The 1,153,433-nt window shown below is 38.8% G+C and overlaps 2 protein-coding genes, 3 long non-coding RNA genes, 2 other non-coding genes and 5 pseudogenes across 17 annotated transcripts; 4 read left to right on the top strand and 8 right to left on the bottom strand.

Moving 5' to 3' along the window:
• Positions 1 to 88,744: 88,744 nt before the first annotated feature.
• On the bottom strand, positions 88,745 to 89,665 carry LOC143668944 (glyoxalase domain-containing protein 4 pseudogene; annotated as a pseudogene).
• A 42,911-nt stretch (positions 89,666 to 132,576) lies between these two features.
• MBOAT1 (membrane bound glycerophospholipid O-acyltransferase 1) lies at positions 132,577 to 250,343 on the top strand. Of its 3 annotated transcripts, none has more exons than XM_077143601.1 (13): positions 132,577 to 132,634; positions 184,304 to 184,449; positions 185,515 to 185,592; positions 195,260 to 195,355; positions 217,452 to 217,507; positions 225,131 to 225,185; positions 227,712 to 227,895; positions 229,794 to 229,986; positions 233,833 to 233,936; positions 236,687 to 236,751; positions 239,044 to 239,176; positions 243,861 to 244,012; positions 249,378 to 250,343. In XM_077143601.1, exons 1-13 carry the CDS (start codon positions 132,626 to 132,628, stop codon positions 249,502 to 249,504), a joined length of 1,398 nt encoding a protein of 465 aa, XP_076999716.1. In that variant the 5' UTR covers positions 132,577 to 132,625; the 3' UTR covers positions 249,505 to 250,343. The 3 variants fall into 3 exon arrangements, with proteins under 3 accessions (XP_076999716.1, XP_076999717.1, XP_076999714.1); XM_077143602.1 differs by lacking the exons at positions 132,577 to 132,634; positions 249,378 to 250,343 and adding exons at positions 133,194 to 133,441; positions 244,494 to 245,046; XM_077143599.1 differs by lacking the exon at positions 132,577 to 132,634 and adding an exon at positions 133,195 to 133,441.
• A 229,146-nt stretch (positions 250,344 to 479,489) lies between these two features.
• LOC143669016 (uncharacterized) lies at positions 479,490 to 1,035,809 on the top strand. Of its 3 annotated transcripts, XR_013168650.1 has the most exons (10): positions 479,490 to 480,000; positions 493,023 to 493,105; positions 496,967 to 497,108; positions 525,127 to 525,220; positions 575,455 to 575,589; positions 922,364 to 922,625; positions 1,009,209 to 1,009,284; positions 1,011,446 to 1,011,564; positions 1,012,347 to 1,012,475; positions 1,034,244 to 1,035,809. It is a non-coding gene; the product is annotated as an uncharacterized LOC143669016 (long non-coding RNA). The 3 variants fall into 3 exon arrangements; XR_013168649.1 differs by lacking the exon at positions 1,034,244 to 1,035,809 and having other exon boundaries at positions 1,012,347 to 1,013,701; XR_013168651.1 differs by lacking the exons at positions 1,009,209 to 1,009,284; positions 1,034,244 to 1,035,809 and having other exon boundaries at positions 1,012,347 to 1,013,701.
• ID4 (inhibitor of DNA binding 4) lies at positions 495,489 to 498,885 on the bottom strand. 2 transcript variants are annotated; one of them, XM_077143590.1, is made up of 3 exons: positions 498,048 to 498,884; positions 497,570 to 497,628; positions 495,489 to 496,998 (listed from the first exon to the last, which is right to left on the bottom strand). In XM_077143590.1, the coding sequence occupies exons 1-2, from the start codon at positions 498,486 to 498,488 to the stop codon at positions 497,584 to 497,586; spliced, it is 486 nt and encodes a 161-aa protein (XP_076999705.1). In that variant the 5' UTR covers positions 498,489 to 498,884; the 3' UTR covers positions 495,489 to 496,998; positions 497,570 to 497,583. The 2 variants fall into 2 exon arrangements, with proteins under 2 accessions (XP_076999705.1, XP_076999706.1); XM_077143591.1 differs by lacking the exon at positions 497,570 to 497,628 and having other exon boundaries at positions 498,048 to 498,885.
• LOC143669012 (non-selective voltage-gated ion channel VDAC1-like) lies at positions 568,620 to 574,741 on the bottom strand (annotated as a pseudogene).
• On the top strand, positions 569,658 to 574,102 carry LOC143668702 (UPF0669 protein C6orf120 homolog; annotated as a pseudogene).
• Positions 583,513 to 584,241, bottom strand: LOC143669013 (V-type proton ATPase subunit E 1 pseudogene; annotated as a pseudogene).
• On the bottom strand, positions 638,051 to 720,058 carry LOC143669015 (uncharacterized). Of its 6 annotated transcripts, none has more exons than XR_013168646.1 (6): positions 719,867 to 720,058; positions 716,006 to 716,096; positions 700,184 to 700,244; positions 695,326 to 695,421; positions 690,185 to 690,327; positions 686,616 to 687,489 (listed from the first exon to the last, which is right to left on the bottom strand). It is a non-coding gene; the product is annotated as an uncharacterized LOC143669015 (long non-coding RNA). The 6 variants fall into 6 exon arrangements; XR_013168648.1 differs by lacking the exon at positions 690,185 to 690,327 and adding an exon at positions 718,010 to 718,154 and having other exon boundaries at positions 686,618 to 687,489; XR_013168644.1 differs by lacking the exons at positions 686,616 to 687,489; positions 690,185 to 690,327 and adding an exon at positions 638,051 to 638,191.
• LOC143668909 (uncharacterized) lies at positions 874,830 to 875,581 on the bottom strand. Its single transcript, XR_013168629.1, has 2 exons — positions 875,416 to 875,581; positions 874,830 to 875,167 (listed from the first exon to the last, which is right to left on the bottom strand). It is a non-coding gene; the product is annotated as an uncharacterized LOC143668909 (long non-coding RNA).
• TRNAG-UCC (transfer RNA glycine (anticodon UCC)) lies at positions 880,024 to 880,096 on the top strand. The gene has a single exon. It is a non-coding gene; the product is annotated as a tRNA-Gly (tRNA).
• LOC143669410 (U6 spliceosomal RNA) lies at positions 945,845 to 945,951 on the bottom strand. Its single transcript, XR_013168922.1, has one exon. It is a non-coding gene; the product is annotated as a U6 spliceosomal RNA (small nuclear RNA).
• A 33,425-nt stretch (positions 1,035,810 to 1,069,234) lies between the features above and the next one.
• On the bottom strand, positions 1,069,235 to 1,069,716 carry LOC143668701 (ATP synthase F(0) complex subunit C2, mitochondrial pseudogene; annotated as a pseudogene).
• Positions 1,069,717 to 1,153,433: the final 83,717 nt, after the last annotated feature.

Here is a 1,153,433-nt window from a genome sequence, read left to right as displayed (position 1 = left end):
GTCCTTCCCTGCCCACATTCTCTTTACCAGGCACATTGTGAACTTATCCCTCAACTGCTGGACCATTGGTTGTCCCTTTCTCCGAGACTTGCCTTCATCACGGAGCTGCCGTTGGGGCTTACACTCTCCGCTGGCAGCCGTCAGCCAATGACTGAGTGATACGGACATCAAAGGTGACCTCTTACTTCCAGAGGAGCTCAACCCTCTGGCCTAATTTGGCCACAACCTAGCTCAGCCTTTGCCCCATCCTCTCCAGCTCCCCTCACTCCCTTTCTCCAGGCGCATTTCCTCCATAAAACATTTGCTCAAAAACCTCTGTCTCAGATTCTACATCTAGGAAACCCAGCCTTAGACAAAACCACAAATAAAAATCCCATAAAAATCACAGATCTAATTTAATTATGTTGGAATACCCATACCAGGATGATTGGAACCCTTGGTGGCTCTAAGGATAGAAGTTAGAATTTGTCTTTCAGTTATTTTCTTGCTGTCTTCTGAAAAAGTTCCCACGGCAGTGTATTTTTAATCAGCAGGTATCATTTGGGAGACGCTTTGGACAACTGTCATCATCTAAAAGTAGATTCCTCAAACTCTGACATTAGTCTGTGAGATATCTTCTTGTGGGCAAGGTGCGTGTCTCTGGAGAGTATTAAATTGCTAATCCTTCTTGCTTGTATGTTTTCTTTTTTCTTTCTTTTTTTTTTTTGCATGGGCAGGCATTGGGACTCGAACCCGGGTCCTCTGGCATGGCAGGCAAGCATTCTTGCCTGCTGAGCCACCGTGGCCTGCCCTGCTTGTATGTTTTTATTTTTGTTTGCTTCCTCTGGTGGGAACTGAAGACCTGAGGTTGGGGACTTGAGGTTCAGGGGAGAAAAAGAAACCCTGGGGGATGAGCTGGTAAGAGGAGCATGGCAGGAGGCCAGAGCTGAGGACAGACAGAAAGAGCTCCTAAGTATTTCTCAAATCTATTCACACCACTCTCTCCTCTGCTGTGTAAACCCCATTTTTCTCCATCCCCAAACCTGTGTAAACCGGCATGCTGTCCTACCTGGATTTATGCCACAGCTTTCTAACAGCTCTGATCCTTATTTCCTATGATAACCACAGTGTCCTCTTAAGCAATGATCAAATCTTACCATCCTCCTGATTAAAGCCCTTCAGTAGGTCTCAGGATAGAGTCTTAACTATTTAATTAACGTAGCCCACAAGACCCACCTCTGCCTATCAATCTATTAGTCTCTCTCTCCTTTTATTTTTTCACTTCTTTCTCCATATTCTTCTCATAAGGGCCCTCTTTCCTCAGTCACCCCATGTTCCTTTCATTCCTCTCAGCCATCACACATGGGGTTCTCGCTTCCTACATACTTTTCTTCCATCACCCAGCTCTACTCCCACTCAGCATTCAGGTTTCAGCATCTCCCATCTCCTCAGATGTTCGGCACTCTTGTCTCGTGTTCCCAGAGCCTCAGTATTCTCCTTCACACCCAGAACCACACTTCACTACGTGCCACCTTCCTTCCTCAGCACACTGCAAGAGCTGCAAAGGGCAAGAAGGAGCATACCTTGTCTTTTCTCCCCTCATGCCCCCAGTGCCAGGGCTGGGGCTACCACACACACATACACCTTCGTGCAAATCAGAAAAAGACCCCTTCTCCAGGCAGAGGAGTTGCAAAACGTTCCGCTTTCTCCTTTTGGTGGTAGCTACTCACCAGAATATTAGAGCCTGGGCTGGATTTCGGCCCCCCACCCCAGCCCCCCTCATTGAGGAACTCATGTGAAAAGCACAGACTACGCCGTCAAAGGGGAGGGTCTGGAGAAGCAACAACAGGTACTTTGTGGGACCTAAGGGGGGATGAGACCCACAAGCAGGTTTGGTTTAGTCACTGAGATATTTGTAAAAGGATTGCTTATTTTTTCTTAAAATATTTTTACTGCGATATCCTCACTCACCATACAATCCATCCAAAGTATACAATCAATGGCTCGTAATATCATCACATAGCTGTGGATTCATCATCATGATCATTTTTAGAACATTTGCATCACTCCAGAAAAAGAAATAAGAAAAAAGAAAAACCCTTACATCCCATACCCTTTACCCCGCCCTCTCATTGGCCACTAGTATTTCCAGCTACCCAATTTTTAAATTTATCTCTTATCTCCCTCTATTATTTATTTTTTTTTTACTCATCTTCCATACCTTGGATAAAGGGAGCATCAGACACTAGGTTTCTACAATCATACGGTCACAAAAAGTATTGCTTATCATTCTTCTGTGATGAAATGAAGAGCAGGGAAAATTGCATAATTCTTCAGACTTAATTAAAGAAATTTCAAAGCAAGAAATCTGGGTCACCAAATCATGTATCCAAAAGGACCATCATGGCATTGTGTTGTAATATAATTGACAGCATTTTTTTCCTTGTAGAACACAAAATAATGGTCCATTTTATGATTTATAGCGTCTGAGATTTGATAATGTATGATATAAACATCAGTTAGGGATTCAGCTGCATGTAAGAGGAACTGAAGTATAATGGCATAATCAAATACAGTTTTTCTGACCTACCAAGAAGCATAGAATCAAGCAGTCTTGGCTTGTCTAGCAGCTCCATGATGTCTTCAGTGCCAACCGATGGTTCCTTCCATTTGTCTACTCTACCAACTTTACTATGTGACTTTCTTTCTCTTGGTGCCCTCATGCTCACAAAAATGGGTATTGGGTTGGCAACTAGCAGTGTCTGCCAGCTAGTGATTTTCATTATGATCTTATCTGTTTACTCCCTCTATTATTCTTAGGTTGGATCTTCTTCTTCTTTTTATTTTTTAAGTTTGCCATTTACTCTTCCATTCTTATCAGTTGCTATGTCATTTATCTGTGATATTTGTTTTCTAAATGCATCATCATACTCCATTAATTCTATTCATTCAACGCCATTGATTTCTTTTGTTGTTTCTTCTAAGTGTTTCATATTTATTGAAATCTTTCTATATCATTGTACATTCCTATTTTATAGTCATACTTTCTACTTTTATCTCTCATAACCTAGTTAACTTGAGCTGATTTCTTCTTGCTTTGGAGTCTTTAGGTAGCATTGCCAGTTCCACCACTGTATATAATTCATTTTCTGTGATTTTGCACTTCCCTTCAGTTTTGTGATCCTTTTTATCTGACTGCTGTAAGAAAAATATGTGGATTTGCTCATTGTTCGGGAAGCTTGTCTTTTTGTCTTTGTTGTTGTACTTTTCTTTCTCTGCCAGAAATTTCTACTTTTTTGAAGAATTTTGTCAGAAGAAAGTGATTTGCATTATTTTTCATAAAATTCATATGGAAATCTAACATGGAGTAATTGTGAAAAAATATAGATAGTCTAGGGAAAAACTGGAATTTTCAATTCTTTCACTTTATCTCCTATCTTTTATCAATTACCTTGATTAAAAAGATTGTGTTTCTTTCTTGAGTTCTATCATTTATCAAGCATCTATAGAACAGGGTTTGGCAAATTATGGCCCATGGACTAAATCTGGACCACCCTGTTTTTATAAGAAATGTTTTATTGGAACACAGTCACTCCTGTTCATTTAAGTATTGTCTCTGGCTGCCTTTGTGCTATAAGGGCAGAATTGAAAGTAGAGTTGCGTATCTGTGACAGAGATGGTGTGATTTGCAAAGCCTAAAATATATACTATCTTACTCTTAAAGTAAACATTTGTTGACCCCTGTACTAGAGTCTTATCTAATTCCATAGCAGCACCATGAGATATGTATCATTAGCCCATTTTACATATGTGGGACCTGAACTTCAGAAAGGTTTCATAATTTGCCAGAAGTCACATCACTAGTAAGTGATCATGTGAGGATATGATCCCAAATCAGAGATCCCACTCCAGCATTTATAGGATGCCTCTTTTATTTATGTAATGCTGGTTAATCCTCATAAAAAACCCTCTCATTCCTCTTTTACAGAAGTTTAGTAACTTGACCAAGGTCGTATGCTGGAGATAAGCAGAACTTGGATTTGAACCTAAATCGGTCTGAAGGCAAAACTTCACCTCTCAGTACCATGCGACACGGCCTCCAAGTATTACATTGTTAAATATACTCTCTGGGATTGTTTGAGGAGTAATGGTTTGATCCTAGTTTTCAAAAATGTGCCGCAAAATTAATACTGAGCACAAGTCCCTTCAAAAGTGAAAGTAAGGAAAACTGCTGGCAGCACTGGCATTGTCTGACAGCTCCATTTTTGTCCTTCCAGCACTGCGTTTTTCTAATCCCTAAAGCATCTAAGGATATCATTTACCTAACAAAGCAGTCGTTGCTGGGACGCATTAAGCTTGAGCTAACTCACTGCTTAATAACACTGTCATTCCCATTTGTTTTTTTCCTGATTAGCTTTCAGAAGATGCAAAAATTAGGCAATAGATGCAAATTCTTATACAAGCTCACAGTATAATCCCTTCGGATTGATTGGAAGCATATAGTTTAAAAAAGAAACTGGGTGAGACTCTCCCTCCTATAATTCTTCCTGACCTTTGAACGTGTAACCTGAAGAAGTCATCATCATTTTATGATGGTCAAAGATCCTCATTTTATCAAAATATAGATAGGATGTGTAGGGCAAGTAGGTAACCCACATTCAAACTGTGCAGTCTTGGGTTGTAATTCCATCTGGCCTTGTGGGAAGAAACTGGCAGCCAGATGGGAGTTAGTAGAACTAGAGAGACAGCGTCAGCAGCAGGGATAGGAAAAGAGGCGGCGATAAAGACAGAGAAAGAAACAGAAACTCCCATTGCAGATTTCCGGTGGGTCTTGCAGGCACAGGCAAGTAAAGTGACATAGACACAGTTGTATAGCTGTGAAGCCAATCCTCTTTGACATACCTAATGTGTGAGATGATCATTCTGCTCATTTCAAACTTGGAAGGACTGAGGCTTCCTTTGAGGGCTCACCCAGGAAAATAGGGGGAGAAAAGGGCATGCAGCAGGACTGCTTAACAGGACTGGTGCATTTCAACACTTGGCCGTCGCATGACCAACACAGCCTCTAAAGTGGATTCTTCCACCCACGGCTTCATCTACCTGGTAATGCATTTGGTTTGTCAGTTTGTCGTTAGTCCAGTAAGAACAAGCAACATGAGCTTGCTTTGGGTCATAGACAAGAATGCATTTGCTCTTTACTTATTAGGCTTCTCCTAAGAGGGAACATTTTTAGGCTGCGTGCCCATTCCAGAGAGAGAGGAAGAGATGAAAAAACAATACTCCCGGAAACAAGGGGTCCCCTTCTAATTATATTTCCGCAAACCTCCTGTTTACTTCCCGGGCTGCTCTGAACCAAGCCCTTGAGTACTAACAAGTGGCAGGTGAAATTCACACCAGGCAGTCTGTCAAGCTTTGGAATTGACACCAATAATTCCTAGCAGGCTATTTTTGCAAAGGTGTAAAGTTTATTTTCTTAAATTACCTTGAACATACTTCCCATGATTTTTAGGGGCTCTTTTCTTTATTGTGAAATATAGCATACATACAAGAAAGCAATAAATTTCAGAGTGCATTTTAACAAGTAACTATAGAACAGATTTCAAAGTTTGGCATGGGATATGGTTTCCATATCTAAAAACAATTTTAGCTTTTTCCTTCTATCTTCTTCAAGATACCGGAGACTAAAAGAAAAATCAATATTAATGATTCAGTTGTCATACTCATTTGTTAAACCATATTTTCTCTGTTATAACTCCTCCTACTTCTTCAATCCTTCTCCCAATTTTTAGAGGTATTTGGGTTATGCCCATTCTAACTTTTTCATATTGAAAAGGGATGTCGGCAATATGAGATAGGGGTATGGAACTAGTTGATGTTCTGGAGAGGCTGGCAACATCTAGCTGAAGCTTGCATAAAAATAATCTCTAGGATAGCCTCTCAACTCTATTTGAACTTTCTTAGCCACTGATACCTTATTTTGTTACATTTATTTCCCCCTCTTTGGTCACAATGGCATTATTGATCCTACAGTGCCAGGGCCAGGCTCATCCCTGGTAATCATGTTCCACACCGCCAGGGAGACTTTCACCCCTGGATGTCATGTCCCATGTAGGGGGGAGGGCAATGATTTCACTTGCAGAGTTGGGCTTAGAGAAACTGAGGCCACATCTGAGCAACAAAAGAGACTTCCTGGAAGTAACTCTTAGATATAACTGTAACTAGGCTTAGTTTCTCAGCTACAGAAATAAGTTTCACAAGGCAAGCCTCAAGATCAAGGGCTCAGCCTAAAACTTGGGAGTCCCTAGTGTTTGAGAGAGTATCAGGGGTTTCCCAGGTGGGAAAGTGTAATAGTTCATATTTTTTGTCCTGCCCTCAAGGGACTTTGACAATACTCTTTTTTTTTAATAATCTGCCCAACATTCTCTGGGATGTGTCTGGGTATTACATTAAACTATATAAAATTACAAGCCTTCATTCCCATTTTGGGCTCTATGTATTTGGCTATTTAAATGAGCTATCTAGACAGGTTGAGTTAGATTATGTACTACAGAAAATTTAGGTTTTGGACAAAATAAACCTCTCTTCTTTTGGTCTCATACAGCAGGTGAAGTTACAAAATACAGACAATATCATCCTTTATCTTGTATTCTCATTTACCTTAGTCTCAATCAGATCAGCTTCATTCTTATCTCTAGTTGAAACCTGATCTCTTTTTCAGTTTCTTTAATGGTTGTTGTATGTAGCAATGCTGACTTGCAGAGCTGCAGAACTCTAACTCTGAGTCTTAAGTGTCACACAGGTACCCAAAGTCCAGGGAAATACCAGATTATACACATAGAGCACAGCATCTCAGAATCTAGAAATAACATTTATAGCTGTCCTGGGTGCTCTTCAGGGTTAACAGAAATGATGTTGGTTGGGGTTTGGCAACCGAGGCAATTAGCGATATCTAGCTGCAACTTGCATAAGAGTAGCCTCTGGAGTAGCTTCTTGCCTCTATTTGAACTCTCTTGGCCACTGATACCTTATTTTGTTACATTTCTTTTCTCCCTTTTGGTCAGGAAGGCATTATTGATCCCATGGTACCAAGGCCAGGCTCATCCCTGGGAGTCTTGTCCACTTAGGGGCTCTTATTTTTTTTTAAGATAAAGGTTTTTTTTTTTTTTTTTTTTTTTTTGCATGGGCAGGCACCAGGAATCAAATCCGGGTCTCCAGTATGCCAGGCAAGAACTCTGCCTGCTGAGCTGCTGTGGCCTGCCATAAAGTTTTTTTTTTAATTGACCAACCTTCATGCACATACAGTCCATACATGGTGTACAATCAGTGGCTTACAGTGTCATCACATAGTTGTGTATTCAGCACCATGATCATTTTTAGAACATTTGCATCACTCCATAAAACGAAATAAAAAAAAAAGAAAAGCCCATATATCCCATACCCCTTACCCCTCCCTCTCATTGACCACTAGTATTTCAATCTACCCATTACGGGCTCTTTTAACTAGATCCAAAAGTTCTGGTGGAAGGCATGAGAGATTGTCATTACAAGAACTTTTGAGCTTAGTGATGACGTTGCCCGTTAGTACCCCAAGTATTGCTAGGATAATTGTAAAGCATTTTTTCTGCATAAACCACAGAAGCAGGACAGATTGTCAAGAGGTCCCTCACTCTGCCAGCTCCCACATACCACTGACAAAAATAATAATTTGCAGAATTCGTGGGGAGTCTAATGATGTGTTTAATGAGCGACTCATCGAGTGATGTCTCATTTGTATTAAGCAGTATAAACAATGAACTTTCTCATGAAACAAAAATATAGACTAGGTCACAGTGGAGAACAATTCCTGTTAGGACAGCCGGGCGGGTGACCCTTGGGGGCTTCAGGGGAAAGCCACTGACCCGAAGGAAAGTGATCCAGGGGGCTGCTTTATTCCTTTGTATTGAGAGAATGTGAGGTCCGGGTGGTACCGCTACAGGTCAGCTGGTTTGGGGGGCTTCTGGCTTTTCCACCACAGTGAACATTGACACTATTTTCAAACTCAGAAGAGTAACGAAAAAAGACGACTTCATTAAAAAAAATAGCTGATCTTAGAAAGAGCACAAATAAAATACATACAGATTGCATGTTCATTTATTTTGGTTATTTTTAAGTGCTAGAGTAATCAAGATGTCTCATAGGAGTGAGAATGCAGAGGTTCTGTAATGAGGGCACACTGGGACTTGGTATTGCCACAAAATATATCCCAACAGCCTGTCTCATCACTGGTGCCTGAAATATAACTACTAGGTTTTTTCCTTTGGATACGGGGTGGGTAAATTCAAGAGCCAGTGCCCCAGATGGTCTAAAACCTGAAGTCTAAAGTGGGCTGTAGATTTGTTGGTTTAAGTTGGCCAGGTCATGAGGCTGGGGGGAGACCCCGTGCTGACTCCCAGCAGAGGGGAGGGGGGCGGTGGGAGTTCCCAGGCTGTCAGTGAGTCAGAAAGCAGCATCTGGAAGAAGAGAAACTTCTGAGGGTGATCAGGGTGTTTTCGCACAGCTTGGAAAGGCACAGTTCACCCAGTTCATAGTGTTTTCCTGCACTGGTCAAGAAGCATGACAGAATATCACTGCCATCTGCTCAGCTCTTTCCCACAAAGTTAGAGAACCACAGAAACGCCTCTGGATTTCCAGGGCCCACAGTCAGTGACATTTGTACAAGTGGGCACGGATCGGGGGTGGACACAAAGGGTCTAAGGAGCAACCCATTGTTGGCAAGCTTTTCAATTGCCCGGCTGTGTCAATCTGGGAGCTTTGGCCTCAACGCGCGGGAGAACAGATTGAACTGTGATCTTTGCAGGGTGATGGATGCAGGGAAAACCGGCAGCTGGTTGGCAGCGATCTGGCCGAAGCGCTCAAGGCAACAGAACCCAGGGCGCACAAATCCCTCAGTCAGCTGCAGCCCCACCCTCTGCGCAGGCGAGGGAGTGGGCTGTTCCGGGGCTGCGTGAGGACAGGAGCTGAGCCAAGTCCCGTCTGGCCAAAGCAGATTTCCCCTAACCTACTCGGCGCGTGGTCACATGGCTGCAGCCCTCCGTGCTTCCCAAATCCGCCAGCAGCGTCTGACAGTTGTATCATTTTGAGGCAGTTCAGATGAAGGAAAATATCCCGTAGACCCTGCGAAGCCTCCTGCCCCGCCCAATCAGTTCAGAAGCTTGACAGGCTAATTTACAATCCTTAATTTGAATGTTCCCTCAGCCTTTGGCAATAGCTCGCTTACAATCCTTAATTTACATGTTTACCAACTAATTGCAAGGGACCAAAAGGCTTGAACCCCACCTCCCTTTGTTTGAGCTAATATAAATCCCTGTGCCAAACCTGACTCAGGTTTCCCCTTTGTGCGCACATGCACTCACGCCTTGAGCGCATGCAATAAACTTTTCTCACTTGCTTATCCCTGTTTGTCCCATCCTTGAATTCCTTATTGCAACGGAATGGCGAACCTGGAAGGGAGCTCCAGTAACAGCGTCATTCTGCTAGAGCTCATCTCAAATCTTTTGGTGGCATTCAGAGGTTACCAAATCAGGAAAGTTTCCATGTGTGTGTGTCTTCTGATACCAATGTTCATTTTTTTTTTTTTGATTGTGGTAGATAGAGTGGATTTATTGAGTAGTTTATGACTGGGCGGGGGAACTGCATCATAAACAGTTGGGGAAATTCTAAAAAAATGTAATTAAAAAATATATGTAGATATTTAAAATATATGCATAAAAAATAGATTTCTGTTGTTTAAAGTCACCAATTTGTGGTAATTTGTTATGGCAGCCCTAGAAAACTAAGAGTATATGTGACTGGTTCCCATCCACAAATATTTTTATAGGTCCCTTCCCATCCCCAACTTTTTCTATGGAAGTTTAGATGTTTTGCTTAATACAGTCGTATTTACCTGTAGGAAGCAGAAATTACATCTACAGTGGCTTAGATAACTAGAGAATCTTTATCACATAGCAAGAAATCTGGAGTTGGTAGGTTTAGTTTAGCTATTAGGTTATGCCAGGGCCTACATTGTGTAATCCCTTGACCTTTTCCTTCACGTAGCGCAAACCATCACATCTAGAAGGAGGAAAAGGAAATGAGGGAGAAGGCCCCACCAACGTCCAAGCTACTGTTTGGGAAGACTTCTGTTTATGTCTCACAGTCCCAATTTGAGTCACTTGGCCATATCCAGCTCCAAGGAAGAATCTACAGTAGGGGGGTGGCAAGGGAAAAGAGGTTAGGAAGCCTTTTGGGTAGCCATTTGTGGTAGTTAGATTCAGTTGTCAACTTGGCCAGGTGAAGGCACCTAGTTCTGTTGCTGCGGACATGAGCCAATGGTACGTGAACCTCATCTGTTGCTGATTACATCCGCAGTCGGCTAGGAGGCGTGCCTACTGTAATGAATGATATTTGACTTAATTGGCTGGTGGCTAAGTGAGAGAGCGCAACATAGCAGAGCCCAAGCAACTCGGCATACCTCATCTCAGTGCTCGCAGATAAGCCCAGGCCTTTGGAGATGCAGAAAGAAATCACCCTGGGGAAAGTTGTTGGAACCCAGAGGCCTGGAGAGAAGGCCAGCAGAGACTACCCTGAGCCTTCCCACGTAAGAAAGAACCTCAGTCAAAAGTTAGCTGCCTTTCCTCTGAAGAACTAACAAAATAAATCCCCTTTTATTAAAAGCCAATCCATCTCTGGTGTGTTGCATTCGGACAGCTAGCAAACTAGAACACCATTCATTCAAAGAATCTGCCATGACTAATTACCATCTCTGGCTGGTTGACATCATGACTGAGATCATGCTGTATTCTGTCTCTAATAAAATGTCTTTGTTGCTGAAGTTTGTCCCTTAGAGGCACTATCTAATTGATGCTTTTCCGTGAAGTAGGAAACTCATTTAAAAAAAACCTTCCTTTGAATGACATTAATATCTAGACTTTAAATCTTTATAGAAATGCCTGTACTTATTGGTAGTGTGAAATCTGAACGTGCCTTGGAGGTCAAGAAGGACCACTACGTATTCAACTGCAGATTAAGTTTTGCTGAAAGGTAATAAAGAGTGAAAAGTCAGTATCTGAGTCAGCTTCATGGGTGGAAAAGAGAGGTGACAACAAGATGTCCAAGTAGTGTGCTAGTTTGAAAGTATGTTTGTACCCTAGAAAAGCCATGTTTTAATCCTAATCCCATTTTGTAAAGGCAGCCATTTCTTCTAATCCCTATTCAGTATTGTGTGTTTGAAACTGTAATTAGATCATCTCCCTGGAGATGTGATTTAAGCAAGTGGTTGTTAACCTGGATTAGGTGGAGGTGTGTCTCCACCCATTTGGGTGGGTCTTGATTAGTTTACTGGAATCCTATAAAAGAGGATGACAAGAAAGAGAGCCAAGAGATTCAGAGAGAGCAGAGAAGAACCACATAGCCACGAGATGCAGCATCCACCAGCCAGTGATCTTTGGAGATGAAAAAGGAAAACACCTCCCGGGGAGCTTCGTGAAACAGGAAGCCAGGAGAGGAAAGTAGCAGATGATGCCGTATTTGCCACGTGCCTTTCCAAATGAGAGAGAAACTCTGTGTTTGCCATGTGTCTTCTCACTTAAGAGAGAAATCCTGAACTTCATCGGCCTTCTTGAACCAAGTTATCTTTCCCTGGATGCCTTAGATTGGACATTTCTATAGACTTGTTTTAATTGGACATTTTCTTGGAAATGTAAACTAACAATTTATTAAATTCCCCTTTAAAAAAAGCCATTCCGTTTCTGGTATATTGCATTCCAGTAGCTAGCAAATTAGAACAGATAGCTTCCGTTTTGAACTGACTGTGGTAATGGTGGGTAATTTTGAAGGAATTCTTCCAAGGATATATTGGAACAGAAATCCAAATGATGTTTCCAGAATCATGACCTATTATGAAACAGAGTAAGAGAGCTCAATTCTAGTTTTGGCCTTTCTACAGTCCAGCTGTGTTACATTAGGCAGGTCAGTAATGTCTCTGAGATTCTATTTCCACATGTGTGAAACAATGAAGTTGGATTAGCAGATATCTTAAATATAAAGAATAACAGTGTACTCCTCAAAGCTGAACGTTCATTTACATATGGGTTAAAGATTATATGGCCTGAGGTTTAGCTATCATCCATTATAATTAATTGAGTTGTAGTAAAAAAAAAAAAGAGTAGTGTTTACTTAACTCTTTTTTCAATAGAAGTTTCATTTCCTGCATTTCATACACAGTTTTTAAAATTTCTGCAGCTTGGCTGACTATGAAAGCACCTGAATCTGAAATTAATTGGTAGCGTTGAATACGTGCACTCAAGTACTTATTCAAAAATACAACCCTTAACGAACTGTTGCTTAACTATTATTACATTTCTACATTTCTAGCCCAAATCTCTCTGCTGAACATATCCAACTGCCCTCTGAACATGTCTACTGCATAGTCCACTCAGTAAGTTAAAGCTGAGGTCATCTTCTTCCTCAAGTTACTCACCTTTTTGTGTTTTCAAGCTCAGTAAATGAGTCTTCCATCAAGTCTCTTAATTCTCCTTTCTCAATTTCCCTGTCTCCCTAAACTCTCTGTGCCCCGACTGCCACCGTTCTGGCCATCTTAACTACTTGTCACTTGTGTGATTGCTACAACACCCACCCAGTGGTGTAGAGACCCAGTGGGCTTTTCCTTCTCTAGTCCCCCCACTTCAATCTATTCTCCGTGCTGCTACCAAAACAGTCTTTCTAAGTTGTAACTCTAATTATCCCTTCATTCAACAAATAATTCTTGAATGTTTCCTACATGCCAGGCACTGTTCCAGTTGCTGGGAGTTGAGTAGTGTACCAAACAAAGCCCCTGCCTTCATGGAACTTACATTCAAGGAGAGATAGACAATAAGCAAGTCAACAAAAGGACATATATAATTTAAAAATGGGTAGTATTGAGTGCTATAAAGAAAAACAAGGGAGGATAGGAGTAGAGAGTGACTGAAGGGGTGTTTTTGGATAGGATGGCCAAGGAAGGGTGATATTTGAGCAGAACGAAATGAGGAAGCAAACTATAGGAATGTCAGAGGAAAGAATGTTCCAGGCAGAGGGGTGAGCAAATGCAAAAGCTCTAAAGTGGGGGCTTGCTTAGTGTGTTCAGAGAACAGTAAAGAGGCTGGTGGGGCTGGAACGGAGTGAACTGGAGGAGTAGTGGAGGAGGAGAGGCTGGAGAGGCGATGCAGGGCAGATTGTGGAGGCTGAGCCACCCATCGAAAGCTGGTCAGCAGGGGAGGGACGTTATCTGACTTAGGTTTCAAAACATCACTCTGTTTTGTCGAAAATGAATGCTAGGGGATCAGAGTGGTAGCGGGGGCATTAGTTAGGAGGCCCTTGCAAAGTTCAGATTTATTTTGGATTATGGCAGATTTATTTTTGGAAGTCGAGGTGACAAGAGTCTACTCTGCTTAAATTTTTTGAACGGCTTCCTATTGCCCACAGGACAAAGACTAGACTCATTATCATGGTTTAAATGTCCCGCATGATCACCCCCTTGTCAGCCTTCCACAAAGTCCCCCCCTCACCCTCTGAATTCTGGTAGATTCCTTTAAATTCCTCAAAGAGGCCATACTGTTTCATATTCTAAGAACTGCCCCTCACCCTGTGACTCATACTTGGCCTGAGTTCTTTGTCAGAGAGTACTTTTCTGTTCTACCTGTTCAGAGTAGACTTTCTAAGGCTGCCATCCATCCCCTCTGCTCCAGAAGCCCTTGCCCTACTCCTACCCATCACTTATCTCACCATGCTGTAGTCAGTTGGTCTGTGTTCCCCATTAGATGGTTAAGCACTGGGTCTGCAAGAGACGTGATGCCTCTTGGGTAGAAAGAGTATTTATTGAATACTGAACGAAAGAGAATATATGATCTGTCCATTCCTCGAGACACAGTACTTTAAAACATGGGTCACAGTGGCATACTGATGTGGAAGTCAGTTTGGAAGTTCCTCAGAAAGGTAAACAGAGTTACCAAGTGACCCTGCAGTCCCAGTCCTAGACCTATATCCCAAAGAACTGAAAGCAGGGACTTGGACTAATACTTGTCCACCAGTGTTCATAACGACATTATTCACAATGGCCAAAGGAGGGAAGCAACCCTGTCCATCGACAGATGAATGAGTAAACAAAATGTGTTTGGCTGTATGACAACCTTATGTGTGACACTGTGGATGGGACTTTAATGAAATAGAGAATGGTGGGACCTGTGATCTTCTAGAGCTGCACTGTTCGGTAAGAGTGCCACCAGCCACGTGTAGCTTTTTAAATAGCAATTAATTAAAATTGAATAAAATTTAAATTTAATTCCTCACTTACAGTAGCCACATTTCAAGTGCTCAGTAGCCACATGTGGCTAGTGCTACCGGACGGCACAGATAGAGGACACGTCCATCCTAGTAGAAAATTCTATTCTACGGTGCTATTCTAGGAGTGTACATCCTACCCAAGGCATTCAAATTTAAAAATCTTAACATGATTCTGACTGTTCTAGTTTGCTAGCTGCTGGAATGCAATATACCAGAAATGGAATGGCTTTTAAAAAGGGGGATTTAATAAGTTGCTATTTTATAGTTCTAAGGCCGAGAAAATGTCCCAATTAAAACAAGTCTATAGAAATGTCCAATCAAAGGCATTCATCCTGGGAAAGATACCTTGGTTCAGGAAGGCCGATGAAGTTCAGGGTTTCTCATCTGGAAAGGCACATGGTGAACACAGTCAGGGCTTCTCTCTCAGCTGGAAGGGCACATGGTGAACATGGCATCATCTCCTAGCTTTCTCTCCTGGCTTCAGGTTTCATGAAGCTCCCCAGGAGGCATTTTCCTTATTCATCTCCAAAGGTCACTGGCTCATAGACTCTCTGCTTCATGGTGCTGCAGCATTCTCTGCTCTTTCCAAATCTCCCATTCTCCAAAATGTTTCCTCTTTTATAGGACTCCAATAAACCAATCAATACCCACCCAAATGGGTGGAGACATGTCGTCACCTAATCCAGCTTAACAACCACTCTTGATTAAATCACATCATCCAGGGAGATGATTTGATTACAATTTCAAATTTACAGTATTGAATAGGGATTATTCTACCTTTATGAAATGAGATTTTGATTAAAGTATGACTTTTCGGGTGGGCCACGGTGACTCAGCAGGCAAGAATGCTCGCCTGCCATGCCAAAGGACCTGGGTTTGATTCCTGGTGCCTGCCCATGTGAAAACAAAAAACAAAAAAAACATGACTTTTCTAGGGGGCATACTTCCTTTCAAACCAGCACACTGGCCAAACAAAATACTACGAGTACCATAGTTTCTAATCTCTGCTCTAAAGTGAATCTTCAGGAAAAGCCAGACACTAGGAAAGTACAGCAATGGCATGCATCTTTGCAGAAATTAGAACTCATCCTATGGATTGGAGAATGGTATTAATGATGTTGCATTTTACCCATCTTCCATCGTGTCCTCTTTATGAAAGTCTGGAGGAAATTTCTCTCTTATCTTCGGACCAGGAATAGTTGTCTGTTTTTATATCATCATCTGATTATGTAATTGATCACATTTCTTTTTTGGCATTGGCTGCTACAGCCTAGAGCCAAATAGTGACCCAGCTCTAGCAGATGAGCAAAACCTCACCCTTAGCCTCATCTATTTCCCCTATTCTGCTTCTCTTAAAAACAAATTCATGGAATGTATTTTGTAAATGCTCTTTTAAAAATAACTGCTTTATTGAGATATAATGCACATTGATAAAATTACCCATTTAAAATGTGCATTTTAGGGCTCTTTAGTATATTTGCAGAGTTGTGCAACCATCACTACTATCTAATTTTAGAACATTTTATCACCCCAGAAAGAAACCCCATACCCATAGAAGTTACTCCTCATTATTTCCTACCTCTCCCACTCCCAAGCAACCACCAATCTACACTCTGTGTGTTTAGATTTGCCTATTCTGGACATTTCATATACATAGAATCATAAAATAGAATCTATTTTGAAATAACATGGAGCTATAAGCAAATAGTTATTTTAATGATTTATAAGGTAATATTGCATTTTTTATTCATGTAAGAGACCCTCCATGCTTAGATGTTTTTATTTGGACCTAATGCTCATTTTTTTCCCCAGCATAAGTTATGATCAGCAAATACCTATATTTTTAAAATCCTGGCTTTCTGATCCCCTGGCATTTTTCACCTTTAAGCATTTACCAGCCATCAAAGTTTTCCCTTTGAAAAAACATTGTCCTGGAGCGAATCATAGTCTAAACATAGCTTTTGTAAGAACAGAGCTAAAATTCAGTTTTGTTTACATTTGGGATCATTTCAAGAAAGAGTCAAGGACTAGGAAAGGAAATGGCCTGGAAAAAGTCTAAAATATTTAGAGTTTAAAATTTGAGGAACTATAAGGGAACTTCCAGCTATTGTCAACTGCATGATTGAAAAGCAGTGAAGTATTAGGGTGGTTGGCCAACCCAAAGTTCTTTAGGGGCAAAATTCATGAAGTCTATATTTATACATACACACAATGCATAGTACAGAAATGATTACTTGTAGAGAACATAGACCATAAAATCTACACATTCCTTGAGCGTTGAAGGTGGGGGTTGGAAAAAGAAAGGTTGATCCATGATGCATCAGAAGCTTACAAGTAGAATTCTTCAGCCCAGGAGGCAAAAAAAAAAAAAAAAAAGAGTTAAATATAAATGCCAGAGAATTCTAATCAGTAAGTCAAATATAATGTTCGCACATATTGTGTTTCTAACCCTTCCAGAGCAAACAGTGGAATTGGCTATTGATTTTCTTTGCACAGACTGATAGTCAAAATGGTGTTTATTTGTTTTATTTTATGGATTTCCAGTTCAGCATTATATTATTTTACATGAAAGTATTCTTCCTATTTTTCCACTGGGTTTTAGAAATCCAAGCTATTCCAACACGCCTTTCAGTGTTAATGTGGTGTTACTTTTTTTCTCCAACATGTAAACCCTCATGCTTTGTAACACTTCCAGCATTTCGCACATCCCCCAGGGGCTTAACGAATGCCATTTGGAGCTGGACACAGATAATGACCGTGTGCTTTGCTACAGAGGCTGACATCTTCTCTTAGGAAGTGTATGTATACTCAGGGCTTTGGGCGTGAGCGAGACCAAAGCATAAATGGGTTTATAAAATAAATGCAATATGTTTTCTGGACTTGAAACTTCCACTTGTTCCTTGCTGGTTAGCCTCTTCCATTTATCTTGCTTTTCAAGAAAAAATTGTCAGATCTTTTGGTGGTTTCCAGAAGTAATAATAAGGAGATGCATGAAACAGACTGCAACACCTCAGTAATCTCAACTAACCGTGGGGAGCGCAGTCTAAACCAGAGAATATATTTTCAGAACTGGAGATTTCTGACTTTCAGGCACAGCCGTACACTGAAGCTGCAGGCAAGTGGTTTCCAAATTAAGGGCTTCCTGCCCTGTGTTTGCCTCTCATTTATGATGGGCAATGCCGACGCTAAAACACAGTGTGATAATATGGTTAAAGCAGGTTGTTCAATTAGACATGAAAATATTATCAGCCCTCTTATTTTCAATGTTAATTAGTTTATCAAGATTTTTTTTTGCAAGTGATGAGCAACAGTACAGCTTCTTTAGGAGGCTTAACGATTTCGAAGTGTTTAAATTATCAAGGTTCAGTCAATAATAGAGAAGGTTTGCACCCCGGGCACTCGCCAAAGAACTCAGCACTTAATTGGCTGCCAAAAGCACAACTGAGGCAATTAATATCAAGAGAGAGGGTTTAAAGGACATATTAATTATTCATTTTCCTAAATCTTTCCATTTGCTCTTTCTGTATTGTTACATGATGTAAATGTAGCCATACTTTTCTACAGGGTTGGGTCTCAGGCACTAAAGTAGCCGGCTTCCGGGAGTGTGAGGGTAGTTCAGTGGTAGAATTCTCACCTGCCATGCAGGAGACCTGGGTTCAATTCCCAGCCTGTGCACGTCCCACTCCGCCCCCCCAAAACTTTTTCAACAAATGGTGCTGCAATATTGGGATACCCACATGGAAAGAGAATGAAATGTGATCCCTGCCATATAGCATACAAAAAAAAAAGTACCAAGTTCCTGGGCTCTGCCCCCAGAGAATTTTGATGTACTCTTGCTGGGATAGGAATCTGAATTGTTACCAAGTAGCACCAGTTGATTTTGATCCAGATGGTGGGGACGAGGTTTTGAGACACGCTGGGAGTGAGAGCCCCGAATTCCTGTACTCTCTATTTCTTTAGACTATGTGGCAAGTGGGTAACAACAACTTTTCATATGAGGAGAGATTTGCATTTCCTGCAGAGCTCTTGTTTCCGTTGATGTTAGTCAATATCCCTTTTGGGTCATTTATATAAGAATTTATGTAACCAAGCTATCTAAGAATTTGTGACAGAAAGTTTTCCTCTCCTGAAAAATTGATATTTTCCTAATTAACAACCAGCAGAAGAAAAATAATCTCTTTTTGCCCTGGAAGCTTAGAGATAAATGAAGGCTCTAGAGCAAATAAGCATTTAATTTCAGGTTCTCAATTGAATTTTTTCCTGGCTCTTCCTCTATACAGTTTCTGAACTTTCTTTCTGATCTGGTTTTTAGCTGTCCTGGTATAAAAACATTTCATATTATAATACTTTTTTAAGAAGTAGGGGGAAGAATTGATAGCCATGTAGATAAAATATTTAATGTGGTTGCAGCTAAATAGATGTTCTCTATTTCATGCATTCAACTGTGAGTGTCGACCTGGGCTTCCTTTCTGGCTCACTGTCCTGCTTTCTGGTCTCATTCCCAGAATAGGTGCATTATCGGAACTGAGCTGGTCCCATAAATGACCCTTCTCTCCACTGTCCCCATGGCCCTTCTTTTCTGGCTTTGAGAAAGTTTGAGAACTTAACTGCATTGCTTGAATCTTGTTGTCTTCAACAGTATCCAATATTTCATGTTTATTCATCATGAAAATTGCATTTATTTCCCCCAAACCCTCATTGCTGATTAACTGTGCAAGATAAGAGTGCCAAGAATTGGAAACAACCTGTATGTCCTTCAATGGGTGACTGGCTAAATAAACTGTGGTATGTCCATACAGTGGAATCCTACTCAGTATTTTGCTTTGTGAAAGAAGCCAGTCTCAAAACGTTACAGACTCTATGTATGCTCCATTTGTTTGAGCTTCTGGGAAAGGCAAAAGTGTAGGGACTGAGAACAGGTTGGGAGAGGTTAGGGGTGGTCGCACCAAAGTGATCTGACCAAGGTGAGGGAATTCCCTCATTGCCGCAGGAGGGAATTCTTTGGGATGTTGGGGTGTTCTACATCCTGTTTCTGGTGGGGGTTGCAAGAATCTATATAAATGCAAATTCTGCTACATGTACATTTTTAAAAAAGACAAGCCACAGAGCAGGAGAAAATATTGTCAATCACTTTATCTGATAAAGGACTTGTATCCACAATATATAAAGAATGGTCAAAACTCAATAATAAGAAAATAAACAACCCAATAGAAAAAGGGCAAAAGATTTTAGTAATTCTTCACCAAAGAATATATTTAGATGGCAAGTAAGTGTGTGAAAAGATGTTCAACACTGTCACTAGGAAAATGCAAAATAAAACCACAATAAGATAAATCTACTAGAATTGGTAAAATCATAAAAAAGTAAAAACTGTTAATACAAAGTACTGGTGGAAATGTAAAATGGTTGCGGCCACTTTGGAAACAGTTTGGGATTTTCTTAAAAAGTTAAGCAATCCCACTTCTATATATTTACCCAAGAAACACAATAGCATATGCTCAAACAAAAACCTGTACAGGAATGATTATAGCAGCTTTATTCATAATTGCCCCAAATTGGAAACAACCCAACTGTTCTTCGGATGGTAAACGGATAAACCAGTGCATCCATACCTTAGAAACTACACTGCAAAAGGAAGAAATTATTGCAACATGGAACAAAATGAATGAATCTCAAATGCATTAAGCTAAGGGAAAGAAGCCAGACTCAAAAGGCTATACAGGGGAAGAAAGAAATGAGACAAAATAAATTGTCCGTGGCTGAGAGATTTCAAACAGAGTCAAGAGGTTATCCTGGAGGTTATTCTTATGCATTATATAGATATCCCTTTTTTAGTTAATGGTGTATTAGAGCAGCTAGAAGGAAGTACCTGAAACTGTAGAGCTGTGTTCCAGTAGCCATGTTTCTTGAAGATGATTGCATAATGATATAGCTTTCACAATGGACTGTGTGATTATGAAAACCTTGTATCTGATGCTCCTTTTATCTATGGTATGGACAGATGAGTAAAAATATGAATAAGAAATAAACAAATAATAGGGGGAACAAACGTTAAAATAAATTGAGTAGATTGAAATACTAGTGGTTAATGAGAGGAAGGGGTAAGGATGTGGCATGTATGAGGTTTTTTTTTCTTTTTTCTTTCTTTTGCTGGAGATGCAAATGTTAAAAAAAAAAAGATCATGGTCATGATACACAACTATGACAATATTGTGAGCCATTGATTGTAGCCATGTCAAGAAAGTTTGTATGTCAAGAACCCATGTTTGTTGTTTACAATAAAATATTTTTTTAAAAAAAGGCTGCATACTTCCACTTACATGACATCTGGAAAAGGCAAAACCATGGGAACAGAAAAAAGATCAATGATTGTGTGTGTGTGTGTGGGGGGGGGTGCGCTGCAAAGGGGCCTAAGTGGCCATGCTTTAGACTGATGGAACGGTTCTACATCTTGGCTGTGATGGTAGCTACGTGACGTATGCGTTTGTCACCCAGAACTGTGCATGAAAAGAGGTAAATGTTACTGTATGTGAATGACGCCTCTATAATCGTGATGTTTAAGGAAAGCACTCTTCTGGTCACTGCACCGCTAGGAGCCAAGAGAAGCGAGGACTTCTGGCGACAGCAAGTGAGGGAAGTTTTTGGAAACGGTGGAGCCCTGTGCACTTTCCCTCCCAAGTTCTCCGCATACGTCCTGGGGAGACGTGCCCCAAGTTGAGGTTGTGGACACCCCCATGCAGACACTGAGGCACTGAAGAAACGCAGGAGGAGTGAGAAGCTGGTCCAGAACTTGGTCAAGAAGTACGATGCCTTTTTGGCCTCTAAGTCTCTGATCCCAGGCAGATCCCAGGAATCCCCGGATCTCAGCAAGGTCAACAAGTTTCCTTCTCTGCCTTCGCACAGTGAGAATGTGGTGGGCAGAGTCGGTGAGGGGAGGTGGGGGATCAAGTTCCAGATGAAGAAGTTGGCTGTGGGCCAGGTGAAGATGGCAGCTGATGAGCTTGTGTACAGCCTCTACCTGGCTGTGGCTTCTGGTGTCATTGCTCAAGAAGGACCGGCAGGATGCCTGGGCTTTACACATCCAAACACGTGTAGAGTCCTTGCACTCTACCAAATAAGGCACAACCCAATAAACCCTAATGCCACCAAAAAAGATAAAAAAGGAGTGTCCTCAGAGCCAAAAGCACTTGATGCTGAATTTCACTTTTTCTATTCCTTTCCATTCCATTCCATTCCATTCTATTCTTTCTCTCGGTAAATTAATTTAACCACTATTGTGTTTACAGGTATAGTCCTCAATGTTAAGCATTTCTGGAAATATGAAAGGAGGCTTGGTTTTCTGTCCTCAAGTTATCCATAATTATGAGTGGCAGGCATTGCAATTTGGACTTCATCTGGAAATAATATGTGGTCATTACAAGTACTTAAGTGTAGAGATGACTAATAAACTCAAGGTCTTTGAAAGCTCAATCAGAAAGTGTGTGTTGTAGGGTATAGCTGGTTGCTGAAGGGGGAGACAAGTTAGAAAACAACTGTTCTAAGGGATTACTGAGTGGCTGCAAGAAGGAATGAAGTTGTGAGGCATGCAGCTAGGTGGGTGAAACTTAAGGACAGTATGTTAAATGAAATGTCAGAAACAAAAAGACAATTATCATGCCTCACTCATATGGAATAACCATAACACACAAACTCAGAGAACTAAAGTTGAAAGCATGGGTTTTCAGGTTGGGGCCTATTGTAAAGGGTCCGAGATGGTAAACTCTTACAGCAGTCAGATATATTCAGGAGTTGTAATTTGTTAGTTGTAAATTCTGAGATACTAAGCTGCTTGCATATAATCTGGCTGTTCCCTAAAACTTTGGGTATTTATGTAACACCTGAGATGTAGAGTTAGAGCCCTGAGGCTATAAATGAAGCTGATCTGGATAGGACAAAGGTAAATCAGAATACAGGGTAAAGGATGAGATGGCCCGTATTTTCAAACTTCAACCTCTGTGCGAGACCAAAGGAAGACACATTTACTTGGTGCAAAATTTATATTGTGGGTAGCACATTATCTAATTTAACTTGTATAGTCAGTTTATTCGAACACCATAATTACATGGATTCTTGAATAGGACATGAGACCTTGTTGGCTTGTACATGTTAGTGTGAGGCCCCTGATCTATCCTAGAGTAATTTGGGCAGAGAATAAAAAAGTATTTGCAAAGCCCCCTTGAAAGAAGGAAATATAACTTCCCCATCTGGGAATTCCTGATACTCTCCTAAGCAGTGGGAACAACCATATCAATAAATTGAGCCCTCAATTCTGGGGATTGCCCCTATGAAGCTTATTCCTGCACAGGAGAAGCTAAGCTTACTTAAAATTATGGCTAAGAGCCACCCCCATCGAACCACTTTTGTTGCTCAGATGTGGCCTCTCGCTCTAAGCCAATTCCACAGGTGAACGCACCGTCCTCCCACTTACGTGGGACGCGATTCCCAGGGGTGTAAATTTGCCTGGCAATGTGGAACCTGAACTCCCAGGGATGAGCCTGGCCCTGGCATTGTGGGAATGAGAAAACCTTCTTGACCAAAAGGGGAAAGAGAGAAATGAGACAAAATAAAATTTCAGTGGCTGAGAGATTTCAAACAGAGTCGAGAGGTTATCCTGGGGGTTATTCTTACACGTTATATAGATACCCCGTTTTTAGTGTATGATGCATTGGAGTGGCTGGAGGGAAGTACTTGAAACTGTTGAGCTGTGCTCTAGTGGCTTTGATTCTTGAAGAAGACTGTATAACTATTTAGCTTTTGCAATGTGACTGTGTGATTGTGAAAACCTTGTATTGGATACTCATTTTTTCCAGGGTACGGACAAATGAATTAAAAAATAAAGATAAAAATAAACAAATAATAGGGGGAGATAAAGGGTAAAAATTGGGTAGATTGAAATACTGTGGGTCAATGAGAGGGAGGGGTAAGGGGTATGGGATGTATGAGTTCTCTTCTTTTTTCTTTTTCTGGAGTGATGCAAATGTTCTAAAAATGATCATGGCGAATAATACACAAATATGTGATGATATCGTGAGCCATTGATTGGTATGGCTGGACTGTATGTGTGTAGAGATTCCTCAATGAAAACATTTTCAAAAATTTCAGGAAGGCAGAATGAGAAATAAGGTATCTGCTTTTTGACTAAAAGGCAGAAAAGAGAAATGAGACAAAATAAAGTTTCAGTGGCTGAGAGATTTCAAACAGTCAATAGGTTATCCTGGAGGCTATTCTTACATATTGTATAAATATCCCTTTTTAGCTAATGGTATATTATACATATTGTATAAATATCCCTTTTTAGTTAATGGTGTATTGTAGTGGCTGGAGGGAAGTACTTAAAACTGTAGAGCTGTGTTCCAGTCGCCTTGATTCTTGAAAATGATTTTATAACTAGACAGCTTTTACAGTGTGACTGTGTGATTGTGAAAACTTTGTGCCTAATGCTTCTTTTATCCAGGGCATGGACAGATGAATTAAAAAAATAAGGATAAAAATCAGTAAATAATAGGGGAACTATTAGCGGTAAAATAAATTGGGTAGATTGAAATACTAGTAGTCAATGTGAAGGAGGGATAAAGAGTATGGGATGCATGGGTTTTTCTTTTTATTTCTTTTTCTCGAGTGATGCAAATGTTCTAAAACTGATCATGATGATGAATACACAACTACGTGATGGTATTGTGAGCCATTGATTGTAAATTATGAGTGGACTGTATGTGTGTGAAGATATGTCAATAAAAATATTAAAACAAACAAATAAACAAAAGCAACTCTGCTACTCTGAGGGTGAGGTAGGTGATAAGAATTAAGACAGGGGGATGGCAGCATTGGATACCTGACAGATTAAGCACACACTCAGGACAAAGCAGGAGCCCCTTAAATGTGAACAACCTTCAGCTTCCGTGAAGTTTTACAAACTTTTGTAATCTTATAAAGAAAGCACCATACCTTTTTCGGTCTTAGGGCCAAGCCTTAACCCACTTCCGTGTGGTGACAACGGACATGGAAAGAAAAGGATAAATCCAAAGACACACACACAAAATCATAAAATATAATGAATGCAACTCAACAACAAAAAGACAGCCAACCCAATTACAAAATGGGAAAAAGACTTAAACAGACACCTACCAGAAGAAGAAATACGGATGGCCAAGAGGCACATGAAGAGATGCTCAATGTCCCTGGCCATTAGAGAAATGCAAATCAAAACCACAATGAGATATCATCTCACACCCACCAGAATGGCCATTATCAACAAAACAGAAAATGACAAGTGCTGGAGAGGATGCGGAGAAAGAGGCACACTTATTCACTGTTGGTGGGAATGTCAAAGGGTGCAACCACTGTGGAAGGCAGTTTGGCGGTTCCTCAAAAAGCTGAATATAGAATTGCCATACGACCCAGCAATACCATTGCTAGGTATCTACTCAAAGGACTTAAGGGCAAAGACACAAACGGACATTTGCACACCAATGTTTATAGCAGCGTTATTTACAATTGCAAAGAGATGGAAACAGCCAAAATCTCCATCAACAGAAGAGTGGCTAAACAAACTGTGGTATATACATACGATGGAATATTATGCAGCTTTAAGACAAGATAAACTTGTGAACCATGTAATAACATGGATGGACCTAGAGAATATTATGCTGAGTGAATCCAGCCAAAAACTAAAGGACAAATACTGTATGGTCCCACTGTTGTGAACGGACATTCGAGAATAAACTTGAAATATGTCATTGGTAACAGAGTTCAGCAGGAGTTAGAAACAGGGTAAGACAATGGGTAATTGAAGCTGAAGGGATACAGATTGTGCAACAGGACTAGATACAAAAACTCAAAAATGGACAGCACAATAATACCTAATTGTAAAGTAATCATGTTAAAATACTGAATGAAGCTGCATCTGAGCTATAGGGTTTTTTTTTTGTTTTTGTTTGCTTGTTGGTTTGTTTGTTGTTGTTGTTTTTTACTATTACTACTACTTTTATTTCTTTTCTTTATATTAACATTTTATATCTTTTTCTGTTGTGTTGCTAGTTCCTCTAAACTGATGCAAATGTACTAAGAAACAATGATCATGCATCTATGTGATGATGTTAAGAATTACTGAGTGCATATGTAGAATGGTATGATTTCTAAATGTTGTGTTAATTTCTTTTTTTTCTTTCCGTTAATAAAAAAAAAAAAATATAATGAATGAAGTAGAGAGGGGGAAAATGATTTCAAAGTTTTGAACTTGGAAGGATTTAATATTAATGAAGAGGGGAAGTTTGGCAGGTTTTACAGGGAGAGAAGACACCGTGTTTTGTTTTCAGTCTGCTGTGGTTTGTGTGAGAATGGTCATCCACTTTGGAGATGTCCTCTCCACTCCAGCTGCACTGGGCTCCTTTGCTGCTTCTGGAGTAAGCCCGGTACACTCCTGCCCCAGGGCCTTTGAACTGGCTGTTCCCTCTGCTTGAAATGCTCTTCCCCCTATAGATACATGGTATCCCCTTCAACTGCAGTTCTTCCACTCAAACTCCATCTTGTAAATGAGTCCTATCTGACTGCCCTTTTTAAAACTGTAGCCCAACCGACTCAAGTCTCTCTATCCTCCTTTACCTTTTTTCTCTTTCATGGCACTTATTGCCTTTTTGTCTTCTAGCCTACATTTTAGAATTTTTAGAAGGACTGTTGTTTACTCTCTGCTTGCCTTGCTCAAATGTAAGTCCACAAGGGCAGGTGTCAGTAGCTATTTTGTCATGGATGCATCCCAAGCTTCTAGAATAGGCACTTTATAGGTGCACAATAGATATTTTTTAATGAATGAATTATAATACTATTTGTTGAACACAGCTCTGGACTAAGCATCATTATTTATCCCACGGAATATTTACAACCACTCTATGGTGAAGTACTATAATTGTCCCCATTTTACAGATAAGGAAACAGAGGCTCAGACTGATTAAGAGACTAACCCAAAGTTAAATAAGGCCAGTGAGAAGTGGCATCAGCCTTCAAATCCAGAACTGCCTGATCTCAGAACTTGCTCAGACCTGCAAACTCACCTGGCTGGGAAGCAGCTGGAAGCCCATTGAATTCCTGGTTGACAAATCAGATCTATAGAATGAATCTGTCAGTGGCAGTCACGTGAAGGAATAAATTATCTCTTATCTGAGAGAAACCCTGCACCAATCACATGGGGAGACAGGCTGAGACAGCTGCTACGTACACTTTTGAAAGATAAAACTGGAATTTGAACTCATGTTCTTGACATCTCAGTAGTTTATAAAGGCTGTAAGATTTAAATTCACTCTTTCCCTTCCTTTTTAATAGGCAAATGCAGGTTGAATCCCTTTTATTGTCCTTCTTTTTTCCCCTAAGTCTACCTAAAATAAAATCTACTTAACGTTGACACTTAACAGGAATTATTTCAGGTGAATAATTCTTTTTGGTTTCTGTTTTACCATACAAAGAGGAAAATTTATTATTCTTTATATAGTATCTCTAAGAATTCATTATCGAATGGTGTGAACAACACAAAAATAGTATTGGAGAAAAACAAATACTAATTTGGATCATTGTTTTACCAATTCTAGCAGCAGCCCTGATTATAAAAATATCCCCAGGTCCCTCAGACTTGGATTTACATTTCCCTGTACTTCTCGGGGCAGAGTCACCTCTCACTGCCTTTTGACTGCCCCCTGGTGGTGGCGTGTTGAGTACGCACTTCTCCATCTTGCTCAAAGTGCTTTGTGATTGTCTTTTGTCTCGAGCTTTCTCTGATGTCACTGGGGAAGAGAAGTACACCCTGCACAATTTTACTTTTCTGAGTAGTTTCTGGTGTACTTTAAACATAAGGGCGAATATGCTGCTTTTATTTCTAGGCTTTATTTATAACTATGTTTTTATGCCAACTGCTGTTATTGTGACCAATTTTAGTTTTAATTATTTTCCTCTTCTATTTTACGGCGGATAATTGGTGCATGAGAGTAGAAAAAATATTTAAATGGGTAAACGAAGGCTTTAAATTTGAAATTCTAAATTTACTCCCTACCCAAACAACTCTGCATTTTTGTGTTAAAACCATAATGTGCGTTTAAGCTGGGAGACATGAGGATGCCTTGGGATTTTGAGCTCATCCAATTTAGAAGCTGCCTAAGGGCAGGGAGAAGATTTAGGGAGGTGGAGGAGGGTAACAACTGGGCAGCTCTTGGAATGTGTGTCCTGTGCCTGGGCGCTTGATAACATGACTCCTGGAGAATGATAATTGATGGGATGTATAGGTCCTTGGACTTAACTTCATTCTGAATAGTGGCTACCATTTGAATTTCAATAAATCAAGGGACAATACCTTATGTTTATTTCATGATCCACTGAATCTTTTGTGGTCGAGCAGAACTGAGTTTGACTACAACTTCTAATACTTAGCAATGTGGCTTTGGGCAAATTATTTTCTCTCTCTTGTTGCAACAAGGGAACAACAATCCTCACTTCCTAAGGCTGAGTAGCTCAAAGGAGGTAATAAGTGTATAACGCTGTGCCCAGAGCATTTCATTTAGGAGGCATTCCATGAAAACGCCCTTCCGTTCTGTCTCACCACCCACTCATCACTGGATTATTATAATCTAGTTGGGAACAAAAGACACATACTGAAATACTAAACAGTGTATAATAACATGGAAAATTATTTGGTCTGTACAACAAATTTTCCTTATTGTACTATCAATTTTTTGAGGTTATCTTAATAGGAGTAAATAGGTTTAGAATTGTTTTATCATCCTGGTGAACTGAAGCTTTAATTTAAAAAAAATCCTTATTTAGTAACCTCTAAAAATGTTGTTTGCCTTAGAATCTGTTTTGTTTGATGCTGGCACAAGTTTTCCAGTTCTTTTTTTTTGGGTAATATTTGCAAGCTTTTGGTCTGAATTCCGTATCTGTGCTTCTGGAAACAAAAAAGCTCTGAAAACAAAAGTTTTTTCGTAATTCTTTTGGCAGCAAACCTAACCATGCTGATATGAGTCTATTTATAGTCTTTATTTATTCCACTTAATGTGAATATTTATATGTTTCTTTCAGAAATATTACTGTATTTGAATGTGGGATGTTGCCCCAAACACCAGTGGAGGTGTTATGTCATATATAACATATGCTTTGTATTAAATTTTGAATTTTTTAAAAAATCTGAATTTGACCCTAGGATTGGGTTAAAGACTTGTGGGACTATATTTATTTTTCTGTCCCTTGACTTTCGATCGTTCTGTGTTCTCATGATTTAGATATGTATCTTTCAGTAGCTTTTAGAGGGATTTGTTTTTAATCTAATGTAACAATCGGCCTTTTCAATGGAAAGTTTAGTCTATTTACATCTATTTCTGATATATTTGGATTTCTGTCTGCCTTCTTATTTTTTTACTTTCTAATTCCACCTTGTGTATATTTTCTTCCTTTTAAGCATTCTGGATTAATTGAACTTTTCCCTCTCCTTTATCCTAGTTATTGCTCAATTTTACCCTCTTTATTCTTGTAATGGTTACTTTCATAATATTTTATTTTTTAAAAAGCATTTTTAGTGACAAATTTTCAAACACATATAGTCCATATATGGTGTCTGTGCTGGTTTGAAAGGAAGTATGCCCCTAAGAAAAGCCGTGTTTTAATATAAATCCCACTTCATAAAGGTAGAATAATCTCTATTCAATACTGTATGTTTGAAACTGTAATGAGATCATCTCCCTGGTTGATGTGATTTAGTTAAGAGTGGTTGTTAAACTGGATTGGGGATGATGTGTCTCCACCCATTTGAGTGGGTCTTGATTGGTTTCTGAAGTCCTATAAAAGAGGAAACATTTTGGAGAATGAGAGATTCAGAGAGAGCAGAGAATGCTGCAACGCTACAAAGCAGAGAGTCCACCAGCCAGCGACCTTTGGAGATGAAGAAGGAAGATGCCTCCTGGGGAGCTTCATGAAATAGGAAGCCAGGAGAGAAAGCTAGCAGATAACGCCATGTTTGCCATGTGCCCTTCCAGCTGAGAGAGAGAAGCCCTGACTGTGTTCGCCATGTGCCTTCTCACTGGAAAGAGAAACCCTGAACTTCATCAGCCTTCTTGAACCAAGGTATCTTTCCCTAGATGCCTTTGATTGGACATTTCTTTAGATTTGTTTTAATTGGGACATTTTCTTGGCCTTAGAACTGTAAACTTGCAACTCATTAAATTCTCCCTTTTAAAAGCCATTCCATTTCTGGTGTATTGCATTCCAGCAGCTAGCAAACTAGAACAGTCAGAATCATGTTAAGATTTTTTAATTTGAATGCCTTGGGTAGGATGTACACTCCTACCCAAACTAGAACAGTGTCCAATCAGTGGCTCACAATATCATCACGTAGGTGTGTATTCATCACCATGATCATTTTTAGAATATTGGCATCATTCCAGAAAAAGAAATAAAAAGAAAAAAGAAAAAAACTTACATCCCATACTCTTTACCCCTCCCTCCCTCTCATTGACCCACAGTATTTCAATCTACCCAATTTATTTTGCCCCTTTATCACTATTATTTATTTTTTTATCCATTTTTTTTTTACTCATCTGTCCATAGGATGGATAAAAGAAGCGTCAGACACAAGGTTTTCACAATCACACAGTCACATTGTAAAAACTCTATCATTATACAATCATCTTCAAGAACCAAGGCTCCTGGAACACAGCTCAACAGCCCCAGGCACCTACCTCCAGCCAGTGCAATACACCATAAACTAAAAAGGAATATCTATATAATGCATAAGAATAACCTCCAGGGTAACCTCTCAACTCGGTTTGAAATCTCCCAGCCACTGAAACTTTATTTTGTCTCATTTCTTTCTTTCCCCTTTTGGTCAAGAAGGTTGTATCATTCCAACGATATCAGGTACTGGCGAATCCTGGGGATTCTGTCCCACATTGCCAGGAAGATTTATACCCCTGCAAGAGAGAGGCCACATCTGAGCAACAAAAGAGGCTCTCTGGGGGGTGACTCTTAGGCATAGTTATAAGTAGGTTTAGCCTATCCTTTGCAGGAATAAATTTCATAGGGGAGAACCCCAAGATCAAGGGCCCAGCCTATTGATATGGTTGTCCCCACTGCTTGTGAGAATAGCAGGAATTCTCCAAATGGGGAAGTTGAATATTTCCACCTTTCTCCCCAGTCCTCCAAGGGGACTTTGCAAATACTTCTTTCAAAATATTTTCTTGGATATTTAACTTACAAAATCTAATATTAATCAGTCTTTACCCCATACCTCAGAAATTTGAAGATATTTCATTATTCTAACTTTGACCACCATCTCCCAGTTCAAATCTTATTGTCCACTATTTTTGTTCTGTCTTATTATTTATTTTTTAACAGTACAAATAGGACATTATTTAATGAAAATGTTTGTTTAGATTTATACCCCTTGTGTACTAATTTGTTTGTCAACTATTTATCTAACATCTTTTTTGAACACCTGTAATATGCCCGGGGACTGATAAACACAGTGAAGTCCCTGAACTTTAGGGGCTTCCCTTCTAGCTTATATTAACTGGTCCTTTCCATACCTCAGCTCTTTTGGGATAATTTTCTTTATTCTGGTACATCTGTTAGAAATTGCTTTACTAGAGATCTGTTGAAGGTGAATTCTTTCCATTTTTAAAAAAGTTATTTTAACCTCATTCTTGAAAGACAGCCTTTTTGGGGGGGTGATAAGGAGAAGCTACGTAATTCTAGGTTCACATTATTTTCTCTCAGCATTTATTATTTCTGGTTTTTGTTTGTTTGTTTGTTTTTTACTTTTCCAGTTGCTGTTGAGAAATCTGTTGCCAGTCTATCCTTAATTCCTGTAATTCCTTTATGTAACGTTTTCTCTTTGGATGTCTTTTTTTCTCCTTTAAAACATTAAAAAAATAAGGTCAGGGTTATCAAGGTATAATATACATATGATAAAATCCAACCTTTTTGGGTGTACAATTGTATGACTTTTGACAGACATATAAAATTTGTCAGCCACCACCACCACCACCATCAATATAGAAAATCTTTATCATATGAAAAAATTCCCTAGTGCCCATTTTTAGTTAATTTCCTCCCCCCAATCTCAGCTCATGGCAACCACTGATCTGTCCCTATAGCTTTCATTTTCTCTGAATATCATATAAATTGAATCATATCATATGTAGCCATTGAGTCTGGCTTATTCATTTAGCAGAATGCTTTGAAATTCATCCATGTATAGTTTGTTACTTTTCACTGCTGAATAGTATCCCACTGTATAAATCTACCACAATCTGTTTATCTGTTCACCAGCTGAAGGACTTTTGGATTGTCTCCAGTTTGGGGAGATTATGAATAAGGTGCTGTTAAAAACACAGGTTTTTTTTGTAGACATATATATTTGTTTCTCCTGAGTAAATATCTAGATTGCTGGGTTTTATGGTAAATGTATGTTTAATCTTACAAGAAACAGCCCCAACTGTTTATCAAACGGTATTCCCTCCAGCAATATATAAGGGCTTCTTAGATCTTCTCTATCTTTGGTAATCTGAGATTTTAGTACACCCTTTTCAGGCATAGATTTGTTTTGACATTTTCCTAATTTGAGAATTTATGCTTTTTGTCACTTCTAGGACACTCCAGCTAGCATGTCATCAAAAGCAGCCTTTTTCCTGTTATTTCTACTCTCTTCTTCAGAACTCCAATTATATGTACCGTAGGCTATCTTACTCTAAATGTGTCTATTAACCTTTTTATTTTCTTCCACATATCCCATTTGCTTTTAACTCTGGACCAAATTATGGGCAATTTCTTCTTATCTATCTACCAGTTCACTAATTCTCTTTTCAGCTATTTCTTATCTATTTCATTAAGATATTTTTTATTTCAACAATTGCATTTTTCATTTCCCAGATCCATAATTGGTTTGTTTGTGTAATAGCCTAGTCTTGTTTCTTGGTTGCAATAGCCTGTTTTGTTAATTCTTTCTTTAGTGGTGGATCTTCTGTTTGTTAAGTTTGGTGCCTCTCTTTCATGCTGATCACTGGTTGCATACTCATCTTCGTTTTTGAGATTCCTCAATTGTGAGTGCTATATCTGTCTCCTGAAGCCTGCCTCCAGTGATCGTATGTGTGTGTGCTGGGGGTGGGGAGGGGCAGACAAGAGTGCTGCAGGGTAGAATGTCCCAGTAACATGGCTTCTGGGTATAGAGGCTCTCATCCCTTGCACCCTGTTGGAAGGCAGATATTTATCTTACCAGCTGCTTGGCCAGAGTTAGTAGGGAAATCAGGAGGAGAGACCAACAGGGCTTCTCCTAATTCCAGTTCTGGAGCCAGTTCCCTGATGGGAATTTGAGTCTTTGTGCTCTCTGAGCCTGAAACATAGCTACAGCATGCTAACTATTGCTCTAGCCCTCTTTGGGTCTTTTTGGGCTTAGTTTTCTCCTTCAATAAAACCCTACTTGCCTTCTGAATTTTAGGGAGTCTTTACAATTCCTATGACTTGAGGCCATCCTATTTTTTTGTCCAGTGCTATACTAGATTTACTATTTTTTCTAAGCACTATTTTTTGTTGTTGTTGTTATTTGTAGGGTTTCAGGGTGGGAAGAGGAAAATGGAATTTGTGCCTACTTCCCCATCCTGGTCCAATCAGTGGTTCATTTCCAGTTTCACTGCACTGTGGTAAGAGAATATGATCTGTGTAATTTGTGCTTTTTTAAGTTTATTGAAACTTTCTTTGTGGCCAGTTTTGATAAATGTTGCATGGGCATTTGAAAATAAGACAGAAGCTCTGTTAATGCAAAGATTGACAGATATCTATTAGCTCACACTTGTTAATTATGTCATTCAGATGATCTAATCTTTACTTATTTTTTAGCCAGTTGATCTTTTGTGTTCTGAGATCGATCTCCTTACTTACATTGAGTTCATAAATATGTCCTCTGATATTTTTAGGTTTAACTACTTTTGAAGTTTTGTGCTTAAGGTGAATAATTTAAAAATGGATATTTGGATAAGTTTCTCTTGTCGGTATACCACACTGACACTGGATTAATGTCTAAGCCTTGCAGATATTGTCTTTATTTTCTATCCAGTTACAGTTTGAGTTTTTCTGTGTGTCTTCATGTATATCTTATTTTATTTTATTGCTATATATTTTATATTCACATACGATGTAATCATCTAAAATGTACAATCAATGGTTCACAATATCATCATATAACTAAGCATTTATCAGCACAATAGACTTTTTTTGTGAAAAATAACATATACAAAAAAGCAATACGTTTCAAAGCACAGCACAATTAGTTGTAGAACACATTTCACAGTTTGCTATGGGTTACAGTTCCATAATTTTAGGTTTTGATTTCTAGTTGCTCTAAGATGCTGGAGACTAAAAGAAAAATCAGTATAATGATTCAGCAATCATATTCATTTGTTAAACCCGACCTTCTCTGAATAACTCCACCATCACCTTTGATCTTTTTCCCACTCTTGAGGGGTGTTAGGGCTATGTCCATTCTAACTTTCTCATGTTGGAAGGGGCTGTCAATAATTTGAGATAGGGGGATGGAACAAGTTGATATTCTGGAAAGGCTGCCCCTCTCTATTTCGGGATTTAACTGATCCAGGGACCCGTAGGTTTTGGAGAGTTACCCTAGTGCATGGCACCTTTGTAGAATCTTATATAATCCCCTAGGTGTTCTTTAGGATTGGCAGGAATGATTTTGGTTGGGGTTTGGCAAGTTCTGATAGATAGCAATGTCTAACTGAAGCTTGCATAAGAGTGACCTCCAGAGTAGCCTCTCAACTCTGAATTCTCTCAGCCATTAATACCTTATTTGTTCCACTTCTTTTCCCCTTTTGGTCAGGATGGCATTGTTGACCCCATGGTGCCAGGGCCAGGCTCATCCCTGGGAGTCATCTCCCACACCTCCAGGGAACTTTCACCCTTGGGTGTCATGTCCCATGTAGGGAAGAGAGCAATGATTTCACTTGCAGAGTTGGGCCCAGAGAAAGAGAAGCTACATCTGAGCAACGACAGTGGCCCTCCAGAAGTAATTCTTAGGCATACCTATGAGGTAGGCTAAGCTTCTCCGCTATATACATGAGCTTCACAAGAGCAAACTTCAAGAGAAAGGGCTTGCCTGTTGATTTGGGTGTCCCTAATGTTTGACGTAATATCAGGGGGTTTTCCTGGTGGTAAAGTTTAATAGTTCTATATATTTTTCTCCCATCCCTCAAGGGAGTTTGCCAATATTTTTTAATTATCTGCTTAATGTACTCTGGGATCTATCAGGCATTACATTAAGGTATATGGGATTAAAGGCTTTCGTTCTTATTCTGGGCTCCCTGTGTTTAGATTGTTTAAATGGTCTATCCAGATGGGTTGAGTTAGAGTATGTGCTGCAGAAAATTTAGGTTCTGGACAAAATAAACCTTTCTTTCTTTGATCTCATACAGTAGATGAGATTCTAAAATACAATGTCTTCCTTACCCCTGTGTTCTGAATTGCCTTAATCCCAATCTGATCAGCTTCGTTCTTACTTTGAAACACCAGGATATACATATATAACAGAGCCTCTCAAAATCCAGAAGTAACAATTACTGCTCCAGACTAAATATGTCTACTTCTAAGAGCTTATAATCTAGGTCACTGTTTTCTTATAAGTATTTTCTAAATGAGAACTTACAATATTTGTTCTTTTGTTTCTGGCTTTTTTTGCCTCACCAAATGTCCTACAGGTTCATTGACAGTGTTGCAAACCTCACAACTTTATTCCTTTGTGTATCAACACAATATTGAATTATACATATATAGAACTTCGTTTGCCAATAAACTTCTCAGTCAGTGCATCCTTTAGCCACCTCCATTCATTGGGCATCACGTATAATGTTCAAAGTCAACAGTCCATCAACACTCTCAGTTTTAGATAATTCCTTGTTCCCTGGAGAACGATAACCAATAAACACACCCTCACCAAATAGAAAATCTGAACCTCCCCTTAATTCTTGTCCCTCCCCCCATAATTCACCCGTGGTGTTGCTGTGGTAATGCTGATGTTTTCCTGTTAAACATAGCTCATAGCATGCAATAGCAGTTTTCCTCTCTACCCCGAACTTATACACAATATATACAAGATTCATACCTTTGCAGTAGTTCATACAAGAACTTATTTATATTTGTAGTGTTAATCAGTGAGATAGATGAGTCTATACAACCCTTTGCAATCATGTTCACCTTTGATATGGTAATGTTACTTATAGACCCACTAGTGAACCATCTTCACTTCTATCTATTCCCTTACATTGAAGTTCAACGTCATTAGCTAACCGTTCACCCATCTCTAGCTTCTTTGTATCTTTAGGTCCCCTATACTCTGTATTATAAGCCTCTGATTTTACCTTCACCATGATCATATAAGTGGAATCATATAGTGTCTATCTTTTTATTTCACTCAGCATTATGTCCTCAAGGCTCATCCACCTTGTCCTGTGGTTCAGGACGTCATTTCCTCTTACTGCTGCATAATATTCCATCGTGTGTATATAGCGCATTTTGTTAATGCACTCCTCTGTTGATGGGACTTGGATTGTTTCCATCTTTTTGCAATTGTGAATAATGCTGCTATGAACATCAGTATACAAATCTCTGTATCATTGCTTTCACTCTTCTGGGTATATACCATGTAGTGTATTGTCGGATCATAGGGCAGCTTGATATTTAGTCTCCTAAGGAACCGCCAAACTGTCTTCCATAGTGGCTATAACATTATACATTCCCACCAGCAATGCATAAGTGTCCCAATTTCTCTACCTCCTCTCCAACATTTGTAGTTTCCTGTTTGTTTAGTAGCAGCCATTCTTTTAGGTGTGAGGTGGTATCTCATTGTAGTCTTGATCTGCATTTCCCTCATAGCTAATGAAAATGAGCATCTCTTCAAGTGCTTTTCAGCCATTTATATTTGCTTCTCAGAAAAAATGCCTATTCATATATTTAGCCCAGTTTATAATTGAGTCATTTGTTCTTTTGTCGTTGAGTTGCATGTTTATGTATGCAGCATATCAAACCTTTATCTGATGTGTGGTTTCCAAGTATTTTCTCTCATCTAGTAGGCTGCCACTTCACCTTTTTGACAAAGTCTTTCGAGGTACAAAAGCATTTGATTTTGAGGAGTTCCCATTTACCTATTTTTTTTTTTCTTTTGTTGCTTGTGCTTTGGGTGTAAGGTTTAGGAAGCTACCTCCTATTACTAGGCCTTGCAGATGTTTCTCTACATTCTCTTCTAGAAGTTCTATGGAGATGGTTCTTATATTTAGATGTTTGATCCACTTTGAGTTAATTTTTGTGTTAAGTATAAGGCAAGGGCCCCCTTTCATTCTTTTGGCTCTTGCTATCCAGTTCTCCCATGCCCATTTATTGAACAGTCTATTTTGTCCCAGTTCAATGGATTTCGGAGCCTTGTTGAAGATCAGTTGATCATAGAATTGGTGGTTTATTTCTGCACTCTAGATTTGATTCCATTGGTCAATACTTCTATCTTTGTGCCAGTACCATGCTGTTTGACCATTGTGGCTTTATAATAAGTTTTAAAATCAGGAATTGTTCATCCTCCCACTTCATTATTTTTCTATTCAGGGTCTCTTTCACTTTCAGATGAATTTGTTAACTAGCTTTTCCAAGTCTTCAAATTAGGTTGTTGGAATTTTGATTGAGCCTGTATTGAATCTGTAGATCAATTTGGGTAGAAGTGACATCTTAACTGCACTTTACCTTCCTGTCCATGAGTAGGGAATGTCTTTCCAAATATTTAGATCTTCTTTGATTTCTTTTAGCAGTGTTATGTAGTTCTCTGCGTGCAAGTCCTTTACATCCCTATTTAAGTTCATTTCTAGATACTTGATTCTTTTAGTGGCTATTTTGAATGGAGATTTTTCCTTAATTGACCCCTCAGTTAGGTCATTGCTTGTGTATAGAAATATTACTGATTTTTGCACATTAATTTTATATCCTGCCACCTTTAGGAATTGGTTTATTAGGTCAAGTAACTTTAGAGTAGATTTCTCAGGATTTTCCAAGTATAGTATCATATCATCTACAAAGAATGACAGTTTTACTTCTTCCTTTCCAATTTGGATGCCTTTTATTTATTTTTCTTGTCTGATTGCTCTAGCTAGAACTTCTAGTACAATGTTGGATAACAGTGGTGACAAAGGGCATCCTTGTCTCATTCTTGATCTTAGTGGGAAAGCTTTCAGTCTCTCTCCATTGAGTACAATACTGACTATGGGTTTTTCATATATGCCCTTTATCATATTGAGGAAGTTACTTTTGATTCCTGCCTTTTGAAGTGCTTTTATCAGGAAAGGATGTTGAATTTTGTCAAATATTTTTTCAACATCAATTGAAATGATCATGTGATTTTTCCCTTTTGATTTGTTAATGTGCTGTATTACATTGATTGCGTTCCTTGTTTTGAACCATCCTTGCATTCTTGGTATAAACCCCACTTGGTTGTGGTGTATAGTTCTTTTAACATGTAGTTGGATTAGATTTGCTAGTATTTTGTTTACAATATTTGCATCTATGTTCATTAGAGAGATTGGCCTGTAGTTTTCCTTTCTTATAGTGTCTTTACCTTGTTTTAGTGTTAAAGTGATGTTAGCTTCATAAAATTAAGTAGGTAGTGTTTCTTTTTCCTTGATTTTTTGGAAAAGTTTGAGCAGGATTGGTGTTAGTTCTTTTTGGACTATTTGATAAAATTCCCCTGTGAAGCCATATGGCCCTGGACTTTTCTTTGCAGGAAGGTTTTTGATGACTGATTGAATCTCTTTACTTGTGATTGGTTTGCTGAGATCATCTATTTCTTCTTGAGTCAATGTAGCTTGTTTGTGTGTTTCCAGATATTTGCCCATTTCATATAAATTGTCTACTTTGTTGGAGTATATTTGTTCATAGCCTTTTATGATTATTTTTTTATTTCTTCAGGGTCTGTGGTAACAACCCCCCTCTCATTTCTGATTTGATTTATTTACATCCTCTCCTTTTTTTTCTTTGTCAGCCTTGCTAGTGGTCCATCAATTTTATTGATTTTGTCAAAGAACCAAATTATGGTTTTATTGTTTCTTTCTATTGTTCTTTTGTTCTCCCATTCATTTAACTCTGCTTTAATCTTTGTTATTTCTCTTCTTCTATTTGCTTTGGGGTTAGTTTGCTGCTCTTTCTCAAGTTCCTCCAGATGAGCAGTTAGGTCCTCAATTTTTGTTCTTTCTTCTTTTTTAATGTAGGTATATAGGGCAATAAATTTCACTCTTGATGCATCCTATAAGTGCTGATATGTTGTATTCTCATTTTCATTCATCTCCAGAGAGTTACTGATTCCTCTAGCAATTTCTTCTTTGACCCACTGGTTGTTTAAGAGTGTGTTATTTAATGTCCATTTATTTGTGAAAATTTTTGTTCTTTGGTGGTTACTGATTTCCAGCTTCATTCCATTGTGATCAGAGAAAGTGCTTTGAATAATTTCATTGTTTTAAAATCTATAAAGACCTGTTTTGTGCCCCAGCATATGATCTATCCTGGAGAATGTTCCATGAGCACTAGAGAAGAAGGTATATCTTGGTGTTTTGGAGTGTAATGACTTATATGTCTATTAGGTCTAATTCATTTATCAGATTATTTAAAGTCTTTATTTCTCTGTTGATCCTCTGTCTGGTTGTTCTATCTATAGAGGAGAGTGGTGTATTGAAGCCTCCTACTATTATGTTGAAATATCTAGCATTCCCTTCAGTTTTGCTAATGTTTGTCTCATGTTCTTTGGAGCTCCTTGATAGGGAGCATAAACATTCATGATTTTTATTTCTTCTTAGTGAATCATCCCTTTTATTAACTTATAGTGTCTGTCTTTGTACACAGATACATAGGTGCCCGGCAGGGAGGATGTGGCTGTGGGTGATGAGCGAGGGCCTGGGGGCTGGGACCCCAGTGTGCACGGGGCTGGGAGGGAGGGAGGGGGTGCTGGTGTGCGCAGGCGCTGAGCTCAGGGGTAGCCGGCAGGGTTGCATCTGCGTGGGCTGGGGGTGGAAGGTTGTGGCCCGGATGCGCAGGTCAGTGATTGCGTAGAGCTGGGGGGGGCATGGCGGAGTTGCGACTCTATGGGCTGGGTGCAGGTGTGGCTCGGTATGAAGGTGAGCGCCCACAGCTCGGAGGCACAGGTGAGCGCCTGCAGGGGTCAGGGAGGGGAGATGTGGTTGGAGGGCTTGGTGCAGTGCGCTCCCTCCGGAGGGGAGTGGGGGCAAGACTGTGCGCTTGTGCTGGAGAGTTGGGTCAGGCTGGGCAGGTGTGCTCGCTTGTATGGGCGGGGGTAAAGGGCGGAGACGTGTGGGGAGGGGAAAGGATGGGGGTGGGTGAGGGAGTTCAGGTGCATGGAGTGTGGGGGGAGTCATGAGTCGCAGGGGGGTGGCACATGTGTGGGAAGCCCATTCAAGGCGGCGGCCTGGCTGACTTCCTAGTCCCATCTCCCGTCTGTGCGCTCCTGAGGGCTCTGGGTCGCTATCTGGAAAGGGTCGTGTGAGGCTGTTGGCACCAGCTGGCGGGTCTTGGTTTCTCTGAGTCTCAAATCTTCAGCTTTTGCAACCAGGGCTTCCCTATGTGGTGGAGAAGACCCTCCCAGGTCACTTATACCCTGGAATCGCTGTCCCAGTCACCTTCCTGTCACTTCTCTAGCTGTTCCTTGCAGCAGGGATGACCTCAACCTATCCTATTCCATCATCTTCCCGGAATTCTCTCTCTCTCTCTCTATTTTTTAAAAACTTTATTGTCTAATATAGCATATATACAAATCAGAGAAAGAAAAAAGCAATAGTTTTCAAAGCACTCTTCAACAAGTAGTTACAGGACAGATCCCAGAGTTTTTCCTTCTCTTCATATATATTTTAAAGAGAAGTTGGAACAAGGCATTTGGGTGCTGGCAGTTTGAAACGGCTTATCCTAGACTTCAGAAGTAATTTCAAAGGGCGGAATTAAAGAATTTGTAAAGATTATCAAGAGAAGAAATTGTGCTTTCCTCCTTGTGAAGAGGTACCATGTCTTACACTTATTTTTTACCCAATATCCTCTAGAATTATGCTCAACCTTAGCTGTCCAGGCAGCCTGCCGTTAGAACTGGGGTTCTACACTGGATCCTGCTTTGAGCCACTGGGATCTTGGCAGAGAATAGATGAGCAGAGAATAGGCAAAGCCTGGGTAGGGCCCCTAGGCAGGTAATTCAGCCAAAAATCTCTGCAAGCTGGTGTTGATAGTCAAGGGCTGAGATTTTTCTTCATAGGATGGGACTTGTGGCCCAGCCATTTGTACCAGCTGCCTCGGCTACTCGCTAGCCCTCCTTCAAGTTTCCCACCAACTGGATATTCAAGTGGAGTTTGAAAGTCCTCTTTTAAAGTGTAATGCCTCTAGGGAGAGTTGTCAGTTACTTACGCTGTAGTGAGTTGCTTTGATGCCATTTCTCAGCTTCCACTCTATTGATGTTTTGGGCTAGATAACCCTTTGTTGTGGGGACTGTGTGAGTTGTCGGATGTTTAGCAGCATCTCTCGACTCTACCACTAGATGGCAGTAGTGTCCCCATCGCGCCTCTTGGTCAAGACAGTCAGAAATGACTCTGAATACTTGCCCAGCATCCCTGGGGGTCGGGGGTCGGGGCAAAACGGACCCAGTTCAGAACCACTGCTTTAGTGGATAATAAGAATTATTTTCTTTTAATGCCTGTCGTGAATACTAGCTGATGTAAAAGCATCATAGAAATTTAGATCGTGATTTGAGCCCTCCCCTACTTCCCTAAACTCACACTTACTAAGGAAAGATAATTTCACCTTGGAGGTGGGGACAGGAGTTGGGATGGTGGATAAATGTGGCCCATGGGCCATTTGCCAACTAAAACTCCTTTCACCCTTCGAGTCTCAACACAAACAGTCCTCTGTGGAGCCTTTACCAAGTTCCTCAACTTTAATGAATTCAACATACAGTTTTTGAACCCCTCTAGGTGTCAGGCCCTTCCCCAGACGCTTGGGACACAGCATCCAGCTGAGTTAACATTTCAGGAGGGAACTTACATTGTAGCCAAATCTGGCAACACATTCTCTTCTGCTTCCACCATGTGTGCTGCTGTAATGTCTCCATCAGGGAAATTTTCTGAATAGACTCATTCATTCACGCTTTTCTCCTCCATCAGCCAATCCCACTGGCTCCTACCTTCAAAACGTACCCCAGATCTGACTACTTCTCACGACTCCCATCTTTTGCCTGAATCATCACGACAGCTTCCACCTGCTCTCCTGGCTCCTGCCTTTGACTCCCCGCCCCCCACCCCCCACCCCCACCCCCCACCCCCCACCCAAGCCGATCTCTTCTCAACGCAACTGCCAAAGTGTCCCTCTAAAGCATAAACAAAACCTCGCCATGGCCTCCACATACTTTTAAGGTCTGGTGCCCGCTCACTTCCCAAGCCTCCTCTCCTTTCACTCCCCCTCCTCAGGAGACTTCAGCCACAGGAGTCCCTGTTGTTTCCACAACCTTCCAGCACCCTCTTGCTTCAGGACTTGGATTTGTGGTTTCCTGTGGGTGAACCCTCTTATCCCGTGATCCCCTTTCCACACCTCTTGGGTCCCTCACTTCCTTTCCATTTTCACCCAAATATCACTTTTCCAACCAGACCTTCTTTGATGACTCCATAAAAATATATACTCTCTGTCCCCCTCACCCTCCTTAATTTTCCTCCGCAGCACTTATCAACATCCGAGCTCATGCCAGAGGACCCAGGTTCGATTCCTGGTGCCTGCCCATGTAAAAAAAAAAGAATATCTGAGCTATTATATCTTTCTTTCTCTCTCTATCCCCCACTAGGATAAGAGTTCCAGGATGGCAGGCGACTACGTTTATTCACTGCGGTATCAGCGTTGCCCAGAACAATGCCAAGTCCGTAGCAGGGAGCCAATTTATGTTTGTTGAATGAATAAATGTCTGCATGTAGGAATGAATGAATGGCAGCTCCAGGGTCGGGGTTGGACAGCATGAGAGCACAAGTTATTTTGGAGAGGGAATAACAAATGTGAGGAAGAGACCATAAACGAGTATTAACCAGTTAGAAAACAAAACTCCCAAGAGGAAGGAAATAGCTAATTTTTAACCTCAGTTGCCATAATCAGAGGTACAGTTGACAGAAACAGGAATCCTTCAGAGAAGGATCGATTTCCAGGAAAAGGGACATTTTCCTGCCTGTGCTTTATCTGCAGGTTACTCATTTTCTGCCTAAAGCCAAGGTTTTTCATCAAAAGTATCCAAATTCTGAGCACTTCCTACAGCCCCACATTTTCTTAGATCTGTATGATAGCAATTAGAATGTTGTTATCAAGAGAAATGGTAATATAAATATAAAGCAAATGTGTTTGAAGAGAAACCAAGCCCTGGTTTGTTTTTTTTGGGGGGGGCGGGAGTGGGGTGTGTATGTGTGTGTGGGGGCTCATGGCAGTCTCTACTGAACTGTGCTGTTGTCAAATCAAAAAGGGGACAGATCTAGAACTTTACAACTCTGATCAAAGTGAAATAAAAGGAAATCCATATCATCTTAATTTAAAAAAAAAAAGTGCCTTTAAGAGACTTGTGGGTGTGGGTTCCCGAGCCGTCCTCTGTGATGCATGCATCCCGATGCACGTGGTTGGGCATGACTGATGTGGGTGGGTGTGGTCCAGCTGGGATGCAGGAGCATCTTCACAAGTGATCAAGAACCGGGATAGGACAGGAGCTGCATACTGCGGGAAGACAGGACTCTCTGGGTAACAAGTGATGGAAAAACTAACCTGGACTAGCTCAAGCAGAACAGTGATTTGTCTGAAGAACACAGAGGCAGCTCACAGGACAAAGGACCATTGGCAGGATGCAGGGTCTGTCCCTGGGGCTTCAAGAACTGGACCAGGAAGCCAAGCATTGTCAGCACTCTCTCGCTGTCTGTCTCACACACACACACACACACACACACACACACACACACACGCACACTTGTTTCTCTCTCTCCCTCTGCTCCTCTTCAGCTTACTGCTTTGCTAATAGAGAAGTGGACTTCAGCAATGTCATGTCCATGTCCTCAAAGACCTGAAACTAGAGAAGTAAAGACCCTTTCCTCCGTCTGTTTGAAGGATCCTTGTAAGCGTTCTGGATTAGCCAGGGTTCTCCAGGGAAACAGAGTCTATAATGTAAATATTGTGAGATTTATTATAGGAATTGGCTCACACAACTGTGGGCATGGGTAAGTCCGAGTTCTTCAGGGCTGGCCAAAAGCTGCAAACTCTGGTGAAGGTTTCCATGAATTCTCCAGGAGCAGCTGACTGGCTGGAGGAGAGAGGGAACCTCTTCTTTCTGACCACTGAAATCATTAGTTCTCGCTTTTAAGGTCTTCGACCGACGTCTCTCATTGCTGAACGCATTCTCCTTTGTCGATGGTATTTATAATCAGCCATCGGTGCAGTCAACTGACTGGTAATTTAAATCCACAAAATATCCTTGCAGTGTAACGATCAGGCTGGTGCTTGTTTGACCAAACAACTGGACACCATGACCTAGCCAAGTTGACACACGGACTTAACCCTCACAGGCTCCTACTGTCCAGTTTGGATCTTTTGCCAACTTCCTTACCTATTCACTGTTGCCCCAGCCTGAGTCAGGTTCCCCTTCTTTGGCCTGGAGTATGTGGGTTTCTGGACCACGAGGTGGCTTAGCATGGACGTGACCACCGGTAAATTTGTTCTGAGTTGGACAGCCCTCTTCAAGGGTCCCTGAAAGTCACGACCTTGGTCATTGCTAATGCCCCACTGAGGAAGGACAGGCAGCTACTATAAGAGCTGTGTGTGTGTGTGTGTGTGTGTGTGTGTGTGTCCACGCGCATGTGCGCAGATCACATGGATTCAAATTACTTCTCAACCCCTTACTAGCTAATTGATCTTTCTATTTGTCGGTTTCTTTATTGTTTTAGTTTGCTAGCTGCCGGAATGCAACACACCAGAGACGGATTGGCTTTTAATAAAAGGGGATTTATTTTGTTGGTTCTTCAGAGGAAAGGCAGCTAACTTTCCACTGAGGTTCTTTCTTACGTGGAAGGCACAAGATGGTCTCTGCTGGTCTTCTCTCCAGGCCCCTGGGTTCCAACAACTTTCCCCGGGGTGACTTCTTTCTGCATCTCCAAAGGCCTGGGCTGAGCTGCAAGTACTGAGATGAGGAATGCCTAGCTGCTTAGCTGTGCTACATTGCGTTCTCTCATTTAAGCACCAGCCAATTAAGTCAAATGTCACTCATTGCAGCAGACACGCCTCCTAGCTGACTGCAGATGTAATTAGCAACAGATGAGGTTCACATACCATTGGCTTATGTCCGCAGCAACAAGACTAGGTATGCTCACCTGGCCAAGTTGACAACTGAATCTAACTAACACATTTATCTATAAAATGAAAATGCTAATAGTACCAACTACATGGGGTTGTTTAGAGGATTAAACGAGTTGTTGTATGTAAAGCCCTTAGAAGAAGCCTGGTATATAAAAGATTAGCTGTCACCATTGCTAATATATATGTCACTAAAACAAATCTGTAAAGACAACACACTAAATATTTTACATGCCCTACATAAGAAATCTTGAAGCCTGTAAAGTTAATTTCCATTTATCATCTTCTGCACACTAGAAGTTGTTAAGCCTTTCCCTGAAATGTACTTAGTGAGGCTTTCAGGCTCTCCTGTGTGTTTCTGAACTGCCACTCCCTGGGCAAGTGTCATTCTCATTTTATGATGCAAAATAGTTTATGTCCCAAATTCAGAGGAATAAAGCATCCTTTAAATACTCACAGTAGACAATGCTGTATAACCTTTGCTAGTTTGCTGGATCTAGTCAAGCCCATATTTCTGAGCAACCCTCCCTTGCTATACAGGGATGATTTCCTGCTGCCATTGGGTGGCATCATGTCAGTCCATTTGCATCAGCTCTTCTCTTACTCTTCACAGCCTTCTCACTCCTAATATATCACATAGTGCGTATCTAAAGCTTAGATTGACTTCCCTTTACCTTTTTTTTTTTTTTTTTAAATCTTTCTCTTTGCTTTGTTGCAGAAGCAATTCGATGCCCCTGTCTTCCTTCAGTTCAATTCAGCAAATTCTGTTTGAGCTTCTACTGTATGCCAGCTAACTGGCTTGGTGACATTCATTCTACTTCCTTTTTTTTCCTTTTTTTGGTCTCTAATTATCTCTTGTTCTACATTTCTTCCATAGAGAGAATTGCAGCTCTCATATACTTGAAATTCTCTCAGTTGTTGAAAATTTATTCAAAATTAAGTCTTCATATATCAGAACTTTGTGCAAGAGCAAATTTCAGTTGGAAGGGATTATATATACCTATCTATTTATCTGTTGTTAGTAAGTTGAATATTGTTCATTCCATAGTGTGAGTGCATTCTTCTCAGTCCTTTTGTTGAGTTAATAAAATCATGAGTTTTAAAATAATTCCTTTGTATGCCTTTGTTGAGAGACAGCTGAATCAGATGGGCCCGTCAGCATGTGTGACCTCTAATTGGTGGCTGAAGGTGATCAAATCACTCACAAACAGACTGATGCATAAAGAAGGGTGTCTCTTCTCCTTTGGGTGTCAATTCTTGCACCTTCATGCCTCTTCAAGTGGGGATAATGATACCTGACGTATGGAAGAAAACAGGTTATTAACCTCTTTGAATGAGTTACTATGTAACTAAAGATAGATATGATTATTGAGTAATTTATCACAAAATAATAAGTGGGAAGGCAAAGATCCACAGATAAATACTGTTCTTGCAGACATCTACCTAATTGTCTCACTTTTTCCAGAGGAAATTTTTACAAAATGTACTTATTAAGTATTTATATTCTTGGATGATTGTGCTAGTTATATTCTTTTGCAGAATCTGTACTGGGGAGATGCTGAGGAAAGGGAGAGGGGTCCCAAACCGGAATCTTTTCTTTTTAAATCACACTTACTACTCATCCACTCAATGATCAGTCATTTATGGAGTAGGTGCTATTGTCAAATATCATGATATAGGCAAAGATGAATAAGATAAGGTTATGCCCTGGAAAAGTTCACTGCCTGCTGACGAAGACAGACCTGTAAATGCATAATTACAATACAGTGAGACAAGTCCTAATAGAAAAATGTACAAAGTGCTGTGAAGCCAGAAGGAAGAAGAAATGACTAACTGTGCTTTTGGGGAGTCAGGACCATCTTCACTGATGAGCCCGGAGGGATTAATAATGGTTAGATGGGAAGATTAGGGCTTAGGGAAGGGCACTCCTGGAAAGGGAAATATGTGCAAAGACCAAAGTGGTTTGAAAAAGTATGGAATGTTGAGGAAATGGAAGGGAATTCAGAGAGATGTACAGGCAGGGCTGAGTGAAGCTGGAAAGGAAATTGAGAGATCGGGAAATACCCCATGTTGCCTGCTAAGGATTTTAGAATTTCTCTTATCATATTAAATGGGGAAAGCAGATATCCAGAGATAATTGAGCAATTGTCCTTCAGATTAGGACATAAAAAAAAAAAAAGAATTCTTGTTCAAATAAATTTAGGAAAAACTGCATATTCTATTCCCCTCCTAGAGAAACATTATATACCGGAATATATTAACAGCTCTATGAATACCAGCAGAAAAGATATTTGTTTAACATCATTTAACTCAGTATTTCCCAAACTATTTGATTGTAGGTTAGGGGTTACTGGATAAATTGCAGGACATCCAGTTCAAGTTCAATTTCAACTTTACCCAGGCATCTTGTGTTTTGACTTGCTAACTGGCAATCTTTGCATAGAATTGTTTTTTTTTTCATGTTATGTATAGTAATAGCCTGTGGTGCTAGAATTCTGAGGAACACTTGCACAGCATTTGGCCTATAGCAAAGGTATTTTCTGATGCATTTCTGGTAAGGCTAAAAAAAAGATTCTCTCTTCCTTGGTACTCCATGTATCCTTAAAAGTTCTGTGAGATGGATTTTAAACCTCTCTATGCATTATTTGTTATATGCACTGTATGTTTGTATTCTTGAAAGTATCTTTTGTATTTTATATTATTTTTCCTTCTTTCCTCAGTAACTATATGCTAATGTAAATAAAAGTTGCTCTTGCCATTGAAAAAAGTGCTCCACTTAATTTTATTAATCTAATTATTCAACCAACATCTGTTGAGAGTCTATATGTACCAGGCACCAGGATCCAGAAATAAGCAAGTGTTTTGGTTTTCTAAAGCTGCCGGAATGAATTATACCAGAAATGGGTTGGCTTTTACAATGAGAATTTATTAGCTTACAAATTTATAGTTCTAAGACCATGAAAATGGACAAATTAAGGCCTCAATAGGATGATACCTTCTCTGAAGAAAGGCTGCCAGCATCTGGGACACTTCTGTCACATGGGAAGGTGCATGGATGGCATCTGCTGGTCCTTTGCTCCAAGTTTCATTGCCTTTAGTTCTCTCTCCTTCCGGTGGCTTTTTCTCTCTAAGCTCTCTGGACTTTTCCTGTCCTTTATCCTCTCATAAAGGACTCGAGTAAAAGGATTACGATCCACCTTGAATGGGGTGGGTCACATCTCAAATTGAAATAACCTAACCAAGAGCTCCACCCACAACAGATCTGCACCTACAGAAATGGATGAAAAGAACATGGCTTTTCTGGGGATGCAAGGGTAGTTCAGTGGCACAATTCTCAACTGCCATGAGGAAGACCGGTGTTCTAGTTTACTAGCTGCCTGAATGCAACACACCAGAGATGGATTGGCTTTTAATAAAGGGGGATTTATTTCATTACTTCTTCAGAGGAAAGGCAGCTAACTTTCAATTGAGGTTCTTTCTTACATGGGAAGGTACAGGGTAATCTCTGCTGGCCTTCTCTCCAGGCCTCTGGGTTCCAACGACTTTCCCTGGGGTGATTTCTTTCCTGCATCTCCAAAGGTTCTGGGCTGAGCTGCGAGTGCTAAGATGATGTATCTTGGGCCGTGCTAAGTTGCACTCTCATTTAAGCACCAGCCAATTAAATTAAACATCATTCATTGCAGCAGGCACGCCTCCTAGCTGATTGCAGATGTAATCAGCAACAAATGAGGCTCATGCACCATTGGCTCATGACCGTAGCAACAAAACTAGGTGCCTTCACCTGGCCAAGTTGACACCTAAATCTAACTACCACACCTGGGTTCGATTCCCTTGTCCATGCACTTCCCAAAGAACAAACAAGTAAAACAAACAAACACAAATTCAACAAAATGGTGCTGCAATAATAGGATACTCACATGGAAAAATAATTAAATGTAACCTTGCCATACAACATACAAAAAAAGAAAAAGAAGAACGTGGTCTGTTCTGGGGTACATAACAGCTTCAAACCCGCATAGTGAGGAAGGTCAGTGCCACACTGTCTGTGGAGCTTGCAGTACAGTGGACATTCTAGGTCGGTTGGTGTGCTCTAAATTGAGTTGAGCACACAAGATTCTCCACAAACTGGCTACAGAGTAATTGTGTAGTCTTACTCCCACTTTCTCTAGCTGTATTTTCAATTCATGGGACATACTACCTTCTTGTACCTCTGTGCTTTTGCATGCATTGAGATCTCCCCAGAATGGCCTTGCTCTCTCCTTCCTCTCCTCCTCTCCTTGGCCTTCAAAATTCAGCTTCTTGGTAATGGATGGTGGTGATGGTAGCGTAACATGTGAATGTAATTACAACCCTGAATTACATACTTGAATGTGGTTAAAAGGGGGAAATTGTATGTTGTATATATGTCACAAGTTGAAAGGCAGAAGATAAACTTTAAATACCTTTAAAGAAGACTTTTCAAACAGTGCTAGTTGTTGGCTATTAAGAACTGTAGCTAAGAGCATGCCCAAGTTGGTTGAGACCAGCCAGCCCACCCCCTGAAGACTCTTTGCTAAAGAGGCTGCTTGATAGACAATCACAAGGGTTCTGAAAATAGCAGCTGTGGCCCCAAACCAAGAACCAAATCTTCACATCTGCTCAAAGTGAGAAGATGGCTGGGCTTGCCTGATCAGGTAGGGTCACCTTCCACACTCAGATAAGAATTGTTCTGAGTAGGATCACAAGCCACAAGCAAATGCGAAATGCCAGAAGGAAAGTTCCCTTTTAGTGGATAATTAAGTTATTAATTTTTATTTTATTGGAGTAAGAGTTAAGACTTAACTTGTGAGTAATGCTCTTCTGTTCCTTTTCCTCTATTCCATTTCTGTAGCACCCCCTTCTCCTGATTCCATTTCACCACCCGCCCAGGGGGCCCCAGTTTGGGAGCTGACCCCCTTACAGTGGACACAGTGGTTTCCAGGGCAGGGAGCTTGTGCTGTGTCCTTTGCTGCACCCAAACAGAAAGGTTCTTCACCCCCTCTTCTGGTCATAGCCTGATTTTGAGTTGTTGAATTAAAACATCAGCTGCCCAACCTAAAATGCAATCCACCTGTCTAGGATAACCAGCATATGCTCTGTTGGGGCTGGAGCAGGAGACGAGGACTGATTGTAGGGTTCCTCTTTGACAGAAACCTGGGATTGTTGGGCTGAAATGGTGAATGAGTGTATCAGTCACAATTCTCCAGAGAAAAAAGAATCAATGTTATATATGTGGAGAGAGAGAGAGACAGGGACAGAGACAGAGACTTATTTTAAGAAGTTTTAGCTCTTGATTGTTGGGGCTGGTATGTATAAAATCTGTAGGGCAAGTTGGCAGGTTAGAAACTCAGATACTAGTTGATGCTGTAGGCCTGAAGGGAAATTTCATCTGCCTTGGGAAACTTCAATTTTTGCTCTTAAGGCTCTCAACTGGTTGGATGAGGCCCACCCACATTACTGAGGGTTACTTAAAGTCAACTGATTGTAGATGGTGATCCCATCTACAAAATACCTTCATAGCAACACCTAGATTAGTGTTTGTTTAAATAACTGAGCACAGTAGCCTGGCCAAGTTGGCATGAAGACTAACCATCAGAGTGAGAGCTGGGGAAGAGGATGAGTAGGCATATACTTTAGTGTTGAAAAGTGTTGCCTGTTGAAGTTCAGTCTAGTTCAAGGGCCGTTTTATAGGTACCTGCAGTGCTGAGGACCAGGTGCTAGGGATGTAATAATTTGCAAGGTAGATGCAATCCCTGCCCTCAAAGAGCTTATGAACACAAAGATACAAGGAGGCACTGGGTATGTTAAGATTATGATGGACCAAAAGGATGTTAAAAGAGCATCCAGGAGGTAACGCTGTCATTCAGCCTCTTAATCAGAGAAAATGAATAGAACCATCCAGCCTTCTGTAGGATCAGCTGCCTTGGCTGCCTTGACACATTCTGCTCCAGTGAAAGAAAAATGTCAGGGGTTTGCAGTGGAAAGCCCAAAGCCCAGGTGTCCCTCCTTTCCTCAGATTCCACAAGGAACTAATGAGGTGGGAGAACAGTCTGAGCTAGTAGTGGTAGAATCAGTGACAAATGTCAAGGATATCAGGACGAGGTCGGTCACTGGCAGGGGGAACGTCTGTGGTGTGAGCTCTGACAACCATGGCCGTGGTCCCTCCAGCAGGGGGAAGTGGAGTAAATGCCAGCGTGGAGTTGTATCTGCAAGGCAAGGCAACTGGGAAGCTGCGGATAAAGGGAGAACAAAATGGCACCTCAGGTCAGGGAGAAAGTAAACGGAACCATTCCTGAAGTTTGTGAAAAAAGGCACCCAGGGAACATAGTCTTAGGATGAGAAGAAATGCAGAGAGGACTTGTACCCTTCTAAAGATTTTGTATTGGGCTATTGACATTTGTCACTGAAAAAGAATTATACTTATGGAGTTGCGTCTCATTGGGAGAGGGAGTAAACTTATATTCTCTTCAGGATTTTCTTTCCCCACTACATTTTTTAAAACTTTTTTTTATTGTATAGTATGACATATATACAAAGAAAAGAAATGAAAAAGCAATAGTTCTCAAAGCACTCTTCAAAAAGTGGTTGCAGGATAGATCCCAGAGTTTGTCATGGGCTACCATATGATCCTCTCATGTTTTTCCTTCTAGCTGCTCCAGAATATAGGAGGCTAGCAGACCTAAATACTTTTTTATTATCACAATTGACTTCTTTTTCTTTTTTTGTGTGTGAACAGTAATGTATATACAAAAAAAGCCATAGATTTCCAAGCACAGCATCACAATTAGTTGTAGAACATATTTCATACTTTGACATGGGTTACAATTTCACAATTTTAGGTTTTTACTTCTAGCTGCTCTAAAATACTGGAGGCTAAAAAAGATATCAATTTGATGATTCAGCATCATATTCATTTGTTATGTCCTATCTTCTATGTATAATCCCACCATCACCTTTGATCTTTCCATGCCTCTCATTGGGGTTGTTAGGGCTATGGAAAGTCTAAATTTTTGATATCGGAAGAGTCTGTCACTAATATGGGTAGGGAGATGGAACTATTGATGTTCTGGAAAGGCTGGGCTAGGTTTCAGGACTTAACTGGACCAGGCCCCTTCAGGAAGTTGTAGGTTTCTGGCAAGTTACTCTGGTGCCTTGAACCCTTGTGGAATCTTATAAATTGCCCTAGGTGTTCTTTAGGATTGGCTGGAATGGTCCTGGTTGGTGGTTGGCAGGTTATGATAGATAGCAAGGTCTACCTGAAGCTTGCATAAGAGCAACCTCCAGAGTAGCCTCTTGACTCTATTTGAACTCTCTCTGCCACTGATACTTTATTAATTATATTTCTTTTCCCCCATTTGGTCAGGATGGAATTGTTGATTCCACGGTGCCAGGTCTGGATGCATCCCTGGGAGTCATCTCCCACATCACCAGGGAGACTTTCACACTTAATTAGTTTACTGGAATCCTACAAAAGAGAATGACAAGAGAGAAATCCAGGAGATATGGAGAGATCAGAGAATGCTGCAGCAGCATGAAACAGAGAGATTCAGAGAGAGCAGAGAATCCCGCAGCATCATGAAGCAGAGAGTCTACCAGCTAGCAACCTTAGGAGATGAAGAAGGAAAATGCCTCCCAGGGAGCTTCATGAAACAGGAAGCCAGGAGAGATGTCATGTCCCATGTAGAGGGGAGGGCGATGATTTCACTTGCAGAGTTGGGTTTAGAGAGAGTGAGGCTACATCTGAGCAACAGCAGAGGTCCTCTGGAAGAAACTCTTAGGCATGCCTATAGGTAGTCTAAGCTTCTATGCAACCTACATAAGCTTCACAAGAGTAAGCCTCATGATCAAGGGCATGACCTATTGATTTGGGTCTCTGTGCTGGTTTAAAAGGGTGTATGTACCCTAGAAAAGCCATGTTTTAATCCTAATTCCACTTTATAAATCCTGCCATTTCTTCTAATCCCTATTTAGTACTGTATGTTTGAATCTGTAATTAGATAATCTCTCTGGAGATGTGACTCAATCAAGAGTGGTTGTTAAACTGCATTAGGTGGAGATGTGTCTCCACCCATTCGAGTGGGTCTTGATTAATTTACTGGAATCCTATAAAAGAGAACGACAAGATAGAAAGCCAGGAGATTTGGAGAGAGCAGACAATGCTGCAGCATCATGAAACAGAGAGTCCACCAGCCAGCAACCTTAGGAGATGAAGAAGGAAAATGCCTCCCAGGGAGCTTCATGAAACAGGAAGCCAGGAGAGAAACCTAGCAGATGACACTGTGTTTGCCACGTGCCCTTCCAGCCGACAGAGGAACCCTGACTGTGTTTGCCATGTGCCTTCTCACTTGAGAGAGAAACCCTGAACTTCATCAGCTTCTTGAACCAAGGTGTCTTTCCCTGGATGCCTTAGATTAGCATTTTCTATGGACTTGTTTTAATGGGGACATTTTCTCAGCCTTAGAACTGTAAACTAGCAACTTATGAAATTCCCCTTTTAAAAGCCATTCCATTCCTGGTATATTGCATTCTGGCAGCTAGCAAACTAGAACAGATTTTGGTCCCGGAGAGTGGGGTGCTGCTGCAGTTTGCAAATACCAAACATGTTGGAACGGCTTTTAAATGGATAAGGGGAAGATTTTGGAGGAGCTTGATAGAGAAGACCTAAAATGCTTTGAAGAGACTGTAGGTAGAAAATGTGGACTCTAAAGATACTTCTGATAAGGCCTTAGATAGAAATGAGGCACGTGCTATTGCAAACTGGAAGGAAGGTGAGCCTTGTTTTAAAATAGCAGATAATCTAGCAAAATTGATAATGGCTCTGACTGGAAGGCAGATTTTAAAAGCCATGAACTTAGATATTTAGCAGAAGTGATCTTCAAATTAAATGTGAAAAGTGCAGCCTGGTTTCTCCTCGCAGCTTATAGTGAAATGTGACAGGAAAGAGATTGGATACAAAGAAACCCGAAGTTGATGTTCTGGAAAATTCTGGGCTTCCAGGAAGGGAGAATAGTGCCCCACATGAAGATTTGGCCAAATGTGGAACCAGCCAGCCATTTTAGAGAAAGCCAGGATCGGACATGGAGTTATCCAGGAAGAATTTGTGGAAACTCCTTATGTCTGATGGGCATGATCCAAGGTTACTGCATAGAAAGCTGACGAGAGTGCTGTGGGCCCTGTATAAATAGAGCCGCTGCCAGTCTAGACTGGAGGTTCAGAGAAGGGACATATTGGAGGAAAAATAACTTCAGAGGCAAAACTGTGGAGGCCGGGGTCTGAAGTCAAGAAGCTTCAGGCCAGGAGAACAGACCCACCCAAGCCCATGGAGAGGGTGAGGTTGCCCCAAAGGCAGAGGATGGGCCTTCCACTTCTTTACAGTGGAAGAGTCATGCCACCTCAGGCCTTGGAGAGGGTGAAGCACATTCCTTGGGGCTTGGGGAGAGCCTGACTGCTGTCACATGGAGGGGCTGAGCGTGTGCCCCGGAGAAGGCAGAGAGCCTGGGTGCAGCCCTGATCCTTGGAGAGGGTGGAGCCGAGAAAAAGGTGGTCTCCCCAATGTCCCCCAAGGTTGCATTTGGAAAGAGGCAGGTCTCTGTGTGGGCCCTTGGAAAGGGTGGGACTGCTGCTTTCAGAAGCCCCGAAGATAAATGACTCTCAGACTTTGAAATCTGTTGGACTTTGCCCTGCAGATTTTCGAAACTGTATTGGGTCCAGTGACCCCTGCGTTCCTTCCTCCCTGTGGAAATGTGTGTATGTATCCTAAGACTGTTCCTTTTTTGTATGTTGGCCAAATAACTTGTTTTGAATTTTTATAGGTCCAGAGCCAGAGGAGAACTTTGCCTTAGAAGAAACCATGCCTGTAACTAACTTTGATAGGAGTTTGTACTGTTTCTAACTTTGTATTTAATTTGTATTGCTACTGAAATGGCTTATGGATTTCTGATACTGTTATGGAATGAATGCATTTCGTATATGGGAAAAAAAATGCCTTTTTTAGGGTCCAGAGGGTGGAATGTGCTGGTTTGAAAGGATGTATGTACTCTAGAAAAGCCATGTTTTAATCCTAATCCCACTTTATAAATCCTGCCTTTTCTTCCAATCCCCATTCAGTATTATATGCTTGAACCTGTAATTAGATCATCTCCCTGGAGATGTGACTCAATCAAGAGTGGTTGTTAAACTGGATTAGGGGGAGATGTGTCTCCACCCATTTGGGTGGGTCTTGATTAGTTTGCTGGAATCCTATAAAATTTGACAAGAGCAAAAGCCAGGAGATTTGGAGACAGCAGAGAATGCTGTAGCACCATGAAGTAGAGAGTCCACCAGCCAGCAGCCTTAGAAAATGAAGGAGGAAAATGTCTCTCAGGAAGCTTCATGAAACAGGAAGCCAGGAGAGAAACCTAGCAGATGACACCATGTTTACCAAGTGCCCTTCCAGCTGACAGAGAAACCCTGACTCTGTTCGCCATGTACCTTTCCACTTGAAAGGGAAACCCTGAACTTCATCAGCTTTCTTGAACCAAGGTGTCTTTCCCTGGATGCCTTAGATTGGACATTTCTATAGACTTGTTTTAATTGGGGCATTTTCTCGGCCTTAGAACTGTAAACTAGCAACTTAGGATATTCCCCCTTTAAAAGCCATTCCATTCCTGGTATATTGCATTCTGGCAGCTAGCAAACTAGAACAGTGTCCCTAAAATTTGACACAGTATCAGGGGATTCCCTGATGGTAAGGTTTAATAATTAATAGTCTTTCTCCCCTCCCTCAGGGGACTTTGCCAATACTTTTGATTATCTATTTAATATACTCTAGGATGTTTCCAGGCATAACAATAATCTATACAGGATTAAAGGACCTCTTTCTCATTCTCTGCTCTCTGTGTTTCAGTTATTCAAATGAGCTATACAGATAGGTTGAATTAGATTATGCACTACAGAAAATTTCAGTTCCAGATCAAATAAACCTATCTTCCATTGGTCTCAAAGAATATGTGTGGTTCTAAAATACAGACACTGTCTTCCTTACCCCTATGTTCTGAATTACTTTAACCCCAACATGTTTGGCTTCATTCTTATCTCTGAATATCAGGTTATGTATATAAAACAGCCTCTCAAAATCCAGAAATAATAATCACCACTCTGGACTTAATGTGTCTGCTCTAAAAGCTTACAATGTAGCTTTTTATAAGCATTTTGTAAAGGTGACCATACCATTGTTGTTTTTTTGTCTTTGGCTTAATTTGTCTCACCAAATATCCCACATGTGCATTCACACCATTGCATGCCTCACAGCAATCTTCCTTTTTGTAGCAGCACAGCCTTCTTTCATAAGCATACACCATCATTCACCAATCTACTTCTCCGTCAGTGCATCCTTCAGCCACCTGCATTCATCAGGCATCATGTAGAGGGCCCAAAGTCCACAGTCCATCAACATTCTCAATTTTAGATAACTTCATTGTTCCCAAGAGACAGAAAACCAATAAACACACCATCGCCAAATAGGAAATCTAAATCTCCTCTTAATTCTTTTCCCTCCCCCCATTATTTACCTCTGTTGTTGCTGTGGTAGTGCTGATGGTTTCCTTTTGAACATAGCTCATAGCATGCAATAGCAGTTTCCCACTGTACCCTGGACTTAAACACTCTTTATACAAGAATCATATCTTTGAAGTAATTCTTACAAGAACTCATTCATATCTCTAGTGTGAGTCAGTGGGACACGTAGGTCTATACACCCCCTTTCAATCTTGTTCATCTTCAATATGGTATTATTACTTCTAGACCCACTAGAGAGTCACCTTTGCTCCTATCTATTCCCTTATATTGGAGTTCAACCTCATTAGTTAACAGTTCACCCATCTGTAGCTTCTATGTATCTCTAAATCCCCTATATTCTGTATTATAACCTCTATGCTGGTCATAAAATTGGAATCATACATTATCTGTCCTTTTGTGTCTGGCTAATTTTCTCAGCATTATGTCCTCAAGGCTCATCTATCTTGTCATGTGCTTCAGGACGTCATTTTGTCTTACTGCTGCATAATATTCCATCATATGTATGTACCACATTTTGTTGATCCACTCGTCTGTTGATGGGCATTTGATTTGTTTCCATCTTTTGGCAATTATGAATGCTGTGCTATGAACATTGGTGTGCAAATGTCTGTTTGTGTCGTTGCTTTCAGCTCTTCTGGATATATACAAGTAGTGCTATTGCTGGGTCATAGGGCAGCTTGATATTTAGTTTCCTAAGTCTTCCATAGTGGCTGCACCATTGTACATTCCCACCAGTCACAGTTTCTCCACATCCTGTCCAGCATTTATAGTTTCCTAATTGTTTAATAGCAGCCATTCTTTTTTTTTTTTAACTTTTTTTATTAATTAAAAAAATTAGCAAACAAAACATTTAGATATCATTCCATTCTACATATACAATCAGTAATTCTTAATATCATCACATAGTTGCATATTCATCATTTCTTAGTACATTTGCATCCATTTAGAAAAAGAAATAAAAAGACAACAGAAAAAGAAATAAAATGATAATAGAGAAAAAACTATATGTACCATACCCCTTACCCCTCGCTTTCATTTACCACTATTTCAAACTGAATTTATTTCAACATTTGTTCCCCCTATTATTTATTTTTATTCCATATGTTCTACTCTTCTGTTGATATAGTAGCTAAAAGGAGCATCAGACATAAGGTTTTCACATTCACAGAGTCTCATTGTGAAAGCTATATCATTGTTCAATCATCATCAAGAAACATGGCTACTGGAACAGAACACTACATTTTCAGGCAATTCCCTCCAGCCTCTCCACTACATCTTGAACAGCAAGGTGATATCTACTTAATGCGTAAGAATAACCTCCAGGATAACCTCTCAACTCTGTTTGGAATCTCTCAGCCATTGACACTTTGTCTCATTTTACTCTTCCCCCTTTTGGTTGAGAAGGTTCTCTCAATCCCTTGATGTTAATTCTCAACTCATTCTAGGGTTTTTCTCAATCCTTTGATGCTGAGTCTCAGCTCATTCCAGGATCTCTGTCCCATGTTGCCAGGAAGGTCCACACCCCTGGGAGTCATGTCCCATGCAGAGAGGGGGGAGGGTGGTGAGACTGCTCATCATATTGGCTGGAGAGAGAGGCCACATCTGAGCAACAAAAGAGGCTCTCTTGGGGGTGACTCTTAGGCCTAAATTTTAAGTAGACTTGACCTATCCTTTGTGGGGTTAAGTTTCATGTGAACAAACCCCAAGACTGGGGGCTCAGCCTATAGCTTTGGTTGTCCACACTGCTTGTGAGAATATCAAGAATTCAACTTGGGGAAGTTGAATTTCTCCCCACTCTCACCATTCCCCGAAGAGTGCTTGCAAATACTTTTCCAGTCACTGATCAAATCATTCTGGAATTCATCGGGGGATCACTCTGGACAAACCAACAAAATCTCATGTGCTACCTGAGATTCCAAGTACTTATGACATTCAATCAAACTATCTACATGAGTTATATTAGGAAATGTTCTAGTCAAAATCTAAATTTTGTAACAAATAAACATTTTTTGCTTTAGTCTCGCACATAAGGTGACATTTTAAAGTATTAATTATCATCTATTTTCAGCACCCTGCAATAATGACATTCCTTTGTTCTTCCTCATGCAAAAACATTTTTAAAATTTGTACATTGTACATTTCACTATTATTATACACTCTAGGCATTCCTAGATTATACCATCTCGATCTTTAACCTCTATCTTTCTTTCTGATTTCATTTATGTCCCCAGCCCTCCTCCCTCTATCAATAGCAGCCATTCTTATAGGTGTGAGGTGGTATCTCATTGTAGTCTTGATCTGCATTTCCCTTATAGCCAGTGAAAATGAGCATCTCTTCATGTACTTTTGAGCCACCTGTGTATGCTGTTCAGAAAAATGCTATTCATATCTTTAGCCCCTTTTATAATTGGGTTGTTTGTTCTTTTGTTGTTGAGTTGTATGATTTCTTTGTATATACAGGAAATCAAACCTTTGTCTGATATGTGATTTCCAAATATTTTCTCCCATTGAGTTGGCTGCCTTTATACCTTTTTAACAAAGTGTTTTGAGGTGCAAAAGCATTTGATTTTGAGGACTTCCTATTTATCTATTTTTCTTTTGTTGCTTATGCTTTGGGCGTGAAGTTTAGGAAGCTACTTCCTAGTACTTAGTCTTGAAGATGTTTCCCTACATTTTCTTCTAGAAGTTTTATGGTGCTAGTTCTTATTTTTAGGTGTTTGATCCACTTTGAGTTAACTTTTATGTAGGGTATAAGATAGGAGTCCTCCTTCATTCTCTTGGCTATTGATATCCAGTTCTTCCATGCCCAATTATTGAAGAGTATTTTGTTCCAGTTCAGAGAATTTGGGGGCTTTGTCAGATATCAGTTGACCATAGATTTGGTGGTCTATTTCTGCACTCTGGATTCAATTCCATTGGTCAATGCTTTTGTCTTTGGCCAGTACCATGCTGTTCTGACCACTGTGGCTTTATAAGAGGTTTTAAAGTCAGGAAGTGTTCATCCTCCCAATTCGTTCTTGTTTTTCTTAGGATGCTTTTAGCTATTTGGGGTCTCTTTCCCTTCCAGGTGAATTTGACCATTAGCTTTTCTAAATCTTCAAAGTAGGTTGTTGGAATTTTGATTGGTACTGTGTTGAATCTGTAGATAAGTTTGGGGAGAATTGACATCTTAACTATATTTAGTCTTCCTATCCATGAGCAGGGAATATCTTTCCACCTATTTACATCTCCTTTGATTTCTTTTAGCAGTGTTATGTAGTTTTCTGTGTTCAAGTCCTTTACGTCCCTAGTCAAGTTCATTCATAAGTATTTGATTCTTTTGACTGCTATTTTGAATGGATTTTTTTCCATAACTGACTCCTCAGCTAGCTCATTGCTTGTGTATAGAAATGATACTTATTTTTGCACATTAATTTTATACCCTGCCACGTTGCTGAATTTGTTTATTAGCTCAAGTAACTTTGCTGTAGCTTTCTCAGGATCTTCTATGTATAGTATCATATCATCTACAAATAACAAGAATTTTACTTCTTTGTTTCCAATTTGGATGCTTTTTATTTCTTTGTCCTGCCTGATTGCTCTAGCTAGAATTTCTAGCACAATGTTGGATAATAGTGGTGACAGTGGGATACTTGTCTTGTACCTGATCTTAAGGGGAAGGTTTTCAGTCTCTCTCTATTAAGTCCAATGCTGGCTATCGGTTTTTCATATATGCCCTTTATCATATTGAGGTAGTTACCTTTGATTCCTATTTTTTGCAGTGTTTTTATCAGAAAAGGATGCTGAATTTTGTCTAATACTTTTTCAATATCAATAGAGATGATCATGTGATTTTTCCCTTTTGATTTTTTAATGTGCTATATTACATTAATTGATTTTCTTGTGTTGAACCATCCTTGCATTCCTGGTCTAAATCCCACTTGGTCATGGCATATAATTCTTTTAATGTGCAGTTTGATTTGATTTGCTAATATTTTATTGATGACTTTTGCATCTATGTTCATTAGAGAGATTGGCCTGTAGTTTTCTTTTCTTAGAGCTTCTTTACCCAGTTTTGGTATTATAAAATTAGTTAGGTAGAGTTCCTTTTTCCTCAATGTTTTGGAAAAGTTTGAGCAGGATTGGTGTTAATTCTTTCTGGAATGTTTGATAAAATTCCCCTGTGAAGCCATCTGGCCCTGGGCTTTTCTTTGTAGGAAGGTTTTTGATGACTGATTGAATCTCTTTATTTGTGACTGATTTGTTGAGATCTTCTCTTTCTTCCTGAGTCAGTGTAGCTTGTTTGTGTGTCTCCAGGAATTTGTCCATTTCATCTAAGTTGTCTAGTTTGTTGGTGTATAATTGTTCATAGTATCCTCTTATGACTTCCTTTATTTCTTCAGGGTCTGTGGTAATGCACCCCTTTTCATTTCTGGTTTTGTTTATTTGCATCCTTTCCCTTTTTTTCTTTGTCAGTCTTGCTAGTGGCCCATCAATTTTATTGATTTTCTCAAAGAACCAACTTTTGGTTTTACTGATTCTTTCTATTGTTCTTTTGTTCTCCCATTCATTTATCTCTGCTTTAATCTTTGTTATTTCTCTTTTTCTATTTGCTTTGGGGTTAGTTTGCTGTTCTTTCTCAAGTTCCTCCAGGTTTGCTGCTAAGTCCTCAATTTTTGCTCTCTATTGTTTATTAATATAGGCATTTAAGGCAATAAATTTCCCTCTCAGCATACCCATTGCTGCATCCCATAAGTTTTGATAAGTTGTATTCTCATTTTCATTCATCTCCAGATAGCTGCTGATTTCTCTAGCAATTTCTTCTTTGACCCACTGGTTGTTTCAGAATGTGTTATTTAATCTCCATATATTTGTGAATGTTCTCATTCTTTGGTGGTTATTGAGATCCAGCTTCATCACATTGTGATCAGAGAAAATGCTTTGAATCATTTCAATATTTTAAAATTTATAAAGACCTGTTTATGTGTCCCAGCATATGATCTATCCTGGAGAATGTCACATGAGCACTAGAGAAGAATGTATAACCTTGTGCTTTGGGGTGCAATGACCTATATATATATCTGTTAGTTCTAATTCATTTATCAAGTTGTTTAACTACTCTATTTCCTTGTTGATCTGCTGTCTGGTTGTTCTATCTATAGAGGAGAGTGGTGTATTGAAGTCTCCTACTATTATTGTTGAAACATCTATTGCTCCCTTCAGTTTTGCCAATGTCTGTCTTATGTACTTTGGAGCTCCTTGATTGGGAGTATAAACATTTATGATTGTTATATCTTCTCGGTAAATTGGCCCTTTAATTAGTATATAGTGTCCTTCTTTATCTCTTATGATGTCTTTATATATAAAGTCTATTTTGCCCAATATTAGTATAGCTACTCCTGCTTTCTTTTGTTTACAACTTGCATGGAAGATCTTTTTCCATCCTTTCACTTTCAATCTATTTGTATCCTTGTGTCTAAGATGAGTCTCTTGTAAGCAGCATATAGTGGGATTATGTTTCCTAACCCATTCTGCCAATCTGTGTCTTTTAATTGGTAAATTTATTCTGTTAATATTCAAAGTTATTACTGAAAAGGTGTTTCTTGATTCCACCATTTTGTCTTATTTATTTTATTTGTCAGATATATATATTCTTTTCCATCTTTCTCTTTGTATTCTTTAAATTACCCTTAGTGATACTCTTCAATTCTGTGCACTCCTCCAGACCTCCCTCTCCTGCCTTTCTTTTTTCAGCTGGCAGAACTCCTTTTAGTATTTCTTATAGGGCTGGTCTCTTGTTGACAAATTCTTTCAGGACTTCTATGTCTATGAAAGCTTTAATCTCTCCCTCAATTTTAAAGGACAATTTGGCTGGGTACAGAATTCTTGGCTGGAAGTCTTTCTCTTTCAGGATCTTGAATATATCATACCACTACCTTTTTGCCTCCAGGGTGCTAGTTGAGTAGTCTGAACTCAGTTTTATTTGATTTCCCTTGTATGTAGTAGATTGTTTTTCTCTTGTCTCTTTCAGGATTTTCTGCTTCTCTTTAATATTTGACAGACTGATTAGTATGTCCCTTGGGGAGGCCTATTTGGATTTATTCTGTTTGGAGCTTTTTTAGTTTCTTTGACTTGTATATTTATGTCCTTTATGAGGGTTAGGAAGTTTATCCCCGTTATGTCCTCAACTACTCTTCCTGACCCTTTACTCCTCTCTCCTCCTTCTGGAAAACCAATGATTCTTATATTTGTGTGATTTGTTTTGTCTGTTATTTCCCTGAGTTCCCATTCAACATTTTCCATCTTTTTTGCCATTTGCTGTTTTGAGTCTTCAAAGTCAATTATCCTGTCCTCTATATCATGTGTTCTTTCTTCTGTCTCTTCAAATCTGGTGTTGTATGCCTCTTGAATGTTCTTATTTGTTCAATAGAGTCTTTAATCTCTGTGATTTCCACTATTTTTCTATTTATTCCTTCAAATTCCTCTTTGTGCTCTTCTACTGTCTTCCTGATCTCCTTTATGCCATTTCCTATCCCATTCATTTTATTAAGTAGATTTGTATGAACATCTTTGATCAGTTGTTCCAATGTCTGTGTCTCTACAGGTGTTTTAATTTGGTCATTAGGCAGAGATACATCAGTCTGCATTGTGATTTGCTTAGTGATCTTTGTTGTCTTCATCACATGTAGATATCTTGATTGATTTACTTTGGGAGTTGATTTCTTTCCGTAGTCTAAGGCCTTGTGTTTGCGGGATGCTTGTACAGCAGGGAGTAGGGCACAGGGTGGAGCACTCAGTACGATGACTTGTCTCAGGGCAGGTATGGGTGCAGATTGGGGATATTACACTGATGCTTGTGAACGTGGGCACCCAGCAGCCAGGGAGGATGTAAGCTGTTCGAGTGCACTGGTCTGGGGGACGTAACCCTGGTGTGTGCTGCTCTAAGGCATGGGGCCCTTTGTGTGCATGTGTAGAGCTATTTCCCCACTACATTTTTGCATCAAAAAAACCAGTAAGGGGTGGAGCAATGGTGAGTCAGTGGCAGAGTTCTCACCTGCTGTGCCGGAGACCCGGGTTCGATTCCTGGTGCCTGCCCATGCAAAGAAAAAAAAAGAAAGAAAGAAAAAAAGCTCTACAAAAAAGTAGATCAATAAGACGATGCAATTTAATAGCTGTTTCAGAGCCATTAATGGAATGCACAAAGCCCAAATAAGTATGGTGGTGAAGTTAGGAGAAGCAAAATATGTTCTATCACTTTTCTACTAAGACTTCAAAATGTCGCTGTTTGCGGTCATCGGCAACTTGCAGTGATGCTGTTCCCCAAAGTTACTATAGTTCTGGAGCAAGAGCAAGACCCTAAAATGGCAAGGTTCCCTGACAACTTTAAGCCCCTTAAGCAGTGGTCGAGATAGACTCCAAGACAGACGTTTGTACAGAGTCAGGGTGCATTTAATATGACTTTGGTGTCTATTTGGTAGTTTTAGGATTTGTAAAATAGCAAGACAAGTGAGCATGACAGCCCCAAATAGTTGTAGTAGTAATAACTAGTGCAAATTTTGTGATTCATTAAATGTTTTTTTTAGAATTAAAGATTTAAAAATGGTTTGATAATGTTCTCTCTAAAATAAATCTGAATACAGAAAATTCATTAACTTACTAAGTCCTCAGACCTCACAAAGTGCTTTCATAAAGATGCTTGGAAAGAGTGCCTGGAAATTTAAGTAAAATGAGCAACTGTCGCTAGAGTTACTTCTTATAACCTTAATCGGACTTGACACCTTTATTTTCATTTATACTAAAAACTATAGCCCCTGTTCTGGTATTGTCATGAACTACTGGCATTAGGTTAAAAATTGCTCTAGGATATGGAGCATAACAATCTCTTTGACAGATGGAAAAATTGGTATATATCAGAGAAACAATCCTTCACTACTGATCAAATTCAAATCATTCTGTCACCACAAAAGCAATAAACAGCCAATCTCTGATTGAAATATATGGTGTACCCATGCTGCTTCCAGTATTTGCAGGGCCCAGGCAAGAGTACAAATGGAGACTCAAATATCACATATTAAAAAGTTATAAACCAAGCTAACACATTTTTAAATAAGATATGTTCTGTCTTCCATACTGCCAAATGTACTTTTGTGATACCCGGAAGGCAAAGTCAAAGTTAGAATTCTTGGGCTACTTAGCACTGCATGCTGAGATGTGGTTATGAGGGGAGAACTGGTCTTGGTCTCCAGCTCCCGGTTCCCAGCCTGCAGACCTCAAGCCCCGGATCATCCCTTTTCTCACCTCACCATTGGGTCCATTCTATAGTGTGGGGTCTTGTGGCAGGTGGCACATGTGGACACTCTAGCTTTGCACATATAAGTTCTAGCCATCTTCTGCCACCTCCCCAACAGCTGCCCATGACCACCCTTGGTGCTAGCATTGGATACGCTAGCTATGCTCTCCACCTTGGGTAGCCCTAGGGCAGAGGTGAGTGTGGACCCTGGAGGAGGGCCTGGGACCACTTAGGAAGGGAGTTCCAGGTCTTGAACCCCTGGAGTGTGATCAAGACAGGAGGGCATGGGCTCCAGTCCATGGTCTTGAAGGGAAGGCATGGCCAGAGAAAGGTGAGGGTGAGCCCTCTAAAGCATGGGGTGCAGGGCAGGAATCCCTGTTACCACATCATAGAGTGCATACTGGATAATTTCCTTGCACTTGACTAAGGGCCAAAACTATCCCATTCCTATTTAACTGTGTTAAATTCTCCCAGAATATCCTGCTTAGTTTCCTAGAAGAATTACTTTTGTGGGCTTCTGGACAAATAGGAGGACATGTCATTATCCATGGGAAAATAGCCCAGGGGAAGGTAAAGTGGCTTCATACAAACTGTCAGACATTATAGGAAGTTTGGGTTTCAGAGAGAATATTGAAAGCAGTGAACTGAAACCCTTGCCCTACCTTTTAGGGTCCTTCTTCAAACATGGCACACATTTAACAAGTACATGCATGGACTCCTTACCTCATCAGAACCCAGCAACACCTGTGCACCTGGCTCCTTTGCCATCCCTCACTTTTTCAAGGATACCTGCAGGGTGGGTTGCACTAGAGGGTCTCCCCACTCTGATGGTCATCTCTTTGCTTTCCTCAGCAGTCTCTCCAAGTCTGACATCAACCAGTTCTTTGTGGCTCAAGGCCTGACATGAATCCCTTGAAACCTGGTATGTGCTTTTTCCCACCCACAGAGTGTTGAGTGTCTATTCATCTTCCTTTGCTTCCCTGGTGTTGAGTGATTCATCTGGGGGAAGCACAGAGAGGCCAGCCACGCCTGAAAAATGTACCTTCTGGATCCTGGAGGTTTGACTGTTCTGCCTTTGCATTTGATTTTACTATTTCTCCTAATAGGATCACAGAGATGAGAATGACTTGTTGACATTTCCTCATTTCACGTGGGAACTAGAAAGTGAGAAAGAGGATTTTTTTTCTTTGGTGAGGGACATGTTCCTTTCACTTTATACTATGTTCCTTAGCTCATTTCCTGCCTGGAAAATTTCAGGTTCAACTTGTTTTTTTGTTTTTTTTTCAAGTTATGAGTCATATATCAGTGACTCAAAGCCAATTTTGGGAGATAAAAAGCTCAATTGGCTGTCTATCAAGAATCAAAACTAGTAGGGAATAGGAGATATTATTTTTGGAGCTTTTGACAAGCACCCACTAAAGCATTATTTATTCATTCAGCAAAAATATGCTGAAGATATTCTCAATGGATGGTATCACATAGGAAGGCAATTAAATACTCTTTACTGTAAGATGCAAAGATTTTTAAAATTGGATCCTTATTTTTTAATAGGGGAAACAAGATTTAGAAGTTGTGATTACTACAGATTTCTCAGTTGTGTTTCTATTAAAAAGAACAAGAGCAATTATGGAGTTCCTCAACTGATAGATATACTATGATGATGATAAGTGATGCTTTACACATTTATTTCCTAAATCATAGAGCTGTAAGAGACCTCGGAGATCATCTCTGTAACTTTTCAATTTTACTTAAAAGAAAAGGGAGACCCAGAGAGGATTAGTGTCTTGCTGGAGGTTGCACAGTTGGTCAGTCCTGGGAATTTTGAGCTTCCATCCTTCTGAGGAGCAATCATGATTGCCACTATTTAGTTATTGTGAAGCCATTATAATAAATAAATACTATTTAATTATTGTGAAAGCCAGGCACACTGTCTTATGTTATATTGCTTCATATTCACAACTTTGCGACATAGGCATTATTATCTTTACTTTAGAGAAAGGAAAGTCGAGACAAAGAGAAAATACACTACTCACCAAAGATTTCTTGACCAGCAAGTGGCAGAGCGAGGATTGGAAAAGGCAAGAATCTAATCCCCAAAGGTCTATTCCTTCAACCATTAGGCATCCCCTTGCTCTAACCTGCACTGCTGGCAAGAATCTTCCAAGTTTTCATCTTTTCCAATACACCCCAAACCAGATGGAGATGAATAAGAATCCATTTCCAAACTGATATATTTGTTCATCCATCCATCCATCCATTCTTTCATTTACTGAGTCAGGAGCTATGGAAAATAAAAGAATAGGTAAGATATAGCGCTGCTCCTGAAGATGTTCACTATCTAAAAAGGGACTTAGAACCTGTTCATAGATAATTACAATAGTTATTTATAATATACATATTAAGAAAAGTAGAAGGTGTTCTAGGAATTCCTGTGTTAGAAGAAAATAAGTATAATTTTGTACAATTTAGAAGGTTTAAGAACTCTGAGAAGGAAACAACTTGAAAAGATTTTGAGTTGTTTAATACTTTGACCTCTAGGTAATAAGATTATAAGCTTGTGGTGATTTCTTTCTTGGAGAATGGGCATAACGCTTTATCAAAGAATAATTTGAGCTAATGAATTTAAGGGGAAGGTGAGGAAGTTTGCTTCTTCAAATGGATCCTTGGAAAATAACCATAAACATTTAAATTTCCAAGCAGTTCTGTCTTCTATGATATAAAAAACTAGATATTAACTAAAATTTAGATAATGATTAAAAATGTATTTATTAAATTTGCTGGGCTGTCATCCTGAATAATGTAAATTGAATAAATTGGTAGAGAAGTAAATGTTCATATTTTGATGGAAACTGAATAAAAAGTGAATTGAATAGGAAGAGTTCCTATTGGACAATAGTAGCACTCATGGATTTTTGCAACCCTAAATGACCACTCTAGGGAGAAATAAAATATAAAATCAAATGTGTATAAACTTGTGAAATTTCATGAGACCTTCATGAGGTCTTTGGTTATTTTAGACACTAGTAACTTAGATTGAAAGGAGGTAGGAGTTTGAAAGCAAATTATTAGATTTTCTTTTTTCAAAAAATGCAATAAGTTCAGATTCTGAGTTTGAGAGTCTTTGAAAATGAAAAAAAAATGACACATAAATGAGAATGAAAACACGGCCCTATGAGTAACCAAATTAAAGTTCATTGCAATAGGAGAAGAAACATATCACCATGCCTTTGAATGCTGTTTATTACTAACATTTAAAGTTAAAAAAATAATCACTGCAACTTCAAGAAGAGGTATTAAAAAGACTTCGGCCTTGGAGGGGGCCAGGATGGCGGCTTAGTAAGGTACGCGCGTCTTAGTTCCTTCTCCAGAGCAACTACTAGGTAACCAGAAACAGTGCAGAACAGCTCCTGGGGCCACAGCAGGGAACGGACACACAGCGTACCCCAGTCTGGACTGGCTAGACTGTCTGCGAGACTCCGCTGTGGTGAGCTCCCTGAGCAGCACGCGATTCCCCGGGCCATGGCGGCTGGCGGCCGGCACCCCTCCCTCCCTCCTTCCCGGACCGGCTGGGAGTCTCGGAGAGGCAAGTTTCCCAAGCTGCGGCAGCTGGCGCCCCTCTTTCGTGGGTGGCTTCCTGGACCGGCTACGAGTCTTGGATCAGCGGGCTCCCCAAGACGCTGCGGCCAGCGACCGGCACCCCTCCCCAACGGGTGGCTTCCCGGTCCGGCGGCGGGTCTCGGATCAGCGAGTTCCCCAGGCTGCGGCAGCCGGCGACCAGTGCCCCTCCCCCACAGGCAGCTTCCTGGTCCGGAGGTGAGTTCCCCAGGCCATGGCGGCCAGTGGCCAGCGCCCCTCCCCCACAGGCGGCTGCCCGGAGGGAGAGGAAGGAGTTTCCGACAGTGGCAGGGACTGGGTCCAACCAAACACCAATAGTGGCATTAATAAAGGAGCCACAACATCTTTTGCTGGTGGGACCCACAGACAGGCAAGCGCCACCTACTGGGCAGGATAAAAAAACAGAGTCCAGAGACTTCACAGGAAAATCTTTCAACCTGCTGGGTCTCACACTCAGGTAAATCTGATTAAATGTCCAGATGCCAGCAAAAAATAACAAATCACACCAGGAAAATTGAAGATATGGCCCAGTCCAAGGAATAAACCAATAGTTCAAATGAGATACAGGAGCTGAGACAACTAATTCTGAATATATGAACAGAAATGGAAAACCTCTTCAAAAACCAAATCAATAAATTGAGGGAGGACATGAAGAAGGCAAGGGATGAACAAAAAAGAAGAAATGGAAAGTCTGAAAAAACAAATCACAGAACTTATGGGAATGAAAGATACAGTAGAAGAGATGAAAAAAACAATGGAAACCTACAATGGTAGATTTCAAGAGACAGAGGTTAGGATTAGTGAACTGGAGGATGGAACATCTGAAATCCAAAAAGAAACAGAAACTATAGGGAAAAGAATGGAAAAATTTGAGCAGGGGCTCAGGGAATTGAAAATAATATGAAGTGCACAAATATACGTGTTTTGGGTGTCCCAGAAGGAGAAGAGAAGGGAAAAGGAGGAGAAAAACTAATGGAAGAAATTATCACTGAAAATTTCCAACTCTTATGAAAGACCTAAAATTACAGATCCAAGAAGTGCAGCGCACCCCAAAGAGAATAGATCCAAATAGGCATTCTCCAAGACACTTACTAGTTAGAATGTCAGAGGTCAAAGAGGAAGAGAGGATCTTGAAAGCAGCAAGAGAAAAACAATCTGTCACATACAAGGGAAACCCAATAAGACTAAGTATAGATTTCTCAGCAGAAACCATGGAAGCTAGAAGACAGTGGGATGATATATTTAAATTACTAAAAGAGAAAAACTGCCAACCAAAAATTCTATATCCAGCAAAATTGTCCTTCAAAAATGAGGGAGAAATTAAAACATTCTCAGACAAAAAGTCACTGAGAGAATTTGTGACCAAGAGACCAGCTCTGCAAGAATTACTAAAGGGGGCACTAGAGTCAGATACAAAAAGACAGAAGAGAGAGGTGTGGAGAAGAGTGTAGAAAGAAGGAAAATTAGATAAGATATATATAATACAAAAGGCAAAATGGTAGAGGAAAGTATTACCCAAACAGTAATAACACTAAATGTTAATGGACTGAATTCCCCAATCAAAAGACATAGACTGGCAGAATGGATTAAAAAACAGGATCCTTCTATATGCTGCCTACAGGAAACACATCTTAGACCCAAAGATAAACATAGGTTGAAAGTGAAAGGTTGGGAAAAGATATTTCATGCAAATAACAACCAGAAAAGAGCAGGAGTAGCTATACTAATATCCAACAAATTAGACTTCAAATGGAAAACAGTTAAAGAGACAAAGAAGGATACTATCTACTATTAAAAGGAACAATTCAGCATGAAGACATAACAATCATAAATATTTATGCACCGAACCAGAATGCCCCAAAATACATGAGGCAAACACTGCAAACACTGAAAAGGGAAATAGACACATCTACCATAATAGTTGGAGACTTCAATTCACCACTCTCATCAATGGACAGAACATCTAGACAGAGGATCAATAAAGAAACAGAGAATTTGAATATTACAATAAATGAACTAGACTTAACAGACATTTGTAGGACATTACACCCCACAACAGCAGGATACAGCGTTTTCTCAAGTGCTCATGGATCATTCTCAAAGATAGACCATATGCTGGGTCACAAAGCAAGTCTCAACAAATTTTAAAAGATTGAAATCATACACAACACTTTCTCAGATCATAAAGGAATGAAGTTGGAAATCACCAATAGGCAGAGTGCCAGAAAATTCACAAATATGTGGAGGCTCAACAACACACTCTTAAACAACCAGTGGGTCAAGGAAGAAATTACAAGAGAAATTAGTAAATATCTCAAGGTGAATGAAAATGAAAACACAACATATCAAAACTTATGGGATGCAGCAAAGGCAGTGCTAAGAGGGAAATTTATTGCCCTAAATGCCTATATCAAAAAAGAAGAAAGGGCAAAAATTCGGGAATTAACTGTCCACTTGGAAGAACTGGAGAAAGAACAGCAAACTAACCCCAAAGCAAGCAAAAGGAAAGAAATAACAAAGATTAGAGCAGAAATAAATGAAATTGAGAACATGAAAACAATTGAGAAAATCAACAAAACCAGAAGCTGGTTCTATGAGAAAATCAATAAGATTGATGGGCCCTTAGCAAGATTGACAAAAAGAAGAAGAGAGAGGATGCAAATAAATAAGATCAGAAATGGAAGAGGAGACATAACCACTGACCTCACAGAAATAAAGGAGGTAATAACAGGATACTATGAACAACTGTATGCAAATAAATACAACAATGTAGATGAAATGGACAAGTTCCTAGAAAGGCATGAACAACCAACTTTGACTCAAGAAGAAATAGATGACCTCAACAAACCAATCACAAGTAAAGAAATTGAATCAGTCATTCAAAAGCTTCCCAAAAAGAAAAGTCCAGTACCAGACGGCTTCACATGTGAATTCTACCAAACATTTCAGAAAGAATTAGTACCAACTCTGCTCAAACTCTTCAAAAAAATTGAAGTGGAGGGAAAGCTACCTAATTCATTCTATGAAGCCAACATCACCCTCATACCAAAACCAGGCAAAGATATTACAAAAAAAGAAAACTACAGACCAATCTCTCTAATGAATATAGATGCAAAAATCCTCAACAAAATTCTAGCAAATCGAATCCAGCAACACATTAAAAGAATTATACATCATGACCAAGTAGGATTCATCCCAGGTATGCAAGGATGGTTCAACATAAGAAGATCAATTAATGTAATACACCATATCAACAAATCAAAGCAGAAAAATCACATGATCATCTCAATTGATGCAGAGAAGGCATTTGACAAGATTCAACATCCTTTCCTGTTGAAAACACTTCAAAGGATAGGAATACAAGGGAACCTCCTTAAAATGATAGAGGGAATATATGAAAAACCCACAGCTAATATCATCCTCAATGGGGAAAAATTGAAAACTTTCCCCCTAAGATCAGGAACAAGACAAGGGTGTCCATTATCACCACTGTTATTCAACATCGTGTTGGAGGTTCTAGCCAGAGCAATTAGACAAGAAAAAGAAATACAAGGCATCAAAATTGGAAAGGAAGAAGTAAAACTATCACTGTTTGTAGATGATATGATACTATACGTCGAAAACCCTGAAAAATCCACAGCAAAACTGCTAATAAATGAGTACAGCAAAGTAGTCGGTTATGAGATCATCATTCAAAAATCTGTAGTGTTTCTATACACTAGCAATGAACAAACTGAGGGGGAATCAAGAAACGAATTCCATTTACAATTGCAACTAAAAGAATAAAATACTTAGGAATAAATTTAACTAAAGAGACAAAAGACCTATACAAAGAAAACTACAAAAAACTGTTAAAAGAAATCACAGAAGACCTAAATAGATGGAAGGGCATACTGTGTTCATGGATTGGAAGACTAAATATAGTTAAGATGTCAATTCTACCTAAATTGATTTACAGATTCAATGCAATACCAATCAAAACCCCAACAACTTATTTTTCAGAAATAGAAAAACCAATAAGCAAATTTATCTGGAAGGGCAGTGTGCCCCGAATTGCTAAAAGTATCTTGAGAAAAAAAACAAAGCTGGAGGTCTCACGCTGCCTGACTTTAAGGCATATTATGAAGCCACAGTGGTCAAAACAGCATGGTATTGGCATAAAGATAGATATATCGACCAATGGAATCGAATAGAGTGCTCATATATAGACCCTCTCATCTATGGACATTTGATCTTTGATAAGGCAGTCAAGCCAAGTCACCTGGGACAGAACAGTCTCTTCAATAAATGGTGCCTAGAGAACTGGATATCCATATGCAAAAGAATGAAAGAGGACCCGTATCTCACACCCTATACAAAAATTAACTCAAAATGGATCAAATATCTAAACATTAGGTCTAAGACCATAAACAGTTAGAGGAAAATGTAGGGAGATATCTTATGAAACTTACAATTGGAGGCGGTTTTATGGACCTTAAACCTAAAGCAAGAGCACTGAAGAAAGAAAGAAATAAATGGAAGCTCCTCAAAATTAAACACTTTTGTGCATCAAAGAACTTCATCAAGAAAGTAGAAAGACAGCCTACACAATGGGAGACAATATTTGGAAACAACATATCAGATAAAGGTCTAATATCCAGAATTTATAAAGAGATTGTTCAACTCAACAACAAAAAGACAGCCAACCCAATTACAAAATGGGAAGAAGACTTGAACAGACACCTCTCAGAAGAGGAAATACAAATGGCCAAAAGGCACATGAAGAGATGCTCAATGTCCCTGGCCATTAGAGAAATGCAATCAAAACCACAATGAGATGTCATCTCACACCCACCAGAATGGCCATTATCAACAAAACAGAAAATGACAAGTGCTGGAGAGGATGCGGAGAAAGAGGCATACTTATCCACTGTTGGTGGGAATGTCAAATGGTGCAACCACTGTGGAAGGCAGTTTGGCGGTTCCTCAAAAAGTTGAATATAGAATTGCCATACGACCCAGCAATACCATTGCTAGGTATCTACTCAAAGGACTTAAGGGCAAAGACACAAACGGACATTTGCACACCAATGTTTATAGCAGCATTATTTACAATTGCAAAGAGATGGAAACAGCCAAAATGTCCATCAACAGAGGAGTGGCTAAACAAACTGTGATATATACATATGATGGAATATTATGCAGCTTTAAGACAGAATAAACTTATGAAGCATGTAATAACATGGATGGACCTAGAGAACATTATGCTGAGTAAGACTAGCCAAAAACTAAAGGACAAATACTGTATGGTCCCACTGATGTGAACCGACATTAGAGAATAAACTTGGAATATGTCACTGGTAACAGAGACCATCAGGAGATAGAAATAGGGTAAGATAATGGGTAATTGGAGCTGAAGGGATACAGAATGTTCAACAAGACTGGATACAAAAACTCAGAAATGGACAGCACAATACTACCTAATTGTAATGTAATTAGGTTAAAACACTGAATGAAGCTGCCTCTGAGGTATAGTTTTTTTTTTCTTTTTTCTTTTTTTCTCTCTATTATTGTTTTATTTCTTTTTCTGTTGTCTTTCTATTTCTTTTTCTAAATCGATGCAAATGTACTAAGAAATGATGAATATGCATCTATGTGATGATATTAAGAATTACTGATTGTATATGCAGAATGGAATGATTTCTAAATGTTGTGTTAGTTAATTTTTTTAATTAAGAAAAAAACAAACAAACAAAAAACAGTGAACTGAAGTCCAGAACCAAGTCAGGTTGGGCCTATCGCAAAGGGTCCTAGATTTTAAACTCTTACATGTATTCAGGAGTTATGACTGTTATTTCTAAATTCTGAGATACTGAGCTCTTTGTATATAACAAGGTCTTTCCCAGAAACTTTGGGTATTTATGTGCACCTGAGACTCAGAGTTAGACCTCTGAAGCTATGAAAGTCAGCAGTACCCAAAACAGGAACTGTTTAAAAAGTTGAAAAAGGGATCAGACCTTACATAGAGATATGAAGGAAGCTGATCTGAAAAGGACTAAGGTAGAGCAGAATACAGGGTAAAAGATGATCTCATCCATATTTTATAACTTCAGCTTCTGTATGAGACCAAAGGGAGAGATGTTTATTTGATGCAAGATTTATATTTTGTGGAGTGCATTAACTAATTTAACTTGTATGGTCAGTTTAGTTGAACACCATAGTACATGGAATCTTGAATAAAGAGTGAGGTTTTGTCCAGGTTAGTGTGATACCCTGATATATCCCAGAGTAATATGGGCAGTGAATAAAGAAGTATTTGCAAACTTGCCTGGGGGGGGGGCTGGGGAGAAAGAAGGAAATATTCAACTTTCCCATTTAGAGAATTTCTGATATTCTCACAAGCAGTGTGAACAAATCAATAGGCCAAGTCCTCAATCTTGTGGTTGCCCCTATGAAACATATTCAAACAGAGCTGAAGGGTTATCCTGGAGGTTATTCTTATGCATTATACAGATATCCCTTTTTAATTTGTTGTGTACTAGACTGGCTGGAGGAAAGTACCTGAAACTTGAGTTATGTTCTAGTGCCTTAATTCTTAAAGGCTATTGAATAAAATTGTAACTTTTGGGTGGTGCAATGGTGGTTCAGTGACAGAATTCTTGCCTGCCATGCTGGAGAGCTGGGTTTGTTCCTAGAGCCTGCCCATGCAAAAAACAACAACAAAAATGTAACTTTTACAATGTGAGAGTATGATTGTGAAAACCTTGTCTGAAGCTCCTTTAATTCAGGGTATGGACAGATGAATAAAAAATATGGATAAAAAATAAATAAATAATAGGGGGGATAATGGGTCAAATAAATTGTGTAGATGAAAATACTAGTGGCCAGTGAGAGTGAGGGATAAAGGGTATGGCATGTATGAGCTTTATATTTTTTCTCTGTATTTATTTTTTTTTTTTGGAGTGGTGCAAATGTTATAAAATATGATCATGGTGATGAATACATAACTATATGATGATATTGTGAGCCACTGATTGTGCACCATGTATGGAATGTATGTGTGTGAAGATTTGTCAATAAAATTTAAAAAAAAAGATGTCAATGCTAAGTGGAAGCAACCTGTATAATTGAGCAACTACACAGGTTTATTACACAGATCCTGTATGTACACCCAATCCACCATGGATTTTACCTCAAGAAAAATAAATTTGTACATGTTAAGTTAAAAAAAAAAAAAAAAAGATGTCGCCTTCATCTGTGACATTTCCTTAGAAACATCCTGAGCAAACATTGGGAAATGGGAGTATTTGTTAAAACTGGATGATGGTGACAAGAGTGCCTGTAATTTTGTTCCCCCGACCTTGCTGTGTGTTTGAAATACTTCATAATAAAACAGCTGTGCACAGGCTTCAAGAAGACCTAAGCATTTTTTATTAATCATCAAATCATTCCACACACCCACCTTTACATCATTGTGTTGATTTACTACTAGGGAAATTATACCACAAAAAATGGTAGTATACATTGACTAGAAACTTCCAACCAACTAGTGGAGGTAAATAAAGTGACTGGTAGATGGAGGAGGAAATTTTAAGGGGCAACCGTGTCTCTATTCTCCATCATCACCAAAGCCTTTGCTTGTTGATGGTGTTGTGGAGAAGATGTCCTGTGAGGATGAGGTAGCGAGCCATGTGGGCTTCGCTCTGAGCATCTCTGGGCTGGGCTGCTTCCGAGGTGAATTGGCTACCACATACCTAGTGTGCCTTCCACATGGTTCCAGGAAAGCAGCCCCATCCGCAGAACTGGGTGGGAACGTCTGAAATACCTTATGAATCATCAGAGATATGGGGAACATAGGCCAAAGGTGTGATCCCAAATTATGATCCTTGGCCATCTTTCAATTATAACTTGCTCTTTTGTGTCTCACCGTATGGTTATTTTTTTGGTATTTTTGAAGTTTTTATTGATATATGTTATATATTCATATATCATGTAACCATCCAAAGTATACAATCAGTGGTTCACAATCTCATCAGATAGCTGTGTGTTTATCATCACAATTGACTTTGTCTTCTCTTTTGTGAAAAATAACATAGATACAAAAAAGCAATCAATTTCGAAGTGTGTCACAACAATTAGTTATAGAACAGATTTCAGAGTTTGGTTTGGGTTGATTCCACAATTTTAGATTTTTACTTCTAGCTGCTCTAAGATACTGGAGATGAAAAGAAATAGCAATATAATGATTCAGCACTCATACTCATTTGTTAAACCCTAACTTCTCTGTCTAACTCTGCCCTCACCTTTGATCTTTCTCCCACTCTTTCATCACAGTATGGTTTTGATGTGAAGGCAGGAGATGTAGCAACAGAAAGACCTCCCTAAAAGGATGGTGGTTGAGGAAAGCATATTAGAAGGTGTCCTAAAGCCCTATAATGCTTTCATTCCACTGCTGATATTCTGGGAGTTCAGCCCAGTACAGTTTTTTAGATGGTAGCCTTGGGGTTCCTCATAGTGAGCAGATATGATACAGGCAAGTTTGTGACATAGGTTAAGGACTATTCATAACAACTGAGTGCTTCTAATGGAAAAGTAACTGTCTTAAGCTTTTTTCACATGCATCATCTTGTTTAATTCTCACACCATTCTTAAGATAGGTAGTTTCTTCCCCATTTTCATTATAAGGAACCTGAGGTTCAAAAGTTCAAATAACTTGACTAAAGTCGCATAGTAAATCTTAAAGCCAGGATGTGAGCGTAGGTCTGTATGACTCCCCAGGCCATGCTCATTCAGAGTATCCTGTAGTGCTTCCCCATACTCTATAACCCTCTAGGAGGCTCTACCCTTCCTTTATGTATTCTCTTTAGAAGGATGGGGGTGGGGGATTGTAGAAGGGGTGAAATGAGATGGCGCAGAAGGCTGTAGTGACAGCTTTGGGTCTAGAAGAGATGTCAGCTCCTCTTCTCCAAGTCTGGTCTTCCAGGCCCTCATTTATCCTCATGGACCCTGTCCATGCTAGTGTAGGATCCCTCTTCCTCCCCATCAGCAATATCCCTCAGCAGACAATGCATGCAAGTCCTCCTATCTTCCAAGAAGCTCCCCTATGACCCTGCATTTCCCTTAACTATCACCCAATAGGGGAGTGGTTAGCACATGTGACTAGTGCATCCCTGAAATATGGCTGGTGTGACTGAGGAATTGCATTATTAATTGTATTTAATTTTATTAATTTTACATTAAAAACTGAAGCCATGTAAAATATCTTTTCATTAAACACAAAACTCTAACATTTTGGAAGAACTATGCAACTATGCTGTACTTTAACCAATCGCATCAGATAAGGTATTGTATTGTTATGCATTTTTCAGGTGTGTGCATCCTCTAATATTATGCATAAACATATTCCCCCAGAGGTCAACAGATGGATTCAGATCATATGTTTTCTATGCACCAATGTAATATTATAATGTGTTTATTTGAATATTTATGCAGAGAGAACAAGTCACAATAATACCTACATAAATAGCAATTAACTTGAAATATTATTTTATTATAGTATAGTTAAATTATGTTTCTAGTTTTCTACCTTATAATTATTTGTGAGTAATTCTTATAACCTCTACTAAACATTAAAACTTTAAAGAGTGGCAGAAAATTAAAGCATTTTTTTAAAGGACAGAACTAGAGGTATGGAAAAATGTTAAATTAAAAATGAAGGGCCTCAAAATATATGAAGCAAATATTGACAGATTTTAAGGCATAATAGACAGCTCTACATTAATAGTAGGATACTTCAAAACACCACTTTCAATAATGGATAGAACATCTAGACAGAATATCAAGAAGTAAATAGAAGACTTGAATGATACTCTGAACCAGTTACACTTAATAGACAAATATAGAACACTCAATACATTTTAAAATATTGAAATTATACAATGTATCTTTGCCAACTGCAATGGAATGAAGTTAGTAATGAATAACAGAGGGAGAATTAGAAACTCCACAGATATGTGGTAATTGAGAAAAATGCACATAAAGAACCAAGGGGTCAAAGAAGAAATCACAAGGGAAATTAGGAAATATCTTGAGTTGAATAAAAAAGAAAACACCAACATTCCTAAATTTATGGGGTGCAGCAAAGGCAATGGTGAGAGGGAAATACATTATATATATATAATTTCTCTAAAAGCTTACAAAAGAAGAAAGATCTCTAAAAGCTTACAAAAGAAGAAAGACTTAACATCACAACTGGGGAAATAGAAAGAGAGCAAACTAATACCAAAGTGATCAGAAGGAAGGAAATAACACAAATTAGAGCAGAGTTAAATGAAGCAGAGAATAAAAAGACAATAGAAAGAATCAACAAAACCAAAAATCGGTTCTTTGAAAATAACGTTAAAACCAACAAACCCTTAGCTAGACTGACAAAGAAAAAAAAGAGAACAGACATGGATAACTAAAATCATAAATAGAAGGTGAACTATTACTACTGGTCCTACAGAAATAAAATGGATTTTAAGAGGTTATTGTGAACAACTGTATGCCAACAAATTAGATAATCTAGGTGAAATGGAAAAAGTCTCAGGAACATGCAAACTACCTGTGCTGACTCAAGAGGAAATAGAAGTTTTCAAATAGATCAATAACAAATAAAGGGGTAAAGAGACTGAATCAGTAATCAAAAAATACAAAATTAAAAAAATTAAAACGCTCAGGACCAGATGGGTTCACAGGTAAATTTTACCAAACATTCCAAGAAGAATTTAAACTAATGCTGTTCAAACCCTTCCAAAAAACTGAAGAGGAGGGAAAACTTCCCAACTTATGCTAGGAAGCCAGTATCACCTGTGCCAGTTTAAATCTGGGGTGGACCCCAGAAAAGCCATGTCTTTTAATCTTCATTCAATATAGCTGGTTGGGTGCTTTATGATTGTTCCCACGGAGATGTGACCCGCCCAATTGTGGGCGGTAACTTTTCATTAGATGATTTCCATGGAGGTGTGTCTCCCCCCATTGAAGGTGGAGTTGCTTACTGGAATCCTTTAAAAGAGGAAATATTTTTGGAAGAGTCCCTTTTGAGAACCACAAGAAAGCCACAGCAGAGCCTAGAAGAGCCATGAGGCCGAGAGAACCACAGAGTCCACCAATCAGTGACCTTTGGAGATGAAAAAGGAGAACGCCCCCAGAGGAGCTTCATGAAACAAGAAGCTGGGAGAGAAAGCTAGCAGACTGTCGCCATGTTCACCAGGTGGCTTCCCAGTTGAGAGAGAAATGCTGAACCCATCAGCCTTTCTTGAATGAAGGTAACCTCTTCTGGGTGCCTTAATTTGGACATTTTTATAGCCTTGCTTTAATTGGGACATTTTCTCCACCTTAGAACTGTAAACTAGCAACTTATTACATTCCTCTTTTAAAAAGCCATTCCATTTCTGGTATATTGCATTCTGCCAGCTAGCGAGCTAAAACATCACCCTAATACCAAAACCAGATAACGATACCACAAAAAAGAGAAAATTACAGATAAATATTCCTTATTAAAATTAGATAGCAAAATACTAGCAAATGAAATCCAACAACACACTAAAAATACTATATGCCATGATCAAGTGGGATTTATTCTAGGTAAGCAAGGGTACATTCAACAGAAAAAAATCAATTAATGTAATATATCACATTAATAGAATGAAGACAAAAAGCCAATGATTGCCCCACCCTTTATTGATAAAAAATATTTAGAAAACTAGGCATAGAAGGAAACTTCCTCAATATGATAAAAAGCACATATGAAAAACCCATAGCTAACATCATCTTCAATGGTGAAAGTCTGGAAGCTTCCTCTCATAGATCAAGAACAAGAAAAGGATACCTACTGATGTCAGTCATTCAACATTGCATTGGGAGTTCTAGTCAGAGCAATTAGGCTAAATAAATAAATAAATAAAAGGCATCCAAATTGGGAAGGGAGTAGTAAAACTTTCAATATTGCCAATGACCTGATCCTATATATAGAAAGTCCTGAAAAACTATAATGAAGCTACTAAAGCTGATATATGAATCCAACAAGGTGGATGGTATTGTGGTGGCACAAGAGCAACACATAAAAATTGGTCGTGTTTCTGTACAGTAGTAATGAACAACCAAAGGAGGAAATTAAGAAAAAAATTCCATTTACAGTTGCCACTGAAATAATAAAATATTTATGAATAAATTTAACAAAGATGTAAAGGACTTACATGCAGAAAACTAGAAAACATTGCTAAAGGAAATCAAAGAAGGCCGAAATAAATGAAAGGACATTCCATGCTCATAGATAGGGTGGCCAAATATGTCAAGATGTCAATTCTACCCAAAGTGATTTACAGGTTTAACACAATACCCGTCAGTATTCCAAAAGCCTTCTTTGCAGAAATGGAAAATCCAATCATCACATATATGTGGAAGGGTAAGGGATCCCAAATAGCCAAAACCATTCTGATAAAGAAGAATGAAGTTGGAGGATTCACACTTTCTGGCTTTAAAAATTATTACAGAAGATGGTGGCTTGGTGAGGTGTGGAATTTAGTTCATCCCCCAGAGCAACTAGTAAGTAGCCAGGAACAATACAGAACAACCGCTGGGGCCACATAAGGGACCAGACACACCACATACACCCGTCTGGACAAGCTGGACCAGCTGCGATCCCACACAGAACTCATTATATAGAGCTGCAAGGCTTCTCAGGCTCCAGCTGCCCCAGGCAAGGGCAGAATTAAGCTTGTCTGAGGGACACAGAGGCTGGTCAGGTGAAAGTAATTCTCTGGAGGCTGTGCCTTGGCCAGGAGAGGGGTGGGGCCCAGCACAGGTGGTATCCCTCCCTCAAGGAATTCAGGCCCCAGGGACTGGAACACTGACTCAATTAAGGCTAGCCTACAGCCTCTCCTCTGTCTCAACCATGCCCCCAGGAGGAAGAGTCTACTGAAGTTAAAGGCACCATATCACTTTATGCTCATGGGAAACCACAGACACTCAAGCACCACATACTGGCCAGGATAGGAAAAACAGAGTCTAGAGGCTTCATAGGAAAGTCTGTCAACCTGCTGGATCTCACTCTCAGAGAAAATTGATGCAGGTGACCCTTTCCTCCTGAGAGGAGGCCAGTCTGATCTGAGAAAATCTGACTTTGGGGTCTGTAATATCTAAGTAGGCCCTCCAAAAAATAAAAAAAAGGCTCTATATAGGCAGGGCAAGAAACAGAAAAGAAGAACTGAAAAAAAGCAAAAAAATAAAAAATTAAAAAAACTTACACTAGTGGTCTAGAATAAGCTGAACAGAATGTCAAAGAACAGATAGAGAACAAAGCCATCCAGCAAGAAAATCCTAGGTAAAAGAGTGAAAACAATATCCATAATAAACTAATTAATGAAATCAAATGCCTAGACACCAGCAAAAAAATAATGAGTCTTACTAGGAAAATTGATGTCAAAGGAACAAACCAACAACTCAAATGAGATACAGGAGTTGAAAGAACTAATTCAGGATATTCAAACAGACATGGAAAACCTCATCAAAAATCAAATCAATGAGTTGAGGGAGGATATAAAGAAGGCAATGGGTGAACAAAAGAAGAAATCAAAACTCTGAAAAAACAAATCATAGAACTTAAGGGAAGGAAAGTCACAGTAGAAGAGATGAAAAAAAAAAAAAACAATGGAAACCTACAATGTTAGATTTGAAGAGGCAGAAGTATGGATTAGTGAACTGGAGGATGGGATATCTGAAATCCAACATGTAAAAGAAAATATGAGCAGAGACTCAGGGAATTGAATGACAACATGAAGTGCATGAATATACGTGTTGTGAGTGTCCCAGTAAGAGAAAAGAAGGGAAAAGGAGGAGAAACACTAATGGAGGAAATTATCACTGAAAATTTCCCATCTCTTATGAAGGACATAAAATTATGATCCAAGAGGTGCAGCATACCCCAAACAGAATAGATCCAAATAGACATACTTCAAGACACTTAATAATCAGTCTGTCAGATGTCAAAGAGAAAGAGAATTTTGAAAACAACAAGAGAAAAATAATCCATTTTTTTTCCCTTTTACAAGGGAAGACCAGTAAGACTATGTGTAGATTTCTCAGAAGAAACCATGGAGGCAAAAAGACAGTGGGATGATATATTTAAGATTCTAAAAGAGAAAAGCTGCCAACAAAGAATTCTATTTCCAGCAAAATTGCCCTTCAAAAATGAGGGAGAAATTAAAACATTGTCAGACAAAAAATCACTGAGAGAATTTGTGACCAAGAGACTGGCTAAGGAAGAAATACTAAAGGAAGCACTAGAGGTAGATAGGAAAAAATAGGAGAGAGAGGTGTGGAGAAGAGTGTAGAAATGAAGTCTATCAGTAAAGGTAAAAAAAGAGAAAAAAATTGTATATAACATACAAAATCCAAAAGGCAAAATCGTAAAAGAAAGTACTGCATTTACAATAATAACACTAAATGTTAATGAATTAAACTCCCCAATCAAAAGACCTAGACAGGCAGAATGGATTAAAAAACAGGACTCATGTATATGCTATCAACAGGTGATGCTTTTTTGACTGAAGGACAAGCATAGGTTGAAAGTGAACGGTTAGGAGAAGATATTTCATGTAAACAGCAATCAGAAAAGAGCAGAGGCAGCTATACTAATATCCAACAAATTAGACTTCAAATGTAAAACAATTAAAAGAGACAGAGAAAGATATTATGTATTAATAAAAGGAACAATTCAGTAAGAAGACATAACAATCATAAATATTTATGCACTGAGCCAGAGTGCTCCAAAATACATGAGGGAACACTGAAAAGAGAAACAGACACCTCTACCATAATAGTTGGAGACTTCAATTCCCCTCTCTCATCAATGGATAGAACATCCAGACAAAGGATCAATAATGAAACAGAGAATTTGAATAATATAATAAATGAACTAGACTTAACAGGCATTTATAGAACATTACACCCCACAACAGCAGGATACAGCTTTTTCTCAAGTCCTCATGGATTATTCTCAAGAATAAATTGTATGCTGGGGCACAAAGCAAGTCTCAATAAATTTAAAAAGATAGAAATCATAGAAAACACTTTCTCAAACCATAAAGGAATGAAATTGGAAATCAATAACAGGCAGAGGGCCAGAAAATTCACAAATATATGGAGGCACAACAACACACTCTTAAACAACCATTGGGTCAAGGAAGAAATTACAAGAGAAATCAATAAATATGTCAAGGCAAATGAAAATGAAAACACAACATCTCAAAATTAATGAGATGCAGCAAAGGCAGTACTAAGAGGGAAATTTATTGCTTTAATACCTTTGTCAAAAAAAGAAGAAAGAGCAAACACTGAGGAATTAACTGTTCACTTGGAAGAACTAGTAGAAAGAATAGCAAACTAACCCCAAAACAAGCAAAAGTAAAGAAATAATGAAGATTAGAGCAGAAATAAATAAAATTGAGAATATGAAAACAATAGAGAAAATCAACAAAACCAGAAGCTGGTTATTTGAGAAAATCAATAAAATTGATGCACCCTTAGCAAGATAGACAAAAAAGAAAAAGAGAGAGCATGCAAATAAATAAAATCAGAGATGGAAGAGGAAACATAACCACTGACCCTGCAGAAATAAAGGAGATAATGAGAGGATACCATGAGCAACTTTATGCTAATAAACTAGACAACGTAAGTGAAACGAACAACTTCCTGGAAAGGCCAGAACAACCAACCTTGACTGAGAAAGAAATAGATGACCTCAACAAACCAATCACAAGTAAAGAAATCAAATCAGTCATCAAGAAGCTCCCCAAAAATAAAAGTCCAGGACCAGATGGCTTCACATGTGAATTCTACCAGGCATTCAAGTAAGAATTAGTACTAATCCTGCTCAAACTCTTCAACAAAATTGAAGCGGAGGGAAGGCTACCTAACTCATTCTATGAAGCCAACATCACCCTCATACCAAAGCCAGCACAGATACTACAAGAAAAAAAAATTACCAACCAATCTCTCTAATGAATATAGATGCAAAAATCCTCAACAAAATTCTTGCAAATTAAATCCAGCAGCACATTAAAATAATTATACACCATGACCAAGTGGTATTTATTCCAGGTATGCAAGGATGGTTCAACAAATGAAAGCAGAAAACCACATGATCATCTCTATTGATGCAGAAGAGGCATTTGACAAAATTCGACATACTTTCTTTATGAAAATACTTCAAAAGATAGGAATAAAAGGGAACTTCCTCAACATGATAAAGGGAATATGTGAAAAACCTGCAGCTAACAACATTTTCAATGGGGAAAGACTAAAAGCTTTCCCCCTAAGATCAGGAACAAGACAAGGATGTCCACTGTCACCATTGTTATTCAACATTGTATTGGGAGTTATGGCCAGAGCAATTAAACAAGAAAAAGAAATACAAGGCATCAAAATTGGAAAGGAAGAAGTAAAACTCTCACTGTTTGCTGATGATAAGATACTATATGTCGAAAAACTTGAAAAATCCACAGCAAAACTACTAGAGCTAATAAATGAGTACAGCAAAGTGGCAGGTTACAAGGTCAATACTCAAAAATCTGTAGTGTTTCTATACATGAGTAATAAGCAATCTGAGGAAGAAATCAAGGAAAAAATTCCATTTATAATTGCAACCAAAGAATAAAATATTTAGGAGTAAATTTAACTAAGGATATAAAAGACCATACAAAGAAAACTACAAGAAATTGCTAAAAGAAATCACAGAAGACCTAACTAAATGGAAGGGCATACTGTATCCATGGACTGGAAGACTGCATGTACTTAAGATGTCAATTCTACCTAAAATGATTTATAGATTCAATGAAATACCAACTAAAATCCCAAAAACTTAGTTTGAAAAAAAACAACCAATAACCAAATTTATTTGAAAGGGCAGTGTGCCCCGAATAGCTAAAAATATCTTGAGAAAGAAAAATGAAGTCAGAGGCCTCACACTACCTGACTTCAAGGCGTAGTATGAAGCTACAGTGGTCAAACAGCATGATAACTAGCACAAAGATAGAATACTGACCAATGGAATCGAATAAAGAATTCAGATATAGACCCTCTCATCTATGGACAATTGATCTTTGATAAGGCAGTCAAGCCAACTCGCCTGGAACAGAGAAGTCTCTTCAATAAATGGTTCTTGGAGAACTGGATATCCATATGCAAAAGAATGAAAGAGGATCCATATCTCACACCTTATACAAAAATTAAGTCAAAATGGATCAAAGACCTAAACATTAGAGCTAAGACCATAAAAATTTTAGAAGAAAATGTAGGGAAACATCTTATAAAACTTGCAATAGGAGGCAGTTTCCTAGATCTTGCAGCCAAAGCATGAGCATTAAAGGAAGAAATAGATAAACGGGAACTCCTCTTTTTGTGCATCAAGGAACTTTGTCAAGAAAGTAAAAAGGCAGCCTACTCAATGGGAGACAATATTTGGAAACCACATATCAGATAAGTGTCTAGTGTCTAGACTATATAAAGAGATTGTTCAACTCAACAACAAAAAAACAAACAAACAACCCAATTAAAAAATGGGCAAAAGACATGAACAAACACTTCTCAGAAGAGGAAATACAAATGGCTAAAAGGCACATGAAAAGATGCTCAACTTCACTGGCTATTAGGGAAATGCAAATCAAAACCACAAGGAGATATCATCTGACACCCACTATAATGGCCATTATAAAAAAACAGAAAATGACCAGAGCTGGAGAGGATGTGAAGAAAGAGGCACACTTATCCACTGTTGGTGAGAATATAAAATGCTGCAATTGCTGTGGAAGGTAGTTTGGCAGTTCCTCAGAAAGCTAAGTGTAGGATTGCCATATGATCCGGCAATACCATTGCTAAGTGTCTATTCAGGGGGAGTGAGGGCAAGGACACAGACATTTGCAAACCAATGTTTATAGCAACATAATTTATAGTTGCCTAGAGATGGAAACAGCCCAAATGTCCATCAACAGATGAATGGCCAAACAAGTTGTGGTATATACATATGATGGAAAATTATGCAGCTTTAAGAAAGAGTAAAGTTATGAAACATGTAACAAATGTGGATGGACCTTGAGGATGTTATGCTGAGTGAGATTAGTCAGAAACAAAAGGGCAAATATTGTATGGCCTCACTGATATGAATTAACATTAATGAGTGAATGTGGGAGAATTTCAGTTAAGAATACAGGTTATTAGGAGAAAGAAATAGAGTAGAAATTGGGTAATTGGAGCTGAAGGGATATAGATTGTGCAACAGGACTGATTGTAGACATTCAGAAATGGATAGCACACTACCGCCTGATTGTAGCACAATAATGTAAGTATATTGAATGAAGCTGAATGTGAGAATGATAGAAGGAGAAGGGCTGGGGGCACATATGAAACCAGAAGGAAAGATATAGGCAGATGATAAAGACTGAGATGGTATAATCTCGGATTGCCTAGAAATGTACAATGATGGTGACTAAACGTACAAATTTAAAAATGTTTTTGCATGAGGAAGAACAAAGGAATGTCAATTTTGCAGGACGTTAAAAATAGTCATTCATATTTTAAAACTTCAACTTCTGTGTGAGACTAAAGCAAGAAATGTTTATTTGGTACAAAATTTATATTTTGACTAGTGCATTTCCTAATTTAACTTATATGGACAGTTTAATTGAACACCATAAGTACATGGAGCCTTGAATAGGACATGAGATTTTTTTTGGTTTTTCCAGGTTACTGTGATGCTACAATAAACCCCAAGTTGATTTGAACAGTGAATAAAAAGGTATTTGCAGGTTCTCCTTGGGGGAATGGGGAGTAAGGGGGGGAAATTCAACTTCCCCATTTGGAGAACTCCTGATATTCTTGCAGGCAATGGGGACAACCAAATCAATAGGCTGAGCCCTCAATCTTGGGGTTTGTTCATATGAAACTTATCCCTGCAAAGGATAGGCTAAGCCTACTTAAAATTAGGCCTAAGAGTCACACCTAGAGAACCTCTTTTGTTGCTCAGATATGGCTTCTCTCTCAGCCGATATGGCAGCAAACTCACTGCCCTCCCCCACTCTACATGGGACACGACTCCCAGGGGTATAAACCTCCCTGGAAATGTGGGACAGAAATCCTAGAATGAGCTGGGACTTGGTATCAAGGGATTGAGTAAACCTTCTCGACCAAAAGAGGGAAGAGAGAAATGAGACAAAATAAAGAGTCAGTGGTTGAGAGATTTCAAACAGAGTTGAGAGATTATACTGGTGGTTATTCTTCTGCATTATATAGCTATCCCCTTTTTAATTTATGGTGTATTAGAGTGGCTAGAGGGAAGTACCTGAAACTGTGAGCTGTGTTCCAGTAACCATGTTTCTTGAAGATGATCGTATAATGATATGGCTTTTGCAATGTGACTAAGTGATTGTGAATAGCTTGTGTCTGATACTCCTTTTATTTATGGTATGGACAGATGAGTAAAAATTATACATAAGAAATAAACAAATAACAAGGGGAACAAAAGTTAAAATAAATTGAGTAGATTGAAATACTAGTGGCCAATGAGAGGGAGGGGTAAGGACTATGGCATACATGAGTTTTTTCTTTTTTCTTCCTTTTGCCAGAGAGGTACAGATGTTCAAAAAAATGATCATGGTGATGAATACACAACTATGTGGTGATATTGTGAGCCATTGATTGTAACCATGCCAAGAACATTTGTATGTCAAGAATATATGTTTGTTTGTTGTTCATAATAAAAATATATTTAAAAATTATTACAGACAGAGGCAGGGCAAGATGACCCTCAGGGAGGTGTGAAATTTAGTTAGTCCACCAAAGAAGCTAGGAAATAGGCAGCAGCTGCTTGGACAAGCTGGTTAGGAGGCAGCCATCACAGGACACACATTGTACACCAGTCTGGGTGGAAAGTCTGAAATCTCATCAGGGAACTGTAAGTAAAGTCTCCAAATTGTGGAGGCTGAAATCCCTCCCCTACTGGCACAGCAGGCCATTGGAAACAAATCCCCATGGGAAAAAGAAGCATTCTCTACTAGGAACCAGGGAAGGTAGCTAAACCAAGCTCCCATTTAGGTTTTTTGTTGTTTGCTTATTTGTTTGTTTTATTGTTACAAGCAATTGATTTAGCTTTATTTGAACAATTGCTGTCATAAATTCTACATTATTTACAGCATATCAAAATTCTATCCCCAACCAATTGTAACTTTCCCATACACCTGTCCCGCTTCTGGAAAACAATTTGTTACTGATCTAATACAGTTGTACTCAGATTGTGTCATTCCAGTGACAGTGTAGATTACATCAGGAGTTCTCCTCTCCCTGGACTTCTAATAGGATTTCATAGAAAAAATATATCAGAGCTTTCAAAGATTGGAATATATAAATCTTCACCCTCAGCATCTTTGCCTGAGTAATAAACAACCAAGTTGTAAGAGTATTTATTGTGAGTGGACACAACAGGCTCTTAGGCAGAGAACAGGAATCTTAAATGCTGGTTCTAAATGATGTCTTTGTTAATCTGAAGACTTTGGTTTTTTTTTTTGGTTTAGCAAACCACTTATCACTTTTATCTGTTGTCATCACACCATCCAACAACTTGCTTCCCTTTGGATCTATCTTGAAATGTTCTCAAAATGCTTTAACCCCCACAAAGCAAATTTCATGTCCATCAGGTCGGCCAGAATGACCACTTGTTCTGTTGCTTTCCTTGGGGTATCCAGACTCACAAAGGGAGTCAGAATCTTCTGATTTTCCCTTTTCATCAAGTCTTCTTTTTGGCAACTCTTTTTGGAGGTCAGAGAAGGCAGTTCTTCCAAGAGCTGCTGCATGATCAACTGCACCCTTGGTTGCCTGTAAGTTCAGCTTACACTGGTATTCAGCATAGCCCAGCAAAGTCCTTTGTTTCTCTTCGTATTTGTCATAAATTTTCATTCCCTGTAGTTTAGACCAGCAGTTAAGGATTTCTGAAGATCAGACACTGCTAGAGTTACTTTTAATACAGGGTCTAACTGAGGTGGATTGAAATTCTCCCAATAGAACTTATATCCTCCTGAGACCTCAGTTTCAAAAACACCTTCTTCAATGTCACTAAGTGGCCACTCCACCTTCCTGGTGTTGCCGACAGCCTGGCTAGAAGCGAGTGTGATACCCATAAAGTCATTGCCAAGCTTGTCGTCTCTGATGCCATAATTGTAACTCAGTTCTGCAACAAAATGATCATCCTCAGGCCCAAATCATTATTTTATGCCATTTCTCATCGTAAGGCCCATTACTGGCAGCTTGGCAGTTTTCTTCAAATTTCTCATGTTGCAGAATCTTCATTTTCAAGATATCATGATAGAAATCTGCCATCTGGAAGTAGTTTCCCATTTTGAATATGAAGTGCAGCACCCAACAAGCAGCCATCCCACATTGAGGTTTTAATTACAAATTTGGATTGCTTAATACAAGTTCCAAGCACAGATACACCCAAAGAAAGCAGGAAAGTAACCCTGAGATCTCTCCTGGCAGAGAGGAGACAGGTGAAGGAAAAAAAAGGAGGCTTTTGGAGTCAGCTGAGCTCCAAAAAGGGCTGTGCCTGAAACGAAGCAGCACACAGAGCTGGGCCCTGACTCTGAGTTTTGACAGGCAAACCTTGGCTCTGAAAAGGTATTTTATTTTAATTTTTGTATTTCTCTCTTTTCTTCTTCTTTCATTTTTAAAAGTAACTAAGAAGTCAATTAGAGAAAGTGTCAGGCATTTACAATTGCCAGCACTAACCCAGGCAAGGGCAGAGTTAACGTAGGTCCGAGAGACAGAGTAACAAGACAAGGGAAGGAGATAATTCCCTAAAGGGCATATCTTCCCCAAGAGAAGGGGTCAGTCCCCAGCTCAAGTGGCAGCCCTCCTTCAGAAAATTCAAAACCCAGGGACTAGGAATTAGAAATAGGCTAAGCTTGCCTTCCACCTTAAACTGTTTCTTAACCATACCCCTGGCAGGCTGAGAATTAAATTTCACAAAATTAACTCACCTGGGACAGAACAGTCTCTTCAATAGATTGTGCCTAGAGAACTGGATATCCATATGCAAAAGAATGAAAGAGGACCCATATCTCACACCCTATACAAAAATTAACTCAAAATGATCAAAGACCTAAACATTAGATCTAAGACCATAAAACTGTTAGAAGAAAATGTAGGGAAATATCTTATAAATCTCATACTAGAAAGCAGTTTCCTAGACCTTACACCCAAAGCAAGAGCATTGAAGAAAGAAAGAAAGAAATGGGAACTCCTCAAAATTAAACACTTTTGTGCATCAAGGAACTTCATCAAGAAAGTAAAAAGATAGCCTACACAATGGGAAACAATATTTGGAAACGACATATCAGATAAAGGTCTAGTACCCAGAATTTATAAAGAGATTGTTCAACTCAACAACAAAAAGACAACCAACCCAATTACTAAATGGACAAAAGACTTGAACAGACACTTCTCAGAAGAGGAAATACAAATGGCCAAAAGGCACATGAAGAGTTGCTCAACTTCCCTGGCTATTAGAGAAATGCACATCAAAACCACAATGAGATATCATCTCACACCCACCAGAATGGCCATTATCAATAAAACAGAAAATAACAGATGCTGGAGAGGATGTGGAGAAAGAGGCACACTTATCCACTGTTGGTGGGAATGTCAAATGGTATAACCGCTGTGGAAGGCAGTTTGGTGGTTCCTCAAAAATTGCCATATGACCTGGTAATACCATTGCTAGGTATCTACTCAGAGGACATGAGGGCAAGGACACAAATGGACATTTGCACACCAATGTTTATAGCAGCATTATTTACAATTGCCAAGAGATGGAAACAGCCAAGTGTCCATCAACAGATGAGTGGCTAAACAAACTGTGGTATATACATACAATGGAATATGATGCAGCTGTAAGACAGAATAAAGTTACGAAGTATATAACAACACAAATGGACCTTAAGGACATTATGCTGAGTGAGATTAGCCACAAACAAAAGGACAAATACTGTATGGTCTCACTGATATGAACTGACATTAGTGAATAAACTTGGAGAATTTCGTTGGTAACAGAGACCATCAGGAGATAGAAATAAGGTAAGATATTGGGTAATTGGAGCTGAAGGGATACAGATTGTGCAACAGGACTGAATGTAAAAACTCAGAAATGAACAGCACAATGCTACCTAACTGTAATACAATTATGTTAGAACACCAAATGAAGCTGAATGTGAGAATGATAGAGGGAGGAGGGCTGGGGGCACAAATGAAATCAGAAAGAAAGATAGACAATAAAGACTGAGATGGTAGAATCTAGAAATGCCTAGAGTGTATAATCATAGTGACTAAATGTACAAATTAAAAAAATTGTTTTTGCATGAGGAAGAACAAAGGAATGTCATTACTGCAGGGTGTTGAAAATAGATGGTAATTAATATTTTGAAATTTTACCTTATGTGTGAGACTAAAGCAAAAAATGTTTATTTGGTACAAAATTTATATTTTGACTAGTGCATTTCCTAATATAAGTTATGTAGACAGCTTAATTGAACACAATAAGTACATGGAACCTTGAGTAGGACATGAGATTTTGTTGGTTTGTCCAGAGTGATGTCCCAATAAATCCCAGAGTGATTTGAACAGTGAATAAAAAGTATTTGCAAAGTCCCCTTCAGGGAATGGTGAGAACAGGGGAAAATTCAACTTCCCCAAGTTGAATTCTTGATATTCTCACAAGCAGTGTGGACAACCAAAGCTATAGGCTGAGCTCCTAGTCTTGGGGTTTGTCCATAGGAAACTTAACCCCAAAAAGGATAGGTCAAGCCTACTTAAAATTAGGCCTAAGAGTCACCCCCAAGAGAACCTCTTTTGTTGCTTAGATGTAGCCTCTCTCTCTAGCCAACACAACAAGCAAACTCACCACCCTCCCCCTGTCTATGTGGGACATGACTCCCAGGGGTGTGGACCTTCCTGGCAACGTGGGACAGAAATCCTGGAATGAGCTGAGACTCAGCATGAAGTGATTGAGAAAACCCCTAGAATGAGCTGAGACTCAACATCAGGGGACTGAGAAAACCTTCTCGACCAAAAGGGGGAAGAGTGAAATGAGATGAAATAAAGTGTCAATGGCTGAGAGATTCCAAACAGAGTCGAGAGGTTATGCTGGAGGTTATTCTTATGCATTAAATAGATATCACCTTGGGACATGAATGAACATTTGCACAGTGGTGTTTATGGTGGCAGTATTCATGATTTGCAATCGATGGATGTGGCCGAAGGGTATATCAACTGATGAAGGGCGAACTGTGGTATATACATATGATGGAATATTGAGTGGCTACAAGAAGGAATAAAGTTGTGAGGCATGCAAATAGGTGAATGAAACTTGAGGATGGTATGTTGAGTGAAATAAGCCAGAAATGAAAAGCAGATATTATAATGCCTCACTGATATAGACTAACTATAATGCGCAAACTATGAGAATTAAATTCAAGAGCATAGATTGTTAGGGGAAGGCTTATTTTAAAGGTTCTTAGATTGTACGCTCTTATAGCAGTCATATCTGTTCCTGAGTTGTAATGATTATTTATAAATTCTGAGATGCTGAGCTCTTTGTGTATAACCTCATCATTCCCTGGATCTTCAGATATCTCTGTGACACCTGAGACTAAGAGCTAGAATTGTGTAACATGAAAGTCAGCATTACCCCATACAGCAACTGTTTAAAAAGCTGAAAAAGAGCTCAATTAGCGATATGAATAAAGCTGATCTGATTAGGACTAAGGTTAATCAGACTAAAGTGTTAAGGTTGATATTAACTGGTTTTATTTGAGGGCTGGTGGTACATGGTCTGAGAATTGAATCTGAATCTCCTGCATGATATTGGCTATATTTAAAAACTTCAACTTCTGTGTGAGACCAAGGGAAGAGATGTTTATTTGGTGCAAAATTTGTATTTTCTGTAGCACACTATCCAGTTTAACTTGTATGGTCAGTTTTTTTGAACACCATAATTACAGGAACCTTGGATAGGAAGTGAGATCTTGGTTTGTACAGGTTAGTGTATTGCCCTCATAACCCCAGCGTAATATGGGCAGAAGATAGAAAGTATTTGCAAAGTCCCCTTGAGGGACTGGGGGGAAATGCGGAAATATTAAACTTCCCCATCTGGGGAAGACATGATATTCTTGCAAGCATTGGGGGCTACCATTTTAATAGGCCAAGCCCTTGATCTTGGGGCTTGCCCTTATGAAACTTATTCCTACAAAGGAGTATAAGACTATTTATGATTATGCCTAAGAGTCCCCCCCAGAGAACTTCTTTTGTTGCTCAGATTGGCCTCTCTGTCTAAGCTAACTCTGTAGGTGAACTCACTGCCTTCCCATCTCTGTAGGACATGACTCCCAGGGGTGTAAATCTTCCTGTCAACTTGGGACATGACTTCTGGGGATGAGCCTGGCCCTGGCATTGTGGGATAGAGGAAGACTTCTTGACCAAAATGGGGAGAAAAATGAAACACAATAAACTTTTAGAGGCTGAGAGATTTCAAGTAGAGTCGAGGTCATTCTGAAGGTTATTCTTATGCATTATATAAATATCCCTTTTCAGTTTTTGGAGTTTTGGAGTAGCTAGAAGGAAATGCCTGAAACTACTGAACTGTATTCCAGTATCCTTGATTCTTGAAGATGATTGAATATGTAGTTTTTACAATGTGACTGTATGATTGTGAAGACTTTGTGACTAACATAGGAGGTGATAAGGGTCATGGGATGTTTTGGATTCTGTTTTACTTTTATTATTGTTTTTATTATTTTTAATGTTTTGGGAGTAATAAAACTGTTCAAAAATCTATGGTGATGAAAAATGTACAACTATATGATGATACTGTGAACCACTGATTATATACTTTGCATGATTATATGGTATGTGATTATATAGCAATAAAATTGCATTTAAAGGATGATTACAAAGCTACAGTGGTCAAAACAGCCTGCTACTGGAACAAAGAGTGATATATAGACCCATGGAATCACATTGAGAATTCATAAATAGACCTTGACATCTATGGCCAGTTGATTTTTTTTTTGGTGGGGGGCATGGACAGGCTCTGGGAATCAAACCCAGGTCTCTGGCATGGCAGGCAAGAATTCTGCCATTGAGCCACCATTGCACCACACTGCTCAATTGATTTTTGATGAGGCTTCCAAGTCCGTTCAATTGGGAAAAAACAGTCTCTTCAACAAGTGGTGCTAGAGAACTGGATATCCACATGCAAAAGAATGAAGGGGCACCCCTACCTCACAGCATAAACAAAAATTAACTCAAAATGTATCCAAGACCTAAATATAAGAACCAGGACTATCAAAAGAAAGCATAGAGAAGCATGTTCAGGATCTTGTGTTAGGCAATGGCTTCTTAGACTTTACACCTAGAAAAAGAATAAAAAAAGAAAGAATAGATAAACAGAACTTCATAAAAAATTAAAATTTTTCCTCCTTAACGGACTTCATCATTAAAATAAAAAGACAATGTACAGAATTGGAGAAAATATTTGGAAACCACATATGGGATAAGGGTTTAATATCTAGAGTATACCAAGAAGTCCTATAACGCAACCACAAAAATACAAATAAACCAATTTATTTTTTTAATTTCAAAGAAACCAATTTAAAAATGAAGAAAAGACTTGAACAGACATTTCTCCGAAGAAGGAACAAGTGACCAAAAAAAAAAAAAAAAAAAAAACATGAAAAGATGCTCAACATCATTAGCCATTAGGTAAATACAAATCAAAATCACACCTACCAGAATGGCTACTATTAAAAAAAAATAGCAAATATTCAAGAGAATGTGGAAAAATAGGAATGCTTGTTTATTGTTGGTGGAAATGTAAAATGGCGTAAATGCTGTGGAAAACACTTTGGTGGTTCCTCAGAGAGTTAAGTTTAGAATCCCATACGATCCCACAATTCCACTTCTAGGCATATACTCCGAAGAGTGAAAGCAGGGACTTGACAGGTATTTGCACACCAGTGTTTATAGAGGCATTATTCACAATTGCCCAAAGATGGAAGCACGAGTGTTTATCAACAGATGAATGGATAAACAAAATACTGTATAAGCATGCAGTGGAATACTGTTCAGCCATGAAAAGGAATCAAGTTCTGGTAGGTGTGACCACAAGGATGATCTTGAAGGCCTATTGGTGAATGAAATAAGCCAGGTACAAAAGGGAAAATATTGTATGATTTCATTGCTACTGATATGAAATGACTAGAAAAAACACAGTGGTAGAGTCAGAAACTAGAATACAGGTTACCAGAGGCCAGGGGAGGGGGAGGGACTGGGGAGTAAATGCTTAATTGGTGGAGATATTCTGTTTGGGATGATGTTTTGGTGATGTATAGTGGTGATGATAACACAACATTGTGAATTTAATTAACACTATTGAATTATATATTTGAATGTGGTTAAAAGGAGAAATTTTAGGTATATATATTGCTAGAAAAAAACAAACAAAAAACAGCCATAGGATTGTACAACACAAGCATTGAAACCTGATGTAAACTATGGATTATAGTGCAGCCGTAAAGATATTCTTCCATCAGCTGTAACAAAGTTACAACGTAATACAAAAACGTTAAAAATGGGGGCAGGTGTATGGGAATGGTGTATTTTCTACTTGATCTTTCTGTAAGCCTACACATTTTCTAATAAAAAGATAAAAAGGCTTAAGGCTGATGCAGAAGTGAGTAGAGATTTAGAAGCCTGCACTCTGACTGGAATAGTAAATAAAAACTGAAAGGAGGTTGTGATGGTTGGAAGCTGTATGGAGACTAGAAAAACACGTTCTTAAACCTAATCCATCCCTGTGAGTGTGAGTCCACCATAAGTGGGACCTCTTGATGAGGCTACTTCACTTAAGGTGTGACTGACTACAATCAGGATGGGTCTTAGTCCTACTACCAGAGTTCTTATGAAATTCAGACACAGATAAAGAAAGCCAGAGGAAGCATGAAGCTGAAATGGGACCCAAAAGAGAAGAAAGAAACCTATATGGCACAAGCCAACCTTAAAATATCATCAGCTTTCATGATTAGCACTGTACATGCCCAGGAAATGCTTCTCAGCAGCTCTTGTACAATACCCTTGCGATTCTCCAAACAAAAAGACAACTGTGTCTGCAATGAAGTTGTCCCTCTGATGATACTGCTTTGGAGAGCAAGGTAATTCACCTTTGAAGTTCTTCGATAAGAGAAGAGAAATGAAAGAACTAGTTAAGCACACTTTCTCCAAAAGCTGAATACTACAGGTTCTTGCTAAATGAGGTATCACTTCCCAGATAGCATCGAGCAGCTACTTTCACCTTCTCTTCCTGTCATAATTTGTGGTTGAGTAAGTTGTGAAATAGCACATTTCACAAGAGTCGCATATGGGGGCTGAGAAATATTTTGCATTGTTAAGCAATTCGTATTACTCTTAAATTTGTGTATTTGTAGGTCAAAATGTAACATGATACAATTTGTTACACTAGGAATTAGGCAGACACTGAATGCTAGAATTGTGAGTAGTTCTATATTAACAAAAAAGGTAGCAATGTCTACTCAAAAGCTCAAAAAATGTTCAACTTTGCTTAAACAATTGATTTAATTTTGGAATTCATTAATTATAATTTATAATCTGTCACTTGTGGTTAATAGATGATTTAAAATAGTTTAAAAAGAATATAATTTTTTGGAAAGCATAGATTTGGAAAGCAAATAATTTTCATTTTAAAATTTTAACTGCTTCTTTAATTTACATTTTTATAAAAATGCAAACTGTATATACTTTGATTACAAATACATATGATTTTTTTAATCCCTTAGATCAGTACCTTCAAAAGAGCCCAAATTATGTCAAAATCTTGCTTAGAATAACCTAACTACTGATTTTGCTGAAATGCAGGAGAGGAAAAAGAATTTTTTAAAATAAACAAATACCAGTGAAAATTGTATGTCTTTATCCTTTTACTCATCAAACATTGCCACACCATCAACAAAATACCCAGACTTATGCAATAATGATTAAATTCTTTGACATTTGCTGACTTTCTGTCACTGGCTATCTGCATAGTCTTCTTTTTTTTATTCTGAAGTATATTGTTCAAATGAAAAGGATGGCACACATTTTATTTGATTGTTAGTTTGCTTGGTAATTTTTAATTATTTAGACATGTAGTACGTGGGTCTCAACTTGCCCTCTTGTCCCAGGCTCTGCAAATGCTAAGGGTGGATCTGGGGCTTTATAACAAGTTCGAATAATGTTTTTTGTTTTTTTTTTTTAATTTTTTTTACATGGGCAGGCACCAGGCTGAATAATGTTTTGAGTGCTGTGAGCGGAACTGTAGTATTTCCAAAGCTGACCACTTTGAAGAACTACATTTACTTGCAGATAGGCATTTATTAAAAAACTCATCATCTTGCTTTAGAGCAATATCTCTGCACAGCCTGGGATCATGTGCTTCAGCACGGACAACTGAAAGATAATGTGTAAATTGAATTTCTTAAAGTTATTTAGAGGGCTTATTATTTGAAAACCTGCTCATGATCAATTTTTTATTTTAGGGTAGACACTCTTAATAAAGCAAGTTATCACCCCTTCATTTACATATTGTTAGAAATCCATGCTTGCTTAAAATCCTGGATGCACATTAGAACCACCTTGGAAAAGTTTAAAAATTGTGGATGACCTGGTCCCACTTCTGAAGATTTTCATTTAATTGTTCTGGAATAGGGTCCAGGTATCAGCAGTTTTAATGTACATTTTTTCATTCATCTATAATTTTATATTTGAATAATAAATTCACAGCAGGTTGCAAAAAAAAAATGCCCCAGGAGGCCCTGTGTACCCTTCACCATTTCCCCCAGTGGTAATTTCTTGTACAATTATAGTACAATATCAATTCCAAGAAAATGGTGTTGGTATAATCCACACATCTTATTCAAATTCACCTGCAAAAAATTCATGCAGTTTTACATGCACTCATTTGGGTGTGGGTCTGGGTGAGTTTCTATACAATTTTATCACATGAGTAGATTTGTGTAACCACCACCACAATCAAGATTCAGAACTGTGCCATAACCACAAGGCTCTCTCATGCTATGCCCACCCCTAACCCCAGGCAGCCACTCTTCTGTTCTCCATCTCTATAGTTGTATTAATTCCAGAATGCTGTATAAATGGAATCATGCAGTATGCATCCTTTTTTCACTCCAAATAATTTCCTTGAGATCCACCCAGGTTGTTCCATGTATCAAGAGTTTTCTCCTTCTCACTGCAGAGTAGTATTCCATGATATGGATATACCGTAATTTTTTTTATAACCACAAAGGACATTTGGATTGTTTCCAGTTTTTGGCTATTTCAAATAAAGCTGCTATAAATATTTGTGTACTGGTTTTGGTGTATACATGCTCATATCTCTTTTGTGGTAAGTGTGTGTTTAGTTTTATAAGAAACTGCCAAACTGTTTTCCAGAGCAGCTGTACCATTTACACTCTCATCAGCAATGTATGAATGATCCAGTTTCTCCACCGGTTGCCAGCATTTGGTGCTTGTTGTCACTGTTTTTATTTATTTATTCATTTATTTTTTAAATACCAAAAAAACACCTAACAAATGCAAACATTCCTATTTTGATCATTCTGTTCTACATATATAATCAGTAATTCACAATATCATCACATAGTTGCATATTCATCATCATGATTATTTCTAGGAACATTTGCATCTATTCAGAAAAAGAAATAAAACGAAACAGAAAAAAAATTTATAGATACCATACCCCTTACACCTCCCTTTCATTGATCACTAGCATTTCAAACTAAATTTAACATTTGTTCCCCCTATTATTTCTTTTTATTCCATACGCTCTACTCGTCTGTTGACAAGGTAGATAAAAGGACCATCAGACACAAGGTTTTCACAATCACACAGTCACGTTGTGAAAGCTATATCATTATTCAATCATCAAGAAACATGGCTACTGGAACACAGCTCTACATTTTCAGGCAGTTCCCTCCAGCCTCTCCATTACATCTTGACTAACAAGTGATATCTACTTAATGCATAAGAATAAACTCCAGGATAACCTCTGGACTCTGTTTGGAATCTCTCAGCCATTGATACTTTATCTCATTTTGCTCTTCCCCCTTGTGGTCGAGAAGGTTTTCTCAATCCCTTCATGCTGAGTCTCAGCTCATTCTAGGATCTCTGTCCCATGTTGCCAGGAAGGTCCACACCCCTGGGAGTCATGTCCCACTTAGATGGGGGAGGGTGGGGAGTTTGCTTGTTGTGTTGGCTGGAGAGAGAGGCCACGTCTAAGCAACAAAAGAGGTTCTCTTGGGAGTGACTCTTAGGCCTAATTTTAAGTAGGCTTGACCTATCCATTGTGGGGTTAAGTTTCATATGAACAAACCCCAAAACTGGGTGCTCAGCCTATAGCTTTGGTTGTCTATACTGCTTGTGAGAATATCAAGAATTCAACTTGGGGAAGTTGAATTTTCCCCTGTTCTCACCATTCCCTGAAGGGGACTTTGCAAATACTTTTTTATTCACTGTTCAAATCACTCTGGGATTTATCAGGGCATCACTCTGGACAAACCAACAAAATCTCATGTCCTACTCAAGGTTCCATGTACTTACGGTGTTCAATTAAGCTGTCTACGTCAGTTATATTAGGAAATACACTAGTCAAAATATAAATTTTGTACCAAATAAACATTTTTTGCTTTAGTCTCACACATAAGTTGAAATTTTAAAATATAAATTACCATCTACTTTCAGCACCCTGCAGTAATGACATTCCTTTGTTCTTCCTCATGCAAAAACATTTTTAAAATTTGTACCTTTAGTCACTATCATTATGCACTCTAGACATTCTCAGATTCTACCATCTCAGAATTTATCATCTATCTTTCTTTCTGATTTCATTTGTGCTCCCAGCCCTCCTTCCTCTATCATTCTCACATTCAGCTTCTTTCAGTGTTTTAACATAATTGTATTACAGTTAATTAGTATTGTGCTGTGCATTTCTGAGTTTTTACATTCAGTCCTGTTGCACAATCTGTATCCCTTCAGCTCCAATTACCCAATATCTTACCCTATTTCTATCTCCTGATGGTCTCTGTTACCAACGAAATTCTCCAAGTTTATTCACTAATGTTAGTTCATATCAGTGAGACCATACAGTATTTGTCCTTTTGTTTCTGGCTAATCTCACTCAGCATAATGTCCTTAAGGTCCATTTGTGTTGTTTCATACTTCGTAACTTTATTCTGCCTTACAGCTGCATTATATTCCATTGTATGTATATACCACAGTTTGTTTAGCCACTCATCTGTTGATGGACACTTTGGCTGTTTCCATCTCTTGGCAATTGTAAATAATTCTGCTATAAACACTGGTGTGCAAATGTCTGTTTGTGTCCTTGCCCTCATGTCCTCTGAGTAGATACCAAGCAATGGTATTGCTGGGTTATATGGCAGTTCTATATTTAGCTTTTTGAGGAACCGCCAAACTGCCCTCCACAGTGATTGTACCATTTGACATTCCCACCAACAGTGGATAAGTGTGCCTCTTTCTTCACATCCTCTCCAGCATTTGTCATTTTCTGTTTTACTGATAATGGCCATTCTGGTGAATGTGAGATGATATCTCATTGTGGTTTTGGTTTGCATTTCTCTAATAACCAGGGAAGCTGAGTATCTCTTCCTGTGCCTTTTGGCCATTTGTATTTCCTCTTCTGAGAAGTGTCTGTTCGTGTCTTTTGCCCATTTTGTAATTGGGTTGGTTGTCTATTTGTTGTTGAGTTGAACAATCTCTTTATAAATTCTGGATACTAGACCTTTATCTGATATGTCATTTCCAAATATTGTTTCCCATTGTGTAGGCTATCTTTTTACTTTCTTGATGAAGTTCCTTGATGCACAAAAGTGTTTAATTTTGAGGAGATCCCATTTCTTTCTTTCTTTCTTTCTTCAATGCTCTTGTCTTGGATGTAAGGTTTAGAAAACCACCTCCAAGTATAACATTTATAAGATATTTCCCTACATTTTCTTCTAACAGTTTTATGGTCTTAGATCTAATGTTTAGGTCTTTGATCCATTTTGAGTTAACTTTTGTATAGGGTGTGAGATATGGGTCCTCTTTCATTCTTTTGCATATGGATATCCAGTTCTCTAGGCACCATCTATTGAAGAGACTGTTCTGTCCCAGGTGAGTTGGCTTGCCTGCCTTATCAAAAATCAGTTGTCCCATAGATGAGAGGGACTATATCTGAACACTCAATTCGATTCCATTGGTCAATATATCTATCTTTATGCCAGTACCATGCTGTTTTGATCACTGTAGCTTCATAATATGTCTTAAAGTCAGGTAGCGTGAAACCTCTGACTTCATTTTTTTTCCTCAGGACACTTTTAGCTATGTGGGGCACCCTGCCCTTCCAGATAAATTTGGTTATTGGTTTTTCTATTTCTGAAAAGTAAGTTGTTGGGAGTTTAATTGGTATTGCATTGAATCTGTAAATCAATTTAGGTGGAATTGACATATTAACTATATTTAGTCTTCCAATCCATGAACATGGTATGCCCTTCCATCTATTTAGGTCTTCTGTGATTTCTTTTAACAATTTCATGTAGCTTTCTTTGTATAGGTTATTCCTAAATATTTTATTCTTTTGGTTGCAATTGTAAATGGAATTCTTTTCTTGATTTCCCCCTCAGATTGTTCATTACTAGTATATAGAAACACTACAGATTTTTGAGTGTTGATCTTGTAACCTGCCACTTTGCTGTACTCATTTATTAGCTCTAGCAGTTTTGCTGTGGATTTTTTTGAGTTTTTGATGTATAGTACCATATCATCCGCGAACGGTGAGAGTTTTACTTCTTCCTTTCCAATTTTGATGCCTTGTATTTCTTTTTCTTGTCTAATTGCTCTGGCTAGAACCTCCAACATGATGTTGAATAATAGTGGTGATAGTGGACATCCTTGTCTTGTTCCTGATCTTAGGGGGAAAGTTTTCAGTTTTACCCCATTGAGGATGATGTTAGCTGTAGATTTTTCATATATTCCCTTTATCATTTTGAGGAAGTTCCCTTCTATTCCTGTCCTTTAAAGTGTTTTCAACGGGAAAGGATGTTGAATTTTGTCAAATGCCTTTTCTGCATCAATCGAGGTGATCATGTGGTGTTTCTGCTTTGATTTGTTGATATGGTGTATTACATTAATTGATTTTCTTATGTTGAAACATCCTTGCATACCTGGGATGAATCTTACTTGATCATGATGTATAATTCTTTTAATGTGTTGCTGGATTCTATTTGCTAGAATTGTGTTGAGGATTTTTGCATCTATATGCATTAGAGAGATTGGCCTATAGTTTTCTTTTTTTTTTTTTTTTGTAACATGTTAGTCTGGCTTTGGTATGAGGGTGATATTGGCTTTGTAGAATGAGTTAGGTAGCTTTCCCTACTCTTCAATTTATTTGCAGAGCCTGAGCAGGATTGGTGCTAATTATTTCTGGAATGCTTGGTAGAATTCACATGTGAAGCCATATGGTCCTGGACTTTTATTTTTAGGGAGCTTCCTAATGATTGATTCAATTTCTTTACTTGTGATTGGTTTGTTGAGGTCGTCTATTTCTTCTTGAATCAAAGTTGGTTGTTCATGAGTTGTCCATTTCATCTATATTGTTGTATTTATTAGCATAAAGTTTTTTTATAGTATCCTGTCATTACTTCCTTTATCTCTGTGGGGTCAGTGGTTATGTCTCCTCTTCCATTTCTGATCTTATTTATTTGCATCCTCTCTCTTCTTTTTTTTTGTCAATCTTGCTAAGGGTCCATCAATCTTATTGATTTTCTCATAGAACCAGCTTCTGGTTTTGGTGATTTTCTCAATTGTTTTCATGTTCTCAATTTCATTTATTTCTGCTCTAATCTTTGTTATTTCTTTCCTTTTGCTTGCTTTGGGGTTAGTTTGCTGTTCTTTCTCCAGTTCTTCCAAGTGGACAGTTAATTCCTGTATTTTTGCCCTTTCTTCTTTTTTGATATAGCCATTTAGGGCAATAAATTTCCCTCTTAGCACTGCCTTTGAGCATCCCATAAGTTTTGATATGTTGTGTTTTCATTTTCATTTGCCTCCAGATATTTACTGATTTCTCTAGTAATTTCTTCCTTGACCCACTGGTTGTTTAAGAGTGTGTTGTTGAACCTCACAAATACATATTTGTGAATTTTCTGGCACTCTGCCTGTTATTGATTTCCAACTTCATTCCTTTATGATCTGAGAAAGTGTTGTGTATGGTTTCAATCTCTTTACATTTATTGAGACTTGCTTTGTGACCCAGCATATGGTCTATCCTTGAGAATGATCCATGAGCACTTGAGAAAAAGCCATATCCTGTTGTTGTGGGGTGTAATGTTCCATAAATGTCTGTTACGTCTAACTTATTGATTGTCTTATTCAAATTCTCTGTTTCTTTATTGATCCTCTGTCTAGATGTTCTGTCCATTGATGAGAGTGGTGAATTGAAGTCTCCAACTATTATGGTAGATGTGTCTGTTTCTCTTTTCAGTGTTTCCAGTGTTTGCTGCATGTATTTTGGAGCATTCTGAGTTGGTGCATAAATATTTATGACTGTTATGTCTTCATGCTGAATTGTTCCTTTTATTAATACATAGTATCCTTCTTTGTCTCTTTTAACTGTTTTACATTTGAAGTCTAATTTGTTGGATATTAGTATAGCTACTCCTGCTATTTTCTGATTGTTATTGCATGAAATATCTTTTCCCAATCTTTCACTTTCAACCTATGTTTATCCTTGGGTCTAAGATGTGTTTCCTGTAGACAGCATATAGATGGGTCCTGTTTTTTAATCCATTCTGCCAGTCTATGTCTTTTGATTGGGGAGTTTAATCCATTAACATTTAGTGTTATTACTGTACAGGTAGTACTTTCTTCTACCATTTTGCCTTTTGGATTTTATATGTCATATCTAATTTTCCTTCTTTTTACCTTTACTGATAGTCTTCATTTCTACACTCTTCTCCACACCTCTCTCTTCTGTCTTCATATCTGTCCCTAGTGCTCCCTTTAGTATTTCTTGCAGAGCTGGTCTCTTGGTCACAAATTCTCTTGGTGATTTTTTGTCTGACAATGTTTTAATTTCCCCCTCATTTCTGAAGGGCAGTTTTGCTGGATGTAGAATTCTTGGTTGGAAGATTTTCTCTTTTAGTAATTTAAATATATCATCCCACTGTCTTCTTGCCTCCATGGTTTCTGCTGAGAAATCTACACATAGTCTTATTGGGTTTCCCTTGTATGTGATGGATTGCTTTTCTCTTGCTGCTTTCAAGAGTCTCTGTTTCTGTTTGACCTCTGACATTCTGATTAGTAAGTGTCTTGGAGTACGTCTATTTGGATCTATTCTCTTTGGGGTACCCTGCACTTCTTGGATCTGTAATTTTAAGTCTGTCATAAGAATTGGGATATTTTCAGTGATAATTTCCTCCCTTAGTTTTTCTCCTCCTTTTCCCTTCTCTTCTCCTTCTGGGTTGCCCACAACACATATATTCGTGCACTTCATATTGTCATTCAATTCCCTAAGTGCTTGCTCATATTTTTCCATTATTTCCCTATATTTTCTTTTGCTTGTCAGATTTCAGATGTCCTGTCCTCCAGTCACTGATCCTATGTTCTACCTCTCAACATCTAACATTGTAGGTTTCCATTGATTTTTTCATCTCTTCTACTGTGCCTTTCATTCCCACAAGTTCTACGATTTGTTTTTTCAGACTTTTGATTTCTTCTTTTTGTTCATTCCTTGCCTTCTTTATATCCTCCCTCAGTTCATTGATTTGATTTTTGATGAGGTTTTCCTTGTTCATATTTTCTGAATTAATTGTTTCAACTCCTGTATCTCATTTGAATTGTTGGTTTGTTCCTTTGACTGGGCCATATCTTCAATTTTCCTAGTGTGATTTGTTATTTTTTTGCTGGTGTCTAGGCATTTAATTACCTTAATTAGTTTATTCTGGAGATTGTTTTCACTTTTACGTAGGGTTTTCTTGGTGGATGAATTTGTTGTCTGTCTGTTCTTTGACATTCAGTTCAGCTTTTTCTGGACCTCTAGCTTAGGTTTTGTTTAACAGATAAGAATTTTTCAGTTCTTGTTCTCTTGTTTCTTGCCCTGCCTGTATGGTGCCTTTCCCCCCACCCTTAGGAGGGTCTACTTGGGTAGTATATACTGCAGCCGGATTTTCCCAGACCAGACTGGCCTCCTGTGAGGAGGAAAGAGTCACCTGCATCAGTTTTCCCTGAGGGTGAGACCCAGCAGGTTGAAAAACTTTCCTGTGAAGTCTCTGGACTCTGTTTTTCTTATCCTGCCCAGTATGTGGCGCTTGTCTGCCTGCCGGTCCCACCAGCATAAAATGATGCAGTACCTTCAACTTCGGTAGACTCTCCCTTCTGGGGGCATGGTGGAGACAGAGGAGAGGTTGTAGTCTGGTTTTAATGGCTTCAAATTACCAAGCCCTGGTGTTTGAATTCCTTAAGGGAGGGATTCCACCTGAGTTGGGCTTCACACCTCCCCTGGGGAAGGCACAGGCTCCAAACAAGCCCTGAAATGAGCTTGTTTCTGCCTATGCCTGGGGCAGTTGCATCCTGAGAAGTCCTGCCACTATATCCAAAGGCAGTCAAGACTTTGTAGAAACACAGCCACAAAAGCCTCTGTTTCTTTTTTTTTTTTTCTTCCTTTTTCCATCAGCCCTGTACCCTTGGTGCTGGGGCAAAAATGAGCGACCTCTGCTTTGACAGGTTTACCTGAGCTGTGGGCCCATTTTTAGTAGTCAGATTTGTTAATTAATTCCACAATTGGTGTTTGGTTGCACTCAGCCCATGCTGCTGGTAAAGTCTCTTTCCTTTCCCCTCTGGGAAGTAGCCTATGGGGGAGGGGCACCTGATGCTGCGACTTGGGGAACTCACGGTTCTGGGGGGCTCACAGTCAGTCCAGCTGTTCCAGACTGGGGTACGCTGTGTGTCCAGTCACTGATGTGGCCCCAGGAGCTGTTCTGTACTGTTCCTGGTTATTTAGTAGGTGTTCTGGAGGATGAACTAAATTGCACACCTTGCTAAGCTGCCATCTTGGCATCCTCTCCTGTCACTGTTTTTTATTTTAACCATTCGATAGGTGTGTAAGTGGTATGTCATTGTGCTTTCAGTTTGCATTTCCCTAGTGGCTAATGATGTTGACCATCTAATCACATGCTTATTCTCTATCTGTATATCATTTTGGGTAAAATGTCTCTTTAGGACTTTTACCCATTTTTGAATAGGATTGGTTTTTTTTGTTGTTGTTGTTTGTTTTTACTTTGAGTTTTGAGTTTTGAGAGTTCTTTTTACTTTCTAGATACATGCCCCTCAACCTAAACCATAGATATATGGTTTGCAAATATTTTCAAACACTTAGTAGTTTGTCTTTTAATCCTATTATAAGGGTCTTTCATAGAATAGAAGTTTTAATTTGAATGGGATCTAATGTTCCAATTTTATTTTCATGGATCATGCTTTTAGTGCCAAGTGTAAGAACTCTTCACCTTGACCTGGGTCCTAAGGATATTCTCCTCTGCTTTTGTGGTAGGAGTCCCAGCATGGCCTGCTGCCTTTCCAGGGAACCCACAAATACAGTCTATGCTCAGGACCAGATGTGTCAGCTTAACGGAATAAACACAATCTCCTAGTATACAAGGAGACTGCCAGTACAATCCTTTCCCTGTTGTTACTAGCATATGCAAACATTCACTGGAAACAGTCAGACTCTGGTGGGCATGTTTTTATGACATTCAACTCACTCCCCAGTAGTACATCTGTCCATGGTGGGAAGGGGACAAGTCTCCCTCGCTGGAGCAGCACACATATGCAAGAGAGGGGTACTATGACAGTTCGGATTGAGACCCTCTGACTATGGGGAACCGAGCTCCTCTTGTGAAGCTGACCTTCTTCTGTCTCTTCTCTATGTGAGTAGAACATCTTCCCACCTGTGTGAGTTGTGCTTTTTCTGGTGACCCTGACACCCATATTGGAGTGAACTGATATCCCTTTAAATGTCTCTTTTTCTGACAGCTTTTTCTGCTGACAGTCTTATAGTTTTATATTTAAGTCCAGGATCCATTTTTTTTTCCTGCATGAGCAGGCACCAGATATTGAACTCGGGTGTCCGGTATGGCAGGTGAGAACTCTGCCACTGAGCCACTGTTGCCCACCCACGATCCATTTTGAGTTAAATTTTTTTTTTTTGAACAAGGTGCAAGGTTTAGATTGAGGTTCATTTTTCGCCTATGATTGTCCAATTGCTCCAGCACCATGTGTTCAAAAGCTATACTTCATCCATTAAATTGCTTTTGCATCTTGGTAAAAAATCAGTTGGGCATATTGTGTGGGTCTATTCCTGGGTTCTCTATTCTGTTCCATTGGTCTCCATGTCTATCCTCTATCAGTACCACAATGCCTTCAGAATTGTAGCTGTATTAACATTGGCAAGAGTGATTCTTCCCACTTTGCTCTTTTTTTTTTCAAAATTGTCTTAGCTTAATCAGGTCCTTTGCTTTTACATATAAGTTTTAGAAAAAGCTTTTTAATGTCTACAAGAAAACATTTCTAGGAGTTCACCCAAGGAAATTTTGTTTTAAATGGTCTGGATTAGAGCCCAGACATCAGTATTTCTATAAAGCTCCCCAGGTAATTCTGATATGTAGCCAAGCTCATGAACTTTGGTTTAAAGCATGACACACCTAACCAAAAATTGCCCCTGGAAAATAAATGACTCAGGGTTTGATCTGAAAGTTTGAAGAATAGGTGGTATCTTCTAAGAAAGCGAACCATGAAATGAAATTTAGAGAAGTAGAAGGAACAGAGAGAAACAATAGTTTCTTTATGGCTCTGTAGAGTTGCCATCACTAAATGCCCATCTAAATAGGAGGAAGCCTAGGTTTCAAAGAGCAGCACAATTCATCTTGATGAAGCATACAAAAAATTAGAAGAATGGCTATGAGGCACTGAATTCTCATGTGGCTCGAACACACAAAAGATTTTAGTGTGGCCTTGGGCACACCTATTATAGGCAAACACTCTTGATTGGTGTGGTACAATTTAATGTGAAAGCATTTCACATACGCAGGTGGTGTAAGAAAGGAGTGTTGAAGATTTAAGGTGGGTTAGTGGAACAAGATATTTTGAATACTGAGCCTTGCTCAGAAGTCCATCTGGAATAAAATCAGCCTCAGGTAGGTGAGTAGGTTGTTCAAGTTCCTGCCGCCAGCAGGTAGTAAAAGAGTAGTGGCCCTTACATCCAATTCTGTCTTAATACAGAGCTCTTGTTTCCCTCTTCCACCCCATGCCACATCCCACAAGGCAACCGTCATAATTCTGAATTTTGAACTTTCTGATATTTTTTATAGGTCGGTATTTTTTTTTTTACTTGAAGTTGGCTGTTTCCTGCTTTCTAAAAATCCAAGTTAAATAGAATGTGCAACTGTAACTATTTCTTAGGTACTCACCATTTTTTCCCCTTTTGATCATTTGCAATTATGAAATAAGAATTTCTCTCTTGGATACTTCCCGAGAGCCTTTTCCCATTTAGAGCATTACTTGCTGATTAATTGATAGTAGGCATTCGATGAAGATTTGTAGAATTTAATTTAGGGATTCTCAGGGAGCTAGCATACTTGATGAACCTTATAGCCACAGGAATTTTAATTTTATCGTTACTTTGAGAGTCCTTTTTAACACGTGTTTTCCTCCATTCACTTTAACACATATACCACAAAATGAAGGAATCAAGAGTGGAAATAGCTGTAGCGATTACTTCACCTCCTTCTCATAACATCTCCTTCATTTTACGAGTAAATTCACTGAAAGGGGTTAAAGGATTTAACTAAAACCATACATCTAGCTAGTAATGACATGAACACCAGAATTAGAAAAAAAACCGGATTCAATTTGACAGGGATAAATATATCCTACATTTAGGGCTGTAATGGGTATCTGTTTTTATTGAAAGGGTGACGTCATCCCCCCACCCCTGTTGTGGTAACAGAACCCTATTTGCCGCCACTTGGGAAGTGACCCCTCCCCCCACTTTCAGTCTCAGAATTGTGTTGCGCTGATTCAATCTCCAGCTCCACCACGGGTTCATGGGGCAGGCCTGGCCAATCAGGGTGTTGCAGCCCTCTGGCTGCATTTATTGGTTCACGGATGGGCACATGACCCGCCCAGAGCCAATGAGACTCAACCCTGGGATTTCTGTTGGGAGGATAGGCTCACTCTGGTTGCTGAGTGGGCGGGGCAGAAGCCTGAACGTGCAGACAACCAGCCGTCTTACCACGTTAAGGGGAGGAATGAATAGAAGTAGAGCCATCACAAGGGAAAGCAAAACCTAGAGGGAACAAAAGCCTAATCCCGGAAACAGTGAGGATCCCGATCTAGATTTTCTCAAGAGAGGATACCTCTGAATTTTTCAGTTGTCTAGTTACTTATCCTCAATAAATCCCTTTCCTATTTTTTCTTTGATGTCTAGGGCTGTTTGAGATGTGATTGCTGTCATTTGCAATTTACCCAACGAAATCATGATCAAAAAGCTAACTGATAAGTGTGAGATTGGGGAGGTGGGGCCTAATAGCTATTCACGTCAAAAAGCTCTCAGTAGAAATTCCTACTTATATCAACTTGAAATGTGATCTTCTGAAATATCTAACAATTGTTTTCAGTTCTGCACTGTGGGATGAAATGGAGTAATGTAATTTCACTTCTCTATGGCAGGATATTCTTTAGAAACAGGTGATGATAGTCTCTACCTACTCTGCCCTGGCCAGATCTTTCTTGCAAAATTATTTTCAGTTTTATGTAGTAAACTTTTTAAGAGAGACGTGGTAAAACAATAGGCTGTGAAGAAGAGGGTGGCTAGGCTGGTAGGTGATCTTATAAACACACCATTATTGAAGGAATAGAAGTTTACTCAAGGAAAGTGAAAGCTTAGAAGAGGAAAAATAGGCTTTTTTTACATACTTTATTTCATGTCAATTGGAAGAAAATATCTTTTATGTTATCATGTTATTTTATTTGGCAGAAGTAGCAATGTGGTTAAGAGATTTTGGAAGGCAGATTTCAATTCAATATGAGCAAAAAATTTTCATGTCACATGGGTTACATCTGAGTGCCATCTGTTGGTTATTTTCTTCAAAGAACCAGTTGACACAAAAATGTTTTCCTCTTGAAACAGTTGTGGGCTTTTTTTCTTTTTTACCCCATTAATAACTCAGTATGAGGGCTGTGTTTGTTCAACATTATATCTGTATGGCCTAGGACCGTGCTGGGTAAGAGTTTATAAATATATGTTCAATAAATGTATGAATAAAATGAATGTTGGTTTTGTTTCTGTTTTCTCACTTTAGAGCTATTATCTACCTTGTCAAGACTTTTTGAATGTTTATAAAATTAACTTTAATTAGTAAAGTTTTAATTTCTACCATTAAACTACAGTGGTAAGCACATAACAGGACCTGACCCTTATCTTGTAAGGAAGAGTTAATTGTTACCTTATTTAGTTTTCATAACACTTTATATAAATTTTACTATATCCTATTGCAGCATATTTTTTTCATAGTCACCATTTGGTGACTAGTCACCAAAACTAGTCACCAACTAGTTTTATTACTTTATAATAATTAAGAGCAGTACAGTTCATGACAAAAAATATTACAAATTTCAAATCACTTCACAGCACATACTCCTATAAATATTTAAAAGTTAATTTTAATTAAGAGTGGCCAATTTTAAATTTAATGTTAGATATGACCAACCTTCCTAGGCCAGTGCAACCAAATGATGAGAACAACTGGCTCACACTGCATATGTCCCCCTCACAAATAAAAGCACAATGTACAAAATGTGCATGTTTCCATTTACACTATACAAAAATAGTTAAAATACATTCCAGGTAAACATGTTACATTAAGAAATGGTACTAGTAAGAAATTGGCACTCAAAGAAAAAAAACAAAAGTATTTTCAACATGAAAACACAAGGCAGTGAAATTAGAAACTTTTGGAGGAAACGTGATCCATTTAGTTCTTGGGGGAAGAGAAAGAAACTCTCTCTAACTGATATTTCTGCTGATAACATTTTTTTCCCCTGACCTCATCTAAGTTGCCTATCAGCATTCCAAACAGGCACTTAAAATCTTAAACTAAAACACATATCTTTTTTTTTTTTAGTTTTTTAAAAATTTATTTATTAATTAAAAAAATTTAACAAATGAACTAAAACATTAACATATATAATCAGTAATTCACAATATCATCACTTAGTTGCATAGTCATCATTTCTTAGAACATTTGCATCAATTCAGAAAAAGAAATAAAAAGACAACAGAAAAAGAAATAAAACGAAAACAGGAAAAAAAGATTATACATACCATACCCCTTACCCCTCCCTTTCATTGATCATTAGCATTTCAAACTAGATTTATTTTAACATTTGTTTGCCCTATTATTTATTTTTATTCCATATGCTCTACTCGTCTGTTGACAAGGTAGATAAAAGGAGCACCAGACACAAAGTTTTCACAATCACACAGTCACATTGTAAAACACATATCTTAATGTAGTTATGATTATTCTTCAAGAACTGATGTGAACATAGTTTTAGAAAAAAAAATTTTCATTCAGCAATTGTAACAAAGATACCAATGCTAAAATGTAAACTGTTATAATAATAGAGGGGAGGTAAACAGGAATTCTGTATTTTCTGCATGATTTTTCTGTAAACCTACAATTTCTCTAATTGAAAAATATGATTTTCATATTCTGACTGAATTTACACCTACCGCCTATATGCAATTCAATTTCTCAATGCAGAATTCATGCTACCCAATACTGACATAAAAGTTAATCTTTAATATATAATTATCAAGAGATTAATTTTTGACAAATGAACTTGACTTCAGATAGTTTTTACTGACAACACAAAGTTAACTATATATGTATGTATGTGTATATATATATATATATATATATATGTATATAGGAAAATGGTTAGAAGAAAAAAAATTACTGGAGTACAAATGAGATGAACTTGTGCAAACTGCAATTTAACATGCCTCACAAACTTTCTATATCTATTAGGACAAAATTGTGCAATGGTGGCTACTGCAGCATATTAATGTATTTACTTCCCCCTTATTAAACTCCTTATCAAGGGAACATAGAACATAGTAGAAGTCCTAGCCAGCTTAACAGGATAAGAAAAAAATGGAAATATAAGGATTAGAATGTAGGAAACAACTTGTCATTTTTTTGGAAGATATTGTCCATTTAAAAATCTCCCAAGAATCTAGAGATAAACAGAAACACTAATAAAAATTAAGATGCTAGTATTAATAAAATGTTAGATCAATTTCAAAAGTAAATGGCAGGGGTGCAAGGGTAGTTCAGTGGTAGAATTCTCACCTGCCATGCGGGAGACCCGGGTTTGATTCCCAGTCCTTGCACTTCCTTCAAAACAAACAAACAAACAAGCAAAACAAACAGACAAAAATTCAACAAATGGTGCTTCAATCATGGGATACTCACATGGAAAAATTATGAAATGTGACCCTGCCATACAGCAGACAAAAAAAAAAAAAAGTAAGTAGCAAAAAAGAGAACATGAAATGAAAAAAAATGTACAATTGCAATGGAAAATATAAGGTACCTAGAAAGAAATCTAATAAAAATGATCAAGAAATTTATGTAGGAAAGTGTAAAACTTTATTGGAAATCTTAAAGAAGATCTGAATAAATGGAGAGAAAAACTATGCTTATGGAGCAAGATACCCTATATAAAAAAAATTTCAGTTCTCCACAAATTGAGAAATTGATTCAATACAATTACAACCACCCCCGGTGGAGTTTTTAGTGCACCCAACAAATTGGTTCTAAAATTTAAATGGAAGAGAAAGGACCCTGCTTGGTCAAGATGCACCTGAAGCACTACATGGAAAACATGCCCTACCAGATACCAAGACTTATTACAAATCTTTAGTAATTATTACATTGTGACATTGGCCCGGGGATAGATAGATAGGCCAGTGGAATAAAATATTGAGCCTGGAAATAGACAAACCTCAAAATGAAAAATGAGATATATGACAGAGTTGGCACTGAAGATCAGTGAGAAAAAGTGGGTCTGATTAATAAATGGTTCTGAACATCTGATATTTATCCAGATGGGAAAAAAATAACACCTGATCTCTACCTCACATCATACCTGGGAATTAATTCCAGGTTAGACAAGGACCAAAATATAAAACAAAACTTACAAAAGATTTAGGAGACAGTGGAAGATAAATTATCTGTGAACTCTGGATTAGAAAGATTTTTAAACAAGCAACAAAAAAGGAAAAGATGAATAAATATGATTATATTTGTATTAAGGATATCTATTTTAAAATGCTACAAAGAGAACGAAACACCAGCTATAGACTGGGAAAAGATATTTGCAACATATATGACTGACAGATTTTCAGTATTCTATGTTCAACTTCAGTACTAATAGGAGGAAAATAAAGAAATATCTCACTCTCACCAATTTGGCAAAAATGAAAAAGGCTGATAATACCAAGTGTTTGTGAGGACATGAAGCATTGGAAATTTCATATACTGCTGGAGGAACGTAAAGTGGTATAATCACTTTGGGAAACAATTTGGCCTTATTTTGTAATATTGATTGTGCATTTAGCTTATGTCCCAGCAATATTCACTCTTTTGTACGTGATTATCAGGCAAGGATATCCACAACAACATTGTTCTTTAAAAGCAAAAATGTGGGAAAAGCTCAAATGTCAACAGATCAGATATTTGTTAAATAAATTGTTGTATATTTTATACAATGGAATACCATGTGGCAGTGAAAATGATTAAACTATTTTAAGCCATCTCTGTATGGATTGTTTAAAAAATGTAATAGTGAGTGGAAAAAAAAAAATCAAGTAGCAGGAATTCTTATGTAGCAGCCCAAACCAGAGAACTTTAGCAACATATGTTAAAAATATATACAAATTTTATATATATATAAATACAAATATATATTTTATGTATATATACAAATATATATATATACAAATTGATGAAGCTACAAAAAGAAGTAAATAATGCAAAATTCAAATTATTACCTTTGGAAGATCGTGTTGCATTGAGGTGGGGCACATAGGGTTTTCTAAGTCACTGGTTTTCAAATATTTATTTGTTTTCCTTCAATAATTTTGAAAAGACATGTATCTGTTCCTGCATTTTAAAGTTAACGTCTAAAAATTGTCATTATAAACTGGATTAGTTGCAAAGTGTGTAATTTCCAGCATGCTATAATTATTGACATTTGAAAATACATAAATCTTTAAAAAATAGTCAATGGAATTTAAATCTATGATAATTTGATACCACCAGCAACCAACAATTTAAACCATTTAAAACATACATGAACAAGCTCTTTTACATATTTTCATTCCTCTTCCTTCACAGACTTTTGAAAAACATCTTTTTATTGTGAAATATAACATATGCAGAAAAGCGATAAATTTCAAAGCACAGTTTAACAAGTCGTTATAGGACAAATTTCACAGTATAATCTGGGCTTCAGTTCCACAATTTCAAGTATATCCTTATAGCTCTTCTAATATACTAGAGACTAAAAAGCAATAGCAATATAATGACTCAGTAGTCATGATCATTTGCTAAATACTGTCTTCTCTGTGACAACCCCTTCCTCTCATTTGATCCTTCTGCCAGTCTTCAGGAATATGTAGGCAATGACCATTCTAACTTCTTCATGTTCAAGTGGGATGTTGACATCATACGGTAGGGAGGTGCGACTGGTTGGTGTTCTTGGCGAGACTGATACCTCTATGTTTCAGGGCTTATCTGGCACAGGAATGAACAGGAAGTTTTTTTTTTTTTTTAACATGGGCAGGCACCGGGAATCGAACCAGGGTCCTCTGGCATGGCAGGCAAGCATTCTTGCCTGCTGAGCCACCATGGCCCGCCCAGGAAGTTTTTAAGTTTCTGAAAAGTAAACTTAGTGAGTGAAAGTTTTATAGAGTCTCAGATAGAGCTCTGGGTATTCTTTAAGGTTTTCAGAAAGACTCTCGGTAGGGTCTTGGCATACCATGGCAATTTGCAATATCAAGCTGAAGCTTGCATAAGGGTCACCTGCAGAATTTGAATTCTCTTAGCCACTGAAACCTTACTTTGTTACATTTCTTTCCCCCCTTTTGGTCAAGAAGGTCTTGTCAATCCCACAATACCAGGACCAGGCTCATCCCTGGGAGTCATGTCCCATGTTGACAGGGAGAGTTATAAACCCTGGAAGTCATATCCCACTAGTGGGGAGTTTATTTGCAAATTTGGGCTTAGAGAGAGGTCACACCTGAATAACAAAAGAAGTTCTCTGGAAGTGACTTGTAGGCATAATTATAGGTAGGCTTAGCTTTCCCATTACAGAAATAAGTTTCATAAGAGCAAGCCTCAAGATTGAGGGCTTGTCCTATAAGCTTGGGAATCCCTAATGCTTGAGAGAATATCAGGAATTCCCCAGGTGGTGAAGTTGAATAGTTCCATAGTTTTTCTCCAGTCCCTCAAGGCATTTTGCAAATACTTTATTATCTGCCCAACATACTCTGGAATGTATCAGGATATTTCTTTAAGCTATACAGAATTACAAGATCTCACTCCCTATTCTAAGCTCCATGTGTTTAGGTTGTTTAAATGAACTGGCAAGACAGGTTAAGTTTGATTGTGTGCTATAGAAAATTGAAATTTTGGACAAAATAAACATCTCTCCCTCTGGTCTGACACAGAAGGTGAAGTTTTAAAATACAGACAATAGCATCCTTTACCCTATATTCTGATTTCCTTAGTCCCAACAAGATCAGCTTCATTCTTATCTCTAATTGAAGTCTGGTCTCTTTTTTTTGGCTTCTTTAACAGTTGTTGTATGGACTAGTGCTGCCTTTCCAAACTGCAAAACTCTAACTCTGAGCCTAAGGTGTCACACAGGTACCCACAGTTCCAGGAAAATACCAAGTTATACACATAAAGCACAGCATCTCAGAATTTAGAAATTACACTTAAAACTCAAAAATAAATGTCACTTCTATAAGAGCTTACAATCTAGGCCCCAATTTTCTTTTAAGCATTTTTTAAATGAGACCATACAATATTTGTCCTTTTGTTTCTGGCTTATTTTGCCCAACATAATGCCCTTGAGGTTCATTCACCTCATGGCATGCCTCACAACTTCATTCCTTTCTGTAGCCACACAACATTCCAGCATATGTATACACCACAATTTGCCCTTCGGCTTCTCAGTCAATGTACCCTTTGGCCACCTCCATCCATTGGCTATTGTGAAGACTGCTGCCATAAACGTCAGTGGACAAATGTCTATTCATGTCCCTGCTTTCAGTTCTTCCAAGAACATTCCTAGTAACAGGATTGCCTAATCATATGGCAACCACTCTTGATTGAGTCACACCTCCAGGGAGATGATCTAATTACAGTTCAAACATACAGTACTGAATAGGGATTAAAAGAAATGTTTGCCTTTACAAAATGGGATTAGGATTAAAACATGGTTTTTCTAGGGTACATACATCCTTTCAAACCGGCACAACATCTATAGATCTCTTCAGTTTTGCCAGTGTTTGCCTCATGTACTTTGAAGCTCCTTGATTGTGAGTGTAAATATTTATGATTGTTATATTCTCTTAGTGAAATGTCCCTTTTATTAATATGTAATGTCCTTCTTTGTCTCTTATGACATCTTTACATTTAATGTCTATTTTATTTGATATTATTATAGCTACTCCTACTTTCTTTTGGCTGCCCCTTGCATAGATCTTTTTCCATCCTTTCACTTTCAATCTAATTATATCCTTGGTCTAAGATGTGTCTCTAAACCAAGTATATGTGTCTCTATATACTTTAACCAGTATATAGATGGATTATGTTTTTTAATCCATTCTGCCAATCTGTATCTTTTAATTGGTGAGTTTAACATTCAAAGTCTGTTAACATTCAAAGTAATTACTGTAAAAGCAGTTCTTGAATCTGCACTTATCCTTTAGTTTTTATTTGTCAGATCTATATATTCTTTTCCTTCTCTCTCTTTTTATCCTTTAAATTACCATTACTGGTATTCTTCAATTCTGTACCCTCCTCCATCCCTCTCTCTCCTGTCTTTTGTTATTCAGCTAACGGACTCCTTTGGTGGGGCAGGCCTCTTGTTGACTAGTTCTCTCAGTTTGTCTTTGAAGATTTTAATCTCTTCCTCAATTTTGATGACAACTTGGCTGGATAAAGAATTCTAGACTGGGAGTCTTTCTCATTCAGGATCTTAAATATATCTTACCACTGCCTTCTTGCTTCCATGGTGCCAGTTGAGTAGTCTGACACAGTCTTATGTGTTTTCCCTTGTATATAGTAGATCACTTTTCTCATGCTGCTTTCAGGACTTTTCATTTCTCTTCAACATTTGAAAGTTCAATTAATATCTGTCTTGGAGTAGGTCTTTTTGGATTTGTTCTATTTGGAGTTCATTGGTCCTCTTTGATTTGCATATTTTTGTCTTTTATAAGGGTTGGGAAGTTTTCCCTGATTATCTCAACTAACTTTCCTAACCCTTTAGTCTTCTATTTTCCTTCTGGGACACCAATAATTCTTATATTTGTATGCCTCTTGTTGCCTATCATTTTCCTAAGACCCAGTTGCATTTTTTTTTCAGATTTCTTGCCGTTTATATTTTGTGTGCTCTAGTTCAATTGTTTTGTCTTCTAGCTCACTTATTCTTCCTTGTGCTTCTTCAAATCTGCTATCGTGTGTCTTTAATATATTTCTAACTTTGTCTACTGTACCTTTCAATTCTGTAAGATCTGCCATTTTTAAATTTAATCTTTGGAATCATTCTTTATGCTCTTCTAGTGTCTTCCTGATATCCTTTATTTCTTTATAAATATCCTTGACTAGCTGTTCCATACTCTATGTCCCCTTGGGATTTTTGATTTTGTCATTTTGTTGGCCATTTCTGCTTATCTCCACATGCTTTGTGATGTTCTAATGTGTTTTGGGCATTTGATTATCTTAATAAGGTTGTTTTGCAAGTTGCTTTCCTTCACTTGTCTAAAGTTTTGCATTTACTCAGTTTTACATTGAAGATTTCCTTTTACACTTGGGTTGTGTGTTATTCCCTGCCAAACCAAGCCCTAAATCTCATGTAGGGGGCACAGTTCATCTTGAAGGTCTATTAAAATCTAGGCTGGGGCGCACGGGTTCTTCAGTGGCAGAATGCCCATATGTCATGTGGAAGACCCAGTTCAACTCTTGGCCCATGTATCCTCCAAAAAAGAAAGAAAAATCTATCATAATAAAATTAAAAAATAATAAAAATAGGAAAACAAAACAAAGCAACAACAACAAAAACACACCTCAACAGTAGTAGGCCCCAAAGTCAGAAAGAGATCACCCAAGATATGTTGGGAATGAACTCAGACTGGTGCCCACAGAAGGGAGAGAAAATTAAAATAAGTAAATAAGTAGAATAGAATAGAATAGAATAACATAATAAAATTATATAGAAAATAAAAATAAAGAATCAAAAATATATAAATAAAAACAACAATAATACTATTAATAAAAATATATTGAAAAAGGAAGGGAAAAAAGAATTAAAAAAAAAAAAAAAACCCAAACCTAGGCAGATATCGAGTTTGACAACATACAGTTACCTCTTCTTACCTACAGGTGGCGCTCCGAGCACCTCCTCCCTCAGGCCCCTCCCTCCAGGCCTGTGGCCGCAACTGGAAGATGGCATGTACCGCAGGGGGGCTGCTCCTGACATGCCCCAGCGGTCCAGCTGGTCTGGGTGCGCAAGACAGCGGTGCCAACCTGCACCCAAGGGAACAGCCGTCCCACATTGCCCTGAGCCCAGCGGACCTGCCACACAGTGCTCCCTCCAGATGCCTATTCCCAGCACTGGGCTGGGTGACCACTCCCAGGGCCCAGGGGTGCAGTCTTCGTGGCGATCAGGTGGGCCTGTCTCCCCGTGGGTGCTGTCGGCTGCAGAGCCACTTGGGGAGGTTTCCCCAGCCACCAGCTTCGGCAGGCTGGTGCGGAGGGATGGCCAGTTCCCTCTGGTTGCACCTCCCCTCATGGCGCAGACCCTCCCGGGTGGATCCAACCCAGCTGGCTCTCCCTGTTCCAATCTCCCCAAAAGTCCCTGGAGACCCTGTCTGATTACTCATACCCCAGGGCCACCGTCCTGGTTACTCTCTCCCCATCCCCCATCTTGTCCCGCAGAGTGGAAGTGAACTCAATGCACTCTGCACCGCAGTTTTCCAAGTCTTCTCACTTTTAAAGGAAAACTGTTGCAAGGGATTTATTCTTTCACCTTTTAAAAGTGAGGTGCTACAATAGTTTAACATATTACATAGGAAGTGTTTGGGAAGTAGTGCAATAATTGAAGAAGATTTCCTATCTTTCTGTTAGCTAAATTCATATGGGTAAAAATGTTATTCATTTATTTAGAGGGTGTATAAAATTCCTAAAGATTTGACAGTGTCCTCTGTATCCATGTTATATTTTTAACTGATCTTCCTGATGTTAGGTAATGTATGATGTTGTCACTCCTGGTTTTAGTCATTCTTAGAAAAAAGTTACATATCATGGATCATGGAAACAGCCACATTTACTTGTAAATTATACTTCTTTAATGATCTTTATAAGTACAGCTCTATGTCAGAACTTCATCTTCAACAAAAAGGAACTTTAAAAGAGAAGCAAAAAAAAAAAAAAAGAGAAGCAAGACAAGTATAAAAATTATGTGCTACCTGTTAATTAACATAACCCTGGTAAATTATAAAGAAAAGACTGGTTAAAAGTTCTGCTATGGTTTGTGGTTAATGACCCCAATATAAGTCAATTGTCAAATGTTTTTGTTTCTGAAAATAACTTCATTTAGAAATGCTTATAAGAAATTTAGGGCCTAAATTGTAAGCTCTTATAGCAGTCACATTTACTCCTGAGCTTCTATTATTACTTCTAAATTCTGAAATGCTTTGTTCTTTGTGTATAACCTAGCAGTTTCCTGGAACTTTGGGTACCTGTGTGACACCTGAGACTCAGAGTAAGAGTTCTCCAGCTCTGAAAGTCAGGATTACTCCATACAACAACTGTTAAAGAAGCTGAAAAAGATCAGACTTAGAGTAGAGATGTGAATGAAGCTGATTTGGTTAGGACTGAAAGTAGGTTAAAAGATATTTTCTGTATTGTAAGATTTTAGCTGGTGTGTAAGACCAAAGGAAGAGATATTTATTTTGTCCAAAATTTAAATTTTCTGCAGCACACTAAACTATCTGGTCAGTTTATTTAAGCAGTCTAATTAAATGGAACCTAGAATAGGGAATGAGATTTTGCTACTCTGTATAGGTTAATGCCATACCCTGATGCATTTCAGTGTATTGTGGGCATAAAATGAAAAAGTATTTGCAGAGTCTCTTGAGGGACTGGGTAAAAAATGTGGAGCTATTAAACTTCCCCACCTGGGGAATTCCTGCTATTTTCTTAAGCAATAGGGGCTCCCAATTTAATAAGCCAAGACCTCGATCTTGAGGCTTGCTGTTATGAAACTTATTTCGGTAATAATGAAGCTAAGCCTACTTATAGTTCATTCTTAAGAGTTACCCCCAGAGAACCTCTTTTGTTGCTTAGATGAGTCTTCTCTCTCTCTCTCTATGCCAAACTCTGCAAATAAACTCACCACCTTTCCCTTTACATGGGACATAACTCTCAGGGATGAGCCTGTCCCTGGCATCATGGGATTGGCTGACCAAAAGAGGGAACAGAAATAAGACAAAGCAAAACTTCAGTGACTGACAGATTTCAAATAAACTTGAGAGATCACTCTGGAGGTTACTCTTATGCAAGTTTCTCTCAGATATTGTAAACTGCCATAGTATGCCAAGTCTCGAGTAACAGTGTTCCTGAAAACCCTAGAGAAAACCGTGGCTCTATCTAAGACTTTATAAATTTTACATATTAAGTTTATTTTTCAAAGACTTAAAGCCTCCAGAATGTTCCTATGCCAGATAAGCCATGAAACCCAGAGGTGCCAGTTTCCAAGAACAACAACCAGTTTCATTCTTCTACCTCATAATGTCGATGCCCCTCTAAGCTTGAAGACATTAAAACAGTTATCACCCAGATACCCCTCAAGATTGAGAGAATGGTCAAATGAGAGGGAGAAGTGTGACCAAGAGGTTAGGTTTCAAGAAATGTCTCTGATTACCAAATCATTATAGAGATAACTTCTTTTTACTTTTGAGTATATTAGAATAGCCAGAGGGAAATACCTGAAATTTCTGAACTGTAATCCAACTGCCTTGATCTCTGATAATGATTGTAGAGCCTTTATCTTGTGATTGTACAAGCATAGTGACTGACCCTCACTCAACTTCAGAGTCTCATGATCTCTAATGACAGCCCCTAATGTTTATTAATGAAGGGTCTTTGGTCAGCCCAGAAGTAACCCACCCCATCCAAAGCTATCTTGATAGTCAGAGCTGGATCTAACCAACATCAGACCACCTGACAAGTGCAGTAGCTTTAATTTTAACCAGCATATGTTCTGTGACTGTGTAATTAACCTGCACATGCTCGATAATTAGATCGTCTCTAACCTTGTCATCCCAAGCCATTCTGCTCATTATCCTAAAACCTGCCCATCTTTTGATACTATAAAACTATCAGAATTACTGCAGTTTGGGGAGACAGATTTTTAGACCCAGAGACCATCTGATCTGCTTCGCACTTAGCAATGAACTCTTTTCTTTCTCTCTTTGAAACCCTGGTATCTCAGGAATTGGTCATCTGAGCACATCGGGCATGGAACTCACCACTTCTGATCAATATCAAAGTAAGTCAGAGTTTGTGTATCTGCAGAAGGTCTTTTGTGCCATGGGGAAGGGGCAGATGGGAGGGAGGTGGGATTTTTGAAGCCCACTGCCCACGACATTGCTGATATTGTTTTTCTTAAAATGGATAACTTTATTTTATTATTTTTATTTAAATGTACTTTCTTAGGTACATTCGTACATATGATATCCCTTTCGGTAAATAATGTTTAAAAACCTACAAACATCTCAGGACGGTTTTATTTTGCGCGAGCCTGTGCGCGCACACACACACGCACACGGGGAAACTGCAGCTCAGAAAGTCTGGGGTTATGGGTATGACCACTGGAGGAAAATTTTCACAGCTGGCAGGAAATTTCCTCTTAGGAGACAACTGTCCCTATGTGGAAAAATGATACACTCTTTTAGGATGGGAAGTAACAGCTGAGGGTTGGATTTAAAGAGCTTGGTATGCAAAGTGATAGTTTAATACTTTTACAGTAAAAATGAAGGAATTGGGTGTAGAGGAGAGCTGAGATGAGTAGGGCAGTTGTGAGGGAGGGATCCAGAAACCTGGCTGAGGCAGCAGCGTGGGGAAACAAGGTGCATGGTGCAAAGTTTCTTGATAATAGTGTGGGTACCAAAGACCCTTTAGAAATAAGGATGTCCAATATTTAATTTTAAAGCTTTTGAATGTCTGCAACATGAATTTTCCGAACCTCCCAAATCTCCACTGAGTTGCCACATGCAAATGCCAAATGCGGATGGTGGGAAAGAGAGAAGCAAACAAGAGCCCAGAAGGAACCATAGACAAAGGGAAAGATGAGCGCAGTGCCCAGGAATTGACAACATCTTGAGCTTGTGATTTATTTTCCTACTGCATTCTGGGTGCCTTACAACAACAGGAATTTATTATCCCACCATTCTGGAATCCAGAAGCCTGAAGTCAAGGTGTCAGCAGAGCAGCTTCTCTCCTTCTTTACCCTCCTGGATTTTTTTTTTTTTTTTTTTTGCATGGGTAGGCACCAGGAATCGAACCTGGGTCTCTAGTATGCCAGGCTCGAAATCTGCCACTGCATCACTGTCGCACCACCCCCTCCTGGCTTTTGGTGATGGTTGGCGATGCTTGCTGTTCCATGATTGTGGCTGCAGCTTAGCCCTCTGCTATCTTCGTTACATGGCTTCTTCCTTTTTTGGTAATTGTGAAAAATAACATATATACAAAAAAGCAATACATTTCAAAGCACACCACAACAAGCCGTTTTAGAACAGATTTCAGAGTTTTGTATGGGTTATAATTCCACAACTTTAGGTTTTTCCTTCTAGCTGCTCCAAGACACTGGAAACTAAAAGAAATATCAATATAATGATTCTGTAGTCATGCTCATTTGTTAGATCCTATCTTCTCTGTTATAACTACTTCTTCTCCTTTCATCTTTCTCCCAATTTTTAGGGGTATTTGGGCTCTGCCCACTCAAACTTTTTTTCATATTGGAAAGGGGTGTTGATAATATGGAACAGGGGATGGAACTAGTTGATGTTCTGGAGAGGCTGGCCCCTCTGGGTTTCAGGACTTATCTTACCTAGGAATCCATCTGGAGGTTATATGTTTCTGGAAAGGAATCATAGTGTTTGAAACTTTTAGAAGAGCTCAGAGAGAACCCTAGGTGTTTTTTAGGGTTGACAGGAATGGTTTTGGTTGGGGTTTGGCAAACCATGGTGTTCTAGTTTGCTAACTGTCAGAATGCAGTATACCAGAAATGGAATGGCTTATAAAAAGGGGGAATTTAATGAGTTGCTAGTTTACAGTTCTAAGGCCGAGAAAGTGTTCCAATTAGAAATGTCCAATCAAAGGCATCCAGGGAGAGATACCTTGGTTCAAGAAGGCCAATGGAGTTCAGGGTTTCTCTCTCAAGTGAGAAGGCACATGTCGAACACAGTCAGGGCTTCTCTCCCTCGGCTGGAAGGGCACATGGCGAATACGGCGTCATCTGCTAGCTTACTCTCCTGGCTTCTGGTTTCATGAAGCTCCCGGGGAGGCATTTTCCTTCTTCATCTCCAATGGACTCTCCGCTTCGTGGTGCTGCAGCATTCTCTGCTCTCTCTGAGTCTCTCTGAATCTCTCATTCTCCAAAATGTTTCCTCTTTTATAGGACTTCAGAAACTAATCAAGACCCACTCAAATGGGTGGAGACATGTCATCCCCTAATCCAGTTTAACAACCATTCTTAACTAAATCACATCAACCAGGGAGATGATCCAATCACAGCTTCAAAATACAGTATTGAATAGAGATTATTCTACCTTTATGAAATGGGATTTATATTAAAACATGGCTTTCTTAGGGGGCATACTTCCTTTCAAACCAGCACACATGGTAGAATGGCAATATCTCCCTGAAGCTTGCATAAGAGTAGCCTCCAAAGCAGCCTCTTGACTCTATTTGAACTCTCTCAGCCACTGTTCACAATGACTCCTTTTAAAGACACCATACTGGAGTAAGGGCCTACCCTACTGCCGTGTGACCTCATTTAACTAGTTTTATCTGCAAAGACCCTATTTCCAAATAAAGTCACATTCTTAATACTGGGGGGTTAGGACTTGGGCATATCTTCTGGGGAAACACAATTCAATCATCAAACCTTGGCACAGAGAACTTTGCACAGAATATGCAATCTCAGGCTTGAGTTAATTTATCTGAATTTGACAGGACAGAATAAGTGCGGCTGGGCCTAGGATATAAATGTGTCTGTACAAGCATTATACTTCTGCCACCTTCGACTTATTAAATGAATGTGCTAAACAAATATATTAGCAAATGAACATGCTAGAAAAGGTTTCGAGTTCTTGGTAGGAATTAAAGAAATACCTTTTTTGTTGTGTTAAACATTAATGGTAATAATTTTTAGAGAAAAATGGTCAAATGGATTTACGTAATTAAGACCCCCCCCCCCCTTCTTATAATATGAGTCTATAAGAAATAAAGGAAATGCTAAAGTGGGTAGGAGCCGTTCTATTTTTGTCAAGAATTCTGATGTAATAGGACATGGTCATCACCTTCTATGATTTATATCCAGAATCTACCCAGTTCTTACCTTCTCTTACCCCCTGTCAACCTATCATGAAGTTGAGATTCCTCTAATCACCTCACTGGTTTCCTTGCTTCTACCCTTGTTCTCCATACTGTCTGTTCTCTACATAGTGGCAGAGTGATCCTTTAAAAATATAAATTGGATTGTTTCATGCTTCTGCTCAAATCCCTGCAGTAGCTCCCCACTGCAATCAGAGGAGCGTCTGAGGCCCCATGAGCTGGCCCCAAGTCCCTGGCGGGCTCGTCTCCTACCATGCCCTTAACTCACTCTACCCCTGCTCTTTATCCATCCTGCAAGTCTTTGCTCTAGGTGTGCCTCTTTCTGGAATCTGCTTGGTTGACTTCCTCACCTCCTTCAAGTCATCGTTGAAATGTGACCTTTTCAACGAGGCAGCCTACTCTGACCACGTTATTAAACATTGTAACATGCATGCCTTGTCACCCTCCTCCCTTTTGCCCTGCTCTGCTTTTCTTCCTTTCCACGGACTTACCATCTTCTAACAGAACAATAGTATGTTTTCCCTAGCCAGAGTGTGCACTCCACGAGGGAAGGGATTTTATAAAGTCCCTCAATACATATTAGTTGAAGGTTGAAATGATCTTCGTAAGCAAAAGCAATGTTTCCCCAAGTGTAATCTGGGGAAAATTAACTCTGGAGGCTGCAACACACATGTGCACGCATGCAACCATATACACAAAGAGTTTTGTGGATAAACAAGCTTGATGCCCCCTTCCTAGAGATTGACAATTGACACGAATGCTGACTAGCATATTTTTGTGAAAGTGTCTGTGAACATCAAAGCTTGTTATACGGGATACTCTGGGAGAACTGAGCAACAACGATTGAAAAACATTTAGAAACACAATGAAAGTCGCAGAAATGGTACATTAGGGGAGTAGGAAAAGAGCAGGGGGAATATGGGCAAATACCTACACTAATCCTATAAATGACAGGCCTCACTGTACACTGGGCAGCCTAATGTGCTGACTGAAGGCCACACAGGCTCAGGCAAAACAGGCTGGGTCACGAGGAATTAAATGAGAAGAGAAGAGACAGTCACGAGCCCTATTGCAATGATTCCCAGGAAATCCTCCATTCATTCATTGCAAAACACTGCCATGCCTGTCACAGGCATTTGGGAATCTGCTCCAGAACAGAAGTGAACAGTAAAGCAAAAATATAGGAATTGAGGCAGATTCCAAGCCTTCTCCAAGAGAACTATAGGGTCTACGGTTAAAGGATTTACACACTGGGGAGCTCTCTGAAGCCTACAGGACAGTGGCCTCAGCTACCAACTCTCAAATTGCATTGGTTGGGGTGGGGAATGGAGAGGGTGGGGGCCAAGCATCCCAGGAACCCAAGGCTCCAGGGCATCAGGTATGGCCCTGGTTTGCTTTTTTTATTTTAACAGCAACTAACCAGGGATTCCTAACGGCATGCACAGAGAGGTTTTTGTCTATCTCCATAGTCTCAAGCATTCTTTGGCAACAGTAACTATTTGGAGCATAGCCAAAGAAGCAGGAAGTTAGGAGGAAAAAAGTCACTGAACCGCCAAGACAGTAAGCTTGGAGTTTATCTTCTTAAAATTGAAGTACTCCACTTGTCGAGAATTCCTTAGGCCCTCAGCTGGAGCTTACTGACACTAAGGCCATCCTGGGAGTTTCCCAGATCTAGAACCAAAGTAGCAGGCATGGTAGTAGATGCAAAAAAAAAAAAAAAAACCCTGGAGAAGGCTACAGCAAGGAACTGCAGGCCATAGGCCCTCAAATGTTGATGGGCAGTGACAACTGAGAGATGAGAGCAGAAGATGTGTTTGAAAAAACTGGAAGGTGAACCCGGCAGTTGAGAAGGTTTACCTCTCTGATTAGGGTTTAGTGCAAAGACAACTTCTTGACAGGTCAGTGGACTCCAAGAGCTCACTGCATAGCAGAATGGGTTCTTGTTCACAATAAAACCACAACTTACCAATAAACATGATGACTAACTCCACGGAAGTCTGCAGGGACACGTGTAACACATTTTAGAAAGATCTCCTTCCCAAAAAGCTAACGTTAAAAATAAATGTTAGCTCATAAAGGGTAAGCATCGGGTAAAGAGAGTTAATACTTTTTGAGAAATTACTTTATGACAGGTTACTTCACATAAAATCTCCCCTCTGGTCCTTGCACCAACCACAAAGGATTGTTATTCTTGTTATCACTGTAAAGAGAAGGAAGCTGAGGCTTAGAAAGTTAATTGATTTGCTAAAAGTCACAAAACCAGCAAAAGGCTATATTGGTTTTCAGACCTAGTTTTGTTTTGCCCTGAAGGCTAGGTTCTTTAGATTTTCATTACTTGTCACTTTTTGTTATTTATTTTATGCATTAGGCTCCAGTGCTGACTGCTCAGAAATTGTACAAAATCATATTTGGAAATATTTTTCTCTGAGTGTTTGTAGGTAATGGAGTTTTGTTAGCAGGCTTTATTTCTGCATCCAGTTATTAGTAGTTAATTTCTAGTTCTCCTAACTGCTTCCTTTCAGAGGTAGGTGTATTATTTCATATTCTTTTGTCTTTTGACCTAGCTGCATCTCTCTGTAGTATGAACACAGGTAGGCCATTGAGATGATTCTGTGTTGATTTATCTCAAATGACTAAATTATACAGTATTCTTAAGGACGAAAAGCTACTACTCAGGCAGTAATAGCTGAATCTGTTAGATACTGAGTTCAATTAAATTTTTAACTTTCTGAACATGTACAAATATAAAAACAATGTTTGTGATTTCAAGCTTGACAACTAGGCTGGTTAGGTCGTAATATATGTTCTAAGGAAACTCAGATCAGCTGAGCTGGAAAATGAAGAAATGAAGCACTGATCTCAAAATACAAATTCCAGAAGTTTTTCTGGATAGTGTTTAAAGAAACTGCTGAGAAAGCAGGCCATGGTGGCTCAGCAGGCTGAGTTCTCACTTGCAATGCGGGAGACCCAGGTTCATTTCCTGGTGCCTGCCCATGCAAAAAAAAAAAAAAAGAAGCTGCTGAGAAAGGCAAAGGTGATCCCCTTTGTGGGTCAGTTTTGACCATTATCCAGATGAGGCTCTCAGATGTTGTTTTAGTTTGCGAAAGCTGCCAGAATGTGATACACCAGAAATGGAACAGCTTTTAAAAAGGGGAATATGTTAAGTTGCAAATTAACAGTTCTAAGGCTGTGAAAATGTCCAAATTAAGGCATCCAGGGAAAGATACCTTAGTTCAAGAAGGCCAGTGATATTCAGGGTTTCTCTCTCACCTGGAAAGGCACATGGTGAAGCCTTCTAGCTTTTTCTCCAGGAATCTTCAATGGCTTCCCTAGGGGTGTTTTCTTTCTTCATCTCCAATGGTTTCTGGCTCTGTGGGCTCTGGTTGCTTTAAAGCGTTTTCCAAAAAGGTTCCCTCTTAAAGGGCTCCAGTAAGCAACACCACCTTGAATGGGTAGAGACACATCTCCATGGAAACCATCTAAAAGCTCCCACCCAGCAATATTGAATGAGGATTAAAGAACTTGGCTTTTCTGGGGTACACAACAGATTTTCAAACCAGCACAGATGTCAAGCCTGGAGTTTAATGTCCTATACAAGCAACAATTTCTGCTGTTTTCCTGAAGGTGGGCAACTAATATAACAAAAAAGAGAAATGATACCCAGGTCTGAATCCTACTTTTGCTATTTACTGGCTGGATAAGCTAGCTGCAAAGTGCCAACCAAAAAGAGCAACGATACCCAGGTTTGAATCCTACTTTTGCTGTTTACCAGCTGGATAAGTTAGCTGCAAAGTGCCAGAAACTTAGAACTCTTATTAATAAAAATGGAGATGATGATGACATTGAATAAAGATTTTAATAACACCTGCCTTTCCACCGTCATGCAGTTATTGGGAGGATCAAAGGGGATTATATAAATGAATTCCCCTGTGACTATATGGTATGCTTACATAAATATGTAGTGTTAGTAATTATAATTTTATCTTTCCATGGGTTGCATGACTGAGATGGATTTGATTGAGTTTTGTTGGTGATTATCTTTGGTCGGATCTAGACTGAATTTAGAATTTTATGTTCTTGCGGGGTTAGAGCTTTGTAAACTTTGAGGTTGGTTTTAATTCAGTTTTATTGTTTGATTGTCTTTGGCTGAGTCTTAACTGGCATGTGATGGTGTTCTGACTTTTTATCAGTCTGTGTCATCATGCTGCTTTCCTGAAGCCCTGAAGCATGCCAGAATCTTTTTTTTATTTTATTTTTTTTTAGGTCTTTTTGTGTCAGGCTTTTAATTTCAGAGACCAGTTCTCAGGATGTGTGCTAGATCTTCAGGATGACGCCACACAAATGGCTCTATAAAGGAGATTAAACATCTGAGCCTCATAGCCAGCCTCAGTCCACTGCAGACAGAAAAGAGGCAAGACAGGGCACCTGGAGCTTATTTAATTTATTTTTATTGTGGTAAAATAAAATTGCCATTTAAGCATTTTTAACTGCAATTCAGTGGCTGATTACTATTACAATGTTGTGCAACCAACACCACCTTCCGTTTTAAAAAACTTTTTTAGGACTCAAAACAGAAAATCTGTATTCATTAAGCAGTGACACCCCCCCCCCCCCCCAAGCCCAAGTCCCCGGTAACCTCTAATTTACACATTTCTACGAGTTTGCTTGTGCTAGATATTTCATATAAGTGGAAACATGCAATCTTTGTCCTTTTGAGTTTGATATACTTCACTCAGTGTGGTGTCTTCAAGGTTCATCCATATTGTAGCAGGTATCAGAGCTTCATTCCTTTTTTTACAGCTGAGTAATATTCCATTGTGTGTACACACCGCATTTTGTTTGCCCATTCATCTGTCGATGGACACTTGGGCTATTCCCATCTCTCAGCTATTGTGAATTATGCTGCTCTGAACACTGGTGTGCAAGTATCTGTTTGAGTTCCTGCTTTCAGTTCTTTGTACCACCTCGTTTTTAAACAGTAAAGATAAAACCTTGTCCATAGGAATGGCCTACAGAAGTCTCTAGCAGGGGAGTGGGTCGGCCTCTTGATGAAAAGAGAAAGGCTTTGGAATAGGGGAGGCAAAACAGCATAATGACTAAGAGCTTGGGCTCTGGAATCAGACAGATATACTTTTCTCAGCCTCTCTAAATACACACAAATTACCTAAGCTCTTTAAACCTCAGCTTTCTCATCTGTAAAATGGAGATTATAATAACCACTACATAGGTTATTGTCACTGGCAAAGGAAATAACTTTTGTAAAGTTATATCTAACACATAAATAGTTATTATCATGAATCCACAATTGACAGAGAATGGAAACAGATTCAGAGAATGGAAAAGAGAAACAAGCGTTGTACATCTGAGGATCGGATCTGGTCCTACAGAAATTGGTTTAATTAACCTATAATGCAACTGATCCATTCTCTTGTGTCTCAGTTTGCTATGACAAAATGTCACAAACTGGTTGGCTTAAACAACAGGGATTTATTGGGTCACCGTTTGGAGGCTGTAAGTCCAAATCCAAGGTATTGGCAGCCTGTGTCTTCTCCAGAGTCTGTGGTGCCTTGCTAGCAATAAATCTCTGCCCCTGTCAATGAACAGTCTGTTCCTTTCTAAGGTTTTCTCCTGTGGTGTGTATTTCCATGTCCAAATTTCCTTTGCTTATAAGGACTCCTGTTGTTCTGACTTAAGGCCCATCCTCTTTCGACTGCAGCCTCCTCTTAACAGGATCTCTGAAGATCCCATTTACAAATGAGTTCATGCCCACAGGACTCAGGGTGGGACCTGAGCATGTGTTTTGGAAGACCTGTTTCGATCTACCACATCTTGGTACTGCTTTAACATTAATTGTATTACAGCATCAGTAGAACAGAAATGATTTAAGTTCTGTGACATTATATTTGCAAGATGTAAGTGCTACTGCATTTTGAAACAAATTTTTAGCCTAGATTATAATCTGTATGTTTGTTGAGCAAACAAACAAACAAACAAACAAAACACCTGATAGGGCTAGGCTAGTATTCTTTTTTTGGGGGGGTGCATGGTTTGGGAATTGAATGCAGGATCTTCTGCATGGAAAGCGAGCATTCTATCACTAAACCACCTATGCACCTTTTTTTTTTATTCTTTTAAAAATTTAAACTATACATATGTGAAAACTATTCTTTCAATTCTGAAGAGCATAGCTTTGTTTGTGGAAAATTATAAATGGTCTGAGGCATTTGCATCACAAATATTACCTAACCTGTCCAACTTTTATTTTCTGGCGGTACACATCTAAGTGTTGAATGTAAGTGTTCAAGGTCCCTTCTGTACCCATACGCTTCACTCAAGCTGTCATTTTGCTCAAGATAGTGAATGTGGCTTCAATCTTGGTTGTTTTCGAGGACTTTAATGAGCCCATCTAGCCTAGTAATCCTCAAATGTCTGTGTGTGTGTGTGTGTGTGTGTGTGTGTAGGTAACCAGAGATTTCACTTGGTGGTGGCAGTGGTCTCCTATAAAATCTCCACGGGGCCAGAGAGTGGTGCTAGGATGTGTTTTTTGCTCTTCAGCAGGGCACATGGGTTGGAAACTCTGGCCTGCCAATTCAGTGTTTGGTGCAGCTTGTGAGCGATGAAACTTCTCAAGAAGGCAAGGGTGAGGCCTGTGCTTGGGAAAGGAAGTTGTTGCCAGAGCTGAATTGCCTGCAGTTTGATGTGAAGCTGGAGGCCATCAGTGTTAGTCTGCCCACAAGCCGTGGCCTGCCCATTTGGTTGGCGTCTCCACCAACTGGCCATTGGCTCAGTGTCTGCACCCGGCAAAGTGCGGATGCAAACGTGTGGGCCCTGTTTCTCATGAAGCCTGGGTGCCACATGTGTGCCCTCTTCTTTGGGTTTTATACCCATCAACCCAGATTTGCTACCTTCATCGGCCAGCGCATAGAAATTCCTGGCTCGGATCGTCAGGACTTGAGATTCTCAAAACCTATTAATACATTGAAAACATCTTCCAAGAATCACCGATAGACTTGGGGGTCTGGGATGGACAGAAAGGGAAGGGACAAGGTACCCTTTTTTTAAAAATGACCTCTGGCATGCAAATAACTTATCAGAACGCACGTGAGACATTAGCCACACCGTTTCTTAACAGGGGCAAAAGAATTCTCGATCCAAAGGGACGGAAGTGGCCAGAAGCTGACAGTTGCCTGCATTTGCGTGTGACACCGAGGGAAAGGGTTAGCGTGCAGGAAACTATTTCTTGATCATGAGCGAGGTAAAGAAAGAGGGCGCCTGGGGGCGGCGGGCAGGCGCTAAGCAGGTCTGGGGCCTCCTCTGCGGCAAGGGCTGAGAGGGAAACCGCCTGAAAGGAAGGCGCAGGAAATCTCCGTGGGCGCGGGGGAAGGGGAGTGCAGCTACCGCGCCGAAACCCCAACAGGGCGGGGCAGGGGTGCTGTCCGGGGCCAGGGCCCCTCCTGCGTGCCCCGGGTGGAGGACATTTCTTCTGGCGGGGACACAGGACGGTGAGCTCCGGAGGAGGAAGCGACGCCTGCCGTCTCCGCGGCCGTGCGCCCCGAGGCAGCGCCCGCTGGCGTCGCTTTCCCTCTCCTGGTCCGCCTCGGTTCAGGCCCGGCGGGGCGGGCCCGGCGGCGCTCGGGGGCCGGGCTCCGGCTCCCCACTTCTCCTCCCTCCCTTCGGGGCCGTCCCAGGCGGCCGGGCCAATGAGCGCCGAGAGGAGGGGAGCGGGAAGCGGGGCGCGCTGGGCTCCGGCCCTCCTCCCGCGCCCCTGGCCGCAGCGTCCGCGCCAAGTTTGCGCCGCGAGACTTGGGCGCCGGTTCGCGCCCCTCAGGGCCGCGCCCCCCGGTCCCCCGCGAGCCAGGCGGTCCGGGCCCCTCGGGGCAGCCAGAGCCGTGACCCTCGGGCGGGAGGACGCCGAGCTTGGGTGGCGCGGGCCGGGGTCGGGACAGCTGCCTCCCGAAGATGCAGGATGGCAGCAGAGCCGCAGGACAGCCTCTCGTACCGCACCACCGGCTCCACCTGTCTGCACCCGCTCAGCCAACTCCTGGGCATCCCGCTGGACCAGGTGAGTGCGGGCGGCCGAGGCGGGGCGCAGGGGCGCGAGTGCCCGAGCCGCTGCTCCCCAAGTGGTTTTGGGCGTGGAGCAGCCGGGGAAAGAAGGATCTATGACCTCCCCCGCCCCCCTTGCCCCATAGCATATTTTGCAGCACAAACCACACAGGTGGGTTTTTAAATGTTACTTTGAGTTGCCTTAGTGTTTTCCTTCTTGTAAATTGAAAGAATATATAGAGAGAGCTCCCCCTGCACTGCAGGTTAGACTGAACTTTTTTTTAAGTTTTGGATTGCCTCTTTTCCAGTAACCAAGTTGTAAACTATTCGAATATATTTCTTCAGTCAATGTAGTCCAGTCTTGATCATTTTTTTAAATTCAGATGACCCTACTTTAAAAAGGCGGTAGCCTGAAGATTTTGAATGAACGAACTGTGATGTAGACTTCAGCTGCCAGACGTCAGATCGCGGTGACAGCTATTTTGTACCGGCTGTTAAGTCTGTTGGGAAGTGCGGAGACGCACACGAGGTTTTCCGAGGGCCTTAGTTTATTCATTCGGCTTATTTTTGAGGTTCCCGGCCTCTGAGTAGGACAGGTTAACTGGAGAAGAGCCCTCGTGAAGTTATTTGGACTATCCGATTGTCTGCTAACATTAAAGTTAAAAAATGGCAACAGAGCACAATAATTCCTGGTAAAAATCTTCCCGAGGGTTGAGGCTGTCTTACTCATTTCATGTCTCTTTGGGTGCTGCGAGCTAGACGGTTTGCCATTATATACTTACTTAAATATATGTTAATTTAAGCTGAATTGGGTAGAGCGTGCTGGAGGGCATGGCTGGCTGTGGAGTATTCTCTTTCATGCTGAGCTTTTTTTGCCCAGTTTTGTTCTCTTGACTCTCACTAGTGATCATTTTTCTTCCCCATCAAACATGAGTATACCTGCTGCCCTTGCGACTCACATTCTTTTTAGCTATGAGGAAGTGAGACCTGGAGGTGTGCCCTATTCAGATACTGTTTAAAGAGCTACCTCAATCTGAGGCTCTACCTCTGAACTCCACCTGACCTGATTTTTCATCAGTTGCAAAACCCAGCAAGTCAGGAAATGGGGTGATGCTCTCAGAGGCGAACTCGCCCGGGCTTTTGTAAATTACTCTTCAGTTTATAATAAGGATGGGACCCTGGCAGAGGCAGACAGAGGAGCAAATTCTTCAGCCCTGAAACTAAATATAACTCTTAGCTGAATTTCCTTAAGGGGAATTTGTTTTATACTTGCCTCCTCAACCCCGGATAGAATTTATTTTAATTACCTTTTCTCTTTTAAGCTCTTCTGCACAGCTAGAAAGAAAGAAGAATCTAGGAAGGCTTTTTGCATGAAAAGAGAGAGTTGAAGGACGGTGGTTAGTTAGGATTGGGAGAGTAGTATGATTTTTAACTGCATCCACCCCTTTCCTCAGTTTTTTTGATTTCTGTAAAAGAAACCTTTTTTTTTTAAGTTATAAAAAGGCTCAAAAGAGCTTTAGGAATGTTAAACGGGAGAGATGAATCTTGTTAGGTGGGAGAAGCATTTATGGGGCAATGCTCCAGGTAAATCCCATACCATGCATAATGTGGTTTGAGGCTGAGTTGTGGTTTTAGAATTTGCAAGCTTGGTGTGTTTTTCTCCTTCACACCTTTACTAACTTTGTTTTTGCCTCACACCTCCAGTGACAGGTCTGGTGTGATTCAAAGGGAGTCTCGGCCTTTTTATATTCTTTCAAAGAAGACAGCCTCAACAATGCAAAGTACCCTATCATTTTGGGAGCTGGGATGGGATGTAAATAATACTTTGGGATGACAGTAATTTCTGATTTATTCTTTTGGAATTTATTCAGTTGCTTTATGTCTACTTGCTGGTAAATACGGCACAATCCAGATTTTTAATTTTTTACTAGTTCAGTGCAGTGGGTCCCTGATGCTCATGCCCGATTCTCATGAAGTTTCCTCTGGTCAGAGAAAGATGCAGAAATATTTGCAGGTAGTGAGATGTACATAAAGTCAAATTTATTTAACTTAAAAAACTTATCTTTTATTTTGAGGTAAGGACTTTTCAGAAAATCTTCAAAGCAGATCTACTTAGAAAATATACGTAATGGGTATGTGTGTTTGCATATTTTAAAGAACGTTTGTGAACTCACCACCCAACTTGAAAACTAGTTGTAGGAAAACAGTGTGTTCCTCCCCCATCGGATACAAATATTTCCCTCCTCTCTTTAATAATCACCACTCTGACTTTTGTTTTAAACATTCCATTGCCTTCCTTTGTAATTTTAAAAAGACCGTGTGTGTATATATCATGTGCATATATTGTTTAGTTGTTTGTTTTTTTTTTTTCTCCCATGGGCAGGCGCCAGGAAACGAACCCAGGTGTCCCGCATGGCAGACAAGAACTCTGCCACTGAGCCATTGTTGCACCGCTCTGTGCTTGTTTTTGAACTTTATAAAAATAGTATCGTACTATGTCTTTTCCATGCAACATCACGTTTCTAACATCTGTCTGAGTTGTTGTGTATGGCTATACTTGATTCATTTTCACCCCTTTCTAGTATTCCATAGGATGAGTATGCTGTACTGTATTCTTTTTTTGATGGATGATTTGGTTCTTTCCCTGTTCTTGCTTGCTTTCTGGTACTTAGAGAACGCTGCCACAATCGTTGCATATGTGACAGTGTTTTTCCAGGGTCTTCATTTACCCAGGTATGGAATTGCTGGGTCTAAGGACAGTTCGTGTGTATCGTTACGAGATAATGTCATTCCCCTTTTCCACATTTTCTGTTCCGGTTTATACCTTCATGAGCAGTTAGAGAGTTCCCATTATCCTACACCCTTGTTGTACTTGCTAAAATGTATCTCTTTAATTGAAGTGAGAGTTGTTTTAATTAAATGATATAAGAAAAAGTCAGAAACTCTGTATTTGGTTCTCACCTTAAAAACCAAACCAAGCCCAGTAAGTCTGAATTCTGGAGAATATTCAAACCTGAGAACACACTCTCTCTGGCTTTCTCAGGGAAATGGCCGTAGGTGAGATGAATCGGTATGGGGGGCAGGTGGGGAAGCAGTGGAATCTCCTTCAAATCCCAGGCCTGCCACTTGCTCGCGCTGGCTTCCAGTGAGCAAGGGGAGAAGCTGAAATACCTCCCTCCCCATCCTCCTGGCCTGCGGGATGTGGGTAAGGGGCCTGACTACGCAAGGTGTGGTCTGCAGACCTGCCATACCCTGGGAGCATCTTAGAAATGGAGATTCTCAGGCTCCCCTCCCAGGCCCATTGAATTCGAATCTGAATTTATCATGATTCCCAGGTGATTCCTACACATCTTTGAGAGGCACTGACTGGTGTGAGTGTGTGTGTGTGTTTGTGTGTGTGTGCTTGCACGCATACGCAGGGGGGTAAGTTTAAGGACTTAAATGTCACACCAACCTGGCCCCAATCCTCTTCTGCCCAATAGTTTCCTTTGATTTTATTGGCTGACCCCTGCACTTTCTGAGTCTCCATGACCTCAAGTGTAAAGTAGGAGATGGCAGTATGACCTACACTTTGGAGTTGAGAAATTTTATATAATTAGGTATAAAATGGTCTACGCTGGAAGGTCCTTATGTCAGGCAGGATCCTGGCAGGAAACAGAATTCAACCCAATTGGTTGAAATGGAGAGACTTTAATGAATTACTTAGGGGGGTGTGGGCAGGGTAAGGGAACCAACCAAGGATGCTGTCTTAGTTTGCCAGGGCTGTTAGGACAAGTACCGCCCAACGGGTTGGCTTAGACAACAACCCTTTATTGTCACCCAGGTTTTAAAGATTAGAAGTTCAAAGTCAAGATGTCAGCAAGGCCATGCTTGCCCCTGTCCTGGTGACTGCAGTCCCTTGGCAGGTGGCAATCTCTCTTCTCTGGCTTCTTCTGAATGACTGTGTCCAAATTTCCTCTCTCTCTAAGGTGTCCGGTCACATGGATTTAGACCCACCGCTGATTCAGTTTGGCCACTCCTTAAGTAGTAAAACATTTTCCAATGCCCTGTCTCCAAATGAATTCACACCCTCAGAAGTGCAGATTAAGATTTGAACGTGTTTTGTTCAATCCCCCACATAGGCTGAGGTGCCTAGATCCAGGGGCCCAAGGGACAAAGCGAGGAAATTCTTCTGGCATTGCCCATGAGAGCTGGACATCGTCCTTACCAGGCTGCGGTGGGAAGACAGAGAGAGACTGTCAGCCTTTTTCCTCCTACCATCCATCTCCTGCCAGCGCCCCTTGGGGGTTGGTGGGACCCAGTGCAGGGTGGCTGGCCTGGGGCGCTGGGTGACCCTGTCTGTAGGAGCCTCCTCCTGGGGTATGAACTGGGGAAGGGGAGAGTGGGGAAGGAGCTGTCGGCACCGCCTGAGGACAGCAGCACACTGCTCGGTAAATATTTGGTCCTGTCCCATTAAAGATTGACTTTCGGTTGGGCTCGTGTATGCTGAAGATCATAAAACACATACTTTAAGTTGCCCGAATAGTTCTTCATATTCCACTTAAGGAGATTGAATCTTTTTTCCCCAGTGCCTTAACATTTCGCGCGTGTAGTCATGATTTCTGATTGTTTGCACTTGTGTGATTGTCTTTGGCCTCTGTGTTTATGATCTGTAGGAACTGAAATAGCCGTTGAGCATTCTGCTTTTTGAATGAAGATCCCTTTTGCTGTTTTTCATTTGATTCTTCTGTGAACCCCTGGACACTCTTAAATAGGGAAGCCTGTGTGCATTTGTGACTATACTGAGGGAAAGTCCATGGTTTTAGTTTATTAGTCTGACAACCTCTGTATTAGGGTTCTCCAGAGAAACAGAACCAACAGGAGATATATATATATATATATACATATATATATGTATATTTGCATTTATCTGTCTGTATATGTATGTTTACATGTATTCATGCACATGTATATTTATACATACAAGCATATTTACATATATATGTGTATTTGCATATATATGTAAATGTTGATATTTGTTATAGGAATTGGCTCACATGACCATAGGGATTGGCAAGTACACATTTCACAGGGCAAGCCAGAGGTTGGAAACTCCAATGAAGGTGAAACAGAATTTCCCAGGAGAAGCTGGCTAGCTAAAGTAGAGGCCGGAATTCTCCTTTCTGATTCTGAAATCTTCAGTTCTAGATTTAGGACTTCCAGCTGATTGGAGATGCAGTCAGTTGAGGATGCTGTCAACTGACTGTAGTTGCAAATCCATTTATGAAATCTCCCCATGGTAACAATCAGACCCGTTGACCAAACAGCTCGTCACCATCACTTAGGCAGGCTGACGTGAACTTAACCATCACATCCTCCTAAAGATGCTAAGTATAAGTATAAGCTAAGTATATAACTATCTTATTTAAATGGCAACAAGCAGAACGTAGTAATTCAGATATAGAGTAAATGAGTGATGACTTAGGAGCTTCAAAATGTGTCTCCAGATGACTTTGTTGAAAACTACATTTTAAAATAATGAGTCCCTGTGTGGTAGCAAACAGGGAGTTTGGAGGCAGTTAGGAGAATACATCAGACATAAAGCCTCACTTACCCAAGATAAATTAGACAAGAACTTTTCTTTTCCATTTAGGGGAATCAAAGAATGACGGATGTATTTTTTATTTAAATCACCTGCTTAATGGCTTTTGTCCTCCACTTTGATTTGGTTGTGAAATGTGACATGATCTGTCTTTATACTAACTATAGACTTCTAAGTTTGCAAAATTGACTCAACTTCCAGGATAGTAGAAGATAGTATTGTAGTGTTGACCTTATTAATCTGCGTCGTGTGTATCATGTCTTAGGAGCTGAATAAACTGAAAAGGAAACTGCATTTTGGCTTTAAGGAACTTCCCAGTAGTGGGGGCACTTTCTGGGTGTCAAGGGTATTTTCACCTAATGGCACCCCAAACTTTTTGTGTGAATGTGAAAGTATCAATTCGGTGTTCAACTAGGGTTCTTTGTCCGAGTTTCTTTTTTTTTTTTTCCTTCTAAATTAAGCACCTAATTTAGCACCTGGAGAAAAGGGCGCAAGGGAAAAAATAGACCAGGAAATAAGAATGCAGGTAGTGATTTTGAGATTGCAGCAGCCAAGGTTTAGGACTGTTAAAGTCAGCTTGTGTTATTGTCTAAAAGGCTGGGTGAATGTAGAGCATCCTTAAAGAACCAGTGGTGATAGCAGCGGTGGGTTCTGATTCTCCCACCTGGGCCATGGACCACAGTGTCTCCTTACCTGCCAGGGGACTTTCTCCACTGGTTTGTTCCCTTGCCCATGCTTGGAAAGCACAGCCTCCAGTTCTCTCCTTATCAGTGCCTTGCCCTTCCTTAAAAGCTCAGCTCACATTGCATAGTCATTATTAAATCTATTAAATATTTATTTAACATGATTAGTGCCAGGTATCTGGCTAAGCAGTAGAAATACAAGGATGAAAAGAAAAAAAATCAAGGTGCCTTTGCTGGGAGAGCTTACATACCAGTAGAGGAGACAGAAGAGTCATGTATTTGCACAGGCGCTACGTGCCTCATAGATGTTTGTAGATGGTGTGTGTGGCACAGAGAAGGGAAGGCCTGGCACCTGTAGAATTTACTGTGTACCTTTGACACAGTTTACATTTGACACTTGGGAAATGTTACCTGATATAGTTACCTGTATGGCTGGGTGTATAGTCTGGACTCCAGACTAAAAATCTCCTTGAGGTCTATCCCTCTTTGTATTCCCAGGAAAATAGTAGATGCTCAATACATTCTTATCATTTGTAACAGTAGTTGCTAAAGTTAATGATATATACAACCAGACTTCAATATATAGAACCCCGATTTTCCACTGCATCTTATTTGAAAGTGAACCGATCGGCCTTCCTGGGGAAAGGGTCCCCCACCTACCACCCTGCTATGGATACTACCCCCAGGCTGCTGGAGTGTGCGATAGTCCCCTTGGGTGTCCCACTTGAGCCGTCTGCTGTTCACGGCAGCCCAGGCTGGGTGTGGGCCTCTGGCAGGCCACGGAACATCAACCCAGGAGAAACCAATTTTACTTTTCTTTTTTGGCCTCAGTAGCTTCTGCAAAGTCAGTATTCCTCTTCCCGCTTAATTTCCTCTTCATTGCCTGATATTGAAAATGACTGGTTTACAGGAGGAAATTAATTTGGTCAGACCACAGACAACAAATAATGAGTTCCTACTTTGTCCTAGGACTCTGCTGGGCTCTGAGGATTCGAACAGGAGTTCAATGGTGTCATCCCTCAGGAAGCTCCTTATCTGGTAGGGGTCTTGTCACCCAGCTATGCTGGGGCATCAGCCTTGTTAGAAGTGTGTTCTCTGCTCCCTCCTCCCCACCCTCCCAGCTCTGCATGACGTAGTGAGCCCTCCAGGTGATCTGGGTGAGAGCTAAAGTTTGAGAACCACTGATATAAGCAAATGATTGGAACAGAAGTAAATCAGGCTTAGGGGAGGAGGCCTAAGGAGGGAGAGCGCCATCCTTTGTGGAGGGGATGAGGCCTGGGTGTCTGAGAGGGCTCGCAGGTGAGGGAAAATGCGAGTTGGGTCTTAACAGATGAGTAAGTATTTGTCAGGTGGATGAGGTGAGGGATGCTCTGCTTGGTCTGATATCGAAAGAAAGAACAGCACATACAAAGATGTGGAGGTGGGAAATCGCATGGGTCACCCAAGGAACGTGGAGGCTGGGGGACTGCAGAACTTTAGGTTGGGCCACATCCCAAGGAAGCTACTTCATCCTGTAGGCCAGGGGTGGGCAAACTTCTGTAAAGGGCCAGGCTGTAAATATCTCAGCTTTGCGAGCCGCATGGTCTCGTCACAGCCACTCAGCTCTGCTGTTGTAGGTGGAAACAGCTGCACGTAAACGCTACAACTTCATTTATGGACACTGAAATTTGAACTTCATGTAAGTTCAAGATGTCACAGTCTTCTTTTGATTTTTTTTTTCCAAACCTTTAAAAAATAGAAAAAATATTGTCAGCATGCAGGCCGTCCACACACCAGGCAGTGGGATGGATTTGGCCAGAGGTCCTGTTATAGACCAATTTTTCTCAAAATGGGGTGCATGGACCACCATCAAGCTACTGCTCTGCTGGTTTCTGGGACCCAGCCCAGATCTCCTGAATCAGAATACCAGCCTGGAGGGCTCCCCAAGTGATTTTTAGGCCAATAGAGTGTGTTAGAACTCTTCCCTCAAAGGGAAGGCACTGAAGGGTTTAATTTGGGGAGTTCTGAGATCAGATTTTTTGGTTGTGAAGTGGGACAGGAAGTCAGTGCTAAAGGACGTAGGGTTGGAGGTTAGATCATAGGTTTTGAGGTTGAGTGGAGGTTGACAGCAGAAATACGTGCCAATATGTGATTTTTCTCTCTCAGCAGCCAGGGAGCAAAAGTAAAACAGATAGATGGTTGAGAGTCTGCAGAGAAGTTTGCTGTGACGTTAAGAAGTGAAAGTGTTTGAAAGATATTGACAGTAGTTGGAAATGATAAAGGTGAAGAGGGGAGCATCTAGAGCATCTAGGGATTGGAGAGACTTTGAGCAGGTGGAGAGGAAATGAGTTAGGTGGCTGTGATACTAGAGTTGGAGATTTCTAGTGGAGCTTTCCTGGGTGACAATGAAGGTCAGGGAAGTAGAGGTGAAACTCACTCGCGATTACCAGGGCAAGGGACTGGGGAAGTCGATGGGTTGTCTTCATAAACATCGATGCTGCCTGGGTGAATTTTGGGGTTTGAACTAGAGAGGAAGACTGTGAGGGACCTAAGATGTCCAGGAATGTGGAGGTCTCCTGGGAGATTCCCACAGCAGGAAGGAGGAGCAGAGAGGTTATAAGCAGGTGGTAGGAGTCTGGGCAGAGACTGGCAGGAGGAAAGGTTTTGCAGAAGGTTGATGGAAGAAAAATGGCCCGAAACAGCAGAGGCCATCTGGAAAAGCACTGACCTTCCCCTTCCTACTAGCCCCTTGTACTGGTGAAAGAAAAAGCCAGCAGCAAAGAGTCCTCTGAGAAGGCGAGAGCAAAGGGAGAGAGTTGGGAAGACATGTATGACGATGGTTTTGAATGGAGCAGAGAAGGAGCTTGGCGGGGGGAGGGAGGTGGCAGTGGGAAGCAGAGTCACAGGGAGGGGCAGTCAGCAGCACTGGGATACAGGTGGAGAGGTGGAGCTTGCAGGCAGGGCCCCAGGGTTAGAGATGAGTGGCTTCTGGGCAGGTCCAGGTGGCCCCCACAGAGTCCTGGTGAGTCACCTGAGCATTGCAGCCTTTCCCAGGGCTGCACACAAATTTGGTGAAAGGTTCTTTTGCAGCTCCTATTTGGAGGTAGAAGGGGGTTTGCTGAGCAGGGCAAGGACATCAGAGAATAGGATGTGCTGGGGGCAAAACTGTGAGGTGTGAACCCCTAGTTCCATAGAGCTGAGAGGATAGGGCTGGGGGAATTGGGAACCCCCCCCTTGGTCCAGCTCCTCCTTTTCTGTGCACCCAGAGCAAGAAGATAAGCAGTCTCTGTTCTTGGGGCTGTTGGAGTGGAGGGGAGAGGCTGCTTAGGAGCCTGGTTCTCTGCTGGGGGTGGGGCTGGCCATAAAGGGAAAGTGCTAGCTGGTGTCACCATATGGTGGTTTGATTTAACCACGATTGAAGGGAGGGCAGAAAGAGTGCAGGCCTGGTGAGATACTTCCTGGTATTTAAAGCCCAGGTCAAGTCTGCCTTGGAGCATGAGCCTTCCTGGTGTGAAAAAAGAGACAGTTCTTTAAAACGCAGCTGGAGTCCACCTGTCTGGCTTAACACTGCGGACACCTCCCATTGATGGGCTGCCTCCCCCATCAGCAACCAGCCAGCTGCTCTAGCTGCATGCTCTCATTTAATTGGTACACGGCACCAAAATTATACCCACGTTTTCAAGCAGAGAGACAGGCCCACAGGGCTTAAGTAACTTGCCCATGGCCACGCAGCTGGGAAAGGGCAGAGGCAGGACGTGAACTCAGGTCTGCCCTTGAAGGCTGTGGCTCCTGGACTGTGCACCCTCCCCACCCACCATTCCCGCTTGTGCTCTTCATTCAGCCCAGGGGACTGTCGTTTCTTGTATTTCAATACAGTCTCACACCGTTTCCTGTACCTCAGTACAGTCTCACACCGTTTCCTGCACCCCAGTACATCCTCACACCATTCCCTGCACCTCAGTACAGTCTCACACCGTTTCCTGCACCCCAGTACAGTCTCACACCGTTTCCTGCACCCCAGTACATCCTCACACCATTCCCTGCACCTCAGTACAGTCTCACACCGTTTCCTGCACCCCAGTACAGTCTCACACCGTTTCCTGCACCCCAGTAGTCTCACACCGTTTCCTGCACCCCAGTACAGCCTCACACTGTTCCCTGCACCTCAATACAGCCTCACACTGTTTCGGCACCCCGGTACAGCCTCACACTATTCCCTGCACCTCGGTACAGCCTCACACCATTCCTCGGTATAGCCTCACACCGTTCCCTGCACCTCGGTACAGCCTCACACCGTTCCCTGCACCTCAATACAGCCTCACACCGTTTCGGCACCCCGGTACAGCCTCACACTATTCCCTGCACTTCGGTACAGCCTCACACCATTCCTCGGTACAGCCTCACACCGTTCCCTGCACCTCGGTACAGCCTCACACTGTTTCCTGCACCTCGGTGCAGTCTCACACTGCTTGGCTTCTGCTCATTGTCTTCCTTCTCCCTGGTCCTCACGTTCTGGTATTTCAAGAAAGTCACCTCCTCCGGGTGCTCTGGGCGACACTGGCCCTGTTCTCTCCCCCTCACTTCTAGACGCGCCTCCCCAGGCCCAGATGGATCCCTTCATTTTCCTTGTTCCTTTCATCGCACTCTGGCCACCCCTTGTTGTGCATCTTCCCTTGACATCTTGGTCATTTATTGGCCTCCTTGCCTGCCAGGAGGGACAGCTGTCCATAGTTACCATTGACTGCAAGTGTCCCACATCGGGCTCGAGGGGACTGGGAAGATTCCTGCGGAGCCGTGCCTGCTGGGAGGCAATCCTGTGGACACTTGTTAAATGCCCGTGTAACGTGCGCACCCTTGGAGAGAACGTGCACAGTACTCCTGCGTGCGCACATGTTGGGGAGGAATGGCGCACGTGGCCGGGCCCCTCCTCAGAGGCGGGCTGAGCTTCTGGGCTGGAAAGAGGGTGCTGCGGGCAGACTTCCTGCGAGCTGCTGCTTCCAGTCCACCTGGAGGAGAAGGGGGGATCTGGGGGAGGGAGACAGGTGGGTCAGGCAGAATATTCCAGGAGAAGGAAGCTGTTTGGACAAAGGTACTGAGACTCAAGAAAAATCTAACGTTCTTCGTGGGCAGTGACTGAGAGTGAATTTTAGTCGTTGTACGTCTAGTACAAAGTAATAAATGTACTTTGTACTGAGTTCTAAATAAATGTTGGATTGCACTGGAATTTTATTTACATTCTTGGATTGGAATGAATGACTAAATGAAGATGACATTGGGAGCCGGTTCTTTTCTCCAATGGAATGGTTAATCCTGTTCATTACTTGAGACCTGCATTTCGGTTCCAATAGATCTAATTTCCTATTTGAGCATTAATTAATGGTTCAGTTGCTGATAGTTAAATGTCAATATTGGGTTATTGAAGTAAAAAATTTGCCATTCCCATCATTTGCAATTATAAAGGCAGATGTTAAGATCATTTTTTGGACCAGTTGCCTCAGATTTCTGTGAGCAACAGGCAGAAATTTCCTCTAGCAGTCTAAAATCAAGTCACATAATCAGCATTGCCATTTAGCCAAGTACTCGGAGCATTCCATGGCACGGCCTCATAATTACATTTATAAGGAAACATTTCATGAAAAGATTACATCTAAGGAGATAGAAGCTGGAAATATCTTTTGTACTGGCAAGTTGTAAAAAGCCTTCAGTATGTGTGATTTAATAAGTCTGTCTTTGGTTGTATGCTTTTCGGAGACTTTCTATTTTAAGTAAGCCAATGCTTGCAATAAACAAGATAGAAAGAAAACTTGCTGCAGTTCTAATAACGTGACAGTTTCTAGTAGTTTTGCCAGGATAGCACAAAGATAATCAGTGGAAAAAGTAACTTAAAATAATTTACACTGGGTAAAAGACTTATATCTCTTTGGACTTAAGAAACTTGACCATCTGCACTGAGATGAATTCATTAACCCATTTATGGTGTATTTTTTTAGTAATCTAAAAAATGTGTACTTAGTAAATCTTTACCAACTTCCTTTTAATAGTGGAGCTCTGCTTATAACTTTTTAAAGTTATCAGTGGTTAATCTTTTATGCACCAGTAATATTGATCTGATTTGAGGTATGGTTTTGAAAATGCACAATAACCTTATAACAGTAGAAAGTGTGGAATAAGATTCCTGGGCTGATATGGCTGGGGATTTCTCAACCATCATGTTAATATAAATATTCCATTCTCAGATTTATTTACCAAAACAAGAATAGAGAGCTCAGGCTGTAGTCTGATTTGAAAAAGAGCAGGGGTACCTTTGAAAAGTGTTTGTTCAGGATATTCTGAACTCTTATTTCAAAGACGTCATTAAAATAAAAAATCCTGCGGTATGCCCCTCTCCCCCCAACATCTCACTCATCATTCTATAGCTCTTACTTTGCTCTAGCAGCAAAAATGCTGCTAAGGCCTCGAGAAAATTGTTGAATTCAAAAATTGTTTTGTGAAATTTCTTGAAGTGGCTTAACTTGTGAATGTCACTGGATTCAGAATTCTGTGTTCTTAAGACTGTTTTATTGTCTTAAAAATTTTTTTTGGCAATTTATTTCTTCTTTTTTCCCTTTTTAAATTTTTATTTATTTATTTTCGTGGGTGTTCTTAAGACTTTTAATGTTTTTCCAGCAGTATATTTTGCTCTTTGTTTTTAATTTTATATAAATACAGTTAAAAATTTAGTTTTCTGATTAGGCAGCATATGCAGTTAGTGTCCAAGTCAAAAGGCATAAAAGGGAATATAATAAAAGGTCAGTTTCTGCCTCCAGGTCTCTCAGCTGCCCAGGTCCCCTCCCCAACCGCAGTTGCTTCCTTTCAGAGAGAGTCTGTGCAGATATGCACGTGGCATCATTTTGTCTGTTTTCTGATACAAGTGATAGTGTACCGTTCTTCCCCTTCTTGCTTTTTTTTTTTATTTAACAGGATATTTTAAGGATTGCTTCATTTCTTCATATAGAGTTCTAGCAGCATTTGACTTCCTTTCTTCCTTTTTTGAATATCTCAATTCTGTTCTTTTAGGAATTAAGTTGTTCTTTAGCAAATGCAGAAACTGCTTGGGTTTGGTGGCTGAGCAGTTTGGGAAGGGGTCTTTCCACGTTGGCACTGTTCCTTCTGATTATATTTCCTTGGCCTAAGGACAGCCCCAAGTGCCACTTACGTCCCACCTACAATGGGAGATGGCCGGGAAAGGAGCACCAACTTGGGTGAAGCAGAAGGCTTCGGGTTTGCTATGGGTTGAATTGTGTCCCCCCAAAAGATATGTTGATGTTATAACCCTTTACCTTGGAATGTGACCTTGTTTGTAAATAGAGTCGCTGCAGATGCTATTAGTTAAGATGAAGCCAAAATGGATGAGGGTGGGCCCTCCACCGGGATGACTGGTGTCCTTATTAAAAGACGAAATTTGGATGCAAGGACTGACCCAGAGGAGAAGATGGCCATGTGACGACAGAGGCAGAGGGTAAAGTGCTAGGGCAGCAAGCCGAGGAGTGCCAGCCTTGCTACCAGAAGCCAGGAAGAGGCAAGGAAGGGTTCTCCCCTACAGCTTTCGGAGGGAGTGGGGCCCAGCTAACGACATCTTGAGTTGGGACGTCTTGCTTCCAGAGCAGTGACATGATACATTTCTGTAGTTTAAAGCCACCAAGCTTGTGGGACTTTGTTACAGCAGCTCTAAGAAACTGAGACAGGCTGGGTGGCATTTCTCTGGAATTCTTGGTGTCCCCGTCTGCTGGAAACTTTTTTTTTAAATATTGTTGAGTAATCTTTGCACACATACAGCCCATATATGGTGTACAATCAGTGGCTCACAGTATTCTCATGTAGTTGTGTATTTATCACATTGTTATTTTTAGAACATTTGCATCACTCCAGAAAAAGAAATTTAAAGAAAAAACTCATGCATCCCATACTCCTTATCCCTCCCTCTCATTGACCACTAGTATTTCAAACTACCCATTTTTTAACCTTTATCCCTCCCTATTATTTATTTATTTTTCAACCATATTTTTTTACTCATCTGTGATGTAAACTTTTTGAGAACTTTATTCAGCTCTAAAATTCTGTGACCCCCAAGACCTTTAACTTAGCAGGCGAAGTTTGGTTTTAGACAGTAAAGAAACACTTTCTGAGGATGAAGACCATAAACCAAAGTACTTTATTTTTCTTTCTACTTTTTTTGGCAGATTTGCCTAAAAGGATTGTACCTGAATATTTTACTTTCTTATTTTACCCAACGAAATGTCTGCCTTTTAGTCCATGCTGACTGAAATGAATTGACCTTTGGGGCTCTGGAATCTTCTCTCTTCTTTCACTTCATTAGGGAAGAAGACCAGAATATCTTAGGAACTTGTGTGCTTCATTCTGGAACAACGCTAATGTAAAGAAGAGCTCTCTATTTTTTCTGCCTTCTAGGGTTGTAGAAGTGTTTAACCCCCCTTCTCCATTCTAAAAGATAATTGACCACTAATCTCCGAAAAACCAGTGCTAACCTCCCTGCAGATTATTTAACAAAAGGAAAGTAAATCAACATTTATATGGAATTATATTCAGAGAACCATTTTCTATAAATTGTAGAGGGGGGGAATATATTGTTTTCTTTTTTTTAAATTTGTGGGGTGAAGATTGAGTTTACAAAAAGGCTGTAGGACAAGACTATCTCACATTTATTTTGTAGTCTCAACCTTATTGAGTTAACGTTTCCCTCACTTTTATAGTTGGCTTTCTAAGTCGCAAGATTTCAGTTGATGTATGTGTTTTTATCTTTCCACTGAGATATTTAGAGCGTCTTTATATATAACTTTATCTGATTACCAGTTTTGTTATCTTCCTTAAAAAGAAGGGCAAAATGAGGATGTAAACTGAAAAGAATCATTTCGTCAAGATAGGGTATGGGATTCTAGTTCATCTTCATAACGAATAATGAAATATGCCTGTGTATGTTGGCTAGTTGAAATCGCAGAAAGAATTGGAAGGCAGGTAATGGGCTGTAAAATGATTTGAAAATTAACCATTTATGACTTTTTTATGAGAACTGAAGAACTATCTCTTGTGTACTTGGCAACCTTCAAACAATTATTGGAGTACTATGTCTAGACTCGGTTCTCTGTTGCAAAGTTTCTAGAAGGATTTGGGAAGTTAGAAAAGAGCATGAAAAGTGGTGATAAAGCAGTAACTAAGCTGAAGATTGCTAAACTACAGGAAATGAATTCAAATAAGTAAAGGAGTTGGCTAAAAATGCCAAAAGACCAGGATCCCTGAGCTGCCCTCAGTGAAGACCTTAAAATGCTGATCAGGCAGCCAAAGATGGGATGGGCCACTAATGCATCTCATTTCCTGAGGAAGGCCTTGAACTTGATGGCCTCTGGAGCAATCCTGTGTTCTGTTATTTTGTAATGAAGACTCTTTAGCCCAAGTGAATGTACCAAGGATCTCATCAGTATTTTAAGAGGTAGTTTGCATGTCTTTAAAGGATTGCCCTTTGCTTCATGACAGATGGAACACATTCTTTGGTGATCCTTTTTTTTTTTTTTTTTTTTTTTTTTTAACTTTTTTTGTTGTATAATATAACATATGTACAAAGCAAAGAAAGAAAAAGTCAGTAGTTTTCAAAGCACTCTTCAACATGCACTTACAGGACAGATCCCAGAGTTCGTCATGGACCACTGTACCATAATCTTAGATTTTTCCTTCTAGCTGCTCCAGAGCATTGGAGGCTAGAAGGAATAAATATTTTTTTTATCATCACAATCAACTTTTTTTTTCTTTTTTGTGAAAAATATATACAAAAAAGCAATAAATTTCAAAGCACAGCACAACAATTAGTCATAGAACAGATTTCAGAATTTGGCATGGGTTGCAATTACACAATTTTACGTTTTTTCTTCTAGCTGCTCTATGAAGCTAGAGACTAAAAGAAATATCAATTTAAGGATTCAGCAATCATACTTGTTTGTTAAACCCTACCTTCTCTGTATAATTATCCCATTATCACCTTTGATCTTTCTATCCTGCTCTTTAGGGGTATTTGGGCTATGGCCATTCTAACTTTTTCATGTTGAAAGGGCTGTCAATAATATGGGGTAGGGAGATGGAACTAGGTGATGTTCTGGAAAGGCTGGGCTGTCTAGGTTTCAGGACTTATCTGCTCCAGGGACCCATCTGGCAGTTGTAGGTTTCTGGAAAGTTATCCTAGTGCATGGAACCTTTGTAGAATCTCATATATTGCCCTAGGTGTTCTTTGGAATGGTTTTGGTTGGGGTTTGGCAAGTTATGATCAATGTCTAACTGAAGCTTGCATAAGAGCAACCTCCAGAGCAGCCTCTCAACTTTATTTGAACTTTCTCAGCCACTGATACTTTATTAGTTACACTTCTTTTCCCCCTTTAGATCAGGATGGAATGGTTGATCCCATGGTGCTTGGGCTGGACTCATCCCTGGGAGTTGTCTCCCACACTGCCAGGGAAACTGTCACCTCTGGATGTCATGTCCCATGTAGCGGGGAAGGCAATGATTTCACTTGCAGAGTTGGGCTTAGAGAGAGTGAGGCCACATCTGAGCAACAAAAGAGGTCCTCTGGAAGAACTCTTAGGTGTACCTACATAAGCTTCACAAGAGTAAGCCTCAAAATCAAGGGCTTGATCTATTGATTTGAGTGTCCCTAATGTTTGACACAGTATCAGGGGATTCTGTTTTAATGGTTCCATATTTTTTCTCTCTTTGGTGATCTTTTCACAATAAACTTTTTATTTTAGGTTAATTTTAAATTTAAAGAAAAGTTGTAGAGACAGTTCAGGGAGTTTTCACATGCACCTCACCTAGTTTTCTCTAATCTTAATATCTTATGCTACCATGGTACATTTGTCAAAATGAAAAAACTAACGTCACTACATAGCTGGTAAATAAACCTCAGACTTTATTTGAATTTCATCAATTTCTCCATTATTGTCCTCTTTCTGTTCTAGAATCTTTAGTGATTAAAAAAAATAGTTAAAAAAGACTATTTAAAAACTATTAAAAATAGTATTATTGAGGTACAATTCACATCATGCTATTCACCCATTTAAAGTATACAATTCAATGTTGTTTTTTTTTTAAATATATTCACAGGATTGTAAATCATCACCACAGTCTGATTTGGAACACTTTCGTCTCCCTTAAAATACACTCTGTCCTCTTAGCAGGCATTTCTGCTTCCCCCTCAGCCTCCTCCGTCTCAGTCTCTGGCAAAGTTAATCTACTTTCCTTTCTCTTTATAAATTTGCCTCTCCTGCACATTTCATATAAATGGCATCATTCAATGTGTGGGCTTTGTGAACGGCTTCTTTCATTTGGAATATTTTCAGGCGTCTTTGGCGATTTTTTTCAATTTTGGTAATACATTTGGTTATATATGTGTAGCTCACAAAGTAGTAACTCCCCATTTCCCCCACCCCTGGTAACTTCTAATCTACTTTCTGCCTCTGTGAATTTTCTCGCTATTGCACAGAACTGGAATCATATATTTGTCTTTTTGTGTCTAGTTTATTTTACTTAGTATAATGATTTCAGGATTCATCTATGTCGTAGCCTGTATCAGAACATCTTATTTTTTGCTTCCTGGCCCAGAGCAGAGGCCTCTATAAGCACACACCCTACTGTGAGTGTGTGTGTGTGTGTGTGTGCGCGCGCGCGCGTGCGTGTGCGATGGGGTGGGGGGGCTCTTTTCCCTCTCCAGGCACTGCCTTTCAAAGGTTTAGCAGGGATCCTGACTTCAAGGCAGTTCTTGGTTTTCTGCAGAATCTCTAATTCTTCCTCCTGCCTCTCTTTTCTCAGCCTGCTTTGTCTCTAGTCTCCAAGTTCAATGGCACCCGGATGGCTGTAAGTCCCAGGGCACAGGCCAACTTTGGGGCTGCTTGCTTCTGTGATTTTTGCTGTTTTTGCAGAGAGCTGGCTTGTGAGGAATTCTCTTTATTTTCCCGTAGTTCAGCTATGCATCAAAATGATCACATCGGTATGAATTCACATCTAGCCTATTATAAATACAGATGGTCACGAATATGAATATTTATAATATGTGTATAAACACGGGTTAGTACATATGCATACATCGCCTTGCTCTGTCAGCCGAGAGGGCCTAAAAACAGTGATGCTCCATTAGCATGAGCACATCTAACACCCAGATCTTGGTTTCTAAATCTGATTCTCCAATAAAACGAGTTCCTTTGAGAAATGCCTGACTCCAGGACTGGGGTAGGAAATATACAAGAGGAACCTGGAGCATTTTGTAGTGCCAGAAAGTAAGAAAGTGCTCAAAAAAACAAAGACAAAAACAAACCAACCAAAAAATCAAAAACAAAACTCATAAGGATGAGGGTATGTCAGAGGGTCACAGGAGCCAACTGAAAGAGTGTCCGAAGTCCAAAGCAGGAGTGTGTTCTGAGCAGCAAGGTAAAGAAGTACTGGATTATAATGCAAAGTATAAAATAAATATCATGAGTCCATACTGACATAAATGATTGAATAAAGAAAGAAATGAAGGAAAATGGACAAATGTCCCTATGGAGGATTTCCAGATAATTTATGAAAATGCTCTGCTCTCAAGGAGGTGGATGATAACTCCCCACTCCTTAAGTGTGGGCTGCACACAGTGACTTCCTTTCAAAGGACGCAGAGGAAAAGAACTGACTTTTTGGTGGAGAAATCTAACAGACGTGTGAAATTTCTCAGCCAAGAGGGGCCAACATCTGCAGCGATGATTGTGCTGGTAGGATGTACCTTGATATGACGTGGAGAGAACGGCGCTTTGCCTCATGGTCCTTCTCCAGCCCATAACCTTGTCCAGTCATGAGGAAAACATCCGACAAATCCCAGTTGAAGGACCTTCTACGAAATACCTGACCGGAACTCCCTCAAACTGTCAAGGTCGTCAAAAACACAGCCAAGAGGGACCTAGGGAGACATGACAATTAAAGATAATATGGGACGCTGGAAGAGAAAAAGGACATGAAATAAAAACAAAGGTAATCTGAATAAAGAATGAACTTTCGTTAATAATAATGTATCAGCGCTGACTTGTTAATTATGAAAAATGCCAATAATAGGGAAAAATGGTTACAGGGTATTTGTGAACCCTGTGCTATCTTTGCAATTTTTTCCTTACCTCTAAAAGTTTCCTAAGAGATAAAAATTTATTGAAAAAATGATGCTGTTAATTCTTACCCATTAATTGTGGTATTGCCGGAAACAGAAGTTGGGACTCAGTATTTTTTTGTTTTGTTTTGTTTTTGGAGACTTTGTCAGAAGAGTGGAAAGATCACATGCATTTATACTGTGTATGCTTGTACTTCAGATTTACTTTTTGTTTTAAAGTTAGATTTGTTAAAGCCTTTGGATACATCATATGCCACTTTCAGCAAAGTTGTAAAGGATTTTTCGTTCATCCCGAATCTTCAGGATCTATATCAGGTAATTTTCATGAACAAATAGTTAATAAAATAAATACTTCTCACCACCTACCATTGAATAACAGAGCTACCTCTGAACGAAATTTGCTCCCTGTGATATCCTCTCATTAAATTTTGACCTTGGAAACGCTGTTCTCCCTCTCAATTCTCCATTCATTCTCTTTTTTAGGACAGAGCCATTCTAAGCACATATTATTTAAGCCATAAGAATCCATGCAGAAGTCTGCTGATAAGGAATTATGGGGTACCAACTGCATAAAAGTAGGCGAAATTTCATACGCGGGCCATGGAACTGACCTTCACCCTTCTGAGCGGTGTCCTGCTAACTCATCTTGCTGGGTGATAAAGGGAAGAACTGGGATAGGAGCGTGAAGAACTGAGTTCTAAGTCTAGAGCCAGTATTATTAGGCATGTGGACTTGAACAAGCTCTTTTTAAGCTTTCTGAGCCTGATTACTTACCTGTAAAATGAGGTAATAATACCTACCTTAAGGGGTTGTTGTAAGTATCAAATAAGGTAGATGATCCCTGGAAACGACTTTAGTAAACTGTAGAGTAAACATGTAGATGTCGTTTGCTGTTTTTTTTCTCCTAGTGTCAGTCCATCACAATTTCGAAGTCAACAGGAAAAAAGTTGTTCTGGAACTGAACTTAAGAAATATGCATTTCCTGTTTCGCAGGAGTTTGCTTTCTGGTGGTCCAAGTTGGGCACCTGTTTTACTCCACTGGAAAGTCTTGGACTTAAATATGTTCTTGGGACTCCCTCAGTTAATGGATAGACTGCCTGGGCACTGAGGACATGTGGTGGTGAGTAGTTGGTGAAGAGAAAGGAAAGAATCCAAGGGGATTTAGGGTGCTTGGGTACTTTAGGACAGAAGAGATGGGGTGGTAAGAAGGCAGTAAGTAAAGTATCGATAGGAGATGGAAAGAAAAACTTTTGACTGTAATGAAATGAGAAGGAGGAAATCTAAGCTGATGTGCAAGTAAGTTGTTGTGTGTTCGGGAAATGTGAATGAACTCCACAAAGGAATGACTTTTCCTATCAGGTGAACATACCTGCTGATCTCTGAAAGGCTGAGTTTAGATTGGGTGTGTTCAGTCGCTGAAGTGGCTCTGATGGTGGAACGATTTAAAAAATAGTTGTCTTCGAAAACAGACATTGAACTACAATTTTTACTTATTTTCCAGCCAATTGGATATTTTCAAACTTAACTCTTGTAATAGAGTCTTCCAATGAAAATGGAAACATAGTCTGATTCCCGAGATGGTATGGGCCTTAGGCATCCTTATTTTTTCTATCCCAGGGGAATATATTATACTTTCAGTTTCTGGTCATAGTGCTAGTCTAGCCATAAATAAAACTTTTAAAATCGAACGCTTCCTATATAATGTGCTAAACGCTCCATGAACTGTCTCATCTATGCCACCTACCACCCCAAATAAAATATTATTCTATGTGATAAAAATAATATCCCCCACCTAAAAACCTGGGTGTGTGAGTAACTTGCATAAGATTCCTTGTCTGTGCAGTGATAGACCCAAGATTTGGGCACAGACAGTGTGAGATCCGTGCCAGGACTTGTAGCCACTCTTCTGTTTTATGTTTAAGGTCAGTAAGTGTGCCCTCAGCAGATAACTGGTAATAAAATAAAACACTGAGCATTTTTGCAGCTGCCCTGTTTGGCTTGTCCAATGTGTGTGAAACAACTCAGGTGACTAATTTTGCTCTCCTGTCAAAAGCAGGTGGCCACAGTGGTCCTTTTTATGTTGGCCAGGTCACCACTCATCCAGGGGTACCGTGCTGGAGCCAGCCTGTGAGAGAGACATTGGCAAGCTGAAGGGAGGGGCTTAGTTTCCTAGGACCTCCATTATGAAGTACCATGGACTGAATGGCTTGAAATGATAGAAGTGTATTGTGCTGGTTTGAAATGGTTATGGACCCCAGAAAAGCCATGTTCTTTTTATTTTTTTGGTATGTTGTATGGCGGGATCACATTTCATTATTTTTCCATTTGAGTATCCTGTTATTGCAGTGCCATTTGTTGAGTTTTTGTTTATTTGGCCTTTTGTTTGTTTTTGCTTGTTCGTTTTTTGGGAAGTACATGGACCAGGAATCAAGCCCAGGTCTCCTGCATGGCAGCTGAGAATTCTACCACTAAAGTATCCCTTCACCCCCAAGCCATGTTCCTAATCCAATCTCATGGGGGCAGATCTGCTGTCTAGGCTGGGACCTCCTGACTAGATTATTTCCATGGAGTTGTGACCCTGCCCATTCAGGGTGGGTCTTAATTAGTGTACCTTAGCGTCCTTAAAAGAGCTCACAAAGAGAGAAGCAGTTTAAAGCCCATGCAGAGAGCAAAGAGATGGAACCAAGTGACAGATATTCGGAGAGGCTAAGCTAAGATTCAAAACTCAGTGTTGCTCCAGAAAGCTAAGTGAGGACCCACAGATGCCTAGAGAGAAAGCCACTGGAATCAGAGCCTTTGAGCCCAGAAGCCAGGAGAGAAGGACAGTAGATGTCACCGTCTTCCCATGTGGCAGAGGAAACCCCTGATGACATCAGCCTTTTCTTCACAGTCAAGGTATCCTCTTTTTGGTGCCTTAATTTAGACATTTTTATGGCCTTAAAATTATAAATTTGTAACTTAATAAATCCTCTTTATAAAAGCCAATCCATTTCTGATGTACTGCAGCTTTAGGAAACCAAAACATGTAGCATCTCACAGTTCTAGAGGCCAGAAGTCCTGAAGCTGGAGGGTTTGCCTCACCTAGATTCTGGTGGGTGGAACCAGTCTCTGTTAAAGTCATCGCATGGACTTCTCCCCAGTGTCTGTGTCCTGTTCTCCCCTTCTTATAAGAGATGCCTATCATTGGGTGAGCACCACCCTACTCCAGTTTGGCCTCATCGGAAATAACCACATCTTCAAAGACCCTATTTCCTAATAAGGTCACATTCATAGGACCAGGAATTAGGACGTGAAAATGCCTTTTAGGAAGACACAGTTCAACCTACAACAGAAGGTGGGCAGGGAAGTATGTGAGTATGTGGCCTTGAACCTATTCCTACGAGGAGGAAGTGTTGAAGGAAGGTAGGGGTGGGGGTGGCTAACTTAAAGAAGATATGATAGGATGGCAGTTTTCAGATATTTGCAGAGTATAATTCTGTGTTTTCAGGAGGATTAAGCCCCGGTGGCGGAAACTTTGGGGAGGCACATTTCAAGTTATTATAATAATGAAAGCTGTGTGGATAAAAGAACCGCTTCCCATTGACCTTGCTGAGTTTCCGCATGCCCACCCCGGAGACGGCAAGCCCAGGCTGTGTGGCGGTGAAGCCACCACGTCTTTGGCAGGAACTGCCCCTGCCCTTTTTCCAGCTTGCCTTTCTTATTGATTCTTGATTTAGTATTAATTGGCAAATCAGTCACTGGTTGAAAGAGTGACCTTTCTCAATGGGCACTTGAAGTTAGATCCCTAACTGTTATGCAATAGAAGAATTAGATGAAGTTACGGCACATTCAGGCTATGGTGTCATATGCAAGTATTAGATAAATTGAGGTCAAATTGAAAAGATGTCCACCATATTGACTAAAAAAAAGCAAGATTCAGAAGTGTGAGTATTATGGCCCCACGTCTCATTTAAATCTAAAAATCGAGAACACTTTGTTTCTGGTTCTCTCTCTCTATAGTTCTAAATAGTATATGATCTTGTTTATACAGAATGATAGTTACCAAATCCCTGGCTCTCTACCTCATCATCTGTCTGTAACCATCTGTAGGGTTCTGAATGGTTTCACCAATGTGTGGACAGTCACATTGACCTTGACCTTGTAACAGTTACCCAGATTGAAGGGGACTTTTACTTTGTGTGTATCTGTATTGTGTATTTTTTTTGATTTTTAAAAAGCTTTTTTTTTTGTTTTGAAATAAGTTCAAACTTACAGGACAGTTGCAAAAATAATACAAACCCCATACAGAAAACTCCACAAAGCACCCCTATCCCGTGCCCCGTCCGGGTACCCAGTTCCACCAATTTTAGCATTTTGCCACTTTTTTTTTTTTTTTATCGTTCTGCCTACCACCTATCTATTTATCTAGTGTTTTTTATTTGGGGGGCAGGGGCTGTCTGAGTCATGAATCCAGCGAGGTGGTCGAGGGGAGAAATAATCAGACAGAGAAGATACAGTTCTTAAAAATGTAGTAGTCCTGAGAATCTTGGAGAATCATAGTATTTTTTACAGGTATGGGGAAAGTAGAACTAGAGATTGACTAAGGAGGTAAAATTGCAACTTCTATTTGATCCATATGAAGGTGATAGCAGGAAATAAAAAGAAAGTGCCCTTGGGGCAGGATGAGGCCGTTTTCGAGATCAGAGTGGGGTTGGGGTGGGGTGGGGAGTGGAGAGTGGGATATGAACTTGGAAATCGCTGGCGTCCGGGGGCAGATGACACCAGGACAGGGCATGAGCTCACCAAGGGAGAGGATGTGCAGGGACCGCAGCAGAGAATTGGCCTGCAAAGCTCATCCCGTAGGTGTGGACAGAGGAGCCCAAGGAAGAGGGCGGCTCCAGAAAGGTGGTTTCGAATTATGCCATGGGAATGGGTGAGGGTGGGAGGGGTGTGGCGGAGATTCGAGGGAGGAAGAGAATTAAGAGAAAGGTTTGGGGGGTGGCAGAGAAGGCGGTTTTAGGTTACGTGAGGAGGGCGACGTGCAGTGTGTCTTTTAAACGCGGTGAATTCTGGGCCTGACACCTGATCTTTCTGAGTTGGCATCCAATTCAGGACTCTTCGGGGATCCAGAAAATTACTTCACACTTGGGGAGCTGCCTGGAAAACACTGGGATACACTTGCTTAATAGTGTATTAAGTGTATTAAGAGGAAGCATGATTTTCTATGACATAAATACACCGAGTATTGTATGTATAATGGGTTTGTCCAAGCATTTGCTTCTTTGGGGACCTGTTCTAAATTTTTGCTCACTTGGGAATTTCAAGTCTCTCATGGTGATCGGGCAACCATTTCTAAGGCCAAGCATGGTCTTGTACTTGTGGGTAGGTGTTCTATTATTTACTCTTCCTAACCTACCATTTGTTATTCCTGCAAAGTCTCTGAGGCATCCTGAACTCCCTGTAATCCTTTTCTCTAGGCTCTCTTCCAGTTCACAGGGTTGTCTCTTACTCACGCCCCATCTAGTGTTTCTGTTATTCATGCCCCATCTAGTGTTTCATTTTTACTTTTAAACTTATGTAGAAAACAGGTTAAGCGTCTTCTTTACTTGCACTGACCAAGGGCACAGTTTTCTGCCCCTCCCCCCCCCTTACTGCTTTCATGTGAATTAATTCAGGAGTTTAACTCTCTGAGAAGTGATTCTCTTTTTCCTCTTCATTGTTGAAAAGAAGAGATGGCTGAATCTCTTCCAGTTTGATAAGTTGTTTTAAATTCATAAAGTAAGAATGTGAAGCTGTTTTCACAGGGATGCTGGGAAGAAAAAAATGAACCCAGAGGATGCTGAGTGCCCTTTAGATGCTTGTGTTAGATGTGCTACATGTATGTTAGAATTATCCTAACAATGACCTTATTCCTTTCCTCATTGTACAGACAAGGACATCTAGGCTCGTGGAGATTAAATCACGTGCAAACACCCAGCTGGCCAGTGGCAGAGCTGGTTGTCTGAAACCGAAGCCCATACCCATTCCCATATGACGTGCTTACTGCTTTGCTCATATCTTGAGAATTAATAAAAAGTGGCCATGTTAAAAAGGCTTGGCGTTTGAATGAGGTTAGTGCAGATGGAGTTGTCATTGGTTGGTGTTTAAACATTCCGGGCTCCTTAGGAATTCTCTTTCATGTCCTTGAGAGGACTTTATTTTAATATCTGAGTGAGCAAGTTGTGTTGTTCAAAGAAGATGTTTTAGAGGAATAGACATAGAAGGTTATTTTTATCGTAAAGATGTTAAATTTTTTGTAATAAATATTTCCAACCACTTGGTAAATGGTTTTCTAGCCATATTTACCGGCTATAGGTTTAGCTTAAAACTGAATGGGTCAAGATTAACAGCTTGTTGGGTGGGCCACAGTGGCTCAGCAGGCAAGAATGCTCGCCTGCCATGCCAGAGGACCCGGGTTAGATTCCTGGTGCCTGCCCATGTTAAAAAAAAAAAAAAGAGAGATTAACAGCTTGTGCTTTGGTGTCCACATGTCAGAGTGTGGAACTTGTTAAATTAACTATGATTTGATCATTTGATCTTAGGGTCTGTTATTTTCCTTCCTAAGTCCTGGTTAGTTTATTTACTTTCAGAAGTAGATGTTTTCTTTCTCATGTGGGTCTCTTAACAGTTCAGGCCCAGAAACAGTTTTATACCTTCACATTGCCCAGTGAGTATCATTGATAGAATATTCTTATTCGTACAGCTTCTTTTGAAGAAAATGCCTTGAAGTGATGGTATGTCAAGCTGATCTTGCTATTTATTCTCTAGCCTCAGAGACCCAGCCGCCAGCCAAAGAAGAGCTTGCCTAATAACTTTGCTTCCAGGAAATAAGTTCTTACTCTTTCCACACAGGATCATACTACAACCTCTCTTTCTGTTTCTCATTCCCTTACCCTAGACTGCTGGAAGGGGGATGAAACTCAGGACACCTGGGTTATGTTTGGACTTTGGAAGAGAGGACACAGCAATGCATATGCCAGAGGCATTGTTGAAGAGGGACTTCCTGCAGGTGACAAGGTGCCCTCCTCTTGTGGAGCCCTCTCAGGTGGAGACTCATCTATTCAGAGTCCTTGCTGATCTAGAATCTCAATTTTTGTCAGCAAAATCCAGCTCTCCTGACCCATTTCTTTCCTCCCTACCATTTTTCTGATGTCATTAGGGCAGGAAGGCAGGTAGATCTGGTGTAAACCACCTGTGAAGTCTTGGGCAGATGACTAAACTTGCCTGAGTTCCTATATTTTCGTCTTTAAAATGGAGATAGTAATACCTACCTCATAGGTTTGTTAAGAGGATGGAACGTAAAATAGCTGAAGTGCTTGGACCATAGAGAATTTGACTATATATATTTTTTTGCATGGGCAGGCACTGAGAATCAAACCCGGGTCTCTGGCATGGCAGGCGAGAACTCTGCCTGCTGAGCCACCATGGCCTGCCCTGACTAATTTTTAATACTGTGTGTTGGAGACTCTCCTAGGTGCTACGCTTACAATGATGAAGAAGACTTGTCTGCTGCTTCCTGAGAATTCAGATTTAGCTAGAGTTTAGATACACACAAAAATATAATTGCAGCTACTTGTGGCAGTTAAAATGTTACATATGTGTAGGTAGCACAAAGTCAGATGGCTGGCCCAGCATATGTGCTTATCTGGGGTTGGGGCAGGAAGGTGGGAGTGAGGGGGAATTTTCCTTAAAGGAAGGTGGTAGGTAGGGAGAGGTTGTTCAGGTGACGGCAAGGCTTGGTTCTGTGGGGGATGGGGGTATACTTGAAGGGCTTTAAGCCTAGGAGATACATGGCTGGATTTATGCTTTTCATACTTCATTTGGTGGTAGAGAGTTTGGGAAGGTACTAGCTAATCGCTTGCCACAAAATCTGGAGAGTTCTGTAGAAGCACAGGGGCTAATCACCCTTCCAGGGCCTTGAGACCTAACCTTAAACCTCGCTGTTCGTGTTCTCCAAGGTCAGTTGCCCATCACTTGCTGCCTGTGTACTAGTGTGGGCATCTAGTATGCTCCATCTGGATTATCACCAGCTATCTTTGCCACTTGGTGTGACATAGTAGCGTCTTAATTAGTGTTCCAGCCTCCTACTGTTCCCCATCCTTCTCCATCCCATGGTGACCAGGAATGCTGTAATCCTTGGTGCTAGCTTTACCCGCCAGGCTGAACCTAGGTTGGTTACCTGACTTGCCTTTCACTCACGGATGGGCCTCCTGCTGAGTCCCTGCTCTTTTTGCCTTGCTGTGAATGACTGACCAGAGACCCCGTGGATTTCTACCTGACTTGCCTTTCACTCACGGATGGGCCTCCTGCTGAGTCCCTGCTCTTTTTGCCTTGCTGTGAATGACTGACCAGAGACCCCGTGGATTTCTAAGACCTATTACATTTAAGGGGAAGAGATGCCAAGGATATTTTGAAGTTGGATGGCCAGGGTCTTGCTGACAGCACTACCTTGGTGGAGTCTTAATTTATTCAGGGTGCTGCTTTAACTTTGCTGTTTGAGAATCTTGACTTTTGTCAGTCAACTTGGAATGATGGGCTCAGGCTGATGTCAACCAAACAGGATGCCACTTTATCCATTTACTGTGACTGATATAACTGAGAAGTAGGGTGGAAATACTGATGTCCGAGAGTCATTGTATTTGTATTCTGTATAGGAGGCTTTCCCACGAACTCAAAGTATAATCAGAAAGTTGCTCACAGAGTAGAGAATTAGCTGGGTGGGTGTCGTGGTCATCGTGATTGAGCTGCGCAGGTCAGATGGCCCAGGTACCTAGTACACCTGTGTCTGGGTCAGCAGGCTGCCACACCTGTTTGCCTAAAGGGAGGGGTGCTGGAGACATCCTCAGACTTGCTCAACTTTTTTTTTGTTTTTAATAGAATCTTTGCAGACCACTCCTTCTGTAACACATTCAATTTTCTAGGTAGAGCATAGTTTAGTAGAGGACAGGGCGTCTTCTTTGGTGACAGCTTAGTCTCTCTGGAGAGGAATGGGTACTTAGGCTAGGGGAGTTGCATCATCTGAAAAGTACTATATAACAACTTGTTGCTTTTATAAATGTAATGCTGATCCTTTCCATTGTATATTCCTAATTTTTCTCCATCAGTTAAAAATTCTCTGTGATTTTGTATTGTAATAAAACCACTGAGGTTTGAAGGTTCCATTTTTCATCCCCTCCTTTGGGTTTTGTGAAACACTTGAGAAATATATAACAGGTCTTAGTTGGGGTTCCAGATAGGACATTAGGAAAGCCAAATTACAAACATCGTTTTGGACCTGGGGGTACATTAGGAGCTCCTACAACCTGAATTAAAGGCATTTATCCAGGTAACAGGTGGAGCAGCTGCACAGGGCTGCCTTGGTGGGTTTGCCTTATTGGGGAAGGAGAGGAGATTTTGGGGCAGCCTGTGGGGCAGGCAGATCAGGACAGAAGGCCAGGGGTGAGAGACTAACACCTCCTCCCTCTGGGTGGATCCTGGTGTTAGTCACGTCTTCTACCATAGGTCAGAGTGAATGAGCAGGAGGAGGGAATAGAGGAAGTTTCTTTCCACTATTCTATAGATGGGAACTCCAGGAAGGAATGGTTGGGAACCTATGTGCCGGTTTGAAACTATTATGTACCCCTGATCCCATTTTGTGAGGCTAGCCCTATTGTTTAGGGTGGGAACCCTAGATTAGATTGTTTCCATGGAGATTGAGCCACTCAACTGTGGGCATGACCTCTTGATTAGATTACTTCCATGGACATGGGGCAAACCAATTGTGGGTGTGGCCTTTTGATTAGATGGAGATGTGAACCCCACCCATTTGGGTGGTCAGGATTTGTTAACTAGAGTCCTTTAAAAAGGGAAACATTTTGGAGAAACCTCAGATGCAGATGCTTGGAGAGCAATTGCTTCAGAGCTGACAGGGATGCAGTTATCTGGAGCTGCTGGAAGTGCTGACAGAGCAGACTACCCAGACAGGAACATTTGGAGATTCAGAGCTCAGCAGACATTGCCATGTGCCTTCCCGTGAGATGCTAAGCAAGCCAGAACCCAGAGTTGTGTCCCAGAGGATCTAAGTGAAGGCCCACAGAGGCTTAGAGAGGAAAACACTGGTATCAGAAGCTGGAAGCAACAGAACCAGGAGCAAGGACCATCAGATGCCAGCCACATGCCTTCCCATGTGACAGACATCGGCCTTTCTTGAGTCAAGGTATCTTTCTCTGGATGCCTTAGCTTGGACATTTTTATGGCCTTAGAACTTTAACTTGTGACTTAATAAATCCCCTTTATAAAGCCAACCCATTTCTGGTATATTGCATTCCGGAAGCATTAGCAAACCAAAACAGCCTGCTAAATGTCAAGAACTTTCCACGCATTACTGAAATTCTCTGAACAACTCTGAGAAGAATTATCTTTTAAATTTTATAAGCGAGGAATTTACTTATTCAGGGCCATCCAGATCTATGTAGGAGTCTAGGGACTTAATCTCAAGTCCTCCTGACTCCAAAGCCCAGCCCATCTTCTCACATTCTGTCGCCTTTGAGACAGTGGTGGTGCTGGTAGCCATTTCTTAAATTTATTAAAGATTTAGAATAATCTCAGTTAGCTGATGTGCTAAATCATAAATATGCAGCAATGCCCTTTAATAATGCTTGATATTGGGAAACAGTCTCCACTTAGTGCCCCCCTTCCTTTGTCATCAGAGCGCTTTGCAGACGTGAGCTCTCTCTCCTTGGGTGCCGAGGGGTTTGTGTCTCTGCAGAGTGAATACTGAGGATGCCCCTTGGTATCAAAACTTATGTCCTGATTGTCCGTTCAGTACCTGGAGCAGAATGCCTGAGTTCGGAAATTGGTTCTCTGGGAATATATATTTAATTGAATAAATGTAAGGAACTGCTTTTCATCCACATTAGAGTTCAAGATAGAAGAAGGCAGGATGAAGAAAATAGAATAAAGTGGGGGCAGAAGGAAATTGAGGGCGGAAGGGAGATGCTAATAAGGAGGAGAAAGAAATCTTCAAGAGGGAAAGAGGAAGGAGGGAGAAGCCATCCTGTGGGCAGTTGATGTAGGCCTGGTTATGGTACCCCCGCCCTCCCAGAAATGTCTCACCCTTTGAATGGCCCTGACCACCCATGGGTGGCCTCAGCCCCCATGTCTTGTGTGGTTCTTGCTGGGGGTTGGGGGTGGGTGGATGGGTAAGGGGGGGGTGGAAGTGTCTGTCCCTGTAGCAGTGGGCAGTGTGGCTAGAATATCATTCATAATTCATCCCTCCCCATTGCAGCCACTGAGATAGGAAAGGCCCTCAGTAGGCAACTGCTTTGGCACCTGGGAAATAGGCAAAATTAAATCAGCCAGTTTCTGTTTGGAAGCCTGCTCTTGGCACTGCCCGAAACTGATTGGTTCAAGGTAATCATTCACTAGTATTTCTGTTTTAATTCTGTGTCTCATTAACTCAGTTTGGGCTAAGTCAAATTGATTTCTTGTCCTTTTACTTTCTTAAATTGTTAAATTTTAAGTTCAAATCGAGCCTTTCTATGCTACCAGTTTGAAAACATTTTAACAAGTGTATGTAAAAGATGTCAATTATCAAGTGAAGGTTTTCATTATATTGACTTTTCCCTGGGCAAACTTTATATTTTTAAATTTAAAAAAAAAAAAGAGAGAGAAAAGTAAATCGTTGGTATTTGTTAAGAGGTAGAAGGGAAAGTTGGTGTCATACTTAAAGGCCAGAGATTCCATTTAAAGGGCAGAAATTTAGATGATATTTAGGGCAGTCAAAATGGAAATTCTGTGGGCAGATAGGTGGAGGGTCGAATCTTGAGACTGATTAGCAAAAATTCAGAGCAGCTGATTCTTTGAGGGCCAGAGGGCCAGGGTGTTTGTCTAAGCAAGAAAGAGCTATTCCCTCAGAGCTTCCTGAAGGTCCACGTTGGGGATGCCCTTGGCGAGGTGGCAGGATGAGCACGGGATGAAACGTGGCAGGGCCAAATGTAGGGAAAGATGGCAGGGAAAAGCACATGAACGTGGCCAGTAGGGAGGGAAGGGTGAGTGGAAGTTGTTGGAAAAAGGAACAAGGAAGAAATTAAAGCAAATTGGAGGAGATCACACTACATCAGAGTTAGAAAGAGCCCATGCAGTGTATATCCTCAGGGCAATGCAAAGATCAACGGGGCAAGGTTCCTCTCCTATAAAAAAGATACAATCTAGGAAAGGAGGTGATACACAGACATTTGTGGTACTAGACAGTATGTGGTGGGTATCTTATGCCTGGTAAAAGCAAATTGCAAGGGGGACTGAGAGGAGGGAGAGATGGATTGCTTGACTTTTCCAAGTTCCTTGAGGGCTGGGCACCATTTCTTTATTTGACCCTTAGCAAGTTGGTGCATTTTGAGGACACATAGCTGTTCAGTGAGATTACCTTGCTCTCCCATTATATTGAGCCAGGGCAATATGTTTATTCCACCTGCTGCCTGCATAATCATTAGTGACTCTATATGTAAAGAATTGGGTTAATCACCAGCTAGCAGGTAGCAGTCAGCTTGCTCCCCTAAGCTGAGTCACTTTACCCCAGCCAGAGTATTAAAACAATTTATAAGAATTTTTAAGGTATTAGGGGCCTTACTGATCATTGATTGATATGATCTTCTGATTTCCCAGAGTTGAAAGCTTAGGCCCTGACGGATTTTATGAGTTGACTGAGGGCTGCAGCCTGTGACCTGCCAGGGGTGGCAGTGGCCTGCCCAGGGCTGGGGATTCCGGGTGCACTTGAAAGGACCATTCTTTCCAAACAGGAACACCATGTTTCTTTTCCAGAACTCCACTATGCTTTTCTAACACTGGTCAATTTCTGTGGCTTTCACCTTTTGATAAAAATCACAACAATGGCATCTTTATAGTAGTAGAGAGCCACGGCAGTTCAGCCAAGCTTACCTTTTGTCCATAAGGGAAGCGGTGCCGTTGTGGGGCAGCCTAGGAGTTCATTATAGAATAACCACGTCATGACTGGGTGCCCATTAAAATAAGATAGCAGGACTTTCCATTTCATTGTGTGCAGGTACTTCCCTGTCCCCCCTTCCCATAGAATTTATAGCCCTGGGAACTATTAGCAGCAGGTTGTAATTTCTGGATTATATTGTGGGGCATAAGATGGGCCAATGCACATGTAAAACAGATAGAGAAACCACAATAGGAGACAGGAAGTTGCTACTAGGCTGACTGGGGTTCCAAGGTATTATTTTTTTTTTAAGTTTACACCACCAAAATATATATGTATATATACTTTATGGGGCTTACGATTCACATATAAAATCCAAAGGACTTTTCCCCTCCACATTGCAATAGAGTAACTTTAATGTTAGAACCGGGCGTTTGAGAAATGTAGGCAGCTGCAGGACATTAGTCCTGCGAGTGACACTCAGTGCCAGCTAATCTTGCCCAGTTATCATTCATTCTGCCCCCAAGGCTCAAGAGAAACTGAGGTGGTCAGGGTGGTGGCAGACAGTCTGAGTTTTGGGGGAGAAGCACAAGTGAAAAAATAAACCTAAAGTTGGAGAGAAAGATGTTTAAAAACAATGCCTCCAACATCTGCCAAGTTTCATGAGAAGACAGTAAACTGCTTCACGTTATTGTGTATGTCTGAGTGTACTCTTGGGTGCTTTTTTTTTTTTTCCAGATCATATGCTTGTTATCATAGCATCCTAAAGGCTGGCCTGAGCCCCTCTGTTTGCAGCCTAAGATGGTAAAGAAGGAGAAAGTGTAACTTCCTGAGGTGATAAGCCAAGTCATTGGCCAAGGTGACTCAGCACCAGCCTCTTTTTAATTGTTGAAATTCTGTCCTGGTAGGATCATTATAAGAGTTTTCTTTGTGATCGTAGTGACCGTGGGCCTGTGATTCTTCACATTTAAGCATTTTTTAGTTTTTCTAATATGTGTGAAAGAGCTTGGTGAACTGTCAAGCTGTGCCCTTCATTATTGTTAATAATTATAAGACCAGACCTCTTTATAGTCCTTGAAATGGAGTAAAAACTGATGGCGAATGCCATCATCTCACCTGGGTCTTACTTTAGGACCCTTTAAAGCTTCGGTATTAAAAACAGAGCCGTTTTAGAAGCAAAAATCATTATTTGTCATAATGGTGATAATAATAGCAAACAGTCCTTTGCTGACATTATTCTAAATGTTAATATTTTACATGCATTAATTTATTAAATCCTTCCAACAACCTGTGGCGCAGGAAATGTCTCTTTTTGAAGAGACATTTAATAAGTTTAATTACCAACTTATTAAAGAGGGTAATAAGTTGTGAGGCCAAGGTTTGGATCCAGGCAGGCTCCAGATTTGGTCCCTTTAGACATGATGCAGCTCTGAAGTAACCTGAAAACAAAGCAGAAACAAAATACCCCGTCCCCAAGTCAAATGCTCAATAGCGCTTTGTAGACAAGAGTTATGATACTTCTGGGCTACATAATGCATGTCAGAACTGTGTGTAGCTTTTTCAGCAGGTGATTTTTTTTCTTGGAAACAAAGCCTTCTTAAGAACCTAGGCTTAAAATACCTGACTTAAGAAGAAGCACTGTTTGTGCTAACAACAGTTTTACGCCTCGGCCTTTATTGCTGTATTATTTTTGTCTGAAACAAAAACATTTTTTTTTTTGTGGGCTCTTAAAGAGGACCAACTCTTAAGAAAGGGAATGGCTTTTTGATGCCTCCCTCTGTTTTCCCAACCTCTGCCCTAATTCTTTATTCTGCATTCAGGAACTTACCAGATGGTGGCTCTGCTTGAACTCTCTTTCTTGGCTTTTTTACTGAATGGTAGGTTGAGGATGAATTAATTTGCTTCTCGTAGATGTGTTCCTGCCTCCCTCCTTACATTTACCCATAATGTCAGGCATAAAATAAAAGTTAAGGGAATGAAAAAAAATAGTCACTAACTTGTTTCTTTGAAAATCCCCTTCCATAGTTGGTGCTTTTGTATACTTTTCACTAAGCACAGATCCCATGAATGAAACTGTATTCTGGTGCTCTTGATTTCCTCGGGCTCCTCATGCAAAGTTGCTCTTGGTACTTGGGTCCTGAGCCAAGCTGCCGCCACAGCTCAGCTGTGCTGTGTGTGACTCCAGGGGGTGGTCCCTGGAGCTGAGCTGTACCCCTCAACCTCCCCCGTAGATCTGTGGACAGCAGATGTGGTTTTTACCCTCTTCCTTAGATGTCTTAGTTTTTCCCTTAGAGCATACTAAGCAGCGGTTAACCATCTTAAGAGGAACCAGCACAGCCTAGTTCCCTGAAGGTGGGAAAAGGGCCCAGTTACAGCCACTTGAGTCTTCCTTGGGGCATGATGAATCTGGAGTGCACATAAGAATTGAGATGAGTGCAATCCCTGATTTGTTCAGTGTGCTGTCACTTTTAATGTTCTTTTAAATTCATTAGTTTATTTAATTCATGCACAGCCCTCTGAGGCATACCTGACAGTTATGATTAGTTATATTTCTTCATTTGACTAAAGAGAAGCTCCAGTAAGTGGCTGGTCCAGGGTTAATGAGGCCACCATGTAGCCTTTGCTGCTGGGTGCACAGGACTGGGTAGGGGCTGCCTTTCACTCTGTGATCAGGTGTGTTGTGTAGGGCTGGTCTTTTTGGACATTGAGAAGAAGAGGTGGGTGGAGTGATGAGAGCATTAGTTTGGTTTTGTCTTTTTAAGAGTTTGCTTTTCAAGGCTAGAGAAACATCAGTAAAGCATAAAGCCTGAGTTTAATTTCCCATTTACTGATTTACTGGGTGGCCTACTTATAATGCAAAGAAGGGGAAGGGACCAGTTGGGACCCTTCTTTGGAGCCACCAGTTATGGGTGCTGCTGAATAATATCTGTTGTGGCAGTCTTAGGACTCCAGCTTACTTAGTGTTCTCTGCATTTTCTTTAGCTTTCTTCTTTATGCCTTTTCCCATGCATGCATTTATTCATTCTATGGAGATTAAACACCACGTGCCAGGACTGTGTTCGGTTGCTAGGGGTCCAAAGAATAATAAGCTATGAGGTGTCTGTCCTTGAGGAACTCCCATTTTATTATAAAAATATTTAAACTTTATGCAGAGTTTTTATAGTTTATAGTGTATTGTCAATTCTAAGACCTCATCTGAGCTTTTAAACTGTCTAATGAAGAAGTGATTAGAATTGTATTTTTTTGTGGGGTGGTGGTGGTGGGACCCGGAATTGAACTTGGGTCTCCTGCATGGCAGGTGAACAGTCTATTGTGGAACCAACTATGCACCCTGTAACTTAACTCTTTGTGTTCTTTCTTTTATTATTTTCCTCCCCCAACATTCTTTCTCTTTTCTCCATGTTTTAATACTGGTCTTCTTATATATTTATTAGCACTACCTAGCTCTGCAATCATGGAAAGAGTTGAGAAGTTGTCTGATTTCCAGTCTCTCTCTCTTTTTTTTTTCCTAAACTTTTTATCTTGAAATAATTTCAAACTCACAGGACAATTGCAAAAATACTACAAAACTCATACAGAGAACTCCAACATACCATGCCCCATACTTGATGCCTCAATTTTAGCTTTTTGCCACATTTGCTATATCATTCTCTCTCTCTCTCTTTCTATCTGTCATCCCATCTCTCCCTCCTGCATCTGTCTGTCTATGTAATGGTCTATCTCTTCTTCAGTCAAAAATTTAAATCTCTTTTGTTTTCCTATCTGTAAACAGTCAAAGGTACTTTGACTTTCTTTCAGGTATTTTCCAGAATGAGTCACTGATCATTTCTGATGAAATGTTTCCATTAAATTGTGGTTTTTTTTTTTTTTTTGTTGTTGTTAGAGAAGTTGTGGGTTTATAGAGCAATCATGCATAAAATTCAGGATTCCCATATACCACCCTATTATTAACATCTTGCATTGGTGTGGAACATTTGCTACAATTGATGATAGCGTATTTTTGTAATTGTGCTGTTAACTATAGTCCATGGTTTAGCCTGGTTCACTGTGTTGTACAGTTCCATGGATTTAAAAAAAATTTTTATTCTAGCAATACATGCACAAGCTAAAATTTTCCCTTTTAAATTGCGGTATGTTTTAAAAACCAGTTTTAATCTATGATTATTTTATGGAATTTTGAGATTTCAACCCTAGATTTTTTTTGCTTTGTTAGGACCAGAGGTCTGGCAAATACTAATTGCTTTTACTCATAAATTTCAAATTTGTGTGACATACATTGCTTGCCTTTTCTTCATTGAGCCCATCCAGAGAAGCTGAGACATATCCATACATTTCTGCCCTTTTTTGCCACTCCCCCACCACATTGTTGATGTTTATTAAATATACTTCAGGTGATCTATGTGTTGCAAAGTGATATTTACATATACATAATATATCTTTATGTGTTTGCACAACTTTTCATTGGGATTTACTTTTTCTGGGACAAAAGCTTAAGCACACAGAACATTTGCCACCTACAGGTTTGGAAAGTAGAAAAGGCTGACTTCACATTCTGTTTGGTTTTGATAGCAAGAGTTGAGAAAGCAAGTCAATAGACCTTTCTTTGTTTTAGCAGGTATAGTATAAGAAAATGTAACCACCCCTAAGTATTGATAACAGCTTATATCCCAGCTTTTGCTTATGTTTCTTCTGCTAAAGAATGTCAACAGGATTCTATTCTGGGGCTCAATTAATGGGCTTAATGATGATGCTTTACATTTAAGCTGGGAGTGGGGATTAGATTTGAAAGACATCTTCAGGTTTGGTGTGTATGAATTACATCTAAATAAGTGAACATGTAATAACATTGATAATTAAGAAAAGTTAGCCCCTTTACCTTAAAGAGGACCAATTTTGATGAATTCACCGTGGCTTCAAAACATTCTATTCATCAGTTTTCAGTAAACATTTTCTGAATGCTTAGTAGAGGCTGGGAATTGTTTTCCTTACAGAATTAGGAATAAACTGTTAGTGCGGTCTTCAGAGCCCTCTTATCATCTGTTTCTCTGACTTGCTTTTCCTTCCTCTGTCTTTTCTTATTCCCCTTGCATGCTGGCCAAACTCCCTTGTGTGGCATAAGATGAGATGCTGGTCTGGGATGGCCCTGAGGGGGCCTCCAGCATTGAAGAGGAAGGCAGTAGGGGAGTACCCCTCACTGAAGAAGGATATAGAATGATCCACTAGACCATACACGTTATCAAAACTGACTTAAGAAGAAATAGAAAATCTGAACAGATGTATAACAAGTGCAGAGATTAACTCAGTATTTAAAAAAAACCTCCCAACAAAGTAAAGTCTGGGATCAGATTTCTTCATTGATGAATTCTACCAAACATATAAAGAATTAGCATCAGTCCTTCTCAAACTCTTTCAAAAGGTAGAAGATGAGGGAACACTTCCTAACTCATTCTCTGAGACCAGTGCTAACCAGGATAGCAAAGCCAAAGAGTGATTAGAAAGGAAAGAGACAACACAAGAGAATGTGGTGTGGGGAATGAAGAAGAAGGAGCAGAGAATAATGAGTAGCGTCGAACACCCCCAAGAGGTCATGACAGGTGAAGACTGGGTATTGTCATTGGCTTTAGTAATTGGGATATAGTTGACCACTTGGCCAGGAGCAGTTGTTATGGAGCGTTAGGGATGTGTCGTGGTTTATTCATAAATGGGAGGTGACTATATGGAATATGGATTTAGGGATTTTCAAGAGGGGTGGACTCACATTTTTAAAGTACGTATTTCTCCTTTTTCTTTTGTGGCTCTAGTGAGATGGGAAGATGTGAGAATTAATAGGCACCAAAGAAAAGCCTGCTTATTATTTTAATTTTTTAAACCTCTGATAACTTGTTTCCCACATCTGAAAACTGTTGTTGAGTTGGTTATTGAGCAGACTGAGGCTCTTATTAAACAGGAATGTAGAGTTGCTTTGATTCTCAGTGTGCATCAGAATCTCTTCCCCAGTGTAAACACATAATCTAGAGATGGTGACCACATAATAGGAGCTGAGAATAGCTTAGGTCCTATGGACCAGACAGAATTTCACAGATTCCTTATTTTGTCTGTCCCCTGGGGCCAGTGGCCCACCACCCCAGGTCCCACCACTCTTGGAGTGGTGACATTTGTGCTGTGCCCTTTCTGGCCCCACAAGATCATCGTTTTATAAAAGCTAAGGATTGGGTTTTATTTTCAGATTAGATGACACTAAAATCAATGTTGTTTTGAGACTAAAGAATTGCACAACACTCTGAGATAATTGGTCACACCCTGGAGTGTTGCATAAGAAAATACAGCCCCAGTTCTGCATTTTCCGTTGTCCCCAAAGAGCTTACTTATAGTATCCTCTTAAATAGCAAGTAGTATTTTGGTGACAGAAGAGTGTAAACATTGCTGTGGAGGGCACTTTATTTTTTTGGAGTAATAAAGTTTTTACTTCTAGGGAAGTAATTGTTCAAGTCAGGCTTTTTGTTCAGGAGGCAACATAGGTTGTTGGGAAAAGAAGCAACTTGAGAGTCTGTTTCCCTCTCTCCTGCTAAATAACCTTATTTAACCTTTTCATTTTACCCACTGGGAAAACACTGATGATAGTTGTACTCACTGCTTCCCTAGTGATATGATACAACCAAATACTACCTATAAAACTTACATGTGTATGTAGATAGTTACTTTTTAAATAAAATGTATGTCATGTAATAGATCCACGCTGGTTGGGTTTATACTTTTAAAATTAATTCTATTGATTTAAATCTGTATGTCTCAGAATTTAAAAATAGCAAGATTACAAAATGTTATGTGAATGAATGTGGCTTCTCTAAAGCTAGCAACACAAATCTCATTTGGGAAAGAAGACAGGCTAATGGTATTTCCCCCTGCTTTTTAATCTTTATCTTATTGAGGTGCTTGTTGTCTTCTTTTTTTTTAGAAACATTTTATTTTAGTAACGTGTACAACCTAAAACTTCCCCCCTTAATCACATTCAGATTTATAATTCACTGATGTGAATTCTGTTCAACATGTTGTACAACTATCACCGTCATCCTTTATCCCAGCTTTTCCATTACCCTCCGCAGATATTCCGAACCAAGGAACCTTTAACTTCCCTAGCTCTCTCCAGCCCGTGGTAAAACCTGTCTTCTAGTTTCTGACACTATGAATTGGCTTATTCTAATCGTTTCAGATCAGTGAGATGGTACAGTATTTGTCCTTTTATGTCTGACTTTTTTCCACTCAACCTAATACCTTCAGGGTCCATCCATGCTGTAACATGTGTCAGGACCTCATCCCCTTTTATGACTGAAGCATGTTTTATCGTAAGTCTGCACCACCTTCCGTTTAGCCATTCATTCACTGATGGACACTGAGGTTGCTTTTACCTTTTGGCATTTGTGAATAATGCGCCTGTGAACAGTCCCTGTTCCTTCCCTATCCCTTGAATACAAGATGGGATTACGATGTGCTAAGCCCTGTTCGTAGCCCAACTGCCAGTTCACAAAGCCGATGTGTTGAATGGTGTGTGGGTTTCAGGGCTCCAGGTGGAGTCTGAGTTAGCTCGTCAGCTTGGATTGGGTAGCTGGCTGCACGGCACATGGCATGGAAGGCCACAGGGAAATGACCTGAGGCTTGGGTGGTTGTATTAGGAGGAAAGTGACACAGTATATTCTATAATTGTCAAAAAAGAATCAAGTAAAAATGCCATCATTCACCTTGAAGGAAACCATGTATAAAGGTTTTTTTAACCTTTATAAAGGTTAAACCACAATTTCTTTACCCACAAAAACAACTAGCTTGGACCAGATAATTGCCAAGAGATTTTCTTGTCTGTTTTATGCTTGATTTAAAATCTTTAATCATTCTGAAATACACTCACAAAGCTGTCTCTTGCATCCCAGTTAACAGTAAGATAACCGAAAGCTGTGGTTCTCAGCTCTGGTTGTGCGATACACATTTTTTTAAGGGGAATTTAATAAAAAAACAAAACAAAACAAAAAACGATAGCTACCTCAACATCTTCAAATTCTGATTTACTTGGGATCGTTGCATCAGTCCTTTTAATTTTTTTTCCCTGCCTTCCCAGTTGATTCTAAATGTTCAGTGTTGATGCCATATGGTGGTCCTGTGCAATCATCATTAGCTGTCAGAGCAGCACCCAGTGGTCCTGTGTCGCAGCTAATTAGCTGACTTTACAGTTTTTTGCTAATGCTTATGGAAGCTTTATAGTTTACAAAGACCTCTCACATTTGACCTAGTGCCCACTCCAGCCTGGTGAAGTAGATGCAACTTTTATTCCTTATAATTTTGTGAGTGGTCCTAGTCTCTTAGTTGAGGCTCCTTTTCACCACGGGCTGGTTGAGAGATGGTGCCTCCAGGCCCAGCTAAGTAGATCTGGGCTGCATGAAAAATTTGAGGTTTAAAATATATATCCATTTGCCTTTGCCAATGCCTGCGCTATCAATTGGTGTGTACAGCTAGAAGTACCCGAACCCCAGGCCAAGATAACAGAGCCATTTCCAAACATTCCGCCTCTTAATTCAGCAGCATTTCCTCTGCCACGTGCAACCCCCCTTCCTTTTGGTGGCCTGGAGTTCTTCATTCAGGCCCTTAGTCCCAGGTGTGCCCACCTGACCCCCTGCACCCATTTCATTTCCCCCCATCCACACCCCCACGTAACTGGAAGAGTGTGGGGAGCCATGGGGAGGCAGAAGGCTCCCTGGATGACGCTGACCTCAGGGGCCGGGTGACTCCAGCCGAATACCTGGACCCCAGTCTCCTCACCTGGAAAATGAGATGTTCGCATTCCGGGAGAAGGTTGAATTAAATGAACCACAGCGTCGTAGCTGAGTGGATGGTATCTGGGACCAGACTGCCGGAGTTTAAATTCCATTGCTGCCATTTATTAGGTGTGTCACTGGGGCAAGTTTCTTGACCTCTCTGTGACGTCATTTCCTTATCCAAAAAATGGAGGAAATGATAATACCTGCTGAAAGAATTGTGAAGATTAAAGGAGTTAACAAAGGCCAAAGGACTTAGAACAGTACCTGACATGTAGTAAGCGCCATAAATGTTCGCTGCTATAATAACATTTGTTATTTCATTTTTAACAACCTAAGTAATGCTAATGGGGAAATTCTGTCCTGAGGAGGCGGGTGTCAGCGTGCTTGTGGCTGGAATTGTCCAGGACGCCTCTAATGGGTAATGAATTCTATTCAATCTTTCCTGCCTACTGGACCAAGGCTGGAAAGGATATGATGAGGGGTTGGGTGGGGCCGAAGTGCATATTTCGGGGTTTTTCTTTGTCGTGGCTAAAAAAACAGCATAATCTTTTTTTCCCCCTCTGTATCAACTGGTGTTAGTTTCTAAAGACTTTTCATTCTAAATCACAACCAGTTCCTGTGACAATATGATATTTGCTGAATGAGGTAAGCATAAGACTCAAAAACTCTGCTTGTGCATGAGATTCTTCTGAGTAAGGAGAGAGTTATTTCATTCTGAAAGGACTGTATGCTTTCTTCTGCGCTGGGTGGAAGGAGGCCTGTTAGATGAATATGCAAACTCTAGAGAGCATTGGTACAAGCCTTAAGGAGAAGTTATTGGCAGGATGTTCAGCCCTAGCAGCTCAATTCAGCCTCCTATGTACAAAACCGAGCTCTTTAGAGAGGCCGTGGTGTGCGGTGACAATGCATCTGGGTTTGAATCATGCTGCTGCCTTCCAGCTGAGTGTTAGGAAGGCTATTTACTTTGGGCATTAGTTCCCTTAGGAGTACATTGTGGGTTGCTGAGAAGGTGAGATGAGATAATAGTTGCAAAGCATTTAGTAAGAACAGCCAACCTTTGTTGAGCCCTTGGCACATAGTCAGTGTGCAATTGCTGATTGTCATTACTTTAAAACATGGGTGTTTGAAAGAAAAGGCCAAAGGATAATGCACTTTCTCAACACACATCAACGATTCTAGGTTCATAAGCTTTTCATGGGCCTGGGAGCAGGGGACCAAAGGCTCTCCGAGCAGCTAGGAGGCTTTTCAGTAGCTATTTCTGTGGGCTGAGAGGCAAAACTCCAAGCTGTGCATCCAAGCTGCACAGCCTTTGGTTTGGATCTTGCTTACTTCCCACTTGGAGGAAGAAGGAAAATGAAGTCAGTTTCATTCTGTGTATTTGAGCAAAGGATTTTTATTGGGCAGCTGCTGAGTTCTCCCTGAGTGATGGTTATTTCTGGGGAGAAACGTTGGGAGAGGAGGGGAGGCAGTATAATAAACTGAGTAAGAACTGAAGCCAGAGTTTACACGTGGGCTCTGCCACACACTAGCTTTATGTTTTCAGTTTTTGTATGTAATCATTTTGTTCTTCACTTTCCACGTATATAAAACGGAAGTAAGTTGCCTTATAGGGTGGTGGTTAGAATCAAAGTGAGTGATTTTTGTTAACTTTATCACTGTTCTGGCACATGAGGAGTCAGTAAATGGCATTTACTGTTAGAACATGGGGAGATAAGTAGAAGTTTGTTTATAGATTATGCACCATGATTATCAATATTAAATAACATTTGCTTATCCACAAAGCTTGGGAAAAACTTGGCTCATTATAGATTTAAAAGTATTTCCTGCTGACATTCCAAGGATTTTGGAGTGAAAGTGTAACAAGGATCTCTTTGAAAGTGCAAAGTAGCCAAAGAGTAGTACAAATACTTTTTGTTCTGTGCTACAGTAAGTAACAGAATTTTTATTACTCTTCCTCAGCATTTTTATTTATAGGGGACAATGCAGAAGCGCACTGTTTGTGGTGGAGGAATGGCTAGCCTTTAAATAAAGAATTATTCGATTAGATCGGTTTTGTCTCTGGGCATATAAGGCAGTATTTGCTGAGAAGATCATTCCAAGCCTAGACTGTTCCTGTACCTCATGGGTGTGCCACTGGTAAACCATTTTAGTAGGAGAACTAATTTGGGGCTGTTAATATTTGCTATTTGTTAAAAATAGCCTGGTCGCCTCTCTTCATTAGGAGAAAGGCAGTGCTTTTAGTGCCTGGCCAAGTTCATTTTCCTGCTGGAGCAATATGAAGGCCATGGAACAGAAAGTCCCAAATAATGCACTTCCAGCCGCACATTAGAGTAGAAAGACTTAATTGAAGACAAATTTGAAAATTGCATCACAGTTTGATTGTGCTTTGGTGAAATGAGATAGGCATGTGTTTTATTTCCTTGCAGTGGCTTTGAAATCTTGCAAGAGCTGTGGAAATGGAGCGTCTTGCTGAATCTGAGTTATGTCAGTCTGGCTTGTGTTTAGGAGTCTGATCAAAACAGCTGTGCTCTCTATTTCCTTATGCATCTAGGCCCACACAATACTCTAATTGTGGTGAGCCAATTGTTGGCCACCGGGAATGAAAGTGCAGCTTTCTTTGCTACTCTAGAGGGAGCAGATCAGAGGAAAAGTAAAACTTTGGATATGTTCCTTTTAAATGTGAAGGGTTTATTAAAGAGCATCGTGGACATATTTTCATTCTCTTTGGCCACCCACACTGTTCCTCTCCACATTTTGCTGCCTACAAGAAGACTATTTTTCTTGAAGTTTTAATTACAGATTGAATTCTTTCATTTATGCCTAACTCTTTTTTTTTTTTTTTTTCCATGGGCAGGCCCCAGGAATTGAACCCAGGTTCTCCAGCATGGCAGGCGAGAACACTGCCTGCTGAGCCCCCGTGGCCCACCCTATGCCTAACTCCTTTCTAGCCTTTATTTGTAGGAGATGCTATTAAGTGCAACCCTGAGAGTGGAATGAGTAGAATTAAATAACGATTTTTTTTTTTTGGTGTGTAAGATTGAGTTGGATACTAACTCTATGAGTTTCTTAGCGTACCCTGATAGTGTGTGTGTGTGTGTGTGTGCGCGTGCGTATGTATGCATGCTGGAGAAATTCTACATGCCCTCCATAGTAATAAAAAATTTACAAAAAGAATTTGTCTGGATTCTTGGAACCCTGCCATAAAAGCCTTACTCAATTATGCATATTATCTTTGACATTTTTTTGTGTCTACTCTTTTTTTATGTGCTTGTAAATGTATGTAAAATTTTAACTTCTGCTTTTTGTGATTTATAGCAAATGTTTTTCATTTTTTTACATGTACTTTATAATGCCCATTTTTAATGATGGCACACTGTTCTACTGAATGAGTTTACTACTGATTACCCCTCTATTCTGTATGTGAGGTTCTTTGACTTCATTTTCTCTTGTAAATAATGCTCAGCATTTTAAGTTCATTTAGCTTATCACCTAATGAATACATTTCCAAGAGTAGGCAAAAAAATTACAGTATATAACAAATATGTCTGTATTTTTGGGTGCATGGTCCAGGAATTGAACCCGGGTCTCCCTCATGGAAGGCACGCATTCTACCACTGAGCCACCCATGCACCCCATAGCAAATACTACCATATTACTTTCAAAAAGAATTATAATGCAGGGTGCATCCTTTAGTTTCGTCTTGTGTTAACCAGTGTATTAATTGTTGAACTTGTAGAATTCCTTTTTATTGCTTCTAGAAATAATGCCAAGGTGAACATATTTTGTGCAAAATTTTTGTCCCTATTTCTGACAGCGATAATAATGGGTTTAAAATTTACAGCCATAGGCACACTTATGCAAAATGTTAACTTTTAAATTTCTTTATGAAAGTTAATTTAGCTTTCAAGCTAAACTGTCATTTCTAGGTAACGACTTCCAGTTTAAAACTGGGTTGTTTAAGGGAAACGTTCAGTCAAATTCAGGGGTCTGCACCCCTGCACCTGGGAGTGATCTAAGCTTGGAGGGTCTTCAGCAGACCTTCCAGGGCCTAGTCAGGGCTGCTCCTCCGTGTTCCCCTTTTGGGTCTTGCTGGCCTCTGCTGAGGTAGAGTAGAGCTCATCCTTGTGGGCTCAGGCATTGGTCTCTTGCTGCTGCATCTCCAGCTACCTGCAGCCCCTTCCATAGCTCCAGGTGAAAGGTGGACAGGCCCCAGTCCCCTCCATCCAGCTGCAAGGCTTGTTCAGGTCTGCTAGCTCTTAGCATGCCTCCCTGCTATTCCCAGAGCCTGGGAGAGGGGGTGGCAGGTGCCTCAGCCCTAAGTACTTTGATAACCCACTCAGCTCCTAGAAGCTACCCTTCTCTACGGGGCTTGCTATTTCCCCTGACTACACTCTGAGATACTAGGCAACAGTCTCTTCTGCAGTACCTCCAAAGACCCTCCAGACTTCTCTAGCAGTCTCCATCAGAGTTTCTGTGGTGTCAGTACCTTCACCGCCGCCCCTCCACAGCCATGTCTACGTGCCAGTCCTATCTCCAGGGGATCCCCCCTTCAGCCTCCTCCTGTTCAAACTCATCAGCTCTTTTTGTGCAGAAAAGTAGTCCTTCCATCATTAAGAGGTTTTCCTCCCTTTATAACTATGGTATCAACTTTATGCATTAAGATCTTCGGCTGTGCTCTTGATCTGTGCAGATAAGCTTTTGGAATTAAAAAAAAATTCTCTTTCCCAAATTTCTGGAGACTGCTTTGACTTTCAGATTTGTCTCTGCTTTAGATTTGCAGAACCTGGAGACTGAGTCTTTGTCCTGGGCTGTGTGGCCTCCCTCTGCTTGCAGAGGAAAGGATAGACATATAGATAGGAAACTGGCTGCTGTGTCAATGTTGGGTGGGAATGGGAGTCCCTACAAGAGAAGCAGGGAGGAGATGGCAGAAACACATTCTTCAAAGTCCAACAGTCGTTACTGTTGATTGAAGTTTTCTCTATGCACAATTCATGCAAATATTAATTTTGTAGATGTAGAATATCATTATCAGTAGCATGTGCTTATAAGTTCAGGCACTGTTTCAAGGGCTCTTTACATCTTAACTTCTTTCATCCTCAGAAAAGATCACCACCCATGAAGTGGCAGTAATATCACTAGCTCCTTTATATAAACCAGGAAACCCAGGCACCAAGAGCTTTCCTAACTCTTCCATCCAGTTAGTGGTGGAGGTGGATCCTGTAGCCAGGTACTCACTCTGTGTCCAACCTCTGCTTAACCACAGGCTGTGTTGCTGGTTATAGTTCATAATTATTTCATTAGATTTTTACTGAAGATAAATCTTTTTCTCATATAATTGTTACAATCTGGTCCTCTTCTTATAGGAGCTCGATCATTTCACACAAGGGGATTCTTGTCCTGTTTAGGAAGAAATGATCCCTTTATTGTTCTGTTTGTTTTTCTAAACTCATGGATATTATTTCCCTAACACATGTTTCTCAGATAAGGAAAAAGTGGCCTTCTCAGTTGCAAGTGCTTTGGAATTACCAGGGTTTAAAATCTGATTTGCTTTCCAGAGTTCTACAATTTTTAAAAGACTTTTATTATGGGCCGTTTCAAACAAAAGCGGGGTGATTAGTATGATGGATTTATATGTACTGAACACCAACTTCAGCAGCTTTCAATTCGTGGCCAACCTTGTTTCATTTATTAAAACGTTTTTCAGGGTGGTATGATGGTGGCTCAGTTGCAGAATTCTTGCCTGCCGTGCTGGAGACACGGGTTTGATTCCCAATTCCTGTCCATGCGAAAAAAAAACAAAAACCAAAAACAAAAAACCTCAGCCTTGGCATTGTTGACATTTTGGGCCAGGAAATTCTTCGTTGTGGGGGCTGTCCTGTCCATTTTAGGATGTTTAGCAGCATCTCCAGCCTCTATCCGCTAGATGCCAGTAGTAACACTCCTCCCCAAACATCCCCAACCTTTGGTTGTAACAACCAAAAATGTCCCCACACACGGCTGTATGTCTCTGGGGGACAAAATCACCTTCTGTTGACCACCCCACTCACACCATTCCCCCGCCCCCTGGATTATTTTGAAGTAAATTCCATACATCAGAATTTGCAGAATTTAAAACTATTTCAGTCTTTATCTCTAAAAGATAAGTTGGCCCTTTTTGGAAAGGGAAGGAGCAGAGATTGAACTCTGTCTCTGCAAACCGTGGGCACAGGAGTTAACCATTCTTTGCTACAGAATAGGTTATACTTCCTTCCAGCCGTCAGTGTTGACAGGAGCTAGTGAACACGAAGAAATTCAGGCTGCACTCTAGACTGTACCTTTTAAGATGCATGTCTGGTAACGGAAAAGCAGCCCTGTTTCTGCTAGAGCCCTTTTGTCAGAATTAAGTGGTGCTATTCCATGTTTCTACTTCTGCCTTGGAACAGTTTGCCATGGAACGTTCAGCTTTAACCCATGGTTCAGTCCTGGGATGGGGGCAGTGGAGTGGGCTGTGTCTGTGTGTAGGGGGAGCTTCTGATGGGTTCCTAGGTCTTGAATTGGACCTTTGCCATCAACAGTGACAAGAAGGAATTCTGGTTAGCTATAGAATTAGAGCCAAACGAGTCATTAGGAGACTGGTTCTCCCAAACCATACATTTTGTGTGTAAAGGAATGGAATGAAACTCACAGCATCTAAGTGTCCTTTTCTTGACCTGAGGGTAGAGACAGCTCTCCGCTCCCAGTTTGTGAAATGAATCAAAGAATTGGCTATGGCCACACCTCTTCGTTTGCTAGGACTGCTGTCACAAACTACCACCACAAACTGAGTGGCTTACCATTACAGAAGTTTATTGTCTCACAGTTCTGGAGGCTGGAAGTCTGATAGGAAGATGTTGACAAGGCCATGCTCCACTTGAGGCCTACTGGGGCAAACCCTTCCTTGCCTCTCCTAGCTTCTGGAGTTTCCCGGCAATCCCTGGGATCCCATGGCCCCTTGATGTGCATCCACCTCTGTCCCCACATGGCCTTCTTCCTGGTCTCCATCTTCTCATGGACCCCCAGGTCTTTCTATGCCTCTTTTTCCTTTCTTATAAGGGCACCGGGCAAATTGGATAACAGTCCACCCTAATCCCGTTTGGCCCATCGTAACTCCTCACGTCTCCAGAGGTCCAATTTCCAGATAAGGTTACAGTCACAGGATTGGGTGTTAGGACTAGAGCATGTCTTTTTGCAGGACACAGTTCAAGCTCTAACAGCTGCCCAGCCAACATCTTAATGTCAGAACTAGGGAATTACGTCTGTTACAAATTATATTACGGTAACTGAAAATGGCAGAAGGCTTTCAATGCCCACTTGAGTTTTCCCTTGCTCTTTTTCAGTTGCTAGGGTAAAAATAGATGTGGTTTTACCAAAGTGAGGCACTCTTTTCCTTGGAGATAGGCTGGAGGGGCTTTGAAGAAACAAGGTCAGCTTGGCGGAGACCATTAGCAGACTGAGGAGGCCTGAGTCAGCTGGACCCTGAGCCAACTCTTAAATGTAGTCCATCCATCCCTGCCCAATGCGTGTATTATCCAGTCTCCTTGTCCTTTATTTGTGTTTTCCTTCGTTCTTGGAAATCCCAGTTCCTCCTCTGTGCCTCTCTAGGTCTTTTTCTATATACTTCCAAACAGGAGTTCACAGTCTTTCCTGCATATTGGAATCACCTGGGAGCTTTAAAATGTCCTGAGGGCAGGCCCATTAAATAAGAATCTTTAGTAATAGGACACAGGCATCGGTATCTTTAATAGTCTTAACCCCCCTCAGTTTTTACCTATTTCACTAATTTTCCTGATATGCCTCTCTGAACCTCATCCTTCCTTCATTATGAAATTTCTCCTCATTTATTTGGATCTGAAAAACACATAAGTATAGACAATGTTAATGTTACTTTAGATTATATGTTCCAGTATCAGCCCCTTGAACACAGGAATCGTGCTTTCCATCCCAGTCATTCTCAAACTTGGACGTGCTTCAGAATTACCCTGGGCTTTTAACATACGGATTGCTGCCCCACCCCCTCTGAAATGTCCAATTCTGGATGTATGGGGTAGGGTCCAGAATTTGCATTTCCATCAAGTCTCCAGGTCAAGCAGATACTGCTGCTCTGGGGACCTGCTCTTGGGGACCCCTACTCTATGCCGCCCCTCTCCTCTGTCTTTCCTTCTATATAAGGATGTTCACTGATTCCTGACCATACCACAGAAGTGGAGCACATTCCCTCGTGGCCACTCTCTGGGGTCAATATGTTTTGCTGTGACTATGGTTTGGTCCCTGGTCTGAGAATGAAAGACATGTGAGTGACCACCCAAGGATGATCATAAATCTTTGGCTTTTCAGTTGCTATATCCTTCAGAGTTTGAACCCTGCTGAGATGGTTATTTTTCTATATGTATATATTTTTGCATGTATGCAGGTCAGTTGTTGGCTGTGTGTTTAGGCTGGGTAAAAAGATCTAACCAAATCATGTAGGATAGAATCCTTGTCACATCCTCTCTGTCTTCCCAAGTAGAAAGTGAGGTGGGCAGTAGGAGAAACTTGCTTTTTTTTGGTAAAATTGGTGAAGAATTATCTCCAAACATATAATTTCCCTCAAATAAACAAATATTCCCAAAATAATGTTTTCTGTGAGTTACAAGGAATCCAAAGCATTGTTGTTTTTAATTGGGAAGACACATGAGCTAGATGAGACTGATGTTTTCTCCTTCCAGCCTGACTTCGGAGCACAGCTCTAAGGAACTTTGCTAACAGCTAACAGTTTATTATAGCATGAAAAACCACTGATGCTGAAGCTTTGGGTTTGTTTATTATATCTTCAGTCTCTTTTCAATTAAATGCCTTCCAGAGTGCATTGCTTCTAAAGATTTCAATCTGAAGACTCTGAAAAGTTTAAATTACTTTTCCAGTTGTGATTAAATACACTAAATGTATTTGGAATTTAATTTAAGCAAATTTAAACCACAAAGATGCCTGTTAGGTCTGCTTGTATATTACTTATTGTTTTGCTCTGTTTTAAATCAGCTGATCTTTCCTATAGGTTTCAGGCAATCATCTTTTAGGTAAAAATATTCACGAGAGGTCACTGACATTTTTCTAAGAAATTCCGTTCTTACCCTGTATAATTGGACAGTTTTGGCATTGGAAATTTAATAGAAAGCTATTTCTCTTTTTGAACGAGTCTGTTTTCCTTTTTGACTGCATCTTCACATCATGCACTTGCTTATTTGGTGTTAAAGTGAGAAAATTCGAGTCAGGAACCAGTTGATCATTTTGGAGAGACATTTGATTTCTTTTCTTAGATACTAAATGAGAGAACCATTTTTCAGCACTTGATTTGATATCATTTGCATCTTTAAAAGGAGGCATTTTTTATTTTAGGATAGTGCGGGAGTTGGGAGAGGACGAGACCTAGCAAGCAGACTTCAGTTTTCTTATTCCTATTATATCCAAAAGTCACCTGCTGTGGGTAGGAAAACAGCCCTTGGCTAGTCTTAAAGCGTTGAAAAAACAGAACTATTGGATTCACCACTTCTTACACTAGATGAAGATAATTGTTAGCTTTCAGTCTTTCTCTCCTCCTCCAAATCAACAGTCCACTGAGGAAAAAAATCCAAGTTCATGTTCATCTTCATGTAGAAGTATGAAAAATCTAGGAAAGGTTCTCACATAGGCCAAACAGTCGAGGTTTTTAATTCTCTTGTTTTGCACCCCCGCTTAGGTGAATTTTGTGGCATGCCAGCTCTTTGCTTTGTTTGCTGCTTTCTGGTTTCGCCTCTACTTAAGTCCTGGTAAAGCCAGCCCCGAAGTCCGGCACGCCTTTGCCACTGTTTTTGGCATCTCTTTCGTCATCTTTTGCTTTGGTTGGTGAGTATGAGGCTCATATATTCTAATCCTTATCATTTGGGTATTTTCTGACAGTATTCTTGGCATCTTCCTTCCCAAGGTAAATACCCAATTTTTACTCTTAATGTAAAGTAATGGTGAAATTGTAGCAATCTCCATTTACTGTGAGAACTGGGAAACAATAAACTGACTCCTCATTAGAAGTCAATATAGTAAAGTTTTTCCCAAAATTCTCCCTTGGCCGTGTGGGTGGGACGCTATTAGGCTTTGTATTTCCCTCCCCAAGGAACCTGTTCTAGTAGTTGTGGACATTGGCATATTTCTTGTGTTCCTTTTGGGGCAGAGGGCGCTCATCACGCAGTGAGCAGAGCGCTGGGTTGGGTTCAGGTCCAGGGGACCGGGACTCTCTGACAGGGACGTCCGAGGGTTGGGCTCTCCTGCACGTGCGCAGCTCGGCAACCGCAGATGGCGCCACTTCTTGGGGAAGATGTTTTAAGGCCAGTGTTTCTAGAAGAATGACTTCTAGAAATGCGTGGTCTGGGAAGAAGGGGGAGCATTTCTCTCTCTCTCTCTCTCTCTCTTTTTTTGAGTGCATGTCTGGGAAAACGGGGGAGCATTTTGAGTCAGCCACCAGGTAAAAGCCTTATTCCTGGATAAAGTCCCAAAGAAAGAACTCCTGTCTTCTAGATTCCCAATTGTGTGTGTGTGTGTGTGTGTGTGTGTAGACACACACACACATACACACACACACATATAACATATGTATTCCTTTTATGGATCTCTGACATTGTTACCACTGTAGTCGACAGGCTATTTCATCATTTCTTCATGTCATTTCAAGGTATACTATAGTGTCTTCATTACATAGAACAAAAACACTTGATTTATTTTTCTCTTGCACAAGGTATAATTGACCACTTGCTTTTTTTTGGCAGGGGTGGGGGTGGATGGTGTAGCTGGGGTAGGCAGTATGGATGGTCAGTACATATGTTAGCACGAAATATATCAGTGGTCCCCACCACTGTGCTTTTTTGTTGTTGTTGTTTTTATTTTTTATGACTTTTTTTATACTGTTGTGTCTTAAAGGTACTCCATACATCTTTTTGTGCTGGTGTTAATGTGCTATGGGATCATGATCACTGCAAGCATATCCAATATTCACAGGTAAGATCCTGGGGACAAATAGTGTAATGTGAGTCTGTTGTAGTCTTTGAATATATTCCCTGGGTAAAAGAGGAGCTTCCCATTTTCCCTAGTGGCAAATACTAAGTTCTCTAGAATATCACTAGATCCTCCTAGGATGGATGGGAAAGGCTGGGAATCTTTAGAGAAGAATAAGAATGTTAATTAACACAATAGTTTTCCTTTCTATGAGCACCAATATTTCACTTTTTAGAGGATGCTGCTCTTGTTACTTATAATACATGTCTGGTTTTCACAGGAAAATATTTTTGAATGCTTTTAAGTTTTATAGTTATTCAGCTTAGTATCCAAATGACCTGTGAACATTTTTGAATTCCAGTCATCCCTTTTCTAAGTGCCCTCCTTGAAATGAGGGGATAGTGTCATTCTTTCCAGAAGGGAAATAGGAAATCCATATTTCTAATTTGGAAAGAATGCCTTTTGGAAAGGTTTCATGTTAGGACAAAATGCTTAGAAGACCTTTTTTTTTTGGTGGAGGATGAGGGTGGCGGTGGTAGAAATGCTTGTTTTTTTCCCCCCTGAACTTGATTTGGAGTGAAAGAACAGTTAAATGATTAATAGAAATGTTGTTGCATCTGTACACACATTTTCAATGACCTTAGAACTGTAATTTCTCAGCTCTCCCCTTACTTGAAAAATGGCTGTGGTCCATTTTTTGGAGGATCAACAACTTCCATGCACACGCACTCCATGCCAGGTCCAGGTTCTCTGTGTTAGTGTCCAGCCGGGAGTGCAATGCTTGCTGCAGGAGTGAGAAGCCCCAGCCCGGCAGAGCTGCACATTTTGCAAACTGGCTGTGACTATCTGCAGAAATACCGTGTCTGTGGAGGGCTGTGTCCTAAGACCAAGAAGAAAGATGCCAAAACGAGCTCTTTCCCTCCTTCTTTGCTTGCGTGTTGCCAGTATTACAAAAGAGGGAGTGGATGGGATGTAATATAAATTAAAAGAAGGAAAAATTCCAAAGTTGTTTCCTGTTGATGGAGAGCTGGAGCCCTGTGCTGGAGTCAGGAATTCTGGCCGCTCCTGGCTCAGATGAGTCGCTCAGCTTCTCTATGCAACACTTTTTCCGTGAAAACCACTTAACGTAGTGTGTGGACTTTAAAGTAATTGAAACCTAAGGTTCTGGTCAAGGCCAGATTTTGTGACTTTTTGAACATATTAAGCCCAAGGAGTGAACTGTTCTCTCTGCTTCTCTGAGTCAGATGTAAGAATTGTGTTGATATGGCAGAAAAAGGAGGGGAGGATTAATGCTTGTCGCCATGTGGAACTGACCCATTTTTGAACTGGTTGTTGTTATTCTGGGTTTATTTCAAGGGGTGCCACCTCTATTTCCTTCCCAAACCACTATTTTGGGGAGAAGCCACAGTCAGTAATTTATCAGACATACACCAACTGGAGCAGATTAGAGTTTATATCTCCTAGGGCAGAAGGCTGCCTATGAAATCGTGATGATGTGGTTATTATTTCTGGAGAACTTTCTTTGTGTCAGGTAATAAGCCGAGCTCATTTTAATGTATTTTTTTTCATTGTATAGTATAACATATATGCAAAGCAAAGAAATAAAAAAAGCAATAGTTTTCAAAGCACTCTTCATCAAGTGGTTACAGGCCAGGTCCCAGAGTTTGTCATGGGCTACCATACGAACCCTCATAGTTTTCCTTCTAGCTGCTCCAGAATATAGGAGGCCAGAGGGCTTAAATACTTTATCATTATCACAATTGACTTTTTTTGTGAACGATAACATATATACAAAAAAGCTGTAAATAAAGCACAGCACCACAGGTAGTTGTAGAACATAATTCAGACTTTGACATAGGCTACAATATCACAATTTTAAGTTTTTACTTCTAGCTGCTCTAAAATACTGGAGACTAAAAGAGATATCAATTTAATGATTCAGAATTCATATTCATTTGTTAACTCCTAACTTCTATGTATAACTCTACCATTAACTTTGATCTTTCCATACCTTTCTTTGTGGTTGTTTGGGCTATGGAAATTCTAAAATTTTGATATTAGAAGGGTCAGTCACTAATATGGGATAGGGAGATGGAACTATCTGATGTTCTGGAGAGGTGGGGCTAGGTTTCAGGACTTACCTGGACCAGGGACCCATCTGGAGGTTGTAGGGTTCTGGAAACTTACTCTAGTGCCTGGGACCCTGGTGGAATCTTATATAGTGCCCTAGGTGTTCTTTAGGATTGGCTGGAATGATCCTGGTTGGGGGTTAGCAGGTTATGATAGGTAGCAAGTGCTGACTGAAGCTTGCGTAACAGCAACCTCCAGAGTAGCTTCTCAACTCTATTTGAACCCTCTCTGCCACTGATACTTTATTAATTACAGTTCTTTCCCCCCTTCTGGTCAGGATGGAATTGTTGATTCCATGGTGCCAGGTCTGGATTCATCCCTGAAAATCATCTCCCACACTGCCAGGGAGATTTTCACCCCTGGATGTCATGTCCCACATAGGATGGAGGGCAATGATTTCACTTGCAGAGTTGGGCTTAGAGAGAGTGGGGCAACATCTGAGCAACAACAGAGGTCCTCCAGAAGGAACTCTTAGGCATGCCTATAGGTAGTCTAAGCTTCTCCACTACTTACATAAACGTCACAAGCGTAAGCTTCATGATCAAGAGTATGGCCTATTGATTTGGTTGTCCCTAAAGTTTGACACAGTATCAGGAGATCCCTGATGGTAAGGTTTAATAGTTCCATATTATTTCTCCCCTCCCTCAGGGAACTTTGTCAATACTTACTGATTATCTGCTTAATATACTCTAGGATGGTTCCAGGCATTACAATAATTGATACAGGAATAAAGGACCTCTTTTTTATTCTGTGCTTCCTATGTTTCAGTTGTTCAAATGACCTATACAGATAGGTTGAATTAGATTATGCACTACAGAAAATTTCAGTTCCAGATCAAATAAAACTTTCTTCCATTGGTCCCAAAGAATATGTGTGGTTCTAAAATATAGACACTGTCTTCCTTACCCCTGTGTTTTGAATTACTTTAACCCCAACCTGTTCGGCTTCATTCTTATCTCTATGTATCAGGTTATGTATATATAAAACAGCCTCTCAAAATCCAGAAATAATGATCACCACTCTGGACTTAATGTGTCTGCTCAACTTACAATCTAGGACCCTGTTTCCTTATAAGCATTTTCTAAAGGACACCATACCATTTTTGTTTTTTTGTTTCTGGCTTATTTTGTCTCACCAAATGCCTCACATGTTCATTCATATCATTACATGCCTCACAATATTGTTCCTTTCTGTAGCAGCACAACTTTCATTCATAAGTATATACCATCGTTCACCAATCTGCTTCAGCCTTCAGCCACCTGCATTCATCAGGCATCATGTAGAGGGCCCAAAGTCCACAGTCCATCGACATTCTGAATTTTAGATAATTTCATTGTTCCCAAGAGACAGAAAACCAATAAACGTACCATCACCAAATAAGAGACCTCTCCTCTTAATTCTTGTCCCTCCCCCCGTTATTTACCTCTGCTGTTGCTGTGGTAGTGCTGATGGTTTCCTTTTGAACATAGCTCGTGACATGCAATAGCAGGTTTCCTCATGTACCCTGGACTTAAACACTGTTTATACAAGAATCATATCTTTGAAGTAATTCTTATGAGAACTCATTCGTATTTCTAGTGTGAGTCAGTGGGACACTTAGGTCTATATAGCCCGTTTAAATCTTGTTCATCTTCAATATGGTAATATTACTTCCAGACTCCTTCGAGAATCATCTTCACTCCTATCTATTCCCTTACATTGGAGTTCAACCTCATTAGCTAGCAGTTCACCCATCTCTAGCTTCTATGTATCTCTAAGTCCCCTATATTCTGTATTATAAGTCTCTGATTTTACCTTTGTACTTGTCATAAAAGTGGAATTATACAGTATCTATCCTTTTGTGTCTGGCTAATTTTGCTCAGCATTATGTCCTCAAGGCTCATCCTCTTGTCATGTGCTTCAGGATGTCATTTTGTCTTACTGCTGCCTAATATTCCATCGTATATATATATATATATATCACATTTGTTGATCCACTCATCTGTTGATGGGCATTTGGTTTGTTTCTGTCTTTCAGTGATTGTGAATAATTCTGCTATGAACATTGATGTGCAAATGTCTGTTTTTGTCATTGCTTTCAACTCTTCTGGGTATTATACCAAGTAGTGCGATTGCTGGGTCATAAGGCAACTGAATATTTAGTTTCCTAAGAAACCACTAAACAGTCTTTCATAGTGGCTGCACCATTATACATTCTCACCAGCAGTGTGTAAGTGTCCCAGTTTCTCCATATCCTCTCCAACATTTATAGTTTCCTGTTTGTTTAATAGCAGCCATTATTATAGGTATGAGGTGGTATCTCATTGTAGCCTTGATCTGCATTTCCCTTATAGCCAGTGAAAATGAACATCTCTTTGTGTGCTTCTGAGCCATCTGTATTTGCTCTTCAGAAAAATGCTGATTAGTATCTTTAGCCCATTTTATAATTGGGTGGTTTGTTCTTTTGTTGTTGAGTTGAATGATTTCTTGGTATATACAGGAAATTAAACCTTTGTCTGATATGTGATTTCCAAATATTTTCTCCCATTGAATTGGCTGCCTCTTTACCTTTTGAGAAAGACTTTTGAGGTGCAGAAGCATTTGATTTTTGAGGAGTTCCCATTTATCTATTTTCTTTTTTTTTTCTTGTACTTTGAGTGTAAAGTTTAGAAAGCTATTTTCTATTACTAAGTCTTGAAGATGTTTCCCTACATTTTCTTCTAGAAGCTTTGTGGTGCTAGTTCTTATGTTTAGGTGTTTGATACACTTTGAGTTAACTTTTATGTAGGGTATGAGATAGGAGTCCTCTTTCATTCTCTTGGCTATTGATATCCAGTTCTTCCATGCCCAATTATTTTGTCTCAGTTCAGAGGATTTGGGGCCTTGTCAAAAATTACTTGACCATAGACTTCGTGATCTATTTCTGCCCTCTCAATTTGATTCCATTGGTCAATGCTTCTGTCATTGTGCCAGTACCATGCTGTTTGACCACTGTGGCTTTATAATAGGTTTTAAAGTTAGGGAGTTTTAATCCTCCCACTTCATTCTTCTTTTTTAGGATGCTTTTAGCTATTTGGGGACTCTTTCCCTTCTGTATGAATTTGGTAGTTAGCTTTTCCAAATCTTCAAAGTAGGTTGTTGGAATTTTGATTGGTACTGTGTTGAATGTTGTGGTAGTTAGATTCAGTTGTCAACTTGGCCAGGTGAAAGCACCTAGTTCTGTTGCTGTGGACATGAGCCAATGGTAGGTGAATCTCATCTGTTGCTAATTACATCTGCAGTTGGCTAGGAGGCGTGTCTGCTGCAATGAATGACATTTAACTTAATTGGCTTGTGCTTAAATGAGAGAACGCAATGTAGCACAGTCAGGCAGCTTGGCATTCCTCATCTCAGCACTTGCAGCTCAGCCCGGGCCCTTGGAGATGGAGAAAGAAATCACCCCGGGGAAAGTTGTTGGAACCCAGGGGCCTGGAGAGAAGACCAGCAGAGACCATCCTGTGCCTTCCACGTAAGAAAGAACCTCAGTGGAAAGTTAGCTGCCTTTCCTCTGAAGAACCAGCAAAATAAATCCCCTTTTATTAAAAGCCAATCTGTTTCTGGTGTGGTGCATTCCGGCAGCTAGCAAACTAGAACAAATGTGTAGATCAGTTTGGGGAGAATTGACATCTTAGCTATACTTAGTCTTCCTATTCAGGAGCGGGGAATGTCTTTCCACCTATTTAGATCTCCTTTGATTTCTTTTAGCAATGCTACGTAGTTTTCTGTGTACAAGTCCTTTATGTCTCTAGTCAAGTTCATTCCTAAGTATTTGATTCTTTTGATTGCTATTTTGAATGGAATTTTTTCCTTAACTGACTCCTCAGCTAGCTCATTGCTTGTGTATAGAAATGTTACTGACTTTGCACATTAATTTTATATCCTGCCATCTTGCTGAATTTGTTTATTAGCTCAAGTAACTTTGCTGTAGATTTCTTAGGATCTTCCAAGTATAATGTCATATCATCTGCAAATAATGAGAGTTTTACTTCTTCCTTTCCAGTTTGGATGTCTTTTATTTCTTTGTCCTGCCTGATTGCTCTAGCTAGAACTTCTAGCACAATGTTGAATAATAGTGGTGACAGTGGGCATCTTTGTCTTGTACCTGATCTTAGGGGGATGTCTTTCAGTCTCTCTCCATTGAGTACGATGCTGACTATCAGTTTTTCATATATTCCCTTTATCATATTGAGGCAGTTACCTTTGATTTCTATCTTTTAGAGTGTTTTTATCAGAAAAGGATGCTGAATTTTGTAGAATGTTTTTTAGCATCAATTGAGATGATCATGTGATTTGTCCCTTTTGATTTGTTAATGTGCTGTATTATGTTAACTGATTTTCTTGTGTTGAGCCATCTTTGCATTCCTGGTATAAACCTCACTTGGTCATGGTGTTTAATTCTTTTAATGTGCTGTTGGATTTGATTTGCTAACATTTATTGAGAATTTTTGCATCTGTGTTCATTAGGGGATTGGCCTGTAGTTTTCCTTTCTTATAGCATCTTTACCCAGTTTTGGTATTAAAATGATAGTAGCTTCATAAAATGAGTTAGGTAGAGTTCCTTTTTCCTTAATTTTTTGGAAAAGTTTTAGCAGGATTGGTGTTCTTTCTTTCTGGAGTGCTTGATAAAATTCCCCTGTGAAGCTATCTGGCCCTGGGCTTTTCTTTGTGGGAAGATTTTTGATGACTGATTAAATCTCTTAACTTGTGATTGATTTGTTGACATCTTCTATTTCTTTCTGAGTCATTGTAGCTCGTTTATGTGTCTCCAGGAATTTGTCCATTTCATTTAAGTTGTCTAGTTTGTTGGCATATAGTTGTTCATAGAATCCTCTTATGATTTCTTTTATTTCTTCAGGGTCTGTGATAATGCACCCCTTCTCATTTCTTATTTTGTTTATTCTTTTTAATGTATTACTTCACTTTTTTTTTAACATGGCAGGCACTGGAAATCAAACCCAGGTCTCCAGCACGGCAGGCCAGAGCTCTGCCACTGAGCTATCATTGCCCGTCCATTCACTATTTTTAATATGTAGAAAGTATTATTTAAGTTATCGTTTAATATCATCATATGATTTAATATTTCATTTCATAGATTCACCTATTTCTAGGAAAGTTCTATGAGATATAGGTGTTTTGTTTTTCCAAGATGAAGAAATGAAAGCTGGAAAGCTCCATGGATTTTCACAAAGTGAACACACCCATGTAGACACCACCCAAAAATGAGGCTACCACCAGCACTGATGTCCCAGAATTTACCACACCCTTCCTTCCTAAAATAACCACTGTCCCAAAGTCCCAGACTACAGATTTGAACTCTTATTGGCCTCTCTCCAGAATAGACACTCTCTCTACCTCTCCTAGCTTCATTAGATCTTTCAGAATTGTCCTGGATGCAGGTATCACTCTGTTGTATTGGGAATCAGCAGTTGGCAGCATCCTTGGTAGGTGGGGTCTTCCAACAACAATTGAATTGAACCCACTTTTCCAATGGGCCAGAAGTAAGTGCCTGGATAGGGTAGGGATTAGCTCTTGCTGAGAACAAAGAGGAAGCATCAGGTATGACTGCTTTTGAAAGCATCCTAGAACAACTTGGGAAGAGCCTTGAAAGAATCTAGAAAGGATCCTGGAGAAATCTGGCTTTTGAGCCTGCTTTGTGCCTCTATGTTGACCTTCATGAAGGAGCTATTCATGAACAGAATAGATGCTGAAGGCCACAACGTCTTGTTTTTCCTAGTCATTTGCGTTGTTCACCTGGTTTGGAAAGGGTTAAGAATGAACCCAAGGTAGGAAAACCTTGTGTGGTGACATCCTTGTGTACAAATAATGATAAAGAGAATTTAAAGTTGTATAGTGCTTTAGAGTTAACAGAACTCCTCACATATATTACCTGGCTATCATTTGCTACCAAATGGACTTTTATTATTATTTTTATCTAATCTTCTTGAATTATTTTAGTCTCACTAAGAGAGAATCTAGTTCTGTTTGTGAATATAGTTCATGAAGGTTAATTTAGTCTTTGTGAGTTATTTTAGTGCTATTTGTGAACTTCAATATAATTTAATATCCAAGTATACAGCTTCCTTGTTTTATGACACATGTTTAGAAGTCACACCTTCTGAATTAATGCCTGTATCTGATGACTTCCTGAATCATTTAGAATGTTTAATGTATTCTTTTCAGTTTGTTTCAACTAACGGTAACAAGCCCCTCCTATGGGTGAAGGGTTGGGTCTACTCAAGTTCACTTTGATTTGTGCAGATAGACCCATACATAAATAATTTTAATATTATCATTACTTATAATAGCTTGTAGTACTAGAGAAATACAGTCAAGGGAACAAGTGATTGTGATTAAGCCAAGAGGTGATAATGAGCTCTCAAGAGGTGATAATGAGCTGAGCCTAACCTGATGAGTAGAAAGTTTCCATATTATCCCATATATGGGTGAAAAAAGAAGTTCCAGATAGAGGGAGGAGCATGCAGGAAGGTGTCTGGTATGAAAATACAGGACATAGAGTGAAAAGTGAGCAGTCCGGTGTGGTTTGAACATTTGGTGGACATGGAGCATGGCTGGAGTTGAATCCAGAGTGATATGAGAAAAGTAGCAAATGAAGCACCTTGCAGGCTGTGTTCAGGAGTTTTGATTTGACTTCATAGGGAGATCTATTGGTTCTCTTTTAAGAAGAGTAACATCCATTTAGTTGTTTATTCATTCAGTACATAGTAGGTAGATATGGTGAACAAGATACATGGCACCATCTTGCTTTCATGTAACCTACCCTCTACTAAAGGGGACAATAATCAGTATCACATATGTGTATGTGTGTGTGCAGTGCTCATTTATATAAATCATGAGGAGGTGTGGGCAGACCTTCCTGAAGGAAGCCAGGGAATAAAATAAATGGGTAGGTGGTACCCGAAGCTCCATCATGGAGAGGAAGTATCCTGAGCTGAGGCTAGGGGATGCTAGAAACTAAGAATTAGGTGGAAGGAGCCTTAGAAGAATTCGCCAGAGAAGTGGGAAGAAAACCAGGAGAACGGAAGCTAGGGAAACAAAATCTTTCAAAAGGGGGGAGGTCAGCAGTATGATGATGGTGATTTGTATTTTATAAGGATCACCACGTGAACGTGATGGTTGCACCATGTGCAAGACCTTATAGATCTGTGGTTCTCAATCCCTGGATGCACAGTAGAATTACCGCTGCCAGCTGCACTCCATAAGAGTGAGACCAGAATATCTCAGAGCGGGTCCCAGGCATCTGTAGTATGTAAAGCAATCAGGTGATTCCATTATGCTGCCAGGTTGAAGAACCACTGCAGTGGTCCAGTGAGAACAAATGAAAGGCTGAACTAGAGCTGTGAAGGAGGCAGGGAAAGTGAGAGAGGGGATGGAATGGGTTGTAGATAGACCAGATAGGACTTAGTGACCACTTGCATGAAGGGGTGAGGGAGAGGAAGAGAAAATTTATTAAAAACATTGTTGAAATGCACCATAATCTGACAATCTTTATTTTTCATTTCAGATACTCCTTTTTTGTAGCAATGGGATATCTTACAATATGCCATATCAGTCGGATATACATATTCCACTACGGAATTCTCACTACAGATTTTTCTGGGTAAGTATCTAAATTGGGGGGTTTCGGGCTACTGACTTTGACTCAGTCTTTGGGGGTCTAGAAATATGTAGCCTGTGCATAAGAATCATTCATTGGTTGCTGGTAAATCGGTTGGTAAGACATTGTACTGATAAGGGTTAAAGATTTGATTGCTTTGTAGGACTCTTCGTTCTGCTATGCTCTTAGGCAGGGGTTGCAAATTCCAGCTCACGGACCCTTTCAGCACTGCCACCTATATTTGTAAATGGTTTTATTGGAACACAGCCATGCACTTATTTGTTTCCATATTGTTTGTGGCTGCTTTTGCACAACCATGGCAGGGCTTAGTAGTTGCAATAGAGAATTGTGGCCTACAAAGCCTACAATATTTACTGTCTGACTCTTTACATAATAAATTTGCCAACCCATGTTGTAAGGTTGGTGGTCCTCTATTGTGAGTAATTAATCCAGAAATAAGCCCATCCCAGCTGAGAAATAGCTGCTGCCCTAACCCCCTGGCTGCCCCAGGCCTTCCTTCCAGATCCCCTAGGCCTCCAGCAAGGGTCTTCCTACCAGTTGTAGATATTTTGCTTATCACGCCGACCTGAACCTGGTAGGCCACCCCTCTCCTGATGGGCCACCTGGTGAAGACTGTGGGTGGATCATTGTAAATTCTAAGCCCTTTTGATGTTAGTTCAGGAACAACTTTGAGAAATGGACACTAAACCAGAGTTTTGCCTGGTCACGCTTTGTGTTTTATCTACATTACTTGGGAGTTGGGTTCTGTTCTCTGCAGACTCTCTAAGTGTGTCCAAATGGAAGCCAGACCCCATCTCTAGTTCATCCCCCTCCATCTGTATTGCATTCCATTTGCTGAGTGGTTGTGGAAGAGACAATGAAATTAAGGAATTAGACGGCACAGCCCATATCTGTGAACATTGCAAGTTGTAAAACTAAACTACGCTATCATGAAAATGCTCAGGAAGGCAAAAAGAGTTACTTTGGGCCACAGGGACATTTAAAAAAAATATATCACCACATTTTTTTTCATTGTGGTAAAATATATGTGACATAAGAGTGACCATTTTATAATATGGTATAATATGACATTAAGTACATTCACAATATTGTGGAACAGTTACCACTATTTATTTCCAGAACATTTTCATCATCCCAGAAGGGACACAGGGACTGCATTTTTGTGGTCATAGGTTGGTCCTGGGCTGGCTTTATTGTGCATCAATTCTTATCCTTAGACTTTGTTTACTAGTTTCTCTTCCAGTTGTCCCCCCTCTGTGTTCCTCTCCCCTCAGATTGTGGAACACGGTTTCTTGATTTTTCTGAAGAAGTTCAGAAACTTCCATTTTATTTTTTCATGCTATGTGTTGCTAGTAAAATATGGAAAATATAGGAAGCAACTCAGATTACAAAATAAGTAGGAAAGTGTATCATTCAGAGTAATCTGGATGGATGGATAGATGGATTTTACAAAAGTGGCAAAATGTTTAAAGTTGGTAGATCTGGGTATCTAGATGGGGGTATGCTGGAATTCTCTGGGTTTTATGTTATATTTGCATCTGTAAAGTTTGAAGTTATTTCAAAATAAAAAGTTAAAAAAGTAGTCTTCAGTTGATGATCATAATTGTAGCCTAGAGCTTAATCAACATAACTTCATGTTTAGATTTCACCCTAAAACTGGAAGAGTTCCTGACATTTAGGAGGTGGTCAGTAAATGAATGAAATAAGTGCTGTAGTATTTTCCAGTCTATTTTTCAATGTTCCCAGGAGCTTCATACTTATTAAATAGCCCTTCCAGCCATATTTAGTTGGGGTATTGAAGAAAAACTTTAACCTTTAGCCCAAAGTAGAACTATTACCTGTTTCTCTTCTGTGTCAGCTTCTCTTTTTAAGGCAGGAGATGTGCATTGATTCATTCATCTCTGCGATAATTTTTGAGTCCCCAGCGTGCTAGGCACAGTGCTGGGTGCTGGGTGCTGTCTGGGCAGAGGGAACGGCTCTGTAAGAGCACAGAGTTTTGAAACGGTGTCTGTGGAGGTCCCTGAAAACCACCTTCCTCTCCTGCCACCCACAGCCACAGGCAGCAGGTCCATTTTGGCAGCTGGGCTGTCACCAGACTCCATCCATGACTCTTCACACCTGCCGTCACCACTCTGGCCCACCATCTGCTGCAGTGCCTTCCTACTGGTTGTCCTTCCCCCTGCCTTGCCCCTTCTCCAGTCTGGGTTCTTTCTACCCACCAGAATGAGGTTTAAAGATGTACAGGAGGTAATGATATGGACCGGTCAGACTCTGCTTCATTTCCCATCCCACACGTCATATGGCAGCCATGCAGAGGCCTTTGTGGTCTGCACACGGACGCAGGTCCGCGGTCCTTATGCCTTGCCCGTTCCTTTCATTAGAAGGCCTTTTCCATTTTGGCCAATGTGGGACACTCATTTTTCAAAACCCAGCTCAAAGGTCACTTCTTTACAGAGCTTTCACTGATGGTCCCTCGCTCTGTGAGTTGGTTGCTGCATTTTGGACCTTATGTGACAGGACCTTATATGACTTTGACTTGATGGTGGTGCCCTTTGCCTGTGAATCCTGCTTACCAAGTACCTGGCACAGGGTATGTTATTAGCTGGAGGCTATGGGCACTGCCGCCCCAGTCAGTTGCGTTGTATGCTTGTGTAGAGTCAAATATATTGACTCCCCAACTTATTTATTCCTGTTGTGCTTGTATATAAGCTGACTAAGTGTGGATGTGAAAGGCAACGTAGTGGTTTCTCCAAAGCTAGTTTGGAAACTACCAAAGCAAGTTTATTACATTAAAAATGATTGCTATGGGGCGGGCCGTGGTGGTGCAGTGGCAGAGTTCTCACCTGCCATGGTGGAGACCTGGGTTTCATTCCCGGTGCCTGCCTTCCAAAAAAAAAAAAAAAGAATTGCTATGGAATTAGAAGTAGGTGTGACTACTGGAAATATAGGGGGAGGGGAGTGGAAATCATAAAAAAAAAATTAAGGATTCTTCATTCAGATTGCTTTGCAAACATCTTGAATTTCATTTACCTTCTTAGTCCACATTAGAAGAGATGACTCTGTAGATAGTAGATGGATTGATTTAAGAGCCATGCTGTCATTCAGCAGTTCCACACGCCAAGCAAACGCCTTGGACCTGCATCCAAAGGTTTGTTCCTTTGTTCATTCATTCATTCATTCATCGATACTGCAGACACTGACTGAGTGAGGAACCCTGTATATGCTAGGCGTGGTTCCACAAGACAAGAGTGAGCAAAGACTGTGGAATGAATGAAGTTACTGATTTTAAGTTCCTCTAGGAAATTAACATGTGAACATTTCATTGCTTTATAACCCCATACCTTTTGATAACTCTCCTGCTCCTGACAGTGCAGGGTGAGGGCAGCTCTGTTTTGCTAATCTATATTGCTGGCTCTGCTCACACCCTGCTGCCATGATGTATTGACATGACTCTTCTCTCCTGGAGATCCAGGGGCCAAAGTCCTCTGCATTGGGCAGGAGCTTCCGGCTGCTGATAAATGAGGAGGCAAAGAAGCTGGTGTGAGCCTCAGTGGGAAGTGTTTTCACCTGCAGATTCGAGAGCAGCCTCCAAGTTCGGAGTGAACCAGCTGTGAGAGAATCATCAGTCTCTGCCTGAGAGAGTGGAGGGCCAGGGCTGTCTTTGGGGTAGAGCAGGACCCAGCTAAGGCAATGGTTCTCAGACCCCATGTCTGGAGACATTTCTGGTTGTTGGGATTGGAAGCGGAGAGGGGGCAGGTGTTTGCTAGTGGCATCTTGTAGGTAGAGGCCAAGGGTGATGCTTAATATCGTCCAGTGCATGGGAGAGATGTCAAGAGTGCTGGGACTGAGGAATGCTAAGCTAAGAAAAGAGGTGGAGGAACATTTATGAGAAAAGGGTGAGGATGGAGGAGAGATCGTGTCCAGTCCATTATCACCCAGAGGACAGAGGCCTTGGGGGAAATGGGGGAGAGATGAGCAGTGAAAGGACTCACCAGTGTGAGGAGCTGTACACAGAGCAGAGAAAGGGCATTTTAACTTGGTCACACCTGGCTTCAGAGCCTGCCCCATTGCAAGTGTAGAAGCTTGAGTGATCAACTCAGCATGTCTCACAGTACCCCATCTCCTCTTCCGTGAAGTGGATATAGTAATGTTTAGTTACTTTCTTTTCTTTGCCATTGGCCCTTCCATTTATTTTATTCATGCAGCCATAAGCTCATCTTTACTTTGCTTTAAGTATAATCTGAATTGTGGACAGTGACTGCAAGAAAAGATAAAGCTCATTTGTGGAAAACAGTACTGTGATTTTTTTTTTTCCTAGTACTGTGCTTTTGAAATGCAGATTTTGGATTTGACAGCAGGGTTTCTGAAATCAGTTCCCATCACCCTCACTTTCAACAGCATGGCCTTGATACATTTTCTCAAGTGATGTTTATTCTCTGCCATTTTTTGGATCATCCTCATATTAAGAAATCCATGATGTTGCACATAAAACCATAGAATGTTATAACTAGAAAGGATATTTTTAAGACACAATGAAAAATGTCTGCCTCCTGTAAATCCAGAACACTTTAGTTCTCTAATTGGTGAGTGACCATATTATCCCGTTACCACAGAGTATGGTCTTTTTTCCCCCCTTTAATTACAGATCATTTTTAAGAGGCAGCATTTTTCCCCTCCCTCCCTAACTGAGCAGTGCCTCACTGACTTAAATCTGTCTTCTTTGGATGATGTCAGATAACACAAAGGGATAGGTACATACCAACCTGAAGTTGGCAGATGTTTTCATTAGAAACCATCAGAGAGATTCCTTCCCAACGCCTCATCTCATTCCAGACATGCAGGCAACCGTGGGTTCTATTTCAGAATGGAATTGATTTAGCACGGCCATTTATTTCACTTGGAAATTCTTATTTAGGATTTTGCTGAGGGATATAGTAGTGTTTTGAAGTTAAATCTGGTGCTGTGTATTTTTTTTAAAAATTTTATAGCAGTAACATAGGTAAAGGAAACACAACAAAAATTTCCCATTTTGTCCATGTTTGAGTGTGTAGTTCAGTGACATTAGTACATTCACAGTGTTGTACAACCCTCACCACCATGCATCACTGAAACTCTTACATCATTTCATGCAGAAATTTTGTACAAATTAGGCACTAACTCTCCATCCATTCCCCTTCCTCCCAGCCCCTGGAAACCTCTAGTATACTTTGGCTCTATGAATTTTCCTATTCTATATAAGTAGAATCATTCAATATTTGTCCTTTCATCTCTGGCTTATTTTACTTAGCTTAGTGTGTTCAAGCGTCATCCGTATTGTTGCATGTATCAGAATTCCATTCCTTTTTATTGCCAAACATTATTCCATTTTATGAATATACCACGTTTTGTTTATCTGCTCATCGGTTGATGGAAAATTGGTCTGTTTCCGCCTTGTAGCTACTGTGAATACTGCTTCTTGTGAATACTGGCATACAAGTATCTGTTTGAGTCTTTGTTTTTTTAATTTTCCTGGGTAGGTACCCAGGACTAGAATTGTAGGGTCATGTGGTAATTCAGTGTTTAACTTTTTGAGGAATCCTAATGTGTTAGTTAGATTCAGTTGTCAACTTGGCCAGGTGAGCATACCTAGTTCTGTTGCTGCGACACAAGCCAATGGTACGTGAACCTCATCTGTTGCTAATTACATCTGCAGTCGGCTAGGAGGCGTGTCTCCTGCAGTGAGTGACGTTTGACTTAATTGGCTGGTGCTTAAATGAGAGAACGCAATGTAGCACAGCCTAGCAGCTCGGCATTCCTCATCTCAGCACTTGCAGCTCAGCCCAGGCCTTTGGAGATGCAGAAAGAAGTCACCCTGGGGAAAGTTGTTGGAACCCAGGGGCCTGGAGAGAAGACCAGCAGAGACCGTCCTGTACCTTCCACGTAAGAAAGAACCTCAGTGGAAAGTTAGCTGCCTTTCCTCTGAAGAACCAGCAAAATAAATCCCCTTTTATTAAAAGCCAATCCATCTCTGGTGTGTTGCATTCTGGCAGCTAGCAAACTAGAACACCTAATAAGGATTTAAGCAACCTAATATAGTAGTTGCTCTCTTTTGAGCGTGTGTACAAACTGAAGTGCTCAGGATACTTTTTCTGCTTATAAAATAAGAGCACAGGTGGAAATTGTATGGGATGGAATTTGATAGTATTTGTGTCAAGCACATATATTTTACTAATTTGGGGCAAAACATAAGTTCGCTGCACTTTAGATTATTCTGGGACTTGATTTTTATCACTCCAAAAGTAATCAAGGTTTTGTAGGTTGGACTAGTGTTAATGACAAGGTGACACTCGGAATATACTTTTATTAATGCTGCTAATACAGTTTATAGCATTGCATGTAGTTTTGAATTTCTCCGGTGTTTTGTCTGTGGATGTGAGCTATTAAAGGCACTAGAACATTTACTGTTCTCCTGGAGAGAAGTTCAACAATTGCTTGTAATAAAGCTGGTACTTGATCCCATTTACGTCTCTTTTATAGTAAATTGATTCTTCTTTTTTGCTCACAGAAGGGTGCAAATCGAGTTTTCTTCTCAGGGCATTAGCGAGAACTTTCCCTTTTCCAGGCTAGGCCAGATTCAGGCAGATAATTGCTCTCCCATCATGTTGGCAATTCAAGTTGCCCACATGTTTTTGAAAACCTTATGAAATCTCAATTCCGTGTCCTGCTAATGGGAACATTACTTGGCATGGCCCTTCTGGAAGGCCATTTAGCCATAATTTTCAAGCAAGAATTTTGAAAGTTCATGTCCTATAATAAGATACATTCTAGGCGTTGTACTACCTTAAGGAAATAAAATTTTTGCATAAACGTATTCAACCATTAACTCTGTAATAGTAAAAAACTGGAAGTGCCCTAAATGGCCAAAAAGAAGTGTATGATTAAATTACGGTACATTCATCTGAGGAACTGTGTCTCCATTAAAAGTGGTGTTTTCAAAGAATGTTTAGTGATGCTGGGAAATGTTTACAATAGGGAATAAGAACCATGAGACAAATGTATTACCATTCCACCATTTTTGTTAAATGAAGAGTGAAATGAAATAATCAACATGTTAAGACAGTGGCTCTGTCTAGGGAGCCCTTACTGGTGATCTTAATATTCATTTAACACTTTTATATTATTGTAATTATAAGGAAGAATTTAAATTTATCTGCATGCATATTAAAGGATTATGGTCAACTGCAGCAGACCTGATTGGGACACTAGCCTTTTGTGTTCACTGCCATCCTTTTATTGCAGCGTAATAAAAATATTATTTGCCTGTCCCCTTTGCTAGTGGTGAAAATCACTTTCCCTCTTGTTGCATGGATACTGTTTTTCTCTGTTGCTTTATGACATCCTGATCACCCTGCCAGCCCAGCCCAGGATATATAAATAGTTGGGTTCTGAAATATGGAAGAAAGAGATTATTTATGAAGAGACTTGTAAGAGTTGCTCATATTTATGTTTCTCCTATTCTCGATGTTTAGAGCAATAACTTGGAATTTAATTCTGAGGTCATAAGTTAAGGTTATACAGTGTTTTTGGTGGATTCTTATTAAAATGGAGAATTGGTGGTTTTTCTTGTTATTGTTGAGTGCCAAAGTACAGAGGTTTTACTTTGGTGAGATTAATGGAAAGAGTAAAAGCCCATTCTACTCTGAGAGACTGCTGATGTGGGTTTGAAGAGGATACCAGTGAACTATGAAATGAGGTCAGAGGAGTTCCCTCTACCTTCAGCTGTAGCCTCGGGAAGCCTGATAAAGCTATGGACTTCTTTTGCTGTGGCTCCTGTAGTCCTATATTTTCTTCCTGTAAGCAGGCATATATTGATAGGAGTTTTGGGGAGCATTCCTCTGAAGCTGTAGTATCCTTGTCACCCTCTGCAGTAATCCAGGGAGCAGAGGAAACAGAGGGGCCTGAAGCAATTGGAAGGTGAGAAAGTGCTACTGGAACTTCCTCTGTCCCTCCAGTTTCAGGCTACCATGTTGAACAATTCACGTGGTATCTTGGCACTCCTTAGAGTTGTGCCAGATGGCAATACTGGCCTAGGTTACTGTTTATTGGAAGCACATTGAACTCTGTTCTCCCACCCTGTCAGACTTTTTGCTTACCTGACTCTCTGAATTCCTTCTATCCAAGTACCACAAGTAGATTCTTATTATAAACAAAGGATGTACTAAAAGTAGAAAGTGTACCCTTTTAGATGTAAGATTACCTGTTGGGAAATAAGATCCATGAATGTCAGAGCTAGCTTGATGCTTCCCATCCAGATGTGTGATTGGTTGGCCTTTTTGACACGGGTAACCGATGACTGCGTTATCTCATTGCGCCATCTTAGCTTTTCAGGCAGAATGTGAGCACTTTAGGTGCAAAGATTAAGGTATACTAGGTAGATTCTATTTGAATGTTGCTCAAGATTTAATTTTTTGTTCAATATTTTAAAGACTAGCTGTATCTTGTTGGGAGTTGATAGGGAAATAGAAATGGATTAATGGGTACCACTTCCAGTGAATTGCCCAGAGTCTGTATTTCAGGGCATTTATTTGGGGATGGGACAGTGTGTTGGTTTGAATCTATTATGTACCCCAGAAAAGCCATGTTTTAATCCTGATCCAAACTTGTGGGGCAGCCATTTCTTTTAATCCTGATTCAATACTGTAGAGCAGAACCTTTTGATTAGATTATCACCACAGAAATGTGACTGCCCAGTTGTGTATATGACTTTTTGATTAGATGGGGGTGTGACTCCACCCATTGAAGATGAGTCTTGATTAGTTTATTGGAGTCGTTTAAAAGGGGAAACATGTTGAAGAAGCTCAGAGCAGATGCATACGCTTGGAGAACAGTTAATTCAGAGCTTACAGGGCCAACACGAGACCCATACATTTGGAGATGCAAGGCCCAGCAGACATAACATGTGCCTTCCCATGAGATGCTAAGTAAGCCAGAATCTAGAGATATGTCCCAGAGGAGGTAACTGAAGAACCCCCACAGGAAACAGAGGCTGAAAGCAGCAGAGCCCAGGAGCAAGGGACCAGTAGATGCCAGCCATGTGTCTTTCCAGCTGACAAAGGTGTTCCAGATGACATCAGCCTTTCTTGAGTGAATGTAACCTCTTGTTGGTGCCTTGGTTTGGACATTTTCTCAGCATTAGATTTATGAACTTGTAACTTATTAAATTCCCTTTTTAAAAGTCATTCTATTTCTGATATATTGCGTTCTGGCAGCTTAATGAACTAATACAGAAAGGTAGTGTTTGATTTTTCCTTTAGTTCTAAACTATCTCCAGCAGCCTACTTTCTCTTACTTCATTTCCTTCATCATAGTTCTTTATCCAAATTAGACTAAAAAGCTTAGATTCTGGAAGAAAAAGTAGTTTTCTTTGGCTTGTTATATTTTCGTGAAAAAATTCATAGTACAGGACAGAAATGGCTAGGCTCAGAGGCTGATTTCAAATCTGTAGGATGGTTTCCAGGGGTTTAAGTGCAGGGCCTGTGATTAATGAATGTATAAAAATCCAAAGACAGAGGGACGGGTCTTGAGGGCTGGAAAATCTGAGTACATCTCAAGTTCTAAGACTGCATTGTCCTAAGGAAATTCTTTGGCTGTATCAAGGAGCCATTTATGAATCTCCTATTTCTTTTGTCCTTTTTGTCCTATGCTTATAGTACGTGTTGGGTTTTGTGTTTTTGCCAAAAAGAAAGCATGAATTCCGATTGCAAACCAATAAACGTGTCTTGAATTTTTTTTATGTTTTAATTCAAATACAAAACGGGTGGTATTTAAGACTTAAGTCATTAGCCCTAAAGATTTGACTCTTGAATCCCTGTAATTTGTGGAATCTAAATTTTGGCAACTGATCTACCTGTAAGTTTTAATAAATTGATGAATTAAAATATGGGCAGAAAGTACTTCTGAATGAGACAGTGTAGTGCTCCTCCTCACACCCATAGACAAGTAAGCATATAGAGGGATTCTCAGTTCTTTTCCTTTTAGTTAACATGGTTCTAGTTTGAAGCTTTAGATCTGCTTTTTCATGATTTATTAGCAGACTGTAATTATAATCAAATGTGAGATGTTTCTTATTTAAATTGGTTTGAAGTGCTTCGTAGATATATATGTATTTATATATATATATCTCAGAAGCAATATATTGTTGAAAGTATAGTCTACATAATGTGCCATCATATTTGATGCATTCTTTTTTCCCCCCAGAAAGGACATCTAAGATACTCTAATGAATAGCAATGTTTCTTATATAGACCAAATAGTACAGATGCCATGTTGAATAAATATTTATTGACACTGATATAGATATTTAGTCTTTTTCTTTTTTCTGGCATGGGTAGGCTCCAGGGGTTGAGCCCAGGTCTCTGGCATGGCTAGTGAGAATTCTGCCACTGAGCCACTGTTCCACAGCCCCATTTAGTCTTATATATTGCATTAGTCTGGCTCCTTTAGGAAACAGATGCCTGAATGGCAATAGACTTGTAAGGAATTTGTTGGGTGACAGCCCTGTGAGAGAAATTGGGAAGGGAACTTGATCACAGGGGGAGCTGTGAGATTGAAATGCAGGTCTAAGCCCTGATAAGGAGAGAGGGAAGGAGGGGAGGTCATGGAGTGCAGCAGAGCACCAAGAAATTTTGGGCAAGTACAATGGGGGGCGGTCCTTGAGCCAAAGTCTCTGGTTGGAGGAATACCATGTCTTAAAGGAACAGGCCTACTATACTCAGCCATTGGCTGGTGGTGAGTGAGACCTGACCTCAGGCAGCGGATAGTGGGATCAGACCCCTGTAGCTGGAGCCAGACAATTATGCTCCTCGCAGCAGGAGGTCCGAGAGGCACATTTTCATTTCCACCAGTCATGCCAGTGTTAGACTACCAAATGTTTAGCTGAACATGTGCCTAATCATGAAATACTTTAGCCCAAGATAGAGGAAAATAGTGTTATATTTCTACAGAGACAGGTAGGCTGGTTTCATGGCACATGTTCTCTATTCATATAATGTTTTTAGGTCTTAATTTGAAGTCATGAGTTAAATTGAATCTAGAAACTTTTTTGGTTTGGAAATACCATGATCACCAGAGGGTGTATCTCAAATTTTATCAGCTACATATAGGGCTTTATGTAGGGAAGGCTGGGAGTTTAAGTCCTATAACAGATTTCTAGGTGTTTTAGTTTTTAAGCTGCGGAATGCAATATACCAGAAATGGAATAGCTTTTTTAAGAAGGGAATTTAAGAAGTTGTAATTTTACAGTTCTAAGCCTATAAAAATGACCAAACTAAGGTATCCAGGGAAAGATACCTTAATTCAAGAAAGGCAAATGTGTCTGGAACACTTGGTAAGTCACGTGGCTGGCATCTGCTGGTCCCTTGTTCCTTGTTCCTGCTGCCTTCAGCCTCTGTTCCTATAGGGATTCCTCACTTTGCTTGTCCAAGATAGCTTTCATCTCTTGGCTTCCTTGGCTCTCTCCAGGTTCTGGTTTGCTTAACATCTCATGGTGACGTCTGCTGGGCTCAAAGTATCTCCAAATATCCATGTTTCTGTTCTCCACATGTTGACATCTGTGTCAGCTTTGCTCCGAAATATCTGTTGACTCTGTCATTTCTGAGGTTTCTCCAAAATGTTTCTTATAAAGACACTAGTAAACTAATCAGGATCCACCTGGAATGGAATCACATCTCCAGCTAATCAAAGGTTGCACCCATAATTGGGTGTGTCACATCTCCGTGGAGATAATCTAATAAAAAATTTCTGCCTTACAGTATTGAATTAGGATTAAAAGAAACGGCTGCCTCCACAAGATTGAATCAGGATTAAAACATGGCTTTTCTGGGGTACATAATATTTTGAAATTGGCACACTAGGGCTTTTCATCTTCTAGAAAAAAAAATGATGACAGGGTTTGGAAAGAAAATTATTGTGTCACTGAAGTCATATGTAGAAGTCACCTTGAATGTGATGTTTATAATAAGTGAGTCCCTTTCAAGAAAAATAGCCCCCGGCATCTCTTCTGCATTGTAGGTCAGAGGCCTTTTTAAATGCTGAGAGTGAGCTCCAAGGTTATTTTGGTCTATAAGCAAATTGGTTTTCTAGAAAGCTTTGCTTCAGTCATTCTTACTAGGACCAAAACCTAAGTGTTGGGAAAATGCAATTTCTTTTTTTCAATTATGAAAGAGCATCATCAAAGCCGATGTTACGGGTCAGCATGTCTTGTAACAACACTTGATGCCTTACTTGGTGGCTCCATCTGTGGCACCTACCTATCACTGGTAGTGACAAAGTGGAGACCCCATCCCTTTCTTCTGCAGTCAGGCTCACTTCCCCTTCTCTTAGCCTCCCGTACAACATTAGGAGTCTTGTTTCAAACAGTGGCTATTGGCCATTGGGTTTCTGTATGTAAGATCAAATTGGGGGTAGGTATGAAGATGTCAGAGGGTATTTGTAGTTACCATCTTTAAAATTAGTTTATTTTATTAGTTTATAGTTTAAAATATCACATGCTTATTATTTTAAAGGACTGGAAAACGGCAATTAGGATGCGAGGAAGAAAGTGGCAGAGAAGTGAATGAGTGATTGTCGTGCATCTGACTTAACCTGAAGACCTTTTGTGTCTGTTTGATCCCATCCTCCCGTACACTTGGGTCTGGCCTGAGCAAGCCCAGAGGCTGTGCGGCCTCCCAAGATGATCCCAGGGGTACTGTTGTAGGACATGAATCAGAACTTAGCCATTTATGTAAGTGATCCATCAGTTCCTAGGGCTCTGTGCTGGTTTGAAACTGTTATATACCCTGGAAAGGCCATGCTCTTCTTTTTTTTTTTTTGCATGGGCTAAAGGCACCGAGAATCAAAGATAGGTCTTGGGCATGACAGGCGAGAACTCTGCCACTGAGCCACCATAGCCCGCCCAAGCCATGCTCTTCTAATCCAATCTTGTGGCTGCAAACCTATTGTGGGTGGAACCTTTTGATTAGGTTGTTTCCATGGAGATGTGATCTACCCCATTCAAGGTGGATCTTAATCCTTTATTGGAGTCCTTTAAGAGAATTCATGGAGAGAGAGCTTAGAAAGAAAATGCCCCAGCAGAAGTCAGCAGGACCCACAGAAACTGAGCAGGCAGAGCAATTTGGAACCATCCCAGGAGAAAAGGGCCAGTGATGTCGCCATGTCCCTTCCCATGTGACAGAGGAACCCCGGATGTAATTGGCCTTTCTTGAGTGAAGGTATCCTCTTGTTAATGTCTTAATTTGGACGTTTCCATGGCCTTAGAATTGCAAATTTGTAATTTAATAAATTTCTGTTGTAAAACCCAGTCCATTTTTGGTATATTGCATTCCAGCAGCATTAGCAAACAGAAACAGGGTCAGACACAGCAAATTCTATAAGAAGCCACAAGGATGAAGTCAGAAAACCAGACTAGGCTAAGGACATTTGAAGGAAAGTTTGATAGCATGGTGGGATTTTACAATGTCTTGTTGAGTTATTAAAGGTATTAAACAGGGGAGATCATTGAAAAACCAGATGCCTTTTTTTTTTAAACAGCTTTGACATATAACTCACCCATTTAAAGTTTGAAATTCAGTGGTCTTCAGAATAGTCGCATAGTGAATTCACAGAGCAACTATCACCACAGTCAATTTTAGAATTTTTGTCACTCTGAAAAGAAACCCATACCCCCTAACCATTGCTCCTCATTTCCCACTGAATCCCCCCATTCCTAGGCAACAATATCCAGTCAATTTTCCATCTCTCTGACTTTGCTTATTCAGGACAGTTCATGTAAATGACTTCATATGATATGTGTTTTTGTGTGTGTGTCTGGCTTCTTTTACCTAGTATAATGTTTCCAAAGTTTATCTATGTTGTATCATGAATTAGTACTTCATTACATTCTTTCTTTTTCTTTTTTTTTTTTTTTTACTGTTCTTTTTAAACTTTTTATTTTGAAATAGTTTCAAACTTACCGGAAAGTTACAAAAATAATGCAGAGAATTCCAATACACCCCCTACCCAGATACCCAGGTATACCAAGTTTGACATTTTGCCACATTTGTCATATTCTTTCTATAGTAAGTCATTTCTTTTCATTACCAAATGTGATGGTTGGGATCTGGTGTCGACTTGGCCAGGTGATGGGAACCAGTTATCTGGTCAGGCAAGAAGCGCTGTCCTAACCATTACTGCAAGAATATTTCCTGGCTGGTTGATAAACCAGAAGGCTGACAGTGGTTGTAGCTGTGGCTGATTACATCTACAATCAACTAATGGCACTGCCTTCCACAAATGAGATAATCCACTCAGTTGGGTTTTTATGGGGGAAGAGAGAATTTGCACTGCTTCTTCAGCCTCTGAGCCACTCCTGTGGAGTTCATCAAGACCCTTCATCTGTGTTGCCAGCCTTGCTGTCTGCCCTATGGATTTGGGACTCTTGCATTCCCATGGTTGCATGAGATACTGCTAAAAGTCTTATATTTATAGATATCTTCTATTGTTCTGTTTCTCTAGAGAACCCTGACTAATACAGTTTGGTACTGGGAGTGGTTCTTGTGAAACAAAATCTTAAACATGGGCTTTTACAATTGGTTTTCTACTCTGATTAGACTCAAAGGCACTAATGACTCTATTTCCAACAATTAGGATGGCACTGACAGTCCATGTGGTGAGGTGACAAGAGAGAGACTCAAAATTCCACCATTAGATTCTACTAATTGTACACTTATACAAGGCAAGGCTCTTGGTGAAGGTGTTTTTGACACTTTCACCAGTGTTTTGTGGAGTTGAAATGTAAATGTTGGCTGGTTGTTCTTAGATGTGCTGGGTACAGTTATGAGGGAAGTATTGAGCTGAAGGTCTCAAATTTGCAGCTTAATAAGCTGCATGAATGATGTAAAAGTTTCTATGTATGCCTTAAAATAAAATCTTATTCCTGTGGTTGTAGTCTTGAGATCTCTGAAAACAAGACCCAGAGCCTTATTATACAAGTAGTATATTTATAATATAAACTAAATTCTCAATGTTGCTAGACAGACCTGTAATGGTCTATTCTGAGACAAGAGCTGTCCCACCTTCAGCCTGCCCTGAGGAGACAGCCAACAAATCTCCAGCCTGCCCTGAGGACACAACCACCCAACCTCTAGTCTGCCCCCAGGAAACAGCTTCCCAGTCTCTAGTCTACCCTGAGGAGTTGGCCATTCAACCCCCACCTAACGACATTAACCCTTCAGTGCCTGCTAAACTTGTAACCACCCCCCTTGGGGAAACAGTCCTCACTCCTCTGTCTGGAGAGATTAATCCTGTTTCATCAGATGAAACTGCAATGGAATCCCTGAAGGTAATTGGCTTGAAAGACATTTCTTAGTCTTTTCTTGACCCACCCCAATCACCCCTCTTTTCTTCAAGACCTATAACTAAAGTAAAGTTCCAACAAGCTCCAAAAAGTGAGGTACAAGTGTGACTCACGAGGAGGTACCCCATACTCCAAAAGAACCGCGTGAGTTTTCCTCTTTATATAGACAGAAATCAGAGGAATATGTGTGGAAATCGATATTAAGGGTGTGGGATAATTGAAGGAATATAAAGCTGGATTAACCTGAATTTCTTGATGCGGGCCCACTAAGTAGAGATTCTGCATTCAGTATTGTAGCTTGAGGGATTAGAAAAGTTATTAATAGCTTCTTTGGGTGGTTGGCTGAAACATGGATCAAAAGGTGGCCAACATTACCTGAAGTTGAAATGCCAGAACTGTCCTGGTATAATGTAGATGAGCAGATCCAGCGGCTTAGAGAGATTGGAATGTTAAAATGGATTTGTCATGAAAGAGCTGCTCATACACCCCAGGACTTTGAGGAATAAATTTGTGGGACTTGCTCTATCATCTCTGAAGAGCTCTGAAGTTACCCTTCTCTGTAGAACAGATATCACTGTGGGAACTGCTGTCACTGAGCTGGGATCCTTAAACATAATGGGGATGATCAGATCTTGAGTTGGCAGAAGTCGTGTGACAACAGTTAATCATCATAGACAGTGTGGGTGTGGCCACCATAATGGACCATAGACTCGTAGCTGCAGTCAAAATAATCTTGACTCACAGAGACTTTTGGCATTGGCAAGTAGGTCATGGATGCCTAGAGGTAAAATAGATTGGCAGTCTACTAAATTCTTGTTTGAACTATATAAGCAGAAGAATTCTAGGTCAAGTGAACAGAAGTCTAGCTTGAATTACAGAAACAGAGAGTCATGGCCCCTTAATCAATTTCCAGATGTGAGACAGTTTACAGACCTGGAGCCCTTCAAATGAAAAGAGAGCTGGGTACCCTTGGGGAAGGACCCTGTTACATTGCCCCAAATTTACACTGTTAACCTTCCTCCAAGCCTTCCCCAAGGAGACCTTTTACCAGGGTGACTGTGCATTGGGGAAAGGAAATGATCAGATATTTCGGGAAATTAGATACTGGCTCAGAAGTGACACTAATTCCGGGAGACCCAAAAGATCTCTCTGGTCTACCAGTCAGAGTAGGGGCTTATGGAGGTCAGGTGATCAATGAAGTTTTAGCTCAGGTCCATCTCACAGTGGGTCCATGGGGCCCTGGATCCATTCTGTGTTCATTTCCCCAGTTTCAGAATGCATAATTGAAATCGACACACTCAGCAACTGGCAGAATCACCACATTGGTTCTCTGACTTGTGGAGTGAGGGCTATTATGGTAGGACAAGCTAAGTAGAAACTACTGGAATTGCCCCTACCTAGCAAAATAGTAAATCAGAAGCAATACCGGATTCCTGGAGGGATTGCAGAGATTACTGCCACTCTTAAGGATTTGAAGGATGCAGGGGTGGCAATTCCCACCACACCCCTATTCAACTCTCTGATTTGGCTTGTGCAGAAAACACATGGGTCTTGGAGAATGACAGTGGATTATCTTAAACTCACACAGGTGGTGACTCCAATTGCAGCTACTGTTCCAGATGTAGTGTCATTGCTTCAGCAAATCAACACATCCCCTGATGCCTGGTATGCAGCTATTGATCTGGCAAATGAATTTTTCTCAATAGCTGTCAGTAAGGACCACCAGAAACAGTTTGCATTCGATTGACAAGGCCAGAAGTATACCTTAAGTATCCTACTTCAGGGGTATAACAACTCTCCAGCCCTGTGTCTTAATCTTGTTTGCAGGGACCTTGATTGTTTTTCCCTCCTGCAAGACATCACATTGGTTCACTATACTGATGATATCATGTTGATTGAACCTAGTGAGAAAGAAGTAGCAAGTATTCTACTCTTATTGGTAAGGTGTGTCAGGGGAGATAAATCCAACAAAAATACAGGAGCCTTCCACCTCAGTGAAATTTTGTCCACCTCAGTAAAATTTCTAATTGTCCAGTGGTGTAGGGTGTGTTGAGATATCCCTTCTAAGGTGAGGGATAAACTGTTGCATCTGGCCCTTCCTACAATAAAAAAAGAAATACAACACCTCGTTGGCCTCTTTAGATTTTGGAGACAGCATATTCCTCATTTGGGTGTGCTACTCCAGCCCATTTACCAAGTGACTAGAAGAGCTGCTAGTTTTGAGTGGGGACCTGAACAGAGGTGGCTCTGTGACAGGTCCAGGCTGCTGTACAAGCTTCTCTGCTACTTGGACCATGTGATCGAGCAGATCTAATGGTGCTGGAAGTGTCAATGGCAATTAGAGATGCTGTCTGGAGGCTTTGACAGGTCCCTATGGGAGAATCACAATGCAGACCCTTACGATTTTGGAGTAAAGCCTTAACATCTGCTGCAGATGACTACTCAACTTTTGAGAAACAGCATTTGGCCTGCTACTGGGCCTTTGTAGAGACTGAAATGCTTAACCATGGGCCACCAAGTTACCATGACACCTGAGTTACCTATTATGAGATGGATATTTTCTGACCCACCAGGCCATAAAGTTGAGTGTGCACAGCAACACTCCATCATAAAATGGAAATGCTATATAAGAGGTAGGGCTTGAGCAGGTCCTTAAGGCACAAGTAAGTTACATGAGGATGTGGCCCAAATGCCCATGGCCCCACTCCTGCCACATTACCTTCTCTTTCACAGACCAGAGTTGTGGCCTCTTGGGGAGTTCTTTATAGTTGGCTGAGGAAGAGAAAACTCAGGCTTGGTTTACAAATGGTTCTGTATGATATGCAGGTACCATGCAGAGGTGGATAGCTATAGCACTACAGCCCCTTGCTGGGATGTCCCTGGAAGATAGTGGTAAGGGGGAATCCTCCCAGTGGGTGGAACTTTGAGCAGTGCGCCCGGCTGTCCATTTTGCTTGGAAGGAAAACTGGCAGGAGGTGCATTTGAATACTAACTCATGGGTCCTTGAGTTTGGCTGAATGGTCAGGGACTTGGTAGGAGCATGATTGGAAAATTGGTGACAAAGAGGTCTGGGGAAGAGGTATGTAGGTAGGCCTTTCTGAGTGGGCAAAAAAAAACAGGAAGATATTTGTGTCCCATGTGAAGGCTCACCAGAAGGTGACTTCACTAGAAGAAGGTTTTAATAATCAAGTGGAAAGATGACATGTTCTGTGGATACAAGTCATCCTCTTTCCTCAGTCACTCCTACCATTACCCAATAAGCTCATGAACAAATTTGGCTTGGTGGTAGGGATGGAAGGTATGCCTGGGCTTAGCAACTTAGACTTCCATTCACCAAGGCCAACCTGGCTATGGCCACTGCTGAGTGCCCAATTTGTCAGCAGCAGAGACCCATACTCAGTCCCCCATGTGTCACCATTCTCTGAGGTGATCAGCCTGCCAACTGGTGGCAAGTTGATTGCATTGAACCACTTCCATCATGGAAGGGGCAGCAGTTTGTTCTAACTGCAGTGGACACATACTCTGGATATGAGTTTGCCTTCCCTACATGCAATGCTTCAACAAAACCTGTGATCTGTTGAGTTGCAGAATGCTGTATCCACCATCATGACATTCCACACAGCATTGCTTCTGATCAAGGAACTCACTTCATAGCAAATAGAGTGTGGGAATGGGCAGATGCCCATGGAATTCTCTGGTCATGTTCCCCCATCATCCAGAGGCAGCTGGATGGTGGAATGGTCTTTAGAAGGCCCAACTGCGGAACCAACTAGGTGGCAACATCTTGCAGGACTGGGGCATTGTTCTCCAGGAGGCTGTGTAGGCTCTGAATCAGCATCCACTCTAAGGTGCTATTTCTCCCATAGCCATGATTCATGGGTCCAGGAATCAATGGGTGGAAATGGGAGTGGCACTACCTTCTATCACCCCTAGGGATCCACTACAAAAATTTTTGCTTCCTGTCCCTTAAACCTTAAGCTCTACTGGTGTAGAGGTCTTAGTTCCAAAAGGAGGAGTGCTCCTACCAGGAGACACAACGATGATTCCATTGTGTTAAGACTACCACCTGGCCACTTTGTGCTTCTCATGCCTCTGAATCAACAGACAAGGAAGGACTACTGTCCTGATTGGGGTGCTAGGGTTGCAACTACACAATGGAAGTAACAAAGTTTTCTTGAAGTAGAGTTCTCCTCAGGCTTCCCTTAGTACTCCCATGCACAGTGATTAAATTCAATGGAAAATTGCAACAACCCAATCCAGGCAGGACTACCAGTGTCCAAGAAACTTCAGCAATGAAGATTTGGGTCACCCCACCAGGCAAAGAACCATAGCCAGCTGAAGTGTTTAGTGGACAGTAGGAGGTAATAATATATATATTATATATATAATATTCACATATATGTGAACTACACCCACATGACCAGTTACAGTAAACGAGGACTGTGATGGTATATTTCCTCCTTGTTTTGTCATGCATATGCTTGTATTTGTACATAAAATATCTTGTTTATTTTTTATCATATGACATAAGTTGTATTGTTCATATTATGTTATTTAAGTTATAAGATATCAAGTTGAAGAGTGAATGTTACCTAAGGACTTGCACTCTATTCTGGAGAGATTTGGTACATTTCTGGTTGTACACAGGACAGCTGAGTATTGTTAGGTGAAACGTATGTCTGTTATTGTGTTCTGTTTAGAGAGTAAGCATGGTTTAAAGTGATGTGTATAGCTGTCAAGTTGACAAGGGGTGGACTTTGATGGTTAGGTTTTGGTGTCAACTTGGCCACATGATGGTGCCGGTTGTCTGGTCAGGCAAGCACTGACCTAACCGTTACTGCAAGGATATTTCATGGCTGTTTGATAAACCTGAAGGCTGGTTCATTAAATCATTAGTTAGTCGATTGCAGTTGTGGCTGGTTATATCTACGATCAACTAAGGGTCCATATCCCGCAAATGTGATAATCTAGTCAGTTGTACTTCATCCAATCCGTTGGAAACTTTTAAGGGAGAAGAGAGAATTTTCACTCTTCTTCAGCCAGCCTCTCCTGTGCAGTTCATTAAGACCCTTCATTGGAGCTGCCAGCCTCACTGCCAGCTGTATGGATTCGGGACTTTTGCATTCCCACGATTGTGTGAAACACTTTTTAATAAATCTTCTATTTACAGATATCTCGTCTTTGTTCTGTTTCTCTAGAGAACCCTGACTAGTACTCCAAATACTATTTCATTGTGTGGATATGCCACATTTTCTTTATCAGTTGGTGGACATTTGGGTTGTTTCCACCTTGGAGCTATTGTTAATATAATGCTGCTGTGACATGTGTGTACAAGTTTTCTGTGGATGTATATTTTCATTTCTCATGAGTATGTACCCAGGGGTGGAATTGCTGGCTCATGTGGTAACTCCATGTGTAACATTTTGAGAAACTGCCCGACTGTTACCACCGTGCTGCACTGCTTTATATCCCCTAACAGTATATGAGGGTTCTAGTTCTTCACCTCTGACCAGCTCTTACTATTATCTTGTCTTTTTGACCATGGCTGTTGTAATGGGTGTAAAATGGTTGTGGTATTGATTTGCATCTCCCTGATAGCTAATAATGTTGAACTTCTTTTCATATAGTTGCTGGTCATTCATATATATATATTTTGAGAAGTGGCCATTCAGATTCCTTGGCCATTTTAATTTTCTATCTCATTATTATTGAGCTGTAGGAGTTCTTTATATAATCTAGCTCTAAGTCCCGTGTCAGATCTATGATTTGCAAATATTTTTTCCCATTCTGTGAATTCTTTTCACTTTCTTGCTGTTGTGTGTCTGTTGAAGCACACGGTTTTAAATTTTAATGAAGTCCAATGTATCTATTTTTTTTCCTTTGTTGTTTATGTTTCTGATATCATGTCTAAGAAACAGTTGCTTAATCTAAGCCACTGAGATTTATGCCTGTGTTTCCTTCCAGAGTGTTATGGTTTTAACTTTTACATTTAGGTCTTTGATTGATTTTGAATTAACTTTTAAATTTTTCCTCATGTCGATATTAGTTTTCCCAGCACCATTTTTAAAAAAGGCTGTTCATGCATATTGAATTGCCTTGGCATCTTGTGGAAACATTTTAAGACAGGTTTTTATTAAATGGCTTTTTTCAGATTAAGAGTGGGTATTATTTTTTGTCACTAATGGTTTATCAGCAGTTGCATTTTACACGTGTATGTTTTGCTCTGAAATAATTTATTGTAATAGAACAAAGCACATGAGATAAACGAAATAGGTACCTATCCGGTGGAACCAGGCCTCTGGGTTAAGTAGCCTCCAAGTTGTGCTTTTGACATTTTAATATGCATCTGAATTCCCTGGAGATCTTGTTAAAATGCAGATTCTGATTTTCTGGGTCTGGGGTGGGTCCGAGAGTCTGCCTTCTTAACAGCCCTGGGTTGTGCTGATGGTGCTGGTTCTGTGTCAGTGCTTTGGGTACCAAAGCCCTAGAGGGACTTTCTAGTGTGGTCTTGTAATTCAGTAATCTTGTTACTTCTACTTGTAAAGAATGTGCTTAAGAAGGGAAATAAAAGTTGCCTTATTTGAATTCAGTGTCTTAATATTTTATTTAACAATCTTTAAATTAAAAAACCACTGTGCAGTGAGATAGAATAAAAATTTATTTCCATTGCGTTTTACCAGTGTTGATTTATTTCTGTCTTCCTTCTAGGCCTCTAATGATTGTCACTCAGAAGATTACAACCTTGGCATTCCAAGTTCATGATGGTGAGAAAATGACCCTCCCTTTTGCTCTAGAAGCGAGCTTGATATTCAGAGCCCTTTCTTATGCCTTATATACACAGTCAAAAGTTTTAACAAGTCTTAGCAGTTCTTACTTTAACTTGTTCAAAATTTCTGGGCCTCTTTAATCATTGCCTTTTATTTTTGTAGCTATTTCACTACTTGCCTACTGAATCTGTAGGTTTAAACTTGCTGAAATATTGGCATTGAGAATAATGGGTGTGCTGGTCTGAAACTGTTAGGTACCCAGGAAAGCCATGTTATTTTAATCCTAATCCAGTTTTGTGGGAGCAGTCATGTTCTTTTAATCTTGACCCATTATTGTAGGGTGGGATCTCTTGATTAGGTTGTTTCTGTTGAGATGTAACACACCCAGTTGTGGATGTGACATTTTAATTAGGTTGTCTCTGTGGAGATGTGACATACCCTCTAGTGGGTATGAACTTTTGATTAGTTACAAATGTGCCTGCCCATTCAAGGTGGGTCTTAATTAGTTTACTCAAGTCCTTTAATAGGGGAAACATTTTGGAGAAAGCTGAGACACAGACATTTAGAGATGCAGAAGGTAATGTCAGAAGGACCCACAGAGTCTGCGAGAGCCATATGAGACCAGAAGCTGTGAGAGGAGCCCAGCACATATTGCCATGTGCCTTCCTATGAGATGCTAAGCAAGCCAGAACCCAGAGATGCCCAGGAGAAGCAAAGTGAGGGCCTTCAGACACTTAGAGAGGAAGCCAATTGGAATCAGAAGCTAAAGCAATGAACTGGGAGCAAGGACCTCAGATGCCAGCCACATGCCTTCCCAGCTGACAGAGAAATCCTGGATGCCATTTGGTCTTTCTTCAGAATTGAAGTGTCTTTCTCTGAATGCCTTAGTTTAGGTATTTTTACGCCCTTAGCACTTAATAAATCCCCTCTATAAAAGCCATTTCATTTCTGGTATATTGCATTCTGCAGCTTTAGCAAACTAAAACAGTGGGTTTTCTGTTTAACTTTACAAATGTTTGTTTATCTGTGATAAGCTTATGAGTTAAGAAAAGATAAAGCATTGATCAGTGTCAATTATTAATTATTTTACTAATTTATTATTTTTTTTGGCATGGAAAATTTCTAATGAGATTAGCCTAAGTCTCTAAATAACTAGAAGGAAGAATCTTCTATCTGTATAAAACTGAGCATTTTCTCTTGTCAGGCTCTTCCTGAAAATGTCCATAAGGTGTGATTTACACTGTTACAACCGCGTTCCCAGAAAGGTGGACCACATTTTCAAGTGGGTGGAAGGTTTCAGTATGGGCTTGAGAGATGCCAAGTGCCAGAGCACTTCCGGGGAAGATGGCAGAGTAGAGAGCTACAGGACATACTCCTCCCAAACAGCTAATGGACAGGCAGAAATTGTAAACAATGGTTCTGGGGCTTCAGAGGCCAGGGGAGCACTGTGCAGCATCCAGAAAACAGTGGGACAGGCAGACTGAGAAATAAACTGAGTGGATCGCCTCATGGCAGTGGCCAGTGCCCATCTCTACCCTCAAGGCTGGCAGCCTTCGTTCCATCTGTTGCTGGCTGCTGCAGATGGAGAGGGACATCGAGGTCTTCCTCCCCAGGCAAAGTTGGGGGCATAGCCAAGGGCCATGCAGTTTCTGATCAGTGAGTTTGGAACACTGGATTTGGGCTTGGCATTGACAGGGTTCCCTGCAGACATTGTTTTAACAGTGTAGGCCTGTAATCTTTAGCTGGACTGACAAAGAAAAAAGGAGAGAAGAAGCAAATAAATAAAATCAGAAATCAAAAGGGAGACCTCACTACCTACCTCATAGAAATAAAAAAGAAGATAGAAGGATACCATGAACAACTATATGCCAACAAATTAGAAAACTTAGATGAAGTGAACAAATTCCTAGAAGAACATGGACAACTTATACTGACTCTGAAATAAATAGATCTCAATAAATCAAATCAAGTAAAGAGATTGAATCAGTAATCAAATACCTTCCTCCAAAGAAAAGCCCAGGCCCATATGGCTTACAAATGAATTCTACCGATCATTCCAAGAAGAATTAATACGAATTATGCCAGACTCTTCTGAAAAATTGAACAGGATGAAACACTACCTAACTCATTCTGTGAAGCCAACATTCCCTAGTACCAAAGCCAGGTGAAACTACTACAAGAAAAGAAAATTATAGATCAATTTCTCTAATGAATATAGCTGCAGAAATCCTCAACAAAATACTTGCAAATTGAATCCAACAACACATCGAAGAATTATACATGCTTATCAAGTAGACTTTATACCAGGCATGCAAGGATGGTTCAACACAAGAAAATCAATTAATGTAATACAGCACATTAACAAGTCAAAGGGGAAAAACATCTGATCATCTTGATTGATACAAAAAAGGCATTTGACAAAGTCCACCATCTTCAAAAGATAAGAAAAGAAGGATGCTAACATCATGCTCAATGTTGAAAGACTGAAAGCTTTCCCTCTAAAATATGGAACAAGACAAGGATGCCCAGTGTCACCACAGTTAAAATTTAACATTTTACCAGTAATTCTGGTTAGAGGAGTTAGACAAGAAAAAGAAAAAAAAATGCATTCAAATTGGAAAGGAATAAGTTCAAGTTTCATTATTTGATTATTACAGGATCCTACATATACAAAGTCCTGAAATATATACAACTAAGTTATTAGAGCTAATAAACAAGTTCCACAGAGTGGTGGGATTCAAAATCAACACACAAAATTCAACAATGTTTCTGTATATTAGTAATGAGTAATCTGATGAGAAAATCAAGAAAAAATTCCATTTCCAATAGCAACTTAAAGAATAAAATATCTAGGAATAAATTTAAGGATGTAAAGGACATGTATTCAAAAACTATAAAACATTGCTAAAAGAAATAAAAACAGACCTAATAATGGGAGGACACTTGATGTTGGATTGGAAGACCAAATATTGTCAAAATAACCAAATTGATTTACAGATTCAACACAATCTCAATAAAAATTCTGACAGCCTTCTTTGCATAATTGGAAATGCCAGTTATCAACTTTATTTTGAAAGGTGAAGAGCCCCAAATTGCCATAAACATATTGAAAAAGAAAAATGAGCTTGGAGGACTCATACTTCCTGACTTTAAAGCATATTACAAAACTACAGTGTTTAGAAGAGCATGGTCCTGGCACAAGGATAGATATCTAGACCAATGAAATTGAATTGGGAATTCAGATATAAACCCTTACATTTATGACCAGTAGATCTTTGACAAGGCTGCCAGTTCCACTTAATTGGGAAAGAATAGTCTTTTCAACAGGTGGTCCTGGGAGAACTGGATATCCATATAAAAAAGAATGAAGAGGCTACTCTTTCTCACACCATGCAAAAAAATTAACTCAGAATCGACCGAGGACCTAAGTGTGAGAACCAATACTATCAAACTCCTAGAAGAAAACATAGAGAAGCATCTTTAGGATCTTGTGAAGGCTAGGTTTCTTAGACCTCACACCCAAACAATGAGCAACAAAAGGAAAAATAGATAAATGCGATTTCATCAAAGTTAAAACTTTTGTGCATCATGAAAGTAAAAATACAACCTACAGAATCAGAGAAAATATTTGGAAACTATATATCTAATAAGAGTTTAGTATCCAGAATATTTAAAGAAATACCACAACTCAACAATAAAAAGACAAACAGCCCAATTTAAAAATGGGCATAAGATGTGAATAGACAGTTTTCCAAAGAGGAAATACAAATGGCCAAAGCCGGTGAAAGAATGCTCAACTTCACTAGCTATTATGGAAAAGCAAATCAAATGAACAATGAAATATCATTTCACACCTCCTAGAATGGCCACTATTAAAAAAAAAGAGAGAGAGCTGCAGGTGTTGGAGACTGTGTGGAGAGCAAGGAACACTTATTCACTGCTAGTGGTAATGTGAAATAGTGTAGCTGCTGTGGAAGACAATTTGGCAGTTTCTCAGGAAGTTAAGTGTAGAATTGCCGTATGATTTGGCAACCCCCCTATTTAGGTATATACCCAGAAGAACTAAAAGCAAGGATACAAAAAGACATTTGCACACTGATATTCATAGGGGGCATTATTCACAATTGCCATAAGATGGAAGCAACCCAAGTGTCCATCAGTCACTGAATGTGGTAGATATGCACGGTGGAGCTTTATTCCACAGTAAGAAGGAATGAAGTCCTGGTGCATGTGACAACATGGAAGAACCTGGAGGACATTGTACTGAGTGAAATAAGCCAGACACAGAAGGACAACTGTTATATGAGCTCACTGATGTGGACTAATTATAATAAACAAACTTATTGAGTTAGAATCTAGAATATAGGTTAGCAGGAGCTAGAATGAGGGTAGAGAATGGGGAGCTGATGCTCGGTTGTAACGGTTTGGAAATAGATAGAGGTGCTGGTAATATGTTACTGTAAATTATGTGTGTGAATGAGGTTGAAAGGGAGTTTGAGGTCATGTGTGTTACTAGAAGGAAAACTAGAGGATAAAACAAGGACCCATCCTGTGGTGGATGAAGTGTGTGGTATAAATATGACAGTGTTCTTTCATCAAGTATAATAAATGTTTATCACTATTCCAAGGTGTTAATAATAGGGGGGTATATGGGAAAAAACACACCTAATGCAAACTGTGGATTATAGTTAGCAGAAATATTTGAATATTATTTACATATAAATAAATCTACAGAGATGGAATGAGATCAGAGGTTATGGAGGGTTGGGTCACGATAGAGAAATTGAGAGGTGATGGCTGAGGAATATGGGGTTTTTCTTTTTGGAGTCGTGAAAATGTTCTAAAATTACCGTAATGAATGCACAAGTTTGTGAAATATACTAAAAGCCATTGATTGTACACTTTGGATGGAAATTGCTTAAATCACCCCCACCCGCCACCCCCACCCCCAAAAAAGAAATGATGCATTTGGCAACAGGAAATCAGTATTTAATGGAAAGTCATTGGTATTATAAATTAGAACAGGGATTTGAAGAAGGGGTTTTGAAAAATCCACAGCTAACTTGATGTTCGTGGTTAAAAATTAAGGGAGAGCCAAGCAAATCATCGAGACCAATGAACTGTAAATCAAAAAGGCATTAGGAAAAAAAAATTGGAACTAACCAACTAAATTTAAAAAAAATTTTAAAGGTATTAGAATAGGGCAGTGCAACGGTGGCTCAGTGGTCTGCCATGCCGGAGACCTGGGTTTGATTCCTAGAGCCTGCCCATGCCAAAAAAAAAAAAAAAATGGTATCAGAATAACAGGAGTCGATAGATCAGTTACAATCACAGTATGTCACACTTAGAGTGAAAATATGGTTAGCCAGAGATGATAGTCATTATCAAGAAGGTGTTGTATATACACATGTGAAGTTAAATCCCTGTTTGCAGAATATTCACTTTAGTTTAGGGTTTTTTGTGTGTGTATGTGTGTGGGCATATGTGCAAAAATCATGTGGTTAGTCCCACAAAAATAATTAATCTCCTTAAACAAATCCACATGAATGTATATTGACTTTATTCCAAAATTAGATGAAGAAAAGAGTTTACCTTTTAAATGGAGTGATTTTAATCATATGCTTTGGGAGTTTTGCATTACTTTTCCCTGTTATTCACTATTGCTTGGCCTTTTATTAGTTTAAAAACTATATGATCAAGTCTTCTTAAAATAAAAACGATTAGGGCCACAGTGGTTCAGCAGGCAGAGTTCTCGCCTGCCATGCCGGAGACCTGGGTTTGCTTCCCAGTGCCTGCCCGTGTAAACAAAAAAACCCAAAACAACAACAAAAAAAACAATTAAGAAGAAAATTTACAGGTAACTTTGAAGGATAATAATTTAAGAGACATGAATCACTTTATAGAATAATTCTAACAAATGTCCCTGTAAACTTACCTGTAGTGTAACTTCTGTATTTGAAATCTCACGTCATACAAAAGTGTTCCTATGGAAAGTATCTCGGTAATAAATCATGCCTAAGAACACAGAAACCTGCAAAATTACATTTTCTATATAATATATAAATGTAATTTATATATATAAATTTATAATGTATAAATAAAATAAATATATAAGACAGTAAAAAAAGAGAGCGAGAGAGAGATGCCAAGTACAATTAGTAAAAGTTTATTCTACGACGTCGTACTTCTCCAACAAATGCTTTTGGCTATTGAAATTTCTGTTGTGCTGGCAGGTTGAGAAGATTTACAGTCTCTGCCAGGTTTCTTGTTTTTCCTTAAAGCTTGGAAACTGATTTAATTTCATTTCGACCAGTGTATTCATACTAGAATTGAGTAATTTTATCCCAAAGATGAAGTCTTTCAGGTGACCAGCACTCCCAGTTTGCCTGAATTTGAGATTTTCAGTGCTGACAGAGAAAGTCCTGGCAAAATGGGATCTGTTTATTCCTGAATCCACTTGATAGTTTTATAGACAAACATTGATAACGTAAACCAACTGCTAAAATCAATTTAATATCTACAGTTGCCAGAGATATATTATTTGGTGGGATCTTTTAAAAAAAATTTTAATGAGTTTTTTTTTAAACATTGCTCCTAGTTTTGTTTTTACCATAGGCTTTTTGCCTTGCTTTGCAGTTTTTTTTTTTTTTTTGCATGGGCAGGCACCCGGAATCAAATGCGGGTCTCAGGCATGGCAGGCGAGAACTCTGCCACTGAGCCACCTTGGCCCGCTCTTGACTCACTTTTATAAGCATTGTTTGTCTACCATATTTCATGGAAAACCCCTTCCTTACATGCAGCAAAATGTTTATTTGCCTTTCTCTTTTTTACTTATGTGTGAGAAGAACGAATGAATTCCAGAAACGTTTCACTTTCTCTAAGACACATTTTTGAATTGCCTTCACGTTTGGTGATCATTATCAGTCTTAGTTGATTATAGAGTTTCAGAGTTGACTTGTATTGCTTATAAGATAGCACTTCAGTTTCATTGCCTGTAAGCGAATGTATGCATTTATATGAGGCACAGATGTCATTTGGTTGGTAGTTTTCCTGGCTTGGCTAAGTGTTAAATGAAAATCCCCTGATAATTCCTTTGTGTTTTCCCTGCATTCAAGGTTACGTTTCCTCCTTTTTTTTTTTGGAAGAGAGAAGTCCTCTGTCCCTTTCCCCTTTACACCCCCTCACCCATGTTCTCAGCTTCTACCTGGTGTCTGCACCCGGCATAATGAGGAACATATTTGAACTTGTGCAGGTTGTGAAAGGCAAGCTTATGTCTCTGAGGTAGCAACAACACAAAAAGGGACAAGGAAGCGCCTCATGTAGGAGATGTGGAGACTTCTCTGGGATTTGTTCCATACTCTGTGTCAAGGGGAATAACCTCTGAATTCTTTGCTTTTTGTACAGACCTACAGAGACACCCCCCACCCCCCCGCTTCTGCATGTACTTCTGTGTAGTTTCTTTGATCCAGGGCATTTAAAAATAATAGAAATAGGGTGCTTTTTATGGTTAATGAAAGGAAAAATAAATTACTTTTTCAAATAGAGTTTGAAATGGCTCTTAGTATTAGGGATCTATTTGACTTCAAACGTCATCTTACTACGTGTTTTTCCTTTTCGTAGGGTTGGGTCGAAGAACTGAAGATCTGTCTGCCGAGCAACATCGACTTGCCATAAAGTAAATTAACAATGTAGTCTAAAGATCTTTCCATGTATATCTAGCCTTCATCCTCATTTTTTTGTATCTGCATATTAATTCCATTGTGTGGATGTAATATCTTTGATTTAACTCATCCATTATGGGTGGACACTTGAGTTGTCTACCAGCCTTGGCTTTTACAAGCAGTAAGAAATGAATGGCCCTGTACCTAGGTCATATTAAGTATATTTGGGTATAGATTCCCAAGGGTGAGATTGCTAGATCAGAGAGTAGATGGATCTATAATTTTGTTAGTTCTTCAAGATTCTCCTTCATTGAGGTTGTGGTGCCACTTGCAGAATTTTTTATTGAGCCCATGTTTTAAAATATGAGACGTGTCTGTGAGTGGGGGACTCAAGAAATAGTGAATTATCAGTGCATGTCAGTGTGTGATGAAATGCCAGAATGAATAAAGGTAGGAGCTAGGGTTGGAGAGAGAGATGGTGGGCTGGGGAATAGGAGGGCCAGCTTCGTGTGTCAAGAGGGGGTGTTGGAGAAGAAGAGAGCTATGTAGAGAAGGGTGTGGGAATGAACATGAGTTTGGGTAGCAAATTGGAGAGGTGGTATGGCCACAGTAGAGGGCTTCTGCAGGAGAGCCTGGGAAACAACTGGGATAAGTAAGGGAGAGCCCCAAGTTGTAGAGGAGGTTGGATGCTTCGTTAAGAAATTTACCGGGACTTGGAAGAATCTTTGGAAGATTCTTTTCTAAGCATTATGGGGTCATGAATGATATAGGTCATAGTGCCAGTGAGAGGTTAAAAATGACATTTTATAATATAACTGAACACTATAAGTACATGGAACCTTGAGAAGGGTATGAGATTTTGTAGGTTTGTCCAGAGTGATGCCCCGATATTCCCAGAGTGATTTGAACAGTGAATAAAAAAGTATCTGCAAAGCCCCTTGGGGGAATGGTGAGAAAGAGGGAAAATTCAGCTTCCCCATTTAGAGAAGGCCTGATATTCTTGCAAGTGGTGAGGACAATAAAATCAATAGACTGAGCCCTCAATCTTGGGGTTTGTTATATGAAACTTATCCCTGCAAAGGATAGAGCTAAGCCTACTTAAAATTATGCGTAACAGTTACCCCCAGAGAACCTCTTTTGTTGCTCAGATATGGCCACTCAGCCAACACGGCAAACATACTCACTGCCCTCCCCCTCTCTACGTGGGACATGACTCTCAGGGGTGTAAACCTCCCTGGTAACATGGGACAGAAATCCTAGAATGAGCTGGGACTCAGCATCAAGGAATTGAGAAAACCTTCTCAACTGAAAGGGGGAAGAGAGAAATGAGACAACATAAATTGTCAATGGCTGAGAGATTTCAAATAGAGTCGAGAGGTTATCCTGGAGGTTATTCTTACATGCTATATAGATAACCCCTTTTTAGTTTAAGGTGTATTGGGGAGGCTAGAGGGAAGTACTTGAAACTGTAGAGCTGTGTTCCAGTAGCCATGTTTCTTTAAGATGATTGTATAATGACATAACTTTCACAAAGTGACTGTGTGATTGTGTAAACCTTGTTCTGATGCTCCTTTTATCTATGGTATGGACAGATGAGTGAAAACACAGATGAGTGAAAAAATAAATAAGTAATGGGAACAAATGTTAAAATAAATTGAATAGAGGGAAATACTAGTGGTTAATGAGAGGGAGGGGTAAGGGGTATGGTATGTATGAGTTTTTTTCTTTTTTCTTTTTATTTCTGTTTCCGGAGTGATGTACATGTTCTGAGACATGATCATGGTGATGAACATACAACTATGTGATGATATTGTGAGCCACTGATTGCACACAAAGTATGGAATATTCATAAATTAAGAATGTTCATGTTGTATGTTGGTTGGTTTTATTAATTAAAAAAAAGAAAAAAAATGGCATTTTAGGAGGCCGTTCCTAATAATTCCATCCTGTTGAAACAAACCTCCTAAAATGCCATCAGCACACCACACGGAACGGTTCCGTACGGAATTTTTTTCTGCCACCACCTGGTCTGTTGTTCTAAACCTTGTGCCTGGAGCCAGACCAGGCCAGATATTGTTATTGTGATGGTTTCATGTGGCCTCTTCAAGTTGAGACTGGTTCTACCTGTCATGTGTTTTGTATTTATTTTGGCAGCCTAGAGGGAGTTTTCCCATTGCAAAGCATCCCACCCTGCCTGACGTTTATTACCTTCTTCTTCTCTCGTAGAGTTGAGGTGGGTGAGGAGAGCACATTTCCCAGGCACATAGCCACCTTTGCCCCGGACCCTGTAAGTGTTAGTAGATGGGTGCCACCATTGATGTCTGCTCCTTCTCTGGACCACCTACCCCATTCAGATTTTCTTTCAACAGGATCTCTCTCAAGCACATTTAAAGAAACAGAGCCGGGAGAGGTCACGTCACATCTACTACTATCTAGTCTACAAGGACGACACCTGTGTTTACAGTTTGCCTGCTTGCAAATACTAAAGGTAAATCAAAGCGTGAAGAACTTTCAGCATTGGACTTTGTTTATTTTCACAGAGCGAAACCCTCGTTGCTGGAATACTCAAGCTACCTTCTCAATTTCATGAGTGTCATAGCTGGCCCTTGTAACAATTTCAAGGAATATGTTGCCTTCATTGAGGGGAGACATACGCACATGAAGTTGTTGGAAGTGAACTGGAAGCAAAAGGGTTTCCACAGCCTGCCAGATCCTTCTCCCACTGTGAGTTTTTCATGCCAAGTGTTTACCCAGAGGTCCAGATAATACGGTTTTGCTGCCAGGGCTGACTCTCACTAATAATTGTTCTAATTAAAAAGCCAAGCAGTTTACTGGGAAGCTTGGCCAATAACTTTCTTTCCTCATTTGCTTAAAATACTAGTATTGGTATTTATTTGCAGAAGTTCTCTACTTTGGGGCAATGGGTGTTTATTTTATAGAGGAGCCCACTGGCTGGGAAATGGAAGCAATCTGTCTATCAGTGTATCAGGCAATATTTAATGCCTCCAGATGCCCAGCACTGTGCTAGTTAGGACACTGATTTGATCTTTAGGAATTGAAATTCAGATACAGCCCAAGGGCAATATATAGTAAAAGGAGGTGGAGTGGGGGGTGGGGGTGGGGACGGGGAGTTGGGTGGAGGGCAGAATAAATGTGCTTTTAATTGCAAGAGAAACCGGTTTTATACCCCGTCATACTGAAACCTCGGTATCATTGTTTTGAGAGCGTTTAAGATGACTTTTGAAATAATGCTATAATTTTAACCTGAATTTTATCTATCTCAAATTAGTCCAAGTTTCGATAACTTATTGAACTTCACAAATACACTAGACATATTCAGTTTCGGGGAAACTTTGAATTTTAGTTCAAGGAAAAGTGAAAATTGAAAAAGGGAGAAAATGGGAATGTTCTGAGTTAAATATTTCATAAGTGCTTCTAAGAGAAAATATGAGTTAAGTATCTGAAAGTTTAAGTGATTTTTTTTTTAATTAGACATGAAATTTTGGATAGTTTCAACACAGTCAAGGACATGATCAGTTTATGGGTAGGTCAAGTCTCGGTTTTATCTGGTTTCTTGAAATACTCGAGGAAGCAGAGGGGGTAAAGTCACTGCATGTGCTTCCAGGCAGTTGTTGTCTCCATAGTGCTTCTGTGCTTCACGTGCCTTTTAAAAGAAGATAATTTTATCAGAGTCTTACCATCACTCCAAAAGGTGACTGTGACTGTTGTGTTTGTGTGCATGGGGTTGAGTGCAGTGGTCCGGTTGGTTGTGTTTTGGCTGCAGATGCGCTGATGTGAGTGGGCTGGCAAGTGTGAAGTCATAATTGTGGCGAATCATGGTGAGAATTCACCTCTGTGGCAGCGCTGATCTCAGCACGGTATACATATTCATTCATTTGAGCCCCACACCACCCCCTGAGGAAGGTGCTCTTGTTATCCCCATATTACAGATCAAAGTGCTCCATTTTTGTAAAAATGGAAATTAGAATTCTGTTGAGTGTCTGGCAACAAAAGCAAGAAACTGGGCAAAGTCACTTTGTTGGGAGGGATTTAAGAAGTCAGCACCTCTCTGACCCCAGAGCAGGCTGTGTCCATCTAGACCAGCCTGGAAGCCTTTCTAAAGCTTCCCATTACCTGCCCAGGTGCTGGCTCAGGTGTGTGATCAAATGCCTTGCACAGAATTATTTGTCATTAAGCCTCTGTTCTCCATGCTATCAATTCAAGCCATTTTCTTTGGTTCTTCTGGCTATGAAAGTGGAAGGCATGTAGTTATTTCTTTCTGTTGGAAAATTGCCCAGCCCCTACAATGTTGTCCATTTCTCATATGTTTTTGATGATAAAACCACCTCCCCTTTGTTGTTGGTAGAATTTGCTGGTGTAAGTTTTCTTCTGTTCTAGATGCCTTCAGTACTCAAGTGTCAGACGTTTATTCTGCATCTAAACATAGCAGATATCCCCACCATCACAACTGAATTGTGAGGGAGAGAGCCAGTTACCACTCTAGGGAATAATGGCAAAGCAGTTATTGAAACAACTTGGTTCTTACACGCCCTTATCAAAATCGTTTTCTTCATATCTGAATCTTCTGAATGGTGTCACTGACTTTCCCCCCCATTTTTTAGGGAGCTGTGATACACAAGTTGTGCCTCGCCTCAGTGTCTCTCCTTTTGTTTTTGACACTCACGAAGACCTTCCCTGTTACTTGCCTTGTTGATGACTGGTTTGCCCATGAAGCCAACTTTCTGACACGACTCTGCTACTTATATGTTGTCATGCAAGCTTCAAAGCCCAAATACTACTTTGCATGGACATTGGGTAAGTTTGATGGAGTGGCCCTAAATGAATTGGGGAAAAAAAATTCCTTGGATGTCTTAGCCAGAATTACACTTAGGACCATCAAATCCAAACAAGTCCAGTGCATCAGGGAAGGTAATTGAACTGTGTCATTTTGTCCTTTCTCCTGACCTCCAAAAACTCAGTTATCTGTAGTAAGGAGAAAAACAATTCTGGCTATTGTTAAACCCAGCGTAATAACAGATGTCAAAACTTGGAAGCATCTGCTTCTATCAATCAAAACCTGGCCATTGAGTGCAGTGGAAAGTTAGGGGAAAATTCCAGAATGATCTGGCTTTTTTGTAATATTTCTGGGTTGTATGTAATACATGATATACACTGAATGAATTTTACTGGCATACATGCTAACTTAGGTTATACTTCTTTGAGAAACTGTTGATTAAACTTTAAGTCTTTAGAAAGAAGCTGACGTCAAGTGATTTTGTTTTTTTTTTTAAGATGGAAAGTTCAACTTCATTTGTTTTTTTTTTTTGTCTTTCTTTCCTGTGGGGTAACTTGGTCAATATTCCGCTTTTATTTCTTTCCTTTCAAACATCGTTTTTAGCCTGGAGACGTTTAAAGCTTTGCTAAAATGAGCAACAAACCTTTGTATTTATTTACCAAGAACAGCAAAGGATTTTGATCAGGCACCAGAGCCAAATCTGTTTCATAGTTGGAACCTTCTAGGAATGGAAGTTTAACATCTTAGGTGAAAGTGACCTGGTGTCGATGTCGACGGGAAAGGACTGGTTTATTAAGTCAAATAGATAATTAAACTTAGTTCCCCGTGTTTAGCCCATACTTCATGAAGGAAGGCATAGCACTTAATCGCTTGAGTTCCTCTTCCCTCAGTTCATGTTTCACATTTTAGACTTAAAGTAAAGTTTGCAACTGTCAAATTATTTTTAAGGGCCTAATGTTTATGGACATGTTCAGGTCAATGTAGTTGACTTTGAGTTTTTCTAGCATTTGCAATGTGGGAAATGTTGTAATTCTGGGCACATTCAGTTCAAATCAGGGAGTTTTTGTTGAGGACGAGGTTCTGTGCTAGGAGCAGTTCCAGGGTGAATAAGGTACCATCTCTGCTTTGGAGAATGTCATGCTCTGTGGAGCATGCAGGTGTGTACACCAGTTTGTGCAGCAGCCAGAGCCTCCTAGTAGGAATAGGGAGGAAATGATGAACGTGGACTGGTACCCAGGAAGACTTCAAAATCTCCTTTGCTCTTATTTTTTTTCTGCAGATCCTTAGTATTTAAAGTGTCTACCTCTGGGTGGTGCAGCGGTGGCTCAGTGGCAGAATTCTCGCCTGCCATGCGGGAGACGCAGGCTCGATTCTTGGAGCCTGCCTGTGCCAAAAAAAAAAGAGTCGATTTCTTTAGCGGATGGGCATTATACTTGCTATGGTTGGAAGCCTGCTCGGAACGCTGTGCATATTTTTTCACGTGAAATATTTTCACTTTGCTCTAGCCTGAGCGGTTGCGTGTGTGTGTGTGTGTAATTATAAGAGAGTTCTCACTCCCTTTTACTTCTTCCTTCTTCCTCATTTACTCTCCTTTTCTCTTCCCCTCTCCTTTCCCTTCCTACCCATATTCTGTATCCCAGGCTTAAGGGCTGGCTTTTGGACTAAATCAGCTCCTGGTTTAACGTGGAATGAAAGGCCGTTCTATGGCCTCGTAGGGAAAGTCTGGCCCAGGGTGGGTTGTGCTGGCCAGGATCTAGGTTCTAGGGAATGGGGTGCCTGATCATCCCATCCTTTTGAGTGTTCCCCAGATATTTGGAGTATGGAAGTAACTCTTTCTGTGGATTGTTTTCTATGTGGGCTTAACTCTTTCTTTTTTTTTGGAGTGGGGAGGTAGCTTCAGTAGAAACACTTCATTAATTTGTATCGCCTCAGTTTGAAGTATGTTAACACTTTAAATCCATGAGCTGGTCTGAAATTAATCTTTATATTATTTTTAAATAAACAATGGATAGTATAACAGGGAGTATTTAACCTGCTTAACTGAATAATTGTTTTATCCAGCTCTTTAAAACACCATTTACATATGACTGTTGCAATAATTATACATTGTTATAAATTTAATCCTTAAAGAAGGCCCCTTGGTGAATCTTAGCTGAGCTGCGCTGTATTAGCCTACTTCTAGTTGCTGTTTATATTGAAATGATAAAACTATGTCCTTTGGTCTTAGGGTACAATTCTGGTTATTTCCCCCCTGCTAATTGGGACTAATCAGTGAGATTCAGCTTTAGCCCAGTCTGTGTTCTAAAGATCACGAACTCCAAAATATAGGTGTCCAAATGAATTTATCTGTAATAATATGTTAGAGTCATGCCCCATATAAATAGAGCTAGTTTTTGCTTCTACCTGTTCCAAGGTGAAACCAAGCTTTGGAGCAGGGGCCACATGGAAGGTGCTGTGATGGGCAGTGGCTTTGGACATGACCTGACTGCAGGGTTCTTAGAGGACAGAGGATGTCAGGGGCTCTGGTCCTTCATCCTTTATCTTCTGGAGTGACTCTTGGGTGCTCATGTTGTGAAGTCAGAGTGCTGGTGTCCACACTGTGGCCTGCTTACCACCTGTGTGATCTGAGTGGTCACATCCCTAAGATGTGAGGACAAGATGGGGCAGCAAGAAAGAAATGCGTTGGGACCGTCCACATCCTTTAGGTCTGACCAGGTGGGCTGAATACGAGTCTGGAGGTGGAAGAAGGGATTTAGAAATTGTGCTGGCCACAGCTGGGGTTAGTCCAGCCCTGATTTTAGTTGTCACCAGAGACCCCAAGGGCGCTTCCTCTTCGGTCAGTCACACATTTGTTCCCACCCACTTAAAACATTAGCTTCTTACTGGCAACAGTAAGATGAGAGGTGAAATAGTCATTGCAGGGAGACATTTTCTTCTAGTTCAGTGAAGTGAAATAAAGGTGGAAAGAGGACTTTTAGATTGCCCTTATGGGCAGGATGGCTTGAACAGGCTTTTTTAGTAGCTTTTGGCTTTGAGGTCGCAGCCACGTGTGGCCTTTATTGCAACCAGCCCCAAATTCTAGTGCTAGCTCTGTTCTGTTCTTTTCCTTTAGTTCTAAGCTTACTTTTCCAAAGGCATCTTTGACAGCTCCAACTGATATCCTACTGGCATGTCGTGTTTCACTTGTCACAATGAGCTCCAGCTTAACGTGCTCTGTCAGTGCGTGCATTGCCGTGTTTGATCACAGCTTTTATTCCTCTACCGTATTCCTGATTTCTTCTGATCTCATCTTCTGGACTTAGATGTCCTTTTACTCCCTTCTCTTTCTCCCTTCATATCAAGTTGGTTACTAAATCCTATTGTTTATTCCTTCTTTTTTGGGTCTTCATTTCTCTCTTTTTTTCTCATTGTACTTTGTTTTAATGAATCTTCAAATTTCAGTGGCAGAGTCTGATCAAGTTGTTTTTACTTAAAAAGTACTGATTTTAAACACTAACTTAGAACTTCCGCATAAAAGAAGCAAATGGTCCACAAAACGTTCCTTTCATTTTGAAGCTTTTATGATGCATTGCTGCATTTCTCTTTAGTTTTCCTTTTTATTCATTCTGCGAGCACCTTGCACCCTTCCTCTTTCTCAGCAGGTGCTCAGTAAGCCTTAGTGGATCGATGACTAAAAAATCACGGCTCACCTAACAGCCAGATATGTTCTGTGTAAGAGTACCTGGTCTCTTAAATGCTTTTGGCTTCTTTTCTAAGGACACTACTGCCTGTCCTTCCATACTGAAGTTAGACAGATACTTAGTGTCATGTAAAGTGGCAATGTGCTTTTTTCTCCATAACCTAATGCGTTGTGTTAATAACTATAGCCGATGCCGTGAATAACGCAGCGGGCTTTGGGTTCAGCGGAGTGGATAAGAATGGAAATTTCTCTTGGGATCTGCTTTCTAACCTCAACATCTGGAAAATTGAGGTGAGTGCATTCTGCTTTTGAATCAAGCTTCCATGATGAATAAAGCAATTGGTTTGCTTTGAGGGTAGTAGCCCTGGAAGTTCTCCCTCAGGGTGTCTGAGGAAAAGCTGCTGAGGAAAAGGAGACTACCAGAGCCAACAATCTCCTGGACATTTTGCATCTTGGGATTTTTTTTTTCTCTTGCTTTTAAGAAACCTACTCTCTTGACAGCTTTATTGGTTCAAGGAAGAATGACACCAAAAAAAGTCTGAAAAAGAGCCAACGAGATCTTTTTGTTGTTTATCATTCCTCTTCATTTGACTAAAAAGTACAGATGGCATTTTCTCTTGTTCACATTCTGCTTTCTGCAGTCCAGAACACAAATGGAAAGCTCCTGTTTTTATATTTCCATATTGCGGGTGTGCTCTGTGGTTCCCTTGGGGGCATTTAGGATCCACGTACTTTAGGAAAAGAATTGTCATGGCACACAGCTTTTAGTCCACTAGAATAGTGTGGTTTTCCCTCCTTCCCTGCCTTCACTCTCAGACTAAAATTCTCGGTGTGTCTTCATCATCAAGGCAATCTCTGTTGCCAGATCGTCCTTTGTTTTCTTGGAATGCTACCACTTGGAGCAGATAGGAATGCCAAGTCTACACCTTCTCCTCATTGCACCTGGGTGGGAGTAAGGCTGTAATTCTCAGCGTAGAGAAATGTTGCTTCTCTGGCCAGGTGACTCATATTTGCTGTTGGTTTTGGTTTTCCAGCCAACCCAGGGCAGGCAGAATGCCACTGAGAGCCAGCGATGTGGAGACTGCCCCCACCCACATTTGGTGGAAAGTAACCAAAAGGAGAACGGGGAAGCCCTCCATCGTCTTGAGGTCTGAGGCTCTCTGGATTTGGATGACTTCCAGAGGAAAAGCCACTAGAACCTCACCTGTTGAGACACGGCAGAATTTACTGGATGGGCTGTATTTTCACTTCTTTTTCAGCCTTGGTGCATTGCTACTTCAGAAGACCAATAGTCAGAAAGAAATAGAAAAACTTATACCTGTCGTTGAATTAAGTTGCATGATATGTTCAACTTAGACTTATGGTGGTCATGGGCTACTCATGTCAGTTAGGTTCAACAAGTGCTAATTGGATGCCCACTGAGGGTGGAACACTCATTTTTACATTGTTCTAGAAGACCCAAGGGCTCCTGTGAGCAGAAAGTCTTAGCAGATGTGGTAAGAACATAGTTGAGATCTGTTATGCAGGTTCTGAACAAACAAATAATGATTTATCCATTGGTCTCCTCATGTAAGACAAGAAGCAGTATCATTCAATGAGTACATTTTAAATGGACAAGTTCCAGACTTCAGAACAGCGGTCCTCATTTTTACAAAAGCAGCAAAGATAATCTGTAAGCTTCTTTCTCTATGAATGATAGGCTATGACGCCATTTACTTAGAGGAGAATCTGTTGCTCGGATGTCAGGAACAGTCTCTTAGTACGAAAGGGTTGATGCACACTGTGTTCAGTGGGTAGCATTAACAGCTTATTAGGACCCCAGATATGTATGCTTTATACTTTGTATTTTTGTCAACTTTGCTCCCTTTTCCATTAAAGTGCTTCTCCCACAAGTTCTTCCCTCCCTCTCTTTGGAGTGCTGTGGGCAGATGCCCATTGACCCTTGGTTGCCCGCTTGTCCACCTGGCTGTGCACCAGAAGGTGGAAGCCTTTCTCTTTGTCCATTTGTTTAGGGTAAAAGACTAAGTTTGTACTGATCGTAACAGAAAACTGGAAGGAGGAAGTTGTATTTTCCATGTATCTGATACAGGGCAAGGCTCTAAAGCAGACCAGAGAAGGCTTGTTTAGTGAAGGTAACTGAAGCTGTGTTTAAAACATTTAATTAGCTAGAGAAGAAAGGCCTAAATAAAACTCTTAAGGGATCTGAAATGAAAACTGACAATAGAAAATCTTTCTTATCCCATTGGATGTCTCTCTCTCTCTTTTTCCCTCCCCCATTTCCCTTCCTCCCAAACATATTGCAAACAAACTCGGTACAAGATTTTCTCTTGGTTAGTAAAACTTCAACAGAAAAAAGTAGCACTTGCATTTTCCATCTTCACTGGGAATTCTGGTTCTTGAATGTTTGTCTCAGCCCTTGCTAAGACTTTTTTAGTATGAGAAAACCAAGAGGTGTCTTATTTTGGGGTGCCTCTTCCTCAGTGGTAGATTTATCTCCATTATTGCCAGTTGGGCAATTTTTATTTGTTTTCTTTTCTGTGCTGTGACCTCTTCCTGCACAAAATCTGTACTATTCCAGACACAATTGGATTTGAAACTGTACAGCAATTCATAGAATTAACTTCAGAAGACTGACCTAGTTTGTAGATGGCCACATAGTAAGATAGTGACAACTAAATTCAAGCCATAAAGGCGCTACATTCATATGATTGAACTTTTCCTGTGGAAAAACCTCTTTTCGAGTAGTTTTAAAATTCAGATGACTTAAAAGTTTTTTTGTAACCAGAGTGGAAGCAAAATCCATGAAAGGCTCCTTCAGTTTTCCTATAATTGAAAATAAATTTCGAGAAAATTAGAGGCTTTACAGGTTAAGTTTCAGCTGCAAAGTAAATCTGGTAAACACCAGAAAATTTACTGTGTACAGTGGAACAGCTGACCCAGTCTCTACTAGAAATCTGCTTGCCAAGGAAATTCTGGGGAGGACTTTCCGTTACTTGAGGTATTTTTAAAGCTAATGATAGGTATTATTTTCTTCTTTCTAGACTGCCACAAGTTTCAAAATGTACGTAGAAAACTGGAATATTCAGACAGCTACTTGGCTAAAGCGGTAAGAAAAATAAGAATGACCTCATTATTCATGGTACTGGAATATGTTTAGATGGATTCATCAGTTGAACAGCAGTAATCGTCTGCCAGCAGTAATGTCACCGGACACTTTTGTATTAACATCTAGGCCCTGTAATGAGAAAGTAGAAATGAGGGTGATTTGAGAATATCATGATGTAGCATGTTTATTTTAATTTATCAGACACTTGATATTGCCCTTGCTGTATTCCAGGCTTTCATTTAATCCTCATATGAACCCTATGAGATATTGGTAGTTATTATCCCCATTTTACAGATGAGGAAAGTGAGACACAGAGATGCTATGTAACTTGCCCGAAGTCACACAGCTAGTGCGTGACAGATATGAGCCCAGCAGTCTTTCGTCAGAGTCAGGCTCTTAACCTCTAGGCTGTGATGCCATTTACTTAGAGGAGAATCTATTGCTCGGATGTCAGGGACAGTCTGATTATGAAAGGGCTGATAAGCACTGTGTTCAGTCGGTAACATTAAAAGCTTTATAGGACCCCAGATATGTATGCTTTATACTTTGTATTTTTGTCGATATATTTTTGTCTTTGCATATATTTTCCAAAATTAGGAACATTGCTTAATATGGAAATAATAATATGTTGTCCTTAAAGCAGGTAGAAAACTCTAGTCAATGCATATGCTTATCACAATGAATGCCGAGAGAATATACCAAAAAAATGAACTTTGAAGGCAGAGTCTACTGTTTCTGATGAATAGCATCCTTTCATCAGTCAAAATACTGGAGTAAAAGAAGAGGTGACATAAAACGATTCTTTTGAAGTGAGCACACACAGTGTTTCCTGAAAATTGACCTGAACATGTAGTTTTTGCTACTTTTCTCTTAATATTCTTACTATTAATTTTGTAAATCATTTTAACCAAACCTCTGTTTCTGTATATTGAGTCATCCTAGTGTGTCAAAAGTCATACAGACTCCACTGGAAGTTTTTGCTCTAAGATGACTGATGCACATTTAAAAAATGAAAAAAAAAAAAATGAAATGAAATTGTTCACTCATACAAAAAAATCGTAGAGTAAGAAACAAATATCTATGCACTTAGCCCTGATTTCAGAAATAAATAGTACAAATGAGGTCCCAGTGCCATGTTTTCTTCCCCGCATGCATTTCCCTTTCTTCCTGGGAAAGGGGGGCTCTAATCTTTAGGTTTGCATGTAAATCAGTTACTTTTGACAACCCACATGGTGTTGGACTGGTGCTAACTATTTGGATGTCCATTTTGTTTTTTATTTGGGTCCTCCCATTTAGTGAGCTGTATATGGTGACAGTCCTTACTGTGCTATACAGTGTCATTGGTAATCTGTAGGTTGAGATTGGGGAAGAAATACTCTTAACACTTAGTTTTTGGGTTTTTTGTATGCTGTATGGTGGGGGTCACATTTCATTCTTTTTTCCATGTGACTATCCTCTTATTGCAGCACCATTTGTTGAATTTTCGGGGGGTGGGGGTGGGGAAGCGCATGGGCCAGGAATCGAGCCCTGGTCTCCCCCATGGCAGGTGAGAATCCTACCACTGCACTGCCCTCACACCCCCGCTAATGCTTTGTTTTAATGAACAACCAAGAAGCCAAAGGTCTCCCGGGTACTTGCTGAAAATTTCTAGGTCCTCACAGTGTCATCCTGTAAGGCAAATTCATGGATCGGAATCAGATGGACACTCTGGAACCTGAAGATGTCCCAAAAGTGGCACATTGGTTTTTTTGCCAGGAGAGATGAGAAAAAGGGTGGTAGTGTTCACCAGGTAGATGGCATTGGGGCCAGGGTGGAAGGACAAATTAGTTGTAAGTAAGTTAGGAGATCCATTTCTGAAGACCCTGATCCTGGTTCCAAAATTCTTAGTGCCAGCAGCACTTCTCTAAGTGCCCCTGGTGCATTGGGTCATTGGTGGAATAAGCGTCTGTGAGATGGGTGGGTGCCCATCTCATGCTGGGTAGAAAATGCCCACGTGAACCTTTGTTGACTACAGTGCGATGGGGTCCAGATCACTTCGTTCTGGCTTTTGAAAATTCACATTCATCTCCCAGAAAGGCTGAACTGTGAATCGCCTCCCTGGAAGTGTTCAAGAAATCCAGAGAAGCTCAGGCTGCTTGGATTCACTGCAAATCCCTGAATAGCGTGAAGGAGGCATCCCATCACTAATGGATGAAGTGATTTCTGCGCGGTCTAATCCAAGGAACAGCGGGTGTGGCTAGAAGTTTGTGGTGTGTTTTACGTACGGCTCGTTGTACCTTCCTCTCTTTGCAGTGTGTGCTACGAGCGGGTTCCATGGCACCCCACGGCTTTGACCTTCATCCTGTCTGCTCTGTGGCATGGCGTCTACCCTGGGTATTATTTCACCTTCTTAACTGGAATCCTTGTCACACTGGCAGCCAGAGCGGTAAGCTTCCTCGAGTTGTAGGGTCTTGTCTTTTCTTTCATAATCTGATGCTTGTGAGTTTGTTGTCTTTTTGAACCTGGTGGGGGTGGAGAGGGGATGTGATGTTTTGAAAAATCAAATAATAAATCCTCCCATTAGAGAAATACGTCAATGTATAGGAACTATGGTGATTGAAAAGTGGTTAACCATTTTATTTGTTTAAACAGATTTTATTTTTAGAGCAATTTTTAGATTTTACAGAAACATTGAGTAGAAAGGAGAGCTCCCAATGTATACTTCCTTACCTCTTCCACACCCACCACCAACCTTTCCCTTCTTAACATCTTGTATCAGTGCAATACATCTGTTACTATTCATGCACCAATACTAATACATTATTAGTACTAAAGTCCATATAGTTTATATTAGGGTTCACTCTTTAGGCTTTCAGTTTACTTATACAGTAAATACTCCACTTGGTTTCCCATTTCATTATGCTAAACCTAGAAATAATTCACAAAATGCAGAAAAATTGCAGCCATAGGAACTGGAGATTGATCTAAACTCTTACACTTTCATGGCCATCCAGTGAACTTAGATTGTGTAAAATTTCTTTCTGAATTTTATAACTTTGGTTATGTAGGATTTGGGGTAGCCTTCCGTTTGTCTTATACTGTTCCTATGATTTCTGTTTGTAGAACAGGGTGACAAAGGAATAAGAAAAAATGCCTGCCCTCAAAGAAGGAGATGGAACATGCAAATTAAGTAATTGCAATCCAAAATCCTTTAATTTAAATACAGAGTTAATGTGCTGTGGAGTGAGAAGAAGGAGAAATCGCAGGTAGCTTATCTATGGTAATTAGGAAAAGTTAGGAAGAACAGTTTAAAATGGGGACTGCCTGGGCAAAATGTAGAGGCAAAAGATGACCAGAGCTATTTGGAGAATTGACAAGTCATTCCTTTTGACTGTAATTGGAAAGGATCTTGTACCCCGGAATTTAAGGCATTGCATGAGAGTTGGGCTTGAAGAAATTATCTTGGTGGACGTTGAAGAAAGGAGAGAGAGGGTGGAAATTCCCAAATGGGAAGCTGGTGTGTGCTAGAAGCAAACCCACAGCTGACAGCAGGATAGGAGATCTGTTTTAAATAAACAACCAGAAAGGCAGAGAAATTCAAGGCTGTTGGAGGGCAGCTATAGCCCCATGTACCTCAATAGCCCCTGAGGGAATTATTGTGATATAGTGCAGCATAGTTATTTGGCAACAAAATATTATTTAAAAAAAGATGAGCCTGTATAATTCAGGAAAAGCTAAACTATGTTCTGCATTTTCTGTTTGATGAAGCAGGTAAAAAGTTAATATCTCCCAAAATGATTTCCATCTTCTGAAATGGTCAGATTTTTTTTTTTAAGTATCTGCTTAATCTTCAGTTATCTGGAAAATTCACTTCCCAGGAAGCTTCACGGTATGCCTAACTTAGAAGCCACTCAGATCATACAAATGATCACACAAGTTAAATAAATAAGATCCTGTTATACAGTTTACTTTCTATTTCTTTGTGTTATTATTTATCATCAAAGGAAATAAAATGCATTTAACATGCTAAATAGCAATTTTTGGTACTAGTTCAGTTGGTCTCTTTTGCACTGATGAACTGGTAAGATTTTAGCGTGCTTTTGTTTTTGTGATACTCATTACCATGAAATAAAACTGTTTTGAAGTTGTCACTGGTCACTGAAGGGTTGTCAGTTCTGATAATGATTATGGCCTGCCTTATTCAGGTGCCAAGAACATGTAATGATATTTATTGAATAGTATTTTGGATGCAAATCTGGGAGCCAAAGTATAGCCATTCACTCATTGTTTAATTCATTTCCTCTATGAATATTTAAGGAGCCCAGCTATGGCCAGTCAGCCTGCCAGGTGCTGGGCTGCCCCAGAGAACAAGGCAAGAGTCCCCCAGCCTCTCCTCAAATTCCTATTTTAGGTACACAAAGGTTTGCCAGCAAGTGAACAAAGCAGATAATCTATCACTCTTCCTGCCGAGTAACACAATTTTTAAATAGATTATATATTGTACATCTCTATATGTGGAAAATCGAAGGTATTTTCTTTTCTCCCTTTCATATACCTACTCAGAATATAAAAGAAAAATGAAGAACAGATGATTAGGGTAAACGAAGAAATAAAGGCCAAAATTTTGTTTAGTGATACATTCAGACTTTTTATTCCTTAAAAGTCTTTATTTCTCTGGCGTCATCTGGTAGATGGGCTTTGATTAGTGCAGACCCATTTCTCTGGATGACCCAGAAATTGAATGAGGAGGTGGTAGAGAGGACACGGCGACAGAGCAGTCTTTCTGTTGTTTTCGGAAAGGAGAATGAGCTCAAGAGGCCATAAAGTGTCTCGGGCCCCTGGAAGGTCACCTAATTAAAACCACTTACTTGCTGCCGACCCTGCCCTCGCTTCCCCTGATGGGGGTCTCCGTGCGGGGGCCGTGATGGGGTCTCCGTGCTGGGGCTGAGGAGAGGAGTCCTGGGCTTGCCAGGTGGCTCTGGGCTCTGACGCCTTTTCTGGTCTGAGGCCAACATGCCATTGTTTTCTACTCATCCTCGGATCACTGCCTTTGATCCTTGGATCTGGAAATTAGGAGTTCTATTAGTTAGGGTTCTCTCGAGAAACAGAATCAACAGGGAACACTCGCAGATATAAAATTTATAAAAGTGTCCCATGTGACCCCGGGAACGCAGAGTCCAAAATCCGCAGGGCAGGCTGTGAAGCCGATGACTCCAATGGAGGGTCTGGACGAACTCCACAGGAGAGGCTCACCAGCCGAAGCAGGAAGAGCCTGTCTCTTCTGAATCCTGCTTAAAAGGCTTCCCAGGATTAGATTAAGAATTACTCCTTGCAGAAAACACTCCCCTTTGGCTGATTACAAATGCAATCAGCTGTGGATGCAGCTGCCATGATCATGATTTAATTCTATGAAATGTCCTCATCACAACAGACAGGCCAGCACTTGCCTAACCAGACAAACAGGTACCACCACTTGGCCAAGTTGGCACATGAACCTGACCATGACAACTGTCTTTCTGGAAGGCAGTCTAGTCCCTTGTGTCAAAAGACCTCCAAAGGAGTACATCCTGTGACCTTGCGTTTTCCATTTTAAAGAATTGTTTGTAAAATGGGGATAATGATGCTTAGATAATAGGATTGTTGGGAAAATTGACAAAGATGGGATAGGGGATGTATTAGTGCAGGCGTGGTATACAGTAAGTGCTCAGGCAGTGGCAGGTGCTTTTATTAGTAGTAATCATTATGTTACTTGTATTAGTGTTAGCCAAAGGAAATTTTTAGGAAACAGCACAAAGATTTATCTACAAGGATATTTGTCACAGAATTGCTTAAATTGCAAAACGGGACAGGAAGACAGGCTAAATATTTTGAAATTAGCTTAAAACTCTATTGGAGATTAATATTTACTGACATGGAAAAAGTCCACGATGCATACTCTGTGAAAAAAACGGACTAGAAAATATATTAATGCCGTTAAAATTTAAATGTGGATATATATGTGTGGATAGAAAATGGATGGGAAGGATATGTGCCAAGTTTGTTTTTTTCTTCCTTAAACTTTTAATTTTGAAATCACCAAACTTACAGGACCGTTGCAAAAATAATACAAAACCCCTCTTGAGATATTCCAGCATCACCCCTATGCCCAAGATACCCAGATCCACCGGTTTTAGCAGTTTGCTGCATTTGCTGTATCATTCCATCCATCTGTCCCTTTATCTATCTGTCTGTTATTTTCTAAACATTTGTGTGTATACATCGTGGTCCTCGAACGCTTAATACTTCCATGTTCGTTTCCTGAGAACAAGGATACTCACTTATGTTACCCCCCTTAAGTGCCGTTGTCAAATTCAAGAAATTTAACGTTGATTTAAAGCTTAGAGTCTGCATTCCTACTTTTTCATATGTCCCAATAATATCCTTTTGGGTATTATTGTTTCCATTATTAGATGTAGTCCAGGACCATGTATTTTGCTGAATTGTCCTTATCTCTTGAGTTCCTCTCCCTCTCTCTCTTTTTAATCGTGGAAACCTGTAGCAAATGAACTCCAGCTTCTGGAACATCCCAGCTGCTCCCAGGCATACCATTCAGTGGGAATAATCACATGCACAGTTTTGCAGTGCCCTCAACCCCTCCCCTTGTGCCCAAGTTTTTAAACTGTACTTTTCCTTTAAGGGTATATGAAAAAAGAACAAAATAATTTTGCCTTAGTTGTTCTTTTAGCCTTTTCCACAGCAAGCCACCCTTATTATTTTTTTTTATAATAAGAAAAACCACAATATATATATATATATTTGTATGCTGTATGGTGGGGTCACATTTCATTCTTTTTCCATGTGCACATCCCATTTTTTGCAGCACCATTTGTTGAATTTTTGTTTCTTTGCTTGCTTGTTTTGTTGTTATTTTTGGGAAGTGCATGGGCCAGGAATCGAACCCGGGTCTCCCGCATGGCAGGTGAGAATTCTAACACTGAACCACCCTTGCACCGCCCCCAATGGTATTTTTAGTTGAAAATGCACCACACATGGCTTGTTATTTTCTATAGCCTGCATCCTGATGAACCACCTGCCTGTCCCAAGCAAAAGTCAATTTGTTTCTCCCCCTTCGTTGCCCTCTGGGCCTGCAGGTGAGGAACAACTGCAGACATTACTTCCTTTCTTCCAACGCTCCCAAGGTGGCCTATGACGCAGTCACGTGGGCCGTCACCCAGCTGGCCGTGTCCTACACGGTGGCGCCCTTCGTTCTCTTGGCGGTGGAACCGACCATCAGCCTGTACAAGTAAGTGTCCCCTTCCCTCGGCTGCTGCTGCGTCTGTCTTCTCCGCGTGTGACTTAGGAGTCGGTAGATTGAATCCACCAGTACCAAGAATTTCTAAACGTGAGACTGCTGAATGAAGGATGCCCGTTGATTAAAAAGCTTTAAAAGGAATTGGCTGTCCCGGAGATGCCAGCAGCCAGATGCCGTACCTGTGAGCCACTCATAACGTCGCGACGGGTGCTGGCACAGTGTCTGTTCTCAGTTTATTTTATTAACTTTTATTATTTGGTGGGTTTCATAAGCTTTTGTACGTGAACTTTGGAGCAGAACTGTGGTCAAAATGCAGACTTAGAAATAAACAATGTGAACTGTGTCTCTCTTTTGGTAAATTGGGGATACTCTGTAGTTCATGGAGTAGTTAGGAATGCATCAAAGAGAATCGTTTACTACTCGGTTCATGTTTCAATGTCCAGAAGTAGGATGCAATTTTTTTTTCTTTTAGGTTCTAGGAAAAGAAGTAGAGGAAACTATGAATATTCATCAATAAAGTCAGTTCTGTTACAGTATGTGTTTGTATAATACCGGTTACGTCATACACGACTAATAAATAAGGAATTGTATCAGCATAACATGAAGTTGTGGTTTAGCATTTCCTAAACATGGGAAGCCAGAATACTGGGGACAGAATTATAGACTTAAGCAAAAAAGCCCTCACTTCGGCTGCTGCAAAAGCAGGAGCCATTTAAATCTATCTTAAGAAAATTAAAATCGAGCACCTCTTCACTGGGGTGCCCTCCTCTGGTCCGTGCACCCCAAGCCTGCATCATAATGGCAGGTTTCACCTCTACACCTACCCACCACTTACCACGACTCCCTTTCCTTCTTCTCCTCTCAGTGACAGCCAGCATTTGCCCTGTATTTTCTACATTTTTAACACCCCCACCCCCAAGTTTGCTTGTTTGGGGGCTTCCAAGATGTCCTAGTGTTATTGCTTTTGTAATTTATTGCCCTGGCTGCAACAGAGGTTGTGAGTTGCAGCTTCTGACGTGATTTTCGCTCATATACCCTCGTATCTTAATTGCACAACGTTGCCAAATGTGAGGTGTTTTTGGGGGGGGGGGAATGCGTGGTCCGGGAATTGGACCTGGGTCTCCCACATGAAAAAGCGGGCATTCTAACCACTGAACTACCCGTGCACCTGCCGGTGTGAGGTTTTTAGGAAATAAATTTACCATGTTGTCACAGAAATGCGTAAATTCAACTCCGCAAGTACTATTTATCACCTTTGATGTCCTGGGCACTGTACAAGAAGCTGGGGGTGGAAGGACAGGCAGGAAATAGCCTCCTGCACCTATGCAGGGGCTGAGCTGGTGGAAAAGGCAGGCTATCAGTGACAGATGACTGAGGCATGCTGGGTGAAAGGTACAGAGCTTTGTGGGCGTGTGTAGCAGGAGTAGTCCCAGCATGCAGACTGGTAGTCAGGGGCGGCTGCAGGGAGGAAGCGGCATTTGAGCGAAGCCCTGGAGGTTGTGGGTGGGGTGCTCTCGATGTGGAAAAGGCAGCACAGCCCCCTGCTAGGAGGAAACACGGTGCCTCGAGGACCCCAGAAAAATGAGTGCGGGCTTAATATAGACTCCAAAGTAGAGAGTGGTGCGGGCAGGCAGTGCCTTGTTAATTCTCAAGAATAGGTATCAGTATCCCTGTTTATGAAATGAGGAAGTGGAGGCTGAGAGAGGGTGAGTGATTTCACCAAACTCACACAGCAACTAAATGCTAGACCCGAGTTTCAGACTCAAGATTTCCTTTAATGGGCAGTAGCTAAAAATGTCTTTAGGGGAAGTTGTTTTTTTTTAAATAAATTTCTAAATCTGTGCAATAATTTTAAAAAATTCTTTATTAGAGAAGTTATGGATTTACAGGACAATCATGCATAAGATACAGGATTCCCACACATCTCCCCACCTTTGCTGAGGAGAATTTGTTACAATTGAGGATGGTACCTTTTTTTATAATTCTGTTTTTTTAGCAGTTGTAATATTCATTACAATTGATGAAAGATGAGTAAAGTAGTACTATTAACTATTGTCCACATTTGTCATAGGGGTATTTCTCTCCCATGTTCCTAGTCTATTTTTATTCTTATCATTATTGTTATTCAGGCATGAGTTTATTTTATTACTCATCTACTCATATACTGGGGGTGTCAGTCAGAGATTTTAACAATCACATGGTCACAACATGCAGTCTATGGAGTTAAACAATCATTATTACAGATCAGGGCTCCTGGATTACAGTTCAGCTGTTTCAGGTATTTCCTTCTGGCTATTATGCTTATACTCGAGACACTAAAAAGAGATATCTATATAATGAATCAGTAGTCATGACCATTTGTTAAATGCTAACTTCTCGGTTACAGCACCTCCCTCTCATCTGATCATTCTCTCCATCTTCAGGGATATCTGGGCAATACCCGTTCTAACTTCTTCCTGCTGGACAGGGGTGTCCACATTATGGAGTAGAGGAATGAAACTGGTCGATGCTCCTGGAGAGACAGGTGCCTCTGAGTCACAGGGCTTCTCTGGCATAGGAGCCCTCTTTAAATTTCTGCAAAATGAACTTAGTGAGTGAAACTTTTATAGTCGCAGATAGAACCCAGGGTATACTTTAGGGTTTTCAGAAATACTGTTGGTAGACTTGCAATAACGTATGGGTTTGCCTGAGTCACCTCCATGTTGACCTCATGACTTAATATGAAATCTCTTGGCCACTGAAGAGTACCCATCTTTGAAGAAGATGACTGCTGGGGGTTCACACTCAGTGGTGATGTGTTTATGATAACATGGACTTGCCTAACTAAAGTGTGGCAAGGGCGTTAGTGAGGTAGGGGCTGTAGATGAAAAATCAAAGTGTCATCACCCTAGATTGCAGTCTAGTACATTTTAGTTTCTTTTAAAAAATTAGGGTTTTTTTTTGTTTGTTTATTTGTTTGCATGGGCAGCCTCCGGCAAATGAACCTGGGTCTCCAGCATGGCAGGTGAGAACTTTGCCTGCTGAGCCACCATGGCCCGCCCTAGAGTTTTTTTTTTTTTTTTAAATACATTTATTTAGGGTGAAATTGACATTTTTTGCCAGTTTTGTTGGTTCACATGCCTCACCCTAATGTATCTATTTATTATGGTTGCTGTATATTTTTAAATTTCCTATCTAGATCTGCCCTATCCAATAGAACTTTCCGCGATGAGGGAAATGCCGCATATCTGTGCTGTTCAGTACATCAGCCGCCAGCACGTGTGGGTTGGGGCATTTAATTGTGGCTGATGCGGCAGAGGGACTGAATTTTCAATTTTATTTAATTTTAAAGTAAAACAGCCAGCAACAATTATAGGTTGTACCTGAAAAAAGTGTTTTCAGACTTAAGGAATCCCATGAAAGAAATGCAAATTTCATGGCTCTTTAGTCAAGGCCAGGCTGGTTTCATCCCAGATCTCTTCTTTGCCTGACTTTCTGTGGTTGGAGCTGACTGCAGTAACTGGCAGTGAACGATACTTGAATGCAAATCCATTTTTTAGTACAGGCTTCCGTATATGTTTTACATTTAAATTTCAGATGTGTTTCATTTTTATGCCTACTCACTTTTTAGCCTAATCGCTGCTTTAAATTTCTCCATCTTTTTTTCTTTAGTTGTAAATGAACCCTAAGTGGATACATAAATGTATCATGAAAGAATCCTTCTATGAAATCATCTTGAAAAGCAAATCCTCATACATTAATTTGTCTCCGTACAGTTGTAAGAATGTTAGAATTTGAACAGAAATTTTTTTAGATAGCAAACTCCTCGAGAGCAAGAGCTATGTCTTATTCACCTAGCGTGCTAAATAAATGAGAGCTGAGTTGAATTTTTCCATAATAGAAAGGTGAACTATTCCTTAAAACTTTAGAAAATATGAATAGGTTACTAAACCTCCCTAGAAGATTGAAAATTTTTTCCCTTCAACTTTCAAAATATTTAGATTTTATTTAAAATGTTTGGATTTAATCTAACATTATTATTCCAGTGTAGATTTGGCCACACAGGATAGATTAAGACAAAGCATAACAGCAAAGTGTATCTTACATAAGGAACAAGTGTTCAAAGCTGGAGTTTCCTATGACCAGGGTATACATTTGTCCCTGGATGCCCTTGAACCAGCATATTTATCTGGAAAGCCCATTTTCATTCTCACAGTGCCTGGTTTAGACAGTAAATTTATATAGTCACTTACCTGTGACCATGCACCCCTCCACTGGTCAGATTTCCTTTGCTCATTTACTTGTCTTGTTTTCCAGTCGCCCGAGAGAGGGGGCGATGTCTTAGATCCCTTTGTCCATGTGCTTTAATGCTTTGTGTATCTTGTTGTAAGAATAAACACATGGAGGTGTGTTTGCAAAGCTCTGTACTTCACTTAGAGCTCTTGACTATTTGGTAGACATTTTCAGGGAGATATCCCTCCTGTTCAAGAGAGGGGAAGTTGGGGGTATGTGGGAATTAACCAATTCCAATGGACCTGGCCTGAGTAATCTTAAAAACTGGGAAATGATTCAGACATCAGTTGTTGTCTTTTTGGTCCCTGTTAACAACATTCTCCTTTGATCTTCAAAAAGCTTTGGAGAAAGTATTAAATTCGACCTTCCCAAATGGAGTTGAAACAGTTATACAAAGGCAAGCTGCTTCCAATTGCTTGCATGTTTTGATATACGTAATATTGATCAGTATGTCCAGTATTGATTGTGTGCCTTCACTGTACACGGTGTGGCTAAATACCACGTTTATGCAATAAATATTCACAGAACTCAAAAGTAAAATTTGCTCCTCATTAGTCTGGATGAAAGTTCTTTTGAGGGTTATAGACAAGGTTTTCAAGAGATGGCCCCTCCTGACTCAGACACACAAATAGGACCTCTGAATGGATGACAAATGAAGATGTGGTTGCTTACACTTCTTACACTTGGGTAGAGCATTTTGGGTAAAGTCTTAGTTGCATTTGTGCTAAGTGTTTAGGGGACAGACCGTAGCATTGAGTTTGAGCCTCTGAGTCTTTAGACTTTGAAGGTAGAGGGTTTCTGGCTATTGTGAGGCTATTGTGAGCCATTGGGTCAGTACATTGTGTCTGCAGATGGGCCGGTTGGCTGGCTGTGCTCAGTTTTGTGGTTTTGGTCCATGCATGGCCTGTCCACCCACCAGAAGGGAGTTATCCATGGTACTGGTTCAGGGCAAGCCCGAATACAAATGCACCTGCTACAACTAAAAGCTGCGCCTCTGCTCGCCATACTGAAGATGAGGCAGTCATATCACGTTTCCCATTTGTGTCCTTGTTTGAAATATAATTTTGTGTGTTTTCATTCCTAGGTCCATGTACTTTTATTTACACATCATAAGTCTCCTGATAATACTATTTTTGCCTATCAAACCCCAAGCTCATATTCAAAGGCGGCCTCAGACCCTGAACTCTGTTAATAAGAAAAAGACAGATTGATACCTCCACGGACGCTGGACAAGTAAAACTGCAGAAGTTTTGAACAAGGAGATGAAAAGGGCTTAAAGATTCTCCGGTGACTTTGAGGCCATGTTTACATACATTTTTTTTTTTTTTTTAAAGTGCAGGGACTGTTTTCCTAAAGCCTTTTGATATAGTTAAATTGACAACATCTGGCTTATTTGTTTTAAAATTTTATAGGACATTTGAGTGGTGTGGAAGTATGGTAAGAATGTGCTCCAGCTGGAGAGACAGTTCATCTTGGGCTGCTGGACCTTTGCTTTTTGGGACGTGAAGTGCAGCAATAGACATTGAAGTTCTGGAATCTGGGCATTGGCTCCAAGGTTCTGAGGAAATTGCAGAGATTTGTCATAGGTTTCTGAAGCCAGAGCCTCCCAGGCACAGCCGTTCTTTAGGAAGCCCCGTGACATTGCTGGTTTGCAGAGAGACATAATAACCGCACTAAGAACATCGTGGAGGAGTGGGATTGGGGAAAGAAACTTCAAGGTACTGAAAACTCTGCAAACCCAGTGGACTCGACGTGAACACTTGAGTGAACTGAGAGACAGGCATGTCCTAAAGTCGGCTGCGTTTTCTCCAAGGATGGAACCCCTCCCTTTTGATCTTCTGAACTGAGCCAAGATTGGAAATCAGAAAGTCTCTTGTACATGGGTACCAGGAGCCTAAGGGCAGCTCCTGTTTTCCTAATTTTTCCCATTTCAAGCATGCCATCTGCTTGCCCAGGGATGCCCCTGAGAAGAGGCTCCATCAAATGCAGCAGGATATCCTTTAAAGAAGTAATTAAAAAATAATAAAGTTATATAGAAGTTTGCTAAGAAGCAGCGGCTGTCTTACAGGCTCTTTTTTTCCCTCTTCGTTACGTGGAGGCAGTAATGAATATGGCCCTCGTGTACTCATGGGCTGATTTTCATTTTCCGGATCATAGCGGACTAAATCAAGCTTTGTTTTAGTCGAATCATTGTCTTGGAAATCAAAATTTGAAAAGCAGTTTTCTTTTCTTTCTTCGTTTTGAATGTGTCGTGACTCTTTTGGGGGACGTCTGTTGGGTCATAGTCTATGTGGGAGAAGGAAAAATGTTATTAAATGTTCTGGAAAATAACAATGATGACACCACAATAATACACTTAAAAGCTGCCATGCTGGGCTCTAATCAAATGGTCTGGAATGAGAAAATTTGTTCAAATCAGATGGTAAACAATTCATTTCTTCTGGAATAGTGTGTTTCTATGTAAAGGAAATACTTCTGAACAGAATAGTTGCTTTTGTGTGTCAGTAGAAGCTTGATATTCTGAAGGGTGTGTGTGTGTGTGTTTTAACAAATGTGCACAAACTTAATGTTTTACTATATGTCAGGCACTTGATAGTTTTGTTTTTTGGTGTGATTTCTGATCTTTCCTCCCAAATTTGCAGGTAGGATTACCACCCCCCCATCCCCCTTTTATAGATGAGAAAACTGGGACACCTCTTGTCCTGGGCAAACTGAGATGATTGGCCCCATTTTGACCACCTAGAAATCAATTTCTCATCATGGAATGGAGTGTGAGTTAAGCCTCCAGCATCGGGACTTAACAGATGTTCTGTATCAAACTTGGTGGGTCCTTGGGACACAAAGAAAAAGAGCCCTCCTTACAAACCATTTTTCTCGTTGTGCTTCATTCAGTTGTAAAAAGGCAACACTGTACAAGGGTGATTAGGTGCCTTTTTCCCTCCTGAGATCTATGTACCATAGCAGCAAAAAGAATCTCGATTTAGGACCAGCGTTTGGTTGGCAGGTTGAAACTGTGTTCATTGCCTTAGATTTCTAAGTTGTCCTCATATGCTCTGCGTTTAATAAATATGTGTTGGGTCCGTGAGCGCTCATTTCTAGAAGAATACATTTTATGCTTTGTTTTGAAAAAGCCAAATCTAAAATATTTCATTTATTTATTTTTTTTTTTGTATGCTGAATGGCGGGGGTCACGATTTCATTCTCTTTCCCTGTAAGTATTCCCTTGTTGCAGCACCATTTGTTGAATTTTGTTTGCTTTCTTTCTTTGATTGTTTGTTTGGTTTTTGAGAAATGCATGGGCCAGGAATTGAACCCGGGTCTCCCGCGTGGTAGGCAAGTATTCTACCACTAAATTACCCTTGCACCCTTCTTTTTTACTTTTTTTAAGGTAACCATAAAGAACAAAAAACTGTCCAGTGGTGGTAATAAAGCAATCATTCATTTCAATCTGAGCTGAGATTTTGACTGGTTAAGGGAGATAAAGGAAAAAGGAGAAAACTAGGAAAAGAGGTATTGTGGGTAGACCCCCAGAACTGGTGTGGTGCACCCCCCACCCCCCACCCCATTCTGTTCTTTGGACAGCCAAGTGGGTGGGTTCCTCAGACAGCTCTTCTCAACCCAGGCTGCACGTTGAAACCACATAGGAACTTTTAAAACAGTGTATTGATGCCCCCCCACCACCACCACCAGGGACCACATCTTATTTCTTTTCTTTTCCCAGCACTTGGCATACTGCCCTGCATATAATGGAGATTCATTAAGTGTTTGTTGAATGAATGAGAGATTCAGTGAATTGTTGCACTTGACAGTTTTGATTGAGTTGCTTTTACACTAGGAAACATCGTTTCTGCTTTTAGGGATTCGTTTCTGAAATAACGGCTTATGTTTTCAGGGAATTCTGAAAGCGCAGTATCTGAAATGGTCCGTTAGGCAGTTTGCATAATCTGAAACCACCTTGTCCATCCATCCATTCACTAATTAATTCCCTTATTAATCAAATATTGTCCTGCCTGGTATGGGCTTGGCACTCTGTTAGGTCCTACAGGTAAAAGTTGCTGAAGACCTGTTCTCCACCCTTAAAGAGTTCAGAGTGTGGACAGAAAGAAATGATCTGTTGGAGTGACCAGGAGAACCCCAGCATTTAATAATTATAGAGCAGTTGGTTGCCTTATCCTTGTTTTCCTGCAGATTTAGAGCCTCCTCGTTTCTCAGTGCCTGGAGGTTGCCCAGGAAGGTGATAGCAAAGCTTTCCAGCCTCATGTCCTCACGTGGGTTAAGTTTACTCTTGTCCTGACGTTGGATATTTCACCTTGCAACAAGTCAGTCGCAGGAACAAGGGAGCAATTCCAAAGGAGCAGGCTGTGCTTTCAGTTTTGCCTGTGGAGTAATGGGGTGGTTCTTCCCCTTAGGAGGGACCTTTCGTGAAGTTGCCAAGCTCAGGGAAGGAAGAGATGGGCACAGGAAGAGAGTATTTGCTTAGAGAAGGCCCCGAGCCAGGGAGCTAAACTTACCTAAGACTCTGATCTCCTAAGAGAAAGAAAACTAACATTTACTGACAGTACTTTCACATGTGTTCCTTAGTACAGTTCTGCAAATTTGGAATTATTCATCCCCTTTTTTGCAAATGTGGAAAGCAAGGCCTAGAGACTAAGTAACTTGCCCGAGGTCACCCAGCTAGTTCATGGAGAAGCTGGGGTTTCAGTCCTGGTCGGCTTGCTGAGAAGTCCATCTCACCCCAGGGTGTGGAAGCACTTTTGCTTTCAGAGAGATGAAGTTTTAAAGCTGAAAGCAGCTCTAGAGCGCAGTGGTTTCCAAATGCAAACTGGCTGGTTCTGCCGCTTGGGGAGCTTGTTAAACATTCACTGAGCGGGGAAATAGATTTGCTAAGAAAAGTAAACGCTGGCTGGAGCTGCTTCTGTCTTCCAAAGGGAGTGGCATCACACATGTCAATGGAGGATAATGGTAACTGCTGGTTAGGGAAGTAAGAAACTGGGTTGGGGTAGAGTAACATAATCTAGCCATAATCTAGCAATTTGGCTAGATTATGTTAAAGAGAAGGTATATATTGAAACTTTTCCCATACTTTGTGTTCCCAAAAGAACTTCTGTTGATGGCCCTTAGCACATGTGGAGATAAGCAAAGGTTCATCTATACTCAGGAGTTGGTCTGTGTTGGGAGAGGGAAAGGGGTGACAAACTGCCTTGCTAGGGAAATGAACTTGGGGAGAATTAGCCATAGACCTCTCAGGAGTAGAATCATGAGATGACAGAAAATATGGGGCCTGAAAAGGAGAATTCCCGAAGGATGACCTTTTAAAATGGGAAGAGAATAGAATTGTTGAGCTGCCGTACAATTTTCTAATTTTTTTAAACACTTTAATTGTGAAATATAACATATATACAAAAAAGCAATACATTTCCAAGCATATTTTAATAAGTAGTTAGTTATAGAACAGTTTTTAAAGTTTGGTTTATGTTACAGTTCCGCAATTTTTCATTTTTTCTTCTAGCTGCTCCAAGGCACTGGAGACCAACAGAAATATCAATAAAATGACTCAGAAGTCATACTCATTTGTTACATCCTCTCTTCTCTGTTATACTTCTCCTTCTCTTTACAGAACATATATACATGAAAGCAATAAATTTCAAAGTACATCGCAACAGTTAGTTGTAGAACAAATATCAGAATTGGTGTGGGTTACAATTCCACAATTTTAGGTTTTTATTTCTGACTGCTCTAAGGTACTGGAGGCTAAAAGAAATATCAGTATCATGATTCTGCACTCCTACTCATTTGTTAAACCCAACCTTCTCTATATAACTCCACCATCATCTTTGGTCTTTCTCCCACTCTTTAGGGGTATTTGGGCTATGCCCTTTCTAACTTTTTCATGTTGGAAGGGGCTGTCGATACTGTGGGATAGGGGAATGGAACTAGCTGATGTTCTGGAGAGGCTGGTCTCTCTGTATTTCAGGACTTATCTGATCTAGGGACCCAACTGGAGGTTGTAGATTTTGGAGAGTCACACTGGTACAGTGAACCTTTGTAGAATCTTATGTGATGCCCTCGTATTCTTCAGGATTGGCAGGAATGGTTTTGGTTGGGGTTTGGCAAGTTTTGGTAGCTAGCAATGTCTAACTGAAGCTTGCATTAGAGTGATCTCCAGAGTAGCCTCTCGACCCTTTTTGAACTCTCTCAGCCACTGACACTTTACTTTATATAACATTCTTTTGCCATCACAGTTTAGAGACAGTTGTAGTCTTGAAACAGGCTGACTCCATTCCAGTTTGGGCTGGCTTTGGGAGGAGAGAAGAGAACAGACTGCCAAAGAGTGAATGTACTAGAAGCTCAAGATAATTCCAGAAGTAATTTAATCCTCCTTTGAGAATTCCCAGAAATACAGGTCAAAATATTGGCTCTGGGAGTGGTCCTGTTTCCCATTATTTACATTTTTAAGCAGTGGGTCATCTCCTAAAGCTAGAAACTTTGGGGATAAGCAGGTAACAGATATGTTAACAGATATTTGGGTTGCAAACAGACTCGAGGGCCCCACTCCCAAGATATTCCATTGGTCTGGAGTTATACCTGGGAATCAGTATTCTTAATTACCTCCCCACGTAATTCTGATGTGTAGCCAGGTTTGGGAACTCCTGGCTTGATCTCATTTTTTAATTATTATTTTTGTGCATTTGAGGAAACAAGGTCCAGAGAGCTCAGTGATTTTCCCAAAGCTTCACAAATCTCTTATGTGGCAGAGTCAAGGACAGAAGCAAATTCTCTTGGCCTGGTGGATTCTAGTAGTTCCTGCAGCTGCCCAACACAGGGACTTCTGGGGACAAATGGCTCTAGGAGGAGCCTTTTAAATTTTCTATGGCATTTTCTTGAATGGGAATCCCCCGTCTAAGGAGTGAGTATGGGCGTATAGATGAGAGGTGCGGTATGCTTCAGGGACCTGAGAATCTGCATTCCCTATCAGTTGGACTCAGTGGGAGGCAAAATATCAAGTTCTAGGCAGCCCCACCGGACAGTGTTATCACAGCTACTGACCCAGGCAGTGGAGCATTTTTCTGGACAGGGCAGCATTTTCTTTACGCCTTTCTGGATCCACAAAGCCACGAGAATCAAATGACCTCTTTTGTTCTTGGACAAAGACAATTCATCCGGGATAAGCTCTATTGACATTAAATTTGTGCGGTCTAAGCAATTGCCTGCCACAATTGTCCATTCTTCCCAGGCCTTCTTTCTGCCTATTGTCTTGTGTGTCCCAGGCACAGTGACCTTTCAGCATTTTCAGCTGCAGGCTCAGGTTTGCAACCATCTCTGTATGCACTGGGCTGGAAAAGGACCAGATGTGGGGACAGTTTTTCTGCCTCATCACCAGTCCTTTTCCCCCCTCCCTACCGCCAGATGGATATTTCTGTGCCTTTCACCAAGTCACTCTTCTTAGGAACTCCTGTTGGCTCCCTGCTGTCCATAGAATAAAACCCATCGCCTGCCTGGGGGCCCTGCCAGCCTCGTTTTCTGCCCCTCTTAAAAGAGGGCTGAGCCCATCCTCAGCAGCCAGGGGTTGCCTGCCACTCTGTGCCTTTTATCTGCCTTTTTTTTGAGGAGGCACTTTCCAAAGCAGGTCCACTTCCTTCAGCCCTTTAACTGCTGCCTGACAAGTAAGTGACTGTTTCTTTAACCGCGCCTTATGTAGGATGCTTTTGCACAGGAAATATGGACCTTAAAGGCAAATCTGCCATTTCGGTCTCTGAGGTTGAACGATCTCCCTAAAACGTATTAAGCAGTTTTTACTACAACAGAATGAGTCTACTGCCTTCTTAGGCTCACCAAACTTAAGTTGCCATTAATGAAGATTATATTTTAGATAATTGTAATAAAAAAGATTAGGAAAAAGTATCTCTATAGAGAACTGAGATAAAGTACATAAAACACATATGCATGTAAAACCCCAAAACTTCCTGTGACCTTTAAAGAACAGCAATCCACAGGCATATTTTGCAAAAGTAGATCTCATATGAATGAAATGCTTAAATAAAAAAAAATGTTTCAGGTTTATTTCATCAATGCTAAATATGGCCAGATTATCCTAATTTGGGGGGGGGAGGGTTGTTAAAACTTTTACAACTTGAAATAATCATTTGCAAGCTGGGTTCTAAAATTGCTTGTTTTTTTAAATACCCACAGACACTCAGTGTGCACATATGTCCGTATGAACACGCATGCATGCATACGTACTACTCAGTGCAGTGGTTTAAACTTAAGTCCTGATAAGAGAAACTATTAGACAAGTAATTCAAGAAGAAAACACAATTTAAAGCCTCAAAGTACTGCCTATGGATGTTGCTGAATTACGGTTTCCCGTGAGCCTTCAGCGGTGAGGGTGGTGGAATTACAAGAAAGTGCCCAGAGTAACCTTTGCAGCTGGGCAGGTTCAGGAAGCAGGGTAACGTTGCCAGCTCTGCTTTCCTTTTTGCAGAGCGGGCTGGGAAATGGGAGTGGTTGACTTTGTTTATTAATGAGTTAAAGCATGAAAGGTCTCAGACCTTATTTAAAGTTGACATTTTGCAGTGTCTCTAGAGGTGGATTTTAGAGCAAACAAGGAAGTAGTCAAAAAGACATGAAAAACACTGAGCCTCTTTCAAATATGTGATAAATTGTGTATCTGTCCAGATGATCTAACATTCTTGCACAAGGATGATTTCATCTGAAATGGTATAGAGTAGTGACATCTTGTGGACATTTGCAGTAATTGCAGGTGATTTACAAAAGCCAAGCACTCGTTCATTCATTCATTCCTTCATTCATAAACGCTGAGTGTCTAATTATTGTTGTTTTAATTTCTCTGGTGTTCCTTTTGAGTGGTAAATGCTAGTCAGATTAAGTAAAGGTTAGATTTTTATGATTATGTTCCTGTAGATTCAAATATTGAATTGATTCCCTCTCCTATCCTCACCCCATTGTAGAAAAAAAACTAAAGCAGGAGGGTGTGTGGCCTCAAAAAAGCATGCATGTTGGAGGTAAGATATGCTTGTATAAGGCATATTTCTGTTATTCATTTTCTGTGTGATTTTGGAGAAGGCAAGTAGCCTCTCTTTTCCTCTCACGTAACAATAATAACCCTAATTACAATCTGGAATTGTGGGAGTTAAATAAGAAAAACCCTAATATGAGTTATTAAGCTGATAGATTGGCAGAGTGAAAATAATCATGTCACTGTGAGATGGGGCTGTAGAAGCTCTTTGGATATCAACTTTCTCATCTTAAAAGGTGAGTATTAAATAAGCTGGCCAAGAAGTCATTTCTATTTCTAACATTGTGTGATGTTTTCCTTCACAATCTGATGAGTCTCTTTAAAGTAATATTTCTGGCAGTGGACTCCGAATCTGTGGTTGTCAAAGTCAGAGCTAACTCACTTTTTGGACTATAACTTTTTTTTTTTTTTTTGTATGAGCAGGCACTGGGAATCGAACCCGGGTCTCCAGCATAGCAGGCGAGAACTCTGCCTGCTGAGCCACTGTGGCCCACTCTGGCCTATAACTTCGTGGTAAAGCATTTTGTTTTCTGGGTAATAAGTTCTGGAGTGGCAGATTTTTGAAGGAAATACAGGGGTTTTGTATGTTATCTTTCATTGCTGACATTTCAGTTTTATCCTTGGGGTAATTGTGCAAGTTGCTGAACTTAGAAAAAAAACAGGAGAATGTTTTGGCAAATATATAAACCTTCATCATACGTCCAGCAGACACAAGAAGTCCCTCATTCCCACACGTTAGTATGACATGAGCATCTGCCTTCGCTGGCCCAAACCCACTGAGCCAAGTGACACGGAGAATCGGTCTTGTCTCCTAGGTCTCCCTTCGCCGTTTATTTGTTTCTGAAATCAGGGGACTTGGATAAAATTCACAAATTAAGTTCCTGCCTTACCATTAGTCTAGGATTAAAAAAAAAGATAGAGAAGCATATGAAGTGTTCATCATTGAAATAGAAGAATATATTAAAAATTAGAATATCCTTTAGACAGGCTCTGCCTTCTTTCTCATTTGTGTCTTTTCCTCTCTTTCTTTTTGAATGGCTTTCTAGACAATGTAATCATGAAAAGAGGCGACATTCCATTTCATGCCACCTTTTATTTGTGGACTGCACTTGACCAGGGCCTTTCCCAACTGTCTGAATTAGTGGATCCAGCCAGGGTTGGAACCAGCTTCCCTCCTGGGCTGGCTCACCAGGCGGTGTAAATGGGGAGGGATAAGTTAATTTCAAGAACTAGCCCAGTTCCTGGTGCCAGCCCCTGCAAAACAAAAAACAACAAAACTACACCAGAAACTCTTGTTGTGCTACGATTGGAAGAAATCATGTTTAGAATTTGTGTTTTGAGTTTCATTCATCTCGGAATAAGGGACGTTCCCTTTAGAGAGACAGAAAGGCCCACAGACGATTTGGGCTAGGCTTCGCCGGAAGATTCTGAGGTAAGAATACAATTATTTTGGTTTTTGTCTCTAACATTTTAAATGGTGAAATATGACATATATACAAAAAAGCATTACATTTCCAAGTAAATCTTAACAAGTAGTTATAGATTTTATAGTTTGGTATGGGTTATAGTTCCATGATTTTTGGTTTTTCTTCTAGCTGCTCCAAGACACTGGAGACCAAAAGAAATATCGATATAATGATTCAGCAGTCATACTCATTTGTTAAATCCTATCTTCTCCGTTATAACTCCACCTTCTTGTTTGATCCTTCTCCCAGTCTTCAGGGGTATTTGGTCTGTGCCTATTGTAAATTTTTCATGTTGGAAAGGGGTGTCGATAATATAGAATAGGGGATGGAACTAGTTGATGTTCTTGGAGAGGCTGGCTCCTCTGGGTTTCAGAATTTATCTGGAAACTATCTGGAGGTTATAGGTTTCTGGAAAATAATCTTAGTGCATGAAACATTTTTAGAATCTCAGAGCCCTAGGTGTTCTGTAGGGTTGACAGGAATGGTTTTGGTTGGGGTTTGGCAAACTGTGGTAAAAAGAAATATCTAGCTGAAGCTATCATAAGAGTAGCCACCAGAATAGCTTCTCAACTCTATTTTAGCTCTCTTGGCCTCTGATCCCTTATTTTGTTACATTTCCTTTCCCGCTTTTAGTTAGGAAGGTACCATGGTACCAGGGCCAGGCTCATTCCTGGGAGTCGTGTCCCACGTTGCCAGGGAGACTTTTGCTCCTGGATGCCATATCCCATGTGTGTGGGAGGGCAGTGATGTTCCTTAGAGTTGAGCTTCGAGAGAGAGAGAGAAAGGCCACATCTGAGCAACAAAAGAGGTTTTCTGGAAGTAACCCTTGGGTGTAACTATAGGTAGGCTTAGTTTCTCTGCTACAGAAATAAGCTTCACAAGAGCAAGCTGAGATGAGGATATAATTTTAAGAGGAGTTTACTTGGGAAGTGATCCCAGGAAGAATCTGGAATAGGGAAGTACAACAGGGAAGGGGAGGAAAGTGATACTAAGTACAGTAACCGGCAGCTAACCACTGTGGGCAGCTGGGCTCAATTCCACTGGGGATCGCTGGAGACAGTGTAGAAGCACCACACATTCGTCCCACCTGGGAAGACAGGAGGCTGGCTATTAGGGACCAGCCTTGTTTGTCATTGAGGTGACTCCCCAGCAGCTTGGCATGTCCTACAAGAAAGCCAGGCCTGCTCAGCAGCTGGAGCGGTTCCCTGGGCAGAGTTGCAGGGAACTGCAGTAAGAAGCTGCTGGCACCCTAAGGAAAAGAGTACTGAGAAGATGTGTGTGTGTGTGTGTGTGTGAGTGTGGCAGGGTGGGGGGAGGTGGTACTGGTCAGTTCTTACACAGACACACATGTTTTCCTGTCTCTATCTCATGTCATTGCTGACTGTGAATCGTATGTCCACCACATGAAACGTGCCGAGGGAGATGCAGAATAAATTTCAGATATAGGGCCTCTCCTTATCATAACAGGCTAACTGAAAATAGGCACGCATTTGCAACAAGCAACGCCACAAGACAGTTTATTATTAAATGTTTATTTAATAATAAAGACAGTTTATTATTAAATGGGTGCCAAGTTGTGTTAGTTAGATTCAGTTGTCAACTTGGCCAGGTGAACGTACCTAGTTTTGTTGCTACAGGCATGAGCCAATGGTATGTGAACCTCATCTGTTGCTAATTACATCTGCAGTCGGCTAGGAGGCGTGTCTGCTGCAATGAGTGACGTTTGACTTATTGTCCGGTGCTTAAATGAGAGAACGCAATGTAGCACAGCCTAGCAGCTCGGCATTCCTCATCTCAGCACTTGCAGCTCAGCCCAGGCCTTTGGAGATGCAGAAAGAAGTCACCCTGGGGATAGTTGTTGGAACCCAGGGGCCTGGAGAGAAGACCAGCAGAGACCATCCTGTGCCTTCCATGTAAGAAAGAACCTCAGTGGAAAGTTAGCTGCCTTTCTTCTGAAGAACCAACAAAATAAATCCCCTTTTATTAAAAGCCAATCCGTCTCTGGTGTGTTGCATTCCGGCAGCTAGCAAACTAGAACACAAGTGCTATAACATATCAGGAAAGGAGAGGCCAATAAGGAAAGCCTTGCCCAGGAAGAATTCCAAGGGCTGATGGTGTTTAGGTCAAGGGACTGGGGGTGTGTGAAGGAAATTATGAGTTAAATCTGGCCAGAGGTTGGATGTAGTGGAGTCATCAGGAGGAGACTGGGTAGATCTGGATTTGGGGATGTCTTGAGGAGCTGTGATAGCAAGGGCAAATACGCTTTACCTCAACTTTGATAACTTCATTCCATGAGTGGTGGCTCTCTGCAGCTCTGTTTTGCAAAGGAATCTGGGCTGAGTCATAGCTCAGTGGAAAGATGGCAGTGATTGGATAAAGATGTCTGTTTAGGGTGGAATGGAAAGTGGAGGCAGGTTAAAATATTTTCCCCTTTTTATCAAATTAATACATGCATATAGTTCAGAAGAAAAATAGTTTTAGAGGTTCATGATGAGATGCAAATGCAATGTAAAAGATCTAATATTGTTTTTAAACAAATGATAAAAAGAGGCTTACTTGAGTTCGGTTCCTGGTGCCTGCCCATGAAAAAAAACTTTTGTCCCAGAAGTCTTTACTGGTGAATTTTTCAAATATTTAAGAAAGAATTACTGCTAATCTTTTACAACTCTTCCCGAGAATAGGGGGGAAAAGTGAAAGGAATAATCTCCACTTCAATCCTAAGGCCTGAATAATCTTGATACCAAACCATGACAAACATTATAAAAACTACTGTTGACTCCTTTTCAAAAATCCCAAAGTATTAGTAAACTGAATCCAGCCATATGTAAGAGGAATAATAAATCTTTCTTAAGTTGGTTTATTTGGCAATGTCAGACTGATTTTATAGTAAAAACTGAATCGATATGATTAACAGAGTAACAAAATAAAGATGGAAAATGAGAGCATCTTAATAGTTGGAGAAAAAAGCTATTGGTAACACTGAATAACCTCTCATGATTTAAAAAATCTTTGGCAAATTAGTAATAGAAGAGAACCTCCTTTATCTGGCAAACATATACAAAAACCTTACAACAATAATCATACTTAATAGTGAATTATTGAACCTCTCCCTTTGAAGTTGTGGATAAGAAAACATGTATGGAGCCCGTAGTTAATAAAACAAGGCTAGAGAAAGGAATAAAAAGATAATAAGGGTTGGAAAGGAAGATATTACTTTGTCATTATACACGGATACTATGGTTTTATGCATAGAAGATTGCATAGAAAATACTTATAGATAAACTATTAGGAAGAGTTAATGACCTTAGTAAGGTCAGGAAATCCAGGTTGCAGAATACAAGGTCTATAATCCAAAAATATTTCTATACTGTATTAACAAACAAAAACAAAATATATAAAAATAAATGTCAGACATAAATGAACACATACTGTAGGTTCCCATTTTTATATAAAGTTCAAAAAACAGGAAAAATGAAAGTATATTATTAGAAGTTATGATAGTTGCATTTGAGGAGGAGGAACGGGTAGCAATTGGGAGGGGGTAGAAGCTGACAATGTTCTAGTTCTGATCTAGACAGTGGAGACAGATTTCACTTTGCGACAACTGAACTGTTCATTTATGTTTTGTTCACTTATCTCCATGTGTATTGACATTTCCCATAATCATATTAAAAAGCCAGATAGGGCAGTTTAATAAGAAATGACACCTATATGTATAATATAATTTTGAGTTCAGAGATACTAAATGATTTGAATGTAAGTGGAAGGAAACCAACCAGCGTTAGTTTACAACCATAAAATTCTACCATCAAGTTGTGTCAAAAATACAATGATACAGTAATGCAAAGACAAAATTTGGACAAGCATGATTTGGACACAGAAGTAGATTTTGCTGTGGGATAGCTCAAGGGGTAGTTGTGAAACAGGTTAGAAATCTGGAAGCAGACCAAGAAAAGAGTTTTTACTTTGCATTGATATTGAAACCCAACCATGTGCCTTTAAGAACTTCTGGAATTCTACAGGTACATTACTTCTTCCACCCTTCTGGTCATGTTAATGATAGAATTAGGTGGCCAGATGCCACATCAGTGGTACTGACTGATCAGTATGAACTGCCTGGAGGAATTTAGGGTGTGGATAAGGTCCTGGTAAGTTGGCCTGGGATTGGAGTGGTCTTGGCAGGCTCTTGCTTAGAAAGCTTTTTCTGCATGTCCTCTGCCCGCTTTTGCTCCCTTACCTCCCCAGTCCTGCTCCTCAGATGAAACTAACTTCAACCCTTTTAAGTTCTTTCTTCTGTTATTTTATCTCCATATTTCTATTCAACATTCTCATTTTGCTATTTCTTGATTTGCCAATTTTAGACCTTATGTGGTTGACTGCCTACTGTGGTAGATTTTAACCCTTTTAACTCCCTCTTCATTTCCCCTTCCCTCACCCACCTAATTTACATAACTATGTAAATTTACTAATTTACATGACACTTTTAAGCTAGGCAGTATACTATGATAATACTTCTTTTCTTAAGCAACTTTTACTTAATTACCTCTTTTTTTGTTTGCTTTGGTTTCTACATACCTATTGGTAATCCTTCCTAAACTCTTTCATAGACCTATAAGATGCCTCTCAATATTGTTTCTCACCTGGTAAATTCCTGATAATAGTTTATCATTTTATTTCCCTCCACACCCCCACCAGATTTATCATCCTAAAGCTATCTGTTTTCCTCCTTGCTCTGTTGGCCTCCTGCTCATCCCCAACTTAGGACTTGCCTTTACCACCCTCCTTTGGGATCCCCTATTTCTTAGGATCATTTGCCCTTTTCTTTATTAGTTTACTCCCTTCTTTGGTGGAGCACATCCTGAAGTAGCTTCCTGAGAAAAGTTGCCTGGCAGATAATGTCTAGCCTGCCTGAAGCTGTTAAGAGGTTGAATGGTTATAGAATTTATTGATAAAAGCCGTTTTCCCTTAGAAGTTTAAGATATTGCTCCATTGCATGTTGTTTTTGTTTATTTTTAGCTCTAGAAATTTTACTTTATATAAATTCTTGGTATCCTGATATTTCTCTACAATATGTCTTGATGGATGATTCTTCATTCATTTTCCTGGACATTTGGATCCATCTAAGGCTCTCAAGTTCTATAATACTAGGAAATGTGCTTTTATTTTATCTTTGAAAGTTTCTTTTGTTTCATCTCTTCTTCATTTCTGGGATTTTTATTAGTCAGATATTAATATATGTAGTCCATTATTTCTATTGAACTTTAATATTTCGTGTATTTGAGTTCATAATTTGTATCCTCTGATTTTTCCTTTTTAAATTTTTATCGAGGTAACATAGCATTCTATTTATCATTGGCTATGATAAAAATTTCCCATGTTAACCATTTTAAAGTTCCTCTTATTGTCTCTCTTCTATGACAACTTGTTCTCTTATCTCTGAGGAAGAAAAAGGGGGGCAACAAGGAGTGAATGTGGCAGCTGCGAGGCAAGGAAGCACTTCCTTGAAAAGGTAACAATTGGACTGAGCCAGAATTAACTAAACAAAGAAGAAACTGGGAGGCACACATTCTGGGCAAAAGGAAGACCCCCTGTGAAGGCCCTGAATGGGAAGGTATGTGGTGCCTTCTGTGTGTGCACTGAAGGCAGGTCCAATGAAAGACCAAGCAGGTATTCCAGATTGAACTAAAGAGACGGGGTGATGTGTGATCTGGATTAGATACTGGGCCAGCGTTTTTTTTCTTTTGCTGTAAAGTACATTAGTGGGACAACTGAAAATCTGAAATTATTTTGAAACTAAAATTAAAAAAAGAGCTGACTTTAGATTGAAGTAAGAGAATCCATTAGAGAGAGGGAAAAGGGACTATGTAGAAACCATCTAGGAGGTCAGTGCTGTCATCTAGGAGAGTGATTCTGGTGACTTGGAATAGGTGGTGGCAGTGGCGATGAAGAGGACTGGATGGAGTCAAGAGGTAGTTTAGGACATAAAATAGCAGAGATTGGAGTGATATGGCCCCAAGTCAAGGAGTGCCAGCAGGCACCAGAAGCTGGAAGGAATAAATTCTCTCTCCTGGAGTCTCCAGAATGAGTTTAGCTTGCTGACACCTTGATTTCAAGTTTCTGGTCTCTAGAGCTGTGAGAGAATAAATTTCTGTTGTTTTGGGCACCATAAGAAAAGGTGGCGAGAGAAGGAAAAGGGTTGTTGAGGTGTGGGCAAAGGAGCAGCAGTGAGAACGATCGTGCCATGAAAGTGTATTAGTTTCCTGTTGCTTCTGTAACAAATACCACCAATTTGATGGCTTAAAACAACACTTGTGTCAGTGATAGAATGCTCGCCTTTCCTGTGGGACACCCAGGTTTGATTCCTGGACCACGCGCCCAAAACGAAACAAAACAGAACAAAAACACTTGTATGTACACAAAAGAGACAGCAGTTAGAAAAGCAGTAGGAGTGATGGGGAGGATGACACTGCTCACTGATGAAATAAGGAACAGTATAGGAGGATGAGGTTTCGAGGTAAAGCTGGTGGTTTCAGTTTTATACAACATATGTCGGTGCCTTTGCACCGTCTAAGTGGTGGGTCAGAGTAGGCAGTGGATTTGCAGTTGCAGAGCTTCGGGAAGAGGTCAGAGCTCTTTAACTCATAGATGATCACTAAAGCCTTGAGCATGGGTTGTCTAAGACAGAGTGAACAGTGACTAGGGCTGAGGAAGCCCAACATTTGAAGTGTGGGTAGAAAGGAAATTAACATACACCATTAGGAATGAACATAGAGATGCAAGCACAGATATGCACCTGGAGAAAATAATTATGAAAGAACATCATATGCAGTTTTATGATATATTTGAAAATATAGAGGAAATAGATAATTTTCTAGCAGAATATGAATTACCAGTTACAAAGCTTAGACCATAGCCACAGAACCACAGGTGGAAGGGTCACTAAAGATGTACCTACCATTAAAAAAAAGATTCCATGCCCAGATACTTCTAATAGTTCTTTCTAACTTTCCAAGAACAGGAAATTTCTGTTTCCAAGGTCTTAACCATGAAAACGTACTTAATTTGGAGGCAGAAGAAGTATTGGAGAAGAAGTCATCCGAGAAGAGGAGAGTGAAAAAAAGGCAGTGATAGAATTCCAAAAGAAAGTGGAATTCTAGTTTGTCCACTACTATTAATGGTTGACATTCCCCTGCTCCTTGTGCCATGGTAGTGGTTAGTGGCATCTTTGGGTCAAGTCAGAATGTGAGAACCAGAATCTTGAAACTTGTGGCTAATTATAGTGAGTGGAATATTTGCAAAGCGTAAAGACAGAATTTGTAGTACATACACGCAGAACTAGATGTGGTCTTATTGTCTAGGAATCTGTAATCAACAGTTTGGGCACACATCTTCAAGAAGTTGAGTTGTGCTTAGAGTTGGGGTTGATTTCTCTTCCTCTCATTTGCAAAGCCTTTCTGCGGGAAAATGTTAGCATCCTACAATGCAGTCTAGTTTGAACTCTCACTGGATATAGATCTGGGAATCTTAGAAACAGATCATGATGACAGCTAGTCAGGGTGCTAGCCCAGGGGGTTGGTGGAGAGGAAGGTGGTTGTGGGATATGCAGGCTTTGGAGCACATGGGATCAGTGTGGCTGGGCGGATGCCAGGCCACTCCATGAGGCTTAGACCTGATTTAGATAGTTATGTGAATCTCCCTTTGCTGATCTCCTGTCTTGGGCTACTCTGACAGCAGAGTTCAGCTTCTGATTGGGCGCTTGTCCTAGGGTTGAAGGGTAGGCTACACATGTACCTTCTGGAACTCTCCTTGGATGGCACAAGGTTTCTTCAATTCATTATTTTGGACCAAGATGTGAAATTTGGAACGTCTTTTCAGTGCACACTTTTAAGCTCTCAAAGCTGCAAAATAACCCTGGTTGAGCATCAGTATTTCTGGATAGAGTTGGAAGGAGACTTATAGGCTGTGCCAGTTTGAAACTGTTGTGTACCCTTGAAAAGCCATGTTCTTTAATCCTCATTCAATATTACTGGTGGTATCTTTTTGACTAAATTGTTTCCAAGGAGACATGACCCACCTCATTATGGGTGGTACCTTTTGATTAAGTGGTTTCTCCACCCATTCAAGGTGAGTCACTCACTAGAGTCCTTTAAGAGGGAGCCATTTGGAAAAAGCTTCAGAGCTGACAGAGCCAACATTTGGAGATGCAGAAAGAAAATGCCCCTGGCGAAGCTGTTTGTAATGGAAAGCCAAAGGGCCAACGGATCACAGCCACGTTCATTTCCAACTGACAGAGGTGTTTGGACCCATCAGCCTTTTCTTAAGTCAAGGTATCTCTCTGGATGCCTCAGTTTGGACATTTTTATAGCCTTAGAACTGTAAATTTACAGGTTAATAAATTCCCTTTTTAAAAGCCATTCCATTTCTGATATACTGCATTCTGGCAGCTTTAGCAAACCAAAGCATAGGCCATAATTCACCTTCCACATTCCAGGAGGAAATGGAAGTCAAGAGATGAAGTAACATGATTAGGAAGGGATGGACTTCATATAAAAGTCCAGATTTCTTGATTCACAGCCCAGTGTTCTTTACGGTACCCTCACTACATCCTGGGAGACTCCGGGTAGCTCTCTGCTGAGAGCTGGCTAGAGAAAGAGCTCCACATTTAGTGGGAATGGTGGCAACCATTGACCATTCTCTAAGATGAGTGGGCCAGCATGGAGGACCAGGAGGTCCAGCTCCTGGAGCTTGAGCACTCTAGGGAGGGGAGCAACCTGTTCACTCATGCTCTTCTGCATGTGGTCTGCAGAACCCAGGATGCAGGGTAGACTCCAGGAGGGACCTGCATCATTAGAAACTGAGGGTTCCAGGAGCCAGGTCCACAGCTTGTCTTTCTCTACCTCGGTCTGGCAGAGAGTAGCTCTCAACCAGTATTGGGTGACTGAATGGGTGAACATAGCTAACTATTTTCCTTCCTGAAAAATTGAACACACATAACTTTTTTGAGATTTTGGCTGATCCAGTCCCTTGGAAGACTCTTTGCCTTTTCTGCTCTTGGGTTCTATGAACTTAACACAGAATTCACTCTTTTCTAAGTCCTTCTCCCACTTTTGTCTTATTCATACTAGTTTGAAATGATGAATTACCTGGAATCAAAAGAAATTGCACTTTTCTGGGGTGTTTTAAATCCTTTAAAATGGGTATATGTCATTTCCATGAAAACTTTTTTTTAATGTTATTCTTGTTTATTCTTCAATCTTCTTGGCTCTCATCAAGCCACAGGATCAATAGTGCTGGTGAGAAACACTGGGACAGTTTGGAGTGAAAGTTATGACACTGAGATTCAGAAAAACTCACTGGTTTTGTGTCCTTAAAGACATGACTACATTTTTAAGTCTCACTATCTTCACTTTATGATGGGATAATAATAGTGATTATCTCAAAGACTTGTGGTAAAGAAATGAAGAGTGCATATAAAGCTCCTGGTACTTGGCAAAAGCTCAGTTAATGCTATTTGTTATTTGTAAGTGTATTGAATACTGGAGTTAGGGAATGGAGAGACATGAGCTTGCATAACTAAGCATTTATTATGTACCTGGAACTGTGTTGAGAACTTAATTTTTGTCTTCTCACTTAATTCTCACACTTCCTCAGATCAAATCAGAGCCAAGATGAGTGGCTCTTGGTGTTGGATCTAAAATCTCAGGAGAGAGTCTAATTGGCTGGCTAGGGTGTGATAGGCAGAATTTCTGCCTCTCCTCCCCAAAAGGCATCCATGTCCTAATCCCCAGAATCTGTGAATATAATACATTATATGTCATTGGGAAATTTAGGTTGCAGATGGAAGCTTGATTAGGTTGGCTAATCAGCTGACCTTAAAATAGTGCAGTTATTTTGGATTTTCTGTGTAAGCCCAAGATAATCACAGGGGTCCTTAAATGTGGAGGAAGGAGAGAGAAGAATTAAGGTCCTGGTGGCAAGATGTAGAGAAACTTGAGCAGCTATTGTTAGCTTTGAAGTGGAGGAAGCCATCAGCCAAGACATGTGGGCAACCTCTAGAAGCAGGAACAGGCAAGAAAGCACATTCTCCCCTCGAGCCTCCAAAAAGGAGTGCAGCCCTACTGCCACATTGATTTTAGCCCAGTGAAACCTATTTTGGATTTCTGACCTCCAGAATGGTAAGATCATAAATTTCTGTTGTTTAAACCACTAAGTTTGTGATACGTTGTTAAGCAGCACTAGGAAACTAATACACGAGGTCAGCAGTCCTTACCACTCTTTTAAACTGCTAGGGCCAGGGAAGCCTGCATCATCTCTCTCCTGGAATACGGCAGTAGCCTCATGATTGGTCTCCTGCTCCATCCTTGCACCATACCCCACCACTACTTTAATCTCAACAAAGCAACCAGAGTGGCTTCATTTGGACATAAATTGGGTCACGGCAGTCCTTCAGCAGCTCCCCCTTCCCACACCCTGCTGTGTTCCCAGCAACTAGAATGGTACCTGGGGCCTGGTGGTTGGTCAGCATATGCTGTTGTTGAAGAAAAAGTTGTCTACTTCCCTCCAAAGCTAGTATCAGCCAAATGAAGAAAGTAAAATGTCATCAGAATTATACTCCTCAGAAATAGGTACTGATACCACTTTTGAAAACGTTTTATTTTGGAATACTTTTCAACTTACAGGACAGTTATAAAAATAATTAAAACCCCATACAGAGAATTCCAACATAGCCGTACCTCACCAGAAACCCAGCTCAACAAATTGAACATTTTATCACATTTGCCATGTCATTTTATCTATCTGTCCGTCTGTCCATCCATCCATCATCTAATCAATCCATTTTCTGAACACGAGTGTAAGTTGTATACATCATGCTGTTTGAACACTTAACACTGCCAAGTACATTTCTTGAGAACAAGGATATTCATGTATGTAACCACCTTAAGTGCAGTTATCAAGTTCACGAAATTTAACATTGATATAAAGCCTACAGTCTATACTCCATTTTTTTCATATGGCCCAATAATGTCCTTTTGAGCCTTTTCTCCTACCTTGCTATATCCATTCCAGGATGATGTATTGCATTTAATTGTCATTTTATCTTAAGTTGCTCTTTTTTTTGTAAATGTGGGAATATATATATATATATATATATATATATATATATATATATATATCATAAACTCTTCTAACTCAACCACTCCCAGCCACACCATTAAATGGGATTAATCACAATCACAATATTGAAATGCCCTATGTTAGTTTGCAAGCTGCCAGATTGCAATATACCAAAACAAGAACAGCTTTTAAAAAGGGGAATTTAATAAGTTACAAGTTTACAGTTCTAAGCCTATAAAGATGTCCAAACTAAGGCATCCGTTTACAGTTCTAAGCCTATAAAGATGTCCAAACTAAGGCATCCAAGAAAGATACCTTAGTTCAAGGAAGGCCAATAGATTCAGAACACCTCTGTCAGCTGGGTAGTCACATGGCTGGCATCTGCTGGTCCCTTGCTCCTGGGCTCCATTGCTTTCAGCCTGTTCCTGTGTTGAGAGGTCCCTCACTGTACTTCTCCAGGCTGGCTTTCATCTCATGGCTTTCCTTGGCACTCTTGAGGTTCTGGTTTGCTTAACATCTCATGGTGATATCTGCTGGGCTCCAAGCATCTCCAAACATCTGTATGTTTGTTCTCCAAGTGTAAGCATCTGTTTGAGCTCTGGGCTCCGAAGTTTCTGTCAGCTCTGCTCTCTGTCGGCTCTGAGCGCTCTCCAAAATGTTTCCTCATTTAAAGGACTCCATTAAACTAATCAAGACCCACCATGAATGGAGTCACATCTCCATCTAATTAAAAGGGCACACCCAGAATTGGGCATCTCACATCACTGTGGAGATAATTTATCAAAAGTTTCCACCCTACAGTATTGAATCAGGATTAAAAGAAATGGCTGCCCCCACAAGACTGGATCAGGATTAAAACCTGGCTTTTCTGGGGCACATAGTACTTTCAAACCAGCATATACCCTTACCACCTTCCATTACTAAAACAATACCATCTCCTCAAACAGAAATCTTATATCCATTATGCATTAACTCTCCATTCCCCCTGCTCCATCCCTGGCAACCTGTACTTTAATTTCTGTCCCTGTGAACTTGCATATTCTTAATATTTTCTTTGAAGTTAGTTACCATGGGGCTTAAATTTAACATTCTAAATCCATAACTATTTCATTTGCTTTGATACCAACTTAATGTCAATAGTATATACAAACTATGTTCCTATACTCCTTTGTTCTCCCACTTTTATGTAGTTCTTGTCACAGATTGCATGTTTATGCATTTGCCTTCTAGATCTTGTAGGAAGTAAAAATGGAATTACAAACCAAAAATACAGTAGTACTGGCATTTATATTTACCCATGTTGCTACCTTAACTGGAGATCTTAATTTCTATATGTGGTTTTGATCTAGTATCTATTGTCTTTTCCTTTCAACCTGCAGAACTCCCTTTAGCATCTCTGGTAGGGCCAATCTAGTGAAGACAAAGTTCCTCAGCTTTTGTTTATCTGGGGATGTCTTAATCTCTTCCTTATTTTTGAAAGACAGTTTTACTATATATAGAATTCTCAGTTGGCAGCGTTTTGCTCTCAGCACTTTAAATATGTGATCCCATTACCTTTTTGCTTCCATGGTTTCCAACGAGAGATCAGCATTTCATCTTATTGAAGCTCCCTTGCATGTAACACATTGCTTCCCTCCTGCAGCTTTCAAAATTTTCTCTTCATCTTTGGCAACCAACAGTTTAATTATATTATGCGGCAGTGTGGGTCTGTTTGGGTTTATCCTGTTTGGAGTTCACTGAGCATCTTGGAAAGGTATATTCATGTCTTAAGTAATATGTGGGAAGTTTTCAGCCCTTGTTTCTTTGACTATTCTCTCTGCCCCTTTTTTTCTTTCTTCTCCTTCTAGAACTCACAGCATGCATATGTTGATATGCTTGATGGTGTACCACAGGTTCCTCAGGCTTGGTTCACGTTTCCTCATTCTTTCTTCCTTCTGCTCCTCAGACTGAATGACTTCAATTCTCTTGTCTTCAAGTTCTCAGATTCTTTCTCCAGTCTGCTGCTGAACACTTCTAGGAAGTTTTAAGTTTCTCTTTCTATGATCTTCAGCTCTGTGTATTTCTGTTTTATGATTTCCATCTCTCTATTGATATTCACTCTGTGTTCATTTATCATTTTCCTGATTTCCTTGAATTCTGTATCTGTTTTCCTTTAGCTCTTTGAGCATATTTAGGACCATTTTAAAGGTCTTTGCCTGGTATGTCCCATATCTAGTCTTCCTCATTGATGATTTCTAATGCTTTAATCTTCTCCTTTGCTTGGGTATTGCTTCTTGTTTCTTTCTATGTTTTATAAATTTTTGTTGAAGCCTGGACATTTTGATATTTTAATGTATCTTTGCTGGAATTTAGACTCTAGGGTGTCTGTTCCTTAAGCTTTTATTCAGCTCCTATTATGACAGAGCTTTCCTTGATTGCCAGTAGCTAACAAAAGAAGAAAGAGGAGGAGGAGAAGGAGGAAGGGGGAGGGGGAAAGGAAAAAAGAAAACAGCTTTGCCAGTCTTTGCAGACTGACCTGTGCAATTGCTTAACTACAGGGCTTATCCATACAACCAGTTTAGAGAATAGCTCCAGGACAAAGTTTAGGGGCCTCCCTGATGCTTTCTGCACATGTGTTTTGTCTTGGGCATGTGTGTGTGGTCCCAGGAATTTCCCTGTTTACATGGTTTCAAATGTCCCCTCTTCCCTAGGAAACAGTTTCCTTACTGTCCTAGGCACGGCACTGTACGTTCTGTAGCCAGCAATCCCTTCCCCCAGGCAGCATGACTTACTGCTTTCCCACTGAATCCTGAAAGAGAGCTTCATGAACTGCCTTCTACACACAGAATAAGTTCTGGATGGTGATTCCCTCAGGTCACCACCAAACGGACTGTACCAGACATACACGCTCCCAGTATGTGCAAGGGTTACTCTGCCTCCTCTGGAATCAGGACCAGGGGTCTGCACTGGGAGCACAGGATGACTCTCTGCCAAGCTGGTGAGGGGCAGGGGAGGGCCAGTGGGGCACCAGGAGATCCTGCTGTTTTTGAAAGACCTTTTCTTGATTTGGCACCTTCCCTGTGACTGCAGTCCTTGAACTGTTTTCTGGAGCTTTGAGAAAGATGTTTCTGTCTGTTCTTGTGGTTGTTAAAAGCTGTGGTGGGGGACAGAGCCCTGAAGTGTCTCACTCTACCATCTTGGCTGGGGCAGGGCCAGTTACTGCTCATTTTGATGGATGTTCTTGCAGGCGTGTCTCTGGGTATATCTAACAAGCTAATCACCATGTGCCTTTTCCTTCCGCACCCCCCCCCCCCCCCAACGTTCAAGGCCTTTGCCAGGTTGGCCCTAGATGATTATCTGCCTTGGGGAAACTTAGTTTTTTTTTTTTAAATAAAACACACATAGAGAAAGAACTGGCAATCTCCAGCTTCTGACATACAAAATAGATTAGAGAAGGAGACAGTTACCAGGCAATTGTGTCAAGAGAGTTTCCTGAGGAACTCTATTTTCTTTCTTCAGTATGTAGGGCCTATCCTAGAGGACCCTGCTGATAACAAGACTTGTCACTTGTGGGCAAAAAACGGATCTGGTGTGAGGGACGTTAGAGGAGAGATTCGGTGTTTTCCAGCTTCGGGCAACACTGGGAAGGAAACTTACGGGAGACAGGGAGACAGTGAGGAGTCCACGGTCCTTGCCCTGACCCTGACACGGGAGGCATGTTCCACAAGGGAAGGTAGCAGGAAAGGAGGGAGGAGGTTCTTGGCTTGACTTAAATAAAGGGCGCCGGAAGGAGGTCCTCCCAGTGTGTCCTGGAACCAGCCTGGCGTGGAGCCACCTCGTCTCAGAGTGGAGGGGGCCTGGGCCCAGGCCGAGGTGGCCCCGGCTTGGTTCCTGGTTCCCCTGAGTTCCTGTGGGGTGTGCCTGCTGCGGGAAGTCCCCGTGGGCTTCCCAGCAAGGTTCCCGTGGATCAGCAGTAGCAGATGGTGGCAGAGACCTGGGGTCCAAGGCCAGGGAAGCCAAGGGAAGCCTGGGTCTGCCAGGGAGGGAGCTCTGCCTCAGGATAGGCTCAGAAGAGACCGGCTGCCCAGAAGTTGGCTGGGGATCCTCGTGGGTAAGGGTCACTGTCCCCAGAGACCAGAGGCTGCTCCAAAGGCCTCCAAGGACTATGGCTCTTCCCTCACTGTAAGCCACACTGCCCTCAGCTCACACTCCTGGGGGAGAAGAGAAGCCAGTAAAGGGAGCCATCTAGAAACTGAGGCATTTTCCAAAAAGAGACTGAGTATTAGCTGAAGGGACTGTTTACACGATCAGATGGGATTAAGTTTAATCGAGATTGGAGGTTTAGTTAATTATGTTTATTTCACCAGCTACTGAATGAGAGATAAAGAAACAGAATAGATACGCTCCAAGCAAATAACAAAACATTTTCTCTACATATGCAACTATAGATAGAGGTCCATACGATGGGGTGTCAGCTTTTTGCCCCATACAGACATGCACAGGTAGTTTTCTGGATTAATAAATATAGGTCTCCCTAAAATAATAATTTTAAATATTTACTTTATATTCTATTGTCGATAAATATCTCAATATAGACACCAGACTCCAGTTGATGGACAAGTAGGTCGTTTCTAATTTTTCATTCATAGACAATGTGTTGACAGTCACCAGCCACAAAGGGGATTTAAATACACATAACTCATGCCCCAAAGCTTGCAGAGACTTCCAACTGCAGCTACAGCAGCCTTTCTGCCATGCTATGGAGATAAATGGTATTTATTCTTTTCCTTGTGGAAGTATGGGGAGTGGCAAAAGGAGGAATTTAAGGGGCTCGTAGATGGCCAAGGGAATCCCCAGAGTTGAGGCCTGTGCACGCCGTGGGGACCCCCACCAATTATCCCTGCCCAGCCAGACCACATGCGCAAGATAATGGAGCACCAGGCGGCGATCACGCACGCTTTCCAGAACATTCTATTCACCTGTCGCGCACAGGGTCTCCACTCATCCTTGCGGTAGCAGGCGCCCATGGGCTCTCCTGGGGAAGAGGGCCAAGCTGGGCAGTAAGTCTGCCTCCGCCTTCTGCCGAGATGAGGAACCAGAGGCGGCAGGAGAAGCCAGGCTGCCTGCAGGAGGCCAGCGGCCCTATCTAATGCAGCCGGAGGGGCCACCGTGGCCAGCGCTGTTTATCAAGAGCACGTGCTCCTGATTGCAGGCTATGCATGGCTTCAATTAGACTTTTTGACTGATGGCCAGTTTAATGAGCCTATTTACAGAGGGTCATTCGACATGGCAAGTACACCTATAAATCTATTTGCAGCAGGACTCAAATAACCTTCTGCACACAGTCCTGTATAAAACTGCTGTCTGATTAATTAACATTAATTTCCCTGCCGTATGGAACCAGCTGCAGTTGGTGTAAATGCTTCCAGCTCGTCTCGGCAGGCCCAGTGCGAATGGCAGGGGTTCTTGGGGTGGGGGAAGCATTTTAGGGGCTGGGAGGGAGGGGAAGCTGCTGGTAGCATTCTCGCTATTCCAAAGAACCTCTTGGTTTTCCTTCCATCCCTCTGTTCTTTCTCAGGGCCCATTTGATTGATGTTTCAGGGCAGTGTCATATATAGGGGGCAAAATTCAATTAATTGGATATGAAATATTTATAACCCTGCTGTATGTGTCTATCAGAGAAGAGCCCTTAATAGATTTTCTCATTAGTATGAGCTGGTGACTCATTTCTCTGCTTTCACAGTCACTCGGAATTAAAATCCAATTAATCTAATATCCCTGTGAATGTTATTAAATTATTGGAAAAACTGCATTCAGGAGATAGGGTGAAGGGAAGGAGCCAGCATCATGGGTGCCCATTTCCTCTGCAAAGCACGTAACACCACAGGAAACAGCCCCTCTTCCTTTGGACTCTCGGTTTCCAGCTTTTGGGTTGTGTCCACATTTGGCAAATAAAGCACAGGATTATGAATCAGGGGCGCTCAACTGCCAATGCTGACACTGCCAAAGCTAACAACAACAATAACCAGAAAACCGGATTCTGAAACCTACAAAGCATTTGCAAAATGCAAGATTGTCATTAAGTGAGAAGGTAAGATTCGTCTTGGTTAAGCAGTCTCCTGAAGGGAGCAGCAGAATTGAGAAGGAAGACTGGGCTGGCCACTCCCAGGCGCCAGGCAGTCCTAGGAATGCTGCGATTTTATGAATTCTGAATCTGGGTGCCCTGTAAAAAGAGCGATAGCAGCCTCTGATTTCATAAGAACGAGAGAACGAAAAGGCAAGGGCTCCTTGTTTCGGAAAGAAAGCGGTCATTGCTCTGGTTAACAAATGTTCATACCCCAGGGCATTTCGTTCGCAGGGTAGTCTCTGGAGGCACTGGGAATATTTGCATTTTGGAGGGGGAAGGGTAAGAGGAGAAATATGTTGCAATAATGGCAAACAGTTTCTAGAGCTTTGCCAATCGACTGACCTTATGAGAATGGGGCCATTATTTGGAGGTTACCCAATCTAAACTTTCATGACGACGGTGACATAATGATTCTAGAAACCATTGACACGGCTCTCAAAAGCCTCCCTCTTTGTAGGATCCTGGGCTGCAGCTGAGTCCCTACTATGTGCCAGATATTGAGTCAGGTGCTCGGAGTTACAGTGATGGGACTAGTTCCAAATACATATGACCTGAAGTTTTCCCCAAATGATGTGATGATGAAAAAAGACTTTCTCCTTGACTTTGAGAAGCTTCTAGATATGGAAACAGATCAGTTAAAATATAAAGGTTTGCAGGGTTTTGCTACAGGAGCATGGTGAGGAGAACAGGAGATCCTCTGAGCTCCTTAGAGGTGAGTGACATCTGTGCTGACTCTGGACAGAGCAGGGGTGTGTTTCTGGATCGGCTTGAACTGTTTCCTTGATCTTTCTCTCTCCTTTTACCTCACCTTCAGAGTCCTCAGAGTCCATCTCTTTTAGGACACTTTCCTAACTAGTGCAAATCCTACATCCTTTGTTGTCTTTATCACTCGCTCTGCCACTAAATCAGAGATCACATTTATTATCAATGGTTTACATATGTGTCTTATTTTCCTTGGTATCTTATATATCATTTGAGTGTCTTGCATTTTCTATTGCATGTTCTCTGCAGTAAATGCTCTGCTAAGAACATAGCAGATACTCAGTAAAATTTGTTGAGTAGGTTACTTAGCATTTAATTTCTGTAGTAAATAGTTTTCTAAATGTAGTTCAGTTTGTTACATGGATTTCCATCTTCTGTCTTTTTTCTTAGCTTTCAAGATTGACTGCCCTGACTGCCATACATAACTGTGGAAGTATAAATTTCTAAGGTGGGCAATTTAGCCATATCTATTACAATTACAAATGTATTTATCCTTTTACCCAGGAATTTCATTTTTTGGAAACTATTCTACAGATATATTAGCACATATCTGAAATTGTGTATGTTCAAAGTTGTCCATTGCAGTCAAGTTGGTAATAGTAAAATGTTAGAAACATACTATGTCATCATCAGATCTGTTAAATAAGTTATTGCATATACATATAACATATTAGTCAGTTATAGAAAACGAGAATGTCCCTATGTACTGATACGAAAAGACCTTTGAGATACACTGTCGGGTGAGAAATGCAAGGTTCAGGGTACCATAAACTACCTTTCGTGTTAAAAAAGGGAAGAAAAATAAATTTGTTGGTTGTATAGATATTGAAAAATTCTTTTGAAACAAAAACTAGTAATTATAGTTTCCTTTGGGCAAGGATGTGGAATTGGGCAGAGGTCAAAGATGAGGAACCAGTTTTTTGGGGTTTTTTAGTATTTTAGAATTTTGTTTTCAAATTAATAAATGGTAAAATCAACTCTTTAGGGGTGTACAGTTCTATGAAATTTAACACATTGTGATCATATAGCCACCAGCATGATGAGAATACAGAAGAGTTCCATCACCTCCCCAAATTCACTTGTAGTTATCCCCTCCTGTCCCCCAGCATCTGGCAAACACTAATCTGTTCTCCATCACTCAAATTTCATCTTGAGACTGTCATATGAATAGAATCATCTTTTGAGACAGATTACTTTTAGACAGCAGGATGCCTTGGAGGTTTGTCCAAGTTGTTGTGTGCTTCAGTAGTTTGAATAGTCCAAAATATGGACATTCCACAGTTTATCCATTCACCCACTGAAAGCCATTTGTGTGGCTTCCAGCTGGGGGCAATTGTGTATAGGCTTTTGGATGAGCGCTTTGCAGGAAAATCTGTCACTATCACTTAAGTGGAAGGAAACAAATTCACAATCTCCCAGTGGCCCAACATCAATTGAATTCTATTCAGCAAACCTTTTGAACTCTTACTACATTCCCAGCCTGCATCAGCAGTACTTAAATAGACTCTGATTTGTGATGCCAATCATCATAAGAACGGTGTAGAGTTGACCTGGGAATTATTGAGGGAGTATGTATTTTCATTTCACGATTAGAAAGCCAAGGCTCTGAGAAATCAAGTAATGATAAATGGGAGACCTGGGATTTTACCTCTGGACTATCTGACTCCAAAGTCCATACTCTTTCCAATACACCAGTGATTTGTTTGTCATTGGATTTTTTTATGCTTATTCATAAATTGACCATTTTATTTTTCATATTCAGGGGAGACTTAAGCTTTCAACTTTAAGCTGATAAAATACAGCATGCCCGGAAAAGTATAAAAGTACAAATATCCCTCTTAGAACAAATTTTATTGGATTAAGTCTTAAAATCTTTAAATTTAAAAACTACCAGTCTATGTCAAGGTCAAAAATCAAACCAAAGCTAAGAGGTTAAGCGACTTCCTACAGAAAGTCTGTCCCACTAGTCAAGAAACAGTATTCCCTTCTGAGTGGGGTTCACTGGGGAAGGATGGAGTCAGCCTGTTGCTAAATCTGCCTTATAGAAAGAATTTTTATAAACCGTGTAAACCAAGCATTTAATAACCTACAATGGCCCTTACAACAAGGAGGCTCAAGAACCTGGTTAAATGGGGCACTGGCAAATGAAAGGACATAAACAGGGAGTCTCGGGGAAATCTGAAAGTAGACAGTGTCAGAAGCCTCTGGCCACCATCTCAGGAGCCCCAGAGCCAGTTTGCACATCTCCCTTCAGAAGCAGAGCCAGAGTTCAAGAAGCCAAATAATAGAACAGCAGAGTTCTACAAAGCAAAGGGTAGATGAGAAAGATGGGTAGATGAGAAAGATGTCACGATGTACTGTAAACATCCTGAATTTTCAATGTAATCCAGATTTTAAACTCAAGAAATCTGGTGAAGAACCCACCTTCTGGCTTCAACCATCATCACCGGGCATGACAAAGTCATTTGACAAGACATTTGCTTCCACCACTAGTCAATCAATGAGATGAGGTGAAGATTCCATCTTGCCTGTGGAGAACAATTTGGCAGTTCCTCAAAAAGTTAAACATAGAATTACCATATAACAAACAATTGCACAACTAGTTACGTACCCCAAAGCAGGGACTCAGATACCTGTATACCAGTGTTCAAAGAAGCATTATTCACAGATGCCAAAAGGTAGAAACCACAAGTATCCATCAACAGATGAATGGGTAAACCAAATATGGTATATGGACTATTAGCCATAAAAAGAATGAAGTTCTTGTACATACTACAACATGGATGAACCTTGAAAGCATTATGCTTAGTAAAAAGCCAGACACGAAAGGACAAATATTGTATGATTCCACTTATATGAAATACCTAGAATAAGCAAATTTATAGAAAGTAGATTAGAGTTACCACAAGCTAGGAAGAGGGGAAATGAGAATTGTTGCTTAGTGGTGCTGGGTTTATGTTTGGGCTGGGAAAAAGTTTTGGAAATGGATGATGGCGATGGTAGTGCCACACTCTAAAAGTAATGCCATTAAATTGTACACTTAAAAATGGTTAAAATGGCAAATTTTGTTTTATATACATTACTACATTAAAACATTTTTTCCTTAAAAAAGGAAAAAAAAATTCTCTCTCTCTGAATTATTTAACAGAGTCATTCCACAATGTACCAATACTTTAAGGCAATTCTAAAAAGTGAAAACATTTTGAAAAGAGTGTACAAAGTTCTCTTATTTTGTCATCAGTCTCAAGTGGCATAATTAAAGTCTCGTAAGCGAGAGAGGTGTATATCTTGGAGGGAAATTACAAACCATTTTAGAGAATAATGAGAAAAAATGAAGGAATATTTTCATTTCAGTGCCTATTAAATATAAGCCATCATTCCTAAGCAACCGCTTCTTTTACTGATTCATATTCTATGTTGACACTAGTAGACCATCCATAGTTAATGAAGTTTTGTGCGATTTAGCTATGTTTCACCATGTTTGAGCTGCTTTATTAGCTAGTGGTTTCAGTGTTTGATAAACCCAGATATTTTTTTCTTTTTCCCCATCTCAACCAAATATATGTATTTACGTATACATTAAAACTATGTGTATTTATATTTAAAGAATAGCAAGGTATAAATTTCAAATGGTAAAATAAGATTGATCTTTATCCATTTTTCTCCTTTTGTACATTTTTGTCAACAATATCTCTTCCCAAGCACATTCTAATTCTCTTATGATTAGATGTTTTGGGAGAAAATCAGGTTTAATAAAGAAGATGGGGTTGATTAAGTTTTTGTAAGGATTACTGACCCAGGCTTGGTGTACAATGTGTGGTTGATAAATTCTTAAACATAAGAGATTTTATGGAAGCTATCAGACCAAAAGCAAGTCTATCATATAAAGTAAGACCTAAAAGAATTTCCTCCATTTAAGAAGGAAAAATAACGGTTTGGTGGGCATCTACTTTGAACTGTGTAGAGGCCCCAGTTCCTGAAGAAGGCAGTATGGCACAGTATGAGATAATAATTTCTCCATCACAAGTAAAAAAATCATTTTATCTTTATATCTTCAAAGTGGGTTGTATTTAGTGGAAAACAATAGGCAGGCACATCTAGATCTAAACATGCAGTGTATTGGGTGCAGATTTGGGGGACAAATACTTATGAAAGTAGAGGTTTGAGTAAAAGTTAACTTGATAAACACTGCTCTGTTCCAAACACAGTAACTAGAAAAAAATTAATACAGTCTTCTCTTGAGACGTGTTTCTGTGATTTCTTTAGTACAGGCATAACTTTTGCCTTCTAAACTTTTTGCCCTATGTGGATGTTGTCATTTATAATTACACTCAGAACCCCAACAAAAACTTGCTGCCCACTGGTGAGTGGGCTTTTTCAGCAAAGAGACCAGGATGGGGTTTCCTTTCTCCACATCTTTGCCAGGCATGGGGTGGCAGTGTCTAGTGTCCCACTTCATGTGTCAGTGGCCCTCTCCTTTGAGAATGGTTTGTTCCACTCTGAGTAAAGTGGGAGTTTGATGATGATCTGACACCTTGATGCCCAGAGACCAGAACATGTCCATTTAGAGGCATTGTCTAGGACTGGTTCTCAAATATCTGTGGCTAATCACTTTAAGCACCTCCTAAAATGTTTTAACAAATAAAATTCTTAAAAAAAACCTCCTGACCCCTGAAAAAATAAAAAAAGAAAAAATATGGCATGCCCTTAAAAGGGCACTTTAATGATGAGTTTTCAATATATGAAAAAGTCTTCAATATTTGGAAATAAGTCCTCAAGATATGAAAAAAGTATTGATATGTTGTTTTAGTTTGTAAATGCTGCTGGAAATGCAATCTACCAGAAATGAGTTGGCTTTTATAAAGGAAATTAATATATTAAGTTACAAATCTAGAACTCTAAGGCCATAAAAGTGTCCAAACTAAAGCATCCAGAAAAAAATACTTTGACTCAAGAAAGGCTGATCTGGGAAGGCATGTGGCTGGTGTCTGCTGTTCCTTTGGCTTCTGGTTTCAAACTGCTTCCCTGGGGGCATTTTCTTTCTGCATCTGCAAATATCTCTGTCTATGTCGGCTCTGAGTGCTTTCCAAAATAGATCCCTCTTAAAGGACTCCAGTAAGTGGATTAAGACCCACCTTGAGTGGGTGTAGACATATCTCCATGGAAACAGCTTAATACAAAGGTCCCACCCTAAACACTATTGAATCAAGATTAAAGACCATGGCTTTTCTGGGGTACACAACAGCTTCAAACCAGCACATATGTGAGGAAATGTTTGGGTGAAAAAGGTGTGAGATAGTAAGACAACATTGAGATACCTAGTGTAATTTTAATTAGTTAAGTGAAAACTAAGAGATTTTGTGCCCAACCTGGTAGAGAAGGCAAGCAGACTTCTGAGTGCCATTGAGTGGTTGGCAGGGCAGGCTACCTTCAGACCACCTTGAGGGGTGTCCCTGTAACCTTTACCTGAGAGTGTATTTATATATGCCCTGGGGCTCCCTGAGGTCGGCAAGGAAGAGCAGCCTTTTTCCGTCTCTCAGCAGGTATACTTTCGTCCTTTATCAACTCAGTCCCAACCAACCTTCTTTTCTGGAACAACTGGAAACTGTCTGGGTGTCTCTTCCAACTCTCGGGTCACTCAAACTGCCTTAAAAACTATCTAACCTGACTCTGCTCTTTTTGCCCCACTTTTCTGGTTAATATCCTGTTCTGCTGAGAATGTGGCTCTTTTCTGCTCCCACCTAAAACTGAGCCACTGCACAAGGGAGAGGGTAGGACTTCTCTATAGTTTAACATACTCCAATGGATTAGCCTGTAATTTTAAAAGACCTCTGATGATCTGCTTTTTATGCTTTTTGCAAGTGGCATACTATTCCTTAATTGGCATTTGTATTGGAGCATTATATTTAAAAAATTACTTCTATCAACAAAGATGAATAAAAAAGAAACTTTATTATAACTATGTTGTATCAACCTATAGCAAATAAAACGTTGGATCATATTAATCAATATACATTTTTCCTTGTAATTTGATCGTTCACACAGTAATATATATATATATATATATATATATTTATCCTTTTCCCATGTTATTAGGTGTATTAGCTACACTTTGCTACCCCAAAACTACCCCAAAACTTAGCCTGAAACAACAAACATTTATTATCTCACACAGTTCCTGAGGGTCAGAAACACACACTAGCTGGATGGTTCTGGCTTGGGGTACCCGAGGAGGTGGCAGTTAAGATGTCACCAGGATCACTGTTATCTGTACATTGCCTGAGGCTGTAGGATTGGCTGCCAGGCTCACTCGTAAGGCTGCTGGCTGGAGACCCGCGCTTGTGGCCACATGGGTCTCTTCGCAGGGTTCCATCAGACATGGCATCTGGCTTTCCCCAGAGTGAGTGATCTGAGAGCTCAAAGCCACAACGCCTTTTATAACCTCATCTCAGAAGTGGCACACCATTACTTGTAGCAGGTATGAGGGGTCACACAGACCAATCCTGGAATAACGTGGGCAGGGACTCTTGGCATCTGTCGTCAAGACTGGCTACCACGTTAGATGTGCGTGTATGTTCATGTATAATGACTCCAGGCCCTAATTCTTTTCCCACCACCCCCTGATCCCCATTAGTACGCACAGCATACAGCAGGCTGGGCCAACCTTCACCATCCTAACAGCCTCTATTCTTCTTCCTCCTTCACGTTCCAACCTTCAGTTATGACTCCTGTGGAATGATTTCTCCTCTCGCTCCCAGGCTCTGTCCATGCTCATCCTTACTTCCTCTTCTACCTGTCTCATTTCAGTGTAGGAATCAGTCTGGATTAGATACCTCTCTCTTTTTTTTTTCCCCCTCTTTTATTTTATTTTATATATAAAAAAAGCAATACATTTCAGCGCACATTGTAACAATGAGTTGTAGAACGGATTTCAGAGTTTGGTGTAGGTTACAATTCCACAATTTTAGGTTTTTACTTCTAGCTGCTCTAAGACACTGAAGACTAAAAGAAATATCAATTTAATGATTCAGCAATCATACTCATTTGTTAAACCCGACCTTCTCTGTATAACTCCACCATCACCTTTGATCTTTGTATCCCACTCTTCAGGGGTATTTGGACTATGGCCATTCTGACTTTTTCATGTTGAAAAGGGCTGTCAATTATATGGAATAGGGAGATGGAACTAGTTGATGCTCTGGAGGGGCTGGGACCTCTAGGTTTCAGGATTTATCTGGTCCAGGGACCCATCTGGAGGTTGTAGGTTTCTGGAAAGTTACCCTAGCGTATGGAACGTTTGTAGAATCTTATATAATGCCCTAGGTGTTCTTTAGGATTGGCAGGAATGGTTTTGGTTGGCGTTTGGTAAGCTTTGATAGGTAGCAGTGTCTAACTGAAGCTTGCATAAGAGCAGCCTCCAGAGTAGCCTTTCAACTCTATCTGAACTCTCTCAGCCACTGATAACCTTATTTGTTACACTTCTTTTCCCCCTTTTGATCAGAATGGCACTGTTGATCCCATGGTGCCAGGACCAGGCTTCAGATGCTCCTCTGAAGTGTTCTCCCAGAGCCCTCTTCTTCCCTCTGCCAAATGCTTTCACGTACAATCTCATGGTTAGCTCGGGAGATGCTTGTCTCTGCTTCTGGATTGCCCGTTTCTCGAGAACAAGGGGCTGATAGCTATTAATCTCTGAATTCCCACCACTTCGGACAGTGCTAGTTGGGACTCCATGGCCAACAGATTTTGTTGCATGAATGAATGAACAGAGGACCACACCGTGAAGCGCCTCCGGGATCGCTGGCTGTAGAGCTTGACTGAGAGAGGACGTTTTCTTCAACACCGTCATCATCACCCACCCCCCAGCACGGCTGCCATCATCCTCTCCATTGTCACCATTGTCAGGGGTGCGTGTTGTGTGTTTTCCCAGCAGGCTTCCACCCATCCAGAGCTCTGCTGTTTGAGCTCCTCCAGATGCAGAGTGTGCCAGCCGGCATTTCTGTCGAGTTTAGTTTTCATTACACGGGCTTCCCGTGCAGTTTCAAATTAATTTCAATCCTCTCTTCACTTTTAAGACCTCTAAAAAGGGCCGCGTTCCTGCCTTCCTAGCTGAACTGGGGCCCATCCCGTTCCCCTCAGTTGGCTTTCAGCCTGGCACGTGCCACTTGCCCCCACACGCCCTCCCTGTGGGTCTCTCGGTGCCAGGGTGGTGGGCTCCCAGGTCCCCTGGCCAGCGGGCAGCTCTCCACCTGCGTCCAGCACACATCGGCCATGCCAATGCCCACCTGGGTCAAAACCAGTTCACCCCACAACCTGCATCGCTGTTGTATTGTTTGCTTTCACCCTCTTAAAAGTAAACAGTATGGAAACAACTAATTCTGCTGAGTTTTCAACTTTTTTTAAAAGTCCGCCTGGAATATTTGATCTTGAGCTGACTCTGGTATTGAGAAAAATGTGCATATAATACACTTCTTTCTTGAAATAGATTTTGCCTAGAATTGCTTAGGGGTTATTTACAGGCCCATTCGGGTAGGTAAATGTGGAGAAATGGAAGCTACTCTAATTTCTACTATTTGTTTTGCGCCTGCTGCATCTCGGGCTATGTGTTAAGCATTTTCCCACAGTTGGTATTGCTGGGACTTCACTACAAGCCTAAGTAACAAATACTATTATCCCCGGTCTCCAGGGGTTCAAAGAGTTCAAATAACTTCTTTATGATCACAGAGCCAGTGTGTGGTGGCGCTGAGGCCTCATCTTTTGCCTTCTGGTTCCAAAGCTCACCCTCTCATCCCCACCCCAGGTTTCCCCTCCTCAGCCTCATCCACTGCCCATCTTCTTGACTCTCCCGGCCGCCCGGAGACTAATCCTTCCACTAGGCGGAAGGGTTGGCGACTTGAGATGTTCTGGCAACCGGTGAGATGCTGCGACGCCGGACTCGTCCCACTGCAGGGCTTTTAAGGGCAGAGGTGCCAGGAGGTGGCCAAAGCTGGCCGGCTCTTTTCAGCCTGGAGCCGAGCCTGCCCTGCCCAGAGACAGAGCCACCGTCCTCCTAAGGCACCCTGCCCGGCTGGGGCCATTCTACCCCCACCCCCAGCCCCATCCATTGGGGCCTTCTCTCTGCAAGATTTCCAAAAACATTTCCAGTACCTGGCGACTGCTTCGTGTCGGGCAGGCCTAGATGCTATACTGGCCGAGGCTGCTAACTCTGTAAGCTATGGGCAGGCTCCGTTTCCCCAGTTAATGGTCATCAGCCCTTTCTTTAAGAATAGGAGGAGACTCCGTGGTCTCTCCCAGCAAACACTGCCAGGTTCCGGCTATCAGACACATATGCAGTGTCCTCGATTCATCTCGGGCACGGGCCTCCCCTGTGACAGCTGAGCCAACAGGCCGGCTGTGAAATGCCTTATTTTATTTTCTGCCTAACATCAGGCTGCAAATGAAAATACCTTTTCAACCCCAGTATTATTACCCCTATGCCTGCTACCTTTAATGCGTGCGATTCATTGTTATAATGGCAGCACCTGTGTTGTGCGAGCACATTGGAACTGCAGCAGCTGTGGGCCGTAATTGCAAAACATTATTTTCTGTTTCTCCCTGAAAGCTTGTGTGTGTGTGTGTGTGTGTGTGTTTCATCTATAATGACGGTCCAAAGATCGTCTCTATTCCTGCCTTCTTTGTAAACATAAGGCTAAAAGTAAATGCATTTATTTGTAAATGCACATTTCAGACAAAGTCAGACCCCCACCCCCCAACTCGCACACACACACTCAGTAATGAGTCTCCAGGCAGCCACTTCTGAGCGCGTGGCCCGTGCAGAGGGTCTCGCGGTCACGGCAGCTGGGAGCAGTGGTCGCTAAGTGCGTTTGGCATGGAGGCTCTGCCGTGATGAATGCATTTGCTCCTTGATATTCAGCCCCTGGGTGTCTGCAGGACAGCGGATCAATCGAGCACTTACAGGCCCAGATGATCACCTGAGCTATTTCTGCACTGGGGATGACCCGCTCAAAACAAGGAGATTTTTGTTTGATAATAAAAAATACATTTAAAAAAAACCAAGGAGATTTGTAAGAAGAACATTTGCCTTTTTGTTTCCTCCCCTAGCCCCCCTCTCCCACCCGTTTCCTCCTCTGTGCTTGTTACTGCAGGCCCCTGTGTGACGCTGAGCCCACGAGAAGGCTGCGGGTCAGCCTGCCTCTCAGCCTGTGCTGTCAAAGCCTGCAGGGCCACCGGTGCTTTGAGATTTGCACGGGCGCAGCGGGCGACCCAGTCCCCCCCCCCCCCCAGCCCTCCATGCATGTCCTCCCCGGACATAAGTGGGAGCCCGGCCCTGCGGGCAGCATTTGGGGCATTTATCTCGGTGGACATGGGGAGGGCCACAGGAAGCGCCACCTGCCAGTGGTGGGTCGGAAGGAGATTGGCCTGTCCCCGCTCACTTGCTCGTCTCTTATTCGGACTGACTCCCAGAGCACCTGCTGCTGTCGGCGGCCAGAAGCTGAGGGTGCAGGAAACCGAGGCAGCACCTGGTGCAGAATCAAGCTGCCCCCGTGGGCTTGTGCCTCAGGGTCCCCAGCCAACACGCAGAGCAGGGGTCCCTCGGCTGTTCTTGGGATGAGCCACAAGCCTGGGCCTGCTCCTTGTCGTTTCTCCTCTGTGCATGGGAACGGGGCTGGACATCAGCCACACCCTGCAGAAGTGAACTGAGTTTCTTGTTGACGTCGTGCAGTCTTCCCCTTCCTGCCTTCCTGCGCTGCCAGGTGCTAAAGGAAGGGGCCATTGGGTTGGCGGCAAAGGGAGCCAAGAGGAGCAAATGACGTGAGTCCTCCATGCGTGCCTAGCCAGCAGAGAGATGCACCTTCTCAGCTTGAAGACTCCACTCTCAACATATAAACAGTGTAACATGGGACTTTGGGCATTTTGTGGTGGTGGCAGGAACTGGTTCCTTCTCTTGTTTTTATTTTTCTACAGAGGGACACCATACACAACCGTTCAAATAAGTTCCCTGGTCCGTCTCAACTGTCTTATTGAAAACGTGTTTCCTAATGAGAAGGGGGGTGCAATGAAAAGGACAGGGGTCCTGGCACCTCATTTTTCGAATGCTCTAAATACTACCAGTGAGTTTAAAATACTAAAATGTGTTGACCACAAAATCAAATTGAGCTAGGCAAACTTGAACTTGTTTTTTTAAAAGGGAAAAGTAGGTATTTGTAAAACACTATAAACAGAGGAAACATAGCTGGGAATCTGTTGATCTTTCCCCAAACCCTGTAAGCGTTAAGAAGTCTGTGAATGTGATTTTTAAAAAAAATCCGGTGAACTTTGTCAGTGGTGATAAATTATTCCACCCTTGACCATCTGCTTAATCGTGAAATGGGCTCCCAGTTCTGATTACGGATTTTATAGTGGTTTGGATGTGTGGAGTTTTTTTTTTTTTTTTTAAGTATATCGATGTTGTGTGGGCATAATAATAGAAAATAAAAGAAGCTGAGGCCAAATTCATCCTTACAGATGAGTGTGTGAGCCAGCTGGGTGTGAAGTTCACGATCGCGCTTATTACCCCTTTGTCCAGAAGGTGGCAACATTTCCTTAAGAATTTGCGAGAAAACTCAGAAAGCAACAATTTATGCTCAGGACATCGTGTTTTGTTCTGTTTTCAAAGGTACAGCCCAGATGCCTGATTCCCCATGCCACGTCCCCCTGATTCTCAACAGATTGAAGGACGAATATTGCTTGCTTTCCTCTCTCTTTGTAAATGTAAATTGTCAAGATTTTCAATCCCAAATGAGTTTATGTAGAAATGAATTTTAGACTGAGCTCCCCCACTACACACACCCGGATAGCCATTGTGTTTTGCAGAGGGGCTCTGCGTGAATCGTTACTTAGATTGATAGCAGTGAAACTGGACGCCTGCTCCCAGCCACGTCCATTTCTTACTCTCTGAAAACCCTAGTGAGCCTCGAGATAATTCTTTGCAATCATCCTTTGCTCCATTTGACTGCTCTCTTGCCTTTTCATGTTTGTTCCTGCTGCAGACTTCTAGGACCAAGATGAAAAGGAGTGAAGACACATGTAAGGGGCTGAGGTGGTGAAAATAAAACAACGAATAGGTTGTCTAGATAACACAAGTCTGAGGTCTCAATAGCAAGTACTTTTGGGAAGACATTTCATGGGACCAGAAATAGTGATACATTTATTTCTACTGCATCCCAACCCTCGTTTTCAACCTTTTTCAATATATTTTAATTTTTGGAAGGCAATGGTGGTTGCGAAACACACACTCATATACACACACATTTAAAGCAAATTTAAAAAACCCTTATTACTTAATCCATGACTTTTGTTTCTGGCCAGCAATATCTCTCTGTTTAATATGCTCCTATCTGGTTAGCAAAGAAGGTTTGGGTCAAAAGTTAGGAAAGAAAGTTTGAGTTAAATATTAAGCTATGCTCATTGCTCAATATTACAAGAAAAGATCAAGATTAACATTTTAAAATGTATTTGAACTGATTCTTTGTGTAGATATTAACCTCAGGAACATGACTTTTATGTTGGAAGTTAAAACAGAATACCCATTCCCAGTACATTTCTTACTAGCCAGCCTTACTGTTTTTCTCTCTCTTTCTCTGTGTCCCTCTCTCTTAACACACACACACACACACACACACACACACACAGCCCCTTACCTCTGCTCAAGTGTCCCCACTGGCAATCCATAATTCCCCTCGGGCAGGAATCAGGAAGTGGTTTCTCAAACTCTCTTGAATGGCCCGGCCCGGTCCGCTCCGGGGCAGACACGGAGGTTTCCTTCTCTGTCCCTGCAGCCACCCCTGTGGGTCCCTCCTTCATGGAGAGGACAAAACCTCCTTCCACACATGCACATCCGCTTGAAAATTTTGAAAAGATAAAAATGTATACATTACACGTAAACATATGTCATTGTAACACTGACACCACAGTACAAAGTAACATTGCTGAAGAAGGAACTGTTACAATTTCCAGGTCAGTAATGTCAGCTTCTTCCAAGGCTCAGAATCTTCCCCCATATGTGTAGCCCATTTAGACTTTTCCGGAAGCTACTGGACCCAAGTTGCAAGTTGGCTCATGGTAGACCCATCCACCCAAAGAAAATATGGCCTCTCATTTCGCTGTTATCTTCTCCCAAGCCCCTGTCTGCTGGGTGGTGGCAACGGGGGTGTATGTTGGGTGCCATCTTTTAGTCCAATTCCCTTGACCTACTCTGATGTCTATTTCAGCCTCCACCTCTTTGGGTCTTTCACATTTCCTCTCCCTGGCCCTGCTGCTCTCCCACTTGGCATGTGACCTCCTGGTAGTGAGGTTGTCTGTTTTCCACTGTCTTCCCCATGGCTGGTTTTTCCTGCTCCCTGGTCTGGTGACCACTGGACATGACTGGTTCCATCTGGCCTTGGGGAGCTGAAGGGCTATCTCCTCTCCCAGTTTGGGCCATTGCCCCTTTCCTTCAAGCCCCCACCCCATCAACCTAACTCAGCTGTCCTCCTCTGTATCCTCTTACTGGGACACACAGTTACTCTGGAGTCCCTAATACCAACCACTGGGGAGGGGGATGTTGGAAGAGCTGTTACCCATGGGGTCCTTGCCCACTGATGATGCTGTCCTGTCCCCCTGCTGAGTGGGAAAGCTTACCCTGCCACACCCCAGGAATGTGCCATTAGCACAAACTTCTCTGGTTTTCCCATACCTTTTAGATGTGTCAAAAGCTCTACCCCACTGAGACGGGATCTTAGAGGTCATGGAGCAGCCGTGATTCTGGAACCTGCCTGCTCTGCATCTCTCACAGCCTCTTCCCCCAACCCCCACTAAAGAAGGAAACCTCCAGACTTCCCTGTTATGGGTTGAATATTGTCACGCCCCACCCCCAAAGTTATGTTGATGTCCAAAGCCTCAATACTTTAGCACTTCAATGACTTTATTAGGAATTAGGATTATTGCAGATAAAATTAGTTAATAGGAGGTCAGACTTGATCATAGTAGGCCCTCATCCAATATGACTGGTGGCCTTGTAAGAAGGGAAAAGAGACAGCCAGGCAAAGGAGAGAATGCCTTGTGACGACGGAGCAGAAATTGAAGGGCTGTAGCTGCAAGCCAAGAAATGCCAAGGATTGCTGGTAGACCACCAGGGGCTGGGGAGAGACAAGGGAAGATTGGACCCTGGGTTCTTCAGAGGGAGCAGGGACCTGCTGCCATCCTGGTTTCAGACACCAGGCCACCAGGAGTGACACAAGAAACTTCTCTTTTCTTAAGCCACCAAGTTTGTGGTAATATGGCACATCCTCTGTCTAATTTAGGGTAATGAGTGTAATGGCCTAAGTGTCACAAACAGAAGGGAAAGCTTGTCAACATTATGAAAAAACTCTAAACCTCGGGCTTGGGTCCCTATGCATTAAAAGCATTTAGAAAAATGTTTCTCTCTCTCCCTGTCTCCCTGTCTCGCTCTCTCTACGAAGTCTGGCTTTCAAACTACTATCTTTTCAATTTTGAATGCCAGAAGCTAAATGCAAACACTTTATTTTTTGTGACTTTTTCTTTCATTATCCTAATGCTTTCTACCTTGCCTCCTTCTTTCAGTGGAAACTTCCGAACGAGAGAGATATAGAAATGCAGCAGAGAAAACACATCAGTGTTCCCCGCCCCTTCCGTACTTACGTCCTTTCTGATCTTGCTCCTGCCAGTAATAGGGCCCATTCCTGCCTGCCCCACTCCCGTCCCTGCCCCAGCTCTAGGCTGAGGAAATGCCATCTTATAAGGCCTTTTGGAATCAGCACCTCAGCTGATTTGTTTGGTGGCAAAATGTGAGATGACTGAGTTTGGATTTTATTGATTTTTTTCTTTTAAGCTACCACCTGACAATTCTTACTTGCTTATATGTATTATATTATAATTTGTCTTCATCTGATAAATTATTAAAGTATGTGTGTGTGTGTTTGTGTGTGTGTTAAATGTTAGGGATGAACAGAGGGAAGTTTCTAAAGGAATCCATTTTCTATATCTTTTCACTCTTTAACTCCCTGTGGAGAATTAGAAAGAAATGTGCTTGAGTTCCTAACATTTATAGCACAGATCCTTTAGTTCTCACCGATTTTGACTGACTTTTAGAAAAATAAAATTTTTGGTTGTTCTAAGGGCAAGCTGGGCTCCTAAGGAATGAACTCCTACTCTTTAATTCCAGGGAAATTCCAGCATGTGGAATTAAATGTATCGCAGGACCAGCGAACCTTCGAGAACATCTCGGCTTCCCTAACCTCTCCTGAAACTCTGTGGGGGCTATGTCAGGGACAGACCTTTGACACTCTAAATCCTAAAAGTCCCTGAATGCTGAAGAAATTCAGAAGGCTCATGCAAAATTTCTGTCAGGTAAGCCCAGCTTGTTTGTAAAATATGGAAAAATGACTATAAGATGTGTTGATTAACTGGTACTTCAACTGTCAATGCTAGCAGTTGTTTGTTTGAACCGAGGTCCCCTTTAGTTCATTACTGTTGATAGGTAGGAACTTATAAACTGGAATTTCTATGGTATGTGTGAAGCTCAGCCTTAGTCAATATTTACACATAATGATAGTTCTCATCAAGGCTTGAGGACTTATATAGTTATGAAATGATTATATAGTACAACCCATCTATAAACAGGATTTTAATTATCACCTCAGCAGTAATAACAAACATTTATTGAGGAGTTACCCCGTGCTGTAATTGAATTAATGAATTTGTTAATCATTGCTTCCTGTTCCCATAAGCATTTGCCTATGTTCAACCTCAGTCAAATCACATGGGCACCAGACAAGAGACTTGGTCGTTTAAGAATGGAACTATTTGCTAATAATATTAAGAGGGTTTTACGTGTGTTTTGGAAGTATACCTCAAGTCCTCAAGGCAATACTAGCTTGGCAAGGTATAATCAGAAGTCTATGTCTATAGTGAGAAATGGCAGTAGAAGTTGTCTTTACCCAGAATCTCTAACAGTGAGATCCCAGAATTCCCTGGCCTGGCTCTCAATAGCCTTGGTTGACATGATTTCTGCCAGTTCTATTAGGTCTTCAGAGCCCATTCAAGCTATCTTTGGGCACTGACATGGTCCTTTGGCTGCACTTCTCCCTTCCTCCTCAGTGACCCCAACTGGCAATGGTCTGGTCATCCCTTTGACCACTGATGGGTGACCTCTTTCCAAACATCCAGTTGGATTTTAGGCCCATCAGTAGGATGACCTTGTGTCTGCAGTTTCCTGCTGTGCTTTTAGTGTTACGACTTTGATTTCATCTTTCCTGTTCCATTTAGTCCACGCCTACTCTCAACCCATATGAAACTCTGCCCAGAACCACTTGAGGGATGGGTGGGGAGACACACAGGGACACTCCCCTGAAACACCCTTGATTGTTCCTTGGTTCTCACACTTAGCCAGAGTCTCTGGAGCTGATGTATCTTCATTGCAGCTCCTATTGCTTCTCCATCAGGGAGAATTTGCCCTACCCAGTTCCAAGCCAGGAAATCAAAGGCAACTTGTCTCCAACCTATTGACGAGGCTAATGTCACTGGATTTCAGTCATATTTTTTCTCCAGGTCTTGCCCACCCTTTCCATTTCAAGCGGAACTTCAGATTTGGCCCTCCTTTACCTCAAGAGAGATTTCTAGTGGAAGAGAAAGCAAAAGCTCTTCCTGAATTTTGTAGAAGACTAAACTCAGATGAGATGAAGTATCACCAGAAAAGAACGGGGGAGATGGGAGTGCATTGAGGAAGAGAGAAATCTTTCACCCTGGAGTTGGAAAGGGTTTGAGATTGGTTTCGTTAGTGTCCGGGATGACGTTCCCCTTCATAGCAGCCACCCAAGAAAGGGACAAGATCAGAAGGGCTGATCCATGGCATGTCTCGGCAGCAGGAGCTTCCAGGCTATCAAAAATTTTCTGAGCCATCATAACAGAGCAGAAGCAGCTCAACTGCTATACCCTGAAGGGCTGGGAGTATGGAGACCTCAGTGGCATTGTGTCCTCCAACATCTCATGAGCAGTAGGCATCCCGGATGTATATTGTGCTGCTTAAGATCGAGGGACCTGTGTATGGACTGCGGGTGGGAACTTGAGCTGGACTTTTCTACTGGTTAGGAGAATGGAGCTTAGAAATGGACTCAAGTTGATTTAAAGAAAAATGAGGACATGTACCATTTATTTATATATATATATATATTGTGAAATATAGCATATATACAAAAAAAGCAATAAATTTCTAAGTTATATTTTAATAAGTACTTATAGAACAGATTTTAAAGTTTGGTATGGGTTACAGTTTTCACAATTTTTTTTGGTTTTTTTCTTCTAGCTGCTCCAAGACACTGGAGACAACAGAAATATCAATATAATGCTTAGTAGTCATGCTCATTTGTTAAATCCTATCTTCTCTTTTATACTTCTCCTTCTCTTTAAATAACATATATACATAAAAGCAGTAAATGTCAAAGTATATTGCAACAATTAGTGTAGAACACGTTTCAGAGCTTGGTGTGGATTACAATTCCATAATTTTTGGTTTTTACTTCAAGCTGCTCTAAGGTTCTGGAGGCGAAAGGTAATATCAATATGATGATTCAGCACTCATGCTCATTTGTTAAACCTTACTTTCTCTGTATAATTCCACCACCACCTTTGATCTTTCTCCCATTCTCCAGGGGTATTTGGGTTATGCCCATTCTAACTTTTTCGTGTTGGAAGGGGCTGTCAGTTGGGATTGGGCTTCCAATCCCAATAGGGGGATGGAACTAGTTGATGTTTTGGAAGGATTAGCCCGCTGCATTTCAGGACTTTATCTGGTCCAGGGACCCATCTGGAGGTTGTAGGTTTCTGGAAAGTTACTGTAGTACATGGAACCTTTGTAGAATCTTATATATTGCCCTAAGTATTCTTTAGGATTGGCAGGGGAAATGTGCTATTTCATGTGCTCAGTCCAAGGGATTGGTCATCGACTACGCTCTGTCCAGTCATCACCCCTCCCAGGAGGGTCCACCACAAATAAAACCACTGCCACTCTGCCTCAAAAGGGTTGAGTGCATGCTGTGAGCATGCCCAAAGGACAGCTTGTGACACAGAACTACTAAACATCTAGAATTTCCACATTCTGGATATTTGATATAGAAGGTTGCTATGACGGTGATGATACTAAGTCTAGGTTAGAGTTAAGCAGCGAGTTGAACTTGTTAGGTGGGATAGGTTTGCTTAGTGGCTGAGCAGCCTGTGAACTGAAAGGAGGGAATACTGACAGCAAGAAGCAGAACCAGTGAGTGAACAATGGTTTGGATTTTGAAATCAAGTTAAATTTCCCATTTGATGGCCTAGTTTGGGAGGGAGCATCTATTCATTATTCATTAGCTTTCTTCTGTCAGAAGAAGACAGCTTTCACCCACCCCGTCTCCTGCCAGGAAAGGTGACGATCAAACTTCCTTACTCTCTGGTCATCAACTAAACACACTTTCATAGCTGAGCAGTTTTTTGTTTTTGTTTGTTTCTACTAATTTTTTTTTTCAGAAATGGAAGATGCAAATTTGCCCCTTTATGCTGTGCTTTGATGTCACAAATGGGTGAGCCACGGTTTAGGAAATGAAACAAGCAAACAAATAAACTGAACAATACCACTATCAAAATGCCATTCTAAATAGAGAGAAAATAAGGGATCCCATCTGAGGGTGGGAAAAAGACATCAGCATGTATTAAGCAGGCATCACGTGCCCCGTGCTTCGTATGTTATTTCGTTTAGTCTTCATAACAATTTTATGAGACAGGCATTAATGTAACCGTTTTATAGATAAAGACACTGAATCTTAGAGAAGTTACTATGTTTCAGGTCTCATAACATGGGCAATTCCATGGAATTGAATCTCAAATACTGGTCTGTTTGAATCTAAAGTCCTTGTTCCTTTCACTCTACCACATTGTCTCTTAAACTTAGAAATTAAAACAAAGAGCAGAGTTGCTGGAAAGAGAAGGGATGAGCAATCAAGATCTACAGAGTTGGTAAAGAAATGGAACTTACAAAGTAACAGGCCAATTTTCTGATCAGGTTATGAGACAGAGATATGACAGTGCATCCTTAAGCATGGTCTAAATTGTTGGGTTTAGGATAAAATGTTTGAGAAATTCACAAGAGGTTTAAAGTATAATCACTTTCTGTTGCTTTATTTAAGTCATAAAAGAGATTACCACGTACTAAGCTTAACTGAAATTACAGGGGCAAAGCTAACAAGAAGTAATTTTCTTTTGACAGATTCACTTCCTTATTCCTCCATTCACTCCAGATGGAGGGAAATGTAAACTTTATATCATAGGAATAAATGCCTATTGATTGATTAAACATTGATGATGGCGCCCTGTCTCCATCTGTATATGAAAGTGGCTGTTTTCAAAATTAACCCTTTTATGGGTCTGACACATGCTATCAAGCTGCATCCTGAATTTTGGAAGCCAGACTGCCCACAGCTGTGCAATTATGTAAACTAGGCTATTTTCCAGACATCATTTGCATGCAATGGTAAAAAGCTACTTTTGTAGTTTAGTTTAGATACAACACACATTGATTTACTGTTATTGACTTCATTTCTTTGGGTGCACATGACGCTTCATAATTATTTGGGAGTTTCCTTTTACTTCACAATAAACAGATTTTCCCTGAGTTTCAGTTCACCATGAAGGAGTTTCCCGTATAGTCCAAATAAACATCTTTCACTTAAGAGGTTTATTTCTTATCTATTGCGATCTTTTTGGCCTGAAAAGATCAGAGAGAAAGTGATCTTTTTGGCCTGAAAGTCTTTCAAGAGAAAGACACACTGTATCTTCTTCCTTGCAGTCAGAGTGGGAATTAAATGATGGATTTGTACCTATTCTGTTTTCTTCCTCATCTCAAAGCAGCTGCTGAGAATTGCTACTGGTTTAGACGTGTAATTCATCCCACCTAGGGCTCTGTCTTTGACAAGGGTCCTAGGGTTTAGCTAACAGCTAGACCTGGTTCTGCTGGCTCTCAAGCTCTAGAAGCTAGGAATGTAGTCCAAAATATGCATTCGTCATCCAGCAACAACTTACTGAGCAGTACCAAAAGCAAGGTGTAGATCTTGATTGCTCATCCCTTCTCTTTCCAGCAACTCTACTCCTTGTTTTAATTTCTAAGTTTAAGAGACAATATGATAGAGTGGAAGAAGCGAGGACTTTAGAGTCAAACAGACCAGTATTTAAGACTCAATTCCATGGAAATGCCCATGTTATGAGACCTGAAACATATTAACTTCTCTAAGCAGTTTCTTTATCTGTAAAATGGTTACATTAATGCCTTTCTCATAACACTGTCATGAAGACTAAATGAAATAACATACGAGGTGCCTGGCATGTGATGCCTACTTAATACATGCCAATGTCTTTTCCCCACCCTCAAATGGGATCCCTTATTTTCTCTCCATTTAGAATGCACCGTGTTAGGTCACCAGAGGGTATGCCTTTTAGGTGTAGTAGGGAAAATCAAGTGTGCATACACAGACCTAAATATAAGGCGGACAATAATAATTGCTACGAGGGAGGGTAAGTTACAGTGGAAGGGAGAAGGGGTTCAGAAAACAGGGAGATTCAATATAAGGCCATATATTATGAATGCATTATGCATGAATCTACCTAAATCCTTCATGTACATTTTCCTTACCACCTGTTTTCTAAGCCAAGATTTTCTTTTATGACCACATGGCACACTGGATGACAGGCCACGAGTTATTTTTAAGCACTCTGTCAATGAATGACGATTTAGAAGGATTTTTCTTTGAATAGCTTCAAGTTCGATCCCCCTTATTATTGTAATGAATTTATATATCTAATATATCGCCAGGTGCTGATGGATTGTAGATTCCAAATGGACTATACCTCAGGACTTCGGTAGCCACGAAATAAAGTAGATTAATGTGGAAAGAGGTACCATCAGGTTAGCAGGAAGTACGACTTTCTAGGTAAGATAAAATATTGGTGCTATTTCCAGTTCTGCCATTTGTTCACTGGGTAGTCACTTAACTGCTCTATATTTCAGCTCTCATAGCATGGAAATGCAAATAATTAGATTTCAGCACTCATTATGGGAAATTAATGGAAGAAAGGTCTTTAGACTCCTTCTATTTGAAAAGCATCATTTGGTCAATGTTAGGTATAATATAAGGAAGGTAAGTTAAAATACCCTTAAAGTAACATGATGAGGATTTTATAAGTGAGTAAAAATGTTTAAAAATTGTGTAACTCATTATCAGCCATTATTCCGTTATTTCCTTCATGGTTTCTTCTTTTTTGGAAGTGTTTTGTTTTCTTTGGAAGAAAGTTAGTTAATATTATTTGAAAGTCTTTTTAATGCTCTCTGGACATTCCACCTTCTGTTGGCCCTGCGTTTGTTTGCCCTTGATGTCATTTGAGCTCAGACCCTCTCTGCCCACCCCCCCCCCCCCCAGTCCTACAGCTTTCACTGTGAACAGATCTCTTCCTGAAGGTGGCCTACTTTCTGCATTGCTGGGTTCTCTGATTCAAAATCAGTTTCAGTACCTTTCTTGCTCTTGAAGTGGGTTTTGTGAGTCACATTTTTTTCCAGCCCATATTTTTGGCACAAAGCAAACTTTACGGGCCCATTCAGCTTGTCAGTAAAGAGAAAAAATTTCTACCAAACAAATGCCTGAAAGTTGTAGTACTTTTGGGATTCTTACCAACATTTGCTTGACTGGTGGCTGGTTCCATGACAAATTAAGAAACAAATTCTCCTGGCAAACTGTTTGAATGCTATAGCTCCTAAGAGCGAAGACAGTAAAATCTGCACGGTGGCATTGTGTCCTCTGACTAGATCCCAACCAACTTTAGACCAGCAGATAACTTTCACTTTTTCATGTTTCATCAAGAAAATGGAGGCTACAACTGTATCACCCCAAGGTCTGGGAAAAAGGGGTCTCTGTCCTGCACCCTGTGCTTTAGACTTAGGTCTCTCTCTGCAGGGCTTGGGGCATGTGGAGCTAAGGGGACATGTCCACCCAGAGCCCCCATGCCACTTACCAGACTGTGCTATGAGTACTCAGGACCTCAGAATTCCTTAAACTAATTGTCACAAGCCTTCTTGCAGGGTCTGTATGGGTCTCTTCCTCTTTCTGCCAAGAATGGATGGATCCATTATGTTTCCCAAGAGTGGCCAGGGAACAACTGTTAGCAGAGGATTGTAGACAGAGCTTGGGCACACAGGCTTGAATATCTGTATAAATATTTATCAGATTCCTTGTGGTGCAGAAGGGGGCTGTTAGTTGGAAAAGAAGAGAGTTGGGACATGGGCTAGTGGTGCATCTCTCCTGCCTCTGTGTTCTGCATGGAAATCCGAGGAGTCCAAAGTTCTAAATTAGAACTTAGCTTCTCAAGTTGTAAAGAAGAACAGGAAGATGAACATATTTAGCTGTTTTTGTTTCACGTAATTTATAAGTTTTATATATTCCAACATAAGATATGTGAACATCGATTTGTCATCTTGCTTTGGGCTTGGAAAACATTAGGGTGGGATTCCCAGACAGGAACTTCCTCAGTGCCCTCTCTCCTTACGTACTATGTGAAGTAGAATCTATTCTTCCCCCAAGCCCAGAGAATAAGGTACCGCTTCTCTGGTTCAAGGCTTACCCCTCGATTCCAGTTTCTCATATCTTCTAAATATTGTGTCATAAATTGTTTCCCTCTAGTTTCTATTGGCTAATGTCCCGTAGCTCATTAATAAAATGGTCTTGCCTATCCTTAAAAACAAAAACAAAAAAGTAAACCTGAAAATTCAATTTACTACTTAATATGCTAGTTCTTCCTTACCTTTCTTTAAAGTCTACCAGATAAACCATTTATCTGGTTTCTGCGTCCACTGAACCCAATGATCACTTTTATGTTAATGAATTGGCCGACTAGACTTCTCTGGTGTATTTGATTCTGTTGACCAAACCTCCTTCTTGAATCTCAAATTCCTTGGCTTTCCTGATACCACATTTTCCTGATTCTTCTTCTTCTATGACCATTTCTTTTCTTGGCCCCCCTCGAAATTTAATGAGCTCCAGGGCTCCACTCCATGTTCACTATTCTTCTTAATCTAGAAAATCTCATCCACATGCATCATCTGTCTCCTACATGATTAGAATGCACATACCTATTTTTCTAGCTTTAATATCTATTTTTTTTTTTAAATTTTTTTGCATGGGCAGGCAATTTCACTATCTATTTTAAAACTTGAACTCATATATTTTGAACTTGAAGCTTGAACTCAAATCTCCCTTGAACACTAGCAATCTCTGCTATGAAATGCCACCAGATACTTCAAATTCAATACTTTAGTTTGGGCTCATCATCTTCCTTGTAGCTTCTTCTCATTCTTTGTTCATTTTCCCAAGTCCTGGGAATCTCCTAGGTTTCTCCATCTCTTCTAATATCAAATCAATAGCTAAGTTTTGAAATTCAACCTCATCAATGTTTCTCAGCTCTGTATCATATCTTCTGTCCCGATCACTACACCATAGATCTCTCATTATTTTCCTTTTAAGTTGGGTCAGTGTCTCCTATTTCCTCTCCTTGCTTTCAATCTTGCCCCAATGTTGTCTTTCTTTGTACTTCCACCAGAAAAAAATGACCTAAAACACAAATCTGATCAAGTCATTCTCCTCCTTAAAAATGATTGATAGTTATGGACAAATTCCAAGTTTGGTAATAGGTACGCACAGTCCTCCATGATCTGCTCACAGCCTAGCCCTTGTTCTCTGTCCCTGGCTACAGCCTTCATTAAGATTATATTCCAGCAATGCTGCCTTATCATGCATTCCCACCCCCAACTACAACACACACCTGTACCTTGATTTTTCGCACTGGTAAGCATTTTCCCAATGTTCTCTCTGCCCAAAATACTTTCCCTAACTCCTACTCCTCCTAAATTCATGCCAAGTCACCTCCTCCAGGAAAATCTCTTCTGCCTTGTATCCCCAGAGGCTGAGCTAGGTTCCCCACTTTTGTGATCCCGTTATTTACTATGAATGCTTCTAGCCATGCTATATTGAAAAGACTTATTTATGGATAATTCCTCTCATGACATTTAACAACTCAAGAACTTGAGGTATGCCTAACTTATCTTGGTATCCATAGCACCTCAGCACAGAAGGTATTTTATATATGTTCAACAGCAGTATCCTAATTTGCATGGTATCATAACATTTATACTTATTGGTGTGCAGAGAAATCCAGGTCCCTATTGACAGAGGGAAAATATTCCTCCTGCATTCTCCCCTGTCCAGTGACTTTAATCTGCACACATGTTTTCAGTTCTTTAATCACAAAGACACTAAAGCACTGGTGTCCTGGTAGATGTGGGTTCATCTGCATGTGCAAGCTCCTTGATCTTGAAGAGGTATTGATTTATAGTTAGGATAAAAGATGACGAATGACTGACAGATGATTGGCGAACTGAGGGGCTGTTGCCTTTTGGCTGTCAGGAATATAAGGTGTGTAAAGGTTGTGGGAAGATGTGAAACCAGGCAGTAATCATCTCGTAGTAGCTGGTAAGATATACCAGTGTTGTTCCTGTATCTTGGAAGCCTGGTGTGTTATACATGGCTACTCAGCAACAGATGGTATTTTGGGAAAGCTTATATCTGAGGATGAGAGTGCAAAAGATGCAAATGGTGGAAGGGTTCTTATTGTCCTTAGAGTAAATCTGAACTCTTTCCCATGGCCAAGAAAGGCTTGCAAACTCTCTCACCCACCACCACATTCCAGGATACTTCCCTGCCCCCCTTCCTACTCCCGGTAAACTATGCTCCCATTCTACTGGCTTTTTCATGTTGGTTATTCCTCTCGGGGAATCTGCACTGGGATTGGGACTGAGTTGACTGGTAGAATATGGAGGAAGCAACACTGGGCCAATTTAGGACCTTGCCTTTAAGAACACTGGCAGCTTCCACCTCCTCCCTCTTGGAGCTCAGCCGCCATGCTGTAGGGAGCCCAAGCAGCCACGAGGAGAACCGAGGACCCTGGCTGACAGCCCTAACAGAGATCCCCGCTGACAGCCCAAACCTACTTTCCTGCCTCGTGAGCGCGCCCCTTAGAAGTGGATCCTCCAGCTCCAGTCGAGTTGCCCCAGCTAACAGCACATGGAGCAGAATGAATTGTCCCCATGAGCCCTGCCCACATGGTAAAACCATGAATCTATAAATGATTGTGTTTTAAATGAGCGTTTTGGAATGGATTGTCAGAAAAAAAATTACTTGAAACATCCTTCAACCTTCCAGGTGCTTTTCTGCCTGTGCATCCTTGCACAGGTCCTTTCTCTGCTTAGAATGATTCTTTCCTTCCTGTCTACCTGATGTAGCTTCTCCTTTTCATCTTTGTCACCTCCTCGAAGAAGCTTACACTAAAACCAACCTTTCCAGGCTGGCTTTCTGCTTTAGTCCCTGACCTGTCACTTACTGTTTGACTTTGGGCAAATTACTCAACCTCTTTGAGCCTCAGTTTCCTTAACTTTAAGTGGGGGGTAATCCTAACACCTGCCTCCTACAACCCTGGAGGGTATTAAATGAAATAACATGTGGAGAGTATCTAATGCAAGGCCTGGCACAAACGACAGGCACTTAACCAGTAATAGTTGGTATGACTGGCCTCAGCCTGAGATAGAATCATCTCTGAAATCATCTTGGCTTCCAGGCTGTAATAAGGGGAGAAATTATGCATATGGCATGGTGGTGGGGGGGGAAGAGATGTGGGTGGCTCTCAAAATATTGGTTATCTTAGGATGAGAACAGCTAAGAATCTTCTATAGCAATAGACTTCAGGCTCTCAGCTGTGTTTCTTTGACTAGAGATGAAAATGGTTCTTCTTAAGAGACCTGTGTCTCTTAATAAGGGTTATAATTCTATAACTCTTATTGCGTGGGGTTATAATTCTAGTACTCTAGCCTTGGTCATCTTCTATTTGTTCTGCTCTTGTCCTACACTGAACAGGAGAGCCCAGGAAGATAATGATCCTCATTTGTATCAGTTAGGGTCTCAATCTGCTCCAAAATGTTCTTCATTAGGCCTGTAAGCTGTATTTATTTTCATTATGCTTGTACTTACAGCACCGTTTGCTGCTGCCTTTTTCTGGGTATTTCTCCCTGCGATGCTCTTTCACTGGGTGAGAAACGCATCTTTGTCTCCCCCCGCCTTGGGCCATTAATTCTATTTTGATAAAACATATGGCTCTCGTCATCACGTATACCCACTAACTCCCCTAGAATCCTGTCTGCCTTAGGGAGGTTGGGCAAGAACACCTCCAAGTTTCCTTCCGCCCTTGAGCTTCCCTTGGCCCATGTCTCCCCAACCTGGTTTAGTGCTTTTTCCCTGCTTGATGGTCTCCCTCCCATCCTGGAACACACACACTGCTGAAGGGTTGAACTCTGAAACAGCCCCGTTCTGTGGGGATGGGTCTCTGCTTGCCTCGGTTGAGTTAAAGAGAAAACACTTGATTGGGAAAACGCTGGTCTTCCCTTCGAACGATCGGCCAATGAACAAGCATGAATTTCCAGGTTTGTGTGTCATCTTTTAGGAAAGACACATCAGCTCCATGTGCATGAAAACCAAGGGCAGAGCTGCCCAGTTGCTGCAGCTTCACTTGCAGAGGGCAGGAAGAAATTGAGGTTGCAGACGGTTCTGTGCCCAGGCCGGGACGGTTCCCTCCCAGGAACTGGGTTGGGAGCAGTTACAGTAGGATTTCCCATCTCATGGGAAGCTCCATCATCCCAGAGAGCTGCCGATGGGGAAGCAAACTCCCTCGGAAGGTACCATTGTGAAGTCGGAGCGTATTTGGTATTGACTGCCGCCCCCCGCCCACTGATCTTACAGTCACAAATGTGATTCTGCTAGTAACTGTTTTGGTAAATGAGTCATATTGTAGCAATCTTCATGAATCAAAGATAATTATATTTTTACTCAGCTAGCACTGGTTAAGAAAACTCTCTCGTTCTTCAATTAGCTGTCTTTTCACTCTGGTCTGCATCTAGAGGATCTTGTGCATAATTTTAACCGACTCCCTTGCTTCCTTTTCCCTTGCAGCTACTGCCTTTTGATTTTCCTGCCTCTCCATATTTTCTTACATGTTCTTTGTCACTGTTCTTCTTCTTACATTTATATGAAACCACTGGGATGTATTAAATAAGCCAGGCTCGCCCAGAGGGGACAGAGATAGCAGTCTTTGCAGCCGGGAGAGTTATTTATAAACCATGACATTAGTTTTTCATTCTGCAAAGAGAAGGTATTGTTCACATGTCATCTGTCTTCCCCTAACTTAAAATCTTTCTCAGAATGACCATGGAGTTGAAATTGAATTTCCACTAATTAAACCTATTTTGGCCATGTGCACCAGAAACTCCGTTGAGAGCTTTACATACATTTAGCTCCTGGCACATCCATGAATTAGCTTTTATTTTCTCCATTTTACAGATGGGGAAGCTGAGACTTAGAGGTTTAAGCATTTGCCCATGGACACTCAGCTGCGTACAGCTAGAATTAGAGCCCCGTTTAGATTCTAACAGCTGTTAAATGCTGCCTCCCACATAACTGTCTCTTACTTATTCATACAGCACACAGGGACTTAAAAGTCATTTTAGTTACAACTAATTGTTTTGCTGGGTATTGACATTTATTGCTTTTTTGTATGTATGTTATTTTTCACAAAAAGAAAAAAGTGATAAAAATATATATATTCCTTCTAGCCTCCAATGTTCTGGAGCAGCTAGAAGGAAGAACCTGAGATGATGGAATGGTGGCCCATGACAAACTCTGGGATCTGTCCTGCAACTACTTGGTGAAGAGTGCTTTGAAAATGATTGCTTTTTTTCTCTTTGCTTTGTATGTATGTTATATCATACCATAAAAAAGGAAAAAAAATCATCTACCTACAGCGAAAAAAAAAAAAATCCTTTCACTGCTCTTGCCCTGTCCTGGAAATTCAACATGAAACGTAGAATCATCCAGCTTTAGATGTGGATGAAGCTGTGGGGACGGTGGCACCGGCTGTCATTTGCTTCAGGTCATTGAATAGGAGCCAGCAGGGAGCTGAGGCAGCCCCAGGCCCTCCCGACCTCCCTCCTCTTCCTCATTTTCACCATCTTTTCCTAAAGACGCCTGGGTCTTTGCAAAATTGGACGTCAGATCAGTTTGAGATCGAGGCCTTCTAGCTTCCATTTGTTGTTCTCTCCAGGGTCCTCTCCTCTCCAGGGTCCTCACCTCTCCCTAAACAAACCAACCAAACCCTCCGCGGGCCTCACCTTTTAGAAGTTTCCATTTATTTGGCCTGGACCTGGGCATCAGGTGGTTCTAATGCACAGTCAGGCCCCTTCTCAAACTTAAACAAGCCTTGTCAAGATGCAGATTCTTGGGAGGACAGACGGCGCAGTGGCCAAGTTCTCACCTGCCATACCGGAGACCCGGGTTCCATTCCCAGAGCCTGCCCGTGCAAAACAAAAAGCAGATTCCGGTTCAGAAGGACTGGGGGAGGCCTGAGATTCTGCGTTTCTAACAGGCTCTTGGGGAATTTGGAGAGATTCTAATTCAGTTGGTCTGCACCGGCATTTTTTACCCACCTCCCACTGAGGATAATAAGCGCCTGAGTGGGGACCCTTCGTGTGCGGCTCCCCTGCTGTGCTTCCCCGCATGGCAACTTCTCAGATGCATTATATTCCAGGTCAAAACCTGTAACCTCCAGAGTCGGGCAGATTTGTCTGCATCTCTGTCCTCTCTACACCTTCCCAAACGCTGCTCAGGACTCCGAGGCTCGCCCTTCTACCGTGTCTTGTTCAGTGCCTGGGTGCAAAAGGCTGCACCATTTACCTGCCAGGGGTGACCTTGGCGGTTCCCTCCACCAGCTGCGTCTCAGTTTCCTCCCTGTCACCACCAGAGAGCTGAACCCCGTCTGTGATTCCCCCCCCCCCCCCCCCCCGAGATGTTCTTTGTTAAAGCCGAACACGTTAAAGAAGCTGCCACTCTTCTGAGGAGGGTTCCTGGCTGCGAATGGTGCAGCTGGCGGGTGCGCGGGGCTGGAGGTGCCGGGTAGGGGGCGGGGGGTGGGAGGTAGGTTGCAAACACAGGTGGGGCCGCTGCCGGGCCTCTCCTCCTGGTGGGAATCCTTGGACCCGCCCGGCCGTCATTTTGCAGCTGGACCAGGGAAGACCTCAAAACCACGCTCTGGACAATCGCTTGGGTCTCCAGGAATGTCCGCCATGAACTGTTCGAACAGAAAACAATACGTGCCAGCCCCTCATTCGTTTTGCAAGGTGGTGTGAACACGGAGGTGTCTGCAGAGGAACTTCTGGACTCATCACTTCATCCAGGAGCAGCCCCGATGGCCTGAATTTCTTCCCTTGAGACAAACGCGCTGCGGATGGATGTGACTGCAAGACTTCCAAGGGAATTCAGTGTCTTACCTGTTAGCGATATCTGCGGAAAACAGGGAACTGCTTTCCCGTCTCATTCACATAATAGATAAGATGATGAGTTAGCTGCTGGATGAGCACCCTGGGGCTGTTCATTTTGTCATAATAAATAAGGCTCCGTGGATGCTGGCGCTGGGGAAGCTGGTGCCTCGGTGCCTGCATGCTCTGGAACCTTCTCGTTTGAGCATCTCCCCTCCCCCTCCCCACGCCCAGGGTCCTTGACACAAATGTTTCCCTTTTTCTCACTGACCCTGCAAAAGGTTTTCCCAACTCAGAGACATCCAGATCTGCAGGTTTCTGGGGCCACATAAAGTTTTGCTTCCGAGCAACCACAGGAACCTCTTCCTGGTTGCCCTCCCCACACCTCTGCAGAGAAGGGTCTAGAATCCTGAACTGGAAGCTCCGTGGCCAGCAGACTCCCTGGGCTGCCCTTGAGAGCTGCAACCTTCTTGGCCCCACCCCGTCCTACTAAATCAGGAGCTACGTTTACCAATATCCCCAGGTGAACCCTATGCACATTAGAAGTTTGAGGAGCGGGGATTTTAAAAGAGCTAAAGCATGTTTTGCAAACCCAGGAGCTCAGGAGGCTGGGATGGAGCATTTCCCCTGGCATGGAGGACTTAGGCCCAGCGCTCCCTCTCCACGTGCTGTGATGTGCCCTGACTCATTGCACAGGGCCTTTGCCATACCAGGTACCAGGGAAGAGAGGTGGCCCAGACTGCTGATTGGCAGGGAAGCTGTGCCAAGTGTCCATGTGTATAAAATGCCTGGACGGCCTTGGAGGCAAGGAGGTCCTTACGTGCAGAAGGAAACGGTATGCCTGGAGGTTTTACTTTTCTTTGACTGCCTTCTTTAGTTTTGTGCTTCATGCGCTAAGTGACAGACGTGTTGGGGTAGGGCTGGGAAGAAAATGCAAAGAACTTGGGGTAATATGACATTCAGGTTGGAGGTGAGGGTTGCTTGCTGCACCCATGTTTTAGAGAGACCTATGCGTTTAAAGGTTTCATGTAAGCTGCACCCGATGTTGCTAAAAGAGGGGAACTTTTCCTTATTCTTGCCTTCATTTTGGAAGCTTCTGGGATAAAGAGGTGGTACCTGGTCAGGACACTGGAGCGCAATACCAGTGGCAGAGAGAAAGTGTAGTCAAAGCAGGCTTTTGTGTGTGTGTGTTGTTGTTGTTGTTGCTTAATGTTTAGAAAACTAAAGAAAGGGAAATCAATTATGGGGCCTACCTGAATTTTATTTCCTCACCCAAAACCAAATTACTCAGCAAACTTATCGCTTGCTATTGCAGGCTTTGGTATTAAAGAAAACAATCAGGCGGGCAGGATTAATCTCTGACAGCTGCCTTATCTTTAACTTGCACCTTTGTTATTTTCTGATGAGCTTCTCTTTTTTTGCTGCCACGTTGTACCATACCTCACTGGTTCCTTTCATTTTATCATCAGGCAAGAGCGGAGGACCTTTCAGTTTATTAAAAAACCTTTATTTGTGAAGAACAAAGGAGGGGGGGAAGGCAAACAATGAGGTCAGACAATCTCCTTCCTGCCAGGAGTCACTCACCTGTTATTTAGCGTGTTATCAGTTAGGGGAGACTTGCATCGTGGAAAATGAGGCTGTGACAGGCTCCTCAGTTACACACACACATCTGATTGATGCACATCAGCCTTCACTCAAGGGCTTTGGATAGCAAGCTGAAATATTTTCTTTTGTTTCTAAGCTTCTAAAAAAAAAAAAAAGCCTTTCCCTCGCTCTACCTCCTGCCCCCCACTTTCTCCTTCCACGCAGGTGAGGCTTCCTGTAAAGAATAATGCTCTGGCTACTGTAGTGGCCATGGAACCATCCCCTGCCGCCAGGGAACAACTCCGATGGCTGTCAGGAGCGCTCTCCTATCTCGTATGCTTCTTACTGGCTCTTATGCACTTATTACCCTTGGGCTGCAGTGGGGGCAGCAGTTTTTGGCACACACTGATTTCCATGTTGAAGATCAGTGGAATGCACAACGTGATCTGTCTGACTTGGCTCTGGTGATTGGAAATAGCACTATGAGTTCCTTTCTCTCTCTGTCTTTCGGTTTCTTTGTGTCTAAAGTGGGGCAGCTTCCACATGATGATGCCTAAGACTCCCGCAGTTTCTGATACTCTGGATTCTTGACCCCTTTCTCCCAGTAGAATTACATCTAGATGGGGCAGGCTTAAGTTTGACCCCCATGTTTGCCACTGACTTGGGGTGTGGTTTTGAGCAAGTCACTTAAACTTCCCTGAAGATGGGAGGAAATGCTCTCTAAGGTCTCTTTTTCGGTCTGTGATTCTGTGATGTTGAATGGTAGAGCATCTCTTGTCCCTCTATCATGTGGAACAAATCCAAAGAAACTCAAGGTTTGGGTGCAATCTCTTGCTATGCCCTCCATCAGGTAAGCAATGCGTAATTTGTTTTTTAGTGGTGCATAACAAATAAGCACAAATTTAGTGGCTTCAAATAACACAAACTTATTATCCCACAGTGTCTGTGGGTTTGGGTAGGGTTGACTGAATCCTCTGCTCCAGGTCTCTCCAGGCTGTGCGTTCCTCCTAGGCACAGGGGCCCCTATCAGGTGGCTTCAGGTGATTGGTGGAATTTAGTTCCTTGCATTTGTAACACTAAGATCCCTGTTTTCTTGCTGGCTCTCAGCTTCCAGAGGCTGCCCACAGTTCCTTGCCATGTGGCCCCCATAAGCAGTTGATGGTGTGGATGTTTACTTTCTTCTAGACTGATGGGAGAGCAGTTCTCTAATGCATCATCGTCGTTTATAGTCACCTCTGATCAGGTCGGGCCCATCCAGCATAATCCACCTTTAGATGAGCTCTAAGTCAACTGATTAGAAACCTAGTCACCGGAATGATACCCCATCATATTCATGGACTCCACCATGCTCAAAAAAAAGGGGATTTTACAGGGCATGCACATTGGGTTGGCAATCTTGGCAGCCTTCCTTGAGTCCTGCCAATCACACAAAGTTACCAAATTCCTCACTGTCATCTTGAGTCCACAGCCTGTCCTAAATTTTTCTCCAGTTGGTTTGGGGTGGCGGCTAACCCATCTGGGGTGGGGAGCTCTAACTCTTTTGTTCACTCTGTTCCTCTCACTGGAGCAATAGGGGGTGCTTGTTAACATTTGCCCAACAGCTACTGGAGAGAACTTGAGGGCGTTTTCGTCTTCTAGGGCACAGTGGGTAGGCCCCTGGGAATGGTGTTCAGCTGGGGGGAAGACATACCACTGGACATAGCCAGGGATGTAGGGGACCCCAAACGTGATGTCAGAGATGTTAGTCCAACAAGTCTTAGTCTTAGTCTGTGATCTTGAATCTGAATATCTTCCTATTTTATTTCCCTGCCTCTTATTTCCTGTGTAGCAGATCTTAATTTAGAAGCCCAAATCTGACCTTCCACTTTTTTGACCTTGTTTCCTGTTATTTTGCCACTCCTTCACTTCAGACCCTAATCTCTGTGGTTCTGACCCGGTGACCTCCCCCGGATCCTGGATTTCTCCCTTGTTAGCATTCAGTTCCATCTTTGGGTCATCCTAGACCCTGGCTGTCATATAATTAGCTTTGGCAACTCAAGAGAATCTCAAACCTTTACCCCAAAAAAGGTATCATGGGCCTGCATGTCCCTTTCTTGACCATATGCTCTGATGTACACCCAAATTCTACTGTCTCTTCTCTGTCTTCTGAAGAAACTTCAGGAAATCACTTTTAAAAGGCCTGGAATCCTTCCAGCTTCTCAGCCCAACATGGGTCTATAAACTCTTTTAAACTTGCTCATGGCCTCTGGACCAAGATCAAGCGTTTAGAACCGTTCTCTAGAGACTAATGTCCAGGCCTCACCGATGGATGGACTTGGCCTTTAATAGCAGAGGTCTTTTCCAGCCCTAAGGGAGTCAGCTTCTCTCTTTCAGTCTTTATCTTTAGCTGTATGTATATATAGAAGCACATACAAAATCACACAGGCATGTTTATGCATGTGCTTTGAAAGCTTACCATATATAGTTGTTTACAGAGATATAGAACTCGTTTATGGAGAGAGCCTATGTTTTAGTTCATGGCACACTGTCCAAAAGAGACAAGCTGATAGAACATCAAAGGGTGTAAGAGTTTTTTTTCCAGCCAAATGGCACCATATGTGATTGTGTTTATTTCGTATTTAATAATCAAATACAAAAGCAGCATTCTAAAGGAAAACACAATGTTCTGTCTTTTTCTGTTCAACTCTTTGAAAGTGGGACAAGTTTAGTTTTAGTGCTAAGAGATGACTAACTTGTACTTCTGCTACAGAAGATGTTTAAAGGGACATAAGTATGACTCCAGAAGGAAAGATAAAATAACTTGGAGTTGTTGACATGGAGAAGAGGCTGCAGTCGGCCACATAGTATGAGTGAAAAAGCCCTGGGCTAGGACACAGATTTGAGTTCTCAGCATATACTAAGTAGTTTTATGACCTTTTTAAAACAAGTAATTTTTTTGTGGGCCTCTGTGGTAGTTAGATTCAGTTGTCAACTTGGCCAGGTGAAGGCACCTAGTTCTGTTGCTGTGGACATGAGCCAATGGTACGTGAACCTCATCTGTTGCTGATTACATCCGCAGTCCGTTAGGAGGCATCCCTGCTGCAGTGAATGATGTTTGACTTAACTGGCTGGTGCTTAAATGAGAGAGCTCAATGTAGCACAGCCCAAGCGGTTCAGCATACCTCATCTCAGCACTAGCAGCTCAGCCCAGGCCTTTGGAGATGCAGAAAGAAATCACCCTGGGGAACGTTGTTGGAACCCAGAGGCTTGGAGAGAAGGCCAGCAGGGATCACCCTCTGCCTTCCCACGTAAAAAAAGAACCTCAGATGAAAGTTAACTGCCTTTCCTCTGAAGAACAAACAAAATAAATCCCCTTTTATTAAAAGCCAATCCATCTCTGGTGTGTTGCATTCTGCCAGCTAGCAAACTAGAACAGCCTCCGTTTCCTCATATAAAATAAGGGGGATTGCCTCAGAGTCATCCATTCATTCCACAAACATTAATTGAGCAACTTCTTCGGGCTAGGGACTTTGCTAGTCTCTTGGCATGTATGAGGAGTGAGAGGAAGAGGTGGCCCCACTGGTTTAGGGCTTACCATCTAATAGATCATCCAGCACCTTCTCTGAGATCCCTTTCAGGTCCCTGGTTTTTCATCTCTATTTTTATGTTTCCAGGCATAGCTTAATTCCCTCTTCACTGTACTCCCCACTTAGCATAACAGCTCCTTTCATACTTGTTTTCTCACCTTCCCCTAGACTGCAAGGGACCATATCTCAGGGGCCATCTCTGTGTCCTTTCTACCGTCTGACAGTATACCTTACCCGTGACACATGCTCACTAAATGTCTTTATGGCTTTTGTTTCTATTTATGAAACTAATGCAGTGATCGTTTGAGGGGGGAAAAAATGGAAACAGAGAAAATCAGGCCAGGGGAAAGCTGGGACCTGAACTAAGGAAGTGGGAGGGGAGGGCGACATGGGGACACTTAGGTAGATGTGGCAAGACTTGGAGCCCTAAGGCCTTTGAGTGACAGGGTCTAGACTCAGCAAGCCTTGCTGCGGGCCCTACCCTGGGCCTCAGGCTCTGCGAAGCACCCCGGCAGGTGGGTGGGGTCTGGGCAGAGGAGGGTGCAGGCAGGTGGCATGTGGACGTGCAGGCAGGTGGTGGGCGTTGGAGAAGTGCAGGGCTGGTGTGGGTGGGGTGGAGCACAGGATGCGAGGAGGCAGGTGGCGTGGACAAGTCTGGGCCCTCGTTCGCTCCCTGGAGGACTGGCGGCAGATGGGAGGGCCCCCTGGGGTGGGGCAGGCTTGACTTCCCTCAGGGGCCTGGCAAGAGTGAGGCAAGGGCCAGGCTGGGGAGAATAGAGGACGGGGTAGGTTTTTAGGGCTGAGACCCAGGCATGGAGGTGTCAGATAAGAGACCGGGTACTGGGTGGGGACTTGATTACAGAGAAAAAGCAGATGCCTGATTGCAGGAAGAAAGCCAGGTTGGATATGCTCGGTCATTCATGCAGCTACTAAGTATTTGCTGCACACCTATTATGTGCCAGGCCGGTGAGGAAGGGAAAAGAGGCAGAGCCACTGCAGAGTTTAGGAAGGAGAGTGACGACGTTTTATAGCTATCCTTCTGGCTGCTGTGCATAGATGGAATGTGTATGTGTGTGTGTATGTGTGTGCACGCATGCTCACGTGTGGGCATGTTTGTGTATACGTAGGGGGAAGGTGAGAGATGTTAAGGGTGTGCAGTGCTAAGTTCCTAAAACTTTAAAAGTTAAGTTCTTTTTCCTAAGCACCAGAAAAATGTCCAGATTCTTGGTTTTGGTGAGGTAAAGTTGCTGTATAAATAGTCTCAACTGTGAGAACCTGTAGCAGCAGGGTCATTAGAGCTAAAAGAAGTGTGGCAGGGAAGCGGGTGGACTGGAAAGGCAGGGAAGGGGGGATGGAGGGAGAGAGAGAGAAGCACAAAGTGACTTCCAGATCCTACTGTTAAAATTGCTGGAATGATAGCAAGGAGATTGGGCAATTTTAAATTGCAACACGGTTTTCACACAAGCACACAGAAAAGTGCCCGTATCCATGCATGCAGCTCGATGAGGTTGCCCAAAGTTAGCACCCTAGAACCAGCCCCCAGATCGACAAACAAAGCCCCCTACCCCATATCCCCCCACCCCAGCCTGTTTCATGTTCTCTTCTAATCCCCTTCCCTGGAGAGTCCCCACTGTCCTCTCTTCCAGCAGTGTAGAGTGGTTTTGCCTGTTTGTATACTTAAAATAAATGGAATTGCTCAATGCTATTTTCAAGTAGTTTCCAAAGCTATTTTGAAGCTTTTTTCCAAAATGACACAAGTTTGGAAAGAGGGAAACAAGGAGGTAAATGAAGACAGGCTGTTGAATTTTGCAGTAGTTCATCTACAAAAATGGCTCCTGGTGACAACTTCCAAAGTGTTTTTTAGTTAAAGGAGTCATCTATTATTTGACTCCTAACCCCTGAAGTCTGCTTTGTCATTAGAAATCTCATTCTATGGACTGCACTACTGAAAATCTGTCTATTCTGCTGCACAGAGAAGTAAAACATGATTTGGCAGGGAGAGCTTACTGGTAGAGGCTTTTAATTTCCCTGAAATATATTGTAGCGCCAGTTTTTGTACCTTGTCTTTTGCAGAGCAAAGCATAAGAAGATAATAAAAGGAAAGAAACACAATACATGCTTTTTCAAAAGTATCACATTTCTTCTTCACTACAATATTTTGATAGATGTTATTACAATTTTGCAGATGAGGATACTGAGGGTCAGAGTGGTTAAATAATTGGCTCAAGCTCACAGAGCTAGAAAATGCCCAAGCCATTTTCTTGACTCTTAAACCCACAGACTCTCATCATACAACACTGCCTCTTACTATACCCGGATATCTCAACACCTCATCCATTTCCCTTTATCAATTATAATTTTAAAATACAGAAAATAATAGGTTACTTTCATTCATTCATTTGTTCAACAAAAGAGCTTGTTCATGTTACTGGAGATCTTCTGTGGGCCCTGCAGTGTCCCAGGCACTGGAGAAACAATGGTGAACAAATAGAGTCGTGATTCCTGCCCTCTTGGAACTGAGAATTTCGTGGGGGTGACATCTTAATAAAGCATTTACACAAATACAAAATAGAAACTGTGAAAGGCACAAAGAAGGCAAGAGATATAGATGCTAGGAAAGGCTATATCTAGGGGGATTTGATAGCACCAGGAATTTCAGAGAGAACTTCCTGGGGAACTGATGTTATTGAGATAAGTCCTGAAGGGTGAGTGGGAGCTAACAGTATAAAATGGGGAAAGGATGGACAAGCCAGACACAGAAAAGAACATACGCAAAGGCCCTGGGGTAGGAGGGGGGCACTGTGAGCGTGAGGGGATGAAAGGAATGGTGGAGGCTAGAGTGCAGACAGTGAGGCAGGACATGCTGGGAAATGAGGGGAAGAAATGGACCACATAGGCTTTTGTGAGCCATGGAAAAGTCTGAAGCATATCTCACAGTGATTTTTTTTTTAAACAGAGTTGCAGAGGAAGAGAGGCAGCACTTTTGTATTCTAGAGAACGTTCTGCAGCTAAGTGTGAAGTCCCTTGGAATGAACATTATTTGTTTCCTCTTGGGAAATATGTTCATCCCAGTGTTACCCAGAACAAAATTAAAAATAAACATCTAAACCAAATTAGGCTGCCTTAGAAACATTGATAATAGCCAAATTGACACGAAGTTAAGATGCTGAGTTGATGTCAGGTTAGCGTCAGTAGGAATCTACTGATAATTTGCCATGTTTCATTAAAAAAAAATGTTTTAAAAGGTCGTCTTGTCCATTAATCAAGAAGGCTTGCATCCCTTGCATCCGTCAGTGAGGGGAACTGTTTTCACCGCCCCAGATCAGGCACCCTGTTATTTCAGGTTTGGTCTATTGAACAGGGCACGGTGGTTGATAGAATTGTGGGCAAGTTCATATCTACGGATTTCATGCCATATTTTAAATTTAAATGCACAGAGCCAGCAGCAGCCCCACAATATAATGTGCCCTACAGTGACAGTTCTCCGCCTGTGGGTGGCAGACCCCAAGGAAGACTTGAAATTAGTGCAGTGGAGTCTGCGACTCTGTATGCATACCATGTATTATGCTCTGACTGAATACAGACCAAAGTGTGAGATGTGCACAGATGTTTCTGTGATTATGCCAATTGTATCTTTTTGTCATGTTTAGTCTTACTTGGGGTATAACTTCTCAGCTAGAGGTAGTTCTTGAAAGGTGTCGACACTTAGAAGGGGGGCTCAGACTCAGAAAGGGTGGGAAGCTCTCACCCGATTAAGGAATCAGCATTTGCAGATTTGACAAGTTTTTTGTGAGTGTCTAGGTGACCTGTCATCCTCATAAGAAACTCGGGGACCTGAGGAACCAGGAAACTGAGTTTGGCAATAGCCACACTGGCAGTTGTAGATGCAAAAGAACAGCTTATGGGGAGCAGGCGAGAGAGAAGCTCCCCAGTTCCATGGCAGTGGAAGTGCCCCCATGCTGCCCTTGGCCAAAGCTCCCCGCCTCGCTGCAGAGTTGGCTGGAAGGCTGAGGTTAGGCGGCCTTACAACTGCACCCAGTGGGAGGTCAAAATAAATTTCTATACTTGTTTTGGCCAGATGCCTCAGACATCCCAGGCGGTCAGTGTGAAGCCAGCATTCTCCTGGCGGGCGATGGGCTGCTCGAAGTACCAGCGATCCCTGACCTCAAACCTGAAAGATATTCTTTGAATCATATATACTTTGCCTGAAATATTGCATTTTGTAAGAAAGATCATTCCCCCCCCCCCCCCCCATACTCATTGCTTGGTAAGGTAGGATGCAGATATTTTCATCCCCATTTTCAAGGGACAACTGGAGATGCAGGTCCGGGGGACCCCATCTTCTGGCCGCAGCAGATCCCAGACCATGGCCCCCTGGCGGTCACTTAACAGGGGTGGGGAGGGGGTGAGGATGCAGCTAGCATTTGAGTGTGCTCTATACCCCAGGCTTTTTAGGTGCTTGGATTTGTGCAATTCTTACTTTCTGACAACAGTGGCATGATTTTTGGTCCCTTTTATGGTTGGAGAGACTGAGATGGAGAGAAACTGTAATTTATTCAAGGTCCCTCAGCTAGAACATAGCAGGGACCTGCAGCCTGGTTTCCTGGGTTCTTTCTATAGATGGTTTCCACTCCAGCAGTGGAAACTTTCCTTCCACAGGGAACATACTTCATGTGACGGTTTCGTTGTACTAGGAGGGCAGGTGTCAGGTCCCTGAGCCAGTGCATTTGGGGGCACAGTGGTGATTGGGGACCATGGAGCCCCAATGTTACTGTGATGGGTTGGGGACAAGAAAAGTGCCAGGACAGCTGCCCCTCAGGTGTCCCCCTGCCAGGCCAGCCTGCCCCATTGGCTGGTGTGCAGCATTAAAACGCTGGCTGAGACTCCATCACCAAAATTAATTTCAATTCACATTAATTTTAATGTGCGTGTGTACATATGTCACCCAATCTTTCTCTCCTCGGATGACTTTTCAAAACTCTGTCTTAAAACAGATAAAAAACAAGGAAGGACAAGCCCAAACAGATTGAGAATCACCGGGATACTAAGGAAATTAGGTTTTCTTATTGGCCAACTTAATGCCTCCTGCTTGAGGATAGATTTCTTTCTTCTCTTGCTCTTTTTTTTCCCCCTTTTATTCTGCCCTTGAAAATGGGGATATGTTATCTCCTTGGGTACCTGAAGACTATTGTTATGACATTTCTTTACCTATTCTTCCCTAAATACAAGAATCTACTTAATCTTCCTCCAAGGTCCAATTTTCAACCCTTTGCTCAACATTGGGAGAGCACTGTCAATTCATGCAAACCTTCTGGCAGGTGCATGCCTGAGCTGGCCCTTTCCCATTTTTTACTTCTTATTGCCTTTTTTTTTTAAAGATCATTTTCCTTACTGCCGTCTTATCTTCCTACCAAATAGGTGTAGATATTTGGGAGAGGCCAGAAAAAGCCTCCAGCAGGGCTCTCGCTCACTTCTGAGCTTGCACGTGGGGCTAGCAAGCCCCGGGGGGTCAGGGCAGCAGGGCGACAGTGGCAGAGGGTATAAGCGTCCTGCCACCTGCTGGCCTCTGGGGACAGCAAGGCCAGTGGGGAGGGCTTTGGACTTCTCTCCTGGGGACATTTACGGAGCAGAAGATCCCCTTGCAATAATCAACATTACCCGAGGTGAGTACCAGTGACTGATTCGAATCAAGGTATGTATCACGTTTTGTCGAGGGCTGGTGGTGCAGACTCGGGCTGAATTTGGCATTTTGAGTTGAGAGAGTCACACGTCACAAGTTTCCAACTAGCCCTGTGCTCTTGGATAAGGTGTTCAACTGTTCTGAATTTGTGCCTTTATCTATAAAACGGAGATAAAAATACCAACCTCAGGGGCCTGTGAGTAGCAAATGAGATCACACCGTTACTGGAGTAGGGGTTGGATGTGCAGATTTAGCACAGATCCTACTTTCTATGGGGAGTTCAACCCAGGTAGGGTAATACCTAGCAAGTACCTACCTGATCTACATGTTTCACTTGGACTTTCAAAAGCAGTATTACTGTTCTGAAGTTGAACCAGTAATATACTGTTTAAAAAAAAAATTGTATGCAGATACCCAAGTTGTAAATGTATCTGAACAGAGGACACATATTCCATCTTATTATCCTTTCTGATGGATGGAAATGTTATATAATGCTTTTGCCTCTTGTTTTTAATATTATAATGAGTATTATTACAGCTTGGAGATTTGTGAAAAACACAACACACATGCACACACACACCATCCTTCTAACGGGAAAAAAAGTCGCTAGGACAATGAAACGATGCCATGATGAGCTTGTCTGCAGGAACTGATAGAACCAGGCAGGCCCTGGATTAACTATTTCAGAGTTTGAGTCCCTTTGAAGCACCTCGTGTAGACCTGCAAGGCAAACTCCACGCATTTCATATTCAAGCTGATGGGGAGGCTCAGGGCCAGTGAAGGGTGCTTGGGCACAGCTGGTTCTGCTACCGGCTGGGCCTTTTGGGGTCTATAGAGTTGTCTCTGTTGTTGGAGCTGGGAACCAGACAGCTGGAAGACAGGGCTTTTATTTCATCCATGATTTATTTCATACTTTCTAGAAGACTTGGTTGAGGCTGCGATGCTGTCTTCCCATGCAGTTCTGTCTATGAACCTCAGAGGATTGCTTGACCCTATTTTATTCTCATTTCCTCTTTGTGCTAAGAAGAGTTTACATCCTCTGAATTCAGCATCAAAGCTGGCTTATGTTTTCTGTTTTTCAAATCTTATTTCTCTTGTTGTTCTTAAAAAAAAAACAAACAAAAAACTCAGTTTTAATTAGACTCAGTCCATTTTGGATAGTTCTATTTTCTTTCTCTGGTTCAAACCCCAGCTCTACTTTAATAAATCTGACCTTGCTTTGGGGAATTATTACACTGTTGGATATGGGAGATGGCTTTTAGGCAAAATTATTTCTCTTTGAGTTGTAGAAATGGGTGTCATTCCTGCATATGCATTATAAAGATAGAACATGACCTAGCTAAAAATCTGTGGAAGTCGTAAGCCTGTGGATTTTACATCTGGCCAGACGTGTAGGTTTGGAAGAGCATTGTGACATGGTGGGCAGATGGCCGGGGATGGTCGAGGTAGATAATCAACACGGTAGAGCTGGAAGGGACGTTCACGATCACGTAGTCTGTACGCTTTTAGGCTGTTTTTGGAGGGATTCGAAGACTCACAATTGTAGACGGATAAACTGGGGCCTTTCTCAAGTGGACTAGGGTGCAGCCAGGAATCCCACCTGTTCATCATCCCTCTCTCCCGGATGGGACAGCAGCCCTGGGGGTGGGGCTGCGGTGTGTCCCCAACACACAAATAATAGCATTGATAATCACGAACATTTATTGCTCGCTTCTTACTTGCCTGGCACTATGCAGGTTATTTTACATGTGTTAGTTTCTCTAATTCACAAAACCTTGGGGGATGGTTGCTCTTTTTATCTTACATTTAAATATGGGGAAATAGTAAGTACAAACTTCAAGGTAATTCAGGAAATGCCTAAGCTGGGATTTGCACCCAGTTGTGGTTGACTCCAGAGCCTGTGCTTTTAATCACAATGTCATATATTATTCATGCAGTTGGAAACCACCAGGTACCACTACCTTTTTTTAATAAGCAGAGAAATAGAGCCCGGTTGAGTGGCTTGTCAAAGGGGCTTGCAAAGCTAGTTAGGGGGGACCCAAACAACAATGACTTCTTTGTTAATCGCTACCTTACCAGACCTGCCCAAACTGACCTACAGCAGGGCTGACTTCCACCCCTGCTTGGCTCTCTTCATTTTGTCGAATCCTGGAGCACTCTGTGACTCTGTGGTCTGGGCTAGATCCCCAGGCATTTGTGTTTTGGGATAGACATGTGTTCTCTAATTTTTCCATGAAGTATAATGGCTGAAGATTACATGTTGGGTTAAGAGGCAAAATGTTTTGCAAAATGGATGCCTTTTAGCCCAGAAATTTTCAGGATGTCCTTTTCTGGGACCCCAGATTTTATGCCCTACTTTACAAACATGATTTAATATTTTCTCAACTATAAAGTAAGATGTCGTACAAATGCTTCACCTTCAGCTTGACAAGAAATGCCATTTAGGAATGCAGATTAAAGGGGAAAAACATATTGTAAATACAAAATCCCCAAGAAAATTGTGGCAAATGGGAAGACGAGGAGACTCAACTTAGTACATATTTTAAAAATTCTATATCATTCCCTGTAATCAAAACACTGTGATACTGACATATGAAAAGACAAATAGATCAGGGGAACAGAAGAGAGACCATGGCTGATAAATATCTGACAGTGGTGGTGTTTCAATTCAGGAATAAAGAATAGTGCTAGCAAAATTGGTATCCATATTTAAAAAAAAATTGTACCCCTCCCTCACACCATATAGAAAAAACCCACATTAAAAAAAATGGGCTAAATTTTGAGTAAAAAAGGCTGGGACAGTGTGGCAATGGCTCAGTAGCAGAATTCTTGCCTGCCATGCCAGAGACCTGGGTTTGATTTTTGGTGCCTTACCCATACAAAAATTTTTAGAAGAAAATACTTAGAAATGTTAATATAGCTTCAGGCAGGCAGAGAAGAGACATTTAAAGCCTGACCACAGTCTTAAAACCAATAAAAGAGAAGATAGTCATGATTTAAGATTAGACAGAAGGTAAAGTATACACCACAAAAAATATGACTGAGGGCTACCCTCCATAATATACAGGAGCTCAAGAAAACTTGAAAAAATGTAATATCTTAATGGAAAAATGAACAAATATCTAAGTGAGCATTTTACAAAGGAGAAAACTCAAATGGCTGTGAAAAGATTAACAGTCTTCCTAGCCATCAGGAAAAGTCAAGTAGATGTGCTAATGTAACTATTATTATTTTTTCACTTATCTATGACAGAAATGTAAAAATAACACTGAAATCCAGTGCTGGTGCTGGGATATGTTCTCGTTTATTGCTGGTGGGAAATGAGAAACACTGTTAGTCTTTGTAGGAAACAATCTAGCAATATCTATTCGACAAAAAGGCATGTAATTGACCTTGGAATGCCACTCCTAAGAAGCTATTCTATAGAAAAAGCACAAATTTGACAGTTAATGGTATGTAAACAAGGTGTTTTAGGCAACATTGTGCATCATGGTACTATTTCTAGCCAGCTCAATGACCGTCAATGGAGAAAGGATTGGATTAGTTGAGGTATACTTAACGCTGGAATATTAGGCATCTTTCATAAAGAATGAATTAGTACTATATCCTTTAGCCAGGGAGAGTGTCCGTACTGCATTGTTACATGAGAAAACAAGTTGTGAGTAAATACATGTAATGTGAAACCATTTTTATTAAAAACACACACACCTACAAAAAGGAAATTCCCTACGTTTACTTATAAATATTTATATGTATTTATGTGGTTGTGAATAAAGATGTCTTTAACACTGAAAATTGGGAGGGAGTGGGGCTAGAGAGGAGATACACATCAAGGGAAAAGGGGAATTCAGCCACACCACAATCAAACAAAAGCAACAAGTAATGCTCAGGGATCCTTAACCATGCGCACCTGACACTAGGTGGTGAAAACACTTTACCTACGGGCATAGGTAGAAGAACCTTCAGAAAAGGTGCCTGCTGGGCGGTGTCTGGTGGCTGATACGAGGTTCATCTATGCCAGGTTTCTGGATAGGCTATTTGGAAGTTCTGTCCCTCCTGTTCATCCTGCTTCTCTTGGTACTCAGCAAAGTGCTGTGCACAGGTGGATGCCCAGTGAATTGGGCACTATTGTGCAGAGGATAAGGAAGCTGACAGAAGGCACGAGAGCGGGAGCCCACGTGGTCCCATCCTTCTGTGACTGGGGCGCCGCTAACCCAGCAGAGCCCGCTGGGCATCGGAAAGGCCATTCCAGGACACCCTCTCAATAGGTGCATTGATTCTCTAGACCAAAAAAAAAAAAAAAAAAATTTGGAGCTGGCAAAGGCTGTGTCCAGTGATCAGAATAGTATGAGAGGGTTTAACCGGACAGCATTTTTTTTTCTTTCTTAATTTTTTTTTTTGGGGGGGGGGGGGTTATGCATGTGCACAGGATGCAGCAGCTCTGGCTTTGTTCCCAGGCTGAGGAATCCTCAACTCCTGGCATGCCTTTTATGTGCACTGAAGGTATTCAGCCCCAGGCCCAAGACGGAGGCCAGACAAAAATGACAACAGGGTGAAGCAAGCAGAGCTTTGTGAAGACAGCAGAACTGGAGGGAGATGCTATGTTTGAGACAGCAGTGTTGGAACCCAGACCTGCTCTTTCTGCAGCATCCTCCCTATGCATTAGCTCTCACCTCCTTCTTCCCCCACCTCCATTCCCTCTTCTGCGTAGTAGCCGGAGCTGTTTTTTCTTTACTTTTTTTTGTTGTGCTGCTGATTTTTTTTTTTTTTGACAAAACAAAACAACATACAAACACAAACATTCTTAACATATGAACGTTCCATTCTTGGTATATAGTCAATGGCTCACAATATCATCACATAGTTGTCTATTGATCACCATGATCATCTCTTAGAACATTTGCACCACTCCGGAAAGAGAAATAAGGAGAAAAAAGAAAAATCTCATACATACCATATCCCTTACCCCTCCCTCTCATTGACTGCTAGTATTTCCATGTACCTGATATATTTTAACCTTTGTTCCCCCTTTTTTTCCTATACCCCTTGGACCCCCTTTCATTGATCACTAGTATTTCAATCTACCCAGTTTAACATTTGTTCCCCTATTATTTATCTTTAATTCATATTTCTTACTCATCTGTCCATACAATCCATAAAAGGAGCATCAGACACAGGGTTTTCACAATCACACAGTCACATTCCAAAAGCTATATCACTATGCAGTCATCAGGAAACGGCCTCTTTAGCCTCTCTAATACACCTTAGACTAAAAAGGGAATGTCTATATAATGCATAAGAATAATCTCCGGCATAACCTCTTGACTCTGTTTGGAATCTCTTAGCCACTTGACACTTTATTCTGTCTTACTTCTCACTTCCCCCCTTTGGGTCGAGAAGGTTTTCTCAGTCCCTTGATGCCGAGTCCCAGCTTATTCTAGGATCTCTGCCCCATGTTGCCCTCCCCCTGGGAGTCATGTCCCACGTAGAGCAGGGGAGGGCAGTGACTTTGCTTCTCATGTTGGCTGAGGGAGAGGTCACATCTGAGCACCAGAAGAGGTTCTCTAGGGGTGACTCTTATGCCTAATTTTAAGTAGGCTTGGCCTATCCTTTGTGGGGATAAGTTTCATAGGAACAAATCCCAGGATTGAAGGCTTGGCTTATTACTTCAGTTATCCCCACTGCTTGTGAGACTATCAGGAATTCTCCAAATGGGGAAGTTGAATTTTCCCCTTCTCGCCATTCCCCCAAGGGGGCTTTGCAAGTGCTTTTTTATTTACTGTTCAAATCACTGGGATTTATTGAGGCATCACTCTGGACAAGCCTACAAGATCTCATGTCCTATCAAGGTTCCATGTACTTATGGTGTTCAATTAAACTGTCCACATAAGTTATATTAGGAAATGCACTAGTCAAAATATAAATTTTGTACTAAATAAACATTTTTTGCTTTAATCTTACACAGAAGTTAAAGTTTTAAAGTATGAATTACCATCTATTGTCAGTACCTTGCAATGTTGACATTCCTTTGCTCTTCTTCATGCAAAAAATTTTTTTAATTTGTACATTTAGTCACTATCATTGTACACTCTAGGCATTCCTAGATTATACCATCTCAGTCTTTATCGTCTATCTTTCCTTCTGATTTCATTTGTGCCCCCAGCCCTCCTCCCTCTATCATTCTCACATTCATCGTCATTCAGGGTACTAACATTATTGTGCTACAATTAGGTAGTATATTGTGCTATCCATTTCTGAATTTTTACAATCAGTCCTGTTGCACAATCTGTATCCCTTCAGCTCCAATTATCCAATATCTACCCTATTTCTATCTCCTGATGGTCTTTGTTCTTAGCTGAAATTCTCCAAGTTCATTCATTAATGTTCATTCATATCAGTGAGACCATACAATATTTGTCCTTTTGTTTCTAGCTAATCTCATTCAGCATAATGTCCTCAAGGTCCATCCTTCTTTTTTAAAAAATTTTTTAATTGTATAATATATATACAAAGCAAAGAAAGAAAAAAGCAATAGTTTTCAAAGTTCTCTTCAACAAGTAGTTACAGGACAGATCCCAGAGCTTGTCATGGGCTACCATACCATCCTCTCAAACTTTTCCTTCTAGCTGCTCCAGAATATAGGAGGCTAGAAGGCATAGATATTTTTTATCATCACAATCAACTTTTTTGTGAAAAATAACATATATACAAAACAAATTTCAAAGCACAGCACCATGAGTAGTTGTAGAACATATTTCAGAGTTGGCCTGGGTTACAATTCTATAATTTTAGGTTTTTACTTCTAGCTGCTCTAAGATACTGAAGACAAAAGAGATATCTGTTTAATGATTCAGCAATCATATTCATTTGTTAAACCCTACTTTCTCTATATAACTCCACCATCACCTTTGATATTTCTGTCCCTCTCTTTAGAGGTGCTTGGGCTGTGGCCATTCTAAATTTTTCTTGTTGGAAAGGTCTGTCACTGATATGGGGTTGGGAGATGGAACTAGCTGATGTTCTGAAGAGGTTGGGCCCTGTAGGTTTCAGAATTTGTCTGGTCCAGGGACCCATCTGGAGATTGTAGGTTTCTGGAAAGTGATTCTAGTGCATGGAACCCTTGTGGAATCTTATATATTGCCCTAGGTGTTCTTTAGGATTGGCTGGAATGGTCCTGGTTGGGATTTGGCAGGTTATGATAGGTAGCACTGTCTAACTGAAGCTTGCATAAGAGCAACTTCCAGAGTAGCCTCTCAACACTATTTGAACTCTCTCGGCCACTGATACCTTACCTGTTACACTTCTTTTCCCCCTTTTGGTCAGGATGGAATTGTTGATCTCATGGTGCCAGGTTCAGACTCCTCCCTGGGAGTCATCTCCCATACCGCCAGGGAGACTTTCACCCCTGGGTGTCATGTCCAGTATAGTGGGGAGGGCAATGATTTCACTTGTAGAGTTGGGCTTAGAGAGAGTGAGGCAACATCTGAGCAACAAAAGAGGTCCTCCTGAAGTAACTCTTAGGCACACCTATAGGTAGTAGCCTGGGCTTTTTTTGCTTGAATTCTTATCACTAAAAATTTCAATTCAGCCATCAAACAAAATTGCCTGAAGGGGAGATGGGAAAGGAAAGATGCTGTAAAGAAAAAGGCAAAATAAATAGTAGAGAAAGTCAGGGTTTCAAGAGACAATGAGTTCTTTTCTCACAAAGAGTAGCTGATGGGTTAAAAATTTTAACTTTGGGTGAGATTTGGGGTATGGTTAGACTTTGGGAAGATCTGAAGCTTCTCAGTCTAGCCTCCTGTGGTTGCCTTCTGAATCACTTGCACTAATCTCTAAACCATCAGCACTTTGAAGTAGTTCATCTGAAGCCACCACTGTTTATAGATGTCTGTATTCATTCCTTAGGGCTGCTGTAACAAATCACCACAAACCTGATGGCTTAAAACAACTGAAAATTCTTATGGGTCTGGAGACAAGAAGTCCAATCAAGATATTGGTGGGGCCACATTTCCTCCAGAGTCTCTAAGGGACAGCCTTCCTTACCTCTTCCAGCTTTGGTGGCCCCAGGTGTTCCTTGGCTGCTGGCTGCGTCACTCAGTCCCTGCCTCTGTCACTACATGGCCTTCTCTTCTCTGTGTCTGTCTCTTCTTCTTTTCTAACAAGACTTTGGATTTAGGGCCCACTTGGTTAATTCAGAACGATTGTGTTTCGAGATCCTTAATTGCATCCATGAAGACCCTTTTACCAAATAAGGTCATGGGTACTGGAGATTAGACTTATCTTTTTTTGAGGACATTATTCAACCCATTACTATATCTGAAAGCAAGAGAAGGCATTTTCTTGTTTACAGTACAACTTAGAATTACAAAACCCTCAGCAGGTCTTCCCCATAGCCCTCCAATGTCACTCGGGGAACTTTGGCGTCAGGTGTCTTCCTTCAGTTTTTCAAGCGTCCCAAGTGCTTTTCTTCTGCAAGGTTTTTGCCTACACAGCAACCTCTGTCTGGAATTCCTTCTCTCCTGGTCTTCATCTGGCTGACTCTATTTCTTCTCTCTCAGCTTGAACATCACCTCCTGTAACCATAGCTAATATTGAACTTGACATTATCTTCTATAGTAGCAACATTTTTATTATTTCCATGTCATTCTTATAGTGGTTTATTTATGGGCTTATTGTCCCCTAGAGAGGACTCTAGACTAGAAGCTCTCTGAGCTCTATCTTGGACCTTGTCCATCTTATTCACTATTTTAGCCTCCAAATCTAGTGTATAGTAAGCACTCCAGAGATGTGTGTAGAATGAATGAGTGAAAGATGCTGTTAGTTTGAGAGATGCTCAGGTGGCACCCCAAAGCCGAACCTCATGCACAAGTGAGCGGTGACAAAAGCTTGGGTCCTTAAGACATAAAGCCTTTTCTTATCACTTATACCAGTGGGGCTATAGATACAGATTGGCAAGATGTCCAGAGATTTATGCCTGTGTAATGGGTTCATATTAGGGCTGGAAGAAACTTCTCAGGCAGCAATAAAAAGACCGTGATGGGGCTTTATTACTTAAACTCTCCTATTATTTCCCCTTTTCCCTTTCCATCTTTGACAGGAAATCAGAGATTTGAGGGCTCTGTCTCCTGAGAGCTACTGAGAAAGAATTGTATTAACCCTCAGAGGAAAGCATTCCTTTTCAGCTGGCCCTTGGAAGAAACTTACGTGACAGGATATGGAAAGGGATGTCTCTTGTGGTCTTAGAGTTTTGTCTGACACCCCAAAGCTGAGGACAGTAGTCTCTGAGCACCTTCATGTTATAAAGACATCAACCAAGCAGCTACCAGGGATTCCCAATACAGGGACTGTTAATACTCTCAGGAGGGGAGATAGGGTATCCAAGGAGGGTTTTAGAAGACTGTGGTTGGGAAAGAAAATTAAAGCCACCTCCTGCTTGTTCCCTATGGATCTCAGTCTACTGAGTAAACCAATTAGACATGTTAATAATAAAGTTTTAAAGTTTACAACTCTGTATATGGAATAAGGATTAACCTGGCTTCAGACACTGTGTTTAGTGCTCTCTGTCCTTTGTCCTTGTGTGTTTGTGCATGCACACACATACACACTCACACGTTCTCATAAATTGTCATGACAACCTAATGAAGTGGCTATTGCCACTGTCATCTCATTATCGGTGTATTAACAGAGGCATTAGAGGTAAAATAATTTGTGGCTAGTAAGTGGCAAAACGAGAATTTCAGCACTGATCTTTATTACTCCAGAGCCCTAAGGTTTTAGCCACTCGGCTCTGCCATTGTTGTATAAATATATATGTACAAGTACGCTCTGTTTGCCTGAAAGGGACATTAAGGGGGGGAAATATTCTGAACTCTTTGAGAAATGTGCTTAAGTCTTCATCGGGTTCTATGCAAAAATGCACGATAAGAAATGGTCCCTGCTTGTTCTTCACTTTCTTACCTTTGAACTGGGAAACTGAGGCCCATGTACAGTAGCACGACGCTGCCCTAAGAGCACTTTGAGGTCCAAGTCCCATGTGAGCTGAGAAACTTAGGGTGCAAGGTGGCAAGATTTCTGCGGACTGTCCAAGATGCTGCTTTGTCTTTGCTCAATGTTTGTGAAACAGCCAGAAAAGGATGCCATCTCAGTACATAGTCACATGCATTCCAGTGACATCCAGCCCATATGGTCTCTAAGATGATGAAGGAAGGAGATGCAAAAGAGTGGCCAGGGGAGGTGTGCAGTCTGTAGGCAGCCTGGGAGGAAGGCAAGAACATTCTGCTGGGGGATCTCCCACCCCAGTAAGTGTGATCTTAGGTTACTCATTTCACCTCTCTGGGCTTCAGTTTCTTATCTATAAAATGAAGCAGTGGAACATATAATTTCCAAGGTCTCTCCAGTTCTAAATTCCATGAATCTATGATTCTGTGAAACATGAAAAGTGTTTTGAGCTAGGAAGGATATGCGGCGGGAAATGAACAAGGCATGTAAAGGCAAAGAGGAGCTAAAAGAAAAAGTCAATCATTGACTTTCTTGACTTGTCACCATTGCTTCTTAAAGAAACAGGGTCTGAAGGAAGAGCGGATTTCCTTTAACTTGTAACTGTTGGTAGGGAAGCAGAAAGAATTTAAAACAATCTAGCCATTATGCACAAAATTCATGATAGCCAGGAGCTCATGTGCTTGTTACATCTTCAAGGAGACCCAGCATGCTTGGAAAATTGCCTGATGAATATGCCACATGGCGCTACATAGGTTCAAACACATCCCTGATCATGTCAGCATTTTGATGCTTCCTGGGGCCCTTGTCTTTCTCATTAGCATTTTCAGAAGGTTACTTGATTCAAACCTATTAATCAGCTCCACCCCTCTCCCCAAATTGTGTGGGACTGGAGAGAGGGAAGACAGGCAGTGAACCCAGAGGGGATTTCTACCCTAGCCCCACCTCCTTCTGGGAACTGGAAAAGTCTGTCTTCCATGGTGGAAGAAAAGGTTATGACCCCTTCAGATGCTGTCTTCTGAGAGGTAAAGTTCACAGGCTGTAGAGTAGGGGCACTAATTCTGAAGGACCCTTGCTGCCAACTCCATCTCTGTCCTCGCAGAGGTGATTTTGCCTCTTTAGACACAGGCAGGCACCCTGGTGAGTTGACCCCAGGGAGTCACCATCTGATTTTGAGACCAGCTCCCTGGCTGTCACAGTCACTTCCATATAACCCCCTCCTTTCCTGAAAATGCCCAGGAGATGACCCTCCAAGGGAGACATTGTGCTTTTGAGTTTTGGCAAAGCAGACAGTCTGTTCTCAAGAACAGCTAGGAGAGATGGTGAGGAAACACAGGCACATGGGTGCCTCTATCAGCTGCTCCAAAGGTGCTGAACTAAAAACACCAATGTGAGCAAAGAATAACTTGGAGCAGAACAAGCCTTCCATGCTATTGAGAGAAGAGTGAGCAGGAAACGAAAGGTTTTATGACAGGAGAAACTTGAAATTGATGGGACCTGATAGCTTCTTTGGACCAAGGAATAAGTGGATTCAAAAATACAGAATTTTAACAAAATCTGCTTAGTGTGTAACCCTCAGGGGAGAATAGCCTGAGCTTGCGTCCTCACTAGAGGTGGACCGAGGAGTAGTTGCTACATCCTAATCTGGACCAATCTAGAAATATATTAGTTATTGATTCTCTGTATAGGCAAATGCAGGTTCATTAGCATGAGTCATTTATACTGTCTGCAGGCAAGACATCTCTTTTACATGAAAAAGAGGTTTTACCTGGTGCCACCAAGGTAGATCAGGTGTTATCAGACAGGATGGGTTTAGGAGGGAAGAGGTGGCAAGAGATCATCAGAAGGCTCTTTTGATAATTTAATATAAAAAGAATAAGAGCCTGGACCAGCGGTGGTACCAGAGAAAGAATTGCTCTAGAGCAGAAGATTATTGAACTATTTGTTTTTCAGGAATATTCCTCAATGAAAAGGAAAAAAAATGTGGAAAAGATACTTGTCTAAAAATGATCAATAAAAGTTAGCATTCTAAATACCTTAAGTGCATTAAATAGGCAAAAAAAAAAAAAAAGACACCATAATCTCAACAGCAAGGTGGGCAAAGGAAATTGATGGAAATTTTGCATAGGAAGATACAAATGGGTTAATAAATCTGTGAAAATGTTTGAGTTTTTCAGTAATCTCATTATCAGTATTAAAAGATGACAATAATCCTACATTGATGGGGTGCACCTAAGCTGGCATAGTCTTTCTGGAAATAAATCTGCTAAACCATATCAAAAGATTGAAGTGTTTCTACATTTTGATTCACATTGTATTTCTTAGTAACTATCCTAAGGAAATAATAACAGAGATGTTGACATAGATTTATACATCAAGATCGTTTCTATGATAGCAAAAAGAAGACAGAAGAGAGAAAACCAAATATCCAATGTTGGGGACTTGAATAAATTATGGCATACTTAATCATATGATGAACTCATTAAAATTGTGCTGTTTTTAAAAGTGAAGATACTTTACTATAGTTGTATGGGTAGCTAGTTCACAGTATGATCCTAATTATGTATACATACATATATATGCTATAATATATATGAAGATATGATCAACACAAAATTGAATTCTTTTATCTCATTTATTATATAAAATAATGCACTGATACAATTACTATGACCAGTGAGATAGAATGATAGGTTCTTTTATGCATTACAGCATGCCATTGCAACTTTTTGCTCTGATAGCTCTCATTTCCAAAACCAAATTTACAGCTAAGGGACCACAGTTCTAGACTGGCTACTCGACTGCATGATTTGGGGCACATAGTTCATCTTCATAAACATTTTTTTTTTCATCTTTAAAATGGAATCTGTGATAACACGCGGTCTTCTCAATTTTGGCAGTATATTACCTTACCAATGACAGACCATAAAATGTGGTTTCAGTTTGCATTGCCTTATTTACTAATAAGGTTTAAGGTAACTTCATCCATCCTTTTAGTCATTAATTCAGCAAATATTTACTTAGTCTCTGTTATGTGCCGGGCAGCCCTCTAAACCCTGGGACTCTAGCAGTGATTGAACGATTGAGGGAGGCAAATTGTAATTCTTCTGGAATTCTGCCTGTTTTTTTTCCCTTAATGATGTGTAGAAGTTCTTTATTCTGAATAGGAATTTTTATATATGTTGTAAATGTCTTCTAATAGGCTTTTTTTCCTGTCCAACTTTATCGTACATAAGTTTCATTATATAGAGAAGTTTATAATTTTTATATATTTAAATGTCCTTTTCTTTGTGGGTATCTACTATAGAAAGAAATTCTGACTCCAATTATAAAAGTATTTCCTTAGTACTTATATAGCTACACTCTATGTTTTATGTATCATGTTTTCTTTTGGGTACAATCGAATAAGAGTTGTACATGTGTGCAGTTCCGTGGGCACCTCTATTTTTTACACTGACTTTCTGATACTGATAAAGGCTAAAAATTGTAATAACTCACTAGGTCAGTGTTAAAGTGCACAGAGAATTAATACTGACCCCAAACCAAAAATATCTTAAAGGAACATAGCAAAGACCAAACTGGCACTATTTTTCACTACTGTGAACTTTCAGATGATGAAATATTTATATTTTACAAGGTTATATGGTAGGTAAAAATCACTTGAAATCTTGAATCAACTTGTAAATGCACTACAAAGCAAAGAATTTCTACTAAATAATGCAGCTATTTGCTCTCTCAGAGACAAGGGCAAAAAAAAAAGCATGGATTGCTTCTAGTTTTTGTTTTTGTTCTAACCTGCAACAGGTTTAAGTTATGGAAACTGCTAACTTAGGTGCAGAAAATAAATTGCATATATGGAATAAAATTCAGTTTGCAGGCAGGTCAAAATCCTCAAAATACAAAGAGCAAATGGTCCCAGGATATTAGTTCATATTTGGCCTCTTTTTTCTTTGCCACCTTTGTGTTTGGGATCAGGCTTTGTCCTACTTCGCTGTGAGCACAGGACAGAGGATGGGGTTCTGGGAAGGGCTGGGAGCTGGGGGGTCAGGTCACCTGAGTTAATTCTAGTGTGGCCGTTGTCTGTGCTACCTTGTGCTGGTCTCTTAAGATCTCTGGGCTGCTGCTTCTGCTTCTGTCTGACATCTTTCCCTCACCTTCTCCCTCTCCCACTTTATTAGAGCAGTTGTAGTTGATAGAAAACTCATACAGAAAGTATAGATTCCCCATATGTGCTTCCCCCTTACGTAACACTTTGCATTGGTGTGGTAACTTTGGTACAATTGACGAAATGATATTATTGTACAACTAACTTTAGTCCTTAGTTTACCTTAGGGCTCACTCTGTGTTGTATAGTTCTGTGTGTGTGTGTTTTTCTTTTTTTATTCTGGTAACATATATACAACCTAAAGTTTCCCATTTTATCTACTTTCAGGTAAACAATTCAGTGGTGTTAATTACATTCACCATTTGGTGCCACCATCACTACCACTCTTTACCAAAACTTTCCCATCACCCACCCAGCAACTCTGTACCCGTTAAGCATTAACCCTTCCCCACCACCCAGCCCCTGGTTACCTGTTCTAGCATCTGACTCCATGAATTTGTTTTTTTTTTTTTTTTTTTAAGTATTTCACATCAGTGATACCACACGATATTTGTCCTTTCATGTCTGGCTTTTTTCAACATGATCTCTTCCAGTTTCCTCCATGCATGATCTCTTTTGCTTCATGCCAAGATTCAAGGACTGATAATCTTCCTTATGGGGGAGCTCTTTGGAATTCTTCTGATGCAGCTCAGATGTCCCCAATTCCCACACTATTCTGTGGTCACCTCGAACTTTACTATCCAATAAGATGGTTTGAGTCCATCTCATATGTGGTCAGAAGCACTCTCTGATATTCCCGAGTTTCTGAGGAGCTTCCTCCTTGGCTGATGGAGGTTCTTGGCCTCAGAAAGTCTTCCCCAGTAAGGATGAACCCCCAACTCCTCCCAGAAGGGTCCACGGGAAGTAGAATTTTGCTGGCTGTTTTGGATAAGGGTGGGGGTTACAGCAGAGGGCTTTGATGACGTAATGCGCTACAAGAAAAATCTTTGAGGTGGGTTTTGGCTTCCCCATCTTAAATGTCCAGTTTCCATCCCTCACTTCAGGGAATTTCTTACTGGGCCACCCTTCTCCACCTCGGCTCCTGCTTATGGTCCCTACTGGGATCCCTTGCTTTCCCTTAACTTTTATTACTTTTCTCCTCCTTCCTCTGTCCTGGACCCCTCATCGATCCTATGCCAATCTCTCAAGTTGTCAGTAAACAGCTGCTGTACCAGTCGGTATTTTCTTATGCACAAATGCAGCCCTTTCCCAGTTGCCCCCTTTCCTTAAAGGCTGGCCCCAGGCACTTGTAGAGTGGTGTTTTCCTTTCCTGGTGCTAAAACAAATACTATACAATGGTTTGGCTTAATAATAGGAATTTTTTGCTCAGGGTTTCAGAGGCTAGAAGGCTTGCTTTCTTGCGGGTTGGTATCTTCTGGCTGATGGGTTTCCTGGCTTTTCTGTCACATGGCGGTGTCTTCTCTTTACTTTTCTGGGTTGGGTTGACTTCCAGATTCTGGCTGCTCCTGTAACTTCTATTCCTGCATCCAATTTCCTTTGCTTCTAAAAACTTCACACAGATTGGATTAAGCCCACCCTCGTTTAGCACAGGCATGCCTTAACTAAGAACACCTTCAACAGTCCTGTGTGCAGATGGGTTCAGGCCCATGGGACCAGGGTTTGGGACCTGAGCATGTTCTTGTTTCCAGGTGGGGGCATGATTTAATTCACAAGTGGGGGTGTAGAGCTCATCTTCCTCAACTAAGGACTCATCAAGAAATGCTCCTAGCAAGAAAACAGCTCCTCTGCTGTGTAGTATGCACCTAGTAGATTATAGCCGCTCATTCTGTTTGTTTAAAATCAGCTGCTCCCTCCTTCCACTACCCTTTGAACAATAGCTTTAGGAATCCCTCTGAATCTGTTATGTAGGTAAATCAGTGTTAACAATGGCGTTGATTACATTTGGAATCTTTGTAGTACACGGATATCAGTGGTAAGAAAAAAGAAGAAAAACTTGGTCATCCTCATGCTGTACTGATGGAAATCTCAGATAGGAAGACATTATCACCTATTGATTGATTCCCTCTCATTTGAGAACTAAGTGGGTCAAGGGAGAAATAGCCCATTTCACACTTATTACTGGCAGATGGTGCCAACTTTTCCCTTTGTATCTGTTAAAGAAAAATACAGCCCTGAATCTCCTGAAAATTCCCAGCACCTGTGCTAATGTTTCAACTTCTGCACTTGGCCAAACTCTTCTGCAGTCAGGGTGTTCTTATCAAATGGACCGAGGGAGCAGGTGGTAAGAGCCCTACATCCTGGAGACAGAAGGTTATGTTCTCAGCACTTGTTCTGTGACTTGTAGGTTACGTGACCCTTGGGAGAGTCACTTGAGCTCTCCCAGGCCCAGTTCCTATATCTCTAAAAAGGGGAATGGGGGTTGCATTCTGCTCACAAGATTTCATCAGCTAGAAACGCCTATTTTGGCTAGAAAGACTTGATGCAAAAGTCTACGCTGGGTAGCTACTGCGTCTTCAGACATGTTCAGCCATGTCTGGAGGTTTAATAGGCAAGTTGGCCTGGTCTGTACTTGCCCAGGGAGCGTCAGGGGAGACAGACACAGTGACTGGTTTTATTGAATCTGACAATTGGGCCCCAAGAGTAACAACTGGCATTGCTGTCTGATTGGCAGATAGAATTACAGTGCTGAGGCTGATCCAAGAATGAAGGTTGAGCAAAAGGAAGGGTGATTGTAGGTATAGAGGAGAAAGTGTTCTGTGCTGACTTCCAGCCCAGCCTCAGCAACCTGTACCATACCCCTGGCGAGATGGCAGCCGGTATTCAGAATGGGTAGGAGAAAAGAAATCTGCCCCTGGAGATTCTCTAGAGCGCAGAGACTCGGGTAAACCTTGGTAGCCTGGAAGTATATGGGAAGGGCAATGCCGGCTGAGGGAACCAGGGGTGGACATAAGCTCAGTGAGGCCTGAAGATTACAAAGTGTGGGCATCCCTCTAAGAAAAGAACTCAAAATTGCAAGTATGGCTTGAAAGGGTCTATGTCTTTAGAATGGTAAAAATAAATCACAGTTTTTTAAAAAACAGGCAAATTTTGCAAAGTCTAGAGAAATAATAATTTATTTTTATAATTACCCGGCCCGTCTCTTTAATCCCTTTTTTCTTATTTTCTTTGGTGGTCTACTATTTGATCATTTCTTCATATGCAATGACAATTTTGTGATATCATTTCCTATAGAAAGAATGAAAATATAATTTGGACTTCGTATTAGCGTGACTAATTGAAATAAGTTTCCAGCGATCAGTCGTTAGACTGCATCAAACAGTACAAACAATGTATACTTTGTAATATTCCTATAGGGTGTGTGCAACAAGCACGGAAGTTCTGATAAATTCTATTTTGAATGGTTCCCATAAATGTAGGGCACATTTATTGTTGTACATGCTGACAAGAGACTCTGTTTTGACCAGGTGTTGATGGGAACCAAATCGTCTGCTTACACGTTCAGGAGTCTAATGATTATAAGAAATTTCTGCTGAGAAGCATCTAACACAATGCATCTCAAACCTCCTTCTCCTTTACTACCCACGTCTTTCTGGTGCCAGGTGCCGTAAGACCTGAACATGTTCAGATAGGGTCCCTGGCTTTTCTTGTTCATTTCTGTTTGCCAGGCAAGTTGGCCCAGAGGGCAGTAGCACTATTCATGGAAGCCATTTCTATACTGGTGATGGCTAACAATAACTTAACTATACCTGGAAGTGACTTTGAACCATATATAGATGGTTCAAAGATATATGTGTGTGTGTATATATATATATATATATATATATATATATATATATATATATATATCTTCCATTAAATCCAAAATGAACTTTGCTTAACCAGATTTAAAAAATGCCACTGGCCACACCCATGCCACTGGAGGTAAAGTATAATGGAGGGGGAATCAAAGAGGAAAGAGACAGTTGTCTTGGCCTACTTGAGGTTAAAATAGTTTACTTCTGCATACTTTCAGAAAACATGAGGCCACCTAAACTCATTGCCAGGGCCTTTTCCAGATTCTTTAAACATGGATGTGAATGTAAAGGATCTTGAAACTGAAGCCTTTCCCAGATCTCAGTGGCTTAGCACAATAGTTTATTTCTTATGCACATGAAGACCAATGGGTGGTGGTGGTGATGGGCTTGAATGGGGTTGGGGGGGGGGAGGGGGAGGCGCACACATGCTGCTCCATGCGGTCCTTGAGGGATGCAGGCTGACAGCGGCTCTGGTATCTTCAACTTGTGGCATCCTAGGTTTCCCTGGTCTTGCCAAACAGCTGCCAGGAAAGGGGAAGAGAGACAGGGCAGGGGACCATGTGGGAGGTTTTATGGGCCAGACCGGGAGGTGGTGTCTGTTGCTTCTGCCCATAGTCAGTGGACAGAGACTTAATCAGGTGGCCAGGTGACTGCAGAGGAAGCTGGGAGATGCAGCCCAGCAGTGTGCCCTGGGGGAATGAAGCAGGTTTTGATAAATCATTATAGTCTCGGACATAGGAGGGGACAGGACTTTCCTCAGTTGAGAGTAGAGTGATGCAAGTATGGCAAGACAGCACTGCTGGAGCCACAGGAGGTAAACTGAGGGCACTGGGCACTCACGAGGGAACTTCAGCACCTTCTGGAAAGAGGGAAGTTCTTCAGAGCTGTGGTACGGCAGCTGTGTCAGGGGGGCTGACACAGAGACTATTGTTTGGTTAACTGATATCTTTACCCTCTTTGTACCTTATGCTACTGTGTTTTCCAGAAATCTGCTTATAAACCAGCCTAAGGGATGGTGATATTGAATGTGAAGATTTTTAGGGAAAAGTTTGGGACACCAGTTCATGCAATTCTCTTTGCTGCCTTTCCCTGAAGGGATTTCCAGTAACTGTTTTTGTTAGACTGTGAGCTCGGAGAGAGAAAGAATCTCATTTCCTTTGGGTCCCCAGTGCCTAGCACAGAGCTACCTTGAACTGTTGGAAGGAATTTTCCTTTTACTCTTCTAAATCTATAAGTATTCAATAAGCATATCAACATTTCCTTGATAACAGTGAAGTTCAGAGTCTTGCAGCATGGATTTCAATGCCCAACTTTAATGTACATTTTGACCTGCAATTCCAAGATATTCCATAATTAATTGGACTTGGGGTCATGCTTTGAGAGTAATTCTTTCCGTTAGACCTTTTCTACAATTAAAGAAAAAACCCATAAGACTTACGCATAAACATATTTTTTATTTCCAGCTTTCTTGGAATATGGAAAATTTCTAAATTTGTTGAAAAGGTTAAGTTTTCATGTCTTGCTTCTGGCAAATAGAAAATTACTTTGCCCTTGAAGCTTTTCTCTTCACGTAAGTTGAAGCTCCATTAGTAAATTGGACTTTTTGCTGGGTCCATTCCTTGATATTTGATCCTTGGACTCTCTCAAGGAAAATCAATGATGGCTTTTCAGTTAATTAGCACAATGCTCATGCACTGTATAATGTCAGCTGGGCTGGTTTCCTTCTACTTAGCGACTCACTGATGAGCAGAGAAGGCCAGTCAATAGCTTTCCTTTCCGATGAGCATATCGGGGCCGTTCAAGACCAAGACTAGCACTGGGCTACTCTTAGGTGAAAATAATACCTGGGTCCCTGACCCTTTGCACTTGCCAGAAGGGGTTTGCTGAGGTGGGAAGGAAAGAGGCCAGGATAAATCTAAAATAGAAGGGGGGAAGTCAAATTCTACCCACGTGAGGGTGGTCGGTGAGGGTGATAGAACACGATTCATCAGTGGATTCAGAATCGGCCCTTGGAGACGTGGCTGCTGAGGGAGGAGTGTGATGAGGAAGTGGGGGCTGCTGAGGGGGCGTCATTTACACTGTCCTTCCTGGTTAGGGGAAGTGAGGGTGAAGGACAGTCTCCCAGCCCTGTGCCCTGATCCCAGGCTGTGCACATCTGCTCCTTCCCCCCTGTCTGCAGTGGTTGAGTTGTGTCCCCTGCACAGTATGCCCGCATCCTAATGCTCAGTACCTGTGAATCTGACCTTATTTGTAAATAGGACCTTTGCAGGTGTAATCAGATGAAGATGAGGCCATAGTGGGTTAGGGTGGGCCCCAAACCCAGTGATTGGGGTCCTGATAGAAGAGGGAGGTTTGGAGACACCCAGACACACACACAGAGGGAAGGTGACCGTGTGAAGATGAGGCAGAAAGTGGAGTGACGCAGCTACAAGCCAAGGAAGGCTGAAGATTGCCGGCTGCCCGGGAAGCTAGGAGAGAGGCGTGGAAATGATGATGCCTCAGAGCTCCTAGAGAGAGCCAACCCCACTGATACCCTTGCTTTCAGACTTCCAGGCTTCAGAACTGCAGAAGAATACATTTCCAATGTTTTAAGCTACCCCTCTTTGTGGTAGCTTTCTAAAAGATGGGGTATTTTGTACAACTGTTCTCCTCATCAGCCAGTCTTGTTCAAGGCACTGAAGCTTGCTGTCCCATCTCACAGTTTGGTGGAGTGGAGATTTTCAAATTGTGCTCCACTGAGCCCAAAGGAGTTGACAGAGGCCTGGGTGAAAGACGGGAGAAGGGAAGGGGTTGGGTGGCGGGGAAGTGTGGATGTGGACATGCCCAGTCATCCTTCAGCCAAAGCAGCTCTGATTTTATCTGTTTTATGTGTTGAGACTTCCACCTAAGATGGCATTTGGAGACATCTTCCTTGTTAGAAAAAATTTCCCGAAACAACTGACATAGGGATGCACTTGACCTCAAGACCTTCTTTCAGTTCGACCTTGTTTGAAACCATGACCCAGAACCATGTGCTTTGACTGGTTTTCTCAGAGGTAAGGTAAGGGAAAACATCCATTCCAGTTTCTCTGATAAGTAATTGTGGAACACCCACTCACCCGCTAGGCTTTGGGCACTAGTCTTGATGTCCAAGGAACTGCCACAAATGAGCAGTTTGGTGGGACTCGGGGTGCCATCTGAAACCTTGGGAAGGATCAGGGTGATGGGGCTTGGCAAGAGAACATGATGTTAGCCTCACACACATGATGCCGTCGCCCCTCGGGCCTCACCAGGCATGGTTCTCTCAAATGGGGTTGATGGACTCCCTCCCTCCAACCCTCCTGCTGGTCCCTGGGAAGTCAGGGCTGGGACCTGGCCCAGACGCTGCCCACTCCCACCGCTTCCTCTCTCCACCAGCTCTCTCCAGACCCTTGCTCTCTTCCGGTCCCACCACCTTCCTCTTTCCCCCTTCCTCTTCTCCAAGTCTCCAGCACCATCTGCTGTAAATAGGGCTGTCATTCACTGTTTCCTGCATATCTCCTCTTCAGCGGGAAGGTGCTTTGGAGACTGGTGGCCCAATCTCTCTGCCCATCCTGTGCTTCTGAATTTATCATCCCGGCTCTCAGGCTGCTGCCCCCTCTGGGGTCCTTGCCGAGGCTGAGCAGAAGGAGAGGGGAGGTGAGGCTGCACCAGACAAAATAAGAGGGGTGTGGAGAGGAGAAGGGGATAAATCATCCAGGGTAAGGGAAGAGGTGAGACAATGGACACCCAGGGGCCCTCCCTGTGCCTCTGGTAGAGGCTGAAAGAAGGGCCTGCTGTCCACGCTGTCTTGGGGAAGGAACCCACTCTCACCGTCTTGGCTCTGAGCTGTGCCTTTTTCTGGTTTCCAGTTAGTACTCGGAACAAGATTGGGTGCACAGTGAGCTTTCTGTATGCTATCCATATATAAGTGCAAAGTAGTTTCCATTTTACTTTAATTTCTATTTTGATTGGGAGAACCTAAGGCTCATTATCTAGGCAGAGAACAGGAAACTCAGTTGTAAAAAAGGCACCTTAAAACAGACTGTGACTTACAAGGCGAGGCCTTTATGGTATATGGTGGTATGACAGCTTTCCCCACATGCATTTTTTTCATTTCTGTTCTAGCTCGAACAGCGTGCCTTCACTCCCCCATTAGAGGTCATAGGCTCTGCCCCATATACCACCATTAATAACACTTCATGCTTATATGACCTTTTAATGTTTCCAGAACATTCCCCCTTTGTTTTCTATTTCACATGTATGCATGGACTCTTCCTATATATGCCTCCTTCCTTTCCAAATCCAGCAGATGGGCTGAGCATTTTTTCCCCTCATTTTAGTACGCTGTACTATAAAATAAGTATGACTCAAGTAAATTATTGAAGTGCTGAGGAGTGCACTTTAGGGAAATGAAACTTAGGTAATGTGTCCACTTTCTGGAAAGGTGGAATTATGATAAAGTGCTAGAGTTTGTCACTGTTACGGAATGGGAGCATGTCTTGAAAGAAAGTATATCTTATTACTGCAGCTGTTTTCATCTTACTTCTCTACCCCCCCCCCAACACATATCATGTAATAAAATATATTTCTGGAACAATTATTATAGGCTTGTGGTTGCAGAATGGGAGGTAAAACTGTCAAAATTGTGAAATTAGGTCCATATCTTTATCTTCTTTTAAATCTACTTTATAGTGAAGCTGCACATCACTTGTTTCAATGCACTTCGGGTTCCAAAAATCTCACTCTGTGAGAACACTGTCAACTGTTTTAGAACATTGATGTCTTAAGGATTTTGGCTGAGTTTTTCCTGGCACCATGCAAATTTCATTCATGAACTACAAGGAAACTGAAGCTTGGGAAACCTTGTATGTAAATGCTGATCTGCAAACAGCAGTCTCATAACTACAAGTGGGAGGGCCCCAATTTTTCTCTATTGTCTTCCTGGGAAGAAGCCAAAAATTGTAAGGGCCACAGATTCTGGTTGAAAGTTGGTAGCCGTCAATGGACAAGTGGCTAAACAAACTGTGGTATATACATATGATGGAATATTATGCAGCTGTAAGGCAGAATAAAGTCATGAAGCATGTAGCAACGTGGATAAACCTTGAGGACACTATGCCAAGTGAAATTAGCTGGAAACAAAAGGACAAACTCTGTATGGTCTCACTGATACGCACTAACATTAATGAGTAAACTTTGAGAGTTGAAGTCAAGAACAGATGTTATCAGGAGATAGAAATAGGGTAGAGGTTGGGCATTTGGTGCTGAAGCAATACAGATGTGCAACAGGACTGAGTGTAAAAATTCAGAAATGGATAACACAGTACCACCTGATTGCGCACAGTAATATAAGTACTGAATGAATTGAATGGTGAGTATAATTGAGGGAGAAGGGCTGGGGGCATGTAGAAAACCAGAAGGAAAGATTAAGAGGTTGAAAACCAAGATGGTATGACTTAGGAATGCCCAGAGTAAACAATGATGGTGATTAAATGTACAAATATAAAAACATTTTTTCATGAGGGAGAACAAATGAATGTCAACATTGCAAAGGGTTGAAAATGGATGACAATAAAAAGTATAATCAATGTGAGTTAGGGTCTGTAGTCAACAGTAACATTGTAATATGCTTCCACTGAGTGTAATAAAGGCATTATGCCAAAACTAAATGTCAACAGGTGGGGAGGTTGGGAAAGGGGTATGGGTTCTTTGTGGAAGAAAAGGAAATGTCTTCATATCGATTATGGTGGTGAAGGCATGGCTATTTACTTAGGTTGGATTGTATGATGTGTGAATAAAACTTTTAAAAAATGAGCAGAGAGAAACAAGTGCTGAAGAAAATGTGGAGAGAGAGATGTACCTATTCACTGTCAGTAGGGAACTGAGAGGTGCAGCCCCTTGAAGGGCAGTGTGGCGATTCCACGGGATGCTAAGGGTGGGTTTGCCCTATGATCCTGCAACCTCACTGCCCAGTATATACCTGGAGGAACTGAAAGTGGGGGCATGAATGGACATTTGCACACTGGTGTTTATGGCAGCACTTTGGGTGTTTGGGATTCACAATGGATGGAGGTGGCCTAAGGATACAATGACTGAGGGACAGAAGGGAGAACTGTGGTGTATACATACAATGGGCCACTGAATGGCTGCAAGAAGGAATGAAGTTGGGAGTCATGCAACTAGGTGAATGAAACTTAAGGACAGTATGTTGAATGAAATGTCAGAAACAAAAAAACAAATATTATCATACCTCACTCATATGGACTAACTATAATATAAGAACTTGGTGAATTGAAGTAGAGAGCACGGGTTATCAGGTTGTGGTCTATTGTAAAGGTTCCTAGATCATAAGCTCTTACAGCAGTCACATATATTCTGATGTTGTGGCTGTTATTTCTAAATTCTGAGATACTGAGCTGTTTGTGTATAACTTGGTCATTCCTAGAAACTTGGAGTATTTATGTGACACCTGAGACTCAGAGTTAGAGCTCTAAAGCTGTGAAAGTCAGCATTACCCCATACAGGAACAGTTTAAAAAGGGATTAGACTTTGAGTAGAGATATGAAGGAAGCTGATCTGGATAGGACCAAGGTAGAGCAGAATTCAGGGTAAAGGATGATATTGTCCATATTTTAAAACTTCAACATCTGTGTGAAACCAAAGGGAGAAATGTTTGTTTGATGCAAAATAAATATTTGGGGTGATGCGTTATCTAATTTAACTTGTATGGTCAATTTAGTTGAACACCATAAGTGGAATCTTGAATAGGGTGTGAGATCTTGTTGGTTTGTCCAGGTTAGTGTGATGCCCCAATACATCCCAGAGTAATTTGGGCAGTGAATAAAGAAGGACTTGCAAGGTCTCCTTGGGGGACTGGGAAGAAAGGAGGAAATACTCAACTTCCTCATTTGGAGAATTCCTGATATTCTCGCAAGCAGTGGGGACAACTAAATCAATAACCTGGGCTCTTGATCTTGAGGTTTGCCCCTGTGAAACTTATTCCTGCAAAGGAGAAGCTAAGCCTACTTAGAATTATGCCTGAGAGTCGCCCCCAAAGAACATTCTTTGTTGCTCAGATGTGAACTCTCTCAGTCAACTCAGCAGGTGAACTCACTGACCTCTTCTCCTCCACATGGGACATGACTCCCGGTGGTGTAAATCTCTCTGGCAAAATGGGACAGAACTCCCCAGATGAGCCAGTACCTGGCATTATGGGATTAAGAAAGCCTTCTTGACCAAAAAGGGGAAGAGAGAAATGAGACAAAATAAACTTTTAGTGGCTAAGAGATTTCAAACAAAGTCGAGAGGTTATCATGGAGGTTATTTTTATGTATTACATAGATATCCCTTTTTAGTTTATGGTGTATTGGAGTGGCTGGAGGGAGTACTTGAAACTGTTGAGCTGTGTTCCAGTAGCCTTGATTCCTGAAGGAATTCAAGGCTTGATTGTATAATGATATAGCTTTTACAAGGTGACCATGTGATTGTAAAAGCCTTGTGTCTGATGCTTCTTTTATCCGGGATATGGACAGATGATTTAAAAAATATGGATAAAAAATAAATAACATGATGGAGAAGGGGTAAATCAAATTGGGTAAAATAAAATACTATTGGCCAATAAGACAGTTTAAGGGATATGGGATGTATGAGGTTTTTTTTTATTTTTTTAATTTTTATTTCCTTTTCAGGAGTGATGCAAATATTCTAAAAGTGTTCATGGTGATGCATATACAACAGTGTGATGATATTGTGAACCATTAATTGTACACCATGTATGGGCTGTATATGTGTGAAGATGTGCCAATAAAAGTATTTTTTAGAAAAGTCAATTGTAAGAAGTTTGGCAGTTTCTTATTTCGTTAACCATATATCTGTCCAATGACACAGCAATCCACTGCTAAGTAATTGCTCAAGGGAAATAAAAATATTTGCACACAAAAATAGTTTTATAGAATGTCCAATGACGATCTATTCATAATAACTGAAGCCTGGGAATATCCAGATGTCTATCAATAAGAGAATGGATAAACAGATTATGGCGTATCCAAATGATAAAATACTACTCAATAAAAAGGAACTGACTATAGATACATGAAATCACATGAATGATTCTTAATGTTAGTATGTTGCATGAAAGAAGCCAGGTATAAAAAGTTATAAATTGTGCGATTCCAATGAGGTAAAATTCCAAAATAGGCAAAACAAATAATTTGTGATAGAAATCAAGAGAGTGGTTGCATCTGCAGGGGGAAGGGAGAGATTGACTGAGGAGTGGCATATGGAACTTTCTAGGGTTCTGGACATGTTACTTTCTTGATGGAATGTGGAAAGCATGAGATTTATATGTCAGAACTTACTGAGTTGTAATCTTAAAATCTGTGCATTTCATGGAATATAAATTTTACCTCAAAAATAAAAAAGACCTATGAGCAAATATTTAAAAAATATTAGTAGCAAATATGAGTGTGGTATCCCACTGCTGGAGGATCTTTTGTGAATTCCTGGAGCTCTATCTATGATTCTCAAACCTTGCTGTGCATTTGACTTATCTGGGGAGCTTTCACTCTGCCGATGATGGGGCTTAGCACCAGAGATTCTCATTCCAGAGGTCTTTGGGTGATTCAGTAATCTTAGTTCCAGGGTAAACTCAGGGTTTCCTAAAGTGCACTGTGGAAGAGAGTGAATTCTAAGGTTTAGACAGAGTAGCTGTCTTGAAAAGGCTGTTTTAATATCTGGTCAGTGTTGCATCTGCCATTTTTGAGTTGTGGCACTGGGAAATTAAAAAGAAAGATAAATGTTTTTGTTTAAACCTATGTGAATTGTTCTCAAAAGAAATAAGTGTGAGGTGAAGATGGAGAAAAGGAACTATATAGTGAGGGTCTAGGATGTGCCAGGCATGGTAATAGGCATTTGACACCGATACTTTCATTTAAATTTTCTAGAAGCACATTTATCATTTTTATCTCTTTCCACTGCAATCTCCATAGTCCAGGCCCTCTGCTGTTAACAGACTTGTGTCTTATGCTCTGGAAAGATCCAAACCTCTTGCAAATCTCTTAATAGGCCATGCTGTTTCAGGCCCCTGGGTCTTTTCAATGCCTGGGGTGCATTTACCCCTTGCCTGCCTGATGTATTTCTACTCAATTTTATGATCCAGTCCTATGCACAATTCTCATTCCTTCCCTTTCCCTATTGGAGAAATTTCATTCCTCTTCAAGTAAAAATTGTACCTGCTGTTAATCTAGGATTCATACCAAAGAGCAATTTGGAGTTCTTCTCTTATGTGAATTAGAGATGCTCAGTGGTAACTGCTTTAATGCTAAATGTACTTGAATGGAAACACACTAAAAATAAATCTTTGGGCAGTTGAGTGTAGATTTGCATTTGACTGCATTTTACATCTAGTTTTACACTCATCATGTGGATTTATAATTTTTTATGTTCATTTCTCTCTCACCTCTAGGAGTTGGTGCAAAGCTTGCCACTTATTCAATGTCCAATAAATTATTGTAGAATAAAATGGATGGGTGAAAGAAAGAGATCATCTTGCTTCTCCTAAAGTCTAGCTTGCACCCAGATAACTAGTGAATTTTCACTGACTTCAAGATAAAATGTGAATTTCCACTAACTGCAAGATAAAATATGAATCCTCAAGATGGATTTCTAGGGTCTCCATAATTGTGCTCTGCCCTATCCTAGCTCTAGCACCTACTGATCTTGTGGCTAATGATTACTAAATTCAATCTCCTGGCCAGTTGTGTCAGCCTATTCCTTTGAATGTCAGACACTCATTTTGAATTTCTATCCTTGGTTCACCCGCCTTCTACTGCATGGTATAATGGAAAGAGCACGTGACGTGGTCTGAAGAGCTGAGTGAGACTTGGTTCCCACCATATTAGCTGTGTGACTTTGGTCAAATAACTTAACATCTTGGAACCTTGTTGCTTCTCATTTATGAAATAGGATAGTATCTGAGATGACATATATGGATGGTTCTGGAAGTTGCAGACAGCTGTACACATCTTTATTTTTATTATTAGTGCTGGTAGTCTACATATGCTTTAGTGTGAAGCTTAAAACCCAACTCCTCCTTAAAGTTAGTGGAGCCCACATTCTTCCTAAAGTTCTTTGTAATTTGTTATCTGAGCCACTAACTATAGTGCTTTATCATTTACTATCGCTGTTGCTATTTCACTGTTTCATTTGTACATGATCTTTCTCCTCAGATTGCGAGTTTCTCAAGGACAGGAACTGGTGGTATCCTTCTTTTTATGCCCCTGAATGCTTGGCAAAGCACAACAGATATTAAATTATATTAATACTAAATTGTCTTAAATAAGGAGGGTGGAAAGGCATTTAGAATCGCAACATTTTAAAGTGATTCGTCCTGAAAGATCACTTAATACATTTTCTCTTTTTATGGAAACTGTGACATATATGTGCCTTTACAGGGTCACAATTAATAATCCTAACTAATGTTTCTTGAGAACTTTCAGGCATTATGCTAGCTAATTAAAATGAAAAATGTAATTTAATGAGATTAGAGTGGTTTTTATCTCCATTCTAGGTATGAAAAAAATTGCTTAGAATCTGGGATCCAAACCCAAGGTTTTTTCTCCAGATCCTCCACCCTTAAACTTGCCTTTGGAAATCAAAATTCCTGATTCTTACTCCGGAGCTATTCCTGGTGCACTGGTGACCATTATCTTCTTGATAATTGGCATCACCAGGGAACTTGCTTTAGAAATGCAAAATCTTCGGTTCAATTGCAGACCTTTTCATTTGGAAATACTGGGAGTGGGGCCAGGCAGTATATTTTAACAATTCTCATGCACCCTCAAGTTTGAGAATCACTGCTTTAGGGTAAATATTGTATTTTTTTTTTATATTGGTCATCTTGTCACTTAATGGATTTTTAAGTTAACATAATGCGCATGAGATAGTATACATCTCTTTGTCACTAATGAATGATTTCTGTATTTATGAAGCTCTACTTCAGAGAGAACTAACCTCAAATTTGCCATCATGCATCTAATAGTTTTCAGACCCTTAATTTTGTTTTGTTACTTTACTTTTTTCTTTTTTTACATCTCTTTTTATAATTTTACTTAACTAATTTGTAAGGAACACTTAGAATTTTTTCTGCACAGTAACAGGCATTTTCACAAAACTTACATCCACCCTCTTGCTGAATCTTTATCGGGCTTTAAATATTGGAAGAGTCAGTGGTAATGCTTTCATTTTCCTTAAAATTTGGGCCATATTTAATCATGAATATGATATATAATATGTAATAATTAGGGAAGAAACCCAGCCTTATTTTTTTTTTTACATAATATTGACATATAGACTAGCAAAATGCAATGGTTCCCTTACCCGATATTTATATGCTCAGTTCACATGAAAATAAAAGAGCAAAGATTAAATGGCTAATAAGATTTCTTCAGAGAAGTCTTTAAATGTTTTTCTCAGTGAATTTTTTCAAATGGAGTTAAGTGAAAATTTAAACTCCTGCATATCATGAGACTTGTATGAGTTGTTTTGTCATCCAGGTGCTTTTAATGATAAAAACAATTACAATTTATTTAAAATGAATAGGTAACTTCAGAAGAAGTCGATCTTATTTTTTTAGTAGGCTTAAAATGACAACAGTTTAGCATTCCTACCATTTACAATTTTATTCCAGTCAAAAGACTGTATCAAAGGACTTAAATCCATTGGGACATGTTGAAACATTCAAAACTTTCTACTTTGGGGTTTTAGAAGATAGGTGCATGACTTCTTTTTCCATGCAAGGAAAAATGTTAAAGAAAAAGAACAATCTGATGGTTGTTGGACTGTCACCTTTAAGATTTCAAATCATATTTGGTTCCGGGTATAATGAGATTTTCTTGGTTTGAGGAGAAACCTCAAAGATATTAGCTGAGTAGTGTGTCTGTTGAAACTGGAACAAATGAACAAGTTTCTAATAGGCCATCATTATGCACAGAACAAGTTGTTCTGTACTTCGTAGGTATCAAGTTAATACAAATATCATCCTTATATAAAGGTAATAATTATTGAGGCAATGAAGAATTAATTTGGAATAATAATTTTTTTCTATTTTCAGGAGAAAACAGCCATAATTGCTTACCAAATGAGTGTGCCTTGAATTATGTTTTGAGAAATAACGCATTATAAAAGCACACAAAGAATAAAGCTCTGACAAATAACTATGACAAGGCAAATTTCACAGAATTAGAAATTTCACAGAAATTTAGAGTTAGACATCTAGTCTAACCTCCAATATAATTCCACATCTTTTAATTATAATATCTGATAGAATTTTATCAAGCTTCTGTTTGAATCTCTTCCCCAGGGATAAAAGGCAGCTCATTTTATTCTTGGATAATTCAATTCCACCCTCTTTTTGCCTCCCCTCATGTGCACCAATGCTGCCCTCTGGAACCACACTGAGAGGCCCAGCCCATCTAGGTGGGGAATGTTTCTATTTAAATGAAGTCTTCAGAATAAACCTAATTAATTTATGCTATCTTAAGACAACGCAGATGCGAGAAGGACTATCTATGATCCCCACCAAAGAACTAGTTGTCAAACATATATTTCTCTTTACTAAGATACGTTTTTCTTTTCAAATCAGGTTAAAAAATTGTAATTTACACAGAACCTAATATACCCTTTATAGTATACAATCCTGTGGATTGGATGAATGCATGAAGTGGTGTACCACCATGCTCAAGATGTAGTAAAGTTCCCTTACTCCTCTCTTGGCTTCTTTAGCCCTACGCGTCATCCTCAGTCTACAGCTTTGCCTTTTCTTTTTCTATGACTTGATTATTCAAGTGCAATATTATTTTAGTTATGAGGATCATCGGGACTGTACACATGCATAACAGCCCATGGAAAGAAGAAAGGAAAAAAAAGGATGAGAAACCAGAAGTGACAGGGAATTTGAAAAGGGGAGAAGGGTCAAGAGAGAGGACAAGAAGGCTCTAAAGAAGGCTCCATACTTGTGATAGAGAGTGCCTTGGATTTTGTGATCGAAGTCTATTTGGAAATCTTATCTGCCACAGTAGTGGACCAACCCCTCATGCAAACTGGAAACCTGACAGAGCATGCAGATAGCTGCACGATGGCAGAAGCAAATCTCCAAAGCCATTGTAAGAATAGTGGAAATGAAGGGGTTATGGCCTCTACCCCAATTCATATCCCTGTCTGTGGTGCTGAATCTCTGTCGTATGTTAGCATATATTTATTTCTCTTAATTTAGGCTTCTGTTGACTTCTATCCAATCTCGCCCAAGAATTCAGATTCAAGTGAGGCACAAGGTCTTGGGTAAGGGAAGTTGGGGTAGGTTGGAGTGACTGACTTTTCGAAAGACACTTTTAGAAAACAAGTGAAGCATTTGTTTTAAAATAATTTTCAAGTCATTGCAGTAGCCTTGAAAAAAATTTTCGTGGGCAGTTGGGAGAATGTATTCTCTCCTTTATTCTGCCTGTCCCACCCATTTTTTGTTCTTAGAAACTTGCTTCTCAGATTGGGTTAGGTGAAACTATCTTCCTAGGTCTACTTCTTGGTGGAAGGTATTCAGAGCCAAGTATCCTAAGATTTGAAGCCTGGTCTCCACTGTACCCCAGCTAGATGGCTAACTATTCTACTGCCTCTCAGGGATTCAGGGTAGGGTTGTGAGATTCAGCAAAAAAGAGTACAGATTTGCTATGGAGGGAATTATGTGTCCCACAAAGACACATCCAAGCCTTAAGCTCCTATCCTGTGAATGATCTCAGTTGTCAATAAGGTTGTTGAAGATCCTATTAAGATGAGGCCACACTGAAGCAGAATGGGCATTAATCCAATGTGAGCAGGGTCTCTATAAGCAGAGGAAATTTAGGCACAGTAGGAATGACAAGAGATAGAAGAAGACAGATGACCATGTGACAGAGGCAGAGATGGAGCTATGGATCGCTGCCGAGCCACCACGAGGCCAGTAAGGACTTGAGAGACAGCTTGCGCCTACTGACGCTTTGATTTTGGTCTTCTAGTCTCCAAAACTGTGGGACAGTCAATTCCTGTTTAAACCAACCTATTTGTGATATTTGTTACAGCAGCTGTGGCAAACTAAGACGAGACTGTTCAGTTAGATTTGAATTTTAGGTAAACAACAAATGCATTTTTAGTTATAAATATGGCCCATACTGAGGTAAATTGTTAAAATATCCTGAACTATGCAAATGCTATGAACTGTTAAGTAGTTGCATTGTTTTAAAAGGTGTTCTTGACCTGTGGGTATCTACTTGTGATTTGTGAGAATGGACAGTGTATAATCCTTGTCAAACAGGTTACTTTTGAGTTCTAAATATTGAAGGTGGCTTCACCCTGTGAAATCCCCAGGTGGTACTGGTCCTTGCATTTGAAGGTGGGGGTGGGGGAGGAGGGTAGGGTGCATTCCACAAAAGAAAATGAACAGCTGAGTATATGTAACAGTGCTTCTGGGGTTATTATTATTTGAGGTGATGTCACTATTCCTAGCTTAGATAAATTATGTTTCTGGTGATCTTTCAAATACTTTTCCTTTTACATCCCTTTTTTCTGTTTGCTCATCAGCTCGTTTTGTTCTCCCATTTGTGTTTTAAATCTTAGCTGTTTATTTTAATTTAGAATGTCATCCCATGAAAAATAGATTTTTTTACTCTGCACTCTGGACACAGCGTTGCAGAGTTTTATTTATTTATCCATCTTTATCCTGCCTGGGGGAAAACAAGTATTTAAAATGCGTTATTGTCTGCATCTGCGAGTTGGAGAATTTAGTACTTATTTGCAATGGTGCCATAATGTACTTTCTTAGTCCTAGTTTTGCCACAAGCAATTATTTGGCCACAGTGGAGAGCACACTGTCTCTACAGTGAGTGCCTCTGCAGAGATTCACTAGGTATTTAATTACAGTATGATGGGCAAGGGTATATAAGAATGGAAATGGACATAGGATAATTATGGTTAATTCTTACCAAAGAGCACATTTAACTGAAAGTTTTTAGCATTTAGAAAATGGCTGTATTAAAAATTTTATAAGTTCATCTGTCCATCAAAAATCTAGTGAGTACAGATCAGAATAACAGATTAATGTTAAACATATTTCTGAGTGGCAGGAGATTTTGTTCTGGATGGAGCTGATGTCTCATAATGTGTGACTGACAGGTTCATAAAGGCACAGTAAATTTACTCTCCCACTCCTCTCCTGGGTAGGTAGAAAAATTCATTAACGATAAAGATAGTCACATTTCCAATAACTTACTGTTAACTCTTCATGTAATGGTGAGTTCTCCCAAAAAGTATTCAAGCAAAATAGTCTATATTGGTTTTCTCTTGGTGATGCCTCTGGTTCCCCAAATCCTTAGCCACTAACTAAGAGGGTAAGTCACATAAAATTCTAATTTTCTGAGCATGGGTAACTCAATACTTCAGTGAACAGAACTGGCTAATAAAAATTGACTTCTAAATAACACCTGGCATTTATGCCTGAGGAACTGGGCATCACTCACTCTGTGAAGGTCAAAGTAGATGATCTTTCTTCAAAAGGAAGCCCAAAGGCAGGATAACGAAGCTAAGGGAGAGGAGAGCATCGCATTGTGATTAGTACAATGGTGCATAGAGTCTGGAGCTGAGAGATAGAATGTTTTTTTAATTATGCCTCTAACCATCTAAATAACTTCCGTCACATAGTTTTGTCTCTATTTCACAAAATGGAGATGGCTCCCTATTAGCATCTGAATTATTTCTGAGAAACAGAACCAAAAGGAGAAATCTGTAAATATGAGATTCATAAAGGTTTCTCATGCAACCGTGGGAATGCAAGAGTTCACAATTTGTAGGGCAGGTTGTAAATCTGGCATCTCTGATGGGTGGGGTAGGGGTGGGTCTAGACAAACTACACAGGAGAGGCTAAAGAAGCAATAAAAATTCTCTCTTCTCCCTTGAATGTCTTCCACTGGTTGAATCAAATCCAACTGATTGGGTTCATTCATTGGTCATAGATGTAATCAGTCACAGATGCAATCAACTGACTGATGCTTTAATAAACCAGCCTTCTGGTTTGTCAACCAGCCACAAAATATCCTTGCAGTAATAGTAATAAATGCAAAATATCCTTACATTTCAGGTAACCACACAACTGGAAGCCATCACCTGGCCGAGACACCTGAACCAAACCCCCACAGCACTGGAGAAATTCTGAGCTAATAGGGACCTCAGTGATCCTCCAATTTGGCCATCTCATTGTATCCAGGAAGAATCTAAGATCAAGTTGGGTTAATTGAGCTAGTCAGTGGCACAGATAATTTTTGGTAGAGCTAGAATCAGGTCTCAGCGCTACGGATTCTTAATTTAATGCTCTTGCAAACATGGTTTAAAGGAATGTACTTAGAGTCTAGGCTTGAGTTTTAGCAGTATCATCTCTGAGCCAAATGATCATTTCAGGTAATGGAGTTCTTGAGCTCAGTTTCCTCATCTGCCACATGTAGGTAATGATACCTTGTCTACCTCTGAAGGATATTATGCCTATCTAGTGAGAGAATGTGAAAATGCATTGTAAACTTTAAAGTTCTAAAAAAAAAAAAAAGGTATCATATTAGTTATTTCTTGTTGTGTAACAAGTACCCCCAAATTAGTAGCTTAACACCACCAACATTTATTATTGCATAGATCCTGTAGTTCAGGAATCTGGGCCCAGCTTAGGTGGATGTCTCTGGCTCTTGGTGTCTTATGAGGTTGAAGCTGCCAACCAGGGCTGTGGTCTCATCAGAAGTTGTAATGGCTAAATTCGTGTGTCAACTAGATCAGGAGATGGTATCCAGTTATTTGGTCAAGCAAGCACTGGCTGATTGTTACTGAGGATATTTCACTGGTTTAAATCATAAGTAAGTTAATTGCATCTATGGGTGAGTACCTCTACCATCAACTGAGGAGATTGCCTTCAACAATGACAGTAGCCTTCAATCAGTTGAAGGCTTTTAAGAGAGAAGTGTTGATTTCAGCAGTCAAAAGAGAGAATTTCTATCTCTACTTCAGCCAGCCAGCCAGCTTCTCCTGGGGAATTCATCAAAAACCTTCATTGGCATTCCCAGCCTGTGGCCTGTCCTGTGGAATTTGGACTTGCCCATCCCCCAGAGCCATGTGAAGTAGTTCTTATTTAAAAAATCTCACAATATTTATATAATACACACATATATTCATATGTGTGTGTGTATGTGTTTATGAAATCTCCAGTTTTTCTGTTTTCCAAAAAAACCATGACTAATACAACTCAGGGGGTCGCAGGGGGATCTGCTTCCAAGCTCATTTATGTGAGTATTGGCAGGCTAATGTTTCTTGCAGACTATTGGCTGGAGGCCCCCTTACTTTCTTGCTGTGTGGCCTTTCTACGGGACTGCTCATAATATGGCAACTGGCTTCCTTCAGAGTAAGTGAGAAAGTGAGAAGTGTGAATGAGATGGAAACCAGTCTTTTTGTAGTCCAATCTCAGAAGTAACATCCCATCACTTTTGTCCTTTGTCCTTTGGAAGAGAGTCAGCTAGTTTCAACCCACACCTGTGAGGAGAGAATTGTGGTGGCATGACTATCAGGAGGTGGAAATCATTGAGGGCCCCCCGTAGAGGCCCTTTCTACAAGGATTATACTCATTTTCTGTGGGTAGCTGGAAGGAAAGCATTAGATATTAGGTGTGTAACTGCTTTAATAAATGAAAGGCTTATATAAAAAGAAGGTATTAATTATGATTATATTATAATTATTATAATTACTGATTGACTCTCTGCTTCCAAAAGGGAATTGAGGTGACATCCACATTTACCAACCTTGCCTGTGCTTTTCCCCCTGTTTAGCATGGCCTTCTTTCCAGGCCTCATTCATCTGAGCGTGGCTAAATCATCCTTTGCAGGTCTACCCAAATATTATGTTCTGGCTATGGTAACGTGGCTTAACTACTATACTTTCTAATGTGGATTTGGCCAAAGGTCAGTTTACACCCTGAAGTGCAGTCACACTTTCTAGTTGTGCCAGTCAGTTGGTGCACCCAACAGGACTGACTGTGTCTTCCTGTAGGAAGAGTAATGAATGGCCTTAGCTAGAGGAACCTGCGTTGAAGACTAGACCTTCAGTGGTTTGCAAAGAAGCACTGTCATGTCCAGTTACTTTGCTAGAGATGGAGAAGCATTTGAAGTCTTTCCTTGTATGGAATATTTATCAAAGTCAGGGCAGAGGATTCTCTGCATTACAAACATTGGGAAGCTTGAAATATGCAGAGTCCTTACCTCACACTGACTGAATCAGAATTTCCAAACTGATCCCAGAAATATTTACTTTTACAAGGTGACACTGATGTAAAGCGTGATAAATTCCGGTCTGGGAAGCTTGTAAGTGACACCATCCATACAAGTGTTCTTATTTGCCTTTATATAGTTAATGATTCATGGTCGTGATTCTTTTCAGACCCCAATCATTCTAAGACACACCAGTATATTATGTGTCATTAAGAAAGAAAAAACTCTCTGTTTTTTATAATCTTAAAATTATAATTATTAAGGCTCCCATAAATTGTAATTCCCATCTCATTTTGGAGATACTACAGTATGAAAAAAATATGTCAGAACAATGCAACATGAAAAAAATGCCTTGCTCTTCTCTGACCTGACCAGATCTATAAGATGAAAATGCTAAATTCTATTTCCAGGAAGTGTGTTTTTTAAACCCATCCATCAATCCATACATCCATCCCATGTACATATAGCTACTGAGAGCCTATCATGTGCCGTCCATCCCATGTACATGTAAAGAGCCTATCATGTGCCATGCACTGTGCTTGGTAGTGAGGATGTGTCTCTCATGGAACTTACTGTTTAAGAGGAAGGACAGAAAGTAAATGAAACACAAATAAATATATGCATGCTAATTAGGCTAAGTACAATAAAGGACAAGAAGGGACTGTTACTCAGTAATTACCCTGTGGGCAGACAGGATCAAAGGGAATTGGTGAGGGTTTGAGGATATACCCTTCTGTGGAGCTGATGTCGGATAAGCAAAGCAGTTTCTGAAGGAGGAAGAAGTAAGGACAGGTGCAAGATAGCTACTATTATTAGCTGGGCTCACACTAGCGATGACTTCAGAAATATACATGAACCTCTGAGCCTGTGTAAATTGTCCTGTCCCCAGATGCCAGCATGCCCAGCAGTTTCTTCTCCTAAGAATCCTGTTGACTGATGGCCTGCAAAGAGCATCTTAGAAAGGTGAAATCTAGTTGAGAATGGTGATCATGACAGTCAAAGAGAAATGGCCAGGGTGAGGGAGAGCTTTATGCTCACAAATCCAGCCTTTCAGAGTTGGGTGCTATGCGGTGTCTTGTCTCCCTTCCTTCACATTCTCTGGGTTTGAGTTGTCTATTTACCTCTGGGCTCATGTCATGTAAACATAATTGTGGTGACAAACTGAAAGCAGAGTGATCTGTAGTAAATTCAGCACCTGAAAGCAGATTTGACAGGATGGTTTGGATGCTCAGTGCAATATATGTGCTTGCCTAATCACAAGCTACCAATGCAGCCAATAGGCAATAACCAGGTCAAGGGCACATAGCACATTTAAAGGTGGAGGATTCCAGAGTCTCTAAAGGCCATCAGACTGAGGGTCTGCAGAAGGTAGGTGGGACCCCTTAACGAGAGATCGCAGGAGCTGGGTCCAAAGCAGCATCAGTGGAGGGTCCAAAGCTGACAGTGTGAGACGCCGAGGGCAGTGGCGTGGCAAGGATATTAAGTCTTGCAGCACAGCAAGGGTCTTGGAGCCAGGATTCAGGACCGGGTGTTAGCCTGCCTCTACCGGATGCTCCCCAAAGTACCATCTACACTGGATTTTTATGCCTCGGGTCTGGTTGTCAGCATTTTTATTGAGGGAATGCCTCTTTTGGCTGACATCAAACCAGGCCGAATTATGTCCTAGCACAAATGTCTGATTATCACTTGTCACCAAAAAACGTAGTTTTCTCCATTTGTTTATATTCTTTGTTGTCAACACGTTTACAGTATTTCTGGGATTCAAGGTCATTAATATCATTTCACTACACAATAGCTTACTGCTGCCATTTGCCTTATTCTGAACTAAACTTAATACCTGGAGTCATCAGTGTCATCCTGAGATGGATTCTTTACAATCCTTACTGTGACAAACTGGATTGATCCCCTGCCCACTACCTGCCAGCTCACTGCAACTTCTCCTTAAATCACTTCTCCACCCCCCTCCCTTTTGCTTCCTACAGAGCACACGTGTAAGGAGAGGTGTTCTCCCACGGACGCACCACAATTACACAGCGTGCTTAGGCGAGATGATACAATTCTTAGTCCACACGCCCCTCACCCTCATTGTCCTTTTCATGCCAGGAAATTGATGTGATGGAATTCTGCAGCCTTGTCAGCTCCCTAAACGCGCTTCAATCTTTATTTTGTGAGAATTTTGCACAAAATTGAATCAATCTAGGTGTCATCTGGCAGTCTAAAACAAATGATATTGTAAAAATGTTTATCACCGAGCAGTGATTTGAATAAACCACCCTGCTGCAAAATCCCTTACGTAGGATGAGAGCAAATCAGCTGTCTCAGGAAGATTTAAAATAAAACGGGCTTTTCATCTTGAAGATCGAACTCAGGATGTTGTTTAACTAAGTGTGCTGTGCATTCAGTACTCAGAGGCTAAAACATAAAAGCATTAACATGGATGTTGTTTTAAAAGGTATTTTTCTACAGTGTGCTGCTTCTATCAAACCACCTGAGAGGTGATTTGAGAAGGGCATTGTAGAATAAAGACATTGTTCTGACAGCAAATACAAATGAAATAAAATTGGCCTTGAGGCTTTGAAGCCAGAACCCACATGGAGAGCTGAGACACAGCAATGCACTAGAGGAATAGAACCAGAATAATTTGTAGTAGAGTATAAAGCAAAGATGAAAGAGGAAAATATTTTAAAAAAAATTTAAAAAACACAGTGATTAAAATAGAATTTTCAGGTTGTATTAATTATTTTATTGCTAAGAACTTGCCCACAGACATAATAAGCGTACAGAAGTTCACCTATAATCTTTTTGTCCCCCATTGTCAAGAGAAGGTGAGCGGGATGCAACCAGCTATGTTCCTCTAATTTTTTCTTTCTGTTTTTTTCATGGACAGGCACTGGGGGATCGAACCCGGGTCTCCAGCATGACAGGCCAGGGTTCCTCTAATTTTTAAGAGAAGTGGGCAGAATACAGTTGAGGACACAGGTCTTTGGGGCTATAATGGGATTCTGTTTGCTTCTGGCTCAAGCTTATGATATACATGGAAACAAACCTTAGCCGTGATCTGCAGCTGGTATCAGTTTACTCACCTGCTATAAGAGTGAGGAAGTGCTTAACACAGGCTGTAGACAGATAGGCGGAAAATAAAGAAGGAACAACAATGGAAAACAATAACCAGAATGGCAAAGCTATCTCAGACTTCCCATATGGTGCCAGAGTAGTTTAAGAACTGGGGACTCAGTCATTTCACCCAGCCTTGAAAATTGCATTTGCCCAGTATTTTCAGGCCAATTGCAAAATACTGCAAAACAAAACAAAACAAAAAACTGCAAAAGTCTGCATGCCTTTACTGTATTATTAGTGAAGAATATACTGTGCAGCTGGACGTGGTATGACCAGTCTAGGGCTGTAAAAGGAACATAGGGTTGATAACTGTTCTTAGAGGCTGCTGATTGCTTTGCTCTTATTTGAAACGCTAAAAACAAAATGCTGACTGATTTTAGAAAAGAAATTTCTTAAAACCCTTTCCTGCTCTTTAAATCTCTAAACAAACAAACACACGAAGACACAAAGGCAATGCAAAAGCTCAAATTAAGACATGCATTTTAATCTATTTCTTGAATAATTAAATTCATAATTTATTTTTCTTCTTAATAAATGACTTAACCTTGAAGGGAGATACTACGAGGATTAAATGAGATAAGATATATCCAATTGTTTCGCACAGTGACTGATACATATTAGAGACAAATAATTTCCCCCATAAGGAGACAATATTAAGATAGACCTATAAAAGGAAAAGTAAAAAGTATCAGTTTTAAAGATTTTAAACCCGTATTTCTTTCAATTGAAAAAGTAACACATTCTTATAAAAATTAAAATACAACTAGATAATGAAAAAAGATTATTATTCATAATCTCACCACCCTTACAGTTGGCTATGAACATTTACTGCAGTTTACTATAGTCCTTTAAAGACCCTTTGATATCATTTTAATTATATATATATAATTAAAGTAAGAAAGGACCTCAAGAAGCATGTTTTCCAAAATGATTTCAAATGAGAGCAAAATAAAGTGGTCCTATTTGCCTTTCTCGGGATATTATGTCATCAGCATTTCCTTGTATTAAAACCCCTTTAATATGTATTAGTTGTATATTCCCTTTATATATGTGCCTTACTCTACTTAGCCATCCCTGTATTTCTGGACATGGCATATTTTCAGTGTTTTGCTGTTAAAATTCTCATTGAGATAGTACTATTCATGTATTTTAAAAATGTGTTATATTTCCAAGCATTTTCCGTGAGGGAATTTCAGAGTAAATGAGTATGAACATTTTTCAGACTTTTGAAACATTGCCAGATTGCTCTCCTATAGAATTGTATCATTTCTATACCACCCAGTAATGTGAGAGTCTCAATTTCATCTCTACTTCATTAACATTGAATATTATTATTCAAAAAGTTTTGTTAAAGTCAATGATGGTATTTTGCTGTTTTGATTTGCATTTCTTTATTCCTGTGATTTTTTTTCTTCCCTGAATTGTTTGTTTATACCTTTTACCCATTTGGCTCTTAGGACCCTCGTATTTTCTTACTCATTTAAATGTGCTCTACTGAAAAAATAAACACTGTTGTATTCACTGTGAGTATTTTTCTGGCTTATCTTTTACTTTGGCAAAGACATACAGAAGTTACTTTAAAATCTTTAAGTTGTACTTATTTTTTCACCAATGTTTTTTTCTCTTAAGACTGCACCTGAAGAAAAAAATCCTGAGATGATTACTTATTTATTTATACCTTGAAAATGCTGCCACCCAAATTGCTGCACCATAAAAAGCATCCATCATTTCCTTTTTTGGTGACTCCATTTAGGGGAACTGAAGGGTAAATTGGGAGAAAAAAAGTCACAAATACAAACCCCAAACATGATGAAAACGACTTGCATTTTTAATTTTTTTCAAAATCCAAGCACCAGTGAAATTTCATTGTGTGATTTCAAGGTTTGGTGAAAATGGAAGGAGTTGCCTACAACAAAATGTAATGTTAAAGCAGGCAGGTATGTTGACAGATGGGAGAAATACATATAGAAAAAGCTATTTGAGACAGACAGTACAGTAAGTTCAGGATCTACCCAGGACTTAGCTACTTTAAAACATTTTCTTATTTGCATTTATCTGAGCCTTTCTGGGGCAGATCCAACGGAACCTGAATCCGGGAATCTGTGATCAGCAAGAGAGAGATGAATGAGTCTCAAATATCAGAAAACTTGCAGTAATGAAATTCTTCCTCACCTTAACAGCAGAACAATATGGAACGTCTTTCTCAGATTATGATCCCAGCCAAACTATCTCAATACCTGTTGTAGCAAATTCTATAACTCTCTAACAAGCATCATTGACCACAAGCACACATTTCAATAAGCAGGATGTTTTCCTGAGAGTATTCCCTCTTAAAAAAAAATTTTTTTTTTGCAAACATTAATTCTAGAGAAAGACATGAAACCAGAAAGCCTCTTTTTCAACTCTCTGCTCATAATAAAATAAATTATTCAGCCATGAATTCTGTTATGTATATGTGCTATGAATTGAGCAAAGAGAATTACAGAGACTCCCACACCTGACTGTAAGAAGCTTACAGTGTGGGATAGAAGGCACTGGGTACTTGTGTGTGGGAAAGAGAGACAGTAAAATAAAAATATTAAATCACCATGGGAATGGGCTAAGGAAATCATACACAGCAGAAGAGGCATGCATTTGTTTACCATTCACGTACTTGTAAAGGGTAAATTCAATATAGGGCATTTGTAATTTAAGGTAACTTCATGATGTAGGGCAGACTGGAGGGGGCCAGGATCTAAAGCCAGGCCTATCAGCCTGGGGTGTGTGTGTAATCCTCAAAAAATATTGTTGAGTGGATTAGGGAACAAATCACCAACAAGAATGGCAGAAGACATGGACTATTTGTCTAGACCAGCTGTCAGCTTGAGGAAGACCCATATAAGCAACAGGTGAGAGGAATCAATGACAATAAATTCAGACACGGATTCTTTATGACACCCGGGGAGACCAGTGATGGGAAACATGTCATCAGAGAGAAAGGCAGCATAGTGTCATTGAAAGTGTATGGACTTTGGGGTCCAAAACCTGAGCACAAATCCCCAGATGGCACTTACTAGGTATGTGATATTGGCCAAATCAGGGATCCACTTTGAACCTCAGTGTTCTCATCTCAAAGGAACATAATGTCTTTCTCTCAAGATTGTTTCAGGATGCATTTAATCACATATGTAAAGTACAGATCTTCATACATAGCATAGTGCTTTAAAAATATAAATACCTTTTCATTCCTGACAACATGTAGTATCATTATTTATGTACTATTTGTACTGTGCTTTAATCCCCATGACAGGAAATAATAACATCTCTGTTTAACAGTTGAACAAACTGAGGCTAAGAGAAGTTGAGGAACTTGCTCTAGGTCACATAACTAGTGAAGGTAGAGGTGGGATTTAAACTCTTGTTGGTCTGAATCCAAGGCTCATGTAATTTTTTAAAATCAGCTTTGTTGAGGTGCAATGTACATAAATAAAATGCCTCCATCTTGAGAATGCAGTTTGATGTTTTGACAAATTTAACCACCCAAATCATAACCTACACCCTAAATCAAGATGTAGGATGGTCCCAATGTACCAGAAAGTTCATCCGTGTCTCTTCCTCTCCCTCACCTGCCACCATCACAAGCAACTACTCATCTACTTTCTATCACTATAGATTAAATTTTCCTATTCTAGGGTTTTCTGTAAATGGAATCATGCAGTGTATTCTCTTTTGTGTATGGCTTCTTTCATTCAGCAAAATATTTTTGAAATATGACCATATTGTTATGTGCATCAGTAGATCAGTCATTCGTTCCTCTATATTATTGAGCAGTATTTGATTGTATAAAGATACAATAATTTGTTCATCTGCTCACCTGTGTGTGGCTTTCATTTTCGTTTTCTTAATGGTACCTTTTGAAGAGAAATATTTTCGTTTTGATGAAGTCCAGTTTATTAATTTTTATGCTTAATAATTTTGTGTCCTAAGAAATCTTTGCTATTCCAAGTTTGTGAAGATTTTTACCTCTGTTTTCTCCTAGAAGCTTTGTAGTTTTGGTTTTTAGGTTTAACTCTGTAATCTACTTTGAGTTGAGCCTTATGGATTATGCGAACTAAGGGTCAAGGTTTTTATTTTTTCCCCACATCCAGTGTTTGGTTGTTTCAACATTATTTGTTGACAAAATTGTCTTTTCTCCATCAAATGATATTGGCATATCTTGTCATAAATCAATTGGTCATCTATATCATATTTTTGGTTTACTTCTAGACTCTTTTTTGTTCTATTGATCTGGATCCAAAATCTATGTATTTTTCAGTTTTATTGATACATAATCTACATACTATAAATGCACCCATATTAAATTATATGGATTGAAATGTTTGTTCTTTTACTAATATTACAGTTTCTTGGCTATTATAGCTTTATAGTAAGTCTTGAAATCAGAGTAATGTAAGTACACCTAATTTTTCTTCTTTTAAAAATTATTTTGGCTATATTAGTTTTTTTCATTTCCATATACATTTTAGAATCAACATGTCAATTTCTACCAAAAAAAAAGCCTATTAGCATTTTGATTGGGGTTACATTGAAATAATAGATAAATTTAGGAAGAAGCAATGTCTTAACAATATTGATTCTTTCAATCCATGAACATGGTAAACATACCCATTTCTGTAAGTCTTCTTTAATTTCCCTCAGCAATATTTTGTAGTTTTCAGTGTATAGGTCTTGTACTCATTTTGTTAAATTAATTCCTACTTATTTCATGGTTTTGATGTAATTATAAATGTCATTTCTAAACTTTCATATTCTAGTTTGTTTGTAGAAATACAATTGATTTTTATATATCTATCTTGGATTCTGTGACCTTGCTAAACTCATTCGTTAGTTCTAATAGCTTTTCTGTAGATTGCTTATTATATTCACATGCGTGATTGTAAGTACGCTGTGACCTGCTAAGTTTCTTGTAGCTGGCCTCTATCAGGTTAATGAAGTTCTCTTCTGTTTCGCTTATTGGGTGATAGTATTTTTTCTTAATCACTAATGGGTGTTTACTATTCTCAAATACTTTCTCTGCTTTTATTTATCTGTTTTTTTACTATTTATTTTGCTAATATGGGAGTACATTGATTTATTTAAAATGTTAAATCAACCAATATTCTTATCGTAAACCCCACTTGGCCATGGTAAATTATATATTTTTTATTTAGATATTGCTGGGTTGATTTGCTAATGTTTCTAAGGGTTTTTTTTTTTGGTTTGTTGTTGGTCTCTATATTCATGAGAGATATTGGTCTGTAGCAAGAATTGGAAAACTGTGACCCACAGATCAACTCTCACCCTCTGCTTATTTTTCTAAATGCAGTTTTACTGGAACATGTGCATCCATTCATTTGTGTGTTCTCTGGGACTGCCTTCCTGCTAAATGGCAGAGCTGAATAATTGCAACAGAAAGTATGGCTTACGAAGCCTAAAATATTTACTACCTATCCCTTTACTGAAAATACTTGCCAACCCCTAGAATATAGTTGTGGTAGATGGAATTATGTACCCCAGCATAGTCATGTTCTTAATCTGAATCTATGATCTGTGTGAGCCCATTGTAAGTAGAACCTTTTTGAACTGTTATTTTTAGTTAAGGTGTGGTCAAGTGAATGAGAGTAGATCTTAATCCAGATTATGGAGGCCTTATCCAGAGAAACTAGAAGTCACCAAAACAAGAAAGGAGAGAACATTGCCATGTGTGTTAGTTAGATTCAGTTGTCAGCTTGGCCAGGTGAGCATGCCTAGTTTTGTTGCTGCGGACACAAGCCAATGGTACGTGAACCTCATCTGTTGCTAATTACATCTGCAGTCAGCTAGGAGGCGTGTCTGCTGCAATGAGTGACGTTTGACTTATTGTCTGGTGCTTAAATGAGAGAACGCAATGTAGCACAGCCTAGCAGCTCAGCATACCTCATCTCAGCACTCACAGCTCAGCCCAGGCCTTTGGAGATGCAGAAAGAAGTCACCCGGGGAAAGTTGTTGGAACCCAGGGGCCTGGAGAGAAGACCAGCAGAGACCGTCCTGTGCCTTCCACGTAAGAAAGAACCTCAGTGGAAAGTGAGCTGCCTTTCCTCTGAAGAACCAACAAAATAAATCCCCTTTTATTAAAAGCCAATCCGTCTCTGGTGTGTCGCATTCCAGCAGCCAGCAAACTAGAACACCATGTGATGAGATGCAGAGATAGAAGTCAGAGGCCCTAAGGATTGCTGGCAGCAGAATATACAAACTCCAGAAGGAAGTAAGCCTTACTGTTGTTTGGATTTTTGGACTACTTCTAGCCTTAAACCATGAGCCAATAAATCCTTGTTGTTAACTCAAAATCCATTTTATGGTATTTGTTATAGCAGATAAGGCAAAATAAGACAATGGTTTTCTTTCCTTGTGATGTTTTCATCTGATTTTGGTATTAAGGTAATGCTGAATTTATAAAAATGGATTGGGAAATGTTCCCTTCTTCTGGATTTTTTGAAAGAGTTTGTGTAAGATTGTTACGCTGTTTTTCTCTCCTGTTTGCTAGAATTTGCCAATGTGGTCATCTGGGCCAATGCCCATGTATTTTAGTTTTTATGTTATACTCTCTTCTCTATTTTTTGGCTGGGATTCAAAGAAAGGGCTTTAATCCTGAGGAGGCTCTTAACCTAGAGAGACTGTGTTTTATAAGAAGTTTACACATCAAGTACTTAGGTCCAGGAAACAAAAGAGAAAAGCAGTGACCAGAAACAGGATACAAGGTGGGAAACAGACTTGGAATAAGGGTAGAGTCAGTGTAGACTGACTTGATGTTAGCTCTCAGAATGTTGTAGCCTCTGGAGCCTCTTAAATTTCTTCTGAGACATGGAGTGGGTGAGATATTCAAGAAACAAGTGTCAAATGGCTCCTGGAGGTTGGGAATCAGCCCAACTAGACCGAATCTACCATTAGAAAGCTGAAGACTTTTACTCTAAAGGAGATTTATACAACAGAGGGGATTCATACAACCCAGGAGAAATTTTGAAATGGGACATATTTGTAGTTTGGCCTTTTATATCTTCCTTTTAGTTTATGCCCTTGCTCCTTCAGGCACCCTGAATTTCCTGAGTAGTTGCATCAAATGCATAAGCCCCCTCTCTGATTGAGATGTGAAAGACATTGGGTATGGTTGTATGGAGGCAGCATTGCTTCAGCTGAATTTGAAGGACTGGGTGAACAGAGGAGAGAACCAAAGGCATTATAGGCCGAGGGACCAGCATTTGGAGAGAGATTAATGTGAGAGCACAGGGGTCATTCAGAGATAAGGTAGCAAATGGTCATGTGCGGGATTGAAGTAAGGACACCATTGGAAGGAAGGCAGGTCAAGGTCAGTTGGGTCACTGCATCCAATAGTAAAGACTTTAGGATTCACTTTGTAGACGAGGGAGTTGTGGAGTACTTTTGGACTGAGGAGTGAGTCATCTTGGTCTATTAGAGAAAGCTCACGCTGACAGATGAACAAAGAAAGGTTTGAAGGGTTAAAGATCGGAGGCACAATAGCCAGAAGATGGAAGCAACCCAAGTTTCCATTGACAGATAGAAGGAAAACAAAATGTGACATAGCCATACAGTGGCTTTTATTCAGCCATAAAAGGAATGAATTTCTGATACATGCTACAACATGGTTAACCCTTGAAAACATTATGCTATGTGAAATGAGCCAGACATAAAAGGACAGACATTACATGATTTTACCAAGATAAATATGTATAATAAGCAAATTCATAGAGTTAGAAGGTAGATTGCAGGTTACCAGGGGCTGGGTAGGAGAGAGGAATGGAACTTATTGCTTAATGGGTACAGAGTCTGTTTGGGATGATGAGAAGCTTTGGGTAATGGATGGTGGTGATGATAACACAACATTATGATGTAATTAATGCCTGTGGCAGAATTATGTATCCCAGGGGAAAAGCAAAACAAAACAAAAAAAGCCCCCCCAAAAATGTTCTTAATTTTAACCCACATTCCTGTGGGTGTGAACCCATTATAAATAGGATCTCTTAAAGATGTTGTTTTGGTTTAGGTGTAGCCAACTAAATCATGATGGGTGTTAATCCTATTACTAGAGGCCTTACAAATAGAAATTCATGGGGAGGAGTCAAAAGCCAGATGTCAGCCAGAAGCTGGAAGTAAAAGGAGAAAACATTGCTATGCAACGAGAAAGCCAGGGAACCCCAAGGAGCCTGGCGGCCAGCTCCAGAATATTACAGATTGTAGGGAGAAAGCATCACCTTGCTGATGCCTGTTTTGGACTTCTAGCCTCAAAACTGTGAGCCAGTAAATTCCTGTTGTTTCAACTGACCTGTTGCCTAGTAATGTTCTAGTAGCCTGGAAACTAAGACAGTGCCACAGTGTACTGAACTGCACACTTAAAAATGTTTGTATTGCAAAGTTTATTATGTGTGTGTGTGTGTATATATATATATATATATACATACACATATATATCAACACAATGCAACTGTTAAAAAATTAGACAAAGACTCAAAAAAATATTTTGTAATAGTTCAAGTGGGAAATAAGGGGCTGAATGATACAGGGGGGCATGGAGAGCCGAGGGTAGATTTGAGGATTATTAATTAGGGTGAGGGAAAAAGGAGTTAAGGAAGCCACTGTATGAGACCAGTAGGTATCAGTGCTTCAGGGTTGTTTAAGAAAGAGGAAAATGACATTGCCAATGAGGTGAGCAAGGAAAAACAATAAAAATCTCCAATGCGTTATCCTCTATGAGCTGAAATACACTGCATTTTATGATCCACATATGCTGGGATTATACTTTGTCAGTCACTTATAGTAAGTGATTATTTTTATGATTTCAAGTTTTGACTTCATCTTTTGATATAGTTTTGGTACATTTTCTGCACCTTTGTCAAAACTGATTTTAGATTTGAAAGATTGCATTCTCTGAAGATGTACCAACCAATGATGACAAAGGTTTCATTGGTCTCTGCAATGGAACTGTTTTGTAAAGAATGGTAACTCACAATGAGATTATTACTCGTTTCTAAAGATTAGGATCCATGATGACTTAAAGTCTGAACAGAATAGTTTTATATTCTGATGTTTTTCCTTCATTTTTTTCAATTCCTTGATATCAAATGTGAACTATGTACAGTGTAGGAAGAAACTTTTGGGTGAAAAAATGCCTTTGCTTTTAAGAAAGCTTGCTGTTTTTCCTTCTCATTCCTCTTCATTGGGGAATATATATTAGCCCTTCTTGTTCTGTGACTATTATTTGAGAGGGGGGAAATACTAACAGAAGCCAAGAGTATATTTTAAAAATTGAAGAGCATCAAGACATCCCAGCCTGAGTTGGCCATAAAATTTACAATTACATTTCCATCACAAAGACCCTGGCCCATCATATTTGGCCATGACCATTTATGTTTTGATTTCTATTTCTCTGGCGGGACAACACCCCAATTAGACAGATGAGCTTTCCATTCGGATTTTGGAGCACATTGTGCTGGGCTAGTTTACTCTGAAGCTCCTATGGCTGTTCTCTGCTTAACTATACCTTGGTTATTATGATCATCCTACCTGTGAATTCTTAACACATACAAAACTATCTAGGTTAATGCATTTGCAGTAATTTGAACCTTGATTATGCCTGAATTGCCTGGATAATTGAGATGAGTTTTCTCTGAATTCTGTAGGTTTTTGTGTCTAGGTCCATTTTACTATGTAGACGGAATAGGGGAGTGGTGTGGTGGCAGGGTGAGATTCATTTTTCTTTTCTTAAACTTGGCAACTGGGTTGGAGTGTCTACCTTAGCTACCTAGTAGCAGAGGGTATTCTTTAAATATCACACCAAAGCTGTAACTGGAGAATTGTTATTATGAAAGCTGAGCTGTTACTGCAGATTTTGACTTGTGTGGAAAAAGAACCATTTTCATCCAGAACTCATATATTGCTAGGGCGATATACAGCTCACCCTTTCACAATTATATATTATTTGGTATGGAGGTTCACTATTTATCTTCTATGAAGGAACTATAAGAGGAGAAATAGCCAGGCTTCTACTGCTTGATAGAAAAGGAATCTACAGTTATAGCTACAGGAAATCACCAGTATTTCAAACCGTACGGATAACAACAAAAAAAAATTAAAAGTGTCTCCGTGGACACATTTTCCTTTCATCGTGCTAAGAGCTGCATTTCATTACTTTAAAAAAATCCTCATTCATTTAAACAATGCAAAATGCTTCCTGGTCTGGATGTATAAAATTATTGGATGGCCACTGCTGGCCATTCATCTGAGACCCTGATGTGCCACAGTCGATTTTTGAGAACCGTTCTGCCACTTAATGTGACAAACATCCAGCTTTGCAGTTTAAGGGATCTTTGAGAAAGGCCATCCCCACATGAAATGAATTTAACAGCAGCAATTTGTCACTTTGCCCTTCCTTTGGTGGGGGGAGGGGGGAGGGCACGGAATGCTAGTGATTTCTTTTGACTTAAACTGGGCATTCGAAAAGCTGTTTTTATTAATGAATCATATTAAGCCACTAGTGAAAGGCTCCCTGACTCTGTTCAAATAACAGGCTATGATTCCTCTTCCCTCTACACCCCCCCACCCCCATTTGGCTCCACTGCTATTAATTGAGGAGTTTCTTTGTTTCTTTCCTAATGAAGCTAACAGAACACATCTGTCAGGTGCTCGTATTCTTTGCCTGTCTATAGTATGTAATAGACCAGCTGGAGGCTATAATGCTACACAATACCCCTGGCCGTTACAGCAACTATTTATTCCTGGGCTTTTCCTCCGAAAGGGATTTGAAAAAAAAAAAAGTCTGAAATTTGGGCCTAATTGCTATTTACCCAGCGATAGACACCTGTTCTAGCTGAGACATTGGCTCATGAATCCCACACCTGAGACCTCAGGGAGAGTAGAGGGGGAATTTCAAGCAGCTGTCAGTTCATTTAGATATAGAGAGACTTAACTTGTGGGGTTTGTATGATTATATGTATATGCATGTATTTAAAAATACTGTATGCTTAGTATGCACACCCATAACGAGAGGGTATATATTAAAAGCCGTGTACTGTTATTTCACGGTCAATTGCTTATCTGAAGGCTGTACACACACTGGCGTACAGCAACAACTGTGACTGCTTTAAAATAATGTACTGAGGCTGAATTCCATATCAATAACAGGCATGTGGCCTTTGAAAAGTCCATTCTAGGCCTTGGGGGAAATAGTTTTATAGGATGACTCAGAGGGAAAATTTAATCAAACGCAACTTTCCTTGGAGAGCTTCAACTTTGTTTCAGTCATTTCCTTTGCCAAATAAGTATGATTTCTCTCTTTTGACATACTGAACTTGCTTTTTCCCTTCTATCTTGATCAGAGCAGCACAATCATCTGTTTCTTTGTTTATTTTTTGAAGGTCAGAAATGATATTTATCCTTTCTGTCTTGATCTGCTTTGAAAAATGCCTCATTTGCCCATAAAAAACTCAAGAGAAATAGTCTGTGCTCACGATGACATCAATTACTTATTGTGAAGACATAAAATGCCCCAAACAAAAACGTAATTTATGTCAAAGACTCTGTGGAATATATCACCTAATTTTAAGTTTAATAGTAGTTAGAAATTCAAATTTACTAAAATGCTATTAGATAAAAAAAGAAAAACTACTGCCTCACATTTGTAAGTGAATGAAAGCTGCAAGACTAGCTCTATTTGTTTGAATCTGTATATGTACGTGTACGTACAAATAGTATGTATATACACAGACATACATATATACGTGTGTATAGATTCCCTGACTTCACACGCACTCCAGTCCCATTGCCCCTGGTTTTGCTTGAGGTATGTATCTGTGAGGGGAGGAGATTGGTAATAAAGAAATTTAGCACAAGCTAATTGGTAACAGAACAGAAATAAAACCTTATTACCCTGCTATTTATCTAGCTCCCAATCAGAGGATCTTCTTGGTGGGGAAGGGATGGGGAGGTGGGGAAGAAGTGAAAAGGAGAGGCTGTTTTTTTTCCTTTCCTTTTCTTCCTTCTATTGCTTACAATTGGTAATGATTTCTGATGGGTACCCCATTACTATTGCTGGAACAGCCTCCCATTTACTTAGTGCTTTGAGAAATTTGGCTTTTCCGAGCGAATCAAAAACATTGCCAGATGACACCCAATTTATTACCAACCTAGAAAATTACCCATTCTTTCTCCCAAAGGATACATGAGAGATACTAACTACTGGTATGAGAATTAACAAAATGAAACTAAAAGGGTGAAGGTCGAATTATATAAAATGCAGAAATGAGAATCATAAATGAAATAGAAATTATCTGAGCAATATTACACATGCACGTGCATGTGTACACACACACGTGTTGGTTAAGCTCCCCTAGGTCCCACCTGAAGCTAGACACCATGGACGAGCCAGAGCCTTTGAAGTAGGTGGTGATGACAGAGAGAACGGCTGTACTCACGTATAAATGAGGGATCTGCCTGGGGGCTGACACAGGTGGATCGAGAGCTGATCCAGAAAAAAATTCATTTCCCAAGAGAGAGGCGAGAGGTGCACAGGGAACTCAGGGTCACACCAGAACAGGTGATAATGAAATTAGAGTTAATGAAGGCTGGGAGAAACCCAGGCCAGATGGGTTGGTGAAACTGTCATCCGAGATGAGCGCTAAAACTGGAACTGGTGTCTCCGTACAGAAGACCACAGAGGTCAGAGGCACGTGTTGGAAGGATTCTAGAAGTACAAGCATGTCAAGCAGGTTGTTTCTGGGTTTCCGTGTTACAAGATTTGGAAAGTAGATGATCCCAGGAGGCAGATTGTTATGACCAAAGTCAAGATAAATGACGTCTCTGTGCCTCAGTTTCCTTTCTGGTAAGAAAGCGAGGATAATTTACCTTGTTCTTCTGGTAAGATTAAATGAGACATTGTGGAACACCAAGACACAGGTACAGCTGGTTGGTGCCAAGTAAATTACATTATGATATTTCTTTATAAGCATTTAGTTCATCCTTATTCAACTTTCAGTAAATACAGTGCCCGTTGGGCTATCCATATAGTTGTCTAACTTTCTAGGACCCTACTGGTGAACATGGCCCATCAAAAAAGAGAAATGAAACTTAAACATCCTTTGCTGTTCTTAGTAGGTGTTTATAATCTGTAGTATATTATGAAAGAGAAGCATTTTGTCATAAGAAACCAAGAAACTAAGTGATGCAGAGATAATACACAGGACAGTTGTTCAAACAAAAGAGGGATCCCATAATGCAGTCCTATAATGAAGTGGAATTTAGCCTGATAGAGGTATAGATTGAGATAGGGAGGCAAACTTTTCTCCCCAAAGCACCCTGTTCATAATGCCACCTTAGTAACTGGAGGCTGAGGCATTTTGCAGGTTCATTTACTGTGAACACCCTCTTCTCTCTCTGGTTTGTGAGTCATTTCTGATCTTATTCCTCTAGGAGCAGGGATGGGATTTGCCGTAGTATCACTTGTGGCTGCTCAAAGTCTAACATATACTCTTGACCTATCTTGATCACTTCCCACTCTGAATCCTGCTTTCTAAGTAGATTCCAGACACCTCAGCCCAGTACTCCCTGGAAGCTAGAGTTCAGGCATGTGACCTGGCTCTGCCAGTCGTGTGTACCCATGTGATATTTGGATGAAGATATAGGCATCATGAGGAGGCCAATCTCTTGGCAACGTGGTGGCAAAGGTGTTCAGGTTTTTAGCAGAGGTTCTAGCATCCAGTTCTGAGTGCTGAATGGTGTGGACAGCAGATGTGCCGATGGGAAGGACTAAGAGTGGTTGAATAGTTGTACTCTACTTTTTCACCCTTCTGGAGATTCTGGCAGCTACTAATACCCGTTAATAAAGTCCGCTTTTATGTCCACTAGCCAGAGTAGATTCTGTGGTTTGCACTTGAGAATCTTGATCATTGCACACACAATCTGAGTTTTCTAATATAATGAAAGTAAGAGTAATGGAAAAACTTTAGTTGACTAGCATTGTGGAGGCAGCACTTATCCTCTAAACATCCATTCTTCCTTCTCTAGGTAATTATCCTGACTTTTTTTTGTGTGGGGAGAGTGTGTCATCCACATTCTCTAGTGCAGGGGAAGGGGCGTTGACTCTACCCTGACTCTAGGGACAGGTAATGTGACTCAAGTGCATGCTAATCAGTGTAATCCTATTTGCTGGCCATAGCTGTGGAACAGATGTTTGGTCCAATGAGGTGCAGGGGAAAGTGTTCCCAATGCTTCTGGGAAAGAGCTCTTAGAAGTGTTTCCAGATACAGCAGCTCTTTCTTTCTCCACGCCTGTTGAGAGAGGTATTATTAAAGGGACTGTTCACTGCCATCTTTCAGCCACAAGAAGGGAGCCAGCCACAGAATGAATGTGTCTTCACTAAAAGCCATAACAGAGAACCAGAAAGAAACTGTGTACTTGGCGACGTCTTTGGGCTACCAACTCAACCCAACCTGAAAGTCCACCCTAGCTGTGGACTTTGTAGTTTTGGGAAGCAGTCAATACTCTTTATATTTATCATTTTGCCTTGGGTTTTCTGTTACTTGCTACTGAATACATCCTAACTTGTCAGCTACATGTGGTTTTGTCTTTTTTTTTCCATTGACTCCAAGATGCTGTTGCTGATAAAACTTACCGATATTTTATGAAATATTAGGAGAGACAGGATGCTGCTAATGATACTGGCACAATATTTTTTGTTACTTGGAATTTTGTTTTATACTTACTGAAAAAGCTTTTATACCCTCTTAGACTTTTTTTTTTTTTTTACCATTTATTGCTTCTGTGCATACTTCCATAACAAGGAAAATAAAAGGGAGATGCATCTTTTTAAAATGTTCAAAAAACGTCTTGACATTCTCTGTTGGCCTTCCAGTTTGTTTTGTGTTCCTTCTCGGTCAGGCTCTGTTCTCTGTGGGACTGACCCCTATGAACTGACCCTCCCAAGCTTCCTGCTGATTAGCTGATGGTTGGTTCAGCCCATGGAAGGCACCAACAGGAGAGTGGAGGACAAGAGGAAAGGGGCTGGAGGATTGCTTCCAGTAGTGCACAGGTGCCTCTGGTAGTGGCTGTGACCCTCCATGGACTACAGCTTCTCCAGTTCTCCCTGAGTTCCTGCGAAGATTTCCTCCCCTTATTTTTTTCAGTTCCAGGGGATAGTAATAGCTTCTTACCATGGCCACACTTTTGAAAGTAGTCCTTTCCTTAAAGTCTTTTTATTGGAACCACTGGAGGTGAATTCTGTTTCTAGACAACTCCCTGACTAGTACCGGGTTCAGGTCTTCTAGATAATTTTTTCTATTCAAGCTTTTCATCTTTGGTGTTTTCATCCCCCCCCCCCCCCCGCCTCAGTTTCATCCCCTGTGTCTCTAAGAACATTGATAATTCTGTATTTCTTAAAACAGTGACCACTCTTTATTCCAGTACTCCTTTCAAGACGTAACTTTGCAAGGTAGCCGCATTCCTCTTTATAACCTAATGTTATTTCCTCTGTAATCATAAATCTCAGATGTACTCATCCACATCTGCATCACCTTTCTCACTTTTGTGGTCCTTCCCCTTCTACAGACTATTGCCCTCGAAATGACTCCGCCTCCAACCTTTCAGCCTCTGCACTGATACAGGACTGTCGCCTCCTGTGCAGCAGCTATCAGCCGTACACCCTGTCCCTAGAATAACGTCCAATCCCTAGCCTAACAATCAAGACCTTCTGTAATCTCGCTGCTTCTGGATATAATTCTTTGTTGAACATGCACACACGAGCACATATGAACACACACACTCATACAGATTTGTATTGAACTCCTGGTTTATGCCAGCCCCTGTTTTAGTACTGGGGATACAAATCATGAGCTATGTATTTTCTAAACTCCAAGCTTAGGATACAGACAGGTAAGCAGATAATGGTACTTCAGTAAATGTGAAACACATGAAACCTACATTTTGTTAGATCACACTAATCTAGGGAACAAAAATTGGGTCACATTAACAATAAGTTTTTGGCTTTATTTGAGAAAAGCAGCAGACACTTGAGCCAATCTGCCTGTCTTTAAATGCCTGTTCTCCCATTTACTCGCTTATATACCTTGAGGCATGGTGCCTCAAAACTCCTTGCCTAGCTTTCCTCATTCCTCATTGCATTGTGAAGATTGAATAAACCCTTAAATATTTGCAAAATGCTTAGAACAGTGCCTGGCATGTAGGAATCTTTCAATCAAGGTTAGCTATTTTAGAGGTGATAGTATTTCCTTGATTCTGTCCCATAGCAGGACCTCAAATTTCTCTTAAAAGTGCTTCTACCCCCTATCAAGATGGCAGTGAGACACTTCAGGGCTCCCAGGAAGCTTCCAACAACAAGCAAGAACTGGCAGAAGCATCTTTCTCAAAGCTCCAGAAAGCAGTTAGAAGACTGCAGTAACGGCACCAAATCAAGAAAAAGGCTACTTAAAAGTGAAGGGATCCCATATTATCGACAGCCCCTTCCAACATGGAAAAGTTAGAATGGCCAAAGCCCAAATACCCCTAAAGAGTGGGAGAAAGATCAAAGGTAATAGTGGAGTTATACAGAGAAGGTCGGGTTTAACATATGAGTATGAGTGCTGAATCATTATGCTGATATTTTTTTTTAGCCTCCAGTATTTTAGAGTAGCTAGAAATAAAAACCTAAAATTGTAGAATCATAAGCCATACCAAACTCTGAAATCTGTTCTACAACTAATTGTTGTGAAGTACTTTGGAATTTATTGCTTTTATGTATGCGTGTTATTTAAAGAGAAGGAGGAGTATAACAGAAGATAGGGTTTAACAAATGAGTATGAGTACTGATCATTATATTGATATTTCTGTTAGTGTCCAGTGTCTTAGAGCAGCTGGAAGGAAAGAAAAAAAAAAACAAAAAAAACATGGGACTGTAACCCATGCCAAACTTTAAAATCCGTTCTATAACTACTTGTTAAAAGGTACTTGGAAACTTATTGCTTTTTTGTATATATGTTATATTTCACAATAAAAAAGGTTTTTTTTAAAAAAGTGGGGGGGATCTACAGGTACCCTGGCTGGCCCCTTTCCCACCCCTCACTGGCTGGTGACCCCAGTGTGGCTCCCCATCCCTGTTCCCGAGGGAACAGGGCAACCCTTGTGTACCTACTGGGGACATGTATGCCTGGCCCACTTTGTCTGTTGGTGGCTTGAGGGATTGAGTCAGAGTACTTGTCTCAGACTTGTCAGCCCAGAACTCATCCTTCCAGCTGACCTAAGACATTGGAGAGTAACAGAAAATTAATGTAATGATCAGTAGTCATACTCATTTGTTAAACCCTATCTTCGGTTATACTCCTCCTTCTCTTTAAATAACACGCATACATAAAAGCAATCCTACAGATTGCTGTAAGGGGGTAGTGAATTCTTGCTGCCTGTGGCAAGGGGTGGCTGGATGTAGGATGTATAGTGCAGTGCCTGAACTGTGATGAAACTGTTCCCTAGGAAAGGGGGGAACCTCAGTATCTGTGTAAATGGGGGAATTCCTAGGGTCCCATGCCCAAGCCCCAAATAAGACACACGTGTAGTAAGTAGGTATTCTCTTACAACCCATGGTATGGTTAAACCCTGAAAAAGAACTCTCCCACAGGTCAATCTACAAAGACTGGGAAAGACGCTTTCTTTTTTCCCTTTCTTTTGTTTTATTATGATTTTTGTTGTTAGCATCTAGTAATCAAGAAGATCTCTGTCACAACACTAGCTAGATACAAGCTTAGAAGTAGATAGTTTGGAGTCTAAATTCCAGCAGTAGCATATGAAAATATTAAAATGTCCAGGTTTTTACGCAATATTGCAAAACATGCAAAGTAGCAGGAAGCAATAGCCCAGGCAAAGGAGAAGATTAAAGTATTAGAAACCATCAGTGAGCAGGACCAGATCTGGGACACACCAGACAAAGAGAAAAAATGGTCCTAAATATGCTCAACGTGATAAAGGAAAACATGGACATAGAACTAAGGCAAATCAGGAAAATAATAGATAAACACAAAGAGAATCTGAATAAAGATATGGAAATCATGAAAAGGAACCAAACAGAGCTGAAGATCATAGGGGCAGAAATCAAACATTCCCCAGAGGGGTTCAACAGCAGATTGGAGCTGGGAGAAGAATAAATCAGAAAACTTGAAGATAGGACATTGGAGGCATTCAGTCTGAGGAACAGAAAGAAGAATGAAGAAAAGTGAGCAGAGTTTGAGGGACCAGTGGGATACTGTCCTGGGTACAAATGCAGGTACTGTGGGTTCCCAGTAGGGAAAAAAGAAAGAATATTCAAAGACATAATGGCTGAAAACTTCCCAAATTTAATGAGAGACATGAATATACACATCCAAGACATCAACAAGCTCTGAATAGGTTAAACCCAAATATTTAATCGGACTATTGAAGCCAAAGGTAAAGAGAGAATTCTGAAAACCTAAAGAAAAAAGCAACATCCCATGTACAAGGACGCTTCAATAAGATTAAGTGCCTATTTCTTATCAGAAACCCTGGAAGCAAGAAGGTAGTGGGATGACATATTTAAAGTGCCGAATGTAAAACATTTGCCAGCCAAGAATTTTGTGTCTGGAAAAACTGTCTTTCAAGAATGAGAGTGAGATTAAGACACTCCCAGATAAATAAAAACTGAGGTAGTATATTACCCATGAGATTGACCTTATGTGAGATGCTAAAGAGAGTTCTTCAGGTTCAAAGGAAAGGACACTAGATAGTAGAGCGAAGCCTTATGAAGAAATAAAAATCTCTGGTGAGGATAATGACATAAGCAAATATAAAGGCCAGTACTATTGTATTTTTGGTTTGTAACTCCATTTTTTACTTCCTACAGAATCTAAAAGGCAAATGCATAAAATGTAAGGATAAAACAGTGGTTTGCACTCATAATACATAAAAATGAAATTTGTGACAAACTACATAAGGGTGGAGGGGACAGAGTATGCTTGAGTATGCTATTGAAGTTTAGTTGGTATAAAGCAAATGAGATTTGGGGTGTTAAGTTTAAGCCCCATGGTAACTACAGAGAAAATAATGGAAAATAAGAAAGCTCAGAGACAGAAAATGCGAGTACAGGGTTGCCAGAGTCGGGAGACAAGGAGAATGCGAAGTTATTGCACGATCAGTACAGGGTTTCTTTCTGCTTGGGGTGATGGCAATGTTTTAGTAATGGAGGATGGTGAGTGTACTTCAATTCTATGAATGGGATTAATCCGATTGAATGGTATGCTTGGGAGTGGTTAAGATTGGAAAATTTACGTTGCTTATATGTTCCCACAGTTTTAAAAACAGCGAGCAAATAAGAGGCAAAGACAGTTAAATACAATATATGATCCTGATTGAGATCTAGCATTAGGATTGGCAGGAGAAAAGGCTCAAAAGGACATTACTGGGATATATGAAAAAATTGGAATATGGACTGTAAGCTTTATATCAATGCTGAGCTTCCTGAACTTGATAACTACTCTTTATAACTGCATTTAATTGTAAATGGATATCCTTGTTCTTAGTGAATACACTAAGTGCTCATGGAACACAACATATACAACCCATACTCAAGCATTCAGAAAATGGGTTGATAAATAGCTATGAAGGTGGAAAGGTCAGTGGATAAATAGATTGATGGATAGGTAGAATGATCAATCCTTATAAGGTCCTTGCAAAGCCTACTGCCTAGTCACACCTTTCATGAATTCAAGCACCTGCAGAGGACTGCTTCTAATTTTGCCCATGAAATGAATTAAGGAATTCCTTGGCAATCTTAGAGAAAACTTCCTACTAGTTTATGATGACATCACAGAGGCCAATACCATGGAGGGTGACTTTGGGGTACATCACTCTGTTGTTTTCATACCAGGGACTGGAGGTTGTCTCCTTGTCCCCAGTCTCTGTGTTCATTGGCTAGTCAGGGGTCTGTCTGTGTCTGATTAATCTGGCATTTACCATTTGTTCTTTTTTTTATATATAATTATAGATTCAATCAAAGGGATACTGGCACTATACATCCCCTTTCAATCATAGTCACCTTCAATATGACAATGTTCCTTCTTTTAATGTCATGAACTCAAGTACCCAGGATTTCCTCATGGCTTGATGTACCCCAGCAGAGGACAAACTGTGATAGACATTGTCCCCATTTCCCATGACCTTATGGGAGCCCTGTTCTTTTAATGCCATATGTTCATTTTTTAACAAGCTCACCCAAAGATTAATTATTTAGGGTGTGCACCCATGTTTGACTTTGCTATTACTAAAATTAAAGGGTCTCATGCTGGGTATTACATATTAATTTGTACACCCTTTCAGGGAGAGATGCCAAAAATTGCCTACTAGAACAGATTACCCCAAGGGTTGTGGTTTTATCGCTCTATGGGATACTAGTCAGATTTTTCTCAAATTCAGAAAACTCATTTTAGAATCTCCTAGTATAATCTGTGTTTCTCTTATTCTCATGTTGATCAGTTTTACCATTTTAATGGTTCCCTCATTAATAAATACATTTTTAACACAGGTTCATACTCTATCTGTATAAGAGTCATGGTTTTAACTTGCTGACAATTATGTTTTGACAATGAGTTTGTCTGGTAGACTATGTTAAGTGGCCCAGTAGTGAATTATGTTGCTTTAGTAGATATTCAGTATCTCTTCTAACTCGAAGAGCCTAAGATGACCTTGACCTCTGATCTGTATCTCAAACCACTGTTATACTCTCAGAGAAGCCTAATGTTGATTGAATGTTTGGGCTAACTGTTGAAGCTGAAGTTCTTTTTCTGGTATTGTCAACTACTAATAATTTCCTATATGTCACCATTTTTCTAACTGATGTATGGAGTTGGCGGTGATAGTGATGAATAGCTGATGCAGCATGCTATAAAATTTACATAATAATATACTACTTAACGGAGCTTGACAATCAGTCAACTCAAAGGTGGGTAGGATAGAAGAATCTAGAGGACTTGGGAACATAGGCAGTTGGTTGACACATAAGGCTTGAATATGAGGCTCGAAGGGAAACCAAACAGATTATTATTACTAGATAGTGAAACCAGCTTGCAGTGTGATGGGTTCAAAATAGGCTCACATCATAAACAGTTGAAAATTAAAATAACATCTTTGACTACTCTGGTTTGAATAAAATAATGAGGGGAAATCATTGCTGATGACTTTCCTTTTAAAAGTGATTGGAAATGAACATTTCTGTAGTCATGCAAATACATTTTTGAAAGTGCATGAATATGTTCTGTGTTCCCATGGTTTGAAGAGTGGTCTTTTTAAAGGGATAGGTACATGTAAATAACTGTGCAGAAAGACATAAAAGAGCATCTGTGTTAGGATTCTGTGAGCAAACTTACACCCTGTCAGCAACTGAGACAAAATTAGCATGTTCCTAGAGCAACTGAATGGGGCAAGTTATTAAGAAGGCAAAGGGACTAAGCAGCTCCATCTTATTGCAGTCTATTATTTTCCAGAGAGTATTCTTAATTAAGAAGAAGAAAAAAAACACACAAAGACTCAGCAAACACTAGAAGGCCTCTCTGTATAGTATTTTCCATTTGTTTAATTTGGTAAGAAACATAAAGAAAGGGATTAATGCATCAGGGATGAAGAAGGGTGGGCAATGAAAGCAGATATTAAAAGAATTGGATGTAAATAAAAGGATTTCCCTTGTTGGAAAATTGTACTTTGGCTTTTTCTCACTTTGCTTTTAATTCGATTCCTTCAGTCATTTCAAATTCACAGTTTTACATTGCAAACATTTATTTTCCTATACAGCAATTCAAAATTCAATCTGTCATTTTTATTTCTTGCTAAAAGAGGAATGATAAGTGTTTGTTTTTCTGACAATGCCTATATTAAATATGCACTCATCCTTTTTATCGCTGTACACTGAAGACATGTGGTTATAAACCCTGCCTCTTGTAGAATTATTGGGGTGAGAAGAGGACCCTAACTAAATAAATCACCCAGCATCGTTTGGGTAGGAAAAATCTTTATTGCCTCTTCTATTGTCTTAAGGGAAGTGTCTAAGAGAGAGAATGTGAGCTCTGGAAGTGGGCAGCACATTCAGGGGACTACAATGGTGGATATTTTATGCCAGAGAAAGCAAAGTCCAGTAGAGATACTGGACAAGACTCCCTTGAGGATATGGTACTAGAAAATGATTTCTGCAGGCTTGGAAGAATTCTAATTAGACTGCTACCGATACCTATAGATACCATCAAACAGCTTCCATTTGGCTGACTGAGGAGGGAACAAGGACCCTTGGATGTGATCAGAGCTCCCCTGTGTTCTCAGGGGTTCCCCCACCAAACGAGCCCATCAGAGCTCACTTGGATGCTGCACAGTGCTTGGCAGGGCGCGGGAGGTGTTTTCTTCCCAGTGCTTAACCTCTTTTCCCCTAAGATACAAATGTCAATACTGGATTTAGTCTGGTTGAATGAATGTGTCAGCAGGAGATTAGTGACGGGCAGGGCTGCCGCAAAAGGGCTTTTCAGTTGGCAAAAGTAAATTTCTCACAAATGCATCGAAACAGTTTGAGGTGGAAAAGAAGTAGAAGGGAGAAAAAAAACTTGCCAAATTTTGTCATGATGCCTTATTATAATGGATTTGAAGCCTTTAGCATGGGCAGGTTCTCTCAAAGCTATTGGATTCATCCAGCAGGACACTCAAGGGGAAGGGGAAAAAACAACTTAATATCTTCAATAAGGTGTTTGAGGTTAGAAGTGTTAGTGACACCACCCAAACCCTAACTTCAGGTCATCAGAGTCCATTGTTCATAACAATCCTTAAAGCAGCTAGTTTAATAAATTAAAATGTTGGAAGTTGTTTTAAACTGGTGGTTGCATCACGCCCTTTGAAATTGCTTGTGCTGGGTTTTTTTTTTTTGTGGTTGCTGTTTAGTTGTTTGCTTTGAATGCTTTTAATAGTCGTATGTGGCCGCTTGGACTGGTTGAGAAAAAATGTCAGTGGCTCCGGCTATAGAGTCATCTTTCTCAAACAATTCACAGTTCTTGCTTAATTGGTAAGGTCATGGTTTCTGTGGTCACATTAATGTTTCTAGACATTTTTAATATTTTGGGCATGTGCCTTTCAGGGACCCAGTATTCTGGAGGTGGAAGGAAAGGGGAAAACCAGCCTTAGAGGTGTAAGCATTAGTTTGTTAATTTAGAGTGTGTGGAATTGCCATATGACCCCACAATCCCACTCCTAGGTATCTATCCAGAAGAACTGAAAAAAGGTCATATACTTGCACACCCACCCGTGCTCACGTCACATTATTTACAATAGCCAAAAGGTGGAAGCTACCCAAATGTGCATCGACAGATGAATGGGTAAACAAAATGTGGTATATCCATCCCATGGAATATGATTCAGCCATAAAAAGAAATAAAGTGCTGACACATGCTACGATATGGACGAAACTTGAAGACATAATATTGAGTGGAATAAGCCAGATACGGAGAACAAATAGTGTTTGATTTCTCTTATATGAAATACTTAGCGGCAGATTAACAGAGATGGAAAAAATAGTAGTTACCAGGGATTGGGAGAGGGAAGAAATGGGGAATTAATGCTTAATGGGTACTAGTTTCTGTTTGGGATGATGAAAATGATCTGGAAATAAATAGTGGTGGAAGTTATACGATACTGTCACAGAACTGTACACTTAAAAATGGTTAAAATGAAAAAAAAGTTAAAATGTTACATGTATTTTACTACCATAAAAAAAAAAAGAAAGAAAGAAAGAAAGAAAAAGCAACCTGAATTGTACTTTTCAGATTCAGCAGAACACATTAACAGCAATAAACTTAGAATTCCCAAGACAAGAACACTTAAGTTGTGGGAAGAGGCTTGTGGAAGGGCCATGGAATTTCCTAGTCAACTCCGCAGATTCAATGAGAGCTATGGATGGCATGCTTGCAAGATGAGAACATCTGCAAACATCATTTACTTTGCAAATAAACATCATTTACTTACAATACCTACTTTAGTTAAATCTTCTAAACTTGAAGTGTTTTGCCAGAATGACTGACAAAAGCAATCAGTCCATTTGTGGAAGTCTAAACTGGTTTCAGAGTTTGTGGCTGGCTTGTTTTCTGTATCAAAAGATGAATAACATTTTGGTGATGGTTTGTGGTGATGGTGGCACAAAATTGTGAATGTAATTAATACCACTGAGTTACACACTAAAAAATGGTTAAAATGGTACAATTTTAAGTTGCATATTTGTTACCACAATAACACTCAAAATAAAATAAATTTAAAAATTAAAGAAGATAAATAATATTGAGCAAGTCTCCATAAAAAGCATTAAAAAGGCTTTTCTCTCCAATAATGATGAATAAAAGGGCTATATACATTAGAAATTAGATTTGCTCGTATGTAATAGGAACTGACCAACACCCACGCTTAAACATACATGGTTTATTTTCTCACGTGGAGTGAGTTCCATGGTTTGGCAGTGGAAGCCTGGTTTAGAGACCCCACATTCATCGCGACTCTTGCTAACTGTCTCTTCCTGTTCTGCCATCCCTGGCCTGTTAGCTTAACTAGCTACCAGCACTTAACAATTCTGGATGCTTTAATAAGCTCACAATTTGCTAAGAGGTAGATACGTAGAAATTTAATGATAATGAATAAATAAATCACAATATAAGTAAGGACACAGGAATAAGAGGAATTTTTGTTCTTTTTAGGAGAAATTAGGAAGAATGCTAATTTGCATAAAGCAAAAAAGTGTGTAGAGGAGAAAGAGTAATGCTTCTTTTGTTAACAAACTCCTCTTTCTTATTTATATCTCATAGTTAACTGGTCAGTGAGCTCTGGTGAGTCTTTCTTCAAAGTTTTGTTCCAGTCTTTCCCTTCTTCACATCCCTACCACATTACCCCAGCCCTGACCCTGCCTGAATTACTGCAGAAGATTTTGAAATAGTGCTGTTCTCCGATTCTTCCTGAAGTACCGTTCTCATCTTGTTCATTTTCGTGTTTAAATATTTAGGAGGAATTTGGCTACGGAACAAATTTGTAACCCCTGAGCCTGGCATCCAAAGCCCTTCACAATTTTTCCAGTGTTTTCTACGAGACTTCTTTTTGCCCCAGCTAAACTATCCCTTTTATGTCTCTTGGACTCTCTGCTTCTGTGACTTTTCCCTCCCTAGAATGCCTATATGTTCATTCTACTCTGAGGCTTCCCCAACACATCTGAAGCTGAAATGGTTCTTTCCTCCTCAGATTCATGATGGTAAAACACTATTCCCTGCTAATCTTGTTTAAAAATTGAACATGTTCAGCTTCTCCCCACCGATCAGTCATTGGTGAGTATGGGAGAAGGAATTGAGCATGCTCAAATCATGCTTGATGGCCTTCTCTGTTTCTCATCTAACTGTTCACTGAGCATATGGATGCTGTGTGGTCTGCTGGGGAAGCTTAGGGGCTGGGCTTTGTTTCCACAGACACTGCCTATAGCCATTCACCTATGTTAAGGGCTTAGTGGGTAAATGAGTCTATTCTGGAGGGTACTAGCAAGCCCATCTAGTGATAGATCTATTGCCACATTATTTATCTTTAAGAAAGCTTAAATTTTCATAACCATTTATCTTCTCTCAAGTGCATCCAAACTCTGTAGGGGCAAAAAGGGGTGTTCCAGTTCTATCACTGCTGCCAAGAGTGACTTGCAATATGGTAAGAGTTGTGGAGAGACGTAACACCTGGCTTAGTGACCCTTCCCCTTACAGACTTAACATCCTTTAAACTTTATGTGTTAAGTATTGAAACCCATCTAAAACATTCCAGTAGAGCTTTATTGCTCCCCTAAAGCCTCAAGGGAATTCCTCAAGGATAAAGATAGTGTGCTGATGAAGAAACTGCAGGTTGAGACTCCCCTGGATGTCTTCAGCTTCTTGAAGCCCCCAGCTTGCAGTCACACACAGATCCTTATTAGGAAGTGTGGTGTTCCTGCAGTTTATTGGCATTTTGAATGTTCATTGGGTACAGGGTTGGTGGCATTGCCCTAGGCTGTTTGTACCCTCAGAGATTACACAATGGTGGGAGACCCAAGTTCCAAAACAGAGGTGGCAAATTGGCAGCTCTCATGCCAAATCAGAACTGTTGATAATGAGTTTTTGGCCAAGATTTTTAAAATTTGCATTAGTTGCCCAACATTTGGAAATTGAGAGATTTCAGGAAATTTGACCTCTGGCACCTCTTGAAGAATTAGGTTAGCTTTGAGCCTCTGCTTACAGAAGGCAATGTTCCTCTGGAGCTGATCAGTTGCAGTCCCCTTTAGATATGTTACTGTCTTCAATTTTCAACTGATCACTTCTCACTGTAGTGCTTTAAGCACTTGTATTTGCCATTTTTGTTCTAAAAATGTTTGGTGTCCCAGGTAGACACATCCTGAGGCTGGCACTTTTTTTGAGGGCCAAACCTCTTGTGTCAAGTTCCTGCCTGCTAGGGACACCTCCCTTCATAATTCTTCATAGTAGTGTTTCTGGGAAGCCCTCTGTCTTTGGGATGGATGTATCCTCATGGCCATAGTACATTTAATATGTTGGGTTTAGGGCAGGATGTACAGAGCAGAGTATTGACATACCCCTCTGTGTTTATCAGACAGGGATGTTGCAGAATGTGGGGCATCTGGAAGTTCTCATAATTCATCCTCGACAATAACTGAAAGCTCAGGAAGAAACTTACAAACACTCTCAAGTTACATTCTATGAGTTATCTGATTATGAACCCAGAGTGGTAACTACAATGTGTTGTCTATTGATAAGCAAAACCAACTAGGACTTCCAGACAGTCTTATGCTGTTCGCTGAGGCAGATTCCAAGTGGAAAATGGTAGTGTTATGGACTCAGCTATGTTGAAATGCCATTAATCCCCCAGAAACCTTCTGGAGTGAGATAATAAGGAATATCTCAGTAAAATGTCTTGGAGGGTCAGTTAAGCTTACAAAATTTTCATTAGTTATGACTGAGTTGCTCTTTTATTATAAATCTACTGAGTTGTCCACTCCTAAGACTATTACCTTATTGTTGCTAAACAGCTTGATTATCTAACAGTTTTTATTAGGACAAATAAAAAAGTTTGTGACTTACTAGCTACTCCATTTCCTTATTTGCACTCAAAACATTTACTAAGGGACTTGGCTGTTGCTGAGATGATTTCAACTTGTGGGGAGCCCAGAATGAATGTCGGCTATACCAATCTCTCTGTTTACTTGACTCATTTTCATGTGTCAAAATTATTAGCTCAAATCAGAAGACGTTACCGTTTTGGTATAGTTAGCTATGTATAATAGAGTACAGAGCTTGAAGTAATAATAGAAATAAATCTTAATAGTTGACACTCATATAGTGTGCTAGGGACTGCTGTAGGAGCATTAATCCTTTGGACAACTCTAGGAGGTAAGTTCTATTATTTTCCCATTTCACAGAGGAGGAGATCAAGGCACAGAAAAATTAGGTGGATGTACTTTGATTCCCAAAGCTAGGAAATAATGGGAATGGATTTTGAACTGAGGCAGATTGGTTTCAGAGTCCACACTCTTTGAACACTATATACTACCTCTTCCTTATAGCATGGGATGGTTCTGTGTGGTGAAGCTGGGCTTTGTTTCATTTCAGCCTCTTGTTCCTTTCATGAGAATTAACTGCATAAAGGTCATAATAAGAGCATAATAAGAATTAGTTGACAGTGTAGTGGAGACTCCTGAAATATATGCTGCATTTTGTGACTTATTAAAAGCTTTCCTATCTTCTTATTTACTACCAAATATACAAACTCAACAGAAAACCATAAAAGGAAGCTGAACTTAAGAGTCACTGCCAATTATCAAGCAAGAATATTTTCCTTTGGTGCAAATACTTATAAAATGGGCAAATTAGTCTAGTGTAGTTTCTTGCATGTCAACAAATTAGGAGGGTTTGTTGAGCAATGAGCACATCAGTCTTGTGCCGAAGAGGGGAGCCTGAGTAGCTTTGCAAAGCTAAGAGAGCTCAGGATTGCAACTTGGATGCAGCTGATCACTCTTCTCATTCCATTTTCAAATAGACACAGTTGATAACCCTTCATTTTCAAATAGAAAAATCTAAAGATCATAACAATATGGGGAAAATTGTGTCAGAACAGAAATTGGGGAAGGGTGGCATAAACTTTGATCAATGTAGTGAAGATGAGGCCAGTCTGAAGGCAGACATCTAGGGTTGACTCCTAACTCCTATTCTTTAAAAAGCAGTACCATGGCAGGAGAGGTAAAAAGAAGAGATTTCTGTAAATTGTAGCTCATTCCCCATGGTTCTCATGGGTGTGACCTGGAGATAAGAATGAGCCATAGGAAAGAGACTGTAGTACCTCTTGCATGTGTGGATTTAAAGAACCGGGAATTACCTATTTTGGGCATCCCAGAGACAAGTTTGGCTTCCTCAGGTAGAAATTCAATGACTGAGATGGTGTCTTAGTTTCCTAGGTCTTACATAACATGGTACCACAAACTTGGTGGTTTAAAGCAACAGAAATATATTGTTTTACAATTCTGGAAACTAGCAGTCTAAAATCAAGGTGTTGGCAGGGCCATGCTTCTGAAGTCTGTAGGGCTCTGGCAGTGACTTGCCAGAAATCCCTGGCATGCTTTGGCTTGTGGCATAACTCAATTTCTGCTTCCATCATAATACTATCTTTTCTTTCTGTGTCCAAATTTCCTCTTGTTGATAAGTGTGCCAGTCACATTGGATTATGGGTCTACCCTATGACCTCATTTTAACTTTCCTAATTCCATCTTTAATGACTCTATTTCCAAAGGATGTCACATTCTGAGATACTGGGATTAGGAATTCAACATAAATCAGGGTCCACCTAAATATCAACAAAGGGACTCTATTTCCAAGGGAATAGTGAGAGTATCCAAACATCTTCCATCCGAATGGATTTGGTGAAATCTTGACAGAACTATAGGCAGTCAAATCCTATTAAACAATAAACAACCAAACCAAACAACCCCCCCAAATAATCCATGAAATAGTCTGCACATATGAATAAAATAACATAGCATATGAAAGCCAAAATAGTCTTTGAGAAGAAATTTATCATAGGAAGCAATTATATTTTAAATTAAATGTGAAAAATTTCAAGAAAACATGGTCTCAGTAAAATAAGTGATGAAAGATGAGCACACATTCACATTAGATAAGAAAATAGAATGAAATGAAAAGGAAGCCGACTTACATAAAGATCGAATGTAATGGAATTAATAAGGCTATTATGGAATATAAAGCTGCATTAGAAACAATGAAAGGGAATAGGCACTACAGTAGAACTGAATCAGTAATACAGAAATACCCTTCCAAATATAAATAAATCAGAAACCCCTTCCAAATAAAAGGCAAAAATCAAACCATGAAAAATATGAACAAGGAGATGGTAGACACAGAGGAGTTAAAACAGTGATATAACTTAAAGTTGATATTGTTGAAGAGGATACTAGGTTAAACATACCAGAAACAACCAATGAAAGCATTCTAGAAAAAAAAAAATTCCTGAGACAGAGAAACCATTTAATCAGACTACATATCAAATAAAATCACAATTCATAAACAAAACAGTTTCAAAACAAAATCACAATATAAAAAAAATATTTATGGTGAGAACTTAGTGGTGGAAAACTTTAATTTAATGGAAAGAGAAATGAATAGGTATTTATTAAAAAAAAAAAAAAGAACAATATGAAAGACTGGTATTAGACTTTCCTTTAGAAAGAGAAAATGCCAAAATGTCAATAGAACAATATTCACTATGGCTGCTTTATGGAAAACAGCTGATAGAAGGACAAAAGTGGAAGAAAGATATCAAGATTATTTTAGTGTTTTGGGTGCAAAAAGTTCAAGGTTTTTTGAAAGGATAATAGCAAAAATGACAGAGGTAGTAGGAAGAAATAGACCTGATATTTCAGGTAGGCAGCAGAAATGTAGACTTGAATCTCTGAGGGAAATCTGGGCTAGAAGTATAATTTACGAATTATCAAGAAAGCTTTAAAGCTTTGGGATTGAGTTGGTTAGTAAGGCAAAAGAGACTAAAAAGAAGTTCCCAGAGAGTTAGTTGGAAAATCAAGGGTCTGAGAGAATAAAGTACATCGAGTACAGAAATGTTTTCATATGCTGAATACCTTTCAGAGGAACATATAGTTTGTCAACGTAGTGGTGTCCTTTGAAAGAGCCGTTTTAATAAGAGGTAGGAGTGGAAGCCATATTGAAATGGATTGAAGAGTTTTTGGTGATTTCAGTTTCCAGGAATATAATAGACTAGATATTCTGGAAGACCTCCTAGTACCAACACATAAATGCTCTTGTGAAATTAAATAAAAAAATGTTTAATGTGGAGTTGAGTTTTTTGAAAGTAAGGGTAATCCCTATGAGCAAAAAGGGTACTAAAGCTAGAGTGGCAAATCAGAATTGAAGCTATGACTACCCCAAGGATACATACAAATCTCACTAACAGAGACACAAGGATTGGTTGGAGGGGCTGTGGGCCTTGCAAGGTGGGGGAGATGGAAACTGGGATCTTCACATAAAGTTGAGTACCTTGAAGGCCAACGCCTCGGCCTTTCATCGAAAGGACAGTTGTCTTACTCAGCTCTGGTTCCATGTGGAAATAAGTCACTTCTGAAATTCCTAACCATGGGTCAGTCCTCAGGTAAGTTTTGGTTTTGAATTTACACATCTACCAGGTACAGAATTCCTTGCACTGAGAAATAAACTGAAAGTTTTCATAGGATATTTGGTAGAAGAGAAGTAAATTTGCTTTGGAGAGACATTCTTTTAACCAAGGCCTCATGGGATTTCCATAATTAAAGCCACTCAGATGATGAGTTCACAAAAATTACAAATTACAGAACTCAAGACCAAACCACCATGAGTGAGAGCCAGCATTATAATCAGCAGAAAATAGACAAATTTCATTTTGAATGAGAATATTTTAAAAGTTAAAAATTTGAAAGCAAAATATGGGAAAAGGAGAAGGGAATTAAATACTATGAACAATACTATAAAAATACGAGAAAAATTTGGAAAAAAAGAGAACTTTAAGATGTGGAAAGTATCACTGAAATTAAAAATTTAAATGGATAAACTCTACAACTCAACAATAAAAAGACAACCCAAATAAAAAGGGAAAAGGACTTAAATAGACATTTCTCCAAAGAAGATAGACAAATGGTCAGTAGGCACATGAAAAAATGTTCAACCTCTGTTTGGGTTATCTAAAACTTCTGGAATGCAATACACCAGAACTGCATTGGCTATTGTGCCAGTTTGAATCAATTGTGTACCCCAGAAAAGCTGTCCTTTAATCCTCATTCAATATTGCTAGGTGGGATGTTTTTAATTTTTTCCACGGAGATGTGACCCACCCAATTGTGGCTAACTTTTGATTAGGTGGTTTCCATGGAGATGTGTCTCCACCCGTTCGAGGTACAGTTGCTTACTGGAGAACTTTAAGAGGGAACCGTTTTGGAAAGAGCCAGGAGAGCCACCAGACCCAACAGAGCCAACAAAACACAGTCCTGGGGAAGCCACTGAAGAAGGCTTATGAAACGAGAAGAAAGAGCTAGAAGATGTAGCCATGTGCCTTTCCAGCTGAGAAAGAAACCCTGAACTTCGTTGCACTTCTTGAACCAAGGCATCTTTCCCTGGATATCTTAGATTGGACACTTTCATAACCTTGCTTTAATTTGGACATTTTCATGGCCTTAGAACTGTAAACTTGCAACATAATAAATTCCCCTTTTTAAAAACCATACTGTTCTTGGTAAATTGCATTCTGGCAGCTTTCAAACTAAAACAGCTTTTATAAAGGGAATTTAGTAAGTTGCAAGTTTTTAGTTCTAAGGTCATAAAAATGTCCAAACTAAGACATCCAGAAAGATACATTGACTCAAGGAAGGCCAATGACGTTCAGGGTTTCTCTGTAAGCTGGGAAGGCACACAGTGATGTCTGCCAGCTTTCTTTGCCAGCTTCTCATTTCAAACAGATTCCCTGGGGTCTTTATCTTTCTGTATCTCCAAACGTATCTCTCTGTGTCAGTTCTGAAGCTTTTTCCAAAACGCTTCCCTCAAAAAGGATTCCAGTAAGCCTTGATTGGGTGGAGCCACATCTCCATGGAAATCACCTAATCAGAAGGTCCCACCCACAATTGGGTGGGTCACATCTCCATGGAAACAACTTAATCAAAAAGATCCTACCCTGCAATATCAAATCAAGATTAAAGAACATGGCTTTTCTGGGGTATACAATAATTTCAAACTGGTACATCATCATTAGTTGTTAGGAAAATGTAAATCAAAACCACAATGAGATGCCATCTCGCACCCATTTAGAATAACTATTATTTTTTAAATGGAGAAGAAGAGGTGCTGGCAAGCATACAGAGAAGTATGATCCCTTGTACATTGTTGGTGGGAAGGTAGGGTGGTGCAACTACTATGGAAAAGTTTGGCAATCCTCAAAAAGTTAAACATAGAATTCCCACATGACCCAGTAATCCCACTTCTAAGTTTATACTCCAGAGAACTGAGAACTTGAACTCGGACAGTTGTACACCAATGTTCATATCAGCAACATTTACAATAGCCAAAAGGTAGAAACAACCCAAGTATCCATCAGCAGATGAACAAAATGTGGTATATTTTAAAATACCACCAGAACCAAGAGAGCCAACAGAACAGACAGAGTCCTGGGGAAGCTGTTGCAGAAGGCCTATGAAATGAGGAGAGAAAGCTAGAAGATGCAGCTTTATTCTCCAGGGGGTAGTTACAGGCCCTTTATAGGGTAGATCAATCTAGGCTTGCTCTGTTCCTTTTAGTTTTTTCAGCTGTGCCCATAAAATGGAATATTATTCAGCTTTAAAAGTGCATGAAGTTCTGATACATGACACTCCATGGCTAAAATTTTAAGACATCATGTTGAGAGAGATAAGTCTTACAAAAAGGGACAGATATGATTCTACTTATATGAAATAGCTAGAATATATAAACTCAGACAGAAAGTAGAGTGCAGGTTACCAGGGGCAGGGGAGAGGGGGAATGGCAAGGTAATACAGAATAGGTGTAGACGATTCTGCTAGGGATGAAAGAACAGTTTTGGCAATTAATGGTGATGAGGGTCCCGCCACATGGCGGATGGGCTCTATCCCACTGAATGGTATGCTTAGGAGTAGTTGAGATGAGGAAGTTTATATTGTGTATTTATTTCCACAATTAAAACAAAAACTGAAACAAGAGACAGTACTCAACATTTCAAAAGGCTAAGCATTTTCTGACTTGGAGAGAGATCTATATCATCAGGTTCAGAAAGTACAAGGAATCTTAAGAAGGACAAACAAAAAAAGAAAATATTTGCCTGAGAGGCAAGTGTTTAGGTTGCCTAGTGGCCAGTCTCATCATGGTATTGCTTTCAAAAGAAACATCAGTTCAGTCCAACATACAAGGGAGGCCAAAAACATTTTTAATTTTTTTTTTTTTTTTTTACTGAATGGACATGAAAAGGAGCAAAGCAAGAATTATTTATATACAGAAAACATTATAAATTCCTTTGCTTATCAGTTTCCCCTATCTCATTGATCTCAGCAGCAGCTGCTACAGGGCATCTCCCTTCTCACTGCTGCTGCAGCATAACCTTTTTCCAGAACTCTAGCTTGCAATCCCAGTACTTTTCTCTCCCTTTCATCTTCTTCTTCCAGATCTCCTTAATTCTGTAGGGGGTAGCTACAGGCCGTTTATAAGGTAGCTCAATCTAGCCTTGCTCTGCTGTTTTTTGTTTTTCAGCTATGCCCATTATCTGGATCAGCACAACCAAAGTTCAGTGGCTTCCATTTTTGCTCCCTATCACTTGAATTCACAGTCTTAAATGTGTTATAGCTTCTGGTGATGCAAAAATAAGATTATGTAACTAAGGGTAGCATGAAGGGAAAGGATATTGGAGATGATAGGTTATTCATGTGGAACTTGAGCCTATATCGAATGATCTCAACAGTCACGGTGGAGAAGAAGACATGCTTATATCTTTGAGTCAGGAGAATAATCAAGAAATTGCTAGATGAATTTTGTAAGGAGGGAGGAAGGTGCCACACATAGAATAAATATTTTTATTTAGAAGGAGGAGAAGTCATGGTCCCAGAGGAGTCAGTTGAGGAAAACAACTTCCACCTGAGAGGGCCTTAGGTGGCGCAATATCCCTAGGGGAGAGTCAGGTTTCGGATAAGGAAAGGAGGGGGCAAGTGATTTAGAGAGGAGAGTGAAATGTATGAGAGATTGGTGGAGAGAAACCTCCAGAAGCCACAGTGGAAGGGTTTTGGGGGAAGGGTGGAACAGATAACAGATTGGGTATTTATAGCTTGGTTTGGGGAGATAAAGACGGTCTGGAGAAGCTTACACCTTGGTGACCTTAATAAAAAGGATGTGGGGCAATTTGAGTTTAGTTGTGACCATCTTTTCAGGGAAAGTGCATTGTTTGCACCCAGCCCTGCAGTCACAGGCTCATGTAGGGAAGTTGGGGAATTTCTATTAGGCCAAGCACAGCTGCTCCTGCTGCCTTGGTAGAGCAAGATTCTGGCTTCTCATAGAGACTTGCCTGGTGGAGGACTTATCCTAAGCTGTTAATCACTGCAGCACACAAATGTATTTACCATATCCTGTTTTTAATACTAAAAAACTGTAAATATCTTAAATACCCAACAATTGGGAACTGGTTAAACATGGCACATCTGTGATGGGATATTGTGTTGACATTTAAAAAAATTATATAGAAGTGTATTTAGTGATACAAAGAAATGGTATGATAGGTATTTGGTAAGAAAAAGTATCACCTATGTGCACATAATTATAGGTGAATGAAAACTCTAACTCCTGGGTTGGACATCGAGTCATGAGTGTAAATTATAGTTCTAAAAACATAAATAAGATACAAGAGTGTCATGGGTACTCACCCAAGGGATGATTGCATGTTCTGATTCAAGACTTAACAGAATTATGTCCATTTGAGGTCCAGTTTTAAAAAAAGTCATTTACCAAAAAAATATAATAATGAGATCCTAATTTTGTTTAAAACTTTTTTTGTGTTAAAAGTAATGAGTCACATTTTGTCTTGCTCTTCACTCCCTGGGTCCTTGACTTTATTGCCTAGTCTCTATATTTTAGCTCAGTTTCACTGTATTGGTTTTATGTATTGCTGTGTAACAAATTACCCACACATTAAGTGGTTTAAAATAACAAATACGTGTTATGTCTCCATTTCAGTGGGTCAGGAGTTTGGGAGTGACAGAGTTGGGTCATTCAGGCTCAGGAATTGCAGTCAGGACCTTGGCAGGGGCTGCAGTCATCTGAAGGCTTGACTGGGCTGCAAGTTCTACTTCTAAGGTGCCCCATTCACAAACCTTCCTCCCCATGTGACTGCTTGAATCACCTCACAACATGGCAGCTGGCTTTCCACAGAGCAGCTGAGCCAGGCAAGAGAGCAAGCAGGAAGCCACAGTGCCTTTTATGACATAGTTTCAGAAGCTACATAGTATCACTGCTGTCATTTTCTATTCATTAGAAACAAATCACTAAGTTCATTCAAGGGCCAAAGAAATGCAACTGCTCAAAGTGGAAAGTTGGGTAGGCAGGTATCGACGTGACAAGACCTAGGAGATAAGGGTGGAGCAGTCATGACAGCACTGTCATACCTCCTGTTACTCAAGCAGTTCTTGAACTATCAATCTGTCATACCTTTAAGAACACTTTTATTTGGGGAGCATGTGTAGTAGATTACCTCCCAATTTATAATTCCTGCCCTCTTCTCTCACCGACCCACCAAATGCCCAGATGCTTTTACTTGATTAATGTTTTACTTGGATTAAATTATTTAATTGCTTATTTTCAATATCTGCTGGCATCCACATGGTTTTTCCTGCTTAGATAGTAGGACTATGGAGAATCTTGGAGTTGGAAGGGACCCTGGAGGGCCATCAAGTCAGCCAACCCCTTGCTCTATACATTCTTTCAGAGCATTTCTCACAATGGTCATTGGGATCTGACTGTACTCTTTTACCAAAAGGGGCTATCTTACTACTGTGTAAAGGTATTTAAAGTTTTGATAGCAAGGATGAGTCTATACTTTAGAAATCTGACATGTGAAAGAGATCTAACTTACGAGCCATATTAATACTTCATGGCAACCCACTAACGTGACTCAGAACTGCCTCTCATACTAGACATCAGATAAGAGATTTTGCTGTTGGTCTTTTAAGGAGCTCATCTCTGATGCTTTGATAAGTACATGTGGGAAAGAAATGAGCATGATTCTTTCTCCTACCTTCCCCATCCCTGGCATTGAGTTTGGGGTGGTGGTATGTACCTTGTCCAAAAGAGAGAGATATGGGAAAAGATTTTCATCATTGGATGCTGGCTCTGATTCTTCAGCAAGTGAGTAAATGGGTCAGTACTATTTACCTTGGAGGTTTATAATTATTATTTCATGTTTCAAATTCAATCCTGATTTTTTGTGCAAATGTAGCATTCAGAGGAAAAGAAAGAACTCAGCTGTCTGTGCCAACATATGGAGATCAATGATAAATGGACAGAGACTGCACAGTATATTTATTAACCAAGCTCATATAAATCATAATTTTTCAACCATTTATTAAACTAATAGGATTGTTTTGGGAGCATCAAAGAATTCTTTATTAAGTAAATAATCATGTTTATCCACTCAGTTATGGGGAAAAGCAAATTATTCACACAGCATTCACTCTGCCTCATCAGATTTCATTTCTCTTAAATGTCATCCGTTGATAATTTTTACCAAACAACCTGGGGAAAAGTCCAAATTTCTATCAGGCTTCAGCCAGCTCTTTGGTCCAGGAAGAGTACTGCTGCTTGCTTCTCAAATTTTCCTTTCTTTCTTCTCCAACTGGGTAAACTCGCTATGAGGATTTAGAATGGCTCTCCCACTCTGAGCTCAAATGTGGGTAGTTGGCTACTTGGGTCTCATCTCTTTCTCTTTCTTTCTTGCCTGAACCTATGCCAGCCCATTATCTGGCCACACAGGCACATCTCACAGGTCTGCTTTGTTGATTAGGCATGAGCTGGATCTCTGAGCACCTGGGATGCTTCCTTCTATTTCCACTCTTATTCTCCATCACACACCAAGTGTTAGGATAAAGGAAACACAACCAGTAAGTTAAATCTGCTGCTTGACAGGGAGGAGATAATTAATGTCCTTAATTTCTTTTTTCTTTTCTTTATTTTTTTGCATGGGCAGGCACCAGCAATCAAGCCTAGGTCTCCAGCATGGCAGGCGAGAACTCTGCCCAGTGTCCTTAATTTTAGTAAAAATTAAATGTTTTAATTAAAAAAAGGTTTATTTCTGTTTTTTTCTGTTTTTATAAATGCTGCCCCTTCTCCTCCCACCCCATCCCCCACTGACCTCCAATCTGCCTTCTATCTCTGTGAATCTGCTATTTGTGGTCACCCTTTATAAGTGACATCATACAATATTTTTCCATATGTTCTTTGCTTATTTCACTGAGCATAGTATTTTTAAGGTTCTTCCATGATCCAACATGTCTCATAGCCTTGTTATTTTGATTTTTAAATGTTAGTGTTGTCTTGAAAAATTGTTGGATAAGTCATAATTTTATAAATAAAAAATGTACCTTTGCCATATTTAGCATGGAATATATTCCATTCATATTCCGTTCCTTCAGTAAATAGTTATTGATCACACTCAGAAAATCACAGGACTGGGCATAGCGGGAAACATGAAGATGGATTGACTCAGTAGACATTTACAGAATGCCAGCAATGTGCCACGCACTGCTCAGGACACTGGGGAAAAAGAAGTGAACAAGAAACACAGGTTCTTGATCTTAGGGAGCTGATATTCATGAAGGGAAAGGCAGATAGCACACAAGTAAATAGTAGTAATTATAATATATAATTATCTATAATAGAATAATATATATAAGTAATAATTAAGGAGGTCAGCCAGTAGCAGCAAGCACTATAAAGAAAATTTAACAAAATAATATGAGAGTTACCAGTAGTGATGAGGAAAGCACTAATTTACATGGAGTAGTTGATGATGCCATCTGGAGGGTGATTGAACATTGACGATGAGTAGAGCAAGGTACATTCCTTTCCCTGGAAGAGTATGTGGTCAGGAAAGATTCTAAGACAGCACCCAATTTAGGGTACAACCCCAACCATGTGCCTATGAACTCTATGTTAAAAATGGTATAACATTAAACAACTCAAAGAATAAAATAAATATCTGTGAGTCCACACAGAAATAAGTGAATAAATACAAATGGGAGAAGTGGCAAATCTTTTTACAGAGAATTCCAAATAATACAGGTGGGTACTCCTTGCTCCAGGAAGGGGAGCTTAATTCTCCTCCTCTTGAGTGTGGGCTGGACTCAGTGACTTGTTCCCAGAGAAGAGTGTATGGAAAGAGGGCAACAGAAGCTTCACAGTGGGAAATCCCTGTGCAAAACCTTGCATCTCATGCAAGCGCCCAAGGTCAACATCACCAGCGATAAGCTGTGTTGACATCACATACCGTCTGTGATGTTACGATAAAATGGCCATTTCACTTCTATGGTATTCTTTCCCCAAACCCATTCCCCCAGGCTAATCATGGGAAAACACCAGAACAGTCCCAGTTGAGAGATATTCTACAAACTACCTGACCATTACTCATCAAAACTATCAAGGTCAAGAAAAACAAGGGAAGACTAAGGGGACATGATAACTCAATTAATATGGAAACGCGAATTGGATCCTGGAACAGTAAAAGGACATGAGTGAAAAAAACTTTAATGAAATCCAAGGAAAGTCCATAGTTTAGTTTAATAGTGTTACACCAATGTTAATTTTTTAGTTTTCACAAATGGCCATGATGATGCAAGTTGTGAACATTAGAGGAAGCTGGGTGAAGGGTATTTGGGGACTGAATGTATTCGCTTTGCTTTTCTGTAATTCTAAAATTCTTCCAAAATAAGAAGGCTTTACTTTTAAAAAAATGCTCACATGACATGTTCCAGGCTTTCAAAGGAGTGAGATCTGTCTTTATCTGAAGATGATCAGGAAAGTTTTCAAGAAGCTTGGTGCTAAACGAAAGAGGATTTCAGAAGACAAAGAAGAGGAGCATATTCTAGAGGGGGAGAATGACTTTAGCAGAGTTCAGAATGAAGTTTATTTGGGGCATAGCAAATACTCAACTTTTATTATCTGAAATCTTATACCAATTAGTTATGACTTCCTTTGTACTTACTCTACTTAGTCACTTTTTAAATTACCTCTTCTAAAGTCACATTGTGCTATCATTCTGTCAGTAGAACAAGCTTCTTGAAGGTGAGAGTCATACTTTATTGCGATCTAACATGGTGTCTTGTACAGAGTAGATCCTCAAAAGTTTGCTTAATGAATGGATGGAAGGAACAGGACATAAGACAGATTCAGTCCTCAAATATTAATACAAGAAATACAACTTAATTTGGAAAGCAGCGGCAGTCACTGGAGGTTGTTGAGCAGAGGAGTGACGTGATCAGGGTTGAGCTTATGATTCATTGTGTGGCACTTACAGTATGACCTGGGCAGGGGACAGAGACTAGTTTCATAAAAACTCACATTCCACCCCACCCTAGTCAAAGATGGGTGCAAGCAGCAGTCATTCATGAACACAGTGACTCCAACCTCCTCTGTGCTCTAGAATCACCAAATAAAAAGAATGAACATGGAGACGGCATAAAGTAGCTCTTTACCACTTCAGCCTAGAGGTGAAACATATCAGCCCCTCTCACATTCTACTGCCATGAACCATTATACGGCCATGCCGAAACCCAAGGAGGGAGGTAAATGAAGTATAGCAGTATACCCAGGAAGAAGCAGAAAACGTAAGTGTTGGTAGGTCCTAGTAGTTGTCATAGTTTGGGGTGTTTTTCTTTAAGTAGGATTTTATTTTCATATATAGGGTCTATTTCACTCTACTAAAAGCTCCTTGAGAGCAAGGAATGGGCCTTGTACTTCTTTGAATCTACTATAGAGACTTACATGGTAGACAGTCTCCAAGAATCTGCTCTGCCTCCTGTATTCATACCCTTGTGTGGTGCTCTCCTGTGTTGAACAGGCCTGACCTTTATAATCAATAGGACTTTCAGGAAAGGATCGAGTGTGATTTCTGAGACTTGGTCCCCCAAAATTAGGTGGCTTCTGCCTTGTGCTCTCTTGGTCATAGGCTGAGGGGCAAGCCAGTTGCCAAGCTGTGAGGACACATAACAGTCTAGGAAGAGGTCCCTCCAGCAAGGAATTGAGCTCTCCTGCCAATAACCAACACTAACTTGCCAGGCATGTGAACGAGCCACCTTGGGGGCAGATCCTTCCTCCCCAGGCAGGATTGTGATGCTTGCAGTCCATGCGGACATTTTAGCTGCAACCTCACGAGAGACCTTGGGCCAGAACCACCGAATTCCTGACCCACAGAAACTAAGTGAGATGAAAAAATGTTTATTGCTGTAAACCACTATGTTTGGGGGTTATTGTTTTCACAGTAATAATTGATGAATGCACTGCCATATAGTATGTGTTCAGCAACTGTTGACTTCCTAATAAATAGTGCTTATTGACTTCCAAATAAATCTGACTTCCTAATAAGTGGGTTTTTCTTAAAGTATATGTTGAAGTTGATTCCAAAGCCACATAAAAATGACTTTATTGAGAGGATATGTCATAATCATCTGTTCATTTAGAAACACTTGGGTTTTTTGGATGGCTTTCTTTTTGAACTACCCTCTAATATGTTTTTGCTCCACCGATGTGCTATCTTCCAGCATTATTTGAAGATTTCTTCTCTGACTTTTTGAACCAACTCCTGCGTAACACTATTCATACACACGATATTTTTAATCATGTAGTGCTTTCCTCTAGAAGTTCTGTTGATGGCATTTTGCATTCGTAGCCCCTTGCTCGGTGCTATACCCATAGGTGGTACTCAATTTATGTTTACTGATGATCTGAGTGTACATTAAACTAATTGGCCCTGGCAAAATTCCAGGGAAATATTATCAATTGACTTATAGGAATGAAAACTGAGGCATATCAAGGTGGGGATACTTACATTTTCATTGTACTTTAGAGTTGTCAAAGCATTTTTACTGCAAGATTCTCATTCGTTCATTCACTCATCAAATATTTCCCATTTGTTTTGTGGTATAGATTGCTGAATAATAATCATAAGCCTTCATCCAGGTAAGAGATGGAGAGTTGGTTCCTTCTCAGATGCCAGCTTCATTAATTGATAGTGGCTGCTGATGTGGTTTCCAAGTCTCTGAGATTGTTTCAGGGAGAAAGGATCTGGGCCTTTATCCATCAGTAATACTTGCCAGGGGAATGGAGGCAGGTAGTAGGTGGCATGAAAGCTATGTATTTGCCATCTCTAGCCTAGGTAGGCCTGAGACTTTGTGTTCTCAAATCTACATTCTCGAGTAAAAGGCCATTGGCCAATAACTACCACTTGGCTTAGACAGGGGCCACCAAAGCTGCAAGCCTGATAAATGGCATAAGGGGAAACCTGATGTGAAATGTATTGTTGGCCATCAGTCAGCCAATTAATCTGTTTTTATTTATTCCCTACCACGTGCCTTATAATATGTAGAGATTCAAATTGCTGATAATTATATGCATCTTGGCTCTTGGAAAAAGCCCTACTTCTCAGCTTTAGCCTCATATTCTTGTGATTAGATTTTTCTAGCAGAGTCAAGGGCAAAAATATTTAAGTAACTACTGGAATTTGAAAGAAGCTTGAGATACTTTTTATCCTATCAGGGCTCATTTATATTCTGAGCAGAGTCTGGTGGCCCATGTTTTCTAAATGCATAAATTTTCAGGTGCTTGCAAAATGCCAGGGTCATAAATCTTTTTTAAAAACAAAGCTTATTTATTTCCCCTGAAAATGAAGTTTGCTTTTTTTTCCATGGAAAATAAAGAAAAGCTCAAAGAAGGAAATAAAAACCAGCTCTCTACCCCTGATCCTATCTGTCAGGAATAACCTCTGTTTTGCAAGTTAGAAAACACATATAATTGGGATAATGTTACATATATATTTTTGCTATGATTTCTTTAGTTATCAGCATAACAAAATGGATTCCCACATTATAACAAACTCTTCACAAACATTTTTTAAAATTGTTGCTTATTTAATCATATTCATTTATCAAAATTTATGGATCCCTAATGTAAGGGTATTATTATGGCAGGAAGGAGAAGTGCCAAATTGCTATAAATCTTCAAATATGCAAAGACACTACTATTTCACAGTGAGCGTCATTGACACATGGACTCGTAATCATACCTTAGGATGAGTGGATTTACAACCCTTTTATTTTGTAGAAGAGGAAACTGAGGCATGGAGTTTCCTGACTTTTCTAGGATTATCCAGCCAGGCAATAGCAGAACCCCATATAGCTCCCCGCTTCTAGCAATTATACAAACATCAGAAGGAGAGATCACTTTTCTTCAGCAAGTATTCTGCTGGCAGCTAGCCTTCCAAGTAATTGCTACCACAAAGTGTGGTGTAATAGAAAAGCAAAACCGAGCTGGAGCATCTCAATCTGGGAAGATGGTGGGAAGAGCCCTGCCTGGGAATCCTGTCTAGAAATAAGGGATCCAACTTAATCCAACCTTAAGCCATACTGTGTCACTTAAACAAGTTTGCCTCCTGGACCTCAGCTTTCTCATTTTTCTATGCGGATGCTACATTCTTGGATATTTTCATGCTCTAACATTTTAACTTCTGTGCCTTATCCTATCTGTAATCTCAAACTTACTGGACACGTTGAGTCCTGTGTGTGTGAGTTAGTATGAAGACTTCACACTGAGTTAGTATGAGAACTTAACCAACTGCTCAAGTGTTGAGGTGAATGGATTTCATAAATATATGTAGAATCCAAAGCAATTGGCTTGAATAAAGTATTTCTATTACCACCATGGTGCATATCTTGCTTTTCTATATTTGGATGGTATTTCAAGAACTTGAACTGAACACAGCTTCAGGTTTACAACTAGCAAGTGATTTGTGATGTTACCTGTGGGAAAGATTCAACTCTAGCAAAGTTTTGTTCTGCCTTCTCCATTGTTCAAATCTCCCTGATGGGTCTAGCTTCAGTGGGAACCTCCTCAGATACTGCAGTTCCTCATTTGTTTGATTTAAATATGTTCTACTTGGCAATACTTTGTGAAAACAGAGCGGAATGTTTTTGTGTTTCGGGGGAGGGTCCTTTGAGCTCTTTGGTGATATGAGAGGAACAGGGAGCAGCCTCACCTCGCCAGCTTTTCTTTACAACCCTGTGTGTCCCCTAGACTTGAACTCTTTTCTTACTTATTGTTTGAAATATCTCCTCTGGACTGAATTAGGAAGAAGAAAGGGGTACTGTCTGGTGATTTGATAATGGATGAGAAAGGTCATGCTTTCTGTTACATCCCCACTTTAAAAAGTTGGCATGGCAAGGATGGGGTGGAAGAGAGGTAACAATGCAGTTAAAACCTTACAAATTCACTTGATTTAAATCTTAGAAAGATTAAGAAGGTGGTGTTGGAAGAACGACTGGGCATTTCTGGGCAATGCTTGCGCTCCATTGTTGGGTTCTTTTGCTCATTCAATAAATATTTATTGATTACCTAATAAGCATCAGGCAGTATTTTAAATTCTAGTGTTGAGCAGTCAACAGTTTGCCAGTGAACACATTAGAAAAGCATGCCTTCTTTGAGAGGGCAAAAACCCTGGATTCGGCTTTGAAGCCTACCCAGTTCTCTCATGCTCGACCTCTAAACTGTCCAAAGATCCTGTTGGCTCTTTAATGGACTCAGAATCTGACCATCTGACCACTTTGTACCATTCCTGTCACTTGTGTTGTTAAAACCACAATTATTGCAATAATGGTCTTATCTCCCCCTGCTCCACTTTCTGGCTTCAGCACACTGGACATTTATTCTACCTGGAATATTTTCCCCCCAGATAAACACTTAACTGAGTTGTTTGTTTTCTTCAAATTGTTGTTTAAAACTCACCTTCTTGTTGAACTCTATTTGGTTGGCTCTCTATAAAGTTATAAACTGACCCCCTGCCAAGTGCCCCTTTCCCCTTTATTCTGCTCTTTTTCTTTATTTCTTAAAACTTATCCCTTTCTGACATAATGTAACCTTATTTATTGTATTTATTTTTTATTGTCTCCTCCTTTCCACCCATGTAAGCTCCACAGTGTAGGATCATGGCATTTATTTTACTCACTGATGCTTCTCAAATGCCTGAAACAGTGTCTGGCCTAAAGCAGGTGATAAATAAATCTTTCCTAAATTTGGGAGTCCATGAACGCTTTTGAAATTGTTATGCAAAATGTATGTATGCAGTTTTCCAGAAAGTAGTATCATGGCTTTTATTAAATTATCAAAAATAACTGTGACCAAAACTAGTTTAAAAACCACTCAGCTGTGTTTACTCATGATTTGGGGGTGACTCAGAAATAATTTAATTTGAATAAAAACATGGGAAAGTGTAGCTGTGTGTCTTATGTGTGGTCTCTTGATACATTTACCAGCATGCCTAAAAATTCTTTTGAAGACCAGTATCAAAAGAGAGAGAGAAGGTGGGGGCAGGGAGAGAAAGGAGAAGGTAGGCTATGAAATATTGAGAGCATCTTTCTTAGCAAAAAAATCTAGAGCATGAGTGCTAATTAAGCTGGTTGCTAAGGTTGTTATGTTAATAACGCTAATACTAATAATTATGGTATGTAGAACTTTTCATTTGTAAGTCTCAAAGTGCTTTATAAACATTAATTAGAGACCTTTCACAACACCTAGTGAGACAGGTAAGTATTATTATGCTCATTTTATACCTTTAGATAAAAGAGTTTCTAAAGATCATATATAGCTAGAACAGAGTCTAAAGTAATACTTAGAAATTTGAATACTAAGAGCCCCCACCTCTCACCCCCAATTCTAATACATTTACTAGTGTTTGTAGAGGTGTGGATCCCTTTATTTTATAATTCATTCATGATCTGTGGGAATCTGGTGCTGATGAAATCTTCACCCTATCATGGAGAAATATTATATCTATGACAGCCACAGTTTGAGTTGCTGACACCAAATGATGGCTCCATTGTCTTGTTTGATTTTAAAAGAACTTTTTGAAACAGACTAATGTTCCCTTTGCTATTCCCTGTTTTCCTTTTATGGGTTTGGCCAGCCTTTAGTTATTTATCTTGTTCTAGTCATCACCTCTTCGTCCTTCCATGGAGGCTGAGATCTAGTTGCAGTTCTCGGTGACACCAAAGAACCGTGTGACATGGGGCTAGCCACTGAATCTGCCGAGACTCCACTTCTTCATCCACAAAGGGAGCAGACTGGTTTAAGGATCTCCATGTCTCCTTTAAGCAATAAAATTACATGATTCAATAGAGGGGAATCCTCTGAGAGGGTTTCTTCAGGGTGGTGTAGATTGTTTGAGGCATACATAATAAGGCAAAAAGTTACTGGAGAGATGCTTGATCCTCAAACAGGGAGAGGACCCTCCGAACGCTCTATTGAAAATGGTCTGGAGAAGGTTGTGTGCCAGTTTTCATTCATTTCTTCACAATGAGCACAGGTTTTAATTTTCTTGTGGGCTGCTTGGAGATGATAAGTTTGGTCCTTAACCTCCTTTTTTGAGGGGCTTTGAGAAAAAGAGTATCCTTCCTTGGGAAAGTCTCTCCCTTTTATACTTCACTTGCTTCTGCTACTTTAGGAACCTCTTTGTCTCTCACCAGGAGTGTCAGTTCACATCTTAACCACTTGGTGTGTAATCTCATTACAGATGATCCCACTTGCCAAAGTGTCAGTTTCTTTCCTCCATCCGGAGGAAGGGATCCTATCATTTGATTTGGGAACCCAATCCAGCCTGCGTTGCAAATACAGTGGTCATAGCTGATGAATTCATCTTTGACCTTTGACATTAGCATTGAAATACAGGAGAACTGGATTTTTTTTTTAACCTGTCACCCTAAATTCCTATCAGTCTTGGCTTTAGACAGGAAGGATATAATCATTTTTTCCCCAGTTTACTCAAAGCAGACCATTTTTTTTCACTTACAAAACATTAAAGATGACTTTAATAAATTAACTTTAATAAATTAATAATATAATTAAGGTAATTATAACCCCTCATGATTATCCTGCTATTCCTTGTGAAAGTAGAAGTACTCCCAATAAATAAAGTATAAACAAACAAAAACCAGCAAGCAAACAAAAGCTCTCCCTCCCCACCCCCTTTTTCACTTTGAACACTTGCCTTGCAGTAATTCTCATCGATCAGACCTGAGATGGCAAATTCCAGTTCATTCCCGCATCCCGGTTTGGTAGTTGAGGGCTTGATTCCAGGAAGCCCAGGGATGGCCACACCGGAAGTTGGCTGATGTGATCAGAGCTCCGATTTCACGGGGAATGTCAATCCATGTGCTTGTCATAAGGTGCATCACATTAAATGTGTGGGGGGGAAACAAACAAACTCTCATGGAGACCCTATCTCACTCTGCCGCGTTCCTACCCCCATAAGCAGCAAATCCAAATCCTCATATTCTTAAGTTGGGAGCCGGAGAGTGGGATGGGGAACAGCAGTCGTTCTCATTTGATAATTTGAAAAAAGAAAAGATGTCGGTACCACTCACTGACTGGCTAATGAATAATCAGATTTCACAGCATGAGTGCTGGGGTGGTAATTTGGTTGCACGCCATGCTCCGAACCCATGGACTAGTGCTTCATTAATGTGAAGACCTGTATAATCAAACAATTAGCAGTCTCTCTGCAATGAAAGCAGCTTTTCATCAGCATCTATACTTTGTCGAAAGATGAGTCCCAAGTCAGTGGGTCTGACAGCAACTAGTTTTATATGAACTCACACCAACAGTTATATGGAATGGGATGGGAGCATTTTCTACCCTCACCTTTACCTAAAGGATCTGATAGCAACCTGTGTCTCAATCTCCCTGAATGGCAGCAGACGTTTGCAGGAAATCTGGGATTTGGGGTACATCGTCTACTTGCATTTATACAATCTATTTTGTAGTTCCTGTGTTTTTCTTTCAGTTTATACTTTTTTGTGTTTAGAAGCTTAGAAAGATCCCTTGAGTTGTCACGGGGAAAGAGGAACTCGGATCCTTCTTTTATTTTGCTTATTTACGTCAATGATTTGTATCATCTTCGTTCTAATATAGCTGATTAGCCTCTTTGGAGACTTTCTCCTGGTAACCATGGAGAAAGGGTGCTGTTTTTTGGCAGGATCTCTCATTTCCTTTGATGACTAATGTACATCAAACAAATGCCCAATGGGGCAGTGCTTAGGACCAGGAGACAGAGACCCCGGGGTCCTGGTACCCTACAGTTTCGAGTCTCTTTCTACCCTCAAACAAGCCCAGGATATATTGGGTTGCTTTCAACACAATACTCAGTGGCAAGGAGGTGATAAAAGGCAGTTCTTTTAAAGGTAAAATATAAATTATTGGCAAACTTCTATGGATACATGACTGTTTTATGATTAGTTTGGATATTCTAAATCAGGGGCTGCGATTTTTTTGTGTAGAAGTCTAAATAATAAATATTAAATATAAATAATTAAATATTTATATTTAAAAGGCAAATCAAAGCTAGGTAGGCATTTATATGTAACTATCTAAAAACCATTCTTAGCTTGTAGATTGTACAAAAATGGGTTGCAGACCAAATTTGGCCTGCAAGCCATCGTTTGTCAACTCTGGTCTCAGTCACAGATTTTTACACATCTTTCTCTGTGGTTGAACAGCAAATCAATAGCCTCTGTGTATCCTAATTTCAGTTTATGTCGAGAATAGTGAAATCTTTACAAATACTGTGTGTTTGCACAATAGAAATTTTTAGCAACAATCAACAAAAATGGTTGAGATGGCTGGAATTCATTGTGGTTAGTGAGACTGAAATACCTCCTTAATGGCTTTTTGTTGACTGAGAATAGTAATGGAGCAAAACTCTTAGGTTCCTTGGGTTATTTGTGTGGCTAAGTGCCAGTTCAACTAACCGATGGGACTTGTCACTGACCAGGTTAAGGCTTGAGCTCTGCAGGTTGGATAGGCCTGATGGTTCCACAGAAAGGAAAAACATAGTTGCATGGCCAGAGACTGCATCTGTATTAAAGTCAACCCTTTCAAAAGGCTGGACAGACTGTCCATGAAAGTATGGGTGAACCAAAGGCAACCAGCACCCATTCTGGAAAGAACATGCTTTCTGTGGCTGAAATTTCAAGTCAGGTTCTAGATCTGGATATTGAAATGATGATTTGTGAACTCGGTTAGCAGCAGGGTAGAGCAAGTGTTCACCATGGACAAGTCATGTCAGGCCATTCACATTCCTTCTGCTACACGTTACTTATGTGGTGAACCAGGAAAATATGGCAGATGTGCAATTTTTGGATCCAGCAAGGCATTTGACAAGGTTTCCCATGAGATTTTTATTGACAAGATGGGGTAATGCATACTGGAAGCAAACACGTTAAGATGCATTTGTAAGTAAAATGACAAGGCTCCAAAGGGTATTGGCTAGCAGTTTGATATGACTACAGACACAGATTTCTAGTGATGTGCCCATTGGATGTTGTTTTCCACCCTATTCTGTTCCATATTTTTATTAAAGACTTGTATGAGGCCAAAGAAAGGGTCCTTATCAAGTTTGCAGATAATAAAAGCTGAGACAGTTTGCAAATTCAATGGAAGACAGAGTAAGGGAATCAACAATAGATTTCTACAGATCGCTAATACTTGGAACAAAATACAATTCAACTGGGGTAAATGCACTACTCATTATTTGAACCAACAACAACGACAACCATCATTTTACTCATCCTTGATGGGGAAGTCCTTACTTAGCAAAAACAGAAATGAAAAACTTGACTGCAGTTTTCAGTGACGTCAGTGAGTCCATAGAGTATGTAACACACCACAGTTAGATGGTATGTTAAAATAGATAAAAGTATGTTTAGTAAAGAACTACTGCAAAGTCAGGGGTATAAAATGTCATCTTACTATGTTGACTGAATGAATGCTGAAGAAACTTTAAGTCTTAGAGTGCAGGGCGCCACCCCAGACCTCTGAATCAGAATCTCCAAAGTGTGCCAGGTAATGTACAGTTCTAAAAATCTTTCCAAATTGCCAATGAAAGAAAAATCTATCAAGTTTATTTGGCATCACTAGAAGAAATAGCTACTTAATATCTGATTCAGTAAGTTTTAGTGAATTTTCTACTTTTGTCAGACACTGGGGCAACAACGATGAAAAAGCAATTTTACATGTCACTACTTTGATCCCATGCTCTTGCTCTAATTTCCTTTCCAATGCTCTCTCCCCACTCTTCTTCCTTCTCAGGCTCTGAGATACCAGATACCACCTACATAAAGCCTCCAGTCAAATACCCCTTTCTTTACAGTTTTCCCTGATTTCAACAGTAAGAAACGATCTACTCTTCTTTGGACAACTGCTCTCCCCCACCCCTACCCAGAGTGCAAAACTTGCAACAATTATCACTTTTTAGTAGTTTGGATCTTCATACATATCATTTTTGCTGGAATATTATAATAGAGACTAGGCTTTATTCATTTCCACTGTCCCTAGAATGGTGCTGAATAGTTAAGAGACGCTCAATACATATTTGTTGAAATAAACAATGATTCAACTGGGTTATAAGCGGATCTTTTGATTCGTGACATATGACAGCCATGAAAAGAAGAAATCAATTAAAACACACAAACCCTTAATAATTTAAATAAATATATGCCAGAGTTCTAGCTGAGAGTTTGCTGAGCTTACATGATAATCAAAGTGTCACTCTTCGCGTTCTCTTCCCCCTGAACAAGCAGCCTCCTGTTGTTCTGTTCACTTTCTAGAAGGGCTGGACTTTGTCCACACGAGGGTCATCAGAGTTCATATCCCAAGGTCGTCATTTCCCACTCCACCGGAAGGGCCATTCAAATGTATCAGACAAGTAAACAGAAGACGGTTCTGGGTTTCTCCAGAATCCTAAAGCACTATGGGACTTTAATCTTGTGTTTTTCAAACCAAGTATTGTGATCCAGTAGTAGGTTGTCCAATCAATTTAGTTCTTCAAATTAGAATAGAATAGACTAGAGGAAATCAGCATTTCCCACCTGCATGAGTTGTTCTATGAGACTTGTTTTGGTTGTGTGTATCCTGGGTTGCAATATAAAATGCTTCTTACTGTGGATTATATTTAAAATGCCTTTAAAGATTCTGCTTTAACCTTGCTGAGCCTCAATTTCCTTATCTTCCAGTTAATGGAGTGAAGGGAAGTAGAACGAGAATATTGGTACATTCCTGTTGTCTCTACAAATCCCAAACTAAGGCCTAGATTTTTGACACAGTTATATTGCTACTCATTCCATTTTCTAGTTTGAAGATACTATCTTTTCAGGTGAAAAAAAAAAAAAGTTGTTCCAGTTCAGTTAAACAACCTAAACACATGGATTCTAGAACTCGGAATGAGATCTTGCAATTCTGTATAACTTAATGCAATACCTGGATACATTCCAGAGTATGTTGAGCAGAAACTTAAAAAGTATTGGCAGGATAGTGCGACAGTGGCTCAGATGCAGAATTCTTGCTGCCATGCCAGAGACCCAGATTCGATTCCCGGTATCTGCCCATGCAAAAAAAAAAAATTTTTTTTTAAGTATTAGCAAAGTCCCTTGAGGCATTGGAAAAGGGATTTAAGGTCTCCCTGGCAACATGTCCCACATAGTGGGGAGGGTAATGATTTTCCTTGCAGAGTTGGGTTTAGAGAGAGGGAGCGCCCACATCTGAGAGACAAAAGAGCTTCTCTGGAAGTAACTCTTATAGTTAAGAGTTGCAATGGAGAAGATAGGATTTAACAGTAGTCATACTTACTTACAAAATATTATATTGATATTTCTTTTTAGTCTTCAGTGTCTTAGAGCAGCAAGAAGAAATACCTGAAATTGTGGAACTAGAGCTCATACCATATATGCTAGTTTGGAACTGTTGTGTACTCCAGAAAAGCCATGTACTTTATCCTAATCCAATCTTGTGGGCACAGACCTATTGTTTAGGTGGAATCTTTTTGATCAAGTTGTTTCCATGGAGATGTGATCCACCCAATTGTGGGTAGGACCTTTTGATTACATGGTTTCCGTGGAAATGTATCTCCACCTATTCAAAATGAGTCTCAATCTGCTTACTGGAGTCCTTTAAAAGGGAACCATTTTGGAAACAGCTCAGAAGTGACATAGACACATAAATTTGGAGATGCTTGGAGAGCCGACAAACGGAGAAGATGCCTAGACACAGATGTTTGTAGATGCAGAGCCCAGCAGACATTGCCATATGCCTTCCCATGAGATACTAAGCAAGTCAGAAGACAGAAGGATCCACAGGGGCTGAGAGAGCCATTTGAAACCAAAAGCCAGGAGAGGATGCAGACTCCAGCCACGTGCCTTCCCATGTGACAGACATTGGCCTTTCTTGAGTCAAGGTCTCTTTCTCTGGATGCCTCAGTTTGGACATTTTGATGGCCTTAGAACTATAAACTTATAACTTAATAAATCCCCTTTATAAAATCCAACCCACAACTATGTGATGTTATTAAGAATTACTGATTGTACATGTAGATTGGAATGATTTCTAATTGTTTTGTTAATTCTTTTTTTAATTAATAAAAAAAAAAACAAAAAAAACAAAAAAAAAATCCAACCCATTTCTGGTATATTGCATTCCAGCAGCATTAGCAAACTAAAACACCATACTTTGAAATTTGTCCTATCACTACTTGTTAAACTGTACTTTGAAATTTATCACTTTTTTCTCTATATGTTATATTTCACAATAAAATGTTAAAAATATTTTAAGAACGGAGTTGTTAAATAATTCTGAAGTCTTTGCAGAACTTTAAAATATATATATATTTTTTCTATCCAAGGACAAAGGGTAAAGTAGCACCACTGCATGGCTTGGGGTAGTGTTGTAGAATCCATCACAAGGATTCCTGGAAATGTACAAATCGTCTTAAAATGTAGGTGTGTTTATTCTTCTTAACAACTGTTTTATTGGTTGCCTGTGAAATGTAAAAGCCTACTCTTCTCCCTCCCTTTTGCTCCATCCTGAGTCTCTCCTCTCCTGCTTTTTGTCCACACCCCCAACTCTCATCTTGGAAGCAGAAATACTGCTAAGCTGGAGGCTCCATTTTGCTCAACAAATTGAACGCAGGACAATGCTCCTATCTGTATCTCTTTCCCTCTCAGACTCTTATGCTGTCAGGGGGCCTAGGCAATGATTGACAGCCATGGACCTGCTTCGTTTTGCTGTGGCCTTAGAAGCATCCCTGCCCCCTACGGATTGTGCGCCAGGTGCGCGGAGAGAGACGCCATCAATGGCAGCCTGCACAGAATCTTCTGGGTTTCCTTCCCCCCTAGCTGTTCATACTTCTGAATTTTACCCAGCACCCTTGGGAGAAGCAGGGGCATTTTCTATCTTCCCCTAGACATCTCAACTATTTCACAGCAAGGCTACTTCTCAGCAGATAACAGGACGAGAAGGATGAGGGCAACTGGCCACACTCAGTGCCCACTGCAGACCTGGCAGTTCTCCACACTGTGCTCCACCCCACCCAAAGAAATGAGAAAGGGAGGAGATAGCCCAATTTCAAAAATACCCAATTGCTGTGTGCTATAGGGAGGGACCATGGGCGCTGAAAGATAAACTGAGATGCCAGTATTGGGAGCCTTCTCCTTTCAGTGCCTTGTGTTTCTGCAGAAGGAACATTTTGCAGCTCAGAGACAATGAATGACCCCTCAAGAAACCATTGTAAGCAGGAAGCAGAAGGATGGGGCGGCAAGGCTCACTATTTGTTTTGGGAATGCCAGAAGATGAGATCCTTTAAAAGGATTCTGTAATCCTATTAGGGAGCATTCCTGTTGAGCAGGAACCCTGGATGTCTACACCGCTTCAAGATGCCTTTGTGTGGGAATCTCCAGCACACACAGGGGTGGTGCCTAACTCACAAATCCAGCCAGCAGCAGCACAGAGCAGGGCAGAGCTGGTGTGCAGGCACGCAGAGCATCGAGAAAAAAAAAAAGGATATGGGGACACACTCGTTTTTGGAGAGTCACACAAAGGAAGCAGGTTCCCTATATTTCTCGAAGCAGTTGTCAGACAATGGCTTTTAAAGTGAGTGAAAAATTCGTTTAAAACAAAAATATAGTTCTAAAAATCATTGAGGGAAAAATGTAAAGAAATGTTTCAAAAAATTTTTTGAATATATATATTCCAAGCTTAAAGCACACCACACTCTAAATTGCATGGTTTGGGATTGGTACATCCATGCATATAATGCTAGAAGATATGACTATAAGAAAATAATGGGCTTATATAACTCATATATCACTAGGGAAAATGTATTATTCACTTATGGTGATAAATATTGAAAACTGGAATAAAGTTAAAGCAAGCATTTTATCATAAAACTCACCATTTTTCTTCCTCTCTCCCAAAAATCTAGTAGACATTTGTGCTCTCTCTTTTGCTTTTTTTTTTTTTTTTTTTTTTTTGGTATTTTGTACCTAAGAGAAAATTTCCTTTTTTATCTGGCAGAAAAAAAACCTTCTACTTTAACAAATCATTGCCATGAGCTAACCCACATCTGAATCTAGAAAATATACTTGGCATTATCCTTCTCTGTTCACATATATTTGAAGTAAATTACATCAAATTGTATTTGAAATACCAAACTGGCATTAATGGAAGCTTTTTTGCTCCAGGCACCATTTTAAAATAGATGAGCATAAAAATGCAGTCTGCATCATTAAGTTTATATGAAACTAGTGAGAATAAAAATCACCATGTAAGTTCTAATAAGATGTGTTTTTCATTCCAGTTTAATAACCCAAGACTATATTCATCTTCCAGTATAATAAATACACCGAGAGGAATGTATTCTTTTGTGGGCTTAACATGTTGAGATTCTTATATTTTTTTTTCCAAGAAGATAGAGTTTGCTGGGAAGCTGGGTGAAGAAAATTCTTTAATATGGCAGTGTAGAGTATTATTATCATAAATAATTAATGTGCACAGCAGAAGAAAGCTGAGCTTCATTAATAATTCTTATTTTTAGTTGGCATGAGCTGGAGGTGCTGTATCTTCTTTCATCCTATCTGTGTCAAATTCCTTGATTTTAATTTACTAGATATTAAAATTTTTAAAGGTACGGTGCATTGTGCAGTGGGTTTTTGCTTTTGATGAAATAACATCTTACCACTAATTCTTACCTGCCAAGATATTTTTAGAATCAGGCGAAAGGAAGGAGGAGAAAAAAAAAAGTTGTGACGAGGCAAGGTAGAGCAGGCCTCAATGTCAGTTCCTTTCATCTTACATTTCCCTCTGGGACCAGTTAAGATGCTCCTTTGATTAGAACCTCAGGAAATATTAAGAAGCTCTGCCGTGAATTTGAGCTCATCAAACTTGCCTGTTTATTTTCCATATTAAGGGCCGATCCACCATCTATGTCCTGAAAACACAGGTTCTCCCTGATAGGACCTTGCATTTATGATTAACTAAAGCACTTGTCAAAATCCCCAAATCTTTGTGAGCAGGCATTATAATTTATTAATTCAGCATTTGAGCAGGAAAGCTGCTAAGCGTTTCTGTTGAGCACAATGGAGGAAATAGAGAGCCCGCTACAGAGAGCACCGGGGCTGCACTTTATAAGGAAGAACAAGGAGCACGCATGGCGTTCCAGCTTAGGAGAATTGATATGCAGCCTCCACAACTGTGAGGGAAACCACTCAATGTTATTTCACTGGGGAATAAAGGCAGGAAGAAGTAGTAATTGCATCAAACCTTGGGGAAAGATAATTCTGACATGAAGCAGCCTGAATCTTGGGTCTATGCATCTTATAGCCTTCCAGGCTGAACATTAGGGCTGAGATTCTTATTTGCAGCCACTCAGGTTTTTACCTCACTTGCCTTCACCTAGCAGGTATCAAGTAGCTTCCCAGTTGGTTCAGCTAAGGTGAGGCTAGACATCCAAGCAGTACCTATGATATGCTATAAGATACTCCTGCCCCTCTCCCCTGGCTCCTGGGCCAGGATAATTCAAGCGCTCAGTTAATACTATTTGCCTGGGTAGGTATTGTCCATGGAGAAGGCACAGCCATGGCCAGATGGCATTGCTTCCCTCGGATTCCCCCAGTTGCACTTGGCACTTGCCCTTCTCCTCTCCCATATAATGCAGGAAGAACCCAGAGCTTAGCAATGTTTCTGGGGTAGATTTTTGTTTACTAATCAACTGCAAGGTGTGAGATTGGAGTTTCTGGGTGGGTTACCTTCCCCCGAGTTCATTGTTATTTGCATGTTTATGGACTATGTAGTTAGGAAAATGCCTGGCATTTATTGAGTGCTTACTATGTGCCTAGCATCATGCCATCTGCAAACACATGACATTGGTCTAATCTTCACAGCAGATCTTCGATGGGAAAGCTAACATTTCTGAAAAGCAAATTTCTTTATCTGTAAAATGAGTAAAAATTTATTTTGTTGTAAGGTTAAGTAACTTTTCGTGATCACACGTGCAGTAGGGTCTGTTCAGCTGAGAGGAGAAGCCAAGTCTATTTGGAGATATAAATCCATATCTGTATTTGTGTGTCTTGCTAACATATGTCCATATGTGTGTATATAGATGCATATATGCAAATGAATGTGCATTTAGCATCACCGGCTCTTCATTTTCTATGAATTAATTATTAACCAAATGTTAGAAGTTTTAATCTGTTTTGTCTATTTCTCTGATCATGTGGCATTTATCTGGCTGCCTTTCTCGGCCATGGCTTGTGCCCTCAGAGAATGCAAATTTATTTTAACAGAAGTAGGAGATTAGCTTCTTTTTTATTTTTTGGCATTGGCAGGCTCTGGGAATCGAACCCGGGTTTCCGGAGTGGCAGGCAAGTATTCTGCCACTCAGCCACCACTGCATCGCCCGGATTAGCTTTTTAAGAAAAGTAAATCTGATGCCAAAAACACGTAATATATCCTATGAATCCCAAATGCAGCTGTCAGCACCGCCCACCGATCCCCACACCTTGGTCTCTGCAGTGACAGAAATGATTTCCTGGCAAGTGTGGGACCAGCTTTAAGCTCAAGGTCTGCAGAGCCATGACTGCCCTGCAGCGGGATGCTGAGTGTGGACAGAGAACACACAGCCTGTTTCAGGACCAGCCTCTGCTTTTCAGCCTCACTATTCTAAACTGACTTTCACCGATCTCCCAGCCTCTGAACCTTGCCTGTGGTTCTCTCGTCTTTGCAGATAATCCTGCAAACGCAGGTCCCAGACTGGACATGCTTTGACCTCTCTCCAGCCGGCACTGTTTTAGCCCTAATCCTATCCCTATCCCCATCTTTCCACTCATCCCATCACGGGCTTGATGTTCAGAATTTAATTTCTGGTTGGGGGCCAGGGTAGCTCAGCAGGCAGGAATGCTTGCCTGCGATGCCAGAGGACCCAGGTTCGATTCCCAGTGCCTGCCCATGTAAGAAAATAATAATAATAATAATAATTTCTGGTTAGCCTGCTTTCAGAGGAAGGCCTCGTGTTCCTTTTTTTTTTTTACATGGGCAGGCACCGGGAATCGAACCCGGGTCCTCTGGCATCGCAGGTAAGTGCCTGCTGAGCCACCGTGGCCCGCCCCTTGTGTTCCTTGAGAGCGGTGGGTAGCCTCTGTCTTGTTCAGTAGCAAAGAGCGCTTAGAACATAGCTTTTAGTCAAAATATGTTTATGTGAATGAATAAATGATTGAATAAAGGCTAGGCTGGGGAAGATGTCTAATCCCCCTTCAGGCCAGCTGCTCTCCCGCTCCAGTCCCTACCTCGACAAACTGGTGTTATTACTGCCTGGTTGCTTGGGTGATGCCAATTAGAAACAAATTGTTTTGTTGTTGCTATTTGGGCTTGCCCTGGCCATAGAGGTCATCCTGGTTAAAAATAGCTAATGGGGCAATGTCTGTGATCAGAGCACCTGTTTTCCATGCTTGTCAATGCAGGTATCTTTTGCAAGCTTTTACAGAATGCGTTGTTAAGGGCACCCGTTGTCTCTCTTTCGAGTTCCCCTTGTTTCTAGTTCAGGAACACAGTGAGGGTACATTACTTGCCTGGATAATGTCTTAGAATTTCCATGGCAAGGATTCTGATGAGACAGACACACCTGTGTTTTAATAGTGTGTTTGCTTCAAGAACAGCAAAGAAGACTAGTTTTGTTTAATAGGCTCAGGGTCAATAATTGGTATGGGGGGGAAATGGTATCAGAGGTGAAAGTATCCACACTGAAAACAAGACTTGCAGCCAGGTTCCTCCCTTCCCCTGTTTCCTCTGACTCTAGTGTGCTCTTTTCATTGCAGAGGATTTAATTACTCATAGTAAGGTTGCGATTGGAAGTCAAGGGGTTGATCTGGGAAAGTGTGTTTGCACAACAAGTGAAAATCCTCACCCCAAACACACTGGAGTCATGAAAAAAAGATACATTCCTGAATATGTGAGTCAAAATTGGGCAAAGAAATGGGAGTTATGAATGAGGAAGCTTGCTGCATTCTGTAAAATGTTTGTCCAGCTTGCTTGGAGAATGGCATACACTCCTCAGTAGAACATTTATTTTAATAGAGAGCTTTAGTCTACTGATTCAGAGGGTGGGGTAAAACCTAAATTGACAGAGTTCAAACAATGACTGTGCCTTTTACTAGCTGTGGAATCCTGGGCAATTTATTTAACTTCTTTGTGCCTCAGTGTTCTCATCTGTAAAATGGGAATGCTCTTAGGGTAAAGTTTAAATACATAAATATACACTTAAAAACTTAGTACACAGGGGTGCAAGGTTAGTTTAGTGGTAGAATTCTTGCCTGCCATGCGGGAGACCTGGGTTCAATTCCCAGCCATATGCACTTCCCCACACACACACACACAGAAAAACCAAACCAACAAAGACAAACAAATAAAAATTCAACAAATGGTGCTGCAATAATGGGATACTCACATGGAAAAAGAATCCAACGTAACGTATACAGTATATACACACACACACACAAATTTAATGTATAGCACTTAGCAAACATTCAATAACTATTAGTTATTATTACTTTAATCATGCTTTTTAAGGAATTTAGATAATGATTTTTCATCTTTCTTGGGTAACACGGAGACGCATGGCATTTGGCATCATCCCTGCAATTCTGTTAGTTATGGAGTCAACATTGATTTAAGCTGGGCCATATTGCTTAGTATAAAGGTGAAGTCCACACTGGTAGACGGTCTAGTCTTCATTCAGTGGTCACGCAACTTGCAGGAGGTTGAATCTGTATCTGAACATCAATTTATGAATTTATAATGAATCATAATTTACCACCAAAATAAATTATATATTTGCATTACTAGGTCAACTTTTTCTTTTTAAACTAGGAAACAGAATTAAGATGCTGTAGCTGCTGCAGACTCCAAGGAAAGGAAGTAAAATGATCTCTAGACCATTTCTGTCCAGCAGTGATGGCTCAATGAATTATCTGCATGCCCCCGAAATGTACTACAATTCAACTTTTGGGTGAGCTTTATCTTTGCAGTGGCATAGAAGCAATGGAAATTTCTTACTGCCTCTCTCTGTTTTTTCCAGATTCCATTTAGATTCATACCTTTCTGGTCCATTTGCCATGCCTTTATCCCTTCACTTTTTAACCTGCATAACTGTTCTCTCAAATAGGTTATCATTTCAAGTGTGCACTGTTAAATTTTCAATTCCTAACATCTACGAAGGCCCCTTAATTTCAGTATTAAAATGCCCCAGAATCACTCTCCGTAATTCTGCCATAGGGAGAGGTTTTTGGTTTGGTTTTTTTGCTTTAGAGAGTAGTACTTTCTCTTATATCCTGACTCTGAGTGGCTGTTTTGATTGTCATCTGATTTTGGGGCTTATGATTCAGTCATCATCATTGTAAGTTTCAGTTATCATTTTGCTGGTAAACTCAGAAGTGCCATTTACTAAATTATTTTGGTGAGTAAAATGCCATATAGACCAGATTTACTATATCTTTTAAACTAGTCAATAAGATAAAATTTCTCTGCCAGACCTATGAAAGAAAAAAAGGGGTGCCATGTCACTTTTAAAGTAACTTGGGGCCTGTTTATTATTCTACTTGCATTTATTCCAGTAAGCAAAGAAACAGTGTAAGCACCACCCCTACTTTGTTTTTTTTTTTAAGTGTTCTGCCCCAGAAATTTTGCTCCAGAAAGGGTGTTTGTAGCTAAGATGGGGTTTTAACAATATATGTGCCATAAAGTGTTTCATTTTTGATTAAAACATATCACACTTGAGAGATGATTGAATAACTGGTTGGAAGTCACAAAAATATTAACTATAATGAGCTCATTTAAATAGAAACAGACGCGGTACCCTGCTGGTTGTCAAAAGTTTTCAAAGCCGGGTTTTCCCGAGTAAGCAGGGCCCTGCAGACGGCGTCCATATGTCCTCAGGAAGGAGTATTTTCCGTGCTCTGGGAGGAAATGCTCCTGTGAAAACACCATTTGGAGTTATTGATCTCTCGATCACTTGTAGATCTCAGTGGGAAATCAAAACAGCAGTGGCTCACACAGGAATCACCAGTGCCAAGAACATATTTTAAAATTTTGCATTAATAGGTGGAATTAAAATTAAATCATGTTTATTAGAGAGGGAATATGTTTCACTCCTCTCTTTGGAGTACCTGCAGGGTTTTTTTCTAATTTTCCCGAAGGCTTCTTTGGTCTTCCATTGTTGAAGCAAAAACAAAAAACAGAAATATATGTTGTACTCCTAATATTTTCTCCTCTGTTGCCAGTGCCTAAATGCCTGGTTTCAGTTTCTGAGGAATCACATTTTGAAACTAAGCACTTATTGGGCCTCTAAGACATAAATTCTATGTTCTTGCTTAATTGTTTGTCGCTGATGTACCAGAGAAAGCATCGTTCGTTTTAAGGAGGAGTGTAAGATGCTTGGTGAAACAATGCCTTATGTTGCTGTTCTTTGCTTAAACCTTCAAGGGTCACAGAATTCCAGAGAAGGGAGGGAGCTTAGATGTCAAATTTCTCCCTTCCTCATTTTACATAGAAGAAATTGAGGCTCAGAAAAGTGAAACGAGATTTGTACTTACACTCGCTTTTTCTTTAGGAAAAATGTCTTAACATGATGACATAGAAGTCTGACTGCAAAATTAAAAAACAAACAAAAAAAACCATAAAGAGGTTGTTTATAAGACCTTTGAAAAGTAACCCGAATGTGTTATCTTTAGGGAAACTTTTTTTTTTTTAATGCCACGGGTATTTATATCCTAAGCTTAGCATGCAGACCCCTAGGGAAACTTTTTGCAATTATATATATTTCTCATTTATATATATTATATATGGGTTTCATATATATGAGGTGCTTATAAATATTTGTTGAATGACTAAATAAATGAAAGGAGGGGTCGCATATCACGTTATAAATAAGTTAACAAAGATGATGCATAGAAATAGGTGTGGAAACGGAAGTAATAATTCCATATGGAAAAGACAAAATAGTTTGTGTCTGAGAATTATCACTGTGTATAAAGGTATTTATGAATATTTCTGAAGCACAGAAGAGAATGTGAGGTGTTGGCAAATGGAATGTTTTCTGAACTGTTATTCAGATTTGTGTTAAAATAAACTTGTCTTCGGGATCAAGTTAGTTTAACTGCAGCTCTGTCCTTCACATTTCTCCTTTTCATTTAGATTCAGAGGTGCATATCGAGGGACAACAAATGAACAGGGACAAACACTGCTCCATGCTACTTTTGGGGGGGGCGGGGGCATGGGGTGCATGGTCCGGGAATCCAACCCAGGTCTCCGGCATGGAAGGTGGGCATTCTAACCACTGAACTACCTGTCCACGCTACTTTTGAGAAGCACAAAAGAAATTCTTGTGCAGGACATAGATACACTTGTTTTTCTCCTCTGTACCTCCGTGCCCAAAGAGAGACACGGGCAGCTCTCCTGAGCTGATTTTCTGCCCTGTGAGTCTCTCTGCAGTGTCTCCTTCTATAACATGTGCCACTCATACCCTTGGGTGGCCTCAGTGCTTGAAGGAAGTAGCAGGTGACCTGGAGTGCCATCTGCAGTAACCCTAATTGATGCCTCTTTCAGCTCAGATCACTTCCTGGGTGCTGCCTGCCCAGGAGCCATGTGCAAACTTCCTTCTTATCTGGGGTTCTGTTTACCTCACCTGTTCAAAGTCACTTTCCTGGCTAGTTCACTTCCCAATTCCGACGCTAATCTGTCACGAAAAAATAAAATGAGCCACAGTTGAACAAAGCAATGGCGCTTTAAAAAAAAATTTCATAATTGGCAGATTGGAAAGACACGTTCGGTTTCTAAACACTTTTGCCTCTTTGAGCTCATGAGTGCTCTGGTTTTATCTGCTTGGCATGGGACCTTCTATGTAATAAGGACGAGATGGGTTTTAGAGCAGTGAGGCTCTGACAATGAGGCTGGCTGTGGGGGACAGGTTCCAAGGCAGAGCCATTCAACTGCCTTCAGTCATTTCCTATTTTTAATATTAAAGGAATACGAAGAGAAACAGGACAGAACGTAGTGTTCTGGGAAACCAGTAATCAAATGGCCTAAAGCTAATGTTTACTTTTTGGAATGTTTTAGACGAAGGCATTACTTGGAGATGCAAAAAAAAAGAGAGAGCACCTAATAATAGCCTTTCAGTTGTGGAAATAGAAGAGCAGCACAGACATGATAATTGAATTTGGTTTAGATGGTCAAAATCTGTGTAATCCTACAGCTGTATTTTCCAAACCATCCGCTTGACTTTTAATACATGTTCTGCGTTTTGTTTCTTCTGCCCGTTGTGGCATTTGAAAATTGCTAATTACTTTATAAGCCTGCTCAATTCTCCTTTCTATTATTTTTTTTTTCTTTCCCTTTCACGAATGAAGATGTTTTGCCTTCATTATTTTTCGGTCCTCAATTCTCTTATCTCAAAGCAGGTCAACAGGGATTTTGGGTCAAAGCTGATCCTGAGATTGTGTTCATGGAAAAGAAAGAATAAAAGAAAATAAATATATCTGTCCCTATTCAACAGGAACATGTGTTGATCCTTACTTGCCCTTTGAGCTATATTATTCAACCTGGGGTGGACTAGAGGGAAACCAGAGAAATGGGACAGTTTTTGTGTAGTTCAAATTTGAGTGTCACTTGAATTATGGATCCTGGATTCCAAAGTAGTGGCGTCATTTTACTGATGAATTCTGAGACCTGATTATGTTTGGAATAAACATTTACAGCCCTAAACACTCTTTGGAGTCACCCAAGAGGAGAATCTCCATGTGTTCCGATAGAGGTTTATTTGACCTTGGATTGCTGTAAAGAGCAGTGTCATATCCTTGCTATAATTTAATATCTCTAGTGTTTATATTGTGAGTTCTGGACATCTGTGAGCTAGTAGGAGGACTCTGGATTTTGAAAATTCATCTCTTATGTGTGGACTTGCCTAGACTTGCAATATAAGAAAATAAAAGAATCTATTATGGTGGGTCTCAGAAAAATTATTTGACTACATTTGTCTTCTCTACTCTTTGTTTCTTTGCAGTTCAGAATAATAGCCTCTAACTTTTTAATAAAATGTTTGAGTTCATAATTTCCAAATATATTCTCCCGTTTGAGCCACACAGTTGTAATATGAATTAGCACACTGTCTCCTCCGAATACTGAGGCTCGGGTAGGTGAACTGAGTAAATCAATGTAAAATGGCTAAGAAGGGAGAGAGTTGAGGCAAAGAGCACTCATTCTTTTACTCATCCATTCATACTTATTGACCATCTGGTATGTGCCAAGCATTGATGTTAGGTGCTAAAAACATAACCCGTCTCTGTCCTCAAGGTGTCTATCATCCAGTGGGGATGAGAAACAGATACTAAAAATTAAACAGATAATTATTTAAATACAGCTGTGATACATGCCATGAAGGCAGAGTCCAGTGTACAATAAGGATATAGACCAGGAAGTCTATAGTCGTCATTTTAGCTGCAAGATACCAATTCTATTCTAGCTCTTGGGGGATTTGCTAGAGGGTGATCATTTACAGAAACTTCTAGAGGGACAAGAAACCAAGCTAGATGACAGCCAAGGACTATGGCAGCTGAAGAAATATCCCACCGTACTATAGGACAGCTCTGTGGAAACCTCCATGCTGCCTCCTCATTGTTCACTGTGAGGGTATGTGTGATGTTAGAGATATTAGAACCTTGATGAGACCCTTGACCACAAGAATCTTGACCACAAGAGAGCCAAATGTCTCTGAAAATATGATTGCAAGAAGAGTAGACAAACCTAGAGTCCCCTCTCCCCACCCAGTAACTGCTTTATGTGGCTCACTTGCTCTGTTAAATCTCTTGCTGCTGTATCTACTTGGCAGGACATTGACTGTGTCTTAGTTTGCCAGGCTGCTATGACAAATGCCACCCCTGGGTTGGCTTAAACAAGCATTTCTTGTCTCATGGTTTTGTAGGCTCGGAGCCCAAAATCATGGCTGCAGCAAGGCCATCCTTTCTCCCCAAGGTCCATAGTATTCTGGCACTGGATTGATGTAATTCTTGGGGTTCCTTGGCTTGTCTCCCTTCCTTCCGTCACATGGCAATGTCCTTGACCTTCCCCTGGGTTTCTTGACTCCTGGATTTTTATAAGGCCTCCAGTAATATAGATTAAGACCCACCCCAATTTGGTCTAGCCATACCTAAGTAGGATCTCAGAAGATCCTGTTAACAAATAAGTCTATATCTTAACTGATAATACATTTTCAAAAGTTCCTGTTTACAAATGGGTTCACATTCGCAAGAATATGGATTAAAATTAAGAACTGTATTTTGAGAGGCACATAATTCAATTTATCAGAGGCCATATTCAAATGCTAATTGCAAGAAAGTCTAGGAATATAGTTTTGTTTGACCCCCAGGTATTGGTTGGATTGGGTTTTGGACAGCCAATCCAAAGTACTGTCTCAAGATCCTAAACTATTCTGTAGGGTTATGGTTAGCTTGCCTGAGACTTGAGTTTAGCTGAGATTAGAATGTGGAAGGTTAAGAGAGGCGGTTGAGAGAAAAGAATATTCTGGGTGCTGGAGACAGGCTGTGGGAAGGGCCCAGTGCAGAAAAGCGTTTTAGACATTAGAGTAACTGGGAAAAGGCCAATGTAGCTGGAGTGCATCCAGGGAGGTAAACAGGGGTCATATAGGAATTGGGGAGAAAATTAAGTAGTGCGGACTGCTTACTAAGGTCAATGTGAAACCATTGGAGAGTTTTAATCATGAGGGTGACCCAGGTCTTCCAAGTTTCATTCTTCTTGTCTTTACATTCTTTTCCATAATTTGGGGATTTTACCATGTCAAGAATCTTTAAATTCACTCCTGGACTTTTTTCCAGGAAAGTGAATGCATTAGATTTTTAGGACTATCCTAACAAATCATGAATGGAAGCTTAGCACAACTGAAAGTTATTGTTTCACTACTTTGGAGGCTGAAAGTCCAGAAGCAAGCTGTTAGTTTATCCAGGCTCTCTCTAACTCCATACGGGAGAATCTCTCTTACCTTGTCTAACTTCTGGTGTCTGTTGTCAATCCTTAATTCTCCCAGGCTTGTAGAAGCATCACTCCAGTCTTTGCCTCTGTCTTCACATGACCTTCTACCCTGTCTGTGCCAAAGTTTCCTTCTTTCTTTAAGGACACCAGTCATATTGGATTTAGGACCCCACCCCCCACCCCCACTAATCCAGTTGGGCTTCATCTAAATTGTTTACATCTTCAAGGACTATTTCCAAAGAAGGTTATATTCACCAACCAGGAGTTAGGCCTTGAACATATCTGTTTGAAGAGCACAATTCAATCCTCAACTGTGAATATTCCAAAAGTTAGTCAAACTGACCAACTTACTTCGAGAAGGGAAGCTCAGTGAAGGCCATGGACTAACCCTATAACATCTGGCCATGTTCTCACAGCAGTGATACTCCAGAGGGGAAAAAGAGTCATAACTGAGACAGAGGCACTTGAGATGTGATTTCATTTCATGTGAAACTGACTACCTGCCACAATCTGTAGTAGGTACAGGTTAGTGGTGATTGTGGGGTGCTCAGCTTTTGTGACAGCTTCGCATTCTCAGTGTCACATCTTCCCAGGTCCTAATAGGGATTGTGACCGAAGCTGGCATCTCTGCATTCATGGACAATAGGGTGGGAAAAGGCCTCCTCCTTAAGGTGGAGGGGAAAGCAGTTAGTATCTATTTGGAAATGTACAGAGCCTTGGGTCCCACATTTGAATGCTCTCTGTACCCACTAATAACATAACAGAGTTCTCACTGTCCCCTTCTAATGGGCAGGATTTGGAACATCTTGAAAACAAATGGCATCTAATTTATTATTTAAAATTTATCAAATCTGTTTTTATTATGCTGTTTATTTCTGGACTCTCAACTATCTCTAAGAAAGTTCTCTTCAAGAGAATTCATTGCCCATTCTAGTAACTATATCCTTCAATTTCAAATGAATAGCATTTTTCTTCACTTCCATTTTCTTTGATCATGTAAATCCAAGCAGTTTCTTACACTCAAAGCTATAACTAAATTTGGAATGTAGATAAATAAAGTATAGTCCTGGGGAAGTTGTCTGCTTGAAGTCTGCTGCCATTTTTATTTTAAAATTCTAACCATTGTTTGGGGTCATAGTTGGGTTGCCAGAGTTGAAATAATTTGATGACTTTCTCATAAAGCAGTTTGAAGTCAGTTTTAAAGAGCTCTTAGACACTTTCAAATTTGTGACACAAAACAATTTGACACAAATTGTTTCAATTTCCTAAAACATTTCATTTCTCTTGAATCTGTAAACTGCGTGGAGGCAGGGACTACTGTCTGTCCAGTTCACTGTTTTCTTCATTGTCCTAGGAGCTTATCAGATGTTTTTTGAACAAGCAATGGAATTGTTCAGCACTGGATATCAAGCCAGTAAAGTGAGACCATGCCTTTCCATAAACAGGATGTCTTCGAGAAGTTCTGAGACTCTTACCTTCCAAACTGAACTTCTCCTGGGGTCCTGGAGAAGGTGTTGGGAGAGACTGTCACAGATGTTCAGAGAAGTAAGCTTGACCTCTACAAAATGCAGCAAACAAACCAAACCAAACAACGGTAGCAGAAGCAATTGGTATCTATGTAACTCTTTGTCTATGGAGAGGCATTGAGACCCCAAACAGTTTTCTCTGGAGAAACAGCACCAAGACCAAAGTTCTCTTTTTAAAACCATCAAGAAAATGCATAATTATTGATAGTAGTAGAGTTAAACTCCCTCAACCAAGGTAGTTTTAGAAACAGCAATAGACTGGGAAGTTTTGGATTGACACATTGTCTTGAATTGAATCACCCAAGGGTGGCCAGTCTCACCTTATCAACATGAGACACATCTTGCCTGTAAATTCAAACCTAAAGGGTTTCCACAAGGGTCAGTACAGACCGGATGAAATTTGAAATGGAATGAAATAGCACATAGATGGATGGCTGCAATTCATTAGTCTGATTCTTCCTAGGTAACAGTCTGTTGCTATTATTTTTCTCATATAAATACCTCCACCTGTGCCCATCCATCACCTCCTACTTCTAAAAGCGCTGTGTCATCTGCCCTGCAAAGGAGGTCACAGTACAGGACCGAGTCAGCATAATTCTCAGATGCCTCTGTGATGTTCCTATTGCCTTCAGTGTTTCTCTTTGGCATTATTGTTTCTGTCAGATACTTCCTGAGTTATAGAGAATTTGTTTCAGATATTTTTATGCTTAATAATGATGTGGACAATTCCAGTCTCTTCTCATGGCCTTTTACTCTCAGGTAAAGAAAGATATAATCATGCTCCAGTTTATGAGTTATTTTATTTTACTGAGACATAATTTTATTTGGTATTATAGTACCCCAGAATACACTTCATTTGTTAGCAAAGAACAAATGTTACTCTTTATTATTTTTTGACAAGTAGAAAAATCTGTATGGTGTCTATTAATGGACCAATGGATAAATAAACTATGGTCCAGCAATACAATGGAATACAACTCAGCCATCAAAAAGGAACCCACTATTGATTTACAAAACCTTTTGGATAAATCTCAAATGTATTTTGCTACGTGAAAGAACTGGATCCAAAAGGTACATAATATATTATTCTGTTTATATGACAGTCTGGAAAAGCAAAACTGTAGGGCTGGAAAACAAATTAGTGGTTGTCAGGGCTTGGGGGATGGGTTGATGGCAAAGGAACTACAAAGAGGGGTGATAGAGCTAGTTTGTGAATGTGCTGTGGTTGATGCAGAATTCTAGGAATTTGTCAAAACTCATAGACTTGTGCACAACGAGTGATGTTTACTCTGTGTAAATTTTTTTTAGAAGCGATATGGAATAAATCTAGGGTCAAGTTAAATGTTATCAGGGAAGCAAAAAGCTTTACATGTCAGTCATTCTTTATATAGAGTGGGATAGAAGACCATCAAAGTTTATAAATGGCATAGTCTATACTAGTGTTTCCCAAACTGTGTTCTTTGGAACCCAAGCATTCCTAAATAGGAACCCTTGTATTCATAATCTTATTCCCCTTTTAGAGAGTTACGATGTATGCTAAGATTTTGATACTTCCATAGCAAAAACAAAGAAGCAATTATCCACAACAATAGTGAACATGTTTTTAACTTAGTTTTCTCAGATTTATGTGACAATGGAGCTCTGTTAATCAATGACATCTGAGGAACACAATTTAAGAAACACTGATCTACAATAGGGTGAACGTTTTATCGCCAAATCACAAAATCATCGTACTGGGAGAAACAGGAGGCCATCCTAGCCTTTGGGCAGGAGGCATAACTTAACCATTTTTGACAAAAGAGAACACAACCTATTTTCGAGGATGTCCATTTCCTAGTTTCACAGCTTTACTTGATGATACATTCCATGTTTCACAATTTTCTCTGCCACAGTTTTCTTCCTTAGAGAAAGCATGAATGCTTCTCCCACTAATGTAATCCTGTTTTATCTCTTTCTCTGTGGAGTTTGGAAACAACGAATAATCATGTGATTTTGCAACCAAGAGCTCATCTTACAGTGTAGAGATATGTCTGTGGGTGGCTCAGAAGGATACCCCTCTTCTTTGGAAACTGCTCCTAATATATAGGAGTGGCTCCTCAAGCTGCTGTGCCAGTGTTGTGTCCCTGTGCCTGCTTGTGGCCTTATGATTGGTGCAGGGCTGCTCACAGACCCAACAGATGCTCTCTTCCCATGACAGGCACGAGAGATACAAGCCTGGAATTTTAGAGTGGAGTCACCTTAACAGTAGGGCCCTAGAAGAAGGTCTGTGGCTTTTACCATTCCTGAAACTTTTGTTTGTTTCAGCCTTCTTTTGTATTCAATGGGTTAGCCTGGTATCCTTCAAGTAGATTATCTTTTTTAACTGAAGTCAGTGTCCCCTAGTTACTTGCATCCCAAGGGATCTTAACCAGTATGCCTTATCCATCTTATCTGCCTTCCAGCAGCACTGGGAGGCAAAAGGGAGCAAATACTGCCCAAATTCCCCACATTTCTGGAGTAAAGTACTAGCTATACGAGGTTCCATCCCATTTCACCAAGAGATCCAGTACGAAATTGGATTCACGCTCTGGTTCACGCCTTCCACAAGCCCCACTATCTCACCTCAGGCCTTCACTCCCTGCATCTGAGACCCCTCTCTCTCTCCCCTCAGCTTTCAAGGAGTGGCAGGTTAGCTTAAATCCACCCCCAAAAAGATGAAATCCACTTTCATCTTCACTTAGCACTCTCGTATAAGTAGAATAGTCTCATCTAGTCATTTTTCCTTCTAATTCTTCTTTTCTAATGTTTTAGCCATTTTCAACTTGTCTGACAGTCTTTCCAAAGAGATTCACACTATACTAAATACTTTAAGAGGAGACTTAGTCATGTAGAGATATGTATGGAGTCCAAGAAAGGCCTTAATTTTATTTCAACATCTGGATAGGCACATTTAACTAAACTATGCATTTTGGAATGGTTCCAAAGCACCTGAGGGTAGTTGTATTACCTTTGAGGTTTGCAGTAATGCAAAGATTTATATGCAGCATTTACCCCATGCTGATTCAGAGTGTTATTCTTTTTCATTGTTTGATTTATGTACATGCTCAAAGTTTTTCCAGTTGCCTGTGCGGTCTCTGTGCCTGAGTCTGAACATAAGCCACTCAGAGGGCATAGGGCAGTGCCCAAGGGCCCAGTGCAAAGCCAGGCTTGGGAGTATATTTGAGAAACTATCTTCAAAATATTCATTGTCATTGCAAAGGCTAAAACTTAACAGCTGAGGACTCCTCTAGGGCTTGACACATTGTATTAACAGGCATCTTGGTGCTTCTATACACACACATACATACACAGCGAAACCTCTTTAGATACGACAACAGCTTTATAAGGAGAAATAATAACCTGAGTCATTTTGGTACAAGTTTTCTTAACTCCCGTTGAAAAGCTCAGATTTGCCCTGCCGTCTTTGGGATGTTACCCTTTCCTGCAGTTGCACCCCACTACCAGGAGATGCATTCATGTTCAGAGATGATCCTGGCCCTGCCTTCTCCTCCCTGCTCCCCTCCCCCAATCCCCACCTCTAGTCCACCGGAATGGACAGAGGAAGTCTACCAAGGATCATGTCTTGAAACACTGTGGCAAATTAGCAATAGCATTTGTTTTCTAGTTAAACTTTGCTTTAGTACTTAAGTGGGAGAAATTACACAAGTGGATCAAGGCAAACGGTCAAGGAAATGCTGGGAAAATAGTTCAGTCTGTAATATGAATGGAGCTCAATCAAGGGAGACCTTTGCAGCTCCTGGGTAGACTTGGCCATGTGTTCTCATCTTTGGTATCATCCATGTGCTGTCCATGTCGCAACCTGGTTTGCCCAGGGGGCTGCAGTGGGCTTGTACCCCCAACCATTCTTCCCCATTTTGTGCACGGTTGGTAACCTTAAGGTCCCTTCAGGATCATTTTTTCCATCTCTGAGATACATGTGGTTCCAGGGAGGGGTGACACCAGGAGGACCAACTTTTATGCACGGCCTCTAAATCCCAGTCTATTTCAAATGTGCTTTACTGTGTCCTCACAGCACTAAGTGCATGCCACCCCACGCTAAACTGTTGCACTTGGTGGGTTTCCTGACTTGTTCCTGGTCCTCTGTAGGCAGGGGTGTAGGACTCTAGTTCTATCGAGGTAGGCATTAAATATTCCTTTGTGAATGTCGGCGTTTCCAGGAGTGTGTGGCTGGCTCCATCATTTAGTTTTACTTATTATTTGGGATTAGACTATTGCCTGGGCCACTCAATAAAGAGAATGCATCCTCACACGCTCTGAATGCGGCAGAACAGGTTCTCTCTTTATACCTAGGGGTCACTGGGACTAAGCTGCAGAGAAAGAGGTTGGGATGATAGGTAACAAGCGTCCCAGCTGGTGGCTCATAGCTGAAAGCTGTTCTTTCAAGGTCCATTAGCTTCTGTCCTTGAACCTAAGGCACCCATCTGATATTAAGAATGGAGCTGGCAAAACAGAAAAGGCAACTCACCAAGGTTTCACATGGAAGTGATGCAGTGGAGAGAAGGCCCTGAGCTTCCATCCTCACCAATTATTAGGCAAGGGGCTAATCACATTACAGCCACTCTCTAATTTAATCTTCATAAATCTCTGAGTATTATTATCTCTTCTTTAGGCATGAGGAAACTTCAGCTTTGGAAGAGTAAGAAACTTTTTCCAAGGTGACCCAGTATTTTTTCTCTAGCTCAGAGCTAGGATACAGGTCCAACATTAACTCCAATGTACATGATTTAACCTGGAAACCATCCATCTATCTTTCATGGCAAACAATGGTTATTTATAAGCTATACAATGTTGCAATGTTGACCAGGCAATTTAACGTTTCTGAGCCTAAATTTACACAAAACGAAATTAGGAATGGCAATACTTTTATGTTTCTTATGAGGTGTAAATGAGATGACATATGAAAGCAAAAGTGTAATGCTGATACAAAAAAGGCATTAAATAAAATGATTCTCCCTTTTAGAGCTGAGTGTGCATTAGGCCCTCAGAAAACTGAGTGCTGACTATGCTGTCAGAGAGGCAAAGGTGGCACAATTAACCCTGGGCTGCTGTGAAGCTGGCGCGAGATTGGAAACAGGCCCTCCCAACTTTCATTACGTCAGAAGGGGCTATAACCTGTAGGGGAGCGGTTGATGATGTGCCATGTCTCTAGAGCCTTCTCTCCTTCCTTCCTCGCCCACTCACAAATCTGCTGTTAGGGTAAAATGCATGGTGTGTATGGGGGTAAATAAATACGTGTGTCTGTGTAATAACACATATTTCTATCGTTATTGCAAGGCCAAGATTCCCTCATCAGAGCCTTTTGGGAGCTTTGATACCAATGAATGCACTATTATATTTCGCTAGACTTGAACTCTGCAGAAGCAAAGTGGAGGCTGAATCTTTGGACCAGAGTTCTAGTCTAGCCCTGAGTTTGTTACTGACCTGCTGTACATAATCTTGACTAATTCACTTGGCCTGTCTGGTATATGTGTTCACACACACACACACACACACACATACACACATTTTTTTTGTATACTGTGTGTCCAGGGTCACATTTCATTCTTTTTCCATGTGAGTATCCTGTTATTGCAGCACCATTTGTTGAAGTTTTTGCTTGTTTTCTTTCTTTCTTTCTTTGCTTGCTTGTTTGTTTTTTGGGAAGTGCATGGGCTGGGAATTGAACCTGGGTCTCCTGCATGGCAGGAGAGAATTCTACCACAAACTACCTTGCACCCCTCATATATACAGAAGAGACTTGATTTTCTTTGTAGGGACTATGAATGAGTAGATGGGACAAGTTAACTCATGGTTCTGCTCAGAGCTGTACTGCCATCACCTAGAACAGTGTCGCGCATGCAGCATCACCCAGCGAATGTTTGTGTAATGAATGTGAGGGTCAGAGTGACAGCCTAGTGCTTCATACACGCTGTCATTGCAATTACCTTTCCACATACAAGGATCCTCTTTCACTTTCTAGCACATGTCTCTGTTATTAGCAATATCCAAAGAAGCCCATGTGCCATCTTGAGTATGGAGTTTCACACGTGTGATTCTTTGTTCCTCAGTTGCCCTCACCACTGTCCACTTAACAAACTTCTATTTATTTTTAAAGGTCCAGCACAAATGTGACCACCTTTGTGAAATGTTTCCAGTTCTTGCCTGGAAGAAGGTTACATTTCTTCTACTCCCAAGGCACTTTGTACCTGCCTCTCTCTGCGTACTTGGTTCTGTTATTGATGATTTTGTAATGATTTTGTATTGATCTCTCCTACTTGACCACCAACTCCTAGAGGGCAGGGAGCTTCTTTGCTTTTCCAGTCTCTAGGGCAATAACTATAGAAACTTCCAGAAACTTTCTGTTGAATGACTAAATGAAAAGGAGATAGCTGCAATGACGCAGTAAATTGGATTGCAAATGTAAAGGCTAGGAAATATTATCTAAGAGAAGATATGGAACAAATGATATAAGTGAAGTGGCTGCCTCTACTGGCATTCTTTGTTCACAGACTGATGAACAGGACATATCCTAGAATGCTCCTTTGCTCTGTGCATGACAGTTGCCAAACAAATAACTTCATGGCCTTAGAAAGGCTGATTATAGGCCATTCACAAAAGCAGCTATGGCTTTATAATTCAGACACCCTAAGAAGACAAGGGCAGAGGAGATGGAAATTAAGTCTGGGCCTGTGATTCTGTCATCAGAGAAGGAAAAAGCAGATTTGTTGATAAATGGAGAATATCTGAATAGAGTGGCAAATAGTGTTATTAAAAGACTATCTTCTAGGCATATTTTTTTGAGCAATAATTAAGTAAATACTTGTAATATTTGAAGTCGTGTGAGCTGTACAGGACCCTGTGCTCTGTCCTTTTCGTTTCTTCTTCTTCCCACTTTCTCCAAAGTGATGGTCATTTCTGGAGAGGTCAGTGCTCTCCCTAGTACTGATTACAAGAATGGGAGCTGACTCTGTCCTGGAAGCCTTGGAAGCTGCTCTGGCTCCTTCACACTGCCTCAGGAACTCAGGTTGATGGGTGATTCCTCAGGCTCCAACTGGCCTCCATCCAAAAGGGATGCAACTGGTGGGCCAGATGCCCAGACCTTGGCATACCCGGACTGGGTGTGGGATTGCCTAAGCCCTCACATGGATTCAAATCAAAGGCAAATTCTGAAAGACAGTTCAAAGTGAGTGGATCCCAATTTACCCATGTATCATTAAGATGTGACCATCCTTCTCAACTTTCTGGCGGTTTGCCCAGTTCTCTGCAGGAGACTCCATTGGCCAGAGTTCACCTGGGTTTATCAGTCCCCCAGGGGAAATCTGTTTTCTCTGTGTGCTTTGTTTTGTTATTCTGCAGGAACTGGGTCAGCTTTTCAAGAGTGGAAATGTCAGAGGAATAAAGAGGCTCCCTTGAAAAGATCTTTTCTACCACGAAAGGAAACATCTCAGCATATCCCTTAAATAATAACATGCAATGTGACAGCCTTGTTCCGACCCAAAGAAAGAAAAGAGGCCGAGAACACTGAGCAACATTTACACACACCCCTTTGGTGGGGCGCAGCTGGGCGGGGGTCATGTCATCCCGAATGCTGAATTAAAGAAACGGAAACAGCAACTCTGTGGGATCTTTTTGGATGGCATAACTGGGCTGGAAAGCAGACAAAGGAAGGCTTTCAGCAAAAGCCCGAGTTTTTATATTGCAGCACACTTCGGATGTAAGGCTGCTGCCCCGAATCTGCATTTCCCGGGGAGAAGTTCCATCCAGACGGTAGGAGCAAACAGAAGGTCACTGTGGAGGGCAGCAAGCTGTGGCGGTACCAGTCCATTCACTGGTTCTAGAAAGATGCCACCATGGGTGAAATGGATCATGCCATGTGAATTGGACTGCTGTGTAGATACATCTTGCAAAAGTCTCACTGCAAGAATTCTAGGGATCTCTGTTGACCATGTGGTGTGTACCTGCATTGTGAAAGTGGGCAATTGAAAGGCTTAAACCCAGTTTGTAGATTTATATGTGCTGAATCCTTTCCAAAAATCATTCATAGTGCCCCCAGGTTTAGCAGTATTCCAGCCAAATAGACCCATCACCCAAACATTCGATTCCCCATAACAAGCAGAACTAATTATTAAGAAGCAAGGGAAGGGTGCTTTTCCGGTTCTCAGCTATTGTTCTTTCTTCGTCTTATGAATCCTGCTATACTATGAAATGTAGTTTTGGTCAATTAGCTCCTTGAAAAGCCCTTCGTGTATCAATCTTCTCCCAAAACTTTGGCATCGGGAGCTCTGCTAAGAAATATCTGCATCCACCCCATTTCCAGTAACAATACATTAGAGATAAAACAAACACAAAGGTCACATAGAACTAAAGGAAGGACTTGAAGCAATCTTAACTCCTAGTTAATACTCTGGGAAAGAAGAAAATTGCATGAGCTCAAACATAATCCTGGCTATAACCTGGGAGGAAAATCTGCGATGTCTGTTGCAGACCTTTTCCCCTGGCCTATAGCATCAATCCCAATTAAACATCCCCTTTCAAGACACTCTCATTATTGCCCATTGTTGGGGATTGAATTCTGTTCCCCATTGAAGGCATGTTTTGGTCCCAACCCTGGGCCTATGGGTGTGAACCCATTAAAATAGAATCTCTTTAAGGTGTTAATTCAGGTAAGGTGTAGCCTAACTGAATCACGTTGGGCTTTACTCTGGATTACTGGAGTCCTTTACAAGCAGATGAAATTTAGATAGAAGCCACTAGAAGCAACCAGAATCTGGAAGTCAACAGAACTCAGAAAAGAAAGAAGATGCTGTCATGTGCATTACAATGTGATGGAAAAGTCTAGGAACCCCCAAGTTTGCAGGCCAGCCAGAAGATACTGACCCAGAAGGTGGGAAGCCTTCTAGCCTCTGAAACCATGACCCAATAAATTCCTGTTGTTAAGCCAATCCATTGCATGGTTTTTGTTTTGGCAACCAAGAAACTAAAATACCCATCCTTTTTTTTTTAAAGTTAACTAAGACTGTGTAATATTGACAGATACATATGTATATATCTGTCAATATTATATATATATATCAGTGAAGCAAAACAAAACATCCAGAAGTAGATCCATGCAAATGTAGGCAACTAACTTATTTTTTCAATATAGTAATACAGCATTATTAAAGATCAGGGTTGCTGGATTATGCTTCAACAACTTCAGTATTTCCTTCTGGGTATTCTGAAACACTAGACACTAAAAAGAAATATCTATATGATGAATCAATAGTCAGTCATTTGTTAAGGCCTAATATCTCAGTTATACCCTGTTCTCGTTTGCTAGCTGCCAGAATGTGCTGTACCAGAAATGGAACAACTTTTAAAAGGGGGAATTTAATAAGTTGCAAGTTTACAGTTCTAAGGCCACGAAAATGTTCCTATTAAAGCAAGTCTATAAAAATGTCCAATCTATGGCATCAGGGAAAGATACCTTGGTTCAAGAAGGCTGATAACGTTCAGGGTTTCTCTCTCAACTGGAAAGGCACATGGCAAACATGGTGACGTCTGCTAGCTTTCTCTCCAGGCTTCTTATTTCATGAAGTTCCCCCAGGGGCAATTTCCCTCTTCATCTCCAAAGGTCTCTAGCTAAATGGGCTCTCCTGGTTCTCGTGACTCTCTCCTCTCTTGTGGCTCTGCTCATGGCTCTAAAAGGGACTCTCTCTAAAATGTTTCTGCTTTTAAAGGATTCCAGCAAACTAATCAAGACCCACCTGGAATGTGTGGCGTCACATCTCCCTCTAATCAAAAGTTAAAACCCATGTATGGTGAGTCACATCTCTGTGGTGCTAATTTATTCACATTTCCAGCCTACAGTGCTGAATAGAGATTTTTAAAAAAATAGCTGCCTCTGCAAGATGGGATCAGGATTAATACATGGCTTTTTAGGGCACATAATCCTTTCAAACTAGCGCATACCTCCTCCCTCTCATTTGATTTTTCTCTCAGTCTTCAGGAATATCTGGGCAATGACCATTTTAACTTCTTCATGCCAGAAACTGGTGTTGGCCTTATGGGTAGAGGAATGAACATTGTTGTTCTTGGCCAGACTGATATCCTGGGTTTCAGGGCTTATCTGACCTGAAAGCCTCACATTTCTGAGAAAATAAACTTGCTAAGAAAAACTTTTATGGAGACTTAGATAGAGCCCAGGGCACTCACTAGAGTTTTCAGAATGCTGTTGGGTGCAGCAGGACACACTGTGGCAACTGCAAGGTCTGGCTGAAGTTTGCGTAAGAGTAACCTCCAAAATGACCTTGACTCTATTTGAAGTCTCTTAGCCACTGCAACTTTATTTTGTTCCATTTCTTTTCCCCTTTTTGGTCAAGAAAGCATCCTCAGGGGGATAGGACAGGGTAGGGGGTGGTGGTGGTTGGTGGTGGTGGTAGTGGTTGGTGGTGGTGGTAGTGGTTGGTGGTGGTGGTTGATGGTGGTGGTGGTTGGTGGTGTTTGGTGGTGGTTGTTGTTGGTGGTGGTTGGTGGTTGGTGGTGGTGGTGGGTGATGGTGGTGGTGTTTGGTGGTGGTGGTGGTTGTTGTTGGTGGTGGTTGGTGGTTGGTGGTGGTGGTGGGTGATGGTGGTGGTGTTTGGTGGTGGTGGTGGTTGTTGTTGGTGGTGGTTGGTGGTTGGTGGTGGTGGTGGGTGATGGTGGTGGTGTTTGGTGGTGGTGGTTGTTGTTGGTGGTGGTTGGTGGTGGTTGTTGGTGGTGGTTGGTGGTGGTTGTTGGTGGTGGTGGTTGTTGTTGGTGGTGGTGGTTGTGGTTGTTGTTGTTGGTGGTGGTGGTGGTTGGTGGTGGTGGTGGTATGATTCTTTGGAAAATAATTTTATGTGGTTCTGATACATCCTCTTCCCTTGCACTCACCCTCTGCATCTGAGAACCACCGGCACTTGTATTAAAAATGTCTTGAATGTGGGCTATGGTGGCTCAGTGTCAGAGTTCTCGTGTGCCATGCCAGAGACCCAGGTTCAATTCCCGGTGCCTGCCCATGCAAAGAAACAAAGTCTGGGATTTATCCTGGCCATTCTTAACCCATGGCTCTGAGGGAAGCTCTTTATTGATTTCAATGTCTCTATTTGTAAAATAAAAGTGTTGGTTAAATTCAGTGTTTGCCAGCTGTCACTATGCATCTGAATCACCTGGGGAGTCATTTTTAAAGGCCAATGCCTGGCGCCACCCACAGAGATTCTGACTTAATTGCCCTGGGTGGGGCACTGGCATCCGGCAATTGTAAAGCATCCCAGCCCTGAAGTTCTAGGCTTAGTATGCTTGCTGCTCATCTGGAGCCCTCCACAAATGATTATCAGCCCTCTGTGCAGGGCTTCTGAGAGGCTGCTTTAAAGGTCATGGAAAGAATGAATTGCCATTTGAGAAGTTAGGGTTCACAGAGAATCTAAGTATTGCTTTGCTTGGTGAGAGATGAAGTGACAAGATCCTGCATAGGTTATTCTGATCCACTCATATTATTAAAAACTTGGGAGCTTTTCCGGAAGATTTTCTTGGAGGATAACCAAGCCATATTCTGATTCTAAATCCATTCTCAGACAGGAGAGATCGCCATTAGGTCTGCTCTAGTATATGTGTGTTTATGTGCATGTGTTTTCTTGCTATAGAATAAACTGGTTCCCAGAAGTTTTAGGAACCACAATTTCCCAGTCGCTACACAACTTACAATAACAGTGATGGCTTACTGAGTGCTTAGACTGAACCACACGTCTCTGAGCTCTTGAATTCATCACCTCAATTATCCTCACAACTCTATATGGCATATAGTACTAATATTTCCATTTTACAAATGAGGAAACTGAGAAATGGCATTTAAATAACTTCATCAAAGTTACCTAGCAAATGACAGAAGTAGGATTTGAACAAGGGCATTTCGGCTTCAGAATCAGTGTTCTTCATTACTAAACCATACTGCCTCCCAGGTAATCCGCAGTTCAATGTTTACAATAAAAACTGTAAGAAATCCATAACGTAAAATCGTTTGCCGATATCTTGGTTGCTCTGATCTATTCTCAGTATATTGAGATCATAAGGCTTTTGAAAGACCAGTTTGCCCTTGATTTTGTGAAGAGCAGAACGAGTCGAACCAGCTGTGGAAGGGAACCTTTTGTGCCTGTGTACTTGCAAATTTATCATCAACTTTCCTGTTTCTGTGTGAAACCTGAACCAGACTGTGGAACAGCTGATCTGCTCTCTCCAGCCCACTTCACAATTCACACCTGTTTCTGAGGCTGCCTGATCCCGCTGTGGGGCCACATCCATCACAAGGCGGCTGCTGTGGTGACTCAGCCTTACTGAAATCTGGTTTTTCTGGTTGCCTTTAACTGGACTTCTGTCTACTGGAAAGCCAGACACGCAGGTCCAAGTACCTATGCTCACCGATGCAGGCTGCGCTGTTACTTTATCTTTTAATTCAAGAAAACTCTGGCATTCTAAGGCACAAAATGACAATACGTGCAAGGTTCCTGCTTTTGTTTTTAAATTTTTGCTCCATTCTTTGCAAAAGCAGCCAGTGTATGATGTGTTTCTTCTTTCTTTTCTCTCTTTCTCCCTCCCTCTCTCCCTTGCTCCCTCCCTCCTTCTCTCCCACCCTCCTTTCCTTCCTTTCTTCTGCTAATGGCACCATTCCTTTTATCTTCATTTACTTAAAATCTCCATATCATTGCATATTATATTATAAATTGCATATTTTTCTTGTTTATCCTACAAGTTATAAAATGGAAAAGTGGTTTCTTACTCATACTAAAACTAATTTTATGATGTGTTCAGTTGAGCTTGGGAAAGGTAGTTAATGGAGGATGGGGTCACTGTGAAAGGGGGCAGCTAAAAGAACTTTGCACCATAAAAGTTGATGAGGAAAAAGTCAAAAGTTAGATATGAGTGTAAGTGCAAATCTTGATGGACTGTGCAATAATTTCTCTGTTAGATTTAAGCATCATTCAGTTCAGAGAGACACTGTACAATAAATTCATTTACCTAGTCCCCTAAATGTTGCCACTTTTCCTCCTTAGAGGTGAGGCATTTGAATCTGTTTCTTAGTCAACATCCTAAAATGTAGATCAAGACTTAACTGGGTTGGGTAACAGTTTATTAGATGCCTGGGGAGACTCCACTGTGGAAAAAAACATTTATAAACATGTCTTCAATGTAGATGGTCCTTAGAGAATTATGTAATGTTTATTACATGTGCATTATATATTTCATCACATACAACATGGCTAGTATTGGCATAAACTCAATGAGGGAAAAGATCAATCCTCCCCAGTTTGACTTCACCTTAGGGTGTTTGCATTGGTCATTTTCCTTCATTGGGAGTTTCTCCTCTCTAACCAGACAGCAGAGGTTCCTCTTTCTGTCATTTAGATCGTATCTTAAATGTCACTTCCCCGAGGAGGCCTTCCCTGCCATCCAATTTAAAGGACCCACCAAGCCCTCCTCATCACATTACCTATTTCCACTCTCTAACACTCATCATCTGATAGTTCTCTTGTTTATTTACTTAAAAGTTTGTTTGTCTCCACTATCTAGAATGTAAATTCCATAAGAACCATCTATCCTGTTGCTCCTATAACCCAGTTCCTTAAAGAGTGAGCACCTGGTAAACAGCAGGTAGTCACTAAATATTTGCTAGAAGGAAGGAAGAGGGAGGAGGAAAGTTGCTGAAATCTGGGTGCTTTGGTTTACTAAAGCTGCTGGAATACAATACATGAGAAATGGGTTGGCTTTTTCAAAGGGGATTTATTAGGTTACAAATTTAAGTTCTAAGACCATGAAAATGTCCAAATTAAAACATCAGGAGGGAGATACCTTCTGAAGAAAGGCTGCTGGCATCTGGGGTTCCTCTGTCATATGGGAAGGAACACAATGATGTTTACTGGCCCTTCTCTCCTTCATTCTGGTCTCAAAATAGCTCTCTCAGTTCCTGTGAGTCCTTGTGGTAGTTAGATTCATGTGTCAATTTGGCTAGGTGAAGGTGCTTAGTTCTATTGCTGTGGACACGAGCCAATGGTATATGAACCTCATCTGTTGTTGATTACATCTGCAGTCGGCTAGGAGGCATGCCTGCTGCAACGAATGATGTTTGATTTAATTGGCTGGTGCTTAAATGAGAGACTCAACGTAGCACAGCCGGAGCAGCTCAGCATACCTCATTTCAGCACTCACAGCTCAGCCCAGATCTTTGGAGATACAGAAAGGAATCACTGAAGGGAAAGTTGTTGGAACCCAGAGGCCTGGAGAGAAGGCCAGCAGAGATTGCCCTGTGCCTTCCCATGTAAGAAAGAACCTCAGTTGAAAGTTAGCTGCTGTTCCTCTGAAGAACTATATGTCAACTAAATAAATCCCCTTTTATTATTGAAAACCAGTCTGTCTCTAGTGTGTTGCATTCCAACAGCTAGCAAACTAGAACACTCCTTCTTGCTTCTCCTGGGGCATTTTCTTTCTCTGAGCTCTCTACCTTTTATCCTCTCATAAAGGATTCCAGCAAGGGGGTTAAAACCCATCTTGAAATGTGCTGAATTACATCTCAATTGAAATAACATAACCAGAAGGTCCCACCCACAACAGGCCTGCACCCACAGGGATGGAGTCAAAGAGCACAGGCTTTTCTGGGGCACATAACAGATTCAAACCAGCACATTGGGCTTAGGTGTTAGCTGCTGATAGGGAAAACTAATAGGAGAGGTGACTTGAGTTAGATCTTAAGAGATGGCAGGGGTGTGGTTTCATGATTGGTCAGAGGAAGAGAAACAGAATTTCTAGGCAGAACCTGTAAACAACAAGTTACACTGGAGAGAGCATAAGTACTTCCTATGTGTTACCCCAAGTTCAGAAGAGAGATTATAGACAATGGATCTGGGTAAGTGGTAGTTGTCCCCTTTGGGGACAGGAGGGAAAGGTTTGTGTGAAATTGTATGGACCAGATTGGAATGATGAGGGAGATGGATTAGGGAACAGTCTGAAACAAACTGATGTGGATATGCAATGGGTGATTGCTGAATATCGAGAGGGTTGGAGGTGTCTCCCAACCATTTGCCTGCCACCATTTTGTAACTGCAAGCCGACTGACAGTTGGACAGAAACTCAGGGCCATTTAATGCAGATGTGATGGAAAATGGGCTCTTACTTCCCAGATTGGTAAGAGACTGCTTTTGTGTTGTTGAAGCAGTGGGATAACTATTTCTCCCCTCACTATTTGAAGGACTGAAAGTGTGGCATGGATGAGTCTGAAAGGTAGAAAGTGGTAGGAAGGTTGAGAATTGGAAATTGGGACCATGCTTTGTTTATAGGATATTCAAAGGAAAATAAAATTTCTGTTATATGTAATTATTCTCTCCCCTCCAGTTCCCTGGAATTTACTGTGTATTCTAAAGATAAGAAGACAGTATGTCTTGATCACTGGAAGGCTGTGGAGGAGATTGTGAAAGGCCTTGCAAGTTTAGAATAGCATCTGTCGTCATGAACTCTTCTAGGATATTGATCTGCAGTGTACACTGAGTTTGAAGTAACTTTCAAAACCTTGTCAGTGCCTTTAGGATCCAGGAGCAATGATGGGTCTAAACACTATAGTTAAAAGAAGCATGTCATCACAGGGTGGATTTTTAGCAGGTGGCCCTCCACTTCCAGTATCCAATGGTGTCTTAGTCCTCAGTCTTCCATAGGATCTTTCATACAGGCCCCACTGATTCTCAACTTCTAATCCAGATTCAGCTACTAAGCTTCTATTCAAGAAATTCACTTTTTACTCTCCTTGATTCTCAGTGCTCTGCTGGCCTACTGGTCGTCTTCATTGAGCCCCGAATTGCCCTGTACATTGACTTCTCTTTCCCAACCATTTTTGAGTTTATCTTAAAACACGACCCTACCTTGGTACAACCTTCAGCTACCAGCAACTCAAGGTTTCCCATGAGAAGGTCTCACATGTACACTCTGACTTGGTTCTTCATCTAAACTGGGCAGCGGAGATGGTCATTCAGGCCATATAGTCAACTGACACTTCCTTCAGGCATGTCTTTCCCAATCCAGTTTATTCAGGATAACACCATTCATATAGCTTGTTCTCTGCTGACTTTGTCCCACTCCCCTGCACACACACAGACCTCTTCTGTCAACAGTAGCAAATATTGGCATTGCGTCTTGAACTGGCGTAGTCGTCTCTTCATTCCTACTGTGTAAACACAGGAAGAGAAAAAGAAAACCACCTCTCAAAAAAACCATGATGATGGCAGCAGTTTCTTTCCTTTCTTCCCCCAAAGTGGAATGGTTGCTGCTATCTTACTTTGATTAGAAGGAAATTATTTATATTACTTATGCTGCATACAAAAAACTTAGGCAACGGTCCATGTCATTTGTACCATAAAGAATTGATTCTGCATTATTCTGAAGTCTCCTGGACTGCTAACCATGGTTCAGGGTACAGTTGGCAGTGGCTCGGGTGGGGGGAAGGGAACCCCATACTACATCACACAATTGGGCCTTGGTTGAATGGTGGTGTGCACAAGGACACTGAGCCGCATCTGTACGGCCCACTGCTTATCAGGAGCACATGCTGCCTGCCGTGCTGTAGGGCAGTAAAGGAAAACAAAACAGCAATAAAGGGAGGCCTTTGTCATAGATTAAAAGGGTTTAGAAGCATCTGAGCCATGCAGTTTTCAAACACTGCCAATGATTTCATAACAGAATGCTAGAAAAAATGCTAACTGGATGAGATAGAATTGATGGGCTGCCAATACTCATGCTTTTGTTAATGGCCTCTTATCTGTGTGCATGTGTGGATACATAGTTCATGAATAAAATGACCTTTTGCAGAATGAGAAGATGTGGGATAATGACACTATAGTATTGCTGCATGTGCCTGCAGCTAAGGGTGTCTCTAAAGATTGTCATTACTGGACAAGTTCTTTTTCAAGAGGATTAGTCTCACATACATTCAGAACTTGTTTCATTAGAAAATTCATCACTGGCACTAATGGACAGGCCCTATCTTTATGAATAAGTAGAATAGTTAGTCACCTAACTGAGTGTGCTCTGGGGCTCAGCAGTGATTTCCTCCTATGCCTTTCATCTACCTAGTATTTCATTACTTTGTATTAACTGATGCCCCATCCCACATTCTTTTTGTAAAAATATAATTATGTGATCCTCTTCTTCTATGTGGTTACTCAGTTTGCCTTTAAGTATCTTTAGATGTGTTTATTCAAGAACAGTCAGAAATTCCAGTATATGTCTAATAATTGGTAAAATAATAAGGCAGAATATCAGTAAGGATATAAAAGATTTGATCAACACTATTAACCAACTTGATCTAATTGACATTTATAGAACACTTCACTCAACCTTAGCAGAATGAACATTCTTTTCACTTAAAAAGAGTTTAGATACATAGAACATGTATGAAGCTAGACCATATTCCATGCCATAATACAAATGTCAATAAATTGAAAATAATGCAAGTCACATAAAGTATGATTTCTGACTACAACAGCATTAAATTGTAAATAATTAAAATAAAGATTTCTGTGAACCCCTTAGATGTTTGAAAATTAAATAATGCACTTTTATATAACCTAATGGGTCAAAGGAAAAATGAAAAAGGAAAGTGGAAGTTATTTTGAATTGAATGAAATGAATACACAACACAACAAAATCTGTGGGATGCCACTAAAGCAGTACTTGAGAGGTAATTTATAGCATCCAAATGCCTGTAGTAAAAAACAAAAAAGAAATAATCTCAAATAGGTGACTTCAGCTTCTATCTTAAAAAAAAAAAAACAAAAAGAAAAGCACATGAAACCCAAAGTGAGTAAAAGATAGAAAATAATAAAGATCAAAGCAAAAGTAAAAAAATAGAAAGCAGAAAACCATAGAGAAAAATGGATTAACCCAAAATCTGGTTCTTTGAGTAGATTTTAAAAATGAATAAAGTTTTAGCCAGATTGATCAGGAAATAAGGATAACACCAATGACCCATATCAGAAATGAGAGAGACAACATAACTACAGATTTTATAGATATTAAACAGATAATAAGGAAATATTATGAACTATTTTTTGCCAGTAAATCTGACAGCTCAGATGAATGGATGAATTCCATGAAAGACACAAACTACCAAAGCTTATTCAGGAAAAAGAATAATTTGCATCGACATATCTATTGTAGTTAAAAGCCATCTTCCAAAGCAAATCCTAAGTCCAGATGTCTTCAATGGTGAATTTTACCAAACATTTGAGGAAGAAATAACACCAATTCTGTACAAACCCTCCTAAAAAATGGAAGAGGAGGAACCATTACTTACGTCATTCTATGAGGCCACAATTACCCTACCAAAATCAGATAGAAATACAAGAAAAGAAACATTCAGACCAATATCCTTTACACACACAGATGCAAAAATTCAAAACAAAGTTTTAGCAAATTGAATATAACAGTATATGAAAAAGATCATAATCTGTTAGGTTTGTCCCAAGAATGCAAATTGAGTTTAACATTCAAAATCTATGTAATTCACCATATTAACAAAGTAAGAAAGAAAAACTATAATGTTGCCTCAATAGACACAGAAAATAATTTGACCAAATCCAACATTCATCCCTCACAAAGACTCTCAGAAAAGAAGGAATAGAAACTTACTTTTTCACCCTATTAAAGGACATCTATAAAAAACACATAGGTAACATTATACTTGATGAAAGACTGTAAGTTTTCTCTCTACAATCAGGATCAAGGCAAAAATATCTGCTCTTACCACCTCTATCCAATATTGTACAATAGAATATTTTTTATTCTGGCCAAGGCAATTAAGTAAGGAAAGAAATAAAATCATCCATAATGGAAAAGAAGAAGTAAAACTGTATATATTGGGGGAGAGGATTCCAAGATGGTGGTTTAGTGAGGTGTGGAATTTAGTTCGTCCTGCAGAGCAGCTAGTAAATAGCCAGGAACAGTACAGATCAACTACTGGGGCCACATCAGTGACTGGACACACAGAGTACACCAATCTGGACCAGCAGGACAAGCTACAATTCTGCACAGAACTCTAAGTTCCCAAACCACGGAGGCCAGTGCCCCTCCCCCACAGACATGGCAGCCTGGCTCCCAGTGGGGAAAGGAAAGAGGCTTTACTAGGAGCAGGGGCTTAGCTCAACCAAGCTGCACTTGCATAATTAACAAATTCTGGAAAATAGGCCCCCAGCTCAAATAAACCTCAAATAAGAGCTAAAGGTACTAGGAGTTTTTGCCCTGGCACAGAGGGGGCAGGGCTGACAGAAAAAAAAAATCACAAACAGGGGTTTGGGATTGGACAGCACAAAATATTTGCAAAGGGCTGGACCATAAAAATAGGGGGGCCACATAGAACATGGAGCTACATAAAGCACTGTACCAACTTAAGCTTTTGGGTAACAAACCCAGATAATGGGTCCTGCTCTGAAAGGAATTTTTTTTTTTTTGCTTTGTTTCTACTATTTAACTGCTCATTAGATAGAACTGCAAGGCTTCTCAGGCTCCAATTGCCCCAGGCATGGGTGGAATTAAGCTTGTCTGAGAAACAAAGAGGCTGGTCAGGTGAAAGGAATTCATTCCCAGGAGGCTGTGCCTTCCCCAGAGTGGGGCCAGCTCAGGTGGAATCCCTCCCTCAAGGAATTCAGACCCCAGGGACTGGAAAACTGAATCAATTAAAGCCAGTGTACAATCTCTCTGTCTCAACACCAAACACCCCCAACAGGGAGCATCTGCTGAAGTTAAAGGCACTATACAACTTTGTACTGGTGGGAAACCACAGGCAGACAAGCACCACATAGTGGGCAAGATAGGAGAAGTACAGAGTCCTGAAGTTTCATAGGAAAGTCTGTCAACCTGCTGGGTCTCACCCTCAGGGAAAACTGAAGCAGGCAATTCATTTCTCCTGAGAGGAGGCCAGTCTGGTCTGGGAAAATCTGACTGGGGTCTATACTATCTAAGTAGATGCTCCTAAGAAAAAAAGTTTCCATATAGACAGGGCAAGAAATAAGAAAACAAGAATTGAAAAATTCTGATTTGTTAAACAAAACCTATGCTAGAGGTCTAGAATAAGCTGGACTGAATGTCAAAGAACAGATAGAGAGCAAAACCATCTAGCAAGAAAATCCTAGGTAAAAGAGTAAAAACAATCTCCAGGATAAAATAAAGAAGTCAAATGCCTGGATATCAGCAAAAATGAGTCATACTAGGAAAATTGAAGATATGGCCCAACAATTCAAATGCGATACAGGAGTTGAAACAACTAATTCAGGATGTTTGAATAAACATGGAAAATATCATCAAAAATAAAATCAGTGAGTTGAGGGAGGATATAAAGAAAGCAATGGGTAAACAAAAAGAAGAAATTGAAAGTCTGAAAAAACAAATCACAGAACTTATGGGAATGAAAGGCACAGTAGAAGACATGGGGGAAAAAACAGTGGAAACCTACAACATTAGATTTGAAGAGGCAGAAGGAAGGATTAGTGAACTGGAGGATGGGACATCTGAAATCTGACAAGCAAAAGAAAATACATGGAAAAATATGAACAAGGACTCAGGGAATTGAATGACAGCATGAAACACATGAATATACATGTTATGGATGTCCCAGAAGGAGAAGAGAAAGGAAAAGGAGGAGAAAGACTAATGGAGGAAATTATCACTGAAAATGTCCCATCTCTTATGAAAGACATAAAATTATAGATCCCAGAAGTGTAGCATACCTCAAATAGAATGTATCCAAATAGACATACTCTATTAGTATGATTAGTAAGACACTTACTAATCAGAATATCAGATGTCAAAGAGAAAGAATCTTGAAAGCAGCAAGAGAAAAGCAATCCATCACATACAAGGGAAGCCCAATAAGACTACGTGTAGCTTTTTAAGCAGAAACTATAGAGATGAGAAGGCAGTGGTATGACGTATTTAAGGCTCTAAAAGAGAAAAATTGCCAACCAAGAATTCTGTATTAAGAAAAATTGTCCTTCAAAAATGAGAGGGAAATTAAAACATTTTCAGACAAAAAAAATATTGCTGAGAGAATTTGTGACCAAGAGACTGGCTCTGGAAGAAATACTAAAGGAAGCACTAGAGGCAGATAGGAAAAAACAGGAGAGAGAGGTGTGGAAAAGAGTGTAGAAATGAAGACTATCAGTAAAGTTACAAAGAGAAAAAAATTAGATAAGACATACAAAATCCAAAAGGCAAAATGGTAGAAGAAAGTACTGCCCTTACAGTAATAACACCAGATGCTAATGGGATAAACTCTCCAATCAAAAGACATATACTGGCAGAATGGATTAAAAAAAAACAGGACCCATCTATATATTCTGTCTACAGGAGACACATTTGAGACCCAAGGACAAACATAGATTGAAAGTGAAAGGTTGGGAAAAGATATTTCATGCAAACGATCAGAAAAGAGCAGGAGTAGCTATACTAATATCTGACAAATAAGGTTTCAAATGTAAAACAATTAAAAGAGAGAAAGAAGGACACTATGTATTAATAAAAGGAACAATTCAGCAAGAAGACATAGCAATCATAAATATTTATGCACCAAGCCAGAGTGCTCCAAAATACATGAGGCAAATGCTAAAAAAAGAAAGCCACATCTACTATTGAAGTTGGAGACTTCAGTTCCCCACTCTCATCAATGGATAGAACGTCTAGACAGAGGATCAATAAAGAAACAGAGAATGTGAATAATACAATAAATGAACTAGACGTAAGACATTGATAGAACATTACAGCCCACCATAGCAGGATACACCTTTTTCTCAAGTGCTCATTGATCATTCTTAAGGATAGACCATATGCTGGGTCACAAAGCAAGTCTCAATAAACTTAAAAGGACTGAAATCATACAAAACACTTTCTCAGATCATACAGGAATGAAATTGGAAATCAATTACAGGCAGAGGGCCAAAAAATTCACAAATATATGAAGGCTCAATACCACACTCTTAAACAATCAGTGGGTCAAGGAAGAAATTACATGAGAAATTAGTAAATATCTTGAGGCAAATGAAAATGAAAACACAATATATCAAAATTAATGGGATGCAGCAAAGGCAGTGCTAAGAGGGAAATTTATTGCCTTAAATGCCTGTATCAAAAAAGTAGAAAAGAACAAAAACCAAGGAATTAACTGTTCACTTGGAAGAACTAGAGAAAGAAGAGCAAACTTAAACCCAAAGCAAGCAAAAGGAAAGAAATAATGAAGAATAGAGCAGAAATAAATGAAATTTGAGAAAATGAAAACAATCAAGAAAATCAGCAGGACCAGAAGTTCATTCATTGAGAAAATCAACAAAATTGATGGGTCTTTAGCAAGGTTGACAAAAAGAAAAAGAGAGAGGATGCAAATAAATAAAATCAGAAATGGAAGAGGAGACATAACCACTGACCCTGCAGAAATAGAGGAGGTAATGAAAGGATACTACGAACAGCTTTATGCTAATAAACTAGACAATGTAGTTGAAGTGGACAACTTCCTAGAAAGACATGAACAACCAATTGACTCAAGAAGAAACAGATGACCTCAACAAACCAATCACAGGTAAAGAAATTGAATCAGTCATCAAGAAGCTCCCAAAAAAGAAAAGTTCAGGACCAGATGGCTTCAATGTGAATTCTACCAAGCATTCAAGAAATAATTAGTACCAATCCTGCTCAAATTCTTCAAAAAAAATTGAAGAGGAGGGAAGGCTGCCTAACTCATTCTATGTAGCCAACATCACCCTCATACCAAAGCCAGACAAAGATACTACAAGAAAAGAAAATTACAGACCAATCTCTTTAATGAATATAGATGCAAAAATCCTCAACAAAATTCTTGCAAATTGAATTCAGCAGCACATTAAAAGAATTATATGCCATGACCAAGTGGGATTTCTTCCAGGTTTGCAAAGATGTTTCAAAATAAGAAAATCAATTAATGTAATACACCATATCAACAGATCAAAGCAGAAAAACCACATGATAATTTCAGTTGATGCAGAAAAGGCATTTGACAAAATTCAACATCCTTTCTTGATGAAAATACTTCAAAGAATAGGAATAGAAGGGAACTTCCTCAACATGATAAAGGAAAATATGAAAAACTCACAGCTAACATCATCCTCAATGGGAAAAGACTGAAAGCTTTCCCCCTAAGATCAGAAACAAGATAAAGATGTCCACTGTCACTATTACTAGCCAGAGCAATTAGACAAGAAAAAGAAATACAAAACATCCAAATTGGAAAGGAAGAAGTAAAACTCTCACTGTTTGCAGATGATATAAGACTATATGTCAAAAGCCCCGAAAAATCCACAGCAAAACTACTAGAGCTAATAAATAAGCATAATAAAAGTGGCAGATTACAAGCTCAATACTCAAAAATCTGTAGTGTTTCTATACACTAGTAATGAGCAATATGAGGGGGAAATCAAGAAAAAAATTCCATTTACAATTACAACCAAAAGAATAAAATATTTAGGAATAAATTTAACTAAGGATACAAAGGAAACTATGAGAAATTACTAAAAGAAATCACAGAAGACCTAAATAAATGGAAGGGCATATTGTGTTCATGGATTGGAAGATGTCAATTCTACCTAAATTGATTTATAGATTCAATGTAATATCAATTAAAATCCCAAAAACTTACTTTGCAGAAGTAGAAAAACCAATATCTAAGTTTATTTGGAAGGGCAGGGTGCCCTGAATAGTTAAAAATATATTGAGAAAGAAAAATAGAGGTCTCACACTACCTAACTTTAAGGTATATTACAAAGTTACAGTGGTCAAAACAGCCTGGTATTGGCATAAAGTATATATACTGACCAATGGAATTGAATAGAGTGTTCAGATGTAGACCTTCTCATCTATGGACAATTGATCTTTGATAAGGCAGTCAAGCCAACTCACCTGGGACAGAACAGTCTCTTCAATAAATGGTGCTTGGAGAACTGAATATCCATTCACAAAAGAATGAAAGAGGATCCATATCTCACACCATATACAAAAATTAACCCAAAATGGATCAAAGGCCTAAATATTAGAGCTAAGACCCATAAAATTTTTAGAAGAAAATGTTGGGAAATATCTTATAAAACTGCATTGGGAGGATTTCCTAGATCTTACACCCAAAGCATGAACAGTGAAGAAAGAAATAGATGAATAGGAACTCCTCAAAATTAAGCACTTTTGTGCATCAAAGAACTTTGTCAAGAAAATAAGAAGGCAGCCTACACAATGGGAGACAATGTTTGGAAATGACATATCAAATAAGGGTCTAGTATCCAGAATATATAAAGAGATTGTTCAGCTCAACAACAAAAAGACAACCCAATTAACAAATGGGCAAAAGACATGGACATTTCTCAGAAGGGGAAATACAAATGGCTAAAAGGCACCTGAAAAGATGCTCAACTTCCCTGGCTACAAGGGAAATACAAATCAAAACCACAATGAGATATTATCTGACACCCACTAGAATAACTACTATCAAAAAAAAACAGAAAATGACAAGTGCTGGAGAGTATGTGGAAATAGAGGAACATTTATCCACTGTTGATGGGAATGTAAAATGGCACAACCACTATGGAAAGCAGTTTGGTGTTTCCTCCGGAAGCTAAGTATAGAATTGCCATATAATCCAGCAATACCATTGCTAGGTATCTATTCAGGGGAATGAGGGCAAGGACACAAACAGACATTTGCACACCAATCTTGATAGCAGCATTACTTACAATTGCCAAGAGATGGAAACAGCCCAAATATCCATCAACAGATGAGTTGCTAAACAAGCTGCAGTATATACATACGATGGAATATTTCACAGCTGTAAGACAGAATGAAGTCATGAAGTATATAACAATGTGGATGGACCTTGAGAACATTATGCTGAGTGAAACTAGCCAGAAACAAAAGGACAGATATGGTATTGTCTCTCTGATATGAACTAATATTAATGAGTGAACTTGGAGAGTTATACTTATGCATTATATAGATGCTCCCTTTTTAGTTTATGGTGTGTTACAGTGGCTAGAGGGAAGTACTTAAAACTGTAGAGCTTGTTTCAATATCATCTTTCTTGAAGAAGATTGTATAATGATATAGCTTTTGCAATGAGACTGTGTGATTGCGAAAACCTTGTGTCTGATGCTCCATTTATCTACGGTATGGACAGATGAGTAAAAAAATGTGGATAAAAAATAAATAATCGGGGGACAGAGGTTAAAATAAATTGAGTAGATTGAAATACTAGCGGTCAATGAAAGGTAGTGGCAAGGGGTATGGCATATATGAGTTTTTTCCTTTTTCTTTCTTTTGCTGGAGAGATGCAAATGTTCAAAAAAAATTATCATGGTGATGAATACACAACTATGTGTTGATATGTGGGCCATTGATTGTAACCATGATAAGAATGCTTGTGTGTTTATTTATTGTTTATAATAAAAATATTTTTAAAACCTGTATATATTTACAGATGGCATGAACGTCTAAGTAGAAAATACAATGGAACCCTCAAAAATGTTATTAGGACTAATAAGCGAGTTTAGCAAAGTTGCAGCTTACAAAATCAGTACACAAAAATCCATTATGTATCTATATACTATCATCAAATAATCTAAAATCAATATTTTAATACAGTGCCATTTAAAATGCCATCCAAAAGAAAATGAAACACAGAGGTAAAAATTAGACAAAATATAGGAAACACCTGCACACTGAAGACTACAAAACATTGTTGAATTTAAGGAAAACCTAAATAAATGGAGAGAGAGAATACTGTGCTCATGGATCCAAAGACTCAGTATTGTTAAGATGTCAGTTCTCCTCAAGTTAATCTATAAACTCACTAAGAATACCCAGTAGACTTTTTGGTAGAAAATGGCAAATGCTTCTAAAATTCATATGGAAATGCAAAGGTCCTAGAATAGCCAAAGCAACTTTGAAGAAGAGGAACATATGTAAAAGACTACCACTGCCTGATTTGAAGATTATTGTAAATCTATAGTAATCAAGATAGTATGACACTGGCATAAAGATAGGAACAGAGATCAATGGAACAGAAATAGAACCATACAAATTAGGCCACTTGAAATCAAAGGCAAGTCAATGGAATAAAGGATAGTCTTTCAACACATGATGCTGGGACAATTGGTCATCCGTATGCAAAAAATGAAAAATCATTCAATCAATACCTGTACCATAGACACAAATTACCTTGAAATGAATTGTAGATCCAAATATGAAACCTGAAACTATAAAAGGTCTAGAATATAACTATAGTAGTTAGATTCAGGTATCAAATTGGCCAGGTGATGGTGCCCTGTTATTCTGTTGCTGTGAACTTAAATCGTCAGCATGTGAAACTCATCCATGGGTGATCACATTTGCCATAGGCTAAGGGGAGTTCCTTCCACGATGAGTGAGGCTTAAAAGGAGGAATCAGAAGAGAGAGAAACAGCTCAAAGCCTATATAGACCCAGACATTTGGAGATGCAGAGAGGAAACACCCACAGAAAAGCTGTTTGAACCCAGAAGCCAGGGATAGAGGGCCAGCAGATGTTGCCATCCCATGTGACAGAGAAACCCAGATAAAAATTAGCTGCCTTTCCTCTAAGGAACTGTAAATTTGTAACTAAGTAAATCCCCAAAGCCAGTCCATCTCTGGTGTCTTGCATTCTGGCAACCTTAGCAAACTAAAACAATAACATAGGAAAAAACCTTTGTAACTTTAGGTTGGTAAAGATTTCTTAGATATAACACAAAAAGACAATCAATAAAGGAACAAATTAATACATTGGAGTTGATCAAAATTAAAAACTTCTGGGTTTTGTAAGAGACTGCTAAGAGAATAAAAAAAAACAAACCACAGGCTATGAGAAAATATTTGCAAAGCTCATATCTGATAAATGACTTGTATCCGAATAAACTCAACAATAAGAAAACAAACATTTAATTGTAAAAGAACTAAAATGTTTGAATAGACATGTCAGGAAAGAATGTGTATGGATTGCAGTTAAGCACATAACAAAATGCCCAACAGCCTTAGGTATTAGGAAAATGCAAACTAACGCCACAATGAGATATTCCTTAAAATCCAACTTAAAAACAAAACTAAACAAAAACAGCATCAACTAAAGAAATTGAAGAGTTCTTCCTGATAGTGCTCTGTGCTATTTAAGAACTTATTAATGACAAGAATTCAACAAATAAAAAAACTCAAAGCAGATGAAATAGTCTGCAATAACAAACAAAAACAGTAAAAGGGAACCTGAAGACATACAGAAAAAGTTGAGAACGAAAAACCACCATTATAAATCTAATAAAATCATTAGAAACAGCAAGTAACAAAAGAGGTTCATCTAGAAATCAGATTAATATAATAAGCAAAAGATTTAGAGGTTAGGCTGAATACTGAGGAGAAAGAGAAAGAGACAAAAGTCTAGAGTCAGAGGATGCATGAAATGGAAGACTAACAAAGATGATCCAACATGAGGATAATCAGTATCCCTAAAGTAGAAAATACAACAAAGAATACCCAATATAGTATACTCCAGCTGTTATAAGATTATTTCTGTTTATCAGGTAACCACCTATGTTCTATATTCAAGAGAGATGTCTGTGATGAAGGGCATGAAATGTTAATCAGGTATTTCAGGGTGGTTAATTTGAGGTCTTTTGTTAATTTCTTTATTATACTTGTCAGTATTGCTTACTTTTTAAAAATCCATAACCTCTTAAACATTGGTAATTTTAAACGAAAATTTTAAAATTTGAAGAGGAATTCGGTTAGTGGAAAAAATTTTTAATAGCTATAAAAATTACTTTATATATTTAATTTATATTTAGTATATTTGAATTTAAATTAAGCAAAATAGTTTATCTTTTCTATTTCTTAGAGATCCATAAATGAGATATTGTGGGGTAATTTCATGATCTTTGGGTGAAACTTAGGTCAATTTCATCTAAAACCTTGTTATTTTCTTTCCAATATGCTACATCATTTGATTTTGAGTCCAGTTGATTTTGAATACATCCCTGTATCTATAAATACAATTTAATTGGTGCAATCATTCTAATAAAGAAAGGCAACATTGTCATAGATATTCAAAAAGGACAGCAAGGTAGTCCAATTTCAAGATGGACAGTTGGTGAGGGGAATTGGGTCACAGGTTTGGCGAGTACTTGCTGAGGTTTGTGCATAATACAGAGGCCTATCACCCCACTGAAAATTGTGAAATTAAAAAACAAACAGATGTTAGATGAGAAGATCAAAGATCCCCAACTAAGATAGGACTCATGTCCATGATATATATCTGAATAGTGAAGATTAATTGAATGTATGACAGAATACACACAGCTATCTAAAGTTATCACTTGGTAGTTTTCATTTCATTTCAGAAATCAAATTTCTTCCCTTAGTTGGGCTACTTTCTCTGGTGCTTTGTAAATTTGGGATCTTGGTTCAATAGTTCAGGTCCACTGAAACTAAATACCTGAGGAACACCTGGCTTAGAAGCTTTCAAATATTGATTGGTACAAATATTTAATAAGACTGTTTCAAATTTAATGGGAAAGAATCAATGAGTAGAATAGCCAATCACTCAATTACTTGGATTTCCTTTAAGGGCTTATATTAGACAAAGGCAGAATAGAGAACTTGGGCTGAATTTACAAAATATCACACCTCTGGGGTTAATATACATGTATATGTACGTGTGCATGTAAATCTACTTCTATCTATATCTACTCCTGTCTATCTCTATCTCTTTATCTCTATATAAACATTAATTCCAATTTAATAGAAAAGAAGATATGTCTCAATGGTTTTGCGGTACCATGTTGACAAAACATCTTATTAACAGCCAGCAGTTGAATTCACAGGAAAGACTCAGAGAAACAGAAAGAAAGGAGACCAATCATCAGAAGTGTCTCTCTCTCCCAAGCACCCAAGATACCTTGATAAGTCTAGCCACTTCTTTCACCTTTGGATGAAAACAGTTGGAGCAAGAAATGTGTTTTGCTGAACAAATTAACAAAGGTTATCCAGAGTGACCACAGAGAACGAAGCCAGATCACAGAAACTCCAGCCACAGGGCTCCAGGAAAAAGAGTCACAGACACAGAATGGTTAAATAAGTGCTCCTGGGGGACCTCAATCTCCTCTGCTAAGATTCCCTTCAATCTGGCTTCTTTGGTCCATGTTCAGGTCCTTTCCCACTCACAGTGAAAGTGCTGTGATCCCAATCATCCTTAATAAAGAATCCTAAAGATTCCCATAAAAACTTGAGATAAAGTCAACAGTGCTCTTCTCTTTATGAACTGGGCCTGTTATGGTTGGATTGTGTCTCCAAAAAAGATATATCGAAGTCCTCCACTCCCTACTCAGAACGTGACCTTATTTGGAAATACAGTCATTGCAGATGGAATTAGTTGAGGTTCTCCCGGAGAAGGAGGACTACTAATGACTGGTATCCTTATGAGAACGGGAGAAGAGACACAGACTGCCAGGGGAAGAACACCATGTGATGATGGAGATAGAGGTTGAAGTATTACAACTGCATGCTGAGGATTTTTGGCAAGCCACTGGAACCAAGGAAGAGGCAAGATAAGATTCTCACCTACAGGTTTCAGACCAAGCATGGCTCTGCTGACACCTCATTTTTGGACTACTAGCCTCCAGACCAATGAGACAATAAATTTCCATTTTTTTAATCCTCCAAAACACAGCACATGCCTGACTCTTCATCCTTATTTCTCAGGCCTTCCTGTCCATCTAGGACCTCACACTCGAGTCATTTTGCACCATGGGAATTTTCCTGAATGCATCATGCTGTTCCAGTCCTCTTGCTTTCTTACTTGATGCTCCTTCTGCCTGCAGTTCCTTCATCCCTCTTTGCCTATACCCAAAACTCCTGCCTCAGTAATCTCCTTGTGCTCTCTTCTTTGGGATTCTTTCTTTGAGTCCCTCAGGAAGATTTAGGAACTCCTTCTTCTACTTATATTTTTGTGTACCTCCTTCATATTTTCCAAATCACACAGCACAGAGGCTACCACACTTAGTATTTTTCTCAAGATGATTCACTTTTTTTTTTGTATGCTGTATGGTGGGGTCACATTTCATTATTTTTCCATGTGAATATCCCGTTATTGTAGCACCATTTGTTTAACTTTTGTTTGTTTGTTTTGTGGGAGGTGCATGGACTGGGAATTGAGCCCGGGTCTCCCTCATGGCAGACGTAAGTTCTACCATTGAACCACCCTTGCACCCCGGAAGATGATTCACTTAACTAAAATAAAAGCCGCAGAAACAAAATACCATTGTTGTACTTAGTGAAAATAAATTAAAATGACATATAATCCATAGCCAAATTGTGATACCAAAAATAAGTTGATCATTGAGAAGAGTAAACTTATTTCTATTACCAGCAATAAAGAATATTTGACTCCATATGACTTAGTTGAAGATGAAGACAAGTTCTCAGTGAGTAAGATAAGTTTAAGTTTTAGTTTTATGTTAAGTACAGCCCAATCCCATGAGTATATAATTAGAAAGGACAAAAAAATATTTAATTGTCATTAATTGTGTAGGTGGGTCTCTTAAATGCAAACAACAGAATTCACTGTGCCTACTTTAAGCAGGTAAGGAATTTATTGAAGGATTTTGGGTAACTCACAGAATGTCCATTAGTCCTAGAAGGCCAGATTTGGAGGCTACATAGCTGTGATAATGGTCAACTCACTAGGGAATCTTTTGTGAAAACATGATCATTGCTGCTGGGCAAGCACAGCTCTCAGGACCAGGTACAACTACTCCAGAAGAAACAGCATTCTGTGCTCCTGAGCCTGGTAGGTCAAAACCCCTGCCCAGCCACTTCTTTGTGACAGTTTCTTCTGAATCTAAGTCTCTCATGGGTGCTCTAAATGGCAGCGTCAGATCAGTCACCATAAATAAGCTGCAAGGCAGTCTGGGAGTTTGACTTTCCTTGCTTCTATCTATAATTAATAATATATGAAAAGTGTGTTTAAAACGTTGGCAGCCACAGTTGATGAATGTTTACTACACTGGTCAACATTTTTTAGCTGACTTTTGTTCCAAGAAGCTATTCACAGTATGGTGTAGCACCTATTCTTCTATGGAAGGTATCAGATTATTGGGTTATGACTATAAAGTAGTGGGAAAAGTGTTGGTTATCTAATCTTCTCTGCCATTGGATTAGGAAATACTTACAAAGGTCTTTCATCAAATCCTTCAAGGGTTTCTTAACAAAGTTGAATACATTTTTAGCAAATACGACGAGAGTACATACCAGGTGGCTTGGTCCATGGAAAGAGTCCTATGCATCTCCCTAGGGGTTTATACTCTATAACTACAGATCAGAATCACTGTATTTATCTTGAATACCTAAGTGAGCTTACCTTGTAAGCATGGGCAAGAGATGCTAATTTGCAAAGTCATTTTGAGTCATGCATACAAACTCCAGATTAAAGGATTCATCTAGAAACACCTAAATTTTCACTGTGACTCAGAAAGGCGAGTAATTTCCCTTAACAATTAGCCTCAATATGAGACAATATGTTCACAGGCATCGCTCATCTCTTCACCTAGCTGAGAAAAAAAGTCAAGAGGTCACTAGGTTGCCTTTAACTAATTAATAATTTTAACAGTTTTGTCAGTACTCCCTTATGGCTTCATGCATGTCACAGGTGACAGGGGTTTCCTAATGCACTCAACAAAGAGCAGGTTTTGATCCGTAAACACATCTTTAATACCTGGAATAAGTCTTCATCTTGAACCAACCTGGTAAGGGTCATATTATACTATTTTTCCCATCTATGTTATTGTCTTATCCACATAATTTTTTACTAAGGTGTCCATATGTTTTTTTAAACATACGTTTTGTTGTAGAATATTTTTGGATTTACAAAAAAATTGCAAAAATTATACAGAGATCCTATATCCCTTTCACCAGTTTCCCTTTCTCATGTTATCATCTTCCATAACCATGGTGCATTTTCAAAACTAGTTTGGTACAATGCTGTTAACTAAACTACTGACTTTATTTATTTGGAACTCATCAGTTTTTCCACTAATGTCCTTTCTCTGTTCCACTGCTCCCTCGGGGATGATCCCGTACTGCATTTAGTTGTCTCTTCAATATCCTCTAATCTGTGACACTTCTCAGTCTTTCTTATTTTCATGATTTTGATTTGTCATTTATTGTCGAATGTCCCTTGATTTGGGTTTGTCCAATGCTTTCCTCATGATGACTAGGGTTGAGTTTTTGGAGAGAACACCATAAAGCAAGGTTCCTTTTTTTATCTATCACTTCATATCTGGGAGTATATTACATCAGCATGACATCACTGGTGATGTTAATCTTGATCACCTCGTTAAGATAGTGCTTTCCAGGTTTCTCGATTCTACTTTCTGAACTCTGTTCTTTGGGCAAATTTATGAGGTCTAGCCTACCACCTCCTAGAGGGGTATATAACTACATTTATTATTTGGAATTTTTCTGAAAGGAAAATTTGTTACTTTTCCCCACTTATTAACTTATTAGATCATCTATTTATATCAATATGGAGTCATGTATATTTATTTTATACCTTAGCTTATAATTCAATAAAGCATTATTTTGTGGCTCAAATTTTCCCAGCATTGGCCATTGGGAACTCTTTCACTCTGGCTTCTATGCACCTTGGACGCCGCCCACCGTTTTTTTGTTTTGTTTTTGTTTTTGCATAGGCAGGCACTGGAAACTGAACCTGGGTCTCTGGCATGGCAGGTGAGAACTCTGCTTGCTGTGCCAATGTCGTCCCGCCTGCCCACCATTTTTTTGTGTTGTTTTCTGAGCACTTCCTTTCTTTCTGGCACTACAACATGCTCCAGGCTTATTTTGTGTTTTCCTAGGCCCAGCCCTAGAGTCAGCCATTTTTCAGTCCCTTGTTCCTCTTATTGAAGACCAGTATTTATAAATCAAGATGTGGATACTGAATGTATCAGTATGTTTTTAAATATATATTCTTGTTATAGAAATTATACAGAACATAATTATACTGTGTAATATATAGTACAAGATGTCTTTTGGGGCCTCGTTTATTATCAAGCACCAAAAGAGTAGCTGAGTTCAAAATACCTTTGAATCCATCAGTTTGCAATGAATAGTATGCTCTTGGTTGCACTCGGGATAATAATTGCTACTCTATGTTTTTGTGATGTGTTGTTTTATTTCATAGAGAGCAGAAATTAATGGGAGGAAAGAGGAAGAGAATGGGTGAGAACCTTGAGCTACGGGGGAATGGAAAGTGGAGTAACCAAAGATGATAAGAGAAAATGCAACAAGGGAGAGTGGTGTCACAGCCTTCGTGCACATTTCATTTCCTAGGTGGGGCCTTTACCAACATCGTGGGATTATTTTCAGGCAATTCTAGGATTGTCCAAGTCAACTGATCAATTCAGCTTTTAGTTGTCAGCCTATATTCAATTATCAGTAATCAGTTATAACAAAACCTAGCTCATCAAATTGTGGGAAATAATTTGGAGAATGTTTATAAGCACTTAGTATGATATTTGGCACATAAATACTGGATAAATACCAGCTTTCAAAACTGGCTGTAGAGGTTAAATGTTTCTCATTTTAGGGGGCTGCCTTCTATAAGATGTGTCCAGAGTTCTGTCTTCTCCCACCAGGCTCCTGCCCTTTGCTACTTAGTAAGCAGAAGGAGGAGCAGTACGTCCTCCATCCTGGCAGATGAGATGGAGGTGCTGGGACTCCCACATGATTCTCCGATGTTCTTTGTCTCTCCTTATTGAGAGTAGCAGGTACTGACTTCTCCAAATTGTATCCTAATTTTGCATAGAAAATGCCAGCTGACCTCTTGTGATGAGTTATCTTACACCCATCGAATTATCATGTAACCATGGGTCAACCCCACCTTTCATCACAGTATTTGTCCAAGGAGCAGTGATGGGCGAGAGTTTTCTAGGAGATTATTTTGACCTATTAAAGTTCTAGTGTTTAGGATAGGTGAGGTTCTTGGTTTTTTTGTTTGTTTGTTTGTTTTCAATTATGGAATAGTAACGTACAATGATGATAAATAAAAAGTATTTGTAGCTTTTTTCCATTACACCTGGTAAGTTGATGGGTTATTTTGTCTGTATATGTGTCCTGTACATATGATTGTGTGTATTTCAACACTTTAGGGCCCACTGCTATATATAGATTTTTCACTTAGGTCTTTCTTAAGTTTACATTCATACTTACAGGACAGTTATAAAATAATACAAACCACATACATAGGACTCCAAAATATTCCTATACTCCACCCCCTTCCCTGATATTCAGTTCGAACAATTTCAGCATTTTGCCATATCTGCTTGGCCCATAATTATATAAAATGGTGTTATGGGTTGAAATGTGTCCCCCAGAAAGATATATTCAACTCCTAACCCTGGATTTTGTGAATGTGACCCTATTTGGAAATAGGGTCTTGGAAGATGAAATTAGTTCAGATGAGGCCAAAATGAATTAGGGTCGGCTTTACTCCGATATGACTGGTGTCCTTATAAGAAGAGAGTGACACAATGTGACTGTGTGATTGTGAAAACCTTGTGTCTGATGCTCCTTTTATCTACCTTGTCAACAGATGAGTAGAACATATGGAATAAAAATAAATAAAAGGGGGAACAAATGTTGAAATAAATTTAGTTTGAAATGCTAGTGAACAATGAAAGGGAGGGGTAAGGGGTATGGTATGTACAAATTTTTTTTTTCTGTTTTCATTTTGTTTCTTTTTCTGAATAGATGCAAATGTTCCAAGAAATGATCATGCTGATGAATATGCAACTATGTGATAATATTAGGAATTACTGATGATATATGTGGAACGAAATGATCAAAAGAGGAATGTTTGCATTTGTTATGTGTTTTTTGGTATTTAAAAAAAATTAAAAATTAAAAAAAGAAGAGAGTGACAGACACAGATGGGAGAAGGTCATATGACGATGGAGGCAGAGATTAAAGTGCTGCAGCTGCAAGTCGAGAAAAACCCAGGATAGCCAGCAAACCACCAGCTAGGAAGAGGCTAGGCAGGATTCACCCCTGTAGATTTCAGAGGGAGCATGGCCCTGCCAACACCTTGATTTCAGACTTCTAGGCTCCAAAACTGTGAGACAATAAAATAAAATTTTATTTCAAGCCACTAGTGGTAATGTATTGCATCAGCCGTAGGAAACTAAGACATCTGGTATGAAATTACCTGCAAGAGAAAGTGGGCAATAAAATCACCAGATATGTACATGATACTAGACTCTTATGAGTAGTGAAATGTCAAGAAACTTTCAGACCTGTTCTTAAAAGCTGAGCAAATGAGGAAAATGTAGCAGATAAATCTTACTGTGGGCAAGTTTTGATGGAGTATGACCATTAACTCTTCATTCATCCATTACATATTTCAAAATATGTAGTAAGTGCCCATCATCGTATCTTTAATGACACTTGGATTCCTAATCATAAGAACTTACAATTGTGTTGGGGAGGTGGATATGCAAACAGATATTAGTAATAGAGTTTGACGTGTGCTATGACAGGATAGGGTGTTATGGGAGCTTATGGGGATACGTAGTCTGGAGATAAGTCTTGAGAGTTCTCTTGGGGACAATGGGAACTGCTATGGGCCTTGGCACAAGGAAGGATCTGGAAGCAATTGTAGACTGTTCCCTCAAAACACCAGCACACGGGCCTTGGTAATTTCATATGCATAGAATCTAGGCATATAAGGAAGATGATTGATCAGAGATCAGGAAAATTCTCAAAATCATCAATTCTTCTATGTCCCTATGTGCAAGTCTAGTCAGTTTAAGAAAAATATAGAAAAGCTGGAGAAGATTCACAGAAGTAATTAAGATATTTTGCTTGGTGGGTATAGCGTGTATGTAATTAAAAATTAATTTTAAAATATTAATAAAAGGGGGCTGTATAGACCTATGTGTCCCACTGATTCACACTAGAAATATGAATTAGTTCTCGTAAGAATTACTTTAGAGATATGATTCTTGTATAAAGAATACAGGGGAAAACTGCTATTGCATGCTATGAGCAATGTTCAAAAGGAAACCTTCAGAACTACCACAGCAACAGCAGAGGTAAATAATGCAGTGAGGGATAAGAGTTAAGATGAGGTTTAGATTTCCTATTTGGTGAGGGTGTGTTTATTGGTTTTCTGTCTCTTGGGAACAATGAAATGATCTAAAATTGAGAATGTTGATGGACTGTGGACTTTGCGCCCTCTACATGATGCTCAATGAATGCAGGTGGCTGAAGGATGCACTGATGGAGAAGTAGATTGGTGAATGATGGTGTATGCTTATGAATGAAGGTTGTGCTGCTACAAAAAGGAAAAAAGTCATAAGGCATGCAATGATGTGAATGAACACGTGGGGTATTTGGTGAGACAAAATAAGCCAGAAACAAAAAAACAACAATGGTATGGTCACCTTCAGAAAATGCTTATAAGAAAACAGGGGCCTAGACTGTGAGCTTTTAGAGCAGACACATTAAATCCGGAGTGGTGATTATTATTTCTGGATTTTGAGAGGTTGTTTTATGTATATAACCTGATATTTAGAGATAAGAATGAAGCCAAACAGGTTGGGGTTAAAGTAATTCAGAACACAGGGGCAAGGAAGACAGTGTTTATATTTTAGAGCCACACATGCTCTTTGAGACCAAAGGAAGAAAGGTTTATTTGATCTGGAACCGAAATTTTCTGCAGTGCATAATCTAATTCAATCTATCTGTATGGCTCATTTGAACAACTGAAACACAGAGCACAGAATGAGAAAGAGGTCCTTTAATCCTGTATAGATTATTGTAATGCCTGGAAACATCCTAGAGTTTATTAACCAGATAATCAAAAAGTATTGGCAAAGTCCCCTGAGGGAGGGGAGGAAGACTATGGAACTATTAAACCTTACCATCAGGGAATCCCCTGATACTGTGTCAACTTTAGGGAAACCCAAATCAGTAGTCCAGGCCCTCGATCATGAGGCTTACTCTTGTGAAGCTTATGTAGGTAGCATAGAAGTTTAGACTACCTATAGGCATGCCTAAGAGTCACTTCTGGAGGACCTCTGTTGTTGCTCAGATGTGGCCTCAGTCTCTCTAAGCACAACTCTGCAAGCGAAATCATTGCCCTCACCCGCCCCACGTCGGATATGATATCCAGGGGTAGAAGTCTCCCTGGTGACGTGGGAGATGACTCCCAGGGATGAATCCAGCTCTGGACCATGGGATCAACAATTCCATCCTGACAAAATGGGGGGAAAAAAGTATAATTAATAAAATATTGACAGAAAAGCCCCCTTCGGGGAATGGTGAGAACAGGGAGAAATTCAACTTCCCCAAGTTGAATTCTTGATATTCTCACAAGCAGTGTGGACAACTAAGGCTATAGGCTGAGCCCCCAGTCTTGGGGTTTGTTCATATGAAACTTAACCCCACAAAGGATAGGTCAAGTCTACTTAAAATTTAGGCCTAAGAGTCACCCCCAAGAGAGCCTCTTTTGTTGCTTGGATGTGGCCTCTCTCTCCAGCCAACACGATGAGCAGTCTCACCACCCTCCCCCTCTCTGCGTGGGACATGACTCCCAGGGGTGTGGACCTTCCTGGCAACGTTGGACAGAGATCCTGGAATGAGCTGAGACTCAGCATCAAGGGATTGAGATAAACCCTAGAATGAGCTGAGACTTAATATCAAGGGATTGAGAGAACCTTCTCAACCAAAAGGGTGAAGAGTGAAATGAGACAAAGTGTCAGTGGCTGAGAGATTCCAAACAGAGTCGAGAGGTTATCCTGGAGGTTATTCTTCCGCATTAAGTAGATATCACCTTGTTGTTCAAGATGTAGTGGAGAGGCTGGAGGCAACTACCTGAAAATGTAGAGCTGTGTTCCAGTAGCCATGTTTCTTGATGATGATTGAACAATGATATAGCTTTCACAATGTGACTCTGTGATTATGAAAACCTTGTGTCTGATGCTCCTTTTATCTACCTTGTCAACAGACGAGTAGAACATATGCAATAAAAATAAATAATAGGGGGAACAAATGTTAAAATAAATTTAGTTTGAAATGCTAATGATCAATGAAAGCAAGGGATAAGGGGTATGGTATGTATAATCTTTTTTTTCTGTTATCGTTTTATTTCTTTTTCTGTTGTCTTTTTATTTCTTTTTTCTAAATCGATGCATATGCAACTATGTGATGATATTAAGAATTACTGATTATATATGTAGAATGGAATGATATGTTAATGTTTTTGTTTATTGTTAATTTTTTTAATTAATAAATAAAAATTTTTTAAAATATCATTGGCAGAAAGAGTTCAAATAGAGTTGAGAGGCTACTCTGGAGATTGCTCTTACTCAAGCATCAGGTAGACCTTGTTACCTGTCATAACCTGCCAACCCCCAACCAGGACCATTCCAGCCAATCCTAAAGAATACCTAGGGCAATATATAAGGTTCCACAAGGGTTCCATGCACTAGAGTAACTTTCCTGAAACCTACAACCTCCAGATAGGTTCCTGGTCCAGATAAGTCCTGAACCCTAGCCCAGCCTCTCCAGAACATCAGATACTTCCATATCCCTACCCCATATTAGTAATAGACCTTTCCAATATGAAAAATTTAGAATTGCCATAGCCCAAACAACCCCAATGAGAGGTATGGAAAGATCAAAGTTGATGGTGGAATTATACATAGAAGCTAGGACTTAACAAATGAATATGAATGCTGAATCATTAGATTGATATTTCTTTTAGTCTTCAGTATTTTAGAGCAGCTACAAGTAAAACCTAAAATTGTGAAATTGTAACCCACGCAAAGTATGAAATATGTTCTACAACGAATTGTGGTGCTGTGCTTGGAAATTTATAGCTTTTTGGTATATATGTTGCTGTTCATACAAAAAAAAATTGATTGTGATGATAAAAAAGTATTGAAGCCCTCTAGCCTCCTATGTTCTGGAGCAGCTAGAAGGAAAAATATGAGAGGATCGTGTAGTAGCCCATGACAAACTCTGGGATCTGTACTGTAACCACTTGTTGAGGAGTGCTTTGAAAACTATTGCTTTTTTATTTCTTTGCTTTGCATATATGCTATACTATACAATAAAAAAGTTTGAAAAGTATTAATAAAAGAAATCAACTAACTTCTAATTGGGAACAGCTCATATTGCACTGTAAAAGTCAAACTCTTGGACCTCATCTACTGATATTTGAGCCCTCCTCACCACTCTTTCCTCCTTCCCTCTCCCCTAATCACCAATTCTTGCTGCTGCTGCTCAAATTACAAATGGATAAACATCTACTAGCTGCAACTTTATTCAGTAGTATTCTAGAAGGAGACATCCAGGGATCAATCAGGCTCTTAGTGGAAAGACTAGAGTTGACCTATGTGGCAAATAGAGGCTAAAACCTGAATTTCAGGATTGAGGATTTATGTTCATATAAAGAGTAAAAAGAAGTTAATAAGTTGGTACTCCTGTTAATGTGAAACAATGAAGGTTGAAGGGAGGGCATTGGCTAAATGTTATGAAAAATAGGGTTGGCTTTTCTTTCCATGCTTCATGACTCCAAAGAGTGCCCTGAACCTTTTACCAAGCACCCCTGGCATTCTGCAGTGTGGTAGCCCTGGAGACATTATACACTTGCGAGGCAAAACTCACAGTTCTCAAACTGTGTGGGGCAGCTGTCAAAGCTGGGAAATTATAGATTGATAATAAATGAAAGAATTTCTACGTAATGTGGCTGGTGAGAAAATTTAGATTTCACTTTCCAAAAAAAATTGTTCAAGCTGGAAATATAAGCAGAAGCAAAATGAATAATGGCATTATTAAATTATAACCCAAAGAATAAAAATTCATGAGGCTATACTGACATCAATAAATGATTGAATAAATGTATAAATAGAGAAGAAAAGAAAAATCTTCCTTACAGAAAGAATTCTAAATACTGTATGTAGATATTCCTCCCTCAGGAAGGGGAGCTTAATTTCCTTCAAGTATGGACTGGACTTAATAACTGGCTTCCAAAGAACAAAGCATGAAATGAAAAACAGGCATTTCACAGTGCAGAAGCCTTAACTGAGTGATCAAGTTTAATATCACCAGTTGGCATCATCTGCCGCTAATATGACGTGATGAGAAAGACACCCCACTTTGTGGTATTCTTTACAAAAACTCACAACCCCAGTGGTATCGTTTCCTTGGCTGCTCAAGTTTGGCTTAAGCAATAAGCATTTATTACCTCCCCATTTTGAAACTGGGAAAAAGTTCTAATCAGGACATCACCAAGAATATGCTTTCTTGCTCAAGACTAGCATTCAGGGGCTGGCTGCCAGAGACCCTTGATCCTGGGCTTTTCTGTGAAATGGCAAAGCACATGGCGGTCTCTCCTGGCCTCTCTTTTCTCTTCCAGGTTCTGATGACCTTCAACTTCTTGTTTCCTGTGGCTTTCTCTCCCTACCAGTCTGAATTTCATTCCACTTCTAAAGGACTCCAGTAATAGGATTAAGACCCATCCTGATCGAGGTGGCCACCCCTTAACTGAAGTAAGCTCATCAAAGATCGTGTTTACAGTGAGTTCACATTCACAGGAGTAAATTAAGAACTTATTTGTCTGGGGGTACATACAGCTCCAAATCAGCTCACCCAGTTCAATCATGAAAAAAACCTCAGGGCCATTCTGGAAATACCTAACCACTACTCTTCAAAACTGTCATGGTCATGAAAAAGGAAAACAAGGAGACTAAGAAATTCACAGACCACAGCAGACTGAGGAGGCATAACAACTAAACGATGGGATTCTAGATCAGAAAAGGACATTAGTGGAAAAACTGGTGCAATCCAAACAAAGTCTGTAGTTTAGTTAATAGTGTTGTGTCAATGTTACTGTCTTAATTTTGGAAAATGTACTTTGGTTATATAAACTGTTAAAATTAAGGGAGGCTGATTGACAGTTTATGGGTACACTCTGTATTATCTTTACAAAATTTCTGAAAATCTGTAATTATTCCTAAGTAAAAGTTTATTTTTAAAATATATAAATAGATTGACGAAGTATTTAGTTAGGTTAATAAATGATAGACCCATGATGGGACATGACAAGAAGCCAGAGATATTTGATGCAAGTCACTGATCTTTGGGATGCTAATTAAGAATTGAAATCCCCCAAGTTTGCCACTTCCCAACTGGATAATCTTACACAAGTTATACTTTACTGCACTGATCTCAATTTCCACCTCAAAAACTAAGATATCAATATTTACTTTACAGGATTATTAAATGAATTAAATGAGATAAGTTATGTAAAATGCTTATCTTAGTGCCAGCACATAGTAGGCACTTAATAAGCTTTGCTTTCCTTCTCTTTCTGTAGTACCTTCCTTGTGCTCTCACTATCAGCAGAGTATTAGGTGCTTATATCACAATTTTTAAAGAAGATTTTAATAGGAAAGAGTGAGATCTACACAAAGAGGCTTAGTCTATTAACAAACTGTTTTAGTTGGACAGATTGAATACAAACAGACAATTCATTTAAAAGATAAGTGGGAATGAGTGGAAGACCAACTGAGTAATTAATGAAATGTTGGGAGCTTGCAGCGAAAAGTAAAATAAATCAAAGAGGACCTCCTGGAGGAGATGGGATTGGGACAGGAAGAAGTTCGTGCAAGTTGGGGTGCAGATTACACTGGAGGGTGGAAACCAAGTTGCTTCTGAAGGAAGAGAGCCCAGGTGCCTGGGCCAGTCCGTGAGCAAAATCATGAAAAGTACAGTGTGACCTCAGTTTTCTTCTTTTCTCCTTTTTAAAGGGTTCTCCTTGCTCCTTCCTGGCTTGGCCCATCTCTCTGTCCTTGACTCCAAGATCCCTTATACCACCTCCCAGAGGTAAGGGCTCATATCCAGTAGATGTTATCTAGGCTTGCTCTTAAAAACCACTCCCTACTCAAAGCCTTCCCAGATCTCTGGCCCACATGGCAAGAGTTGTCAGCTAGGTGCTCCATTCTTACAGGGCTTTTCTCGACATTGGAAGCTAACCTGTTCTGTTAACAGATGAGAGAGATTTACTATGCTTTCCTTTCCAGATGGCATTATTTATTTATCTCAGAAAGTATAGTGAAGTAGAAATTTTAGTTACTATGGTATGAGAGAGGGAGGTAGAGGGAAGAGGAGGGAGAGAGAGAAGGGAAGGAAGGAATTTGGGCAGAGGCATATGTAGTCAGACTGAAGTCTGGATCTGAGAGTGAAAAAGCAATGTGGTTAAAGAGTTAGGGGAAGCCTAAGAGTGAAGAAGTGAGGAGGGGCAGAGAAATGTTGGTGTTTTAGTTTGCTAGCTGCTGGAATGCAATATGCCAGAAACAGAATGGCTTTTAAAAAGGCGAATTTAATAAGTTGCTAGTTTGCAGTTCTAAGGCCGAGAAAATATCCCAATTAAAGCAAGTCTATAGAAATGTCCAATCAAAAGCATCCAGGGAAAGATACCTTGGTTCAAGAAGGTGGATGAAGTTCAGGGTTTCTCTCTCATGTGAAAAGGCACATAGTAAACACGGTCAGGGTTCCTCTCTCATCTGGAAGGGCACATGGCGAACACAGTGTCATCTGCTAGCTCCTTCTCCTGGCTTCCTGTTTTATGAAGCTCCCTGGGGAGACATTTTCCTTCTTCATCTCCAAAGGTTGCTGGCTGGTGGACTCTGCTTCTCGTAGCTATGTTCTGCTCTGCTCTCTCTGAATCTCCTTCATTCTCCAAAATGTTTCCTCTTTTATAGGACTCCAGAAACTTCTCAAGACCCACCCAGATGGGTGGAGACATGTCGTTACCTAATCCAGTTTAACAGCCACTCTTGATTAAATCACATCTCCAGGGAGATGATCTAATTACAGATTCAAACATACAGTATTGAATAAGGATTATTTTGCCATCACAAAATGGGATTTTGATTAAAACATGGCTTTTCTAGGGTCCATACATCCTTTCAAAACAGCACAGTTGGAAACATTAAATGCTGTTAAATGTAGCTCATCTCCAGCTAAAAGGAAGAAACAACCCAAGTGCCCATCCACAGATAAATGAACGAACAAAATGCAGTTGTATGCATATGACACAATATTATTCCACTATGAATTGGATGAAACAGTGATACGTGCCACAACCTGGGTGAACCCTGTAAGACATTATGCTAAGTAAAAGAAGCCTGTCACAAAAGACCACATATTATATGATTCTATGCATATAAAAGTCAAGAGTAGGGAAATCTCTATAGAGAGAGAGACAAAATGGGTTGGTGTTTGCCAGGGGGTAAACTTAACGAGATAAGGAGCGTCTGCTTAATGGGTATGGTGCTTTCTTTTCTGATAAAAATACTTTGGAACTAGATGGAGGTGGTGGTTGTGTAACAATGTGAACATACTGAATGCTGTGACACTGACTTTGATACTTTTAAATGGTTAATTTTATATTACGTGAATTTTACCTCAATAAAAATATTTCATTTCCTCAGTCCCAACAATGGTATATAAATATTTATTAGAAGTGAATAGGTGGCTCAAAACAAGGATCTGAAATGAGCAAGTGTGTAGTTTTAAAACAACATGAGCAAATAGTTATGTAGTTTAGTAAAATGTCTCACACTTTCTTTTCCTCAGCTGATAAGGAAGAAAGATACTTAAAATCTTAACCTCAGTGCCGGGCGGGCAGTGCGACAATGGCTCAGTGGCAGAGTTCTTGCCTGCCATGCCGGAGACCTGGGTTCAATTTCTGGTGCCTGCCCATGCAAAAACTTAAAATAAAATCTTAACTTCAGTGCTGTCGACACCTGGGGCTGGGGAAGGCTTTGTTGTGAGGCTGTCCTGTACATTGCAGGGGGGTTAGCAGCTTCCCTGATCTCTACCCGCCAGGTGTCCTACTTTCCAGGTATAACAACCAAAGATGTCTCCAGATACTGCCAAATGTCCCCTGGGGCCAAAACTACCCCCAGTCGAGAACCATTGATCCTGGTGGTCACCGTGGGTAACTGTCCATTTGTTTTGCGAGCAGGGTGGCTTCAATTTCTGACAGGTTACATTGACAGAGAGCTGGTTTGAATCATTGACTCTTAGTTGATTGATCCATTCTTGCTTTTTGGATAAGATTGGTAGGTAGATAGCTGTGCAGCCATTTATCTGGGGTTTGCAACTTTTCCATGCTATGGGGAAGAGTCACCCAGCACCTCCTTATTTTTCCATTGGCGGCGACAGCTTCTAGATGCTTTGAGGGTTGATTGGGACTTAGAACAAGTTCTGGGGAAGCAGATTTTTGCCTGTGGGTCAGGGAGTTTGCTTATAGCATTCTCTATGTCTTCAAGCAAGAAGGTGAAGGTTCAAAATGTAATCGTACGAATGCAGGAGAAAAACACTCATATTTGCAATGTACAAGCAGATCTGTATGGGGTGCCTGATACTTTTTTAGGGACCCCTTTTCCCTCTTGCCATGTGATCAGGAAGGCCTCATAAATGACGGGCTCTCCCACAGCGAGGACAGATCAGACTGTGAAAGGACAGGCTGCAATCTTGGCGCCCCTGTCTGGGCTTTCTCTTGCAGGGTTTCTTCTTGGGTCCTTCACTCCCATCAGTATTCAGGAGGCTTGTCTTTGAAGTGGAGTAAGAAAAAGCAGCATGACATACAAATTTTCATTTTCTTTTAATTCTTGGCAGGTAATAACTGCTGTCATGGCACCACCGCCAACACCCAAAGCTCCTATTGACTTCTGTCCACATTTTACTCTTTCCCTAGTCCTCCTTCCCTTTCCCTTTTCTTTATATATTTTCCCATCTTTTTCAAGAAACAGTTATTGAGAATCTGCTATGCACAGAGCCTGGAAAACCAGGTGGGGCCAGGACGTAGGGTCCAGCTGACCCCTTTCTGCCCTCAGGGTACCAGGTGGGGCGGCCACCAAGGCAGGTGCCAGCAGTAGGTATGGGAAGGGTACAGGAAATCAGGTGAACTGTTCAGAGGAGGCCACCAGACATGGACAGAGGTTCCAGCCTCAGGCGTCCAGCATGAACTGGAGTCAGGGCTCTGTTCATCTCTAGGGAACAGGACTAGGCAGGGAAACTACCTCCTGCCAGAACACTGGGGTCCTAGGCAGTTTACCTGTGTATGGGCTGATAAGAATAAACCAAAGCCCAGCTTCTGGCTGGCCAAAATCCCAGCTTCTTTATAAGGGAGACACAGTCTGAGCAGACTTCAAAGCCTCTGCAGTATCTGCTGTTCTCACTGTCCATCCTTCAGCAAGCGAACGCTAATGGGTCCTGAGCTATCTCAGCTGCTGGCCTCTGCCCCTGAAGTCCAGGGGTCCAGCAAGGGCCTGACCTCCAACCTCAAGGAGCCCTGTATCCAAGTGTATCCTTGTGCTAGTGTTCTAAAGGTAGAGAGGAAGGTAGCCTTGAAGGAAATAGGAAAGGAAAAGAAAGCTGTGTTCTGTGAGTCTGAAAATTTTGTGTTTTAGCTCACCTGTGTCATTACATAAGCATGCTCAGATTATCCTGTGTGAGTATGTGTGTGTCTCTGTGACGAGGTACTGGATTGACTGCTGTTTGGATACCATATAAAGTTTCACGCTATACCTATTCTCTGGAATAAGTATTTTTCACCTGTGGGTCTATGAATTCCTAGAATTGTAAGCATTCGTGCATTTTTTCCCCCTTAGCAAGATGTGACCCACCTCACTTGAGAACAGCTGTTCTGGGAGAACCAGGATCCTGGGAATCTGTTGTGTGACAAAAGAGAGACCCCTTTCTTCATCTCACCTCTTGCTTTCTTCAGTTTCCTCCCTTTGCAAGACTTCCCGACCCACATTCCAAATAGTGAGTATTTTTCAAAAATCCATTTGAGAACAAAGAGGAGAATAAATGAATAGCAAAGGGTCTTATTCAATTCAAACAACTTTGAGCACTGTCACACAGCGTCAGGGATTTTGTTTTGTTCTTTTATTTAATTCTTATAGCTAAGCTAAGGGGTGGGTGTTACGCTTCTCTTTTTACTGATGAAGAAACTGAGGCTCAGAGAAGTGAAGCAACTTGCCCAAGGACACACAGCAAGTAAATGACATGGCTGGGACATCAGATCATTTCTCCTAGCATTAGTACAATAAACAGCAATCTTCCCACAATCCCATAATCCTGCTGGATTAGAGCCTGAAGGTGACAAGCACACACTGATTAAAGGTTCTTCCAAGATTTCTTAAATACCATTAATAACTCTTCACTACTACCCACCCAAAAGTTGTCCCATCTTTCGTCACTGTCATTTTTAACCAATACCTAAACAGGGGGCCAGGTACAGCCAATGTCAGCAATGTCAGAATGCGCAGGAGACTGGATTTCTTGATGTTTGTTTCTCCTGAAGCCTTCAAACAAATGATAGCAATGGAGGACAGTTGTGAAAAATAAAAATCCAGAGCAGAAAAATCTGTGTTGAAGATCCTGGAGTTTGACAGATTTTGTGTCTCTGGTGGGCAGGGACCCAAATGCTCTATGTCAGGGAGGGCTAGAATGGAGACCGCTAATCAGATAACGCAAGATGAAAAAAAAAACCAACACTATTGCTTCTGTCTGGAGACTCCAGGCATTTTGTTTTTCTTAAGAGAAGCTCTCTTTGGTCTGATTTATCTGAATAAATCAGATATTGGTTTCGTTTTGCTGGTGTCACTCATTATAAAGGAGCTGCTATTTCTGCAGCAAAGTAATTTACAAATTTTATGGAAAGAGTGCCATAAAATGCCATTTTCAGCAGGGCAAATGCTTCTGTTTAACAGTCTTCTCAGACACATACACGCACACGCACGCACCCAGTCAGGGATTCTTTATTTGATGTGTGTAAAGAGCACCTTTATTTTATCTCGAACCTTGCACGGCTTCCTTCGCCTCATGTAGGAATGCTGCCTAATATAAACATAGATCACGTTTATGATCAGCTCGTTTTGCCCTTTTCAGCAGAGGCCCCCCCTCCCTCTTCCCTCCTCCCCCTTCCCCTCTCTCGCCCTTCGTTTCTTTTCGCCCCGCAGTGCTTCCAAAAGCCCCACCAAATATCTGAAGAGCGGTGATACCTCCACACGGTCCTTGTTCTGTTATGAGCTCGCCAGACACACAATGCCAGGGCCGCTCGGTATGTCAAGGCCGCTTCTGTACCTTCCCATCCTCGTTCCAGGAGCCTATTAAATTAATGAGATAGAAGTCAGCGCTACAGCAGGGGCGTGTTATTGGTGTAGAGTGCCGGCGCTGTTCTACTGTGCCAGTTTTCTCTCCTGGGACATTTAATTTCCGCTTCTCAAATGAGCTGCGAAGCTGCGAGGCCTGGCAGTGTTCGTTCTCGACACTCTGTGATGCAGATAATGAGGGTACTGATAGGTGCCTAGGAGACCGTGATGGCTCCAAGCACAGCGGCGGTCTGATAATGCTTTATGCCAGCAGTGTCACGGCGGAACCACTATCATCCCTCAAGGAATGGTTCATCTTTATGTGTAATACAGCAGCTGTCACCTAAACGGCTAATGGGGAAGCAAAGTAGAACCTTAGTGCTAGTAATCTTTGTCACTTAATAATTTTAAAGGTACCGGACTTCGGCGGCTCCTGTGCGTTCTTGTAAACGTGCGCTCGCCGATTTTATGTTGTTTGGGGTGGTGGATTAAATGTAAATTGAGAAATCCGTGGGGCTGCTCTGTGCAAATCTAATTTAGTATAATTTGAATAGGCGAGTAATTAAAATGTATTATAGGTATAAGATGCTGGGAGGCTGGAGTGCCTGCATTTAAGAGGAAGATTTATTGGGCTCGCAGCATCCACAGTGAACCTTCCACAACCACATTAGCTAACATCTGTTGGAAAATGTCGAGATGCAGGGCAGAAGATATGCACGTAGGATAGAGGCTTTCGCGAGTTGGAACAACAAACCGGAAACATGGGGTGGCACTGGCAAGTTAAGCTGATTAGTAACGGGGCGTGGGTCTGCATGGGCACACGTGTGTGTGCATGATGGGTACATAGGGGTGTGAAGGGGCACGCGTGTGTACACTTAGGTGCATACAAATACGCATCCTTTCTAATTAACACCCAACCCCTGCCGAGTGGGAATTGAAGTTTGATTGGATTTAAGGAGCAGGGTAATAATAACAGGACAGTTAATACAAATGATGTCTGTGTTGACACGGTACCATTAGTGTTTCCTGGCAGATTATTTTGTTTGCTTTGCCTAAATGCACAAGATTATAGAAAGTGATTTACTAGGCTAGGGCACTGGATTCTGAAGGGAAGCCAAGCTAATTTCAATCACACCTACAACCAGACTGTTAATCTTTGGGGAGGTAATGCACCTGTGCTGGCAAAGGTTAACCAGAGAGAAAGTCTCTCCTCTTAATACAGCAATTGTCCAGGGAAGAGGTAGGGACAGAAGAGAACCATAATTCTCTTACAGGATAAATCAAAGGACATTTCGAAATCTGAAAAATATGCTGCTAGATAAGTGAAAGATATCCCACCCAAACAAACACAAAACATGTTCCAAAGAAATATGGGTCAGAGGACAGTCAAGAGAGCCTACTACCAGATGAGAGCGAGCCAAATGCACATGAAATACGTTCAAATAGGGATGCATGTTACATTCTTCTGTCTTCATCACTGAGTAGTTTGGGAGTATTGTCAAACGTAAGTCCCAGGAGGAGAAAAATAACTAGGTGAGATATGTGAACTGAGATCCTGGATGATATTTGACATTTTCACCTCGTCTCTGCCTTGCAAACCATTCTTCTATTCTCTTCTAAATCTTTTGATCAAATATGAGCAGAGTTAATGGGAAATTTCAGTGATGTAATCAACATGTCTCAAAAGGCTAATCTTGCATGGCCAAACTCCTTTCTGGGGGACCTCAGGACTCTGATGCTTTGGAGAACACATATTTAAGATACTAAGACATTAGTTTAGTGACCTTAAGCCTCCACCTTCTTCATGGCGCATCTCAGACGATGCAGCAATAACTGTTTCAAATAAATATGTAGATTTTAAATAAGGCTTTTAAAAGCACCCTCTGGTTTTGAATGTGTGAGCCAAAACCAGGTATTGACACACACAAGTGTTGGAAACATTTACTAACACCTGCAGTCTGTCTCCTCAGCCATGTGTCTCTCGGCAAGTAGGAGAAGGAACACAAATACAACAGAGTCATCAGAAAAACTAGACTGGTAATGCAAAAATTAAGAATTTGCTTTTGCCTAAAACTATTACATAATATATAAAGTATATTAAAATTTCTTTGATTTCGTTAGAAAATCATTGATCACCACAAGCTCCTTAAGAATCCTTATAGATGTATTTCATACGCTTTATGCAAAATCCATTGGAATTTAGCATTAATTAAAGTCCACTTAATATAAAATGTCATATAGTTTAGGTCAGATCTTCATTTCATTGCCATTTCATTGCTTGCAAAATCATTGTAGAGATGACTGTTCTGAGGCAGGAGTTTGAAAATCAATCTTGTTGGCTTTAAAATAAAAGGGGGGGGGGGAAGCTAACAAATCAAATGTCTGACTCCTTTTCTTCTCTCATTTATTCAAACCAAAGGTTTTGCAACACATAGAGAGTAGAAGTAATAACTGTGCATCTGTTGCTGTAACACAGAGAACTGGGAAGAACTAACTACGTGCAATTCAATAAAGTATATTTAGCATATTTTCATTGCACCAAATATCAGCTGATCCACCTCTTATTAATATAAATGGCATAGATTAGTGTCAGGCATTTTCAACAGTGAAGAAATTACAGGAGTCTGCAAGGCTCATTAGGCTCTGGCTGCATGTTAACGAGGGGCCAGGCCTTATTAATAAGAAGAGGAAAAGATAAAACTAAGCTGCGAGGCAAAAAAGGAACAAAACACTCCTTTAGAAATTCTCCAGCATTTAAAAGTGAGAAAGACTGCACTGGGTGATTCTTTTCCTTTCTAATTCCCTAGGCATTTGTGAGGATGTATATTTTCCTTTTGCTTTTTCTTTGCAATATATATATAAAAAAAATTATTCCTTTAGTTCATGTCAAATACATTCAGAAACCATGATATGTTTAATGGGTGATATGGTTGCTAGCTTTTGCTGTTGAATGGCTATTCTGGAGACGAGTTGAGGTTTTGAGTAATCCGAAGTTATATCTTCTCTTCCTTCTTTCACACAATCAGTCAATGAAGGCAGGAAATAACCTGCCTCAGAGTAGAGAAATAAAAGGATTTGGGCAAGACTCTAGGTGTCTCTTCCCAGTTTCCACACCACACTGTGTTTAAAAAAAATCTGGGTGGCAATCTTTCCTTGGGAAAGAGAGTAAAGAAAGAGGCTTGCCACAGTATTTTATTCAAACAAAGCTAATGTGGCTTTCTCTGTTAACCCAAAGGTTAGTGTAGTGGATTTTGATGGGAAAAACATTCCATGATTAGAATTTTGCTTAAATTTTGAGAAATTAATCGATAGCGCCTTACGCCAGAGTACAGGGGAAAGTAAAAGCTGTACATAGCAGAGTAAAAATAAGAGTCCTGGCTAAGGTTGTGTGTAGATTGAGCCCTGTCAAAAGGCTAAGAGCTGAAAGCAGAGGAAACCCGTCCAGGCTCAGTACATGCTGTGGATGTTTCTGAGAAAAGGAGAAAGAAAAGGTATTTGTTACCAATTCTTTAAAAAGTGCACATAACCCCCCCACCCCACCCCACACACATACTCACAATGGAGCAACTTATTGCGAAGTTTTTAAAAAGCATTATCAGAATAAAGACAAATGATCTGTTTTTAATGCAATAATTAAAATCACTCTTATTTTGGCTATCTTGAGTGCCTTTCAGCCAAGAATATTTCAGTGATTCTTTGGACTACGTGGTTATAAAAAGATGTATTTTACATTAAAGGAAAGATAACCACGCTAGCCTAAGAGTCTGTTGCCAAACAGTCAGCAGTAATTAATTCTGAGTTTCAGATTGTTTTGAATCATTATCTATTACACCTATAACATCCCCAGAGCCTAAAATTTGCATTTATTTTATACCCAATTCTCCTCCATTCTGATTCACCTATTGATTTTGTCCACTGTGTTCAGGAAGAAATTGAAATGAACATGACGGTTGAGGCATATTTTTTTTTAACAAAAACCATCATTAACATCACTACAGGTTCCAAAACACTGCCATTACTGGTAGGTGGCAATTGCCAGATGAGATGGACAGTTCTCAGCACCAGGTCTGTTTTGTGATTGCAACATATCTGCATTGTGAATACCAATAGGAAAATGATGGGACTCTGGAATGTAGAACGATGGCTAGTTAAGGTGCTCTAAATTCCACTTTTTCTCAAGCTGTTCAGATGATTGAGGCAATAGTAATTGTCACCTTAGCCTGCATTAATAAAAAAAGAGCTTCTTTGTTCTACTTCACCTCGACTGTTATCACAGAATAATAACTGGTTGCAGATCATTACATATATGCAGCAAGACTTTTAGAAATTATAAAACAGTGTGTATATACACACTTATACTCACACATATTTGAATAGAGGCTTATATATGTATTATGGATTTTAGGCACTGGATATGGCATTTTCCAACATAGTTAAATCAAATTTCTGGCAGAGATCTTTTTATTACTAAGAATTACATGAATGTGTCTATTTTAACCATATCAGTTTCAACAAGGCAATTTCTGTGAAATAATGCCACAAAAGTTTCTCAGAGTGAATGCGAAGGAAGCGTTTGTTTCTGTTTTCTTTTTAATCTTTAATTTTGAGACATAGAAATATTTTCTGAATCATCCCTTAAAGCAGATTTTATGCCACCAATGGGATTGGAAGCAGTTCATGGAAACTTTGAAAAGCTCAAACCGCCAAAATTCTATTTGTGAAAGATGGGGTGTGTTACTTACATTTCTAATGTGACAAGTCATACATTAAAAAATATTTTTCTTATTGTTACATTTCAGGCACGTTTAATGTTAGCTGCTTGGCTTCATTATGTATCATAGTCTGAATCTACAAATCAAGTATAATTAGACTTAGCTAACTGATTGGATTTCTAATTAAGCTACATTGGAAACAATGCACAATCAGTAAATATTCTGACTAGGTACATTTTAAAGAGCAACTCTTGGGCTTTTTGCTGATGACTAGACACCAGTGTCATTAAATTTGTTGGTGGCAAGCAAATTTTAAAGCTAAAATAGAGGCAATTAGTAAAGATCTTGAAATATTTAATCACGTTTGTCCAATTAGTGTGCAATTAGGCAGTGGTGTGGCATGGGACAAGCGTTCTGCTTCAGTGCTTGGTGGAGAAGGATCCCTTTGAAATTTTGCTGTTTAGTTTATTGATATATAAAAAGGAAGTTATGGTTGTAATTTCCAATTTTAAAAAAATACCGTGCAGATGGTCTGACTATATATTTAACAATGTTAAACAAATCCAAACAAGGGAAGCATGTTACCTGAAATTACACAGCTGTGATCTGTGTATAAGCTCTGGATCATGTTAGATTACAGCTGTGCTTATCTTGATCATTGAAATTGCCAGGCATTTTATACTGGAGAAATCAGGAACCTGATAAGCTTGCCCATTGGGTCTTAAAATGATTGGGACAGCTCCTTGACCACATGCATGCTACCTATGGTTAGCTTAGCTTCCCTGCATCCCAGTGGTTTAAGTTTTATGGAGAAGGAAAGATGGAAAAGGATTCTGTAAAAAGTTGATTTGGGAAGTATTGATAAACTGAACAGCAAAGTTGCCTGCCATTCTCATTGCAAACTGACTCCTTAAATCTTGTTTATATCCTTGGGATGTGACGGTGTCATCAGGGAGTTTGGTATACCTGGTGTATAGAGGAGGAAGAATGTGTCATTTTAAATATTTGCTGCAGAATAGAGTGTCACTCTCTTTACTTTTGCTGGAAAGGAAAGGTCATTTGCTTGATAGACATGTTTGGATCTTCTTCAGAAAGGCAATACCAATTGCATTTTAGCAAAGGGGCCATCAGGGGCTACAGAGCCCTATATGTCACAGACAGCACTTATACCCTGGGGTGAATGACCTCCAAAAAACCCCAGAAATGTAGTTCAGTGGTGCTACAGGACGAGGCAGCGAGGTGACGGAAAAAGAAATCTGAGGATTCCTAATAGAATTATTAACAATAGTCAAAAGGCAGAAATAACCCAAGTGCCCATCAACAAATGAATGGTTAAAACATTGGGGGCGATGCGACAGTGACTCAGTAGGTAGAATTCTCACCTGCCATGCCCATAGACCCAGGTTCAATTCCCAGTGCCTGCCCATGTAAAACAAAATAAAAAATAAAAATAAAATAAAACAAATTGTGGTGTATGCATGCAATGGACTACTATTCAGTTACAAAAAGGAATGAATTCTGATTATAATACAACATGAATGAACTTTAAAAATATTGCAAGTCAGATAAACCACACACAAAAGAACAGATATTATCTGATTCACCTTATATGAAATATCCAGAATAGGCAAATTCATAGAGACAGAGATTACCAAGGGCTAGGGACATGGGGGAATGGAGAGTTATGGCTTAGTAGGCACAGAGTTTCTGTTTCGGGTTGGTTAAAAAGTTTTGGTAATTGACAGTGGTGATGGTAGCACAGCACTGGGAATATAATTAATGTAATTGAGAAATTTTCTATTATATATAGAGTTCTAAGGGAATCAAAGTGTCCAAATTAAGGCACCAACAAGAGGTTACCTTCACTCAAGAAAGGCCAATGGGTCAGGAACACCTCTGTCAGCTGGGACGTGGCTGGTGTCTGCTGGTCCCTTGCTCCTGGGCTCCATTGCTTTCAGCCTCTGTTCCTGTGGGGGTTCCTCACTTTACTTCTCCAGGGCTGGCTTTCATTCTTGGCTTCACTTGGCTCTCTCCAGGTTCTGGCTTGCTTAATATCTCATGGCAATGTCTACTGGGCTCCAAGCATCTCCAAACATTGTGTTTTTTGTTCTATACGTGTCCTCACCTGTGTCAGATCTGCTGTGAAGTTTGGTTCTGAGGTTTCTGTCATTTCCTGTTCCTAAACTGTTTTAAACTCTTCCTAAAATGTTTCCTCTTTTAAAGGATTCCAGTAAACTGATCAAGACCCACCTGGAATGGGTAGAGTCACATCTTCATCTAATCAAAGGTCACACCCACAATTGGATGTGCCACACCTTTATAGAGTTAATGTAATCAAAAGTTTCCAACCTACCATATTGAATTAGGATTAAAAGAAACAGCTGCTCCCACAAGATTGGATCAGGATTAAAACATGGCTTTTCTGAGGTATGTAATATTTTCAAACTGGCACAATGGGGTGGGAATAAAAGGCCTTTGTTTTAGAAGGTTTTATCATATTTATTCATGTCTCTCATCTTTCCTTAATTTTGAAGGCATTTTTTTTTGTCTGCTTAACTTTCCAGAAGCTGATTACTATTATCATAAGTCAAAGGCAGACATCTTGAATTAAAGTAAATTGTGTTCAGATTTTTCATAAATGTATACCTCTAGATATTCATGAATAAGTTAGTGATAGATGACACTTCCACCCTACCCCTTGCCTGTACAAGAATGATATTCTAAACTAAGGCTGGCTGTTGCTGAGGATGCCTGACAGTGGAGCTTTGAGGGGTACTCTCAGGCCCTTCTGTCATGGAAGCTGGTAAGGGAGAGGCATTCTGTTGATCCTCACAAGGATGTGGCAGAACCATACTTTGAAGAGTCTGATGAGTCAAGAACTTCGTGTTTGGCGTGATCATTCTTTGTTTTGTGGTCTTTCCACATTATTTCTCATGACTTCATCTCAGGGTCTGTGTGCTTTTTCAGGTCCCACACTCCTCCAATCTGCTTTTAGAAAAGCTTCTAGGTAAGGTATGCCAGATTTAGCAAATAAAAATACTGGATGTCCAGTTAAATTAGAATTTCAGATAAACAATAAATAATTTTAGTGTAAGTATGTCCCTTACAATGTTTGGGATATATTTATACTAAAAATTATTTGCTGCTTATCTGAAATTCAAATTTATCTGGACTTCTCATATTTAACCTGGCAACCTTACTTCTAAAACTCATTCATACAAAGGTATGAGCCTTGAAAAGAGCATAGCAGCATCCTTCTCCCAGGACATATGCATTTTAATGCCAATCAGAAATAGAGGAGAAGCTGAAAGCCTGAAGTTGATATTTCAGACGTCAGTGAAGATTCTTGTTCTTAACGTTGGCTGTATATTAGAATCATGTGGGGAGCTTTTAAATTTTCAGTGGCCAGGCCAAACTACAGAATAATAATAAAATCAAAATCTCCAAGGATGGACTCAGGGATCGGTATTTTTTAATGCTCAAGTGATTCCAGTGTGCAGCCAAATTTGTAAACCACTGAACTAAGGAATGGTTCTCAACCATCCCTGCATATTAAAATCACCCAGAGAGTTAAAAAACAATACTCATGCTTGGACCCCACATCCAGAGATTCTAATTTAATTGGTCTGGGGTGGGGCTTTGGCATTCACAATTTTTAAACCTGCCTTGGTGATGGAGAATCATGGAGTCAGATGATCAGAGTAAGAGTATTTTGAGGGACAATGGGTCACCCCAGCACTCAATAAATTTATCACACTGAGATCCTAATCCGCCCACATATAAACTATCTGTGATGCTTGATTTCTGTGAGAAAAGATCCCATATTCTCCCACAGGGCCAAATTTACTTGCTGCCCACTGTAAATCAGGGCCTTCCATCTGCGTGACACTTAAAATGTCCATGACATTGTTTTCAAAAAAAAATCAGATGTGACTGTGCCGCAATAAAAAAAAACAAGAATAAAATAAACTGTATCCTACTGGGCCAGGTGAGTTAATCTGGAAGTTGTCACGGAATAAATGATTATCAGGAGATCTAGAAGACCAAAGGGAGAAAGAAGAAGGACATGAACAAAATGGTCAAGGGGAAAAAAAGTTCGCAAAGAGATAAGTGGGATGGGAATGAAATGTTTAGAAGGATCAATGGACACGAATTGAATTTAGCTTGGTAGGAGTTTTTGTTATGGGGTGGTGTTGGAGAGGGGGGCTTTCCCCCATACATCAAACAAACTTGAAAGATTTGGTGTGTGTCGAAGACACATAGCAACTGGGAGGTACTAGTAGCTCTGAATGAACTTGGCTGAACATCACACTGACAAATGCTGTTAAATACACTGGCAGTAGACAGTTGATAAACACCAACTCTGTATCGCCTGTGACCCAACGTGCCCTGATAGCAAAACATATTTGTCCATCTGCCACAGGCTGTGGGTTCAGAAAACCGGAATCCCTTCAAGATACTAATCATGCCAAAAGGGTACCTAAGCTAAAAACACTTTGGGCACAAGTCAGATGGTGGGGAGGGCACAAAGCAGGCACTAAAGCCTCGGAAGAGGAAGCGCGTGAGCAGATGAGAAGCTGGTGGAAGGTCTGCAGCGGTGACTGAGAATAGAAGATGCTAAGGCCCGAAATGTGTGTTGTGCGCATGTGCATGCCGTGAGGGCGCCTGGGTGCGTACGTTCGAACCTGCGAACGTGCGTGTGTCTATGCGCCTGCGCGCGCATGCTCGTATGCGCGCTGGGAGCATAGAATTGGAGCGTGAACGTAGAATTAGAACCCAGTTAGGAATCATCCCAAGTGAGGGTTAGCGTGAGTTGACTAGCGGGTAAACTTAGAGGAACTTGGAAATATATTCCGAAATTTGAGAGGAAGTAGAGTAATTGCTTTTTGCTCAATGGGGCCCTTCTCCCGGCCCCCTGAGGCTCTCCCTTGAGGGCGGGCCCTGCTACTTGAAGGGAGACTTGGGCCTGGCGTGTACTAGATGGTGTGCAGTGCCTGCTCACTGGAAGTCCCGTCCGAGGGAGGCTGCTCGGCTCAGAGCCACTGCAGGTGCCGAGCCCCGGCTACATATTCCTTATCATGTGACCTCTGCTGCCCATCACAGAACTGATTCGGAATGAGTGATAGCCTACTCAAGGACAGAAACCTACAGGTTGGCCAGCAGTTATGACCCTTTTCAGAAAAAGATGAACTAAGGCAACCAGATTTTTTATCTCTAGGAAATAGGAACTAAGATGTAGTAACTAATGCATTCTCTTGGTAATAGAACTACTTGAGGCAGAGCTGGGGCAGGAGAGGCCATGGTGAGTCATGTTCATGTCACAGTTTTCGGGGATTGGGAACCTTGAGGAAGCAAAAGCAGCGAATGGTAGAGAAAGAGAAGAAAATGCCCTAGATCTGAAAAATGAGGTGACCTAGAAAAAAAGAATGCAGCCCTTGAGAGAGGAAGAGTAACTTATCCCTAGCACTGCCTTGGTTCCTAAAAAGCATTGCCATTCGTAGGACACGTCTAGTCTATAACTGTCCCACTTTTTTTTTTCTTTTTGGTATTCTGAATGGGTCCTTGATCCCCAAACCGTAAACTCATAACTGAAACATGTGAGCACAAAGCAAAGGGAGGAGGGTATGAGAAAAATGAGAAAAATCTACCCCTCTTTTTCAGCATCCTGAATAGGTCACCATAGTGGGACTCCGTGTACCTCTTCCGGGTGTATTTATATTCTCTAGTTCTTCAGAGGCCCCCCTCCCATCATCTTTATGGCTTTGGTATATTCTATCAACTGTACCTAGATTTCCAGCTAAAAGTTGCTGTAATAATCTCACAATAATATTTTAAGCCATTGTTGGTGACCCCAGCCCCAAGTAGAACAGCTATCTAGATGATCTTAGACTGTATTTAAGTAGCTGCAGAACTGACTTTTGGGTTTATAGAGAAAGAGAGCTTCTTGCCACCCGGGACACATTACTTAATCTCCTCTGTGTCTCACTTTCCTTATCTCTAAAATGGTTAGTCACCATGATTACAAGAAATTAAGTGAATTGATACTTGCAAAGTTTTGGAAGAGTGCCTGGGCATATGTAACCTTCGATATAGTGAGAGGTTGTGTTATTTGTCCTCCTTTGCTCTCAAGGACTTCCACTGTTTTCATCAATGTACCCTATCACCACCACCCACAATCTACATACCTATGAAAGGTGAAGGTGTTCCATTACAATTTGCCTAATGTCTATGAACTGACATCTTCTTTATGTTGAGAACCTTCTTCCAATACTGAAACTTAGTTTGTATTGAAGCTCATAGTTAGAAGACTCCTCATGGTAACCAGATTACTTAATAACACTTAATGTGCTAATGGAAAGCCTTCTGGAGCAATGCACCACTTTTGTAGATCAATGTGGAATTCCAATGATAGTAGGCTCAGATATGCGCAGAGTAAGATACCTTGGGCACTTTTGCTCTTGAATTGGTTATGGACCTTCACTTTCTCCTTTTAAACTGATGCAAGGCTTGGGTGTCTTGGTTGTTGCATCAGCAAGAAAGAAGCAGTGTTGATCAGTGTATCCCCTGGTTATTTGGGCTGATAAATAGAGCAAAATTTAAACATAAAACAACCAGTTAAGACTGAATACATCTGCAAAATAATAGCCACTTATCTTGTATACCCACACCAAACCATGCACTATGCTAATAGCTTCACACAAATGATCTCTTTCTTTCAACAAGTCTGTGAGGTAAATGTTTCGACTTTATTTTATTGATGGTACAATGAAGGCTTCAAAAGGTTAAACAACTTTTCTGAGCTAAATATCTAGCAAATGACAGAGCTAAGACCTGAACCCAGGTCTGTCTGCTTGTAAAATCCAACCATTTCTTATAGCATTGGACATACTAAACCATGTCTTTACAACTTGGTGGTTGTATAGAACCTACAGCCTGCATGGCTGTGAATCCCAGTTCAGTGCCTTAGGTTGGAAACCACAAGAAAAGAGAAAAAGCAGACTTAATAAATAAACAAAAGTATGTTGAGCCCATTTCACCTTCTTTTCTGTTTTATTTTTAAGTTCAACAATAAAGATTGAGCAGATTCTCTTTTTTGGACAAACTGATTCTAAGCTAAAATCTCACGTATAATTTTGGGAAATCCAAAATGTTCAGAATAGAGAATTAAAAACAGAGAAAGTCTTTGTCAGAAATACAGTTAGACACATTTCATATATATTTTATTTGGCTTTGAGAGTTCTCTGTGAATTTCCAGAGGCCCCTTCAAGTAATTAATGATCCTTTGGAGGATGGCAAAAGCAGGCAGGAAATCCTTGTCTTCTCCGAAATCACCATTTGGTATTTCTGCATTTACTACATTCTTTTGACATGGAGTAAGTAGTCATATACAGCTTAAATCTGACTTGTGGAAGACAAGAAGAAGGAGGGAATAGCTTCTTTTCTAAAAGGGTGATGCTTGCAATTCTATGATTTACACCAGCTTTCCTTAGTGTGATCTTGTAGGAGAATGAATACAGTACCCACAGGGCTGCGATGTTTGCAGTCCGAAACTTTTTGCTGGGGCGTAGAGTGGTAGTTGCCTTCCAGTCTGCCCAGCTGGTGCAGAACTCAGCTACTTTGATAAGAAAGAGGAGAGGAGGTGGCTTTCTCTCTTCATCCTATCCTACCAGCTCCTCTCCCTGTTGGACCCCCACCCCTCTCCATAATGTACAAAACCATGTGGATTTGCTGAATAGGTCTATAAAATTAATTATACTGGGAGTGCTTGGTAACCAATGCATTATAAATTGTAAATTATTAAAACAGCATCAGAGCCCTGACTAATATATTGTTCTTTGAGGAGTGAATGAAGATAAGTGCTTTATGCTCTTTAGAGGTCTTTCTTGCCACCATATAGCAGGCATGGAGAGGAAATACCAAGTAGTTTTTCTGTTGTGTTGTTTTCCTACAAGTTTAATTAAATAGAGTATCATTTTTTTTCCTGTTATTAGATTGTTACATGTATGCTCTGCTGCCTGTCTGCTGGTAGCATCTAATGTGGCAATGGGCCCTCAGTAGATGCTGTTCCATAGTGATTATGATAACAGGTATACATATATTCTCACATACAGACCACCCCATGTCAACCTAGTGTGCACAGGAGATATATGAGATGATATGGTTTCATAATAAAATAATTTGTGTTGATGTAGTGCTTCTCTGCAACAACTCTGGAAGAATTCAGAGTAAGCAGTAGGAAACATTGGTTGAGTGTGTGGCAGGGGCCTTGTGGCTTCAGCAAAAAAGGTGGAATGTTTTTTCTCGTCTCTTCCTCCTAGACACAACAGGTTCACCCCTGGGAGTCTCTTGTGAATCTCTCTTTTTATTGAGCAATCTCCTCTGTGCATTATTTCTCAGCATTTTTATACCTGCCATGATGATTCCTTGCAAGTGCACCGCGCAGTTCTCCATGGAAACTTTCTCTCTCTGTAACTGACCAAGCATCAGTCCCTGGGACCATAACTGCCAATCAGATACACAGCATTAACCTTAGAAGTGGGCATTCCAGCCAAAGAACCAAAACAGGCATAAGGCAAACCACTCATTCCTCCATCCCACAGAATAAATAAAAACATTTAAAAACGCACCTTTTCAGTAAGAAATAGGATGCCTCAGGACTGATATCCTGAGTGCAGTGCAGGACTGTCTACATAATTTGCCAGGCCTGCAAATTAAAATTGTTAAGAATTTCCAGTTAGTGACAGCAGAACATTAAACCAAATGCAGGGCCCTTCTGAACCCGAGGCCCCGTAGACTGTGTAGGCTGCACACTTATGAAGCTGGCTCTGGTGCAGGGGGACTTTGACCCAGTAGTTCGTGAGGCTTCCTGCATTTTCAGTACATTTTAATCTTCTAGTGGCCTGATTGGGCCATCAGACAATTAAAGCATTTCTTCTGCTTGGAGGAAGCCTGTGCCCTTCTTTTTCCCACTGGGGTGCTGCACAGGAATCACTTCTCCCATTACTGGGATCAGGGAGCAGCCATTCTCAATATTAAACTGCTATGTAAAGAGACAGGCTGAATGCCCGAGTCTGAAAAGGCTTGTGAGTGTGGGGTGGAGCTTAAAGTAGCTTGAGAGAGAGTGAATCATAGAGGGAAAGAGACACAGATAGAGACTGAGAGACAGGGAGACACATAGAGGCAGAGATAGTAGGAGAGACGGATGCACACACAAACACGTACAGAGGCAGAGGTAAAGACAGAAAGGCACAGAGACAGAGGAAAGAGATTCAGAGGAAGACAAGAGACAGAAAGAGAAAGACAATGCCATAGAAGAATAAACAGAAAAACTCTTGAGTCAGTTTTCTGAGAGAACTTTTTCTTAGACATACCCATTTCATGAATTTTCTGAGCACCACATTGTTGCCATCTTCTTGTCCTCCAAATTATTCCTATAATTTTGAGGAAAAGATGACACTCATTTCTTTTGTTTTAATACTGTCATTTTTTTTTAATGAGCACCTTCTCACCTGTTCCTTGCTGTGCTAGTTTGGGTCAAGGAAGCAGGAGAGAAGATGCCCAGGGATGGGAGGACAGAGCGGAGGGATGTCATCAGGGAGGAGTAGAGGAAGGAGCCATCACACAAATGGTTATGGGAGAATGATGCAGTCTCAGGGGAGAGCAGCTGTTGGAGAGGTAGGTGGGCAGATAGGAAAAAAGTGGTGCTACTAAACTGTACTAAACCCAGCTGGTCTAACTTCCTGCAAGGCCTTCAGATATCCCTGTGACCCTGTTACCTCTAGGATGACCTCATCTCAGCTGTTGTCCTGGAAGGCCAGATATGTTCAGCTGGAAAGGTTTAGGGGGTGTATTCAGGGATGATGCTTTCTTTCAATATCTTTATCACTGGAATTTTTTGCGTGCACTTTTGGGGAATGAATAGACCAACACTGAGGAAACAGTGGTCCATGTTGTAAATGTGGTTAAAATAAGAAAAAAAAAAGTGTTTCTTATCATTTGTGGGCTACTGTGCTGTTGTAGGAGATTGCTTTCCCCATGCAGGAATACCAGCTGAGAAAGTAGTATTCAAAGGGGGCCTTGAGGGGCCTATTCTAGCAGCATCAGAATAGCCCTTGCGAAGCCAGAAGGTTGAACCTACTTCTAGTTAGTTACTAGACGTTCCTTCAGGCAGTAGGCCCTATTTTTTTTAGTGTAGTGTGCCTTAAAATTCAAAAGAGGGCAGCAGATAACTTAAGCTGCTTGTAGGACCAGGAAAGCATGAAACCTGAGGAATGCCAGAAGGAATATGTGCTGCTTTATCAAAGCTCACAACAGGTGAGGGTTAGTTGTACCAGAAATTTGTGTTTCTAGAACTGTATGCTTAAATGTACAAGCAGTTATTTGATTAATGTGCTCTAATGAGCTTTGGTGATTTGAGGGGCAAGTAGAGGCCCATTGCCCACCCCAGCAGCCTCGTGCCACTCTATTTTAGTGACTTAGCCACCTGTGATGGAGAGGCCAGCAATGTTAGGGCGGGCCACAGTACAACAGAAATGGCCGTGAGGTATGAGGCTGGGAGACTGCCTGGATGATATTTGTTGTCTTGTAAGTGCTTTTGCTTGTCCTCTGAGGTGATCCGGTTGCTATCCACAAAGTGTAATTTCTTCCTGCGTAGTACATTCCATAGGTTGTGAGACTCAGGGAATGTGAGAGAGGGAGATTCTCTTTGAGATTTTCCAGTGCTGCCAGAAGAAGTTTGTGATAGGAAGAGACTGGTGATTTCAAAGGGGTGAAGAGAAAAACATTGCTGAATGGGGAGTCCTTAACCCAATCGTGCAGAATTAAAGTAATAGGATTTCATTCCTAGGATCCCCAGTGGATTTGTTTATGATCTGGTTTCTGGGAAAGAGGGATTTTGAGATGTGGAGCCCAAACACAGTTCCACAGAGAGGTTCTCCTGTGTCTTTTGCCAGGAGAGGAACAGTGAACAAAATAGAAATCTTATTTTCAAAATAAATCCTAAAATGATATCATAAGGCTCATGAAATCTCTGATAGTCTTTTTATTTGACCTGGTTTAAAGTAATTGTTTTCACTCTTGACTTTTTTTTTTAATTAAAAGCATTTTAAATTCGTTTCAGTCTTCCAAGAAAGCATCATACTAGATAAAGCATCTAGAGGATTAAAATATGATGCCTTCTGAAAGTTTAACCCTTTGTCTATTTTAAGAACACTTTCGATTTCTAGAAAAAAAATGAAAATGTTTTTTGCTCCATCAACAAGTTAGGCTATTTAAACTGTAAAAAGCTTCCATTAAGACTTGGGAACATGCATATTATTATTTTTTTTATGACCTAGAAATTAACAGATGCTGTACTGTCTAAATATGCACCTAATGCTAAAACAAAAGGTTTCCGAGAAACATGCCCTAGAATTTTGGACTGATTTAATATTAAACAACTACTATGAGACTGAGGAAATGAGCCCCTTTATAGATGTTGGCGAGCAGAAGAGTCTCTTCATATGTGTGATAATAAAAACCAGAGTTGGCAAGAACTCGCAAGTCTACAGTCAGTGTGTATTGCTTTATATCCTTTAAAATACTGGGGAGGAGGTCATGCTTTACTACTGCTTTACAGGTCATGAAATTAGAACTGCAAATTGATAACCAAATTGATAGGGTCTCTAGTGCCCTGTAGGATCATTAAGGATTTAAGGGGCTTTTGTAGATATCCTTTGGGGGTCTACTTGTAAAATAGTATAATCCAGAGTGATTATGAGATCTTTCATCTTAAGATAACTCTAGACGAAAAGATAAATTTCTCTTTTTGGGGTCAGTTGTCTCTTACATCTCAAAAAAATAGTTTTGTTCTCTTAGACTAGATCCCTCTCAGGACTGGCTCCAGTCATTACTCAAGTTGTAATTTCAAAAAGAATGGCTGTGTTTATAGAATTTTCATAAGGCTGAAATAATCCATAAGAAAAAAAATCTTTATCAAAACAGATAATTTTAAAAAGAAATGATAACTAAAATAAAAGCTAAAAGAGTAATCTGACAATACAAATAACTATACTATATATTGAACTTAATAAAATATTCTTGAATCATGAAAAAGGCCTGACTTTTTCTGGCAGTTTCATCATCATCTTATAAAAGGCATATTTTAAAATTTCAGAGCCTCCGTTTCCTTATCAGGACAGTGAAGGAATTCTGTTTTACTCCAAAATGCTATTATTTTATAATTCACTAAAAAAATGGCCTAGTTGGCACAGTAAACCCTCAAATATTGATTTCTTTTCTTGCTGAATTAGTCTCATCTTTAGTTTATCAGGGAGAATAGCTACCAGAAATTATTAAACATAAATTATATGAAGTATACTTTTCTAAGCATGAACAAATATAGAGCTTTTTTAAACCCTGATGATCTCTTAAATGCCACTTTATGTATTGTATACTACTCTAGTACTATGTTTTTGGCTTTCAAAATTGTTTCCCTACCATAAAATATTATTAAATAAACCAGATTACTTAGCCCTGAATATAGTTTAGGTGTAGAGTTCTCTTTCTCTGCTCCCTTCCTCATTATCTGTCACATCATGTTATACTTAGCTATATATATATAACAAAATAGATTAAAACAAAACAAAACAGAATAGATAATGTACCTATCACACATGATCCCCAGAAGGACTCTCAGTACTAAGTTTTGTGTCCCCATTATAAGATAGGGTTTAAATAAGTCTCAGAGAAGTTAAGTAATTTACCTAAGGCCATACAGTAAATGGAAGAGCTCAGAATTGAATTTCACAGCTCTACCTTACTGAGTTATCTCTTTATAAAGTACTTATTCAGTTTTAGAGGAATTAAAGCTATTTTTCTCTCCCATGCCTTCTTTAATTCCTAATATTATATACAGCTTCATCAAGAGGAAATCTATGTACAATTAAGGTATAATTGTACCATATTCCAATCTTCCATGTGCACAGTGTTTTAGCATTTGACAGTCATGAATTGAGATGTTGTAAGGCAAACACAACATTTGGGCCAATACCATTTAGACTTCTTTTTGCATTATGTTATAGACCATCTCTTACAAAGATACAATATACTAGGGGAAATGAAGTCTTTTTTTTCTGAGTTTGTTTTTCCAGAAGAATCTCTTTACCATTAAAGCAATATTGTTCACGGCCACCTGCACAGACATATCTTTTCCAAACTTTTTTTAGGCCATCACATAGATATAATTAATAAGAATTTAATGATTTGTAATAATATATAAGGGGGTGAAAATTTTCCTCTTTCTTTTATGTCTTTCCTAAGAAAAGAATAGATAATGTGATAAAGAAAAGTAGGTTATTTTGAATGTTTTGGCTTAAAGCAAGACTGGAACCAAAACCATGGATACACAGGACGCAGCTATAAATGACTCTGTCACAGGGATCCCATGCCACGGTCTCACTTTGAAGCAGTCTGTCCTAGGCATCCCCAACTTTCAACAGCTTCCCTTATCCCACTAGATTATTACCATAGCCCTCTATTGATGTTACATTAACCTTTCCTCTTTACTTGATTAGAGCTCCTAGAAAATTTAAATGGGTATAAGTAAGTAGGAGAAATGCACTGTGTATGGCATACTAGTAGTAGCTAACCTATATAACATTTTCTTGCTTACAACAACTGTTTCTCAAAGAGCGTTTCCTGGGAGACTTGCCTCAGATTTACCAGGGGGCAGCTAAAATGCAGATTCATGGGCCCTACCTCAGACCTGATGTGTATCTCCAGATGATATTTATGTATACCAAAGTTATAGCCATTGTCTCATAAAATATTTTCATAGATGTCACTTTCTTTTTATCTCTCAATAACCCTCTGTGCTAGAATATTATTATTATATACCCGTTTTATGCATAAGCAGCTGGAACTTGGAAAAGTTATTTGCCTGAGAGGACACAGCTGGTAAACTGTAGAGCCTCTACTAGATCCTAAATTTTTTGCCTTGGTCCGATGGCCTGTGCCTTTCTCCCATAGCACACTGCCTCTATAGAGGGGCTGGGTCTACAAATTCATATGTCGTAGGCATAATTGTAATTTAGGTCTGAAATTCTTTCATGGATTGTGCTTTTGGTGTTGCATCTAAGAACTTATTACCAAATCCAGGGTCACCTAGAATTTCTCCTGATGTTGCTTCTAGAAGGTTTATAATTTTGTATTTTATATTTAGGTCTGTAATTCTTTTCTTTTTTAACATATATAGAAGTTTTCTTTATCCTAGCTATGATCTGGGACCTTAGAAGTAGAATTGCATGATTCTACTGAAATATAATATATATACAGAAAAGTAATTTTTTTTTTTTACATGGGTTGGCTCTGGAAATTGAACCCAGGTCTCCAGTACAGCAGGCGAGAACTCTGCCACTGAGTCATTGTTGCCCAAAAGTAATATTTTTTAAAGTACATTTTAACAAGTAGTTATAGAACAGATTTCAAAGTTTGGTATGGATTACAGTTCCACAATTTCAGGTTTTTCTTTCTAGCTGCTCCAAGACACTAGAGACTAAAAAGAAATATCAATATAATAACTCAGTAGTCTACTCATTTGTTAAATCCTGACTTCTCTGTTATAACTCCTCCTTCTTCTTTGATCCTTCTCCCAGTCTTTAGCGATACTTGGATTATGCCCATTCTGACTTTTTTTCATATTGAAAAGTGGTGTTGACAATAATAGGGGGATGGAACTGGTCGATGTTCTTGGAGAAACTGGCACCTCTGAGTATCAGGACTTATCTGGCCTTAGGAACCATATGATCCATTTTTGAGTTAATTTTCGTGAAAGGAGTAAGATTTGTAGCTAGGTTTATATTTCTGCATGTGGATGTCCAGTTGTTCTAATGATCCTTTCTCCATTGAATTGCCTTTATTCCTTTGTCAAAGAGGTTTGAAATTCTTGATCCTTGTTACAAAAGCACTTTATTTCCATTCTCTTTTCAAAGGCAGCCAGTTCAATCCTGCATTTAATTATTAATTGCTTTAGATTTGAACCCCACCTTCTTAAGAACATTAGGCAAGTTGTAGATTAGGATATAGAACAAGATAACCCACTTAAGGGTCACTGGAATAGAGTCCATCCACACTGAGTTTTGTGGCCCTGGATTAGAGATTGAAAACTGGGTTGTAGCCCTGACTCTACAATAAGTAAACAATCTGCATTGTTTACTTAGCCTTTTGGACTTCTGACCTGAAAGGTATGACCTGGGGATATTAGAAGATGTTTTCCAGATTTTTAATCATGCAATTCTACTTCTAAGGTTCCAGATCATAGCTAGGATAAAGAAAACTTCTATCTGTAAATGGCTCTACCATCCATGCAGAAATCCTGTTTCAAACAGACCCATAAGGATTTACTGAATTTATAGATCCATCCCATCTATCCCAAGTCATTTCACCAATCTATGAGAACAGGGCCTAAGATACATAAGCAGAGACCTGATTGTACAACTTTTCCCTTGAATGGCCCATGCCTGCTGCTCCTATTGCTGTCTTATCATGTCCTCCGTGAGTTTAGTCATCCTTTCCTTGCCCCACTTTTTAAACTCAGGTATTGATATATCTTTGTTTATTTACCCAAACTTGGATCTATAATTCTTCTATCTTTTCTCTGGAAACAGGATCTGTTCTGATTCTCTTCTCCCCTTCTCCATTTCTCTTTCCAACTCTCTTTGTCCAAGACTGACCATACTTTCTCAATCTCAAGAACGCACAGCTTATCCATTTTCCATGTTTAAGGCAGCCAATTTTCATGTAAAAGGCAGACTTTTGATTGCAAAGAATTTGCTAGATTCACTGACACATTAAGTTACAAGAATGCTCTTCTAGAACTTGCAGTCTGGAGTCCCTGGAGGGCCAGGGATCTACAGGAAACAGAGGCATGGAAAAATAACTGTGAGATAGCACAGGAGGAACAGGTATTTTGAAGGTGATGAGGGAAAGACATCAAATAGTCTTTGCAGAAGAAACAACATTTGATTCTTGAAAGATGGTTAGTAGTTTAACACCAGTGGTGAAGATTAGATTTTTTCTATCAACTGGGCCAGATGATGGTATCCAGTTGTTTGATCAAAAACTGGCTATTGTTTCTGTGGAGGTATTTTGCAGATGAGATTAAAATCTGCAATCATTTATCTTTAAGTAAAAGAGATTTCCTTGATAATGTGGGTAGGCCTCATCTAATCAGTTGGGTGGGGGTGGTAGAATCCAGGCAGAGGCAACACCATGTGCAAAGGAAGGGAAGCATGGAAGCGAATGCCATTTGGATCTGGATAAGTTCACTCACGCATGGATCAGCAAGGTTGGCCTAGCTAGTTAGGCTGGCTGGGTAAGTGTCCCCGCTACCCACCGCCCCATTCCATGTGTGTCCTTCCTGAAGCTACTCTCTTTTATGTTTCAGAAAATCAACCGTACTCTGGCAAGACTAGACAGAAAAGTATGCTTTGCTGTCTAGCACATAGAGGACAAAATCTTAGGTATGGATGAAGCCTAGAATATGTGCTTAAAGGTAGCCAGAAGTTGAAGAGAGAAAAGGCTGGCAGGAAACGATGCATGAAGGATCATAGGTGTCCAGGTCGTGGTGGGTGGGTCAATAGTTGTATGCCAGCCCAAGGAGTCAGGCTTTAACCCTTAGGCAGAGGGGAATTTTTGAAGTGTAACATGGTTAGATTCATATGAAAGATAGCAAAGAGGAGGAAAGAAGAGATAAGGAGACTAGTTTAGATTACTGCAAGAGTACAAATGAGGGTTGGAAAGGGTATAAACTGAGGTAGTACCAGTGATGCTGGGAGGCTGGAAAGGATTTGAGATAGCTTCAGCAGGGAGTTTTGTGGCTGATTGAATGTGATGGAGCAAGAGACAGTCAAGCACAATTCCCAGATTTCTGACCTGGGCAAAGGCAGAAACTACTAGTCAAGATAAAGAATCCAGAAAGAACGGCAGGTTGGGGAAGACTATAAGATCCTTTTTCATATCTACTGTTTCTAGAGGCAGGGGGACCAGAGGCAGTTAGAGGTATTGATGTGAAGGATTCAGCATAGATGAAAGGGGAAAGAAGGAGTAACTGAAAGCACCGGGGAATGATTGAGTGAAGGAAACATTCTTAATTCAGTTCAACAAATATTTGCACAAAGTCCTGGTTAGGTACTGCAGGACACACAAGGAATGATAGTTTCTACCTTAAGGAGACTATTTTGTTTTTACATTCATTATGGACACAGGTTCAGCATGTATGAAGAGCGTTTCCAAGAATTATTCTTGAAGTAAGGTGTAAAATCTCTGTATATTAGTTATTGCTGTTTTCCTGGTTGTCTCTAAGGCTTCTCCATATGAGTACTTTTTCTTCCAATTTTTTTCTTGAGGTTACTTGGGAGGTTAAAACAAGTTCTACTACGCTATGATAAACATGACATATGAATTACCTGTCTTTGTTTTCTATCCTGCCTAATACTTAAATAAAACATAGTTGCTTTTAGTGGTCCAAAAAAGATTAAAAGATTACAGGGAGGGGGATGCATCTTTTATAAATCTCAAATCTTAGTAATTACAAGAAAAAGGGGTAGTAAGATGGAAGAAAGCTGATATATGGCTAATGTATTTTTTAGAGTGAAACTCCTTTTGAAAGCTATTTTCCTAGCTATTTCTAGGTAAGTAATTATCACATACACACACACAACACATATACAAACAATTGTAGTCTCTCAACTGACTGCTGAAGCATATGAGGAAAGTAGTAAGTATTTTGAAAACATTTAAGATATTTAAGAAAATATTTAAAATACTTAAGAAAATAATGATGTAACAAATTTTTTAAATTGGGAAATATATGAATTTGCCTGAAGAACTGTACTATAATTCTTTTCTTTGGAAATTAAACTTTGGAATTAAAGGGAAATTTTAAAAGTTTTAAAGGAACATGCATGTAAAACTGCTGATAAGTATTTCATATCATAAAAAATTGATATTCGATTTAAATTGAAACTAATTTAAATCAAATAATTGTATCTTATTTCATCAGGAATTGGCATATTTTCCCAATTCTTACATAATCTCTTATAAAATTCCTTTCTAAAGTGTAAGTTTTTTTATTTGAAAAAATGTCAGATATGAGTGGAATGGCATAGAAAAATTGTCTTGTCTATTCATTAAATATTTTAAGTTAAATTCTTTTGTATTCATGTTCTAGTGAGTAGAGTTCAGCTAACATATTCTGTTCCTTCCCCAGAAACTGATGTGTTTATTCTTTTATGGACTTTGAGGGGCTTTTCAAATTAACTTCAATTTTTACTGACTTCTTTTTAGATCCCTAAGTGTGAATTTATTGTGGAGACTTTATGAATGATGGATCTACTTAAGCAGCCTCAATACCACTCTGCTTTGCTTTGGTGAGTATAGAAAACATTTGGTGATATGGCTCAGACCTAAGTTTTAGCACTTCAGTGGAACTTTTGAGAACAAGCCAAGATAGGAATAAGTTTGGAGTCATTTAACTGTAAAGTACACTTTTAAAACTTCATTGAAAATTTGAGAGCATTTTCAGTTACATATATATGACACATATATATTTGAACCAAACAAAATAATTTCCTTTTGGTATGGGGTTTTCTTTAAAGTATTGATTATACCAGTGATCAAGGTGGAACTGTAAGTAAAATTACAATCCTAAAACCTTTTGGGCAATGATTCTAATTACTATCATATTTCAGCAAAATATCATGGGTTGTAACTGAAAGAAATCATCTGGGTCTGAAAAATACCTACTGAGGGCAGCCGTATTAGGATTCATTCTGGGGTGGATAAATTAATTTCCTGGATTTGAAGAGCGGTAAAGGGAAGGTTTTCCTTCTTCATAGGTCTGGAGAGCCTGGGGTTTGGCCATGTTAAGCCCACGGGCTACCTGGGCTCATTAACATATATATAATTAAAGTGCGCGGGCCAGAAAGAGAGAGCCAGTTTTATTTAACTGTGTGCTTCTGTGAAATAATTTCTTTCTGTCTGTATTGTTTACCTTCTTTTTTTTAAATTCAGTTTTCCCTGGACATCATCCTGCTCCTTCTATAGAATTATTGCTTCCTATCTGAACAGACACTAAAGCTTTCCCTAGCATTCAAACTAGACTTTCTATTTGTCCATATCATCATCTTTAAGCCACATTTTTCATCATATGGTAAGAAACACTATAAATAATTGAGGTGATCAATCAAGAGACCCATTCTTGATGATGAAAAATTGAATAACTCAGTAAAAGTCAATTAAAAACCACAAACTTAAGAACCTTTTGCTCATGAAGATTTATTGTTAGAGAAGGTATCTAATACAATAGATTTTGGGGGTCAAGATTTTTAAAAATCCTAAAAAGGCAGTTAAAGCTTGACAATAAATTGAGTAAAATTTACAAAATATCAAAGTATATTAATCGCAGTTGGAAATAAAAAGGAATTTTTTTTCCTTCTTTAAACATGAGATGTCAAAAAGGTCAGGGATTTGTAACATTAGAAACAGCATCCAGTATGTGGTCTTTTTTTTTTCTTTCGAGGTTTTTAAATGATTCTTACTCTTTGATTGTGCCTATACAATGATAAGTCAACAGATGAAATGAAAGCAGTTAGGATATCTTCCTCTGTTGAACCAAATATCAGAATAATTACAACTACCTACATAGAGGACTTGAAATGTTTTTGTTATCTGGTTGCTTGGTTAGGACACAGCCAACATTTTAATGGAATGTCATGCAACTGTGTGTAATTTTTTTTTTAAATAAACAATGACCTTTGTTTCTTTAGAGATACCAAATGTTGCTTGAGTGGCCAACGAGAAAATGCCAACTCTCTGAAATGTATTACTTAAAACATTTTTCTTCCTTTTTAGTGATTTTTTTATACCCAAAATACAAGTTTAACAGAGGAACAACATCTATCTACAAAGACCAAAAATATTTCTCCATTTATTTTAAGGTTCGAACTCTACCAGCATAAGTTTTAAACTGTGCCCAGAGGCTTAGTTAGATAAGGTTCAGCAGTCAGTCTTGACAGATGTCTAACTCAAACTAAAAGTGTACATGTGACATGCTTCCTAGTGAAATTAAACTGCAAAATAAGAAGGAGGAATTGTCCCTCTTTTAATAACAAAGAATGCAATCGTTAGAATTCTTTAAATTTGGAATTCCAGCACTGCTCGTCTTTTCCTCTTGATATGGGACAAGAATGGATAAGATCAAAAATAAAAATAAACTTCATTTAAACGAGCAGTCCTTTGACTTTTGTAAGGCCCAACATCAAGTACTTCAAATTCTTAAAGTACCTAGAACCAGTAAAAATGTCAGAGGTGATGGGACAGATTTTAAACCTTCTGATTTATTTGAACTTGCTAGCATTAACTTTTGTTCATTTCTATTGAGACAGTGCCCCTTAAACTGAGTACCAGAGACCATGATGTTTCATATTTACACAAATATTTGACTTTGACCTCATAAAAAGTCCCTTGGGTCTATAATACTTTTATAATCTAAAATAAATCCTTTCCTTTTCAAAATCAAACAGACCACGTTACACACATAGTTGACTATTTACAAAGCACCCAATTAAATCCTGCGTAATTCTCTCACTCTGAAAATTCCATGTAACTGGTGTGTAAAGTACTGATCACATTAAATGCATAATGTTCACAAGCCCTGACAGTCCTAACTAATTTAGAAAATATTACCATCCTTTGAGAGAAAAGTGTAAAAATAAGTGTAAGGTTTTTAAGAAATGAGACCAGAAATCACAGTACAAGACAGATAATCTACTTTAATATTCACATGTAAAAAGTTACACATCACACGAGATTGAACAGTAGCTTAGGGATAACTAACGTAGCTATAGTGAAAATCATTTTTATAAAAAAATAATCTAGATGCGGTCATCAGAATTTTTGGTCTACTTAAGTTAAGTGTTTGAAGATCGACTTTTATCCCTGCTTGAAGGATCTGCCATTATGCCTTTTATTTTCTCTCTCACTGTTGCCTATTAATATTCTTTGGAGGAAGGAAAGCAGTAAGTGTTCATTTCCAAGAGTCTGTCCTTTGGTACCAAGCAGAGAACATTTTTCATTTCTATGATTTAAATAATCTGTACAGACATGAAATTTAGTGACATTAAGCTTTAGTATAAAATGAAGAGAGATAAGTAAAATCTTTTTCACTTTGATAAAACAGCAGATTTCATAAACTCCTTAAGGATCCAAGCATTTCCCCTCCCCATATGCAAAATCATTCAGAATTCATTTTGACCTCAGTTAAACAAAAAATTACACTTTATATATTACACTATAAAACCCTGTACTTAAAACTGATAAAGTATATTTTCAACACATATGCTTCAAATACAAAGATTTCAATCTAGGTTAGAGAAAACACATTTGAATGGACTGAGACAAGTTTATTTTGTGATTAAATATCTCATGCAGTCATGCAAGACTAACCGTAACTGTTATTTCTGAGTCTACAACATTGGGCAAAACAAAATTTAAAAACCAGGCCAAACAAAAGACATTCAAGATATCGAGAGCTCTGCAACTGAGCTGAAAAATAATTTTCCAAAAGAAATATTCCCATAGATTAAAAAAAACACACACATAATATTTACAAAAAATATTTAATTAAAAATATCTTATAATTACAGTAGTCTATTAAAGCATATACTTTTCTCACACTTATAGAACATCTCTATATATACATGGTATGAAATGTCACTCATTATCTATACACAATATGTAACATTCTTGCAGGGAAAAGAAAGTTCCCTGCCCCCGTTATAGTCATCTATTTTAAACAATAGATGTAAAGAAACAATATATCTACAATGCTCTGGTATATTAGTAAAGCTTCAAAACAAAAATTGAGCTCCTTGGTCACCGAGTAGGCTTCTAAAGTTGGATTTACTCTTTTGATCTATTTATCAGTTCTGTCACACTTAAGTTGAAAAGTTTAACTGCACCTCCCAAACACACAGAAATGTACAATTCACAGCGAATATAAATGAAGAAACAAAACAGAATACGTATATAGAATGTTTATGAACGTGCAAAAAAAGAGTGAAAGTTTCTTTTTTTTTTTTCCTCTCCCTCTCTCTCTCTCCCTCTCTCTCTCTCTCTTTCTCTTTCTCTCTCGGAATGATGAATGAAAACGTTTCTAGAATTTGCTGAAGTGTTTTCCTTTCCTCCGGTGGTTTTTTCTCTAACTTCTGCTCTTCCCCCTCCCGCTTTAGTGCTCCTGGCCCGGGCTCAGGCGGCCGCACACCTGTGGAAGAGGAATGAATAGAGGGGGGGTGTGAACCTTCCCGCTGCAGACCGACTGGCGCCACCAACCAAACTCAAGACATGCTTGATCAACAACCCAAAACAAACCAGGTCAGACAACACCCGCAGCCCGCGGTCGGGCCCGGCGCCGAACGGGCAGCTGTGGGCCCCCTGGATGCCTGGAGAGGGGGACCCATTCGCTGGCCCTACCCGCGCCTCCCCCTTGTGGGTGTCAGGCTTGTGTGAGAATGGGGGGTCGGGGGCGGACATCGGGGCAGTTTGCCCGCACACTAGCGTGCCCTCCCTCGGGAAGGTGGGGTCAGGAGGAGCCCACCGGGGCCGCGGGGCAGCGAGCTGGTCCATCTCCATATATAGGGGGCCCCTCGTTACTGAAGCTTGGTACAGGATCACTTGCTAACCGGGGAGTAGCAAGCGAGAGGGGGGTGTCCGCCACTTTGGGAGTTTGCCGTCAGTTATGCCCAGGGCAGAACAGTGCGGTGCCTGGCCCCAGGATTTCCCGGGGACTGGCGTTCCTGGTGACCGGCTACCCGCGAAGGGAGATGCGCGCTCACCTGGAGAGCGCGGCTCAGCGGCACAGAATGCTGTCGCCCTGCTGGTTCACCGCGCCGGCCTGGAACAGCAACCCAACGCCAAGGGAAAGGTTAGCTGGCGGCAGTAACGCACTCGCCAACGTCCCGGATTCGCTCTCGGAAACCAGGCGGACATGCCGGCGCCCCCCGCCCAGCCCGGACGCCAAGGGGAGGGACCCGGCGAGGGCTCACGGACCCTCCGGGCACAGCATAAACTTGACAGTCCTGGATGCTCACAGCCCAGAGCCCCACCGCGCCTGGTCACCGAACCAGCGCCCGCCAAGCCCAGCCGGCGGCGAGCAGCGCCCGGCGCCTGGAGTTGGGGGGGGGGGGTGCGGGACGGCTGTCATTCTTGGCCGGTCCCTGCCCCAAAGAAGGGGAGCTCCCACGTCCCTCCACCCGTCACCGACCCCCTGGACTCCCGTGGCGTCCGCCGCCCGGCCGGCATCCGACCTCTCACCGGGTCGGTGTTGAGCGCTGTGAGCGGGGTCCGCGGCGGCACAGCCGGACAGGACCCGGCCGGGTGGTGCGGCGGGGCTGGCGGGGGTGGCTGCCTCAGCAGAGCCGGATGCGTCTCCAGCGCCAGCTGCAGGTCCAGGATGTAGTCGATAACGTGCTGCAGGATCTCCACTTTGCTGACTTTCTTGTTGGGCGGGATGGTGGGCACCAGCCTCCGCAGGCGGCTGTAGCAGTCGTTCATATCGCACTGCAGGCACAGTGCCGGCTCGTCGGCCGCCGCCTCCGCCGCTTTGCAGCGCGCGGCCGCCGCCGCCGCCGCTGCAGCCGCGGAGCCGCCCAGGCTGTGGCCGTGCTCTGCCAGGCAACGCAGCGCCAGCTCCCCGCCGCCGCAGCCCGACGGCGCCTTGCGGCCCGATGGGCGCACGGGGCTCACCGCCTTCATCGCGCGCCCTGCGCGAGCGGACTGGATGCGGAGAGCGAAGGAGGCGGGCAAGCTCCGGGTCCCACCCGCGGCCGGCTCTGCTCGCCTTCCTTCTCGCTCGGTCAGCGCTTGGGCACCGCGACGCTCCCGGAGATCCCGCGCCCAACAACTGACGGGAGACTCGCGCTGGGTTTTGCGAGGGGGATCTCTGTTCAGTGGGCGACACTCGGCCAGGCAAAAGGCGAGAAAACTCAAAAGCACTGGAAACAAAGCAGCCCACCCGGGTTCCCTGATCACTCCCTTCGAAGCTCCGACCACAGCTTGGCCGCCGCAGCCGCGCTTCCCTAGCCTGCGACTACCCCAACCCCGAAACCGCCTCCCGCCTTCACCTCCTCCGCCACGCTCTGGGCTAGCCCGCCGCGCAGCTGCTTTTATAGAGCCGCGCGCCCCGGGGGCGGGGCCAGCGAGCCAGCCCCCGCGCAGAGCGAGCCCAGCAGAGCCGGGCTAGGCAAGCCGGCGGGTACGCGGGGGAGGTGGCGAGGGCGGGGGCTCGGGCTGAGGAGGGGCGGGGTGCTGGGCAACCTGAGTGAAGGGATGGGCGGGGGGTCGGGAGTGGCCAGCCAATCAGGCGGGCGGTGCCATCTCAGGGAATGACGCTCGGACCAATAGGAAGGACACTCTATTCCGTCAACGCTGTGGGTCTGGGCTCTGAGGAGAGAGATGGGTGGGAGTCGGGCCAGGCTGGTGTGTGCCCAAGGGAGGGGAAAAGAGACCGAGAAGTTCCTGAGAAGAACTGCGGAATGTACGGCTGGAATTGAGAGGCCGAGGGCGCGCTGGGCCCTTCTGGCGCATGCCTTGCCACCGCTAATAACACAGTGCTCGGGGATGCTCTGTCACCCAGCACTCCGGTCCCCGGGATTCCGTGCCTTAAGAAGGATGCTGTTCAAGAAGGCCTGTTTGTTCTGTTCTGTATTCTTTCCCCTTCCGTTTCATTATTCGCCTGTTCACAATTGCTGAAACCATAATGATAGAATGGAATGTGTGGCCTTTCCATTTTCTTTTAAAAACGCTAAAGCTTTGCAAAAAAGGAAAAGAACGCCGAATACAATTTTTAGTGAAGGGATATATGAATAAAATAAAAAGTGGTGGGGTTTTTCGTTTACCCATCTAGATGCAAAAGTGGGCTCAAGAAATGCAATTGCCTTGCACATTAAATTTGAACACGTAAATATTAAAGATGCATGGACACGGAGCATTTAAAATTCCACCATGGCACGTAATAGTAATCTGCTTTATGTAAAATTGATACCTGTAATCTAATTTAGGTCATTAATGCACAGCTTCACGTATTAGTCACCACACTCGGCTTTAAACGCGATGCTGAATGAGAATGTCCAGTCTCCTTTTGCAACGAAGCATTAAAATTCACACTTCTAGTCCCAGGAGTCCTGCTTGGTTCCCTTCCTGCAGAAAAGCCTGTTAAAGACGTTTTTGTGTTAGATTTCTAATGGAAAAGCTGCCCTTCAAGGGTTGGAAACAAATTGGACAATGAACTTTGAAATGGTTTTGTATGTGCCCTTTAAGAAAAAATTGAGCCCTTCAGATAAGAAACGAGCATGACAATTCTCAATGACGAATGAACTTTGAGCACCTTCACCCTGCAAATCTCTGTCCTTTAGACACACTAAGAGATGAATTAAACTAAGAATTTTTGTCATTCCTGTACCTGACTTGGTTTGGTGCCTTCATTTTCACATAGTAGAGAGAAACAGATGCGGACCTCATCTCTTCCTAAGTAGCCCCCGGTAAGCAAGCCCTCCCTCCCCCAACTGAAATACCTGCAGCAGGCAGGTATTTTGTTTAGCCATCTGAGTACTTTATTCCTGTTGCATTACTATTTCCCCAGAGCACATTCCTTTTCCCTGATGAAATAAGAAGCAACTGTTTAATGCTAGTTTCATAGGTAGATGCAATAACCTTCCGCTCCCCTAATGCTTATTCATTATTGTCTATAATAAGTGGAAACAACATTCTTATTTACTTACGTATATAATAGATGGTCTTCATGCAAAATGCTTTTTTTCTAAATAAGGCATAATTTCTACATGATTAAATTAATATGAATGCACAGAGAATATTGTGATTTTCAGTAGAAAGCTGGAGCTGGAGAGAACAGGTGGATGAAAGCTGTGATCTTGGAGCAAATAACATCGAAACAGATAATAAATGGATATATGTACAGATGCTTTCTTCCCTTGGCTTTTCTCTTTCATAGAATTTTAAAAACCACTTTAAAATTACAAACCTAAGAGTTTTCCCTATTTGACAAAATTTAACTGCCAATATGTATACCTGCATTTCAAAGTTTTACATAAGTAAATCAAGTAAAATTATTACATGAAGGGATAGCCACACCCATCTTGTGGACTTTGCTAAATCTCAGAGACCTGTGTTCTGGATGTGTCAAGTGTTAAAGGCCAGTTTCAGGTTTTGTTGGTGGTGCTGTGTGTGACTGGGTTCAAGTCAGAAAGGCTGAGATCATATAGGGGGTGGTTCAAAGGAATTTGCTGTGCTAACTGACCAAGAACACCCAGGAAAAATGTGATCCTCTAATCCTGCCACGGAGTACAGAGAGGCAATTATTGTATTCATCATTTTGAAGATTGGAAGGCATAAAGACATTAGAAAATTAAAGTGCTATGTACAAAGTTATCCGATGGAAATAAGGAATATGATCCTGTACTTTTTGGCCCATGAAACGAGAGAGTACCATAAGCTATGTGGTGTGTTGTTTTGTATTCTTTGAAACTTAATGTGACGTCAAAGCTGAAGTCTTTAAAGACTCCTGGCCCCGATGGTTCAAAACAGTTTACCCAGCAATTACCAGCTTTTGGATAAACCTTACAGGCCACATTACTTCTCCTGTACAAAGAAGAACATTTGAATTTCCCATGACTCTTCCTTGTACAGCAAAATGCTTCACTTGCACTTGTAAAATAAGATGGGCTAGGCAAAGCCTTTTGCCATAAAAGTACTAAAGACTTTCAAAACATACCTCAATGGGAATCTGGGATGAAATATTCATAGGCAAATTGCTAGGAATCCCTAGTGACCAGAGTCATGTATACACCCTCCAGACAAAGAGGTCTGCAGCCCTCTCTAGGGATGCTTTCTAGATGCTAATCAGATGCTTGCAGAACTGCAACACCCAGACTCTTAGAATACACAATCACCCTGTGTTTACATGAAGCAAGGGTATCCAAGCATATTGTGTTTTTCAGCCCAAATGCCTTTTTAGGACTTGATGCTTCTTTCTCCAGGGCCTGCAGTGAAACAGTGGGTGGGCTTAGACACACAGATAAACATGAGTGTTTCCATGCTGTGTCCACTCTCTAGATGTAAGTAGTCACTGAGGAGGAACATGTATTCTTTCAGGGCATAAGAAACCACTATGTACCCTGCAGCAGGAATGTCCCTTTTCCAAAAGAGTAAATTGGGCAATGTGGCAATTCAAGCTCAAGGCTGCTTTATCAGGTACCAGGCGTTACATACTTACTTGTGCTACCTTGGATTGCTGATACCAGTCCCAGAAACACTGGTAATCCCTTGGTTTGCCCAGTCTGGGAAAAGGCTTATAGGAAGAGAATATGATATATTGAACATAGCTGGGCAGACATGCCCATCAAAAATACCTTATTTTAGGAGTTTTGAAAAAGTAGTCTAAGTAACTTTCTTAAACCCCTCCTCAGAAAAGGGGAAGAGAGAGATAGCTCTTACTTTTTACCTTAGGAGATGCAAAGAAAATAGGTTCTGGAATCAGACAGCCACGTCTCCAATTTTGGCACTTTGGCTTACTAGTTTTATATTATTAAATTGGGTTCTTAATTTCCTGTGCCTTCCACAGATGAAATAAAAAATTGTAACTACTTTATAAGGTTGTTTGACTCTCTCTATATAAAGTTCTTAAGAACATTGTCTGGTACATAATAAGTGTATAATTAATGCTAAAATGTTTTTAGTCTTTTTTGCAAATGTTATTTCCCAGTCTGTGGCTTGTCTTTTGTTCATTTTATAACCTCTTTTAAGATCAGTTTTAATTTTTGATAACATCCAATTTATCAAATTTGTTCCCTTATGGATCATGCTTTTAGTATTGTATCTGGTAAATCTTTGCATAACCCAGGGTAAAAAGGTTTTCTACTATGTTTTTCTTCTAGAGGTTTTATAGTTTTAAGCAGAGTTGGATTCATTGATGCCCAGGGCTCCACACTTAAAAGAATGCTCTCCTATTGCCATCTTAAAATTCTTAGTAACTTTTTTAACAATGGACTTACATTTTCATTTTGCGGGGGGATCAATGAATTGCCAGTTCTGGCTTTAGGTTTTTTCATTCAGGTCTATGGTCCATTTTGAATTTGTCTTTGTATGTGGTGTGAAATATGTATTAAAGTTAATGTTTCTATATATGTACACCCAATTGTTACAGCACTATTTGTTGAAAAAAACTCCATCTTTTGCATTGAATTACCTTTATACCATAGACAAAAATTGATTATGTACATGAATGAGTCTATTTCTGGCTTCTGAACTTTGTTCCATTGGTTTATATGTCTGTCTTTTCACCCTTACTACCCTGCCTCGATTACTATAGCTTTATCATAAGTTTTTACATTAGGTAATGTTGATCCATTCATTCCCCCAACTTTGTTCTTATTCAAAGTTGTATTGGTTATTTAGGTATATTCCATTTCTGAATTTTAGAATCAGTTTATACAGTTCTTCAAAAAAGGACTTGTGTTCAAAATATACAAATAATTTATATCCAGAATATATAGAAATCTCAAAACCCAAAAATAAGAAAATGAACATCCCAAGTAAAAATGGGCAAAAGACCAGACAACCCACTAAAGAAGGTATGCACAGATGGCAAATCAGTACATCAAAAGATGCCCAATATATTCATCATTACAGATTTGCAAATCAAAATTACAGTGAAATACCTCTATACAACTGTCAGAATGGCTAAAATTAAAAAGACTCACCCAGAATATGGAGGAACTGGGTTTCTCATACACTGCTGGTAGGAATGTTATATGGGGAAAACCACTTTGGAAAACAAGTTTGGCAGTTTCTTACAAAGGTAAACATACATATACCAAATGTCCAATGATTTTACTACTAGGTATTTAACTGAAGAGAAATGAAACCACGTCTGTACATGGGGGCATGAAGAAACAAAGGGGCGTGGGTATGATGGGTATGTGTAGTATGGTCATGGCTTCACAGTGAATAGGTATGTCAAAACTTATCAAGTTATATACTTTAGATGCTCATGGTTTATTGTATGTCAATTATACTTCAAACAAGCTGCTAAAGTGTTGCTTTTTAAAAGTCATATTTGGATCTCAGGAGTTCCTTTTCCAAACCCATGAGGGTTTTTTGTATTTAACTCCCATAAATAGTCATTTTATAATCTCTATTTTTAATTTTATTATTATTATTTTTACACTTTGTATCCTATTGCTCCTAGAAAGCTAATGACTCTCACTCAGGTATCACAGCTCTAACCAAATGGTGGAGGTCTCCTGTCCAAAGCAGGTATGAAACATATACTGATTCAATATTTCAGTTGTCATAGTTATTCATTAATTATTAAATCACTTGCCGGAAATGAACAATGCCAAAATCCACATCCGCTACTCCCTGTTTTGCACTGTTCCGATGTGGGACAGATTCAAAGGCTCTGAGGAGGGACCAACCTGATTATTTGAAATGATATTCCCCTTGTGCAAAAAACTGAAGCCATGATTTGGACTCTCCCTTCTGTGAGTAACTCTAGTTATAGCCTCTGTTTCCTCAATTACCCAAATTGGCAGCTCCCTTGGGGCAAATACTCACTGGGTGGAGAATATAAGAAGGCTCATCATTCCATATTCAGGATGACCCACCATTTTTTCTCTCTCCACTCTTTCCTTCTCAAAAAAATGAATAATCTAACAGGATCATGAACTTTCTACTGCCACTACCAGAGCAGGGAACAAAAACTTTCCAATAGTTACCTTCTTTTTGTCTTTAAAATCCCATGGCTCGATCTGTGTAGCCTCAACTTTTCCATCTGGCAAAAAAAGGGATTCAAAAGGATAGCATGAGTATTAACTCCTTTAAAGCTCCAGGAAAAAGGTAGAAAATAAAAAAACAGGAGACAGTATACCTGTGTATAATAGATACTCAATATCTACCTATATCTCTGTCACTGAAAGGGCTTATAATAAGTAAAATGGTTATGAAGATGCCAAACAGATATCCTGCTTTTAGCTCATTATAATCCTTTAGTAGGGAAATTTCAAAACAAGACTTATTAGATTGTTATTACTATTAAATAATTCATCCTGAGAGATATTAATATGTATCCATCTGCTTCTTTCTTCCTTTGCACAGGTGAAAGCATCACTTAAAACTGTTGTATTCATAAATTGTTGTTAGATTTAGTGTTGAAGAGGTTTTAATTTTATTTCCACTTATTTTAAAGTGAATATAAAACAATTACAAAATATAGAAAAAAATCATGAATAAATAAGTAAAGATGCTAAATAATCAGTAAATTGCTTAAAATCTTGAAACTAAATACTAAATGAGTCCATATTTAAGAGAAAAAGTTTCCCATTTTGTTTATATCTAGGTCATGGTTTCTAAGAACTGATACAATGTTAAGAAACAGTTGCATTATTCCTCACCACAAAGAGTTATTTTTGTGACATTTGTAGACCCCACACAGTTGCCATTGATTGTCCTTGGATACAATGTTGGCAAACTGTATACCTGCAGTGGAAGTGACCATGTCTAAAATAGATGACCACTATCAAAATTCACCTGTATGTGAAATAAACTAGTATGTTTTTATAGCAATACAAATGCAGCAAAACTCTAAAGGAACATTTAAAGATGCTGACTTCTAGAACATAGGGTTAGAGGAAAAGGGACTGAGTTAACTTTGAATTTTATCAACTTTTGTAATTGTATATTAAAATAGTTCGGTTTAATCAGAATCATCTCTTTTGAAGGCACTGCAGGTAGAACTAATTTCTCTTGAATAGAATTAAATCAAATATATAATCCTTAGAAATGGAAAGCCTGAATTAAATATCTTTTCTTAATTTAACTATTTGACTGAATAATCCAGAATTTTGGCGAGGTATTGGGTAATACTTGATCTGATGGGACTACTATATTGTTATAATGTTCATGTAGGCTTCTCTTTGTTTACATTATATTCTAAAAATGAGTAAAACACAGGATATCAGGAAAAATAAGGCAATTACTGTAACAACATTGCAAAAATGGCACATATATTGTTATTAAGGCTTGTGGGCATAAATCCACAAAATAACATCAACCCACTGTTCTGTCTTTATCATAAGTCTACAACCTGTAATATATAAAATGATTCTACCCTTGGGCAAGTTATTAAATGGGCAGTGCTTGGTATTTTCCAACATTGTCCATCAGCAATCTCCCCAGACCTGCTAACTATAATCTCTATTAGATACAGTTGAAAAAATGGTAATGCTTTCTTTTTTTAAAATAAATATTTTTTCCATATTAAAGAAGTTGTGAGTTTAAACAACAATCATGTATAAAATACAGGATGCCAATACACCACCCTACCATCAACAACTTGCATTGGTGTGGAACAAATATTCCAACTGATGATGATAACGCTTTTATAATTGCACTATTAACTAAAACCCACGGTTTAACATAGGGTTCACTGCTTGTGTAATGTAGTTCCATGGATTTTTTTTTAAAAATTTTATTTTGTTACCATTTATATAATCTAACATTTCCCCCTTTTAATCATAATCAGATACAAATTTCAGTGCAGTTAATTGCTTTCACAATGTTATGCTACCATCACACCATCACAGGGAACCATCCATTACCAAAACATTTCCATCATTCCATATAGGAACTCCATACATTTTAAACCTTAACTTCCCATTCCCTATCCTCACCCGGTTCCCTGGTAACCTATATTCTAGCTCTTGACTCTATGAGTTTGTAATTATAATTATTTCAAATTAGTTGAGTTCATACAATATTTGTTCTTTTGGGTCTGGCTTATTTTCACTCAGCATAATGTTTTCAAGGTTCATCCATATTGTTGCATGTATCAGGACTTTTTATGGCTGAATAATATTCCATTGTATGTATAGACCATATTTTATTTATCCATTTATCATTGATGGACACTTGGGTTGCTTTTCCATCTTTTGGCAATTATGAATAATGCCACTCTGAACATTGATGTGCAAATATCTGTTCAAGTCCCTGCTTTCAGTTGTTTTGGGTCTATACTGAGTAGCAGGATTGCCGAATCATATGGTTCTATACTTAGCCTGCTGGGGAACCTAACCGTTTCTTTTTATGTAGCTTCTAGAAAAAGCATATGCCTGTACCACTGCTTTAAAACCTCTCTGTTATAAATTATAGCAAACCTAATTCTTCAGACCTACTTTTAAGGCTCTCCATTCATTGATTCCTCTCCAAAACTGTTTCAATTCAAGTCAAGTCAACTTAAGTCACTCTTACACACACATGTATTATACAGTATTACATGATAAGACCTTTCAAGAAAAAAAATCTATACCCTCATAGAGTTTGCTGTTTAGATAATGGGTTAAACAAATTAAAAGCCAAATAATGCAGTACAGTGTGTTCTGTGCAATATTACAGACATGCATAGGGTACAATGCAGGGCACAGGAGCACCATTCCTGACTCAAAAGAAAAATTACCTGAGCTGGATCTTGAAAGATGATTTTGTCGGTGGGCTACGGCCTTCTGCAGTGGGAACAGCATATGTAGAAGAATGAAAGAGCGAAACCGCAAGGGTCCCCCTTGTCCTCTCTGCTTCAGTTCAATTTTCATTTTCCTACATTCAATCCACCTAAAATGCTTTTCCCTCTTCTTTTTGCCAACCCACGGTCATCAACTCTTTAAAACTTTGAAGGACTTAGTACAATATGGTCACATCTTCACATGACATGGATATACTTCCAAATTAATATTTACCTGTCTTTGTCATAATCTTTATGGTTGCAGATTACTCTATTACATGGGTGTGCTATAATTTATTTATTTATTTGTTTGTTTGTTTGTTTTTTGTATGGGCAGGCACCAGGAATTGAACCTGGGTCTCCGACATGGCAGGAGAGAACTCTGCCTGCTGTAAACTAACTCTTTATTAAAAATACTTGTATTATTTTAAATTTTTTGCTGTGTACTTTCATTATGTTTGATGCAATTGTTTACTCTCAGTATTACACAGTGCTTTGCCCTTATTGAAATGCTCCTGTGTAATTCTTTTCGATCTATGCCAGGATTGTGTGCTTTAGATCTCTAAGTCAAAAACATCATAAAGGCAAGGCCAGTTCTTCCTTACTTTGCCTACTTTTTATAGGTCAGTAAACAGAATTATGCATACAGAAAGTGCTCAACTGTCTAGTCATTCGGTTTGATACAATTTGCTGGGTAACATCCCTTTGGGATGTTCTTTTGGGGTGTCCTGAAGATTTTGCACATTTCCAGGGAGCAGTTGGACCATTAAAATGGGGAAGAGGAAGAGCTGAGGCAGTGCAGGGGTTGATCCACTCGACTGGCTGACATCCCAAGAAAATTCTAGCTTAATTAGCAAAGCGATTGAGGAAAGTTGCAAAAACTTTTGATAATGAATTTGCTGGAGATCTTTGCAGGTGAGGGAAATAGTGGCAAGGAGAGGCCACGTGTGTAGAAAGCAGAGCATGTGCTCTGTATGAAAGAGAACAGGAACTGCTGTCCTAGACCCGTGTACACGGTGAGTCTGATCGTGTCAGGGCTTTCACTGCCCTGTTCCTTTTCTCTCTTCAGGGCGCATCTCTAGACTAAACCCTCCCCCTTTCTTTCTTTTGACTCTATTAGTTTGCTCAGTCAATTCCTACAACCAGAATATAAATGCATTACAAAGAATTCTGGCAATGAAATTTACGTCCGTTCTATATACTGAGTAATCACTATATGCCCCAGCGCGAACATTACACAGCATGCTTTACCAAACCTTTTATTCCCTTAGGTTCTTTTGAAGTCTGTAGTGACCACCATATTGCAGTTCAATGGCAAAAGATAAATTCCCTATCCCATTGATAAAAACATAAACAAGGACTAAGTAAATTGAAAAAAAAGCAACTTTTAGTAAGTCTCACTGTGGAGATTCATTTACTCATTCATTTTATTATACAGCCAGATTCAGAATATATAATTTTGGTAGGTCTGAATGTTTCATTCAACAATATGAATTTAGAAATGTGTGTCATTACCAATATAACTTATTTATTTTGACAAAATTTGTTTTGGAATAGAAATGTCCTTAGAATAAAAATGATTCTTCACTTTCTCAATTGGAAGATGATTAGTGCTTTAACTTGTTGATGATGAGACAACAGTTTTATAACCCAGGTGGTCAGAAATCTTTTATTTAATTTCTGAAAGGGCATGAAATAGCAACCGAACACCCTTCATTCATCCTGTTACTGCTTGTTTGCTAAACCATCAGACTTCAGAGGCAACTTTATATCTGGTTCTGATGAAGAGAAGAAGGTTGTTATAATTTAATGAAATGGTACTTCTAAGATACTTATGGCAGGTGTTGTAAGGGGACCACCTCTTTCCTGACTTCAATAGCCTATGTCTTGATCAGATAGAATTGTCTCCAAAAGTGGGAAAATGTAGTGACCGCAGTTCTCTGTGCTGAGTTGGCAGACAATTCCAGAGTTGAGGGGTGAGTAAACAGGTGCAGCAAGTGTGATAGCCAACTCCAAAGACCATTTCTCAACAATCCATCACCTGTCTAGTGGGGTGATACATGGCAGAGAGGGTAAATTGGCTGAAGAGCTCCCTATTATTCTCATTCCCCTGCAATGAATAAAAATCACGTCTAGAACAATGTGGCTTCTCCTGGAGTCCATTTATTTCTTTATAATTCTACCATAATATTACCAAGTAATATATGTTGAATAAAGGCTATTTTATACATGGATTAGTCATTGAGAAATATATGGGCACTAACTGAACAGATACTCAAACTTTTCCAAGAAAATGTAGAATAGAAAATATGAGGGGTGAGGTGGGCTGGGACCCAGGTTAGATATTTAGGAAAGTGAATACAAGGAGGCAGAAAATATTAAAGATGGCATTTTGAACCAGTGAACTATTTTAACAACAGTTGTTAGAACATGGTTCAAATATTTACTAGAGCAATATGTATACTTTCCCCTGTATTTATATATTTAAAATGAAATATAATGAGCCGAGAAAGAGCTAAACTGGAAAATATCTAGTTCCTTTTCAGATGTCAGATTCTATGATTTCATGGCTCTCTTAAATCATTTGGACAATCTATTTCCTCTTAATTCACAATCTCCAATTAGCTTTACCAGCTATAGATTTAATAAAATACTTCACTGTTCACCTTTAAACGTCTAATATCACTTCAAGGCAGGCAGCAAAGAGAGAAACAGATACTTTGCTGATGAAGTACCTGGTCTATATCAATATTACTAGTAGTCCATCTTGCAAAAAAATCAGCCCTTATTTTAAGGCGTCCACATTGCTGTGTGCACCTCTTGTACATCGTCATCCAGCACAACAGTCCACAACTTGGAAGGTATTTATATTCAGGCAGTCACCGTGTTCTTGAAATACAGAGCATGACTCTAAGTTATCAAATTTGATTTCCATTAGTCATACAAGAAAACTAGCCTCTTTCCTCCATAGTCTTGTTGCACAGATGAATTTTGGTTATCTTCCATATTTTCATTGATTTTTTTTGTTCTTGGAAGTAGAGTCTGTGTGGTCCTGAAAAGGATTTGGGGGCCAAGGTGGCTCAGCAGGCAGAGTTCTCACCTGCCATGCCAGAGACCCAGGTTCGATTCCCTGTGCCTGCCCATGTAAAAAAATAATAATAATAAAACAAATCCTTCAAAAGGATTTGGAACAGCTCACCTCATACACAGCAGAGCATTGTCAAACTCAGTCTTCTAATTAAAGCAAGAAAATAAATAGCCAATTCCCCTGTAACTATGTTATGTTAAGTTCACAATTTAGGGAAATACATTCGTTCATGCTTGCATCTCTTCAAATATCTAAAATACTAAACCCTAAAGAGGCTTGAATCCATTGTATTATCATTTGTTCATTACCTACCAATCTGTGTTAGGTTCTTCTATTTCTTCTGTAGATTGAAGCCTTTATAATAACAATACATAGTTTATTTTGGTCAATAGGTAGGAAATTATATTCTGCAAATGATGTTACTTTAAGGATGTGGCAAGATAAATCCCTCTTTCATCATCTTAAAAACCACTGGCAACATGATGGCATTGATGACATGGTAGGGATTGAAAGCAGACTAAAATTAATTCCCAAATGTTAGTGTGCAAAAGCAAAAAGAAAAATCTCCTGGGTACTTCTTTAAAATACAGATTTCTGGCTACCATCCTTCAAAAACCACTGTGAATATGGCATTCATAGATTCTATAAGTAAAGGTAGATAATTCGAGGCAGAACGTTTTGAGAGTATTTTTGTGCAAAAATTTCAGGCAACATACTACAAATGGGTGTGTCCTGGTGGACAAGGAAGGGAATAAAGTGGAGATAGATGGTGGTGATGATGATATGACAATAGCCACAACAATGACAGTGTACAGTAGATACCATGTGTTAAACTGCGACTAAGTCCTAGGCACTATGAGATGGCTTCATATATATTTATCATTTAACTGTCACAACAGTGCTGACAGGCATTATCTCAAAATGGAGGGCTGAATAGTCAGTTAGCAGTTGAGGTCAATAGAGTAAATGTAGATCAAGGACTTTAAAAGAGCCAAAGAAGACAATCGGAGGCAGAGAGATTACTAATCTCTGTCTCTAACTGTATCAGTATTATAGGTATGCATGTATACTCACACTCAGAAGTCTAATCATATCTCATTTTAATACTAGTATCCATGGGCATGTTATGTTTTCAAGCTTTATATATCAAGTCAGGGATGGTTAGGGGGAGAAATTGTCAAAAAAATGAATTCAAAACACCAAGATGAACAGGGTAAACTGGTTCTCCAAATTCAGACTCTTAGGAGAGAAAGGAGTAGAGTGTACCCAGATAAATTTCACGTTGGAGGAGAACACCCAACATGGCCTAACCACCATGTGGCTTTGGCCTCACTGTTTATAGTATCCAACAAAAGTGAGAGTCGAGCCTTTTTCTGACAGTGAAAACTCTTCACAGAGTGATGAGAACAACATGAGCTCACCTACTAAAAGATCTCAAAATTCAACGAAATTATAGGCCACAAAAAACCACAATATTGACTCTAGTATTTTAAGAACTGAAAGTTGCATGTAGCATATCTTGTTATGGAGTTGACCTATGTAACTTCCATAATTAATAAGTTATCTGAAAATAACATCAGCTGATTTGGAGAACATTTGATTCATCATCTGCAGAATATTCTGAAAAGCTCATAGACCTCAAGACCTAATCTGGCTGCAGTCCTGGCTTTCCCACTCACTGAGTGAGAATCCCATAATCTTTCTTAACTTCAGTTTCTTCATCAATACCTTGAGAGGCTATAACTGCTTGAGCTATTAGGTTCTGCTCAACAACAATATTCTAACTTCTAATGAATTAATATGTTGATATGTGGTTGTTATGGATTGATTTGTGATTCCAAATAAGACGTATCAAGGTTTTCATTTCCATTACCTCAGAATGTGACTTTGTTTTAAAATAGGGTCATTACAGATCGAATTAAGCAAGTTAGAATGAGGTCATATTGGAGTAGGGTAGGACGTTAATCCAGTATGACAGGTGTCCACAGAAGAAGAGGACATTTAGATACAGGCAAGTGAGAGAAGACACCCATGTGATGAGAGTCAGAGATTGAATTATGCTACAACCCAAGGAATGCCAAAGGTTGCCAGCCACTGCCAGAAGCCAGGAGAGAAGCATGGAACAGATTCTTCCCTACAGACTTCAGAGAAGTATGGCCCTGCTAACACCTTGCTTTTGGACTTTCAACTTCTAGAACTGAACCAATACGTTTCTGTTGTTTTTAGCCATCCAGTTTGTGGTACTTTGTTACAGCAGCCCTAGGAAACTAAGATACTGGTGTTGTTTTCAAAAGGATTTAGGTAGCAGGCCATTATGATTTATTTTTCTATTCTTCCCCAAGAGTAGTAATTTCCTCAAAGCTGTTTTTGAACAATGGTCAGTGGGAGATTGCAAAATATCTGGAAAAAAAACAGAAATGGGTGTGGGTGAACTGTCCAGGTAGGGGGTAACTCTGTTGCATATTGGCTGTAACTATTTAGAAAAAGCTTGAATCAAAACATCTTGTTTTTTATTTTTTAATAAGGATAAATACAATTTAATTTACGTACTTCACCTTGTAATATTAACTCTTTCAATCATATTTACTGAGTAAAAACCATGTGCCAGCACACTGTGAACAAACAGATGAACATACCTGCTTTATGGAATTTCCATTCCAATAAACAGGGGGTACAAAAAAATTAAGAACTAAATAAGTAGAATAGCCTTTCAGCTGGTGACAAGTGCTATGGAAAACAATAAAGAAAGGGCCAGGGGTGTGAACAGGAGGGCTGAGGCTTGCTATTTTAAAGAGCATTATTATGAAGGACATCACTGAAATCGTCACAGGTGAGCAGAGTAGAAGGAAGTGAAGCAGTGAGTTGTGTGGATGTAAGGGCGTTCTAGGAAGAGAAAATATAAAAAGGCCCTTAGGGGTGTGAGTGTGGTTGGCACTTTCGAGAAACTTTAAGGTGGATGGTTATATGGCAAGGGCAGGGAGAGGGAGGGGTGTGAGGGTGGGATACAGGGAGTAGTCCGCATGGCATCTTGATGGGCAATCTTTTGTGAGGAGCTGGATTGAGGGGAGGAGCGAGAACAGTTTAGTTCAGCACATATTAAATTGAGATGCCTACTAAGCATCCAAGTGTTGGTGTTGAATAGGCAATTGAAATATAAATCTAGAGTTTAGGGGAGATGCTTGGGCTGGAGATAAAAATTTGGGAGTGATCAACTATCTCCACGCTAATGGTACACAAAACCAAAAGACTGGATGAGGTCTCCTTGAGAGGAAGTATAGGTGGAAGAGGTCCAGTGATTGAGTTCTACAACACTCCAATGTTCAGAGGTTGGAGAGATGGGGAACAAGCAACAGAGTGTGAGAGGAGTGGCCAGCAAGAAAGAGAAGTCAAGGAAAGAAATTGTTTCAAGGAGCAGGGAATGCCTCAGGCTAGGCAAATGCTGTTAAGTATGGTGCAGGCAGGGACTGAGACCTCAAATGGGAAAGCCCATTAAAAATGGGAGGTACCTTAGCTACCTCATCTCCTTCCGGTTTACCCATTCTACCTTTGACTGTAGCTACTACAAGAAGCATAGGAGAAAAAATAAGTCACTATTTAGTAGTTGCATTCACAGTGTAGGCAGGAAAACTTTAGTGACCTGATAGCATTAATGCAGCTATGCAAAGTTTATAACTGGAAAAATGCACACAGAAGGACCTTCTCAAAAGTATCTAAGTAAATACCTTAAAGCACCATCCATTTTATCCTTGCTTTTTTCTTCCTCTTCTGAGAAGTACAAATTTGGGAAGACACTAGACTAGCAAGCATCAAAAGAACTGAAGAATTTGAAGAGTGTATTGGATTTTGTCCTCTTTTTCCCTTAGCTGCCAGGTAGCTAGGAGGCCGCGTAAAGCAGAGGTGAGGACTGTGGACCTGGAGTCAGACTGCTTCAAGCCCAGCCCCTGGCTCTTGCCCTCTACTGGCAGGTGACCACAGGTACTTCCTTCAGCCTGTCAAGCTGCAGGCTTCTCACCTGTAAGATGGGGTGATGAAAGCAGTACTTGCCTTGCAGAATTGGTAAGAGGATCAAATGAGTTCACAAGAACAGCAGTGTCTGCCATTTTTCACTTGATGCAGCACAGTAATAGAATATGCTTGTCTTTTATATTCTGTATGTACCATTTTTTTACTTGCAGTCTTTGATTTCTATAAAAGAAAGAACATGTAGAATATATATTTATATATTCATGTCAACACAATATTTTAAATACTTCTGGCCTACCTCATTTAATTCAACATCAGACTTAATATTACAGGTGGAAATTGCTTCAAGATATTTTACAAAATACCAACTGCTCTTTATTTCTTAAGAGAAAGTATATAGCTGTTAGTATAGATAGCACTGGTCATGATTCATTTTTGTCTTTAATAAGTCCCTTTACATCCCTTTCCTATAAATTCATGACAACCAGTTAATACTGACTGATTTGGAGGAGTTTCCTTTCCATCATATCTGGAATGATGCAAAGAAATCAGATGCAAACTACTGTGAAAAAACAAGTATGAAATAACTTTAAAGAAGTCTCTAAATACAAAGAAACAATGGTTTCCTCTTTTTCCCAGGCATTGTCTGAATATATTTATGGATGTCCTGTTAAATGCAACATGAAATAAATGAACAGTCTCTAATAGGATGTGTAGATTAAGGGACCCAGTCTAATGGCCTTTGATGGCCTGTCCACAGCTCTTCTTTTTTCAATTTTTTTAATTAATTTTTAATTAAAAAAATATGACAACAAAGGAACACAAACATTCGTCCACAGCTCTTCTGAGCCCTCTTTTCAACCACTACATATTGGCATTTTGATCTGTAAGGTAGAACTCTGCCTATCTGCCTACCTGCTACCCTCCTGTCAGCTCTGACTCCTCTGAGAACAATCAGGTGCTTGCCATGTGGTCCATGTGGTCACCTGTATTTTTGCACTTCTCCAGCTGTGAGCAAGAAACAGCCCCAACAGCCACCCAGAAACTCTATTTATGAGTCTGGGTCTTTGCATTTGCCAAGTCCCTTTCTAGGAGTCAAACAAAATTATTTCTACATAGCTCGTTCTTACTAAGCCTTCCTCTACCTGATCTTGTTTGCTTGTGGATTTCATGATTACACTAAGGAGGATATTTTTGCATATGCTTAGAGACATGCTGTTCTTGGGGTTTTTGGGAAGAAGGGGCCGTTTATGGCCTGTAGTCTTGAAGAATGGGTCCTTAAAAATAACTTTGTTATTAAACTTGGATTTTCTACAATCCAAGTTATACAGCTCATTTATCTAATTATCTGATATTTCAAGTTACTGAATTTTTTTCCATTTTCAGTTATGCAGATTGTATTTATATAGCACAACTATGGCAGTAAGCCTATAAAACAGGTTCCCTGCTATGTTACGCTGTGTATTGTTTACCTGAGACTACCTAGAAACATCTGCTTATTATAATATAATTTAACATTTCATTCTGTTTCCTCATTTACCTTAAATGCCTTGTGATGACAGTACATTGAATGTTTCCCTTCCCCCTTAATCATAGTTAAATATTTCTAACAATAAAAGCAAAATAATATTTTGTGTTTAATTCCTAAATTTTCCACATGCAAAAAACACATGGATTACTGGTATGAAAAAATATCACCAAAGAATTTCTACTATATATAAATATATTTGTTTCTGTGCTTTGTTTAGTATTATTAGTCAGAGTATGGATTGCTTCCCAGTGATAGTCTAGCTTAATGAGGGATCCTGGGAATATCAGTTTTGGGTGAAGATAATAAGCATAAAAAAACAAAATACTTATTAATTTTCCCTAGAAAACACATGTGGATATAAAAGCCAGTAATTCTGGAAGACAAAGAGCAGTGTAGAAGGGTATTTAAAAAGGAAGACATCGATGCCCCTGCATTATGGGGTGCCTAAGATAGATTGTTGCAACACATCATGAGTCAGTTTTTGAGTTGATTTGATTTCTCTGTACATAATATGTGCTCTGAACATAGTTCTTGTTACACTCCAATTTCTTAAAAACTAAACTTAGTATTTGGAATAATTTTAAGTGTATAGAAAAGCTGCAAAGATAGAACAGAATTCTTATATACCCCTACCCAATTTCTCCAGATGTTAATAGCTTATATAGCTGTGGTACAGTTGTGACAATTAAGAATATAACATTAGTATATTGCTATTAACTAAGCTACAGACCTCATTTGTATTTCACACTTTTTTCCATGTGGTAGCATGGCTTGTTGAGTATTCCATTTCAGCTGCAACACATCCACCGTCTGGGATGCATGGCAGTTACTGGAGCTGGATGTGTGGGTGAGAGCTCAGATTAAAAATGGCTTTGGATGCCAGAGTCAGACTTTATCATGAAAATGATGGATAATTCATGATTAGATTTGTGCTTTGGAAATATTAGTGTAGAGAATGGATGGCTGGAGGAAAGAATGTGAGGCAGGGAAACCAGAGGAAGTTTTGGGAATGGTATGGCTTAAGTAAGAAACCAAAATTTTCTACTTGACTTCGCCAACACAAAACCATCCTCTTAAGAGCAGATTGAAATGCCACTTCCTCTGAGAGTCTTTTTCCTTACTCCTCAAACGTACCTAGCCACTCCCTTAGCTCTCTGTTGATAAGTCAATTATAGTGCTAATCATAACGTGTTGTAAGGACTGTTTTTCACGTCTGTCTCCTTACCCCATTGAGCTTCTCTAGGGCAGGGCCCATTCTTATTCATCTTGGCATCTGCTGTATTTAGGACAGTGCTTGGCCCAGGATATCTGCTCAAAAAGTCATTAAGAGAAAGGACGAATATTTGCCGATTATGGATAGAATGCAAGAGACAGTTGTCCTTTTCTCCAAAGTGAACACTCACTACTCCCGAAATTAATTCAACAAAATTACACACACACAAACCATTTAATTAGTACAACTGAGGAAACAAGGAAATGAAATTCAATTAAAGAAGAAATTGTAAGTCTTTAAGAAATTAATAGATTTGAATCTCTTGGTCCTGTTGTGGGTAATCCAAATTTGTGAGTTTGTTCAAAAAGAAAGATATTTATAGAAGGAAACTTGTTGCAGAATATATTACAAAAGTGACGCTATCTGTTTTACTTTGACAATATTATATGAACAGAAATTTCTTTACTTCTGAAGGTAATCAATGAGGATAAGTAAAACCCATGTTGCTGCTAGGTGCTAATTAATGTACTGGGGGGGGGAAACAACAGCAACTACAAAAATACTTGATTTAATTTCTTTGGATCCCTATTGTCACTTGAACCAGGGGTCACAGATGCAAATGACTTCAGGGGCTAGGCAAGTAACAGAAATGAACAAAGATGACTGGTGTAAGAAACTAGGATGTTATAGAGACTTGTGAACTGGATCGTGCCTGATATATATCGAAATGACAGCTCGTTTGATTCAACAGATGGCTGATAGGTAGAAACTCAACGTCCACTTTGCTATAACTCCTACGTTTTAAAAGAGAACTCAGACATCTCAATTTTTATTGAAACATAATTCATATATTGATAATTAGTTTCAAAAAGTAATCAACAAGCAGTAGAGACAAGCAAATCAATCAGCTGAGCCCTCAGTCTTGGGGTTTGCCCCTATAAAACTTATTCTTGCAAAGGCTAGGCTAAGCCTACTTAAAATTAGGCCTAAGAGTCACTCCCAAGCAACCTAACCTCTGTTGTTGCTCAGATGTAGCTTCTCTCTCGAAGCCAGCGGGGCAGGTGAACTCACTGCCTTCCCCACTGCATGGGGCATGACTCCCAGGGGTGTAAATCTCCCTGGCAACGTGGGACAGAACTCCCAGGATGAGCCAGGACCTAGCATCAAGGGACTGCGAAAGACTTCTTGACCAAAAGGGGGAAGAGAGAAATGAGACAAAATAAAGTTTCAGTGGCTGAGAGATTTCAAACAGAGTCGAGAGGTTATCCTGGAGGTTATTTTTATGCATTATAGAGATATCCCCTTTTTAGTTTATGGTATATTGGAGTGGCTGGAGGGGAGTACCTAAAACTGTTGAACTGTGTTGCAGTAGCCTTGATTCTTGAAGATGACTGTCTTCAAGAATTTCTATTAATTTAAGAATTTCTGTTAATTTAAGCCACCTAATTTGTGGTCACTTATTCCAGCAGCACAAGGAAACTAATACACACAAATAAATAACAGTTAAATTGAAATAGACAAGTTCTCATAGGAACGGAAACTCAGCAACAGGTTAACTCTACTTTCTGACTGCATTAAGATATTTTGGAGGAGAGAGCCTCTTTTGTTGCTCAGATGTGGCCTCTCTCTCCAGCCAACACAACAAGCAAACTCACCACCTTCCCCCTGTCTATGAGGAACATGACTCCCAGGAGTGTGGCCCTTTCTAGCAACGTGGGACAGAAATCCTAGAATGAGCTGAGACTCAGCATCAAGGGATTGAGAAAAACCCAAGAATGACCTGAGACTCAGCATCAAGAGATTGAGAAAACCTTCTCGACCAAAAGGGCGAAGAGTGAAATGAGACAAAGTGTCAATGGCTGAGAGATTCCAAACAGAGCAAGAGGTTATCCTGGAGGTTGTTCTTAGGCATTGAGTAGATATCACCTTGTTATTCAAGATGTAATGGAGAGGCTGGAGGCAAGTGCCTGAAAAAGTAGAGCTGTGTTCCAGTAGCCATGTTTCTTGAGGATGATTGTATAATGATATAGCTTTCACAGTGTGACTGTGTGATTGTGAAAACCTTGTGTCTGGTTCTCCATTTATCTACCTTGTCAACAGACGAGTAGAACATATGGAATAAAAATAAATAATAGGGGGAACAAATGTTATAATAAATTTAGTTTGAAATACTAATGATCAATGAAAGGGAGGGGTAAGGGGTATGGTATGTATATTTTTTGTTTTTCTGTTTTCGTTTCATTTCTTTTTCTGATGTCTTTTATTTCTTTTTCTGCAAATGTTCTAAGAAATGATCATGATGAATATGCAACTATGTGATGATATTGTGAATTACTGATTATATATGTAGAACGGAAAAACAAGAAAGATATTTTGGAGGGTTTCACTGCCCCTAAACCAAGTTGCCATATAATATTATAGATAATATGTAAATTATCTCTGGAAGAATATAGTATCATACAAAACCTCTCAACAGTTTTTACGTACAATGTCCAAGGATTAAGAAGACCAGGCAAACAAAAAGACTAGAATGTAACCAACAAACAAAAGAAAAACAAACAATAGAAGCAGACACACAGAGAATCAAAATAATGGAGTTATCAGATGCAGATTTTTAAATAATCATTACTAATATTTTCAAGAAATTAACAGATAAGATTAAATTTTCCAACAAAGAACTAGAAGGAATAATGAACCAAAAAACATGTCCAGAATTAAAACACTATATGAGCGATTAAAAAAAATATATGAGGTATCAGATTTTGAGTTCTGCTCTAAACATTCTGTGCCTAGATACAGTATAATGGTACCATTGCAATAAATTCCAGACTACCCTGACTTAATGATATACATAAAGCATTTGGCAGAAGTAATCAAATAGAAATGACAAGAGATGTCTCTTTATGACCCACAAAAGGTAGTAAAATTGCAGATATCAATAAAACCTGAGTGAATTTGTGAGATTCAATTAGCTTCAACAATGAATTGAACCTTCAGTAGGTCTTAATTCAATAAGAATTAACCAATCAACAAATTCAATCCAAAATTATAACTGAAAAGTTTTGACAGGGAAATGCTAAGAGGCAGTATAGTAGATTCCTTAGTCTTTGGAATGAAATAGAAATAGGTTTGAATCTTGGGTTCTGCTTCTTACTGGCAGGGTGAATTTGGACTAATTATTAAACTCTCTGAACTCAGCATCCTAATTTTTAAAAATATGGTTAATAATCAATATCTTGAAGGTATTAAGAAGATTCAAGATACACATAAAGCACCCAACCACAGTACGTCCACAGAGTAGGTGGGATGGCGGTGGGGATTGAATCATGTCCTCCACAAAAGCCATGTTCAAGTCTTAATCTACATTCTTATAGGTATGAATCCATTTTTAATTTCTTTAAAATTGTGAAATATGTCATATATACAAAACAATAAATTTCAAAGTACATCACAACAATCAGTTATAGAACAGACTTCAGAATTTGGTATGGGTTTGAACCCTTTTCTAAATAGGACCTTTGCAGATGTTATTATTAAAGCATGTACTCATTTGTGAATAGAATTTTCAAAGACCCTACTTGGGTGAAGCCAAATTGAATCAGGGTGGGTCTTAGTCCATATGACTGGAAGCCTTCTAGGCACAAGAAGCTTATACATAGTCAGAGAAAGACCCAGGAGATTGACAAAGAAAGCAGATTGCCATGTGATGGATTCAGGGATGTAAGTCCGGGAACCCCAAGAATTGTGGTAAGCCAGCACTAGCATGCTAAGACTCCAAGGAAAAGCATGGCTCCGTGAAGCCCTTGATGTTAGATTCTGGTTTCCAAAATCATGAGATAATAAATTCCAGTTGTTTAAGCCAATCAGTGTGTGGTGTTTGTCAAAGCAGCCCTAACAAACTCAGACCCCTAGTCTGCTTTCCCCTCTAGACCACCTAAAACTGTTTCCACTCTGTTGCCTCCAATCACGTGCTTTTCTTTACTTTTTCTTTCCTTTTTTTTCATTCCTCTTATTCACTTTATTTTGGCAGAGAAACTCCATACAGAGAATATATCCCATGTAATTAATTGCCATTGTCTGGGAATGAATACATTTTCAAACATCTCTGACTTCAATTTATTCTGAGCATACCAAAGAAAATGACCCTTACGTATTTGTCACAATATAGTAAGAGGAAAATATCAGTATAAGTTTTCCATTTGAGTTAAAAATTTAATAGGTTTCCCTTCTTTGCCATAGAAAAAGGGTTAGAGCTTTTTATTTAGTGTGTTTGATGATTTCCCTTATGATGGAAGCCAGTAGAGTCCTGAGTCATCAGCAAGACCCCCAACTGATTCAGTCTGTTCTGGGAATTCTGGCAAAGGAAAAGCTTTTGAATTTATTATGCGAAACCTTTATACTTTGGCCATCTTTTCCTTTTCTTTAAGACATTCTTCTTTAAAGTGTAAGTTTCTGCCATACTTTATATTGAAAGACAAAAATATGATAGGTAGAATTTGAAAAAGCAATGTCTATATTCAAAATATTTTTAAATACCCCTCATGGATGAAGTGCTACTTGAGAAGTATCATTTGCCAAGTGACTTCCCTTTATTAATGAATGAACAATTTTTATATAAAAAAATGCATTATACCAGCACTTTCAATTTCAGGTTATGTACTTGAATTATTAGTATTTAGGAGAATTTTAATATATTTGCTTCTTTTTATATGAAAAAGAAATTGAACCTTTGTTCTTTACTTAAAACCATTTAGACATCGTGTACTTGATCCCTTTTTTGTGTTTCTGTCTTGATTTTTAACATCTCTTTTCTATAAGGATGGTTTTCCTAAAAGTTGACATCAGAAAAATGGGAATAGAGAACAGAGTATTATATTATTTTCTGCAATAATAATGTGTCCTATAACATTCTTTCTAAATGTCAGGGCAGGCTATTTGCTTTGTTGAAGTGGATAGCCCTACATATATATTTTTTTTTTGGTCAAATTAAGTAAACAAATTATCTTTTGCAGCTTTATTCAGCAGAAGAAAAGTATTCTGTTTACTGCCTCATGATGCCACCTGACTTGGAAAGGAATTTTAATTTGATGATCAAGCATTGGCCACTTATCGAACACCAGGCCCTGTGTTCTGTCCACTGAGGATATGAGCATAAACCAGGCCCTGTACTCGAGGCACTCATGGGGCCAGTTGCTGTAGGTGCTACTGATGTCCCGAGGGTTTGAGGAGTCATTCTCATAAGTTAATTTGTTTTTGCTTCTCTTCCTCTTTTAAAATAAAATTTATTTTTTAGGACAGTTCTAGATCGACATAAAAATTGTAAAGATTGTACAGAGAGTTCCATATACCCCATACTGAATTTCCCCTGTTAATATCTTGGTTAGTATGGCACTTTTATTTTTGGCATGGGCAGCCTCCAGGAATCAAACCTGGGTCTCTGGCGTGGCAAGCAAGAATTCTGCCACTGAGCCACCGTGCATGCCCCAGTATGATACATTTGTGAAAATTAATGCACTAATATTGATGCATCAATATTAAGTAAAGTCCATACCTTCTTCAGATTTCCTGAGTTTTAACCTGATGTATATTTTCTGCTCCAAGGGCCTATCCAGGATCCCATATCCCATTTAGTTGTCATGTCTTCCTCTTGGCTGTGACAATTTCTCCTACTTTTCCTTGTTTCTGATGATCTTGAGAGTTTTAAGGAGTAGTTTGTTTTTTACGGGGAAAATAAAAAAAAGAATTGTTCCTAGGCTGAGAATCATCTCCCATGATTATTTGTCTGGTTGGGGCAGGGTCCCCACCCACTTAGATAGTCCTCTGAGGTTCTCCCCTGTGCACCCCGACGGTACCCCATCATGGCTCCTCTCCAAGCCCCTCACTGGCCCCTTCAGGCAGCAGCTGTAAATAGACCACTATTCTGACTCTGGGCTGTAATGTTTGGCCTCCCTGCACCTTTCCTGTCCATCTCTGTCTCTCTAGCTTCCAAATATTTCTTTATACCAAAATTACTTCTTTTAACTAGCAATGAAGTCCAAATTTTTATCAGCAGAAATCTTGTCCCTCCTCACTCAAGGGCAGAAAAAGTCGGGTCTCTAAAAACCACAGTAGCCTGGTCTCTGCTTCCTGCTGGGTAGGGGAGTTGTTTGCATTCCATTCTTTTCCAAAACTCCTAACAATTTTTAACACGGCAAAGAAAAGACAAAACAGTTGAGTTTACATTTCAAAATAGGTTGAATGTTCATATTCTGCTAGACATAATTACAATAGCAGAGTCAGCATTATTATCAGAGGTGTGTCCAGGACGCTAGAGGAACAGGAGGTGTGCGGTGAGGGAAGCGAAGTCTAATGCATAGGAACAGGAAGAGAGGGAGGGAATGGAAACCAGTCCAGGCTGTTAGGCTTCTCACAGGTAATGTCTGAGCTGACAGTGGTATGTGGTGGTTAGTGCCGTCATTTCACCTGGAATGATAACCTGAGCAAAGACACAGGGGCATGAAATAAGATAGTAGGTTTAAGGAACTGATAGTAATTCTGAAGGGTGTAGGGTAGAGGGATTATGTGGCAGTGGTAGGAGATGAGCTTAGAAAGTTAAGCAGAAATCAGTCAGATTGGAAAATGCCTTTATGTCATACGAAGTTCTAAGAATACTGTTAAATGCTGTGGGAGGCTAGGCACCTTGCTGGCAGAGCAGTGGGTATAAGATCTAGACCAGGAAATGAAAGGATGAAAAGGTCCAGAGTTAGTGCATTAGGGAAAGAAAGCTATCATCCCAAATGGGCTCATGGAATTTGGCTGACAAAAGAGTACATTTAAATGTTGACATAGAACAAATGCAAAAGTTCTTAGCTCTCTGAGCCTATAGGTTGACTAGGAGTTTGTAGTTCAAGATTTAAGACTAGGGTTTGGCTGCCTGAGATGCTCTTTGGTCAAAGAGAAGCCAGGAGGCCATTAGCCCTCTAGTGGCAACTACAAAGCATTTTCTACATTGCTAAAGACAGGGCTAGGATGTACAGTACAGAACAGAACATCTCAAGAAACTAGTGGGCACTATGTTTCATGAAACTGTTTGAATTAGTGCCTAGACTTGAATATTTAGCTTAATACATATACTTAATATGAATCAGTCAAAACAGAAAAAAAAAAGATTTCCAGTAATAAAAATCTATCATACTGATCACTGGATTATAATGCTCTCATTGAAGTTAGTTAATAAAGTGTTCAACCCAACTATTCAATAGCACGTTCATTAGGATATAATAGGGATGTAGCACTGTAATATAAATAACATTTTTCGCTAAGTTTTTTAAGTGTAGTCATTTATTTTTAATGTTTCAAAGGAAAATATTGGTAGGTGGAGAGATAATTTTTCCTACATATCAAAGAATCTATTTTAGTTTCTTTGGTCTGTTTACTTATATTTTAAACTCATTATCTGTAGAATTCTGGCCACTCAATTTAGCATTATAGAGTTTCCAGTTCTTTTTTTTTTTTTTTTTTGCAGGTAAGTGGTTTATATCCTATTGAGGAACCCTTGGTACTAATATATATTTTTAAATGTCCAGTCTTTTGAGACATAATGGTTTTCTTTGCCTTTGCTAAAGGCATTTCACACAAACATCTCATTATTTAGTTATAAGGGTAAGTGCCCAGATAAGGTAACATTACCGCTGGCCTACCAGTGCCTCTACACACATGAATGCATTCATAATTGATGGAATAATGGTCTACACTGGTGTTGCAGCTAGAACAAGTTTGATGTCAGAACTCTGAGAGAGCCAATCATGTTGTTATTTTTGATGATAACTAAATATGGGCTGAAGTTTAAAATTACCTGGAGGAAAGAGTGTGTGGGACTACGTAGAAGGAAAACAAGAAGGATCCAGAAAAAGGAGAGAAAGGAAATTGTGAGAAAAACAAGTCTAGTAGAATATTTTGAACCATGCTATTGTTTCCTATCTGAATTGTCTCTCTGTCTAGTTGGGGCAAGTTATTCATTGACCACTGCCTTTTTTTTTTTCCCTTCAGGCTGTTAGGCCCTCAAAGAAACTGAAAGTCTTTGAGAAACAATAGGATTTAAGTGCTGTAGGAAATCCTGAGCAGATAAACGTCAAACGGGCAGGTAAGGTTTTTCCTGGAATGCTTCTACCCAGCTTTCCTTCTTTCAGAGGTGAAACCGATCTCATTAGAGAGTTCTTTTCTACATAATGGTTGACTTATAACGAACAGGTAGAATTTTTGTCAGAGAAAGATATTCACCCTCTATAGCTAAGAGGGCAAAAAAAGCAGGTTACAAAATAGCTGCATACTGTAATGCCAATTCCATTTTTTAAAAAATGTATATTTGTATATTTATATTTAGAAAACCATCTAGAAGGATATGCCCTAAATGTCAACAGGGATTGTCTCAGTGGTGGGATTATGGTTTATTTTAATCCCCCCTCCCACGCTTTTTAGTTATGTGTATTTTCTAAAACTAAAAACAAAACCACAAAGTTTTCTTTAAAAGGAAAAGACAGTTACAGTATAGGTAGATAACTGTAAATACTCAGTGATTACCTTCGGTTTTAAAAATTATTTAAAACACTACAGCAAGTAGAAGCAAAATAAAGGTGTTTTGAAGTGTCATAGACCTTTTTACACCTTAAAGCAAACAAACAAAAAAAACATAAAAGATCAATTTATTTTACCATGTAATTTTTAAAGTCTCTGTAAGTTTTTAAGAGGAAAGAAAGTCTAAACATGGATTAAAGACACATATGAAACTGAGATAAAATATTCACAATATATAGAACGAATTGAAAATTATTAGCATAGTTCCTGGAACAAGGTAAGGGTTTAATAAATATAAGCCATATTATTGTTAATGTATTACTAACAGTAAGAAAAATTTAAAAATCTTGAAAATTGGGCAAAGGAAAGAAACAAAAAAAGCTCCTCACTATTCAGTGGCTAATAAACATGGCATAAAGTTCAAACTATCTAAGAGTTACAAAAATACTTGCTAAAATAATAGATATACCATTATTCTTCACCTATCGAATTAATACAGATATATGGGGAAAAAAGATATTTTCCAGTGCTCACAAGGTTTCAGAGAAGTGGGTACTCTTATAACACAGAACGTGAATAGGTACAAACATTCTAGATGGCAATTTGTGAGTAAATATCAAAAACCTTAAAAATATTTATACTCTTCAACCCATCAGTTCCATACCTAGGAATTTGCCTTAAGGAAATAGTCAGGAATTGCTAACACATACTTTATAAAAAACACAGTAGTTCATTTGTAGGAATTTATCCTACAGAATTTATCCTACAGATAAATTCATATATGTGTACAAGGACACAGATACAAGGTTATTTCTGCTGCTTTATAATAACAAAAAATTGGAAACTACCTAAATCACCCTCAACAGGACTAAGATAAATTAGGGCACTTTCAGACAATAGAATTATTATGCAGCAATAATAAAATTTTTAAAATGCTGATATAGAAAGATCTCCAAAATAGAATAAAAAAAAATTTTTTAAGATAAAGAACTATATTTATGCTAACATAAGTATAAAAAAGATGGAGAAAGGGATGAGAATATATTTGTATTTGCTTGTGTATTCGTTTTTAAAAAAAGTCTGGAAATATACTCAAGAAATGGTAAGAGTAGCTTCTGTGGAAATAGTGGGGCTATGAGAGGGAAACTAGGCAGATGTAGGACAAAAATGGGAGGAGGAACCTTCTTTTATTTGGTCTTTGAGTCATGTCAATACAGTCTTTGATTTTTTTTTCAAGTTAATGAATGAATCGAATCTTAAAGGGTACTCACAAAATACAATCTCTAAGTATGGAGAGAAAAAAACAAGTACCTTTTAAATGTCTAAACTGAATAAATAGAACCTTATCTTGAAATTAACTATGCTTATCATTTCCTCTTTGAGGGCAGAGAAAATGCTTTTCTTTTCTTGGTATCCTCATACCTGAAAAAGTACCTGCCACATAGTAGATATTCAAATAATCTTAGAGGAATAAATGAATCAATGAAGGTTTAAAAGTTAACCACCAAGCAAAAAGCCATAAGCACTTTTTTTTTTTAATATTCAGGCTTTTATTTCCCAGCAAAAACTAAAATTATTATTATTATTTTTTTTTTTTTTTTTTTTTAAAGGAAAGACAGAGAGAAGGAAGGAAGGATAGAAGGAAGGAAGAGAGGAAGAAAGGGAAACATCTTTTAAACATTTTCTTGTTTTATTGTATTTTGTTTCTCCGTTTTCGTTACATGGGCTGGGGCCGGGAATCGAACCGAGGTCCTCCGGCATAGCAGGCAAGCACTTTGCCCGCTGAGCCACCGCGGCCCGCCCTAAAATTATTTTTGAGACAAGGATCAAAATTAAAGTTCCAAGAATCCAAGTAGCTATGTTTAGTACTTGCCTCTCACATCAGCTCTAATCCTAAAGAGGCTGTTAACGTAGATTATTAAAATGAAGATAAAATAAAGTAAAATAACTGCAAGACAGCAACAGCCATACTATGGTACCATATAGGTTCAGAAACCAGGTTTATCATTTCATCCATAATATGCCAAATCACTTTTCCTTTTCATGCCAATGAGAGATATCCAGATATGCTCCCAACCAAACCGTGACAGTTAATGAGGGAAGAAGACATTGAATTTAGAGAATGTGCTATACACCATCAAAATCCACCATAAAATACACCAAGTATTAAAAACGATCTGGTTCTAGTATGATAGTTAACACTGGGGGAAATGTTCAGGGGCAGAAATGAAGTCTACAAAATGAGCTGGTGACTATATATTAGATTAGTGATTCTCAACACTGGCTGCACATTATCATCACCTGGGGAGCTTTTAAAAATACTGATGCCAGCCCTTCACTCCCAGTGATTCTGATTAAATTGGTGTGGGGTGGAGCCCAAGCATTCCTATTTTTTAGACGCTCTTGGAATGATGGCTGATATAAAGTCAGGACTGAAATACACTAAGCTGAACCATAGAAAAGATGGAGGGAAATCTTTTCATTCTCTTCAAGGAAAATACAACATACCAGAACAGCTGGTTCTACCTATTATAGTTTATGCAAACACAAAATTTGTCCAGATTAAACCCTTCCTTTTATTTCCTTACTTCTCCAGCCCTCACCTTTTCCCAAAACTCCATGTTTAGATTGCTAATATTATTTCCTAGAGGTTTGCATTTCTTGTTTTCATTGTTCCTTCATATTTCTACCCTGAACAACACTGGTCAATGGATTTCCTTATATTAAAGGTTCTGTTTTCTACAGGATGTAGGTAACTGAAATTCCTCAGTTTGGTTCCAGTCCATCTCCATCATCACCTAATGAAATTGCCCTGCTGCTTAGTTGTATCTATACCACATTGGGTGGGGCTGATTTTCACCTGTGGCCTTTTGTCTTCCCATTCATCCCACTAGTAAATATCCAATCTCATCTTTTGTAGTTCCCCAAAGTATTCCTTCTTTGAAGCCAAACAAAATCTTTTCCACTGCCCTACTTATTTCTCCTTTTCTAGCCAAAGCTTTTATGCTGTTTCTTCTCCCAGAAGTTTTTGCTTTCCCTTTAGCCTATCGTTCTCATTCACCTGGCTAAAGCTCACCTCCCCACTGAAGGCTTTCAAGAATGGCCCCACTTTACATCCATCACATTCTTATATTAAATATTCCTTGTTATTTTGCAGTCTAGACTCCCTACTCAAAGGGCAGTCCAAGGAATAGCAGTATCAGCATCATCTGGGTGCTTCTTAGAAATGCAGAATCCCAGACCACATCTTGGAGGCTGCATTTTAGCCAGATCTCCAGTAACTGGAATGTGTATTGAACTTTTTTTTCTTTTTTTTTTTTTTTTTACATGGGCAGGCACTGGGAAAGGAACCCAGGTCCTCTGGCATGGCAGGCAAGTATTCTCGCCTGCTGAGCCACCGTGACCCACTCTGTATTGAACTTTGAGAGGCACTTCACCTCTAATATTTTTTAGCATCTTCTTTCATTTTTTTGTTTGCTTTTTATTTGCATACCCTTAAAAGCTTTAAGTCAGGGTTCCTATCTGGTAATTTAAAAAATCAATTAAAACTTGAAGTGCATACTATTTCACATAGCAGGTGCCCTGAAATGTTTGTTAATTGTGATTGTGGTGTGTATCAAACACAATAGTAGGAATAGTAAACTCAAATTTTACTTTTAAAGGTTGATAAATAAAATGATAGACCCATAGGAATTCAGGGGTCTTAAGGAGATATTTCACTGGGTGAAGAAATGAGGCCCAGAGAAGGAAATGACTCATAGCAAGAAGGGGAACGTAACTGACACCTCTAATATTCAGGCCACATTCTAGTTTTCCAGATTCAGTAACAATGCATCATCAATCTGGACTTAGCTAGAAACCAACAAGTGAGCACCCAAAAGAGGCATGTTTAGGAATTCCAGGGTATTCATTTCATTTAAGCCTTTACCCCAAGGTTATTTGTTCTTGCATTGTAGATTAACCATCAACAACTTAAAGTCTTCACCTTGCTGAATGCTGGGTGCACAGAAATGACCATGATCCAGTGCCTGGCCTCCCGGAGGTCACTGTCTGATGGATAGCAAGGCAGAAAAGGGGAAAACAAAATGTTAAGCAACAAGCATTTAGAAAGTGGAGCTCTTTGGGGCCATTGACCTTCCAGAGCTTTGAGGCACTGCAACGCTGCACTGTAGCATAATTAAAGAACATGCAGTTGGTTCCAAGACCGAATCACGTTTTGGTTACATTTTGAGCTCCTCGGAGCACAGTGATTCCTTTTTTGTGTGATATTCTGCATTCAGCACGGCGCAGAGCTCACAGTGTAAGGCCTTGGGGAATTCATCAACACTTTACAATTACGTTTTATCCACAAAGACAAGTTTTATTTTTCTTTTTTACCGAGTGAGTGGCACCGTCGCAATACATGGAAAACGAATCTTCTCTAACTGACCCCCTACCTCGTGGGGGTGACCGGCAGAAAACAAGGGTCGCCGTGGTAAGCCGCAGCCTGGGAGCTAGGGGTGGGAGGCGGCGGCCGCGCTGGGAGGCGGCGGGGCGGGGCGGGGCGGGGTGGAGGCGCCTCCCGCCTAGGCCGCGCGGTTCCCGGCGCATTCCTACACCCTCCCCCTGCCCCACCCGCGCGCCGCTCCCGCCCCCCCCCGACAGCTGATTCATTGGCTCCGCCGCCCAGACTGCCTGGCGCCGGCCGCGTGACGTCACCCATTCACTGAGCCCGCCTCCCCCCTCCGCTGGCGCCGGCCGGGCGGTTACCTCGGCAACGGAGACGCCAATCCACACAATGACTTCCAGCTGTAGCAGCCCCGTCGGCCCGCGCGATCGCTCTGTAGCTGGCGCTGCTCTTGAGAGCACGGAAAATGTTTTCTCTTTTTTCTTTCTTACGTTTTTTCTTTAGTTCTTTCTTTCGTTCTTCCTCTCTCTCTCTCTCTCTCCCCCCCCCCCCTCTCTTTTTTTCCCGACGCCAGCGGGATCCCCCTACGGAGAAATGCACTCGCTCTGGTTTTCTGGGACCCTGGTTTATCAGTCCTTGTGAAGCGCGCTCGCAGGCTCGTCGCGGTCTCCCTAGAGATGTGTTGTGTTGGGCGACATCCCACGCTAGGCTCGGCAGGCATGCTGATGGTTGGGTTCAGCCCTTGCCGCGCTATCACCTGCAGAGTCGAGGTTCCTGCCAAAAGAAATCAAGCGAAGGAGGAAAAAGTTGTACTGAAAACGAAAATGATAAAATTCAGCTGTCTGATAGAAGAATGTCTGAGTCGGTGTTGATTACCTCCTGCAGTCACGAAGCAACTTTCTTTAAAAGAATTTGCTTTATCCCCATGTTTAAAAACGTGGTGATTCTTATTTTGCTTTTAAATCAAACCACGACGATTAGGAATTTACTGTAAAGATCACTTCCAAATACATAAATCTTTGCAGAACAGAGAACACATCTGGGGAGTTTTGTAGTGCTATAAAGTAGAGTGTAGGAATATGTGACAGTCGTATGTGGAAGGAGAGAGATGAGTGGGCATGGAGCAAGACAAGCAGAGCACCTACTCCACTCCCTCCTCCCACTCGCCACTATTCTAAAGATCTAAACCCTGAAGGTGGGAAAAAGGAGACAAAGCTGATGATCAGAGTTGGGTGGGAGGTCATTCCTCGTCCTTCCTTTTCACTTTTTTTTTTTTTTTTTTGCCAGAGTTCTGGCTTCAAAACAGCTACATTGCTGAAAGTAAATCCTCTACTGAGACCTAAGTAAAACCCTCCCGTTGATAGCATAAATCTGCATTGTTGAAGCTGCTCTTCTCTACAGTCCATGAGTCCAGAAGTTGTAAACTCCTTCCCAGCACTTGCAAAAATACCTGCAGTAAAAACAAGCACCTTGGCTCTTTTCTACTTTTCGTTAGTCCAGATTTTCACATATGCTTCTTTGCCTTATTTATTTTTTTAAATGTCTGACCTCTTCCTTAAGTAGGTTTTATACCCTGTGAAGGTTTTAAGGGTTCTTTTATAAACCTCTAATCACCCGGCCCAGCTGAGTAGATGTATCTTGTCTTTTGATGATGATGAAAAAGAATGATTAATTACCAGGTAAGTCATTTAGTTGGTCAAGTCGTCTTTTATTGGCACATGACACCAATAATCCTCTGCCTCTAATCTCAACACACTTCTCAAACAGTTCATTTCAAAGAGACTACGAGATAGTACCTGGTGATCATACGTAAAATTAGCTAGGTACATTAGAGTTCATAGTCCAGAGAGGAACTATCTCTTTTCATGCAACTCGGTGGTTGTTACTTGTAGTGAGCACTTTGTTAAAAAATAAAAATAAAAATCCAACCTCCTTTTACCCACCAAAAATGAAAATAGCAAAATATTAATTTTCTAAAATTGCTACATCTTTAAGTATAATTGTACTTGCTTCTTACTGTTTTCAAATTATAATATTGATACCAAAAGCTTTAGAATCCAAAGAAGAGTCTATCAGGGCTGGCATTTTTTTATAAAATGGTCTGTTATATAATGGATGACTGATTATTCCATCCATATTATTTGGATTCACTTAAATACCAGGTTGCAACAGGGGTGGGGTGGGAACCCTCAAAAAAGCGAAAATGGATTTGTATATTTAGTGTTCTCCCTTTCATCTTAAAACTATCAGGTTTACTCACAGGTGTTTTACTACCTGTAGTTTCCGTAATACAACTGGCTGCCAGTGGTTCTGAACCCTAGCCACACTAGAAATTACCTGACGAACTTAAAAAAAAATACAGTTGTCTTGGTTCTTGTGATAGGTGTAATTATATAGCCCAGAAAAAAAACTGTTTTTAATCTTAATCCCATTCCTGTGGATGTGAACTCATTGTAAATAGGACCAGAAAGAAATGTTTGAGAGACCCAGTTTCTCCACATCCTTACCAACATTTGGTATTGTCATTATTTGTGATTTTAGCCATTTTGATAGGTCTGTGGTATCTCACTATGGTCTTAACTTGCATTGTTCTAATGGCTAGTGATGTTGAACATCTTTTCATGTACTTATTTACCATCCAAAAATCCTCTCCAGTGAAATGTCTTTTCATGTCTTTTGCCCATTTTCTAGTTGGAGTGTTTGATTTGCTAATGTTGAGTTTTGAGTTTTCTTTGTAAATTTTAGATATGAGTCTTTTATCAGATATATGATTTGCAAATATTTTCTTCCAGTTTGATGCTTGTCTTTTCACCCTCTAAGCAGGGTCTTTGGTAGAGCAAAAGCTCTATCCAAATTTATTAAATTTTCTTTTATGAATCATGCTTTTGATGTCATATTAGGAACTCTTCACCAAGACCTATGTCCTGTACATTTTCTCCTGTGATTTTTTCTAAAAATTTTGTAGTTCTGTGCTTTACAAATTTAAATGATATGATCTATTTTGAGTTAATTTTTGTGTAAGATATGAGATTTAGGTAATGCCCATTGTTTTTGCCTGTGAATATCCAATTGCTCTCCACTCTGTTTGTTGAAGACTATCCTTCCTCTCTTGAATTGCTTCTGTGTCTTTGTCAAAACTCTGTTGGCCATCTGCAAGTCACTCTTATGCAAGCTTCAGTTAGACATTGCTAGTTATCATAACTGGCCAAACCCCAACCAAAACCATTCCAGCCAATTCTAAAGAACTGTTAGGGCAATATATAAGATTCTTAAAGGGTTCCGTGCCCTGTAGTAACTTTCCAGTAATCTACAACCTCCAGATGGGTCCCTGGACCAGATAATTCCTGAAACCTAGAGGGACCAGCGTTTCCAGAACATCAGCTAGTTTCAACTCCCTACCCCATATTATTGACCGCCCCTTTTAATATGAAAAAATTAGAATGGACATGGCCCAATATCCATAAAGAGTGGGATAGAACAATCAAAGGTGATGGTAGAGTTCTACAGAGAAGGTAAGGTTTAACGAAGAAGTGTGTTTGCTGAATTATTGTATTGATATTTCTTATAGTCTCCAGTATCTTAGAGCAGCTAGAAGTAAAAACCTAAAATTTTGGAATTGTAACCCATACCAAACTCTGAAATCTATTATACAACTAACTGCTGCACTGTGCTTTGAAATGTATTGCTTTTTTGCACATGTTATTTTTCACAAAAAAAGAAAAAAGTCAATTGTGAGGATAAAAAAAAGAGTATTTGTTCCTTCTAGCCTCCAATGTTCTGGAACAGCTAGAAGGAAAAATCTGAAATGATGGCACGGTGGCCCATGACAAACTGCGGGATTTGTCCTGTAACTATTTGTTGAAGAGTGCTTTGAAAACTATTGCTTTTTTCTTTGTATATATGTTATATTATACAATTAAAAAGTTAAGACAAAAACAAAAACTCTGTTGACCATAACAATGTGGATTTATTTTTGGTTTCTGTATTTTGTTTCATGGATCTGTGTGTCTAGCTCTCTACCCAAGCCACACAGTCTTGATTACTGTAGCTATAAACTGAGTCTTTAAATTGGGTGGATTAATTCCTCCCACATTATCATTTAAAAATTATTTTAGCTATTCAAGTTCTTTTTCCCCTCCCATAAACATTTTAGAATAATTTATTTATATCTATAATAGATCTTGCTGGGATTTTGATAGGAACTGTATTAAAGCTATATATCAATTTGTTAAAAATTTAAAAATAAAATAAAAATTTGGTAAAAATTGACATCTTTACTGTGTTGAGTCTTCTGACCACCTTGAACATGGTATGTCTCTCTATTTAATTATATCTAATTTGATTTCTTTCCTTAGAGTTTTGTATTTTCCAGCGTGTAAGTTTGGGTATGTGTTGGTAGATTTATACCAAGTGTTTAATTTTTGAGCAATGGTAGGTGGTGGTGTAAATTGTTTTTTTTCACGGGGGTGGGGTGCATGGTCTGGGAGTCGAACCCAGGTTTCCTGCATGGAGGGCGAGGCAAGTGTTATAATTTTAATTTCCATTTACACATGTTCACTGCTGGCATATAGAAATAATTGTTGATTTTGTATGTTGCTCTTTATTCTGTGACCCTACTGAACTCATTTATATTCCTAGGAGGTTTTATTAATTTATTTTTTTCTCTTATAGCTTCATTGGGATTTTTTTAAGTAGGAAAACATGTCATCAGCAAATAGGCACAGTTTTATTTCTTTATTTTATTTTATTTTCTTGCCTTATTGCACTTGCTAGAATTCTAGTACTAAGTTGAATAGCAGTGAAGAGATGGGACATTTTTGCTTTATTATCAGTCTTAGGGGGAATGCATTCATTCAGTCTTTTATCATTAAGTGTGATGTTAGTTGTAGGATTCATTTTGTAGATTTTTTTTTTTTATCAAGTTGAGGAAGTTCCCATCTATTTCTGGGTTTCTGAGAGCTTTAGTCTCAGAAGGAGTGTTGAATTTTGCCAAATGCTTTTTCTGTATCAATTGATAGGATTGTGTGATTTTCTTCTTTAGCCTATTAAAATGGTGGATTGCGTTGATTGATTATCGAATGTTGAATCAGACTTGCATCCCTGGACTATATACTACTAGATCATAGAGTACATTCTTTTTATATGTTACTGAATTTTGTTTGTTAATATTTTGTTAAGGATTTTTACATTTATATTCATGAGGAATATTTGTCAGTGGTTTTCTTCTTCTTTTTTGGATTTTCTTTGTCTGGTTTTGGTATTTGGATAATACTGGCTTCCTAAAATGAATTGGTAAGCATTCTTGCCTCTTTTATTTATGGGAAGAGAGTGTGTAGAATTGGTGTTAATTCATCTTTAAATATTTACTAGAATTTTACAGTGAAATGGTCTGGGCCTAGAGATTTCATTTTCTAGGGTTTTAAAATTATGGGTTCAATTGCTTTAATAGTTATAAGGCTATTCAGATGATCTATTTCATGTTGTCTGAGTGGTAGTAGTATGTGCTTTATTTGAGGAATGGGTCGATTTTATCAAAGTTGTCAAATTTTTATGTGTAGAATTGTTCCATTTTCCTTTAATATCTGTAGAGTTTTTACAGGTATCTTCTGTTTCATTCCTTATATTAGTAAATTGTGTCTTCTTTCTCAGTTTCTTTGTTAGTCCTTTAAGAGGTTTGTCAGTTTTATTGATTTTTTCCGAAGAACCATCTTTATGTTTCACTGAGTTTTTCTACTATTTTTCTGTTTTCATTTTCATCGATTTCTGAGCTTATCTTTATTGTTTCCTCCTGCTTGCATTGGGTTTATTGTGATCTTCTTTTTCTAGGTTCTAGAGGTAGGGGCATAGATTATTAAATTGAGACTTTTACTGCTTTTTAATGTAAGTGCCCAGTGCTATAAATTTCTCTCTCAATACTGGGTTCACTGAATCTCAGGTTTTGATATGTTGTATTTTCTTTCTAATTTAGTTCAATCTATTTTTTAAAATTTCCTGCATCACTTCTTTCTTGAGCCATAGATTATTCAGAAGTATGTTAGTTTCCAACTACTTAATTATTTTCCTGTAACCTTTCTGTTATTGATTTATAGTGTGATTCCATCATATTCAGACAACACAATCTGTATGATTCCAATTCTTTTTAAATAGTTGAGGCTTGTTTTAGGTCCCAGGATATAGTCTATCTTGGTACATGTTCTGTGGGTATAGAAAAGAATGTGTACTCTGTCTCTATAAATGTCTATTAGCTCCTGTTAGTTGATGGTGTTGAGTTCTTCTATGTCTATTTATTTCTTGCTTAATTTTCCTGTTGATTGTTGAAAAAAAGGTGTTGCAGTCTTTAGCTATAATTGTAGATTTGTCTATATGTCCTTTCATTTTTGCATCACATATTTTGCAGCTCTGTTATTTGGTACATATACATCTAGAATTACTGTGTCTTCTTGGTGAATTAACCCTTTAACTAGTATATAATGTCCTTCTCTGTCTGTAATTTTCTGTGTTCTGAAGTCTACTTTTTCTGATGTTGATATAGACATTCCCATTTTCTTTGGATTAATGTTGGCAGGTATATCTTTTTCTATCCTGTTGCTTTGAACCTTTACTATCATTATGTTTGAAGTGAGTTTCCTGTAGACAGCGTATAGTTGGGTCATTAATTCGTATGTTTAGACCACTTATATTTAATGCAGTTATTGAATCATTAGGGCTTAAGTCTGCAATTTTTATTTTTTCTGTTTGTTCTGTTTTTCATTTCTCTGTTTTCTTTTTCTTATCTTCCTGTGGGTCACTTGAATACTTTTTAGAATTGCATTTTGATTTAGTATTTCTGAATGTATCTCTCTGTGTACCTCTTTTTAATGATCGTTCCAGGTATGGCATTACATATACATGATTTATCAGAATCTACTGGTATACAATATACCAGTTCAAGTTAATGTTGAAATCTTCCCTCCCTTTATATTTTCAATATAATTTTGAAAAATATTTCTTCTACAAACTCTTAGAAGTTGTATGAATCAGGGTTCTGTAGGGAAATAGAACTGACAGGATATGTGTGTGTGTGTGTGTATACATTATGAGATTTTTTATAAGAGCTGTTTCATGTGACTGTGGGGATGGGAAAGTCCAAATTCTGTAGGATGCAGGCTGGGAGGAAGGTTTTTTGATGAATTCCCCAGGACAAGCTGACTGGCTGAAACAGAGATGGAAATTCTGTCTTCTGACTGCTGAAATCATCACCTCTCCTTTTCAGCCTTCAAGTGATTGGATGAAGGTTCTTTTCATCGTTGAAGGCAATCTCAGCTGATTATAGATGTCATTAGCCATAGATGCATTTAACTTACTGATGATTTAAGTTCACAAAATATTCTCACAGTAACAATCAGGCCAATGCTTGCTTGACCAAACAACTGGGTACCGTAACCTAGCGAACTGACACATGAACTTAATCATACAGAAACATTTTCGATAGAGTTATAATTTTTCTTCGGTGGTTAAACATAAATTTAGATAACTCAAAAGGAGAAGGAAAACCTATTGGTTGATTGTATTTTCATATATTTTGATTATTTGTGTTGTTCTTCCTTCCTTCTTGATATTCCAAATTTCCTTCTTTGATCATTTCCTTTCTGTATAGACAGCCTCTTTTAGTCTTTTTTTTTTTTTCTTTTTTAGGATAAATCTTCTTCTGGTGACAAATTGTCTTAGTTTTCTTTAATGTGAGAGTGACTTTATTTTCCTTTTATTCCTGAAGGTCAATTTTGCTGGACGTAGTATTCTCGGTTGGCAATTTTTTTTCAGTACTTGAAAAATGTGCCACTTCCTTCTGGCCTCATGGTTTCTAATGAGAAATCCACTGTCATTCAAATTGTCTCATCCCCTGTAAATAAGGCATTTTTTCTTACTTGCCATTTTCAAGATTTTCCTTTCTCTAGTTTTCAAAAGTTTAACTATGAAGCATCTTGATGTGTACTTAGTTGCATTTATCTGATGTAGCATTTTCTTAGCTGTATGAATCTGTTGGTTTATGTCTTCTTCTAAACTTGGAAAGTTTTCAGCCATTTTTCTTTAAATCTTTTTTCTGCCCCATCCTCTTTCTTCTCTCTTTCCTGTACTCCATTGACATGAATATGAGATATTTTGAAATAGTCCCACAGGTCCCTGAGGCTCTGTTCTTCTCTTTTTTAAATTTGTTTTTTGTCTTTTTCAGATTGGGTAATTTCTCTTGATATTTTCAAGTTCACTTATTCCTTCCCCTGTCCTCTTTATTCTGCTGTTGAGTTTATCCATTGAGTTTCTTTTTATAGTTATTGTGTTTTGTAGTTTTACAATTTCCTTCTGGTTCTTTTTTAAATCGTTTTATTTGCCAAGACTTGCTATTTCTTTGCTGTCTTTCTCTCTTTTTTTTTGTTTCAAGTAGGTTCATAATTGTTTGTTCCAGTAGTTTTATGATGGCTACTTTAAAATCAGTGTCAGATCATTTTAACATCTCTGTCATCTTAGTGTTGGTGCTTATTCATTGTCATTTCTCATGCAAATTGACATTTTTTCTGATTCTTGCAGTAAGAGTGACTTTCAATTAAAACTTGATATTTGGAGTATTAGGTTGAGACTCTGGATCATATTTAAATCTTCTGTTTTAGCAGGCCTTCCCTGGCACTGATTTGTCAGGGGAAGAGAGAAATGCTATCTTGTCTCTGCCAGGTGGAGGTGGAAGTCCATACCTCTGTTGACACCTGGCAATTCTGGGGAAGCTCTTCATTACTGCTGTGTATGGGCTGTGAGTTCTGACTCCGCATTAGGCCTCTGTTGTTACTACCCTGGCTTGGAAATGCCTCGTTACTGCTCCACATGTGATCTTTACTGACATTGGGGGAGCTGAGCAGGGAGTAGCTTTTTTACTGCTGGGTGGTAGAGAAAATCTTGACTTTCCAGTAAAACTCCTCTGATACTACTCCCATGGAAAAGGGAAGGAATGTTTCATTCCTTTTAGTTGGGGTGGAAGTTCAAGCTTTCCATTGGCAGAGAGGGGCTTGTTATTCCCTGGTGGAGATGAAAATCCTGAGCTCCCTATTGTCCTTCTCTAACAGCATCCTGGAAGGGGTGACTGGAGTACCGGGCAAGGGTAGAAGTCTAGGCTTCTCACTTGGTTGGCAGGGGCGGGAATGGGGTCATAGTCCTTTCTGTGGTCTGGAATAGTCGTTACTGTCTGTTTCTGTCTGGGTAGACTATCCATTTTTTAGTCCTTTGGCTAGACACAGTAGGTTGTATCTTTGTTTGTTTTTTTGGTCTGTGCCCATTGGCATTTCTGCATTGCCAGCTTCTCCAGTACTTAGTCTGGGTTATTAGAGGCAAAAAGAAAAGCCAGGGAACTTAATGCCGTGTTTTCCCTTGGGTTCTGAGTTCTCAAGTCAGTTTGCTTTCTTCTCTCCACTTTCCCCTCAGTCTTTCTATATTATATATTTATATAATATCCAGGGTATTTAGTTGTAATTAGGAGGAGGAATAGGGAAAAGTGCTTCTCCATTTTCTAGAAATGGAAGACCCAATGTTTCCTAAAAGCACCCTAGGTGATTCTAAAAAATACAGCTGAAGTCGAGAACCAGTGAGCTATGACTATTTTATTTTACGTTGCAGAATATGTATCTCTGTCTTTGTTTCTGTTAGATTTGAAATCTTTATCAAACAATTTTAGCATATGTGGCTTTTCTCTTGTTCAGCTATGAAAATGTTTTGAAGGGGAGAACAAGACCTTATTCTTTGGAAGGCAGATGAGTCTGGTGTCATGGACAAGGCTTTTGGAAGCAGAATATCTGTATTACAGTGGGGTCTTGGGCAATGTTTAAAGCTTTTCTAAAGACAAAATTAATCCATGATGTCATCAATGGTAAATATGTTATGTGTAAAAGATCAATCACGGTGTATAACTAATAGTCTCTTCCCATTGTCATGTTTTTTTTAATATCACCTGTATGTCACTGAGGAAGCTAAATACATGTGTTGCAGGTTTGAGTCATTAGGCTTACCCTAGGTGTTTCCTAACAATTAGACTTAGTAATAGCCAGAAAAATTAGTTCTAAGGAAGATATTACTGTAAGAAACTGTAGAAACAGAAATGTGGATTTTTTTATTGCTCCAGAGTAGAAGGTATGGACAGCAGGTGTGTAAGGCCATGAGAAAGACTACTGAGGTTGCAAAAAAGAGGTAGAAGTGATTGCTTGTCTTGTTCATTGAATAGGGAAGGAAATAAAACCATGATCAGGGAATGAGGGTCTGGAAGAAAAATTAGCAGTTAAGGGCTTGAAATGAGAATTTCAGTAGGTAAAATTCTTTCTACTTCTTGGACTTCACTTGTGATTCCTTTTTGAGGGCTCCTTCTCTTCACCTATTCCTTCAGTGTTGTTGTCATTTGAGGTTGTGTCCTCTTTACCTCATGTGTTGAATACTGTCACTGAGACCTTCATTTGTAAGCTTTGCAGGTTTTTTGGTCTCCACGTATCTAAATCTCCTACCTCTTCTGTGTTCTCTATCTCATTAAGCAAGTACCACCATCAATTCAGATACTCAAGGCAGAAACTCAAGCATCATCCTCTAATCTCTTCTTTATACCATACATTCCAGCAACACAAATCCTGTTGACTTTTCCTTTAGGAATGCCTGAAAAATTGTATCGCCACATTGGAAGAATGCTCAAACAGAACTGCTAAAATTGCTGTCAAGATTTGCCAGGGTCAGAGGGGATAAGATAACTTCCCTTGCTTCAAAACTAATACATGCCCCCCACCCCAAACTACCCTTACTCTGTGATTTATCAGACACCTGATGAAACTCCGTTAGTATTGGCCTTAGTGTCTTGTGCAGTTATTGCCCAATGTTGGAATTTTAAGTTTCCTATTCTTTCTAAAACTTCATATTCTCTTTTGCCGTCTCTCTTTTTTCCACTTTGTTTCGGCTTTTGACTTTATGATAATTACTGCTACAAGCTAAATTCTCATTTCTCTCCCAGCACTCACTGTATTAGTTACGATGGGTACGTAATGTTAAAATAAAATCTTAGTTGCTTATAGAAACCAAAGGTGTATTTCTTGTTCTTGCTACATGTCTGTCGTGGGCTGGCTAAACATCCAGCTCCATATCTTTTTGTGCTGGCTTTGAGAGAAGCTGATGGAGCTTCTGCCATCTGAAGAATTCTCAGTTGCTGTGGCACAAGGAAACAGGGAAGCAAGGTGTATCTTGCACTGAGTTTGAAAGGCTTCTGTCTAGCATGATACACTCAGTTGAATTGAGACAGTGCAACTTCCTGCGATCAACTCATGTCACGTTATCACATCCAAATTCAAGTATGGGTAGGGAAGAGCAGTCCTACACTGTGCCATAAAGAAGGAACATCTGGTAGACGTCTCTAAGGACCCCAGACTCCTTATTCGTGGCTCTTCTGCTGCAGCCTCCCTCTCTCCCTCTGTCTCTGTCTTGGCCCCTCCTTTTCTTCCTTCCACCTTTAAAAAATGACTGGAAAAACATTCCAGGGAACACCACAAAAATTGGAAATCAAATATCTGATAGTACCAGATGGCTATATGTATTTAAAAAGATAAATTAATTTGCTAATCCAGTGCATTATTATTGCGTAGCTAGTGTTCTATACACATTCTGACTGAAGCAATGATCCACAGTAGCACAGACGGTAGAATCAGAGGTCTAAAAGAATTCAGGCAAGACAGAATTTTAGTAAATATGAAAAGTGCATCTTCTAGCACTTATTCCATAGTTCTAAGATGTTAATGCTCACTTTTACCAATTTCATGAAACACCATGGCAGTTGATGAATGTAAAAATTCAATATATGATTTTTCCATTGTAGTGTCTTAACATTTTGGGTTCTAAAGAATACTCCTCTCCCCCAGTCTATTAAATCTAAGCAATAACAACAAAAAATTCTCCTTTTTCTATAATTTCAAAGCTTTTTTTAACAGGTCTAGTCTATTTGAAAAAGTCTGAATATTGACTCCCAACAAAACAGGAATCCCTAGTTCACCCACTGTGTAGACATTTGTGTCAAACCAAATTCCTTTCATGCTTCCTTATTAGTATGTTCACATTTACTCCTGGGACTCTATCTCCAGAAGCATGATGCAGTATCTCACAGCTGATGATTGGTGTTTATAGTGTAATGAGGAACACTGTTTAAATATGAATTCAGGCTACCGATCTCATATTATACCCCTTGCTAACCTTAGATCAATGCTAAGAGTAAAACAGAATGATAGAAATGAAATTCCTTCTATTGAACATGTTAATGATGTATATGATTACATTATATTTTAACTACTATATGTATATCTAAATATAAGTATGTATATGTATTCCAATTCAAACACCATGTTGTTTTCCCCCTGTGTAGCCCCATGTCCCCACATCCACATACTCACATAGACTGTTCCCATCCATTTTCCACCAGCACTAGGCCACAATGATGTCCTTTTTAGACTCAGTGGGAGACCCTCAACCCATTGTGCTTGGACCAAATAGAAAGTTATCCTATAACCATGTATTAAAAAGAAAATAATCTTACAATCATTTGAAACAAAGCCAATTATTACTTTTAGAAAGCTACCTGCTTTCAATTAAGCAGGAAATTATCTAAGAAGCCACTTAATTTGCTTTGGTCTGTAGTCCCACAACTGCTTTATGCTGAGTGAAGCATGAAATTAAATATGTAGCAACTATCCTAATGGTTATGTTTTAGAATACCAGCATTTTAGAATCACAGGTATTCTGAGTGGTAAAAAATATAAAAACTTTCAAATCAATGAAAATGGCTCTTTTGAGCTTGAGATAAAAACATAAAATATTATTAGTGTCTTTATATTTTCAGTTGATTATTATTTAGTATTCTATTAATATGTACAGGGGGAGAAGTAGCACATGTATGGAGAAATCTCTGAGACCTACAATAAAATGCGATTTTCCCCCCATGGAAATTCTTGGATCTAAATGTAAAGCAGATTGTGCAAGAATATATTAAAGGAGAATGTCATAATGAAATTTTACTGCTTGTTGAAGAAACGTTAATACTAATCCCTTGTTCAAGGTATTCCTCTTTGTTTAGATCCAAGAAGACATTGTTTGCAATGTAGAAACTGTTTATGCAGACATATAAGGACACCAGTTTATGCAAGAAATTTTAGAAGCATTACTAAAATGATACTTTAATCAGTACTTAACAGTATTATAAATGCTAGATGGTTCTCAGAGCCTCTTATTTATTTAAAACATTTTTTACAATTTTAAAACTATTTTTATACTAGATAAATCTTTTCAAACACTAATCATATTATAAGTAAACACTTAAAAAATCTCTGTATAAATATAGCTAAAAGCATCTTTGTTCTTTGTAGTTACTGTATCCCAATTCCAATCCAATCTTTTTTTTAATCGAGGTTAGACCTTCTGCTGGTTTTACCAGGAAATTTTGACAAACAAATAGAAGAATTTGATTAGATTTCTTTTCCCTCATGTATCAAGGAGGGCAAATTTGAGCTGTGATAGCTTACAAGTTTCCAAACGTTTCTCTGACTTTCTTTTTTATATATAATGCTAAAGATGTTTAATATTCTAGTTTCTATCAAGTCTATGTATACTTGACTACATTGTTCTAAACAATTTCGCAGTTTTATACAACTATTATCTACAACAATTCTCTGAGAAGCTACCAACAAATGAATAAATAACAATAACCAAAAAAAGAAAAAAAACAACAACCCCAAAGCAAAACATCTGATGACTGTGACTGATGGAACTCTGGATACTTTTCTGGGACAAAAAGTTCTCCTCCTCCGGCATTTGTTCTTTAGCTTTTTTGATCAGGCAAAGAGCACAGACCTTAATCACACAGAATCCTTGCACCACAATCTGTGTGGCCTTGTGAGAGCTGCTTAACCTCTCTGAGCCAGGTTCCTATAAACAGTAACATTGTTTTCTGTGTGGGAATAATGATACTGCCTGCCAGAATTATGAGGATTAATTGAGATAAGGTAAGAAAAGTTCCTGGTGGAGTAACAGACACACAGTAGGGCTGATTGTCATGATTTAAATGGCTTCAATTGACTGGGGAGGGGTCATTGCATCCTCTTTACCCCTGTCCTACTTGGCAGGCCCTGTGGCAAGCTCTCATGCTTATTACTTTTATGTAATTCTCACAGCAGCCTGTTGAGCTAAGTCTTATTATTAATCCATTTTACACCTGAGGAATTTGGAACACATCTTATTCATTTAATACAGACAGACCCAGGTAAGGGTGTTACTTTGACTTTAAGAAAACTTTTCCCTTGAAACTCAGCACAAAATTTGTTCTACTAACAGACCTACTAGCATTGCTATTAAACTGTAAAATATTTATTTGCTTTAAGCATGTGTCTTTGGGCATGGAAGTTAGTGACCAAATGAAGGATGGTAGTAGTTCTAACCCTACTCTTTTGGACTTTTACTTAAGTGTGCAGTTTTTCACACGTGGAATTTTCCCAGCATACCCAAATCTTTGCTACAATAAAAGATATTATATGGTGGGCAACGATGGCTCAGTGGCAGAGTTTTCACCCACCATGCCGGAGACCCTGGTTCGATTCCCGGTGCCTGCCCATGCAAAAAAAAAAAAAAAGATAAAAAAGATATTATAGAACCGTCCAATTGCATTTGTTTAACAAGCACTAAAATACAAAGTTAAAGATAAAAACTAAGTGTCTTTCTACAAGTAGGGGTGTGATTTATTTATACACAAGGGGGTTTAACTTTCTAGTTAATGAGTGGGGCTTAATGCACATGATGTCCATTAGTGCTGATGAATAATGTGTGTGTGGTGTTGTAATAGATTGCTGTGCTAAACACATGGCACTCCCTGCCAGGAAGCAGATCCGTATATTATAATTTGTACGTGTGATATCACACCTCTGAAATCAAGAAAATGAATTAATTACACTTGCAAATGTTTGGTAGAGCAGTAATTTCAAGAGTTAACTAATTCCTTAATAAAGAAAGAAAGAAAGAAAGAAAAACACTTAAAGGATAATGGGTCATCAGGGAAGAATTTGGCAATGTTTTAAAATCTCAGCTTTTTTGTTTTGTTTTGTATTTTGGGGTGCATCTTCAGGAATCGAACCCAGGTTTCCTGCATAGAAGGAAAGCATTCTATTACTGAACTACCCATGTACCCTAAAATCTCAACTTGGAAGAAAAGATCTGTGATTGAAAATTGTGACTCTGAGGACAAGACCTAAAAAAAAAAAAATCCAGAATTCTGCAATTCACAGGTCATAATGGTAAAATGTATATGAAAAGAGAGCAGTTACTTGGTCTTAGGGAGGTGGGACTAGCCTTACCTATCCAAGTATTCACTCCTGAGAGCCCAACATAGGCCTGGAAAATACAGTTTCTTGTTACTTCTTTTCATGAGAAGTTGCATGGAAAATAGGATTAGAAAATGAAAATAAATCTGGTTTCAGGGAGCAGTAACTAACTCTCAACTGGGAAAGAGTAAACCCAAATCTTAGGGTTTACTCTTTCTCCATAGCAGATCTTGACTGATGGCTGCTGAGAAGCAGCATTTGTTCTCTGGTTGTTCCTAGTGTCCTTTGCCTGCTATACAATAAAACAAAACAAACAAATAGAGCCACAGAACTGCACTCTTGTGGGATTTCTGTATTAGCTTCCTTCCTCTGTTCATACTGGGGACAGACACACAACACACACCTACTCTCACATGCCTTTTTTCCAATATGGGAGATTTAGAAAATACCTAGGGTGATTAGCAGCAAAGTTTGCATGTGTATATGAACTTTTTTCCTTTTTCACTTATATGCCAGTCAAGCATCTTTATAAAAGAGCAGCACAACTTGAAAGGAAAGAAATGGAGAAAATACAAATATTTAAACCCTACATTTAAAAAAAGACAATTACAATCATAGTACCAGCTTCCTAATTATATTTAGATTTACTGCTGCCTATTGACATTTGAGCCCTGACCTTTTTTCATACTTGCAAAGTTTAAGCACACATTAAATGAGTTAAAGTTCATGAAAGGGACTTCTCTTGGGAAGTCACAAAAGAAAATAACATTGTGGAAAAAACTAGAATGATTACTAGGACATTTTTCTTATCTAACATTCCCATGATGAGATAAGCCCAGATTCAGTACTCTATTATTCTGTATTATTCCTCAGTTTCTTATTTGTAAATTGGGTATTGTTTTAGTATGCTAAAGCTGCCAGAATGCAAAATACCAGAAATGGATAGGCTTTTGTAAAGGGGATTTATTAAGTTGCAAGTTTACAGTTCTAAGGCCTTAGTTTGGACATAAGGCAGCCAGAGAAAGATAACTTGACTCCTAAGAAAGGCCAATGTCTGTTACACGCGAAGGCACGTGGCTGGCATCTGCTGGTCCTTGTTCCTGGTTCCATTGCTTCCAGCTTCTGAGTCCAGTGGCTTCCTCTCTAACGTGTCTGTGGGTCCTGACTTAGCTGTTCTGGGGCAGAAATCTGGGTTTCATCTCTTAGCCTGGCATCTCGAGGTAAGGCACATGGAGATATCAGCTGGGCTCTGGTTCCTTTCTCTCTTCTGTTGACTCTCTCAGCTCCTGGCATCTCCTGGGGCTTCTGAATTTCCAAAGGTCTGCATCTAAGCTTCTTTCTAAAAGGTTTCGCTGTGTCAGCTCTTTGAAGGATTCCAGTAAACAAGGAAGACTCACCTTGAATGGGCAGAGTCATATCTCCACCTAATCAAAAAGCCCCACCCTACCATAGTGAATCAGGATTAGAAGAGCAAGCCTTTTCTGTGGCATATAGCAGTTTCAAACCAGCACAGGTATAGTAACATCTATCTCTCTGCAATTAAGAGGAATGTTTATTAAAGTAAATGAAATGTTATCAAGTTCAAAAGCCGTTAGTATTTTTTAACAAAGGCACACACACTGCGAAATATCACTTATCAACTTTGCTAAAATATTTGAACAAATGATATACATACAACAAGAATATCTTTGTTCAAAATATCCTGTACTAGAGTCTTTAGCTAGTTCTCTATTCGTATTGGCTATTCTGGACCCAGCATAGTCATGCTCAATAAATATATCTTAAATGACTGAATGACTAAGTGAATGACTAATCCAATTTTCACTTTGGGATTAGATAATTATAGAGCATGAAACAGAGATGGCAAATGGATAATCTATGCACCATTTGTCCATCTTCCCTTACTGATTGATTATAGCACCTGTCCTTTTGAACCTGAGTGTGAGCTGAGAATCTTTCTCAGTACAGTACTCCCAGATATCACTATCAATGCACTGGTGTTGCAGTTTTGAAAAAATGTATTTGTAGTCCCTGAAATACTTAGAGAAATTAGTAGTCAAAATGACAGGGTTTGCAGGTCCAAGTGTAGTTCAGTGGTAGAATCTCACCTGCCATGTGGGAGACCCAGGTCTGATTCTTGGCCCATGCACTTTCCAAACTAACAAACACCAGCAAACAAAGAAAGGAAAAACCCACCGAACAAAAATTCAACAAATGGCACTCACATGGAAAAAGAATGAAATGTGACCCCCACTGTTCTAGTTTGCTAGCTGTCGGAATGCAATATACCAGAAATGGAATGGCTTTTAAAAAGGGGGAATTTAATGAGTTGCTAGTTTACAGTTCTGAGGCTGAGAAAATGTCCCAATTAGAAATAAATGTCCAATCAAAGACATCCAGGGAAAGATACCTTGGTTCAAGAAGGCCGATGGAGTTCAGGATTTCTCTCTCAAGTGAGAAGGCACATGGCGAACACAGTTAGGGCTTCTCTCGCTCGGCTGGAAGGGCACATGGCGAATACGGCGTCATCTGCTAGCTTACTCTCCTGGCTTCTGGTTTCATGAAGCTCTCTGGGAGGCATTTTCCTTTATCATCTCCAATGGACTCTCCGCTTTGTGGTGCTGCAGCATTCTCTGCTCTCTCTGGATCTCCCATTCTCCAAAATGTTTCCTCTTTTACAGGACTTCAGAAACTAATCAAGACCCACTCAGATGGGTGGAGACATGTCATCCACTAATCCAGTTTAACAACCATTCTTAACTAAATCACATCAACCAGGGAGATGATCTCATTACAGTTTCAAATATACAGTATTGAATAGGGATTCTTCTACCTTTATGAAATGGGATTTGTATTAAAACATGGCTTTTCTTAGGGGGCATACTTCCTTTCAAACCAGCACACCCACCATACAGCATACAAAAGAAAAAAAGACAGGGTTTGAAATAGGCATGACACTTAATCTGGATATATTAACTCCAGCTGATCATGAGTATTTATGTTTAACATATCAGGACTCTGGGGGGTTCAAAGATACAACTTTTCTCAAAAGAGATGTCATTTTGTTTTGGAACACAACATTGTGTAATATGATGTGTTATAAGAAGAGAATGTATTTGATGAATGTGGTAGTTAGATTTAGTTGTCAACTTGGCCAGGTGAAAGCACCTAGTTCTGTTGCTGTGGACATGAGCCAATGGTAGGTGAATCTCATCTGTTGCTAATTACATCCGCAGTCGGCTAGGAGGTGTGTCTGCTGCAGTGAGTGACGTTTAACTTAATTGGCTTGTGCTTAAATGAGAGAACGCAATGTAGCACAGTCTAGCAGCTCAGCATTCCTCATCACAGCACTTGCAGCTCAGCCCAGGCCTTTGGAGAAGTCACCCCGGGGAAAGTTGTTGGAACCCAGGGGCCTGGAGAGAAGACCAGCAGAGACCATCCTGTGCCTTCCACGTAAGAAAAGAGCCTCAGTGGAAAGTTAGCTGCCTTTCCTCTGAAGAACCAACAAAATAAATTCCCTTTTATTAAAAGCCAATCCGTCTCTGGTGTGTTGCATTCCGGCAGCTAGCAAACCAGAACAGAGTTGGTACCGGAGAGTGGGGTGCTGCTGCGGTTTGCAAATGCCAGATCTGTTGGAACTGTGTTTTGGATGGCTAAGGGGAAGACTTTGGAGGAACTGTGAAGAGATTGATGGAGAAGTCTTGGAGGGCTTGAAGAGACTGTTGGTGTAAATGAAACCACCGCCAATCTTGACAAAGGAGGACACAAAAGGGAGAGATTGGAGTTTGCAGAGTGAGAACCATGGAAGTTCGGGTCTGAAGCCAAGAAACCTCGGCCAGGAGAGTGGACCCACCTGTATGTGTGGAGAGGGTGAGTTTACCCTGAAGGGCGAGGATGAGTCTCCCCTCTCATTGCAGTGGAATAGTTGTGCAGCCTCGGGCCTTGGAAAAGGCGTAGCACGCTCCTTGGGGGACTGGGAGAGCCTGGCTGCCACCATGTGGAGGGGTTGAGCGTGCGCCCCAGAAATGGCAGAGAGCCCAGGGGGGGCCCTGATGCCTGGAGAGAGTGGAGCCCAGAGGTGGTCTCCTCGATGTTCCCCAAGGTTGATTTGGAAAGAGGCCGGCCACTGCATAGGCCCTTGGAAGGGGTGGGACTGCCACTTTCTACAGCCGAAGGATAAATGACTTTAGACTTGGAAATCCAATGGTGTTTGCCTGCAGATCTTCCTTCCAATTTCTCCCTATGGAAACTATCCTCCTTTGCATATTGGCACCGGACTTATTTTGAGATTCACAGGTCCACAACCAGAAGAGAATATTTTGCACCTGTTTAAGGTGATGTGAGTAGCTGCCAAGTTGACAAGGGGTGGACATGTGGTAGTTAGATTTAGTTGTCAACTTGGCCAGGTGAAAGCACCTAGTTCTGTTGCTGTGGACATGAGCCAATGGTAGGTGAATCTCATCTGTTGCTAATTACATCCGCAGTCGGCTAGGAGGTGTGTCTGCTGCAGTGAGTGACGTTTAACTTAATTGGCTTGTGCTTAAATGAGAGAACGCAATGTAGCACAGTCTAGCAGCTCAGCATTCCTCATCACAGCACTTGCAGCTCAGCCCAGGCCTTTGGAGAAGTCACCCCGGGGAAAGTTGTTGGAACCCAGGGGCCTGGAGAGAAGACCAGCAGAGACCATCCTGTGCCTTCCACGTAAGAAAAGAGCCTCAGTGGAAAGTTAGCTGCCTTTCCTCTGAAGAACCAACAAAATAAATTCCCTTTTATTAAAAGCCAATCCGTCTCTGGTGTGTTGCATTCCGGCAGCTAGCAAACCAGAACAATGAATATTAAAGAGTATGTGAAGATAGAGATTACTTATAACTTACATAGCAATAGTATGATTATTGTGCTATTGTTATGGAAAGGGAGGGAATTAGAAAGGAGGGAAAGGAATATCTTCTTACTTAGTAGGGTCATCCAAGAGTTTAAAGCAGGACTGATTTCAAGTCATTCATTTAGTCATTTATTTTATTTACCAAATTTTTATTATATATATATTATATATTATATATATATATATAATATGTGAGTACCTGCCCCATGTATACTTGCAAAGTAAAGAATTAGAATTGGTGTTGGATATGCAATATGTGTAAAATATGCTTGTTGCCCTTGAGGGGTTCCAAGTCTAATAAGGGAAGTGGGCATGTAACAATCACAATTTAATGAGGCCAAGTTGCAATAGTCCAGGGATCTGCTAAATATTTTGACTGCTAAACTAATGCTTCTACCTCTTACACACCTATAGAGACTCTTGTTCAAGGTTCAAGTGTAAACTTTAATTTTAAAATTAAATAGACTATTAAATTCAACTGTTAAAATAATTTTACCAGTCATTTTGCTTTATTGAAATTTAAAAGATATGCACTCTGCATTAGAAACTATTTTCTATATAATTTAAGCCTGAAATTAATTGACACTGTACATTGACAGCAGTTCAGTTAATCAAAGAAAATGTTTCAGTGCTATGATGACAGCTTCAAAAGAAAAACTGAGGTTTTGGGCTTATTTTAGAACTAAACCAAAATGTCATTCACTCCTTCAACATGTAATTACTGAGCACTTGCTATGGCCAAAACACTATGTTATACTCTTTGATGGATATATTTACCATATAATAGGGGAAATAAAATCTGCACTCCAGTAATGTTTTTACAGGGAGAAAGTAAGATGCACCATCAGGGAGGTCCAGATAAATATTATTATACTTCTGGATGGGGGAGATTGATTTCTAATTCATGTGGAATTGGCTGTGGATTAGCGATAGCTCATAATAATGACACATGAGTTGGGGCTTGAAGTACCTTATAATACATTATGTATGCATACTTTTACTAAACTGCGACACAGTAACAGTGTAGAGTAGAGCTTTAAAAATTTAACAGTGTGCACCACCCTGCAACCAGACAAAGAGCTAGACCATTGTATGCACTTAGTTTTAGCTTTTACATTTACAGTTGTGATTCGTCCTAAGTAATTTTTTTTGTAGGATATGAGGTAGGAATCAAGGATCATTTTTTCCCTTCTGGTTATTCAATTATTTAAGAACCATTTGTTGGAAACACTTTCCTCTCTGCATTGAATTATCTAGGCATATTTGCCAAAATTAATTGACTACGTGTATGTGAGCCTGTTTTTACATTCTGTTCTGTTCTTTCATGGTATCTTTTGATGAACAAAAATTCTTAATTTTAATAGATATTAAAATATATAGTCCCCTTCAGTTAGTGCTTATAGTAGTCCTGTTAATTAAATTTTTGCCTACTCCAAGATGGTGAAGATACTCTCATATATTTTCTTCTAAATGCTTTATTGTTTTACAGTTTACCTTTAGATCTATGGGCCTCACAGACAGGTGATTTTTGTGTATGATATAGAGTAAGAATGAAGTTACTTTTTCCATGGCTATCCAACTGATCCAGAACCATTTAAGAAAATTTTATCATTTCCCCACTGCAATACAGTAAGTGACCCTTTTGTCATAAATCACATGGCCTCAAGTATGTATTTCATTTTCTGAAATTTCTATTGTGTTTCTTGATCTGTTGCTCTATTTTTTTGACAAGCTATACTGTCTTAAGGTAACCTTGATATCTGGAGTAAGTCTTGATATCTGGAGTCTAAGTGATCCAGCTTTCTTCTTGTTTAGGATTGTTTTGGTTATTTTTGGCATTTTGCATTTCCATATAAATTTAAGAATCAATTTGTCAATTTCAATATACATGAACACATACACAATCTGCTGGGGATTTAATTCATCTATAGATAAATTTGAGGCACAGTATCATCTTTACAGCATTGAGCAATTCATGAATGTGGTATAACTCTCCAATTATTTTTGTTTTTTAACATTTCTCTCTCAATGTTTTGTACTTTTCGATGTAAAAGTCTTATGAATTTTCTGTTAGGTTTGTTCCTAGGTATTGGATTTTTAAAACACTGTTTGTAATAACTTTTTTGATGTGTTTGTCTGACTAAATTACAGTCCTCAGTTCTTCAAACACTAAATTAGGTGTTGCTATGAAAGTAATTTGGGTGGGCCACCATGGCTCAGCAGACAAAAATGCTCGCCTGCCATGCCAGAGGACCCAGGTTCGATTCCCGGTGCCTGCCCATGTTAAAAAAAAAAAAAAAAAAAAAAAAAACTGTTATGAAAGTAATTAAAAACTATAATCATTTGACTTTAAGTTGGGAACTTGTTTTGGTTTGCTAAAGCTGCCAGAATTCAATATACCAGATATGGATTGGATTATACAACGAGGATTTTTTAGGTTGCAAATGTACAGTTCTTAGTCCATGAGTATGTCTGAATCAGGGCATCAAGAAGGAGATGTCTTCTTAAGGAAGGGCTGCTGGCATCCAGGATTCCTCTGTTACATGGGAAAGTACATGACATTTGCTGGTCCTTCTCTCCTGTATTGTGGTTTCAAAATGGCTCTCTCAACTCTTATGGGTCCTTTTTGCTTCTCCTGTGGAGTTTGCTTTCTCTGAGCTCTCTCCAAAATGTCTCTGCCTTTTATCTCCTCATAACTGACTCCAGCAAAGGAATTAAGCCCCACATTGAATGGGCTGTGTTATATCTTCATGGAAACAGCCTAAGCAAAGGGTCCCACCCACAACAGGTCTGTGCCCACAAGGATGGAATAAAAGAGTATAGGCTTTTCTGGGCTTACATAAGATATTCAACCAGCACAGAAATTATCCTGGATAATCTAGGTGACCTGACTGAATCAATTAGAAGGTTTTAAAAGTAGGGTTGAAGCCCTGACAGAGACAAGAAATTCTATCTGGAAGACAGCTTTGGCCTATGCCCGTGGAGTTTTATTCTGTTCGTGATCTTTCCTTTCAAACTGCCTGCCCTACTGAAGTCAGACTAGCTTAGTCAGCTAATTTTTTTTCTGTAATTAATGTATCATCTATCTGCCTATCTGTCTAATCTATCCTTACTTTTCTGCTTCTTTTTGAACCCTGGCTGATAGGGGGTTGGGTGCTTGAAGTAATTCCAGAAGAACAGAATCCTTATAGATAAGTTGGTGCTGAGTTTTCTGGAATATGATTAGATTTAGAGACACTAATGACACTGTTTTCGGTGGTAAAGCAGTCTGTGGCATGATGTGGCAAAAGAGTTACTCAAATAATTGCTGTTGGATACTTCTTATCAAATACTTATAGAAGAAATTCCCCACTTGTTTATTGCTACTATGTAAAAATACAACTGATTATTTTATGTCATAGTCTCCTTATGATTTAGTTTAAATTGTCTTCTAATTTCCATTGCAATTTCTTCATTGACCATGGATTAATTAGAACTGTAGTTTTCAATTTTCAGGCAGTTGGGGATTTTCTCTTTATCTTTATGATATTGATTCTGGCTTAATTCTTCTATAGTCAAGGAACATGTTATGATATCAATCTTTTCAAATGTATTGATACTTAATCATTCAGCATGTCGTCAATTTTGACACGTTTTCCACGTGCATCCGAAGAGAACGCACATTCTGTCATTGTTGGGATCTGTATTCCATTGATGTCAGTTGGGTCAAGTTTGCTAATCATGCTGTTCAGATTGTATATATCCTCATTGACTTTTTTTAACATGGGCAGGCACCGGGAATCGAACCTGGGTCTCCGGCATGGCAGGTGAGAACTCTGCCACTGAGCCACTGTGGCCCACCCCTCATCGACTTTTTCTGTCTGCATTTTCCATCCATTTTTGGGAGGTGTATTAAAATCTCATCCTATGATTATAGATTTATATGCTTCTGTCTTTAGTTTTGTTAATAGTATTTTGAAGTTATAGTATTGATTGCATGCAAATTTAGAACTTCTCTCTTTTCTGTTGTATTCTTTTAGAATTATGAAATTTCCTTAATCTCTAGTAAAAAATTTTTTTTTGCATTTAAGTCCACTTTGGTATTTGTGTAGATCTGACTAGAGTTTTCAAGGCACATCTATATTCATCCTTTATTTTTAAAATTTATGTGTGCTTATATCTAAGGTGTGATGTTGTAAGCAGCATGTAGATGAATGTTTTTTCTTTAAATCAACTCTCACAATCTTCGCATTTTATTGAATATTTGCTTAATTTATATAAATGCCCTACCTGATATTTGAATTTATAAACACTATCTTACGATTTTTATTTGCATACTTTGTCTATTTATCCTATGTTTCCTCTTTCTTCTTTCCTATTTCTAGTCTTTTTATTGGCTTTCTTATAACTCCAATTTCTTTCTTTCTTCCATTTCCCCCCTACTAGCTTATTAGTTGTACATTCTTTCACTGGTTTGTAGAGATCAAAACATACATCCTTGTCTCCTTTGAGTCAATATAAATTATTATACTTAGAAATGCTAAGGCTTCTGAACATTTTAACTCCATTTATGCCTCCCACTTTTTAGGTATTGTCACATATTTAAATTCTAAATAAATTTGAATCACACATACATTATTGTTTTGAGTGGTCAATATTTACCCTGTATATCTCATAGTTAAAGAAAGCATATCTTGCTGAGAGCATTATCATGTTTCTATCCAGGGTTATTCCCCTACCACCGAAGGAACTCTTTTTGTTCTTCTTTCAGTGCAGTCTTCTGGTGACAAATTCTATTTTTGATTGTTTAGAAATGTATTTATTTCACCTTTTCTTCTTATATAATCTTTTTATTGAAATATAAATTCCATAAAGAAAAGTCTACACATTATAAATGTATGGTTCAATGAATACAGAGTGAACTTGTGTAACTTATACCAGATCAAAAAAATGTTACCAGAACTTCAGAAGTCACTTTCACTTTTGAAGGACACTTTCTCTGGTTGTAGAATTCTAGTTTGGCACTTACTTTCTTTTAGTACCTTTAAGATGTCATTCTGTTTTCTTCTGGATTCCACCTTTTCTAGTGAAAAATGAACCCTCGGTTTTATTGTTGCCCTTTTGAAGATGTTATTTCTTTTCCCCTCTTGTGGCTTTTAAAATTTCCTTTGGGATTTTTTTCTCCAGTAGTGTTACTATGATTTGTCTAGATGTGGTCTTAGTGTTTCAATAATGTGTGACTTGATATCTCTCCTCACTTTTTAAAAATTTTCAGCCATTATTTAAAATCTTCAGATATTGCCTCTGTCCCTTTCTTTTCAAATCTTCTGGGGCTCCTTTACATGTATGTTAGAATGTCTTTCTAACATGCTTTTCTGTATTTTCCATCCTTTTTGCTCTCCATTTTAGAGTATGGCTATTTACTACTTAACCTATCTTCCAGTTCATCAATCCTTTTTTATGCTGTATCCAATCTGCTGTTAAATATATTTGGGGTTTTAATTTTGATTGCTATATTTTTCCATTTTCTTTTTTAATAGACTCCAGCTCACTGGGGGAAATTCTCCACTCTGTTTGTCTATTTTCTTAAACATTTTTATAATGGTTATATTTTTAAAGTCAGTGACTTTTAAACCCGATATCTGTGTATTTTGTAGGTCTGTTTCTACAGTCTGTTTTTCTCATGGCCACATTTCTTTGTATGCCTGGCAATTTTTTATTGAATGTCAGCCATTGTAAATGAAAATTATGAAGACTGAATGATTTTAACTTTCTTCAAAGAGGGTTCGCCCTATCTTCTGTTAGTTGAAGTGGGGAAAGATCACTTTAATTCAATAAGGTATTCAGTCCCTTACAACTGTGTAACAGTCTGTGTAAAGTCATTCTCTCTATTCCTTGCTATCCTTGTAAGATGCTACCCTCCAGTAAGAAGCTAGGTGATAACTAGGGTTCTGCTCACTAGTGCTTGCTACTGGAAGATTTTCTGCCTTCCAGTGGCTCCCTGCTTGCCCAGGAAGCGTAGGAGTCTAGCATATGTCAGTGTACTGAGCTTACTCTCTTGTATCCCTTTTTTTTTTCTGGGACCTTGGCCACTGATTTCTGGCTGTCTTGACAGTCTTGATGTTCAGTTTCTGCCCCACTAACCCTGGGAGATTACTGAAAGCTCTACTGGTTCTCTGCCACTTAGCAGCAATCACCTGCCAGAATTGTGTCTATCAACTAAAACCAAAATCAGTATATGCTGTGAAAAGAAAAAGCAGGGTGTGGGCATATCTTCTGTAAATCCCTCCTCTCTGCAGTTTTGGCCATTCAGTCTTGGATGCCTCAGAGCTTTCAGGCAGATTTTATTTGCATTTTATATTTCTTTTCAAGTTATTCTCTATGAGAGGCTTGGCATAACACCATTACAGTTGGAAGTAGACAAAGCAGGGTATCTTGATGTGTGAAGATAGAGGGAGGACATGGCATGCAACGTAAATAATGTTGGCAAAGGTTCGAAGTAAAACAATTCTGGTATGATGAGAAGTTTATTTTATCTGGAATAAAGTGGGAAAAGAATCAGAAAGTTATGATGCAGGCTGTTCTTGGGAAGGCCTTGAAGACTGAGTTGTTTTAATTTTCTGTATTGTGTAACAAATAACCACAACTTTGAGGACTAAAACACACACATTTATTATCTCACAGTTTCAACTAACTGTTTTTTATTTCCTAAGCCAGTGCTGCCTAATAGAAATAAAATGCAAGCCACATACATAATTTTTAATGTTCTAGTAGGCATATTAAAAAAGTACACTTAAAAGCATGCCAATTTGGGCTAGCACAATTACAGTACTCAGAAACCACAGGTGGCTGGTGGCTACCATATTGGACAGTGCAGGTTTAAAATATGAGGTCACTTTTCTTACATAGAAATATATTTAATTGACTTATGGATTAAATTTTTCCTTAATAATTAAAACACTTTTTTCAAGCCTTTCATTTTTACTGTTTCATTGAAATGCATATGTCACATGTACTACATATAACAAAAAGAACTTTTTTAATAGAAAATATGGAGTAATCATTAATTCGTTCAACCGATATTTACTAAGAACCTGTCAAGCTTTATAAGAAATAGACTGTGCCATTAAAACACTTTAATCTAGTGTCACTCTAGTGCTGTTATATTTTGTAACCATTATACAAAGACTTAATATTACACCTTTCAGAAATTATGTTAATTTTATGTATAAAATATTTGCATCATTAAAATAGGATAAGAAACGCATACAGTAGTAATAGGAGAGGGAGGAAAAGGAAGAGCAGGAGGGGAAAAACAGTAGCATTTACAGAACATGTATTCTGCATGGGACACCAAGCCAAGAGCATATCTCTTTAAACCTTTAAAGTACATGGTAATTTTACCCCTGATTTCTGGATGTGAAACTGAGGCTCAGAAGTATTTCTCAAGGGTAGTCGATACTGAGTAATAGAGGCAGGATTCAAACCGAGATCTGTCTGACTAAGGTCTCTAACAGCTATGTCATGCTGCCTCCCCTCAGGACTTACTTAGATATAAAGTTTTAACATTTACATCCTATATGGTGCTATATGTCTAAAGCACCTTTCAAATGAGGTTTTTTTTTTCCTTTTGTGTTATTGTTGGAGTGAATATATGTTTTGGGGGTTGTTGGATGTGGCTGGAAGCAGAGAGATGGATCAGCGTTTTCTGATGGCATTTGGAATATTCGGTTGTATTCAAACCTTCATCTACTCTTTTCTCTGTGGCTTGTTTTCACTCTTCTGATGACCACATTAATCTCATGTTCAAGATTTAAAAGCCAAAGAGAATGCATGCAAAAGCAATTTGTTTGCTGTTTACAGCAGCCTCATATGCATGTGTCCTTTTTTCTTGGACAGAAGAACGAGCCCAGTAGCTCAGGTAGATGGGATTTCCTTGGTCGGCACAGAGAGAAGCCTTTTGCATAGATTTGCAGGACTTTTAATTGTTACAGAGACTGAAAGTATGGGCTAGCCGAGTGTAGCTCATGTGCCTCTGCAGCCCTAACATCCAAGGAAACCAGGAGCCTAGCAGAGCCCTGGCCCCCTCTTGAGGCAAATCCACCAGGCAGTGCAGACCTGTGAGATACCAGGCCCAAGCAGCCAGGCACAAAGCCTCATCCCCTGGGAACTGTTTTTGCCAACTTTTTCTAATTCCAAAGGCAGTGGTACGGAGAATCTGTTAGGAAAAGAACAGCCTAAAAAAAGAAACAGAGCAAAAAATAGCAGAAATTGGGGGTTCAGGGGCAGCGAGACAGTGGCTCAGTGGCAGAATTCTTGCCTGCCATGCCAGAGACCCAGGTCAATTCCCAGTGCCTGCCCATGCAAAAAAAAAAAAAAAAAAAAAAAAAAAAAAAAAAAAAATGGGGGTTCAACACTCAAAACTAAACTTAATGTGTGGTGACAGAGGGAGAGTCAACAAAGCAGCCAATAGGGCCAGAAAGAGAGACTGCAGTGCTGCTTCTGCTTTTCTCTATAGAAAAGGGAAGATTTTTGGCTCTTTAATACATCTCAGACAAAAACTTGTGGTATTTTCCCAGGAGAAACATTTAATGAATTAATGTGCATTTATGCTGACCTTGGAATTTGCAGAAGGCTGAGGAGGGTATTTGTATTTTCATGTCTCACCATAATGTAATAAGATGGAGTTGTTATTCTCATTTTTCAGACAAGTTGACTGAATCCAGTGACATGTCTCAGGGATGGTGTTCTAGTTTGCTAGCTGCTGGAATGCAATATACCAGAAACGAATGGCTTTTAAAAAGGGGAATTTAATAAGTTGCTAGTTTACAGTTCTAAGACTGAGAAAATGTCCCAATTACAACAAGTCTATAGAAATGTCCAATCAAAGGCATCCAGGGAAAGATACCTTGGTTCAAGAAGGTCGATGGAGTTCAGGGTTTCTCTCTCAAGTGAGAAGGCACATGGTGAACACAGTCATGGTTTCTCTCTCAGATGGAAGGGCACATGGCGAGCATGGCGTCATCTGCTAGCTTTCTCTCCTGGCTTCCTGTTTCATGAAGCTCCCCGGGAGGCATTTTCCTTCTTCATCTCCAAAAGTCGCTGGCTGGTGGACTCTGCTTCTCATGGCTACATTGTTCTGCGCTGCTCTCTCTGAATCTCCATTCTCCAAAATGTTTCCTCTTTTATAGGACTCCAGTAAACCAATCAAGACCCACCCGAATGGATGGAGACACATCTCCCCTAATCCAGTTTAACAACCACTCTTGATTGGGTTACATCTCCAGGGAGATGATCTAATTACAGATTCAAACATATAGTATTGAATAGGGATTATTCTGCCATTACAAAATGGGATTTTTGATTAAAACATGGCTTTTGTAGGGGACATACATCCTTTCAAACCAACACAGATGTTGAGAGATACATCTTTTGAGTATTTCTCAAGTACTAGCTTGAAGAAATGACACATAAAACATTTCTAAAGTATGTTTTTGGGTGTTCCTTCACTGATTATCAGATAACATCTTGAGGTGGATGTTATGGTAATTGTGCCGAGATGAGGATTCTGAGGCTCAGACAGGTAAATGACTAGCACCACAGTTCAGCCACCAAACCCAGAAAACTTGGCGCACACCTGGCCTGTGGCCCAGCCAGTGCTGAGCTACCTAGAGCTGCTACTTTTACCTTCTCGCCTTTGCACCGTCTCTCTGGCTTGGAATACACACCTTAAAACCAAGTCCTGAGATAGTTAAGGCTTCACCAGAAGTTTGGAGATCCCTCCCCACCTCAGCCGAGCAATCTCCCGGCTTCTGGGAGAAGAAGGCTCAAGGTCACTGCAGCTGGAGCTGGGGCTGTGCCTCGGCTGGCACCTGTGGGACTTGTGACTACCTGCAGCTGCTGGAAGAGGGGCCTGTAGGATGCCCACCTGCTCAGAAAAGGATTCTCTCCCCTGGTGGGAAGGGAAGAGATGTTTTGCGAATAGCACATTTTTGGTTGGTGTGCCGTATAGATTCACCAGGTGAAAGGAACCCAGACCTTTATGCCTGTCATTTCTCCGGTTGAGAGAGGCTCTTTCTTTCCTTTTGTTTTCAGAGGCATCTGCTAAATTCTCTGTCCTTAAAGGAAAAGGTCTTTTTGCTTTACCAATAGGCTACTGAGAGGTAATAATAATCACTATCATTGATTGAGTGCTTACCATGAGAGGAAGTTCTTTATTTACATCCCCCATTAACACCTCTGAGGTCATTTGGAAATTACTGAAGAGGAAGATAAGGCAGGGTGAGGTGGACTGAGGTGCCTTAATATACCCACTTAGTAACAAGCCGGAGCAGGACCTGGGCATGCCAGGTGGAAGTGGGCATGTTGAGCACCTCTTAATTCCACTTACTTTTAGCCAGAGAAGGAAGGAAGGGTCAGTTAATGTTGTACTTTGAAACTGGTTTTTGCCCTACTAGAGATGCCACTACAGAACTTTCCCAGTGAACAAGCTGAGTCCTGCTTTCCTTATATTAATTACCTGTGCAATCAGACTTGCACTTTAATATTGCCTCACACCCGAGACTCGCCCAGGGTTATATGATGTAGACTGCTCCTGAGGCTAGGAAAATTCTTTTTAAGTGTTAATGCTTGATGGGCTTTAGCTCCAAGCCACTTAACCACCTACAGTGCACCTAGCACCACTTGGATCCCAAGAAAATTAAGATAAATTAAAGCTGGCTCCTATCTTCAGAGAGCTTATATCCTTTGGTTGAAACGTTACTTTTAAGTGAAGCAATTACACCTGCGACGCTACTATGTCCCAATGAATACTTAGAATAAATAATGCAATAATGGACAATTATGAATAATTTGAAAAGATGTGCCATATAATATGAAAGCAATGGTTAGTCAGAAAAACGATAGGTTCCTGCATAGATTAATTTTAGCAGAAGTCAAACCAAAGAGATAGGAATTGAGAAGGACCATAAAGGATGGTAGGATGTGAATAGTTCCAAGGAGTAATTGATAAAGGTTTGTCCCCTGGTACTAACAACTTTGTCTGAAAGACTTGATTTGCTTCATGAGAGGTACTTTTTAAATGTATGGGCAGACTGCCACTTAATAATTTAAATCTTTATTATATGGACTTAGGCAGAGGTAGTCAGGAGGAGCTAGCCATAATATTTAATAATTCTAGATAAAGTCGGATGAAAAATACTATTTTTTTAACTTTTTTTATTGTATAGTGTAACATATATATAAAAGCAAAGAAATAAAAAAGCAATAGTTTTCAAAGCACTCTTCAACAAGTGGTTACAGGACAGATCCCAGAGTTTGTCGTAGGCTACCATATGATCCTCTCATATTTTTCCTCCTAGCTGCCCCAGAAGATAGGAGGTTAGAAGGCTTACATATTTTTTCATCATCAAGATCAACTTTTTTCCCCTTCTTTTTGTGAAAAATAACATAATACAAAAAAACTATAAATTTCAAAGCACAACACTACAATTAGTTGTAGAATATATTTCAGACTTTAACATGGGTTACAATTTTGCAATTTTGGTTTTTACTTCTAGCTGCTCCAGAATACTGGAGGCTAAAGGAGATATCAATTTAATGATTCAGCATTCACATTCATTTCTTAAATCCTATCTTCTATGTATAACTCCACCATCAACTTTGATCTTTCCATACATCTCTTTAGGGTTGTTTGGGCTATGGCAATTCTAAATCTTTCATATTGGTAGGGTCTGGCACTAATACAGGGTGGGGAGATGGAACTATCTGATGTTCTGGAGAGGCTGGGCTAGGTTTTAGTACTTACCTGGACCAGGGACCCATCTGGAGTTTGTAGGTTTCAGGAAAGTTACTCTAGTGCATGGAACCCTTGTGAAATCTTATATATTGCCCTAGGTGTTCTTTAGGATTGGCTGGAATGGTCCTGGTTGGGGATTGGCAAGTTATGATAGGTAGCAAGGTCTACCTGAAGCTTGCGTAAGAGCAACCTCCAGAGTAGCCTCTCGACTCTATATGAACTCTCTCTGTCACTGATACTTTATTAATTACACTTCTTTTCCCCATTTTGGTCAGGGTGGAATTGTTGATCCCACAGTGCCAGGTCTGGATTCATCCCTGGGAATCATCTCTCACATTGCCAGGAAGACTTGCACCCCTGGATGTCATGTCCCATGTAGGGGGGAGGACAGCGGTTTCACTTGCAGAGTTGGGCTTAGAGAGACTGAGACCACATCTGAGCAACAACAGAGGTCCTCCAGAAGTAACTCTTAGGCATACCTATAGGTAGTCTAAGCTTCAGAGAGCTTATATCTGCTACCTACATAAGCTTCACAAGAGTAAGCCTCATGATCAAGGGCATGGCCTATTGATTTGGGTGTCCCTAAAGTTTGACACAGTATCAGGGGATTCTCTGATGGTAAGGTTTAATAGTCCCATATTCTTTCTCCCTCAGGGGACTTTGCCAATACTTTTTTATTATCTGCTTAAAATACTCGAGGACATTTCCAGGCCTTACAATAATCCACACAGGATTAAAGGATCTATTTCTTATTCTGTGCTCCCTGTGTTTCAGTTGTTCAAATAAGCATATGGATAGGTTGAATTAGATTGTGCACTATAGAAAATTTCAGTTCTAGATCAAATAAATCTTTCTTCCATTGGTCTCAAAGAAGATGTGTGGTTCTAAAATATACACACTGTCTTCCTTACCCCTATGTTCTGAATTACTTTAACCCCAACCTGATTGATTTCATTCTTATCTGTAAATATCAGGTTAAATATATAAAACGGTCTCTCAAAATCCAGAAGTATCAATCACCCCTGTGAACTTAATGTGTCTGCTCTAAAAGCTTACAATCTAAGCCCCTGTTTTCTTATAAGCATTTTCTAAACGTGGCCATACCATTGTTGTTTTTTTGTTTCTGGCTTTTTTTGTCTCACCAAATACCCCACATGTTCATTCACATCATTGCATGCCTCACGACTTTCTTCCTTTTTGTAGCAGGACAATCTTTGTTCATAAGTATACGCCATCATTCGCCAATCTGCTTCTCTGTCAGTGCATCCTTCAGCCACCTGCATTCATCAGGCATCATGTAGAGGGCCCAAAGTCCATGGTCCATCAACGTTTTCAATTTTAGAAATGTTATTGTTCCCAAGAGACATAAAAACACCCTCACCAAATAGGAAATCTCAACCTCCTCTTAACTCTTATCCCTCCCCCCATTATTTACCTCTGCTGTTGCTGTGGTAGTACTAATGGTTTCCTTGTGATCATAGCTCATAGCATGCAATAGCAGTTTTCCCTTGTACCCTGGACTTAAACGTTCTTTATACAAGAATCATATCTTTGAAGTAACTCTCATGAGAACTAATTCATATTTCTAGTATGAATCAGTGGGACACGTAGGCCTATGCAACCCCTTTCAATCTTGTTCATCTTCAATATGGTAATATTACTTCTAGACCCACTAGAAAATCACCTTCGCTCCTATCTATTCCCTTACATTGGAGTTCAACCTCATTAGCTAACAGTTCACCCATCTCTAGTTTTTATGTTTCTCTAATAATATTCTGTATTATAAGCCTCTAATTTTACCTTTCTGCTGGCCATAAAGGTGGAGTCATACAGTATCTATCCTTTTGTGTCTGGCTAATTTCGCTCAGCATTATGTCCTCAAGGCTCATCCATCTTGTCATGTGCTTCAGGACGTCATTTTGTCTTACTGCTGCATAATATTCCATCATTACCACATTTTATTGATCCACACATCTGTTGATGGTCATTTGGTTTGTTTCCATCTTTTGGTGATTGTAAATACTGCTGCTACGAACATCGGTGTGCAAATGTCTATTTGTGTCTTTGCTTTCAGCTCTTCTGGGTATATACCAAGTAGTGCTATTGCTGGGTTATAGGGCAACTTGATATTTAGTTTCCTAAGGAACCACCAAACAGTCTTCCGTAGTGGCTGCACAATTATACATTCCCACTAGCAGTGCATAAGTGTTCCAGCTTCTCCACATCCTCTCCAACATTTGTATAGTTTCCTGTTTGTTTAGTAGCAGCCATTCTTATAGGTGTGAGGTGATATCTCATTGTAGTCTTGATCTGCATTTCCCTTATAGCCAGTGAAAATGAGCATCTCTTCATGTTCTTTTGAGCCATCTGTATTTGCTCTTCAGAAAAATGCCTATTCATATCTTTAGCCCTATACTATTTCTTATATATAAATATTCCCTGTATTAATACTAAACATTAATTCTTAGACCAGTTATTGGTGTATTCTAAGAATTCACCAAATATTCGACTTTATTACTATCCCTTTGAGGGTGCAATTGCTTGTGATTCAAGGAGTGATTTAAATGAATATGTTATATAATGCATAATGTTCTGTGATTGAGTTGAATCCTATGTAGTATACTTTTCATTGCAAAAACATTTAAAATTTTCCGTTTTGTATTTTTGTCAGTAAAGAAAGAGGATCTTTAGAGAAATGCATAACGTTATAGACTGGCTCAATAACTATACCCCTCAGGTATTTCAAATCTGGAAATTACTTCACAAATCCATATATTTTTAAAAGAACAGATATCCTTTTTAGTAATTTAAAAATGTTTTCTAGGTACTTGCTTATATTCAAAGTCTGTTATCTTGCACGAACATTCCGTAAAACGTGCACTAAGCATTTTTCTTATATTTTGGTTGTCAGTATGAAATGTACTTTCCTACAGTTTCAGTTTTCTTTGTGAGCTTTTCAACACATTTCATATGCTTTGATAACAGATAATGTCTTGTTCTGCAATTACTTTGAAGAAAGTGATTTCTATGGTTTTGTACCTTTAACTCATATTAAAAATACACTAAAAAGCTTGTGGTCACAGGGAACTATCTTTATGTCAAACTGAATGTAGCATTTGAAGAAGCCATTTAAGATGAGAAAGGTTCCATTCCTGAGTACCACTGATGTTAAGTAGTTGAATTACCTGTCCAGGTAGCACTCCCAACCGTTGTGGTCTTGCTCAGATGATTTGCATTTTGTTGAAGCTGAGCTATTTGTAGGGGAAATCCTTACTTTCAAAGTGAGGAAACATTTTAAAAAATTCCTTCAATAGTGGAAAAAAAAAAAAAAAACCTGAGCTAAATACGTAGACGTGAAGCAGATTGCCTATCATGATAAACTTGCTAGCAGTCCCTGTCCTGCATGTTATTTTTCGTCCGTTTCTGCATAGTTAAAGCCAGTGTTATAAAAGTAGTAAAGTAGTACAGTCTCATAAAAATTAGGAAATTATAGGTGAAAAAGCAAAAACCAAAAAACAACCCATTCATGAACAATTACTGTCAACATTTTAATATGTTTTTTAACATGTGATTTCCTATGCATATTTTAAAAAATTGAGGTATGTACATAACATTTTGTATCCTTTTAAAATACTTACTGTTATTGTATTTTCCATCTGTTACTTTTTTTTTTGACCTGACAACAGTACCTGCTTACAAATATGTGTCCTAGATTTTAGCCCACAGAGTATACTCACATTTCATTTTCTTTTAACTACAGACTTGTCATAGATCAGTGACCCATGTATAGAAAATGTTTTATATTTATCTGCTTGAAGACATTGCTACATACTTCAAACATTCACTTGCTGTTCCTTTATTTTATTTGTATGTGTCCATAACAACTTATTGCATTAATCAATTTGTTTGCTATAAGAAGTAAAACACCAGAGAAAATTGTTTCTTGGTGTCACTTCTGCTCACTTGTTTTGAAGGGGGCCTAGTAAGCACAAAACTTAAAGCATTTTTCCTAGGACTGGACATCAGTTGGGACAACAGTCTCTCTTATGGAAGAAGTCATACTTATGTCCACAAACTAACGTAAATTATATAGCCTTAACATCAAAACTCAAGGAAGAATTTTACGTTTTTCTGATTACGATAAGAAAAAATAAGAGGTTCTGTAAAAAGAAAGTTTTTAGCTTAATATATTGGTAGGTGACTTTTTCTGTGTTGGGGCTGATATGCTCTTTGGTTAATTTCATCTGATTTAAAGTCAAGAGTCTGGACGTCTTTACCTGAATTTGAACCATGGCAACGAGGAGGCATATGGTTGTGCAAATGTAGTATGGGGCTGATTGCAACCTTCTGTAATTGTTGGCCAGCTTTATTGAGGTTAATTTACATCCAATAAAATTCAAAAGTATGTAATTTTGTGAGTTTTGACGACCGTCTTCAGTCCTGTAACCATCCTCACAATCATGATAGGGAACACTTCCATCATCTCTAAAAGTTGCTTTTGGCCTCTGCAGTTAGTCTCTCTCTCTCTCTCTCTCTCTCTCTTAAACATAATCCACTTTTATCTCTATGGTTTGGCTTTTCTAGAATTTTATGTAACTGAAATCATGTAATCATTTGTGTCTGGCTTCTTTCATTTAACATAAGGCTTCTGAGATCATTGTGTTGCTGCGTGTATGAGTTGTTCACTCCTTTCTGTTCATTGTATGGATGTACCACTATTAGTTCATCCTTCCATTAGTTCAGGGGTATATGAATTCTTTCTACTTTTTGACTAATATGAATATTATTTTAAAAAGCAGCTATGAGCATAACTATAAATCTTTGTATGGCTCTCTATTTTCACTTCTCTTAGGTAGACACTTAGCAGAGAAATTTCTGGGCCATATAGTATGTAGATACTAAAATTTATAAAGAGCTGCCTATTTCTTTTCCAAACTGGTGGTTGCATTTTACAGTCTTACCAGCAATGTATGATGGTTTAGTTACCTCATACTTACCAACATTTGGTATTGTCAGTTTTTATTTTTAATATATATAATCATTCTGGTGAGTATCTAGTTCTTGTAACTAATATTTTTCCTATAACTACTGATGTTCAGAATCTTTTCAGGTGCTTATTTGTTATTCCTATATCTTCTTTAAAATACTTTGCCCTTTTATTGGTTTGTTTGCTTTTCTTAAAAACTTATAGGAATTTGCAATTATTCTGCCGACCAATACGGTATCAGATATGTTTTGTAAACATTTCTTTCAATCTGCAGCTTCCCTTTGCATTTTCTTAACAGTATCTTTTGAAGAGCAAAAATTCAGCAGAAGTTTTAAATTTTGAGTGTCCATTCAATCTATTCGTTCTTTTTGGGTCCAAAGATTTTCTCCTATACTTTCTTCTAGAAGCTTCAATAGTTTTAAGTTTTATATTTGGTTCTATAATCCATTTTTTAGTTAATTTTTAGATATAGTATATGTAAATGTCATTTAATTTTTTTGACAATGGATATCAAATTTTTCCAGCACCATTTCTTGAAAAGATTTTCCTTTCCCCATTGAATTTCTCTAGCACATTCGTTGAAAAACAATTGGTCACATATGTGTAGGTCTATTTCTGGACTCTTTAACCTCTCCATTTATTTGGAGACACCGTAGAACAATGTCTTACTACAGCTTTTTAAAAAGTATTGAAATCAGGTTATGTTAATCCTTTGATTTTTTTTTTAAGTTTCGATATTTTATTCAAGTTTTGTTTTAAGTGATGTTAATTACAGCATTTGAAAGGGATGGTCTAAATTCCATAGAAAATGAAAGATTCTAAAATATATGCATTAAACAGTTAAAAAATAAATTGAATGGTGAGACTACAACCAAAGTCCAATTTAGATTCTTAGTGATGTCACCATGTGGTTACAGTCCCAGAGTCTCTTCCCAGCTTGCAGCTGGAGCTCATGGAAGTTATTTCATACTCTGGTGCAAGGGACAAAGCCACAACACCAGAGGGAACTAAGTCCTGAATTATTGACTGTATCACATCCACCGTCTTTTCCCCAAAATGGCACAAAAGAAACGGTTACTATGCTCCGCAGATAGAGTACTTTCAGTGTAAAGGAAGTGATGGACCGGGGTGGAAAAAGGTCATAAAGATCTGTCTAGAGAAGTCTCTTTGAGGTGAGTTTGTATGTACCATCAGACAACCGAGCATCTCCATAACTGGGGTTAGGAAACCTAGGTTCAATTCTCAGGAAGTCACAATTTCATTCATTAACTCAATAGGAATTTACAGAGTGCCTACACATTGTCAGCTCCCACTTGAAGTCATTTCTAGATAAAAAAGAAACCTGACATCTCTAGAGGGACCACTAAGTTCCTCCCAAAGTCTATAGCCTAAAGGGCCTTTTTTTTTTTTGTAATTGAATTTCTTCTGTACCTCTGAAAAAGTAACACTTTAAAGCTGTTATCTTTATCCTGGAGGTCTAACATGATATTTAGCTATACTTGTATCCCAAACATACATCATTAAAAGGTACACTAAATTCTGAATGCAGCTATGCTGCAAAATAGTTTAAAATTAAATGACTGTACAACATTCATTTATGCTTGAAATTTCAGCCCTAGACCAAGCTTGAGGCCACAAGCTTTGACGTCCTTGCCATCCAGCAGAGCTGACAGTATCAGTTTGATATCTGGCTTTAGGGTCTGAGTGTATCCTAAACCTATCAGGCAGGAATTGTTCATTTTAGCAGAGAAGCATGCATCAGGGTTGATCTGATACTTGGCTGCTGTTCCAAAACGAGTGTTACTATTTCCTACTGTCCAGGTGAGATTGACAGCAGTCTCCAAATTGTTGTTCACCTTCTGGTAAATGGAGCCACCAAACTCTGTCCTGTCATTCACGTTAGCACGAAGCTGGAATTCCTCAGTCTTGAAGCCAACTGCCAAATTGCCCTGTGTCACTCAGGACTTTGAAGTCTCAAAAGTCATCTGGTAGCCAGCCAGCCAGCCCTAATAACCCAGCACCAGAGCACCTCAGATTGAAGATTTGTGTGCTACCACTAAATTTTAGAATTTATTTTAGAATTTATTTCCCAGTATTAAGTGAGAGGAATGAATCAAAGGTCAGCTTCAGTCCACCTGCGAGCTGAGCGCCCACGGTAATCTCAGTGCCTAGTGTGTTTTGCCAGTGTTTCATTTCTCTGTAAATGTCAGGCCATATTCAGTCTATCTGTACGTGAATTCCAGACTGTCCGTCACTTTGGTAGTCTCAGCGTTGGCTGAGCCTGAGCTTGTTAATTCCGGTCCATTCACAGATTTCGTTTTCAAATCAAGTTTATTTAGCTAAATCCGTAGCCCATGGTGAAGACATCCCTGGCAGATTTCCCAAGATCAACCTCTACATGTGTAAGAGTTGCAGCCATTTTCTGCTCCGAGGTGGTGGCAGTGGTGGGCTCAGCCGTGGCTACGTCGGGCTCTAACTTTGCCCTCCTGCAAAGCTGTTTTTGGTTATGGTGGGCCCTTTGCATTTTCATATGAATTTTAGAATCAGTCTGTGAATTTCTTCAAAAAAAGGGATTTTGCCCAGCATATAAAAAGACATTTTATTGAGAGCTGGTGCTGTTATGGCTCCGTACCATGGGGGATAGTGAATATTTGTAGATGAGGAAGTTATTTGACTGAGCACTCACCAGTTACAGCAGCTCCCAGGAAGAGAGCTCTTCTGCTACTTCTAGCATCTCAAGCTATCTATAATCCTTAGTGAATTGCTTTGAAGAGGAGGAAGTTCCAGAAGAATGGATCCCTCTGCATAATGTTCAGAGTCACATAGGAGCGGGGAATGATAGCTGTTTGAGATTAAATCATGAGGGAAAGATGATTCAGATGCAGAGCTTAAAGGGTGATGCAGACCTATATGCATCTCCTTAGCCCCTTCCATCCACGTTTTGATGGATTGGAATTAGGGTCTGTTACTTGTGGCCAGAATATTGTTTTTATGCCAGCACACTTCCAACGCCCTGTAGAAAGAGATAACCCATGGACAGCCATTTCACCATGAGAGTGAATTTGAAATGAAAGTATATTATGACAGAGCAATTGAACCATTACCATTTGGTGAGGATGCTTTTTCTTCAAATGGTACAGATACAAATAAGAAGCATGCTATGTTCTAGAAGATGCATCTCAAGATGAGGAATCCATTCTTTGGACGATATTAGTTGGTATTTTGAAACTGGTACTTGAATTTTTTTTTTTTAATTATTATCCATTCAACACACTGTGGAGTATAATACCCTTAATCTATGATGATGATTGCGGTTTGATTTGAACCTTGCTACTTTTAACTATCTGAGTTTCTGGATACCTATTTTAGTTGGGGGATGAAAAATAAAGCCAGACACAGTTTTGTTATCACAGTTACCCCAAAATAGAGAAAGCAGCAAGCATGCTATTTGTTGTTTTCAAGATCAACCTTCCTAGAAAAGGAATAGGCACAATAAAATGTTTAAACTCTACTTTGAATAGTTTGTCAGATGACTAAAAAAGAAAGGTTATCCAAGTAATTTAGGTTTATATAAAATAAATCAAAATAGGGCAACCTTTTGTGCAGATATACAGATCACTATAAAGGTCAATAACTTCATAATTTTACTTTAGTTAAAGATTCTAAATGATGTTAAAATGTGTATTTTAGTTTCCAAGGGTGCTAAAGTCAAGTCTGAAAAGGTAATGTAAGTAATTTATCTATACTTCTGTTAGCTTAGACTAAAACTCCATGCCTATAGCCCAAGTAGGGATGAGCTCTTCTGCTTTTTACTCCTGTGCTGTGGCCAGCTGCCAGTGACAATTATAAATCCAGCTGCACCAAATCTTATCAGGCCATTTGTACTTTTATCACCTTCGGCTACCGTTTAAATAGAATTTTTTAAGTAAACTTCATTGTGCTGTCTATGGTGGGCCAGAAACAACAATACAAAATAGAGAGTTTCATGAAAATGATAGTAACTTTTCAGACTAATGGAGTTAAGTATTTCAAAGCAAGTTGCTAAATATTTCTGGTGAAGTTTTGGAGATAGTTAAAGCACTAGGAGAGAAGAATCTTTTGGAGGATGACCATTTATCTACCTGGAATTAGTTTCAAGGGAAGAGTAGCTTATAATAGAAATAACTTGCAGATTATAAGCACATAGTTCATTTCAAAATGTTTTATTGGCATAAAACTGAGAATGTTGTAAGTAAACTGGCACCAGATATTTTGCTCAAAAAAAAGAGAAATTTTATCCAGCATACATAGAGAACTTTCAATGTATAATATATATATTTATTGCAAGCAGTAGGCACTGGATGGAAGTGGGATACCTCTCTTTAATGCTTATCCTACATTACTTCAGCACTTCTGTCTGATGTAGCTCTAAATTATTTGTACTAATAAAGGTGCCCACTAAATTAGAAGTCCTACAATATTTTACACAATTCTTAAAAGATTTAGATATATAAATACTGTTTTGTTGCTCAGTCCTAGATCCTGAAAACAACCTATCATGTCAGGCCATAAGGCAATCAGGATCCTGGTGTGTCACATTAAAAATGGGCTGGATCTTTTTTATCAGAAGCAAAGTCCAAATTCTACTAATCAGTGCTGCAACCAGAAGTCAAAGACTTCTTTCTTGCACATGATGTGGAAAGAACAGCAGCTCCAACACACCTGCAGCACACAAAATGGGCTTTAACTATTTAGGACAGTGTTACAATATCCTGGCCTTCATGGTGACAGCTGTGGTCCTCTCTAAACTGAACCCTTTGCTTCTCATCACAGTCATATTGTTCCAGAGTTTAGATACAATTTTTAATCCCCCTTCCTTTGTGCTTCTCTCTTGTTGGATTCTTTTGCAGCAGATAGAAGCAACTAATTTTTTGAGATTTCATCCCATGTTCTGTTTAGAATGCATTTTTATGCAAATGTCATATTTGTGGTTCCACCGTTGACAACTACAAGGCACTTAACTTCAAGCGCCTGAAATAGGATGCCCAAGGTAATGCATTCCACATTCCAGCATCTCATTTGATGAGGAATGCATTCCCCAGAATCCTGATGATAGCCTACTATATTCCTGTCAAAATGAACTTATTAAAAATACATTGGTTCTAAATAAAATCTCGTATTGATTTTTCATTTGTTTTACTTATGGAAAACTTTACACCTGTGCTCAATCTTCTTATAAGACACTGTGTTCCCAGACAGATTTAAGTTCAATGATTAGTAAAGCTCTTCTCTGTGTATGGGAGAGAGAATACTAGCTCATCAGCATGCACCCCTGTTATAGTGAACTTTCAGAAAATCAAAGAGGAGAGTGGCTTTGGAAAGCAATTGATATTCTCACACAAGTTGGAGTTGATATGCAAATACATAAACACCAACGTTTCCATTCTGAGCAAGCTATATAGAATCATACCAGCAGGGGTTTGATACTGTATTTCTTCTGTTTTAGCTCTGTTGTCATTTCAGAAGCTGTGAAGCTAAGAATCTTTAAGAGATGCATTAAGGGATTCAAATAGCCCAGCAGAGAACTGTGCAGCAATTAGCAATCATACAAAAAGTAAACAATAGAGTATGTAACAATACAAGGGGGTATTATAAAATGCATTTGAAAATTTGGGGTGGTGTCACTTTAGTATGTCTCTTTGTTACTCGCTATTATGATATAGTGCTTAAGGATTTTTTAGATAGTGTGTAAGTTGGGCTGCTAATTAGGCAACAGTTTTTGTGATTAAGTAACCTCTGTCTTATTTCAGTATCTCTTCAGGGGCCTGATGCACATCAGGCTCTTTTAATTTTTTTTTTTTTTTAGTTAAGTCTTCATCTTAGTGTATCTCATTAAAATTTAAGTACATAAAACTCTCATTATATGTAGCTCTCCTTGTAGGCAGATCTCTGTATGGGATCTTAGAATAGGTGAAAAACAACCAGCAGTGAGTCAAGTAGGCATTGTGTCTTCATTGCACTAAGACAGAAATAGTTCTGTCAGATCCTGCCTGGGCCCCTGATGGGTTTCTGCACATCTTCTTGGCCTGTCCCCTAGTGTAGATTACAGGTTACCTGGGACTGGAGGTGATGGTGGTGGTGAGAATGGAAAATGGAAAGTTATTGCTTAATAGGTACAGAGTTTCTTTTTGAGGTGATGGAGAAGTTTTGGTAATGGGTGGTGATGAGCGCAGGACAACATTGGAACTGTAATTAAGACCACCAAATTATACACTTAAAAATGGTTCAAATGGGAAATTTTATGTGGTAATATAAAATTTTAGTTTTATATCACCACAATTAAAAAAAAAAAGCCACAGCAGGGGAAGCCCCCCCCAGTAGTTCCCCTGGACTCCTCCTCAGCCCCAACTCATGGACATCCTTGTGCCCCAAATGTCTTCAAATCCAGGGAGTGGATCTGGTTTCAGGTCCCAGCTCCCAGTCAGCTTCCTCACTTAACCTGCTCATCTAGTTCAAGGCAAAGCAAGTGCCCCCAAATCTGGCTCCCTGTCTATGCTCATCCCATTAAATTATAATTTTTGTTGCCTAAGCAAAAACCCACCCAGGATTTCACCTTAGTGCCCATATATAGCTGCCTTTTAAACTTTTGACAGAATCCTTTGGCCCTGATGATGTAGTAAAATGAGTTTTGTCTTCTCGCCTTAGGAAATAAGTTGTGGAGCTTGGGTGGCAAGTGATGGTCTGTTCATTAGAGGGTACGCTTCAGGCAGGCATGATTCGTTTGACTAGATTGATCTCAGTTTAGGAAACAGTGCCCTGGGTTTTGACTGGTGATCTTTAAACTGGCCAGTCCAGGAGTTGCAAGGTTACAGGACCTTTTAAAAGCCAGAAAATGAGGGAGTGGCTAAGGAAGTAAGAGAAAACTCACTTAGTATGCCTTTCTTTTATTAGGGGGCATAAATCTTAAAGTAAAATAATTAGTACAATGTTGGGTGCATGGGTGCAGCCCCTTAAGACGTTCTCTTTTAAGGTCATTGACCTGATCAGGATCACGTGGCCACCCCTAAATCTGAGGGAGGCTGGAAAGGAAGGCTCCTGATTTTCGCATCTACTGTGGGAAGCAAGCAAGAGAAAGGAGGATTGCAAACAGCCCACAGCAAATGCCCTTCTCATTTCTCTGTTTATTCCGCCTTCAGAACAGACCCTCCACTTCTAGCTCATTTAATCATTGGTTTTTCCTACCTCACTCCCTTATATGGTTGATTATCTTTTATTCTTGTGTGCTTTTTGTTCCTTAGTATCACTCCATAACTGATAGGATAAAGCCCAGATCAAAGCATCTGAGACTATTTATGTGTGGCCTTGCCCACCTTTCCAGCCGAATACTTTCATTCCCCTAAGGGACATTAGTGTTTCATCCATCACATGGATTCTCTCATTTTCTAAAAGCAGCAGACTGTCTTATCCCCAAGTACACAGATAGCTGCCTCTACTACATGGTTAGCTGCTTACTCATTCATCAAGATCATCTGATCAACCACTATTCTGGGAAGCTTTCCCAAAGGCCATCCTTCCAATGAGCACTGATCACGCTGCATCATACTATTTGTTTATGTAACTGTCTGTTCGTACACTCAAGGAATTCTTGGTGTAGTGGGACAGACAGACATGGGAACAGGGTGTGGTACAGGGTGAGCATTCACGAAGAAGGCTATGAACGACTTGGGGGAAGAACCATCTTGTGTTATTTCCTGGTTTTCCCCACAACAGCCTAGCACAGTTATTAGCACAAGGTAGAGTTATTCGATCAAAAGAATGAGTTGTTTAATCAAATGGAAACACAGAACATTTTTTTTAACTTTATAGTATCTATTGAGATCAGTTCTGTGGTTTCCCATCGCTGTGGTGGTTATACAAGATCAATGCCCTGTGCAATATAGGAAATATGGTGTACCTTCTCCTACTGTCCTCTCCTGAGCATGCGTCTCTCTGAGTAGGTTTGACTTACTTATCTTTCTTTTCCTTTTTCTACTTCTAATTTTTCCACCATCAGTAGTGATAATTTCACATCTGTCATTGCTCTTCCGTTCATTTCTAATTAACATTCTCAGCAGGCATAAGCCTCTTCTTTGCCTGAGTAGAGAAGGTGTACTCTTGGTATCCCAAAGCCAGGGTAAATCTAAATATGCTAGAGCGCAGTCATTTACTATTCACAGCACTGATCTCTGGCAAGCAGATTTTGCGCGCAATGCCATGAAGTTTGATTAATAGAGGGATGAACAATTCTTTTCTCCCCACAGAAAGTAACTTGAAGACTATTTAGTTCTCTTAAAGGCCTTTCATTGTATTAAAAACAATAATACTGAGTTCACATTGTCTAATATATGCCAATGTAGATCTCAGGAAGTTCTCTGGTTTTTTGTTTTTGTTTTTTCTCCCCCCTGTTTCCAGAGGATTTATCACCTAAAGAGCACCTATAGAAGTTGACAGGAAGACAGAACAGAACTGTAGTGAGTCTGCTGGCTTGCTTTATGATAAAAGGAAAGAACAGCTCCAGTAGAGAGGACCACTGAAGTCATGGCACAGGTAAAAGTAAAAATTTATATCTTCAGACACATATTTATTCTTAATATACATGTATTTTTATGTTTGAGCTACTGATGCATCTTTGAATTACAAGCCTGTGAAATTGGGTTTACTTCAGCAGGGCCGTATCGTATAGTAAAAAAATCCAACCAACCAAACAGAGCTCTTCTGCCTGTTTGATTTGCTTTAGGCCATTTACAGAGAAAAATTGTGAAACAGGTGAAGTTTTATTATTCTCGTTCTTTTGAACAAACACTTACTTAGTGGTTACTGGGAAAAACCACATCCTTTGAGAATTAGTCAAATGTGGTATTGAAGCCATATATTGGTTGTGTGACTTTGGGGAAGTTGCTTAACGATTCTAAACTTTGGTTTCTATGTCTGTTAAACAGGCCTTACATCCCTCCTGTCAAGGCTTGTACAGGCAGAGTGCTGTGGTCATTACCGTGAAGTATTGTTGCTACCACTGCTTTCTCTACCGTGTCTCAGGAACTTGTTAGATAAGGCCAGTCCTTGCTCAAAATGAACTCTCCATTTACTTGGGATGAAAGACTGTAAGCTAATTCTACCAGGAGATAAAAACTTTAGTGCAATAATAAAGTATAAACAAAATGTTAGGAAATTAGAGACTGGGTAAATTTGTACTAAAGGGAGACAGCAGAGAAAGCTTCATTAGGAGGAAGACTGTGCTGAGCCTTCAGAAATGGGCATGATCGTTAACAGAGAAAAGGGAAGGGGACTGATAACATCCAGCCCAGCCTGCTGTTGTCTCACCTGCTTCCTTTCAGTGCCTTCCATCTCATTCTTCTTCCTTTATGTACTTGGTATCCTATTCAAAACAGAACACTATGCTATTGTTTGTAGGGAAAAGATTCTCTATTCCCTTTTTTTGTGAGTAATTTGTGCGGAAGACATATGGCTATAAGGTATTGCTTTGGGGTTTGTTTGTAAAGGTCAGGAACTCACTGGATTTGAGTAAGAATCAGATCAGTCACTCCGGGGGGAGTGTCTCAGGCTGGACAGGCGGAAACCACAGAGACGAAACCAGGTGGGCTGCAGGATGTTTCTTTTGGCCTTACCCAGGAAGTTAAGCAGCTGCCAGAGAGGTGGTTCCCTTTGGAAGGTATCCGGCACCCTACCGACAGAGACAGATGGGGCATGAAGAGTTATGAAACCCAAGTAATATAATGCAGAAGTTGTGGGAATTATTCTTTGGTTCTCTGAGTTGAGCAAGCCCTTGATGTGAGCCAGGTGTAGTCAGCAACATCATGCACACCTGGGTTTGGATTCCAGCACTGGCATTTACCAACTGTTGATCTTGGGCAAATTACTAAACTTCTCTAGTCTTGTTGTGCTACTTGTAAGAACCCAATAGAGTCTTCCTCATATAATTGTTGTGAGGGGTACATGAGCAGCACATATAAATCTGAGTGTTAGTTCCCTTTCTTTCTTCCCTCTCTCTCTCATTTCCTCTAATTCCCTCGCCAGCATTGTCTTTTAATAAAAATGCTTGAGTATTCCTGCCAGCATCAGCTGTGCTAGCAGGCACTAAGAAGGAAGGTTTTAGCCATGCGTGAACCAGAGGAATAAGGGAGAACACGGCAGTCCTCAGGCTTAGCATGGATGGCCGTGATATTCAATGGGAGGGGACTCCAGGGAGGTAGACGGTAGGGTGGGGAGCAAGGCAATACCCTGAGCTGCCAACCTGGTCACTAACAGAGTCTCCTTCCGGCACTAAATTTAAAACTCCCAGCTCTGAGTTTTACTAAGGCATGCAGTACCTCTCACAGAGCTTCTCTCAGTGGAATTTTGAAATAAAACGTTTTGCTCCAGATTAAGGGAAGTTTAAGAATTCTTAGGGGAAGATTTGGGGGGAAGGATGAAGACAGGTCTCGTGGGCTGGGATATTTACTCGAAGTCATTGGACTCAGAAGTTAAACATTTACTTTATCTGAGGCTCTACTGCCTCAGAAATGACGATTTTTTTTTTAATTGCTGGGACTTGCTTGGTGTGCCACTGTGAATTACAGACACTACTTTTCTGTCTTCTCTAATTTGAATGTATTCTTATATCCTGGCCCAGTAATACCTTGGCTGACATCATCTATCAGTATTCAGTTATTCGTAACTTGGGTCTGCAAATGCAAAATGAAAAATAGAACTGAGGCAAAAAGGCTACTTGGCACAAATACATTTTGGCCTAGCTTATCCAGAGGCTTATCTCAATCCTCATTCTTCCTTGTATCTGAACAAAGCTGCTTCCCTCCTGAGAAACTAGGATTCAAGATTGAACTCGTAATGTGAAAAGCGTGGATCCTTGGGAGGAAAGTCATGTTAAACTTCAGCGTCTGTTTGACACATGCATGTCTTACAGTCAATTTTATCTGGAATATTATCTGTGTCTGTAATGGTCATCTCACATACATTATGCAAATAAGCTTACCTAAATAACTAAACTTAGGTGGTCTACATGTGTTTGTGAGTGAGGCACTTCTAACTTTGTAAATGGTACTAATGGATCTGTGGCAACCCTAATTGGTTAGAGCTAAGAGGCCAACTGATTTGCAATTATGCATGCATTATCTGGAAGTGAACATTATCTGAAGAGCTGTATATACTTAGGTCTTAATGCTGCCTGTGACCCACTAATGATGCTGAGAGCCAGCTCAAAGGATGGCATCCAGAGAGGTGTGACAAGAGATACACATGTAGGACAGTTGTTGCTTTTGATTATAGATAATTCACAGCTCATTGTTTGCACTAAGCATTTACTCAAGTTACCTCAACAGTAATTTCAGGAGAATTCCCCTCTCTCAGAATTAATTTTAGAGATATCTGCCTTATAATTGTGTCTTGAGTGGAAATTTAGATAAGTTTTAAACACTGGAGACTTTTCTTCTAAGATAAGTGTGATGGTTTTTTTATTTTATTTTTTTAAATCAGAGTGATTATAGGTTTACAGAAATATGCAAGAAATACAGGGTTCCTATATAATCCCCTCCTCACACATTGTTCTCGCTATTATTTTCATTTTGCATTAGTGTGCTACATTTGTTATAATTAATGAAAAATATTATAATTGTGCTCTTAACTTTAGTGTACTGTTTACATTGTGTTGTATAGTGCTATGGGTTTGTGTATGTGTTAATTTACATACAACCTAAAATTTCCTTTGTTTTTCCTTTTTGAATATACACTTCGGTGGTGTTAATTACATACCCATGGCGTGCTCCATCCCCATCTTCCATTGCCAAAACTTTTCCATCAATGACTTTTCCATCAACCCAAACCAAAACTCCATACCAATTTAACCTTACCTTTCCATTTCCCTTTGCTTCCTGGCCCCTCATAACCAGTATTGTAGTTTCTGACTTCGCAAATATGCTTATTCTGCTTATTTCATATCAGTGAGATCATACAGTGTGTGTCCCTTTGTGTCTGGCTTATTTCCTGCAACATGAATGTCACAATGAGTTCATGGTTAAATGATGGTGATGGCACATGCAATCCAGGCTGGCTCAACTGAAGGCTACACACAAGGTTGGCATCCCACTGTATTCTCTATTCTCCTAGTCATGTGGCTCCTTGATGGTCTGAACATTTGCGAGGTTTTTTAGGAGTTCAGTATTCTCTTTGCCTTCCTTTTCTTTAGAATACATGTCTATAAATTGTGAAAGTCTTTCTCATTCTGTTATTCATTGTATTTCATTATTAAGTCTATTGGAAATAAAAATAAGCCATTGTTATCTTAACAGAAACTTTTTTCCATATCTTGATAGTTGCTTCAATCTTAAATGCAAGAGGAGAAGGAGGATGAATAAATGCCTAATTCTTGTAATAACAAATGCATACATGTATGTGCTCTGATGCACATCTCACAACCAAGCCATTTTTAAAAATCATGTTTAAGAACAGCAATGATATATATTGTGCTCAGTGCTAGGAATGTGAAATTTCAGTGTTTCAGCTAACTGCAGTGTTTATGCTCTCTGCCAGAAAACGTTTCTCCCAGGAAATCCTTAGTGCATAGGGGAAATTATAGAAGAGCCCATTACCGTGACTCCTCTCAAGATTTGACTCAAATAGCAAAAATAATAGTAAATCATTCAATGTCTCCATTGCCCATTTCTGGATACAGTAAAGACAATTCTCTGTATACATCTCTGAAATCCTAGAAAGCTCTTCAGGATGGATATAAGATTGAAGATAAATCCAGAGTGTACAGTCAAGGAGAAGTGGAAAATAAAAGAATGGAATGAATTAATGAACTTGATTGAGTGCTCTTTAAAGTCAAGAAAGAGAAGCAATTAATATGAGGCAACTTCGTGCCAGCTACTGTGTTAAGTTCTTTTCATTCATTTCATATATTCTTTACTACAACCAAGAAACCGAGGCATGGAAGGGGTAAATAACTGGTCTAAAGTCACATAGCTGGCAAGAAGTGGATTCATCAAATGATTCCTTTATTTATACGGAACTTTCTCGTCATAGTTTTGTAAAGTATTTAACAGATTTAAAACTATACCTAACAGTAACCACAATAGGAAGATTATGTTTAGTAATGTTTTCTAATAACAATAAGAAGTCATGAAGTTTCTACTGCTAAAAGGTAAACTCAGTTGAAAACAAGCAACAAATGAAAACGGTCAAATTGGTAAAAGTGGTTTATAATGTGTATGTTACAGTGGAAAGTCAGAAGTGTCTGCACATCCATAGTGGGCTCCACTGGTTTGAATGATTCTTTCAATCGCATCTGCATATCATTGCATTTCAACTTTTATTTCTTTCCAAGCAGTTCATGCCATAGCACCTGAAATGCCCTTATTCATTTTAGGATAATCTACCGTTATTTTGCATAATCCTTGGTCTTTTGGATGTTTCATAATTAAGAATATCAATATGTAGTTTACATGTAGCATTTCATATTTATGTCATAGCATACTTCAATATGAATATTATATTTTCAGCTAGACCCTCCTCTGTGTCTACCAGGTAAGACAAAATCAAATGAGGAAAAATATGCTTGGCTATGTGATTATTTTCATTAGCAGTGAGTCTGCTTCTGTGTGATGGAGATGCAATCCATTTTCGCTGCACCTCTCATTTCTTCCCAGAAACCAGTCCCAGTTGTCTAAAAAGTCAACACCTTCTGACAGGCACCATCTGTCCAGCCATTCATTAACTCCCATAATACCACTCGTGAATTTGCCTCTCTACCCATGACCAGTGACACCAATGAGGGCTAATGTGGCTTAAAGGAATATTGTTTTCCCTGTTTAGATCACCCAGACATCTGCAGGCGTGAGTCCTACAAGCAGTGTCCTATCTGAGTATGTAGATTTGTTATGTAATTACATTTAATTCTTGATACAATTTTGGAAATTTGAAGCTGAGAACTGCAAGGAGTAATATAATAAAAATTATAAATAATAAATGGATCATAAATTAAGGAAACTTTTTTTGGTTTGTGGTTGAAAAACAATGTAGAAAGTTCTCATGCGCGAGTAAATTTTGCGGGGGGTGACTGTCAAATAGGGGCTTATAAACTAGACTCATTTTCTGTGTTACATCTGAAAATATGTTCTGCTTTCTTGGTCTATTACTTACTTTTATTTTTGAATCAGAGGCAGCATGATCCAGTATAAAGAAGAGAGAATTTGAAGGCAATCAAAGAATTTGAGTAATAGCTATGGTATTGTAATTTATGTGACCCTGGAATTGTCACTCCCTGAATATTTCTTAATTTTGGTTAATCATTTGTTAGTGGGAGATAAAGGCCCATACTGCCTTCCTAGTTTGTCTTAGTTCCTAAAAGACAGGGTTTCATTGACCATTTATTTTGGGTTATGTGATACTACCAATGTGGGGATACCAAAATATAAGATATTAAATAGCTCTCAAGGAGTTTGCAGTGTCTTGGAGAGCTGGACATGAAAACAAAACAAAGTGTGTCAAACCATTGCGATTTTTAAATTAAATGTTCTAGGATCAGTGATAATGCAGGAGGAGTTCTACAGAGAGGGACCTGGCATCTTGAGCAGAGGGGCCACTGTGTTGTAAGGCAGTGAGATGAGGCAATGTGATGTGTTTTGCAAACTTCAAATAGTTAAAATTGAAAGGTTTTGGAGATGAAAGAGAGAAGAGGCAGACCAAGAAACCCTAGAGTGAGCTAATTTATTCCTGCACTCCTGGCAGAGCTTACAGAACCCAAGGTAGGGAGTTGTGAGTTCGCCCCTGGGTCCTGGTGCGGGCGGTTTTTAAGCAAGGGGGTTAGGTGACATCTAGAAGGGGTGGCACATTTTACACAGCTTGAGTCATGGTGACCTTTCTTGTTCCCCCGACCTAGCAAAAATGTCATAAAATGGCATTTCTTTTTATGAACATACTTTCAGAGGTAACACAGAAAACGAGTCTAGTTTATAAGCCCCTATTTGACAGTCACCCCCCCAAAATTTACTTGTACATGAGAACTTTCTACATTGTTTTTCAACCACAAACCAAACAAAATTTTTCCTTAATTTACGATCTATTTATTATTTAAAATTTTAATGACAAAAATGTCATAAAGCATTTGGCCGAGGAAATAGCAGAACCCAATACGTAAGAACAGGCCGGTTGATGAACAGCTCTATTTGCTGTGCAAAAATGGGCTGTACACTGTGGCCAAGGTGGGACAGTTGCAGAGTATTGAACAGGCAAATGAGATGATTGGAAATGGCATGGTAATATCTTCATCTGGGCAGCTTGGACAATGGTTGAGAGTGGACTAAGTCAGATGTCAGGAGCTAGTAAGGAGTCTATAATAGCAGTATCTGCGAGGGATGACAAGAAAGGAATGAGAATCGTAACAGTGAAGGTAAAGAAGAGAGAAAGCATCAGGGGAATCGAGGGTGAAATAGCAGGGTTTGGCATCACAATTGCATGAATTTAGAGGACCTGTGTCAGATAAATGTTCCCTCATGTCTCAGGCTCAATCTTTCCATGTCCATTTTTTTCCCCTTCTAGTTTTCCCATAAGAGAGATTTTCTTATTCAATCTGTAGGAGTTATGTGACCCACTGTGAGACTTGGAAACATTCTTCTGAAATTCTTGGATACCAAAAACATTGCCAATTGCATCACATTTCTAGAATAATTCTCACAAACCTTGAGCTCTTTGAAAGCAGGAACTAGACTTTCTTATTCGCTGTTATATCCTCAGTGTCTGCCACATAATAGATGCTCAATAAGTAGTAGTTTTGAATGTACCGATGATAAATTTTGCAGTGTCAAGATGCCCTGAGGATAGACAGATCTAGAGGATAAAGGGAAAAAGTTGTCTCAATGTGGACAGGTTCAATAATAGCGGCGATGGTGATGGTGATCGCCATAGACCAGAACTGGCACAGCTTTTTGGTTTCTTTTTTATCCATGTAACCTTTTTGTTTTAATAAACAAAACTGATTTTCAGGGCTTAGATTTTAAATCACATCTACACATAAGGAAACTTCTAAGCTCAGTGGGGTTAACAGTGATGTTACTTCAGCTAAAAGGAATGCATGTCCCATGTGAGTTTTAAACATGAAAACAGAATATCAGATATATCACTCTCTAGACTAGATTACAAGAGCTAGAGAAGAGTGGAAGACTTCGGGAAGTTCATGCAACCACCAACCAATTCTTCAGAACCGCTGGAGAGTTGTATTAGTTTCAATGAACTCAAGGTAGAGTTCTGATCATTTGAAGTGAAACTTTCTCCACTGTTAACGACTAGGCCAAGGGTATTTCCTACAGAAGGGTATTCCACTGATAAGTACATAACAATATTAGAACAGCAAAGAGGAGGTTAAGCAGATAATCTTGGTTCTTTGGATATCAGAAACTTCCATATCATAGCTGCCGAGAGTGGAATGAATTGCACCTCCCAAAGGCTTAAGTCCAAAAACTACCTGTTGGTATTTGTACCAAACAAGGCCCCCCAGACTTCTGGCATCATCTGCTGAACTTTGAGATCTAGGTGGCTTTCTGGGGTATTAGAAACCTTTATTTTATGATTTCCATTATAGATTTCAACACCACCAGCTGTATCCTCTAGCAAGTAGGCCTCCTGATCAATTTGGACATCAACATTTTTTGGTGGCAATTTTGTACATAGGAATTGCTTTTTGCACCACAGTCTTAAAAAGAGGGTAATTCTGTTTCCTGCAATGGAAAATCATTCAGAGTTTGTACTCCAGCAACTGTACATACCCTGGAGGACCAGTTCATTTAGCAGTACTTTGTACCTGGTTGTATCTTTTCCCACCTTGCTGAGTCTCTGCTTTGCTTCATTTAGTAGGTCTGTAATAAGGCCAGTTCTGGCTCTGAGGACATTGAGCCTTGCTTGATCATTAAGTTGAATTTTCTTTTGCTCCTTAATCTGCTTTTCTTTCTTCTCATAGTATTCCATAATCTTCAGTCTTTGGGTTTGTGCAAGTTGACCTTTCTCAATGTTGAACTCTTCTTCTGCCTTTGTATCTATTTCTTCTGTTTTCTCATTAGCTTCTTGTTCAATGGAAGCCATCATGCGCTGAATCTACTTTTGCATGTCAGCACCACTGAGGGCCATGGCAAAAACGATGGTAGCCCACTGGGAGAGTATCAAGTTTAGATCTGAAAAGGGCGGTGGAAGCAATGAGAGAAGAAAACCCCTGGAATAGCTTTTCAAAGGGGCAATTTAACAAGTTACAAGTTTACAGTTCTAAGCCTATGAAAATGTCCAAACTAAGACACCCAGGGAAGATACCTTAATTCAAGAAAAGCTGATAGATACAGAACACCTGTATTAGCTGGGTAGTTATGTGGCTGGCATCTGCTGGTCCCTTGCTCCTAGGCTCCATCTTTTCAGCCTCTGTTCCTGACAGGGTTTCTCACTTTGCTTCTGTGGGACTTGTTTTCATCTCTTGGCTTCCCTTGGCTCTCTCCAGGTTCTGGCTTGCTTAACATCTCATGGTGACATCTGCTGGGCTCCAAGCATCTCCAAACATCTTTGTCTCTTTTCTCCAAGTGTCAGCATCTATGCCAGCTCTCTCTCTGTGGGCTCTGTTGCTCCTGTAGGTGCTGTCATTTTTGACACTCTTCAAATGTTCCCTCTTTTAAAGGATCCCAGTAAACTAACCAAGACCAGCCTGGGATGGGAGGAGTCATATCTCCTTCTAATCAAAAGCTCACACCCACAATTGGGTGTGTCACATCTCCATGGAGATAATCTGATCTAAAGTTTCCAACCTACAGGATTGAATCAGGATTAAAAGAAAGACTGCCTCTACAAGAATGAATCAGGATTAAACATGGCTTTTCTGGGGTACATAATATTTTAAAACCAGCACAGTCATAATAATAATAGCAGACATTTTGTTGAGTTCTTATAAGTTGCATATCACTGTGATAAGTATACTTTGTGTGCATTATCTCATTTAATCCTTACAACAATCCAGTATGTTCAGTGTTTTATTTCCATTTTGCAGAAAATTGAAGCTCAATGGTTAAACATCTAGAGAGTGGCAAAACCTTGGCTTTAATTTTCACTTATTTAGGGGAAAAAACCATGCACTAAACCACTCTGCTGGATTTAATGGCCGCTTTTATAGGATATGACTCCTATAAAAAATGATAAATTGGTTTAAACTTTTTTTCTTTTTATATTCCGCTGTCTTTCACCCCAAGGTTGTTCCACATTGTTTCTCAATATACACGCTTGGATTTTACAGGCACACGTGTTATCCCCTCTTTCCCTCTCTCCATTTCTTCTCTCCTTTCCATCACAAACAATGATTCGGTTGTGGTGTTGAAATTAGTGGGTAAGTGGTTAGATACATGGTTTCCATCCCCCCAGATGTTGTTACAACTTTTCCCACTTCAACCTGTCTCTTGTGTTGATTCTGAGTTTTCAATGTCTCCCACTCCATCTCCCTAGTTCTCTACAGTTGGACGTCTATGAGTGAGTAACACTTATGGGTAAACCATTTATCAACAGGTACTAACAGCGAGAACAGCAGCTCGAGGGAGTTCAGCTCTTCGAGGGTAGGTACTGTGTTACTCATCTCCCCTCTGCCTCACCTAGTACCTGCCTTGTACCTCAAGGCACTTAATAAATGCCTACTGATCTGTCTTCTTCACTTTTTGTGCAATATACTGAACTCTTTTCTTTTTCAAATATTTTTAAAACAGTGTTGGACACCAATATGTTCAATACAGAGCTGCATGAGCGTGTTTCCCTTTCTCCCTTTGTGATTTATCTCCTTCCTAATGAATGTACTCAGTGACAGGGCACCATTCTAAAACAAGAATCCCATATTGCAATACAGATATGGAAGTTGCTCGCCTTTTGTCCTTAGATAAATAGATGTACATATCAAGTAGCTTCCATTAATTTTTACCTTTAAGTACATCTTCTTCTTTTAAAGATGAACACCTCAATATTCATTGCTTTAATTGCAGATTTAGGTAATGTGCGCTGTTGTTTTTTTCTGTGTATTTATTTGTTTTGTTTTGCATATTTTAGTCTTAAAAAAAGAAGAACTTTGTATAATAACTTGCACTGTCTTATTTGTAATATCAATTCTCCTTGTGCCTTGGACTTTTTTTTCCATTTCACCTCTAAAATTGCATTGAAAACATCTGCTAAGGACTTATTTAAACAGCTAGTTAATGCTTTATAAAGCTCTGAGGTGCACCCATCTGTTCCAAAAGCATTCTCTTTTCTCAAGAGCTATATCATATTTTCTACCTGTCTGACAGCTGGTTTTGCTCTAAACTCTTAATTTCTCTTTCTATCAGTATTATGGCCCCCTACTCTAAAGTTTATCACTTATTTTTCACCATCTTGATTTGCTCTGGATAAACCTAAAAACAATTTTAGGTCTTTCTTTTCTTAGTCTTTCCTAAATCTTTCCAATTTGTTTAAAACAAGAATGTCTTTCCTTAAAATCTTCATAACCAAATAGGTGTCAGGATGTAGCTCTGATAAATTTAATCCTTATTTTATCATCCTTGGAAGTTGCGTATTTTGAGTTAAGCCATGTGCTTATTTCAAAAGGGAATGAGTATCTGTGACTTTTTTTAGTTTCCTGATATCACTTCTGTGGAGTTCTGGTCAGATTAAGAGGCCTCATTTAGTCCTCAGTTCATTTGGCAATTATTTATCAAGTGCCAGATATACCAGGTCTTGTACAGAGTGCTAGAAATAAAATAGTGAGCAAAAATAAATCTGATCCTTGCCTTCTAAGAGCTTATAGCATAGAATAGAAGACAGTTCTTTATTGAAAGAATACCCAAAAGTAAAATTACAACTGTGAGAAGTGCTACAAAGGAAAGGCATGTGATGTTATGAGAATACACAGGAAGAGGCCTAACTGTGTCCAGGGCCAAGGAAAGCTTCTGTGAGGAAAGGACAGATCTGAAGGACAGATCAAAAGTTATTTACTGGATGAAGAAGACGTGAGAGGAAAAGTACTTCGGGCAGAAGGAACAAACAGGATGTGCAAGGACTTTGTTGAGAGAGGAACCTGATAAGTTTGAGACCTGAAGAAGGCTGGAGTGTTCACAGTAAGGAGAAATGGAGGGAGGGAGAGTCTTGGCCATGCAAGTGTTATAGGTCACATGATGTAATGGTGTCTTTTGCCATGACCAGCGCAGCTCAGTGTCCCACCTGAAGGGAGGCGATGTGGAATTGAGAAAGAGACACAGGAGACAGAGATATAGTTAAAGCTGGGACCAGGTGGGGCTCTGAGCTGTGGTGGGGACTCAAAGACCCCAAGAGGTTCAGCTCTGCTTATTTTATAGGGCTTCAAGGTAAAGAAAGTAACTAAAGTGTAACTAAAGAAGGGGAAGGAGGAAACACGGGCTGAACCATCTGCTTCTCTGTGCTGGACTAGTCAAAAGTTGCACATGTTTCCCAAGGCCTCCTTCAGTCCCAGGCTCAAGCAGCTTTGCAACACTTTAGTCTTTTCAGGACATCAGGTGCCTATTCCCACAGAGACAGCTTTGCCATATCTCTGCAGCGAGCATGTGTCTCTGTCATCCTTGCTGGACAGTCTTTACTCCAAGAGTGCAGCAATCCATGGAAGGATTTCAAGGGCAGATGGGTTATGGTGGTAAAGAGTATAAAAAGGTTGTGTCTGAAGCTAGAAGTTTGCCTATGAGTAGAGAAAGGACTGGAGCAGGGCTGATGTAAACAGAGAGAAGGAGGTCTCACTATTATTGGCCAAAATAGACAGTAGCTTAGATGAGATTGAGGGCTGTGATAGAGAGGATGAAAAGCAATTGAATTCAAGATATTAGGAGATAATGCTGGAATTTGGCATTAGATTGGCTCTAGAGGAGGGTGAGGGAGTAGTAACAATTATGGATACTGAGTTTCTGGCCCACAGAGATAGATACCCAGGAGATTGAACACTAGAAGGGGATAGGTATGAGGGGAAGATACAAATTGGGTTCTGGATCTAGGGGCCACTAGAATTCTAAGATGGCCCCAAGATTAGCACCTCTGGTGCACCTGCATGTAGTCTCTTCTAGAGTGTAGACAGGACCTGTGCATATGATGGGATTCCACTTCCCTCATTAGATTACGTATGTGGCAAGGGTAAAGGGATTTTACAGATGTAATTAAGGTCCCTCATCAATTGACTTTGAGTTAATTAAAAGGGAGGGTATCCTGGGTGGTTCTGACCCAGTCAGGAGAGTCCTTTAAAAGACAGTTCAGTTCTGGAGAAGATGGCGGCTTAGTAAGACACGCGTATCTTAGTTCCTCCTCCAGAACAGCTACTAGGGGAGTAGAAACGATACAGAACAGCTCCCGGAGCCAGGACGGAGATCAAAAAGACAGCGTACCCCATCCTGGAACGGCTGACTGGCTGAGAGAACCCACTCCGGTGAGATCGCAGAGGGGCGCGGGCTTCCCCGGGCTGGGGTGGCAAGCGCCCGGAGTCCCTCCCTCCCTCCTTCCTGGGCCAGCTGGCAGAATTGGACAGGTGGTCCCCTCAAGCTGCGGCAGCTGGTGCCCCCACCATGCGCGGCCCCCCGGACCAACTGGGAGAATTGGATCGGAGATCCCCAGGCCGCGGAGAACAGTGACCGGGGTCCCTTCCAAACACGTGACTTCCCGGTCCGGCTGGGAACGGTGCACCCTCCCGGGCCACGGCGGCTAGCGCCCTCCCGCCACGCTTGGCACCCCGGGCCGACAAGGAGATTCGGACGGGCGCTCTCCCGGGCTGTGGCGGCCAGCAACCCTCCCCACGTTCGGATCCCCGGGCCAGCTGGCACTCTTCCAAGCCGCTTCAGCTGGCGAACCTCCCCCAGGGCGAGAGTTTTCCAAAGTTAAAGGACCCACAGCACCTTTTACTGGTGGGACCCGCAGAAAAACGTGTGCCACGAGCGCCACCTACTGGGCAGGATAAGAAAAACAGAACCCAGAGATTTCACAGAAAAATCTTTCAACCTGTTGGGTCCAACACCCAGGGAAATCTGACTAAATGCCCAGACACCAGCAGAAGATAATGGATCACGCTCAGAAAATTGAAAATATGGCCCAGTCAAAAGAACAAACCAATAGTTCAAATGAGATACAGGAACTGAGACAACTAATGCTGAATATACGAACAGAAATGGAAAACCTCTTCAAAAACGAAATTGATAAATTGAGGGGGGACATGAAGAAGACATGGGCTGAACAAAAAGAAGAAATAGAAAAACTGAAAAAACAAATCACAGAACTTATGGAAGTGAAGGATAAAGTAGAAAAGATGGAAAAAACAATGGATACATACAATGATAGATTTAAAGAGACAGAAGATAGAATTAGTGATTTGGAGGATGGAACATCTGAATTCCAAAAAGAAACAGAAACTATAGGGAAAAGAATGGAAAAATTTGAACAGGGGATCAGGGAACTGAAGGACAATTTGAATCGCACAAATATATGTGTTGTGGGTGTCCCAGAAGGAGAAGAGAAGGGAAAAGGAGGAGAAAAACTAATGGAAGAAATTATCACTGAAAATTTCCCAACTCTTATGAAACATATAAAATTACAGATCCAAGAAGTGCAGCACACCCCAAAGAGAATAGACCCAAATAGGCGTTCTCCAAGACACTTACTAGTTAGAATGTCAGAGGTCAAAGAGAAAGAGAGGATCTTGAAAGCAGCAAGAGAAAAACAATCCATCACATACAAGGGAAACCCAATAAGACTATGTGTAGATTTCTCAGCAGAAACCATGGAAGCTAGAAGACAGTGGGATGATGTATTTAAATTACTAAAAGAGAAAAACTGCCAACCAAGACTCCTATATTCAGCAAAATTGTCCTTCAAAAATGAGGGAGAAATTAAAACATTCTCAGACAAAAAGTCACTGAGAGAATTTGTGACCAAGAGACCAGCTCTGCAAGAAATACTAAAGGGAGCACTAGAGTCAGAAACGAAAAGACAGAAGAGAGAGGTATGGAGAAGAGTGTAGAAAGAAGGAAAATCAGATATGATATATATAATACAAAAGGCAAAATGGTAGAAGAAAATATTATTCAAACAGTAATAACACTAAATGTTAATGGACTGAATTCCCCAGTCAAAAGACATAGACTGGCAGAATGGATTAAAAAACAGGATCCTTCTATATGCTGTCTACAGGAAACACATCTTAGACCCAAAGACAAACATAGGTTGAAAGTGAAAGGTTGGGAAAAGATATTTCATGCAAATAACAACCAGAAAAGAGCAGGAGTAGCTATACTAATATCCAACAAATTAGACTACAAATGTAAAACAGTTAAAAGAGACAAAGAAGGACACTATCTACTAATAAAAGGAACAATTAAACAAGAAGACATAACAATCATAAATATTTATGCACCGAACCACAATGCCCTAAATACGTGAGGAATACACTGCAAACACTGAAAAGGGAAATAGACACATATACCATAATAGTTGGAGACTTCAATTCACCACTCTCATCAATGGACAGAACATCTAGACAGAGGATCAATAAAGAAATAGAGAATCTGAATATTACTATAAATGAGCTAGACTTAACCGACATTTATAGGACATTACATCCCACAACAGCAGGATACACCTTTTTCTCAAGTGCTCATGGATCATTCTCAAAGATAGACCATATGCTGGGTCACAAAGCAAGTCTTAACAAATTTAAAAAGATTGAAATCATACACAACACTTTCTCGGATCATAAAGGAATGAAGTTGGAAATCAGTAATAGGTGGAGTGCCAGAAAATTCACAAATACGTGGAGGCTCAACAACACAGTCTTAAACAATGAGTGGGTCAAAGAAGAAATTGCAAGAGAAATTAGTAAATACCTCAGGGGAATGAAAATGAAAACACAACATATCAAAACTTATGGGACGCAGCAAAGGCAGTGCTAAGAGGGAAATTTATTGCCCTAAATGCCTATATCAGAAAAGAAGAAAAGGCAAAAATGCAGGAATTAACTGTCCACTTGGAAGAACTGGAGAAAGAACAGCAAGTGAATCCCAAAGCAAGCAAAAGGAAAGAAATAACAAAGATTAGAGCAGAAATAAATGAAATTGAAAACATGAAAACAATAGAGAAAATCAATAAGACCAGAAGTTGGTTCTATGAGAAAATCAATAAGATTGATGGGCCCTTAGCAAGATTGACAAAAAGAAGAAGAGAGAGGATGCAAATAAATAAGATCAGAAATGGAAGAGGAGACATAACTACTGACCTCACAGAAATAAAGGAGGCAATAACAGGATACTATGAACAACTTTACGCTAATAAATACAACAATTTAGATGAAATGGATGCGTTCCTGGAAAGACATGAACAACCAACTTTGACTCAAGAAGAAATAGATGACCTCAACAAACCAATCACAAGTAAAGAAATTGAATCAGTCATTCAAAAGCTTCCTAAAAAGAAAAGTCCAGGACCTGACGGCTTCACATGTGAATTCTACCAAACATTCCAGAAAGAATTAGTACCAACTCTCCTCAAACTCTTCAAAAAAATCGAAGTGGAGGGAAAACTACCTAATTCATTCTATGAAGCCAACATCACCCTCATACCAAAACCAGGCAAAGATATTACAAAAAAAGAAAACTACAGACCAATCTCTCTAATGAACATAGATGCAAAAATCCTCAATAAAATTCTAGCAAATCGTATCCAACAACACATTAAAAGAATTATACATCATGACCAAGTATGATTCATCCCAGGTATGCAAGGATGGTTCAACATAAGAAAATCAATTAATGTAATACACCATATCAACAAATCAAAGCAGAAAAATCACATGATCATCTCAATTGATGCAGAGAAGGCATTTGACAAGATTCAACATCCTTTCCTGTTGAAAACACTTCAAAAGATAGGAATACAAGGGAACTTCCTTAAAATGATAGAGGGAATATATGAAAAACCCATGGCTAATATCATCCTCAATGGGGAAAAATTGAAAACTTTCCCCCTAAGATCAGGAACAAGACAAGGATGTCCATTATCACCACTATTATTCAACATTGTGTTGGAGGTTCTAGCCAGGGCAATTAGACAAGAAAAAGAAATACAAGGCATCAAAATTGGAAAGGAAGAAGTAAAACTATCACTGTTTGCAGACGAAATGATACTATACGTCGAAAACCCGGAAAAATCCACAACCAAACTACTAGAGCTAAAAAATGAGTACAGCAATGTAGCAGGTTACAAGATCAACATTCAAAAATCTGTATCATTTCTATACACTAGTAATGAACAAGCTGAGGGGGAAATCAAGAAATGAATCCCATTTACAATTGCAACTAAAAGAATAAAATACCTAGGAATAAATTTAACTAAAGAGACAAAAAACCTATATAAAGAAAACTATAAAAAACTGCTAAAAGAAATCACAGAAGACCTAAATAGATGGAAGGGCATACCGTGTTCATGGATTGGAAGACTAAATATAGTTAAGATGTCAATCCTACCTAAATTGATCTACAGATTCAATGCAATACCAATCAAAATCCCAACAACTTATTTTTCAGAATTAGAAAAACCAATAAGCAAATTTATCTGGAAGGGCAGGGTGCCCCGAATTGCTAAAAACATCTTGAGGAAAAAAAACGAAGCTGGAGGTCTCGCGCTGCCTGACTTTAAGGCATATTATGAAGCCACAGTGGTCAAAACAGCATGGTATTGGCATAAAGATAGATATATCGACCAATGGAATCGAATAGAGTGCTCAGATGTAGACCCTCTCATCTATGGACATTTGATCTTTGATAAGGCAGTCAAGCCAACTCACCTGGGACAGAACAGTCTCTTCAATAAATGGTGCCTAGAGAACTGGATATCCATATGCAAAAGAATGAAAGAAGACCCGTATCTCACACCCTATACAAAAGTTAACTCAAAATGGATCAAAGATCTAAACATTAGGTCTAAGACCATAAAACAGTTAGAGGAAAATGTAGGGAGATATCTTAAGAAACTTACAATTGGAGGCGGTTTTATGGACCTTAAACCTAAAGCAAGAGCACCGAAGAAGGAAATAAATAAATGGGAGCTCCTCAAAATTAAATACTTCTGTGCATCAAAGAACTTCATCAAGAAAGTAGAAAGACAGCCTACACAATGGAAGACAATATTTGGAAATGACATATCAGATAAAGGTCTAGTATCCAGAATTTATAAAGAGATTGTCCAACTCAACAACAAAAAGACAGCCAACCCAATTACAAAATGGGAAAAAGACTTGAACAGACACCTATCAGAAGAGGAAATACAAATGGCCAAAAGGCCCATGAAGAGATGCTCAATGTCCCTGGCCATTAGAGAAATGCAAATCAAAACCACAATGAGATATCATCTCACACCCACCAGAATGGCCATTATCAACAAAACAGAAAATGACAAGTGCTGGAGAGGATGCGGAGAAAGAGGCACACTTATCCACTGTTGGTGGGAATGTCAAATGGTGCAACCACTGTGGAAGGCAGTTTGGCAGTTCCTCAAAAAGCTGAATATAGAATTGCCATATGACCCAGCAATACCATTGCTAGGTATCTACTCAAAGGACTTAAGGGCAAAGACACAAATGGACATTTGCACACCAATGTTTATAGCAGCGTTATTTACAATTGCAAAGAGATGGAAACAGCCAAAATGTCCATCAACAGACGAGTGGCTAAACAAACTGTGGTATATACATACGATGGAATATTATGCAGCTTTAAGACAGAATAAACTTATGAAGCATGTAATAACATGGATGGACCTAGAGAACATTATGCTGAGTGAGTCTAGCCAAAAACTAAAGGACAAATACTGTATGGTCCCACTGATGTGAACCGACATTCGAGAATAAACTTGGAATATGTCATTGGTAACAGAGTCCAGCAGGAGTTAGAAACAGGGTAAGATAATGGGTGATTGGAGCTGAAGGGATACAGACTGTGCAACAGGACTAGATACAAAAACTCAAAAATGGACAGCACAATAATACCTAATTGTAAAGTAATCATGTTAAAACACTGAATGAAGCTGCATCTGAGCTATAGGTTTTTTTTTTTGTCTGTCTGTTTGTTTGTCTTTTTTTTTTGTACTATTATTATTATTTTTATTTTTTCTCTATATTAACATTCTGTATCTTTTTCTGTTGTTTTGCTAGTTCTTCTAAATTGATGCAAATGTACTAAGAAATGATGATCATGCATCTATGTGATGATATTAAGAATTACTGATTGCATATGTAGAATGGAATGATTTCTAAATGTTGGGTTAATTTCTTTTTTTTTCTTTAATTAAAAAAAAAAAAAGACAGTTCAGGCTTCCCGGAAGTGGGAGATTCAATGTCAGGAAGATACTGGCCTTGAGGAAGCAAACTGTTATGCCTTGGAGGGAGCCTCATGGCAGAGAACGGGGGGTGGCCCCAGGAGCTGAGGGCCTCAGTCTAACAACCACAAGGACCTGAATTCTGCCAACAACCAGTGTACTTGGAGAGGACCCCGCATCTCAGATGAGAGCATAGTCCTGGCCGCCATCTTGATTGTAGGCTGTGAGACCGAACAGAGGCCCTGGACTGTGAAAACTGTGAGATAATAAATGTATGTTGTTTTAAGCAGCTACGTTTGTGGTAATTTGTCACAGCAATGGAAACAACACAGACTTGTTGGATAGTACAAGTATTTTGAGACTTCAGGTAGAGATGAAGATAGGAAGTTGGACATGATATGATGCCTGGAACTCAGGTGGAAGGTCTGAACTGTAGATACAAGTTTGTGAGTCACCCTAAAGGTTGTAGTTAAATCTATGGGTAATACTGCCAAGGGAAAAAGGATGAAGGATGAAGGACAGTGACTTAAGGAATGTCAGTGTTTAATGGGTGGGTAGGGATGATTAATCTGCAAAGAAATAAAAGAAGAAAGGGACTAAGAAGCCGAAGGGTCCTTCAGAGAAGTATGGGATCCAAGAATTCAGAGGCAGAGATTCTTTCCAGAACAAATGAGTAGAAGCCAATGTCAAGTGCCACTGCAAGCTGGAAGATGAGGACTGACAAGTATTCATATATAAAAGTCAGTGGTGACCTTAGTAAGAGTTTTGTGGGAAAGAGGGAAGAGACCAGATTGGAATGGATTGAGAAATGAGTGGGAAGGGAGAAAATGGAGATAGTAAGTATTGAAAACTTTTGAAAAATTTGTGAATGGGAAAGAGAAACATCTCTCTTTCTTTTCCTCTCCCTCCCTCTCTTTTCTCTTTCCTCCTTTCCTTCCTGTCTATTTCTTCTTTCCTTCCTTGTTTCTTTACTTCCTTCTTTTTTTTTTTCATAGGGACTTGAGTAGGTTTAAAAGCTTGTAGAACTTCTCTTGTTCTGCAAGATCTAAAATCTCCCTGCTCTCTAAGGGGTCTTTATGGGTTCCAGGTAAGACACACAGTTCTTGCTCTCATGGATGCTTTGAAATTTATTTATTGGACTTCCCAGGGCCTTCCTAGCCTGGGCAGAAAGTGCACTAGTTTTTACAGACAATGAGATGATAGCCAGATTATTAAATCTATGGCTTCGGACTCTTTTGGGGGGAGATTTCTTACAGTTTGGCTGTGTTTATAAGTACGTTTCATTCAAATTGATCTATTCCTTTCTTATGCATAGTTTAAATTTCTTTCTATCCAAGAGTTTCTCCCTCAGCATTCATATACAAACTATTTAATGTGAATAGGACAAAACTGTGCCATTTCTTTTTCCTTTTTTCCCTCTAAGAATTTTAAGGTCATATTAAACATGCACAGTTCCTGGGTTTTGGGCATTACATCTCTGACCACAGATCAGGAGGTTTATACATTTGTTTCCAAAATTTCTATGCCTGTGTCTTTTAGTAGAAATGCAGAAATCCAATTGAATGGATTTTGGTTTAATCCTACATGACAATCAGATAGTTGTATGGTTATTTTAGACCTTTCAAAAGTTTATTGAGCAGAACAGTTTATAAAAATTATTTTGAGTTTATAGTATATTTTATGAATGTATCAAGGTATAAAATATTTTGTCTAAATAATAAACTTTTAATTCCTTTATGTTGAACTCAATAATTTCACTTCCCAGTTATGTATGGATTTCTGATAAATAAATTCAAAAAAAACATTTGAAATTCACAGTTAACCATTTTGCAATGCACTCATTGCAAAAATACATTGAATTATTATCAATAATTCATGCACAATTAATTTCTGATTTCATACATGTTGAAAGAAAACAGACATACTCATTAGAGACTAGGGTGGAGTGGCATGCAATGATTTTATTTTATTTTGAATTTCCTGGGCTTTTTCTCATTGGTAAGAACCATAATTTTCAAAAAGCCCTATGATTGCCATGAGAAGCCAAACAATAGAAAAATATAGTGATGATTTAATACTTGCATTTTCAAAGAGTTCTGTTTTAGTTTGCAAGCTGCTGGAATGCAATAAATCTGAAACAGAATGGCTTTTAAAAAGGAATTTATTAAGTTGCAAGTTTACAGTTCTAACACTGTGAAAATGTTCAAATCAAGGCACTAACAAGAGGTTACATTTGCTCAAGAAAGGCTGATGAAGTTCCAGGTTTCTCTCTTATCTGGGGGGGCAAATGACGACACCTGGCAGCTTTCTCTCCGGGCTTCTTGTTTCATGAAGCTCCCCTGGGGGCGTTTTCCTTTTTCAACTCCATAGGTCTCTGGCTGTGTGGTCTATGTTGGTTCTGGTTGCTCTGGTGGCTCTAAAGCTTTTTCCAAAATGGTTCCCTCTTAAAGGGCTCCAGTAAGCAACCCCACCTTCAATGGTTGAAGATACATCTCCGTGGAAACCATCTAATCAAAAGTCACCACCCACAATTGGGTGGATCACATCTCCATGGAAACAATCAAAAAGCTCCCACCCAGCAATATTGAGTGAGGATTAAAGGACATGGCTTTTCTGGGGTACATAATAGCTTCAAACCAGCACAAGTTCTTCTATATATTATTACAAGTAGGGGGTCAGTAAGTTTTGGTTGAATGAATTCCGAAGTATAATATACTGGACTTCTTAATGACTTTGTAAAACAGATAGGGGTAGTTATTACAAAAACCCCAATTTTACAAATAAGAAAGCAGACTCAGAGAAGGTTCCATGGGCTGCTGGCGCTGACTTCTTTAGCGATGACTCATAATGCTTTATTCTCTCTGTGAATAATGCTTTTCCTTTTAATAAGGTAAACTGAAGGCCCTCTAACTACTTGGGGTCATTGAATATCAGTAGTATAAATTTTATGCAAATGGAATTCAGCTGACCTCCAGAAGGAATTGTTTTCACTTAAAGAATTTGGCTAGCCACGGGCTCCTGAAATAACTGGTTTTATCAGTTAGGATCCTGGCAGAAGGAGATGACACACTCAGATAACTTCAGGAGTTGAGTAAAGGATTTCAGCTGGTGTGAGTAGGGTGTAGGACAGTGCTGGGTCCCTCAGGGCTGTGAACAATCGGGATCTGTTGCCTGTACCTAAAGGGACAAGTGTGTGTGGGGGTGGGGGGTGGAATCACCTGCTCACCTGGCTGAAACTGTGTAAAGGGGCACAGTCAGCCCTTGGTGACCCTGCGGGGAGGAATCCAGGAGAATAAATACTCCTACCTCCTTTGTTCCTACTCTCTGGCCTTTTGCTGGTATGTCTGCCTTTGGTAGACCCTAACCAGGGGCTGGAAGAAATTTGCTCATTGATCCAGTGTGTAAAGGTCAGCCTTCGGGAACACAGACTATGAAGGAGAAGTATGGAAAGTAGATCTGGAGGGGTAAATAGAAATCCAGTACCCTACCCCATTAAGCCACAATGAGGACAAATCTCTGAGATACATAAATGTGGCAATCAATGCATGTTCACATATGCATGTAAGTTCAGGAGTAAGGGCCATGTGGAGTGGGATTTATATTCCACCTCCTTCACCCCGCCCCTTCCCCCAACTTGCTGCTTAGTTTCTGACACCTCCAGTTGCCAATTTGGGGGAGACAAGGAGGAATGACGAGCAGATTGGAAATGTTTTACTCAAACGCACATTATGGTAAACTGGTTTCTTTGGGCAGGGCAGAGGTTTGAATTTGCCTTTTCCTCCTAAACACTTTGGTGGTTCTTTGGAGACTCCTGTCGCTGGGGACTCTGACCATTCTCTTCCAATCAGTTCATTCCTCTGCCCTCCCAATAGAGGTGGGTGCATCTGTGTTCCAGTGGTCACCTGTGACTCCCCCTTGTGCTCCTGGGAATTCAGTGGTTACCTTGGGCCTGTTGCCCATGGGTCCTTCCACTCTCCATCCTGGTGCACACTGGCAGTTCTCTTTGATGTCTTGCTTGGATTTGGTCCCCAGGGACAATTAACATAGCTCTTACTAGGGAGTGCAGGCCAGTCCCATCATCTACTCAGTTTTGCCACTATGGATGCTTCAGCTTTTCCATGTGTATCAGATGCCAATTCTCTACATCTCCCAACTGCAGAGAAGCCATTTCCAGATCTTCTAATTATTCCATGGAAATCCCCTGACAAGGGTTGAGGTGACAGAGGAGATTTCCTCTTTCCTTCCTGAGGAGATTCAACTGCTTCTCCAAAATAATCTCTCTGCTGTCTCTTCTTCTCTCCCTTCTGTCCAACCTTGTATATTTTCTAAATAAGTGAGTGGGTTCAGAAGTGTTAGAACCAATTTTCAGGAATTTATTTTGTAAACTCTGCATAAGGGGACCTGTTTCATATTCTTTGGGGTATCGGATACCTAATGTTTTGGTAACACCTTTGAAAGAGAGGTTTGATGAGCCTGATTTAACATCTCCTTTCACCGTGCTAGTCAGGTGATTTGTTACAGCAGCAGTGCTTCAGATCTACTCGTTTGCATTCTGCATCTAGTCATGGAAAATCAGATGCCGTCTCATAACTGTTTACCCTTTACATCCTCAAAGATTAATTCACCCCTGGGCTACTTTTTTCTACCTTGAGAATCCTCATTCTTTTACCTTTCTCTATTGGTGTCACTTGCAATTTTTCTCTTGATTTTTATGAAGATATTCTAAGAAACAGCTACACACCCACTCACTCATCTTTGATCTTTTGCTTCATCAGGTATGGAGGACACTGGAAGGAAGAAGTGTTTCACACTTCACCTTGACTTAAACCTTAGAGAAGCTTATTTCTGGTTCAAACAGAGAAATGTTTAAAAGAGGCTTATCTGACTCAGGTTTGCCTGAGAACACTGGTTATATCCCTTGGGTTGGTGTCTGATTCCATCTCAAAATAGAGCTCCCGTGTCTCAGAAACCAAGCATAGTTTTCCACTTGGTCCTCAACCAAAGAAAATAATATGTCAATCTATTTTAAAAAAATCACCCAACTTGCCTTTACTAGATGCCAGTTTCCAAGGGCAATCCAAAGAGTGAAAAAAAAAAAAAAAAGGTATGCAGTTACTTCACATTGATATAGGCAGGGCTATATATATTTTTTGTAATCATGAAGGAAAAGACTACTCCTTGTGCCATCTGTGCATATAAACAACGGGAACTGTATTTCTTTGTATCCCAGTGTGCCAAAGGAGCTAGCTGAAAATATAAGAGCTTGGAAGAGAACTGGAAAAGTAGCCTGATACTCTTCCTGCATTCTAGGGAGATTCCTGCTAGTAGATTGGAATCTGCTTCTGATGATCCTTACAATTTTAGGAAGGTGTTTCTTTGTAGCCCAGTTACTTCAACTGTGAAGTGAGTGGTATCAGCAGGGCTATTGGAAAGTTTGTTAGTGAAATGGAGTCATCATTGAGCAAGGCATCTGTAGGAAATACCTGCAAGTTCACTTAAATGTGAGAAAGTCAGTTTAACTGCAAGAAGGGAAGGGTGTTTTGTTTGCTTGTTTTTGCTTTTTTAAAGAGAGACCATGACCTGAGTCCTCCCTAAGGAGTATTTTAAGGAAGGGGATATATGGTTATCTTGATCACCCTCCCTGGTTTCCTTTGGAACATTTTGTTCTTCTGGTTTTCAGTCCCTCTGAGATTTGCTTTGATTTCTTCTCTCAGTTAAAGAACCAGATGGAGAGCAATCTCCTCTGAAAGTTAGGAGACACCAACATTAGACAATAATCCTCTAAATAGCATTTAAGTTTCTATGGTAGGCTCTTGCAGATAAAAAGAAACTAAAAGTTGGGTATTTCCAGTGGAGTTACAAGTGATAGGGAAAATATTTCCATTAGCCTCAGTTCATAACATATAGTTGATCTCATTTGCTCCATCTACTATTCAGGCCTGTCTTGGATCCAAGAATATATTGAAAGATGGTAACTATTTCTCGGGCAATCACTGGCAAACTCTGTCAACAAAAGTTGAAAACATTAATTTGCTTCATGGATTCCTAGGTCATCTTGGTGGGAATCCTTTCTGGAGATCCTAGAGACTGTCCTACCTTATGTACTGTTTCCCTGGCAAGGTATGAGGTATGTTTTCTTACTGTCATCTGAAGCTCTGGCACATCTGGGAAGCTTTCCCTCCCTTTCATAAATTCCTTCCAAGAATCTTAGAAGATGTACCAAGATTGGCAGATGGGGATGGACAACAGAAGAATGAATTTTCTTGTCTTTCCCATTAACATCTAAGTATTTTTGTCCTATTTTTTGTACTTTAAAGCATCATTTCTCATAGGAGATTTTTGAAATATCAAAAGCAAAATAATATTCACTGTGCATCAAGAATATGTATTATAAGATTCCCCCTAACTTTGGGAATCATTTTTTTTTTTAGTCCTTAAATCTTCTTCTGCGAGATAATGTGGCTAGGCCTTTGTCTCTGCTATGGCTTTGCCCATCTTTATCGGTCCAAATCCCTGTTTTCCCATTTCAAAAGTCCCATGGATGTTGGGTGGGCCATGGTGGCTCAGCAGGTAAGAGTGCTTGCCTGCCATGCCCGAGGACCTGGGTTTGATTCCCGGTGCCTGCCCATGTAAAAAAAAAAAAAAAAGTCCCATAGAGCTTACACTCAATATCATATATCTGGCACGCAATCAAGTACTTGTTTGTGTTGTTGCTTTTCTTACCCTTTTATGTAGTATTGAATATATATTGTACTTCCATAACAATTTCACAGGTCTATATTCTTCTGGTCAAACTGAAAGCCTGATATCTATTGGTTCTTCAGTTTTCTACTTGACTCTACACCTTGGAGCAGTTACATAGGCATATGTGTTTTTTTTTTTGTATGCTGTATGATGGGGTCACATTTCATTCTTTTTCCATGTGAGTATTCTGTTGTTACAGCACCATTTGTTAAATTTTTGTGTGTTTGTTTGTTTGGGGGGAGTGCATGGCCTGGGATTCAGACCTGGGTCTCCTGTATGGCAGGTGAGAAGTCTACCACAGAGCTACCCTTGCCCCCGCCCCACATATGGGTTCTTGAGTAGTTTCTTTAGCATCTTCTACAGTCAGTATCATTAATGTTAAAAGGCAAAACGCCGTTGCTGAAAGGGATGATCTGGAGTGCACACAGTATGCCAGTACTGAAGATGTGCTTGGTGACTTTGGATATGGGGTGTTAATAGACTAGAACATGGCACCACGCTAGCCTAGTTTGGCATATTGGGATGGGATAACTGCAAACAGCAGCATCAAAACAAATGTTTTAAGGAAGCCTGGAATGTATTTTAAAATTATAAGATATATGATTATCAATTACTAGAAATAATCAAGGACTTTTTTATTCTGAAATATTCAATTAGAAACAGTGGATGTGTCTTTTAAAATGAGGTCATGAAAATTCCCCAAACAATTCACTTCCACTTGCTCAAACCCGGTCAAGTTTATATTCAGACAATGCATACATGAAAGTCAGTTACTTATTATCATTTAACCCCACACATTAGCGTAAAAAGAAGACAATGTGTTTATATATCATCTATTAGTCATCATCCACAAGGATAAGGAATCTATGCTGACCTTCTATTGTTCTCAACTTAATCTTTGGTTTACTTAAATATCTTCATAACTAATTTTTATAATATCAAAAGCAAAGCATTGAACTAGTAATCAATGTGCATCAAGAATGTGTTAGACACCGTATTATATAATTTCAATTTTCATTTTATCTTCACAAAAATGACCTAATCTTAGATATTCTTGCCTCCATTGTTTTTAGATGAGAAAAGCAAAACTCAGCAATTAAGCACTTAATCTTTGGCTACATTTGGAGAGTAACAGGACCAGGGTTCAATGCCAGGTCTGTAGATGCCAAAGGCCAAATCATGACATCAACAAAATAATATTGGAGAAACCACAAGTTTTCACAATGTTAGAATTAGCAAAAGCATTTTTAGGGTGCAAAATTTTCTTTGATGAAAAGTTTATGTAAAGAAATTGAAGTGTCAATAACATTGATTTTCCAAGCCCTGATGGACATCAACTGGTTTGGTATTCGATGTTCTCCCTTCCCCCCACTTCTCCCCAATGCTTCTGTCCCACCCAGGCTCTAGGGACCTACCCAATTGCCCATTCATGTTCATTCCACTGAGACCCTTATTGATCTTGGACCTGCTCCCCATATGCCACTTGAATCTCTTTTATATTCAAGGCATAGCTCCTAAATATAGAACAGATTTATTCATTGAAGTAACTGAACAGCAGAAGTTTCAGTCTCAGGGAAGCCAGGCACCACTGAGGATGAGGGTGAGGCAGTAGACTGGGAAAAGTGGTTTTGAGTGACAGTCTACATAATGGTGCATAGGACACAGGGCTGGCTCTATGGGCACAGTGCCTGGTACTCAGAAGGGCCCTGTGATTGGATGTGATTGGATGCTCTGCCACCATCATCATCTTGAAATTCTTCATGATTTTATTTGTGAACCTATGTTTGTAGGTCAAGTCCTGTGTGACCATGGAACATACATGTGGGCAGAGGAGATATTCAGAATGTGTGCCCACTGTTCTTGCTGCCCTGTTCTCATTTAGTGTTCACAGTGTCCAATGAGCACAGAATTTCAGAGGATCCACCAGATGTTCAGCCAAACTCAAGTGAGGACAAGGTAGGCATGCTAAGTCTACAACTGGATAAGTTGGGAGACTGACAACTTCCTCTTCCAATCAGAGCTTGCTTTGGGTGAAGAAAGAAGGCAATAGAATTCTAAGAAACATGACCAACAGAGAACCCTGTCAGGTTCTCTCTTACTTGTGTTACTTCCCTATCTTAGCCAAATGATTTACAGTGGAAAGACGACATAGAAGGAAAGAGAAAGATAGGGTAACTCATAGTTCCTTTTCGCTTCCATTTTTCCTTACTGATCAGTAAGTCAAAGGTACATTAGTTGAATGGGTGCATATCAAGAAGTGAAATAAAAACAATAGTGTTGGCTCGGTGCATCATTTTCCTTCCTCTGTTAAGAACAAAATATATATGTAAGTATGAGTTAAAATAAGCAGTCTGTGATTTGGGTGATTCTGCCTAACAGTTAGATGCTCTTATATTTGCATTTGAAGCTGGCATTGTATAATTTAAGTTGAATGGTAAAATTCACGCTAATGACTTAAAATTTCAATTATGTATTTATTTATTTACCCAGGATGACTTTAAATAGCAAATAATAATAACAAAAAATTCATGACAAGTCAAGGAAGAGATTACAGAAGAAAAGAACAAGGCTTATATTTTAGTAACTTTAATGACATCTTTCTTCTTTTTTAAACAAGGAACCCATATTTTCATTTTGCACAGGGCTCCGCAAGGGCTTGTAGTCAAGCCGATAGGATGTTTTGCTTCTTTCCCCTGTTCCACCTTCACAAGGGCAGCCAGCCACCAGTGAGGGAGAGCGGTAGAATCTACTCTAGAGACATTGAACAGCCCAGGGTTTAAAAAAAAAGAGAGAAGAAACTTTCCATGGACTTAGTTGCGCAAGCATCTGGTTTTCTCACATTCAGTCTAAACAGAAGCCCACCAGGTTGTAGCCTCTCCCCATGCATGTGACTTTTCCAGCAGATTTTTGGGCCTTCTCTCTATGGATAGATAGCCAAAGGTCTATTGTCACTAGAGGAAATTCCCCAAATGCACAGAGAGTGACCCAATAAACATCAGATCCCCAAAGACAAGAGGGGGCATGAAGAGATTATCTGATATGATAGAGTATTTGGGGAATAAAAAGCTACTGTAATTATTGTATGATCACCCACTTGGAAAAATAGCAATGGTTGACATACAGAAAACCACACAACACTAAAGCTTTAACTTTTTTTTTTTTAACACATGCCTTGTGTTGAGGAATCTTTACAGTCAAGGGCAGGGGCAGGGGAATCTACCAGAAAATGAAAAGAAAAGAATATTGATTATCTTAGAGTTTCTAGGAAGCCTGGATAATCAAGTTTGATAGTTGAACAGGAACAGATGAAGTGACAGCCAGAACAGCAGCTGGTGAGGACAATGCCACTGCCCCTGCTGGACAGTGGAAGCCCCAGCTGCAGTCCCTGGATGTTACCAGAAGCACGTGTTCTCTACCATCCTTGTGCCTTTCCATCACTGTGACCAGGTCCGGCGGCTTGAATGGTGGTATTTGGCTGGCTGAAGTGGGCTCATGGGTCCCTGAATGCTGCCAGTTTGGTAGAGGTGGCAGAGAAATGGTTTTTTAGGCTTCAGTAGGGGAAAGATGGGTGCTGCCTCCCATAAAGATATATACAGCAGAAGCTGCCTCATTTTTGGAAGGGGATTCAGATGTTTGGCAGCTGAAAAGAATATCAAATGTACAGTATGGTAATATCCTAATGAAACAGCATACTGCTTACAGATACTTGGTTTTTCTTGCTGTCCCAGGAAATTTTTTAGGGGTAGAAGATCGTATGATTATGAAATATATGCCTCCTTTTCAGGGCTTCAATATAATAGAGGGCACATGATTATATATATCTCTATCTACCTACTTTCTAATCTAATTGTCTTTCTATCTAAACGTCTATCATCTCACTCTCCACCTGTCATCAGTCATATTATTTCCATCACTTCCTCTCTCACAGTTCTCTCAGTCAATCTACGCTAAGTCTAAGGGTTACCATTAGGAAAACGACATGGACACAGCAGATTCTCTGGAAGAATGTGAATGGGTATAGGGGTGTCAATGGAGTGATTAGAAATAGAAGGTCCAGGGGCTACCAGAGGAATCTACAAAGCAAAAACTTCTCCCCTATAGGAGGAAAAGAACATTCTGCAGAAGGAAAAAAAAGAGTCTCCCATTTCCCCTCTGTGGTAGTTAGATTCAGTTGTCAACTTGGCCAGGTGAAGGCACCTAGTTTTGTTGCTGCAGACATGAGCCAATGGTACGTGAACCTCATCTGTTGCTGATTACATCTGCAGTCGGCTAGGAGGCGTGCCTGCTGCAATGAATGATGTTTGCTTAATTGGCTTGTGTTTAAATGAGAGAGCACGGCCAGCCGCCCGCCCCGTAGCACAGCCCAAGCAGCTTAGCATACCTCATCTCAGCACTCGCAGCTCAGCCCCAGCCTTTGGAGATGCAGAAAGGAATCACCTGGGGGAAAGTTGTTGGAACCCAGAGGCCTGGAGAGAAGGCCAGCAGAGATTACCTTGAGCCTTCCCATGTAAGAAAGAACCTCAGATGAAAGTTAGCTGCATTTCCTCTGAAGAACTAATGAAATAAATCCTCTTTTATTAAAAGTCAGTCCGTCTCTGGTGTGTTGCATTCCGGCAGCTAGCAAACTAGAATACCCTCCATTATGACTATGAAGAGTAAGCAGCATCTTTCCAAATAACACCAGGAACAAAGCAAAGACTGGGACATGCTGTGGCCTTGCCTGTAATTTCTCTAATGAACGTGTTCACTATGGAGTTTCTGGGTTGACAAGAGAGCCCTGCACCAGGGGACACATGCACAGCGAAGTCGACTTAAGAAGACCTGTCATTTCTTTGACCAGTATGTAATTGGGGTTTTGGTAGCACCAGAAAAGTTGAGCTTTTATTTTTATTACAAAGCTAAAGAGGGTTGAGAGGCATGTTTGTTGTTATTTCAAGTAATCCCAAAGGGTTTGACATTGTGAGGTGCCAGGTTTTGGGAAGGGAAGGACTGAATATACCAGAATACACATCATTCCATGAAAATAACCTGAGGGGGGCTGGACGTATGTGTTACAGGTACTGTATGTATTAAATATCCACATATTTTACAGTGTATGTGTGTATTACATAAATACACATAAGCAGTATCTTGAATTTGAGCAGTAAAAAAATTTCAGCTCTCTAGCTCTTACTAATTCTGTAAGCTGCTAAATTTGTTGTGCTGTAGGATTTTCAATAAACACCTCTGAGAATACTCCTCCACCTGGATTTAAAGTAATTTGCATTTTCTCTAGTGTGAAACCAATTCACCGCAGGTATAGGCCTAAGTAATTACAAATATCAGATGCAATTTCAGTAATTGCATTTCTTGTTTGAGAGTGGTAGTCACAGAAAATATAACTTTAGGTGAGCATATCAAGTGTTTGTTTGCATGAAAAGCAAAATCCCTGCAGTATCTGTAGTTTGTGAGCTGTGATCGGGTTAAAAAGTCAATCTAATCTTTACCTTTAATGAAAATGATGAAGAAAAGTGATTGACTCACATTTTTTGAAAAGTGTGTTAAGGCTTGGCATAGAGTAAGAGGGGATTTAAACAGGTGGCCATGATATTTGGGGAAAAGTCCAATTGATTTTAAACTGCTTTTCAGAGTGAAGAGCAGAGTGTTGCTGTTAGCAGTGTCTGGCAGCCAGGTCAGCAGAAAATTTAGCCTTGTTACCAAACTGAGGAGGTTACTTCTGTAATTGGAAATCTGATGGAGATTTGGGAAATAGTATCTGCATAGTTATAGTCCTAAACTGCCCAAAAAGAGTTTTTGACAATGCACTAAAGTTCTGTACCGTCTACAATTTGGTTACATGTGACAGAGGGTGTGCATGGAAAGAAAAGCAGGGAAATTTACAATTAATTTAAAAGAAGATGAAAGTCTTACGTTTAAGCAATTTAAATAGCAGCTGTTTGAGAAGAAAGGTGTCTTATACTTAAAATAATTCAAATGACTCTGCTGCTTGAATTTTATCTATGTGGGCTGTATATTGATTCAAGACTATTCCATGGGTCTCTACAGAAAAACAACTAATGCTGCTTCTTCATAACAGCCATTCACATTTTTCAAGACAGGTATGTGTGTCCTTTCGTCATCTCTTTTTAAAGATCAGACGTTGTCATTTCCTTCAAGCATTCCTCATCAAAAGTTTTAAGCCCTTTCATCATCTTATTAGTCTTTTTTTTTTTTTAAAAAAACTCATTCATTTATCAAATATCTATTGTTTTCTTAACTGTATGGCTAGAGTTAGGGTACAGAAGTGGATAAGATATAGTCCCTTCCCTGAAAGTGTTCTGTGACTAGCAGCTGAGAAAAATGAAGAAAAAAAAAAGTTGATAAGGTTTCTACTAGAATTATGCACAGAATTATGGGAGAACCATTTATCTATTTTTGTGCAGAAATAAGCAAAATTATTTGGGGTGGGCTTGACTGCTTTAGAAGAGAGACGGCTTCATATTTTAGAATTTTTACAATTTCTTCTTAATTATACTTATGGGCCCCTTTTTGCACCTAATGCTATTTATAACTGATCTTTTTTATCACACTTGTCAAAATTATCTGTTGTTGAAGTTTACTTGTTTTTCATGTTTAGTCATTTCTGCTTTTATTCTTAATTCTTTCTACTTTTATAAAAATATTGTCTGTTTCGTTTAGCTTTTGAAATTGAAAGTTTAGCTTATTGACTTTTGATTGTTTTGATCTCTAGTAAATTCTTTTACTAGAATACATTTCCTTTGAGTACTGCTTTAGGCACATCTCACAGCTTTTGGTGTATGATATTTTTATGGTTGCTCAGTTATAAGCAATTAGTAAAGTAGGTTTGTCTAACTCTAAAGTGCTGCATTGACTCTCCTCAGATCCTAACAGCCAATATGTCCTTCACCAGACCCCGATGTTCCTGTTAAGGGGATTCTTAGACAAATTGTCCTTTGCAGGGCGTTGCTCTCCCTGCAGCCATCCCTCTGCCCTCGCAGCTGTTTTGAAAGGAGCAGCACCACCCTCTCTAATTAGGGCAGAAAATGAGGGGAGCTGGCAAATGGGTATGTTTTTCTTAGCTATACTGCCAACATGAGAAATTCAATTCTAGAAAAAAGACCCCTTGCCAGGACAACTAGTTAAAACAGGAATATGATTGCGTCTAGATTTCATCAGAATATGAAGAGGTGCATCATTTAACAAGGCGGAGGGTGGGGAGGTGGGGATGGACTTGTGTAAATCTATTCTCCTGCTCTTTCAAAGCGGGAGAGCCCAGAGTGAGCACAGGTGAGCCCCATAAAGCTCTGCGCCAGGTGGCTGGCTGCCCGCTGGGCTGGCACTTAAGAAAATGATGTTGTCCGTGTGCCACTCCCTTCATGTTCCTGCTTAAGATGACTTTTTCTGATCAACCTTCCTCCAGGATACAGTGGTTCCTGCTCCCCTTTCCTGTCCCCTGTGAGAAAGGATCTGGAAATTCAAAAATATAAGTGACTGACACTTAACATACGAACTTAAGCGGGCGATTGCTCATTTTAAAGGGAACACAAAGCTTTACGGTAAAGGAATCAGCATGGATGTGTAGACTTTTCGTGGTCAGTTGCGAGAGGGACTATTTGGAAGCATTCAGAGATGAAGATTCAAACGCCTATGGGGACTCTGCTGGGATCTGAAATGACTTAAGAGGGCTGGGTGTGCAGCAGTGGTTCTCGAAAGGTAGTGGGGGGCAGGGAGTGGTGGGAGGTAATTTTGCACCAAGAAGACATTTTTGATTGTCATTCTTGAGGGGCAGGAGAGGGCTACTGGCATGTGGTGAGTGGAGGCCAGAGATGCTCCCCAACATTCTGCATTGCACAGGACAGCACCCCACAACAAAGCATCCGCTGGCCCCAAATCTTAATAGTACCCCTGTTGAGAAATCTTGGTATGGTGTGATGTATACATTTGGCAAGTGACAGTTGGCCCTCATGTTGGAGAGATAGCAGGAAGAGCCTCACTGTGGCCACTGGAAACCACCTGTCCTGAAAAAAGGGGTTCCTTCTACTAAGCAATCAAAAGTTGAGGTTCCTTGGCATGGGGTAGCCAGACCTTCTGACTTCTTAGGAGAATTCAAAGATCCAGATTTTTATGTGAAATCTCTAAATTTTAAAATAACAGCAATGAATCCAGATTAACAGCATTGAGAGAAACCAACAAAGCCTGACCATGGCTGGACTTGGCTTGCTGGTGGCTGGTGTACAAGTTTCCCCCCAGACAGTCCTACTCCAGCCTTGTCATTGTAGCTGTAAATCTAGGGCTGCAAGGTACTAGGACAGACTTCTGGCAGTCAGTCCTTCTGCTTACATGGACCAGGGCTGTCGTAGGAGGCAGAAGCCAAGGAAGATGTGTTTGGACTGGACTGGGAAGAAAAAGTAGTGATTGTTCTAAAATTTCTCTGGTACTATCTAACATAGTTTCCCCAAGCAATTTTACCTTTTTCTTTCTGTAAAAGTCTCTTGGATGCAACGTCCACGTTTCAGATTCTGGACTTTCCTTTTACGAGTACAATTATCTACGTGACAGGGTGGTAGAAGAGACTAAATAAGATAATGTACATGGGAGTTCCTAGTGTAGAGTTGTCTGATGCTAAAATAAATGTTAATTGAGTCTGAATACAAAAATAAAACTTCAGTTTCAACGGCACGGTAGGCATATATTTATATGTTTTTCTAACTGAATAGTATTCTTGACCAGCTCCTGGGATAATGAGCTGAGAGTTCACTCTGCTTGAATTTGAAGGGAAAACACTTGTTCTTTGTCTCTGGGAGGTAGGCTTGGCATTTCCTTTGTCTCTCTCTGCTTTGGGGAAAAGTAAATTTGGCATGGCCTTTGAATGTTTGCCTCCCCCACACTTTTTTTTTTTTTCGTATGGAAGCTTTGTAAATTTGCCTTGTTAAAAACAAGCACCATCTTCATACCTGCTGAAACCTAACACTCATCCAGAGACTTCGTAATGAGCAAAGGGGGCGGTGATACCAATGGGGCAGCCAGGCTGTCCCACGCCGGTAAGCCTGCAGAGCTGCTCCAAGTGGGGAAGGAACCCGCTGTAAAGGACTCTTTTTACTGACTCACTCCTCCAGCTCAGCTGGAGCCATGAGAAGAGGGTTGTCAATGAGGCAGCCCAATTTTACCCATCTTACACAATAGTGCATTACAGACTTTCCAAGAAGATGCCACTCAGGGTGAATCACCAAATTCAGGATGAAAAGGTTTTGATTTGCAAAAGCGCTCGAGCATTTCTCTTTAGAGCAGGAGATGACAGGGAAGGAACTAGTGTGCATGCAGCTGCTTCACCTTTTGGCCAGGTGCACTGGCAAGCAACCCACGGTGGAGCAGGGCTGATGCGCCCAGCATTCACAGGCACCTTTGTCACTCTGTGGGTGTCGGGCCCGTGAATGCCGTATTTAAGGCGGAAAAGAATGAGAAGGTGCTGTTGGTGATGGTGGGATATTGAAGCAGGTGGAACTGAGTCAAAGCATGAACTGCAGTTGACAGTAATTGAAAGTAATGTTCAATTTCAGCACCTGAAATGCATTTCATCAATACAGGTAAGAGGCAATGAGAGAGAATGCTAGATTGAAGACCGTATCATTTTAGATGATTTCAGATACTAGTAACTGGAAATCCATCTCAAGTGACTTAAACTGTTAGTCACCTGGAAGCACCAATCACCTGGGAGCTTGTAATTACAGAACCAACAGGCACAGCTCAACCTCTGAACCAGAATCTGTAGGTGATTTATATGCACATTCTACTTTGAAAAGATGGTCATTAACAAAGACTCTTTTCAAAACAATTTTTAAAACAACCTTAAATAACAAGTAGCCTAGAGGTGGGCTGTTACAGGTTAGTTATCTCAGCAACTCAATAATATTCAGAAGGGCCTGGTTTTTTTCTCGTTTTCTGCTCTTCTATGCGTAGTATGTCTATTTTTATATACAGGCTTATTCTCCTATGGTCACAAGATGGCTGCAGAAGCTCCAGCCATTACCTCACACAGTTGTGTGAAAAGACAAAGAAACACATTCCAGAAGCTACTTAGTAGATTTTCCCTCTTTTAATACATCTCCTATCTAATTAGCTAGACTTGCAATTGCTCGAGCATTCCTAAACCAATCACTGGCAAGGCGATTAGAATAATGGGCTAAAGACCATGACATTTAACCTCTGGGACCAGGTAGAGGCCTGGCCTCCTTTAGAGCATATGATAATTAAATATCTGACAACATAGGAGGTCTATAACCTGAAAAAAATGAGTCAGAGAGATAGCTGTTGGGAAAAGCAATTAACAGTGTCTGCTGCGAGAACTTTTTGAATCTGAGCACATATATTTTGAGACATTAGGAATTTCCTCTTGAATTATTTTTTAATGGACTAAAAAATCAGATTTTGAGGCTTCTCTTTATGATTCAAGGGCTAGTTGTCTTAGTGACATATATAATCTTGAGTAGAAAGATGTTTGTACTATAGGAAATTCCTAATAATAGAGTCATAACTATGACTTTATTATAAATTTTTAGAACTAGAAGGGTCTTTTTAAACTACTTAGTTTGGTGCCTTAACTTTATGGATGAACAGAAGGTCCTAATAATGTATCTACTTGTCAGCTGTGTTGGGACTGGGAGTGTAATCTCTGGACTTTATTCAAGCAGTACCTTCTTGATAGGGGATAATTCATCCTTTTGGTCTGATGCTGGATTTTGGAGACCCAAGTAATTTTACCTCCCAAGAACAATGAAAGATTATGTAGAATGCATTTCATAGGAGCCATGTTAAGGCCATCCAAAGGAACTAGGACTCAACTGAGCAGGACTTAGTTTCCCAGTTATCACCAGACCATAAAACCTAGAAGGGCAGGGCTGTGTCTGGTGCAGTCTAGAGGCACTTCACTGCTGTTTGTAGATAATGAGCAGAGTGGATAAATAAATTAAGTGTAAGTACCTCTCTCTATAAAGAGAACTGTCATTGACCTACCTTCATTGGTGACACCCTTATTCATTGTACAATACCTAACTGACTTAATTTGCATGAGTGGGATAGAACCAATGGATCCCTACATATGTATTTCCCTTACATATTCTGATTTCTAAGAGGCTGAAAAAGAAAAAGTAAATAAAATATTAGGTGGCATTAATAAAAGTATCATGTTTAGGTAAAGGGAGACAGTCTTCACACCATCCTTGTGTTGATTCTAACTTGGGATTGTTAAGTCAGTTCCCAGCACCATGTTTTAAAAAGGACACTGATTTATAAAGTATACAATGATGATAATGATGACAAAAATTAGGACCAGATGCTATATTAAAAGCGCTAATTATTTTTCATTGAGTTATCACAAACCCCACTGTGAGATAAACATGCCAGAGATGAGAAAACTGAAGCCCAGAGAAATTTGTTATCCTGACTGAGGACAGCTATTAAATAGTAGAGTTGAGATTTGAACTCGGGCCTAAGTCCTAAAACCCTGCCTTTAGTACCATCACAATAGATGACGTATCTAAGCATCAATTACGTGTTAGATGTTGTTCTAAGTGTATTATTGCATTAATCCTTACAAAAGTCCTATAAGGTAGGAAATATTTATCGTTTCCTTTTACAGAGAAGGAAACTGAAGGTTCGGTAGCCCGAGCCTATAGCCTTGTTAGCACCATGTATCAACCTACATCTATTCAGCCCTGGGGCGCCAGGACCCCCTTCCAAGCTATTGCTTGCAGATAGTGAGAAGAACTTTGTTGTATCTTGTGTTGCTCAAGAGAACAGAACTAGGATTTGGAAGAATTTCCTAAGAACTATACCATGCCAACAGTAGACTTGTTTGCCTCATCTGTGAGTAGCAAACATCATGGTCAAGGAGTTGTAGTCATTTATCTGCATGTAATGAGAGGCAGGATTGAGTGGGTCATCTCTGAAGTCTTTCAAGACTAGTTTCTGTAAGTAGTCCAAGTCCAAGTCTTTCTTGGAAGCAATGTTATTTTCAGTACTGGGTTGCTCATTTGGTCAGAAGTGTTTATTTTGCAAAGGGGAAAGGATGGGTAGAGAAAGTGGCTCTTACTTTTGGCTTCAGGCCCTTGATTCTCCCAAACTCCTATCTCACCTCTAGCTAGCTCTTACAGTCTAGCCCCTACACTTGCAGCTTACTCTAGGTGACATCATTTCTTCCCACATCTGGACAAGATGGTTTCTAGAGTTTTCCTTTTAAATAAGTGTTGGGTCAATGTTTAGACATATTCACCATTTCTCCCCAAATAATAAGATTTGATAACCTAAACATCTGGAGATAAACATAGGATCAATATTTGAAGCTTTCATCTGTTTAAAGCTTGGCTAGTAGTTGTCACATAATTCGGCTAAGTTAAGATTGTAGTCATTGGGAGCTCAGATATGCTATGAGGAATGTGTACAAATTCCATGTTTGCCCAAAGAAGCATTTTCAAATGTCTCAGTCCAGCTTGGCTCTATTCTGGGGAGAAATAGCAATGCCTCAGCAACTTGAAACTTTACAAAGTGAACTAATCCTGCTTATGACCAGTGGATAGGAGTGCAAAAGGACAGCTGCTCAGCACTTCATGGGCATTTTCTCCTTCCTCACTCTTTCTCTCTATTCCATTTTCTTTCTCCTACAATATCCTTCCATCTCTATTTTTTCCCTTCCACTTTGGAAACCACGGCTTTCAAAAGTGTATCTGTAGCTGTTTATTTTGTGTGTGTCCAATTCTGTGGGTTTATGGAGCTCCAGAAATTAAATTAATTTTAAATGGGCTTTAATTATTAATGCTTTGAGCATTACCTTTAGCAGAGTCAAGAGGACAAATTACCTTAGTTTGTCTCTTTGAGGGTGGTACTCATTTGTTTGGCTAGATAGAGCAGCTTTCTAACTTAAAAAATAAATAGGACAAAACCACTGCCGTATTTGAATCTCTGAACTGATTTCGCTTTCAAAAACAGCCACCTTTGGCTGTTTTTGGATTTCTTAAAATCCTAAGAAATGTGATTTTAAATGTGCAAAAACATTTTTTTTATTTTTCAATAAAACTTGTTATTTTTCATAAGTGTAGAGGATCCTGTTCATGAAATTATACTATATAAATACAGAAGCAGAGGGTGGCTCATGACTCAAAGATTTCAATTCTGTTCTTAGTACAGCAGCCAGTTTGCTTTTATGTAACAGAGAAGTCTAGTTCTTCTCAATACTCAGTGTCCCTTTGTAAATTAAGGGGAATCAGCTCCTAGTTCAGAAGTGAAGAGATAATGAATTAATGTTCAAAATAGCTTTTAAGTACCTTTTTAGACAGGTTGAAGGTGAAATAGAACATTGCAATGTCTATGGGTCCCATCGTCCCAAGAGGGAAGCCTGCTCACATTGCTCCCAGTGGAATGGTCTGTTTTGTCAGAGGCCCTCACTTGAGTGGTTTGATAATAATAAGCTTAGATCGACTGAAGATAAAGATGGGAAAGGTTGATTAAGTCATTGAGTCCCTGGACAATTTTGCAAACTAAGCAGTTCTTACTCTAATCAGTCTTAAATTGTGCAATACACTGACTGATAAAGGTTCTGGATTCCACATATTATACCTTCTCCCCCCCAAATATTGCAAGATTTTGATTATTCTTCCCCCAAGTAATGTCAAATTTCATTTATCTACATATATTCTGTTATTAATAATGATCTCTCACCTGTGTCAATTGCCTCTTTTCTCCTTAATTGAAAATATGCTAATAATAGAAGTGCCCATGGTTAAATAGTTAATCAGTTAAATTCATGGAATAGTATGGCAGGAATAAGAATCTAAGTTGAATATTAAATATATACCCCAGCCAGCCCTTCAATATCCAGCCATATCAGTATAGGAGATAATTAGAAGGGAAAGAGTGATATAAAATAAAACTCTAAATGTAAACTTCCTGGGACAAGTTCAGAAAGAGAAATATATATTTTTTTGGTCTCTAATTCCCTCCAGAATTTACTTCCCTCTCACTTCTAAAGTAGTTTCCAATAATGCTTCTCCAATCATACAGTATATCTAAATGTGCAAAGCCAAATAAAAATGCAAGCAATTATGTATTGACAATAATATAACACATCGTAACATTTTATAGTTTCCAAAGTTCTTAAACTTTCTCTTTGTCATATTATTTGCTTATTTTCCTCAAAGGTTTTTGAAAATAATTACCTCACATTTACAAGCGGAAGTCAACTTTCACGTATTAATTCTATGGTAGATTTGTGTCGTCTCGGAAATTCAGAGAAAGTAGGTGTGTTAAGAACACCCCTGAAGCTCAGATTCCAGGGCTGTGCACAAACACTGTCCTAAGCAGGAATACGTGTACATGTACACACACCTATACACACTCGCAGCTTCTCTGTCTTTCTCTTGGCTTCTGTTCCCTGTCAGAAATTACTTTTCTTCCAAATCCCCCTGATAACTCACATTGTATTTGATTTCATTCAATGACTGCCCATCATCAGGGACTTTTCTTAAAGGCAAAGAGCCTGTATAGGAGAAAAATGAATCAGATGAAGGCAAAAAAACTCGAAGAAGAAAACATAATACTTAGTTGGTTAAAAGGGGAAAAGCCTAATGACATCTTTTTAAGGTTGAATTGTCACTTCCAAGACTTGTGCTTTTGTCTGTTATATATAATTTTAAGTTCCATATAGGTTCTTAGTACTTTAGAATAAGATTGTATCTTTTTCTGAACAATGTTAAATATTAGTTTAATATTTGAAATATAACTGACAAATTGTTTTCGTGAGAAATAAGGAACAGGAACTCCAAAAGGGAAATAAAAGAGAGGGATATTTATAAGGTGAAATGAAGGTGCTTGATAGAGACACAGACATAAGCACTGTTTAAATTACTGAATCACAGAACTATACAGATGAAGGAGACCTCAAGTTCATCTAACTTCTTTGTTCATGCATCTTGGACAGTCATATGCACATCAAGGGGCCTCCAGTGAAAATCCGCTTGCAGTCTTCATATTTTACCAGCATCGCACCCCTTACTCTTCTCACTCCAGCGACAGTGGCCTTCTTTCACTTTCCTAAATGTTCTAGGTTCCTTCCCGTGTCAAGGCGTTTGCATATGTACTTTGCTGAAACAGTCGCTAGCGACACCCTGACCTAGACCAGGTGTGGTCAGCCAAAGCTATGGGTGATACAGCTGCTCTGGCCATATAGATATGGGTGTGATACCCATATCATGCCCGATCAGGAGCATGCAAGAGGGACAGTGGAGCATGCAGTCAGGGAATGAGTAGAGCAAGGGGATGGCAAGCTGTGGAGAGGAGCTGGGTAACAGCTGGGCACCAAGAGGAGGAAGAGGAGCAGCCAAGGAGACAGAGAAATGGTGATGGAAATAGGAGTATCAGCTTGGAGTACTGTATTGAGATAAAAGAGTTTTAAGAAAACAAATGCAAACAGTATTGGACACTTTGCCAAGCACAATGCTGGCAGGTAGAAAGCACTGCATAGATTTTCATTCATTCATTCATTCATTTCACCCATCTATTCTTTCAGTCAATAGTTCATTCTAGGAACATGTACAGGTAGCTATTAAGGGCCAGGTGCTAATAACATAGAGGTAAACAACACAGGCATTGCCCCTGCTCCATCATAAAGGTTACGTTCTGAGAAAGAGGATTGGGCTGAGAAGAGACCATAAACAAGTTGAAAATAAATATATAATATATTATGCAATAATAAATACTATGAAAAGAATAAAGCAAATTAAAGGGATAGAAAGATCATATGGTGCTACTTTGGATAGGGTAGGCAGGAAGACCTCTCTGATGGAAGGATATTGAAATGAAGAACAGAATGAAGTGAGGCATAGAGATGTTAGCAGTCATGGTGATGATGATGATGATAAAGACTTAAAAATGAGTCAATGGTGCCAAGAGATGAGAAAGTTATAAGAAGGGGGAAGTGATCAACAGTTGAAATGCAACAGAGCTAAAATAAGAGAAAGGCTAGACAGTGTTCATTGGATTTGGCAATAAGAAAGTTAGTGATCTGAAAGAGGGCAAGTGTAGTGACTTGTTTGGAAAGAAAATAAACTGCAAAAGGCATGAGTGGGTAAAAGAGAAATGGATGCAGGGGAGATGTTTGGAAAAGCATACGAATGAAGGAAAAGCTAGCTAGAAGCAAAATAAAATAAAACCATTGTTTTCCCTTTTGACTAGGGTTTCTCAACCTTAACACTACTGGCATTTTGGGGCAGATAATTCTTGGTTGTGGAGAAAGTCTTGTGCATTGTGGGACATTCAGCAGCATCCCTGACCTCTACCTACTAGATGCTAGTAGTTCTCCCTCCCCCAAGTTATGGCAACCAAAAAAATGTCTCCAGATATTACCAAGTATTCCTGGTAGGCAAAATAACCCTGTTGAGAACAACTTCTCTTGACTAAGGTGACCTGTGTATGTTGGAAATGGTAGAGAAAGAGCCAGTGGAGTCAGGGGTGTAAACCTCCAGGCAACGTGGGGCATGACTCCCAGGGGTGTAAATCTCCTTGACAACATGGGACCTGACTCCTGGGATGAGCTGGGACCCAGCATCAAGGAATTGAGAAAGCCTTCTTGACCAAAAGGGGAAGAAAGAAAGGAGACAAAACAAAGTGTCAGTGGCTGAGAGATTTCAAATAGAGTCAAGAGGTTATCCTAGAGGTTATTCTTATGCATTATACTGATATCCCTTTTTAGTTTTTAGTGTATTAGGACAGCTAGAAGGAAATACTTGAAACTGTTGAATTGTGTTCCAGTTGTCTTGATTCTTGGAGACAACTGTATAATGATATAGCTTTTACAATGTGAAAACCTTGTGGCTGCCGCCACTTTTAGCCAGAGTATTGACAGATGAGTAAAAAAATAAGGACAAAAAATAAATAAATAATGGGGGGGCGGCAATAAGAGATAAAAAAAAATGGGTATATTGCAATACTAGTGGTCAGTGAAAGGGAAGGGTAAGGGGTATGGGACGTATGGGTTTTTTCTTTTTTCTCTTTATTTCTTTTTCTGAAGTGATGCAGATGTTCTAAAAATGATCACAGTAATGAATACACAACAGTGTTATGATATTGTGAGCCATTGATTATATTCTTTGGATGTATTGTATGGTGTGTGAAATACATTGAGAGCGGGAGAAAGAGAGAGAGAGAGAGCCTGTGGAGAAAGAAAGAGAAAAGATATTGGAAAGAGAGGGTCTTATGGTGGGAGCTAGAAACTGAAGTCAGGAACTTCCACGTATTTCCCTGCAAGTGAGAAAAAGCAGAGCTTTAAGGACTCTTAATCATTGGTTTGTTTTATGACTTAAGGAACAACTGTTGTCATTCTAAATTAAGAAGGGAGCATTCAAGTTGAAAATTAAAAGGAAAATATATTTGTTGTACCAATCTGGAAACCAGCATGCAAACTTTCCAGGAAAAGCAGTGTTATTGAACAAGAGAAACCATCAGTTATCCTTTTACATATGAGTGGAATTAAGATAAATGAACAAATAGTTTGAGTTTGAGAGTGGACCATGTGATCCGCAAACTGCCCCCTAGCCTGGGAAGTTCTTTACTTGAGATTGAAGACAGATGTTTCTGATGTGACTCATGTATTTTTACCACTTTCTCATGGGCATGGACTGAGCTTATTGCTTTCTGTCTCCTAATGGTGTTGGTGCCTTGTTTACACAGCGTGAGCTTGCCTGTGTCTAAGCTAGCACTAAGTCACGTGGTACCTGGTAAAACTATATAGGCAGGCTTCTGTTTAGATAGAATATAGCTGCGAGCTCTAAGGAACCAGACTCGATTTCTGGGCTGAGAACCTGACACTTAGACATTTAGGAATGCCCTAGAATAACAGAATTTTAGAGTTGAGAAGGATTGTTGTGCTCACCTTCACAAACATTTTCTAACTTCTCAAGTTGTCATTTCAGGCATTGTGCCTATTGTAAGAGGAGAACAAATGGGAACATACTACTTGGCAATTAGGTCTTTTTATCCTCCTTTAATTAAAACCAAATGTTAATTGAGATGTGAGAAGGCAACTGGCATTTATTGGCAAACTACTATATATCAAGAACCATTGGTGGTTTATTGTATGATTGCGATGCCCTTAAAGTCTCGTGACCCACGCAGTGAGCTGGGCATTACTTCTGTTTTGCAAGTGAAGAAAGCTAGCAATCACAAAATCTCTCCTGCAAAACCCCACAATATAGAAACAACAGTTTTATGTCCAGAGTCTAGTTTTGGATGTTTTCTCACCAATGATTTTTATCAGTCCCTGATGAGAGCTCATATTCTTTTAAACAGTAACAGTCAAACTGAACTACTTTTGAACTGATATTCAGGCAATATATTCATCCAGGCAGTCCTACAGAGTAGTGTGCTGCGGGATTTTGGCTGCCCACTTCATCCTTAGCAGAACACCCTGCAGTCTCTCCTGGCAGACTTCTCTAGCAACACACTATGAAAATGTATCAATAAAAGGACTTCAGGATTTGAAATAAGGACCTCAGTTTGACCATCAGCCTCCTTGTAAGGAAATAGTCATGCACTTTTTGTTCAGTTAAGTCTTTGCAAGCAAGATTATTGTGTTGTAAGATTTATTGGAATTTTATTACATACAAAAGAAAAAGAAAGCACCCTCAGAAAATCATTAATGACTTGAAAGTAACTGATTTCCATTACAAGGACCCTTTCCTTGGTTGGGTGGTTCTGGCCTAATCTATACATTTTCTTAATTTCCATGGTAACTGTTACTCTGTGGTATATATTATATATTTATATTTTTAATATATGTCTACTGTCAAAATGTTTCTTGTTCATTTGCTTTCTTTTCATTTGGCCCTTAAGTACCCAAACAACCCAGAATAACTTGCTGGGTATATTTAGCCACAGGAAAAAAAGAATGTCTTTGATAGGCTTCACTTCTCCCAAAGGGACACACTGAAGTGATTTACAAAAAAAAAAAAAAAAAAAATCTGTGCGGGTAAGCTTCAGGAAATTCAGGGTAAAGGCATCCCGTGAGTATCTAATCCAGCATCTTACTCAGCTGAACAAGGACTATTTCACCGATGTGCCTGTAAATGAAATTATTTCCAAGGCAGAGTTGGGTGGGCCACTGGGGAAAGATGGATGAGTGGTCTCTGTGTCTGGGAGGTGGGGAGCAAGGGATGCAAATCCCTTCCCCCACTCCCCAGGCTGTGTGTACCACTTTCCCTCTATACAAAGACAATTTGCTTTTCATGTAGTAATGAAGAACAATGTTTAACAGACAAAGGAGCTTCTAGTTTATTATTGTGCTGTCTTTGAGTCGAGCTAGATGCTGGGAAAAATGGTAATTCACAGTGTGAATGCTTCTCTTCCAGCCGTCCGGGTTATGGCTGAGCATGTACATTGAATATTGCAGATGGTACAATAGCAAACACTGTGAGAACCAGGAAAGAATGAATTACAGCGTCCCACCCCCCAAGCCCCGTGCTAGCCAAGAACCCAGGAATTACTTCGCAATGATTTTTACTTATGCTTGTGCCTTTGTATGGAATATGCACTGCTGGATTCTGATAAATGATTCTAGGTTTTAGGGTTTTTAAATTAATGTGTAAAATCTACAATGATGCTTTTAGAACACCTGTGTTCTCTAGTGCCTCCCCTCACCCCTCAACCCCAGTAAACCCATACAAGGCACAGGTGGTGACTCATTAACTTATTTCATGCAAATAGAAACATATTGCATGATTTCTCTACAACTGGATTATCACTGGACCATGGTGCTGATTAATGCAACAAACTTTGGGAGGGGAGAATAAACCATCTTTTGTCGGTTGCCCTATTCTGAAGGGATTTATAGCCCATGTAAATCGGATTTAAATGGAAAAGTGATGGGAATGTGTCTTTCCTTTGTAAAAAATGTATTTTCCTCTACTTAGTCTTTTTTCTTTGGACACTCAGTTGATAAAGAATTGGAGAACTGGATGAGTAAAATTCCCAAGGAGATGGAGAAATTGGAAACCCAGATGAGAAGCCATCTCAAATAAGCATACTTATATGCCTTGATTCAGCATTCAGATATTCTTATCAATGATTTCCAGAAAGTGACATTGATTTGTTTTGGAAACAATGATGGAAAAATAGCAAATGTGTACCAGAATGCTTTTAGAGTTCTAAAATCATACTGGAAAATGTCCGAGCAGTCCAACACAACTATAAACAGCACTATGCTGTATTTATGGGGGATGAAAAAATCTGTTTCTAAAAGTCTTTTGCGATATTATTTCTATGTTTTTAATTTATTGAATTAAAGCCAGATTTATTCAATTAAGATAATACACTTCAAGGTTAACTGCCATTTGCTGTTCATTTAGGCAAGCTATTGTACCGTTATGTAAATTTCATGAACAGAGACACGACTTGAGTGTCTTAATTACAAGCAAAAAGTGTCATTTAAATATGAATTAAGTGAATAGTTGCTGTATTTCCTGTTCCTCTAGAGTCTGTCTTAAAATTTAAGGGCTACCCAATGATCTGTTCTGTGTCTTAAGCTTTTTCTTCTTGCTGTCAAAGAGAAACACTCCCACTACAAAATAATATAAAAAAGAAGCAGGAAAACATGTACAAATGTCATTGTTATCACATTAATCAGAGCAGTATCTGCAATCTACAGCAGGAGGGCAATTTTTCCCAGTTGGCTACCGATGGTCATTTTCATACTTATTGAAAATATGTATTTTATTCTGGGGAATGATTTGCTAACCTGTCAGATTCTCTTTATATGAATTCCTATTAAAAATATATCTTCTTTTAAAACTAACCATTTAGAATGCATCCAAACTTTCCCTTTTCAGACTCAAACACTGGGATGTCTGTAAAGGAGTGGTAAAACTCTTTTATCTGGATTGAAGGGAAGATTCATTTTGGAGTGAGAACTGCAAACAGCCATAATTGGGTTTAGGAAAAATGACCCATGACCTGACACTCTGCTGATTTCTGTGAAGTAATTCCCTGTGCATCTTGGACTTACTGTCAAATATTGTTTGTGTTTGCCTCTGTGGTTTTGGATGGTTCTCGTGTATAAAAATGGCCTAGAAACAAATCTGGCATTAATCAGGGAAGGATTCCCAATTAGTTGATGAAAACCACACCTCAGTTCTGCAGCGTGAGTTCCTAGCTCCTGGCCAGAGCCCGGCTGCAGCCTGGGAGGGTCTTCCCAGCCACCCCCCAAGGTAGCTTCTGCTCACTCCCCCAGGAGTGAGAAGTTCACTATTCATTCAGTGCTTGCATCATCCTTTCCAGCATGTTCCCACTGATACATTAAAGGAATTAATTGCTCATAATGATCTCACCATCTGTTAACAGAGGTTCATACCTACAGGCTGGTGGCATGTGGTGGTTCTATTCAGGGATCAATAGGCAATGTCGGGGGAACGCTTTCCCACATCGCCTTCCTTTGCACGCTGAAAGGGGGAGGAGACCTTGTGGCGGCCATCTGCTCCTTGTCTTTCTATGTGGGACCCGATGCGGCCCAGCACAGCTCTGATGTGACTCCAGTCCGATTGGAATGTGGCTGATCTGAGAGCCTCTCAAAGCTGTGAAAGTGAGTCAAAAGGAGATGCCCATTGTCCGGCATGGCTGAAAGAAAATGATCACTTTAAAATTCATAACTCCCAGGTGCCTGCCATCTATTCATGGGAAAAACCCTCTGAACTTCTCCTCATTAAAGAGAGAGAGGGGAGTCTCGCTAAAAAAGGGAGAAAAGGAAGTAGTTTGTGGGAATGTGCAGGGGATTTTCAGGCTAAACAAATGAGAGTTTGGAATTTTTCACTTGTATTAAAAGGGCTGTGCAGGGAAGGGGAAGCTCTTATTATTTTTTAAAGGGCAGAGGCTTTCCTGGGGGCAGTGTAGCAATTAATAAAGAACATTTTAATTTTTCCCTCAGGAGAATTCAAAGATTCTTTCCCCACTGCCCCGCCTCCCCTGCCATCCCCCACCCCATCTTTTTACTTTTATTACCTGAAGCTGAGAAAAATTTCCCTTTTGATTCTGGACAACATTCTCAGTCAATTTCCATTCCCATCCCACTAGGGTGCACTTTAGGTGGGAATTTTAGGAAGAACAAGAGTCTATTCTAGAAATTCCTAGTTTTCACTGTGTCCAGGACATGCCCTGGACACAGTGAAAACTTAAATCTGTCAGGTGTTTCTGAGGAGGTTTATTCACGAGGTGACCTGCATCAAGGTACCTGTCCGGAAGGGCTTTCACTCTGCGCCCTGAACAACGGAAGAGCTGTGAGGAAATAGAAGAGAATTAAAAAGGAAATCTCTGCGCCTAGACAGCTTGCCATTTGGCTGAGTCCCAGAGCTGTGAACATCGCTGGACTGGTGGGTCAAAGCAGCATTCTTTGCTGCTGTTCTTTCATTGCAGAAAGCTGATGTTGTACCAAAGATGCATAGGAACTCAGAGAGGATTTACAGATTGACGGGTCAAGAGTGAAACAAAAGTACAAATAGAGACCTATATTCTGCCTCTTGACAATCTTTTATCTTACAGGCCCGAAGAGGTTAAGTGATATGTGCAGAGTCACACAGAGTTACTAACAGAACCTGCTCTGTAACCTTGATTTACTTAAACTGTGGGGTTTCAAATCATTTTCAGCTTTCCTAAAGTAAAATATAGATTAATATCACCAACCTAAATAATTCAATAGTACTTCTGAAAAAATTCTCACACTGATGTTCACAGTGGCGTTATTCACAATTGCCATAAGATGGGAGCAACCCAAGTGTCCTTCACCAAAGAACAGATAAACAAAATGTGGTCTTATATGTATGATGGAATATTATTCAACTGTAAAAAGGATTGAAGTTCTCATACGTGCAATAACATGGATGAACTTGCAGACATCATGTTGAGTGGAATAAGCCAGTCACAGAAGGGCAGATACTGTATGATCTCACCGATATTAAGTAATTAGCATAAGCAAACTTATAGGGTCAGAATCCAGAATATGGGTTGTCAGGAGTAGGGATAGGGAATGGGGAATTAAGACTTAAAATGCACTAAGGTCTTATTTGAAATAACGGAAGTGTTTGGTAATGCATGGTGGTGATGATAGCACTGCATTGTGAACCTAATTAACAGAGTGGAAATACGTATCCAAATGTGGTTACAAGGGAGAAATGTTGGGTTGTGTATATGGCAATAGAATAGAACATTTTAAAAATCTGTGAACCTGCAGAAAACAGTGGCCCCTAAGTTAAACCATGGGCTATAGTTAATATAGTACAATTCTAAAAATGTGTTGTCATCAATTGTACAAATGTATCACACCAATTCAGTTGTTAATAATCAGGTGGTGTATGGGAGTCTTGTGTTTTGGGTATGCTGGTTCTGCAAACCTACAACTTCTCTAATAAAAAAGTAATAAATTCTGCATCTATAAGGAAGACTAAGAATGCCAGTCTTCATGAATAACACATACAAGATGGGAAACTTTTCAAGTAAGGTGCTAATTCCTGACAGAAAACATTGCAATATATAGCAAAAACTATGAAGTAAGATGGTAAAACTCACTCTCTTGAGATATCAATAATCAAATAAAGGAGGGAGAAAGAATTAGCGGTGACCCATACAAAGTCAGAGCATCACACCCTTGACAAGCAGGGGAGTCAGAAGAAGCTGATAGTGGCAAGGGGATAGTAAAATCTAGAAATAATCCAAACTTCTGGAGGTGAAAGAAGGTATATCTAATACAAATAATGCTACTGATCTTTCTTAAGGGATAACAAGCCACCTTAAGCATATTATTTCTAGAAAGCTTCAGTTCAGTCTATTGAGGTCCTTTGTTTTGCTTGATTTTTCCTCTGTCAGAGTGTATCTTTAATTTTCAGTGCAATAGACAGGAACATATCTCTCTTGATAGAATTGTGAAGCTTGGATTCACAATCCAAGGTTTAATTGGGAAAAAAAAAGAAATCAAGGTCAAGTCTAAATTTGCTCACTAGTTCAATTTCAGTCTTAAATTTTTAAGTTGTTTGACCCTATTAAAGTCAGAATCTATGAAACAGTGAAAAAAACAAAACAAAACAAAAAACTTAAATAGTACGATTAGATTGACACCTGAATGGAGGAGGAACAGTAGCCAAAAGGGAATGGCTTTCATTTTCCCAAGTTTTCAGCTTCAGCCTGGAGCTTTCCGGAAAACCCAGGTAGTCCAGGAAGAGTAGAAAATATAGGTAAGCCAAGGGACGAAACAAACGAACTTACCCATAACCCCTCTCCCAGCGATAACTACAACTGACTTTTCATGGTATATATTAAACAACAAAACCAGATCATAATATTCCAATTATTTTGTGCAGTATTTAAGTTGAAATACAAAATTGCAGGTATTTGACCATTTCTGACCTACCCCCAAAATGGCAGTTTTTATATGGATTAGTTTTAAATGCTTTTCTCTCTGAGATATGTTGTTAATTACTTTCCTTTTCATTAAATATGCATCTAAATCAATTTTTAATGGGCTTGTGTCTTAGGCAATATTTCAATAAATGATCTCTAAAGGTTTTGAGTGTCTCAGCCCTTTTCAAGATTGGAATTAGAACTATATACAGATCTCGCAGTAGAACTAAAACAGTTTATGCTGTAGGAGTACCAATCATTAGACATTTACATAAAAACTTGGTTTTTTTTTTTTTCCTCTTGCAATGAAATAATGCCCATCTTCCTACTGGTCCTTACCCCTTCTTCGTAATTTAAAGCCTATTATATGCTGTATTCTCAATTATGAGACTGGGGGGTGGGGATATGGTTAACGATAATGTGCTGAAAAAAACACAAAGGCATCGAGCTCAAACAATGACAATGACCACAACTAATACACTTCACAACAACAATAACAACAAATAACAGTCCTCTGAACCAGCAAACCAAAGAACACCCATGGCGCACAATGCAGGATTTGAAGGCAGTTGGTTTCTTTAGGGGATTTCAAATGAGCATGGTTGGAGGGACCCCAGGGAAGGGCTGATTTCTGCTGTGTTATTACTTGTCAGCTGCTGTCCCAAGGTTTGGCTTCAAGACTTACTCTTGAGGATGTCCTGACTCCCTGAGGAAGCATCTATGGCTGTGAATGTGTGTACGTAAACTTTATTTCTAAGTTTTCTTTTTCTGTCACATGCCATTTAAGACCTGATAGCTGGATCTCCTAAGCCTGTCCTTATTTTTCAGTTTTTTTTTTTTTCCCATAGGCTGTTATTTCAGGCCAGAAATGTCCATCTTTTCTATGAATGAATGAGTTTTTTTTTCCTTTCAAGGATCCTATAAGAAATTTTCCTCCTCTTTTGATTATTCCAGTTTCGGAAAATAGAATTTCCTTTTAAACACTATCATTGCCGTCCTAACTACTTTACAGTTGTGGCTCGATCATCTGACTCAACTTTGTCCCCAATTCTTGTCTTTAGAATCAACAAATAAGGAAGGTTTAAAAAGGACACAGCAAAAAGAAATGCATTTAATGCCATCCCCCATTCCCCGGTTCTCACAAACACAGGGCTTGTAGGGTTTGCTGATCTCTGGGTTTTATTATTTTCCCCTTTCTCTCTCCTCTCTCTCTCTCTCTCTCTCTTTCTTCTTTTCTTTTACTATGCATGGAAAATAAAAGTTTATTAGTGGCAAGAGGTCCAACGACTATTTTTCCCCTCAAACAAATTAATCTTGTATAACCTGCATTATAAAGGCTATTTTTAAAAAGAAGAGGAAATAATCATTGGGGTCTTATTTGGAACTCTTGTGGGTTTGAGTTCACATTTGCACCAGTCACAGATTTTCAATTAGCAGTGCCTTAGAAAACAGGGACCCCTGCCTTTGTCAGTGTCCTGTGGAAGAAGACGAGCAAATAGATTGGAAATGGTCTTATGGCACAAGCTCCTGGGAAAATGTAACAGGTGTTACAGCTCAGCTGGGTGTGAGATTTATGAAAAAAGCCCACTTAGACTTTGCCCATAGAATTCTGCTTTCTAGCCGGGGCTTCAAGTAGGAAGAAACTAATGACTTCATTACCATCTCAATTCTGGGAAATGCCTAGTCCAGACCTGAATCTTTAAAGGAAAGGTATAGCACTCTCTGGGTGACCTTACAAGATCAAAATGTTATTTAGAGCAATTCCATTAGTCAGGCTCATAAACCTGAAAGAACATACCCTTAGGAATAATACTTGGGCCATAAAATGAGGGGGAAAAAAAAAACAAAAAACAAACACAAAACAACAAACCAATACGAAAAAGGAAGAAGAAAGAAGAAAAAAGATTTTCTGTAATCATCATGCTGCACGATTTCCTCTCCTCGCTTTGAAAAGCCTGCACTGGCAGTACTTCTTCCCCTCACTCCATGTTGTGACACTTTAAATGGCTCTTGTCACTTTCCCTCTTCCAGTGGATTATAATTGGGGGGTGAGGTGGAAGCCAGGAATGATGTCAAATTTCCAAGCAGCACAAGATGAAATAAATCTCTTCAGTACTAATAGTACTTAATAGTACTAACATTAGTAGCGCTTAACTGGTAGTAATTAACAGTAAATTTTTTATTAGATAATTGCCTCTTTTATTAATCTGCATTGGGGAAAAAACATAGCATATGAGAGCCTGTCTCCTGACCTATTTATCCCCACAAACAATCCTTCCTAGCCATTGTATTGTATTTTATTTCACATTGCTACTCATTGAAAAAGAACTTGGCCAGTGAAAATGCAATTTCAGTAACCTTCTTACAGTCTATTTATCTCTAAATGCCAGTCCCCTAGTGGGGGGTCCTCCACCCCCGTATGACTCATTTTTATTATGTACCCACATGCTTTTCTTTCCAAAACACCTCGGAGTGGGGGGGAGGAAAAGTCAAAAGACAGATTGCTCATAAGGCCTAAGTTTTAAAGCTTGTGAATTTGCTTTAGAAAACCTTGACCCCCATTCCTAAGAAAATGAACTTAGCACTTCATTCTCTAGATGATGCCTTCCCGGTAGATCTGAGACCGCTATGCCATGGGGCACAAGCTGATCCTTGAACTGGATTATCAAGAAAGCATTAGGCTGGGTGGGTTTGACCCTGGAGGCAATGGAGCCAAATGAGGTGACAGCGTTTTAGCAAAGACATGTGGATGATACAGGGCAATTAAAGCTGCTGCACATGAAAAGATCACCAATTAGAGGTTTGTGATCCTTGGTCATCAGATACCAAGCTAATTAATGTCTGCCCCCTCATTGCAATTATTAATTAGAGTTATAATAAAATTTTCAACTTATCAAAGGAACCATGAAGTGGCCTATTTAATGGTCAAAACCAATTAACTATGATGCTAAGGACATTATTTCAGGATGAGGATGTAAGATTAGAGATTGGAAATTTCCTGAAGGAAAAGGTTGTTAAAGAGTAGAATGTATTACTAAAGAACCATGTGAAAGGAAGTGTTGCACAGATTTATTGGTATCTCTATAACATTTCTCTGTTTCCCTTTTTAATTTGCTTCTACCCATTTCTCTTTCTTTTTCAATGTAAACATTATGGATGGAAATTCTTAAAAGGTGACCCGAGTAACTGTCACCATTTATAAATTAGTGTCACCTGAATCATCTCTTTCAGTTGTTTGCAGACAGTTCCGGAATTAGCTGGGTTTAGGGAATTGGTTGCCCAGGATTACTACAGAGTTGTGGAGCTGGACTTAGTCCTATATCTCCTGGCAGTTGATCAAATGCTCTTGCATTGTCATCTGCTCCGAAGGGTGATCAAGTCTTTGGTCATGTTGTCCATCTGTGGTTTCAATATCATCTTGAAATACGTCTTAACACAGTTCCACACAGCAGTCCTTAATATGTTTTTGATGATGACAGTAGTGAAGCACTTCTTGAAAAATCATTTTATTTACTATTCTTTCTTTAAACTCAGAAGCAAAGTTTTGAGCTGGGCTATGGTTAGAGTTATGATTAAGGGCCCCAGAGGGTTAGTGATTCACCCCCAAAATTAAATATCTGATGCAACATATGAATAATAGTTTCTATGGCTTTAATGGACAAGGAACAAAGAGAGAGGGGCTAATGGAAGAAAATGTTTTGATTGTAATAGGAAAATCCTGAAGCTGTCCTACTGGGAACTGTACCCCATAAATAACCATTATCATTCTGTTTTCCGTCTCCTGGCTGTGGAAGTGAAAACATCCCAGGTCCTCCGTGAATTATCAGGAGCACTGAGAAATAGGATCTGAGGTTGTTGCTGAATTAACAGAAAGCAGTCATGGAGTTAAACTCCCTTACTTGAGTTGGTAAGTCCCAAGTGGAAAAAAAAGCTGCAGGGATTTGGACAACTTTTGAAGCTGCCAAGAGAGTTATGGGCTATGGATAAGCTAAGATGGAAAAAATGCAGGATATGAAGAAGGAAAAGAGGAGGAAGGATGACAAACTGAGCTGGAAAAGTTCTTTGCTATTCAAACTTTAGGTTAAACCAGGGTTATAATAAGATTAATGAATTAAGGACCTAACTAAGAAACAATAATAATTGCCATTTTTTTAATGTTTGCAACACTCATGGCACTGCACCAGGACAAGGTAAATAGAGATGAATAAGATACTCCCCTGCTTTGAAGGAGGTAAATGAGAGAAAGGTTGGAAAGCATTAAAAATTACACAGCACTATGCCCACACAAAGCATTACCTCGTTGTTGTGTATTGGGATGGGCTTCAAGTTTGATTTTGAAGTTCGACTTGCAAAAGCTCATATACTTATCCTTGAGCTCAGAGACTTGAGACTTGCTCAAAATAAATGTGCAAGTTATCATACATTAACCAAAGGGTCATGAGATGTAAGCACCATGCCTGTCCTGCCCAGTGCTTTGAACCAGTTAGGGGACCTCTCGGGTTCTCTATGAACATCATGTGTCTAAGTTCATAGTAAGTTATCCTTGCATAAGAATCACTTGACCATTCCACAAAAACGGAAACAATATCAATGTGAGATTCTTGACATTTTTTACTCTTGCTAATGATATGTTATTAAGTAGCTAAAAATGATGCTAGCAGCCAATTATCAGGATTGCATGCTAGTTTTCATTATGGTTTTTAGAAATAGATTAAAACATATTTTAAGAAAGCATTTATTAGATTTGTTTCTTCTGATATGCTCAACCTGAACTGGTTTTTATTTTAGAAGTTGGCAGAACGAGGAACAATATTATGTTATTATTAGATATTATTTCTAGGCTGGAATTTTGGTAATATAATTTAATCAGAGTATTTGCCATCTCTTTCTCCTTCATGCGTATTTTATCTCCATTTTCCAATATAAGTGGTGATATAAATTCAAACTGCAGTTTTATCTCATGTTCATTTTGTGTTACATGACATAGCTTTTCTATAGTTAGTATCAGCTTTTCTATAGTTAGTACCACAAATGATGAGGTGCAGAGATAAGACTCATTTATATTTTGCATAGTGCCTTTTCCACTAAGGATCACAAAGCAGAAGTTGATAAGCATCATTAAATGTATGCTAAATTCTTCTGCAGGTGTTGGGCAACATTGCTAACCCTATTTTTTTTTTGCGTGGGTAAGCACTGGGAATCGAACTCGGGTCTCTGGCATAGCAGGCGAGAACTCTGCCAGTGAGCCACCATGGCCCGCCCTACTAGTCCTATTTTATAGGTGGGTAAACTGAGTTACAGAAGTTATAAAGTTGTCTCCCATAGTTTGGTTCTTCTTGATTATTTACTTTTACTTGATTTCTTAAAACAAGAACAAAAAATTAAGCTACTTTTATAGGTTTGGATTAGATTTTCCATGTATTTTGTGATTCCAGGATGGTAAGGAGAGTGACAAGCCACAAACTCTTAGAGTAAGTAGTTCAGATAATGAATTATTAAAAGCTGTCAAATGTTGGCAGGGTTCGAACAACCCAATAATTCATATTGTATTTCCCTAGTGTTTAATGTTTCATCACAGATCACCCTTGTGGAAGACACTAAGGGGATATTCTGTCTATACCCATTCTCCATGAAGTAACATTGTACCTCAAATATGCCCTTCACAATATGAGTTTTATATTATCTGCTAATGAGAGACTAGAAGTAAAGAGAATGCGCAGTCCATGACACATAGGAAGTGCTGAACATTATGCTCATATGTTTTATTACAATGTAACACTCTCTCCATTCTGAATCTGTTAGAGCCCAGCTCTATATAATTGGGAACAGGGTTCTTGCAGAATCTTGTAGTGGAAGGAAGAGAGGTTAAAAATGTCATTTTTTTTCTTTGATTCCCCCCCGCCCCCAGTTTAGTCTCTCTTCTCTGCAGCTTTGCATAAACTTGGCCATTTTAATTACCTTTCTAGACTTTCTCCAATTCATAAGCCCGTGGCCTGATAACACATTACTAAATTCAACACATACCATCATCAGAAGTGACATCAGGCATCCCCAATACTCTGAAATAGAAATGTTTTCCCAAAGCATGAGGGAATGATTAATAAAATTTTCGTGTCCATGTATAAATGTGGTCACATGGAGAAATGTCCATGTTGTAAATAGAATTAACTTTTCATAATTATTTCTCACTGTATGTTTCATGAACTACAATACAGTGGTTCTCTAGTATTGAGTTGTATGAATAAAATAAAGATGAATTTTTAAAACTACTCATATAAAGACAATATTTTTAAATTACAGGAATTTTTCTGTATCCAGTTGTCCCTATTTGTTTATGTGAACATTTCTTTACATGCCTATTTACTTCTCCTGGAAATTGTGGGAATACTGATATTTCAGATGTTGGTTTGGAAAACTTATTTAATTTGTTTTCACCCAAAATGAACTTGCTTAAATTATTTTTTATGAGATATCTTATTGAAATAGCTTATTGCTGTGTCTAGCTCTGGATCCAATTTTTCTGTTCGTTTGTATCATTTCCTATGGACAATTGTCAAGTATAGACTGAGGGAAAAAAATTAAAGTCAGAGATGTTAGAAAGTAACAAGAAACTACAATAATGGAATTTCAATAAAACAGTTATATAAAGTACAGTGCTTTCATACTAAAGGAAAAAATGCTGAGGTACATGTGAATTAATGTGACTTTTTCTGAGGGGAAGGCTGGGATAGGAAATCCTTTCTTAGAGTGTTGTCTGTGATGCTGATGAGTAAAGAGTAAATTTCATGCATACTGTGAGACCACATTGTGCATAGAAGGAGCACCAACTTGAAGCTGGATGATCTAAGCTGTAGTTCTCTGTCTGTGCCACTTAAATCTCTGTGATCTGGAGAGAAACTTTCTCTGAACCATTCCTCTCATTCTGATATGGGAAAAATAATTCCCATTTACCTTAGAGGGGTTGAGGGAATGAACCTATGTTCTGTACTGTGCTGTGATGAACTGTACATAATATGTTTTGTATTCTTTTGGGCTCAGACATGAGATACCAAAAGATGCAAGATAATTAAAGTTCACTACCCAGTGTGGAAAATAATTGGTTGTTAGCTAGTTTATGAATAATTACTTCATTCGGTATGGGAAATTTCTACCTATACTTCAGATGTGCAGATACCTGTTTTCCAGAAAGAGCAAACAGGACTGGCTCCTGGCACCAGAGAACTATCTACAGATGAGGAAGATGTTCATTGGCCTGAGCCTACTGAGTCCTAACTGGTCTCCTGACAATGGACTTCTGGGGGCCAGTACACCAATGTGTGACAGTGCCATAGAAAGAAATATGACCAATCTTCTCCCCAAACTTTTACTCTAGGTAAATGCAACTTGATATTCCAGTATTTCTACGATTCTTTCACTCTGTTGTCAATATGTAGGAAGGGGCTCTTTTTTTTTGCAGGATCAGCTTCTGAGCTCAGCTTCTTATCTCATTCCTCTAAGATTCTATGACATTTTTGTTTCTTTCTTCTCTTGTTATCATGTATTGCCTTGAACTCTAGTTCTCCAAATAACTGTCTTTTCACCATATAGATTACTTTATATCATAGATTCACATATTCCAGGATCTTGAGCAAGCTACTTAAATTTTTTGAGCATTAGTTTCTTCATCTGTCAAACAGATGAATTTCCAAATTCAAATGCTATTTATTAGTTGGAACAGTCTAGGTAGAATATAGTACATGGTAGTCACTTGTTAAATATTTTTTCTCAAAAAAAAACAGATTGTACCATATTCATACTTATATCTCCCACAGTGCCTCAGTCATAGTAGACATTCAATAAATGTTTGTTGGATAAAAGAGTGGTAGTGACCTCTGGTGACCCAATCTGTGCAGTTATAGTTTTACTTTCTGAGTTGTGAATACTTGGTTTCCTTGGGTATTTGCTTGACTACACCTTCGATTCTACTTTTCCCAACTCCTTGGACTGCTGGATTTGACAGTCCGATTTTCACAGAAGACTCACACATCTGGAGCCAGTGGAGCAAGACAAGGAGAAAAATCACTGTGCCTCTTGGGATTGGAAAACTCAGCAGTGACAGAACTCCCTGAAAATATCAAGCAAGAGTTTGTAATAAGAAAACCCTAATGGGCTCACTCAGTGACAGTGACACTGGTAATAGCATTATCTAAAAGAGAGGTTTGAGATATGCTTGGGTCAAATTAGGTTATAAGTCCTGAACTCACCTTCCACCATAAGATGCTCCAAACCCTTTTCAGAGTCACGGTCCTTTAACATCTTTGGGACAGTCCTACAGCTAGTCTCAAAAAACAGACATTCAACCTTTGCTTTAGGGCTTATGAAAGTTTATTCTTCAATCTCATGGAAACCAAAAAGAAGTAAATTTGCTGACGAGTTTGCAAATCAATCAGCTTATTTCACACAAGTTTTTGTATAAAGTGCCAAGAGTCAAGAATAAAGACATAGCTGTAGAGCCTTTGAATGGAAAGTGTGGAGTGGGGGATGAGGTGGTGAAGTTTATGTGAGTAGCATGCATACTCCAGTATTCCCCATCATTTCCGTAACTTCATGAACCATTCTCTGACCTTTGTCTTGTGTTTTCCTTTCTCCAAACCAAGAACCATAAAATCTCAGGAATCCTTTCAATGGAGGGCTGCAGTTGTCCTTAATAAAAAGTTACAGCAGAAGGACCACAGCTAAGAAAGAATGGAGACTTCTGTGACCTGAGAGTGTGTACACAACTTTGATTTTTCAATATATCATTAATATAGTCACAATGATTAAGAGAAGAACTCTCAATTGATGGCATGAATGTTTACTGGCATTTTTTTTTTCAAGGAAGGAAGAAGTCTGTTTAGACACCACTATTGCACTTGATGCCAAATTGGATGTTCCAGCTTCATGATTTGGTAATCACTTTCAACATCTTTAAATAGAATCAGAACTTATTTTCATCAGAAAGAAAGATAGATGTTAAAGATTGAGATGGTATAATCTAGGAATGCCTAGAGTATATAATAATAGAGACTAAATGCACAAATTTTAAAAATGTTTTTGCATGAGGAAGAACAAAGGAATGTCACTACTGCAGGGTGCTGAAAATAGATGGTAATTAATATTTTAAAATGTCACCTTATGTGTGAGACTAAAGCAAAAAATGTTTATTTGGTACAAAATTTATCTTTTGACTAGTGCATTTCTTAATATAACTTATGTAGATAGTTTCATTGAACACCATAAGTACTTGGAATCTCAGGTAGGACATGAGATTTTGTTGGTTTGCCCAGAGTGATGCCCCGATGAATCCCAGAGTTATTTGATCAGTGAGTGGAAAAGTATGTGCAAAGCCCCCTTCGGGGAATGGGGAGAATGGGGAGAAATTCAACTTCCCCAAGTTGAATTCTTGATATTCTCATAAGCAGTGTGGACAGCCAAAGCTATAGGCTGAGCCCCCAGTCTTGGGGTTTATTCATATGAAACTTAACCCCACAAAGGATAGGTCAAGTCTACTTAAAATTTAGGTCTAAGAGTCACCCCCAAGAGAGCCTCTTCTGTTGCTCAGATGTGGCCTTTCTCTCCAGCCAACACAATAAGCAGTCTCACTACCCTCCCCCTGCCTACGTGGGGCATGATTCCCAGGGGTGTGGACCTTCCTGGCAACATGGGACAGAAATCCTAGAATGAGCTGAAACTCAGCTTCAAGGGATTGAGAAAAACCCTAGAATGAGCTGAAACTCAGCATCAAGGGATTGAGAAAACCTTCTCAACAAAAAGGGGGAAGAGTGAAATGAGACAAAGTGTAAATGGTTGAGAGATTCCAAACAGAGTTGAGAGGTTATCCTGGAAGTTGTTCTTAAGCACTGAGTAGATAATCACCTTGTTATTCAAGATGTAATGGAGAGGCTGGAGGGAACTGCCTGAAAAAGTAGAGCTGTGTTCCAGTAACCATGTTTCTTGAGGATGATTGAATAATGATGTAGCTTTCACAATGTGACTGTGTGATTGTGAAAACCTTGTGTCTGATGCTCCTTTTATCTACCTTGTCAACAAACGAGTAGAACATATGGAATAAAAATAAATAATAAGGGAACAAATGTTAAAATAAATTTAGTTTGAAATGGTAGAGATCAGTGAAAGTGAGGGGTAAGGGGTATGGTAGGTATAATCTTTTTTTTTTCTGTTTTCATTTTATTTCTTTTTCTATTGTCTTTTTATTTCTTTTTCTAAATGGATGCAAATGTTTGAAGAAATGTTGACTATGCAACTAAGTGATGATATTGTGAATTACTGATTATGTTAATGTTATATTTCGCTTGTTAAATTTTTTTTAATTAATAAATAAATTTAAAAAAACAAACTTATTTTCAGTCACTGATTAGGAATCTTCTCAGAATGATCAATCACATATGATTAAAACTGTATAGGCAAAGACTTCCACACTCATTCAGGGAAGAACAGAGCACCTTAAAGGCAAGTCAGAGGATCTATAGTGCAAAATGTCCAAACTTTGGGGCCAAGACCCAAATACTAACTGTCCTTACTTGGTCACTTTTTAAAATTAGCTTAACCACCTGAATAATGCCCCTATCTGCCTATTCTTTTGAAGGAACCTATCTCAACTGTAGAATCTGTTCAACTGAAGCCTCTAGTGTCTAATAATACCATTTTATTTTGCCTACTCCAACTTCTACATATGATCATCTCTCCTTTTTACCCTCTGTGTTCTCCCCATCTCCCAGGGGCAGTCCTGCTGAGAGCCTATGACTACAGGAGGCTTCCTGTCTGCACTCACATAATCTCATCCTCTCATTCCCCCCTCTTAGGGAAAGCCTATCCATATTCCTGCTGAAGCATATGATCTTCATACTGTATTTCACCCTCCTCTCTTTGTCAGTAGAGAAATCTACTTCTCAGTTTTAAAAAGCAAAGAGTTAAATGAGGGAAAGGAATGTAACAAAATATTGTATCAGTGGCTGAGAGAGTTCACATAGAGTCAAGAGGCTATTCTGGAGGTTACTCTTAGGCAAGCTTCAGCTAGATATTGCTATTTACCATGGTTTGCCGAACCCCAACCAAAACCATTCCCGTCAACCCTAAAGAACACGTAGGGCTCTATCTGAAATTCTACAAAAGTCTCATGCACTAAGATTACTTTCTTGAGACCTACAACCTCCAGAGGGTTCCTAGGCCAGGTAAGTCCTGAAACCCAGAGGGGCCAGCCTCTCCAAGAACATCAACTGGTTCTGTCCCCAGTCCATAGTCTTGACAGCCCTTTCCAACATGAAAAAGTTAGAATGGGCATAGCCCAAATACCCCTGAAGATTGGGAGAAAGATCAAAGGAGAAGGAGGACTTATAAGAAAGAAGATAGGATTTAACCAATGAGTATGACTGCTGAATCATTATATTGACATTTCAGTCTTCAGTATCTTGGAACAGCTAGAAGGAAAAACCTAAAATTGTGAAACTATAACCCACACCAAACTCTAGAATCTGTTCTGTAACTACTTGTTGCAATGTACTTTGAAATTTATTGATTTTTTTGTATATATGTTATATTTCACAATAAAAAAGTTAAAAAAAATCTGCATCTTAGGAAAACACTCAGCTAATGCTTTTTAAATTTAGTATGTAAGACCGTTTTCAAAATGGAGTGAAATACTGTCTCCACTTACTTCCACGTAGTCCAATGAGTGAAAAACTGCATCTTAGGAAAACACTCACCTAATGCTATTTGAAGCTTGTATGTAAGTCCATTTTCACTCCATTTTGAAAAAGTTAGTATTTCCTCTGCCCCAAAGGCCTCGAGCTGCTATGAATTACAGTGAGTAAAGATCCTGGGATGCCAGGGGAACTATGGGTCTAGACATGACATAGGTTCATTGACAAGATTTTTACAATGTAATGGGCGCAGGAGAAATGATAGGAAATTGTTGTAGCAATATATGATTCTATGAAGGTGATTGGTGTCTGTAGGCTTATGTCTGTTGATTGATCTTTTTGTTCTCTTAGAATGATTATACAAAATGTATTAGATGAAATAATTCAGGCTTCTACATATTTTAGTGACAGTACTAAAATTTAAATAAAATAGATTTATGTACCTATTCTTAATATTATTTGCTATTACCTATCAATAGTAATCAGTATTAACAGCAATAATTACTTAATTTCTCATAATAAACATTAATATTTTTTACTTATATGCCTGTACTATGCCAAACACATCACGTGTAGTGTCTCATTTAATAGTCATAATAAGCCCAGATGTCTACTATTACTATTCTTATCCATCTTTCTGGATGAGAAAATTGAAGTTCATAGAGATTCAGTAAAATGCCCAAAGTCATGCTCCTACTAAATGTTTGAGCCAAGATTCAAACCAAAGCATCATGACGGATTCAAAGCCTGAGCTCAGAATCTCTGAGCTATTTATCTTTGGACAAAGCATTCTGAAAGGGAGATTTTTTTTTTTTATTATTGTACTGAAGAACTTACACTGCACAAAATACAGAAAGAGAGGAGGAAGTCTGCCTCTTCATGACCTGTCACCGTAACTGGGTTCTCTCTTACCCACTGAGGAATTTCAAAACTCTGGGTGGCGTCTATAAAAACAAAACACAAAACAGTACGATTAAAGGGGGAATGATCCATAACAAAAATCTCTACCCTGCGCCAATCCGGAATACCTACATGTCACTTAACTTGCATGAGGATATAATGTGACCAGAGATGGTCGGGAGCGGCCGCTCCTCAGCCTTCGTCGTGTGACCTGCACCTCCGGGTCCTCCATCCGGGTCGGGCTCCCCGGGGCCATGGTTCTCTGAGAAACAGTATCATCAAATGTGCAGGTCACGAGAAGGCAGGGAGTTCAGACCTGGACAGCAAGACATTTAAATGACTAAAGCAACAGTAACTAATGGCAAAGGAGAAGAACCTGAGCTGCGGCCACAGCGCCATGGGAGACCTTTATGGAACCTTGATTACTTCCCACCTGCTAGGATGAAGGGATTGTTCTGAACGACAGAAAACTGGTTTTCTGCCTTGATTCTGCATATACAGAGATGCTTCCTGCAGTGTTTGTTTACTTCTTTAGCTTTGTCCTCAAACTACAGGGATGATTTTTTTTTTCCTAACCATGTAATTTTGAATTATCACCACCTGTCCCCATCCCAAATGGGTTCCTTTCCCTCCCTGTAGGAACCACAGGGAACAAACACCCCCACCCAACTCAACCCTGCCATATAGAATAACATAGTAAAAAATGGGTTGGCACGATACTTGGAAGAGTATGATTTTTTAAAAATTATAAATCATTGTATTTTGAATTGTTACTAAATTGTATCCTACTTTTGTGTTACGTTCGGATATATAGCTGTGCCTTCCCTGGCTGAGGAACTGAGGCTCTGCAAAACCTGGCTGCGACCTCCAAGCACAAGTCACCTCCTGAGCCCGAAAAGTAGGAATGTTTTGGTTGAGAACAAGACTGGATAGAAAAACACAGATCAAAATGACAAAATAGCCAAATATCCGAGTGGACAAAATGAGTATATCCATTCTGTCTTTTGCACATTTTCATGGCTTAAAATTTTTATCTAATCATGATCTATTCTCAAATGGTTGGAATTTCAGGTCAGAAGAAGATGCTGCACTGCAGGAGAAGTCACTGATGAGATTATTTAAACAACCCCCTTTCAAAGCTCCCAGCACACACACACATCTAGGTCAGCATGGCGCAGATTACAGCTTTGCCATGCCACTTAGTCTCTCTTTCCCTAATTCTCAATGCAAGGGGAATTTTTTATAGAAATGGAAAGAATTTCTTTTTCCTTCCTTTGAATTCTAGCAGGAGTTTGATTTATTATTAAGCAGAAAAGCCATTTAATTTTACTCTTTGAATTTCATCTTGTAACTGTCACGACACTTTTGTTTGGTGAAGACAAAAATTGCAACTGTAGATTTTGCATACTTTTACATTCTGGGATGGTAATCAAAGTAAAATTTTGGAGAGAATTTGAGAACTGGCTTTTTGACATGTATATTTTCCTGCTTATTAGTTTGTACACATGAGTAGAAAGCCTGTCACATCCTACTTTACATGGGGTGCTGATATTCTGTTGTGTGTATTATATGTCCTGAAGCCTTTTTGAAACTCTCTGAGCAGTTTGAATGTATAACTCCATATTTTTTAAATGGGATGATTTCTTTTCTTTATGATCCCCTGATCACTTGATCACATATTTTCTTTTGATAATTCAAAAGGATTTTTCACTAAAAGCATCCAAATTAAACGACAAACTAGAAACAACTGTATAAGAAGAAAAAGAACATATGTTGAGATTTTTTACAAATATAATAAGCCTGTCTCTTTAAATAGTTTTATTATGGTAAAATAGATTCTTTACCTACTGAAACTCTAAGCAGTTTGGGGCACCTGAATTATGTTTGATAACTTCCTATTGCACTAGTGCAGTTCTATTTTGTTATAAAAATTTCCTGATAAAGCATCATCATTTCAATGGCTATGAGGTGAAGTATAATATGATTATGTAGTTGCTTTTATTATAACTGTAGCTAATGTGTTAATATACACCATATTATTACAGAAATACTTTGTGGTATTTTCATTTTCGAGAAGACCAGAGAGGTTCAGAGAAAGAGCAACAAGTGAGAAAGAAAATCAGAAGAGATCAACAAATTATGCCTTTAAAAAAACATGTCAGCCCCACAGTTGTAAAATGCAATTTATTGCCTGAGGAAGGAGAAAGAAAACAGAGGGCCACCCCTTCATAAGTAAGAAAACACCTTGTGTGTAGAATGAGAAATCACCTGTCCTTTGTGTTTAGGAGGATGCATGTCAACAGGAGTAGGCAATGAAGATTAATTCATGAGAGATTAGCTCAGATTTGTCATCTCATATGGACTGAACATAACATCAAGTCATTCATTCTTTTTCTTTTGCATGGGCAGGCACTGGGAATCAAACCCAGGTCTCTGGCATGGCAGGCGAGCACTCTACCTGCTGAGCCACCATGGCCCACCATCAAGTCATTTGGTTCCAAGACATTGATTGAGAACATACTGAGTAATATGCTGAATGGTATACCTACAACAGTAAGAGAAACATGATCATTTAATAATTATGATACAATGTAATGGGAGATGTATGAATTAAAAATTATAATGCAATGTAATAAATACAATGAAAGAGATAATGGCAAGGTGCTTTGCAGGTTGAGTAGGTGTCCGAGGTGGATGAGACAGGGATGTGTGCTGAGCTGGGGCAGGGGGCAGTGGTTGGTAGAAACATGTGCAAGGATACTGGGAATGACAGGTTAAGACTGATGTGAAGGATATGATGTGCTTTGAAAAATATACTGAACTTTATTCTAATGCGGGTGTGTGTGGGGGATCCATACAGTTTTCAAGGAGGAGCATTAATTAATTCAAATTTGTGTTTGGGGAGATAACTGGGAGCAGCGTACTGAATGGATTGGATCAATAAACAACTGGAAAGAGGAAAACAGAGGGGATGAGAGTCTAAGCCATATCACATACCAGAGTTGAGGAAAGGACTGATATGCTATATATATTTAGCTAAAATCAACTGAATATGAGGGTTGAGGGAGAAGCAGAATCAGGGAAACTATGAGATTTCAGGCTCACATGTCTAGGTAACTGGTTGGCCCCATTAATTGAGAAGGGCAAAGTCTTGGCTAATGAGTTTGTTTTTGGATGTATTATCTTTGTGGAAGCTACCAGGACATTCCAGTGGAGTGGACCCAGAGGCTGCTAGATATATGAATGTGAGCTCTGGATAAATCCTGAATTTCTAAGACAGCTAAAGTTTTGGAAACGGATGCAGTAACCCAGGGAGAGTGTGGAAAAAGAGGAGAGAGAGAAAGATGAAACCCTTGGAACACCAATCTTTTTAGAGTGCATAAGGAGAGCTAGTGAGAGAGACAGAGAAGACATGATCAGAGGGAAAGGAAGCGAGAAGATGGGGGAAGGGTCAAGAGCATTTCCAGATGGAAGGATTCAACTATGTGAAGGATCCCTGGGAAATTAAGAAAAAGAAGAGCTGGAAAGGATTTTCTAGATAGAAAATTAGGAGGAATCAGAGACAGTGGTTGCAAAATATTTTTTTTTGTAGAAGGTTGGTAGCAAAAAGAAGTTAAGAGACTAAAGAAAAGTTTATAACTGGTGAGAGTATGTATGTGGCCCCAAGAGAATAATAAAAGTGCAGAGAAGGGATAATAGTGAGAATTAGCCTTGGGCATGAAGGAGGTTAGGTGACGAGGTGGGGGTTTAGAGTGAAAGGGAGGTAGGCGAAGGAGTTCACATGTGATATTTACCTTTTCTGTAAGACTAAGTGTTTTTTTGTTTTTTTTTAAATCTCAATTCACCTATATGGGAAAGTTTGCCTCTTTGCGGGCACTGATGACCAAACCTAGACGGGCCATCTTATGAAACTGGATCTTTTTTTTTTTAACTAAAAAAACTTTTTTAAAACATACAACATACAAACATGAGCATTCTTACCATATGCTCATTCCACTTTTGGTAAACGATGAATAACTCACAATATCATCACATAGTTGCATGTTCATCGTCACAATAATTTCTTAGAACATTTGCACCAATTCAGAAAAAGACATAAAAAGAAAATAAAATTCATACATGCCATACCCCTTACCCCTCCCTTTCATTGATCACTAGCATTTCAATCTACTGCATTTATTTTACATTTGTTCCCCCTGTTATTTATTTCTTTTTTAATTCATATGTTTTACTCATCTGTCCATAAGGTGGATAAAAGGAGCATCAGACACAAGGTTTTCACAATCACACAGTCACATTGCGAAAGCTATATAATTTGAACCTGGATCATTTTTCACAGTTTTTAAGTGAGGGATATGACAGGATCTCCCCAAATCAATCAGCCATATTATAATAATAACAACAAACCCCCCAAAATCTTTTAACATATATTGTATATTTTAACATATATTTGGTGGATCATCTTTGTGTACAAGAGAGGAAAACAAGATGATTAAACTTGAAATAAAAGCTAATCTCATTACCTGAAGTTTTTATTCTACCCAACCTTTAGCAAAAAGAAAGAAATCATAAATGATCACACTTGAAGGTTTATGGAAATAAATCTTGCAAATTATCCCTCCCTCCATTCATTTTCTATACCCATAGCTAACACCTTAGACAGATATTGGGAACTATTGTGGAGCATGATGTCACAAAGCCCTGAAAAGTACGGAGTCATTAAAATAGATTAAATTGTGTTCGGTTTTCTACATAGTAAGGAAAGAAGAGCTAGACGTTTAAGAACGTTTTCAGTGGGGTTGGGATAAAAAGGTATTTGTTTTGGTGACTTCAGGTTAAGCAGAAAGTAAAATTAACCCAAACCTCTCATATCCAACATTCTCTGAGCATTCTGGTTAATTTACATTTTGTACATGGATGCAATGATTACCCAGGGTGTTTTATTCTAAACACAGAGAATTCGTAGTTGCTCACAGGTATGAACTTGCTAGGTACAAAGTGCAAGGGGATTTCGTTCTTGAACATGAATCTTTTCATAAATATTTGCAATCCACTTAGAATTACTAAAGCCTTTCCAATGGAGGAACTCTGCTATCCTATCCCAGTGGCAGGGAGGACAATTCCCATTTGATAGGATTTTTCTTTGGGAAACCACTGTCCATGGTTCCAGGAAACTGAAAGACAACCCCTACTTACTATTGTATGTTTTTGTTCAGAAGTGTAAGATTGTTGTAGTGGAAATTTTTCTTTTAAATTTAGACTTTGGATACATAATGACAAATAGTTATTTTCAAAACGCAACATCTGACATACATTCATTTGGGTATTATCTTACTCATTTGGATATTGGTTCTCATGTATAACAATTGTCAGTTTGGATATTTTGTCCACTTGAGAAGTAAGTGGTTTCCAGGCCAAAAAAATGATGATTGTGAAGCCATGTGGTATATTAGAAGGAAAATGAAATTTGGAGCTAAGTAGATCTATTTAGTTAGAATAGCTAAAACTCTAAAAAAATTCAGTTTTCTAATTTGTAGATCTGGGATAATAATACCTATTTACTCGGGTTATTATATGGATCAGTGATAATAGTCATAAAACATCAGGCACATAGCAGCTATTCAATAAATAGTTACCATTATTTTTATTATGTTAGCTCTTAATGGGCCACTAGTAATCATTAACTATCCTGCTTTATGAAGGGAATAATGTCTTGGGTCAAATATATTAGAATTTGGAAATGTTTTGTCTGCACAGAAATGAGTTTAAGTATTTATTCACACACAGTGTCATCGGGATTCTGGTGTCCCTCTGCTGTATGGCAGTGGCGGATCATTCGCGTTTCTGGACCTCAAGTTTCTTGTCTGTTATGCAGAGTGTTTGTCTAAGATCTTCTCTGAGGACCTTTCAGATTTAAAATGCAGTGTTTCTATTTTCCTTCTATTAGCACAAATGTCCCAAATTACATCTATCCTTCGAGGATGATTTCCTTCAGCCATCAAACATTCTTTAAAATCTGTCTCATTTTAAACTTTTTTCCTCTCTCTACCCCCAGCGACCACCCCAATTCTTATAGCAAAGATTCTTGAGAAGGTTGTCTGTGTTAGCCTCTATTTACTCTCCTTTCGTTCTGACTTGAACCTCTCCAAGAGAACGTCTGTCCGCCTATTTCACTGAAACCACTTTTTCAGTTAATGGTGGTCTCCATCTTGCCAAATCCTTTCGTCCACTCTCTATCTCATTTGACTCATGAGACCCAGTTACGTAGTTAACTGTTCCCTCCTATTTGAAGCAGTTATTTCTCTCAGAGTCCATGTGCCACACTTGTCGGATATTTTCTCCTACCTCATTGGACGGTATGCCCTGTTGACTTCATCCTTCCCAGTCTCTAGATCAATGTGTCCAATACACATGCAATGCGAGCCATATATGCGACATAAATTTTTTTAGTAGTCATATTTTAGAAAGTAAAAAGAAGCAGGTCAAATTGATGTTAATATATATTTAACCCAACACATCCAAAAAGTTATAATTTTGCCATGAACTTAATATAAGTAATTATTAATGAGGTACATCACAATCTTTTTTTTATACTAGGTCTTCAAAATCTGATGTGTATTTTAAGATGTGTACTTAAAGCACATCTCATTTTGGACTAGCACATTGCAAAAGCTCAATAGGCACACATGGCTGGTGGCTACCACCAAGTGTTGGGCAAGTCTGAATATTGGAGTGGTCCAGGGCGCAGTCTTGGAGCCTTCTCTGTTTTCTGTCTCTAGTCTTTCTTTCTGGGTGACCTGGTGAGCATACATTATTCATTTGCTAATTCAGTCATTCAGTAATTATTTATTGAGTGCCTAGTATGTGTCAGGGTGCTGAGTTCCAGGTACTAGGGGATATAATAGCGAACAAAATGGTCATAAATCCCCATTCTAATGGAGCTTATTTTCTAGCTAGAGAGAGAGACAACAAACACGATAAATGAGTTCAGTTAAATGGTACAGTAGAAAGTGATAAGTGCTATGGCAGGAACCCTGAGTGGTAAGAAAAGTAAGAAAGGACGTCAGAAAGTAAAAGCAGGGGTCAGATCATGTAGGGCTTTTTGAGAATGATTAGAAGGGCTTTGGTTTTTACTATATTGAGGTGGGGCACCATTAGAAGTTTCTGAGCAGGGGAAATACATGCTGTGACTTGCGTTTTAAAGATCATTTTGGCTGCTGTTTTGAGAATATATAATAAAAGATCAGGGGAAATCAGGGAGACTAGATAGGAAGCTGTTGCAGTAAGCCAGGCTGACCACGATAGTGACTTTGACCTCATACCAGATGAAGTGGTAAGAAGTTGTGAGATTCTGAAAGAAGAGGTTTAAGCAGATTATATAAATATAGGATTCATCAACTTGTATCTACTTTGTCCAAGAGGGTAGCCACTTGCCACATGTGGCTATTTAAATTTAAATTAATTAAAGTAAAATTAAGGAAAAAATTCAGTTCCTCAGTCACAAGAGCCATATTTCAAGGTCTCTTTGTCCATGTGTGGCTGGTGGCTACGCATCGGACAGCGCTGATATGGGGCATTTCAAGTGTGGCAGAAAGTTATACTGGGCAGTGCTGATAGAGATGACATTTTAAATTCTGCCCTTCTGATTCTCAAATTAAGAGCCTGTTTAATGCCTCCACTTAACAATTAGGTTATTATATTAATATATGCCTAATAAACATCTCAAATGAAATATGGTTAATACTCTTGATTTGGAGTACTGAATCACAGTCTTGAATCAAGACATTTGATTCAGCTCCTTAGTTCCTATTTCCTAGCCTGCTTCTCCATCCACTTTTTTCCCATCCTAGTAAGTGCAGTCACCTTCTAAACATTTCCCCCGAACGAGGGGTATATTCCTGATTCCTACCCTTCTCTTCCCCTCGCCCTTCCTCATTTCTGCTCCATTAGCAGGTTGACTCGTTTCTGTCTCCAGGATACATCCTGAATATAACCACCTCTTAGTGTCTTCATTTCTGTCACTCTGACAAAAGCTACCCTTTTATCATCCTTTACTTGCACAATTGAAATAGCTTCGAAATTAGTGTTTTTCAACCCTGGTTGTATATTAGAATTGTCTTGGATTCAGATGCCTGGGCTGTGCTCACACAGGCAGGTGGGGCTTGGCCTTGAAACAGCTTCCCAGGTGATTCTAATATGTATTCAAGAATTGAGGGTCACTTTCACTCTCATCCTCTGTACCCCATTGTCTATTCTTTACATTGAGTACAGATGACCCTTTAAAATCATAAATCAGCTCACATCATTTTCCTGCTTGGAACCCAGTGAAGGTGGTTTCTCACGGCTCTGCAAAGAATTTGAAGCTCTTGTGACCTCCTGGTCCTGCTTATTTCTCCAGGCTGCTTTTGCCTGGCTTGCCCCCTTCATTGTTACCTCCCCAGAGAAGATTCCTGTCCACCTCCTCTTAATTAGCTCTTTTCTCACATCCCAACCCCTACCACAGTCACTCTCCTTCCCAATTCTCTGGTTTATTTTCTATATGGAACTTATTGCTTAATTTTCTATATGGAACTTATTGCTCTCTGAGATGATCACATTTATTTAATACTTTTATTTGTAGTTCATCTCGCTGAGAGCAAGGAGAGCAAAGGAACTTTGTTGTCTTATCCAGTGTTTATTTCTAGCACTGAGGACTGAACTTGGTCACAAATAAATATTTTTGAATGCCCCCTTCATTGGCTTTATTTGATATATCTAAAGATTCATATAGTGTCTGAACTCTTTTGGATAAAAATCATGACGATGATGAAGAAGGTGATAATGTATATAACAATACCTATCTATGATTTACAGAGGGTGAATCCTTACCATAACCCTGGGAAATGGGTATAATGCACGCATTTTGCAGATGAGAACACTGGGGTTTAGAAATGCTAAACAACTTGCCTAGGGCCACCCAGTTAGTAAGTGGGAGAAGCCAGCCCTGGAACCCAAGTCATGGGCAGCCAGGGTCCCGACTCCTAAAAAAAAAAAAAAGAAAAGCAAAAAAATATATAGCCATTTAATAAATATTCATGAAGTAGATAAAACACTGGCAACTACTGCATTTTAGAGCGTGATCAAGCACTGAAATTTAATTATAGCTAGACAAGCACAACAAACTTCATCTTCTATCTGGGTGCAGTCCTCCAGTCGCCTCTGCCTCCTCTTTGCCGCCGTGGAGCACACTGGTGCTGCCCTGCATTCCTCTATTTGCCAGTTATTTGTGCAACATGCAATTTTAGACTAAAGAATTCCATCTCCTAGCAGCTACCAGGGTTACTTGCAGCCTCGATGCTCTTCCTTTGAGGGGAGGGAAAAATCCTCTAACTTTGTGATATAGTCCAGCGATGCATGAGAAGAAGCCTTTGTCAAACGGAAGGGAGAAAAAAAAAACATTAGGAAAATAAAAATTCCGTTCTCCCCTGGAATGTCTCCTAGGACTAGTGAAAAATGCTAATTTTGATAAAGGTGAAAACCATTTTAAAATCAAAGACCTTTGAATTATATTAAAAATGAGATTAAAATGAGAAGTGGTGAAAGAAAATAATTACATCCTTCGAATCTCGCATCTTGTCCCCTCCAGCTCTGTGCTCCTGGCTTCTGATGCCCTAGATATTCTCCCAGGAGTGATTTCCCTGCGACTCACTGTAGACACTCTTTGTGTTCAGGTTGAATGAAAAGGTAGGGGGATGCAAGGGGGTTCTTTATTCCCCCAGAAAAGGCTGATGGGAAGTTGGAGCCTTCTCTCCTCCCTTTAACAAAGCCCTCTGGTGCAGTGTTTTCAACTACTCCAAGATTAATGTGAATAAGTGCGCTTATATTCCTGGCTTTGAAGACTCGGACCTGGCAACTCACCCAAGTGGTGCTAAAAGTGGGCCGGAGAGTTTATAAGATTTGAATTTCTCGTTCAGAGCTCGGCTACACGCGCAACCACGCGAGCGCCTTACCCTGCGGCGCGGACACTCCAGCGCCCAGGGGGTTGGCGAAGCCTGTAAAGGAGTCAAGTCTTTGGAATCTGCTCTGGGAAAAGGGAGAGGAGCTCGGGACGCGCTGTCCGTCACCCAGGACGCGCCGCTCCCACGTCCCCCGGCGGCCCCGCGCCCCAGGCTGCGGGCGCGTTTCTGAATTCCGTTCCCGCCGCCTCCCGGGCCGCGCGGCGCCCCTGCCTCCCTTCGCCTCCGCCAGGGCGCCGGGGGCGGGAGGAGCGCGCCGAGCCCGCGGCCCAGATGGCCCAGCAGCCCCGAGCGGGGACATTTTCTCAGGCTTTCAAAAAGAGCACTTTCTTTCCTGCCTAATATTTAGCTCCTTCAAATGCAAATGGAGGGGTTTCGCTCCAAGGTTAGCATAACAATTATGGGAAAGCTTTAAATCTGATGCGTTTGTTTACACGATGAAAGGCGGGCGGGAGCCGAAAGCACCCAGGCCCGGGCTTTTCTGCAACTATTTTCTAACTAGTGAACTGCGAGTCAATTTTAGATCACAAAGAAAACCAATTTACAGCCCGGTGTAGGTTAATTTTGGAGGGAGTTCCACGTTATCAGTGTGTGTGAGTGTGTGTGTGTTTTAATGACCGCTCCTGAAATAGTGAATTCTTTTCCACCATTTCATCGGGAAGCGTGGTGAGAACTAATCGGTGATAGTGGAAGGAGGGAAGGAAGGTCTTCGATATTGAGGACCTGAAATTCGGGGTATAGGGCTAACGCAGGAAGAGAATTTTCCAGAGAGTTGATGGAGTTTGGGCCTAAAGTGCATAAAGATATTTTTAGTTCTTTGTTTTTCCAAGTTCATTTTCTTTTCTGAAAGAGTTGTGTGGTTTTAAGTACTACTGATGGGTCTCAGAGGGAAACTTCAGGAGAATGACACCCGCTCAGTATAAAACCACTAATTTCCAGGCATTGGCAGCTGCCACCGGGCCCATTTGAGGTGTCTCAGATCAGTGTGGAAAGAGACCCCCCTCAAAGCCGGCTGATGAGCAAAAAAAATCTCAGGCCTTTTTTTTTGTTTTATCGCTCATTTCTTTTTCACTCATACCTGTTGTAGGAGACTTTTCCCAGCCCTTCCTCCTGGGACCATCCTCCCACCTGTCGCACATGGAAAGGGAGCACTTCTGTGAGATGCTGTGAGATCCCAGTCTGTTAGGGTCTTTGTCGTGGTGAGGCCCGGGAGGGGAATGAAAACCCTTGGGAACATATTAAATCTGTTGGCCCTCTTGACTCTCTTGGCAAATAAGCCATCATACCCTACAATCTACACGGCCTACAACTCTGAAAATTGGTTTATGAGTATGCATATAATGATATGATTGCATTTATGGAGTAATTTCTTGGCCAACATAAATATGACATTTTCCATTTTAAAATGAATCGATAAAATCATCTTTTTCTTGACAGTATTTCTCCAGGAGAGCTGCAATGTCTATTGTGACCCTGGGCTCTGTTACCTGACAGATATAAAGAGGTTCACAATTTGAGTGTGTATCACAACCACCTGAGGGTCTTGTTAACACACAGATATGGGCCTCACCCCCCAAAGTGCCTGATTCAGTAGGTCTGGGCTGAGGCCTGATAACTTGTACTTCTCACAAGGTTTTGGTTGATGTTGCTGCTGCTCTTTCTGAGACCAAACTTCCAGAACCACTAGCCTGCAAGAGTCATGGAACTGTACGATTTTAGAGAATCCATGATAATAAAAGGGTTTCCCTTTTGCAGAAATAGCTCAGAGACAAGAGCTACTGACTGAACCATTCTCACTAGGAATTAAGCTGATACGCTATACTTCAATTTGAATGATTTTCTAATGTAAATTTTTAAAGCATTACTGGATTGACCTATTTAGGAACTTGGTGTGAATAAAATCTTCCTGGGTAATAGATGAGTTTTAGAAACCCACTATTTGGCCCTGTTTGCCAGTTCAGAGGCTAGAGGTATACTAAGGAAATAAACCAATTTATTTGATATTCAGATGCATTGAGACCCACCATACTGAATTTTCCTTTTGGCCTTTTTAGAAATCAAGCCCTTTCACCAGTCACTCTATACTTTGGTCTTTTCTCCCAAATCGTGTAATATAAGTAGGCATTCTCCTTCGCTGAAATCCTTGGCAGGCTCCTTCCCCTCCATCATTACCTCTTGAAACTCATCTCCTCAAAAAGGCTTCAAGGCCAAGAGGCATGGTTTTTCATGAGACTTTGTTCTTTCTGAGATGACATCTTACTACTCCCTCTCATTCGTCTGACCATTTAATGTAGTTGCACTTGCTTCGATGCTTATGATTAGTGCCTGTATTTGAGCTACGTGTTTTCAATATGTGCATTTCCCTAGTTTTATTTTATATTGTATATCCCAAGAGGAAGAAACACTTTCATTCTGACTTTTTATAGTACCTGGTATAGAGCCACACAGAAATAGACGTATAAAAACAAATGATTTTTATGATGCCGAAACCTCATTAAGTGTCTTGGCATTGTTTGACTGTTTACATGCTACTAAAATATGTGAATGAAAATATGTCTTAAGCATAGAATCATATCTTGGGCACAGATCATGATATTGCGTGGGCACATATCATGATTGCGAGAAACAAGTAGTCAACTTGTATTACAGGAGAAATTTTACTCAAGTCATGTGTTACATGCACTAAGGAAATCAATAGTTCAAGAAATCATACTTGAATTATTTTATACAATAAATGAACATCTTTAAGTTATCTTTTGCTTAATGGGCATTATGACATGCTGGAGAACATTGGAGACAGGGGAGATTCACCACTTACCAGCTCTATGACTTTAGGCATTGAGGATGGGGCAGGAAGTGATACTGTTGAGATATACTTTACTGAGTAGGTCATTTGGCCCTTTTTTTTTTACCAACAGCACTAGGGGTGCCTCATCCTTAAGGTTCTTTCTGGATTATCTGTGTAGTGTCTGTGTTGGTTTGCTTAAACCACATTACATGTACCCATGGTGTAGGGTCAGCATTGTTTTAAACAGGTATTGGGGGTTGAATCTTGTCCCAATGTTTATGTCCCAAGACCTTTGAAGATGTTATTACTTAAGGTGTGCCCAATTTGAATGAGGGTGGGCCTTAATCCAATTTGGATGAAGTCTGTATAAGCAAAGTAAATTGGACATAGAAATAGAAGCCATGGGAGAAGCAAGAAGTTGGGAGTCAGTGGAACCCAGAAGAGAAAAAAGACATTGCTGCGTGCATCACCATGTGACGGAAAAGCCAAGGAAGCCCCAAGATTGCTGGCAGTCAGAAGATACCACGCCCTTGAAGGAAGCAAGCCCTCTAGCCTCTGAAACAGTGAGCAAATACCATTCCTATTGTTAAGCCAACATATTGTACAGTGTTTGTTTTAGCAGCTGAGAAATTAAAACTACAGTTAAAATGGTCACCACTCCATTAAAATTATTGTGATCTCGTTCATACAGGTTATGGTCTTGAATTTTGGGGAAACTCTGTATTGATGTGTTTTTTCATTGTAAAGGAGCCATCTTCTTTGAACAAGTGTGATTTCTACCTGAACTTTCAGGTCATCAAGGAGACATTTCATTTAGGGACAGAGGAGATTTTCTTTACCCTTACCATTCTCTTTATCACAGCTGACTGCTTTAGTGCCAATAAAATGCTTAGGGGTCTCCAGTTTTACTGGGTAAAGCACTGAGTGGCAAAATCATTCCTATTAAATATTAATATCATTTAATAAGAATATAATGAGAAATAAACCTATGTATAAAATTTATATCTTAATCATCTTCTGCTGTTGATGTTCAAGTATTCAAAAATTCTTTTCTTGGTCCTAAATATAGAGTTAGAAGTTAAGATTTTACAGGCATTAAGTTATCATCACAAAAAGACAGTATTTCAGGTACTTCAGGAGATCTGAATATTTGGAGATCAATTGAAGAATATGTTAAGAAATGTGTGTGTATTTATTGTGGGGTCAGGGGGAGAGGAAGTGGCAAATCAGGAGGAAGAAAGTGGAAAATTATAGAGTAAATAGGGCTGTAGGTTATTTTCTAGCTCTTCAGAATTAGAAATAAAATTAGAAACTTCAGAGTTTCAAATAAAACTACAATTTGAATCTAATAGGTCATTTATATAGAACTACAATGTGGAAGGCACAGATGTAGAAATAACAGATTTTATTCTGCAGAGTAAAGGCAATATCAACCAGAGCAGAAGCTTCTGGAGCAGGGGTACTCTTATTAGGTAAGAATGATGTGAGGCTTGAATTTATTTATCCCATTGCATACCCATTTCAATTACCAATCTTGGTAGACTGAGTTATGTACCCCAACTTTAGATGCATTCTTGGTCTTAATCTGCATCCTGTGCGTGAACCCATTGTAAATAGAAGTTCTTGCAGATGTTATTTTTAGTTAAGATTTGGTCCAACCGAATGAGGTTGGGTCTTAATCAGGATTGCTGGAATCCTTTACAAGTGGAAGAAATTTGGAAATACAAAGAGAAAGTCACAGGGAGGAGCTAGAAGTCAAAGTTAATGGAAACCTGAAGTCAACAAAATAGGGGAGAAAGGAGAGGACATCACCCCATGACACAAGAGTCAAAGAACCTCAAAAACTGAGGCAAATCAGCACCAGAAGACTGCTGACCTCAGGAGGAAGCAAGTCTTCTAGCCTCTGAGACTGTGAGCCAATAGATCCCCCTTGTTTAAGTCAGCCCATTATGTGGTATTTGTCATTGCAGCTTTAGAAAGCTAAGATACCTTTTCTTCTGTTGGTGTACAGTTGGGTTGGTTCCCCTTATTTTTGCTATTATAAATAATGCTGCTAAGATCGTTATTAGACTTGTTTCCTGGTGCACAGGTGCCAGATTATCTCTAAGATATTTTATATTTGTGAGACATTATTGATTTCTCTTCTGTCAAACTATAATTTTCATTAACAAAATAGAAACCCCCTAAACCAATTTCATGTGGTTCAACAGAACTCTTGACAGGTATTCAATTTTGCAAGATAATGCTAAAATTGTTTTAATGTTTCACTCTCAAACCTGATGTTTGTTGTAATTTATTAGGTAGAGAACCTTCAATAAGGAGGTTTACTAAACATTCTTTTCAGTCATGAATGTTGATTTTTACCAGTGCTTTTTTATATCTCATAAGATAATTATATCATTTTCTTTAATTTGTACAGGTGATAATTATATTAATAAATTTTGTAAAATTGAACGAATTTTACATTCCTGAGATAATTAAAATTGAAATGATTTAATTGCTAGCTTTGTTACCATTTGCTTAAGGAACTTTGTGTGTTTATATTCATCAGTGAGATTGCCCTATAATTTTCTTTCCTTATATTACCCTTTTCTGGTTTTGTATCTAAAATTATACTAACCTCACAAAGTGAGTCAAGGAGTGTTGCTTCTTTTTCTGTTTTCTGGAATATTATGTATGAGATTGGAATGATCTGTCCTTGAATAATGAATACAACTTCCCTAGGCTTGGTGTTTTATGTGTGGGGAGATTTTAAATTATTTATTAAATTTCTTTAGTAGTTTCAAAACTATTTATGTAATCTATCTCTTCTTAGTACAGATTTTTCCTAAAAATGTGTACAATTCAACTTTCTTGAATTAGTATGCAACTGATAATATTCTTTTACTATTATTAAAAAAATTTGCAGCACCTTTAGTTATGTGTTCTTTTCATTTCCACATTGTCATATTTGTACTCTTCCGTTTGATTAATCAAACTTGCCAGAGATTTGCCAATTTTATTAGTCTTTTTTAAAGGGCCAACTTATGCCTCTGTGATCCTCTATGGGATATTTTTCACTATTTCATTAATTTCTGCTATTTTTATTTTTATTATTTCATACCATATGCTTTATTTGGATCCACCCTTTAAAAAAAAGATCATCTGCTTAGTTCAATATCTTTCATTCTTTCCTTGTTTATCTAGGCATTTAATATCATAATTTTCTCCCTAAATGTCATTTTATCAGCACTCCTGAGTTATTTTGAATTGTTTTTATTTTCCAGGTATAAGAGCAGTTTAACAAGTTTTCTGTTACTATTGATTTTAGTAATTATTAATATTATATTTTCATAAAAGAATGTATTCTATATTTAAATAATACATATTAGTTTAATAAAATGCATATGTTCCAGTTATTGGTAATAATTTATATATTATAAATTATATCAAGACTATTAATTGCGTTCTATATTTGTATTCTTTTTTTGCTTGCTTATTTATTAGGAAAAATTTTTAATCTCCTACTATGATGACAGATCTGTAGATCACCCCTCATCATTCTCTTAAATTTTCATTATATAAATTTTGAAACTGTATTTTGAGCACATGCAACTTTAAATTATTATGTTCTACTGGCAAATTGAACCTTTTTTTTTTACTATTGTGTTCCTCTTATTTTTAGAATATATTTTTGTCTAAAAGTATATATTTTATGAAGTTAATACAGTTCAGTTTTATATTTTATGTTGTGTATTGTAAACAGCATACAGTGAGTTTTTAAATAGCCAGTCTGAAAACAGCTTGACTTTTCACATGGAGTTCAGTCTTTTCACGTTTGTTGTGATTAAAAATATATTTGGATTTATTTCTGGTATCGTAGTGTGTACTCTCTATTTATCCCATTTTTACCATGCTAATCCTTTCATTTCAGTGCTTATTTCCCATTTTAACTTAATAATTTTGTGTTAATCACTCATTCTCCCAATCATACAGTGATTTCAGAATACTTTAACTCCTGTTACTTTTCTACTGTCTTGTATGCTATTGTTTTCTAGTGCTTTTGTGAATCTCCAAAGTAGATGATGGTTTTATATAGTCAATGCCTGCCCTCACTTGCCTTTATTTATTTATTTGTATGCTATGGGTCATATTTCATTCTTTTTTCACGTGACTATCCTGTTATTACAGCACCATTTGTTGAATTTTTTTTGGCGGGGGATGTACGTGGGCTGGGAATCGAACTTGGGTCTCCCGCATGGCAGACAAGAATTCTACCACTGAACCACCCTTGCACCACCCCCTTGCCTTTTTAAGGTTAACTCACGTTTGCTGTTTTCTTTTCTTGAGTTTCTCACTATTGTTCTTGTTGCTCAGACTTTCTTTTGTGCTCATTTTTAATTTTTCCTAAATTAAATCCTATACATATGTCTTTAGTGAGGCTCTATTAATAATACATCAAAGTTTTGTTGGATGTATTTATTTTGCCTGTGTTCTTGAATTGTAGTTTTACTGTATATAGAATTCTATCTTGACAGTTATTTTCTCTTAGCACTATTCAACATTATTTTGCTGTTTTCTAGTTTCCATTGTTACTCTTGAAAAGTCATTTGTTGGATTTTATTTTTATAATTTCTTTTACCTCTGTTTTCTTTTGTGTGGTGCTTTGAGGTTTTTGCATTGTGTCCAGTGGTGGATTTCTATTCATTTATTCTGCTTGGGATATATTGGGATTCAGAGTATTAATATTTTTCCTTAATTCTGAAAGAAACCTCAGGCAATTTTTCCTTGAATATTGTCTCTCCATCATTCTTCCTGTTATTTCTTCCAAGAACTCCAATTGAAGAATATTAGATGATCTTTCTTTATTGCCATTCTTTTTATCATCTCTCTCATATTTTCTCCCTCTTTATCTCATTCAGCTTCATTCTGTATAATTTTATCAGATACATCTTGCAGTACATTGATATTGCCTTCACCTCTATGTTTTCAGCTATTTAATTTTGATTCATTACTTTTAATTTTCAATTATTATATATTTCATTTCTATAAGATCTATATGACTATTTTTCAAATATGCCTCATATTGATAGTCTCATCCTTTTGGAATAATTCCAATGCACTCTTACTTATTTGACCATGTTAAATATAATTTATATTATATTCTGTATTTGTTAGTTCTATATCCACAGTTTTTGTGGGCCTTATTTTATTTGTTGTTTCTATAAGTCTTGTTAGTAGCTGATACAAGGTATATTTTCTTTTTAATTTTGGGAATTTAACTTTTGATTGTTGGCATTCTTGTAGCCTGATTTGAAAGTGGGTTTTTTTGGCCAGGATTCTGGAGTCACTACCAATGAAGGGACAATTAAAAACAATTCTCAGCTTGGGGTATTTAGAATCACAACAACTGTATGAATTCTAGCCCCAATCTTACATTAACACTGATTTATGGTGATGAAATTGTAATGGAGTCTTTCCTTCTTCTATCCCAAATCAAAAAATGTTAGACAGATTCCTTCATCATCTTCCTCTGTAGATTTTTTTTTTTACCCTAGTTTGTTTTGTTCCTGTCTGCTCAGAGGAGGTTCCAATCTGGTTTCTGCCCTGGGGAAAACTGTATACTTGGTGTCCAGCCCTCTGCTGGAGAGGATGGCCCATTAAAACGGAAACTAGCATATCATGGGTTGGCAGATGGTCCTAAGGCAGCTGCTATTTCAATATTTGGTTAACTCTGGATTCAAGATTTCTGGATGTTTTTACCCTTCGGGAATATCTTTCAACTTTTTTTGGGTAGGGTGGCGTGAGATATTAAATATATACCTAAATATATATTAGTTTGTGTATACTGTGAATGCTTCTCATGATATCTGATTCTGCCATACTCACCTATAAGTTGTTTTTTTTTTAACTTTTTATTTTAAAAGTGTTTCAAACTTACAGGACAGTTTCAAAAATAATACAAAATCCATATGGAGATCTCCAAGATACCTTCCCCCCATCTCAGATTCCCAGATCCACCAATTTCAAAATTTGCTGCATTTGCCATACATTTTTTTCTATCTATCCATCTACTACCAATCCATCATCTATCTATCTATCTATTTATCTATCCTCTGTCTGTCTGTCTCTCTATCTATTTCTCTATCTATCCATCTATCTATCTATTTGTGAGAGTAAGTTGTATACATCATACTCTTTGAACACATAATACTTCCCTGTACATTTGCCAAGAGCAAGGATATTGACTTATGTAACCACCTTAAATACAGTTATCAAGTTCAAGAAATTTAACATTGATTCATTGGGGTTTTAAAAATGAATCATCACAATGTGAAAAGCCAATATGAAAGCTTGGATTTGGTTATGTTATGTGGTTCAGAGAAATTCACTAGCACACAGCTACTGTTTAAATTGTCATACTTGTAAGGACAACATTTTATAATGATATAAAGGTCCTATTTTCGAAACAATATACTATTGTTTCCATTTAGGAGTATAAGGACCTGTGTCTGAGACAAGTTTTGTTTTCAAGTATTATCAAGAGGATCATTAAGAATCTCAAATGTAACTCCCCTCTCCCCCAAAATCACGCACCCAAAAAACAAAAACCACAACTTGTCCCAATTTGCTGATCACAAGGAATTTGATGCACTTAGCACTCTTACTTGGCCAGGACAAACCCCATTCTAATTCTGAAAAACACATTTTTATTTTGGGTGCTTTTTGATGTCACTTCACTTACAGTGGTTTAAATTTAGATGTTTATAACAGAGAGAAGGGATGGAAGTAATTTTACCCGATAAACCTGAAAACGTTCTTTAAACTGATATTATTTAATACTAAAAAATAGGGTGTCATTGCACTGGTTTATATTTACAAATGTTTGCATTTATTTCTCTGTGGAAAAAAAAGAGTACATATAAAGGGAGTGCTTTGGCACAAAAGAAACGAAATCAACTGTTAACCTAGTGAAATGGTGTGTTTATCTGATTTCCTTTTAAGCAATTTCAGTTTACTGGATGTATTTATAGTGGGTGGTGATTTTTAATTATTGAGAATAATAACCTCATGTTTTTTATTAGTTCTTTGGCTTTAGTAGGCCATTCAAATAATACTTTAGCTAATAGTTTTGTTGTTTTTAGTGAGAAGGAAACATTTTGTTATTATCCAAGAAAAGCATATTACCTTTTAATGATGTTATCAATGAATTTCTTGTGTCCTATATCCTGCATAGTGTTTGCCATTTAGCATTCAGAAGATTAATTCTTATTTTTATAGAATTTATCATAAAATGCTTTTGGGTATATAGCAATCACTTGATGCTAGTTCTTCTTAGTCTTTTAAAATGACCACATATTTAGCTTGTGCCAGTTCAAGAGAAACCACATCATAGTCATTATTTGAAAAGATAAACTGCAAAATTAAGTGAATAATTCATAGCTTATATTTTTAATGCAATTTTATTGAGATATATTCCACATACCATACAATTCATCCAAAGTATATAATCAGTGGCCCACTGTATCATCATATAGTTGTGCATTCATCACCACAATATAGCTTGTATTTGTGGCTTATTTATTTATTTATTTTTATCATTGTTGTATCTTTAGCATTGGAAATGTCTTTGTCTTAAAGTAGGGTTGGGATGGGTGGAATTGAGGAACCATTGCTTTTGATCCATTTGGAATCTTGCCAGTGAATCTTGGGGGTGACCGAACCTCTGTTGTTTTGAATAAAGTATGACTTGGACTCTGGTTTCACTTCACTTGGTGTCTTAGTTTGCATGCTACTGGAATGCTATATACTGCTTTTTAAAAGGGGAATTTAGTAAGTTGCAAGTGTATAGTCCTAAGCCTATAAAAATGTCCAAAGTAAGGCACCCAGGTAAAGATACTTTAATTCAAGGAAGGCTGATGGGTCAGGAGCACCTCTGTCAGCTGGGAAGTCATGTGGCTGTCACCTGCTGATCCCTTGCTCCATCACTTTCAGCCTCTGTTTCTGTGGGGGTTCCTCATTTTGCTTCTCCAGGGCTGGATTTCATCTCTCATCTTTGGCTCTCCCCAGATTCTGGCTTGCTTAACATCTCATGGCAACATCTGCTGGGCTCCAAATATTTATGTTTCTGTTCTCCAAGTGTCGGCATCTCTGTTACCTCTGCTCTGAAGTTTCTGTCAGCTCTATCGTTTCTGTCATTTCTGGCTCTTTCCAAAATATTTCATCTTTTAAAGGATTTCAGTAAAGTAAACAAGACCCACTTCAAATGGGTGGAGTCACCTCTCCATCTAATCAAAGGTCACACCCACATTTGAATGTGTCACATCTCCATGGAGATAATCTAAAGTTTCCAACATACATTATTGAATCAGTATTAAAAGAAATGGCTTCTCCCACAAGACTGCATTAGGATTAAAACATGGCTTTTCTAGGGTACATAATACTTTCATGCCAGCACACATGGTAAGAGTACATAGCAGCTCACTGGAAAATTTGATAATTTACAGAGATGCCAAAATACACAGGATTTTAATCTAAAATTTGGTTTGCTTTTTTGTGAAGTGTCCCATCTTTAAATAGCATTTACGATGTATTTCCTCAAGGAAAGAGGTACATCAAAATTGTATGGCATTGTAAAAGTTAACTTTTCACCAATTTGGGTCCTTGGTTCTTTCAGATTTTAAAAGGGTCAAATACTGGGATATAATGGGAGTATGTAGAACAAAGATCATAGAGTAGAATGTAGTATAATGCATTTCACAATTCACCAGGAATAAAATCCTACATATTGTGAAAAAGGGAGAAGTGAGCTCAGCAGAAATACAGTCTTTGTGAACAGAAAGAGGGTTCAGAGTGACGAACCCATGGTCATACTTCTTAATAACAGAGAACAGGGGAGAAAAGGGAGAAAATGGAAAGGGTATCCCTGAGCTTATCACACCATGAACTTAAAATACCAACTCCAACGTTAACCTTAAAAAGTCTCAAGTTGTAAAAAGTAGCTTTTTAAACATTTAATTTCTCCAAGGTTCTTCTTCCTCTTTATTTCATTGGTTTTAAATGTTGGCTCTGCTTCAGAATCTCCAGGGTAATTTTAAAAAATACATTTGATTCTCTAGTACTGTTGAGTCAGCTTCTAGTACTTCTGTGTTTTAAAAAGCTCTCTAGGTTAAATATGATCATTGTGAATCACTGGCTCTTCTATTCTCCCATTAATACCACCTAAAATTTCTTACTTATGTTTGTTAATGAGTTTGTTCAAAAGGGTGATCAGATCAAGATAGCCCATCTCCCAGTTAACTATTGCTCTAACCTGCACTTAAGTTTAAGTTCTTGTAATAGATATGAAATACATGACAGTGCATAATTTCAAAAAAAAAGAGTAAATTTAAATTAATTTTGATGTCTACATAGCTATAGGCAAAGAAAGACATAATTCTAATTTTGAAAGACTGCAAAGCACATGTTTCATCAGGGATTAAGAGATGCCCAGTGGCTATATCACGTTCCTATGATTTTACATGAAAATATACTATTCCTGTAAATTTTTGGAACCCTAAAATAGAACACTGTTCAGCAAGAATCGCTTGCAGAAAATGCCCATATTGGGTATAGCTTTGTATATGGTATTTGGTCATGAGAAAAATACATTCTTGGGAAAATATTAACACATATTCAAATGATTTTCAGATTTCTTTTTTTAATGTTTTCAGCTGCAACTTAAACTTGTCTGCATTTCAAGAGAAATGAGGCACTCCCTAATTATTATTGATGCTGAATAAAATGTGTGTATGTATGTGTAGGAAGAGGACACAGATATTAAGGGGGAAAAATCAGAGGAGGCCTTTAATTTAATTCCCATGTGCCCACACTGCTTTTCCGAGATTTATATTTCTTAATGACAAATTTTCTCAGACACATTAATAAGATCTGATTTTTTCCTCCAGAATCTCATGTTTATTTATTTAGTTTACAGTCAACACAGAACTGCTATATTTATCCTCTCAATTAAGCTGTAACTCCATTGAATCTCTGAAAACCTTAGGCTCTTTTCTCTGGACTTCTCTCTGGAATTTTAAAACTGTAATAGCTCCATTGGAACTAATATAGTTTATCACTTCAGTAAGCTCTAAATTAAGGGGCTCACTGACAACATAGAGGAAGCCAGTATGACTTTCAGAATGGGTCAACAACTGTGGTTTATAAGAGATTCTAATAGTCCAATGTGGGGTTCTCCCTCAGTGTATTCTGCTTATAAAGCAAAGGACACCAGCCAGATGGGCAAAAATAAATTAAAAAGAAAAGAAAAAGAAAAATACCAATTGTTATTGGGATGATGAAGCAACAATTAACTCTCACGCATTACTGGTGAGATAGTAAACTTTGGAAAATGTTTGCCAGGATCTAGTAAAGCTGAAGAAACCTTTACACTTACAGATGCCCCTCCATAAATTCCTGCTTATATGTACAAGAACATATCAAAGGGTTTTCATGGTGGCATTGTTTGTAATGGACCAAATATATGTATATATATAATGTTACATGGCCAAATACTCACCAATGATCAAATAAATAAGTTAATTTTGGACATATTCATGCACTGGAATAGTATGCAATAATAAAATGAATAAACTACAGATGCACAAGAGAGTATAGATCAATATTAAAGACATAATATTGAGCCAAAGAAGCCAAAAGTGACAACATATATTCTATATTAATTGAATTACACCTGTAAAAATAGACACAATTTAACCATGCTTTCAGTGTACATAATTATCTAATAAAACCTTAAAGAAAGGCAAAGAAATAAATATAATACATTTAAGGGATACTGATTACAGCTGCAGGGAGGGAGGCATTTATATTCAGAGAGGGGCGAGTCTGGGATTGTGTCTTGCCATGAGTTTGGGTTATATGGCTATTTATTTCAATAGTTCATTTAGGTATACATTTGTTTTATGCATGTTTCCTTGCCAGTTATATTTGATAAGTTAAAATGAAGTACTTTAAGTTTTTAAAAGAAAATTAAGAGAGTCTCAGATATTGATGTCAAGAAAGTTTCAGAATCTAACTTAAATTTGCAAAAGCAAGGATAGTCACTATTAATTGCATTTTACTCATCCAGTTGTGCTTCCTTATTGCGGCACAGAGCTGTAGAGCTGGGAATGTGGAGAAAAGCCCCTGCAATAGTTTCAGGGAGGTGAATGAGGGTTGGAGAGGAAACCTTAAGTCTGAACTGCTTTATTTGTGTGAGGTCAAGTCAGACACTTCGTGTGACTATAGCATAGCTTTGTGTGAATATGCATGAGTTTGTGTGTGTGTATGTGTGTGTGAGTCCATGTGCGAGTGTCCATACGTTAATTCTACTCTAGTGTATGAGGAAAGTGCTGGAATTCAGCTCCAGCCAAGTACCTCGTGTGCACTTCCACCCCTGACCATGAAGAATGTACAATGCTGGTAGTAATAGATAGATTGAAATGAAAACTCCCTTCATCTTGGCATGTGAGAGATTTGCAAAGATATGCAATTGCATTTGGAATCTCAAAGTGTTGCTTGATTGGAGATTAACATGTGGGTGGATTGACCTTTCTTGCAAGAACTGTTGTTTTTGCACTGAATGTGTGAAAAACAAATTTCAAATAGCTGCCCTCCTGCACTTCTCTTGTGGTTCACATTATCACCCTTTTAGATTTCTCAGCAATAATGGCACTTGTTAAACTCACCAGGGCTTCCTACCCCCTCTCTTCCCCCACTCCCCCAACACTTTGTCCTTCCATGGGGGTGGAATTTTCTACCAATAGAAAGGTCAGTTGCTTCACATTTCTCGTACTGTCGACATATGAGTTCCTGGTTGACTTGTCTTTGAGTCCCAAGTATGTCTGTGTTAGAAAATGAAGAGAAGCTTTTGGAGTGCTTTGTTTAGAAGTTATTCACTAATATTGGGATAAGAAAGCCACCATTTAAAATTTTTTCTTGGTCTCAAAAAAAGTTATTGATTATACATTTTTAAAATATATTAGATCTTTCTCCAGTCTTAGTCTTTTTTCATGATAAATGTGTCCCCAATGTTTGTTGTACATGAGTATGGCAATTTTAGTTTTTATATCTATCATATTGTAACAGTAGACTCAGTTCTGTCAAATTCTTATATTTCCTTAATTTTAAGAAAGTGAAACTGAGAGATGATCAAGGCTAAACTATAGTTTTAAGAATCTCTGAGAAAAAAATACCCACAACTATTTTCCTTGCATTGTGTTCTCCCAGTGTGGTTGGCTTTTTTTTTAATGCTCTTTTGAGATAGAAGTGTGATGGAAGGAAATAATTTTCTTCCAAATGAGGGACAAGCAATTAAATTCTTCTTAATATTTCTGAGGTTCCTCTATATGTTATGTAGATTACAATGTAAGTAATTTTGTTATTTTCCATCATGAATGCAGTGTTTGATCACACATACAACCTTTATATCTGTAGCTGACTTGAAGTTATTTTAAATATCTTCCAAATATTTAACTTATTTTAAATATTTGCAAGATATTTAAAATAAATAATTGATCATTCCTATTCAATAGTAATGAATGCCAACACAAATCCACAAGAAATCCTTTACCAGATCTCTAATAAATGCTAATATATCCCATATGTTTAGTTTAGATATGTTGATGCTAAATGGTATCTTTTTCTGTTTCACAGAAACTGGAATGGGGCAGAGGGGAATGTAAAAGTACATTAAAATTTTAATTCTGCACTTCCGGAGAAGATGGCGGCTTAGTAAGACGCGCGGGTCTTAGTTCCTCCTCCAGAAAAGCAACTAAAGAAACAGAAACAATACGAAACAGCTCCCGGAGTCACGACAGAGACCAAAAAGACAGCGTACCCCATTCTGGAACAGCTGAACGGGCAGGGAGAATCTGCTGCGGTGAGATACCCAAGGGGCGCGCGTTTTCCTGGCCGGGGCGGCTGGTGACTGGGGTCCCCTCCACGCACGTGGCTCCCCGGTCTGACTGGGAACGTTGGATAGTGGGGCCCTCCCGTCACGCTTGGCGTTTCGGGCCAGCTGGGCAATTAGGACCAGCACTCTCCCAAGCCGTGGCGGCCAGCGACCACCGCCTCCACGCGCGGTTTCCCGGGCCGACTGCCGTGCAGACAGACGAGCGCCACGAGCGCCACCTACTGGGCAGGAAAAGAAAAACAGAGCCCAGAGATTTCACAGAAAAACCTTTCAACCAGCTGGGTCTCACACCCAGGGAAATCTGATCAAATGCCCAGACACCAGCAGAAAATAATGGATGACGCTCGGAAAATTGAAGATATGGCCCAGTCAAAGGAACAAACCAATAGTTCAAATGAGATACAGGAGCTGAGACAACTAATGCTGAATATACGAACAGAAATGGAAAAACTCTTCAAAAACCAAATCAATAAATTGAGGGAGGACATGAAGAAGACATGGGCTGAACAAAAAGAAGAAATAGAAAATCTGAAAAAACAAATCACAGAACTTATGGGAGTGAAGGACAAAGAAGAAAAAATGGAAAAAACAATGGATACCTACAATGGTAGATCTAAAGAGACAGAAGATACAATTAGTGAACTGGAGGATGGAACATCTGAATTCCAAAAAGAAACAGAAACTATAGGGAAAAGAATGGAAAAACTTGAGCAGGGGATCAGGGAACTGAATGACAATATGAAGCGCACAAATATACGTGTTGTGGGTGTCCCAGAAGGAGAAGAGAAGGGAAAAGGAGGAGAAAAACTAATGGAAGAAATTATCACTGAAAATTTCCCAACTCTTATGAAAGACCTAAATTTACAGATCCAAGAAGTGCAGCGCACCCCAAAGAGAATAGACCCAAATAGGCGTTCTCCAAGACACTTACTAATTAGAATGTCAGAGGTCAAAGAGAAAGAGAGGATCTTGAAAGCAGCAAGAGAAAAACAATCTGTCACATACAAGGGAAACCCAATAAGACTATGTGTAGATTTCTCAGCAGAAACCATGGAAGCTAGAAGACAGTGGGATGATGTATTTAAATTACTAAAAGAGAAAAACTGCCAACCAAGACTCCTATATCCAGCAACATTTTCCTTCAAAAATGAAGGAGAAATTAAAACATTTATAGACAAAAAGTCACTGAGAGAATTTGTGACCAAGAGACCAGCTCTGCAAGAAATACTAAAGGGAGCACTAGAGTCAGATACGAAAAGACAGAAGAGAGAGGTATGGAGTAAAGTGTAGAAAGAAGGAAAATCAGATATGATATATATAATACAAAAGCCAAAATGGTAGAGGAAAATATTTTCCAAACAGTAATAATACTAAAAGTTAATGGACTGAATTTCCCAATCAAAAGACATAGAATGGCAGAATGGATTACGACCCAGCAATACCACTGCTAGGTATCTACTCAAAGGACTTAAGGGCAAAGACACAGACGGACATTTGCACACCAGTGTTTATAGCAGCATTATCTACAATTGCAAAGAGATGGAAACAGCCAAAATGTTCATCAACAGACGAGTGACTAAACAAACTGTGGCGTATACCTACGATGGAATATTATGCAGCTTTAAGACAGACTAAACTTATGAAGCATGTAATAACATGGATGGACCTAGAGAACATTATGCTGAGTGAGTCTAGCCAAAAACTAAAGGACAAATACTGTAAGGTCCCACTGATGTGAACCGACATTCGAGAATCAGCTTGGAATATATCATTGGTAACAGAGACCAGCAGGAGTTAGAAACAGGGTAAGATAATGGGTAATTGGAGCTGAAGGGATACAGACTGTGCAACAGGACTAGATACAAAAACTCAAAAATGGACAGCACAATAATACCTAAGTGTAATGTAACTAGGTTGGAATACTGAATGAAGCTGCACCTGAAATATGGTTTTTTGTTTGTTTGTTTGTGTGTTTGTATCTTTTGTTTTTGTTTTTTTTCTTTTTCCTTTATATATATATATATTATTAGTATTATTATTTTAATTCTCTTCTCTATATTAACATTCTATATCTTTTTCTGCTGTTTTGCTAGTTCTTTTCCTAAATCGATGCAAATGTACTAAGAAATGATGATCATACATCTATGTGATGATACTAAGAATTACTGAGTGCATTTGTAGAATGGAATGATTTCTAAATGTTGTGTTAATTTCTTTTCTTTTTTTTGATTAATAAAAAATAAATAAATTAAAAAAAAAACCCTTTAGCAGCCAAAAAAAAAAAAAAAAAAAGATGTAATGGAGAGGCTGGAGGGAACTGCCTGAAAATGTAGAGCTGTGTTCAAGTAGCCATGTTTCTCGAGGATGATTGAATAATGATATAACTTTCACAATGTGACTGTGTGATGGTGAAAACCTTGTGTCTGATGCTCCTTTTATCTACCTTGTCAACAAACGAGTAGAATATATGGAATAAAAATAAATAATAGGGGGAACAAATGCTAAAATAAATTTAGTCTGAAATGCTAGTGATCAATGAAAGCGAGGGGTAAGGGGTATAGTAGGTACAATCTTTTTTTTCCTTCCCTGTGTTCGTTTTATTTCTTTTTCTATTGTCTTTTTCTTTTTCCAAATTGATGCAAATGTTCTAAGAAATGATGACTATGCAACTAAGTGATGATATTGTGAATTACTGATTATATATGTTGATGTTTTATTTGGTTTGCTAATTTTTAATTAATAAACAAATTAAAAAATATATATTTTAGGATATTATGAAAACGAGATTTTTAACTTCCCATAAAAGGAACAAAAAAAGAGAATACAGCCACAAAAATAAATGCAGTGACAACGAAAAAAAAAAAAAAAAAATTTTAATTCTGAAGCCTAGTTTCTTAAGCAGCATCTGGAAAGGAAGGTTTCCTGTTTCCATTGTTTCATTTATATTATTCGAATTGCTCTAAAGGCATACCACAAAGTATATTATTCCAACAACTATGTACTGTTTATGCTGAGAGAATCTTTATTTTGAAAATTAATTTGTTTTCTTTCTCTCCAGGGCTGATTTATAAATCAGTCTACCTGAAGTTGGTTCCTTTTCTTTTAATAAACTATTCGGGAAGATATTTTGTGAGTCACCCTCCATTTAAAAAACGGCCCCTGTCCCCAAAGAATTGTATGGCCAGAGCACGTACTGACTTTAAATAGTCTTATGGGCAGGTTGATGGTATGTTATACCATCAAAAACCCATTTCATCTGATTTTTATCAGAGAATAGCTCAAAGAATAAAAATTCTTCTGGGCCTCTGGGAAGTCTAAGGAAGGTGCCATCCAACCAGAGAGTGGCAGCCACAGGCAAGCCACCCTTCTGCCACCTGGTAGAATAGGAGACAAAGCTGAAGTGATGGTTTCCTGTGGTCCTGCCAGAGCTCTCAAAAAGCTGCCTCCTTAGACGGTGGCCTTTAGCATCTGTAGACATGTTTACTGTGCAGAGGGGATAGGCCAGCTGCCTCTGGGATCAGGTTGGGGTGCTCCTTGGCTCCATCAAGATCTTTCAAAGTCAAAAACTAAATACTGACTGACCATGTTTGACACTTGTTCAACAGAAACATGGAAGGTAAAATGCAGGCTGCATCGGTTGAAACACATCTGAAAGCTATGCAAAAACAAAAGTCCTAGAAAGAGTTAAGCACAGCTCATGGGAAATGGACTGTTATAAGTGGGGGAGGGAGGGGGGTGAGTTATAGGGAATGTAGGTAGTATAGGGTGAAGAGTATCCTCTGAACATGTTAACATGAACCTTCTGGATCATGAGTTTAGAGATCATTGAAATGATGCCCTGGGCCATGACGCAGTCTCGCTTCTCTCTAGACAATGCATGTCATGGAGAGGGTGACAGTGGGTGGCACGTGGGAAAGCACAGCAGCCTCGCAATGCTGAGGTGGGAGGAGAGGAGGAAGATGAGTTGTTAGTAATGCAGTGCACCTGCTTCCAGGCTGTGTTCATCTAGATATAATAAGATGTGGACGTAGATACAGACACACTCACGCACACCTCTTGGGAGAGACACATAGGAATTTTCAAGATACCAAGGTAAAGCAGGCAGAACACACATCCTAGTTCCATGACGTGGTGCGTATTTGTCAGCCACAGGCTGCCGGAGGCGCTAGGGCTGCTCTCTGCCCCTGTGGGTAACTGTGGGGTGGTCTGTCAGGGGGAAGTGCTGGGTTGACTGGTGACCCTCTCAGCCTTTGTCGCTGAGTAAAAAGCAGTTGCTTCTAATCAAGTGTTGATGTCCCTTCAGTCTGTGAAAAGGACAGTCTCTTTCTCCTCCAGGAGTTCCATGCCTAATCAGTTTGTCTTTTCTTTCTATGATGCTTAAAGGGATTTAAACGTCCCTAAGGACATAGGTCCTTAGAAAGATGTTCACCCCCTCTGTGCCCTCTGTGAGGACATAGGTCCTTAGAAAGATGCTCACCCCCTCTGTGCCCTCTGTGAGGAGTGCGTGCCCTGACTCCGAAGAGGAGAAATTTGGCAATGAGGCAGGGCGAGGCTGATGGCTTGATGGAAGATGTGGACCTGGTCCTCCCCTCCCCCAGCAATTCCAGAACTTCTTTCTTCTCCAAGTTCTGAGGCTGCAGAACTGAGAATGAAAGGCCATCATTCCCCTGCTTTGAGTACTAGCAGGCGGCAGTTGATCATGGCTGTGAGGGCTCCTTGGATCCTGTTTTACGTGAGAGGTTCAGAGATGCTTTATTTGGAGTGCTCTGGGAATTCGCAGCCACTTGTTTTAGGGCTTTTTTCTGGTCTTTAGAATAACTCAGGGTTAGTTGCTCATCAACAGACCTTGAAATAAATGAATTTTGTCTTTGCACTTGCCCTTTAATTCCTGTTTTCACTTCTAAAGTGTATTTTACTCCACTTGTTGCTACCTTGATTCTTCAAGTGACCAAAAATTCCATGTGGCCAGGGAGCCCTCCTCAGGGAGGTAAAAAAACCATCAGATAACGAAATCACAGCTAATGTTAGGATGCAAGGATGGTTGAATTTCTTGATAAATTCCAGAAACATTTGCATTTTTTTAAATGGAGATCTGGGAGAACAGAAACCCAGGGGAACAGACATTTAATTACTGATTTTGGAGTGTTCTTGTATCTGGGCAAATGAGATATTTGGGGGCAAGGAACCTTCTCGCATCACACCACTTTGGCACACTGCCTCTTGAATACCATTTTGGCATACTGATGATCCAAATGAATGGCACTGTCAGCAAGTGCCATTTAATGAGGATATTAAAAATGTCTGGAGAAACCCCTATGGTCAGATGAACCTTACTCTTAATTGTTTAATGTTGCTATCATTTCATCAGGAAACTTCAGAATGCTTTCCAGGTTTACTTAGTAATGATTACTTAAAACACAAGGGAGGGTTAGTGAGATTTGAAAAGTGCTTGAGGACGATAGTTCTAGCCTATGGAAACAGTCTTCTTCCTCAACATCACCATCACCATCAACATCAGTTTGTGTTTAAATAATACCTCTTCCCAAAGCTGTCAGTGGCTGCCATAATTCCCTTGCTCTCACAACATCTTGATGACGGAGGGCAGTTGTGGTTTGAGAAATCACGATGATTATCATTCTTTAGACTCTGGCTGTCAAGTCTCGCCAATGCCTTAGTTTTCTCTCTTTACCTTTTCTCTCCACCTAGAGCTGTGTGGCAACAACTCAGTAATTGGAAAGAACTATGTAATCCTGCGTCGTGCAAAGCAGAGCTATCCGGCTTCTACCAGTTACCACTCACACTTTCCTTGGGGGAATCATTATACTTAACCTCAGGTCCTACTCTGTTCTCTCTCTCTTTTTTTTTTTTTGTTCTCAGTAATTCATCTTTTTGTCCTTTTCTTGCATCCTAATGCCACTGTCATCCTATTCTCTGTCCCTTTTTTCTCTTTCCATTAGCCAAGTCAGATCTCTGTTATTTTATAATCTTTCTTGTCCTGGAAGTCTGTACAAGGGAGACGTGGGGGCTAGAGATACATATAGGGAAATAGCTCTTCAATTTTAAAAATTGGGGAAAGAAATATCTTGCACATCTCTACGTTAGTAGTTCTCTACCTTTGCTGGTTATTGGCATTTTTTAGCCACTTGATGAGATGACTGATTTCTTTCCTGGTTCCATTCTCGTTTGCCCCTCCATTAAGGTTCCATGGGAATTGGAATGGAGAGGACCTGGAGGGATTCAAAGCAGTTTTTGAGGGTGCACACGTTCAAGGGGGAGGGAAGAGGAAGGATGAAGGGCTCTGTACACGGGCAGCATCCAAGTTGGCAGGGTCAGAGCCAATAGCTCATGTACGGTGCACACACTTTTGTAACTAGTGTGAGTATGAATGTATGTGTATATTCCATGGAAGTGTTTGAAGTAGGCATGGCCATCTCTGTGTTATTAAATTACCTATACTTTATATACTCCTTTGTTTAATTTTCCCTGATTTAAAACTTCTTTTCCATAACTTAAAACTCATTATGCCTCAGATAATAAGGACAAGGACTCTTCTACACCTAGGTGAGGATGAGGAAGGTCACTTGCTGCATCTTGCTACTTGGTCATAGTGGATGGTGTGCCCATGAAAGGCAGATCGAATCGTGGCATTAAAGAATTGAAGGAGGCAGTAAACATGAGCCTTTCTCGACATAAGATATTCTTACTGGTCTATAACTTTTAGCGTTTCTGATGATGTTATAAAAAGAGTCATAATTCTTTGATAACAACTGAATTTGTCTAGACTCTGATAGCCCAGGGAAATGAGGGAGAATGGGTAAATCGCTCAGGCAAAGTGATTTCCGTGGCTGCAGTGATTGTGGAGCACAGATAAACAAATGACCCTGCCTGTTGACTAAAGTTTATTCTGGCCACTTTCCAAGCAATGAACTTCTCTTCTGGCATCTTTTTTTTTGGCATATATATATTCGTTTGTGAGGAAGAAAATAATGTTCTTTGGAAGGTCAGAAGTTTGCAGTGGCCTTTTGTTTTTGAGAAATGGCACCAATGCAAAACCAAACAAACAAAAAATCAAACAGAAACCAAAAGCACCTTTAACATCTAAGTCCTCCCCGCCCCCCGCACCCATACACACACACACGACAGAAGCTTGGTTCTCTTGGCCTCTCCTGGGGAAATGTTTTGATGTCCCTTTCTTTACTTCTTTTTAAAATAACCTTTTATATTCTAGTGCTTGCAGAAAAATACCTTTGATTCTCACTTGGCTTCTTCCACTGAATTGGAAAATTTGGTTCCATTCTCTTAGCAGGTAAAGAGCCTTAAAACCATTCATGGTTTTGTCAGGGTAGAGGAAAGCTGAAAAGCATTACATATGTTCCAAGTTAAGAGAGGCCAATCTTTTGCTGTTTTCAAGGGGTTCCTTCCCCTCCCTTCTTCTATTAAGGGCCGACCACAATGGAGCTTTAATCAGCTTCATTGATTTAAAGCTAATTTGCACTTGGCTTCAAGGTTAAGGTCCACAGCACAAGCTGAAGACCTTTAAATCAGAAGTCAGAGTGAAAAGCCTTAGGTATATCATATTGTCTGCTGTGCATAAGAATGACAGCTCTTGATGGCTACGAATTAACTATTGGGGAAAAAAAAGGCACAAAGCCAGTTTTTCTTCTGTGTTAATATAACCTCTGCTAGCCAAGTTACAGCATTGCTATCAACATTTCTGCTTCATCATGTAAATTGAGGAGTTGGCTGAAAATACTTCGCTATTGTGATGTTTGCATCCGTCAATTTCTGCTTGGTTTCAGCTGAATTTCAACCTAATTGCCAAACTGATTCCATCTGTAATAACTTTTAACATTTATTTTTCCCAAAGGGAAAAAAGTGTCTTGTCTGTATTTTGCAATTAAGAAGGTGATGAAATATTCAGTGTATGTCTCCACTCTGACTAAATTCTTTTGTTAACTTTATCAGATAAACTATAAAATATTAACCAGGCTCTCTGTTTGAGCATGTGCAGATGGCATAATATTTACCAGGCATATTTTTAATACGCATTTAATTCTACAAATTGAATTAACTATTACAAGGCTAATTTTTTCTTCTCTTTCCCAAACTGACGCAACAAACATCCGTGTTGTTGGCTGCTGGCAGTTGTGTTACACTAGAATATTTGTGGATAATTATATAAGCTTAGCTGTGCATATAATAAATAACATTTCCTCCAAACTTAACTACACAAAATTAAATCAAGCAGAAATAATGCTATTTTCTGAGCAAAATTATGCTGAGTAGCAATGTGTGGGTTCTTTGCTTTTTTTTTGACAGCTCGGTTTTCAAATGTTCTAGAATAGTCAAATAGGTAAGTTAATTTTACTCACTTCTCTTATCCTCTATACGACTGACCTTAAATATCCATAGCCACATAATACTTCGCTTCAAGCAGATTTTCTGAGAATGTGGTTTGGACCGAATCAAGGTCAAATTCTACATCATGGTGCAAAGCTCACTCTAAGAGCCATGAGAAAACTTTTTTTTTTTTTTAAACTAATGAACAAAATGGCTTGGCTATTAGTGAGCTGCTAAAATAACCAGATGGGTCTGCCTAGCTGAGCATAGATTTTTACAAAGCTGCTCTTCACCGGTACCATTGAGGAGCCTGTGATCTATCTAATAAGGAGAAAGACATGAAACCAACAGTGAAGTCCAGTGTGATATGTGTTTTAATGGATGTGTGGTAAGGAGCTTGGAGAAGGGAATGTGTGCAGCTGATTCTGGGAGTCAAGGATTGCTTCATGGAGGAGATAATATTAGCTGAGATTTAAATAGTTGTCCAAGTAGACAAATGGGGTCCAGGGTAAAAAAAGACATTCTAGACAAGGAGAATAGCATATATTGAACACATGAATGCCATGGTAGGTGTGTGAAAATGCAAGTGATTTTTGTATGGCATAGAGAACCCTGCCACTGAGCCACAGTAGCCCGCCCATGTATGGCATGGACTGTGAAGTAGGGAGGGATGGGAAAAGAAAGAGAGAATAGTAGTATCAGTCTAGCTCCCAGAGGTGGAATCAATAGGACATATGGATGGCATAATAATCGAACGGTCCATGCTGATCAGGTTATTGCAGCCATAGGAATAGCATGTGCTGGGAAGTAGGAGCAGTAGGCAAAAGGGAGGCAGGAATGGTGAAAGCATTCCTTAAGAACCTCAGAAACTATTTAGGGAGCTAATTCTTAGAAGCAGAATGTAATTTATCTATAAGCAGGTTGGGGTGGGCGTGGGTACTGAAAATAATTGCTTGTTTAATATGGGGCCTTATTTTGTACCACAAGCTGGTGAACTCAGGAACTCAACGGCTACATGCATGACTCATGTTCGAGTTTACACAAACTTCAGGGGTGTGGGATCTTATTTAGTCATGTTTCACTGTGCTCTCAAAAGTGGGTTTGAGTGTTCCTCTTCCTCTACCTCCAAATTAATTGATTGTGAACATAATTACTTGAAGTAGCATACAGCAGGAAGTTACCAGTCCCTTAAAAAGAGCAGGCAATCCCAACCTAATGGGGAGTTTGTGGTTGATCACAGAATATTCTTAAGCCTTTTCCTAGGTGAAGAGAAACTGGTGGAGGGTTCTCTGGGGGCCATCCAGGAGCTTTCAGTAGAATTGGGGACAAAAAGCATGAATACATCACATTTTAAATAACAAAAGCATTAAATTAATCAGAAGAACCCAATTTAGTATTAGTGGTGATCCCTGCTGATGCTAAGAGGGTGCTTACAACATGGAGACAGTATCATTGCCATCTACTTATTTTTAAATATTTCAGTCCAAAGTAATGTTGATAACCCACTTCAATTTGTGCATGGAAGTTAAATATAAAACACATGTTTCATAGATAAACTGAGACAATAATGATGGGCTATCCCAGGTGAAGGAAGGGAGATGAAGCTATAGAGAGTTGCATCACATAATTGAAATCCAAAATGGGATTGAAACAAAAATTTGCTCACGAAAGAAGCAGGAACATGCACAATTACTGAATTCCCCCCCAAAAGCAGTAAGGTGAATTGGGGGGAAAACGTTTTTTAATATCAATGTTTATTTACATCAAATGAACATTAAAATATTAGTTTTCAATTCCCTAGTTAAGTACTATAATCTCCGGCTTCCACATTTAATTATTTGGAACATAATTGATGTCATTTTCATTATCATTCTCAAGGGGGGCTCTAGGCGAAACTGTGAAGATGGAGGTTCAGCTCCCCCAGCCTCTTTCTTCCTTTAGTGGTACTTGCCTCCCACCTTGGGTTTAGAGCTCTCACCACCTCCCTGACCACCCCTTAGACATACCTGCTTTAGGAGAAACAATCAAACATATTCACATTGAGGTGTTAAAGTGTGAGAAGTTTAATTTTTACTCTCTCAGGGAAAGAGTTATCAGAATGAACAGAGCCTTTAGCAAAAGGAAGGGCATTTGCTTGCATTTTAAGGATCCAGCTAGGCCAGGGTGAGGTGGGGTGGGGGAACTAGTCTTAGCAGAAGTTGATATCTTCACATTATGGACAGAATCATCCCCTGTGCCTAACCACTTTCATTACCTCTTCTCCGTATCAGGACAACAGCTTTCTGATTGGTCTCTTGATTTGTAGAGCCTTCTCCCACAACCAGACCTGGCAAGCTATTACTTACATAAGCGTGGGTGTCAGAACACAGAAATTGCTGTGTCACTCCATTGATCCAGAATCTTCAAGGGCTTCTCATTATCCATTAGAGCAAATCTAAATGTTTTAACCTAGTGATGAAGATTCTTCTTCAATGTCTTTGAATGGACACTCTCCTCCTACCTTGGTTCGCTACACTGCTGGGTAAGCCAATACCCAACCATATCTCCAAATTACCCGCCAGTTTCACATTTGCTATTTTCTCTTCTCTAATCCATATCTGTTGTTTCAGAAAACAGTCTCACTTTACCCAACCATATTTTCTTTCTAATTCTGCCCATCCTACCCACTCACTTTTGCTGTACAGAGTCAAGGCTTTCTCCAGGTTTTATGGCTTATTACTAGGTATCTTCTCATGTGTTGCTTGGTGTGTGGAATTTCAGCACTGCTATTGGCTTGCAAGTTCTTGGTGAATGAGGAAAACCCGACATCATCATGATAGCCTCCTTTTATTGAACGCTTACTACAAGCTAGATTTTTTTCGTACATTATTACTAATTTCACAAGGCAGTTATCATTATTCCCATTATTGTAAATGAGAAAACAGAGGAAAAGAGAGGCTAGGGATCTTGACTCAATTTAGTTAGTAAGTGAGAGAGCAGGGTTTTTTTGCCCAGTTCTGTTGCCACACTGCTTCTCTATCACTTCCATATTACTCGGATTTGTTCTGGTCTTTGTAGGGAGAAGACCTGCTTTTGTTGTCGAGGATTTCTTTTATGAGTCCCAATAGCCTAGTAAATATGACTTTCTTTGGGCCTGCCCTTTAAAATTAAAAGCAGAAGATTTAGATCCTATTAATGTGACAGGCCTTTGCAAGCACTGCTAAATTCACCCTCAATCAGACTCTGGTCACATGATGGTTATATAATTCCACCTGATTTCAGCCACACAAGAACTGACAACCCGATGCCCTGGGAACTGAGTCCTACAGTTAAATTCCCATGTCCCTTTTTTCAAAATTCATCCTATATCAAGAATAGCTATCTCATAGCATCAAAATGAAAATAACTGTTTGTTGTAGCTATTATACATTTCTGCCTATTGATTACATATTGACATATGGTCAAACTTGTCTGGGTTAAGCAAAGGATAGACGAGGAGATAAAGTTAAAAGGAATAAAATATAACACTTTAATTGTATGTGTAGCCAAGGGACCTGTGTTACACAGCCTGTAGCAGTGTACTTCATGTTCCATGATTTACCTTGCTGATAATTGCTTTGCACTCCTAATAAATTAACCCACAGAAAATCCATTCATCTGCATCTTCTTTTTATGCAGAGCTAGAGGGAAAAGAACCAATATAGCAATTTGAGTGGTAATCATGCACTGATTGTGGCAAAGAAAGTAGCATGGTGAGAGACATAAGCGTTCTGAAAGCATTTCTTTGTAAGAAAAGAGGAAGGAAAAAAGAAGAGAGGTCTTTTGTTAATTAACTTCTGTTTTTTGTCTTATTTGCTATGGAGACTATATTATGTTATAGGTCAACAATTCTTGTTTAATGCAGTATATTTCTGACCAGATATTTTATTTTAATACCATTAATTTATTTTCTTTAAATATTCATAGGAAATTCTCTTTGTTGTGTTTAACAATTCCTGGAAGGAAAGAATGTATAAATATGTTATTGCATTTGTATGGAGTTCCTTCCATAAATATTATTCTATAGTAAACTTCATATTATAAACTGCTCAACTTATTTGCTAGACTCTGTAATCAAAACAACTCTGTAATATTTTATCTACTTTTCTTCTAATATCTTTTGTACTTTCAATACTTTATGTTCTGCAGAGGGCCTCTCTCATTTGATCCTACAGTCACTTGGTAGAGTGGAAAGAATGCGGATGAGTGAGGAGATGTGCTTTCTTTTTTCCACGCTGCCACTAATTTGCGTGTGATATTGACTTTATGGTTTCACTTGTCTGAGTCTCAGCTTCTTTTATTCTAACATAAGGGTATTATAGGAGATGATCTAAAGTCCCTTCCAGGTTTTTAATTCCTGAGGATACAGTAAAAAATACTGTGGATGATTGAAGTTCACAGAGGCAAGTGATATCCCCAATTTCACAATGCTAGATAGGTGGTAGGAGAAGGATAAGAGTAAGTTCTGCTTCCAGCAGCATGGCAGACTTGATACCTGAATGACCTTCCATAGAAAACAGCTAATAATACTACTTAATATATATTTCTAAAAGGTTCTTTGGATGCATCAATGAACTGTCAAGGAAATATGTATTCTCTCAATGCAGATTGCCAGAAAAAATGCAGGAAATCCAGTTAAATTTGAATTTCAGATACATGAATACTTTTTAATATGAGCATGCTCCAAATAATGCATGGGACATACTTAACACCCAAAAATTCTTCATCATTTATCTGAAATTCAAATTTAATTGCATATGCCATATTTGATGACCCTATGTAGAGGCTGAAAACTAATTGAAAGCAGGAATTCAGAGAGGTTAGCTAGCACTAAAGTTGCTTTCTCCATGGTGATACTTGCTGGACCCATACTACCTTCAACTTTGGCTTTTCCATTCCCCCAGAGGAGGGGAGAAGAAAGGAATCTAATGGGACATACTTTGAATATGATTGGGACTTCAAAATGTTACTTTTTTTCTATAGAGGTCACTAAAATTAAACCCGATTCCTGTTCTGGATCATACGTATGGAAGGGTTAGCATTGATAGCAGTAAAAATTGCCTATCTCAAACATCGGTGCTCACCGGGGAAGGGAGGGAGTCTATCCTAATAATTTATATCTGAATTATATGCCTTGATGGTCCCAATTACTCCAAGTCAATAATTTATTTTAAGGTGAGCCTTGGTTAATAGTGCAGTCAGCCCTCTGATAGGAGTAAAGGTAATTCCTTGGGAAAATTCCACATTCAACCCTGGCTTTAAAGAATTCCCATATATACATCCAAGGAGGATAAGCTCAATATAAATGTAACAAAACATGCAAGGAAATATAGCACTGGGAATGAGATTAAGCAGAATCAAAGGTGGGTAGAATCCCAAGGACTTCAGATAGGAGAATTATCAGAAAATGTAAAATCTATCAGCATGAGATTTAAAAGAGAGTTAAAAATGATCAAATAGATTTTAAAAATAGACAAAATATTTAGAAATGAAAAAAATGCAATATTTGAAATGAAATTAAACAAATCATTTAAAAAGAGGAATAAGTACAGAAACATAGAGATATAATATATTTGAAGATTTTCATAACAGCAAATAAATGGAAAACAACAGAGGTTAAAGAGATGATAGAATTCTGCAGGAAAAGAGAGAGAAAATGAAGGGGAGGCAATCATTAAATAAATATTGGCTGTGTGATTGTTAATTTCATGTGTGACTTGACTAAGTAATAGTGTCCAATTGTTTGGTCAAGCACTGGCTTGCTTGTTACTCTAATGGCATTTTTTAGATCTTACATCTACAGGCTTACATCTACAATTAGTTGCTTGCATCTAAAACCAACAAAAAAGAGTGCTCTCAGCAATGTACAAAATCTTCTCATCCAATCAGTTAGAGGTTTTAAAAGCTAGAACTGAGGCTTTCAGAAGTCAGAAGAATAATTCCTCCCTTAACTTTCACAATAGCTCTTGCCAGAATTTCCAGCCTGCCAATATCCCCTGGGGAATTTGGACTAAGGTCTTCAAGATTACCTTTTCCAGCCTGACCTACATAGTTCAGACTTGCCAGTCCCCATGGTCACCTGAGCCAATTTCTTTCTTTCTTTTTTAATATATAAGAAAGTTTAATGATGCAATTATTGTGTGTCCTTTCATAATTAAAAATAATTTACAGGATTTTATTTTGCTATATGCTCTAGATTTCTAAGAGAAACTCATTTCCAATTGAAAATTTATATTATCCTTTAATTAATTTGCAATATCAAGATTAATATGTCAAAAATTTCTTCAAATTAAGATTCTACTAAAAAATTTCTAATTTCCTTTAACTTTTTTTTCTTGGTGAAATAAATTTAAAAAAAAGCAATAAATTTCTAAGTACATTTTAACAAGTAGTTATAGAGCAGATTTTAAAGTTTAGTCTGGGTTCCAGTTCCACAATTTTTCGTTTTTTCTTCTAGCTGCTCCAAGATGCTGGAGACCAACAGAAATATCAATATAATGATTCAGCAGTCATGCTCACTTGTTAAATCCTATCTTCTCTGTTATATTTTTCCTTCTTTTTAAATTACATATATACATAAAAGCAATAAATTTCAGAGTACATTGCAACAATTAGTTGTAAAACAGATTTCAGAGTTTGGTATGGATTACGATTCCACAATTTTAGGTTTTTATTTCTAGCTGCTCTAAGGTACTGGAGGCTAAAAGGAAGATCAGTATAGTGATTCAGCACTCATACTCATTTGTTAAACCCCACCTTCTCTATATAACTCCACCACCACCTTTGATCTTTCTCCCACCCTTTAGGCGTATTTGGGTTATGCCCATTCTAACTTTTTCATGTTAGAAGGGGCTATCAATAATATGGGATAGGGAAATGGAACTAGTTGATGTTCTGGAGAGACTGGCATCTCTGTATTTCAGGACTTATCTGGTCCAGGGACCCATCTGGACTGAGCCAATTTCTTATAGTAAATCTTTTAAAGTATATAAAAAAATATATATCCTGTTGGTTCTCATTTCTCTGGAGAATCCTAATGCAGGCTGAGAATTTCCCAGGGCCGTTTAAGGTTACCAGTCCTCAGAACCAGAACCATAGCAAATGCCACAAATAGTTAAAAAGAAATTCACAGGCCACGGTGGCTCAGCAGGCAAGAATGCTTGCCTGCCATGCCAGAGGACCCAGGTTCGTTTCCCGGTGCCTGCCCATGTAGAAAAAAAAAAAAAAAAAAGAAATTCACACCTAGAGATATTATAGTGCAAATTCATGACACAAATATACCAGAAGATCCTAAAAGTAGACAGAGAGAAAAAGTCAGGTCATATCTAAAGAAGTAGCCAGGTAAGAACTAGTAAAAAAAATGATATATTTATATTCATATCAGACAAATTAACATTTAGTCAAATAGTTAACTAGAGATAAAGAGAGCGTTATCTTTCTACTTAAAAAGAAACTTGTATGTGAGCTTGCATGTGCCAAGTAATCTAATTCAAAATATATAAAGCAAAAATTGACTGTGCTACCTAGAGAAATTGATAGCCAAGTTCATCATTATGTTAGAAGATATTAAATATTAACTTAAAGCAATTTTAGATCAAGCCGATAAAAACATCAGTGAAGACAGAAAAGACCTAGAGAGCACAGTTAGTTGTACTCTCCTTATTTGCCTCAAGCATTCATAACAAAAATAAATAGACCATATAATGAGCTCAAAAAGTTTCAGAGGATTGATCTCATTCAGATCACTTTTTTCCTAAAAAACAATTAGAAATCAAGAACAAACTATAACCAGCAAAATCCCATACTTTTGGATATAAAGAAGCGTATTTCTAAATAAAGCATGGGACAAATAAGAAATTATAATAAAAATTAGAAAATATTTAGAACAGAACAGCAAAAATACCATATATTTTAACACATGGGGGATAGCTAGATTGATGCTTAGAGGAAATTATAGTTTTAAGTGCTTTCACAAGAAAAGAAAAGGACAACGTAAATGAGCTAAGATTTCAATTCATGATACTAAAATTAAAACTCAAACAATGGAATATAACCTAAAAACATAGATCAAGTAAAAATTATAATGAGATGGAAAACAAAAGTAAAATAGAAAGAATACACAAAACCAAGTTTGTTCTTTGAAAAGAAAATCCATTGGCTGTATTGATGAAGAATAAAATAGAACACAAAAATAATTTAGGAATAAAAGAGTTACTGCAGAGTCTGCATACATTCAAAGATAAAAACATGACGTTGTGGATAACATTATGCCAACGTTGAACTTTTACTGGAAATGGATAAATTTCCCTAAATATAATTTACCATAATTAGCACAATAAGAATAATCACAATAATCTATAACCATAGAAACAATTGATTCAGTGGTTTTGAACCCTCCGTCTGTACCAAAAACAAGTCAACAAACAAAAAGCAAAACCAGACATTTCCTAGATCAACTTTATGAAATTGTAATAATTTATTCCTTGGATGTTACATAAACTTTATCTGGGTTTATCCAGATGGAATAAATTATTCCAATTTCATAAAACTGAACTAGGAAACAAAGTCTCATCTTACTTATAAATAGGGATTTATATCCCCCCAAAAATTAGTAAAATGAATTACACATTTTATGAAAAAGATAATAAATCATGACTAAACTGGCATCATTCCAGGGATGTAAGACTGATTTAACATGAAGAAAAAAACCTTGTAATTTATCATATTATTAAATAAAAGAAGAAAAATATATCTTTATCTCAACAGATAAAGAAAAGAGCTTTTGATAAAAATCAGAATCTATTCATTATAAAACATTCAGCAAACTAAAAGTAGATAAAATTTATTTTCAAAAAAGGTACAGAATTTTACTGAAATAAATCTTAGTTAATGGGAAAATATTGGAATTATCTATCCCCTTTAAGATTAAGAGCATGAAAAATTTACATGCAATTACTATTTCTTTTTTATATTATACTAGAGTCTCTAACCAGCACATTAAGACAAAATAAATAAATAAATAAATAAATAAATAAATAAATAAAGAGTTTAGTTATAAAGATTTAAAGAAGAGGTAGTTATCATTTGCATATAATTGTCTATATATATAGATAATGCAAAATAATATGCAGAGAAGTTGTCTGAATTAGCAAGAGTATTTAGCAAGATGGTTAGATAATCAATGTACAGAAATCAATTATGTGTCTATTCATCATAAAAATATTAGAAAGTATTTAAAAAGTGAATGCAATTAAAATATCCTAAAAATATATAAAGCATGTAAAGGAATAAATCTTTAGAAGAGATCCATGATTTTTATGGAGAAAATAATAAAACTTTATGGAAATATATTGAAAAAGTCCTAAATAGATGTAGGACTGTAGGATGTTCATGGAAAAGAAGACTCAAATTATAAAGATGGAATTTCTGCCCCAAATTTTCTATAGATTAAAAGCAATTCCTACTAAATTCATACATTATTTTCCTTGTGATGCTTTATAAACTGATCCTAAATTTCATATGGAAGGGCAGAGAGCCAAGTACAGCCCAGATCCTGGTGAAGAACAAGGTGGTGAAGACATTTTCTTCCCAGATATCAAGAATTAATATAAACTTATAATAATTAAGATAATGTGAAACTAGCAAATGAACTTAGAATATGAATGATGGAACTGAATAGAACTTCTAAATAGATCCTCACACATATAGGAATATAACTTTTGACCCATTGGCTTTATAGGGAACCTGAGAAAATATAGATATTTCAGCAAATTACCCTAGCACCATATTCATGCAGTGAAATAATGAAATATGATCCTATAATTTATATCATAGCTATCTATTCCAAGTTGATTAAAGACCTAAGTGTTGAAAGGCAAAACTATGAAACTTCTAGAAGACAATGTAGGAGATGATCTTTATGACCTTAAAAGGGGTAGATTCCTTAAGCACAATTTTTAAAAACTAATAAATTTGACTTTGGTTAAATTTAGAACCTTTTTTTTCAAAAAGAATCACAAAGAATCATCATAAAGAATGTAAAATACAAACTTCCAAAGACATTTGTTGCACACAGAACTCAAAATCGTTTATATCCAGAAGACATAAAGAATGCATGCAATCAGAATGAAAGACAAATAAATAGCCTAGTACACAAACAAATGAAAGACTTGAACAAGTACTTAGCAGAAGAAGAAACTTGAATGGTTTATAAACAAAGTAAAAGATGCTCAATCTCACTTTTATTAAAGAAAATGCAGATTAAAACCAACATGAAATACCATTTCACCCTCAGCAAACAGGCAAAAATTAGGAGGTTTACAAAACCATTACTGCTAAGACTGTGAAGCAGCCAGAACATTTATTCCCTGCAGGAGGAGGATAAATTCCCACAAGCACTTGGGAACATCACTGGCCATTATCTAGTAAAGTTGATGGCATGCATATCCTATGATTCAGCAATTCTGCTTTTAGAAAATTCAAGAGAAGAGAGATAGAAAAGTAGTGATTTTTTTTTGGGTGTGGGGTGGTGCATGGTCCGGAAATCGAACCTGGGTCTCCGGCATGAAAGGCGAGCATTCTATCACTGAACCCCTCGTGCACCCAAAAGTAGTGATTTTTAAGAGTGGTAATTTTTATACTAGCAAAAAATTGGAAAGATGCAAATGCCCATTAAAATTAGAATGGATAAATTATGGCTTAATCATGCAAAAGATGAATGTACTAATTCTGTTCAGCAATTAAAAAGAATGAACAGTAGCTACAAAAACAAAATAAATGTATCTCAGAAATATCATATTGAGAGAAAAAAAGCAAATCACAGAAGACAGATTACAATCGAACACAGAAAAGTCTGTGTTTTAGAGCTTTTATAAGTTAGCAATACATTGGGAAGGGATGCAGAATGTGTGGTAAAACAACAGAAAACTGAAGGGAATGATAAACTTGAAAATCCAGGAAAATAGTTATTGGTAGAGGGGCAGAAACAGGGACTTGATGGATTTTGGTAATGCTCTTATCTTTTTAACTGGACGGTGGGTTTACAAGTACCAGTTATACTGTTATTCTATATACAGCAGGTATTTATAAGTGTTCGTTTGTGTCTATTCAATATTTAATGAAGACACTTTAAAAGATGAACCAAAAACCAGGTTTCTGATCCCTGTTGTGCTGCTCATTATAATGCACTAGGTCCATGGCCCTGGGCTTTTCTGGGTTTTGTGTAGAACAATTCATGACAATCCTATCCCCACATTAACACTGTAGGCTGGTAGTTGCCTTCCAGTTTTTAAGCCCCTAGCTAATTTACCGTGCCTTCCTAGTGCAAATATTTTACTGCTTTTCAAACTTAGTTTCACTTCCTGTTCCTTGAGAATAAAGACCCATTAAATTAAAGCTGGAGTTATGAAAAAGCAAACTGAAACACAAATAGAAAGGAAATCTGAAAGATCTGGAAGAGCTGGCAGCTGGGACAGTACTGTGTAATGGTCAGAGGTCAGGTTTAGAAGGTGGACAAGTGCAAGGAGCAGCTGAGTGACCCTGGGTTATCTACTTTCTGAGCCTTAGATTCTTCATAATGCTCAGATAATTGTGAGGATTATGTGGGTTTGCATAGGGAAAACGTTTATTTGGGTCCAGTTGCAACTTAGATGATCAATGGTTATCAACATTATTATTAATATCTTAATTATAATTAAAGAGTAAAAAAGATACAAATTTAGCACATAATTCTGTAGCACACAAAAATACCTTGAATTAGCTTTTATTACAAGCATTGACAACAGCTTTCCTATGCTTCAAAGAACATTTTGGCATTTTCTCTGTGTGAAGTCAAATTTGTAGGACTCATTTTCCAGTGTTGCCACCTACTTATCATTTCAACTGACCTGTCATAATTTCATTTTTCTCACCTGAAATATGATGCTGCTGGTGCTATTTTCTCTTTCTACTTCACTGTGCTTTTGTGAGTCTTCAATGAGGTAATATATAGAAAAATTAACAAATGTTATTATTATAATATTCTAGCAAACATTTTTGTACATCCTTTGTAGTTTTCCAGGAAGAAAAAGATGAGTGCTCCAGTTTTTATTGTGTGATTATGTTTTCATGACCTCTGGACATTACTGTTGAAACTGCATAAAACTGGTTGTGTAAAATGTTACATAGCAACACCCCATCTGCTTAGCAACCAGAAGAGGAGAGGTATCAAAACATATTAAAACAGAGACCCTATAGAAAACTAGAATCAAAAAAGCCTCAAGACCCAAACCTACCAAAACTTTTTTCTTACCAAAAAAAGAAAAAGCCATGAGATATTGTTGTCTGAAGGACATCCTACCAAGCTTCTCGCAGTATTGAATTCATTTTTGTCACGGACTTCATTTTGGTTTTGGTTTAAGTGGCAAAACTTTAAAGTGCCACAGTAATCTAGGTTAGTTACTTAGCCCCTACATGATCGATGTGAGGTAAAAGGAATAAAATATCCTATAGGAGAAAAATTACCCTGTGCGGCAAATTAACTTCCCCGAACATCAGAGTACAATTTAGTGCTCTGTAAGAAGTGATGTATTAAATGCTATGTCTGGAAGAGTTCATTTACCTCATAGCAGCAAGTAGTTTGCTACAAGAGAATTGCTTACTCACCTTAAGACATTTTGGAGTAAATTCATTATAGATTAATTCATCTAGAAGCTAAAGGACCCAGTCCCTTACTTTTGTGATGATGGCTAATTATATTCTACACTCTCCACAGTTTTCTGTTTATTAGCTGACAGACCACTATTCTGATAGGGTCTCCATTTCTTTTGATATGGATTAAGAAATTTTGAAAGGATTTTAAAGGTATTCTTCAGTTAGTATTTCATTTCATCAACTCTGAAACACACCATTCATTGTAAAGTGTGCCATTATATCATGTACTAAAACAGAAAAACGATGCCAATTAAACCCTTATACAATATACTCTTATTAAGAATTATTTCATAGTTGTTGAAAGAACTCTTTCAGACTTATTCTGATAGTTATTTAAATCATGTATTTCTCTTACAAATTCATAAAGAAGGAAAATAGAATAAAATATCTACCAAGTTATCCTCCAAAACTTCAGAGTTTGACTGTTTTGAATTATTTTTCTACTCAGCCCATTTATATCCATGTTTTTCTGCAAATTATTTTCTTCTGTACATCAGAAGTACTGGTGGGCCAGGATTTATTTCCAAGACTATTTCACTATTATCTCTGTTATTTATTTCCAAGCCACTGAGAGTTTTTGACTAGTTTTGATGTTCACTCAGCCTTTCCAGCAGATGTCAATGGAAACAACAACCACAGCTCATATTCCTCTTTCTAATGGTCCTTAAGTGTTTTGTTGATTGAAAGTTTAGGAGCTGCAGTTCTCCAGCTAAGCCACCAGGAATAACAGCCAGCTTAGCACGTGAGTAGGAAAGACAAGTCAAGAATGCTCCCTGGCAGCAATGATTTAAAAATGCCATCGACTATAAGATACACCCCTATTTCAAATTTAAAAAGGTGCATCTTTATATTGATGAAATATGGTAAGGGATTTTAATCATTTTTTACTTAAGTTTATTAACTCTATATCTGCTTATATGAATTTATCAATATGCTAGCTGAATTATAATTATTTGCATAAATCCCATTATAAGGTAGTAAGAAGGTCATCATTTTTGGGTACATTTTTCTCATTTCACTTTCCTTATCTCTTTGGTATCACAGTTCGAATCCCAATTCTGGGTCCATCTAGAACTATGTTCTACTATCACAAACACTATTTATTTATTTTTTAATAATTTTTTTTTTTTTGGCACGGACAGGCACCGGGAATCAAACCCAGGTCTCTGGCACAGCAGGCAAGAACTCTGCCACTGAACCACCATGACCCACCCCTCAAACACTATTTATTGACTGTTTTCCAGTTCTGGATGGAACTGTGCCACAACAAATTCACTTTGACTCTCTTCAGTTGGGTCCTTGATGTTGCTTAAAAGTTACCTTTTTCCCTCTAATGCATGGGAGTCATACCATCCTTTCTTTTGCTCATTTACATTTGCTCAGTGACCAAAGGATCCACTCAGATTCTCCAACTCTGTCAAATTCTCCCTAAATAATGTAACTCAAAGTGATCACCATTTACCACTATCCTCCCCACCCTGGATGCTATTATGTTTTCTTTCCCCATGAGAAAACAAAGTTGTGAGGAACTGTGTACGCCATGCTAAGGAGTCAATGACTACTAAAGTAAGCATGGGCAAGGTTTTTAGTCCCTGAGACACAATTCCTCCATCAATTACATGGAGAGAATGCATACTGTGCAAGGGGCTTTGTAGATAAAATTATGTATTTAAAGCATCTAACTAAGAGCCGCATGCAGTAGCTACTTAATACATTATAGCAACTACTATTTTTAATAATATTTTCATATAGGCAGTCGTGGACTACAGGAGGATTTTTTTTTTCTCCTGAAAAACAAGAGAAGACAGGCAGGTCTAGATGAGCTTGGCAGCACACATAGCATTCCTAATCAAATTCCAAGTAAATGATGGCAAATAAGTTCAAGTGTATCTGGTAAGGCCATAAATGGATTTTAAGGCTTTTCTCTCGATGTTAATCTTCCTGCAGTGGAATACACATTCACCTGTTTGTCTTTTGAATCCTCATTCAGGTTTGGCTGGATAAGGTCGAATAATTCTTATGGTATTACTGCTCCTTGAGGAATTCAGCAGGTCTGACTCTGGGTATTACACAGGGAGGGATTCTCATAATCTTATGAGAATCATCACCAATGCTTTCAGAATACCCACCCTATGCCAGACATGGGCAGGGTGAGGAATTTTACAGACATTGTCTTTAAAGGTCCTCCGAGATGAGTAATATCTTCATTTCACCAGTGAGCAAACAAAAGCCTAGGGAAATAAAGTAACTTGTCCCCAGTCCCTATACTTCGAGAATATTAGAGCTGAGGTCTCACCAAGATCTGTTGAATGCAAGGCTAGCTCTGTCTCTGCATTTTGCCAAGTCTTGCTAGTTCCTCCAAAGTCAGTTTCATACTATTAGTCTGCCTATTTGTTTGAGATTCATAGGTCATAATGAAAGCATTTGAATAATATTCTTGTCCTCATGAAATAAGCACAGGTGCATTTTACCAAACTCTTGTCTGCTTGTAGCAGGCATGGAATTCTTGATTTTACAGCAGCATTTTGAAGTAAAGCCAGGAGAGGTCTTTTGCCATCACAGTGTTATCTTGGAGCTGTCCTAAAAGAGCAACAGTACACATACGCACACATGCACACAGACACACATACACATTACAAAATTGGAACTTTCCATTTTCACTTAGACTTTTATTATAGATACTTTACTATGTTAATAATGTTTCTTAGCAATTTTTGGTGGCTATATAATATTCCATTTGATAATATCCTTAATCAAATCTTTATTTTTGCAGTAATATATATGTTTATTAAATATTCTTACGTATCACTGTACATATCTATATTTCCTTAGGCTTTATTTCTGGGAGTAGAATCTGGGTCAAAGGTAGGACTATATTTTAAGGCTTTTGATATTGGCTTCAAGAGAAATCACAAACTATTTCTATGACAGACCTATTTCCTGATACGATTGCCAATGGTGAATATTATTTTCTATGTGTTTTTCAATTATATAAATGAAATGGCAGCTTATTGTTTAATTTTGCATTTAATTTATTATAAATGAAGCTGCTTTTTCATATATAAGCTGTATGTACTTTTTCTGTACATTTTCGAGTCATGTCCTTTGCCCATTTTTCAATTATGTTCATCTTTTTTACTGATTTATGAGAGCTTTTCATAAATTAAGAAATTCAGAATATATACTGTTTGTTATCTTCTTTTAAATTACATTTATGTTGCTCTTGAAGTTGCTTTACCCCCCTGTTTAAGTTTCAATACAGAAAATTAAGCAGGAATGTCAGATTATTTTTTTATGGAAATAACTGCTTTTGATAGGTTATACTAAATAGCATTGCATTCACAGGCTACTATCATCTTCAAAATAAGAATTAGGTCAAGGTCAACACACCAATACCTTTTAGACAGAATATGTCATATGTATTATTATCATGGTAATATTACAGCAGTTTGCTGAAATGACATATACATTATGTTTCTAGGTTGTGACCACTGAAGTTTCCTTATGCAGGTTTGTGGATTGGTCTTGTCCCTCCCCATATTCAATTTAAAGCCCAGCTCAATCTGCGTTTGGTTACAGTTAATAACTTCTATTTCATCGCCTTCTGCACTGAAATATAGGCTCTCATAAAATGTTTTTGAAGGACTAATTCAAAGACAAATAGGTAGAACAAGAGAAAAATCCTTTGTTTTTAGTTTTGAATAAAAGCAATCCAAGTTATGAAAACACAAACTTGGTAATCTGTTTGGAATGTATTAAAGAATTAGAGCCCTAAATAAGTTTCAAATTGGGATTATTATATACATCAAGACAATGAAACATGATGAGGTTAAGTGACTAGCTCAAAACTGCATAGAATTGAGTCTGGTTTCATAAGCAAGAGTATCAGCAGGTTGGAGAAGCAGATAAGACAAATAATGTGACTCAGAGTGTGTCCACCATGAGACTGTGTCCACCATGAGACTGTGTCCACCATGAGACTGTGTCCCGTGGAATTCCAACTACAGAAAGCACAATTGACCAGGAGTCCCAGCTGCAGGGCTCTGAAATCCATGGCTGTGTTTAGCCACTCTTCTACTGGCTTCTTCTAGGCTGAATGTGGCAGATACCTAATCAGGCCTGTTCCTGTGAGACATGAAGCTCCACTGATGACAAACTCTGGGTCAGGGATTCTGCAAAAGCCTTGCTCAACTATCCTTAGACTATCAGGTACAAGAGCTAACCTGCTCCCTCTCTTCTCTGGGGGTCAGATGTGTATCATGGCTTGATGGCTCTCCCTTCCACCTCTTTCCCCATTTTCTCTCACAGCTGTTTTTCCCTAACATAATCCTTGCTTGCTTGATCCTGTTTTTGGCATCTGTTTCTTAGAGGACCTGGACTAACAGAAATTGCCGCAAATTTTCTTATTCATTACAGGGTCTTTTTTTTTTTTTCCTGTTCAAAAGCCCTCTGAAAATCATATGAAAGACAACTTTCTTTTTCTAGTAAATGGCAACACTGTCCATGCTGATATAATTTTGCTTGCAATTTTTGTAGGTGCATGGAAACATTGGAATCATCTATTGGACACCAGGTTTGGTATCTCTGCAATACTTTCTGAGGACACCGATAGTCCATAGTGATGAGAGCTAATTAAATTTTACGGACTTCCCTTTTCCCCTTTATAAGCAGACTGCATATCCATTCATACCCTGTGGTGATATTCAAATAATTTAACAACCAATCAGAACAACCCCCAGCCTCGACAACATTCACTAGTGCCCACCGTGTTTGTTCCCATTATCTTTGATGAATCAACAATCACCCTTAACGTACATAAAATCCTAAATTTTCATTTTGGAATGTCCAACAGCTGTTATTAAATATCAACCAGGCATGTAACCTTGAGTGAAGGAAAACACCAGAAAAGAAAACAAAAATTAACACATAGGAAAACTAGCAGAACTAACTGTCCCTCTTTTACTTAACAGTTAGTTAAATGTGAGCCTGGTTTAAGTTTGTGCAATAGTTTGCACCCCATTATTCTCTAAATAGCCAACAAAAGGTTTTCTAGGCAGCCATTTTTAATTAATCCAACCCTCATTCATATCTTTTGAAAAACCCTAACAATTTGTGTTGAACTGCATGTCTACCTTCTTCTGTTCCAACTCTTTGGTTCACTTTGTCTGTTGCCTTTCCCATATGGTTCAAAAAAGCACTGTGCGTAATGCTTTTCTCTAGCCTGCCCTTTTGATTCCCAACATTCTTCCAAGAGCCTTAACTCTATAACCATTACCTGATCATGGTGCTTTCATCTGGGATTAGGTTTTGCACTTCTATTGATCTTCCTCTATGGGGTTGAATGTAGTAAATGAACCTCCTAGCTCCCAACAAATTTGCATGTAATTGCCTGTCCAGTCCTGAACGCTGAATGCTGGGCTGGAAGAATACACTAGCATTAAGAGAGCCAAAAATGTTTTTCTTTCAAAGGCTCTGCTCCTTTGTAAAAGTGGCATATATGGGGAAGAATCAGAAAGCTTTCTCAGGTTTGGGAAAATGGAGCAGGGAGGGGAGGTGTCCGGAAATTATCATGCTATCTAAATCATTGTAACCTCGAACGCACCTTTTTGAATAAGTCTGGGGCTGGCATTAACCTCTTTTTGACCACTGGAATGTATTGGCCTACATTCAGATAACCCAAAAGAGAACTGAAATACTTCAATCATTTCTTTTCACTCTTGATTCTTTAGGCAGGCTTTACTACATAGTGACAAAAATTTCAGAGCCTTGTCCTGCGACTTTGATGGATTTAATGATCAATCATATTTGAAAGGTTATGGTTGAATTCTCTTGAATCAAAAAGTACTTTTATTTAAAGTCAGAAAACTTTTATATATACCTTCAGATTTCTTCTTTGGTCTGCTACTGTGGGCTTGATAAGGGGTTTTTAAAGCAGATATAAAATTTACTCTACCTAGGGAAGTCCAATTGTTAGACTGATAACATAGTTAATTGCTAAAATTCTGAACTGCATTGTTTCAATCCTTGATTTCTAATTTATTTTACTTTATCCACATTATGCAGTGTATTCTTCATATGCAGTGTCCCTGATTTAAGTATATTATATAGTACATACTCTATTTTTAAAAGCTATGTGATTTAAGAAAAATTAAATGAAATAAAGCTTAATGTGCTTTTTAATGACTGGACACCCACTGGGGCATCTCAATCCAGGGGTTGGGAATTATTTCTCTTGAGTAAACTTCCTTATTCCTTTTTGGAGAACACTGAAGCTGTGAATTCTGATGGAGCCATAGGCATGTGACTGAGAAAGTGACAGCTCAGAACTACTCTCCTGGTTTATCCTTCTAAGTCTGAGGTGCTGTTGAAGTCAGCAGGCTAGAGACAGGCTTCGAAATGATTAAGAGGAATTACTTGGGAGGAGGTGTGGTTTGTGAGGCAATGTTGAAAGGATTTTTTTATTACACGAATAACTGATGAAGTTCGAGTATCATTAGCACTGACAGGAATCCAGCTGAGTCTTTAGTAACATCGTAACTTTTTATACCATTCCTACGAAAGTGGCAATGCTAATGTTCATTTGAGTTAAATTCTTACCTGCCATACTTTGGGCTAGGTCAAAAATGCGGAATATTAACACCAGAAAATTCTGGGCAATATGCAAAGAGATGTATTTAAATTCATTTAAAATGCTGATGTCATAAAATAGGACAGGTCCTATTGTTTTAGACCAGAATGTTGTACCAAGAATTGTTTTTGGCCTTTTCACCCCATTAGCCGTGTTAAGGGGATATCATTTGACTGGTCGTAATATTCCAGACACCGCGCTAAGCCGTAAGTGGGCATTGCCTCATTTTATTCTATGAAAATAGTGAGCCTGAAATGTGGCCTATTTTCACACAAAGAAACTGAGCTTTAGGGAGATTAGGGACCTGTCCAGCATCACGCAGTTTGTAAAGGGTATCCCCTGGCTTTGAATCCTGCTTGCCTGGCACCACTTTTTTAACATATGAAATACTTTGATTTGTGCACTGCTTTCAAACCACATGACGAAGTGAGAAGGCTCCTAGATTAGGAATTGGGATAACTGTGTTCTAGTTCTGACAGTCATCTCTCTTTGTCCATGAATTGCTTTTTTAAAACAATTTAATTTAATTATACTTAGATCACACAGGTAACATGAACTCAAGTGTTTAAGAGATAATATTAATTTTCCCCCACCATAAATGACGTATTTACTCCTTCCCTACTGATTTACTTTTACCTGAATTATTGATTCTCCAGTAAGTTTGCATGAAGAAGCATGTTTTAAAATAAAATAGGAATGAAATGGCTTACACAAAGAGATGTGTTTTAAATTAATATGGATTCTATTCATCATAAGATATGAAAAAAACATAATTAAAATCTCCTTCATTTTGAAAGGATAGAACAAACATGGCTAAATAAGATGAAAAATGCCCAGCTCTTTGCAATGAGTTCCATTCATGGGTTTAGAAGCATTATACCTCAGGATTCAGAGGTAACTCACAGAATTACTTGGAAATATTTTGAGAATTTACGGAGAGAGAGAATACTGCTGAATGGGGGAAAAAAGCCTCAATTATCTTAAAGGAGACAAAATGTATGAGTTTCAAAACTGAAAAACTGCGAGCTGATAACCTGGCAGGCTTGTTAAAGGAATAATTTGTGAAGGAATGACTGGTCACCAGGAGCCAGTATGGGTTCACCAATAGTGAATAATGCCTGAGCAGCTCATTTCACATTTAGGCAATTTTATCAGACTGATTGGGGCAATTTTGGAGATATGGTATATTTGTACTTTTGGATTGGAGTTGAAATAGCAATGCATGTTTAAAATTCCCAGAAGTCTCACATGTATTTTAAACCAATGCTACTCCAAACTTTGGGTGTGCTGATTCATTAGAGCTTTGTTGCAACCAGGAATTTGCATTTTAAAAAGTTCCACAGGTAGTTCTGATTCCCTTCTATGTTTGGAAACCATTTTCCTAGTCATTCGTTTTGATCATCTAATATAAATTTCTTTTTACCTCAATTCCATACCTGTAGATTTAGCATCTGTTTTTGAACCACTAGAGGTCTTGGACAATGTGAGGAAAATGAAAGTAAAGTAAAGTTATTTCTCTGAATGCAGTGGTTATGAGGTTAAGAGCACAGATGTGCAGCTGTTTTGTTGGGTCTCAAGCCTGGCTCTCTTAACTGAGCAGCTGTGTGTATAAGTTAACCTCTTTGTGCCTTTGCTTTTTTTTTTTTAACCTATGAAGTAGGAAGAGTACTTCCTCATTGATTGTTTTGATGATTAATTGAGATACAAATAAAATACTTAGAACAGCGTCAGTGTGTGGTAAGATCTCGATTAGTTTTCATGATTATTATTAATGCCATTGTAAGAAATTCCTATTATTTTCCCGGCTTTGGGACTGCAAAGACAAAAAAGATATATGCTGCATCCCAACACCCTCATGGTATATTAGGAGAGTCAAATGTCTAAATAAACAATTGACATGCAATTTGCAAAGTACAACTCCCAAAGGTATTGTGATTGTTTGGAGCTAAAAGGACCCCAGTAAAACATGTTCTTAAACTTAATCCATTCTTGTGGATATGAACCCATTGTAAGTAAGACTTTTTAATGAGGTATTTTAGTTGTTGTCCACCTCAATCAGGTCACAATCATATTATTAGAGTCCTCAGCAGAATGAAATTCAGAAATGCAAAGAGAAAACCACAGAGGGAGCAGCCAGAAGCTGAAATCAAACAGAAACCAGAAGAGAAGGGAGAGGCCAGGAGAGGCCACCATGTGCATTGCCATATGACAGAGGGGCCCGGGACCAAGGATTGCTGGCAGCCAGCCCCAGAACACCAGCCTTCAGGAAGAAAGCATTGCCTTGATGACACCTTGATCTGGACTTTCTCTTAGCCTCAAACCATGACTTAATAAATTCCCATTGTTTAAGCCAACCCATTGCATTGTATTTTTTGCTTGAGTAGCCAAGGAAACTAAAACAGGTATATAAACTTATACGCTTTTTATCTGGCTGATGTCAGTTCACAGTAGTATTGCCACTTGAGCTGTATGTTTAAATGAATTCTCTGGGAATGTAAGGAGGAGGAAGGTAATTCTAAGTAACAGAACAATATAGCCAAGGTACAGAAGCCTGAAAAAGTATGGCTTTCCAGAGGCTGGATATTGCTTTAGTGGGTAAGGGGGGTAGAGAGTGAAGGGTGGTCTGTTACGATTTGCATTGGGAGAACCAGAGGTGGCTAAATCCTGAAGGGTCGTGTATACCATGCTAAGGAACTTGACATTATTTCATCCTTTATTGGGGAGCCATGAGAAGAATTTAAGCAGGGAAATGATGCCATCAGATTTTCATGTAGGATTGTGAGAGGGAGTTAGTGGAGATGAAACTGTAGGGAGGCATACTAGGTATGATACTGTTCCTGTAATTCAAGAAGGGCTTGGTGAGGGTCAAAACCAAGATGGCAATGATGGAATGGAGAGAAATAGGCAATGACTGAAGTTGGGGTGATTTTAGACATCTCAGAGGAGTGATGCTGGTTATTGGAGAAGAAAAGTTTTCACAGCGATTTCACTTGGCAAGGAATGGATGATGCTCCCTGAATCGGAGCCAGGAAATGCAAAATAAAGAACCTACTTTGGAGGAAATACGAGTTGTGTTTTACTTTTGCTAAATTTTGTGGGGCTTTGGTACGTGTAGGTAAAGCTCTCCAGTATGTAGCTGGATAATTAGGTCATGAGCTTTGGGGAAAAACCAGGGCTGGGAGCACTGATTATGAAATCACCTCCTAAAAAAAGCATGTTTAGGAGGATTTTATTTGGCTGTATAGAACAAGACAGCCCAAACAGTGACTTATCAAGACAAAAATGTATTTCTTTCTCATCTAAAAGAATTCTTGAGATCCATAATTCAGGGCAAGAAGGGAAGTTCTGCAAAGATGTGAGTTCCTTTCAGCTCATGCCGTGACTTTTCCTAGGTCCAAAATAGCTTCTAGAATTCTAACATTCACATCTTCAGGTGCTATTTACAGGTAGTAGTTTGGGGGGGGGGGGAACACCATGACCCTCCTTTGAAAAGAAACCTTTTGAAGGTATTGCATGTCTTCTTAAGTCTCATTGGCTAGAATGTAGTCACATGGATTAGGCTTGGATCAAAGGATCTTGGGGAATGTAGTAATTTGGGGGGAGGGGGATGTGTGCCCAGCCAAAAATTGGTATTTTGTTTAAAAAGGTGAGAGAATAGTGGATATTGGGAGGTAACTATCAGTCTCTGTTATTCTAGGGGAGTGGCTAAGTTTATTTAGGGAAACAATACAAAGTAAGGAGGAAAAGGGACTAAAGATGAAACCTTAAGAAACAGTCTAGCATTTTACCTGTTGTGGAAACCACTTGTAGATTAGTCCCCATGATGTAGCATCTGGATATTCCTCTCCTCTTGCTTTTGTGTCTATACAATACCAAAGACATGACTGGAAAAATAAAAATAAATTCATTAAAACATCTGGATGCTTTTCTATGCAACCCTCAAATGAAGTTTGTATCTTTGAATGAAATGTTCATGTTCAGTCTAGATATTCTGGACCTTTTAGATGAAAAATGGTCAGAAACATTCTTCTCTGACTTGACCACAAATTTTGAAGCTGCAACCTTAAGATTTCTTTAGATCCCTATTGGATTTTCATGCTAATGCTTATTAAACTGCAAGAGCAGGAAAAACAATGCTCTCAGTTCTCTTTTCTTAAAAATAAACAAAACCCTTACATTTTTAAAACACTTTTTATTGGGGAATATAACATATATGCAAAAAAGTAACAAATTTCAACATACATTGTAACAAGTAATTATAGAACAGATTTCAGAGTTTGGTATGGGTTACAGTTCCACGATTTTAGACTTTCCTTCTAGCTGCTCTAAGACACTAGAGACTGGAAGAAATATCAATATAAAGATTCAGCAGTTGTACTCATTGGTTAAATCCTATCTTCTCTGTTTTAACTCTTCCTTCTCCTTTGACCCTTTTCCCACTCTTCAGGGTACTAACTTTTTCATGTTGGAAGGGGCTGTCAGCAATATGGGACAGGGGGATAGAACTAGCTGATGTTCTGGAGAGGCTGGCCTCTCTGGGTTTCAGGATTCATCTGGCCTAGGAACCCATCTGGAGGTTGTAGGTTTGTGGAAAGTAATCTCAGTGTGTGAAACTTTTGGTAGAATCTCAGACAGAGCCTTATGTGTTCTTTAGGGTTGACAGGAATGGTTTTGGTTGGGGTTTGGCAAACCCTGGTAATAAGCAATATCTAGCTGAAGCTAGCATGAAAGTAACCTCCAGAATAGCCTTTCAACTAACTCTATTTGAACTTTCTTAACCACTGATAACCTTATTTGTTACATTTCTTTTCCCGCTTTTGGTCTGGAAGGTATTGTTGATCCCACAGTGCCAGGGCCAGATTCATCCCTGGGAGTCATGCCCCATGTTGCCAGGGAGACTTTCACCCCTGAAAGTCATATCCCATGTAGGAGGGGGGGTAATGATTTTACTTGTGCAATTGAATTTAGAGAAAGAGAGAGAAAACCCTTGCATTGTAAGTGAAATAAATTCTCACTCATGACAGTATCAAATAAATTGCACATAGAAAATTCATTTGTATTTGTTTTTGGTTTCTGGGTGTTTCTGTTTTGTCAAGAGTTAGGGGCTTTCCATTATTTGATCTGGAATTACCAATTTAGAAGAGGCACCATGGAAAGCCCAATATGGAGAAACTTTTCATTTGTTTCAAATTGGAATTTTTATTGCTGCAACATCTGTTACAAATTGGCCGTAGATGGTGACACAGGCTTCTATAATGCTTCTACTCCATTGATCCTAGTCATTGGGTTTGGAAAAGACTCATTAATAATATTTATAAAATTTCATATTTATGGTGCATTTATATCAAAGTTCACGATCAGAAATTTCAAAATAAGCTGACTCCAAGGCAATCAATTAATACACTTTAAACACTGTACTGCAGAATTTCCAGTAACCAGATTTATCATAACATCATGTGTATTACAATGAAATCTCATAAGATAATTGTCAATTACATTTCCTTTCATTTTATTAGGAGAGAGGCCAGATAGTTTTGTGTAGTTAACTGAGAATTCATGGCACTCGATGTATAATTGTATTGTAAATTTCTTTATTTTAAAAAAGTGTCTGTTGCATGGCATAATTGAGCTTTTGGCAGAATTGTTCAGAATTTTGAAAATAACATTTACTACCTAACTGATGCCTCAACAGGAAACACTCAAAAGAGGAAAAATTTTTCTTGCGAGAAAAGGGTAATTCCTTTTGAACTTATATGGCTTTGTGATTAGAACTGGTAGAGGGTCTTCCTGAACTCTCTCTCTCCATATTTTTTTTTAATTAAGTAAAAACCCATATGTGTTCGTGCATTTACTCACTGCCTAAACTTTGCATGAATAGTTATGATGTGCCATGTGCTGGGTCAGTGCTATGTGTATCAGGGTGGATATAATAGACCTGGGACTGCCATCTGGGAGCTAATTGTTCTGCGGAGGAATTGGAAATAAATATGAAGATATCTTTATACATATAAAGGTATGTACATAAAATGAAGGTTTAAGATACCAAATTTGAAAACGAAGTGGTGCTAAACAAAGATTTTTTTTTTCCAACTTCACAACAGGAATTTATTGGCTCATGATTTTGGAAGCCAGAAGACTTGCTTCCTTCTGGGGTTGGTATCTTCTGGGGGGTGGGGAGTGGCCAGGAAAACACAACTATCAAGATGTGGGCTAACAGATGATAAGTGAGAGTGGTGCGATGGTGGCTCAGCAGGTAGAGTTCTCGCCTGTCATGCCAGAGACCTGGGTTCGATTCCTGGTGCATGCCCATGCCAAAAAAAAAAAAAAAAAAAAAAAAAAAAAAGACGATGAGTGAAAGATTACTTAAACTTCTGTCCTAGAATGTCCTCGTCTTTACAAAATGGACCTAATAGTAGTACACCATAGAGCTGTTGAGAGGATTAAAATGGATAAAATATATAAAATGCTTAGAACAATGGCTGATGTATAGTGAGTGCTATGCAGGTGTTTGGTAGTATTTTTAAAAGAAGAAGAGGATCTCCAGACACAACATCAAAGAAACAAAGGGAGGAGGTTCCAAGAAGGACCATGTCAAACATAAAGGAAAAATTGGGGAGGGCAATAAAGGGTAATTAAGTTTTCCCCAATTCGCCTGTTTTGTGCAACAAGCTAGACACACAGGCCAGATCTCCATGGTCAAAGGGAAGCAAAACTCCCTTAGAAGTAATCCAAACAGGGAAGGAAAGAATACACTGAAAGGTTGTATTTATTTATTTAACACAATGATTTCAGCCCTCCACACTGCTTATTCCCTGGGATCTTTGACTTCCTATCTGTTTCCATAAAAAACAAATCTTAAAAAAACAAAACCAAAACCAAATACTGCCAACCTCATCCAGTTATTTGATTTTAGAAAGAATCTTTGCCCTTTTACTCGGTTGTAGGCATTTACCTTTGTGGAATAATATTACACATTGCTCAAAAGAAAGAGGTGCTGATCACCTTTGTCAAATGATGTGCATGCTAGCTATGATTCCTTAAACAATGCCATGAAGTTGACCTCGGCACTTGCTTATTTTCTTTAGCACCCAACTGATGCCAGCGTTTAGAGCACATATTGTCAACCACCTTTTAGGTAGGTGACTCACTTCCTTTACCATCCAAAACTTCCCTGATGGAACCATATTAGGATGAGAACTGCACATTATATCCTTTTGGGGAAGGGGACTCTATAGTTTGGACAAACTCCAAAGCGATTCTGTTATGGGTCATCTATCCCTTGCCCTTCCCACACCCCAGTCCCCCCATCCCACCTCCATCCTCCCCCCCCACTCCTTGATAGCAAGTGTCCAAGAATGATATAATTACTTAATATAACCTTTTTCGAGGGCAGGGGGGCAGAGAATGTCACTGAATCTCAAGTATGCAGTGTATCAAATCGTGATTTTCTTTTGGATGAAATCAGTGTATTATGGATTATACGTATACCAAATAGACTCAAGAGAATGGTGTAACTTAAAAATTACAGATAACAATGAAGAGGTCTCCATAACCATCAATGAGATGTAGACATAATCCATTTCAGATGCTTAAAAGCAAATAGAGCTAGCAAAATTGGAATGAGTTAGCAGGGCTGAAGAACTGTCTAGGCTTCCCAGGACGTTGGAGTCAGTTTGTCTGTCCCTAATCCTGCTGATAATCAGCACTGATATTTATTTGAAGTTAAAGTACAGGTAGGAATGAAGCCATCAAGAATTGTAAGAATCGGGCTCTTTACCTGTTTATAAAATTGTTTTCAGCTCAAGCAAACATCTCTCTTAAAAAAACATAGCAGCTTTTAAACCATTGCCAAAATATTAGGGCAAATAGGCTGGATTTTTTTTTTTTTTTTGTCTTGGCAGAGTGTACATAAACATACAATGCCGTGCTTAAATATTCATAGACTCCCAGCTCACAGTACAGTAACTTAATAATAAAATATTTTGAAGAGGGAATGATGCTGTGGAGCTTGTGATACCACTAATGGATTTGAAGAGGATGCTAATGCATTGTAGGAGGAAGTGAATTGAGCTCTCGTGTGTAAAGGAGGATTATAAAATATAATTATGGAAAAGCAATAGTGGCGGGCTTGAGGAAGTTCTGCTGATGTGTGGGTACTACAAACAGCATGCTTTGTTGATGAGAAAGAAGGCATAGATGGATATTTACTATGCTAGCAATCTTCTCTGTCCGGAAACATGGATTGCATTATAGAAATAGCCATTTTTTGACCTCCAGAGTGAAAATTAAATAGTGTAAGATGGAGGCTGACAAGACCTATGCAGTTTTTCATTTTGAATTAACAGTTGTCTAGGAAGGCTAAGCTTTCACATCAAGAACTTCATGAAGGCATTGAAAGAAGAAAAGGTCTGTAACTGTCAAAGGAGAGGTAAATCTATTTTTGTAAAAAGAAGCTTAAGGAATTCTAGGAAATTAAATAATCCTGCTTGGTGTAGAAAAAGCCTGAGGACTTTTCTCAACATCAGTTCTTGGATGCAGCATTGACAACTGCTATAAATGTGCACATCAGGGGAAGAATTAGACTGGGACATGCAAATAAACTCTTGAGTTCTCTTCAAATTTCCAGTTCTAATCTCATTTACTTACCTATGGCTTTGCTGACTCAGGCAAGATGAAGAACTGTTCTTAGAATACTTTCTGACTTGTACTGAAAAAAGCAAGTACAATGAACAGTAATTTAATATATTTAAGAACATCAGAGAAATCAATTTTAATCAATATAGCTTCAGTCTCAAACCATAATCCCTTCCCTTCATGTGAAATTTTAAATTCCATACTTAAAGCTCAGGGTTTTACTCCAATTTAAGGGAGCTATATGAAATAGCAATAAAACTTATCGTTCACATGTTTGTAACTGAATGAGTGTTGCCATTTAGTATCGTTATTTAAGAGGATAAATGCGGTTCTAATAATTTTGACATGGCTTAAAACATTTATGAAATGCTTTATTTCTTTAAAGCAATTGTTTAAAAATTATGAAAAATTTCAAACACACAGAAAATATGCCTAACACGAAATTTAAACAGTTGTTAACATTTACATATTTACATATTTTGTTCAGTTCTTTTTTCTCCTCTCTCTGTCCTTCCCCATCCCCACTTTAAACAAATTGGTCTTTGCTGATATACCCAAATTCTACCCTTCATTTATTCATTTTCCCTCCTCAAAGGAAATCACTCTTGAGAAACGGGAGTGACTCTCATGAACTTTTTTAAATGCCGTTGATAATAATGCATGCATGCATGCATATATATTATATAATATTTGTGATGCAACCTAAAATACATTTTTGGTGTCCCACTAAAGATAATCTTTTGCAACTTGCTTTTTTCACTCAACAATATGTTTTAAAGTTTTATTTGTGCAGATATATGTTCATCCATTTAAACTGCCATATAGTATTCCACTGTATTAATAAACCACAGTTTATCCATCAACTTCCCTCCTGAAGGACTTGCTTTATGTGTTTACTGAAATACACATCATTGTACATGTCTCCTTGGGCACATGTGCAAGTGTTTCTTTAGTGTATGCATTTGAAAGTGGAATGGCTGGGACATGGTAGGTTTTGTGCACCATCTGCTGCTGTACTGGGGTTGCCAGACAAATAGGTTACATCAGGTAGGCTCTTCCCTGCCCCAGGGGCCCAGCAACGTTTGGGAGTTCCCATTTCCCACATCCTTATCCACACTCGGTGTTAGCAGGCTGGTCAATTTTTGTAAACCAATGGGGCCGCAGAAACAGTAATGTAACCAAGAAACTGAGATTTAAGGGATGGTTTTGATTATTAAATTATTATTTAGAAGTTCCTTTTTGTTTTCTGGTATATTAGGGTAGACAGAGGGAAATATCTGAAATCTTTGAATTGAAACCCAACTGCCTTGATCTCTGATAATGACTGTATAGCCTTTATCTTGTGCCCTTGTGATTGTAAAGCCCTTATGACTAACTTTCATTTGTACCTATTTATCCAGTTTTTTTTTTACTTTAAAGACTTGCAGCCACTAAAGACAGCCCCTAATGGTTATTAATGAAGGGTCTTGGGTCAGCCCAGGATTAAGCCACCTCAGGTCCAAAGTTATCTTGATAACAGAGACTGGGTCTAACCAAACTGGGCCCACCTGACATGCGCAGTAGCTAGACTTTAACCTATAAGCCATTTGTACCTCGTTATAATACTAAAAATCATGCCCATCATCATATTAAGGCTGCCATTTTCTTATGTACGTTCTGTGATTAAGGATGTAATCCATCTGCGCATGCTCAGTAATTAGTTCACCTCTAATTACATCATCCTGGGCCCCTGTGCTCATTATCCTAAAACCTGCCCATCTTTTTTTTCCCCATTTTTTATTAATTTTTAAATTAAAAATATATATAACAACAAACAAATGCAAACATTCTTAACTTATGATCATTCTGTTCTACATATATAGTCAGTAATTCACAATATATATTATCACATAGTTGCATATTCATCATCATCATAATTTCTTAGAACATTTGCATCAATTCAGAAAAAGAAATAAAAAGACAACAGAAAAAAATTCATACATACCATACCCCTTACCTCTCCCTTTCTTTTTATTACATTTATTTATTTTTTATTAATGATAAAAAACCACATACAAACACAAACATTCTTATCATATGATCATTCCGTTCTTGTTATATAATCAATAACTCACACTATCATCACATAGTTGTATATTCATCATCATGATCATTTCCTAGAACATCTGCATCAATTCAGAAAAAGCAATAAAAAGAAGACAGAAAAAAGTTCATACATAACATATCCCTTACCCCTCTCTTTCACCGACCACCAGCATTTCAATCTACTAAATTTATTTTAACATTTGTTCCCCCTGTTGTTGAAAACCTGCCCATCTTTTGATACTGTGAAACTATCAGAAATATTGTGGTTCAGAGAGACAGATTTTATGGCTGATAGGCCATCTGATCTCCTGCTTCACATGTAGCAATAAACTTTTTCTCTCTTTGAAATCCCAGTATCTCAGGAATTGGTCATTTGAGAGCATTGGGCAAAAGAATCCACTGCTTTTGTCCAGTAACAGTAAGATGTTTAAAATTTTCATTTCCCTGAAGATTAGTGAGGCTGAGCTTTACATATGTTAATAGCCATTTAGATTTTTTCTATATAAAAACCTTTTTTTGTATCCGCTGCTCACTTTTAAAAAGTTTTTTTGTTTGTTTTAGGAATTCTTGCTCTGTTCTGGATAGCATTAATTTGCAAGTTAAGTGTTCTACAAAAGTCTGTGGTCTTTTATTTTTTTGTTTTGCTTTTTCTGTATTTAAAATGTCTTGTTTTTATCACATTAAAGTTTTTTTTATTGTAATATACTCAGATTTAGCATCTTTTCTTTTATTGTTTATTTATGAAATCCTTTCCTACCCTCAAACCATAGAGATATTCTTTTATATTTTATTCTAAAAATTTAAAGTTTAGCTTTACATTTAAATCTTAATCCATTTGTGTATGTGTTTGTATATGCAATGCAAGGTAAGGATTCAGTTTTACCTTTTCCCATATGTTGCTATTTCCTCTATCACCAGTTATTGAATAGTCCATCATTTCCCCAGTGATTTTTTTGTAGGCCATCTCTGTCATATACTAAGCTCCTATATATTCACGAGCCTGTTTCTAATTGGGCAAAGAGGAGTGGAATTGCTCAGTTTTATACTAAGTGTATGTTTAACTTTATAAATGACTGTCAAACGAATTTTCAAAGTGATTGTACAATTTTGCATTCCTACCTGCAATGTAAGAGAGTTCCATTTGCTCTACATCCTGCCAGTGCTTGATATGGTCAGTTATTTATTTATTGTTAATATCGTTATTGTAATAGGTATGTAGTGCTATCCCATTGGATGTCTTGTACAAACAAGTTACACAAGATGCTTTGTTTATCTTCTTTGGAGTGTTGATTCAAATTTTTGTCCATTCATTTGACTGTTTGGTTCCTTATTGTTGAGTCTGGAGACTTCTTCATATATTCTGGGTATAAGTTCTTTGTCAGATATGTGATTTGCAAATATTTTCTCCTAATTGTTGGCTTGTCTTTTCATTCTCTTAATAATGTCTTCCACAGAACAAAATTTTTTTCATTTTGATGAAGTCAAAATCATCATTTTTTTCTGTCTTTTGTTGGTTGTGCTTTTGATATTATATCTAAGAACTCTGTCTAATCCAAGGTCAAAAGATTTTTTGTGTGTTTGTTTTTAAAGTTTTATACTTTTTATACCTAGGCCTATAATCCATTTGATTTAATTTTTGTAATAGGCTTGAGATATAGATTGAGGTTCATTTAAAAAAAATACAGTTATATAATAATTATTCCAGCAATATTTGTTGAAAACTATTCTTTCCCTGTTAAATTGTCTTTGGACCTTTTCAGAATCAATTGCCCACTTTTTCGTGTGTCTGTTTCTGAATTCTATTTTGTTTCATTGATCTATATGTTTATCTTCTACCTTGATAACTAGCTTTATAGTAGTCCTGAAATTGTGTAGTGAAAGTTCTCCAAACTTTTCTTTTTCAAAATTGCTTTGACATGGGCGGGCCGCGGTGGCTCAGCGGGCAAAGTGCTTGCCTGCTATGCCGGAGGACCTCGGTTCGATTCCCGGCCCCAGCCCATGTAACAAAAACGGAGAAACAGAATACAATAAAACAAGAAAATGTTTAAAAAATGTTTCCCTTTCTTCCTTCCTTCCTTCCTTCTCTCTGTCTTTCCTTTAAAAAAAAAAAAAAAAAAAAAAAAAATTGCTTTGACTTTTAGTTCCTTTATGTTGCCATATAAATTTTACATTCACTTGTTGATACCTACAAAATTTCTGCTGGGATTTGAGTGGGATTGTGTTGATCTTATAAATCAATAGGAGTAGAATTATCATGTTAATAATTTTGGGTCTCCCAATACATGAAAATGAAAATACATGTATTAAAAACTTTTTAAATTTCTTTCATCTGTGTTTTATAGTTTTTAGCATACAGATCCAGCTCATATTTTGTTAGGCCATCTCAATATGAATGATAAGTGTTCAATGCTTAAAGTAAAATGTAGTTTTGCTAAAACAATAAGTTCCTACCCAAATAATAATACTCCGTGGAGAAATATTTTATATGGCTTCAGTTTTTAGGTTTACATTATTTCATATTAAATTTTAAAAATTCAGCTACTCACTTGTACTAGCCAGATTTCAAGTGCTGAACAGCTACATAAAACTAATGGCTATTTTATTGGACAGTTCAGCTCTAATTGTTCAATAATTCAGTAATTCAAATATCATTCTTTTTTTTTTTATACTGATTTTTTTTTATTAATTAAAAAAAGAATTAACAAAACAATTAGAAATCATTTCAATGTACATGTACAATCAGTAATTCTTAATAACATCACATAGTTGCATATTCATCATTTCTTAGTACATTTGCATCGATTTAGAAAAAGAAATAAAAAGACAACAGAATAAGAATTAAAACAATAATAGAAAGAAAAAAAAACCAAAAAAAACAAAAACAAAAAACCTATACCTCACATGCAGCTTCATTCAGTATTTTAACATAATTGCATTACAATTGGGTAGTATTGTGCTGTCCATTTCTGAGTTTTTATATCCAGTCCCGTTGTACAGTCTGTATCCCTTCATCTCCAATTATCCCTTCTCTTTTTTTTTTTTTTTTTAATTAACAGAAAAAAAGAAATTAACCCAACATTTAGAGATCATACCATTCTACACATGCAATCATTAATTCTTAACATCATCACATAGCTGCATGATCATCATTTCTTAGTACATTTGCATTGGTTTAGAAGAACTAGCAACATAACCGAAAAAGATATAGAATGTTAATATAGAGAAAAAAATAAAAGTAATAATAGTAAAATCAAAACAAAACAACACAAAACAAAACAAAAACCTATAGCTCAGATGCAGCTTCATTCAGTGTTTTAACATGATTACTTTACAATTAGGTATTATTGTGCTGTCCATTTTTGAGTTTTTGTATCTAGTCCTGTTGCACAGTCTGTATCCCTTCAGCTTCAATTACCCATTGTCTTACCCTGTTTCTAACTCCTGCTGAACTCTGTTACCAATGACATATTTCAAGTTTATTCTCAAATGTCCGTTCACATCAGTGGGACCATACAGTATTTGTCCTTTAGTTTTTGGCTGGATTCACTCAGCATAATATTCTCTAGGTCCATCCATGTTATTACATGGTTCATAAGTTTATCTTGTCTTAAAGCTGCATAATATTCCATCGTATGTATATACCACAGTTTGTTTAGCCACTCTTCTGTTGATGGAGATTTTGGCTGTTTCCATCTCTTTGCAATTGTAAATAATGCTGCTATAAACATTGGTGTGCAAATGTCCGTTTGTGTCTTTGCCCTTAAGTCCTTTGAGTAGATACCTAGCAATGGTATTGCTGGGTCGTATGGCAATTCTATATTCAGCTTTTTGAGGAACCGCCAAACTGCCTTCCACAGTGGTTGCACCCTTTGACATTCCCACCAACAGTGGATAAGTGTGCCTCTTTCTCCGCATCCTCTCCAGCACTTGTCATTTTCTGTTTTGTTGATAATGGCCATTCTGGTGGGTGTGAGATGATATCTCATTGTGGTTTTGATTTGCATTTCTCTAATGGCCGGGGACATTGAGCATCTCTTCATGTGCCTCTTGGCCATCCGTATTTCCTCTTCTGAGAGGTGTCTGTTCAAGTCTTTTTCCCATTTTGTAATTGGGTTGGCTGTCTTTTTGTTGTTGAGATGAACAATCTCTTTATAAATTCTGGATACTTGACCTTTATCTGATATATCATTTCCAAATATTGTCTCCCATTGTGAAGGCTGTCTTTCTACTTTCTTGATGAAGTTCTTTGATGCACAAAAGTGTTTAATTTTGAGGAATTCCCATTTATTTATTTCCTTCTTCAGTGCTCTTGCTTTAGGTTTAAGGTCCATAAAACCGCCTCCAGTTGTAAGATCCATAAGATATCTCCCTACATTTTCCTCTAACTGTTTTATGGTCTTAGACCTAATGTTTAGATCTTTGATCCATTTTGAGTTAACTTTTGTATAGGGTGTGAGAGATGGGTCTTCTTTCATTCTTTTGCATATGGATATCCAGTTCTCTAGGCACCATTTATTGAAGAGACTGTTCTGTCCCAGGTGAGTTGGCTTGACTGCCTTATCAAAGATCAAATGTCCATAGATGAGAGGGTCTATATCTGAGCACTCTATTCGATTCCATTGGTCGATATATCTATCTTTATGCCAATACCATGCTGTTTTGACCATTGTGGCTTCATAATATGCCTTAAAGTCAGGCAGCGCGAGACCTCCAGCTTCGTTTTTTTTCCTCAAGATGTTTTTAGCAATTCGGGGCACCCTGCCCTTCCAGATAAATTTGCTTATTGGTTTTTCTAATTCTGAAAAATAAGTTGTTGGGATTTTGATTGGTATTGCATTGAATCTGTAAATCAATTTAGGTAGGACTGACATCTTAACTATATTTAGTCTTCCAATCCATGAACACGGTATGCCCTTCCATCTATTTAGGTCTTCTGTGATTTCTTTTAGCAGTTTTTTGTAGTTTTCTTTATATAGGTTTTTTGTCTCTTTAGTTAAATTTATTCCTAGGTATTTTATTCTTTTAGTTGCAATTGTGAATGGGATTCGTTTCTTGATTTCCCCCTCAGCTTGTTCCTTACTAGTGTATAGAAATGCTACAGATTTTTGAATGTTGATCTTGTAACCTGCTACTTTGCTGTACTCATTTATTAGCTCTAGTAGTTTTGTTGTGGATTTTTCCGGGTTTTCGACGTATAGTATCATATCGTCTGCAAACAGTGATAGTTTTACTTCTTCCTTTCCAATTTTGATGCCTTGTATTTCTTTTTCTTGTCTAATTGCTCTGGCTAGAACCTCCAACACAATGTTGAATAATAGTGGTGATAGTGGACATCCTTGTCTTGTTCCTGATCTTAGGGGGAAAGTTTTCAATTTTTCCCCATTGAGGATGATATTAGCTGTGGGTTTTTCATATATTCGCTCTATCATTTTAAGGAAGTTCCCTTGTATTCCTATCTTTTGAAGTGTTTTCAACAGGAAAGGATGTTGAATCTTGTCGAATGCCTTCTCTGCATCAATTGAGATGATCATGTGATTTTTCTGCTTTGATTTGTTGATATGGTGTATTACATTAATTGATTTTCTTATGTTGAACCATCCTTGCATACCTGGGATGAATCCTACTTGGTCATGATGTATAATTCTTTTAATGTGTTGTTGGATACGATTTGCTAGAATTTTATTGAGGATTTTTGCATCTGTATTCATTAGAGAGATTGGTCTGTAGTTTTCTTTTTTTGTAATATCTTTGCCTGGTTTTGGTATGAGGGTGATGTTGGCTTCATAGAATGAATTAGGTAGTTTTCCCTCCACTTCGATTTTTTTGAAGAGTTTGAAGAGAATTGGTACTAATTCTTTCTGGAACGTTTGGTAGAATTCACATGTGAAGCCATCTGGTCCTGGACTTTTCTTTTTAGGAAGCTTTTGAATGACTAATTCAATTTCTTTACTTGTGATTGGTTTGTTGAGGTCATCTATGTCTTCTTGAGTCAAAGTTGGTTGTTCATGTCTTTCCAGGAACCCGTCCATTTCCTCTAAATTGTTGTATTTATTAGCGTAAAGTTGTTCATAGTATCCTGTTATTACCTCCTTTATTTCTGTGAGGTCAGTAGTTATGTCTCCTCTTCCATTTCTGATCTTATTTATTTGCATCCTCTCTCTTCTTCTTTTTGTCAATCTTGCTAAGGACCCATCAATCTTATTGATTTTCTCATAGAACCAACTTCTGGCCTTATTGATTTTCTCTATTGTTTTCATGTTTTCAATTTCATTTATTTGTGCTCTAATCTTTGTTATTTCTTTCCTTTTGCTTGCTTTGGGGTTAGCTTGCTGTTCTTTCTCCAGTTCTTCCAAATGGATAGTTAATTCCTGAATTTTTGCCTTTTCTTCTTTTCTGATATAGGCATTTAGAGCAATAAATTTCCCTCTTAGCACTGCCTTTGCTGCGTCCCATAAGTTTTGATATGTTGTGTTTTCATTTTCATTCGCCTCGAGGTATTTGCTAATTTCTCTTGCAATTTCTTCTTTGACCCAGTCGTTGTTTAGGAGTGTGTTGTTGAGCCTCCACGTATTTGTGAATTTTCTGGCACTCTGCCTATTATTGATTTCCAACATCATTCCTTTATGGTCCGAGAAAGTGTTGTGTAAGATTTCAATCTTTTTAAATTTGTTAAGACTTGCTTTGTGACCCAGCATATGGTCTATCTTTGAGAATGATCCATGAGCACTTGAGAAAAAGGTGTATCCTGCTGTTGTGGGATGTAATGTCCTATAAATGTCTATTAAGTCTAGTTCATTTATAGTAGTATTCAGATTCTCTATTTCTTTGTTGATCCTCTGTCTAGATGTTCTGTCCCTTGATGAGAGTGGTGAGTTGAAGTCTCCAACTATTATGGTATATGAGTCTATTTCCCTTTTCAGTGTTTGCAGTATATTCCTCACGTATTTTGGGGCATTCTGATTCGGTGCGTAAATATTTATGATTGTTATGTCTTCTTGTTTAATTGTTCCTTTTATTAGTATATAGTGTCCTTCTTTGTCTCTTTTAACTGTTTTACATTTGAAGTCTAATTTGTTGGATATTAGTATAGCCACTCCTGCTCTTTTCTGGTTGTTATTTGCATGAAATATCTTTTCCCAACCTTTCACTTTCAACCTATGTTTATCTTTGGGTCTAAGATGTGTTTCCTGTAGACAGCATATAGAAGGATCCTGTTTTTTAATCCATTCTGCCAATCTATGTCTTTTGATTGGGGAATTCAGTCCATTGACATTTAGTGTTATTACTGTTTGGATAATATTTTCCTCTAACATTTTGCCTTTTGTATTATATATATCATATCTGATTTTCCTTCTTTCTACACTCTTTTCCATATCTCTCTCTTCTGTCTTTTTGTATCTGACTCTAGTGCTCCCTTTAGTATTTCTTGCAGAGCTGGTCTCTTGGTCACAAATTCTTTCAGTGACTTTTTGTCTGAGAATGTTTTAATTTCTCCCTCATTTTTGAAGGATAATTTTGCTGGATATAGGAGTCTTGGTTGGCAGTTTTTCTCTTTTAGTATTTTAAATATATCATCCCACTGTCTTCTAGCTTCCATGGTTTCCATGTGAGAAATCTACACAAAGTCTTATTGGGTTTCCCTTGTATGTAATGGATTGTTTTTCTCTTGCTGCTTTCAAGATCTTCTCTTTCTCTTTGACCTCTGACATTCTAACTAGTAAGTGTCTTGGAGAACGCCTATTTGGGTCTAATCTCTTTGGGGTGCGCTGCACTTCTTGGATCTGTAATTTTAGGTCTTTCATGAGAGTTGGGAAATTTTCAGTGAAAATTTCTTCCATTAGTTTTTCTCCTCCTTTTCCCTTCTCTTCTCCTTCTGGGACACCCACAACACGTATATTTGTGCGGTTCATATTGTCCTTGAGTTCCCTGATACCCTGTTCAAATTTTTCCATTCTTTTCCCGATAGTTTCTGTTTCTTTTTGGGATTCAGATGTTCCATCCTCCAAATCACTAATTCTATCTTCTGTCTCTTTAAATCTATCATTGTAGCTATCCATTATTTTTTCTATGTTTGCTACTTTATCCTTCACTTCCATAAGTTCTACGATTTGTTTTTTCAGTTTTTCTATTTCTTCTTTATGTTCAGCCCATGTCCTCTTCATGTCCTCTCTCAATTTATCGATTTCATTTTTGAAGAGGTTTTCCATTTCTGTTCGTATATTCAGGATTAGTTGTCTCAGCTCTTGTGTCTCATTTGAGCTATTGGTTTGTTCCTTTGACTGGGCCATATTCTCAATCTTTTGAGCGTGGACAGTTATCTTCTGCTGCTGGCGTCTGGGCATTTATTCAGATTTCTCTTGGTGTTGGACCCAGCAAGGTTGTAATATTTTTCTGTGAAATCTCTGGGTTCTGTTTTTCTTATCCTGCCCAGTAGGTGGCGCTCGTGGCACACGTTTGTCTGCGGGTCCCACCAGTAAAAGGTGCTGTGGGACCTTAAACTTTGGAAAACTCTCGCCGTCCTGGGGGTTCGCTAGCCGAAACGGCTTGAGCCGGCCCGGGGTCTGAACGCAGGGAGGGTTGCTGGTCGCCGCAGCCAGGGAAAGAGCCCGTCCGAATTTCCTAGTCGGCCCTGGGCAACAAGCATGGCGGGAGGGCGCCAGCGGCAGCGGCCCGCCCGAGAGAGTGCACGTTCCCCGGGAGTCACGGGTTTGGAAGGGGCCTCCCCCACCCGTCACCGTTCTCCGCGGCCTGGGGGTTTCCGATCCAATTCTCTCAGTTGGTCTGGGGGCTGCGCGTGGCGTGGGCGCCAGCCGTCTTTGTTTCAGGGGACCGCCTCTCCAATTCTCCCAGCCGGCCCGGGAAGGGGGAAGGGAGTAACTCCGGCCGCTTGCCACCCCGCCCGGTAAGGCCCGCGCGCCTCGGCGATCTCACCCGAGCTGCTTCTCTCAGCCAGCCAGCCGTTCCAGGATGGGGTACGCTGTCTTTTTTATCTCTGTTGTGGCTTTGGGCGCCTTCTGTATCGTTTCTACTCCCCTAGTAGGTGTCCTGGAGAAGAAACTAAGATCCGCGCGTCTTACTAAGCCGCCATCTTCCAGGAAGTCCCCTCATTCTTTTTTAATGTAATCTTTTGATCTTTATTTTTTCCTTTCTTCTATCTTCTTTGGGCATATTCCATTATTCATTTTTTGAATTGTATAGTTATTTCATTAATTTGTAGGTCTTTCATAATAATATATGCAATTTAAGAAGAATATAATTTTCTTAAAAGTATTGCTTTACATGTATCTCACTGTTATTCAGTTTTATATTTGTCCTACTCCATTTTTTTATCTTCTATAACTCATGATTATTTAGAGGTGTTTTTCAAATTTTTGAACATTAGGGAGGACTTAGTAATATTTTTATTACCCCTCTAATTTTATTGCATCACATTCTAATTGATATAATATATATAACTTTTGGTATTTGTTGTAACATGATTTATAGCCCATTCTGTTCTATCTTTATAAGGTCAATCTTTAAATTTATTTCATGTCTTTCTTAACTTTTAGTCAGTGTGATCTATTAATTACTAAAAGATATCCATTTCAGTCTCCTGCTGTACCTGCTATTTTGTTAATTTCTTTGTAATTTTAGGACTTCTTTAATTATATATTTGATACTATATTTTTAGGAGCACACAAGTTCAGAATTATTAACTTTTCATAATGGTCATCCTTATATCTACACCCATGTGATCTTTGGTTGGTATTTACATGGTATATAACCTCTTCCATGTCTTTTCCTTTTAATCTATATCTTATTACTCAATATTTGTGCATTTTTTCCTTGTGTCCAAGAGTGTTACTGAATAATTCAGTCATAACAAACAGAACTAACCCATCACTTTTTTCTTTTTTGGGGGTGGGGGGTGTATGGTCCGGAAATTGAACCTGGGTTCCCACATGGAAGGTGAGCATTCTACCACTAACCCGTCACATTTTTTTTTTTTTTTTACATGGGCAGGCACCGGGAATCGAACCCGGGTCCTCGGGCATGGCAGGCAAGCATTCTTACCTGCTGAGCCACTGTGGCCCGCCCAACCTGTTACATTTTAAACCACCATTTCAGCTGACCTAGGGTTCTGGGGATTCTTCTTGTCTTCTTTAAAAGAATTTTTTTCCTATGTATACTCTTTCTGAGATAATCTGACATGTGGCTGACAATGGTTTAAATAGGACCTAACTGGTCAGCAGGAAAAAAGTATAGAAATCACCTTACTCAAGCCCTGAAATCTTATATTTTCTACATGTGATGATGACCTGCACACCTCTGATACTGGAATGGAGTCTCAGGGGCATGTTTAATTGTCTGAAATGACCAAAGAGTGTCCAAAGTCTTCCATTGCATCATAACCACCATGTTATTTTGATATGAAACAATTCTACTAAAATAGCATGCTTAAAATGACTAACAAAAAAAGAAATAAAAAATCCCCTTTGAAGAGTCAGAAGCATTTCATTTGTAATATATTAAACATGTTTAAGGTAATGTGAGTTTACTGCCCTTCCAAGAGGTTCACCTATAGAGGAGTCACTCCTGAGTCCCTGGGGATACCTTCATTCTGACCGCAGAAAGTAGAGAACAAGGTCAAAACTGTTTTCATGAAGGTCTTAACTAGCCATGAAGAGAGAAAGCATAGAGGTAGAGAAAGAAACAGATAACTTCTTACTGTGAACAAGAATTGAATCTTATAAAATCCTAAAAAAATGTAGGATGTAAAAAACCAAGTCAAACTGTGATAAGATAACACATAACTAATAAGGACCAAATGGAGCTACTATAGATTTGGAGGCTTCTAACCCTAAACTTTGTGTTCATTCATATCAAAGATGGTTAGGAAAGCTATACAAATGACATATTCCTTGAAGGCAGAAACTTTGTTTATTTTCATGCTCCCTTTCATGTCCAGAAGAGTATTCTACATATAGCAGCGACTTATTAAACTTATTTAACTGAATAAATGAAAAGAAAGAGTTGGGTAGAGGCAGAGACAGTGCCCTATTGTACTTAAAAGTAGTATGGGTGGAAATGTAAAATGGTACAGCTGTTGTGGAGGACAGTTTAGCAGTTCCTTGGGAAGGTAAGTATAGAGTTGCCTTACAAACTGGCATTCCCGCTACTCAGGATGTATGCAGAAGATCTGAAAGTAGGGATGAAAACTGACATTTGCACACCGATGTTTATAGAGGGCATTATCCACAATTGTCAAAAGATGGAAACAACCCAAGTGTCCATCAACAGATGAATGGATAAACAAAATGTGGTATAAACATATGCTGGAATATTACTCAGCAGTAAGAAGGAATGAAGTCCTGAGGCATGCAACAACATGGATGGACCTTGAGTTCATAATGCTGAGTAAAATAAGTCAGATACAAAAGGACAAATATTGTATGATTTCACTAATATAAACTAATTATAATATGTACAGTTATAGACGTGAAATATAGAATAAAGGTTACCAGGATATAGAAAGAGGTTAAAGAATGAGAGCAGTTGCTTAATCTGTGCAGAATATTTAACTAGTTTAAACTTAAACATCTGTAACTAGCCAGAGGTGATGGTACACATCATTGTAAGCATAATTAACAGTGCTGAATGGTGTGAGAATATGATGTAAAGGGGAAGTCATGTATGTCACCAGCAGGAAAATTGGAGGTTAAAACATGGGAATGCATAACACAGTGAATCTTGTGTGGACAATGACTGTAACTAATCATATAAAAATAAAAAAGTTCTTTCATAAACTAGAGCAAATGTATGACACTACTATAAAGAGTTACTAATAGAGGGGAATATGGGAAAAATGTACCTATTGCAAACTATGGACTATAGTTAATGGTAATATTTTAATATTCTTTCATCAACAGTAACAAATATACCACACAAATACTAAGGTCCATAATAGGGAGGCGTGGAGGTAAGGGGTATGGGAAGATTTGGGTTTTCTTTTCTGGAGTAATGAAAATGTTCTAAAATTGATCATGGGGATGCATGTACAACTATGTGATGATATTGTGATCTGTTGACTGTATGCTTCAGATGGTTTGTATGGTATATGAATATCTCTCAATAAAATTGCATTTAAAAAGTAATATGACTTTTAGGTCTTGCTTCAGAAGGTATCTTTTTATATATCTAGGTCTTATAGAGTTGAATAATCATGTTCCTACATCAATATTGTCCAAGATATTTTATTTTCATTTTAATAACTATAATAATCTGGATAATCTGCTTTAACCTTTTACTTTTCCCACAGTTATCTACAAATAGAGTAAACCTACCTGTTGATAGTTCACTATTTTAAATAGGCACTACCATTCACCTGATAGCAGCTACCAGAATTGTAGGTAGATCATATTTTAAAACTCAATTCTATTTCAGTGACAATGTAACACACTGATTTAAAATTTATTTCTTTATTGTTTAGGATATGGCCTTGATTTCAAAGTGATATAAGAGAATAAGGACTGGCAGGTGTGGGCATTGACTAAACACTCCAGGGAAAGACCTAAATTGTGAAAACAATTTAATCTCATGTTCATAGAGCTGTGCATGAATATTGATAATGTTGTCATTATACCCTTTATATTGACCATCCCTAGTGTTCTCTTTTGGACAGGAATTCTAGTGGTTTTCTTTCTTTCATTTTTATATTTTTGGTATGGGCGGGCACTGGGAATTGAACCCAGGTCTCTGGCATGGCAGGCAAGAATTCTGCCACTGAGCCACGATTGCACCAACTGCTACTGGTTTTCTATTGACCTTCTTACAAAGATGTTTTTCCTTCAGGGACTAATCAGTGTGACATGCATTTTAAGTTGCTTTTCAAATGAAATTATGACCTTGGACAGACTCATCCAAACACTTTTGGTTGTAGAAAATGGCTGACAATTGTCAGCAAATGGCTGACCACAGGCAGCATATAGCAGTGAGGAAGATTGTGAAGATAACTGATTATTAATGGATCAAGTCCCCATCTTTGCCCTCATTTTCACTATACTATGCATGACTGTATGTACTTATGAGTGTATGTTAAGTAATTGTGTGCATATCTATCTATCTACTTATCTATTCATCAATCATATTTCTATCTTTCCATCTATCAACTAGTTACTTTACCCATGTACTACAAGCAATATTTTAGGCAATTTTATGATACTAAAATTTGAATCCAATTGGAAGCAAAGATTAAAATTAAAAGGAAAAAAGCAGATACATCAGAGATCCTATAGAGAAACAGGAGAAATGTAACAGGAACTTGTAATTACTTGGTTGCTCTAGCTGAGACTCAATTTGGCTCTGTGCTTCATGGCACAAAGACAATATAGGAAGCCCAGTAGGTTAGATAGTATTTATTGAATGGTAATTAGGGAGGCTACAAGTTATTTTGGAAAGACAATTGCAATAAATCCTGGAAGGAATCTATCATTTGAATCTCTATGTAAGGGATATTGGATAACATAATAAACAATGTATTCAGTTAATTTGTAAGAGACAAAGAGCTCTTTGACAAATGGAAGCTAGTATCTACTGGCTATAAAAGCTGACATAACATTGTAACCCAGAGTAGGCATTGTTTTCTAATGATTTCTGCTAGTTTGAAACTCTTTGTGGACTCGCAAAAAGACATGTTCTTTAATCCTGATTTAATGTTGTAGGATGGGATCTTTTTGATTAGGTTGTTTACATGGAGATGTGACCCACCTGATTCTAGTTGGGACCTTTTGATTAGGTGCTTTTCATGGAGCTGTGTCTCTGCCCATTTGAGGTGGGTCTTAATCCACTTACTGGAGTCCTATAAGAGGGAACATTTTGGAAAAAGATCAGAATCCGCAGAGAGATGTTTGGAGATGCAGAAAGAAAACACCCCCTGGAAAATCTATTTGAAACAAGAAGCGAAAGGTCCAGCAATCAACAGTTATGTGTCTTCCCAGATCAACTTTTCTTGAGTCAAGGTATCTTTTTCTGGATGCCTTAGTTTGGACATTTTTTATGGCCTGAGAGCTATAAACTTGTAACTTAATAAATCCCTTTTACAAAAGCTAACTATAAACTTGTAACTTAATAAATCCCTTTTACAAAAGCTAACCCATTTCTGGTAGATTGCATTTGGGCCACATTAGGAAACTAAAACACATACATACATAGCTTAATGTATTTTCTTTTTTTGATGATCAAAATTAATTCATGGAGAGAGCTTCCTCTGGTTCCTTCAGTTCAAATATAAGAATTCTAATCAATTTCAGGATTGAAATTAATCCATGCTTAAATTATATGACCAGAATAAGGGGAGAGTATTTTGCATTGTTTATTAAAAATTCTTATCCTTTAGATACCAGAGTATCAGTTATTGTCTAAATTTTGGGTAAGACTTTTATTCTTACCCAGTAGGGGAGTTGTGAGAATGGTTGTAAATAGAACCATTATTATTAAAAAAAAAATAGAGTTCAATTCTTCATATTCTTAAACAGGTACAAAAAGATAAACACTATGTAAAGGAGTTTTTATCCTAAACATTCAAGCACTGTTATTACCAACTGAGCACTTAAACCATCAATGTTCCCTATAGAGCATCTGATGGCATAAATTGACTTAGGCAAAATATGCTGTTTCGTCATTAATCCCATACATGGTTAAGGCAGACACCTCTAAATTCAAATCCCAGCTCCAATACTCAGCTGGGATTTGGCAAGTTACTCTTTTAACCCTAAGTTTCCTCATCTATAAAATAAAACAGTGGTATTACCCAATTCAGAGTGTTGTTGTGAAAGTGATATGTGGCAGTGTCAAACTGTATTAGAAAAAGTGTATTAGATGCTCAATACCTGTTATTTATAATTATCAAGGGAAAAATATTCTCCCATATAACTGAGTTGACCTGTTTTTTAAAATGCTGCCAATTTGGAAGATGTTTGTGAAATACAATAGCTTTAATTTTAATGTGACTAATTGCAAACTTATTTTGGACAACAATTAGCTACCAGGTCCAACTTTTTCTTATTATTCTTAGGTGGTATTAATAAGTCTACTTCTGCTAATTTCATTATGCTAAGGGCCAGTATGCTTTTGACAAGTAATAAAAGGGTTTTTCTAAATTACTTAAAATATAAAAGATGGATAAAACTATAGCTTTATTCTACTTAATTTAGAAACTCTTTGGGTGCTAGCTGATGTTAAAAAGTATGGATTCAGAATGAGTTTAGGTGGACACATCCCTCAAAGAAGGTAGGTCTCATATAGTGGGTACAAAGAGAACACAGAATGTCAGGAATATTCTAGTGTTGGAACTAGGGCTAAACTTATTGTCCCCGTGGAGGCTGGAAAGTGTTGTTTGTTGAGGGTGGAAAAGAAAGTTCTCTACTGAAAAATTCATAGTCATAATGAATACAATGAAATTGCCATAATTTAAAGGGTTGTGCTTAGATCAAGGATTCTATCCCAAACCAGAAAAAGGGATCTCTTTAGGGCAGCTGATACTCAAGGAATGGAGAGAAGGGAGACCTGCTTCTATGTTTTCTCTTCTTTGGGGCATATACTATTCATTGGACTAACCCTCATTCATAGGGCCTTTTCATTTTTTTTTTAAGGAGATCTGCTGACTCAGGGCCTCTCCCTATAAAGAGAATGAATGTGTTTATATTATAGCCAAAATTAAACAAAGGTATTAAAGAGTAAAGTAATAATGATAATAATAAAATTCTAACTTACAAATATTGACCAACCATCCCGCAACAAGGTAAGTCCTAAAATGCAGAGGGGCCAGGCTCTCCAGAACATCAACTAGTTCCATCCCCCATCCCATATTATCGACAGCCTCTTCGATATAGGTAGAATAGGCATAGCCCAAATACCCCTAAAAAGTGGGAGAGAAATTGAAGGTGATGGTGGAGTTATACAGAGAAGGTCAGGTTTAACAAACGAGTATGAGTGTTAAATCATTATAATGATATTTCTTTTAGTCTCCAGTACCTTGGAGCAGCTAGAAATAAAATCTAAAATTGTGGAATTGTTAAAAAAAAAACCAAAAAACAAAAACAGAGGTTTGCTCTGTGTGTGTCTTATCTCACCTACAGTAGCAAATACATTTTACATCTTTTACCACATAGTACTGGAAAAATAAAAAAGAGTAGCCTCCAGAGTAGCCTCTTAACTTTATCTGAAATCTCTCAGCCACAGACACCTCATTTGTTACACTTCTTTCTCCACTTTTGGTCACAAAGGCATTGTCAATCCCACATTTAACCCCATTTTATAGATGAACAGTGCCACCAAGAGTGGGTTCCAGGCTTGGTGAAAATTCTTTGGGACGCTCCACAAGTGAGGCTTTGTATTGATATGTAACATTGTCAAGTCACTGAGCCTGGTAATTTATATGGGTTTTCTCTTCTTGTTGGCCCTGATGAGAAAAGTGAGTAGAAAGATCTGCTGACTCAGGGCCTCTCCCTATGTACTTGTCAAAGTACAACCCATGGAGCAAATTTGGCCTGCCTCCTCTTTCTGTATGGCCTGTGAGCTATGAATGTTTCTTCCATTTTTTGGGTAAATGGTTGGAAAATGTCAAAAGAAGAATAATATTGTGTGATGTGAAAATTATAAAAAATTCAATTTAATTATCTATATAGAAAGTCTTATTGGAACACAGACATGGGTACTCATTTGCATATGCTTTATGGCTGCTTGCTACAATGGCACAGCTGAGTAGTTGCAACAGAGACCTAAAATATTTACTACTGGCCCTTTGCAGAAAAAGTGTGTTGAGCTTTGTGGTAGATGGTAAACACCCTGAGTACAGAAATGATGCCTCTAATAGACATTAGATCCCTGTAGTCTAGCAGAATGCCTACACAGTGAGCTCCAAATGTAGTTTATGTAAATGAATAAACTAATAAATAAATGAATTATAGAAAAAGTCTTCAAGAACGGGCTTTTTCTAAAATTTCTTCTTTGCAAACCATGTGAATCTTTCCCAGAGGTTTGTAGGATTTGCCAACCTCAAATTGATAGAATTGATGTGTTTTCTGAAGAACTGAAGTCTCTTGCACATAAAGCAATATTTCATCTTCTATTGGCCATTTCCATCATATCAACACCAGTTGCATATATTTTCTGTTCTTTTACCTGAAGATTCTTTTTTTTACAGGTGGCCGTTACTACAGTACATTTATCTTTTTTGGGAAGGGCAAGATAGTGTTACCACCTTTTTATCAGGTTTGCTAGTTTTGAAGGAGGACAAAGATTTGGCAGATAGAGAAGGTTATAGGTTAGGCAAAATCTTAATCACCCCCTTCCCACCAACAGCTGTCATTGGGTGCTCAGAGGCAATCATGGGTCCTGGGTCGCCATTGGGTGGGACTTGTGAAGTGCCATAAGGGCTCGGGTCACATGAAGTATGGGGAAGATGTACAAAAGGCAGGTGTGTAGAGCAGGGTGGATAGCAAGGCAAAGCTTTGATGTGCGAATTTAGCTCAGGGATGGCATGTGCAGATGTCGCGGATGGTGAAGGACAGTCAGTAGTGGGTTCGAGGAGAGCAAACAAAACAAGGTATTGTAGGTTGAATTCCATACCTCAATTTATGCAGTCTTGACCTAAAAACCGCATCCCTGTGGGTGTGAACCCACCTGAAGATGTTATTTTTTGTTAAGGTGTGGCCTGACTGAATAAGGGTGGGTCTTAATTTGCAGTACTGGCTTTACCGAGAGAAAGCCACTGGGAGGGGCTACAAACCGGAAGCCAGCCAGCGGGAACCGGAAGAGAAAGTAGCGGACATCACCACGTGATGCAAGGCGGGGGCACGAGGCAAGGAACCCCAAAGATGGCCAGCAATCTGAACTAGAATGTTACAGGCTTTGGGCAGAAGGCTTCGCCTTGCTGACGACTTGACGACTTCTCTAGCCTCAAAACCGTGAGTTAAACAATTCCTGTTAGTGAAGCCAAACCAATCTGTGGTATTTAGGACAGCAGCCTGGCAAATTGACACAGGGCAAGGAGAGCAAAGAAGGCTCAGGGTATGTTAATGGGAGAGGTCTGTGATGTTCACAGAGTGGACATTTCACCTGGATTCCTTCTAATGACTCTTATTTTACGTCCTCATTTGTCTGCGGGAGCTGTGAACCAGTGCCTGCACTGAAGTGCTTGGACATGTTATTGTACCGTACACCGGGTTGCTCATTTAATCAGCCGTAGCACTGCTCTACTCATACAGCATGTCACATCTGACAGATTTATCACAAGACTATGGGCTATATTTTCTACAGCACCGTGGAGCCCTTTCCCATTAGCGATAGCAGGAATGATGTTTATGCATGAAGAGAGCCTGTTTGATTGGGCAATCCTAGCCCTCCACTGCAGGCATAAGCACAGTTCCACTTATCAAGTGGGGCTAATAGGGGATATTCATATGCACTGGAGAACCAATTCCCTGTACACAGACCTCTCCTACAAAAATAATTGCCACTCACTGGTGGTAAAGATCTCAGCAGTGTCAGAGCCTTAATGGTGAGATGAATGTTGTACTGCTCCTGGGCCATTTCTATACAACTAAAAAAAAAAAAAAAAAAAAAAGGATCCTGGTCCCAGAGCTTGGAGAGGTGTTTTGCAGACGGCACCAAGAGCTGTGCCATTTTGTTATGCCATTGGCCTGAACATTTTCTTTGTGGATAATTTTCTTTCTATAGAGTTTGATTAGGTTGAAGTAACCAATGAATGGCATGGGGTCCACTACTAGTTAAAAGTACATATAATTGTGGACAAGCTGTTTCTTCTTTCTAAGCCACTATGTCTTCATCTCTAAAATAAGGGAGCTGCATTAGGTGATTTCTAAGCACTTGGGTCATAGGTCTCTTATACGTGTATCATGTTATAATGAAAATAAGCTTGGTTTCTGTTTTTTTTTTTCTTCTCTGCCAGATTGGTATCATATCTCTTATTTTTATCTGAATATGATTTTATTTTATCATATCTCTCATTTTACCCAGTTCTTGGTGTGTGTGTATATGTATGTATGTGTGTGTGTGTGTGTGTGTATGTGTGTGTATATAAAATGTGGTTTCAATAAATATTTTGTTCATGGAATACAGAATTTTGTGATTCTATAACTATAAATCATTTGTATACTTTTTGGACAACGGTGTACTTCCTTAAATAATGTGTCTATTGCTCCTTGTTCTATTGTCAGTAAAATTTAGGAAAAATTCAGTCAGGAATTAAATTTATTGCAGTAATTCACTGATATTGTATAACTTTATATTACACAGAATTTAATACAGACTTATTGAGCCCTTACTATTGGCAAGAATTGACCAGAGAAGAATTCAAAGGTGTACTTGACTTGATAGATTAAATTGATCTGTGAAGGATAGGTATGCTTGATGAATAAGCAGAGAGAAAGGGAAAGTCATGGTAGATGATAAAATAAATAAGACTACTCAGTGTGAATAATTTAGAGTGTGTAGTAATGCAAGTGTTAATTGCATTTGGGGAAATGAAGGAGATAAGTTTGGGTAAGTGTTTTGCCAAGTGATGAGGGTTTGGTTGGGACCCAGGCATAATTCAGACTTATTGCAGCAAAAACAGTAGCCACAGGAATCAGTGGTGCTTTCTGAAAAACAGAGTGTCATGGTGAAAGCTGGCTTTCACCTGATTCAGAAAGCAGATGGAAACTAACACCTTTCTTTTTAACCAGGAAGCTCAGCTTCCACCCACTATGAAATAACTACACTCAAATTCATGTTCTGATTTCTGTTAATGAGTAATGTGTTTTTTAAAAGTGCATATGTTGTGATACCGCTTCATCATCTGATTGAGTCATCCTTTACTTTCTCTTGGGTTTTCTTTCTAGTGTTGTCACTCTGTTTTTCTATTTCTTCTAAAAGCCATTTGATACACTCAAAAGTCACTGAGTCATTTTCCTGCTTTGGTCCCAATCCTGCTGTGAACCCTGTCCTCAACCACAGCTGGTTAATGAAAGAGCTCAGTCCTTTTCTCTACACCGCTTTTTTTCCATTCCTGAATATGAGAAAGAAATTTTTATTTTTTCATCTCTAATATAATTTGGGTTGGAAATACCACTTTTGTGAAAGATACTCATCCCAATTCAGCAACACCCAACGAGATTCCAGCCAATTTAATGTATGTAAAGTACCAAATTTAGTTATTACTCACAAATGATAATCTCCCCTTCTCTCTCTCTCTCTCTCTCTGTTTCTCTTTTAACACTATCTTGACACATTTTTTCTCCTCCCTGTTGCATTTTCTCCTTCACCTCATCTGTAGAACTCATCACACACAGAGATATTAAAGTAAAATGGCTAATGTTTCAAAAATGTTGTTTTATTTGTTTATTTTGTAGAAACATAGAAAGCACAATTTCATTGAAATACGAGTGAAGACATATTCCTACAGTTTGTTGCAGAGTTACCTCCTATCTTTTGAAAATAGTGAAACCGACACAAGCCTGCTAAAATAACAGCTGTTATGCTGTTTTTGTCAGCATTTGTAAACACTGGGCCGTTACTTAGGAGAACTATTTTGGCTTGGCTCTTTCTCCTTTTCTTGACCATATAAACTCATTTCCTTGGATCTTGTTTGGAGTCGTGTCTGATTACAGATCAAGAAGTACTGCTGGAGAATAGGATATAATTTGGGTTTTTGCTTGTTATTTAATTAGATTCTATTTTTTGTGGGGTATATATTTTTTGTGTTTGAGGTTGATGCATGCTCATTGTAAAGAAAAAAATAATTTTGTCACCCATAGTGTAATAGCAAACAAAAATTGTTAATAGTTATAGTGTTTTCCTTTATTTTTTGCATTCATGCATGCATGCGTGTGTGTGTATGTTTATGCATGTTTAAGATAGAGAGAGAGAGATTGAGAAGATACAATCTTTTGGTCTTTATTACAACAGGACTATGAATACAGTTAATTATTTTCAACCTCACACCAAGTCTGTTATTGATTTCCATCTAATTGGGCCATTTCAAACAATAAAGATCAATTTAGTTCCATAAATGTTTATTGAGAAACTACTAAGTGCCAGGCACAGTGTTAAGTTTGGAGATGAACAAGACAAAGTCCAAGTCAGCAAAAGGCAGAGTTGAGTGTAGAAACATGCAAAATGAATGATTACTATACTACCATGTGGTAAGTATTACAAAGATGATTTTTTTTTAAAATTTTAAAAAATTTATTAATTAAAAAAAATTAAGAACAAACAAAAACATTAACATGTAATTCCATTCTACATATATATTCAGTAATTCTTAATATCATCACATAGTTGCATACTCATCATTTCTTAGCATATTTGCATCAATTCAAAAAAAGAAAAAGACAACAGAAAAAGAAGTAAAAATAACAGAAAAAAAAGATTATACATACCATACCCCTTACCCCTCACTTTCATTTATCACTAGCATTTCAAACTAAATTTATTTTAACATTTGTTCCCCCTATTATTTATTTTTATTCCATATGTTCTACTTATTTGTTGACAAGGTAGATAAAAGGAGCATCGGACACAAGGTTTTCATAATCACACAGTCACATTGTGGCAGCTATAACAAAGATGATTTTTAATGAAATATTTGAGTATCTTTTCTGTGCCATGCCAGGCACCGAGATCAGGTAAAACAGAGTTCTTGCTCAGAAGAAATTTACCAAATAGTGGGCAGATGTATGAAAAACAGAAATTCTCAATAAAATGTGGCAGTTATTATAACTGAAGCATGTAGGTGTTAGTCACTTGGTGATACAATTAGTAAATTACTTAGAATAGATACTGACATTTAAAAGATGTAAATACATTCCATATCTCATTCTGCTTCAGTGGTGTATTTAGTGTTCTAAGACTGCTGGAATAAAGTAGTACAGACTGGTTTAGAACAACGGAAATTTGTTCTCTCACTGTTCTGGAGACCAGATGTCCAAGATCAAGGTGTTATCAGGGCCATGCTCCCTCCAGGGCCTGTAGTAGAGGACCCTTCCTTGCCTTTTCTTGGAATCCTCAGGTGGTTTGCCTGAAGCTTAGCTTGCAGCTGCAGCACTCACTCTGCTGCCATCTTCACACAGCTATCTTCTCAGTCTCTGAATCCATCTTCACGGGGCAATTCCTTCACCATGTGTCTTCTCCCATTCTTATGTGGATACCAGTCATGTTGCATTAGGAGCCCATCCTACTCCAGGATGACCTCATCTTAACAAATCACCTGTGGACCAACCCGATTTCCAAATAAAGTCACATTCTGAGGTACTGGAAGTAAGGACTTCAACAAACCTTTTGGAGGACACAACTCAACCGGTAATAAATGGTGTAACAAATTGTATTTTCCAAAGGTGGCTTCAACAGTATCTTCCATCCCACACACCCTGCAACAGTGAGGAGGACAAGTTACATTGTATCCCACTTGAAAGTGGGCTGGTCTTGGCAATTGGTGTAACCAACACAGTTTGGTGAAAGCGATGATGCATGACTTCTGAGGCTGGGCCAGAAAAGGCCAAGCAGCCTTTGCCTTGGTGTCTTGGAAGTCTCATTTTCCAGATACTCCATCTCAGAATGCTTTTTCTGGAACCCAGCCACTATGCTGTGAGAATCCCAAGCCACGTGGAGAGACCGCCTGTAGGTGTGTTAGTCAACATCTGACATTCCTTGCTGAACACAGCCTTTGAGTCATTCTAGCTTGGGCACCAATAGTACAACCTGGTTTAGAACAGTGAGTGAAGAAGCTTCCAGGCAATCCCACCCCTCAACCAAGTGTGCCCCCTCAGCCCACTCCAGCTTCTTAGTTGAGGCCTCTGATGTCCTGAAGCAAAGACAGGCCATTCCCACTGCGCTCTCTTCAAATCCTCACCCACAGAACCTGTGAACACAATAAAATGATTGCTGTTTTACATTGCTAAGTTTGAAGTGTTTTGTTACAGAGCAGTATATAACTAGAACAGATGAAGTCCAAGAGAGAAGCACTTTAAAATGAATCATATTATTTTCACACAGTGCCTTTGGTGAGATTCCAGTACTCTTGGATGCAGTTCTTTCAGTTAATTCAGAAACTAAGAAAAAATTTAGACATTAATTTCTGAATTCAGATCACAAGGTTTTGCGAGCCCATCATTGACTAAAATGAGTTTCCATCATGTGTAAAATTATGGGTTTGCTTGCTTGGGGAATATTTCATTTCTTCTAATAAGGACTAGTTCTCTTCACCTTCAGATTAAATGGACATGTTGGGAAAATGGATTTATTTGTTTTATATGATAAATCTGTGGGACTCAACATTTTAGTAACTGATTCATGGGAGAATATTCCCAGGGATATTTGGAGACTGGCTATCTCAAAAATTATGTGTCCTTTGGTTTTTAATCATCATGAGAAGAATTTGTTTATATGAAGAGGATTGGAGAAAATGCTATATTAAACTGTAAAGTTCTCTTCCATTTTAGTCATTTGTTCTATCACTTATTAACAGTTGAACTGTGTACAGTTCCAAGATTGGCAACTTGAATATTGTCTAAGGGAGATACTCATTTTAATTATGTGAATTGAAAAAGACTTTTTTGTACTATTTTTCTACCTTGCAGTGATTGAGAAATCATTAAAAATTGGAGTACAGTTTTATTTAATTTAGAGGGCAGAAAGAGAGACTGTTAATATCTGAAACATTTCCTTTATAGACTACAGTCTTGACAGATGAGATAATTAAATCTGAGGTTGTGTGGTGGTAAAATAGGTGGCATATAGGAAAACAAAGAGGTGCAACTAATGGTTAATTAATGAATGCCAGTGATATTTTAGTTAGAGTTGAATAGAGTCCTAAGAAAGCTAGAGACTGGCAGTTAAAAGGAGTAAAGGGTGGTAGCCAAAAGAGCCCAGAGGGGGTAACATATATGCAAGCCTGCTGCTGCCCCCTCTTGATAGTCAGTTGTTGCTGGACCACTAGATCGATACAAAAACAACAACAAAATCTCATAACATCACACTTTTGGAGTTAGAAAATTTTGATGGGGAAAACGTGTCGCCTGCGGGGAAAACAGTCTTCTCGATTTCCACCTTTCCAGTTCCTTGCAAACTTGGGGACAGAAGGGAAACTCAAGCTCCAGTAGATTCCAAATCCAGGGAATCTTGCCATTCTCAGAATTTTCAGAATCACCCTTATCTTTTCCTTTGCCAGATTTCTCTTTCATTTTCTTACGTATCTTCTGCTTGGCAAGTTATGCATTTAAAAAAAATCTTTTTTATTGTAATCACATATATAAAAAACTCAGAAATTTTCCACTTTACCCACTTTCAAGTGTACATTCATGGTTTTAATTGCATTAGAAATATTGTACTACTGTCACCAACATTTTTGTAATGACACATACAGGTTTTACCTGAGTTGCCTAATTACAGATTTTAAAAAGACCAAGTTGTAAGGATAGCTACATAATTGGCCCATCTGTCACTTCTTCCTTGTGTCCCAGTTCTTTCTAAATGGAATAAAGAAGGAAAAGTTCAATCAATTTAGGATTTAGCCCATACTGAAAGTGAATTGGAAATATTTACACAATCCTGTGTATCTTTTTGGGATACATATACGCATTAAATTTAAAAAAATCAAATTATTTCTGCGATTTCTTTTCTTGCTAACAAGTTAAGGGAGGGTTGAATTTGTATTATTTTTGAGGAGAAAATATACCTCTAAGTATTGGTATGTGAAAGTGCGCCATTTGCTGTATTTTTGTTCCATTAAAAATTTTTGAGCTTGCTTGTCAGTTCAGTCACCAAGCTTCACTAAGCTTTGCTAATTTTGTGAAATTTGGAGTAGTGTTTTGCCACTTTAGAGATAATCCCTGAAAGCTTCCTTCCTGCAGATGGCAATAAATCATTCCCTCCACTAAAAGCCTCAATGTCATTTGAAATTTATCACATAGAGCGAGTAGTGGACTTAAAAGCCATTTCACGTGTCTTATTACTTCAATCATCTAATTTATGGGTTTCAGCTGCAATTGTCTTTGTAAAAGTATTTTCCTTCCCCTGATCAATATGAGTTTGGCTTTGCATTCATTCACTGCTAACCCTCCTTTGCTGATGCTGTCCATTGCCTCTCCTGGATTTTATCACTTCTACACTTAATTCTCCGGTTTTCATCATTCACGGTGATGCAGGGTCTGAAATGGAAAGAAAGTGTCAACAAGGCTGATATAGCTTGACTAAGCTTTACCAGCTCGTAGCTGCACTTGTCAAAAGACATCTTAGTTATTGTTAGTTGAGCAGTCTTGCCCTAGGGAAGGGGGAGCTGTCAAAAACTCCAGTGTTTAATATGTACATCTCTGGCTTTGTGGAGAGAGTATGAAGGAGACCGATTAAACACGGATGAGGTAAGCCTAAGTAATACACACTTAATACAAAAAAATGATAAGGAACTGGTTCTCTTGATTGCCATATTGGAGGCATTTTTTTCCCCTTCCACTGTGAAAATTAATCTATGTTCTCATATGTCAATCATTTTGATCCCCGTAATGAAAGATATTGTTAATGGATTGAGGAATTGACGAGGCAAGTGGGAAAGGAATAGTCTCCTGAATCAGCTAAGGATAATGTGAAAAACACACCCACACATGTAGTGGTGATTGGACCAGTGTAGTGTTCAGATGGGGGACACAGCCTCTGTCACCAGGACGCTGTAAATGCTGACTGCTGTATTTGATTTCAATATCAGAAAAATGAAATGTGCCCCTAAATATTCTGGTCCAGGTTTACCCTGAATACATGTAATCCTTATTGACCTTACTTTCATTCCATTCAACCTCGTGGGAAAATTCAAAATTCATTTAAAGCCTACTACGCAAAGGAACCTAAATGACAACTCTGTCCTGCACAATCCTTAGTCAGCATCGTGAAGTGAACAATGCTTTGTCTTTTGCACCCCAGTTTTCCCTTCTCTCTTCCCCTCTCACGCAGTGTCTTACCTGGGTGTAGTCCTCCCCTGTTCTCTTGTGGCAGCCTGTTGGTTACCTCCAGAACAAACTTTTTCTTTTTTTTCTTGCTTTCTGCAAGAGCATTCTCTCATAAGAGATGCTGAAAATTTTGCATACTTGCATTCTCATCTCCCTTGTGTCTACTGTATTCCCATGAGAACCAATCCTGGCAAAAGGAAAGATAGAAGATGTCTGCTTAGGGGCTTCTGGGAAATGTTTCACCTAATAAAGTACACATGTGGGCAGAAATACCTCTCTTCTCTTCTGGATTCATATCAGTCTGTGACACATGGGACTGCTGTCGCATTTTGCCCACGTGCTAAGAATGGCACAGTAGACGGATGGACAACATCTGGGTCCTTGGTAGTGTGCTGCCTTAACAGAGGGGGGTGGGTGTTTAGCAGTTCCGCCAAATGGCCTGGAATCTAGCTCAGAAATGCATCTATTTATTTCTGTTGAGGGATACTGTTCGTTCATGAAAAGTCTTTGTTCCCTTTGAATTAAGTCAGTTCTTCAGTTTGGGCTGTGAGGCTAAGGTAGAACCTCCATAATCCAGATACATACGGAAGTTTTCTTACTAAAGACAGCAATGGAAAATAAAAACAAGATTCATGCTTTTCAGTGTAGTCTACCCCAAATTTAAGGAATACATGAATCCACAGCTGTTTGAAGTGTTGCAAAGCATGGGCAAAGGCAAAAAGCACCCTTATTTTTTTTAAAAAATGAATCCAGCATAATATTGGAAAGAAGACTGGACACAAATAACATAAGAAAACGACAGATCAATTTCATTTATGAATAAATGCACATGTTCAAAATAAAATATAAACAAATAGAATTTCACAACACATGAAGGAAGAACACACTTGGACCACGTGGTGTTCTCAAATCAGCAATGTAAGAATGGTTCAATGTTGGGAAATCTCTTAAAATAATTCTCATATTTTCGACTGGAGGAAAAAATCATATCAGCATTCCTACAAATGCAAAAAAGGCATTTAATATTTAATATCTGTTCTTCATAAAGAACTCTTCATAAATCAGGAACAATGGATATATCATGAACATGATTTATAAATGGAGAGACGGAGATCCTGATGATTACAGCATAAGAAGCTATCATGAGTTAAAGAAAAGTAAAACTTGAACTTTCCTAAGAAGGAAATATGGCATGTGTAAGAACTTTATAGCCAGAAATCCTAAATACTTATTTCAGTCCTTCCTCTTGAAACCTGTGAGACTTTAGGCATATTTGTTTACTCTCTTGAACTTCAGATAGTTCAACTGAAAATGAGGCTAGTTACCGTAGGAGGCTTAATATGATACAAATATATGGAAAGCATCTCTTTATAAATTGTTGCTTTTTAAAAATCGTCTATTCTGGATGTTAACTCACCAAGTCATTAAGAGAAAAAAACAGGAGACCTCTGAACATGTAGGTAAGTTGAAGTAATAAATGTTCAAAATTTCCTCCTGGTAATCCAGTCTACTGGGCACTTGCTCCTTCTAATATTCTAGATAGGATCTTTTTTTTAAAATTAATCCTTAAATTTCTTTTTAAATACCAAAAAACACCAAACAAACACAGACATTCTAACTTTTGATCATTCTGTTCTACATATATAATCGGTAATTCACAATATCATCACATAGTTGCATATTCATCATTTCTTGGAACATTTGCATCTATTCAGAAAAAGAAATAAAAAGAAAACAGAAAAAAATTCATGCATACCATACCCCTTACCCCTCCCTTTCATTGATCGCTAGCATTTCAATCTCCTAAATTTATTTTAACATTTGTTCCCCCTATTATTCATCTTTATTCCGTATGCTTTACTCATCTGTTGATAAGGTAGATAAAAGGAGCATCAGACACAAGATTTTCACAATCACACAGTCACTTTGTGAAAGCTATATCATTATACAAACATCTAGATAGGATCCTAGGTAGGATCTAGATAGAAGATCTAGATAGAATAGTGAAAGTTATAAAAATTGTCTATTACACATAACAGAAGGTTGCCTCTTTGATGTCATTCCTGTTATCCCTATGTTCTCATAGAATGTTCCCACAGTATATTGATTTGGGATCCAGAATACTGAACATCACGTGGACAGTCTGTTTGGGGGTCCAGACATTAGGACATCATTCAGCTTCTGGGGTTGCTCATCCGTGGATTTACCATCTCGCTTTTCCTGTTTCTCAGGCCTTCTGCTTCTCTAGTTAAGCCCTTATAATTTGTGGTTGGCTAGGGTGGCATCCTTTCTCTTGTAACTGTTCTGATAAAGTGAATTAATATCTATAGCATAGTTCTGTGATTTTTGAAAATCCTTAATTCTGTTCCTGACAAGTGCATCGATGGGAAGAAAGAGGAGTCAATCCATGTGTCCCTGTTGAGTCCAAATACCTTCACATTTTTATGAAACCCAATCAGGAGTTTTATCTTCCTCAATGCTTTCTATTTCTTTCATTGTGTTAAGATGTCTTGTCACAACAACAAGTATAATCTTTGTTTAAGCCAGTAAGGGTCCAAGGAACTGGGTTTCTGAGAGTTCTGAGACTAGGACATGTTTTCATCGGAGGAAGCTTAGTAGATTTCTTCAACACATTTCTTCAACTTTGATGTCTGAATACATTAAGATAAAATAAATGATAACATCCTACTTCAGTTTCTTTTAAATGTTCATAAATTACTAAGGATAATTTATGACTTTTATCTCTTTGGGGTTCATTGCATCGTGCAATGACTATCTTGCAAAGCTAACAGAATACAATCTCTTGCAATAAACCATGAAATGTAAAAACTGTACCCAACAATAATCACTTTTGACCTGAAAACACTTTTCTTTTTTGTTCTAGGAGCCCCAACTGTGGCATGTAAATTCAGCTTTTCTGTATATAGATAAAAGTTTTCATATTGCTTAGTCATAGGCACTTAGATGATGGATACTCTGAATTCTAAAATTTTAAAATTATTTCTTGCTAAAAATTTCAAGCAGGCCATGTCCAAGGGCTATTAAGAGAAATGAATGGTAGTAAAATATTTTTTCCTATTATAAATAATAAGGAGTGCAAAAAAAAGTATAGAGGAGAAAATTATAATTGCCTGTCATCTTACTATCCAGGGAAAACCACTCTTGACAGCTTGCTTCATTTGGGTCCCATCTTGTTTTACAATGTATTTATTTGAGATGTGCGAATATATCTAGTCACCTATACTTGTCTACTTTGAGAGATAAGGGTGGGAAGAGGACCTATCTTGGCTTTCAAACAATAAACCTTAGGCTCCGTGTGCTTCACTAATTATGGAACGCTAGTTTGTTTACCATGTCTCCAATCATTCTTTTGTTGTATTCATTTTGCATGTATTTTATTAGGGCCTCAGAAAGTTGTGTGAATCTCTTGAATCATCTTCTTATAAATTTTATTCTATGTTAATAACCCATTCGTCTAGTTCTTTTTATGAGAATAGGGGAAGTTAAAATGCTTAGAATTTTTTTCTTTATTTATTAATTAAAAAATTTAACAACAGACTAAAGCATTAATGTGATCATTCCGTTCTACATATATAATCAGTAATTCACAATATCATCACTTACTTGCATATTCATCATTTCTTAGAACATTTGCATCAATTCAGAGAAAGAAATAAAAGAAGAGATAAAAAGACAACAGAAAAAGAAATAAAGTGAAAACAGGAAAAAAAAAAAAGACTATACATACCATACCCCTTACCCCTCGCTTTCATTGATCACTAGCATTTCAAACTAAATTTAACATTTGTTCCCCTGTTATTTATTTTTATTCCATATGTTCTACTCGTCTGTTGACAAGGTAGATAAAAGGAGCATCAGACACAAGGTTTTCACAATCACATAGTCACGTTGTGAAAGCTATATCATTATTCAATCGTCATCAAGAAACATGGCTACTGGAACACAGCTCTACATTTTCAAGCGGTTCCCTCCAGACTCTCCATTGCATCTTGAATAACAAGGTGATATCTACTTAATGCGTAAGAATAACCTCCAGGATAACTCTGTTTGGAGTCTCTCAGCCGTTGACACTTTGTCTCATTTCACTCTTCCCCCTTTTGGTCGAGAAGGTTTTCTCAATCCCTTGATGCTGAGTCTCAGCTCATTCTAGGATTTCTGTCCCACGTTGCCAGGAAGGTCCACATCCCTGGGAGTCATGTCCCACGTAGACAGGGGGAGGGCGGTGAATTTGCTTGTTGTGTTGGCTGGAGAGAGAGGCCACATCTGAGCAACAAAAGAGGTTCTCTTGGGGGTGACTCTTAGACCTAAATTTTAAATAGACTTGACCTATCCTTTGTAGGGTTAAGTTTCATATGAACAAACCCCAAGACTGGGGGCTCAGCCTATAGCTTTGGTTGTCCATAATGCTTGTGAGAATATCAAGAATTCAACTTAAGGGAAGTAGAATTTCTCCCTGTTCTCACCATTCCCCAAAGGGGACTTAGCAAATACTTTTCCACTCACTGATCAAATCACTCTGGGTCATCGGGGCATCACTCTGGACAAACCAACAAAATCTCATGTCCTACCCAAGATTCCAAGTACTTATGATGTTCAATCAAGCTATCTAGTGTACTCTAGCATTAGGAGATGCACTAGTCAAAATATAAATTTTGTACCAAATTAACAAAATGCTTAGAATTTTATATTAAGTGCATAAAGAGTAACACACACAACATAAAATGTTTTACCTAGTTGTTTGGTGTCAAGACCTTACAAAGTTTAAGATTGTTTCAATGATTTTTTAATTGAGATATCATCTGCAGTATATAGTCAGTGGTTCACAGTATCATCATATAGCTGTGTATTCATTATCACAATAGATTTTTGAATGTTTTCTTTACTCCAAAAACAAAATAAAAATAAAAAGGAAAACCCATGCACCCCATACCCTCCTATTGTATATTTATTTATTTTGTCTTTTTTTTTTTCCCTACTCATCTGTCCATACATTGGATAAAGGATGTGTCAGTCACAAGGTTTTTACACTCACATGTTCACACCTTAAAAGCTCTAAAGTTATTCGTTCATTTTGAAGTATCAAGTCTACTGGATTAAATTCTCCAGTTTCAGGTATTTCCCTCTAGCTACTCCAATACACCAGAAACTGAAAAGGATATCTGTAAACTGCATAAGAATAATCTCCAGAATGACCTCTCGACTCTATTTGAAATCTTTTTTTCAAATAAGAGAGATCTTTTTTCTCTCTTCCCCATTTTGGTCAAGAAGGCTTTCTCAATCCCATGATGCCAGGGCCAGGCTAATCCCTCGGAGTCATGTCCCATGTTGCTGTGGAGATTTGCACCTCTAGGAGTCATGTCTCACATAGCGGGGAGGTCAGTGAGTTCATCTGTGGAATTGGTTTAGAGAGAAAGGCCACATCTGAGCAAGGAAAGAGGTTCTCTGGGTGTGACTCTTAGGCATAATCATACTTAGGCTTAGCTTCTCCTTTGCAGGAATAATTTTCATAAAGGCAAGCCCCAAGATCAAGGGCCTGTCCCATCATATTGGTAGTTCCCATTGCTTGGGAGAATATCAGGTCTTCCCCAGATGGGAAAGTTTATATTTTCACATTTTCCCCAGTCCCTCAAGGGGACTTTGCAAATACTTTTTAATCTTCTGCCCAGCATCCTATGGGATGTATGGGGGTATCACACCAACAAAATTTAAGTTTAACCTTAAAGATGATCAAGTTCAACTTTCTCATTCTACAGAAGATAAAATTAGTCCATGAAAAGTGTATTTCTAATTCTTGCGACTCAAGTAATCCCCTGATAATTTCTGACTAAAATCCAAAACACTATTACAGTAAAAGAATGATGGTGAAATACTCTATTTTGTGGAGTTAATTAATAAAAACAAAACTATACAGAGATCATTAATTAGGAGGTTTAATTGACCTCCAAGGGGCTTTCTTAAGTAACACATTCCTTTCAATGACAGTTTATTCCTCTCTTCTCTCAATTGCTGTACTCTAGTTTATGGGGACACTGAATTAGGAACAGAATGGATAGGGCCGGAAATGCAGGCAAGAGTTAGTATTTTTTATATTTTGAATTTTTAAAGTTTGTACTTTTTAATCATTGGATATTCCTTTTCAGCATGTTGAAATGCCTGTCCGGTAGTAGGGTTGTGCATTACTTTATGTTAGTAGTCTTGTTTATAGCTAGTGTATATGTTTCAAAAGCACAGAAAGGCCCATTAACCTACAATCATATTTGCATTGATTACTATCCACTAGTTTGATTTGTCATTAAAATTTTATTGTTATTGAATGGGTGAATAATTGTTTTAAGAAATTAATTGAAACAAGATTTCCAGGGCTATGCCAATGTGAACTGTGGTGCCAAATCATAAATTAGAGCAAAAAATATTCTCAATAATGTTAAAATTTTCAATAAGAGCAAAATTAAATCCAATCCCATAGGTTTTTTCTACTTAAATTCTTAGCTTCTCTTTATGAACGCATGTACATGTCCTCCTGATCACAACTAAGGAAGCAAAACTTTCATTATATATTGAGGTCTTTGGAGAATTTCTTCTTTAAAATATCTGCCTTAGAAACATCTTCTGTTTTCATACTGTATTCACTTGTTTATCTCAAAAAATAGAAATCAACTTTACGTAGATGGTTGAAAATCATGGGGTGTCAAAAAGACATTTGTTTTAACCAGTAATCTTACTTTCTTCAAGTATTCCATGAGCTAACAGAAGAAAATAGATTTACATTTTCTTCCTTTCTCTGGAAGTATGGCCAATAGTGAAATAGCAGAGTTCTATAGTAAAGTGAAGAAGAGAAACAATTCCCAGACAGCTCTCAGACTGGCTGAATCTGGGATTCAACAAGGAGAATAACATGCATATGTTTGGAAACCTGTTTTACAAAATTCAGCTTCATGCTAATTCTGTCCAAATAGAAACTCAAAAGTAAAGTAGTACCCCAGACGGCATTTCCTATGAGCAAAAAATATATTTTCTTTTTCTAGGGACAGAATGCAGTAGGCGTTTTGGCAGTGAACAGGCAAGAGTCTATGAATGAGAAATGGTGTTAAATCTCTTTCAAGACTACTGCAGAGTCATGAGGTCCAAAGAAGTTCTTCCAGGTATCTTGCGATTTTGGGGGAAACATATTTTTAAAAGTTTTTTATAAATAATTTTTTTGTTAGAGAAGTTGTAAGCTTACAGAAAAATCATGCAAAAAAATAGAATTCCCGTTCTATTAACACTTTGCTTTAGGGTGGCATCTTCGTTACAAATTGATGAAAGAATGTTATAATTGTACTACTAAATTATAGTTTATGACAGAGTTCACTGTATTATAAAGTTCTCTGGTTATTTTTGTTCTTGTAACATAAACAACATAAAATTTCCCCTTTTGACAAAATTAAAATATATAAACCAGTGAAGAAAACATGTTTTTAAACCACTGAAAGCCAGGTGACTTTTTATTCTTTCCATAAAAGATTCTCCTGAAGGCTTATTTTAAAGGATTTCTCTCAGACCCTTTCCAAAGAGATTTTTTTTTTCGTTCCACACAGGACTTATAATATTTTATAAAAGATGGAGACAAGCTGGACTGGGTTATTCGAGGGTTGGGAAATGTGCAAGAGAGTAATATAAAGTTTTTCTTTTATCACCAAAAGTTACAGAGCCCGGATTGACATAAGATTTTTCAAGTAGCCCAGGGATATGAAATAGACCACTGCCTGCTTCAAAATGGTTTTACTTCTATGTGAGCGTCACTCATTATGTATGAGTGTAGTAGTTACTAAATAATGCTTGTTGTGAAAGAAAATATTTGGAAAGCATTGGCATCAGCTCTCCACAGGCAAGTCATCGCTAAGGAATCGAACCACTTTCTCTAAGTTCAAGAGCCTGAATCAAGTAGCTATTAGAAATCAGTCAGTCCTGTTATAGTAGACACTATCTGGTCATCTGGGACCTATTGTAATCAGTCACCTCACTCCTGTCAAGGAACAGATGCTAAAGCTTTCAATGCAATGTGAACTTCAAAAGCTAGAGAAAAACCTCGAATGATCTCTCTCTCACCTAAAACTTTCTAAGCATCCATTATCTCAAATAATATTAAGGGTTGATCTATATGTTCTCAGACATCCTTTGCAAAATTCAGTTGTACAAAAAGGCTGAGAATTGGGTCAAAAAAGTTTCATGCTTTGCAGATAAAGATAAAGTGACAACCTAAGTGGGTGTTGCCCAACTGAACTTTCTGTGATTAAGAAATTGTTCTGTGCTATCCAACTTAGTAGCCATCAGCCAAATGTGGCTGTTAGGCATTTGAAATGTGGTTAGTGCAACTGAGGAATTGAATTTTTTTTTTTTATTAATTAAAAAAAAAGAAATTAACCCAACATTTAGAAATCATTCCATTCTACATATGCAATCCGTAATTCTTAACATCATCACGTAGATGCATGATCATCATTTCTTAGTACATTTGCATCGATTTAGAAAAAGAACTAGCAAAACAACAGAAAAAGATATAGAATGTTAATATAGAGAAAAAATAAAAATAATAATAGTAAAAAAAAAAAGACAGACAGACAGACACACACAAAAAAAACCTATAGCTCAGATGCAGCTTCATTCAGTGTTTTAACATGATTACTTTACAATTAGGTATTATTGTGCTGTCCATTTTTGAGTTTTTGTATCTAGTCCTGTTGCACAGTCTGTATCCCTTCAGCTCCAATTACCCATTATCTTACCCTGTTTCTAACTCCTGCTGGACTCTGTTACCAATGACATATTCCAAGTTTATTCTCGAATGTCGGTTCACATCAGTGGGACCATACAGTATTTGTCCTTTAGTTTTTGGCGAGTCTCATTCAGCATAATGTTCTCTAGGTCCATCCATGTTATTACATGCTTCATAAGTTTATTCTGTCTTAAAGCTGCATAATATTCCATCGTATGTATATACCACAGTTTGTTTAGCCACTCGTCTGTTGATGGACATTTTGGCTGTTTCCATCTCTTTGCAATTGTAAATAACGCTGCTATAAACATTGGTGTGCAAATGTCCATTTGTGTCTTTGCCCTTAAGTCCTTTGAGTAGATACCTAGCAATGGTACTGCTGGGTCGTATGGCAATTCTATATTCAGCTTTTTGAGGAACCGCCAAACTGCCTTCCACAGTGGTTGCACCATTTGACATTCCCACCAACAGTGGATAAGTGTGCCTCTTTCTCTGCATCCTTTCCAGCACTTGTCATTTTCTGTTTTGTTGATAATGGCCATTCTGGTGGGTGTGAGATGATATCTCATTGTGGTTTTGATTTGCATTTCTCTAATGGCCAGGGACATTGAGCATCTCTTCATGTGCCTTTTGGCCATTTGTATTTCCTCTTCTGATAGGTGTCTGTTCAAGTCTTTTTCCCATTTTGTAATTGGGTTGGCTGTCTTTTTGTTGTTGAGTTGGACAATCCCTTTATAAATTCTGGATACTAGACCTTTATCTGATATGTCATTTCCAAATATTGTCTTCCATTGTGTAGGCTGTCTTTCTACTTTCTTGATGAAGTTCTTTGATGCACAAAAGTGTTTAATTTTGAGGAGCTCCCATTTATTTATTTCCTTCTTCAGTACTCTTGCTTTAGGTTTAAGGTCCATAAAACCGCCTCCAATTGTAAGTTTCATAAGATATCTCCCTACGTTTTCCTCTAACTGTTTTATGGTCTTAGACCTAATGTTTAGATCTTTGATCCATTTTGAGTTAACTTTTGAATAGGGTGTGAGATACGGGTCTTCTTTCATTCTTTTGCATATGGATATCCAGTTCTCTAGGCACCATTTATTGAAGAGACTGTTCTGTCCCAGGTGAGTTGGCTTGACTGCCTTATCAAAGATCAAATGTCCATAGATGAGAGGGTCTATGTCTGAGCATTCTATTTGATTCCATTGGCCGATATATCTATCTTTATGCCAATACCATGCTGTTTTGACCACTGTGGCTTCATAATATGCCTTAAAGTCAGGCAGCGGGAACTGAATTTTTAATTTTATCTAATTTTAAAGAATTTAAATGGACACATATCATTGGTTGTATACAGTACTGGGCAGTGCAATTCTATAGAATACTTCCATGGTCACCATCTATCCTACGCTATGATTCAGAGTGTTCTCATTAAAGAATGTCCTTCTCTCTTTGTTATAAACCTATTAAAATGTGGGCTGTGAAAACTAATTATAAAATTTGGAATTGTTGCACGCTTTGGATGTGTGTAGAAATAATGTGTGATGTAATTTTTTTAAATTATGAAATATGAAAAATGAACTGGTCCAGAAGAAATTATTCATGTGAACTTGTTCAGAGAATAGAGATGTGATAGTTGTTGTAAGTACACCAATTATAAATATATATGCAGAGTTTCCTTATGAGCTGTGAGAACCCTATTATTGTAAACAGAAACTGTGTCTCCTGTAGTTTTATTCCTATATCATCTAGCAAAATTAAGCATTCAACAAAGTTTTTTTTTTGTAATGAATGAATAGTTTATTGAGTCTATAACCCATACAAAGTATCTCTTAAGATCTGCTAATGTACAATGATAAACAAAATGGAAAAGAAGAGTCCTTTGACAAGTCATCACTTTCCAACTGCAAAATTGCTCTTGGTGAATCGACTCACTGAAGAACTTAAAAAGAAATAAAACCAAATTTGATCCACAGCATTTCTTAGCATATGTATATAACCCTTTTCCTCGAATTAACATTATGTTTTAGCCAGTACATTTGTTAGGTTGTCTCTGTGCTGTATTTGTGAGTACAGAAATTCCATGCAACTCTACTTTTTTAACTTACAATGAATGAAGTATAGTCATTGTTTCCACATTGGGCCCTTAGTCTTCAACAGGGGTGGCTGTAAAAAAAGTTAATATCAGATGCTTAAACAGAAAAATGTCCCTCAATTCTTTATATCATGAAAAATGTCTCTGCAGTTAAGTAAAGATGAGCTCAATTAGCAAATGATCAGTATGAATCTTATACTAGACCTGTGTTCTGGAGTTAAATGATACTGTCTTGGAACCCTTAACTACTAAGTTAGAAATCCATTTTTCTTTCTCACAGCAGAGGGATTATGAAAAGTTCCCGGGGGGAGATGCTATGTTTTATCATAATCCCCCAATCTTCTATCCATTGAGACTGTATGGGCTTGTAAAGTCAACTCAGAGTAATTGACTCCTCTTCTTTTTCTTTTTTTAATTAATTTTTACAATTTTTAAAAAATACCAAAAAACACCAGACACAAATATTTGTAATTTTTAATCATTCCATTCTACATATATAATCAGTAATTCACAATATCATCACATAGTTGCACACTCATCGCCATGAATACTCCTTGGTACCTCTGCATCTATTCAGAAAAAGAAACAAAAAGAAAACAGAAAAAAATTCATACATACCATACCCCCACCCCTCTCCCCCACCGATCACCAACACCTCACTCTAAATTTATTTTAACATCAGTTTCCCCCACCGTTCATCCGTATTCCGTATGTTTTACTCATCTGTTGATAAGCCAGACAAAAGGAGCATCAGACACAAGGCCCCCACAATCACACAGTCACACTGTGAAAGCTACACCACCAGAACACAGCTCCACATTTTCAGGCAGTTCCTTCCAGCCTCTCCACTACATCTTGACCAACAAGGTGATATCTGTTTAATGCACAAGAATAACCTCCAGAATAACCTCTTGACTCTGGTCTCTCATCCATTGACACTTATTTTGTCTCATTTCACTCTTCCCCCTTTTGGTTGAGAAGGTTTTCTCAATCCCCTGATGCTGAGTCTCAGCTCATTCCAGGGGCTTTCTCCATCCCTCAATGCTGAGTCCCAGCCCATTCCAGGATCTCCGTCCCACGTTACCAGGAAAGTCCACACCCCTGGGTGACTCTTCTTCTTGATCACTGAGTAATGTATGAATTTTTAGCATCCTTTAACAAGTCACTTCACATATTCTGATCTGTGTCATCCTTGCAGCCTGACCCACAATTATAGAGTAAGACGCTTAGCATACAGGTAAAAAACATTCCTACGTGGTTTGCATATGATGTCACCAGAACAATGTGATGACAGAATTCTTTAATAATATATGCCTTTCAAAAAGTCATATTTATGGCAAATAGTTCATGTTAACAATAGATGACTAGCTTAAATTTCTTAAGAAGTTTTTCTGCTTTTCAAATAATACACCTGATACAAGCCAATATGAAATGCCACCTGGTTAAATATATGCTTTTTGTCCATTTGTAAATGTGGTTCAAAGAGCTCTCATAACATCAAAACTTTCAAGGAAGTTGCATAATATAATTGGGCATTTCTAATGACAGATGCCTGAGAGCTTCACTATTTTAAATTGCATTTTCAGACGAGTACAGGTGTCATGGATAATGAAGATTTCAGTACTGGGTAGTGGTGGCAGAATTCAAGGTACAAACTCACATTGGACAAAGTCCTACAACAGACCCGTGGTCAGTTCAGGTCTAAAATTAGGGGCCTTAATGTGGTCATGGAACTTATTGTGTCTAATTTTAACAAGCAGGAATTCCTCAATTTCTGTGGCTTAGATGACACTGTGAAAGTTGGTGCCTCAGTGCCATCTGGTGCATAAATAGCAAACACAGATCCTAATAATCACATGGTGAAATGCCAGTGAAATGAGGAAGTTTTTTTTTTCAGCTATAGTGAGATTTTTTCCTATTAATTTTTACTTGTCCCATTTTTTTCTCTTACCATTTTCAGATTGAATATTTTTTTTCTTACACATTTTTTTCTCTTTTTCAAATTTATGCACTCTAATTTTAGTCTCTTATTGATTACCACTGAATATTTATCCTAACAAAATGTCATGCTAAATGTCTCCATCCTAAATGATATACGAACTTTAGAACACTGTGCTTCTGGTTGTCTTTCTGAAGACTTATGTATCATAGATTTCCATTATATTAGTTCTTCTCTGGCTCTCCAGTGCTATAAGTCCCTTCTTCTTTGCCATGGCTCCTCAACTCCTGGCCACCTGCCTAGTTTCCTGGGTCTTCCTGACCTGGCTTTGCCACCTCAACTGTAGCCTCTGAAGCCTCTGCCCTAGTATGCCAAGCAGTGCTCATGTTTATTCATTTGGGGACTTCCTTAGAACTCACCCTTTTTATCAGACCAACAATAGTTCCAAGAGTAACTTTTTCTCAGAGTCTAGTTATTATGAGAAGGTTAGTTCTCCAAAGCAGTGGCCATTTATGATATGTTGACTGAATTTTTATTTTTTTCAGTAATTATTCTTCTCATATCTAAGCTACCTAAGTAGATTTTAAAATAAGAACCTGTTCTTGTTTCATGACCACTGCTCTTGTTTAATAACCTCCTGTTAGGTTTACACACAGGCGATAACCTACTTTATTCTTTGATGTAAAAATTATTTGTTCAGTTTTTACTTTGTATAAAAAATTTTTCTAGGTACTGTTAGAATAACAGAGAATATTCCCTGCCTTCATGGAACCAATGTTGTTAAAGATATTGTGGGGAAAGATAACAATAGCTAATATTCATAGAATATTTAATATGTGTCAGGCATTAGTGAGTAATATTTGCCGCATTCTGAAAAAAAAACATTTTTATCTTTGCTTATTATCTCTGGAATCTAAATGCACATATTAAAAAAAGTGCATTTTCCATTATTTCTATTCTTTCAGCATTAAATTGCTTCATAATTTGACCTTGTTTCCCTCTTTCATATTATTAGATTTCCAGATGCTTGGTGTTTTGTAGTCGCATTTTTATCTTCTGAGAATAAATTGTTTCTTGCCCATTATGGGTTATGACAACCTTCCTATGAGATTTTCTTCGGCCAGTACCAACACATTCTTGAGAACTTAAAGTTCAAGTTTTAACTGACTTTTGGAAGGTACTCAACTAGAAGGTATGTTTGAGAAAAATCTCCCCCTCAAACATTTATATACCTATCTCTGCAGTATAATCTTTTTAAAAACATTTTTAACAGTATAGCTTTCTGTTTGTTTCCTATTTTAAAGTATGTCTTTCTAATCTGTGGGATTATCCTTTTTTGTTTTTTAAGCGCAAATATGTATTTATTAGTTTACTTCATTTAAAAAAAAATCATTTCTGTATATTTGGTGAGAAAGGAGATTTCACTTCATTCTTAATCTGAAACCTTAAGTGGAAAATCCAGTTTAGATTTAATATGTCATTTTAGAAATCCTGAAAAAAGTCTGGTTGTGTGCTATCAATTGTTTTCTTTTTTCAGTTAGAAGCCCCCCCCATTTTTGGCATATGGTAACATTGTTATAAATAATGTCAGTTCAGTACTAAAGCTATTGAAAGTCTTCATAAATCAGTTTAGGTACAAAGAGAATTTATAGCAAAGAAAATTTCAAGAAACATTGTTGTCTTTGCTTTGCTGTTGATTCCTTTTATGTTATTTAAATCCCCAAACACTGGCACTGGTGCCGTTGTGAAATGGACTTTACATTATCCTATGAACTCCTCAGATATTTTTGGTCTAAGACACCTGGAAGATGGTAAAATATATTATTATAGCTACCACTGGAGTTCCATTAAATGTCAGAAGTATGCAGTATGCACGTTTAAGGCCTTCTGTTTCAATTATTTTGTGATAAAATGCAATCTGCTTAGCATGGGACTCCTCTGAAACTGGACAAAAATCATCAAATTCTTCAGTGGACCCTTCAATGCAAGTTTTCTTTTCCCTCAAATAGATAATGAAAAAAGTTCAGATCCCTGTGGAGCATTACTTGTTATTTTATATTCCTTTTTTTACCTGAAGATACTTTTCTATGAATTTATCCTCTGAATAGGAACTCCCAGTTCACCAAGTAGTCACCTCATAGTTGTACGTTATTCCAACTGTGCAAGCAACAGCTGTGAGCTAGAGAAATGCATATCATCATAGAGCTTATGGAACTCAATATGCTAGTTCTGTTTGTTCAAAAGACCACCTGTGTTTCTCGGGAAAATTGGAGATGTTCCAAAGGAGAATGAAGGCACAGCAGACAGTAATGAAGCCTTCAGAGTTGTAAGCTGAAGCATTATTGCTTTGGGTTAAAAACAATGTGACGGTCCTGTGGGGGACTTGATTTCCAATATCTACAGCCCAGTATTTTCAGGTAGAATGTTAATTAGTAAATATATGGTTAAAATGCCCAGTTCCCTTTTCTTACATGTAGAGAGGATGTGAAATTATGACTATCATTGTGAAGGAAAATTGCATCGATAGGTGAAAGGAAATGTTCCCATTGATACATTTTTTAAAGATAGGGTTTTCCATGTTTACTGTAACATTTGTGGTGGTTGTTTTATTGATCCAATATACACAAAATATTCTGTTTTCTTTTGAACAGATAATCACTCTGTCCCCTGCAGGATGTTGAGGGAAATTGAATTACCTTGGGGCTCATAGCAAACCCTACCCCTCAGGAATATCACTGCCATGATAGTTCCTGACTTAAGGGGGAATACTGGGGAGAAAGGTGGCATAATGAATGAATGTATTGTGATACCTGGTACTCTTACAACACAGGCTGCGGAAAAAGAGAAAAGTACAGAATTTGCCTGGCAGGATACCTAGCTTGAGCCTAGCCTTAGGGTAGGAGAAGTGCCAGCAGTTCCTTCTTTCTCTTTCCCAGTTGTGCCCATGATGAGTGTGCAAGGAGTGTATCAAGGAGTGTGTGCCGGTTTGAAAGGATTATGTGCTCTAGAAAAGCCACGTTTTAATCTTAATCCATGTCTCAGAGGCAGCCATTTTTTTAAATCCCTATTCAGCACTATAGGTTGGAAAATTGATTAAATTGTCTCCATGGAGATATGTCTTGCCCAATTGTGGGCATTAATCTTTGATTAGAGAGAGATGTGACTCCACCCATTTCAGGTGGGGTCTTGAATAGTTTACTGGAATCCTTTAAAAGAGGAAACATTTTGGAGAGAGCTTGAAAGCCATGAGAACTACAGAGCCCATGCAACCAGAGACCTTTGGAGATGAAGAAGGAAAACGGGAGAAGTTCATTAAACGGGAAGCCTGAAGAGAAAGCCAGCAGATGTCGCCATGTTTGCCACGTGTCTTTCCATTTGAGAGAGAAACCCTGAACATCGTTGGCCTTTTTGAATCAAAGATCTTTCCCTGAATGCCTTAGATTGGACATTTCCATAGCCTTACCTTGATTTGGATATTTTTATAGACTTGCTTTAACTGGGATATTTTCACAGCCTTAGAACTGTAAACTTGCAACTTATTAAGTTGCCCTTTTAAAAGCCGTTCTGTTTCTGGCATATTGCATTCTGGCAGCTAGCAAATTATAGCAATGAGATTAAATTCAAGAATTATTCTGCCATAACAACATTGCCCCACATGAATGGTGATGATGGGGGTGGGGGTGGGGCATGGAATCTTCCCTTACCTTCCTCCTGTTCCTTTGCTAAAGGCTCTATGGCAGTATCAAAGGCATCTGTTCAATATCTTGGCATTTACCAGAGCCCAGGCATTGGGGTAACCTTTCTCTGGCTATTTTTTTAAAATATAACCTCTAAGTGAAGTTTAGGGTCCCATAAGTTGTTTGAGACTATTTGATTATTTTACACTAGAGAAAACAGTTACTTGTGTAGAAGTTTGTTTTATTTATGTCCCTTCAGGAAAAAACTCTTCATTCTGGTTTGCCTTGCTTTGTTAATGAAAGCATAGATAGATCTTGGGAAAGCAAAATTTCCGAAACAATGTGACATGCCCAACTTTGATTCTTTACACTACAGTATGCTTCTGTTTGTTATTTCATGCAAAATCCATGGACCATTTTTTAAAAATGCAGTTTAGTAAGGGTACAGTTATGGAAGGAGATATTAGATAAAAATGTGCTCCTCCCCCCCCCCCCCCCCCCCCCAAGATTACAGGTTAGTCTATTGCCAAAAGCCAGCAGAACACCAAGGAACAAAGAATATAGACTGAGCAAGAAATTGTAATGGAAGGCAAAGGGCAAACATATACAGAATTATAGTGTAACACAGAAAAAAGTATGAAAAAGAATAATGGCAAGAGGCAAAGCTCTCAGTTCTTGAAATGTGTTTTACATATATATATATAAAAGCTGTGGTGAGTATAGAATTAAGCAGCAATTCAAGAAGAGTTCCATAAATTCTCCAGTATTATATAAATTAAAGGATTTACTAATTATTATTGAATAAGAAAATAGGAATTGTGCCATATATATATATATATATATATATAATATATATTTATTTTCCCTTCCTCCCCTTCAAGTCCTCCTATGCAGGAAATTCTTTTGATGCTGCCAGAGAAGTTATCTGCCACACAATGAGTATTTGTGTGGATTGTGTTCTGGGCGGCTGAGGCTGAGCATTCTGGTGGTGGAGAGTTAATTGGAAGTGAAAAGAAAATGCCTGGACTTGCCTGTGAGAACTTTCCCAACTGTTCTTGCAGCTGGTCTACCTGACGGTGGGTTTATGAGGCAAGGGGTGCTGTGGTGTGGCAGCCGTGGCTAGGCGGTCTGCCGGAAAGCCCCCCTCAGAGAAGCATCCCACACCTGCATCTCAGGAAATAAAATGTCCTTTGTTATTTTTCTTCTTCTGTCTTTGCTAGTACAACAGTGTGAGTTGTGGAAAAATTAATTGGGGTCCTGCCCTTTTCACTGTCATACACTTTCCCACAAAAAGAAGGAAAAGGTGACATTTTCCTCCCCATTCAGCACAATCAGAGCAATGTGACACAATGGACGGTCCCAGGCCCTGCAGCAATTAACATCACTCAGGAACTTGTTAGAAATGTAAACTTTCAGGCCCCACTTCAGGCCTGTGAAACCAGAGTCTCTGAGGTAAAGACCAGCAATCTCTGTTTTTGTCAGTTCTCCAAGCGATTTTTATGAAGCCTGAAGTTTGAGAAGGAGATGGATAGAGCAATTATAAGTATAAAACATTTGTTGGTGGGGGAGGGCATTTTTTTCATTTTCTAAAGGAAGTTTAATTTTATTCCATCAGAGAAAATTTTTTTTTAATTGTACTGTCAAGGGGTTATGGGAACTAGGAAGTCAGGGTGAGAGATGTTGTGAGAGATGTTGCCCAAATGAGCTTAGAACCAACACCTAAGCTTTGTTTCAAATGCTTCTGTACCAAAATCTGATGTGTGAATAAAATGATAAACTGTCTATATGTCGTGACTTGTAAAATAAGTTTATAAGAAGACAACACTTTGAAAAGGAGCAAGGATCTCATTTAGCGGCCCAATGTGCCTGACTATTCTGAATTCAGAACATAAAGAGTTCTGCATAAAAGGCCTCAGACTGTCCGTTAGCTCTTCCAGCAATGGCTCTGGAACCAAATTCAGCTGGGGGCTTCCCTGACCTCTGGCTCCTCATCTGCGGATCCCCTCCTGTTTGGAATATGGGCAGTAATGTACTTTGACCCTATAACTTGGCTATCACTTGGCTTTGTGGATAGGAAAGGAGTTACTTGTCTCATCTGGAGTTGATTTTTTCTCCCCTATGCTCCTATTCAGTAATTGCCTCAGCCATATAAGTTGTTACTTGAATATAATCCCAACATGCATGCAAAATGATGCTTGATTTATTACTTTTCTTTATTGCATAATCCTTCCCACTTACATCAGAAATTCTTATACATTTCATCTTTCTACTTTTACATCAAAAGTTCTTATGTTTTATTTTTGCCCACATCAGCATCTTGTGTTTATGATCATAAGAGGTTGTGGAGAGGGGAAACACTTCAAAAGCAGGTTGATGAAGTGGTTGAATCTATAAAGAACCAGCATAATGTTCTATACCGCATGGTTACCCAGTATTAATGTGTACCGATGGTACCAAGGTGACAGAGGTCTTTCTTTAAAATGAGATAAGAGACTCAGTAGAGCATTTTAATGCAACCTCATCTCACTCATCCTCAATTATTAGGACTACATTCACTACTGTTTTTAAAAATGTGCATGCAAATGGCATCATTAGTCTATAATTAATGCTGCTCGTCCCTGGGAGCTCTGCAGTGGCCTCTGGGTGATGTGAAGGACGCTGTCTGTGTCGGATGCCCTGTTTTTTCACTACAGTTATTTACTGTGTGCTGTGAGCCTGAGTATTACACAGGCCTCTGTTCCCTACCATGCTTGGGTGCTCCATCCAGGAGCGCAGGCAGTGAAGTCATATTTAGAGGAAGCCTGCTCTCTCAAGGAGATCAAAACCAGTGCCCAAAGAATATTTTATATATTTCTTGTGCATATTAGATGCCTTGCTAAGTGCCTTCCTGTGTAGAATTGAATCAGGGCTGGAGTCCATTTGAGGAGAAAAGTGTTCAACCACAAACAAAGGCTCAAACTTGTTAGCATATGATTTTGCATATGATTTGCATGTTAATGGTCTAATGTCAAAACATGCAGTCAACTACCTGTCCCTGTTCCTTCCCCTCTATTGTCAAGATGGGCTGATTTAGTCTTATTAAAATTAACTCTTAGGCTTCTCCCACCCTCAACTACAACAAATTGAAAAGCTACAACAATGGCACAAGATGTTGTAAGTTGTTCTGATTTTACTGGAAGGTCCGTCATGTTGATGGCATAAAGCTAAATTGAAGAAGTCAGTTACAAGGATGAAATTTGCAATTTGTGAGATGGGAGACTGATTATCCCCAGACTCAGGGAGGGTTTTCTTTTCCTCATTGCTCACATCTCCAAAGAATTGTTTATTTGAATGTCCTGTCATTTATTCCTTCCAAATGAGTTTATTTTTAAACTAATATACAAGAACAAAGTCACACATGCGAGAGGTGCTGATGGTTTTATATTAAATATTTCAGACGTTTAGGAATAAAAGGAAACATATATTAGGGTGAAAAATTGTAATGAGCAGATTTATTCATGGATGGCATCCTAGACATCATTTTGATTGGTAAAATGAAGGTTTGTAAGTGGCAGGTATTTCCCCCAAAGTAGTAGCAATGTCCAAGACAGACGCTGCATTTCTAATGCTTACTAATAAGGATGAAATGCTTGATATCAAAGTCCAGTTAATTCAAAAGAGATTCTAGCTTTCTGACCTAGTTAGATTTGGTACATATAACCAAATGCATGCACACACACACCTGATAATTTAAAGACCTGTATTTGGGAAAATGGCAGTGTTTGTAAATTATTGCTAAGTGATTTGAAGTTATTATTAAGATGATAGGCATTCTTCAGGAATCCAAAGAAATATAATGAACTCCCTATGCACAATTCAACCATGATCTAGGTGAGAGGGCAGGTCAGATCCACATAAAAATGTCTTTATAGTTTACAGACCATTAATTCGTAAGAGTCAGAGGAAGAACGTTATGGTGTCAGAGAAAGTTCCACACAGACCTTACGACATAGCAAAGACAGTAATAATAATAGTATTTATTTATCCATTTACCCAGTAATAGTTATTTAGGCCCGGTGTATCAGGTGCCTTGCCTGGTGCTGGATATAAAGCAGTGAGTGTGGCACAATTCCTATTTTCTTATTCAATAATAATTAGTAAATCCTTTAATTTCTATAATACTGGAGAATTTATGGAACTCTTCTTGAATTGCTGTTTAATTCTATATCCACCACAGCTTTTAGATACAAGTATTTATTATCCCCATTTTTGATGAGGAAAATACTCTCAAAAAGGAAATGAGCTTTCCAGGTGCTATAGCAATCAAATGACTGAACTTGAACCCTGTTCTTCTGGTTTCAGGTGTCCGTACATCTCAAGTGTATCAGAGTAGAGCAATCTAACAGGAGTGAAGGTTTTATGTATAGGAGGGGTGAAAAATGAGGCTGGAGAACTTGAAAATGCCAACACTGTGCAAGATGTGAAATAGTAGGCTAAAGAATTTGGTAATGGGAACTACTAAATTTTGAATGAGAGGATCTCTGTAAAGAGAGCAGTATATTAATAAAATTAATCGTATGGTGGTATATCAGAGTTAGTTCAAGATGGTGAAATTGTAGGCAACAGGATAGCCACAGTCCCATCACAAGGTGATAAACCAATTTACTCCAGCATTTATTGAATAGAGCAGACCTTTATGGCTAGAGGTAGCCAGAGAAAGGGAAAGACAGGAACACATGTATAAATCCTTATGGAAAAATAATTGATAAGGCTGATGAGTGCTTGGTTGTGGAATTAAGGTAAAGGAAATGATTGAAGTTGGTGCTTAGATTTTGAGTTTGAGAAATTGAGAATGAATACTGATCCTACTTCCTAAAAAAAGAAGTACAAGAAATTGGGGGGAATCTTATTTCAGGCAGATGATATATCTAGGTTTGGATGCCTTGAGGAGAAAATGATATTGTAATATTAAATGAATAATTCACAACTGTCAACTGATACTGAGGAGAGGGTTGGAACTATGGATTTATGAAGCTACCTCATCTATTCACCATTTTCACAGTAGGAACCTGGTTGTCCGTTGATATCTTCTGAGGGAAATTTTGAGGGTGAGATGAGCAGAGGACTAAGGACTGAACATTGTTAAAACTATGCTGGCTTCTTGATGAATAACCGTCTTCTTCTGAGACATCCTTAATCTTGGAGATGTGCCTTGAAGTTCATGATGTGTAGTTTAGGCTATGCCATGCCTCTGCTAGCTTCTAGTAGCTAATGAATACAGGGTCACCCTAAGAAATACCATTTCCAGGGTCACCCTGGTCTTTGTTCTTGCCAAAAGCAAGAGATGCTTAAATTTAGAGCTAGGAGGTAGTATTATGATGTGCCGTATTAATATGAAAAGCGTGGTCCTGGAAGATTCTGAGTTGATCATTAATATTCACCCAGTTCTGGTTTAACATCAGTGGTTCATTGTCAGTTCTCTGTCCTGACCATTCCAAAAATCAGGCTCCTCAAGTATGAGTGTGTTTATCTGGTCTGGATCATGAAGTCACTTTCCCACAGCTGTATGTTAACAGTATAAAATGCTGCAGAGAATTCATATAGAATGATGATGAGGAAGTCACTGACAACCTCTGAAAATAAAGTTCCAGTAAAATGCTTGGTGGCAGAGGCTGAATCTGAGTATAAGGAATGAAATCATAATGTGACGATATGGAGACCAAGTCAGATAGACTGACCATTTACGAGAAGCATTGGCAGAAATGAAAGGAGAAATAGTTGGCTAAAACAATTGGCAGGTTTCCTTGGTTCAGCTAAGTGTTATTTAGGTAGGGTGTCCTATAATTCTACCTCAGATGTATGGTCAAGATCTATATTATAAGTTTGATTGCTTTAAAATTATTTGATTTAGCATGGGGAACACATTACAGTTAGAGATTGTGTGAAGTGTGGAGAAGATCAGAGTTCCAACATTGAAAAAATAAAATAGAAATATTTATAAGCATGTAAAATGGCAATTTCAGTTTCAACTTATACAATTGATATAGCCTTGGAAAGGACCATAGAGATCATCCACTTAAACCTGTTCATTATACAGATGGGAAAATAGGAAGGCAGGGAGAGATGAAGTGACATTTTTGAGTCTGATGAATAGTTAGTACTAGGGCTGGGACTAAAGCCTTGGGATTTCATAGTCCTACACATTTTCATTTCCTTCTTCCCACTGCCTTCCTGATTTTATGTGGCCATCAGCCTTCAGACCATATGAATATCTTTCTTCTCCTCACAAGCTTTCCATCTCTGTGCTTCTGATAACCATGTTTCCTCAGCTTGTCTTCTTTGTATTAAATCCTCTCCTTCCTTTGAGATGTATTTAAAATGTAAGGTCCTCCATGAAGACTTCCCCAAACACCCTTCTTGAAAGTTCTCTCTCCTGCTGAACTCTTAAAGCGCAGTGAGTCATTCTTGCATATTCTTATATATAGCACTTGTCTGAATACCCTGGCCAGATTATGAGCCCGTTGGAAGAAAATATACATTTACGTTACCAATTGTTGCTCTCACCATGAAACCAACGGTATCTTTCCATAAGGTCCTTATTACTATTTATTTCTTTGCCTGATGATGGTAAGAGGTGTTTTTTGGTCTAATTGAATTATTTCAATACCAGACACTAGAGTGACCTCTTTCTTCCTTTCTATTGTTTCCTGCACTGAAGACAGTGTAACATAGAACTCCGTTATGGAAACTGTAAGGCTTGTGAGTCAAGAACAAAGGAAGTGTAGAGTAAATATCAGTAGTTTGAGTGAATGAACTGAGGGTGATTTAAAGCCTTGTTAGCAGGGATTTCCTATAGATGGAGGCCTAGACTTTGGTTAATAAATCTCTCAGAAACGGGCATTCCTGAAATGGAAAGGCTTTTCCCAATGAGAACATAATATATTTTATTGACTTTCCTTTGGGCCAAATGAATACATTTTATAGAGAACTAGATTCAGACTGAGAAATTCAGTGGGCTTTGTTCAGAGGGATATGTCTCAATAGCAGAAACAACCTTTTGTGGAGGAGGGTGAGAGCTACTATTCCAGTGTGGATTAAGGAGTGCTGGGGAGGCTATCTTCATTCCCGTCCCTTCTAGTCCATGGATATCTTTACTTACATGATTGCTTATACCAGATGTCCTTTTAAAAATATAAAATCATAGAGAAAACTTGCATTAAATATCCCTACGAGAAGTAATACATCAATTTAAATTTAATGTATATATGTGTGCAGATAGAGGGTGGGAGAAGACAAATGGGAGCCCCGTGACCTTGAAAGGTGGTGGATGGACAAAAGAGTATTATAAAGACAAAATGGGGTAGGTGGGGAAGCTGAAAGCTTCAATGAAAACTTCATGCACCCAACAACTTTGTTATGCCTAATGATACACACCAAGGATGAGGTAATAATTCTAGTTCTCCAACTTTTGGCTCCAACAACTTTATTACATAAAGTAAATAAACATGATTCACAGAACTTATCTTTTTTTTTTTTTTTTGCAAAACCTGGTCCAATTTATTTGCCATTATTTATTTCCAGCCTCTGAAGGCTTTCCCCATATAAGGTTTAGGACTTTAAAAAATATCATTGGATATTTTCCTTTTCTTTGAGTTAACTTCAGAATTGGTTGACTAAGTCATTTAAAAGTAATACAAAAATTAAATTCATGAAGATAGAAGTAATAAAGACTTCCTTTACAATTTCCAGGGAAAATAAAGAATTTAAAATCCCAGTTTTAATCTGAGGAGAGTATAGATGTCCAAGGATTCAAAAGGTAAGAAAGATGTATTAGTCTCACATCCCTTACTCCAGATTAAATTGTCTCATTAAGATACCTTGCTAATGTAAGCACCATTTCACAGTTCAGCTACCTGCAGATACCATGAAGCAGCTGTACAAAGGACAAGTAAAGGAGGGCAATATGAAAAGGAGCACAAATCCACGCCACAGCTCCTAGGATTTTTAGCCATCGCTATTCACTGATTTTGTGACATGAGAACAGTCCTGACTAATATTGTCCTTTTGTTGTTGTTCCTTATACCACCATGAAGCCATGACCCCTTTGGGAGTGGACTTTAACATCTCTCTGACTTGATGAGCTCAAACGGTTTTCCAGGAAGATCTCTGATATTGAATGTTTTAATAGTAATTCAACTTTAAAAATTATTAAAATAGAAAAACCTTATTCTCAAAAGCAAGTGTCTGACCTTCAATAGAATGTTCAAACTCCTATTTCTTTTATTTCCTTTCCTTACTGCAAGTAATCTTAGGCACACTTTGAATTGCTGTTGTGTAGTTTATTTTAAAAAATATATTGAGAGCCTTCTATATCTTTTCCTGACTGAGCTTTGTATATTTTGTCTTTTCCCTGACAAAGAAATGCTTTGGAACGTATAGTCTTGGGGCTTTCTCCCCTTCTCTGCCTTATGCCAGACGTGTCTGTGGGTGCTCCGACCTTTAACCTGCCCACCAACTGAGATTTTTGTAATAGCACTATTTTTCCCCTGTGACTCAACATTCTTCTTCAGTAGTTGACTGTGCTTGGAAAAATAGGCATACAAAACATTTTGCATTCTCTGGATGTACCACACAGTAATTCTGCTGTCTGAAAACTCTGTAATGTCAATAATTGATGCACTTGAGAAGTGGTAATTAAATTAGTTAATTATGCTGGTAAAATTACATGCAATTATGTGACTGCAGGGTATGTTTAGTAAATTAGGCTTTCCCATACTCACTACATATTGTGGTGCCAATTTTGTTCCTTGATGATTAGGTAGCTTTTGATACTTCTTAATTGATTTAATACCTGGATCTTCATTAGCCCTTGATTGCTATGCTATGTATGTCTGACATTTTTTCTCTCTGATATTTTACAGAGATCGAACATCAGGGGAAAATATACATACATGCTTGTAGATGATACATACACATTTGTGAATACACACACACATTTTTCATTTCAAATGTTTAGATTCTGAAATATCACCTCCTCCATGACCCTCCCACCCTCTGGGAAATAGCTAAGCCTAAATGTTGACTTATATAGAATCCAATAACTTAACTCTTCTTGGACACTCTTAAAAAAGAAAAATTTCATGTTTAATTACTTTGCTTCTGAAATATCAATATAAATAGCTGTTACGGGAATAGAAAGAAGCAAGAAATGCAGAAATTCTGTGAAAGCTAATCATTTTACCTCTTGACCATATTTAGATAAAAATCCTTTTTCAATAAGGAATTAACTGAAATATTATAAATAATAGAAACTAAAAAAACTCTCATTTGATTCTTAGAGATTTATAGTCCATTATGGGCTTCTCATGTGCATTAATAATTCTTGATGGGGCATGACATTGATGGGAAAAAGCATTAGTCCTATGGATAGAGCGTCATGGTCCAAGATTTTCTATCACTAAGAGCTGGAAGGAAGCCTGGGAATTGCTTGGCCTACTCTCTCTCTATTACGACTGAAGAAATGAAGATCCCATTGAATGCCTTGTGGATATTCTTACAATGAAGTAGTGATTAGGTCTGAAATTTAGGTCTTCTGTCCCTCTGCCGGAAGCAATATAATATATGATATTACCACCTTTTCCTATTATGTCTCTTTCTTCTCAGTCACTCAGTCAAAGATCTTGAGTTGCCTTTCTTTCTATAGGGACTGGGCACATTTTCAAAAGAGCTTCTTCTTTATAAACTTGAGCTATCAAGTGTTGGTAAGTAAGTTGTGATATTTAGAAGGAAGGAAAGCAATCAAATCATCTGAAGTCAAGACCAAGAAATGTAAATCTTTGTTGTGTGTTTGTTGCTTGAGAAGGCTGTGCAAGAGTGAGCATCTGTAACTTTCCCTGTCTCCTGTATCTCACCCATAATGTAAGCATGAGGCATCCTAACATGGGGATGGTTCCAGAGAGGAAAATGGCCTTAGCAGTGTGGGAGGAAATGAGTGAGGTTGTTTACTGTTGGGGGTTTCTTTCCTTCCGTTGAAATCAGAGGATTGGACAAGCAGACACCCACAAAGCCTCTGATGGTGCTATGAGTCTATACTCATCTAGAAAACTGTGTTTCTGAAATGTGGTTTTAATTTTTGATCCTTGGATAGAGGAAAAGGAATGCTAGAGATAAATGATAGTGATTTACACTTTCTTTTATTTATACAGTGATTTACACTTTCTTATGCATGTTCATGTTCTTTATCTTTGTTGATTTTTACATCAACCCCATGGTGACAAAGACCAAGAATTTCCTCCATTTGGATAGATTCTGTTCAGTCTAACCCAGAAATGTTGCCAGATTTGAAAAGTTAATAGCTTTATAGAATCACTTAACTTTGTAGGTGAGGACAAGTAATATCTATTTCTTCTCATGATTTATGAATTCAAATTTTTAATGAAACTTGTTTGTGATCTCCTCTAGAAAGTTTTCCCTAATTCATTCCAGGCTAGAATAAGTACCCCTCTTAACACCCTCATAATAGCTGTGTATAACTCTCTTCTCCCCTGAATTTCTACACTGCTTATGTTTGTCTACTCACATCTACATTCTTGACACTAGATTGTGAACTTCTTTTTTAACTTTTTATTTTGAAATAATTTCCAACTTATAGGAAAGTTGCAAAACTAATACAGAAATAAAACAAAGGATTCCAATATATACTCACCCAGTTACCCAGATTTACCAACTATTATTGACCTACTTTTTGCTATTTGAAAAGAAAAAGCACTGCCTTGCTTGTTTTTTTTCTTTTAACTTTTTATTTTGAAAAAACCTTCAAACTTATAGGACAGTTGCAAAAATAATACTAACTTCAGATAGAGAACTCCAGTGTACCCATATTGCCCCTTCACTCAAATACCCAATCCACCAATTTTAACATTTTGCTACATCATTACCATGCCAATGGTCATATCATTGTATGCATCCATTATCCATCCCTCCACCCATCCCTCTAACTCTCTGTCAATCTATTTTCTGAACACTTGAATGTTGGTTGTATATGTCAGTTTCCTTGAACACTAAACATTGCTCTGTAGTTCCTAAGAATGAGGATTGTCACTTATGAAACCACTTTAAGTACAGTTATCAAATTTATGAATTTCTGGATATGAAACTTACAGTCTATATTCCATTTTTCATATGTTCCAATAATGTTGTTTGGAGCCTTTTCTTCTCCCTTGCTAGGTCCCATCCAGGATCAGATTTTGCATTTAATTGTCATTGTCATTAAATAATTGCTCTTTCTTTTTTATTGTGGGATCATATATACAATATAAACTTTCCCATCTTTACCACTCCCCAGCATACCATTCAATGGGATTTATCATATTCACAGTATTGCAATACCCTTACCACCTTCCATTACTAAAATTTTCCCATATTTCCAAACAGAAACCCTACACCCATTATGGATTAACTCTGCATTGCCCCTGTTCCCTGCCCCTGGTAATCTGTACACTAATTTCTGTCTCTGTGACTTTGCCTGTTCCCCAATATTTTCTGTGTAGTTATCATGGGGCTTAAATTTAACATTCTAAATCTATAACAATCTCATTTGTTTTGTTGCTAACTTTACAGCGTAAGAAACTATACTCCTGTACTATGTAATCTCCCCATTTTCATGTAGTTCTTGTCATAAATTGCATGTTTATACATTATTAATAGAAATACTGAATTATCATTGCATTTTATCTGTTTACCTGTTAGATCCTGTAGAGAGCAAAAAAGTGGTGTTACAAACCCAAAACACAATAGTGCTGGCATTTATATTTACCTTAGTCATTATATTTACTAGAAATCTGGCTTTGAAAAATTGTCCAGTGTCCTTTCTTTTCAGCCTGCAGAATTCTCAGTATATCCTGTAGGGCTGCTCTGGTGATGATGAACTCCCTCAGCTTTTGAAAGATAGTATTGTAAGATATAGAATTCTTGGTGGCAATTTTTTACTTTTAGCACTTTAAATATATCATCCCACTGTCTTCTTGCCTCCATGCTTTTTAATGAGAAATTGGCATTTAATTTGCTGAGGCTCCCTTGTACATGACACATTGCTTTTCTCTTGTGGCTTTCAGAATTCTCTATTTTTGGCACTTGAGAGCTTGATTATAATATGCTCTGATGTAGGTCTATTTGGTTTTATCCTCTTGGAGTTTGTTGGGTGTCTTGGATGTGTGTATTCATTCTTTCATTAAATTTGAGAAACTTTCAATTGTTATTTCTTTTAATATTCTCTGTGCCCATTTCTCTTTTTTCCCCTTCTGGAACTACCACTACTACTACTACTACTTCTACTACTACACACACACACACATGCACACACACACACACACATTTTATGGTGTCTCACAGGTTCCTAAGGCTTGGTTCACTTTTCATTCCTTATTCTTTTTGCTCCTCAGACTGAATGATATCAGTGGTTTTATCTTAAAGTTCTCCGATTCTTTCTTTGGACAGCTCCAATTTGTTTTTGAATCCCTGTAGGGCATTTTTAATTACAGTTACTGTAGTCTTCAGCTCTGTTTAGTTCCTTTGCGTACTTTACATTTCTCCTTTCATATTCTCATTTTGTTCGTCTATCATTTTCCTGATTTCCTTTAGTTCTTTGTCCATGTTTTCCATTAGCTCTTTGAGTATATTTAGAACCATGTTAAAAGTCTGTGGTGTCTCTGAATGGACATTTGCACACTGATGTTTATGGTGGCGGTATTCACGATTTGCAATGAATGGAGGTGGCCTGGGGGTACATTGAGTGATGAATGGAAGTGTGAACTTGTGTATAAATACAATGGAATTTTGAGCAGCTGCAAGAAGAAATGAAGCTGTGAGGCATGCGGCTAGGTGAATGAACCTTATGCTGAGTGAAATAGTACGGAATGAAAAGACCGATATTATAATTTAACCTTACTAGTGTGAACTGACTACAGTGAGAATTGAATTCAAGAGCATAGGTTATCAGGGGTAGGCTCATTGTAAAAGTTTCTAGATACTTAACTCTTGTTGCAGTCACATTTGTTCCTGAGTTGTAACTGATATCTCTAAGTTCTGAGATGCTGAGCTCTTTGTGTATAACCTTGGTGTTTCCTGAAACTTCAGGTATCTGTCTGACACCTGAGACTCAGAGCTAGAACTCTTCGGGTATGGAAGTCAGCATTACCATACAGCAACTGTTAAAAAAGCTGTCAAAGAGAATCGACTTCATTTAGAGATTTGAATGAAGCTGATTTGGTAAGGACTGATTTAAACCAAACTAAAAGGTAAAGGATGATATTGACTGTGTTTTAAAACTTTAATTTCTGGGTGACACCAAGGAAGAGATGTTTATTTGGTGCAAAATTTATATTTTCAGTAGCACACTAATTTAGCTTGTAAGGTCGGTTTATTCAAATACCATAATTACATGGAATCTTGAATAGGGAGTAAAATCTTGTTGGTTTGTACAGGTTAGTGTGATGCCCCAATACATCCCAGAATAATCTGGGAAGAAGATAAAAATGTATTTGCAGAGTCCCCTTGAGGGACTGGGGAAATATATGAAAAAATATTTTTCCACCCTGGGAAGACCTGATATTCTTGCAGGCATTGGAGATTACCAATTTAATAGGCCAAGCCCTCAATCTTAGGGCTTGCTTTTATGAAACTTATTGCTGCAAAGGAGAACTAATACTACTTACAATTATGCCTAACAGTCACCCTCAGAAAACCTCTTTTGTTGCTCAGATGTGGCCTCTCTTTTTAAGCCAACTCTGCAAGTAAACTCACTACCCTCCCCCCTACATGGGATATTACTCGCAGGGGTGTAAATTTCCCTGGCAGTGTGGGACCTGACTCCCAGGAATGAGCCTGGGAATCACTGTGTGATTGTGAAAACTTTGTGACTGACACTCCCTTTATCCAGTGTATGGACTCATGAGTAAGAAAATGAAGACAATAAATAAATAAATAATGGGGGGAGGAGGTAAAGGATATGAGATGTTTTGGGTGTTCTTTTCTACTTTTACTGCTATTTTTATTCTTACTTTTGTTGTTTATGGAGTAATGAAAACATTCAAAAATTTATTGTGATGATGAATGCACAGCTATATGATGATACTGTGAACCACTAATTGTATACTTTGGATGATTATATGTAATGTGAATGTATCTCAGTTAAATTGCATTAAAACAAAAGTCTATGGTGTCTCCCGGATGTGGTTCTCTTCACTGATGCTTTCTAATTCTTTAATCTTCTCCTTTCTGTGGGCCATCACTTCCTGTTTCTTTTTATGTTTTGTGCCCTATTGTTGAAACTTGGACAGTTGTTATTTTAACGTACTATGACTGGAATTTAGACTCAGAGGCATCTATTCTTTAAGCTTGTATCCAAATAGTGTTATGACAGAGCTTTCCTTGTATTCCAGAAACTAACAAAAAAAGGAAACACTTTCCCCAAGCTTTAAAGATTATAATACAAGTGCTATCCTTTAGGGCTCATTCACACAGTGAGTTGAGAGAATAGCTCCAGGCCAAAGCATAGGCCCCCCCAGTCCTTCTGTGCATGTGTCTTGTCTTGGGCGTGTGTGTGCAGTCCTAGTAATTCCCCCATTTACAGGGTTGTGAATGTCCCCTCCTCCCTAGGAAACAGTTTCCTCATGGTCCTGGGCACTACACTCTATGCCCTTCAGCCAGCAATACCTTGCAGCCGTAATTTGCCTGGGCCCCCACAGAATTCTTGGGAGTGCTCTGTGAACTGCCTTCTACAAAGAGGGTGACGTCTGGGATGTCGAGCCCCTACGGGGCCAGACATACATGCTCCCAGTATATGCACAAGGGTTATTCTGCCCCCTTTGAAATGGACCGGGGATCCACAATTGGAGTGCAGCCTGGTCTGAGCTGATGAGGGCGGTGGGGGGCAGCCAGGGGGCCAAGAGATCCTATGGCTTTTAAGTAACCTTTTTCTTGAATTGACATTTGCCCTGTTATTGTCATCCTTTGAAAGTTTTCTGGAACTTTCAGAAAGATGTTTCTGCCGGTTCTTACTGGTTGTGCAAAGCTTTTGTGGGAGAATGGAGCCCTGGGGTATCTCACTCTATTGTCTTGATTGGGGGAGGGCCTTGTAATTCCCAATGGGAGACTCTCTGGCTGATTTGCTTTCCTGTAACTGATATTTAGTGCAGTGTCTGGCACCTTGTAGATGCTTAGTCAGTAGTTGTTGAATGAATGAATGAGTGAAGAAACGAATAATAGCCTAGAGAAATGAACATTTTTATCAACTTTTATCAACTCCACATCATCTTGAAACACTTACCTCTGCACTGTCTCCCTAACAGGTGCATATTTCTATTGCTAGGCGAATCCAAAGTGTTTTTGGTGTACATATTATTACTCCTACTCCAGATATTTGAGTGAATTCTCTCTTTTTGAAAGCTAATTACCAATTAGATATAAGCTGAAAATGTTATTGGATATTAGGTTGGAGATTTTAATTTTATTAACTTAAACTTGACTTTTACTCTTCTGGTATTATCAGCACCAAAGGATATATGATCTTTAATATAATTATAAAACTTATTCCAGTCATACATAAAGCATTATTTTATTTATTTATTTATTTATTTATTTATTTATTTATTTATTTATTTATTTATTTATTTATTTATTTAAGTCCTAATTTTAAATAGGCCTTACCCTGTCCTTTGCGGGTATAAGTTTCATATGAACAAACCCCAAGACTGAGGGCTCGGCCTATTGCTTTGGTTGTCCCCACGGCTTGTGAGGATATCAGGACTTCTCCACGTGGGGAAGTTGAATTTTCCCCCTTTCTCACCATTCCCCCATGGGGACTTTGCGAATACTTTTTTATCCACTGTTCAAATCACTCTGGGATTTATTGGGGCATTATTCTGGACAAACGTACAAAATCTCATGCCCTACTCAAGGCCTTATTTTAAAACACCAAATGTATTGAAGTATCCTTCCTTCCATTATAATAATAACTTATATTGATGTATTTTATTGCTTTTCATTTAAATTAGTGTGGACATGGGTGAAGAAAAGTAAAGCAATGAAGCCTTTCTAAATCTTACTGATAGTGTAAGGGCTGGGTAAAAAGAGGAAGGTATCATGGGGAAAAAGGAGAATATCAGGGAATTAGCGGAGGCACTAGCAGAGTACTAAAGGAAACCCTGCTGTTTCCCATTAGCCCTGCCAATAGCAGGCAAAAACACCACCTGTCTGTTTGGCAGCCAGAGGTACCTATACTGGGTTCATGTTTTTTCTCCTCTCCAGATTTTAAGATTTAAATTGGAGACTCAACTAGTTAAACAATAGGTGAAATAAAATGAACTGACACAAAAATCACTGTCATCCTTGCTCTTTGGATTTTGCATGTGGGGACAGGAAGAGGCAACCGGAGGTTCTCTCCAGGCACCCTTGTAAGTTCTGAAAGGTCTTCTGATCTAAAACCTTCATTTGGTCCCCAGGCTTCAGCCAAGCCTACAAACTACCCTGTAAACTGGCACTCTGCCATGGCAACAGATGACCAGGAGCATAGACAACAAAGAGACCATGTAGGAGCTTTACAAGTAAGTGCTGAGAGTAGGATCTCTAGACACAAGCCTGCAGTCTGTGCTTTAGTTGGTTCTGAGCTCCTGAGCAATTGTGGTGAAGGAATATTCCAGTCTGCAACTTTGGCAATTACTACCATCAGGCAGAAATGCCAGCATTCTCTTCTTTGTGCGTTAGCATTTAGTTTTTTACTCCAACTCTTGTACATGTGAAAAAGCACATGAGGGTGACCACCATGCTAATGAATGATTCCAGCTGGAGGAGGAGAGATGGTGTGAGCTAAGGTCAGCCTACATCTGCCTTCATCAGCCAAACCCAAGTCAGTCTTCAGATTTGTGAGAATAAATTCTTGATTTTTGAATACCCCCAAGAGTTTTGTGGTTATTTATTTCATATTTGTTATACAAAAAAGATAGTGGTATTCAAAATGAAGCCATTGGTGTGTCTGATTTGCTTGCCCTGTCCTATCCATTCTGCGCACTGGTGCCAAATTCATCTCTCAGGGCCCAGGTCAGGTCATATTTCCTCTTCCTCAACACTTTTATAATGACGTTGATGATAGTGACGGTGTTCATGAGAGTGATGGTGTTGATGATGCTGCTGGCCTGTTGTTTGTTAAGCACTTGTTATGTGCATACTTTTCTTACTTCATAGGCAACCAGGGTTTAGAAATTAACATCCTAGCAAAGGTTACATAGCTAAAAAATGCCAGAACCAGTTTCTGAACCTACATCTGTTGGACTCTGGAGTAAGAGCCTCAACAAGTACACTCTACAGCAAATTCTTCTGTAGAAGAGTCTCTGGAAATTTCATGGTTGTCATCAATTCCAAGTTTAATAAAATTAAATACTTTTAGTTTTGAAAATTGAAACTAGATTAAAATTAACGAGGGTCATGATAAACTGCATGTTCTAATGAAAGTACTAGATTGACCCTCTATATCATGGTAGAGTAGGTCAAGATAAAGGAAACATTTCTTGACTATCCACTCACACATATGGAAACTGAAAAAAGAGTGTTTTTACTCAGATGGTAGTTCTGTTTTCTATTTACATATCTTCAGTTTTATATCTGGGATCAATAAGTATTAAGGAATAAAGATCATTTAGTTCTTTCTTCTAGAGGCTCAAGCTCTAACATTTCTCTTACTGATTTTTGAAACACTTAGGAAAAGATGCTAACAATACTAATATTGCTTATTCTTAACCTGAATCTCTTCTTACAGTTTCTCATTTTTTGCAAAGAAAAGACATTTCTCCATGTTCTTGAAAATAATTATTCTCTTTGTAACAGTTCGCTCTATTACTGCCTAACGAATAACCATGAAAATCTCAATGGCATACAATAGTAAGTAAATATTCTCACAGATAGGAAGTTACCTTGGGTTTGACCGATTAAGGCAGATAATAGGCTGTTCTAGGTTCACATCACCTTTGATCCTCCAGCTGGGGTCACTGGTTAACATGAGCAAGCACTTTTCTCAGCAATAGCAAAAGTGCAAAAGGACCAGCCTGATCATTGAAGCCCTTTTCAAACCTTTGGTTATATCACTCCCACTATCATTCCATTGGCCAAAGCTGGATGATCAAACCCAAAGTAGGTGAGTGTCTCCTGTTTCTTTTGTGGGAGGAACTGCAAGTCTCAGGGTAAAGAGTGGTGACAAAGGGAGGGGTGAAGAATTAGGGTGTTCAGTCCAGTTTCTGCTCATTTTTTATTGCATATTCCTCTGCTATCCTTGCTCTATACCCCTATGTACAGGGATGGTTATACCTATACCAGTTATCACCATTTCCGCAGAAGTCTAAGTCTCAACTTTTGTATCCACTCAAGGTTCATTTTAATAATGTCTTAAGGGTGACATTTTTAGCTTTCAGGGTCATTTGATAAAATCCTTTTCCAGATACTATTTATTGTCACAGAAGTTGTGTTCATCTCTCAGTATGTGAGATAGCTCCTCGGCTGTAGCTCTCTGGAATCTGAGTGCTACATGTTTTACCCAGTGATATTTTAATTACTCCAGTCCTTTTGGTGGGAAGAATAACTTCCTGATTGAGGTTCAGCTGAAAGTGGTTTCTCCTTTGGGTAGAAACAATGAGAAATTTACGGTGAAACATTTGCATCTTCCCTGGCTGCATCTCCTGAGGTTTTGCTTTGTAGTTGACTTCATACCTCCTATCATTTGGGCTCTGATTTCTCTGTACTAAGAATTGTGCCAGTTTGAAACTGTTGTGTACCCCAGATTCTTTAATCTGATTCACTGTTGTTGGTTGGGAGCTTGTTGTGTCTGTGGAGATGGTGATCCACCCAGTTGTGGGTGGGACCTTTTGATTTGGTAGTTTCCATGGAGATGTGTCTCCATCCATTCAAGCTGTGTTGCTTACTAGAATCCTTTAAAAGGGAACCATTTTGGAATAAGTTTCAGAGCTGACAGAGCAGACAGACTCAGTACGAGACCCATATGTTTGGAGATGCAGAAAGTAAATGCCCCTGGGGAAGCTTTGGAAACCAGAAGCCAAATACCCCAGCAGACAGCAGCCATGTGTCTTCCCACTTGACAGAGATGTTCCAGATCCATCGGCCTTTTTTAAGTCAAGATATTATTCCCTGGATGCCTTAGTGTGGACATTCTTACAGCCTCAGAACTGTAAACTTGGAGCTTAATAAATTCTCTTTTTAAAAGCCATTCCCTTTCTAGTGTATTACATTCCGGCAGGTTTAACAAGCCAAAACAAGGATCTAATGATAAGTATATGAGGATAGAAAGGAGAGAATATATAGGTCTATGTGTATGTATGACTAATCAGAATTATTTATTTTAAATTTGAGCAAAATCTTTATTTCTGTAATAGTAGTGCTGTTGTGTGCTTCTTATGTCCACCAAGAGTATGAACATTAATTTGTATTACAATTTAGAATGAGTATGTAAATACATACACATTTGTGTATATATACATACACACACACACACACATATATATTAATGCTTTTTATTTTTCACCAAATGCATTTAAAAAATTCCAGATCTGAGGATCCATGAGAAAAGTTATAATTACTTAAGATCTCTGCTCACATCTATTTTTATGTATGCTGGTGGACTGGGCCAATTCAAATGTTTGGGAGCATCAGAATACTTAATCTGTTCCCACTACCTTGCATTATATCACGTTCTAGGAACAATATTTATTTATTTTTAGAACCCACAGATTGCATTTGAATGAGTCAGGAATATTTTTCAGTTTTGTGAAATATTTTCCCATTTAGTGAACTATTTGCCCAAATGGAGAAAGCAAACACTAGTTTTCAAAGAGATTACTTTTAGTAATATGGTAGTAGTAGACTATTATTTTATTTGATCACCTCAAAGACAAAAGAAATTCTCATACTTGTCTGGCTTTATATGTGCATGTGAAGGTGGGGATGGGCCAAAGGAGCACATTTCTCTTGTTTCGATAAATCAAGGGGATGCCCACACTAAATTTTGTGCTTTAATTTTACTCTTCCTTACTGACAACTTTGTTCACCTAAAAATTCCTTCTTTTGAACCCTTTAGTAAATTTGTAGCATTACTTGACCTTTAGATCTAATTAGGGTGATACGTATGCATATTTGACTCTGTGCTTGCACTGCCAGTGATGTAGGGCTTATTTGCCTGATAATTTGTGGTCATTTCTCTTGTACCTGTGGATTCTCAGATGGGTAGTTTGTTTCATTAGATGCCTGTGTCATCCATTTTTTATTAACTCACTGATCACAGGTGTTTTCTGATTATTTGATTATGCATAGGGAGCAAATTTAAAAAGAATGAATAAATCCTGATTTAGTTATTTTTCCTTTCCATTCCCTTTGCTATTATTATCATACCTGTGCTGGTTTGAAAGGAGGTATGCCCCCTAGAAAAGCCATGTTTTAATCAGATTCCCATTCGTAAAGGTGGGATAATCCCTATTCAGTACTGTATGTTTGAAACAGTAATCAGATCATCTCCCTGGATGATGTGATTTAGTCAAGAGTGGTTGTTAAACCGAATTAGGTGACGACATGTCTCCACTCATTTGGGTGGATTTTGATTGGTTTATTGGAGTCCTATAAAAGAGCAAATGTTTTGGAGAATAAGAGATTCAGAGAGAGCAGAGAATGCTGCAGCACTACGAGGCAGAGTCCACAAGCTAGCGACCTTTGGAGATGAAGAAGGAAAATGCCTCTCGGGGAGCTTCAAGAAACAGGAAGCCAGGAGAGAAAGTAGCAGCTGATGCCTTGCTTGCCATGTGCCCTTCCAGCTGAGAGAGAAACTGTGACTGTGTTCACCATGTGCCTTTCCAGATGAGAAAGAAACCCTGAACTTCATCAGCTTTCTTGAACCAAGGTATCTTTACCTGGATGCCTTAGATTGGACATTTCTATAGACTTGTTTTAATTGGGACATTTTCTCGGCCTTAGAACTGTAAACTAGCAACTCATTAAATTCCCCTTGTTAAAAGCCATTCTGTTTCTGGTATATTGCATTCCAGCAGCTAGTGAACTAGGACAGTACCCATGAGCACTGTTTAAAGTAGAGCTAAATGGTTGGCCATCATCTTATTTTGATTTAGCAGAGCCTAGAATCACTCCAGACTCTTCCCAGCACCTATCACATGCCTGCCATAAAATAATTTATTGAATGAATGCATGACTATATAACTGACTGTATACCTGTATGTATGAGTACATTTAATATGAATGGTCACCACAAATGCTAGGACTGTCAATAAACCATTTCACTTACTTCTATTTTTGCTCTTATTTTTAACATCCCTTACAGATATGATTCTCAAGTATTCAGCGGCTATTTGGAAGCCCCGTGCTTGTGGAAGGAATAGAGATAAGGAACCTAAAAAGGACCAAATCTTTCAGCTCATTAATCAAATCCATAATTCCCATTAAGATTGGAGAAACAATGAATAGTGCTAAGAAAAAAAAATTACCCTGTGTCGTAAGCATATTTTAAAGCTAAAATCAGAGTCTGTTTTTGCAGGGCACACCAGAGATACTTATAAAAGGCAGAGAAGTTTGAAGACTCTCATTAAGAAGATGTCACCTGCATATGCAGATAAAACAGGAAAAAAATGTATATAAGATTCCAGTGAAATGTAGCTCATATTCTTCCTCCCACTCTGTTTCTCTGAATAATTCTCTAAATTGCAATGTAGGTAAAATGGAGCTTGAAATAGGCAAAATGGGGCTAGAGCTGTTTTCTCTTTTCATGTAATATTTTAATGGAATTCTTACAGTCTGTCTTCTGCGCAAATGTGATTTGGTTAGTCCACATACTATGGAAGGAAAAATTTAAGTTTCTAGTTAATGTACTTATTTTCAGCAAGTACCACCACTGTTTTGTTTCTAGGTACCCCATATTTAGGGCATTTAAAAGATATGTTTATTTGGTTATGCCTTACTTAGTTAGATTAGGCACCATTTGTACTTGCATGTTTTAATGGACATGATGGCTAAAATGTGAATGAATGGCTCCTCTGTGGGTAAAACTAAGCCTAGAAGCCAAAAGCTAGAGCAGTTAAGTATGCGCCAATTCTCATAAAAAGAGCAGCCACGGGCAATGAAGACTGAGCTGAATGCACAGAACCAGAAAAAACCTGGATGAGCTGCCTTCTTTGCAGTCTGTATGCCTGCCTAACCCTTTCTAATGCCACCTTTCACCTCACTAACAGATGCATTCACCCACACATCTCCTGTAGCCAAAAAAGAGAATTTAGCTTCTTTTCTTCTTCCCTCCTTTAGCAAAAATGTCAGACCTCTTTTTCTTTTAACCACAGTTTTGAAAAATTATGCATCGCTATTTGGAATTCTCAATATTACCCAATTTCAGATGCCAGAGAATTAAGAGTGATTCTTAGAATGATAAACTTTAAGCATGAAGGGTGGCAGTAAAGTAACTAGTGCTCAGTTAGCTATGTTAACTTTCTATTTTTAAGTCTCTCTAAACTGCAACTTATTTAAAAGACAAAAGTAAAAACCAAATCAAACAACAAGATTGTCCATTTTCTGTCCGTTGCATAGATTCAGACTACCCCTGAATTATCTGGGCTTGGCAAATGTTGTCAGGAGAGGGTTATGAAAGAGAATGGAAGCTTCTCATCTTTTAGAGCCTGCACCATGATAAGCTTTATCTTTAAGATGATGCATGGGACATCAAGGCAAAATACAGTCACTCATTTTTTTCCCCTTGATTCAATGAATGGCTGCTAGACCCTCTGTTGACTTGTAGAGAATGAAAATTAGTTAAGATGCAGTCTCTGTCTTCAAGGAGTTCATAGCATGGTGAGGAGAAAGACTGAAACATAGAGAACTATAAATTAAGATATGGTGACTGTTTGTCCTGGTTTTCCAAGCTGCTATGAAAATATCAAACGATGGGTTGGTTTAAACAGCAAGCATTTGTTACCTCACGGTTTTGAGTCTAGAAGAAGTCCAAAATCAAGATATTGGCAAGGCTTGCTTTCTCCTGGGGACTGTAGTATTCTGGAACTGGCTTGCCGCAATCCTTGGGACTCTTTTGGCTTGCATCTCTGCCTCCCAACAAATGACAATCTCTCCTAGTGTCAGCTCTTGCAGCTTCTGCTGACTTTCTGCTTCTCCCTGCAGTCTTCTCTGATTTAGCTTCTGGTTTCCTCTCTTTAAAAGGCCTGCAGTAATATGGATTAAAACCCATGCTGATTTAGTAGGTGATACTTAACAAACAATAACAGCTTCAAAAGATCCTATTTACAGTGGTTCATATCCAGAGGACGTGGGTTAGGATTAAGAACATGTGCTTGTTGAGATATATAATTCAATCTACCACACTGCTATAGTGGAGCTATGGAAAAAGGTTAAATGCTCATCCTGGAGTTGTTGAGAAGCCTTCACAGAGGAGGTGGGAGTTTGGTACTGAAGAGTAAATTACTTACACAACTGAAGAGGAGAAAAGCGTATGGAAAGATTTACTGTGTAATAACAAAAGGTTCACAAGGACTGGCACACAAGGTAGGCAGGACTCTAGATTTGTGCTCTCCAGTAAGGTAGGCATTTCCGTATGTGGTTATTTAAATTGAAATTTATTAAAATGAAATAGAATTTAAAATTTAGTTTGTCAGTAGCACTAACCATAGTTCAAATATTCAGTAGCCACATGTGGCTGATGATTACTCTGTTGGACAGTTTGGATATAAACCATTTCCATCATTGCAAAAGTTCTGTTGGACAGCGCTGGTGTATAAGTTGGGCAAGAAATCAGAATTGGTCTGATAGATTGGGCATAATGAACATAGAGACATAGTTGAAGCTTTGTGAGTGGATGGCTTTACCCAGAGAAGGTAGGGTGAGGTGAGAAGAAGGAGCCCTCTGGGTGGACATCACCATTTAAGACATGGATGAGAGAGGGAATGTACTAGTGCTTGAGTCTGAAAAGCTATTGTGAGAAGAATGGTCATCAGGGAAAATGGAAACCTAGAAGTCCAAGACAAAGAGAGTTCAGAGAAGTCAACAGCTATAAATAATGCCTGATATAGTAGAGATCCTCACAAAAACAAAAAATTTATCATAAGACCTAAAAATTAGGAGATCATCAGTGCTGTTAAAGGTTAATTAAGTAGAGTTGTGTTTGTGTGCGTGTGTGTGCGTGCTTGTGTGTGGGATGGATATGGTTAGAAGCTAGGTGAAATGTGCAGTAGGCTGAATTGCCCCAAAGATATGTCAACATGACAGCCACCAAAAGCTGGAAGAGGCAAGGTTAGAAGATTCTCAGCTAGAGCCTCCAGAGGCAGTGAGTCCCTTCCAATACTTTGATTTTGAACTTCTGGTCTCCAGAACTGTTAGAGAATGAATTTCTGTTGTTTCAAGCAGCAAAGTTTGTGGTAGTTTGTTACAGCAGCCATAGGAAACTAACACAAAATGTGTTTAGGAGCAAATGGGGAGTAAAGAATGGCGATAGAAAGTTTTGACAAATAATTACAAACTCACATCTTCTAAATGGAAAGGTAGGTAAAATAAATCGTTAAAAATGAAGGTAGGAGTGATAAAAGCAATAGTGAATTTGAGATTATGTGCTTAGCCTACCGAAATAACTCAGGCAGTATTTCTGTATACCCTTCCCATTCCTCACATATTTATTGCAATCTTCCTCTATTTCCATTCTTTTTTTTGGGGGGGGTTGGTGTGGGGGGTTGTGGTGGTTCATGGTCTGGGAATCGAACCTGGGTCTTCTGTATTGAAGGCAAGCATTTTATCACTGAACCACTGTGTACCCTATTTCTGTTCTTTTTTTACATAGATGTCCTAAATTTTATGTTTAGCTTCCCACATCATGTTAAATTCTCTCCCTTTCTTTTGGCTTTTTAGCATATGTTTCTTGTTAGTGCATAAGCTTGGTTAAATTCTTGTATTTTTCTTCTCTTGGGAGAAATTCAGGTAACAATGATGGCTTTTACATGATGTATTCGACTTCTCTGACAACAGTTTGGTCTTCATTTCTTATTAACATTCCTTTTATCCATTTCTAGTTCCTCACTTATAACTTCCCCACAGTAGTTGTTGTAAAATTCCCCAATTTTAATTTTGAGGGCATAACCCATCTCTTACCATTATCTTTACTGAGAAAGTTGGGATTATCCAACATTCACCTTTTCTGCTCTTCTTTATTTACATTCACAATTTCTTTAAGCCTTTACTGCATTCTGTGTTCTTTTCTTTTTATTTTTGAGAAAGTAGTGACCTTTCTCCATTTTTCTATTGATGTTCCCATTCTCAGAAAGGAGACCTTGTGTCTTACATCTTTCTGAATATGTTTTCCTTCTCCCAGCCTCTGTGTTTCCCTGAGATTCTACTCACAACACTTTCCATTTGAATTATTCTCCTTGGTGATCTCTTCCGATTTCCTGTGGTAACTTCATCCTTATTCTCAAATTTTTCCCTGAGCTCTCTGTTGACCACTTCCAGCTGGATAATCCACAAAAGCTCAAATGCTAAGCTTAAACATAAACTCATCGTCTTTCCCTCTAATCACCATTTCTCTCCCCAAATTCCCTATTTTTGTTAGTATAGGAGAAATCCTTCCAGTTACATAGATTTGAAACCTTGGAATCAGTGGTAAGTCTGTTATGTCCCTTTTCTACCTCCCTCCATGCATATTCAGTTATAGGTCATATACCCTTTGTTTAAAGGAAATTCACAACTGCTGAGATAGGCATTGGAATTGAGGGGAAAGAATACTAGATTAGAAAGTAGAAGACTTGAACTTGAATTCTGGCTTTATCACTTAGTACCTCTGTGATCTCTGGCAGACACTAAACCTCTTTTTGCCTCAGTTTCTTGTCTATAAAAAGGTGTTAATAAAGCCTGTCTTGAAGAGTTGTTGTGAAGATTAGAGAGAACAGTATGTATAAAAGTTCTTTGTAAAGTCTAAAGTGGTAACCAGGAGTTTGGTTCCCAAATAGTTCTCAGTTTCAGAGAAGAGTCTGTGAAACATAAGCACACTGTTCTTAATGGATCTTAATGGATCACATTCCGTACTGAGTCTATAAGCTATTAGTTTGAACACATATGAAATTGTTATTCTCATGGGTCTTTTTCAGGCAATTATTGGAAACTGTTTATAGTCTAGTTTAATAGTGATAATCTCCCTTCAATATAGCCCCAGAAGAGTCTAGTCATTGAAAGAGCCCATGGTGCCCAATTGCATTAGCAAGTCTTTTACCAAGTAACTGGGTTGGTGGCAAAAGTTATGCCAGTTTATTGCTGTCTTCCTTACATTCATTTTTGTCCAACAGGATACCCTACCTACCATGTCTTCTGTAAAGTGAGTTTGAGGGGAGAAACAGGGCCAGGTCCTTATTAATATCATGGTCCCAAAGGTTTATCTGAGGCTTGGAAATATTTGACATGATGAATCAAGGTGATCTTTTATGTATTATTTTGCATATTATTTGAAACATAATTTTGATTCATTTGCTGCTTCTTGGTTCTAAGTGCTCAGTACATATATTGCTTAGGTCCAAGTGCTCAGTACATAGTACTTAACACTACCATGCCTTTCTTTTAGCTGCCAACAAGTAACTCCATCTTTTAAAAAATCGCTTTTCCTTGTAGCCTCACTGATATCAAGAAAATAAAGTGAGACCATGTATTCCTTAATAAAATATATTTGATATGAAGATTGGCCTGACAAGATCCTTTTTCACAATAGAATTATGTACCTCAAAATGCAAATCTGCTTTTCTTAAACATAGAGGTATAAAAAAGGACCTTGATTTCATCCTGGGCGTTGTTTGGTGTGTATCTGTGTATACATTTCAAGAATGATTTTCATTTTCAGCATGGAATACTTTTTATCTAACAAGACATTACGAGTAACCTTGACTGTACTATGATGTTCTGGTTTGCAAGTTGCCAGAATACAACTTCTGGCAACTTGCAAATACAATATACCAGAATCAGAGTGGCTTTTAAAAAGGGGAATTTAATAAGCTGTAAGTTTACAGTTTAAAGGCCATGAAAATGTCCCAATTAAAGCAAGTCTATACTAACGTCCAAATTAAGGCACCAACAAGAGGTTACCTTCACTCAAGAAAGGCCGATGAAGCTCAGGGTTTCTTTCTTAACTGGAAAGGCACATAGTGAATATGGTGACAAATGCTAGTTTTCTCTCCAGGCTTCTTGTTACATGAAGCTCCCCCGGGGGCATATTCCTTCTTCATCTACAGAGGTCTCTGGCTGTATGGGCTCTCATGGTTCTTTCCAAAATGTTTCCTCTTTTAAGGATTCCAATAAACTAATCAGGACCCCCTTAGAATGTGTGGAGTTGCATCTCCCTTTAATCAAAGGTTAATACCAACAACTGGGCAAGTCACATCTCCGTGAAGATAATTTAATCAAGCTTCCAACCTACAGTGCTGAATAGGGATTAAAAGAAACTGCTGCCTCCGCCAGATGGATGAAGATTAAAAGGTGCTTTTCTAGGCTACGTAATCCTTTCAAATCATCACACACATAGAGGCACATTGCCCCTTTAGAGCCTGCATCTTCTTAATTCTCTCTTCAGGTAGGTGCCAAGCAAAAACTCTAGTTATGTTCTTATGAAGTGTTTAATTCTACAGATTCCATAAAAAATCACTTAATATAAAAACCAAATACTCTTTTTTTTTATTGCCACACTAAATACTTTTGCCAGCAAATGCTTTGGGGGGTGCTTTTTATTTATGGATTTTTCACAATGCTAGAGAGCTTTTGTCTTTTTTCAGTGCTTTATATTTATAGTTGTGGGATGATCATTTTCTGGTTGGCTTCACATTGAGCTCTTTCAGAACTAGTTGGGGTAGTAATAGTTTCATACTGTTCATACTTTCTCCCCCTGGTCCTGTGTTAAATCTTTTTCACTCTGTAGTGACGCTGTAGTATATTATACTATACATTCTTAGGCTAGTAACTTTGAGCACTGCTAATTATTTCATATATATGTATATATATACACACACACACACATACATACTTGCACACACAGAGAGAGAACAAAACATGTAAATTCTCATTAAATCAAGAAAACTCAAAGTATAATCAACCTTATGAGAAAAGGAGAAAGAACTAGGGATTTTTTTCAAGTGAGATAGCAAGAGAAAGATACAGGTTTGTAAAAAACCTGAGTTTTGGAAAGCAATGTAAGTGATAAAAGATACTTAAAAGAATAAATATTAGGGGGAACAAATGTTAAAATAAATTTAGTAGATTGAAATGCTAGTGATCAATGAAAGGGCGAGGTAAGGGGTATGCTATGTATAATTTTTTTTTCTGTTTTCTTTTTTTGGATTGATGCAAATGTTCTAAGAAATAATCATGCAGAATATACAACTATGTGATATTGTGAGTTATTGATTATATAAGAAGAATGGAATGATCATATGGTAAGAATGTGTTTATATGTGGTTATGTTTAATAAAAAAAAAGAAAAAATACTTAAAGGTAGATATTAAATTAAAAAAAAATAAACAGCCTGTTTGGTATTCCATTCCTACACTTATGTTTTTTTTAAAGTGACATTTGAAAAATCAACAACAACTACATACCAGTTTTTTTGATAGAAGAAATGCCTGGGTCTCTGTGAGAAGACAAGGAGGAAGGATTGGTGGAAGAATCTTGAAGTCTTCTTGGGCCCCATGTCATTGTCCACAGATATTTGCAAAGGAGCCACGAGGAGTATCTATCTCACTGTTAGTTCTAGCAACTCAAAGCCTATGAGGGTTTAACTTGGAGGAAAGCATGTGTAAAATAGCTAGAGAGCAGTTCCTCTCGGGGGCAAAGCCTAATAACAGATTTAGGGGAGCAGGGTGGTTCAGAAATAGTCTCCCAAATATAAATAAAGGAACTGATTAGACTAGCACAGTGGCAACCTGTATTACATCCACACAGCGAAGGCTGCCTAATCCTAAAAACAAACATCTTTGGAAGCCACTGGGCTCTTGATTTACTTTATAATTTAGCTTCCTTTACACTGAGGCTTTTCAAATAAACAGAATTATTCAGAAAGCACCTTTCACATAGACTTAAACACCTAAATTGGCCATTTCAGGCCAGCCAATCCATGGCTGAAAAATGGGATAAAGATGGATGGATAGAAAAGAAAGCAAAGCAAGGAGAAACAGGATAAACACAAAGTCAGATGTGGACAGAATAAGAAAGGAAAAAAATCAATGGGAAAAGGAGATAGGGAGAAGAAGAGAAACTACAGTAGCAAGAGAAGTCAGCTTTTTTTTTCTTACTACAGACTAATCCATGCTTAGATCTATAAAGCTAGTGATGATGGTATATAAAAAAATGAGAAGAGAGGTTTTTTTCTCTTAATGCTTAGGGGGATTGAAGAAGTGTTTACAAATTATCTAGTGGAGTTGTCCAGCAGTTTACAGGCAACCACATCTGGCTGGGCCCTTCCCTGCCCAGAGGCAATGGAAGGAGGAGGCTCTAGCAGCCTAGTTTTCTTCGTTCCAGATGTTCTGCTGCTTCCAGAAAGTGGTGTCTCAAGTGAGGAAGGTCAGCAGACAGGAAGTGAGGCCATGGTCAGGTTTCCATGCCAGGACCATGAACACTGGATACCCCACAGAGTTACTGCTGGTCAAACCATGGCTGCTCGATGAAATAGTCCAAGAGGCCAGTCACCCTAAATTCTGATGTCATGAATAGCTTCTGGTGGAAAGAGGGTGGGAGGAATAGAGATGAAAACAAATGAAGACATGATCGTTACATATGTTTTTTTCTCTTTTTAAAAATAAATTTATTATAAATTATTTAATACAGTCTGCATTATCTTCTTAAATTTCCCATGGTAAGGATCTGGTTTACTTTCGGAGACCTTTTCCCAAAATAAAACCGGACACTTTCTTCAAAGCTACATTTTCAAGGTTAATGCTACGGTGTGTACCTTGACCTTTTTGACACTAAATGGAGAATTAATCAGTGGATCTGTTGTCTCTAGGAAACCGAGGAGAAAAACAATCAGCTTGTTCTCCTCTCTGGGCTGAGGGGAGGGGAAGGGCGGGGAGTGAGCTGTAATAAGGGAGCCGAAGAATGAATCCGGAGTCCACAAGCCCTAATATACAGGTTAGCACCGCCTGACTGACCTGGCTCTCAGGTGCGCCGTTGCCAGGTAACGCTCTTGGAACTTTAAGAAGCCTTGCAGTTTGGCTTGGGGAGGGGTAGGCATGGCCTGGGGCAGTTGTGGGGGTGCAAATGGAGTCATTCTCAGGGCAGCTGGCAGTGCAACTGCTCTTCACCTCTGTGGCAAGTGGAAACAAGCCGGGCTTGGCATGAATGGCTGTTCTTCTTTCCTCAGCTGCATGTGCTGTGAAATGACTCATTAGTGGCTAATCTTACAGATATAGAAGGAAGAAAAAGAAACCCATGTAGTGCACTATATAAGGCTCTCCATTCTTCATATATATATAAATATATGTACATGTATGCATTTATTAAATGCATTACTCCTGCCTTTTTAAAAATCATATTCTACAATTCCTCTCAAACCTGGAAAAAAATTTAGAGAGTATATTTTCACATATGTGAGAGGTAAAATTATTTTTGGAAAGAGCCCTTGACTAGCTTTAGAATATCTTATTCTAGTCCCAGATCTTCAGCTTTCTTTATCCTCAGTGTTCACTGGGAACTCCCCTGCCATTTATATGAAATGTACTCAAATTGCTGTGTGGTGGGAACTCAGCGTCCCCCTCAGTCTATTTGGGAATTCTTGAGGACTTAGCTTTCCTTACTCTCTCCAGCCCCCACTTCCTTCTCCCACAGATTTAGTTCGTACTGTTAGTAGCCCCACAGTCCCTTGCATATGGTCTGCATATAGAATCTGCCATTTCCCAAACCATTCATCTTGCCAGGTAAATGGCTTGGGAAATGGCACACCTTGTTCCCAAATAATGCCAGATGCATAAGGACCTGTCTTGTTCTAAGAAGGTTGATTTGTCTTTTGTAATTAGTGGTAGTTATGGGTCAATCTGTGTGCTGCTAGGGTCCACATTTCCTTACATTTTGTGAAAAATACTTTAAGTGAATGGATAGGTGCAGGGTCACTGTGGACAGCAGATAGGTTGTGCGATGTGATGCACGTAGACTGGAATTAATTTATAATGACCAGCCCAAGTTTAAGAGTCTTTCAGAGTCTGAATCCGTGGGTGTGTTTAGGTTCAGGCAAAGGTGAATTTTGGGAATCAGCTGACCTTTCTGAGCTATAGTCTGCTGCCACAGCTGTATCTATACTAAGGGTGGAGTCTTACTTTTTCACCTTGGGATCGCCATATGTTCCTGAATCTGTTTAGAGTCAACAAAAGATGAGGTATCTCATAAGGCTACAGGAAAGCTGAGAGCTTGAGGTTGAAGCAGAGGCAGCCAAGCTGCTTTGACACCACCTGGAATCAGGCAAGAGAATGGGGAGATCATGCAGGCCAACCTCCTAGCCCAAGGGCTATCATTCTACTTTATATGTTTGAGTCATTGTGAGGAGAGAAAGATTTATAGGCTTTCTTTCAACACTTGCTCAACAAATATTTATTGAACACCTACTCTATTTTGAGCTCTGTGCTTTCTTTCTGTACAGAAATTGGGGCTGCAAAGAAGTCATTCTTCCTCACTATTCTTGAACATTGCTCTTTTTAACTGCCTCTAGACCACATCCTAAGTGTCAATCCATGTATTGACTGAATGCTTACATGTGTAAAGGCTCTTACGGGACTGACATTGTCAATATTTGCAAAGTCCAGGACTTGCTGGCAGCTTATCTTCTGTGCAATATAATCTCATGTACCTTATATTATAAAGCAGCCATGTTGAGTTTATATTTTAAAAAAAGATAAAAACAGTAAAAAACACAAAACCGACAACTGCATTTAGAGTCCAGCACTGGGGAGAAATGCTACAAGGTTCATCTCAGGAGACAATTCAACTTTCCACCCAAGATTCTGATACCCCAACGTCTCAGCAGCAAGTGTGTATTTGAAAAGTTGTCTTTAAAGAAAACTGCATCTTTTTTTTTTTTGTATTTCTCATAACCAACTCCAAGGTCTAAAATATGGGTAGAGAATACTAGTTCATTAAGAAGATGTCATATTTCACATGGTGAAAACATAGCTTTGGATTACTCATCACTAATGATGTTATATCTCAAATGTGTGAACGCAGAAAACCTGACTTTTGTAAAGGTTTGATACCCATCAGAGGCTCATAGATTGCTAAAGGTGAGGGCTTGGGAAAAGGGCTTCTCTTTCTGAATATGTCAGCTCTCTTCAGAGGCGTCTCTTATCCCACTAAGGTGGGGAGATGTGGCTTTGAGTGAAGTTCCCAGAAAGAATTTTGTCATGCTGATTCTAGAGCAGTGTTACCCAAGCTTTTAGAGCTCAGAACTTCTGCAGTGCTTTCTTGCTGTATCTTCTTGAGCAGTCAAGCCAGCCATAAAGATATTGTCCAGCTGTAGATTTTGTTTCACCAAAGAACCAGGAACACAAAAAATTAGTCTTGTCCTGGTGTAAATATTATGAGTGTGTGTCTATTCCACTCTCATGTGTCCTGGTTTGAATGATAAAGTATATGGCCACCCTATCTTTAACTTTGGATCTTTACGTTCTGTCACTTGAGAATAACTCCTCCACGCTTATCCCAAATTTGACTCTCTATATAGCTGAATGAATTTGGGTGAGTCATCTGATTTCCCTGTGGTCCAGTAATATAATCCATATAGTGGGATTGTATGGACAAATGACTTCTTCATCTCTGCTACTAATACTTGTTGTGATCAAATAATTATGGCCAAATTATTCTGATAAACATTCGGGAACCCAATTTTCTCTTGGAGCTAGATGGGATAGCTAGATGGTGGAGGACATGTCATGCCATTTGAAGGATTTTGGGCATCATGCTAGGCATTGGAGAGTGATACGTTTTTTTTTTTTTTTAATAGGTAAATGTTGTGGTCAAATATTTGTTTCACAAAAGAATATTATAATAATTCAGGTGAGAAGAAACAAGATCACTGGCAGTAATCTTTAAAGAGTTAGGCCTTTTTATTTAGGAGGTCTTTAACATCTTCCTGTACTCAACTGGGAGCAAAGTAGCCCTATTCTGAGTGAATTTCAATTAGATTCCTGTCACTCCTACTCATATCTCTCAAGTCTAGGCCATTGGTGTAGTATTTCATTGCTTCTTATCTTCCAATGAGGTTTTGTATGTGCTATTAAAAAATACCACAGCATCCCAGAGTGGGATGTCTTTCAGTTATGAATCAAGTGATTCCCATGTGCTAATATATAAATTGTTAACTGCTTTGGGATTCATAGGGATGAAAGATGCCTTATTTATTGTCCTTTGAGATGAAAGATGCATAATTTATAACACTAGGATTACTATTTTATTTACTCTTGTGATGCTGAAATCACATTCTTTTCTAGTGATGGAATTGCAGAACCCCTTTTAATTTGTGGTCAAGTGGCTTATTAAAAGCTTCAGAGTTGGAGGGTCTGGCTATACAAAAGTGGGTGTTGTATGAAGAAAGCAGTATAAACCTTTTGTTGTTACACAAAGGCTTTATTCTCCTGCTCATAAGCGTTAGTGAGATGTTAAAAACATGTGTGCATGATGTAAAGATGTTGGCTCTGATGTGCTTTCATGCAGACTTATGGTTTATGAAGACATAATTAGGTACATTCTGTGAAAGTATCTTAAAATATGGTTGTAGAGTTTGCACAGTATTCCCTTCCATTATCATTGAGGTTGTGTCCAAGATGTATGGCATCATTCTGTGTTTCCAGGTAATCACATGTTTCCAGTATCCAAAAATATCAACTTTTTATTTAGGAAAATGTCAGCTTCCTTGGTTGTTAGAACCTTTAAATTTCCTTGGCTGGAAATCCACTCATTGCTGCTTTGAAGGAAATGGTAGTTTTATTTGTTTGGTTGCTTGCTTTTAATAATAATGTGGCTCATTTCTTGGCAGCCGAGTTTGGGTCAGTTTTCTTTAATTTTTCTTATATTTGCCTTATGTCACTTCCTTTTCAAATGGATTGTGGGAGACTATGGATTTGTGTGTGGATTGGGGTGAGGGAAGAATGTTGGAGAATTGCTTTCTACCTAGTGATTCCACCTCCTTTCCTGGAGCTGATGCTGTCTATAAAGCATTTTAGGAATCTCAGCAACAATTGAACATTTGGAAATAAGAGAGTACCATCAGAGTAGTTCTTAGTATCTCCTTTTTCCCTTTCTGTTCATTTCTTCCACAGGAGAAGTTCTTGCCCTTTTATAGTTGGCCAAATAGCGATAGTAGGAAAAGAAAGAGATCTGTGGACAGATGGTCACAGAAGTTATGGGGTAGCACTACATAAAGAATCAAAGATGGACTATGCAGAACCCCCAGAAAAACAAACTGAACCTAGAATTTTGCATCCTAAAATGATCTTACCCATTGGGTTGCATGGCTCTATTTTATTAGGATATATGCTTGCTTTCTTACCCACAGTCAGTTTGATGTTTCTAAAAATGCTCTGTTGAGCATATAAAAGGTATTTTAGAAACTAATTCCCCTGTGCTCCATTCCCAGTGCAGGGAAATTTGACTGTTCTGTTAGAAAAAAAATTTTTCTATTTGACACTAGAAACAAATGAGAGAAAGCTAAGGCAAACTAATAACTGTCCTGATGTGTAACAAAAACTCTAATGTAAGATAAAAAGGACTAGAAAATATGTCTTTACTGAGTACAGAAATGGATTTCAGCTAAAATGAGGGATTAGAATTAGGTTTAAGAAAGTCCTTTCTTTCTGAGTCAGTCTACTGCCAATGTTGGGTTTTATAGAGCATGTATTTTTTTTACATGCTAGTTCTGGTTATCTTCCCCATTTTTGTAGTTATGGTTGTTTTAGCAAAGGACAGATAGCCACCTATTTGGAATGCCATAAAGGAATATGTATTTTTGGCCTTTAGCATATTGTTTTGCAGAGATGAGTCTGACTTCCCCTGAGATCATGTGAATGGTACAAGGACGAGAACTTCAGTTCCTAAGCAGTAGCACTGAAGCATTTTCAATGCAGCAAACTCGGGTGGAGAAACAGGAGACCAAGCTAAGGAATTCTAGAGGCCCCTTCCTGAGAAAAGGACTCTGTCTTTGCAAAATTTGAAATCATGTTTACCGTATCAAAATGAAAACTATTGTCTTATTTCTTAAAATTTGTATGGAATAACATTTTTACATCTTTTTCCTTCAGGGCTTTTAATTTACCTAGTGATGTATGATTATTTTTGTTTTCCACCCTTTATATTGTTCTTTTAGAATGCAATATGCCTCTGGAGTATAATGTGAAAGTATTTGCTTGTCACTTTGGAAACTTTCTGTGGGTGTTCAGAGTGGCACGTCATCATTGCTGGGTCAATAGAGCTGCTTTAAATATAATCATATATTATTAAAGCTGTGACAGATTCATTTGTGTTTTATCACTTGTGACAAATGTTTTATTTCACTAGAATTGATTTTAATTCTGGAAATTAAGTGTTCACTCAAGAGAGGCACATGGCATCTTTTTGAATCTTAAAAAAATGTTTTGTTTCATAAGACAGGTAATTTCCCCAGTCCTGCTTCCCCACAGGCCTGATAATCACCTGAGGAATAAAGAACAATATTCTTTTTCTTTACTTTGTTTCAGTTTCTGTGGAATGTAAGAAAGGTGTACTTCCTACCACACATTCAGGCTATTTCACAGGTTTGACTTTATAATGATGGTATCCAACTGGAAGGGAATTTAGGACCCACTTTTCATTTTTAGATGATAAACTCACGGTCCAGAGAAATAAGTTGACTTGTCCACCTAGGTAATTATTTAAAGGAATAGAAAGGATTGAAATCAGAATAGAAAGTTTCTGATTATCTTCATTACCATTTTTTATTCGTGTGTTCTTTCTTTCCTTTCTTTATTTTTTAGAGTTCAGAGTGTAGGGAAAATATTGTTGCCATTAGACAATAGAAAAAGCAGAGACACTGAGAGGTCAAGAGATGCAAGGCCAGGGTCAGGGTCAGTAGATATCCAGTGGCAGAACCTGTAATAGTAATGTATCTACAATGAGAAAGCCTCTGTGTAAATAATAATCTATTTATTTATTTGGGCTGCAAGTGTGGGTTTTCAGGACCTCCACAGATCAAGGCAATACGGAGTTGTTCTATTCTCCCCTCCATTCAGCCCTAGAGGCTTGTTGTAAACAGAGCTACACAAACCCAAAATCAAATCGAAAAAGAGGTGGGTGCACATTTTCCTCTTGTCTGTAGCAAGACCTCCCAAGTACCTGATCATCACCTACAATAGCAGAGGATATAGTTCTCTGTCTTCACTGAACTGTCTGCCTACCTATTGCTATAAATTTGCAGCATTTACTTGGCAGCTCTGATAAAACTAGAGAGAAGCAAAAATAAGATCTAATAGTTTGTAACCTTTGCTGTCCCGTGTCCAGGCAACCACTACAAACATTCAGCATGGGTGAAGAAAAAGATGGCACGTCCAGACCTAAGAACTTAGAAGTTGCTTTGTGTTCTGTTCAAACATACAGCTATTCCCTGATGTGTGTACTCTGTTTAACTCTGCATCTGTGCTGACTCCCTCAGGATGACCTGTGTTTTCAATTCAGAGCCCTACAGTGTTAGGCCTCCTGCTTTGGAAGTGGACTTTTGCTGTAGCACCTCCTGGCCGGCAGAAATGGAGGAAGAATGTTCTCACCACTGGCATGTTTCTAAATTCATTCAGCCTCCAAGAGTTAATAAATATGTATTGATGGCATAAGGGCCAAAGTTGGAATTGGGGTAGACCCGGGTTATTTAGTTATTGAGCAATCAGGAATTTCACATAATTTTCTTATTAAAAACTAACAGCTTCTAGGTATTATTGCTCACGTTTAAATGGAGGCTTAGAAAGGTGATGGTTAAATTCCCAGAGCTAGCAACAGGCAGAGCTGAGTAAGATATATCACCATTTGTCCCAGTTGCCCTGGATAATTATTGATAGATGCCCATTTTACTCTTTGTCCCAGGCCTGGTCAATATATTTAATGGTCACCCTAGTTGGGTAACACCAGGATAAATGGGAAGCAAAATTGTGAAGTGGAAGGTTGTCTTCGGGCCTTTCTTGCGTCATCCAACAGTCCACCTGCATTCTTCCCTCCTGGGAACATACTTTTTGAAAGCCTCCATGGGCTGGAAGTTGGGCCTCTTGCAACAGTTAGCCAAGTTGTGAATGCAAAGGAGAATTTCTTGAAGGAATTTAAAAATTCTACTCCAGTGAACATACAAATGAAAAGAAGGTGAAACGGCCTTTTTGCTGTTATGGAGAAAATTTTAGTAGACTGGATAGAAAATCAAACAAACTACAATATTCCTTAAGCCAAAGCCCAATCCAGAGCAAGGCCCTAACTCTCTTCCATTCTAAGAAGGCTAAGAGAGGTGAAGAGGTGCAGAAGAAGAGTTTGAAGCTAGCAGAGGTTGGTTCATGAGGTTTTAAGGAAGGAAGCTATCTCCATAACAGAAAAGGTGCAAGGTGAAGCCACAAGGGCTGAAGTAGAAGCTGCAACTAAGTGCTCATTTACTATTTCAAAAACCCTAGGACCCTTAAAAATTAGGCTAAATCTACTCTGCTTGTGTTCTATAAATGGAAAAACAAAGCCTAGATGACAGCATCTCTGTTTACAACATGGTTGATCGAATATTTTAAACCTGCTGTTGAGATCTACTGCTCAGAAAAAAAGATTTCTTTCAAAATATTACTGCTCATTGACAACACACATGGTCACTCAAGACCTCTGATGGAGATATACAGTGAGATTTATGTTGTTTTCAAGCCTGCCACTTTGAAACATTCATTCTGTAGCACATGGATCAGGGAGTAATTTTGATTTTCAAGTCTTACTATTTACGAAATACATTTTGTAAGGCTGTAACTGCTGTAGATAGTGATTCCTCTTATGGATCTGGTCAAAGTCAATTGAAAACTTTATGGAATGGAGTCACCATTCTAGATGCCATTAAGAACATTTGTGATTCTTGGGAGGAGGCCCAAAATATCGACACTAACAGGAGTTTGGAAGGAGTTGATTCCAACTCTCACAGATGACCTTGAGGCATTCAAGACTTCAGTGGAGGAAGTAAGTGAAGATGTGGTGGAAATAGCAGGACAACTAGAATTATTAGTGGAGCCAGGAAATGTGACTGAATTGCTGCAATCTCATGATTAAACATGAATGGATGAGGAGTTGCTATAAGAGCAGAAGTGGTTTCTTGAGATGGAATCTCCTCCTGGTGAAGATGCTGTGAACCTTGTTGAAATGAAAACAAAGGATTTAGAATATTACACCAACTAGCTGATAAAACAGTGTCAGGGTTTGAGAGGATTGATTCCAACCTTGAAAGAAGTTCTACTGTTGATAAAATGCCACCAAACAATGTCCCATGCTATAGAGAAATATTTCACGAAAGAAAGTGTCAGTTGATGCAGCAAATTTTTTCATTTTTTGTCTTATTCCAAAAAATTACCACAGCCACCTCAATGTTTAGCAGCTACCACCCTGATCAATCAGCATCCATCAACATTGAGGCAAGACCCTCCACCTGAAAAAGATTATGATTTGTTGTAAGTTCAAATGATGGTTGGCATTTTTTAGCAATAAAGTATTTTTAAATTAAGCTGTGTATGTTGTTTTTTAGACACAATGCTATTGTGCACTTAATGAATTACATTATACTGCAAATATAACTCTTTTATGTACCAGGAAACCAAAGAATTCATGTGACTCGCTTTATTGAGATATTCATTTTATTTTGGTGATCTGGAACCGAACCTGTGATATTCATTTTATTTTGGTGATCTGGAACCGAACCTGCGATATTTCGGAGGTATGCCAGTGAATGGAGAAATCTAAGTATACCTGATGCTTTCTCTTGATCCTTCAATTCCTGTAACTTTCTGACTTCCATTTCTTTTCTAGAACCTTTGATCATCAATTTTACTTTTCTACCCTGACTTCTGAGGTTTTCCTAATTCCCTGCTATATATTTAATCTTCTGTTTTACTGCATTTCCTAATGTTTATATTTTTATGATTCTTGTCTTTCTAACTAGCTGTGAATCCACTGTGTATCCTTTGTCTTTAGCAGCTCCAATTGCTTTAGTACTTAGACTTTATTGCCTATTTGATCAGCTTTGACTTCTAATATCCTTCCAAACTGTAATCAACTTTTTTTTCTGGTTAGGAACTCTGATCTTGGGGTCAGAAGTCATAGGTTTGAGCCCTCACTCTGTATCCTTCTAGCTGCATGACCTGTAACTTAGTTTCTTTGAGCCCAGATTCCACACTTGTAAAAAGAAATAATAACAATACCATTTTTTTTAGGGATGAATGGGATAATATATGTAAAAGTATTTTGCAAGTCAATACTAAGCTCTTTTGCCTACATGCAAAATTAATGGGCTATCACTGCTTTGTTCCAGGCAAAAGAAAGTTCTTAAGCACAGAAAATCCTTCTCAAAACCTAACAATAAGACTCTTCTAAAGCAAAGAGTGAAAACATTAGGATTTGGCATATTACCTTGGAAAGGTAGCCAACTCTGGAAAACTAGATCATCCTTGGAACCAGTTGGAACTGCTGCTTTTTATTTTGCTAAATTTAGACACATGAGACACATCAAATTAGTTTGACGCTTCTCTAAACTTACTTTAGTTTAATATTTGGAAATTATTTTTACATAACTTTCTTAGAATTTTAAACAATACTGACTATTTAAGCCTGACAGTATGTTTGTTATAATATATAATAAGTGCAAAAATGCAAATTCAAGGCTGTTTTATCTATTCATGCTGGCCTGAAATAGCATTTAGAAACAAGTAAAACAAAAAAAGACATGAGTATTTAAGGAAGAGTCAGACCCAGCAGTGCTCATTTTGCATGAAGTCTTGGTATTAAAATTTTAGATGAATACTTACAAAAACCTCAGAGAATTCTGTCAACTGCAACGTGAAAATATTTTCCAAGTTTTGTTTCTTTTTTTCGTAAAATATTCCAATCATGTTTCTGTTTTGTAAAATACAGCACTCATGGCGTTGATATTTTTAATGAAAGAAGATTGCTATTTTTAAGAATATTATTCATTTTTACTTTGTGGGTGATCTCAGAGATTGTGTTGTTGAGTTCAAGGAAGTTACTTATAGAAAATAGTAGACAACTGAGGAAGTCTGACACTATTGAATTATATTTTGAGACATTAAAATACCACATGGTGCACTGGTTTAGTGGTAGAATGCTCGCCTGCCATATGGGAGATCCAGGATCTATTCCTGGCCCATGGATCCCACCCCACCCCCTACTCCCCCCAAAAAGAGAGAAATGCCACATGTACACTCATTTGGAGAGTTTGACCTTTTCTCTAACTTTGATGTGTTTTTAAAAGCACTTTCAGAAGTTGGTCTTTGGTTGAAAATGCATTCTAAATGCATCTAAGGTAAAGTGGCTTAAAAGGTTTTGAAATTTGGGAGCTGATAGCCCTTGTGTCTTTAGATACCTCTTGTGGTGCAGATGTGACTAATACCTTGTGCTCTGCTATACTATTTCTTAAATCAAAATCCTACTTCATGGTAACTATGTATTGCTTCAAGCTGGCTAGGTAGTAGTTGGAAACCTTGAAGAGCTTGTGTAATATTTGAAAATAACTCTACTGGGATCTGTAGTTTTTGGAAAACCCTATGCTTTGTTCAAAATGGTCCAAGGCAACTAAGAATCACCAAGCTGATTATGGTACATGCAGCTTTGAAGGTACTTCAAATATTTATTTTAAATCCATGTTTCTGTTTCTTCCCATGTATTTGTGTCCTTTCAGAAGTAGACCAGTTAAGGGTGATTGATGGACAAGAACTATGCATATTTAAAGAGTCTCATACTAGAAAAAGTAATGCTGAAGCCAGGGGTCTGCAAACTTGTTCTACGAAGGGCCAGATAGTAAATATTTTTGGCCTTAAGAATCATACAGTTTCTGTCACAAACACTCAGCTCTACATTGTAGAAAGAAGTCGTATACAATATATAAATGAGTAGGTATGACTGTGCTCCAATAAAACTTTGTGAAAACAGGCAGTAGGGGAGATTTGGCTAATGGGCTACAGTTTGCTCACTTCTGTTCTAAGCTGTAGCTTCTTTGTTGCTTAAAAATATTTTTATTTAATATTCCCCATAGAGAGAATTCAGATCAACATGGAAGATCATAGAGCTATTAATGATTATTAAAACTCAAAACAGGGACTCAGATCTATTATTGTAACTGAAAGAGCTGCCTTGTGATGGAATAAATGATTTTCTTTCTAACCCTACAGTCTTTATTCAGAGCAAATAAACAGCTGAGGTGAGAAATTAAACCAAGAAGACAATGTGACCTTCTCCTTCTTGGATGAGTCTCAAAAGTCATCCTCTGAATGTAATTACTGAAGAGTTGACTATATATGGATAGATTATCTGTGATCTAAACAGACACGAGGGTCAAAATCCAGCAAAAATGTCATCAGGTCCTAGGATTGAGCTATTATAGAGCCAGGAAGCCGATTACTCACACTAGGAGTCTCACCTCCTCTTCCTGTACCTTAAGTTTAACCATTTTTCTACTGTTCACTCATCTAGAAAGAAAAGAAAAGGAGTGGAGGGGTAAAACAAATCATCAAAGAGTACATAGAAGAATAGAGAGAAGGGGCAGAGATGGTTAAAAAAAAGTAGGAGTAGAAGAAGGAGGAGGAGGAGATAGAGTATTAGAGAATTCTTTTTTTAATGCAAGCCTGACTCTAGGTAAGATTTCTACGTAAGTGAAATTCTCTCTAGCACCATTACTTTCTGCCTCTTCTCACCCTACTCACCACTTCCAGCATCGAGGGCATTGGTGCCACTTGCTGGGCTCCCAAACCAAGTCTTTCAGCCTTGAGCCAGGTTTACTCCTCCAGGCTTCCCTCTCTTTCTCCTCTCCTTCTTCTCATCAAGATTTTCAGACTATTTTAGCTAGCTTCTGAGAGGAAGGGCCAACTGTTTAAATGAATTTTTATACTAATGTAGGAATGATTGATTGCTCCCTAGACAATACAAATGAATCTGTAATTTATAATGTCTCAATGAGTGTAAGGAGATAATTATAAGCAGAGAGGAATTCCATGGTAGCCTTTAGATGACACCAGATGAGCCATTACCTGCTTGTAGATAGAGCAAGTGCTGCCAACATCTGTTACAACAACAAAAATACAAACCATGATGCTGTTGTAGTCTAAGAGTCCACTGACTTGGTGCCATCAAGTTCTCTAGATTTTGAAGATCACTGTCTTCATTTTAATATCCTAATATAGTGATTTGAGACCCCATCCCAATCTGGTTGAAAATATCACCGATATTCCAGTAGATTTCAGGAAGATTATAATCTCTCACTTGGCCTGCACTGGAATTTGCTTCTTAACTGTCATTCTTAGTGCCTGGTGATTCCTCTCTTGCTGATCCATTCTCCACCACGTGGAAACCACCTTGACTTCTTCATTCCCTCAAGAATAACTACAGTATTCTTACGGTATTATGCATGGCAGACTGTTTTTACGAAGGTTTGAAATAAAAATGTGCTATTATAAGTGTGGTTTCATATGGGCATCAATTTAAATTCGTTGTTAGATACTATGGTCTCAAAAATTCATCAGCCATTTCTGAAAAGAGGATATTAGTTTCCTGTCTTCTTGGGCTTCTAGGACTCTTCCTCCCACCTAGGTCATCCTCACATATGTTCCCTTCATCCTCTCTTTATATGTAATATTTTTTCACTTTTCTATGCAGAGAAATTAGGTTATTTTTACAGCTCTCTTCTGAAGCTGTAGATGAGCCTTTCTGATCTCTCTTTCTCTTGCCCACACACATATAAAGATAATCAGAGTCATTTCTTAAACAAAGATCTTCTCACAAATATAAATTATACCGTCACCCTAAAATGAAAAAGCAGATGCAGTCTGCTTTTGTTATATAGCAATTGATTCTGTTATATAGCAATTTTTCCCTTATCTTGACTATCTGATACTCTCCTAATCGCAGTTCCAGTCACTTTTTTCCAGTTCTGTTTCTTGAAATCTCTTACATATCAAACTATTTTCTACCCTCTACTTCTTAAAGTTCTTTCATATTTTGGCTTTTGTGATATTGCACTTGCTTGATACTTTAAACTTATTGAGCACTTCTTTTCTATTTCATTCCTTGGCTTTTTGTCCTTACGTTATTCCTGTTAGCAAAACCCAGTGATTATAGGTTGCAAATATGAGCTGCAGTCTGGGAACATCAGGTAAGATCATAGTAGGGGCAAAGAGGGTTCCAGAAGCCAACAGTAAAAGCCTCAAATTTGTTCATTCATATCAGAGTATCACTACATAGCTGCCTGTTTTACCTTTTAAATAATAGGCTCTTTTATCAACCTATTCCACGCTTTATTTCCTCTACTTGCCTGTTTGCCAGTTGTACAAAACATTATTTTGGCCAGTCATTCATGCTGCATATATTTCAAGATTTCAGTGACAGTCTTTATCACATTTTCATTCCTAACATTTTCACCTCTCTTTTCCTTTACATTTTCATTGCCAGCACTGTCATCTTGTCATTTATTATCTCCAGCTTCTTCACTTACTTATCAAGACACAAAAGAAAAATTTTCTATCCTCCCAGTAGTGAATAAATGGAATGGGCCCTTGAAACAAATGCATTTGTTTCACTGTAGAATTTCACTGTTACACAAGTTTTCTGTTACATTAGATGCAGTTAGCTCTTATAAGTGTTTTTAATGGGAGACAGTAGAATTTGTCTGCATTCCTCTCCCAAGTAATTGGCAGTCTCGAGTTATGTGCTGGCTGGGCTTTAGGATTTTGGGTTTAGTTTGGAAGTGGGTAGTACTGACTCTCAGCTGCCAGGTATAGAACAAACTGAGAGCAGAAGGAGGCCTTGGGTGAACGTAGGCTGTGGGACCAATTAAATCTGAGGAGGCAGGCCAAGAGCAGAGAACAGACCTAAAGCAACTAAAATTGGGAAAGATGAAACAGTTTCTGGAAATCACTGGCACGTGAATTTTCCAGGGAATGTGTGGCCTTACCTATATGCAGAGAGAGAGCAGCAGTGTGTTTGAAGATACTACATGGGTCTTGATGGAAATGAAGTACTTCAAGTTCATGGTGTTTCAACCTAAAAATAGTGGAGGATGATAAGAAGATCTTAGAAATCAAAAGGACACCCTCGAAATTTTAGCTAGATTGAACGTAAATGTTTGGAAATGGATAGAGGTGATGGTAGCATGTTATTGTGAGTATAATTAACAGTGCTCTATTTTGTGTATATGTGGTTGAAAGGGGCAGCTTCGAATCCTGTATGTCACCAGAAGGAAAGTTAGCAGTTAAAATGGGAATGCATAATACAGCAAATTTTGCGGTGGGTGATAACTGTGATTAACAGTACAAATATTAAGAAGTTTTTCATGAACTAGAATAAATGTTCAACACTATAACAAGGAGTTAATAACAGAGTGTTATATGGGGAAAAAATACCTTTTGCAGACTAAAGATTAGGGTTAACAGTAATAACTTAATATTCTTTCATCAACAGTAACAAACGTATCATACCAGTGCTAAGTGAAACATGATAGGGAGGTGGGGATCAGGGACTGAGAGGTATGGGATGTTTTGGGTTTTCTTTTGTCTTTACTTTTTTATTTTGAGCGTTAAGGTGTTCTAAAATTGATTGTGATGATGAGTGCACAGCTATGCGATGGTACTGTGAGCAGTTGTATTCTTTGGATAGATTGCATGGAATGTGAATATATCTTAGTGCCATTGCATTAAAAAATTTGCTGGAAGGAACTTTCAGCAGGAATAGAGTCAACTTCAAGAGTTCTAATCCAGAGCACACCTGTGTGTACAATAATGTACGTACCTACAGAATATGTTATGTATGTACCCACATATGGTTAAAAGGTTAGTTGCCTTAAAAAAAAAAAAAGGATGCCTTTGGCCTTTACTCGTATCAAAAGAGTATTGTTTGTGTATCTTCGGTTAGAACTTTCATAGTCACAAGAAGTTATGATTGATTTTTGAAACACATTATTTGTAATAGTTGAATTATTTAAGTTACTAGTGGCTATATTTAGTTAGAAAAATGGTTTTCTTCATCATATTTAAATTCTTTTTGCTAGAACAAAGTTCATAAAGTTAAAAAAAAAACCTCAGTAGACTACCAGCTGTGGTAGAATGCAAACTAATGAAGTAAAAACAACAGGAATGCCAGAAGAAAATAAACCCAGCCAATTGCAAAAACAAAAAAAAACAGTGATTATTTTAAAAAGTAATTATAAAAAGTAGATCTTCTGTTGTTCAAAAATTGTCTGAATTCAAACTATACACAAGTTGACTAGAATTCCTGCATGAGCAGTTATTGGAACACACAGTGCATCCAAATTCAAAGGGCTGTCTCAGAAACTACCCCGTGGGGCAAGGCCTCCAGCAGGAGCATGTGGTGGCAGATGGCCTGCAGCTCAGTGTCACCTACAGGCTCAGTGCATGTTGTTCTTTGCATGAAAGAAACAGAAATGCAGGTCACTTAAAAGAAAACGAGGATTATTTTAAGGACACGTGTGGCCTTAAAGTGAAATCAGAAATCCACTGATGCATAGTGGTTTTAGGGTTTCACTATCTTGTTCGCTTTTGTTCATTCATTTATAATTCATGAACAGATAAAAATGACAGTGATAATAACGACAACCAGAAAGTAAGTGTGTTTGGAGCTTTGGGAGCATGGGATGAGCTGTGAAAGAGAAATGAATGTGAGATGATTTGGAGCCTTTTGTATGAGTTTTATTCTAAAAGTAATGGAAAACCATGATAGGGCTTTAAGAAGAGGGGTGACATTCTAATCATTTTATCTCCCTTCATGGCTCCTTAGTCCTCACTGGCAGCAGTTCTGCTCCTCAGTGTCCACCTTAGGTTTCCCTGCTCTTTTTGGACACATGTGTTCTCCACTCAAAATTCCAGCGTGAAGCAAGAATTGACTGGTTAATCAATTACCCTTCATCAGGCCACCACATGAGTTGTTGGCCAGTCATGGATGGACTGCTCTTGGCTCAGCTACCAATTTTTGGTACAATCAGTGGCCATGCCTGCATAGAGGAAAATATAGTTGTTTCCGTGAGCTCTGGGCTCAGGACAGGGACGTTTCAATTAGAATGTCAACTTGGAGTGGTGGGAATCAGGGACCTATGTGTCCCATTCACGCTTAAAATCAAATAGCAAACTAATTGAAAGTGATGGAAGAAAAATGCATATATTATTATTTATTTCTGCTTTCATGGTCTACAAAATAAATTTTCTTAGAAAATAGGGATGATGGGCTATGTTAAACCAGACTCTGTTTTCTTGGCCCTAGAGGTATGTCTGGCAATATGGCTGGAAGAGATTAGTGCAGTTTGTAGTGCTTGATAGAGATGTCTTTGTGCACCTTCTTGGCAGCTCTGCAAATAATCTGCCCATATACATCTGGTGTATTGCTGTGAAGTGTTGCACTCAGAGCTTCTAAAACACCTGTTACTTGTTACTCTCCTTACTGAGAAACAAATCGTTTAAATTTATCTTATCCACGGATTTTTTATGTATCTTATAGAGATCTCAGGTCAATCTGTTCACCCACAGGATAAAACAAAAAAATCTAACACCTAGTGGTAGCTAATCTAGATAGGGGCAGAGTTCAGAATAGAACCTGGCTCCTCCATTTTTCCAATTCAGTGATTTTGTGCATAGTTTCTGGAGAGGGAGAGGAGAATGGGAAGTAAAATAATGCAACCCACGGGAAAACTGTAACGTAGGAATTGACTTTGGTTGGGAAGAAGCAGTGATAAGGATAATTAAGGGAAAAACAGCACCTTGTGAAAAAGAGGCGGAGATGGAAAGTGGGAAACATAAGTATAATAAAAGGGTTGTATTGAATATAGAAAAGGAGGTAATGTGACTGGTAAACGGTTCTGAAGTTGGTGAAACCCCTTCAGTCCTTGGCAGACTTTTTCCTTTGGAGATGTTTTAGCTAATTTGATTTCTTGGAAGAGCATTTGCCATGAGACTAGGAACTGATCTAGTATTTTTTTCTTCACTTTGGATCCATATCTGACCTAAATGGCATGACGATGATTCATCTGTAATTGTTCGATGATTCCTGAAAGAAGGTGTAGAGTGGAGAGAGCTATATATACTCTATGAACTGGTATCTGTGCAGACCCTGAGGGAAGCACAGAGCTCAGTGCAAGCCTGCGGGGTCCTCTTCCTTTTTTTCTACCATGCTTGAGGTATTTCCTTCTTATAGAGCTTCCCTGTGAGAACAAGCAGAATTCTCTTGCTTAATCTCTGAAAAATCATCAGTTGCTTTGTAGACAAAATACATCACTTTAAGCAGAATTCAGAAAATGTATTCTATAAAGGGCCAGGTAGTAAATATTTTAGATTACTTCAGCTATTCAACTTTGTCCATATAGGGCAAAAGCTGTCAAGACAATAGGTAAAAGAATGGACATGGCTGTGTTCTAATAAAACTTTATTTACAAAAACAGGACAGTGCCTGGATTTGGTCCTCAGATCAATAGTTTGCTGACCTTTGCAATAGAGCAATCATTTCTGATAAGGGAAAATGAAAGATGGGTACTTTCTGTAGTTACCATGGTCCATGAAACAAGACATTATTTGGTAAATTCTTTTAGGTTTCAGTGTGGTTAAAGATGGGGCATTTGACTGAATATACTGTATACAAAGTTGGGGAGAAAATATTGTGCGGAGAAAGTACTTTGGGCCTGGGAATTGGGGGAGGTAATGTAATAAAAAAATAGGAAAAAGAAGGATTAACAAAGGATTAAATGTGGTTTGTGTTCATCAGGTTTGTTGAGACTGCCATCTTCTGAAGTGACCTCATATATGCTTTTTAAGAATAGAAAAAATAATCACAGAAAAATGTATATCCAATCTGATTTTCTCTCTTAGGATGGAATTGGTGATAGATTTTGTATATGATAATACTTTATCCAATTTTTTTTAAATGAAAGCAACTATGTTTTTAAAAGCTTGACTTCGGTAAGAAAGAAACGGATGCCTATGTTTTTTTTTTTTTTTGTCAGATACGATTCAAACTCTTGTGTGTTTTATTTGCCCAAATTAGGTTGTAAAATCTTTGGCATGGACGAGACCAAGCCCTTTTATATGTTCAGGAACAAAAACTCTACATTTATGGTGCTCTATAGATTACAGATACCACAAACAAACATTGAATATAGTAATCAAAGGAAGGCGTGGAAAGTAACAGTATAAATCATAGTTAAAAGGAGGGAGAGAAAAAAAGAGATGCTAATTTAAAAATGGGATTCAGCTGTTTAGATTGTCAAAGCTACTGTGTGCAACCCTTATGGGAAAGCAATACTTTCTTATTTCTGACTTTTCTACAGTTACTTTCAATTGCTTTACCACAGGGTTACAATATTTTTCTTATAAAAGACATACTATCAATATACACCTGCCAATTGAAGAGTTTTCCTGGCTGTTAGGTCAGCTAAGATGTCTAGAAATTTAGAGGAGAAAAAGGTTTTACTTTGTTAATTTACAAGCCCAGTTTTCTCTCATTGCTCCCTAATGCAGTGATATATCCAGGTCCAGCATAATCAGATTCTCCCTTTACATAGAAAGCACCGGTGCGGCATGGAAAAGGCCCTGGCTCCACCCCATCCAAGTTCTGTGATTTTTATAAGTCCAGTATCTTGCACATCCCATAATGCCCTGTATATGCATAAAAAGAAGGCATGCAAATTGTCTTAAATATCATTTAAAAGATTTCATATACTTCCTCAAATACTCCTTGAGAATAAATTCCTGGAAGTGGAATTTTTATGCCAAAATCTTTTTGTGCATATGGCCAATTCCCCCGGGAAAGTTGTCCCAATAGAAACTCCCATCATCAGTGTAAGGAGTGGCTGCCTCCCTGAAAGTTTTCCTTTCAGACAACAGTTAATCCAGACTAGTTATTTCTGACACAATGGCACAGTTCTCCTGATGCAGCCACACACTTGGTGCTTTATGAAGCCTGAAAGTAGGTGCACTGAAGCTTCCGTAGTGGAGTCAGAGGAGCAGTTTATGAAATGGTGCCCTAGTGGCCTGCAAGTATGCTTCTGCTCTAACAAATTGCCCCACCAAATCAGAGGAGCAGTCATTAAATTATGATTAAATGTGCCCTTTTATAAAGAAAGCATCTCGGAGAAGTTGAGTAAGACAGAGAACATAGATTTAAAAAGATACATCTCGAATGAACACTGTTGTCTTCCTAAATACCCTGGGATTTATTGTATTACTTAGACATTCAGTCAATATTTATTGAATAGTACATTGCCAGGAACTACGCCAGGAGTTTGAAATATAGGAAACACTATTTACATCTGATTTAGGAGTTCACAACCTAACAGGGGGCTGTAGCCTGAAGAATTCAGGGGCCTATCAGCAATGTGCTCACACGCACGTGAGGCTCGGTTCTCCACCTTCGTGGATAGAAACAATCGCTGTGCACTCGTGAGCACAGAAGGGAAAGGAAATGTCATTTGTCTGAATCCCTTAGGATCTGCTCAGCTCACCCATGAGCACCTGTTGGAGAGCCGTTCAGCCTGCATAGTAAGGGTATTGCTTTCCAGTTAGAGATGGCACACATGTGCCTCATTTTAGCCTAAAGTGCTGAATATTTCTACAGATCCATGAAACATCACCAAATACCAGAGTGAGTATAATCATAAAATCCCTAATAAGGGCAAAAAATGAGGAGAAGTTTGTCTTCAGCCAAGAGGCACATTTGCCTCTTACTACTCATATCTTCTCTTTGAAAATCAGTTTATTTGTGTGTGTGTGTGTGTGTGTGTGTGTGTGTTAATCTATGATTGCTGATTTTGGATTGTCAACAAAAGCCAGATTTAAAGCAAAAGACACAATTACTCCAATCCCATAGTGACTTAAAATATATGGCCTTGAACAGAAAATTTTCTTGAAGCTGTCAATTCTTTCAGAGATTTTATTTCTTTAACATCTTTCACCTGAACACTACTTGTAGAACTAGCACTCTAATTAGAATGTTTGCAATATGGTGCTAAAGTGATAAAGCAGAACTCAAAATTACAGGTATGCTGTGATTACAACTGTGCGAAACTATGTATGCATGTGAATGAAGACTGGGAGGAAATAATACCGCATGCAAAATTATTTATTATGTTAGAGGCAGAAATTGACATGATTTCTTTTTTTATTTTTCAAACTACTTTAGAATCGCTATCATATGCCTTCTATCATTTAGAAAAAGTTTCTTAAGAATAATGTTAATAATAAATGCCCTATTTGAGAGAGTGTCAAATGGAGGGATGAATTCAGAGTTAAAATTTTTTAAGCCCTATGAAGAGGTGCCCTGACTTTGAAATTTGACTGGCCGGTGAAATAATACAAAAAAGCCAGGGGCTGACATTGGATGGATAGCTTTTACATTTGCAAATAAGGAAGAAAATATATCAACCATCTACTATCACCATCATTTAAAAAAATAAATGCCATTTCAATACACACACAAATTATATGCAGTGAAGTATCAGAAGCAACCAGGATGTTGGTGATGAGCACAGATGGCCATTGTCACTTGGTTGAGGGTGCCAGGCTGACAGTGCTGGGTTTTTAGTCCCCAGTACTCCCCCTGTACCTGTGGGGCTTCTAGGTGCTGCTGGTGCTTCATGGAATCGACACTGCTGATTGCATACTCAATACCTATTTCTTCCTTTCCTTCCTCCCTAGCAGAAAGCCCCAACTTGCATTTTTTTATGGTATCCCTGCTGTTTCTAGTTAGAATGGAATCCAAATTTAGTCTAAGTCAGTTAACATATAGTGTTCCTTTGGTAGCTGTTTATGGCACAGGGAGTAGGCACATGATCTAATCTGGCCTCATCAGATTGAAGGAAGAACTTACAGATCTTATATGTAGGGTGACCAGTGACCACAGGTCGTGCTTTGTCTGGGACAATCCTGGTTTATGCCTAATTGTCTTGATAGTGGCCCTTTCACTCTGGAAAGAATTGTGGTTTGGAAAGTAAATGATATGTTCACACTTATTATGTAACATACTTGGGGGACACATTTTCTTTCTTTTTCTTTCCCACTGAATATAAGAAAACATCCATCTGACCCTTTTTACAGAAATCTTGCAAAGATGAGGGTCATGACATTGACCTTGAGGTCTGGAAAGGGGAGAGATTAAAAGAACCTGAAGTCTTGATGATGCTGTTGAGCTGCTGATTGCAAAATTCCTACATCCTTTCCTAAGATGTTACCCTAGGAATTAACAAATTTCCTGATTGTGTAAGACAGGTTGATTAGTGTCACTCTATTACTTGCAGCCCAGGTGATCCTAACTGATATATATTACAATAAATAAGTTCTACTCTCCTTCTTCACCACCTCCCTTATCCACATGTGATACTTGCATAAGTATCACATGAAACCCTTTCTACTTAGATATTAAGGCTCTTTAAGAACTTTAACATTTTTATATTGAAAGTACTATATTTTTCCAAAGGCAAAAACCATTTCCTGTTGCTAAAGACTAAAGGGAAAATCCTAGACCAGTATTTTTCAAATTTCAGTGAGCACAAGAATCACGTGGAGCTTTCACTAAAATGCAGATTCTGATTCACATCTTTTTGGAGGGGCCTGAGATTTCCCAAAATCTCCCAAGTGATGTTAGTGCTGTTTGTATGACATACCACACCAGGAGTAACAAGGGCCTACAGGAGTTACAATTTTTAAAAATTAATATCATTTAATAATCTCTCCGTGTTTTAGCTTCCTCAACTATAAATTATTTGGACTGCCAGTTTTCTTCCAACTCACAAAATCTGTTAAGCTATGATTCTAGTGGATACTTTCCCGGGGCTATTTAAAATAGACAGATGTTTGATGGCATATCTGGAAGATACATTGGAATCTTATTAAGTAGAATGAATGTTCTGTACTTGTTTGGGATATAGAAGGATAGTGACTTACTTTTTATTCCCAGAATAAATTTGAAAGGCTCCCATTGTGGGATTTTGCTTGGTAGACAGCAAAGTATGGTAGAATGAGCAGTGGGCTGATAGCCTGGTAACAACAGAATGTGGTCGAATGAGCAGTGGGGCTGATAGCCAGCTTCATTCCAGAGCCTGTCTGACAGTGAGGCCTCATCAAATCATTTCACCTTGCTGGGTGTCTTTTTTCTCATCTTTAAAAATGTGGAGATGAGGTCATTTCCAAATTCTTTTTCACAACCAAAGCTCTGTGAACACAGTAAACAACTAGTGGCCTGTGGTTTCAAAACCATTTGTAGCTCGTGGCTCTTGTGGCAAGCCAAGGAGCTTGCCCACTGATCGATTCCTGATTCTCATTTGGGTCCTCTAGCAGGGAGAGCTTCAATGCCTCCAGCTGAAACTGGTTTGAACATACACGCTTTCCACTGATTAGCATCTGAAGAGCAAGACCAGTGGTTCCCAAACATCAGAATTGAGCAGAATTTCCTAGACACTGTTAAAACCCGGGTTGCTGGGTCTGCACATGCAGAGTTTCCCATTCTATAAGCCTGGGGCAGGGTCTGAGAATTGGCATGTGTGACAGGGTCCCAGGTGATACTGATAGCACTCGTCCACACACCACACTTTGAGAACCACTGAAAAAGGCTGTAAACCTCAGTTGCCACCTTCCAGTTTTACTACTTGATTGGGTGACCCGACCCCTCAGGAGTCCTCTATAAATATGCAGGGTGTCAAGGAATTAGGGTTGTTCTCCAGGAGCACAGACCACAATGCGTCCCGCCATGCTGGGCCCAGTGGGCCTCTCCATTGGAGGGCGAGAGTTTGAGCCCGTGTGCGTCATGCGAGCCTTTTGCTTGTCTGATTCTTGGAGTCTGCATCATGCATCTAATGTTGTGTTTGTCCATATTGCTTGCTCAACATGTTTTCAAGTAATTTTTACAGACACAATTTTTAAAAGTAGAAGAAACCATAAAGATGAACATGCAAATTACTTGTAATTCTCCCACAGGAGTAAGAAAATTGTGGATTGATATATTTTCTTCCAGAGCTTTCCTCCTTGGAGTTAGACTATTTATATAATTTAAAATCTTCCCCCCCCACCCCATATTATAGCATGGCCATTTTCTAATTTATTGGAAAATGGACTGTTAAATGGTTTCACAGTTCTTTAGACATGATTATGAATATTCCCCCCTTGAATGGACACTTGGTTCGTTTCTGATTTTTCATGCTTATAAATGGCACAATGACATACATCTTTACTCAAAATTCTTATTAGTTCCTTAGTATATCTCCTTAGAACTCAGATTCCTGGCACAACTTATGAGCATTTTTAAGGTTCTTAACTATCTCTGAATTGCTTTTCAGAAAGGTCATACCAGCATCTCTCTCACAAGGGATGCGGGAGCAGTCCCTCTCCTCTTTCTTGCTCCTAATGAATCTGCTCTGAAATATCTTTGCCAGTTAAAAAAAAGTGAAAATTTGCAGGGTTTTCTTTGATTATCCTGGTAAGTCTAAACCTTTTTATTTGTTTATTGGCCATATGCATTTCAATTACTGTGATTGCTAGGTTCCGTGCATATGTTTTTAAAAATAAATCTTTTACCTTTGCAAGCTGTACTTGCTTTCTGAGGAAGATACAGAATTATCACTAAACAAGAGCATAAACAAAAGCGCTCCTAATCCTGTAATACAATGTCAACCACTGTTAACATTCTGCCAGATGGTTTTCTTTGCATATATGTATACATTTGTCTGTGTTCATTTATATATTTGGCTTACAAACATAAGAAAATTTATTTGTTTACAAAAATGAAGTCATATATACATAGAGTTTATAGCCCAACTAAATTTAAAAGTATATTATAAATATCTTTTAATTACTGTCGAAGCGTCATTTCAATTTACTGAATAGAATTTAATTGTGTATATGCATACAATGTTCAAACAATTTTCCATACAAAGAATTACTTGTAATAGTTTCTTTGAAACATTAAGATAGATTTCTAGAAGTGAAATTGCTGGGTCAGAGTCTACATACAAGCATACAAATATATGTTTTTTTTCTCTGATTATAAAGTATTAATTTTCAAAAATTTAAATGATGGAGAAATAGATATGCTGCTATATATTGTTAATATTAATTTTGTAAAACAGTATATTTTGCAGACTGTTCTGCAATTTACATTTATTTTCATACTTGCCATTGCATATTGGACAACTTTCCTGTCAATGTACCAAGATCTATTTCATTTTATAACACCTCCTACTATTCTATTTTGTGGACAAACCATAAACACTTCTTAAGTGATAGATGTTGGGATTATCAGATTTTATCCATCATATATCCTTGCACATTTGTGAGACCATTTATTCTAGATAAATTTCTCTAAGTGGAAATGCTGGGTCAACAGATGAAAACATTTTAAATATTAATATATATTTCCAAATTGTCCTTCAGAAAACATCATGAGCAATATTCCCACTAGTGTGTATTAAGAGTGTCCATTTCTACACAAAATATGACCATTTAAAAGCTTTTGGTACATTTATTTTATTTTTTTATTTTTTTTAATCATAACAATATGCAAACACAAGCAGTCTTTGGTATATATTGTTAAATGACTTCTCAGAAAATTTGAACCAACTTAGAATCCTTCTATCAATAAAAGAAAGAAGGAAGGAAGGGATGGAGGGAGAAAGGAAAAGAAAAGGAAAGCTTTGCCATTTTGTTACCCAAAAATTGTGACTTGTTTTTATTTGCATTTTGATTACTGCTAAAAATTATTTCATTTTATGCATCAACAGAAAAGAATATGGAAACTACACTGTAATTTTTATTCCTGAGTAACCGATTCATTAACACCCTTTGCTTATTTTCCTACTGAAGTATTAGTGTCATTCTTACAGATCTATAGGAGCTTTCTGAAGCTAAAGGTCTTTAAATCACTAGTGTTGATGCCCCTGGTAGACTCTGAAGCAAATAAAAAACAAATCTGATTGCACATACATTAGAGGAGATATTTACTTATGAATTATTTCTAAAATAGCTGCTTCAGATAAACTTCTAGTCAACCTTGTTGCTGTTTTTATTGTAAGCAATGTGCTCATTGAAAATAGTCTGTCTGATGCTTCAAACAAAGAGGATATTTAGATATGTAATGCAGTTATGAAAGAACATTGTTCCAACCCTTCTAGAAACTAAGCCATGGGGTTTACTTGAGATGGCTCAGTACGTTGTGGAGTGTTAGTGAAATTGGTTAATTTTGTTTGTTTCCTCTCCCTGATCCATTCATTGTATCCAGCATATATTAAATGTCCATCATGTGACAAGATCTGTACTAACTACTTCATATACTGTGGGGTAGGGTGTTATATTATTAACCCCTGAGTTGTTCTAGTTTAAATAACCATAATGACACCTACTCAATAAAATGCTTCTTTGGATTCAGAGAAGCTGTCACAAGCCATACCTAAGAGAAGATGAAGCTATCCAATAGCAACTGATCCCAGTGTTTTGTTTTTTACATATTTCAAGGGACAGAAAAATCCATTATGTATTCATGGCCTCCAGAGTATTTAAGGGCCCTAATATTGTCATATAATTAAGTGTAAGTACTGTTTTAAAAGAACAGTTAAAGTTGACCTAATAGGAGTGGTTGGCTTTGACCTTCCAGGGTTTGTAAATAGTGTTGTGATCTCTGTGATCTGAGATAAATTGTTTCAATTATTTACTTCACATGGAAATTGTCACTTGTGTGTTTTGTTCCCACTGAGTTAGCTTTATCGAGATAAGAATTTGTCCCCATATTCATTTGGAAAATAAATTTTAAAAAACTACAGAAGAATTACTAAATGAGATTAAGCCTCCTGAATTGTGAGTCCCATAACATTTTCCTTTGGTTTTCATTTGATTGGGTTTGAGTTTGGTTTTTGTCTGAGGTTGTTGTTGATTTTGGAAAATATAACTGTTTCCTTTTCTTTGAGATTTCAAAAGGCCAGTAACAAATTATAATTTAACGGATGAAATAAATAACATGGGGATACTTGACAAAAATCACTGTATTGAATGACCTTTGATGAAGCCTGCAACTATGAGATAATATAGAAAAATGTATCTCTGGGAATAAACTCAGTAGACTTGAATTCAGAAATAGTGTTCAATATTTAAGGAGATCTATTTTTTTAAAAAAAGGATGTCAACAATATAGAGAAGTATTATTTGTAAAAATAGATTCTTTTCAGGGTGAAATGATAAATTAAAAGCTTCAGAAATTCATCACCACAGATTTTCTCTGGAACCAACAAACAGAAGTAGTCTATTTTATTTCATTAAAATGGATTTGATTTTAATTTTGACAGTCAACGGAAGTTATCTATCATCTATACTTTTGACAGTGAAGCAAGAAAATGGGTCCTATGAATAGGACTTTTCTGTGATTTGGGGAGTTGTCATTACTAGAAGGTTTTGTGTGAATAATAGATGCCAAACTTGGCTTGACTCCTCATTTCCAGTCTTTTTACTTCTTTTGTATCGAATTGCTAATAACTAGCTTCATCTTTTGTCACCCCAAAAGAATGACTTTTTTGTTTGCCCACAGAACTGTATTACTCAGTGCAATGAGTTATCACAAGATGATAATCCACTTCTCTGGAAACAGGTTTGTGAATCCACAAGGCACTTCCACAAATAACAGACTGCAGGCTTTTGAGCAGACACTTTTATATCCCTTTTGAAAGCTGTTTATTAAATCTGGAGAGAAACTGGCTGGCTGAAAGAGAAATCTACACCAAATAGGAGTATTTCCCTGACTGTAGAAACATTTTCTTCTTCCTCTGGAGAATGGTCCATAAAAAACTTTATGCATTTTTTTTTTTTTTGCATGAGTAGTCACCAGGAATCGAACCCAGGTCTCTGGCATGGCAGGCGAGAATTCTGCCTGCTGAGCCACTGTCTCACCGCCCACTTTAATGCATTTTATATGGTCCATCCGTATATGTATGGTTCATTCCCAAGTCATCTTTAGAACTAAGAAAAGGATTTAAAGAACAACATTCTAGGATATAAATTTTTTAAAACAGAACCACTTAATGAAACATATTTATATTTTAGTTCAATGCCACCAAAAGAAAGCACTTTCAAGATTTATCTCAGAAAACCATAATGGTAATATTTTGGAATATGTTCAATAGTCCTTAGAGAATGTCTTGACTGAAACCCTATAGCACAGTACTTCCCTCATTAACAGATGGTACCCTAAGTATCAAAACCTAAAGTGAATACTTTAGGGTAAAATTTTACTGGAAAATTTCTTTTCATGTTTTTGTCATCACTCGGATATGTGTAGTACATACTTGTATTGGTCAAGGGTCAATCAAGGGAAGCCACACTGCTGTGAGCTATGAGAGAAGTGATTTATTACGGAAACTCTAGTTTACACAGTTCAGGAGGAGCTGGGGTGGGGAAAGCCCAGGAGAGAGTTGGGGATTCAGAGGAATCACAACCAGCGAGTCTGAAAAGGCAAGCCTGTCCAACAGCCAAGAGGACTGTGAAGAGGAAGCTCCTGGGAGGTCTTTGGGAAGCCATGCCTCTTCTGTGGGTCTGAGCATTTGGTGGTGGGTGTGAACTGCTGTTGGTCAGCAGGGTCAACTGGGGTGGGAAAACTGAACACAGAGTAGAGGAAAGTAAGGATAAGCTGGAACCACCAGCATCTCTGTGTTCTCTGTTGCCGCTGCCAACCATGGCAGCCTTGGTTCAGAGAATACTGGCTGCTGCTTCACTTCTGCCTTCCAGATCTCATGCACATTTCTCTTTGGGCCAATTTGAAGCTGCATTTATACAGGAGAGGAGAGTCTAGGAAATGTAGTTTTAGCATATCCAAGTTAACCATTGTAAACTGAAGCACTAATCTGAGAGAGCAGGGACTTCTATAGAAAAGTGACTATCCTATCCAGATTATCACTCCTCCAATTAAAATAAAAATGGCTTGAAAAGATTTATTTTACAAAGAGATAATAGTAAGGTTTTAGAATATTTTCAGCAGCCTTTAAAGAATGTCTTGAATGAAACCATATAGCTCACAAGCTTTCTATAGTATTCCCTCATTGACAGAACAGAGTTCAAAGTAGCAAAAACTATAGTAAGAGTACATATTTTGGGGTCAAATTTTCATGTGAATGATTCTGAGTAGCCTGTATTGTATGCTCCAAGACATCTTTTCCTATTTAGGATTCATTTCCTACCATTGCCTATGAAGGAACATGATTTCTCATGGGTGTACATGCCTCTTATTTCTATATTACCATTTTCAAAGAACCAGCAGTTTTCTAGAGTGAAGGTGAATGATGTGTAAAGAGGATATATGGGCAATCTTTGAATTTTGAACTTTTCTGAGTTCTGATACATAAAATAAGAAAAAAAAGTGAAAAATCCTTGCTGAGAGTATTTCCTGTCTATATTAAATGAGAAAATATGTACTTTTTCAATGTAAATATACAGTTGTACCAAAATTTCCCATATTTAGGAAAGTCAGTTTCTGCAAATGCATTACATTATTTCCAAACCATTCCAGTGACTATGACTACTGTATTTATCTTCTTTACCAGAGATTTAGCTCAGGAATGCCAGCTATCATCAGTTGGCTAGAATAGAGGTTCCCAAACTTATTCTGTTCACAGCCCTATTAGTGGCCCATTAATTTTTTTTTAACCGTCTCTAGGCAAAAGAAAATACCTAATCATTCCATTTATCAATTTTGTCTAGCTTAAAAACTGGTTCATTTTAAAAGTCATTTTAGGTCCAAGCAACTTAATAGCTCATTTGGCATTTGACCAATGTCACTACATTTTCTCTAACATGTAGACTGTCCTGAGGTACCCTAGTGAACATGTAGTTTGGGAACTGCAGGTTTAGAATGAGAACAAAGCCTAAATCAATAGATTGTACTTTCCGTGGTGGCTCAGGTCATCTCTCTTGCCTCACTTCTTTGTCTAGATTCTTTCCAGATATTTTTTTGCATTGTGGATTTTTAAAAGTGTAAAATATTGGGCCCCACTTTCTGAATACCAGTCCTCTAAGTTTATTGCTGGATATATATACATACATATATATTATTTTTCTCTCCCACTGGAGGAGAGTCGTTGTCCAGTGTGGTAATTGAAAAACAAAATCCATCCGATCAGCCATTCTAAGAGCATTTTGCATCCCAGGGATTAAATTATCACATCCCTAAGCTTTCTGTAATGTTTTGGGGCTTGAGCCGCTTTTTTTTTGGGTCCCCTACTGTGATTGTGCAGTGGAAATGCACTTCTTATTTTAGAAAAGCAAGGCTCCAGATCTCTAACATTGGGCTCAGTCCCACCAGGGTATAGTGATGTTCTGACTTACCATCACCTTCAGGTCAGGGTATAGAGGTATAACTTTCTAGCCTCTCCTCACTTGCTCAGTGGTGATGACAGCACCCCAGGCAGTAAGGGGAGAATCCCAGTTCACACTGGACTCACCCCAGTCCAGCCTCCTTGGGAAACAGTTGTGGCCAGAGGCAGCAGAACCCTGACTTGGCCAACCAGAGCTGTGTACAGACATGGGTCTGATGGGACTCTTGGAACCCTGGTGATTTCTGTATATACATTAGGAAATATCTATAAAGGAATAGATTTACTTAAGGAATGAAGGTGGGAGCTCAAAGCCACTGGGATTTGCATATAAATTTACTCTTGGATTGGTGAAGATTGAGATACTCATGGATTTATCTGGCACTTTGTCTTTTCTTGGATGAGGGAGTCTCTGACTGCTTCTCTCCACTCAGAACATGCCGTCCCTAACTCGTGCTGCCCTGGTGGAAAAAGGCTCTCTCCAACAGTGATTATAGGAGGTCAGGAGCACGGATAGGCTTCTACAGTGGGCAGATGGCACTTGGGTGAAGATACCTTTTGTGATGTTCAAAAGTACTTTCACTTCAGGCTCCGCATGACTCATTCCAAACATATCTGAGACTTTCCCATGATGTGTGTGGAAGCTTAAGAAGACTTAGTCTCCCTTCTTTGTTTTAGTAAGTTAATTCTGGTTAGCTCAGATTTAACGATTAGCCCTGAAGTCCTCTTCATCACTGCTCCCAAGAAGTTTTGGAGGGCATCATGCAAGTAAGACTCCTGGTTGCCCCTTGACATTTGAGGACTTTCCTTGGCTCAACTGCTCCCTCTCCCTTCCCCCCACTGTTAAAAATTGTATATCTATACTTCCCTAGAGTCTCATTTTCTCCATGAAATCTTCTGCTTTGAAAAGTTCTCAGCCATAATCAGTAGTGATTCTAATCACTTCATGAATCCTCTTATTTTTTGCTTATGGAGCAAACCAACTTTAAGTGCCCATTGATGGAACTTTTGAATGGAAACAGATGCAGACTCAATTTTTCATGCCAACACAGAAAAAACAGCAGCCACAGTTGTTATGATTCAATTTGAAATATTTCAGATAGTTGATTTTAGCCTAAATAATTCTCATAATGTGGAAAATCCATTATGACTATGGGGATCATTTTAAGGATACATGTACTATTCCTTAAGAAAATTCTTCAAGATTTTCTCTTTTCTCTTACATATTTTAATCCTGTAGCGTAGTCTTTAATATCTTTGCACCAGGATGAAAGGGGAACAGCATTAAGCAGATTAGAGCCAAAGTACTTACCCAGAGTAGACATTGGTGAATCTTTATAAAAAAATTAGAGTTTAATTTTTTCATAGTTTTGTGTAAAATCATTTTGTTAAAATGTGGTTTGAAAATGAAGGTGCTCCAAAAGGCTGGAAAGCAGTGCCTGAATTTGTGAAGCTGGGCTGGTTTTTATAAAATCTGTTTTTTAAATCAAATGTTATTTTAAATGAGATGGTAGTATTTGTTACTTCAAGGACCTTGCAGCAGATCCTTCTAAAACATGAAAGAGTTAAATCATTAACCCAGATATATGTGCGGTGTGGCTGTAATTTTGTATAATAGGTTTTCTTAAAGCAGGAAACCTCAGAGTTTCCTCATGCTGAATTGTCCCCATCTTGGGAGGGTGGGCTGGTGTAAAGGTACAGGGTGCTTGGTGCTTTTCTAATGTTTAAGTGTGCATATGTGGTGTGTGTGTGTGTGTGTGTGTGTGTGTGTGTGTGTGTTTGTGTGTCTGTGTGTCTGAATTGGTAGCGGCCAGGTAGGGTGAGCAGGAGAAAGGAACACATTTGTTTAAAGGTTAGACCTGGCTCCTCTATAGTTGCATGAACATCATCTTAATGACCACCAATATCCACCTGGACTTCCTTTCCCTAGACTCCGGGTCTCAGAAACTACTACTACCACCTGGCATATTTTTCAGCGTGACATGAGTGGAATTCTGGATCAGTCTTCACATATGTGCTACAGTCTCTTATTCCCATTCTGTCTTTCTCTCTCCCACGTACTCAGACACATTCATACACACATACCCACAGACGCACCTCCTCACACCCTCTTTCACACTCAGTTACACACTCACACACACTGCCTTGGTTGTGTGCACATGGTCACTGCAGGCCACTGCCCAGGCCACCAGCTATGGAGGCTGAAAGGGCAGTCTTGTTTGTTGTCCTCCTTTCACCTAAGTGGGAAGAGAATTATAAATTTATAATAATCGTGGATATTTTTCCATGGGTTTGTCATATTTTCCGTCTTGGTGAGGGAAAGGGGGATGGTGGCAAGCAAATTTGAGAAAATTCAAGAGGACTTATAAGATACCATCCATGAAAAGAAAGAACAAAGGTATACGTTTGTTTACTATGAATGCTTGAATCACAGATAATTCTCAAAAGGCAGCTGGAAATAAAACTGAGATTTTTCAGAAAAAGAAACACCACAGGCCAGACACTTGATAAGAAAAAAAGAGGTATAAAATAGAGGATACCTAATGATAATTTAAGGTAAATACATGGAATTTTTAGGGAAAAACTCAACCTTCTCTCAAATACAAATAAGTGTACTAAAGAAAAATGATCCAGAATGGTGATCTGTTAGAGGTAGTCCCCTCTACAACCTGCTTGTGGAGAGAAATGTTTCAAAAACACCAAATAATTTCACTTCTCTAAAAGTTTCTACTGTTCAGTTTAAAAATGTTTAAATCGTATGATACTGACTCATTTTTTTATGAACAATTTTATTCTAAAGTTTTCTAAAGTGATTCCAAAGTGTGCAATGGTTGTTTCATTTGAATTAAAAAAAATTTGGAAATTCAAAAATATTTTAGTGATATAAGATATAAGCATACATTCACAGATGTTCTAATTAACAAATTATCCTCTTTGCTGCTTCTGAACAAAATATACAACTTATTTTTGACATAGATATTTGTTTCAAATAGAAGAATCGAGATAACCTATCTCAACCTGTGCTAATGGGCCGTTAAATTCTGTAATTTATGAGTACCCAGAGAAGGTAAACTTGACCTCTAAGAAAAAGGGTTTGCAACCTGATAACACTGTAACAGATAGTGCTATATTGTTTAAAAATAAACATAGAAATAAATAATTAGAAAGAGAAAGGGTGATTTACAGCGTGTAGTTCTCTAAATGGCCCATTCATGTGTTTTTGTATTTTATTTCTCTTCCCCTCCTTACGCTCTAACCTGAATATCCATCTTTTTTGGCCACATATACACCCAGTGTTTAGTCTACTAGGACAGGACCTTGAGTAGTAGGGACAAGGAATACAGAAGAACATGGAAGTTAGGACTCAACAAGTCAGAGGTCAGGAGGAGCAGTGAATTAGGAACAAAGCTGATAAGCAGCAGGGACAATAGGTGACAGGGACAAATACTAAACTGTGCCTTGTACTAGCAACGAAGGTTTCTGGCAGAATTCTTTAAACTATCTCCCAGCTTTAACCTCTTTGATGGAATTCCCATATGTCCATGGTGTAGCTCTCTATTTGGATAAATGTTTTGGAATATCCTTGTTTGGATTTCCTTCTGTTTGCATTTCCTTACCTTCAGGTAGTGATTCTCACTGCCTACTCCTAATTGCCTGTAACTCACCTTCTAGATCATGGATTATAAGTCCATTGTCAAATACTCATAATCACAAATCCCATTGCACATTTAAGATTATCTGCTCCTAATCTTGAGTCTCTCTTTCGTTCACATTTGTCTTATTTTCCTGTGCCAAGTTAGCTGAAAAGTCTCTACTTACCTAAGTATATAAGAGCTGAATCAACTCTCAAGAACACAATTAGATGCATGTCAGAGAGGCAGCAAAGGAGCAAGCCAAGGCAATTGAATAGAGGATTCCATGTGGACATAAAGAGTCAAGTGATCTACAGACTCTGAAGTTTAGGCACCTGATAGGAGGAGAATATAGTCATTCAACAAACATTTATGGAACATCAATTATTTTTCAGGCAAGGTTCTAGACCTTGAGGATTGAAGACTAATCAGTTAAGGATTGTTTATATACTTTCTGCAAGGGCAAGGATTAATTCAGGGCATTAACCCAAAGCCCAAACATGTGGAAAGATATTATGAGCAAGCCTGGCTGAAGGAGAAATGCCTAGATTAAACTGAAAGAATCATCTAACAGTAGCCCTAAGCCTCTGGTTCTCCACTTCTGTGTGTGGATGTGCTCAGGACTCAGTACCTTTAAAAGTACCGAGTCAGTATCTTTCTTTTCTTATTTTTAAAATTTTTTATTAATTAAAAAAAATTACTAGAAAGAAACACAAACATTCTTAATATATGCTCATTCCATTCTACATATATAATCAGTAATTCACAATATCATCACATAGTTGCATATTCATCATCATGATCATTTCTTAGAACGTTTGCATCAGTTCCGAAAAAGAAATAAAAAGACAACAGAAAAAAATAAAACGAAAGCAGAAAAAAGAAATTTACATACCATACCCCTTACCCCTCCCTTTCATTGATCACTAGCATTTCAAACTAAATTTATTTTAACATTTGTTCCCCCTATTATTTATTTTTATTCCATATGTTCTACTCCTCTGTTGACAAGGTAGATAAAAGGAGCATCAGACAAGGTTTTCACAGTCACACAGTCACATCGTGAAAACTATATCATTATACAATCATCATCAAGAAACATGGCTACTGGAACACAGCTCTACATTTTCAGGCAGTTCCCACCAGCCTCTCCATTACATCTTGGATAACAAGATGATATCTACTTAATGCATAAGAATAACCTCCAGTATAATCTCTTGACTCTGTTTGGAATCTCACAGCCATTGACATGTCTCATTTCAGTCTTCCCCCTTTTGGTCCAGAACGTTTTCTCAATCCCTTGATGTTGGGTCTTAGCTCATTCTAGAGTTTTTCTCAATCCCTTGATGCTGAGTCTCAGCTCATTCTGGGATTTCTGTGCCACGTTGCCAGGAAGGTCACACCCCTGGGAGTCATGTCCCGTGTAGCTGAGTCAGTATCTTTCAAAGGGATTCTGATACATAGCCAAATTTTAGAATTACTGATTAGGCAAACAATGTTGATTCATACAATAAATATTTGTTAAATACTTGCCACAGGTTTATATACAGGGATACAGTAGAAGGGGTTCCTACATTTGTGTAGTTTATATTCTAGTAATATCTAAAGGTATTTCATTCAAGTTGGAAGTTGATGCTGTGAAGAGATACAGACAGAGTTCAAAAAAATAAAAAAGATCTTACTGGTGAAGTCTCAGGAAAAGCTCTATTTGGAAAAAAAGTATTTGAGCTGGAGTTTGAAGAATGGTTCACTTCAAAATTATTATTAATTCATGTTTATTTTGAAAGGTTATAAAATACAGATAAACTACACACACATAGGCAGACACGTAAAAAATAATTTCCTAATCCATGATCCATATACAGATAACCCACATGTATACATTGCTTTATATTTCCAGACTCACTTTCCATATACATATGAATATGGAGATGAATATAGAGATAATTATAAATGAATATATACATAATTTGATATATTTTGTTTTTAAAAAAGTGAAACCATTTTTTACATGCTGGTTTTGGGAGCTTAATTTCCCCCCCAAATAATGTATTGTGAATATTATGCCAGGGGAATCAGTATGAATCTACAGCATCATTATTTATTGCCTGAATACTACATTGCATATATATTTATTACAATTTATTTCATTAATCCTACAATGCTGGGAATTTGGATTGCTGTCATCTTTTTTTTTTTATGTTATAAGCATGCTGTAAAGAAAATCCTTGAAGCAAATTCCTTTCCTAAATGATAAATATCTGGAAATGGAATTTCTGGGTCAATGTGCAATAATGCATATTTTAAAATATTATGTATTCCAGGGGTGGGGATAGTGTAAGCAATAGAGACTAGGAAATAGGAAGATAGGACAGTGCAGGTCACTAAGAATAGGGGCTAATGGGTGATTTGGTTTGCCTGAAGAATAAAATATATACAGGGAGAAGTCAGACTGCAAGGTGAGGAAAGACCAGAGCTTGCAGATTCTTCAATGGTAGAGTAAGAAATGTAGGGATATTCTCCGTCTTGGGGTTTGTTCGTATGAAACTTATCCCTGCAAAGGCTAGACTAAGCCTTCTTAAAACTAGGTCTAAGAGTCACCCCCAGAGAACTTCTTTTGTTGCTCAGATGTGGCCTCTCTCTCTCCCAGCCAACACGACAAAGAACCTCACTGCCATCCCCCTCTCTACGTGGGACCTGACTCCCAGGGGTGTAAACCTCCCTGTTAATGTGGGACAGAAATCCTAGAATGAGCAGGGATTCAATATTAAGGGATTGAGAAGGCCTTTCGACTGAAAGGGGGAAGAGAGAAATGAGACAAAATGAAGTGTCAGTGACTGAGAGATTTCAAACAGAGTGGAGAGGTTATCCTGGAGGTTATTCTTACGCACTTTATAGATATCCCCTCTTTATAAGGTGTATTAGGGAGGCTAGAGGAAAGTGCCAGAAACTGTAGAACTGCGTCCCAGTAGCCATGTTTCTTGAAGATGATTGTACAATGATACAGCTTTCACAGTGTGACTGTGTGATTGTGAAAACCTTGTGTCTGATGCTCCTTTTATCTATGATATGGACAGAGGAGTAAGAAATATGGACTAAAAATAAATAATGGGGGAACAAATGCTAAAATAAATTGAGTAAATTGAAATACTAGTGAACAATGAAAGGGAGTGGTAAGGGGTATAGAAAAAAATAGGGAAACAAAGGTTAAAATCTATTGAGTTGATGGAAATACTAGTGGTCAGTGAGAGGGAGGGATAAGGGGTTTGGTATGTGTGAGTTTTTTCTTTTTCTGGAGTGATGCAAATGCTCTTAAAAAATGATCATGGTGATGAATATACTACTATGTATTCATATACATAGTGATATTGTGAGCCATTGATTGTACACCATACAAAGAATGTTTGTATGTTAAGAATGTTCATGTTTGTATGTTGTTTTGGTTTGATAATACAAAATAAATTTAAAAAGAAAAGAAAGATGAAAGGTGATGATGGAATTATACAGTAAAGATAAGATTTAAAAAATGAATATGAATGCTGAATCATTAAATTAATATCTCCTTTAGTCTCCAGTATCTTAGAGCAACTAGAAGTAAAAACCTAAAATTAGGGATTGTAACCCATGTCAGACTGAAATATGTTCTATAACTAATTGTGGTGCTGTGTGTTGAAATGTATTGCTTTTTTGTATATATTTTATTTTTCACAAAAAAAAAGAAGGAAAACAATTCGATTGTGATGATAAAAAAATATTTAAACTGTCTCGCCTCTGATATTCTGGAGCAGCAGGAATGAAAAATCTGAGAGGATCGTATGGTAGCCTGTGACAAACTCTACGATCTGTCCTATAACTGCTTGTTGAAGAGTGCTTTGAAAACTATTGCTTTTTTATTTCTTTGCTTTGTATATATGTTATACTATACAATAAAGAGGTTTAAAAAAAGAAAGAAATGTAGGGATATTGACATAATGTGTAGTGGCTTTTAATTCAGTGCTGTGGTTGGACTGTACAAGTTTTGTTTCCTTGGAATCACTATGATTTGGGATCACTAATAGTCTTTAGACTATATGCTTTGTAGTGCGTTATGCTGCCTGTATTGAAAAGTGCTTTGGGGAGGGACATATCAAAACCCTCTGGTTTTCAGAAATCACTAGTGCTTCACTCAGTGGCCTTACATGGTGGAGCTCTCCTGATGGCTGCTCTCAAAGTGAGCATATCAGTGTGTTCTGTGTCTAGGAAATGTATTCTCTGTCCAGGCTCTACTCCATCTCTGTTACTACAAACAGAGGAGAGCTAGATGTCGGTTGACAGGTTTTTGTTTTGTTTTGTTTTGTTTTGTTTTTAATGACGCGAAGGAATTACCCGTTAAATTTTTCTCCTGGTGTGCCTTGAAATAGGGCTTCTAAAGTGGCAACACCAAGAGGCCTGGTAAACCATAATAAGGAGGGAGATGCAAAATCCAGGGGGACAGTCAGAACAGGCTGTTTTCATTGGGGAAGAATTTCATTATCCATCTTTGAATTTTCTCTCACACTGGGAAGTCATTATTATTCTGGCATTTCTCCTGACATTTTTATGACTTTGTTTATTTTAATGCATGGCTCATTATTTGTTTTGGAGCAGTCCTCAAAAATATTCCTCCAAATGCGCCCCTCTAGCTTAGCCAGTGTTATGTTAAATCATCTCCTTTGTTGTCACTGGCCCTTCTTCCGATTTGGCTCAACTTTTATCTTAGTTAAGGGGTGGTAAACTGGGTGAGGGAATGCTCTTCTGGGCCATGTGACAGATTTGCCTCCTTTGATGGCTGGGCAGAATCAGTGACTATTGATTAACTCTAGAATGGATAGATTTGCATCGTGTCCGTCACTCTCAAAGAGGGGAAAATACAACTTGCTGCTTTCCACTTGGTGAAGGGGAGGGGAACCCAACCTGTTAAATTCCATTAAGTAGTAACTAGCAGAAGCAGGCGGTTAACAGGCATTTCTTTCTCTCGGAGTGCTTTTCTTTCCCGGCTGCAGAAGAGCGCCGTGTGTTTGATTGACTCGGCTCCTGAGCCGATGTTTACACTGCTGTATTCATCTTGCTCCAATGACTGTGACATGCCACCCGGATGCGCGAGGCTGACAGGGGATGTGAGGGGAACCAGACAGATGACAACTTCTCCGTTCTTCAGAGCCAGTGCAGGGTGATCTGTCACCTGATGATAGGCCACAGCCTGTCATTTATTTACTTACAGCTTTAATGTGGGTAAAATGAGCAGGATGGGGGCGGGGAGGGAAAAGAGGCAAAAAAAAAAAAGTGAGTGGTTGCAGGAAAGCAAAATCTGACAGTCCCCTTTCAGCATCAAAATATCAATAACGGCCATTTCCTACATCTCGATGGACTTCCCAGCTCAGGAGCCAATTATTAGCAGCTTTCTGGGCAAGAGAACCGATTTGCAAAGCAGCGACTTTAGCCATTTGGTCTGTGGGTGGGGGGTAGACAAACCACCCTGTCACTTGATTTTAAGTGTCTTGAATTATTTGTCACACATTTCATTTCTGCAATATTCGATGACCATTTTGGTCAGCGTGTTTTTTTTCCCTTTTTAATTTTTCAATCTGTACACACTTTACAAAGGAACTTTCATTTGATATTAGAATCATTGGCTACATGTAATCTTCTATTTTCATTAAATGTGATGCCAGAAACCATTTATGGTTTTGGTGACAAAACCTTTGAAAGCCTGATTGTCTTATGTGATGTCATCCTAGTTACAGCAGGAAATACCTGGAAACCCAGGGAAATAACAAGGGATTCTTTAACTGTTAATTCTGTTAACAGGAACAAAACTGTTAACTGTTCCGATTTTAAGGGGGTTCTGTAACAACAACAATAAAAGAGATCTTTGCCTGTATCTAAATGAATTAAATGCTTTTGCATGAATTGCATTAAATACTTCTTATACAAATACAGATTTGCACCATCATAAAAAGAGTTTCAAAAAGGTACTTAGAGCCTCGAAATTTTTTTTCTTATTTTAAAACACTAGATCTTATTTTGTCACATTTTGGAGACATTTCAGAGAAGGGTCCCAGGGTTTCTTGTACATGCTGACAGTCTTGCACTGAGGGTTTGATATGTGACCAGAAGTGGACATCTATATATGCAAAGAGCATAAAGCATTCCACAAAATCACCCTAACAATGCCATTGTAAGGCCCAGGCTGTAGGTCCGGCATTCTGTCCATAAGAGCCACAGTGCAAAAATATCAAAGAACTGACATATTTCATCAGAAAGTTTGTCCCTGGGAAACTGTCCCTGAAACCCATGGTACCCAGAATCCAGCAATCCCCAGACGGAGTGTTCTGGATAAGTTCTCTGGGTCTTTGTGTGTAATTTGCTAATGCCTCTTTCTGTCTGAGAAGATTTGCTGTGCAGTATCTATGTATTAAGGTATGTTAATCAGCCCTCTGTTAGCTTTCAGCTCTGAAGCACCTAAGCAACCACTCAGCAGTCAGCCTAGGATACAATAGGTCTCACTTGAGCCCAGGGAAGGTAGAATCTCTAAGGAAGGTAGACACACAGATGTGACACTCCAAACTACTGTGAGGCATTTTGTGTCTTAATAGTGTGTGCCTGCTTCAGGAGACATGAGAGTTCTTGTTGACACTGAGAAACAAGCAGATAGGACACCCTCCACTTAGGGCTCCATTTGCACTGTCTTCCCCTAAGTATCTTCTCCTACTCTTAGATATTTGTGTGCTTTCTGCTTCAGGCCATAAGCTGTGTTAAGAAGAGAGGAGGCTTTGCCTTATCTCTATGGGGGTCCCTTTATTGAAGCTGGAAATATAATCTACCCACAGCCTCCATCTCCTGTAGGTCTGTTGCCATGGAAAGGGAGTTATGAATCCCGAGGAAAAAGGGGTCCTGTGAAATGCAGGACCTCCAGCTGGCTACTTCCTGTGTCCATTTCTGGAGCTGGTTGTGGCCTCAGTTCCTTTTGTGTAAAATTCACAATATTCTTGCAAATGAGCCAAGTACTTGAACTCCCAGAACCGTTCTCTCTCTAATGCACCTTTACAGGTTATATTTTTGTATTGGCCAAGAGTCCCACTTCTTCCCTGAAAATCAAGAGGGAAGAGAATTTTGTCTTTTGGCGTGTGTTTGGTAACGTCTTTGATCCTTTAAGGGGCCAAATTACCTCTCCCTGCTGCCCTGTCCTGACAGGGAAGCACAATGAATCCTATACCCTGGCTCACAATTTAGCTGCATATTGTTTGTGCTGGATTTATGTGGACACAGGTGGTGCCCTAAGGGTCTGGGCCTTTGTGGGGAACACCTGTTTCCATCTCTTTTTGCCTGCATTATTGCTGGGAAAGACATATGTGGGGTGGGGCCTTAGGTTAGATCTGCAAGATCAGCTAGGTGAAGAGTGTTAAACATTATGAGTTTATTACAGCTAAGCTTTATTGTTCTCCTCAACAGACCCTCATGGTTATTTAGCCTTTTTTATATCTCTGTTTAAGATATTGCTAATACTGGTGACATGGGAGGCATTAGGAAGGAAAGAGAAGGGCAGAAGCTTCTTAGAGCTGACCCTGCCTAAGAACTTTCTCCCCCACCTTCCCTGTACTCTACTAAATGTTTTACACTCTATCAAATATTTCAGCCTCTAGGATACCACTTTCCACAATAACATATAATAATTTTAAGAAAGGTGAGCGAAAAGTAAAAAATCCTTGAGTGTTTATTCTCCCATCTAATTTCAGTTGAGAGCTTCCTTTGTAGAATCCCCTGCACATGGCTTGACCCATCACCCTGATTCCAATCCCTATAAAATGTAAACAAAGTTAAAAACAAAACAAAACTCATGCTCTCTTCTTTGTATACACCAAAACAGTGCTTTCTCTTTTCCTATCTTTCTCATTCTTTTTGTAGCAAAGGTGAAAATTTTAAAGAAATTGTCATCCACTAGGGACTTTTTCTGCTAAGACCATATAATATACCCAGATCTTTAATGTACAGTATTTTTTATCACTAACATTTTTGGTTTTGGCCCAAATGGAAGTCATGTTTCATCTAGCATCGGTCTATTCACAAAACCCTGAGCACAAAGTTACATCAAACAAATTAACAGTTAGGTAGCTAGACTCCATATATTTGTAACTGACAACTGCTTCCCTGAGCAGGGGCGGTATTTAAAATATTTATACTATTTAGCAACCATCTTAGTTTGCCAAGGCTACTATGACAAATATCACATCTTGCTTGGCTAAAGCAAGACGTAATTACCATTTCACAGTTTAGAGGCTTGAGACCCCAAATCAAGGTTCAGTAGGGCCATGCTTCTCTTAGTTGGTAGCACTGTGGTGACGGAAGTCCTTGGGGTCTATTTGCTTGCATTTCTGCGTCTATCACATGGTGACCGATCTACTTCTCTTCCCACTGCAGCTTTCTGTGACTGCTGTGCAGATTCCCTCTCCCTTATGAGGCCTCCAGTCATGGATTAATGCCTACCCTAATTCAGTTTGCCCTCATCTAAATAGGAGCTTCGAAGATCCTCTTCCCAAAGTGAGTTCACACTTTAATTGATAATCACGTCTTCAAGGGTCCTATTTACAAATGGGCTTCACACCCACCTGAACGTGACCTAAGACTTGAACATATCTTTTTGTGGGGATCGAATACTTGATTTGACCCCCAGTAGCAGGTGAGCATAATCAGTTGGACTGGACATTGGCCATAAACTACTGGGATAGCCTGACATGTGTCACCTGCTGGCACTCACCCATGCAGAGGGGCGTCTGAGGGAGGGAGGGGAGAAGCCATCTCGCTGGTGACATGAGAATGTAACTGATGAAAGCACATCATCCTCATTCACATTAAAGTTTCCCAGGATGACATAAGCAGCAGGAAGACCCTCGAATGAAGGGCATGACTATTTTCAGTAATTTCCTCCCTAAAACAACATGGTGGAAAAGTGTTTTTTATTTTTGTCTCAATTCCTCTATCTGTTTGCTTTTCTACTTAATATAGAAGAATGCTGAATTTTGAAACATTTTCCGCAGAGGCTCAGAATTTGAAATCATAATTCTCCAATCGATTTTCTGAAGTGGTCTCATATTTATCTTTTTCATTTGAGTCTCCCAATAGCCCGGTGAGGTAGGTGGGGCAGGTAGCATTCAGCCTGGTCTTGGACATTTGGAACCCAAGGCTTGTGAGGTTGGGTTTCACTCTCAGCCAGTGCTGGATGGAGCAGGGTGGGGCTTCTAGGTTAGAATCTTCCCATTAGAATCTTCCCCTGAAGAAAGCCTGTTTTTCACCTGTTTTCTTTCCACAGTACTCTGGAAATCTTCCTGCCTTGCTTTCTATTTCCGTATGCGGATTGTTATTTGTTTTGCACTTTAGGGATATGATAGTTTAGCTACAGTGCCTTTGGGGTCTGGCTGAGCTGTGTTCTAATCCAGGTATTGCTGCCAACCAGCTTTGCAACCTTGGCTGAGTTATGGAAACCTTTGTGGGCCTCAACTTTCTCGTCTGAGAGAATAATAACTATCTTGTGAGAAGACAATGCAGACAAATAACCTAATGTCTTTAAAACATCTAGCATACTGCCTTGAAAAACTGCCAGCCCTTTTTATCGTATATATTTTATCTTTCCTTGGATAACACAAAAGAAACTGTATGGATTGAAGAGTCAGTGTGCTTGGGTCCTACAGCACCAGCTGTTATGACTTTGGACAAATAACAGACTTTCCGGGTCTCAGTTTCATTATTTATAAAATACTGTGATTTCTAAGTCCATTCAGTTCCACGACTTGGCTGCACAAGAATGAGAAAGAATTTCATGCAAAGAAGCCTTCAATTTACTGCAGTTAACTCAGACACATTTAAACTTCATGTGAAGGACACTTAGGAAACTTTCAGATACAAGATGAGGAGTAAAGAATCTCTGCAAGAGACCTAGAAAATTCTTGGTGTTGTTTCAGTATGTCAGATTTTTAAAAATTGACAAATGAAGCATCTCTTGCATCTTTAAGACTGAGTAGGTGGTAATCCTATTTTTAAAAATCACCTTTACTTTCATTCTTTAGAAAGATAATTGCACAATAGTCACATTCCTCAGAGCACTTTGAAGACACCATGGGAATTTTAAATTTTAGTGTTTTCAAAGGAATTTAGAAGCACAAAACAATGTCAGTCATATGTAAAATAAAAGTAATATTTTAGGTTTCCATTTATAAAAATACATGTCTTGTTTTCAAGTGTGCTTTCCCCCCCAGCAGTTACACACTGGCAGAACAGAGTTCGAAGCTTTTTTTTTGCATGGGCAGGCACTGGGACTCAAACCTGGGTCTCTGGCACAGCAGGCCAGAACTCTGCCACTGAGCCACCGTTGCTGCCCTGAAGCTTTTTAACTATTTTTTTTGACAACTACAGAGCCCTTTCCCTTCTGCCCAAATGCAGCTCCTTCTTTAAGCCCCACAAGGACGCAAACAAGCCAAAGGCAAATAAAGACAATGGACTCCGTTGTTCAAATGAGCACATTAAAATCCTTTGTCAGAAAATGTAAGGACGTTTGTGAGAAAACTGACTTGGAAACAAAGTCTACATGCATTATCTCTATATGGCAATGCAGTCTTATATAGATATGTGTGAGGATTCTATACTTTTTTTTTATATAAAAATCATTACTTAAAGCATATTTGCAAAAAGTGGTTCCAAGTCCCATCGCAACTTCTTCATCTTTTCTTCTGTATTCCTTACTGTTGTTAGGTGCTGTCTTCCAGGCTTCTGTCTTGTTTTAGTGTGCTTTGTCTTCTTGTGATTCCCCACCCCCACTCCTCTTAAAAATTCAAACCAGAATAATCTTGACCTTTTCCTGGAATTCTTTATTTCTGTAGAAATTAGAACAGGGTATCATCCTTTTAATGTAAAAGCAGTCTTGATTTTTTTTTTATCCAAGTTTGCTTTAGTTTAAAAATTGAAACAAAATTTACGTTGTATTGTCTTGGTTTCCATGCCCCAGCTGTGTGCTAAGTGAACAGAAGAATGAATAGATACCATCTCTACCCTCAGGTAGGTTACAGTCTGCGTGGGAAAGTTGAAATAACACATAAGCCATCTGTGTCGTCTTAGACAGACTACTCTGCTAGGAAGTGGAAAACTTAAGTTCCAAACATTAGAAGTCTGAGATTGAGAGAGCACAGTAAAACACAGTGTGATAAAACTCTGTTCTCTTCGTTTTCCGTATTCATAAAATGAGTCAGTGTGATTAGACTAAAATCACTGCTTGACTATTCAGTGTTGGTTGTGCGATAAAACCTTCTTTTGGCTTCCTCCATGTATGGTTTATTTTTTTTCCATGGTGGTGGTACTCATTGCTCCTTAAGAGAGGGGACGTTAAGCCTAAAGAAGAGGAGTGAGAGTCTGAGCCCAATGCTCAACTTTCTTGTATTTTTTCAGGTGTAGGGAGTAGAAGAAATGAATTAAGTCTACAAGGATACTCAACTTTCTCAAAGCAGGCTCTTTGGAAGGTCTGACTTTGAAAGCTCAATCAAGAAAATTTCTTCTCAACCTCCCCGCCTTTACAATGATTAGATTCCATCACTATATGGTAGATGTAATATTGCTTTCTGGGCCATGGATCAGAAAACAGGATTTAATCTGGGGGCAGATGCTCTTTTCTATATTTCTCCACCATCAGTTTACTCATTCCCAAAGTGGCAGTGAATTTTTAAGGATAGGGATTCTCTCTCTATATTGTACTTGCTTGTTTTCAGGTAGTGAGCAAAGAAGTATTAATTTAAAAAATGACATTTTGGTTGCTGTATTTCCACATCACAGCCAGCCCACTGGGTGTCCCAAAAGTGTTAGTTTTTAATCCTAATTTTTGAACTATAAATGTATCAAGGTGCCAGTTTATAAAAAGTATCATTTAAAATATTATTTTTATATTTATGTAATTTTATGAATCTTGAATCATTAAAAAATTTAATCAGTGTGTACCATCTACAGTAAGAGGAACTGAAAGAAGAAAATTAAAATTAAAAATAGATTTTTAAAAAATTTACAAAACTGCGTAAGTGTTCCAAAAATGTAACCATGAATATTTCAAATGTATTTGTAAGTATATAGCGCTTATGCCTCTGAAGCTATTAAAATTTAAAATTGCACTTAGACTTTTGATACGTGCTATAATAGATGGTGGTTTATTCTGGGATTCAAATATTCTTATCATTTTTTCAAAAAATGAATTAAAACAATTAAGAATGTGTATTTTCACATAATAACCACAGTATCAGAATTATATACTCAACTAAAATTAGCACAAAGCTACTATAAAAATAGTTTTGTTCAGATAGATTGCATACTTGACATGTCTGTATGAACAGCAATATATTGTTAAATTCAAGAGAGATCATAGAACTTTGATAACTATGGAGGTCAGTCAGCACTCCTTTGGAGATTAGGGCAAGAGAAATCAGAAATGATGTACTATATGAACATGCTTGGTGGACTAAACTCATATATTCTTTTGATGTAGCTTCTAGACTTGATCACTGCCAAGATTTTCACTTCAGACAAAATGGATGCAAAATGTGAGCAGTTTTACAGTTTCCTCTAGAAATGAAGGCTTTGCATGCGCCTGTCCTAGTCTGCCATTTGGTTTACAGAGTGCAGTGAACTGCTCAGGAGGCTAAGAGGCAGCACTTTGTGTCTGTAGAACACATTAAAATGTATTCTTGTTTTGTTTGCTTTGAGAACAAATATTTTCCCTGAAGTCAAGTCTCTTTGGCTGGATGTGCAGGTGTGTGTGTGGAATGGTGTACATGCTTTGCGTCGTCCGTGAGAGCCCTGCCCTCTAAGGGCACCTGGCAGCTTGAAGGGGACACAGCCTTCCTTCAGCCTCCCTATGTGTCCTCCTGTTTTACCTGACACATCTGAATTCTTGTTCAAACCCTCTTTTGCTCCTCATTCAGAGCATCATTAGTGTAAATTATCTACTACAGACCTACTGGACACCTCCTGCTACCTTGCCCTGTTCTGAATCTTGCTTAAACCAAGTGTTAGAGATATCTTTACTGATACAATCATCCCGAAGTGGATACAACAAAGTGCAATGATTTTTATCAAGTGCAAGACCCTTTGCTGGTTTGTAAATTCGATTTGGAGTTATGCGCTATAATCCAGGTTTGCTAGTTGATTTTATAGGCCTTGACACAACTGATTGAAACAGACCCAAACCTGGACACCCCATTTATGAAATTAATTATGCCAGACTTTGAGTTATACTTTGCCTTCCATGTTTTACAATAAAACAGTAGTCATTTTTAATAATCAAGTGATAAATGGTATAGTATGACATTGTAAAAGTAATTACTTAAAGTGACAGCCACTCTGAATCTGATTTCTGGTTCCATATAAAGATACCCTTGCTAAATATTGGAGTCATTCAAAATTGGAACAGGCTACGTGGTAGTTAGAGAGTGCCACATAACTCGAAGTGCTCAAGCAAAAAAAAAAAATGCCCATCTTCCGGGAGTGCATGGGTCCGGATCCCTATATTGGATGGGCCATCATAGTCTCTAAGATCTCTTCCCAACCTAGGGTTCTGTGTCTCTACTGAGTCTCAGTTTTGTAAAACTGTAATGATTCAAATCATGACGGTCACTCCTCACCTTCACTTTCCCTTTTGTAAGCAAGCTCTCTTTCTTTTAAAATGTGGATCTGCTGGAGTTAGCAGCATTCTTGATGCTGTTTTGCCCTTTTACTTTTGTAGCCATAGCAACTGAGAAATACATGATAATTAGACCCGAAGGGGAAACAGTGAAGTGCTAAAGACTCAGGCCCCAGAACTGCACTGCCCAGCTCTGCCACTTCCTGGCTGTGTGATGTGGGCAAGGCTCTTAAATCCTAAACCTCAGTTTCCTCGTCTGCCAAATTTAAAATATAAGTACCTATCTAATAGGACCAAATGAACCAAGTAAGAAAAATATATAAAGGACTTACTTAGTTCAATACTTGGCTTTTATATCAAATGTAATTGTAAGTGTTCAATAGTAGCTACTTGTGGTGGTTCTTGTTATTCAACCTGGATTGTCTGGTCTCAGTCAGCAAATCGGTCATTTGTGTGTGTGATGGATGATGGATTACATTTTGAGAACTTTGCTAATTATTGGTACTTTAAAAAGAATGAATGAACGTAGTCATTATTGCTATTTGTGTCCCTTTCACCTACCTGTAACTTTATTTCTATCATTTTGTTATTGAAGTCATTATAAACAGTGGCTTTAACCAAGTTTGAATAACTACTTTTAAAGAGTATATTCGATTTAAATTCTTTAAATAGCTCATAATTAAGAAATACCATCCCTAAATTCCAGTCCCAATCTTAAAAGCCTGTGTTACTTATAGTCCATTGCTACTAGCATTGTCATCATGGAAGCTTATTATATCTGTCTAACAAAGAATATTTGGACTTGAAATTTTTCAGATTTTTTGTTTTGTTTACAGAGTGCTGATTCATACAAAAGCAGTAACTCCAGTTTAATGTATGAATTATGCTTGCATGTGCGGCTTTCCTTTCCCATTGAAATAGAAATGATCCCAGTGAGTGAAAAGCAAAGATAAGCAGAGAATAGAGTTGCAATCTTAGTTTGTGCAGGTGCTGTTTTGTTAACATCCTGGTGCATGTGCATTGTATTTTCGCACACACAGTAATAGTCAATTTTTTTTCTCCAAACATGCATTACAATGTTTAGCTCATTACAAGTCATGACAAAGCCCCATTGGAACCAAAGAGAAGACTCATGCTCTAGAGACAGAGAGGCTGTTCCCATTGTAACTCAAAGAATTTTAGGTCAGGAAATATCAACTGAAAATTTGCTTTTTGGGTTGTTTACAGACCAGCTACTTTTTTGCCTTACTTTTTACATGCTATGTTGTGGCACTCTTAACTAGAGTCAGTATGGTGGAGGCTTTGAGGTTAGACATCTGAAACATGCTTTAAAATGATGACAATCACAGTAAGTCCAGCTGGAACTTCTGTGCCACAAAATTGTACCTTTTCCCTCTTTCCTTCCTTTCCTCTATTCAAACTTAAAATAAACCATAAGAACCTCTTAATTTTCCCTTTGTGTGTTTTAAAGACCCTCCTGAGCTGTACAGCCAGCTCTGGGAGACGGTGTGTAACAGCTTGCTGGGAGGTAAAAGTGGGGTATCTTCCAGATCTCAGAATGCCTGATGTGTCTCTGTAATGCATCTCGTGAGCCTTCTGAGTACACTCACTTTCAAAAGGCTATGGAGAAAGGGCGTTTTATCACAATACAAAGCACTTTTTGATATACTTTATAAAATAAAAATTTTTATATACTTTACAGAATAAAAAATACCTATGACTTCAACAGGTAAAATAGTTTAATGACTTTCTCCAGGGTCACTTCCATGTTATAAACTGTTAGATTTTTTTGCCATGAAATAATTCATCCCCTGTTCTTCCAATCAGAAAATTTCTAACTTGATTTATGTAGATGAAATTGTGAATACAGCTTTCTGATCCTCTAATATATAAAGTATTGGGAGGGGATACGTTTGCTTCCGTATGTTCTAGCAGAGCAGTCCTAGCAGTGTTTGCATTTTAAGAAACATAAAAACATGTTAAATATTGTATATACACTTCTAGTCTGGGATTCTCAGCCTTGACCTCAGCTAAACTCAGTTTCCTATCTCTTCACTTGGAGCAATAGCTCAGCTTCCTTGCTAGATCATTTATCAATGGTACAACAATTCTTTTACCCGATACATTCTTTGCTGAGGTTTCAGAATATGGTGTAACAGGTTTTGAAGGTGGAAGAAATTTTAAGAAATGGTTTCAGTTGAGTCATGACCTCCACATTTTATAAAGGAGGCTGAAATTTATCCAGTATTACACATTTACTAAATATCATATTTTGTCTAATCTATAACACCAAAGACTGTAAAATAGATAATTATTTGATGAACCAGTAAGATCAATTAAATTAGAGCTTACTTTGATATTGAGACAAATTCCAGTTTGGTAGAGATTATAAATGTAAAATTATACTATTAATAGAAAAATCTCTCTCATTCACTCAAAATATAATTGCATCCTTGTCTTTCATAACCAAAGCAAATATTGCTAAGAGCAGGTACATATCTTCTTGTAAGGGTAAGCTCAGGAGAGTTGCTTAGATTGGGAAGGGAGGCAGGCCCTGGGAAGGTGGAATGGAAGATGGGAGAACACCAAGCTTGAACACGTTCTTTGACTAGAGGCTGTCTAGAATTACAAACAGGTCATTTGTGCCTATTTAAGGCACATGTTTCCAATATCCTCTTCCAGTCACAGTTCCTTCCTTCTTTGCATGATTCTTTGTTGCAAACCACCTGCATGAGAGCGATTGTTCCAAGATCCTAAGTGTCACCTGATTGACCTCTTGGGCTACCAGTGGTTGTTTCCCAACCTCATATCCTTAAACACCTGGGAAAAAAAACCACATCTGGATTCTGCCCCCGCTGCCTGCACAAGAATTTACTTCACTGTCTTTACCCAACCAGAGTAATTGCTGGGGTTTGGAGGAGTATGTTACCTTCACAGGGAAAGCCAGGATTCTTGGACTAAGGTGGTTTATTAAAAATAAAGGAGGTGGGTTTGCTTCCCGGTGCCTGCCCATGCTAAAAAAAAAAAAAAAGGAGGATGAGAATTTGAAAACCAATTGTGCGGTTTTTATTTTGATATACTTACTAAATTATGGCAAGTATTCAAATTAATCCGTGCAAAATAAAAACATTATGATAAGTTGGCTTTGATACTTCTTTCACAGAACATGTGTTCTCTGCAGGTACAGCTTTTGGGAGATCTGGTATTTGTCATTCAGGCTTTTCTTTTTGACCACCAGCTTGCTTTGGAAAAGTTTCTTTTCCTTATGTAGATGATTATTGTCTCTGAAAATGCAATGTAACGCTTTGGTCTCCAATAAAAAGGAAAGATGTAGCATGTATACCAACAAAAGTCTCAGATATCATCATTTAGTTAATGTTTTGCCTTTATTTCTAAGTATCTTTAATTCTATTCAAGATATTACAAAAATTAAAATAATACCTTCACAAAATGGAGTCCGAGATATTAATTACTTCTTTGCTTGTTTCCAGCCTTATTATAACTCATTACTTTCTCCTAATATGGCTCATATCATAGCTTGGAGCCAGTATGCTGGGCCATTATTGATTTTTATAAGGCTCTACTTAAGTGATTATATCACCTTGAGTTTTAAAATGTCTTCATGTATTCCTTGGAAGTTATCAAGCTGATATAAAAACTCCCATCCTTTAATGGGAGTGAATTTTCATAAACGAATTCCATCAGATATCCTCAGTTGCTGTACTGGGCCCTGTGTTAGGCATCAGATTTCCTTTTTTGCATTATCTTTTTTTCTTAGTCTGAGTGTTTACAAATAACCCACATGCCAATTAAGAGAGTCCTACAAAATGTATTTTATGCATCCTATGTATATTATTGATTGTTTTAATGAATCTTTTCCTACCAAGCCTTTTAGCAAGCAGAAACAAGCATTTCCAAGCTCTGTGAATCACAAGATTAAAGGAGGAAATTGATGGTTTTCCTGGGGGCAAGCACTTTAGAATTTTTATCAGAAATTACATTTAGCAATGAATTTCATCTATCAGGACTCCCAAAATATTGCCAGATTTCTTCTTACCTCTGAGTTGGGTAACCCAAGATGCTGGTTATCTGTCTGTTGGCTGTGTTTGCCATCCCCATGCCTCTGTGCTCTCTTATAAACAGGAGGGAAGTCTGCAAACTTTATTTAACACACTCCCTTGCTAAATGGAGTCCCTAGAGGAGATTGGAAGGTGGGAATAAGAGAGAAGGTACTTTCTTTCCTCTTGGCTTCTAGCAGCACTTCTAGCAGCCATGGCAGAAGAAAGAGGTCATTCCTGTAGTCTTGGAAAGTAGCAGCAGTGGTGGTTCCTACAGCAGCAGATTACCTCACAGGTTTAATAGCAGACAATGAATAACAATTTCCTTTTACTGCTCACTAAAAGGGTGGCAGTGTCTTATAATTACTAATCAAACCTTGCCCTTTACACTCCTTTAATCCTTTTAATAATTAGTAACCATTTTCCTGTTTGTTATCTGACTTTGAAATTCCTAAAGGCATTTCTGTTTTCCTGACTGAACCCCGACTGATGCATCCAGTCAAACCATATAGAGCCTACACACACACACACACACACACACACACACACACACACACACAGAAGAGGAGCCCACGTGAAGAATTGTGGGAGCTTGAGTTCTGACGCTAGTTGTTCATACAGGTCTGGGGTAGTTTGGAGCTATGCACCCCAGAAAAACATGTTCTTAAACTTAATCCATTCCTGTGGGTGTGGACCTATTGTAAATAAGATATTTTCAAGATATTACTTCAGTTAAAGTATGCCCCACGTCAATCAGGTTGGGCTTTCACATACTACTGGAGTCCATTATAAACAGAATGAAAGTGAGATCCAAAAGCCAGAGGGAGCAGTCAGAAGCTGAAAGTAAATGGAAGCCAGAAGAGAAGGGAGAGGCCGGGAGAGGTTGCGATGTACATTACCATGCAACAGAGGGGCCCAGGCCCAAGGATGAGGGGCAGCCAGCCTCAGAACACCAGTCTTTGGGAAGACTTGATGATGTCTTGATTTTGGACTTCTGCCCTCAAAAATATGAGCCAATAAATTCCCATTGTTTAAGCCAACCATTGCATGGTATTTGCTTTAGCAACAAGGAAACTAAAACAAGATCTCAATTAAAGAGCAAATATTATTAAACTTCTACAGGCAACGCATTGTACTAAGTTTAATAAAGAACAAAGAAATGTTAATATAAACATTATAGTTTTAGACGATGTAGGCTGCTAATTTGTCATTCAAGGAAATTTTTCTTTGGAGTCTAATCATTTATCTTTCCAATTGTCACACCAATATGATGGTAAAAATAAGCACCTCTGGCACCCCCAAATTTTTCTCCCATTAGAACAAGACTCTCAGCTACTGCCTGACACTTACGTTTGCCATTGTCTTATTTCATCAAATTTGTTAATGCTCATGAAAAGCAGAACAGCAGTGAGGCTGTGAAGCACCTTCCACCTTCCCTGGCTTCCAGTGTCTGCTAATTCTGGAGAAGAGTCTTCTCTATGCCCCTCTGCTTTGCCAGAACCCTGCATAGATAAGATGTCTATTTCCATTCTTACTCTTTATTGCAACTCCCTAGTGAGCTCAACTTAGGTGCAAGCTAGAGCCCTGGCTACATACTAATATCCCCAATTCACTGAATATTACCCCATGTTCCTGGTATCGTCACATTCGTATGTTGGCCCCATTGTGTGAGATTTGAACAAGTCAGTTGCTCTGAGCCTGAGTTTCTTAACATATCTTCAAAAAAACAAAAATGGGTAAGTAGGGGTGAGAGGTACTTGTGTGGAACAGTGCCAGTTCACTCCTGATGGCAGTTGATCCCAGAGTAGTTTTTGTGAATACCTGTTATATAAATACTTAATTAATGAAGGTAAAATTCATTTCACTGTTTTGCTTCAATAATATGGAGTCTCAAAGCCCTGTGGTCCCATTTTCTAGTTCATTTCTTCTCAGTCACCTAATATTATAGTTGCCTGGGATTCCAACCCCTTCATGTTAATTTAGGGAAACAATTACCTCTGAAAATCTTGCAAGCTTCCCCAGCTCTTTTAATTTTCAAACCAAGGTTAAGGAGAAACTTATTGAAAGTCATCTTAGGTAATATTTAAACGTAAAACATTCTCAGCTTTTTTTTTTAGATATGTGGTGGTAAATAAAGTTTAACTACTAAATATTAATTATTAAGTAATGAATATGTACTGTCCATGGGCTACTTCCTGTTCTCCCCCGTGCTGGGTATTTGAGAATTATCCTTTGCTGCTAACTAAAGTGCACATGTGCACTTACACGCAAATGAGCTGCACATTAAAGTCCCATTTCTTATGCCATTCACTTGTGTGTGTGTCAGCAGGGACCTTTGAGGGATCACATCACAGGGAGCTGAGGACGAGGACAAGAAGCTCATTTTTCAACCATTTTATTGTTGCTCTTGCGCCTGCAACCATAGCCTAGATAGGAGCACAGGGCTTTAGGGCAAGGCTCATTGCAATACCTTTCTGTTCTATTACAAGTCCATCTCAGGGTTCATCATTTCCTCGAAGGAGGTCATGCTGTAATAAAGATAATTAAATTGAAATTTAATATAGTGGAGCATTGCACTATACCTTTATATCAGATGAGGGTTCTGAGAGAAACCATTATTGTGAGGGTGGGGTGTGTGGTATGTAATTAACAATTATGTTTGTCAGGTTTATGAGTCAGAAAATTAATAACAAGGAGACTGTAAAACAGTGAACAAAGCTGCAAATTCTGAATTAAGGTGGTGGGGCTGTCATTTACCTCTACAGTAATGGATGCTTTTCCCTTTCAGAAAACTACCTTGTATCTTGTTGCTTTACTCACTCATTTTTAACTCCCCTGACTCCCAGGCTAGAGATTGTGTGTTTTTTTTTTCTCAGTAGAGTAGTGATTCTCAATCTTGACTTGTACATTAGAATCACTTGGGGAGCTTTTAAAAATCCTCATGCCCAGGCTTACCTCAGCCCAATTAAAGCAAAATCTCTGGGGTTGGGAACCAGGCACCAGAATTTTTAAAAAGCTCTCCCGGTGATCCCAATGTGCAGCCAAGGTTAAAAACCAGTGTAGTAAATGTTAGGTATAATTGATTTCCCTAGAGGAAGGTTAGCTAGAAGAAAAAAGGTAAAAAAGAAAGCATAACTGCATTATAGCTAAGGATTCACAGGCTACATTCATCTTGACAAATAAAAACTGAGCAGAATTTGTCCACCAATAGATGATGTTGTCAAGACTGAATGGCTTCTCTAATGTTTAGACACCTATGCTTCCTGGGAAAGCAGCTCTGAGAAATCTTGGCTCCTCTTTATCATTTTCTTCCTGGCCTCCCAGAACCCATAAATGTTTTCAGGGTTCTAAATGAGGTCAGAGAATTTCCCAAACTATTGTGGGAAAGTGCTGGCTCTGCCCCTGCCCATTAGGGTCCTGGTAAACCCCCTTGCAGAATCAGAGGGAAGCATGGCCAGAGTGATAATCCTTCAGTTGGGAAACCGTCTCTGTTCTCACCATGCACTCCAGCATAAAGCAGGAGCTTGGGCATATCTGTGAAAACTGTGTACTTCACAAATCAAATTAGGCAGTTGTCGCTCCAGGGAATCAGATAAGAAGCTGAAAAATGCACACACACACACATACATTCACAAGTATGACTTTATATGCACTCATATATAACATACACATAAAATCTCAGAATATGCGTGGGTAAGTAGTTTTCCTTTATTTGTCTCTTTGGGTTCGAAAGGCTACAGGAGATTGGGATGAATTTATCTAGTCACATAATTTACCTGCTGTGAAGTACGTGTTATGAAACTACTTTGCTAGTGTTTCTGATGTTCCTTTATTGAGAACCTTTGAATTTGACAACATTAACCATTTTAATATGCTTTTGAGGTCGCCTTATGAGTAACTGAATTTTACTTGTTCTCTGGAATTTGAATGTGTCCTGTGCTTAAAATTGTGAGGGAAACGAAAGAATTGTGTGGGAGCCTGTCTGCATCCTGGGGTTTATATGCTGAAAAGTTTCTTCCCCTCCTGTTTCAATTGTGACAAAAACTTTTAGCATTGAAGACTAACTAGAGAAACATTCCCTTGTTTCATAATACTTGGAGGAAACAGAATACTTATTTCTAACCATGAGTTGGATAAGAAGGGTTTCCTTTCACACCTGGCCATGCATCACGAGACTGCAGGACTTTGATTACATTTATTCTCTCGCAATCAGTTTTTCGCCTTGTGTATTTTCCTACAAAGATTATTCAGATTTTTCCGTTATTAAATCAAAAGAATCAGGAAAAGTAATTATAAATGTGACTAAGAAGAAAAGACTAAACCTATTAAAATAACAAAGGCTGGAAATTTAAATTGGGTTAATCACACTTATCAATAAAACTCACTTCATTTTTAATTTGCTTTCTCTTTTATTAAATATTACTGATTAAATTGCTGGACCATGGCTGTATCTATGTAACTAAATAACTAGAGTGTGGCCTGGCAGGTTTGCCTCTCAGTGGGAGTCCCTGTGATGATTACCCACACATGACAGGGGAATTTAAAGGTATCAGCCTTGCAAATGCTTGATTGGATGCCCGTGAATTGTCCTGGTCTCATGGAGTCATACCTAAAACTTCAGCCTTTCAATTGACTCTAAATTTCCTACATCTGAATATTTAGACTTTTATTGCACTTAAGGAAAGGACATTATTTTAACAGTCTGCATATAATAATGGTTATTTTGGAAAACCAAAACAAAAAATAAGTTTCCAAAATTGAAAAGTAATGTTGTTTTTATCTCATGAAAAGCATACATTTTTAATGTTCAATGCTAAACCTAACATGTTGACCTAGGTCAAAGTAAAATTTCTATGAACAAGGGCTGGGTAAAATAAATTTTAGGTGAGAGATACAATTTATTTGATATACATATATGCACATACAGACACATAGACATATACATATATGTGTATGTATTTTTCTTAATTCAGTGACTCTACCAAAATTATAGTTTTTTCAATGTCAGTAATCAGAAAAATCCCCTGAAATACAGAAAAGCATTTTCCAACCATTAGCAATGTATAAAACAAAACATTAGTCTTAGTCCTTTCAGTTGTGTATCTGATGATGATCAAACTCTGTTTTTCTATTTTCAAAACTGTCCCAAGTTCAGGAGAGGTAGGTGAGCAAGCCTAGGAAGAGAGTAATCATAACTTCCTTTGGAAGAGAGAATGGTAAGATGGGGTAAATTTGGCTGTAATGGCTGATAAAGAGTTGACTCTCTCTTACAGGAAGGAGGTTCTGGTCCCAGGGCTGCACAGAAGGCCTCTCCCTTCCCATTAATCTCTCCCTTCCCATTGATTGCAGAGCATGTAGCACATCTCTTTACAGAAAACTGTTTCAGTATGATTCTAGACTTCCAGAGCCCCAGTTCATCTAGAGATGGAAAGGGCTCTTCCAACACTACAAGTTGGTCCTTTTTGTCTTTTGGGCTGCAAGTTTGGAAGGTGTGGATGGAGCTCTAGCCAGAGTTCCATGTGCTGCTCCTTTTTATCTCCTTGGCACCTCCAGTGGAGATCTGTCTAAAGGCCCTCTCCAAGTCCATGTAATAAAGAAGGCCATAAGCATTGTCCTGTACCCCTGCCCACCTTGATAGCACAGCCAAGGAATTATTTTAGCACCCAGACATTAATAGCTGCGCCAGCTCTAGAGTCTGAGATTGCCAACACCTCATGTCCTCTTGGAGTTAATGTGCCAAGTGTCAAAGTAGGTGGCACTCTGCCTATAATGTGTCCTGTAGGTGGTAGGTGAGAAACCAGGGGTGGGACAGGGGAAGCTTCTGGTGGGTGCAATATTGGAAGGACCCTGAATCCTTATCTTTACATATATTGGGCACTTATGTCCATTTACTGACATGATCTTTAGTGGCATACAAGCTAGCTTCAGGTGCCTACCCTAACAAATGCATGCAGGTTTTAAAAATTGGAGCATCATCAACATTTCTGAAATTCTTGATAAGGAAAAGTTCATTTGAATTTAAAATCCAAATATATTATCTCAAGAAATTTCAACAGTCTGGTTGATAATTTAAGACAAGGAATAGCCATTAGGTTCTTAATATCAACTGTTATAAATGGTTGAAAGGGTTTGAAGATGTTTTTAAAATATGCTTTACTTATATGGACGAAGTATTGCATAGATAGTGAATACCAAGAAGACAAAGGTATTATAATTGCAAAGCTATGGCTAAGAGTTATAGCCATTTCAAGCTTAAAACCTGGTATAAAAAGATATATTCACAGAAGCAAACTCAAATTTCTCTTTAAATGCCTTGATAACATTTTATTGAAAACTTTATAAAATTTAATAATTATATTCCCTAATACTTTGTATTTTATTTTTCTTACCACAATTTCGTAATGCAAATAAAAGATGCTCTCATACTTCTTCCTTTTTACCCCTGTGTCTTCGACAAGTATTGTACTTTTCTGTGTGTTTCACGGGAAAAAAAAGAATTGGGAAGCACTTGTCTGTAAAAGTCCAAATATATGTTTATGCTTAAAGGAGTTATTTTTTAAATAGACACATAGCAGGAGTAAAATCACCTTTCATTCTGCATGCTGTCCTCAATTCCTCTTCTCCCTTAACACTCACATTTGTTTTTGAAACCGAATTTTTCTTTCAGAGAGTAATGTAGAGCAGAGTAGTCATTATGAACCAACAAGATACTAATGCCACTCTGATAAAAAGATGTCACACAAGCTTATGTGTGTGCATGCACAAACCCCCACAGTCAGAGAGGTCTTCAAATATGGTGTTTACGCAAATAGAAAACTAAAAGCAACTTAAAGGAGAGCCCATCATTTTTAGGTTAACTCTATGATGTCATGGACACACCCAGAATAAAAAAAGGAAGATCAACCCCCTATCATCTGAAATCCAAAAAGTCCAAAATATCCAATAAAAGTAAATATATGTTATAACCTGGGTAGTCGCTCTTCTCATTCTGTCATTCACTAATTTACTTATTCAGATGCCTTTGGCCAATTGATTCCTTTTATTTTAGATCTGAGACACTTGAAGACTGGCTAGTTCTCATGGCCCTCTGATGTAATTTTGAGGTTGCCAATGCCTCACATTTAACAAAGCCTTTTTTTTTTGTTTAATTTTGAACTCTCCATGCCACTGCCTTTGTTTTCCATAGAAAAGGAAATGACGAAGTTTTTAGAATGCATTTTCTTATTTTCTGCAATATGTATTTTTAAATCACACTGACAGCTTTATTCCATAGCACAACAGCAATTGCTAAGCTCTTATGAACAACTCTATCCGAACAAAATCACTCAGGGAAGAGAGGTTTAAGGAGATGGATTTCAGCTTCACGCTTCAGAGGGGTTGTTATAAATCATGGTATGGGAAGAGGAAAACAAATATAAAAATGATGAAATGTACCTTGATAGGAGTATGTTTTTTATCACTATTTTCATAGGCAGGTGCAATTCTCAAAACTTTTTCTCAGTGGGGCCCTACTTTATGAAATTCACATGCCGTCATTTCTGTAGGATTAACCTCTCCTTTCCCTCCCACTCATGACCACATGCCTATTGCTATTCACGGAGGGAAGAAGGGCGGGAATTCCAAGTCTGGACTGTTTCAAGGGACACCTAACATTTCCGAGATGGGACTTTTCCCCAACTTCCTGCCTTCTGAAGGATTTGTTTGTAAGTAAGATGTCAGCCTTGGAGCAGTGGGACTGCTTCCTGAATTGCTTAGAGCTAGCTACAATTTACCAGCCTCTGAAGTGGCATTAAAGCGATGTTCATTTTTTAATGAGTATTAAATTTACTTTTAGCCAAACCCTCTAGCTGACAATGAAGTGAGATTTGGGCTCGCTATTGGCTCTCTGTATGGTAATTGCTCTGCAGCCGGTGATTACTCTTTCTCTCTCTTTGGATGCAGAAGCTTAATATGTTTGAGTCTTATGCTTAATTTCAAAAGTAGAAACAGCAGTAAAACTCTCCAGATTTCAAGTCTCTGAGTAGGGTCTCTCCTCAATTATGAAACAAATCCACATGGTGTATTGGAGAGAACACAGACTGTCAATTTAGAAGATCTAGGTTTGAATCCGGATACTATCACTTAAATCAGGGATTGGCAAAGTACTTTCTGAGCTAAATCCAGCCCACCACCTGTTTGGGTCCAGCCTGTGGGTTTTTTACATTTTAAATTGTTTAAAATTTTTTTTAAAGGATATTGTAATGTAAAAATCATATGAAATCCAATTTTGGGGGTTTGTAAATAAAATTTACTGGAATACAACTACACATATTTGTTTTGTATGGTCTACAGCTGCTTTCAAGCTACCCCAGCAGAGGTGAGTAGTTGCAACAGAGACTGTATGGCCGCAAAGCAGAAAATATTTACCAGCTGTCCCTTTACAGAAAATATTTGCCAACTCCTGACTCAAATAGCTGATTGATTATGGGCAGTTAATTTACCTCACGTAGCTTCAATGGCTTCATCTGTAGAAGGAGATCAATAAAGGTAACTGTATATGGAACTACAGGGAAGAACAAATGAGGTCATTTATCTCTTAGCTCTTAGAAATCTCATTGTTAAAAAAGTAAAAGCCAAATTACTGGTTATTAGCTGTTTTGCTCTTATAATTGTACTTGTCCTTTTGTGCACGTGACTGAATTTATTTTTAAATAGATCGTGTATGATCTATTTAATGAAGCTTATTTATATTATATAAGATTGAGGAATAGGCATTTAAAATATATATTTTACATAACTTAGGAATAGGCATTTAAAAATATTTTTTATATAACTTATAAAATATTTTTTGAATGCCTATTATAAGCCAGGCACTCAGCCCTTGAAGATAGATTACATCAAAATAAAACTCTTTCATTGCCTTGAAATGTCTTCAGAAAAAATTCTGAAAAGCCTGTCTACCTGTATAAATTTTCCATTTCATCCTGTTTTTGACATGTCTGTGTGTTCCTTTTCATTGCTCACCAGATCACCAAATGAAGAAAAAGTAAATCCATAGTCTTCAAACGCATTTGGGCTCGATTTACAATTGCGTGCAAAGTAAAGGGGGAGAATTGAAGTATTAATACCGTTCGTCAAACAAATTATGTTTATCTCTATAACAAAGTTTAATAATGTAGGAGGTTGTTTAAATTTTCTACCTTGAATTCAACTCCCCCCAAAACCCAGTAAAGATTACTCCGCTGAGACGACGATGGCATTTGCCATCCTGCTAATGAAGGAAGAAATAGAGGAAATCCATTTGCTTATTTCCTGATTCTCATCCAAAAGCAATTGCCTCCTGCTGTGGACTGTTCTTAGTGTTCAAACAGCGCTGGTCTAGGTCCAAGCCTTCCGTCTATTTTGATCTATGAGAGCTAACTTCTTTGATGTGTATCAGTGGCTTCTAAAGTGCTGCGCCAGGTTTAATCAAAGGTACACAGCTACGGCAAACATAAACGATGAGAAAGGATCACAGTGCCACGCACCGGGTTTTTAGAGCAGCCTTCAGACTCTGCGGGGCTGGACCATCCTCTGAGGATAAATGTGGGAACTCCAGAGGGTGTCTCGCAGATGAAATCGTTGCAGAAAAGCACAACAAAGGAAGTGGGGCAATATTCTCAAGCCCTCGGATTTCACCGTACAAGCTTTATTTCTTTTGCTGTTGAGGCTCAGGCCGGCTCGGTAGGCTATTATCAATATGCCCCTGAACACGGGGTGGGCTCTGGAGTAAGCTTCAGGCCCTCCGGGGTAAGGTGGTAGAAAAAACAGTGATTTAGCCATTATGGAGCCTGGTGGCTGGTTGACGTTTTTTACCCACGCATCCAAACACAGGGTTCCTGACATGTTTCTAGATGATCTATATTGCAGTTAAAGAGTGGAAAGGCCTTTTCAGCTTCCGGCAGATTCCATCCCTTTAGTACAGTGTTTTTCAAGCATTTTAGATCTCTCACTTCTAAAATGTTTGTGTGTTTTATATATATATATGTATATATATATATATGTATATATTTGTATTTTATCTGTCTAGATATACATACATTACTTTCAATTCATAGGAAGCATATTATATCATATAATAACATATTAAATTTTTATTTCTTATAAGATTGAAGTCTAATGCTTTCTTCCTATTCCCCAATGTATTATTTTGGTCACTTCCAGAGATGTGCATGCTCTATTTTGGAGCTCACTGCTATATTATCTAGACAAGTTAGGGTTATTTTCTGCAAAGTACACCAAAATGTAAAAAATCCAAATTCACAGAGATTTTCATCCTTTTAGGATAGACTGTGATTGCATAAATTCACATTGGACACACTCTGTCATATCTTAGGTTATTAATCATTCTTGAAATTCTCTTTTCTCTGTCCCAGAGCCAATTCCTCCACCCCCATCCCATCTCCCCACCTCTCCCTGTGATTTCATTCTATCGCATATGGCTTTAAATGCCATAAATATTCTGACAACTACCAAAGATTTATCTCCAATCTGAATGCCCCCCCAGCTGTAGAATCAAATATCCATTTGAACTTAACATGCCTAAAACCAAATTCCTGATCCTCCCCCCAAAACCGATCCTTCCTTAGTCCTCCTCGGTTCAGTAAATGTAACTGCATCCTACCAGATACTCGAACTAAAATGAAATCAACCTTAATTCTCTGCCTTCTCTCACCTAATACATCAGCACATCCTCTTTGTTTGTACTTTCAAATGACAGGTCAACCTTTATATCATCGTCACCACTAACTCCCTAAGTCACTGTCGTTTCTCTTGAGGACTATTTCAACAACCTCCTGCTCATCTTCTATACCCCTGAAAAGCTTTGCTTAATGTAAGATTCCGGAATGGATGTGTAAAAACATAAGCTACATCAGATCAGTTCTTTGCTCAACATTCTCTAGGGGGTTCCTATCGGGAATTTCCTTCTGCTTAGCTTTCCAATTGCACCTTTACACTCACTTTTCTTTGCTTCAGCTTCTTGTTAGTCCTAGAATTCACTGGCTGAGCTTTGTTCTCAGGACCTTTTCACTTCCTCTGGTGCCATATATTCAAACTCACGTTTCACTTCTTTTTTTTTTCCTGGTCTCAATGAGTTCTTCCCTGACCATCCTGTTTCAAGTTGTAAATCATCCTTGTCTCCCCATCCCTTTCCCTGCTCTCCTTTCCTCCATATCACTTCTCACCATCTGATTTGCTGCTTATTTTAGTTATTTATTTGTTTATTTCCTGTTTCCCTTGCCTAGAATGCCTGCTTCATCAGGGCATGGATTTTTGTTTCATTTACCACTATGTTCCCAGCACAAAAAAAACAACTTGGAACATAATAGTTCGCCAAAATATTTATCTGAATAAATGGATGAATATGTTTTAATTACAGATGGAAAGGATGTGCACAAAAATATGATTATCTCTGTTGTCATTGAATTAATAGTGATTTTCGTATTTTTAATATACCTTTCCATAGTTGTTTTAACTAATGAACTTGTTTTTATCACCAGAAAAAGAAACATCATATTGTTTACATATTAATGTTTAAAGAAAAAGATATGAAAAGAAACAAAATGCAGAAAATAAAATTACATGTATATATAAATGCATATCCTAAGTATATAAAACATGTGTACATATAAAGAAATAAAATAAAAAGGGAATAGACCAAACTGCTAAAAGTAATTGTCTTGAAGTGGCAAAACTATGGGCCATATTCTTTTTCTCTTTCCATTTAATTTCCATTTCAATTTTTCTTTAGTGAGTATGTACTCCTTTGTAGTAAAAACATATCAATCATTAAAATAAGGGTTAAATGTCTTGCCTTAAACCATACAGTAGATAAATGAAAAAAATAAGTCAATGATCTTTGTTACTCATGAGCCGCCCTAACCAAATCACTACAACTCCATATTATTTAAACTTTATTCTTAGCTTATTAATTTCTTCAGCTTATTATTTCTCTACTAAGAAATAAAATTTGACTAAAAGAAGTAGTTTCATCTTTTCGCCCTAAACTTGTTTCCCACCCCAGAGTTATTACCATCACAGCATAAAGCATTCTTGGTTTATGTATTTGTTTTTTTGCAGTTCTCTTTTCCATCAAGAATGTTTCACAAATGTGTATTCCTGGACAGTTAAACTGAAATCTTCATTGGAACGTGGTGGGATTGCTTTATGTCTTTCAAACTTTATCTTTGTGGTGCAACAATGATGTCCCTGCCATTGAAAACTATTTCAATTAATAATATGTTTTCAAAATATTCTATGGCATTTCTATAAAAATACACTCAAATAATAGTCCTATAATATATTTCACTCTTGACATCAGGATATTTGCCAAAATGAAGGAGTTTCTTTCACCTTTGGCATTAACAGCAATGGCTCAGAGCAGCCACAATCACATCCTTTTCTGCTTGGTCTCTTGCTTGGATTTGTGGCACCTGTTGCTGCATATTACGTTATGGAAATTAAGCTTGGATGTTTATTTTGCAGAAACAATTTGTCGGTAGGAAAGCAGAACCAGGTATGTTTCTGTCAGTATGTGGTCTCAAACAAAGGACATCCTCCTGCTTCTTGGGGAGAAGGCTTATCTCCTTTATCTCCTTTCTAGGCCTGGGGTTCCAAACCCATTGCCCAGATCACCCAAGTGAATACTCAAAATAGACATTGCTCAGATTTGGTCTCAGATCATAGCTTGGTAATGAGAAAGCAGCAGCATCTGGGGATATGAGAAGAAAGTACCCTCTGCAGCCTTAGCTTCTCACTGGCTCACCTGCAAGGTCCTCAACTCCTGTTGATTTTGAAGCGTCAGTTATACCAAAGTCTATTATTAGGTAATGCTTAATATTAAGTTTTTAAAGTAATGTCTTCCATCATAGTAATAAAGTGTCCAAATTTCCGTAAATAGGGCAGAAAGGACCTAAGAAATAAGATATCAGCAATAGTGGTCTATCTCTTTCTTAATATAAATTAATCAGAATTTATAGAAGAAAAGTATTCTTTTCTTTTGTAAAGTGGGAGGGGACAATTGTGGACAAATTTCTCAGTTGTATCAATTTTATGAAAGAATAAGTATGAAAGTTTAAATTCACAAAGTAGACTTCCTGAAAACTCTGTTTCTATGTGTTTCTCATAAATAAGAGTTTGAGGGCATCTGCTTTAGGTTACTTAGTTGTTGGGGATTGAATCATGTCTCCCGCAAAAGGTGTGATCAGGTCCCAACCCCTGGTCCTGTGAGTGTGAACCATTTGTAAATGGTTATTGAAGGTGCCCAGACCGAATGAGGGTGAGCCTTAATCCAACATGGTTAAAGTCTTTACAAGCAAAGGAAATTGAACACAGAGACGGAGGCCCCAGAGAGCTACTAGAAAGTGGAAGTCAACGGATCCAGGAAGAGAAAGGACTAGATGCTGCCATGTGCATTGGCATGTGATGGAAGAGCCTGGGAACCCCAGAAGATATGGCCAGATAGAAGATGGGGACCAACCCCTGGAGGAAGTAAGCCCTCCTGCCTCAGAAACCATGAGCCAGTAAATTCCTGTTGTTAAGCCAACCCAGTGCATGGTATTTAACTTGGGAGCCAGGAAACTAAAGCATTTTTTGAATACATCAGTATTGTCTTATATCGAAAGTTCCACGAACCAAGTATTAAAAAAGCCTGGTCTTATCTAGACAGAAGATTGTAGCACTATGTTTCACATTTAGGTGAGTTTAATAGCTATGAAATTGCAGAATTTTGAAAATTAGATAAGAGAATGTCTGTACAAAAGTTAGAATAGGTGGCTCATGGTATGGCTTTAAAGCCTAAACAAAAGATCATTTTCTTAGCGGTTGAAAATTGTTTTGAGTATAAATTTTGCTGCTATAATAACAATAAAACTGATAAAAATGAAAAAAATTAATAAAAATTTAAGTGAAATTTAACATTAAGTGATTTTTTCCTTCTACTAAAGCAAACAAAAGAATGTAATGGTTGCTATGGGTTTCCTGGTGCTTCTCAGCTGGGATCACTGCAGTTGTTTCCATATTAGCATTATAAAGTTTGAATAACCCCCCCAAACACCTTTCTGCTTAGATTATAATGTTCTTTTTTAGGAGGGAAAGGGTAAAAAAATCTACGAGGAGATGGAGGAGTATTTGTTATAAGAAGTTGTCATCTCTCAGCTTGTTTTCTTAAATGCCTCAAAGGCTTATTTTTGCTCTTTAAAATATATATTGTAAAATATTATAAAATGTGACCTCTGAATCGCATACAGCTGGTCACAGTAGCCAGGAAGCAAGAAGAAAGGAATAACAAGTCGGCTGTGACAAAAAAGAAAGAAAGAAAGAAAGAAAACCTCGATTGCAGCTTTTCCTACCATACTTTTCAGAACAGAAAAGACGAACTGCTTGCACGGTGGCAATGAGCCAATCTCTAACTAGAATCGATTGCTTTGCCAACAAGGAACACAAAAGATGTTCACTGTTTGCAAACCTACTTTCCTGCAAAGGCACCTTTATACTCCAGGCTAGCAAAACGGAGATCAAGACGGTTCTTTCTGCTGCTACTGTTTCTTTTCTCCGTGTTCGGAAACCTTTCTGGAAGAAGGCAAATTTGAATCTAATCCCAGAGGATAAGGAGACTTTTCACTTCACAGCATGATGTCTTCATTATAGCTGTGTGACCACAGCATGCAATTGCTCTCAAAGACAGTGGGCAATATTATAATGAGCTACATAAAACAGTTGACTGGGTAGCATTTGTTGTTTAAGTTTTTTTTTTATTTGTATACAGTCTTTACCTTGTCATGATGTGGCCAGGTTTAGGGAATGGGAGTGTCATCTGAGCTTGGCACAAAGGAGCCAATACTGGGAGGGGAAACTGGGGAGGGGACAGGAGAAAGAAAATTCTCCTTCACTTTCAGCTTCTCTTTTCCTGCTCTTTATTTCCACCTTCACTATCAGAGAGCTAAAGTAAAAATGAAATTAAAAACCCACATCAGAACTGTAATATACTTCCTTTCTTTTTCTTTGCCTCTTTCTCTATCTCAGTCCCTCTTTCTTTTGTGTTTATGGGCAAGAGATGGTTAATTTCATGTGTCAACTTGACTAGGTTATGGTGTCCAGTTGTTTGGTCAAGCATTGACTGCTTGTTACTGTGAGGGTATTTTGTATCAGGATTTGCATGAACAGTCATTTAATTGCATCTATGACCAGTTGATTGCATCTATAATCAACAAAGGAGATTGCCCTCAGGAGTGGAAGTAATCTCATCCAATCAGTTGGAGGTTGTTTTAGTTTCCTAGGTCGATTAAACCAGATACCATGAGAAGGGTTGGCTCAAACAATGAGAATTATCAGCTTACAGTTTGAGACCAAGAAAATGTCCAAGTCATCAAGATGAAGCCTTCGGTTCCTCTGCCACAGGGCAAGGCAGATGGCTGTGTCTGCTCTCTCCCTTTGGTTCCGAGTTTCTTCACTTTCACCTTCTTGCTTCTATGGCTTTTTCTCCATTGTCTCAATTTCTTTCTCTTATAAAGGACTCCAGTTAGAAGATTAAGACTCACTCTGAATGAGGTGGGTCACACCTTCATGAATGTGGACTTATCAAAAGGTCCTACTTACAATAGGATTGGATTAGATTTAAGGACATGTTTTGCTGGGGTACCTGCAGCTTCGAACCACCACACCGGTCTTTAAAAAGCCAGAAGTGAGCTTTTCAGTGTCAGGAGAAGAATTTCTACCTCACCTTCAACATTGGCTCTTGCTAGACTTTCCAACCACCCAGGCTGCTCCTGGGGAATTCGGAGTAAGGATTTCAACATTAGAATTTCCAGCATGTGGCCTGCCCTATGAAGTTTTGACTTGCCAGCCAACATCACGTGAGCCAATTCCCTTGTCTCTCTCTCTCTCTCTCTCATTGGTACTGTTCCTTTGAAAATACCCTACATACAGTTTTTGACCCCTTCTTTAACATTCAAAGATTTTATTTCACCTTTCTCACGGTCTCTAGGGCCTGTCTTTTTGTTCACACTGTTCAGATTTCCCTTCTTTTTCTTTACTATGCAACTTCCCCAGGGTCTTCCTCCACTGAATTCCAAGTTCGGGATCCCCAATAAGCCCTTAAGGTTTTCTGGTTCTACAGTGCTATGATTTCATCTCCAGGGCACATGGGCTTATATATATTACCCTGGGAACCTTACAAATATTGAAAACATTGTTTCTATGGCACAAATATATGCTGGGTTCCAAACAGCCTACCTAGACAAACTTTTAGAATACAGCCAGATTATAATTTAGGGATGTGCATTGTATTTTTAAAAGAACCATATAAAAGAACTCGATATTCAGTGAGAAACTGCAAAGAGGTATACAAATCATTGGAGAAATAATGTCAAGTACCAAAAGGGGCATTTTATTATTTGTGACTGAAATTGAAATGTATTCAGTGGGCTGTAGTTCCTCATCAAGTTTTTTTGTTTAACTACCAGAGCTAGATTTAGGGCATGAATATAGTGATTGTATAGATTTGAAATGATATTTTCTGTTAAGTTTTTTTGCACATTTTTAGATGAGCCATAATTATCTGTAGACATCTGGAGTGGATTTATAACAGTTTCCAGAATGAGTTAACAATAAAAGCATTTTGGTATGGGAGAGAAAATTTGTAAAAGAGCAAATATTTGTTCCACTGGAAAATGTTAGGGATTATTTGTGTGCCCCAGAAAAATACGTTCTTGATCTTAATCCATTCCTGTGACATGAACCCCTTGTAAATAGGACCTTGTGGAGATGTTCTTTTTAGTTAAGGTGTGGCTAACTCAGTCAATTTGGACTTCATCTGGATTACTGGTGTCCTTTATAAGCAGAATGAAATTCAGACAGAGAGAGAGAGAGAGAGAGAGAGAGAGAGAGAGAGAGCGAGAGAGCGAGAGAGCGAGAGAGCGAGAGAGCGAGAGAGAGAGAGAGAGAGAGGAGAGAGAACCCTGAAGAAAGGAGAAGATGCTACCATGTACATTGCCATGTGACAAAAAAAGCTGAAGAGCCTTGAGGATCCCCAGGCTGCCCTAGTCTTCAGGGAGAAAGCATCACCTTGCTAACCTTTCCATTTTGGACTTCTCCCGGCCTCAAAACTGAGAGTCACTAAATTCCTATTGTGAAGCCAACCCATTGTATGGTATTTGTTTTAGCAGCGAAGAAACTAATACATCAAGTAAAAGTATGCTAATATTATGTTAAAATTAAATCTGTTTAATCTAGGACATCATCTATCTAGACTGCACCTTTGGGAAAGACACTGAAATTTATTATTTGAGAAATTACTAATCTCAAATTGATCCAAAATATAACTAGTCTGAAAGTTTAAATAATTAAGATGCTTTTCAACACATTATACAATTATAATTGAAGTTTAAAGTGAAACTTGCAAGCACTTTGTCTGACTAAATTATGTTTAATGGTGTTTAATTAAATTTGAATTATTTGAGGTTGAGAGATGTTAACAGATTGTCATGAATTTCTGCCAGTGAATGTAAAGATTGAACAAAATGTGCCTCAGTGCTATTTTTGTACATTTGTTTGCTAATGTGCCCACCTAACCACTTATTATATATTTTTATTTCACCATCCCACAGACAACTCAAATTCAAAAGTCAGTAAAAAAAAATAATACTTCACATTCCTTAATTCATGTTCTGCATGTTGGTGACTGTCTCTATTTTCCATCCATAAGCCTGATCCAGACACCAGAGTTACTGTTCACGTGATGCGTTTGGTGCTGTTGTTAAAGAGTTTTATTGAGATATATTCACACACCATACAGTCCACCCAAAGTGTATACCCAATGGCATGCAGTGTAAACACGGAGCTGTGCTTTCATCAGTACACTCAATTTTAGAACGTTTTCCTTACTCCAACAACAACAAAAACACTCTGTACCCCTTATATCTTGCTCTTATACACGCTTAGCATTGGTATGATACTTTGTTACAAATGATGAAAGAGTATTAAAATATTATTGTTAACTATAGTCTGTAGTTTGTATTAGGTGTATTTTCCCCATATACCACCCTATTATTAACACCTTCTAATAGTGATGTACATTTTCTTTACTTCATGAAAGAACATTCTTGTATTTGTACCATTAACAACAGTCACTGTCCTCAGCAGGTTCACTGTGTTATACAGTCCCAGGTTTTATCCTCTAACTTTCCTTCTAGTGACATTCACAATTCTAAACTTCCCCCTTCAACCACAATCACATGCATAATTCAGCACTGTTAGTTACACTCACAATAATGTGCTTCTGTCACTTCTATCCATTTCCAAACGTTTCCTACTTAAAATCCTTCATCACTAACCTTACCTTTGGGCTAAAGTTCGAGGGGCTTAATGTGACCTGTGAAACTCTTCAACATGCAAGCCTTGTGTTCTGCTTCATATTTCAACAGCTTCTAAGCTGTAGTCTTGCTCTCTGTTAGAGTAGTTCCTAGCCATGGGCAGCTGCTATATGTATTTTTGAATCAATTAGAATAAACTTAAAAATTTTATTCCTCAGTTGTACTAACCACAGTTTAGGTGTTTAATATTATCATCTGGCTAGTGGTTGCCATGTTGGATGGTGCAGAGTATGAACATTTCCATCAATGCAGAAGAATCTGTTGGACAGCATTGGCTATTGTTCAATCATATAGCCAATATTCAATGTTTAGGAATTTACCAACTGTGGTAGTTAGGTTCAGGTGTCAACTTGGCCAGGTGAAGAAGGTACCTAGTTCTACTGCTGTGGACATGAGCCAATGGCATTTGAACATCATCTATTTCTGATACATCTGCAGTCGGCTAGGAGGTGTGCCTACTGCAATGAATGATGTTTGAGTTAATTGGCTGGAAGCTTAAATGAGAGCAGCCAATATAGCACAGCAAAAGCAGCTCAGCGTACCTCGTCTCAGCACTCACAGCTCAGCCCAAGCCTTTGGAGATGCAGGAAGGAATCACCCTGGGGAAAGTTGTTGGAACCCAGAGGCCTGGAAAGAAGGCCAGCAGAGATCACCCTGTGCCTTCCCATGTAAGAAAAAAACCTCAGTTAAAAAGTTAGCTGCCTTTCCTCTGAAGAACTATGTTAACTAAATAAATCCCCTTTTATTGAAAGCCAATCTGTCTCTGATGTGTTGCATTCTGGCAGCTAGCAAATTAGAACACCTACTATGTATGTTCTCCTCTCTTCTGCATTATTGCTTATATTCTCCCCTGTCTCCAGAGCTTCTACTTGTCCTTCTCTTAGCTAAATCTCACTTATCTGTTCCTAGTCATGCCCATCCCAAGCTAGTTTAGGTACTCTTTCTATGGGTTCCCATAGCCCTAAATGGACCTTCTCTTGCAGTGCACTAACCATAGTTGTCTGTTTTATTATCTGTTTGTTTTTTATTTTTGCCTGCCTCCCTATTAGACTGTAAACTCCTTGCTCTCAGGAACTGTGTTTTTAAGTGTCTAGTGCTGTTCCCAACTCATAGATGGCACTTGAAAACATATCTAAGGATAAATAAAACTTAAAATGCCAACTGAGAATGTTTCTTTTGGAGTAATCCCTAATGCTTGTGAGACTATCAGGAATTCCTCAGGTGGAGAATGATAGTAAACATTCAATGTTTACAGTTAGGGGCAGATGAAATTAAAAATTTTGACTTTCTGTCTGTCCTAGGATAAGAAGGAAATTTTGTGTATTTAGCCGATCCATCAGAAAGTACTTAATTTAGTTATCTTAATATGTATCTTTAAAGACCAAAATATAATTAAAAGATTAAACTTTTGAGAAGTGACTTATAAAATTCTAACTTGAATTAAAAATATATTTAGCTTAATTTAAAGTTTATCCTAGATTGTAAGCTCTTACAGTGGTCACATTTATTCATAAGTTTTAACCGTTATTTCTAAATTCTGAGATGCTGTGCTCTTTATGTATAACCTGGTTATTCCCTGAATATTTAGGTATCTGTGTGACACTGAAACTCAAAGTTAAAGATCTGAGGCTATAAAAGTCAGTATTACCTGATACAGCAACTGTTTAAAAAGTTGAAAAAGAGATCAGACTTCAATTAGAATATCAATGAAGCTGATCTGGATAGGACTAAGGTATGTTAGAATACAGGGTAAAGGATGATACTGACTATATTTTCAAACTTCAATTTCTGTGTGACACCAAAGGAAGAGATGTTTATTTGGTGGAAAATTTCTGTTGTCTATAGCATATTATCTAATTTAACCTCATATGGTTAATTTATTCAAAAACGTAATTACGTGGATACTTGAATAGGGAGTGAGATCTCGTTTTGTACAGGTTAACTTAATACACCAATACATCGAGAGTACTTTGGGCAGAAAATAAGAAAGTATTTTCAATCTCCTGTGGAGGGTCTGGGGAAAAATGTGGAGCTATTAAACTTCTCCACCTGAGGAATTTCTGATATTCTCACAAGCATTAGGGATTACCAATTTAATAAGACAAACCCTCAATCTTGGGGCTTGCCCTTAGGAAACTTAGTCCTGCAAATGAGTAGCTAAATTTACTTATAATGATGCCTTAGAGTCACCCCTACAGAACCTCTTTTGTTGCTCAGATGTGGCCTCTCTAAGCCAACTCTGCAAATAAACTCTCTACCCCATCCGTATGGGACATGATTCCCAAGGGTGTAAATCTCCCTGGCAATGTGAGACATGACTCCCAGGGTTGAGACCTGGCATCATGGGATTGAGAAAATCTTCTTCACCAAAAGGGGAAAAAGAAATATAACAAAATTTCAGTACTTAAGAGATTTCAAATACAGTTGAGAGGTCATTCTGGAGGTTATTCTTATGCTTAAAAAGATATTCCTTTTTAGTTACTAGTATATTAGAATAGCTAAAAGGAAATAGCTGAAACTGTTGAACTGTAATCCAGGAGCCTTGATTCTTGAAGATGATTGTATAACTATATAGCTTTTACGGTATGACTGTGTGATTGTGAAAACTTAGAGACTAATACTCCTTTTATCCAGTGTATGGCAGATTAATAAGAAAATAGAAACAATAAATAAATAAATAATGGTGGGGGCAGGTGAGGGGTATATGATGCTTTAGATTTTCTTTTTTCTTTTTATTTTTTTGGAGTAATGAAAATGCTCTAAAATTGATTGTGGTGATGAATGCACAACTATATGATGATACTGGAAGCTACTGATTGTATACTTTGGATAATTATATGTAGTGAATATGTCTCAATAAAATTGCATTTTAAAAAACCACACATCTTTAGCAAGGCAGTTGGTAATTTCCTAGAACTTAGACTCTGTTTGGTTGGACAGTTAGGAATATCCATAGCATCTATAATTTATTAATTAAAAAATATTATTTATTAAACATAATAAATGCTGTCATTTAAGTGATCACCTAAAAGCAGCTAAAACTATTAGATCTTTAATTAGGTATTACATCATCTGATTTTAAGTGAAAATAGAATCCAGGAAATTTTTCTTTTAGTGTTTTCTAATTCTTTAGAAAATGCTTACAGAAATGTGCCATATTCAGTACTGCTTTTCAAATTTTAAAAATGGTTGTTTTGTTAATACCTTCATATCCTCAATCAGATATAAAGTATATTTAACGTTGTTCTGAAAGACATGTCTGTGTTAGATATCAGTCTGGCATAGAACATATGACGCAGTTATTTCACTAATACTAATTTTTGGATTTCAACATGCTGTGCTGTAAATGTCCTTTGGTTAAAATAAAGTAGGAAAACTAAGCTAATTTGTTTTTTACTCTTAAAAGTTGGATTACTAATATTTCTAAACCAAAATGTAAACCACCTAATCACTGTTGGTTTTTAAATCACTGGACTGTGCAAATAGAAAAAATGAAAGTGAAAATTGCTTTGCTATCATTTTTGAACATCAGCTTATATTTTAAATTAATGAGTTATAATTACCGACCGCATGGAGCATTGCTTCCACTGTTTTTTTTTTTATCTTTTAATTTATAGAAAGAACTAACTTGCAGGTCATTTAGAATGTCACTTAATGAGATTTTCTGCTTTTAGGTTTCCTTTATTCATGAGAGCTTTATGTAGTATTCACAGCTTTAGACCTAAAGAAATATGGGGATATGTTCTACTTGAATCTGCTGTACTCCTGCTTTTTCATCTCGCCCTCTCCATGTAGGTCTTCTTTTCCTGCAATAGGTTAAAGATTGACACATTCATAATTGGAGAATAATACATTTGGGGTTCTTGCAATTTTAAAATCTATGTATTATTCTGATTGATTATATGTATGGGTTGTGGATATGGAGGTCAAAATTTGGGACAATAAATGGGTATGGGTGTACATTAGAGGAAGGGATGATAAACTCCAGATAGAAAGCCTTTATTTGCAAAAATACCTCGAGGCAAATCTGATGAGGTTAGAGCTTACTATTCTAATAAATAAGAGCCAGTTCAATATTGGGACCATCATAGGCTACCTTTATTCTTACACTAAAAATGCATAATTTCTTTCTGAACAATACCATTTATAGAAAGTATATATGTTCACTTATATAGGGATAAGGTACATTTTCTATTATTTATAAGGACTTTACATGGCCTATGACTGGATAAATTATTAGCTTTTGAGTAATTCTGCATGACAACTTGTGAAGCAAGTAGACTGCATATTTCTAATTTCCTTCTTATTGCAGAAAACACATGAAAACAGAGAGCCACAAGTGCCTCGGGATATCATTCAGTCTTGGTTAGGCTATGCTAGGATAACAAGTGAGTTCTGAAATCTCTGTGCCTTAATTAAACAAGTATTTTTCTTGTTTAGTGTATCCAGTGTCCGTGTGAGTGTGTGGCGGGAAGTGGTATGAGGTTCTCCTCTTCGAGGAAACTAAAGGACACAGCTGACATAGGCTCTGCCATATGCAAGAGAGAGGACATGGGAACTCACACCTCCTCTTCTGTGCTTTGATCTAAAAATGATTGATGTCTCTTCTGCCTACACTCATTGGTCAGAGCTGGTCACATTGCCCCTGGTTGTGAAGGAAAGAGGGGGAAGGTGGATATTTGATGAGCACCACAGTTTGTCAAAATCCTCTAGGGAAAGAGTAAAACCTAAGACTTCTCAATTCCCACTAGTATCAAGGAAAATAACTTGAAGATAAGTATCATTTATCAGCACCAATACTATTTCCAAATTCAATGAACAGTGAATTGACTTTTAGTCAGACCAACTTCCCTACTTTTTTTTAATCAGTATGCTTTTATTGTGTGTGAAAAATAACATATGTATAAAAAAAGTATTAAGTTTCAAAGCACATCGCAACAGTTGGTTCTAGAATAGATTTCAGAGTTTGGTATGGATTACAATTTCATAATTTTAGATTTTTACTTCTAACTACTCTAAGATACTGGAAACAAAGAAATACCAATATAATGATTCAGGAATTATACTTATTTGTTAAACCTGAACTTCTCTGTATAACTCCACCATCAACTTTGATTTTTCTCCCATTCTTTTGGGCTATGCCCATTCTAGCTTTTTTCATGTTGAAAGGGGCTGTCCATAATATGGGATAGGAAGATGGAAAAAGTTGATGTTCTGGAGAGATTGGCCCCCTATATTTCAGAACTTATCTGGTTCAGAGACCTATCTGGAGGTTGTAGGTTTCTGAAAACTTACCCTAGTGCATGGAACCCTTGTAGAATCTTATATAACACCCTAGGTGTTCTTTAGGATTGACAGGAATAGTTTTGGTTGGGGTTTGACAAGTTATAATAAGTAGCAATGTCTAACTGAATCTTGCATGAGTGATCCCCAGAGTAGCCTCTTGACTATTTGAATTCTCTCAGCCACTGATATCTTATTTGTTACACTTCTTTTCCCACTTTTAGTCAGGATGGTATTGTTGATTCCAGAGTACCAGGGCTAGGCTTATCCCTGGGAGTCATCTTCTACTTTGCCAGGGAGACTTTTACCCCTGGATGTCATGTTCCACATAGAGGGAGGACAATGATTTCATTTGCAAAGTTGGGCTTAGAGAGAGTGAGGCCACATTTGAGCAACCAAAGAGGTCCTCTGGAAATAACTATTAAGCATACCTATAGGTAGGCTGAGCTTCTCCACTATATACTTAAGCTTCACAAGAGCAGGCCTCAAGATTAAGGCCTTGGCCTAATGATTTGGGTGTCCCTAATGTTTGACACAGGTCTTTCCCTGGTAGTAAAGTTTAATAGTTCTATATTTTTTCTCCCATCTCTCAAGGGACTTTGCCAGTACTTTTTGATTATCTGTTTAATGTACTCTGCAACTTCCCTACTTTTTATACTGGCTTATTGTGCCTACCTTTTGATTCTATGTACCGATTCATGGGTAAGAGGTAAATATTATTCTTCTCCATATGAAAAATTCAGTCATCAGAGGTCATAGTTTACTCAAGGAATTTCATGGAAAATGGAATCACAACATAAACTAGCCTTCCTTCCATAGGGTAAGCCCCAGCTTACCCTATATAAGTTGGGGCTTGGCTGTGGTATAGTGCAGTCTCCAAAGTGGGCTGCATGTGTATTAATGTATGGATTGGTACTAGCTCATTCACTAGGTTTGTATGTCACAGTGCCTTTTGTCAAATATGAGATGAGAGAAATCCTAGGAAAGGAGTAGAAGCTTCACATAATGGAAAGATTGAGGATGTTGACATTACTTATTTGCTTTCTTTATGTCTTCTAAATAAGAACAGATTCAGATTTACAAGGGTTTGAACACATTTGTTTTTGCTTAGAATTAACATCTCTCTGCTTGCATTACCCATCTGTTCTTGCATGTTGTCTACTTTTTCCATTACAGCCTTTAATTTATCAATTATTGTAATTTTTAATTATCTGTATAATTCCAGAATCTGTGTGAGATATCTGAGTCTGATTACTTTGTCTTTTCAGACTATGTGTTTGCTTGCATTTTAGCATGCCTTCTAATTTTTTGCTGAAGGCTGGACAGGATGTATCAAGTAATAGGAACTAAGAAATAAATCAATTGTTACCATGAGGATCTGTGGTACTCTGACTAGAGGCTGGACTGTGTTTGATTTTTCTTGTACCTGTAGGTGCCTGAGGCTGAAAATTCATTTTTGCACTTGATCATATTGCTTTGAATACTTCAGTAGTTTAGGCTCTACTTTGTTGAACACAGGTGGATAGTTTTCAGACTACTTCCTATTGACCACTTTAGAAAAATAATAGTATTCATTTGGCTGCCAAAACACAAAGGTTATGTACATTTAGACACTTTTCCCTCCATTCTTAAATTCTCATCTCTTCTCTGGTTTAATAGTTCAATAGCTTCATGTCAGCAGCTCATTCAGGATTATCCATTTGGCTATTTTGAGACTGTGGGTTTTTTCTCTGATTTCTGACATTGATATATCATAGGATCCCTTCCTTTCACCATTCAGGTGGCTTCTACCACTTTCCTTTATGTTCTCTTTGCCTTGTTCTCATATACACTGCACCATTATGTGAACATCTTCGGAGAGGTATACCAATGAATGAAAGGAAGCAGATTAGTCAATTTATGAACAGAGTAATAAATGGAATAGATTTCAGAAAATAATAAATGACCAGTGAAATCATTTACAAGTAATTCTCATGCATTATCAGAGAAACATGATGGGATTTATTTTTGTTAGATGCCTAGAGATCTTAAAGTAATATATTGAAGCATCAGCAATCATCCATTATACCAATTTAAAAGACATTATTTAAAACGTTTTCCCCCTTCTATCAGTATAAGTGGTTGGTAAAAGCCAAAACAGGCCAGTCTTAAATAGGAATTCAAATCATTTTGAGCATTCATTTTAAAAGCAGAATTTCCTACATGTGGAGCTGCTGTTAATTTTCAAATACCTAATAAACATTAACTAATAAGCCCTCAAAGAACCTATGTGTGTTAGATGAATAATTTTTGTTTTACATAATGTTTTGTTTAACCAAAGGTGAGATGTTTCTTATAATTCTCCATTTTCAAGGCTTGAAAGGATCCAAGAAGAAGAAGATCCTGCATTTGCCAGTTTGGATTCTGCATTTGCCAGTTTGAAATGTTGTGTATGTCAGAAAACCATGATCTTTAATCCTCATTCAATATTGCTGAGTGGGATCTTTTTTATTGTTTCCATGCAGATGTGATCTACACAGTTGTGGGTGGGACCTTTTGATTAGGTGGTTTCCATGGAGATGTGTCTCTACCCATTCAAGGTGGGGTTGCTTACTGGAGTCTTTTAAGAGGGAACTATTTTGGAAAAAGCTTTAGAGCCCACACAACCAGAGACCTTTGGAGATGAAGAAGGAAAATGCCCCTGGGAAAGCCTTATAAAATAAAAAGCTGAGAGAGAAAGCTACCAGATGTCACCATGTGCCTTCCCAGCTGACGGAGGTGTTCTGGACAGCAAAACCCTTTCTTGAGAGAAGGAAACCTCTTGCTGTTGCCTTAATTTGTACATTTTCATGGCCTTAGAACTGTAAACTTGCAATTTAATAAACTCCCTTTTTGAAAGCTGTTCCATTTCTGTTATATTGCATTCCAGCAGCTTTAGCAAACTAAAACACTGCACTTCACAGTAGAGTCCACTGTAGTGTGGGTTTCTGCCAAAAACTAGTCCCGCGTAGCTGTAAGCATGACCTGGTAAACGGATCCCATATTCTAACCCCAAAATTAAGTCCTTGGGCCTGACTAGGGTCAAATGGCCTATTCCTTTCGGTGGGAAGCTTAAAATACATTTTCAATGACTCTTCTTCAAGACAGTAAATACAGCTCACAGGGGCTAGGTGAAGAGGTAGGATGGGTGTAGGAAAGGAGAGATGGGCTCTGACCTTTTGATATTAAGGAGGAAGAAATACCTGTTATGACCACAGCTGCTTTCTAAAATAGAGGAGAGCAGGATGAAGGGCCCTTTGATTCTGCTGATCCCGTAGGATGTTTTAGAGCTGAGTTTGAGTATAGAAACTAGAGAGGTCTGAATTGCTAATATGGTACAGTAAAAGTATATGATACAGAGAGGCAATGCAGTAGAATGTGTGGGAGAAACACAAGGAGAAAAAATATATAAAGGAGTTGGTATAGAGTTGGAGATGATGTGAGGCTGGAGGTGGTTGTGCTGTGGGTGGGAAGTAGACGAGGGTGGAAACACTGAAATGACTTTTAAGAGTCATGTGTCTAATATTCAACTTAAAGTTGTTTGGTATGTGAATATAAACAAGCTCTAATTCTCATCTCCAAATCTGCAGTTAACTCTTTAAACACATGTCTATGAGGGGTTTCAGTATTTTATTTTGCTTTTGTAAAATTGAGAAAAGTCTGATTAGATGTAATGTAGAGGGAAATTGCTTTCCTGAGAGTGCAAGAAAAATTTCTTTAACTGGACTAATTCAAGGGAATCAGGAACTGAGAACCAGAAGCAGACTCCACTACTAAGAATTAGTAGAAAACTGGAAGAGAACTTTATAACTTCCACCAGATGTACAATAGGAATTCAAGCAATCCTTTGAAGATTGTAAAAGGAAAAGAGATGCCAGACAACACCTGGGCTAGGTATTTAGTAAATCCCTGTTTTTGCTTGTTACATGTATAATTCAAGCTTATTTTAGAAAATTTAGGAGAAAAATAGCAAACTTGTAAACATTTCTGTTCATGTTGATTTTTAAACCTGCTTTGATTCTCTTAAAAATATCAGGAAAATCTTTCTCTCATTAAAAGTTCTTAATATCGTGTTTTAAAATATGCCATTCTTCCTTGTATTAGTTTTCAATGTTGTAATTTATCAACTTCTACCTTCAGAAATCTACTTTAAACAGGGATGAGGGTTTGAAGCTGTATGTACCTCAGAGAAGATCACGTACTTAAATTTAATTCATTCCTGTGGGTATGGACCCATTGTAAGTAGGATCTTAAGTTAAGATGCGACCCACCTCAAACTGGGTGGGTCCTAATCCTTTTGCTGGAGTCTTTTCCGAGAGAAGCTGAGAGAGGAGAGCCAGAGAAGACAGAGGAACAGATACAGAAGCTCAGAAAGAAAGCCACAGATGGAGGAGCCAGAAGCCAAAAGCAACGAAACCTGAGAAAAAAGGGCCAGCAGATGCTGTCATGTGCCTCAACATGTGACACAGGATTTCAGATATTCTCTGATGATGCCTTGATTTGGACATTTTCATAGCTTCAAAACTGTAAGCTTGTAAGTTAGTAAATCACAGTTGTAAAAGCCAACCCATTTCTGGTATATTGCAATTCGTCAGCTAAAACAACAGGATAGATTAAATTATAGTCACCAAGTGAGCCAAATTCTTCCTATCAAGGAGTTTAGGAGAATTTCAGCATAGTTCTAAGAGAAGAAGAACTAGTGCATTGGAAGGAAATACACTTAAACGACTTCTCATATTTATAAAAATGCATCATTTAAAAAAATGATTTCTACGTCAAACATGGGAGAAGGAGTCTCAGTGTTATTCATGTACTTCACACCACTGATACTGCCCTTGCAGCTCATGAGAAACTCTCCTTTTCCCAGCTCCAGGGATGGGCCTGATTAATCAAAGCAATCTTGATTCTTGCCCCATGGTTCTTTCAGGAATCTGGGTGTAAGTCAATCATAGTATAGTTTTGAAATCTTTGTTTTTGGTCCAGGAATGGGTGTAAAGTCTAGAGGTAAGGATTTCTATTTCCTTTCTTCCATTAGCGCTCAACAAAGGGGTCAGATGCCCTTACTGTTGCTTGCAGCCATTAGGTAACAGGCACTAAGTGAATAGTCCCTTAGGTTAAGACAAATCTTTCAACAATTGTTTCTGATGCCTCACTGTGTTCACAGATACACCTACCTCTGGATGTCATGTTCTGGGACAGTACCACATTGTTCAAGAGAGTATAAGTTTGGTTTATTCAGAGGAACTCAAAGCACCCTAAAGTAACATATGAAAATGTTTTACTGAATTCTTTTTTCATAACTTTTAATATTTTAACAATTTCAAACTTACAGAACAATTGCAAAAAGAATACAAAACCAATACAGAGAAATCCAATATGCCACTTACCCAGATACCCAGATTTACCAACTTTTAATATTTTGTCACATTTATTATATCTATCTATCTATCTATCTATCTATCTATCTATCTATCTATCTATCTTTCTATCTATCTATCTATATATCTCTCTATCATCTATTTATCTTGGAGAGTAAGTGGCATACCTCACTCTACTTAACAGAATACTTCCTTGTGTATTTTCCAAAAACAAGTTTATTCACATATGTAATTTCATTAATTATACATATCAAGTTCAAAGAATTTGATAAAAGCGTAGCATAGTGTCTATATTTCATTTTTCAATGATCTTAATAATGACTTTTTGGGCATTTCCCCCTCCCTTATTAGTTCCAGCTCAGGATCATGTGTGACATTTAGTTATCATTGTCTCCCTTAGTCTCTCTCTCTCTCTCTCTCTCTCTCTCTCTCTCTCTCTATATATATATATATATATATATATATATATATTTTTTTTTTTTTTTAATTGTGGAATCATATGTAGAACATGAAATTTCCCAGGTCAACTTCTCCCAGCAACAGAAATCAGTGGCATTAATCACATTCACAGTATTGTGCTACACTTAGCACCATCCATTACAAAAAAATTTCTGTCACCCAAACAGAAATCTTACACATGTTGTGCATTGATTCCCCATTCACTCTCCCTACTGTTCCTGGTAAACCATATTCTACTTTATTTCTCTATAAATTTTGCATATTCTAGTTATTTTATATAAGTAGGATCATACAATATCTGTCCGTTTGTGTCTGACTTATTTCACTCAATATGATGTCTCCAAAGTTCATTCATGTTGTAACATGTATCAGAACTGCATTCTGTTTTATCTTTCAATGCAATTTTATTGAAATATATGCACACACCATATAATCCATTCAAAGTACAATCAGTAGCCCATGGTATCATCATATAGTTGTGCATTCATCACCGTTTTCAATTTTAGAACATTTTCATTACTCCAAAAAAAGAAATAAAAAAGAAAACTGAAAGCATCATATACCCCTTATGAATTCTTTTAACAAAGCTCTGTGAGTTAGGTTGACAGGATAGATGTGATTTTTATCATTTAAAGGATGAAAATGCAGACTCAGAAATGGGGAGTGACTTGTTTGGGTTGCTAATCCGGATCAGTTCTAGAATCCACTCTGGAACCCAGCTAGAGATTTTGACTGTCAATCCTTGGTCTCAAAGACCTCCACTAAGAAAGGAGGTTTATAATCATTTTAGCTGAGGCTAAAAATGCAATTGCAGGGTTTTGCCAAAGAAAGAGCAAAATCTAGATGTTAATAATAATAATAAAAGAATAAATATCCTATTTATTCTTTTATATGCTATGCTTATATAAACCCCCTTCAAGTTTCCACTTCATTTCTTTTCCTTTTTGATTAAGAGGAAAAAAAAATTAGAGAGCTGGTTCCCACAATTTCCAGAGGATGTTTCTTGTATACCCAAGATAGGTGCATTCGCATACTGCAAAAGTGGAGTAATTTAATAACTTTATTTGAAGTAAAGAAAAACTTTGGTCATCTTCTGCATGAGGACAAATTCTGTGGAACGTCTTTACCATTACTGGCTGCTGTCCTATGTGCCAGTGGTAATTGCATATTGTTATAGGTTCATTTTTCCTGGACACTGGAACAAAAATTGGCATAGATTTCAATTCCAATTTGGCATTTTTGTTTTCTATCATTAGAACTAACCTGGGAGAAGGAGGGAAAGGTAATAGTGGGATAGAGTTGTAGGTATCACTAGCTCAGATCCTAGAGCCACAGAAATGAATACAGATTATAAATGTTTCTTTGAGAATCAGAATGAAACCTTCTCTTTCAGTTCTAATCAGGTCTTTTGGGGGTTCTTAATTCTGAGAAAACTGCTTCTGCATGAGTTGAATCATCCTTTCAAGGTCAGCCAAAAGCCATCTGTTGCTCAAAAAGAAGAAAATGTACTATGTAGTACAGTCAAGGTGATTCACCTGGGCATGTATTAAACAGAAATAGAGATCAGACCCAATTCCCATTAGAATCAGGGTTTTAATTGCTTCTCGGTATGTAAATTTAGGTAATTATAATATTTTGCTTCAGATTTTTCTTCGCAAAACGTTATCCTCCTGCTTTTCAGAATTCTTTGGAATCTAGAAGAAAAAAAAAACTAGAAATAAAATATTTTAATAAATGAAAAATGGGGCCTTATCTAAAGCTGCTTTTTTTTTACCACAAGTTATGACAGATTAAAGATAGACACATGTTTTTAGACTTTCTTCTCATTACGAGGTGGAATCTATGACCTCACCTACTGAATTTGGGTGGGCTCTATGACAGCTTAACAAATAGAGTATGATGGAAATAATCCTGTGTCAGTTTCTAAGCTCAAGCATTAAGAGACAGGAAACTTTATCAAATATTTTAGCATTATGGAATACATACAAAAAAACAAACAAGCAAACAAAAAAAAGAGACAGGAAACTTCCTGTGGTAAGCAGAATTCTAGATGTTGCCCAAGAGTCTTGCCCTTTCAGTACATGTGCTGTGCTATATTCTTCCCTTGAACGTGGGTGAGACCTGTGACTAGAGTGGATGTCACTCCAGTGATTATGCAATGTTGTATGGCAAAGCTGAAGGGATTTGTGGTGGCAGTAAAGGTCTCTAATCAGTTGACTTTGATTTATTCAAAACGAGATTATCTTGGGTGGACCAGATCTAACTAGAGAGCCCTTTAAAAGAGGTTGTCTCTTTAACAATGGTAGCAGAACAACTGGGTAGCCACATGTAAAAGAATGAAAGCGGACCCCTCCCTCAAACCATACACAAAAATTAACTCAAAGTGGATTACAGACATAAATATAAGAGCTAATACTGTTAAACTCTTAGAAGAAAACACAGGAGTAAATCTTCATGAACTTGGGTTGGGCAGTAGTTTTTAGCTACAACACCAAAAGCACAAGTGACAAAAGAATTGGACTTCATAAAAATTAAAAACTTTTGTGCTTCAAAAGACATCATCAAGAAAGTGAAAACTTCCACAGGGTACAGTGGCTCAGCAGGCAAAGTTCTTGCTTACCACACCGGAAACCCTGTTCGATTTCCGGTGCCTGCCCATGGCGGGTGGTGGGGGTGGGGGAGTGAAAACTTAGCCTACAAAAATGGGAGAAATTATTTGCAAGTAATATATCTGATAAGTAAGTTGTGTCCAAATGTATAATAAACTATTATAATTATAATAAAGGGATAACTAACCTAATTAAAAATTGGGCAAAGGAATTGAATAGCAGTTTCTCCAAAGAAAATAAACAAATGGTAAGTAAGCACATAAGAAGATGCTCAGCATTATTAGTCATTAGCGAGTGCTTTGACAGTGTTTAAAAAGAAAGTCTGCAATGAGATACCACTTTATATAACCCACTAGGATGGCTTATTATTAAAAAAAACAGACAAAGACAAGTACTGGTGAGAATGTGGAGATATTAGAACCCTCATACATTGCTGGTGGAAACATTAAATGGCAAGCCATTTTGAAGCTAGTTTTACTTTTTCAAAATGTTCAACATAGAGTTACCATATAACCTAGCAATTCCACTCCTAGGTATATGCCAAGCAAAATGAAAACATTTATCTGCATAAAAAATTACAAATAGGTATATATAGCAGTATTATTTATAACAGTCAAAGAGTAGAAACAGTCTAAATGTCTATCAGCTGATGAATAGGTGAATAAAATGTTATATCACAAAAGGAATATTATTCAACAATAAAAAGGAATGAAGTACTGAAACATGCTACAACATGGATGAATCTTGAAAATATTATGCTAAGGCAAAGAAGCAAGTTCCAACAGACCACATAGTTTATGAGTCCATTTATATGATATAGCCAGAACAGGCAAAAGTGTACGATAAATTAGTTGCCTAGGGCTGGAGAATAACTGCTTTTGGGCATGGGGTTTCTTTTTGGGGTGATAAAAATACTCCAAAATTGGATTGTGGTGGTGGTTGCACATCTCTGTATATACAAAACAATTGAATTGTATACTTTCAGTGGGTGAACTGAGTGGTTTGTGAATATGCTGGGTTTCTTAAAGAGCATTGCCTTTCCTGAGCTCAGAGATGCTATCCTGTTGGCCTTGAAAAAGCAAGTTGCCATGAGGTTTATTGTTTGAAAGGGGATGCTGAGCCTTTAATGAGACCACAGCCCCAACTGACACCTTGAATGAAGCCTGGTGAGATCCAGCAAAGCTGTGCCCAGACTTCTGTGCTGCACACCATGAGATAATAAATGGATGGTGTTTTATGCTGCTTTAGTTTGTGGTAAACTGTTATGTGGCAATAGAAAACAAATACACTTCCACTTTCAGTCTTTTGGAACACTAAGTTTTGGAACCCAGCCATTGTGACTTGAGAAACCCAAGCCGCATGGAGAAGCACTGGGATCAGCAGCCCTAGCTCAGCTGCCTGCCAACAGCCAGCATCAACTGCCAGCTCTTCCCGTGAACCTTCTGGACGATCCATCCCAAAGGAGTTTGACTGCAACTGCCTGAGGGATCCCTGAGCACAAACCACCCACCTGTGCTCAGTCAACCCACAGAAGTGTGGGGAATCACAATAAATTCAAGTGTCAGGGTGATGTGTTATACATCTATAGATATCCAGAACACTCGGCTTTTGATGAATGCCTGTTTTGTTCATTCAAAAAGGGGTATCTTTTAGATTCTCTTAGAACTATAGGAAAACTCTGTTTTCAGGTTTCTTCATTTTGCTCCTGGAATCCTTCTGTTTGTGACTTCTCTTTGGAAGCACCAAAAACACATGGTTGGATACACCTTCAGTTCAAAATTAAATACTTAATGGAATGGCAATGTCATATTTAAACAGGAACTATAATGATGTCCATTACCGGTAGTGCTTCCAATTAATTGGATTAACTAAAATAATTAAATGAATCGATTAGTTTCCATTTCTAGATATGTGAAATAGAGAGGGAAAAATGCAGACAAATTCAATCCAAATTAAGAAAATATAATAAACAGCACAAAACCACTCCTAACTGTGATGTTATTAATACGGAGAAATGGCAATAACGGATGATTATTTTATGTTTTATACTTCTGGTCGATTAGTATTGCTATAATAAATGAAGACTGCTCAGTAGTCACATATGAGGCTCTCTTGTTTATGTGTATTTTTCACTGTGGCTTAAGCCAATGTGTTCACAAGCTATGATAATTATATAATTCTGCATAGAAAAAGCTCTCCTCATCAATAAAATGAAATGTCGAATTCTTTAAAAAACATTTTCAAATAATCTTGGGCAAAAAGTCTATACATGAGCTTCAAATTGGCTTTGTTTTGTTAAAATCAGAACAGTGTGAGAGCTAGTCTTAAGGAAGTCAGCACATTAACCTGTGGGCTTTATGTGGGTAGAATCCCTTCTTCAGCTTCTCTGAATCTTTCACAATGTTTTAAGGTCCCTCACAAAGCCTGATTAATAGTGTTTCTTTCTTCAGACTCATGAGTGGGCAATTAATTATCAATGATCTTGGGAGAATAAAAGAAACAATTTTAAAATTTCTAAATAATTTTCATGTGTAGCTATATTCCATGGGATATTTGGTTGAGTAGCCTCCTACCCGTTACATCTTTATTACAGAGAAATAGGCTTGAATATTTATTATCCAGGTTAGGAAGATGTCTTCTTACTAGGCTTCATCAATCTGCTTGGACTTTTGTGACTTTTTTCATTCATTTTGAATGTTTTATTTGTTTGTTTGTTTATTTTTTTGCATGGGAAGGCACTGGGAATCGAACCCGGGTCTCCAGCATGGCAGGCGAGAATTCTGCCTGCTGAGTCACCATGGCCAGCCTCATTTTGAATGTTTTAGAATATCCCGCTTTGACTTTTAGTAAAGGTCACTCAATTAAAAAAAAGGAGCTTTTTTGCCCTTTAAACAATGCACTGAAACTTTGATCACATGTGAATCACCTGAGGAGCTTGGAAAAGTGAAGATTCTGGTTCAGTAGGTCTGGGATAGGGTCTGATATTCTGCATTTTTAATAAGCCCCAGCTGCCTACCCACTTACAACACTTTGAATAGCAAGGCTCTCTAAAGTTTTCTAACCAATATCAAATATCTTTCTGAACTCTGGGCAGGAGAAGCATTAATTATCCATTAATTTCAAACATTTGGACACTCAACACTGAGTTAAACATCAGGTTGAAATATTCTGTTGCCAATGAGTTGAATTCAAACTTCAAAACACATGTTAAAGTTGAATGTTTTATTATTTCAGATAAATTCAGAACATGCAGCTGTACAAGCATTTGGCATCAAATAAATGTTTGCATTCTGTTATTGGAAGAACCAGTTGAGTCCTTGGGTGACCATGTTTGTTTATACATTAGTAGTTTTCACTTCTGGGTGCACTTTAGAGTCACCTAAAAAGCCTTCTAAAAATAAGCTGTTCCCAAATTCACACCGGACAAATTGAATAACCATGCTCCTGTGTGGGGCTAAGGGCACTAACATTGATTGACAGCTCTTCAGGGGATTCTGATGTGCAACCAGGGTTGAGAACCACATGGGGGAACTTGTTAGAAATGCAAATTCTCACGCTTCACTCTTTGCCTACCAAATCTGAGAAATCAAAGGTGGGGGCTAGCAATCAGTGCTTCAACAAGACCCCCAGGTAATTATGATGGATGCTAAAGCTTGACAATCACTGTCCAAGAACAAAGTCATCCTATTGCTTTTTTAAAAAAACTTTTTAAAATGTATAATATAACATGTATACAAAGCAAAGAAAGAAAAAAGCAATAGTTTTCAAAGCACTCTTCAACAGATAGTTACAGAACAGATCCCAGAATTTGTCATGGGCTACCATACGATCCTCTCAGATTTTTTCTTCTAGCTGCTCCAGAAAATAGGAGGCTAGAAGGCTAACATATTTTTTTATCATCACAATTGACTTTTTTTTCTTTTTTGTGAATAATAACATTTATACAAAAAAGCAATAAATTTCAAAGCGCAGCACCACAATTAGTTGTAGAGCATATTTCAGAGTTTGGCATGGGTTACAATTGCCCAATTTTAGGCTTTTACTTCTAGTTGCTCTTAAATACTGGAGATTAAAAGAGATATCAATTTAATGATTCAGCAATCATATTCATTTATTAAATCCTATGTTTTCTGTATACCTCCACCATCACCGTTGATCTTTCTCTCCATCTCTTCAGAGGTGTTTGGGCTATGACCATTTTAACTTTTTCATGTTGAAAGGGTCTGTCAATAATATGGGGTAGGGAGATGGAACTATCTGATGTTCTGGAGAGGCTGGACCCTCTAGGGTTCAGAACTTATCTGGTCAGGGGACCCATCTGGAGGTTGTAGGTTTCTGGAAAGCCACTCTAGTGCATGGAACCCTTGTGGAATCTTATATATTGCCCTACGTGTTCTTTAAGATTGACTGGAATAGTCCTGGTTGGGGTTTGGCAGGTTATGATAGGTAGCAATGTCTAGCTGAAGCTTGCATAGGAGCAACTTCCAGAGTAGCCTTTCGACTCTATTTGAACTCTTTCTGCCACTGATACTATATCTGTTACTCTTTTCCCCATTTTGGTCAGGATGGAATTGTTGATTCCATGGTACCAGGGCTGAATTAATCAGTGGGAGTCATATCCCATACTGCCAGGGAGACTTTCACCCCTGGATGTCATGTCCCATGGCAGAGGTGGGGGTTGGGGGCGTATAGGGCAGTGATTTCACCTGCAGAGTTGGGCTTAGAGAGAGTGAGGCCACATCTGAGCCACAAGAGGTCCTCCAGAAGTAACTCTTAGTCATACATTTAAGTAGGCTAAGCTTCTCTGCTACCAACATAAGCTTCACAAGAGTAAGCCTCAAGATCAAGGGCTTGGCCTATTGATTTGGGTGTCCCTAAAGTTTGACACAGTATCAAGGGATTCTCTGATGGTAGCGTTTAATGGTTTCTTATTTTTTCTCCTATCCGTCAAGGGACTTTGACAATACTTTTTGATTAACTGCTTAATATACTCTATATCCTATTACTTTTAATGTTCTTCCTAATCTGCTTCCTCAAACAGTTGCCTTCTACTAAACTTTCTGGAGACCGATTCCTATCTGCAGAACCTGTTCCTATCTTATCTTTATCATCTTGGGTAAAAAGAGGTGTTAGAAAATCTACCACGGTTGCTTTAAACACACTGGCAAAAAGGGTATAGTTTTTTTTTTTTTTTATTAATTAAAAAAAAATTAACTAACACAACATTTAGAAATCATTCCATTCTACATATGCAATAAGTAATTCTTAATATTATCACATAGATGTATGATCATCATTTCTTAGTACATTTGCATCAATTTAGAAAAAGAAATAGCAAGACAACAGAAAAAGAAATAAAATGATAATATAGAGAAAAAAATATATATAAAAAACAAACAAACAAAAAAAACTATAGCTCAGATGCAGCTTCATTCAGTGTTTTAACATAATTACATTATGATTAGGTAGTATTGTGCTGTCCATTTTTGAGTTTTTGTATCTAGTCCTGTTGCACAGTCTGTATCCCTTCAGCTCCAATTACCCATTATCTTACCCTGTTTCTAACTCCTGATGGTCTCTGTTACCAATGACATATTCCAAGTTTATTCTCTAATGTCAGTTCACATCAGTGGGACCATACAGTATTTGTCCTTTAGTTTTTGGCGAGTCTCACTCAGCATAATGTTCTCTAGGTCCATCCATGTTATTACATGTTTCATAAGTTTATTCTGTCTTAAAGCTGCATAATATTCCATCGTATGTATATACCACAGTTTGTTTAGCCACTCGTCTGTTGTTGGACATTTTGGCTGTTTCCATCTCTTTGCGATTCTAAATAATGCTGCTATAAACATTGGTGTGCAAATGTCCATTTGTGTCTTTGCCCTTAAGTCCTTTGAGTAGATACCTAGCAATGGTATTGCTGGGTCGTATGGCAATTCTATATTCAGTTTTTTGAGGAACCGCCAAACTGCCTTCCACAGTGGTTGCACCATTTGACATTCCCACCAACAGTGGATAAGTGTGCCTCTTTCTCTGCATCCTCTCCAGCACTTGTCATTTTCTGTTTTGTTGATAATGGCCATTCTGGTGGGTGTGAGATGATATCTCATTGTGGTTTTGATTTGCATTTCTCTAATGGCCAGGGACATTGAGCATCTCTTCATGTGCCTTTTGGCCATTTGTATTTCCTCTTCTGATAGGTGTCTGTTCAAGTCTTTTTCCCATTTTGTAATTGGGTTGGCTGTCTTTTTGTTGTTGAGTTGAATAATCTCTTTATAAATTCTGGATACTAGACCTTTATCTGATATGTCGTTTCCAAATATTGTCTCCCATTGTGTAGGCTGTCTTTCTACTTTCTTGATGAAGTTCTTTGATGCACAAAAGTGTTTAATTTTGAGGAGCTCCCATTTCTTTCTTTCTTTCTTCAGTGCTCTTGCTTTAGGTTTAAGGTCCATAAAACCGCCTCCAATTGTAAGTTTCATAAGATATCTCCCTACATTTTCCTCTAACTGTTTTATGGTCTTAGACCTAATGTTTAGATCTTTGATCCATTTTGAGTTAACTTTTGTATAGGGTGTGAGATACGGGTCTTCTTTCATTCTTTTGCATATGGATATCCAGTTCTCTAGGCACCATTTATTGAAGAGACTGTTCTGTCCCAGGTGAGTTGGCTTGACTGCCTTATCAAAGATCAAATGTCCATAGATGAGAGGGTCTATATCTGAGCACTCTATTCGATTCCATTGGTCGATATATCTATCTTTATGCCAATACCATGCTGTTTTGACCACTGTGGCTTCATAATATGCCTTAAAGTCAGGCAGCGTGAGACCTCCAGCTTCGTTTTTTTTCCTCAAGATACTTTTAGCAATTCGGGGCACCTTGCCCTTTCAGATAAATTTGCTTATTGTTTTTTCTCTCTGAAAAATAAGTTATTGGGATTTTGATTGGTATTGCATTTAATCTGTAAATCAATTTAGGTAGGATTGACATCTTAACTATATTTAGTCTTCCAATCCATGAACATGGTATGCCCTTCCATCTATTTAGGTCTTCTGTGATTTCTTTTAACAGTTTTTTGTAGTTTTCTTTATATAGGTCTTTTGTCTCTTTAGTTAAATTTATTCCTAAGTACTTTGTTCTTTTAGTTGCAATTGTAAATGGAATTCGTTTCTTGATTTCCCCCTCAACTTGTTCATTGTAGTGTATAGAAACGCTACAGATTTTTGAATGTTGATCTTGTAACCTGCTACTTTGCTGCACTCATTTATTAGCTCTAGTAGTTTGGTTGTGGATTTTTCCGGGTTTTCGACGTATAGTATCATACCATCTGCGAACAGTGATAGTTTTACTTCTTCCTTTCCAATTTTGATGCCTTGTATTTCTTTTTCTTGTCCTATTGCTCTGGCTAGAACCTCCAACATGATGTTGAATCATAGTGGTGATAATGGACATCCTTGTCTTGTTCCTGATCTTAGGGGGAAAGTTTTCAATTTTTCCCCATTGAGGATGATATTAGCTGTGGGTTTTTCATATATTCCCTCTATCATTTTAAGGAAGTTCCCTTGTATTCCTATCCTTTGAAGTGTTTTCAACAGGAAAGGATGTTGAATCTTGTCAAATGCCTTCTCTGCATCAATTGAGATGATCATGTGATTTTTCTGCTTTGATTTGTTGATATGGTGTATTACATTAATTGATTTTCTTATGTTGAACCATCCTTGCATACCTGGGATGAATCCTACTTGGTCATGATGTATAATTCTTTTAATGTGTTGTTGGATTCAGTTTGCTAGAATTTTGTTGAGGATTTTTGCATCTATATTCATTAGAGAGATTAGTCTGTAGTTTTCTTTTTTTGTAATATCTTTGCCTGGTTTTGGTATGAGGGTGATGTTGGCTTCATAGAATGAATTAGGTAGCTTTCCCTCCACTTCGATTTTTTTGAAGAGTTTGAGCAGAGTTGGTACTAATTCTTTCTGGAATGTTTGGTAGAATTCACATGTGAAGCCGTCTGGTCCTGGAGTTTTCTTTTTGGAAATCTTTGAATGACTGATTCAATTTCTTTACTTGTGATTGGTTTGTTGAGGTCATCTATTTCTTCTTGAGTCCAAGTTGGCTGTTCATGCCTTTCTAGGAACTTGTCCATTTCATCTACATTGTTGTATTTATTAGCGTAAAGTTGTTCATAGTATCCTGTCATTACCTCCTTTATTTCTGTGAGGTCAGTGGTTATGTCTCCTCTTCCATTTCTGATCTTATTTATTTGTGTCCTCTCTCTTCTTCTTTTTGTCAATCTTGCTAAGGGCCCATCAATCTTATTGATTTTCTCAGAGAACCAACTTCTGGTCTTACTGATTTTCTCTATTGTTTTCATGTTCTCAATTTCATTTATTTATGCTCTAATCTTTGTTATTTCTTTCCTTTTGCTTGCTTTGGGGTCAGTTTGCTGTTCTTTCTCCAAGTGGACAGTTCTTCCAAGTGGACAGTTAATTCCTGAATTTTTGCCTTTTCTTTTTTTCTGATATAGGCATTTAGGGCAATAAATTTCTCTCTTAGCACTGCCTTTGCTGCGTCCCATAGGTTTTGATATGTTGTGTTTTCATTTTCATTCGCCTCGAGATATTTACTAATTTCTCTTGTAATTTCTTCCTTGACCCACTGGTTGTTTAAGAGTGTGTTGTTGAGCCTCCACGTATTTGTGAATTTTCTGACACTCTGCCTATTATTGATTTCCAACTTCATTCCTTTATGATCCGAGAAAGTGTTGTGTATGATTTCAGTCTTTTTAAATTTGTTGAGACTTGCTTTGTGACCCAGCATATGGTCTATCTTTGAGAATGATCCATGAGCACTTGAGAAAAAGGTGTATCCTGCTGTTGTGGGGTGTAATGTCCTATAAATGTCTGTTAAGTCTAGCTCATTTATTGTAATATTCAAATTCTCTGTTTCTTTATTGATCCTCTGTCTAGATGTTCTGTCCATTGATGAGAGTGATGAATTGAAGTCTCCAACTATTATGGTAGATGTGTCTATTTCCCTTTTCAGTGATTGCGGTGTATTCCTCATGTATTTTGGGGCATTCTGATTCGGTGCATAAATATTTATGATTGTTATGTCTTCTTGTTTAGTTGTTCCTTTTATTAGTAGATAGTGTCCTTCTTTGTCTCTTTTAACTGTTTTACATTTGAAGTCTAATTTGTTGGATATTAGTATAGCTACTCCTGCTCTTTTCTGGTTGTTATTTGCATGAAATATCTTTTCCCAACCTTTCACTTTCAACCTATGTTTATCCTTGGGTCTAAGATGTGTTTCCTGTAGACAGCATATAGAAGGATCCTTTTTTTAAAATCCATTCTGCCAGTCTATGTCTTTTGATTGGGGAATTCAGTCCATTAACATTTGGACTGTTTGGGTAATACTTTCCTCTACCATTTTGCCTTTTGTATTATATATATCATATCTGATTTTCCTTCTTTCTACACTCTTCTCCATACCTCTCTCTTCTGTCTTTTCGTATCTGACTCTAGTGCTCCCTTTAGTATTTCTTGCAGAGCTGGTCTCTTGGTCACAAATTCTCTCAGTGACTTTTTGTCTGAAAATGTTTTAATTTCTCCCTCAGTTTTGAAGGACAATTTTGCTGGATATAGAAGTCTTGGTTGGCAGTTTTTCTCTTTTAGTAATTTAAATATATCATCCCACTGTCTTCTAGCTTCCATGGTTTTTGCTGAGAAATCTACACATAGTCTTATTGGGTTTCCCTTGTATGTGATGGATTGTTTTTCTCTTGCTGCTTTCAAGATCCTCTCTTTCTCTTTGACCTCTGACATTCTAACTAGTAAGTGTCTTGGAGAATGCCTATTTGGGTCTATTCTCTTTGGGGTGCACTGCACTTCTTGGATCTGTAATTTTAGGTCTTTCATAAGAGTTGGGAAATTTTCAGTGATAATTTCTTCCATTAGTTTTTCTCCTCCGTTTCCCTTCTCTTCTCCTTCTGGGACACCCACAACACGTATATTTGTGCGCTTCATATTATCATTCAATTCCCTGAGCCCCTGCTCAAATTTTTCCATTCTTTTCCCTATAGTTTCTGTTTTTTTTTGGATTTCAGATGTTCTATCCTCCAGGTCACTAATTCTAGCCTCTGTCTCTTTAAATCTACTATTGTAGGTTTCCATTGTTTTTTTCATCTCTTCTACTGTGTTTTTCAATCCCATAAGTTCTGTGATTTGTTTTTCAGACTTTCCATTTCTTCTTTTTGTTGATCCCATGCCTTCTTCATGTCCTCCCTCAATTTATTGATTTGGTTTTTGAAGAGGTTTTCCATTTCTGTTCATATATTCAGAATTAGTTGTCTCAGCTCCTGTATCTCATTTGAGCTATTGGTTTGTTCCTTTGACTGGGCTATATCTTCAATTTTCCTGGTGTGATTTCTTATTTTTTGCTGGTGTCTGGGCATTTAATCAGATTTCCCTGAGTGTGGGACCCAGCATGTTGAAAGACTTTCCTGTGAAGTCTCTGGGCTCTGTTTTTCTTATCCTGCCCAGTATGTGGTGCTTGTCTGTCTGTGGGTCCCACCAGCAAAAGATGTTGTGGCTCCTTTAACTTTGGAAGACTCTCACTGCTGGGTGTGTGGTGGAGACAGAGGAAAGGTTGTAGGTTGGTTTTAATGGCTTCAAATTGTGAAGTCCTGGAATCTGAATTCCTTGAGAGAGGGATTCCACCTGAGTTGCATTTCACCCCTCCAACAGGGAAGGTTCAGGTGGTAGAGAGCCGTGAAAGCAGCCTCTTTCTGCGTTCGGGGCAGTTGCAACCTGTGTAATCCCAGCGCTGAGCCCAGAGGCAATGAAGCCTCTGTAGAAACAGCCGTAGAAGGCTCTGTTTTGCCCCCTTTCCTCTTTTTCAGTTAGCCCAATAGGCGACTTCCGCCTTGATCAGTTTCGCCTGAGCTGAGGGCCTATTTTTAGTAGTCAGAGTTGTTCATTAATGCCACTATTGGTGTTAGGCTGGGCTCAGTCTCTTCTACTGTTGGAGACTCTTTCCTTTCCCTCTGGGAAGTCTCCTGTGGGGGAGGGTCGCCAGCCACCGCGGCTTGGGGAACCGATGTTCCGAGGCTCCTAGCCGGCCTGGGAAGCCGCATGTGTGGAAGAGGCTGTGGTCGCCGGCCACCGCAGCTTGGGGAACCGCTGTTCCGAGGCTCCCAGCTGGCCCGGGAAGCTGCGTGTGTGGAAGGGGCGCCGGCCGCGGCTGCTTGGGGAACCGCTGATCCAGAGCTCCCAGCCGGCCTGGGAAGGAGGGAGGGAGGGGCTCTGGCCACCAGCCGCCGTGGCTCAGGGAAGTGCGTGCCTCTCGGGGACCTCACCGTAGTGGAGTCTCTTAGCCGGTCCAGCCGGTCCAGAATGGGGTACGCTGTGTGTCTGGTCTCTGTTGTGGCTCTGGGAGCTGTTCTGTACTGTTTCTAGTTCTTTATTAGTTGTTCTGAAGGAGGAACTCAGACCCGCGCGCCTTACTAAGCTGCCATCTTCTCTGGAAGTCTCAAAAGCGTATGGTTTTTGAAGAGAAGTTCTTGAGGAGATATTTGGAAATAGTGCTACTCTTTGCAAAGCTGCTTCTCTTTCTCCTGGGAAGAGTAACATTTTACCAAACGCTTATCTATAAACTTACTTTTTAAAAAAAAATCTATCCTTTCCTCAGTTAGTTATGAGAAGAAAAGATGCTTCAGAATTGGTCATTGGTTGTGTTTTCAGGATTTTTAAAGAATGGTTGGTAAGAAAACAACTTTTCTTATTTTTACAGTTTTATTTGCAAAATAAACTGATTCTGGCTGGAGATAATAGAGTAACAGAAGGTTAATTGCCCAGGATGGTCAATAAAATGCATCAAAAGTCCTTCAGAAGAGAGCAGCACGTGTTATAATGCTTTTCCTCTTGGTCTTGTCATGATTGACTCCTCTTCCTAGAGACCTCCACTTTAAATCATCTCACCTTTACATTGCTCCATTTTAATTCTCTGATAATTTCTCTATTACTCGCTTGCTTTTAAATGAGCAGCTCTTTCCTATTAGACTGCAAGCTCTGCCAAAGGAGCAACCTTGACTGCCACCACTGCTGCTGAGTCCTCAGCACCTACCATGGTGATGGCCAGCAGTTAAGCTCAGTAGCTATTCGCTGCTCAAATGAACATCTAGCTGTGGTTGATCTTTATTAGTAGCCATCAAATGTGGTTGATACCATTAAATGCAAAATGTAAATGGAAAGTTCCTTTCATTGGGGGAATACGTTTAGTTGCGGGGATGTGGCCCAGCCCTTCTGAGCCATGTGTTGGAGTCACAGTTTGGATAGTTGATTTCCTTTGCTGCAATCCTTTAAGCCAATAGGGTTGCAACATATCACAAACTGAATTCCCCATCTGACCTACCCATTGAATTCCAACAAAATGCCCTATTATCACCACAAGCTGGCAGGGTTTTCTTAAGTTCAAAATCCAGGTATGCAAAGTGTTACTTTCATTAGTGTCTTTATGACAACTCAGTTTCTGCCTTGACCCCAATCTTGCCACAGCTGCCATTAAATTTTATTACACTTTAATGTGGGAATTGGGGTTGGAGAGGCCACATATAAGAATTTCATATGCAGAAAGCACTACATAAACATAATGTGTTTTTAAGAGCATGGAATTTAGAGGCATACCTACCTGAGTTTCAATTCAAGTTGCACCACTTCTTAAACTATATGACCTTGGGCAGGTTAATTATCATCTGTAGCCTTTGTTTATTTGTGAAATGAATATAATACTATCTGCCTCCCAGGATTCTTTTAGAGGATTAAATCAGATCACACTATGAAATGTGGTTAGCACAGTCTGACATAAAATAACACTGAATTATTTACTATTGCTAATATTTTATTATTTTTTATCAATTGTGAGCAAATAGGTTAAATTGCTGATGGTTTCTTTTCAGTTTTAAGTCTTCCTTCATTGTGTCCTCCCTCTTCAAGTTAGAAATTCCCTTTCCCATCCTCTCTAGGTTTATTTGTTCTTATCCCCACTTTCCCTGATGATGAATTAGTCATCAGGAAAAAAAAAGTCTTATAGAAAGATCTGATCCTGTTTACTTATTCCTTTGTGTCATAATGGGTTGGGCTTTGCGACCTTCTCCAATTGTGAGAGGTGTTTCGAACTCAAATTGAAGTCTTTAGGATCATCAAGCCAATAGTGGAGGGTGTGGGTGTGGGGGTGGGGTGGAATAGATTATCTTTGACAATGACCCATATCTACAAATGCTGAGGAGGGTACCCTCATGGGATCTGAGATACTACTCCCCTTTCTGACCTCCCAATATGGTAGGGCACTATGGCTCAGAAATGTGGCCTGGATTACTGGTCCTAGCTGCCCAGTGAAGGGTGCCAGCCTTCTATATGTTATGCATCCATTCAAACAGAGCATTTTTACTATGTATATATTAAATTGAGTGCTCTTTTCTCAGGGCAATTTCAGATGAAATAACACAGACCTTTATTAGGTGCATCCTAAGAAAGCAGACAGTTGGAGATGTTGATGTAAGTGCGAAGCATTTGCTATGTTAGAAAGAAACAGGATACCATGAAGGACTAAAGTTAAAGACAAGTGCAAAAGATTTAAAATTGCAAAAGTGCCAAGACAGCCTTTTGTTTTCTGTATATACAAGGCTCAATTCAAAGACCTTCAGATAGCAGTATTATTTCAAGCAGATACTTTTCTTTTCACTTTTGAGAATTATTTCATTTTAATTCTATTGGATCAGAAACCACTCTTATTTCAATTGATTTTACTTTATAATAAATGACATATAGGTATAATGACATATTCTGTTTTAATACACTATTACTATTACTACCTATTTAGGGGATTATGCATTATAAATAGAGAAAGGATCAATCTTTTCCATACAGAGATGTAGAATTAAATTTGCCTCCACCCCCACTCTGCTCAATCATGTTAACATAGTTTGAAGTCTGTGCCAAATCATTTTTCATTTAACTGTAAGGTTGAAACTGTACCAGTTGTTACCTGCTCCTGCTTAGATAAACAACAGTAGCAAGCACTCAAGTGTGCCTCATGCTGACCTCATCAGGAAACCATGTGTAGGTGGACTTCTTTGGAAGCTTGTGGTTCAGGGTCAGAAAAGTGAAAATTGTTCAAATAATTCTCACGGATAGAAAAATAACCTTTAACGGCTCTCTTTGTGTCTCTTCTCTCAACCCTTTACCCTATTCTGTTGCAGAACTGGGTATCTGTGACTTCTAATGGTAATAATGCTTTGATCAGTAGTTTTAATGGTAAAGTCAAGTCTTCTGGAATTTGGGTGAAAACATTCTGCCACTTCATATTCAAGTCACACATAGAGTCTCAATCCTCAATATTCCAGACAAGGACTCATTTTGAAATGTATACTGAATGATCACTGTATGCTACATTCTTGCTGGACGTTGGGGACAGGAAAGATAAATTCAGCATGGTTCCTGCCTTTAAGAAACTCACGATGTAACAGGCAAATAGATATGAAATAAAAATAATATGAGCATTTTTTGAGAAAATGCTGGACAAATTGTAATGAGTACACAAGGTAGGAAGAATCCATGGGGATCAGTGAAAATTTCATAGAAGACATGATATGGTGCTGTCCTGTCCCTAGACAAGGAGATGAAGGGCACTCCACAAAGAGAAGAGCATGAACAAAACCGTGGAAAAACAGCATGAGCAGTGTGTTTGAAAATGGAAGCAAGTCCAATCAGGTAAAGCATAGAATTTACAATGGAGAAATGACTGGTGATAAGAAGCTAGACTTTCAGGCTGAAGAACATGTTAAAGAGTGAGGAAGGCCAGCAGGGATTCAGATTTTTGTTTTGGAAATCAAACTCTTGGGCAGTGAAGAGGATGGACTACTGTGAGAAAACCCAAGAGCCAAAGAAATGAGGAGTTCGTGGCAGTGATAGTGGAAATGGAGATGAGGATATGGGTTCCAACAATGTTTTTGGAGAATCTGTGTGTTTCCTCTTGTCAGTGGCTATTATACTTTGAAATTATCATACATATCTTTAAGTGTCCTTCTTTGGGTTTTGCTGAATTGCTCCACCAAAAGGATAAAAGGAAGATGGGCACATAGCCTGTTGTATTTAAAATATGATAGAAGTGCTTCAAAACAAAACAGAACAACCAGATGTCTTCCCATTGACCTGTATACCATGACTACATTTCTGAATCCAAGAGAAGAGCATGGTTTGGAAGAGGACATTTGAGTCATTTTTCATTATGAGGCAGACTAAGAAATATAGGTTAGATACATAGGTCATTTTTGAGGTTTACAGAGAGAGGGTATGCTATTATGATAACTAAGAGCACATGCTATGATAATAAGATATGATATTTAAAATTGAGTTTGTCTTAGAAGATTTGGGCAGAATGGTGGTCAAGATAGAGTAAGCCTTGCTGTGATATCACTTCATGTGGGGAGGGAGGGGTAATTGCCGAACTCTGGAAATTCTCCCTGTTACTTTGGCAAAGTAGGAACTATTCAGCTTGTAAAGTCATCTTTGTGTCAACTGAAACAAATTCATATACTGATGGTCTAACAGGGAGCCTCCAGTGTCTCCTTTTCTTTATGGGATCCTAGTTCTTCAACTATGATAATATTAAGTAGGTAAAATCACCTTTCTTTGAAGTTTGAGATCATATCAATGGATTGGATGCACTTGGCACTGGGCCAAACAGGGTTACTTATCTGCAAATATGTATGGCCACAGGTGATATTGTCTTGCTACCTGGTTCATTTCATTACGCTCAAGGAATCGTCAGAAGGCTGGGCTCATTTTAAACAATCATCTCTGTGTTTCTGTATGTGTGACAGTAGTCAGGGGATCAAGAAATCTGGTAAATGACCCTACCTGATTGCCAACAGAAAGTGGATAATAAAAGCAAATTTCCATCCCTTTGAAACTGAAGAAGGCATTTGTAGGAGAAAAGTTCTACTAGTTAAAAATAAGCACAGAAAGTACAATACCTTGGGGGGTGTATGGTGGCTAATTTTATGTGTCCAGTTGGTTGGTCAAATGCTGTCCTAGGTGTTGCTGTGGAAGGGCTTCATAGATGTGACTAGCATCTACAATCAGTTGTCTTTAAGTAAAGGAGAATATACTTGATAATGTGGGCGGGTGTCATCCAATCAGTTGGAGGACTCTGAAAGCAAAAATCCCAGAGTTCCAAGAAGACTTCAATATCACTCCTCTAGTGCCTACCCTACAAAATTTAGGCTTGCCAGTCCCGGCATCCCCGCAATCATGTGAGCCAGTTCCTTAAAGTAAATCTCTATAAATGTTCAAATACATGAGTGTGTCTGTTGGTTTGGTTTCTCTAGAGAACCCTGACCCAAACAGGGTGCTATCCTATTCTTCTTTCCCCTCACCTTACCTTTCCAAGAAAACTCAATCTTTTGGAAGAACTTTTTTGTTATTGTTCAACTTGGTGCTGGTGATCCCTGAAAGTGGGCCACCTGCTGCTCCTAATGTGGCAATGGCAATTCATGAGCAAAGATGGCAGCTTGTCACTGGATTGCATCCATTCCTGTCTCAGGTGGGTAATGACTAAACCAGATGAACTGCATGTTGTGGGGAGGGAGTGAAGGGAATTTGGATGTGAGACTGTACAGGTACAAATCCTCCCCAACAATGCATTTAAACATGGAGATCTTTGTAATATGGGAGAAAATACTCAGTGTTTTCCAGTAACAAGAGAATTAGGATGTTTTAAAAAAAAATGACGATTTTCCCAACTATTGTCAGGGACTTGTAAAAACAGTCCCAATCTCTCTAAGGTCATCCATTTTCCCCCATTATTACCACAGGGGTTTGCTGAAAGGATGCATTGAGAAAGCTGAAAGGATTTGGCCTCAAACTGTGTTTTTCTTCTCCCCCATGAAAAGTCCCACTGTTACAATTCTCTGCACGGCACAGGGAACTCTAGGACAGCACACCAGAGTCAGGTTTCAACTATTCTGTTTAATCAGGAATGAACCAAATGTCAGAGACTTAATGTTCTAGATCAACAATTTCCAGGATTGATACATCTTAATCAAGTAATTAGGTGACTTTTTTGGTGGTGTTTTCCACACCGGAGAGAGGAACAGATTTGCCGCTTTGCTCCAATGGCTGCTAGCAGCGGCGCGGGTTGTTAACAGAGACATTTACAGGGAACCACCAGTTGGCAGGTGCTAACATTTTGTTACTTGCTATTCCCACATGCTGAGGATTGTGGGAAGGCTGCCAAGCTTTCTGTCTCATGTAGCTCTTCAGTATAACAACAACAACAACAAAAGCCTTGAATTCAAAAAGGAAGAAAAAGGAGAAAAGTGAATAAAGGAAACAATGGCATGAAGTCCCCAGCTTCATATTTAACATGGATGAATGTGAGATTTTTTTAGTGGCTCTTCTCTCTCTCCCCCTCCCTTCATTCCTCTCCTCCCACCCTACCTCCCTCATCCTCCTTCTTGCTCCCTCTCTGTCTCTCCCTTTAAAAGTGTTTGAAATCGAAGATGCCAATCCTGCTCAAACTTTAAACTGCTTACAGGCCACCTTGGGGTCTTGTTGAAATGCAGATGCTGATTCTGCAGTTTGGAGGAGGGGCCTGAGGTTCTCCATTTCTGACAAGCTCCTTGGACGGTAGTTTGACCAGCCAGGGCTCAGGGGTGGGATAAGGAGCACACATGGCCAAGCCTGGCAACCGTGGCTGCCGTTGCTTGGCAATCGAAAACTCCAAACTGACAACGATTGTCTTCTGCTCCCACCCCTACCAAAGACCCAGGGATGGACCATTTTTATGGTATGATTCCGATCAGTAACCTCACCTGGATGGGAACAAAATGATAGGAGTTGGAAGATTTGATCCTAGTCTCAGTTCTGTTCCCAAATAGTTTGTTTACCTGTACCAAAGAGGGTTCCATAGGATGTGCCTGGCAGTTCTTTCAGGGCTACCTTGATGAGATGCCAGGGCCCATCTACTGAAAAGGCTGTAAGGTCTGGGGTTGCGTTTGAACACAGGAATGTCTGAATTGGCCTTTGATTTCTTTGCCGTCCGTAAAATACAGAATATGTAAAATCAGCTTCCAAAAAGCAATGAGCTTGTTTGCCAGGGGTTCTGTGGGAGGTAGGGAGGGAGATGAATAGGGTCAGTGGATGTTTTTAGGGCAGTGAAACGATTCTATATGAAACTGTAATGGAGGACACATGATACTCTGCATTTTTTCAAAACTCATTGAAATGTACAACACAGAGTGAACCCTGTTGTAAACCATCAACTTTAATATTACATAAATCGGTATTAGTTTTATCAATTGAAACAATGTACTGCATTAAAACAAGATGTTAACAGGAGAAACTCTGTGGTGGACAGGGGAGAGAGGGCATATGGGATTCTCTGTACTTTCTGTACAATCTTACTGTAAATTTAAAACTACTCTAAAAAATAAATATATGAAAACAAACAACAAAAAAGAATGAATGGGCTTTTCCCACCGTGTGTCCCTGACTGCATGCAAAATTTGAGCCAAGGAAAGTGAGGGCAGCCCGTGACAAATGCCAGGTGCTGGTGAACAAGAAGCCACTGCGTATGAAGGCAAATTGATGAAGTTCCCAGAAGTTGAAAATAGGGCAAGATGGAAGGAGAGGGCCATGGTGGGGTGGTCTGATAACAGTCTAAGGCGGATTGAATGTGACGTCAGCCAGCAGGTAGCTGGAGCTGAGCTCAAGGATGGAAGTTCTGTTTCCTAGGAAGGTTGATATGAAAGCAGGGCTCCTCCTGGATGAATTGGGAAAAAGGCCAGGGATGGAGACATGGACAGGGCAGGCATCATAATTTATGGGACCCAAAGCAAAATGAAAATGCTTACCTGTACCTACGGGGGTTGTATAGGATATGCTTGACAATTCTTTTAAGTGCTACCCTGATGAGATGTCAGAGCCTATTGAGAAGATTGTTTCAAAAACCTGTGTTCACAATGCTTTGTTCAAAAATAAGGGAAAAAAGTGTCATTAAAGGTACTAAAATATAAAGCTTTTTCTTTCTGTGGTCTTTCTCAACTTGTGTTTTTTATTTGCTATTTAATGTCACTCAAGTAAAGAAAGGCTAAAATTTTAAATCATTAATATGAATTTTGCCTTTTTTTATATATGTGCAATGTCAGTTTTAAATGCAAGAATAAGAGCACCTGACTTGTATCAGAATCACCAAAACAATGTATGTTAAGATCCTACATGTATATGTATTTCATTCTTACCAGAAGTGGAAAGAACATGCATTGTACAGTGAAAATATGCTACAAAACTGCCTCAACTGTTTTTATCTAACATCTTGATCCCCACATATTCTTCCAAACCTCTTTACTTTTGGCTTACTGATGAATAAAGAAGAACTGAAAGGAAAAACAACAATGGGTCACTCCACTTTCCCCTTTCCTTTTCTGTAATCATTTTGCAGCATTAGTGGTTGGCTAGTGCAAGGAAGTAACACTAGTAAGAAAGGATACGATAGAGTTCCTTAGTCTTTTGTGTTTCTTAGAATACTGTTGCCTTCTTTCTGCATTTGAAACAGGTTCTGATTCAAATGGAAAAGTGTGGCTTCTTGGGGCTAACATTGTCCCCCACCATCACCCCCAAATTATGGGTTAAATTGTTTCTCTCCCCTTCTCCAAAAAAAGGACATGTTGGAGTCCTAACTCCCATTGTCTCAGAATGTGACTTTATTAGAAATTGGGTCATCACAAATGAAATTAGTTGTGATGAGCTCATCCTGTAGTAGGCTGGGCCCTAAATTCAGCATGACTGGTATCCTCATGAAAAGAGAAGAGACAGATGCAGAGAGAAGATGGCTGTATGAAGATGGAAGCAGAGATTGGAGTACTGGATCTGCAAGCCAAAGAATGCCAAGTATCGCCAGAGACCACTAGGAGCTAGGTAGGAAGAGGCAAGGAAGCAAACTTGGTTTCAGATGGAGCTTGGCCCTGCTGACACTTTGAACTCAGACTTCTAGTCTGCAGAACCCTGAGACAGTACGTTTCCATTGTCTTAAGCCAACAAGTTTGCAGTACTACATTATGGTAGCTCTAGGAAACTAAGACAAAATACTATATGTGAGTAGGGATGAGAAGGGGTAAGGAAGCATGGGTACACATGCTGTGCATTTCTCCTCTGATTATGTACATGATCCATTGTCCCAAAGGACTTCACTTACATAACACAAGTTCAAAGGTAAACTTATTAAACATTTCAAGACAGAGATGGGAGAACTATAAACCAAGCACAGGCTCTGTGCAATCGTACAGATCTCACATCCTTGAAGCCAACTTTGGATGTGGAGAGAGGAAAATGAATCTAAGCAGTGATTAGGGTGGGCCAAGGTGGCTCAGCAGGCAGAGTTCTCGCCTGCCATCATGCCAGTGATTCCCAGTGCCTGCCCATGCAAAAAAAAAAAAAGGAAAAGGAGAGTAATTAGTCCAGAAAGTCAGGAAAAGAATCAGGTAGCCAGAATTGCACTATCGGGTTATAATGTAAAGTGAGATTAGGCTAATTTAACGCTAAACTTCTGAGCTCAGAGAAATTCTATCAAATTAAGAAAAGGGATGATCTCAAAGTCAGGGAGGGGTTATTTAAGCTATAAGGTTTGGAAGTATGCAGCATAACTGGATAATTAGATGTATCTTGTCCATGTATCTTACACCTCATGAAAGCATGTATGATGTTTCTCTTTCATTGTAGAATGAGAGTTTGTAAGGGATACTGATTTTACAGATGAAAAAACAGAGATCCAGCGGTAGTAAGCAATTTGTCCTTGGTTATAGAGCTTGTTAGTAACAGAACCTAGAATTCAAGAATCCTAACCCAGCACACTTTTGAGGCCCCCATGCCAGTTCCTTATATTATAAAGAGGACAAGAAGTCTGTACTGATAAGGCTGAAATGTTTCTCATGGCTGTAAAAACAATGAGAAGAAAGTAAAGAGATAAGACACTGTTTTATCATACTCTGATACTATAAAAACAGGTTTCTCTCTCCCTGACATTAGTGAAATAGTTTTGATGGGGTGTTTTCTCTATAAGAAGTCTACAGTACTGAATTGGATAGCAAAGGATCAGAGGTTGATTTATTCAGAAGGAGTAATTAATTATGTTTCTTGCCCAAGATATGAGTAAGTCAGAGTCACAAAGTCAAATGTCATGTAGGTGGTTGCAAACAGATTAATGTGAAGTGAATGAATGAAGGCTTCAAATGGGCAATAAAGAATAACTGTAATGGTCTGCCAGTTTAAAATGCTGTCCTTTGAGCTGTCCCTAACACAGGGTCTGTAATTGTTCCCTAAAATCCCCCTGAGGGCACAGGAAAAAAAAAATAGAAAAAGTAAAAATAGAGACTATCATTCCATTTTTGCCAAATTTGAACCCAACTCCCACTAATGTTAAATAACTCTGGCACTTAACAGAGGATGCAGTGGAATTCATTTTTTTCTCTCTCTATTGGAAACAGAGTGAACCTGCTAGACTAAAGAGGTTAGATCACTGATGCAGAGGTCCTGGGTTTGTGCCAACTGAAAGAAAATTGTTTGCTTCATGTGCATTTGAGCCAACCAAAGCACTCCTGCCTGCCCCTCTATCCCACTGGTACTTCCCCTAGGATGTCAATTTTGAAACTGAAACTCAGAAAACAATATGGGAGTATTAACTGTGATGCTTGGGAAAAAGAAATGATTGTAGAACATTGTGTCCTGAGAGGTATGGTTCCAAGAAGTAGAGAATGGTTGATTAGGATGTAGACAAAAAGAACACTGAGAGAAGAAAATTTGACAGTGTTAGTTTTTTTTTTTTTTTTTTTTTTGCCATGTATACAATAGGTTCAGATTGTGAAATAAACAACAGAGAGAGGAGAATTAATTTCAAACCACTTAGCAGAACAACATGAGATGAATGCTTACTAGATTTTGGAACAGTGACCATGAATTTGTGTTCCAGGTACAAATTAGGAAAAGGATCTTTTTGACACCTAAGAAGACATTGAATGGGGTCAAGAGAAAGCTATAGACTACTTTTATTGAGAAATATTATTTCTGGCCATAAATCTCATTACATAGGATGGGTGAACTGAAAATGTAAAATCCATTAAGATCAGTATATTAAAAAGCATAGTGGTGCATGGGTGGTTCAGTGGTAGAATGCTTGCCTTCCATGCAGGAGACCCGGGTTTGATTCCCGGACCCCATGCACCAAAAACAAAAAAACAAAACAAAACAAAAACCCAAAAAACATAGCAAAGAAAGAAAATGGAAACATCATTACAAAGATTCAAAATAATGGCATATTTTAAAATATGATTTCCTATAGAAGCCCTATAGAACTTTGTCTAGTGATAGAAATGTTCTATATCTTGTTTGGATGGTGTTCTAGTTTGCAAACTGCCAGAATGTGATATACCAGAAATGGAAAGACTTTTAAAAGGGGAATTTATTAAGTTGCAAGTTTACATGTTCTAAGGCTGTGAAAATGTCCAAATTAAAGCAAGGCTATAGAAGTGTCCAGTCTGAGGCATCCAGGGAAACATACCTTGGTTTAAGAAGGCCGATGATGTTCAGGGTTTCTCTCTCAACTGGATGCACATGGCAAATGTGGTGATGTCTGCTAGCTTTCTCTCTAGGCTTCTTGTTTCATGAAACTCCCTCAAGGGTATTTTCCTTCTTCATCTCCAAAGGTTTCTGGCTGTGTGGGCTCTAAAGCTTTTCCAAAGTGGTTCCATCTTAAAGGGCTCCAGTAAGCAACCCCACCTTGAATGGGTAGAGACACATCTCTGTGGAAACCATCTTATCAAAAGTTACCACCTACAATTGGGTGGGTCATATTTCCATGGACACAGTCAAAAAGGTACCACTCAGCAATATTGAATGAGGATTAAAGGGCATGGTTTTTCTGGGGTACACAACAAATTCAAACCAGCTTAGAAGGTGATTGTACATATGATACAATTGTCAAAACTCATCTGCTGGACACTTGAGATATGTGTATTTTATTTTAAAGTTATATATCAAGTAAAAATTAGTATAAGGGATGCATTCATGATAAATATTAAATTATCAAAAAGCATGGCACTAAACTGCATTTTTATGACAACTTTCTCGGTACATATGTGCTTGTGTGGATATATATAGATAAATGTATGTTCATATCTGTATATGAGTGCATATAAATATGTGTGTATATATGTGCGTGTGTATGTGTACACATATGTCCATACTTGAAGGCAAGCTCCTGAAATACTGAAATTATTGTTTACTGCTATACCAACTTTGTTAGTAAAGATGAATATAACAGATATTTTGCTTTTATCATTACTATCAAGCATTCAAAATTGAAAGTGATACTTTATAATATTGATATTAGTTTTCACCCAACATTCCTTAATGAAATTTTACTGTCATGAACAAATTAAGGAAACTGAGAAAGTGGAGATTACAGTGTCCAAAAAGAAGTTCATCTTACTATATTGGGTAAGTCACTTATTTTAACACATGGCCTTTGCCTGTGCAAATGGCCTAAGTTAGTTTTGTACTTCTGCACCTATTTTTCCCCCCAAAACATGATTAAAAACCTAATAACCTAAACAAAAAAGAGGTGTTTTTTTTTCTCTGAGAAGAATCTCAATAAATTATTATTTTCTTACTAGTGAGCGTTTGTTTTCATTTTACTTTTGTATTTTACATTTGAAAAACAAAGATGAGAGAGGGACACTGTGGGGAAAGGTAGGGAAGAAAATGGTGGAACAATGGTGAATATCTCTCCATTGAAAGAAATATCAGACTTCAGAAATATGCTATTGCATACAGCTAACATTTAATGAGTACCTAATATGTGTTTATCATGTCTTTTTTTTTCTGTTAAGTAGTTCATTCACTCCTAATAATAATCCTATGAGGTTCTTAACTATTTCAAATATCATAATGATTGTAGGCCATACCAGGGAAGGAGTTATTTATATAATTCTGGTTTTTCTTTTTTATAGGAGAGAAATTTACTCCTGAAAAAGCAATAATCAGATAATAGTTATTCAGATATATTTCTTGACAGAGTCCTAAAAACAGTTGCCCTAAGCTAATATAGAAAATCAGAACAAGAGACTACCCACATAACATTAACAGCAAAATGTTTTATTCCTTAATAATGCACTTTTGGTGGGAGGTTCTAGAATATATTGATCTTGTCAAGGGTTCAAATAAATATCATTCCATACCTAAACATGATGTGTGCACAGACTTTTAATTTGTCTTCCTCATGTGTGTGTTATATGAATTTTACAATGGGGTGATTTTCACTCACTCCTTTCATATACAAACCAATCGCTTTGCAAATCTATACAAATAGCTATTCCTTGCCCTGCTAACAATCGAAAATGGTGTGTTTGTAGTTTCCAGAGTGCTTATATTGTGAGAGTAATATCTGCATTTGATTGTCTCGGGGCTTATTAGTAGAGTCAGAACATTCAGATTTGTTGTTAAAAATTTACATGGAGCAGCTACCCCTTCATTAGAGGTGGGTGGAAAAGGCAATGTGGAGCCCTGGTTTATCACACAGTGACCATTTTTGGAGCATCCCCAGAATTAAATTGGATGTTGTAGCACAGTCAGTCCTTACATTTTCACTCAGCTGGTGGTTATGGTGAAATACAGCCAACTCTTAATTATGAATAGGCAAAAACCACAGATATTCTCATATTTCATATGAGTTAGTTCTTTTGAATTATTTTTTTAATGTGCTTTAAAATATATGTATATTGCATTGACAAACACAACTCGAATTTTCAGTTGTGTTTCTAAGATGAGATTTGATTGAACAGTTCCCCTTTCAGTTGGAGGTGACTGATGCTTTTCTCCTTTTCTTTCATCATAATTCTAAGATGTTTTTGTTTGCCTTCCACCTCGCATCTCTTTAGCCACTGTGTGATTACTAATGGAAGGCCGTTATTATGATTGTTATCAAGATAGCATCACTTCAGAATACAGAGCACATACATCTTCTATGTGAACTGATGTGGCTTTCCAGAGGATTTTGTGATGTGTGCACAGACTTTTAATTTGTCCTCCTCATGTGTGTGTTATATGAATTTTACTCTGGGGTGATTTTCACCCACTCCTTTCATATACAAACCAATCACTTTGCAAATCTATTCAAACAGCTATCTCTTGCCCTGCTAACAATTGAAAATGGTGTATTTGTAGTTTAAAATAAGGATTTTCCAGAGTTCTTTTGAATTCTAATATCATTCACCCTTCTACTAGAACATTGAACAGACTTTATTGTCCATCCCTTCAATTGTTATCAGAGTGCAGTGCTAATGAGAAGAAAAATGGGTCAAATTTAGGAAAGAAAGGAAGAGGACAAATAAATCCTGCCCATTCCTCAACATGGAGAATCAATCCATGGGTGTTTGAATTGAGTGTGGATTAAGGACAGAACTTGGAAAAAAGAAAGCTGGTGTTTATGTTAAGATGGCAGAGGAAAGATGGGGCTAAGTGAACACTTAATCCTAAAGGGTACATCTGGACTCTGGGATTTTGCCTCTTTATCCTTTTGAGGAACTAGGCAAAGAAGAAACAGGGGTAGCATAGGAATAAAAAAAACAAAAAAACAAAAACACATACCCAAACTGGGAACCTAATTGCACTTTAAAATAAAAACTTACCTTAGCTATTTTTCTTTTTATGTCATGTACTTTATTCCTTCTGATGAAATCTAAGTAAGAAATGTACATAAAATGTGAGTTCATATTCATTAAATCTCTAGATTCATGCACACTAAAAACTCATTTTTTCTAGATTGTAAGAAATGATCAATTTAACTTCTTTTATGCCTTATGTCTTAGAATTATCTCTAACTAACTTCTATAGTTTTAAGTATGTGTCTACATTAAGAAAACTAATAATAAATGAAAACTTCACACGAGTGGTGGTGTGCTTTTTCTTGGTGATGTGCTTTTTATGTAATTTGCCAGACAACTTTTCTGATAGGCAGTGTCAGTGTGCAGAAAATCAAAAAGACAAGTTTTTATGACCTTAAACTCATAGCATGTGGCCGCAGCCTTGTGTCAGGTCCTTGCTCTGAGGCTTAGTGCCCAGAAATAAGATACCTCTTGAGAAATTGCAAGTAAAAGGGAATTAATCCTTAATCCTTGTATCTAAACCTTTTAGAAAAGTCATAGCCAGTGGTAGTGAACAGAAGCATCAGATTGTTCCAGGTTGAAAATGCAGATACGCTTATTTAAAGAGTTTGTAAAAATCAGAGGAGCACTGCATAGGCACAAAATTAAATCAAAAGAGATGAAGCAACCCACAAGGAGATTCATTCAGTAGGAGAAATCAATGAGATCAGCAGCCCGATTGCACTTATATCTACTTTGAAACTAAGAGATTAAAAATCATAACATTGTTTGCAGAATTAGAAACAGGAATGTGTAGGATAAAATGGATGGATATAGAAAGTTGTAGAAGTCTTGTTGAAAGTGAATTTTATTGGTTGTGGTTAAGTTTAGCTAAGATTTTATAATTTTATAAGATTTTTAGTAGTTTTCTTATCAGATATATCTTCATGCAAAACAAGAATTTGGTCTTCATTGTGTTAAAATTGCAATGTTTACTTGGATTATTTGTTTGCGCATAGTGAAAAGCTATAAAAGGTTTTTTTTTTTTTTTTTTTTTTATTAACGGAAAGAAAAAAAAGAAATTAACACAACATTTAGAAATCATACCATTCTACATATGCACTCAGTAATTCTTAACATCATCACATAGATGCATGATCATTGTTTCTTAGTACATTTGCATCAGTTTAGAGGAACTAGCAACACAACAGAAAAAGATATAAAATGTTAATATAAAGAAAAGAAATAAAAGTAGTAGTAATAGTAAAAAGCAACAACAACAAACAAACCAACAAGCAAACAAAAACAAAAAAAAACCCTATAGCTCAGATGCAGCTTCATTCAGTATTTTAACATGATTACTTTACAATTAGGTATTATTGTGCTGTCCATTTTTGAGTTTTTGTATCTAGTCCTGTTGCACAATCTGTATCCCTTCAGCTTCAATTACCCATTGTCTTACCCTGATTCTAACTCCTGCTGAACTCTGTTACCAATGACATATTTCAAGTTTATTCTCGAATGTCCGTTCACAACAGTGGGACCATACAGTATTTGTCCTTTAGTTTTTGGCTGGATTCACTCAGCATAATATTCTCTAGGTCCATCCATGTTATTACATGGTTCACAAGTTTATCTTGTCTTAAAGCTGCATAATATTCCATCGTATGTATATACCACAGTTTGTTTAGCCACTCTTCTGTTGATGGAGATTGAGACAATATTTGGAAATGATATATCAGATAAAGGTCTAGTATCCAGAATTTATAAAGAGATTGTTCATCTCAACAACAAAAAGACAGCCAACCCAATTACAAAATGGGAAAAAGACTTGAACAGACACCTCTCAGAAGAGGAAATACAAATGGCCAAAAGGCACATGAAGAGATGCTCAATGTCCCTGGCCATTAGAGAAATGCAAATCAAAACCACAATGAGATATCATCTCACACCCACCAGAATGGCCATTATCAACAAAACAGAAAATGACAAGTGCTGGAGAGGATGCGGAGAAAGAGGCACACTTATTCACTGTTGGTGGGAATGTCAAAGGGTGCAACCACTGTGGAAGGCAGTTTGGCGGTTCCTCAAAAAGCTGAATATAGAATTGCCATACGACCCAGCAATACCATTGCTAGGTATCTACTCAAAGGACTTAAGGGCAAAGACACAAACGGACATTTGCACACCAATGTTTATAGCAGCGTTATTTACAATTGCAAAGAGATGGAAACAGCCAAAATCTCTATAAAAGGTTTTTAAGTATCTGAGTAAACTGCTTAGACGACAAAGATTCTGTCTTATCAGATGAATATACTTATTGATATTTATGTTGACCATCTCCTTCCTTACTGTTTTAGACAATGCCTCCTCACTTAAAAAAATTGTCTTTTTAAAACATGGTAACTCCTCTATTTATGTTCAAACTTTTATGTCGCCTTAATTAAATAAAGAACAATAAAAACAGAAAGAGACAGACCATTCTGTAAATCACAATTCAATATATAGAATTCCAAAGTGGAAAAAAACATCATAACATTTTGGGGTTTTGATCACTTCACATCATTTTATCATTTCTATTTTATTTTGGTCAGGGGCAGCCTTTTGTATAGGTGTAGTCCCAGACTGGCTGGAAGAAAGGGCCTTATTTTGGACAAAAATTTATTATTCTCTGTAATTACTTGGGAGCTCATGAGAGCCAACTCAAAGAGGCCTGCTCTTTCCATTACACCATAATGCTTTCTGACATATATGTCGTATTTCTTGTTAGAACTCTCAAACCAACATGTTTGTCTTTTTTTATTTGCTTGTTTGTTTGCAGGAAAAAGAGGAAAAGAATATACAGGCAACAGATTGAGAGTAAGGGGTACTAGCGTAAGTCTAAGAATATAAAACAAGAGTCTGGGTATATTTCCCATATAATTTGTCCACCTTCTCTGGTCTTTAGGTGTAAGCTTTTAGTTGCACATTCTCCCTCATCTAGACTGCAGAAACTTCCTTCTGCTGCTCTTCTCTAACTACTATCTCCCTCTTTCCCAATTATGATGTTGCCACCAATTTCTGCTATTTTTGCAGAGACAAGTTAAAAATAAATAACCCTAATACTTCAGAAGCTCTCTGATTATATAGGCAGATGACTTACTCACCCTCTTTTTTTTTTTTTTTCCATCAATTATTTATCAGCTCACAAAGTGATCATAGTGGGTGGGATTTGGATCAGATAGAAATTGATAGTTGGGGGAAGCAGATAACCTGAATACTAGACTGTATAATAGCATGACTTTTAGGAAAGCTGGCACAATTTGAATTCAAAGGTATCTAGCAAAAAGCAAGGAGATCATTGTAATGAAGATGAAACCTTGTGTTGAACTTCTGCGGCTCATTCTCTTCCCTCCTGAACAGTAGGAGATGGTAGATCCAAGCATTTGCTCCAAAGGAGTTATGTGAGCAGACCCCAATCACCTCTTGGGCAGAATCTACAATCCTTGTACTGAATAAGGATTAACGGTCAATATATACATTTTGCTGTACCAGCCACATTTCCGTGCAGATTCTTGGAGTAGCTTTTTTTTTTTTTTTTTTTTTTTGTAGAAGTGAAAAAAAAAAAAAGCCATATGGAATGGCAAAATCAGAAGGGCAGAAGGGTCTGCTAGGCTCTGAAATCCCAAGGAGAGAAAATAATGCAACTGTCTTAGTAAATGCTTGTTAACACTAATCATTGAAAGCACAGGTCCATAAAGATTAGTTTGGATTTGTTCTAAGCCTATCTCAGTAGCAGAGTCATTTGTGCTGCTTGCCTGTGGGAACAGCTGCTATTTAGTTACTTGATTGGAGAGAATCACACCCTCTTTGCCCTCTCCGCCTGGGCTGGGAAAACTTCTCATCAGGGCATTGAAATCAGAGCCAGTTTCTTCCTATTTTATTTCCAGCCAATCTTCTGTCCAGCCAAGGTCTTTGAAACATGGCACGACTGTGAGAGGACCACTCACCTTTTGCCTAGAAATGTGAGTTGGCAGGTTGGCAGGGCCTCTGCCTGTCTTGAAATAGAAGTTTTCACCGCCACAAAATGGGGAGATCTTCCACCTCTGGGGCGTATCCTGACCCACTCAGTTAAACTCTCCAGATGTTCATGGTTTGCTGCTACATCTGTCCTGTCTCCCTGTTTTCTGGGAGCCCCAGGCAGCAGTTTGAGTGAACCTGAAGCTCTGGGTTTGGTGAAGGATCTCCCAGGAAGGGCTGTCTTCACTGAAATGCTAGTTGGGTGCTGATGGAGAGTCAGAGGTCAAGGCAAGGGGGAGGGGTGGGGGGTGGGGCAGAAATGCCTCTTCACAAAAGGGGCCGATTTCAAAGTGTAAAGTTTGTTCTTAGGTGGGAGTGTTAATGCTGGGAGCTTGGCGATGACTCTCAACTCTTTCTGTGCTGTTAATCTATTATCTAGATGTTTCAAGTTGAAGATTCCTAGATGTCAAAGGGTAACTGTTACAAAGACAACCAGAAACTGGCGAGAACATCTCATCTCTCCTCCCTGGAACTTAAAACTTCGAAACTTGTTACATTAGGATAAATCATGCAGAAACACTCCAGCTGTTCATTACTTTGTGAAAGACAATTCAGCATTCTCTTTTTTGTTTCCCCTTGTTTTTCAAAGACCAACGCTAGCAGGATCTTTCTGGTAACAGGGACCTTATCTATCTATAATTTCCTCTACGTTCTTCCCTTTTCTTCCTCCACTCCCTCTTTTCTTTTAAGGAATATTTTCTTTCCAACTGAAATATTCGGTTCAATCGAGCTTCTAACACCCTTAGTAATCCAAAGAAAATTCAATGGGGAAAAGGGTTAAATGTTAGTTTGTGGAACACAGCAGCTCAGTAGAAAATATATAAGCTTTAAAATCAAAGCTTATGAACCAATTCAAGCCTAACTAGGTCCAAATCTGTGACCTTGAACGAGTGATTGATTTATTTATTTTCTGAGTCTCATTTTATCCAAATATGAATGGGGGGCCTTCATCATAATTTATTAATGGTGGTGACAATGAAATAAACCTATATGTACCAATAAGCCAACATATAATGCATAGAATATACAATATATTTGTCTCATAGTGAGAGATCAATACATTTCAGCCTCTCTCTCCCTTTTTCACAGGAGATCACAGGATTCAGAGTCTCAGGCATAGCCCAGATCACAAGTTTTGACCTTTTTCTTCTTTTTGTTTTTTTCTTCAATGGCTATTTTGTTTAAATAATATAAACCAGAGATGAAAGCAGAGCTGGGCTGGGTTTGGTTAATGCAGCTCAGCCACATCTGCCCCTCCAAGGCCACTTGTTTCCATTCCTGGTCAACTTCCAACTCTGAGAAACCTACCTTAGATCCTTCAGTGTCATCCAGACCAGTGACTTTCACATTTCTTTGTGATAAACTAAGAAATATTATATATTGTAACCCACAAACTTATGTGTGCATATACATAAACAAATGAAGTATAACTTTAACCTAAAAATACTTACTTTTACTATGGATTTTTCTATTTTCTTTCTTTCTTTTTTTTAATGTTCATCAGTGCCACTAACTTGATTTCATGACTAGTGATTTAAAAAACAGTGATCTAGACCAAGAAAAAGAAATTGAAATCTAGCACTATTCCTTTTCTGTCTCCTATTTTTTATCAGATCATCCTAAAACAAATTCTTGGTGTTTTATTTCCCCCTCTTATACATAATTATAGTCAGAGAAGGTTTTAAATGCTCACTTGTTCTTTGTAATGGGCTGATTCCTAACAAAGTTCGCAGTACTGAACAGAACGCACTTAAGATGCTTACATGAAGATTACTATGCAGAGTTAGTACAACTCTGAACTTCGTACCTGGACTCTGGCATGCCATCTAAGGTTATTAGTGGACCCCAGTCTTGCGAATAGATCAATGATGTCACAGGTCTGATCACATTTTCTTGAGAGAAACATTTAGCACTGTCAATAACTTCATGCTTTCATTGATCCTCTATCCTGCCTGATTTGATGGCTAAAATAAGATGAATAGACTCAAATGAGTGCTGCTCTAGCTTCACACCAGCTTCTGGTAATTCCAGAGCCTCTGCCACTGCCCATTGACTGCTGGCTCTGTGCCAGTGTGGTACTCTTCCCCACTCCCCATTAAAGTAAACTGGGTGGCAATGAGAGTAATTTTTTACTCCCAGGGAATTGGATAACACAACTCCAAGTCACATGCATGAAATAGCATTGAAGAATCAGCTTATTTTTAAAAGTCACATGAATTTTGAATTCTACTCTATAGACAGCTTGAAGTGAATTATTGGTTTGGTAAATGGCTGAACTTTTTTGCTTTTGGTTTGTTTTGTTGAATTATGCTGTGGGTTTCCATGTTCCTGGTACATTGGTGAGCCCTCTCAGTGGACCATATACTCCAAGATGGGCAGCTTGGGAAAGAACCTGGGCTTTTGACTCCTCTGATCTGGGTTCATATCCCACCTCTACCATTCACCAGCTCCATGAACCACACAAGGGATTTTATTTCTCATTATTGAGTTTCCTCGTAACCAAAGGCTAATAGTAAAATGGCTGTGCATATCGAATGAAATGATGAATGCATAGTGTTCAATATTTAATATGTCACCATTAAGTGTTAATACTTTCCTCTTTTTTCCTTTCTCAATGAAGTTGTTAGAGTGAGCAATGTAAAACACTGTCTGGCCTATATTTGTTTTCTAAAAATAAATCAGATTGTTAGATGTCCTGAACATAAATAGTAAACCATTTTGATCATTTATAATCCATAGACCTTCTAAGTTGATAATATCATAAACTGTCATTTCCATGACTTTCCTGTATTAACATCAGGCTGTAACAAAAACTGACTCATGGGATGGAATTGACAGGCTCGTCATTGGTGATAAAATGCAGATTTCAAACACAGAGTTAATTTTTCTGGGTAATAATTATTGGGTCAGATGATCCCTAAGAATAGATATGCTTGATTATTCAGATTTAATAATTATTACCCATCAAAATTCAAACTGTGTTTTTTGGCACTTCCATCTCTACCTGTGATAGCATGTCAATTCCATCCTCTTTGAGGAGTCATCACCTTCTTTCATATCACAATGGTCTCTTGCTTGCAGAACCATTTAATTGCCTGCCTAATCAAAAAAGACTGCAGTGAGAAGGAAGATCATATCAGTTTCTGCAGCTGGATTAGCCCATCCAAAGTATCACTTTTTAAAGTAAGTTTCCATGAAAGTAAAATCTTTGATTCTTAAGTCAGTCACACAGATCTCTATTGTGCTTCTGAGAATAATAAATAATTCAGGGTCAAAGATAGATTGAAAGGAAGAAGGCTTATTTTGGCCCTAGCTATATACATTTTCTCTTGCCACTTTCCATATTATAAAGGTCAGAGGACATGACCACAGCCTGTGCTCGCATGCAGATTTCTACAGATGCCACCTTGAAATTCTACTTTCTTCATTCTCTCCACCCTGTTTTCTAGATAAAGAAAAATCATTAAAAAGAGAGGCAAAAATTACTCATTATTTTAGGCCAATCTCCCCCCACCCCTCTTCTTTTATTCTTCTCTAGATTTTTCTTATGGTCCATTCAATAGACCATGTGTTAATTGTTATCATAGAATCAAAATGTGTTAGACTGGGAACCACTGATTAGTCAATATTGCCAACTCCTGTTAGAGAAGAAGAGCTAATGAAGAAAAGCCAATGCCTTTTGGCACCAATACATGAGAATGACCTTTGTGGCTATAGAAGAGATCCCAAACTATGGACCCAAGCACCGTCATTCAAGTATTTTTGAAGGCCAATAGTGGGGATAAGCTGATGGAGTCTCAAGGAAAAGAATGAATGATCTAGGAAATTTTTACCAAGAACATAGTCTACATGAAGTGAGTGAAATGAGTCAGTGTTTTAAGAACATTGTGCAACAGCAAGTATTTTGGTTTGCTAATGCTGCCAGAATGCAATAGGCCAGAAATGGGTTGGTTTTATGCTGGGGATTTTATTCACTTACAATTTACAGTTCTTACGCTGTGAAAATGTCCCAATTAAGGCATCTATAGGATGATACCTGGACTCTGAAGAAAGGCCACTGGCATCTGGGATGCCTCACTCACATGGGAAGGCACCTGGCTGACATCTGCTGGTCCTTCACTCCTGGATTCCATTGCTTTCAGCTTCTGATTCTTGTCATTTTTTCTCTAAGCATCTGTGGGTCCTCTCTTAGCATCTCTGGGGCTATTCTCTCTTTGAGTTCTCTCTCCAGGTGTTTCTTTCTATCTTTCATCCTCTTATAGGACTCCTGTAAAGGACTATGACCCACCTTGGATTGGGTGGGTGATATCTCCATGTAAACAACCTAATCAGACGGTCCCGCCCACAGTAGGTTTGCACCCACAGGAATGGATTAAAAGAAAATGGCCTTTTTTGGGGTACATAACAGCTCCAAACCACCAGAGCAAATAACTACAAAAGGAACTTCATATGCGTTCTCTCTCCTCACCTTAAACAGCATTCTGAGGTACATATCCTAAGTATCAATTTACAGATAAGCAAACTGAGACTCAGAGAGATTAAGTAACTTGTCTGACTATAATGAGGCAAGACAAGCTGTTAGTGTTCTGGAAAAAGTCTGCTTATTGAAATCAAGCCCAATTAAGATAAAGATAACACAACACAGACAGACATAGTCTTGGCACATTAGGATACTCAAAGTGTGAAAAACCGAACAGGAAATAGTTAATGAAAAAAATAGCTGCTGTAAAAATTAGATTCTTTTTCTTTTTATATTATATGTATACTATTGCCTGTCACATATTTTCTTCAAAAGTGTTCATAATGATTTGGGTAGGGTGAACCATCTTTGGATGTTATGCTTTTATTTTTAATGATATCCAGCTGCATATTCTTTGTTTTCAAATTCCTGACTTGATAAAGTGCCCTACTTCCTGGTCTGAGCAAGGCACAGGATGATCCATTCTTCTCCGTTTCATGATCTTTGCTGGTTTTCTCTAGTCCATCTCCTCTCACTTTCCTCGGGTGCATTAGGCACCATTTTTTTTCTCAATGCACCAAGTAATCTCATAGTTACCTCTCGCTTTATTAAAAAGTACCTGGAACTTTATTACCACCTTAGGAAAATGTCTGCTCTGACCCAGTGCTTGAGCAGTTATGAATTAGCTCTGGTTCTCACATTTTCCCTGTGGCTGGGAATTCCTTTCCTTAGTAATCTTCCTGGAGGAAGTATGGTTGTACTCATCAGCTTTGAAAATCCCACATGATGTAAGTCGTCAGTATCACTTTGCAAAGAGAAAATAAAAGTCTGGCTTGGAAGCTTAAATGTTTTAAATAAGTCTCAGTGGGAAAGCGTGCAGCCTGGCACACTTTGGTTAATAGATATTCCCCCTTACCTGTGGCTAAGTATTCTGCTTATCATTTTCCCTGCCACCAACTGCTTTTCCCTGCTGGATTCTTTTCTGCCCAGGATAGCTGAAAAAACAGACCAGTTTTTAGTTTTCCCTCTCCTTTTGAAACCGGCAGAGAAACTCCTCCTTATTTTTATAATTTTTTACAGTGAGTTCATCCAACAAAATCAAGCCACAGAAACAAACTGCTACAAGCATTGAGACAATTACAAAGGTCTCAGAAATCCCTAAACAGAAAATGTGAATTGTTCCTTGGTCTTTATTGAAATATCCATGGCTCCAAGCTTGACTTTCTCACAAGCTTGTCTCTGATGACCTCTTCAATATTTCAAAAACGTTCTTGTGTCAGTTTGGGTCCTCTAGGAGATACTACATCAGAGGTAGTAGTCCAAGACACTTATTGAGGGAAATGGCTGTGAAGGGCAGACAGAGCAGGGGTAAGAGGGAGGGATTGCAGAGCACGGTGTAGGTCTGACATCTGGGAAGGGAGAGCGGGAAGGATGAGGGTTGGGCTGCAGTGGAGGGCCCCAAAAGCATCAGTGGGGCTCATGCCCACCCCCCACCCCACCCCCACACACATGCTTAATCATTGGCTGGAAGCTGCCCGGGGAGAGCTTGGCCTCAGTGTGAACCCTGGGGCAGTTCTGAAGGTGCAGCCACTGGATGCTTTCCTCCAACTACACCCTTCACAAAGGGGTCTTTTCTTAAAAGGAAATCTGAGCAACTCACCTCCATGGCTAGCTCTGTCCAGCCCTGGGCACTGCTCAGATCCACTCTTCACACACATTGAAGTAGCAGCTCCTCCCCATCTCCTGAGAGCTTCTTTTTCTAAAGGGGATTTTAGAAGAGGGAGGATGGTGGGACAAACTATAGCCCTCATAGCTGCAGTCAATCTCAAAACTGTCCTATCCTTATGCCATTATCCATTCTAAACACCCTTCACCTCCAGCTATCACCTTTGCAGGGATTAGCGGTCTATCTGGTGATGGGACTCAAATCATGATACCTAAGGTGTCTGAGTTCCTTGCAAGCATACCATTTGGATGGAAATCTGTCCATTCAACTATCATTGTCCACAGTGGATCACCAGGATTCCATGTTTTCCTCCCTGCCTCCACTGTAATGGCAGCTCCAGCTCCTGCTGAGGGTCAGTTATGCCTGACAAGTGGTGACTCCTCTTCTCTCTTGCTGGTCCCTGTATATGATTTTAAAGTGCCCAGGCAGCAGCTATCGATGGCCATTCATTAGAGCACCTGCTCTGTCCCCTGGCAAGAGTACATCTTCTAGGGGTCCAGATCCTTTAACCCTTAGGAACTTAGGGTTGTAAGGGCAAGAAGCACAAAGTGCCCTCAATGGGGCATTGTGAGAGATGGTAAGTGGCACTGCTCCACCCCTTGGATTCCAAACCGTCTAATTTCCTCTTGATTGGTCCAAGCTCCTTAGACTGCATTCTATTTACATTGACACTACTACAAGGTCTGGAGAATTTTCAGTGCCTTCAAGAACCTGCCTCCCAGTCTCTTAATGATTAAGACATTCTATTATAATCCCTAAGACTCCTTCAGGTCATCTTCTACCAATCTCCCTGAAGCTGTCTTGGGTTCCATCTCCTGGAAGCAGAGAGAGCTTGTCTTGAATACTAGCTGTGTGATGTGATCCTCAGAAAAACATTTAACTTGTGTCACCCTAGACTTTCCCTTAGTGGACTGTGAATAATGGTCCCTAGCTCACAGAGTTTTTATGGGGATTTAATATAACATTTTGAAGCACCTAGCCCAGTGCCTGACACAAAGCTACCGTTTGAATCATAGTTACTTTTGGCCTCCCGTGCTCCCTTTGCCTGAAGAACATTTCACATGTCTATTGCTAAGCCTTTTTTTCTGGGAAATCCAGCTTCCTCATCCACCTTTCTAAGATGATATCTAGAACTATCTGTTTTTACATCGTTCCTTTCAATAAATGCTAGCTAAACACTGTCTTCATGTTTAAAAGTTCACTTTCCCAGTTTATTTCTACATGACTACTCTGCCCTTGAGAGAGACTTCTAGAGAGCAGCACATTTTTATATCAAGGAAAGTTGATACCACCTTCCAGTAAAAGAGTAAGCCCATATGCTTTAGATCAACTCTACCCACACCTCCACGTTCTCTTACTTCAGTACACACATCCACCCGCCCAACTCCCACTCTTCTGAAAGAATGTAAAATGAAATATTAAAACATTCTAGACCTACTGAAATTATAACAGGCATGGTTGTTAAGGAAGAGCTTGGTTTTCCCTTACTGATTACTCCTCATGCTTACCACTCAAAATACACATGTTCTGGGCATATGCTGGCACAAACACACAGACATACAGACTTTTAAAGAGGCATGCTTTGCACTCCTTGACATCTGCTTATGTTGGCTAAGCACACAACTCTTCTGTTTGTGTTTCTACATGATCAGAAAACACACTTGAATGTGTCAGAACTATTTGTGTGCCCCTTAATAATTGATGGAAATTGTTGCTGGCACAACCCAGCATCAGTTAGCCTGATCATTTAGGGACGCTGGCTGGAGTGAATTGATAGAGACTAGTTGGATGAGTCCATTAGTTTTGGGGTTGGCAGGTGGCATATAGACATGAGTGACCTATAGACATATAAACAAAGTAATCCTTTCTCATGTTGACCCATTTCTCTTTTTTTAAAATAGATACTATTTTTAGAGCAGTTTTATGTTTACAGAAAAAATTAGGCAGAAAGTACAAATACTTCCCATATGCTCCCTGCCCCCTCCACAAATTTCTCCTGTTAGTAACATCTTAGATCAGTGTTCTGCATTTGTTACAGTTGATTAACCAATATTGATACAAATATTTTTTAGTTTATTATAGGGTTTACTCTCTGTTGTAAAGTTCTATAGGTTTTGACGAATACACAATGTCATGTATCCATTACTACATATCATACAGAATAGTTTCATTATCTGAAAAGTCCCCTGTGCTCCACCTATTCATCCCTCTCCCACTCCCTGAGCTCCTGATAACCACTGATCTTTTTTTTTTTTTTAACTTTTTTTATTGTATAGTGTAGCATATATACAAAGCAAAGAAATAAAAAAGCAATGATTTTCAAAGCACTCTTCTAAAAATGGTTACAGAATAGATCCCAGAGTTTGTCATGGGCTACCATATGATCCTCTCATATTTTTCCTTCTAGCTGCTCCAGAATATAGGAGGCTAAAGGGCTTAAATATTTTTTATCATCACAATCGACTTTTTTTTCCTTCTTTTTTTTGTGAACAACATATATACAAAAAAAGCTATAAATTTCCAAGAATAGCACCACAATTAGTTGTAGAACATATTTCAGACTTTGACATGGGTTACAATTTCACAATTTTAGGTTTTTACTTCTAGTTGCTCTAAAACACTGGAGACTAAAAGAGGTATCAATTTAATGATTCAGCATTCATATTTATTTGTTAAGTCCATCTTCTATGTATAATTACACCATCACCTTTGATCTTTCCATACCTCTCATTGGGGTTGTTTGGGCTATGACCATTCTAATTTTTTCATATTGGAAGGGTCTGTCACTAATATGGGATAGGGAGATGGAACAATCTGATGTTCTGGAGAGGCTGGGCGCCAGGTTTCAGGACACACCTGGACCATGGACCCATCTGGAGGTTGTAGGTTTCTGTCAAGTTACTCTAGTGCCTGGAACCCTTGTGGAATCTTATAAATTGTCCTAGGTGTTCTTTAGGATTGGCTGCAATGGTCCTGGTTGGGAGTTGGCAGATTATGATAGGTAGCAAGGTCTACCTGAAACTTGCATAAGAGCAAGCCAGAGGAGCCTCTCGACTCTATTTGAACTCGCTCTGCCACTGATACTTTATTAATTACACTTCTTTTCCACATTTGGTCCAGATGAAATTGTTGATCCCACAGTGCCAGGTCTGGATTCATCCCTGGAAATCATCTTCCACATCGCCAGGGAGACATTCACCCCTGGATGTCATGTTCCACATAGTGGGAAGGGCAGTGATTTCACTTGCAGAATTGGGCTTAGAGAGACTGAGATCACATCTGAGCAACAACAGAGGTCCTCCAGAAGTGACTCTTAGGCATGCCTATAGGTAGTCTAAGCTTCCTCACTAGCTACATAAGCTTCACAAGAGTAAGCCTCATGATCGAGGGCTTTTGGTGATTTGGGTGTCTCTAAAGTTTGACATAGTATCAGGGGATTCCCTGACAAGGTTTAATACTTCCATAGTCTTTCTACCCTCCCTCAGCAGACTTTGCAAATACTTTTTTATTTTCTTTGCAAATACTTTTTGGTTAGTATACTGTAGGATGTTTCCAGGCATTACAATAATCTATACAGGATTAAAGGACCTCTTTCTCATTCTGTGCTCTCTGTGTTTCAGTTGTTCAAATGAGCTATACAGATAGGTTGAGTTAGATTATGCACTACAGAAAATTTCAGTTCCAGATCAAATAAACTTTTCTTCCATTGGTCTCAAAGAGTATGTGTGGTTCTAAAATATAGACACTATCTTCCTTACCCCTATGTTTTGAATTACTTTAATCCCAACCTGTTTGGCTTCGTTCTTATCTCTAAATATCAGGTTATATATATATATATAACAGCCCCTCAAAACCCAGAAATAATAATCACCACTCCAGACTTAATGTGTCTGCTCTAAAGTCTTACAGTATAGGCCCCTGTTTTATTATAAGCATTTTCTAAAGGTGACCACACCATTATTATTTTGTTGTTGTTGTTTCTGGCTTATTTTGTCTCACCAAATGCCCCACATATTCATTCATATCATTGCATGCCTCACAACATTGTTCCTTTTTGTAGCAGCACAACCTTCGTTCATAAGTATGCACCATCGTTCACCATTCTACTTCTCCATCAGTGCATCCTTCAGCCACCTGCATTCATCGGGCACCATGCAGAGGGCCCAAAGTCCACAGTCCATCAACATTCTCAATTTTTGATAATTTCATAGCTCCCAAGAGACAGAAAACCAATAAACACACCTTCGCCAGATAGACAATCTAAACCTCCTCTTAATTCTTGTCTGTCCTCCCATTATTTACCTCTGCTATTGCTGTGGTGGTGCTGATGGCTTCCTTTTGAACATAGCTCATAGCATGCAATAGCAGTTTTTCCCCTGTACCCTGGACTTAAACACTCTTTGTACAAGAATCATATCTTTGAAGTAATTCTTGCGAGAATTCATATTTCTAGTGTTAATCAGTGGGACACTTAGGTCTATACAACCCCTTTCAATCTTGTTCATCTACAATATGGCAGTATTATCTAGTATATCCTAGAGAAATACCTTCATTCCTGTCTATTCTCTTACATTGGAGTTCATCCTCATTAGCTAATGGTTCACCCATCTCTAGTTTCTATGTATCTCTAAGTCCCCTATATTCTGTATTATAAGCCTCTGATTATACCTTTTTTTTTTTTTTTATTTTTTTTTTATTTTTTATTAACGGAAAGAAAAAAAAGAAATTAACACAACATTTAGAAATCATACCATTCTACATATGCACTCAGTAATTCTTAACATCATCACATAGATGCTTGATCATTGTTTCTTAGTACATTTGCATCAGTTTAGAGGAACTAGCAACACAACAGAAAAAGATATAAAATGTTAATATAAAGAAAAGAAATAAAAGTAGTAGTAATAGTAAAAAACAACAACAACAAACAAACCAACAAGCAAACCAAAAACAAAAAAAAACCCTATAGCTCAGATGCAGCTTCATTCAGTATTTTAACATGATTACTTTACAATTAGGTATTATTGTGCTGTCCATTTTTGAGTTTTTGTATCTAGTCCTGTTGCACAATCTGTATCCCTTCAGCTTCAATTACCCATTGTCTTACCCTGTTTCTAACTCCTGCTGAACTCTGTTACCAATGACATATTTCAAGTTTATTCTCGAATGTCCGTTCACAACAGTGGGACCATACAGTATTTGTCCTTTAGTTTTTGGCTGGATTCACTCAGCATAATATTCTCTAGGTCCATCCATGTTATTACATGGTTCACAAGTTTATCTTGTCTTAAAGCTGCATAATATTCCATCGTATGTATATACCACAGTTTGTTTAGCCACTCTTCTGTTGATGGAGATTTTGGCTGTTTCCATCTCTTTGCAATTGTAAATAACGCTGCTATAAACATTGGTGTGCAAATGTCCGTTTGTGTCTTTGCCCTTAAGTCCTTTGAGTAGATACCTAGCAATGGTATTGCTGGGTCGTATGGCAATTCTATATTCAGCTTTTTGAGGAACCGCCAAACTGCCTTCCACAGTGGTTGCACCCTTTGACATTCCCACCAACAGTGAATAAGTGTGCCTCTTTCTCCGCATCCTCTCCAGCACTTGTCATTTTCTGTTTTGTTGATAATGGCCATTCTGGTGGGTGTGAGATGATATCTCATTGTGGTTTTGATTTGCATTTCTCTAATGGCCAGGGACATTGAGCATCTCTTCATGTGCCTCTTGGCCATCCGTATTTCTTCTTCTGGTAGGTGTCTGTTTAAGTCTTTTTCCCATTTTGTAATTGGGTTGGCTGTCTTTTTGTTGTTGAGTTGAATAATCTCTTTATAAATTCTGGATACTAGACCCTTATCTGATATGTCATTTCCAAATATTGTCTCCCATTGTGTAGGCTGTCTTTCTACTTTCTTGATGAAGTTCTCTGATGCACAAAAGTGTTTAATTTTGAGAAGCTCCCATTTATTTATTTCCTTCTTCAGTGTTCTTGCTTTAGGTTTAAGGTCCATAAAACCACCTCCAGTTGTAAGATCCATAAGATATCTCCCAACATTTTCCTCTAACTGTTTTATGGTCTTAGACCTAATGTTTAGATCTTTGATCCATTTTGAGTTAACTTTTGTATAGGGTGTGAGAGATGGGTCTTCTTTCATTCTTTTGCATATGGATATCCAGTTCTCTAGGCACCATTTATTGAAGAGACTGTTCTGTCCCAGGTGAGTTGGCTTGACTGCCTTATCAAAGATCAAATGTCCATAGATGAGAGGGTCTATATCTGAGCACTCTATTCGATTCCATTGGTCGATATATCTATCTTTATGCCAATACCATGCTGTTTTGACCACTGTGGCTTCATAATATGCCTTAAAGTCAGGCAGCGCGAGACCTCCAGCTTCGTTTTTTTTCCTCAAGATGTTTTTAGCAATTCGGGGTACCCTGCCCTTCCAGATAAATTTGCTTATTGGTTTTTCTATTTCTGAAAAATATGTTGTTGGGATTTTGATTGGTATTGCATTGAATCTGTAAATCAATTTAGGTAGGATTGACATCTTAACTATATTTAGTCTTCCAATCCATGAACACGGTACGCCCTTCCATCTATTTAGGTCTTCTGTGATTTCTTTTAACAGTTTTTTGTAGTTTTCTTTATATAGGTTTTTTGTCTCTTTGGTTAAATTTATTCCTAGGTATTTTATTCTTTTAGTTGCGATTGTAAATGGGATTCGTTTCTTGATTTCTACCTCAGCTTGTTCATTACTAGTGTATAGAAAAGCTACAGATTTTTGAATGTTGATCTTGTAGCCTGCTACTTTGCTGTACTCATTTATTAGCTCTAGTAATTTTGTTGTGGATTTTTCTGGGTTTTCTACATATAGTATCATATCGTCTGCAAACAGTGATAGTTTTACTTCTTCCTTTCCAATTTTGATGCCTTGTATTTCTTTTTCTTGCCTAATTGCTCTGGCTAGAACTTCCAACACAATGTTGAATAATAGTGGTGATAGTGGACATCCTTGTCTTGTTCCTGATCTTAGGGGGAAAGTTTTCAATTTTTCCCCATTGAGGATGATATTAGCTGTGGGTTTTTCATATATTCCCTCTATCATTTTAAGGAAGTTCCCTTGTATTCCTATCTTTTGAAGTGTTTTCAGCAGGAAAGGATGTTGAATCTTGTCAAATGCCTTCTCTGCATCAATTGAGAAGATCATGTGATTTTTCTGCTTTGATTTGTTGATATGGTGTATTACATTAATTGATTTTCTTATGTTGAACCATCCTTGCATACCTGGGATGAATCCTACTTGGTCATGATGTATAATTCTTTTAATGTGTTGTTGGATACGATTTGCTAGAATTTTATTGAGGATTTTTGCATCTGTATTCATTAGAGAGATTGGTCTGTAGTTTTCTTTTTTTGTAATATCTTTGCCTGGTTTTGGTATGAGGGTGATGTTGGCTTCATAGAATGAATTAGGTAGTTTTCCCTCCACTTCGATTATGTTGAAGAGTTTGAGGAGAGTAGGTACTAATTCTTTCTGGAATGTTTGATAGAATTCACATGTGAAGCCGTCTGGTCCTGGACTTTTCTTTTTAGGGAGGTTTTGAATAACTAATTCAATCTCTTTACTTGTGATTGGTTTGTTGAGGTCGTCTATTTCTTCTTGAGTCAAAGTTGGTTGTTCCTGTCTTTCCAGGAACCTGTCCATTTCTTCTAAATTGTTGTATTTATTAGCGTAAAGTTGTTCATAGTATCCTGTTATTACCTCCTTTATTTCTGTGAGGTCAGTAGTTATGTCTCCTCTTTCATTTCTAATCTTATTTATTTGCATCCTCTCTCTTCTTCTTTTTGTCAGTCTTGCTAAGGGCCCATCAATCTTGTTGATTTTCTCATAGAACCAACTTCTGGTCTTATTGATTTTCTCTATTGTTTTCATGTTTTCAATTTCATTTATTTCTGCTCTAATCTTTGTTATTTCTTTCCTTTTGCTTGCTTTGGGATTAGTTTGCTGTTCTTTCTCCAGTTCTTCCAAGTGGACAGTTAATTCCTGCATTTTTGCCTTTTCTTCTTTTCTGATAAAGGCATTTAGGGCAATAAATTTCCCTCTTAGCACTGCCTTTGCTGCGTCCCATAAGTTTTGATATGTTGTGTCTTCATTTTCATTTGCCTCTAGGTATTTACTAATTTCTCTTGCAATTTCTTCTTTGACCCACTTGTTGTTTAAGAGTGTGTTGTTGAGCCTCCATGTATTTATGAATTTTCTGGCACTCCGCCTATTATTGATTTCCAACTTCATTCCTTTATGATCCGAGAAAGTGTTGTGTATGATTTCAATCTTTTTAAATTTGTTAAGACTTGCTTTGTGACCCAGCATATGGTCTATCTTTGAGAATGATCCATGAGCACTTGAAAAAAAGGTGTATCCTGCTGTTGTGGGATGTAATGTCCTATAAATGTCTGTTAAGTCAAGTTCATTTATAGTAATATTCAGGTTCTCTATTTCTTTATTGATCCTCTGTGTAGATGTTCTGTCCATTGATGAGAGTGGTGAATTGAAGTCTCCAACTATTATGGTATATGTGTCTATTTCCCTTTTCAGTGTTTGCAGTGTATTCCTCACGTATTTTGGGGCATTCTGGTTCGGTGCGTAAATATTTATGATTGTTATGTCTTCTTGTTTAATTGTTCCTTTTATTAGTATATAGTGTCCTTCTTTGTCTCTTTTAACTGTTTTACATTTGAAGTCTAATTTGTTGGATATTAGTATAGCCACTCCTGCTCTTTTCTGGTTGTTGTTTGCATGAAATATCTTTTCCCAACCTTTCACTTTCAACCTATATTTATCTTTGGGTCTAAGATGTGTTTCCTGTAGACAGCATATAGAAGGATCCTGTTTTTTGATCCATTCTGCCAGTCTATGTCTTTTAATTGGGGAATTCAGTCCATTGACATTTAGAGTTATTACTGTTTGGATAATATTTTCCTCTACCATTTTGCCTTTTGTATTATATATATCATATCTGTCTTTCCTTCTTTCTACACTTTTCTCCATGTCTCTCTCTTCTGTCTTTTTGTATCTGACTCTAGTGCTTCCTTTAGTATTTCTTGCAAAGCTGGTCTCTTGGTCACAAATTCTCTTAGTGACTTTTTGTCTGAGAATGTTTTAAATTCTCCCTCATTTTTGAAGGACAATTTTGCTGGATATAGGAGTCTTGGCTGGCAGTTTTTCTCTTTTAGTAACTTAAATATATCATCCCACTGTCTTCTAGCTTCCATGGTTTCTGCTGAAAAATCTACACATAGTCTTATTGGGTTTCCCTTGTATGTGACGGATTGTTTTTCTCTCGCTGCCTTCAAGATCCTCTCTTTCTCTTTGACCTCTGACATTCTAACTAGTAAGTGTCTTGGGGAACGCCTATTTGTGTCTAATCTCTTTGGGGTGCGCTGCACTTCTTGGATCTGTAATTTTAGGTCTTTCATAAGAGTTGGGAAATTTTCAGTGATAATTTCTTCCATTAGTTTTTCTCCTCCTTTTCCCTTCTCTTCTCCTTCTGGGATACCCACTACACGTATATTTGTACGGTTCACATTGTCCTTGAGTTCCCTGATACCTTGTTCAAATTTTTCCATTCTTTTCCGGATAGTTTCTGTTTCTTTTTGGAGTTCAGATGTTTCATCCTCCAAATCACTAATTCTATCTTCTGTTTCTTTAAATCTGTCATTGTAGGTATCCATTGTTTTTTCCATCTTTTCTACTTTATCTTTCACTTCCATAAGTTCTGTGATTTGTTTTTTCAGTTTTTCTATTTCTTCTTTATGTTCAGCCCATGTCTTCTTCATGTCCTCCCTCAATTTATCGATTTCGTTTTTGAAGAGGTTTTCCATTTCTGTTCGTATATTCAGCATTAGTTGTTTCAGCTCCTGTATCTCATTTGAACTATTGGTTTCTTCGTTTGACTGGGCCATATGTTCAATTTTCTGAGCGTGATCCGTTATCTTCTGCTGGCGTCTGGGCATTTAGTCAGATTTCCCCGGGTGTTCGACCCCACAGGTTGAAAGGTTTTTCTGCACAGTCTCTGGGTTCTGTTCTTCCTATCCTGCCCAGTAGGTGGCGCACGTGGCACACGCCTGTCTGTGGGTTCCACCAGCGAAAGTTGCTGTGGGTCCCTCAACTCTGGAAAACTCTCGCCGTAGGGGAGGTTCGGCAACCGAAGCGTCTTGGAAGAATGCCAGCCGGCCCGGGGTTCCAAACGCGGGGAGGGTCGCCGGCTGTCCCAGCACAGGAGAGCGTCCGGCCAAATTAGCTAGTTGGCCCGGGGCACCAAGCGTGGCGGGCGGGCGCCAGCTGTCGCAGCCCAGGAGAGTGCACTGCTCCCAGCCGACGGGGGAGTCACGTGTTTGGAAGGGATCCCCCGGTCACTGTTCTCCACAGTCTGGGGATTTCCGACCCAACTATCTCAGTTGTTCCGGGGGGCCTCGTGTGGTGGGGGCACCAGCCGCCGCGGCCTAAGGGGACCGCCTGTCCAATTCTACCAGCTGGCCTGGGAAGGTGGAAGGGAGGGACTCCGGTCGCTTGCTGTCCCACCCAGGAAAGCCCGTGCCCCTTGGTGATCTCACCGGAGCTGGTTCTCCCAGATAGTCAGCCGTTCCAGGATGGGGTACGCTGTCCCTTTGATCTCCCTCGTGGCTTCGGGAGCTGCTCTGTATTATCTCCACTCCCCCAGTAGTTGTTCTGGAGGAGGAAAGGTGAGGGCGGCAAGGCTGTCGAGGCTGGTGGCGGAGGAGCACGGTGAAGGCGGGTGAAGAGGGCACCGTGTTGGTTGGAGAGCAGCCGGAGCAGGAGGGGGAGGAGAGGGGGTAGGGAGGTCGGGCGGCTCGGCTGCTGCGGGGCGCGTGCGCCGCGCGGCGTTCCGGCGGAGAAAGAGAGGGGGTAGGGAGGTCGGGCGGCTCAGCTGCTGCGGGGCGCGTGCGCCGCGCGGCGGTCCGGCGGAGAAAGAGAGGGGGTAGGGAGGTCGGGCGGCTCGGCTGCTGCGGGGCGCGTGCGCCGCGCGGCGGTCCGGCGGAGAAAGAGAGGGGGTAGGGAGGTCGGGCGGCTCGGCTGCTGCGGGGCGCGTGCGCCGCGCGGCGGTCCGGCGGAGAAAGAGAGGGGGTAGGGAGGTCGGTGATTATACCTTTTTGCTGGTCATAAAAGTGGAATCATACGGTATCCATCCTTTTGTGTCTGGCTAACTTCACTCACCATTATGTCCTCAAGGCTTATCCATCTTGTCATGTGGTTCAGGACGTCATTTTGTCTTACTGCTGCATAATATTCCATCGTATGTATATACCACATTTTGTTGATCTACTCGTCTGTTGATGGACATTTGGTTTATTTCTATCTTTGGGCGATTGTGAATAATGCTTCTACAAATATCAGTGTGCTAATTCTGTTTGTGTCATTGCTTTCAGCTCTTCTGAGTATATACCAAGTAATGCCATTACTGAGTCATAGGGCAACTCGATATTTAGTTTCCTAAGGAACCGCCAAATAGTCTTCCATAGTGGCTGCACCATTATACATTTCCACCAGCACTGCAAAAGTGTCCCAGTTTCTTCACATCCTCTCCAACATTTATAGTTTCCTGCTTGTTTAATAGCAGCCATTCTTATAGGTGTAAGGTGGTATCGAATTGTAGTCTTGATCTGTATTTCCCTATAGCCAATGAAAATGAGCATCTCTTCAAGTGCTTTTGAGCCATCTGTATTTGCTCTTCAGAAAAAGGCTATTCATATCTTTAGCCCATTTTATAATTGGGTTGTTTGTTCTTTTGTTGTTGAGCTGTAAGATTTCTTTGTATATGCAGGAAATCAAACCTTTGTCTGATATGTGATTTTCAAATATTTTCTCCCATTAAGTTGACTGCCTCTTCATCTTTTTGACAAAGTCTTTTGAAGTGCAGAAACATTTGATTTTGAGGAATTCCCATTTATCTTTTTTTCTTTTGTTGCTTGTGCTTTGGGTGTGAAATTTAGGAAGCTACCTCCTATTACTAAGCCTTGAAGATGTTTCCCTACATTTTCTTCTAGAAGCTGTATGGTGCTAGTTCTTATATTTAGGTGTTTGATCCACTTTGAGTTAATTTTTGTGTAGGGTGTAAGATAGGGGTCATCTTTCATTCTTTTGGCTACTGATATCCAGTTCTTCCATGCCCAATTATTGAAAAGACTGTTTTGTCCCAGTTCAGAGGACTTGGGGGCCTTGTCAAAAATCAGTTGACCATAGATTTGGTGGTCTATTTCTGCACTCTCTATTTGATTCCATTGGTCAATGCTTCTATTTTTGTGCCAGGACCATGCTGTTTTGACCACTGTGACTTTATAATAGGTTTCAAAGATGGAGTGTTAATCCTCCCACTTTGTTCTTCTTTTTTAGGATGTTTTTAGCTATGTGGGGTCTCTTTCCCTTCCAGATGACTTTGGTTGTTAGCTTTTCCAAATCTTCAAAGTAGGTTGTTGAAATTTTGATTGGTACTGTGTTGGATCTGTAGATCAATTTGGGGAGAATTGACATCTTAACTATATTTAGCCTTCCTATCCATGAGCAGGGAAAGTCCTTCCACCTATTTAGATCTCCTTTGATTTCTTTTAGCAATGTTATATAGTTTTCTGTGTACAAGTCCTTTATATCCCTAGTTAGGTTCATTCCTAAGTACTTGATTCTTTTAGTTGCTATGTTGAATGGAATTTTTTTCTTAACTGACTCCTCAACTAGGTCATTGCTTGTGTATAGAAATGTTACTGATTTTTGCACATTAATTTTATATCACCCCACCTGACTGAATTTGTTTATTAGCACAAATAACTTTGCTGTAGATTTCTCAAGATCTTCCAAGTATGGTATCATATCATCAGTAAATAATGAGAATTTTACTTCTTCCTTTCCAATTTGGATGCCTTTTATTTCTTTGTCCTGCCTGATTGCTCTAGCTAGAACTTCTAGCACAATGTTGAATAGTAGTCATGACAGTGGGCATCCTTGTCTTGTACCTGATCTTAGGGGAAAGCTTTCAGTCTCTCTCCATTGAGTACAATGCTGGCTGTCGGTTTTTCATGTATTTCCTTTATCATATTGAGATAGTTACCTTTGATTCCTATCTTTTGCAATGTTTTTATCAGAAAGGGATGCTGAATTTTGTCAAATGCTTTTTCAACATCAACCAAGATGACCATGTGATTTTTCCCTTTCGATTTGTTAATGTGCTGTATTACATTAATTGATTTTTTTGCATTAAACTATCCTTGCATTCTTGGTATAAACCCTGCTTGGTCATGGTGTATAATTCTTTCAATGTGCTGTTGTATTCGATTTGCTAATATTTTATTGGGAATTTTTGCTCTTTGTTCATTAGGGACATTGGTCTGTAGTTTTCCTTTCTTGTAGCAACTTTACCTGGTTTTGGTATTAGCTTCATAAAATGAGTTAGGTAGAGTTCCTTTTTACTCAATTTTTTTTGAACAATTTGAGCAGGATTGGTGTTCATTCTTTGTGGAATGTTTGATAAAATTCCCCTGTGAAACCATCTGGCCCTTGGATTTTCTTTGTAGGAAGATTTCTGATGACTGATTGACTTTCTTTACTTGTGATTGGTTTGTTGAGACCTTCTATTTCTTTCTGAGTCAGTGTAGCTTGTTGGTGTGTCTCCAAGGAATTTGCCCATTTCATCTAAGTTGTTTAGTTTGTTGGTGTACAGTTGTTCATGGTATCTTCTCATGATTTCTTTTACTTCTTCAGGGTCTGTGGTAATGCACCATTTTTGATTTCTGATTTTGTTTATTTGCATCTTCTCTCTTTTTTTCATTGTCAGTCTTGCTAATGGCCCATCAATTTCATTGATTTTCTCAAAGAACCAAATTTTGGTTTTACTGATGCTTTCTATTGTTCTTTTGTTCTCTCATTCATTTACCTTTACTTTAATCTTTATTAGTTCTCTTCTTCTATTTGCTTTGAGGTTAGTTTGCTGTTCTTTCTCAAGTTCCTCCAGGTTAGCTATTAAGTATTCAATTTTTGCTCTTTCTTGTTTTTTAATATAGGCATTTTAAGGCCTTTTAACTTTACCTCTCAGCACAGCCTTTGCTGCATTCCATAAGTTCTGAAAAGTTGTGTTCTCATTTTCATTCATCTTCGGATAGCTGCTGATTTCTGGAGGAATTTCTTCTTCGACTCACTGGTTGTTTAAGAGTATGTTATTTCATCTCCATATATTTGTGAATGTTCTCATCCTTTGGTAGTTATTGAGATCCAGCTTCATCCCATTGTGATCAGAGAGAGTGCTTTGAATAATTTCAGTATTTTTTAATTTATAAAGACCTGTTTCATGCCCCAGCATATGACCTATCCTGGAGAATGTTCTGTGAGCACTAGAGAATAATGTATAACCTTGTGCTTTGGGATGCAATGACCTATACATTCTATGCAGTGACCTATATAGGTTAGGTCTAATTTGTTTATTAAGTTATTTAACTTCTCTATTTCCTTGTTGATCTTCTGTCTAGTTGTTCTGTCTATAGAGGAGAGTAGTGTATTGGAGTCTCCTACTATTATTGTTGAAACATCTAATGCTCCCTTCAGTTTTGCCAAATCTGCCTCATGTACTTTGGAGCACCTTGATTGGGAGCATAAACATTTATGATTGTTTTATCTTCTTGGCAAATTGATACTTTAATTAGTATATAGTGTCATTCCTCGTCTCTTATGATGTCTTTATATTTAAAGTCTATTTTGTCCAATATTAGTATAGCTACTCCTGCTTTCTTTTGGTCACAACTTGCGTGGAAAATCTTTTTCCATCCTTTTTGTATCCTTGTGTCTAAAATGAGTCTCCTATAGCAGCATATAACTGGATTATGTTTCTTAAACCATTTGCCAATCTATATCTTTTAATTGTTAAGTTTAGTCTGTTAACATTCAAAGTTATTACTGAAAAGGCACTTCTTGATTCCACCATCTTATCTTTTTAATTTTATTTGACAGATCTATATGTTCTTTTTCCTCTTTCTCTTTGTATTCTTTAAATTGCCCTTAGTGGTACTCTTCAATTCTGTGCCCTCCTCCAGACCTCCCTGTCCTGTCTTTTTTTCAGCTGGCAGAACTCTTTTTAGTATTTTTTATAGGGCCAGTCTCTTGTTGACAAATTCTTTCAGGACTTCTTTGTCTGTGAAATCTTTAATCTCTCCCTCAATTTTAAAGGACAATTTGGCTGGGTATAGAATTCTTGGCTGGAAGATTTTCTCTTTCAGGATCTTGAATATATCATACCCCTGCCTTGTCTCCTCCAGGATGCTAGTTGAGTAGTCTGAACTCAGTCTTATTTGATCTCCCTTGTGTGTAGTAGGTTGTTTTTCTCTTGCCATATTCAGGGTTTTCTGCTTCTCTTCAACATTTGACAGAATGATTAGTATGTCCTTTGGGGAAGGCCTATTTGGATTTATTTTGTTTGGAGTTCTGTGGGTTTCTTTGACTTACATATTTATGTCCTTTATGAGGGTTGGGAAGTTTTCCCCATTATATCCTCAACTACTCTTCCTAGCCCTTTACTCCTCTCTTCTCCTTCTGGGTCACTGATGATTCTTATATTTGTGTGCTTTGTTTGGTCTATCATTTCTCTGAGTTCTCATTCAGTTTTTTCCATCTTTTTTGCCATTCGCTGTTTGGAGTCTTCAAAGTCAATTATCCTGTCCTCTATATCACTTATTCATTCTTCTGGCTTTTCCAATCTGGTGTTCTGTGCCTCTAGTATGTTTTTTATTTGGTCAACAGAGTCTTTAATCTCTGTGATTTCTGCTATTTTTTTGTTTATTCTTTCAAATTCCTCTTTGTGCTCTTCTACTGTCTTCTTGATCTCCTTTATGTCATTTCTATCCTGCTTATTTTATTAAGTAGAGTTGTATGAACATCTTTGATTAGTTGTTCTGGCATCTGTGTCTCCTCAGGTGTTTTAATTTGGTCATTAGGCAGGGCTATATCTATCTGCATTGTGATATACTTAGTGATCTTCTGCTGTCTTTGTCGCATGTAGGTATCTTGATTAATTTACTTTTGGAGTTGACTTCTGTCAGTAGTCTAAGGCCTTGTGTTTGCAGGATGGTTGTACAGCAGGGAGCAGGGCATGGGGTGGAGCACTCAGTATGGTGATTTGTTTCAGGGCAGGTATGGGTGCAGATTGGGGATGTTATGCCTGTGCTTGTGAGCATGGGTGCCTAGCAGCCAGAGAGAATGTAGCTATGTGGATACATCTGTCTGGGGGACATAACCCTGGTGTGCGCTGGTCTAAGGCACAGGGCCCTTTGTGCGCATATGTGAAACTGTGGCAGCAGGTCAGTGTTATGCCTTCATGGATTTTGGAGGTTGATGTTACTTGGCTGTGCACTTTCTCAGAGCTGTCAAGTGTGGCTGAGGGCCGTGCATGCACAGTTCTAGGACCACCATAATGTGCAGTTCCCAGAGCTGAATGATGTAATTGGGGCCTGTGCGCATGCACGGGCCCGGAAGTGCCATATATGGATGTGCTGAGCTCAGGGAGGAGGGTGAGACTGTGCAACACTATGTGCGGGGGAGAGGAGGTGGGGGTAACCTAGGTACGGAGGTTAGTGCCTATAAACTTTTTGTGCTGGCTATCGCCTACAGGGAATAGGGAGGGGGAACTAGAGCTCAGGAGGGGTGCAGGAGAGGTGGGTTGGACTGCATTTGGGGTGGGAATGGGGGGCAGTTATGTGCAGTGTGGGCTGGCGGGGTGGGGGTGCCTAAAGCACGGGGAATGGGAGTGGGTGAGGGGAATCAGGTATGTGGGGTGTGGTACGTGTGAGTCGTCGGTCATGGGGCTGCGCTGGTGAGGGTACGCCCAAGAATGCAGCCTGGCTTACTTCCTAGTCCTGTGTACTCATCCATGCACTCCCCCAGCCTCCGCTGCTCTGCGCCTCCATGCCTGGCTCCAGCCTTCTGCCTCTCAGTTCTTCGGCCTCTGCAACCAGGGCTGCCACATGTGGTGCAGAAGGCTCTTCCATGTCGACTGCACTCCCGAATTGCTGCCTCAGTTGCCCTCTTTTCCCTTCTCTAACTTTTCCATGGAGCAGAGCTAATCTCAAGCCGTTCTAGTTGGCCATCTTCCTGGAAGTCCCTCTCACTGATCTTTTTATAATCTCTATAGTTTTGCCTTTCCCAAAATATCATACAGTTGGAAGCACACTGTATGTAGCTTCTTCAGACTGGCTTCGTTCACTAGCAGTATGCGTTTAAGATTCCTCCCTGTCTTTTCATAGCTTGGTATCTCATTTCTTTTTATCACTGAATAGTGTTCCATTGTATGGATGTACCACAGTTTGTTTATCCATTCACTTATTGAAGGACATCTTGGTGGCTTCTGATTTTTGACAATTATGAATCAAACTGCTATAAGTATTTGGGTGCAGGTTTTTGCATAGACATTGATTTTCAACTCATGTGGGTAGACACCTAGGAGGACTATTGCTGTACCAACAATGTGATACCCATTTGCTGTTATTAGAATGGTCAAAATCCAAAACACCGACAGCACCAAATGCTGGGGAGGATGTGTATTAACAGGAACTGTCATTCATTGCTGGTGTGACTGCAAAATGGTATAGCCACATGCAAGAATCTGACAGCTTCTTACCATTTTTACTCCTTAATAGGATCAGCTTTCTATTCAAGACCTGTGTAAATTAATAAAAATCAAGACTGATTTTTTTTTTTATTGTGGACAATTAGAGGCAAGAAAGTCAAGTCCAGAGGCAATTTCCCACAGGTTTCTTCTACTTTTCCTCCCTTTATGGAGTAACATGACTTCTCTGGTCATATACATGGAGGAGGGTACATATAATCATGAATAGTAGCTGGGTTATCATCAGCTTAAATTTTACATATTCTGATTTGAGTGCAATCTTAAGTTTACAACTGTAATATGGCTTTCACACAGAGAATGGCACAATTTTCTTCCATTTTCTTAATTGGCATGTTGAAATTATATTCACAATCATCAGTCATTTATATATATGTGTGTGTGTGTGTGTGTGTGTGTGTTCAAAAGGAGTGTTGTATTCTTTTCACAGTATTGCATTTTATGAGCAGGCTTAACTTCCGTATTTTATTGCTAAATAACATTACTACTAGGAGTTTACAGCGTAAGCAATGGTTACTTATAAAACAGAAAAAATTAAACAACCTAAAACACATACAAACAACAACCTATCAAATTTTGAATACAGGAAGGATGGCTGGAAGGTTACAGCGCCTGGCCAAATTAAACATGTTACCAGTGATTGCATTGCCTTTCACTCTGCAAATGATCATCTCCCAGTAGCTTGCACTATTCTGATCACCCTCACCTATTCTCTCTAATTGGCTGCCCATGAAGCCCTCCTCATGGTCTGCCTTGTTAGCTCACTGGGAAAGAGTGGGACAGACACACATCAAAGGGTTGAATATGGACAAAGAATAAATGACCATAACATCCTGCTGCACCCTGGTAATTGAAGAGTGGGAGAATGTGTGTATATGTGTGTACGTGCACCCAACAGCTGCTACATTGAGGACTGCCAAATGAAGAAAAAATAATCAAGTGGGAAAACAAGAGGTACCATGGGACAAAAGCAGCTGAGTGAATGAATGAATACTGGCAGAGTACACATTCCACAGAGTACCTTCCCAATCTTTAGATGGAATCTGCTGCTCATGCTACCAAACACCTGTGCAATTAACTCCTGATCAGAATTATCAATGGATTTGATCATTACTGTCCAGGGGCTCTGGGACTTTGATTTTTGCCTTCCCTTGAAAATGAAAGGTGTAATTGAGAATAAAAGTATTTGCAGTTGTAATTCCAATTTCCAAGTGGATTTGAAAGCCTGGAATAGTGTAAGGAAAATCACCTTTGGAGCGGAGAGACCTGGATTTGATCCCAGATCTGTTGATTCTTTGTATCACCATAGGGAAAACTTTCAACCTTCCAATTAGCTGTTGGCTCAACCATTAAATGGCGATAATAATACCTACATCACAGGATTTCCTAGGGATTAAATAAATTGATGAGGCAAGCACCTTGTAGAACCATGCCTGTTTCTTAGTACTATAGTTATTGCTATTTCTTTCCTGTGAGAACACATTTTGTAGGCACTGAAGAGTGGAGACGCCCTTTGGCCTGACCTTGCACCTGACTTTAGCATGGCCCAACAACTGATAATGTCATTTCTGTTTCTCTGTTATAAGGAGGAGAGAAAGGAACTTCTTCCCAGAGTGGAGCAGAAGCTCTGAGCATCAGGAAGAGAAGCATGTCATGTATACATAGGACAATCCATTAATGTGTGGTATATCTCTTGCTCACAGTCACTCTGCTTGGGGGATTCTCTTTCTCTGACCCCTACCTTAATCGCAGAAATGTGCTCTGGTTTTATAAAATATGGTGTCCTCCTTCTATAAAGAGGGCAGAAGTAATTACTACTGGCCTTTAACCCTACCGATAATTTTTAGTTTCCTCTTTGTAGTATAAATTGTGAGCTACCCAGATTCTCCACTTAGTGATCAAGGCACTTGTTCTCTCAGCTGCTAGGATTGTTTGCCTCTAATGGCCCACAGATGAGTTTTTCCCTGGGGATTGCCCTCAGCAATCCTTCCCTCAGGGAAGGGAACTGCCCCATCCTAGGTTGTGTCCCTCCATGGTGGTAGACTGCATCCAGTAACTCCTGGCAGGGGATAAAGACTTGGCCCTCTTGCCTCAATTTGGGACAAGTCTGAAAGGGCATCCCAATGAAATCAGCTGATCCCTTTACTGAAAAACCCTGAAGTTTAGCTTCTCCCTCTCCCCAACCCTCCTTTCTTGAATCCTTCATAGGAGTTGTCCCTGAGAGCACTCCTGTGTCAGTTTTGATCCAAGTAGCAGATGCCAAGCTGGAAATAGATATGTAAGTAGATATTGAGGAAAATGCGTGCAAAGAATAGAGAACAGGAGGAGTAGGGGTAAGCAGGAGAGTCTTCAGACTGTGCCTCAGATCTGGCACCAGTGAAAGGATAGAGGAAAGGAGAGAGAAGTAGGTAGGGCGAGCTTTGGACTGCAGTTACCTGAGAAAGTCTTGGCCAGGCTGATGCAGACTGGAATGCTTAGTAGTCTTTATTTGGGCAGCAATATCTTGCCTCTAGAACCCCTGCTGAGGCCATTCATTGGCCTGGAGAAACCGCTGGAGACCGCGGCCTTAGGGTGAATGCTGTAACAATCTTAGGATGTGACATCTGGAGTCTTAGCCAGCTTCATTCCTTGCTTGTCCTGAGGGGACATCTGTGTGGTCCACCATCATCTTCAGTGACTTCCCTCCATTACTTTTTTACAATGGAAATCTCCATCTCACAGTCCATGTTTCAGGAAACCTTACCTATGAGAGTTAGTGCCAGGAGATTTTGGAATTGGATTAAGCGTGAGCTGGCTGGCAAGAAAGGCCCCTTCCCAGTGGTAGGTGGACTGCTGATAGCCCCTGGCATATAGTAACTGTGCAATTGTTAAAATTTCAGTGATAATAAACCAGGATGGAATACTTAGAGAAGAGAATGCACTGAAAAGTGCAATATCTCAAGCATTTAAAAGGTTGAGGGCAGTAATATAAGGACAATGGAATCAAATGGCTGAAGCAATTTTTGCGTTGGAGAAAGACAATAAAAATGGAGAGTGATTAATCACCAATTAAAGGTGAGGTGTGAAAGTCAGAGGATCTCTGGCAGCACCTAAAGTGACTCATCTCCTATAGCCAGAGGGCAGAAAAAGCCAAAGATCAGTCCCAAGGCTTAATTATAAGGGTAAGAAAGGTCTAGAAAAGATTGAAATCTCATACCTGGAAAATCTACCTTGCCAAGGTGTGGGCTTTTGGGAAAGAGTATATCCTGAAACATAAAACTCGATGCACTCAAAAATCTTAAAATTCCAGATACCTATGGGGCCTGCAGAAGTAGTCCCATCCTTCTTATTAAAAAATGCAGATGCCTCTGCCTTGCAAGGCAATATTCACCCACTTTAGATCTATCCCCAGCCTCCCCTTATGACCAACAGACAATAAATAAAGGAGAAGACATTACATAACATGCTGGGGGTGAAGGGTCTGGTAAAGAAAGAGGTCTAGGACCTAACCAACATATACTGGCATGTACTGAATCCTGAGGGTGCTAGAACAGGGAGTTGGAACATAAAATTAGATGATGGAAAGTTTATTAATATAGCAGCACTCTTCTGTGATGCAGAATATAATACCCTGGCAAGGACCCAAGAAACAGTGCTTCCATGTCAGTAGGATGTCTTGTAGAACTTGGAAAAAGCAAAGACCCACATTTAATGAAGAGGAATTCCAATGCTACTTTGGCAGTAGGTAGAAGAAAAAAATCAAAAGATTCAAAACAGTAGGCATGCTAATGTGAAAGGCCAGGCAAGGCCAGAAAATCCATTAGTCAACCTTACCATTCACCAAAGTGATAAGAAACATGTTGGTGAAAGGATCACTGACTCATTGAAATGCCAAGTAGTGAATACTTTCTATAGGCTAGGGCTGTTTCAAAACTTGCCTCCCTGATAACAAGGAAGATAAATAATGGAGCCATTATTTGGCAACATTCAACCCTCAGAAAAAAAGGTGGGTTCAGTCATCTTAATGAGCGGCAGTTAGGGGATCTGAATCATGGTGAGGTATGGAGATTGTTAAGAGAACACACCATCCCAAAGGATAAGAACTGCATCTTAGTTCCTCGACCAGTGAGTTAAAGCTTTTGCAGTAGGAAAGGCCAAGTGGAAGACTCTGAGAATGACCCCCACCCTGATCAAGATCTTACATTTTGGGGCAGAGATACTGCCATTTTCAGATACCTAAAGGATGTGGGGTGGTGTTCTCCATCATATGCCCACTAATTCTCCAGTGTTAATGCAAAGGGGTCATTAATTGAGAAGCCATATTAACAGAATGTTGTGTTTCCATGGGCACAGTAGCATGGGCTTCCACTCAAGACTGAATCAACTATTTCTGCTGCTGACTATTTAACCTACCAGCAATAGAAACCAATGCTTACCACAATCCCTTGAAGTGATCAACCAACCATTGAGTAACATTTGATTACTTTTGTACCCCTGCTGTCTTGGAAGAGGTAGTCATACATCTGGTCTGAAATTGACATATTCTAGTCATGGGTTTATCTTTCCTGATTGCAGGGCTTCAGGCAGCACTACTATCTATAGACTTAAAGAATATTAGATGCACCAACCCAGGATAACATATAATGTCTCATTGGAACAACTCATCCACTTCATAAAAAGGGAGATATGGCAGTAGGCACATGGCCATAGGCTCTACTGGTCTTATAATATACTGTAACATCCAGAAGCTGCTGGTCTGATAGAGTGATGGAACAACTTTCTGGGAGGTGGTGCCCTGCTAAGATGGAATACTATAATTTAGGACACCATAAGCTCCCTAAATCAATAGCCCTTATAGGATACTGTGTCCTCAATAAGTAGAATACCTATTGGAACTTCCAGGGACCTGCTTAGGAACTTGTGTTCCCCATCACACATCTCTGAGATCTATAGGTTTAGACATGCTGGTTGACAGAAGGGGGTTACTTCCTCCATGAGTGTTCTAGTTTGCTAGCTGCCAGAATGCAATATACCAGAAATGGAATGGCTTTTAACAAGGGGAATTTAATGAGTTGCTAGTTTACAGTTCTAAGGCCAAGAAAATGTCCCAATTAAAACAAGTCTATAGAAATGTCCAATCAAAGGCATCCAGGGAAAGATACCTTGGTTCAAGAAGGCCGATGAAGTTCAGGGTCTCTCTCTCAAGTGAGAAGGCATGTGGCGAACACAGTCAGGGCTTCTCTCTTAGCTGGAATGGCACATGGTGAACATGGTGTCGTCATCTGCTAGTTTTCTCTCCTGGCTTCTGGTTCCATGAAGCTCCCCAGGAGGTGTTTTCCTTCTTCATCTCCAAAGGTTGCTGGCTTGTGGACTCTCTGCATCTCATGGCTACATTGTTCTGCTCTCTCTGAATCTTTTTCTCCAAAATGTTTCCTCTTTTATAGGACTCCAGTAAACCAATTAAGACCCACTCAAATGGGTGGAGACATGTCATCCCCTAATCCAGTTTAACAACCATTCTTGACTAAATCACATCATCCAGGGAGATGATCTCATTACAGTTTCAAACATACAGTGTTGAATAGATATTATTCTACCTTTATGAAATGATATTTTCATTAAAACATGGCTTTTCTAGGGGGCATACTTCCTTTCAAACCAGCACAATGAGTCAAGGCAAGAGTTTTATTAAAGCTTAAGCTATGACTACTGGCTGGGCACTCCTGGCTCTTTGTGCCGAGATATTAACTATCAAAGAAAATAGTCCCATCTTGTCAAGGATAATTGGCAATGAACCTCAGAAGATATAGGGCTCCTGCTATGAATATGTTTGGCACCTAGGTGATCTACTCGTGCTCAGTTTCCATGGTAAAATTGTAGGTACAGAAATCATGCCCTTAGAAAGTTATAATAACCAGGGGCTTGGACCTTCCAGGGATAAGGGGTTGGGTCACTCCATGAGGAAATCTTGAGTGGAAAGTAGAGGAGCGTTCTGAGTTATATGGATGTAGAGGACCAGCTGCTGCAGTATGGGCTGTAGTTCATTTCACAACCTTCCTCTTAAAAGTTTCCTCAAGACGCAAGACCATCCAGAATCCTGAAGGAGTTGCTCCCGTGGGATAAACTTGTTATACAAAGCAAATGGGTCTGAGCGACTCACTTTGTCACTGAGTGCAGTCAATTGTTGTGGATGCTGTGATAAGCTGCTGAACCCTGTTTGGGATCAAGGCAGTCAGTTTCCCAGCTACCAGGGGTGTTGGTGGTTGGTAGATCACCAAGCCACTGCCTGGGAATTACCCTTGGCTGAAAGGAGTTTCCTGTAAAAACATGATGCCTGCATCCAATAACTAGGTGATGTGGGAGTACAAAGGTCAGACTCTTGCACCTCAATCTGGGAAAGTTTGCTATCTCAACTTCAGAGGACCCCATGGAATCAACTGAGACTTTTGTTGCAGCTGCGTAACAATTTGACATTTCCCTCTACCCACCTCCACTTCTTTCATTTTCCCACAGGTACAGGTCTGGATCACTCCTCAACAAACTTCCTAAACACAAATCTCTATCTACAAGCCTGTTTTCTTGATAATCTAACTAAGAAAATCCCACTCTATTATTTCCTCTCCAGTTGCTTTTCAGCTCTGTTATTTTCTTGCATGTTTTATTTTCCTCCACTTAAAAGCAAGTGTTACAACCATTTATTTTCTTTTGTCCTAAGTACAGAATTATTAATACCCAGATATGTATTGGGGCAGTGAAGATGCCTATGGACCAGGCTGGAGAGTAGGATCAAGTAACTAAGAAGTAACTAAATATTTATTTATTGTGGGAAGTCTGACCTTGCAAAATATTTTAGGGAATCATACCATTTGAAGAGCATTTCCAAGCAGAAATGAAACTTTGAAAGCTTCAGAATATATTCATCTGTGCTTTACATTCTTCTTTGTGCCCATCTGCCTACATGAGCCAGCCAGGCTGATGACTGACAATCGTCAGTGGGCACCAATCTGATTAGTGAGGTTAATGCTGTTGAGGGCTCAGAAATAGTCACAGTCTCTTTCATTATCTCTTTCCCTCTGTCATTAATTCTACAACATCTCTATCAACAAAAAAAAATGTTTTTTTTTTTTATCATTTTATGTGTCAGAGTAGAGTGGAAACAAAACTTAAGATCAGAAAACTTGGTTGTGGTCCAAGTTTTGCCATTAGTCAGTTGTTAAGGCTCTCCCAGCATCAACTTCCACATCTACAAAATAAGGTTGTGCCTATAACACTGGTTCTTTGAGAATCTGTTAAAAGCTATGGACTTAGTCTTGCCCCAGAAAAAATGGGCAGCCTCTATTTTATTCTTTTATACACAATTACCTTTTACATGATTATATCTAAAGTGACTCAAGTTCCTGATGTCTGTAACACCAAACTTTAAGGTCTTTGTTAATTACTTCTTTGGTTGATACCTGTCTGTACACTTGTCACCATTTAGTCAGTACTAATGGTTATGAGGGCAAAGAGTATTTATTGAATAAATATCTGCTGAGGAACATGTGTTGGATTATGCTTGGGCATATAATACTACACAAGGTAGGGTGTGATCAGTAAATAGGAGCACTTGATGTCATATGGAATAAGGACTTTATTCTAAGAATTATACCCTACTGTATTTGTATGTACTGGTGAAGAAGTCTATGGTAGGTTGTTGACCCTGCAATTGTTGTAGGGTACTGAAATTATTGTAGGTGGGCATGGCAGTTGGGATGCAAAGTTGTATAAGAAGCAGGGGAGAATGAGGATACATAGGAACTCGTAATGAAAAACTAGAATCCACAAGGAAAAGCTGAAGCTCGTGAGAACTGCCTCTCCCCATCTTCAAAATTAAAAGATGTGGGCAACGCACAGAAGAAGCTGCTGGTCATTGCCATGATGCTGCCAAAGTGCCTGGCCTGGACTTGGAGAAGTGAAGGGAGAGAATTTGGCAGGGCCAGGAGGTGCTGTGGGCACAGCCAATGGCTGCTGCCTCATTTTTGCCTCCAAGTCTCAGGCAGTTTTCACTTGTGGCCAGCCATGAAAGGAAACCATAACGGGAAGGGCATTCTGGGAATCACAGTTCCAGCTGAGCTAAGTTGAATAGTCCACATCTACCAGAAATACGACTAAAACATTGCCCCTCTGTCAAGTCTGAAAAGATGAAGGGAATGAGTAAAAAGAAGATTATTATAATAGAAGGCATAATCAGGAGCTCTATCACTAGAGTAGATGGAGATATAGATGGTGTGCTTGTTTGGAACAGTTCTGTATCCCAGAAAATAACATGTTCTTTTAATCCTTTCTTTTGAGTGCAGACCTGTTGTGGGTAGGACCTTTTGATAAGGTTGTTTCCATGGAGATGTGACCCACCCAATTTAAGGCAGGTCTTAATCCTTTACTGGAGTCCTTTAAGAAAGCTCATGGAGAGAGTGAGCTTAGAAAGAAAACACTTGGGAGAAGCAAGAAGGATGTACAGAAACTGAGAGAAGCTAAGGGATGAAAACCAGAGAAAAGGGAGAGAGCCATTGAAAACAGAACGGTAGAGAAGCACCAGCAGGCATTACCATGTGCAATCCTGTGTCACAGAGAGAACACCAATTCCAGCAGCATTTCCTCTGAGAAGTATCTTCCTCTTGATACCTTAATTTGGCAATTTTCATGGCCTTAGAACTGTAAATTTGTGACTTGATAAACACCCATTGAAAAAGCCAAAACATTTCTGGTGTATTGCATTCTGTTATATTTAGCAAACTGAGAAAGATGACATGGTCTAATCCGCTAGAGAGAAGTCGAGATTCCATAGAAGAGGAAACTCTAAGCAGTATAGGCAGGATGGAAATTGAGAGGTGGGAAATCAAGGGGTGAAAAGTCATGGCATTTTCAAAGAATCAGAAATGGTTAAACTAGAGCCTTGGGATAAAAATAGTGAGAAATAAAATTGGAGAAAATACATAAGGACAAAAAATGGAAGGTTGTGTAGACCATGCTAAGGTGCTGAGAACTTTGGACTTGATTCTGCTTCATGGTTGTATGTGCTTTTGATTTGAATTTTATATTAAATTTTATTTTAAACTATTTTAAGAGCTGTCATAAAAGAAGAAAACCCTCTCAGACATATAAAAAAACCCACATTTCAACACACTAGAGATGGCCAACACAATTAACTTGTGCTGCCAAGTTAACATCCTTTAGCACAGCTCTCAAAATAAAGTTTCTCCTGTCATTTCTATTTAATTGAAAAATATTGTGAGTGGTTTGTTAAATGCTGCTGGAATGCAACATAGCAGAAATGGAATGGCTTTTAAAAAGGGAATTTGTTAAGTTACTCTTAAGTTCACAGTTCTAAGGCCATTAAAATGTCCAAATGAAGTCAACTAGAGAAAGAAACCTTGACTCAAGAAAGGCCAATGTCTGTCACATGGGAAGGCACATGGCTGGTATCTGCTAGTCCTTGTTACCAGTTGCATTGGTTCCAGCTTCTAATTCCAGTGGTTTCTCTCTAAGCATCTGTGAGCCTTCCTTTAGCTCCTCTGGGGCAAACCTCTGGGTTCAGGATTGCTTAGCATCTCATGGGAAGCCACATGGCAATGGCTACTAGCTTTCTCTCCCAGCTTCTTGTTTCAAACGGCTTCCCTGGAGGCATTTTCTTTTCACATCTCCAAATGTCTCTGTGTCAGCTCTGGAGCAACTGTTCTCCAAGCATCTGAGTTTCCTCCAAAATGTTTCCCCTTTTAAAAGACTAATCAAGACGTACCTTGAATGGGTGGAGGCACATCTCCATCTAATCAAAATTCACACCCACAGTTGGGCGTGTCACATCTCCATGGAATAATCTAATCACAAGGTCATACCTACAATTGAGTATGGAAACAATCTAATGAAAGATTTCCACCCTACAATATTCGTTCAGGATTAAAGAGCATGGCTTTTCTAGGGGGCACAACTCTTACAAACCAGCACGATGAGATTACAAAAGTAGCTAATAAAAAACCTTTCCCAATTTCAAGTGTTTATCAGTATGAATTAGGATTTTATTTTTAAGTATTCTAAATTCTAAGCCAAGCACAGAAATAAAATTGGATACTGAGGCTGCTAAAATGTTATAAAATCCAATTTCAAATCTGGGTGAAAATTTTAATAATCTCATTGAATTCACTGATTGACTTTAAAATAAACAAGTTTGAACTCATCACCCCACTGTTCTGAAGGGGTTGAACCTGTGCCCCAGAGATTGCAGAGAGTCTGGGTGCCACTCCAATGCTTGAGGAAGGTGAACTCTAAAGCATGGCCATCACCCCAGTGCTCGGAGATTTTGTGACCCTCACCCCCATGTTTGGAGAGAGCAGGCTGCAGTGCAAACCCCGGGAAAGGATGAAGCACTTTCTCTGCCAAGCTCTGAGGACAAGGCATCTTTCTATAGATGACTCTCAGACCTTAAATCTAATACAGTTTGCCCTTTGGGGTTTAGGAACTGTTTGGGACTGGTGCCGCTGCTTTGTTTCCAATCTCTCCCTATGGCAATGGGAATGTTTACTCTGTGACTGCCCCTCCTTTGTATCCCGGAAGCAGATTATGTGTTCTGAGTCTCACAGGTTCACAGCTGGAGGGGAATTGTGCCCCAGGACAGACCACACCTGGAATTGATTTTGATGTGACTTTATACTTAATACTGTTACCAAAATGATTTAAGGCTTTTGAATATTGTGAAGGAATGAATGTATTTTACATTTGGAAAAACATGTTGTTTGGGGATCCAGAGGGTGGAGTTTGATTGTTTGAAGGTGTATGTGCCCCAGAAAACATCATGTTCTTAAAAATAATATATTCCTGTGTGTGTGAATCTATTGTGGGTAGGACCTTTTGATTGGGTTGAGCTGAGGCCTGCCCCAGGTGGGTCTTGATTGTTTATTTGGAACCCTTTACAGGAGATGAAATTCGGAGAAGCACGCAGAGAGAAGCTCAGAGAGAAAAGCCAGAGAAGCTGAAAGGAGACATGCAGAGAAGAGAGAGAAATCTCAGAAAGAGAGAAAGGCACTGAAGCCAGAAACTTGTAGACAACAAAACCTGGGAGAGAAAGGAGAGACCGGCAGACTGGCCATGTGCTTTGAGGATGGCAGTAGCCAGTCTTCAGGCAGACACCATTACCTATTGATGGCTTGATTTGGACATTTTCATGGCCTCAGAAACGTAAGTTTGTAAGTTAATAAATCCCTATTGTAGAATACACCATTTCTGCCACATTCATTTTGGCAACTTTAGCAAACTAAAACAATTCTAATATAATACTAATTAGTTTCAACTGTGTCATACTTTGAGGTTCTTTTGTTTTCGAAAACGCATCCCACCACACAAAATAGAAATAATTTAGGTAATGGTGATACCATAAAAACTCTTAATTTTGAAAAGCTCAGGCTTACAGTGATGCCTAACAAGGGTCAGAAAGAGACAAGCCTAAGGCACAGTTATTGTCATCCAAGACTTTAGAAAGTAGCAGCAGAGATGGAAGGAAAGATGGCAGTCATCCAGGAGGCAGAGTTATAGGACTTAGAGGATGTTTAAATGCAGAGGGTGGAGGGACCGCGGATGGGGATTTCAGTGACTGGATGGGCGGCAATGGCTTCTTTGACTTCCTCTACAACCCTAACTCAGTGGCTCTCAGGCAAAAAAAAAAAAAAAAAGGTTCAGCAAATATGTTTCAAAGTATTAAAATACATGTCAAATAACAGGGCTCTGGTTGGTGGATGATTTCTTAGAAATACCTTTCAATAGACTCATTTTATGATCCTACAGAATGTCTTTTTTTCTCTTAAGGTGTTTTTTTAAAAAATAAGAACCTAGCTGCTGATGTAACTCCTGCCTTCCCCCATCTCCCCACCCTGTGATGATTTCTTCTGAATCAAAGTTTACCTTCTATTACCTCACTTTTAAGAAATCCTTTTTGCTTTATAATTTGGGTACATCTGGGTGGAAAAATCCTTTTACCCTAAATATAGAATTTCTAATATTGCATTTGGAAGCCAATACAAATGCTTTAACCAGAGCTCCAAACAAACATCCTTGTACTCTTGTATGTATTACAAATACATAGGGAAAGGTATATCTTCTGAAATAATTCTTCTGAAATAATTAGAGTCATAGGAAGTTGCAAAAAAAAAAAAAAAAGTGCAGGGAGGCCCTGTGCACCCTTCACCAGAAAATGTATTTTAAAAAGCATCTAGGAATTAATTTCCTAGTGCTGAGGAGATATATATATATATATACACACACACATTATGACTGGGTGAGGCAGGGATATTAAGGCAGAAGATAGCAATATTGACATGTTAATGACTCATTTGCTTTTCCCAAGAGCAGCTAAGTGTTGCTGTGTTTCTAAAGGTGTCCTGGTTGGACCAAAGTCAGTGACAAAATCCTCACAAGTATGTGGAACTTGAGGCGGTAAACATATTTCTCTGCTATTTAATTAACTCTACAGAACATAAGGCAAGCAAAATCCATTTCTAAGGAAAAGCAGCAATCAGAGCTATTAGCGAACGTCATTTAAATGCACACATGCATGCACTCCCACACAAGCAAAACTAGTAGCTGACTGGATTTTAAAGCTGAAATACGCTCAACTTCTCTTGTGCATCATGTTTCAAATTAACGTGGTCTTTTCATTGTAAAAACCAAGTATTGTAGATAAGAAGAATTCTCACCTGCCATGTGGGAGACTTGGGTTTGATTCCCGGCCCATGCACTTCCCAAACAAGCAAACAAAGAAACAAATGATAGGGCGGGCCACGGTGGCTTAGTAGGCAGAGTTCTAGCCTGCCATGCCTGAGTCCTGGGTTTTTGCTTGCCCATGCAAAAAAAAAAAAAAAAAAATTCCACAAATGGTGCTGCAATAAGGGAATACTCACATGGAAAAAGAATGAAATGTGACCCCTGCCATACAGCATACAAAAAGGAAAAAAATATTATAGATTGGTCACATTTTTGGCAAAATTCCTTTGAAACATGTGACTAATTCTGATATCTGATTTTTTTGTGCCAAATTTTCTCCTAACTACGAATAGCTCTTTTGTCACCATCTTTGGACCCTCACAGTATTTTTCAATCGTCACTCTTCTTCTCCACCATTAACCAAAGTGATCACATAACCCATACAAACTTAAGGTCTTTCATCCTGTGCATTTTCCAGGCCAGAGTGTAATTTTACCTTACATTTGTACAGCATTTTATAGGTCCAAATGCTTTCACGTCCATCATCTTATTTCATTTGACTAACAACCCTAAGGGGTAAATATTATTTTCCTCTTTAACTGCATAGAAATTGGAGGCTCAAAATAAAGACAGATTTGCCCCAAATTAGGGCAAAGCAGGGTTTATATTGGATACCAGTGTTTCTACTTTTAGCTCTTGTGATTTTTCTTCTTTACCAGAAGTATCTATGCCATTTGTAACCCGAATAACCCCCAATTCTCCAGTTTTCTAGTATTACTCACAATTAATATTTCAATAAAATGGTTTGATGCCCCATATCCCATACTCTAGGAAACTAAGAATTACCCAAATATTTCCAAGACTGGATTAGGGCCTCCCCAAACCCATTTATTTAGTTTTAAAAATTATTATCATGGTAAAACGTGTTTAACATTTACCATTTTAAACATTTTTAAGTGTACAATTGAGCGACATTAATTACATTTACCACGTTGTGGCAAACTTCACCACTATTTCCACAGCCTTTTCACCACCCGTGACAGAAACTCTGTACCTATTGGAAATAATTTCCCATTCCCACCTTCCTGCAGCCCCTGGTAACCTCTAATCTATTTTCTGTCTCTATGAATTTGCTTATCTTAGGTATTTCGTAGAAGTGGAATCATACCATACTTACCCTCTTGTGTATGATAAACACAAGCTGCTTATTTCATTCAACATGCTGTCTTCAAGATTCATCCACGTTGTAGCATGAATCAAAAGTTCTTTCCCTTTACAGATGAATAGTATTCCATTGTGTGTTTGTACAACATTTTGCTATCCATTCATCTGTGGATGAGCCCTTGGGTTGTTTCCACCTTTAGGTTATTGTGAATACTGATACTATGAATATTGATGTACAAGTATTTGTTTGAGCCCCCATCTTCAATTCTTCGGGTTACAATTGCTGAGTCATATTGTGATTCTATGTTTATCTTTTTGAGGAGTCATCAAACTATGTTCCACAGTGGCTGTACCATTTTACATTCCTGCCAGTAATGTACAATGGTTCCAATTTTTCCATGTCCTCTCCAATATCTGTTATTTTCCATTTTTTATATAATAGCCATCCTGCAGTGGGTATGAAGTGGCATCTCATTATGGTCTGATTTGCATTTCCTAATGACTAATGTTGAGCATCTTTTCATGTGCAGATTGGCCACTGCCTGTCTCTTTGGAGAAATGTCTAAGTCATTTGCCCATTTTTTAAAATTAGGCTTTTTCTTTTGGCTTTTTCTTTTTGTTGTTGAGTTGTAGAAGTTCCTCATATATTCTGGATATTAAACCCTTATCAGATGTAGGAATTGTAACTCTCTTTTTCCATATTACAGGTTGTCTTTTCACTTTCTTAATAATGCCCTTTGATGCACAAAAGTGTTTCAATTTTGATGAAGTCCAGTTCATCTATTCTTTTCTTATGTTGTTCATACTTTTGGTGTCATATCTAAGAATCCCACTGCCAAGTCCAAGGTCATGAAAGTTTGTCCCTATGTTTTCTTCTAAGGCATTTATGGTTTTACCTCTCATATTTAGGTCATTGATCCATTTTGAGTTAATTTTTGTATATGAAGTGAGATGGGGTCTAACTTTATTTCTTTTGCATGTGTGTCCATTTATCCCAGAACCATTTGTTGAAGAGCCTATTCTTTTCCCATTGAACGGACTTGGCACCCTTGTTGAAGGTCAATTTCCCATAAATATGTGTAGGGCTTTCTCTATCTAGCTCCAGTTTCCTTTCTCCACTACCTTCTCAGTCTCTGCACTGCGTTGTGTCTCTTTGAGTTCTCTTTCTGAACAGTATGGACTTGTAATGTGAGTACAATTGACAGGTACCTCATCCATGTTTGAGCACAGACACTCGTATGCATGCTGCTTTGTGCTGCTTCCTCTTTCTGGTGGGATGGCATGGCCACCGTGAGACCTATATTGAGAATGGCGGAGTGCCCTCATCCTGGTTTCATAAATAATCAAGTAGAGAAGAACCGTGACCTGAGCTGGAATACTCTAGATCATTACTGGAGTGAGAAATAAACTCTATATTCTTTAAATCACTGAATTACTCCTGAGTCTCTTATCCTAACCAATTTAACCTCCCTAACCAAACATGCCCATTAAAGTAGCTTTCTAAGCAGAGGTAAATTTCCCTCCCTAAGAGGAATTATGGCTTTCCTCTAGCCCAACAAGTGTTTTAGATAATATTTTATGGTCCCATTACACTATGTAGGAAAAAACCATGGGCTCTGGAGTCAGACAGACTTGAGTTCAAGTCTGGGTTAGACACTTTTAGTTCTGTGACAGTGGGAAAAGGGCCTAACTCTGAGCAACACTTCCGTTATCACAAAAATAGGGTGAAATGTATGTCTCGAAGTATTTTGTGAGAATTCCGTATGATAAAATACGTGTAATGTCATAGTGTGGGTTCCGTAAATGTCTCTGGCTCACCGTATGCAACCAATAAATATTATAGTTGTGACTCAAAGAGCACATGTTTTAGGTTTCCCTATGGTAAGAACAAACAAACACATATGTGAATTATGTACCAAGAGGAGCAGAGTTAATCCTCAGAGAACCCAGCTCTAATGTGAGAAATGTGCTCACTTACATTACCCTGCTAATTTTCTCCTAGGTTATGGTCTCTTTTAAATTGGTTTTTTACCACTCCATACTTATTTCTAACCCATTTCTGCACAATGGCATGTTCAATCTTTTACTATTCCAGAAACATTTGTTTCCAGCTCCAATACCTCTAATGCCTATAGTGAGCCCTCAAAAACTTTCTCTGATTAAGTCTGATCTATTCATTTGGTAGTTGACAGATGACTGGACTTATTAGGGCCTTGATTTTCCAGACTTCAAAATGTTGGATGAGAATTTTGATGTGGGAGGGAAATTGAAGTCATTCATGGAAAGATGGTACAAATGTGGAAGATGCATTCATTATATGTCAAACTGTTTAAGGCTATAATTCAGTCCTTCAAAAGCGTCTTAAAGTGTTTTTAAAATATCTATTTTGTATTTAATAGTAGATACAAAAGCCTTAAGAATTAAATAACTATAGATAATCTCACCACCCAACATTACCATTTTGGTCTAATTTCTTCCATTCCTTTCCAAATACACTATTCACGCGGGCGCGCACGCGCACAAACACACGCGCGCACGCGCACACACACACACACACACACTGTTGTTTTGTTTTGTCTTTGTTTCTGCTCTTTTTCAAAATTGAGTTCATACTTCAGTTTGGTATTTTTCTTTTTTCACTGAATGTCACATAGTAAACATTTTCCCACTCAAGAATCATTTCTAAGGCCCAATTTGCATTTCTACTGTCATGCCAGAGTAGCCATTTAAATTTATAATGAGAGGCAGAGAAAGTTTTGAATTCCTAATTTGTGTGTGCATGTCAGTCCCTCGCAATGTTGAGAGAAATGCTGAATTGCTGTGTTTGTCAAAATTCTGCTGGCTCCCATCACCCGATCCTCACTTACTCTACAGAGCTAGCCGTGCTGTTGGCAGGGTGGGGAATCCACACTGTTCAGTGGTGTTCAGCCTCGGGGTATTCTCTGGAATGGAAATAGGAAGTACTATAGTTCATTATCAGTGCTGAACAGATCTTCAACTTCCTTCCTCAAATACCCACATCTAACACGTAAAACTCTTTTGTCTTTTACTCATGCTTTGAATTACCTTTTACTTTTCTTTCTGCTGTAACTATTACGAAGTATGTCTTTATATGAAAATATTAAGATATTCTGAAGATAGCATTATCAAGAAAGAGCAGGAACGCTGAGCTCTCATAATCTGGTTGCTGGGTATTCTGTGAAAAGAGGGGACATGATTCAGTCCTCTGAAAATCCCAAACCTCAGATCGCAAGTCTTGGAACATTGTGGGTTTCAAGCTGAATGTGAACACATATGTCTTATGAAAGATGAGATTGTTGATTAATGCATTAAAGCTGAAAGGTACAGAGCCAAGGTAGGAAAGTGAGGGTTTTACCTTGTAGTCTACAGTTTATACCTACTTTCCCTCTCCATATCAGTTGTGCCAAGAACACTTAACAGATTCATAATGCTAAACTGGCACCAAGTTTGAAGGTGGGAGTATGGAGGGGAAGATAAAAACCAAGGGATTCCATTAGAAATTGCTTCTGCTATCTCATTAATCTCTTCCTGCAAATAATACATGCAAAACTCAGGCTACTGAGGTCTCCAAAGAATATAATTTTTTGTGGGGTTATAACAAATTAAAGAAATAAATTAAATCACCAGCCCAGCAAGGAAGTGCTTGAAACCCTAGGTTTGTAGTCTTTACTACTGTTCTGCAATTAAAATAACAGTGATCTTTTATTGAAATACATATATTTCATATATATGTGCATATATACATACTATTATGAATTGCAAATGTACTTTTCCATTTTGTTTTGTCATTAGGCTCAGAGTTCTCCAAGAGTCCCTTCTATGACCCTAATGCCAAAACTTGTACCTGCTACTCACTAATTCTAAATAGAGAAAAGCAAGATATAGAACAGAATGGAAGTGGAGATGTGGTGTTCTTTTACATGGAAATAGAGACGGACATTCCATCTTTGGCTTTTTTGTATTTGCGTGCATAGGATGCATGCCTGTTTTTAGGCAAAAGTTGCCTGGGTTCAAACACATGGAGATGAATATAACAGTTGTGGGCTGGGGGTTTGGGACACTCAGTGAAGAAGATGGGTTGTTCCAGTAGAAAGGATACTACATCTGCCAATATCCAGGCTATTACATGGTGCCACGTTTAACCTGCCGAGTGACCCTCTTAGCCTCCCAGCAACACGTCTGTGAAATGTTCTTTCCTCATTGGTAACATTGAGGGCCTCTATTTAGTTCTATAATTATTTGACATTAATAACCAGAATAGTCATCCAGGCTTTTCTAAATCCTATCACTGATTCTCTTATTCACTCCTAAGAGGAAATTTTTAGGCAATAAAATTGTGAAACATGGGAAAGGTTTTATGAAGAGAAGTTGTGTGCTCTCATTCTTCTCTATGCTTCTGTTGGCGTGTTGGTCTGCGTGATTTTCTGCTTTGAACAAAGAAAAATTCCGAGGATCTTTTTGAGGTTTCAAATGCTTACTTATTCAGAAATTTTCCAATGTGCCCTTAAGTCATCTTAATCTTCTAGAATACATAATGTGATGCAGTTTTAAACCATGCAGTCCTTTTCTTCATATTAGGATGGATGCTCTCTTTGAACTTGACTTTCTAATGTGCTAGAATGTGTCATTTTTCTTTTTAAATTAAGTAATAAAAATGACTGTCATGGGTTGGGTAGCAATTGGGGAATCATACAAGAAAGAAGACTGGTCTGGAGAAGAGGGGATATGGTTCTACACTTGAATCTGATCCTAGAAAATATTCCTTGATACCTATTAACCTTGCTAATTTTCTTCTGTAAAATTAAAGGGTTGGAGCACACTAAGTATTATCTTAAAAGTGCCTCATTTAGACATGTTGCAAGCATAGCTAATCTGTCCTTTTTCAATAAATGTGCTTCACCACACCTGCTCATGTCATCATTCTGTATCTTAACCATACACAGTGATACCCTAAAGGTATTATTGAATGACTACAATGTGACTATTTTCTCCATGATTAGAGAAACAAGAGAAGTGGTCCATGGTTCCCCAAACATATGCCAATAAGCAATATAAAGCAAATAAAGATGGTATAGAATAGCAATAATGTAAGGTTTAGGATAAGAAAAACAAACAAGCAAACCTGGATTTGAATCTTACTTTGTTCCTTATTAGCTATTGATATCTGGGCAAACCACTTTACCTTGTGCCTCAGTCTCCTTAGCTGTAAAATGGAGATAATAATTAAAATGAGAATTACATTGGATAGCATATGTAGAGTACCTAACAATAAATAGTTCTCAGGAAATTTCCAGATTAACCAAGAACTTTCAATGCTGTAGATGTGTGGAGTGCCGAAGCCTTTCAGAGTTGGAGAAGAAAAATTATCCCATAGCCTTGGTCTCTTTGAGATTCCAGAAGAGAGCCCAGTTACATTGTCTATAGTATTTCAGTTCTTTTTGTTCTGCATAATCTGTTTTCTGAGCCAGATAACAATAGAAAACTAGAAGCCCATGTTCTCTGGGGCAGAGTGCCAAATTGTTACTTGGCATCTTCAGAAACAGGCAGATAACTGTGAGTATGAAAATTACTTGTACTCCCTAATTTCTGTCCATGCATATATAAAACAAAATGAGCTAGATTTTCACTGTGGCTTGTATGAGGTAATGTGGTAAACTTCCTTCTCGTATTAATATTCTTCCTTCCTCAACAGTTAAGTTTCTTATGCTATGAACTCTATATGGGAAGAGGCTATATCTTATTCTTCTTGCACAATGGGAGCACCTAATAAAACTCAATAAATTCTTATAATAGTCCTAGACTCTCAGAATTAAAGACATCTTGTCTTCTACCCAAGTAATTAAAAATCTCATCCATAGCTTCTCTGATGGATTGGTTTATTAGAAAAATGAAAGTGTCCTGCAGGTCATGTTGGGTTGCCCTGGTTATAGGAAAGTACTCTCCCATGTTGAACCAAATGTTTATCCCAATGTAATTATCATCCAATGTAATTACTTAGCATCCTTGAATAAAAACACTTAGTGACTAAGGTCATCAAGAAAGGGATAAATAGAGGTCAAGGTCAATAGGGAATTTTACCACATGAATAACCCTGTCGTTAGCCCTGGATTGGGACCCTGAGTTACTGGTACCATCTTCAGGGAAACAAGTTCTATAATACCATGCTTGTCTCTCATGTCTAAATATGGCTACCTGGAGTGGTTTATTAGAAATGATTCTAGCTGTGATTATTGTAGTGTTTTTTTTTTTTAAGCAATACTTGACTAGAGGAATTTTCATCTCTCAAATCTTGTCTTGTATCATTAAAGTGTGGGTTTGGCTGTAATAACAATACCCTAAGAGGCTTAATCCATAGCAGGTGATCCATAGCATCATCTTTAGTGGGCTGGATTTTGTATCATCAATCATGAGGGCTACTAAGTCAAGGAAGAAATAAGTGGGAAGGTAGGGTTGCATGCCTTATCTGTTTCTTTTATCAAGTTAGTAAAGTTTACACCTAATATATGATATTAGGTATGGAATAAAACACAAAGACCCTCAAATAGATAAAAGGCAGAATTCTTTATTATTTATCACTCCAAGTGAGAGACAGGTACATGCAAGGGGTTATATCCAGGGAAACAGTAATGGTAAACTAGAAACATCGGAGGTGGCATCTGTGTGGCAAGTGGAGTTGGATAAGCGATGTTGCATAGGCTTCCTATGGATTGAGTATTGTGAATAATTCCATGGGTCCAAGGAAAAAGAAGTTATCACTGGATGCTTGGCATCTGAGTCCTTTGGCAGATGTGCATATGTGTTGTAACCCAGGAATATTAAAGCACCGCAAAAGAAATGACTGGGGCATGGGTTGAACAAACTGCCTATGAAGGGGAACTGAGTTTTTTAACCATGAGTGTAAAACTATGTCAAGGCAGCACTCATGAAATATTATATTACACCAAAGAGACATGAAACTTAATATTTAAAATATTCAATATCCTAAGTGAAGGGAAGTTAAGAATGGGTTTAGAGTGGGTTTTGAGTTATTGAGTTTGCCATACACCTCTATCACTAATCACATCATTTAATGATGCTTCCTTTCATTCCTGGCTTGCATACCACTTACAGTTTGTGCATGCTATAGTCTTGGCTTCTTAACACTCTTTGTATGTGGTTCTGTTGTATTACCAATTGATTATATCTCTAAGCCATGCCTTCACGAGCCAGTAATAAGTTTAATAATATCCTAAAATTGTGTAATATTTCAAAAATTTCCACAGTCTTCCAGTCTCATGCCATTATTTGCTTTTCTGCAGGGCAAGGATTTTTACTTCCACTTTACAGAGAATTTTTGTTTGTTTTTTTACCATATTATCATTCCATTCTTGGTATATAATCAATAACTCACAGTATCATCACATAGTTGTATATTCATCACCATGATCATTTTTTAGAACATTTGCATCAATTCAGAAACAGAAAAAATAAAAAAGGAAAAAACTCATACATACCATAACCCTTACCCCTCCCTCTCATTGATTATTAGTCTTTTCGTCTACCCAGTATATTTTAGCCTTTGTTTCCCCTATTTTTTTCTATACCCTTTATCATTCCCTTTCATTGATCACTAGCATTTCAATCTACTAAATTTATTTTGACATTTGTTCCCCCTATTATTTATTTTTAATCTATATTTTACAGAGAATTTGAGACTCAGAGCTTAAGACTAAGTTGGGCATGATTTATATCCAATCCTGGAATTTGTATATTCTGGCTCCTAAACCAGTGCTTTCTCAATGATTCCATGTTATAAGTCATATAAATGTATATACATACACACAAATATACTCACACATACATATAAACATATATATTTTTGACCTAGCAAAGTTAAATATACTTACAATGCTATTGTGCAAATACATATAACTATATACGATTGATCTAAAAATATAAATTTAAAAAATTTTATTGCTATTTATATTCTTTTGTTAATTAGTCATTGTCATCATACTTTTCCTTAATTCTTTAAATACAGTTTCCTTTAATTTCTGTGAACATATTTTTAGTAGCTTGTTTTTCTGCTAAGTCCAACATTAAGTCCTCTCAGAGATAAGTTCTCATGATTGCCTTTCTTCCCTATGTATGAGTTGTATCTTATAATCTTTTATTAAAACTGGACATTTTTGATAATATATTAGAATCTTGGACTTCTCAGTTCTGGGGTTTATTTTATTTTTTGCTAGTTAATTTATTTGCGTGGTGAATTGCCTAGGCTCACTCTATAGAATTTCTCTCCCTATGGGGTACAACTACTTATGTGTCTGCTCAGTTTTTTTTTTTTTTAAACCGTTGTTTTTGTTTTAAGCCTGGCTTTTTAGTGGTTGTCCCTGGTCTGTATAACAGAGTGATCAAGTAATGATTGGTCAGTAAGGCTTCCTCTACCTTTGTCAATGGATCTGTGCATGGGTTGGGAAACACAATAAATGTTAATGGCAGTTTATGATGAACTATTTTTCCCCAGATTTTACTTTCTGCTGGACTTCCTCATGCTTCTTGCACAGGTACATAAATTCTCACATTGAGTTAGAGACATGGAGATAGCTAGGGGCCTCTCCATGGTTGTTAACATAGTCATGTACAATGCATGCTTTTCCAGACTGTCAGGGGAACTCTCCTTAATCATCTGCCATGAGATCTCTATTGCTTTGACAATGCCCCTGCACTTCATTCCAGGTCCTTCCTTCTGGCAATAAATCTGCTGGTTTCCATGACTAGCCCTAGTTTGGTAGGGCTATTTCTCTGGTGGAAATGGGGGACTAGAGTAGCCTCAAGCAAAATTGCCCCAGAGCTCCATGGTTCTTACCCAAGCTCAGTAATTCCTCTTGAATAAATACTTCTAAATATATTGTATGTCCATTTCCAGAATCCTAAATGGTTGCTTTTGACCAGTTGTCCAGTTATACTCTTTTGGAGAGAGGATTTGCTGAGCTTCTTGTCTCACCATATCATACATCCCCGTGAGATGATGTTTAAACTGAATTTTAAAAGGCCATTGGATACTACCTCAGCAGAGTCCTGGGTTCAATACCACTCTTGGCAGAAGGAAAATTATGTGCTAAGGTATGGAAGAATGAGAAATAATGGCGAGTGTAAGATCAGTAAGTTATTCAAAATACTTAAAGAATGTATATGTACATGCACGTGTGTGTGTGCGCGTGTGTGTGTGTTGGAGATAGAAAGTGAGAAATGGGAATATATAAGGCTAAAGTAGAAGGAGAACCTGGTTCATAAAGAAGTTTGCAGACCATGCTAATAAACTTAGATTACTAAATTTTATTCTAGTAACTGGAATAGTAAAAATCTAGTTTAAAAAAACATAATTTATTCTAGTAACTGAGTAATTATTTGAATAACTTCACGTCTTAGTAAGATCATTGTGGCAGACTTATGGAGAGTGGATTGGCAGATGTCTGGATTCAAGTTAGTGAGACCACTAAAGAAACCTATTTTAGAACAAAAAAAAGATGCTCACTTGGAGGGTCACAGGACCATAACTATGCCCAACTCCAGGCTCGTAATCTACAAATTTATCTCTGAAGTCTATATAAAAACACAGACTGTGTGAATGGGGGCCCCTGCAGTTGTTCAGTGGGAAGACTGTATAGTGATATGTATTGGCCCTGAAAAGACATTTCAGCAAATAGCGATGGAAATAGAGAAGAATTTACTTTGTCATATTTTGACAATGCAGTATAGTATAGAATACACAGTGTGCAAAGTAAAAGGGTTTAAAATCAATTCTTCTAAAGCAAAGATGTCAGACGGCTGGCCTAAAAATAGTTTTCATGTGTTTGAAGTCTTATTCAGTGGAAGAGAAGAACCACTTTTTACCTTTTCCAAAGAGAGCAGAAAAATTAGAAGTGTCTTCAGCAATGGTAGTTATGTTGAATTTAAGGCAATATTTCCTGACTCCTCTCAAATAATAAATCCAAATACCTAGGTGAATCTTCTTTCCTAGAGATCTTTAAGAGAAATATAATAGCTTCTTCTCTCTGTCTTCATCTGTTTTAAGTACATGGCTGGAGCCTTAGGGCTATTTCTAGGACACTGTTTTTTCCCCTTAAATCTTATTCAGTTGTAATCTTTGACTTCAGAAGAAAGGATGAGTGGAGTGCACAATCTATTTTTGTCTCTAAGGTTATCTATTTTATATATAATGTGGAAAAATTACTGGACTAGAAATCAGATACCACAACTAGCCTAGCTTGAATAACTAGCTATCTTATTCTGCTTACCTGTAAAATAAGCAAATTTCATTAAATGGTAATTTCTAAGTACTTTTTCAGTTACTAATGTAAAGCACCAATATGCTACAGACAAACCACTGTATTTATTTATTTTTTTTTCTCAAAACAATGTAGAAATTTCCTCTTCTAGTCATGGTGGATTAGGAAATTCAGAGCAACTTTGCTGCTAAGACCAACAAGAAAACCTGAACAAAGGATAAAAATGCATCTGTCTAAGGAATTAGGAAGCTAACAAGATGGTGAAGAATTATGGAGCAAAAACCAGGGAAAAGGATGGGAGTCAGAAAAGAGAGTCTTGCTTTTGGAGCTGCTTTTTTTTGGAAGAGCATCTACCAATCCCCAAATTCGTGGCTAAGAGTCTGGGAAACACAATAGAATTTTTGGCAGGCTTACAGAGTTAGAAGGACAAAGGTTGAATTTCCAAGCTGTTTGGAATTGAATCACACACACACCACCCCCAAAGGTATGTTCAGGTCCCTGCTGTGTTTCTTTGAGTGTGAGCCCACTTGTAAAGAGGACCTTTGAAGATGTTGCTAGTTGAGGTGAACCTAAACTGAAGCCAAGTGGGCTTTAATTCAATATGACTGAAGTCCCTATGAGCAAAGGAAATTGTGTACAGAAAAGAAGCACAGGGAAAGAAATTGGAGGTAAACAGACCCCAGAAGAGAAAGGAGAATATACCACCAGGTACATGGCCATGGGACAGAAAAGCCAAGTACCAAGGATCACTGGCAGCCTGCCTCAAAGTGCCTTAGTCTTTGGGGAGAAAGCATCACTGGCTGACACTGCAGTTATAGACTTCTCCTAGCTTCAAAACTATGAGCCAATAAATTCCTGTTGTTTAAACCAACCCATTGCATGGTAGTTGTTTTAGCAGTTGGAAAACTAAAACTCCAAGGCTAACAAAAAGAGTAGGCCTTTGTGAGAGTGTTTGGCAAACAGAAATATATGAGTATTCCAATGAATGCAAATAGATGGACAAATTAATGGTACGCATGAGAGCAAAACTAAGGGCCTGCACATTAGATTAAAAGCAAACATCAGAAAAAAAATTAGATTTTCATTGTGAGCAGGTCACTGTCAGGAATTGTTTTTGTCATATGATACACACTGATAGTCCAGGAAATTACTTGTCAAACCTAAATATATTTTCCTCTTATTAGGCAGTCTTTTCGTTTTGGCGCCTATTTCACTCTGTTCCTTGCCAAAAGGCCAAGAAAACATGCAAGTAGAACATTAGCATGAATGGACTTTCAGTAATCTGTATAATAGCTTAATCTGGAGATTGAAAAAAATAAGCATGGCATATTTTATCACAGAAAAATATAAATTAAATATATGCACTGGAATGATTATTGGTTTGATATTTTAAAAAATTGATTTCTCATTCTAAGATGATGGACTACAAAATTTTCCTACCTGATCGTTTCTGCGACTGTATTAACTGCTTGCAGGTCCTGGACGGGGCAGAATTCCCCGGTTTGAGCTTTTTTCATGGGCAGCAGTGGAGTGTTCCATGGAGAGTTGCACGGTCGGATGATTAGGTGTGCTTCTAACCGCACCAAGTGACTTTGAATCCCTTCCAGAGCCTTTTGAGGGATCAGATACTGTCGCACTGCCACGGGACTTCCGGAGAAGATGGCAGCTTAGTAAGGCACGCGGGTCTTAGTTCCTCCTACAGAACAACTACTAAAGAACTAGAAACAGTACAGAACAGCTACTGGAGCCACGACAGAGACCAGACACACAGCGTACCCCATTTTGGACCGGCTGGACCGGCTAAGAGACTCCACTGTGGTGAGGTCCCCGAGAGGCGCGCGCTTCCCTGGGCCGCGGTGGCTGGTGGCCAGAGCCCCTCCCTCCCTCCTTCCCAGGCCGGCTGGGAGTTTTGGATCAGCGGTTCCACAAGCCACAGCGGCCAGCGCCCCTCCCCCATGCGCGGCTTCCCGGGCCAGCTGGGAGCCTTGGAACAGCGATTCCCCAAGCTGCGGTGGCCGGCAACCACAGCCTCTTCCACACATGCGGCTTCCCAGGCCGGCTAGGAGCCTCGGAACAGCGGTTCCCCAAGCCGCGGCAGCTGGCGACCCTCCCCCACAGGAGACTTCCCAGAGGGAAAGGAAAGAGTCTCCAACAGTAGAAGAGACTGAGCCCAGCCTAACACCAATAGTGGCATTAATGAACAACTCTGACTACTAAAAATAGGCCCTCAGCTCAGGCGAAACTGATCAAGGTGGAAGTCGCCTATTGGGCTAACTGAAAAAGAGGAAAGGGGGCAAAACAGAGCCTTCTGCGGCTGTTTCTACGGAGGCTTCGTTGCCTCTGGGCTCAGCGCTGGGATTACACAGGTGGCAACTGCCCCGAACGCAGAAACAGGCTGCTTTCAGGGCTCTCTACCACCTGAACCTTCCCTGCCGGAGGGGTGAAATGCAACTCAGGTGGAATCCCTCTCTCAAGGAATTCAGATCCCAGGACTTCACAATTTGAAGCCATTAAAACCAACCTACAACCTTTCCTCTGTCTCCACCACACACCCAGCAGTGAGAGCCTTCCAAAGTTAAAGGAGCCACAACATCTTTTGCTGGTGGGACCCACAGACAGACAAGCACCACATACTGGGCAGGATAAGAAAAACAGAGCCCAGAGACTTCACAGGAAAGTCTTTCAACATGCTGGGTCCCACACTCAGGGAAATCTGATTAAACACCCAGACGCCAGCAAAAAATAAGAAATCACACCAGGAAAATTGAAGATATGGCCCAGTCAAAGGAACAAACCAATAGCTCAAATGAAATACAGGAACTGAAACAACTAATTCTGAATATCCGAACAGAAATGGAAAACCTCTTCAAAAACCAAATCAATAAATTGAGGGAGGACATGAAGAAGGCATGGGATCAACAAAAAGAAGAAATGGAAAGTTTGAAAAAACAAATCACAGAACTTATGGGATTGAAAAACACAGTAGAAGAGATGAAAAAAACAATGGAAACCTACAATGGTAGATTTAAAGAGACAGAGGATAGAATTAGTGAACTGGAGGATGGAACATCTGAAATCCAAAAAAACCAGAAACTATAGGGAAAAGAATGGAAAAATTTGAGCAGGGGCTCAGGGAATTGAATGATAATATGAAGCGCACAAATATACGTGTTGTGGGTGTCCCAGAAGGAGAAGAGAAGGGAAACGGAGGAGAAAAACTAATGGAAGAAATTATCACTGAAAATTTCCCAACTCTTATGAAAGACCTAAAATTACAGATCCAAGAAGCGCAGTGCACCCCAAAGAGAATAGACCCAAATAGGCATTCTCCAAGACACTTACTAGTTAGAATGTCAGAGGTCAAAGAGAAAGAGAGGATCTTGAAAGCAGCAAGAGAAAAACAATCCATCACATACAAGGGAAACCCAATAAGACTATGTGTAGATTTCTCAGCAAAAACCATGGAAGCTAGAAGACAGTGGGATGATATATTTAAATTACTAAAAGAGAAAAACTGCCAACCAAGACTTCTATATCCAGCAAAATTGTCCTTCAAAAATGAGGAAGAAATTAAAACATTTTCAGACAAAAAGTCACTGAGAGAATTTGTGACCAAGAGACCAGCTCTGCAAGAAATACTAAAGGGAGCACTAGAGTCAGATATGAAAAGACAGAAGAGAGAGGTATGGAGAAGAGTGTAGAAAGAAGGAAAATCAGATATGATATATACAATACAAAAGGCAAAATGGTAGAGGAAAATATTACCCAAACAGTCCAAATGTTAATGGACTGAATTCCCCAATCAAAAGACATAGACTGGCAAAATGGATTTTAAAAAAAGGATCCTTCTATATGCTGCCTACAGGAAACACATCTTAGACCCAAGGATAAACATAGGTTGAAAGTGAAAGGTTGGGAAAAGATATTTCATGCAAATAACAACCAGAAAAGAGCAGGAGTAGCTATACTAATATCCAACAAATTAGACTTCAAATGTAAAAGAGTTAAAAGAGACAAAGAAGGACACTATCTACTAATAAAAGGAACAACTAAACAAGAAGACATAACAATCATAAATATTTATGCACCGAATCAGAATGCCCCAAAATACATGAGGAATACACCGCAATCACTGAAAAGGGAAATAGACACATCTACCATAATAGTTGGAGACTTCAATTCATCACTCTCATCAATGGACAGAACATCTAGACAGAGGATCAATAAAGAAACAGAGAATTTGAATATTACAATAAATGAGCTAGACTTAACAGACATTTATAGGACATTACACCCCACAACAGCAGGATACACCTTTTTCTCAAGTGCTCATGGATCATTCTCAAAGATAGACCATATGCTGGGTCACAAAGCAAGTCTCAACAAATTTAAAAAGATTGAAATCATACACAACACTTTCTCGGATCATAAAGGAATGAAGTTGGAAATCAATAATAGGCAGAGTGCCAGAAAATTCACAAATACGTGGAGGCTCAACAACACCCTCTTAAACAACCAGTGGGTCAAGGAAGAAATTACAAGAGAAATTAGTAAATATCTCGAGGCGAATGAAAATGAAAACACAGCATATCAAAACCTATGGGACGCAGCAAAGGCAGTGCTAAGAGGGAAATTTATTGCCCTAAATGCCTATATCAGAAAAGAAGAAAAGGCAAAAATTCAGGAATTAACTGTCCACTTGGAAGAACTGGAGAAAGAACAGCAAACTGACCCCAAAGCAAGCAAAAGGAAAGAAATAACAAAGATTAGAGCATAAATAAATGAAATTGAGAACATGAAAACAATAGAGAAAATCAATAAGACCAGAAGTTGGTTCTCTGAGAAAATCAATAAGATTGATGGGCCCTTATCAAGATTGACAAAAAGAAGAAGAGAGAGGACACAAATAAATAAGATCAGAAATGGAAGAGAAGACATAACCACTGACCTCACAGAAATAAAGGAGGTAATAACAGGATACTATGAACAACTTTATGCTAATAAATACAACAATGTAGATGAAATGGACAAGTTCCTAGAAAGGCATGAACAACCAACTTTGACTCAAGAAGAAATAGATGACCTCAACAAACCAATCACAAGTAAAGAAATTGAATCAGTCATTCAAAAGCTTCCCAAAAAGAAAAGTCCAGGACCAGACGGCTTCCCATGTGAATTCTACCAAACATTCCAGAAAGAATTAGTACCAACTCTGCTCAAACTCTTCAAAAAAATTGAAGTGGAGGGAAAGCTACCTAATTCATTCTATGAAGCCAACATCACCCTCATACCAAAACCAGGCAAAGATATTACAAAAAAAGAAAACTACAGACCAATCTCTCTAATGAATATAGATGCAAAAATCCTCAACAAAATTCTAGCAAATCGAATCCAGCAACACATTAAAAGAATTTTACATCATGACCAAATAGGATTCATCCCAGGTATGCAAGGATGGTTCAACATAAGAAAATCAATTAATGTAATGCACCATATCAACAAATCAAAGCAGAAAAATCACATGATCATCTCAATTGATGCAGAGAAGGCATTTGACAAGATTCAACATCCTTTCCTGTTGAAAACACTTCAAAGGATAGGAATACAAGGGAACTTCCTTAAAATGATAAAGGAAATATATGAAAAACACACAGCTAATATCGTCCTCAAGGGGGAAAAATTGAAAACTTTCCCCCTAAGATCAGGAACAAGACAAGGATGTACGTTATCACCACTATGATAATGTGGAGGATGTGGAGAAAGAGGCACACTTATCCACTTATCCACTGTTGGTGGAAATGTCAAATGGTGCAACCACTGTGGAAGGCAGTTTGGCGGTTCCTCAAAAAACTGAATATAGAATTGCCATATGATCCAGCAATAGCATTGCTAGGTATCTACTCAGAGGACTTAAGGGCAAAGACACAAACGGACATTTGCACACCAATGTTTATAGCAGCATTATTTACAATTGCAAAGAGATGGAAACAGCCAGAATGTCCATCAACAGACGAGTGGCTAAACAAACTGGTATATACATACGATGGAATATTATGCAGCTTTAAGACAGAATAAACTCATGAAGCATGTAATAACATGGATGGACCTAGAGAACATTATGCTGAGTGAGACTCGCCAAAAACTAAAGGACAAATACTGTATGGTCCCACTGATGTGAACCGACATTAGAGAATAAACTTGGAATATGTCATTGGTAACAGAGACCATCAGGAGTTAGAAACAGGGTAAGATAATGTGTAATTGGAGCTGAAGGGATACAGAGTGTGCAACAGGACTAGATACAAAAACTCAAAAATGGACAGCACAATACTACCTAATTGTAATGTAATTATGTTAAAACACTGAATGAAGCTGCATCTGAGCTATAGTTTTTTTTTTTGTTTGTTTTTTTATATATATTTTTTATTTTTATTTTTTTCTCTATATTATCATTTTATTTCTTTTTCTGTTGTCTTGTTATTTCTTTTTCTAAATCGATGCAAATGTACTAAGAAATGATAATCATACATCTATGTGATGATATTAAGAATTACTGATTGCATATGTAGAATGGAATGATTTCTAAATGTTGTGTTAATTTTTTTTAATTAATAAAAAAAAAGTTAAGCAGAAGTGATAAACGGGGGTGAGGGGTGAGAGGTATGGTATCTATAATCATTTTTTTCTATTATTGTTTTATTTCTTTTTCTGTTGTCTTTTTATTTCTTTTTCTGAATTGATGCAAATGTTCTAAGAAATCATGAATATGCAACTATGTGATGATATTGAGAATTAGTGAATATGTATGTAGAACGGAATTATATGTTAATGTTTTTGTTTGTTCTTAATTTTTTTAATTAATAAATAAATCCTTAAAAAAATTTTTCCTACCTAATTCTAAATGGGCATAGGGAAAATTGTTTTGGGGGAAATATTAGTCATAGATTCCCTGAGAAAATGTAAAGATATATAATTTGGAGCTCTTGACGACACTGGCAATCCCAAGAGACAGTTCTTCTCAGTCTCTAGAACTTTCTGTATAGAAAACTGATGTGAAAAAAGATGGCCTTTTCTAAAGTTCCTATCTAATGTGATTTAATTCAGAGAATCAGATAATGTCAGTAGGGAATAGGCAAAAAAAAAAAAACAAAAAAACATGATGGGCGTTCAAGTCGATTTACAGCCATAGCAGGTAAGAAGATTATTTATTCTGTACATGAAGATTGGTTTACTGGAAGAATCTTACCCTAGAGTAGTCCACAGGATAGAGATAAGGGAAAACATTTTTGCTCAGCTTTCTCCCATCTTCCAATTACTATTGGAGAAGTTTTACCCCATAAGAAGTTAAATCACTGTCCTTCTGGGCATCACCTGGCCCCCCCCCCCCACTTCTCCAGAAATGTGATACTTTATTTAAACCTAGAAGTAGTAAGGTGAGCAGGCTAGGGATCATTGAATGAGAGATGACAGGAGAGAGAGTGGGGCAGAGAATGGTGGGCGGAATTGCACACACAAGCTTGGACATGGTGTTGGTCTTGGTCTGTGTTCTGATATTCTCGTGGGTATGAACCTGCTCTAAAGAGTCTCTTGAAGATGTTGTTTCAATTGAGGTGTGGGCCCAATAAATCAGATTGGATTTTAATCTGGATTAGTAGAGTCTTTTATAAGCAGAATGAAATTTAGATGTAGACAGAGAAAAACAGGGAAAGAAGCTGGATATCACTGAATCTGGAAGAGTAAGGAGACATAATCATGTGCATTGTCTTATGACACAAAAGTCAAGGACCAAAGGTGACTGGCAGCCAGTCCCAGAATGCCTCAGTTTTCTGGTATTCTGTCATCGGACGCCACAGCCATCACCTTGCTGATACCTCAGTTTTATACTTTTCCTAGTCTCAAAACTGTAAGCCAATAAATTCCTGTTTGTTAAGCCAACCCCCATTGGATGGCATTTGTTTTAACAGCCAGGAAACTTAAGACAGGGGTGGGGGGGGGGGAAGGAAAGAGGGAGGGAAGGAAGAGAAAAAGAGGAGAGAATGAGAAAGAAAGGAAGAGAGAGAAGGAGAAAGTGGAAAGGGGGAAAGGGAGAGAGAGCTTCAGAGAGAGCACGGTTAAGGGAATCTGAAAAAGTTTGTGTCGCAATACATGTGGCCAGAGCCTATTCTTTAGGGAAAGTTCTCATCCATCCCTGGTCTGGGATGTGTCATAAAAGCAATTTCCCTAACCAAATACAAAAGCTGGCTAATTTACAACATGTATACAAACGCTGGGAGAGATTTCCTATGAGTCCAACTAGAAAGAAAATAGCAATTTCTTGGAAATTCCAGCATACGCATTAGAGTTTGGGTATTAAGAGCATTTGAATTTGAATGAAGCCAAGAATGAAAATTTTAGGAAAACCCATACCTTCAAACATAGGGCAATTAGGGTTCATTGAACTTGTCTGTGCCAGTTTGTATAAGTAGACATGTAGTGCTGGGTCATGGGTGGAATTAAGGCACTAGAAAATAAGCTGTAAACTCTGTATTTCATTCCTTTCTTTTAACCTGAAGTGAATATAAATATTTGATCTTCTCTTTTTCTTTAGGGGAAGCACATTTATTCTGTCTGTGCTAAATTTTTTTGAAGTTTTGTTATGATTTTATTTCAAGCATAAATAGATCTTTAATCATATTTAGTTAAATATATTTTGGTGAATTTTTAAAAACCTAAATTGAGAAGCCTTCAAAACAATTTTGTTCTATAAATTAAGGGATGAGAGAATTAAAGGGGAAAATCCCCTGGGAAAATTCTCCCTAATGTTGCTGACATCCCTGATTGGGTTGTTTCCTGAATAATATTATAATCTATTATTCTTCGTAAAATTTCCTCTTAAAATATACTTTGCACAGAAGCACCCAGCCATGAACAGACTCCCAACCCCCAAGGTAAATTTGTGGTCTTTTTTTTTTTTTTAATCACAATTGACTTCTTTTTCTTTTTTGTGAAAAATAACAAATATACGAAGAAGCAATAAATTTCAAAGCACATACCTAAAAATCAGTTGTCGAATAGATTTTAGAGTTTGGTATGGGTTGCAATTCCATACTTTTAGGTTTTCCTTCTAACTGCTCTAAGACACTGGAGACTGAAATATCAATATTATGATTCAGTAGTCATACTCATTGATAAATCCTGTCTTCTCTGTAATAACTTCTCCTTCTTCCATTCTTTAGGGGATCTAACTTTTTCATGTTGGAAAAGCTATTGATAGTATGGGGTAGGAAGATGGAACTAGTTGATGTTCTGGAAAGACTGGCCCCTCTGCATTTCAGGACTTATCCAGTCCAGGGACCCATCTGGGGGTTGTAGATTTCTGGAAAGTTACCCTTTGCATGGAACCTTTGTAGAATCTTACATAACATCCTAGGTGTTCTTCAGGATTGGCAGGAATAGTTTTGGTTGGGAGTTGGCAAGTTATGCTAGGTAACAATGTCTAACTGAAGCGTGCATTAAGAGTGACCTCCAGAGTAACCTCTCTACTCTATTTGAGCTCTTTCGGCCACTAATGCCTTATTTGTTATACCCCCCTTTCCCCCTTTTTGTCAGGATGTCATTGTTGATCCCACAGTGCCAGGGCCAGGCTCATCCCTGGGAGTCATCTCCCACGCTGCCAGGGAGAATTTCACCCCTGGATGTCATGTCCACGTAGTGGGGAGGGCAATGGTTTCACTGACAGAATTGGGCTTAGAGAAAGTGAGGCTACATCTGAACAGCAAAAGAGGTCCTCCAGAAGTAACTCTTAGGTACACCTATAGGTAGGCTAAGTTCTCTGCTACATACATAAGCTTCACAAGAGTAAGCCTCAAGATTAAGCGTTTGTCCTGTTGATTTGGGTGTCACTAATGTTTGACACAGTATCAGGGTTTCCCCGGTGGTAGAGTTTAATAGTTTCATCATTTTTCTCTTGTCCCTCAGGGGACTTTGCCAATACTTTTTGGTTAAGTATTAAGCTATACAGGATTAAAGGCTCTCATTTTTATTCTGGGCTCCCTGCGTTTGGGTTGTTTGAATGATCTATCTAGACACGTTGAATTAGATTATGTACTACAGAAAATTTAGGTTCTAGGCAAAATAAAACTTTCTTCCTTTGGTCTCATACTGTAGATGAGGTTCTAAAATATAGACAGTGTTTTCCTTACCCCTGTATTCTGAATTACCTTAATCCCAACCTGATCAACTTCATCTTTTTGTTTTTGTGTTTTTTTAAATATAGAATGCATCACGAATTTTCATGTCATCCTTGAGCGGTGGCCATGCTACTCTTCTCTGTATTGTTCCAATTTTAGTATATATGCTGCCAAAGTGAGCACTCGGCTTCATTTTTATCTCTAAATACCAGGTTATGCATAAATAAACCAACCTTTCAAAATCCAGAAATAACAGTTACCACTCTGGACTAAATATGACAGCTATAAGAGTTTACAATCTAGGCCCCTGTTTTCATATAAGTATTTTCTAAATAAGACCATACAATATTTGTTCTTTTGTTTCTGGCTTATTTTGCATCACCAAATGCCCCACAGGTCCATTCTCAATGTTGCATGCCTCACAACTTCGTTCCTTCTTATAGGGACACACTATTTGATCGTATGTATACACCATTGTTTGCCAGCCTACTCCTAGTCAGTGTATCCTTCACCACTTCCATTCATTGGACATCATAGATAATGTCCAAAGTCAACAGTTCATCAAAACTTTCCATTTTAGATAATTTCATTGTTCCCAAGAGAAAGATAACCAATAAACACACCCTCACCAAATAGGGAATCTAAACCTCCCCTTAACTCTTGCCTCTCTCCCCATTATGTAGTCCTGGTGTTGCTGTGGTACTGATGATATTTTCCTGTTAAACATAGCCCATAGCATGCAATAGCAGTTTTCCCCCTCTACCCCGAACTTATTTGTACAAGGTTCATACTTTTGCAGTAGTTCATGCAAGAACTTATTTATATTTGTAGTGCTAATCAGTGGGACACATGGGCTATACAACTCCTTTCAATTTTGCTCACTTTCAATATGGTAATATTACTTATAGATCTACTAGTGAATCACCTTTACTTCTATTCATTCCCTTACATTTAAGTTCAACCTCATTAGCTAACTGTTCACCTATCTCTAGCTTCCATGTATCTCTAGGTTCCCTATATTCTGTATTTTAAGCCTTTGATTTTACCTTTACCAAGGTCATAAAAGTGGAATCATATAATATCTGTTATTTTTTACCTGGCTTATTTCACTCAGCATTATGTCCTCAAGGCTCTTTGTCTTGTCATGTGCTTCAGGACATCATTTTGTCTTACCACTGTATAATATTCCATCGTATGTATGTACCACATTTTGTTGATCCATTCATCTGCTGATAGGCATTTGGTTTGTTTCCATCTTTTGGTGATTGTGAATAATGCTGCTATGAACATCACTGTGCAAATGACTGTTGTTGTCACTGCTTTCAGCACTTCTGGGTATATACCGAGTAGTGGTATTGCTGGGTCAAAGGGCAATTTGATATTTAGTTTCCTAAGGAACTGCCAGATTGTCTTCCATAGCAGCTGTACCATTATACATTCCCACCAGCAGTGCATAAGGGTCCCAATTTCTCCACATCCTCTCCAACATTTGTAGTTTCCTATTTATTTAATACAGCTATTCTTATAACTATAAGATGGTATCTTGTTGTAGTCTTGATCTGTATTCCCTTATTATCTGTGCTTAATTTTAACACATGAGTACTTATAACACGTACAAAGAGGTGAGTTTGGCCTTTCTTCAGTGGCTCATGAATATTTTATACTTCCCTTTTTCCCATTTTAAAGAATGGGTGGGTGGGAAGGTGATTGGCCTGCCATTGATGAAAAATTCTATCTTGGTAGCCCAGAATGATAGATGTATATGAACGACAGAAATTTACCACATTCTCCATGAGGGAACTCAATTTTCGCTCAAAATTATGTATTTTCTCCATCCTTTCTAATGATCCAGTTCATTTCTAGCTGCTCAAAAAATACAGGGAGAAGAAGGATAGCTGAATCACTGAAGCCATTGGAAAGATAATTCAAGTATGTATCCCAAAAATGATGTTACAGTGGCAAAAAATTAGACACAATCCTGTCAAAGATGGTTCATGAATGAATTGCAGAAGGAAGAAGTCATAAAAGAAGTCTGCTCCCCTAATCCCTGTGGAGATTTATTTTACAATTGACAGGGGACTAAGGACATCTTTCTAAAATCTTGTCTTGTGGCTTCAGAATTCAATCTCATATTGGGTTCAATTTCATATGCTTTTTACAGTCCATACTCTATTTGGCTGTCAGAATGAGGCTTTTAAAAAAATGACTCTGATCTCGATGCTTTTAACATCTCAACACTCTGCTGGACTCCCGTCACACTCAGAATAAATTCCAAAGTTGAGGATTTAAAACGACTGCACAGTTTGGCCCTTGGCTCTCTGTCTCACTGACACGAGCCTCTAGCTTCCTCTTACCCACCTGGCTTTAGTCACCCTGGCCTCCTGGCTCTGTCTTGATCAGGGTCTTTGCTCTTGCTTGGCATACTCTCCCCCACATAGTCCTCACTTTTGTCCATTAAACATCACCTCCTTGGAGGGGTCGTCAATGGATCACTACATAAAATAACACTCCCTTCCTTCAGACCCTGTATTATTTTTTTCATGGCATTTATCAACCCCTGATACCATATTGCAAGTTCAATATGTATTTGTTCACTGTTTTTGCCACTAAAACCTTAGTTCCATGATGCAAAGATTATGTCTTGCCCACTGCCTTAGTCTCAGTACATAGAAGAGTGGCTGGGATATAGTAGGTACTTATTGTGCATCTGTGGAATGAACAAATCGGTAAATGAATGAGTATATAAAAGGCAGACGGCAGGACAGTCATAGGGAAATTCCTCAGTATGTCTCCAGGCTTGGTACCCTTGCTAAACACCTAAAATGTTTGATTTGACCTAGCTTAGCGGTACTGGTAAAAGGTAAGCAATACACGAGGAGCTTAAGTAGTATTTGATGCAGGGAAAACTCAATGCATTATTACTATTACTATTATTATTATTCTTTCCTGCCCTTTGATACTTTCCCTTCTCTAATACATCAAGCTGGCTCCCATGCTTCCTCTCCTTCCTCTTAAACTTTATCTGATTGAATTGACTTAGCATTGTTTGATTTTAGAATTTTCTCTTATTATTATAGGGGTCACGGGCCATGCATCAGCAAGGGCTGGTGCAGAAACAGGGCACGGATTTAAGAATTTCTATGTCAAAGTCAAATGGAGTCCTCTTTAACAAGCTGTTAATGGGTTTACAAATCAAAGAATGAGGTGAGAAAAATTTATCCACTGGAAAAAAAGAGCCAGGAAATAGACACATTGAGCACCAAACTTGAACATCTTAGCAGAGGCAGAGATAGGAGGAAGAGTTAGGCACATAGAGGGCAGGATGTGGTACAAAGTTTAAACAAGTGAAGTGCTGTAAATCTGTAGCTGTATCCCATGGAATCCACTTATATGCACATTTCCTTTTCCAGGGATCTAGTCCATAGAACCAGGCTAGCTGACCTAAGCCAGGTCAGACAAATCTTTACCCACTTCCAAAGACCTATAAATCTTTACAGTCCATGACAAGTCTTTGACCCTGAAAAAATAAAGTACCCTTATTTATATACACACATATATATATATATACACATAACGTGTGTGTATATACATATATATGTATGTGTGTATATAAAAATGCTTTCTTTTTGAATTATTTTTAAAGTCAGAACCCAAAAGCTCTTTCCAATTCAATCTTCTTGATCCCTGCCTATAGAAACTTGTGGTCATGTCACAAGACTATGACAATTCCTTGGTCACCAGTAGCCCAGTTGGGAACACCCATCTGTACAGTCTGCATATTCTTTTGCTAAAGAACTCATGAAGTTTGAGAAGGAAAGGAAGCATGACCTAAGCCCCTGGGTTGGGATAGGCAGTTATTTGCTCTTTACTGCCTCCCTTTCTTCAGCTCTATGACTGTTTTCATAAAGAAAACACGTGGGACATATAGTTTCTAGTATTTGCAGATAAAACAGAGTGTCAGGCAAGCTTTATTCATTATTCATGAAATTAATATTAAGTATTTATTTTATGCCAGAGATTTTGATAGGATCTATGAAAGAAATAACTGGGGTGATATACGAGAATATAATAGAGTTGGAGGTAGGGGGGAAGGTATGGCTACTTGACATCAACTGGTCAGAGTGAGAATCTCTGAGGAAGTAACTTGTGAGCTGCAACCTAGAGAGAATGATGCCTGATACAAGGAACCAGCTGTGTGAAGAGCCAGAGAAATCAACTTCTAGGGAGGAAGAGGCCTAAGTGCAAAGGCTCTGAGGTGGGAAAGAGGTTGGTATGTTTGAGGAAAGAAAAGTAGATCAATGTGTATAAACAGAGTGAGTGAGGCAAGAGTGTATGAAATAAAGTCAGAGGGGTAGATGGAGTTAAATAATATCAAATGATGTAAGACCTTGTGCACCATGATAAACAGTTTCAATTGTATTCCAAATGCAACTGTCAGCCTCTGAGAACCTTAAACAGTAGAGTCATGCTCTATTCCTAGGTACAGAATGTAGTGGAGGAAACAGCAGAGTTATGCTGTATTCTTAGGTACAGAATATAGTATAGGGAACAAAAGTGGGTGCAGGGAAATCAGTGAGAAGACTATTCTAGTAGTTCAGAATGAGGAATAAGAGGCAAATAGATATGATTCAATGGTACTAATAGTACCATCAAATCATTAATAATAACTAAACATTCCTGGATAACCACCCACTTTATTTAACTATCAGGTATCAATATATGGCAATGATAAAGCCTGTTTAGTTTGCATTTTGATTGTTCATATTAGGGTCATTATTTAATATTCTCATCTTCACCTGAGTCAATTGTTCTCCAAGTTTTTTAGAGAGTGGTCTTGCTTTCTTTGGAACAGCTGACACTATTCAAGTAAATTATTTGCTCTACCATTTTTAGTACTTCTTAAAGATCCTAGTGGAATTGCCTGGAGTGTTTGTTTTAAAATGCAGGTTTCAGGCCCTCAACCAGCTTCCACTCTTGGAGGTGAGACCTGGGAATCTTCTCCTGTGATCGTTAAAGATTGTAAATTTAAGACTCACTGCTTTAAGGGATTTCATTGCAACTATGTAGTTTGTTGAGTCTGTTAAGAGTTGAACTTGAGTTGCCTTTACTCCATCTTGACAGAGAAACTGAGCATCTCTCAAATGCCTGAAGTAACAATTGTTTACCCAAGAGGCCTGTCGGTGATGAATGGGATTGAGTACTAAAAAGGGTAAAATAAAACAAACAAGCAAGTAGTCCCATCACCTATTCCCTTCTCTCTTTTTCGGACTTCATTAATGTCAGGAAATATTCTCTCAGGGTTTCTTTTTCATCATTTTTAAAGCCCCCAAAGAAGTTGTTCTAATTCCCAATTTTAAAGATGAGACCAATCCCTAGCTGCCTTAAAATCACATAAGGAGGTCACTGACCAGCCCCTGCTTAGTCTCCACCTGGGGAATTCGTCACATTCACAAATTCATATTCAATTTACCATATTCACGTAAAAAGGGACTGGATTTCTAAGCCTGATGATGGGAGGGACGTGGAATACAAGATTGTGGAGCACTTTAAAGAACTTTCTTTTATTCGCAGCTTCATAATCACATTAACTTAGACTGAAAATTCAAACTAATTCTTTCCCTAGAGGCCTGAGTGGTAATGATTGTAGGAATCTGTGAAAAAAGGATAAATACAATTCAATAATTATATTGATAAATAAAATGAAAATCAACTAATTGTGTCATTCACTCAGATGTTCGCTTCGGTTGTTACCAGTTTTATGCTTCCCTGCCTGCTAAACTTTTCTGTCACACTTCAATAAATTTAATTGTGCAGAATAAATGAACTAATTTTTGAAGTCACAGGCTCTGTTTGCAAGATAAGGGTGGTGATTTATTGACCACGTCTAGCTTTGTAAGAGTGTCACCCTCCTTTTCTATGACAACTGGGCCTCGATTGCATTCCCCCTCCATTTGGTTCCCCTCACGCCTCTTGCTAAATCTTATCCTAGCCTTCCCTCTCCCTTCTCATCTTCTTTCATGAAATCATTGAGTGTTTATCTTAAGAAGCTGGCAGGTCCTGCTTCCGTTTGGTTGCAGAAGAAAATTCTTTGGTTTCTGTAGGAGCTTTCCCTAGAGTGATTAATTATTTTCCCATTTCTGCAGCTATCTGAACCCATAATACAGTTTGTTCAACTGAAGCCCCAGGTTGGGAACTTATACCTTCTGATGCCACAAGGCAAAACCTGTCCCATATGTAGGTGTTTTATAGAAAATAGAGGCAATAGTTTTTGTAACTGGACTTAAAACAGTTTATTGAGATAGGTAGACAGATGTCACAGCAGATCAAAGCCCCCGATAAAACAAAATTTTGAAAAGTGTGGTCTTTTGCTGCATGTTGGGTTGAAGTACAATAACTGAAAATAAAAACCATCCAAAATTCCAAGGATTATTTGAATAGGCAAGATAGCATTTTCTTTAGTGTAGTGAATGATACCTTAAACCACATGCCTTAGGGTGTGAAATAGCTTTCACGTACATTTTGTCCTACTGTGTGTCCAGTTTACTTTAACATTTGATTATTTCCCACAATATCCAATATCTTTAGTGTGCTCCAAAGAACTTGTATTGTTTATGCTTTATCCCAGAGGCCAGCTTCTAGTGCAATGTATGCAATTAGTTGATGTTCAATAAATAATTGCTAAATGAATATATTAATGAATGAACCATAGTGGTATAAAAGTTACATTAAAAGGAAGATATATATTGCATCTTATGGGAAAATTTTGCAAACATGCAATTTTATAGCAAGTTCTGGCATTTTGACCTCCAAGTAGTGGGACCAAAATAGGATTTATAAGAACTCCCTGAAGGGAGAGAAGAAAAATAACTGTATTTTTAAAATAAAGCTGAACATATAAGTCATCAGTAAGCATCTAAATATTATTCATATTTGTATACAAAGAAAACAAGGCCAAAGGCACAGCATAGTCATTTACCTCCTGGGAAAATCCCACCAAAGCCCTGTGTTTGGGCAGATCTTCCATCTGATGTGATATCATCAACCACCACATCAGGGTAGCTTCAGTAGTCTGTCTGTCTTGGCATAAAGAAAAGAGATGGGACTGTTAATATTGAAATTTGGGATACCTAGTTGAGGTAGGTTAAATTATGTATCCCCCAAAACACACATTCTTAATCTGCATTCCTATGGTTGCGAGCCCAGTATAAATTGAATCTCTTGGAGATGTTATTTTTAGTTGTTGTGGCCCAAATGAATGAGGATGGGTTGACTTATAAAGGAAAGAAATTAAGACATAGTCAGAAAAAGCCATAGGAAGGAGCTGGAAGCAGGAATTCAACAGGAATTGGAAGAGAAAGGTGAGGACATCACCATGTGAAAGGAAAGCCAAGGAACCCAAAGATTTCTGGCCAGCCAGACTCCAGAGGAAGCAAGCATTCTAACCTCTGAAATTGTGAGCCAATAAATTCTTGTTCTTTAAGCCAACCCACTGTGTGGCATTTGTCATAGAAGACTAGGAAACCCAAAACACTAGTACTATGGTTTCAATCTGTGATCAGGGAAGCTCAGAGTTGCAAATTTAAGCTGGGCAAAAGGGCTGGTGTGTGTGTGTGTGAGAATTAGTGGTTCTCTTGAACCCTTGTTTTGGTTTGCTAAAGCTGCTAGAATAAAATACACCAGAAATAGAATGGCTTTTAGAAAGAGAATTTATTACATTACAATTTTACAATTCTAAGGTCGTAAGAATGTCCAAAATAAGGCACCAACCAGAAGTTACCTTCTCTCAAGAAAGGTTGATGCCATCCAGAGCACTTTTGTCAGCTGGGAAGGCACGTGACTGGGCTCTATTGCTTTCAGCTTCTATTTCCTGAAAGAAGCCTCATTTGGCTTCTCCAGGGTTGGGTTTCATCTCTTGGCTTTCCTTGGCTCTCTCCAGGCTCTGGCTTGCTTAGCATCTCATGGGAAGGCATATGGTGATATCTGCTGGGCTGGCCCTGTATCTAGGCCTCTGCTCTCTCTGTTGGTACTCCAAGCATTTCCAAACATCTGCATCTCTGTTAGCTCTAAGTAACTGTTCTCCAAGCATCTGCATCTGAGGTTTTTCCAAAATGTTTCCCCTTTTAAAGGGGAACTAATCAAGACCCACCTGGAATGGATGGAGTCACATCTCCATCTAATCAAAATGCCACACTCACAGTTGGGTGTGTCACATCTCCATGGAAACAATCTAGTCCAAGTTTAAATCCTCAACAATAGGTCTGGCCCTACAATATTGGATCATGATTAGTGTGGCTTTTCTGGGATATATTATAGTTTCAAACCGGTACAAACCCAAAGGAGACAAATGCATTTTAAAAACTTTCCTTTAACTCCTTTCCACCTTTTATTTTCAAACCTTGTGCTTAAATGTTTTTCCTCTTCCAAACTGCTCTTTGAAGTCTGAGAACCTGGTTTGAGGATGTGAAGAACAGGGTCCAGTGCTCTTTATGAAGACTTAATGTGACATCATTGTCCTGAAGCACAGCAGTCTCTCCAAGAAAGGTGTTTACCTGCCAGAAGCCATAAAGTCACTGCAAATGAGGCCAAGAAACCCCAAGGGTAGAGAAGAAATTCTATACACTGGCTGTTACTGCTGTCAATCTTATCTTCTCTCTTGCCATAGTAATCATTTACTAAAAATGCCACTTTTTAAAATAGCCATTGATTAGGTATTAAATTTTAGTTACCTAATTGTATTATCCTGGGACAGAGGTCCCTTATAGGGGACTGGGTCAGATGTTCCTCATGTGGAACTATCTACCTTAAATTAAAACTGGAAGAACCACTAGGCCTTTTCTATACTGCTTTCCTCAATCCTGCCGATGTATTTACTGAACCCCTAACTAAAACCACTTGTGCTCTTGAACTCCCCTCTTGGAAAAAAAAATTGGATTATTGTTTCTTCCTCAGAAGGAGCACAAAGAGGGATTACCACAGGAAATCCAGAAAGGCTTTAGGAGACAGGTTTGCATTGAGATGGAAGTTGGAAGCCCTGTTAGCCAACTGCCTCCACAGGACCTGGCACTGAAGTGGACATGACACTGCAAATGCCATGGAGCCCCCTTCTGAAAAGGAGAATTTGGCATTGGTTCTTCTCAACCTGCCATTCCTCAGCCCCGAATGCATGGGAATTCTGCAAATCTTTTCCTGTGGCAGCGTCACTGATTTGTATCTGGGTTTGAACTTAAGTGAAAACACAAATTGAACTCATTACTTGAGGAAGGAAACACTGCCAAATTTAAGAGTATGAAATTCCAGCAGGGTGTAAGATTTTATGGGGCTGCAGTGAAATACCTCATAGAAAGGTTTCCAGTTCATAAAATACTTTGAAAACATGCGCAGCCCTTTAAAATTGAAGGGACATTATCATTTCTATCTATGGCATTTCTCAGCAAATTGAACTCAAATATCCTTTGGGCTGGTTACTCAGGAATCAGAAGAAAGAAAGGAAGAAACTTGGGCTAAAGATTGCCTACAGGAAAAGGGTTCTTTCAGGTGGAGTTATATGAGTACAAAATGATATCGGAAAATAGCATGTCAGTACAGTGCTGCCAGCTCCTCACAGGTGGCTTGTTTGCACAGGTATTTAGTCTAACAAGTATTCAGTGAGTCTCTGTCATGTGCTGGATACTTTGCCAGGCATTGGAGATATGGTGGTGGATTAAATCTACCCTCATGGTTCATGCATCCTAGAAGGAGACAAAGGTAACAGGCAAATGAACAGAAAATATATTGTGAAATGCCAGGTGGTGATGACTGCTGTTAAGAAAAATACAAGCAAAGAAAATGGGTCAGAGGGTGCTGGGGTGTGAGTGACATTTTAGATAGTATGTTTAGCAAAGGCCACTCTGGGGTAGTGACATTTGAACAGAAACCTGAATGAAAGTGACCTATTTGTTGAACCCAGAAAATTAATTTTATATATTTTTTGGAAGGGAATAGGGGAGAATAAACTAGTAAAAGGGTTCAGAGTGATTTTGAATCAAAGACACCCTGTTTAAATATCCGTAAGACATGGGCCCCTTCTTTCCTCTAATATGGTGCCTTTAGTGGCATTTTGAATAGAGCTCTGAGTGTTTTCTTGGAGATTTTCTGGTCTGTGTGTCATAGTAACCAGCACGTGTTCTGTTGGTCTGGCCTCTTTTCACATGTTAGTAAGAAGCAGAAGCTGCAGGAATCAGCACATAGAAAAATAGAAGGATTTCATACTTTTCAGCCAGGGCAGAAAATTACAGAGAAATGTAGGTGGGCATCAGAAAAAAAAAAACAAGAAATGAGAAAGAAAGATACATTCCAAGTGACTTCTTTTTTTTTTCTCTCCTATTTGTGTTTTACTATGGCTCTCTCACTGGCTCTGTTAAAAAGCAAATTTCTCTGCAAATTTCATTTCACTCTCCCTGAACAAATCCAATAAGGCTTGTTAAAATGTTTTTTCCCATCTATCAGATGCAAACTTCATTATTAGCAGGTTTGAAAACCTTCAAATATTCAAATAATTTATATATGTTGGCCAACATCAACATACAAACCAAGGAATTCTTTATGTGTGCAACACAAGCATAGAACTGACATTGAGTATGAGACTGTCTTCCCAGACTATTGAAAGTGGTTTTTTTTACAATTATGGGATGTGAAAAATATAGTTTTATTTTTAAAAGGTAAATCCATGGTGGTTATTGACGTTTACGCCCAAGTGGCACATGCTTAAAAGATTCCTATATTCTGGAAGTATTTATCATCCAAATAAAGTCATTCTTATGTCTAAAGGGAGAATTGGTAGGAGACTGAATGTGCATGAGCATGTGTAGATTAACATATTTCTAGGGATATTCTATTGCATAAGGAATGTTCTAGAATCAAGAATTTCAGAAAACATTTAATCTAAACATCAAGCTTGAGGATACAATATTTAAGTAACAGGTTTCTGTTCCAACACACTCTTTTCCTGAGGTAAGCCCTGTACGTGGGCTTCTACCTACAGTGTCAGTTCTACATAAGGAAAGTCAAGAGATGATATAGAGGCAAAAGACAAGTGGCAAAATGGATATAGAGTGACACTCTGGCAAAGGAACCATCTTTGATATCTGAAATACTTGAGCTTTTGTCCTGGTTCTTCCAGTTCTCTAGTGTAATCCTGGGCAAGTTTCTCAAGTTCTCTCTAGCTTGTTTCTTCTTCTCCGAAATGGAGCGACTTCACTGGGCTATTTTGGGTTGTGCACATAAAATGCTTAGCCAAATAGTCAATATCCAAGAAATATTTTTAAATAACCATTTCCAGATATTTTATAATAAAGAACTTTCAGAGTTTATAGACTTCACTTCTTGAACAGTTGCCCTGGTCTATAGTTACACTCACATGCACTCTTAGCAGCCTTGAGTAGAAGTTCTTGGATAATAGCCATGGCCATGACCTTGGAGATGCCTAAACTGCCCATTCCCCTGAGACTATCAACAGGGCTTTTCATGAACCTGAAGTTGTCTTTTATATCTGACAAGGATCTCATTTTCTGTTACTCACCAAAATCGTGATAATGTTAGTGTATGCACATCAAAGCCAGGAAGAAAGAAAACCTTCATGGAATTGAATGTTACGATGGCACTTCCTCTTGAATTATACCAAATCCAATTTAATTCATTTGAATTTTGCTTTTTCAACTAGAGAATTTCAAAATCTATTTTCTGGGTAAAAGGAACACATGGCTAACAGCACTGGCTAAGACAAGTGATGATTATTTGTTTTCTGATGTACAAAATGATTTTCAGTGGACAGAAGTGGAGCTTGAGATACCCCGGATTCTTGACTGGTTGAGTTCTAGAAAGTGACTGGGGCTGATGGTGGTGAGTTCATTTGATCCTACTTTGAAATCTCAGATTAACTGTGCTCGACTGAATACATATTTACACCAGAGAAACAAAACCCTGGAATATGAGTGAAATGTATCTGAGAATTCATGTTTGGGATATGTATGGAATATAAATGCTATTTAAACAAGAGACTCTTAGTGTCAATGGTAATAGTGTTAGTTAATAATGAGAAGATTGAAATAAAGAGAGGTCAAAATAAGTACAGTGTTAATTTTTTATTTTATAAATTATAATATTTTAAACTCTGATTTTGATATATTAATGATTCAGTATTTTTTCCATAATGGATTCATGCAGTGAAATTCTATTTCTATCTCTGAAAAAAAAGACCCATAATTATATCTGTGCAAGTTTGAAGCTATGTCCTTTAATCCTCATTCAGTAATCCTGGGTGGGATCTTTTTTAATGTTTCCATTGAGATTTTGATTAGATGGTTTCCATGGAGATGTGTCTCCACCCATTCAAGGTGGGGTTACTTAGTGGAGTCCTTTAAGAGGGAATCAATTTAGAAAAAGCTTTAGAACCAACAGAGGCCACCCAGCCAGAGACCTTTAGAGATGCATAAAGAAAACGTCCCCAGGGAAGCCATTGAAAAAGCCTGGAGAGAAAGCTAACAGACATCATCATGTGCTTTTCCAGCTGAGAGAGAAATACAGAATGTCATCAGCCTTCTTAAACCAATGTATCTTTCCCTGGATGCCTTAGTTTGGACAGTTTTATAGCCTTGCCTTAATTTGGACATTTTCATGGCCTTAGAACTGTAAACTTGCAACTTAATAAATTTCCCCTTTTTAAAAGCCATTCTGTTTTTGGATATTGCATTCTGGCAGCTTTTACAAACTAAAACAATACCAAACTAATACAATGATTTATTGCATGCCTACCATGTGGCATAGACTTGGGTAGATACCTGCATTATTTAATTTGATCCTTTCAAAAACCCAGGAACAGAGTATTATTACTGCTATTTTGTAGCTAGAAAAGACCAAAAGGCCTAAAACATATGAATAGATTGAACAAGATCATATAGGTTATATGACAAAAACCCTGCATTTGAACCCAGGTCTTCTGATTCCGAGTTCAATATTTAATACAATGCCTTCTGCATAAGAACTATCAGACCTAATTAATAATCATGAATAGGATTTTTCCATTGCCCCCTTAAAATAATGGTTGCCAACGAGCTCAAATGTGGTTGGTTACTTAAACCTTTAAGCTTTATTTGGTCTATCTTCGAAACATTTGCTCAGTAAATATTTGTTGAATAGATGTTAGGAAAGTGACTGCTTAATGAATTATTTCTTAAATTTCTTTAATTAACTATCCAGTGACGTAATCCCCAAAGCTTGGGTCTCTGTTAAAGCTAGATGGGGAATAAGATCTTAGAATTACCACCCAAGCAGAGCCTCTCTACTCCTCATCCCCCATGTCCAAATCTTTTCATCAAGTCTAAAGATGGGATTAGAAGATAATCTGTGGGGCCCAGTGCAAAATAATTCAGGGCTGCTTGTCCAAAAATGATTAAGAATTTTAAGAGTGCAACAGAAGAACTTTAAACCAAGTGCAGGGCCCTTCTGGTTGAGGAGCCCTGTACAACTGCACAGGGCTGCACAGGGTTTCACACCATGAAGCCACCTCTGTCTAAAGAGATGGGTGCTCATTTTAGTGCACTCAAAATGTGCTCAAGGAAGATGTTTTAGTTTGCTTAGTTTGTTTTAGTTTAGTTTGCTTAATCAGAGTGCAATACACCAGAATTGGATTGGCTTTTATAAAGGGGATTTATTTAGTTACTAATTTACATTTCCTCAAAGGCAGCTGGCTTTCACCTGTTTTTTCTGTCACTTGGGAAGCACACAATGACATCAGTTGTCCCTCCCGCCTAGCTTCTGGATTCAAACAGCTTTCTCTGGGTGTGTTTCTTCTCTGTATCTCCAAACATCTGGGTCTATGTCTATGAGTACCGAGCTGAGGTGTGCTGGGCTGTGCTGAGCTGTGTTGAGCTCTCTTCTGACCTCTCTCTCAAGTCTCCAGCTAGTTACATTAAGCCTTCTTCATTGCAGAAGTCACTCTCCTTAGCTGACCCCAGATGTAATCGACCACAGATGAATTTCACATGCTGATGACTTAAGCACATGGCAACAGTACCAGGTACCATCACCTGGCCAAGTTGGCACCTAACCCTAACTACTACAGAAGGAGACCCTAATGAGGCTTCTTGATTCAGCATCATCAAAAAAAAAAGTAGAAGCAAGTGTAGAATGTGGCTAAAGGAGTAAACGTACACAAGCCCGAAGTTAGAATTAGATTCATCATTACTGTTGCCACTTCTTAGGAAGACAATGGCAGAAGAAAGCAAGGATTTCCTTTTCCACATGTAGCTTTTGTGAGTGATACAGATAGGCCTTCTATGACTACCTTCCTAAAAAGATTGTTTCCTTTGGCTGACATCCATACCTTTAACTCCTCTCCTGTCCCCAGTGATGTAACCTCTCTGCTTTGGTCCTAGCTGTGGTGGCTATAACTTAACTTGAGGGGTTTTATGGTGGCAATTCCTGGCTTATCCCTTTAATTAAAAATCCTTCATTAAATCTCCTAAATGGAGAGCAGGGTCCATGCCTGTCTTATTCATATCATATCCCCAGTACCTAGTAAATGCCTGTCACTTAATAGGTACTCAATAAACATTTGTTGAATGATTGAACAATTGAATGATTAAAAAAAGGGTTATAGGGGAAATGGTAAGAGTGACATTAAGAAATAGATGGCAGTGAATAAACTGGTAGAAAAATTATTTCTACTCTCCAAACTTTTCAAGGACCAGGTCAAAAGTGTCAAGTTCTTTTTTTTTTTAATCTGGTGACAGCAAATACAACTCCTACAATGCACATCTCATTTGCTTTTATTTTAGCCCAGGAATTGCTTCAGTGATAACTGAAATTCATGGAGAAAGTAAGAGGATTGCAGAAGTTTCCCAACTGGTTCTGCCAAGTAAAATGTTTGTGTGTATGTGTGTGTGTGTGCGTGCGCGCGCGCACGCACGTGCACTGTTTTGATGAGCAGAATGAGTTAGTCTCAAAACTAAAATCTGTGCAAGTTAGTGTATGTATGTATTCACTCACACACACACACACACACACAAACACACACACACACACACACAAACACACACACACACTGGCCCTCATCAGTAAATTGTAAACCAAATGAAGTAAGGAATGGGATTTGAAACATGAAACAGATAACAAGTCCTTTGTGCTGCAGAATTCATCACATTATATTGGCAAATCAAGCAGGAGACCTCAGAAAGCCAGAGACAAACACAGAAGACTAGAGATGATTTTTTTCCTTCTCTCCCTCTCACGTTAAGTCCAATAGAAACAAAACCCAGGGAACTAAAAATATAAGAGGTATACAGTAACTCCCTTCTTTGGCTCTTTCTGTAATGTATACAAATCTGACCAATAAAGGGCTCAATTCACTCAGCAGAGAGCTGGCTTCTGTCTGATGGAATTTCACTGTGGAGTTTTCTCAGGGAGAGCAGTTGGAGCCTTTCTATCTCCATCCTTCTCTGTGGGAGACAGAGTCTTATGAATCTGAGTGATAGCAATGAGCAGTCTGGGACACGTTGGTCTCTGTGTCTGCAGGCCTGTGACAAGAGGAGGATATGATTGCTGCAATGTGTTTGGGAAGTCTGCTTTCTCCCTCAAAGCCCTCTTTATTCTAATGTTACCTGGCATTGCATAAGAGCCAAGCAGGCAAATTAAATTCCTTCTATTCAGCCTTGCAGAGAGGTGAAAACCTCATCTCTCAGCTGGCAATATTAGTCGCTGGCTCTGTCCTTCTCAGAGGAGGCTGTTAGGCATTCGATAGCCGTGGGGGTCAGAAATGATATTTTTCTTTTTTATTGGATATCTTGACTTTCTTTAGATCTTTCAAGTTGTCCCAATTAATTTAAACCCCAATGCTTGTGCAGTCCGACTAATTTCTATGGCTGCTCCCCATATATGACCATTTATTTCTCTGCCTCTAGAAGGGCTTACATATAGGATAGACACAGTATCAGACATTTCTCAGATTTTTGTATACATCATTTCTCAGTATCTCCAAATAGAAATTGTACTTCTATGTTTGAAACCATTAATGTAATAGTCACTGTATATTTTCTGAGTGCCAGCCATGTTGTCAGTATCTCATGGCAGCGTGTTTCGATTTGTTCTTACAATGAACAGATTGAAATACAAATTTGTAAAAGAGAAATTATATTTCCAAAAGAGGAAAGTTTTTCAACGTAATTTCACACCACTGATTAATCAGGCAAGCCTTGTTGTCCTATCATAAAAGCATGGAGATTTTGCAACTAGCTGCATATTCTCAGGTAAGAAAACAACAGGTTATCTGACGTGTAAATAAATTCAAATCTTCTGGCCAATGTAATTAAAACCTAGGGTCGGGAGAGGATTTCCAGGGCAAAGACTATAATCTTCAAGAAGCCATGGGGTAGAGGGCAGTAGACTGGAGTGAGACAAATATGAGTCTCCTTTAAAAAAAAAGAGGAGGAGCAGGAAGGAAAGGGAAAGGAGGGAGGGTGGGAAGGAGGGGTAGGAGGAGGGAGGAAGGAAAGAAGAAAGAAAAACCCCATAAGAGAAAAACTTTAAGTCTGACATTGGTCCAAGGGAGAAGTCTAGATGGGGTTAATGATGCTTTTAAGCATTCGATACACTTAGAATGAGAAGAGTGTATCTGGGCTTCAGCAAGACATATGGCTTTTTCTTTTTTATGTATTTAAAACTGATTAACCCTACTGTTAGCTGATTAGTAACTGAAGGAGCGAGGTCTGCAGGTTGACTGGCATGTACTCGCATCCATTCAGAGTCTGGTATGATGCTAAGCTTATGGTCTGCCTCCTTCCTTGGTCTTGACCTTTTTCAAGTCTTAGTTATCAATGAGTTTGAGTAGGATAGCAAGGTGGTTAAGAACACAGATTCTGGAGCCAAATATTTGAGTTTTAACTCCTGGCTCTGCCACTTATTAGCTATATTAGTCGGGGTTCTCCAGAGAAACAGAACTGGCAGGAGACAGATATACATATATAGAGAGATTTATTATAGGAACTGGCTCATGCAATCCAGGGGATTGGCAAGTCTGAATTCTACAGAGCAGGCTGCAAGTTGGAAATTCTAATGAAGGCTTCAGTGAATTCCGTAGGTAAAGCTGGCTGACTCATCAGAGCTTAAAATTCTTCTTTTTGACTGCTGAAATTCTCAGTTTTTGCTTTAAGACCTCCAACTGATTGGGTGGGGATACTCCTCTCCTTGTTGAGGGTAATCCTCTTTGTTGATATAGATGCAATCAGCTATAGATGCAGTCAACTGATTGATAATTTAAATGTCCTCACAGTAACCATCAGGCCAGTGCTTGCTTGACCAAATAGCTGGGCACCCTAACCTAGCCAAGTCAATAAATGAAATTAACTATCACATTAGCTTGGCGACCTTTGACAATTTACTTAACTTCTTTGTACCTCAACTTCTCTGTAAAATGGGAATAGTCGTTATCATAGACTAATGGATCTCGTTGTTTTATTGTAGATATTTAGTGAGTTAAGAATGCTCAGAAAAAGGACTGGGACATAAGTTTAATTGCTACCTAACATCAGCATCAATAATGATAGTAAGAAATGCATAGAAGATATACTTGTCCAGTTTATTGAAGGACAGGAGTTGGAGGAATGAGGATATTGTGAGATATAAATTAATAAAGCAGATTGAAGGTAACAAGACAAAAATATAACTCAGAGAAATGTGAGGCTCCATATTTGAATTCCCAAAAGCTAACTGGATTTGACTGGCTTCAGCTCAAAATGAGTGAGCTATCTATTCATTGGTCCTTAAGAACCAACCAAATGCCAGGTATTATTTAAAGTGCTGTTTAAGAGAAAAAGGGAGAGTAAGAACAAGGGAGAGAGATTTAATTTGCGTCTGCATCAGTGGGATCAATGGGAACACATTCTCTAAAGCAAGTAATCTGCTTCCCTGGTCTGACCATATTTTGAATATTGGATTCAGTTCTAGGTGCTACATTCAAGACAGACGTTAACAAATTGCCAAATGTCTAAAGAATAGCAAGCGGACTGTTGAGGGGATTTGCAAATGTGGTTTGTAAGAAAGTGCAAGGGATCAGGGATGTGTGACCTGGAAAGGGTGAAGGTGGAGTGATAACAATGGGTTTGCTGTAAAAGTCCAAGTTCACGCCTCTTTTCCCAGCATAATTGCAAACCATGTTCTATTTCTTTCTTAAAAGTACTCCAGTGTGGACAATAAAAGCATGATCACTCTAAGGATGAACTTCAAACATCTTAAGGACTCTTTTGAAGAATATGAACTAGACCAATTCCTGATCCAAGTCTCACAGTTGTATGTGACAGCAATGTGATTTAAACTGTCTTAAGCAAGCAAGAGGAATTTACATAACCAAACTCTGGGAGAGGCAGGGGCAAAGTCAGCTGCCTATAGAAGGAAGGAGAACCAGGGCTTCCTTTTTGCCTCTTTCTGACTCTCGTCCCTGATTCTGGGACAGGCTTCACATTCTCCTTTTGCTGCAGGGTGCTGTAGATTGTCATCCATTAAGCTTCACAACCAGAGAGAAAAATAGACTCTTTAACATCAGCTCAGCCAGAAAAAATACTCGGAAAGGACTTTGCCTCACAGTGCTTGCTTGGTTCAAGTTGAGGAGTGGGACGTGGCAGAGCCAAAAACCCTAACAGCCATTATAAACTGTGACCAGTGGGTGAAAGGCACAAGGGAACAGTGTGGTTCATGTTTCCAGAGAGGCGGCCTCATGAAAATGAGTTTCCAGTCCCTGGAGATATTTAGGTAGAAGTTGGGTGATATTGCACAGAAGGTTCTTGCTTTTGGTTTAAAATTTGACTAGAAAATCTTTGAACTCTCATGCAGCATCAAGATTCCTTACTTCGACGTATTTTTCTTTATGCTGTTTCATATTATAAGAATCCAGTTCCAAGGAGAAAAGGGAAAATAACACCACTGTAAAAAATGGCTTTGAATCCCAAGGCATCCAAAGATTGCTACAAAAGATCAGAATTGATGCCAACAAAGTTACATAATAAATGTAAATTGCTCTCTAGACCCCTTCTGTGTTCTGCAATTCCGTGATTCCATAAAACTCGTCATGCGAAGTGAGAACGTCCTCTTTCGTGGTGCATGTGTAACTCGGACTGTGCAGGCCACACTGAGAATCAGAGGCAAGTGGAGCTTTCTGAGTTGGTGACAGGGAGAGCTGCAGCCACAGGGGGAAAAAAAGCATGTTAAGGGTTGACGAGATCTTGCTCCAAACTTTGTTCTGTCTCTTATCAAAGGTGACAAAGCAGGGAGACGCTACGATAACCTCTGGTAATGTGGGCTTGACCACCTTGTTGTCATAATTCTATCCTGAGAGATCCTTTGCATTATTTCTACCTTGCTTTGAGTCCTTTTTTTTTCACTTTGTTCCGCCTTCTGTGGGGATGGAGGATGAGATCACCTTTCCTCAAAAAATAACCTTTCAGTGGTTTCTGTGAGATGATTCAATCCCCTCCTTAGACATCTCCTTGATCCCTTGTGTCTTTTTTTTTTTTAATGCAGCCTACCTTCCAGTGCAGAGAACTATTTCATGGTTTTCAAGGGAGCTGTGTTTCAGTTGAGTGTACCCAGACTTGGAATTGTCTTTTCAATTAAAGCTGTATTGCAGGTTCTATATTTATCTTATGGTTTAATATGAGTCCTACATCAACACATAATTGTTCTTTATCTTATTCATTCCATTGTCTTTTTTTTTTTTTTTTTTAAACACGGGCAGGCACCAGTAATCAAACCCGGGTCTCCGGCATGGCAGGCGAGAATTCTGCCACTGAGCCACTGTCGCACTGCCCAACTCCATTGTCTTTTGCCTAAAATAATTTCAGGGAGATTTGAATACTACATTGCTCTTAAGCTTCCTCTGTGATCTGTCATGGTCATTTTAAATTTTATCTCGGAGAATTGGGAGGTATCTTTTCCCAAGATACCTGCATCCAACAAACATAAGTCACTCAGTGAGGCTGGTTCTATCACTCTAACTTTACTAGAGGACACCGAGGCCCAGGAAGGATGTAAATTGCCGAGGTTACACACCAAAAGAGTGAGAAAGTTTGGAGTTTCAACATGGTATATCTGATTCAAAGCTCATAACCTTTCTACTGTATCTTGTGGCTTTGGTACCTTCTTCTACCTCCGTTGTACATTTCAACCAATTTCCCAGCCTCACGGGATTAAAGACCTGTAGTCTACTTTCTTCTCTCTTGCTCTCCATATCTAATCAATCTTCAAGACCCATTGATTTCCTCTTATAGCTTTCTCTCTTTTTTTTTGTATCTAGTTCCTTTTACTTGTGAACATTAAGTTCAAGTCCTTTTCACTTTACCCAGTGCCTACTGTAGTAGCCTTCTAATTTGTCTCCTAATTTACTCTTCAGTAATCCAATTGTCTATCTAACACATCTTTCTGTTCTATGCACCCGTTCCAAAGGAATTCTCATTGCCTAAGGAATAAATTCTTCTTCCAGGCTGTCCAGTTCCCTACCCAATTTGATTCTTGCCCTTTTCCATCCTCATTCAGAAAAGTACTTCCCTTTCCAACTAAACTCATACATTTACTTCTCTTTGTCCAGACTTTTGCTCCTCTCAGGCTTTTGCTCCTTTCTGGAAGTGTTTTCTCTTACCCTTCTAGTTATGTAGGTCCCACCTGTCCTTCAGGAATCAGCTCTGGCCTTTCTCCTGTTCCTTTATCTAGATTGTAAACTATGTCTCCAAATTGAAGGGCCTAAAACTATTTGTCTCTGATGCCCAACAAGTGTCTGCTGATAGAGTCATTATTTATCTGATTTGTCATGATTATTTTGATACCCGCCCTTTTATTGCAATCCTCAGCTGTTCTGAAGCATCCACAGTTTTAAAGTATTTTGGCCTGGGTGCTGACAACAGTGAGTATTGTCTTCTTAGAAGCAGTGTGAGCTGTCGTCTAAAGAAAATTCTTAATATTCAGAAAATATGAAATTGTTGTGAAACAAATTCCTTCCTGAAAATGAGCCTGCCTGCCATAATTCCACTCTCCAGCTAAGCCAGTTGTACTCATTCACAGAAACAAAAAACCTGAGCATGCACACACACACACACACACACACACACACACACACATTTGTCTGTTGCAACATACTAGAGATGATCTGCAACAAATTTCCTTGAATGTTAAATCCACAGTGGCTCATGGACTCATGCCTTGTTTTAGCTCTGCTGGCACTTTTTTTAGTTTTGGGGAGAAAATTGTTTTGGAAAGAAGTGGAAACTCCTTTTTCTTTCTGTTCGATTATAGTGTTAAAATGGTGAAACTTCCTCATCAGTCTGTCCAGTTTCTTTGATCGTCTGCTGTTTTAATGGTAGAAATGAAGCTTCACTACCTCCTTCTCCTTTTTACTGCTGAAGCCCTGAAGGCTTAAGAACACTTATCCGTGGGTCTGAGGTATGAGTAGTTAAGGAAGTTGTTTAGAAGTGTGAGTCTTTCCTCAAAGACAGTGAATAAATTGCACTTTACACTTCTCCACTCCAATAAAGAAACCCAGGCATTACCAGGGGAAAGCCTCTTGTTTGCATTTTTTAACCACTGAGCTGACATTTGTACCTTTTGGAGGAAAGTGAAGGGCATCTCATTGCTTCCTCGTTTAAATCAGCCTGGAGATAATGGGGATGATAGGGAAGCAGGGCTAATTTCCTTTGTCTCCTATTCAGCAGATAATGGTGGTCCGGGTGGAGTGTTAAAGGCCAGGCAGCCATGGTGACCTGGAGATGACTGCATCCTTCGGAGGTTTATCAAAGGCTCCTGTCAGTCAAACTCCTGCTGGGAGACTGGGGAATGGCCATCTGGTTCACTGCTAATCAGAGAGGAGAGAGGAGAGTCAGGAGGTGAACAATCTCGCTGGCAGTTCTGAGCCAGGTGGAAGGGCCACAGGTTGGGAGGTGGGTTTAGCACCTCTTATGCAAAAGCGCATGGGAGAAAGAAGTGTGAGAGTCTCTGTGTGTGTGACAGACAGAGGAACTGGGCAAGGGAGGTGAGGGAGACAGATGTGGAGGAAAGGATAAAAGCATGGTGGGATGAGGACTTTTCTTTCAGCCCAGTGTCATCGTCTTGAATCGATTTAAGTGGAAAAACTGAAGGTCACTCCTGCTGCTAACCATGCAGGGAAACCATTGAATTGTTTCCCTGGCTGTGGTGCAGAAAGGGGAGTAAGTGGCTCGCAGCAGGGAGCTGATTTAATTTAAAGCGCAATGTTTCTGTTCTGAAGCCAGGATTCTCTCATCCTAGCCATGTTGCTTACAAGCACTAACAAGGTATTCCATGAAGTGCTACCAGGACATCTTCCCCTCTCCCCTCACCCCAAGTCGACGGCTGGTGAACTCGGATTTCCTGGGGCCACACAGCGGGGTCCCCCCAAAGAGCAGCTGCTCAGAAAGCCTTCCATCACGGGGAGGCTCTGCTCTTCGTGCCACCCAGGTTTATGCCCGTTTTAATGTGAGAATTCCTACCAGCAGCTGCAATCTGCACAACCTCAGGAAGCCTGGTATTTTTACCCCTTCTACTCTGCAAATCTCAGTTTTCAGTGCTCTGTAAGGAGAGGGGCTTTTTTTTTTTGAGCTATGCTGTCCTCACATGCTGGTCCTCTCCTCTCCTCCCAGCACCTGGCAACAATTTAGGCACAAGGTCCATGCCCTGTGAGTACTGTGGGCTATTTTTGTGTGTGTGCAGAAGTAATAAAGGGGGCAAAAAGGAGTTTGCCAGGGTAACAGTTTAGTTGCTGCCAACGAAAGTGTCACTTCACTGTAGAACCCACTGCCGTGCCAGGAAAATGGAATTGGGATATTCTTCTTTTCTGGCTATTTAAAGTGGAGGGGGGTTTGATCGGTTAGGAAAGAGGCAAATAGTATAGAGAAAACTAAGAGTGGGAGTAAAGAGAGAAATTTGAGCTCCATTTTATTTTTTAAATAACTTTTTGTTGTAGAAACAAATAAAATAGGCTGAAGTGAAGAGATGAGTAAGTCTGAACTTCCCGAGAACCTCTCAGCCAGCATAAACTATTATCAACACACCGTGAATATTTTTTTATCTATACCTGCTCCCCCCTCCGCTTCTTCTTCTACCCTGGGTTATTTTTAAATTTTTCCAACTTTTTATTTTAAAAATTCAAACCTACAGGATAATTGTATGAATAGTCATATATTATACCTGCATCTAGAATCACTAACTGTTAACATTTTGTCACCTTTGCCTTTTCTGTTGGTCTATCAATCGGATATTTCTATCTATCCATCTGTCTAATCTATTCATCAATCACCTTTCATTAGTTTTCTTCTTGAAACATTTGAAAGTTAGTTGTACACACAGTGACACTTCATTTACTGGATACTTATTGGTATTTAACTAAAAAGAAGGACATTCTCCTTTCTAAGCACAAAACGTTATCACACTCTGGATATTTAACATTAATACAATAATCTTGCCTAATTAATAATCTATATTCAATTTTCTCCAGTTGTCTTATTGTATTTCTTTACACATGTGTTTGTTCCCCCCATTAGAAGATCCGATGGCATTTATCTCTTTAGTTGCCCTTAAATTCCCTGGCCTTTTTATCTTTCATGCCAGCCAGGCATCTTGGGGTTAATGTTTTGGAAATATGTATTTCATCTCTGTTACGTTGAGAAAGAGGATTATAATTATTTCTGAGTCTGGTGTCCTCACAGACTCCTAAATGTTTACAGTGTTGTTAGCAGAGATAGAGAATTGGGGAGAAGTTGATAATATCTAGAATTTTCTAACTGACATCTCCTGGGATATTAGGGAAGAACCAGTATGGCAAGTACTAGTCTCACCTTAGGCAAACATTTCACTTCTGCCTTTTGAACCATTCTTGTAAGGAGGGTAGGGATGCCTTTTGCAATAGAGTAGACATGGGAACACTACCTCCCACCTGGGACATCCAGTTGGCTCATTCCAATGGGATTTTAAATATACTTTTGAATATATGCTATTTAACTTGGTAAAACACCTGAGAGACAGGACAAATCCCATTCATATGTGAAGTAACTGAATGAGAGGCATCTAGAATATAAACTACCGGAAGGTTGAAGAGGGTCTCCTATTTGTTGAATACTCCCCAGAACCCTACAAAGAGGGTACTTAACAAGCATTCTTATTCTGTTAATGTGCTCAAACCCAAAGCCAATGAGAATGCAGATGATTCCTAACTAGTTCTGTGTTCTGGAAGGTAAAGGCGAGTAAAGGGTCCTTAAGCAATAGAACCCTGTTACGATGTAGGAATATATTGTGCTTTTCCGGTATATAACAGTATATGTTATGACTTTTAAGAGTCAGAAATGTTGTTCTATTAAAATACTTTCTTAGGCCTGTTTAAATGTATATATTTTAAAAGCTATCTAAAAAGAGGGTAATGTCCTTGAGTTTGCTTTTTCAAAGCAGGTGGAAAATAGACTTGTCGATTATAAGGTAATGGACAATGTCACCTTAAACAATTCATTATTTATTATCTGACAGTTTAAATAATGATATCAAGGTATTAGACCTATAATTTTTAAAAGAGGGTCCAGCATTTTAAATGTTTATCTATCATGTTTGCACTGATCAGCTGTTTGAGAACCGAAAAGAAACATATTTTATTCACATTTTCACTCAGCTGATGAAAGAGGTCTTGCTGGGTTTTGCTAGCTGGAACATTAAAAAATAATAATAATAATAAAGAAAACTTTTATTTTAAAACTCCCCCACTGTGTACCTGAAGTGTTACCCTAAAGGACTCCTGTGGTAGCCAGTGTTTTATACAAAAGCCCGTGGACTTTTGCCACCATACAGTATGCACTCATCAGCTTATAAAACAGACAAAAGCACTGAGCCTGTGGGACACAGGGCCATGATGTAACACCAGAGTAGTGCTGCCAGGGAAAAGCCAGGTGGCCAGGAGGCAGGCAACCAGTGCTTATATCCCTGTCGCTTTCAGGATACCTTTGCTTACAGAAAGGCAAATTAAGGGGAGTAGTGTTAGAGAAATGAGAGGGCAAGATCAAGGAAGATGACGAACTGCGTTTTGCTGAGCTATTTACAGAAACCATGCACCTGAATTATTTTCTTTCCTTTTATTTTTTCTCTTTTAACAAACTTTGCTTAACTGTGCCATGGATTGTCTAGGTTGATTTTATTTTTCAATTTGGTTTGAACTTATGTCATCATTCTTTCTGTCTCTGCCCATCTTCTTGGGTCCTCAGGGAAAAGAGAGGTTGTCTTCATTCCATTTGGTGTGCCCTGGAAAATCAAACTAAAGAGTTTTCCATACAATTGTCTTTGACTGATGACAACATTTTATAAACTTCTGTGATCATTTTCAAGACTCACCTAGCAAATGTCTTCATGCTTATGTTGGTTTAGTTAACAAAATTCCTAGTAGGAAGGAGGTTGGGATGAGTTGGTATTTGGTAAATACAGATACTAGTGGAAAAGGCCAATTGCCCCAAAGAGTTGGAAGTTTAGTCTCTATCTTTACCTTCATTTGTTTTAGATGAATTTTCTCCCTAATTCATGCTGCAGCTAGTGAATCTGAGAGGCAACCCTAGCTCTTAAGTCCATGGTAAACTGTTGTCTTTCCTTCCTCAACTACAGAAAACCCAAAGAAAGCACTTTTTTTTCTTTATTGTTTATTTATCTTCCAAAATAAAAATGTATTTGTTCCAGGTCTCATTCTTTTTAATCCAGGTAGAAATAATAGTAGACAAATAATGAATTGCGTACTATTTGATTTACCTAAAATACCTAAATGATTTACCTAAAATAATAGTAGATAAATAATGATTAAATGAAGGGTTTCCAATAAGGTGCTAATGGACTATCAGTGGGTTAATAGATTGTATCTCTGCATTTAAAAGTTTTAATAGGACTATAGGAGATTCAGTGTCTTAATCTGGATATGTGTGGTTTACCAGTGGAAATCTAGGAATAAATTATTAGGTAAGGCAGTCACTCAGACAATGAGGAACCCGGAATGAAACTAGCTACTGCCATGGGGTCCTATTATCATGTTTTTTCTAGTACCAGGTGGAATCTCAAAGATCAAGGTCAGGTTCATCACATACAGTGATGTGTGTCCCGCTGTGGTTGGAGTCACCACAATGGAATGTGATATGTGTCATTGTCATACTGCTCCCAGGCATGAGCAACCTTCCTGCTTGAGCATCCTTATCCTTCCAGGACATTGAGTACTGTGGCTCTTTATTTTATTAAGTGAGGATTAGCAAAATGATCAGCATACTTGACCCATTCCTATCCTGGGCATCATGTCTTAAGTGGATCTTTGGAGCAATTTACTATTATAGCTGTATTCAATTGTTATTTAAATAGATTAGGTGGGGCTAGGCAAAAGCTGACGGTCTAAGCATGGCAGTGAGGCAATATACACCCGATTCCAAGGGCAGGCAAGTAGGAATGTGAGCTTAGAAATTTAAAATGCAGAGTTATGGTGGAAAGGCAGGTACTATTGTCCAAAGTTCAATTCAAGTTCAAGATCCAGAGAATCCAGTAAACTCGTGGGCAGAGATGATGGAAGACTCACAGGGAAGATTTCTAGAAGAGGTATCCTAAACATAGTAATTATGAGCTTGGGTAAAATAATTTTTGGACCTGGGAAAATGTAGGAACCCAATTCGAGGGAGGCCTAACTACCAAATTTAGGATGTGACCAGCAAGATAGATTTAACACTGGTCAGCAACTGCCCTGGAACATCTTACTTCCCGCTTTCCTTGAATTAGGGTTGCTCCTGGAATTTGGAGGAAGGAACGTGTTTGGGTTCAGTTAAATGAGCTCAGTTGCTATGTGAAAAGCAAAGAAGGATGGGAGTTATGGGAAGATAGGAAACTTTTACCGAATCCAAAGGAATAGATTTTGGCATTAGAATTTTGGCCCCTATGTCCAGCTTCTGGGAACGGGGTCTGGCTTTTGTGGTGCTCCTGAAATAGCACCTAATGGGTAGAAAATGGATTCTATTTTACAGGCTTTCTCTAAGAAGCCAAAATCTCTGCTCTGAGGCAGACCTCAAAGCCCCTAGACCCTGTCCTGGAAGGGAAGACCACATCAGATGAACCAGGGAGGATGCTGATCTAACTCGTCTTTTTTCTGCCTACCTCCTGAGTGGTGGGTACTCTGAAGCAGAAAGGATCTGGGGAATTGGCAGTTGCCTTGGTTTCCAAGAAAGGTCTCCACCCTTCAGCTGGGTTTGAAAGTAACAGTCTGTTTCACTTGAAAAGGGAATGCATACTGAGTTCTTGTCTCAGCTTATAAATTATTCTGTATTAATATTGTCAACAGTTTAATTTTCACCGTGTAAACCTGAGGCAGCACAAAAATGGGAAGGGAATTGGAAGGGCTTGCTGACAGGTCCCAGCAGAGACACGTGAGCCATCTCTTTGCATTTTGCATGGTGTCCCCATGAACATGAGGGGTGATGGGTTCCCTGACACCTTTCTGCAATAGTCAGGCCTCTATGACTATGAATATCTCTGCCATTGGGGTTGGATTTGTGCTAGGTCAAGGACATGGTTAAATAAATGCTGTGATTCAAAAAGCCCTGAGAAAGCTGTTGCTACTTTAAAATGTCTACTGGCTGGCCTCTGTGTCTATGATTCTAACCTGAATTCATCTGTGGGGTCTGTGATATAATACCTTGAGAATTATCTGATTGACCATCTTCAATAATTGCTCTATAGATGGAATCACATCTCCATCTCACTCACTCTTTCATTGACTCAGCAAATATTTACACATCTTCTGCGGTATGTAAAACATCTTGTTCCCAAATTAAAGTTTCTGTTGCTTTTATAGGTCATGAGGAGCTCAGCATCAACTAATGACTGATTAATGATTGATCACTAATTCATCATCAGGCTTGATGAGGTCAACTCAGGGTAACTGAATTTTAAGTGAAGATCCCTCTAACTAGTGATATATCTAAAGGGGCCAGACCCAGGTAGAACCTAGGCTAGGAACAGAATGGGGGCCATGGAGGGAGGAAGGGAAGATTTGGGGATATCAGGGGAAGAAAGGGAAATGGAGAATGCAAAATGAAACAACAGCAACAAAACCCATGTCCTGCAATTTTGTTTTAGAGACTGGTTGTGCTGGTTTGAAACTGTTATGTACCCTAGAAAGCCATGTTCTTTAATCCTCATTAAGTATTGCTTGATGGATCCTTTTTAATATTTCCATGGAGCTGTGACCCACCCAATTGTGGGTGGTAACTTTTGATTTGATGATTTCCATGGAGATGTATCTTTACCCATTTAAGGTGGGGTTGCATACTGGAGCCCTTTAAGAGGGAACCGTCTTGGAAAAGGCTTTAAAACCAACAGAACCAGCAGAGCCCACATGGCCAGAGGCCTTTGGAGATGTGAAAGGAAGGTGCTCCCAGGGAAGCCATATGAAATGAGCAGAGAAAGCTAGCAGATGTCTCTGACTGCCTTCCCAGCTGAAAGAGAAACCCTGGACTTCATTGGCCCTTTTCTTTGGAGTTAAGGCATCTCATTTGGATGCCTTAGCATTTCAATGGCCTTAGAACTGTAAACTTGCCACTTAACAAATTCCCTTTTAAAAACTGTTCCATTTCTGGCATATTGTACTCTGGCAGCTTTGGCAAACTAAAACACTGGTTGTATTCCCATGAACTTGTGGAGCAGAAAGGCCCTTAAAAACATTGAAGTACTTCTAAACATGAAAAATCACCATATTAAAATCCATTTTAAAAGTTAGAATTCTTATTTTTAAATAGAAAAGTGAAAAATTTCCATTAAAATGTCTATCAGAAATGTGAGGTTTTCTAGAAGTTCCTCCAGGACAGTGTTTTTCAATCTGTTTCTGTTGGACCACTCCATCAGTTATGATGGTCCCTGCTGCAGCTTACTGGGAACTCATCTCATGCGTAAATGAAAAAAGAAGATTATTCTCTTATGTAGGAAAAGTTCAGTTTTGGTTCAATCAGATGTTTAATGACTTCAAGGACCCAGTTCTTTCCATCTCTCTACCCTGACAGCCTAGTGTTATTTTATCTAAGATGATTCTTCCAATACTCATTCATGATTTGGGTGTGAGCACATTTAGGGCTGCAACTCTTCTTTGTTTATACCAAATGGGGGAATATTTCTTTCCTTTCCTTTGGTCCTAATGGGCCAACTAGGTTCACATGCCTACTCTGGGAATAATGGCCAAGAGAATGTCATATACTGAATCTGCCCCTGACCTAATCAGTAAAAAGGAAAATGAAATTATATGATTGGCATTGAAGAATAAATTCCTCATACTATAGAATGGGAGAGTAGTAGGCAGGGCGATGAAATGGTTTAGGAACTCAACCACCATGTTCACACCCTAATTTAGTGAAGCTACAAATGATTGAGGTAGGAGCAGAAGGCATAGAGCCCGCCCCCCACCCATTGAGGACCCTATCTTTAATATCCCTTTACCCTTCCAATACCCCTTTGTACTTTCTAGGAATTTGTTGAATTCTAGTTTAAAAACCACTTCCCAGAGCTAGGTTAACAAAACCTCCCCAGATCATGTGAGTGCAAAGACTGAGTAATAACCATCTCCAAGGGTCTAGAAATTCTGAACTTACTTTTATGGCTCCTTTACCTGATTTCCTTCACCTCTCATCTGCCATACAAATTCTTTTTCTTGTTTGACCTGTACTACTGACTTGCAAGGAGAATTGACCAATTTTTGTAGTCTGTCAAAAAACTGAATCCTTTAAATAATAATAATTAATAATAAAGAAAAAAACCATAGGAGCCGTCCTGCCCCAATTGAGATGGTAGAATGAGAAGTTCCAAGGCTCTTTTCCCCTGTGGAAGCTTTGAACAACCAGCAAAACCTGGCAGGGACATTTTCTGTAAAGCTCCAGAAAACAATTATAGGATTGTAGTAATGAGGTGAGACCAAATTAAGAAAAAGACAACTGAAAAGACATAGGACCTTGTGGCACCTGGGCTAGCTCCTCCCCCTCCCCTTCTCCAACTTGGCATGGAGCTGGCCAGGCTCCCAGTGTAGGTCTGTGTTCCCCGTTCCGGAGAGAGCAGAGTAACCCGCGTGCACAGACAGACAGGGAGCCAGTATGTCTGGGTCATTCTGTCTGGTGGCCCAAAGGACTGAGCTGTTACACTATTTGTAGACTTGCCACCTCAGAACTTGCTCTGGAAATTACATTTAACTTACACTGCAGGAGAACAGTCAAGTTGTAGCTGCATGGGCAAGGGGTTTCTGGCTATGGGACATAACAGGGCAATGCCTGAGACTGTGAGGAAACTATTTCTTAGTGAAGAGGGGACATTTGTTAGGTTCTGGCATTCAAGGAAAGCTCTGTCATAATACTTGCTGAATACAAGCTTAAGGAACAGATGCCTCAGTCTAAATCCTAGCAATAACATATGAAAATATCAAAATATCCAGGTTGCAATAAAAGATTACAAAGCATACAAAGAAACAGGGAGCAATGGTCCGTGCAGAAAAGAATATTAAAGCATTAGAAACCATCAGTGAGAAAGTCCAGATCTGGGACATACCAAAGACTTAAAAAAAAAAAAAAAAGTCCTAAATGCCCTCAAAGAGCTAAAGGAAAACATAGACAAGGAATGAAATATAAATACCAAGAGAATATTAGTAGGAAGAAAGAATTCATGAAAAGAAACCAAACAGAGCTGAAGACCACAGAAACAGAAATTAAAAATTCCATATCGTGCCTCAACAGCAGATTGGTGTTGGCAGAAGAATCAGCGAGCTTGAAGATAAGACAATTTAAATCATTCCTCTGAAAAGCAGAAAGAGAAAAGAATGAAGAAAAGAATACAGACCCTGAGGAATCTGTGGGACACAATCGGGCATACCAATATGCACATTTTGGAGTCCCAGAAGAAGAGAGAAATGTTTGAAGGAGTAATGGCTGAAAAAAAATTCCCAAATTCAACAGACATATTAAAATCGAACTGTTTAAGGACAGAGATAGAGATTCTGTAAGTCACAAGAGAGAAGCAGTGTTTTATGCAGCTGGGAGCCCTGATGAGATTAAGTGCCAATTTCTCATTGGAAACTGTGGAGACAAGAAGGCAGTGGGATGATATATCTAAAGTGCTGAAAGCAAATAATTGTCAGCCAATAATTCTATATGTGGTAAAACTGTCTTTCAAAAATGAGGGAGAAATTAAGACATTCCCATATAAAGAAAAGCTGAGAGAATTTGTCAGTACTAGACTGCTCCTACAAGAAATGCTGAAGGGAGTTCTGCAGGTTGAAAGGAAAAGACAATAGATTGAAGTCACATGAAGAAATAAAGATCTCTGGTAAAGATAATGGTATGGGTAAATGTAAATGCCAGTGCTATTGTATTGTTGGTTTGTAGCCCCACTTTTTTACATTCTATATCTAAAAGGCAAATGCATAAAATGTAATGAAAAATTAATGGTTTTGGGCTCATACTGTATACATATATAATTTGTGACAAGAACCACATAAAGGTGGGGGACAGGAGATCAGGGAGCATGGATTATGTATGCTACTGAAATTAAGTTGGTATCAAATCCAATAAGATTGCTATAGATTTAATATGTTAAATTTAAGCTACAAAGTACCTACAAAGATAATATAGAAAATAGGCAAGCTCTAGCAGAAATTAGAGTACGGGTTGCCTGGGGATGGGGGCAAGGGAAATGGGGAAGTAATGCATAATAGGTGCAGGCTTTTGGTTTGGGGTGATGGGTGCCACATAATTGTGAATGTGATTAATCTCACTGAATGGTATGCTTGGGAGTGGATGAGATGGGAATGTTTATCTTGTCTATATGTTTCTACAATTCAAAAAAAAGCAAAAAACAACTAAAGAGATAATGGCAATTCAGTGCAATATGTGACTGTGGATGTGATCTAATAATGGAAGAAAGAAGGCTCAAAGGACATTATTGAGATATATGAAAAAATTGGATTATAGACTGTAAGCTTTATATCAATGTTAAATTTCTTTAACTTGAGAGCTGCTCTTAAGGTGGTTTCATAGGTGAATATCCTTGCCCTTAGGAAATGTACATGGAAATATAAAGTGTTCAAGCGGTGTGAGTACAGCCTACACTCAAATGTTCAGAATATAGATTGACAGATCATAGATAGAGAGCTAGATGGATAAATAAATGGGTAAGTAGATGGATTTGGGTATTTGGGAGTTTGGGTGGATGTTAGAGTTCTCTGTGTGGGATTTTTTCAATTGTCCTGTACATTGAAATTATTTCAAAATTTAAAAAAATTACAGAAGCATAAGAATCCATAATAGGATCTTATGGACACCCAGGAATATCTTTTCCTTCATCCTTCCCTTTATGTGTATTATTGGGAAGATGGTTTGTGGTTTAACATCGGTTGTTGGAGTTTGAAACTTTTTTTAATGTTCAAGTTGTTGAAAGGAATTGAAGAAGAAAAACTACCTAGAAGTAAGTTCTGACATACTGGTTTGTATGGTGTTTTCAAAATCATGTTTTATAAGTGGAGTCACTTCTCAGTGACAATATCCCAATGCCCGTGTCTTTGTTCCCCTCCGCACAATGAAGCCAACAGGAATCACCAAGGAGATCCCAGGAATGTGTAAACTTTGTTGATACTGCCATGGTGAGCTTCACACCAGCTACCGGGCTTTTTTTTTTATAAACTTATCTGGTTAGGACATTGAAAATGGTTAGTTTTGGCCATTTTACTGGCAAAATGGTTTCTATCATGACAGTTCTCTTTCACTTCTTGAGAAATCTCTCAGGAATTTCTTTGGTTGACCATTAAGATGAATTAACTAACCTATTGTCCATTTTAATGCAAATATTCCTGCTGCTAGTCTCCTACCTACCTGTCCTATTTGTAGATCCTAAAAACAGTGTTTGCCCTGGAGTACGTTTTTTTAAAATAATATTTTTAATAAAAATATATATTTTTATGATATTTTAATAAATATTTTATAAATATTGAGAAATCTTCTCACACATGCATTCCATACATGATATACAATCGATGGCTCACAATATCATCACATAGTTGTGTATTCGTCACCATGATTTTTTTTGAATATTTGTATCACTGCAGAAAAAGAAATAAAAAAAAAAGAAAAAAATTTATATCCCATGTCCCTTACCCCTCCCTCTCATTGACCACTAGTATTTCCATCTACCCAATTTGTTTTACCTTTTGTCTGTACTATTGTTTATTTGTTTTTTTATCCATATATATATTTTTTTATTAATTAAAAAAATTAACTAATAAAACATTTAGAAATCATTCCATTCTACATATACAATCAGTAATTCTTAATATCATCACATAGTTGCATATTCATCATTTCTTAGTACATTTGCATCGATTTAGAAAAAGAAATAAAAAGACAACGGAAAAAGAAATAAAACGGTAATAGAGAGAAAATAAAAATAAAAAAACTATACCTCACATGCAGCTTCATTCAATGTTTTAACATAATTACATTACAATTAGGTAGTATTGTGCTGTCCATTTCTGAGTTTTTGTATCCAGTCCTGTTGCACAGTCTGTATCCCTTCAGCTCCAATTACCCCTTATCTTACCCTATTTCTACCTCCTGATGGTCTCTGTTACCAAGGACATGTTCCAAATTTATTCACTAATGTCGGTTCATATCAGTGAGACCATACAGTATTTGTCCTTTAGTTTTTGGCTAGACTCACTCAGCATAATGTTCTCTAGGTCCATCCATGTTATTACATACTTCATAAGTTAATTCTGTCTTAGAGCTGTATAATATTCCATCGTATGTATATACCACAGTTTGTTTAGCCACTCATCTGTTGATGGACATTTTGGCTGTTTCCATCTCTTTGCAATTGTAAATAATGCTGCTATAAACATTGGTGTGCAAATGTCCGTTTGTGTCTTTGCCCTTAAGTCCTCTGAGTAGATACCTAGCAATGGTATTGCTGGGTCGTATGGCAATTCTATATTCAGCTTTTTGAGGAACCGCCAAACTGCCTTCCACAGTGGTTGCACCATTTGACATTCCCACCAACAGTGGATAAGTGTGCCTCTTTCTCTGCATCCTCTCCAGCACTTGTCATTTTCTGTTTTGTTGATAATGGCCATTCTGGTGGGTGTGAGATGATATCTCATTGTGGTTTTGATTTGCATTTCTCTAATGGCCAGGGACATTGAGCATCTCTTCATGTGCCTTTTGGCCATTTGTATTTCCTCTTCTGATAGGTGTCTGTTCAAGTCTTTTTCCCATTTTGTAATTGGGTTGGCTGTCTTTTTGTTGTTGAGTTGGACAATCTCTTTATAAATTCTGGATACTAGACCTTTATCTGATATGTCATTTCCAAATATTGTCTCCCATTGTGTAGGCTGTCTTTCTACTTTCTTGATGAAGTTCTTTGATGCACAAAAGTGTTTAATTTTGAGGAGCTCCCATTTCTTTCTTTCTTTCTTCAGTGCTCTTGCTTTAGGTTTAAGGTCCATAAAACCACCTCGATCCATATATATATATATGGATCGAGGATATATAAATATATAAATATATATATATATTTATATATCCATTATATATATTATGGATATATAAATATATATATATATATTTACTCATTTGTCCATACCCTGTATAAAAGGAGCATCAGACAAAAGATTTTCACAATCACATAGTCACATTGTAAAAGCTATATAGTTATACAATTGTCTTCAAGAATCAAGGCTATTGGAACACAGCTCAACAGTTTCAGGTACTTCCCTCCAGCCACTCCAATACACCATAAACTAAAAAGGGATAACTATATAATGTATAAGAATAACATCCAGATAACCTCTCAACTCTGTTTAAAATCTCTCAGCCACTGACATCTTATTTTGTCTCATTTCTCTCTTCCCACTTTTGGTCAAGGTTTTCTCCCCATCCCCCCAAGGGGATTTTGCAAATACTTCTTGATGCCAGGTCCTGGCTCATCCCAGGATTTCTGTCCCACATTGCCAGGGATATTTACACCCTTGGGAGTCATATCCCAAGTAGGAGGGAGGGCAGCGAGTTCACCTGCTGAGCTGATTTATAGAGAGAGGACTTACCTGAACTACAAAAGATTCTCTCTGGGTGAGGGACTCTTAAGCCAAATTTTAAGTAGGCTTAACCTATTCTTTGTAGGAATAAGTTTCATAGGGGCAAACTCCAAGATTGAGGGCTCGGCCTATTGATTTGATTGTCCTCACTGCTTGTGAGCATAGCAGAAATTCTCCAAATGGGGAAGTTGAATATTTCTTCCTTTCTCCCCATCCCCCCAAGGGGATTTTGCAAATACTTCTTTATTCATTGCCCAAGTTACTCTGGGATATATCAGGGCATCATACTAACCTGGACAAACCAACAAAATCTCACACCCTAATCAGGACTCCGTATACTTATGGTGTTCAACTAAACTGACCATACAAATTAAATTAGGAAACGCATAGGTCTTGGAGTACATGTTTTGATAGGACTTGAACTGTAGGTCATTTGCCTCCTTGTCTCAAATGCATCCTATGCCTTTCCTTCTGCATCACCGGGGCTGAGCCCTACATTGACATTTCCCAGGCTTCTTGCCAATTTGCTTCGAAGTAAGTTCTACCAATAGGAGATACTAGTGGAAGATTGGAAGAGTGGAGGACAGGAGGAAAGCAGAAGCCAGATTATTCCTCCATTTGTCTTTGCCTATGTAGGGTCCCTGCTGTGTCCCCACAGTGGTGCCAGTTGCCACTAGACACTTCCGTCCTTCAAGTTCCCAGCAGACTTGACACATTCTAGCCTTTACCAACTGAACTGTTTGGATGTTAATTCTGACATACTTGTTTGAAAAATTATTTTGATTTCTTTGTGGTGAGGTTTTGTATAGTGTGGCCGTGGTTCTCCCTGGCTACAAACCAATGCACATGTGTTGGCGGATACAGCCAGCCCCAAGAGACCAGCTCCTTTTATTTTCCCTGCAGCCCTAAGAGGGGTAGTGACTTTTTGCAGTTGCTACTCTCTAGGCTGCCTCATCTTTCCTGGTTGCTCTTCTAACACCTTTGAGAATATTTCATCCCATTCTTCCTGTTGAATTTTCTGGTACAGATTAGTTGAATCCTAACTAGTACTGTAGGGATGTATTGCCTGTTTTGATTGATTGTTCTTTTGATATACCCACAGTGCCACTCTAAGCAACCACAAATGGTGACAATATTCTTTGAAAGTGGGACCATCTCCCTGTTTAAGTCCTTGTTTTCCTTTGTTCCTTTTATGGGAAATTTTACATTTCCACTTGCAGATTATGTTTTGCATTGATGCTTGTCCACATATTTGGGGTGATGAGCACGTTTTTAGGGAGTTGAAGCCCTACAGTGCATGGATTTCCTCACGACTCTTCATTGTAGTCTTTGCACCAGTATCAAATTTCACACTGAGTGGTTTAAGTATTTTTCAATATCAATAATGCCAATCGAATCTTTTGATTCCAATTTAAAGTTGATGAAACAAAATAAAGAAACCATGTACAAAATTGGCAAGTAGCTCTCAAGTTTTTGAAGTTCAAGGTCTGGTGCACATTGGGAAGTTATACATAACTGGTAATTGTTTTCATTCCCACCCCCCACCCCTCGCCTGGGCAGGGTCCGAGAATCAGAGCTGGGTCTCTGACATGGCAGGCGAGAATTCCGCCACTGAGACACCATTTTGTACAACTTGTAGTTTTTTAACTAAAGGGGAGATGAGAGTTAGTGCTAGTTGGAAATCCCCAGAGGGGTTTCAAGTCAAATACTGGGAAGGGCAGGTAGGCATCCTTTGGAGATCATTTGGAGATCAGCCTTCTTGAACACTAAGTTAGGATTACTGGGTGCTTCTCAGTGTTAATTAATGCTTAAAATGTCAGGTGGGGTAGCATGTTATATAACTCAGGTGAGCCTTTCATTTGCACAATGGCTTTGGTCTTTCCACAGCAAATGCTAAAGTGGGAAAGAAAAACATCCATAATTACTTTTAAGAAATCAGAGAAACTAGCTTTAAATTTTCTAGTAAGAAAGTTCAGGTTTTACATTTTGCTTTTAAGAAGGACTTGGATAAGCTTAAATGGGGAGACAATTTTTTGCATAGTGCTTCGGACAAAAACCAAAAGAGCCAAGATCTGACAAGGATTCTCCATTCATTGCAGACAGAGAAAATTTAACAGAAAAACATGTGCTCTTTCCCCCCTCCCCTCCCACTAGCATTTCGTTTGTCGAGGTATAGTAGACTTTTTTTTTTTTTTAATTTTGGAATATGCTTTCAAATCCTCAGGGACTTTATAATTTATCAAGAAAGACACATTCTTCCTAATGAAAGGTTACTGACCTTCATGAATGTGACAGTTCAATTACAGCCCATTCATATGCAGAGCAGCGTTGATAAAGGATTTAGGAAATGTGACTAGCATAGCAAAAAAAGAAAAAAAGAAAAAATGTCTAGGAAATTATTAGTTTTTTTTTAATATTTTAATTGTGAAGCAAGAATAATAAATAAGATTTGCTCAGGTAGTAGAACCTTTTCTTCTGTGGCCCGGCAACCCATTAGATTTGCTTCAATGAATAGGCTGGCTCTTTTTAATTTTATTTTCTTCCTGATATTTCTGCCTTTTTAATCCTGTGAACTGCCAAACCTAGCAAATCAGAAAGCCCTTGGGGTTCTGAAATGCAGGATTTCTTTTTTTTTCTTTCTTTCCCCTTTGACGGGCAGAGAAAGCTGAAACACATCTTAACGTTATTTTAAGTGCTTGACTACTATTTAGACACTGCAACTGATGGAGAATTAAACTTGGGAGTATGCACACCCTCCGCTATCCACAGACAGACAGACACCCATGCCCAAAGTCCTAGGAGGTACACCTTCCAAGGACAGCAAAACTGCTTAGCCAGGTCTTGGCTAGACTTGCTGGAGCCGTTCTTAGCCAGTCCTGGGTGAGTTTACAAGCTGCTGTTTGCTGAGCTCCTCCAGGTATGAGAAAGGGGATCAGAATGACAGATAGGCAGTCACTTTATAGATCACCAGAGAAGGTCACTCAGGCAGAGCTCTGTGGAATATTCCAGAACCAGGTTCTTTTTAGCAACTGCTGCTAGAAATTCTCCTCTAAGGATAAATTTCTCAGTAAAAAATAAGACAAAATGCATCAAAATATAAAATTCCTCCTGGGATAAAACCAATGTACAATAAGCTATTTCAAAGTATAATTATTATCTCATTTTGAATATTTTACCATGGAGATTTGCATCAGTCCCATATGTGTGTGAATACACGTGGCAAACTGTAAACCTGACTGTAGGTTCCAAAAGAGCGCGTGCCCCCATTACCCATCATGCCACGTGGCGCATGGTCAGTGATCACTCACTATTTCTTGAATGACTCCCTTTTCTTAATGCATTTCTTTTCCACTAGACTTTTGGATATGCTATATGACCTCATATTTTAAAGTTTCCTTTAAAATATCTATTTACTCTTATTTTCTCTTATAGGCTTCTTTCATTTTCAGCTATTCCTGGGCCAATTATTTGACCCAGGAATCACTTCCAATCATTGCATCTTTGAATGTAAGTCTACCACCAAAGAGATTTTTTTTAAAAAAGAAGATAATTGAAGAAGTAATAATAAGAATAAAAATTATCAGTGTTAATTTAACATATTCCTGAACCTCAAAAAACCAAACCGACCATAAACCTGTTCCTTAAGCTACTAATATATTAAATTACCTCCCTGGCAGGAAACTTTCTAAAAATGGACATCACTGAAGGTGTTACTGTTGAGTATAGCATGACTCTGTTTCTCCACATGTGTTTATCATGAGCAGCATTCTGGAAGGCTTTAGCAGATTTCTTTATCAAGTAATATGGCAGTTGCTTGCATAGAATGGTATTTGCATAAAATCACTTCAAACTACTATTTTCTTTGATCTGAGCATCCGTTTCAAAAAGATTTATCCTTTAAATATACAACTTTGAGAAACTGAGAACACAATAATATAAAAGCTACTCAAGGTTTAGGTTAGTTACAATAAATGTTTTACTGTATATCTCTTCTTTCCTCCAATTTTTATTTTGTTCCATGTAAAATTTGACCTACTTTATTTTTAATTCAAAAAGGCAAAATGAGAAATGATGCACATAATACATACACACACATCTATCTACTGATAAATATCTTAAATACTTTGCAAATTAGGAATTGGGTAGTAAGACCTTTTTGAATTTTGAAACAAGTTCTTGCCACTTAATAAACATGGTCTATGTATGCTTGTAGTTAAATTTCTATGGTAGCTTTATTTTCTCAAATTTCATTATACCATTGTAATACACTCATTGCACATGCTGGAAGCTAAGACTTGGAGAGCTATTACGATATACCAGGGATGACTATTGACGATATATTACCTGAGATGACCTAGGGCTTTTCAGGGAAGAGCAGACGTGAGGACTACAAAAGGAGCTCAGTTTAGAAGGGGGACATTCAGTAAGACTGTTGCTGCAGGTTGTTGAGCCACAGAGACTGCCCTCCCAATCTCAGGTATCTCATCAGACCACAGTGGATGCTCCTTATGGGCAGCATGTGTCTTATTCATTCTCGCAAAACTTGAAAGACATAGCATTAGTTAAACCTAGAAAATAATGTCTTTCAATTAATATTTTCTGTTTCAAACCTAGACATATCAGAATTCTCTTAGTTTTTTTTTTTTCAGTTTGTCAGATCTGACTCAATGCTCTGGGAAGGTGAATTTTGGAATTAAAAGAAAATAATTCTAGGTTGGAGTTGCGTGCTTTATACATATTGATAGTGTGTCTGGTGTTACTTCAAAATATCCTTTTTAACCTTGCTATTTTTTGACATCTTGCAGAACCATCATTTAATTGTTTAATACGTTTTCTTGAGCAAATATGGTGCATGAGGCACTGTGTTATGCGTTTTACATTTAAGGGGGAAGAAAAGAGAGTCATACAGACAGTATGTGTTAGAGCAAGCTCTCAAATCTTGGTTTGTTTGATTCAAAAATATTTTCACTTAACCAATTTACTATCATATATTAAAATGTACTCAGCAAGAATCTAACCCAAAGAAGCTGAATAAGATTTTTATCATCTCATATTACACATGGTCCTGAGCTAACGTGGCTCTCAGGCTAGATAATTCAGTGGTTCAAAGATATCATGGAGGATCCAGGTTCTTTCCTTCTCTCTTATAAACTGTCCTCAGTGAGTTTTCTAATTCTCCTCATGGTCTCAAGATGGCTGTGCTAGTTTAGGCATTGCATTCTTGTATTTCAATGTCAAACAGCAAAAATACTCATCTCTTTCACTGGACACTTTTTAAGAGCTAAGATACCATTCTATGAAGTTCTTCCAGCAGACTTCCCATCATATTCATTTGCCTGGGTCATATCACCTTCCCTAAACAGGTAACTAATAATGGTGATCCACTAAAGATAAAGTCGAAGTCAGCACGATCAGTTTATATAGTTAAATTTTACCAGGGCTAGGGCTGCCTTTTTCTTAAGGGCATGGCTGCATGGGGTAAGAGTGTGGATAGCTGAACAAAATTTGGATTCCTTAGCAAAGAAAAGGTGGATAAATGGATGTTCATAGGCAACTACTAGAGTTGGTTATAACAGAATGATCTCATAATCACCTGGGACAAGGAGAAAGACAAGAAAATATCAAAAAGGAAAAGTTGGAGACCAATGGAAAAAGAAAGACACCCCTGAATCATCTGGTGTATAGAAGGTCTTCTATAATTGCTGACAACAGCAAGTGAATGAAATACAGTTTACAACAAAGTTAATCTGACACATACTTAAGGATATGTGGTGTTCCATGAAAATTCAGCTCAATAGTTTGGTATTCCACATGAATAACTAATTAGTAACTGCTTTAGACAGTTCTTTATAGTGTTAGAATTTCTGTTGTTAATTAACTATTTTAGAAACAAGCATCAATGTTAAGAGACTTCTTTTCATTCAACTTTCAAAAAGTTGAACCGTAACCTTATATTCACTGACAAGTATTGAAATGATTCCGCACCATTTGGGTGGCCCATAATTCCTTCGTTTTTCCTACCCAACCATGTTTAAAAATGAGTCTCCCCCAACAACCCAATTAAAAATGGGCAAAGGACTTGAATAGGAATTTCTTCAAAGAAGATTGTGTACAAACAGCCAATAAGCACATGAAAAGATGCTCAAAATCTTGGTCATCAGGGAAATGTAATTCAAAACCATATTGAGATACCACCTCATACCCACTAGGATGACTATTATTAAAAAACAAACAAACCGAAAATAACAAGTGTTGATGAGGATGTGGACTAAGTGGAACCCTTGTACATTGTTTGTGGCTTTGTAAAATGGTACAGCCACTCTGAAAATCTGTTTGGTGTTTCCTAAAAAAAGTTGAACATAGAATTACTATATAACTTGGCAATTCCACTTCTTGCAAAATACCCCAAAAAGTTGAAAGCAGGGATTTGAACATGTGCTTATACACCAAGGTTCATAGCAACATTATTCACAAGAGCCAAAATGTGGAAGCAATGCAACTGTTTTCAGAAGATGAATCGATATACCGAGTGGAATATTATTCAGCCATGAAAAAGGAATGAAGTTCTGATACATTCTACCAAATGGACAAACTTTGGAGGCAACATGTTGAGTGAAATAAGCCAGACACAAAAAGACACAGATTCTATAATCTTGCTGATATGAAATACCTAGAATAAGCAAATCACTGAGACAGATAGTAGGTTACTGGGGGCCAGGGAGGTGAGGGAATGGGGAGTTTCTGCTTAAGGGATGGGCAATTTCTGTTTGAGGGGATGAAAATTTGGGATAATGTATTTTGGTGATAGTGCAATATTGCGAATGTACTTAATATCACTGAATTTAATTAATACAACTATGCATGGAATTAATACACTTGAAAGTGGTTAAGAGGAGAATGTTTTTTGAGTTGTACAGGTATTACCACAACAAGAAATGTAAAAAAAGAAGGCTCCCTCATATTCTCAGAGAAGTACAATGACAGAAAAAGGCAATGTGTCAGCACACATTTCTGTCTGACCCTAGCAGATCTTGAAAAAGGCTTTCAGAAACCACAGAATCTTATTGTGGTATGAAGAAAGTGATTAGAAAGCATGGTGAAAGTGCATAAAGGGTTTCAACTATGGGTAACAGAAACAGTACTAGACAATAGTTAGGAAATGTGGGTACTTCTTTGGCTAAAACATCTAATGATCTCTGAAGTTTTTTTTTTTTCCTTCTTAGATGTAAAATAAATGACTGGGACTGGGTAATCTTTAAGATCTCTTCTAGTTATTACTTGATTCTATTTTACAATTTTGCTTTAGGCTAGGACTGTTTAATTCAATTATGAGCGGGCATACAGAAATTGTATTTGAGGTAATTTCACATATTTTTTTGGAACATTGATTCTAATTTGCTAAATACATCCTAGAACTTTAGATTGCTTCCTGTGTTTTGATGTTACCAATAAAGAGTTCTACTGTAGTAATAAGTTCCATCCACTTTTAAAATAATCTTCTAAATGTGTTAGTTTCTTGAAAAAAGGTAAATCATTTTATGTTACACATTCATTTTCTTCTTTTTTTTTGAACACTGAGCTCAAATTTGAAGTAGTGTTTTAAGCCAGTCTAAAGAAAACTGAGATTGAATACTAAGTATGATTCTCTATTTATTGGTGGTATAAAATGCTCCTTAATGTAATAACATTCTAATAGTAAAAAAAGAAAAATGGTAGTTTCTGAAGAATGTCCATACTTGGCTTGCTTCCCAGAATATATTTCCTAGGCAATCCTCAACTTCACAGGGTTAGTTTCTTCTTGTTGATTAGCCTTGATGTCCTTGATAGACATTTTTGGGTCTATCAGAGATAGGACAACACTTCGAAGAAGAACACGCGAGAGCTCCATCCTAAGTAATTCCCTCCACACACTCTTGTCCATGTGCTGTCATCCTCTTCTCCCACTTCAATGTGTCATTGTCTTGTCATTCTTCACTGCTGATATAAAGTCCTTGACTGCCCCACATGTTAACCAAAAGCAAGACCTTGATAAGACCACTGGACAGCACACCAGCCTGTCCTTGCTAGGTGACACCACTGCTGGGTCATAAATATTGTGCTACCAGGGGACATCTCTGCTTCATCACCCCCTCCACCTTCACCAGAAAAATAGTGAACATATTTACCACCCTGGAATAAATGCAAAGCTGGTGCCAGAACCCAACCTGATTCTGTCAGCTCTTTCTGTTACTGAGAAGTTAGGATTTAGGGGATGATTATGATTACTGAATCATTATATAGATATTCCTTTTTACTTTCTCTTATATTAGAGTAAACAGAGGGAAGTACCTGAAATCTCTAAACTATAGACTGGCTGCCCTGACCTCAGTGTGATTGTATAGTCTTAATATTATTCTCCTGTGATTGTAAAAATCTTGTGACTGACCTTCACTTGTAACCCATTTATCCAGTTTTTCAACTTTAGAGTCTTGTCATCACTAAAGACATTTCCTAGTGTTTATTAATAAAGGGTCTTGCTTCAGCCCAGAACTAACCCACCCCAAGTCCAAAGTTAACTTGATAACCGAAACTGGATATAACCAAAATGGGCCTGCCTGACATGCACAGTAGCTTAGACTTTAACGTATAAATCAACTATACCTCATTATAATACCAAAAATCATGTCCATCATCATATTAAGCCTGCCATTTTCTTGCATACATTCTGTGACTAAGCATGTAATCAATCTGTGCATGCTTAATAATTAGATCACCTCTAATTACATCATCAAGAACCACTGTGCTCATTATCCTAAAACCTGCCCATCTTTTGATACTACAAGACTATCAGAAACACTGCAGTTTGGGAGAGAGATTTTTGGGCTTATAGACCATCTGATCTCCTGCTTTACACCTAGTAATAAACTTTTCTCTCTTTGAAACCCCAGTGTTTCAGGATTGGTCATTTGAGCACATCAGGTAAAAGAATCCTCTGTCTTTGGTGACATTTCTACCTCTATACTTGTCCTATAATTTTCTTGAGGGAAACTAGAAAAGTGGGAATCTTGGAGTCACAAGTTTTCCATTTGACATTGCCATCTCTGGCAGCAAGAGTCTCAGTGGTGGCAATTCTAACCTTACTCAGGGAAGAACCAAAAAATGCTCACCTGTCTTCCTGACTCCCTTGAGCCTTTTTGAGTTGGACTGACTACTCCATTTCAACAATAGAGTAGTGTGCCTGTATTATAACAGCACCCCCAAATGCCCAGGTTTCCAGAAGTAGGGACATCTTCCACTCTACAATCAGCCTTGGTCTTGGGTCTAAGACTTTCAGGACATATACAGATCATCAGAGCCCATTAAACCAACATCTTCTCTTGTCCTGAGCTAAACTCCAGTGCCAGACTTCACATAAATCTCTTTTACTGATGTGATTTAAGTGAAGAACCTATTACACACATGGATTTCTCTGGGAAAGTTGAGCCCCAGACCGTAACTTCTCCTTTCCTCATGCTTACTTACTCTTCAGAATGTGTTATTACCAACTATCATGCATCTCAAAGGAGGAAGGTCTTTTTTTTTTTTTTTAAACATGGGCAGGCACCGGGAATTGAACCCGGGTCCTCGGGCATGGCAGGCAAGCACTCTTACCTGCTGAGCCACCATGGCCCACCCAGGAGGAAGGTCTTAAAGAATAAATCATAGCACTTGATCCAAAAATTTGTGCAAGATGGGAAGGGAAAAATATGTTATTTGATATTTGTTCATTTTCACATATTTACCGGTTGTTGTTTGAAATGTTTCACTTAATCTAATTTGATTTTAATAAACTATTCAGTCTAATTGGAGAAGATACAGCTCCTGTATTCAACCTTGTTGTATGTTTTGCAAAATTAATTAGAAACTGGCTAGTGTGACTTGGTGAGACTAGGTTATATTTGCTGAACTTGAGGTGGAAAATTTTCTTTTGTTTCTTTTAAGCAAGATTCAGGTGGTTCAATAAACACCACTTAACTGGGGCAGACTTGATCTGGGAAGTTGCTGAATTGGGAAACCAATTAAGTCTAATGGTAATTAGCATGTGCTGCTGCTTAATTGGCATAGGTGGTCCATTGAGTTGGTATCACAGTAGGTAATTAAATGATGTTCTTGGAGGATAAGAGATAGAGTCTTGCTGATGCTTTAAAGATGGAAAGCAGTATATTTCCTTTCTTGATCGTCATTGGCTGGTTGAGGAAAGCAATTTCTAAACGATGTCTTCAAAGTTCTGCTTCTACTGAGAGGACTTCTGTATTGATGTATATATATGTTTTCTTCTCCCTTTGAATTGATTGACTAGAAATGAAGGATTATGCATTTTTTTAAATGGAAAGAATGAAGCGTAGAGAGATTGGGTGAGTTCCTCAAAGTTGGCACAATCTAGTGACTAAACATGAATAAGAACACTGGACTTGAACATTCCTCCCTGGTGATTCAGCATAGGAGAGTTCATCAGTTAGCACTCAGGTCTAGAGAGGCTGGGTGGAGCAGTGGGCAGACTGCTGCAGTGGGACGCTGCAGTCCATAGGTATTGTTTACTGGTCTACCTCTGCAATGAAGAAGTGATACTTCGCTCCTCTGGGCTTCAGATGCTCTTTTATTAAAGGAAGGTGTGGAACTGAATAATCACTAAGACCTCTTCCAGCTGTAAAAATAAAAGTGTCTAGATTCAATTGCTTTAGCTAAAAATTGCTATTGGAACAAAAGTCATCTTTTTAAAGTTTTTAAGTTAAAAAAACTTGTATAAAGCCTTTGTTTATTGGGCCAGGTCACTGGCAAAAAGTAATGATATAATATCTGGCTCCATGTTTTTTTTTTTAAAAAGAACATTATTGCAAAAGATGCAACTCAGTGCTTTTTGAAATGTTGGGAGAGAGGTGGAGAGGTGATTTAGTTGTTATCTATGCTAAGAAAAATATAAATCCACAGGGGAGTAAAGAAACTGAAAGATACAGTCCTGAGTCTGGATAGCCTGAAAATATGTGGAAATGAAGTAGTAAAGGGCTGAAGATGTAGAGATGTTTGTCTCTATGAAAATACGTTAGGTTCTACAAAAGAGGGAAAACTAGGGTGTTCAATGATGTGGAACATTGGTTCCAAAATTTGTGCAGGACACGATAGTTGAATAAATTTGGACACAGCATTTGGGATAGGTTGGAATTGAGAAATCAGCCTAGATTGGCAAGTACAGTGTATCTTAATGGCCAAACAAAGGCACAAACAGTAGTTGTTAGAGGGATCTATCCTAATTTGTTTTGACTTCTATATGAATTTAAGGTGCTGGATCAAAAACTCATTTCACCTATACTTTCGCTTTAAAACTCAGCAAAAACCAAACAGTTGGACTAATGTGTAGAAATGTGATGACTGAATAACGTTTAGACTCCAGCCTCTCCTAGAATTTTTTCTCCCTTAATTTGTCTCTCCAGGCTCATCATTTACACATTCCCTCAAAGTAGCATCACCACCAATTCTAGAGTACCTATGACTCATGGTTATATTTGGAATACTATCTAGATTTGCAGAGTTCTACACTGGTTTTTGAAATTGGCCTGCTTTAAATGCTTCATTAACCTGCAAACTGTGTATTCTGTCTAAGCATTTATTGTGAAGTCACAGCGTGGAGAGGAATATCATAGGAATATATATAAACATGAACACACACACACATAGGCACACTTGGGAGATATTACTGGTTTGATTCCAGACCACAACAATAAAGTGAATATTGCAATAAAGTGAGTCACATGAATTATTTTGTTTCTCAGTGCATTATAGAAATTACATTTATGCTATACTAGAGTCTATTAAGTGTGTAATACCTTGATGCCTAAAAAAAGTACATACTTTAATTTAAAAATACTTTATTGCTAAAAATGCTAACCATCATCTGAGACTTCAAAAAGTCATAATCTTTTTGCTGGTGGAGGGTCTGGACTCGATGTTGATGGCTGCTGACTGATCAGGGTGGTGGTTGCTGAAGATTGGGGTGACTGTGGCAATTTCTTAAAATGAAATTGACCACATCCAATGACTCTTGCTTTCATAAAAGACTTCTCTGTAGCATATGATGCTGTTCGATAGCATTTTACCCACAGTGAACTTCTTTCAAATTGGAGTCAATCCTCTCAAACCAGGATGCTGTTTTATCATCTACATGATATAATGTCTAAATCCTTTGTTGTTTCGATGATGTTTACAGCATTTTCACCAGGATTGGATTCCATCTTAAGAAACCATTTTTTTTGCTCATCCATAAGAAGTTGCTCATCTGCTAGTGTTTTATCATGAGACTGTGGCAATTCAGACATATCTTCTATCACCACTTATAATTGCAGTTCTATTCCTATTTCTACCACAGCTGCAGTTACTTCCTCCACTGAAGTCTTGAACTTGAGGGCTGCCATCCTTGAGGGTTGGAATCAACTTTTCCAAACTCCTATTAATGTCAATATTTTGACCTCCTCCCTTGAATCATGAATCTTCTTTTATTTTTCTTACACTTAAAACTGCTTTTCTTTTATTTTTCACCCAAGAGATAGAATATTATACATTTTTGAGCCTTCCTTTTGGACTTAGCAATATATCTTGGAGATATTGCCTGATCATACATAAAGAGCTTCCTGTTTTTTGTTTTATTTTGTTTTATACTTGTATAGTATCATTGGATGGCTGGTTCATCATCTATTTTACAAGTAATTCTGTGGTTTCCAAACCTTTGTAATAACAAGCTAATGAACTCACATATACATCTATTTCCTGAATATGCAAGCAAATGTATAGGAGAAATTCCCATAAGTAGGATGCTGGAAGAAAGGCAAACTGTGTCTGCAATTTGACAAATTGTCAACTTGCCCTCAGAACCTTTTTACTTGAACATTTTTGTTAGAATTCTTTCAAAGTATAATACTTCTAAAATGAGGATGCTGAATGTAAGGTCACCTTTTCTTGATGATTTGGTCATCACCGTAAGCGTATGTGCCTGATAGGTTCTCTGTACATGGTGTGGAACAGAGGCCAGCAGACTTGTCACTGGCCTTTGTCAGACACTTTCCCTCTCCATTCGCTCTTCAATTTAAAAACACCTGGGGCCAGGGAGGGCAAGAAATCTAACAGCTGGACTCTTCTGTCTTCTGCTCTCTCCTCTCCAACTCTGACTCTCCTCATTTTCATGGTCAAGAGTGTCATCATCTCACTGCTAGGAATTTTTCATTCTGATCTTACACTTTAGTTACTGCCTCTTCTTATCTTATCCTTTTCTACCCACTTTCCCTTTTTGGTATATCTTTAGAGGTCTGCCACTTCTCTCTGACTTCTTTTTTTTTTTTTTAATCTTTTGAGAAGATTGGGCTTTTACATCAGCACTCAACCGTGATATTCCCTTTCACCTTTATTTTTTAACATTTTTCATTGTGAAATATAGCATATATACAAAAAAAGCAATACATTTCCAAGTACATTGTAACAAATAGTTAAAGAAGATATTTCAGAGTTTGGTATGGGTTACTATTCGACGATTTCAGGTTTTTCCTTCTAGCTGCTCCAAGACACCGGAGACTAAAAGAAATATCTAATATAAAGATTCAGCAGTCATACATTTGTTACATCCTATCTTCACTGTTATAACTCCTCCTTCTTCTTTAATCCTTCTCCCAATCTTTAGAGGGTATTTGGGCTATGCCCATTCTAACTTTTTCACATTGAAAGGGCTGTCAAGAATACGGGATAGGGGGATGGAACTAGTTGATGTTCTGGTGTGCCGGTTTGGAAAGATTTATATACCCTAGAAAAGCCATGTTTTAATCCTAATCAATTTTGTGGGAGCAACAGTTTCTTCTAATCTCTATTCAGTACTATAGGTTGGAAACTTGATTGGGTATCTCCATGGAGATGTGACTCAATCAATTGTGGGTATTAAACTTGATTAGATGAAAACATGTCTCCACCCATTCTATGTGGGTCTTGATTACTTTACTGGAATTGTTTAAAAGAGGAAACAGTTTGGAGAAAGGTTCAGAACAATATAGCCATGAAAAGCAGAGAGTCCACCAGCCAATGATGTTTGGAGATAAAGAAGGAAAATGTCTCTCAGGGAGCTCCATGAAACTAGAAGTTGGAAGAGAAAGCTAGCAGATTTTGCCATGTATATGCCCTTCCAGCTGAGAGAGAAACCCTGAACTGCAGTAAGTTATCCACAAGATCTAGCTAAGATCATTGATGATGTGGCTAAACTACACAACAGATTTTCAATGTAGACCAAATTACCTTCTATTAGAAGATGCCATCTAGGACTTTCAAAGTGAGAGAGGAGAGGTCAACGTCTGCTTCAAAGCATCAAAGGACAGGCTGACTTTTGTTAGAAGATACCTAGAAGGTATCTTTCCCTGGATACCTTAGATTGGACATTTGTATAGACTTTCTTTAATTGGCCTTAGAACTATAAACTAGCAGCTTATTAAATTCCCCCTTTTAAAAGCCATTCTGTTTCTGGTATATCGCATCCTGGCATCTGGCAAGCTAAAACATCTGGAGAGGCCGGCCTCTCTGAGTTTTAGGACTTATCTGGCCTAGGGACCATCTGGAGGTTGTAGGTTTCTAGAAAGTAACCTCAATGTGTAAAACTTTTGTAGAATCTCAGAGCCCTAGGTGTTCTTTAGGGTTAATAGGAATAATGTTGCTTGGAGTTTGGCAAACGGTGGTAATCAGCAATATCTAGCTTGAAGCTTATGTAAGAGTAGCCTCCAGAATAGCCTCATGACTCTGAACTCTCTTTGCCACTGATACCTTATTTTGTTACGTTGCTTTTCCCCCTTTTGGTCAGGAAGGCATTGTTGATCCCATGGTGTCAGGGCCAGGCTCATCCCTGCAAGTGAAGTCCCACGTTGCCAGGGAGACTTTTGCTTCTGGATGTCATGCCCCATGTCAACGGAAGGGTAATGATTTTCCTTGCAAAGTTGGGCTTAGAGAGAGAGAGAGAGAGAGAGAGAGAGAGAGAGAGAGAGAGAGAGAGAGAGAGAGAGAGGCCACATCTGAGCAACAAAAGAGGTTTTCTTGAAGTAATTCTTAGGTATAACTATAGGTAGGCTTAGCTTCTCTGCTACAGAAATAGGCTTCATAAGAACAACACTTAAGATCAAGAGCTTGGCCTATTGATCTAGGAGTCCATAAGGTCTGAGACCATGTCGGGTTTCCCTGGTGTTTAATAATTCCACATTTTTTCTACAGTCCCTCAAGGGACTTTGCAAATACTTTTTAACATACTCTGGGATGTACCTGGGTATTACATTAAGCTATACAGAACTGCAAGCCCTTATTCCCGTCATGAATGTTCTTATGGCACATAAAATGATGAATTCTTTCCAGAAGGCTTTCCAGGTACTTTGCCCCGATCCATCAGCGGAATCACTATCTATGGCAGTTACAGCCTATGAAATGCTTTTCTTCAATAATAAAACTTGAAGTTGAAAAGGCTCCTTGATCTGTGGGCTACAGGATAAATGTGGCATTAGCAGGCATAAAAACAACATTAATCTTTATTGTTCCATTTACTGAGCACAGGCAGACTAGATTTAGCCTAATTCTTAGGGCCCTAGGGTTTTCAGAATGGTAAATGAGCATTGCTTCAACTTGAAGTCACCAGCAGCATAAGCTTCTAACAAAAGTCAGGCTGTTCTTTGAAGCAGGCATTGACTTCTCTCTAGCTATGAAAGTCGTAGATGGCATCTTCTTCTAATAGAAGGAAGTTTGTACTACTTTGAAAATCTGTTGTGTAGTTTATCCACATCGTCAATGATCTTAGCTAGATCTTGTGGATAACTTACTGCAGCTTCTACATCAGCACTTGCTGCTTCAGTTTGCACTTTGATGTTATGGAGATGACTTCTTTCCTCAAACCTCATCAGCTGACCTTTACTAGCCTCAGATTTTTCTTCTGCAATCTCCTTACCTTTCTCAGCCTTTCTAGGATTGAAGAAAGTTAGATCCTTGCTCCAGATTAGGCTTTGATCTAAGGGATTGTGGCTTGTTTGATCTATCCAGACCACTAAAACTTTCTTCATATCAGCAATAAGGCTGCTTCACTTTGTTATGTTCTGTGTATTCACTGGAGTAGCACTTTTAATTTCCTTCAAGAACTTTCCTTCTGCATTCATAACTTGGTTAACTGTTTGGTATAAAGGCCTGTAAACCAGCCTCTCTTGGCTTTTGACATGCCCTCTTCACTAAGCTTCATCATTTCTAGCTTTTGACTTGAAGTGAGACATGAGCAACTCTTCTTTTCAGTTGAATACATAGAGGCCATTGCGAGGCTATTAATTGGCCTAATTTGAATATTGTTATGACACAGGGAATAGGAAGACCCAAGGAGAGAAACAGAGGTGAGGAATGACCAGTTGGTGAAGCAGTCAGAGCACAGGCAACATTTATTGACTAAGTTTACCATCTTCTGTGGGTGTGGTTCATGGGACCCCAAAACAGCTACATAAGAAACATGAAAGATCACTGATAACAGATCACCATGACATTTAATAACGAAAAACTTCAAAATATTGTGAAAATTACCAAAGGGTCACACAGAGACACATAGTGAGCACATGCTGCTGGAAAAAATGATGTTGATAGACTTGCTCCATGCAGGGTTGCCACAGACCTTCAGTTTGTAAAAATGCAATATCTGTGGTGAAGCGCAGTAAAGTGGAGTGCAATAAAATGAGGGTTGATGCATGAGGACCATGCATGAAGACCTTGATGCGTGAGGACCTTGTATAAATAAATGAAATAATATTTACTTGAAACATTGTGGCTGTTTTGATGACATTTATTTCCCTTTACTTGTTAGTCACATCCCAATTTAAAGCAAGTGGAAGAATATATCTAGGTTACTTTATACCTTTAGGCTAAGTTAGCACAGGTAGTCTTGTCAAAAGTCAGTGAAACATTTCCAACTACAGTTTGAGGAAATGCATAGGATTTGTTTATGAATAAATCAACAAACAAATGGACATAAAATTGCCAGTGGACTGCTTCAAATCAAGAGACCATTGCCGTAGTGGCGGAGTTACCATTAATCACACATTGATAGGAATCTGTTAGCAGTAGCCCAGAGCTGAAATAGCATGAATTCTATACTCCATTGCACAGTTTGTTTATTTTTTCTTTTTGCATGTTGTCAATATCATGAATCTACTTCTAGGGTTAACTAAACTTTATCTTCTTACTTGTTTTACTACTCATATAGTTTTGAATAAAGATATTTCTCGTAGGTAGACTTTGTGAAATCTTTTCCTTCATTAAGAAAAAAGAAACGATCCATCTAGAGTTAAAGGGCCTGGTGTAAGTAAATCCACATCATCTCCTTTAAGTTTACTTTTTTCTGTCACTTGGAAAGTGCAGTCAGGCGCTCAGGAAAGGGTACTTTGGGGTGACTGAGATAACCTCTCCAGCCAAGCTCCTTTACCAGGGGGAAAAACAGTTCACTGAAGCTCCTGCTTTGATGAACTTTATACTCTGTATGCTTTACTGCTTGATTAAACATGTACTCATGCTTAAAGGCAGATTGCCAATGGGGTTTATAATAAGGCACAAGCACACAGAGAGATTTATTGAAGGTACTTTATGTAACCATTTTTGGGGGGGAATATGATTTTGTATGAGAAGTAACTAGAGGCTGGAATGGCAACTTTGCTAGAACTCTCTGGTAACTTTTCTGAATCAGTTCATGTGGAAATCAAATTGCACCTGAACAAATATTGAAGGGTGTAGCAAAAGGAAGGGTTAACTTTCATTTTGTAGCCACAAATATTACAATAGCCTATGCACATATTTTAGGAAGACATTTTTTTCTTTTGTGAAATCACTTTGCATGAAATTGCAGGCTACGTTTCTCGTGTGGATAATCTGAGTTGTTCTTTTGCAGTTATAGCCTCCAGATAAATTAAGATGAAACTGTTTGCAGATAAATAAATGGGAAAAAGGGCTCATTTCATGTCTTGCTACCTAACAGCCTTAGCAGTATCATTTTACAACATGCTGGTATATTTAAAAAAAAAACGCATCCTAGAAATTGATAAAAGCACTCCAAAACTTATTGTAAGAATAGATGCCAATCATAAAAGAAGACCAGTATTTAAAAATTGGAAATTATCATGATAGCTACATGTATTTAACATTTAATATATCACGGACTGTTCTAATCACTTTGCATGGCTTCCATCATTTAATCCTTACAACTTTCATATGAGTTAGATACAAGTGTTACCCCATGGCGCCATTGAGGAAACTAAGGCATGGGCAAGTGAAGAATCTAGTCCAGTGCCATACAGACATTATGGTGGAGTTGGGTTCCAGTCAGAGGCAGGCTTACTCTTGAGACCATTCTTTTAAGCCATACCCACTACAACCTCCTTAGAAGTACCCCAGATGTAAACAGTGAAGATGGTGGTGGCCAGGGATGACTACCCATCAGTATCAGAGGTTTCAACCTTGAAATAAGCTGCAAAGCATAGAAAACGATCCCAACATTTTCTTCCTGAGGAGTGAGACCACCTGCATGAAGTAGTATGCCTTAGTTTTTTTCAGGGAAAACTGAGGTGAGAATATGAAATTTTGAAGCCAGACATACAGATAAATGCATTTGGCAAGTTGCTTAACTTATCTTTGGCTATCAACCACTTCTATAAAATGGTAACAACAATACCTACTTCTAGATTTTATTTTATTTTTGGTCAGGATTGTAACAAATAGTATTCCTGAGCTGATTAGCACAGTGTTTGACTCCTAATATTTACACAATCAATGGGACCTGTCACTGTCATTAGTCAAAAGCATTTGAACAAAGATCAACAGCTAGAACTGGGAATTCCAACTTATTTGCCAATTTTTCTTATTTCCTATTCATCTCCTATTCATTTTCTCTCTTCTTTTACCTGTTCTTTTCCCTTTCTTATAAATATTATTAAGGGGAAAGTCATTTCTTGAAGAGTTTTTTTTCTAACTTCAAGTTTGAACTCTTTGGATAAAAAAGAAAATTTTAAAATAGAAATAATGGATTAAAGTAAGAACTGGAACAACAAAAAACAATCTATGGGGGTGTAAGAGTAGTTCAGAGGTAGAATTCTTGCGTGCCATGCGGGAGACCAGGGCTCGATGCAGCAGTGCTCAGTGTCTGATCCCCAGAGCAGCAGCATCAGTATCAGTATTGCCAGGGAATTTGTGGGGAATATCCTATCTCACACCTAGCCTCCAGATGCTTCCGATGTACTCTACATATTGAAACACATTGTAGCACAATTTGTGGTGTATGATTGGGGTCAATAAAAGCAGATAGGATTATAGTTGTTATATGTGCTAGGAAGTAGGGCTAACAGAGGGAAAAAACATACATATCTGTTTGTTTTTCCATTTAGAGGAGATCAGCTGACTAGAATTACTTGAGACTCTCCTTTGGCTTAATATGGTCTGTGGTTCTCTAACCTGCCAATCTGACAACACCCAGATATTCTTTCCAAGATGTGTCAAGGCCCTATACGTGAAGGCCCTACTTGAATTTAGTGAATGATAGGGTCTAGGCACCAGTATGCTCTAAACCTCCCCAGGCGATACTAATGTACAACCAAGTTTGAGAATCACTGGTACAAGAGATCCTTGATTCCAGATATACGTAATGGTAATGAGGTAACATTTTCCTAATTCAATATCTAGGTTTGTTATAGGGGAATATTATAATGCTATTATATGGAGCTGGTCAGAAAAATAGTAGGTTGAAATTTCATCGCTGGCTTCCTCTATTTTCATTGCAGTGCTCTTGTCCCCTCAAAAATGAATGACTCCTTGTTATTTTTGTGATGACAATGTAGTTAACAGTTTGCTTCCAGAGTTCCTAAGTTTGCTTCTTAAGTTCACTCCCTATTGCCTATTTACTTCTAGCCAGGCACAAACTTTCCCAGACATTCCAATTTCTGTATTTCATCTAACCTTAGACACTATCACTTTTAATATGCAGTCAATTTATATGTTCATAACCAACCCCCTCCTCAGAAAGTCCCCTCCAATAATTTTGTGACACATTATCAGTTGAAAATACATCCTAATTTCAGAGATATTAAATTATGAAAAATGGGCATCTTAGGATGGATGAAATATGGCAATTTTGCTATTTACTTAAGCAGAAATATAAATTGCGATATATTTAATTCATAGATTGTTCATGAATTATTTGCTCATGTGGGCCATCTATGCCAAATGTTCCATCCATTTATACGGTTAATCAAAAGTTGACTTGTACCAGTTTATCTGGGATAATGGAATCTTGCTATAAGAATTAAAGAAACGCAATACCAGTCCTTGCTGTCTCTTCTAGTGCTCTGATTATGAGTTCGAAATATCTTTAAAGCCTGGGGGTTTACCAGCTAAATCCAGACATGTGCTTTCAATAGAAGCGGCAGTTAAACCATATCTGTTCCTCTAGATATTTGCTCTTGGCAGGCAGTGTTTGTCTTGTCCAGATTGGGATGAAGCCAGTGCATCTCAGCCCAAACCTCTACCTCACTTGTGCTGAGAAAGCAAAGAAATGTAGCATCTGGGTTAGATGAAAAAGTGAGACTACAGATCTGAATCCATTCACACAATAGTGATCCAACAGAACTAAATGCAGGGTCACAGGATCGAATCAGAATGGAAGGTGCATACGATTGAAAGCCTCAGGAGGAGTTCCAGATAGTCAGAAGTGACCTGCCAGGGTTACATAGCAAGGATTCATGGCTAAAACTCAGGTCAAGAGGCTATGCAGAAAACAAGGAAACATTGACTCACTTGCTTCTCCCCTCATGCAGTTCTCCTGCAATATATGTATTTTGTGAAGATTTTTAAAAAAGTTTTCCTCTATAATATGCCACTCTCACCCCATTTTTTTCTGCTTTGAAAATGTAAAAGGCTCCTTTAAATAGAACCTGCTTTGTCAACTCCAGCATAGACAAAGGATTAAATTAAAGAAACAGCCAGCTGCTTTTCAATAGTTAAGAGTGGGGAAGGAATGAGCTAGAAAATTATGTCTGCTTTAAGCCTGCATAGTGTCTCTTAGGTTCCTCCTTCATTATTTTATTGTCTTCGTTTGGGCTGGGGTACCAGGTTGTCACTCTTCAACCCCCAGTGATCTTCAGATCTTATGAGAAAAAGGGAGCAGTGAACAAACTGAATTCTCTTTAAGTTCCTACAAATGATCCACCTCCCACTCACTATCTCCCAGACACAGGCATACAAATTCAGTTTCAGGCAACCTTTTGGTTTTGCTTTTCAACTTTGAGATATGACCTTTGCCAGTGTCCCATTGATGTAACCATAGAAATGATCAAAAAAGGGTGGGACAAGGTGGCTCGCTCTTGCCTGCCGTGCCAGAGATCCGGGCTCGACTCCCCGTGCCTTCCCATGCCAAAAAAAAGAACATAAAAGGGTCAAAGCAACTGAAAATGAAAGCAATCGACCCTTTTCATTATTTCCTGGAAGGAAATAATTCCCTGCCACGGCCCATGATTTAGAATAAGAACCTAATTCACATGTAGACTTCTGGAAAAGGAACTTGGTCAGACTCTCCTTACTACTTGGTCCCCACCAATGCCCCTCCCACCCTTGGATTCCTCCTCCAAATCAGACATCAGAACTTCCCTTTCTATAGACATTTCACAAATTACAACTGCTAGCCTCACAAGATGGAATAAGGTGGAGAGAAAGAATGATGGAGAAGAGATAGCAACAATAGACAGGATAGTGGTAGAGAGAGGGAAGGCCTTGAGGGTTGTCGAATTATCTGGCTAATGCACCTTGTCACTGTTAGAAAACAGGCAAAGAGAGCAAGAGAAACTTTTACCTTCATCTGGGCAGCACTAAACAAACAGGTGTTAGAGGAAGAATTTCTTTTGAGACTATGAAAATCAACTTGCCCTCGAGTTTCAGATTTGAGAGGGGAAATTCTATGCTATACAAGTAGACTTCATGAGGGTTCAAAGGAAAGCAAAGCACTTTGTTGTTGACAAGCTCTTGATCTGAATGGAGTTTTTCTTGTTGAAAAAAAGAAAAAGAGAAAGAAAAATGGCAGGATGGGGCCTGTAAGTGTGAAGAGCAAAACTATAATTCTAATAATAAAACTGAGTGCTCCTCAAGGTCCTACTCCCGGAAATAGAAGAGTAATTTAGAATATATCTCTTTTACGCTTCAAATCTGATAGATGTAATATGATAAAATGACAATGAAATATGAGATGAAAAAGAGTTCTAGCAGAGAAGAAAGATGAATGTGGTCAAATCAAAACTCTGGAAAAGCTTAAAATTCATATTAGAGATAGTTCAGAGTAGAATCACTATGGAAGGATGAAAAAATGAAGAGAGGAATGACTGCACAAAGAATGAAGATTTAATTTATGTATAATTGTTTTCTCTACAAAAGAACTTTTTAAATGGAAAAGCAGCAATGGTAAAAGTTACTTAATAAAACATTTTTAAAAAGCCAAAACATATCCAAATATGGAGAAGAAAAATGTCACGCCACAGTCTAGAAAATAAATGAAGAGAGATTCCACTTAATACGTGCTACACGATTTCTTTTTTGTTTTATGGGTTTTTAAAAAGGTCTTGCAAATACCTGTCCCGAGAAAAACTGTAAGTTAAAAAAAAAAAAAACCTACAAAATCAGGATTGCATCATTTTTCTTTACAATGCTGATGACCAGAAAGCAGTGGAGAAATTTCAGCACAGATTTGAGAAAAAAGGAATTTTGATTCCCAAACTTGGTTGTCTTAGTTTGGCTTCTCCCATAAGCAGACTCTGGGCCCAAATCCTGAGTGCAAGTAGTTTATTTGGGGGAAGTAGGCAACACTAAGAGGTGAGTGGGAAGTAACAGCAGAAGGCAGGGGAAGGCAGGGCAAGGAGTGGGCAAATTGTGAATTATTAACTAGAGTTAGTTCAATAGGAAGCTTTGGGAAACTACACAAACTCACGTGCTTCAGAATTACCCCATTTTATTGGTTGCAAGCTATTCCCTGAAATTAATTCTCCAGTGCTTCTAAGCTACTGCAGAGGCCAAGACAGAATAATTCCCTGGTTTTGGGAAAAGCCCTCAAGCGCAGAGATGCAGATCCTGGCAGATGGAAGGTGTCTGGAACATGCTAGAATTGCACGATCTAAGGGATATGGGTGGGCACTGAGGCAAACGTGGCACTGGCCACGGTATCTTTCACAAGTCATTTTACGCTATTGAAAGATTCAGAGTACATACCACTCAAGCACAATTTCTGAAATATTTACTCAAACTATACTCTAGCGATCCATGTGATGAGCTATCTGTTAAAATGCAAGAAAGGAGAAATAGCAGTCAGCACATAGAGATGTATCTAAATACCAGTATTTGTGGTGACCCCTTTAAACCCAAAAGAAAAGAAGTGATTTTAAAAGAAAATATGTAAGTATTAAAAACACAGTACATTAATAGTTCCGAATTCTTACTAATTATTTACAGATTATGTTTATTATTACAGAGAAGAGAGCAGAAGGGTATCAAAACTAAAATTACATTAAATTTCTCATTTTACATAAAAGGGAATTAAAAAGTTATAGTGCATTTCAAGTGTAAATGCAAATGAAAACTATAAACATTAAAGCAGAAAAAAGTATTATTGTCATATTTAAATAAAAACCGAAACAAAATCATACTGACTGGGTTGCAGGTGACAGAAACCAATTCTAGGTAGTATTCACGTGAAATGAAATTTGTTTTCTTGATAGTGGGCAAGAGTGCCATGAGACCTTCCAGCACAGAAGAGGACTCCAGTGTCAAATCTCTTTAGGACTCTCAAGCCTTCCCTTGATTGCTTTATCTATTTCTTCATACTTATATCCTCTGCTTTCCCTAGCCACATGTCAAAAAACATGGCCACTAAAATCTTCTGATTTCAACATTACATGTCCAAACTCTTGGATAGAAATCTATCTTTTTTCAGTATCTTTTAATTTTCTTCTTCCAAAACTTCCAAGGAAGTTATGACTTTTATCAACTTCAGTTGGTTGCCTACCTAGTTCTGAACCAACCAGCAGTATAGCAGACATGATTTGGGGAGGGAACTGCTGGCCCAGTGCACGATAGAGACTATTTCCTATGGCAGATACAGCAAATTGATTTCTCTCTCCTACTGAGCCTAGAATCAAAAATCACCACTTAATTCTTCCCAGAAATCACTGATATTGCAAAATATTTTCAATACCTCAGTATTGACTGAGTTGACTTTGTTTTTATTGCTCAAGTTTTATCAAAGTCAATGCATGAATTGTTTCAGCTTGCTTTGTGCCTGCCCCTGGTTAATCTCCTCCTGCTAGGTGACTTTGCTCTTAGGTAGATCAGTTCATCAGCGGCCCATATGACATCTTCAAGGACTTAGCAGCAACCAGTGGGATTTCACTAGTTTGATTTCACTCTGGTTAGCAGGAATACTCAAGTGTTAGCACTAGTGATCCTGGAATAGTACTATACTTTGCAGCGATTTATAAATCAGATTGCATATAAATGCCCCTGAAGTCTTTCAGTTACCTGGTAACTAAGATCTGATAAAAATTCAACTGATGGCATTTTCAGAGGCAGACAATGATAGAGCTCAGAGTGGCTGCACCTCGTGATCAAGGAAGAATTTAAACTACTTTCTATTAGCTTTGGGCAAAGAATAAAGATTCAATCTGTGTATAGCTGTTGTCTCTATAAAAGAAACCAAAACAAATGCTCTTCAAGGCCTGAGTGAGCTGTACTAAATAAATACCCATTACAGAGTATAAATTTCACTTGAAACTGTGAAAGTCAACTTGTCCTTGAGCTTCAGATTTGAGAGAGGGATTCTGCGCTGCCCAAACAGACTTCAGAAGAAGCAATGGTCAACAATCAGGTAAAGGATGTACCCTATGCCTTCCAGATAGTACCCCCTAAATATGCATTAATATATGCGTTAAACAAGAGCTGGAATTTAGCTACCCACAAAGATACTTCTGCTTCCCTTTTTCCTGAGAGTATGGACTGAGCAAGACATCTTACGGAAACTGTCAGCAATGCTTAATAGACTGGGGAAGCTCTCTCTTAAGGATGCTAATGCTAATCCTAATAACGATGGCAATGCAGACTTAAAATGTTTAAGGTGAGAGTTGAAGGGTGAGAAGAATTAAGCCAAATGTAGGGGAAAGGGGAAAAGTGTTCTTGAAAGAGGAAGTCTGATATGGGTAAAGAGCTAGAGGAGGAAACATATAGGCAAATATAGAATAATACTTCAGCTGGAAGAAAAAAGATGATGAGAAATGAGGACCAGAAAAAAAAAAAAGGCACAGGTGTCTCTTGAAGAACTCTGTGAAGAGACTTCTGTTTGACTACCCAATATTTATTATCCGATCTTACTATACAACAAGAATTTATTGAGAGCAGCTGTAAGCCCAGCTTTAAAAAGGAAGGAAGGAAGGGGGGCCATGGTGGCTCAATGGCAGAGTTTTTGTATGCCATCCCAGAGACCCGGGTTTGATTCCTGGGTGCCTTCCCAGGCAAAAATAAAAACTAAAAAAAATGAAAAAGAGAAGGGAGGGAGGGAGGAAAAAGCTACGCTCTACCCTTCTACCACCCCTGCAGATAGTCACGGCCATGTGACTAAGTTCTGGCCAAGAAGATATCATGGAAATTATGGGTCAGCTTTTGAAAAGGCTCCACGAGGGTGCTAGATCAATGGGTATCATTACTTGCCCCTTCCCTTCACTTCCTTACAGCTGACTTGGCAAATAGAATCTTGCTGTGGACAAAATGGTAGCATCTCCCAATCTAGGGATTTGAAAGAGGACAGTATTCATCCTCTTTCCTCTAAGCTTCAGCCTTCCTTATCTTCTAAGCCCTCCAGAGTCTTTTGAAATCTGCTTAAATGATTTTATTTCTGAATACTCAATATAACCTGTGGAAAGAGTAAGGTGATTCTGAAAGGAGCTGCCAAATCCCTCTTTGTTCCTTATGTGATTCATGCTGTTTATGGCCTGCAGAAGAGCATGACAGAGTGTAGTGTCATCTATTGACTTTAACTTGGGGATCTATCATTGATAACCAAGAAAATATTTCCCTAGGCTTGGTTGGCTCTTGTAATCTTAGAACCTATAACAAAATGGCTGCTGATTTGAATATTATACAGAAATTAGTATTATAAAAATGCTTATACATGCACATTGTATATTCATTACATTTCCAGTTTTTAAAAAAGTACACATGTGATACGTCTGTATGTGTTCTGTATATATGTATAATATGTTGTGTACATATATTATACATATACATACACACACATACTTTTTTGCCATCAAAATGCTCTCTGATAAGTTTTTGTATGTATGCTATTGCATTGCATACAGATACAAATATAATATAATATAATCATTTGATACATTGATAACTTGTTCTTAGAATGCCTTCTTCACTTGAATTTCAGGATACTATACCCTCCTGATCTCCTCTGACTTTACAAGTTATATTCATAAATCTCGTTTGCTATATTTTTCTTCTCTTTCTTAACTCTGAATATTGGAATTTCCTAGGCTCAGTTCTCACACCTGTTCTTTTTACTACCTAGGTTCATTTCCATGGGAAATGTTACCTATATATTGAAGACTCCCAAGTATATATATTCGGCCCCACCTTTGAGCTTTGACCTGTTTTTCCAATAGTTTACAATATATTGCCCTCTCGATATATAATAAGCACCTCAAACTTAGAAGATCCAAAATATAAGTCAACCTCTGTGTCTCCACCTCTCAGTAACTGGCATTACCCTTTATCCAGCTGCTCAGCCTTACTTCCAGGATTCATCCTTGATTTCTCTCTTGTTTTATACACTCCACATCTACCAAAACTCCAGTAACAAACCTTGTTACCTCACTACTTCTGATACTAACATCAAAATCCAAGCTACTATCATCTCATGCCTGGACTATCTCAGTTGCTTTCTGACTGGTTTTCCTGCTTCTGCTCTTTTATATAAGTGTCTGGGTGAGAATTTAGTGTAAATCAAATAATAGCACTCTCCTGTTCAAAACCTTACAAAAGTATTCCATAGTCCTTAGCAAAAAGTCCACACTCATAAGCGCTATGAAGTCCTGCCTGTCTCTTTGGTTTCTTATTTGATGACTTTAACCCCTCACTACTACCTAATCCTCCCCAACTCCACTGAGTTTCTTGCTATTCTTGAGCTCCCCAACTGGGTGGAAACCCACCAGCTGTTTCACCCTTGCTGCTGCTTTACTATGGGATGCTCTTCTCCAGATAATCATTGGTCTCTCTCAACGCATACTTTGAATTCTCAGTGACCTTTCCTCAGCACCCTGATTTAAATAGCTCTCTGACTCCTTCTTTTTTTTTACCATTGTTACTGAGCTATGGGCTCATTCTCCCAGGTACACAGAAGCTGGTACCATGCCACCAGGATTTTGAGTAGAGAAAGAGATTTATTGCAAGGTTGACCAACAAGGAGACAGGAGGCAAGCTCAAACCTGTCTTCCTGGTCTAAGAAGTAAGGGAGATTTATAGGATGGAAACAAAGGGAGGTGGGAACAGTGACAGGGATTCAGGTTGGCATATTCAGATCAGTTGTTCGTAGACATATGCCAGCAGGCCACATCTTATCTTCTTTTTGGGAGACTCCCCCTCATTTTATCTGCTCCCAACAACTTTTCATCCCCATAATCTTGGCTTCGAGGAAGGTGATTTTAGTTCTTAGCATCTCAGGGGTCATTTGGGGGACAAGTGTTTCTACACATTTTCTGGTTTCTCACTTATGGCTGGGTTTGGCCTCCCATTTAAGGCTGAATTTGGCTGCCTGTAAAACTACCTCAAACAGAGTTTTAGAAATGTGAGAGGAAGAAATCCTGAAAAGCAGGGTCTGATCTGCTTTTTCTTATTTCGTCAAATGTAATTTGATTGAGATACTTTCATATACCATACAATCCATCCAATGTGCATAAGTGTTCACAGCAGCATCACATATATGTGTGTTCATCACCATGATCATTTATGGAACATTTTTATCACTCCAGAAAAAGAAATAAAAAGAAAACTCCAAACATCTCTACCCCTAATCCCCACCCCCACCACTTATTGAACCCTAGTATTGCATTCTACCCAATTTAAAGACTCACAATAAAGGTAAGACAGTGTAGCATTGACAGAGATAGAGATATAAATTAGCAGAACAGGATAAAACATCCAGAAATGGGGACAAGTGATTTTTGTTTGTTTGTTTGCTATATAGCTATGCAATCATTATCAAAGATCCATAGATGCTACTGGATTACAGCTCTAGAAGAGACTGTACCGATGTTATAAAGGTAAATTTTAAGTGTACTTTATTATTCTTGAACTACAATAAGGTCATTTCGCATGGAGGTTAAACCACAGATAATGAAATCAGATTGTCTGAGTTCAGTTCCCAATTATATTGTTAACAGTTTTCTAACTATAGACAAGCAATTTTACCTATCAAAGCCTTGAGTTCCTCATCTATAAAATGAGGAAATTAACCATAATTACCTTATTGACATGTTGTAGCAAGTCAATGAGTCCATATATATAAAGTACTTAGAAAGGGGCCTGCACATACAAAATACTCAATAAATATCAGATATTCTTATTATTGTGATGTTATAAATGATTTCTATTTCTGAGGAATTGTTTCTTACTACTTTGAAGGCTGTGTTAACATTAAAGCTATCTATTGTTCTTTCTAAATTGTATCTGTTGTTACCATGATATTTGATTTTAGAGTTTAACCATCCCGTTCTCCCAGATTGGCAACTCTTCTTGTGAAAAATATTGTTCCCAATCTTCATAGCTGTATTTTATTCCTTGCCAGATTAACATTCCATCTTTATAAACTGGAACAATTAATCCTAATCATAGATAGCATCTATACAGCCAGTAACTCACTTCTGAAATTCTCTCTTAATAACATCATTATATTCAACTGGTAAAACAGATTAAAGAAAAAAAAGCTTTTCCTCCCTCCCACCCTCCCTCTTCCTTCCTTCCTTCATGTTTTTTAACTTATTATGTTCTCTAGATTTGAACTTTGAAAAATTTATATTTTGCAAATCAAGATTGCCTGAATTTGCTATGCCTGTAAATCATTCTTTCAGTCAATTCTTGTTATTCTCAGTAGTTACTTTCTATAATGTTGCAGTGAACACTGAAACTAATGAATACTGAACCATGGCTTCTAAGGGAAATACAGGGGAAGGTTCCTGTGAGCCTCCAGTCACAGCATTTTCATCAAATGATCCATACATAAGTGGGTTTAAAGAAACCTTATTTAGTTGATATTGTTGATTCATTAGTATTGAATTTATGGTCAACGACCCTCCAACTCATTCCTGAACAAAGATGCACCCATATATCTTCTCTGTACGGCACATTGTAGCCATCTTGTGCTTAAAAGCACTGGGCAGCACTTCAGCACTACATTTGGGGGCCATTTTAAACCACAAATCAACAACAAAAAGCACAAACGTGAAAAATGTGGTGCTAAATATACTGTGAAAAAGACACTTGTTTACAGTTTGAAACTAGAAGGCAGAACATCACCTTATTCAGTCTCAGTTGCGAACATGCATGTTGGATGACTCAGATTTGCTGCCACTCTCCCATGTCTGCAAAAGACTACAGGAGGGTAGGTATTGAATTTTGGTTCACATATAAATTATGGCAAGTGGGCAAATTGACCAACACAGAATCCAGTGTACTTGCTTTTGGTGAAGTATGAGTGCAGTTGTTACTCAGTTTGTGTTCTATATGCTGGCTGTGAAATAGCTAACCAATAAAACTTAAATCCCTAAACTGATGCATCCAGCAACGCCCCCCTTAACTGGGATCCTTTCCTGTCCAAGATGCTTATGCTAAGAAAGAAGGAAAGTTGGTCATCGAAGACACTTTAAGTGAAGACACTTAAGTATTAACTTCGCTTAAGGCTACATTAATGACTATCAAGATTATTTTTGATAGTGAACTTGCAATATGTTTAACCAGAATAGAGAACATTTTCAAAAGATTGTTCTTATTTGTATTTCTTGATCAGTAATTGACTAGGCTTCATAAAGGCTTTCTTCCCAATCTATGAGTATTTAGAAGCTGTCCAGCTAGGCCTTATAAAGTGTGTTATCTCTTCTTGTCACAGAAACATCATTTGGTCCATATTCATAAAAACATCTTTCCCCTTTAGAAATTGTGTGGGTTGAAAAATTCTCCATGCTATCAAGTTCCTCAAGACTAATAAATGTTACCTGTATCAACTCTTCTAATTATCTCTAAGATTTTAGATTTTAGAGCCAACTATTTCATTAATTTACCATCTGCCAAAGAATGTTTTTGGCAGGGTGCAGTAGAGAAATAGGCAATGAGGATGAAAACTTGACTAATTAAATACTAAACCACTGTATAAAAATGGCACCATGGCATTTTGCTTAACTAACCTGAATTTGCATTTGGTAATTCTAGGTCCACAGTCATTTTAAGTGTTTACCACGCTTCATCCACTGACCATGCCATCCATGCCAGGGAAATCAGTAAAGAAAAGGGGAAAGCTTTCTATGGCAGATGCTGTTCAACTCCTTAAGGTAATAGTTTGTGTATAAATAATTTTAATGTTAGCATATTAAAAAGAACAAATTAGCAAAGAAAGCTCAAAACAAAAGATTAATTTTAAAAAATCCCTTTACATTTGCTGCAGAAATAATGTCTACATTGAGGCCTAGGGTGTTTTTTGTGAGTCTTATAAATTATCCACTATCCATCACACAAGGAAGGTTGGCATATGAATTCTGGACTTCTCAAGTCATTTTAGAAAGCTCATGGAATGGATAAACTGCTTCCAAGAGAAGTCCTAAGGAGGATATTTAGACACTGAAGTGTCCCAATTCTTTCCATGCCATGAAGGTGCCATGCTACCATTTTATTGGCATACTGATGTGAAAGCATGCTGTGCTCGTTTGAAATGATGTATGTCCCCTAGAAAAGCCATGTTTTAACCAAAATCCCATTTCATAAAGGTAGAATAATCCCTTTTCAATACTGTATGTTTGAAACTGTAATCAGATCATCTCCATGGATGATATGATTTAGTCAAGAGTGGTTGTTAAACTGGATTAGATGACAACATGTCTCCACCCATTTGGGCGGGTCTTGAGAAGTTTCTGTAGTCCTATAAAAGAGGAAACATTTAGAAGAATGGGAGATTCAGAGAGAGCAGAGCAGAACAACATAGCCATGAGAAGCAGAGTCCACCAGCCAGTGACCTTTGTAGATGAAGGAGGAAAATGCCTCCCAGGGAGCTTCATGAAACAGGAAGCCAGAGGAAGAAGCTAACAGATGACCCTGTGTTCACTATGTACCCTTCCAGATGAGAGAGGAACCCTGACCGTGTTCACTATGTGCCCTTCCAGCCAAGGGAGAAACTCTGACTGTGTTCGCCATGTGCCCTTCCACTTGAGAGAGAAACCGTGAACTTCATCAGCCTTCTTGAACCAAGGTATCTTTCCCTGAATGCCTTAGATTGGACATTTCTATAGACTTGTTTTAATTGGGACATTTCTCGGCTTTAGAACTGTAAACTAGTAACTTATTAAATTCCCCTATTTAAAAGCCATTCTGTTTCTGGTATATTGCATTCTGGCAGCTAGCAAACTAGAACATATGCCTAGGGCGTTATCCTGAAAAGCCTGGTACTATTTTTACACTCAATCCTGGGGATGCTAGCGCACCTGTTCTTATGGTGGGTGCTCCAGAAATGTCCATCTTTGAAGTAAGGTGCTAGATTTCAACCCCAACTCGGTGACTCACTATCTAGCCATGAGGAAATTACTTAACCTTTCCTATATGCCTCAGAGTCTGCATCTGTACACTAGAGATGATAATAGCACCTAGTTTAGTGGATTTTTATGAGGATTAAATGAGTTAATATAGGTGAAGCATTTACAACGACTGGCACATAATAAACCCTTAATGTTACCTATATTTAAAATTATTTGTATGATTTGACATAGAGATTTTATTCAAAAAAAACTTCTTAAAAGCAAATATGGATGCATAAAGATATAATTGTGACATTTATAACGGCATAATTGTGAAAGCAATTATGAGCCCCAAATATAAGAGAAATAACAAGAAAAGGACTACATAAAAGACCATATGACCATCAAAACGAATATTAAAGGAAGGACAAAAAGATTAGTAGCCAGCAAATTCCAATTTTATAATGTTAGATAAAGAATAAAAACATAGTATAAAATTGTTTGGAAATATGATTTCAGTTATGTAAACCGACAAGTAAAGAGTCAGAGAAATATAAACAATGTTAAAAGACAGAGCTTATCAGATTTATGCATGTTATTTTTGTTTATGTCATTTTTTTCCAAAACAAACACGGTCCTATACTAATAAAAGTAATACATGTTAGTTTTAAAGTAAGTTATTTGCATGAATGAAGGAAGACATTCATTCAGGAGGAAAGTAAATATCAAATGGGGAAGCTGGAAGGGTTCTTAATAATCAACTATTCTCACCTCTTTCCAGAGTGACTCGTACAGTCAATTAGAGTGGGAGCACAGATGTTAAATTTCTATTGCAGTCTAACTTGTTACAATGAATGAGTTTTTGCTGCGATACTATCTTATGCATATATGATTAAGAAAAATATGACACGATCCTTTTAGAAATCGAAAATTCTCTTCTTTGGCACTATATGGGAATATACAGGAAAAATCATTATCATAAGGGCTGTAGAAAAGTGTTAATATTTTCGAGGGAAAGGGTTTAATCAAGAGAGAAAACATTTTTTTCTTTCTGTTTTTTTTTTTTTGACATGGGCAGCTTCCGGGAACCGAACCCGGGTCTCCAGCATGGCAGGCGAGAACTCTGCCTGCTGAGCCATCGTGGCCCGAGAGAAAACATTTTTAGTTAGGGAACTATAAAATGCTGAGTAATATTTTGATGTTGGTGTATCTCGTCAATATTGCACAACACTCATTAGCTGGTGAGAGGGGTTGAGGTTAGAGTCACAAGCCAATTAGGCAGGATTCTGAGAGGTGACACTTCAGAAGAAAATAGTAATATAATGCATTTGGATTTATAAACTTGCTCTAAAAGGTATGACTATCAATCTTTTTGTATTGTTTTAATTCTCTTTTTTTTCAGCCTTTCTTTACTACGAGGGCTCATTGCAGAAAATTATTTTCTAGTCTTAATCCCAGAAGCAGTTTACCTCGCTTTAGCAACTGTTTTCTTTTTCTGTATACATGCTATAAATCACAGAACAGGTCATGCTGATTTCATCAGGATGGTTACTAGAAAACACAATGTGCAACTCACAGCTGACCTCCAGCTTCAAATGTAGCTTTTAGCATGGACACTGCAGCTGTGACTGAATCTTGTTTTCCTGTCTTTATTTTTGTCTCTAATTTAGGTTTGATCTATCTTGCTCTATATAATATTTCTTTGTAAGTTCACATTAAATGATTTCTAGAAGATAGTGAGGTATACATTAGCTGTTACTGTTGTAATTATTATTACACTAGGAGTTATTCCTGCCATTTTATTTTGTTTAATATTTATTGCACTTTTTAAAAAATGCTGCCCTATTTTCCAATAGATAAGATGGATTTTGTTTTTTAATATTTTTATTGAGATATCTTTACACATATACAGTCCACCCAGAGTTTACAATACTTGACTCACAGTATCACCACATAGTGGTGTATTCATCACCATGATCATTTTTAGAGCATTTACATCACTCCAGAAAAAGAAATAAAAAGAAAAAAGAAAAAACTCATACACCCCATACCCCTTACTCCTCCTTCTCATTGAAGGTATTTCCATCTACCCAATTTTTTTTTACTCCTTACCCCCTTATTTATTTATTGTCCTTATTTATTTTTACTCATCTGTCCATACCCCAGATAAAGGGTGAGTCAGCCACTAGGTTTTCACAATCCCATGGTCACATTGTAAAAGCTATACAATTATAACATCATCTTCTAGAATCAAGGCTTTTGGAACACAGTTCAACAATTCCAGGTACCTCCCTCTAGCAACTCCAATACACCAGAAGCTAAAAATGAATATCTGTATTGAATATGCATAAGACTAACGTCCAGGATAACCTCTCAACTGTGTTTGAAATTTCTCAGCCACTGAAGCTTTATTTTGTCTCATTTCTCTCTTCCCCCTTTTGGTCAAGAAGACTTTCTCAATCCTATCATAACAGGTCCCAGTTCATCCCTGGTAGTCATGTCCCATGTTGCCAGAGAGATTTATACCCCCGGGGGAGTCTTGTCCCATGTAGTGCAGAGGGCAGGGAGCTCACCTGCGGAACTGGTTTAGAGAGGCCACATCTGAGCAACAAAAGAGGTTTCCTCGAGGTGACTCTTAAGCATAATTATAAGTAAGCTTGGCCTCTCTTTTGCAGGAATAAGTTCCATAGAGGCAAGCCCCAACACTGAGGGCTCAGCTTATTGAATTGGTTGCCCCACCACTTGTGAGAATATCAGGAATTTCCAAGATGAGGAAGTTTAAAATATTTCCTCCTTTCTCTCAGTCTCCCAAGGGGACTTTGCAAATACTTTTTTTATTCTCTGCCAAAATTACTCTGGGACATATTGGGACATCACACTAACCTGTACAAACCAACACAATCTCACTCTCTGTTCAAAATTCCATGTAACTATGGTATTTGAATAAAATGACCGTACAAGTTAAATTAGATAATGTGTAACCCAAAGTATAAATTTTGTATGAAATAAACTGCTTTTCCTTTGTTCTCCCACAGAAGTTGAATTTTTTAAACATAGACCATATCATCCTCTACCCTGTATTCTGATTTACCATAGTCCTATTCAGATCAGCATCATTCATATCTCTAGTCAAAAGCTGATAACATTTTCAGCTTTTTAAACAATTGCTGTTATGGGGTAATGCTGATTTTCATAGCTTCATCTAACTCTGTGTCTCAGGTGTCACACAAATTCCCGAAGTTTCAGGGAATGACTAGTTTATATACAAAGAACTAAGTATCTCAGAATTTAGAAATAACAGTTACAACTCTGGATTAAATGTGACTGCTATAAGAGTTTATAATCTGGGATTCTTTATGATAGGCTCCAACCTGATAACCATGCTCTCGACTTCAGTTCTTTGAGTTTGCATATTGTAGTTAGTCCCTATGATTGAGGCATGATAATATTCATCTTTTTGTTTCTGACATTTCATTCAACATACTGTTGCCAAGGTTCATTCACCTAGTTGCATCCTCACAGCTTCATTTCTTCTTGCAGCCCCTCAATGGTCCATTATATGTGCATACCACTGTTCCCCGTTCCATTCCTCAAATGTTGTACCCTTAGGCAACCTCCATCCATTGTGAATTGTGAAGACTGCTGCCATAAGTACCAATGTGCAAATGTCCATTCCTGTCTCTGCTCTCAGTTCCTCCAGGTATATACCTAGCAATGGGGTTACAGGGTCGTATGGCAACCCCACCCTTAGCCTCCTGTGGAACCACCACACTGCCCTTTGTAGGGGCTGCACCTCACAGCTTCCCTACCAACAGTGAATAAGTACATCTCTGTCTCCACATTTTCTCCAGCACTTGTTTCTCTCTGTTCATTTTTAAACAGTTATATTTGCAAATCAGACAATCCAAGCAAAGTAAAAAATCAATGACTCCTGGTATCATCACATAGCCATACCTTTACCACAACAACTATATGAAGACATTTCCTTTTCTTCCATATAGAATCCCAAACCCCTTTCCCTGCCTGTTGACATTTAGTTTTGGCATAATGTCTTTGTTACATTTAGTTGAAGCATATTACAATGGTACTGTTAGCAACAGGCTCTAGCTTGCATTGGTTGTACGTTTTTCCATGTAACGTCTATTTTCAACACCCTGCAATACTGGCATTCCTTTGTCCTTCCTCCTGCAAAAACATTTTTTAATTTGTACATTTAATCACCATCATTGTATGCTCTAGGGATTCCTAAATTATACCGTCTGTCTTTATTCTCTATCCTACCTTCTGATTTCATACGTCCCCCCAGCCCTTTTCTCTCAACCATACTCACATTCAGTTTCATTTAGTGTACTTACATTTTGTGCTACAATCAGGTAGTACTGTGCTATCCATATCTGAATTCTTACAATCAGTGTTGTTGCACAATCTGTATTCCTTCAACACCAATCACCCAATCTCTACCCTATTTCTATCTCCTGATAACCTATGTTCTTAACTGAAATTCTCCAAGTTCACTTATTAATGTTATGTCATATCAGTGAGACCATACAGTATTTGTCCTTTTGTTTCTGGCTAATCTCATTCAGCATAATGTCCTCAAGGTCCATCCATGTTGTTACATGCTTCATTACTTTTTTGTGTCTTATAGTTATGTAATATTCCATTGTGTGTATATACCACAGCTTGTTACTCATCTGTTGAACATTTGGGCTGTTTCCATTTCTTGGCAACTGTAAATAATGCTGCTATAAACATTGATGTGCAAATGTCCATTTGTGTCCCTGCTCTCATGTCCCCTGAGTAGATACCTAGCAATGGTATTGCTGGATCATATGGCAATTCCATGCTTAGCTTCCTGAGGAATCACCAAACTGCCTTCCACAGTGGTTGTACCATTTTACATTCCCACCAACAATGAATAAGTGTGCCTCTTTCTCCACATCCTCTCTAGCACTTGTTGTTTTCTGTTTTTTTTTTTTGATAATGGCCATTATAGTGAGTGTCAGATGATATCTCATTGTGGTTTTGATTTGCATTTCCCTAATAGCCTGTGAATTTGAGCATCTTTTCATGTGCCTTTTAGGCATTTGTATTTCCTCTTCTGAGAAGTATCTGTTCATGTCTTTTGCCCATTTTTAAATTAGGTTGTTTGTTTTTTTGTTGTTACGTGGGAGAATCTCTTTTATATTTTCAATACTAGACCCTTATCTGATATATGATTTCCAAATATTGTCTCCCACTGCCATTTTGCTTTCTTGGCAGAGTTCTTTGATGCACAAAAGTATTTAATTTTGAGGAGTTACCATTTATCTATTTCTTTCTCCAATGCTTATGTCTGGGGTGTAGGATCTAGGAAACCACCTCTTATTACAAGTTTTATAAGATATTTCCCTACATTTTCTTTTAAAAGTTCTGTGGTCTTAGCTCTAATGTTTAGATCTTTGATCTATTTTGAGTTAAATTTTGTATAGAGTGTGAGATATGGATCCTCTTTCATTCTTTTGCATATGGATATTCAGTTTTCCAAGCACCATTCATTGAAGAGGCTGCTCTGTCCCGGATGAGTTGGCTTGATGGCCTTATCAAAGATCAATTGTCTGTAGATGAGAGGGTCTATATCTGAACACTCTATTAGATTCCCTTGGTCAGTATAGCTATCTTTATGCCAGTACCATGCCATTTTGACCACTGTAGCTTCATAATATGCTTTAAAGTCAGGTAGTGTGAGACCTTCCACTTAATTTTCTCTCTCAAGATTTTTTTTTTTTAGCTATTTGGAGCACTCTGCCCTTCCAAAGATTTGGTTATTGGTTTTTCTATTTCTTCAAAGTAATTCTTTGGGATTTTAATTAATATTTTATTGACTCTATTACTCAATTTGGGTAGAATTGATATCTTCACTATATTTAGTCTTCCAGTCCATGAACATGGTATGCCCTTCCATTTATTTCCATTTTCTGTGATTTCTTTTAGCAATTTCTTGTAGTTTTCTTTGTATATGTTTTTTTGTATCCTTGGTTAAATTTATTCCTAAATATTTTATTCTTTTGATTGCTATTGTAAATGGAATTTTTTTTCTTGATTTCTTCCTCAAATTGCTTGTTAGCAGTGTATAGAAACACTTCTGATTTTGGGGTGTTGATCTTGTACCCTGCCACTTTGCTGTACTCATTTATTAGCTCTAGTAGTTTTGCTGTAGATTTTTCAGGATTTTTGATGTATAGTTTCATATCCCCCAAACAGTGAGCGTTTTACTTCTTCCTTTCCAATTTGGGTGTCTTTTATATCTTTTTCTTGTCTAATTGCTCTCACTAGAACTTCCAGCACAATGTTGAATAGCAATGATGGCATTGTAATTCTTGTCTTGTTCCTGATCTTACCAGGGAAGCATTCAGTCTTTCCCCATTGAGGATGATGTTAGCTGTGGGTTTTTCATATATTCTCTTTATCATGTTGAGGAAGTTCCCTTCTATTCCTATCCTTTGAAATATTTTCATCAAGAAAAAATGTCGAATTTTGTCAAGTGCCTTTTCTGCATCACTTGAGATGATCATGCTTTTCTGCTTTGATTTGTTGATATGGTGTATTATATTAATTGATTTTTTTATGTTGAACTATCCATGTATACCTGGAATAAACCCCACTTGGTCATGGTTTATAATTCTTTTAATGTGCTGCCGGATTTGATTTGCAAGCATTTTGTTGAGGAATTTTACATCTATATTCATTAGAGAGATTGGTCTGTAATTTTCTTTTCTTATATCTTTGTCTGGCTTTGGTGTTAGGGTGGTGTTGGCTTCATAGAATGAGCTAGGTAGCCCTCGCTCTTCAGTTTTTTTCAAGTGTTTGAGCAGGATTGGTACTAATTCTAATTCTTTCTTGAATGCTTGGTAGAATTCACATGTAAAGCCATCTGGTCCTGGACTTTTCTTTTTTGGGAACTTCTTTGTAACTGATTCAGTCTCTTTACTTGTGATTGGTTTGTTGAGGTTGTCTATTTCTTCTCAAGTCATTGTTGGTTGTTCATGCCTTTCTAGGAAGTTGTCTATTTCATCTACATTGTTTAGCATGTAGTTGTTCATATTATCCTCTCACTACCTCCTTTATTTCTGTGGGGTCAGTGTTTATGTCACCTCTTCCATTTCTGATTTTATTTATTTGCATCCTCTCTCTTTATCTTTTTGTCAGCCTAGCTAAGGGTACATTGATTTTATTGATTTTCTCGAAGAACCAATATCTGGTTTTGTTGATTTTCTCTATTGTTTTCATGTTCTGAATTTCATTTATTTCTGCTCTACTCTTTGTTATTTCTTTCCTTTTGTTTACTTTGGGGTTAGTTTGCTGTTCTTTTATTTTTCCAAGTGGACAGTTAAGTCCTCGATTTTTGCTCTTTCTTCTTTTTTGATATAGGCATATAAGGCAATAAATTTCCCTCTTAGCACTGCCTTTGCTGCATCCCATAAAGTTTGATCTGTTGTGCTTTCATTTTCATTTTCCTTATGTCATGGTTTTGATTTGCATTTCCCTAAAGGCTAATGATGTTGACTATCTTTTCATATGCTTATTTTCCATTTGCATATATTCTTTAGAGAAATAGCTATTCAGATCCTTTGTCCATTTTTTAAGTGGATTGTTTGTTTTTTTGTTGTTGAGTTGTAGGATTTCCTTAAATATTCTGGATATTAAACCCTTATCAGATATATGGTTTCCAAATATTGTCTCCCATTCTGTAGGTTGTCTTTATGCTTTCACGATAATGTCCTTTGATGCATAAAAGTTTTTAATTTTGATGATGCTCCAGGATCTGTTTTTTTTTTCTCTAAATACTTTTATACTTTTTCTTTGTCTAATATGCTCTTAAATTTCACCAAAACAAGCCTAGAGTTCTTGTCTACCTTACTTGGCACTCTCTGAGCCTTATTAACTGGAAGAATTATATCATCATTTACTATTTGTTAAATTCCCATAATATCCTCAAATGGATCCTACCCTTTGTTTACTTCTTTTCTATTTTTCTGTGGCAACTGTTGGGTAGATGTTGAATGTTTTCTGTTATCTTTCCTTTTGGGGGCATTTTCCTGTTTAGCTTTTACTGATGTATTCTATAAATGTTTGCTGACCTGATTGTGAGCTTATTTATTTGTTCCTTAGCCTGGCCATTGAGATTCTTTCAACTATATATATTATATCAAATACCTACAATTAACTCTGCTTTATAACTTCTTTTTCCTCTTCATATCCTACTCCATCTGTGAATATTTTAAATTCTTATTCTTTCTTTTCCATCAGGTATACCTCCTTTGTATTTATCTTCCTTACATATTCCCTTAATTACTCAAAAGTCTTGATTTCCCTAGTAACCTAAATTTCGTCTTCTTGACATTATCAGGTATATTGGCTGATAATGTCTACTTTGAGGGATTGATGAAAACCTAGGGCTTGGAAAATACTGCCCTTCCTACTTCCCCCAGTGATAGGGTATAAGTGCCTCCAGACAGAGAAACTCCAAGGCTGTAATCCATGTCTCTTGACCTCCCCAGACATTTCTTGATTTCTCAGAAAACCTTCCAGTACCTCTGACCCAGGATATGCTACAAGCAAAGAGTAGCCACCTTTTGAGGTTATTAAATTCTCTGAGGAGAGGGGAGAAAATGATCTAGACCTTGTAGATGTGTATTGCTATTGCCTGCCAAGCGGTCCAGAGATGCAAACAATGCTCTGTAAGAGATAAAAGGGCACTCCTAGAAAACATTCCTTTGGCTAAGTCACAAATGTGGGATCTGGAGCTCTCCCCTTCAGAGAAGTTTTCCATATACTAGCACTCCTTCACTTTCTCTGTCCCCAAGTTTTTATTCAAACTTTTTATTAGTTTCTGTGGCAGCTCCAAATTCAGGTTGAAGAGAGGAAGTCAGAAGTCTGGAGCTATTTATTTATAAATAAACAGTATATCATTTATATATAAACTTCAAGTATATCGACTTATTTCTCACTCACATCATTTAATATCAGGGCTCTACAGCAATTTTAACTAAAAAAACTATTTTGACGATAAGAAATTAGCATAAACATTGGAGTAGTGAAAATTTCAAGCAACTTTACTGTGTTGAAAGGCTAACTTGGTACAAAAAATATAGATACAGAAAAGCCAAACAACAACATAATAATATATTAATGTTGAACACATATTAAAGTTTTTATTCTATGGAGAAAATGGTTCATCATTTTAGGAACTCCTGGAGTATTTTATGTAGAGAAGCTCCCAAAGAAACTTCAATGCATTTTGAAAAGTGAATTCTCTGCCAGTTGCAGTTAACAATATTGAATTGTTAAAACAAAATATTGAAATGATAATAGTAATAATAAAGTTCAACAACCACCACAAACAAAACAAAACTCCACATTCTTAGAAATTAAAACTTATCTTCTGAACAACACTGAGACCAAATCATTAATTAAAATGTCAGTTACATGTGGGGGTTGGTCAGAATGTTGGAAAATTAGTATGAATATACACGGTTGTGTGACCTGATACAGCCTTTTGTGGAGTGTAATTCAATAGTACTTATCAAAATTAAACATGTGCCTACCCCTTGACCTGGGAAGCCCACTCACTGGAATCTATTATAGAGAAATATTTGCACATGAAGACAAGGATATAAACACAGGAATGGACATTTACAATCTTTTCAAAGTAATGCGTGTTTATATGAATAAAAGAATGTTTGAGAGAATAAATAGACTGTTAACAGTTAACCTTGGAAAGCTGGTTTGGGATAACGTAAGAAGGGAGGATTGATTTAGGTGTATATTTCTCTATTGCTTAAAATTTTATAATTAACAAAACTAAAATTATTGTAATATTTTCAATTCTGGAGCATTTAGGAAGTAATTATAATGTATTAAAATATTATTATAGTATGTGGCTAAATATCTATTTAGACACCAATTCAGATTCTCTTGAATGCTAATGTTATTATAGAAAGAATGAAATAATTCATGATAGGAATTGAGTGTGAACAATAAAAAAAAAGGAAAAAATTATTTAAAATGAAAATTGACCATTGATGATTAAGAAAATATATCCAAGAGCTGGTTCTTTGAAAAACTTAATAAAATAGAAAATCCTTTGGCAAATCTACAGAAAATACATGTGCTCAAAATTAGGGATGAAAAATAGGATATAATCACAGAGAGAAATTGCTTGCCCTTAAGCTACTTTATTTGTCTAATGAAACTCATGAACTTCTAGAAAAAATAAAATTTACGAAGCTGACTCCTTCTTCCAAACTGTTAAAAACCCAAATAAACCAAGAACCAAGAATTATTAAAGGCTCTAGGATCTGAAATTTTATAAGAAAGGTCTTTCAAGATTTTAAGGAACAGATAGTTCATGAAGTAAGTGGAACATAAAACAAATGGAAAGCTTTAAATTCAGTTTATGATTATTGACGTAATTATTGCACAAAATACTGACATCTGGGTCCTGTTAATTAAGGCAGCTTTTGTTTGTGAATTATCGTTTCCTGTTTGCTTGCATGTCTCATAATTTTTGCTGAAAACTGGACATTTAAATAATGTATTTTGGCAACTCTGGACACTGAACTCCCCACCTCCACCCTTGAGTTTATGGGTTTTGTTGTTATTTTCTTGTTTGCTCTTTGTTTAGTGAAGGGACTGGACTATTTCAGTGACGTCCATATTTCCTATAGTGTGCAATCTCTGCTGCTGCACCTCAGAAACCACAGGTTTGAGCACGTGCATGGTTGTCTGACTATCCCCTACCCCCACCCCAAGCAATAACAGTGGTTTAATTGTTATTCCTGTTAAACTTCTAGCTGCTATGCCTATATTGGTGCCACACCCAGCTTTTAGCCTTCACCAATTGCAATCTGATTGCACCATTGTTTTCAACAATGCACCAGGGAATTATTGCTCTATAGTCTGATCCAATCCAAGTCTTGTTCCTGTACTGGTCTTTGAGGCCAGTCCTTGAGGCTTGCTCTGCTCCAGAAGGATTATTTATAGCTTTCTCTTTCCCTCCTTCTCCCTGTTAAACTACTAGCTGATCTACCATTTTGCTTGAAGCTAACAGCCTTCCCTTAATTGCTTACCATAAAAATTCCCATTGTTTTTGATAGCACTCTTAGGATTGACCTTCTTCATGCCATGTCCAAATAAAGTTAACCCCCTTTGGAAGAGCTATGGAATTCTCTGTTATTTTGCCCTGCTAGTCCTCTTGTACAACTCCAATCTTGGGGGTGAGGACAGTGGCTTATTTCTCTTGAGTGACATCTCTGCTCTGTAAGTGAGGCACTGTATGTAGGTGAACTTCCCAGGTTGCTTCTCCTGGAATGGAGCCTCTGCCCTTGGGCTAGATGGGATAAGTGCAATTTGGGCCCAGAATAGTTAGGTTGCTGCATATGAAATAGAGCTTCTGCTCTGAGAGTGGGAAATGAAAGAGGGAGCTCCAGACGTTTGTCCACACTTACCTGAAATACAGCTTCTGTAACACAGAGCTGGGTAAGGTAAACCAAGAAACTCTAGAAGTCTGTCCCTCTCAGGGGAACCAGTTATCCTAGACTGTGAGATTGGGAGCAAGGGAACTCCATCTTCTTGACCGTACCAATTCAGACTAGAGCTTCCATCACATTGAGCTGAGGTTGGGCAGGGAGCAGGTCATGGGTAATGAAGTGTGGCTTCATTATCATAGACTCTTGCTGTTATTCCCAAGATTCATGGAAATCCTCATACTTCATTCCACTTGCTCCCTCCTGTTTTTTTAATCTGGAAGAGACTGAATAGAATTGGTATTATTTCTTCTTAAAATATTTGGTAGAATACTCCAGTGAGACCATCTGGTCCTGGAATTTTCTTGTTGAAAGAATTTTAGGTAAGAAATAAATTCCTTTAGTAGGTATCAGACAATTCAAGTTATCCATTTCTTCATGATTAAGTTTTTGGTAATTTGCATCTCTGAAGGAATTGCTGTATTTCATCTAAGTTATCAATTTTATGGGCACTGAGTTGTTCATAATGTCAGTGGAGTCTGTAATGATATCTCATATTTCTCTCCTAATATTGATAATTTGTGCCTTCTCTCTCTTTTTTTTCCTTAGTTAGCCTAGCTAGAGCTTTATCAGTTTCTCTCAGACATGCACCTTTTAGCTTCCTTTACTTTCTCTATTGTTTTTCTGTTTTCTATTTCAGTGATATCTGCTCTTATTTATATTATTTCCTTCCTTTACTTTCCTTGAGTTCAATTTGTTCTCCCTTTTCTAGATTTTAAGGGGGAATGTTAGATTACTGATTTGAGATTCTTTCTCTTATTAATATAAGCATTTCATCCTATAAATTTCCACATAAGCACTGCCTTAGCTACATCCCTCACATTTTTATATTTGTATTTTTATGTTTATTTGCTTCAAATATTTAAAAATTTTCTTTTAGACTTCCTCTTTGACCTACAAGTGATTTTTAAGTTTGTAAAAACTCCAAATATTTGGGAATTCTCTCATTATTTTTCTTTTATTGCTTTCTAGTTTGATTTCGTTATGGTCTGAGAATGAACATTTTATGGTTTTTATTATTTTGAATGAGCTAAGGTTTACATGAAATTCATTAAAATCTTTCTTGTGAAGCTATAGCTTTCTATAAATATCAGTTGTGATGGCTAAGTATATGAGTCAACTTGGCTAAGTTTTGGTTGCAGTTCTTTGGTCAGGCAAGCTCTGGCCTGATTGTGAGGACAGATTGTAGCCTTAAATCATCAGTTAGTTGATTGCATCTATAGCTGGTTACATCTACAATCAACTGAGAAGATTGCCTCCAACAGAGACACCACATTCAATCAGTGGAAGGCTTCAAAAGGGGAAGTGATCATTTCAGCAATCAGAAGAGAGAATTTCCATTTCTACTTCAGCAAGCCAGCTTCTCCTGGGGAATTCATTGAAAACCTTCACTAGAGTCCTTGCTTGTGACCTGCCCTGTGGCATTTGGACTTGTGTAGCCCCATAGTCATGTGAGACAATTCTTATAAAGATGTCATAATACCTACAAATAGCTCCGGTCAATTCTGTTTCCCCAGAGAACCCTGAGTAATACAGCTTTGGTCCTATGAGAGTGGGGTGCTGCTATTGCAAATATCAAAGATGTGGAAATGGCTTTGGAATTGGGTAATTGGTAGAGGCTGGAAAAATAGTGAAATGCCTAGATAGCTTTGCACTGTTGCAAAGAGACTGTTGGTAGAAATATGAATGCTAAAGTTACCTCCAGTGAGGCCTTAGATGGCAATGACAGTTGTATTATTGAAGACTGGAAAATATGCGAGCATTATTATTTTTTTTAATTTATTTTTTATTTTTTGCATGGGCAGGCACCGGGACTCAAACTTGGGTCTCCAGCACAGCAGGCGAGAATTCTGCCACTGAACCACCATCGTACCGCCTTTCGAGCCTTGTTTTAAAGTGTAGAGAACTTGGTAAAATTGAGTTCTAATGTCACATGAAGGCAGAATTTGGATATTTACCTGAGGCGATATCCAAGCTAAGGGTGGAAAGTATAGTCTGGGTTCTTCTTACATCTTATAGTAAAATGCAAGAGGAAAGGGATAAACTGAGAATTGAACTCCTGGACACAAAGAAACCAGGAATTGATGATTTGGAAAATTCTGAGTTTCTGGAAAGTGAGTCCCCAGAGAATAGTGCTTCATGTGAGTGTTTCACAGAATATGGTACCAGTCAGCCATTTCAGTGCAGGTCAAGATTAGAGATGCAGTTATCCAGGAAGGATCTGTGGAAAGTCCTACTGTCTGATGGATTGGACCCCTGCATGTACTACATGCAAAACTGACAATGTTTTTGTGAGATCTGTATGGATAGAACCCCTGCCAGCCTAGGCTAAAAGAGACGGGTTGAAGGAAAAAATAACTTCAAGGGCAGGACCATGAAAGCTGACGTCTGGACTGAAGACATCTTGGGCCAAGAGAATATGCCCACCTATCTATGTGAAAAGGATGGGTCTGAGCAAGAATTAGAGAGAGTAGGCTTTTCACTCCATTGTTCATAAAAAGTTCTACCACCCCAGTGTTGTCAGAAGTAGGAACCTATTCCCCAGAGATTGCAGAGGGTCTGGCTGTCAACTGAAGGTTCTTGGAGGGTGGAGCCTTCACCCCAGTGTTCAGGGAGAGCATGAATACTTGGAAGGGTTGGGGCTGCCTCTGTCAGGTCCAGAGAATAAAACATTCTATAGATGACTATCAGACCTTGAAATCTAATGGAGAATGCCCTGCAGGGTCTTGGAATTGTTTGAATCCCTTGACCACAGTTTCCCTTCTAATTTCTCCCTATGGGAATGGGAATGTTCTGTCCATTGTATATTGAAAGCAGATAACTTGTTCTCTAGGTTTCACAGGTCGACAGATGGTGGGGAATTGTGCCCTGGGACAAACCATACCTATAATAGATTTTGATGAGAATTTGTACTAAGTATTATTACTGAAGTGATGTAAGGCTTTGGGGATATTGTGATGGGATGTATGTATTTTGCATGCAGAAAGAGCATGTCTTTTGGGGGTCCAGAGGGTGAAGTGTGGTGGTTTGAAGTTGTATGTACCCCAGAAAAACATATTCTTAGGTTTTTCCATTCCTGTGGGTGAGAACCCATATAGGTAAGATCTTTTGATGATGAGACTTCAGTTAGATGAGACTCACCTCATTCAGAATGGATCTTAATCCTTTTACTAGAGTCCTTTATAAGTGGAAGCAAAACAGAGAAAAAACAAGGGAAGCAAGAAGCTGAAAGCAATTAAATCTGGAAGAGAAAAGAGAGACCAGCATGTTGTTTGCCATGTGGCAGAGGAACCAGGGATGCCAGCAACTGGTGTTTGAGAAGAAAGCATTGCCTTGATTAGGACATTTTCCCAACTCGAACTGTAAGCAAATAAATTCCCATTGTTTAAGCAGAACTATTTCATGGTAATTTGCCTCACACAGCCTAGGGGACTAAAATACCAATTAAGTCAACTTGGTTGATAAAGTTTTCCATAGTCTTTTGTGATTCCCAGTCTACTTGTTCTATCCATTGCTGGAGAGGAATGTTTAATCCTTCAACCGTAGTTATGGATCTGTGTATTTCTCTCTTTTAGTTTTATGAGTAGTTTCTTTTTGTATTTTGAAATACTTTTTTTAGGTGGGTAACTTTGAGCATTCTTATGACTTCTTGGAGAATTAAATCCTTTATCATTATGTAATATCCTTCTTTATCCCTGATAGTACTTCTTGATTTGAAGTCTGCTTTGGCTGATATTAATGCAGGGTACTTCATTTTTCTTTTGGTTAGTGTTTTTATGGCACCTCTTTTTTTTACTTAACATATATATATCTTTATATTTAATGTGGAGTTTTTATAGATAACATATAATTCGTTGGATTTTATTTCTTATCCGAACTGACTTTTTCTGTTTCTTTGTTGGCATGTTTGGACATTCTAGTTTTGCATGATGCTGATCAATATGATTGGATTAATGGCTACTTTCTGGCTATTTTCTTTTGGTTCCATTTGTTTTGTCTCTTTTTTCTTTTTTTATGCCCCCCTTGCATTTTTTATGATTTGATTTTATCTCCTCTATAGAATTACAATTTATACCTTTTAAAAATGATTAATGGTAACCCTAGGGTTTATAACATACATATTTAATTAATCAGTGACTGCCTTTCAGTGTAGTGTAAGAACTTTACCAGAGTATATTCCCAATTTCTCCTCTGCTCTGTTGTGCTTTTGTTGCCACATGTGCTTTTCTGCATGCTATAAACATTATGTGCATTTCTGCTGTTTTTTGCTTTAGATAATGTTTCTTTTAGAGCAATTAAAAATAAATGTCACCTCCATTTTTAGCACTTTTCTTTGTGTAGATCCAAGTTTCTTTCTGTTGTCAAATTCTTTTTGCCCAAAGGACGTCATCCAATATTTCTTGTTGAGTAAGTCTGCTGTCAATAATTCCAGTAATTTATTTTTTAAAATATGAAAAAGTCTTTATTTCTGTTTAATTTTTGAAATATGTATTTTCTGAATATAGAATTCTTGGCTGAGAGGATTTTTTTTCCTGTCAGTAGTTTAAAGATGTCACCCCATTGTCATCTAGTTTATGTGGTTTCTCATGAAAAGTATACTTTCTTATTTTTGCTCTTTTGTAGTAAATGGATTTCTCATCATGGCTTCCTTCAAGAATTTTATTTCCCTTTTGGTTTACCAGATTGAATATGATATACCTAGTGATGTGTGTGTGTGGTAATTTTCCTGCTTAAAGTTCTCTGGGCTTCTTGGATCTAAGATTTGATGTCTGTCATTATTATTTTTTTTTAATCATTCACCTTATTTCCTTAAATGTTTTATCTGCTCTGTCTCCCTTGCTTTTCTCTGTATGGAATTCAAATGACATGTGTTTTAGAACTTTCAGTCTTGCTTCACAGGTCTTGGATGATACCTGTTTTCCCCTCTTATTTTTCTCTTTGAACTTCAGTTTGTATAACTTCTTTAGACTAATCTTTAAGTTCATTGATTCTTTCTTTGTCTCTGTAAAGCCTACTAATGAACCTATCAAAGGTGTACTTTATTACTATTACTGTGGTTTTTCATTACTAGCACTTCAATTTGATATTTATAGTTTGCTTCTCTATTACACAGTTGGCCTTGCATGTTCTTTACTTTTTCAGTTAGAGCCCTTAGCACATTAATCATAGCGTTTCAGTTTACTAAAGCTGCCAGAATGCAATATACCAGAAGTGGATTAGCTTTTACAAAGGGGGCTTTTTAAGTTACAAGTTACAATTCTCAGGCCATGAAACTAATAAATGAAGGCATCAGTAAAAAGATACCTTCACTGAGGAAAAATTGATTGAGATTGAGTTCCTCTGTCACATTGGAAGCCACACGGCCATGTCTGCTGGCCCTTCTCTCCTAGGTTGGTTTCAAAATGGTTCTCTATGCTCCTATGGGTCCTTCTGGCTTCTGCCAGGGCATTTTCTTTCTTTAAGTGTCCATGCTTTCTCCAAAATGTTTCCTTCTTAAAGGATTCCAGTAAGTGGATTAAAGCCCACCTTGAATGGAAAATTCAAAATTCAAATCTCCATGGAAACAACCTAATCAAAAGGTCCCACCCAATGATAGATTTGTCCCCACAAGATTGGACTGAAAGAATGTAAGTTTTCTGAGGTAAATAATAGTTTCAAACCAGCACACATAGTTATCTGAAATTCATTGCTAGATAGTTCCAAACGCTGTGCCATTTCTGAATGTGCTTTGAGGAATTGCTTTGTGTCTTGGGAGTGTGTTGGTTTTTCTTACTTTTTCTCATGCTTTGTGATTTTTTTGTTGAAGAATAGAGACCTTGTGTACTACAGTAAAAAGTAAAGTACATAGATTTTTATACTGGGAAATGGGCACACTTTTCCTTCTGCCAGGCCTTTATTTTGGGGGTTAGAGATAATCCAGTTAGGGGTTGGCCTGGGATTGAGATTTGTTATTTCTATGGTTACCCTCAGGGCACCACAAATATTCTTTAGCAATGTCTTGTGTTTAAGGTGGAGACTTTTTGCTGGGTTTTCCCACCACTGTCTGCTCAATCTCAGCTTTTGGTCTTTCTTTTGTGTAGTGCCTCAGAGAGGGTCTGTCTCTTGGAAGTTACTGCTTACTAAATAATGGTTAGCCTGGTTTGGGAGCTGCAGGTGTTGTCTGCTGTTCTGCCAAAAACCTGTCCTAGTCTACAAGTAACTAGATCTTCTAGTTGTGGCTTTCTCCTTGCTCCATTCCCTCCCATAATGCAGTCCTGATCCCAGTATGCAGCCCGTATCATCTCTTACGGGTAGAGATTATTTTCCCATTCCATTCCCTTTTAATTGCAGAATACAACAGTGGTTGTTTTCCTTCCTCCTGGAAATTAAGGCTTTTATATTCTAGGAAAGATGGGGGAAAGGGGCCTTGGCAAATGTTCTCCTCAGTTCCCCAAACTCTTTCAGGATATTTTCATATCTCTTTTATTGGAAAGTCCTCTTGTTACCACTTTTCATATGAAATATATCCAATGAGTTTTTTGCTTTCTCATTAGGAGGTCAAATTACATAAAAATTTAATGAGAAACTCTTCCACTCTCCTATTTCTGTCAGTAACAGAGACCAGACATACAGTGGAAATATTACCAAGCATGCTCATTACTGGTGGTTTAGGACTAGTCAGTGGTAATCCAGTTGCCCTAATAGTCATAGAGTCTCATTGCATTTCCTCTCCTCATGGAAGTGTGGCATGTCACTGACCCTATTTTTCTGATGGAATTTGAGTAGATGGGCCATGAGGCAGTCCTAGACTCTGCATGTTCCCTATCCCCTGAGAACAGAGTGACACTGCAATAGGGACAGGTCTCTCAGCCTGGGCCAGGAATGAAGGGATCTGAAATGTATCTCACAGTCAATTCACATTGGGTGTGTAGCTTGAGAAAGAAACAAACTTTCATTTCTTTTCTTTTTTTCTTTTTGTATGCTGTATGGTGGGGCCACATTTCATTCTTTTTCCATGTGAGTAGCCTGATATTGCAGCACCATTTGTTGATTTTTTTTTTTAATGGTTTCTTTGTTTTGTTTGCTTGGGAAGTACTTGGGCCAGGAATTGAACCTCGGTCTCCTGCATGGCAGGCAAGAATTCTATCACTGAACTACTCTCAACCCCTCTCAAACTTTTGTTTTTATGAGCTATCATGATTTTAGGCATGTCAGTTACCTCACCATTATTTAGATATTGACAAATTGAATTGACTTTCTCAGGCAAATGCTTTTGAGAAGCATTATCTGTATCTAAGTTAGCATCTGGACCACTCCGGAATGTGGCGAGCTGGGTCGGATGGCATAATATAGTTCTCAACAACCTCTGACATTTGTATTGTGGAAAAGAAACATTAAAATCCAAAAGAAGAATGGATTTTGGTTTCACAAGTTTCACTCAAAGATGGCAAAAGCTGAAAAGAGAGCTGGCGTCTACTTTGTACAAACACTTGGAAAAGGGTTGTAAGTTCCCTTATATGTAGGGTACCTCGGTCTGGCTATATTTTAATTTTAACAAGTATCTCTAAGTTTTTTCTCTTCCTCTTTCACTTAACAAATAATACCTAGCCCCTTCTTACATCCTTTGGGAAGAGCCTCTTCAGCTGCTTTGTGTTTGTGCTTATAAATTATATTCTTCATCTATATTAAATTGCCACTACTTCAAAAAGATCATAAGGATATATGTCATTCAAATTCTTGAAATAGTCAATGGAAGACATAAGTTTGTGTGTGTGTACACATATATATATATACAAACATGTGCATACATACATACATACCTATTTGCTTAATGTCTACTCCCACAGAACTGCTGTGAAAAACTCATGTGAACTTAAGTTTTCTAAAGACCTCTTATATTACTTTAGTTTTACATTTAGCTTCTATAATGTTCCTTTAAAACATATATGAAAGAGAAATTATTTAATGCCATTTTACAATAATCACTGAGAGCTGAGGCAGAAAGATGGAAAAATTGCACTTTAAATAGATAAAAGATCTAGCATTCCATTTCTTAAATGCAACAATAAAGAAGTTTGTGCACCCTGTTCTGAAAAGCCTATGACAATACAGACAAGAAACCTGGGGATGCAGACATATGGGTAGGTTAACAATGAATACAGCCCTCCCTCTCCACGAGTGGTTAATTTTCAGATGATCTTATCACAAGCCCGAGCAGGAAGAGATGCCGAGGGTGCCTTATAGGGAAGAAAAAACAGGCTTGAGTTCTGGCAACCCCAATGTTTGACTCTTTCGGGTACTTTGCTCATTTGGCGATACCATTTCAGGACGGGTTTGTTTAGTTTTTATATCAGTATTTCCTTCACACTTCAGTAAAATGTAAAATAAACTCACTGGCTGCCAAAATCAAGCTTATAAGTAAACAGTGCTGGAGAGAGCAAAGGCAGAAAGAGGCTGAGTACTGAACTGGAGGCTGAAGGATGAGGGCTAGCCTCTCCTATGTCTTTATATGACCCTCTGAAAATGACTAGTAAAAACAGATTGAACGTCCAGGAGGAAAATAATTTTTAAAAGATTTTGAGGCAAAGAAGCCAGCAGCTAAATAGATGACACAAAATATTCTGAAGCTGCTTCGTTCTTCTCATTCTCAAAGCTATTTTGGCTTAGATTCAGGTTCCAGGATATAGCTCAAAGGGACTTGTGTCTTTTGGGAAACTGTTCTCTGCCAAGAACCTCAGTCCAGAATGTCTCTGGGAGCCTGACTTGGTTCTAGGACGTTGGCACAGGCTCTGGAGGCTTCAGTGAGAAAATATATATTTTTTGAATTCCAAAGACTTCTACCTCTCCCTCCACTAATTCTAGCTCTTTCTATTTTCCACACAATTTTAGATACCTGAAGTAAACAGAAAGCAACCTGTAAAACAGAATGGTAAAAGGGAAAGAATTTTCCAAAGTTCTTAGGCCAAAAATTATAGGGAGGGACACAAGTTTAATTATTTTTCTTACGTCTCCAATGACTCCTTTCAATTTCTGCTGCTATATAACCCCATCAACTATTACACCTGTTAAGACTTAATTTTTTCTATATCTGGATTTCTTTTGTTTTTATGGTCTCCCTTGTTTATGCTGAATTTTTAGATGCGTACTTTTTTTTTTTTTTCAGCATGGGCAGGCTCCAGGAATCAAACCCGGGTCTCCAGCATGGCAGGCGAGAACTCTGCCACCGAGCCACCATTGCACTGCCCCCCCATCCTTTTTTTTTTTTAATGTAACTTTTTATTCCAGGATTATTCTTGGAGATTTCTAAGCTCTCATCATGGTATGGCACTTGTTTCTTAGAGTTTACACTCCATCTGTTGAAGTTCAGCCACTGGTGTGCCATTTTTTTGCTTGACTCTTTTGAAACACACCAGTATAGAATTCCTGAGCATATTTCCTCTTTTCCTCCTGGAAGTCATGCAATAGCAATAGGAGAACAACAACAACAAAAACTATTGAAAACTCCATTTTCATCAAACCTGTAAGACAGATATAGTTTGCAACCTCTAAAGCGCACACATAGGATTCTAGAACTATAAAAATTGTTTTAAATTTCTCAGGAGGCATTGAAAGTAGGAAAAGAGAGAAGAGGGCCTAGTAGTAACAGAGCTCAGAAAACAATAACGAAAATATAGTTCCTAGTGGTGCGGGCTCACTCTGAACTTAAAATTTAAAATAATCTTGCAGAAAAAAAATTCTGCCAGAAGTGAGGTCAACAAGGTATTGGCAGAACTTCACTATGTTTGACCCCCCAAACTAGAGAAAGCATTGCTACAAAAGATCCCCACAGATAAGCCATATTTGTGTAAAACCATCTGTCATTGTGACAGCAAATAAAGATCCTTTGTATAGTGAAATCTGAAAGACCATGCTGCTTAGAGATCCCCCCCTCTTCCATCAAATCTCTAATTCTTTATCTAGGAAAATTCAACTCATTCTGTGATAAGTAATACAAAAAGAACCAGCCCAGCAACGATGTCAAGTTCCTACATGAATACAAATGTAAAAACACCATCAAGTCTCCCCAAAGCAAGAACACTCAGAAGGAAAATGTGGACATAGAGACTAAAAAGGTATGACCTTAAAATTTACCAGGAATTAATAAAAATCAGTAATATCTATGAATTTAAACTACTAGTCAATGATGTGATAACTCAGAGAAGCATGGGCATTATGATAGAAGGAGATGCAACATGAACTGGTAGAACTCAGGAAAAGGTAGGAAAACAAAACAAAATTAACATACAATTAGAGATGATATTGCAAGGAATCTATCCAGTGTACACACTGTGGGAAATTTCATAAAAGACATAGATGATAGAAATGAGAAGAGTAAACAAAATGAATTAGACATTAAAGAAAAACAAATTTTATAATGTTGGAGAAAAATTGTTAGATATAGAAGACAGACAAAACATATCCAGCATACATATAACTGGAGTCCCAAAAGCAACACCAAAAACAAAAAAGGAAAATAACTTGCCTGTGAAGAAATAATTCAATTAAAGTTTTCCGAAATTAAAATGCTTTCTGAATATTTGCATTGAGAGGACAAGGTGCTATGGAACACTGAAGCAGAATGATTAACATCACAGCTTGCTAGTAATGTTATTGGAATTTCAAGATTTAAACAAAAGGATCTTTTGGGCAGTCAAAAAGATTGAGCTACATATAAGAAGAAAAAAGTTATCAGGCTGTCTGTACATTTCCCTACAACAACATGCAAAGCCAGAGCCAATAAAAAACAACATATAAAAGAAACTCAGTAAAAGAAAGTGAAAAACCAGTATTTTATATATGAATAAATTCACCTTCAGGGATAAAGTTTTAAGTATGCAAAATGTAAGTTCCTTCTGAGGAAACTACTCTAGGATAATCAACTAGGAGATGACTAGGAAGTATATGACAAAATGGCCATCAGCAATGAGTTTTTTACCCACAGAACAGCAGATAAAACAAATGTTAGAAGAATGTGGTAAAAATAATATAAGTATTGATGTTCTGACAATGTAGATATTCTATATTTAAAAGAATGAGAAGGGTGGTTCAGTGGTAAAATGCTTGTCTTTCATGCGGGAGACCTGGGTTCAATTCCTGAACCATGCACCCCCCTCCCCCCCAAAATGAGAAGGGTAACAGAAGGTCATAAATTTGTAGGTTGTTTTGTCTGTGATAAATCTGGGTCAAAGCTGGTCCATAAATGTTGATAACACACATAATGAAAGTATAACTTTATATAGCAGTACAAAAATTAAACAGAAATGAACATAATACTGATAAAGAAATTAAGATGGAGGGAGTAAAGGTAGAAGAAGAAAATAATTTTTTATAGTAACTATAGGAAACTAATAAATTTTGTGTAAAGAAAATAAATAGGCGTTTGAAATGTATCAAATAGAGTAAGGGTCACTAAAGAAAAACAAACCTACAATAACCATGTCCTATGGGCCATAGCTGGTGTCACGCCTGTTTTTGTATAGTTTATGAGATAAGATTATTTTTTACAGTTTTAAATGTTTGCGAAAATCAAAAGAAAGGTAAGTTCATGACATGAAAACTTTATGAAATTAAACATTCATGATATGAATGAATATTATAAATCTATAAAATTTATAAATATTGAATGTTATATCCATAATTATTGGAACACAGCCACATTTACTCATATATATATTGGTTACGGCTGCTTTCATATTACAATGGCAGAGTTGATCATTTGCTATATAGACCACAGAGTTTCCAAAACCTAGAATATTTATAGTTTGGCCCTTACAGAAATATTTGCTAGCCCCTGATATGCAGACAAGAATAACAACCCCAAAATAAAGCTTCCTAAATATTGCAATAAACATACACAATAAACAAAGCGAGTAAAATAGATCACATTGAAAAAACTTTAAACATTGAAAATAATAAAAATCAACAATAAAACAAAAAATGTGAGATAAACAGAGGTGACACATATTTACGTGCTTAGCTCATCTAATAAAAGAAAACATTTCATGCATAAGTATAAAACAAAATCTAAGCCTATTATTCCACTTGTAATAAATATACCTAAAATGAAATTATTCAGAAATTTAAAATAAAACGATGGGTGTCAACCTTTTACTAAGTGGAATTTTGTCAAAAGAAACAAAAGAGACAAAGATACACTTCCATGCTACAGAAAACATGTCTCAATAGTAATGATGATAAAACAGGTTTAAACATTTATCTACCAAGTAGCATAGCATCAATATTCAAAAATCAGAAATTGCAAAAGATATGAGAAATGACTAGAAACACTCTTCAGGAAGAACGCACAGAAGACTCTACATATCCTGGAAATAGAGAATCCACTGTATTTCATTGAACATTCCAAAAATATAGAATATATTAGAAAACCAAGTATAACTGAGTACACTGAAAAAAGGTAGAAAGTGCATAAAAAGGGTCTTGAATCAATATGCATCAAAACAAAAAATAGAAAATAAAATCAGAAAACCAAGAGCTCTGTCATCCAGATATGTAAACTTTTTCTCATAATAACTTTTGGGTGAAAATGGAAACACAAAACAAAATTGGAGAATATATAGAAACCTGTAGTATAACAATTCATATCAATATATTTAGAGCATAGCTGACATACTCCCCAAAGGAAACTGGATAGCTTTATATAGTCATCTCAATTAAGAAGAAAAAATATATGTCATCTAGATGTCCTACTCAAAATGTTACACTAAGAATAAGAAAATAATATGAAGGAAAGCAGGAAGAAAGAATTGACAAAGAAAAAATGTAATGAATTAGAAAAATGTTAGATCTAATATATAAAGATGAAAACTGTTTCTTTAAAATTAGCCAAATCACCAGTTAACTTAGGGAAAAAAGTGAAATCACAATTAAAGACAAACAAATGATGAAAGAAACAAGAAGCAATAACCACACAGGAACAGAAGATATTAAAGAGCCATAGGATATTATATTGAAAAATGTGGATGTAAAAGACATTTTAAAGAAAATATGACTTACCCAATGACATCAAGAAGTACAGAAAATCTAAATGTGACTAATTCTATAGAAAAAATGGATAATATTTTCAAAAAGGTTATTCTTAGCAAACAACAGATTTAAATAATTTCTTAGGGAAAGTCTATCAAGTATTTTAAAAGCAAATAATGCCAATTCTAGTTAAACTGTTCTGGAGCATAGTAAACAAAAGAAAACCTCCAAATTCCTTTTGGATCTTAATAGGGTATAAAATTGATAATGAAACCTGATAAAGATGTTGCATATAGCAACAAAACTATAGATACATATTGTTATAAATGTTGATGAAAATATCCTAAAGAAAGTGTTAGCAAATGCCATCCAAAAATGCATAAAAAGGATAATTATTTTATGATACAGGGATTTGTTCTAGAAATGCAAGGATAGTTCAATGTTAGGAAATCTATGAATATGTAGTTTAAAATATTGGAGAAAAAATTGTGGTCATTTATTTATGCTGGAAAGTCATTTGGCAAAACACCACAACCATTCTGGAAGAATACTTTTAAAATATGGCAAATATATATTCATCTCAGCTCAGATGTCAACCTCATGCTCAATGGAGACACACTAGAGGCATCCCTACTGAAATCAGGATCAAAACAGAATTGCTATCACTAGTACTGTCCCACAAGGTACTGGCATTACTAGTCAATACCATTAGACAAGATAAATTAGAGATATATAAGACTGTAAACTGTCACTTTGTAGAGATGACATGCCCATACTTTGAGAGCTCAAAAAAATTAAAAACTACAGAGAGAGATTTTAAGGAGGTCATAAGATACAAACATTAATAAATAGAGAGTAACGCATTTACTATGTACAAACAAAACCCAGCTAAAACACATAATGGGGAAAATATTTAAAACAGCAAAATCAAGACAAAATCTCTAGAAGTAAACTTAATACAAATTTGCAAACCCATATGGTGAAAATTTAAGACACTTCTCAAATGTGAAGGCAAAGATGGACTTTTTAATAAATGGTATTGGTGCAATCCATTTGTGAAAAATCTTTTTAAATTCATACATCATACCAAATATCAGGAGTAATTCTCAATAGATTAGAATATTTTAAATATTAAAATTAGATATTTTTTAAAAATTAGAATATTTTAAAGTAATTTTTAATATTAAAAAAAAAGTCCTAAAAATAGTAGGGAAGGATATGAGAAAGCTCATTTGCAAACCTGAAGTCGGGATGTCCTTTTTAACTATAACTCATAATTCGAAACTCTAGAAGACAACATAAGAAAACAGAAAAGAACCTTCTATAAGTACAAGTATCAATAAATAATAAATAATCCAGTAAGCAAAATCAAGACAAATATAAATCAGGGAAAAAGAATTGTGATTCATGTCATAGACACAGGGATATTTTTCTCAATATATAAAGAACTTTTTCAAATACATAATAAATGACTAATATAGAAAAGCAAAAATAAGAAGTGGACATGACCAGACAATTCACAGGCAAAAAGGAAAGGTTATAAAAACTCCTAAACATGAAAAAATGATCAACCTTACTTAACTTGAAACCATAGTGATATACCATTTTTTTAACCTGTCAAGTTAACTCGAATGCCAAAAGTTTACACCACTTCACTGATGATGCTGAGGGGAAATAGGCATACTGGTATATTACTGATGGAAACATGTATTGCTAAGAGATTCCCAGCCAGAGTGCTGGGGTCTCCCTGATCTCAGGTGGCTGGATGGCCCCTGGTCTATTGGAATCCCCAGATTTTTCCCTTTGGCCATTATGAAATTTTTTATGGGTCTCCGAATCCTCTCCAGTTTATCTCAAGTACTATATAAATGACTTTATTTATATAGTACTTTATTTTCTGTTAGAAAAGCTTGGGAAGCCCTGAATTGGTACAACAGCTACAGAGGATAGTTTAACAAAAGCCATCAAAATGACAAATGTATATAGTTTATGGCCTATTTCAAGTTTGGGAATTATCATGCAGATAGACATTTATGTATGTTAAATGAAATATATTCACGATTATCCAGTTAACATTTGTAATAGCAAATACTAGAAGCAGGCCACATGTCCATGAAAGGTTTAAAAGGGATTGAATAAGTTATAGTCATCCAAAATATGATGGGACACTATATAGCCACAAAAAAGAATGAGAAACCATGTGCCGATACAGAAAGGTCTCCAAGTAAAGATACATTGGAAAACAAAAGAAAACAGAGTGCTAGCTTTATATAGATAGCATGCTAACTTTGTCTAAAAGAAGAGAGAAATAATATTAAATATATATATTCCTCTTTGCTTTATATGCATTAAGAAACTCTGGTAGAAGACACAGTAGACAGTGCTTTCCTGGGATCAGGTGAAGCTGATTGAGATCTGGGTAAATGCGGATAAGACACTGGAAGGTGTGCTAGTTTGTAAAGTGCTGTGTACCCCAGAAAAGCCATGTCCTTTAATCCAGATTTAGTATTGTAGGGCAGAAACCCTTTGATTAGATTATCTCCAGGAAGGTGTGATGTGCCCAGTTGAGGGTGTGGCCTTTTGGTTACATGGAGATGTGACTGTGGCCATTCAAAGTGGGTCCTGATCAGTTTACTGGAGTCCTTTAAAAGGGGAAACATTTTGAAGAAACAACAGATGCAGATGCTTGAAGAACAGTTGTTTCAGTGTCAAAAATGAGACCCCAACATTTGGAGATGCAGGGCCCAGCAGACATCACAGTGTACCTTCCCAGGAGATGCTAAACAGGCCAGAACCTAGAGTTGTGTCCTAGAGGAGCTAAGTGAAGGCCCACGGATGTTTAGAGAGGAAACCAATGGAAACAGAAACATAAAGCAATAGCCCAGGAGCAAGGGACCAGCAGATGCTAGCCAGGTAAGTGCCCAGTTGACAGAGGTATTCTGGATGGTATCAGCCTTTCTTGACTGAAGATAACCTCTTGTGAGTGCCTTATTTGGGACCTTTTCATGGCCTTAGAACTGTAAACTCGCAACTTAATAAATTCCCTTTTTGAAAGCCATTCCATTTTTGGTATATTGCATTCTGGCAGCTTTAGCAAACCCAAACAGAAGGAGACATTTTGCAGTATATCTTTCTATATTTAAAAAATTCGTTTTGATTTTCAAACTATGTGACTGTATTACCACGTTAAAACCATTAAAATAGGGTGGGCCACGTTGGCTCAGCAGGCAGACTTCTTGCCTGCCATGCCAGAGACCCGGGTTTGATTCCCGGTGCCTGCCCATGCAAAAAAAAAAAAAAAAAAAAGACGGGGGTAACCATTAAAATAAGAACAAGGCAGCAGCATCTATTTCCATAATAAGAAATTAGGACAAGTGGTAAAATTGGTCAGAAAATCTGAGTTGTCAAATTTCAACCCACAGAGGAATACATATTGAATTCCTCGGCAAATTCTGGACAAGGGTAAATAATACATTTTTTCCGCTGCTGATGCTATCACACCTTACTCTGATTTTTTTTTTTTTGGTCACACCCAGCTCTGATGTTTTAAGGAGATGAGAGTTCCTGTCTGAACTATCCCCTGTCCTCTCAAGCGGGTTCAAAGCAGCCTCATGTTGGTGACATTCTTTACCTTCAAGGAAAACCAGTGCCAATCCTTTTGGAATGGAAAGCTGAGCCAGATCATATTAAGGCAATGGGATGTGGAGAGCTCAGACCCTGGGGGAGTCTGCCAGGCAGGGGTCCAGAGTCCACCTTTAGAAACTTTCTTACCTTGCTACTTAATCTCACCAGGAAACAAATTATAATACTACCTACTGCAAGGCATGCTTAAGAGTTAATACACATAGAACATTTTGTGCCACTTAGAAAGTGCTCTATAAATGTTAGTCATTATTCTCTTTGTTATGCAATCTTTTGTGATCATCAGTGATGTCTTATTCTATGAGAATGAAAATGCCCTGAAGACGACTGCATGTTTTCTCTTTACTCTCCACTGTCTCCAGAGAAGCGCTGAAGATGACCTATTTTTAAGTCCAGGGGAATAGTAGTCGCCAGACTAAAGTTGTCTAAAATTTATTTAGTTCTTCTTTAAAGGCTCACTAAAAGGAAATCTTAAGGTAACAGATTGTCTCCTACTTTTGAATTAGTACAGTGCAGTGACTAAAAACTTGGCCCCTGGAATCAGACAAGCTGGAGATCACGTCCCAACTTCACAAATTAATTAGCTCTTGATGTCTCAATTTCCTCAGCTGTAAAGAGATCCTGCTGCCAGGCTCTCCGGGTGAAATAAGAATAATGGGATGCTGCTTGTGGAGTGCCTGGGAAATGGCAGGTGTGGATTAAATAGGTGCCATTGCTATTTTATCTTTTAATATGTCACCGTGACCCACCTCAGAAACATCTGGAGCACAGTAAATGCAAGGAGAAAAATACTGCAATCCAAAGACAAAGTCCCAAATTTAATGAATAATATTTACAACTAAGGTAAAGTTGAGGTTAATTTTTTTGAATACTTTCATCTCCTCCATCAGCAGATTCTATTCCAGAGCTACTAAGGTCAGAATTGGAATCATTTTCTAACTTCAGAGGTTCATTATACTCTCTCCAAACTCTATGAAATATCAATTGTGTTTTATGCCTTAGATCTTGGTCCTTAGAGGAATATTCTCTTTTTTATAAATAGTGCAAGGTCACATGTTACAAAAGCCTTACAATTCACAGGGGATATTCTTGTGAGGGGCTGCAGCTGTCCTAGATTTAAAGCGATTTTACTGATGAAAGCTTTGCTTCTCTCCCTTCCCCCAATACCATTAACTATTCGTTGGATAAATTTTATTTTGTTATAGTAATTCAAATTAGGTTCAGAAATGCAACCATCTTGTCTGCTGCTCCTCTTACTGATTCCATACCTCCTGCTAAAAGGGCTGTATACAATTTACCAAAAGGCAGATGTTCTTAAACTGCTTCTCTGCTGTTTGAAGTCAGTACCCTGGGATAAATGTTGAGTCCATGATGAGAACTACTTTGAGTGCCTATTAACTTTTGTCCTAGCCGCATCCCTAGAAGTCTGGTTACCTGGTTATGGACTTCTGGGATTTAAGGTGCTACTTTGTTTCATTCTCAAGTTGTTCCAAGTCTTTGAGGAGACCACAGTGATGTAATGTTATCTTGGATGAACATAATATTAAATATTAAATATTAAACAATCTATAATACAAGTGTGAGCCTTAGGTTGTTAAATGTATTACAAGTAAGCCATCTATTATGATGCAACTGTTTTGATGTGAAATATACATTTCTGGGAGTTTATAACAACTTTAATGGCATGGTAAAAATATATGTATCCTAAAATTAGGCCTAAGAGTCACCCCAGGAGAACCTCTTTTGTTGCTCAGATGTGGCCTCTCTTTCTCAGCCAACACAGCAAGCAAACTCACCACCCTCCCCCTCTCTATATGGGACATGACTTCCAGGGGTGTAAACCTCCCTGGCAACGTGGGACAGAAATCCTAGAATGAGCTGAGACTCAGCATCAAGGGGTTGAGAAAACCTTCTCGACTAAAAGGGGAAAGAGAGAAATGAGACAAAATAAAGTATCAATGGCTGAGAGATTTCAAACAGAGTCTAGAGGTTATCCTGGCGGTTATTGTTATGCATTATATAGATATCCCTTTTAGTTTAAAGTATATTAGGCTAGAGGGAAGTGCCTGAAACTAGAACTGTGTTCTAGTAGCTGTGTTTCTTGACAATTATTTGTATAATGATATAGCTTATGTAATGTGACTGTGTGATTGTGGAAACCTTGTGTCTGCTCCTTTTATCTATGGTGTGGACAGATGAGTAAAAAATATGGATTAAAAATAAATAAATAATAGGGGGAACAAATGTTAAAAAATATATATATATTGGGGGTAGGCCACGATGGATCAGTGGCAGAGTTCTCACCTGCTATGCTGGAGACCCGGGTTCATTTCCTGGTGCCTGCCCATGCAAAAATAAGTAAATAAATAAAAATTAAAAAAATATATATATATTGGGTAGATGGAAATACTAGTGGTCAATGAGAGGGAGGGGTACGGGATATGGTATGTCTGAGTTTTTTCTTTTTTCATTTCTTTTTCTGAAGTGATGCAAATGTTCCAAAAAATGATCATGGTGATGAATATACAGCTATGTGATGATATTGTGACAGACTGGTTGTGCACTATATGTGGAATGTTTGTCTGCTAAGAATGTATGTGCTTGTATGTTGTTTTATCAATAAAAATTTTAAAAAAAACACAACAAGATACCATTTCATACCAACCATAATATCTACTATCATAAAAATGAAAAGTAACAAGTACTGAAGAGGATGTGGACATATAGGAACCCTGGGAATGTAAATGATGCAACTGTTATGGTAAACAGTTTGGCAGCTCCTCAGAAAGTTATGTGTAGAATTAGCATATGACCCAGTAATCCCACTCCTGGGTATATACCCCAAAGAATTGAAAGTAGGGGCCCAGACACATACTGGCACACCATTGTTCATAATGGCATTGTTCACCTTTGTATTTCCATCATTGCCTACACTGGCACTCTAAATAAATGCTTGATGGGGGTATAATTTTTTTTTAAAGTTCTGCTAGATAATATATAATTAAAGGAATATTCTATTTGATATTCTAAATTACTTGCCAATCAATATTTATATTGTTTAAAAGAGCACAAGATTTCATGAAATCATTTGAATTTACTATTTTTATATGGCCTTTCTGTAGGTAATTCCTACAACAAATAAAAGGGAAGATGAATTCCATTAATGTTTCTTCTTTCTGGAGGTGTTTGTTTGCAGTGTTTAAACATCAAATGCAAATGGTGCATGATTCTTTTCTTCCAGTAATTTTCCTATTGATCTTAATTTCTAAGTGACAAATGTTCATTAGGACAATGCCCTGTAAAACTCAATTTTCGTTTATTAGCACAAGTGCAGTTTTTTTTTGTTTTTGTTTTTGCCACAAACCATATTCTTCTTTCTAAGAGCTTTAAGTGAATATTTGAGAAATAACTGTTTTAAAGTTTATGTTAAAGTTCTCCAGGAATGTTAAACCTAGGAGGACAGACATGAGAAATGGAGAGACACAGATACCTCTGTATCCAGTACTGCCTGAAGCCAATTTTGCTCAGACTTTTTTGTTTAATGAAGCAATAATTTCCCATAGACATAACCTAATGACATTTAATTCACATGTGGGCAAGGCTCATAAACAAAGGTACCCAGAAAACTTAGGTGTCTGTGCTGGTTTGAAAGTATTATGTACCCCAGAACAGAGTGTTCATATGACTGTTAGCCGTGTTATAATTAAATGCAAAAATGCACTGAATAAGATAAAGATGTATTTGCAAAGTTATAATCCAAGAGAAAAATCAGTAAGGATGTATTGGTTTGTTAATGCTGCCAGAATGCAATATACTAAAAGAAATGGCTTTTGTAAAGGGAATTTATTAAGTTGCAAGTTTACAGTTCTAAGGCCATAAAAATGTCCAAACTAAGGTATACAGATGAGCATGTCTTGACTCAAGAAAGGCTGATGGCATCTGGAACACTCCTGTGAGCCAGGAAGGCATGTGGCTGGCATCTGCTGGGGTGTTTGGCTTCTGGTTTCAAACAACTTCCACAGGGGCATTTCCTTTCTGCATCTCCAAACGTCTGGGTCTCTTGTTGGCTTTGCTACTTCTGAGGTTTCTCCAAAATGTTTCCTCTTTTAGAGGACTCCTGTACACTAATCAATACCCACCATTAAGGGTGGAGTCACTTAAAAGATCACACCGTCTCCATGGAAATAATCCAATCAAAGGGTCCCACCCACAATTTGGTGTGTCACATCTTCATGAAAACAATACAGTCAGAGTTTCCATCCCACAATATTGAATAAAGATTGAAAGAAACATGGCTGCCCCCCACAAGATTGGATCAAGCAAAAAGCATATGGCTTTTCTGGGGTACATATCAGCTTCCAACTGGTACAAGGAACTTTTGTCTTTAGGATAACATAGCATCAAAATAAGTAAAACAAATGTTTACAATAAAAGGAGAACTGAAACTTTAATGTGGAGGGGATTAATACACCACTGTCAAAGTTTTTTTCTTTTTATCACCCTAAGTACCTGAAAATTAAACAGGGGAACAGAGGATTTGAAAATATTCAATGTAATTAAGGAAATCAATTAAATGAGATAGCATATGAGAAATATAAAGAAAAACTATAAAATTCTGTGAGAAATAATAATAAAGGGTTAATGAATCATGAGCCATGTGTTCCTGTAAGAGAAGAATGAATATTAATATAGAAAACTTGATATCTTTAAGTTTATAAGTTTAAATGTAGTTCTAAATGAACCTTAAAATATATTGAATTTTTGGACTTTGACAAAATGATTTAAAGTCTTTCTGAAAACAAAGAAACAAACAGAAAAACACACACAAAAATCCCACCAGGCTTGACTAGATTAGAAAAAGCATGAATTTAGAAGACATAGAGGAAGGTTAATCCTATTAGGGATCATTATGTGTATTAGAACTATAATAATTTAATCAATACAGTGGAAAGAACAATGGGAGAAATAGCAATATATCACAGTAGTGAAGAGAACAGGTGTTAGTTTCTAAAGAAAACCTAGGTTTGGAGATTTCTGCTTTCAGCTCTGGCATTTAAGAGTTTGGAAGTCATCACTCCCATCCTTACAATGAGAAAAGAAGTGAATTGAAGTTCAGTGTAAACCACCACCCTGAAATTTACAGAGAGGCAAATACAGTGAATCACAGCCAAGGTCACCTTGCTTGGAGCAGAGGCCATTGGACCCATAACTGGTAGGAACACTTAAAATAGCAATTTTGACAATTTGCTAGAAGTTGCATATGGATTAGGTAGATGTGAGAAAGTACTAGGTACCATGTTTAGGGAAGACATCACACATTTACTTCCAGGAATCTACCCAGAGTCTCAAAAGCTGAAAATGTGATAAAAATAATCTCCCTGTGATTTGGGCAACGGGTGGGGAAAAGCAACCATTTTGAAATATGCACAGAGCGTTCACCATAAGAAATACCTGCTCTCCTAGGGAAACCAGAGCCTTTTCAACCTGGAGAAAGACAATTAGTCACCTCCAGCACCCTCTAGTTTTTCTGTCTCCCACATAGTGAGGTGGGGACAGTGGGGGTAGGAAAGACTAAGAAACATTTCTGAAGGTCACAGCCCAGGGATTCAGGTCCATTAAAAGACTGATATAATATTATAGAACATCCCCCCTTCCCCACATCATATTATCAAATCAACAAAGTGAGGTAAAGTAGTAGTAGATTACAGTGAATAGAACTGCAAGATCCAGACTCTATTTAAGAAGGGATTCTTAAAAAAAGAAAACAGGGAGAGAGAGGGGAGTAAAAGAAGGATGTTAGAGGAAACAAGGTTCTGGCATCTATAGCTATAGCAAACACTAAACATATCCCAGCTCTTAACCACACACATCTCATCTTAGCCAGGTACATCTTTTTTGCTTTCAACAAACACTTACAAGGTGTCCTAAAGTAAGTAAAATTACAGTCTGAAGAGAAAAAACAAGCCTCAAAACAAGATCAGATATGACACTTATTTTGGAATTATCAGATGGAGATAATTAAATACAATTTATATGTTAAGAGATCTAATGGAAAAAAGTAGACAGCATGCAAGAACATAAGGGTAAGATAAGCAGAGAGATGAAAATTCTAAAAAAGAATAAAAAAGCTAGAAATCAAAACACTGTAACAGAAATGAAGAATACCTTTGACAGGCTCATCAGTAGACTGGATATAGCCAAGGAAAGAATCAATAACCCCAAAAATATATGAATGGAAACTTCTAAAATTGAAATGTAAAGAAAACAAAGAATGAGAAAAAATATCAACAAAATTTCCAACAACTTGGGGGTAATTTTAAAAAGGCTAATATATGTATAGTTGGAATAGCAGAAAAGAAAAGAAAGAGAAGAAATATTTGAAGTAATAGAACTAAAAATTTTCCAAAATTAATGACAGACACCACCCCACAGATCCAAGAAATTCAGACAATATCAAGCAAGTTAAATGCAAAAATATCTATAGCTAGGCATATTAACTCGAAACTAGAGGAAAGCAAAGTTGAAGAGGCCAGAGGAAAGAAATGTAGTTTTAGAGGAACAAGGATAAGAATTTCATTAGCCATCAGGGAAATGCAAATCAGAACTACAATGAGATACCATTTCACATACACTAAAATGGCTATTAAAAAATGGAAAATAGCAATTTTGGAGAGAATGTGGAGAAATAGGAGTACCCATTCATTGCTGGTGGAAATGTAAAATGGGGTAGCTACTGTAGAAGACAATCTGTTGATTCCTCAGAACTACCATATGATCTGGAAATCCCCTACTAGATATACCCAAAAGAGTTGAAAGCAGGGACTCAAAAAGATATTTCCACACCAACGTTCATAGTGGCATTATTCACAATTGCCAAAACATATAAGCAACCCAAGTGTCCATCAACCAATGAATGGATAAATAAAATGTGTTATATACATACAGTGGAGTATTATTCAACCATAAAAAGAATGATAATCTTGATGCACGTGACAATATGGATAAGCTTCGAAGACATCATGTTGAGCGAAATAAGTCAGACACGAAAGAACAAGTATTGTACAATCTCACTGATTTGAAATAATTAGAATAAAAAACCTCAGGGTCAAAATCTAGAATAGAAATAACTAGGGGATGAGGTGGGGATAGGAAATAGGGAGTTGTAGTTTAAAATGTACAGAGCTTCTATTTGAAATGATGGACTAGTCTCTGTAATGGATGGTAGTGATAGTAGCACAATATCATGAATGTAATTAACAGCACTGAAATGTATATCTGAATGTAGTTAAAGGGAGAAATATTAGATTGTATATAATGTAACAATACAAATTTTTTTAAAAAAGAAACAACATGGAGGAAGTTTAGAGGCAAGATAGTGGCCTAGGGAGGTGTGAAATTTACTCTGTCCTCTCAAGTAGCTAGTAAATAGCCAGGAGCTGTCTGGAATAACTGTTTGGGGGACTGCTGTTAACTGGATATACATCATACACCAGTCTGGATCAGGTGCAAGGGCCAAGATCACAGCACAGAACTGTAAGTTTCCCAAGCCATGGAAGCTGCCACCCTGCCCTCCCCCTTCCCCCACCCCCCCACTGGCATAACAGGTTGCTTTGGAGTTACTTCCCTGTAGGTAAAAGAAGCAGTCTCTACTAGGAACAAGGGTAAGTAGCTCAACCAAGCTTCAATTGTGGAATTAATGAAGAAATTCAGACTGCTGAATACAACCTGGAGCAAACACATGCAACAACATGGATGAATCTCTAAAGCATTATGCTAAATAAAAGGAGTCATACTCAAATGTACTATATGGTTGCATGTATATAACAGCCAGAAAAAAACAAATCTATAGAGTCAGAAAACATATCAGTGATTGTGGCTAAGGTTTACTGTGGTGGTAGGGGAATGAGGGAGAGGGATGACTCCAAAGAGATATGAGGAAAAATTTTTGAAATGAATGAGATATTTTATATCTTGATTATGTTTACCTAGAAAGTGTAAATTTTACTGTACATAAATTATACCTGATAAAGCAAGAAGAAAAAGATATATATGTACTACTGCACTATTTAAAAAAAAATAGAGTAAAATGTCAATTTTCCTGGGATTTAATTATAGAATATATTATGGTGAAACTAAAGGAAAGCCGAAATTCTACTTTATTATTCTGTATCACAGATAGATTTTTCATTTCCTTGAAGACCATCTTAAAGGTAAGAAAATAACCTAGGAAGAATTGTAAGAGACTAAAGTCAATATTTTTTAATACTTTATTTTGAAATAATTAAACTGACAGAAGAATTACAAAAATAATACAAACCCCATACAGAGAACTCTAAGATACCCCTCTCCCCCAGATGCCCAGATCCACCGATATTAACATTTTGTTACATTTGCTATATCATTCTATCTATCCATCCATTTATTTATTAACCCATTTTCAGAATTTTTTTTTGTATGCTTTGTAGGTGGGGGTCACATTTCATTCTTTTTCCATGTGAGTATCCTGTCATTGCAGCACCACATTTATTGAAATTTTTTTGTGGGGGAGGGGAGTGCATGGGCCGGAAATCACACCCAGGTCCTCCGCATGACAGGCGAGAATTCCACCACTGAGCTACCCATGCATCCCCCCATTTTCAGAGTATTTGAGTATAGGTTGTATGTTTCTTGAACTCAATATTTGTTTACATTTGATATAATACAGATTGACTTGGCACTTTAAAGATGAGGGTATTAACATTTGCAACACTCTCCTATGTTCCCTTTTTTCTTCTGCAGATATTGTTAATTATTCACTTTATGTTGTCAAGGTTTCTTATGTTTACAGTAATTACCTTGCATAATTACATAGTATCAGATAACTCTGTCTATAAGATGATTTCATGTATGACCTCCAAATCTTAGCTATTGTGATGGTTTGAATCTATGGTGGACTCCAGAAAAGCCACGCCCTTTGGTCCTCATTCAATATTGCTGGGTGAGAGCATTTTGATTGTTTCCAGGAAGATGTGACCCACCCAATTGTGGGTGGTAACTTTTGATCAGATGATTTCCATGGAGGTATGTCTCCACCCATTGAAGGTGGAGTTGCTTGCTGGAATCCTTTAAAAGAGGAAACATTTTGGAGAGAGTCCCTTTTTGGTAGAGCCACGTGAAAGCCAGTAGATGCCGCCATGTTTGCTATGTGCCCCTCCAGCTGAGAGAGAAATTTTGAACGCCGTTTGCCTTCTTGAACCAAGGTATCTTTCCCCAGATGCCTTAAATTGGACATGTCTATAGACTTGTTTTAATTGGGACATTTTCTTGGCCTTAGAACTGTAAACTAGCAACTTACTAAATTCCCTTTTTAAAAGCCATTCCATTTCTGGTATATTGCATTCCGGCAGCTAGCAAACTAGAACAACTATATTCTTAAATTCTTTATTTAAAATAATTTCATAGTTTGTTTAATTTTGTAGTCATAGTTTGGTTTTAAAATTTCACCAGGAGCACATTAGAGATGGGTTGTGTAGCTGTAATCCATGAGTCCTTTTAATATTTTTGAAGGTCTGCCTGTTGCCTTTAGACTTGATTTACATCACTCTGGAGCTTAATTTTCTTTGTTAAAATTTCTTCATCCAGGAACTTGTTGGAAATCCTGTGACTCCCATAATTGAATATCGTTGAGGAGAAGTTGTGACCACTCTGGTCTTCTCTCATGGAGACCACTTACTTTTCTTCTGTCAGGATTCCTGAGGAATTCTTTATTTTTTCTTAAAGTTCAGTGTATCAAGATTGTCTTGCTTTATAGTGTGCACTTTTAATTTGCGATTTTTTTTTCATTTCAATAATTAAAAAAAAATCTTTCAATTTGATGAGTACTTTAATTTAGGGATGCCCAATATGTGGGATCATTCCTATGTGTCTTCAATTTTTATTAGCTTTTATCTGATTGCTTTAATCTCTTAATTTTCCACGAGCCTTCATTTTGTTTATCTCTAACCTTTTCTCTGTACCAATAATTTAATTATCAATATGCACACCATGTTCCTTGCTGTTTCTAATTTATTTGTTAGTTTTCTAATGATTTTTTTTTTTATATGCTGTTTGGTGCAGGTCACATTTCATTCTTTCTCCATGTGGGTATCCTGTTATTGCAGCAGTATTTGTTGAATTTTTGTTTGTTTGTTTTTGGAAAGTGCATGGCTGGGAATCGAACCTGAGTCTCCTGCATGGCAGGTAAGAATTCTGCCACTGAACTACCCTTGCACCCCCTCTAATGATATTAAACTTTTGTGCTCAATGTGTTTCCTTAGGCTTGTATTTCCCTTCTCTGCCATTCTTGATTTATTCAATTTGTGTTGTTAGGAAGTTTTTTCATAAAAGAAAACCTGTAAACATAAGAGCATTATATGAAGAAATCCTCAGAGGTAATTTGCAATCCACATTAGAATACCAGGGCTCTGACACTTTAAGCCTCAGCTAAATGTTCAATGTCAGTGTTCACCGCATCTAATTAGGAGGTGTACTCCATCCTCATAGGAGGAATCCTTAGGCTGTAGCTTTCTTCCCCAGATTGATATAAGGGATTGGAATCTTGATGTTCTTCTGAAGAAGTCAGTCCCCCTAGATCTTTACCATTTTATGTGTTTCTCCCTAGGATCTGTGCCAGTACGTTCTAGAAGGATATCTTCTCAAAAAGGTGCTCTAAGATGTGGAGATGTTGGTGGGCCTGCTGGAGTTGGGTTTGACTCATCAGTGCAGTATTTGTGGGTGGGGGACGGGGGAATTATTGGAGCCAAGCTACTCTGTCCTAAGTCTCTCCACCTGCTCCTGAATATTCCTTAACAATTATGACACCTGACCATCCTTTCAAAAAGGGTCTCTGTAAGGAAGTCTTTCTAAATAAGAAGATTCCTGGATTACTTTTTCCAAGGTGTCACCCTTGTAGACTGAATCCTTCTCTCCAGTCTGGGGGTGCTTGACTCTGAAACACAAAGACAAAATAGGATGAGTTGTTCCAGATGCAAGTCATGAACTATAAATATCTTTCTGCAGTGAATCTTTGAACCCAACATCAGAAATCCCCCTTACCATGTCATTCATTCACTCTGATAAGTGAAGGGAGGGAAAATCATTGAAACATAATTTCTGATGAAATGTGGAGATGCACTCTGAGAAACACGATCTATTTTGCTTATTAGAAGCATTGGGAACATTTTGAATGTGTCCTCACCTCATGTCTAGTTCACTCCCTCCTAACTGCATTAGCCAGATGCTTTCTCAGACATGCTCTGCTTGTGTTGTTTTGGGATGACTGCTGACAAAGTATTTCTGGCTTCCTGTGTTGGATCAAACCTAATGCAGCTAAACCCTTTCTCACAGCTGCATTTTCCCATGGTTGTGACATGATTTACTTCGAGGAGGCTATGTTAAATACAGCCTTGTCACAAATCTAGAAGTCACTGATTGATCTGGGTGATGATGCTGTGGGAAGTGGTAAGCCTTGAAAATTAATCTTGTAGAAAACTTGAGAGCCTGATGATTACAATGGAGACTGTTGGTCTAATATTGCACAATGTAGTTACTCAGTCTGTGCTTGATAATTGATTTTCTTTCTGGGGTTCTTACAAACCAGTCCTACAGAAAAACACCTAAAAGGATCATTTCCCTTCATCTCAAATTTGTGGGCTTTTCTGTTTGTTAGGTTCAGAGAAATGAAAACAAATCAATGTATTATCCTTTTTTTTCTCTTTTTATGATATTTTTATTGAGAAATCTTCACCACATATAGTCCACCCGTAGTATACAATCAGTGGCTCACAATATCATTACATAGTTGTGTATCCATCACTATGAATATTTTAAGAACAGTTACGTCCTCCCAGAAAAAGAAATAAAAAAAAGAAAGAAAAAACTCATACAACTCATACCCCTTACCCGTCACACTTATTGACCACTAGTATTTCAATCTACTCAATTTTTTAACCTTTATCACCACCTATTTATTTATTTACTTTTTTACTCATCCATCCATTCCCTGGATAAAAGGAGCATCAGACACAAGGTTTTCACAATCACACAGTCACACTGTAAAAGCTATACAGGTACAGTCTTAGATCATCTCTAAGACTCAAGGCTACTGGAGCACAATCCAAAAGTTTCAGATAGTTCCCTCTAGTTACTTCAATGTACCATCAACTAAAAAGTGATATCTATATAATGCATAAGAATAACCTCCAGGATAATCTCTCTACTCTATTTGAAATCTCTCTGTCACTCAAACTTTATTTTGTCTCATTTCTCTCTTCCCTCTTTTGGGAATTGATCTTGTACCCTACCACTTTGCCATACTCGTTTATTAGCTCTAGTGGCTTTGCTATAGATTTTTTAGGATTTTCAACATATAGTATCACATCATCTGCAAACACTGAGTTTTACTTCTTCCTTTCCATTGTGGATGCCTTTTATTTCTTTTTCTTGTTTGATTGCTCTGGCTAGAACTTCCAGCACAATGTTGGATGACAGTGGTGACAGTGGGCTTCCTTGTCTTGTTCCTGATCTCAGAGGGAATGTTTTCAGTCATTCCCCATTGAGGATGATGTTAGCAGTGGGTTTTTCATTTATTCCCTTTATCATGTTGAGATAGTTCACTGCTATTCTTATCCTTTGAAGTCCTTTCATCAGATGCATTTTCTGCATCAATCAAGATGCTCATGTGGTTTTTCTGCATTGACATATTGATATGGCATATTATATTAATTGATTTTCTTATGTTGAACCAGCTTTGTCTACCTGGAATTAATCCTGCTTGGTCTAGGTGTAGTATTTTTTTAATGTGTTGCTTGATTCAATGTACATGTATTTTGTTGAGAAGTTTTATATCTTGAAGTTTATGACTGTGAGGATATGATGCAGGCCTTCCAGGCATATCCAGGTGAAGGCCAAGTCAAGATAATGCAATGTGCCTGCAATGACTGAGCACTGAACCTGATACAGACTCTCCTCCTTGGTCCGTTAAAGCCAAGGGGCTTACTGACCTGCCATTTTCTCCAGAAAACCTGACCATCCATGCACCTCGGCCCATCCCACAGCATCTGAGCACAGGCTCCAGCAGCAGCCCTACTTGGGGCCATTCCACATGCTCTTTCTCTCCTACCTGGCCCTTTCTGCCTCTTCTTATCCCTGCTCCTGAAACCAGAGCCAGTGTATTATTCTTGGAATGTAAGTTGAGGGCACTTCTAAGCATAATTTGAAACGACATGGATTTATTTTGTCCATACCTTCTCCTCAAAAACAAACTCACACAAACAAAAATACAAATAATTTCTTGAAGTTCTCACTAGGTTTCAAAGATGGAAGCAGAGTATATCATCATCTCTAGAAAGTGTTCTTATAAATTAAGTCTAACTTTATCTGACTTTCTTCTTTGGTCATGGATTTCCTGGAGCTGTGGAAAGGACAGCTTTGCACGTTGTAAGCAACAGGCTGCTGAGGTCTTAGTGAAGGGGGTTTGTAGCCACACTCTCGTCTTCAGTCTTCTAGACCCTTCATTACTACCTGACACTCTTCTATTGGGGTTACAAAGAGTGATCGCTGTGGCCAGCAAGATAAGTGAATATGGTTCTTTTGGCCAGCTTCATTTGGTTAACCAAACTGTAGACTGATGGAAATGAGAAGAGAGGAGGTAAGAAGAGCTGTCATAATGCATTTCCTAATATAACTTATGTAGATAGTTTGCTTGAACGCCGTAAGTACTTGGAATCTCAGGTAGGACATGAGATTTTGCTGGTTTGTCCAGGTGATGCCCCGATGAATCCCAGAGCAATTCGATCAGTGAGTGGAAAAATATTTGCAAAGCCCCCTTTGGGGAGTGGTGGGAACGGGGAGAAATTCAACTTCCCCAAGTTGAATTCTTGATATTCTCACAAGCAGTGTGGACAACCAAAGCTATAGGCAGAGCCCCCAGTGTTGGGGTTTGTTCATATAAAACTTAACCCCGCAAAGGATAGGTCAAGTCTACTTAAAATTTAGGCCTAAGAGTCACCCCCAAGAGAGCCTCTTTTGTTGCTCAGATGTGGCCCCTCTCTCCAGCCAACACAATGAGCAGTCTCACCACCCTACCCCTCTCTACGTGGGACATGACTCCCAGGGGTGTGGACCTTCCTGGCAACGTGGGACAGAGATCTTGGAATGAATGGAGACTCAGCATCAACGGATTGAGAAAAACCCTAGAATGAGCTGAGATTTAGCATCAAGGGATTGAGAAAACCTTCTTGACCAAAAGGGGGAAGAGTGAAATGAGACAAAGTGTCAATGGCTGAGAGATTCCAAACAGAGTCAAGAGGTTATCCTGGAGGTTATTCTTATGCATTGAGTAGATATCATCTTGTTATTCAAGATGTAATGGAGAGGCTGAAGGGAACTGCCTGAAAATGTAGAGCTGTGTTCCAGTAGCCATGTATCTTGAGGATGACTGAATAATGATACAGCTGTCACAATGTGACTGTGTGATTGTGAAAACCTTGTGTCTGATGCTCCTTTTATCTACCTTGTCAACAAACGAGTAGAACATATGGAATAAAAATAAATAATAGGGGGAACAAATGCTAAAATAAATTTAGTTTAAATGCTACTGATCAATGAAAGCAAGGGGTAAGGGGTATGGTAGGTATAGTCTTTTTTTTTTTCCTTTCCTGTGTTCATTTTATTTCTTTTTCTGAATTAATGCAAATGTTCTAAGAAATGATGAATATGCAACTAAGTGATGATATTGTGAATTACTGATTATGTATATTGTTTTATTTTGTTTCTTTATTTTTTTAATTGATAAATTTAAAAAATGAAAGAAAAAAAAACAGAAGAGCTGTCATGCTATAGAGTCCTTTATCTAAGCTATAGGATGTATCCACATACCTCCTTGGGAAAATAAAACCTAACTGCATTGTATTAGGTTTCGGTCTGCAAAGTTTAAGAGAGTGGGGATGTATCTTCCAAACAGGAAGGAACTTAGAGGAAGGTTCTTCTCCTCTCCAAAGAAGAAAAGTCCCTGTAAGCCCAGTCCAGGCTGGACTATGTTTACCTGCATGGTGGTTCATTTGTACCAAAACAAAGCAGCATCCTGGTTGAGGTAACTCAGAGCTGTGAGATGGGCCTGTGTATGGACTTTACTAAGGAATAAAGTGGGTGAGCTATCTCTATAAAAAAGAAAAAGGTGTTTTATCATTCACTTCTGAGCTGTGAGAAAGGAAAAAAAAATTATAAAGACAAGAAGCTGAGTGCAAAAATGTAATTATCTTTTATTTCTTATTTCAATTGGCAAGAGAAAAATTATATGCTGTTGGGCTTGGTAACCTTTAAAACATTAAAAAAGATCAATCAATCAGCTAAATTAGGCACTTTGGAATTTTACAGCTGATGCCAAAGACATGCTATAGGGATTGTTTATGAATTCAAAACCATTTTTCTAAAATATATTGCATTAAAAACATTTTGAAACAATTTTTAGCAAAATAATATAATAAAAATAAATGTGGAAGGAGAAATAAAGACAACCAGGCAGGGACTTCGTTCAGAAGGGAAAGAAAAAATTCATGTGAAACTTAGCTCTGTTTTGTTGTTGTTGTTGTTGTTGTTGTTGTTTTGTTTTGTTTTCATGGGCAGGCACCAGGAATCGAACCCAGGTCTCTGGTATGGCAGGCAAGAACTCTGCTGCTGAGCCCCTGTGGCCCGCCCAAAACTTAGCTCTGTTAAACTTCAATTATATCAGTGATTTACTTTTCAAATGAAACTTCAAATAGAGTAAAGCCAGTTACAATCCTTCTGTGGCCTTATTTGTAGCCTGGAAAGTCTTTGCCACATACTCCTTGACCTGAGATCTGTTTGGAAGGGAAGGTAGAGAAGTTCATTATACAGAGTCAGTCATTCTTCCCCAGCCAGGGCCCATCTGCCTAGTGGAGGTAAAGCTGGTCCCTGGAGGAAAGCCCAGGACATATGCACCCTACCAATGTGAAGGTAATGCTTTGTGACCCTGTGTATTTTTTTTTTAACATGGGCGGGCACCGGGAATCGAACCCCGGTCCTCTGGCATGGCGGGCAAGCATTCTTGCCTGCTGAGCCACTGTGGCCCGCCCCCTGTGTATTTTTTAATTGATATATGTTATATATGCATATATGTAATCATCCAAAGTGGTTCAGAGTATCATCATATAGCTGTGCATTCATTATCACAACCAATTTCTGAACATTTTCATCACTCCAAAAAAAGTAATTAAAATAAAAGTAAAACAGAAAACCCAAAACATACTAGACATCCCATACCCCCAATTCTTATTTATTTTTGTCTTTTTTTTCCTTACTCCTCTGTTCATACACTAAAGGGAGTGCCTGTCACAAGGTTTTCACAATAACTTGAACACACCTTAAAAGCTCTATAATTATTCCATTGTCATCAAGAATCAAGGCTATTGGGTTACAGTTCAACAGTTTCAGATATTTCCCGTCAGCTACTTCAATACCCCCAAAACTGAAAAGGGGTATCTATATGCTCATAAGAAAACCCTCCAGAAAGATCTCTAGACTCTATTTGAAATCTTTCAGCCACTGAAACTTTATTTTGTTTATTTTTCTTTCCCCTTTTGGTCAAGAAGGCTTTCTCACTCCCGTGATAACAGGGCCAGGCTCATCCCTAGAAGTCATGTCCCGTGTTGTCAGGGAGATTTACGCCCCTGGGGGTCAGGTACTACGTAGAACCTATTTTTTTGTCTTCCTATAGAACTATCTTGAGATGCAAATTTTCATTTGTATGCTGATGTCATTGGTGGGTGTATTAGTCAGGGTTCTCTAGAGAAACAGAAGCAATGGGAGGTGTCTGTAATATGAGATTTAGAAAAGTGTGTCACAAAACCATGGGGATGCAAGAGTCCCAAATTCATAGGGCAGGCTACAAGACTGACATATCTTATGAAGTCTACAAGAGAGTCTGGCTGGTTGAAGAAGCAATGAAAATTCTCTCTTTGCCCTAAAAAAGTCTCAACTGATTGGATCAAACCTAACTGGTTGGTTTCTCTCATTTGTGGAAGATACACAAATCTTCCTTAGTTGATCGCAGATGTAATCAGCCACAGATGCAATCAACTGACTTATGAGTTAATAAACCCAGCCTTCTGGTTTATCAACCAGCCACAAAATATCTTTTCAGTAATGGTTAGGCCAGCACTTGCCTGACCAGACAACTGGGCACCATCCCCTGGCCAAGTCAACACCTGAACCCAACCACTACAGTGGGTATCTGCATACATATTTTAATTCACACATTTGTCGTTGCTTTGTGCACTCTGTTAACAGAGCTTTAGCATCTAAAGATACTTATTAACAACACTTTTCTTGTGCTCTCCTTGGGTCTATTAGCTGTGATAGAGAGCAAGTTACTAATGAATCTGAGCCTTATACTCCTCATATGCAAAACAGTGTACTAACAGGTAATTCAAACTGCTGTTGATAGGACTAAATGTGAAAAGTACCTGACCCAGAGACTGATTCACCAGTGATGTACAATACATTTTGTCCCCTTCACATTTTTCAAGGAGTCATCCCCAAATGTTCCCAAGGAGATGGGGGTCCATAATTTGGTTTAGAGTCAATAATCTGGGCAGGAAATGGCTGGCTGCATCATTCACCATGACTTAAAGTGTGTCAATCAGAGCTAAGATCTGGATGTCATGGCTAGGGGAGAGATGGGAGATATGAACGGAGCAATAAAGAGTAGTCAGTATATACTAGAGCATGGCTTGGTTTGGGGAGTTAGAAGGCAAGAAACGTCCAAGAGACTTTCAATTAATGAAAGTGTGTGGTAATAAAAGTGTGTGGATCTAATGGCCAGACATCTTGGTAAAGCAGGCCCTGTGTAAGGTAGGCTCTTTCCTTAGGATGTGGAGGTTTAATGTTCAGTAAATCTCTTTTTAATTTATTTCATTTCTTGGAATCATAAACCTGATTAATATAAATAGGCTATTTCTATGGATTTTTATATTTTCCTTCATTTACCAAGGGCATATAACATGAAAACCTTTTTTGGGGGGGGGGGGGGAGAGCAGAAATGACCATATGCTTTTTAAAATAGAGTTTTCACATTCATTCATTCTCTTTTATACCTGCACAAAAATCCTATATAGTTGGCAAGGTAATTTATTATCTAATGGAATATTCAATTTCATGTATTTGGCTCATGTAGCCAAATCTCATTTGCTAAGGGAGAGAAAGATAATTCATGAATAATAGAGTTGAAGAAAATTTAAGCGAGGATTAACCATAGAAATCATCTATAAAATCTTTATCATTTTACAAATGAAGTAATTAGTGTGAGTAACATGAACTGGCTCCTACCCACCTGGTCAACCTCAGTTCGCAACATTCTTCTCTCCACCACAACCCTGTGCTCCTTATGGCCAAACCTTGATCATGCCAAACCTTGATCATGCCAAACCTTTCTTAGCTTCTGAACATTTGCACTTGTTGTTCCATCTGTCAGGAGAGTGTTTTATTTTTTGTAGGGACAAATGACTCGTTTAAAAGATAACTCAGCTGTAGCCTTTTAGAGAGACTGCCTCTCATTACTTTTTGTAAAAATGTCCTCTTCAGCTCCTCTTATAAATAATCTGCAATTATCTTTTTTATTAATCAGTTATTGACCATGTCCTCTCATAGAGGATATGTCCTCTCCCTACCCAATGGTAGGGATCTTATCTGACTCTTGCTAGTACCTAGTACATAATACCTGGTACCTAGTACCTAGTACAAAGTACCTGGTACATAATAGGTGAACAAGAAATACTGACTAAAGATCATGAGCTTTCAGCTGACTCACAGACTAAACTGGCACTTAGACTGTTTTTGGAATAGGGCTCTGCCCTCGCCCCTATCTTACATTCTGTCAGACAGTGAATTACAGGAAAAGGCAATCTGTAGGTACCCAGAATAGATTACCAAATAACTTTCTTTAAATAGGTTATTATAATACAGCACATTTAATGTCAAGGTACCTACATTTTTATTTTGGGCCCCTAACCTAGGATTTTCAGAAATTGCATCTTTATATGCAAAACAGTATTTTCCTCCAACAAAAAGAGATTGCCATCTCCCCTCATGAGTCACTTGTAATACAAGGCTTAAAATGACAGTATTGGTTAGGATTGCATTTAGCTTGAGTAACAGAAACCTGACTAGCGTGGCTTAAGCAAAAAGGATTTAGTTTTTGCATGGAACAGTAAGTCCAGTGATGGTGAGCTGAAGGTTCATGTAGTAGCTCCACAACGGCCCGATGAGACCCAAGCTGCTTCTTTGTGTTCTGCAATTTTAAATGTATTTTCCCCCTTATCTTGCTTTCAGTTTGCCTCCTTCACTTCCAGCCATCATATCTGAATTCTAGAAAGGAAGACAAGAGCAGTAATGGAAGGCAAAAGGTGAATGCCTTCTGCTTATCTTTTTATTGGGGAATGGTAGGTAGCTCATTGGCCATAACTAGGACAGATGGCTACCAACAATCACAAGGGCATCTAAGAAGTTGAATATTTTAAAAATGAGTATAGTGCTCATTTTTAAATGAGCCTACACTGGTTGGGTAGGCAACCACCAGTGTTGATCAGAAGGAGAGGTACCTAAAGAGGTCAGCCCACTCCAATTCAGGTGTTGGAGTCACAGAAAAAGCATGAGTTACACAGGCTGTGATGGAAAGATGTTTTACTCACATAGAGAAAAGAAAGAACAAGATCAGCTTCATTAGTGGGCATAGGTTCCTTGTAGCCAGTGGGTCACAATCTGTGGCCAACACAGGGAGGTGTTCTATGAAAAGCACCCCTCTCTTATGTTTGCGAGCTGCTGAAGTGGAGGATCCCTGCTCCCTCCCTGCCTGGGACAGATATATCACCGGGGGTGTGAGCTAGATGTCTGAAAACATGCCCACCAGAGTCAGACTGTCTCCAGTGATGATTTACACATGCTTAGGAAAATAGGGGAAGGAATGTCCTTGCAGTTCCCTTATCATCTAGGGATTCTGTTTTACCTGTCAGGCTGACACACCTGGTCGTGAGCACAGAGTATATTTGTGGGTCTAGGCCATGCTAGGACTGAACGCTATCACAGTCTGACTCCTATCTGAGTCTGCCAAAATGACCCAGATTAGTGATTTTGATAGTTTAGTTACTAGTGAGTTAAGAAATTTGTTTATATAATCTCAAGAGTTTATGAATTAGTGGGTTTGGGTAGGGGGAGGAACTTACATTAAAAAATAATACACATATGAAATGTTGAAGCAGGTGGTGAGAAGACCACACTTTGTGAAATACTTCACTTAAAAAACATATTTCCTATGAAGAAAAACTTTGTGTAACAAAGTATGTAACCCCCAAAATTCCTTCCAGTGGGGCAATCTCAACACAGACAGAACCACCAAAATTCTCAAAGTATCAGAGAAATTCTTCATACAAGAATTTTAAACTTTCTTCCTTGGCCAGTCTGTTGGGAAGCTCTGATGCACAAAAAGTCCATCTCATTAGAGCCTCTTCAAAAAAGTAGCTCCTGTTGGTTAGTGAGTGGAGGCAATGCACTTGAATATTGTGCACTCATTGAGTGATTCCTGTGACCAAAGTTGTTGCTTACTGGGACTCTCTTAGGTGAACATTAGTATCCCTAGGGTTTTCATTAAATCTTCAGAACTGCTTTCCAGAATCATCTGCATCTATTTTCCCTGAGCTCTGCCTCATGAAATCCTCACACAGAGGATTATACCAAGAGTAGGACAATGTTAGTCTTCCCTTTTATTTCACTTCCAAACCTTCTAACCTTCTACCTGCCTTATTCCAAAAGCTTTTGGGTTAGGCTTTAGGCTTTGTCATAGAGACATGTATGTCTTTGGCAAGCATCAGTTTCTTTGCCAATGCAATGGGGTTTCTAGGAGTGCCAGATGGCAATAATACACTGGAAAATACCTTGAAAAGTGAAAAGGGCTACACAAATAGAAGTCACTGATATTAAAGAGTCTTGGGGGTGAGTAGTGGCTATTCTCAGAGGCAAAAGATAGGTTTATCTCTTTCTTTAGCATCTTTCTCCCTCTTTAGTTTCTGATTCTTTTTTTTTGCCATCATCTTTACACAAAATTTGGTCATCATTAGCCTTAGATTTATCCAAGAGATTCTGCTGGGGATGCCTGTTGCTTTTCTCCTCCCTACTTCAGCACATTAGTAGGAAAGAACGATAACATGGGGACTGATGGAAAACATAACTTCTCTCTGTAATGACAAGCGGATTGCAGTCAGGCATCATCTTTCTTATGACGTTTTTGGTAACTAAGAGGTAAACAGAAAACTTTGACACACAGGGATGATTTTCAAACAATCCCAAACCTGAAAACGAAAAAAAGGAATTGACCATGTTGACCTAGTCATTATTTGAGAAGAACTTTAGAAGCCAATGCAGAATTTTCAAATATTTACATCTAGAACATCAACAGATAGCAACAGATCACTGAGATGTTGCATCAACATTGTCCTCCAAAAGGGTGGGAGTCCATTACCACATGTTCATAAAAATAAATTTGTTAAATTAAATGTTGAGGCATACCTAAAATAACCACTTCCATCATTTAAGCCCATCTATCTTGGGTGAAGATACCATTTCTTTAAAGAGCTGCATGAGCCCTATGGATACCAATGCCTTGGTCATCAACAATTTTTTTTTGTAAATTAATATACTAATAAATGAAATAAAAATGTTTGTATAACTTGATTCAATAGTTCCTCACTTTCAGTCAAACTAAAACCCAGGAGTTAAAATCTAGCCTGCCACTTATAAATGGAAAGTTCAATTTATCTCTAAATTGAAAGAGTGGGCTTGAACATTCTATTCTTCCATTTACCATATAATCTTATACAAATATGTAAAACAGATCCTGATTGGTGGTCAAGGGAGAATTTCAGACTGGCCAGATGAGAAAGCCCAGGAGTAGTGGCACGTTAAAGGGTGATTCGAGTTCATGATAGGCTCTTTACAGACAGAAGAATCTTGGAGAAAATTATATAAAGGATCCAAACCAGAGTCTCTTGCTTAAATCCTTATAGAAGCCTTTGATTCAACCATCAGTATTCCTAACAAATTTTCTGTATTTTATTCCTGGGGCTTCAAAACCAGGCTTACGGCTCCCACTGCTCCTAGATGTCCTAAATTATAGAGAAGTTTGGTGTGGTTTGGCAGAGATAGAAAGATAAAGAGAAGATGATGTTCCGCAGGGAGGAGCAATGAAGATTACCTGATCAGAGAAAAGAAGACAGAAAAGTGAAGCAGCTTTGGTTCCAGGTCTCCTTCAGTGACTGAAGAGGCTAAATCAGTGGTTCGTACTCTAGGAAATTCTATAACACTTTCCTATTTTCTTCTTCCTTCCGTCCCAAACTGATTCCATCCTAAAGCACTTGGAAGAATCTCATTTGGCAAATTGTATGGAATCTTTGGAATCCAGTGAGCAGAACTTATTGCAGTCTAAAATCTGCATGGCAGTCGCAGTGGAGGATGTAGTGGGATTTGGATATCATGGAAATGTGCTAAATCCCTCTGTGACAGATCCTGTGTGAAAGGCTATTGCATACATTGCTGCTTTACTCTCTTAGAAAGTTATTGTTTTCCTAATTATTAAAACAATTCAAACATGCAGAAAATAATATGACATGCATGGACTCACCACCCACGATCAATAAATGTTAATATTGATGCTAATATTTTGTGACATTTATAAAGGTCTTTTTAAAAATATAGAAATAAAATCTTACAACTCGGTTGAAACACCCCTCTTCATCCATCTGATTATGCTTCCTTCTCTCCCCTCTTACCATTAACCTGAAGAGCATCTGTTAGATGCTCAAGGTCTGAGGGAGGAGTCAAAGGTGGCTAAATGGTGGCCAGCAGGGGAGGCACTGTGACTGTGCCAAGTAAGTACAGGTGAGGGAGACCCAGGGACGGGGTCTCTGATGGATCCATAAATGTGCCCTGGGAAAGAAAGGGCAGCCATTGTGCATCTACTGATCAGATAACGCCAATGTTCAGATTACAGTTATACTAAAAAAGCAGCATAGTTCCCTTTCTCCAAGAGTCTACAGGGTTTTTAATTAAATCCGTATCATTGAATCAGTCATGGTCCCAACAGGAAATAGATGGCACTCTCAGAACAGGATAATCTGAGGGGGGTTTATTTACAACAAGACTGTTTACACAGATGTGGGTTTAGAGGAGCTGCAAGAGATGGTATGGTAACCCAGGACTGGTAGCAGCTGGGTGGTTAAACTTCAGGCCCAAAGGGATAAGGAGAGCAAGTGGTTACTGGAACCCAGGAGGAGAGGGAGTTGTGCAGAGTCCTCTGCCTTGACAGGAGAGAGCTAGCCTGAGGCAACCTCTTGGGCTAGATGCCAGGAGAAGGAATCCCCTAGCATCACTTTCGTTCTGAATTCTGATCCCCTACTGGGGCTCCATCATGAAGCCAGAGGGCACTAGAGCTCATTTCCATAAATCTATACAGGTCAGACATAAATTTGCAAGGCAAAAATAGTTTAGCTGCATTATACAAGTTTTGTTATGTGATAGTCCATTGCTCAATTCTAAATACTTTATAATTTCTATTACAACATCTTTAACCCAAGGATTACTTAGAAATGAATTGCTAGATTTTCAAATATGGAATTTTATGGCTATCGTTTCATAACTGAATGCCAACTTCATTGCATTAATCAGAAAACAAGGTCTCTAGTATGTAAATGTTTGTTAAGTCATTTGTGACTTAGTACATGGTCAATTAGAAAATGTTCAATGAGTGATTAATAAGACTGCATAGTCTCTAAGTGTTGACTACAGAGTGCATAAAATGGATTATCTCATTTATATAATTTACAAATTTTGTTGCTCAAATCCTGTATATTCAGACTTTTATCTCCTTCATTTAAATTTTTTTTTCTTGTTGTTTAGGATTTTAATGTTTTATTTGCTTAATGATTTGGGTTTGTGTGATCAACACCTTCCACTTTGCATTTTTAGTTCCTCTTAAACTGAATATTTATATAATTAAAAGTTAGGTTGCTGTGTGCCCAAAGAGTTTAGTATTGCCGTGTAAATCTTGCATACATTTCCTTTTATTATTAGGTCATGATTCTATTTTATCTGCTACTAACATGACTAGGCAAACTTTCTATTAGCACTGTTTTCTTAGGTATGTTTTTCAACCTTTAATTTTCAAACTTTTTGTGTACTTATGTTTTAAATGCTTCAAAAGTAGCTTATAGTTTGATTGTATTCTGTATTTCTGTCCTTCTGACAGAAAATCACAAGCAATTTAAATCTATTAATTTTATTGAGATTACTAATACAATTGAAATCATTTTTTCCTCCAGTAACTCTACTTCCTTTCCTTTGCTTTACTTTTCTCCTTTCCAGCCTTCTATTGGATCCCTTGAACTTATTTCTCCCTCCTTCCCTCCCTTCCTGTATTCCTTCCTTCTGTATTTTCTTACTTTCTTCCTTTTTCTCTTTTTTCCTTCCTTCATCTCTTCCTATACAGGTTTGAAATCTGTACATTTATTCATTCTATTTCTATATTCTTATTACATTCTTAATTCAACAATGTCTGAAGTTAAATGATTTCTCTACTGCACCACAAAGGCATTAAAAAGCTTTATGGGTGGGCCATGGTGGCTCAGTGGCACAGTTCTTGCCTGCCATGCTGGAGACCTGGGTTCGATTCCCTGTGCCTGCCCATGCAAATAAAAAAGCTTTAAACATTCCACTCCATTTTCCATGTTGTTATTACTATCTTTTGTTTTATTTCTACCTTGTTCATAAACTCACCAAAATTATTCATTTTATGACTTTTTAGAAGCAATGCTTCCTTAGCTTTACCCTTCAGTTTTTTTGTTTTTTTTTTTGCTAATTTTTGCTTGAGCTCACTTCTTTCTCAGTTAAATTGCTCTCTTACTGAAGTCCATTCTTCTGTAGTTTTTACAGCAAGGGTTTGGGTGGTAAATTCTCTCTGTATTTCTTTCTTAAAATTATCATTATTTCACCTCTTTTTTGGGGGGAATAGTTTGGCTAGCAACGAAATTCTAATTTCAGTTATTTTCCCTCTGTTCTTTAGAAAATCTCATTTCTTTGTCTTGGTGCTAATTTTTTTTTTTTTTACATACATGGGCAGGCACCGGGAATCGAACCGGGGTCCTCTGGCATTCCAGCTAAGCATTCTTGCCTGCTGAGCCACTGTGGCTCGCCCGCTAATTTTTAGTTATTGTTTATAATCTGCCTCATCTCTTTGCTTTTAAGATATTTTTAAGATTTTGATTTTTTCCCTTTTGTCACAAAGTTCAAATGCAAGCTTGAGGACTCATGATTTTCTTCAATACCAGAAAAATGTCAGATATTGCTGTTTTGAATAACACCTTTCTCATTCTTTCCAACCTCTTTTTCTGGAAAATCTATCATTTACATTTTGATCATGCTAATTCTATCAATGATATCTTTTGAACACTTTTTGTTGCTTATTATTATTATTTCTATAGTATTCTCTGTAATTTCCTCATATCCATCATCCATTTTATTAATTATCTCTGTGATTGTGGGTTTTCTGCTGTTTGACCTACCATTAATTTTATTATTATTTTCTTTTGCATGAACAGGCACCAGGAAGCAAACCTGTGTCTCTGTCACGGCAGGACAGAACTCTGCCTGCTGAGCCACCATGGCCTGCCCTACCCATTGATTTTTATAATAACGATATTGAATTTATTTTTATTTCTGTTTGGATATTTGGCAAATCTGCTTCTTCCTCATGGAAGCATAGTGTTCTGTTTTGGTTTTCAGGTTTCCTTTTGTGTCTTTAATTATATTCAGTATACCTATTTTATAATCTCCTTTTAACATTCTATAGTCACCAGTTCTAGTTTTCCTGATTTTTTTCCCCTACTGACTCCTTTTCATGTCTGATCATTTCTTTGATCAGCTGGTAATTTAAAAAAATTTTTGAACACATATTCTGTGAAGCTTGTTTTTCTGTATTATCCTCATTCACCCACGTTTGTGTCTCCATAGAAAGGTTTTATTTTCTTCCTCTATGGGGTCTTGGATATCTTTAATTTGAGATCAGTTTGTAGACATTAACCATCCAATATTTGATTCTTGAATTGGGTCAGTAGTAGAAATTCAGACCCCTCCCTTTTTTTGTGTGCCTCAGGAACTAGGTTGGACTTTTTTCAATCTAAATTTCTTAGAGGGATCTTGGGATCCATCTTTAAACAGAGGTCTCAGTTATAGGTCTTGACCTTTCATGGGCTCAAGGCCACATCTCCTTTCTCTCACATGGACATTAAAACACTAGTATGTAGCCATTAGGTGTATGTTCTCATCCAATGTCCCTTAGGCCTCCTTGGCATCAGTCATGTTTGAAACTCTGAGTTTGACTTCCTCTGTATTTTGGCAATATGATTTCCCTTTCTTTGATTTTCATCTGCGATATATACTGAAAGCATCATTTTGCTATATCACATCCTGTATTTCTCAGAGTTTGAAAAACAAGTCAAGTGCCCATTTAGCTTCACGCTATTTAATAACTGCTCTTAATATCATTAGCAACTTTGTGAAGCAGGGGTATTTTAAATGCCTTGCATAAAACTTCATGAAACATCTACAATTATCAGTGTTCTAAATTCTAGACTGCAGAAGAGACTAAAGTGCAGTCCATGATCTTAGTGACATGCAAATAGATCATTATAATGACGGGTGATAATTTCTAATATAGAACTATGAGGACGATGGTACTGGAGCCCAGAGAAGGGAGGGTGTGGCTCTCCATTTCAAAGAAGCGAGAATTGAATTTCAAAGTACTGATAATGACTTGCCTAATTTCAAACAGGTATTATAAGGTTAGAACAAGGTGTATGTCCTACTTTTCTAGCACAAAATCTAGTGTTTTTAAATAGCAGTTGCAGCAAGAGCAGCTTCAATATAAGGGTTACATAATGAATAGTGAGAGATTTTCTTAGGAAGAGTGCTGGTTACATATCAGATATATGATGAATAAATAGTCATTAATTTAATACTCCTCAGAGGGCCTGGCACTCTTTACCCTGACCCCTATTTAAGAAAAAAAATCATTGTTCTAAGCCTGCGCTTTCTCCTGCCACTGCTTACCCAGCATCAAGGGCAGAGAACTCAGTAAGTAAAGGAAGATGGATAGTAAACCAGAATGGGGGTTCCAGAAAGTCTGAGGCCGTAGAAAACAGCAGAAAAAAAAAAAAAAAAGGCCTAGTAGCCTGAGAATTTAATTCTGGAGAAGAAGCTTGATAGAGTGTTATATATAGTGGGAGGGAAAGAGATAATATTTGGAACAGTTTATAGCCTCACAAAACAAGGACTTCACATTGAAAACGTCTGGGGAGCAGCTTCTAAGTCTCCTGCAGGTTTCTCCTAGTGAATTACAGAGAGACTTTCCAGGGACCTCACCTTAATTTTCTGCCCAGTTGGCAGCTTTTGAATTTTCAATAAGATCCATGTTAAATAAAGTTGTTTATTTTCTCTTTAAATGTCAGTTTTGTTGTGCATGTGTGTGTTTGATCCAGAAACTGGCATTAATTGTTTTATCTGATAATCATTTGAGAAGCAAAACAGAAAAGAAGGGGCAGGCATATCTGTTATCCTGCTGATGTTTTGCAGCGAATTTCATTTGTTGGATAGGAAGAAATTTCGCGAATATCTTAAGTATTCACTGTACCAGGCATGTCTGATGGTTGCCATTAACCCATCATCTTCTTCTTTTCAGAAAACACTACTTGTGTAGAAAAATACCTTCTTAGGAATCTCTGGCTGTCTGTGTGGCCTGCCCAACTTGGCCCAGTGGTTCAAATTCAGTTGCCTGTCAGGTTTCAAAAACTTGTTCACCAGTGCTGTCTTTCTTAGGATTCTGTGAAGATTTTTGTTTTCTTAACATTTCCAATCACCCACTATTAAAATGCAAGTCCTTATCTGCTAATAATTTAGGATTCAATAGTCATGGGTAATAGATATATGGATCAAAGAAAAGTTTTCCTGAAAGACAAGATGTGACATGGGAATGAGGTGGTGAAGGCATTTTTAAAAAATATATCTTATTAATACAGTATTTTTTTAGTCTTTCCTCTGTTAAACCTTGAGCCCCCTTTCCCCAGGCTGTGTGGGAAGGTATAGGGAAAGGCATATCCAGGGCAGATGAGGCACAGGAGAAAGAAAAACTATGGGAGGTGGAGAAGGCTCCTTCACATGGCAAGGAGGATACAGAAGGCCACCATCAGGCAAAAGGGCCCCACGGCCTCGGATGGGGCGAAGCCCAGACTAGTGTAGAAGGGCTGTTGGTTCCTGGCATAGCCAGTGATGAGGCTTCCAAACCCAGTCACAATCCCTGCCCCAGAGCCAGCCACCCCGATGGTGGTGGCCGGAACCCCAAGGAACTCGGCTGCTGCATGGATGTGCCTTGAGGTGGTGCTGGTTTGGAAGTTGTGAGTAAGGATAAGTGAGGTGAGGGAACGTGAGGCTGCCGAGGCTCTCATCTCTGTGTCTCAGGTTATTTCAGTGCCACCACAGACAGTGGTTGGCTCAGCAGCTGAGAGATGTTCTTGACCAGGGACGAGTGAGAGAGAAGCTTGGCGCAGGCATACAGTTTTAGGGGCTGAGGGGCTGAGGCAGGAGAGCTGCTCCTAGTGCAGAGAAGGCAGGAAGGAGAGTGGGGCCCGAGGGCATTATTGTTTTATCTTGAATAGTAGCTGGCTCAGCATATGCGAGTTGAGTTGAATATACATTCTTCAGGCCAGATTTCTCTCCTTTACTCCAGAAACATGTAGTTGTTCCTCATTGTTCATGGAGTCCATATTTGTGAATTTGCTTACTTGCTAAAATTCATTTGTAAACCCAAAATCAACACCCTCAGTGCTTTCACTGCAATTCACACGACATGCGCATTGCAGGGAAGAATCTGAATCACTGAACATGCACTTTTCCAGCTTAGGCTGAAAAAAGACAATGCTCTGCCTTCTTATTTCAGCTCTCATATTATAAGTGTGTCCTTTTCCCACTATATTTAGAGCCAAATTTTCACGTTAGTACTTTTTCATTATTTTTCTTTTTTACTGTTTAAAATGGCTCCCAAGTATAGCGCCAAAGTACAGTCTAGTGTTCTTATCTGCAAGAAAGCTGTAACATGCCTTGGGGAGAAAATACTTGTACTGGATAAGCTTCATTCAGGCATGAGTTTTAGTGCTGTTGTTCATTCAATGTTTGTGAATGAACAATATATACTAAATAAAGTGTCTTTTACAGAAACTCACATAAATCAAGGTTATGTATTGACCAGTTGATGAAAATGTTGTGCCAAAAAGTTTGCAGGAACCTATCTCTGTATTTCTTCTAGAAGTGTTGGTTCATGTTTGCTAATTCAGTGTTCATGGTGAACTCATAGAGCATAATTACGATAAGTAACAAGAACTGATTGTATATTAAACTATATCTGGGGCACTCCTTCTGGTGGTTGTAAATACACCTCCAACTTGATATGTCCAGACTTGAACTTATTATTTTGCTATCCCTGCCCCCAACATCTTCTTTTTCTTTCTATACTCATAAATGAGTGAATGGCAATACCGATTTAACCAATCACCAAAGCTAGAAACTTGGGTATCATTTTTGTCTCCACTCTTGTCCTTATGAAACCTCTTGCCATAATATAATTTGCTGTCATTTACTGGACACCTTCTATGTGGTATACCCTGTAGTAGGTGCTACATGTATATCATCTCCATCTTATTTAATGTTAACAACAACCCTCTATGCAAACCATTATTATTCCATTTTCTAGGTAAGGAAACTGAAGCTCAGAGTAACATTCATGTTGTCATAGGCAATAAGTGGCAGAGCCATATGCATTACTTTCGATTTCTTGAACAAGCCTCAAGTGGTGCCTAGAACTTCTGTTCCCTTATCTCACCTTTTTGACAGGACTCAGTTTAAAATACACTTCCTTCGTGGCATCTTTATGATTTTTTAATCCTGATTTAGATGCTCTCCTACCCCCCCACCCCAATAGCTTCCTTTTTATCCACCATTATACTGTAAGCTTTATGAGAATAAAGACTGAGCTATTTTCTTGGCAATCAAATCTTCATACTTTGTGGCAGATGCTAAATATGGACTTAATAAATGGATAAGTGAGTGGGAGATTGAGAAACAAATTATGTTGGTATCAGAATTTTGCCTAGGGTTGGCCCTTTAATATTTTCCTTTTTCGAGAATTATTCCCTGTTCTTAGATTTGTTCTTAGTTCTCAAGTTAAACGTATTACTCGGTTCTAGAGTTTTCTTACTAGCACAGATCAAATCAAAGTATTTACCATGTTTATTTAACAAAGCAGAATGTTTTGCTTTTGATGTTCTATCATATTCAGATTATAAGGGACATTTTTTTTTTTTTTTTGGCATGGGCAGGCACCAGGAAGGGACATGACTGTTAAAAAAATGTTTCCTTCATGAAGCCTTCAGGATTATTAAGTAATAGTCTATTTATATTTGAGTTATTCTGCATCTTTCCAAAGTTTTGTCTTTTCATGGAGTCAGATAAATCTCCATTTAAGAAGGTGGCAACTCCTATTCATCTAAGTTCTACTGAATTGCCTCAGGACACTCCAGAAGGCTTCAACTCTGTGTCCTACTTCTAGGTCAATCAAAATGTCAACTACCGTATAAAAGAAGGTCTTTCCCTCATCTGACATTGTAGGCCTAGAATAGCCAGTGGAATAACCAGTGAGTCACAAAAGTATTTTCACAGTCCAATGCTGAACTCACTGAAGCAATGCACTCACATCTGGAGTCTAGACTGAGTGGCTCTCTCATTTAAGCTCAGAGCCTCTTCATGCCTCCTGCACCCTTCTCTCTGACTCTCTCACTTTAAAAAAACTCTTTTTTTTCACTTTACCAAAGACTTTTTTTCTACCTTCCTCTTCTTGATTTGTTTCTCCCTTCATACTTTTTCTGACTTATCTCAGATCACTCTGGCTTAACGTTTTCCAGATACTCTTAACACACATCTTAGAGGAAAGGTTTCCCAACAATAAGAAGTGTATATTTATAGGGGCATAAAATCAGAATGGACAATGTCCTAGGAAGGTTCTGGAACAAGGTCTTCTACCTACCCGCCTTCTTCTTAATATCACTGGGCTTCAATTTTTCTTATCTTAAAATGAAAATATTGGAGCATACTGTGGGGTTCAAACTTTCTTTAGGCAACAAAATCTTATGAGGAATATCAATAGGGAAGAAGTATTGAAGAAAGGTTTTTCTGGTATTCTGGGATACAGAATTCCTATTTGATAATAGCTCTCTAGCATCTTCCACCTTCAGGAGTCCTCACTGGATGCTGGGAGCATTACAGTTCCTGGAGGACACTGTTGGAAAACCCCTGACCTGGTTGATTTTATGATCTCCTCTATTTGGGAGGTGTGGCCAAGTAAATTGTGATCATCAAATATTCCTACTGCTCCTTGATATTTTACACCCCCTTAAAATTATGCATTGCAGTTAGAATAGTTCTGGTCAATAAAATGTGGACAGAAGTGATCTGTCACTTCTGAGTTGAGGCAGTGAAAACTCATGCAATGCTTTTCATGCTCTCCTTGCTTCTGTGACCAAGGAGGCTACCTCTTTCATAGGGTAAAACTACAAGATGATGGACACATTTTCGGTCTGGGTCCTTGAATGGTTCTGTGGAGCAGACTCTTGCTGTGCCCCAGTGGCAGTGTGGTGAGATTGAAAAACAACCCTTTGTTGTAGGAAGCCATTGGAAATTGGAGCTTAATTTGTAGGTTGGAATAAATCCAGTCTATGTTGATTAAGGTGGCAGGTAAGGAGAACAAATTTAGGATAACAAGGCAAAATTCTCTCTCATGTTAGACCTTTACAACTATCTGAGTGTTGTAAAACTACCGCTTTTGCTAAGTTATATCATTAGGCAAACTGACAGATATCAATAGGCAAACTGACAGTTCCCACCCTGGATTATTTGAATGAATTCAGCAGAAAAGGGGTCTCCTGAATAACATCAATTGGAGCACTTTGAATGTTATTAAATTTAGAGCTCTTCAGATGCAAGTAAACTATTTCTAAACAAAACCCACTATCCCTAAATAGAAGCCTGCATATTTTTACAGAATCCTATACTTTGGAGATAGACTACTAGAGTTATCGAAGCATCTTTGGATTAGCAGGCATCAGCACAGGCTGTGTAGCAGAAACACCTTTCCCACTGCAATGCATGACATCCTTCCTGAAGGCTTTCTCATCCCCACCTCACTCTGCTCAGGGCACTGCTGGCTCCAGATAATTAGCAGGAGTAGGTATTTTGTTCCTGATGGGGGATGAGGTGGGACAGACTGAGTCACATGTTTTATACTGAACCCCTGAGTTCTCTAGCAGGATTTAGCTCCAGTTACCCACTAAGTTAACTGGCATAAAAACACACACTCTATTTCCTGCCTTTCTTTCCCTGTTTCACTTCCTTTCCCCCCTATATTTGTTTCCTGGTATCACTCCCAAATAAATTGCATGCGCTTGAGTTTTTATTGCAGGATTTGGGGAGAACACAAACTACGACGACAGCCATCTAACTCCAACACTCAGACTTCGATAGGCTTAAGTCTTATCCCTCCTTAGGAAATTTCAAAATATTATAAACTCATTGGACAAGTGTTCATTTCAGAGCAGAAAAAGGGTTTTATTTATACATATATATATAAATTTATATGTATGTGTGTATTTACAAACATTCCCTCTTCTCCCTTCCTCCCTTCTTCCTAGTAACCTCTAATCTACTTTCCATTTCTGCAAATTTGCTCTTTCTAGTCATCTAAGTGACATCATAACATATTTGTCCTTGTGTGCCTTCCTTACTTCACAGAGCATAATGTTTTTGAGGTTCTTCCATGTTGCAGCATGTCTCATAACTTCTTTCTTTATTATGGCTGAATAACATTCCACTGTATGTATGTACCACATTTTGTTTATTCATTCTTTTGTGGATAGACACTTGGGTGGTTTCTACCTTTTAGCTACTGTGAATAATGCTGCTATGAACAATGGTGTTCCAGTATCTCTTTGAGACCCTGTTTTTATTTTCCTTGGGTATATACCTGAAAGTGGAATTTCTGGATCATATGGTACTTATATTCATCTTCTTGAGGAACTGCCATATTGCTTTCCACAGTGGCTGCACCATTTTACATGGCCACCATGCAGTAGAGTTCCAGTTTTCCCTCAACATCCTCTTGTTATTTTCTGGTTTTTATTTGTTTATTTTAAATAATAGCTGTCCTTGTGAGTGTGAAGTAGAATCTCATTGTGGTTTTGATTTGCATTTCCCTAGTGACTGATGGTGTTGAGGGTTTTTTCATATTGGCCATTTGTATAACTCTTTTTGAGAAGTGTCTATTCAAGTTCTTTGCCCATTTTAAAGTTGTTTTTTTCATATTTTTCTTGTTGCAAAGTAGAAGTTATTTAGATATTTTGGATATTAAGCCTTTGACTAATAGGGAGTTTGTAACTATTTCTCTTATCCTTTTCACTTTCTTGATAATTTCTCTTGATGCATTAAGTTTCTAATTTTGATGAAATCAACTTACCTATTGTTTCTTTTGTTCCAGGGCTTTTAATGTCATCTCTAAGAATCCATTGCAGAATTCTAGGTCATGCTTTATAGTTTCTTCTAGTGTTTAATAGCTTTAGCTCTTATTTTTTTATTATATATCCATTATGAGTCGATTTTTGTATACAATATGTGGAAGGGTTCTAATTTTATTATTTTGCATATGGATGTCCAGTGTGTTAGTTTGTAAGCTGCTAGAATGTGATAAACCAAAACTGGAACAGCTTTTAAAAAGGGGAAGGTAATAAGTTACAAGTTTACAGTTTTAAGCCTGTAAAAATGTCCATGTTAAGGCATCCAGGGAAAGATACCTTAACTCAAGGAAGGTCATTGGGTCAAGTACACATCTATCAACTGGAAGTATCTGCTGATCCCTTGCCCCTGGGCTCCATTGCTTTTAGCCTCTGTTCCTGTGGGGGTTCCTCACTTTGCTTCTCCAGGGCTGGCTTTCATCTCTTGGCTTCCCTTGGCTCTCTCCTGGTTCTGGCTTGCTTAGCATCTCGTGGCAACATCTGCTGGGCTCGAAGCATCTATCAGCACTCTCTGTTGGCTCTGACATTTCTGTAGGCTCTGTCATTTCTGGTTCTCTCCAACATGTTTCCTTTTTGAAAGGATTACAGTAGACTAATCAAGACCCATTTAGAATGGGTGGAGTCATATCTCCATCTAATCAAAAGTTTACACCCACAGTTGGGCAGGTTATATCTCCATGGAGATAATCTAATTGAAAGTTTACAACCTACAGGATTGAATTAGAATTGAAACAAATGGCTGCCTCCATAAGATTGAATCAGGATCAAAACATGGTTTTTCTGGGGTACATAATACTTTCAACCAGGACATCCAGTTTTCTCTGCTCCATTTGCTGAAGAGACTACTCTTTCCCTCAAAGTTGTACTTAGTATGCTTGTTGAAAAGCATTTGGCTATAGATGTGTAGGTCTATTTCTGGACTTTCAATTCAGTTCCATTGTTCTGGTTGTATAACTTTATGACAGGACCACACTTCTGGTTACTTGTAGCTTTGTAGTCCCATTTGAAATTGGGAGGTTTGAGTCCTGCAACTTTGTTCTTCTTTTTCAAAATCAGTTTTGATATGCAGGGCCCCTTGCAGTTCCATATGATTTTTTTTTTAATGAATATCCTAAGTGTTGAGAGTTCTACCATGAAACCAGAACTGTTTCTCCTGGTTTGTTTTGCAATTAAAGAGAATGCTAGAACGCATCTCTCTTTTGTTAAAAAAGAAATCTTGTAAGAGAATAACCATGTTTTATGTTGAGTCTAGCATTTCCATATATTCGCAAATGATAGTGCATTGTCACATGACTAACGCCTTCAAAGTGTTCCCATTCTACTGAGTCAAAGTTGTCCACATTTCTTGGGAGAGTGTTAGACTGTGTAGAAGAAGGGGCTAATTGATAGACAGTAAAGGGGTCAATCCATGGAAAGGCTCATAGTGAAACAGTACTGTGTATTGGACACATTTTCATGAGTGAGACAGGAGAAACAATGTTATGGACACAGTGTAATGCCTTTATGATTTCAGGAGTAGCACAGTAACAAATTATAAGAAATTCAGAAACAAGTGGCTGAAGTAGAGGAGAAGATCAATGGAGATAAGATGTCAGAGAAGGGTATAGCCTTGAAGTGGGGTTGTATTTCTAATCTGTCTTAGTATTAATTTCCTGCTTCCAGATGCAACACACACTTCTCTGTCTCTATTTTGATTGGTTTCTTAAAAGTGTTACCATTTGTCCTCTTCCTTTTTCTGGCAATACACGCCTCTTTTGCTTTCTGGAAATTTCTCTTTCTTCTTTCCCTTTTCATTAGCCTTGTAAACCGCTTCTTTAAATAGTTGACTGTTGGTGTTCAATTCAAATAGGGCCTACACACTTAGCAGTTCTCATTCAACATTTTCCATGGTCATTTACAACCACTCCCATGGCCTTAGTTCCCATTTGTAGGCTGACAACTCTCAAATCGGTGTTTCTTGCCCAGGCTTATTTCCTGGGCTCTTTTGGTAATTCTCTATGTGGATACCTCACTGGCACCTCAAACCCAACATGTTCAAATCAGAGTTTGTATCCCTCCACCCAGATAAATCACAAAATACTGTTTCTCTTCCAGTTTCCTTTCTAAATAATTGAGAATACTATGAGTCAAGCTTCCATGTCATCAGGGATTTTCAGTTTTATTTACAAACGAATTTCCAGTGATTAGAACCAAGCCTAAAACAGAGTGGTTATTCAAAAATCCTTGGATGAATGAATTTTTGACTCCTCCATCTTCTATAAAATCAATCAAAAAGTACTATTTAGTTCTGGTTCTGATTAATTACTTGCTAAATTTTTGTACTCATTAGATTGCAAGAACTTAGTAGGAATCTAATAAGAAGAAATAGGTTTATCATGTCATTATGACTAGCAGCAAAATTTGGTATTAATATGTATGACTTTCAACAAGAGAATAATTAAATGCATAGTCATGGTATGACCATGCAATATCATTCCAAGAGTAATAAAAGTACTTGAAAAGCACTTTGAATATTATGGGAAATGAGTATTATATAACATTACATTTTAAAAAAGGAGTGTGAATTATTTCAAATATAGGATGTTTTTAGCTACACATATATATATCCATACTTTCATTCAAATTAGAAAGAATTTATTAGGAAAAAAGACAGCAAAATGCTCCAACTAATTATCTCTAAGACAAAGCTGGAATAATGGGTGATTTTATTTTATTCTTTATGCTTTTAATTGTCTACAAATAAACATACTTTAATAATCAGAAAAATTATATGATCTAAATATTTTCATGCAATAGAATAGTGCTAAGTATTTTGTTCTTACTCTTTCTGACTTTTTCATGTTTTCTTTTATTATTCAATGAATTTTACTGAAAACATTTTCTTTTGAGTTGTAATAATAGAGTCACAGAATAATAATGGAGCTATAGAATTGTTATATGGCTTTTTTTATTGCCTGTGCCTTATTTTTTTTTTTAAGTGCCAATATGCAGTGGAGTATGGTATTCTTTTTATTTTATGTAACTACCTAGAAAGGACCTGGGATCTTGATGCCTTTGTAAAGAATTTAGAACCAGGCAACAGATCAAACTTGCTTTTTATATTAATGAAGATGTAGATGAAATACCATTATCCTGATATCCACTGCCTTTTTTGAACTTACGATTCTTCAGCAAGTAAATCAATAAATTCTAAAGCAGCGGTACCCTCCACAGCTAAGACCACATTGTACTCTCTTCCTGGATATTGAAATACGATTAAATGTGCTATTATAAATTAAGATGTTTATACATGTAACCTGCTCTGAGGAAGGACTTTTTAAGAGAGGAAATTTAAATGAAAATGACAAATTTAGAAAGATTGTAAATATTCCTATATTTACAAAGCATAAAAGGGTACATGACATCTTTAAATGAAACCGTGTTGCACCTGACTCATATTGATGCAGAAAGATAAGTTCTGTATCTTAATTTCAGATATCTTGGATTTTAGAGAAGAGACAGCATTTAGAGCTGGAAGCCTAGCTTGGTTCATTGAGTTTCAGCACTGAGAAAGAAGGTGGAACAGATTCTTTCTTTATCCCTTTCTCAACCGCTTCTGAACTTAGCCATACTTCAACCAGAGTTTTAAGCAAGGCTTTTCATTGTGCTCGCCAGTGCATTTTGAATTATTCTGCTTTCCTATGTGGAATAAGCAGTTGTGGAATTTTGCTGAAAATTTCTTATTGTGCCTTTATTCTCCCCAGTGAGTGAGCATGGTGGAAATAATTAACCTTCCACTTGGTATTAATAGAATGAAGGAGGATTTTGGTAGCACTGTCCCACTTTATATCCTATTATTTCCATGGTCTCCATCCCATCTCTGTTCCCACATATGACCATTTGGTTCAATGAATTCGGCTGTTCATTTGTGTCATATGCATAAGTATGGGTCCCAAGAACATAATGGGAGATAAGGGAAACCATTCACATGTTGGAAGAGGAAAGCTGAGTTATGAACTCTAGGATTTTTCATTTTGGAAAATTTCAGAAAATAGATAGTAATATTGCTGCTCAGTGTTGTGCTTGTTAAAATTGCTGTTCTGACCTCAGAAAGGGAGTGTGCATGCAGCATTGGTATTTGGAGAAGAAATATGCTTATGGTGTTATATGTTCAAATGACAAGTGAGACTTAACTGAACCTAATGTCCTCTGCTAGTGCAACCATCCCACATGCCTTTACTACTCACCTCCTCTGATCATGGAATACAAAACCTGTACAACACAGTCCCTGAATTCTACCTTCTGTAGAACCTTAAAGATGTCTCTGCCTCTGTCATTCCACACATAAGAAGAAAGAACTCTGGAGTTGGAACCCAGAAACCTGTGTTTTAGCAAGCCATGCACATGATTTTTTGGTGCACGTTCAAGTTTAACAACCATTGCCATTGTCAGTCAACCATTAACTCCAGGTGATGTTTCTTCCTACCGTCTTAGATCCATCTGCTTTATTTTTAAAATCACCTTCATTCTTTTTGCTTTTACAGGTATTCAAAACTTTTTCCTAGAGAACTGAAATTATACCTCAAATTTATTTCTGCCTTAACTATCCCCGATTGACCTTTTAATCTTTCTTCAACATTCCTTTCATCATACCCTTTTATGTCAAATCCCCAGAGAGTCTCCTCTGCTAGCTGGGTGAAGCCAAACTGCTTTAGCCTGTGTTCCTTCTAACCTAATTAAGAACTTATTTCTCCTTTCTTCCCAATGTGATTCTCGTTCTAGTATGGTATAATTCTATACGATTTCTTGCACATATTTTTTTCCTCCATGTGTTCGTTTATGCATCTCCTCCGGGCCTAGATCATTCTTTAATCCCCTTTGTGTTTTCAAATCCTAATCACCTTTCAAAGTCCCATTCCTTCAGAAAGCCTATCCATCACTCATCCCTATGTGATCTCTCCCTTATTGTTCGTTCTTCTCCTCTGACAACTATTTATACACTATTGTGTATCATTTTACACAGCTGTCCTCATTGGCAACGTTTTTTATTTCTACTTCTTTGTATCATCTCACCCAAGAGCACATATAGCACAGACCTAGGTGTTTAAAACTGAATTGGTCTTGAATAATAACTCTAAACTTTTGAAAAATAGATAAGAAGCTTATCTTCATCCTGTTTTCCTATGATTGAAATATTATTCATTTCTTGATCATGATTCACTATCCAAAGTGGATATTATTCTAGTGTTTCTGTTATGAAGGCAACTGTGAGATGTCAGCCATTCTTTTGTAGAGGCAGAGAAGGTAGTAGCTCCCCAGTGGCTAAGATCAGCTCTGTGGATGGACTTACTGGACCTGGACAGGGAAAATAGTCACTGGCTCCAGAATGTGTCTGAGAATTGCAGATGGCCCAGAGGAAAAGAAGGGTAATAGTTTAGTTTTCTGACAAAGATACAAAAGAAAAAAAAATCCTCCCAAAAGCAAAACAGAAGAAAATGTATCTCTTTATGCTTACTTTTGCTACTGCAGAGGTAAAGTATTTTGGAAAAAGAGAAAAATTCCTCAATTCTATAAATGATAAAAGAAGTTCTGATCACAAATTCCAGATGTTGATTAAATCACTTTATTCTCTGACTCTCTGAGTCTTCACCTGACAATTGAGAATCATAATGCCATTTCCTTGAGGTTGTTGTAAATATTCAAGAAGACAATGGTTGTTCCTGGATCAGAGGTTGGAAATTAAATCCTTGTCATCCTGGGTCTAATTTCAGGACAAGGTGTAAAGTGAGGAATGCTCACCATCAGGTGCCATGGTGACACTTATTCCTATATCTTAGCCCTCTTCCCTATAATTAGAGCTTCCAGACCTACATCCTTCCCTGTGAAGAGAACAAATTAAATGCTTCAGCTGATTTGAGGAAAGTAGCATGACTACCCCTGTATTAGGGAAAACAGATGTTTTCCCTGGGTATCCCTGGATATAAAAATAGCTACATCTATATAGTATTAGAAGATGTCATTGTGTATTATCTATAGATTTACTGAGCTCCTGCCATGTGCCAGGCAAAGCTCAGTGCATTTGTATGTTATCTCACTTTATCCTGGTCACAGTTCCATGATGTAAGAAGCCCAAAGAGGGAAGAGACCAAAAATGGTTAAGTCGATTTCCTAAAGGCCAGACAGAGATTTTTTTTATCAAGACAATGTTTTTTCCTACTTACTACTGTACTAACATGCCATTCTAAAGTCTTTATAACCTAGTAGAAGGAGCCTCTTCTTACACACGAAGAGGTAAGCCTACATTTATTTTTTAGAATAGTTAATAAAAGTGGGAACTACATTATTAGAGTCCTAAGTTCCCTATTTACTTTACTATAAGCAATGCAAAGATAGATATGTTAATAATCAATAAAAGTGGAAATCAGTAAAGATATAAGATGTCCATTCCTGGGATACAGTTTTATAAAATCAGCATATGAGTCTCCACTCCCTTCTGATCTAGCTCCAATAGCTTCAAGAACAGCTGTCCTATATTACTCCTTCTCCCCAAATACAGGGCCCTCTGGTCATCTGTTGCTCCATTGGTTGTGTAGTAGCCTTAGGAACTCAGACTTTGATCCAGATCTTGATTGGTCGACTATCAGGGAAGCATGGAAATAAGTGTGAGACAGTTCCCTTACTCCATCCACTGACCCTAAGAACTTCGATGGGGTCCCTCCTGCATACTTTGGTCCACTGGCTCCAGCCTGCCCTTGTCTTAGAATATCATCAAATATCCTGGAACCCAGAATGACTTCTCCTTTCTTTTTCCTATTATGTACTCATGGTCTTGCCAACCCTTGATTTTTTAAGGTCCTCATAAAAAGAACTTCATCCTCTTTCTCCTGCAAGAGAGCAGGTTATCCCTTCTAAGAGAGATTGAAAACTCCCTAAGAAAGTCCCAGTTGCTAGAAACACAACTCTTATCTAGCTTGGAGAGTGGGTGGGGCAAATAACTGTTATTTGTTCCTGCTGCTTCAACCTTCAAAAGACTAACACAAAGCTTTCTTGCTATGTTTATGAAGAATAAAAGACACCCCACAAGACAATACTTTGGCAGTGTGCCCTGCTAGGTTTATATTTCAATGGAGCCTACGTTTCCAGATCAAAATGAATACAGGGATATCAGGAGGAGGAAAGGAAAAGAAAAGATGAAAGAATTACAAAGAAGAATCTAAAAGGAAAACTTGAATTCCCATAATAATAATAATAGTGTAGCTCCCAAAATTTGTTCTGTCAGTGCTTAATTTATCTGGGTATTAATCAAGGTAAACATTTTCTACCCTAATCCTGAAATCTCAGTGATTTAACTAAATAAAATCAAATTTCTCCTCACATTGTAGTCCAGTATATGCCAGTTTGTGTTAGTGACTCTGTTCCCAAGTCATTCAGGAACCCAGTTCCCACTTGTGGCTTGCCACCTTTTAAGATCCCAGATTCTTCAGTTAGATTCTTTGCATTTGGCAAAAGTGAGTGCAAATGAAGAACAAGTGGAGAGGGCCTCAAGAAGTTTCTCGGGGTCAGGACTGAAAAGCTGTATATAGCTCTCTCCTACAGTGCATTGGCCAGAGCTCAGTCACATGACTTCACCTATCTGCAAGGAAAGCTGTTGATATAGTTTAGTTGTATAAACAGAAATAAAAGGAAACTGTGTTTGGAGAAAACCAGCACTGTCACTGTTACAATTTGGGACCAAAGCTGGGAAGGCTTTTGCCACCAGTAACACATCTGGCTGAATGAGGTGGGTCCAGCCAACCTACGGAAGTCTCTGGTTACTTTCCAATATTCAGTCTGCCATGTGGGAAAAGTAAACGTGACCCTCTTTTGAACATTGTACAAATATACAAAATATACTCTTTGGTAATTTTTATACTATAGATGAAGAGACTTTCATGTGCTGGTTCAAATCTTATACAAGTGTTGACGCAATGAAAACATTTGATAATGTGCTGGCTTAGAAATTTAAAAGATTTTAACAGGAAATTATTATTTGGAAAATGCATGGATTAGTATTTTCTTATTGCACCATTTAATAGCCTTTAACACTATAAAAACAACAGACAAACAAAAAAACCTGATATCTTTTTCCCCAGAAGATTTCCCTTAAGCAGAAATGGATATCAGAAAGGGTTGTCATGGGTTTAGCATGACAATTAAAAAGTCTTTTCAGCACAAGATAGTTTCTTCTACTCACTCAGAAACACATAATAACAAATGCTCAATAACTAATTATAGGTCAAAACCATGCAATATTTAATTTTATTATAATTTTCCTATACTCCTCCAGGTTGTCATTTGAAGACCTTAAAATAACTGAACTTGTTATGAATGCTATGATGTATGCTATAGGCATAGAGGTTTGGAGGTCAGGATTTAACCAGAAAAACAAAAAACAATTCAATCTACACTCAGGGAATTGGTTTTATAGGTGATGGAGGGGCTGAAAAACCAGTGAAGTAACCCAAAAGGTCAAGAGCAGGAAGCTCTTCCCACTCCTAGGCTGGAGAGACCAAGGGAGAAGATGGTGTTTCCTGAGTCCAGGGACCAGGGTCCCTTGGCAGAAGCTTGGAGCTACAACAGACATGTCCAGTAGCAGCTGGAGATATGGAGTATATGAGCCAGTGCCCAAGAAATGCCCAAGTAGAGAGAAATGGAGAGAAATACTTTGGCCTCTTCTCTGTCCTGCCTTGACTACCTTTGGACAAACACATCCAAAGAGTGGCTGACCGATTGGGAGATGTTAAGCACTCCCTTTTCCCATGATAATATAGAGCATAATGGAGGCTTGGAGAAGTATTCATCAGAAGCCAAGAGTGCCCAGGAGTGGCAAATATAGTGAATGCTTGCAAATACAGTGAATGTTCCAAGAACCATTTCATGATTCATACTCTGTATCCATTTGCCTGACCTGAGCTAAAGTAATGGCCTCTCTCTAGGTAGCTTTTTAAAGAGTACTTGCCAGTTCAAAAGCATTCTAAATCTTTGAGTCCTGTCTTTGAGTAGTTGATATTCGGTTTTAAAAAAATGCCATCTAAGTTTCCAAAAGACATCTCGAAAAACTAACGTTTAGATTTTTGCCCCATAGGCAAAAGGTCGAGGGAGGGAAGGGCACAAAACTGAAGTAGTTGGATAAACACGTTGAGATTTTAGAACCTAGAAGGACTTCTCCAAAAATATCTAAGAGACGAACCACAGGAAAGAGATTGTGTTCCTTGAGAGTCAGAGTGGCAAGTACTTTAAACAAAATGTCAAACTGACAGAACAAGTTGATAAATCCTGGGAATTCATTCCCCAGTCAACAAGCAAGAATTGCACAAATAAATGTCCACTCTTCCTCCACATCTCGGAAAATCTCTAACCTTTCCTTGGAGTTAGTTCATAATAATGCAAATAACCTCAAAAATAAATAATTTCTGACAGGCAGCTCTTTGAAAAGTGATAGAAATGAAACTGCAGTAGCAGAAATAAGAGAGTTGGACTCAAGAAAGCCTCGGGGCAGTAATGAAAATGACAAATTTTCAACCCAGCAGTGCTAAACCTTATTAAAGAAATGTCTAGGAACATGTAAAATGCTTTAATAGTTCATATGAGTAATTAGGGTTCTCAGCAACTTTAACCAAATGGATATTCCAGGCATCCTCTGAGGATGGTGTCTAGCATGTACTCTGCCTGCGAAAGGCTGTCTTTTTCAGAAAGGAGTGTGGTCTACTGGAAAGAGCATGAGGAATCTCATGGCTGGGTGCAAGTCTTGCTACACCGATTTCATTTCCAGGTGAATGATATAATAGCACAAAGGTTCATATAGCTTGAAACTATAGTGGTCAGTCCAGGAAATCCTTTGAATGTCAAGACCTGGATATTGATCTGTAATTACAGATAAGGTTTGCATTTTGACAAGAAAGGAAATTAATCACTCTCTGCAAAGTGCATTGACTTTATCAGTCCTAGCAGAGAGGCCCAGGTACTCAGATCACCAGGGAACAGGATTTGGAGCAGGGATTGGGGTTGGGCAGGCCCGTAGGTAGGTCCCTGACTCACACCTAAGAATAGTCATTGTGCTTCCCCCTTGCCCCTTGATCTTCTCTTTTTCTCTTTTTACTTACTCTATTTCCTGATTTCTTCTTTCTTCTACATTTTTTCACTCCCCATATCCTGCGCCTTTTCTTCTTACATGTCAATGACCTGGGTTAGTCTGTGGCTACAATGGGCAGTGCCTACTCCACAAATCCCAGCCTAAATGAAAAAAAAATGCTTAGCACCAGGTTTTATAATAATAATTGTTAACAGCAATAATAATTAATAGTACAAATCATGATTGCTTCCTAACACTACTAGCAATATAAAAAATAAATGGAGGGCGATGCGATGGTGGCTCAGTGGCAAAATTCTCACCTGCCATGCCAGAGACCCGGGTTTGAGTCCCGGTGCCTGCCCATGCTAAATAAATAAATAAATAAATAAATAAATAAATAAATAAATAAATAAATAAGTAAGTAAGTAAGTAAATAATAAATAAATGGAAAAGTGCTAGGAAAATTTAAAGCAGCATACCAATCAATGTAGGGGTTTATTGTTCTTGTTATTATCTCATGTTCTCCTCAAAACATACTTGGAAGATATTTAGGTTTAGTGTATTAACACTCTTTTTCTGGGCCAAGATTATGAACAGCCAGTAACTTCATATCATTTTCAGAATTAGTACCTATTTGCAGTTTGCCTCTTCTCTGACAGTATCTGCTTTCCTGTGGCAGAGAGACACTCAAATTGCCAACTCAGAATAAATCTGCAAACTTCTTCTGTTGGTAGAAGTTCGTGGAATGTGATGTAGTCCTCTTGCTCTGTTTCTGTCCATGGAATTGACTACCTTGTTATTGGGTTCAGTTAACAATCAAGAAAGCACACTATATCATATATAAGCTAGTCCGATTGCTTTATGCCCAGGTGATTTATAGAACTGACAGCAGACCCTCAGATGTCCTCTCAAAAAAAAAAAAAAAGATAGCCACAGCCCGAGTTCTTATTTAATGCAATTTCATGGAAAGTCTCTTATTTCTTTTGGTTCAGAGATGCTGAAAAGTATAGAGCCTGAGCTGTATATAAATTCCTGTTGGTGCAGTTTAGTAATTTGGCATTCCATGATCAGTTTCACAGTTGATATTCTCTTCCAGAGAAATAATAAATTTACTAACTCTGGTTCTTAGTAAATGAAAACCAAATTTAGAAAATACTGAAACATAACTTGTATGTTAAATATTTGGTACTGTTTGCTAAGACCCTTAAACTCAAATACAGCCATTAATTTTTTTAATTAACAGATTTTATTTTTTAGAAAAGTTTTAGATATACAGAAAAATTGAGCATATAGTACAGCGCTTCCCATATATTCTCCACCCACACAGTTTCTCCTTTTATTACTATCTTGTATTAGTGTGATATATTTGTAAAAATTAATGAACTAATATTGATATATTCTTATTAACTGAAGTCCATAGCTTACATCGAAGTTCACACTCTGTACAGTTTTTTTTTTCTGGTTTTGACAAATGCAAAACTGACAGGCATGCACCATTGCAGTATCACACAAGGTAGTTTCATCACCCTAAAAATTCTCTGTGCCTCACCTATTTATCCCTTGCCCTTTACCCCCAAACTCTAGGCAACCACTAATCTTTTTTTTGCTGTCTCTCTAGTTTTGCTTTTTCTAGAATGTCATATAGTTGGAATCATAAAGTGCGCAATCTTTTTAGACTGGCTTCTTTCACATAGATGTGTGGATTTAAGGTTCCTCCATGAGGTTTCATGGCTTGATAGCTCATTTCTGTTTATAGCCAAATAACATTTCTGTTACATAGACATCTAACAGTTTATTTATCCATTCACCTATTGAAGAAAATCTTGGCTGCTTCCAGTTTGGGGGCATTATGAATAAACCTGCTACAAACATTCATTTGCAGGTTTTTGTGTGGACCTAAGTGTTCAGCTTATTTGTGTAAATATCTCAAAGCAGGATTGCTGGATTATATGGTAAGACTATCTTTAGCTTTGTAAACAAATGCCAAACTGTTTTCCAAAGTGGCTGTGACAGTTTGCATTCCTACCAGCAATGAATGAGGGTTTCTGTTGCTCTGTATCCTCACCAGCAATTGCTATTTTCAGGGTTGTTTTTTTTTGTTGTTGTTGTTGTTTAGCCATTCTAGTAGTTGTTTAATGGTATCTAGTTTTAATTTGTAATACCCTAATGACATATGACGTTGAACATCTTTTCATATGCTTATTTGCCATCTGTATATCTTCTTTGTACATCTGTACATCAGATAATTTGCTCATTTTTTAAAATTGGCTGTTTGTTTGCTTATTGTTGAGATTTAAGAGTTCTTTATGTAATTTGGATACAAGTCCTTTATCAGATTTTGTTTTGCAAATTTTTTTCTCCAAGTCTCTGCTTGTCTTTTCATTCTCTTAACAGTGTCTTTCATAGAGCAGAACTGTTTAATTTTAATAAAGTCCAAATGATCAATTCTTTTTTCACAAATTATACTTTTGGTGTTTTATCTAAAAATGCATTGCCAAACCTAAGGTCACCCTAGCCTTCCTATTTTCTATAAATTGCATAGTCTTGCATTTTATATTTAGGCCTATAATCCATTTGAGGTTAATTTATGTGAATGGTGTAAGTTCTGTGTTTGGATTCTTTTTTTTTTTGCATATGGATGGTCAAGTGTTCTAGCACTGTTTGTTGAAAAGGCTATCCTTTCTCCATTGGATTGCCTTTGCTCCTTTGTTAAAGATCAATTCCTATAAAAGATCAATTGAAATAGTAAATTTAATGACTCTGGTTTAGTAAAAACTAATTTAGCAAACAAGTAATAACAAAAATTCTATACTGAAACATGACTTTTTATAATAAATACTTAATAATGTCTGTTAGATTTGTTTAAAAAATAGACCCATAATTTTTCCTCTTTTATCAGAGATATAAGGTTTCACTATAGTTTGAAGTTACAATAATAAAGATACCATTTACTAAGTGTTAGATGCTGAGAGTTATATGTCTATATCTATAGGTAGATAGATTTCAGTATAGATATACTCATTTTATGCTCACAAAAACCCTATGAGGTAGTCTAACAAAGCAGAAAACAGTGGCTTAGGAAGTTAAATAACTTGTCCATGGTCACCTACTCAGTATATAGCAGAATAGGGATTGGAAGCCACCAGGTGATTTCAGGAACAGAGGTCTTAACCACCTTGTGACATTAATTTTATGTCCCCATCTAAAAGTTATTAGTCTTCACTTCAGGTGTTTTCTCCTCTAGGCTGGTGGTGAAATTATTGTTGCAATTTTGGGTCTCACATCTCTTCCAGCAGCTTTTCTTTTTTTTTTTAAAGATCAAGGAAACTTTTCTCAGATGACCTCCTAAATTCCTCTTCCCATCTCATTGGACCTCTTGAACTGTCTTTCCAATTGAAGTAGGCCATGTGCTCATTTCTAAAGCAGTCCTGATGGGCTAGGGAATGAGTGCTGATTAACTTTGGTCTGTGTTCCTGAATCAATCTCTAGCAAGGCAATTGAAATTATCTTTAGAAGAATAAGGTCACCTGAGTGGATATGATCGGATTCCCCTATATGTGTTGGTGATGATGGAACTATACCTATTGGCCCTGGTAGACAACCAACAATTTCCATTATACTTATTTGTACCCATCCCTTATCATGTTCCACTTTCCAGACTCATCTCCTATGTGGATCTCTTTATCTTCAACTAAATTAAATTAGCACTGCTCTTGGTAAGTCACCTCTATGCCTTCCCTACTTTGTAGAGGCATTAAACATGGGCTTTTTTTTTTTTTTTACCAGTTTATGCACATATGATACTGTCCACCCTAAGCGTACGATCAATGGCTCTTGGTATAATCACATATTTATGCATTTACCACTGCAGTCAATATGAGATCATTCTCATTTCTTCCCCCCTCCCCCAAAATCCCACACCCTTTGTAGCCCCCTATGATTGACATTTAGCTTTGGTATAGTGCCTTTGTTACAATTAATGAAAGAATATTACAATGTTACTGTTAGCTGTAAACCTTAGTTTGCATTAGTTGTATTTTTTCCTATGTATCTCCCTATTATTAATGTCTTGTAATAATGGTGTCCATTGTTCTGGTTATGTAAGAACTTTCTTGTATTTGTACAAGTAATCACATCATCTACTCTTGGTTTCACGTAGTTATACAGTCCCAGTTTTTATCCTCTAGCTTTCCTTCTGGTGACATACACCTTGATCTTAAAAAAAAAAAAAAAAAAACAACTCCTGAAAGAGATGTGAGGCCCAGAATTACAATGGTCATTTCATCACCAGCCTAGAGGAGAAAACGCCTGGAGTAAAGACTAATAGTTTTTAGATGGTAACTTACACCCTAGCTTTCTTCTTTCAACCATACTCACACTCAACTTTGTTACTTATTCTTGCACTACTTTGTTGTGCTATCATTCTCTGAACTGTTACAATCAACCTTATTAAATATTCTGTACTCCTTAAGCTTTGTTTGACAATTTCTACCTTCTTTCTATTTCCTATTAACCTACACTCTTGAATGCAACTCCTAGAGTTTGCTCATTATAGTTAGTTCATATTAGTGAGACCATACAATTTTTGTCCTTTTGATTCTGGCTTATTTTGCACAATATGATGCTTTCAAGGTTCATCTACATCATTGCATGCAATGACTCCATGCTTTCTTATAGCTGTATAATATTCCATCATATGTATACACTGCAGTTTGCTCATCCACTCATCAGTTGATAGACCCTTGGCCTACCACCTTCCATTGGTAATCGTGAGTAATGCTGCCACAAAACATCAGTGTGCAAATGTCTATTCACATCCCTACTTTCAGTTCTTCTGACTACATGCCTACTAATGGGATGGCTGGAACTTATGGCAATTTTATACTTAGCTTCTTGAAGAATGGCCAAATTACCTTCCAGAGCAGCTGCACCATGTTACATTCCCATCAACAGTGAATAAGTGTACTTATTTCTCCATTTCTTTTCCAACACTTGTAGTTTTCTGTCTTATTAATTTTTTTTTTAATAATGGCTATTCTAGTAGATGGGAAATGGTATCTCATTGCGGTTTCATTTGCATTTCCCTAATAGCTCGTGAAGTTGAACATCTTTTCATATGCTTTTCAGTCATTTGTATTTCCTCTTTGGAAAAGTGTGTATCCATGTCTTTTGCCCATTTGTTAATTGGGTTGTTTTGGTCACTGAGTTGTAGGATTTCTTTATATATTCTGGATAGCAAACCACTGTCAGATATGTGATATCCAAGTATTTTTTTCCCATTGAGTAGGCTACCTTTTTGCTTTCATGACAAAGTCCTTTGATGCACAAAAGTATGTAATTTTTGGGAGGTCCCATTCATCTGTTTCTTCTTTCATTGTTTGTATTTTGTGTGTAAGGTCTAGGAAACCACATCCTACCAAAAGATCTTTTTTTTTTTTTTAATTATTATACTTTATTTTTAAGGGCTGTTGTAGGTTTTTCAGAAAAATTTATGTTTATGCTGATAGTACAGAGTTCCTATATACTCCTGCAGCCCCCCCCCCCCACTTAATTTTCCCTATCATTTAACATTTTGCATTAGTGTGGTACATTTTTAAAAATTTTATTTATTAATTAAAAAAATTTAACAAACCAAATAAAACACCAACATTTATAATCATTAATTAACAATATCATCGCTTAGTTGCATATTCATCATTTCTTAGAACATTTGCATCAATTCGGAAAAAGAAATAAAAAGACAATAGGAAAAAGAAACAAAATGAAAACAGAAAAGAAAAAAAAAAAGATTATACCTACCATACCCCTTACCCTTCGCTTTCATTGATCACTAGCATTTCACACTAAATTTATTTTAGCATTTGTTCCCCCTATTATTTATTTTTATCCCATATGTTCTACTCCATTGTTGACAAGGTAGATAAAAGGAGCATCAGACACAAAGTTTTCACAATCACACTGTCACACTGTGAAAGCTATATCATTATTCAATCATCCTCAAGAAACATGACTACTGGAACACAGCTCTACATTTTCAGGCAGTTCCCTCCAGCCTCTCCATTACATCTTGAATAACAAAGTGATATCTACTTAAGATGTAAGAATAACCTCCAGGATAACCTCTCGACTGTGTTTGGAATCTCCCAGCCATTGCCACTTTGTCTCATTTCACTCTTCCCCCTTTTGGTCGAGAAGGTTTTCTCAATCCCTTGATGCTAAATCTTAGCTCATTCTAGGGTTTTTCCCAATCCCTTGATGCTGAGCCTCAGCTCATTCTAGGATTTCTGTCCCACATTGCCAGGAAGGTCCACACCCCTGGGAGTCATGTCCCATGTAGACAGGGGTAGGGTGGTGAGATTGCTTGTTGTGTTGGCTGGAGAGAGAGGCCACATCTGAGCAACAGAAGAGGCTTTTTTGGGGGTGACTCTTAGGCCTAAATTTTAAGTAGACTTGACCTATCCTTTGTGGGGTTAAATTTCATATGAACAAACCCCAAGACTGGGGGCTCAGCCTGTAGCTTTGGTTATCCACACTGCTTGTGAGAATATCAAGAATTCAACTTGGGGAAGTTGAGTTTCTCCCCATTCTCACCATTCCCCAAAGGGGGCTTTGCAAATACTTTTCCATTCACTGATCGAATCACTCTGGGATTCATCGGGGCATCACTCTGGACAAACCAACAAAATCTCATCCAAAAGATCTTTAAGATATTTCCCTACATTTTCTTCTAAGAGTTTAATGATCTTAGCTCTAATGTTTAAGTATTTGATCCATTTTGAGGTCATTTTTGTGTAAGATGTGAGCTTGGGGTTCTCTTTCATTCTTTTGGATATGGATATCCAATTCTCCCAGCACCATTTGTTGAAGAGGCTGCTCTGTCCCGAATGAGTGGACTTGGCCATCTGTCTAAAATCAATTGACCATAGATGAGAGAGTCTATTTCTGAGCTCTCAATTTGATTCCATTGGTCAGTATATCTGTCCTTATGTTTAAAAATGGGCTTTTAAGACAGCAATACCTGGTTTCATATTCTGGCTCAACTCCATACAGGATGCATTACTTTCAGTACTGTATTTACCCTCTCTGAACTTCAGTTTTTTCTCAGTGATAAAAATGGAATAATACTTCTTTTGACTTTTTCATCCCTATATTATTCTTATCTTAGTCAAGAGTTGAAAAACAACTAAAGAAGGGGCAAGATAAAACACAGCAGTTTTTCTGAAAAAACTGGTATTCCAAAGTGTGTCCCGAACACTGGCAATGAACATTAGGTAAGAAAAGAAGGTAGCCTCTTACCTGACCTTAAGTCTTTCACAAAAGCTGTCCTCTGTGCCTGGAATGCCTGAGTCTCACCCTTCCTTATTTCCCAACTTTCTCAGCATAAATTTGGCTCCGTCAGGGAAAATGTTCCTGGTTTTCCAGTCCTCCAGATTAAATTAGATCCTCAGCCACTGGTTCAAACACAGCACCCTCTCCTTTCTTTTGGTAACTCTCACCACATTTAATTATTTGTGCTCTGTCTTCCTCCCAGGCATATAATCTCCAAGAGGACCCAAATGGCTTTGTCGATTTCACTGCTATAGCTTTAGTGCCAAAACTGGTCCCAGTCCATTCACATAGACTGCAATGGGACTGAAAAGTGGCAATTCTCAGAATGCACAGAGCTGAATTATTTGCTGTATATCTCTGGATAAGGGAGAGAAAAGAGAGTAGAAATGTTTTGTTTCTAAAACAGCATATAGAGTTCTTCATTGGCTCATGGAGTAGTCAAGGTGTAGGACATTCTATGAAAAGTCAAGAGAGAGCTAGCTAGCTACATTGGGCAAGTGTTGTTTCTAGTTGACATATATTTCACTATATAAGCTCTGTATCATTCTTATTGGAGCAGATAATATTTCACTAGTGCAAAAAACAGATAGTGTAAGAAGAGGAGTGTAAGAGAATATGGAAGTAGACATGGCCAAGGAAACTAAACTAAAATCAAGATTGTAAGGAAAAGTTCCTTCAAACATTTTTTTAAATCCCACACATATTAAAAAAGAAAATGCTCAGAATGACTTAAATCCAGATAAGGTACTTGATCTCATTAATATGCCAGCCACTTTAGGCATTTATTTTTACATGTTTTGAAAAATACTCCATGTAAGCCGTGTTGTGAGGTTTCTTGATTTATTTTTACTAGTTCCTGAATTACAGCAATGGGTTTGAACACTGCAGACAACAACTAAAGAGCTCGAATGCAGCTTATTACAAAATCAAGATAACCAAATGTAACAACTGTTTGCAGCTCCATGAATTTTGGCATTTTCCATTCTTCAAAAGAGAAGGAACAGATGTTTTAATGTGATCATTAACAAGTGATCTGCAAAAGGTGATTAGTATAAACCCTGCATATAGAAAACTTGAAGCCTGGGAGAAATATATTCAAGAAACTTTTATAGTGAGAAGAGAATGATATAGAACATTGGTTTGGGATTCAAATTTTCCTGGTTTAACTTCAGTATAATATTCAGTGAGCTATTTAAATCTCTGTGACCCTATTTTTGAAGCTAGATAATAGGGATAATGTCAACTTTGTATTATTTTTTGTTTGATTCAGAAACAATATGCCAACCCCCTGCCAAATAAATAGCATGCCCAATAAATAGCAGATTTAATTTCATTGTGTATGATGATAAGAGACCAGTTATTGTCAAGAAGACAATAAGATGCTTCCTTAACATGGCACTCCTTCATTTCAGCATTAAAGTTAGAGTCACCGTTAGTTACAAATGCTCAGGTAAAGAGCAATATATTTGGCAGGTATAGAATAAAGAAACAGCTCTTGCCTGCTACAAGTTGCATTTGTCATAAATCCTGCTGACAGCTCTGGTAAGAAGGCCCCAAAAGGAAAATATTTGCAAAACTAGGAAATGCACTGAGGACTTAAAAGAGAAAAGGGCATGAGTGCCAGCAAAATTGCCAGCAAGAGAGTTTTGCTTTGACTTGAACTTTTTTCTTGCCAGGCTCCAAATAACAGTTTCTCCCACAGAATGCAGACATGAATAGAGGAAACATAACTGATGCATGAGTTCAAAGCCAGATTTCTTTGAGCCTGTGCTGACAGGGCAGAGTCAGGGACAAGGATTCTTCCTTCAAGCAATCTGATTACTTGAACTTAATTTCACAGTCTATCAGTTACCTGAGAAACATTGTTTTCTTCTGCCTGGTCAAGTCAAAAGCGAGATTTCACAGGTATAAATAAAGGGAGTGAATAATGTCATCTCTCAGGGGCATACTAACCTCCGGAGACATGAGCCAACTTCTTATGCTTCTTGCACTTCTGGTGTATTCTGATACATTGGTTAAATCGTGGAATTCCTTTAATAGCTTTAGCCTCTGCATGTGGGAAAAGAGGCCTAACAATATCTCAAATGTGCAAATGAAGGGTACTGCATTAGCAAATAGTATGTAAGCCTAAGATTTATAATATCATTGGCAGTATTATTCTCTGGAATATTAACATACCTTTAACATATTTCTCTAGGATAATGTGAAAAACAGACAGCTTTGGCTAATTGACACAATACCAAAACAAACAATTTTCAGAAAATATTAAAGTCCTGTGGTAGATTTGTAGACTGTGAAATATAAGAGGATTAGAGGCAAGAGTTTCGGTGCATTTATATATTAATTCATTTTTATATATTTAGGCCTTGCCTCATTCTAAAACAGATTTTAGATGTCTTATAAACAGTATGTGTTTGTTTTTTTTTTCATGGGCAGACAGCAGAATCGAACCTAGGTTTCCCACGTGATTTTTAAAACTTAAAAATAACTCAGTAAGGGCAAGCCACATTGGCTCAGCAGGCAGAGTTCTCTCCTACCATGCTGGTAGACTCAGGTTCAATTCCTGGTTCCTGCCCATGTTGAAAAAAAAAAACCTCAGTGAGAAATCAGGGCAAGGGAAAATAAGAGTAAGAAAAATAAGATGGATTTGACATTTGCACAAAAGCTGCTAGCCATGTGGTTTTTGTCTATTTGTTGTTTTAGTCTGCGATTCTGAATTAATTTTCAGTGGGTAATCAGTTTCCCCAAAAGCTACAACTCAGCAGAGTTTTTACCTTTTAAAGACTAGAAGAGGGTAAACAACCCTAACATGTTGCCCCTGGAAACTTTATCTTACCCTACCCCCACCCCCCCAAATGATGGATGACCCAATTTGTTGAGGTCACTGAACTTGACAGCCTTCGTATCCTATTGTTCGATAACCTGTGAAACTTCAATGGAGAGAAAGGGTAGTCTACAATTAAAGGAAGTTCAACTTACTTTTCTATCACACCCTTTTGCCTTCACATGTTCATCCCAGTTATGCCTGCCAGCAAAGCATCTGGAAGTTTCCAGAAGCAAAATCAAATCATAAGAAAACCTCAGCAGGAATACACTCAGCAGCTTCTGCTGTTAGAGATGACCAACTGAATCTGCAGAAAGGATTTTTGTGGTCAACACTGTCTAATGTCTATTAGACATTATCAGAGATCTTCTATGTCAGGAAAGACAGATAGATTTACAAATGGAGTTACAGCTGAGATCAAGTGTCAATTTGGTAGGAGATCATCTAAAGCTCTGTGTTGAGAATTATTCTGTAGCTTCACCCTGGACCCAGTGGGAGACACTAATGTGATCACGTGGTGTTTGCCAAGAGAACAGGAAGGAGAATGGCGACCACTGTATGGCGCATCTGTGGTCTAGGCAGTGCTTTCTGGTCCTTTGATTCTGACTGTGCTCCAGAGCTGTAGGATAGGAACCTTATGTTACCTATATTCCTTTCCTGATATCCTTTTAGAAAGGATAATCAAAAGTCAGGCATTTGTTCCTTTCTATATAACATGGAAAGACTGATGATTACTCCATCCTATGATTGCTTCCACATGTATTTGTTGTTGTCAGAAAAGTGGCAAGATGCCCAATAGCCTATTCCGTATATTGAAAAATCTCCCCAAATTCAAACAGTTGATTTAGAATACAGATGAAGAGCAAGAAAAGGGATCCCAGAGGCCCATATAATCAGGGATATGTCTTTCCTTTCATTACTTTGCAGCCCCTTCCACTATATTAATTTGCCCTTGAGCCACAAATATGCAGTTCTGACAGTCTTCCGTTCCCAGTGTGTAAGTGATTTCCAACTTCAGACTCTTGCTGTTATGGATGCTGGGATGATTTAAGGCCCAGCGTAAGTCGTGCTTGCCTGCTGAGAGTCTGAAGGTATTACTCAATCCTTTAGGAATATGGAAAGCATTGTGGATGTTATCACGATTCAGGGTAAACACAGATGTGTGCTGCCAGTGAATTTTTGTGCAGGCATAGTGTGAGAACATCAGCAGCGGAATTCCAAGAACTCTAAATGCTGTGGGAAACTGACTTTCAAGTCAGTTGTATCATATACAGCATGTGATATGCAACCACCCTTCCACTAATCATTTCAGTAAGAGTCCATAAAGGGCTCATAAAGCAAGTTGGTTGCTGAAAAGTATTTATGGGACAATATTGAAAGTGTAAGGAAATTATAACTGTAGATCTACATTTGTAGATGATGATAATAATACAATTCTGGGGGTTATTGCTAATTTTTTATAAATATTTCGTGTTTTGATAAAAGACCAGTATCATCTGCAATGTTGTTGTAAAGGATTGAACTTCCTTACAGAGATGGGGCATCCTCACATTGGTAGTTGAATTCCTTTTACTGAGGTTGGCTATATATACATTTTTATTATTGGAAAGAACGCTGGTAGGATGTGAACAGGTGTCTATGAAGAGATACCACAGTGGGAAATGTTCATGGAATTTCCATACTTGGTTTCAACTCAATAGTACATATTTCATAACATTTCAGCTAAATTATCACATCCATTTTTGTGCTATTGAGGGTGGGAAAAAACTAACCTTTTCTTGCTCTTGAAAATTAATCAGACTTCTAAAGTTTTTTTTTTAAATGAAAGAAAGTTGCAAATATGAACTTCCACTTAGGAAGAATTTAAAAAATGCATTCAGGCATGAAAAAAATCAGTGCTAAGTCAGGAGAAAAGGAAATGAGAAGGCCTGTTCTGAAATGTAACTCCCATAAATGGAGCCCGTCTTTTCAAGGCCATTCCTGGTAGGTAGTGTTCCCTACAGAGACATGGACTATGAATCAAGAAATTTATTAGAACAGAAGACTCTCAGTGGGAAGCCTCCACCACAGCTGCTAAGTTTTGGCTCGGCTATGATATTTGTGGCTCGCATTTGCTCCAGTGGCATAGTCAAGGGATGCCCTGGAGGGTGGAGTTAAGGTCTGTAGCAGAGGTTGCTAGCTGATCACTAAACCTATTTGCTATTGGTTGAATCCTGTCCCCCACAGTCACGTTGAAGTCCTAAGCCTCAGTCCTGTGGACATGAACCTCTTTGTACCTACTATCTTTGAAGAATGTTATTAGTTAAGGGGAGGCCAAACTGAATCAGGGTGAGCTTAATCCAATATGACTGAAGTCCTCATAAACAGAGGAGATTTGGGCACACAGGAGTAGAAGACAGAATGAGATAGATGGCCATGTGACAGAGGCAGGGATTGAGTTATGGATTGCTTGCAAGCCACCGCCAAAACTCTACAGACTTCAGAGTAAAGCACATCCCTGCTGGCGCCTGGATTTTGGACCTCCAGTCTCCAAAACTGTGAGACAACAAACTCCTGTGGTTTAAGCCAGCTAGTCTGTGTTGCTTGTTACAGCAGCTCTGGCAAACTAAGATACTATTTTTTCTTCTCCCTGGTCACATAGCTAGAATAAATTTCCCAGCCTCCCTTCCAGGTAAGTGTGACCACGAGATTGAGTTTTAGCAAGGAAATGTGGTACTTCTATACCTGATCCATTAAAACAGAAAGTCCTCCCTCCTCTTCCCCTTTCACAGTTTGAGGCTGAGAACTTGGTGTCCATGGAAGCCATTTGTTGAAGATGTCAGAGCTCCAGGATGGAAGGAGCCTGGACCATGAATAAGTACTTGGAGAAAACCCACATGGCCAGGAACATTCATTAAACTGTTATGTAAATAAGAAATAAAATTTCATTGTGTTAAACCATTGAAATTTTGAAATTTGTTTGTTTCAGTTGCTAGCATCGCCTTAAATAGTATAAACACTTCCCCTTATAATCTTCAGAAATTCCTCAAAGGCTTCTCAAAATAAACATGCATCCTAAATAAAATGATGTGCTTGCTGGGCAAAGGCAGCTTTCAGACAGGACCCCTTGACCCTAAAATCCCTTCTGGATAGAAATTATGAAGTAGCTTCTAAGTCTCCCAGCTCTGACTAAAGGGTGAGCAGTGGAGGACATGTCAGGTACAAAGTAGCAGATACATGGATGACCTTGAAAGTAGAACCCCCAATTCAGTTCTAGGTACCACCTTTCTTTTTCTAAAAAACAGTAACAAAAAATTTAAAACCTTAATAATGAGCACTGTCTTACAAGGGTTTAATCAATGTAAGGCCTAAGAAAGTCAGAATGCTTTATTTAAGGCAACAGGTTGCATATTAAAGTCTCCAGAGATTTTATTTCTTTGCTTTTTTTTCTTTTTTGCATGGATTGTTGAAGCAATAGAAGAATCTTCACATCAGGCTAATAACGTGGCTGAGACATGAAATTTGGAGAAGTAAATATGTAAAAGCAATGACTTCTACTCTAAATCACCAAAGCTAGCTGTCTATGGATTGAATCATGTCCCCTGCAAGGTCATGTTCAATTCCTAACCCCCTAATCACATGAGCTCAACCTGGTAAAATTGAAAGTAATAATTTCTATTAGTCATCTGGAAGTTTCCAAATATTCAGATGTTTGGCACCAGATAAAAGATTTCTGTGTGTCACTTTAATTTTTTTTTTTAACTTTTGGTAAAATATTTTGATATGAATGTTAAACATTAATTGTGATCATGTACTTCACGTACACATTATAAGTTGTATAATAACATAGCAGCTATCATTATATAAAAACCTTTGGAAATAGTTTTTATAAGAGGGCTATTCAAAATATATTTTACAGTTTTTATTGTCTGAGAGAGTCTACCCATATGTTTGTAAAAGAGTCTCCAGAGATATGACAATGGAATAATTTCACTAAAAATATTTGTATTAAGGTTTTAATGTTTCCACTTATACTCTGAATAGGTTCATGGAAATGTGAACTTGTCAGCTGACCATATTGAGTTATAATTTTTTGTAGTCACTGAAAGCAAAAGGGAAAACTCAACTCTGTATCTAAGCTCAGAGGTGAAAAAATCCAAGTCCTAATGAAATTAAGGCCCCCCTGATTCATGCTCTGGCTTTGATGTTCCATAGGATTGTTACTAGAACATCTATAAATATTAGGAGTAGTCTCCCCCCTTCATGTACATTTAGTTGGATCGAGGATACTTTTAATTGTTCTGGATATGTATTAGGAAAACGGCCCAGAAAAGGAAGAATAGAATCTCTGAATTTACGTTCTTTTCATCTTATGAGATTCTTACATTAGAATCTTAGAATTGTAATGGTGGAAGAGATTTGAGTGGGTGACTTAACCAGGTTATTACCTGGTGTGACAAAAATAATGGTTTCAAATACTTAGCAAACGTTAGCCAGGGACCGTGCATCAGTCGCTGTTGTGGGGTGTTTTTAAAATTCTCCATTTTTGAAAGCTTTTAATTTAGTTAATACTAAAAAAAAAAAACCCAAAACATAAGATAACAGGTATTCATGGGTGATGTTAAGCAAAAGAGTCAAGTTTTAGAGGTTAACCTTAAAGGGTATGATGGGCATAAATTACCGAAGGTTAGAGAAACTGAGTACAGACTGTAGTAGGCTGAGAATGGGGAAGACTCACTGGTGGAAATTTACATCTATAGAAGCTTCCATTTAGGTGAGAGTTTAATTTATTTTGAGGATGCTGTTATCTAGGAATTGTACTTTTTGTGCCACTTTCAGCAGATTTTTTTTTGTTCATAATTTTCCACTGGCCTTGGTTGTAAGCTATTTATGCTTGAGTGTGTTCATTGTTTTTTTGTGAACTTATAATAATTGCTTTTTTATTAGTCTATAAAAGCCATGTTTGGAGACAGCCTAAAATAAAAATTAATGCAACTTATCACCCTACAGCATGGAACAAGTGCCTGTTTCCCTCTCTTATTTAAGTACTGCAGATGCATTGAAACCTCATAAAAATCGTTCCCTGGCCCATCAACCCTATGCAGGGAGCAGGAAGCTGAAATGTGTGAATTGCCCATAATCAAAAAGGAAGTATTTTTAAAGCTGCTTGCTTAAGACTCTGAGAACAGGTATGTTATGGCTGTAGGCAGAAAGTTTGAGCTTTGTGATGGAATATCTATTTATTACTTAATAAACACTCTTCCTTCTCCATCACCTAGGCTTTTTACTTTTTAAGTTGATCCTTTTGATTTAGTATGATTCATTTTAGTTTTGAAGTCCATCTTATTGAACAGAAAAAGAGGCTGCATTCTCTCTGGTCCATAAGTAATAATTGGCAAGAAGTAAGACATATGAGATTGGCTGGTTTAAACCATGGTCAATATTTATCTCCCCATGTCTATGAGGACATGTGAAGCGTGCTAGGAAATACATAAAATGGACTGGTTAGACAAAATCATAGATACAGCAATAACAATTATTAATATACTGTTCAAAAATAACACAGCCCACGAGCCTGTGGATGTGATCGTTTCCCAGCAGATAGCCTGGGTCTCCCAGTTTAGTTCTGAACAGTGTCTAGGAATGCCCTCCAGTTTTCCAGCATTTGCAAAGTAAGCCAGACTGTGGCACACAGAGTGCTGAAAGATGAGAGTCAAACACAATGAATATTTCCCAGGCTTTCCTATCTAGTCTTCTGCTGAGCTATGTCAACAGCTTTCATCAGGCTGATGCTCCCTTCAACATCGCTGGGTTAGTTGGCATCCAGTCCCTGATGTGGGCCAGATGTATAGTGAGTCCTTGTCTTTATAAAAAGTAACCCAGGAGGGGGCTGCTCAAAGGAATTGATAGGGAAATGTCACCCAATATCATGTTCCTTCAGATGCCATTTAGAAATACTCTTAAGGACATATCCATTTTTGAATGTGTGTTTTCGTTCCTATTCTTTTTTTTTTCCCAACAGACTCCCCAATTCTTTATTTGAACTGTGAAAATTATAAGCTCTGTTTGGTTAGTCTTTAGGAAAAGTATGCTGGCCCTCCCAAATGTGATAAGAAACCAGTTAAAATGATCTGGGCATTAAAGCAGCCACAGTGGAAAAATTCTAGTTAAGTAGATACCATCTGTCCCCCCAAAGTGAGCACATCTTGTCCAGCTTTCGATCTGATCATCTCTGGGCTATTGCTCTGCAACTCAGTTCATTAGCACATGCCTGGGGTTCCCAGGACTCAGACCAATTGGTTGTGCATTGAAGACTTTATGAGAAACTTTTTTTTTCTCTTTTCCTAAGGGCCTGAAATCAGCAAGCCAAAAAGCATTTTATCCTAATATAGAAAGAATTAGACAGCAGATGCTTCTTCACAGCAGCCTGCATACTGGGGAGAGAAAAAAAAATGGCGGGGTCCTCTCTGGCAGGAGTTAGGGATGAATCATCCTGGGAATGTTTGCGGTAAAATCATATTTTTCTTTTAGATAGTAGAACTATTATCACTGATCCATGGACAGTTTAGTCCAGAGTGACTTTGGGGAGATTCATTCTTTTTTACCACATAAAGCGTGTGTCCCTGGATCCAAGGGAACAAAACATCTAAGAATATCGTGGGAGGAGAGTTGACAGAAGAAGGGCCTGGAAAAAATTGGCTGAAATCAAGAGAGGAGAGCCAACAAAGTGATGAAGATGATTTGTTTTCTTTTTGAAAAGTGGGTGGGAATCACATCATATTTCCACAATCATGTGACAACAAAGGTCAACAAGACTAACAATTTTCCCAGACGTCCCCATGAGGTAATGTACAAAGGCCAAAGTCAATTTTGTGTCACCCAACCAAAGACCACCAGGGGCTGAGATATTTTCTTAGGCTTGATGAGTGAATGCACATCAGGACTTATTCAGTTCAGGAAGGGGAAGGAGAGAGGGAGAAGGAGAAGTAGTGAGAAAGCCACTCATTTCTAATGTTCTAGGTCTACCCTAAACCTGGCGATTGTAATAGTTTCACTCCTTATCTGACTAACTTGACTCCTTGCCACCAGTTTTCTTCTCTCTTTTAATGAGTTCTTCTAATTGTACTTGATTTGGTCTTTTAAAAGATTAAATTGTTCCTTGTACATCACTTCCCTTTGCAAGCTTCCCATTAACTATCAGACAAAGTCCAGTCTCTTTAGCCTGAAGCTGTATAACATAAAGAGGCTTCCTGACGTCTCCACTGCTCCCTCCCATTAGTGCTATAAGCAGTCCCACTGATCCAAAGTGACTTTTTTCTCCCAGTGCCTGGAATACACCACCTTCATTTTAGCCTATTCAGTTCTTTCATTCTGTTGCCCACCCCCCCTCAAAAATGCACATTGCCCTCTGTACGTCTGTCTAACCAGATCTGTCCGTCCTCTAAATCTCTCTTCAGTAATCCTCCAGATGTATTTCTTCTATCTCTGAGTTTATATAGCATCTACTGTTTATATCTTTCTAATTTTGTGCTTCCTTCAGGCTTATTTCAATTTTTACAGTATTATTATGTATTTATTGAGAATGTCTTCCCCGTGGAGAGTGAAACCTTCTCTTTGACATGGATTGTGTCACAGACATTTTTATTTTTCTATAATGTCTCACACAGTTCAATATAAAGGTTCAAACCCTTTTTCTCCCCCAATCCTTTCAGCCTGTGGTTCCTGAAACCTCATTGCCAGCCTTTGGGAATGGAAAAATAAATCCAAATGATGCAGATGGTTGGAAGCTCTTGTGGAGTCATCATCAAATATCATCATGCCTCTATCTCTACTCTCCCCATGAGGTCAAAAGATCATATGAACTTCTGAGTTAGCCAGGATGCTAGCTGACATCAAGCCAAATACTCCCATCTTAGAGATGAATAAACAGCTAGTCACAGAGTCTATGCGCCCTGATGGAGGTTTAGGGCAGGGACAAAGGAATCAAAGCTCTAGAATACACAGCCCCATCATTTGTTCCCCCTTTTTATTATATTGCCTTTCACTCTACCCGTCCCATGGCTGCTGAGCCAATAAATATTGATCGATTTGATTTTAGAAAAAACTTAAAGGAATGAAATCATTAAGTCAGGGAAAACGAAAAACAAAATATAAGGTTTCCCTGAGTAAGCCCTCAGGTTTTCAATGTTCTCGAAGTCTAGTGAATGATGTCAATCATGATTGTGCTTGTTTTCACTTTGATTCTGTTTCGATCATTTCTTTTGGCATTTTAGAAGTTGCTTTGGATCTAATTAGTCACGTTGCTTACATCACTAATGATGCTGTGTAATCAAAAAAAGGCTACATCCTGCCCTCCATGGTGCTGGTGGCTGTTTCACTGTTCTGCACTCTATCTGAGATAGAGCAAAAACCAGGATGTCAGGCCCAGGGGAGAGATATTACCCAAAGGAGGTTCCTGTAAATATGTTGATCAGATATTCAAAAGTAGGCAAATGCTAGCAATGTAAAAGAAGAGTGGAAATTTGATGCATGTCAGAAATATCTAAAGACTTCCCATTATGCTTTGGGATTGCAAGAGGCATTTCTAGGAGGAGTAAAATTAAAATATCAGTATAGTTTTAAAGAAATAATTCTAAAAGCAGGATTAAAAAGTCCTGGAATCCAGTTTTTTATCAAAGTATGGCATTTAATTTCCCTGAGTCTCAGCTTCCCCCTCAGATGAAAATCATACCAGCTTCATACACCTCATACATTTGCTTTTATTGTAGCAAAAGAAAATAATCATATTTTTATTATTTAAATGTGAGGCTTACCAATCAAGCTGCAAGACAGATGGAATCAATTATATTGTGCACAACTTTTTACTTTTTTTTCCTTTATGTTGTCTTTCCCTCATTTCTCTTTCCCCACATTTCATCACTCTATTTGATCACTGTCAATCAGGGTACCTATTTTTCCTTGTTCTGGCCCCTTAGCTATATAGTTCTACCATTGATAGAAGCTGCTTAAGAGATATACAGCAACTCACAACATACAAGCAGGTGTGAATATGACAGCCTCTGTTAGAAATGGATATGCACAGGATAATGACAGAGCACTAGACAAATAACCTAGTAGTTGGACTAATTTACACTGAAGGAGTTGTGCATGGTGTGGTAATTAGGTGCTCACTTATTGTACCTTTACTGTAGATAGGATGGATCTGATTTAGTCCACTTAACCCTTTATTGTGATCTTTACTGAGAATGCCCATATGTATCTCACGGTAAGAGAGACTCTCAGAACTGGGAAAAAACAACAACCCTCTCTTTCACTCCCATGCTCATCTTTAAGATCACTACAGAGCACATGTAACCAGTTTTCTAGAGCGACATTTCTTTTTCTGTAGATACAGAAGTAATCCTGTTAATATGGTGGTTATCTGAAATCTAATTAGATCTCAATTTCCACTTTCAGCAAAGATAGGGTAACTTATAGTAGACCAAACCTTTAATTGGATACGATATGGAAAAAGCATCAAATGAAACTATTGGAAAATTAAAACTTAAAATAATCTGCAACACCTACAATAGCTCAAAGATCACCAAATACTTACGAAACCTGTGCAAGACCTCTGCACTGAAAATTAGAAACACTACTGAGAGAAATTAAAGACTATTTAAATGCTCTCTTTCATAGATTGAAGATTCAATATGTCCAAGAGGTCACATTTCCCAGACTTGATCTGTACAGCTACCACAGTCTCTATCAAAATCCCAGTAGTATTTTATCGTTGTTATATTGTTGCTGCAGTGAGAGGGGAAACTGACAGGCACTTACAAAATAATACATGAAAATGAAAGGCTATCTTGAGGAAAAACAAATGGGGGACTTACCCCACCAGATATCAAGATTCATTCCAAACTTTCATAATGAAGACAGCGGGGTGTTGGTGTAATGGTAGACAAATAGTCCAATAGAACAGAACAGAGAATCCAGAAATGGACCCACATTGGTCTGCTAAGGTATAACAAAGGTGTCACTGCAATCCAGTGGGGGAAAGGTTGTCCTTTCAATAAATGATGTCAGGTGAGCTGCCTGTATAGAATAAAAATGAATTTTGATCTCCTCCCACATACCATACAAAAAATATAATTCAAGTTGGCCCATGTAAATGGTAAAAAGTCTAGAGTGTCTACAAGGTGACCTAAGAGAATATTTTCTTAGGGAGGCTATTTGGATAGGAAATTATTTCATAAACAGAACTCAAAAAGTATTAATCGTGAGGGAAAGTTTGATAAATTGGACAAAATTAAAATTAAAATTCATTAAAATACACCGTTAAGAGAGTGACAAGGTGAGCCAGAGAAAGGGAGAAGACTTTTGCAATGCAAGGGACTTTTACCTGGCAAAAGACTTACATCTGGAAAAGAGAAATAACTTTTATATATTAATAATAAAAAGATAAGATAGCAGGAAAATGAGCTAAAGATTAAAGGCATATCCAAAAGGCAAATAAACATACAGAAAGTATTCATCCTCATTATTTGTTAAGGAGTTTCTAATTAAACCTACAATGTAAAAAACCCTTATACATCCACCAAATTGGTTAAACCAACAAAAAGTGACTAAGATATTATAACCAGAAAATTCTAAGACTATAGGGCAACTGGAAGCCTCATACACTGTGGATGGGTATATAAATCAGTATAGCTGCTTTGAGAAACCGTTTGGCAATACTGACTAATATATACAATAGGCAGGCTTTCTGATCCAAAATCATAAATAAGCTCAATGGCAAGGAATAGGGGTGTGTGCCACAACTATGCTGATCGCAGCACGATTAGTGAGAGCTCCAAAGATCAATGGGCATTTACTATGTTGTAGGTACACACAATGGTAATGAGAATTCGCAAACTACTTTTACATGCAACAACACGAAGGGATCTCTGCAAATGTAATATCGAGTGAATGAAGCCAGACAGGAAAGTATACAAACTGGATAATGCCATTCATACAAACATCAAACACCAGCTAAACTAAACTTTGGTAATAGAAGTAGTATAGTAAGAGTGGGGAAATCAAGGCTGGGCAGGATTTGGGGTGTTTCTCGTGTGCTGGTTAATGTTCTTGGGTAACGGTTACTGGGTGTGTTCACTCTGAACTGAGCAATTTTTTGTACTCTTTGGTACGTATATTAGACACCACAAAAACGTTTTCTAAAAAACAATCTAGATAGGCCTCCTATTGCCTTTGCTTTTCACTATTCACTCTATATCATTTCTACTATATATTTTTATTATATATTATTACTATATTATATTTATATTATATATTATGTTTATATTATCTACTATTCACTCTATATTATTTAATTTGATTACTGCTAATCTCTAAAATTGCTATGCAGTATCTGTGCAGTATATAGAACTTTGCCTGAAATAATCAGGACAGTCTCCTTAAAGGTTTTGTTTTGTTGTCTTTTAAAAATCAACACACATATAATCAAGCTGTCAAGGACCCAGCTTGTCTACCAGAGATAGGGAGATTCTGACCAAGAAGAGAATTTTAATATGGTCATGCATTATCTATAACCTGTAGGATGAATAAAGATAGGAATTAGAGTGGACTTAACCGAAAATGGCCTTGTGATAAAGACAAGTCACTTTATTTCAATGACACTAAACTTCAGCTGTGATTTTTATCTTGTTCTTATTTAGTTTCTAGGCCCAAACTGAGTCTTACTGTTTCTCTCTCTCTCTCTCTCTCTGATATTTCAGCTCTGCAAGGTCAGTGTAACTTATGGAAATGAAATCGCCCTTTTAATTGCTTTGCACAATGTCATTGATGAGATAGGTGAGAAGGAAAGCAGTTGTGAAGCCAAAAGTGTTTGTAAAGCCTGAACTATGTGCTCTGTCACTGCTTGAAGTGACTCTGATGTTATTTTGACTTACTATCCTTGGAAACTGCCCTTTCTCAGTGATCTCAGAGGTTCAAGCCAAACACATAAATTAAACAAAGCAGAGTCTCATAGGAGGGCTGATAAGGGGGAGAGAGAAGTACCACAGGCTAGTTGGCTTAAACAACAGAAATTTATTTTCTCACAATGTTGAAGATTAGAAGTTCAAAATCAAGGGTTTACCAGGTTCATACTTCCTCTAAATCTGGACCGTCCTGGTGGTGTCATACAGGCACTCCATAACTCAATCTCTGCCTCTGTCATATGGTGGTATATCTCCCCAGCTGCCTCCTTCAGTGTCCCAATTTCTCTGCTTATAAGGACCCCAGTCTTATGGGTAAAGGCCCACCCTGATTGAGTTTGGCCTCACCTGTAACTAATTATATCTTCAAAGATCCTGTTTACAAATGGGTTCATCTCCACAGAAGTGGGCTTAGGACTTAAACATCCCTTTATGAGGGACATGATTCAATCCACCACACTAGGTTAAAAGTTCTCATTCTTAAATTCCCAAGGATTACTCTCCTCAATCATGTAAATGCTTAAGCTAACTTGAGTTTGTTGATTTATTTGCTCCTGTATTCCTTTTGGGATTCTCTTGTCTCAATACTTGTTCAAAACATAAAGACAGGGCCACCCTTTTCCCTTGAAGCAATTTCCCAAAAAAGAGCAGTGGAAATAATGTTATTTAGGGAATTTTTTAAAACATTTTTTATTGTGAAACATAACACATATACAAAAAAGCAATAAATTTCAAAGTACATATAAGCAAATAGTTACAGAACATATTTCAGAGTTTGGTATGGATTATAGTTCCACCATTTCAGATTTTTCTTTCTAGCTGCTCCAAGACACTGGAAACTAAAAGAAATATCAATATAATGATTCAGCAGTCATACTCATATGTTAAGTCCTATCTTCTCTATTAGGTAACTAAATGGGCAGTTACTGGCCTTTAATTTAAGGATGTTTGCTCTACCATAGATTAATATGTGCCTTTGGAAGACTTGGGCTTCCTAAAAATGAGGGTAGATCTTAATAAGTTTATGTCTAGTCTACTGGGAGTATATTGCTCACTATAGATGAATCTGAAATCATAATTTAGCACACGATAAACTCTAGTTGTCTGAAAAGGACAAAATGATACATATTTAGTAGAAGGACATTTACAGAACATCTGCTCACAAAGTAGGTAAAATTAGATTTTTAAAGAATTTTCATGGCTAAACCTGCATTTTCTAATGCAATGAGCAGTCTCAATGGAAAACTCATACTAGCAACTCAACCCCGTTTCTACCACCTCCAAGAGCCAACAGCTGATTCTTTTGCTCTGTTTCCTTTCTAGGCAGAAGTCTGCTTTCTTTGATGAGCCCCATATTTGGAATCATAAGCATGTTTTTCCATCTCCATTCTTATTAAACTCAGAATGCTGGCTTACTCCAATGTAAATCACATGTGGCCTAAGCCTACTAAATGCCCCCTCCTCATCCCTAGTCCAACAATGCTTGGTCACATGTTTCAGTGATAATGCTGGTATGGAGACAGTCACAGTCATCAAATAGCTTGGCTGCAAATACAACGGTCATACCAAGGCTCAAACCACATCTGTTTAGGTAAAACTGCATGGTGGATCTTTCTCACCGAGCCATAGAGAAGCTTACATATTGTAGTTATGATGAATGTTGCCCTTTAACCAACATGGCAATATGAAAAATTTATCAGAAGGTTTATTTGTCCAGTACCAGTACTTTGTGATGTGCATGTATACATTTGAAATATTTTAATGCATATTCTAACTATGATGAATGGACACTCCTCATGCCCCATCCAGTGAAATAAAGAACTCAGAAAATAATGCACTGTTGCATTTTATATCAGACCTGTAACATTTTAATATAGGACATGACTTTGTATATATGAATCTGTGGTTGCAAATAATTGGTGCTATTGAGAAGCCAACAAGTTTAGAAGTAACTTTCATATTTACATATTTCATAAACCAAGTAACAAGTTATTCAACTGGGTGCAAACTGAATAGACTCTAGCCCCAGGTTTCTTATACCGCTCTTGCCTTAGTGTATATAGACTCCAAACTATATATATTTTAATACTCATGTTTGCATCACACAACCTGTTCATTAGTAAATAGTTTATAAGCAAACCAAATTCGATTTAATTTTCAAGAAGCTATGTTTTCAAAAGCCAAAGCTACAATTGTGTGAGCAGGTTCATTAGGGGAGGAAAGCAGAGAATTATGGGGATGTAGAAAATCATAGAATTAAAAAATGGGAAGAAAGTTTTGGTTCATGTCACCTGTTATAGATTAAGAGGTAAAATCCAAACTTGTACAAGTTCATACAACTAGGAATAAAGCCGAGATCTCCTAATTTCCAGCCCAATTCTTATTCTACTGTAACAGAGTTCCCTTAAAATATTGGATTTTCATACCATAGTTTAACACATTCTGATCATATATTATGGAGTTTCCTTGTTAGCAATTGTCAGGAAAATGTATTTATTTGCTGAAGTAACACTCTTGTGGTGTAAGAGACAAAGATGAGCCAATTGTCTGGGCTCCTGCTGAAAACAGCAGTCTCCAGACTCCTTCACAAATCAAATTCAGAATGTGTTAACAATCCTCTGAGGACCATTTTGCCATGGGACCCTGAAAAATTTAGGCATTAATTAACAACATCCAGAAATAAACTCTATGACTAAAAGATGGTACATTGAGTCTCTTTGTAATGTGAGGCTATGTGTTCTCTGCCAAGAGTGGGGTCTGAAAAATTTTGGCTCTGTAAACTTTGGCTTGATGAAAGCTGGGGTGTGAGAAACATCTGACACCCTCCTGAATTTTAAATAGACCAGAGTTGGGAAGATAATTTTAAAGTTTCTGACAAGTTCCTGAAATATTTTATTCTCATTGCTATTTCCATGTGATGGGAATAGAACTCTTTGAACCTATGTCTTACACAGTAAACCAGAAAGCCTAAAAGGCCACAACCTCTGTTATTCAAATAAAAATATCCATTTAACAAATATTTTACCCCAAATTATCAGATAGTCACCTACCCAAATGACATGTAGTCATGCATTCACTCTCTCTAAGGACTGGCTCTACCTTATGATTTCCACATAATTTAAACAGAAGGAGAGAAAATGCTCAAAGAAGAGGTTCAGATGGCTACACTTGTGACTAGGAAGGACCACTGAGAAACATGAAACAAGAAAAGCAGCATGTCAGGGTGGGAGAAGTGTGTATGGGCAGAGGTGACACCTTCAAGCATCCATTCAGCAGGTTAATGCTTGTTAAGTAAATAATATTTTCTTGCAAGGAACTCAGAGTCCATAGACAGAATTATATAAGCAAGGAGAGAAAGAAATATATAATTATGTACAGGTGAGCATCCTGGCGGCATTTTCCAGCATGCAGGCATTTTCCAGCATGAGCTTGGGGTGAAGTCAGAACTTAAAGATCTGTTTGCCTGGGAGAGGGTAAGTGAGGAATGGCACATGGCACTAGAATTCCTCTTAGGATGGAAATTATGTTTGTTGGAAAATACAACTTAAGAGCTTGGAGTAGAATATGGGGTCCCGATTGTTGGCTGACTGAACAACAGAGCTGAAGAACAGAGCTAAATTGGGTAAAAGGGTGCTGTGTATGTGCTGAGGAGATGGGCAGAGCAGATTAGGGATTCTGGAGCATTTCTAAAAGTGGGGTCCACCAAATTCTAGGAATCACCAAGATCTTTTCAGGTCTGAAAAATCTAAGCCATTTACAGAATAACACCTAGATGTTATTATTTTTTTTTCCCTCTTACTGTGTTGAAACATATTGTTAGTTAAAAAAGAAAAAAAAAACAATGGTTCGTAAAATTGCTGTTGCCTTAGCAAGAACCCAGGCCACGGCACCAGCCTCTGTTTTTTGTTTGACACTAATTTCATTTAAAAATGTCTATGATGAGGAAGTAAAAATTGTTACTTTTACTAACTCTTGATCCTTAAGTATATATGTATATATATATTCTTTTTCAAATAAATCTGAGTATGGCCAGATTTACTCCATATACTTCCACCAAAGTAACTATCGCAATAAATACAGAAAGAGAGATGAGAATCCAGCTGTGTCCCAAACACCAGATTTTAAAAAGATTTACAAAAAATGTAAAACAATGCCAGTTTTCATGCATTATAGAGCTGTGTGGCCCAATACAGTGGGCACAAGTCACATACAACTGTTAACATTTCAATTAATTAAAGTTAAAATTAATTCAGTATCCAATTCCTCAGTCATAGTAGGCTCATTTTTAAGTACTCCATGGCTAAAACATGGCTAGTGGTCTCTGCATTGCATGACATGGAAAACATTTCCATTATGGCAGAAGGTTCTATTAGGCAGCACTGGTATAGACTACATACATATAAAGGTGACTTTTTGGTCTTTATGGTTCTAGATTTTTTTTGTTTTGTTTTAACTTTTTTTATTGTATAATATATATACAAAGCAAAGAAAGGAAAAAGCAGTAGTTTTCAAAGCACTCTTCAACAAGTAGTTACAGGACAGATACCAAAGTTTGTCATGGGCTACCATACCATCCTCTCAGATTTTTCCTTCTAGCTGCTCCAGAATATAGGAGGCTAGAAGGAATATATTGCTTTTTATCATCACAATAGACCTTTTTTTTCTTTTTTTTTGTGAAAAATAACATATATACAAAAAAGCAATAAATTTCAAAGCACAGCACAACAATTAGTTGTAGAACAGATTTCAGAACTTGGTATGGGTTACAATTCCATAATTTTAGGTTTTTACTTCTACCTGCTCTAAGATACTGGAGTCTAAAAGAAATACCAATTCAATGATTCAGCAATCATATTTGTTTGTTAAACCCTACCTTCTCTGTATAACTCCACCATCACCTTCGATCTTTCCATCTTTAGGGGTATTTGGACTATGGCCATTCTAACTTTTACATGTTGGAAGGGGCTGTCGATAATCTGGGGTAGGGAGATGGAACTAGCTGATGTTCTGGAGAGGCTGGGCCCTCTAGTTTGAAAGGAAGAGTTTATGAAAGAAGAAAAAAAGAATCATATTTCAGAGTGTGTAAAATTTAGCATTATTTCAATAAAGCTGGTCTCTGTTCTCCTCTTCAACTTCACTCTCTTTGCGCTTGTAATCTCAGGTTCCAGCTGACGCCAGGGACATTTCAGATCAAGGAGCAGAGGAAGCAAGCTGCCGCTTCTACTCCAGAGCCCAGAGGGTGTCAACCTCAGAGTGCTCATGAGCTATAAACCCCGTTGTCCCAAGAGTCCCTGGTCTGGGGTGGCCCTGCAGCCTCTGGAGCTCTTATGCAGATGGGAGAGTAAAAAAAAAAAAAAAAACAAGACAACATATTTTCCCAACACGAATTCAAATGACCTCCCCAAACAAACCTTCTTGATTGCACATTTGCTCCCAAACACATCTTATATGGCCATAGTCTGCAATATTTATAACACACATTTCTGATTATATGGCTCTACCCCATAGTTTATAAACATGTTAGAAATGAGGATGAGAGAATGCCCGAGAGCAGATGCCAATGCTTTACTTTCCCAATATTTTCTCTTCCTGTGATAACAGCCATAATCATTCTTTTTTTAGGAGACAGAAACCCATGCACAGAAATTTGTGTGCTGTTACTCGCAAGGTAAACGATAGTTGAGTGTTTACTTTCACGCTGGTGTTAATTAGTTCACAGCATATTTAAGTCTGGGAACAAAGCAAGTCAGCTAACATCTCGGAAGGACATCTTTTACACAGCTACATTATGTTCTGACAAAACTGAAGCAGCATTGCCAGGGCACCAATGGCGTCTGGTAAACAAGGTTTTGGCAAAGGGTGCAGAGGGGTTTTTCTCAGTTGGCACCCAGGCAAATCCAGGTCTACAAATACACCACCCTTGGTTAATTACTGACAGTGTTAGCTTTTAATTTAATTTGAAGCAACATGGGAAAAAAATCAGAAAAAACAAGCCCACTGGTCTCACAGCAGGAGAAATGAAGTTACACAAGCATGAATGATGCAGTCCCTCAAAGAGCTTGATGGATGTAGTTGCTTCTGCAACGCAAGAACATCTGGTTACGCTGCACAGCTGAAGGGGGAAAAAAAAGAAGAGTCCAAATTCACGGACACATTTCTGTCAGAGACATCCGGCAAACAGATGGCATTGGTTCCAAATAAAGTCCCGTAGATTTGCTGAGAGGTTTTTGAAAACTCATGTGTCCATAAATGCATTCTTTTACCCCTTTATTTCCAGCTCAGTAACTTGTCATCAGCTCCTTCTGTGAAAACATCAGTACAACGATGTTTCTGAAGACAGAGGCAGTGGTTACCTGAAAAGGGTCTGTATTATAACAGACCAAGCCTCTGATGTGGAATAACAAGTGTATTACAACATGGGGGCTCAGCCAGGGCTGCAATCCCTACTATGGTGAGAATCAAAGTCTCCCAGTTATATGATAGATTATTATTGATAGATTAATATAGAGTAATGCTAGAATTTATTGAATACTTATGTTCCAGGCACTGACCTATATTCTCATATTATCTCGTGCAGTTTCTTTATGGTCTTATGTGGTGGCTACTTTTATGATCTCATTTTAAAGATGAGGAAGTTTAGAAAGGTATCCAATAAGTCAGTGGAAAAAGTAGAATTCACACTCAGTTACTACTCAGGGGAAAGAATGGGCTCTTAATCACTTTCCTGCAGTGCTCATGAGTATTTTGGAGGAAGTCATGTACTTTTTGCTTGAGATGCCTAAGTTTCAGGTGGCCAGAAGGTGGGATGTACTGTTTCGAGCACAATTGCTCTAGTCTCTTGGACAGGGAATGATATATTGTTTGGCCAGTGCTTCTAGAACCTGAATTTAAGAGGGGGTTTTGTATCTTGTGATCTTTTCCAGAAGATCCTTAAGCATGGAGAGAAGAGGAGAATTTGGAGATAGGACAACTGTTCTAGTTTGCTAACTGCTGGAATGCAATATACCATAAACAGAATGGCTTTTAAAAGGGGAATTTAATAAGTTGCTAGTTTACAGTTCTAAGGCCGAGAAAATGTCCCAATTACAACAAGTCTATAGAAATGTCCAATCAAAGGCATCCGGGGAAAGATACCTTGGTTCAAGAAGGCTGATGAAGTTCAGGGTTTCTCTCTCAAGTGGAAAGGCACATGGTGCACAATGTCAGGGTTCCTCTCTCATCTGGAAGGGCACATGGTGAACATGGCATCATCTGCTAGCTTCTCCTCCTGGCTTCCAGTTTCATTAACCTCCCTGGGAGGCGTTTTCCTTCTTCATCTCCAAAGGTCACTGGCTGGTGGACTCTCTGCTTCGTGGTGCTGCAGCATTCTCTGCTCTCTCTGAATCTCCTCCAGAATGTTTACTCTTTCATAGGACTCCAATAAGCCAATGAAGACCCACCCAAATGGGTAGAGACATGTCGTCACCTAATCCGGTTTAACAACCACTCTTCACTAAATCATATCATCCAGGGAGATGATCTGATTACAGTTTCAAACATACAGTATTGAATAGGGATTATTCTACCTTTATGAAATGGTATTTAGATTAAAACTGGCTTTTCTAGGGGGCATACTTCCTTTCAAACCAGCACAACCACCTTCAGAAAAAGGCTTTAAAAGACAAGAGTGGAAACAGCATGATTCCATTTTGTGTGTCATACAATTTTTGAGACCCAAGCTTGTGAGCTTAGCTGATAGTACAATCTAAGTAAGGCTGAAAAATCTTTTGCCTGTTTTCTGACTTCTGAGGCACTGCAAAAATTCACAGTGTATTTTGGTTCAGTTTTTAAATGTTTGCAGCCACATTAGTCTGCTAGAGAGGTAGCAGATAGAGACTTAGAAGACTCATACAGCATGAGCATGTCATATAATAAAACTTCAGAATTAAAGAAAATGATTTTATTTCTAGCTTTTCTAATACAATAGAAACTAAAAAGAAATATCCATAAAATGATTTAATAGTTATAATCATGTGTTAAATCCTATCTTCTCTGTTACTTCTCCCTTTCATTTGATCATTCTCACAATCTTCATGTAAATTTGGGCAATGACTTTTCTAACTTCATGTTGAAAAAAGGGTGTTCACATTATGGGGTAGGGAAATGCAACTGGTTGATATTCTTGGAGAGTCTGGTACCTCTGGGTTTTCAGGTTTATCTGGCATAAAAATAACACTCTGAAGGTTTTAAGTTTCTGAAAAATAAAGTTAGTAAGTAAAATTTTAGAGTCTCAGAGCCCTGGGTAATATTTAGAGTTTTCAAAAATACTGTTAGTTGGGGCTTGCCATACCATGACAACTTGTAATAATCTGGCTGAAGCTTCCATAAGAGTAGCCTCCAGAATAACCTCTTGACTCTACTTGAAATCTCTTAGCCACTGAAACCTTATTTGGTTACATTTCTTCTCTCCCTTTTGGTCAAGAAGACATTGTCAATCCTGTGATGCCAGGGTCAGGCTCATCCCTGGGAGTCACGTCCAGGTTTCAACCTTGGAAGTCTTACACCCCTGGAAGTCATGTCCCATGTAGGGAGATGGTAATGAGTTTATTTAAAGAGTTGGGTTTAGAGAGAGAGAGAGGCCACATCTGAGCAATAGAAGAGGTTCTCTGGAAGTGACTGTTAGGTATAATTATAGGTAAGCTTAGCATCCCCATTACACAAATAAGTTTCTTAAGAGCAAATCTCAAGATCAAGGTCTTGTCTTATTAAATTAGGAGTCCCTAATGCTTGAGAGAATATCAGGAATTTCCCAGACTGCAAAGTTTAATAGTTGCATATTTTTCCTGAGTTCCTCAAGGGACTTTGCAAATACTACCCAACACTCTGGAATGTATCAGGGTGTTACACTGAGCTATACAGAATTACAAGAACTCATTCCCTATTCTAGTCTCCATGTATTTAGGTTGTTTAAATAAGCTTGCCAGGCAGGTAAAGTTAGATAGTGTGCTACTGAACATTGAAATTTTGGACCAAATAAACATCTCTTCCTTTGGTCTCAAACAGAAGTTGAAATTTTTAAATATAAACAATATCATCCTTTACCCTGTATTCTATTTACCTTAGTCCCAACTAGAACAGTTCATTCCTATCTATAGTTGAAATCCACTCTCTTTTTCACCTTCTTTAACAGATGCTATATGGAGTTATGATGACTTTCAGAGCTGCAGAACTCTAACTCTGCATCTTAGGTGTTACACAGATACCCATTGATCCAGAGAACTACCAGTAATACACAAACAGCACAGCATCTCAATATTTAGAAATAATATTTAAAACTCAGGAATAAATGTGACTGTTGTAAGAACTTACAATCTAGGCCCTAATTTTCTTATAAGTATTTCGTATATGATACCATACTGGTTTATTTTGCTCAGCATAATATTCTCAAAGTTCATTCATGTCATTGCATGCCTCACGACTTCATTCCTTTCTGTAGCTGCACAATATTTCATTGTATGTATATACCACAGTTCACCCATCTGCTCATTAGTTGATGGACCCTTCAGCCACCTCCATCCATTGGCTATTTTGAATAATGCTGTCATAAACATCAATGTGCAAATGTCTATTCCAGTTTCTGCTTTCAGTTCTTCTGAGCATATACCTAGTATTGGAATTGCCTAATCATATGTGCCATGCCTAGTTTTTAACATCTTTCTTTTATTTTGTGCTGTCACAAGCATTTTGATAAAAATCAAGAACATTTGCTTTTAAGGTATTTACTGTCTTCTAGTTTAGGTTGTCTGTTAAAATGAGTTGTTTATTATAGAGACACTAAGGCAAAATTACAAAATCTTTGCACCCAAATGACTATTTTCAAAGGGTTTGGTGTAGTTTTAAAAATCTTGGCACTGATGAAAACAGTAGCCCTTGGCTTAAAATGTTAGCTATCCCTGTATACAGGAGGCTAACTTTGGGGGAAATACCAAAATGTCATCAGTTCTGTGGGTTTTTTTTGACCCAAGTTGCCTGGCCCAACACAATATATGTATAGTTGCAGCATTTCTTTCAAGCAGGGCTGTAATATCATCAATTCTGGGTTATTTATTTATTTTTTTTGACCCAAGTTGCCTGGCCCAACACAACATTTGTATAATTGCAGCATTTCCTCAAGCAGGGCTGTAATATCATGAATCTCCTGTAACATCCAATATGTGGACCGTTCCTCTTCCTTCCTGAAACTCTGCTCCATTGACTTTTGGGCATTTTAGGCTGATTATTACTTTCCCTCTTCCTCCTACTCTTTACCTTAACATCCTTGGTCTCTTCTGCCTTCTCTCCCACCCACTCTGAATGTTGCCTTCATCTCCAAGGTCTCATTCTTGGCTTGCTATTTCTCACTCTTCTCCATATATTGTGTCATTTAGCAATCTCAACTGGTTTCATGGATTCAATATTTCTACATGGTACAAGACTCCAAAATCTGTATCTCCAGTTCTGGCATTCTATCCAAAACTCTAAATCTCTATCTATTTAAAACTCCCTATCAAGATGACCTTCTGGGATCATAAATGCAATGCATCCAAAACAGTTCCTGGCATCTTTACCCTCTCCAGCATGCTTCTATTCTGTGTCTCCTCTACTCAAAGCTTGTTTCCTCCTTGCAAATAATACAAGTGACTTGGGCTTAACAATCTTTGCCTCTCCTTTCTTTTCCCCATCCCAAAGAAAATCAATTGACAAATTCTTTCATGTCTATTGCTTCAATACCTCTCAGATCTATCCGCTTTGTTACAGCTTTCTAGCCAAATCTGTTCAGACCTGAAACATGCTACCTGGTCTCCCCAACTCTTAATTCCTCCCTGACTCATATCCATCCTGTATAGTCACAAAATTAAACTTCTTAAAGGGCAGTGTGGTAGTTAGATTCAGTTGTGAACTTGGCCAGGTGAACTTGCCTAGTTCTGTTGCAGTGGACATGAGCCAACGGTACATGAACCTCATCTGTTGCTGATTACATCTGCAGTTGGCTAGGAGGCATATGCCTGCTGCAATGAATGACGTTTGAGTTAATTGGCTGGTGCTTAAATGAGAGAGCTCAACGTAGCACAGCCCAAGCAGCTCAGCATACCTCATCTCAGCACTTGCAGCTCAGCCCAGGCCTTTGGAGAAGCAGATAGGAATTACCCTGGGGAAAGTTGTTGGAACCCAGAGGCCTGGAGAGAAGGCCAGCAGAAATTACCCTGAGCCTTCCCACGTAAGAAAGAACCTCAGATGAAAGTTAGCTGCCTTTCCTCTGAAGAACTAACAAAATACATCCCCTTTTATTAAAAGCCAGTCCGTCTCTGGTGTGTTGCATTCTGGCAGCTAGCAAAACTAGAACAACCAGTTTGGATTATATAATTTCTTTATTCAAACTTCAAATCAAACAAAATAACTAACTCTATACAGTGTTTTGAATTTTTTAGCCTGGCATGCAAGATTCAATATTGACGTGTCCCTATCTCATTATTTAGCTCTTAGTTGTCATGACATTTCTTCTGGGAGCACTTCTCTGAGCCCAGGACCAGGCTGTGTTGCCCTGCTTTGCACTCCCGGTACCTGAACTCTGTCATAACCTGCATCACACCTCACTGTAATGACTTATTTGCCTACCCTAATGCTTTACAAAGTCCACAAGGGCAGAGAGAGTGTGAAACTTGTTTACAGTTCTAGTTCCAGTCCTATCCCATGGGAGGAATTTAATAAACATGTGTTGAATTAATGAACAAATAAATGAATCTGCTCACATTAAAGAAATAAACTGATCTATCCACTTTAAAGCCCTATGGCTATGGGCAAAGGGACTTATTGTTCCTAGTCAGACATTTCCTGTCCTTTGATGGCCCTGCTTACCAGTCTCCATATGGCAAAATCCAACCTTTCTCAACAGAGCATAGCTGAAAATGTCCCCTCTACCATAAAGCCTTCCTTGAGTCTCACAGGCATGGGTGACCTCTTCTGCTTTCAAACTCTTTTGAAATCCGTAGTAAAGGTCTTATGCTTGGGCATTAATTTCTGTGTGTGTAAATTTTGCTAAATTATAACCTATAGGCAAACAGTACACAAATCATTACTGTACAGTTTGATGAATTTTCATAAATTGGGTACATAGATGTAACCAGAACTCAGATGAAGAAAGAGACAATTACCTACACTGTAGAAGTCCCCTCAAGCTCCCTTCTAGCCACTACCTTTACATTATCATGAATTCCAAGAGATAGATTAGTTTCTCCTGTTTTTTAAAACATCGGCAGGCACCAGGAATTGAACCTGGGTCTCCTGCATGGCAGGTGAGAATTCTGCCACTGAGCCAACGTCGCACTGCCCATTTTCTCCATTTGTAAACCACATATAGATGGAATAATAAAATACATACTTTTTAATATCTGGCCTGACATTTCATTTGTGAGATTACGTGACATTGTTGTCTGAAGTTATAGATTGTTCATTGTCATTGATGTTTGGAATTCCAATATATTAATAAGCTATCATCTGCTTATTCATTCTATAGTAGATGGACATTTTGTTTGTTACCAGTTGGTGTTATTTGGATAGTGTTGCAATGAGCATTTCTGCTCTTTTAGTGAACACATTAATGCATTTCTGTAGGGTATAAATCGAGAAGTGTAATTTTTGGGTCATAAGACACACACTATTCAGCTTTAGAAGATACTTTTAAGCAGTTTTCCAAAATTATTATATCACTTTATCCTCCTAATGGTAGTCCATGAGAATTCCAGTTCTGCATCCTCCCCAACCCTTGACATTGTCAATCTTTCTCATTTTTATTATTCCAGGGGTAGAAAATGGTATCATATTGTGGTTATAGTTTGCTTTCCCAGATGAATAATGAAATTAACCATATTTCATGACTGGACATAAGTCATAGCTGCCTCTCGGTAAATTAGGGAAAGAATATGTGTCAACCTCTAGGGCAGCTGGTAAGTGTACCAGAAGGGCTTGCCCTCCACTTGTCCAGGATCACACAGAATCACATAACCCATGGTGCATGGAGTTAATGGAGAGGTCCATTATTTTTGGACCATTATTTTGGTCCATTATTTTTCAAACTGGTTTCTCCAAGTTCCAAGGTTCCTTACAGGTGAGATTTGAGGCTGAGAAGGCAGGTTGAGATGTGGGGCCTCATGTCTTTCTTCACTCTATGCAGCCCCTTCATCTCTTTTGTTTAAGAGGGTTTGCATAAGATTTCATTTGACGAAAAAGAAACTTTTGCTTGAAAACCTAGATTCTCATTTAACCATCTAAAATAGTGCTTGCTTGTCCAAATGATGGGTTTCTATTTGTAGTTGCTGAGTTAAGTTGAATTTCATTTACTTAATGAGATTACTGAGGCCTGGAGAGGTTAAATGATTCAGTGACTTTATACCATGTACCTGACATCTTTCATCCACCACTTTATAATCTTCTTAGTTCATCCATTGCTTCAGCGGCCAGTTCCATGTAGGTATTGTCCAGGTTTGCACAGGGACGATAGGCAAAGTCCTACATCAAAACCTGGAATACATACCTCACACTTCCTGCTGTTAAACTCTTCTGAGGCTAAGATATGGAATACCTCATGAGAACACAGTTGGCACTCACAAGTGCAAGCCAAAAGAACAAGGGAATTAACACGTAAGGGTATCAAACACCAATGGGCAAATGTTTTGCTCTTTTGTACTTAGGTAGACAATTTGAGACCCATTCCATAACTCCTTTGAAGGTCCCATGTGATGAATTTCTAGTCATCTTCAATAGTAGCCAGCTTGATAAAGCTTCCTTGAACTGATTCTTCCTTCCTTAACATTTCATTACCACCGCCTTGTATCTTTGCTCCTTGGCATGACCTTCTCCAATAAGATACTTCACATAAGATTTTGTCTCAGTTTGCTTTCAGGGGAACCTAGACTAAGACACACAGCTATTAAGTTAGGAGCAAACTCAAATATTCAGAAAACACCCCTCTCTACTCCTTGTCCCAGAGGGTGAGACTATTGAGAAGAATCAACATGTTCTCATTTTCTTAACCTCTTCCAGACTCATCACACCTAGATGATGAATTAAACAAACAAGAAAATTTCACTGCTTACTACTGACCTCTATCCATAATGAAATAAATAACAATTGTCCAGAAAACTTTTAGCACCTCTGATGACCATGTGTATTGCTCTTCAAATGCTCTATAGCAGAACTGATTCTCTGGAGAAAGAGTAGATTACACCATTAAGAGCAAACTTGGGCTGGGACAATTGTAGGCTTAAAAAGTTAAAAACCCTATAAATGGCTAACTATGATAATTAGTGCTGGACTTACATATTAACACAAAGAAGAAAGGAAAATGAACTGAGAGGAAATGAACTCTCTAAGGATATGCAAAGATCACTTAGGTAATCAGAAGCAGACATCAATGAAAATGAACCAACTAAAAACCTAATCTGCCAAGCCACATGGCCAAGCCATCATCATTTTAGGAAGAGGCATCAAAAAAGATTTATTGTGTCCTTATTTTGTGCCAGACACTGTTTCAGTACTGTCCTTATAGAATGTCAGTTCCCACAGGCACTCCTTAATATGATGTAATGACAACAATTATAAGAGCAATTCTATTTTATTAAATATATACTATGTGCCAAGCACTGTTCAAAACATTTGAAAACATACGTCATTTAATCTTCACAACCTATTTTCATTTTTTCAAATGAGGAAACTCAGGCTTAGAAGAGTCTCTGGAACTTGTGTAAAGTTGCAGAACTGGCAAGGGATAGAAATGGAAAATGGGCTCTAGTCTACAACTTGAGGCCCTGAGTTCTCAAGTTCAGATTACTTCTGGAACTCCAACAGTTTTCTCTCCTCTCGTGGACCCTCAGTTGATAGTCTTGCTGGTCTCAACTTTCTGCTCAAACACACTGTAGTCCCACTCCTTGCTGCAAAACTGTTCCTCCTTCACCTGGTCACTTAACTCTGGGTCAGGTTTGACAGTAATTACCCTACAATTCCCAGAATCTCAACTATTCCTCTGCCTTATCACGTCCTCTGAGATAAGACTGAAATGGTAAGTGGTCAAAATCAGCTCAATAATGTGGGCAAATGGATTCTCCTTCACTGTGCATAGAATGATTTTGAAATGTAGAGTAGGAATGGAAGTTCCTTTCTAGGATGGTTTCTTTACTATGGGAAATTCTAAGAGTTGCACTTAGAATCCTTTTTCCTTTGTTTGTGCTGAAGTATCCTGAGATTCTGCCTCCATTTATAATATTTTTGTTGTGATGTACCATGAGATTTAACTTAGTTATATTTAGAATTCTAAATACAAAACTTTCTTTATTGCCAAGTAGCCATTCTCAACCATTTTCTTGTGGGCATGCTCTGTGGTTTTACTTAAGGCCATTTTTTTTTTACAAGAGGCACAGAATCATAGGTATGTTTCTATAAGTATATTACAGAGATAGTTTAACACACACCTCTTTCAAGTACAATTTTTCTTAGAGTGACAGGATAGCATGGTTTTATTAAATAAAAAAATGTCAACAGAGTACAGAGAGTTCCCATATACCCCATACCCACTCCCCCCATTATTAACGTCTTAGTTGGAATGGTACATGTGCTACAATTAATGAACCAATACTGACATATTATTATTAACTAAATCCCACAGTTTATTCAGATTTCCTTACTTTTTATCTAATGTCCTCTTTCTGTGTCATCATCCTATCCAGGATAGCACATTACATTTAGTCGTCACGTCATCCTAGATTCCTCTTAATTGTGACTATTTCCGAGACTTTCCATGTTCATGATGCTCATCACAGTTTTGAGAAGTACTTGGTCAGGTATTCTGTTACATATTCCTGAGTTGGGATTTGTCTGATGTTTTTCTCATGATTAGACTGGGATATGTTTTTGGAGGAAGACCGCAGAGGTGAAGTGTCATTTCCATCACATCATATCAAGGTCACATACTGTCAGCAAAACTTAGAACTGCTGGTCTTGACCTTCATCACTAGTGGGGGCAGGTTTGTCCGGTTTCTCCACTGTAAAGCTACTCTTGTCCCACCTCGTTATACTGTACTGTGTGGAAGGAACTCCCTATTCACAGCCCACACTTAAGGGGTGGAGAATTGTGCTCCCCCTCCTTTAGCATGAACTATTTGAATATTTGGAATTCTTCTGCATGGGAGATGTATCTCCTCTCTCCCATTTATTTATTCAATCATATATTTATATCAGAATGGAATCCTGAATAATTACTTTATACTTTGGGTTATAATCCAAGACTACTTTCTTAATTTTGTGGCTCAAATTTTTCCAGACTTGGCCAGTGAGAGCTCTTTTAGTTGGCTCACATGTCCCTTTGATATTACCCTCATCATTGTGCAGATGTTGCTGGGTTTTTTTGTTTTTTAGCACTCTCTTACTTTCTGGCATTACAAGATGCTCCAGGCTCATCTGGTATATTTCCTTCCCTAGTCCTAGATTCAGCCATTTCTTTTAGGAACCTGGTTCCTTTTATTGGAGAATAGTATTAGAAAACCAAGACCTGGGTGGTACGTGTGCTTGTTGCTGCTCATTGTTGTTAGGCCCCCTCAGCTACAGAACAGGGGAATACATGTGTGTATGCACATGTATAAATATTTTTATATGTAGCCATTTAAATCTATGCTAAACTAAACATGAGTTCATACCTACTGTAATCCTTTACCAAATGAATCAATGCAAGCCTGCACCCTTGCTATCTATAAACTCCCACTTCAACAGTGAGAATCCTGACTTCTACTAAACCCTGCCTGATTGAACTTAATTGTTCAATTCCAGCATTCATAGGTAGCGATATCAGAATTGTTAACCTATACCATCTCAGGAAACAATTTTATCATCTAGGGTGCAGTGCACTGCCGTGTTTTTAAATTTATGTTTGAAGAATTAATTCTGAGGAATTTTCTTTACATTTTCCCCCCTTCCTATTATTTTCTAACTTTGGCCATTATGTTAGAGAAATGAAAGCTAGAATAAACCAGAAACTGTTGAGAAAAGGATTTAGAAAGAGTAGAAATGAAACCCACAAGTATATGTAAGTGGAGGTGTGGTATGACCGGCTATGACAGGAATCAATACAACTTCAGATATGATTTTATCAAGCCCCTGATGGGTAACAGTGCTGCCAACTTTCAGTACAACGTAAAGCCAAATTTGACTGACAGACTGTCTGACAGCTATTGGCAGGCAACAATAGCTTGTTGGTTCCTTTATCCAGTGGCACTGCTTCAGAACCAACTCCTGGTCTTACGCTTTTCATTTCTAGGTGAAGCTAAAGGAAGAAGACAAAATGATAGGCTCTTTTATTCAGACCCTTGCTATCTATAAACTCTCACTTCATCCTTGTGAATGCAAGGCAGATATTTTATTTGATCCTATTTATACTCTATCTTTTTTTCCTTTGTTTTGTTTTCCTTTTGTTTTTCACCTTTCCTGCAGTGCTTACCTTGGGACTATAGGACAAAATGGCATTCTGTTTTCCTTTCTCGCTCCTTAAGAAATTTTGACATTGGAGGCATTTCTCTGTTAATTCTGTCTCCTGAGAGGAGGAAGTTGGTCTTTCTATCAAGATGGATAAGAGAAAGAGGGCCTCCTGGATGCTTCTGGAATGATTCCAGCCACTCTCTTCCTGGAAGATACCTGGCAAATAAGCCCTCAATGAGCAGTGCAATTTCATTCTTTCCTGGGTGAGACCCTCTCCTGTGATTACCAGGAAAGGGAGTTTTAAGTACTAACTGGTGACAAGCATTCTGTGTAACAAAGTTCAAAAATAAGGAGACCTGCAATGTAAAGGTTCCATGGTTACTTGAAGATTCTGGATTTTCTGAATTATATTTTTCTAACATTGGTGACCCAGGAAAATTAAAATATAGATTTAAAAAATGTAAGTACAATGCTATATATTGTTCCCATTAGAAAAATCTCCTCCACATATTCGATAGTGTTCAAATAGGCTGAAAAGAAAAAGGGATTTGGAATATTTGAGGCTAATGCAGCCTCTTCAGACTGCCTTTTGCTAAATCATGTGATTCATTTAATAATTCATATTTCAGAATACATTAATGCAAATGATAATTTTAGATTGCCATCAGATTTTAAAATATGCAACACGAGCAATGCTTCTTTCTGTTAATTATTTCAGGTAAAATTGGGCACTTTAGACATATGGCTAGTTTCACTCATGGAAGGGTATCTGAATTGTATTGTTTCAGTAATATAGAATTTAGAAAGTTAGTCATCTTTTCTTTAGAATAAATAGCATTTCTTATATTAAAAACAAGCTATTGAAATAGGAAAATTCAGAAATGTTGTGCTTTATTTTCTAGACCACCTGGATTAGCACAGGGATATGTACAAGGTCCCCACAAAGGGGGGGGGGACTTTATAAATAATATATTTCATGGTTTTAGAAATGAAATATTAATGTAGAGAAAGACTCTTTGAAGTATCTAATTACAAGCAAAGAACAGGACCAGACAAAACAATTTTTGGAGAACAGCAATCAAAATATGTGAAACAATTTTGGGCTATTTTTCAACATTGGTATAAAGTGTATTTCCTGCTCTTGCAAGAAAAGATTACTGTCATTTGGAAAATTTCACCTCCCAAACACTGTCATGATCATCACGTGGGTAAATATTCCTTATAGATGAAGAGTATGTTCACGAGGGTTTGTTGATATAGTTGTATGCTCTTTTTTTGGATGTTTTTGGCCCTGTCCTTGGCCTCACCAAGTTTCCTTAAAGCAATTTACTCCTGAATCCATCCTGAAAAAGTGACACCCAAAATTATGCCATAGAACTACTCTTCTTCCTCAGGTGATTCAGACAGATTGACACTCTTACACGTGGATGTGGACATACTTTTACATAAGGATACGATGATCACGTGATTTATCATCCAAATAGAGATGATCTTGAACACATAAGGATGTATGTTGAATTAAGACTTAAGGACAGCAGGCATAAATTGGATATTTCATATAAGTGGAATCATATATTATGTGGTCTTTAGGGTCTGACCTATTTCGCTTAGCATGATGTTTTCAAGGTTCATCCTGTTGCAGTATGCATCAGTACTTTATTACTTTTTTTTTCCAATTCAGTTTTTTTTATTAATTAAAAAAAATAACACAACATTTAGAAATCATTCCATTCTACATATGCAATCAGTAATTCTTAATATCATCACATAGATGTATGATCATCATTTCCTAGTACATTTGCATCGATTTAGGAAAAGAACTAGCAAAACAACAGAAAAAGATATAGAATGATAATATAGAGAAAAAAATAAAAATAATAATAAAAATAAAAAATAGAAAAAATATATAAAAAAAAGGAAAAAGAAAAAAAAAAACAAAAAACCCAAACAAAAAAACAATAGCTCAGATGCAACTTCATTCAGTGTTTTAACATAATTACATTACAATTAGGTAGTATTGTGCTGTCCATTTTTGAGTTTTTGTATCTAGTCCTGTTGCACAGTCTGTATCCCTTCAGCTCCAATTACCCATTATCTTACCCTGTTTCTAACTCCTGATGGTCTCTGTTACCAATGACATATTCCAAGTTTATTCTCAAATGTACTTTATTACTTTTTACAGCTGAATGATAAGCATTATATGGTTACGCTACATTTAGTTTCTCCATTCTTTTGTTGATGGACATTTTGGGTTGCTTCCACCTTTTGGCTAGTGCATTGAATCATTAGATCAATTTTAGAAGAACTGCTGTCTTAATATTAAATCCTTCAGTCCAGAACACAGGATGGTTTTCCATTTATGTAAGGTCTTCTTTCTACAACGTTTTATAGTTTCCAGTATACAAGTCTTGAACTTTGGTTAAATTTATTCCAAAGTTTTTGATGCTATTATGAAATTGTCTTTTTAATTTCATTTTTGGATTGTTCATTACTGATGTGTAGAGATAGAACTGATTTTTGTTGAATAGTTTTCATTTTTGAAGAATTGTTTTCCCAGATATAGAATACTTAGTTGAAAGTTTTTTCCCTTTAGTCCATTAGATATGCTGTCCCACTGCCTTCTGGTCTCCATGGTTTCTGATGAGAAATAAGTTCCAATCTTATAAAACATCCCTTGTACAGGATGAGTCACTTTTCTTTTTCTGTTTCAAGAATATTTCTTTGTCTTTGACTTTTTGGTGTGGACTTTTACTTTTATTTTACAATAGAAACATTTTTAAAAAAGCAACAGTCTCCTGCCTCATCCCAGAGGCTACCATGTTGGCCGCTTTGTCTTTAATTTTGACAGTTTGATTTTGATGTGTCTAGGTGTGGAACTCTTTGAGATTATCCTACTTGGAGTTTGTTGAGCTTCTTGCAAGTATAGATTAATGTTTTCATCAAGTTTGGAATGTTTTCAGCCATTATTTCTTCAAATATTCTTACTGTCCCTTTCTCTGTCATTTACCTCTGGGATCCCATTATGCATACCTTGGTACACTCCAAGGTGTCCCATGGGTTTCTGACGCTATGTCCATGTTTCTTCATTTCATTTTCTTTCTGTTCCTTAGACTAGATAATCTCCATTTATTCATAGTCAAGTTCACTGATTCTTCTGCCTGGCTCAAATATAATGTTGCACACCCTTCGTGAATTTTTTATTTCAGTTATTACACATTTCAACCTCTGAATTAATATGTAGTCACTTTAAAAAGAATTTCTGGCTCTTTATTGACATTCTCTCTTTGGTGGGACATTATTCTACTCTCAGGAGTCTCAACAGAAAGTCTGAGGTTTTACCATAGTCTCCCCTTCTTGAAGAGCCTCCAATTCTAATTTTTGTCTCTTTGAAACCATGATACAGATCACATGCTATCCTGATTTTTAACCTCTTAGCCTACTGCTTGCTTGACTTTTTCACCTCTCCTACACTAGTGAATATACCATAGGACCTAGGCTTGCTAGTTGGGCTCTAGGCCACCTTACACAAGCAAGTAAATGAACCAAGCGGAAAATATTTTGCTTAGGGCTCAACGCAATGATTTTTCCCCTTTTTTCAGGACTTTAACTCCTGATATCTGTTGTTATGTCAATTTGAAACTGTCATGTACCCAAGAAAAGCCATGTTCTTTAATCCTCATTCAATACTGCTGGGTGGGATCTTTTTAATTGTTTCCATGGAAATGTGACCCACCCAATTGTGGGTGGTAACTGTTGATTTGGTGGTTTCCACAGAGATGAGTCTGCACCAATCCAAGTTGGGGTTGCTTTCTGGAGTCTTTTAAGAGGGAACCATTTTGGAAAACACTTTAGTGCTGACAGAGCCCACACAGCCAGAGACCTTTGGCAATGCAGAAGGAAAATGCCCCTGGTAAAGCCTTATGAAATAAGCGAAAGCTAGCAGACATTGCCATGTGCCTTCCCAGCTGACAGAGGTGTCCCAAATGGCATCAGCCTTTCTTGAGTGAAGGTAACCTCTTGTTGGTGCCTTAATTTGGACATTTTCATGGCCTTAGAACTGTAAATCTGCAACTTAATAAATTCCCTTTTTAAAAGCCATTCCATTTCTAATATATTGCATTCTGGCAGCTTTAACAAACTAAAACAGTTGCTTTATTGGTCTCTACTGTTCTTCAAATTATCTTTATTTTTAAAAATGTTTTTTACACATTTTAATCTGTTGTTCTCTGTGGGAATTTTTATTTCCTGACACAATCTTCCCCTTTATAGTCAGAAGTTAATCTTTTTTCCTCTTTAGCTTTGTGCTTTTTTTTCATTCCTCTTTGTAATCTTTCCACCATTTACCCTCATTTACCTAATCCTCTTCATGCTGTCAGTAATTAAAGAATGATACAAGCATAGCAATCAGTACAGGCTTAGCACTAATAGTATTACATACGAAAGAAAGACATAGTCATAAGTGTTGAATAAATTATAATAGAAAACCATAAGTCTAAAATTACTTATTCTGCTTTTCCACATACACCCTGCCCCTCAGCAATACTTTTTTACCTGATACAATATCAAATCCATTGTCTTCACCACCATCAACTATATGTCATGATCCTTTGCTTCATTTCCCTCTTTGCTCAGATTAGATTCCATGCTCCACCATTAGGAGCATTTCCTTTCAAATATGTTCAACAATTTTGCCCTTTCTTTATCCATAGTTGACCATGAATTCTGATTTGTCTCGGCTAATTCTATATTGTTGCCAGCTTCCCCTGAAAAATTATTAATAGCACCCTTTTACCTTCAAAATCCCTCCAGTTTGAACGCATATTATATTGCCATCCATTAGTCACACACACTTAGTAAGAGTTCATTTCTGTTTCAACCAAAATATACAAATTCTCTACTTAGAGACTAATTTATTAACTGCCTATCTGGCATCTGTTCTAGAAGATCTAATGGCCACCTCATAGTTAGTATTCCCAAAGCAGAGTGTTTGTCCCAAACCCCACCTCCTTAGTCCTCCTGCTGTATCCTTAGTTACTGGGTATGACCCTATCAGCCCCCCTAGTGGTTATAGTAATAAATCTGGGAGTTATCTTCAGCATCTATCCTTCCTGCTATCCAGAAAATAGATGTTGAATTCTTTCACTTTTCTCCACCCCCACTGCCATCACTGTACTCCAAAACACCATCATATCGTGCCTGGTATTTTGTAAGAGCCTCCAAACATGACTCAGCCCCTTCTCTACATGGCTGTAACATTTAGATTTCTAAAAAGTAAAGCCTGGAAATGGAGCTGGGAATAATGGCTATAGCTTGAGAAAGGAAAATAAGAAAGTAATCCAAGCACTAACATTTTCATGAGTACAGGGACTGACCAGTAAGTTGTCTGCAGGAAGGCAGGGTAATGACCTCATATGCCATACTGCTCTGCTTAGTGGCCTAAACATGAGGATATTTAGCTCCATTGGTTTCCCGTCACTTTCAGCATTAAATACTCACCAGGGCCTGTAAAGCCCTCCTTGATGTACCTACATATCCACCACCATCCCAAATCATTTTCCTCCTCACCCAGCACCAGCCACACTGATCTACTTTCACTTACATCATTATTCTTTCTTTTTGGAATTCGTATTCCCATCTATTTCATTTTTTAGACGTCAGTTCAACCATCACCTCCCTATCTTAAGTGGCCTCCCCCAATTATTCTCTGTCACACCATATAACTTATTTACTCAGCAGTATATATGACAATGCAGATTGTTTTTGTTTTCACTGTTATTTACCAGTGTATTGCTTATTTCTGGTACTATCATAAAAGCTTCAGGAAATTTATTAACTAATTTTTTGCTGTAGCTCCTAGAACATTACCTGTCCCTTAGTACGTGATCACTGAATAATTACTGAATAAATAAAATTTTTGGAAGTGCTCTAAAGTTTCCTCCAAAGCTCCAAAAATTCTAATTAATCTTTTATTTTGCTGAAATAAAAATCTTATTTCTTAAGTATTAGCATTTGTAATAAATATGATGTATTCTTCAGCTTTATGTTTTGATTAAATATGTGATATAGCCAATTATATTTTATTACAAGTCTAAAGCAGTTCTATTATATCTAAGATCAAACAGTCTTTATGAGCCTACTAGGGAGCCTAAACTGTATTTATTACCTTGTTTCTATATAAAAATGTGGTACGAATTACCAAAAAATTTCTTCTCAGCAATCTTTTAGTTCAAAAGCAATTTTTATACTGAGGATGGACCATATTTGAGTTCTGGGCAATCATTAAATCTTTGAGTCAGAAAAGAAGTTTGCGTTAAGAGCATAATAAGGTCTTAGACAGCAGTCACACGAAATTGTGTTTTCAGAAGATGCGTATGGTGAATAGATAAATACAGTCTATTTCTATGGAATTAGGGAAGGTATACTGCACATCACTTCAGCCTACTGTTAGGTACATTCCTGCTTTGGCTACTGAGTTTCAGTGCAATCCCCTAACTTCCTGTGTAATCAGAACGATAATTCGTAAATGGATCTTTTCACTACAGGCTATCTAAAAACACCATGGGGAAAAAAAAGATACTTATAGATACATATCTGCCTGTTGTTTAGAAAATTTTAGAGCTTTTTCTTATTCAGATTCTTAAAATTCATCCGAGAGAAGCATAAACAAGGTATTCTCTTCTATACAAAGATAACATGCTTGTTTTTGTTTTGCATTCACATTTTCAATTGGCATTTATTTAACTAGTTTATGAGAGTAATATGTGCTGTACCCTTTATTATTTATTCTTTACTACCAGTGTTTTACTCTCTTAAATTATAATTTTAAAGAGGAGTTTATTTAAAAGGAACAGATATTTAACGTGCTTTCCAGCTCAGGAATTAATTAACAAATAATTTATTGAACACAGATAATATCCAAATTTCTGCAGTTGTAGTCACAAGGTCAAAGAGTTATTCCAATAGGAAATTATGTAAATTTAGTGGTCCTCAGGGAAGAATTAAAAATATCTCCAGGTCCATATATTAACAGAACTCCATTTATATATGTTATTCTTAAATTGCCTCCATTTTCTTCGATTTTAGCAAAACAATTTGATGTTCAAAAATATTAGACAAGTGAAAAATGAAAGAAAGAAATGTCATAATAAAGGAATATGCAAAGCAGGATTATGTGTGTATGTGTGCATGTGTCCTCATGTGTGTGCATGTGTGTATAGATCTCATTTTATTGAAATAATTTTTTTTTTCCTTCTGCAAGCCTAACATTAGGCATGAAACTTCCCATAACAGGCTGTATTGGTCAATGCGTCCCTGGAAGAAGGTGTTTAGTATCTCAAAGGTAGCATAAGCACCATTAGATGTGGTGTTGCTATGGTAACTGCTGTCTTTTTTTTAATGGAATAGCATAGTAAGTAGTCTTATAAAACTCACCAACCCATAACTTGCTGGTGCCCCAAGGCAGCTTTAATTTAAGCACCTTCTCTTTGTCTTTGTTTTTTTCCATCTGAGGGATTCAGGTGTTTGGCTATACTTTATCAGTTTATAAGGCTGATGTGGTTTGGGACTTAAATCCTTAGGTTGTTGACCACAGACAATTTCTAAATAGGAGCTCAAGGTGGTCATAAAAGCAAGGAAAGAATACAAAATTTCAATCACAAGGAGAGCCAAAAGAAAACTTCTATATAAGACTATGTTTATAAAGCTCAAACCAAATAAGACCCCAATATTTGGCCATCCGATTTCATCGAAATTTATCTACACTTGGCATAGTGGGAAGAAATCATTCTAGAAACACAAGAGCCACAAAGAATGTTGTGCTTAAATAAGCCTTGGGCAGCAGGCTCACATATTTTCATTTAACAGAAATCGTCCTGGGATCCAAGAGTTCTATTTTCCTCTCACACTCAAACACATACCTCATAAAATATCTATGCTTTAGTGCAGATATATTACAAAGGGCAGAATAAAATCTATTGTAACAACCTTCTCCCCTTTGCTTCCTAGAGAGAAAATCATTTCTGGTTATTTTGCTAGTTATTAAGGATTATACTATTAGTAGACCCCTTTAAAAATAAAATTGAATAAATAAGAATTGCTAGTGCCTTGTTGGAAAATTTGAGCACTGTAATTTTTTCTACATGGAGAAGTAAAAGAGGACATTGTGATGTTGATAAAAAGATCATTCTGCTAATATTAACTCATGTCAACAAATATTCTTTCCCTCTGGTGAAGTATTGTTATTTCCAATATATTGCATTGAAGTTAATCTGAAAACATGTTTCTGTCTCATTTCTCAATGCTCCTAAATTTTGATATAACTCAGTGTGGTAGTTAATTTCAGTTGTCAACTTGGCCAGGTGAAGGCACCTAGTTCTGTTGCTGCGGACATGAGCCAATGGTATGTGAACCTCATCTGTTGCTGATTACATCTGCAGTCAGCTAGGAGGCTTGCCTGTTGCAATGAATGACGTTTGACTTAATTGGATGGTGCTTAAATGAGAGAGCATGACGTAGCACAGCCCAAGCAGCTCAGCATACCTCATCTCAGAACTTGCAGCTCAGCCCAGGCCTTTGGAGATGCATAAAGAAATCACCCTGGGGAAAGTTGTCGGAACCCAGAGGCCTGGAGAGAAGACCAGCAGAGACTAACCTGAGCCTTCCCATGTAAGAAAGAACCTCAGATGAAAGTTAGCTGCCTTTCCTCTGAAGAACTAACAAAATAAATCCCCTTTTATTAAGAGCCAATCCGTCTCTGGTGTGTTGCATTCCAGCAGCTAGCAAACTAGAACACTCAGATACAGATGATGATTGCTTTCCCAAATTTGCTAGCATCTTTTTACATGATGAATAATACAGTTATTATTTAGGCAATAAATAAATCCTAGAGCAAATAGGAGTACTGACGGCTTACTCTTTGTAGAGTGTTCCACTGTCAGAGAAAACCAGGAGGAAGAAAAGGAATTGGGGCAAGGAATTAAACATCAGAAAGAAATGTATCTACAGTAGCTTTGGAAGAAGGTCATCCCATTAAAATGAGGATGTGGAGAACTCCAGGTGGGAGACGTTGGAAGACACGGCTCCATGGGTATCTGGCACTCCTACATGTTTTGCTGGGCATGCCAAGAATTCAAGGGCCTGCATCCTCTTTACTTGGCCCATTTTCAGTATTATGTTGCAGCGAGCAACCTTGGGGGATGAGATAATGTCCCTCTCTGGGATAACCAGCAGGCCTGATTACTGCTTGTTATAAACAGCAGGTTCCCCAATCTTACTGTTTGTTGGCTATGAGGCAAAGCTACTGCATGTGTAGCATCAGTTTGGGCTCTCCACATCACCCCTGTGAGAAGTGGGGACAACAGGGAACTGGGGCAAACATGCTGGTGCTCATGTGGCTTCCTTGGCTGAAAGCAATAAAGTTTTTGTCTCTGGCTCAGGGGTCTGTGTCTTCTGCCAGCATCCATGGAACAGGAAAAGGCTTATTTGTACATATGTAGGATAAAGTTCCAGATCAGATAGTAGAAAACTGCATTAATTCACTCCTGCATCCTTTTGGGGGTGGCATTAATAAGACCACCGAAACGGTAAACAGATTCTTTCCAGAAAAGAGGGCTGTGATCCACTGATTTTGAATCTGAGGCCATTACTTTGGTAGACGTTTCACAAACAAGCATAACTTTTTAAAAAGCACATGCAAAAAGTGGGGAAAGGATAGCATTGCTCAATGTTATATAGTCTCAGTTCTTTAAGAAGATGAGATTTTTTTTCAAGTCAGGAAACTTTTGCACTAAATATCATGCTGTGTTACTATATGGAATAGAATTATGACCCTTTGATCACCTATGTGTTGATAATTTAAAGTAATTCTGAATCCAACATAGGCAGAATCTTTGCATTGTCTACGAACTTTTTCACATTCTAGCCTGAGTGGCATTTGGGTCCTTGTTGATTCTTTTAGGTAATTCAGATTTCACATGAAAATGTGAGATCTATCTCTCCATAGATAATGGCTTACGCATTTCTATTCAATTGGCTTTAGGCTAATTGTAGTTTTGGTACTAACAGAGTGGACAAGATAGAACAGTCTGCTCCTTAGGTATTAAATGCACAAGTGGGAGAAGTAACATTTAGGAAGATAATCTGAGGAGTATGCAGCCATTCCTCTAAACCACTATCCTCAGACTCTTTTTTAATTGCCTCCTTAAGGAAACTTTTTAGATACATTTTCACCCTACCAGTGGATTTTTTTTTTTTCATGGGCAGGCACCCGGAATTGACGTGGCAGGTGAGAACTCTGTGACTGCGCCACCATTGCCCACCTTGGTGGATTTTTTATTTTTTAAATTTTATTAATAAAACCAATTAACATACAATATGAATGTACTTTTTCTTTTCATCACATAATTGTATATTCATCATCATGATCATTTCTTAGAGCATTTGCATCGATTCAGAAAAAGAAATAAAAAGAAAACAGAAAAAAATTCATACATACCATACCCCTTACCCCTCCCTTTCATTGATCACTAGCATTTCAATCTACTAAATTTATTTTAACATTTGTTCCTCCTATTATTTATTTATTTTTAATCCATATGTTTTATTCATCTGTCCATAACGTAGATAAAAGAAGCATCAGACACAAGGTTTTCACAATCACATAGTCACATTGTGAAAGCTATATCATTATACAAACATCTTCAAGAAACATGGCTACTGGAACACAGCTCTACATTTTCAGGCACTTCCCTCCACCCTCTCCAATACACCTTAACTAAAAAGGGGATATCTATTTAATGTGTATGAATAACATCCAGGATAACCTCTCGACTCTGTTTGGAATCTCTCAGCCATTGACACTTTATTTTGTCTCATTTCTCTCTTCCCCCTTTCGGTCAAGAAGGTTTTCTCAATCCCTTGGTGCTGAGTCTCAGCTCATTCTAGGAGTTCTGCCCCATGTTGCCAGCAAGGTCCACACCTCTGGGAGTCATGTCCCACATAGACAGGGGGAGGGAGTCATGTCCCATGTAAACAGGGGGAGGGCAGTGAGTTTACTTATCGTGCTGGCTGAGAGAGAGAGGCCCCCAGTGGATTTTTTAATATAATTTTTTTATTAGAGAAGTTACGGGTTTACAGCAAAAATACACAGAATATACAGAGTTCCCATATACCCACTCCCATTACTAACACTTTGTATTAGTGTGGAAACTTGGTTACAGTTGATGAAAATAATATTTTATAATTATACTATTAACTATAATCCATTGCTTATATTAAGGTTACAGTTTACGTTGTACAGTCCTATGTTTAAAAAAAATTTTTCTAATGAAATATATACATACCACATATATGTTTATGTACGGCCCTGTGAAAGGCCTCACTTAGATCTAAGAATTTTATCTGATATCTAAGAATTTTGCCTCCCCAGAACCAGTGATCGCCCCTTCATGCGTGATATTGTCAACATTGAAAACTCATGCTCTGTCTCTGAAATCTATCCCTGAACTGAACTGTAGACTTCTCGGCCTATACACGATCATATTGGCTCTCAATAGATTTGCGTTTGACAGCCTTATACCTTGGAGTAAGGCTTATATTGAGGAATGCTATGAGAAATAGCACCATGAAATTACTTTAAGGCTACTAAAAACACTGGACAGCACAACGATGGGGCTACTTGAATTTAAATTTTGGCATTATTACTTACTAGCTATGTGATCTTGGGGACGTTGTTTAGTATCATCACATCTCAGTCTGCCTATGTGTAAAATGAGGGCAATAATCAACCAAACCATAAGGTTAATTTAAGTTTTAAGTGAGAAAATGCACAAGAAGGGTTTGACACAGTCAATTTTCACTTTAGCTCTTATATATACAATTATGCAGGGTCTTCCCCACAAAGACTCTACGTAGAATGTTCTTACTGGCCATTCCATTAAGAATAGTTGAGGAAACACTTTTATTGCTCAGACATCCTTCTTTTCACCATCTGATATTAAGTTTAGGTGCAATTTGTGCCCTGTCATTAGCAAATATATAATAATTCATGGTGTGTATTTTACTCCTGATATCAAATTTTACCCTTACTTTTATTATCTTTTCCTCTTTATCATGGATCATACAGACCAGAGTTTGAGTCTTGCCTCCACTACACATTAGCTGGCTAATGGGAACAATTCTGAGACCTAACTAATAGGATTGTAATGGTGAAAGTACAGAGTGCTTAACACATAGTGAGAATTCAATAATGTTAGTTATTTTTATTATTATATTGTCTTGCCATATTTCATATACCTATATCAACTGCCATAAATTTTTTCATAAGGAGACAAGTAAATAAAAATATACCTCTAGCACGTTGCCATGACAACCATACCTCCTCCCACCAGGGCTTAGGGTCTCAGGTGTTTTCTGACACTGTTACTCCAGGCTTCTTGTCTAGGAAAGGGGAAATAACTTTGAATTGGCACCATCCGAGTCATCGTGTTCAAGTCCCCAACAGTGACACTGACCTATGGCCTGTGCTTGAATGAGAATGAGAACTTTCCCCATATGATGAATGGCTTATAGGCCAAGCCTTGAAAGTGCATTTAGATATCTAGATACTTGCCCCTAAGTTCAAGAGAGCTTAGTTTGGTCCATGGGCAAAGTAGCCTGATCCGTCATGCAGGTCTCTCACATCTGATAATAGAAATGGTTGTTTCTTAATACTTTTCTTGCATGCTGGGGCTTTTATTAACATTTGTAAAACTCCTCAGCCTAGATTAAACTCCTAGCTTCTTTTTCCATTTCATCTGTGTGCCCTTGGGCAAGTTAATTTAATTCTTAGGTTCCTCATTTATAAAATGGTAATAATAATACTCAGAGATGCTATGAGAACAGAGGAAGTTAACTTATGTAAGAGTAGGCAAAGCACTGTGCCAAGTCCATAGGAGACACTTTTTAAATGTAAATTTGACTCATTTCCCTCTTCTTGGTGGGAGAATCAAGGGGTATCAGATTAATCCTCAGATTAACAACGGAGAAGATAAAGGATTTTTTTCCCTAAATCCCTTTATTGCATCATTTAGCATAGTAAAAACAGACATCAATGCAAATCCTAAAGGTGGAGTCCTCTATCAGTGTAGCTGCTTGCTTTATCTCTTCAGATGAGTTTGAGAACGATGAAGTCAATGGGGGTAGGAATGAATGCTGGAAGGGGTTGGTAGGGAAAGTAGATATTTGATATTTTTTTGTCCTCCTTAAATGGTGGTGCCACAGGGCATATAGCTTCTGAGACCCTGGGTGGTAGGCAACATTTTAAAATGATCCCCAAGGACTCACATCATGTATAATTCTCTCCCTTCAAGAAATAGGGACACCTTTGAATGCGAGGGGACATCACTCCTCTTATATTACATGGTGAAAGGGGTTTTGCAGATGTAATTTAGGTCACTAATGAATTGACTTTGGATTAATCAAAGGAGAGATTATTTAGATGGGCCTGACTTAATCATATCAGCCTTTAAAATCTGGATTTAGAAATTTGGAGAACGACAAAGGCAAAGATGCAAAGCATGAAATGCTTCAACTTACCCTTACAGACTTGAATATGAAGGGGTCCACCTGGGAGGGATGCAAGTGGCCTCTAAGAGCTGAGAGACAGCAGAAGGAGGGACGGTAGTCCTTGAACAGCAAGAACTGAATTCTGCCAATATGAATGAATTTTTCCCCCGAGCAACCAGCCTGACCTGCATCAACATTTTAGCCTCAGGAGACCCTAAACAGAGAAAACAGTTAGGCCATGCCCAGACTCCTGACCTAGAGATAGTAACTTTGCACTGCTTTAAATTTCTGATTTTGTGATGATTTATTACACAGCACCCGAAAATTAAAAGACCCTGGGTTCTATATGATGACTTACAGAGATGCCCAAGTCAGCACCCGAGAAGAGCCTGAAGCGCCTTCCCATTAACTTCAGCATTAGCTGAATGTTAGACATCCTCTTGAGCTATTTTAGCAATTTCACCCCCACTCATGCCTTGGGAATGAGATCCTAGAAGTCCCTTGGAAGCTTGGCCCTTAACTCAGTGCCCCTTGGCGAGGTGTACACTTTGTAACCATATTCGAATGTGAAAAGAGAGCCCATGCTGTTCTCAGCAACAATATACCAGGCTGTTCTGAAACACTCAGTTCATAACTCTGAGTCTATATTCTTCATGACATTGTTTCCTCTTGCCCTTTGAATGCCCTTGACTCTTCTAATGTGCTTATTTAAATCCTACTAGATCCTAAGGCCCTAAAATGAAGAAATTTTCTTTGTTCTTTTTATTATCCTCAGCACTGTCGAGTGTCTACAAGCTAGACATTTAAAAATGTTGATGAAAGGAACAAAGATATAAATAAGTCTTGCTTAGGGTTCAAGTTATACCCTAATATAAGAAGCTTTCTTCTGATCTAGCATACACCTGGGAGATGGGAAGGAAGAGGAATTACACTAATGTATAAAATGTCAGAACAGGGAAAGATGATGCACGATTTGACTCCAGTGGAAGGTGGGGCTCTTCTTCCTGGCAGAGAAAAGGGAAGGCTCCATCTCAGCGTTAAGATGTGAGAGCAGAAGTGGGCTGTGGAGTATTTATCAAGGTAATCAATTAACATAATTTTCATTAAACAGTAAAATCTTGCCAATTACTGTTTCCACCCCATAGCATGACTCACAGGCTGCTAGGGGGGATTAGAGACCATGATGCAGGGACTCTAACATGTACATGAAAAAGACGAACAATAAAGACTAATATAAACCTTCCAATGGACAGAAATTCTCTCCTTACCAAGAGGAGAACCTGTTAATGTGTCCCAGCAGTAATGGATGGTATCTACATGCCAGAGTAAGGCTATCCATACTGTATTAGTTAGAGTTCCCTAGAGAAACAGAATCAACAGGGAACACTCGCAAATATAAAATTTATAAAAGTGTCTCATGTGACCACGGGAATGCAGAGTCCAAAATCCGCAGGGCAGGCCGTGAAGCCGATAGTTCCGATGGAGGGTCTGGATGAACTCCACAGGAGAGGCTCGCCAGCCGAAGCAGGAATAGAACCTGTCTTTCTGAATCCTCCTTAAAAGGCTTCCCATGATTAGATTAAGCATCACTCAATGCAGAGAACACTCCCCTTTGGCTGATTACAAATGGAATCAGCTGTGGATGCAGCTGACATGCTCATGATCTAATTCTATGAAATGTCTTCATTGCAACAGACAGGCCAGCACTTGCCCAACCAGACAAACAGGTACCACCACTTGGCCAAGTTGACACATGAACCTGACCAAGACACATATTATGATGCCTGATCTGGCCCATGCCCTTCTCATGCCACAGTGCACGACCCACCCACGTTCACAAAGACTGCAGTCAACCCACCCTTTCAGGGAAGACTAGACAGGTAACAGACCATGAGAGCACAGGGGAAAAGCATACCAGTCACCTGCCAGTATCTGTAGAACTCATGTTAAGTTCTAAACTGTGTGCTGCCGACTTGAAGTGAATAGTAAGGGTGGGGAGTGGTTTGTGCTTGCTGGAAGCAAGAAACCACCTGCACATGCAGGTAAAGTCACAATATGAGCTAAGGCAGGGTGATGGGAAAGAGATAGAATTAGAGGGAATCAAAATTATGAAACACCCACCACATCAAAACTACTTAGTTGGTCCCTAATAAATATGAGTGGACAACCAAAGACCAACAGCCATTTGAGGCAAACCACCAACATGAGAAGGAGGAGTTACAAAAAAGAATAATTGACTCTGGGAAGAAACAGGTCAATTTGGGAGAGAGAAAAGAACTTGAAAATTATCATTCTAGTATTCTCAGAGAGATTTGAGAGGCGATCTTAACCAGAATTGAATAGATACTATGAAACGGGATCAAAGAACTAGTAAAAGTTCTTGGAAATGATGCATATAGTTGCCAAAATAAAACGCTGAATAATAACTTGGGCATAAGTTATTAGAGTTGGTGATCTGAAAGAGTCAGAGAAGTGTATCCCTCCATGAACCTATCTCTAAGACCATAAAGCAAAAAAGCAAGGAGATGAAAAACATGAGAGAAGAGACTGAAATGGGGATAATATCTAATAAAAATCCATAAAATAAAGTGTTCAGAAAGAGAGTAAAACAAATTGTTGAAGATGTAACAGATGAAAATTTCTCTGAGCAGAAGAAAGATTCTTACCTTTGAAAGGGGCTGAAAGTGCCTGCTTGTTTATTGTTTCTTTGTTTATTCAACAGATATTTATTGACCCCAGTATTATTCTTATCCTGGGGATATAGAAATGAGTATCAAAAAGAATAAAAATAAAATTTTAAAATATCTCTGATAGGCACTATTTCAAGATGGTCTTTAAGGTCCCTACCCCCTCTTTTTACCCCCCATCATACATGCCTGGAATTATCCCTGTATAATTCCTTTGACTTGTCATTGCAATTTATTTGTTTACATTTATTATTGATTGATTCTTTTGTCTCTTTTATTAGGCAGTTATTCCCAAAATGATAGGATTTATGTCTGATTTTATTCATCATTTTATTGCCAGAATCCAGCACAACATTTAGCACCAAGTGGGCCCTCAATAAATATTTATTGAATGGGAGAAAGAATCATATGTGTCTGAGATCATTTTGAAGTGGAAGGACTAAGACATAAAGTATATCATTTAAAATCATGAGGGCAACCATTTGAAGAGCTGAAGAGAAATAATATTATATAAATTGACATGGAAATAAGAAGATTCTAGCAAGTGAGCTAAATTCCTCTTCTTTCTAGAAGGGAGTCTATACAAGCTATCTAAAGCCTAGATGTTTATACTGGTAATTACAGTTTTGATCACTAGATGAACTAAAATTAGAAACATTTAAATATAGTTGCCACTGGTAAATGGGACTGAGGCTGAAAAATAGAGACTGGGAAGATGATTTTTACTTTACACTTTTAGCCTACATTTTAAATTTAGTTTAGTATATCCCATCTATTATAATATACAATAAAATGGTAAAACTCAAGCTACTATACATATCTAGCTTCAGGACACTATGGAACCTAGTTTGCCTATCTATGCCTGTGTCAGGGGTCGTGTGTAGGGTAAGGCACATATGAATTGGTATAAAAGGTTGCTAACAAATTTCCTGCACATGTGATAAGTTCAGGCCTTCTGAGATAAAGTGAAGTAATAGCAGACACATGGATTTGAATTGAGCATTATCAAGGGTACTAGGTCTAAAGAGTTTAGGTTGGAAAGGTACAGATGTCCTAGAGTTAGTTTAGACACTCAGGGATCAGGGCAAAATTTCCCTCACCTGGGTTTTTCCTGCATTTGCTCCCACACCAGTCATGTGGCAGGTGGTAGCAATACCCAACTAGCAAACTGGTCACACGTCATGATGCTGGAGTAGAGTAGAAGGAACAAAATATCAGTTGTATTGTAAATTTCACAGAGAAGATCTCAACATCTGAACAGGAGCAAGTATTTTCAACCTAATTGGTGAATACAAGCTAAGGCTGAGCATTATCAGGAGAAAATTAGGTGCTAGGATTTGGGGACTTGGGGACAGGTGATCCATATTCATTCTGGTATATCACGACTTGCCATCTTGGTGACTCTCTTAAATGGCCAGGATCTTGCGTTCTCAGCCATGCCACTGAACTTTCCCAGTATCTGTCAACCTGTCCTTCAAGTTGAGTGCAAAGCCAACTCTGTTTTTGAAGCCTTTTCTGTTGCCCAGAGCCAGAAATAATCCTTTACTCCCAAATCTCCTAAAGTGCTCTTTCCAATTTTCTCATGCGATCCAGCACTTTATACGATGCATTATGATTATGGATGTGCATTTCTTATCTCCATCATTAATCTTTGAGCTCATGAGAGTTAGGCTGTATGCCTTTCTCACAGGGCCTCGCCTTGGACTGTCCACATCATTGGTGAAAGAAGATTACACAGCAGACTAAGCACTATGTGAGGACCCCAAGATGACAAATTTTACCCCAAGATGACAATTTTGAGACTGAATTGTCATATGCAATGTACCTTACTATTACACTTTGGTGAGTATTCTCTACTACCTTATACATATAAATGCATATTATTATTTTTCATTTATAACATTTATGGGAATGTCAAAGTTTTCTATCAGGGTTAACTAGTGCTGTTCCCCTTTTTAAGATCAGATATTTGTGTCAGGAGAGTATAAGCTGATTTTCACTAATAAGAACTGAGAAGATATTTGAATATGCCTGTTAATAATAATAATGCTCTGTACAAGTGGCATACTTTCAGCTAGCTACTTTCTAAGATTATCTCATTTAAATCTTCATAAAAGGTATACCTATTCCCCCAGCAAAGACAAACTAAGACTCTCCATATTCATAGCCTGTAAACCCAAAGTAGTAATGAAAATGTCTTTGAGAGGAAATAGAAGAAAATTCACGCTACATCAAAGCAAATACTTTTCTGTGATTTTAAGTATGTGCAAAGAAATTCTGAGTAACCTGCATATTCAAGCTGTGATTTCTAAGAAATGAAGAGGTGGGGTCCACTTATGTTCTAAGGAATTCCTTTTTCCTCTTTCCTAAGGCTGTTATCTCTTTTTGTGTTATTATGGATGAAATAGGTTTAGAACATAAAAAAACAGAATTGATATTTCATCCTTGAATAATGCAGATGATAATATATGCAGGAAAGTTTTCTCCAAAGCATGTCTGAATATATACCTTTGAATTTTACTGGAAAACATGTCATTCCATTCAGAACTCTGAATTAAGATGCACTATTTTTTGCTGAGGGCTATTTTAAATTAGGCTAATAAATTGCTACTCTCTGCCTTGCGTGGTAATGCATTGCATTATCTACTGCTGTACATGTATTGTTTGACTCTAATAGTGTGGAAATTAAATGTTAGACATGGGCCAGATGTTCCTATAGATGAATATGAAGTATGGCACCAGCATAGTTATGTCTCGCTGGGATGGAGAGGAAGGATGCGATTACCAATAACAAGCCCCTAGAAAAATGTCCTGGTAAGAACTAATCTCATGCAAGCCTGTGTCCCCTCTTAGTCCCTGCCTTTGAGGGAGGTTATAAATGACAACAGTATTTGCACCTGTAAGTAAGAAAAGAAACCTTGTTTCTTGAAACAAAGAATAAAATAAAATTGCGAATATGCAACTACCTGGAGGGGTGTCCAGAGATGGTAAATATTTGTCATCCTTATTTGACAGGCAGGAGCAGCTTGGAATGGTTTCCTGGATTTTGCATCTCGACATGGCAGTGAGAATTCCACAGGCCATTCCTCTGCTCAGTGCAGAGTTCTCAGCGGGTGAAGGAGGGAGATGAAGAATTGGGGGAAGGGAATGGTAAACAAATGGGCCTTATGGTGAATTTTAATGAAGACTCCCTGCCGGTTTTAGCCCTATTGAAAAAAAAAAAGCAAGAAAAGAAACCCATCACCTCCTATTCCAGGATAACTTAAAATGGAAACATAATTCAAATGGTGGAAACATATTGCAGGACTAGGGTGGAGGGTAGAGGTGTACCTGGGACGTTTGCTGCTGCTCCTACTGGTGCTAATCAAATAGCTAATAATATATAGATACAATAAATTATCAGAGAAGTGGCATTAGGAGGTGAGTCCATTACACCATCCTGCCACTCACTGAGAAATGTTCTTTGCAGAGCTCAGCTGATGAACGTGGGGTGTGGTATGAGGTAGGCAGAATTCAGTATAAGAGGTAAAATGAAGAAGAAAGATGGAGAAGAAAAGCTATGCTCAATTGTATCTGAGAAGAACTGTGGGGAGAGACCAATGTAACTCAGAGAAAGGCTAGGACAATGTTTGTAAGTATACTCTTTTAAAATGCTTAATGCCAAGCACTTAGCTTTCCAGCTGGTAAAGCAAATACCATACAATGGGTTGGGTATGACAACAGGAATTTACTGGCTCATGGTTTCTGAGGCTAGAAGGCGTGCTTCCTCCTGGGGAAGGTCTCTTCTGGCTGGCCAGCAGTCTTTGGGGTTCCTTGTTTTACTCTCACATGGCCACAACATGGCAGCGTCTTCTCAGTGGTCTTCCAGTTTCCATGGACTTCCAGCTTCTAGCTGCTCCCTGTGGCTTATTCCTGTGGCGTCCTGTAGAAGGCTTCCAGTAATAAGAGTAAAGACCCACTCCGATACAATTGGGCCACATCTTAACTGAAGTAACCTCATCAACAGGTCTTATTGACAATGAGTTCACACCCACAGGAATGGATTAAGATTAAGAAAATAATTTTCTCAGGCACCCTCCAAGTCACCATAGGAATATCATGGAGAAATGTAACATGAGGAAAGGGAAGAATTCACCTATTTAAGGGTTATTTCAGCTATAAGTGTTGTTATTTTTTTATTCCTTATTCACTTGTGGTTTACTTCAAACATGGGATAGTGAAGGATTCCTTGCTTTGCATGTTAGAGGATTTGCATGTATGCTTCTCTTCATTAACAGTGATATTTTCTAATTTTCATGGATTCATTTTTTTTCTGTAGAACCATAACTTTTGATTTTTAACCCAATAAATTTTAATTTCTTAATAGTAGCCTGATTTCTGTTTTGTCTTGTTTTTCTTTCTTCTTATTTCTTTCCTTGCTATGCCACTTTGAAAAAAAAAGTAGCATTTTGTAAATCTTTTCCTTATTACTCATAAAGGAAAAGTAGCCAGTTTCTAGCTCTCATGTCAATTTTGTTCCCAGACAAATGCCATGCCTTACTGGAGCTTCCTTTCAAGCTACAGGAGGGCAGAAACCTACTTTTCCCTCTTTTTAACAGTTATTAATTACAAATTCATCATGTTTTTGGTGTTGTCAGTACCAGGACAATTGAGGTACTTGCAATGACATGTAAATGCCCAGAACCCTCACTTTTTGGATAAAATTATTTCCATTTCTCTTAGTCCTGCAAGTTTTCATTCATTATCTAATCAGATGGATTCTTTCATAATCCCTAAAACAGAGTATTTGTTCTATATTGCTATCATTCTATCTTCTATGTTGATATTGGCATTTTTGTGCTTAACTTTCTGTCAACTTCAGATATTGAAAACCATCATCTTAAGGTCACATTGTGTTTTGCTTTTGATTGGTGCTTTTATTTTGGACTCATTCCTCTTTAGCATTGGGATAATAAATGGGTGAACTTGGGGAGAAAGGAAAAAGGAGGCCACTTGGACCAACGTTACCCTCTATGAAAGGAGTAGTTCACAGAATCTAGGCTATTTTGTTAGGAGTTTGAGGCTAACACCTTAGCAGGTTTTATCCTCTGGATATATTTATTTTGGGGACCTAAAGCAGAAGGTGACTGTGGCAAGATAAGATGGGAATCCAGGCTCCTGAGTAATAATAAAATCCTAAATATTGTATAGCTAGAGCCATGGATTGGTAAAGATCACAGATTTGGGAGTCAGCTTTGTAATGGAATCAGATCTCCACCACCTACCAGCTGTGCAATCCCAGACAAGTTACTTATACTGACTCCACCTCAGCTTTCTCATCTGTAAAATGAATGTGACTACGGTGCTTACTTTATAGTCTTGTGAGTATTAAATGAGATACTATACATTAAGTGTTTAGCCCCCTGCCTAGTACATGTTATACCCTTAAAAGTGTTATCTTCTATTGGTAGAGCATCAAAAATAACCGTTGTAACATTAGTGACAGGAAGAGAGAGTAAGAGCTCAAACTCTGGTTGTTTGAGACACTAAAATACTACTAAGCACTGATAAACCTCCTTTCATACTTTATTTCCCAGGTCAGATTTATTATGTTACCTGTGAAATAGATACTCCATGTCTTATTAGGTGATTATGATCATTCAATATCATAGATCAGACCCTTAATATTTTTAGTCAGAACAGACTCAATATTTTTTGGAGATTTAACTTTCATTTTTCAACTTCACTGTAAATATTTAGGATCTATCAGTTACTCAAGTACCTAATTAGTACTCAACCTATTAAATACTAGAGAATTCAGAATAAATATGGACATTTTTCTTAAATTCAACAATCTTGGCAGATTGCAATCTTGCAATCTAATTGAGGAATTGAGACAACAAGAGTGAAGAAATAAAAACACTGTGTACAAGAACTTTGCCTTTACGTCTGCTATGAGGTGTCCCTATCACCTAAGGACTTGGGTTGGTTTGTTTCAAAGAGTAGCAAGATGCTGTAGGTGTGAATTCTGGACTCAGTACAAATGCTTGCTTTCTTATTAAACACTGCCTGCTTGGATCTGCCCAGAAATTGCTAGATTTGAGGTCTTTATGTTAACTCAGGGCATATTGTCTCAGTTCTACTTCTGGTATCACTTTTACTTTGATGACTTGGCTTTAGCATCCAGTCCTGGTTTTCTCTTCTGCTCTTTACCTCTGATTGTGGCTTTGTTACCCTTTACTTCCTGCTGTGTCTGGCTTTTCGTATTTAGCATAATGTTTTCAAAGTCATCATGCTGTATCATGTATTCAGTATTTCATTCTGTTTTAAGATTGAATAATATTCCCTTGTATTTACATCACATTTTGTTTCTCCATTCATCAGTAGATGGACATTTGGGTTATTTCTATTTTGAGCCTAGTATGAATTATGCTGCCATGAACATTTGTGTACATGTTTTTGTGTGGATATATCCAATTCTCTCAGAAACTCCACCTTGGAGTGGAGTTGCTGGGTCATATGGTAACTCTGTGTTAAGCTTTTTGAGGAATCTCCATACTGTTTTCCAAAACAGCTACTCTGTTTTACAACTTCACCAGCAATGTATGAGGGTTCCAACTTCTCCACATCCTGCCCAATCCTTGCCTTTTTGTGTTTTTGATGATAGCCATCCTAGTGATTAAGAAGTGACATCTCACTGTGTATTTTTTTTAACGTGGGCAGGCACTGGGCATCGAATCCGATCTCCAGCATGGCAGGTGAGAACTCTGCCACTGAGCCACCGTCACACCACCCTCATTGTGGTTTTGATCTGCATTTATTTTCCTAATGACCAATGATGTTGAGCATCTTTTTATGTGCTTATTGGCCACTTACCCATTTTTAAACTGAGTTATTTGTCTTTCTATTGTTGAGTTATAAGAGTTCCTTCTATGTTCTGGATGTTAGTTCCTTATCAAATATATAATTTGCAAATATTTTCTCCTGTTCTATGACTTATCTTTTCACTTTCTTAACAACATCCTTTGAATCACAAAATATTTTAATTTTGATGAAATCGGATTGATCTGTTTTTGGTTGTTCTTACTCATGCTTTTGATGTCATATCTAAGAAACTGTTGACTGACCCATGGTCAAAAGATTTATGACTTTGTTTTGGTCAAGGAATTTATAGTTTCACCTCTTACGTTTAGGCCTATGATCCATTGTGAGTTAACCTATGTATGATGTGAAGTTGGAGTCCAACTTCATTCTTTCACATTTTAACGTCTAGTTGTCCTAGAATCAGTAAAAATCAATTTACTGCAAATGTTAGGGTTTATTTGTGGACTGCCACTTCTATATCTCTGATCTACCTTTTCAAACTTATGCAGTACCACATAGTCATGTGTGAGTTTTGAAATCAGGAAGTGTGAGCCCTTCAATATTGTTTTCCTTTTCCACGACTGTTTTAGTTATTCTGAGTGGCTTGAATTTCCATATGAATTTAGGAATCAGATTGTCAATTTCTGCAAATAAGGCAGCTGACGTTTTGATAGAGATTATGTTAAATCTGCAGATCAATTCTTCCAGTTCATTAACATAGGCTGTCTTTCTATTTATTTAGATCTTTTATTTCTTTCAATGGTGTTTTGTAGATTTCGGTGTACAAATCTTAATACTTCTTTTGTTAAATTTATTCCTAAGCATTTTATTTTTAAATGTTATTATAAATTAAATTGTTTTATTAGTTTCATTTTTGGATTATTCATTGCTAAATGTATAGAAATATAATTAAGTTTTCATATAATGATCTTGTATCCTGCAAGCTTTCTGAACTTATTTTTACTATCACTATCTTGTGGATTCCTCATGATTGTCTATATAGAATATCCTATCATCTAAAAATGGAGATAGTTTTCCTTTGTCCTTTCCAATATGGATGCCTTTTATTTATTTTTCTTGACTAATTGCCCTGGTTAGACTATCTAGTACAATGTCGAGTAGAAGCAGTGAAAATGTCTTTCTCCTGACGTTTGAGGAAAGTTTCAATCTTTCACTATTAAGTAGGATATCAGATGCAGGTTTTTCCAAAGATACCCTTGAACTGGGTTGAGGGATTTTCCATCTAACCTTAGTTTTTTGAGTGATTTTATCATGAAAAGATATATATTTTTTTGCATCTATTGAAATGATCATGTGTTTTCTGTCCCTTATTCTGTAGAGTACTGTGATATGATGTGCATTGATTTTCACATGTTCAATCCACCTTGCATTCCTGGAATAAGTCCCACATGCCTTTTTATACATTCCTCGATTTAGTTTGCTAATGTCTTACTGAGTATCTTGGGGTTTTTTTTGTTTTTTTTTTTGAGATTTCCTTTTGAGACTGTTGCATTTATAATGTTTTACTTGTGATAGTTTATAATCTATCTGTTCTATTCTGCAATAATGACCCAAGTTGTTTTACCTTACAGCCACATTTAAATGAATTAAGGGTTTGACTCTTAACCCAATTACCATGTTTTCTCAATATCAGAATTCTTTTCATTTACTTCTTAATTGGATGCATGTAATCTTTAAGTTTTTTTTCAAAAAGTTTCATTATTGTTGAATTTCACTGAACCTCAGTTATTTCACATACAGAATATCTTCCTGTCTTTATGTCTGAGGACCAACTTGACTTAATATAATGAAGAAATCCTTAATACTGTTCTGAAATTGAGTATTCATTCTAAGGCCAATACGATTTTTCCACTGTAAGTTACTTGTCTTTTCTTCTTGAAAACTTGGAGAATGTTTTAATTATGTTTGAAGTTCAATAACTTAGCTAAATGTATCTTGATATTATCAGCTCTGTATCAATTTTCTTAGTATACCTTTAGGTAAACTTTCCTAAATTATATACCTAATTATTCTCTGTTCTATATGTTGGAGTCTTTAGTTCAGGAATATTAGCTACCTTTGTGCTGGATGGACTATAATTTCCATATCTATTATCTTTTTAAACAAGATTTAAGCTTGTTTTCTCCTTATTTTATTTGCTATAACTAAATAAAATCTTATCTCCATGATGATTTTCTGTTGTTTTGTATTTTTCTGCGTCTCTTTGTTTATTTTTTTCTGTACTGGTTTTGCTTTCAATCATGTAAGACATTAGTTTGCAATGTCTCCTTCCTTCTCATTCTGATATTTTACGTCATTGTGATTTCCTTCTTTTAATGATTTCATGCCCTTATTGCATTATTCCATGAATGCAAAACATGTACAGGAAATCTGTCTCAATTCCTTGGATTGAATAATCTTTCAAACTGGATAATATGTGTTATCTTTTGAAAGCAATCCCTTTTAAATCTCACCACTTACATATTTTAATATTTTCATAGCTCTGAAACCGTTTATTTTCTCTTTCTACCTTTGTTCAAACCATATTTTTTTTACCCTGAAATGATGTGGGTGATTTCTCCTTGACATTCTCCCCACCTTATCTTGGGTCATTTGTCTTCCCTGCTGAGCTACAGGGCACAGAAGGCAGGATGGCGGGAAGGAGGGAGCACAGCTGGGGCTGACTGCAGTCTCTGCTGTGGTTCTGGGTTTGCTCTGACTGCTGGGATCGCACCAGATGTCCTTTATTAGACTCCATTACACCCAGTTTGGCAGGTATTCAACACTTTAGGGATTTGGCTCAGTTCCCCCTGACTTCACACAATATTCTGGAGAAAAATAATTGAGGGGCCCTCCCTATTTCTGCCAAGGTCCAGATGTGATCACGCAGGAATCTGCTCAGGGTTTCTTTTGACTTCTCTAGGCACAGGTACACTCATTCCTTCGGCCCACTCCTCTCGAAATTAGAGCGTATGCAGAGGTACTCTCAGGATTTCTCTGGCTCCTTATTTCCCCGGTGCTGCTTCTGGAGGAGGAAGCAGGATTGGGAATCCTGTTAACCTGACCATCACCCCAAATCTTCTGTTCTTTCACTTGTCATCACTCTTCTTGGTTTATAGCCATTCCCCATTCATTTCTGCTGCTGGTAAATTTTTTGGTAGGGCTGTTCTTGTTTTGCTGTTTTTCTTTTGTTCATTGGAAGAGGGAAATCTGGTACCACAAATTCATGGTACTCCCTTCACCCAGACTCAGTTTATTTTCAACTGTGTGTGTGAGGTCTACATCTTAAAGGATTACAGCACCAATATTAATGCATTCAAATAAATCAGTTTGTGAAATACAATAGTTTGGACTACCAAAAATAGAAAAACTCATCAAAATTGACTGAGTGTCCAGCTCTGTAGAAAATATTGGGCCTGGTGCCATGAGAAACATAACAAAGCAAAAGTGAAGTGAAGACGAAAGAGAGTACATCTAGCTAAGAGAATATCTACAGGCGTAATGGAGAACATGCCATTGATGATGTATGTGAAAGATGGTCAGGAAAAAGGGAAGTATGTTTAAAGCAAACGTATAACTATTAGACACAGAAGAGTGTAATGGATTGAATTGTGTCCCCAAAAAGATATGTTTTAGCCCTAACGTCTGTCCCATGAAACTGATCTTATTTAGAAATGAGAATTTAAAGATGCTATTAGGTAAGATGAGCCAAACTGGGTTAGGATGGGTCCGAATCCAATATAACTGGTGTCTTCATAAGGAGAAGAAATTGAACACCAATAGAGAGAGAGAGAGAGAGATGACTATGTGACAGAGGCAGAGATTGAACTATCCAACAAGGTAAAAAAACACCACTGATTGCTGGCAAGTGACCGCCAGAACCCACAGGCTTCAGAGGAAGCACAGCCCTGTTGACAACTTGAGTCTAGACATCTAGCCTCCAGAACTGAGATGATACATTCCTGTTGTTTAAAGCCACCTAGTTTGTGGCACTTTATTAGCATGGCCGCAGTAAACTGAAACAAGGTATAAAAGCATTGAGCATTGCTGGAGAAGACCAAGTAATAAGCATATTGTTTTACGCACACAGGGTGCCTTAGGGGACGGTGAAAAAGCCTGAATACGGAGTGCAGAGCTGCAGCCCAGGTGACTCTGAGTGCCTGAGTTACCCAGGTAAGGTAGTTAACAAGCAAAAGCTTGACATGAATAGGGCTGCAGAATGAGCAACCTTCTGGCAGCAGGGCAGAGGACTTCCTCCTGAGAATGCAGAAGGATACCCACTAAGTGTTGGGATATTAGGTTTGCAGTCTGGCTTGGCCATGCTGCCCAGATGTGTGAGAAAGATTTATGAGTCATTTAACCTCTGTAGGGCTCATTGCCTTCTCTGTAAAATAAGGATGGTGAACTTGGCTCCAGATATTCATTCCAGCTCTTAAATATTATAGTTTTATGTATTGGAATGAGGAAAAAACAGGAACTATAGAGACTGTATAGTGTGTAATAATAATTTGAGCAGTAAAATGGGAGATGAATGATGGCAATTGAAATAATTATGGAAAAAATAATTTTTTAATGCAAGAGAATTTTCAGAGGTAGGAATCAAGAAGTAGGCGAAACTGCATTCCAAGAGGGCATAACATTTCTGATTCTAGGTCAATAGGAAAACACAGAAGATTTTCAGAATCTGGGAAGTTAAAGGAGTTGCTTTTAAGAGTTAGGATTCTTATATCCACATGGGACACTGGGAAGTTATGGTAGTGACACCTACATGTAGAGATGATAAAATTGGCACTTAGAGATACAAGTCTGATGCTACAAAAGAAAATCATGTAAGAAACGCGGACTCAATGTTATAAAAGTAATTGTTGAAATCATAGACGTGAGATGGAGAGAGAAAAAGAGGAAGGAGAAAATACAGGATAAAGTCAGCTCTTAAGTGTCCTTATTAGTAGCTAAGATGAGCTAGGCAAGATATAAAAGGTGGAGGAATGAAAGATAGTAACGTTAATCACGTGTTCCTTCATTCACAAATATTTGTCTAGTACTTATTGAAAGACGCTTCACTGGTGCCTTAGAAAACAAACCTAAGTCCTACCCTCACGTCTAACAGATATATGGTACATTTATTTTATTTTATTTTAATTTAATTTTATTTTATTACTATTTTCATCTACTAAGAGGGTTAATAGATAAATCCCTTGAAAATTCTGAGGGATGATACTATTTTCAGCTGGGAGATTCATAGAAGGATTATTTTATATAGCAAGAAGCATTTGATCTGGACCTTAAAGGTGTTCACATGGAGAGAACACAGTGGTGACAATTTCAAGTGGAATAACTGATCTTAGCTGTGGTCCCACAGTGATAAGGATCCCTGCGGGAAACCTCCGGTACAATCAGACGGATTTCTGGAAAGACTTTAGTGAAGGGTCTGTTTACATAGGTGCTGGCAGGGTTAAGGGCAGACTCAAGGGGTGTTGAGGGACCCAGGGACAGGTAATATCGAGAAGCTACACTGAGGCCTTAATGGCAAGGGGAGGACACAGTGGTCTAGCAGCCAGATAAGATTGGAACCATGGGGGGAGGACGCAGCCACTGCCAGATCCACAATGCTGAAGCAGAGGAAATGACGGCAGAGGGAACAGAGGAAACCACACTCTAACCTCTTTCCTCCCACTGTCCAGTCTTCTGCTGTGGCATTCATGGACAATCCTAATCAGCATCAGAGAGCCAGAAATGGATCGCCACAGGAGTCATATAACCACTGCAGTACTGAGCTGGGGAAAAGGAGAGGAAAAAAATATGGACCAGGTCCTTAACAAATCAGGGAAGTTTGTCCCTGTGGTAGTTAGGGTCAGGGGTCAACTTGGCCAGGTGAAGGTGCCTAGTTCTATTGCGGTGGACGTGAGCCAATGGCATGTGAAGCTCATCTGCAGCTGATTACATCTGCAGTCAGCTAGGAGGCGTGCCTCCTGCAATGAATGATGTTTGATTTAATTGGCTGGTGCTT

This window comes from Tamandua tetradactyla, chromosome 25 (genome assembly GCF_023851605.1).
Source record: "Tamandua tetradactyla isolate mTamTet1 chromosome 25, mTamTet1.pri, whole genome shotgun sequence".
In the NCBI taxonomy this organism is placed as follows: Eukaryota; Metazoa; Chordata; class Mammalia; order Pilosa; family Myrmecophagidae; genus Tamandua; species Tamandua tetradactyla.
This window is presented reverse-complemented; position numbering and strand designations above follow the sequence as displayed.

Bases quoted from the DNA above. Each gene is read 5' to 3' on its own strand.
- ID4 (XM_077143590.1), bottom strand. From the start codon at position 498,488: ATGAAGGCGGTGAGCCCCGTGCGCCCATCGGGCCGCAAGGCGCCGTCG. The intron at 497,629-498,047 runs GTGAGAGGTCGG...TTGCTGTTCCAG, and splicing joins CAGCGCTCAACACCGACCCG to GCCGGCGCGGTGAACCAGCA.
- MBOAT1 (XM_077143599.1), top strand. From the start codon at position 133,346: ATGGCAGCAGAGCCGCAGGACAGCCTCTCGTACCGCACCACCGGCTCC. The intron at 225,186-227,711 runs GTAAATTAACAA...TTATTTTCACAG, and splicing joins CAACATCGACTTGCCATAAA to AGCGAAACCCTCGTTGCTGG. The intron at 233,937-236,686 runs GTGAGTGCATTC...TCTTCTTTCTAG, and splicing joins TCAACATCTGGAAAATTGAG to ACTGCCACAAGTTTCAAAAT.